Source organism: Symphalangus syndactylus, chromosome 22 (genome assembly GCF_028878055.3).
Source record: "Symphalangus syndactylus isolate Jambi chromosome 22, NHGRI_mSymSyn1-v2.1_pri, whole genome shotgun sequence".
NCBI classification, from domain to species: Eukaryota; Metazoa; Chordata; class Mammalia; order Primates; family Hylobatidae; genus Symphalangus; species Symphalangus syndactylus.
Window position 1 is genome coordinate 79,450,494 of NC_072444.2, and position 1,153,433 is coordinate 80,603,926.

Consider the following 1,153,433-nt stretch of genomic DNA (forward strand, 5'->3'; position numbering starts at 1 on the left):
AAAAAGAATATGTTCAAATATAAACTACACAGAAGCATTGTATGAAACTTCTTTCTGTTCTGTGCATTCAACTAACAGAGTTGAACCTTACTTTTGATTGAGCCGTTCTGAAACACTCTTTCTGTAGAAATTGCAATTGGACATTCTGAGCGCTAAGAGGCCTATATTGGGAAAAAGAATGTCTACAAATAAAAACTACACAGAAGAATTGTGTGAAACTTCTTTCTGTTCTGTTTGTTCAACTAAAAGAGTTGAACCTTAGTTTTGATTGAGCCGTTCTGAAACACTCTTTCTGTAGAAAATGCAAGTGGAGATTCGGAGCGCTAAGAGGGTAATAGTCGATAAAGGAATGTCTCCAAATATAAACTACACAGAATCATTCTGTGAAACTTCTTTCTGATCTGTGCATTCAGCTAACAGAGTTAAACCATACTTTTGATTGAGCAGATCTGAACACTCTTTCTGTAGAAAATGCAACTGGACATTTGGAGCGCTAAGAGAGTAGTAGTGGAAAAAGGAATATATTCAAATATAAACTACACAGAAGCATTCTGTGAAACTTCTTTCTGATCTGAGCATTCAGCTAACAGACTTAAACCATAATTTTGATTGAGCAGTTTTGAAACACTCTGTCTGTAGAAAATGCAACTGGACATTCGTAGCGCTAAGTGGGGAATAGTGGAAAAAAGAATATGTTCAAATATAAATTACACAGAAGCATTGTATGAAACTTCTTTCTGTTCTGTGCATTCAACAAACAGAGTTGAACCTTACTTTTGATTGAGCCTTTCTGAAACACTCTTTCTGTAGAAACTGCAATTGGACATTCTGAGCGCTAAGAGGCCTCTATTGGGAAAAATAATATCTTCAAATAAAAACTACACAGAAGCATTGTGTGAAACTTATTTCTGATATGTTCATTAAGCTAACAGAGTTAAACCATACTTTTGATTGCGCAGTTCTGAACACTCTTTCTGTAGAAAATGCAAGTGGACATTCGGAGCGCTAAGAGGGTAATAGTGGAAAAAGGAATATATTCAAATATAAACTACACAGTAGCATTCTGTGAAAATTCTTTCTGTTCTGTGCATTCAACTAACAGAGTTGAACCTTACTTTTGATTGAGCCGTTCTGAAACACTCTCTCTGTAGAAACTGCAATTGGACATGCTAAGCGCTAAGAGGCCTACATTGGGAAAAAGAATATCTTCAAATAAAAACTACACAGATGCATTCTGTGAAACTTATTTCTGATCTGTAAATTCAGTTAACAGAGATAAAACATATTTTTGATTGAGCAGTTATGAAACACTCTTTTTGTAGAAAATGCAAGTGGAGATTCGGAGCGCTAAGAGGGTTATAGTGGAAAAAGGAATGTCTTCAAATATAAACTACACAGAATCATTCGGTGAAACTTCTTTCTGATCTGTGCATTCAGCTAACAGAGTTAAACCATACTTTTGATTGAGCAGATCTGAACACTCTTTCTGTTGAAAATGCAACTGGACATTTGGAGCGCTAAGAGCGTAGTAGTGGAAAAAGGAATATATTCAAATATAAACTACACAGAAGCATTCTGTGAAACTTCTTTCTGATCTGAGCATACAGCTAACAGAGTTAAAAAATACTTTTGATTGAGCAGTTTTGAAACACTCTGTCTGTAGAAAATGCAACTGGACATTCGTAGCGCTAAGTGGGTAATAGTGGAAAAAAGAATATGTTCAAATATAAACTACACAGAAGCATTGTATGAAACTTCTTTCTGTTCTGTGCATTCAACTAACAGAGTTGAACCTTACTTTTGATTGAGCCGTTCTGAAACACTCTTTCTGTAGAAACTGCAATTGGACATTCTGAGCGCTAAGAGGCCTATATTGTGAAAAAGAATGTCTACAAATAAAAACTACACAGAAGAATTGTGTGAAACTTCTTTCTGTTCTGTTTGTTCAACTAAAAGAGTTGAACCTTAGTTTTGATTGAGCCGTTCTGAAACACTCTTTCTGTAGAAAATGCAAGTGGAGATTCGGAGCGCTAAGAGGGTAATAGTGGAAAAAGGAATGTCTCCAAATATAAACTACACAGAATCATTCTGTGAAACTTCTTTCTGATCTGTGCATTCAGTTAACAGAGTTAAACCATACTTTTGATTGAGCAGATCTGAACACTCTTTCTGTAGAAAATGCAACTGGACATTTGGAGCGCTAAGAGAGTAGTAGTGGAAAAAGGAATATATTCAAATATAAACTACACAGAAGCATTCTGTGAAACTTCTTTCTGATCTGAGCATTCAGCTAACAGAGTTAAACCATACTTTTGATTGAGCAGTTTTGAAACACTCTGTCTGTAGAAAATGCAACTGGACATTCGTAGCGCTAAGTTGGTAATAGTGGAAAAAAGAATATGTTCAAATATAAACTACACAGAAGCATTGTATGAAACTTCTTTCTGTTCTGTGCATTCAACTAACAGAGTTGAACCTTACTTTGGATTGAGCTGTTCTGAAACACTCTTTCTGTAGAAACTGCAATTGGACATTCTGAGCGCTAAGAGGCCTATATTGGGAAAAAGAATGTCTACAAATAAAAACTACACAGAAGAATTGTGTGAAACTTCTTTCTGTTCTGTTTGTTCCACTAAAAGAGTTGAACCTTAGTTTTGATTGAGCCGTTCTGAAACACTCTTTATGTAGGAAATGCAAGTGGAGATTCGGAGCGCTAAGAGGGTAATAGTGGAAAAAGGAATGTCTCCAAATATAAACTACACAGAATCATTCTGTGAAACTTCTTTCTGATCTGTGCATTCAGCTAACAGAGTTAAACCATACTTTTGATTGAGCAGATCTGAACACTCTTTCTGTAGAAAATGCAACTGGACATTTGGAGCGCTAAGAGGGTAGTAGTGGAAAAAGGAATATATTCAAATATAAACTACACAGAAGCATTCTGTGAAATTTCTTTCTGATCTGAGCCTTCAGCTAACAGAGTTAAACCATACTTTTCATTGAGCAGTTTTGAAACACTCTGTCTGTAGAAAATGCAACTGGACATTCGTAGCGCTAAGTGGGTAATAGTGGAAAAAAGAATATGTTCAAATATAAACTACACAGAAGCATTGTATGAAACTTCTTTCTGTTCTGTGCATTCAACTAACAGAGTTGAACCTTACTTTTGATTGAGCCTTTCTGAAACACTCTTTCTGTAGAAACTGCAATTGGACATTCTGAGCGCTAAGAGGCCTCTATTGGGAAAAATAATATCTTCAAATAAAAACTACACAGAAGCATTGTGTGAAACTTATTTCTGATATGTTCATTAAGCTAACAGAGTTAAACCATACTTTTGATTGCGCAGTTCTGAACACTCTTTCTGTAGAAAATGCAAGTGGACATTCGGAGCGCTAAGACGGTAATAGTGGAAAAAGGAATATATTCAAATATAAACTACACAGTAGCATTCTGTGAAAATTCTTTCTGTTCTGTGCATTCAACTAACAGAGTTGAACCTTAGTTTTGATTGAGCCGTTCTGAAACACTCTTTCTGTAGAAACTGCAATTGGACATGCTAAGCGCTAAGAGGCCTACATTGGGAAAAAGAATATCTTCAAATAAAAACTACACAGATGCATTCTGTGAAACTTATTTCTGATCTGTAAATTCAGTTAACAGAGATAAAACATATTTTTGATTGAGCAGTTATGAAACACTCTTTTCGTAGAAAATGCAAGTGGAGATTCGGAGCGCTAAGAGGTTAATAGTGGAAAAAGGAATGTCTTCAAATAGAAACTACACAGAATCATTCGGTGAAACTTCTTTCTGATCTGTGCATTCAGCTAACAGAGTTAAACCATACTTTTGATTGAGCAGATCTGAACACTCTTTCTGTTGAAAATGCAACTGGACATTTGGAGCGCTAAGAGCGTAGTAGTGGAAAAAGGAATATATTCAAATATAAACTACACAGAAGCATTCTGTGAAACTTCTTTCTGATCTGAGCATACAGCTAACAGAGTTAAACCATACTTTTGATTGAGCAGTTTTGAAACACTCTGTCTGTAGGAAATGCAACTGGACATTCGTAGCGCTAAGTGGGTAATAGTGGAAAAAGAATATGTTCAAATATAAACTACACAGAAGCATTGTATGAAACTTCTTTCTGTTCTGTGCATTCAACTAACAGAGTTGAACCTTACTTTTGATTGAGCCGTTCTGAAACACTCTTTCTGTAGAAACTGCAATTGGACATTCTGAGCGATAAGAGGCCTATATTGTGAAAAATAATGTCTACAAATAAAAACTACACAGAAGAATTTTGTGAAACTTCTTTCTGTTCTGTTTGTTCAACTAAAAGAGTTGAACCTTAGTTTTGATTGAGCCGTTCTGAAACACTCTTTCTGTAGAAAATGCAAGTGGAGATTCGGAGCGCTAAGAGGGTAATAGTGGAAAAAGTAATGTCTCCAAATATAAACTACACAGAATCATTCTGTGAAACTTCTTTCTGATCTGTGCATTCAGCTAACAGAGTTAAACCATACTTTTGATTGAGCAGATCTGAACACTCTTTCTGTAGAAAATGCAACTGGACATTTGGAGCGCTAAGAGAGTAGTAGTGGAAAAAGGAATATATTCAAATATAAACTACACAGAAGCATTCTGTGAAACTTCTTTCTGATCTGAGCATTCAGCTAACAGAGTTAAACCATACTTTTGATTGAGCAGTTTTGAAACACTCTGTCTGTAGAAAATGCAACTGGACATTCGTAGCGCTAAGTGGGTAATAGTGGAAAAAAGAATACGTTCAAATATAAACTACACAGAAGCATTGTATGAAACTTCTTTCTGTTCTGTGCATTCAACTAACAGAGTTGAACCTTACTTTTGATTGAGCCGTTCTGAAACTTTCTTTCTGTAGAGACTGCAATTGGACATTCTGAGCGCTAAGAGGCCTATATTGGGAAAAAGAATGTCTACAAATAAAAACTACACAGAAGAATTGTGTGAAACTACTTTCTGTTCTGTTTGTTCAACTAAAAGAGTTGAACCTTAGTTTTGATTGAGCCGTTCTGAAACACTCTTTATGTAGAAAATGTAAGTGGAGATTCGGAGCGCTAAGAGGGTAATAGTGGAAAAAGGAATGTCTCCAAATATAAACTACACAGAATCATTCTGTGAAACTTCTTTCTGATCTGTGCATTCAGCTAACAGTGTTAAACCATACATTTGATTGAGCAGATCTGAACACTCTTTCTGTAGAAAATGCAACTGGACATTTGGAGCGCTAAGAGAGTAGTAGTGGAAAAAGGAATATATTCAAATATAAACTACACAGAAGCATTCTGTGAAATTTCTTTCTGATCTGAGCATTCAGCTAACAGAGTTAAACCATACTTTTGATTGAGCAGTTTTGAAACACTCTGTCTGTAGAAAATGCAACTGGACATTCGTAGCGCTAAGTGGGTAATAGTGGAAAAAATAATATGTTCAAATATAAACTACACAGAAGCATTGTATGAAACTTCTTTCTGTTCTGTGCATTCAACTAACAGAGTTGAACCTTACTTTTGATTGAGCCTTTCTGAAACACTCTTTCTGAAGAAAATGCAATTGGACATTCTGAGCGCTAAGACGCCTCTATTGGGAAAGATAATATCTTCATATAAAAACTACACAGAAGCATTGTGTGAAACTTATTTCTGATATGTTCATTAAGCTAACAGAGTTAAACCATACTTTTGATTGCGCAGTTCTGAACACTCTTTCTGTAGAAAATGCAAGTGGACATTCGGAGCGCTAAGAGGGTAATAGTGGAAAAAGGAATGTCTTCAAATATACACTCCACAGAATCATTCGGTGAAACTTCTTTCTGATCTGTGCATTCAGCTAACAGAGTTAAACCATACTTTTGATTGAGCAGATCTGAACACTCTTTCTGTTGAAAATGCAACTGGACATTTGGAGCGCTAAGAGCGTAGTAGTGGAAAAAGGAATATATTCAAATATAAACTACACAGAAGCATTCTGTGAAACTACTTTCTGATCTGAGCATACAGCTAACAGAGTTAAACCATACTTTTGATTGAGCAGTTCTGAAACACTCTGTCTGTAGAAAATGCAACTGGACATTCGTAGCGCTAAGTGGGTAATAGTGGAAAAAAGAATATGTTCAAATATAAACTACACAGAAGCATTGTATGAAACTTCTTTCTGTTCTGTGCATTCAACTAACAGAGTTGAACCTTACTTTTGATTGAGCCTTTCTGAAACACTCTTTCTGTGGAAACTGCAATTGGACATTCTGAGCGCTAAGAGGCCTATATTGGGAAAAAGAATGTCTACAAATAAAAACTACACAGAAGAATTGTGTGAAACTTCTTTCTGTTCTGTTTGTTCAACTAAAAGAGTTGAACCTTAGTTTTGATTGAGCCGTTCTGAAACACTCTTTATGTAGAAAATGCAAGTGGAGATTCGGAGCGCTAAGAGGGTAATAGTGGAAAAAGGAATGTCTCCAAATATAAAATACACAGAATCATTCTGTGAAACTTCTTTCTGATCTGTGCATTCAGCTAACAGAGTTAAACCATACTTTTGATTGAGCAGATCTGAACACTCTTTCTGTAGAAAATGCAACTGGACATTTGGAGCGCTAAGAGGGTAGTAGTGGAAAAAGGAATATATTCAAATATAAACTACACAGAAGCATTCTGTGAAATTTCTTTCTGATCTGAGCATTCAGCTAACAGAGTTAATCCATACTTTTGATTGAGCAGTTTTGAAACACTCTGTCTGTAGAAAATGCAACTGGACATTCGTAGCGCTAAGTGGGTAATAGTGGAAAAAAGAATATGTTCAAATATAAACTACACAGAAGCATTGTATGAAACTTCTTTCTGTTCTGTGCATTCAACTAACAGAGTTGAACCTTACTTTTGATTGAGCCTTTCTGAAACACTCTTTCTGTAGAAACTGCAATTGGACATTCTGAGCAGTAAGAGGCCTCTATTGGGAAAAATAATATCTTCAAATAAAAACTACACAGAAGCATTGTGTGAAACTTATTTCTGATATGTTCATTAAGCTAACAGAGTTAAACCATACTTTTGATTGCGCAGTTCTGAACACTCTTTCTGTAGAAAATGAAAGGGGACATTCGGAGCGCTAAGACGGTAATAGTGGAAAAAGGAATATATTCAAACATAAACTACACAGTAGCATTCTGTGAAAATTCTTTCTGTTCTGTGCATTCAACTAACAGAGTTGAACCTTACTTTTGATTGAGCCGTTCTGAAACACTCTTTCTGTAGAAACTGCAATTGGACATGCTAAGCGCTAAGAGGCCTACATTGGGAAAAAGAATATCTTCAAATAAAAACTACACAGATGCATTCTGTGAAACTTATTTCTGATCTGTAAATTCAGTTAACAGAGATAAAACATATTTTTGATTGAGCAGTTATGAAACACTCTTTTCGTAGAAAATGCAAGTGGAGATTCGGAGCGCTAAGAGGGTAATAGTGGAAAAAGGAATGTCTTCAAATATACACTCCACAGAATCATTCGGTGAAACTTCTTTCTGATCTGTGCATTCAGCTAACAGAGTTAAACCATACTTTTGATTGAGCAGATCTGAACACTCTTTCTGTTGAAAATGCAACTGGACATTTGGAGCGCTAAGAGCGTAGTAGTGGAAAAAGGAATATATTCAAATATAAACTACACAGAAGCATTCTGTGAAACTTCTTTCTGATCTGAGCATACAGCTAACAGAGTTAAACCATACTTTTGATTGAGCAGTTCTGAAACACTCTGTCTGTAGAAAATGCAACTGGACATTCGTAGCGCTAAGTGGGTAATAGTGGAAAAAAGAATATGTTCAAATATAAACTACACAGAAGCATTGTATGAAACTTCTTTCTGTTCTGTGCATTCAACTAACAGAGTTGAACCTTACTTTTGATTGAGCCTTTCTGAAACACTCTTTCTGTGGAAACTGCAATTGGACATTCTGAGCGCTAAGAGGCCTATATTGGGAAAAAGAATGTCTACAAATAAAAACTACACATAAGAATTGTGTGAAACTTCTTTCTCTTCCGTTTGTTCAACTAAAAGAGTTGAACCTTAGTTTTGATTGAGCCGTTCTGAAACACTCTTTCTGTAGAAAATGCAAGTGGAGATTCGGAGCGCTAAGAGGGTAATAGTGGAAAAAGGAATGTCTCCAAATATAAACTACACAGAATAATTCTGTGAAACTTCTTTCTGATCTGTGCATTCAGCTAACAGTGTTAAACCATACTTTTGATTGAGCAGATCTGAACACTCTTTCTGTAGAAAATGCAACTGGACATTTGGAGCGCTAAGAGAGTAGTAGTGGAAAAAGGAATATATTCAAATATAAACTACACAGAAGCATTCTGTGAAATTTCTTTCTGATCTGAGCATTCAGCTAACAGAGTTAAACCATACTTTAGATTGAGCAGTTTTGAAACACTCTGTCTGTAGAAAATGCAACTGGACATTCGTAGCGCTAAGTGGGTAATAGTGGAAAAAAGAATATGTTCAAATATAAACTACACAGAAGCATTGTATGAAACTTCTTTCTGTTCTGTGCATTCAACTAACAGAGTTGAACCTTACTTTTGATTGAGCCGTTCTGAAACACTCTTTCTGTAGAAATTGCAATTGGACATTCTGAGCGCTAAGAGGCCTATATTGGGAAAAAGAATGTCTACAAATAAAAACTACACAGAAGAATTGTGTGAAACTTCTTTCTGTTCTGTTTGTTCAACTAAAAGAGTTGAACCTTAGTTTTGATTGAGCCGTTCTGAAACACTCTTTCTGTAGAAAATGCAAGTGGAGATTCGGAGCGCTAAGAGGGTAATAGTCGAAAAAGGAATGTCTCCAAATATAAACTACACAGAATAATTCTGTGAAACTTCTTTCTGATCTGTGCATTCAGCTAACAGAGTTAAACCATACTTTTGATTGAGCAGATCTGAACACTCTTTCTGTAGAAAATGCAACTGGACATTTGGAGCGCTAAGAGAGTAGTAGTGGAAAAAGGAATATATTCAAATATAAACTACACAGAAGCATTCTGTGAAACTTCTTTCTGATCTGAGCATTCAGCTAACAGACTTAAACCATAATTTTGATTGAGCAGTTTTGAAACAGTCTGTCTGTAGAAAATGCAACTGGACATTCGTTGCGCTAAGTGGGGAATAGTGGAAAAAAGAATATGTTCAAATATAAATTACACAGAAGCATTGTATGAAACTACTTTCTGTTCTGTGCATTCAACAAACAGAGTTGAACCTTACTTTTGATTGAGCCTTTCTGAAACACTCTTTCTGTAGAAACTGCAATTGGACATTCTGAGCGCTAAGAGGCCTCTATTGGGAAAAATAATATCTTCAAATAAAAACTACACAGAAGCATTGTGTGAAACTTATTTCTGATATGTTCATTAAGCTAACAGAGTTAAACCATACTTTTGATTGCGCAGTTCTGAACACTCTTTCTGTAGAAAATGCAAGTGGACATTCGGAGCGCTAAGACGGTAATAGTGGAAAAAGGAATATATTCAAATATAAACTACACAGTAGCATTCTGTGAAAATTCTTTCTGTTCTGTGCATTCAACTAACAGAGTTGAACCTTAGTTTTGATTGAGCCGTTCTGAAACACTCTTTCTGTAGAAACTGCAATTGGACATGCTAAGCGCTAAGAGGCCTACATTGGGAAAAAGAATATCTTCAAATAAAAACTACACAGATGCATTCTGTGAAACTTATTTCTGATCTGTAAATTCAGTTAACAGAGATAAAACATATTTTTGATTGAGCAGTTATGAAACACTCTTTTCGTAGAAAATGCAAGTGGAGATTCGGAGCGCTAAGAGGTTAATAGTGGAAAAAGGAATGTCTTCAAATAGAAACTACACAGAATCATTCGGTGAAACTTCTTTCTGATCTGTGCATTCAGCTAACAGAGTTAAACCATACTTTTGATTGAGCAGATCTGAACACTCTTTCTGTTGAAAATGCAACTGGACATTTGGAGCGCTAAGAGCGTAGTAGTGGAAAAAGGAATATATTCAAATATAAACTACACAGAAGCATTCTGTGAAACTTCTTTCTGATCTGAGCATACAGCTAACAGAGTTAAACCATACTTTTGATTGAGCAGTTTTGAAACACTCTGTCTGTAGAAAATGCAACTGGACATTCGTAGCGCTAAGTGGGTAATAGTGGAAAAAAGAATATGTTCAAATATAAACTACACAGAAGCATTGTATGAAACTTCTTTCTGTTCTGTGCATTCAACTAACAGAGTTGAACCTTACTTTTGATTGAGCCGTTCTGAAACACTCTTTCTGTAGAAACTGCAATTGGACATTCTGAGCGATAAGAGGCCTATATTGTGAAAAATAATGTCTACAAATAAAAACTACACAGAAGAATTTTGTGAAACTTCTTTCTGTTCTGTTTGTTCAACTAAAAGAGTTGAACCTTAGTTTTGATTGAGCCGTTCTGAAACACTCTTTCTGTAGAAAATGCAAGTGGAGATTCGGAGCGCTAAGAGGGTAATAGTGGAAAAAGTAATGTCTCCAAATATAAACTACACAGAATCATTCTGTGAAACTTCTTTCTGATCTGTGCATTCAGCTAACAGAGTTAAACCATACTTTTGATTGAGCAGATCTGAACACTCTTTCTGTAGAAAATGCAACTGGACATTTGGAGCGCTAAGAGAGTAGTAGTGGAAAAAGGAATATATTCAAATATAAACTACACAGAAGCATTCTGTGAAACTTCTTTCTGATCTGAGCATTCAGCTAACAGAGTTAAACCATACTTTTGATTGAGCAGTTTTGAAACACTCTGTCTGTAGAAAATGCAACTGGACATTCGTAGCGCTAAGTGGGTAATAGTGGAAAAAAGAATACGTTCAAATATAAACTACACAGAAGCATTGTATGAAACTTCTTTCTGTTCTGTGCATTCAACTAACAGAGTTGAACCTTACTTTTGATTGAGCCGTTCTGAAACTTTCTTTCTGTAGAGACTGCAATTGGACATTCTGAGCGCTAAGAGGCGTATATTGGGAAAAAGAATGTCTACAAATAAAAACTACACAGAAGAATTGTGTGAAACTACTTTCTGTTCTGTTTGTTCAACTAAAAGAGTTGAACCTTAGTTTTGATTGAGCCGTTCTGAAACACTCTTTATGTAGAAAATGTAAGTGGAGATTCGGAGCGCTAAGAGGGTAATAGTGGAAAAAGGAATGTCTCCAAATATAAACTACACAGAATCATTCTGTGAAACTTCTTTCTGATCTGTGCATTCAGCTAACAGTGTTAAACCATACTTTTGATTGAGCAGATCTGAACACTCTTTCTGTAGAAAATGCAACTGGACATTTGGAGCGCTAAGAGAGTAGTAGTGGAAAAAGGAATATATTCAAATATAAACTACACAGAAGCATTCTGTGAAATTTCTTTCTGATCTGAGCATTCAGCTAACAGAGTTAAACCATAATTTTGATTGAGCAGTTTTGAAACACTCTGTCTGTAGAAAATGCAACTGGACATTCGTAGCGCTAAGTGGGTAATAGTGGAAAAAATAATATGTTCAAATATAAACTACACAGAAGCATTGTATGAAACTTCTTTCTGTTCTGTGCATTCAACTAACAGAGTTGAACCTTACTTTTGATTGAGCCTTTCTGAAACACTCTTTCTGAAGAAAATGCAATTGGACATTCTGAGCGCTAAGACGCCTCTATTGGGAAAGATAATATCTTCATATAAAAACTACACAGAAGCATTGTGTGAAACTTATTTCTGATATGTTCATTAAGCTAACAGAGTTAAACCATACTTTTGATTGCGCAGTTCTGAACACTCTTTCTGTAGAAAATGCAAGTGGACATTCGGAGCGCTAAGAGGGTAATAGTGGAAAAAGGAATATATTCAAATATAAACTACACAGAAGCATTCTGTGAAACTTCTTTCTGATCTGAGCATTCAGCTAACAGAGTTAAACCATACTTTTGATTGAGCAGTTTTGAAACACTCTGTCTGTAGAAAATGCAACTGGACATTCGTAGCGCTAAGTGGGTAATAGTGGAAAAAAGAATATGTTCAAATATAAACTACACAGAAGCATTGTATGAAACCTCTTTCTGTTCTGTGCATTCAACTAACAGAGTTGAACCTTACTTTTGATTGAGCCGTTCTGAAACACTCTTTCTGTAGAAACTGCAATTGGACATTCTGAGCGCTAAGAGGCCTATATTGGGAAAAAGAATGTCTACAAATAAAAACTACACAGAAGAATTGTGTGAAACTTCTTTCTGTTCTGTTTGTTCAACTAAAAGAGTTGAACCTTAGTTTTGATTGAGCCGTTCTGAAACACTCTTTCTGTAGAAAATGCAAGTGGAGATTCGGAGCGCTAAGAGGGTAATAGTGGAAAAAGGAATGTCTCCAAATATAAACTACACAGAATCATTCTGTGAAACATCTTTCTGATCTGTGCATTCAGCTAACAGAGTTAAACCATACTTTTGATTGAGCAGATCTGAACACTCTTTCTGTAGAAAATGCAACTGGACATTTGGAGCGCTAAGAGAGTAGTAGTGGAATAAGGAATATATTCAAATATAAACTACACAGAATCATTCTGTGAAACTTCTTTCTGATCTGAGCATTCAGCTAACAGAGTTAAACCATACTTTTGATTGAGCAGTTTTGAAACACTCTGTCTGTAGAAAATGAAACTGGACATTCGTAGCGCTAAGTGGGTAATAGTGGAAAAAAGAATATGTTCAAATATAAACTACACAGAAGCATTGTATGAAACTTCTTTCTGTTCTGTGCATTCAACTAACAGAGTTGAACCTTACTTTTGATTGAGCCTTTCTGAAACACTCTTTCTGTAGAATCTGCAATTGGACATTCTGAGCGCTAAGAGGCCTATATTGGGAAAAATAATATCTTCAAATACAAACTACAGAGAAGCATTGTGTGAAACTTATTTCTGATATGTTCATTAAGCTAACAGAGTTAAACCATACTTTTGATTGCGCAGTTCTGAACACTCTTTCTGTAGAAAATGCAAGTGGACATTCGGAGCGCTAAGAGGGTAATAGTGGAAAAAGGGATATATTCAAATATAAACTACACAGTAGCATTCTGTGAAAATTCTTTCTGTTCTGTGCATTCAACTAACAGAGTTGAACCTTACTTTTTATTGAGCCGTTCTGAAACACTCTTTCTGTAGAAACTGCAATTGGACATGCTAAGCGCTAAGAGGCCTACATTGGGAAAAATAATATCTTCAAATAAAAACTACACAGATGCATTCTGTGCAACTTATTTCTGATCTGTAAATTCAGTTAACAGAGATAAAACATATTTTTCATTGAGCAGTTATGAAACACTCTTTTTGTAGAAAATGCAAGTGGAGATTCGGAGCGCTAAGAGGGTAATAGTGGAAAAAGGAATGTCTTCAAACACAAACTACACAGAATCATTCGTTGAAACTTCTTTCTGATCTGTGCTTTCAGCTAACAGAGTTAAACCATACTTTTGATTGAGCAGATCTGAACACTCTTTCTGTTGAAAATGCAACTGGACATTTGGAGCGCTAAGAGCGTATTAGTGGAAAAAGGAATATATTCAAATATAAACTACACAGAAGCATTCTGTGAAACTTCTTTCTGATCTGAGCATTCAGCTAACAGAGTTAAACCATACTTTTGATTGAGCAGTTTTGAAACACTCTGTCTGTAGAAAATGCAACTGGACATTCGTAGCGCTAAGTGGGTAATAGTGGAAAAAAGAATATGTTCAAATATAAACTACACAGAAGCATTGTATGAAACTTCTTTCTGTTCTGTACATTCAACTAACAGAGTTGAACCTTACTTTTGATTGAGCCTTTCTGAAACACTCTTTCTGTAGAAACTGCAATTGGACATTCTGAGAGCTAAGAGGCCTATATTGGGAAAAAGAATGTCTACAAATAAAAACTACACAGAAGAATTGTGTGAAACTTCTTTCTGTTCTGTTTGTTCAACTAAAAGAGTTGAACCTTAGTTTTGATTTAGCCGTTCTGAAACACTCTTTATGTAGAAAATGCAAGTGGAGATTCGGAGCGCTAAGAGGGTAATAGTGGAAAAAGGAATGTCTCCAAATATAAACTACACAGAATCATTCTGTGAAACTTCTTTCTGATCTGTGCATTCAGCTAACAGAGTTAAACCATACTTTTGATTGAGCAGATCTGAACACTCTTTCTGTAGAAAATGCAACTGGACATTTTGAGCGCTAAGAGAGTAGTAGTGGAAAAAGGAATATATTAAAATATAAACTACACAGAAGCATTCTGTGAAACTTCTTTCTGATCTGAGCATTCAGCTAACAGAGTTAAACCATACTTTTGATTGAGCAGTTTTGAAACACTCTGTCTGTAGAAAATGCAACTGGACATTCGTAGCGCTAAGGGGGTAATAGTGGAAAAAAGAATATGTTCAAATATAAACTACACAGAAGCATTGTATGAAACTTCTTTCTGTTCTGTGCATTCAACTAACAGAATTGAAACTTACTTTTGATTGAGCCTTTCTGAAACCCTCTTTCTGTACAAACTGCAATTGGACATTCTGAGCGCTAAGAGGCCTATATTGGGAAAAATAATATCTTCAAATAAAAACTACACAGAAGCATTGTTTGAAACTTATTTCTGATATGTTCATTAAGCTAACAGAGTTAAACCATACTTTTGATTGCGCAGTTCTGAACACTCTTTCTGTAGAAAATGCAAGTGGTCATTCGGAGCGCTAAGAGGGTAATAGTGGAAAAAGGAATATATTCAAATATAAACTACACAGAAGCATTCTGTGAAACTTCTTTCTGATCTGAGCATTCAGCTAACAGAGTTAATCCATACTTTTGATTGAGCAGTTTTGAAACACTCTGTCTGTAGAAAATGCAACTGGACATTCGTAGCGCTAAGTGGGTAATAGTGGAAAAAAGAATATGTTCAAATATAAACTACACAGAAGCATTGTATGAAACTTCTTTCTGTTCTGTGCATTCAACTAACAGAGTTGAACCTTACTTTTGATTGAGCCTTTCTGAAACACTCTTTCTGTAGAAACTGCAATTGGACATTCTGAGCAGTAAGAGGCCTCTATTGGGAAAAATAATATCTTCAAATAAAAACTACACAGAAGCATTGTGTGAAACTTATTTCTGATATGTTCATTAAGCTAACAGAGTTAAACCATACTTTTGATTGCGCAGTTCTGAACACTCTTTCTGTAGAAAATGAAAGGGGACATTCGGAGCGCTAAGACGGTAATAGTGGAAAAAGGAATATATTCAAACATAAACTACACAGTAGCATTCTGTGAAAATTCTTTCTGTTCTGTGCATTCAACTAACAGAGTTGAACCTTACTTTTGATTGAGCCGTTCTGAAACACTCTTTCTGTAGAAACTGCAATTGGACATGCTAAGCGCTAAGAGGCCTACATTGGGAAAAAGAATATCTTCAAATAAAAACTACACAGATGCATTCTGTGAAACTTATTTCTGATCTGTAAATTCAGTTAACAGAGATAAAACATATTTTTGATTGAGCAGTTATGAAACACTCTTTTCGTAGAAAATGCAAGTGGAGATTCGGAGCGCTAAGAGGGTAATAGTGGAAAAAGGAATGTCTTCAAATATACACTCCACAGAATCATTCGGTGAAACTTCTTTCTGATCTGTGCATTCAGCTAACAGAGTTAAACCATACTTTTGATTGAGCAGATCTGAACACTCTTTCTGTTGAAAATGCAACTGGACATTTGGAGCGCTAAGAGCGTAGTAGTGGAAAAAGGAATATATTCAAATATAAACTACACAGAAGCATTCTGTGAAACTTCTTTCTGATCTGAGCATACAGCTAACAGAGTTAAACCATACTTTTGATTGAGCAGTTCTGAAACACTCTGTCTGTAGAAAATGCAACTGGACATTCGTAGCGCTAAGTGGGTAATAGTGGAAAAAAGAATATGTTCAAATATAAACTACACAGAAGCATTGTATGAAACTTCTTTCTGTTCTGTGCATTCAACTAACAGAGTTGAACCTTACTTTTGATTGAGCCTTTCTGAAACACTCTTTCTGTGGAAACTGCAATTGGACATTCTGAGCGCTAAGAGGCCTATATTGGGAAAAAGAATGTCTACAAATAAAAACTACACATAAGAATTGTGTGAAACTTCTTTCTCTTCCGTTTGTTCAACTAAAAGAGTTGAACCTTAGTTTTGATTGAGCCGTTCTGAAACACTCTTTCTGTAGAAAATGCAAGTGGAGATTCGGAGCGCTAAGAGGGTAATAGTGGAAAAAGGAATGTCTCCAAATATAAACTACACAGAATAATTCTGTGAAACTTCTTTCTGATCTGTGCATTCAGCTAACAGTGTTAAACCATACTTTTGATTGAGCAGATCTGAACACTCTTTCTGTAGAAAATGCAACTGGACATTTGGAGCGCTAAGAGAGTAGTAGTGGAAAAAGGAATATATTCAAATATAAACTACACAGAAGCATTCTGTGAAATTTCTTTCTGATCTGAGCATTCAGCTAACAGAGTTAAACCATACTTTAGATTGAGCAGTTTTGAAACACTCTGTCTGTAGAAAATGCAACTGGACATTCGTAGCGCTAAGTGGGTAATAGTGGAAAAAAGAATATGTTCAAATATAAACTACACAGAAGCATTGTATGAAACTTCTTTCTGTTCTGTGCATTCAACTAACAGAGTTGAACCTTACTTTTGATTGAGCCGTTCTGAAACACTCTTTCTGTAGAAATTGCAATTGGACATTCTGAGCGCTAAGAGGCCTATATTGGGAAAAAGAATGTCTACAAATAAAAACTACACAGAAGAATTGTGTGAAACTTCTTTCTGTTCTGTTTGTTCAACTAAAAGAGTTGAACCTTAGTTTTGATTGAGCCGTTCTGAAACACTCTTTCTGTAGAAAATGCAAGTGGAGATTCGGAGCGCTAAGAGGGTAATAGTCGAAAAAGGAATGTCTCCAAATATAAACTACACAGAATAATTCTGTGAAACTTCTTTCTGATCTGTGCATTCAGCTAACAGAGTTAAACCATACTTTTGATTGAGCAGATCTGAACACTCTTTCTGTAGAAAATGCAACTGGACATTTGGAGCGCTAAGAGAGTAGTAGTGGAAAAAGGAATATATTCAAATATAAACTACACAGAAGCATTCTGTGAAACTTCTTTCTGATCTGAGCATTCAGCTAACAGACTTAAACCATAATTTTGATTGAGCAGTTTTGAAACAGTCTGTCTGTAGAAAATGCAACTGGACATTCGTTGCGCTAAGTGGGGAATAGTGGAAAAAAGAATATGTTCAAATATAAATTACACAGAAGCATTGTATGAAACTACTTTCTGTTCTGTGCATTCAACAAACAGAGTTGAACCTTACTTTTGATTGAGCCTTTCTGAAACACTCTTTCTGTAGAAACTGCAATTGGACATTCTGAGCGCTAAGAGGCCTCTATTGGGAAAAATAATATCTTCAAATAAAAACTACACAGAAGCATTGTGTGAAACTTATTTCTGATATGTTCATTAAGCTAACAGAGTTAAACCATACTTTTGATTGCGCAGTTCTGAACACTCTTTCTGTAGAAAATGCAAGTGGACATTCGGAGCGCTAAGACGGTAATAGTGGAAAAAGGAATATATTCAAATATAAACTACACAGTAGCATTCTGTGAAAATTCTTTCTGTTCTGTGCATTCAACTAACAGAGTTGAACCTTAGTTTTGATTGAGCCGTTCTGAAACACTCTTTCTGTAGAAACTGCAATTGGACATGCTAAGCGCTAAGAGGCCTACATTGGGAAAAAGAATATCTTCAAATAAAAACTACACAGATGCATTCTGTGAAACTTATTTCTGATCTGTAAATTCAGTTAACAGAGATAAAACATATTTTTGATTGAGCAGTTATGAAACACTCTTTTCGTAGAAAATGCAAGTGGAGATTCGGAGCGCTAAGAGGTTAATAGTGGAAAAAGGAATGTCTTCAAATAGAAACTACACAGAATCATTCGGTGAAACTTCTTTCTGATCTGTGCATTCAGCTAACAGAGTTAAACCATACTTTTGATTGAGCAGATCTGAACACTCTTTCTGTTGAAAATGCAACTGGACATTTGGAGCGCTAAGAGCGTAGTAGTGGAAAAAGGAATATATTCAAATATAAACTACACAGAAGCATTCTGTGAAACTTCTTTCTGATCTGAGCATACAGCTAACAGAGTTAAACCATACTTTTGATTGAGCAGTTTTGAAACACTCTGTCTGTAGAAAATGCAACTGGACATTCGTAGCGCTAAGTGGGTAATAGTGGAAAAAAGAATATGTTCAAATATAAACTACACAGAAGCATTGTATGAAACTTCTTTCTGTTCTGTGCATTCAACTAACAGAGTTGAACCTTACTTTTGATTGAGCCGTTCTGAAACACTCTTTCTGTAGAAACTGCAATTGGACATTCTGAGCGATAAGAGGCCTATATTGTGAAAAATAATGTCTACAAATAAAAACTACACAGAAGAATTTTGTGAAACTTCTTTCTGTTCTGTTTGTTCAACTAAAAGAGTTGAACCTTAGTTTTGATTGAGCCGTTCTGAAACACTCTTTCTGTAGAAAATGCAAGTGGAGATTCGGAGCGCTAAGAGGGTAATAGTGGAAAAAGTAATGTCTCCAAATATAAACTACACAGAATCATTCTGTGAAACTTCTTTCTGATCTGTGCATTCAGCTAACAGAGTTAAACCATACTTTTGATTGAGCAGATCTGAACACTCTTTCTGTAGAAAATGCAACTGGACATTTGGAGCGCTAAGAGAGTAGTAGTGGAAAAAGGAATATATTCAAATATAAACTACACAGAAGCATTCTGTGAAACTTCTTTCTGATCTGAGCATTCAGCTAACAGAGTTAAACCATACTTTTGATTGAGCAGTTTTGAAACACTCTGTCTGTAGAAAATGCAACTGGACATTCGTAGCGCTAAGTGGGTAATAGTGGAAAAAAGAATACGTTCAAATATAAACTACACAGAAGCATTGTATGAAACTTCTTTCTGTTCTGTGCATTCAACTAACAGAGTTGAACCTTACTTTTGATTGAGCCGTTCTGAAACTTTCTTTCTGTAGAGACTGCAATTGGACATTCTGAGCGCTAAGAGGCGTATATTGGGAAAAAGAATGTCTACAAATAAAAACTACACAGAAGAATTGTGTGAAACTACTTTCTGTTCTGTTTGTTCAACTAAAAGAGTTGAACCTTAGTTTTGATTGAGCCGTTCTGAAACACTCTTTATGTAGAAAATGTAAGTGGAGATTCGGAGCGCTAAGAGGGTAATAGTGGAAAAAGGAATGTCTCCAAATATAAACTACACAGAATCATTCTGTGAAACTTCTTTCTGATCTGTGCATTCAGCTAACAGTGTTAAACCATACTTTTGATTGAGCAGATCTGAACACTCTTTCTGTAGAAAATGCAACTGGACATTTGGAGCGCTAAGAGAGTAGTAGTGGAAAAAGGAATATATTCAAATATAAACTACACAGAAGCATTCTGTGAAATTTCTTTCTGATCTGAGCATTCAGCTAACAGAGTTAAACCATACTTTTGATTGAGCAGTTTTGAAACACTCTGTCTGTAGAAAATGCAACTGGACATTCGTAGCGCTAAGTGGGTAATAGTGGAAAAAATAATATGTTCAAATATAAACTACACAGAAGCATTGTATGAAACTTCTTTCTGTTCTGTGCATTCAACTAACAGAGTTGAACCTTACTTTTGATTGAGCCTTTCTGAAACACTCTTTCTGAAGAAAATGCAATTGGACATTCTGAGCGCTAAGACGCCTCTATTGGGAAAGATAATATCTTCATATAAAAACTACACAGAAGCATTGTGTGAAACTTATTTCTGATATGTTCATTAAGCTAACAGAGTTAAACCATACTTTTGATTGCGCAGTTCTGAACACTCTTTCTGTAGAAAATGCAAGTGGACATTCGGAGCGCTAAGAGGGTAATAGTGGAAAAAGGAATATATTCAAATATAAACTACACAGAAGCATTCTGTGAAACTTCTTTCTGATCTGAGCATTCAGCTAACAGAGTTAAACCATACTTTTGATTGAGCAGTTTTGAAACACTCTGTCTGTAGAAAATGCAACTGGACATTCGTAGCGCTAAGTGGGTAATAGTGGAAAAAAGAATATGTTCAAATATAAACTACACAGAAGCATTGTATGAAACCTCTTTCTGTTCTGTGCATTCAACTAACAGAGTTGAACCTTACTTTTGATTGAGCCGTTCTGAAACACTCTTTCTGTAGAAACTGCAATTGGACATTCTGAGCGCTAAGAGGCCTATATTGGGAAAAAGAATGTCTACAAATAAAAACTACACAGAAGAATTGTGTGAAACTTCTTTCTGTTCTGTTTGTTCAACTAAAAGAGTTGAACCTTAGTTTTGATTGAGCCGTTCTGAAACACTCTTTCTGTAGAAAATGCAAGTGGAGATTCGGAGCGCTAAGAGGGTAATAGTGGAAAAAGGAATGTCTCCAAATATAAACTACACAGAATCATTCTGTGAAACATCTTTCTGATCTGTGCATTCAGCTAACAGAGTTAAACCATACTTTTGATTGAGCAGATCTGAACACTCTTTCTGTAGAAAATGCAACTGGACATTTGGAGCGCTAAGAGAGTAGTAGTGGAATAAGGAATATATTCAAATATAAACTACACAGAATCATTCTGTGAAACTTCTTTCTGATCTGAGCATTCAGCTAACAGAGTTAAACCATACTTTTGATTGAGCAGTTTTGAAACACTCTGTCTGTAGAAAATGAAACTGGACATTCGTAGCGCTAAGTGGGTAATAGTGGAAAAAAGAATATGTTCAAATATAAACTACACAGAAGCATTGTATGAAACTTCTTTCTGTTCTGTGCATTCAACTAACAGAGTTGAACCTTACTTTTGATTGAGCCTTTCTGAAACACTCTTTCTGTAGAATCTGCAATTGGACATTCTGAGCGCTAAGAGGCCTATATTGGGAAAAATAATATCTTCAAATACAAACTACAGAGAAGCATTGTGTGAAACTTATTTCTGATATGTTCATTAAGCTAACAGAGTTAAACCATACTTTTGATTGCGCAGTTCTGAACACTCTTTCTGTAGAAAATGCAAGTGGACATTCGGAGCGCTAAGAGGGTAATAGTGGAAAAAGGGATATATTCAAATATAAACTACACAGTAGCATTCTGTGAAAATTCTTTCTGTTCTGTGCATTCAACTAACAGAGTTGAACCTTACTTTTTATTGAGCCGTTCTGAAACACTCTTTCTGTAGAAACTGCAATTGGACATGCTAAGCGCTAAGAGGCCTACATTGGGAAAAATAATATCTTCAAATAAAAACTACACAGATGCATTCTGTGCAACTTATTTCTGATCTGTAAATTCAGTTAACAGAGATAAAACATATTTTTCATTGAGCAGTTATGAAACACTCTTTTTGTAGAAAATGCAAGTGGAGATTCGGAGCGCTAAGAGGGTAATAGTGGAAAAAGGAATGTCTTCAAACACAAACTACACAGAATCATTCGTTGAAACTTCTTTCTGATCTGTGCTTTCAGCTAACAGAGTTAAACCATACTTTTGATTGAGCAGATCTGAACACTCTTTCTGTTGAAAATGCAACTGGACATTTGGAGCGCTAAGAGCGTATTAGTGGAAAAAGGAATATATTCAAATATAAACTACACAGAAGCATTCTGTGAAACTTCTTTCTGATCTGAGCATTCAGCTAACAGAGTTAAACCATACTTTTGATTGAGCAGTTTTGAAACACTCTGTCTGTAGAAAATGCAACTGGACATTCGTAGCGCTAAGTGGGTAATAGTGGAAAAAAGAATATGTTCAAATATAAACTACACAGAAGCATTGTATGAAACTTCTTTCTGTTCTGTACATTCAACTAACAGAGTTGAACCTTACTTTTGATTGAGCCTTTCTGAAACACTCTTTCTGTAGAAACTGCAATTGGACATTCTGAGAGCTAAGAGGCCTATATTGGGAAAAAGAATGTCTACAAATAAAAACTACACAGAAGAATTGTGTGAAACTTCTTTCTGTTCTGTTTGTTCAACTAAAAGAGTTGAACCTTAGTTTTGATTTAGCCGTTCTGAAACACTCTTTATGTAGAAAATGCAAGTGGAGATTCGGAGCGCTAAGAGGGTAATAGTGGAAAAAGGAATGTCTCCAAATATAAACTACACAGAATCATTCTGTGAAACTTCTTTCTGATCTGTGCATTCAGCTAACAGAGTTAAACCATACTTTTGATTGAGCAGATCTGAACACTCTTTCTGTAGAAAATGCAACTGGACATTTTGAGCGCTAAGAGAGTAGTAGTGGAAAAAGGAATATATTAAAATATAAACTACACAGAAGCATTCTGTGAAACTTCTTTCTGATCTGAGCATTCAGCTAACAGAGTTAAACCATACTTTTGATTGAGCAGTTTTGAAACACTCTGTCTGTAGAAAATGCAACTGGACATTCGTAGCGCTAAGGGGGTAATAGTGGAAAAAAGAATATGTTCAAATATAAACTACACAGAAGCATTGTATGAAACTTCTTTCTGTTCTGTGCATTCAACTAACAGAATTGAAACTTACTTTTGATTGAGCCTTTCTGAAACCCTCTTTCTGTACAAACTGCAATTGGACATTCTGAGCGCTAAGAGGCCTATATTGGGAAAAATAATATCTTCAAATAAAAACTACACAGAAGCATTGTTTGAAACTTATTTCTGATATGTTCATTAAGCTAACAGAGTTAAACCATACTTTTGATTGCGCAGTTCTGAACACTCTTTCTGTAGAAAATGCAAGTGGTCATTCGGAGCGCTAAGAGGGTAATAGTGGAAAAAGGAATATATTCAAATATAAACTACACAGTAGCATTCTGTGAAAATTCTTTCTGTTCTGTGCATTCAACTAACAGAGTTGAACCTTACTTTTGATTGAGCCGTTCTGAAACACTCTTTCTGTAGAAAGTGCAATTGGACATGCTAAGCGCTAAGAGGCCTACATTGGGAAAAAGAATATCTTCAAATAAAAACTACACAGATGCATTCTGTGAAACTTATTTCTGATCTGTAAATTCAGTTAACAGAGATAAAACATATTTTTGATTGAGCAGTTATGAAACACTCTTTTTGTAGAAAGTGCAAGTGGAGATTCGGAGCGCTAAGAGGGTAATAGTGGAAAAAGGAATGTCTTCAAATATAAACTACACAGAATCATTCGGTGAAACTTCTTTCTGATCTGTGCATTCAGCTAACAGAGTTAAACCATACTTTTGATTGAGCAGATCTGAACACTCTTTCTGTAGAAAATGCAACTGGACATTTGGAGCGCTAAGAGCGTAGTTGTGGAAAAAGGAACATATTCAAATATAAACTACACAGAATCATTCTGTGAAACTTCTTTCTGATCTGAGCATTCAGCTAACAGAGTTAAACCATAATTTTGATTGAGCAGTTTTGAAACACTCTGTCTGTAGAAAATGCAACTGGACATTCGTAGCGCTAAGTTGGTAATAGTGGAAAAAGGAATATGTTCAAATATAAACTAAACAGAAGCATTGTATGAAACCTCTTTCTGTTCTGTGCATTCAACTAACAGAGTTGAACCTTACTTTTGATTGAGCCGTTCTGAAACACTCTTTCTGTAGAAACTGCAATTGGACATTCTGAGCGCTAAGAGGCTTATATTGGGAAAAAGAATGTCTACAAATAAAAACTACACAGAAGAATTGTGTGAAACTTCTTTCTGTTCTGTTTGTTCAACTAAAAGCGTTGAACCTTAGTTTTGATTGAGCCGTTCTGAAACACTCTTTCTGTAGAAAATGCAAGTGGAGATTCGTAGCGCTAAGAGGGTAATAGTGGAAAAAGGAATGTCTCCAAATATGAACTACACAGAATCATTCTGTGAAACTTCTTTCTGATCTGTGCATTCAGGTAACAGAGTTAAACCATACTTTTGATTGAGCAGATCTGAACACTCTTTCTGTAGAAAATGCAACTGGACATTTGGAGCGCTAAGAGAGTAGTAGTGGAAAAAGGAATATATTCAAAAATAAACTACACAGAAGCATTCTGTGAAATTTCTTTCTGATCTGAGCATTCAGCTAACAGAGTTAAACCATACTTTTGATTGAGCAGTTTTGAAACACTCTGTCTGTAGAAAATGCAACTGGACATTCGTAGCGCTAAGTGGGTAATAGTGGAAAAAATAATATGTTCAAATATAAACTACACAGAAGCATTGTATGAAACTTCTTTCTGTTCTGTGCATTCAACTAACAGAGTTGAACCTTACTTTTGATTGAGCCTTTCTGAAACACTCTTTCTGAAGAAACTGCAATTTGTCATTCTGAGCGCTAAGAGACCTCTATTGGGAAAGATAATATCTTCATATAAAAACTACACAGAAGCATTGTGTGAAACTTATTTCTGATATGTTCATTAAGCTAACAGAGTTAAACCATACTTTTGATTGCGCAGTTCTGAACACTCTTTCTGTAGAAAATGCAAGTGGACATTCGGAGCGCTAAGAGGGTAATAGTGGAAAAAGGAATATATTCAAATATAAACTACACAGAAGCATTCTGTGAAACTTCTTTCTGATCTGAGCATTCAGCTAACAGAGTTAAACCATACTTTTGATTGAGCAGTTTTGAAACACTCTGTCTGTAGAAAATGCAACTGGACATTCGTAGCGCCAAGTGGGTAATAGTGGAAAAAAGAATATGTTCAAATATAAACTACACAGAAGCATTGTATGAAACCTCTTTCTGTTCTGTGCATTCAACTAACAGAGTTGAACCTTACTTTTGATTGAGCCGTTCTGAAACACTCTTTCTGTAGAAACTGCAATTGGACATTCTGAGCGCTAAGAGGCCTATATTGGGAAAAAGAATGTCTACAAATAAAAACTACACAGAAGAATTGTGTGAAACTTCTTTCTGTTCTGTTTGTTCAACTAAAAGAGTTGAACCTTAGTTTTGATTGAGCCGTTCTGAAACACTCTTTCTGTAGAAAATGCAAGTGGAGATTCGGAGCGCTAAGAGGGTAATAGTGGAAAAAGGAATGTCTCCAAATATAAACTACACAGAATCATTCTGTGAAACTTCTTTCTGATCTGTGCATTCAGCTAACAGAGTTAAACCATACTTTTGATTCAGCAGATCTGAACACTCTTTCTGTAGAAAATGCAACTGGACATTTGGAGCGCTAAGAGAGTAGTAGTGGAATAAGGAATATATTCAAATATAAACTACACAGAATCATTCTGTGAAACTTCTTTCTGATCTGAGCATTCAGCTAACAGAGTTAAACCATACTTTTGATTGAGCAGTTTTGAAACACTCTGTCTGTAGAAAATGAAACTGGACATTCGTAGCGCTAAGTGGGTAATAGTGGAAAAAAGAATATGTTCAAATATAAACTACACAGAAGCATTGTATGAAACTTCTTTCTGTTCTGTGCATTCAACTAACAGAGTTGAACCTTACTTTTGATTGAGCCTTTCTGAAACACTCTTTCTGTAGAATCTGCAATTGGACATTCTGAGCGCTAAGAGGCCTATATTGGGAAAAATAATATCTTCAAATACAAACTACAGAGAAGCATTGTGTGAAACTTATTTCTGATATGTTCATTAAGCTAACAGAGTTAAACCATACTTTTGATTGCGCAGTTCTGAACACTCTTTCTGTAGAAAATGCAAGTGGACATTCGGAGCGCTAAGAGGGTAATAGTGGAAAAAGGGATATATTCAAATATAAACTACACAGTAGCATTCTGTGAAAATTCTTTCTGTTCTGTGCATTCAACTAACAGAGTTGAACCTTACTTTTTATTGAGCCGTTCTGAAACACTCTTTCTGTAGAAACTGCAATTGGACATGCTAAGCGCTAAGAGGCCTACATTGGGAAAAAGAATATCTTCAAATAAAAACTACACAGATGCATTCTGTGCAACTTATTTCTGATCTGTAAATTCAGTTAACAGAGATAAAACATATTTTTCATTGAGCAGTTATGAAACACTCTTTTTGTAGAAAATGCAAGTGGAGATTCGGAGCGCTAAGAGGGTAATAGTGGAAAAAGGAATGTCTCCAAATATAAACTACACAGAATCATTCGGTGAAACTTCTTTCTGATCTGTGCATTCAGCTAACAGAGTTAAACCATACTTTTGATTGAGCAGATCTGAACACTCTTTCTGTAGAAAATGCAACTGGACATTTGGAGCGCTAAGAGAGTAGTAGTGGAAAAAGGAATATATTCAAATATAAACTACACAGAAGCATTCTGTGAAACTTCTTTCTGATCTGAGCATTCAGCTAACAGAGTTAAACCATACTTTTGATTGAGCAGTTTTGAAACACTCTGTCTGTAGAAAATGCAACTGGACATTCGTAGCGCTAAGTGGGTAATAGTGGAAAAGAGAATATGTTCAAATATAAACTACACAGAAGCATTGTATGAAACATCTTTCTGTTCTGTGCATTCAACAAACAGAGTTGAACCTTACTTTTGATTGAGCCGTTCTGAAACACTCTTTCTGTAGAAACTGCAATTGGACATTCTGAGCGCTAAGAGGCCTATATTGGGAAAAAGAATGTCTACAAATAAAAACTACACAGAAGAATTGTGTGAAACTTCTTTCTGTTCTGTTTGTTCAACTAAAAGAGTTGAACCTTAGTTTTGATTGAGCCGTTCTGAAACACTCTTTCTGTAGAAAATGCAAGTGGAGATTCGGAGCGCTAAGAGGGTAATAGTGGAAAAAGGAATGTCTCCAAATATAAACTACACAGAATCATTCTGTGAAACTTCTTTCTGATCTGTGCATTCAGCTAACAGAGTTAAACCATACTTTTGATTCAGCAGATCTGAACACTCTTTCTGTAGAAAATGCAACTGGACATTTGGAGCGCTAAGAGAGTAGTAGTGGAATAAGGAATATATTCAAATATAAACTACACAGAATCATTCTGTGAAACTTCTTTCTGATCTGAGCATTCAGCTAACAGAGTTAAACCATACTTTTGATTGAGCAGTTTTGAAACACTCTGTCTGTAGAAAATGAAACTGGACATTCGTAGCGCTAAGTGGGTAATAGTGGAAAAAAGAATATGTTCAAATATAAACTACACAGAAGCATTGTATGAAACTTCTTTCTGTTCTGTGCATTCAACTAACAGAGTTGAACCTTACTTTTGATTGAGCCTTTCTGAAACACTCTTTCTGTAGAATCTGCAATTGGACATTCTGAGCGCTAAGAGGCCTATATTGGGAAAAATAATATCTTCAAATACAAACTACAGAGAAGCATTTTGTGAAACTTATTTCTGATATGTTCATTAAGCTAACAGAGTTAAACCATACTTTTGATTGCGCAGTTCTGAACACTCTTTCTGTAGAAAATGCAAGTGGACATTCGGAGCGCTAAGAGGGTAATAGTGGAAAAAGGAATATATTCAAATATAAACTACACAGTAGCATTCTGTGAAAATTCTTTCTGTTCTGTGCATTCAACTAACAGAGTTGAACCTTACTTTTTATTGAGCCGTTCTGAAACACTCTTTCTGTAGAAACTGCAATTGGACATGCTAAGCGCTAAGAGGCCTACATTGGGAAAAAGAATATCTTCAAATAAAAACTACACAGATGCATTCTGTGCAACTTATTTCTGATCTGTAAATTCAGTTAACAGAGATAAAACATATTTTTCATTGAGCAGTTATGAAACACTCTTTTTGTAGAAAATGCAAGTGGAGATTCGGAGCGCTAAGAGGGTAATAGTGGAAAAAGGAATGTCTCCAAATATAAACTACACAGAATCATTCGGTGAAACTTCTTTCTGATCTGTGCATTCAGCTAACAGAGTTAAACCATACTTTTGATTGAGCAGATCTGAACACTCTTTCTGTAGAAAATGCAACTGGACATTTGGAGCGCTAAGAGAGTAGTAGTGGAAAAAGGAATATATTCAAATATAAACTACACAGAAGCATTCTGTGAAACTTCTTTCTGATCTGAGCATTCAGCTAACAGAGTTAAACCATACTTTTGATTGAGCAGTTTTGAAACACTCTGTCTGTAGAAAATGCAACTGGACATTCGTAGCGCTAAGTGGGTAATAGTGGAAAAGAGAATATGTTCAAATATAAACTACACAGAAGCATTGTATGAAACATCTTTCTGTTCTGTGCATTCAACAAACAGAGTTGAACCTTACTTTTGATTGAGCCGTTCTGAAACACTCTTTCTGTAGAAACTGCAATTGGACATTCTGAGCGCTAAGAGGCCTATATTGGGAAAAAGAATGTCTACAAATAAAAACTACACAGAAGAATTGTGTGAAACTTCTTTCTGTTCTGTTTGTTCAACTAAAAGAGTTGAACCTTAGTTTTGATTGAGCCGTTCTGAAACACTCTTTCTGTAGAAAATGCAAGTGGAGATTCGGAGCGCTAAGAGGGTAAGAGTGGAAAAAGGAATGTCTCCAAATATAAACTACACAGAATCATTCGGTGAAACTTCTTTCTGATCTGTGCATTCAGCAAACAGAGTTAAACCATACTTTTGATTGAGCAGATCTGAACACTCTTTCTGTAGAAAATGCAACTGGACATTTGGAGCGCTAAGAGTGTAGTAGTGGAAAAAGGAATATATTCAAATATAAACTACACAGAAGCATTCTGTGAAACTTCTTTCTGATCTGAGCATTCAGCTAACAGAGTTAAACCATACTTTTGATTGAGCAGTTTTGAAACACTCTGTCTGTAGAAAATGCAACTGGACATTCGTAGCGCTAAGTGGGTAATAGTGGAAAAAAGAATATGTTCAAATATAAACTACACAGAAGCATTGTATGAAACTACTTTCTGTTCTGTGCATTCAACTAACAGAGTTGAACCTTAATTTTGATTGAGCCTTTCTGAAACACTCTTTCTGTAGAAACTGCAATTGGACATTCTGAGCGCTAAGAGGCCTATATTGGGAAAAATAATATCTTCAAATAAAAACTACACAGAAGCATTGTGTGAAACTTATTTCTGATATGTTCATTAAGCTAACAGAGTTAAACCATACTTTTGATTGCGCAGTTCTGAACACTCTTTCTGTAGAAAATGCAAGTGGACATTCGGAGCGCTAAGAGGGTAATAGTGGAAAAAGGAATATATTCAAATATAAACTACACAGTAGCATTCTGTGAAAATTCTTTCTGTTCTGTGCATTCAACTAACAGAGTTGAACCTTACTTTTGATTGAGCCGTTCTGAAACACTCTTTCTGTAGAAACTGCAATTGGACATGCTAAGCGCTAAGAGGCCTACATTGGGAAAAAGAATATCTTCAAATAAAAACTACACAGATGCATTCTGTGCAACTTATTTCTGATCTGTAAATTCAGTTAACAGAGATAAAACATATTTTTCATTGAGCAGTTATGAAACACTCTTTTTGTAGAAAATGCAAGTGGAGATTCGGAGCGCTAAGAGGGTAATAGTGGAAAAAGGAATGTCTTCAAACATAAACTACACAGAATCATTCGGTGAGACTTCTTTCTGATCTGTGCATTCAGCTAACAGAGTTAAACCATACTTTTGATTGAGCACATCTGAACACTCTTTCTGTTGAAAATGCAACTGGACATTTGGAGCGCTAAGAGCGTATTAGTGGAAAAAGGAATATATTCAAATATAAACTACACAGAAGCATTCTGTGAAACTACTTTCTGATCTGAGCATTCACCTAACAGAGTTAAACCATACTTTTGATTGAGCAGTTTTGAAACACTCTGTCTGTAGAAAATGCAACTGGACATTCGTAGCGCTAAGTGGGTAATAGTGGAAAAAAGAATATGTTCAAATATAAACTACACAGAAGCATTGTATGAAACTTCTTTCTGTTCTGTGCATTCAACAAACAGAGTTGAACCTTACTTTTGATTGAGCCGTTCTGAAACACTCTTTCTGTAGAAACTGCAATTGGACATTCTGAGAGCTAAGAGGCCTATATTGGGAAAAAGAATGTCTACAAATAAAAACTACACAGAAGAATTGTGTGAAACTTCTTTCTGTTCTGTTTGTTCAACTAAAAGAGTTGAACCGTAGTTTTGATTGAGCCGTTCTGAAACACTCTTTCTGTAGAAAATGCAAGTGGAGATTCGGAGCGCTAAGAGGGTAATAGTGGAAAAAGGAATGTCTCCAAATATAAACTACACAGAATCATTCTGTGAAACTTCTTTCTGATCTGTGCATTCAGCTAACAGAGTTAAACCATACTTTTGATTGAGCAGATCTGAACACTCTTTCTGTAGAAAATGCAACTGGACATTTGGAGCGCTAAGAGAGTAGTAGTGGAAAAAGGAATATATTCAAATATAAACTACACAGAAGCATTCTGTGAAACTTCTTTCTGATCTGAGCATTCAGCTAACAGAGTTAAACCATACTTTTGATTGAGCAGTTTTGAAACACTCTCTTTGTAGAAAATGCAACTGGACATTCGTAGCCCTAAGTGGGTAATAGTGGAAAAAAGAATATCTTCAAATATAAACTACACAGAAGCATTGTATGAAACTTCTTTCTGTTCTGTGCATTCAACTAACAGAGTTGAACCTTACTTTTGATTGAGCCTTTCTGAAACACTCTTTCTGTAGAATCTGCAATTGGACATTCTGAGCGCTAAGAGGCCTATATTGGGAAAAATAATATCTTCAAATAAAAACTACACAGAAGCATTGTGTGAAACTTATTTCTGATATGTTCATTAAGCTAACAGAGTTAAACCATACTTTTGATTGCGCAGTTCTCAACACTCTTTCTGTAGAAAATGCAACTGGACATTTGGAGCGCTAAGAGAGTAGTAGTGGAAAAAGGAATATATTCAAATATAAACTACACAGAAGCATTCTGTGAAACTTCTTTCTGATCTGAGCATTCAGCTAACAGAGTAAAACCATACTTATGATTGAGCAGTTTTGAAACACTCTGTCTGTAGAAAATGCAACTGGACATTCGTAGCGCTAAGTGGGTAATAGTGGAAAAAAGAATATTTTCAAATATAAACTACACAGAAGCATTGTATGAAACTTCTTTCTGTTCTGTGCATTCAACTAACAGAGTTGAACCTTACTTTTGATTGAGCCTTTCTGAAACACACTTTCTGTAGAAACTGCAATTGGACATTCTGAGGGCTAAGAGGCCTATATTGGGAAAAATAATATCTTCAAATAAAAACTACACAGAAGCATTTTGTGAAACTTCTTTCTGTTCTGTTTGCTCAACTAAAAGAGTTGAACCTTAGTTTTGATTGAGCCGTTCTGAAACACTCTTTCTGTAGAAACTGCAATTGGACATTCTGAGCGCTAAGAGGCCTATATTGGGAAAAAGGATGTCTACAAATAAAAACTACACAGAAGAATTGTGTGAAACTTCTTTCTGTTCTGTTTATTCAACAAAAAGAGTTGCACCTTAGTTTTGATTGAGCCGTTCTGAAACACTCTTTCTGTAGAAAATGCAAGTGGAGATTCGGAGCGCTAAGAGGGTAATAGTGGAAAAAGGAATGTCTCCAAATATAAATTACACAGAATCATTCTGTGAAACTTCTTTCTGATCTGTGCATTCAGCTAACAGAGTTAAACCATACTTTTGATTGAGCAGATCTGAACACTCTTTCTGTAGAAAATGCAACTGGACATTTGGACCGCTAAGAGAGTAGTAGTGGAAAAAGGAATATATTCAAATATAAACTACACAGAAGCATTCTGTGAAACTTCTTTCTGATCTGAGCATTCAGCTAACAGTGTTAAACTATACTTTTGATTGAGCAGTTTTGAAACACTCTGTCTGTAGAAAATGCAACTGGACATTCGTAGCGCTAAGTGGGTAATAGTGGAAAAAAGAATATGTTCAAATATAAACTACACAGAAGCATTGTATGAAACTTCTTTCTGTTCTGTGCATTCAACTAACAGAGTTGAACCTTACTTTTGATTGAGCCTTTCTGAAACACTCTTTCTGTAGAAACTGCAATTGGACATTCTGAGCGCTAAGAGGCCTATATTGGGAAAAATAATATCTTCAAATAAAAACTACACAGAAGCATTGTGTGAAACTTATTACTGATATGTTCATTAAGCTAACAGAGTTAAACCATACTTTTGATTGCGCAGTTCTGAACACTCTTTCTGTAGAAAATGCAAGTGGACATTCGGAGCGCTAAGAGGGTAATAGTGGAAAAAGGAATATATTCAAATATAAACTACACAGTAGCATTCTGTGAAAATTCTTTCTGTTCTGTGCATTCAACTAACAGAGTTGAACCTTACTTTTGATTGAGCCGTTCTGAAACACTCTTTCTGTAGAAACTGCAATTGGACATGCTAAGCGATAAGAGGCCTACATTGGGAAAAAGAATATCTTCAAATAAAAACTACACAGATGCATTCTGTGAAACTTATTTCTGATCTGTAAATTCAGTTAACAGAGATAAAACATATTTTTGATTGAGCAGTTATGAAACACTCTTTTTGTAGAAAATGCAAGTGGAGATTCGGATCGCTAAGAGTGTAATAGTGGAAAAAGGAATGTCTTCAAATATAAACTACACAGAATCATTCGGTGAAACTTCTTTCTGATCTGTGCATTCAGCTAACAGAGTTAAACCATACTTTTGATTGAGCAGATCTGAACACTCTTTCTGTAGAAAATGCAACTGGACATTTTGAGCGCTAAGAGCGTAGTAGTGGAAAAAGGAATATATTCAAATATAAACTACACAGTAGCATTCTGTGAAAATTCTTTCTGTTCTGTGCATTCAACTAACAGAGTTGAACCTTACTTTTGATTGAGCCGTTCTGAAACACTCTTTCTGTAGAAACTGCAATTGGACATGCTAAGCGCTAAGAGGCCTACATTGGGAAAAAGAATATCTTCAAATAAAAACTACACAGATTCATTCTGTGAAACTTATTTCTGATCTGTAAATTCAGTTAACAGAGATAAAACATATTTTTGATTGAGCAGTTATGAAACACTCTTTTTGTAGAAAATGCAAGTGGAGATTCGGAGCGCTAAGAGGGTAATAGTGGAAAAAGGAATGTCTTCAAACATAAACTACACAGAATCATTCGGTGAGACTTCTTTCTGATCTGTGCATTCAGCTAACAGAGTTAAACCATACTTTTGATTGAGCACATCTGAACACTCTTTCTGTTGAAAATGCAACTGGACATTTGGAGCGCTAAGAGCGTATTAGTGGAAAAAGGAATATATTCAAATATAAACTACACAGAAGCATTCTGTGAAACTACTTTCTGATCTGAGCATTCACCTAACAGAGTTAAACCATACTTTTGATTGAGCAGTTTTGAAACACTCTGTCTGTAGAAAATGCAACTGGACATTCGTAGCGCTAAGTGGGTAATAGTGGAAAAAAGAATATGTTCAAATATAAACTACACAGAAGCATTGTATGAAACTTCTTTCTGTTCTGTGCATTCAACTAACAGAGTTGAACCTTACTTTTGATTGAGCCGTTCTGAAACACTCTTTCTGTAGAAACTGCAATTGGACATTCTGAGAGCTAAGAGGCCTATATTGGGAAAAAGAATGTCTACAAATAAAAACTACACAGAAGAATTGTGTGAAACTTCTTTCTGTTCTGTTTGTTCAACTAAAAGAGTTGAACCGTAGTTTTGATTGAGCCGTTCTGAAACACTCTTTCTGTAGAAAATGCAAGTGGAGATTCGGAGCGCTAAGAGGGTAATAGTGGAAAAAGGAATGTCTCCAAATATAAACTACACAGAATCATTCTGTGAAACTTCTTTCTGATCTGTGCATTCAGCTAACAGAGTTAAACCATACTTTTGATTGAGCAGATCTGAACACTCTTTCTGTAGAAAATGCAACTGGACATTTGGAGCGCTAAGAGAGTAGTAGTGGAAAAAGGAATATATTCAAATATAAACTACCCAGAAGCATTCTGTGAAACTTCTTTCTGATCTGAGCATTCAGCTAACAGAGTTAAACCATACTTTTGATTGAGCAGTTTTGAAACACTCTCTCTGTAGAAAATGCAACTGGACATTCGTAGCCCTAAGTGGGTAATAGTGGAAAAAAGAATATCTTCAAATATAAACTACACAGAAGCATTGTATGAAACTTCTTTCTGTTCTGTGCATTCAACTAACAGAGTTGAACCTTACTTTTGATTGAGCCTTTCTGAAACACTCTTTCTGTAGAATCTGCAATTGGACATTCTGAGCGCTAAGAGGCCTATATTGGGAAAAATAATATCTTCAAATAAAAACTACACAGAAGCATTGTGTGAAACTTATTTCTGATATGTTCATTAAGCTAACAGAGTTAAACCATACTTTTGATTGCGCAGTTCTCAACACTCTTTCTGTAGAAAATGCAACTGGACATTTGGAGCGCTAAGAGAGTAGTAGTGGAAAAAGGAATATATTCAAATATAAACTACACAGAAGCATTCTGTGAAACTTCTTTCTGATCTGAGCATTCAGCTAACAGAGTAAAACCATACTTATGATTGAGCAGTTTTGAAACACTCTGTCTGTAGAAAATGCAACTGGACATTCGTAGCGCTAAGTGGGTAATAGTGGAAAAAAGAATATTTTCAAATATAAACTACACAGAAGCATTGTATGAAACTTCTTTCTGTTCTGTGCATTCAACTAACAGAGTTGAACCTTACTTTTGATTGAGCCTTTCTGAAACACACTTTCTGTAGAAACTGCAATTGGACATTCTGAGGGCTAAGAGGCCTATATTGGGAAAAATAATATCTTCAAATAAAAACTACACAGAAGCATTTTGTGAAACTTCTTTCTGTTCTGTTTGCTCAACTAAAAGAGTTGAACCTTAGTTTTGATTGAGCCGTTCTGAAACACTCTTTCTGTAGAAACTGCAATTGGACATTCTGAGCGCTAAGAGGCCTATATTGGGAAAAAGAATGTCTACAAATAAAAACTACACAGAAGAATTGTGTGAAACTTCTTTCTGTTCTGTTTATTCAACAAAAAGAGTTGCACCTTAGTTTTGATTGAGCCGTTCTGAAACACTCTTTCTGTAGAAAATGCAAGTGGAGATTCGGAGCGCTAAGAGGGTAATAGTGGAAAAAGGAATGTCTCCAAATATAAATTACACAGAATCATTCTGTGAAACTTCTTTCTGATCTGTGCATTCAGCTAACAGAGTTAAACCATACTTTTGATTGAGCAGATCTGAACACTCTTTCTGTAGAAAATGCAACTGGACATTTGGACCGCTAAGAGAGTAGTAGTGGAAAAAGGAATATATTCAAATATAAACTACACAGAAGCATTCTGTGAAACTTCTTTCTGATCTGAGCATTCAGCTAACAGTGTTAAACTATACTTTTGATTGAGCAGTTTTGAAACACTCTGTCTGTAGAAAATGCAACTGGACATTCGTAGCGCTAAGTGGGTAATAGTGGAAAAAAGAATATGTTCAAATATAAACTACACAGAAGCATTGTATGAAACTTCTTTCTGTTCTGTGCATTCAACTAACAGAGTTGAACCTTACTTTTGATTGAGCCTTTCTGAAACACTCTTTCTGTAGAAACTGCAATTGGACATTCTGAGCGCTAAGAGGCCTATATTGGGAAAAATAATATCTTCAAATAAAAACTACACAGAAGCATTGTGTGAAACTTATTACTGATATGTTCATTAAGCTAACAGAGTTAAACCATACTTTTGATTGCGCAGTTCTGAACACTCTTTCTGTAGAAAATGCAAGTGGACATTCGGAGCGCTAAGAGGGTAATAGTGGAAAAAGGAATATATTCAAATATAAACTACACAGTAGCATTCTGTGAAAATTCTTTCTGTTCTGTGCATTCAACTAACAGAGTTGAACCTTACTTTTGATTGAGCCGTTCTGAAACACTCTTTCTGTAGAAACTGCAATTGGACATGCTAAGCGATAAGAGGCCTACATTGGGAAAAAGAATATCTTCAAATAAAAACTACACAGATGCATTCTGTGAAACTTATTTCTGATCTGTAAATTCAGTTAACAGAGATAAAACATATTTTTGATTGAGCAGTTATGAAACACTCTTTTTGTAGAAAATGCAAGTGGAGATTCGGAGCGCTAAGTGGGAAATAGTGGAAAAAGGAATGTCTTCAAATATAAACTACACAGAATCATTCGGTGAAACTTCTTTCTGATCTGTGCATTCAGCTAACAGAGTTAAACCATACTTTTGATTGAGCAGATCTGAACACTCTTTCTGTAGGAAATGCAACTGGACATTTGGAGCGCTAAGAGCGTAGTAGTGGAAAAAGGAATATATTCAAATATAAACTACACAGAAGCATTCTGTGAAACTTCTTTCTGATCTGAGCATTCAGCTAACAGAGTTAAACCATACTTTTGATTGAGCAGTTTTGAAACACTCTGTCTGTAGAAAATGCAACTGGACATTCGTAGCGCTCAGTGGGTAATAGTGGAAAAAAGAATATGTTCAAATATAAACTACACAGAAGCATTGTATGAAACTTCTTTCTGTTCTGTGCATTCAACTAACAGAGTTGAACCTTACTTTTGATTGAGCCGTTCTGAAACACTCTTTCTGTAGAAACTGCAATTGGACATTCTGAGCGCTAAGAGGCCTATATTGGGAAAAAGAATGTCTACAAATAAAAACTACACAGAAGAATTGTGTGAAACTTCTTTCTGTTCTGTTTGTTCAACTAAAAGAGTTGAACCTTAGTTTTGATTGAGCCGTTCTGAAACACTCTTTCTGTAGAAAATGCAAGTGGAGATTCGGAGCGCTAAGAGGGTAATAGTGGAAAAAGGAATGTCTCCAAATATAAACTACACAGAATCATTCGGTGAAACTTCTTTCTGATCTGTGCATTCAGCTAACAGAGTTAAACCATACTTTTGATTGAGCAGATCTGAACACTCTTTCTGTAGAAAATGCAACTGGACATTTGGAGCGCTAAGAGAGTAGTAGTGGAAAAAGGAATATATTCAAATATAAACTACACAGAAGTATTCTGTGAAACTTCTTTCTGATCTGAGCATTCAGCTAACAGAGTTAAACCATACTTTTGATTGAGCAGTTTTGAAACACTCTGTCTGTAGAAAATGCAACTGGACATTCGTAGCGCTAAGTGGGTAATAGTGGAAAAAAGAATATGTTCAAATATAAACTACACAGAAGCATTGTATGAAACTTCTTTCTGTTCTGTGCATTCAACTAACACAGTTGAACCTTACTTTTGATTGAGCCTTTCTGAAACACTCTTTCTGTAGAAACTGCAATTGGACATTCTGAGCGCTAAGAGGCCTCTATTGGGAAAAATAATATCTTCAAATAAAAACTACACAGAAGCATTGTGTGAAACTTATTTCTGATATGTTCATTAAGCTAACAGAGTTAAACCATACTTTTGATTGCGCAGTTCTGAACACTCTTTCTGTAGAAAATGCAAGTGGACATTCGGAGCGCTAAGATGGTAATAGTGGAAAAAGGAATATATTGAAATATAAACTACACAGTAGCATTCTGTGAAAATTCTTTCTGTTCTGTGCATTCAACTAACAGAGTTGAACCTTACTTTTTATTGAGCCGTTCTGAAACACTCTTTCTGTAGAAACTGCAATTGGACATGCTAAGCGCTAAGAGGCCTACATAGGGAAAAAGAATATCTTCAAATAAGAACTACACAGATGCATTCTGTGAAACGTATTTCTGATCTGTAAATTCAGTTAACAGAGATAAAACATATTTTTGATTGAGCAGTTATGAAACACACTTTTTGTAGAAAATGCAAGTGGAGATTCGGAGCGCTAAGTGGGTAATTGTGGAAAAAGGAATGTCTTCAAATATAAACTACACACAATCATTTGGTGAAACTTCTTTCTGATCTGTGCATTCAGCTAACAGAGTTAAACCATACTTTTGATTGAGCAGATCTGAACACTCTTTCTGTAGGAAATGCAACTGGACATTTGGAGCGCTAAGAGCGTAGTAGTGGAAAAAGGAATATATTCAAATATAAACTACACAGAAGCATTCTGTGAAACTTCTTTCTGATCTGAGCATTCAGCTAACAGAGTTAAACCATACTTTTGATTGAGCAGTTTTGAAACACTCTGTCTGTAGAAAATGCAACTGGACATTCGTAGCGCTAAGTGGTTAATAGTGGAAAAAAAATATGTTCAAATATAAACTACACAGAAGCATTGTATGAAACTTCTTTCTGTTCTGTGCATTCAACTAACAGAGTTGAACGTTACTTTTGATTGAGCCGTTCTGAAACACTCTTTCTGTAGAAACTGCAATTGGACATTCTGAGCGCTAAGAGGCCTATATTGGGAAAAAGAATGTCTACAAATAAAAACTACACAGAAGTATTTTGTGAAACTTCTTTCTGTTCTGTTTGCTCAACTAAAAGAGTTGAACCTTAGTTTTGATTGAGCCGTTCTGAAACACTCTTTCTGTAGAAACTGCAAGTGGAGATTCGGAGCGCTAAGAGGGTAATAGTGGAAAAAGGAATGTCTCCAAATATAAACTACACAGAATCATTCTGTGAAACTTCTTTCTGATCTGTGCATTCAGCTAACAGAGTTAAACCATACTTTTGATTGAGCAGATCTCAACACTCTTTCTGTAGAAAATGCAACTGGACATTTGGAGCGCTAAGAGAGTAGTAGTGGAAAAAGGAATATATTCAAATATAAACTACACAGAAGCATTCTGTGAAACTTCTTTCTGATCTGAGCATTCAGCTAACAGAGTTAAACCATACTTTTGATTGAGCAGTTTTGAAACACTCTGTCTGTAGAAAATGCAACTGGACATTCGTAGCGCTAAGTGGGTAATAGTGGAAATAAGAATATGTTCAAATATAAACTACACAGAAGCATTGTATGAAACTTCTTTCTGTTCTGTGCATTCAACTAACAGAGTTGAACCTGAGTTTTGATTGAGCCTTTCTGAAACACTCTTTCTGTAGAAACTGCAATTGGACATTCTGAGCGCTAAGAGGCCTATATTGGGAAAAATAATATCTTCAAATAAAAACTACACAGAAGCATTGTGTGAAACTTATTTCTGATATGTTCATTAAGCTAACAGAGTTAAACCATACTTTTGATTGCGCAGTTCTGAACACTCTTTCTGTAGAAAATGCAAGTGGACATTCGGAGCGCTAAGAGGGTAATAGTGGAAAAAGGAATATATTCAAATATAAACTACACAGTAGCATTCTGTGAAAATTCTTTCTGTTCTGTGCATTCAACTAACAGAGTTGAACCTTACTTTTGATTGAGCCATTCGGAAACACTCTTTCTGTAGAAACTGCAATTGGACATGCTAAGCGCTAAGAGGCCTACATTGGGAAAAAGAATATCTTCAAATAAAAACTACACAGATTCATTCTGTGAAACTTATTTCTGATCTGTAAATTCAGTTAACAGAGATAAAACATATTTTTGATTGAGCAGTTATGAAACACTCTTTTTGTAGAAAATGCAAGTGGAGATTCGGAGCGCTAAGTGGGAAATAGTGGAAAAAGGAATGTCTTCAAATATAAACTACACAGAATCATTCGGTGAAACTTCTTTCTGATCTGTGCATTCAGCTAACAGAGTTAAACCATACTTTTGATTGAGCAGATCTGAACACTCTTTCTGTAGGAAATGCAACTGGACATTTGGAGCGCTAAGAGCGTAGTAGTGGAAAAAGGAATATATTCAAATATAAACTACACAGAAGCATTCTGTGAAACTTCTTTCTGATCTGAGCATTCAGCTAACAGAGTTAAACCATACTTTTGATTGAGCAGTTTTGAAACACTCTGTCTGTAGAAAATGCAACTGGACATTCGTAGCGCTAAGTGGGTAATAGTGGAAAAAAGAATATGTTCAAATATAAACTACACAGAAGCATTGTATGAAACTTCTTTCTGTTCTGTGCATTCAACTAACAGAGTTGAACCTTACTTTTGATTGAGCCGTTCTGAAACACTCTTTCTGTAGAAACTGCAATTGGACATTCTGAGCGCTAAGAGGCCTATATTGGGAAAAAGAATGTCTACAAATAAAAACTACACAGAAATATTTTGTGAAACTTCTTTCTGTTCTGTTTGCTCAACTAAAAGAGTTGAACCTTAGTTTTGATTGAGCCGTTCTGAAACACTCTTTCTGTAGAAACTGCAATTGGACATTCTGAGCGCTAAGAGGCCTATATTGGGAAAAAGAATGTCTACAAATAAAAACTACACAGAAGAATTGTGTGAAACTTCTTTCTGTTCTGTTTATTCAACAAAAAGAGTTGCACCTTAGTTTTGATTGAGCCGTTCTGAAACACTCTTTCTGTAGAAAATGCAAGTGGAGATTCGGAGCGCTAAGAGGGTAATAGTGGAAAAAGGAATGTCTCCAAATATAAATTACACAGAATCATTCTGTGAAACTTCTTCTGATCTGTGCATTCAGCTAACAGAGTTAAACCATACTTTTGATTGAGCAGATCTGAACACTCTTTCTGTAGAAAATGCAACTGGACATTTGGAGCGCTAAGAGAGTAGTAGTGGAAAAAGGAATATATTCAAATATAAACTACACAGAAGCATTCTGTGAAACTTCTTTCTGATCTGAGCATTCAGCTAACAGAGTTAAACCATACTTTTGATTGAGCAGTTTTGAAACACTCTGTCTGTAGAAAATGCAACTGGACATTCGTAGCGCTAAGTGGGTAATAGTGGAAAAAAGAATATGTTCAAATATAAACTACACAGAAGCATTGTATGAAACTTCTTTCTGTTCTGTGCATTCAACTAACAGAGTTGAACCTTACTTTTGATTGAGCCTTTCTGAAACACTCTTTCTGTAGAAACTGCAATTGGACATTCTGAGCGCTAAGAGGCATATATTGGGAAAAATAATATCTTCAAATAAAAACTACACAGAAGCATTGTGTGAAACTTATTACTGATATGTTCATTAAGCTAACAGAGTTAAACCATACTTTTGATTGCGCAGTTCTGAACACTCTTTCTGTAGAAAATGCAAGTGGACATTCGGAGCGCTAAGAGGGTAATAGTGGAAAAAGGAATATATTCAAATATAAACTACACAGTAGCATTCTGTGAAAATTCTTTCTGTTCTGTGCATTCAACTAACAGAGTTGAACCTTACTTTTGATTGAGCCGTTCTGAAACACTCTTTCTGTAGAAACTGCAATTGGACATGCTAAGCGATAAGAGGCCTACATTGGGAAAAAGAATATCTTCAAATAAAAACTACACAGATGCATTCTGTGAAACTTATTTCTGATCTGTAAATTCAGTTAACAGAGATAAAACATATTTTTGATTGAGCAGTTATGAAACACTCTTTTTGTAGAAAATGCAAGTGGAGATTCGGATCGCTAAGAGGGTAATAGTGGAAAAAGGAAAGTCTTCAAATATAAACTACACAGAATCATTCGGTGAAACTTCTTTCTGATCTGTGCATTCAGCTAACAGAGTTAAACCATACTTTTGATTGAGCAGATCTGAACACTCTTTCTGTAGAAAATGCAACTGGACATTTGGAGCGCTAAGAGCGTAGTAGTGGAAAAAGGAATATATTCAAATATAAACTACACAGTAGCATTCTGTGAAAATACTTTCTGTTCTGTGCATTCAACTAACAGAGTTGAACCTTACTTTTGATTGAGCCGTTCTGAAACACTCTTTCTGTAGAAACTGCAATTGGACATGCTAAGCGCTAAGAGGCCTACATTGGGAAAAAGAATATCTTCAAATAAAAACTACACAGATTCATTCTGTGAAACTTATTTCTGATCTGTAAATTCAGTTAACAGAGATAAAACATATTTTTGATTGAGCAGTTATGAAACACTCTTTTTGTAGAAAATGCAAGTGGAGATTCGGAGCGCTAAGTGGGAAATAGTGGAAAAAGGAATGTCTTCAAATATAAACTACACAGAATCATTCGGTGAAACTTCTTTCTGATCTGTGCATTCAGCTAACAGAGTTAAACCATACTTTTGATTGAGCAGATCTGAACACTCTTTCTGTAGGAAATGCAACTGGACATTTGGAGCGCTAAGAGTGTAGTAGTGGAAAAAGGAATATATTCAAATATAAACTACACAGAAGCATTCTGTGAAACTTCTTTCTGATCTGAGCATTCAGCTAACAGAGTTAAACCATACTTTTGATTGAGCAGTTTTGAAACACTCTGTCTGTAGAAAATGCAACTGGACATTCGTAGCGCTCAGTGGGTAATAGTGGAAAAAAGAATATGTTCAAATATAAACTACACAGAAGCATTGTATGAAACTTCTTTCTGTTCTGTGCATTCAACTAACAGAGTTGAACCTTACTTTTGATTGAGCCGTTCTGAAACACTCTTTCTGTAGAAACTGCAATTGGACATTCTGAGCGCTAAGAGGCCTATATTGGGAAAAAGAATGTCTACAAATATAAACTACACAGAAGAATTGTGTGAAACTTCTTTCTGTTCTGTTTGTTCAACTAAAAGAGTTGAACCTTAGTTTTGATTGAGCCGTTCTGAAACACTCTTTCTGTAGAAAATGCAAGTGGAGATTCGGAGCGCTAAGAGGGTAATAGTGGAAAAAGGAATGTCTCCAAATATAAACTACACAGAATCATTCGGTGAAACTTCTTTCTGATCTGTGCATTCAGCTAACAGAGTTAAACCATACTTTTGATTGAGCAGATCTGAACACTCTTTCTGTAGAAAATGCAACTGGACATTTGGAGCGCTAAGAGAGTAGTAGTGGAAAAAGGAATATATTCAAATATAAACTACACAGAAGTATTCTGTGAAACTTCTTTCTGATCTGAGCATTCAGCTAACAGAGTTAAACCATACTTTTGATTGAGCAGTTTTGAAACACTCTGTCTGTAGAAAATGCAACTGGACATTCGTAGCGCTAAGTGGGTAATAGTGGAAAAAAGAATATGTTCAAATATAAACTACACAGAAGCATTGTATGAAACTTCTTTCTGTTCTGTGCATTCAACTAACACAGTTGAACCTTACTTTTGATTGAGCCTTTCTGAAACACTCTTTCTGTAGAAACTGCAATTGGACATTCTGAGCGCTAAGAGGCCTCTATTGGGAAAAATAATATCTTCAAATAAAAACTACACAGAAGCATTGTGTGAAACTTATTTCTGATATGTTCATTAAGCTAACAGAGTTAAACCATACTTTTGATTGCGCAGTTCTGAACACTCTTTCTGTAGAAAATGCAAGTGGACATTCGGAGCGCTAAGATGGTAATAGTGGAAAAAGGAATATATTGAAATATAAACTACACAGTAGCATTCTGTGAAAATTCTTTATGTTCTGTGCATTCAACTAACAGAGTTGAACCTTACTTTTGATTGAGCCGTTCTGAAACACTCTTTCTGTAGAAACTGCAATTGGACATGCTAAGCGCTAAGAGGCCTACATAGGGAAAAAGAATATCTTCAAATAAGAACTACACAGATGCATTCTGTGAAACGTATTTCTGATCTGTAAATTCAGTTAACAGAGATAAAACATATTTTTGATTGAGCAGTTATGAAACACTCTTTTTGTAGAAAATGCAAGTGGAGATTCGGAGCGCTAAGTGGGTAATTGTGGAAAAAGGAATGTCTTCAAATATAAACTACACAGAATCATTTGGTGAAACTTCTTTCTGATCTGTGCATTCAGCTAACAGAGTTAAACCATACTTTTGATTGAGCAGATCTGAACACTCTTTCTGTAGGAAATGCAACTGGACATTTGGAGCGCTAAGAGCGTAGTAGTGGAAAAAGGAATATATTCAAATATAAACTACACAGAAGCATTCTGTGAAACTTCTTTCTGATCTGAGCATTCAGCTAACAGAGTTAAACCATACTTTTGATTGAGCAGTTTTGAAACACTCTGTCTGTAGAAAATGCAACTGGACATTCGTAGCGCTAAGTGGTTAATAGTGGAAAAAAGAATATGTTCAAATATAAACTACACAGAAGCATTGTATGAAACTTCTTTCTGTTCTGTGCATTCAACTAACAGAGTTGAACCTTACTTTTGATTGAGCCGTTCTGAAACACTCTTTCTGTAGAAACTGCAATTGGACATTCTGAGCGCTAAGAGGCCTATATTGGGAAAAAGAATGTCTACAAATAAAAACTACACAGAAGTATTTTGTGAAACTTCTTTCTGTTCTGTTTGCTCAACTAAAAGAGTTGAACCTTAGTTTTGATTGAGCCGTTCTGAAACACTCTTTCTGTAGAAACTGCAAGTGGAGATTCGGAGCGCTAAGAGGGTAATAGTGGAAAAAGGAATGTCTCCAAATATAAACTACACAGAATCATTCTGTGAAACTTCTTTCTGATCTGTGCATTCAGCTAACAGAGTTAAACCATACTTTTGATTGAGCAGATCTCAACACTCTTTCTGTAGAAAATGCAACTGGACATTTGGAGCGCTAAGAGAGTAGTAGTGGAAAAAGGAATATATTCAAATATAAACTACACAGAAGCATTCTGTGAAACTTCTTTCTGATCTGAGCATTCAGCTAACAGAGTTAAACCATAATTTTGATTGAGCAGTTTTGAAACACTCTGTCTGTAGAAAATGCAACTGGACATTCGTAGCGCTAAGTGGGTAATAGTGGAAATAAGAATATGTTCAAATATAAACTACACAGAAGCATTGTATGAAACTTCTTTCTGTTCTGTGCATTCAACTAACAGAGTTGAACCTGAGTTTTGATTGAGCCTTTCTGAAACACTCTTTCTGTAGAAACTGCAATTGGACATTCTGAGCGCTAAGAGGCCTATATTGGGAAAAATAATATCTTCAAATAAAAACTACACAGAAGCATTGTGTGAAACTTATTTCTGATATGTTCATTAAGCTAACAGAGTTAAACCATACTTTGGATTGCGCAGTTCTGAACACTCTTTCTGTAGAAAATGCAAGTGGACATTCGGAGCGCTAAGAGGGTAATAGTGGAAAAAGGAATATATTCAAATATAAACTACACAGTAGCATTCTGTGAAAATTCTTTCTGTTCTGTGCATTCAACTAACAGAGTTGAACCTTACTTTTGATTGAGCCATTCTGAAACACTCTTTCTGTAGAAACTGCAATTGGACATGCTAAGCGCTAAGAGGCCTACATTGGGAAAAAGAATATCTTCAAATAAAAACTACACAGATTCATTCTGTGAAACTTATTTCTGATCTGTAAATTCAGTTAACAGAGATAAAACATATTTTTGATTGAGCAGTTATGAAACACTCTTTTTGTAGAAAATGCAAGTGGAGATTCGGAGCGCTAAGTGGGAAATAGTGGAAAAAGGAATGTCTTCAAATATAAACTACACAGAATCATTCGGTGAAACTTCTTTCTGATCTGTGCATTCAGCTAACAGAGTTAAACCATACTTTTGATTGAGCAGATCTGAACACTCTTTCTGTAGGAAATGCAACTGGACATTTGGAGCGCTAAGAGCGTAGTAGTGGAAAAAGGAATATATTCAAATATAAACTACACAGAAGCATTCTGTGAAACTTCTTTCTGATCTGAGCATTCAGCTAACAGAGTTAAACCATACTTTTGATTGAGCAGTTTTGAAACACTCTGTCTGTAGAAAATGCAACTGGACATTCGTAGCGCTCAGTGGGTAATAGTGGAAAAAAGAATATGTTCAAATATAAACTACACAGAAGCATTGTATGAAACTTCTTTCTGTTCTGTGCATTCAACTAACAGAGTTGAACCTTACTTTTGATTGAGCCGTTCTGAAACACTCTTTCTGTAGAAACTGCAATTGGACATTCTGAGCGCTAAGAGGCCTATATTGGGAAAAAGAATGTCTACAAATAAAAACTACACAGAAGAATTGTGTGAAACTTCTTTCTGTTCTGTTTGTTCAACTAAAAGAGTTGAACCTTAGTTTTGATTGAGCCGTTCTGAAACACTCTTTCTGTAGAAAATGCAAGTGGAGATTCGGAGCGCTAAGAGGGTAATAGTGGAAAAAGTAATGTCTCCAAGTATAAACTACACAGAATCATTCTGTGAAACTTCTTTCTGATCTGTGCATTCAGCTAACAGAGTTAAACCACACTTTTGATTGAGCAGATCTGAACACTCTTTCTTTAGAAAATGCAACTGGACATTTTGAGCGCTAAGAGAGTAGTAGTGGAAAAAGGAATATATTCAAATATAAACTACACAGAAGCATTCTGTGAAACTTCTTTCTGATCTGAGCATTCAGCTAACAGAGTTAAACCATACTTTTGATTGAGCAGTTTTGAAACACTCTGTCTGTAGAAAATGCAACTGGACATTCGTAGCGCTAAGTGGGTAATAGTGGAAAAAAGAATATGTTCAAATATAAACTACACAGAAGCATTGTATGAAACTTCTTTCTGTTCTGTGCATTCAACTAACACAGTTGAACCTTACTTTTGATTGAGCCTTTCTGAAACACTCTTTCTGTAGAAACTGCAATTGGACATTCTGAGCGCTAAGAGGCCTCTTTTGGGAAAAATAATATCTTCAAATAAAAACTACACAGAAGCATTGTGTGAAACTTATTTCTGATATGTTCATTAAGCAAACAGAGTTAAACCATACTTTTGATTGCGCAGTTCTGAACACTCTTTCTGTAGAAAATGCAAGTGGACATTCGGAGCGCTAAGATGGTAATAGTGGAAAAAGGAATATATTCAAATATAAACTACACAGTAGCATTCTGTGAAAATTCTTTCTGTTCTGTGCATTCAACTAACAGAGTTGAACCTTACTTTTGATTGAGCCGTTCTGAAACACTCTTTCTGTAGAAACTGCAATTGGACATGCTAAGCGCTAAGAGGCCTACATAGGGAAAAAGAATATCTTCAAATAAAAACTACACAGATGCATTCTGTGAAACGTATTTCTGATCTGTAAATTCAGTTAACAGAGATAAAACATATTTTTGATTGAGCAGTTATGAAACACTCTTTTTGTAGAAAATGCAAGTGGAGATTCGGAGCGCTAAGTGGGTAATTGTGGAAAAAGGAATGTCTTCAAATATAAACTACACAGAATCATTTGTTGAAACTTCTTTCTGATCTGTGCATTCAGCTAACAGAGTTAAAACATACTTTTGATTGAGCAGATCTGAGCACTCTTTCTGTAGGAAATGCAACTGGACATTTGGAGCGCTAAGAGCGTAGTAGTGGAAAAAGGAATATATTCAAATATAAACTACACAGAAGCATTCTGTGAAACTTCTTTCTGATCTGAGCATTCAGCTAACAGAGTTAAACCATACTTTTGATTGAGCAGTTTTGAAACACTCTGTCTGTAGAAAATGCAACTGGACATTCGTAGCGCTAAGTGGGTAATAGTGGAAAAAAGAATATGTTCAAATATAAACTACACAGAAGCATTGTATGAAACTTCTTTCTGTTCTGTGCATTCAACTAACAGAGTTGAACCTTACTTTTGATTGAGCCGTTCTGAAACACTCTTTCTGTAGAAACTGCAATTGGACATTCTGAGCGCTAAGAGGCCTATATTGGGAAAAAGAATGTCTACAAAAAAAACTACACAGAAGTATTTTGTGAAACTTCTTTCTGTTCTGTTTGCTCAACTAAAAGAGTTGAACCTTAGTTTTGATTGAGCCGTTCTGAAACACTCTTTCTGTAGAAACTGCAATTGGACATTCTGAGCGCTAAGAGGCCTATATTGGGAAAAAGAATGTCTACAAATAAAAACTACACAGAAGAATTGTGTGAAACTTCTTTCTGTTCTGTTTATTCAACAAAAAGAGTTGCACCTTAGTTTTGATTGAGCCGTTCTGAAACACTCTTTCTGTAGAAAATGCAAGTGGAGATTCGGAGCGCTAAGAGGGTAATAGTGGAAAAAGGAATGTCTCCAAATATAAATTACACAGAATCATTCTGTGAAACTTCTTTCTGATCTGTGCATTCAGCTAACAGAATTAAACCATACTTTTGATTGAGCAGATCTGAACACTCTTTCTGTAGAAAATGCAACTGGACATTTGGACCGCTAAGAGAGTAGTAGTGGAAAAAGGAATATATTCAAATATAAACTACACAGAAGCATTCTGTGAAACTTCTTTCTGATCTGAGCATTCAGCTAACAGAGTTAAACCATACTTTTGATTGAGCAGTTTTGAAACACTCTGTCTGTAGAAAACGCAACTGGACATTCGTAGCGCTAAGTGGGTAATAGTGGAAAAAAGAATATGTTCAAATATAAACTACACAGAATCATTGTATGAAACTTCTTTCTGTTCTGTGCATTCAACTAACAGAGTTGAACCTTACTTTTGATTGAGCCTTTCTGAAACACTCTTTCTGTAGAAACTGCAATTGGACATTCTGAGCGCTAAGAGGCCTATATTGGGAAAAATAATATCTTCAAATAAAAACTACACAGAAGCATTGTGTGAAACTTATTACTGATATGTTCATTAAGCTAACAGAGTTAAACCATACTTTTGATTGCGCAGTTCTGAACACTCTTTCTGTAGAAAATGCAAGTGGACATTCGGAGCGCTAAGAGGGTAATAGTGGAAAAAGGAATATATTCAAATATAAACTACACAGTAGCATTCTGTGAAAATTCTTTCTGTTCTGTGCATTCAACTAACAGAGTTGAACCTTACTTTTGATTGAGCCGTTCTGAAACACTCTTTCTGTAGAAACTGCAATTGGACATGCTAAGCGATAAGAGGCCTACATTGGGAAAAAGAATATCTTCAAATAAAAACTACACAGATGCATTCTGTGAAACTTATTTCTGATCTGTAAATTCAGTTAACAGAGATAAAACATATTTTTGATTGAGCAGTTATGAAACACTCTTTTTGTAGAAAATGCAAGTGGAGATTCGGATCGCTAAGAGGGTAATAGTGGAAAAAGGAATGTCTTCAAATATAAACTACACAGAATCATTCGGTGAAACTTCTTTCTGATCTGTGCATTCAGCTAACAGAGTTAAACCATACTTTTGATTGAGCAGATCTGAACACTCTTTCTGTAGAAAATGCAACTGGACATTTGGAGCGCTAAGAGCGTAGTAGTGGAAAAAGGAATATATTCAAATATAAACTACACAGTAGCATTCTGTGAAAATTCTTTCTGTTCTGTGCATTCAACTAACAGAGTTGAACCTTACTTTTGATTGAGCCGTTCTGAAACACTCTTTCTGTAGAAACTGCAATTGGACATGCTAAGCGCTAAGAGGCCTACATTGGGAAAAAGAATATCTTCAAATAAAAACTACACAGATTCATTCTGTGAAACTTATTTCTGATCTGTAAATTCAGTTAACAGAGATAAAACATATTTTTGATTGAGCAGTTATGAAACACTCTTTTTGTAGAAAATGCAAGTGGAGATTCGGAGCGCTAAGTGGGAAATAGTGGAAAAAGGAATGTCTTCAAATATAAACTACACAGAATCATTCGGTGAAACTTCTTTCTGATCTGTGCATTCAGCTAACAGAGTTAAACCATACTTTTGATTGAGCAGATCTGAACACTCTTTCTGTAGGAAATGCAACTGGACATTTGGAGCGCTAAGAGCGTAGTAGTGGAAAAAGGAATATATTCAAATATAAACTACACAGAAGCATTCTGTGAAACTTCTTTCTGATCTGAGCATTCAGCTAACAGAGTTAAACCATACTTTTGATTGAGCAGTTTTGAAACACTCTGTCTGTAGAAAATGCAACTGGACATTCGTAGCGCTCAGTGGGTAATAGTGGAAAAAAGAATATGTTCAAATATAAACTACACAGAAGCATTGTATGAAACTTCTTTCTGTTCTGTGCATTCAACTAACAGAGTTGAACCTTACTTTTGATTGAGCCGTTCTGAAACACTCTTTCTGTAGAAACTGCAATTGGACATTCTGAGCGCTAAGAGGCCTATATTGGGAAAAAGAATGTCTACAAATAAAAACTACACAGAAGAATTGTGTGAAACTTCTTTCTGTTCTGTTTGTTCAACTAAAAGAGTTGAACCTTAGTTTTGATTGAGCCGTTCTGAAACACTCTTTCTGTAGAAAATGCAAGTGGAGATTCGGAGCGCTAAGAGGGTAATAGTGGAAAAAGGAATGTCTCCAAATATAAACTACACAGAATCATTCGGTGAAACTTCTTTCTGATCTGTGCATTCAGCTAACAGAGTTAAACCATACTTTTGATTGAGCAGATCTGAACACTCTTTCTGTAGAAAATGCAACTGGACATTTGGAGCGCTAAGAGAGTAGTAGTGGAAAAAGGAATATATTCAAATATAAACTACACAGAAGTATTCTGTGAAACTTCTTTCTGATCTGAGCATTCAGCTAACAGAGTTAAACCATACTTTTGATTGAGCAGTTTTGAAACACTCTGTCTGTAGAAAATGCAACTGGACATTCGTAGCGCTAAGTGGGTAATAGTGGAAAAAAGAATATGTTCAAATATAAACTACACAGAAGCATTGTATGAAACTTCTTTCTGTTCTGTGCATTCAACTAACACAGTTGAACCTTACTTTTGATTGAGCCTTTCTGAAACACTCTTTCTGTAGAAACTGCAATTGGACATTCTGAGCGCTAAGAGGCCTCTATTGGGAAAAATAATATCTTCAAATAAAAACTACACAGAAGCATTGTGTGAAACTTATTTCTGATATGTTCATTAAGCTAACAGAGTTAAACCATACTTTTGATTGCGCAGTTCTGAACACTCTTTCTGTAGAAAATGCAAGTGGACATTCGGAGCGCTAAGATGGTAATAGTGGAAAAAGGAATATATTGAAATATAAACTACACAGTAGCATTCTGTGAAAATTCTTTCTGTTCTGTGCATTCAACTAACAGAGTTGAACCTTACTTTTGATTGAGCCGTTCTGAAACACTCTTTCTGTAGAAACTGCAATTGGACATGCTAAGCGCTAAGAGGCCTACATAGGGAAAAAGAATATCTTCAAATAAGAACTACACAGATGCATTCTGTGAAACGTATTTCTGATCTGTAAATTCAGTTAACAGAGATAAAACATATTTTTGATTGAGCAGTTATGAAACACTCTTTTTGTAGAAAATGCAAGTGGAGATTCGGAGCGCTAAGTGGGTAATTGTGGAAAAAGGAATGTCTTCAAATATAAACTACACAGAATCATTTGGTGAAACTTCTTTCTGATCTGTGCATTCAGCTAACAGAGTTAAACCATACTTTTGATTGAGCAGATCTGAACACTCTTTCTGTAGGAAATGCAACTGGACATTTGGAGCGCTAAGAGCGTAGTAGTGGAAAAAGGAATATATTCAAATATAAACTACACAGAAGCATTCTGTGAAACTTCTTTCTGATCTGAGCATTCAGCTAACAGAGGTAAACCATACTTTTGATTGAGCAGTTTTGAAACACTCTGTCTGTAGAAAATGCAACTGGACATTCGTAGCGCTAAGTGGTTAATAGTGGAAAAAAGAATATGTTCAAATATAAACTACACAGAAGCATTGTATGAAACTTCTTTCTGTTCTGTGCATTCAACTAACAGAGTTGAACCTTACTTTTGATTGAGCCGTTCTGAAACACTCTTTCTGTAGAAACTGCAATTGGACATTCTGAGCGCTAAGAGGCCTATATTGGGAAAAAGAATGTCTACAAATAAAAACTACACAGAAGTATTTTGTGAAACTTCTTTCTGTTCTGTTTGCTCAACTAAAAGAGTTGAACCTTAGTTTTGATTGAGCCGTTCTGAAACACTCTTTCTGTAGAAACTGCAATTGGACATTCTGAGCGCTAAGAGGCCTATATTGGGAAAAAGAATGTCTACAAATAAAAACTACACAGAAGAATTGTGTGAAACTTCTTTCTGTTCTGTTTGTTCAACTAAAAGAGTTGCACCTTAGTTTTGATTGAGCCGTTCTGAAACACTCTTTCTGTAGAAAACGCAAGTGGAGATTCGGAGCGCTAAGAGGGTAATAGTGGAAAAAGGAATGTCTCCAAATATAAACTACACAGAATCATTCTGTGAAACTTCTTTCTGATGTGTGCATTCAGCTAACAGAGTTAAACCATACTTTTGATTGAGCAGATCTGAACACTCTTTCTGTAGAAAATGCAACTGGACATTTGGAGCGCTAAGAGAGTAGTAGTGGAAAAAGGAATATATTCAAATATAAACTACACAGAAGCATTCTGTGAAACTTCTTTCTGATCTGAGCATTCAGCTAACAGAGTTAAACCATACCTTTGATTGAGCAGTTTTGAAACACTCTGTCTGTAGAAAATGCAACTGGACATTCGTAGCGCTAAGTGGGTAATAGTGGAAAAAAGAATATGTTCAAATATAAACTACACAGAAGCATTGTATGAAACTTCTTTCTGTTCTGTGCATTCAACTAACAGAGTTGAACCTTACTTTTGATTGAACCTTTCTGAAACACTCTTTCTGTAGAAACTGCAATTGGACATTCTGAGCGCTAAGAGGCCTATATTGGGAAAAATAATATCTTCAAATAAAAACTACACAGAAGCATTGTGTGAAACTTATTACTGATATGTTCATTAAGCTAACAGAGTTAAACCATACTTTTGATTGCGCAGTCCTGAACACTCTTTCTGTAGAAAATTCAAGTGGACATTCGGAGCGCTAAGAGGGTAATAGTGGAAAAAGGAATATATTCAAATATAAACTACACAGTAGCATTCTGTGAAAATTCTTTCTGTTCTGTGCATTCAACTAACAGAGTTGAACCTTACTTTTGATTGAGCCGTTCTGAAACACTCTTTCTGTAGAAACTGCAATTGGACATGCTAAGCGCTAAGAGGCCTACATTGGGAAAAAGAATATCTTCAAATAAAAACTACACAGATGCATTCTGTGAAACTTATTTCTGATCTGTAAATTCAGTTAACAGAGATAAAACATATTTTTGATTGAGCAGTTATGAAACTCTCTTTTTGTAGAAAATGTAAGTGGAGATTCGGATCGCTAAGAGGTTAATAGTGGAAAAAGGAATGTCTTCAAATATAAACTACACAGAATCATTCGGTGAAACTTCTTTCTGATCTGTGCATTCAGCTAACAGAGTTAAACCATACTTTTGATTGAGCAGATCTGAACACTCTTTCTTTAGAAAATGCAACTGGACATTTGGAGCGCTAAGAGCGTAGTAGTGGAAAAAGGAATATATTCAAATATAAACTACACAGAAGCATTCTGTGAAACTTCTTTCTGATCTGAGCATTCAGCTAACAGAGTTAAACCATGCTTTTGATTGAGCAGTTTTGAAACACTCTGTCTGTAGAAAATGCAACTGGACATTCGTAGCGCTAAGTGGGTAATAGTGGAAAAAAGAATATGTTCAAATACAAACTACACAGAAGCATTGTATGAAACTTCTTTCTGTTCTGTGCATTCAACTAACAGAGTTGAACCTTACTTTTGATTGAGCCGTTCTGAAACACTCTTTCTGTAGAAACTGCAATTGGACATTCTGAGCGCTAAGAGGCCTATATTGGGAAAAAGAATGTCTACAAATAAAAACTACACAGAAGAATTGTGTGAAACTTCTTTCTGTTCTGTTTGTTCAACTAAAAGAGTTGAACCTTAGTTTTGATTGAGCCGTTCTGAAACACTCTTTCTGTAGAAAATGCAAGTGGAGATTCGGAGCGCTAAGAGGGTAATAGTGGAAAAAGGAATGTCTCCAAATATAAACTACACAGAATCATTCTGTGAAACTTCTTTCTGATCTGTGCATTCAGCTAACAGAGTTAAACCATACTTTTGATTCAGCAGATCTGAACACTCTTTCTGTAGAAAATGCAAATGGACATTTGGAGCGCTAAGAGAGTAGTAGTGGAAAAAGGAATATATTCAAATATAAACTACACAGAAGCATTCCGTGAAACTTCTTTCTGATCTGAGCATTCAGCTAACAGAGTTAAACCATACTTTTGATTGAGCAGTTTTGAAACACTCTGTCTGTAGAAAATGCAACTGGACATTCGTAGCGCTAAGTGGGTAATAGTGGAAAAAAGAATATGTTCAAATATAAACTACACAGAAGCATTGTATGAAACTTCTTTCTGTTCTGTGCATTCAACTAACAGAGTTGAACCTTACTTTTGATTGAGCCTTTCTGAAACACTCTTTCTGTAGAAACTGCAATTGGACATTCTGAGCGCTAAGAGGCCTATATTGGGAAAAATAATATCTTCAAATAAAAAATACACAGAAGCATTGTTTGAAACTTATTACTGATATGTTCATTAAGCTAACAGAGTTAAACCATACTTTTGATTGCGCAGTTCTGAACACTCTTTCTGTAGAAAATGCAAGTGGACATTCGGAGCGCTAAGATGGTAATAGTGGAAAAAGGAATATATTCAAATATAAACTACACAGTAGCATTCTGTGAAAATTCTTTCTGTTCTGTGCATTCAACTAACAGAGTTGAACCTTACTTTTGATTGAGCCGTTCTGAAACACTCTTTCTGTAGAAACTGCAATTGGACATGCTAAGCGCTAAGAGGCCTACATTGGGAAAAAGAATATCTTCAAATAAAAACTACACAGATGCATTCTGTGAAACTTATTTCTGATCTGTAAATTCAGTTAACAGATATAAAACATATTTTTGATTGAGCAGTTATGAAACACTCTTTTTGTAGAAAATGCAAGTGGAGATTCGGATCGCTAAGAAGGTAATAGTGGAAAAAGGAATGTCTCCAAATATAAACTACACAGAATCATTCTGTGAAACTTCTTTCTGATCTGAGCATTCAGCTAACAGAGTTAAACCACACATTTGATTGAGCAGTTTTGAAACACTCTGTCTGTAGAAAATGCAACTGGACATTCGTAGCGCTAAGTGGGTAATAGTGGAAAAAAGAATATGTTCAAATACAAACTACACAGAAGCATTGTATGAAACATCTTTCTGTTCTGTGCATTCAACTAACAGAGTTGAACCTTACATTTGATTGAGCCGTTCTGAAACACTCTTTCTGTAGAAACTGCAATTGGACATTCTGAGCGCTAAGAGGCCTATATTGGGAAAAAGAATGTCTACAAATAAAAACTACACAGAAGAATTGTGTGAAACTCCTTTCTGTTCTGTTTGTTCAACTAAAAGAGTTGAACCTTAGTTTTGATTGAGCCGTTCTGAAACACTCTTTCTGTAGAAAATGCAATCGGAGATTCGAAGCGCTAAGAGGGTAATAGTGGAAAAAGGAATGTCTCCAAATATAAACTACACAGAATCATTCTGTGAAACTTCTTTCTGATCTGTGCATTCAGCTAACAGAGTTAAACCATACTTTTGATTGAGCAGATCTGAACACTCTTTCTGTAGAAAATGCAACTGGACATTCGGAGCGCTAAGAGAGTAGTAGTGGAAAAAGGAATATATTCAAATATAAACTACACAGAAGCATTCGGTGAAACTTCTTTCTGATCTGAGCATTCAGCTAACAGAGTTAAACCATACTTTTGATTGAGCAGTTTTGAAACACTCTGTCTGTTGAAAATGCAACTGGACATTCGTAGCGCTAAGTGGGTAATAGTGGAAAAAAGAATATGTTCAAATATAAACTACACAGAAGCATTGTATGAAACTTCTTTCTGTTCCGTGCATTCAACTAACAGAGTTGAACCTTACTTTTGATTGAGCGTTTCTGAAACACTCTTTCTGTAGAAACTGCAATTGGACATTCTGAGCGCTAAGAGGCCTATATTGGGAAAAATAATATCTTCAAATAAAAACTACACAGAAGCATTGTGTGAAACTTATTTCTGATATGTTCATTAAGCTAACAGAGTTAAACCATACTTTTGATTGCGCAGTTCTGAACACTCTTTCTGTAGAAAATGCAAGTGGACATTCGGAGCGCTAAGAGGGTAATAGTGGAAAAAGGAATATATTCAAATATAAACTACACAGTAGCATTTTGTGAAAATTCTTTCTGTTCTGTGCATTCAACTAACAGAGTTGAACCTTACTTTTGATTCAGCCGTTCTGAAACACTCTTTCTGTAGAAACTGCAAATGGACATGCTAAGCGCTAAGAGGCCTACATTGGGAAAAAGAATATCTTCAAATAAAAACTACACAGATGCATTCTGTGAAACTTATTTCTGATCTGTAAATTCAGTTAACAGAGATAAAACATATTTTTGATTGAGCAGTTATGAAACACTCTTTTTGTAGAAAATGCAAGTGGAGATTTGGAGCGCTAAGTGGGTAATAGTGGAAAAAGGAATGTCTTCAAATATAAACTACACAGAATCATTCGGTGAAACTTCTTTCTGATCTGTGCATTCAGCTAACAGAGTTAAACCATACTTTTGATTGAGCAGATCTGAACACTCTTTCTGTTGGAAATGCAACTGGACATTTGGAGCGCTAAGAGCGTAGTAGTGGAAAAAGGAATATATTCAAATATAAACTACACAGAAGCATTCTGTGAAACTTCTTTCTGATCTGAGCATTCAGCTAACAGAGTTAAACCATACTTTTGATTGAGCAGTTTTGAAACCCTCTGTCTGTAGAAAATGCAACTGGACATTCGTAGCGCTAAGTGGGTAATAGTGGAAAACAGAATATGTTCAAATATAAACTACACAGAAGCATTGTATGAAACTACTTTCTGTTCTGTGCATTCAACTAACAGAGTTGAACCTTACTTTTGATTGAGCCTTTCTGAAACACTCTTTCTGTAGAATCTGCAATTGGACATTCTGAGCGCTAAGAGGCCTATATTGTTAAAAATAATATCTTCAAATAAAAACTACACAGAAGCATTTTGTGAAACTTATTTCTGATATGTTCATTAAGCTAACAGAGTTAAACCATACTTTTGATTGCGCAGTTCTGAACACTCTTTCTGTAGAAAATGCAAGTGGACATTCGGAGCGCTAAGAGGGTAATAGTGGAAAAAGGAATATATTCAAATATAAACTACACAGTAGCATTCTGTGAAAATTCTTTCTGTTCTGTGCATTCAACTAACAGAGTTGAACCTTACTTTTGATTGAGCCGTTCTGAAACACTCTTTCTGTAGCAACTGCAATTGGACATGCTAAGCGCTAAGAGGCCTACATTGGGAAAAAGAATATCTTCAAATAAAAACTACACAGATGCATTCTGTGAAACTTATTTCTGATCTGTAAATTCAGTTAACAGAGATAAAACATATTTTTGATTGAGCAGTTATGAAACACTCTTTTTGTAGAAAATGCAAGTGGAGATTCGGATCGCTAAGAGGGTAATAGTGGAAAAAGGAATGCCTTCAAATATAAACTACTCAGAATCATTCGGTGAAACTTCTTTCTGATCTGTGCATTCAGCTAACAGAGTTAAACCATACTTTGATTGAGCAGATCTGAACACTCTTTCTGTAGAAAATGCAACTGGACATTTGGAGCACTAAGAGCGTAGTAGTGGAAAAAGGAATATATTCAAATATAAACTACACAGAAGCATTCTGTGAAACTTCTTTCTGATCTGAGCATTCAGCTAACAGAGTTAAACCATACTTTTCATTGAGCAGTTTTGAAACATTCTGTCTGTAGAAAATGCAACTGGACATTCGTAGCGCTAAGTGGGTAATAGTGGAAAAAAGAATATGTTCAAATACAAACTACACAGAAGCATTGTATGAAACTTCTTTCTGTTCTGTGCATTCAACTAACAGAGTTGAACCTTACTTTTGATTGAGCCGTTCTGAAACACTCTTTCTGTAGAAACTGCAATTGGACATTCTGAGCGCTAAGAGGCCTATATTGGGAAAAAGAATGTCTACAAATAAAAACTACACAGAAGAATTGTGTGAAACTACTTTCTGTTCTGTTTGTTCGACTAAAAGAGTTGAACCTTAGTTTTGATTGAGCCGTTCTGAAACACTCTTTCTGTAGAAAATGCAAGTGGAGATTCGGAGCGCTAAGAGGGTAATAGTGGAAAAAGGAATGTCTCCAAATATAAACTACACAGAATCATTCTGTGAAACTTCTTTCTGATCTGTGCATTCAGCTAACAGAGTTAAACCATACTTTTGATTGAGCAGATCTGAACACTCTTTCTGTAGAAAATGCAACTGGACATTTGGAGCGCTAAGAGAGTAGTAGTGGAAAAAGGAATATATTCAAATATAAACTACACAGAAGCATTCTGTGAAACTTCTTTCTGATCTGAGCATTCAGCTAACAGAGTTAAACCATACTTTTGATTGAGCAGTTTTGAAACACTCTGTCTGTAGAAAATGCAACTGGACATTCGTAGCGCTAAGTGGGTAATAGTGGAAAAAAGAATATGTTCAAATATAAACTACACAGAAACATTGTATGAAACTTCTTTCTGTTCTGTGCATTCAACTAACAGAGTTGAACCTTACTTTTGATTGAGCCTTTCTGAAACACTCTTTCTGTAGAAACTGCAATTGGACATTCTGAGCGCTAAGAGGCCTATATTGGGAAAAATAATATCTTCAAATAAAAACTACACAGAAGCATTGTGTGAAACTTATTTCTGATATGTTCATTAAGCTAACAGAGTTAAAACATACTTTTGATTGCGCAGTTCTGAACACTCTTTCTGTAGAAAATGCAAGTGGACATTCGGAGCGCTAAGATGGTAATAGTGGAAAAAGGAATATATTCAAATATAAACTACACAGTAGCATTCTGTGAAAATTCTTTCTGTTCTGTGCATTCAACTAACAGAGTTGAACCTTACCTTTGATTGAGCCGTTCTGAAACACTCTTTCTGTAGAAACTGCAATTGGACATGCTAAGCGCTAAGAGGCCTTTATTGGGAAAAAGAATATCTTCAAATAAAAACTACACAGATGCATTCTGTGAAACTTATTTCTGATCTGTAAATTCAGTTAACAGAGATAAAACATATTTTTGATTGAGCAGTTATGAAACACCCTTTTTGTAGAAAATGCAAGTGGAGATTCGGAGCGCTAAGAGGGTAATAGTGGAAAAAGGAATGTCTTCAAATATAAACTACACAGAAACATTCGGTGAAACTTCTTTCTGATCTGTGCATGCAGCTAACAGAGTTAAAAAATACTTTTGATTGAGCAGATCTGAACGCTCTTTCTGTAGAAAATGCAACTGGACATTTGGAGCGCTAAGAGCGTAGTAGTGGAAAAAGGAATATATTCAAATATAAACTACACAGAAGCATTCTGTGAAACTTCTTTCTGATCTGAGCATTCAGCTAACAGAGTTAAACCATACTTTTGATTGAGCAGTTTTGAAACACTCTGTGTGTAGAAAATGCAACTGGACATTCGTAGCGCTAAGTGGGTAATAGTGGAAAAAAGAATATGTTCAAATACAAACTACACAGAAGCATTGTATGAAACTTCTTTCTGTTCTGTGCATTCAACTAACAGAGTTGAACCTTACTTTTGATTGAGCCGTTCTGAAACACTCTTTCTGTAGAAACTGCAATTGGACATTCTGAGCGCTAAGAGGCCTATATTGGGAAAAAGAATGTCTACAAATAAAAACTACACAGAAGAATTGTGTGAAACTTCTTTCTGTTCTGTTTGTTCAACTAAAAGAGCTGAACCTTAGTTTGATTGAGCCGTTCTGAAACACTCTTTCTGTAGAAAATGCAAGTGGAGAGTCGGAGCGCTAAGAGGGTAATAGTGGAAAAAGGAATGTCTCCAAATATAAACTACACAGAATCATTCTGTGAAACTTCTTTCTGATCTGTGCATTCAGCTAACAGAGTTAAACCATACTTTTGATTGAGCAGATCTGAACACTCTTTCTGTAGAAAATGCAACTGGACATTCGGAGCGCTAAGAGAGTAGTAGTGGAAAAAGGAATATATTCAAATATAAACTACACAGAAGCATTCTGTGAAACTTCTTTCTGATCTGAGCATTCAGCTAACAGAGTTAAACCATACTTTTCATTGAGCAGTTTTGAAACATTCTGTCTGTAGAAAATGCAACTGGACATTCGTAGCGCTAAGTGGGTAATAGTGGAAAAAAGAATATGTTCAAATACAAACTACACAGAAGCATTGTATGAAACTTCTTTCTGTTCTGTGCATTCAACTAACAGAGTTGAACCTTACTTTTGATTGAGCCGTTCTGAAACACTCTTTCTGTAGAAACTGCAATTGGACATTCTGAGCGCTAAGAGGCCTATATTGGGAAAAAGAATGTCTACAAATAAAAACTACACAGAAGAATTGTGTGAAACTACTTTCTGTTCTGTTTGTTCGACTAAAAGAGTTGAACCTTAGTTTTGATTGAGCCGTTCTGAAACACTCTTTCTGTAGAAAATGCAAGTGGAGATTCGGAGCGCTAAGAGGGTAATAGTGGAAAAAGGAATGTCTCCAAATATAAACTACACAGAATCATTCTGTGAAACTTCTTTCTGATCTGTGCATTCAGCTAACAGAGTTAAACCATACTTTTGATTGAGCAGATCTGAACACTCTTTCTGTAGAAAATGCAACTGGACATTTGGAGCGCTAAGAGAGTAGTAGTGGAAAAAGGAATATATTCAAATATAAACTACACAGAAGCATTCTGTGAAACTTCTTTCTGATCTGAGCATTCAGCTAACAGAGTTAAACCATACTTTTGATTGAGCAGTTTTGAAACACTCTGTCTGTAGAAAATGCAACTGGACATTCGTAGCGCTAAGTGGGTAATAGTGGAAAAAAGAATATGTTCAAATATAAACTACACAGAAACATTGTATGAAACTTCTTTCTGTTCTGTGCATTCAACTAACAGAGTTGAACCTTACTTTTGATTGAGCCTTTCTGAAACACTCTTTCTGTAGAAACTGCAATTGGACATTCTGAGCGCTAAGAGGCCTATATTGGGAAAAATAATATCTTCAAATAAAAACTACACAGAAGCATTGTGTGAAACTTATTTCTGATATGTTCATTAAGCTAACAGAGTTAAAACATACTTTTGATTGCGCAGTTCTGAACACTCTTTCTGTAGAAAATGCAAGTGGACATTCGGAGCGCTAAGATGGTAATAGTGGAAAAAGGAATATATTCAAATATAAACTACACAGTAGCATTCTGTGAAAATTCTTTCTGTTCTGTGCATTCAACTAACAGAGTTGAACCTTACCTTTGATTGAGCCGTTCTGAAACACTCTTTCTGTAGAAACTGCAATTGGACATGCTAAGCGCTAAGAGGCCTTTATTGGGAAAAAGAATATCTTCAAATAAAAACTACACAGATGCATTCTGTGAAACTTATTTCTGATCTGTAAATTCAGTTAACAGAGATAAAACATATTTTTGATTGAGCAGTTATGAAACACCCTTTTTGTAGAAAATGCAAGTGGAGATTCGGAGCGCTAAGAGGGTAATAGTGGAAAAAGGAATGTCTTCAAATATAAACTACACAGAAACATTCGGTGAAACTTCTTTCTGATCTGTGCATGCAGCTAACAGAGTTAAAAAATACTTTTGATTGAGCAGATCTGAACGCTCTTTCTGTAGAAAATGCAACTGGACATTTGGAGCGCTAAGAGCGTAGTAGTGGAAAAAGGAATATATTCAAATATAAACTACACAGAAGCATTCTGTGAAACTTCTTTCTGATCTGAGCATTCAGCTAACAGAGTTAAACCATACTTTTGATTGAGCAGTTTTGAAACACTCTGTGTGTAGAAAATGCAACTGGACATTCGTAGCGCTAAGTGGGTAATAGTGGAAAAAAGAATATGTTCAAATACAAACTACACAGAAGCATTGTATGAAACTTCTTTCTGTTCTGTGCATTCAACTAACAGAGTTGAACCTTACTTTTGATTGAGCCGTTCTGAAACACTCTTTCTGTAGAAACTGCAATTGGACATTCTGAGCGCTAAGAGGCCTATATTGGGAAAAAGAATGTCTACAAATAAAAACTACACAGAAGAATTGTGTGAAACTTCTTTCTGTTCTGTTTGTTCAACTAAAAGAGCTGAACCTTAGTTTGATTGAGCCGTTCTGAAACACTCTTTCTGTAGAAAATGCAAGTGGAGAGTCGGAGCGCTAAGAGGGTAATAGTGGAAAAAGGAATGTCTCCAAATATAAACTACACAGAATCATTCTGTGAAACTTCTTTCTGATCTGTGCATTCAGCTAACAGAGTTAAACCATACTTTTGATTGAGCAGATCTGAACACTCTTTCTGTAGAAAATGCAACTGGACATTCGGAGCGCTAAGAGAGTAGTAGTGGAAAAAGGAATATATTCAAATATAAACTACACAGAAGCATTCGGTGAAACTTCTTTCTGATCTGAGCATTCAGCTAACAGAGTTAAACCATACTTTTGATTGAGCAGTTTTGAAACACTCTGTCTGTTGAAAATGCAACTGGACATTCGTAGCGCTAAGTGGGTAATAGTGGAAAAAAGAATATGTTCAAATATAAACTACACAGAAGCATTGTATGAAACTTCTTTCTGTTCCGTGCATTCAACTAACAGAGTTGAACCTTACTTTTGATTGAGCGTTTCTGAAACACTCTTTCTGTAGAAACTGCAATTGGACATTCTGAGCGCTAAGAGGCCTATATTGGGAAAAATAATATCTTCAAATAAAAACTACACAGAAGCATTGTGTGAAACTTATTTCTGATATGTTCATTAAGCTAACAGAGTTAAACCATACTTTTGATTGCGCAGTTCTGAACACTCTTTCTGTAGAAAATGCAAGTGGACATTCGGAGCGCTAAGAGGGTAATAGTGGAAAAAGGAATATATTCAAATATAAACTACACAGTAGCATTTTGTGAAAATTCTTTCTGTTCTGTGCATTCAACTAACAGAGTTGAACCTTACTTTTGATTCAGCCGTTCTGAAACACTCTTTCTGTAGAAACTGCAAATGGACATGCTAAGCGCTAAGAGGCCTACATTGGGAAAAGGAATATCTTCAAATAAAAACTACACAGATGCATTCTGTGAAACTTATTTCTGATCTGTAAATTCAGTTAACAGAGATAAAACATATTTTTGATTGAGCAGTTATGAAACACTCTTTTTGTAGAAAATGCAAGTGGAGATTCGGAGCGCTAAGTGGGTAATAGTGGAAAAAGGAATGTCTTCAAATATAAACTACACAGAATCATTCGGTGAAACTTCTTTCTGATCTGTGCATTCAGCTAACAGAGTTAAACCATACTTTTGATTGAGCAGATCTGAACACTCTTTCTGTAGGAAATGCAACTGGACATTTGGAGCGCTAAGAGCGTAGTAGTGGAAAAAGGAATATATTCAAATATAAACTACACAGAAGCATTCTGTGAAACTTCTTTCTGATCTGAGCATTCAGCTAACAGAGTTAAACCATACTTTTGATTGAGCAGTTTTGAAACCCTCTGTCTGTAGAAAATGCAACTGGACATTCGTAGCGCTAAGTGGGTAATAGTGGAAAACAGAATATGTTCAAATATAAACTACACAGAAGCATTGTATGAAACTACTTTCTGTTCTGTGCATTCAACTAACAGAGTTGAACCTTACTTTTGATTGAGCCTTTCTGAAACACTCTTTCTGTAGAAACTGCAATTGGACATTCTGAGCGCTAAGAGGCCTATATTGGGAAAAATAATATCTTCAAATAAAAACTACACAGAAGCATTTTGTGAAACTTATTTCTGATATGTTCATTAAGCTAACAGAGTTAAACCATACTTTTGATTGCGCAGTTCTGAACACTCTTTCCGTAGAAAATGCAAGTGGACATTCGGAGCGCTAAGAGGGTAATAGTGGAAAAAGGAATATATTCAAATATAAACTACACAGTAGCATTCTGTGAAAATTCTTTCTGTTCTGTGCATTCAACTAACAGAATTGAACCTTACTTTTGATTGAGCCGTTCTGAAACACTCTTTCTGTAGAAACTGCAATTGGACATGCTAAGCGCTAAGAGGCCTACATTGGGAAAAAGAATATCTTCAAATAAAAACTACACAGATGCATTCTGTGAAACTTATTTCTGATCTGTAAATTCAGTTAACAGAGATAAAACATATTTTTGATTGAGCAGTTATGAAACACTCGTTTTGTAGAAAATGCAAGTGGAGATTCGGATCGCTAAGAGGGTAATAGTGGAAAAAGGAATGCCTTCAAATATAAACTACACAGAATCATTCGGTGAAACTTCTTTCTGATCTGTGCATTCAGCTAACAGAGTTAAACCATACTTTGATTGAGCAGATCTGAACACTCTTTCTGTAGAAAATGCAACTGGACATTTGGAGCGCTAAGAGCGTAGTAGTGGAAAAAGGAATATATTCAAATATAAACTACACAGAAGCATTCTGTGAAACTTCTTTCTGATCTGAGCATTCAGCTAACAGAGTTAAACCATACTTTTCATTGAGCAGTTTTGAAACATTCTGTCTGTAGAAAATGCAACTGGACATTCGTAGCGCTAAGTGGGTAATAGTGGAAAAAAGAATATGTTCAAATACAAACTACACAGAAGCATTGTATGAAACTTCTTTCTGTTCTGTGCATTCAACTAACAGAGTTGAACGTTACTTTTGATTGAGCCGTTCTGAAACACTCTTTCTGTAGAAACTGCAATTGGACATTCTGAGCGCTAAGAGGCCTATATTGGGAAAAAGAATGTCTACAAATAAAAACTACACAGAAGAATTGTGTGAAACTTCTTTCTGTTCTGTTTGTTCAACTAAAAGAGTTGAACCTTAGTTTTGATTGAGCCGTTCTGAAACACTCTTTCTGTAGAAAATGCAAGTGGAGATTCGGAGCGCTAAGAGGGTAATAGTGGAAAAAGGAATGTCTCCAAATATAAACTACACAGAATCATTCTGTGAAACTTCTTTCTGATCTGTGCATTCAGCTAACAGAGTTAAACCATACTTTTGATTGAGCAGATCTGAACACTCTTTCTGTAGAAAATGCAACTGGACATTTGGAGCGCTAAGAGAGTAGTAGTGGAAAAAGGAATATATTCAAATATAAACTACACAGAAGCATTCTGTGAAACTTCTTTCTGATCTGAGCATTCAGCTAACAGAGTTAAACCATACTTTTGATGGAGCAGTTTTGAAACACTCTGTCTGTTGAAAATGCAACTGGACATTCGTAGCGCTAAGTGGGTAATAGTGGAAAAAAGAATATGTTCAAATATAAACTACACAGAAGCATTGTATGAAACTTCTTTCTGTTCTGTGCATTCAACTAACAGAGTTGAACCTTACTTTTGATTGAGCCTTTCTGAAACACTCTTTCTGTAGAAACTGCAATTGGACATTCTGAGCGCTAAGAGTCCTCTATTGGGAAAAATAATATCTTCAAATAAAAACTACACAGAAGCATTGTGTGAAACTTATTTCTGATATGTTCATTAAGCTAACAGAGTTAAACCATACTTTTGATTGCGCAGTTCTGAACACTCTTTCTGTAGAAAATGCAAGTGGACATTCGGAGCGCTAAGAGGGTAATAGTGGAAAAAGGAATATATTCCAATATAAACTACACAGTAGCATTCTGTGAAAATTCTTTCTGTTCTGTGCATTCAACTAACAGAGTTGAACCTTACTTTTGATTGAGCCGTTCTGAAACACTCTTTCTGTAGAAACTGCAATTGGACATGCTAAGCGCTAAGAGGCCTACATTGGGAAAAAGAATATCTTCAAATAAAAACTACACAGATGCATTCTGTGAAACTTATTTCTGATCTGTAAATTCAGTTAACAGAGATAAAACATATTTTTGATTGAGCAGTTATGAAACACTCTTTTTGTAGAAAATGCAAGTGGAGATTCGGATCGCTAAGAGGGTAATAGTGGAAAAAGGAATGCCTTCAAATATAAACTACACAGAATCATTCGGTGAAACTTCTTTCTGATCTGTGCATTCAGCTAACAGAGTTAAACCATACTTTGATTGAGCAGATCTGAACACTCTTTCTGTAGAAAATGCAACTGGACATTTGGAGCACTAAGAGCGTAGTAGTGGAAAAAGGAATATATTCAAATATAAACTACACAGAAGCATTCTGTGAAACTTCTTTCTGATCTGAGCATTCAGCTAACAGAGTTAAACCATACTTTTCATTGAGCAGTTTTGAAACACTCTGTCTGTAGAAAATGCAACTGGACATTCGTAGCGCTAAGTGGGTAATAGTGGAAAAAAGAATATGTTCAAATACAAACTACACAGAAGCATTGTATGAAACTTCTTTCTGTTCTGTGCATTCAACTAACAGAGTTGAACCTTACTTTTGATTGAGCCGTTCTGAAACACTCTTTCTGTAGAAACTGCAATTGGACATTCTGAGCGCTAAGAGGCCTATATTGGGAAAAAGAATGTCTACAAATAAAAACTACACAGAAGAATTGTTTGAAACTTCTTTCTGTTCTGTTTGTTCAACTAAAAGAGTTGAACCTTAGTTTTGATTGAGCCGTTCTGAAACACTCTTTCTGTAGAAAATGCAAGTGGAGATTCGGAGCGCTAAGAGGGTAATAGTGGAAAAAGGAATGTCTCCAAATATAAACTACACAGAATCATTCTGTGAAACTTCTTTCTGATCTGTGCATTCAGCTAACAGAGTTAAACCATACTTTTGATTGAGCAGATCTGAACACTCTTTCTGTAGAAAATGCAACTGGACATTCGGAGCGCTAAGAGAATAGTAGTGGAAAAAGGAATATATTCAAATATAAACTACACAGAAGCATTCTGTGAAACTTCTTTCTGATCTGAGCATTCAGCTAACAGAATTAAACCATACTTTTGATGGAGCAGTTTTGAAACACTCTGTCTGTTGAAAATGCAACTGGACATTCGTAGCGCTAAGTGGGTAATAGTGGAAAAAAGAATATGTTCAAATATAAACTACACAGAAGCATTGTATGAAACTACTTTCTGTTCTGTGCATTCAACTAACAGAGTTGAACCTTACTTTTGATTGAGCCTTTCTGAAACACTCTTTCTGTAGAAACTGCAATTGGACATTCTGAGCGCTAAGAGGCCTATATTGGGAAAAATAATATCTTAAAATAAAAACTACACAGAAGCATTGTGTGAAACTGATTTCTGATATGTTCATTAAGCTAACAGAGTTAAACCATACTTTTGATTGCGCAGTTCTGAACACTCTTTCTGTAGAAAATGCAAGTGGACATTCGGAGCGCTAAGAGGGTAATAGTGGAAAAAGGAATATATTCAAATATAAACTACACAGTAGCATTCTGTGAAAATTCTTTCTGTTCTGTGCATTCAACTAACAGAGTTGAACCTTACTTTTGATTGAGCCGTTCTGAAACACTCTTTCTGTAGAAACTGCAATTGGACATGCTAAGCGCTAAGAGGCCTACATTGGGAAAAAGAATATCTTCAAATAAAAACTACACAGATGCATTCTGTGAAACTTATTTCTGATCTGTAAATTCAGTTAACAGAGATAAAACATATTTTTGATTGAGCAGTTATGAAACACTCTTTTTGTAGAAAATGCAAGTGGAGATTCGGAGCGCTAAGTGGGTAATAGTGGAAAAAGGAATGTCTTCAAATATAAACTACACAGTATCATTCGGTGAAACTTCTTTCTGATCTGTGCATTCAGCTAACAGAGTTAAACCATACTTTTGATTGAGCAGATCTGAACACTCTTTCTGTAGAAAATGCAACTGGACATTTGGAGCGCTAAGAGCGTAGTAGTGGAAAAAGAAATATATTCAAATATAAACTACACAGAAGCATTCTGTGAAACTTCTTTCTGATCTGAGCATTCAGCTAACAGAGTTAAACCATACTTTTGATTGAGCAGTTTTGAAACACTCTGTCTGTAGAAAATGCAACTGGACATTCGTAGCGCTAAGTGGGTAATAGTGGAAAAAAGAATATGTTCAAATACAAACTACACAGAAGCATTGTATGAAACTTCTTTCTGTTCTGTGCATTCAACTAACAGAGTTGAACCTTACTTTTGATTGAGCCGTTCTGAAACACTCTTTCTGTAGAAACTGCAATTGGACATTCTGAGCGCTAAGAGGCCTATATTGGGAAAAAGAAAGTCTACAAATAAAAACTACACAGAAGAATTGTGAGAAACTTCTTTCTGTTCTGTTTTTTCAACTAAAAGAGTTGAACGTTAGTTTTCATTGAGCCGTTCTGAAACACTCTTTCTGTAGAAAATGCAAGTGGAGATTCGGAGCGCTAAGAGGGTAATAGTGGAAAAAGGAATGTCTCCAAATATAAACTACACAGAATCATTCTGTGAAACTTCTTTCTGATCTGTGCATTCAGCTAACAGAGTTAAAACATACTTTTGATTGAGCAGATCTGAACACTCTTTCTGTAGAAAATGCAACTGGACATTTGGAGCGCTAAGAGGGTAGTAGTGGAAAAAGGAATATATTCAAATATAAACTACACAGAAGCATTCTGTGAAACTTCTTTCTGATCTGAGAATTCAGCTAACAGAGTTAAACCATACTTTTGATTGAGCAGTTTTGAAACACTCTGTCTGTAGAAAATGCAACTGGACATTCGTAGCGCTAAGTGGGTAATAGTGGAAAAAAGAATATGTTCAAATATAAACTACACAGAAGCATTGTATGAAACTTCTTTCTGTTCTGTGCATTAAACTAACAGAGTTGAACCTTACTTTTGATTGAGCCTTTCTGAAACACTCTTTCTGTAGAAACTGCAATTGGACATTAAGAGCGCTAAGAGGCCTATATTGGGAAAAATAATACCTTCAAATAAAAACTACACAGAAGCATTGTGTGAAAATTATTTCTGTTATGTTCATTAAGCTAACAGTGTTAAACCATACTTTTGATTGCGCAGTTCTGAACACTCTTTCTGTAGAAAATGCAAGTGGACATTCGGAGCGCTAAGAGGGTAATAGTGGAAAAAGGAATATATTCAAATATAAACTACACAGTAGCATTCTGTGAAAATTCTTTCTGTTCTGTGCATTCAACTAACAGAGTTGAACCTTACTTTTGATTGAGCCGTTCTGAAACACTCTTTCTGTAGAAACTGCAATTGGACATGCTAAGCGCTAAGAGGCCTACATTGGGAAAAAGAATATCTTCAAATAAAAACTACTCAGATGCATTCTGTGAAACTTATTTCTGATCTGTAAATTCAGTTAACAGAGATAAAACATATTTTTGATTGAGCAGTTATGAAACACTCTTTTTGTAGAAAATGCAAGTGGAGATTCGGAGCGCTAAGAGGGTAATAGTGGAAAAAGGAATGTCTTCAAATATAAACTACACAGAATCATTCTGTGAAACTTCTTTCTGATCTGTGCATTCAGCTAACAGAGTTAAACCATACTTTTGATTGAGCAGAACTGAACACTCTTTCTGTAGAAAATGCAACTGGACATTCGGAGCGCTAAGAGAGTAGTAGTGGAAAAAGGAATATATTCAAATATAAACTACACAGAAGCATTCGGTGAAACTTCTCTCTAATCTGAGCATTCAGCTAACAGAGTTAAACCATACTTTTGATTGAGCAGATCTGAACGCTCTTTCTGTAGAAAATGCAACTGGACATTTGGAGCGCTAAGAGCGTAGTAGTGGAAAAAGGAATATATTCAAATATAAACTACACAGAAGCATTCTGTGAAACTACTTTCTGATCTGAGCATTCAGCTAACAGAGTTAAACCATACTTTTGATTGAGCAGTTTTGAAACACTCTGTCTGTAGAAAATGCAACTGGACATTCGTAGCGCTAAGTGGGTAATAGTGGAAAAAAGAATATGTTCAAATACAAACTACACAGAAGCATTGTATGAAACTACTTTCTGTTCTGTGCATTCAACTAACAGAGTTGAACCTTTCTTTTGATTGAGCCATTCTGAAACACTCTTTCTGTAGAAACTGCAATTGGACATTCTGAGCGCTAAGAGGCCTATATTGGGAAAAAGAATGTCTACAAATAAAAACTACACAGAAGAATTGTGTGAAACTTCTTTCTGTTCTGTTTGTTCAACTAAAAGAGTTGAACCTTAGTTTTGATTGAGCCGTTCTGAAACAATCTTTCTGTAGAAAATGCAAGTGGAGAGTCGGAGCGCTAAGAGGGTAATAGTGGAAAAAGGAATGTCTCCAAATATAAACTACACAGAATCATTCTGTGAAACTTCTTTCTGATCTGTGCATTCAGCTAACAGAGTTAAACCATACTTTTGATTGAGCAGAACTGAACACTCTTTCTGTAGAAAATGCAACTGGACATTCGGAGCGCTAAGAGAGTAGTAGTGGAAAAAGGAATATATTCAAATATAAACTACACAGAAGCATTCGGTGAAACTTCTCTCTGATCTGAGCATTCAGCTAACAGAGTTAAACCATACTTTTGATTGAGCAGTTTTGAAACACTCTGTCTGTTGAAAATGCAACTGGACATTCGTAGCGCTAAGTGGGTAATAGTGGAAAAAAGAATATGTTCAAATATAAACTACACAGAAGCATTTTATGAAACTTCTTTCTGTTCTGTGCATTCAACTAACAGAGTTGAACCTTACTTTTGATTGAGCGTTTCTGAAACACTCTTTCTGTAGAAACTGCAATTGGACATTCTGAGCGCTAAGAGGCCTATATTGGGAAAAATAATATCTTCAAATAAAAACTACACAGAAGCATTGTGTGAAACTTATTTCTGATATGTTCATTAAGCTAACAGAGTTAAACCATACTTTTGATTGCGCAGTTCTGAACACTCTTTCTGTAGAAAATGCAAGTGGACATTCGGAGCGCTAAGAGGGTAATAGTGGAAAAAGGAATATATTCAAATATAAACTACACAGTAGCATTCTGTGAAAATTCTTTCTGTTCTGTGCATTCAACTAACAGAGTTGAACCTTACTTTTGATTCAGCCGTTCTGAAACACTCTTTCTGTAGAAACTGCAAATGGACATGCTAAGCGCTAAGAGGCCTACATTGGGAAAAAGAATATCTTCAAATAAAAACTACACAGATGCATTCTGTGAAACTTATTTCTGATCTGTAAATTCAGTTAACAGAGATAAAACATATTTTTGATTGAGCAGTTATGAAACACTCTTTTTGTAGAAAATGCAAGTGGAGATTCGGAGCGCTAAGTGGGTAATAGTGGAAAAAGGAATGTCTTCAAATATAAACTACACAGAATCATTCGGTGAAACTTCTTTCTGATCTGTGCATTCAGCTAACAGAGTTAAACCATACTTTTGATTGAGCAGATCTGAACACTCTTTCTGTAGGAAATGCAACTGGACATTTGGAGCGCTAAGAGCGTAGTAGTGGAAAAAGGAATATATTCAAATATAAACTACACAGAAGCATTCTGTGAAACTTCTTTCTGATCTGAGCATTCAGCTAACAGAGTTAAACCATACTTTTGATTGAGCAGTTTTGAAACCCTCTGTCTGTAGAAAATGCAACTGGACATTCGTAGCGCTAAGTGGGTAATAGTGGAAAACAGATTATGTTCAAATATAAACTACACAGAAGCATTGTATGAAACTACTTTCTGTTCTGTGCATTCAACTAACAGAGTTGAACCTTACTTTTGATTGAGCCTTTCTGAAACACTCTTTCTGTAGAAACTGCAATTGGACATTCTGAGCGCTAAGAGGCCTATATTGGGAAAAATAATATCTTCAAATAAAAACTACACAGAAGCATTTTGTGAAACTTATTTCTGATATGTTCATTAAGCTAACAGAGTTAAACCATACTTTTGATTGCGCAGTTCTGAACACTCTTTCCGTAGAAAATGCAAGTGGACATTCGGAGCGCTAAGAGGGTAATAGTGGAAAAAGGAATATATTCAAATATAAACTACACAGTAGCATTCTGTGAAAATTCTTTCTGTTCTGTGCATTCAACTAACAGAATTGAACCTTACTTTTGATTGAGCCGTTCTGAAACACTCTTTCTGTAGAAACTGCAATTGGACATGCTAAGCGCTAAGAGGCCTACATTGGGAAAAAGAATATCTTCAAATAAAAACTACACAGATGCATTCTGTGAAACTTATTTCTGATCTGTAAATTCAGTTAACAGAGATAAAACATATTTTTGATTGAGCAGTTATGAAACACTCTTTTTGTAGAAAATGCAAGTGGAGATTCGGAGCGCTAATTGGGTAATAGTGGAAAAAGGAATGTCTTCAAATATAAACTACACAGTATCATTCGGTGAAACTTCTTTCTGATCTGTGCATTCAGCTAACAGAGTTAAAACATACTTTTGATTGAGCAGATCTGAACACTCTTTCTGTAGAAAATGCAACTGGACATTTGGAGCGCTAAGAGCGTACTAGTGGAAAAAGGAATATATTCAAATATAAACTACACAGAAGCATTCTGTGAAACTTCTTTCTGATCTGAGCATTCAGCTAACAGAGTTAAACCATACTTTTGATTGAGCAGTTTTGAAACACTCTGTCTGTAGAAAATGCAACTGGACATTCGTAGCGCTAAGTGGGTAATAGTGGAAAAAAGAATATGTTCAAATACAAACTACACAGAAGCATTGTATGAAACTTCTTTCTGTTCTGTGCATTCAACTAACAGAGTTGAACCTTACTTTTGATTGAGCCGTTCTGAAACACTCTTTCTGTAGAAACTGCAATTGGACATTCTGAGCGCTAAGAGGCCTATATTGGGAAAAAGAAAGTCTACAAATAAAAACTACACAGAAGAATTGTGTGAAACTTCTTTCTGTTCTGTTTTTTCAACTAAAAGAGTTGAACCTTAGTTTTGATTGAGCCGTTCTGAAACACTCTTTCTGTAGAAACTGCAATTGGACATTCTGAGCGCTAAGAGGCCTATATTGGGAAAAAGAATGTCTACAAATAAAAACTACACAGAAGAATTCTGTGAAACTTCTTTCTTTCTGTTTGTTCAACTAAAAGAGTTGAACCTCAGTTTTGATTGAGCCGTTCTGAAACACTCTTTCTGTAGAAAATGCAAGTGGAGATTCGGAGCGCTAAAGGGGTAATAGTGGAAAAAGGAATGTCTCCAAATATAAACTACACAGAATCATTCTGTGAAACTTCTTTCTGATCTGTGCATTCAGCTAACAGGGTTAAACCATACTTTTGATTGAGCAGATCTGAACACTCTTTCTGTAGAAAATGCAACTGGACATTTGGAGCGCTAAGAGAGTAGTAGTGGAAAAAGGAATATATTCAAATATAAACTACACAGAAGCATTCTGTGAAACTTTTTTCTGATCTGAGCATTCAGCTAACAGAGTTAAACCATACTTTTGATTGAGCAGTTTTGAAACACTCTGTCTGTAGAAAATGCAACTGGACATTCGTAGCGCTAAGTGGGTAATAGTGGAAAAAAGAATATGTTCAAATATAAACTACACAGAAGCATTGTATGAAACTTCTTTCTGTTCTGTGCATTCATCTAACAGAGTTGAACCTTACTTTTGATTGAGCCTTTCTGAAACACTCTTTCTGTAGAAACTGCAATTGGACATTCTGAGCGCTATAGGCCTATATTGGGAAAAATAATATCTTCAAATAAAAACTACACAGAAGCATTGTGTGAAACTTATTTCTGATATGTTCATTAAGCTAACAGAGTTAAACCATACTTTTGATTGCGCAGTTCTGAACACTCTTTCTGTAGAAAATGCAAGTGGACATTCGGAGCGCTAAGAGGGTAATAGTGGAAAAAGGAATATATTCAAATATAAACTACACAGTAGCATTCTGTGAAACCTCTTTCTGTTCTGTGCATTCAACTAACAGAGTTGAACCTTACTTTTGATTGAGCCGTTCTGAAACACTCTTTCTGTAGAAACTGCAATTGGACATGCTAAGCGCTAAGAGGCCTACATTGGGAAAAAGAATATCTTCAAATAAAAACTACACAGATGCATTCTGTGAAACTTATTTCTGATCTGTAAATTCAGTTAACAGAGATAAAACATATTTTTGATTGAGCAGTTATGAAACACTCTTTTTGTAGAAAATGCAAGTGGAGATTCGGAGCGCTAAGAGGGTAATAGTGGAAAAAGGAATGTCTTCAAATATAAACTACACAGAATCATTCGGTGAAACTTCTTTCTGATCTGTGCATTCAGCTAACAGAGTTAAACCATATTTTTGATTGAGCAGATCTGAACACTCTTTCTGTAGAAAATGCAACTGGACATTTGGAGCGCTAAGAGCGTAGTAGTGGAAAAAGGAATATATTCAAATATAAACTACACAGAAGCATTCTGTGAAACTTCTTTCTTATCTGAGCATTCAGCTAACAGAGTTAAACCATACTATTGATTGAGCAGTTTTGAAACATTCTGTCTGTAGAAAATGCAACTGGACATTCGTAGCGCTAAGTGGGTAATAGTGGAAAAAAGAATATGTTCAAATACAAACTACACAGAAGCATTGTATGAAACTTCTTTCTGTTCTGTGCATTCAACTAACAGAGTTGAACCTTACTTTTGATTGAGCCGTTCTGAAACACTCTTTCTGTAGAAACTGCAATTGGACATTCTGAGCGATAAGAGGCCTATATTGGAAAAAAGAATGTCTACAAATAAAAACTACACAGAAGAATTGTGTGAAACTTCTTTCTGTTCTGTTTGTTCAACTAAAAGAGTTGAACCTTAGTTTTGATTGAGCCGTTCTGAAACACTCTTTCTGTAGAAAATGCAAGTGGAGATTCGGAGCACTAAGAGGGTAATAGTGGAAAAAGGAATGTCTCCAAATATAAACTACACAGAATCATTCTGTGAAACTTCTTTCTGATCTGTGCATTCAGCTAACAGAGTTAAACCATACTTTTGATTGCGCAGATCTGAACACTCTTTCTGTAGAAAATGCAACTGGACATTTGGAGCGCTAAGAGAGAAGTAGTGGAAAAAGGAATATATTCAAATATAAACTACACAGAAGCATTCTGTGAAACTTCTTTCTGATCTGAGCATTCAGCTAACAGAGTTAATCCATACTTTTGATTGAGCAGTTTTGAAACACTCTGTCTGTAGAAAATGCAACTGGACATTCGTAGCGCTAAGTGGGTAATAGTGGAAAAAAGCATATGTTCAAATATAAACTACACAGAATCATTGTGTGAAACTTCTTTCTGTTCTGTGCATTCAACTAACAGAGTTGAACCTTACTTTTGATTGAGCCTTTCTGAAACACTCTTTCTGTAGAAACAGCAATTGGACATTCTGAGCGCTAAGAGGCCTATATTGGGAAAAATAATATCTTCAAATAAAAACTACACAGAAGCATTGTGTGAAACTTATTTCTGATATGTTCATTAAGCTAACAGAGTTAAACCATACTTTTGATTGCGCAGTTCTGAACACTCTTTCTGTAGAAAATGCAAGTGGACATTCGGAGCGCTAAGAGGGTAATAGTGGAAAAAGGAATATATTCAAATATAAACTACACAGTAGCATTCTGTGAAAATTCTTTCTGTTCTGTGCATTCAACTAACAGAGTTGAACCTTACTTTTGATTGAGCCGTTCTGAAACACTCTTTCTGTAGAAACTGCAATTGGACATGCTAAGCGCTAAGAGGCCTACATTGGGAAAAAGAATATCTTCAAATAAAAACTACACAGATGCATTCTGTGAAACTTATTTCTGATCTGTAAATTCAGTTAACAGAGATAAAACATATTTTTGATTGAGCAGTTTTGAAACACTCTTTTTGTAGAAAATGCAAGTGGAGATTCGGAGCGCTAAGAGGGTAATAGAGGAAAACGGAATGTCTTCAAATATAAACTACACAGAATCATTCTGTGAAACTTCTTTCTGATCTGTGCATTCAGCTAACAGAGTTAAACCATACTTTTGATTGAGCAGATCTGAACACTCTTTCTGTAGAAAATGCAACTGGACATTTGGAGCGCTAAGAGCGTAGTAGTGGAAAAAGGAATATATTCAAATATAAACTACACAGAAGCATTCTGTGAAACTTCTTTCTGATCTGAGCATTCAGCTAACAGAGTTAAACCATAGTTTTGATTGAGCAGTTTTGAAACATTCTGTCTGTAGAAAATGCAACTGGACATTCGTAGCGCTAAGTGGGTAATAGCGGAAAAAAGAATATGTTCAAATACAAACTACACAGAAGCATTGTATGAAACTTCTTTCTGTTCTGTGCATTCAACTAACAGAGATGAACCTTACTTTTGATTGAGCCGTTCTGAAACACTCTTTCTGTAGAAACTGCAATTGGACATTCTGAGCGATAAGAGGCCTATATTGGAAAAAAGAATGTCTACAAATAAAAACTACACAGAAGAATTGTGTGAAACTTCTTTCTGTTCTGTTTGTTCAACTAAAAGAGTTGAACCTTAGTTTTGATTGAGCCGTTCTGAAACACTCTTTCTGAAGAAAATGCAAGTGGAGATTCGGAGCACTAAGAGGCTAATAGTGGAAAAAGGAATGTCTCCAAATATAAACTACACAGAATCATTCTGTGAAACTTCTTTCTGATCTGTGCATTCAGCTAACAGAGTTAAACCATACTTTTGATTGAGCAGATCTGAACACTCTTTCTGTAGAAAATGCAACTGGACATTTGGAGTGCTAAGAGAGTAGTAGTGGAAAAAGGAATATATTCAAATATAAACTACACAGAAGCATTCTGTGAAACTTCTTTCTGATCTGAGCATTCAGCTAACAGAGTTAAACCATACTTTTGATTGAGCAGTTTTGAAACACTCTGTCTGTAGGAAATGCAACTGGACATTCGTAGCGCTAAGTGGGTAATAGTGGAAAAAAGAATATGTTCAAATATAAACTACACAGAAGCATTGTGTGAAACTTCTTTCTGTTCTGTGCATTCAACTAACAGAGTTGAACCTTACTTTTGATTGAGCCTTTCTGAAACACTCTTTCTGTAGAAACAGCAATTGGACATTCTGAGCGCTAAGAGGCCTATATTGGGAAAAATAATATCTTCAAATAAAAACTACACAGAAGCATTGTGTGAAACTTATTTCTGATATGTTCATTAAGCTAACAGAGTTAAACCATACTTTTGATTGCGCAGTTCTGAACACTCTTTCTGTAGAAAATGCAAGTGGACATTCGGAGCGCTAAGAGGGTAATAGTGGAAAAAGGAATATATTCAAATATAAACTACACAGTAGCATTCTGTGAAAATTCTTTCTGTTCTGTGCATTCAACTAACAGAGTTGAACCTTACTTTTGATTGAGCCGTTCTGAAACACTCTTTCTGTAGAAACTGCAATTGGACATGCTAAGCGCTAAGAGGCCTACATTGGGAAAAAGAATATCTTCAAATAAAAACTACACAGATGCATTCTGTGAAACTTATTTCTGATCTGTAAATTCAGTTAACAGAGATAAAACATATTTTTGATTGAGCAGTTATGAAACACTCTTTTTGTAGAAAATGCAAGTGGGGATTCGGAGCGCTAAGAGGGTAATAGTGGAAAAAGGAATGTCTTCAAATATAAACTACACAGAATCATTCGGTGAAACTTCTTTCTGATCTGTGCATTCAGCTAACAGAGTTAAAACATACTTTTGATTGAGCAGATCTGAACACTCTTTCTGTAGAAAATGCAACTGGACATTTGGAGCGCTAAGAGCGTAGTAGTGGAAAAAGGAATATATTCAAATATAAACTACACAGAAGCATTCTGTGAAACTTCTTTCTGATCTGAGCATTCAGCTAACAGAGTTAAACCATACTTTTCATTGAGCAGTTTTGAAACACTCTGTCTGTAGAAAATGCAACTGGACATTCGTAGCACTAAGTGGGTAATAGTGGAAAAAAGAATATGTTCAAATATAAACTACACAGAACCATTGTATGAAACTTCTTTCTGTTCTGTGCATTCAACTAACAGAGTTGAACCTTACTTTTGATTGAGCCGTTCTGAAACACTCTTTCTGTAGAAACTGCAATTGGACATTCTGAACGCTAGGAGGCCTATATTGGGAAAAAGAATGTCTACAAATAAAAACTACACAGAAGAATTGTGTGAAACTTCTTTCGGTTCTGTTTGTTCAACTAAACTAGTTGAACCTTAGTTTTGATTGAGCCGTTCTGAAACACTCTTTCTGTAGAAAATGCAAGTGGAGATTCGGAGCGCTAAGAGGGTAATAGTGGAAAAAGGAATGTCTCCAAATATAAACTACACAGAATCATTCTGTGAAACTTCTTTCTGATCTGTGCATTCAGCTAACAGAGTTAAACCATACTTTTGATTGAGCAGATCTGAACACTCTTTCTGTAGAAAATGCAACTGGACATTTGGAGCGCTAAGAGAGTAGTAGTGGAAAAAGGAATATATTCAAATATAAACTACACAGAAGCATTCTGTGAAACTTCTTTCTGATCTGAGCATTCAGCTAACAGAGTTAAACCATACTTTTGATTGAGCAGTTTTGAAACACTCTGTCTGTAGAAAATGCAACTGGACATTCGTAGCGCTAAGTGGGTTATAGTGGAAAAAAGGATATGTTCAAATATAAACTACACAGAAGCATTGTGTGAAACTTCTTTCTGTTCTGTGCATTCAACTAACAGAGTTGAACCTTACTTTTGATTGAGCCTTTCTGAAACACTCTTTCTGTAGAAACAGCAATTGGACATTCTGAGCGCTAAGAGGCCTATATTGGGAAAAATAATATCTTCAAATAAAAACTACACAGAAGCATTGTGTGAAACTTATTTCTGATATGTTCATTAAGCTAACAGAGTTAAACCATACTTTTGATTGCGCAGTTCTGAACACTCTTTCTGTAGAAAATGCAAGTGGACATTCGGAGCGCTAAGAGGGTAATAGTGGAAAAAGGAATATATTCAAATATAAACTACACAGTAGCATTCTGTGAAAATTCTTTCTGTTCTGTGCATTCAACTAACAGAGTTGAACCTTACTTTTGATTGAGCCGTTCTGAAACACTCTTTCTGTAGAAACTGCAATTGGACATGCTAAGCGCTAAGAGGCCTACATTGGGAAAAAGAATATCTTCAAATAAAAACTACACAGATGCATTCTGTGAAACTTATTTCTGATCTGTAAATTCAGTTAACAGAGATAAAACATATTTTTGATTGAGCAGTTATGAAACACTCTTTTTGTAGAAAATGCAAGTGGAGATTCGGAGCGCTAAGAGGGTAATAGTGGAAAAAGGAATGTCTTCAAATATAAACTACACAGAATCATTCGGTGAAACTTCTTTCTGATCTGTGCATTCAGCTAACAGAGTTAAACCATACTTTTGATTGAGCAGATCTGAACACTCTTTCTGTAGAAAATGCAACTGGACATTTGGAGCGCTAAGAGCGTAGTAGTGGAAAAAGGAATATATTCAAATATAAACTACACAGAAGCATTCTGTGAAACTTCTTTCTGATCTGAGCATTCAGCTAACAGAGTTAAACCACACTTTTCATTGAGCAGTTTTGAAACACTCTGTCTGTAGAAAATGCAACTGGACATTCGTAGCACTAAGTGGGTAATAGTGGAAAAAAGAATATGTACAAATATAAACTACACAGAACCATTGTATGAAACTTCTTTCTGTTCTGTGCATTCAACTAACAGAGTTGAACCTTACTTTTGATTGAGCCTTTCTGAAACACTCTTTCTGTAGAAACAGCAATTGGACATTCTGAGCGCTAAGAGGCCTATATTGGGAAAATAATATCTTCAAATAAAAACTACACAAAAGCATTGTTTGAAACTTATTTCTGATATGTTCATTAAGCTAACAGAGTTAAACCATACTTTTGATTGCGCAGTTCTGAACACTCTTTCTGTAGAAAATGCAAGTGGACATTCGGAGCGCTAAGAGGGTAATAGTGGAAAAAGGAATATATTCAAATATAAACTACACAGTAGCATTCTGTGAAAATTCTTTCTGTTCTGTGCATTCAACTAACAGAGTTGAACCTTACTTTTGATTGAGCCGTTCTGAAACACTCTTTCTGTAGAAACTGCAATTGGACATGCTAAGCGCTAAGAGGCCTACATTGGGAAAAAGAATATCTTCAAATAAAAACTACACAGATGCATTCTGTGAAACTTATTTCTGATCTGTAAATTCAGTTAACAGAGATAAAACATATTTTTGATTGAGCAGTTATGAAACACTCTTTTTGTAGAAAATGCAAGTGGAGATTCGGAGCGCTAAGAGGGTAATAGTGGAAAAAGGAATGTCTTCAAATATAAACTACACAGAATCATTCGGTGAAACTTCTTTCTGATCTGTGCATTCAGCTAACAGAGTTAAACCATACTTTTGATTGAGCAGATCTGAACACTCTTTCTGTAGAAAATGCAACTGGACATTTGGAGCGCTAAGAGCGTAGTAGTGGAAAAAGGAATATATTCAAATATAAACTACACAGAAGCATTCTGTGAAACTTCTTTCTGATCTGAGCATTCAGCTAACAGAGTTAAACCACACTTTTCATTGAGCAGTTTTGAAACACTCTGTCTGTAGAAAATGCAACTGGACATTCGTAGCACTAAGTGGGTAATAGTGGAAAAAAGAATATGTTCAAATATAAACTACACAGAACCATTGTATGAAACTTCTTTCTGTTCTGTGCATTCAACTAACAGAGTTGAACCTTACTTTTGATTGAGCCGTTCTGAAACACTCTTTCTGTAGAAACTGCAATTGGACATTCTGAGCGCTAGGAGGCCTATATTGGGAAAAAGAATGTCTACAAATAAAAACTACACAGAAGAATTGTGTGAAACTTCTTTCTGTTCTGTTTGTTCAACTAAACTAGTTGAACCTTAGTTTTGATTGAGCCGTTCTGAAACACTCTTTCTGTAGAAAATGCAAGTGGAGATTCGGAGCGCTAAGAGGGTAATAGTGGAAAAAGGAATGTCTCCAAATATAAACTACACAGAATCATTCTGTGAAACTTCTTTCTGATCTGTGCATTCAGCTAACAGAGTTAAACCATACTTTTGATTGAGCAGATCTGAACACTCTTTCTGTAGAAAATGCAACTGGACATTTGGAGCGCTAAGAGAGTAGTAGTGGAAAAAGGAATATATTCAAATATAAACTACACAGAAGCATTCTGTGAAACTTCTTTCTGATCTGAGCATTCAGCTAACAGAGTTAAACCATACTTTTGATTGAGCAGTTTTGAAACACTCTGTCTGTAGAAAATGCAACTGGACATTCGTAGCGCTAAGTGGGTTATAGTGGAAAAAAGGATATGTTCAAATATAAACTACACAGAAGCATTGTGTGAAACTTCTTTCTGTTCTGTGCATTCAACTAACAGAGTTGAACCTTACTTTTGATTGAGCCTTTCTGAAACACTCTTTCTGTAGAAACAGCAATTGGACATTCTGAGCGCTAAGAGGCCTATATTGGGAAAAATAATATCTTCAAATAAAAACTACACAGAAGCATTGTGTGAAACTTATTTCTGATATGTTCATTAAGCTAACAGAGTTAAACCATACTTTTGATTGCGCAGTTCTGAACACTCTTTCTGTAGAAAATGCAAGTGGACATTCGGAGCGCTAAGAGGGTAATAGTGGAAAAAGGAATATATTCAAATATAAACTACACAGTAGCATTCTGTGAAAATTCTTTCTGTTCTGTGCATTCAACTAACAGAGTTGAACCTTACTTTTGATTGAGCCGTTCTGAAACACTCTTTCTGTAGAAACTGCAATTGGACATGCTAAGCGCTAAGAGGCCTACATTGGGAAAAAGAATATCTTCAAATAAAAACTACACAGATGCATTCTGTGAAACTTATTTCTGATCTGTAAATTCAGTTAACAGAGATAAAACATATTTTTGATTGAGCAGTTATGAAACACTCTTTTTGTAGAAAATGCAAGTGGAGATTCGGAGCGCTAAGAGGGTAATAGTGGAAAAAGGAATGTCTTCAAATATAAACAACACAGAATCATTCGGTGAAACTTCTTTCTGATCTGTGCATTCAGCTAACAGAGTTAAACCATACTTTTGATTGAGCAGATCTGAACACTCTTTCTGTAGAAAATGCAACTGGACATTTGGAGCGCTAAGAGCGTAGTAGTGGAAAAAGGAATATATTCAAATATAAACTACACAGAAGCATTCTGTGAAACTTCTTTCTGATCTGAGCATTCAGCTAACAGAGTTAAACCCTAATTTTCATTGAGCAGTTTTGAAACACTCTGTCTGTAGAAAATGCAACTGGACATTCGTAGCACTAAGTGGGTAATAGTGGAAAAAAGAATATGTTCAAATATAAACTACACAGAACCATTGTATGAAACTTCTTTCTGTTCTGTGCATTCAACTAACAGAGTTGAACCTTACTTTTGATTGAGCCGTTCTGAAACACTCTTTCTGTAGAAACTGCAATTGGACATTCTGAGCGCTAGGAGGCCTATATTGGGAAAAAGAATGTCTACAAATAAAAACTACACAGAAGAATTGTGTGAAACTTCTTTCTGTTCTGTTTGTTCAACTAAACTAGTTGAACCTTAGTTTTGATTGAGCCGTTCTGAAACACTCTTTCTGTAGAAAATGCAAGTGGAGATTCGGAGCGCTAAGAGGGTAGTAGTGGAAAAAGGAATGTCTCAAAATATAAACTACACAGAATCATTCTGTGAAACTTCTTTCTGATCTGTGCATTCAGCTAACAGAGTTAAACCATACTTTTTATTGAGCAGATCTGAACACTCTTTCTGTAGAAAATGCAACTGGACATTTGGAGCGCTAAGAGAGTAGTAGTGGAAAAAGGAATATATTCAAATATAAACTACACAGAAGCATTCTGTGAAACTTCTTTCTGATCTGAGCATTCAGCTAACAGAGTTAAACCATACTTTTGATTGAGCAGTTTTGAAACACTCTGTCTGTAGAAAATGCAACTGGACATTCGTAGCGCTAAGTGGGTTATAGTGGAAAAAAGGATATGTTCAAATATAAACTACACAGAAGCATTGTGTGAAACTTCTTTCTGTTCTGTGCATTCAACTAACAGAGTTGAACCTTACTTTTGATTGAGCCTTTCTGAAACACTCTTTCTGTAGAAACAGCAATTGGACATTCTGAGCGCTAAGAGGCCTATATTGGGAAAATAATATCTTCAAATAAAAACTACACAAAAGCATTGTTTGAAACTTATTTCTGATATGTTCATTAAGCTAACAGAGTTAAACCATACTTTTGATTGCGCAGTTCTGAACACTCTTTCTGTAGAAAATGCAAGTGGACATTCGGAGCGCTAAGAGGGTAATAGTGGAAAAAGGAATATATTCAAATATAAACTACACAGTAGCATTCTGTGAAAATTCTTACTGTTCTGTGCAATCAACTAACAGAGTTGAACCTTACTTTTGATTGAGCCGTTCTGAAACACTCTTTCTGTAGAAACTGCAATTGGACATGCTAAGCGCTAAGAGGCCTACATTGGGAAAAAGAATATCTTCAAATAAAAACTACACAGATGCATTCTGTGAAACTTATTTCTGATATGTTCATTAAGCTAACAGATTTAAACCATACTTTTGATTGCGCAGTTCTGAACACTCTTTCTGTAGAAAATGCAAGTGGACATTCGGTGCGCTAAGAGGGTAATAGTGGAAAAAGGAATATATTCAAATATAAACTACACAGTAGCATTCTGTGAAAATTCTTTCTGTTCTGTGCATTCAACTAACAGAGTTGAACCTTACTTTTGATTGAGCCGTTCTGAAACACTCTTTCTGTAGAAACTGCAATTGGACATGCTAAGCGCTAAGAGGCCTACATTGGGAAAAAGAATATCTTCAAATAAAAACTACACAGATGCATTCTGTGAAACTTATTTCTGATCTGTAAATTCAGTTAACAGAGATAAAACATATTTTTGATTGAGCAGTTATGAAACACTCTTTTTGTAGAAAATGCAAGTGGAGATTCGGAGCGCTAAGAGGGTAATAGTGGAAAAAGGAATGTCTTCAAATATAAACTACACAGAATCATTCGGTGAAACTTCTTTCTGATCTGTGCATTCAGCTAACAGAGTTAAAACATACTTTTGATTGAGCAGATCTGAACACTCTTTCTGTAGAAAATGCAACTGGACATTTGGAGCGCTAAGAGCGTAGTAGTGGAAAAAGGAATATATTCAAATATAAACTACACAGAAGCATTCTGTGAAACTTCTTTCTGATCTGAGCATTCAGCTAACAGAGTTAAACCATACTTTTCATTGAGCAGTTTTGAAACACTCTGTCTGTAGAAAATGCAACTGGACATTCGTAGCACTAAGTGGGTAATTGTGGAAAAAAGAATATGTTCAAATATAAACTACACAGAACCATTGTATGAAACTTCTTTCTGTTCTGTGCATTCAACTAACAGAGTTGAACCTTACTTTTGATTGAGCCGTTCTGAAACACTCTTTCTGTAGAAACTGCAATTGGACATTCTGAGCGCTAGGAGGCCTATATTGGGAAAAAGAATGTCTACAAATAAAAACTACACAGAAGAATTGTGTGAAACTTCTTTCTGTTCTGTTTGTTCAACTAAACTAGTTGAACCTTAGTTTTGATTGAGCCGTTCTGAAACACTCTTTCTGTAGAAAATGCAAGTGGAGATTCGGAGCGCTAAGAGGGTAATAGTGGAAAAAGGAATGTCTCCAAATATAAACTACACAGAATCATTCTGTGAAACTTCTTTCTGATCTGTGCATTCAGCTAACAGAGTTAAACCATACTTTTGATTGAGCAGATCTGAACACTCTTTCTGTAGAAAATGCAACTGGACATTTGGAGCGCTAAGAGAGTAGTAGTGGAAAAAGGAATATATTCAAATATAAACTACACAGAAGCATTCTGTGAAACTTCTTTCTGATCTGAGCATTCAGCTAACAGAGTTAAACCATACTTTTGATTGAGCAGTTTTGAAACACTCTGTCTGTAGAAAATGCAACTGGATATTCGTAGCGCTAAGTGGGTTATAGTGGAAAAAAAATATGTTCAAATATAAACTACACAGAAGCATTGTGTGAAACTTCTTTCTGTTCTGTGCATTCAACTAACAGAGTTGAACCTTATTTTTGATTGAGCCTTTCTGAAACACTCTTTCTGTAGAAACAGCAATTGGACATTCTGAGCGCTAAGAGGCCTATATTGGGAAAAATAATATCTTCAAATAAAAACTACACAGAAGCATTGTGTGAAACTTATTTCTGATATGTTCATTAAGCTAACAGAGTTAATCCATACTTTTGATTGCGCAGTTCTGAACACTCTTTCTGTAGAAAATGCAAGTGGACATTCGGAGCGCTAAGAGGGTAATAGTGGAAAAAGGATTATATTCAAATATAAACTACACAGTAGCATTCTGTGAAAATTCTTTCTGTTCTGTGCATTCAACTAACAGAGTTGAACCTTACTTTTGATTGAGCCGTTCTGAAACACTCTTTCTGTAGAAACTGCAATTGGACATGCTAAGCGCTAAGAGGCCTACATTGGGAAAAAGAATATCTTCAAATAAAAACTACACAGATGCATTCTGTGAAACTTATTTCTGATCTGTAAATTCAGTTAACAGAGATAAAACATATTTTTGATTGAGCAGTTATGAAACACTCTTTTTGTAGAAAATGCAAGTGGAGATTCGGAGCGCTAAGAGGGTAATAGTGGAAAAAGGAATGTCTTCAAATATAAACTACACAGAATCATTCGGTGAAACTTCTTTCTGATCTGTGCATTCAGCTAACAGAGTTAAAACATACTTTTGATTGAGCAGATCTGAACACTCTTTCTGTAGAAAATGCAACTGGACATTTGGAGCGCTAAGAGCGTAGTAGTGGAAAAAGGAATATATTCAAATATAAACTACACAGAAGCATTCTGTGAAACTTCTTTCTGATCTGAGCATTCAGCTAACAGAGTTAAACCATACTTTTCATTGAGCAGTTTTGAAACACTCTGTCTGTAGAAAATGCAACTGGACATTCGTAGCACTAAGTGGGTAATAGTGGAAAAAAGAATATGTTCAAATATAAACTACACAGAACCATTGTATGAAACTTCTTTCTGTTCTGTGCATTCAACTAACAGAGTTGAACCTTACTTTTGATTGAGCCGTTCTGAAACACTCTTTCTGTAGAAACTGCAATTGGACATTCTGAGCGCTAGGAGGCCTATATTGGGAAAAAGAATGTCTACAAATAAAAACTACACAGAAGAATTGTGTGAAACTTCTTTCTGTTCTGTTTGTTCAACTAAACTAGTTGAACCTTAGTTTTGATTGAGCCGTTCTGAAACACTCTTTCTGTAGAAAATGCAAGTGGAGATTCGGAGCGCTAAGAGGGTAATAGTGGAAAAAGGAATGTCTCCAAATATAAACTACACAGAATCATTCTGTGAAACTTCTTTCTGATCTGTGCATTCAGCTAACAGAGTTAAACCATACTTTTGATTGAGCAGATCTGAACACTCTTTCTGTAGAAAATGCAACTGGACATTTGGAGCGCTAAGAGAGTAGTAGTGGAAAAAGGAATATATTCAAATATAAACTACACAGAAGCATTCTGTGAAACTTCTTTCTGATCTGAGCATTCAGCTAACAGAGTTAAACCATACTTTTGATTGAGCAGTTTTGAAACACTCTGTCTGTAGAAAATGCAACTGGATATTCGTAGCGCTAAGTGGGTTATAGTGGAAAAAAAATATGTTCAAATATAAACTACACAGAAGCATTGTGTGAAACTTCTTTCTGTTCTGTGCATTCAACTAACAGAGTTGAACCTTACTTTTGATTGAGCCTTTCTGAAACACTCTTTCTGTAGAAACAGCAATTGGACATTCTGAGCGCTAAGAGGCCTATATTGGGAAAAATAATATCTTCAAATAAAAACTACACAGAAGCATTGTGTGAAACTTATTTCTGATATGTTCATTAAGCTAACAGAGTTAATCCATACTTTTGATTGCGCAGTTCTGAACACTCTTTCTGTAGAAAATGCAAGTGGACATTCGGAGCGCTAAGAGGGTAATAGTGGAAAAAGGAATATATTCAAATATAAACTACACAGTAGCATTCTGTGAAAATTCTTTCTGTTCTGTGCATTCAACTAACAGAGTTGAACCTTACTTTTGATTGAGCCGTTCTGAAACACTCTTTCTGTAGAAACTGCAATTGGACATGCTAAGCGCTAAGAGGCCTACATTGGGAAAAAGAATATCTTCAAATAAAAACTACACAGATGCATTCTGTGAAACTTATTTCTGATCTGTAAATTCAGTTAACAGAGATAAAACATATTTTTGATTGAGCAGTTATGAAACACTCTTTTTGTAGAAAATGCAAGTGGAGATTCGGAGCGCTAAGAGGGTAATAGTGGAAAAAGGAATGTCTTCAAATATAAACTACACAGAATCATTCGGTGAAACTTCTTTCTGATCTGTGCATTCAGCTAACAGAGTTAAACCATACTTTTGATTGAGCAGATCTGAACACTCTTTCTGTAGAAAATGCAACTGGACATTTGGAGCGCTAAGAGCGTAGTAGTGGAAAAAGGAATATATTCAAATATAAACTACACAGAAGCATTCTGTGAAACTTCTTTCTGATCTGAGCATTCAGCTAACAGAGTTAAACCACACTTTTCATTGAGCAGTTTTGAAACACTCTGTCTGTAGAAAATGCAACTGGACATTCGTAGCACTAAGTGGGTAATAGTGGAAAAAAGAATATGTTCAAATATAAACTACACAGAACCATTGTATGAAACTTCTTTCTGTTCTGTGCATTCAACTAACAGAGTTGAACCTTACTTTTGATTGAGCCGTTCTGAAACACTCTTTCTGTAGAAACTGCAATTGGACATTCTGAGCGCTAGGAGGCCTATATTGGGAAAAAGAATGTCTACAAATAAAAACTACACAGAAGAATTGTGTGAAACTTCTTTCTGTTCTGTTTGTTCAACTAAACTAGTTGAACCTTAGTTTTGATTGAGCCGTTCTGAAACACTCTTTCTGTAGAAAATGCAAGTGGAGATTCGGAGCGCTAAGAGGGTAATAGTGGAAAAAGGAATGTCTCCAAATATAAACTACACAGAATCATTCTGTGAAACTTCTTTCTGATCTGTGCATTCAGCTAACAGAGTTAAACCATACTTTTGATTGAGCAGATCTGAACACTCTTTCTGTAGAAAATGCAACTGGACATTTGGAGCGCTAAGAGAGTAGTAGTGGAAAAAGGAATATATTCAAATATAAACTACACAGAAGCATTCTGTGAAACTTCTTTCTGATCTGAGCATTCAGCTAACAGAGTTAAACCATACTTTTGATTGAGCAGTTTTGAAACACTCTGTCTGTAGAAAATGCAACTGGACATTCGTAGCGCTAAGTGGGTTATAGTGGAAAAAAGGATATGTTCAAATATAAACTACACAGAAGCATTGTGTGAAACTTCTTTCTGTTCTGTGCATTCAACTAACAGAGTTGAACCTTACTTTTGATTGAGCCTTTCTGAAACACTCTTTCTGTAGAAACAGCAATTGGACATTCTGAGCGCTAAGAGGCCTATATTGGGAAAAATAATATCTTCAAATAAAAACTACACAGAAGCATTGTGTGAAACTTATTTCTGATATGTTCATTAAGCTAACAGAGTTAAACCATACTTTTGATTGCGCAGTTCTGAACACTCTTTCTGTAGAAAATGCAAGTGGACATTCGGAGCGCTAAGAGGGTAATAGTGGAAAAAGGAATATATTCAAATATAAACTACACAGTAGCATTCTGTGAAAATTCTTTCTGTTCTGTGCATTCAACTAACAGAGTTGAACCTTACTTTTGATTGAGCCGTTCTGAAACACTCTTTCTGTAGAAACTGCAATTGGACATGCTAAGCGCTAAGAGGCCTACATTGGGAAAAAGAATATCTTCAAATAAAAACTACACAGATGCATTCTGTGAAACTTATTTCTGATCTGTAAATTCAGTTAACAGAGATAAAACATATTTTTGATTGAGCAGTTATGAAACACTCTTTTTGTAGAAAATGCAAGTGGAGATTCGGAGCGCTAAGAGGGTAATAGTGGAAAAAGGAATGTCTTCAAATATAAACAACACAGAATCATTCGGTGAAACTTCTTTCTGATCTGTGCATTCAGCTAACAGAGTTAAACCATACTTTTGATTGAGCAGATCTGAACACTCTTTCTGTAGAAAATGCAACTGGACATTTGGAGCGCTAAGAGCGTAGTAGTGGAAAAAGGAATATATTCAAATATAAACTACACAGAAGCATTCTGTGAAACTTCTTTCTGATCTGAGCATTCAGCTAACAGAGTTAAACCCTAATTTTCATTGAGCAGTTTTGAAACACTCTGTCTGTAGAAAATGCAACTGGACATTCGTAGCACTAAGTGGGTAATAGTGGAAAAAAGAATATGTTCAAATATAAACTACACAGAACCATTGTATGAAACTTCTTTCTGTTCTGTGCATTCACCTAACAGAGTTGAACCTTACTTTTGATTGAGCCGTTCTGAAACACTCTTTCTGTAGAAACTGCAATTGGACATTCTGAGCGCTAGGAGGCCTATATTGGGAAAAAGAATGTCTACAAATAAAAACTACACAGAAGAATTGTGTGAAACTTCTTTCTGTTCTGTTTGTTCAACTAAACTAGTTGAACCTTAGTTTTGATTGAGCCGTTCTGAAACACTCTTTCTGTAGAAAATGCAAGTGGAGATTCGGAGCGCTAAGAGGGTAGTAGTGGAAAAAGGAATGTCTCAAAATATAAACTACACAGAATCATTCTGTGAAACTTCTTTCTGATCTGTGCATTCAGCTAACAGAGTTAAACCATACTTTTGATTGAGCAGATCTGAACACTCTTTCTGTAGAAAATGCAACTGGACATTTGGAGCGCTAAGAGAGTAGTAGTGGAAAAAGGAATATATTCAAATATAAACTACACAGAAGCATTCTGTGAAACTTCTTTCTGATCTGAGCATTCAGCTAACAGAGTTAAACCATACTTTTGATTGAGCAGTTTTGAAACACTCTGTCTGTAGAAAATGCAACTGGACATTCGTAGCGCTAAGTGGGTTATAGTGGAAAAAAGGATATGTTCAAATATAAACTACACAGAAGCATTGTGTGAAACTTCTTTCTGTTCTGTGCATTCAACTAACAGAGTTGAACCTTACTTTTGATTGAGCCTTTCTGAAACACTCTTTCTGTAGAAACAGCAATTGGACATTCTGAGCGCTAAGAGGCCTATATTGGGAAAATAATATCTTCAAATAAAAACTACACAAAAGCATTGTTTGAAACTTATTTCTGATATGTTCATTAAGCTAACAGAGTTAAACCATACTTTTGATTGCGCAGTTCTGAACACTCTTTCTGTAGAAAATGCAAGTGGACATTCGGAGCGCTAAGAGGGTAATAGTGGAAAAAGGAATATATTCAAATATAAACTACACAGTAGCATTCTGTGAAAATTCTTTCTGTTCTGTGCAATCAACTAACAGAGTTGAACCTTACTTTTGATTGAGCCGTTCTGAAACACTCTTTCTGTAGAAACTGCAATTGGACATGCTAAGCGCTAAGAGGCCTACATTGGGAAAAAGAATATCTTCAAATAAAAACTACACAGATGCATTCTGTGAAACTTATTTCTGATATGTTCATTAAGCTAACAGATTTAAACCATACTTTTGATTGCGCAGTTCTGAACACTCTTTCTGTAGAAAATGCAAGTGGACATTCGGAGCGCTAAGAGGGTAATAGTGGAAAAAGGAATATATTCAAATATAAACTACACAGTAGCATTCTGTGAAAATTCTTTCTGTTCTGTGCATTCAACTAACAGAGTTGAACCTTACTTTTGATTGAGCCGTTCTGAAACACTCTTTCTGTAGAAACTGCAATTGGACATGCTAAGCGCTAAGAGGCCTACATTGGGAAAAAGAATATCTTCAAATAAAAACTACACAGATGCATTCTGTGAAACTTATTTCTGATCTGTAAATTCAGTTAACAGAGATAAAACATATTTTTGATTGAGCAGTTATGAAACACTCTTTTTGTAGAAAATGCAAGTGGAAATTCGGAGCGCTAAGAGGGTAATAGTGGAAAAAGGAATGTCTTCAAATATAAACTACACAGAATCATTCGGTGAAACTTCTTTCTGATCTGTGCACTCAGCTAACAGAGTTAAACCATACTTTTGATTGAGCAGATCTGAACACTCTTTCTGTAGAAAATGCAAATGGACATTTGGAGCGCTAAGAGCGTAGTAGTGGAAAAAGGAATATATTCAAATATAAACTACACAGAAGCATTCTGTGAAACTTCTTTCTGATCTGAGCATTCAGCTAACAGAGTTAAACCATACTTTTCATTGAGCAGTTTTGAAACATTCTGTCTGTAGAAAATGCAACTGGACATTCGTAGCGCTAAGTGGGTAATAGTGGAAAAAAGAATATGTTCAAATACAAACTACACAGAAGCATTGTATGAAACTTCTTTCTGTTCTGTGCATTCAACTAACAGAGTTGAACCTTACTTTTGATTGAGCCGTTCTGAAACACTCTTTCTGTAGAAACTGCAATTGGACATTCTGAGCGATAAGAGGCCTATATTGGAAAAAAATAATGTCTACAAATAAAAACTACACAGAAGAATTGTGTGAAACTTCTTTCTGTTCTGTTTGTTCAACTAAAAGAGTTGAACCTTAGTTTTGATTGAGCCGTTCTGAAACACTCTTTCTGTAGAAAATGCAAGTGGAGATTCGGAGCACTAAGAGGGTAATAGTGGAAAAAGGAATGTCTCCAAATATAAACTACACAGAATCATTCTGTGAAACTTCTTTCTGATCTGTGCATTCAGCTAACAGAGTTAAACCATACTTTTGATTGAGCAGATCTGAACACTATTTCTGTAGAAAATGCAACTGGACATTTGGAGCGCTAAGAGAGAAGTAGTGGAAAAAGGAATATATTCAAATATAAACTACACAGAAGCATTCTGTGAAACTTCTTTCTGATCTGAGCATTCAGCTAACAGAGTTAAACGATACTTTTGATTGAGCAGTTTTGAAACACTCTGTCTGTAGAAAATGCAACTGGACATTCGTAGCGCTAAGTGGGTAATAGTGGAAAAAAGCATATGTTCAAATATAAACTACACAGAAGCATTGTGTGAAACTTCTTTCTGTTCTGTGCATTCAACTAACAGAGTTGAACCTTACTTTTGATTGAGCCTTTCTGAAACACTCTTTCTGTAGAAACAGCAATTGGACATTCTGAGCACTAAGAGGCCTATATTGGGAAAAATAATATCTTCAAATAAAAACTACACAGAAGCATTGTGTGAAACTTATTTCTGATATGTTCATTAAGCAAACAGAGTTAAACCATACTTTTGATTGCGCAGTTCTGAACACTCTTTCTGTAGAAAATGCAAGTGGACATTCGGAGCGCTAAGAGGGTAATAGTGGAAAAAGGAATATATTCAAATATAAACTACACAGTAGCATTCTGTGAAAATTCTTTCTGTTCTGTGCATTCAACTAACAGAGTTGAACCTTACTTTTGATTGAGCCGTTCTGAAACACTCTTTCTGTAGAAACTGCAATTGGACAGGCTAAGCGCTAAGAGGCCTACATTGGGAAAAAGAATATCTTCAAATAAAAACTACACAGATGCATTCTGTGAAACTTATTTCTGATCTGTAAATTCAGTTAACAGAGATAAAACATATTTTTGATTGAGCAGTTATGAAACACTCTTTTTGTAGAAAATGCAAGTGGAGATTCGGAGCGCTAAGAGGGTAATAGTGGAAAAAGGAATGTCTTCAAATATAAACTACACAGAATCATTCTGTGAAACTTCTTTCTGATCCGTGCATTCAGCTAACAGAGTTAAACCATACTTTTGATTGAGCAGATCTGAACACTCTTTCTGTTGAAAATGCAACTGGACATTTGGAGCGCTAAGAGCGTAGTAGTGGAAAAAGGAATATATTCAAATATAAACTACACAGAAGCATTCTGTGAAACTTCTTTCTTATCTGAGCATTCAGCTAACAGAGTTAAACCATACTTTTGATTGAGCAGTTTTGAAACATTCTGTCTGTAGAAAATGCAACTGGACATTCGTAGCGCTAAGTTTGTAATAGCGGAAAAAACAATATGTTCAAATACAAACTACACAGAAGCATTGTATGAAACTTCTTTCTGTTCTGTGCATTCAACTAACAGAGTTGAACGTTACTTTTGATTGAGCCGTTCTGAAACACTCTTTCTGTAGAAACTGCAAATGGACATTCTGAGCGATAAGAGGCCTATATTGGGAAAAAGAATGTCTACAAATAAAAACTACACAGAAGAATTGTGTGAAACTTCTTTCTGTTCTGTTTGTTCAACTAAAAGAGTTGAACCTTAGTTTTGATTGAGCCGTTCTGAAACACTCTTTCTGAAGAAAATGCAAGTGGAGATTCGGAGCACTAAGAGGGTAATAGTGGAAAAAGGAATGTCTCCAAATATAAACTACACAGAATCATTCTGTGAAACTTCTTTCTGATCTGTGCATTCAGCTAACAGAGTTAAACCATACTTTTGATTGAGCAGATCTGAACACTCTTTCTGTAGAAAATGCAACTGGACATTTGGAGTGCTAAGAGAGTAGTAGTGGAAAAAGGAATATATTCAAATATAAACTACACAGAAGCATTCTGTGAAACTTCTTTCTGATCTGAGCATTCAGCTAACAGAGTTAAACCATACTTTTGATTGAGCAGTTTTGAAACACTCTGTCTGTAGAAAATGAAACTGGACATTCGTAGCGCTAAGTGGGTAATAGTGGAAAAAAGAATATGTTCAGATATAAACTACACAGAAGCATTGTGTGAAACTTCTTTCTGTTCTGTGCATTCAACTAACAGAGTTGAACCTTACTTTTGATTGAGCCTTTCTGAAACACTCTTTCTGTAGAAACAGCAATTGGACATTCTGAGCGCTAAGAGGCCTATATTGGGAAAAATAATATCTTCAAATAAAAACTACACAGAAGCATTGTGTGAAACTTATTTCTGATATGTTCATTAAGCTAACAGAGTTAAACCATACTTTTGATTGCGCAGTTCTGAACACTCTTTCTGTAGAAAATGCAAGTGGACATTCGGAGCGCTAAGAGGGTAATAGTGGAAAAAGGAATATATTCAAATATAAACTACACAGTAGCATTCTGTGAAAATTCTTTCTGTTCTGTGCATTCAACTAACAGAGTTGAACCTTACTTTTGATTGAGCCGTTCTGAAACACTCTTTCTGTAGAAACTGCAATTGGACATGCTAAGCGCTAAGAGGCCTACATTGGGAAAAAGAATATCTTCAAATAAAAACTACACAGATGCATTCTGTGAAACTTATTTCTGATCTGTAAATTCAGTTAACAGAGATAAAACATATTTTTGATTGAGCAGTTATGAAACACTCTTTTTGTAGAAAATGCAAGTGGAGATTCGGAGCGCTAAGAGGGTAATAGTGGAAAAAGGAATGTCTTCAAATATAAACTACACAGAATCATTCGGTGAAACTTCTTTCTGATCTGTGCATTCAGCTAACAGAGTTAAAACATACTTTTGATTGAGCAGATCTGAACACTCTTTCTGTAGAAAATGCAACTGGACATTTGGAGCGCTAAGAGCGTAGTAGTGGAAAAAGGAATATATTCAAATATAAACTACACAGAAGCATTCTGTGAAACTTCTTTCTGATCTGAGCATTCAGCTAACAGAGTTAAACCATACTTTTCATTGAGCAGTTTTGAAACACTCTGTCTGTAGAAAATGCAACTGGACATTCGTAGCACTAAGTGGGTAATAGTGGAAAAAAGAATATGTTCAAATATAAACTACACAGAACCATTGTATGAAACTTCTTTCTGTTCTGTGCATTCAACTAACAGAGTTGAACCTTACTTTTGATTGAGCCGTTCTGAAACACTCTTTCTGTAGAAACTGCAATTGGACATTCTGAGCGCTAGGAGGCCTATATTGGGAAAAAGAATGTCTACAAATAAAAACTACACAGAAGAATTGTGTGAAACTTCTTTCTGTTCTGTTTGTTCAACTAAACTAGTTGAACCTTAGTTTTGATTGAGCCGTTCTGAAACACTCTTTCTGTAGAAAATGCAAGTGGAGATTCGGAGCGCTAAGAGGGTAATAGTGGAAAAAGGAATGTCTCCAAATATAAACTACACAGAATCATTCTGTGAAACTTCTTTCTGATCTGTGCATTCAGCTAACAGAGTTAAACCATACTTTTGATTGAGCAGATCTGAACACTCTTTCTGTAGAAAATGCAACTGGACATTTGGAGCGCTAAGAGAGTAGTAGTGGAAAAAGGAATATATTCAAATATAAACTACACAGAAGCATTCTGTGAAACTTCTTTCTGATCTGAGCATTCAGCTAACAGAGTTAAACCATACTTTTGATTGAGCAGTTTTGAAACACTCTGTCTGTAGAAAATGCAACTGGATATTCGTAGCGCTAAGTGGGTTATAGTGGAAAAAAAATATGTTCAAATATAAACTACACAGAAGCATTGTGTGAAACTTCTTTCTGTTCTGTGCATTCAACTAACAGAGTTGAACCTTACTTTTGATTGAGCCTTTCTGAAACACTCTTTCTGTAGAAACAGCAATTGGACATTCTGAGCGCTAAGAGGCCTATATTGGGAAAAATAATATCTTCAAATAAAAACTACACAGAAGCATTGTGTGAAACTTATTTCTGATATGTTCATTAAGCTAACAGAGTTAATCCATACTTTTGATTGCGCAGTTCTGAACACTCTTTCTGTAGAAAATGCAAGTGGACATTCGGAGCGCTAAGAGGGTAATAGTGGAAAAAGGATTATATTCAAATATAAACTACACAGTAGCATTCTGTGAAAATTCTTTCTGTTCTGTGCATTCAACTAACAGAGTTGAACCTTACTTTTGATTGAGCCGTTCTGAAACACTCTTTCTGTAGAAACTGCAATTGGACATGCTAAGCGCTAAGAGGCCTACATTGGGAAAAAGAATATCTTCAAATAAAAACTACACAGATGCATTCTGTGAAACTTATTTCTGATCTGTAAATTCAGTTAACAGAGATAAAACATATTTTTGATTGAGCAGTTATGAAACACTCTTTTTGTAGAAAATGCAAGTGGAGATTCGGAGCGCTAAGAGGGTAATAGTGGAAAAAGGAATGTCTTCAAATATAAACTACACAGAATCATTCGGTGAAACTTCTTTCTGATCTGTGCATTCAGCTAACAGAGTTAAAACATACTTTTGATTGAGCAGATCTGAACACTCTTTCTGTAGAAAATGCAACTGGACATTTGGAGCGCTAAGAGCGTAGTAGTGGAAAAAGGAATATATTCAAATATAAACTACACAGAAGCATTCTGTGAAACTTCTTTCTGATCTGAGCATTCAGCTAACAGAGTTAAACCATACTTTCATTGAGCAGTTTTGAAACACTCTGTCTGTAGAAAATGCAACTGGACATTCGTAGCACTAAGTGGGTAATAGTGGAAAAAAGAATATGTTCAAATATAAACTACACAGAACCATTGTATGAAACTTCTTTCTGTTCTGTGCATTCAACTAACAGAGTTGAACCTTAATTTTGATTGAGCCGTTCTGAAACACTCTTTCTGTAGAAACTGCAATTGGACATTCTGAGCGCTAGGAGGCCTATATTGGGAAAAAGAATGTCTACAAATAAAAACTACACAGAAGAATTGTGTGAAACTTCTTTCTGTTCTGTTTGTTCAACTAAACTAGTTGAACCTTAGTTTTGATTGAGCCGTTCTGAAACACTCTTTCTGTAGAAAATGCAAGTGGAGATTCGGAGCGCTAAGAGGGTAATAGTGGAAAAAGGAATGTCTCCAAATATAAACTACACAGAATCATTCTGTGAAACTTCTTTCTGATCTGTGCATTCAGCTAACAGAGTTAAACCATACTTTTGATTGAGCAGATCTGAACACTCTTTCTGTAGAAAATGCAACTGGACATTTGGAGCGCTAAGAGAGTAGTAGTGGAAAAAGGAATATATTCAAATATAAACTACACAGAAGCATTCTGTGAAACTTCTTTCTGATCTGAGCATTCAGCTAACAGAGTTAAACCATACTTTTGATTGAGCAGTTTTGAAACACTCTGTCTGTAGAAAATGCAACTGGATATTCGTAGCGCTAAGTGGGTTATAGTGGAAAAAAAATATGTTCAAATATAAACTACACAGAAGCATTGTGTGAAACTTCTTTCTGTTCTGTGCATTCAACTAACAGAGTTGAACCTTACTTTTGATTGAGCCTTTCTGAAACACTCTTTCTGTAGAAACAGCAATTGGACATTCTGAGCGCTAAGAGGCCTATATTGGGAAAAATAATATCTTCAAATAAAAACTACACAGAAGCATTGTGTGAAACTTATTTCTGATATGTTCATTAAGCTAACAGAGTTAATCCATACTTTTGATTGCGCAGTTCTGAACACTCTTTCTGTAGAAAATGCAAGTGGACATTCGGAGCGCTAAGAGGGTAATAGTGGAAAAAGGATTATATTCAAATATAAACTACACAGTAGCATTCTGTGAAAATTCTTTCTGTTCTGTGCATTCAACTAACAGAGTTGAACCTTACTTTTGATTGAGCCGTTCTGAAACACTCTTTCTGTAGAAACTGCAATTGGACATGCTAAGCGCTAAGAGGCCTACATTGGGAAAAAGAATATCTTCAAATAAAAACTACACAGATGCATTCTGTGAAACTTATTTCTGATCTGTAAATTCAGTTAACAGAGATAAAACATATTTTTGATTGAGCAGTTATGAAACACTCTTTTTGTAGAAAATGCAAGTGGAGATTCGGAGCGCTAAGAGGGTAATAGTGGAAAAAGGAATGTCTTCAAATATAAACTACACAGAATCATTCGGTGAAACTTCTTTCTGATCTGTGCATTCAGCTAACAGAGTTAAAACATACTTTTGATTGAGCAGATCTGAACACTCTTTCTGTAGAAAATGCAACTGGACATTTGGAGCGCTAAGAGCGTAGTAGTGGAAAAAGGAATATATTCAAATATAAACTACACAGAAGCATTCTGTGAAACTTCTTTCTGATCTGAGCATTCAGCTAACAGAGTTAAACCATACTTTTCATTGAGCAGTTTTGAAACACTCTGTCTGTAGAAAATGCAACTGGACATTCGTAGCACTAAGTGGGTAATAGTGGAAAAAAGAATATGTTCAAATATAAACTACACAGAACCATTGTATGAAACTTCTTTCTGTTCTGTGCATTCAACTAACAGAGTTGAACCTTAATTTTGATTGAGCCGTTCTGAAACACTCTTTCTGTAGAAACTGCAATTGGACATTCTGAGCGCTAGGAGGCCTATATTGGGAAAAAGAATGTCTACAAATAAAAACTACACAGAAGAATTGTGTGAAACTTCTTTCTGTTCTGTTTGTTCAACTAAACTAGTTGAACCTTAGTTTTGATTGAGCCGTTCTGAAACACTCTTTCTGTAGAAAATGCAAGTGGAGATTCGGAGCGCTAAGAGGGTAATAGTGGAAAAAGGAATGTCTCCAAATATAAACTACACAGAATCATTCTGTGAAACTTCTTTCTGATCTGTGCATTCAGCTAACAGAGTTAAACCATACTTTTGATTGAGCAGATCTGAACACTCTTTCTGTAGAAAATGCAACTGGACATTTGGAGCGCTAAGAGAGTAGTAGTGGAAAAAGGAATATATTCAAATATAAACTACACAGAAGCATTCTGTGAAACTTCTTTCTGATCTGAGCATTCAGCTAACAGAGTTAAACCATACTTTTGATTGAGCAGTTTTGAAACACTCTGTCTGTAGAAAATGCAACTGGATATTCGTAGCGCTAAGTGGGTTATAGTGGAAAAAACATATGTTCAAATATAAACTACACAGAAGCATTGTGTGAAACTTCTTTCTGTTCTGTGCATTCAACTAACAGAGTTGAACCTTACTTTTGATTGAGCCTTTCTGAAACACTCTTTCTGTAGAAACAGCAATTGGACATTCTGAGCGCTAAGAGGCCTATATTGGGAAAAATAATATCTTCAAATAAAAACTACACAGAAGCATTGTGTGAAACTTATTTCTGATATGTTCATTAAGCTAACAGAGTTAATCCATACTTTTGATTGCGCAGTTCTGAACACTCTTTCTGTAGAAAATGCAAGTGGACATTCGGAGCGCTAAGAGGGTAATAGTGGAAAAAGGATTATATTCAAATATAAACTACACAGTAGCATTCTGTGAAAATTCTTTCTGTTCTGTGCATTCAACTAACAGAGTTGAACCTTACTTTTGATTGAGCCTTTCTGAAACACTCTTTCTGTAGAAACTGCAATTGGACATGCTAAGCGCTAAGAGGCCTACATTGGGAAAAAGAATATCTTCAAATAAAAACTACACAGATGCATTCTGTGAAACTTATTTCTGATCTGTAAATTCAGTTAACAGAGATAAAACATATTTTTGATTGAGCAGTTATGAAACACTCTTTTTGTAGAAAATGCAAGTGGAGATTCGGAGCGCTAAGAGGGTAATAGTGGAAAAAGTAATGTCTTCAAATATAAACTACACAGAATCATTCGGTGAAACTTCTTTCTGATCTGTCCATTCAGCTAACAGAGTTAAACCATACTTTTGATTGAGCAGATCTGAACACTCTTTCTGTAGAAAATGCAACTGGACATTTGGAGCGCAAGAGCGTAGTAGTGGAAAAAGGAATATATTCAAATATAAACTACACAGAAGCATTCTGTGAAACTTCTTTCTGATCTGAGCATTCAACTAACAAAGTTAAACCATACTTTTCATTGAGCAGTTTTGAAACACTCTGTCTGTAGAAAATGCAACTGGACATTCGTAGCACTAAGTGGGTATTAGTGGAAAAAAGAATATGTTCAAATATAAACTACACAGAAGCATTGTATGAAACTTCTTTCTGTTCTGTGCATTCAACTAACAGAGTTGAACCTTACTTTTGATTGAGCCGTTCTGAAACACTCTTTCTGTAGAAACTGCAATTGGACATTCTGAGCGCTAGGAGGCCTATATTGGGAAAAAGAATGTCTACAAATAAAAACTACACAGAAGAATTGTGTGAAACTTCTTTCTGTTCTGTTTGTTCAACTAAACTAGTTGAACCTTAGTTTTGATTGAGCCGTTCTGAAACACTCTTTCTGTAGAAAATGCAAGTGGAGATTCGGAGCGCTAAGAGGGTAATAGTGGAAAAAGGAATGTCTCCAAATATAAACTACACAGAATCATTCTGTGAAACTTCTTTCTGATCTGTGCATTCAGCTAACAGAGTTAAACCATACTTTTGATTGAGCAGATCTGAACACTCTTTCTGTAGAAAATGCAACTGGACATTTGGAGCGCTAAGAGAGTAGTAGTGGAAAATGGAATATATTCAAATATAAACTACACAGAAGCATTCTGTGAAACTTCTTTCTGATCTGAGCATTCAGCTAACAGAGTTAAACCATACTTTTGATTGAGCAGTTTTGAAACACTCTGTCTGTAGAAAATGCAACTGGACATTCGTAGCGCTAAGTGGGTAATAGTGGAAAAAAGAATATGTTCAAATATAAACTACACAGAAGCATTGTGTGAAACTTCTTTCTGTTCTGTGCATTCAACTAACAGAGTTGAACCTTACTTTTGATTGAGCCTTTCTGAAACACTCTTTCTGTAGAAACAGCAATTGGACATTCTGAGCGCTAAGAGGCCTATATTGGGAAAAATAATATCTTCAAATAAAAACTACACAGAAGCATTGTGTGAAACTTATTTCTGATATGTTCATTAAGCTAACAGAGTTAAACCATACTTTTGATTGCGCAGTTCTGAACACTCTTTCTGTAGAAAATGCAAGTGGACATTCGGAGCGCTAAGAGGGTAATAGTGGAAAAAGGAATATATTCAAATATAAACTACACAGTAGCATTCTGTGAAAATTCTTTCTGTTCTGTGCATTCAACTAACAGAGTTGAACCTTACTTTTGATTGAGCCATTCTGAAACACTCTTTCTGTAGAAACTGCAATTGGACATGCTAAGCGCTAAGAGGCCTACATTGGGAAAAAGAATATCTTCAAATAAAAACTACACAGATGCATTCTGTGAAACTTATTTCTGATCTGTAAATTCAGTTAACAGAGATAAAATATATTTTTGATTGAGCAGTTATGAAACACTCTTTTTGTAGAAAATGCAAGTGGAGATTCGGAGCGCTAAGAGGGTAATAGTGGAAAAAGGAATGTCTTCAAATATAAACTACACAGAATCATTCGGTGAAACTTCTTTCTGATCTGTGCATTCAGCTAACAGAGTTAAACCATACTTTTGATTGAGCAGATCTGAACACTCTTTCTGTAGAAAATGCAACTGGACATTTGGAGCGCTAAGAGCGTAGTAGTGGAAAAAGGAATATATTCAAATATAAACTACACAGAAGCATTCTGTGAAACTTCTTTCTGATCTGAGCATTCAGCTAACAGAGTTAAACCATACTTTTCATTGAGCAGTTTTGAAACACTCTGTCTGTAGAAAATGCAACTGGACATTCGTAGCACTAAGTGGGTAATAGTGGAAAAAAGAATATGTTCAAATATAAACTACACAGAAGCATTGTATGAAACTTCTTTCTGTTCTGTGCATTCAACTAACAGAGTTGAACCTTACTTTTGATTGAGCCGTTCTGAAACACTCTTTCTGTAGAAACTGCAATTGGACATTCTGAGCGCTAGGAGGCCTATATTGGGAAAAAGAATGTCTACAAATAAAAACTACACAGAAGAATTGTGTGAAACTTCTTTCTGTTCTGTTTGTTCAACTAAACTTGTTCAACCTCAGTTTTGATTGAGCCGTTCTGAAACACTTTTTCTGTAGAAAATGCAAGTGGAGATTCGGAGCGCTAAGAGGGTAATAGTGGAAAAAGGAATGTCTCCAAATATAAACTACACAGAATCATTCTGTGAAACTTCTTTCTGATCTGTGCATTCAGCTAACAGAGTTAAACCATACTTTTGATTGAGCAGATCTGAACACTCTTTCTGTAGAAAATGCAACTGGACATTTGGAGCGCTAAGAGAGTAGTAGTGGAAAAAGGAATATATTCAAATATAAACTACACAGAAGCATTCTGTGAAACTTCTTTCTGATCTGAGCATTCAGCTAACAGAGTTAAACCATACTTTTGATTGAGCAGTTTTGAAACACTCTGTCTGTAGAAAATGCAACTGGATATTCGTAGCGCTAAGTGGGTTATAGTGGAAAAAAAATATGTTCAAATATAAACTACACAGAAGCATTGTGTGAAACTTCTTTCTGTTCTGTGCATTCAACTAACAGAGTTGAACCTTACTTTTGATTGAGCCTTTCTGAAACACTCTTTCTGTAGAAACAGCAATTGGACATTCTGAGCGCTAAGAGGCCTATATTGGGAAAAATAATATCTTCAAATAAAAACTACACAGAAGCATTGTGTGAAACTTATTTCTGATATGTTCATTAAGCTAACAGAGTTAATCCATACTTTTGATTGCGCAGTTCTGAACACTCTTTCTGTAGAAAATGCAAGTGGACATTCGGAGCGCTAAGAGGGTAATAGTGGAAAAAGGATTATATTCAAATATAAACTACACAGTAGCATTCTGTGAAAATTCTTTCTGTTCTGTGCATTCAACTAACAGAGTTGAACCTTACTTTTGATTGAGCCGTTCTGAAACACTCTTTCTGTAGAAACTGCAATTGGACATGCTAAGCGCTAAGAGGCCTACATTGGGAAAAAGAATATCTTCAAATAAAAACTACACAGATGCATTCTGTGAAACTTATTTCTGATCTGTAAATTCAGTTAACAGAGATAAAACATATTTTTGATTGAGCAGTTATGAAACACTCTTTTTGTAGAAAATGCAAGTGGAGATTCGGAGCGCTAAGAGGGTAATAGTGGAAAAAGGAATGTCTTCAAATATAAACTACACAGAATCATTCGGTGAAACTTCTTTCTGATCTGTGCATTCAGCTAACAGAGTTAAAACATACTTTTGATTGAGCAGATCTGAACACTCTTTCTGTAGAAAATGCAACTGGACATTTGGAGCGCTAAGAGCGTAGTAGTGGAAAAAGGAATATATTCAAATATAAACTACACAGAAGCATTCTGTGAAACTTCTTTCTGATCTGAGCATTCAGCTAACAGAGTTAAACCATACTTTTCATTGAGCAGTTTTGAAACACTCTGTCTGTAGAAAATGCAACTGGACATTCGTAGCACTAAGTGGGTAATAGTGGAAAAAAGAATATGTTCAAATATAAACTACACAGAACCATTGTATGAAACTTCTTTCTGTTCTGTGCATTCAACTAACAGAGTTGAACCTTACTTTTGATTGAGCCGTTCTGAAACACTCTTTCTGTAGAAACTGCAATTGGACATTCTGAGCGCTAGGAGGCCTATATTGGGAAAAAGAATGTCTACAAATAAAAACTACACAGAAGAATTGTGTGAAACTTCTTTCTGTTCTGTTTGTTCAACTAAACTAGTTGAACCTCAGTTTTGATTGAGCCGTTCTGAAACACTCTTTCTGTAGAAAATGCAAGTGGAGATTCGGAGCGCTAAGAGGGTAATAGTGGAAAAAGGAATGTCTCCAAATATAAACTACACAGAATCATTCTGTGAAACTTCTTTCTGATCTGTGCATTCAGCTAACAGAGTTAAACCATACTTTTGATTGAGCAGATCTGAACACTCTTTCTGTAGAAAATGCAACTGGACATTTGGAGCGCTAAGAGAGTAGTAGTGGAAAAAGGAATATATTCAAATATAAACTACACAGAAGCATTCTGTGAAACTTCTTTCTGATCTGAGCATTCAGCTAACAGAGTTAAACCATACTTTTGATTGAGCAGTTTTGAAACACTCTGTCTGTAGAAAATGCAACTGGATATTCGTAGCGCTAAGTGGGTTATAGTGGAAAAAAAATATGTTCAAATATAAACTACACAGAAGCATTGTGTGAAACTTCTTTCTGTTCTGTGCATTCAACTAACAGAGTTGAACCTTACTTTTGATTGAGCCTTTCTGAAACACTCTTTCTGTAGAAACAGCAATTGGACATTCTGAGCGCTAAGAGGCCTATATTGGGAAAAATAATATCTTCAAATAAAAACTACACAGAAGCATTGTGTGAAACTTATTTCTGATATGTTCATTAAGCTAACAGAGTTAATCCATACTTTTGATTGCGCAGTTCTGAACACTCTTTCTGTAGAAAATGCAAGTGGACATTCGGAGCGCTAAGAGGGTAATAGTGGAAAAAGGATTATATTCAAATATAAACTACACAGTAGCATTCTGTGAAAATTCTTTCTGTTCTGTGCATTCAACTAACAGAGTTGAACCTTACTTTTGATTGAGCCTTTCTGAAACACTCTTTCTGTAGAAACTGCAATTGGACATGCTAAGCGCTAAGAGGCCTACATTGGGAAAAAGAATATCTTCAAATAAAAACTACACAGATGCATTCTGTGAAACTTATTTCTGATCTGTAAATTCAGTTAACAGAGATAAAACATATTTTTGATTGAGCAGTTATGAAACACTCTTTTTGTAGAAAATGCAAGTGGAGATTCGGAGCGCTAAGAGGGTAATAGTGGAAAAAGTAATGTCTTCAAATATAAACTACACAGAATCATTCGGTGAAACTTCTTTCTGATCTGTGCATTCAGCTAACAGAGTTAAACCATACTTTTGATTGAGCAGATCTGAACACTCTTTCTGTAGAAAATGCAACTGGGCATTTGGAGCGTAAGAGCGTAGTAGTGGAAAAAGGAATATATTCAAATATAAACTACACAGAAGCATTCTGTGAAACTTCTTTCTGATCTGAGCATTCAACTAACAAAGTTAAACCATACTTTTCATTGAGCAGTTTTGAAACACTCTGTCTGTAGAAAATGCAACTGGACATTCGTAGCACTAAGTGGGTATTAGTGGAAAAAAGAATATGTTCAAATATAAACTACACAGAAGCATTGTATGAAACTTCTTTCTGTTCTGTGCATTCAACTAACAGAGTTGAACCTTACTTTTGATTGAGCCGTTCTGAAACACTCTTTCTGTAGAAACTGCAATTGGACATTCTGAGCGCTAGGAGGCCTATATTGGGAAAAAGAATGTCTACAAATAAAAACTACACAGAAGAATTGTGTGAAACTTCTTTCTGTTCTGTTTGTTCAACTAAACTAGTTGAACCTTAGTTTTGATTGAGCCGTTCTGAAACACTCTTTCTGTAGAAAATGCAAGTGGAGATTCGGAGCGCTAAGAGGGTAATAGTGGAAAAAGGAATGTCTCCAAATATAAACTACACAGAATCATTCTGTGAAACTTCTTTCTGATCTGTGCATTCAGCTAACAGAGTTAAACCATACTTTTGATTGAGCAGATCTGAACACTCTTTCTGTAGAAAATGCAACTGGACATTTGGAGCGCTAAGAGGGTAGTAGTGGAAAATGGAATATATTCAAATATAAACTACACAGAAGCATTCTGTGAAACTTCTTTCTGATCTGAGCATTCAGCTAACAGAGTTAAACCATACTTTTGATTGAGCAGTTTTGAAACACTCTGTCTGTAGAAAATGCAACTGGACATTCGTAGCGCTAAGTGGGTAATAGTGGAAAAAAGAATATGTTCAAATATAAACTACACAGAAGCATTGTGTGAAACTTCTTTCTGTTCTGTGCATTCAACTAACAGAGTTGAACCTTACTTTTGATTGAGCCTTTCTGAAACACTCTTTCTGTAGAAACAGCAATTGGACATTCTGAGCGCTAAGAGGCCTATATTGGGAAAAATAATATCTTCAAATAAAAACTACACAGAAGCATTGTGTGAAACTTATTTCTGATATGTTCATTAAGCTAACAGAGTTAAACCATACTTTTGATTGCGCAGTTCTGAACACTCTTTCTGTAGAAAATGCAAGTGGACATTCGGAGCGCTAAGAGGGTAATAGTGGAAAAAGGAATATATTCAAATATAAACTACACAGTAGCATTCTGTGAAAATTCTTTCTGTTCTGTGCATTCAACTAACAGAGTTGAACCTTACTTTTGATTGAGCCATTCTGAAACACTCTTTCTGTAGAAACTGCAATTGGACATGCTAAGCGCTAAGAGGCCTACATTGGGAAAAAGAATATCTTCAAATAAAAACTACACAGATGCATTCTGTGAAACTTATTTCTGATCTGTAAATTCAGTTAACAGAGATAAAATATATTTTTGATTGAGCAGTTATGAAACACTCTTTTTGTAGAAAATGCAAGTGGAGATTCGGAGCGCTAAGAGGGTAATAGTGGAAAAAGGAATGTCTTCAAATATAAACTACACAGAATCATTCGGTGAAACTTCTTTCTGATCTGTGCATTCAGCTAACAGAGTTAAACCATACTTTTGATTGAGCAGATCTGAACACTCTTTCTGTAGAAAATGCAACTGGACATTTGGAGCGCTAAGAGCGTAGTAGTGGAAAAAGGAATATATTCAAATATAAACTACACAGAAGCATTCTGTGAAACTTCTTTCTGATCTGAGCATTCAGCTAACAGAGTTAAACCATACTTTTCATTGAGCAGTTTTGAAACACTCTGTCTGTAGAAAATGCAACTGGACATTCGTAGCACTAAGTGGGTAATAGTGGAAAAAAGAATATGTTCAAATATAAACTACACAGAAGCATTGTATGAAACTTCTTTCTGTTCTGTGCATTCAACTAACAGAGTTGAACGTTACTTTTGATTGAGCCGTTCTGAAACACTCTTTCTGTAGAAACTGCAATTGGACATTCTGAGCGCTAGGAGGCCTATATTGGGAAAAAGAATGTCTACAAATAAAAACTACACAGAAGAATTGTGTGAAACTTCTTTCTGTTCTGTTTGTTCAACTAAACTTGTTCAACCTCAGTTTTGATTGAGCCGTTCTGAAACACTTTTTCTGTAGAAAATGCAAGTGGAGATTCGGAGCGCTAAGAGGGTAATAGTGGAAAAAGGAATGTCTCCAAATATAAACTACACAGAATCATTCTGTGAAACTTCTTTCTGATCTGTGCATTCAGCTAACAGAGTTAAACCATACTTTTGATTGAGCAGATCTGAACACTCTTTCTGTAGAAAATGCAACTGGACATTTGGAGCGCTAAGAGAGTAGTAGTGGAAAAAGGAATATATTCAAATATAAACTACACAGAAGCATTCTGTGAAACTTCTTTCTGATCTGAGCATTCAGCTAACAGAGTTAAACCATACTTTTGATTGAGCAGTTTTGAAACACTCTGTCTGTAGAAAATGCAACTGGACATTCGTAGCGCTAAGTGGGTAATAGTGGAAAAAAGAATATGTTCAAATATAAACTACACAGAAGCATTGTGTGAAACTTCTTTCTGTTCTGTGCATTCAACTAACAGAGTTGAACCTTACTTTTGATTGAGCCTTTCTGAAACACTCTTTCTGTAGAAACAGCAATTGGACATTCTGAGCGCTAAGAGGCCTATATTGGGAAAAATAATATCTTCAAATAAAAACTACACAGAAGCATTGTGTGAAACTTATTTCTGATATGTTCATTAAGCTAACAGAGTTAAACCATACTTTTGATTGCGCAGTTCTGAACACTCTTTCTGTAGAAAATGCAAGTGGACATTCGGAGCGCTAAGAGGGTAATAGTGGAAAAAGGAATATATTCAAATATAAACTACACAGTAGCATTCTGTGAAAATTCTTTCTGTTCTGTGCATTCAACTAACAGAGTTGAACCTTACTTTTGATTGAGCCGTTCTGAAACACTCTTTCTGTAGAAACTGCAATTGGACATGCTAAGCGCTAAGAGGCCTACATTGGGAAAAAGAATATCTTCAAATAAAAACTACACAGATGCATTCTGTGAAACTTATTTCTGATCTGTAAATTCAGTTAACAGAGATAAAACATATTTTTGATTGAGCAGTTATGAAACACACTTTATGTAGAAAATGCAAGTGGAGATTCGGAGCGCTAAGAGGGTAATAGTGGAAAAAGGAATGTCTTCAAATATAAACTACACAGAATCATTCGGTGAAACTTCTTTCTGATCTGTGCATTCAGCTAACAGAGTTAAACCATACTTTTGATTGAGCAGATCTGAACACTCTTTCTGTAGAAAATGCAACTGGACATTTGGAGCGCTAAGAGCGTAGTAGTGGAAAAAGGAATATATTCAAATATAAACTACACAGAAGCATTCTGTGAAACTTCTTTCTGATCTGAGCATTCAGCTAACAGAGTTAAACCATACTTTTCATTGAGCAGTTTTGAAACACTCTGTCTGTAGAAAATGCAACTGGACATTCGTAGCACTAAGTGGGTAATAGTGGAAAAAAGAATATGTTCAAATATAAACTACACAGAAGCATTGTATGAAACTTCTTTCTGTTCTGTGCATTCAACTAACAGAGTTGAACCTTACTTTTGATTGAGCCGTTCTGAAACACTCTTTCTGTAGAAACTGCAATTGGACATTCTGAGCGCTAGGAGGCCTATATTGGGAAAAAGAATGTCTACAAATAAAAACTACACAGAAGAATTGTGTGAAACTTCTTTCTGTTCTGTTTGTTCAACTAAACTAGTTGAACCTTAGTTTTGATTGAGCCGTTCTGAAACACTCTTTCTGTAGAAAATGCAAGTGGAGATTCGGAGCGCTAAGAGGGTAATAGTGGAAAAAGGAATGTCTCCAAATATAAACTACACAGAATCATTCTGTGAAACTTCTTTCTGATCTGTGCATTCAGCTAACAGAGTTAAACCATACTTTTGATTGAGCAGATCTGAACACTCTTTCTGTAGAAAATGCAACTGGACATTTGGAGCGCTAAGAGAGTAGTAGTGGAAAAAGGAATATATTCAAATATAAACTACACAGAAGCATTCTGTGAAACTTCTTTCTGATCTGAGCATTCAGCTAACAGAGTTAAACCATACTTTTGATTGAGCAGTTTTGAAACACTCTGTCTGTAGAAAATGCAACTGGACATTCGTAGCGCTAAGTGGGTAATAGTGGAAAAAAGAATATGTTCAAATATAAACTACACAGAAGCATTGTGTGAAACTTCTTTCTGTTCTGTGCATTCAACTAACAGAGTTGAACCTTACTTTTGATTGAGCCTTTCTGAAACACTCTTTCTGTAGAAACAGCAATTGGACATTCTGAGCGCTAAGAGGCCTATATTGGGAAAAATAATATCTTCAAATAAAAACTACACAGAAGCATTGTGTGAAACTTATTTCTGATATGTTCATTAAGCTAACAGAGTTAAACCATACTTTTGATTGCGCAGTTCTGAACACTCTTTCTGTAGAAAATGCAAGTGGACATTCGGAGCGCTAAGAGGGTAATAGTGGAAAAAGGAATATATTCAAATATAAACTACACAGTAGCATTCTGTGAAAATTCTTTCTGTTCTGTGCATTCAACTAACAGAGTTGAACCTTACTTTTGATTGAGCCGTTCTGAAACACTCTTTCTGTAGAAACTGCAATTGGACATGCTAAGCGCTAAGAGGCCTACATTGGGAAAAAGAATATCTTCAAATAAAAACTACACAGATGCATTCTGTGAAACTTATTTCTGATCTGTAAATTCAGTTAACAGAGATAAAACATATTTTTGATTGAGCAGTTATGAAACACTCTTTTTGTAGAAAATGCAAGTGGAGATTCGGAGCGCTAAGAGGGTAATAGTGGAAAAAGGAATGTCTTCAAATATAAACTACACAGAATCATTCGGTGAAACTTCTTTCTGATCTGTGCATTCAGCTAACAGAGTTAAACCATACTTTTGATTGAGCAGATCTGAACACTCTTTCTGTAGAAAATGCAACTGGACATTTGGAGCGCTAAGAGCGTAGTAGTGGAAAAAGGAATATATTCAAATATAAACTACACAGAAGCATTCTGTGAAACTTCTTTCTGATCTGAGCATTCAGCTAACAGAGTTAAACCATACTTTTCATTGAGCAGTTTTGAAACACTCTTTCTGTAGAAACTGCAATTGGACATTCTGAGCGCTAGGAGGCCTATATTGGGAAAAAGAAAGTCTACAAATAAAAACTCCACAGAAGAATTGTGTGAAACTTCTTTCTGTTCTGTTTGTTCAACTAAACTAGTTGAACCTTAGTTTTGATTGAGCCGTTCTGAAACACTCTTTCTGTAGAAAATGCAAGTGGAGATTCGGAGCGCTAAGAGGGTAATAGTGGAAAAAGGAATGTCTCCAAATATAAACTACACAGAATCATTCTGTGAAACTTCTTTCTGATCTGTGCATTCAGCTAACAGAGTTAAACCATACTTTTGATTGAGCAGATCTGAACACTCTTTCTGTAGAAAATGCAACTGGACATTTTGAGCGCTAAGAGAGTAGTAGTGGAAAAAGGAATATATTCAAATATAAACTACACAGAAGCATTCTGTGAAACTTCTTTCTGATCTGAGCATTCAGCTAACAGAGTTAAACCATACTTTTGATGGAGCAGTTTTGAAACACTCTGTCTGTTGAAAATGCAACTGGACATTCGTAGCGCTAAGTGGGTAATAGTGGAAAAAAGAATATGTTCAAATATAAACTACACAGAAGCATTGTATGAAACTTCTTTCTGTTCTGTGCATTCAACTAACAGAGTTGAACCTTACTTTTGATTGAGCCTTTCTGAAACACTCTTTCTGTAGAAACAGCAATTGGACATTCTGAGCGCTAAGAGGCCTATATTGGGAAAAATAATATCTTCAAATAAAAACTACACAGAAGCATTGTGTGAAACTTATTTCTGATATGTTCATTAAGCTAACAGAGTTAAACCATACTTTTGATTGCGCAGTTCTGAACACTCTTTCTGTAGAAAATGCAAGTGGACATTCGGAGCGCTAAGAGGGTAATAGTGGAAAAAGGAATATATTCAAATATAAACTACACAGTAGCATTCTGTGAAAATTCTTTCTGTTCTGTGCATTCAACTAACAGAGTTGAACCTTACTTTTGATTGAGCCGTTCTGAAACACTCTTTCTGTAGAAACTGCAATTGGACATGCTAAGCGCTAAGAGGCCTACATTGGGAAAAAGAATATCTTCAAATAAAAACTACACAGATGCATTCTGTGAAACTTATTTCTGATCTGTAAATTCAGTTAACAGAGATAAAACATATTTTTGATTGAGCAGTTATGAAACACTCTTTTTGTAGAAAATGCAAGTGGAGATTCGGAGCGCTAAGTGGGTAATATTGGAAAAAGGAATGTCTTCAAATATAAACTACACAGTATCATTCGGTGAAACTTCTTTCTGATCTGTGCATTCAGCTAACAGAGTTAAACCATACTTTTGATTGAGCAGTTTTGAAACACTCTGTCTGTAGAAAATGCAACTGGACATTCGTAGCGCTAAGTGGGTAATAGTGGAAAAAAGAATATGTTCAAATACAAACTACACAGAAGCATTGTATGAAACTTCTTTCTGTTCTGTGCATTCAACTAACAGAGTTGAACCTTACTTTTGATTGAGCCGTTCTGAAACACTCTTTCTGTAGAAACTGCAATTGGACATTCTGAGCGCTAAGAGGCCTATATTGGGAAAAAGAAAGTCTACAAATAAAAACTACACAGAAGAATTGTGTGAAACTTCTTTCTGTTCTGTTTTTTCAACTTAAAGAGTTGAACCTTAGTTTTGATTGAGCCGTTCTGAAACACTCTTTCTGTAGAAAATGCAAGTGGAGATTCGGAGCGCTAAGAGGGTAATAGTGGAAAAAGGAATGTCTCCAAATATAAACTACACAGAATCATTCTGTGAAACTTCTTTCTGATCTGTGCATTCAGCTAACAGAGTTAAAACATACTTTTGATTGAGCAGATCTGAACACTCTTTCTGTAGAAAATGCAACTGGACATTTTGAGCGCTAAGAGAGTAGTAGTGGAAAAAGGAATATATTCAAATATAAACTACACAGAAGCATTCTGTGAAACTTCTTTCTGATCTGAGCATTCAGCTAACAGAGTTAAACCATACTTTTGATTGAGCAGTTTTGAAACACTCTGTCTGTAGAAAATGCAACTGGACATTCGTAGCGCTAAGTGGGTAATAGTGGAAAAAAGAATATGTTCAAATATAAACTACACAGAAGCATTGTGTGAAACTTCTTTCTGTTCTGTGCATTCAACTAACAGAGTTGAACCTTACTTTTGATTGAGCCTTTCTGAAACACTCTTTCTGTAGAAACAGCAATTGGACATTCTGAGCGCTAAGAGGCCTATATTGGGAAAAATAATATCTTCAAATAAAAACTACACAGAAGCATTGTGTGAAACTTATTTCTGATATGTTCATTAAGCTAACAGAGTTAAACCATACTTTTGATTGCGCAGTTCTGAACACTCTTTCTGTAGAAAATGCAAGTGGACATTCGGAGCGCTAAGAGGGTAATAGTGGAAAAAGGAATATATTCAAATATAAACTACACAGTAGCATTCTGTGAAAATTCTTTCTGTTCTGTGCATTCAACTAACAGAGTTGAACCTTACTTTTGATTGAGCCATTCTGAAACACTCTTTCTGTAGAAACTGCAATTGGACATGCTAAGCGCTAAGAGGCCTACATTGGGAAAAAGAATATCTTCAAATAAAAACTACACAGATGCATTCTGTGAAACTTATTTCTGATCTGTAAATTCAGTTAACAGAGATAAAATATATTTTTGATTGAGCAGTTATGAAACACTCTTTTTGTAGAAAATGCAAGTGGAGATTCGGAGCGCTAAGAGGGTAATAGTGGAAAAAGGAATGTCTTCAAATATAAACTACACAGAATCATTCGGTGAAACTTCTTTCTGATCTGTGCATTCAGCTAACAGAGTTAAACCATACTTTTGATTGAGCAGATCTGAACACTCTTTCTGTAGAAAATGCAACTGGACATTTGGAGCGCTAAGAGCGTAGTAGTGGAAAAAGGAATATATTCAAATATAAACTACACAGAAGCATTCTGTGAAACTTCTTTCTGATCTGAGCATTCAGCTAACAGAGTTAAACCATACTTTTCATTGAGCAGTTTTGAAACACTCTTTCTGTAGAAACTGCAATTGGACATTCTGAGCGCTAGGAGGCCTATATTGGGAAAAAGAAAGTCTACAAATAAAAACTCCACAGAAGAATTGTGTGAAACTTCTTTCTGTTCTGTTTGTTCAACTAAACTAGTTGAACCTTAGTTTTGATTGAGCCGTTCTGAAACACTCTTTCTGTAGAAAATGCAAGTGGAGATTCGGAGCGCTAAGAGGGTAATAGTGGAAAAAGGAATGTCTCCAAATATAAACTACACAGAATCATTCTGTGAAACTTCTTTCTGATCTGTGCATTCAGCTAACAGAGTTAAACCATACTTTTGATTGAGCAGATCTGAACACTCTTTCTGTAGAAAATGCAACTGGACATTTTGAGCGCTAAGAGAGTAGTAGTGGAAAAAGGAATATATTCAAATATAAACTACACAGAAGCATTCTGTGAAACTTCTTTCTGATCTGAGCATTCAGCTAACAGAGTTAAACCATACTTTTGATGGAGCAGTTTTGAAACACTCTGTCTGTTGAAAATGCAACTGGACATTCGTAGCGCTAAGTGGGTAATAGTGGAAAAAAGAATATGTTCAAATATAAACTACACAGAAGCATTGTATGAAACTTCTTTCTGTTCTGTGCATTCAACTAACAGAGTTGAACCTTACTTTTGATTGAGCCTTTCTGAAACACTCTTTCTGTAGAAACAGCAATTGGACATTCTGAGCGCTAAGAGGCCTATATTGGGAAAAATAATATCTTCAAATAAAAACTACACAGAAGCATTGTGTGAAACTTATTTCTGATATGTTCATTAAGCTAACAGAGTTAAACCATACTTTTGATTGCGCAGTTCTGAACACTCTTTCTGTAGAAAATGCAAGTGGACATTCGGAGCGCTAAGAGGGTAATAGTGGAAAAAGGAATATATTCAAATATAAACTACACAGTAGCATTCTGTGAAAATTCTTTCTGTTCTGTGCATTCAACTAACAGAGTTGAACCTTACTTTTGATTGAGCCGTTCTGAAACACTCTTTCTGTAGAAACTGCAATTGGACATGCTAAGCGCTAAGAGGCCTACATTGGGAAAAAGAATATCTTCAAATAAAAACTACACAGATGCATTCTGTGAAACTTATTTCTGATCTGTAAATTCAGTTAACAGAGATAAAACATATTTTTGATTGAGCAGTTATGAAACACTCTTTTTGTAGAAAATGCAAGTGGAGATTCGGAGCGCTAAGTGGGTAATATTGGAAAAAGGAATGTCTTCAAATATAAACTACACAGTATCATTCGGTGAAACTTCTTTCTGATCTGTGCATTCAGCTAACAGAGTTAAACCATACTTTTGATTGAGCAGTTTTGAAACACTCTGTCTGTAGAAAATGCAACTGGACATTCGTAGCGCTAAGTGGGTAATAGTGGAAAAAAGAATATGTTCAAATACAAACTACACAGAAGCATTGTATGAAACTTCTTTCTGTTCTGTGCATTCAACTAACAGAGTTGAACCTTACTTTTGATTGAGCCGTTCTGAAACACTCTTTCTGTAGAAACTGCAATTGGACATTCTGAGCGCTAAGAGGCCTATATTGGGAAAAAGAAAGTCTACAAATAAAAACTACACAGAAGAATTGTGTGAAACTTCTTTCTGTTCTGTTTTTTCAACTTAAAGAGTTGAACCTTAGTTTTGATTGAGCCGTTCTGAAACACTCTTTCTGTAGAAAATGCAAGTGGAGATTCGGAGCGCTAAGAGGGTAATAGTGGAAAAAGGAATGTCTCCAAATATAAACTACACAGAATCATTCTGTGAAACTTCTTTCTGATCTGTGCATTCAGCTAACAGAGTTAAAACATACTTTTGATTGAGCAGATCTGAACACTCTTTCTGTAGAAAATGCAACTGGACATTTGGAGCGCTAAGAGAGTAGTAGTGGAAAAAGGAATATATTCAAATATAAACTACACAGAAGCATTCTGTGAAACTTCTTTCTGATCTGAGCATTCAGCTAACAGAGTTAAACCATACTTTTGATTGAGCAGTTTTGAAACACTCTGTCTGTAGAAAATGCAACTGGACATTCGTAGCGCTAAGTGGGTAATAGTGGAAAAAAGAATATGTTCAAATATAAACTACACAGAAGCATTGTGTGAAACTTCTTTCTGTTCTGTGCATTCAACTAACAGAGTTGAACCTTACTTTTGATTGAGCCTTTCTGAAACACTCTTTCTGTAGAAACAGCAATTGGACATTCTGAGCGCTAAGAGGCCTATATTGGGAAAAATAATATCTTCAAATAAAAACTACACAGAAGCATTGTGTGAAACTTATTTCTGATATGTTCATTAAGCTAACAGAGTTAAACCATACTTTTGATTGCGCAGTTCTGAACACTCTTTCTGTAGAAAATGCAAGTGGACATTCGGAGCGCTAAGAGGGTAATAGTGGAAAAAGGAATATATTCAAATATAAACTACACAGTAGCATTCTGTGAAAATTCTTTCTGTTCTGTGCATTCAACTAACAGAGTTGAACCTTACTTTTGATTGAGCCATTCTGAAACACTCTTTCTGTAGAAACTGCAATTGGACATGCTAAGCGCTAAGAGGCCTACATTGGGAAAAAGAATATCTTCAAATAAAAACTACACAGATGCATTCTGTGAAACTTATTTCTGATCTGTAAATTCAGTTAACAGAGATAAAATATATTTTTGATTGAGCAGTTATGAAACACTCTTTTTGTAGAAAATGCAAGTGGAGATTCGGAGCGCTAAGAGGGTAATAGTGGAAAAAGGAATGTCTTCAAATATAAACTACACAGAATCATTCGGTGAAACTTCTTTCTGATCTGTGCATTCAGCTAACAGAGTTAAACCATACTTTTGATTGAGCAGATCTGAACACTCTTTCTGTAGAAAATGCAACTGGACATTTGGAGCGCTAAGAGCGTAGTAGTGGAAAAAGGAATATATTCAAATATAAACTACACAGAAGCATTCTGTGAAACTTCTTTCTGATCTGAGCATTCAGCTAACAGAGTTAAACCATACTTTTCATTGAGCAGTTTTGAAACACTCTGTCTGTAGAAAATGCAACTGGACATTCGTAGCACTAAGTGGGTAATAGTGGAAAAAAGAATATGTTCAAATATAAACTACACAGAAGCATTGTATGAAACTTCTTTCTGTTCTGTGCATTCAACTAACAGAGTTGAACCTTACTTTTGATTGAGCCGTTCTGAAACACTCTTTCTGTAGAAACTGCAATTGGACATTCTGAGCGCTAGGAGGCCTATATTGGGAAAAAGAATGTCTACAAATAAAAACTACACAGAAGAATTGTGTGAAACTTCTTTCTGTTCTGTTTGTTCAACTAAACTTGTTCAACCTCAGTTTTGATTGAGCCGTTCTGAAACACTTTTTCTGTAGAAAATGCAAGTGGAGATTCGGAGCGCTAAGAGGGTAATAGTGGAAAAAGGAATGTCTCCAAATATAAACTACACAGAATCATTCTGTGAAACTTCTTTCTGATCTGTGCATTCAGCTAACAGAGTTAAACCATACTTTTGATTGAGCAGATCTGAACACTCTTTCTGTAGAAAATGCAACTGGACATTTGGAGCGCTAAGAGAGTAGTAGTGGAAAAAGGAATATATTCAAATATAAACTACACAGAAGCATTCTGTGAAACTTCTTTCTGATCTGAGCATTCAGCTAACAGAGTTAAACCATACTTTTGATTGAGCAGTTTTGAAACACTCTGTCTGTAGAAAATGCAACTGGACATTCGTAGCGCTAAGTGGGTAATAGTGGAAAAAAGAATATGTTCAAATATAAACTACACAGAAGCATTGTGTGAAACTTCTTTCTGTTCTGTGCATTCAACTAACAGAGTTGAACCTTACTTTTGATTGAGCCTTTCTGAAACACTCTTTCTGTAGAAACAGCAATTGGACATTCTGAGCGCTAAGAGGCCTATATTGGGAAAAATAATATCTTCAAATAAAAACTACACAGAAGCATTGTGTGAAACTTATTTCTGATATGTTCATTAAGCTAACAGAGTTAAACCATACTTTTGATTGCGCAGTTCTGAACACTCTTTCTGTAGAAAATGCAAGTGGACATTCGGAGCGCTAAGAGGGTAATAGTGGAAAAAGGAATATATTCAAATATAAACTACACAGTAGCATTCTGTGAAAATTCTTTCTGTTCTGTGCATTCAACTAACAGAGTTGAACCTTACTTTTGATTGAGCCGTTCTGAAACACTCTTTCTGTAGAAACTGCAATTGGACATGCTAAGCGCTAAGAGGCCTACATTGGGAAAAAGAATATCTTCAAATAAAAACTACACAGATGCATTCTGTGAAACTTATTTCTGATCTGTAAATTCAGTTAACAGAGATAAAACATATTTTTGATTGAGCAGTTATGAAACACACTTTATGTAGAAAATGCAAGTGGAGATTCGGAGCGCTAAGAGGGTAATAGTGGAAAAAGGAATGTCTTCAAATATAAACTACACAGAATCATTCGGTGAAACTTCTTTCTGATCTGTGCATTCAGCTAACAGAGTTAAACCATACTTTTGATTGAGCAGATCTGAACACTCTTTCTGTAGAAAATGCAACTGGACATTTGGAGCGCTAAGAGCGTAGTAGTGGAAAAAGGAATATATTCAAATATAAACTACACAGAAGCATTCTGTGAAACTTCTTTCTGATCTGAGCATTCAGCTAACAGAGTTAAACCATACTTTTCATTGAGCAGTTTTGAAACACTCTGTCTGTAGAAAATGCAACTGGACATTCGTAGCACTAAGTGGGTAATAGTGGAAAAAAGAATATGTTCAAATATAAACTACACAGAAGCATTGTATGAAACTTCTTTCTGTTCTGTGCATTCAACTAACAGAGTTGAACCTTACTTTTGATTGAGCCGTTCTGAAACACTCTTTCTGTAGAAACTGCAATTGGACATTCTGAGCGCTAGGAGGCCTATATTGGGAAAAAGAATGTCTACAAATAAAAACTACACAGAAGAATTGTGTGAAACTTCTTTCTGTTCTGTTTGTTCAACTAAACTAGTTGAACCTTAGTTTTGATTGAGCCGTTCTGAAACACTCTTTCTGTAGAAAATGCAAGTGGAGATTCGGAGCGCTAAGAGGGTAATAGTGGAAAAAGGAATGTCTCCAAATATAAACTACACAGAATCATTCTGTGAAACTTCTTTCTGATCTGTGCATTCAGCTAACAGAGTTAAACCATACTTTTGATTGAGCAGATCTGAACACTCTTTCTGTAGAAAATGCAACTGGACATTTGGAGCGCTAAGAGAGTAGTAGTGGAAAAAGGAATATATTCAAATATAAACTACACAGAAGCATTCTGTGAAACTTCTTTCTGATCTGAGCATTCAGCTAACAGAGTTAAACCATACTTTTGATTGAGCAGTTTTGAAACACTCTGTCTGTAGAAAATGCAACTGGACATTCGTAGCGCTAAGTGGGTAATAGTGGAAAAAAGAATATGTTCAAATATAAACTACACAGAAGCATTGTGTGAAACTTCTTTCTGTTCTGTGCATTCAACTAACAGAGTTGAACCTTACTTTTGATTGAGCCTTTCTGAAACACTCTTTCTGTAGAAACAGCAATTGGACATTCTGAGCGCTAAGAGGCCTATATTGGGAAAAATAATATCTTCAAATAAAAACTACACAGAAGCATTGTGTGAAACTTATTTCTGATATGTTCATTAAGCTAACAGAGTTAAACCATACTTTTGATTGCGCAGTTCTGAACACTCTTTCTGTAGAAAATGCAAGTGGACATTCGGAGCGCTAAGAGGGTAATAGTGGAAAAAGGAATATATTCAAATATAAACTACACAGTAGCATTCTGTGAAAATTCTTTCTGTTCTGTGCATTCAACTAACAGAGTTGAACCTTACTTTTGATTGAGCCGTTCTGAAACACTCTTTCTGTAGAAACTGCAATTGGACATGCTAAGCGCTAAGAGGCCTACATTGGGAAAAAGAATATCTTCAAATAAAAACTACACAGATGCATTCTGTGAAACTTATTTCTGATCTGTAAATTCAGTTAACAGAGATAAAACATATTTTTGATTGAGCAGTTATGAAACACTCTTTTTGTAGAAAATGCAAGTGGAGATTCGGAGCGCTAAGAGGGTAATAGTGGAAAAAGGAATGTCTTCAAATATAAACTACACAGAATCATTCGGTGAAACTTCTTTCTGATCTGTGCATTCAGCTAACAGAGTTAAACCATACTTTTGATTGAGCAGATCTGAACACTCTTTCTGTAGAAAATGCAACTGGACATTTGGAGCGCTAAGAGCGTAGTAGTGGAAAAAGGAATATATTCAAATATAAACTACACAGAAGCATTCTGTGAAACTTCTTTCTGATCTGAGCATTCAGCTAACAGAGTTAAACCATACTTTTCATTGAGCAGTTTTGAAACACTCTTTCTGTAGAAACTGCAATTGGACATTCTGAGCGCTAGGAGGCCTATATTGGGAAAAAGAAAGTCTACAAATAAAAACTCCACAGAAGAATTGTGTGAAACTTCTTTCTGTTCTGTTTGTTCAACTAAACTAGTTGAACCTTAGTTTTGATTGAGCCGTTCTGAAACACTCTTTCTGTAGAAAATGCAAGTGGAGATTCGGAGCGCTAAGAGGGTAATAGTGGAAAAAGGAATGTCTCCAAATATAAACTACACAGAATCATTCTGTGAAACTTCTTTCTGATCTGTGCATTCAGCTAACAGAGTTAAACCATACTTTTGATTGAGCAGATCTGAACACTCTTTCTGTAGAAAATGCAACTGGACATTTTGAGCGCTAAGAGAGTAGTAGTGGAAAAAGGAATATATTCAAATATAAACTACACAGAAGCATTCTGTGAAACTTCTTTCTGATCTGAGCATTCAGCTAACAGAGTTAAACCATACTTTTGATGGAGCAGTTTTGAAACACTCTGTCTGTTGAAAATGCAACTGGACATTCGTAGCGCTAAGTGGGTAATAGTGGAAAAAAGAATATGTTCAAATATAAACTACACAGAAGCATTGTATGAAACTCCTTTCTGTTCTGTGCATTCAACTAACAGAGTTGAACCTTACTTTTGATTGAGCCTTTCTGAAACACTCTTTCTGTAGAAACAGCAATTGGACATTCTGAGCGCTAAGAGGCCTATATTGGGAAAAATAATATCTTCAAATAAAAACTACACAGAAGCATTGTGTGAAACTTATTTCTGATATGTTCATTAAGCTAACAGAGTTAAACCATACTTTTGATTGCGCAGTTCTGAACACTCTTTCTGTAGAAAATGCAAGTGGACATTCGGAGCGCTAAGAGGGTAATAGTGGAAAAAGGAATATATTCAAATATAAACTACACAGTAGCATTCTGTGAAAATTCTTTCTGTTCTGTGCATTCAACTAACAGAGTTGAACCTTACTTTTGATTGAGCCGTTCTGAAACACTCTTTCTGTAGAAACTGCAATTGGACATGCTAAGCGCTAAGAGGCCTACATTGGGAAAAAGAATATCTTCAAATAAAAACTACACAGATGCATTCTGTGAAACTTATTTCTGATCTGTAAATTCAGTTAACAGAGATAAAACATATTTTTGATTGAGCAGTTATGAAACACTCTTTTTGTAGAAAATGCAAGTGGAGATTCGGAGCGCTAAGTGGGTAATATTGGAAAAAGGAATGTCTTCAAATATAAACTACACAGTATCATTCGGTGAAACTTCTTTCTGATCTGTGCATTCAGCTAACAGAGTTAAACCATACTTTTGATTGAGCAGTTTTGAAACACTCTGTCTGTAGAAAATGCAACTGGACATTCGTAGCGCTAAGTGGGTAATAGTGGAAAAAAGAATATGTTCAAATACAAACTACACAGAAGCATTGTATGAAACTTCTTTCTGTTCTGTGCATTCAACTAACAGAGTTGAACCTTACTTTTGATTGAGCCGTTCTGAAACACTCTTTCTGTAGAAACTGCAATTGGACATTCTGAGCGCTAAGAGGCCTATATTGGGAAAAAGAAAGTCTACAAATAAAAACTACACAGAAGAATTGTGTGAAACTTCTTTCTGTTCTGTTTTTTCAACTTAAAGAGTTGAACCTTTGTTTTGATTGAGCCGTTCTGAAACACTCTTTCTGTAGAAAATGCAAGTGGAGATTCGGAGCGCTAAGAGGGTAATAGTGGAAAAAGGAATGTCTCCAAATATAAACTACACAGAATCATTCTGTGAAACTTCTTTCTGATCTGTGCATTCAGCTAACAGAGTTAAAACATACTTTTGATTGAGCAGATCTGAACACTCTTTCTGTAGAAAATGCAACTGGACATTTGGAGCGCTAAGAGAGTAGTAGTGGAAAAAGGAATATATTCAAATATAAACTACACAGAAGCATTCTGTGAAACTTCTTTCTGATCTGAGCATTCAGCTAACAGAGTTAAACCATACTTTTGATTGAGCAGTTTTGAAACACTCTGTCTGTAGAAAATGCAACTGGACATTCGTAGTGCTAAGTGGGTAATAGTGGAAAAAAGAATATGTTCAAATATAAACTACACAGAAGCATTGTATGAAACTTCTTTCTGTTCTGTGCATTCAACTAACAGAGTTGAACCTTACTTTTGATTGAGCCTTTCTGAAACACTCTTTCTGTAGAAACTGCAATTGGACATTAAGAGCGCTAAGAGGCCTATATTGGGAAAAATAATACCTTCAAATAAAAACTACACAGAAGCATTGTGTGAAACTTATTTCTGATATGTTCATTAAGCTAACAGAGTTAAACCATACTTTTGATTGCGCAGTTCTGAACACTCTTTCTGTAGAAAATGCAAGTGGACATTCGGAGCGCTAAGAGGGTAATAGTGGAAAAAGGAATATATTCAAATATAAACTACACAGTAGCATTCTGTGAAAATTCTTTCTGTTCTGTGCATTCAACTAACAGAGTTGAACCTTACTTTTGATTGAGCCGTTCTGAAACACTCTTTCTGTAGAAACTGGAATTGGACATGCTAAGCGCTAAGAGGCCTACATTGGGAAAAAGAATATCTTCAAATAAAAACTACACAGATGCATTCTGTGAAACTTATTTCTGATCTGTAAATTCAGTTAACAGAGATAAAACATATTTTTGATTGAGCAGTTATGAAACACTCTTTTTGTAGAAAATGCAAGTGGACATTCGGAGCGCTAAGTGGGTAATAGTGGAAAAAGGAATGTCTTCAAATATAAACTACACAGAATCATTCGGTGAAACTTCTTTCTGATCTGTGCATTCAGCTAACAGAGTTAAACCATACTTTTGATTGAGCAGATCTGAACACTCTTTCTGTAGAAAATGCAACTGGACATTTGGAGCGCTAAGAGCGTAGTAGTGGAAAAAGGAATATATTCAAATATAAACTACACAGAAGCATTCTGTGAAACTTCTTTCTGATCTGAGGATTCAGCTAACAGAGTTAAAACATACTTTTGATTGAGCAGTTTGAAACATTCTGTCTGTAGAAAATGCAACTGGACATTCGTAGCGCTAAGTGGGTAATAGTGGAAAAAAGAATATGTTCAAGTACAAACTACACAGAAGCATTGTATGAAACTTCTTTCTGTTCTGTGCATTCAACTAACTGAGTTGAACCTTACTTTTGATTGAGCCGTTCTGAAACACTCTTTCTGTAGAAACTGCAATTGGACATTCTGAGCGCTAAGAGGCCTATATTGGGAAAAAGAATGTCTACAATTAAAAACTACACAGAAGAATTCTGTGAAACTTCTTTCTGTTCTGTTTGTTCAACTAAAAGAGTTGAACCTCAGTTTTGATTGAGCCGTTCTGAAACACTCTTTCTGTAGAAAATGCAAGTGGAGATTCGGAGCGCTAAGAGGGTAATAGTGGAAAAAGGAATGTCTCCAAATATAAACTACACAGAATCATTCTGTGAAACTTCTTTCTGATCTGTGCATTCAGCTAACAGGGTTAAACCATACTTTTGATTGAGCAGATCTGAACACTCTTTCTGTAGAAAATGCAACTGGACATTTGGAGCGCTAAGAGAGTAGTAGTGGAAAAAGGAATATATTCAAATATAAACTACACAGAAGCATTCTGTGAAACTTTTTTCTGATCTGAGCATTCAGCTAACAGAGTTAAACCATACTTTTGATTGAGCAGTTTTGAAACACTCTGTCTGTAGAAAATGCAACTGGACATTCGTAGCGCTAAGTGGGTAATAGTGGAAAAAAGAATATGTTCAAATATAAACTACACAGAAGCATTGTATGAAACTTCTTTCTGTTCTGTGCATTCAACTAACAGAGTTGAACCTTACTTTTGATTGAGCCTTTCTGAAACACTCTTTCTGTAGAAACTGCAATTGGACATTCTGAGCGCTATAGGCCTATATTGGGAAAAATAATATCTTCAAATAAAAACTACACAGAAGCATTGTGTGAAACTTATTTCTGATATGTTCATTAAGCTAACAGAGTTAAACCATACTTTTGATTGCGCAGTTCTGAACACTCTTTCTGTAGAAAATGCAAGTGGATATTCGGAGCGCTAAGAGGGTAATAGTGGAAAAAGGAATATATTCAAATATAAACTACACAGTAGCATTCTGTGAAACCTCTTTCTGTTCTGTGCATTCAACTAACAGAGTTGAACCTTACTTTTCATTGAGCCGTTCTGAAACACTCTTTCTGTAGAAACTGCAATTGGACATGCTAAGCGCTAAGAGGCCTACATTGGGAAAAAGAATATCTTCAAATAAAAACTACACAGATGCATTCTGTGAAACTTATTTCTGATCTGTAAATTCAGTTAACAGAGATAAAACATATTTTTGATTGAGCAGTTATGAAACACTCTTTTTGTAGAAAATGCAAGTGGAGATTCGGAGCGCTAAGAGGGTAATAGTGGAAAAAGGAATGTCTCCAAATATAAACTACACAGAATCATTCTGTGAAACTTCTTTCTGATCTGTGCATTCAGCTAACAGAGTTAAACCATACTTTTGATTGAGCAGAGCTGAACACTCTTTCTGTAGAAAATGCAACTGGACATTTGGAGCGCTAAGAGAGTAGTAGTGGAAAAAGGAATATATTCAAATATAAACTACACAGAAGCATTCTGTGAAACTTCTTTCTGATCTGAGCATTCAGCTAACAGAGTTAAACCATACTTTTGATTGAGCAGTTTTGAAACACTCTGTCTGTAGAAAATGCAACTGGACATTCGTAGCGCTAAGTGGGTAATAGTGGAAAAAAGAATGTGTTCAAATATAAACTACACAGAAGCATTGTGTGAAACTTCTTTCTGTTCTGTGCATTCAACTAACAGAGTTGAACCTTACTTTTGATTGAGCCTTTCTGAAACACTCTTTCTGTAGAAACAGCAATTGGACATTCTGAGCGCTAAGAGGCCTATATTGGGAAAAATAGTATCTTCAAATAAAAACTACACAGAAGCATTGTGTGAAACTTATTTCTGATATGTTCATTAAGCTAACAGAGTTAAACCATACTTTTGATTGCGCAGTTCTGAACACTCTTTCTGTAGAAAATGCAAGTGGACATTCGGAGCGCTAAGAGGGTAATAGTGGAAAAAGGAATATATTCAAATATAAAATACACAGTAGCATTCTGTGAAAATTCTTTCTGTTCTGTGCATTCAACTAACAGAGTTGAACCTTACTTTTGATTGAGCCGTTCTGAAACACTCTTTCTGTAGAAACTGCAATTGGACATGCTAAGCGCTAAGAGGCCTACATTGGGAAAAAGAATATCTTCAAATAAAAACTACACAGATGCATTCTGTGAAACTTATTTCTGATCTGTAAATTCAGTTAACAGAGATAAAACATATTTTTGATTGAGCAGTTATGAAACACTCTTTTTGTAGAAAATGCAAGTGGAGATTCGGAGCGCTAAGAGGGTAAAAGTGGAGAAAGGAATGTCTTCAAATATAAACTACACAGAATCATTCGGTGAAACTTCTTTCTGATCTGTGCATTCAGCTAACAGAGTTAAACCATACTTTTGATTGAGCAGATCTGAACACTCTTTCTGTAGAAAATGCAACTGGACATTTGGAGCGCTAAGAGCGTAGTAGTGGAAAAAGGAATATATTCAAATATAAACTACACAGAAGCATTCTGTGAAACTTCCTTCTTATCTGAGCATTCAGCTAACAGAGTTAAACCATACTTTTGATTGAGCAGTTTTGAAACATTCTGTCTGTAGAAAATGCAACTGGACATTCGTAGCGCTAAGTGGGTAATAGTGGAAAAAAGAATATGTTCAAATACAAACTACACAGAAGCATTGTATGAAACTTCTTTCTGTTCTGTGCATTCAACTAACAGAGTTGAACCTTACTTTTGATTGAGCCGTTCTGAAACACTCTTTCTATAGATACTGCAATTGGACATTCTGAGCGATAAGAGGCCTATATTGGAAAAAAAAATGTCTACAAATAAAAACTACACAGAAGAATTGTGTGAAACTTCTTTCTGTTCGGTTTGTTCAACTAAAAGAGTTGAACCTTAGTTTTGATTGAGCCGTTGTGAAACACTCTTTCTGTAGAAAATGCAAGTGGAGATTCGGAGCACTAAGAGTGTAATAGTGGAAAAAGGAATGTCTCCAACTATAAACTACACAGAATCATTCTGTGAAACTTCTTTCTGATCTGTGCATTCAGCTAACAGAGTTAAACCATACTTTTGATTGAGCAGATCTGAACACTCTTTCTGTAGAAAATGCAACTGGACATTTGGAGTGCTAAGAGAGTAGTAGTGGAAAAAGGAATATATTCAAATATAAACTACACAGAAGCATTCTGTGAAACTTCTTTCTGATCTGAGCATTCAGCTAACAGAGTTAAACCATACTTTTGATTGAGCAGTTTTGAAACACTCTGTCTGTAGAAAATGCAACTGGACATTCGTAGCGCTAAGTGGGTAATAGTGGAAAAAAGAATATGTTCAAATATAAACTACACAGAAGCATTGTGTGAAACTTCTTTCTGTTCTGTGCATTCAACTAACAGAGTTGAACCTTACTTTTGATTGAGCCTTTCTGAAACACTCTTTCTGTAGAAACAGCAATTGGACATTCTGAGCGCTAAGAGGCCTCAATTGGGAAAAATAATATCTTCAAATAAAAACTACACAGAAGCATTGTGTGAAACTTATTTCTGATATGTTCATTAAGCTAACAGAGTTAAACCATACTTTTGATTGCGCAGTTCTGAACACTCTTTCTGTAGAAAATGCAAGTGGACATTCGGAGCGCTAAGAGGGTAATAGTGGAAAAAGGAATATATTCAAATATAAACTACACAGTAGCATTCTGTGAAAATTCTTTCTGTTCTGTGCATTCAACTAAAAGAGTTGAACCTTACTTTTGATTGAGCCGTTCTGAAACACTCTTTCTGTAGAAACTGCAATTGGACATGCTAAGCGCTAAGAGGCCTACATTGGGAAAAAGAATATCTTCAAATAAAAACTACACAGATGCATTCTGTGAAACTTATTTCTGATCTGTAAATTCAGTTAACAGAGATAAAACATATTTTTGATTGAGCAGTTATGAAACACTCTTTCTGTAGAAAATGCAAGTGGAGATTCGGAGCGCTAAGAGGGTAATAGTGGAAAAAGGAATGTCTCCAAATATAAACTACACAGAATCATTCGGTGAAACTTCTTTCTGATCTGTGCATTCAGCTAACAGAGTTAAACCATACTTTTGATTGAGCAGATCTGAACACTCTTTCTGTAGAAAATGCAACTGGACATTTGGAGCGCTAAGAGCGTAGTAGTGGAAAAAGGAATATATTCAAATATAAACTACACAGAAGCATTCTGTGAAACTTCTTTCTGATCTGAGCATTCAGCTAACAGAGTTAAACCATACTTTTCATTGAGCAGTTTTCAAACACTCTGTCTGTACAAAATGCAACGGGACATTCGTAGCACTAAGTGGGTAATAGTGGAAAAAAGAATATGTTCAAATATAAACTACACAGAAGCATTGTATGAAACTTCTTTCTGTTCTGTGCATTCAACTAACAGAGTTGAACCTTACTTTTGATTGAGCCGTTCTGAAACACTCTTTCTGTAGAAACTGCAATTGGACATTCTGAGCGCTAGGAGGCCTATATTGGGAAAAAGAATGTCTACAAATAAAAACTACACAGAAGAATTGTGTGAAACTTCTTTCTGTTCTGTTTGTTCAACTAAACTAGTTGAACCTTAGTTTTGATTGAGCCGTTCTGAAACACTCTTTCTGTAGAAAATGCAAGTGGAGATTCGGAGCGCTAAGAGGGTAATAGTGGAAAAAGGAATGTCTCCAAATATAAACTACACAGAATCATTCTGTGAAACTTCTTTCTGATCTGTGCATTCAGCTAACAGAGTTAAACCATACTTTTGATTGAGCAGATCTGAACACTCTTTCTGTAGAAAATGCAACTGGACATTTGGAGCGCTAAGAGAGTAGTAGTGGAAAAAGGAATATATTCAAATATAAACTACACAGAAACATTCTGTGAAACTTCTTTCTGATCTGAGCATTCAGCTAACAGAGTTAAACCATACTTTTGATTGAGCAGTTTTGAAACACTCTGTCTGTAGAAAATGCAACTGGACATTCGTAGCGCTAAGTGGGTAATAGTGGAAAAAAGAATATGTTCAAATATAAACTACACAGAAGCATTGTGTGAAACTTCTTTCTGTTCTGTGCATTCAACTAACAGAGTTGAACCTTACTATTGATTGAGCCTTTCTGAAACACTCTTTCTGTAAAAACAGCAATTGGACATTCTGAGCGCTAAGAGGCCTATATTGGGAAAAATAATATCTTCAAATAAAAACTACACAGAAGCATTGTGTGAAACTTATTTCTGATATGTTCATTAAGCTAACAGAGTTAAACCATACTTTTGATTGCGCAGTTCTGAACACTCTTTCTGTAGAAAATGCAAGTGGACATTCGGAGCGCTAAGAGGGTAATAGTGGAAAAAGGAATATATTCAAATATAAACTACACAGTAGCATTCTGTGAAAATTCTTTCTGTTCTGTGCATTCAACTAACAGAGTTGAACCTTACTTTTGATTGAGCCGTTCTGAAACACTCTTTCTGTAGAAACTGCAATTGGACATGCTAAGCGCTAAGAGGCCTACATTGGGAAAAAGAATATCTTCAAATAAAAACTACACAGATGCATTCTGTGAAACTTATTTCTGATCTGTAAATTCAGTTAACAGAGATAAAACATATTTTTGATTGAGCAGTTATGAAACACTCTTTTTGTAGAAAATGCAAGTGGAGATTCGGAGCGCTAAGAGGGTAATAGTGGAAAAAGGAATGTCTTCAAATATAAACTACACAGAATCATTCGGTGAAACTTCTTTCTGATCTGTGCATTCAGCTAACAGAGTTAAACCATACTTTTGATTGAGCAGATCTGAACACTCTTTCTGTAGAAAATGCAACTGGACATTTGGAGCGCTAAGAGCGTAGTAGTGGAAAAAGGAATATATTCAAATATAAACTACACAGAAGCATTCTGTGAAACTTCTTTCTGATCTGAGCATTCAGCTAACAGAGTTAAACCATACTTTTCATTGAGCAGTTTTGAAACACTCTGTCTGTAGAAAATGCAACTGGACATTCGTAGCGCTAAGTGGGTAATAGTGGAAAAAAGAATATGTTCAAATATAAACTACACAGAAGCATTGTATGAAACTTCTTTCTGTTCTGTGCATTCAACTAACAGAGTTGAACCTTACTTTTCATTGAGCCTTTCTGAAACACTCTTTCTGTAGAAACTGCAATTGGACATTCTGAGCGCTAAGAGGCCTATATTGGGAAAAATAATATCTTCAAATAAAAAATACACAGAAGCATTGTGTGAAACTTATTTCTGATATGTTCATTAAGCTAACAGAGTTAAACCATACTTTTGATTGCGCAGTTCTGAACACTCTTTCTGTAGAAAATGCAAGTGGACATTCGGAGCGCTAAGAGGGTAATAGTGGAAAAAGGAATATATTCAAATATAAACTACACAGTAGCATTCTGTGAAACCTCTTTCTGTTCTGTGCATTCAACTAACAGAGTTGAACCTTACTTTTCATTGAGCCGTTCTGAAACACTCTTTCTGTAGAAACTGCAATTGGACATGCTAAGCGCTAAGAGTCCTACATTGGGAAAAAGAATATCTTCAAATAAAAACTACACAGATGCATTCTGTGAAACTTATTTCTGATCTGTAAATTCAGTTAACAGAGATAAAACATATTTTTGATTGAGCAGTTATGAAACACTCTTTTTGTAGAAAATGCAAGTGGAGATTCGGAGCGCTAAGAGGGTAATAGTGGAAAAAGGAATGTCTTCAAATATAAACTACACAGAATCATTCGGTGAAACTTCTTTCTGATCTGTGCATTCAGCTAACAGAGTTAAACCATACTTTTGATTGAGCAGATCTGAACACTCTTTCTGTAGAAAATGCAACTGGACATTTGGAGCGCTAAGAGCGTAGTAGTGGAAAAAGGAATATATTCAAATATAAACTACACAGAAGCATTCTGTGAAACTTCTTTCTGATCTGAGCATTCAGCTAACAGAGTTAAACCATACTTTTGATTGAGCAGTTTTGAAACACTCTGTCTGTAGAAAATGCAACTGGACATTCGTATCGCTAAGTGGGTAATAGTGGAAAAAAAATATGTTCAAATATAAACTACACAGAAGCATTGTATGAAACTTCTTTCTGTTCTGTGCATTCAACTAACAGAGATGAACCTTACTTTTGATTGAGCCGTTCTGAAACACTCTTTCTGTAGAAACTGCAATTGGACATTCTGAGAGCTAGGAGGCCTATATTGGGAAAAAGAATGTCTACAAATAAAAACTACACAGAAGAATTGTGTGAAGCTTCTTTCTGTTCTGTTTGTTCAACTAAAAGAGTTGAACCTTAGTTTTGATTGAGCCGTTCGGAAACACACTTTCTGTAGAAAATGCAAGTGGAGATTCGGAGCACTAAGAGGGTAATAGTGGAAAAAGGAATGTCTCCAAATATAAACTACACAGAATCATTCTGTGAAACTTCTTTCTGATCTGTGCATTCAGCTAACAGAGTTAAACCATACTTTTGATTGAGCAGATCTGAACACTCTTTCTGTAGAAAATGCAACTGGACATTTGGAGCGCTAAGAGAGTAGTAGTGGAAAAAGGAATATATTCAAATATAAACTACACAGAAGCATTCTGTGAAACTTCTTTCTGATCTGAGCATTCAGCTAACAGAGTTAAACCATACTTTTGATTGAGCAGTTTTGAAACACTCTGTCTGTAGAAAATGCAACTGGACATTCGTAGCGCTAAGTGGGTAATAGTGGAAAAAATAATATGTTCAAATATCAACTACACAGAAGCATTGTGTGAAACTTCTTTCTGTTCTGTGCATTCAACTAACAGAGTTGAACCTTACTTTTGATTGAGCCTTTCTGAAACACTCTTTCTGTAGAAACAGCAATTGGACATTCTGAGCGCTAAGAGGCCTATATTGGGAAAAATAGTATCTTCAAATAAAAACTACACAGAAGCATTGTGTGAAACTTATTTCTGATATGTTCATTAAGCTAACAGAGTTAAACCATACTTTTGATTGCGCAGTTCTGAACACTCTTTCTGTAGAAAATGCAAGTGGACATTCGGAGCGCTAAGAGGGTAATAGTGGAAAAAGGAATATATTCAAATATAAACTACACAGTAGCATTCTGTGAAAATTCTTTCTGTTCTGTGCATTCAACTAACAGAGTTGAACCTTACTTTTGATTGAGCCGTTCTGAAACACTCTTTCTGTAGAAACTGCAATTGGGCATGCTAAGCGCTAAGAGGCCTACATTGGGAAAAAGAATATCTTCAAATAAAAACTACACAGATGCATTCTGTGAAACTTATTTCTGATCTGTAAATTCAGTTAACAGAGATAAAACATATTTTTGATTGAGCAGTTATGAAACACTCTTTTTGTAGAAAATGCAAGTGGAGATTCGGAGCGCTAAGAGGGTAATAGTGGAAAAAGGAATGTCTTCAAATATAAACTACACAGAATCATTCGGTGAAACTTCTTTCTGATCTGTGCATTCAGCTAACAGAGTTAAACCATACTTTTGATTGAGCAGATCTGAACACTCTTTCTGTAGAAAATGCAACTGGACATTTGGAGCGCTAAGAGCGTAGTAGTGGAAAAAGGAATATATTCAAATATAAACTACACAGAAGCATTCTGTGAAACTTCCTTCTTATCTGAGCATTCAGCTAACAGAGTTAAACCATACTTTTGATTGAGCAGTTTTGAAACATTCTGTCTGTAGAAAATGCAACTGGACATTCGTAGCGCTAAGTGGGTAATAGTGGAAAAAAGAATATGTTCAAATACAAACTACACAGAAGCATTGTATGAAACTTCTTTCTGTTCTGTGCATTCAACTAACAGAGTTGAACCTTACTTTTGATTGAGCCGTTCTGAAACACTCTTTCTATAGAAACTGCAATTGGACATTCTGAGCGATAAGAGGCCTATATTGGAAAAAAAAATGTCTACAAATAAAAACTACACAGAAGAATTGTGTGAAACTTCTTTCTGTTCGGTTTGTTCAACTAAAAGAGTTGAACCTTAGTTTTGATTGAGCCGTTGTGAAACACTCTTTCTGTAGAAAATGCAAGTGGAGATTCGGAGCACTAAGAGAGTAATAGTGGAAAAAGGAATGTCTCCAACTATAAACTACACAGAATCATTCTGTGAAACTTCTTTCTGATCTGTGCATTCAGCTAACAGAGTTAAACCATACTTTTGATTGAGCAGATCTGAACACTCTTTCTGTAGAAAATGCAACTGGACATTTGGAGTGCTAAGAGAGTAGTAGTGGAAAAAGGAATATATTCAAATATAAACTACACAGAAGCATTCTGTGAAACTTCTTACTGATCTGAGCATTCAGCTAACAGAGTTAAACCATACTTTTGATTGAGCAGTTTTGAAACACTCTGTCTGTAGAAAATGCAACTGGACATTCGTAGCGCTAAGTGGGTAATAGTGGAAAAAAGAATATGTTCAAATATAAACTACACAGAAGCATTGTGTGAAACTTCTTTCTGTTCTGTGCATTCAACTAACAGAGTTGAACCTTACTTTTGATTGAGCCTTTCTGAAACACTCTTTCTGTAGAAACAGCAATTGGACATTCTGAGCGCTAAGAGGCCTCAATTGGGAAAAATAATATCTTCAAATAAAAACTACACAGAAGCATTGTGTGAAACTTATTTCTGATATGTTCATTAAGCTAACAGAGTTAAACCATACTTTTGATTGCGCAGTTCTGAACACTCTTTCTGTAGAAAATGCAAGTGGACATTCGGAGCGCTAAGAGGGTAATAGTGGAAAAAGGAATATATTCAAATATAAACTACACAGTAGCATTCTGTGAAAATTCTTTCTGTTCTGTGCATTCAACTAAAAGAGTTGAACCTTACTTTTGATTGAGCCGTTCTGAAACACTCTTTCTGTAGAAACTGCAATTGGACATGCTAAGCGCTAAGAGGCCTACATTGGGAAAAAGAATATCTTCAAATAAAAACTACACAGATGCATTCTGTGAAACTTATTTCTGATCTGTAAATTCAGTTAACAGAGATAAAACATATTTTTGATTGAGCAGTTATGAAACACTCTTTCTGTAGAAAATGCAAGTGGAGATTCGGAGCGCTAAGAGGGTAATAGTGGAAAAAGGAATGTCTCCAAATATAAACTACACAGAATCATTCGGTGAAACTTCTTTCTGATCTGTGCATTCAGCTAACAGAGTTAAACCATACTTTTGATTGAGCAGATCTGAACACTCTTTCTGTAGAAAATGCAACTGGACATTTGGAGCGCTAAGAGCGTAGTAGTGGAAAAAGAATATATTCAAATATAAACTACACAGAAGCATTCTGTGAAACTTCTTTCTGATCTGAGCATTCAGCTAACAGAGTTAAACCATACTTTTCATTGAGCAGTTTTGAAACACTCTGTCTGTAGAAAATGCAACTGGACATTCGTAGCACTAAGTGGGTAATAGTGGAAAAAAGAATATGTTCAAATATAAACTACACAGAAGCATTGTATGAAACTTCTTTCTGTTCTGTGCATTCAACTAACAGAGTTGAACCTTACTTTTGATTGAGCCGTTCTGAAACACTCTTTCTGTAGAAACTGCAATTGGACATTCTGAGCGCTAGGAGGCCTATATTGGGAAAAAGAATGTCTACAAATAAAAACTACACAGAAGAATTGTGTGAAACTTCTTTCTGTTCTGTTTGTTCAACTAAACTAGTTGAACCTTAGTTTTGATTGAGCCGTTCTGAAACACTCTTTCTGTAGAAAATGCAAGTGGAGATTCGGAGCGCTAAGAGGGTAATAGTGGAAAAAGGAATGTCTCCAAATATAAACTACACAGAATCATTCTGTGAAACTTCATTCTGATCTGTGCATTCAGCTAACAGAGTTAAACCATACTTTTGATTGAGCAGATCTGAACACTCTTTCTGTAGAAAATGCAACTGGACATTTGGAGCGCTAAGAGAGTAGTAGTGGAAAAAGGAATATATTCAAATATAAACTACACAGAAGCATTCTGTGAAACTTCTTTCTGATCTGAGCATTCAGCTAACAGAGTTAAACCATACTTTTGATTGAGCAGTTTTGAAACACTCTGTCTGTAGAAAATGCAACTGGACATTCGTAGCGCTAAGTGGGTAATAGTGGAAAAAAGAATATGTTCAAATATAAACTACACAGAAGCATTGTGTGAAACTTCTTTCTGTTCTGTGCATTCAACTAACAGAGTTGAACCTTACTTTTGATTGAGCCTTTCTGAAACACTCTTTCTGTAGAAACAGCAATTGGACATTCTGAGCGCTAAGAGGCCTATATTGGGAAAAATAATATCTTCAAATAAAAACTACACAGAAGCATTGTGTGAAACTTATTTCTGATATGTTCATTAAGCTAACAGAGTTAAACCATACTTTTGATTGCGCAGTTCTGAACACTCTTTCTGTAGAAAATTCAAGTGGACATTCGGAGCGCTAAGAGGGTAATAGTGGAAAAAGGAATATATTCAAATATAAACTACACAGTAGCATTCTGTGAAAATTCTTTCTGTTCTGTGCATTCAACTAACAGAGTTGAACCTTACTTTTGATTGAGCCGTTCTGAAACACTCTTTCTGTAGAAACTGCAATTGGGCATGCTAAGCGCTAAGAGGCCTACATTGGGAAAAAGAATATCTTCAAATAAAAACTACACAGATGCATTCTGTGAAACTTATTTCTGATCTGTAAATTCAGTTAACAGAGATAAAACATATTTTTGATTGAGCAGTTATGAAACACTCTTTTTGTAGAAAATGCAAGTGGAGATTTGGAGCGCTAAGAGGGTAATAGTGGAAAAAGGAATGTCTTCAAATATAAACTACACAGAATCATTCGGTGAAACTTCTTTCTGATCTGTGCATTCAGCTAACAGAGTTAAACCATACTTTTGATTGAGCAGATCTGAACACTCTTTCTGTAGAAAATGCAACTGGACATTTGGAGCGCTAAGAGCGTAGTAGTGGAAAAAGGAATATATTCAAATATAAACTACACAGAAGCATTCTGTGAAACTTCTTTCTGATCTGAGCATTCAGCTAACAGAGTTAAACCATACTTTTCATTGAGCAGTTTTCAAACACTCTGTCTGTAGAAAATGCAACTGGACATTCGTAGCACTAAGTGGGTAATAGTGGAAAAAAGAATATGTTCAAATATAAACTACACAGAAGCATTGTATGAAACTTCTTTCTGTTCTGTGCATTCAACTAACAGAGTTGAACCTTACTTTTGATTGAGCCGTTCTGAAACACTCTTTCTGTAGAAACTGCAATTGGACATTCTGAGCGCTAGGAGGCCTATATTGGGAAAAAGAATGTCTACAAATAAAAACTACACAGAAGAATTGTGTGAAACTTCTTTCTGTTCTGTTTGTTCAACTAAACTAGTTGAACCTTAGTTTTGATTGAGCCGTTCTGAAACACTCTTTCTGTAGAAAATGCAAGTGGAGATTCGGAGCGCTAAGAGGGTAATAGTGGAAAAAGGAATGTCTCCAAATAAAAACTACACAGAATCATTCTGTGAAACTTCTTTCTGATCTGTGCATTCAGCTAACAGAGTTAAACCATACTTTTGATTGAGCAGATCTGAACACTCTTTCTGTAGAAAATGCAACTGGACATTTGGAGCGCTAAGAGAGTAGTAGTGGAAAAAGGAATATATTCAAATATAAACTACACAGAAGCATTCTGTGAAACTTCTTTCTGATCTGAGCATTCAGCTAACAGAGTTAAACCATACTTTTGATTGAGCAGTTTTGAAACACTCTGTCTGTAGAAAATGCAACTGGACATTCGTAGCGCTAAGTGGGTAATAGTGGAAAAAAGAATATGTTCAAATATAAACTACACAGAAGCATTGTGTGAAACTTCTTTCTGTTCTGTGCATTCAACTAACAGAGTTGAACCTTACTATTGATTGAGCCTTTCTGAAACACTCTTTCTGTAAAAACAGCAATTGGACATTCTGAGCGCTAAGAGGCCTATATTGGGAAAAATAATATCTTCAAATAAAAACTACACAGAAGCATTGTGTGAAACTTATTTCTGATATGTTCATTAAGCTAACAGAGTTAAACCATACTTTTGATTGCGCAGTTCTGAACACTCTTTCTGTAGAAAATGCAAGTGGACATTCGGAGCGCTAAGAGGGTAATAGTGGAAAAAGGAATATATTCAAATATAAACTACACAGTAGCATTCTGTGAAAATTCTTTCTGTTCTGTGCATTCAACTAACAGAGTTGAACCTTACTTTTGATTGAGCCGTTCTGAAACACTCTTTCTGTAGAAACTGCAATTGGACATGCTAAGCGCTAAGAGGCCTACATTGGGAAAAAGAATATCTTCAAATAAAAACTACACAGATGCATTCTGTGAAACTTATTTCTGATCTGTAAATTCAGTTAACAGAGATAAAACATATTTTTGATTGAGCAGTTATGAAACACTCTTTTTGTAGAAAATGCAAGTGGAGATTCGGAGCGCTAAGAGGGTAATAGTGGAAAAAGGAATGTCTTCAAATATAAACTACACAGAATCATTCGGTGAAACTTCTTTCTGATCTGTGCATTCAGCTAACAGAGTTAAACCATACTTTTGATTGAGCAGATCTGAACACTCTTTCTGTAGAAAATGCAACTGGACATTTGGAGCGCTAAGAGCGTAGTAGTGGAAAAAGGAATATATTCAAATATAAACTACACAGAAGCATTCTGTGAAACTTCTTTCTGATCTGAGCATTCAGCTAACAGAGTTAAACCATACTTTTGATTGAGCAGTTTTGAAACACTCTGTCTGTAGAAAATGCAACTGGACATTCGTAGCGCTAAGTGGGTAATAGTGGAAAAAAGAATATGTTCAAATATAAACTACACAGAAGCATTGTATGAAACTTCTTTCTGTTCTGTGCATTCAACTAACAGAGTTGAACCTTACTTTTCATTGAGCCTTTCTGAAACACTCTTTCTGTAGAAACTGCAATTGGACATTCTGAGCGCTAAGAGGCCTATATTGGGAAAAATAATATCTTCAAATAAAAAATACACAGAAGCATTGTGTGAAACTTATTTCTGATATGTTCATTAAGCTAACAGAGTTAAACCATACTTTTGATTGCGCAGTTCTGAACACTCTTTCTGTAGAAAATGCAAGTGGACATTCGGAGCGCTAAGAGGGTAATAGTGGAAAAAGGAATATATTCAAATATAAACTACACAGTAGCATTCTGTGAAACCTCTTTCTGTTCTGTGCATTCAACTAACAGAGTTGAACCTTACTTTTCATTGAGCCGTTCTGAAACACTCTTTCTGTAGAAACTGCAATTGGACATGCTAAGCGCTAAGAGGCCTACATTGGGAAAAAGAATATCTTCAAATAAAAACTACACAGATGCATTCTGTGAAACTTATTTCTGATCTGTAAATTCAGTTAACAGAGATAAAACATATTTTTGATTGAGCAGTTATGAAACACTCTTTTTGTAGAAAATGCAAGTGGAGATTCGGAGCGCTAAGAGGGTAATAGTGGAAAAAGGAATGTCTTCAAATATAAACTACACAGAATCATTCGGTGAAACTTCTTTCTGATCTGTGCATTCAGCTAACAGAGTTAAACCATACTTTTGATTGAGCAGATCTGAACACTCTTTCTGTAGAAAATGCAACTGGACATTTGGAGCGCTAAGAGCGTAGTAGTGGAAAAAGGAATATATTCAAATATAAACTACACAGAAGCATTCTGTGAAACTTCTTTCTGATCTGAGCATTCAGCTAACAGAGTTAAACCATACTTTTGATTGAGCAGTTTTGAAACACTCTGTCTGTAGAAAATGCAACTGGACATTCGTATCGCTAAGTGGGTAATAGTGGAAAAAAAATATGTTCAAATATAAACTACACAGAAGCATTGTATGAAACTTCTTTCTGTTCTGTGCATTCAACTAACAGAGATGAACCTTACTTTTGATTGAGCCGTTCTGAAACACTCTTTCTGTAGAAACTGCAATTGGACATTCTGAGAGCTAGGAGGCCTATATTGGGAAAAAGAATGTCTACAAATAAAAACTACACAGAAGAATTGTGTGAAGCTTCTTTCTGTTCTGTTTGTTCAACTAAAAGAGTTGAACCTTAGTTTTGATTGAGCCGTTCGGAAACACACTTTCTGTAGAAAATGCAAGTGGAGATTCGGAGCACTAAGAGGGTAATAGTGGAAAAAGGAATGTCTCCAAATATAAACTACACAGAATCATTCTGTGAAACTTCTTTCTGATCTGTGCATTCAGCTAACAGAGTTAAACCATACTTTTGATTGAGCAGATCTGAACACTCTTTCTGTAGAAAATGCAACTGGACATTTGGAGCGCTAAGAGAGTAGTAGTGGAAAAAGGAATATATTCAAATATAAACTACACAGAAGCATTCTGTGAAACTTCTTTCTGATCTGAGCATTCAGCTAACAGAGTTAAACCATACTTTTGATTGAGCAGTTTTGAAACACTCTGTCTGTAGAAAATGCAACTGGACATTCGTAGCGCTAAGTGGGTAATAGTGGAAAAAAGAATATGTTCAAATATCAACTACACAGAAGCATTGTGTGAAACTTCTTTCTGTTCTGTGCATTCAACTAACAGAGTTGAACCTTACTTTTGATTGAGCCTTTCTGAAACACTCTTTCTGTAGAAACAGCAATTGGACATTCTGAGCGCTAAGAGGCCTATATTGGGAAAAATAGTATCTTCAAATAAAAACTACACAGAAGCATTGTGTGAAACTTATTTCTGATATGTTCATTAAGCTAACAGAGTTAAACCATACTTTTGATTGCGCAGTTCTGAACACTCTTTCTGTAGAAAATGCAAGTGGACATTCGGAGCGCTAAGAGGGTAATAGTGGAAAAAGGAATATATTCAAATATAAACTACACAGTAGCATTCTGTGAAAATTCTTTCTGTTCTGTGCATTCAACTAACAGAGTTGAACCTTACTTTTGATTGAGCCGTTCTGAAACACTCTTTCTGTAGAAACTGCAATTGGGCATGCTAAGCGCTAAGAGGCCTACATTGGGAAAAAGAATATCTTCAAATAAAAACTACACAGATGCATTCTGTGAAACTTATTTCTGATCTGTAAATTCAGTTAACAGAGATAAAACATATTTTTGATTGAGCAGTTATGAAACACTCTTTTTGTAGAAAATGCAAGTGGAGATTCGGAGCGCTAAGAGGGTAATAGTGGAAAAAGGAATGTCTTCAAATATAAACTACACAGAATCATTCGGTGAAACTTCTTTCTGGTCTGTGCATTCAGCTAACAGAGTTAAACCATACTTTTGATTGAGCAGATCTGAACACTCTTTCTGTAGATAATGCAACTGGACATTTGGAGCGCTAAGAGCGTAGTAGTGGAAAAAGGAATATATTCAAATATAAACTACACAGAAGCATTCTGTGAAACTTCTTTCTGATCTGAGCATTCAGCTAACAGAGTTAAACCATACTTTTCATTGAGCAGTTTTCAAACACTCTGTCTGTAGAAAATGCAACTGGACATTCGTAGCACTAAGTGGGTAATAGTGGAAAAAAGAATATGTTCAAATATAAACTACACAGAAGCATTGTATGAAACTTCTTTCTGTTCTGTGCATTCAACTAACAGAGTTGAACCTTACTTTTGATTGAGCCGTTCTGAAACACTCTTTCTGTAGAAACTGCAATTGGACATTCTGAGCGCTAGGAGGCCTATATTGGGAAAAAGAATGTCTACAAATAAAAACTACACAGAAGAATTGTGTGAAACTTCTTTCTGTTCTGTTTGTTCAACTAAACTAGTTGAACCTTAGTTTTGATTGAGCCGTTCTGAAACACTCTTTCTGTAGAAAATGCAAGTGGAGATTCGGAGCGCTAAGAGGGTAATAGTGGAAAAAGGAATGTCTCCAAATATAAACTACACAGAATCATTCTGTGAAACTTCTTTCTGATCTGTGCATTCAGCTAACAGAGTTAAACCATACTTTTGATTGAGCAGATCTGAACACTCTTTCTGTAGAAAATGCAACTGGACATTTGGAGCGCTAAGAGAGTAGTAGTGGAAAAAGGAATATATTCAAATATAAACTACACAGAAGCATTCTGTGAAACTTCTTTCTGATCTGAGCATTCAGCTAACAGAGTTAAACCATACTTTTGATTGAGCAGTTTTGAAACACTCTGTCTGTAGAAAATGCAACTGGACATTCGTAGCGCTAAGTGGGTAATAGTGGAAAAAAGAATATGTTCAAATATAAACTACACAGAAGCATTGTGTGAAACTTCTTTCTGTTCTGTGCATTCAACTAACAGAGTTGAACCTTACTATTGATTGAGCCTTTCTGAAACACTCTTTCTGTAAAAACAGCAATTGGACATTCTGAGCGCTAAGAGGCCTATATTGGGAAAAATAATATCTTCAAATAAAAACTACACAGAAGCATTGTGTGAAACTTATTTCTGATATGTTCATTAAGCTAACAGAGTTAAACCATACTTTTGATTGCGCAGTTCTGAACACTCTTTCTGTAGAAAATGCAAGTGGACATTCGGAGCGCTAAGAGGGTAATAGTGGAAAAAGGAATATATTCAAATATAAACTACACAGTAGCATTCTGTGAAAATTCTTTCTGTTCTGTGCATTCAACTAACAGAGTTGAACCTTACTTTTGATTGAGCCGTTCTGAAACACTCTTTCTGTAGAAACTGCAATTGGACATGCTAAGCGCTAAGAGGCCTACATTGGGAAAAAGAATATCTTCAAATAAAAACTACACAGATGCATTCTGTGAAACTTATTTCTGATCTGTAAATTCAGTTAACAGAGATAAAACATATTTTTGATTGAGCAGTTATGAAACACTCTTTTTGTAGAAAATGCAAGTGGAGATTCGGAGCGCTAAGAGGGTAATAGTGGAAAAAGGAATGTCTTCAAATATAAACTACACAGAATCATTCGGTGAAACTTATTTCTGATATGTTCATTAAGCTAACAGAGTTAAACCATACTTTTGATTGCGCAGTTCTGAACACTCTTTCTGTAGAAAATGCAAGTGGACATTCGGAGCGCTAAGAGGGTAATAGTGGAAAAAGGAATATATTCAAATATAAACTACACAGTAGCATTCTGTGAAAATTCTTTCTGTTCTGTGCATTCAACTAACAGAGTTGAACCTTACTTTTGATTGAGCCGTTCTGAAACACTCTTTCTGTAGAAACTGCAATTGGACATGCTAAGCGCTAAGAGGCCTACATTGGGAAAAAGAATATCTTCAAATAAAAACTACACAGATGCATTCTGTGAAACTTATTTCTGATCTGTAAATTCAGTTAACAGAGATAAAACATATTTTTGATTGAGCAGTTATGAAACACTCTTTTTGTAGAAAATGCAAGTGGAGATTCGGAGCGCTAAGAGGGTAATAGTGGAAAAAGGAATGTCTTCAAATATAAACTACACAGAATCATTCGGTGAAACTTCTTTCTGATCTGTGCATTCAGCTAACAGAGTTAAACCATACTTTTGATTGAGCAGATCTGAACACTCTTTCTGTAGAAAATGCAACTGGACATTTGGAGCGCTAAGAGCGTAGTAGTGGAAAAAGGAATATATTCAAATATAAACTACACAGAAGCATTCTGTGAAACTTCTTTCTGATCTGAGCATTCAGCTAACAGAGTTAAACCATACTTTTGATTGAGCAGTTTTGAAACACTCTGTCTGTAGAAAATGCAACTGGACATTCGTAGCGCTAAGTGGGTAATAGTGGAAAAAAGAATATGTTCAAATATAAACTACACAGAAGCATTGTATGAAACTTCTTTCTGTTCTGTGCATTCAACTAACAGAGTTGAACCTTACTTTTCATTGAGCCTTTCTGAAACACTCTTTCTGTAGAAACTGCAATTGGACATTCTGAGCGCTAAGAGGCCTATATTGGGAAAAATAATATCTTCAAATAAAAAATACACAGAAGCATTGTGTGAAACTTATTTCTGATATGTTCATTAAGCTAACAGAGTTAAACCATACTTTTGATTGCGCAGTTCTGAACACTCTTTCTGTAGAAAATGCAAGTGGACATTCGGAGCGCTAAGAGGGTAATAGTGGAAAAAGGAATATATTCAAATATAAACTACACAGTAGCATTCTGTGAAACCTCTTTCTGTTCTGTGCATTCAACTAACAGAGTTGAACCTTACTTTTCATTGAGCCGTTCTGAAACACTCTTTCTGTAGAAACTGCAATTGGACATGCTAAGCGCTAAGAGGCCTACATTGGGAAAAAGAATATCTTCAAATAAAAACTACACAGATGCATTCTGTGAAACTTATTTCTGATCTGTAAATTCAGTTAACAGAGATAAAACATATTTTTGATTGAGCAGTTATGAAACACTCTTTTTGTAGAAAATGCAAGTGGAGATTCGGAGCGCTAAGAGGGTAATAGTGGAAAAAGGAATGTCTTAAAATATAAACTACACGGAATCATTCGGTGAAACTTCTTTCTGATCTGTGCATTCAGCTAACAGAGTTAAACCATACTTTTGATTGAGCAGATCTGAACACTCTTTCTGTAGAAAATGCAACTGGACATTTGGAGCGCTAAGAGCGTAGTAGTGGAAAAAGGAATATATTCAAATATAAACTACACAGAAGCATTCTGTGAAACTTCTTTCTGATCTGAGCATTCAGCTAACAGAGTTAAACCATACTTTTGATTGAGCAGTTTTGAAACACTCTGTCTGTAGAAAATGCAACTGGACATTCGTAGCGCTAAGTGGGTAATAGTGGAAAAAAGAATATGTTCAAATATAAACTACACAGAAGCATTGTATGAAACTTATTTCTGTTCTGTGCATTCAACTAACAGAGTTGAACCTTACTTTTGATTGAGCCGTTCTGAAACACTCTTTCTGTAGAAACTGCAATTGGACGTTCTGAGCGGTAGGAGGCCTATATTGGGAAAAAGAATGTCTACAAATAAAAACTACACAGAAGAATTGTGTGAAACTTCTTTCTGTTCTGTTTGTTCAACTAAAAGATTTGAACCTTAGTTTTGATTGAGCCGTTCTGAAACACTCTTTCTGTAGAAAATGCAAGTGGAGATTCGGAGCGCTAAGAGGGTAATAGTGGAAAAAGGAATGTCTCCAAATATAAACTACACAGAATCATTCTGTGAAACTTCTTTCTGATCTGTGCATTCAGCTAACAGAGTTAAACCATACTTTTGATTGAGCAGAGCTGAACACTCTTTCTGTAGAAAATGCAACTGGACATTTGGAGCGCTAAGAGAGTAGTAGTGGAAAAAGGAATATATTCAAATATAAACTACACAGAAGCATTCTGTGAAACTTCTTTCTGATCTGAGCATTCAGCTAACAGAGTTAAACCATACTTTTGATTGAGCAGTTTTGAAACACTCTGTCTGTAGAAAATGCAACTGGACATTCGTAGCGCTAAGTGGGTAATAGTGGAAAAAAGAATATGTTCAAATATAAACTACACAGAAGCATTGTGTGAAACTTCTTTCTGTTCTGTGCATTCAACTAACAGAGTTGAACCTTACTTTTGATTGAGCCTTTCTGAAACACTCTTTCTGTAGAAACAGCAATTGGACATTCTGAGCGCTAAGAGGCCTATATTGGGAAAAATAATATCTTCAAATAAAAACTACACAGAAGCATTGTGTGAAACTTATTTCTGATATGTTCATTAAGCTAACAGAGTTAAACCATACTTTTGATTGCGCAGTTCTGAACACTCTTTCTGTAGAAAATGCAAGTGGACATTCGGAGCTCTAAGAGGGTAATAGTAGAAAAAGGAATATATTCAAATATAAACTACACAGTAGCATTCTGTGAAAATTCTTTCTGTTCTGTGCATTCAACTAACAGAGTTGAACCTTACTTTTGATTGAGCCGTTCTGAAACACTCTTTCTGTAGAAACTGCAATTGGACATGCTAAGCGCTAAGAGGCCTACATTGGGAAAAAGAATATCTTCAAATAAAAACTACACAGATGCATTCTGTGAAACTTATTTCTGATCTGTAAATTCAGTTAACAGAGATAAAACATATTTTTGATTGAGCAGTTATGAAACACTCTTTTTGTAGAAAATGCAAGTGGAGATTCGGAGCGCTAAGAGGGTAAAAGTGGAAAAAGGAATGTCTTCAAATATAAACTACACAGAATCATTCGGTGAAACTTCTTTCTGATCTGTGCATTCAGCTAACAGAGTTAAACCATACTTTTGATTGAGCAGATCTGAACACTCTTTCTGTAGAAAATGCAACTGGACATTTGGAGCGCTAAGAGCGTAGTAGTGGAAAAAGGAATATATTCAAATATAAACTACACAGAAGCATTCTGTGAAACTTCCTTCTTATCTGAGCATTCAGCTAACAGAGTTAAACCATACTTTTGATTGAGCAGTTTTGAAACATTCTGTCTGTAGAAAATGCAACTGGACATTCGTAGCGCTAAGTGGGTAATAGTGGAAAAAAGAATATGTTCAAATACAAACTACACAGAAGCTTTGTATGAAACTTCTTTCTGTTCTGTGCATTCAACTAACAGAGTTGAACCTTACTTTTGATTGAGCCGTTCTGAAACACTCTTTCTATAGAAACTGCAATTGGACATTCTGAGCGATAAGAGGCCTATATTGGAAAAAAGAATGTCTACAAATAAAAACTACACAGAAGAATTGTGTGAAACTTCTTTCTGTTCGGTTTGTTCAACTAAAAGAGTTGAACCTTAGTTTTGATTGAGCCGTTCTGAAACACTCTTTCTGTAGAAAATGCAAGTGGAGATTCGGAGCGCTAAGAGGGTAATAGTGGAAAAAGGAATGTCTTCAAATATAAACTACACAGAATCATTCGGTGAAACTTCTTTCTGATCTGTGCATTCAGCTAACAGAGTTAAACCATACTTTTGATTGAGCAGATCTGAACACTCTTTCTGTAGATAATGCAACTGGACATTTGGAGCGCTAAGAGCGTAGTAGTGGAAAAAGGAATATATTCAAATATAAACTACACAGAAGCATTCTGTGAAACTTCTTTCTGATCTGAGCATTCAGCTAACAGAGTTAAACCATACTTTTCATTGAGCAGTTTTCAAACACTCTGTCTGTAGAAAATGCAACTGGACATTCGTAGCACTAAGTGGGTAATAGTGGAAAAAAGTATATGTTCAAATATAAACTACACAGAAGCATTGTATGAAACTTCTTTCTGTTCTGTGCATTCAACTAACAGAGTTGAACCTTACTTTTGATTGAGCCGTTCTGAAACACTCTTTCTGTAGAAACTGCAATTGGACATTCTGAGCGCTAGGAGGCCTATATTGGGAAAAAGAATGTCTACAAATAAAAACTACACAGAAGAATTGTGTGAAACTTCTTTCTGTTCTGTTTGTTCAACTAAACTAGTTGAACCTTAGTTTTGATTGAGCCGTTCTGAAACACTCTTTCTGTAGAAAATGCAAGTGGAGATTCGGAGCGCTAAGAGGGTAATAGTGGAAAAAGGAATGTCTCCAAATATAAACTACACAGAATCATTCTGTGAAACTTCTTTCTGATCTGTGCATTCAGCTAACAGAGTTAAACCATACTTTTGATTGAGCAGATCTGAACACTCTTTCTGTAGAAAATGCAACTGGACATTTGGAGCGCTAAGAGAGTAGTAGTGGAAAAAGGAATATATTCAAATATAAACTACACAGAAGCATTCTGTGAAACTTCTTTCTGATCTGAGCATTCAGCTAACAGAGTTAAACCATACTTTTGATTGAGCAGTTTTGAAACACTCTGTCTGTAGAAAATGCAACTGGACATTCGTAGCGCTAAGTGGGTAATAGTGGAAAAAAGAATATGTTCAAATATAAACTACACAGAAGCATTGTGTGAAACTTCTTTCTGTTCTGTGCATTCAACTAACAGAGTTGAACCTTACTATTGATTGAGCCTTTCTGAAACACTCTTTCTGTAAAAACAGCAATTGGACATTCTGAGCGCTAAGAGGCCTATATTGGGAAAAATAATATCTTCAAATAAAAACTACACAGAAGCATTGTGTGAAACTTATTTCTGATATGTTCATTAAGCTAACAGAGTTAAACCATACTTTTGATTGCGCAGTTCTGAACACTCTTTCTGTAGAAAATGCAAGTGGACATTCGGAGCGCTAAGAGGGTAATAGTGGAAAAAGGAATATATTCAAATATAAACTACACAGTAGCATTCTGTGAAAATTCTTTCTGTTCTGTGCATTCAACTAACAGAGTTGAACCTTACTTTTGATTGAGCCGTTCTGAAACACTCTTTCTGTAGAAACTGCAATTGGACATGCTAAGCGCTAAGAGGCCTACATTGGGAAAAAGAATATCTTCAAATAAAAACTACACAGATGCATTCTGTGAAACTTATTTCTGATCTGTAAATTCAGTTAACAGAGATAAAACATATTTTTGATTGAGCAGTTATGAAACACTCTTTTTGTAGAAAATGCAAGTGGAGATTCGGAGCGCTAAGAGGGTAATAGTGGAAAAAGGAATGTCTTCAAATATAAACTACACAGAATCATTCGGTGAAACTTCTTTCTGATCTGTGCATTCAGCTAACAGAGTTAAACCATACTTTTGATTGAGCAGATCTGAACACTCTTTCTGTAGAAAATGCAACTGGACATTTGGAGCGCTAAGAGCGTAGTAGTGGAAAAAGGAATATATTCAAATATAAACTACACAGAAGCATTCTGTGAAACTTCTTTCTGATCTGAGCATTCAGCTAACAGAGTTAAACCATACTTTTGATTGAGCAGTTTTGAAACACTCTGTCTGTAGAAAATGCAACTGGACATTCGTAGCGCTAAGTGGGTAATAGTGGAAAAAAGAATATGTTCAAATATAAACTACACAGAAGCATTGTATGAAACTTCTTTCTGTTCTGTGCATTCAACTAACAGAGTTGAACCTTACTTTTCATTGAGCCTTTCTGAAACACTCTTTCTGTAGAAACTGCAATTGGACATTCTGAGCGCTAAGAGGCCTATATTGGGAAAAATAATATCTTCAAATAAAAAATACACAGAAGCATTGTGTGAAACTTATTTCTGATATGTTCATTAAGCTAACAGAGTTAAACCATACTTTTGATTGCGCAGTTCTGAACACTCTTTCTGTAGAAAATGCAAGTGGACATTCGGAGCGCTAAGAGGGTAATAGTGGAAAAAGGAATATATTCAAATATAAACTACACAGTAGCATTCTGTGAAACCTCTTTCTGTTCTGTGCATTCAACTAACAGAGTTGAACCTTACTTTTCATTGAGCCGTTCTGAAACACTCTTTCTGTAGAAACTGCAATTGGACATGCTAAGCGCTAAGAGGCCTACATTGGGAAAAAGAATATCTTCAAATAAAAACTACACAGATGCATTCTGTGAAACTTATTTCTGATCTGTAAATTCAGTTAACAGAGATAAAACATATTTTTGATTGAGCAGTTATGAAACACTCTTTTTGTAGAAAATGCAAGTGGAGATTCGGAGCGCTAAGAGGGTAATAGTGGAAAAAGGAATGTCTTAAAATATAAATTACACGGAATCATTCGGTGAAACTTCTTTCTGATCTGTGCATTCAGCTAACAGAGTTAAACCATACTTTTGATTGAGCAGATCTGAACACTCTTTCTGTAGAAAATGCAACTGGACATTTGGAGCGCTAAGAGCGTAGTAGTGGAAAAAGGAATATATTCAAATATAAACTACACAGAAGCATTCTGTGAAACTTCTTTCTGATCTGAGCATTCAGCTAACAGAGTTAAACCATACTTTTGATTGAGCAGTTTTGAAACACTCTGTCTGTAGAAAATGCAACTGGACATTCGTAGCACTAAGTGGGTAATAGTGGAAAAAAGAATATGTTCAAATATAAACTACACAGAAGCATTGTATGAAACTTATTTCTGTTCTGTGCATTCAACTAACAGAGTTGAACCTTACTTTTGATTGAGCCGTTCTGAAACACTCTTTCTGTAGAAACTGCAATTGGACGTTCTGAGCGGTAGGAGGCCTATATTGGGAAAAAGAATGTCTACAAATAAAAACTACACAGAAGAATTGTGTGAAACTTCTTTCTGTTCTGTTTGTTCAACTAAAAGATTTGAACCTTAGTTTTGATTGAGCCGTTCTGAAACACTCTTTCTGTAGAAAATGCAAGTGGAGATTCGGAGCGCTAAGAGGGTAATAGTGGAAAAAGGAATGTCTCCAAATATAAACTACACAGAATCATTCTGTGAAACTTCTTTCTGATCTGTGCATTCAGCTAACAGAGTTAAACCATACTTTTGATTGAGCAGAGCTGAACACTCTTTCTGTAGAAAATGCAACTGGACATTTGGAGCGCTAAGAGAGTAGTAGTGGAAAAAGGAATATATTCAAATATAAACTACACAGAAGCATTCTGTGAAACTTCTTTCTGATCTGAGCATTCAGCTAACAGAGTTAAACCATACTTTTGATTGAGCAGTTTTGAAACACTCTGTCTGTAGAAAATGCAACTGGACATTCGTAGCGCTAAGTGGGTAATAGTGGAAAAAAGAATATGTTCAAATATAAACTACACAGAAGCATTGTGTGAAACTTCTTTCTGTTCTGTGCATTCAACTAACAGAGTTGAACCTTACTTTTGATTGAGCCTTTCTGAAACACTCTTTCTGTAGAAACAGCAATTGGACATTCTGAGCGCTAAGAGGCCTATATTGGGAAAAATAATATCTTCAAATAAAAACTACACAGAAGCATTGTGTGAAACTTATTTCTGATATGTTCATTAAGCTAACAGAGTTAAACCATACTTTTGATTGCGCAGTTCTGAACACTCTTTCTGTAGAAAATGCAAGTGGACATTCGGAGCTCTAAGAGGGTAATAGTAGAAAAAGGAATATATTCAAATATAAACTACACAGTAGCATTCTGTGAAAATTCTTTCTGTTCTGTGCATTCAACTAACAGAGTTGAACCTTACTTTTGATTGAGCCGTTCTGAAACACTCTTTCTGTAGAAACTGCAATTGGACATGCTAAGCGCTAAGAGGCCTACATTGGGAAAAAGAATATCTTCAAATAAAAACTACACAGATGCATTCTGTGAAACTTATTTCTGATCTGTAAATTCAGTTAACAGAGATAAAACATATTTTTGATTGAGCAGTTATGAAACACTCTTTTTGTAGAAAATGCAAGTGGAGATTCGGAGCGCTAAGAGGGTAAAAGTGGAAAAAGGAATGTCTTCAAATATAAACTACACAGAATCATTCGGTGAAACTTCTTTCTGATCTGTGCATTCAGCTAACAGAGTTAAACCATACTTTTGATTGAGCAGATCTGAACACTCTTTCTGTAGAAAATGCAACTGGACATTTGGAGCGCTAAGAGCGTAGTAGTGGAAAAAGGAATATATTCAAATATAAACTACACAGAAGCATTCTGTGAAACTTCCTTCTTATCTGAGCATTCAGCTAACAGAGTTAAACCATACTTTTGATTGAGCAGTTTTGAAACATTCTGTCTGTAGAAAATGCAACTGGACATTCCTAGCGCTAAGTGGGTAATAGTGGAAAAAAGAATATGTTCAAATACAAACTACACAGAAGCATTGTATGAAACTTCTTTCTGTTCTGTGCATTCAACTAACAGAGTTGAACCTTACTTTTGATTGAGCCGTTCTGAAACACTCTTTCTATAGAAACTGCAATTGGACATTCTGAGCGATAAGAGGCCTATATTGGAAAAAAGAATGTCTACAAATAAAAACTACACAGAAGAATTGTGTGAAACTTCTTTCTGTTCGGTTTGTTCAACTAAAAGAGTTGAACCTTAGTTTTGATTGAGCCGTTCTGAAACACTCTTTCTGTAGAAAATGCAAGTGGAGATTCGGAGCACTAAGAGTGTAATAGTGGAAAAACGAATGTCTCCAAATATAAAATACACAGAATCATTCTGTGAAACTTCTTTCTGATCTGTGCATTCAGCTAACAGAGTTAAACCATACTTTTGATTGAGCAGATCTGAACACTCTTTCTGTAGAAAATGCAACTGGACATTTGGAGTGCTAAGAGAGTAGTAGTGGAAAAAGGAATATATTCAAATATAAACTACACAGAAGCATTCTGTGAAACTTCTTTCTGATCTGAGCATTCAGCTAACAGAGTTAAACCATACTTTTGATTGAGCAGTTTTGAAACACTCTGTCTGTAGAAAATGCAACTGGACATTCGTAGCGCTAAGTGGGTAATAGTGGAAAAAAGAATATGTTCAAATATAAACTACACAGAAGCATTGTGTGAAACTTCTTTCTGTTCTGTGCATTCAACTAACAGGGTTGAACCTTACTTTTGATTGAGCCTTTCTGAAACACTCTTTCTGTAGAAACAGCAATTGGACATTCTGAGCGCTAAGAGGCCTCAATTGGGAAAAATAATATCTTCAAATAAAAACTACACAGAAGCATTGTGTGAAACTTATTTCTGATATGTTCATTAAGCTAACAGAGTTAAACCATACTTTTGATTGCGCAGTTCTGAACACTCTTTCTGTAGAAAATGCAAGTGGACATTCGGAGCGCTAAGAGGGTAATAGTGGAAAAAGGAATATATTCAAATATAAACTACACAGTAGCATTCTGTGAAAATTCTTTCTGTTCTGTGCATTCAACTAACAGAGTTGAACCTTACTTTTGATTGAGCCGTTCTGAAACACTCCTTCTGTAGAAACTGCAATTGGACATGCTAAGCGCTAAGAGGCCTACATTGGGAAAAAGAATATCTTCAAATAAAAACTACACAGATGCATTCTGTGAAACTTATTTCTGATCTGTAAATTCAGTTAACAGAGATAAAACATATTTTTGATTGAGCAGTTATGAAACACTCTTTTTGTAGAAAATGCAAGTGGAGATTCGGAGCGCTAAGAGGGTAATAGTGGAAAAAGGAATGTCTTCAAATATAAACTACACAGAATCATTCGGTGAAACTTCTTTCTGATCTGTGCATTCAGCTAACAGAGTTAAACCATACTTTTGATTGAGCAGATCTGAACACTCTTTCTGTAGAAAATGCAACTGGACATTTGGAGCGCTAAGAGCGTAGTAGTGGAAAAAGGAATATATTCAAATATAAACTACACAGAAGCATTCTGTGAAACTTCTTTCTGATCTGAGCATTCAGCTAACAGAGTTAAACCATACTTTTCATTGAGCAGTTTTGAAACACTCTGTCTGTAGAAAATGCAACTGGACATTCGTAGCACTAAGTGGGTAATAGTGGAAAAAAGAATATGTTCAAATATAAACTACACAGAAGCATTGTATGAAACTTCTTTCTGTTCTGTGCATTCAACTAACAGAGTTGAACCTTACTTTTGATTGAGCCGTTCTGAAACACTCTTTCTGTAGAAACTGCAATTGGACATTCTGAGCGCTAGGAGGCCTATATTGGGAAAAAGAATGTCTACAAATAAAAACTACACAGAAGAATTGTGTGAAACTTCTTTCTGTTCTGTTTGTTCAACTAAACTAGTTGAACCTTAGTTTTGATTGAGCCGTTCTGAAACACTCTTTCTGTAGAAAATGCAAGTGGAGTTTCGGAGCGCTAAGAGGGTAATAGTGGAAAAAGGAATGTCTCCAAATATAAACTACACAGAATCATTCTGTGAAACTTCTTTCTGATCTGTGCATTCAGCTAACAGAGTTAAACCATACTTTTGATTGAGCAGATCTGAACACTCTTTCTGTAGAAAATGCAACTGGACATTTGGAGCGCTAAGAGAGTAGTAGTGGAAAAAGGAATATATTCAAATATAAACTACACAGAAGCATTCTGTGAAACTTCTTTCTGATCTGAGCATTCAGCTAACAGAGTTAAACCATACTTTTGATTGAGCAGTTTTGAAACACTCTGTCTGTAGAAAATGCAACTGGACATTCGTAGCGCTAAGTGGGTAATAGTGGAAAAAAGAATATGTTCAAATATAAACTACACAGAAGCATTGTGTGAAACTTCTTTCTGTTCTGTGCATTCAACTAACAGAGTTGAACCTTACTTTTGATTGAGCCTTTCTGAAACACTCTTTCTGTAGAAACAGCAATTGGACATTCTGAGCGCTAAGAGGCCTATATTGGGAAAAATAATATCTTCAAATAAAAACTACACAGAAGCATTGTGTGAAACTTATTTCTGATATGTTCATTAAGCTAACAGAGTTAAACCATACTTTTGATTGCCCAGTTCTGAACACTCTTTCTGTAGAAAATGCAAGTGGACATTCGGAGCGCTAAGAGGGTAATAGTGGAAAAAGGAATATATTCAAATATAAACTACACAGTAGCATTCTGTGAAAATTCTTTCTGTTCTGTGCATTCAACTAACAGGGTTGAACCTTACTTTTGATTGAGCCGTTCTGAAACACTCTTTCTGTAGAAAATGCAATTGGACATGCTAAGCGCTAAGAGGCCTACATTGGGAAAAAGAATATCTTCAAATAAAAACTACACAGATGCATTCTGTGAAACTTATTTCTGATCTGTAAATTCAGTTAACAGAGATAAAACATATTTTTGATTGAGCAGTTATGAAACACTCTTTTTGTAGAAAATGCAAGTGGAGATTCGGAGCGCTAAGAGGGTAATAGTGGAAAAAGGAATGTCTTCAAATATAAACTACACAGAATCATTCGGTGAAACTTCTTTCTGATCTGTGCATTCAGCTAACAGAGTTAAACCATACTTTTGATTGAGCAGATCTGAACACTCTTTCTGTAGAAAATGCAACTGGACATTTGGAGCGCTAAGAGCGTAGTGGTGGAAAAAGGAATATATTCAAATATAAACTACACAGAAGCATTCTGTGAAACTTCTTTCTGATCTGAGCATTCAGCTAACAGAGTTAAACCATACTTTTCATTGAGCAGTTTTGAAACACTCTGTCTGTAGAAAATGCAACTGGACATTCGTAGCACTAAGTGGGTAATAGTGGAAAAAAGAATATGTTCAAATATAAACTACACAGAAGCATTGTATGAAACTTCTTTCTGTTCTGTGCATTCAACTAACAGAGTTGAACCTTACTTTTGATTGAGCCGTTCTGAAACACTCTTTCTGTAGAAACTGCAATTGGACATTCTGAGCGCTAGGAGGCCTATATTGGGAAAAAGAATGTCTACAAATAAAAACTACACAGAAGAATTGTGTGAAACTTCTTTCTGTTCTGTTTGTTCAACTAAAAGATTTGAACCTTAGTTTTGATTGAGCCGTTCTGAAACACTCTTTCTGTAGAAAATGCAAGTGGAGATTCGGAGCGCTAAGAGGGTAATAGTGGAAAAAGGAATGTCTCCAAATATAAACTACACAGAATCATTCTGTGAAACTTCTTTCTGATCTGTGCATTCAGCTAACAGAGTTAAACCATACTTTTGATTGAGCAGAGCTGAACACTCTTTCTGTAGAAAATGCAACTGGACATTTGGAGCGCTAAGAGAGTAGTAGTGGAAAAAGGAATATATTCAAATATAAACTACACAGAAGCATTCTGTGAAACTTCTTTCTGATCTGAGCATTCAGCTAACAGAGTTAAACCATACTTTTGATTGAGCAGTTTTGAAACACTCTGTCTGTAGAAAATGCAACTGGACATTCGTAGCGCTAAGTGGGTAATAGTGGAAAAAAGAATATGTTCAAATATAAACTACACAGAAGCATTGTGTGAAACTTCTTTCTGTTCTGTGCATTCAACTAACAGAGTTGAACCTTACTTTTGATTGAGCCTTTCTGAAACACTCTTTCTGTAGAAACAGCAATTGGACATTCTGAGCGCTAAGAGGCCTATATTGGGAAAAATAATATCTTCAAATAAAAACTACACAGAAGCATTGTGTGAAACTTATTTCTGATATGTTCATTAAGCTAACAGAGTTAAACCATACTTTTGATTGCGCAGTTCTGAACACTCTTTCTGTAGAAAATGCAAGTGGACATTCGGAGCTCTAAGAGGGTAATAGTAGAAAAAGGAATATATTCAAATATAAACTACACAGTAGCATTCTGTGAAAATTCTTTCTGTTCTGTGCATTCAACTAACAGAGTTGAACCTTACTTTTGATTGAGCCGTTCTGAAACACTCTTTCTGTAGAAACTGCAATTGGACATGCTAAGCGCTAAGAGGCCTACATTGGGAAAAAGAATATCTTCAAATAAAAACTACACAGATGCATTCTGTGAAACTTATTTCTGATCTGTAAATTCAGTTAACAGAGATAAAACATATTTTTGATTGAGCAGTTATGAAACACTCTTTTTGTAGAAAATGCAAGTGGAGATTCGGAGCGCTAAGAGGGTAAAAGTGGAAAAAGGAATGTCTTCAAATATAAACTACACAGAATCATTCGGTGAAACTTCTTTCTGATCTGTGCATTCAGCTAACAGAGTTAAACCATACTTTTGATTGAGCAGATCTGAACACTCTTTCTGTAGAAAATGCAACTGGACATTTGGAGCGCTAAGAGCGTAGTAGTGGAAAAAGGAATATATTCAAATATAAACTACACAGAAGCATTCTGTGAAACTTCCTTCTTATCTGAGCATTCAGCTAACAGAGTTAAACCATACTTTTGATTGAGCAGTTTTGAAACATTCTGTCTGTAGAAAATGCAACTGGACATTCGTAGCGCTAAGTGGGTAATAGTGGAAAAAAGAATATGTTCAAATACAAACTACACAGAAGCATTGTATGAAACTTCTTTCTGTTCTGTGCATTCAACTAACAGAGTTGAACCTTACTTTTGATTGAGCCGTTCTGAAACACTCTTTCTATAGAAACTGCAATTGGACATTCTGAGCGATAAGAGGCCTATATTGGAAAAAAGAATGTCTACAAATAAAAACTACACAGAAGAATTGTGTGAAACTTCTTTCTGTTCGGTTTGTTCAACTAAAAGAGTTGAACCTTAGTTTTGATTGAGCCGTTCTGAAACACTCTTTCTGTAGAAAATGCAAGTGGAGATTCGGAGCACTAAGAGTGTAATAGTGGAAAAACGAATGTCTCCAAATATAAAATACACAGAATCATTCTGTGAAACTTCTTTCTGATCTGTGCATTCAGCTAACAGAGTTAAACCATACTTTTGATTGAGCAGATCTGAACACTCTTTCTGTAGAAAATGCAACTGGACATTTGGAGTGCTAAGAGAGTAGTAGTGGAAAAAGGAATATATTCAAATATAAACTACACAGAAGCATTCTGTGAAACTTCTTTCTGATCTGAGCATTCAGCTAACAGAGTTAAACCATACTTTTGATTGAGCAGTTTTGAAACACTCTGTCTGTAGAAAATGCAACTGGACATTCGTAGCGCTAAGTGGGTAATAGTGGAAAAAAGAATATGTTCAAATATAAACTACACAGAAGCATTGTGTGAAACTTCTTTCTGTTCTGTGCATTCAACTAACAGGGTTGAACCTTACTTTTGATTGAGCCTTTCTGAAACACTCTTTCTGTAGAAACAGCAATTGGACATTCTGAGCGCTAAGAGGCCTCAATTGGGAAAAATAATATCTTCAAATAAAAACTACACAGAAGCATTGTGTGAAACTTATTTCTGATATGTTCATTAAGCTAACAGAGTTAAACCATACTTTTGATTGCGCAGTTCTGAACACTCTTTCTGTAGAAAATGCAAGTGGACATTCGGAGCGCTAAGAGGGTAATAGTGGAAAAAGGAATATATTCAAATATAAACTACACAGTAGCATTCTGTGAAAATTCTTTCTGTTCTGTGCATTCAACTAACAGAGTTGAACCTTACTTTTGATTGAGCCGTTCTGAAACACTCCTTCTGTAGAAACTGCAATTGGACATGCTAAGCGCTAAGAGGCCTACATTGGGAAAAAGAATATCTTCAAATAAAAACTACACAGATGCATTCTGTGAAACTTATTTCTGATCTGTAAATTCAGTTAACAGAGATAAAACATATTTTTGATTGAGCAGTTATGAAACACTCTTTTTGTAGAAAATGCAAGTGGAGATTCGGAGCGCTAAGAGGGTAATAGTGGAAAAAGGAATGTCTTCAAATATAAACTACACAGAATCATTCGGTGAAACTTCTTTCTGATCTGTGCATTCAGCTAACAGAGTTAAACCATACTTTTGATTGAGCAGATCTGAACACTCTTTCTGTAGAAAATGCAACTGGACATTTGGAGCGCTAAGAGCGTAGTAGTGGAAAAAGGAATATATTCAAATATAAACTACACAGAAGCATTCTGTGAAACTTCTTTCTGATCTGAGCATTCAGCTAACAGAGTTAAACCATACTTTTCATTGAGCAGTTTTGAAACACTCTGTCTGTAGAAAATGCAACTGGACATTCGTAGCACTAAGTGGGTAATAGTGGAAAAAAGAATATGTTCAAATATAAACTACACAGAAGCATTGTATGAAACTTCTTTCTGTTCTGTGCATTCAACTAACAGAGTTGAACCTTACTTTTGATTGAGCCGTTCTGAAACACTCTTTCTGTAGAAACTGCAATTGGACATTCTGAGCGCTAGGAGGCCTATATTGGGAAAAAGAATGTCTACAAATAAAAACTACACAGAAGAATTGTGTGAAACTTCTTTCTGTTCTGTTTGTTCAACTAAACTAGTTGAACCTTAGTTTTGATTGAGCCGTTCTGAAACACTCTTTCTGTAGAAAATGCAAGTGGAGTTTCGGAGCGCTAAGAGGGTAATAGTGGAAAAAGGAATGTCTCCAAATATAAACTACACAGAATCATTCTGTGAAACTTCTTTCTGATCTGTGCATTCAGCTAACAGAGTTAAACCATACTTTTGATTGAGCAGATCTGAACACTCTTTCTGTAGAAAATGCAACTGGACATTTGGAGCGCTAAGAGAGTAGTAGTGGAAAAAGGAATATATTCAAATATAAACTACACAGAAGCATTCTGTGAAACTTCTTTCTGATCTGAGCATTCAGCTAACAGAGTTAAACCATACTTTTGATTGAGCAGTTTTGAAACACTCTGTCTGTAGAAAATGCAACTGGACATTCGTAGCGCTAAGTGGGTAATAGTGGAAAAAAGAATATGTTCAAATATAAACTACACAGAAGCATTGTGTGAAACTTCTTTCTGTTCTGTGCATTCAACTAACAGAGTTGAACCTTACTTTTGATTGAGCCTTTCTGAAACACTCTTTCTGTAGAAACAGCAATTGGACATTCTGAGCGCTAAGAGGCCTATATTGGGAAAAATAATATCTTCAAATAAAAACTACACAGAAGCATTGTGTGAAACTTATTTCTGATATGTTCATTAAGCTAACAGAGTTAAACCATACTTTTGATTGCGCAGTTCTGAATACTCTTTCTGTAGAAAATGCAAGTGGACATTCGGAGCGCTAAGAGGGTAATAGTGGAAAAAGGAATATATTCAAATATAAACTACACAGTAGCATTCTGTGAAAATTCTTTCTGTTCTGTGCATTCAACTAACAGGGTTGAACCTTACTTTTGATTGAGCCGTTCTGAAACACTCTTTCTGTAGAAAATGCAATTGGACATGCTAAGCGCTAAGAGGCCTACATTGGGAAAAAGAATATCTTCAAATAAAAACTACACAGATGCATTCTGTGAAACTTATTTCTGATCTGTAAATTCAGTTAACAGAGATAAAACATATTTTTGATTGAGCAGTTATGAAACACTCTTTTTGTAGAAAATGCAAGTGGAGATTCGGAGCGCTAAGAGGGTAATAGTGGAAAAAGGAATGTCTTCAAATATAAACTACACAGAATCATTCGGTGAAACTTCTTTCTGATCTGTGCATTCAGCTAACAGAGTTAAACCATACTTTTGATTGAGCAGATCTGAACACTCTTTCTGTAGAAAATGCAACTGGACATTTGGAGCGCTAAGAGCGTAGTGGTGGAAAAAGGAATATATTCAAATATAAACTACACAGAAGCATTCTGTGAAACTTCTTTCTGATCTGAGCATTCAGCTAACAGAGTTAAACCATACTTTTCATTGAGCAGTTTTGAAACACTCTGTCTGTAGAAAATGCAACTGGACATTCGTAGCACTAAGTGGGTAATAGTGGAAAAAAGAATATGTTCAAATATAAACTACACAGAAGCATTGTATGAAACTTCTTTCTGTTCTGTGCATTCAACTAACAGAGTTGAACCTTACTTTTGATTGAGCCGTTCTGAAACACTCTTTCTGTAGAAACTGCAATTGGACATTCTGAGCGCTAGGAGGCCTATATTGGGAAAAAGAATGTCTACAAATAAAAACTACACAGAAGAATTGTGTGAAACTTCTTTCTGTTCTGTTTGTTCAACTAAACTAGTTGAACCTTAGTTTTGATTGAGCCGTTCTGAAACACTCTTTCTGTAGAAAATGCAAGTGGAGATTCGGAGCGCTAAGAGGGTAATAGTGGAAAAAGGAATGTCTCCAAATATAAACTACACAGAATCATACTGTGAAACTTCTTTCTGATCTGTGCATTCAGCTAACAGAGTTAAACCATACTTTTGATTGAGCAGATCTGAACACTCTTTCTGTAGAAAATGCAACTGGACATTTGGAGCGCTAAGAGAGTAGTAGTGGAAAAAGGAATATATTCAAATATAAACTACACAGAAGCATTCTGTGAAACTTCTTTCTGATCTGAGCATTCAGCTAACAGAGTTAAACCATACTTTTGATTGAGCAGTTTTGAAACACTCTGTCTGTAGAAAATGCAACTGGACATTCGTAGCGCTAAGTGGGTAATAGTGGAAAAAAGAATATGTTCAAATATAAACTACACAGAAGCATTGTGTGAAACTTCTTTCTGTTCTGTGCATTCAACTAACAGAGTTGAACCTTACTTTTGATTGAGCCTTTCTGAAACACTCTTTCTGTAGAAACAGCAATTGGACATTCTGAGCGCTAAGAGGCCTATATTGGGAAAAATAATATCTTCAAATAAAAACTACACAGAAGCATTGTGTGAAACTTATTTCTGATATGTTCATTAAGCTAACAGAGTTAAACCATACTTTTGATTGCGCAGTTCTGAACACTCTTTCTGTAGAAAATGCAAGTGGACATTCGGAGCGCTAAGAGGGTAATAGTGGAAAAAGGAATATATTCAAATATAAACTACACAGTAGCATACTGTGAAAATTCTTTCGGTTCTGTGCATTCAACTAACAGAGTTGAACCTTACTTTTGATTGAGCCGTTCTGAAACACTCTTTCTGTAGAAACTGCAATTGGATATGCTAAGCGCTAAGAGGCCTACATTGGGAAAAAGAATATCTTCAAATAAAAACTACACAGATGCATTCTGTGAAACTTATTTCTGATCTGTAAATTCAGTTAACAGAGATAAAACATATTTTTGATTGAGCAGTTATGAAACACTCTTTTTGTAGAAAATGCAAGTGGAGATTCGGAGCGCTAAGAGGTTAATAGTGGAAAAAGGAATGTCTTCAAATATAAACTACACAGAATCATTCGGTGAAACTTCTTTCTGATCTGTGCATTCAGCTAACAGAGTTAAACCATACTTTTGATTGAGCAGATCTGAACACTCTTTCGGTAGAAAATGCAACTGGACATTTGGAGCGCTAAGAGAGTAGTAGTGGAAAAAGGAATATATTCAAATATAAACTACACAGAAGCATTCTGTGAAACTTCTTTCTGATCTGAGCATTCAGCTAACAGAGTTAAACCATACTTTTGATTGAGCAGTTTTGAAACACTCTGTCTGTAGAAAATGCAACTGGACATTCGTAGCGCTAAGTGGGTAATAGTGGATAAAAGAATATGTTCAAATATAAACTACACAGAAGCATTGTGTGAAACTACTTTCTGTTCTGTGCATTCAACTAACAGAGTTGAACCTTACTTTTGATTGAGCCTTTCTGAAACACTCTTTCTGTAGAAACAGCAATTGGACATTCTGAGCGCTAAGAGGCCTATATTGGGAAAAATAATATCTTCAAATAAAAACTACACAGAAGCATTGTGTGAAACTTATTTCTGATATGTTCATTAAGCTAACAGAGTTAAACCATACTTTTGATTGCGCAGTTTTGAACACTCTTTCTGTAGAAAATGCAAGTGGACATTCGGAGCGCTAAGAGGGTAATAGTGGAAAAAGGAATATATTCAAATATAAACTACACAGTAGCATTCTGTGAAAATTCTTTCTGTTCTGTGCATTCAACTAACAGAGTTGAACCTTACTTTTGATTGAGCCGTTCTGAAACACTCTTTCTGTAGAAACTGCAATTGGACATGCTAAGCGCTAAGAGGCCTACATTGGGAAAAACAATATCTTCAAATAAAAACTACACAGATGCATTCTGTGAAACTTATTTCTGATCTGTAAATTCAGTTAACAGAGATAAAACATATTTTTGATTGAGCAGTTATGAAACACTCTTTTTGTAGAAAATGCAAGTGGAGATTCGGAGCGCTAAGGGGGTAATAGTGGAAAAAGGAATGTCTTCAAATATAAACTACACAGAATCATTCGGTGAAACTTCTTTCTGATCTGTGCATTCAGCTAACAGAGTTAAACCATACTTTTGATTGAGCAGATCTGAACACTCTTTCTGTAGAAAATGCAACTGGACATTTGGAGCGCTAAGAGCGTAGTAGTGTAAAAAGGAATATATTCAAATATAAACTACACAGAAGCATTCTGTGAAACTTCTTTCTGATCTGAGCATTCAGCTAACAGAGTTAAACCATACTTTTCATTGAGCAGTTTTGAAACACTCTGTCTGTAGAAAATGCAACTGGACATTCGTAGCACTAAGTGGGTAATAGTGGAAAAAAGAATATGTTCAAATATAAACTACACAGAAGCATTGTATGAAACTTCTTTCTGTTCTGTGCATTCAACTAACAGAGTTGAACCTTACTTTTGATTGAGCCGTTCTGAAACACTCTTTCTGTAGAAACTGCAATTGGACATTCTGAGCGCTAGGAGGCCTATATTGGGAAAAAGAATGTCTACAAATAAAAACTACACAGAAGAATTGTGTGAAACTTCTTTCTGTTCTGTTTGTTCAACTAAACTAGTTGAACCTTAGTTTTGATTGAGCCGTTCTGAAACACTCTTTCTGTAGAAACTGCAATTGGACATTCTGAGCGCTAGGACGCCTATATTGGGAAAAAGAATGTCTACAAATAAAAACTACACAGAAGAATTGTGTGAAACTTCTTTCTGTTCTGTTTGTTCAACTAAACTTGTTGAACCTTAGTTTTGATTGAGCCGTTCTGAAACACTCTTTCTGTAGAAAATGCAAGTGGAGATTCGGAGCGCTAAGAGGGTAATAGTGGAAAAAGGAATGTCTCCAAATATAAACTACACAGAATCATTCTGTGAAACTTCTTTCTGATCTGTGCATTCAGCTAAGAGAGTTAAACCATACTTTTGATTGAGCAGATCTGAACACTCTTTCTGTAGAAAATGCAACGGGACATTTGGAGCGCTAAGAGAGTAGTAGTGGAAAAAGGAATATATTCAAATATAAACTACACAGAAGCATTCTGTGAAACTTCTTTCTGATCTGAGCATTCAGCTAACAGAGTTAAACCATACTTTTGATTGAGCAGTTTTGAAACACTCTGTCTGTAGAAAATGCAACTGGACATTCGTAGCGCTAAGTGGGTAATAGTGGAAAAAAGAATATGTTCAAATATAAACTACACAGAAGCATTGTGTGAAACTTCTTTCTGTTCTGTGCATTCAACTAACAGAGTTGAACCTTACTTTTGATTGAGCCTTTCTGAAACAATTTCTGTAGAAACAGCAATTGGACATTCTGAGCGCTAAGAGGCCTATATTGGGAAAAATAATATCTTCAAATAAAAACTACACAGAAGCATTGTGTGAAACTTATTTCTGATATGTTCATTAAGCTAACAGAGTTAAACCATACTTTTGATTGCGCAGTTCTGAACACTCTTTCTGTAGAAAATGCAAGTGGACATTCGGAGCGCTAAGAGGGTAATAGTGGAAAAAGGAATATATTCAAATATAAACTACACAGTAGCATTCTGTGAAAATTCTTTCTGTTCTGTGCATTCAACTAACAGAGTTGAACCTTACTTTTGATTGAGCCGTTCTGAAACACTCTTTCTGTAGAAACTGCAATTGGACATGCTAAGCGCTAAGAGGCCTACATTGGGAAAAAGAATATCTTCAAATAAAAACTACACTGATGCATTCTGTGAAACTTATTTCTGATCTGTAAATTCAGTTAACAGAGATAAAACATATTTTTGATTGAGCAGTTATGAAACACTCTTTTTGTAGAAAATGCAAGTGGAGATTCGGAGCGCTAAAGGGGGTAATAGTGGAAAAAGGAATGTCTTCAAATATAAACTACACAGAATCATTCGGTGAAACTTCTTTCTGATCTGTGCATTCAGCTAACAGAGTTAAACCATACTTTTGATTGAGCAGATCTGAACACTCTTTCTGTAGAAAATGCAACTGGACATTTGGAGCGCTAAGAGCGTAGTAGTGGAAAAAGGAATATATTCAAATATAAACTACACAGAAGCATTCTGTGAAACTTCTTTCTGATCTGAGCATTCAGCTAACAGAGTTAAACCATACTTTTCATTGAGCAGTTTTGAAACACTCTGTCTGTAGAAAATGCAACTGGACATTCGTAGCACTAAGTGGGTAATAGTGGAAAAAAGAATATGTTCAAATATAAACTACACAGAAGCATTGTATGAAACTTCTTTCTGTTCTGTGCATTCAACTAACAGAGTTGAACCTTACTTTTGATTGAGCCGTTCTGAAACACTCTTTCTGTAGAAACTGCAATTGGACATTCTGAGCGCTAGGAGGCCTATATTGGGAAAAAGAATGTCTACAAATAAAAACTACACAGAAGAATTGTGTGAAACTTCTTTCTGTTCTGTTTGTTCAACTAAACTAGTTGAACCTTAGTTTTGATTGAGCCGTTCTGAAACACTCTTTCTGTAGAAACTGCAATTGGACATTCTGAGCGCTAGGACGCCTATATTGGGAAAAAGAATGTCTACAAATAAAAACTACACAGAAGAATTGTGTGAAACTTCTTTCTGTTCTGTTTGTTCAACTAAACTTGTTGAACCTTAGTTTTGATTGAGCCGTTCTGAAACACTCTTTCTGTAGAAAATGCAAGTGGAGATTCGGAGCGCTAAGAGGGTAATAGTGGAAAAAGGAATGTCTCCAAATATAAACTACACAGAATCATTCTGTGAAACTTCTTTCTGATCTGTGCATTCAGCTAAGAGAGTTAAACCATACTTTTGATTGAGCAGATCTGAACACTCTTTCTGTAGAAAATGCAACTGGACATTTGGAGCGCTAAGAGAGTAGTAGTGGAAAAAGGAATATATTCAAATATAAACTACACAGAAGCATTCTGTGAAACTTCTTTCTGATCTGAGCATTCAGCTAACAGAGTTAAACCATACTTTTGATTGAGCAGTTTTGAAACACTCTGTCTGTAGAAAATGCAACTGGACATTCGTAGCGCTAAGTGGGTAATAGTGGAAAAAAGAATATGTTCAAATATAAACTACACAGAAGCATTGTGTGAAACTTCTTTCTGTTCTGTGCATTCAACTAACAGAGTTGAACCTTACTTTTGATTGAGCCTTTCTGAAACACTCTTTCTGTAGAAACAGCAATTGGACATTCTGAGCGCTAAGAGGCCTATATTGGGAAAAATAATATCTTCAAATAAAAACTACACAGAAGCATTGTGTGAAACTTATTTCTGATATGTTCATTAAGCTAACAGAGTTAAACCATACTTTTGATTGCGCAGTTCTGAACACTCTTTCTGTAGAAAATGCAAGTGGACATTCGGAGCGCTAAGAGGGTAATAGTGGAAAAAGGAATATATTCAAATATAAACTACACAGTAGCATTCTGTGAAAATTCTTTCTGTTCTGTGCATTCAACTAACAGAGTTGAACCTTACTTTTGATTGAGCCGTTCTGAAACACTCTTTCTGTAGAAACTGCAATTGGACATGCTAAGCGCTAAGAGGCCTACATTGGGAAAAAGAATATCTTCAAATAAAAACTACACAGATGCATTCTGTGAAACTTATTTCTGATCTGTAAATTCAGTTAACAGAGATAAAACATATTTTTGATTGAGCAGTTATGAAACACTCTTTTTATAGAAAATGCAAGAGGAGATTCGGAGCGCTAAGAGGGTAATAGTGGAAAAAGGAATGTCTTCAAATATAAACTACACAGAATCATTCGGTGAAACTTCTTTCTGTTCTGTGCATTCAGCTAACAGAGTTAAACCATACTTTTGATTGAGCAGATCTGAACACTCTTTCTGTAGAAAATGCAACTGGACATTTGGAGCGCTAAGAGCGTAGTAGTGGAAAAAGGAATATATTCAAATATAAACTACACAGAAGCATTCTGTGAAACTTCTTTCTGATCTGAGCATTCAGCTAACAGAGTTAAACCATACTTTTCATTGAGCAGTTTTGAAACACTCTGTCTGTAGAAAATGCAACTGGACATTCGTAGCACTAAGTGGGTAATAGTGGAAAAAAGAATATGTTCAAATATAAACTACACAGAAGCATTGTATGAAACTTCTTTCTGTTCTGTGCATTCAACTAACAGAGTTGAACCTTACTTTTGATTGAGCCGTTCTGAAACACTCTTTCTGTAGAAACTGCAATTGGACATTCTGAGCGCTAGGAGGCCTATATTGGGAAAAAGAATGTCTACAAATAAAAACTACACAGAAGAATTGTGTGAAACTTCTTTCTGTTCTGTTTGTTCAACTAAAAGAGTTGAACCTTAGTTTTGATTGAGCCGTTCTGAAACACTCTTTCTGTAGAAAATGCAAGTGGAGATTCGGAGCGCTAAGAGGGTAATAGTGGAAAAAGGAATGTCTCCAAATATAAACTACACAGAATCATTCTGTGAAACTTCTTTCTGATCTGTGCATTCAGCTAACAGAGTTAAACCATACGTTTGATTGAGCAGATCTGAACACTCTTTCTGTAGAAAATGCAACTGGACATTTGGAGCGCTAAGAGAGTAGTAGTGGAAAAAGGAATATATTCAAATATAAACTACACAGAAGCATTCTGTGAAACTTCTTTCTGATCTGAGCATTCAGCTAACAGAGTTAAACGATACTTTTGATTGAGCAGTTTTGAAACACTCTGTCTGTAGAAAATGCAACTGGACATTCGTAGCGCTAAGTGGGTAATAGTGGAAAAAAGAATATGTTCAAATATAAACTACACAGAAGCATTGTGTGAAACTTCTTTCTGTTCTGTGCATTCAACTAACAGAGTTGAACCTTACTTTTGATTGAGCCTTTCTGAAACACTCTTTCTGTAGAAACAGCAATTGGACATTCTGAGCGCTAAGAGGCCTATATTGGGAAAATAATATCTTCAAATAAAAACTACACAGAAGCATTGTGTGAAACTTATTTCTGATATGTTCATTAAGCTAACAGAGTTAAACCATACTTTTGATTGCGCAGTTCTGAACACTCTTTCTGTAGAAAATGCAAGTGGACATTCGGAGCGCTAAGAGGGTAATAGTGGAAAAAGGAATATATTCAAATATAAACTACACAGTAGCATTCTGTGAAAATTCTTTCTGTTCTGTGCATTCAACTAACAGAGTTGAACCTTACTTTTTATTGAGCCGTTCTGAAACACTCTTTCTGTAGAAACTGCAATTGGACATGCTAAGCGCTAAGAGGAATACATTGGGAAAAAGAATATCTTCAAATAAAAACTACACAGATGCATTCTGTGAAACTTATTTCTGATCTGTAAATTCAGTTAACAGAGATAAAACATATTTTTGATTGAGCAGTTATGAAACACTCTTTTTGTAGAAAATGCAAGTGGAGATTCGGAGCGCTAAGAGGGTAATAGTGGAAAAAGGAATGTCTTCAAATATAAACTACACAGAATCATTCGGTGAAACTTCTTTCTGATCTGTGCATTCAGCTAACAGAGTTAAACCATACTTTTGATTGAGCAGATCTGAACACTCTTTCTGTAGAAAATGCAACTGGACATTTGGAGCGCTAAGAGAGTAGTAGTGGAAAAAGGAATATATTCAAATATAAACTACACAGAAGCATTCTGTGAAACTTCTTTCTGATCTGAGCATTCAGCTAACAGAGTTAAACCATACTTTTCATTGAGCAGTTTTGAAACACTCTGTCTGTAGAAAATGCAACTGGACATTCGTAGCGCTAAGTGGGTAATAGTGGATAAAAGAATATGTTCAAATATAAACTACACAGAAGCATTGTATGAAACTTCTTTCTGTTCTGTGCATTCAACTAACAGAGTTGAACCTTACTTTTGATTGAGCCTTTCTGAAACACTCTTTCTGTAGAAACAGCAATTGGACATTCTGAGCGCTAAGAGGCCTATATTGGGAAAAATAATATCTTCAAATAAAAACTACACAGAAGCATTGTGTGAAACTTATTTCTGATATGTTCATTAAGCTAACAGAGTTAAACCATACTTTTGATTGCGCAGTTCTGAACACTCTTTCTGTAGAAAATGCAAGTCGACATTCGGAGCGCTAAGAGGGTAATAGTGGAGAAAGGAATATATTCAAATATAAACTACACAGTAGCATTCTGTGAAAATTCTTTCTGTTCTGTGCATTCAACTAACAGAGTTGAACCTTACTTTTGATTGAGCCGTTCTGAAACACTCTTTCTGTAGAAAATGCAATTGGACATGCTAAGCGCTAAGAGGCCTACATTGGGAAAAAGAATATCTTCAAATAAAAACTACACAGATGCATTCTGTGAAACTTATTTCTGATCTGTAAATTCAGTTAACAGAGATAAAACATATTTTTGATTGAGCAGTTATGAAACACTCTTTTTGTAGAAAATGCAAGTGGAGATTCGGAGCGCTAATAGGGTAATAGTGGAAAAAGGAATGTCTTCAAATATAAACTACACAGAATCATTCGGTGAAACTTCTTTCTGATCTGTGCATTCAGCTAACAGAGTTAAACCATACTTTTGATTGAGCAGATCTGAACACTCTTTCTGTAGAAAATGCAACTGGACATTTGGAGCGCTAAGAGCGTAGTAGTGGAAAAAGGAATATATTCAAATATAAACTACACAGAAGCATTCTGTGAAACTTCTTTCTGATCTGAGCATTCAGCTAACAGAGTTAAACCATACTTTTCATTGAGCAGTTTTGAAACACTCTGTCTGTAGAAAATGCAACTGGACATTCGTAGCACTAAGTGGGTAATAGTGGAAAAAAGAATATGTTCAAATATAAACTACACAGAAGCATTGTATGAAACTTCTTTCTGTTCTGTGCATTCAACTAACAGAGTTGAACCTTACTTTTGATTGAGCCGTTCTGAAACACTCTTTCTGTAGAAACTGCAATTGGACATTCTGAGCGCTAGGAGGCCTATATTGGGAAAAAGAATGTCTACAAATAAAAACTACACAGAAGAATTGTGTGAAACTTCTTTCTGTTCTGTTTGTTCAACTAAAAGAGTTGAACCTTAGTTTTGATTGAGCCGTTCTGAAACACTCTTTCTGTAGAAAATGCAAGTGGAGATTCGGAGAAATAAGAGGGTAAGAGTGGAAAAAGGAATGTCTCCAAATATAAACTACACAGAATCATTCTGTGAAACTTCTTTCTGATCTGTGCATTCAGCTAACAGAGTTAAACCATACTATTGATTGAGCAGATCTGAACACCCTTCTGTAGAAAATGCAACTGGACATTTGGAGCGCTAAGAGAGTAGTAGTGGAAAAAGGAATATATTCAATTATAAACTACACAGAAGCATTCTGTGAAACTTCTTTCTGATCTGAGCATTCAGCTAACAGAGTTAAACCATACTTTTCATTGAGCAGTTTTGAAACACTCTGTCTGTAGAAAATGCAACTGGACATTCGTAGCGCTAAGTGGGTAATAGTGGAAAAAAGAATATGTTCAAATATAAACTACACAGAAGCATTGTATGAAACTTCTTTCTGTTCTGTGCATTCAACTAACAGAGTTGAACCTTACATTTGATTGAGCCTTTCTGAAACACTCTTTCTGTAGAAACTGCAATTGGACATTCTGAGCGCTAAGAGGCCTCAATTGGGAAAAATAATATCTTCAAATAAAAGCTACACAGAAGCATTGTGTGAAACTTATTTCTGATATGTTCATTAAGCTAACAGAGTTAAACCATACTTTTGATTGCGCAGTTCTGAACACTCTTTCTGTAGAAAATGCAAGTGGACATTCGGAGCGCTAAGAGGGTAATTGTGGAAAAAGGAATATATTCAAATATAAACTACACAGTAGCATTCTGTGAAAATTCTTTCTGTTCTGTGCATTCAACTAACAGAGTTGAACCTTACTTTTGATTGAGCCTTTCTGAAACACTCTTTCTGTAGAAACTGCAATTGGACATGCTAAGCGCTAAGAGGCCTACATTGGGAAAAAGAATATCTTCAAATAAAAACTACACAGATGCATTCTGTGAAACTTATTTCTGATCTGTAAATTCAGTTAACAGAGATAAAACATATTTTTGATTGAGCAGTTATGAAACACTCTTTTTGTAGAAAATGCAAGTGGAGATTCGGAGCGCTAAGGGGGTAATACTGGAAAAAGGAATGTCTTCAAATATAAACTACACAGAATCATTCGGTGAAACTTCTTTCTGATCTGTGCATTCAGCTAACAGAATTAACCCATACTTTTGATTGAGCAGATCTGAACACTCTTTCTGTAGAAAATGCAACTGGACATTTGGAGCGCTAAGAGCGTAGTAGTGGAAAAAGGAATATATTCAAATATAAACTACACAGAAGCGTTCTGTGAAACTTCTTTCTGATCTGAGCATTCAGCTAACAGAGTTAAACCATACATTTGATTGAGCAGTTTTGAAACACTCTGTCTGTAGAAAATGCAACTGGACATTCGTAGCGCTAAGTGGGTAATAGTGGAAAAAAGAATATGTTCAAATATCAACTACACAGAAGCATTGTATGAAACTTCTTTCTGTTCTGTGCATTCAACTAACAGAGTTGAACCTTACTTTTGATTGAGCCTTTCTGAAACACTCTTTCTGTAGAAACAGCAATTGGACATTCTGAGCGCTAAGAGGCCTATATTGGGAAAAATAATATCTTCAAATAGAAACTACACAGAAGCATTGTGTGAAACTTATTTCTGATATGTTCATTAAGCTAACAGAGTTAAACCATACTTTTGATTGCGCAGTTCTGAACACTCTTTCTGTAGAAACTGCAATTGGACATTCTGAGCGATAAGAGGCCTATATTGGAAAAAAGAATGTCTACAAATAAAAACTACACAGAAGAATTGTGTGAAACTTCTTTCTGTTCTGTTTGTTCAACTAAAAGAGTTGAACCTTAGTTTTGATTGAGCCGTTCTGAAACACTCTTTCTGTAGAAAATGCAAGTGGAGATTCGGAGAAATAAGAGGGTAAGAGTGGAAAAAGGAATGTCTCCAAATATAAACTACACAGAATCATTCTGTGAAACTTCTTTCTGATCTGTGCATTCAGCTAACAGAGTTAAACCATACTTTTGATTGAGCAGATCTGAACACCCTTCTGTAGAAAATGCAACTGGACATTTGGAGCGCTAAGAGAGTAGTAGTGGAAAAAGGAATATATTCAATTATAAACTACACAGAAGCATTCTGTGAAACTTCTTTCTGATCTGAGCATTCAGCTAACAGAGTTAAACCATACTTTTGATTGAGCAGTTTTGAAACACTCTGTCTGTAGAAAATGCAACTGGACATTCGTAGCGCTAAGTGGGTAATAGTGGAAAAAAGAATATGTTCAAATATAAACTACACAGAAGCATTGTATGAAACTTCTTTCTGTTCTGTGCATTCAACTAACAGAGTTGAACCTTACTTTTGATTGAGCCTTTCTGAAACACTCTTTCTGTAGAAACTGCAATTGGACATTCTGAGCGCTAAGAGGCCTCAATTGGGAAAAATAATATCTTCAAATAAAAGCTACACAGAAGCATTGTGTGAAACTTATTTCTGATATGTTCATTAAGCTAACAGAGTTAAACCATACTTTTGATTGCGCAGTTCTGAACACTCTTTCTGTAGAAAATGCAAGTGGACATTCGGAGCGCTAAGAGGGTAATAGTGGAAAAAGGAATATATTCAAATATAAACTACACAGTAGCATTCTGTGAAAATTCTTTCTGTTCTGTGCATTCAACTAACAGAGTTGAACCTTACTTTTGATTGAGCCGTTCTGAAACACTCTTTCTGTAGAAACTGCAATTGGACATGCTAAGCGCTAAGAGGCCTACATTGGGAAAAAGAATATCTTCAAATAAAAACTACACAGATGCATTCTGTGAAACTTATTTCTGATCTGTAAATTCAGTTAACAGAGATAAAACATATTTTTGATTGAGCAGTTATGAAACACTCTTTTTGTAGAAAATGCAAGTGGAGATTCGGAGCGCTAAGGGGGTAATACTGGAAAAAGGAATGTCTTCAAATATAAACTACACAGAATCATTCGGTGAAACTTCTTTCTGATCTGTGCATTCAGCTAACAGAGTTAAACCATACTTTTGATTGAGCAGATCTGAACACTCTTTCTGTAGAAAATGCAACTGGACATTTGGAGCGCTAAGAGCGTAGTAGTGGAAAAAGGAATATATTCAAATATAAACTACACAGAAGCGTTCTGTGAAACTTCTTTCTGATCTGAGCATTCAGCTAACAGAGTTAAACCATACATTTGATTGAGCAGTTTTGAAACACTCTGTCTGTAGAAAATGCAACTGGACATTCGTAGCGCTAAGTGGGTAATAGTGGAAAAAAGAATATGTTCAAATATCAACTACACAGAAGCATTGTATGAAACTTCTTTCTGTTCTGTGCATTCAACTAACAGAGTTGAACCTTACTTTTGATTGAGCCTTTCTGAAACACTCTTTCTGTAGAAACTGCAATTGGACATTCTGAGCGCTAAGAGGCCTCTATTGGGAAAAATAATATCTTCAAATAAAAACTACACAGAAGCATTGTGTGAAACTTATTTCTGATATGTTCATTAAGCTAACAGAGTTAAAACATACTTTTGATTGCGCAGTTCTGAACACTCTTTCTGTAGAAAATGCAAGTGGACATTCGGAGCGCTAAGAGGGTAATAGTGGAAAAAGGAATATATTCAAATATAAACTACACAGTAGCATTCTGTGAAAATTCTTTCTGTTCTGTGCATTCAACTAACAGAGTTGAACCTTACTTTTGATTGAGCCGTTCTGAAACACTCTTTCTGTAGAAACTGCAATTGGACATGCTAAGCGCTAAGAGGCCTACATTGGGAAAAAGAATATCTTCAAATAAAAACTACACAGATGCATTCTGTGAAACTTATTTCTGATCTGTAAATTCAGTTAACAGAGATAAAACATATTTTTGATTGAGCAGTTATGAAACACTCTTTTTGTAGAAAATGCAAGTGGAGATTCGGAGCAATAAGGGGGTAAGAGTGGAAAAAAGAATGTCTACAAATATAAACTACACAGAAACATTCGGTGAAACTTCTTTCTGATCTGTGCATTCAGCTAACAGAGTTAAACCATACTTTTGATTGAGCAGATCTGAACACTCTTTCTGTAGAAAATGCAACTGGACATTTGGAGCGCTAAGAGAGTAGTAGTGGAAAAAGGAATATATTCAGATATAAACTACACAGAAGCATTCTGTGAAACTTCTTTCTGATCTGAGCATTCAGCTAACAGAGTTAAACCATACTTTTGATTGAGCAGTTTTGAAACACTCTGTCTGTAGAAAATGCAACTGGACATTCGTAGCGCTAAGTGGGTAATAGTGGAAAAAAGAATATGTTCAAATATAAACTACACAGAAGCATTGTATGAAACTTCTTTCTGTTCTGTGCATTCAACTAACAGAGTTGAACCTTACTTTTGATTGAGCCTTTCTGAAACACTCTTTCTGTAGAAACTGCAATTGGACATTCTGAGCGCTAAGAGGCCTCAATTGGGAAAAATAATATCTTCAAATAAAAGCTACACAGAAGCATTGTGTGAAACTTATTTCTGATATGTTCATTAAGCTAACAGAGTTAAACCATACTTTTGATTGCGCAGTTCTGAACACTCTTTCTGTAGAAAATGCAAGTGGACATTCGGAGCGCTAAGAGGGTAATAGTGGAAAAAGGAATGTCTTCAAATATAAACTACACAGAATCATTCGGTGAAACTTCTTTCTGATCTGTGCATTCAGCTAACAGAGTTAAACCATACTTTTGATTGAGCAGATCTGAACACTCTTTCTGTAGAAAATGCAACTGGACATTTGGAGCGCTAAGAGCGTAGTAGTGGAAAAAGGAATATATTCAAATATAAACTACACAGAAGCATTCTCTGAAACTTCTTTCGGCTCTGAGCATTCAGCTAACAGAGTTAAACCATACATTTGATTGAGCAGTTTTGAAACACTCTGTCTGTAGAAAATGCAACTGGACATTCGTAGCGCTAAGTGGGTAATAGTGGAAAAAAGAATATGTTCAAATATCAACTACACAGAAGCATTGTATGAAACTTCTTTCTGTTCTGTGCATTCAACTAACAGAGTTGAACCTTACTTTTGATTGAGCCTTTCTGAAACACTCTTTCTGTAGAAACTGCAATTGGACATTCTGAGCGCTAAGAGGCCTCTATTGGGAAAAATAATATCTTCAAATAAAAACTACACAGAAGCATTGTGTGAAACTTATTTCTGATATGTTCATTAAGCTAACAGAGTTAAAACATACTTTTGATTGCGCAGTTCTGAACACTCTTTCTGTAGAAAATGCAAGTGGACATTCAGAGCGCTAAGAGGGTAATAGTGGAAAAAGGAATATATTCAAATATAAACTACACAGTAGCATTCTGTGAAAATTCTTTCTGTTCTGTGCATTCAACTAACAGAGTTGAACCTTACTTTTGATTGAGCCGTTCTGAAACACTCTTTCTGTAGAAACTGCAATTGGACATGCTAAGCGCTAAGAGGCCTACATTGGGAAAAAGAATATCTTCAAATAAAAACTACACAGATGCATTCTGTGAAACTTATTTCTGATCTGTAAATTCAGTTAACAGAGATAAAACATATTTTTGATTGAGCAGTTATGAAACACTCTTTTTGTAGAAAATGCAAGTGGAGATTCGGAGCAATAAGGGGGTAAGAGTGGAAAAAAGAATGTCTACAAATATAAACTACACAGAATCATTCGGTGAAACTTCTTTCTTATCTGTGCATTCAGCTAACAGAGTTAAACCATACTTTTGATTGAGCAGATCTGAACACTCTTTCTGTAGAAAATGCAACTGGACATTTGGAGCGCTAAGAGCGTAGTAGTGGAAAAAGGAATATATTCAAATATAAACTACACAGAAGCATTCTGTGAAACTTCTATCTGATCTGAACATTCAGCTAACAGAGTTAAACCATACTTTTGATTGAGCAGTTTTGAAACACTCTGTCTGTAGAAAATGCAACTGGACATTCGTAGCGCTAAGTGGGTAATAGTGGAAAAAAGAATATGTTCAAATATAAACTACACAGAAGCATTGTATGAAACTTCTTTCTGTTCTGTGCATTCAACTAACAGAGTTGAACCTTAATTTTGATTGAGCCGTTCTGAAACACTCTTTCTGTAGAAACTGCAATTGGACATTCTGAGCGCTAAGAGGCCTCAATTGGGAAAAATAATATCTTTGAATAAAAGCTACACAGAAGCATTGTGTGAAACTTATTTCTGATATGTTCATTAAGCTAACAGAGTTAAACCATACTTTTGATTGCGCAGTTCTGAACACTCTTTCTGTAGAAAATGCAAGTGGACATTCGGAGCGCTAAGAGGGTAATAGTGGAAAAAGGAATATATTCCAATATAAACTACACAGTAGCATTCTGTGAAAATTCTTTCTGTTCTGTGCATTCAACTAACAGAGTTGAACCTTACTTTTGATTGAGCCGTTCTGAAACACTCTTTCTGTAGAAACTGCAATTGGACATGCTAAGCGCTAAGAGGCCTACACTGGGAAAAAGAATATCTTCAAATAAAAACTACACAGATGCATTCTGTGAAACTTATTTCTGATCTGTAAATTCAGTTAACAGAGATAAAACATATTTTTGATTGAGCAGTTATGAAACACTCTTTTTGTAGAAAATGCAAGTGGAGATTCGGAGCGCTAAGAGGGTAATAGTGGAAAAAGGAATGTCTTCAAATATAAACTACACAGAATCATTCGGTGAAACTTCTTTCTGATCTGTGCATTCAGCTAACAGAGTTAAACCATACTTTTGATTGAGCAGAACTGAACACTCTTTCTGTAGAAAATGCAACTCTACATTTGGAGCGCTAAGAGCGTAGTAGTGGAAAAAGGAATATATTCAGATATAAACTACACAGAAGCATTCTGTGAAACTTCTTTCTGATCTGAGCATTCAGCTAACTGAGTTAAACCATACATTTGATTGAGCAGTTTTGAAACACTCTGTCTGTAGAAAATGCAACTGGACATTCGTAGCGCTAAGTGGGTAATAGTGGAAAAAAGAATATGTTCAAATATAAACTACACAGAAGCATTGTATGAAACTTCTTTCTGTTCTGTGCATTCAACTAACAGAGTTGAACCTTACTTTTGATTGAGCCTTTCTGAAACACTCTTTCTGTAGAAACTGCAATTGGTCATTCTGAGCGCTAAGAGGCCTCTATTGGGAAAAATAATATCTTCAAATAAAAACTACACAGAAGCATTGTGTGAAACTTATTTCTGATATGTTCATTAAGCTAACAGAGTTAAACCATACTTTTGATTGCGCAGTTCTGAACACTCTTTCTGTAGAAAATGCAAGTGGACATTCGGAGCGCTAAGAGGGTAATAGTGGAAAAAGGAATATATTCAAATATAAACTACACAGTAGCATTCTGTGAAAATTCTTTCTGTTCTGTGCATTCAACTAACAGAGTTGAACCTTACTTTTGATTGAGCCGTTCTGAAACACTCTTTCTGTAGAAACTGCAATTGGACATGCTAAGCGCTAAGAGGCCTACATTGGGAAAAAGAATATCTTCAAATAAAAACTACACAGATGCATTCTGTGAAACATATTTCTGATCTGTAAATTCAGTTAACAGAGATAAAACATATTTTTGATTGAGCAGTTATGAAACACTCTTTTTGTAGAAAATGCAAGTGGAGATTCGGAGCGCTAAGAGGGTAATAGTGGAAAAAGGAATGTCTTCAAATATAAACTACACAGAATCATTCGGTGAAACTTCTTTCTGATCTGTGCATTCAGCTAACAGAGTTAAACCATACTTTTGATTGAGCAGATCTGAACACTCTTTCTGTAGAAAATGCAACTGGACATTTGGAGCGCTAAGAGCGTAGTAGTGGAAAAAGGAATATATTCAAATATAAACTACACAGAAGCATTCTCTGAAACTTCTTTCCGCTCTGAGCATTCAGCTAACAGAGTTAAACCATACATTTGATTGAGCAGTTTTGAAACACTCTGTCTGTAGAAAATGCAACTGGACATTCGTAGCGCTAAGTGGGTAATAGTGGAAAAAAGAATATGTTCAAATATCAACTACACAGAAGCATTGTATGAAACTTCTTTCTGTTCTGTGCATTCAACTAACAGAGTAGAACCTTACTTTTGATTGAGCCTTTCTGAAACACTCTTTCTGTAGAAACTGCAATTGGACATTCTGAGCGCTAAGAGGCCTCTATTGGGAAAAATAATATCTTCAAATAAAAACTACACAGAAGCATTGTGTGAAACTTATTTCTGATATGTTCATTAAGCTAACAGAGTTAAAACATACTATTGATTGCGCAGTTCTGAACACTCTTTCTGTAGAAAATGCAAGTGGACATTCAGAGCGCTAAGAGGGTAATAGTGGAAAAAGGAATATATTCAAATATAAACTACACAGTAGCATTCTGTGAAAATTCTTTCTGTTCTGTGCATTCAACTAACAGAGTTGAACCTTACTTTTGATTGAGCCGTTCTGAAACACTCTTTCTGTAGAAACTGCAATTGGACATGCTAAGCGCTAAGAGGCCTACATTGGGAAAAAGAATATCTTCAAATAAAAACTACACAGATGCATTCTGTGAAACATATTTCTGATCTGTAAATTCAGTTAACAGAGATAAAACATATTTTTGATTGAGCAGTTATGAAACACTCTTTTTGTAGAAAATGCAAGCGGAGATTCGGAGCGCTAAGAGGGTAATAGTGGAAAAAGGAATGTCTTCAAATATAAACTACACAGAATCATTCGGTGAAACTTCTTTCTGATCTGTGCATTCAGCTAACAGAGTTAAACCATACTTTTGATTGAGCAGATCTGAACACTCTTTCTGTAGAAAATGCAACTGGACATTTGGAGCGCTAAGAGCGTAGTAGTGGAAAAAGGAATATATTCAAATATAAACTACACAGAAGCATTCTCTGAAACTTCTTTCCGCTCTGAGCATTCAGCTAACAGAGTTAAACCATACATTTGATTGAGCAGTTTTGAAACACTCTGTCTGTAGAAAATGCAACTGGACATTCGTAGCGCTAAGTGGGTAATAGTGGAAAAAAGAATATGTTCAAATATAAACTACACAGAAGCATTGTATGAAACTTCTTTCTGTTCTGTGCATTCAACTAACAGAGTTGAACCTTACTTTTGATTGAGCCTTTCTGAAACACTCTTTCTGTAGAAACTGCAATTGGACATTCTGAGCGCTAAGAGGCCTCTATTGGGAAAAATAATATCTTCAAATAAAAACTACACAGAAGCATTGTGTGAAACTTATTTCTGATATGTTCATTAAGCTAACAGAGTTAAACCATACTTTTGATTGCGCAGTTCTGAACACTCTTTCTGTAGAAAATGCAAGTGGACATTCGGAGCGCTAAGAGGGTAATAGTGGAAAAAGGAATATATTCAAATATAAACTACACAGTAGCATTCTGTGAAAATTCTTTCTGTTCTGTGCATTCAACTAACAGAGTTGAACCTTACTTTTGATTGAGCCGTTCTGAAACACTCTTTCTGTAGAAACTGCAATTGGACATGCTAAGCGCTAAGAGGCCTACATTGGGAAAAAGAATATCTTCAAATAAAAACTACACAGATGCATTCTGTGAAACATATTTCTGATCTGTAAATTCAGTTAACAGAGATAAAACATATTTTTGATTGAGCAGTTATGAAAAACTCTTTTTGTAGAAAATGCAAGTGGAGATTCGGAGCGCTAAGAGGGTAATAGTGGAAAAAGGAATGTCTTCAAATATAAACTACACAGAATCATTCGGTGAAACTTCTTTCTGATCTGTGCATTCAGCTAACAGAGTTAAACCATACTTTTGATTGAGCAGATCTGAACACTCTTTCTGTAGAAAATCCAACTGGACATTTGGAGCGCTAAGGGCGTAGTAGTGGAAAAAGGAATATATTCAAATATAAACTACACAGAAGTATTCTCTGAAACTTCTTTCCGCTCTGAGCATTCAGCTAACAGAGTTAAACCATACATTTGATTGAGCAGTTTTGAAACACTCTGTCTGTAGAAAATGCAACTGGACATTCGTAGCGCTAAGTGGGTAATAGTGGAAAAAAGAATATGTTCAAATATCAACTACACAGAAGCATTGTATGAAACTTCTTTCTGTTCTGTGCATTCAACTAACAGAGTTGAACCTTACTTTTGATTGAGCCTTTCTGAAACACTCTTTCTGTAGAAACTGCAATTGGACATTCTGAGCGCTAAGAGGCCTCTATTGGGAAAAATAATATCTTCAAATAAAAACTACACAGAAGCATTGTGTGAAACTTATTTCTGATATGTTCATTAAGCTAACAGAGTTAAACCATACTTTTGATTGCGCAGTTCTGAACACTCTTTCTGTAGAAAATGCAAGTGGACATTCGGAGCGCTAAGAGGGTAATAGTGGAAAAAGGAATATATTCAAATATAAACTACACAGTAGCATTCTGTGAAAATTCTTTCTGTTCTGTGCATTCAACTAACAGAGTTGAACCTTACTTTTGATTGAGCCGTTCTGAAACACTCTTTCTGTAAAAACTGCAATTGGACATTCTGAGCGCTAAGAGGCCTCAATTGGGAAAAATAATATCTTCAAATAAAAGCTACACAGAAGCATTGTGTGAAACTTATTTCTGATATGTTCATTAAGCTAACAGAGTTAAACCATACTTTTGATTGCGCAGTTCTGAACACTCTTTCTGTAGAAAATGCAAGTGGACATTCGGAGCGCTAAGAGGGTAATAGTGGAAAAAGGAATGTCTTCAAATATAAACTACACAGAATCATTCGGTGAAACTTCTTTCTGATCTGTGCATTCAGCTAACAGAGTTAAACCATACTTTTGATTGAGCAGATCTGAACACTCTTTCTGTAGAAAATGCAACTGGACATTTGGAGCGCTAAGAGCGTAGTAGTGGAAAAAGAAATATATTCAAATATAAACTACACAGAAGCATTCTCTGAAACTTCTTTCCGCTCTGAGCATTCAGCTAACAGAGTTAAACCATACATTTGATTGAGCAGTTTTGAAACACTCTGTCTGTAGAAAATGCAACTGGACATTCGTAGCGCTAAGTGGGTAATAGTGGAAAAAAGAATATGTTCAAATATCAACTACACAGAAGCATTGTATGAAACTTCTTTCTGTTCTGTGCATTCAACTAACAGAGTTGAACCTTACTTTTGATTGAGCCTTTCTGATACACTCTTTCTGTAGAAACTGCAATTGGACATTCTGAGCGCTAAGAGGCCTCTATTGGGAAAAATAATATCTTCAAATAAAAACTACACAGAAGCATTGTGTGAAACTTATTTCTGATATGTTCATTAAGCTAACAGAGTTAAAACATACTTTTGATTGCGCAGTTCTGAACACTCTTTCTGTAGAAAATGCAAGTGGACATTCAGAGCGCTAAGAGGGTAATAGTGGAAAAAGGAATATATTCAAATATAAACTACACAGTAGCATTCTGTGAAAATTCTTTCTGTTCTGTGCATTCAACTAACAGAGTTGAACCTTACTTTTGATTGAGCCGTTCTGAAACACTCTTTCTGTAGAAACTGCAATTGGACATGCTAAGCGCTAAGAGGCCTACATTGGGAAAAAGAATATCTTCAAATAAAAACTACACAGATGCATTCTGTGAAACTTATTTCTGATCTGTAAATTCAGTTAACAGAGATAAAACATATTTTTGATTGAGCAGTTATGAAACACTCTTTTTGTAGAAAATGCAAGTGGAGATTCGGAGCAATAAGGGGGTAAGAGTGGAAAAAAGAATGTCTACAAATATAAACTACACAGAATCATTCGGTGAAACTTCTTTCTGATCTGTGCATTCAGCTAACAGAGTTAAACCATACTTTTGATTGAGCAGAACTGAACACTCTTTCTGTGGAAAATGCAACTGGACATTTGGAGCGCTAAGAGCGTAGTAGTGGAAAAAGGAATATATTCAAATATAAACTACACAGAAGCATTCTGTGAAACTTCTATCTGATCTGAACATTCAGCTAACAGAGTTAAACCATACTTTTGATTGAGCAGTTTTGAAACACTCTGTCTGTAGAAAATGCAACTGGACATTCGTAGCGCTAAGTGGGTAATAGTGGAAAAAAGAATATGTTCAAATATAAACTACACAGAAGCATTGTATGAAACTTCTTTCTGTTCTGTGCATTCAACTAACAGAGTTGAACCTTACTTTTGATTGAGCCGTTCTGAAACACTCTTTCTGTAGAAACTGCAATTGGACATTCTGAGCGCTAAGAGGCCTCAATTGGGAAAAGTAATATCTTCAAATAAAAGCTACACAGAAGCATTGTGTGAAACTTATTTCTGATATGTTCATTAAGCTAACAGAGTTAAACCATACTTTTGATTGCGCAGTTCTGAACACTCTTTCTGTAGAAAATGCAAGTGGACATTCGGAGCGCTAAGAGGGTAATAGTGGAAAAAGGAATATATTCCAATATAAACTACACAGTAGCATTCTGTGAAAATTCTTTCTGTTCTGTGCATTCAACTAACAGAGTTGAACCTTACTTTTGATTGAGCCGTTCTGAAACACTCTTTCTGTAGAAACTGCAATTGGACATGCTAAGCGCTAAGAGGCCTACATTGGGAAAAAGAATATCTTCAAATAAAAACTACACAGATGCATTCTGTGAAACTTATTTCTGATCTGTAAATTCAGTTAACAGAGATAAAACATATTTTTGATTGAGCAGTTATGAAACACTCTTTTTGTAGAAAATGCAAGTGGAGATTCGGAGCGCTAAGAGGGTAATAGTGGAAAAAGGAATGTCTTCAAATATAAACTACACAGAATCATTCGGTGAAACTTCTTTCTGATCTGTGCATTCAGCTAACAGAGTTAAACCATACTTTTGATTGAGCAGATCTGAACACTCTTTCTGTAGAAAATGCAACTGGACATTTGGAGCGCTAAGAGCGTAGTAGTGGAAAAAGGAATATATTCAGATATAAACTACACAGAAGCATTCTGTGAAACTTCTTTCTGATCTGAGCATTCAGCTAACTGAGTTAAACCATACATTTGATTGAGCAGTTTTGAAACACTCTGTCTGTAGAAAATGCAACTGGACATTCGTAGCGCTAAGTGGGAAATAGTGGAAAAAAGAATATGTTCAAATATAAACTACACAGAAGCATTGTATGAAACTTCTTTCTGTTCTGTGCATTCAACTAACAGAGTTGAACCTTACTTTTGATTGAGCCTTTCTGAAACACTCTTTCAGTAGAAACTGCAATTGGTCATTCTGAGCGCTAAGAGGCCTCTATTGGGAAAAATAATATCTTCAAATAAAAACTACACAGAAGCATTGTGTGAAACTTATTTCTGATATGTTCATTAAGCTAACAGAGTTAAACCATACTTTTGATTGCGCAGTTCTGAACACTCTTTCTGTAGAAAATGCAAGTGGACATTCGGAGCGCTAAGAGGGTAATAGTGGAAAAAGGAATATATTCAAATATAAACTACACAGTAGCATTCTGTGAAAATTCTTTCTGTTCTGTGCATTCAACTAACAGAGTTGAACCTTACTTTTGATTGAGCCGTTCTGAAACACTCTTTCTGTAGAAACTGCAATTGGACATGCTAAGCGCTAAGAGGCCTACATTGGGAAAAAGAATATCTTCAAATAAAAACTACACAGATGCATTCTGTGAAACATATTTCTGATCTGTAAATTCAGTTAACAGAGATAAAACATATTTTTGATTGAGCAGTTATGAAACACTCTTTTTGTAGAAAATGCAAGTGGAGATTCGGAGCGCTAAGAGGGTAATAGTGGAAAAAGGAATGTCTTCAAATATAAACTACACAGAATCATTCGGTGAAACTTCTTTCTGATCTGTGCATTCAGCTAACAGAGTTAAACCATACTTTTGATTGAGCAGATCTGAACACTCTTTCTGTAGAAAATGCAACTGGACATTTGGAGCGCTAAGAGCGTAGTAGTGGAAAAAGGAATATATTCAAATATAAACTACACAGAAGCATTCTCTGAAACTTCTTTCCGCTCTGAGCATTCAGCTAACAGAGTTAAACCATACATTTGATTGAGCAGTTTTGAAACACTCTGTCTGTAGAAAATGCAACTGGACATTCGTAGCGCTAAGTGGGTAATAGTGGAAAAAAGAATATGTTCAAATATCAACTACACAGAAGCATTGCATGAAACTTCTTTCTGTTCTGTGCATTCAACTAACAGAGTTGAACCTTACTTTTGATTTAGCCTTTCTGAAACACTCTTTCTGTAGAAACTGCAATTGGACATTCTGAGCGCTAAGAGGCCTCTATTGGGAAAAATAATATCTTCAAATAAAAACTACACAGAAGCATTGTGTGAAACTTATTTCTGATATGTTCATTAAGCTAAAAGAGTTAAAACATACTTTTGATTGCGCAGTTCTGAACACTCTTTCTGTAGAAAATGCAAGTGGACATTCGGAGCGCTAAGAGGGTAATAGTGGAAAAAGGAATACATTCAAATATAAACTACACAGTAGCATTCTGTGAAAATTCTTTCTGTTCTGTGCATTCAACTAACAGAGTTGAACCTTACTTTTGATTGAGCCGTTCTGAAACACTCTTTCTGTAGAAACTGCAATTGGACATGCTAAGCGCTAAGAGGCCTACATTGGGAAAAAGAATATCTTCAAATAAAAACTACACAGATGCATTCTGTGAAACTTATTTCTGATCTGTAAATTCAGTTAACAGAGATAAAACATATTTTTGATTGAGCAGTTATGAAACACTCTTTTTGTAGAAAATGCAAGTGGAGATTCGGAGCAATAAGGGGGTAAGAGTGGAAAAAAGAATGTCTACAAATATAAACTACACAGAATCATTCGGTGAAACTTCTTTCTGATCTGTGCATTCAGCTAACAGAGTTAAACCATACTTTTGATTGAGCAGATCTGAACACTCTTTCTGTAGAAAATGCAACTGGACATTTGGAGCGCTAAGAGCGTAGTAGTGGAAAAAGGAATATATTCAAATATAAACTACACAGAAGCATTCTGTGAAACTTCTATCTGATCTGAACATTCAGCTAACAGAGTTAAACCATACTTTTGATTGAGCAGTTTTGAAACACTCTGTCTGTAGAAAATGCAACTGGACATTCGTAGCGCTAAGTGGGTAATAGTGGAAAAAAGAATATGTTCAAATATAAACTACACAGAAGCATTGTATGAAACTTCTTTCTGTTCTGTGCATTCAACTAACAGAGTTGAACCGTAATTTTGATTGAGCCGTTCTGAAACACTCTTTCTGTAGAAACTGCAATTGGACATTCTGAGCGCTAAGAGGCCTCAATTGGGAAAAATAATATCTTCGAATAAAAGCTACACAGAAGCATTGTGTGAAACTTATTTCTGATATGTTCATTAAGCTAACAGAGTTAAACCATACTTTTGATTGCGCAGTTCTGAACACTCTTTCTGTAGAAAATGCAAGTGGACATTCGGAGCGCTAAGAGGGTAATAGTGGAAAAAGGAATATATTCCAATATAAACTACACAGTAGCATTCTGTGAAAATTCTTTCTGTTCTGTGCATTCAACTAACAGAGTTGAACCTTACTTTTGATTGAGCCGTTCTGAAACACTCTTTCTGTAGAAACTGCAATTGGACATGTTAAGCGCTAAGAGGCCTACATTGGGAAAAAGAATATCTTCAAATAAAAACTACACAGATGCATTCTGTGAAACTTATTTCTGATCTGTAAATTCAGTTAACAGAGATAAAACATATTTTTGATTGAGCAGTTATGAAACACTCTTTTTGTAGAAAATGCAAGTGGAGATTCGGAGCGCTAAGAGGGTAATAGTGGAAAAAGGAATGTCTTCAAATATAAACTACACAGAATCATTCGGTGAAACTTCTTTCTGATCTGTGCATTCAGCTAACAGAGTTAAACCATACTTTTGATTGAGCAGAACTGAACACTCTTTCTGTAGAAAATGCAACTCTACATTTGGAGCGCTAAGAGCGTAGTAGTGGAAAAAGGAATATATTCAGATATAAACTACACAGAAGCATTCTGTGAAACTTCTTTCTGATCTGAGCATTCAGCTAACTGAGTTAAACCATACATTTGATTGAGCAGTTTTGAAACACTCTGTCTGTAGAAAATGCAACTGGACATTCGTAGCGCTAAGTGGGTAATAGTGGAAAAAAGAATATGTTCAAATATAAACTACACAGAAGCATTGTATGAAACTTCTTTCTGTTCTGTGCATTCAACTAACAGAGTTGAACCTTACTTTTGATTGAGCCTTTCTGAAACACTCTTTCTGTAGAAACTGCAATTGGACATTCTGAGCGCTAAGAGGCCTCTATTGGGAAAAATAATATCTTCAAATAAAAACTACACAGAAGCATTGTGTGAAACTTATTTCTGATATGTTCATTAAGCTAACAGAGTTAAACCATACTTTTGATTGCGCAGTTCTGAACACTCTTTCTGTAGAAAATGCAAGTGGACATTCGGAGCGCTAAGAGGGTAATAGTGGAAAAAGGAATATATTCAAATATAAACTACACAGTAGCATTCTGTGAAAATTCTTTCTGTTCTGTGCATTCAACTAACAGAGTTGAACCTTACTTTTGATTGAGCCGTTCTGAAACACTCTTTCTGTAGAAACTGCAATTGGACATGCTAAGCGCTAAGAGGCCTACATTGGGAAAAAGAATATCTTCAAATAAAAACTACACAGATGCATTCTGTGAAACATATTTCTGATCTGTAAATTCAGTTAACAGAGATAAAACATATTTTTGATTGAGCAGTTATGAAACACTCTTTTTGTAGAAAATGCAAGTGGAGATTCGGAGCGCTAAGAGGGTAATAGTGGAAAAAGGAATGTCTTCAAATATAAACTACACAGAATCATTCGGTGAAACTTCTTTCTGATCTGTGCATTCAGCTAACAGAGTTAAACCATACTTTTGATTGAGCAGATCTGAACACTCTTTCTGTAGAAAATGCAACTGGACATTTGGAGCGCTAAGAGCGTAGTAGTGGAAAAAGGAATATATTCAAATATAAACTACACAGAAGCATTCTCTGAAACTTCTTTCCGCTCTGAGCATTCAGCTAACAGAGTTAAACCATACATTTGATTGAGCAGTTTTGAAACACTCTGTCTGTAGAAAATGCAACTGGACATTCGTAGCGCTAAGTGGGTAATAGTGGAAAAAAGAATATGTTCAAATATCAACTACACAGAAGCATTGTATGAAACTCCTTTCTGTTCTGTGCATTCAACTAACAGAGTAGAACCTTACTTTTGATTGAGCCTTTCTGAAACACTCTTTCTGTAGAAACTGCAATTGGACATTCTGAGCGCTAAGAGGCCTCTATTGGGAAAAATAATATCTTCAAATAAAAACTACACAGAAGCATTGTGTGAAACTTATTTCTGATATGTTCATTAAGCTAACAGAGTTAAAACATACTTTTGATTGCGCAGTTCTGAACACTCTTTCTGTAGAAAATGCAAGTGGACATTCAGAGCGCTAAGAGGGTAATAGTGGAAAAAGGAATATATTCAAATATAAACTACACAGTAGCATTCTGTGAAAATTCTTTCTGTTCTGTGCATTCAACTAACAGAGTTGAACCTTACTTTTGATTGAGCCGTTCTGAAACACTCTTTCTGTAGAAACTGCAATTGGACATGCTAAGCGCTAAGAGGCCTACATTGGGAAAAAGAATATCTTCAAATAAAAACTACACAGATGCATTCTGTGAAACATATTTCTGATCTGTAAATTCAGTTAACAGAGATAAAACATATTTTTGATTGAGCAGTTATGAAACACTCTTTTTGTAGAAAATGCAAGCGGAGATTCGGAGCGCTAAGAGGGTAATAGTGGAAAAAGGAATGTCTTCAAATATAAACTACACAGAATCATTCGGTGAAACTTCTTTCTGATCTGTGCATTCAGCTAACAGAGTTAAACCATACTTTTGATTGAGCAGATCTGAACACTCTTTCTGTAGAAAATGCAACTGGACATTTGGAGCGCTAAGAGCGTAGTAGTGGAAAAAGGAATATATTCAAATATAAACTACACAGAAGCATTCTCTGAAACTTCTTTCCGCTCTGAGCATTCAGCTAACAGAGTTAAACCATACATTTGATTGAGCAGTTTTGAAACACTCTGTCTGTAGAAAATGCAACTGGACATTCGTAGCGCTAAGTGGGTAATAGTGGAAAAAAGAATATGTTCAAATATAAACTACACAGAAGCATTGTATGAAACTTCTTTCTGTTCTGTGCATTCAACTAACAGAGTTGAACCTTACTTTTGATTGAGCCTTTCTGAAACACTCTTTCTGTAGAAACTGCAATTGGACATTCTGAGCGCTAAGAGGCCTCTATTGGGAAAAATAATATCTTCAAATAAAAACTACACAGAAGCATTGTGTGAAACTTATTTCTGATATGTTCATTAAGCTAACAGAGTTAAACCATACTTTTGATTGCGCAGTTCTGAACACTCTTTCTGTAGAAAATGCAAGTGGACATTCGGAGCGCTAAGAGGGTAATAGTGGAAAAAGGAATATATTCAAATATAAACTACACAGTAGCATTCTGTGAAAATTCTTTCTGTTCTGTGCATTCAACTAACAGAGTTGAACCTTACTTTTGATTGAGCCGTTCTGAAACACTCTTTCTGTAGAAACTGCAATTGGACATGCTAAGCGCTAAGAGGCCTACATTGGGAAAAAGAATATCTTCAAATAAAAACTACACAGATGCATTCTGTGAAACATATTTCTGATCTGTAAATTCAGTTAACAGAGATAAAACATATTTTTGATTGAGCAGTTATGAAAAACTCTTTTTGTAGAAAATGCAAGTGGAGATTCGGAGCGCTAAGAGGGTAATAGTGGAAAAAGGAATGTCTTCAAATATAAACTACACAGAATCATTCGGTGAAACTTCTTTCTGATCTGTGCATTCAGCTAACAGAGTTAAACCATACTTTTGATTGAGCAGATCTGAACACTCTTTCTGTAGAAAATCCAACTGGACATTTGGAGCGCTAAGGGCGTAGTAGTGGAAAAAGGAATATATTCAAATATAAACTACACAGAAGTATTCTCTGAAACTTCTTTCCGCTCTGAGCATTCAGCTAACAGAGTTAAACCATACATTTGATTGAGCAGTTTTGAAACACTCTGTCTGTAGAAAATGCAACTGGACATTCGTAGCGCTAAGTGGGTAATAGTGGAAAAAAGAATATGTTCAAATATCAACTACACAGAAGCATTGTATGAAACTTCTTTCTGTTCTGTGCATTCAACTAACAGAGTTGAACCTTACTTTTGATTGAGCCTTTCTGAAACACTCTTTCTGTAGAAACTGCAATTGGACATTCTGAGCGCTAAGAGGCCTCTATTGGGAAAAATAATATCTTCAAATAAAAACTACACAGAAGCATTGTGTGAAACTTATTTCTGATATGTTCATTAAGCTAACAGAGTTAAACCATACTTTTGATTGCGCAGTTCTGAACACTCTTTCTGTAGAAAATGCAAGTGGACATTCGGAGCGCTAAGAGGGTAATAGTGGAAAAAGGAATATATTCAAATATAAACTACACAGTAGCATTCTGTGAAAATTCTTTCTGTTCTGTGCATTCAACTAACAGAGTTGAACCTTACTTTTGATTGAGCCGTTCTGAAACACTCTTTCTGTAGAAACTGCAATTGGACATTCTGAGCGCTAAGAGGCCTCAATTGGGAAAAATAATATCTTCAAATAAAAGCTACACAGAAGCATTGTGTGAAACTTATTTCTGATATGTTCATTAAGCTAACAGAGTTAAACCATACTTTTGATTGCGCAGTTCTGAACACTCTTTCTGTAGAAAATGCAAGTGGACATTCGGAGCGCTAAGAGGGTAATAGTGGAAAAAGGAATGTCTTCAAATATAAACTACACAGAATCATTCGGTGAAACTTCTTTCTGATCTGTGCATTCAGCTAACAGAGTTAAACCATACTTTTGATTGAGCAGATCTGAACACTCTTTCTGTAGAAAATGCAACTGGACATTTGGAGCGCTAAGAGCGTAGTAGTGGAAAAAGGAATATATTCAAATATAAACTACACAGAAGCATTCTCTGAAACTTCTTTCCGCTCTGAGCATTCAGCTAACAGAGTTAAACCATACATTTGATTGAGCAGTTTTGAAACACTCTGTCTGTAGAAAATGCAACTGGACATTCGTAGCGCTAAGTGGGTAATAGTGGAAAAAAGAATATGTTCAAATATCAACTACACAGAAGCATTGTATGAAACTTCTTTCTGTTCTGTGCATTCAACTAACAGAGTTGAACCTTACTTTTGATTGAGCCTTTCTGAAACACTCTTTCTGTAGAAACTGCAATTGGACATTCTGAGCGCTAAGAGGCCTCTATTGGGAAAAATAATATCTTCAAATAAAAACTACACAGAAGCATTGTGTGAAACTTATTTCTGATATGTTCATTAAGCTAACAGAGTTAAAACATACTTTTGATTGCGCAGTTCTGAACACTCTTTCTGTAGAAAATGCAAGTGGACATTCAGAGCGCTAAGAGGGTAATAGTGGAAAAAGGAATATATTCAAATATAAACTACACAGTAGCATTCTGTGAAAATTCTTTCTGTTCTGTGCATTCAACTAACAGAGTTGAACCTTACTTTTGATTGAGCCGTTCTGAAACACTCTTTCTGTAGAAACTGCAATTGGACATGCTAAGCGCTAAGAGGCCTACATTGGGAAAAAGAATATCTTCAAATAAAAACTACACAGATGCATTCTGTGAAACTTATTTCTGATCTGTAAATTCAGTTAACAGAGATAAAACATATTTCTGATTGAGCAGTTATGAAACACTCTTTTTGTAGAAAATGCAAGTGGAGATTCGGAGCAATAAGGGGGTAAGAGTGGAAAAAAGAATGTCTACAAATATAAACTACACAGAATCATTCGGTGAAACTTCTTTCTGATCTGTGCATTCAGCTAACAGAGTTAAACCATACTTTTGATTGAGCAGATCTGAACACTCTTTCTGTAGAAAATGCAACTGGACATTTGGAGCGCTAAGAGCGTAGTAGTGGAAAAAGGAATATATTCAAATATAAACTACACAGAAGCATTCTGTGAAACTTCTATCTGATCTGAACATTCAGCTAACAGAGTTAAACCATACTTTTGATTGAGCAGTTTTGAAACACTCTGTCTGTAGAAAATGCAACTGGACATTCGTAGCGCTAAGTGGGTAATAGTGGAAAAAAGAATATGTTCAAATATAAACTACACAGAAGCATTGTATGAAACTTCTTTCTGTTCTGTGCATTCAACTAACAGAGTTGAACCTTACTTTTGATTGAGCCGTTCTGAAACTCTCTTTCTGTAGAAACTGCAATTGGACATTCTGAGCGCTAAGAGGCCTCAATTGGGAAAAGTAATATCTTCAAATAAAAGCTACACAGAAGCATTGTGTGAAACTTATTTCTGATATGTTCATTAAGCTAACAGAGTTAAACCATACTTTTGATTGCGCAGTTCTGAAGACTCTTTCTGTAGAAAATGCAAGTGGACATTCGGAGCGCTAAGAGGGTAATAGTGGAAAAAGGAATATATTCCAATATAAACTACACAGTAGCATTCTGTGAAAATTCTTTCTGTTCTGTGCATTCAACTAACAGAGTTGAACCTTACTTTTGATTGAGCCGTTCTGAAACACTCTTTCTGTAGAAACTGCAATTGGACATGCTAAGCGCTAAGAGGCCTACATTGGGAAAAAGAATATCTTCAAATAAAAACTACACAGATGCATTCTGTGAAACTTATTTCTGATCTGTAAATTCAGTTAACAGAGATAAAACATATTTTTGATTGAGCAGTTATGAAACACTCTTTTTGTAGAAAATGCAAGTGGAGATTCGGAGCGCTAAGAGGGTAATAGTGGAAAAAGGAATGTCTTCAAATATAAACTACACAGAATCATTCGGTGAAACTTCTTTCTGATCTGTGCATTCAGCTAACAGAGTTAAACCATACTTTTGATTGAGCAGATCTGAACACTCTTTCTGTAGAAAATGCAACTGGACATTTGGAGCGCTAAGAGCGTAGTAGTGGAAAAAGGAATATATTCAGATATAAACTACACAGAAGCATTCTGTGAAACTTCTTTCTGATCTGAGCATTCAGCTAACTGAGTTAAACCATACATTTGATTGAGCAGTTTTGAAACACTCTGTCTGTAGAAAATGCAACTGGACATTCGTAGCGCTAAGTGGGAAATAGTGGAAAAAAGAATATGTTCAAATATAAACTACACAGAAGCATTGTATGAAACTTCTTTCTGTTCTGTGCATTCAACTAACAGAGTTGAACCTTACTTTTGATTGAGCCTTTCTGAAACACTCTTTCTGTAGAAACTGCAATTGGTCATTCTGAGCGCTAAGAGGCCTCTATTGGGAAAAATAATATCTTCAAATAAAAACTACACAGAAGCATTGTGTGAAACTTATTTCTGATATGTTCATTAAGCTAACAGAGTTAAACCATACTTTTGATTGCGCAGTTCTGAACACTCTTTCTGTAGAAAATGCAAGTGGACATTCGGAGCGCTAAGAGGGTAATAGTGGAAAAAGGAATATATTCAAATATAAACTACACAGTAGCATTCTGTGAAAATTCTTTCTGTTCTGTGCATTCAACTAACAGAGTTGAACCTTACTTTTGATTGAGCCGTTCTGAAACACTCTTTCTGTAGAAACTGCAATTGGACATGCTAAGCGCTAAGAGGCCTACATTGGGAAAAAGAATATCTTCAAATAAAAACTACACAGATGCATTCTGTGAAACTTATTTCTGATCTGTAAATTCAGTTAACAGAGATAAAACATATTTTTGATTGAGCAGTTATGAAACACTCTTTCTGTAGAAAATGCAAGTGGAGATTCGGAGCAATAAGAGGGTAATAGTGGAAAAAGGAATGTCTTCAAATATAAACTACACAGAATCATTCGGTGAAACTTCTTTCTGATCTGTGCATTCAGCTAACAGAGTTAAACCATACTTTTGATTGAGCAGATCTGAACACTCTTTCTGTAGAAAATGCAACTGGACATTTGGAGCGCTAAGAGCGTAGTAGTGGAAAAAGGAATATATTCAAATATAAACTACACAGAAGCATTCTCTGAAACTTCTTTCCGCTCTGAGCATTCAGCTAACAGAGTTAAACCATACATTTGATTGAGCAGTTTTGAAACACTCTGTCTGTAGAAAATGCAACTGGACATTCGTAGCGCTAAGTGGGTAATAGTGGAAAAAAGAATATGTTCAAATATCAACTACACAGAAGCATTGTATGAAACTTCTTTCTGTTCTGTGCATTCAACTAACAGAGTTGAACCTTACTTTTGATTGAGCCTTTCTGAAACACTCTTTCTGTAGAAACTGCAATTGGACATTCTGAGCGCTAAGAGGCCTCTATTGGGAAAAATAATATCTTCAAATAAAAACTACACAGAAGCATTGTGTGAAACTTATTTCTGATATGTTCATTAAGCTAACAGAGTTAAAACATACTTTTGATTGCGCAGTTCTGAACACTCTTTCTGTAGAAAATGCAAGTGGACATTCGGAGCGCTAAGAGGGTAATAGTGGAAAAAGGAATATATTCAAATATAAACTACACAGTAACATTCTGTGAAAATTCTTTCTGTTCTGTGCAATCAACTAACAGAGTTGAACCTTACTTTTGATTGAGCCGTTCTGAAACACTCTTTCTGTAGAAACTGCAATTGGACATGCTAAGCGCTAAGAGGCCTACATTGGGAAAAAGAATATCTTCAAATAAAAACTACACAGATGCATTCTGTGAAACTTATTTCTGATCTGTAAATTCAGTTAACAGAGATAAAACATATTTTTGATTGAGCAGTTATGAAACACTCTTTCTGTAGAAAATGCAAGTGGAGATTCGGAGCAATAAGAGGGTAAGAGTGGAAAAAGGAATGTCTCCAAATATAAACTACACAGAATCATTCGGTGAAACTTCTTTCTGATCTGTGCATTCAGCTAACAGAGTTAAACCATACTTTTGATTGAGCAGATCTGAACACTCTTTCTGTAGAAAATGCAACTGGACATTTGGAGCGCTAAGAGCGTAGTAGTGGAAAAAGGAATATATTCAAATATAAACTACACAGAAGCATTCTGTGAAACTTCTTTCTGATCTGAACATTCAGCTAACAGAGTTAAACCATACTTTTGATTGAGCAGAACTGAACACTCTTTCTGTAGAAAATGCAACTGGACATTTGGAGCGCTAAGAGCGTAGTAGTGGAAAAAGGAATATTTTCAGATATAAACAACACAGAAGCATTCTGTGAAACTTCTTTCTGATCTGAGCATTCAGCTAACTGAGTTAAACCATACATTTGATTGAGCAGTTTTGAAACACTCTGTCTGTAGAAAATGCAACTGGACATTCGTAGCGCTAAGTGGGTAATAGTGGAAAAAAGAATATGTTCAAATATAAACTACACAGAAGCATTGTATGAAACTTCTTTCTGTTCTGTGCATTCAACTAACAGAGTTGAACCTTACTTTTGATTGAGCCTTTCTGAAACACTCTTTCTGTAGTAACTGCAATTGGACATTCTGAGCGCTAAGAGGCCTCTATTGGGAAAAATAATATCTTCAAATAAAAACTACACAGAAGCATTGTGTGAAACTTATTTCTGATATGTTCATTAAGCTAACAGAGTTAAACCATACTTTTGATTGCGCAGTTCTGAACACTCTTTCTGTAGAAAATGCAAGTGGACATTCGGAGCGCTAAGAGGGTAATAGTGGAAAAAGGAATATATTCAAATATAAACTACACAGTAGCATTCTGTGAAAATTCTTTCTGTTCTGTGCATTCAACTAACAGAGTTGAACCTTACTTTTGATTGAGCCGTTCTGAAACACTCTTTCTGTAGAAACTGCAATTGGACATGCTAAGCGCTAAGAGGCCTACATTGGGAAAAAGAATATCTTCAAATAAAAACTACACAGATGCATTCTGTGAAACATATTTCTGATCTGTAAATTCAGTTAACAGAGATAAAACATATTTTTGATTGAGCAGTTATGAAACACTCTTTTTGTAGAAAATGCAAGTGGAGATTCGGAGCGCTAAGAGGGTAATAGTGGAAAAAGGAATGTCTTCAAATATAAACTACACAGAATCATTCGGTGAAACTTCTTTCTGATCTGTGCATTCAGCTAACAGAGTTAAACCATACTTTTGATTGAGCAGATCTGAACACTCTTTCTGTAGAAAATCCAACTGGACATTTGGAGCGCTAAGGGCGTAGTAGTGGAAAAAGGAATATATTCAAATATAAACTACACAGAAGCATTCTCTGAAACTTCTTTCCGCTCTGAGCATTCAGCTAACAGAGTTAAACCATACATTTGATTGAGCAGTTTTGAAACACTCTGTCTGTAGAAAATGCAACTGGACATTCGTAGCGCTAAGTGGGTAATAGTGGAAAAAAGAATATGTTCAAATATCAACTACAGAGAAGCATTGTATGAAACTTCTTTCTGTTCTGTGCATTCAACTAACAGAGTTGAACCTTACTTTTGATTGAGCCTTTCTGAAACACTCTTTCTGTAGAAACTGCAATTGGACATTCTGAGCGCTAAGAGGCCTCTATTGGGAAAAATAATATCTTCAAATAAAAACTACACAGAAGCATTGTGTGAAACTTATTTCTGATATGTTCATTAAGCTAACAGAGTTAAAACATACTTTTGATTGCGCAGTTCTGAACACTCTTTCTGTAGAAAATGCAAGTGGACATTCGGAGCGCTAAGAGGGTAATAGTGGAAAAAGGAATATATTCAAATATAAACTACACAGTAGCATTCTGTGAAAATTCTTTCTGTTCTGTGCATTCAACTAACAGAGTTGAACCTTACTTTTGATTGAGCCGTTCTGAAACACTCTTTCTGTAGAAACTGCAATTGGACATGCTAAGCGCTAAGAGGCCTACATTGGGAAAAAGAATATCTTCAAATAAAAACTACACAGATGCATTCTGTGAAACATATTTCTGATCTGTAAATTCAGTTAACAGAGATAAAACATATTTTTGATTGAGCAGTTATGAAACACTCTTTTTGTAGAAAATGCAAGTGGAGATTCGGAGCGCTAAGAGGGTAATAGTGGAAAAAGGAATGTCTTCAAATATAAACTACACAGAATCATTCGGTGAAACTTCTTTCTGATCTGTGCATTCAGCTAACAGAGTTAAACCATACTTTTGATTGAGCAGATCTGAACACTCTTTCTGTAGAAAATGCAACTGGACATTTGGAGCGCTAAGAGCGTAGTAGTGGAAAAAGGAATATATTCAAATATAAACTACACAGAAGCATTCTCTGAAACTTCTTTCCGCTCTGAGCATTCAGCTAACAGAGTTAAACCATACATTTGATTGAGCAGTTTTGAAACACTCTGTCTGTAGAAAATGCAACTGGACATTCGTAGCGCTAAGTGGGTAATAGTGGAAAAAAGGATATGTTCAAATATCAACTACACAGAAGCATTGTATGAAACTTCTTTCTGTTCTGTGCATTCAACTAACAGAGTTGAACCTTACTTTTGATTGAGCCTTTCTGAAACACTCTTTCTGTAGAAACTGCAATTGGACATTCTGAGCGCTAAGAGGCCTCTATTGGGAAAAATAATATCTTCAAATAAAAACTACACAGAAGCATTGTGTGAAACTTATTTCTGATATGTTCATTAAGCTAACAGAGTTAAAACATACTTTTGATTGCGCAGTTCTGAACACTATTTCTGTAGAAAATGCAAGTGGACATTCGGAGCGCTAAGAGGGTAATAGTGGAAAAAGGAATATATTCAAATATAAACTACACAGTAGCATTCTGTGAAAATTCTTTCTGTTCTGTGCAATCAACTAACAGAGTTGAACCTTACTTTTGATTGAGCCGTTCTGAAACACTCTTTCTGTAGAAACTGCAATTGGACATGCTAAGCGCTAAGAGGCCTACATTGGGAAAAAGAATATCTTCAAATAAAAACTACACAGATGCATTCTGTGAAACTTATTTCTGATCTGTAAATTCAGTTAACAGAGATAAAACATATTTTTGATTGAGCAGTTATGAAACACTCTTTCTGTAGAAAATGCAAGTGGAGATTCGGAGCAATAAGAGGGTAAGAGTGGAAAAAGGAATGTCTCCAAATATAAACTACACAGAATCATTCGGTGAAACTTCTTTCTGATCTGTGCATTCAGCTAACAGAGTTAAACCATACTTTTGATTGAGCAGATCTGAACACTCTTTCTGTAGAAAATGCAACTGGACATTTGGAGCGCTAAGAGCGTAGTAGTGGAAAAAGGAATATATTCAAATATAAACTACACAGAAGCATTCTGTGAAACTTCTTTCTGATCTGAACATTAAGCTAACAGAGTTAAACCATACTTTTGATTGAGCAGTTTTGAAACACTCTGTCTGTAGAAAATGCAACTGGACATTCGTAGCGCTAAGTGGGTAATAGTGGAAAAAAGAATATGTTCAAATATAAACTACACAGAAGCATTGTATGAAACTTCTTTCTGTTCTGTGCATTCAACTAACAGAGTTGAACCTTACTTTTGATTGAGCCGTTCTGAAACACTCTTTCTGTAGAAACTGCAATTGGACATTCTGAGCGCTAAGAGGCCTCAATTGGGAAAAATAATATCTTCAAATAAAAGCTACACAGAAGCATTGTGTGAAACTTATTTCTGATATGTTCATTAAGCTAACAGAGTTAAACCATACTTTTGATTGCGCAGTTCTGAACACTCTTTCTGTAGAAAATGCAAGTGGACATTCGGAGCGCTAAGAGGGTAATAGTGGAAAAAGGAATATATTCAAATATAAACTACACAGTAGCATTCTGTGAAAATTCTTTCTGTTCTGTGCATTCAACTAACAGAGTTGAACCTTACTTTTGATTGAGCCGTTCTGAAACACTCTTTCTGTAGAAACTGCAATTGGACATGCTAAGCGCTAAGAGGCCTACATTGGGAAAAAGAATATCTTCAAATAAAAACTACACAGATGCATTCTGTGAAACTTATTTCTGATCTGTAAATTCAGTTAACAGAGATAAAACATATTTTTGATTGAGCAGTTATGAAACACTCTTTTTGTAGAAAATGCAAGTGGAGATTCGGAGCGCTAAGAGGGTAATAGTGGAAAAAGGAATGTCTTCAAATATAAACTACACAGAATCATTCGGTGAAACTTCTTTCTGATCTGTGCATTCAGCTAACAGAGTTAAACCATACTTTTGATTGAGCAGAACTGAACACTCTTTCTGTAGAAAATGCAACTGGACATTTGGAGCGCTAAGAGCGTAGTAGTGGAAAAAGGAATATTTTCAGATATAAACTACACAGAAGCATTCTGTGAAACTTCTTTCTGATCTGAGCATTCAGCTAACTGAGTTAAACCATACATTTGATTGAGCAGTTTTGAAACACTCTGTCTGTAGAAAATGCAACTGGACATTCGTAGCGCTAAGTGGGTAATAGTGGAAAAAAGAATATGTTCAAATATAAACTACACAGAAGCATTGTATGAAACTTCTTTCTGTTCTGTGCATTCAACTAACAGAGTTGAACCTTACTTTTGATTGAGCCTTTCTGAAACACTCTTTCTGTAGTAACTGCAATTGGACATTCTGAGCGCTAAGAGGCCTCTATTGGGAAAAATAATATTTTCAAATAAAAACTACACAGAAGCATTGTGTGAAACTTATTTCTGATATGTTCATTAAGCTAACAGAGTTAAACCATACTTTTGATTGCGCAGTTCTGAACACTCTTTCTGTAGAAAATGCAAGTGGACATTCGGAGCGCTAAGAGGGTAATAGTGGAAAAAGGAATATATTCAAATATAAACTACACAGTAGCATTCTGTGAAAATTCTTTCTGTTCTGTGCATTCAACTAACAGAGTTGAACCTTACTTTTGATTGAGCCGTTCTGAAACACTCTTTCTGTAGAAACTGCAATTGGACATGCTAAGCGCTAAGAGGCCTACATTGGGAAAAAGAATATCTTCAAATAAAAACTACACAGATGCATTCTGTGAAACATATTTCTGATCTGTAAATTCAGTTAACAGAGATAAAACATATTTTTGATTGAGCAGTTATGAAACACTCTTTTTGTAGAAAATGCAAGTGGAGATTCGGAGCGCTAAGAGGGTAATAGTGGAAAAAGGAATGTCTTCAAATATAAACTACACAGAATCATTCGGTGAAACTTCTTTCTGATCTGTGCATTCAGCTAACAGAGTTAAACCATACTTTTGATTGAGCAGATCTGAACACTCTTTCTGTAGAAAATCCAACTGGACATTTGGAGCGCTAAGGGCGTAGTAGTGGAAAAAGGAATATATTCAAATATAAACTACACAGAAGCATTCTCTGAAGCTTCTTTCCGCTCTGAGCATTCAGCTAACAGAGTTAAACCATACATTTGATTGAGCAGTTTTGAAACACTCTGTCTGTAGAAAATGCAACTGGACATTCGTAGCGCTAAGTGGGTAATATTGGAAAAAAGAATATGTTCAAATATCAACTACACAGAAGCATTGTATGTAACTTCTTTCTGTTCTGTGCATTCAACTAACAGAGTTGAACCTTACTTTTGATTGAGCCTTTCTGAAACACTCTTTCTGTAGAAACTGCAATTGGACATTCTGAGCGCTAAGAGGCCTCTATTGGGAAAAATAATATCTTCAAATAAAAACTACACAGAATCATTGTGTGAAACTTATTTCTGATATGTTCATTAAGCTAACAGAGTTAAACCATACTTTTGATTGCGCAGTTCTGAACACTCTTTCTGTAGAAAATGCAAGTGGACATTCGGAGCGCTAAGAGGGTAAAAGTGGAAAAAGGAATATATTCAAATATAAACTACACAGTAGCATTCTGTGAAAATTCTTTCTGTTCTGTGCATTCAACTAACAGAGTTGAACCTTACTTTTGATTGAGCCGTTCTGAAACACTCTTTCTGTAGAAACTGCAATTGGACATGCTAAGCGCTAAGAGGCCTACATTGGGAAAAAGAATATCTTCAAATAAAAACTACACAGATGCATTCTGTGAAACATATTTCTGATCTGTAAATTCAGTTAACAGAGATAAAACATATTTTTGATTGAGCAGTTATGAAACACTCTTTTTGTAGAAAATGCAAGTGGAGATTCGGAGCGCTAAGAGGGTAATAGTGGAAAAAGGAATGTCTTCAAATATAAACTACACAGAATCATTCGGTGAAACTTCTTTCTGATCTGTGCATTCAGCTAACAGAGTTAAACCATACTTTTGATTGAGCAGATCTGAACACTCTTTCTGTAGAAAATGCAACTGGACATTTGGAGCGCTAAGGGCGTAGTAGTGGAAAAAGGAATATATTCAAATATAAACTACACAGAAGCATTCTCTGAAACTTCTTTCCGCTCTGAGCATTCAGCTAACAGAGTTAAACCATACATTTGATTGAGCAGTTTTGAAACACTCTGTCTGTAGAAAATGCAACTGGACATTCGTAGCGCTAAGTGGGTAATAGTGGAAAAAAGAATATGTTCAAATATCAACTACACAGAAGCATTGTATGAAACTTCTTTCTGTTCTGTGCATTCAACTAACAGAGTTGAACCTTACTTTTGATTGAGCCTTTCTGAAACACTCTTTCTGTAGAAACTGCAATTGGACATTCTGAGCGCTAAGAGGCCTCTATTGGGAAAAATAATATCTTCAAATAAAAACTACACAGAAGCATTGTGTGAAACTTATTTCTTATATGTTCATTAAGCTAACAGAGTTAAAACATACTTTTGATTGCGCAGTTCTGAACACTCTTTCTGTAGAAAATGCAAGTGGACATTCAGAGCGCTAAGAGGGTAATAGTGGAAAAAGGAATATATTCAAATATAAACTACACAGTAGCATTCTGTGAAAATTCTTTCTGTTCTGTGCATTCAACTAACAGAGTTGAACCTTACTTTTGATTGAGCCGTTCTGAAACACTCTTTCTGTAGAAACTGCAATTGGACATGCTAACCGCTAAGAGGCCTACATTGGGAAAAAGAATATCTTCAAATAAAAACTACACAGATGCATTCTGTGAAACTTATTTCTGATCTGTAAATTCAGTTAACAGAGATAAAACATATTTTTGATTGAGCAGTTATGAAACACTCTTTCTGTAGAAAATGCAAGTGGAGATTCGGAGCAATAAGAGGGTAAGAGTGGAAAAAGGAATGTCTCCAAATATAAACTACACAGAATCATTCGGTGAAACTTCTTTCTGATCTGTGCATTCAGCTAACAGAGTTAAACCATACTTTTGATTGAGCAGATCTGAACACTCTTTCTGTAGAAAATGCAACTGGACATTTTGAGCGCTAAGAGCGTAGTAGTGGAAAAAGGAATATATTCAAATATAAACTACACAGAAGCATTCTGTGAAACTTCTTTCTGATCTGAGCATTCAGCTAACAGAGTTAAACCATACTTTTGATTGAGCAGTTTTGAAACACTCTGTCTGTAGAAAATGCAACTGGACATTCGTAGCGCTAAGTGGGTAATAGTGGAAAAAAGAATATGTTCAAATATAAACTACACAGAAGCATTGTATGAAACTTCTTTCTGTTCTGTGCATTCAACTAACAGAGTTGAACCTTACTTTTGATTGAGCCGTTCTGAAACACTCTTTCTGTAGAAACTGCAATTGGACATTCTGAGCGCTAAGAGGCCTCTATTGGGAAAAATAATATCTTCAAATAAAAGCTACACAGAAGAATTGTGTGAAACTTATTTCTGATATGTTCATTAAGCTAACAGATTTAAACCATACTTTTGATTGCGCAGTTCTGAACACTCTTTCTGTAGAAAATGCAAGTGGACATTCGGAGCGCTAAGAGGGTAATAGTGGAAAAAGGAATATATTCAAATATAAACTACACAGTAGCATTCTGTGAAAATTCTTTCTGTTCTGTGCATTCAACTAACAGAGTTGAACCTTACTTTTGATTGAGCCGTTCTGAAACACTCTTTCTGTAGAAACTGCAATTGGACATGCTAAGCTCTAAGAGGCCTACATTGGGAAAAAGAATATCTTCAAATAAAAACTACACAGATGCATTCTGTGAAACTTATTTCTGATCTGTAAATTCAGTTAACAGAGATAAAACATATTTTTGATTGAGCAGTTATGAAACACACTTTTTGTAGAAAATGCAAGTGGAGATTCGGAGCGCTAAGAGGGTAATAGTGGAAAAAAGAATGTCTTCAAATATAAACTACACAGAATCATTCGGTGAAACTTCTTTCTGATCTGTGCATTCAGCTAACAGAGTTAAACCATACTTTTGATTGAGCAGATCTGAACACTCTTTCTGTAGAAAATGCAACTGGACATTTGGAGCGCTAAGAGCGTAGTAGTGGAAAAAGGAATATATTCAAATATAAACTACACAGAAGCATTCTGTGAAACTTCTTTCTGATCTGAGCATTCAGCTAACTGAGTTAAACCATACATTTGATTGAGCAGTTTTGAAACACTCTGTCTGTAGAAAATGCAACTGGACATTCGTAGCGCTAAGTGGGTAATAGTGGAAAAAAGAATATGTTCAAATATAAACTACACAGAAGCATTGTATGAAACTTCTTTCTGTTCTGTGCATTCAACTAACAGAGTTGAACCTTACTTTTGATTGAGCCTTTCTGAAACACTCTTTCTGTAGAAACTGCAATTGGACATTCTGAGCGCTAAGAGGCCTCTATTGGGAAAAATAATATCTTCAAATAAAAACTACACAGAAGCATTGTGTGAAACTTATTTCTGATATGTTCATTAAGCTAACAGAGTTAAACCATACTTTTGATTGCGCAGTTCTGAACACTCTTTCTGTAGAAAATGCAAGTGGACATTCGGAGCGCTAAGAGGGTAATATTAGAAAAAGGAATATATTCAAATATAAACTACACAGTAGCATTCTGTGAAAATTCTTTCTGTTCTGTGCATTCAACTAACAGAGTTGAACCTTACTTTTGATTGAGCCGTTCTGAAACACTCTTTCTGTAGAAACTGCAATTGGACATGCTAAGCGCTAAGAGGCCTACATTGGGAAAAAGAATATCTTCAAATAAAAACTACACAGATGCATTCTGTGAAACATATTTCTGATCTGTAAATTCAGTTAACAGAGATAAAACATATTTTTGATTGAGCAGTTATGAAACACTCTTTTTGTAGAAAATGCAAGTGGAGATTCGGAGCGCTAAGAGGGTAATAGTGGAAAAAGAAATGTCTTCAAATATAAACTACACAGAATCATTCGGTGAAACTTCTTTCTGATCTGTGCATTCAGCTAACAGAGTTAAACCATACTTTTGATTGAGCAGATCTGAACACTCTTTCTGTAGAAAATGCAACTGGACATTTGGAGCGCTAAGAGCGTAGTAGTGGAAAAAGGAATATATTCAAATATAAACTACACAGAAGCATTCTCTGAAACTTCTTTCCGCTCTGAGCATTCAGCTAACAGAGTTAAACCATACATTTGATTGAGCAGTTTTGAAACACTCTGTCTGTAGATAATGCAACTGGACATTCGTAGCGCTTAGTGGGTAATAGTGGAAAAAAGAATATGTTCAAATATCAACTACACAGAAGCATTGTATGAAACTTCTTTCTGTTCTGTGCATTCAACTAACAGAGTTGAACCTTACTTTTGATTGAGCCTTTCTGAAACACTCTTTCTGTAGAAACTGCAATTGGACATTCTGAGCGCTAAGAGGCCTATATTGGGAAAAATAATATCTTCAAATAAAAACTACACAGAAGCATTGTGTGAAACTTATTTCTGATATGTTCATTAAGCTAACAGAGTTAAAACATACTTTTGATTGCGCAGTTCTGAACACTCTTTCTGTAGAAAATGCAAGTGGACATTCAGAGCGTTAAGAGGGTAATAGTGGAAAAAGGAATATATTCAAATATAAACTACACAGTAGCATTCTGTGAAAATTCTTTCTGTTCTGTGCATTCAACTAACAGAGTTGAACCTTACTTTTGATTGAGCCGTTCTGAAACACTCTTTCTGTAGAAACTGCAATTGGACATGCTAAGCGCAAAGAGGCCTACATTGGGAAAAAGAATATCTTCAAATAAAAACTACACAGATGCATTCTGTGAAACTTATTTCTGATCTGTAAATTCAGTTAACAGAGATAAAACATATTTTTGATTGAGCAGTTATGAAACACTCTTTCTGTAGAAAATGCAAGTGGAGATTCGGAGCAATAAGAGGGTAAGAGTGGAAAAAGGAATGTCTCCAAATATAAACTACACAGAATCATTCGGTGAAACTTCTTTCTGATCTGTGCATTCAGCTAACAGAGTTAAACCATACTTTTGATTGAGCAGATCTGAACACTCTTTCTGTATAAAATGCAACTGGACATTTGGAGCGCTAAGAGCGTAGTAGTGGAAAAAGGAATATATTCAAATATAAACTACACAGAAGCATTCTGTGAAACTTCTTTCTGATCTGAGCATTCAGCTAACAGAGTTAAACCATACTTTTGATTGAGCAGTTTTGAAACACTCTGTCTGTAGAAAATGCAACTGGACATTCGTAGCGCTAAGTGGGTAATAGTGGAAAAAAGAATATGTTCAAATATAAACTACACAGAAGCATTGTATGAAACTGCTTTCTGTTCTGTGCATTCAACTAACAGAGTTGAAACTTACTTTTGATTGAGCCGTTCTGAAACACTCTTTCTGTAGAAACTGCAATTGGACATTCTGAGCGCTAAGAGGCCTCCATTGGGAAAAATAATATCTTCAAATAAAAGCTACACAGAAGCATTGTGTGAAACTTATTTCTGATATGTTCATTAAGCTAACAGAGTTAAACCATACTTTTGATTGCGCAGTTCTGAACACTCTTTCTGTAGAAAATGCAAGTGGACATTCGGAGCGCTAAGAGGGTAATAGTGGAAAAAGGAATATATTCAAATATAAACTACACAGTAGCATTCTGTGAAAATTCTTTCTGTTCTGTGCATTCAACTAACAGAGTTGAACCTTACTTTTGATTGAGCCGTTCTGAAACACTCTTTCTGTAGAAACTGCAATTGGACATGCTAAGCGCTAAGAGGCCTACATTGGGAAAAAGAATATCTTCAAATAAAAACTACACAGATGCATTCTGTGAAACTAATTTCTGATCTGTAAATTCAGTTAACAGAGATAAAACATATTTTTGATTGAGCAGTTATGAAACACTCTTTTTGTAGAAAATGCAAGTGGAGATTCGGAGCGCTAAGAGGGTAATAGTGGAAAAAGGAATGTCTTCAAATATAAACTACACAGAATCATTCGGTGAAACTTCTTTCTGATCTGCGCATTCAGCTAACAGAGTTAAACCATACTTTTGATTGAGCAGATCTGAACACTCTTTCTGTAGAAAATGCAACTGGACATTTGGAGCGCTAAGAGCGTTGTAGTGGAAAAAGGAATATATTCAAATATAAACTACACAGAAGCATTCTGTGAAACTGCTTTCTGATCTGAGCATTCAGCTAACAGAGTTAAACCATACTTTTGATTGAGCAGTTTTGAAACACTCTGTCTGTAGAAAATGCAACTGGACATTCGTAGCGCTATGTGGGTAATAGTGGAAAAAAGAATATGTTCAAATATAAACTACACAGAAGCATTGTATGAAACTTCTTTCTGTTCTGTGCATTCAACTAACAGAGTTGAACCTTACTTTTGATTGAGCCGTTCTGAAACACTCTTTCTGTAGAAACTGCAATTGGACATTCTGAGCGCTAGGAGGCCTATATTGGGAAAAAGAATGTCTACAAATAAAAACTACACAGAAGAATTGTGTGAAACTTCTTTCTGTTCTGTTTGTTCAACTAAACTAGTTGAACCTTAGTTTTGATTGAGCCGTTCTGAAACACTCTTTCTGTAGAAAATGCAAGTGGAGATTCGGAGCGCTAAGACGGTAATAGTGGAAAAAGGAATGTCTCCAAATATAAACTACACAGAATCATTCTGTGAAACTTCTTTCTGATCTGTGCATTCAGCTAACAGAGTTAAACCATACTTTTGATTGAGCAGATCTGAACACTCTTTCTGTAGAAAATGCAACTGGACATTTGGAGCGCTAAGAGAGTAGTAGTGGAAAAAGGAATATATTCAAATATAAACTACACAGAAGCATTCTGTGAAACTTCTTTCTGATCTGAGCATTCAGCTAACAGAGTTAAACCATACTTTTGATTGAGCAGTTTTGAAACACTCTGTCTGTAGAAAATGCAACTGGACATTCGTAGCGCTAAGTGGGTAATAGTGGAAAAAAGAATATGTTCAAATATAAACTACACAGAAGCATTGTATGAAACTTCTTTCTGTTCTGTGCATTCAACTAACAGAGTTGAACCTTACTTTTGATTGAGCCTTTCTGAAACACTCTTTCTGTAGAAACGGCAATTGGACATACTGAGCGCTAAGAGGCCTATATTGGGAAAAATAATATCTTCAAATAAAAACTACACAGAAGCATTGTGTGAAACTTATTTCTGATATGTTCATTAAGCTAACAGAGATAAACCATACTTTTGATTGCGCAGTTCTGAACACTCTTTCTGTAGAAAATGCAAGTGGACATTCGGAGCGCTAAGAGGGTAATAGTGGAAAAAGGAATATATTCAAATATAAACTACACAGTAGCATTCTGTGAAAATTCTTTCTGTTCTGTGCATTCAACTAACAGAGTTGAACCTTACTTTTGATTGAGCCGTTCTGAAACACTCTTTCTGTAGAAACTGCAATTGGACATGCTAAGCGCTAAGAGGCCTACATTGGGAAAAAGAATATCTTCAAATAAAAACTACACAGATGCATTCTGTGAAACTTATTTCTGATCTGTAAATTCAGTTAACAGAGATAAAATATATTTTTGATTGAGCAGTTATGAAACACTCTTTTTGTAGAAAATGCAAGTGGAAATTCGGAGCGCTAAGTGGGTAATAGTGGAAAAAAGAATATGTTCAAATATAAACTACACAGAAGCATTGTATGAAACTACTTTCTGTTCTGTGCATTCAACTAACAGAGTTGAACCTTACTTTTGATTGAGCCGTTCTGAAACACTCTTTCTGTAGAAACTGCAATTGGACATTCGGAGCGCTAGGAGGCCTATATTGGGAAAAAGAATGTCTACAAATAAAAACTACACAGAAGAATTGTGTGAAACTTCTTTCTGTTCTGTTTGTTCAACTAAACTAGTTGAACCTTAGTTTTGATTGAGCTGTTCTGAAACACTCTTTCTGTAGAAAATGCAAGTGGAGATTCGGAGCAATAAGAGGGTAATAGTGGAAAAAGGAATGTCTCCAAATATAAACTACACACAATCATTCTGTGAAACTTCTTTCTGATCTGTGCATTCAGCTAACAGAGTTAAACCATACTTTTGATTGAGCAGATCTGAACACTCTTTCTGTAGAAAATGCAACTGGACATTTGGAGCGCTAAGAGAGTAGTAGTGGAAAAAGGAATATATTCAAATATAAACTACACAGAAGCATTCTGTGAAACTTCTTTCTGAGCTGAGCATTCAGCTAACAGAGTTAAACCATACTTTTGATTGAGCAGTTTTGAAAAACTCTGTCTGTAGAAAATGCAACTGGACATTCGTAGCGCTAAGAGGCCTCTATTGGGAAAAATAATATCTTCAAATAAAAACTACACAGAAGCACTGTGTGAAACTTATTTCTGATATGTTCATTAAGCTAACAGAGTTAAAACATACTTTTGATTGCGCAGTTCTGAACACTCTTTCTGTAGAAAATGCAAGTGGACATTCGGAGCGCTAAGAGGGTAATCGTGGAAAAAGGAATATATTCAAATATAAACTACACAGTAGCATTCTGTGAAAATTCTTTCTGTTCTGTGCATTCAACTAACAGAGTTGAACCTTACTTTTGATTGAGCCGTTCTGAAACACTCTTTCTGTAGAAACTGCAATTGGACATGCTAAGCGCTAAGAGGCCTACATTGGGAAAAAGAATATCTTCAAATAAAAACTACACAGATGCATTCTGTGAAACTTATTTCTGATCTGTAAATTCAGTTAACAGAGATAAAACATATTTTTGATTGAGCAGTTATGAAACACTCTTTTTGTAGAAAATGCAAGTGGAGATTCGGAGCGCTAAGTGGGTAATAGTGGAAAAAGGAATGTCTTCAAATATAAACTACACAGAAACATTCGGTGAAACTTCTTTCTGATCTGTGCATTCAGCTAAAAGAGTTAAACCATACTTTTGATTGAGCAGATCTGAACACTCTTTCTGTAGAAAATGCAACTGGACATTTGGAGCGCTAAGAGCGTAGTAGTGGAAAAAGGAATATATTCAAATATAAACTACACAGAGGAATTCTGTGAAACTTCTTTCTGATCTGAGCATTCAGCTAACAGAGTTAAACCATACTTTTGATTGAGCAGTTTTGAAACACTCTCTCTGTAGAAAATGCAACTGGACATTCGTAGCGCTAAGTGGGTAATAGTGGAAAAAAGAATATGTTCAAATATAAACTACACAGAAGCATTGTATGAAACTTCTTTCTGTTCTGTGCATTCAACTAACGGAGTTGAACCTTACTTTTGATTGAGCCGTTCTGAAACACTCTTTCTGTAGAAACTCCAATTGGACATTCTGAGCGCTAGGAGGCCTATATTTGGAAAAAGAATGTCTACAAATAAAAACTACACAGAAGAATTGTGTGAAACTTCTTTCTGTTCTGTTTGTTCAACTAAAAGAGTTGAACCTTAGTTTTGATTGAGCCGTTCTGAAACACTCTTTCTGTAGAAAATGCAAGTGGAGATTCGGAGCAATAAGAGGGTAAGAGTGGAAAAAGGAATGTCTCCAAATATAAACTACACAGAATCATTCTGTGAAACTTCTTTCTGATCTGTGCATTCAGCTAACAGTGTTAAACCATACTTTTGATTGAGCAGATCTGAACACTCTTTCTTTAGAAAATGCAACTGGACATTCGTAGCGCTAAGTGGGTAATAGTGGAAAAAAGAATATGTTCAAATATAAACTACACAGAAGCATTGTATGAAACTTCTTTCTGTTCTGTGCATTCAACTAACAGAGTTGAACCTTACTTTTGATTGAGCCTTTCTGAAACACTCTTTCTGTAGAAACGGCAATTGGACATACTGAGCGCTAAGAGGCCTCTATTGGGAAAAATAATATCTTCAAATAAAAACTACACAGAAGCATTGTGTGAAACTTATTTCTGATATGTTCATTAAGCTAACAGAGTTAAACCATACTTTTGATTGCGCAGTTCTGAACACTCTTTCTGTAGAAAATGCAAGTGGACATTCGGAGCGCTAAGAGGGTAATAGTGGAAAAAGGAATATATTCAAATACAAACTACACAGTAGCATTCTGTGAAAATTCTTTCTGTTCTGTGCATTCAACTAACAGAGTTGAACCTTACTTTTGATTGAGCCGTTCTGAAACACTCTTTCTGTAGAAACTGCAATTGGACATTCTGAGCGCTAGGAGGCCTATATTGGGAAAAAGAATGTCTACAAATAAAAACTACACAGAAGAATTGTGTGAAACTTCTTTCTGTTCTGTTTGTTCAACTAAACTAGTTGAACCTTAGTTTTGATTGAGCTGTTCTGAAACACTCTTTCTGTAGAAAATGCAAGTGGAGATTCGGAGCGCTAAGAGGGTAATAGTGGAAAAAGGAATGTCTCCAAATATAAACTACACAGAATCATTCTGTGAAACTTCTTTCTGATCTGTGCATTCAGCTAACAGAGTTAAACCATACTTTTGATTGAGCAGATCTGAACACTCTTTCTGTAGAAAATGCAACTGGACATTTGGAGCGCTAAGAGAGTAGTAGTGGAAAAAGGAATATATTCAAATATAAACTACACAGAAGCATTCTGTGAAACTTCTTTCTGATCTGAGCATTCAGCTAACAGAGTTAAACCATAGTTTTGATTGAGCAGTTTTGAAAAACTCTGTCTGTAGAAAATGCAACTGGACATTCGTAGCGCTAAGAGGCCTCTATTGGGAAAAATAATATCTTCAAATAAAAACTACACAGAAGCACTGTGTGAAACTTATTTCTGATATGTTCATTAAGCTAACAGAGTTAAAACATACTTTTGATTGCGCAGTTCTGAACACTCTTTCTGTAGAAAATGCAAGTGGACATTCGGAGCGCTAGGAGGCCTATATTGGGAAAAAGAATGTCTACAAATAAAAACTACACAGAAGAATTGTGTGAAACTTCTTTCTGTTCTGTTTGTTCAACTAAACTAGTTGAACCTTAGTTTTGATTGAGCTGTTCTGAAACACTCTTTCTGTAGAAAATGCAAGTGGAGATTCGGAGCAATAAGAGGGTAATAGTGGAAAAAGGAATGTCTCCAAATATAAACTACACACAATCATTCTGTGAAACTTCTTTCTGATCTGTGCATTCAGCTAACAGAGTTAAACCATACTTTTGATTGAGCAGATCTGAACACTCTTTCTGTAGAAAATGCAACTGGACATTTGGAGCGCTAAGAGAGTAGTAGTGGAAAAAGGAATATATTCAAATATAAACTACACAGAAGCATTCTGTGAAACTTCTTTCTGAGCTGAGCATTCAGCTAACAGAGTTAAACCATACTTTTGATTGAGCAGTTTTGAAAAACTCTGTCTGTAGAAAATGCAACTGGACATTCGTAGCGCTAAGAGGCCTCTATTGGGAAAAATAATATCTTCAAATAAAAACTACACAGAAGCACTGTGTGAAACTTATTTCTGATATGTTCATTAAGCTAACAGAGTTAAAACATACTTTTGATTGCGCAGTTCTGAACACTCTTTCTGTAGAAAATGCAAGTGGACATTCGGAGCGCTAAGAGGGTAATCGTGGAAAAAGGAATATATTCAAATATAAACTACACAGTAGCATTCTGTGAAAATTCTTTCTGTTCTGTGCATTCAACTAACAGAGTTGAACCTTACTTTTGATTGAGCCGTTCTGAAACACTCTTTCTGTAGAAACTGCAATTGGACATGCTAAGCGCTAAGAGGCCTACATTGGGAAAAAGAATATCTTCAAATAAAAACTACACAGATGCATTCTGTGAAACTTATTTCTGATCTGTAAATTCAGTTAACAGAGATAAAACATATTTTTGATTGAGCAGTTATGAAACACTCTTTTTGTAGAAAATGCAAGTGGAGATTCGGAGCGCTAAGTGGGTAATAGTGGAAAAAGGAATGTCTTCAAATATAAACTACACAGAAACATTCGGTGAAACTTCTTTCTGATCTGTGCATTCAGCTAAAAGAGTTAAACCATACTTTTGATTGAGCAGATCTGAACACTCTTTCTGTAGAAAATGCAACTGGACATTTGGAGCGCTAAGAGCGTAGTAGTGGAAAAAGGAATATATTCAAATATAAACTACACAGAGGAATTCTGTGAAACTTCTTTCTGATCTGAGCATTCAGCTAACAGAGTTAAACCATACTTTTGATTGAGCAGTTTTGAAACACTCTCTCTGTAGAAAATGCAACTGGACATTCGTAGCGCTAAGTGGGTAATAGTGGAAAAAAGAATATGTTCAAATATAAACTACACAGAAGCATTGTATGAAACTTCTTTCTGTTCTGTGCATTCAACTAACGGAGTTGAACCTTACTTTTGATTGAGCCGTTCTGAAACACTCTTTCTGTAGAAACTCCAATTGGACATTCTGAGCGCTAGGAGGCCTATATTTGGAAAAAGAATGTCTACAAATAAAAACTACACAGAAGAATTGTGTGAAACTTCTTTCTGTTCTGTTTGTTCAACTAAAAGAGTTGAACCTTAGTTTTGATTGAGCCGTTCTGAAACACTCTTTCTGTAGAAAATGCAAGTGGAGATTCGGAGCAATAAGAGGGTAAGAGTGGAAAAAGGAATGTCTCCAAATATAAACTACACAGAATCATTCTGTGAAACTTCTTTCTGATCTGTGCATTCAGCTAACAGTGTTAAACCATACTTTTGATTGAGCAGATCTGAACACTCTTTCTTTAGAAAATGCAACTGGACATTCGTAGCGCTAAGTGGGTAATAGTGGAAAAAAGAATATGTTCAAATATAAACTACACAGAAGCATTGTATGAAACTTCTTTCTGTTCTGTGCATTCAACTAACAGAGTTGAACCTTACTTTTGATTGAGCCTTTCTGAAACACTCTTTCTGTAGAAACGGCAATTGGACATACTGAGCGCTAAGAGGCCTCTATTGGGAAAAATAATATCTTCAAATAAAAACTACACAGAAGCATTGTGTGAAACTTATTTCTGATATGTTCATTAAGCTAACAGAGTTAAACCATACTTTTGATTGCGCAGTTCTGAACACTCTTTCTGTAGAAAATGCAAGTGGACATTCGGAGCGCTAAGAGGGTAATAGTGGAAAAAGGAATATATTCAAATACAAACTACACAGTAGCATTCTGTGAAAATTCTTTCTGTTCTGTGCATTCAACTAACAGAGTTGAACCTTACTTTTGATTGAGCCGTTCTGAAACACTCTTTCTGTAGAAACTGCAATTGGACATTCTGAGCGCTAGGAGGCCTATATTGGGAAAAAGAATGTCTACAAATAAAAACTACACAGAAGAATTGTGTGAAACTTCTTTCTGTTCTGTTTGTTCAACTAAACTAGTTGAACCTTAGTTTTGATTGAGCTGTTCTGAAACACTCTTTCTGTAGAAAATGCAAGTGGAGATTCGGAGCGCTAAGAGGGTAATAGTGGAAAAAGGAATGTCTCCAAATATAAACTACACAGAATCATTCTGTGAAACTTCTTTCTGATCTGTGCATTCAGCTAACAGAGTTAAACCATACTTTTGATTGAGCAGATCTGAACACTCTTTCTGTAGAAAATGCAACTGGACATTTGGAGCGCTAAGAGAGTAGTAGTGGAAAAAGGAATATATTCAAATATAAACTACACAGAAGCATTCTGTGAAACTTCTTTCTGATCTGAGCATTCAGCTAACAGAGTTAAACCATACTTTTGATTGAGCAGTTTTGAAACTCTGTCTGTAGAAAATGCAACTGGACATTCGTAGCGCTAAGAGGCCTCTATTGGGAAAAATAATATCTTCAAATAAAAACTACACAGAAGCACTGTGTGAAACTTATTTCTGATATGTTCATTAAGCTAACAGAGTTAAAACATACTTTTGATTGCGCAGTTCTGAACACTCTTTCTGTAGAAAATGCAAGTGGACATTCGGAGCGCTAATAGGGAAATCGTGGAAAAAGGAATATATTCAAATATAAACTACACAGTAGCATTCTGTGAAAATTCTTTCTGTTCTGTGCATTCAACTAACAGAGTTGAACCTTACTTTTGATTGAGCCGTTCTGAAACACTCTTTCTGTAGAAACTGCAATTGGACATGCTAAGCGCTAAGAGGCCTACATTGGGAAAAAGAATATCTTCAAATAAAAACTACACAGATGCATTCTGTGAAACTTATTTCTGATCTGTAAATTCAGTTAACAGAGATAAAACATATTTTTGATTGAGCAGTTATGAAACACTCTTTTTGTAGAAAATGCAAGTGGAGATTCGGAGCGCTAAGTGGGTAATAGTGGAAAAAGGAATGTCTTCAAATATAAACTACACAGAAACATTCGGTGAAACTTCTTTCTGATCTGTGCATTCAGCTAAAAGAGTTAAACCATACTTTTGATTGAGCAGATCTGAACACTCTTTCTGTAGAAAATGCAACTGGACATTTTGAGCGCTAAGAGCGTAGCAGTGGAAAAAGGACTATATTCAAATATAAACTACACAGAGGAATTCTGTGAAACTTCTTTCTGATCTGAGCATTCAGCTAACAGAGTTAAACCATACTTTTGATTGAGCAGTTTTGAAACACTCTCTCTGTAGAAAATGCAACTGGACATTCGTAGCGCTAAGTGGGTAATAGTGGAAAAAAGAATATGTTCAAATATAAACTACACAGAAGCATTGTATGAAACTTCTTTCTGTTCTGTGCATTCAACTAACAGAGTTGAACCTTACTTTTGATTGAGCCTTTCTGAAACACTCTTTCTGTAGAAACTGCAATTGGACATTCTGAGCGCTAAGAGGCCTCAATTGGGAAAAATAATATCTTCAAATAAAAACTACACAGAAGCATTGTGTGAAACTTATTTCTGATATGTTCATTAAGCTAACAGAGTTAAACCATACTTTTGATTGCGCAGTTCTGAACACTCTTTCTGTAGAAATTGCAAGTGGACATTCGGAGCGCTAAGAGGGTAATAGTGGAAAAAGGAATATATTCAAATACAAACTACACAGTAGCATTCTGTGAAAATTCTTTCTGTTCTGTGCATTCAACTAACAGAGTTGAACATTACTTTTGATTGAGCCGTTCTGAAACACTCTTTCTGTAGAAACTGCAATTGGACATTCTGAGCGCTAGGAGGCCTATATTGGGAAAAAGAATGTCTACAAATAAAAACTACACAGAAGAATTGTGTGAAACTTCTTTCTGTTCTGTTTGTTCAACTAAACTAGTTGAACCTTAGTTTTGATTGAGCTGTTCTGAAGCACACTTTCTGTAGAAAATGCAAGTGGAGATTCGGAGCGCTAAGAGGGTAATAGTGGAAAAAGGAATGTCTCCAAATATAAACTACACAGAATCATTCTGTGAAACTTCTTTCTGATCTGTGCATTCAGCTAACAGAGTTAAACCATACTTTTGATTGAGCAGATCTGAACACTCTTTCTGTAGAAAATGCAACTGGACATTTGGAGCGCTAAGAGAGTAGTAGTGGAAAAAGGAATATATTCAAATATAAATTACACAGAAGCATTCTGTGAAACTTCTTTCTGATCTGAGCATTCAGCTAACAGAGTTAAACCATACTTTTGATTGAGCAGTTTTGAAAAACTCTGTCTGTAGAAAATGCAACTGGACATTCGTAGCGCTAAGTGGGTAATAGTGGAAAAAAGAATATGTTCAAATATAAACTACACAGAAGCATTGTATGAAACTTCTTTCTGTTCTGTGCATTCAACTAACAGAGTTGAACCTTACTTTTGATTGAGCCTTTCTGAAACACTCTTTCTGTAGAAACTGCAATTGGACATTCTGAGCGCTAAGAGGCCTCAATTGGGAAAAATAATATCTTCAAATAAAAGCTACACAGAAGCATTGTTTGAAACTTATTTCTGATATGTTCATTAAGCTAACAGAGTTAAACCATACTTTTGATTGCACAGTTCTGAACACTCTTTCTGTAGAAAATGCAAGTGGACATTCGGAGCGCTAAGAGGGTAATAGTGGAAAAAGGAATATATTCAAATATAAACTACACAGTAGCATTCTGTGAAAATTCTTTCTGTTCTGTGCATTCAACTAACAGAGTTGAACCTTACTTTTGATTGAGCCGTTCTGAAACACTCTTTCTGTAGAAACTGCAATTGGACATGCTAAGCGCTAAGAGGCCTACATTGGGAAAAAGAATATCTTCAAATAAAAACTACACAGATGCATTCTGTGAAACTTATTTCTGATCTGTAAATTCAGTTAACAGAGATAAAACATATTTTTGATTGAGCAGTTATGAAACACTCTTTTTGTAGAAAATGCAAGTGGAGATTCGGAGCGCTAAGAGGGTAATAGTGGAAAAAGGAATGTCTTCAAATATAAACTACACAGAACCATTTGGTGAAACTTCTTTCTGATCTGTGCATTCAGCTAACAGAGTTAAACCATACTTTTGATTGAGCAGATCTGAACACTCTTTCTGTTGAAAATGCAACTGGACATTTGGAGCGCTAAGAACGTAGTAGTGGAAAAAGGAATATATTCAAATATAAACTACACAGAAGCATTCTGTGAAACTTCTTTCTGATCTGAGCATTCAGCTAACAGAGTTAAACCATACTTTTGATTGAGCAGTTTTGAAACACTCTGTCTGTAGAAAATGCAACTGGACATTCGTAGCGCTAAGTGGGTAATAGTGGAAAAAAGAATATGTTCAAATATAAACTACACAGAAGCATTGTATGAAACTTCTTTCTGTTCTGTGCATTCAACTAACAGAGTTGAACCTTACTTTGATTGAGCCGTTCTGAAACACTCTTTCTGTAGAAACTGAAATTGGACATTCTGAGCGCTAAGAGGACTCTATTGGGAAAAATAATATCTTCAAATAAAAACTACACAGAAGCATTGTGTGAAACTTATTTCTGATATGTTCATTAAGCTAACAGAGTTAAACCATACTTTTGATTGCGCAGTTCTGAACACTCTTTCTGTAGAAAATGCAAGTGGACATTCGGAGCGCTAAGTGGGTAATAGTGGAAAAAGGAATATATTCAAATATAAACTACACAGTAGAATTCTGTGAAAATACTTTCTGTTCTGTGCATTCAACTAACAGAGTTGAACCTTACTTTTGATTGAGCCGTTCTGAAACACTCTTTCTGTAGAAACTGCAATTGGACATGCTAAGCGCTAAGAGGCCTACATTGGGAAAAAGAATATCTTCAAATAAAAACTACACAGATGCATTCTGTGAAACTTATTTCTGATCTGTAAATTCAGTTAACAGAGATAAAACATATTTTTGATTGAGCAGTTATGAAACACTCTTTTTGTAGAAAATGCAAGTGGAGATTCGGAGCGCTAAGAGGGTAATAGTGGAAAAAGGAATGTCTTCAAATATAAACTACACAGAATCATTCGGTGAAACTTCTTTCTGATCTGCGCATTCAGCTAACAGAGTTAAACCATACTTTTGATTGAGCAGATCTGAACACTCTTTCTGTAGAAAATGCAACTGGACATTTGGAGCGCTAAGAGCGTTGTAGTGGAAAAAGGAATATATTCAAATATAAACTACACAGAAGCATTCTGTGAAACTGCTTTCTGATCTGAGCATTCAGCTAACAGAGTTAAACCATACTTTTGATTGAGCAGTTTTGAAACACTCTGTCTGTAGAAAATGCAACTGGACATTCGTAGCGCTAAGTGGGTAATAGTGGAAAAAAGAATATGTTCAAATATAAACTACACAGAAGCATTGTATGAAACTACTTTCTGTTCTGTGCATTCAACTAACAGAGTTGAACCTTACTTTTGATTGAGCCGTTCTGAAACACTCTTTCTGTAGAAACTGCAATTGGACATTCTGAGCGCTAGGAGGCCTATATTGGGAAAAAGAATGTCTACAAATAAAAACTACACAGAAGAATTGTGTGAAACTTCTTTCTGTTCTGTTTGTTCAACTAAACTAGTTGAACCTTAGTTTTGATTGAGCCGTTCTGAAACACTCTTTCTGTAGAAAATGCAAGTGGAGATTCGGAGCGCTAAGACGGTAATAGTGGAAAAAGGAATGTCTCCAAATATAAACTACACAGAATCATTCTGTGAAACTTCTTTCTGATCTGTGCATTCAGCTAACAGAGTTAAACCATACTTTTGATTGAGCAGAACTGAACACTCTTTCTGTAGAAAATGCAACTGGACATTTGGAGCGCTAAGAGAGTAGTAGTGGAAAAAGGAATATATTCAAATATAAATTACAGAGAAGCATTCTGTGAAACTTCTTTCTGATCTGAGCATTCAGCTAACAGATTTAAACCATACTTTTGATTGAGCAGTTTTGAAACACTCTGTCTGTAGAAAATGCAACTGGACATTTGTAGCGCTAAGTGTGTAATAGTGGAAAAAAGAATATGTTCAAATATAAACTACACAGAAGCATTGTATGAAACTTCTTTCTGTTCTGTGCATTCAACTAACAGAGTTGAACCTTACTTTTGATTGAGGCTTTCTGAAACACTCTTTCTGTAGAAACTGCAATTGGACATTCTGAGCGCTAAGAGGCCTATATTGGGAAAAATAATATCTTCAAATAAAAACTACACAGAAGCATTGTGTGAAACTTATTTCTGATACGTTCATTAAGCTAACGGAGTTAAACCATACTTTTGATTGCGTAGTTCTGAACACTCTTTCTGTAGAAAATGCAAGTGGACATTCGGAGCGCTAAGAGGGTAATAGTGGAAAAAGGAATATATTCAAATATAAACTACACAGTAGCATTCTGTGAAAATTCTTTCTGTTCTGTGCATTCAACTAACAGAGTTGAACCTTACTTTTGATTGAGCCGTTCTGAAACACTCTTTCTGTAGAAACTGCAATTGGACATGCTAAGCGCTAAGAGGCCTACATTGGGAAAAATAATATCTTCAAATAAAAACTACACAGAAGCATTGTGTGAAACTTATTTCTGATATGTTCATTAAGCTAACAGAGTTAAACCATACTTTTGATTGCGCAGTTCTGAACACTCTTTCTGTAGAAAATGCAAGTGGACATTCGGAGCGCTAAGAGGGTAATAGTGGAAAAAGGAATATATTCAAATATAAACTACACAGTAGCATTCTGTGAAAATTCTTTCTGTTCTGTGCATTCAACTAACAGAGTTGAACCTTACTTTTGATTGAGCCGTTCTGAAACACTCTTTCTGTAGAAACTGCAATTGGACATTCTGAGCGCTAGGAGGCCTATATTGGGAAAAAGAATGTCTACAAATAAAAACTACACAGAAGAATTGTGTGAAACTTCTTTCTGTTCTGTTTGTTCAACTAAACTAGCTGAACCTTAGTTTTGATTGAGCTGTTCTGAAACACTCTTTCTGTAGAAAATGCAAGTGGTGATTCGGAGCAATAAGAGGGTAATAGTGGAAAAAGGAATGTCTCCAAATATAAACTACACAGAATCATTCTGTGAAACTTCTTTCTGATCTGTGCATTCAGCTAACAGAGTTAAACCATACTTTTGATTGAGCAGATCTGAACACTCTTTCTGTAGAAAATGCAACTGGACATTTGGAGCGCTAAGAGAGTACTAGTGGAAAAAGGAATATATTCAAATATAAACTACACAGAAGCATTCTGTGAAATTTCTTTCTGATCTGAGCATTCAGCTAACAGAGTTAAACCATACTTTTGATTGAGCAGTTTTGAAAAACTCTGTCTGTAGAAAATGCAACTGGACATTCGTAGCGCTAAGAGGCCTCTATTGGGAAAAATAATATCTTCAAATAAAAACTACACAGAAGCACTGTGTGAAACTTATTTCTGATATGTTCATTAAGCTAACAGAGTTAAAACATACTTTTGATTGCGCAGTTCTGAACACTCTTTCTGTAGAAAATGCAAGTGGACATTCGGAGCGCTGAGAGGGTAATAGTGGAAAAAGGAATATATTCAAATATAAACTACACAGTAGCATTCTGTGAAAATTCTTTCTGTTCTGTGCATTCAACTAACAGAGTTGAACCTTACTTTTGATTGAGCCGTTCTGAAACACTCTTTCTGTAGAAACTGCAATTGGACATGCTAAGCGCTAAGAGGCCTACATTGGGAAAAAGAATATCTTCAAATAAAAACTACACAGATGCATTCTGTGAAACTTATTTCTGATCTGTAAATTCAGTTAACCGAGATAAAACATATTTTTGATTGAGCAGTTATGAAACACTCTTTTTGTAGAAAATGCAAGTGGAGATTCGGAGCGCTAAGAGGGTAATAGTGGAAAAAGGAATGTCTTCAAATATAAACTACACAGAAACATTCGGTGAAACTTCTTTCTGATCTGTGCATTCAGCTAACAGAGTTAAACCATACTTTTGATTGAGCAGATCTGAACACTCTTTCTGTAGAAAATGCAACTGGACATTTGGAGCGCTAAGAGCGTAGCAGTGGAAAAAGGAATATATTCAAATATAAACTACACAGAGGCATTCTGTGAAACTTCTTTCTAATCTGAGCATTCAGCTAACAGAGTTAAACCATACTTTTGATTGAGCAGTTTTGAAACACTCTGTCTGTAGAAAATGCAACTGGACATTCGTAGCGCTAAGTGGGTAATAGTGGAAAAAAAATATGTTCAAATATAAACTACACAGAAGCATTGTATGAAACTTCTTTCTGTTCTGTGCATTCAACTAACAGAGTTGAACCTTACTTTTGATTGAGCCGTTCTGAAACACTCTTTCTGTAGAAACTGCAATTGGACATTCTGAGCGCTAGGAGGCCTATATTGGGAAAAAGAATGTCTACAAATAAAAACTACACAGAAGTATTGTGTGAAACTTCTTTCTGTTCTGTTTGTTCAACTAAAAGAGTTGAACCTTAGTTTTGATTGAGCCGTTCTGAAACACTCTTTCTGTAGAAAATGCAAGTGGAGATTCGGAGCGCTAAGAGGGTAATAGTGGAAAAAGGAATGTCTCCAAATATAAACTACACAGAATCATTCTGTGAAACTTCTTTCTGATCTGTGCATTCAGCTAACAGAGTTAAACCATACTTTTGATTGAGCAGAGCTGAACACTCTTTCTGTAGAAAATGCAACTGGACATTTGGAGCGCTAAGAGAGTAGTAGTGGAAAAAGGAATATATTCAAATATAAACTACACAGAAGCATTCTGTGAAACTTCTTTCTGATCTGAGCATTCAGCTAACAGAGTTAAACCATACTTTTGATTGAGCAGTTTTGAAAAACTCTGTCTGTAGAAAATGCAACTGGACATTCGTAGCGCTAAGAGGCCTCTATTGGGAAAAATAATATCTTCAAATAAAAACTACACAGAAGCACTGTGTGAAACTTATTTCTGATATGTTCATTAAGCTAACAGAGTTAAAACATACTTTTGATTGCGCAGTTCTGAACACTCTTTCTGTAGAAAATGCAAGTGGACATTCGGAGCGCTGAGAGGGTAATAGTGGAAAAAGGAATATATTCAAATATAAACTACACAGTAGCATTCTGTGAAAATTCTTTCTGTTCTGTGCATTCAACTAACAGAGTTGAACCTTACTTTTGATTGAGCCGTTCTGAAACACTCTTTCTGTAGAAACTGCAATTGGACATGCTAAGCGCTAAGAGGCCTACATTGGGAAAAAGAATATCTTCAAATAAAAACTACACAGATGCATTCTGTGAAACTTATTTGTGATCTGTAAATTCAGTTAACCGAGATAAAACATATTTTTGATTGAGCAGTTATGAAACACTCTTTTTGTAGAAAATGCAAGTGGAGATTCGGAGCGCTAAGAGGGTAATAGTGGAAAAAGGAATGTCTTCAAATATAAACTACACAGAAACATTCGGTGAAACTTCTTTCTGATCTGTGCATTCAGCTAACAGAGTTAAACCATACTTTTGATTGAGCAGATCTGAACACTCTTTCTGTAGAAAATGCAACTGGACATTTGGAGCGCTAAGAGCGTAGCAGTGGAAAAAGGAATATATTCAAATATAAACTACACAGAGGCATTCTGTGAAACTTCTTTCTAATCTGAGCATTCAGCTAACAGAGTTAAACCATACTTTTGATTGAGCAGTTTTGAAACACTCTGTCTGTAGAAAATGCAACTGGACATTCGTAGCGCTAAGTGGGTAATAGTGGAAAAAAAATATGTTCAAATATAAACTACACAGAAGCATTGTATGAAACTTCTTTCTGTTCTGTGCATTCAACTAACAGAGTTGAACCTTACTTTTGATTGAGCCGTTCTGAAACACTCTTTCTGTAGAAACTGCAATTGGACATTCTGAGCGCTAGGAGGCCTATATTGGGAAAAAGAATGTCTACAAATAAAAACTACACAGAAGTATTGTGTGAAACTTCTTTCTGTTCTGTTTGTTCAACTAAAAGAGTTGAACCTTAGTTTTGATTGAGCCGTTCTGAAACACTCTTTCTGTAGAAAATGCAAGTGGAGATTCGGAGCAATAAGAGGGTAAGAGTGGAAAAAGGAATGTCTCCAAATATAAACTACACAGAATCATTCTGTGAAACTTCTTTCTGATCTGTGCATTTACCTAACAGAGTTAAGCCATACATTTGATTGAGCAGATCTGAACACTCTTTCTTTAGAAAATGCAACTGGACATTTGGAGCGCTAAGAGAGTAGTAGTGGAAAAAGGAATATATTCAAATATAAACTACACAGAAGCATTCTGTGAAACTTCTTTCTGATCTGAGCATTCAGCTAACAGAGTTAAACCATACTTTTGATTGAGCAGTTTTGAAACACTCTGTCTGTAGAAAATGCAACTGGACATTTGTAGCGCTAAGTGTGTAATAGTGGAAAAAAGAATATGTTCAAATATAAACTACACAGAAGCATTGTATGAAACTTCTTTCTGTTCTGTGCATTCAGCTAACTGAGTTGAACCTTACTTTTGATTGAGGCTTTCTGAAACACTCTTTCTGTAGAAACTGCAATTGGACATTCTGAGCGCTAAGAGGCCTATATTGGGAAAAATAATATCTTCAAATAAAAACTACACAGAAGCATTGTGTGAAACTTATTTCTGATATGTTCATTAAGCTAACAGAGTTAAACCATACTTTTGATTGCGTAGTTCTGAACACTCTTTCTGTAGAAAATGCAAGTGGACATTCGGAGCGCTAAGAGGGTAATAGTGGAAAAATTAATATATTCAAATATAAACTACACAGTAGCATTCTGTGAAAATTCTTTCTGTTCTGTGCATTCAACTAACAGAGTTGAACCTTACTTTTGATTGAGCCGTTCTGAAACACTCTTTCTGTAGAAACTGCAATTGGACATGCTAAGCGCTAAGAGGCCTACATTGGGAAAAATAATATCTTCAAATAAAAACTACACAGAAGCATTGTGTGAAACTTATTTCTGATATGTTCATTAAGCTAACAGAGTTAAACCATACTTTTGATTGCGCAGTTCTGAACACTCTTTCTGTAGAAAATGCAAGTGGACATTCGGAGCGCTAAGAGGGTAATAGTGGAAAAAGGAATATATTCAAATATAAACTACACAGTAGCATTCTGTGAAAATTCTTTCTGTTCTGTGCATTCAACTAACAGAGTTGAACCTTACTTTTGATTGAGCCGTTCTGAAACACTCTTTCTGTAGAAACTGCAATTGGACATTCTGAGCGCTAGGAGGCCTATATTGGGAAAAAGAATGTCTACAAATAAAAACTACACAGAAGAATTGTGTGAAACTTCTTTCTGTTCTGTTTGTTCAACTAAACTAGCTGAACCTTAGTTTTGATTGAGCTGTTCTGAAACACTCTTTCTGTAGAAAATGCAAGTGGAGATTCGGAGCAATAAGAGGGTAATAGTGGAAAAAGGAATGTCTCCAAATATAAACTACACAGAATCATTCTGTGAAACTTCTTTCTGATCTGTGCATTCAGCTAACAGAGTTAAACCATACTTTTGATTGAGCAGATCTGAACACTCTTTCTGTAGAAAATGCAACTGGACATTTGGAGCGCTAAGAGAGTACTAGTGGAACAAGGAATATATTCAAATATAAACTACACAGAAGCATTCTGTGAAACTTCTTTCTGATCTGAGCATTCAGCTAACAGAGTTAAACCATACTTTTGATTGAGCAGTTTTGAAAAACTCTGTCTGTAGAAAATGCAACTGGACATTCGTAGCGCTAAGAGGCCTCTATTGGGAAAAATAATATCTTCAAATAAAAACTACACAGAAGCACTGTGTGAAACTTATTTCTGATATGTTCATTAAGCTAACAGAGTTAAAACATACTTTTGATTGCGCAGTTCTGAACACTCTTTCTGTAGAAAATGCAAGTGGACATTCGGAGCGCTGAGAGGGTAATAGTGGAAAAAGGAATATATTCAAATATAAACTACACAGTAGCATTCTGTGAAAATTCTTTCTGTTCTGTGCATTCAACTAACAGAGTTGAACCTTACTTTTGATTGAGCCGTTCTGAAACACTCTTTCTGTAGAAACTGCAATTGGACATGCTAAGCGCTAAGAGGCCTACATTGGGAAAAAGAATATCTTCAAATAAAAACTACACAGATGCATTCTGTGAAACTTATTTCTGATCTGTAAATTCAGTTAACAGAGATAAAACATATTTTTGATTGAGCAGTTATGAAACACTCTTTTTGTAGAAAATGCAAGTGGAGATTCGGAGCGCTAAGAGGGTAATAGTGGAAAAAGGAATGTCTTCAAATATAAACTACACAGAAACATTCGGTGAAACTTCTTTCTGATCTGTGCATTCAGCTAACAGAGTTAAACCATACTTTTGATTGAGCAGATCTGAACACTCTTTCTGTAGAAAATGCAACTGGACATTTGGAGCGCTAAGAGCGTAGCAGTGGAAAAAGGAATATATTCAAATATAAACTACACAGAGGCATTCTGTGAAACTTCTTTCTAATCTGAGCATTCAGCTAACAGAGTTAAACCATACTTTTGATTGAGCAGTTTTGAAACACTCTGTCTGTAGAAAATGCAACTGGACATTCGTAGCGCTAAGTGGGTAATAGTGGAAAAAAAATATGTTCAAATATAAACTACACAGAAGCATTGTATGAAACTTCTTTCTGTTCTGTGCATTCAACTAACAGAGTTGAACCTTACTTTTGATTGAGCCGTTCTGAAACACTCTTTCTGTAGAAACTGCAATTGGACATTCTGAGCGCTAGGAGGCCTATATTGGGAAAAAGAATGTCTACAAATAAAAACTACACAGAAGTATTGTGTGAAACTTCTTTCTGTTCTGTTTGTTCAACTAAAAGAGTTGAACCTTAGTTTTGATTGAGCCGTTCTGAAACACTCTTTCTGTAGAAAATGCAAGTGGAGATTCGGAGCAATAAGAGGGTAAGAGTGGAAAAAGGAATGTCTCCAAATATAAACTACACAGAATCATTCTGTGAAACTTCTTTCTGATCTGTGCATTCACCTAACAGAGTTAAACCATACATTTGATTGAGCAGATCTGAACACTCTTTCTTTAGAAAATGCAACTGGACATTTGGAGCGCTAAGAGAGTAGTAGTGGAAAAAGGAATATATTCAAATATAAACTACACAGAAGCATTCTGTGAAACTTCTTTCTGATCTGAGCATTCAGCTAACAGAGTTAAACCATACTTTTGATTGAGCAGTTTTGAAACACTCTGTCTGTAGAAAATGCAACTGGACATTCGTAGCGCTAAGTGGGTAATAGTGGAAAAAAGAATATGTTCAAATATAAACTACACAGAAGCATTGTATGAAACTTCTTTCTGTTCTGTGCATTCAACTAACAGAGTTGAACCTTACTTTTGATTGAGCCTTTCTGAAACACTCTTTCTGTAGAAACTGCAATTGGACATTCTGAGCGCTAAGAGGCCTCAATTGGGAAAAATAATATCTTCAAATAAAAGCTACACAGAAGCATTGTTTGAAACTTATTTCTGATATGTTCATTAAGCTAACAGAGTTAAACCATACTTTTGATTGCGCAGTTCTGAACACTCTTTCTGTAGAAAATGCAAGTGGACATTCGGAGCGCTAAGAGGGTAATAGTGGAAAAAGGAATATATTCAAATATAAACTACACAGTAGCATTCTGTGAAAATTCTTTCTGTTCTGTGCATTCAACTAACAGAGTTGAACCTTACTTTTGATTGAGCCGTTCTGAAACACTCTTTCTGTAGAAACTGCAATTGGACATGCTAAGCGCTAAGAGGCCTACATTGGGAAAAAGAATATCTTCAAATAAAAACTACACAGATGCATTCTGTGAAACTTATTTCTGATCTGTAAATTCAGTTAACAGAGATAAAACATATTTTTGATTGAGCAGTTATGAAACACTCTTTTTGTAGAAAATGCAAGTGGAGATTCGGAGCGCTAAGAGGGTAATAGTGGAAAAAGGAATGTCTTCAAATATAAACTACACAGAAACATTCGGTGAAACTTCTTTCTGATCTGTGCATTCAGCTAACAGAGTTAAACCATACTTTTGATTGAGCAGATCTGAACACTCTTTCTGTAGAAAATGCAACTGGACATTTGGAGCGCTAAGAGCGTAGTAGTGGAAAAAGGAATATATTCAAATATAAACTACACAGAGGCATTCTGTGAAACTTCTTTCTGATCTGAGCATTCAGCTAACAGAGTTAAACCATACTTTTGATTGAGCAGTTTTGAAACACTCTGTCTGTAGAAAATGCAACTGGACATTCGTAGCGCTAAGTGGGTAATAGTGGAAAAAAAATATGTTCAAATATAAACTACACAGAAGCATTGTATGAAACTTCTTTCTGTTCTGTGCATTCAACTAACAGAGTTGAACCTTACTTTTGATTGAGCCGTTCTGAAACACTCTTTCTGTAGAAACTGCAATTGGACATTCTGAGCGCTAGGAGGCCTATATTGGGAAAAAGAATGTCTACAAATAAAAACTACACAGAAGTATTGTGTGAAACTTCTTTCTGTTCTGTTTGTTCAACTAAAAGAGTTGAACCTTAGTTTTGATTGAGCCGTTCTGAAACACTCTTTCTGTAGAAAATGCAAGTGGAGATTCGGAGCAATAAGAGGGTAAGAGTGGAAAAAGGAATGTCTCCAAATATAAACTACACAGAATCATTCTGTGAAACTTCTTTCTGATCTGTGCATTTACCTAACAGAGTTAAGCCATACATTTGATTGAGCAGATCTGAACACTCTTTCTTTAGAAAATGCAACTGGACATTTGGAGCGCTAAGAGAGTAGTAGTGGAAAAAGGAATATATTCAAATATAAACTACACAGAAGCATTCTGTGAAACTTCTTTCTGATCTGAGCATTCAGCTAACAGAGTTAAACCATACTTTTGATTGAGCAGTTTTGAAACACTCTGTCTGTAGAAAATGCAACTGGACATTTGTAGCGCTAAGTGTGTAATAGTGGAAAAAATAATATGTTCAAATATAAACTACACAGAAGCATTGTATGAAACTTCTTTCTGTTCTGTGCATTCAGCTAACTGAGTTGAACCTTACTTTTGATTGAGGCTTTCTGAAACACTCTTTCTGTAGAAACTGCAATTGGACATTCTGAGCGCTAAGAGGCCTATATTGGGAAAAATAATATCTTCAAATAAAAACTACACAGAAGCATTGTGTGAAACTTATTTCTGATATGTTCATTAAGCTAACAGAGTTAAACCATACTTTTGATTGCGTAGTTCTGAACACTCTTTCTGTAGAAAATGCAAGTGGACATTCGGAGCGCTAAGAGGGTAATAGTGGAAAAATTAATATATTCAAATATAAACTACACAGTAGCATTCTGTGAAAATTCTTTCTGTTCTGTGCATTCAACTAACAGAGTTGAACCTTACTTTTGATTGAGCCGTTCTGAAACACTCTTTCTGTAGAAACTGCAATTGGACATGCTAAGCGCTAAGAGGCCTACATTGGGAAAAATAATATCTTCAAATAAAAACTACACAGAAGCATTGTGTGAAACTTATTTCTGATATGTTCATTAAGCTAACAGAGTTAAACCATACTTTTGATTGCGCAGTTCTGAACACTCTTTCTGTAGAAAATGCAAGTGGACATTCGGAGCGCTAAGAGGGTAATAGTGGAAAAAGGAATATATTCAAATATAAACTACACAGTAGCATTCTGTGAAAATTCTTTCTGTTCTGTGCATTCAACTAACAGAGTTGAACCTTACTTTTGATTGAGCCGTTCTGAAACACTCTTTCTGTAGAAACTGCAATTGGACATTCTGAGCGCTAGGAGGCCTATATTGGGAAAAAGAATGTCTACAAATAAAAACTACACAGAAGAATTGTGTGAAACTTCTTTCTGTTCTGTTTGTTCAACTAAACTAGCTGAACCTTAGTTTTGATTGAGCTGTTCTGAAACACTCTTTCTGTAGAAAATGCAAGTGGAGATTCGGAGCAATAAGAGGGTAATAGTGGAAAAAGGAATGTCTCCAAATATAAACTACACAGAATCATTCTGTGAAACTTCTTTCTGATCTGTGCATTCAGCTAACAGAGTTAAACCATACTTTTGATTGAGCAGATCTGAACACTCTTTCTGTAGAAAATGCAACTGGACATTTGGAGCGCTAAGAGAGTACTAGTGGAACAAGGAATATATTCAAATATAAACTACACAGAAGCATTCTGTGAAACTTCTTTCTGATCTGAGCATTCAGCTAACAGAGTTAAACCATACTTTTGATTGAGCAGTTTTGAAAAACTCTGTCTGTAGAAAATGCAACTGGACATTCGTAGCGCTAAGAGGCCTCTATTGGGAAAAATAATATCTTCAAATAAAAACTACACAGAAGCACTGTGTGAAACTTATTTCTGATATGTTCATTAAGCTAACAGAGTTAAAACATACTTTTGATTGCGCAGTTCTGAACACTCTTTCTGTAGAAAATGCAAGTGGACATTCGGAGCGCTGAGAGGGTAATAGTGGAAAAAGGAATATATTCAAATATAAACTACACAGTAGCATTCTGTGAAAATTCTTTCTGTTCTGTGCATTCAACTAACAGAGTTGAACCTTACTTTTGATTGAGCCGTTCTGAAACACTCTTTCTGTAGAAACTGCAATTGGACATGCTAAGCGCTAAGAGGCCTACATTGGGAAAAAGAATATCTTCAAATAAAAACTACACAGATGCATTCTGTGAAACTTATTTCTGATCTGTAAATTCAGTTAACAGAGATAAAACATATTTTTGATTGAGCAGTTATGAAACACTCTTTTTGTAGAAAATGCAAGTGGAGATTCGGAGCGCTAAGAGGGTAATAGTGGAAAAAGGAATGTCTTCAAATATAAACTACACAGAAACATTCGGTGAAACTTCTTTCTGATCTGTGCATTCAGCTAACAGAGTTAAACCATACTTTTGATTGAGCAGATCTGAACACTCTTTCTGTAGAAAATGCAACTGGACATTTGGAGCGCTAAGAGCGTAGCAGTGGAAAAAGGAATATATTCAAATATAAACTACACAGAGGCATTCTGTGAAACTTCTTTCTAATCTGAGCATTCAGCTAACAGAGTTAAACCATACTTTTGATTGAGCAGTTTTGAAACACTCTGTCTGTAGAAAATGCAACTGGACATTCGTAGCGCTAAGTGGGTAATAGTGGAAAAAAAATATGTTCAAATATAAACTACACAGAAGCATTGTATGAAACTTCTTTCTGTTCTGTGCATTCAACTAACAGAGTTGAACCTTACTTTTGATTGAGCCGTTCTGAAACACTCTTTCTGTAGAAACTGCAATTGGACATTCTGAGCGCTAGGAGGCCTATATTGGGAAAAAGAATGTCTACAAATAAAAACTACACAGAAGTATTGTGTGAAACTTCTTTCTGTTCTGTTTGTTCAACTAAAAGAGTTGAACCTTAGTTTTGATTGAGCCGTTCTGAAACACTCTTTCTGTAGAAAATGCAAGTGGAGATTCGGAGCAATAAGAGGGTAAGAGTGGAAAAAGGAATGTCTCCAAATATAAACTACACAGAATCATTCTGTGAAACTTCTTTCTGATCTGTGCATTCACCTAACAGAGTTAAACCATACATTTGATTGAGCAGATCTGAACACTCTTTCTTTAGAAAATGCAACTGGACATTTGGAGCGCTAAGAGAGTAGTAGTGGAAAAAGGAATATATTCAAATATAAACTACACAGAAGCATTCTGTGAAACTTCTTTCTGATCTGAGCATTCAGCTAACAGAGTTAAACCATACTTTTGATTGAGCAGTTTTGAAACACTCTGTCTGTAGAAAATGCAACTGGACATTCGTAGCGCTAAGTGGGTAATAGTGGAAAAAAGAATATGTTCAAATATAAACTACACAGAAGCATTGTATGAAACTTCTTTCTGTTCTGTGCATTCAACTAACAGAGTTGAACCTTACTTTTGATTGAGCCTTTCTGAAACACTCTTTCTGTAGAAACTGCAATTGGACATTCTGAGCGCTAAGAGGCCTCAATTGGGAAAAATAATATCTTCAAATAAAAGCTACACAGAAGCATTGTTTGAAACTTATTTCTGATATGTTCATTAAGCTAACAGAGTTAAACCATACTTTTGATTGCGCAGTTCTGAACACTCTTTCTGTAGAAAATGCAAGTGGACATTCGGAGCGCTAAGAGGGTAATAGTGGAAAAAGGAATATATTCAAATATAAACTACACAGTAGCATTCTGTGAAAATTCTTTCTGTTCTGTGCATTCAACTAACAGAGTTGAACCTTACTTTTGATTGAGCCGTTCTGAAACACTCTTTCTGTAGAAACTGCAATTGGACATGCTAAGCGCTAAGAGGCCTACATTGGGAAAAAGAATATCTTCAAATAAAAACTACACAGATGCATTCTGTGAAACTTATTTCTGATCTGTAAATTCAGTTAACAGAGATAAAACATATTTTTGATTGAGCAGTTATGAAACACTCTTTTTGTAGAAAATGCAAGTGGAGATTCGGAGCGCTAAGAGGGTAATAGTGGAAAAAGGAATGTCTTCAAATATAAACTACACAGAAACATTCGGTGAAACTTCTTTCTGATCTGTGCATTCAGCTAACAGAGTTAAACCATACTTTTGATTGAGCAGATCTGAACACTCTTTCTGTAGAAAATGCAACTGGACATTTGGAGCGCTAAGAGCGTAGTAGTGGAAAAAGGAATATATTCAAATATAAACTACACAGAGGCATTCTGTGAAACTTCTTTCTGATCTGAGCATTCAGCTAACAGAGTTAAACCATACTTTTGATTGAGCAGTTTTGAAACACTCTGTCTGTAGAAAATGCAACTGGACATTCGTAGCGCTAAGTGGGTAATAGTGGAAAAAAAATATGTTCAAATATAAACTACACAGAAGCATTGTATGAAACTTCTTTCTGTTCTGTGCATTCAACTAACAGAGTTGAACCTTACTTTTGATTGAGCCGTTCTGAAACACTCTTTCTGTAGAAACTGCAATTGGACATTCTGAGCGCTAGGAGGCCTATATTGGGAAAAAGAATGTCTACAAATAAAAACTACACAGAAGTATTGTGTGAAACTTCTTTCTGTTCTGTTTGTTCAACTAAAAGAGTTGAACCTTAGTTTTGATTGAGCCGTTCTGAAACACTCTTTCTGTAGAAAATGCAAGTGGAGATTCGGAGCAATAAGAGGGTAAGAGTGGAAAAAGGAATGTCTCCAAATATAAACTACACAGAATCATTCTGTGAAACTTCTTTCTGATCTGTGCATTTACCTAACAGAGTTAAGCCATACATTTGATTGAGCAGATCTGAACACTCTTTCTTTAGAAAATGCAACTGGACATTTGGAGCGCTAAGAGAGTAGTAGTGGAAAAAGGAATATATTCAAATATAAACTACACAGAAGCATTCTGTGAAACTTCTTTCTGATCTGAGCATTCAGCTAACAGAGTTAAACCATACTTTTGATTGAGCAGTTTTGAAACACTCTGTCTGTAGAAAATGCAACTGGACATTTGTAGCGCTAAGTGTGTAATAGTGGAAAAAAGAATATGTTCAAATATAAACTACACAGAAGCATTGTATGAAACTTCTTTCTGTTCTGTGCATTCAGCTAACTGAGTTGAACCTTACTTTTGATTGAGGCTTTCTGAAACACTCTTTCTGTAGAAACTGCAATTGGACATTCTGAGCGCTAAGAGGCCTATATTGGGAAAAATAATATCTTCAAATAAAAACTACACAGAAGCATTGTGTGAAACTTATTTCTGATATGTTCATTAAGCTAACAGAGTTAAACCATACTTTTGATTGCGTAGTTCTGAACACTCTTTCTGTAGAAAATGCAAGTGGACATTCGGAGCGCTAAGAGGGTAATAGTGGAAAAATTAATATATTCAAATATAAACTACACAGTAGCATTCTGTGAAAATTCTTTCTGTTCTGTGCATTCAACTAACAGAGTTGAACCTTACTTTTGATTGAGCCGTTCTGAAACACTCTTTCTGTAGAAACTGCAATTGGACATGCTAAGCGCTAAGAGGCCTACATTGGGAAAAATAATATCTTCAAATAAAAACTACACAGAAGCATTGTGTGAAACTTATTTCTGATATGTTCATTAAGCTAACAGAGTTAAACCATACTTTTGATTGCGCAGTTCTGAACACTCTTTCTGTAGAAAATGCAAGTGGACATTCGGAGCGCTAAGAGGGTAATAGTGGAAAAAGGAATATATTCAAATATAAACTACACAGTAGCATTCTGTGAAAATTCTTTCTGTTCTGTGCATTCAACTAACAGAGTTGAACCTTACTTTTGATTGAGCCGTTCTGAAACACTCTTTCTGTAGAAACTGCAATTGGACATTCTGAGCGCTAGGAGGCCTATATTGGGAAAAAGAATGTCTACAAATAAAAACTACACAGAAGAATTGTGTGAAACTTCTTTCTGTTCTGTTTGTTCAACTAAACTAGCTGAACCTTAGTTTTGATTGAGCTGTTCTGAAACACTCTTTCTGTAGAAAATGCAAGTGGAGATTCGGAGCAATAAGAGGGTAATAGTGGAAAAAGGAATGTCTCCAAATATAAACTACACAGAATCATTCTGTGAAACTTCTTTCTGATCTGTGCATTCAGCTAACAGAGTTAAACCATACTTTTGATTGAGCAGATCTGAACACTCTTTCTGTAGAAAATGCAACTGGACATTTGGAGCGCTAAGAGAGTACTAGTGGAACAAGGAATATATTCAAATATAAACTACACAGAAGCATTCTGTGAAACTTCTTTCTGATCTGAGCATTCAGCTAACAGAGTTAAACCATACTTTTGATTGAGCAGTTTTGAAAAACTCTGTCTGTAGAAAATGCAACTGGACATTCGTAGCGCTAAGAGGCCTCTATTGGGAAAAATAATATCTTCAAATAAAAACTACACAGAAGCACTGTGTGAAACTTATTTCTGATATGTTCATTAAGCTAACAGAGTTAAAACATACTTTTGATTGCGCAGTTCTGAACACTCTTTCTGTAGAAAATGCAAGTGGACATTCGGAGCGCTGAGAGGGTAATAGTGGAAAAAGGAATATATTCAAATATAAACTACACAGTAGCATTCTGTGAAAATTCTTTCTGTTCTGTGCATTCAACTAACAGAGTTGAACCTTACTTTTGATTGAGCCGTTCTGAAACACTCTTTCTGTAGAAACTGCAATTGGACATGCTAAGCGCTAAGAGGCCTACATTGGGAAAAAGAATATCTTCAAATAAAAACTACACAGATGCATTCTGTGAAACTTATTTCTGATCTGTAAATTCAGTTAACAGAGATAAAACATATTTTTGATTGAGCAGTTATGAAACACTCTTTTTGTAGAAAATGCAAGTGGAGATTCGGAGCGCTAAGAGGGTAATAGTGGAAAAAGGAATGTCTTCAAATATAAACTACACAGAAACATTCGGTGAAACTTCTTTCTGATCTGTGCATTCAGCTAACAGAGTTAAACCATACTTTTGATTGAGCAGATCTGAACACTCTTTCTGTAGAAAATGCAACTGGACATTTGGAGCGCTAAGAGCGTAGCAGTGGAAAAAGGAATATATTCAAATATAAACTACACAGAGGCATTCTGTGAAACTTCTTTCTAATCTGAGCATTCAGCTAACAGAGTTAAACCATACTTTTGATTGAGCAGTTTTGAAACACTCTGTCTGTAGAAAATGCAACTGGACATTCGTAGCGCTAAGTGGGTAATAGTGGAAAAAAAATATGTTCAAATATAAACTACACAGAAGCATTGTATGAAACTTCTTTCTGTTCTGTGCATTCAACTAACAGAGTTGAACCTTACTTTTGATTGAGCCGTTCTGAAACACTCTTTCTGTAGAAACTGCAATTGGACATTCTGAGCGCTAGGAGGCCTATATTGGGAAAAAGAATGTCTACAAATAAAAACTACACAGAAGTATTGTGTGAAACTTCTTTCTGTTCTGTTTGTTCAACTAAAAGAGTTGAACCTTAGTTTTGATTGAGCCGTTCTGAAACACTCTTTCTGTAGAAAATGCAAGTGGAGATTCGGAGCAATAAGAGGGTAAGAGTGGAAAAAGGAATGTCTCCAAATATAAACTACACAGAATCATTCTGTGAAACTTCTTTCTGATCTGTGCATTCACCTAACAGAGTTAAACCATACATTTGATTGAGCAGATCTGAACACTCTTTCTTTAGAAAATGCAACTGGACATTTGGAGCGCTAAGAGAGTAGTAGTGGAAAAAGGAATATATTCAAATATAAACTACACAGAAGCATTCTGTGAAACTTCTTTCTGATCTGAGCATTCAGCTAACAGAGTTAAACCATACTTTTGATTGAGCAGTTTTGAAACACTCTGTCTGTAGAAAATGCAACTGGACATTCGTAGCGCTAAGTGGGTAATAGTGGAAAAAAGAATATGTTCAAATATAAACTACACAGAAGCATTGTATGAAACTTCTTTCTGTTCTGTGCATTCAACTAACAGAGTTGAACCTTACTTTTGATTGAGCCTTTCTGAAACACTCTTTCTGTAGAAACTGCAATTGGACATTCTGAGCGCTAAGAGGCCTCAATTGGGAAAAATAATATCTTCAAATAAAAGCTACACAGAAGCATTGTTTGAAACTTATTTCTGATATGTTCATTAAGCTAACAGAGTTAAACCATACTTTTGATTGCGCAGTTCTGAACACTCTTTCTGTAGAAAATGCAAGTGGACATTCGGAGCGCTAAGAGGGTAATAGTGGAAAAAGGAATATATTCAAATATAAACTACACAGTAGCATTCTGTGAAAATTCTTTCTGTTCTGTGCATTCAACTAACAGAGTTGAACCTTACTTTTGATTGAGCCGTTCTGAAACACTCTTTCTGTAGAAACTGCAATTGGACATGCTAAGCGCTAAGAGGCCTACATTGGGAAAAAGAATATCTTCAAATAAAAACTACACAGATGCATTCTGTGAAACTTATTTCTGATCTGTAAATTCAGTTAACAGAGATAAAACATATTTTTGATTGAGCAGTTATGAAACACTCTTTTTGTAGAAAATGCAAGTGGAGATTCGGAGCGCTAAGAGGGTAATAGTGGAAAAAGGAATGTCTTCAAATATAAACTACACAGAATCATTCGGTGAAACTTCTTTCTGATCTGTGCATTCAGCTAACAGAGTTAAACCATACTTTTGATTGAGCAGATCTGAACACTCTTTCTGTAGAAAATGCAACTGGACATTTGGAGCGCTAAGAGCGTAGTAGTGGAAAAAGGAATATATTCAAATATAAACTACACAGAAGCATTCTGTGAAACTTCTTTCTGATCTGAGCATTCAGCTAACAGAGTTAAACCATACTTTTGATTGAGCAGGTTTGAAACACTCTGTAGAAAATGCAACTGGACATTCGTAGCGCTAAGTGGGTAATAGTGGAAAAAAGCATATGTTCAAATATAAACTACACAGAAGCATTGTATGAAACTTCTTTCTGTTCTGTGCATTCAACTAACAGAGTTGAACCTTACTTTTGATTGAGCCGTTCTGAAACACTCTTTCTGTAGACACTGAAATTGGACATTCTGAGCGCTAAGAGGCCTCAATTGGGAAAAATAATATCTTCAAATAAAAACTTCACAGAACCATTGTGTGAAACTTATTTCTGATATGTTCATTAAGCTAACAGAGTTAAACCATACTTTTGATTGCGCAGTTCTGAACACTCTTTCTCTAGAAAATGCAAGTGGACATTCGGAGCGCTAAGTGGGTAATAGTGGAAAAAGGAATATATTCAAATATAAACTACACAGTAGAATTCTGTGAAAATACTTTCTGTTCTGTGCATTCAACTAACAGAGTTGATCCTTACTTTTGATTGAGCCGTTCTGAAACACTCTTTCTGTAGAAACTGCAATTGGACATGCTAAGCGCTAAGAGGCCTACATTGGGAAAAAGAATATCTTCAAATAAAAACTACACAGATGCATTCTGTGAAACTTATTTCTGATCTGTAAATTCAGTTAACAGAGATAAAACATATTTTTGATTGAGCAGTTATGAAACACTCTTTTTGTAGAAAATGCAAGTGGAGATTCGGAGCGCTAAGAGGGTAATAGTGGAAAAAGGAATGTCTTCAAATATAAACTACACAGAATCATTCGGTGAAACTTCTTTCTGATCTGTGCATTCAGCTAACAGAGTTAAACCATACTTTTGATTGAGCAGATCTGAACACTCTTTCTGTAGAAAATGCAACTGGACATTTGGAGCGCTAAGAGCGTAGTAGTGGAAAAAGGAATATATTCAAATATAAACTACACAGAAGCATTCTGTGAAACTTCTTTCTGATCTGAGCATTCAGCTAACAGAGTTAAACCATACTTTTGATTGAGCAGGTTTGAAACACTCTGTAGAAAATGCAACTGGACATTCGTAGCGCTAAGTGGGTAATAGTGGAAAAAAGCATATGTTCAAATATAAACTACACAGAAGCATTGTATGAAACTTCTTTCTGTTCTGTGCATTCAACTAACAGAGTTGAACCTTACTTTTGATTGAGCCGTTCTGAAACACTCTTTCTGTAGACACTGAAATTGGACATTCTGAGCGCTAAGAGGCCTCTATTGGGAAAAATAATATCTTCAAATAAAAACTTCACAGAACCATTGTGTGAAACTTATTTCTGATATGTTCATTAAGCTAACAGAGTTAAACCATACTTTTGATTGCGCAGTTCTGAACACTCTTTCTCTAGAAAATGCAAGTGGACATTCGGAGCGCTAAGTGGGTAATAGTGGAAAAAGGAATATATTCAAATATAAACTACACAGTAGAATTCTGTGAAAATACTTTCTGTTCTGTGCATTCAACTAACAGAGTTGATCCTTACTTTTGATTGAGCCGTTCTGAAACACTCTTTCTGTAGAAACTGCAATTGGACATGCTAAGCGCTAAGAGGCCTACATTGGGAAAAAGAATATCTTCAAATAAAAACTACACAGATGCATTCTGTGAAACTTATTTCTGATCTGTAAATTCAGTTAACAGAGATAAAACATATTTTTGATTGAGCAGTTATGAAACACTCTTTTTGTAGAAAATGCAAGTGGAGATTCGGAGCGCTAAGAGGGTAATAGTGGAAAAAGGAATGTCTTCAAATATAAACTACACAGAATCATTCGGTGAAACTTCTTTCTGATCTGTGCATTCAGCTAACAGAGTTAAACCATACTTTTGATTGAGCAGATCTGAACACTCTTTCTGTAGAAAATGCAACTGGACATTTGGAGCGCTAAGAGCGTTGTAGTGGAAAAAGGAATATATTCAAATATAAACTACACAGAAGCATTCTGTGAAACTGCTTTCTGATCTGAGCATTCAGCTAACAGAGTTAAACCATACTTTTGATTGAGCAGTTTTGAAACACTCTGTCTGTAGAAAATGCAACTGGACATTCGTAGCGCTAAGTGGGTAATAGTGGAAAAAAGAATATGTTCAAATATAAACTACACAGAAGCATTGTATGAAACTTCTTTCTGTTCTGTGCATTCAACTAACAGAGTTGAACCTTACTTTTGATTGAGCCTTTCTGAAACACTCTTTCTGTAGAAACTGCAATTGGACATTCTGAGCGCTAAGAGGCCTATATTGGGAAAAATAATATCTTCAAATAAAAACTACACAGAAGCATTGTGTGAAACTTATTTCTGATATGTTCATTAAGCTAACAGAGTTAAACCATACTTTTGATTGCGCAGTTCTGAACACTCTTTCTGTAGAAAATGCAAGTGGACATTCGGAGCGCTAAGAGGGTAATAGTGGAAAAAGGAATATATTCAAATATAAACTACACAGTAGCATTCTGTGAAAATTCTTTCTTTTCTGTGCATTCAACTAACAGAGTTGAACCTTACTTTTGATTGAGCCGTTCTGAAACACTCTTTCTGTAGAAACTGCAATTGGACATGCTAAGCGCTAAGAGGCCTACATTGGGAAAAAGAATATCTTCAAATAAAAACTACACAGATGCATTCTGTGAAACTTATTTCTGATCTGTAAATTCAGTTAACAGAGATAAAACATATTTTTGATTGAGCAGTTATGAAACACTCTTTTTGTAGAAAATGCAAGTGGAGATTCGGAGCGCTAAGTGGGTAATAGTGGAAAAAAGAATATGTTCAAATATAAACTACACCGAAGCATTGTATGAAACTTCTTTCTGTTCTGTGCATTCAACTAACAGAGTTGAAAATTACTTTTGATTGAGCCGTTCTGAAACACTCTTTCTGTAGAAACTGCAATTGGACATTCTGAGCGCTAGGAGGCCTATATTGGGAAAAAGAATGTCTACAATTAAAAACTACACAGAAGAATTGTGTGAAACTTCTTTCTGTTCTGTTTGTTCAACTAAAAGTGTTGAACCTTAGTTTTGATTGAGCCGTTCTGAAACACTCTTTCTGTAGAAAATGCAAGTGGAGTTTCGGAGCAATAAGAGGGTAATAGTGGAAAAAGGAATGTCTCCAAATATAAACTACACAGAATCATTCTGTGAAACTTCTTTCTGATCTGTGCAATCAGCTAACAGAGTTAAACCATACTTTTGATTGAGCAGATCTGAACACTCTTTCTGTAGAAAATGCAACTGGACATTTGGAGCGCTAAGAGAGTAGTAGTGGAAAAAGGAATATATTCAAATATAAACTACACAGAAGCATTCTGTGAAACTTCTTTCTGATCTGAGCATTCAGCTAACAGAGTTAAACCATACTTTTGATTGAGCAGTTTTGAAACACTCTGTCTGTAGAAAATGCAACTGGACATTCGTAGCGCTAAGTGGGTAATAGTGGAAAAAAGAATATGTTCAAATATAAACTACACAGAAGCACTGTATGAAACTTCCTTCTGTTCTGTGCATTCAACTAACAGAGTTGAACCTTACTTTTGATTGAGCCCTTCTGAAACACTCTTTCTGTAGAAACTGCAATTGGACATTCTGAGCGCTAAGAGGCCTCAATTGGGAAAAATAATATCTTCAAATAAAAACTACACAGAAGCATTGTGTGAAACTTATTTCTGATATGTTCATTAAGCTAACAGAGTTAAACCATACTTTTGATTGCGCAGTTCTGAACACTCTTTCTGTAGAAAATGCAACTGGACATTCGTAGCACTAAGTGGGTAATAGTGGAAAAAAGAATATGTTCAAATATAAACTACACAGAAGCATTGTATGAAACTTCTTTCTGTTCTGTGCATTCAACTAACAGAGTTGAACCTTACTTTTGATTGAGCCGTTCTGAAACACTCTTTCTGTAGAAACTGCAATTGGACATTCTGAGCGCTAGGAGGCCTATATTGGGAAAAAGAATGTCTACAAATAAAAACTACACAGAAGAATTGTGTGAAACTTCTTTCTGTTCTGTTTGTTCAACTAAACTAGTTGAACCTTAGTTTTGATTGAGCCGTTCTGAAACACTCTTTCTGTAGAAAATGCAAGTGGAGATTCGGAGCAATAAGAGGGTAATAGTGGAAAAAGGAATGTCTCCAAATATAAACTACACAGAATCATTCTGTGAAACTTCTTTCTGATCTGTGCATTTAGCTAACAGAGTTAAACCATACTTTTGATTGAGCAGATCTGAACACTCTTTCTGTAGAAAATGCAACTGGACATTTGGAGCGCTAAGAGAGTCGTAGTGGAAAAAGGAATATATTCAAATATAAACTACACAGAAGCATTCTGTGAAACTTCTTTCTGATCTGAGCATTCAGCTAACAGAGTTAAACCATACTTTTGATTGAGCAGTTTTGAAACACTCTGTCTGTAGAAAATGCAACTGGACATTCGTAGCGCTAAGTGGGTAATAGTGGAAAAAAGAATATGTTCAAATATAAACTACACAGAAGCATTGTATGAAACTTCTTTCTGTTCTGTGCATTCAACTAACAGATTTGAACCTTACTTTTGATTGAGCCTTTCTGAAACACTCTTTCTGTAGAAACTGCAATTGGACATTCTGAGCGCTAAGAGGCCTCTATTGGGAAAAATAATATCTTCAAATAAAAACTACACGGAAGCATTGTGTGAAACTTATTTCTGATATGTTCATTAAGCTAACAGAGTTAAACCATACTTTTGATTGCGCAGTTCTGAACACTCTTTCTGTAGAAAATGCAAGTGGACATTCGGAGCGCTAAGAGGGTAATAGTGGAAAAAGGAATATATTCAAATATAAACTACACAGTAGCATTCTGTGAAAATTCTTTCTGTTCTGTGCATTCAACTAACAGAGTTGAACCTTACTTTTGATTGAGCCGTTCTGAAACACTCTTTCTGTAGAAAGTGCAATTGGACATGCTAAGCGCTAAGAGGCCTACATTGGGAAAAAGAATATCTTCAAATAAAAACTACACAGATGCATTCTGTGAAACTTATTTCTGATCTGTAAATTCAGTTAACAGAGATAAAACATATTTTTGATTGAGCAGTTATGAAACACTCTTTTTGTAGAAAATGCAAGTGGAGATTCGGAGCGCTAAGAGGGTAATAGTGGAAAAAGGAATGTCTTCAAATATAAACTACACAGAATCATTCTGTGAAACTTCTTTCTGATCTGAGCATTCAGCTAACAGAGTTAAACCATACTTTTGATTGAGCAGTTTTGAAACACTCTGTCTGTAGAAAATGCAACTGGACATTCGTAGCGCTAACTGGGTAATAGTGGAAAAAAGAATATGTTCAAATATAAACTACACAGAAGCATTGTATGAAACTTCTTTCTGTTCTGTGCATTCAACTAACAGAGTTGAACCTTACTTTTGATTGAGCCGTTCTGAAACACTCTTTCTGTAGAAACTGCAATTGGACATTCTGAGCGCTAGGAGGCCTATATTGGGAAAAAGAATGTCTACAAATAAAAACTACACAGAAGAATTGTGTGAAACTTCTTTCTGTTATGTTTGTTCAACTAAACTAGTTGAACCTTAGTTTTGATTGAGCCGTTCTGAAACACTCTTTCTGTAGAAAATGCAAGTGGAGATTCGGAGCAATAAGAGGGTAATAGTGGAAAAAGGAATGTCTCCAAATATAAACTACACAGAATCATTCTGTGAAACTTCTTTCTGATCTGTGCATTCAGCTAACAGAGTTAAAACATACTTTTGATTGAGCAGATCTGAACACTCTTTCTGTAGAAAATGCAACTGGACATTTGGAGCGCTAAGAGATTAGTAGTGGAAAAAGGAATATATTCAAATATAAACTACACAGAAACATTCTGTGAAACTTCTTTCTGATCTGAGCATTCAGCTAACAGAGTTAAACCATACTTTTTATTGAGCAGTTTTGAAACACTCTGTCTGTAGAAAATGCAACTGGACATTCGTAGCGCTAAGTGGGTAATAGTGGAAAAAACAATATGTTCAAATATAAACTACACAGAAGCATTGTATGAAACTTCTTTCTGTTCTGTGCATTCAACTAACAGAGTTGAACCTTACATTTGATTGAGCCTTTCTGAAACACTCTTTCTGTAGAAACTGCAATTGGACATTCTGAGCGCTAAGAGGCCTCTATTGGGAAAAATAATATCTTCAAATAAAAACTACACAGAAGCATTGTGTGAAACTTATTTCTGATATGTTCATTAAGCTAACAGAGTTAAACCATACTTTTGATTGCGCAGTTCTGAACACTCTTTCTGTAGAAAATGCAAGTGGACATTCGGAGCGCTAAGAGGGTAATAGTGGAAAAAGGAATATATTCAAATATAAACTACACAGTAGCATTCTGTGAAAATTCTTTCTGTTCTGTGCATTCAACTAACAGAGTTGAACCTTACTTTTGATTGAGCCGTTCTGAAACACTCTTTCTGTAGAAACTGCAATTGGACATGCTAAGCGCTAAGAGGCCTACATTGGGAAAAAGAATATCTTCAAATAAAAACTACACAGATGCATTCTGTGAAACTTATTTCTGATCTGTAAATTCAGTTAACAGAGATAAAACATATTTTTGATTGAGCAGTTATGAAACACTCTTTTTGTAGAAAATGCAAGTGGAGATTCGGAGCGCTAAGAGGGTAATAGTGGAAAAAGGAATGTCTTCAAATATAAACTACACAGAATAATTCGGTGAAACTTCTTTCTGATCTGTGCATTCAGCTAACAGAGTTAAACCATACTTTTGATTGAGCAGATCTGAACACTCTTTCTGCAGAAAATGCAACTGGACATTTGGAGCGCTAAGAGAGTAGTAGTGGAAAAAGGAATATATTCAAATATAAACTACACAGAAGCATTCTGTGAAACTTCTTTCTGATCTGAGCATTCTGCTAACAGAGTTAAACCATACTTTTGATTGAGCAGTTTTGAAACACTCTGTCTGTAGAAAATGCAACTGGACATTCGTAGCGCTAAGTGGGTAATAGTAAAAAAAAGAATATGTTCAAATATAAACTACACAGAAGCATTGTTTGAAACTTCCTTCTGTTCTGTGCATTCAACTAACAGAGTTGAACCTTACTTTTGATTGAGCCTTTCTGAAACACTCTTTCTGTAGAAACTGCAATTGGACATTCTGAGCGCTAAGAGGCCTATATTGGGAAAAATAATATCTTCAAATAAAAACTACACAGAAGCATTGTGTGAAACTTATTTCTGATATGTTCATTAAGCTAACAGAGTTAAACCATACTTTTGATTGCGCAGTTCTGAACACTCTTTCTGTAGAAAATGCAAGTGGACATTCGGAGCGCTAAGAGGGTAATAGTGGAAAAAGGAATATATTCAAATATAAACTACACAGTAGCATTCTGTGAAAATTCTTTCTGTTCTGTGCATTCAACTAACAGAGTTGAACCTTACTTTTGATTGAGCCGTTCTGAAACACTCTTTCTGTAGAAACTGCAATTGGACATGCTAAGCGCTAAGAGGCCTACATTGGGAAAAAGAATATCTTCAAATAAAAACTACACAGATGCATTCTGTGAAACGTATTTCTGATCTGAAAATTCAGTTAACAGAGATAAAACATATTTTTGATTGAGCAGTTATGAAACACTCTTTTTGTAGAAAATGCAAGTGGAGATTCGGAGCGCTAAGAGGGTAATAGTGGAAAAAGGAATGTCTCCAAATATAAACTACACAGAATCATTCTGTGAAACTTCTTTCTGATCTGAGCATTCAGCTAACAGAGTTAAACCATACTTTTGATTGAGCAGTTTTGAAACACTCTGTCTGTAGAAAATGCAACTGGACATTCGTAGCGCTAAGTGGGTAATAGTGGAAAAAAGAATATGTTCAAATATAAACTACACAGAAGCATTGTATGAAACTTCTTTCTGTTCTGTGCATTCAACTAACAGAGTTGAACCTTACTTTTGATTGAGCCGTTCTGAAACACTCTCTCTGTAGAAACTGCAATTGGACATTCTGAGCGCTAGGAGGCCTATATTGGGAAAAAGAATGTCTACAAATAAAAACTACACAGAAGAATTGTGTGAAACTTCTTTCTGTTCTGTTTGTTCAACTAAACTAGTTGAACCTTAGTTTTGATTGAGCCGTTCTGAAACACTCTTTCTGTAGAAAATGCAAGTGGAGATTCGGAGCAATAAGAGGGTAATAGTGGAAAAAGGAATGTCTCCAAATATAAACTACACAGAATCATTCTGTGAAACTTCTTTCTGATCTGTGCATTTAGCTAACAGAGTTAAACCATACTTTTGATTGAGCAGATCTGAACACTCTTTCTGTAGAAAATGCAACTGGACATTTGGAGCGCTAAGAGAGTCGTAGTGGAAAAAGGAATATATTCAAATATAAACTACACAGAAGCATTCTGTGAAACTTCTTTCTGATCTGAGCATTCAGCTAACAGAGTTAAACCATACTTTTGATTGAGCAGTTTTGAAACACTCTGTCTGTAGAAAATGCAACTGGACATTCGTAGCGCTAAGTGGGTAATAGTGGAAAAAAGAATATGTTCAAATATAAACTACACAGAAGCATTGTATGAAACTTCTTTCTGTTCTGTGCATTCAACTAACAGAGTTGAACCTTACTTTTGATTGAGCCTTTCTGAAACACTCTTTCTGTAGAAACTGCAATTGGACATTCTGAGCGCTAAGAGGCCTCTATTGGGAAAAATAATATCTTCAAATAAAAACTACACGGAAGCATTGTGTGAAACTTATTTCTGATATGTTCATTAAGCTAACAGAGTTAAACCATACTTTTGATTGCGCAGTTCTGAACACTCTTTCTGTAGAAAATGCAAGTGGACATTCGGAGCGCTAAGAGGGTAATAGTGGAAAAAGGAATATATTCAAATATAAACTACACAGTAGCATTCTGTGAAAATTCTTTCTGTTCTGTGCATTCAACTAACAGAGTTGAACCTTACTTTTGATTGAGCCGTTCTGAAACACTCTTTCTGTAGAAAGTGCAATTGGACATGCTAAGCGCTAAGAGGCCTACATTGGGAAAAAGAATATCTTCAAATAAAAACTACACAGATGCATTCTGTGAAACTTATTTCTGATCTGTAAATTCAGTTAACAGAGATAAAACATATTTTTGATTGAGCAGTTATGAAACACTCTTTTTGTAGAAAATGCAAGTGGAGATTCGGAGCGCTAAGAGGGTAATAGTGGAAAAAGGAATGTCTTCAAATATAAACTACACAGAATCATTCTGTGAAACTTCTTTCTGATCTGAGCATTCAGCTAACAGAGTTAAACCATACTTTTGATTGAGCAGTTTTGAAACACTCTGTCTGTAGAAAATGCAACTGGACATTCGTAGCGCTAAGTGGGTAATAGTGGAAAAAAGAATATGTTCAAATATAAACTACACAGAAGCATTGTATGAAACTTCTTTCTGTTCTGTGCATTCAACTAACAGAGTTGAACCTTACTTTTGATTGAGCCGTTCTGAAACACTCTTTCTGTAGAAACTGCAATTGGACATTCTGAGCGCTAGGAGGCCTATATTGGGAAAAAGAATGTCTACAAATAAAAACTACACAGAAGAATTGTGTGAAACTTCTTTCTGTTATGTTTGTTCAACTAAACTAGTTGAACCTTAGTTTTGATTGAGCCGTTCTGAAACACTCTTTCTGTAGAAAATGCAAGTGGAGATTCGGAGCAATAAGAGGGTAATAGTGGAAAAAGGAATGTCTCCAAATATAAACTACACAGAATCATTCTGTGAAACTTCTTTCTGATCTGTGCATTCAGCTAACAGAGTTAAAACATACTTTTGATTGAGCAGATCTGAACACGCTTTCTGTAGAAAATGCAACTGGACATTTGGAGCGCTAAGAGATTAGTAGTGGAAAAAGGAATATATTCAAATATAAACTACACAGAAACATTCTGTGAAACTTCTTTCTGATCTGAGCATTCAGCTAACAGAGTTAAACCATACTTTTGATTGAGCAGTTTTGAAACACTCTGTCTGTAGAAAATGCAACTGGACATTCGTAGCGCTAAGTGGGTAATAGTGGAAAAAACAATATGTTCAAATATAAACTACACAGAAGCATTGTATGAAACTTCTTTCTGTTCTGTGCATTCAACTAACAGAGTTGAACCTTACATTTGATTGAGCCTTTCTGAAACACTCTTTCTGTAGAAACTGCAATTGGACATTCTGAGCGCTAAGAGGCCTCTATTGGGAAAAATAATATCTTCAAATAAAAACTACACAGAAGCATTGTGTGAAACTTATTTCTGATATGTTCATTAAGCTAACAGAGTTAAACCATACTTTTGATTGCGCAGTTCTGAACACTCTTTCTGTAGAAAATGCAAGTGGACATTCGGAGCGCTAAGAGGGTAATAGTGGAAAAAGGAATATATTCAAATATAAACTACACAGTAGCATTCTGTGAAAATTCTTTCTGTTCTGTGCATTCAACTAACAGAGTTGAACCTTACTTTTTATTGAGCCGTTCTGAAACACTCTTTCTGTAGAAACTGCAATTGGACATGCTAAGCGCTAAGAGGCCTACATTGGGAAAAAGAATATCTTCAAATAAAAACTACACAGATGCATTCTGTGAAACTTATTTCTGATCTGTAAATTCAGTTAACAGAGATAAAACATATTTTTGATTGAGCAGTTATGAAACACTCTTTTTGTAGAAAATGCAAGTGGAGATTCGGAGCGCTAAGAGGGTAATAGTGGAAAAAGGAATGTCTTCAAATATAAACTACACAGAATAATTCGGTGAAACTTCTTTCTGATCTGTGCATTCAGCTAACAGAGTTAAACCATACTTTTGATTGAGCAGATCTGAACACTCTTTCTGCAGAAAATGCAACTGGACATTTGGAGCGCTAAGAGAGTAGTAGTGGAAAAAGGAATATATTCAAATATAAACTACACAGAAGCATTCTGTGAAACTTCTTTCTGATCTGAGCATTCTGCTAACAGAGTTAAACCATACTTTTGATTGAGCAGTTTTGAAACACTCTGTCTGTAGAAAATGCAACTGGACATTCGTAGCGCTAAGTGGGTAATAGTAAAAAAAAGAATATGTTCAAATATAAACTACACAGAAGCATTGTTTGAAACTTCCTTCTGTTCTGTGCATTCAACTAACAGAGTTGAACCTTACTTTTGATTGAGCCTTTCTGAAACTCTCTTTCTGTAGAAACTGCAATTGGACATTCTGAGCGCTAAGAGGCCTATATTGGGAAAAATAATATCTTCAAATAAAAACTACACAGAAGCATTGTGTGAAACTTATTTCTGATATGTTCATTAAGCTAACAGAGTTAAACCATACTTTTGATTGCGCAGTTCTGAACACTCTTTCTGTAGAAAATGCAAGTGGACATTCGGAGCGCTAAGAGGGTAATAGTGGAAAAAGGAATATATTCAAATATAAACTACACAGTAGCATTCTGTGAAAATTCTTTCTGTTCTGTGCATTCAACTAACAGAGTTGAACCTTACTTTTGATTGAGCCGTTCTGAAACACTCTTTCTGTAGAAACTGCAATTGGACATGCTAAGCGCTAAGAGGCCTACATTGGGAAAAAGAATATCTTCAAATAAAAACTACACAGATGCATTCTGTGAAACGTATTTCTGATCTGAAAATTCAGTTAACAGAGATAAAACATATTTTTGATTGAGCAGTTATGAAACACTCTTTTTGTAGAAAATGCAAGTGGAGATTCGGAGCGCTAAGAGGGTAATAGTGGAAAAAGGAATGTCTCCAAATATAAACTACACAGAATCATTCTGTGAAACTTCTTTCTGATCTGAGCATTCAGCTAACAGAGTTAAACCATACTTTTGATTGAGCAGTTTTGAAACACTCTGTCTGTAGAAAATGCAACTGGACATTCGTAGCGCTAAGTGGGTAATAGTGGAAAAAAGAATATGTTCAAATATAAACTACACAGAAGCATTGTATGAAACTTCTTTCTGTTCTGTGCATTCAACTAACAGAGTTGAACCTTACTTTTGATTGAGCCGTTCTGAAACACTCTCTCTGTAGAAACTGCAATTGGACATTCTGAGCGCTAGGAGGCCTATATTGGGAAAAAGAATGTCTACAAATAAAAACTACACAGAAGAATTGTGTGAAACTTCTTTCTGTTCTGTTTGTTCAACTAAACTAGTTGAACCTTAGTTTTGATTGAGCCGTTCTGAAACACTCTTTCTGTAGAAAATGCAAGTGGAGATTCGGAGCAATAAGAGGGTAATAGTGGAAAAAGGAATGTCTCCAAATATAAACTACACAGAATCATTCTGTGAAACTTCTTTCTGATCTGTGCATTCAGCTAACAGAGTTAAAACATACTTTTGATTGAGCAGATCTGAACACTCTTTCTGTAGAAAATGCAACTGGACATTTGGAGCGCTAAGAGATTAGTAGTGGAAAAAGGAATATATTCAAATATAAACTACACAGAAGCATTCTGTGAAACTTCTTTCTGATCTGAGCATTCAGCTAACAGAGTTAAACCATACTTTTGATTGAGCAGTTTTGAAACACTCTGTCTGTAGAAAATGCAACTGGACATTCGTAGCGCTAAGTGGGTAATAGTGGAAAAAACAATATGTTCAAATATAAACTACACAGAAGCATTGCATGAAACTTCTTTCTGTTCTGTGCATTCAACTAACAGAGTTGAACCTTACTTTTGATTGAGCCTTTCTGAAACACTCTTTCTGTAGAAACTGCAATTGGACATTCTGAGCGCTAAGAGGCCTCTATTGGGAAAAATAATATCTTCAAATAAAAACTACACAGAAGCATTGTGTGAAACTTATTTCTGATATGTTCATTAAGCTAACAGAGTTAAACCATACTTTTGATTGCGCAGTTCTGAACACTCTTTCTGTAGAAAATGCAAGTGGACATTCGGAGCGCTAAGAGGGTAATAGTGGAAAAAGGAATATATTCAAATATAAACTACAGAGTAGCATTCTGTGAAAATTCTTTCTGTTCTGTGCATTCAACTAACAGAGTTGAACCTTACTTTTGATTGAGCCGTTCTGAAACACTCTTTCTGTAGAAACTGCAATTGGACATGCTAAGCGCTAAGAGGCCTACATTGGGAAAAAGAATATCTTCAAATAAAAACTACACAGATGCATTCTGTGAAACTTATTTCTGATCTGAAAATTCAGTTAACAGAGATAAAACATATTTTTGATTGAGCAGTTATGAAACACTCTTTTTGTAGAAAATGCAAGTGGAGATTCGGAGCGCTAAGAGGGTAATAGTGGAAAAAGGAATGTCTTCAAATATAAACTACACAGAATCATTCTGTGAAACTTCTTTCTGATCTGAGCATTCAGCTAACAGAGTTAAACCATACTTTTGATTGAGCAGTTTTGAAACACTCTGTCTGTAGAAAATGCAACTGGACATTCGTAGCGCTAATTGGGTAATAGTGGAAAAAAGAATATGTTCAAATATAAACTACACAGAAGCATTGTATGAAACTTCTTTCTGTTCTGTGCATTCAACTAACAGAGTTGAACCTTACTTTTGATTGAGCCGTTCTGAAACACTCTTTCTGTAGAAACTGCAATTGGACATTCTGAGCGCTAGGAGGCCTATATTGGGAAAATGAATGTCTACAAATAAAAACTACACAGAAGAATTGTGTGAAACTTCTTTCTGTTCTGTTTGTTCAACTAAACTAGTTGAACCTTAGTTTTGATTGAGCCGTTCTGAAACACTCTTTCTGTAGAAAATGCAAGTGGAGATTCGGAGCAATAAGAGGGTAATAGTGGAAAAAGGAATGTCTCCAAATATAAACTACACAGAATCATTCTGTGAAACTTCTTTCTGATCTGTGCATTCAGCTAACAGATTTAAAACATACTTTTGATTGAGCAGATCTGAACACTCTTTCTGTAGAAAATGCAACTGGACATTTGGAGCGCTAAGAGATTAGTAGTGGAAAAAGGAATATATTCAAATATAAACTACACAGAAGCATTCTGTGAAACTTCTTTCTGATCTGAGCATTCAGCTAACAGAGTTAAACCATACTTTTGATTGAGCAGTTTTGAAACACTCTGTCTGTAGAAAATGCAACTGGACATTCGTAGCGCTAAGTGGGTAATAGTGGAAAAAACAATATGTTCAAATATAAACTACACAGAAGCATTGTATGAAACTTCTTTCTGTTCTGTGCATTCAACTAACAGAGTTGAACCTTACTTTTGGTTGAGCCTTTCTGAAACACTCTTTCTGTAGAAACTGCAATTGGACATTCTGAGCGCTAAGAGGCCTCTATTGGGAAAAATAATATCTTCAAATAAAAACTACACAGAAGCATTGTGTGAAACTTATTTCTGATATGTTCATTAAGCTAACAGAGTTAAACCATACTTTTGATTGCGCAGTTCTGAACACTCTTTCTGTAGAAAATGCAAGTGGACATTCGGAGCGCTAAGAGGGTAATAGTGGAAAAAGGAATATATTCAAATATAAACTACACAGTAGCATTCTGTGAAAATTCTTTCTGTTCTGTGCATTCAACTAACAGAGTTGAACCTTACTTTTTATTGAGCCGTTCTGAAACACTCTTTCTGTAGAAACTGCAATTGGACATGCTAAGCGCTAAGAGGCCTACATTGGGAAAAAGAATATCTTCAAATAAAAACTACACAGATGCATTCTGTGAAACTTATTTCTGATCTGTAAATTCAGTTAACAGAGATAAAACATATTTTTGATTGAGCAGTTATGAAACACTCTTTTTGTAGAAAATGCAAGTGGACATTCGGAGCGCTAAAATTGTAATGGAGGAAAAAGGAATATCTCCAAATAAAAACTACACAGAAGCATTCTCAGAAACTCCTTTCTGTTCTCTGAATTCAACTAACAGAGTTTAGCCTTACTTTTGAAGGAACAGTTCTGAAACACTCTTTGTGTATAAACTGCAAGTGGATATTCAGAGAGCTAAGTGGGTAATAGTCAAAAAAGGAATATCTTCAACTAAATTCGACACAGAATCATTCTGTGAAACCACTTTCTGTTCTGTGCATTCAACTAAAAGAGGTGAATCTTACTTTTCATTGAGCCGTTCTGAAACACTCTTTCTATAGAAACTGCAATTGGACATTCTGAGCGCTAAGAGGCCTATATTGGTAAAAAGAATATCTTCATATAAACACTACACAGAAGCATTTTGTGAAACTTCTTTCTGATCTGTGCATTCAGCTAACGGAGTTAAACCATACTTCTGATTGAGCAGTTGTGAACACTCATTCTGTAGAAAATGCAACTGGATATTTGGAGCGCTAAGAGGGTAGTAGTGGAAAAAGGAATATATTCAAATATAAACTACACAGAAGCATTGTATGAAACTTCTTTCTCTTCTGTGCATTCAACTAACAGAGTTGAACCTTATTTTTGATTGAGCCGTTCTGAAACACTCTTTCTGTAGAAAATGCAAGTGGATATTAGGAGCGCTAAGACGGTAATACTGGAAAAGGAATATATTCATATATAAACTACACAGAATCATTCTGTGAAACTACTTTCTGATCTGTGCATTCAGCTAACAGAGTTAAAACATACTTTTGATTGAGCAGTTCTGAACACTCTTTCTGTAGAAAATGCAATTGGACATTTGGAGCGCTAAGAGGGTAGTAGTAGAAAAAGGTATATATTCAATATAAACTACACAGAAGCATTCTGTGAAACTTCTTTCTGATCTGAGCATTCAGCTAACAGAGTTAAACCATACTTTTGATTGAGCAGTTTTGAAACACTCTGTCTATAGAAAATGCAATTGGACATTCGGAGCGCTAAGTGGGTAATAATGGAAAAAGGAATATGTTCAAATATAAACTACACAGAAGCATTGTATGAAACTACTTTCTGTTCTGTGCATTCAACTAACAGAGTTGAAACTTACTTTTAATTGAGCCGTTCTGAAACACTCTTTCTGTAGAAACTGCAATTGGACATTCTGAGAGCTAAGAGGCCTACTTTGGGAAAAAGAATATCTTCAAATAAAAACTACACAGAAGCATTCTGTGAAACTTATTTCTGATCTCTGCATTCAGTTAACAGATCTAAACCATACTTTTGATTGAGCAGTTATGAAAGACTCTTTGTGTAGAAAATGCAAGTGGACCTTCGGAGCGCTAAGATTGTAATAGAGGAAAAAGGAATATCTCCAAATAAAAACTACACAGAAGCATTCTCTGAAACCCCTTTCTGTTCTCTGCATTCAACTAACAAAGTTTAGCCTTAATTTTGAAGGAGCAGTTCTGAAACACTCTTTGTATAGATACTGGAAGTGGATATTCGGAGTGCTAAGTGGGTAATAGTCAAAAAAGTAATATCTTCAACTAAATTCTACAGAGAAGCATTCTGTGAAACTTCTTTCTGTACTGTGCATTCAACTAAAAGAGGTGAACCTTACTTTTCATTGAGCCGTTCTGAAACACTCTTTCTATAGAAACTGCAGTTGGACATTCTGAGCGTTAAGAGGCCTATATTGGTAAAAAGAATATCTTCATATAAACACTACACAGAAGCATTCTGTGAAACTTCTTTCTGATCTGTGCATTCAGCTAACAGAGATAAACCATACTTTTGATTCAGCAGTTCTGAAACACTCTTTCTGTAGAAAATGCAACTGGACATTTGGAGCGCTAAGTGGGTAATAGTGGAAAAAGGAATATCGTCAAATATAAACTACACAGAATAATTCTGTGAAACTTGTTTCTGATCTGTGCATTCAGCTTACAGAATTAAACCATACTTTTGATTGAGCAGTTCTGAACACTCTTTCTGTAGAAAATGCAACTGGATATTAGGATCGCTAAGTGGGTAGTAGTGGAAAAAGTAATATATTCTAATATAAACTACACAGAAGCATTGTATGAAACTTCTTTCTGTTCTGTGAATTCAACTAACAGAGTTGAACCTTATTTTTGATTGAGCCGTTCTGAAACACGCTTTCTGTAGAAAATGCAAGTGGATATTCGGAGCGCTAAGACGGTAATACTGGAAAAAGAATATATTCAACTATAAACTACACAGAAGCATTCTGTGAAACTTCTTTCTGTTCTGTGCATTCAACTAACTGAGTTGAACCTTACTTTTGATGGAGCCGTTTTGAAACACTGTTTCTGTAGAAACTGCAATTGGACATTCTGAGAGCTAAGAGGCCTATATTGGGAAAAAGAATATCTTCAAATAAAAACTACACGGAAGAATTCTGTGAAACTTATTTCTGATATGGGCATTCAAATAATACAGTAAAACCATACTTTTGATTGAGCCGTTCTGAACACTCTTTCTGTAGAAAATGCAAGTGGACATTCGGAGCGCTAAGAGGGTAATACTGGAAAAAGTAATACCTTCAAATATGAACTACACTGAATCATTATGTGAAATATCTTTCTGATCTGCGCATTCAGCTAACAGATTTAAACCATACTTTTGATTGAGCAGTTCTGAACACTCTTTCTGTAGAAAATGCAACTGGACATTTGGAGCGCTAAGAGGGTAGTAGTGGAAAAAGAATATATTCAAATATAAACTACACAGAAGCATTCTGTTAAACTTCTTTCTGATCTGAGCATTCAGCTAACAGAGTGAAACCATACTTTTGATTGAGCAGTTTTGAAACACTCTGTCTGTAGAAAATGCAACTGGACATTCGGAGCGCTAAGTGGGTAATAGTGGACAAAGGAATATGTTCAAATATAAACTACACAGAAGCATTGTATGAAACATATTTCTGTTCTGTACATTCAACTAACAGCGTTGAACCTTACTTTTGATTGAGCCGTTCTTAAACAATCTTTCCGTAGAAACTGTAATTGGACATTGTGAGCGCTAGGAGGCCTATATTGCGAAAAATATTATATTCAAATAAAAACTACACAGAAGCATTGTGTGAAACTTATTTGTGATATGTGCATTCAGCTAAAAGAGTTAAACCATACATTTGATTGCGCAGTTCTGAACACTCCTTCTGTAGAAAATGCAAGTGGACATTCGGAGCGCTAAGAGGGTAACAGTGGAAAAAGCAATATATTCAAATATAAACTACACAGAAGCATTCTGTGAAACTTCTTTCTGATCTCTGCATTCAACTAACTGAGATAAACCTTGCTTTTGATTGAGCCGTTCTGAAACACTCTTTCTGTAGAAAATGCAATTGGAGATTCTGAGCGCTAAGAGGCCTATATTGGGAAAAAGAATATCTACACATAAAAACTACACAGAAGCATTCTGTGGAACTTGTTTCTGTTCTGTGCATTCAACTAAAAGTGTTGAACCTTAGTTTTGATTGAGCCGTTCTGAAACACTCTTTCTGTAGAAAATGCAAGTGGACATTCGGAGCGCTAAGATTGTAATAGTGGAAAAAGGAATATCTCCAAATAAAAACTACACAGAAGCATTCTCTGAAACTCCTTTCTGTTCTCTGCATTCAACTAACAGAGCTGAACCTTACTTTTGAAGGAGCAGTTCTGAAACACTCTTTGTGTAGGAACTGCCAGTGGACATTCGGAGCGCTAAGACGGTAATAGTAGAAAAAGGAATATCTTCAACTAAATACTACACAGAAGCATTCTGTGAAACTTCTTTCTGTTCTGTGCATTCAACTAAAAGAGTTGAACCTTAGTTTTGATTGAGCCGTTCTGAAACACTCTTTCTGTAGAAAATGAAAGTGGAGATTCGGAGCGCTAAGAGGGTAATAGTGGAAAAAGCAATATATTCAAACATAAACTACACAGAAGCATTCTGTGAAACTTCTTTCTGATCTCTGCATTCAACTAACTGAGATAAACCTTGCTTTTGATTGAGCCGTTTTGAAACACTCTTTCTGTAGAAAATGCAATTGGATATTCTGAGCGCTAAGAGGCCTATATTGGGAAAAAGAATATCTACACATTAAAACTACACAGAAGCATTCTGTGAAACTACTTTCTGTTCTGTGCATTCAACTAAAAGAGTCGAACCTTAGTTTTGATTGAGCCGTTCTGAAACACTCTTTCTGTAGAAAATGAAAGTGGAGATTCGGAGCGCTAAGTAGGTAATAGTGGAAAAAGGAATATCTTCAAATATAAACTACACAGAATCATTCTGTGAAACTACTTTCTGATCTGTGCATTCAGCTAACAGAGTTAAAACATACTTTTGATTGAGCAGTTCTGAACACTCTTTCTGTAGAAAATGCAATTGGACATTTGGAGCGCTAAGAGGGTAGTAGTAGAAAAAGGTATATATTCAATATAAACTACACAGAAGCATTCTGTTAAACTTCTTTCTGATCTGAGCATTCAGCTAACAGAGTGAAACCATACTTTTGATTGAGCAGTTTTGAAACACTCTGTCTGTAGAAAATGCAACTGGACATTCGGAGCGCTAAGTGGGTAATAGTGGAAAAAGGAATATGTTCAAATATAAACTACACAGAAGCATTGTATGAAACATATTTCTGTTCTGTACATTCAACTAACAGCGTTGAACCTTACTTTTGATTGAGCCGTTCTTAAACACTCTTTCTGTAGAAACTGTAATTGGACATTGTGAGCGATAGGAGGCCTATATTGCGAAAAATAATATATTCAAATAAAAACTACACAGAAGCATTGAGTGAAACTTATTTGTGATATGTGCATTCAGCTAACAGAGTTAAACCATACATTTGATTGCGCAGTTCTGAACACTCCTTCTGTAGAAAATGCAAGTGGACATTCCGAGCGCTAAGAGGGTAATAGTGGAAAAAGCAATATATTCAAATATAAACTACACAGAAGCACTCTGTGAAACTTCTTTCTGATCTCTGCATTCAACTAACTGAGATAAACCTTGCTTTTGATTGAGCCGTTCTGAAACACTCTTTCTGTAGAAACTGCAATTGGACATTCTGAGAGCTAAGAGGCCTACTTTGGGAAAAAGAATATCTTCAAATAAAAACTACACAGAAGCATTCTGTGAAACTTATTTCTGATCTTTGCATTCAGTTAACAGAGCTAAACCATACTTTTGATTGAGCAGTTATGAAAGACTCTTTGTGTAGAAAATGCAAGTGGACCTTCGGAGCGCTAAGCTTGTAATAGAGGAAAAAGGAATATCTCCAAATAAAAACTACACAGAAGCATTCTCTGAAACCCCTTTCTGTTCTCTGCATTCAACTAACAGAGTTTAGCCTTATTTTTGAAGGAGCAGTTCTGAAACACTCTTTGTGTAGAAACTGGAAGTGGATATTCGGAGTGCTAAGTGGGTAATAGTCAAAAAAGTAATATCTTCAACTAAATTCTACACAGAAGCATTCTGTGAAACTTCTTTCTGTACTGTGCATTCAACTAAAAGAGGTGAACCTTACTTTTCATTGAGCCGTTCTGAAACACTCTTTCTATAGAAACTGCAGTTGGACATTCTGAGCGCTAAGAGGCCTATATTGGTAAAAAGAATATCTTCATATAAACACTACACAGAAGCATTCTGTGAAACTTCTTTCTGATCTGTGCATTCAGCTAACAGAGTTAAACCATACTTTTGATTGAGCAGTTCTGAAACACTCTTTCTGTAGAAAATGCAACTGGACATTTGGAGCGCTAAGTGGGTAATAGTGGAAAAAGGAATATCTTAAAATATAAACTACACAGAATAATTCTGTGAAACTTTTTTCTGATCTGTGCATTCAGCATACAGAATTAAACCATACTTTTGATTGAGCAGTTCTGAACACTCTTTCTGTAGAAAATGCAACTGGATATTAGGATCGCTAAGTGGGTAGTAGTGGAAAAAGTAATATATTCAAATATAAACTACACAGAAGCATTGTATGAAACTTCTTTCTGTTCTGTGCATTCAACTAACAGAGTTGAACATTATTTTTGATTGAGCCGTTCTGAAACACACTTTCTGTAGAAAATGCAAGTGGATATTCGGAGCGCTAAGACGGTAATACTGGAAAAAGAATATATTCAACTACAAACTACACAGAAGCATTCTGTGAAACTTCTTTCTGTTCTGTGCATTCAACTAACTGAGTTGAACCTTACTTTTGATGGAGCCGTTTTGAAACACTCTTTCTGTAGAAACTGCAATTGGACATTCTGAGTGCTAAGAGGCCTATATTGGGAAATAGAATATCTTCAAAAAAAAACTACACAGAAGAATTCTGTGAAACTTATTTCTGATATGGGCATTCAAATAATAGAGTAAAACCATACTTTTGATTGAGCCGTTCTGAACACTCTTTCTGTAGAAAATGCAAGTGGACATTCTGAGCGCTAAGAGGGTAATATTGGAAAAAGTAAAACCTTCAAATATGAACTACACAGAATCATTCTGTGAAATTTCTTTCTGATGTGTGCATTCAGCTAACAGAGTTAAACCATACTTTTGATTGAGCAGTTCGGAACACTCTTTCTGTAGAAAATGCAACTGGACATTTGGAGCGCTAAGAGGGTAGTAGTGGAAAAAGAATATATTCAAATATAAACTACACAGAAGCATTCTGTTAAACTTGTTTCTGTTCTGAGCATTCAGCTAACAGAGTGAAACCATACTTTTGATTGAGCAGTTTTGAAACACTCTGTCTGTAGAAAATGCAACTGGACATTCGGAGCGCTAAGTTGGTAATAGTGGAAAAAGGAATATGTTCAAATATAAACTACACAGAAGCATTGTATGAAACATATTTCTGTTCTGCACATTCAAATAACAGAGTTGAACCTTACTTTTGATTGAGCCGTTCTTAAACACTCTTTCTGTAGAAACTGTAATTGGACATTGTGAGCACTAGGAGGCCTATATTGGGAAAAATAATAACTTCAAATAAAAACTACACAGAAGCATTGTGTGAAACTTATTTGTGATATGTGCATTCAGCTAACAGGGTTCAACCATACATTTGATTGCGCAGTTCTGAACACTCTTTCTGTAGAAAATGCAAGTGGACATTCGGAGCGCTAAGAGGGTAATAGTGGAAAAAGCAATATATTCAAATATAAACTACACAGAAGCATTCTGTGAAACTTCTTTCTGATCTCTGCATTCAACTAACTGAGTTAAACCTTGCTTGTTATTGAGCCGTTCTGAAACACTCTTTCTGTAGAAAATGCAATTGGACATTCTTAGCGCTAAGAGGCCTATATTGGGAAAAAGAATATCTACACATAAAAACTACACAGAAGCATTCTGTGAAACTTCTTTCTGTTCTGTGCATTCAACTAAAAGAGTTGAACATTAGTTTTGATTGAGCCGTTCTGAAACACTCTTTCTGTAGAAAATGAAAGTGGAGATTCGGAGCGCTAAGAGGGTAATAGTGGAAAAAAGGAATATATTCAAATATAAATTACACAGAAGCATTCTGTGAAACTTCTTTCTGATCTCTGCATTCAACTAACTGAGTTAAAACTTGCTTTTGATTGAGCCGTTCTGAAACACTATTTCTGTAGAAAATGCAATTGGACATTCTGAGCGCTAAGAGGCCTATATTGGGAAAAATAATATCTACACATGAAAACTACACAGAAGCATTCTGTGAAACTTCTTTCTGTTCTGTGAATTCAACTAAAAGTGTTGAACCTTAGTTTTGATTGAGCCGTTCTGAAACACTCTTTCTGTAGAAAATGCAAGTGGACATTCGGAGCGCTACGATTGTAATAGTGAAAAAAGGAATATCTCCAAATGAAAACTACACAGAAGCATTCTCTGAAACTTCTTTCTGTTCTGTGCATTCAACTAACTGAGTTGAACCTTACTTTTGATGGAGTCGTTTTGAAACACTCTTTCTGTAGAAACTGCAATTGGACATTCTGAGAGCTAAGAGGCCTATATTGGGAAAAAGAATATCTACAAATAAAAACTACACAGAAGAATTGTGTGAAACTTATTTCTGATATGGGCATTCAAATAATACAGTAAAACCATACTTTTGATTGAGCCGTTCTGAACACTCTTTCTGTAGAAAATGCAAGTGGACATTCGGAGCGCTAAGAGGGTAATACTGGAAAAAGTAATACCTTCAAATATGAACTACACTGAATCATTCTGTGAAATTTCTTTCTGATCTGTGCATTCAGCTAACAGAGTTAAACCATACTTTTGATTGAGCACTTCTGAACACTCTTTCTGTAGAAAATGCAACTGGACATTTGGAGCGCTAAGAGGGTAGTAGTGGAAAAAGAATATATTCAAATATAAACTACACAGAAGCATTCTGTTAAACTTCTTTATGATCTGAGCATTCAGCTAACAGAGTGAAACCATACTTTTGATTGAGCAGTTTTGAAACACTCTGTCTGTAGAAAATGCAACTGGACATTCGGAGCGCTAAGTGGGTAATAGTGGAAAAAGGAATATGTTCAAATATAAACTACACAGAAGCATTGTATGAAACATATTTCTGTTCTGTACATTCAACTAACAGCGTTGAACCTTACTTTTGATTGAGCCGTTCTTAAACACTCTTTCTGTAGAAACTGTAATTGGACATTGTGAGCGCTAGGAGGCCTATATTGCGAAAAATAATATATTCAAATAAAAACTACACAGAAGAATTGAGTGAAACTTATTTGTGATATGTGCATTCAGCTAACAGAGTTAAACCATACATTTGATTGCGCAGTCTGAACACTCCTTCTGTAGAAAATGCAAGTGGACATTCCGAGCGCTAAGAGGGTAATAGTGGAAAAAGCAATATATTCAAATATAAACTACACAGAAGCACTCTGTGAAACTTCTTTCTGATCTCTGCATTCAACTAACTGAGATAAACCTTGCTTTTGATTGAGCCGTTCTGAAACACTCTTTCTGTAGAAACTGCAATTGGACATTCTGAGAGCTAAGAGGCCTACTTTGGGAAAAAGAATATCTTCAAATAAAAACTACACAGAAGCATTCTGTGAAACTTATTTCTGATCTTTGCATTCAGTTAACAGAGCTAAACCATACTTTTGATTGAGCAGTTATGAAAGACTCTTTGTGTAGAAAATGCAAGTGGACCTTCGGAGCGCTAAGCTTGTAATAGAGGAAAAAGGAATATCTCCAAATAAAAACTACACAGAAGCATTCTCTGAAACCCCTTTCTGTTCTCTGCATTCAACTAACAGAGTTTAGCCTTATTTTTGAAGGAGCAGTTCTGAAACACTCTTTGTGTAGAAACTGGAAGTGGATATTCGGAGTGCTAAGTGGGTAATAGTCAAAAAAGTAATATCTTCAACTAAATTCTACAGAGAAGCATTCTGTGAAACTTCTTTCTGTACTGTGCATTCAACTAAAAGAGGTGAACCTTACTTTTCATTGAGCCGTTCTGAAACACTCTTTCTATAGAAACTGCAGTTGGACATTCTGAGCGCTAAGAGGCCTATATTGGTAAAAAGAATATCTTCATATAAACACTACACAGAAGCATTCTGTGAAACTTCTTTCTGATCTGTGCATTCAGCTAACAGAGTTAAACCATACTTTTGATTGAGCAGTTCTGAAACACTCTTTCTGTAGAAAATGCAACTGGACATTTGGAGCGCTAAGTGGGTAATAGTGGAAAAAGGAATATCTTCAAATATAAACTACACAGAATAATTCTGTGAAACTTGTTTCTGATCTGTGCATTCAGATTACAGAATTAAACCATACTTTTGATTGAGCAGTTCTGAACACTCTTTCTGTAGAAAATGCAACTGGATATTAGGATCGCTAAGTGGGTAGTAGTGGAAAAAGTAATATATTCAAATATAAACTACACAGAAGCATTGTATGAAACTTCTTTCTGTTCTGTGCATTCAACTAACAGAGTTGAACATTATTTTTGATTGAGCCGTTCTGAAACACACTTTCTGTAGAAAATGCAAGTGGATATTCGGAGCGCTAAGACGGTAATACTGGAAAAAGAATATATTCAACTACAAACTACACAGAAGCATTCTGTGAAACTTCTTTCTGTTCTGTGCATTCAACTAACTGAGTTGAACCTTACTTTTGATGGAGCCGTTTTGAAACACTCTTTCTGTAGAAACTGCAATTGGACATTCTGAGTGCTAAGAGGCCTATATTGGGAAATAGAATATCTTCAAAAAAAAACTACACAGAAGAATTCTGTGAAACTTATTTCTGATATGGGCATTCAAATAATAGAGTAAAACCATACTTTTGATTGAGCCGTTCTGAACACTCTTTCTGTAGAAAATGCAAGTGGACATTCGGAGCGCTAAGAGGGTAATACTGGAAAAAGTAATACCTTCAAATATGAACTACACAGAATCATTCTGTGAAATTTCTTTCTGATCTGTGCATTCAGCTAACAGAGTTAAACCATACTTTTGATTGAGCAGTTCGGAACACTCTTTCTGTAGAAAATGCAACTGGACATTTGGAGCGCTAAGAGGGTAGTAGTGGAAAAAGAATATATTCAAATATAAACTACACAGAAGCATTCTGTTAAACTTGTTTCTGTTCTGAGCATTCAGCTAACAGAGTGAAACCATACTTTTGATTGAGCAGTTTTGAAACACTCTGTCTGTAGAAAATGCAACTGGACATTCGGAGCGCTAAGTTGGTAATAGTGGAAAAAGGAATATGTTCAAATATAAACTACACAGAAGCATTGTATGAAACATATTTCTGTTCTGCACATTCAAATAACAGAGTTGAACCTTACTTTTGATTGAGCCGTTCTTAAACACTCTTTCTGTAGAAACTGTAATTGGACACTGTGAGCACTAGGAGGCCTATATTGGGAAAAATAATATCTTCAAATAAAAACTACACAGAAGCATTGTGTGAAACTTATTTGTGATATGTGCATTCAGCTAACAGGGTTCAACCATACATTTGATTGCGCAGTTCTGAACACTCTTTCTGTAGAAAATGCAAGTGGACATTCGGAGCGCTAAGAGGGTAATAGTGGAAAAAGCAATATATTTAAATATAAACTACACAGAAGCATTCTGTGAAACTTCTTTCTGATCTCTGCATTCAACTAACTGAGTTAAACCTTGCTTGTGATTGAGCCGTTCTGAAACACTCTTTCTGTAGAAAATGCAATTGGACATTCTTAGCGCTAAGAGGCCTATATTGGGAAAAAGAATATCTACACATAAAAACTACACAGAAGCATTCTGTGAAACTTCTTTCTGTTCTGTGCATTCAACTAAAAGAGTTGAACATTAGTTTTGATTGAGCCGTTCTGAAACACTCTTTCTGTAGAAAATGAAAGTGGAGATTCGGAGCGCTAAGAGGGTAATAGTGGAAAAAAGGAATATATTCAAATATAAATTACACAGAAGCATTCTGTGAAACTTCTTTCTGATCTCTGCATTCAACTAACTGAGTTAAAACTTGCTTTTGATTGAGCCGTTCTGAAACACTATTTCTGTAGAAAATGCAATTGGACATTCTGAGCGCTAAGAGGCCTATATTGGGAAAAATAATATCTACACATGAAAACTACACAGAAGCATTCTGTGAAACTTCTTTCTGTTCTGTGAATTCAACTAAAAGTGTTGAACCTTAGTTTTGATTGAGCCGTTCTGAAACACTCTTTCTGTAGAAAATGCAAGTGGACATTCGGAGCGCTACGATTGTAATAGTGAAAAAAGGAATATCTCCAAATGAAAACTACACAGAAGCATTCTCTGAAACTTCTTTCTGTTCTGTGCATTCAACTAACTGAGTTGAACCTTACTTTTGATGGAGTCGTTTTGAAACACTCTTTCTGTAGAAACTGCAATTGGACATTCTGAGAGCTAAGAGGCCTATATTGGGAAAAAGAATATCTACAAATAAAAACTACACAGAAGAATTGTGTGAAACTTATTTCTGATATGGGCATTCAAATAATACAGTAAAACCATACTTTTGATTGAGCCGTTCTGAACACTCTTTCTGTAGAAAATGCAAGTGGACATTCGGAGCGCTAAGAGGGTAATACTGGAAAAAGTAATACCTTCAAATATGAACTACACTGAATCATTCTGTGAAATTTCTTTCTGATCTGTGCATTCAGCTAACAGAGTTAAACCATACTTTTGATTGAGCACTTCTGAACACTCTTTCTGTAGAAAATGCAACTGGACATTTGGAGCGCTAAGAGGGTAGTAGTGGAAAAAGAATATATTCAAATATAAACTACACAGAAGCATTCTGTTAAACTTCTTTATGATCTGAGCATTCAGCTAACAGAGTGAAACCATACTTTTGATTGAGCAGTTTTGAAACACTCTGTCTGTAGAAAATGCAACTGGACATTCGGAGCGCTAAGTGGGTAATAGTGGAAAAAGGAATATGTTCAAATATAAACTACACAGAAGCATTGTATGAAACATATTTCTGTTCTGTACATTCAACTAACAGCGTTGAACCTTACTTTTGATTGAGCCGTTCTTAAACACTCTTTCTGTAGAAACTGTAATTGGACATTGTGAGCGCTAGGAGGCCTATATTGCGAAAAATAATATATTCAAATAAAAACTACACAGAAGAATTGAGTGAAACTTATTTGTGATATGTGCATTCAGCTAACAGAGTTAAACCATACATTTGATTGCGCAGTCTGAACACTCCTTCTGTAGAAAATGCAAGTGGACATTCCGAGCGCTAAGAGGGTAATAGTGGAAAAAGCAATATATTCAAATATAAACTACACAGAAGCACTCTGTGAAACTTCTTTCTGATCTCTGCATTCAACTAACTGAGATAAACCTTGCTTTTGATTGAGCCGTTCTGAAACACTCTTTCTGTAGAAACTGCAATTGGACATTCTGAGAGCTAAGAGGCCTACTTTGGGAAAAAGAATATCTTCAAATAAAAACTACACAGAAGCATTCTGTGAAACTTATTTCTGATCTTTGCATTCAGTTAACAGAGCTAAACCATACTTTTGATTGAGCAGTTATGAAAGACTCTTTGTGTAGAAAATGCAAGTGGACCTTCGGAGCGCTAAGCTTGTAATAGAGGAAAAAGGAATATCTCCAAATAAAAACTACACAGAAGCATTCTCTGAAACCCCTTTCTGTTCTCTGCATTCAACTAACAGAGTTTAGCCTTATTTTTGAAGGAGCAGTTCTGAAACACTCTTTGTGTAGAAACTGGAAGTGGATATTCGGAGTGCTAAGTGGGTAATAGTCAAAAAAGTAATATCTTCAACTAAATTCTACAGAGAAGCATTCTGTGAAACTTCTTTCTGTACTGTGCATTCAACTAAAAGAGGTGAACCTTACTTTTCATTGAGCCGTTCTGAAACACTCTTTCTATAGAAACTGCAGTTGGACATTCTGAGCGCTAAGAGGCCTATATTGGTAAAAAGAATATCTTCATATAAACACTACACAGAAGCATTCTGTGAAACTTCTTTCTGATCTGTGCATTCAGCTAACAGAGTTAAACCATACTTTTGATTGAGCAGTTCTGAAACACTCTTTCTGTAGAAAATGCAACTGGACATTTGGAGCGCTAAGTGGGTAATAGTGGAAAAAGGAATATCTTCAAATATAAACTACACAGAATAATTCTGTGAAACTTGTTTCTGATCTGTGCATTCAGATTACAGAATTAAACCATACTTTTGATTGAGCAGTTCTGAACACTCTTTCTGTAGAAAATGCAACTGGATATTAGGATCGCTAAGTGGGTAGTAGTGGAAAAAGTAATATATTCAAATATAAACTACACAGAAGCATTGTATGAAACTTCTTTCTGTTCTGTGCATTCAACTAACAGAGTTGAACATTATTTTTGATTGAGCCGTTCTGAAACACACTTTCTGTAGAAAATGCAAGTGGATATTCGGAGCGCTAAGACGGTAATACTGGAAAAAGAATATATTCAACTACAAACTACACAGAAGCATTCTGTGAAACTTCTTTCTGTTCTGTGCATTCAACTAACTGAGTTGAACCTTACTTTTGATGGAGCCGTTTTGAAACACTCTTTCTGTAGAAACTGCAATTGGACATTCTGAGTGCTAAGAGGCCTATATTGGGAAATAGAATATCTTCAAAAAAAAACTACACAGAAGAATTCTGTGAAACTTATTTCTGATATGGGCATTCAAATAATAGAGTAAAACCATACTTTTGATTGAGCCGTTCTGAACACTCTTTCTGTAGAAAATGCAAGTGGACATTCGGAGCGCTAAGAGGGTAATACTGGAAAAAGTAATACCTTCAAATATGAACTACACAGAATCATTCTGTGAAATTTCTTTCTGATCTGTGCATTCAGCTAACAGAGTTAAACCATACTTTTGATTGAGCAGTTCGGAACACTCTTTCTGTAGAAAATGCAACTGGACATTTGGAGCGCTAAGAGGGTAGTAGTGGAAAAAGAATATATTCAAATATAAACTACACAGAAGCATTCTGTTAAACTTGTTTCTGTTCTGAGCATTCAGCTAACAGAGTGAAACCATACTTTTGATTGAGCAGTTTTGAAACACTCTGTCTGTAGAAAATGCAACTGGACATTCGGAGCGCTAAGTTGGTAATAGTGGAAAAAGGAATATGTTCAAATATAAACTACACAGAAGCATTGTATGAAACATATTTCTGTTCTGCACATTCAAATAACAGAGTTGAACCTTACTTTTGATTGAGCCGTTCTTAAACACTCTTTCTGTAGAAACTGTAATTGGACACTGTGAGCACTAGGAGGCCTATATTGGGAAAAATAATATCTTCAAATAAAAACTACACAGAAGCATTGTGTGAAACTTATTTGTGATATGTGCATTCAGCTAACAGGGTTCAACCATACATTTGATTGCGCAGTTCTGAACACTCTTTCTGTAGAAAATGCAAGTGGACATTCGGAGCGCTAAGAGGGTAATAGTGGAAAAAGCAATATATTTAAATATAAACTACACAGAAGCATTCTGTGAAACTTCTTTCTGATCTCTGCATTCAACTAACTGAGTTAAACCTTGCTTGTGATTGAGCCGTTCTGAAACACTCTTTCTGTAGAAAATGCAATTGGACATTCTTAGCGCTAAGAGGCCTATATTGGGAAAAATAATATCTACACATGAAAACTACACAGAAGCATTCTGTGAAACTTCTTTCTGTTCTGTGAATTCAACTAAAAGTTTTGAACCTTAGTTTTGATTGAGCCGTTCTGAAACACTCTTTCTGTAGAAAATGCAAGTGGACATTCGGAGCGCTGCGATTGTAATAGTGAAAAAAGGAATATCTCCACATAAAAACTACACAGAAGCATTCTCTGAAACTCCTTTCTGTTCTCTGCATTCAACTAACAGAGCTGAGCCTTACTTTTGAAGGAGCAGTTCTGAAACACTCTTTGTGTAGGAACTGCCAGTGGACATTCGGAGCGCTAAGACGGTAATAGTCGAAAAAGGAATATCTTCAACTAAATACTACACAGAAGCATTCTGTGAAACTTCTTTCTGTTCTGTGCATTCAACTAAAAGAGTTGAACATTAGTTTTGATTGAGCCGTTCTGAAACACTCTTTCTGTAGAAAATGAAAGTGGAGATTTGGAGCGCTAACAGTGTAATAGTGGAAAAAGGAATATCTTCAAATATAAACTACACAGAATCATTCTGTGAAACTTGTTTCTGATCTGTGAATTCAGCTTACAGAATTAAACCATACTTTTGATTGAGCAGTTCTGAACACTCTTTCTGTAGAAAATGCAACTGGATATTAGGATCGCTAAGTGGGTAGTAGTGGAAAAAGTAATATATTCAAATATAAACTACACAGAAGCATTGTATGAAACTTCTTTCTGTTCTGTGAATTCAACTAACAGAGTTGAACCTTATTTTTGATTGAGCCGTTCTGAAACACGCTTTCTGTAGAAAATGCAAGTGGATATTCGCAGCGCTAAGACGGTAATACTGGAAAAAGAATATATTCAACTATAAACTACAAAGAAGCATTCTGTGAAACTACTTTCTGTTCTGTGCATTCAACTAACTGAGTTGAACATTACTTTTGATGGAGCCGTTTTGAAACACTCTTTCTGTAGAAACTGCAATTGGACATTCTGAGAGCTGACAGGCCTATATTGGGAAAAAGAATATCTTCAAATAAAAACTACACGGAAGAATTCTGTGAAACTTATTTCTGATATGGGCATTCAAATAATACAGTAAAACCATACTTTTGATTGAGCCGTTCTGAACACTCTTTCTGTAGAAAATGCAAGTGGACATTCGGAGCGCTAAGAGGGTAATACTGGAAAAAGTAATACCTTCAAATATGAACTACACAGAATCATTCTGTGAAATTTCTTTCTGATCTGTGCATTCAGCTAACAGAGTTAAACCATACTTTTGATTGAGCAGTTCTGAACACTCTTTCTGTAGAAAATGCAACTGGACATTTGGAGCGCTAAGAGGGTAGTAGTAGAAAAAGAATATATTCAAATATAAACTACACAGAAGCATTCTGTTAAACTTCTTTCTGATGTGAGCATTCAGCTAACAGTGTGAAACCATACTTTTGATTGAGCAGTTTTGAAACACTCTGTCTGTAGAAAATGCAACTGGACATTCGGAGCGCTAAGTGGGTAATAGTGGAAAAAGTAATATGTTCAAATATAAACTACACAGAAGCATTGTATGAAACATATTTCTGTTCTGTACATTCAACTAACAGCGTTGAACCTTACTTTTGATTGAGCCGTTCTTAAACACTCTTTCTGTAGAAACTGTAATTGGACATTGTGAGCGCTAGGAGGCCTATATTGCGAAAAATAATATATTCAAATAAAAACTACACAGAAGCATTTTGTGAAACTTATTTGTGATATGTGCATTCAGCTAACAGAGTTAAACCATACATTTGATTGCGCAGTTCTGAACACTCCTTCTGCAGAAAATGCAAGTGGACATTCGGAGCGCTAAGAGGGTAATAGTGGAAAAAGAAATATATTCAAATATAAACTACACAGAAGCATTCTGTGAAACTTCTTTCTGATCTCTGCATTCAACTAACTGAGATAAACCTTGCTTTTGATTGAGCCGTTCTGAAACACTCTTTCTGTAGAAAATGCAATTGGACATTCTGAGCGCTAAGAGGCCTATATTGGGAAAAAGAATATCTGCACATAAAAACTACACAGAAGCATTCTGTGAAACTTCTTTCTGTTCTGTGCATTCAACTAAAAGTCTTGAACCTTAGTTTTGATTGAGCCGTTCTGAAACACTCTTTCTGTAGAAAATGCAAGTGGACATTCGGAGCGCTAAGATTTTAATAGTGGAAAAAGGAATATCTCCAAATAAAAACTACACAGAAGCATTCTCTGAAACTCCTTTCTGTTCTCTGCATTCAACTAACAGAGCTGAACCTTACTTTTGAAGGAGCAGTTCTGAAACACTCTTTGTGTAGGAACTGCCAGTGGACATTCGGAGCGCTAAGATGGTAATAGTCGAAAAAGGAATATCTTCAACTAAATACTACACAGAAGCATTCTGTGAAACTTCTTTCTGTTCTGTGCATTCAACTAAAAGAGTTGAACCTTAGTTTTGATTGAGCCGTTCTGAAACACTCTTTCTGTAGAAAATGAAAGTGGAGATTCGGAGCGCTAAGAGGGTAATAGTGGAAAAAGCAATATATTCAAACATAAACTACACAGAAGCATTCTGTGAAACTTCTTTCTGATCTCTGCATTCAACTAACTGAGATAAACCTTGCTTTTGATTGAGCCTTTCTGAAACACTCTTTCTGTAGAAAATGCAATTGGATATTCTGAGCGCTAAGAGGCCTATATTGGGAAAAAGAATATCTACACATTAAAACTACACAGAAGCATTCTGTGAAACTACTTTCTGTTCTGTGCATTCAACTAAAAGAGTTGAACCTTAGTTTTGATTGAGCCGTTCTGAAACACTCTTTCTGTAGAAAATGAAAGTGGAGATTCGGAGCGATAAGTAGGTAATAGTGGAAAAAGGAATATCTTCAAATATAAACTACACAGAATCATTCTGTGAAACTACTTTCTGATCTGTGCATTCAGCTAACAGAGTTAAAACATACTTTTGATTGAGCAGTTCTGAACACTCTTTCTGTAGAAAATGCAATTGGACATTTGGAGCGCTAAGAGGGTAGTAGTAGAAAAAGGTATATATTCAATATAAACTACACAGAAGCATTCTGTGAAACTTCTTTCTGATCTGAGCATTCAGCTAACAGAGTTAAACCATACTTTTGATTGAGCAGTTTTGAAACACTCTGTCTATAGGAAATGCAATTGGACATTCGGAGCGCTAAGTGGGTAAAAATGGAAAAAAGAATATGTTCAAATATAAACTACACAGAAGCATTGTATGAAACTTCTTTCTGTTCTGTGCATTCAACTAACAGAGTTGAAACTTACTTTTGATTGAGCCGTTCTGAAACACTCTTTCTGTAGAAAATGAAAGTGGAGATTCGGAGCGCTAAGAGGGTAATAGTGGAAAAAAGGAATATATTCAAATATAAATTACACAGAAGCATTCTGTGAAACTTCTTTCTGATCTCTGCATTCAACTAACTGAGTTAAAACTTGCTTTTGATTGAGCCGTTCTGAAACACTATTTCTGTAGAAAATGCAATTGGACATTCTGAGCGCTAAGAGGCCTATATTGGGAAAAATAATATCTACACATGAAAACTACACAGAAGCATTCTGTGAAACTTCTTTCTGTTCTGTGAATTCAACTAAAAGTGTTGAACCTTAGTTTTGATTGAGCCGTTCTGAAACACTCTTTCTGTAGAAAATGCAAGTGGACATTCGGAGCGCTGCGATTGTAATAGTGAAAAAAGGAATATCTCCAAATGAAAACTACACAGAAGCATTCTCTGAAACTTCTTTCTGTTCTCTGCATTCAACTAACAGAGCTGAGCCTTACTTTTGAAGGAGCAGTTCTGAAACACTCTTTGTGTAGGAACTGCCAGTGGACATTCGGAGCGCTAAGACGGTAATGGTCGAAAAAGGAATATCTTCAACTAAATACTACACAGAAGCATTCTGTGAAACTTCTTTCTGTTCTGTGCATTCAACTAAAAGAGTTGAACATTAGTTTTGATTGAGCCGTTCTGAAACACTCTTTCTGTAGAAAATGAAAGTGGAGATTTGGAGCACTAACAGTGTAATAGTGGAAAAAGGAATATCTTCAAATATAAACTACACAGAATCATTCTGTGAAACTTGTTTCTTATCTGAGCATTCAGGTAACAGAGTTAAAACATACTTTTGATTGAGCAGTTCTGAACACTCTTTCTGTAGACAATGCAACTGGACATTTGGAGCGCTAAGAGGGTAGTAGTGGAAAAAGGTATATATTCAAATATAAACTACACTGAAGCATTCTGTGAAACTTCTTTCTGATCTGAGCATTCAGCTAACAGAGTTAAACCATACTTTTGATTGAGCAGTTTTGAAAAACTCTGTCTGTAGAAAATGCAATTGGACATTCGGAGCGCTAAGTGGGTAATAATGGAAAAAGGAATATGTTCAAATATAAACTACACAGAAGCATTGTATGAAACTTCTTTCTGTTCTGTGCATTCAACTAACAGAGTTGAACCTTACTTTTGATTGAGCCGTTCTGAAACACTCTTTCTGTATTAACTGCAATTGGACATTTTGAGAGCTAAGAGGCCTACACTGGGAAAAAGAATATCTTCAAATAAAAACTACAAAGAAGCATTCTGTGAAACTTATTTCTGAACTGTGCATTCAGTTAACAGAGCTAAACCATACTTTTGATTGAGCAGTTATGAGACTCTTTGTGTAGAAAATGCAAGTGGACCTTCGGAGCGCTAAGATTGTAATAGAGGAAAAAGGAATATCTCCAAATAAAAACTACACAGAAGCATTCTCTGAATCTCCTTTCTGTTCTCTGCATTCAACTAACAGAGTTGAGCCTTACTTTTGAAGGATCAGTTCTGAAACAATCTTTGTGTAGGAACTGCAAGTGGATATTCGGAGCGCTAAGTGGGTAATAGTGGAAAAAAGGAATATATTCAAATATAAACTACACAGTAGCATTCTGTGAAACTTCTTTCTGTTCTGTGCATTAAACTAACAGAGTTGAACCTTACTTTTGATTGAGCCGTTTTGAAACACTCTTTCTATAGGAACTGCAATTGGACATTCTGAGCGCTAAGAGGCCTATATTGGTAAAAAGAATATCTTCATATAAACACTACACAGAAGCATTCTGTGAAACTTCTTTCTGATCTGTGCATTCAGCTAACAGAGTTAAACCATACTTTTGATTGAGCAGTTCTGAAACACTCTTTCTGTAGAAAATGCAACTGGACATTTGGAGCGCTAAGTGGGTAATAGTGGAAAAAGTAATATCTTCAAATATAAACTACACAGAATCATTCTGTGAAACTTATTTCTGATCTGTGCATTCAGCTAACAGAATTAAACCATATTTTTGATTGAGCAGTTCTGAACACTCTTTCTGTAGAAAATGCAAATGTATATTAGGAGCGCTAAGTGGGTAGTAGTGGAAAAAGGAATATATTCAAAAATAAACTACACAGAAGCATTGTATGAAACTTCTTTCTGTTCTGTGCATTCAACTAACAGAGTTGAACCTTATTTTTGATTGAGCCGTTCTGAAACACTCTTTCTGCAGAAAATGCAAGTGGATATTCGGGGCGCTAAGACGGTAATACTGGAAAAAGAATATATGCAACTATAAACTACACAGAAGCATTCTGTGAAACTTCTTTCTATTCTGTGCATTCAACTAACTGAGTTGAACCTTAATTTTGATGGAGCCGTTCTGAAACACTCTTTCTGTAGAAACTGCAATTGGACATTCTGAGCGCTAAGAGGCCTATATTGGGAAAAAGAATATCTTCAAATAAAAATTACACAGAAGCATTCTGTGAAACTAATTTCTGATATGGGCATTCAACTAATAGAGTAAAACCATACTTTTGATTGAGCCGTTCTCAACACTCTTTCTGTAGAAAATGCAAGTGGACATTCGGAGCGCTAAGAGGGTAATACTGGAAAAAGCAATATCTTCAAATATGAACTACACAGAATCATTCTGTGAAATTTCTTTCTGATCTGTGCATTCAGCTAACAGAGTTAAACCGTACTTTGTATTGAGCAGTTCTGAACACTCTTTCTGTAGAAAATGCAACTGGACATTTGGAGCGCTAGGAGGGTAATAGTGGAAAAAGAATATATTCAAATATAAACTACACAGAAACATTCTGTGAAACTTCTTTCTGATATGAGCATTCAGCTAACAGAGTTAAACCATACTTTTGATTGAGCAGTTTTGAAACACTCTGTCTGTAGAAAATGCAACTGGACATTCGGAGCGCTAATTGGGTAATAGTGGAAAAAGGAATATGTTCAAATATAAACTACACAGAAGCATTGTATGAAACAACTTTGTGTTCTGTACATTCAACTAACAGAGTTGAACCTTACTTTTGATTGAGCCGTTCTTAAACACTGTTTCTGTAGAAACTGTAATTGGACATTCTGAGCGCTTGGAGGCCTATATTGCGAAAAATAATATATTCAAATAAAAACTACACAGAAGCATTGTGTGAAACATATTTCTGATATGTGCATTCCGCTAACAGATTTAAACCATACATTTGATTGCACAGTTCTGAACACTCTTTCTGTAGAAAACGCAAGTGGACTTTCGGAGCGCAAAGAGGGTAATAGTGGAAAAAGGAATATATTCAAATATAAATTACACAGAAGCATTCTGTGAAACTTCTTTCTGATCTCTGCATTCAACTAACTGAGTTAAAACTTGCTTTTGATTGAGCCGTTCTGAAACACTATTTCTGTAGAAAATGCAATTGGACATTCTGAGCGCTAAGAGGCCTATATTGGGGAAAAGAATATCTACGCATGAAAACTACACAGAAGCATTCTGTGAAACTTGTTTCTGTTCTGTGAATTCAACTAAAAGTGTTGAACCTTAGTTTTGATTGAGCCGTTCTGAAACACTCTTTCTGTAGAAAATGCAAGTGGACATTCGGAGCGCTAAGATTGTAATAGTGAAAAAAGGAATATCTCCAAATAAAAACTACACAGAAGCATTCTCTGAAACTCCTTTCTGTTCTCTGCATTCAACTAACAGAGCTGAGCCTTACTTTTGAAGGAGCAGTTCTGAAACACTCTTTGTGTAGGAACTGCCAGTGGACATTCGGAGCGCTAAGACGGTAATAGTCGAAAAAGGAATATCTTCAACTAAATACTACACAGAAGCATTCTGTGAAACTTCTTTCTGTTCTGTGCATTCAACTAAAAGAGTTGAACATTAGTTTTGATTGAGCCGTTCTGAAACACTCTTTCTGTAGAAAATGAAAGTGGAGATTTGGAGCGCTAACAGTGTAATAGTGGAAAAAGGAATATCTTCAAATATAAACTACACAGAATCATTCTGTGAAACTTGTTTCTGATCTGTGAATTCAGCTTACAGAATTAAAACATACTTTTGATTGAGCAGTTCTGAACACTCTTTCTGTAGAAAATGCAACTGGATATTAGGATCGCTAAGTGGGTAGTAGTGGAAAAAGTAATATATTCAAATATAAACTACACAGAAGCATTGTATGAAACTTCTTTCTGTTCTGTGAATTCAACTAACAGAGTTGAACCTTATTTTTGATTGAGCCGTTCTGAAACACGCTTTCTGTAGAAAATGCAAGTGGATATTCGGAGCGCTAAGACGGTAATACTGGAAAAAGAATATATTCAACTATAAACTACAAAGAAGCATTCTGTGAAACTACTTTCTGTTCTGTGCATTCAACTAACTGAGTTGAACCTTACTTTTGATGGAGCCGTTTTGAAACACTATTTCTGTAGAAACTGCAATTGGACATTCTGAGAGCTGACAGGCCTATATTGGGAAAAAGAATATCTTCAAATAAAAACTACACGGAAGAATTCTGTGAAACTTATTTCTGATATGGGCATTCAAATAATACAGTAAAACCATACTTTTGATTGAGCCGTTCTGAACACTCTTTCTGTAGAAAATGCAAGTGGACATTCGGAGCGCTAAGAGGGTAATACTGGAAAAAGTAATACCTTCAAATATGAACTACACAGAATCATTCTGTGAAATTTCTTTCTGATCTGTGCATTCAGCTAACAGAGTTAAACCATACTTTTGATTGAGCAGTTCGGAACACTCTTTCTGTAGAAAATGCAATTGGACATTTGGAGCGCTAAGAGGGTAGTAGTGGAAAAAGAATATATTCAAATATAAACTACACAGAAGCATTCTGTTAAACTTCTTTCTGATGTGAGCATTCAGCTAACAGTGTGAAACCATACTTTTGATTGAGCAGTTTTGAAACACTCTGTCTGTAGAAAATGCAACTGGACATTCGGAGCGCTAAGTGGGTAATAGTGGAAAAAGTAATATGTTCAAATATAAACTACACAGAAGCATTGTATGAAACATATTTCTGTTCTGTACATTCAACTAACAGCGTTGAACCTTACTTTTGATTGAGCCGTTCTTAAACACTCTTTCTGTAGAAACTGTAATTGGACATTGTGAGCGCTAGGAGGCCTATATTGCGAAAAATAATATATTCAAATAAAAACTACACAGAAGCATTTTGTGAAACTTATTTGTGATATGTGCATTCAGCTAACAGAGTTAAACCATACATTTGATTGCGCAGTTCTGAACACTCCTTCTGTAGAAAATGCAAGTGGACATTCGGAGCGCTAAGAGGGTAATAGTGGAAAAAGAAATATATTCAAATATAAACTACACAGAAGCATTCTGTGAAACTTCTTTCTGATCTCTGCATTCAACTAACTGAGATAAACCTTGCTTTTGATTGAGCCGTTCTGAAACACTCTTTCTGTAGAAAATGCAATTGGACCTTCTGAGCGCTAAGAGGCCTATATTGGGAAAAAGAATATCTGCACATAAAAACTACACAGAAGCATTCTGTGAAACTTCTTTCTGTTCTGTGCATTCAACTAAAAGTCTTGAACCTTAGTTTTGATTGAGCCGTTCTGAAACACTCTTTCTGTAGAAAATGCAAGTGGACATTCGGAGCGCTAAGATTTTAATAGTGGAAAAAGGAATATCTCCAAATAAAAACTACACAGAAGCATTCTCTGAAACTCCTTTCTGTTCTCTGCATTCAACTAACAGAGCTGAACCTTACTTTTGAAGGAGCAGTTCTGAAACACTCTTTGTGTAGGAACTGCCAGTGGACATTCGGAGCGCTAAGATGGTAATAGTCGAAAAAGGAATATCTTCAACTAAATACTACACAGAAGCATTCTGTGAAACTTCTTTCTGTTCTGTGCATTCAACTAAAAGAGTTGAACCTTAGTTTTGATTGAGCCGTTCTGAAACACTCTTTCTGTAGAAAATGAAAGTGGAGATTCGGAGCGCTAAGAGGGTAATAGTGGAAAAAGCAATATATTCAAACATAAACTACACAGAAGCATTCTGTGAAACATCTTTCTGATCTCTGCATTCAACTAACTGAGATAAACCTTGCTTTTGATTGAGCCTTTCTGAAACACTCTTTCTGTAGAAAATGCAATTGGATATTCTGAGCGCTAAGAGGCCTATATTGGGAAAAAGAATATCTACACATTAAAACTACACAGAAGCATTCTGTGAAACTACTTTCTGTTCTGTGCATTCAACTAAAAGAGTTGAACCTTAGTTTTGATTGAGCCGTTCTGAAACACTCTTTCTGTAGAAAATGAAAGTGGAGATTCGGAGCGCTAAGTAGGTAATAGTGGAAAAAGGAATATCTTCAAATATAAACTACACAGAATCATTCTGTGAAACTACTTTCTGATCTGTGCATTCAGCTAACAGAGTTAAAACATACTTTTGATTGAGCAGTTCTGAACACTCTTTCTGTAGAAAATGCAATTGGACATTTTGAGCGCTAAGAGGGTAGTAGTAGAAAAAGGTATATATTCAATATAAACTACACAGAAGCATTCTGTGAAACTTCTTTCTGATCTGAGCATTCAGCTAACATAGTTAAACCATACTTTTGATTGAGCAGTTTTGAAACACTCTGTCTATAGAAAATGCAATTGGACATTCGGAGCGCTAAGTGGGTAAAAATGGAAAAAAGAATATGTTCAAATATAAACTACACAGAAGCATTGTATGAAACTTCTTTCTGTTCTGTGCATTCAACTAACAGAGTTGAAACTTACTTTTGATTGAGCCGTTCTGAAACACTCTTTCTGTAGAAACTGCAATTGGACATTCTGAGAGCTAAGAGGCCTACATTGGGAAAAAGAATATCTTCAAATAAAAACTACACAGAAGCATTCTGTGAAACTTATTTCTGATCTGTGCATTCAGTTAACAGAGCTAAACCATACTTTTGATTGAGCAGTTATGAAAGACTCTTTGTGTAGAAAATGCAAGTGGACTTTCGGTGCGCTAAGATTGTAATAGAGGAAAAAGGAATATCTCCAAATAAAAACTACACAGAAGAATTCTCTGAAACCCCTTTCTGTTCTCTGCATTCAACTAACAGAGTTTAGCCTTACTTTTGAAGGAGCAGTTCTGAAACACTCTTTGTGTAGAAACTGGAAGTGGATATTCGGAGTGCTAAGTGGGTAATAGTCAAAAAAGTAATATCTTCAACTAAATTCTACAGAGAAGCATTCTGTGAAACTTCTTTCTGTACTGTGCATTCAACTAAAAGAGGTGAACCTTACTTTTCATTGAGCCGTTCTGAAACACTCTTTCTATAGAAACTGCAGTTGGACATTCTGAGCGCTAAGAGGCCTATATTGGTAAAAAGAATATCTTCATATAAACACTACACAGAAGCATTCTGTGAAACTTCTTTCTGATCTGTGCATTCAGCTAACAGAGTTAAACCATACTTTTGATTGAGCAGTTCTGAAACACTCTTTCTGTAGAAAATGCAACTGGACATTTGGAGCGCTAAGTGGGTAATAGTGGAAAAAGGAATATCTTCAAATATAAACTACACAGAATAATTCTGTGAAACTTGTTTCTGATCTGTGCATTCAGCTTACAGAATTAAACCATACTTTTGATTGAGCAGTTCTGAACACTCTTTCTGTAGAAAATGCAACTGGATATTAGGATCGCTAAGTGGGTAGTAGTGGAAAAAGTAATATATTCAAATATAAACTACACAGAATCATTGTATGAAACGTCTTTCTGTTCTGTGCACTCAACTAACAGAGTTGAACCTTATTTTTGATTGAGCCGTTCTGAAACACTCTTTCTGTAGAAAATGCAAGTGGATATTCGGAGCGCTAAGACGGTAATACTGGAAAAAGAATATATTCAACTATAAACTACACAGAAGCATTCTGTGAAACTTCTTTCTGTTCTGTGCATTCAACTAACTGAGTTGAACCTTACTTTTGATGGAGCCGTTTTGAAACACTCTTTCTGTAGAAACTGCAATTGGACATTCTGAGAGCTAAGAGGCCTATATTGGGAAAAAGAATATCTTCAAATAAAAACTACACGGAAGAATTCTGTGAAACTTATTTCTGATATGGGCATTCAAATAATACAGTAAAACCATACTTTTGATTGAGCCGTTCTGAACACTCTTTCTGTAGAAAATGCAAGTGGACATTCGGAGCGCTAAGAGGGTAATACTGGAAAAAGTAATACCTTCAAATATGAACTACACTGAATCATTCTGTGAAATTTCTTTCTGATCTGTGCATTCAGCTAACAGAGTTAAACCATACTTTTGATTGAGCAGTTCTGAACACTCTTTCTGTAGAAAATGCAACTGGACATTTGGAGCGCTAAGAGGGTAGTAGTGGAAAAAGAATATATTCAAATATAAACTACACAGAAGCATTCTGTTAAACTTCTTTCTGATCTGAGCATTCAGCTAACAGAGTGAAACCATACTTTTGATTGAGCAGTTTTGAAACACTCTGTCTGTAGAAAATGCAACTGGACATTCGGAGCGCTAAGTAGGTAATAGTGGAAAAAGGAATATGTTCAAATATAAACTACACAGAAGCATTGTATGAAACATATTTCTGTTCTGTACATTCAACTAACAGCGTTGAACCTTACTTTTGATTGAGCCGTTCTTAAACACTCTTTCTGTAGAAACTGTAATTGGACATGGTGAGCGCTAGGAGGCCTATATTGTGAAAAATAATATATTCAAATAAAAACTACACAGAAGCATTGTGTGAAACTTATTTGTGATATGTGCATTCAGCTAACAGAGTTAAACCATACATTTGATTGCGCAGTTCTGAACACTCCTTCTGTAGAAAATGCAAGTGGACATTCGGAGCGCTAAGAGGGTAATAGTGGAAAAAGCAATATATTCAAATATAAACTACACAGAAGCATTCTGTGAAACTTCTTTCTGATCTCTGCATTCAACTAACTGAGATAAACCTTTCTTTTGATTGAGCCGTTCTGAAACACTCTTTCTGTAGAAACTGCAATTGGACATTCTGAGAGCTAAGAGGCCTACTTTGGGAAAAAGAATATCTTCAAATAAATACTACAGAGAAGCATTCTGTGAAACTTATTTCTGATCTTTGCATTCAGTTAACAGAGCTAAACCATACTTTTGATTGAGCAGTTATGAAAGACTCTTTGTGTAGAAAATGCAAGTGGACCTTCGGAGCGCTAAGATTGTAATAGAGGAAAAAGGAATATCTCCAAATAAAAACTACACAGAAGCATTCTCTGAAACCCCTTTCTGTTCTCTGCATTCAACTAACAGAGTTTAGCCTTACTTTTGAAGGAGCAGTTCTGAAACACTCTTTGTGTAGAAACTGGAAGTGGATATTCGGAGTGCTAAGTGGGTAATAGTCAAAAAAGTAATATCTTCAACTAAATTCTACAGAGAAGCATTCTGTGAAACTTCTTTCTGTACTGTGCATTCAACTAAAAGAGGTGAACCTTACTTTTCATTGAGCCGTTCTGAAACACTCTTTCTATAGAAACTGCAGTTGGACATTCTGAGCGCTAAGAGGCCTATATTGGTAAAAAGAATATCTTCATATAAACACTACACAGAAGCATTCTGTGAAACTTCTTTCTGATCTGTGCATTCAGCTAACAGAGTTAAACCATACTTTTGATTGAGCAGTTCTGAAACACTCTTTCTGTAGAAAATGCAACTGGACATTTGGAGCGCTAAGTGGGTAATAGTGGAAAAAGGAATATCTTCAAATATAAACTACACAGAATAATTCTGTGAAACTTGTTTCTGATCTGTGCATTCAGCTTACAGAATTAAACCATACTTTTGATTGAGCAGTTCTGAACACTCTTTCTGTAGAAAATGCAACTGGATATTAGGATCGCTAAGTGGGTAGTAGTGGAAAAAGAAATATATTCAAATATAAACTACACAGAAGCATTGTATGAAACTTCTTTCTGTTCTGTGCATTCAACTAACAGAGTTGAACCTTATTTTTGATTGAGCCGTTCTGAAACACTCTTTCTGTAGAAAATGCAATTGGACATTCTTAGCGCTAAGAGGCCTATATTGGGAAAAAGAATATCTACACATAAAAACTACACAGAAGCATTCTGTGAAACTTCTTTCTGTTCTGTGCATTCAACTAAAAGAGTTGAACATTAGTTTTGATTGAGCCGTTCTGAAACACTCTTTCTGTAGAAAATGAAAGTGGAGATTCGGAGCGCTAAGAGGGTAATAGTGGAAAAAGGAATACATTCAAATATAAATTACACAGAAGCATTCTGTGAAACTTCTTTCTGATCTCTGCATTCAACTAACTGAGTTAAAACTTGCTTTTGATTGAGCCGTTCTGAAACACTCTTTCTGTAGAAAATGCAATTGGACATTCTGAGCGCTAAGAGGCCTATATTGGGAAAAATAATATCTACACATGAAAACTACACAGAAGCATTCTGTGAAACTTCTTTCTGTTCTGTGAATTCAACTAAAAGTGTTGAACCTTACTTTTGATTGAGCCGTTCTGAAACACTCTTTCTGTAGAAAATGCAAGTGGACATTCGGAGCGCTACGATTGTAATAGTGAAAAAAGGAATATCTCCAAATGAAAACTACACAGAAGCATTCTCTGAAACTTCTTTCTGTTCTCTGCATTCAACTAACAGAGCTGAGCCTTACTTTTGAAGGAGCAGTTCTGAAACACTCTTTGTGTAGGAACTGCCAGTGGACATTCGGAGCGCTAAGACGGTAATGGTCGAAAAAGGAATATCTTCAACTAAATACTACACAGAAGCATTCTGTGAAACTTCTTTCTGTTCTGTGCATTCAACTAAAAGAGTTGAACATTAGTTTTGATTGAGCCGTTCTGAAACACTCTTTCTGTAGAAAATGAAATTGGAGATTTGGAGCGCTAACAGTGTAATAGTGGAAAAAGGAATATCTTCAAATATAAACTACACAGAATCATTCTGTGAAACTTCTTTCTTATCTGAGCATTCAGGTAACAGAGTTAAAACATACTTTTGATTGAGCAGTTCTGAACACTCTTTCTGTAGAAAATGCAACTGGACATTTGGAGCGCTAAGAGGGTAGTAGTGGAAAAAGGTATATATTCAAATATAAACTACACAGAAGCATTCTGTGAAACTTCTTTCTGATCTGAGCATTCAGCTAACAGAGTTAAACCATACTTTTGATTGAGCAGTTTTGAAAAACTCTGTCTGTAGAAAATGCAATTGGACATTCGGAGCGCTAAGTGGGTAATAATGGAAAAAGGAATATGTTCAAATATAAACTACACAGAAGCATTGCATGAAACTTCTTTCTGTTCTGTGCATTCAACTAACAGAGTTGAACCTTACTTTTGATTGAGCCGTTCTGAAACACTCTTTCTGTATTAACTGCAATTGGACATTTTGAGAGCTAAGAGGCCTACACTGGGAAAAAGAATATCTTCAAATAAAAACTACACAGAAGCATTCTGTGAAACTTATTTCTGAACTGTGCATTCAGTTAACAGAGCTAAACCATACTTTTGACTGAGCAGTTATGAGACTCTTTGTGTAGAAAATGCAAGTGGACCTTCGGAGCGCTAAGATTGTAATAGAGGAAAAAGGAATATCTCCAAATAAAAACTACACAGAAGCATTCTCTGAATCTCCTTTCTGTTCTCTGGATTCAACGAACAGAGTTGAGCCTTACTTTTGAAGGATCAGTTCTGAAACAATCTTTGTGTAGAAACTGCAAGTGGATATTCGGAGCGCTAAGTGGGTAATAGTGGAAAAAAGGAATATATTCAAATATAAACTACACAGTAGCATTCTGTGAAACTTCTTTCTGTTCTGTGCATTAAACTAACAGAGTTGAACCTTACTTTTGATTGAGCCGTTCTGAAACACTCTTTCTATAGGAACTGCAATTGGACATTCTGAGCACTAAGAGGCCTATATTGGTAAAAAGAATATCTCATATAAACACTACACAGAAGCATTCTGTGAAACTTCTTTCTGATCTGTGCATTCAGCTAACAGAGTTAAACCATACTTTTGATTGAGCAGTTCTGAAACACTCTTTCTGTAGAAAATGCAACTGGACATTTGGAGCGCTAAGTGGGTAATAGTGGAAAAAGGAATATCTTCAAATATAAACTACACAGAATCATTCTGTGAAACTTATTTCTGATCTGTGCATTCAGCTAACAGAATTAAACCATACTTTTGATTGAGCAGTTCTGAACACTCTTTCTGTAGAAAATGCAAATGTATATTAGGAGCGCTAAGTGGGTAGTAGTGGAAAAAGGAATATATTCAAATATAAACTACACAGAAGCATTGTATGAAACTTCTTTCTGTTCTGTGCATTCAACTATCAGAGTTGAACCTTATTTTTGATTGAGCCGTTCTGAAACACTCTTTCTGCAGAAAATGCAAGTGGATATTCGGGGCGCTAAGACGGTAATACTGGAAAAATAATATATGCAACTATAAACTACACAGAAGCATTCTGTGAAACTTCTTTCTATTCTGTGCATTCAACTAACTGAGTTGAACCTTACTTTTGATGGAGCCGTTCTGAAACACTCTTTCTGTAGAAACTGCAATTGGACATTCTGAGCGCTAAGAGGCCTATATTGGGAAAAAGAATATCTTCAAATAAAAATTACACAGAAGCATTCTGTGAAACTAATTTCTGATATGGGCATTCAACTAATAGAGTAAAACCATACTTTTGATTGAGCCGTTCTAAACACTCTTTCTGTAGAAAATGCAAGTGGACATTCGGAGCGCTAAGAGGGTAATACTGGAAAAAGTAATATCTTCAAATATGAACTACACAGAATCATTCTGTGAAATTTCTTTCTGATCTGTGCATTCAGCTAACAGAGTTAAACCGTACTTTGGATTGAGCAGTTCTGAACACTCTTTCTGTAGAAAATGCAACTGGACATTTGGAGCGCTAGGAGGGTAGTAGTGGAAAAAGAATATATTCAAATATAAACTACACAGAAACATTCTGTGAAACTTCTTTCTGATATGAGCATTCAGCTAACAGAGTTAAACCTTACTTTTGATTGAGCAGTTTTGAAACACTCTGTCTGTAGAAAATGCAACTGGACATTCGGAGCGCTAATTGGGTAATAGTGGAAAAAGGAATATGTTCAAATATAAACTACACAGAAGCATTGTATGAAACTTCTTTCTGTTCTGTGCATTCAACAAACAGATTTGAAACTTACTTTTGATTGAGCCGTTCTGAAACACTTTCTGTAGAAACTGCAATTGGACATTCTGAGCGCTAAGAGGCCTATATTGGGAAAAATAATATCTTCAAATAAAAATTACACAGCAGCATTGTGTGAAACTTATTTCTGATATGTGCATTCAGCTAACAGAGTTAAACCATACTTGTGATTGAGCAGTTCTGAACACTCTTTCTGTAGAAAATGCAACTGGACATTTGGAGCGCTAAGAGGGTAGTAGTTGATAAAGAATATATTCAAATATAAACTACAGAGAAACATTCTGTGAAACTTTTTCTGATCTGAGCATTCAGCTAACAGAGTTAAAACATACTTTTGATTGAGCAGTTTTGAAACACTCTGTCTGTAGAAAATGCAACTGGACATTCGGAGCGTTAAGTGACTAATAGTGGAAAAAGGAATATGTTCAAATATAAACTACACAGAAGCATTGTATGAAACAACTTTGTGTTCTGTACATTCAACTAACAGAGTTGAACCTTACTTTTGATTGAGCCGTTCTTAAACACTGTTTCTGTAGAAACTGTAATTGGACATTCTGAGCGCTAGGAGGCCTATATTGCGAAAAATAATATATTCAAATAAAAACTACACAGAAGCATTGTGTGAAACTTATTTCTGATATGTGCATTCCGCTAACAGATTTAAACCATACATTTGATTGCACAGTTCTGAACACTCTTTCTGTAGAAAATGCAAGTGGACTTTCGGAGCGCAAAGAGGGTAATAGTGGAAAAAGGAATATATTCAAATATAAATTACACAGAAGCATTCTGTGAAACTTCTTTCTGATCTCTGCATTCAACTAACTGAGTTAAAACTTGCTTTTGATTGAGCCGTTCTGAAACACTATTTCTGTAGAAAATGCAATTGGACATTCTGAGCGCTAAGAGGCCTATATTGGGGAAAAGAATATCTACGCATGAAAACTACACAGAAGCATTCTGTGAAACTTGTTTCTGTTCTGTGAATTCAACTAAAAGTGTTGAACCTTAGTTTTGATTGAGCCGTTCTGAAACACTCTTTCTGTAGAAAATGCAAGAGGACATTCGGAGCGCTAAGATTGTAATAGTGAAAAAAGGAATATCTCCAAATAAAAACTACACAGAAGCATTCTCTGAAACTCCTTTCTGTTCTCTGCATTCAACTAACAGAGCTGAGCCTTACTTTTGAAGGAGCAGTTCTGAAACACTCTTTGTGTAGGAACTGCCAGTGGACATTCGGAGCGCTAAGACGGTAATAGTCGAAAAAGGAATATCTTCAACTAAATACTACACAGAAGCATTCTGTGAAACTTCTTTCTGTTCTGTGCATTCAACTAAAAGAGTTGAACATTAGTTTTGATTGAGCCGTTCTGAAACACTCTTTCTGTAGAAAATGAAAGTGGAGATTTGGAGCGCTAACAGTGTAATAGTGGAAAAAGGAATATCTTCAAATATAAACTACACAGAATCATTCTGTGAAATTTCTTTCTGATCTGAGCATTCAGGTAACAGAGTTAAAACATACTTTTGATTGAGCAGTTCTGAACACTCTTTCTGTAGAAAATGCAACTGGACATTTGGAGCGCTAAGAGGGTAGTAGTGGAAAAAGGTGTATATTCAAATGTAAACTACACGGAAGCATTCTGTGAAACATCTTTCTGATCTGAGCATTCAGCTAACAGAGTTAAACCATACATTTGATTGAGCAGTTTTGAAAAACTCTGTCTGTAGAAAATGCAATTGGACATTCGGAGCGCTAAGTGGGTAATAATGGAAAAAGGAATATGTTCAAATATAAACTACACAGAAGCATTGTATGAAACTTCTTTCTGTTCTGTGCATTCAACTAACAGATTTGAAACTTACTTTTGATTGAGCCGTTCTGAAACACTTTTTGTAGAAACTGCAATTGGACATTCTGAGCGCTAAGAGGCCTATATTGTGAAAAATAATATCTTCAAATAAAAATTACACGGCAGCATTGTGTGAAACTTATTTCTGATATGTGCATTCAGCTAACAGAGTTAAACCATACTTTTGATTGAGCAGTTCTGAACACTCTTTCTGTAGAAAATGCAACTGGACATTTGGAGCGCTAAGAGGGTAGTAGTTGAAAAAGAATATATTCAAATATAAACTACAGAGAAACATTCTGTGAAACTTTTTCTGATCTGAGCATTCAGCTAACAGAGTTAAACCATACTTTTGATTGAGCAGTTTTGAAACACTCTGTCTGTAGAAAATGCAACTGGACATTCGGAGCGCTAAGTGGGTAATAGTGGAAAAATGAATATGTTCAAATATAAACTACACAGAAGCATTGTATGAAACAACTTTGTGTTCTGTACATTCAACAAACAGAGTTGAACCTTACTTTTGATTGAGCCGTTCTTAAACACTGTTTCTGTAGAAACTGTAATTGGACATTCTGAGCGCTAGGAGGCCTATATTGCGAAAAATAATATATTCAAATAAAAACTACACAGAAGCATTGTGTGAAACTTATTTGTGATATGTGCATTCAGCTAACAGAGTTAAACCATACATTTGATTGCACAGTTCTGAACACTCTTTCTGTAGAAAATGCAAGTGGACATTCGGAGCGCTAAGAGGGTAATAGTGGAAAAAGCAATATATTCATATATAAACTACATAGAAGCATTCTGTGAAACTTCTTTCTGATCTCTGCATTCAACTAACTGAGTTAAACCTTGCTTTTGATTGAGCCGTTCTGAAACTCTCTTTCTGTAGAAAATGCAATTGGACATTCTGAGCGCTAAGAGGCCTATATTGGGAAAAAGAATATCTACACATAAAAACTACACAGAAGCCTTCTGTGAAACTTTTTCTGTTCTGTGCTTTCAACTAAAAGTGTTGAACTTTGTTTTGATTGAGCCGTTCTGAAACACTCTTTCTGTAGAAAATGAAAGTGGACATTCGGAGCGCTAAGATTGTATTAGTGGAAAAAGGAATATCTCCAAATAAAAACTACACAGAAGCATTCTCTGAAACTTATTCCTGATCTGTGCATTCAGTTAACAGATCTAAATCATACTTTTGATTGAGCAGTTATGAAACACTCTTTGTGTAGAAAATGCAAGGGGACCTTCGGAGCGCTAAGATTGTAATAGAGGAGAAAGGAATATCTCCAAATAAAAACTACACAGAAGCATTCTCAGAAACTCCTTTCTGTTCTCTGAATTCAACTAACAGAATTTAGCCTTACTTTTGAAGGAATAGTTCTGAAACACTCTTTGTGTAGAAACTGCCAGTGGACATTCGGAGCGCTAAGTGGGTAATAGTCAATAAAGGAATATCTTCAACTAAATACTACACAGAAGCATTCTGTGAAACTTCTTTCTGTTCTGTGCATTCAACTAAAAGAAGTGAACCTTACTTTTCATTGAGCCGTTCTGAAACACTCTTTCTATAGAAACTGCAATTGGACATTCTGAGCGCTAAGAGGCATATATTGGTAAAAAGAATATTTTCATATAAACACTACACAGAAGCATTCTGTTAAACTTCTTTCTGATCTGTGCATTCAGCTAACAGAGTTAAACCATACTTTTGATTGAGCAGTTCTGAAACACTCTTTCTGTAGAAAATGCTACTGGACATTGGAGCGCTAAGTGGGTAATAGTGGAAAAAGGAATATGTTCAAATATAAACTACACAGAAGCATTCTGTGAAACTTCATTCTGTTCTGTGCATTCAAATAACTGAGTTGAACCTTACTTTTGATGGAGCCGTTCTCAAACACTCTTTCTGTAGAAACTGCAATTGGACATTCTGAGCGCTAAGAGGCCTATATTGGGAAAAGGAATATCTTCAAATAAAAACTACACAGAAGCATTCTGTGAAACTTATTTCTGATATGGGCATTCAACTAATAGAGTAAAACCATACTTTTGATTGAGCCGTTGTGAACACTCCTTCTGTAGATAATGGAAGTGGACCTTCGGAGCGCTAAGAGGGTAATACTGGAAAAAGTAATATCTTCAAATATAAACTACACAGAATCATTCTGTTAAACTTCTTTCTGATCTGTGCATTCAACTAACAGAATTAAACCATACTTTTGATAGAGCAGTTCTGAACACTCTTTCTGTAGAAAATGCAACTGGACATTTGGAGCGCTAAGAGGGTAGTAGTGGAAAAAGGAATATATTCAAATATAAGCTACACAGAAGCATTCTGTGAAACTTCTTTCTGATGTGAGCATTCAGCTAACAGAGTTAAACCATACTTTTGATTGAGGAGATTTGAAACACTCTGTCTGTAGAAAATGCAACTTTACATACGGAGCGCTAAGTGGGTAATAATGGAAAAAGGTATATGTTCAAATATAAACTACACAGAAGCATTGTATGAAACTCCTTTATGTTCTGTGCATTCAACTAACAGAGTTGAACCTTACTTTGATTGAGCCGTTCTGAAACACTCTTTGTGTAGAAACTGCAATTGGATATTCTGAGCGCTAAGAGACATATATTGGGAAAAATAATATCTTCAAATAAAAACTACACAGCAGCATTGTGTGAAACTTATTTCTGATATGTCCATTCAGCTAACAGAGTTAAACCATACTTTTGATTGCGCAGTTCTGAACACTCTTTCTGTAGAAAATGCAAGTGGACATTCGGAGCGCTAATACGGTAATAGTGGAAAAAGGAATATATTCAATTATAAACTACACAGAAGCATTGTATGAAACAACTTTGTGTTCTGTACATTCAACTAACAGAGTTGAACCTTACTTTTGATTGAGCCGTTCTTAAACTCTGTTTCTGTAGAAACTGTAATTGGACATTCTGCGCGCTAGGAGGCCTATATTGCGAAAAATAATATATTCAAATAAAAACTACACAGAAGCATTGTGTTAAACTTATTTCTGATCTGTGCATTCAGCTAACAGAGTTAAACCATACTTTTGATTGCGCAGTTCTGAACACTCTTTCTGTAGAAAATGCAAGTGGACATTCGCAGCGCTAATACGGTAATAGTGGAAAAAGGAATATATTCAATTATAAACTACACAGAAGCATTCTGTGAAACTTCTTTCTGTTCTGTGCATTCAACTAACTGAGTTGAACCTTTCTTTTGATGGAGCCGTTGTGAAACACTCTTTCTGTAGAAATTGCAATTGGACATTCTGACCGATAAAGGCCTATATTGGGAAAAAGAATATCTACAAATAAAAACTACACAGAAGCATTCTGTGAAACTTCTTTCGGATCTGTGCATTCAACTAACAGAGTAAAACCATACTTTTGATTGAGCCGTTCTGAACACTCTTTCTGTAGAAAATGCAAGTGGACATTCGGAGCGCTAAGTGGGTAATAGTTGAAAAAGGAATATATTCAAATATAAACTACACAGAAGCATTCTGTGAAACTTCTTTCTGTTCTGTGCATTCAACTAACAGAGTTGAATCTTACATTTGATTGAGCCGTTCTGAAACACTCTTTCTGTAGAAACTGCAATTGGACTTTCTAAGCGCTAAGAGGCCTACATTGTTAAAAAGAATATCTTCAAATAAAAACTACACAGAAGCATTCTGTGAAACTTATTTCTGATATGTGCATTCAGTTAACAGAGCTAAACCATACTTTTGATTGAGCAGTTATGAAACATTCTTTGTGTAGAAAATGCAAGTGGACCTTCGGAGCGCTAAGATTTTTATAGAGGAAAAACGATTATCTCCAAATAAAAACCACACAGAAGCATTCTCTGAAACACTTTCTGTTCTCTGAATTCAACTAACACAGTTTAGCCTTACTTTTGAAGGAACAGTTCTGAAACACTCTTTGTGTAGAAACTGCCAGTGGACATTCGGAGCGCTAAGTGTGTAATAGTCAATAAAGGGATATCTTCAACTGAATACTACACAGAAGCATTCTGTGAAACTTCTTCCTGTTTTGTGCATTCAACTAAAAGAGGTGAGCCTTACTTTTCATTGAGCCGTTCTGAAACACTCTTTCTATAGAAACTGCAATTGGACATTCTGAGCGCTAAGAGGCCTATATTGGTAAAAAGAATATTTTCATATAAACACTACACAGAAGCATTCTGTGAAACTTCTTTCTGATCTGGGCATTCAGCTAACAGAGTTAAACCATACTTTTGATTGAGCAGTTCTGAAACACTCTTTCTGTAGAAAATGCTACAGGACATTTGGAGCGCTAAGTGGGTAATAGTGGAAAAAGGAATATCTTCAAATATAAACTACACAGAATCATTCTGTGAAACTTATTTCTGATCTGTGCATTCAGCTAACAGAGTTAAACCATACTTTTGATTGAGCAGTTCTGAACACTCTTTCTGTGGAAAATGCAACTGGACATTTGGAGCGCTAAAAGGGTAGTAGTGGAAAAAGGAATGTCTTCAAATATAAACTACACAGAAGCATTGTATGAAACTTCTTTCTGTTCTGTGCATTCAACTAACAGATTTGAACCTTATTTTTGATTGAGCCGTTCTGAAACACTCTTTCTGTAGAAAATGCAAGTGGATATTCGGAGCGCTAAGACGGTAATACTGGAAAAGGAATATATTCAAATATAAACTACACAGAAGCATTCTGTGAAACGTCTTTCTGTTCTGTGCATTCAAATAACTGAGTTGAACCTTACTTTTGATGGAGGGGTTCTGAAACACTCTTTCTGTAGAAACTGCAATTGGACATTCTGAGAGCTAAGAGGCCTATATTGGGAAAAAGAATATCTTCAAATAAAAATTACACAGAAGCATTCTGTGAAACTTATTTCTGATATGGGCATTCAACTAACAGAGTAAAACCATACTTTTGATTGAGCAGTTCTGAACACTCTTTCTGTAGAAAATGCAAGTGTACATTCGGAGCTCTAAGAGGGTAATACTGGAAATAGTAATATCTTCAAATATAAACAACACAGAATCATTCTGTGAAACTTCTTTCTGATCTGTGCATTCAGCTAACAGAATTAAACCATAATTTTGATTTAGCAGTTCTGAACACTCTTTCTGCAGAAAATGCAACTGGACATTTGGAGCGCTAAGAGGGTAGTAGTGGAAAAAGAAATATATTCAAATATAAACTACACAGAAGCATTCTGTGAAAGTTCTTTCTGATCTGAGCATTCAGCTAACAGAGTTAAACCATACTTTTGACTGAGCAGTTTTGAAACACTCTGTCTGTAGAAAATGCAACTGGACATTCGGAGCGCTAAGTTGGTAATAGTGGAAAAAGGAATATGTTCAAATATAAACTACACAGAAGCATTGTATGAAATATCTTTCTGTTCTGTACATTCAACTAACTGAGTTGAACCTTGCTTTTGATTGAGCCGTTCTGACACTCTTTCTGTAGAAACTGCATTTGGACAATATGAGCCCAAAGAGGCTTATATTGGGAAAAATAATATATTCAAATAAAAACTACACAGAAGCATTGTGTGAAACTTACTTCTGATATGTGCATTCAGCTAACAGAGTTAAACCATACTTTTGATTGCGCAGTTCTGAACACTCTTTCTGTAGAAAATGCAAGTGGACATTCGGAGCGCTAAGAGGGTAATAGTGGAAAAAGCAATATACCCAATTATAAACTACACAGAAGCATTCTATGAAACTTCCATCTGTTCTCTGCATTCAACTAACTGAGTTGAACCTTGCTTTTGATTGAGCCGTTCTGGAACACTCTTTCTGTAGCAAATGCAATTGGACATTCTGAGCGCTAAGAGGCCTATATTGGGTAAAAGAATATCTACAAATAAAAACTACACAGAATCATTCCGTGAAACTTCTTTCTGTTCTGTACATTCAACTAAAAGTGTTCAACCTTAGTTTTGATTGAGCCGTTCTGAAACACTCTTTCTGTAGAAAATGCAAGAGGACATTCGGAGCGCTAAGATAGTAATAGTGGAAAAAGGAATATATCCAAATAAAAACTACACAGAAGCATTCTCTGAAACTCCTTTCTGTTCTCTGCATTCAACTAACAGAGCTGAGCCTTACTTTTGAAGGAGCAGTTCTGAAACACTCTTTGTGTAGAAACTGCCAGTGGAAATTCAGAGCGCTAAGAGGGTAATAGTCGAAAAAGAATATCTTCAACTAAATACTACACAGAAGCATTCTGTGAAACTTCTTTCTGTTCTGTGCATTCAACTAAAAGAGCTGAACCTTAGTTTTGATTGAGCCGTTCTGAAACACTCTTTCTGTAGAAAATGAAAGTGGAGATTCGGAGCGCTAAGAGGGTAATAGTGGAAAAAAGATTATCTTCAAATATAAACTACACAGAATCATTCTGTGAAACTTCTTTCTGATATGTGCATTCAGCTAACAGAGTTAAACCATACTTTTGATAGTGCAGTTCTGAACACTCTTTCTGTAGAAAATGCAACTGGACATTTGGAGCGCTATGAGGGTAGTAGTGGAAAAAGGAATATATTCAAATATAAGCTACACAGAAGCATTCTGTGAAACTTCTTTCTGATCTGAGCATTCAGCTAACAGAGTGAAACCATACTTTTGATTGCGCAGTTCTGAACACTATTTCTGTAGAAAATGCAAGTGGACATTCGGAGCGCTAATACGGTAATAGTCGAAAAATTAATATATTCAATTATAAACTACACAGAAGCATTGTATGAAACTTCATTCTCTTCTGTGCATTCAACTAACAGAGTTGAACCTTATTTTTGATTCAGCCGTTCTGAAACACTCTTTCTGTAGAAAATGCAAGTGGATATTCTGAGCGCTAAGACGGTAATACTGGAAAAGGAATACATTCAAATATAAACTACACAGAAGCATTCCGTGAAACTTCTTTCTGTTCTGTGCATTCAACTAACTGAGTTGAACCTTACTTTTGATGGAGCCGTTCTGAAACACTCTTTCTTTAGAAACTGCAATTGGACATTCTGAGCGCTAAGAGGCCTATATTGGGAAAAAGAATATCTTCAAATAAAAACTACACAGAAGCATTCTGTGAAACTTATTTCTGATATGTGCATTCAACTAATAGAGCAAAACCACACTTTTGATTGAGCAGTTCTGAACACTCTTTCTGTAGAAAATGCAAGTGGACATTGGGAGCTCTAAGAGGGTAATACTGGAAATAGTAATATCTTCAAATATAAACCACACAGAATCATTCTGTGAAACTTCTTTCTGTTCTGTGCATTCAGCTAACAGAATTAAACCATACTTTTCATTGAGCAGTTCTGAACACTCTTTCTGTAGAAAATGCAACTGGACATTTGGAGCGCTAAGAGGGTAGTAGTGGAAAAAGGAATATATTCAAATATAAACTACACAGAAGCATTCTGTGAAACTTCTTTCTGATCTGAGCATTCCGCTAACAGAGTTAAACCATACTTTTGATTGGGGAGATTTGAAACACTCTGACTGTAGAAAATGCAACTGGACATTCGGAGCACTAAGTGGGTAATAATGGAAAAAGAATATGTTCAAATATAAATAACACAGAAGCATTGTATGAAACTTCTTTCTGTTCTGTGCATTCAACTAACAGAGTTGAACCTTACTTTTGATTGAGCCGTTCTGAAACACTCTTTCTGTAGAAACTGCAATTGGACATTCTCAGCTCTAAGAGGCCTATATTGGGAATAATAATATCTTCAAATAAAAACCACACAGCAGAATTGTGTGAAACTTATTTCTGATATGTGCATTCAGCTAACAGAGTTAAACCATACTTTTGATTGCGCAGTTCTGAGCACTCTTTCTGTAGAAAATGCAAGTGGACATTCGGAGCGCTAATACGGTAATAGTGGAAAAAGGAATATATTCAATTATAAACTACACAGAATCATTCTGTGAAACTTCTTTCTGTTCTGTGCATTCAACTAACTGAGTTGAACCTTACTTTTGATGGAGCCGTTGTGAAACACTCTTTCTGTAGAAACTGCAATTGGACATTCTGACCGCTAAAAGGCCTATATTGGGAAAAAGAATATCTACAAATAAAAACTACACAGAAGCATTCTGTGAAACTTCTTTCGGATCTGTGCATTCAACTAACAGAGTAAAACCATACTTTTGATTGAGCCGTTCTGAACACTCTTTCTGTAGAAAATGCAAGTGGACTTTCGGAGCGCTAAGAGCGTAATAGTTGAAAAAGGAATATATTCAAATATAAACTACACAGAAGCATTCTGTGAAACTTCTTTCTGTTCTGTGCATTCAACTAACAGAGTTGAACCTTACTTTTGATTGAGCCGTTCTGAAACACTCTTTCTGTAGAAACTGCAATTGGACTTTCTAAGCGCTAAGAGGCCTACATTGTTAAAAAGAATATCTTCAAATAAAAACTACACAGAAGCATTCTGTGAAACATATTTCTGATATGTGCATTCAGTTAACAGAGCTAAACCATACTTTTGATTGAGCAGTTATGAAACACTCTTTGTGTAGAAAATATAAGTGGACCTTCGGAGCGCTAAGATTGTAATAGGGGAAAAAGGATTATCTCCAAATAAAAACCACACAGAAGCATTCTCTGAAACTCCTTTCTGTTCTCTGAATTCAACTAATAGAATTGAGCCTTACTTTTGAAGGAACAGTTCTGAAACACTCTTTGTGTAGAAACTGTCAGTGGACATTCAGAGCGCTAAGTGGGTAATAGTCAATAATGTAATATCTTCAACTAAATACTACACAGAAGCATTCTGTGAAACTACTTTCTGTTCTGTGCATTCAACAAAAAGAGGTGAACCTTACTTTTCATTGAGCCGTTCTGAAACACTCTTTCTATAGAAACTGCAATTGGACATTCTGAGCGCTAAGAAGCCTATATTGGTAAAAAGAATATTTTCATATAAACACTACACAGAAGCATTCTGTGAAACTTCTTTCTGATCTGTGCATTCAGCTAACAGAGTTAAACCATACTTTTGATTGAGCAGTTCTGAAACACTCTTTCTGTAGAAAATGCTACTGGACATTTGGAGCGCTAAGTGGGTAATAGTGGAAAAAGGAATATCTTCAAATATAAACTACACAGAATCATTCTGTGAAACTTCTCTCTGATCTGTGCATTCAGCTAACAGAGTTAAAGCATACTTCTGATTGAGCAGTTATGAACACTCTTTCTGTAGAAAATGCAACTGGACATTTGGAGCGCTAAGAGGGTAGTAGTGGAAAAAGTAATATATTCAAATATAAACTACACAGAAGCATTGTATGAAACTCCTTTCTCTTCTGTGCATTTAACTAACAGAGTTGAACCTTATTTTTGATTGAGCCGTTCTGAAACACTCTTTCTTTAGAAAATGCAAGTGGATATTCGCAGCGCTAAGACGGTAATACTGGAAAAGGAATATATTCAAATATAAACTACACAGAAGCATTCTGTGAAACTTATTTCTGTTCTGTGCATTCAACTAACTGAGTTGAACCTTACTTTTGATGGAGCCGTTCTGAAAATCTCTTTCTGTAGAAACTGCAATTGGACATTCTGAGCGCTAAGAGGCCTATATTTTGAAAAAGAATATCTTCAAATAACAACTACACAGAAGCATTCTGTGAAACTTATTTCGGATATGGGCATTCAACTAATAGAGTAAAACCATACTTTTGATTGAGCCGTTCTGAACACTCTTTCTGTAGAAAATGCAAGTGGACATTCTGAGCGCTAAGAGGGTAATACTAGAAAAAGTAATATCTTCAAATATAAACTACACAGAATCATTCTGTGAAACTTCTTTCTGATCTGTGCATTCAGCTAACAGAATTAAACCATACTTTTCATTGAGCATTTCTGAACACTCTTTCTGTAGAAAATGCAACTAGACATTTGGAGCGATAAGAGGGTAGTAGTGGAAAAAGGAATATATTCAAATATAAACTACACGGAAGCATTCTGTGAAACTACTTTCTGATCTGAGCATTCAGCTAACAGAGTTAAACCATACTTTTGACTGAGCAGTTTTGAAACACTCTGTCTGTAGAAAATGCAACTGGACATTCGGAGCGCTAAGTGGGTAATAGTGGAAAAAGGAATATGTTCAAATATAAACTACACAGAAGCATTGTATGAAACATCTTTCTGTTCTGTACATTCAACTAACAGAGTTGAAACATACTTTTGATTGAGCCGTTCTGAAACACTCTTTCTGTAGAAACTGCAATTGGACATTCTGAGCCCTAAGAGGCCTATATTGGGAAAAATAATATATTCAAATAAAAACTACACAGAGGCATTGTGTGAAACTTATTTCTGATATGTGCATTCAGCTAACAGAGTTAAACCATACTTTTGATTGCGCAGTTCTGAACACTCTTTCTGTAGAAAATGCAAGTGGACATTCGGAGCGCTAAGAGGGTAATAGTGGAAAAAGCAATATACTCAAATATAAACTACAAAGAAGCATTCTGTGAAACTTCTTTCTGTTCTCTGCATTCAACTAACTGAGTTGAACCTTGCTTTTGATTGAGCCGTTCTGGAACACTCTTTCTGTAGAAAATGCAATTGGACATTCTGAGCGCTAAGAGGCCTATATTGGGAAAAATAATATCTACAAATAAAAACTACACAGAAGCATTCTGTGAAACTTCTTTCTGTTCTGTGCATTCAACTAAAAGTGTTGAACCTTAGTTTTGATTGAGCCGTTCTGAAACACTCTTTCTGTAGAAAATGCAACTGGACATTTGGAGCGCTATGAGGGTAGTAGTGGAAAAAGGAATATATTCAAATATAAGCTACACAGAAGCATTCTGTGAAACTTCTTTCTGATCTGAGCATTCCGCTAACAGAGTTAAACCATACTTTTGATTGAGGAGATTTGAAACACTCTGACTGTTGAAAATGCAACTGGACATTCGGAGCGCTAAGTGGGTAATAATGGAAAAAGGAATATGTTCAAATATAAACAACACAGAAGCATTGTATGAAACTTCTTTCTGTTCTGTGCATTCAACTAACAGAGTTGAACCTTACTTTTGATTGAGCCGTTCTGAAACACTCTTTCTGTAGAAACTGCAATTGGACATTCTCAGCTCTAAGAGGCCTATATTGGGAATAATAATATCTTCAAATAAAAACTACACAGCAGCATTGTGTGAAACTTATTTCTGATATGTGCATTCAGCTAACAGAGTTAAACCATACTTTTGATTGCACAGTTCTGAACACTCTTTCTGTAGAAAATGCAAGTGGACATTCGGAGCGCTAATACGGTAATAGTGGAAAAAGGAATATATTCAATTATAAACTACACAGAAGCATTCTGTGAAACTTCTTTCTGTTCTGTGCATTCAACTAACTGAGTTGAACCTTACTTTTGATGGATCCGTTGTGAAACACTCTTTCTGTATAAACTGCAATTGGACATTCTGACCGCTAAAAGGCCTATATTGGGAAAAAGAATATCTACAAATAAAAACTACACAGAAGCATTCTGTGAAACTTCTTTCTGATCTGTGCATTCAACTAACAGAGTAAAACCATACTTTTGATTGAGCCGTTCTGAACACTCTTTCTGTAGAAAATGCAAGTGGACATTCGGAGCGCTAAGAGGGTAATAGTTGAAAAAGGAATATATTCAAATATAAACTACACAGAAGCATTCTGTGAAACTTCTTTCCGTTCTGTGCATTCAACTAACAGAGTTGAACCTTACTTTTGATTGAGCCGTTCTGAAACACTCTTTCTGTAGAAACTGCAATTGGACTTTCTAAGCGCTAAGAGGCCTACATTGTTAAAAAGAATATCTTCAAATAAAAACTACACAGAAGCATTCTGTGAAACATATTTCTGATACGTGCATTCAGTTAACAGAGCTAAACCATACTTTTGATTGAGCAGTTATGAAACACTCTTTGTGTAGAAAATATAAGTGGACCTTCGGAGCGCTAAGATTGTAATAGGGGAAAAAGGATTATCTCCAAATAAAAACCACACAGAAGCATTCTCTGAAACTCCTTTCTGTTTTCTGAATTCAACTAACAGAGTTGAGCCTTACTTTTGATGGAACAGTTCTGAAACACTCTTTGTGTAGAAACTGCCAGTGGACATTCGGAGGGCTAAGTGGGTAATAGTCAATAAAGGAATATCTTCAACTAAATACTACACAGAAGCATTCTGTGAAACTACTTTCTGTTCTGTGCATTCAACTAAAAGAGGTGAACCTTACTTTTCATTGAGCCGTTCTGAAACACTCTTTCTATACAAACTGCAATTGGACATTCTGAGCGCTAAGAGGCCTATATTGGTAAAAAGAATATTTTCATATAAACACTACACAGAAGCATTCTGTGAAACTTCTTTCTGATCTGTGCATTCAGCTAACAGAGTTAAACCACACTTTGGATTGAGCAGTTCTGAAACACTCTTTCTGTAGAAAATGCTACTGGACATTTGGAGCGCTATGTGGGTAATAGTGGAAAAAGGAATATCTTCAAATTTAAACTACACAGAATCATTCTGTGAAACTTCTTTCTGATCTGTGCATTCAGCTAACAGAGTTAAAGCATACTTTTGATTGAGCAGTTCTGAACACTCTTTGTGTAGAAAATGCAACTGGACATTTGGAGCGCTAAGAGGGTAGTAGTGGAAAAAGTAATATATTCAAATATAAACTACACAGAAGAATTGTATGAAACTCCTTTCTCTTCTGTGCATTTAACTAACAGAGTTGAACCTTATTTTTGATTGAGCCGTTCTGAAACACTCTTTCTTTAGAAAATGCAAGTGGATATTCGCAGCGCTAAGACGGTAATACTGGAAAAGGAATATATTCAAATATAAACTACACAGAGGCATTCTGTGAAACTTATTTCTGTTCTGTGCATTCAACTAACTGAGTTGAACCTTACTTTTGATGGAGCCGTTCTGAAAAGCTCTTTCTGTAGAAACTGCAATTGGACATTCTGAGCGCTAAGAGGCCTATATTTTGAAAAAGAATATCTTCAAATAAAAACTACACAGAAGCATTCTGTGAAACTTATTTCGGATATGGGCATTCAACTAATAGAGTAAAACCATACTTTTGATTGAGCCGTTCTGAACACTCTTTCTGTAGAAAATGCAAGTGGACATTCTGAGCGCTAAGAGGGTAATAATAGAAAAAGTAATATCTTCAAATATAAACTACACAGAATCATTCTGTGAAACTTCTTTCTGATCTGTGCATTCAGCTAACAGAATTAAACCATACTTTTCATTGAGCAGTTCTGAACACTCTTTCTGTAGAAAATGCAACTAGACATTTGGAGCGATAAGAGGGTAGTAGTGGAAAAAGGAATATATTCAAATATAAACTACACGGAAGCATTCTGTGAAACTTCTTTCTGATCTGAGAATTCAGCTAACAGAGTTAAACCATACTTTTGACTGAGCAGTTTTGAAACACTCTGTCTGTAGAAAATGCAACTGGACATTCGGAGCGCTAAGTGGGTAATAGTGGAAAAAGGAATATGTTCAAATATAAACTACACAGAAGCATTGTATGAAACACCTTTCTGTTCTGTACATTCAACTAACAGAGTTGAACCTTAGTTTTGATTGAGCCGTTCTGAAACACTCTTTCTGTAGAAAATGCAAGTGGACATTCGGAGCGCTAAGTTAGTAATAGTGGAAAAAGGAATATCTCCAAATAAAAACTACACAGAAGCATTCTCTGAAACTCCTTTCTGTTCTCTGCATTCAACTAACAGAGCTGAGCCTTACTTTTGGAGGAGCAGTTCTGAAACACTCTTTGTGTAGAAACTGCCAGTGGAAATTCAGAGCGCTAAGAGGGTAATAGTCGAAAAAGGAATATCTTCAACTAAATACTACACAGAAGCATTCTGTGAAACTTCTTTCTGTTCTGTGCATTCAACTAAAAGAGTTGAACCTTAGTTTTGATTGAGCCGTTCTGAAACACTCTTTCTGTAGAAAATGAAAGTGGAGATTCGGAGCGCTAAGAGGGTAATAGTGGAAAAAGGATTATCTTCAAATATAAACTACACAGAATCATTCTGTGAAACTTCTTTCTGATATGTGCATTCAGCTAACAGAGTTAAACCATACTTTTGATAGTGCAGTTCTGAACACTCTTTCTGTAGAAAATGCAACTGGACATTTGGAGCGCTAAGAGGGTAGTATTGGAAAAAGGAATATATTCAAATATAAGCTACACAGAAGCATTCTGTGAAACTTCTTTCTGATCTGAGCATTCCGCTAACAGAGTTAAACCATACTTTTGATTGAGGAGATTTGAAACACTCTGACTGTAGAAAATGCAACTGGACATTCGGAGCGCTAAGTGGGTAATAATGGAAAAAGGAATATGTTCAAATATAAACAACACAGAAGCATTGTATGAAACTTCTTTCTGTTCTGTGCATTCAACTAACAGAGTTGAACCTTACTTTTGATTGAGCCGTTCTGAAACACTCTTTCTGTAGAAACTGCAATTGGACATTCTCAGCTCTAAGAGGCCTATATTGGGAATAATAATATCTTCAAATAAAAACTACACAGCAGAATTGTGTGAAACTTATTTCTGATATGTGCATTCAGCTAACAGGGTTAAACCATACTTTTGATTGCACAGTTCTGAACACTCTTTCTGTAGAAAATGCAAGTGGACATTCGGAGCGCTAAGTTGGCAGCAATATGCAGGGAAACCATACCTCCAACTGAGTGGATAAGCCTCCAACTGAGTGGATAAGCCTCCTTCATAAGTGGACCGAGGATTGTTCTTGTTGGGCCTGTGCTCTGATTTGGAGACAAAGAACCATGTATAACCACTATTGCTGCATATACACAGCAGGCAGTAACGTATATTCTGATCCTGCCATTGTCTTTCTTAAACTGACCAGGAGTCCTTATCATAAAGTTCAAATCCCCTTCCATTATCTTCCTGTTTCAGCTGATACCACTGTCCTCTGGACTAAGCCCCAGGCACATTAAATTTCTAAGTTGACATTTTTAATTAAGTTTTAAAGACATATTTGGAGAATTTTTTAATGCACAAGTATATGTCCAGCTCAAATAATTCCACTTTCAATGTGCTTTCCTGGGTTTCTTGAATGCCATTGAGAAATTACAGTACATATAAAGAAAATAGAAAAGAAATAGTAATCACTGAATCAATGATTAGCGAAAAAAAAACAGCAAAAGCTAAAGCTTTTCAGCAATTAAGTTCACCAATTTCAGTAAATAACTCAAGTGAAAAAAATTAATTTATCTACTTGAAAATGGCTAATGCAGAGTCAAAGATTAAAATGTTGGAAATAAATTTTCTTCTTCCACGCCAACCTTTAAGGAAAATATTATTGAACTCTTCTGGAACACAAAATCTTTGCAACCAGCATTATTATGTATATTATCCACTTACATTAAATTAAAACTCTATATGCATGAGGGAATGTTTCTTCAAATATTAACCATAAATAGAAATTAGAAAAATGTATAAAATTAGGTTGTATATTTCATTCCTAAGATTTTCTAGACTGGGTTTTCTGAAAGATGCAACACCATTCTCTTGATATTCTACAAATAGAAACACGCTACCCCAGAGCATTGGGTTCAGAACGTGCTACCCCAGAAGATGGCACCTTCACATTTGAGAAAATCACAAAGGAGAAAGGTCTCTGACCTTCTCCAATCCTTCTTCTCTGAAGCAAGCTGTAAAAGAATCTGATCTTCAGCTGGGTGCGGTGGCTCACTCCTGTAATCTCAGCACTTTGGGACGCCGAGGTGGGTGGATCACGAGGTCAGGAGATTGAGACCATCCTGGCTAACACGGTGAAACCTCGTCTCTACTAAAAATACAAAAAATTATCCGGGTGTGGTGGTGGCACCTGTAGTCCCAGCTACTCGGGAGGCTGAGGTAGGAAAACGGTGTGAACCCGGGAGGTGGAGCTTGCAGTGAGCGGAGATCACGCCACTGCCCTCCAGCCTGGGCGACAGAGCGAGACTCTGTCTCAAAAAAAAAATAAAAAAAGAATCTGATCTTCCTCTGAAGTATGTGATAAGAGCCTCATGTGCCTCATATCTGGAGACAAGGAATGTCACACTGGGACACAGAAAATAATATGAACAAACAGGCCTTGCTAAGTTCCCCCAGCTTATTACCATTAGATCATACTCCTTCTGTTCAATCATGCTTCCTCATGACTGTCTACTCCCCATCCAACCTAAGCATAAATATACATAGATTTCGCCATTTCTTTGGGTCTTCATTTCTGAAGGTCCACATGTCACATAAAATTTACATTAAATAAATATGTATGCTTTTCTGTTGTTAAACTGCCTTTTGTTATAGGTGCTTCAGCCATGAACCTAGTGATGGATGAGAAAAAAAAATCCCTTCTACCCTACACTAACAAGGAAGGACGAGAGAGAGAATTCTAATTTCTTACCATAGGTATTCAATGTGATGAGAGGGTGGTCATTTGATGTATAAAATTAGGAATTCATTCTAAAACATGTTTGAAACTTTTGTTTACTTTATTGCAGAGGAAGGGGCAAGTTTGGTGCTCCAAATTCCTGTTTTATTTGCCATCATAGAAAGGATTTGAATTTGCAAGACACTTCAGAAAAGTCTGATTTTTTTTTTCACTTTAAATGTGGTATTGTGGTTACCGTAATGAGGTGGCATCGACACTGCTAATACTTACCCTTTGGAGTTTACCCCAAGGCTTTACCATAAGACATCATCCAGATCACTGTGCTTTCTTTTAAAAAACAAGTCTTTATTAAAAAGAAAAGCACAAACTAGACCATCACAAATAGAAATTAGTAATAGCCAGAAACGTATTTAGCAGCGATATTTTTTCTTTTTCTTTTTTAACAGTCTTGCTCTGTCTCTCAGGCTGGAGTGCAGTGGCGTGATCTCGGCTCACTGTAACCTCCACCTCCCAGGTTCAAGCAATTCTCCTGCCTCAGCCTCCCAGAGTAGTTGTAACTAGAGGTATCCACCACCACACCCAGGTAATTTGCATATTTTTAGTAGAGTTGGGGTATCACCATGTTGGCCAAGCTGGTCTTGAACTCCTGACCTCAGGTGACCCGCCTACGAAAGTGCTGGGATTACAGGAGTGAGGCACTGCACCCAGACTTATTTAACATCAGTTCTAAACATTGTTGACACATTGCAGTATCTAATTTTCTCTAGTATCCTTAATTAATTATATAATGTGACTTTTGAAGAATTCTTATATACATTAAGATAAAGTTCAAGAAGGCCATTAGCAAAGGATTTTAAAAAGAGTAGTTTTTTTACAAAGATTTTCCATTTTAAACAGATTTTTCTTATAAAATAAATTTCTCCATGTCTTTTAAAAATACGAAACTTGGCTCCCATTAAATATGCTCATTTTTAGTTACCCATGGGATACCCTTACTTATCTATGATAACAGATACTTGTCATAATTTCCTGTATACTCCTAATGTCAGAGGTATGTTTACAAGTGGTATCATTTACTTCTGGATTTCATTTCCAGCTATTTAACCTCCAGATTCATGATAAAGCATTTTTAAGATTATCTCTGAAAACAATACCTGCTTTTTATTTACTCAAAATATATCTACACTTAACATAAGTACACTTTGGATAAGCAGTTATTTTTAGGCAAACTTTTACTAAGATAAGTATATGACAACATAAATAATGGAGGATATCCATGTGTAGCTAAAAGTGAAAATATTTACTTTACCTGGAAGATGGGTTTTTTTTAAAAAAAAAACCCTGAAACAATTGATTTCATGCAAAAAAAGTGCTAAAAGAAAAATGCGTAATCTCTGTATGATAAAAACATTTTCTCGAGCTGTGCAAATGACCTTGTTGATTTTTATTTTATCTAAGAATGATTTTAATATGCAATAATACAACTTACAGCAACATATAACAATGCATTTAATAGTAATGCACAAAAGTAACAAAGCAATGCAGATAAAAATGTTATACTGAACTCATCATTTGACATACTTCCTGTATTAGAATAATTTGCTGAATAATGTCAATTATCAAAACATGTAGCTGCTATGTAGTCCCTTAAAAACTGATATTTCCAGCATGTATATAATACACATATAAGTATATTCGTGTTGAACATAGCTTTAGTACTTTTTATATTTTTTTAAAAAGAAATTGTATGCCTTTTGTTCAAAACCACTATAACTTACTTGACCTGTGTGTGATTTTTATTTTCCGTTAAAATATTTAATTTCCAATATAGTTTGGATGTAGGACAGTCTGCATTTTAGGAAGCAAAAAAATAAATTTTAGAAAGGTAAAATATCAAAGCCAGTTTTGTAGTAATAGTGATGTCTAAAAGTTGAAATAGTAGCTGTCATTAAATGAGCACCTACTATATTTCAGGCACTAAACTGGATTCTTATAGACTCTTTAATAATAATATCATACATTATAAATGTGAAATTTTAGACTGCAAAGTACATAATTTGCTAAAAGTCACAGATGTAATAAACTGTCAATCCAGAATTTGAACTTAAATCTTTTGGCTGCAGAGAGGAAAACAAAAGAACGGTAGGTAAATAGCTAGATGAATCCGTTGACTGACAGTCGTATCAGCTTCCCTTTACTGAATGCTGATCTCATCACACCAGTATAACTTTGTAAAATGTGTTTATTATTTCCATGTTCAAAGTGAGTGACTTAAGGCTAAAAATGATAAGAAATGTGTCCTTGATGGCAGCTATCACTGGAAGATCCAGAATTTTAACCAATATTTCACTATCCAGTATTACTCATTTCAAAGCACTCAGCCTTTCTGCTATCACATACAATTTCCACTTCAAGTAACAAATTCAAATATAATCGGTACAAAGTTTATCCTACCCTGAAAATGAAATGTATAATATTCAAGAACAACTTGATGATTCACATCTGAGAAAACATAGTACTCTCAAAGTGACAAATACTGAATAAATAAATATTACCTCTGTATTGGATGTCTAAAAATGAGTAAGGACAAGATACTTCAAGCTGGAAAAATTAGAATGCAAACAAAAGACAACGGAGAAACCAAACATAGCTGGTCACATATGTATTTTTGTAACGATTTTTAAGTCTGGGAGTCTTGTTTCCTAAGCAAACATTTATTTTTTTGTTAGCCAGAAGTTTATATCTCCCTAGATTATGTAAAATGCTGAAAAAAGAAATATGAAAACTTTATTTTTAGTTGTGTCATCAAACAGTGCCTTACATATTTGAATGACTACACTTTCAAAAGCTGCCAAACTTTAATTTCTTCTGTTAGTATCTATATCTACACATATTCAACATTCAAAGTAAGGAATCTTGTAGTGTGTGTTATATTGTTCAAGTATTGATGATTTTGTTGCAACTCTGGGAACACTTTTTAGCCCCTGAAGCCTGAATTAGGGGTATCTATATAGAGAGGAAATTATTGGCTTATCAAAAGTGTGCATAGATTCTGTAGGTCAAGTCTATCCATCATAGACTTCCTAAAAGGTGGATTAGATTTGAAGCTCTCCCAATTTATTTTGTTATGGTTTATTGGCACATTCATTTTGCACAACTGTTTATACAAAATAAATGGCTGCTGATATCTTAAGCCCCTCCATTAGTGGAGTCCAATTCACCATCTAAGATAACAAAAACATAGGAATCTTCAGTTCCTACTGCTACCATTACAGAAGGCTCAAGCTGTAGAATATTTGATGCTTTCTGCTCTCAAAGTTCTGATCCAGTCCTTTCTCTTACATAACATCTGTCCATGGCCTTGCTCAGAGGGACCCAGTGCTCATTCAAAGATCCCTTTATTGTGGTGAATGTTTAATTTCTTACTAATATTCATTCAAATGCAATACATGTATAGTTACATTCAGTCTGTGCTGCTATAATGGAATATAAGAGACTGGGCAATTTGTAGAGATTCTTCATGGTTCTGGAAACTGGAAAATCCAAGATGCAAAGGCAAGTGTCTGGTGAGGACCTTCTTTCTGTGTCATCTCATGGTGGAAGGTGAGACAGCAAGAGATTGAACTCCCAGCTTTAAGTTATTTTAAATCAGCATGAATCTGTTCACAAGGCTTCAGCCTTCATGACCTAAACACCTCCCATTGGGCCCCACCTCCCAACAGTGGTTCATTGGATTATGTTCCAACACATGCCTTTTGGAGGGACACAGCCAAACGATAATGATATATAACAGCATTTTCTAAGTGTTCATTTTGATGAATTTTGACAAATGTTTACAGTAGTGTAACAACCACTTCAATGGAGACGTTTCATCCTAAAAATTCCCTTGTTCTATAGATTCAATTTTTATATTCTTCTGAAATTTTATGCTGAAATCTAATACCCAATATAATGGTATTGCGAGTTGGAGGCTTTGGAAGGTGATTAGATCATAAGAACAGAGACTTAATCAAAGGAGTTAGTGCTTTTTATAAGAGACCCTGGAGATATCCCGTCCTTCTACAATGTGAGGAGACAAAAGAATGACAGCCACCTCTGAATCAGGAAGTGAGTCATTACCAGGCACTGAATCTGTCAGTAACGTGAATTTGAACTTCTGGTCACCAAAACTGTGAAAAATAAATTTTGGTTGTTTATAAACTACCCAGTCTATGATATTCTGTTACAGCAACCTAAAGTACTATGTTACCTGGTGCCCCTTTGTAATCAGTCCTCGCCCCCAACCTGACACCTAGCCCCTGTCTACCCCACTCAGATTTGGGTGGCTACAGTTTTGGCTATTAAATAATGTCACAAAAATTGAATCATATACTATGTAGCTTTGATTGTTTTTTATTGAGTTTACTTAACGCATTGGAGATTTATTCATGCTGTTACATATGTCTATATTGTATTTTTTTATCGCAAACTAGTGTTCCATTTGATTATACCTTTACTAATACATGGGCCTCTGGATTATTTCTAGTTTAAGGCCATGCAAATAAAGTTGCTATAAACATTAGCAAATGGGTCTCTGTATGAACATGCTTTTATTTCTCTTGGGTAAACATCCAGGAATTGACAGTTGAGTCATATGATAAATGTATATTTAAATTTAAAAGAAACTTCCCTATTGTTATCCAAAGCAACTATACCACTGATGTTTCTACATATCCTCATCAGTACTCCGTCTTCTGTGATTTGATTATAGCCGTCCTAGTAGCTGTATAGAGCATCTCATTGCAGTTTTAATTGCATTTTCCTAATGACTAGTGGCGTTAAGCAAATTTTCACTGCTTATTTGCCATTGGTATATACAGTGGTTCCACGTTCTCCGTGAGAGATTAGTTCTAGAACCCTGATGGATGCCAAAATCCAGAAATGCTAAAATTCCAACATTGGTCCTGTATAACCTGGGAAAATTAAAACTGAGCCCTCTGCATCCTTGGGCTGCCCAATCTGGGAATACTATATTTTCTATCCATAGTTGGTTGAATCTGTGAATGCGGAGCTCGTACACAGGAAAGGCCAACTATATTTTTTGAAAGTCCAGTTTTTAGCCTGTTTCTACCAGTTATAAAAATTTCCAGTTCGCATATATGGAAACTGTTTTTATGTGGATGGCTGAGGATTCTTTTGGAAAAACATACTGTCAAGAAAAGAACATAGGGATTATAAGCCTGACTCTATAGCAAAATCTGATTTTTTAAAAAGAAATTTTTATTAAAATGTCTAAAAAACACTGGGGCCCTGTTGACATCACTTGGATACCCGGCTGGTATAATCTATGACAGTATAAAGAACCCATCTATGTACTCTTCCATGGAATATGAGATGTTGAGGACTTTGGCATGTCGGTAGTTATGTCCACTGGTATTTATTTAGGCAGAGTATGGGGGGTTGCCAGGATTAAGAGAGGGCATAGGGTCAAGTGTGCATCCTGAGAAGCCATAAACAGAAAAGAAAGTGTAACCTAGTAAACCGTGCAGTTCCCGCAGGAATCTGGCAGGAATGGGACACAGTGGGCCCAGCATGGTCTACCAACCCCCTGCCGAATCCTTGAAATTCCTTCTGAAAACCTCCAGAAAGAAAGGACAGAGTACTGCATAGAGGGTTGAAGGTTCTGGTTTCTCCTGGCTCTTGTTTCTGTTTACGATTTGTATCTGTAGTAGTTTCCTGGGACTGCCCTAACAAAACAGCGCACAGTGGGTGGCTTAACCATAAGTGTACTGTCTCAGAGTTCTGGAAGGCAGAAGTCTAAAATCATGGTGTTGAAAAGGTGGCTCCTTCTGAGAGCCACAAGGAAAAAGCTATTCCAGAGAAGTCTCTCTCCTTATGTCATGCAGCTTTGGGTGTTTCTTGGTGTTTTAGTCTGTTCTCCTGCTGCTCATGAAGACATACCAGAGACTGGATAATTTATACAGAAAAAGAGGTTTAATGAACTCACAGTTCCATGTGCTGGGAAGGCCTCATAGTCATGGCAGAAGACGAAAGGCTCATTTCACATGGCGGCAGGCAAGAGAGAATGAGAACCAAGCAAAGAGGAGACCCCTTATCAAACCAACAGATCTTGTGAGACTCATTCACCACCACAAGAACAGTATGGGGAAAACCACCCCGTGATTCAATGATCTCTCACCAGATCCCTCCCACAACACATGGGAGTTACGGAAACTACAACCATGATTCAATTACCTCCCCCAAATCCCTCCCACAACACATGGGAGTTACAGGAGCTAAGACAGACCATATCGCTTGGCTTATCAATGGCATTCTTCCTGTGTCTTCACATCGCCTTCTCTGTATACCTATCTTTCCCTGTGTCCACATTTCTCCTTTTTGTAACTACAGAGTCATATTGGATTGGGCCCATCCTAATGACTTCATCCTGACTTGGTCATCTGCAAAGGCTGTATTTCCATACAAGGTCACATTCACAGCTACTGGAATTACCGCCTCATTATTTGCTGAAGGTACACAATTCAACCCATAACACTGTCAGTCTAGTAATTGTGCCCTTTTAGGTAATTTCTGTTTTCTACTCATAATTTAAAATGAAAGCATCTTGAAATTATAAAAGACAATAGTGCTAAGAGAAAATTTCCATCAACCTATGATTTTAAACTCTTCAAAGTGCTAAGAGAAAATATCCATCAATCTATTATTTTAAACCTTTCTAAATTATTAAGAGTAAGATATATAAAATAAGATAATTTTCAGGACAGCCATGGTTGTTCATGCGTGTAATCTCAGCACTTTGGGAGGCTCGGGAGAGCAGACTGCTTGAGCTCAAGAGTTCAAGACCAGCCTGGACAAGATAGTGAAACTTCATTTCTACTAAAAATACAAACAATTAGCCTGGTGTGGGCATGGTGGCAAATGCCTGTAGTCCCAGTTACCCAAGAGGCTGAGGTGGGAGACCTGCTTGAGCCCAGAAAGTCAAGGCTGCAGTGAACCATGATTGCACCACAGCACTGCAGCCTGGGTGACAGCCTGAGACCCTGCCACATACACACACACACACATTCAAATAAATGATTGAGTTTACATACCAAAGAGCACCAAAATATATGCTTCAATGAGAAGAAAAGAGTGAGATCTAAGTGGCACTGAGTTATACAGAAACTTGAAAACACGTTGGTGTATCTAAATAATCAATAACCAAAGTAACAGCAATAATAACATTAAGGATAATGACTATTTAGCTTGGAATTTAAAAAACAATACATAATTATATTTACAAATTGCAATAATATAAAAACTGGAAGAGATGATCATATCTAAAATTTTCTACAGCCTTTAAATTGTTCAGGTAGAAGGAGATGATTGTTTCAAGTTGTACTTTGCTAATGCAACCTTGTGCTTCATTAGTGCTAATGCACTTTGTTCAACATTTAATAACTAAAGAGCAATGAAAAGCGACACAGATTAAATGGAAAAGGAAATATACAAACAACACACCCCCCAAAAATATGCAATCAAGTCAATGAAAAGCAGAAAACAAACGAAAAAAGTAAAGAAGTAAAAATACAGTGAAATTTTATTAAAGATGCAGAAATATATCCATATGTGTCAAAATCATATTTAGTATAAATACATTAAGTTCACTATTAAAAGACAGAGAGTACAAGCTATAATGACAAAGGATTTTTACACGCTGAGGGACATAAAATGATATGCCAAAATTTAGATTGTATAGTGACATTAATATCTCATTAAATATGCTAGAGCAAAATCTGAAATATATTCAAAAATTAACTTTGGGAGCCCGAGGTGGGTGGATCAAGAGGTCAGCAGATCGAGACCATCCTGGCTAACATGGTGAAATACCATCTCTACTAAAAATACAAAAAAATTAGCCAGGCATGGTGGCAGGCGCCTGTAGTCCCAGCTACTAGGGAGGCTGAGGCAGGAGAACAGGGTGAACCCGGGAGGTGGAGCTTGCAGTGAGCCGAGATCGTGCCCCTGCACTCCAGCCTGGGCGACAGAGCCAGATTCCATCTCAAAAAAAAAAAAAAAAAAAAAAAAAAAAAAAAAAAAAAAGCTTTCCAGTTGAAATATCTTTATAACGTAATATTGAATTCTCATGGCTAAGGAAAAATAATTTTATAATTAATCAGGTCTAAATAAAATAAATTAAATACTGAAAGGGCAAAAAATTATCTTAAAGCTTTTACACTTCAATGCTCAGTTTTGCTGTGAACCTAAAACTGTTTTAAAATTAAATTATGTTAAATAGAAATAATTATTTGTGGGACATTTAATGTTTCTTGATTAACCCTTGGACTTGTAGAGATTTTAACTTAGAACAGGCATAAAAATTGTAACAATTGTTATTGTGAATAGAATAGAATATTGTTCTGAGAACAGTAAATATTTCTTGAGAATTTCGATGTGTCAGAGGCTGGAATATTTTCACATATTGTTTAACTCTTTTGTCTTATATACTATTTTGTCTTTAAAACAATCAGATGAGGAAAATGAGGCTCAGATAGCAACTAGCCTGACCCAAATCACACAGCTAGAAAGCAGAGGATGCAGGATTTAAACCCAGAACCTGTTTGACTATTCACTACACTCTACCACCTCCAAGGAACGTGGTGCGTATATGATACTTGAGGACATATCAACAGTCACGACTAAGATTTAGTAAAACGGTGGAGAAATGAAGACAATGTTGAAAGAGAAAGAGTTCTAAGCCAACCACAATTAAAGTCTGAGTATGAAGAAGTCATGCAAAATATTTAACAATTTTACAAATGAAGAAGATGAGGCTAAGAGAGAATTCATTGCTTGCCTTATCGGACATCACAGTCCTCACTAATTATTTTAGTTTGTGTTTTCTTTCACATGTCTTGAAACTTGCACCATCCTATAATAGTCACTAGAATTTAGTACTTAATTTTTCTCTCGTTTCTGTGCATCTGTGCATGGAGAGGGATACCCCTGCTGCATGCTGATAGAAACTGACATTGTTTGAAAACACCTACTTTCATTTCCTAAATATGTGACTTCAAATATAACATAATTAAATATATAAATACTTAGGATATTTTTCTCTCTCTTAAAATTTATCTTAGCTTTGCAGGCCATAAGCTCAGAAATATGTGTTCCTTGTAAAAGCCACCATCTTGACCTCTTATTCTCCAGCCATTAGCACAGTAAGTGTGCATTTAAACAGTTAACTAGCTATGAAATTGTTGGTAGAGGAGTTCTACAAAAACTGCAATGTATTAAAATCCTGTTTGGTCACAACTTTCTGAGGGAGGGAAGAAAACTTCATATGAGTTATGGCGATGTAATTTATGTTGATTATAAGAAAAAATTTGTTTAGGCCAATAAAATTCAAATTAACAAAGCACATTCAGAAACGAGGTTTAAAACATAAATAGCATGAAATAGGGGAGATTAGAGCTAATATTTTCCAGGAGCTAAATAAACACACAAGCTCATATAGCATTTATTGTAAAGGTTAGAAGAGAAATCTAATTCAATATATTTAATGTACATGTAGAATGATTAGAATCTGTCTGGTTCTTGATAAATATAATCTAAAGAATTAGTTTAGACATCTTTCTCCCATCTTCAGTCAGAGTTTTATAAATTAATGAAATTATCTATTATCATTTCATCTTAGATGTCATAAGACTTTGGAAACAGGGGGTATTAGGGACTAATTTACAACACATAAATAGCTTGAACAGGTGGTACTTAATACCATCACAGATACTGGTCACTGGGTAGAGTTCACAGTTATGGAAGTGAATGCCAATTAGAAAAATGTTCATATCCTCATCACTGAGTAAACTTAAACTAAGTGAAAAGACACCACTTGCCAGGTGCAGTGGCTCAGGCCTGTAATCCCAGCACTTTGGGAGGCCGAGGCAGGCAGATCACGAGGTCAGGAGATCGAGACCATCCTGGCTAACAGGGTGAAACCCCGTCTCTACTAAAAATGCAAAAAAAAATTAGCCAGGCGTGGTTGCGGACAACTGTAGTCCCAGCTACTCGGGAGGCTGAGGCAGGAGAATGGTGTGAACCCGGGAGGCGGAGCTTGCAGTGAGCCGAGATCGCACCACTGCACTCCAGCCTGGGCGACAGAGCGAGACTCCGTCTCAGGAAAAAAAAAAAAAGAATGGATGAATACAAATGCCTTTAATTCCGTTCAGACTTAAGACTTCACAGTTCTCAGAGACACCAAAGAAATTCTTTCCAAAAGTTTTTTTTGCAGAGATATATTTAAAGGCATAATTATATTTTTAAGAGCTTCCCAGATTGTAACAAATATAAGTAACTTCAACTAGCAAATAAGAAATTCATAAATGTAGCTAGCTGCTCAGTATTGCTGATTTGATATCATTTGATATCTTCGAAGTGTACCAACATTTAATGAGGATATAACTGAGTGAATCCTGCAACAGAAATATTAACATATGTGCTAAAATGAGCTATAATGGATATATATATTTCCAATGTCATTTAGAGCAAATACTTATATTAATCAGGCTGAATTATATGACTCCTACATTGAATCTTTGAACAATTGAGTTACAGTGGCAAATAATAGACAAATAAAGAAATGACATAATTAGATCATAAACTGATTTAGTAGTCTTATATAATTTTTATGTAGAGCCTGAAGGAAGAGTGCTGATCATGAAATAGTATCCTAAAAGAATGCAGCTATTACTTAATAATACAAGGAAATCAGAAAATTTGTCAAGGATCATGCAGCATAGTGAGTAGTGATGATTTACATATATCTGAATAGATGATTTACATATATCAGAATAGATGATTTACATATATCAGAACTGATGATTTACATATATCAGAACTGATGATTTACATATATCAGAATAGATGATTTACATATATCAGAATTGATGACTTACATATATCAGAATATTCATCCCTTAACTTAACTACTCATAGATAACAACTTGAGCATTGTGAAATGTTGTTTTCTCTCTGAGGTATTCTTTCAGATCCTACATACCAGTGAAACTACTGACATCAGCTCCTCCGAAGGGCTCCAGGAGAAGCTGACTCACTAAAGGGTGAAGTTTCTATATCCTGGTGATTTAAGATTTAATCCCCCTAACCCAAACCAGTCAGTGACCCCATTTATCCAGCCCCTGGTCCTCTACAATCCCTTCACCCCAACCAAGTACTCTCTGGAAAGACAGATTTGAGGGTGCTCGCATCTCCTCACTCAGCTGTCCTGCAATCATTAAACTCCTTCTTTACTGCAAACTCTGTTTATCAATTTATCAGACTGTGACTGCACAGCAGTCAGAGAATACAAACACGTGAGTCCTGTATCATTTATAAATATTTAACTTTTATATATATTTAACTTCTATACACATAATTGACTATTTTGTATATTACTATTAGTAGGTAATAATAATATTTATATTTCCTCCATAGGTAGCTTCTGGGGCATTTCTGCCTGGTAAATTTTATTCTTTAATGACAAAGACTAAAGTAAGTAACTTTAAAATATTATTGAGAATTTTTTTTCTATTGATGGGACACTGAATTTGTAGGTAGAAATAAAAACCTAGCTTTTTACTAAACTTAATTTTAAACACAATTCAAAATATAAATATAAAATTAAGAATTTCCAAAATTAAACTTAGTTTTAGAAACTCACATAAGCAAGTGTAATACTGAAGAGCAAAGAAACTGTGGTCTACAAAAAAAATTATAAGTAATTCATGAAATCTAAGGGCTAATTTGTGAAGTAAATTAGGAGGATATTTTATGCTGTAGCACCATCCTAGAGACCAAGAGAATCGCTCTAGGAAAACCTGCTCAACTCTTTTTAACCAGAAATTCTTTCTTTCTCCAGAAATCCCTTTCAGGTAATGCCTAATAATATCTCACTGAACATGTATTAGAAATCGTAGTTTAATTTTTAATTAAATAATTCAGTGAAAATATATTAATTGTAAAGATAAATTTTAACACATATGGGAATACTAGACTTACGGTGGTCATCAACCCAAAATGCTACAAAATTACATGGAATGGTTAGTTTGGCAAAAATAAATATCAACACTACCACCAAAAACCTAGGTTTCAAAAAGAAATACAAGAAGCATTCCAAAATGTTAAAAATTTTTCATTTGTCTACTTTCTAAATGCTCTTTAAAATACTTATGTCATCATAATTTTGAAGTTTAAAACTAAAGAAATAGTTCTCCTAGTTAATATACTGCCTTAAAGTTACTCTGGCTCACAAACAGAACAAATCAAAGCATGACTTGACAGCCGTCAAATTACAGGAAATTGAAGCTAAATGAAATTGGACACCTCACCTCATCTAAACTCCTTACTTTATAAGAAGGAAAAGCCTCACAAAATGTTGAGGTCATTTAGCTTAAAGTCATCAGGTGAGTTAGAGATAATCTGAGAACACCACTTTTTTTCTCTTTGTTACTATTCTCTCATGAAATTTTGCCTGAAAACAGGTCTACTAAAGATATAAGAATTTGTAATGAAGATGAATATATATCATTGTCTTTCTGCTTAGGGTTGTTCAATATTTTCCCATTGATAATATATAAAATCCTACCTACTTTGACCTCCTATCATTGCCTTTCTGCTTAGGGTTGTTCAATATTTTCCCATTGATAATATATAAAATCCTACCTACTTTGACCCCCTATCATTGCCTTTCTGCTTAGGGTTGTTCAATATTTTCCCATTGATAATATATAAAATCCTACCTACTTTGACCTCCTCTCCCACCATTTCCTTGCTATCTCCTAGAACTTCATTCTTGACTCCAAAGCTGCACCCTCCTGCATCAGTTTCTTTTGTTTGAAATCTTCAGCCCTTCATAAATTTCATCCACCAAACTCCTATTTATCCTTTAACTCCCTATTATTTTTTCTTACACTGCCACATTTTCCTTCATTAGCACATATCCAATTTAAAGTTATATAGTTTGAGTTTTTGCTTGACTTTCTGTTTCTCCATTAAAGCATAAGCTCCACAAAAGCAAGTATCATGTCTGATTTAACAGGGTATATTCTATTCTTATAAGAGTGCTGCCACGTAAGTGTCAATGAATGTTTGTGAAATAAATGAAGGACTAAAGGAGTGACTGAACAAATAAAAATAAGTTCTCTGTGTGTATTGTATGTGTGAATAAGATTTTGAGTTTGGCCAAGGCAGTTAATCACATATTAACAACTCATTAAAGTTTATTGCTATGAGGTACACAATTGGTTCAACACCAAATTCTAAGATGAAACAAGGTTTGTGTTCAGAAATATAGTGTCACTTTTTCTAATATCAGTTGCCCTCCAACTATCAGCATGACACATGCAAACCATTGATACGTGTTTTTCTGTTTTTTTTTTTTGTATTGAAGATACAACATGAAGGAAAATTATTATATTTCTAATAGGAAGTCCTGTTCTAAATGACAACAAATCTGAGCGTGAACACATTTGTTTAAAAGAGAGAGATTAAAAAGATGAGATTCTGTTTGTACAGTATATAACTGAAGAGAGTTGTATCTAGCAATTTGACAAGAAAGGTGAAACAGAACATTAACCTGAGCACACAAGTTCAGCTAATGATCTGGGATGGGGAGTTGTGGGTAGAGAGGAGGACAAAGACGAAAGACAACCGTTTACCCCAAGTTACTCTCCAAAGATGAGAAAAAGCCCTCTTAGTAATGTCTTTCAAAATCTAACTACTTTCAAGAACACATCGACAAGATACAGAGAGATAACAATCAAGTTGGACAGTAACTTAAAAGTCAGATGTCTTTTTAAGCATAAGTAACTTAGAACTGTAAAGTAAAAAACACTAAATGTCATTGACTTTAAAGTGGATACTGAAGAAAAAGAAAACCCTTCTATTAAAAACTAGACTACATGCAGTAACTTATGTAGAAAACTTAGCATAAATATTTATACAAAATTGCCCTACCCTATTTTATTAAAGTATGACATTATAAATTAAGAGAAAATCATTTTAAAAATGAGTTATATTTTAGGCCTTTTTTCTCAAAATGAGTTTCATAAATTGATATGGTTATTAGCATAGGAATTTCAATAATAGGAACAAAGAAACCAAAAGAAAATGTGTGTGTGTGTATGTATACAATTACCTGGCATTCCAACTTCAACATGTTTAAAAATATTTCAGTAAAAAATGTTAGATTTATTTTAAGGTAGTTTGTAAGATATTTATTAGGTTTATTTGTAGGCCTTGCACACTAAGTTAAGCAACACTATCATAAAATAAATTATTTAATAATGAAACAGAAACTCAAAGCTTCATATTATAATTAAATAAACTCTAAAGTATCTAGTAACTTCAACTGTATCCCTAAAATAACATCAGGTCTACAGTGTGTATCAACTTGCCCAGAGAAAACGCAACAATGAAAGAAAGAAAGAGATATCTATTTTTTCATAAAAGATCAACACACTTTGTCCAATTTTTTTGTCCAACTGCTATCAAGTGGGCCAACGCTAATGGCAAATAAAAGAGCTGCCATTCAACATGCATTCTAGTAGTGAATATTAACTGACTACTCTGTGAAAGCAGTGTTCTTTGAACAAATAAAAGAATCTTTGCCTGCGTGACGCTTATATTTTGGTCACTTTACATTTTACTGGAGGAAACGTGAAGAATAGAATACCAGCAATATTAACAACATTATCCCACTAGAAGGTCTCCAGTGACTGATACTTTCAGACTCATGTCAATGACCCTATATGATCTTTATATTCCAAGGAGCATGGCAATGGATTTTAACATTTCCAAATTAAAAGGTAATGGTAAAGTAATGATAACCAACACAAAAATGACTCCCTGGAAACGACAGCAACTCATTTCAAATGGCTTTGGAATGCCACTAGGACAGTACCTTTTTCTTTGTAATGCAAAAGTCTCACAATCCAGAGAGCAGGTCTTGTGAATTTTGTGAATTTTGATGAGAGGTAAGGCATTACAGAAAGACCCAAAAGTCATGCTCCAGATTCCGGCAATATAGCTAGTAGGACAGACACAGAGTACATAGTTTTACTACTGATCACAGTGATTTAGAGATTGGAACCCATAGTTCTGTGAGATCAGGCATCACTTCAAGATAAATTTACATTTTTAATAAATGCAAACTTTGGCTCAGCTAAACAAGGTACCTTGGGCTATATTAACTGTAGATAGATAAATTTGGCGTAATTAACCCTTGCACAGTCTAAACATACCATGTGCCAAAAATGATGTAAAGCACTGAATATGTGAGATAAAGTATGATGAATTCCATTGACAAATACAGGCAATAGCTTCCATTTAATTGAGAAGAAACCGTATACCTAGCACAAGTCTTTTTCTGTGCATTAACTTTTCATAATACAACTATATGAAGTATATAGTATAAAATAGTATATGAAACTATTTTATATATAAATAAAGGTGTTTCCAAAGGTTAAGAAAGGGCACGGTGAGAGTGAGAAGCACAGTCTGGGTGGGCAGGACAATCTAGTTGTCTATCTGTGCTTTAAACTCCAATAAACATCATCTCCCACACCACGGCATCTAACTCAGAGTCACATTTCAATTGCCAGCAAATGGAAGCCTCATAAACCCAAAATGTGAACGGCAATGAAGTTCATAGAGCACGCTTTGAGTGCACAGAGTATCTTTGCAAACATTATCTTTTTTTATTACACTTTATGTTTTAGGGTACATGTGCACAACGTGGAGGTTTGTTACAGATGTATACATGTGCCATGTAGGTGTGCTGCACCCATTAACTCATCATTTAACATTAGGTATATCTCCTATTGCTATCCCTTCCCCTCCCCCCAAACATTATCTTTTAAGACTTTCACAATCACGCCATGAGATTATTCCCATATCAAAAAGTAGGAAATGAAAGCCTGGAAAGAAGTTATATTGACATTAAACTGCTCTCAAACCCAAGTGTACAAATGATTCTTCTTGCAAAGAAATTCATATTCTACACAAAGTTCTATTTCAAAATGAATTCTGGAATTCAATTAAACACTCATCTGGAAAACGAGAGCTTAAGTGGAAATTCCTCACTGGTATTCAAGCAAATAAATTAAATAATGATATTAAACCTACATCTAATCTCTTATTATTACATATTCAAAGTTTGCTATACAGCTACCACTAAGTTATACATTTCCAGTGACACAAACCATAAAATGAATTTGTTTCTATTGGTACTAGCAAAAAAAAAAAAAACCTGCGTAGACAGCAAAAGGGTCAATCTACTAATTTATCTTCTAATAACTTTCCACCCAGGAGCATTCGTCCCTCTCATTAGACAGTTGTTCTATGCTTCTTTTTTTCACATTCTAATTGCCTCACCTGAACCAAAAAAAGAATGTGGATCTAGGATCAATACCTTTTGAAAAGTCATTTATTTCATTATATTATTTTTTCATATATCTGCATTATTGCATAGAATACCTGATTGGTCTTATGCTAAGTTTTTCATGTAACATTACCTCTGCAAGATGTTAATAAGTATCCTTCCAAAAATGTTTGAAAAATCTTGGGTAAAACATATTACGTAAGTTCCTGTTTTATAGTTTTCCAAGAGTTTTACTATCCTTGGCCAATGACAAAATTCAAAGCAGAGATACAGTACACAACTTTTGTAAAACTTACCTATTTTTCTTATAAGACTGTGGCTTTGTTTTGTTTTGTTTTGAACTTCTTTTCTGTGATGTGACATGAGACTGTGTGTTGAGTTAGGGGTGGGGACATACATTAACAGAGGTTTAGGAACTGCTTTGCTAAAGCAAGTTTGAGGAGAAAATGGGGAGACTAATACAAGATTTTCCTTTAAGCAGTGGGAGTTGAAGGGGTAGGTGGTTTTTGGAGAAAGAAGAGACCCATTCATGGCACAGGCTTCTTTATGTTTCTGCTCTGTGTGATACTTAATGAGGATACAGACATTCACTTCCTCTATTTCCCACCCCTGGCCGGGGGTAACCCAAAGGTACCTGATAAAGACACAGCCTTATAGCTGTATCAAGTATCCCTGAGTGTGTTAGGACTGGAGAGGCCTAAGGAATAAAAAACATACATGCATTAAATGGAACAAATACAGAGAAGAAGAAAACTCAGACATGGTACATTAATTGTGTACCTTTCCTTACAACCCAGCACATCACAGGGTACATGACCTGCTTCCTTTTGACCTGCTTCCTTTATGTTCACTGCATGAACAGGGAAGGGGGTTGGGGTACACGTGGGAGATAATTGTGTTTACTATGTACCTGGTATTAATACATCTATAGAGACAATTGGAATGACTATACTGGAGAAACAGCAAGAGAAGAACTGAAAAGGCTAAAACAAATACTTGGTTCTCTAAAAAATACTCCAAAGGATTTCTCATGTCTGACAAATTACATTTTAGTCTAATAGTAATAAGTGACCAAAACTAAGGTGATTTGATAAATATCATAAGGTATTTTACTGTGAAATTGATATCTATACGTATTGCTTATAAAGCTCAGTAATCTGTTCTTGAATTGAGAAATTACTGAGACAACATCAAAAGCTGTCATTTTTGTTTCTATGTTGTCGTTGTTATTGTTTGTGAGGTCAGAGCTTCTAAACTTTATGACTGTTTGAAAGGGGCCTATATAGACCTTGCCTGAATATTAAGTCATGTGAAATGATAAAAAGCTTTCTGATTTATTGGGTTAGACAAAGAAAAAATTGAGAAATTGAGCATCATTAAAATTAAAGACTTTTGTTATTAAAACTGTGCTTAGAATGAAAACAAAAGCCACAGGTTGGGAGAAAATTTTTTCAAAACACATTCAAAACATTTTCAAAACATATCAGATAAATTACTGGTATTTAAAGTATACAGAGAACTCGAAAATAAGAAAGAAAACAACTCATTTAAAAAATAGTCCAAAGGTCTAAATACAGCTGTCAAATGGGGATTTTGAAGTTACTAGTCATGTATCATTAGGGAACTGCAAGTCACAGCAACCGTGAGATATTATTACATGACTATTAAAATGACCAATATCCAAAAGTCTGATGATACCAAAAGCTGGCAAATGTGAGGAGAAACAGGAACTTTTATTCATTGCTTGTGAGAATGCAGAATAGTACAGCTACTTTGGCAGTCAGTTTGGCAGTTTCTTATAAAACTAAACATACTCCTACCACACAACCCAGCAATTACATTCCCGGTATTTACTTAAAGGATTTGAAAACTTACATGCACACAAAAGCCTTCTTCCCATGAATGTTACAGGAGCCTTATTCATGATCACTAAAATCGAAATGTCCTTCAGGAAGTGAATGGAAAAATAAACTGTGGTATATCCAGGCAATGGAATAGTATTCTGTCAAGCTACAGAAGACACACAGGAACCTTTAAATGCATATTGCCAAGTGAAAGAAGCCAGTCTGAAAAGTCTACATACCGTATGATTCAACTACATGACCTTCTGGAGAAAGCAAAACTATGGAGACAGTAAAGAGATCAGTGACTATTAGGGATTTGGAGGAGATTTGTGCAGTCTAAACATGTCATGTGCCAACAATGACGTAAAGATATGTGAGATAAAGTATGACGAATTCTATTGACAAACACACGCAATGGCTTCCATTTAACTGAGAAGAAACCATATACCTAGCACAAGTCTTTTTCTGTGCATTAACTTTTTGTAATACAACTATATGAAGTTATAGCCTATTTTATATATGAATAAAAGCATTTCCAAAGGTTAAGAAAGGGCACAGTGAGAGTGAGAAGCACAGTCTGGGTAGGCAGGTCAATCTAGTTTTCTATCTGTGCTTTAAACTGCTATAACCATCAACTCAATCTACTAATTTATCTTCTACATAAATTAGTAGAGGAAACGATGAACGGATGGAGCAAGGAAGAATTTTAGGAGAGTGAATCCATTATTCTGTATGACACTGTAATGAGGATTATTTGTCATTACACATTTGACAAAACCTACAGAATTCATAAGACAAGGAGTAAACTCTAATACAAACTACATACTTTAGTCAATAGTAATGTACCAATATTGACTCATCAACTATAACAAATGTACCACACTATTGCAAGATGTTAAAAATCGGGGAAATTGGGGTAGAGGCTGAGGATGACGTGTGAATGCTTATTCACTTCTTTCTACAAACCTAAAATTGCTTTTAAAGAGTCAATAAAAATTAAAACAAGGCAGGGTTTTCATGCAATGGAAAAAAACACACAACTTTAGTAAGTGACTCATAATTATGCTTATGCCACTTTGCTAGATTACACTTCATTAATAAATATAGTTTCATTCTTTATGTTATAAAGCAGAATAAAGTCAGATATCTAGAGAAATTGATTTTAATGATTAGAGTAAAAGCATTTTCACCTCCAACGTCAGAATGAGTTCTTCAGAATCAGTCCATTTTATAGTTAAATCAATCATTGATTTTAAAAAAATATTGAGAAAAACTTTAACTTCACTTTTTCCATCAAACTCAATGTCATGACAGCATTGTCATTTCAATCTAGGATTAAAACCTATTTCTGGACCCAGTGGACTTACTGTGATAGATTCTGAAAATGTCAGACGTTAAAGTCCAGTCTTTGATCTGCTGTCCTCTGCAGTTATCAAAAGGTCAGTTTATCCTGCTTCTTTTCTCTCTTTTTCATATATCTTGCACTTCAGCTTAATATTAGTATTAAGCTAAATTTCTTATTTTATTTTGATTGATAAAGGAAAACAGATTGTTTCAATACAGTTACTGAGAATAAGCAGCAAAACGTACTTATAAAGTACACAAGAGAGCTATAAGATAAAAAATTTGTTCAAAAAAAGATTTGGAAATTTTTATTGCATGAATGTTCAAATGGAAAGGAAAACTTTCTGGATTCTTTTTCCACCACACAGGAGTAGCAGCACTAAAGTAGTGAATAATGTCCGTTCAATTGGTAGTTTTCATGTATTTCTGATATCAGAAATGGACTGTTAGTAACTAGTTTTAAAAGCAGAGCATTTTTGTGCATGGCATTCCCCTGAATTCCAAAGCCCAAACTTAACTTAGGCTAATTTCTCTCTGCTGGGAGCCCCATTAATTTCTCATAGATAACATTTCATATATATGCGGCATTCTGATGATGTAAAGGAATTCACACCTTATGGGCCTACAAGCCAAATTTAATCAATGGCTTGCTTCATATGGCTGAGAGCTAAAAATTGTTTTGGCATTTTGGAAGTGTTTAAAGAAGGAGAAGGAAGGGGAGAAGAAGAATGAGTAGATGAAGGAGAGACAGAGACTACATATGGCCAGCAAAGCCTATAATATTTACTGTCTAGTTCTTTACACAAAGAACTTTTCCAATCTTGAACAAAACACACACATTTTCGTTATGCCAAAAAAGGACTACAATAAGTCTTCACTTAACATCATTGACAGGTGCTTGAAAACTGGTCATAGGTATATATATTTATGGTCACGTGATGTTTTGATACACGCATACGGAGGGATAAATTGGGGATGGTTAATTGGTACAAAAATACAGTCAGCGAAACCCATTTTACCATAGGTTGACATCAAAAGAGTTCAGCTTCTATGGCTTTTGGTAACTAAAACGTCAACAAACTTGTAAATAAAGATCAAAACACTTCTAATATTAAATGCTGAAATAAATTTCAGCTATTCATACGTTTAAGATTAATAAAAGCTAGTAAAATCATTATTTACCTACTTATTTCAGTTTAGGGTTGCAGTTGACCGCAGCCTATCCTGTCAGCTCAGGACGCAATGTGGGAACCAGCCCTGGACAGGGTGCCGTCGCATTGCAGGTGCACTCACACATACCCACAGTTACTCAGACTGGGACCACATAGACACGTCAATCAACCTCACATGCACAGCCTTGGGAAGTGAGAGGAAACTGGAGCATCCAGAGAATATCAATGCAGACATGGGGAGAATACATAAGCTCTACACAGACAGTGAACCCCAATTGGAATCAATTTGTTTTTTCTCATCAACATCATAATGAAATGACATTGAATGAAACGTCGTTATTCAAAGACCTGTTGTACTCAGTTCTAAACATTTCAGAATTAAGAGATCTACACACATCCTCTTCTATATAATGGAGTGGGTCTCTTAAAATTTCCTGGCAACATACTCTTAGCCTGCCTAGGAAACACTTTAGAATACAACTGCATTATAATAAATTTTCATATTCTATTCATATCTTCATATTTCTCCCTCTACTTATTAAGGTATAGTCTTGTATATGTAATCCTTCAGTTCCTGAACAAGGTGAACATATGATCTCATGCTGTGTGTTTTAATTTCTTAACTTTGTTGAGATTTGGGAATGTGAGGATGATGGAAAGGAAAGAAAGGAATTCAGCAGCTATAAAAGAAATCTGACCTTTAATTTTTTTATTGAATTTGTTTCTTGTTTTATTTTTCCTTCCTTTGCACAAATGAGAACTTCTAGTTTTACAAAGGGTACCATCAACTTTAGGACAAAAATTTGTATTTGTGGCATAACACAAGTTGGAGACACAATGATTTAGAGATTGCATATCAATTTTATCAAATAAATGTGATAAAGTAGGTGATATGCACACACACACACATTTGTAGTGACAAAACCATTGACACAGATACCCAGATGGCACTTAATGTACTTTCAGCCTTAAATTCTTTCTCAAGGACAAGCCATTTGTTTGCAAATGATTTAGCATTCAAAAATGATTAAACACGGGAAAAAATGCATTGCACATAAAGTTCAGATTACAAGTGAATTAAAGTCACACTAATATAACTATAATTTATAATGAATTCAAATGGCTTTCAGAAGGGTCATCTGTGGAAGGTGAAGAGCAATCTGAATTTATTTTTCTGGTAACTGGTCACAGCAATGTTTTCTAGACTAGTGAGTGAGTGCTCATACAGCACCATGTGTGTTCAACAACACATAAAGTTGGATGACAAAATCTACTTTAGTGAGAAGGTAGCTATTTCCAGGGGCACCAATAGTAATGTCAGTTTTGAGTCTTGGGTTTGCTTTTGTTTGTTTACAAGGCGATGAAATGTTTAAGGAAAAAATAAATTCTACCAATCCATGTTGAGTGAACATTTCAATCCTTGTAAAGACCAAAGTCAGCTGCCACCATGCCATGCAAACCTTATAGTACATGACATGTTAAATCGGTAACCTCGAAAGGGACTTCTGAGAAGCTATGAGTAAAAGGCACATACAAAATGCCTCTGAGATGAATTCACAAATGAAATGGAAAAGGATAACTGTGTACATCCAAGAAGAATAGTAATTAACAGAAAACAAGAACACTTCTAAATTGAAAGAATCCCTAAAGTAAAAGAAGACCAAAGAAAAAGAAATAAAGATGAGAAGTGAAATGAGGCAGAAATGGTGAGCGACAAGGAGATACACTGAGAAAAAAAGTAGCTAAAGTTAGTGTGTTATTATTTCAGCAAAATTAAGTATATCAATACTGAGAAATATGACTTGAAATAGATTCAGTACCTCAAGCAGAAACATAAACAAATAACATCTGGGTTTTTCTTTTGATAACCAGTATTTTAAATACAAAAATCTAAAAATTTTGTCTTTGTGTAAGAGTTACACATTTATCATACCAATCAATAACAAAAAGGCGCTATAAATACTGTATGGAAATAAATGTCCTAACAGATGTTAACCAGACATCAGTCTTCACCGGTAAGGATTAGATTTGAAGGTGTTTGCAGATAATTAAAACTTGTTTTTATAACATAACTTAGCAGCTAAGTAGTATAATGAAAATGGGATATTCAAATTATAAGATATAAAATATTAAAGATAGAAGAACATGTTTATTTTTTCAATATAAATATTGTTACAGCTCAGAGAAACAGTATGAAATCTCAGGGCTCATGAAAGGCCACATTCTAGAGATAGTGATGGACAGGTATGGTAATTCCCCTACAGCGTGGTGCCTGTTGTCATGGAGTAGCATGTCTCCTACAGGGTACTACCAGCAGGTTCATGTAGGAAGAGCCAATAGTCCATGTGAGAAACCCCGGAAGGCTAAAGATAGAAGGAAATATTTGTGCCACGTTGAAGAGCAAGTTCACCAGGTGAATTGGCATGTGGCTAGGGTACAACTTCCCATACATATATAAATAATGAAACACACAAAAAATTATCAGAAAAGTATTTTATTATTATTAGAGTCACGATTAGCACTCTCCTCATCAGGAGAGTTTTAGGTTTTTTTCTTGCCCTACTCTATACTTTTTAAACACAGTCTCCAAGTTTCAAAATAAAAGTTTCTTATTTTTAATTCAAATCTCAATTAAAATAAAACAAAAACCGAAAATGTAGAAGTTCCTTATTTTGACCATCTATATATCATACACAACAAAAAGACTGATAAAATTCCACTAAACACAACAGCTAGATCCGTATTCCCGTTACTGCTTAAGCCCATTCCAATAAGGATTTTATACCAAATCTGCCCTTGCCAAGGCTACCTGGGGCCTTCATTTTATTATTTGCAATGGACAATTTTAACTTCACATCCATGTTGGCTTCCTTACATCCTAGATGCACATACAGCCAGATTTTTTCCATCAGATGTGATTTGATCCTCCAAATTCGGAATGCCTTGATGACCTCCTCTTTATCTAAAGATCACTTTAAAAAGCCTGAAGTATTTGGCTCTTCCCTAAATCTTTGGCCAGATGTAATGTCATCCTCCCATTGGCTTTCTTTGTCCAAACTACATTAGCCTTATCTCAGATCTTCAAACAAGTTATATTTCCTGCCTAAGATCTTTCTATGAGTGAGTGAAAGGTGTGACGAAGATAGTTCCTCTTTGCCCCCAAAGGTTTCATTGATCACGCTGATAATGAATTTACTGTTATTTTAATCTCTTACTGTTATACTCAGGCTTAAATTCTCTACCCTACACACTTCAGTTGACATAATTTTAATTTCCACTGTGATGCTTCTCTCTCTTCTGTCAACACTCTCTCCTCACAGGGTTTCATCCAGATCAGGAGTCAGTAACATTTTTGACAAAGAGCCAGATAGTAAATATTGCAGGCTTTGTGTTGCCAAGAGGCAAATTTATGGAACTTTCCCTGCTGAAAAATTTCCCTGTATTTTACATTTTAGACTTATAAATGCCACACGTACTTATAACTCATGAGCCATACAAAAATAGGTGGCAGACCAGATCTGGCTCATGGGCTATAATAGTTTTCCAACCCCTCACCTAGATTCATGACTTTAGGCATGCTCTATAGGCTACGATGATCTAACTCACATCTCTAGCCAAGTCAACTTGTCAGTGCCTACTTGATGTCTCCACTTGGATTCTAACTAGCGTCTTAATTTAAGATTAAAAAATGTAAAATCAATCACACATACGCACCTACCCACACCTCTGTCACTTGCAAACTGCCTCATGTCATCAAGACTTTGCCATATCACTAAAAGTGACCATAATCCCCCATGTCCCTACATCCAAATACCTTGATATAATTCTTGCTCAGTAAATTCAATCATCTTCAAATCAACTTCCAATCTCAACTGATTTTCTCCAACTTTATTGCTACACTCATAATCCCAACTACCATCATCCTTCAACTGGACAGGTGCAATAGTCAGCTAAATGAACCCCCTTCCTTCACTAGTGTACCCTTCCACAATAGTACACCCTCCTAAGAGCTAACCTCATCGTATCACACATCCATCATACACTTTTCAATGTAGTTAATTTATATTCACATTTTGATATAAGATCTAGATTTGGTCCCTGAGAACACTCATGTAATCTCTCTCCATGCTCTTCCTTCATGGACATTCCAGCCAAACCGGCCTTCTTTTCTTTGTAAGAAACTATCAAGCTCTCTTTTTAAATTACAGAATCTTTATATCTGCCCTTCTTTCTGCTCAGAGCACCCCAGATCTTCAAAGTACCTTCCTCTTTGTCTTCACTCAACTCTCAAATGAAATATTACCTCCTCAGAGAGAAAAATGCTCTGAAATACCTACAGCCAGATCAGTGCCTTCCTCCTTGACAGTTTTACTCAGCCATGTTATCACATGTAATCTTCTTCATAGTAGTGTACTTTACAGCCCTTCACACCATTGCTTTTTTTAGGTATTTGTATGTCTTCCTCCTCTTTCCCTCCTCACTACAGTATAGCCAATTGTGTCTTTGCCTTCTTCACTGCTATATCCCCTAGTGCCTGGTAGGCTTTCTATAAACAGCCATTTATTGACTTATTGACTACATGTATATGCTAATCCTTTTTACTAATTGTTGTTACACTATAAATTTCTCTTCTCCCTCTCTTCGCTTCCCTCTTCTCATGTCCCTTGATGCTTCCTACTCAATATTAACATGGACATCATTTTGTGTCTTCAGCATTTCTCTTTTCATTATATTATGATAGGTTAATTTTCCTAAGAAAACACTATTTTGACAAAAGCAAAGCATTAAAGTAAAGCAGCATAGGATCAATTTTTTCCTATTGAAAAGGAAACACCATCTTTCCGAGAAGACAATTCCACCAGGAAACAAAAAAAACACACACATTTCCGGTAAGTCCTAGTTCCCAAGACTTGAAGCCAGTATGTTTTTCCACTTTCAAGTATCCTTGACTGTAGAGATAAAAGGTATCCACTTAGAGATATTAACTCATTACCACTGCCTAAATTTGGTTTCCAGAAACACAACTTAATATGACATCAATGGATGTGATAATCATTTGAAAGTAGCTTTATCAAAATCATCCAACAGAACAAGTTACTTTCCTAATTAGCATCCTCGGTTAAATACCTAAATCTGATGAATAATAAGTTATGCATTATGCTAAATTGCATTGGCTCACTATCTTAGAATGCTTTCAAACTAATTAAAAATGAGATATTCAGTGATGAGAAACATAAAAAGATAAAAACCTATTTCAATCAGTTTAAATTAGAATTTAACATTTCTTCAATACGCTCTTTTGTAGTCAATTGCAAGAGTAATAAAGCAAAATTATTGAGTCTATAATAGTGACCGTTCAAAATTCATAGTGAATTATTAAAAAGAAAACTAAGGTCCCTGCCAACTTTCCACCTCACTTCAAAGCATAGCCAAGGTCATTACAACAGCAAGTAAAAGACTCCACACAATTCCCACTTCTTCGCCTCTATACTGTTACTTCTGGAATCTTCTACTGCTCCAAATTGTGTGTTTGCTCCAGACTCAGCAGTTCTCACCACCTTGTTCTTCCAATTGCCATCTTCTCTGTGCGGCCTTTCTTGACTACCCAGTTGAAAATTATCCTATCAAAATTATCTGATCCCCATCCAGGATTACTTTTCACCATCTAACTTACGATACTTTGCATATTTATGTGGCTCATTGTCTGTTATCTGTCTCCCTAAGTTAGAATGCGAGCTTCATGATGGCAGAGTTTTGGTCAATTTCCTTCACTCAATAATTCCTGACCCAAAGTAAACACTTCATAAGTATTTTTTGAATATACTAATATATAGTCCGAATTATCAAGGAACTTATAAATAAATAAAGACACAACCCAGCATATAGTGCAGCTTGAGAAATGTTGATAGTGTGGTACAGGAGGAGGTATGTAAACTATGAGAAGCAACAGTTAAATAAGAAGCAATCCAGAAAGACACACAGTGTGGGTGACATCTGAGTTAAAGGACAGAAGGTAAGAAGATAACCAGATGGAGAAAAGAGAGGAAGATCTTACAAACAAGCATCAGAAGTTACCATAAGAAAAGCAAGTACAAAATCATCAGAAGAAAAACAATTGCATCCCAGTTATTACCACAAACATAATTAACTATGAAAACCCAGAACAGTTCATGCTTTGATAATGCTAAAGTTGATACGTAGATTAAGATGTGATATAACAATCTGCAAATCTTAGTTTTCAGAAAACCTTTTTAGGCAAGATATGATGATTTAAGGAAGAAAAGTTGCTGATGGATGAGGCATGTTGTCCCTTAAAGACAAACACTATGAAGACTGCGTACAGCCTTTATAATGGAAAGGTGCCACGTTTTTTCTTTTTTAAGTCCTTGGAATCTCAGTTGGCAACTTTGAAATTCATGTGTAATTCATGAGTTTTTTAAAAGAAATGTAATAAGTAACACAAGTGATTCTAGAGCTTGTCTTTAGGCTGAGGTAGATATTGGCATTATAAATTGAAGTGCTAGAAAGGAACAATAAGAATTAAGAATAAGCAGTAATTTCTGCCAAGATCTGTGGCACCCAGTCTCACACATAAGGCTTTTTGGAATCTCTTGGTTTCCAAGGTTCAGGCTCTCATACTTTAGTTTGTACATAAAGGACTTAAGTTATTCTTAAAGCACAGTTTTAGCACTTCACACCAGGAGATGGTTATGAGACTGATCACAGGATAAAGTGAAATAGGATGTGTGCCTACTTGTAGAAGGAACCTCGTTCCTTTTGCCATTCTATTCCTACTTTTCTGGCAGGAAAGTCCTAGAAAAAATTTCATATACAGATTAATTTTAAACAATTTACATTATATTTTACTATTAATAGCTTCTAGAATATCTTAGCTTAGGCTGGCCCTGGTGGCTCACACTTGAAATCCCAGAATTTTGGGAGGCTGAAGTGGGCGGATCAACTGAAGTCAGGAGTTTGAGACTAGCCTAGCCAACATGGTCAAACCTAGTCTCTACTAAAAATCCAAAAATTAGCCGGGTGTGGTGATGCGTACCTGTAATCCCAGCTACACAGGAGGCTGAGGCAGGAGAACCATTGAGCCTGGGAGGTGGAGGCCGCAGTGAGCCAAGATTGTGTCACTGCACTCCAGCCTGGGCAACAGAGCAAGACTCTGTCTCACAAAAACAAAAAACAAACAAACAAAAAAAGAGTATCTTAGCTTATATATTTCTCACATCTGATCCTACCACTTTACTTCTTTTTTCCTGTTTATACCAATTATTTCTATTCCTCTTTACATATAGGCAGAAAGATAAGACTAAAATGTGTCATAGACAATGACATCTAGTAAATTGACGTATTCTTCATGTTTAATTCCACAACAGATTTCAAATACAACCAAAATCTCCAAATAAAATCTTAATTCTAAATTGAGTGCTTGTACAGTCTTCAAATATGTTCAAATAGAACATCAAAGCTCAATAAAAATAGTTATATCACTTGGGATGGTGTTTAAAATATTTTTTCCTAAATAAATTCAGCTTCAGAGGATGAGAAAACCTTCGTTAGGAGATGTTTTAAAGAACAAATTAAGTTAAATGTGAAGGAAATCATACTTTATTTTGTTGAATAGTAAGATTTTTTTGTTGCTATTGTGAATTAATGCCATCCAAATATTGAGTGATGTAATTCAATTTAGTAAAAGAAAAAAGTCTAAATTATCAACTTCTTTCCTTATAAAAATGAAATATGCTATAACTTGCATTTTTTCCATGGCAATGACCCTGATGATCAGAGAGGTTAAAACCTAAAAACATTTAAAATCATCTAATCTAAATTATAAAAAAGAAATCCCTTTCTTCAGAAAAAATAATTTTTTAAGGAAGCACTCATAAACAAATCTCTACTAGTAGATATACAGCATACACATCTCTTACTATCTCCCATGCAGACTGCATAAAAAGGCGTGCTGGCTACTTTTAAGAAAACAACATTCAGATGTCTGGAAAGTATCTGAAATGCATGATTAATCTACACAGATAATTTTCTCAAGAAACCAAATTTTGAAGACAAGTAATTCAAAAGTCTATTGTCTATAAAGTAAATCCGCTGGTATACTTAAACTGCTGTAATCCTTTCTCTGTTTACCTTATAGTGTGCACCTCTCAAGCTATGAGAATGCATGTCTTCTCTAAGAAGAGCTGACTTCTTTTGTAGGAAAAAGCTGTTGGAAATGACTGTTAGGATTTCAAATGTTTGGGAGTGTGTATTCATGTGGGTTTTACGTGTTGAATATTTGCATTTGTAATTTTAAGATGCTTAAATCAAAAACTAAAATGACCTATGCAACATAATTCTGCCATAGGATAAATTAAATTCAATTAAATGTTCCCATACAAATTATTATCTACCACAATGTAAAAATATTTATATATCACAAAGATGTAAGAAACACTGACTTCTATTATACAGCAGAGTTCAATTTCACTACTACTTAGCTTGATGATATTTTAAGGTCATGTCTCTTGGAATACACATTCAATATTCATTGCCAAACGTCTGAGCTCACCTCTCTTGAAGCAATATTCAATTATCAAAGGAAAATAATTTACCAAGCAACCTCACAAAACACAAACTCTAGGTAGCATCAAGGTTTTTCAAAGTGATTATTCCTTACTGGTCGAGATCCTAAGATATTAAAACTCATAGATCATATGATCTGAGATTTTCTAATTGAAAAGCTGTAGCTGTAAACCTTTCATTCAAAGTCGGATACTACTTTCAGCTGTCAAAAGAATTATGCAATCACTTAAACTTCTGGAATGAAAGAGAAAATGAAGGGAACAATAAAAGTAACTGAAATGCACTGAGAAATGAACATAAGGAACCAAATGGAGGCAAAGACAGAGAGAGAGAGAGAGAGGGCTGTTTATCTAACCTTCCCTTCTTGAGTGGGTTTTCTCTGATATCTCTAGAGAACAATTGGATGTGTAACAATGAAATACAAAACACAAGATACTGTCTTCGTATAATTACTTGTAATGATTCCAAGATGGCATAATTTGAGAACTTGCTAAATAGGACAACAAAGTGATCTGCTTTTCCAAAATTTTGCCCCTTAGCTTATATATTATTTCATGGTGAAGATCAATAAAACTGAAAATTGGAATTGCCAGATATTATCAGATTTTATTTTTTGAATGCTTAACAGCTGACCCAAAATCTGGTCATAAAAATGGAAGTTAAATTAAATTGTCCTCAAAATTTAAGTTTGCTACATTTGTAAGAACCACTTGCTTCTTCAAAATCTCAAACTTTCTCATATCTAGCAGCAAATTGAAATTAGGAATTTAAGCATATAAATTCATCATGGAAACCAAATTGATTAAAATTTTCTGTGTATTCATGATAATGTTTAAAATTTTTGCTACATTTAAACCCTAAGTTAGTTACAAAAACCCTAAAATTATGCTTGTTTAAAAACTTGGGCTAACTTGCTTTTGAAAACATACTGACATATTCGTTCCATTCTTCTTATAATTATTTTTTTGTCACTCCCAAGCAGCACACCATTGTATATATCCCCAAAACGGCACTTCTTTGTTAAAGCCATTAGGACAGAAATATTTTTGAGCCAGATGCAATGGCTCATGCCTGTAATGTCAGTACTTTGGGAGGCCTAGGTTAGAGGACTGCTTGAGGATAGGAGTTTGTGACCTGCCTGGGCAACATAGCAAGACCCAGTCTTTACAAATGAAATGAAAATAAAATATAAAATAAACTGGCTGGACAAAGTAGTGCACACCTGTGGTCATAGCTACCAGGAGGCTGAGATGAGAGGACCATATGAACCCAGGAGTTTGGGGCTGAGAATGAGCTATGACTGCACCACTGCACTTCAGCCAGAACTATGGGTTGGTGAGTTAGAAATAAGTTCTCAGTTCTGAATATAATAACTGCTCCTGGCACTCCCCAGAATGAGCTGGGTTTTCTTTTGCCTCTCTATAGTCCCTCTTCCTCAGGAAATACCCCCATGGTTCTGCCCGCTGTGCTATTAATTACACCAATGCTTATTATATGTCAGTTCAGTTTTATCTAGATTCTCCCAAAGTCAGTGCTGAACTTAGTTGTTTGAAAATGTATATATTGTAATAGTTACCAAAAAGACCAAATACAGCTAGATATTTATGCTATTTGTTTTATTTCCATCGTAGGTATATTTCCTTTTAAAATTCATATATATCTTTCTCTAAGGATTGTCTCCGTTTTCAGATGTTAAGCACTTTCTCATGCACACACCACCTAAGCAGCAAAGACAGAGTCCACGTCAGGGAATGTCACATTCAGGATAAGTACCTATTATTCTGTAACTCAGAAGTAGGAAAATGGATGTCCTCAAGCAGATGCTTTTCTTGACAGATACAAAAATTTGACAAGGATCACTGACTGACTTCCAACCCACCATTCATCACTTTTATCTTATTTTGACCCTAAGGGTCCCAGAGGGATAATGGCACTACATTCCTATTTAGAATTCAGATTTCAGATTGCATTTCTTATATCATTGTTTATAAGTAGTGGTTGCACACAGTCGCGATAATACTATGACATTAATCTACATTCCTCGTTAAATCGATTTTTGTCTTCCGTTTTTGAGCTTAGCTACAATTTCTCACACGGTTTCTCTAGGAAGATTCCTCAATGACTGAAACATTTAGAACATGGTCGATTCATAAATACGACACTGGGATTCCCCAATGACTGAAACATTTTGAACATGGTCCATTCATAAATACGACACTGGGATTCCCCAATGACTGAAACATTTAGAACATGGTCCACTCATAAATACGACACTGGGATTCCCCAATGACTGAAACATTTAGAACATGGTCCATTCATAAATACGACACTGGGATTCCCCAATGACTGAAACTTTTAGAACATGGTCCATTCATAAATATGACATTGGGATTCCCCAATGACTGAAACATTTAGAACATGGTCCATTCATAAATATGACATTGGGATTCCCCAATGATTGAAAAATTTAGAACATGGTCTATTCATAAATATGAAGAGCTTGTGTAGAAAGTATAATTTACTTATCCTATTATGCTTAAGAAATTATGTGAAATAATGTGAAAATAATCTTAAAACATTTGCATGCATATTTGCTGCAAAAGTCATCTTTCATTGATACTTAATCATAATCATGGACATGGTGGGTCCCAATAACCAATATTTAATGCAAGACTGTAAATTTAATAGAGAGAAAACCTTATTTATAAATTTTCATGTGTTCTTTTCTTGACAATAAGGAGCTGTGAGATTTGTATTTTAAAAGATACTTAGTAATAAAAACTTTAATTTTTAAAACTTTTATTTTTAAATTCTGCTTAATTGCATAAAAGTTAAAAGGTAATATTTAATATTTAATGAGGCTTATTGAGCTAAATGATGATATGCAGCTTGGGTTATACTTGCAATTATAAGATTTGCTCATTATACCTAAGCAATCTCCTTCACTCAATCTAGCTACCACTAAGGAAGCAAAATTCCCTGAATCATAGTATCAAAGCATTCCATTATGTTTTCTATTAAGTTGTTTTGTTCTTTGAATCATTGTCTATTTTAATTTATCCTTTTAGAAAGAAAACAAATTACTTAACTTGCATTTCCCACTAGAAGCTTCACTACAGCTAGACTTGGAATTGATTTCAGGCCATTTTTTAATAAATGATGGTCCCTAGTGAAAGATAGAATACTTGAGCCATCAATATTGAGTAAATAAAAGGGTTTGGGTAAATAAGAGAGAAGATACCTATTTTTCTCAAATATTTTAAATATCTAATAACCTATTCCTCATCTAAAACAAGCCACAATTACTGGAAATGATGGTCAGAGGAAGGTATTAGCAACCCTGTGTAATACTACATGTCATGTTGGATCACTATTACAGAGAAACAGATGTCATGCTGCATTTTAGTAATTCTACACATCACCAGAGAAATAGACAACTCTTATAGCCAAAGAAATCCAACGTAGCTACTGTCTACATATTCTTGTTTTAGACCTTTGGTGAAAAAAACTACTATGTGTATTGAATATATTTTACATTAGTTTTATCACAAAAGAAAAATGAGAATTCTATTAGATGCAAATACAAATTCTGAATGACAGGAAAGAAAAATTAAAATCAAAGCTGATCTTAATTAACAAAATGTATTATCTGCTTACATGTATATACAACTGTTCATATACAAAGGCACAGATGCATTTGTGGTTTTGAAAAAATATCTATTTCATTTCAAATCTTCATTGAACAATATTACATATGGCAAGAAAACTGATCTTTTTGAAGGATCTTTTAAAAAGTGTTAAACTTTATTAGATACTCCAAACTAGCAAAGCTCAACTTCATCACAATTATATAATAACACTGCACACTTTCAATTTTATCTGGAGAAATATATCTATCCCTTGAAATAACTCTGTAAACTTCCTGCTCACAGATTTCATTTCAAGCCTTGAAAATGCAGAAAATCAATGCTGAATATACTTGCCCCGAAAGGAAAAGAAAATTTCAGGGGTGTCAGGATGTTTTATCACATAAAGTACAGAATTGCAATTTGTAAATGAGCAGGCAACACATCTCCAAAAATAATACAATACTTATCACAAAATACATTCACAGATACTAGATTTGGCACAAACCACTCCATACAGCTATTGATGAAATCAGTATTGAAAGCCTTATTCCAAAATCTATGGCCCTTTTCTACTCTCCAACTGACATTTCAGGATGCCACAACCTTGCAGCTCCACTCTCTCATTAATTTCCCCTAAATACCCTTGGCAGAAGAACGAGAAACGTCACATTTTTCATTTAATTTCTAAAGAACATCACATCCTTTAAGAATAGGTTCTTGAAATTTTAAAATGTTAAACATAAAAACCCTAAAGAGACAAACATCCAAAAACATAAAAACCCTAAACAGACAAACGTCCAAAAACTTTTCTTCAAAATCACAACAACTTTATATGCTACGTGTTCCTGTAAAATACCACATACACAAACTCACAGGCACACCCACCCACCCAAAACCCACACACTCGAATTTATATGGCCTCGTAATACCTCACATATATATACATGTCACCAAATGCAACAGAGACACACGCATATATATGGCCTCATAATACCTCACATATATATACATATCATCAATTACAACAGAGAAAAGCCAATTTCAGAAACATGGCTTCAATTTTGATGCATTTACTCACACTTAATTCTATTTCAATTTAACTGCAGAGATATTACAATACCCTGTAACAAAAACCTGACGGAAGATTGTAACAAATTGCTTAAACATCAAACCAAACACTAAACATAATTTCATCACAAAGTGAAATTCGCATCCAACTCGCAAAGAATTAGAAAATCCTTGCACTTACCTTGGCCTTGTCCATTCCCCAGATGACCCCAAAACACCACCGTCATCATCAACAGCCCCGGAGCCCACGTCCACATCCTTCTAGTGACACGCTCGTGTCTTCTGGCCATTGCATCTTAAACTCTGCATATTCAGTGGGGTGGATGTGAAAGTACAATAAATTACATTCTTAGAGAAATACACTACGACTCAAATCCCATATCTAATATGCACTGTGCATTTCTGAATTATCCTGCCTACAAGGAGGTACATTTGAAAATCATGCTTCCCTTTAGGGTTGTCATATTGATGATTAATACGAAAGCTCATTCATTTTTAATCTTTAAGCATTCATCTGAATTCCATTTTTAATATCATTTTCCAAAACAGGCCACTTAACCTATGAATGTTAAAAAGTACTCCCGATATACATATTGGAGTTCAGTCAAGCAAAAGCATGGTGTATGGACACTACTTAAGTATAACTTGATATTTAGGCAAATTGATGAATTTAACATACCATGTAATCTCTACATATATACAAAAGGACTTTTCAACACATTTATGTAAGTTTTGCATAAATACCCTTGAAAATATTCTCAAGTTTTAAGTGGTATTCTAATTATGTCAGTAATTTTAACTGAATAAAGAGATGCATCATGTGCAAAAACTAATCTTGTTTACTTAAAATTGAGAGTAAAATTAATTATAGAAGGTACAAAACACTTGTAATTTTGATTTCAGATATATGACCCACAGGAACCTTCATATATACAAATATTATACACATATATGACAATGTATATTTGAATGTTCATTTTGAAACTGCTTTTCATACTGATACATGAAAATACTTAAATGTCCACCAAAGCAAGGTTATTTATTCATACATTTGAATGATATACAGTAGCTCAAAAGAATAAACTTGAGTTGCATGTACTAATATGGATAAGTGTCCAAAATGAATAGTGAAGCAAAACTAGCAAATTTAATAATGATAAGTTCAAAATTACACCTTTCATATGTAAACATGTGCAATAGTTAAAACTATAAATTTTATGTTGCATAAATATATAATACAGTATAATAACGCATAAGAATGAGAAACACCTTCAAGACTAAAGTTAGGAAATTACAAGACTACAATTTAAATGGTTAGTAGGTGGAATTTTAAATCAGAGGTTACTCCTAAATCCCAATTTTTCCACAGTTGACAAAATAACGGAGTTAAGAAAAATAAACTTAATGATTTCCAGAATGAATGCTTTATTCAAAATGCTACGTAATTACAATTCTAATAAACTTGCAAGGGAATCCAGTCACCCAGAAATTTTGTATGCCTTTCTCCTACATCACGAAAGGGGAAGATTTAATTACCAACTTTGCATTACTTAACGTCAGACTCATAGTATCAGAGCTAAAGAGAAATTTAAGAAACACCTAACTCAACCTCTCCATTTTAAATGACCAAATGAGTTGAGAAGGTTACAATGACATTTCTAAGTTCATATGTAAAAACAGAATTTTGATGACAATGACAGTTTAAGTACTAATAAACACTCCTGGAAAAGTTACTGTAATCCAGGTTATTTTACTGTGATAAATGCCTTACATTCTTTACCCAATTCAGTTTTCACAGAAATCCTATGAACAAAGCACTTCCAAAATTTACCACTTCACAGCTAAGAAAACAAGGCTTAGAGAAATGCTACACGATCCCCTAGTCATGAGGTTAGTAGGTACCACTGTGGAGACTGAGGCAAAACAGGACGATTTCAAAGCCTATGCTCTGAACAAGTAAACACTAAGCAGGAATTTAGTTCTAGATCTCCCAGTTGTAGTCCAATAATCAGCCAAAAAATGGTGCTGAGAAGAGGGGAAAGAAAGATGTCTTGTATGTGGAGCCTCATGTATTTGATCCCAAATACATCTTCATATTGAAAATCATTAGAGCACAAGGCAATAGAATTATTAGTTTGTTTCTAAAATCATCAACCTTTCCCAAGTTGAACATACAAATATATTATATCATATATATACTATATGTGTGTATAGCGTGTGTTTATCTAAGTATTCCTGTGGTTTATATATCTGGATTTGGAATTACAAGTGTTTTGTGGTTTATTATTTATTTATTATTATACTTTGAGTTTTGGGGTACATGTGCACAATGTGCAGGTTTGTTACATATGTATCCATGTGCCATGTTGATGTGCTGCACCCATTAACTCGTCATTTAGCATTAGGTGTATCTCCTAATGCTGTCCCTGCCCCCTCCCCCCACCCCACAACTGTCCCCAGAGTGTGATGTTCCCCTTCCTGTGTCCACGTGTTCTCATTGTCTCCCTCTGTTGCTCTGGCTGGAGTCAGTGGTGTGATCATAGCTCACTGCAGACTCCAAGTCCTAGGCTCAAGCGATACTTTTGCCTCGGCCTCTCAAGTAGCTCGGACTACAGGCACGCACCACCATCCCCAGCTAATTTTTTTACAGAGATGGGTCCCACCGTGTTGCTTGACTGGTCTCAGCCTCCTTAAGTCAAGGGATCCTCCCACCTGGACTTCCGAAAGCACTGAGATTACAGGTGTCAGCCACCGTGCGTTTTTTGATTTCTTCAATTAATTTTACTTATACACTTGATTACACAAGATTAATTTTGTGTACATAATGAATCTCTTTTGAGGTTTAAGTTACTGATTAATTAGAGTACCACTTAACAAGCGTGTCATCCCAGCACTTTGGGAGGCTGAAGTGGGCGGCTCACCTGAGGTCAGGCATGAGCCACCGTGCCCGGCTTACACACATTCTTTTCACTCCTGCTTGCAGATCTCTGTTCCCTTCTAATTCCAGTGGAACCACTTTCACTTAGTATCAAAGTATCCAGATCCACTCATCAAAGTGTAAATAATCCTCCAGCAAATTACCTTTGCAAATCTATTTTTATGTAATATTTCCTTAACTTCTTCTTACCTACATCCAGTAGTCATTTTACAAGGCAGAATTTTTTCTATTTTATATAGAACTGAGGCAGTATTTGAAAAAAATCTCAAAACACTCTTCAGGAAGGACTGGCATCTAAAACACCAGTTCCAATATATATTTTAGTAACATTTTAAAGGACAGATGCTTTTCAAAATGTTATTATAATTTAAAAAAATGTAACCTTCCTCTCTGAGTTCATGTTTATGGAAAACTAATATTTCATAAATGCCAAGTTACTATGATGTATTATCTAAATGCTGCCCCTGCCATTCTATAAATACAAAAATCGTAACCTTCTAACTAACTTTGGTATTAGTCAACAACTGTGCTGATGAAAAGTAAAATCAATTCATTTAAAATAATTTTCCATGAACAAAATCAAGTAACTTGTAAGTAGTATGGTAGATGAACCAAAAAATAAAGTAACATTAACCAGAAAGACATGCCATGGACTTCTCTAATCTTTTTTTGGAACACCCTTTTCATGCATATGAAAATAAAAATTAAATATAAAATACCTACTTTATGTATGTACTTTTACTTGTGTCTATTGTTCTTTAAAGATTAAAATAACTCCTAAAGCCTGGATAGCTGAGCCCATTGTGCTCTTCTGCCCATAAAATAGATCGGATGTGCAGTGAAAGAGGTAAAACTTAGGCTTTCAGGTTAGTTATGACGATGGAAACACAATTCTATTCAATAGTGTTCATCTTGGTCTTTCAAATGTTTAAGGTCACAAGGCAAAAGAGAACAGACTTTAAGAATGTTCGTGTATTACTTCTCGTCTTACCCAATAGCTACATTAGTTCAATTAGGCCAGTGTTTTGGAGTAAACAGCACTGTGAAATGTGTCGTGGAGTCCGGAGGCTCCACCACCTACCTCCATGTAGTTGTTCTGTCCGATGGAGCCTAGAGTAATACCTTAGGAGATGCATTACATCTACAGGTACCAACCAGGAAGGGTAGTCTTGAATTAAATGGCTTTAGAACACGTTATAAGAGCAAATCGAAGCTTCTAGGTATTAGAACCACTTCAATCACAGAGCGTCTCTGGGTTCTATCTGTGGCCAGCATCAAGTATCTGTCTGCCCTCCCCGAATGCTTTCTCTCATCATGTGGATCTTCTAGATGGTCTTATTCTTCCCCAGCCAGCCAACTTGATCAACAAGCCTAGGTATATTAGATATGTATAAAGTTGGTTCTTAAATAAAGTCCATTTCTGTATCTAGGTAAGTAACGTCTTCAGACTTACAATTTCATTGATATCTAGAAAGAGTGACTCTAGTTAGCTTCTAGTGTCAGTTTTTCTAGCAGCTTCTTTAAAAACAAAAATCCTCTCTGGAACAAAGCTTCCTTGCAAGTATTGCTGTTGGCAATAGTCCTCTTTACTGAAATGCTTATCCGGTGAAACTTGCGCTGTGCCAGTGAGCCTGCAGGTTGATGGTCCTTTTGTTCAACTTCTCCATTATAAAGCAACCTCTCTGATCACCCTTTTAAAACTAAAGACCAAAGAATCAAATGAGATCAGGAAGTGACCAGAGCTCACAGGTCATCAACTCCTCTTCTTAGCATATTATAGCACACAGTCTAAGCCCGAAAAACACAGCAGAACCCATTACAGCTCTCGAGTTCCAGTTATTAACATTGATTTTTTTCAATGGGAAATTTTCACTAGAAGCTATCACAGGACTCACATTCGGTAATAACTTAGATTAGGATACATACTGGAGCCTTTGTCCTTAGAGTAGGTGCCACTGAGTCACTATTAAAAGGAGTCTTTTTGATCTTAGTAAATTCTCACAGGGCTTATCTCAGTCTAAACTGTAACTGGCCTTTACTAGTGATGTCATGTGTAGTTCAAATTAATATTGTAATGTATATAAATTGTATATATAGGTATAATACATGCATGTATTTACAATTATTTATTTTATTTTATTTTTTAATAAGATAAAAGTTAGAGGTTAAAATATGACTCTAGGCCATTGTGCTTTAGAATGAAGAGCACAGACATGGGTTGAAAATGTAAATTTTGGCCCAATTTAATTTCTGTGACAAATTCATTAATGTCTTCAAGGTTCAGGCTCTATGTATGAGACAAATGAAAACAGCTCTAAGATTCCTGAAAACCCTAAAATATTAAAATTCCACTCTGCCATTAGTTAAGATAAATCATTTGCCAATTTGCCCCACAAGAACCAGGCATCTTTAAATGGTAACATAACATGCACTTCTCTCTCCCAAAGTGTGGTGGCTAAACGTTCTGCTTCTCAATAACACAGGATGCCTGCTAAAATGTGCTGTCAGGGGGATTAGTAAGGAAATGTTGTATCAAAACTTCTGCAGATGTGGCCCTGAAATACACATTGTAATAAATCCTCCAGGCCTCTCAAGTTAGGAATAACTGGTTTATAAAATTGTACTTACTTAAAAATTATAGATAAACAGATTTCACCGTAACCCATTCTTTCCGTTCTGAATGAAATAAGGCTCTATATTCAGACTGAATTTTCAGTGAAAAACAACTTAAAATAGTGACAAATCATCTATAAGTTTAAATGAATATAACTAGGAGACCTGAAAACTCAGGTTTAGCAGTCATCTTCCAACAGTTTGAGAGCCCACAGGAGCCACAGAGCCCTCATGTCTCTCCAGAGAAGCAGGGTGATTCTTCCCCCTAAACACCATGCAATTCTTGAAGTGAGTGAAAGCATCCCTGCTCACACTGATACCCTCTCAAGTGAACTCAAAGTTAAGCCATCTCCAGCCAGACCAGATATCCTGGCCCATATCTCATTCATTAATATATGTTGAGAAGCCTTTGTTTCTTGGAAACTACATGAAGTGAATAGGCTGTGGACTCCACTGGACCTAGTGGTCTATATTTAACCAATTCCCTTCACACATATGTATCAGATGCTCTCTTAGTTACGGAGCTGCAGTGGTGAATAAGAAAGCCACAGTCCTGTACTCCCAGGGTTTCAATTCTGAAGACGAAGACAGGCACAGAAACCCAACTGAGCAAAGAGAAGAGATTATTACAAAATGTGTTCACATGCAAAGTGAAGCAAGGGACTGAATATACAACAAGGGTTTTGGGGCGAACATTAGATACAATCTTAATTCAGATTATATAAGATTCATACATATAATTTTTATATATAGATATATTAATTTGGGCCGGGCGTGGTGGCTTATGCCTGTAATCCCAGCATTTTGGGAGGCCAAGGCGGATGGATCACTTCAGTCCAGGAGTTTCAGACCAGTCTGATCAACATGGCAAAACCCCATCTCTACTAAAAATAAAAAAGTTAGCCGGGTGTAGTGGTGTGCGCTTGTAGTCCCAGCTACTCAGGAGGCTGAGAAAGGAAAACTGCTTGAACCCAGGAGGCAGAGGTTTCAGTGAGCCAAGATTGTGCCACTGCACTCCAGCCTGGGTGACACAGCAAGACCCTGTCTCAAAAGAAAAAGAAAAAAAGAAATATTAATTTGGATTATACAGATTCTAACCACTTCTTTCAAGTGAGAATATTTAAGGTAAGACCTGAGAATAAAAAGAGTTAGCTTTTCATACACTACAGAAAGATTCGTCTTTTAGGAAAAACCCCCAGTGTTCATGGACCCTAATATATGAGCAAGATCTTGGCATGTAGAAGAAACCTGTGAATTGGATGAAATGAAAAACTGAAAAGTAGGAATCTGGATGAAGTACAGAAGGGAGAAAGACTAATGTGAGACGTGGCTGAAAGAGAAGGATATGTGAAACAGTACAGGTCTTCATTAGTAATGATGAGGAACATAAATCTTAGTCCAAGTACGCCAGAAAAGTGGGAGAGTTGGAAACTGAAAGACATGTTAAGAGATCACTTTGGTTTCTCTGTAGCTAACAGGGTGTAGGAGATTAAGAATTAAAGTAGGTTGACTAAGGATGACCTAAGAAAATAAGCGTAGGTAAGAAAATATGTGGCTCTGGCTAGGCTGGGGACATTGGAAATCAAAAGAGGTGGAGGAAATTACAGATGTATTTGGAACCAAAATATTTTTTAAATGAATGTTGAATTGGATATTGTCAGAATATTGAGGAAGGGCCAAAAATGACTTATAAGCGTCTAGCATGGCTGGCAGTGCCACTTACTGACATGTGGGAAACCAGGACATGTTACCTCTGAATTATTCGAGTGCTATTGTCATGTAAATCATCAACTCCCAGAATAAAGGTCTGGGCCAAACTCTAAGACTGGAAATTATGAGCTGTTTAGTAGTGTTTAGAGCTTAGAGAGAGTATGTGTGTGGAGAGAAAAGAAGAGCAATTAGGACAGAACCCTTAGAAACATCAATATTTAAAATTTGGGAAGAGAAACAGAAACAAATAAATTGTGGGAAAATGAAGCTCAGGGTAGTTGCAAGGGAATGCTAAAAATGAACTATGGCATTTGAGGAGGAAAACGTGGAAACTGAAAGCAAGAGAGTACGGATGGATCGTGAGGGAGCAGCAGCAGCTGTGTCCTAAGAAGAGTCTCAGTGAAAATGAAGGGTTGTAGGAATGAGGACATCTGGGCCAACGAGCTGGCAAGGAGTGATGTCCAGGAGGCAGAATATTTGCATCTAGATCCTGGTGGTATATACCCTTATAGAAAATGTTTCAGATTTGATGACAATAAAGTGGAGGAAAGAAAAAAAGTAATGGAAATAAAGATGTCAAAAAACGGGGAACCGAGGTTTGTACTGGTCCTTTCACGTGAAAGCTGAGCCACTAAAATGATGGCTGAACTTGCCTGAAGATGATATTGAGCAAAAGATCTACAGCCTTAAATAAATGGCAAGAGGCCAGGTGCAGTGGATCATGCCTGTAATCCCAGAACTTTGGGGGGCTGAGGCAGGCATATCACCTGAGGTCAGGAGTTCGAGACCAGCCTGGCCAACATGGCGAAACCCCGTCTCTACCAAAAATACAAAAATTAGCTGGGTGTGGTGGTATGCACCTGTAATCCCAGTTACTCAGGAACCTGAGGCAGGAGAATCACTTGAAACCGGGAGGAGGAGGTTGCAGTGAGCCGAGATCACACCATTACACTCCAGCATGGGTGACAGAGCAAGACTCCATCTCAAAAAAAAAAAAAAATAAGACCAGAGTGCCCAGGAGGGAGGTCTGTTGATGATGGTAATACCAAAGGGGCATGGCCGATATTTCCAAGGGGTTTGAGTTTCAAAGGAACAGTCTAATTTGCAAGGAGCGGAGAAATTAACAGTCTAGAAGTTGTAACGGGAACCAAGAACAACCACCTCGGCTTCCAGCCATAGGTATGTGGAGGGTGAGAAAAAGACCTGTCTCAATTTATGAAAGCTAGAGGAAAAACTGCACTTTAGTATCAACCAACTTTTGTTTTAAGATAATTACAAACCAATATGGAACTTAGCAAGAGTCAATTTTGACAGTTTCCTGCAGCTTAGTAAATTCTGCACAAAATTAAGATTTAACACAAAAGTAGAGAAAAATTTTAATGGCATAGCACATTTCTTCACAATTCCTTAAACCAAATAATTCCCTGTTCTTCTAACTCTCACCTTGCACTATCAACTAGGCTTCTTATTCAATGAACGGTTTAAGTCTACTAAGACACACACACACACACACACACACGTCTTATCCAGCTGCAGATCTCATTTTTGAAGGTACATTGAAAGTACATAGATCATTCTATAATCATCAACTATGAAGATTGTGAGCAACTGGAACAAGTATTCTTGGAAAAGAAGTTTCCTGTGTATAAGAAAAAAAAGAGTCCAACTCTGGGAACTGACTTGGCTGAGTCATCATTATATGCCACTGGCAAGAAATCAAGAAGTAACTCAGGACTGATAAACTTTGTTAAAGGAAATGGAAACAGCCTATCTGTGAGGCTTAATTCTTGATAATCTGGCCAAGATATAGCATCTGGATAAGAGTTCACTGACTCAACTAAATTTTGTGAAGGTGAAGTACTTGTTAAAATGAAAGATCTATTTAGAGAGAAATAAGTAGACATAATGTCTGCACTATGGATAGGTGTATACCTGTTTTTTGCAAAAACAGTTTGTATCTTTGAAATGCTGGTTTGCCCTGGACAGAGCTAACTTAAATAGAGACCTGGCGCGGTGGTTCATGCCTGTAATCCCAGCACTTTGGGAGGCCGAGGAGGGTGGATCATGAGGTCAGGAGATCGAGACCATCCTGGCTAACACGGTGAAACCCCGTCTGTACTAAAAATGCAAAAAATTAGCCGGGCATGGTGGCGGGCACCTGTAGTCCCAGCTACTCTGGAGGCTGAGGCAGGAGAATGGTGTGAACCCGGGAGGCGGAGCTTGCAGTGAGCCGAGATCGCGCCACTGCACTCCAGCTGGGTGACAGAGAGAAACTCCGTCCCCAAAATATATATATATAGTTTTTTTATATATATATGTATATATACCCAAAGGATTATAAGTCATGCTGCTATAAAGACACATGCACACGTATGTTTATTGTGGCACTATTCACAATAGCAAAGACTTGGAACCAACCCAAACGTCCAACGATGATAGACTGGATTAAGAAAATGTGGCTGGATACATATGTAACAAACCTGCACATTGTGCATATGTACCCTAAAACCTAAAGTATAATAAAAAAAAAAGAAAATGTGGCACATATACACCATGGAATACTATGCAGCCATAAAAAAGGATGAGTTCATGTCCTTTGTAGACACATGGATGAAGCTGGAAACCATAATTCTCAGCAAACTATCACAAGGACAAAAAAAACCAAACGCTGCATGTTCTCACTCATAGGTGTGAATTGAACAATGAGAACACATGGACCCAGGAAGGGGAACATCACACTCCGGGGCCTGTCATGGGGTGGGGTGAGGGGGAGGGACAGCATTTGGAGATATACCTAATGTAAATGATGAGTTACTGGGTGCAGCACACCAACATGGCACATGTATACATATGTAACAAACCTGCACGTTGTGCACATGTGTCCTAGAACTTAAAGTATATATATATATATATATATATATAAATATAAAGAGAAAACCATTAAAGAAAGGCTATAATACACAGGAACACACAGACATACATACACCTGTGTGTCTATATCTTCAGTTATCACACTTTTTCTATACAGACTCCACACGAGACAAACATGTTACATTTTATGAGAAACTATAAGTGGAAAGAGGAGAATTTGTGAAATCAATATAGAATGTTCCTTGTTTAGCATAATTCTAACTGTTTCTCATTAGAGGTCTGAGTATCAATCTGTATTATATGTGGCCATGCTGGCATTTGGGAAATTCCACAAGAAACTTTTTAAATATGAATTTGGAAAAGGGAAAAGGATTTTTAAAGTGTCTTTTTTTGTTCTGCATTCTATGTGGAACATCTATTTTGTGCTAACTGCTCGTGTTAGCTTGTGATTGCCTGTGACTATGTGGAAGATATACTTTACGTGACTATGTGAGCAATAGTCTTAAAGTTAAGAAATCTAAAATTTGGTTGGTTTAGTTGCTAATTAGGTAAATTACCTTGTAATGGTTACTTAACCTCTCAAAGATTAATTATCTTCAGTGGTACATTGAAGGTTCCATTCATATTGATTTTAGTAGACTTATCCTACTAAAAAGTAAATTTAACAGAAATTATTCTAGACCTCATTATTTCAGGAGACCCCACCCCAGCTTTTATTCCTAACTTCAAGAAATGCAGAGAAATTTAAAAATTCGATGTTCTCCCAATTCAACAGAATATAACTGAACTAAATCGATTTATGTATAATTCATTATTTCAACCTTTAACGCTATATCCGAGCGGTTTGTTTTCACCATAAAGTTATAGCTGTTTAGGCCAATAATTAAAGAGGACCTTGATAGAGAATGACAAGAGAGGATGATCACCCTATTGTCTATCTTCCAGCTGTTTTCAATGCCCTGAAGTTTTATTCACACCCAAATATTAGAATCTTATCTGAGAGAGCGTACTCAAATGATGAATCATGCTAATTTCTCAAGAAAAGTGTTACAGAATAATAAATGCCTTTCTGGTCAAAGCACTGATGCTCTGGAAATAATCTTTATCCAAATGAGGTACAGGAATTGTTAGGACTATTAAAAGTTTGTATATGATATCTGCCAGGTTCGACTGAGCTTCACTTAAAATCTACCATATTAGGGCCAAGTGTAATGACTCAAATTAGTGAACTTAAAAATTGTTTTAAAATGTTTCCTGGAGACATTTCAAATATTGCTCTCTGATTTATCACTGTTACTTTTGCTGAATTCAATTTGATGCCAAGATTTATTCAGATTAATCAAATGCCATAAACTCTGATACCTAATGTTCCTTAACACCTTAAGAACTTTTAAACAGATCAAATGTTGAAGATACGCTTTTAGTGAAACTGTACCTAAGCACATGAATTCTATTGAATATAGCTTTTTAGAAGACTAACAAAGAAAGAAGACTTAGGAAATTCGGAAATATTTTTTAAACCTTCTAGAGGGAATTAAACTACTGAAAAATAATTTCAATTGGTGAATCTAATGGCATTAATCAGAAGATAAGAAAAAAGTAACCATAAAACTTTATGGGGGTAATATTTGCTATGAGGATCAGGAAAAACAACTAATGGATATTAGGCTTAATATCTGGGTGATGAAATAAACTGTACAACCAATCCCATGGCATAAGCTTACCTCTGTAACAAACCTACACTTGTACCCCTGAACTTAAAAGTTAAAATTTAAATAAATAACGTTGTGCTATTAATTTCAACCAGAGCCTTTCCAAGGTGCAGGGAACTTTTGAGAATTTTATTTCTTGCAAAAGGAAACTTGATTCCTTGCTTAGGGCCTTCCTAGGAAAACCTCTATTCTTTGGAGAAGCATCATACTCCTACAATATTTAAGGACCATCATATTTGTCAGACTTTTTTTCTGTTTTACTGTGAGCAGTTTACAGAACATAAAGAAAAATCAAATCCGAATGTGCACTACACGTGTTTTATCAAAAGGAACATTTTTGTGTACTTTTAAGAAAATACGACAAATTGAGTTTTCTGACCTATTACCAAGTTAGACATCTTGAGTGAATTGAATCTGTTGTAATCCTGTTTGGTTTTCATCCCATGGCTCTGGAAAACTGACATTTATCTCCAATTTTTCAACTCTGCTTCTTTCCAGTACCTCATCTATACGACTATTATAGTACTTTTCATCTGCTTCTACCACTACACTATGGCTGCATTACTTTTAACACAGTGTCCCACATGTTACCCATTTCTACCTTATATAAAGAGTAGAAATTGAATTGTAATTGAGTATCCAGTTGCCTCATATTCAGGTCTTCAACTGAAATAACTCCAGCTATCTCAAAACTTCAACCCTCTCTGGAAGTATTGGACCAAATTATCCCAGATTATAGCACTCTCAGGCTAAAATTACTAATGCTTCTATAGTTTCAGAGACTGTATCAGGTTATTCAACACAACATTCCATGCACCATTCCAGCCTCATATAATCAGAGGACACTTAGACGACTTTAATAGCCTTCAAAAGACACCCTCCTCTTTTACTTATATATATATTTATTTATCTATTTATTTAATGGAGACAAGGTCTCACTCTGTCACCCAGACTGGAGCGCAGTGGCATAATCACGGTCCACCGCAGCCTGCACCTGCCGGGCTCCGATCATTCCACCGCAGCCTCCTGAGTGGCTGGGACCACAGGCGCCGCCACCACGTCTGCCTGGTTTTTGTATTTTTGTGGAGATGGGGTTTCACATGTTGCCCAGGCTGATCTGAGACTCCTGGGCTCAAGAGATCCACCTGCCCCGGCCTCCCAAAGTGCTGGGATTACATGAACCGGCCATTGTGCCCAGCCGGTCCTGCCCGGTTTTTAACCTTCGTACTGTTTATATAATCATCCTTCACAAAATAGAACACTTCATTACTCGATGGTTCTCATTATTCTAATATGAAGAACTATATTAAGAAAATAAATTCCTGGCCGGGCGCGGTGGCTCACACTTGTAATCCCAGCACTTTGGGAGGCCGAGGCGGGCGGATCACGAGGTCAGGAGATCGAGACCACGGTGAAACCCCGTCTCTACTAAAAATACAGAAAATTAGCCGGCGTGGTGGCGGCGCCTGTAGTCCCAGCTACTCGGGAGGCTGAGGCAGGAGAATGGCGGGAACCCGGGAGGCAGAGCATGCAGTGAGCCGAGATCGCGCCACTGCACTCCAGCCTGGGCGACAGAGCCAGACTCCAGCTCAGACAAAAAAATAAATCAATAAATTTCCAATATTTCCTAGCATATCCAATTTAATTCTATACATCACATAAAAATAAAAGCCGTCTTACTGTGTTAGTTTCTTACTGCTGTTACAGTAAATTAACATAAACTCAGAGGCTTAAAACAACACTTTTTTTTCTTTATACTTCTGGGGGTCAGAAGTCCAAAATGGGTCTTAGTGTGCTAAAATCAAGGTATCATCAAGTGTATATTTTGTCTAGAGATTCCAGGAGAGAATTCACCAGGTTTGAGGGGTCACATGTATCCCTGAGCTCTTGGCCTCTGCACATCTTGGACACAGCACATCACTTCAGCCTCGGCTCCAGTTTACCCAAGCTCTTCTGCTCACTCTGGTCTCTCCGCCTTCCTGTCTGAAGGTTCTTTGTGACTACAGTGGGCCCACCTAGATAATTCAGGATAATCGCTCCAGTTTAAGGTGAGGTGATTAGCAATCTTAATTCCACCTCTAACCATAATGCTTCCATGCTGCCTAACAACACATTCAAAAGGTCATCCTGCTAAGGGTCATTATTCTACCTACACACAAAGTGACTGAGAAAAAGTAAAGTTATCTATCATGCCTTACCTATGGCGAGGAAATAATAACTTATAATGATTTATCTACGAAAACCTGTTTTTAAAAGCTTTGGTCCTAGTCTATTGATTAAAGTTTTGGTATATTCCAGATAAATTTCATGTCCTTGATGCTAACACATTGTGCACAGTAGATGGCCTTTTTAAAATAGTACTGCATAAAGGAATATTTAAGGTTGTCTGGACAATAGAAAAGGAACTTTAGTTGCTATGCCACAAAAGGCCGGATTTCTGCACATTACACCTCCTACCAGTGCACACATGTGCCAAACTCCTTCCTGAAAGCCTGGTTTATGTTTCCTATGTGCTTAGCAATAGTTTTACTCTCACGACTGTTTATATTAAGTCCTATTTTTTAAAGCATATCCTCATTTGTTTGTTTTCCTGAGCCTCTGAACTGGATTTCATCTGGTATGTATTGCACAGGTTTGCACACTTGATTGTACGCTACCTAAAAGCATCCTCTTGTGTTCTGGACACGGTTATTTTTCTCCATGGTAAGGTGATAAGTGACTTCTCTGAGGACTTGCCACCTTAGAATGCAGTGGTGACATCACCTGCTCAGGCTCTGTCTGCAATGTGGAATTTAGTATTTTCCAACTTCTGGTCTAACTTGAACTTCATAATTAAGCAGAGCCGCCTTTTGAGGGAACAGTAGGGTGTCTGCCCCTAAACGTCTGTGTAAATGCAGAGACACATTTGGGAACATAACTGACTTTTACGTACAGAAGCCAGATGCATTTCATGACCATGCATGCTTAGGGAAGCAAGTTCATCTCATCTATCACAATAAGCATCTGTGCCACTAAATTCCACTGCAGGATACTTTTCACACTTAGACAACAAAACATTTAAGGAAATAAAAGCTCTTTCCAATAAAAATGTGCATCAAATACTGTGTGTATGTTTAAAAAAAAACCTTCCTCTATAAGATAAGGCCACAGGAACTACTAAAAAAGCATTCTTGAAATACATTTTCTGATAGGAATCTAGGCCCTTGCCTTATATAAGATTTAAGGAAAGTGATGTGTGTGTCTTTATACTTGAAAGGCTGTTTTCAACAGCAAAGGGTATGCTTTGAGGTATCAATATAGTTTTGAGAATGCAAAAGTTTAAAAGAAATGGAATGCATATTCTCCAGGTATGAATATGCAATTGTCATTATTTTCCTACCATCTACTAGATTAGAAACAGAAGAAAAATTATGGAAATGTCTGTTTTCCCTCAATAGGAGTACCTATTTATTAAAGTTAATTAATTACTATTCTTTAAACATTTTCAAAATAGACTCATAAGTGACAACTTTCAGAGAAAACAAGGGTTTTTGGATGTAAATATTTACTTATAACATGGATAAAATAATTTTGTTAAATATTAACTCCATATTCATAATGTTCTCTATTGTTTTTGCATTTTGTTTAACAATAGAGAATCTAAGACATTTAGTGTTCATGAGTTTCATACAGTTTCCTGTCAATGTACTTTGTCTTTTTTTTATTGGACTACTAATCATTTATTTATGATTTGTTGGAACTACTCATATTTTAAATATGTCAAGTGAACTGCAAGCACTTGTTGCTGATTTGATATTTGCTTTTTACACATATTCATTGTATCCTCTGAAAAAGAAAAGTTTTATATTTTAACAAATTCCAATCCATAAATTTTTTTTTTAATTTTCTGTTATTGGTTAGGGCTATGTTTGGATATTTAATTTTAACCGTAATGTTGCAAGTGATATTTGTCTATGGTATTTTTTCTTTATATTTTGGAAAAGTGTATTTGACATCCACTATGGAATTAATATTTATTAATGACATATTATACCTTTGTGCAACTATAAAATACATATAGCCAATTATCTGAACACCATTTTATGAACTGTTTATCACTTATCCACTGATTTGAAACACTATCTTTATCATATATTGGATTTTAGGTTTATCGAGATTATGTAACATGAAATTATTTAATTATGAAATTATGTGAATTCAAGCATGACAGTCAGCTCTTCTTCCCCACCACTACCCTGTAAAAGGATGGATGGAATAATTGCTTCCCTATGGCTTAAGTGTATGAGAGGTATACAACATGGTCTTGATGAAGTGGGAACTACACAGAAACTGTTTTTGGTCCTGAAATGTACTCCAGCTTTACCAATTTGTTCTACACATATACCATTGAGGGTAGAAGCTGAATTTTGCTAATGATTATATTTACACTACTTAACATTGTGCCAGATACTGAGTAGATGCTTAGAAACATGTTTAATGACTTGTTTTATTGATAGAGACCTAATTATCTGCTGTAGTGGTGCTATCCATTCAGAATCATTTTGACCAGCCTTTCTCCATCATGAATAAAACACTTATTTACACACTTGTGTACATGCACATGTGCATAGAAACACACACACCCTTTGCAGAGACAAACTGCATCGAAAGCATGTACAAACATTATAGTATTTTTGTTGATTCTGACCTGATTCTGATTCTATTGTATACATTTTCATTCTGATCACAATAACAATAAAAATAGAAAACTATAAGTTGTGAAGCTGGAAGATGCAGAACATGAAAGATCGAATTACCATTTTTTTTTCTATTTTCTTTAGTTGGCTGCTGATAAAATCAGAAAAGAAATGGACACAAAAATGAAAGTATGCAATGTGTGTGCGTGTGTGTGTGTGTGTATCACATGCACTCGTTTCCATGATGTACATATGGAATTTCATAACCAGCCAAACTAAGCTTCATAAGTGAATGAGAAATAAAATCCTTTACAGACAAGCAGATGCTGACAGATTTAGTCACCATCAGACCTGCCTTCCAAGAGCTCCTAAAGGAAGCACTAAACATGGAAAGGAAAAACCAGTACCAGCCTCTGCAAAAACACACCAAAATATATAAACCAATGAAACTAGGAAGAAACTGCTTCAACTAATGTGCAGAATAACCAGCTAACATCATGATGACAGGACCAAATTCACACATAACAATATTAACGGTAAATATAAATGAGCTAAATGCCCCAATTAAAAGACATACACTGGCAAATTGGATAAAGAGTCAATACCCACAGGTGTGCTGTATTCAGGAGACACATCTCACTTGCAAGGTCACACATAGGCTCAAAATAAAGGGATGGAGGAATATTTACCAAGCAAATGGAAAGAAAGAAAAAAAAAGCAGGAGTTGCAATCCTAGTCTCTAATAAAACAGACTTTAAACCAACAAGGATAAAAAAGGACAAAGAAGGGCATTACATAGTAGTAAAGGGATCAATGCAACAAGAAGAGCTAAGTATCCTAAATATATATATATGCCAAATACAGGAGCACCAGGATTCATAAAACGAGTTCCTAGAGACCTACAAGGAGACTTAGACTCCCACACAATAATAGTGGGAAACTTTAACAACCCACTATCAATATTAGACAGATCAACAAGAAAGGAAATTAACAAGGATATTCAGACTTGAACTCAGCTCTGGTCCAAGTGGACCTAATAGATACCTACAGAACTCTCCACCCCAAATCAACAGAATATACATTCTTCTCAGCACCACATAGCACTTATTCTAAAATCAACCACATAATTGGAAGTAAAACACTCCTCAGCAAATGCAAAAGAATGAAAATCATAACAAACAATCTCTCACACCACAGTGTAATCAAATTAGAACTCAGAATTAAGAAGCTCACTCAAAACTGCACAACTACATGGAAACTGAACAACCTGCTTATGAATGACTACTGGGTAAATAGCAAAATTAAGGCAGAAATAAATAAGTTCTTTGAAACCAATGAGAACAAAGACACAACATATCAGAATTTCTGGGATACAGTTAAAACAGTGTTTAGAGGGAAATTTACAGCATTAAATGTCCACATTAGAAAGTGGGAAAGATCTAAAATAGACACCCTAACATCACAATCAAAAGAAGCAATGGAAAACACATTAAAAACCTAGTATAAAACAAGAAATAACTAAGATCACAGCAGAACCGAATGGGAGAGAAACACAAAAAAACCTTCAAAAAAAAAAATCAATGAATCTAGGAGTGGGTTTTTTGAAAAGATTAACAAAATAGATAGACCGGTAGCCAGACTAACAAGGAAGAAAAGAGAGAAAGATCAAATAGACACATTAAAAAACGATAAAGGGGATATCACCACTGATCCCACAGAAATACAAACTATTATTAGAGAATACTGTAAACACCTCTACACAAATAAACTAGAAAATCTAGAAGAAATGGATAAAGTCCTGGACACATACACCCTCCCAAGACTAAAGCAGGAAGAAGTCAAATCCCTGAATAGACCAATAACAAGTTCTGAAATTGACTCAGTAATTACTAGCCTACCAACCAAAAAAAGCCCAGGACCAGATGTCTTCACAGCCGAGTTCTACCAGAGGTACAAAGAGGAGCTGGTACCATTCCTTCTGAAACTATTCTGAACAATAGAAAAAGAAAGACTCCTCCCTAAATCATTTTATGAGGCCAGCATCACTCTGATTCCAAAACCTGGCGGAGACCCAATAGAAAAAGAAAATTTCAGGCCAATATCACTGATGAACATCGATGCGAAAATCCTGAATAAAATACTGGCAAGAGAATCCAGCAGCACATCAAAAACTTATCCACCACGATCAAGTTGGCTTCATGCCTGGCATGAAAGGCTGGTTCAACATATGCAAATCAATAAACATAATCCATCACATAAACAGAACCAATGACAAAAACCACATGATTATCTCAATAGATGCAGAAAAGGCCTTCAATAAAATTCAACACCCCTCATACTAAAAACTCTCAATAAACTAGGTATTGATGGAACATATCTCACAAAAATAAGAGCTATTTATGACAAATGCATAGCTAATATCATGCTAAATGGCCGAAAGCTGGAAGCATTACCTTTGAAAACTGGCCCAAGAGTAGGATGCCCTCTCTCCCCACTCTTATCAACATAGTATTGGAAGTTCTGGCCAGGGCAATCGAGTAAGAGAAAGAAATAAAAGCATGCAAATAGGAAGAGAGGAAATCAAATTGTCTCTGTCTGCAGATGACATGATTGTATATTTACAAAACGCCACCACCTCAGCCCAAAAATTCCTTAACCTGATAAGCAACTTTGGCAAAGTCTCAGGATATAAAATTAATGTGCAAAAATCACAATCATTCTTATATACCAATAACAGACAAGCAGAGAGCCAAATCATTAGTAAACTCCCATTCACAATTGCTATAAAGAAAACAAAATACCTAGGAATACAACCTACAAGGGATGTGAAGGACCTCTTCAAAGAAAACTACAAACCAGAGCTCAAGGAAATGACAGGACACAAACATATAGAGAAACACTCCATTCTCATGGATAGGAAGACTCAATATCATGAAAATGGCCATATTGCCCAAAGTAATTTATAGATTCAATGCTATTCCCATCAAGCTACCATTGACTTTCTTCACAGAACTAGAAAAAAACTATGTTAAATTTCATATGGAAGCAAAAAAGAGCCTGTGGAGCCAAGGCTAACCTAAGCAAAAAGAACAAAGCTGGAGGCATGACGCTGCCTGACTTCAAACTATATTACAAAGCTAAAGTAACCAAAACAGCATGGTGCTAATACCAAAACAGATATATAGACCAATGAAACAGAATAGAGGCCTCAGAAATAACACCACACATCTACAACAATCTGATCTTCAACAAACCTGACAAAAGCAAGCAATGGGGAAAGGATTCCCTATGTAATAAATGGCGCTGGGAAAACTGGGTAGCCATATGCAGAAAAGAGAAACTAGACCCCTTCATTATACCTTATAAAAGAATTAACTCAAGGTGGATTAAAAACATAAATGTAAAACCTAATACTATAAAAACCCTAGAAGAAAACCTAGGCAATATGATTCAGGACATAGGTGTGGGCAAAGACTTCATGACTAAATCACCAACAGCACTTGAAACAACAGCCAAAATTGACAGATGGAATCTAATCAAACTAAAGAGCTTCTGCTCAGTAAAATAAACTATCACAAGAGTGAACAGGCAACCTACAAAATATGAGAAAATTTTTGCAATCTATCCATCTGACAAAGGTCTAATATCCAGAATCTAGAAGGAACTTAAACAAATTTACAAGAAAAAAAAAACAAACAACCCCATCAAAAAGTGGGCAAAGGATATGAACAGACACTCCTCAAAAGAAGATATGTATATGGCCAATAAACATATGAAAAAAGCTCATTATCACTGTTCATTAGAGAAATGCAAATCAAAACCACAATGACATACCATCTCACACCAGTTAGAATGGTGATCATTAAAAATTCTGGAAACAGCAGATGCTGGAGAAGATGCAGAGAAATAGGAACACTTTTACACTGTTGGTGGGCTTGTAAAATAGTTCAACCATTTTGGAATACAATGTGGTGATTCCTCAAGGATATAAAACCAGAAATACCATTTGACCCAGCAATCCCATTACTGGGTATATACCAAAGGATTATACATCATTCTACTCTAAAGACACATGTACATATATGTTTATCATGGGACTATTTACAATAGCAAAGACTTGGAACCAACATAATGCCCATCAATGATAGACTGGATGAAGAAAATGTGGCACATATTCACCATGGAATACTACACAGCCATAAAAAAGGATGAGTTCACGTCCTTTGCGGGGATATGGATGAAGCTGGAAACCATCATCCTCAGCAAACTAACACAGGAACAGAAAACCAAACACTGCATGTTCTCACTCATAAGTGGGTGCTGAACAATGAGAACATGTTGACACAGGGAGAGGAACATCACACACTGGGGTCTGTAGGTGGGTGTGGGGAAAGGGGAGGGAGAGCATTAGGACAAATAGCTAATGCATGTGGAGCTTAAAACCTAGATGACGGGTTGATGGGTGCAGCAAATTACCATGGCACAAGTATACCTATGTAACAAACCTGCATGTTCAGCACATGTATCCCAGAACTTAAAGTAAAATTTTAAAAAATGAAAGTATGCAATATGTGTATGTGTGTGTATACATACATATAAAACAAGCACTCATTTTCATTTTGTACATATATGCACATTATGAGTGTGAATATATGTTAAATAATATCCTATCAGTTTTGTATTTGTAACACATATATGTACATGCATATACAACAAATAGAGGTGTTTTGCATAATAATTTCATTTATATTCATTTCATCAGCTAAGAACTAAAAAGAATTTAAATCAAAATCAATTATTCATTTACAGGTGTTTTTAACCATCATCTCCCCCTTTATCTTCAGTTTTATGCCTCCTTGTATTGCCATTTTGTGACTTTTTTGCCATAAATTATACATATTTGGAACAGTCACTTTAAGAAATTCAATCTTTGGATAAGATCTCTAAGATTGATTTAGTATGAATACGTGTGTGGGCACACACTTGACAAAGAAAGGTCAGTTATAAATATATGTGTACACTTATCAAAATAATTCACATAAAATCTCTGAATAAAATTATCTGTATGCTTTTTCTGTCAATAAAAGCAATATAGTATAATTCTTGGTAGTAAACCTGTTTGTTTTCATTCTGTTGCCTACCATGTGAGCTGCCATGTTGGTATAAAACGTCGATCATTTGATATTTTACTACAGCAAATAATAGTGATCCCCACGAAATAATAAATAAATCAGTGAGTTTCACGGAAATAAGTTTTTGGATGGATCAGATAATTTGAAGTTGTTAGTTTATTCTCCAGCAAGGTGGAAGAAAAAAGCTGTTAGTTTGTTCTCTATCAGGTGATCGAAGATGAAAACTAAAGTTCTCAAGGCCAGTGCATAATAATGGTGCCGTATTCTGTGCATCAATCACCATTACCAAATACCTATATTGCCAAATATTTCATGTACCGCTTTAGTGGTGATTAATCAATGTGCCATGGCACTGAAACTGAAACGAGACTTTGTAGTACAAGTGATATTCAAAGGGTTTTGAAAATTTATCAGCTCTATAGATATAGATGAAAATTTATCATCATCTATCTAGAAATCCTGTTTTTATAAATGTTACCTAGCCAAATATTGGTTTTATTTACTTAATATTTAGAAAACATGAGTTTAGTAAAAATTGTTCAGATTTTCTTAATGTAGTGTGTGAAATTACTATGTAATTATACAAGAAATATGCTACACAGCTGAATACACAAAGAGGTCAGCAGAGGGAGCAAAAGGTGCCTTTCCCCTATAATCCACAGCAACATCACCCGCTCTTCTCTCTACATCATCGATGTATGTTATCTAAAGTCCTGTGCAAATGCCACCTCAACACAAGTCCTCTAGCCTTGCCTTCTTATCAGAAGCAGCTCGAAAGCCCCGATAATTCTAGAACCACTGAAAAATACACACTTGTTGCAAGGATTGAAAAGCCTCATATTGCAAATTCAGAATTCACAGTACTGAAAAAATTCATAATTTTTTAAAGTTACAATACTGTGAACTATACAAAATGAATTATGCTGGGATCCGATGACTCTCTTCATTCCAGCCTATCTTATATTTTCTCATTCATTTCTCCACATAGTCACAACAACAGACTCACTATTACATTTCATTAATGGCTATTTTATAATAAATGATCTCAATAGCATTTCTGAAACCTCTGCTGTTCTGGTTTTACAGAACTCTTGAATTTTTGAATGAGTTAGTTTTTGATTGAAAAAGACCTGACTCTTATGCTTAGAAAAGCCATCATTTCTTTCTGTAAGCTTTCCGTCTTCTATAAGCTTTACATGTTCCATAAGCAAACATTCGCTGGTTTTGTGATCAAACTAGAGAGGCAAATTCAGTTAATAATAACAACGTCATTTATCATCCTCAAATCTAGTGTTATGGATAATACGATCTCCACAAGGAGACGGTTGCACGAGCGACAAGAGAAAGACAATCAACAGTCTTTTACTCATACCAAGATATGTCCACACACACTTGTTTCAACAGTCAAAGTAACGCCATATGTCCCCAGTGATGTGGGTGGGCAAAAGGAACAGTTGGCCTGCTAATGAGGGCCATATGTACACGCAGCCTATCGTACCATCCTTCTTACTTATGGTTGCTGAAAACTCAGTGGAAGAGCTTGCTCTGAGGAATGGCATGGCTGGAGGAGGAGAGGCTTCCTTAAGAGCAGGAAAGGACCATTTGTTGTACAACTACTGTATCTCTGAAACTGGGAGCTAAAGATATGCATGTACGTTACTCATTCTTATTAAGAGTTACTTACGCATCCGTAGAGTTCTTTACTCCAGTTTCACCTTCTTTCACTAAATTCTTTTGCATTTATGTGCAAAGGGATTTTGGGCCCTTTTCAAAAATTACTTTTCCTAATCAATCTTGTTAATTTGATGTTCATTTACATCGGCTTCTCTTTATTTTTAGCTTGATTTCCAGAAAAATTATACTTTCTTTGACATTGTTAAATGTTACAATATTAAAAGAAATGAAAAAGACTTAAAAACTTAGAATATTTGAATGAGGGTTTCTGGAAGGCAGAGAGAACAATAAGGCAAAAGTACTTACTGCACTACTGTTCCAAAGTAAAAGAAAAACAAAGATTTTAAAAATGATTATAGCAGCTTTGTATCTCAACCAGGGTTTCCTTTGAAATTTCTACAACTGCAAACACTATTCAGCAATTTGCACTGATTATAAAATTTATTGTTTTAAGGTCAATTGTGATACTATGATCAGATAATATAATTTACTTTACTCTTAATGGCTTCATTTTGACAACTGAGGGAGCTTTCAGGAAGGACAACGCTTCCTGCACAACAACCAGTAAAGCAGGTCACATCCATTTTCAATCTAATTTTAAGAAAAATGAAGGACAAACTACTTGTGAGGCAGCAAGAATTCATTTGCATTAAATTAATTTGAACAGGGCATTTCAAGTTCTCTCTGGCAACAATGGAATAAAGGGGAAAATGAATCTATCTTATGCAATGATCCTCTTCTAGGTTACAGAAAGATTTGAAAGGCTGACATGACCATTGCTAAATTTCTTCTAGAAGTCTATGATTAGTGTCATAGATATAACTCATGAGATAAAATATTCACAAAGAATGTCTGTGAACTGCATCAATTGTGATGGAACTACTGTCTAACATCCCTTTGAAAAGTTATATTCTGCAAAGGTTAAAAAACACCAACCTTTCGATGCTTTCTTATATGGATGAGCTTTTGTCAACAAGAACTAAGCTTCACAATTAAGCACTATGGAAGATAATGTTCTAGGTTAATTTAAACCTAACTAATCCAGGACTTGGCCTTGATAAATAATGGGTTTAATTAATATTTTTGACCCTAGCAGTGCAAATACTTTTACTTATATTTTACTAAAGCTAGTTTTGACAAATCTAAGGGTATTTAATTTATCAGTATCTGTTGTCAGATGAAAACTTCCCCATCAATACCTTCTAATGGTTCAAAAATAAACTGTTACCCCCACAGATACATTGTTTTTCCATGCGTAAGCAAGTACATTAATTTCAGGGTCTCAAGGCATAAAAGTGATATTACCACTTGTGATAGGCTGCATAATAGTCCCAAAAGATGTTCTTCACCTAATCTCCCGGCCCTGGGAATGTGCTGCCTTACACAGCCAAAGGACTTGTAGATACGATTCATTTAAGGATCTGGAGACAAGGTGATTATCCCAGATCATCCACGTGAGTCCAAAGTAATCACAGGAGTCCTTAGATGAAGTGGAGAGAAGGACTCAAAGTTAAAGGAGGAGACAGCGCGGAGACAGAAACAGAAATAAAAGCAACGCACCTTGAAAATGGAGGAATGGGGAAAAGACAATGAAGACAGGTGCCACCAGAAGCAGAAAATGCAAGAGAATGGATTCTCCCCTCAGCACCTCCAGAAGGAACCCACACTGCAGACACATTGACTTAGCCATATTAAAGTGATTTTGGACTTCTGACCTTTGAAACTGCAAGACAATAAATATGTGTTAAGTTATGTAAATGTGTCGTAATTTGTTATAGCAGCAGTAATACAACTAATACACCACTACAATAAGCAAAGGAAATAAAGTGCAATAGTGACAAACTTAAGGGTTTCCAGGAAAGAGAAACGAAGTGGTAAACTCAATCACAGGATTATATTAGTAACTGTAGTATATGTTACTTGCTTACCCTTTCAATCACATTATTGCTGTAATTATCATTATCATCCAATCAATATGATTACACCAGTATGTATAACTTAGACATGAAAATTTTTTTCTATTTCACTCTTCCCATAATTCCATGCAGCTACCCCTAAGCAACTATGTATCTGATGAAGCTAATATTTTCAGGGAAAATCTTCCATGTTAAGCAGAAAATTTACATCTAAAATTAAATTCTTTTAAGCCAGTCTGGGGACAATACCTAGAAAATTCAAACATTACTTCTCAAGAATACCACTAGCAGTGAATTTGTGACACTATCTTCCACCAACTGAATCAAAATTAATTTTAAATATTTTCAAAGCAATATTTTAAAAAATCGTGTACACATTTTTTCCTCTTGGTAAAAATAAACCACTTCTCAACCATCCATTATATTTATGTTAGTTACATGAAGTCCATACATGAATTATCATACCACAAATAGAAAACTATTTAAATAGAAAAATCTCACTTGGTGCTGACAGAATGACAGCATAAAACTGTTAAGCATGAGGAGAAAGTTGTTTGCAGTGTAAATATTTCCCTTTTCCTATCAAAGTGTGTCCTGTGATCTAGCGCTCTTCTCTCCACATGCTTAAGTACAGCAAAAGTTATAAAAACACTCATTCTAGTTTTCTATACTTTAATGGTTGTAGAACATCAGAAGAGAATTGGGAGATGGGAATGTTTTGTGCTTGACATTGCATTTGAGGGGAAAATAAAAACTTGGACATAATATGTGGGATGTCTCCACAGTAATACATGGGAGGGCAAGAAAAAAATGCTATCAAATTTCTACCATGCGCTGAGCCCCTTATATCAACAAATATCCAGCCTTTCTAATATACTAACAACCACTCTTCATAGCAAGCATTCTATTCCCAGCTTGTAGGTAAGAAACAAAGCTTCAGAAAGGGATCTTCACCAATTTCACACAGTCAATAAAAGGCAGAACTAGGGCAAATATCAATAATAAAAATAGCAATCTAATCCTAATTGGACCTGGCACTGTTCTAAGAAGAAAATCATTAACAAAGGATTTTGAGTTACCACACTCTTAGTCTCCCCGTTTTACAAAAGAAGCAACTGGGGTAAAGTGAAGCTATGCCGTTTCTTTTCAAGCTCATATACCTAACAAGATACCACTTTAATCATGGGTCTCTGATAGATCGTGTACCTCATTTCTAGCGTTTGCTGAGATTTTTCTTATTAACCCTAAGCAAGTATTTGATCCCTGGTAAGTATGCTGTAATTTTTTCACCGCTCATTCTTATCACGGTTCTTCAAGAAAAGTACAGTTCAACACATTTGTCCTATTTGGTTACAAATTTTGAAATTCAAAATATGTATCACACTAAGCTGTTAGCTCCATTTGGAATTTTAAAAAACTAAATTTTTCACTCAGTTAAAAAAAATTGCATTGTTTACTCCCATATCTACAATATAGCTTATAAGTGTATATTTGTATTGAAAACATAATTTTCTACAACTTTTATAATATTTAAATATTATTTAAGGTTTTAATAATATTTAAATATTTAAATAATACATTTAAAAACATAGTTCAACAAGTCCGAATAATCCATCACTTACTTATGACAGAATATTTGTTCAGTATCTTCTGTTTGTTCACTCTTGTGTAATATATCCTATTTTAAGAATCAAAAACTTCTCTTAATGTCAACACTACAGCCTCTTCACAATTCCTACTTATTCCTAATTACCCTTCAGGAGCAAATAAAATGAATTTATCCCAAATTTCTTTGCTTTGAAACAACTTCAGTGAAAATGGTGGTTGTCAACCATATCTACCATTCATATATCCCATTGTTTTCTGCATTAAATTTCATCTAATACTCCTTATGCCATCAGTGTCACTACAAAGGGGGACAGGGGATGAATCTCATCATGAACAAAGGTATATACACTAGATCTTAGGATGTTCAATCATTTCCTTACTCTATTATGTCCCATCTGAACTACTCATATTAAAATGAGCAACTATATGAACATGGTACTTTTAAGAAAGGATGTTCAAAAATTAATTCATATCTTGTACAAATTGGTATCCAAGAAATCATGACCTAATAGGCATCACATATGTGAATGAAAAAATTCACTTTCAGCAATGAATGTTGATGACACTCCTTTAGCAAGAGTTGTACCGAGCTACCCACAACTCCTCAGCACTCACTATTCTCATACATGCGGTCGGACAATGTCCAAGGGTGCAGTGATTCTGTCCAGAGGCTTTTCTGGGCCGTTAGAGCTGTCTCAGCCTGTGTACAGGGTTATACAGACACTCTAGGGCATTCATGACTCTGATCACTGGAGCAGCCCTGTACTAACTGCAAATTTATGGAGGAAACTTTCAAGTCCTCTTGCCCCCCAGTTGGGGTAACTCTGTTACCTATTTCATGTGGTCTCAGTTCTCCAACAAAAATGATCTCGGCCTGCTCATCTTACTTCCATTTCACTACATGGCATAACTAGAAGTTGACTAGGTATTCTGCTTTAATGTATATGCAAAGCCCTCTTGTTCAGGAATGTTTGTAGAATAATATTTCTAAATTAGGAATACAATTGGTCTTGTTCTTTCCTGAGGGATAAAATGTCATCTCTCTTCTTCTCTCCCTCTCTCCTTTCTTCCTAACTCAGCTAACCCTCTATCTGAAAGAATTACAAAGGAAGAAATCTAGGGCATTGTTTAGCATTCTCAGGAGGATTGGAAATGTTGGAATGACAGCGAGTATCACACATACACTGCTTGAAGTATTTTGTAGGATCCAAGGGAAGAGAAAATTTTGACATTCCAGAAAATTTAAGTCATCCTTTTAATATCAGGACCAGAAAGAAACAGGTCACACGGGCAAGAGCCATAAAACTAATTATCTTGACTCTTTCCAGAATACCTGAGCTATAAATGTACAGGGAATCCTGTAATCAGATGCAAAGTTGTGTATAATATACTTAGTTCCCAAATGTAACTAGGAATTTTATGTATATAATGTGAAAAATCGTTCCAAAGTATTTGAGACTCCAAAAACTTTCCTAGCTAGCATTCAATATTCTTGCTTAACTTCTCCTTATATCCCTAACTGTATTGAGCATGCATAGACACACAAAAGCTAGGATCAACTATTACCGCTTAAGAAAGAAAAGGAGGAAAAAGGCTGTATTATAGGGATTTAGTTTTCTTCCTCAACTCTTGAAGAAGCCTATTTGTATCAGCCCGTGTCAGACAACAAAGTACTTATCAATAAAGTTTTATGAATGTGGTCACATATGAAATATAAGAGCATTCAGTTTCTACCTCTCCTTTTCTCATAAATCCTACATCAGATAGACATTAGCTATATCTGCCAATGTTTCCACGGAATCTTAAAGACTATTCACTGCAAAGCTGGCAGTGTAGCCTGAAAGCAAGTTATGTCTGCGTTGCAACTTCACACTAAGTGGTTTAAAAATACAACTAAATGTGGCCTGTCTTTATCTTGATTATAAGACATAAATTATCCCAAGAATATTCTTAGTAAAAATTGGGTCTCCCGGTCAAGCCACTTCTATTAAGAAGGACACAGGTCAGTTTTTAGGAGTTTAGGTGTTATTTGGAAGTTAGGAGCATCTAAATATGGAATATAACTCCATTAAATTATAGTATATTTTATATCAAAGAGAAACGACAAAAATAAGAAATGTTTTAAGTATTTTTTCGTACAGCGTGTTCATATATAATTACTTCAGTAGTCTCAATGTAGTCATGCAATTGTTTGGGTAAAGAACTAAACTTGAAGTTAAATAGCATAGGTCTGAATTCTTATGGTTTATAACATTCATATATTTTATATGTTCCAGAATAATATGTAATTTCTAAGTTTATAACATAATAATTACAGAAATCTAGGTAAAGTAATACTTCTGTGACACAGTCTCTTCATCTACAAAATGGAATATTGCTTTTCTCCTTAAATTTATATTAAAAATTGGAGAAGTAATATATGTGAAAGAACCTTACATTAAATATGCAAGTTTTATTTGTTGAATTCAAACAGTCATTAAAGAACAAAATAAAACATTACATTTGGATTAACAAAGTAGATACATATATCTCAATCTGAGAAACCTTTAAGCTCTCTTGACCATAAAATGACATTGGATCCTATAAGAGAGTTTGGTAAATATTTGAAAGATATTTCAATTTCACACCTAAATGTTGATTCTGACATTTATTTCCTAAACTTATCATTTGTATACTTACCTGCTATTAAATCCACAGGGGTCATGTCACTAACTGTATGCCCACCGATTTTATTGAGAGGTATTCAGCAAGGCCCACAAAGTAAGTATTGAATTTTTTTAAAAAACAGACCCAAAACACCTAAAAGCAAAACACTTAGTAAATTCTTATAATCATGAAGATCACAAATTAGTGCTATTAGTAAGAAAGAAACTTCTAAACCAAATAAAGTCCTAATACCTCCAACGAATTTTGTCTCTCTGATACACACACACACGATTAAAAAAAAAATGAAGGAAATGTAAAAAAATAAATAAATGAAGGAAGTTCTGTGGGAAATGTCCATAATTTCATGCCCAGAATTTCCCTATCAATCTCTTTCCCCAAAGTTCTTCCGAGAAAATAAAGTTGCCTTTCTCTCAACGTTAACTCATCACTTTTCTCATAGCATTTTCAAAAGAAATATTTCCTGTCAGCCGGCCACTTAAACTTTGTGCTGTTAAAGAAATCCAAAAAGGTATCAATTTTGCAACAAAGGATAAAGAGGAGACGAAGTGAACCAACATGGCTTTTAAGCTAAATTGCCGTCACCTGTCACAGGTTGTCTAGCGAGCCTCAAGTTCCCTCTAATAAGCTTATGGAGGGTGCGGAGCAAAGGCACCTCAAGGTGCTCTGCGGGTTTTCCCCTGGTAAATTAGGCTGAAAGGAAAAGAGTCCCACCCCCCACCCCCAAACTTGGAGACCAGGGCTGCCCTGCCGAATGCTGTGCCCAGACCTCCTACTTCCACGCCCTTCCAGTCCTTTCCTCGGCTTGGAAAATTGGGCATGAGGCAAGCAAAAGGAAGGACAGAAGGCCAAAACGGGCATCCGGGAAGCCAAATTTCTGTCTCAAAAGCTCGTCTAGAAACGCGTACATAGCGCGTGCCTTGCGGACATCTCCTAAAACCCCGTTCACTGAAGCGAATTCCTCCCGAACGCCCCCACGCCGGCTGAGGATCGCAACCGCCCATCCGCCCCTCCAGCCTGTGCAGCCGCCCCCAAAACCTCCCGTGAATCGGGAAATGTCAAGGCAGCAGCGCTTGGGGAGCCGAGCAGCCTCGCCAGTTCCAAGTCTCTGGTTCGAGACCCCTCGCTTCGCCTCTTTGGGGAACTCACCTGGAGTCAGGTTTAGATGGCAGCCTCCACCCAGGGGACCGGGAAGCGGCCCCGGGAAGCGCCGCCGCGTCCTGTGAATAACGAGCGCAGCGCAGCGGAGCAGCTCCCCCTGGACTGGCCGCTCCCCGATTCCTCCCGCTCTGTCCGGGAACCGTCCCTCCGTTCTTTCCTCTCCCTCCCCTGCCTGCAGCCGCCGCGCTCCCTCCTCCTGCTGGCGGCTCAGGGCTGTGCTTCCGCCTCCCTCCTGCGGGCGCACGAGCTGCCCGCGCTGCTAATGAGCAGGCTCCAGGCTCCGCCCGGCCAGGGGTGCGCACACACCCCACGCCGGAGAGGAGCTCCCGGGAGCGGAGCTATGGATACGCCTGGTGCGGCCGCTGGAGAAATGAACTGGAGGAGGCATCCAGCATCTCACACTTTCTGGCCACTCAGCTTAACTAAGCCATAACCCCAGACTTCTTCCTAAATCTCCAGTAATTTACAGGTGCTGAAAAGTCAATGAGGGGTTTGAGCACAATCTGTGTTAACAGTATTGCCAGTATAGAGATGCTAATCTGGCTAGATTCTAGGGATGAAATGTTCAAGGGACGGTATATGATTCTTTCTGGTGGTTATTTTGACATATTTTGGCTATACTTACAGATCTGTAAAATAAACCAGCAATCTTCTAATCATGACAACACAGATTCCTAATTGAAGGCAGCTGATACTTATTAAATACCAGGCTCTGTTTAATAGGCTCTTCTTTCCCAGCTGATCTTTACTACAATTCTGTGAGCACTACTAGCACCCCTATTCTATATTTTAAGAATTTGGGTTTAACTTTTAAAACAAGACGGTCTTAAAACAAGACTAAGGATCATGTCCAACCTTGCAGAGATTCTAAGTTTCTGAGCCTAAATAATAACTGAAATCTGTAGCTCCCACAACCCATAGCCTGTGTATAATGTGTTGCAGCATCTTGGATGGTACTGTGTAACTGAACCAACAAAGATAATAGGACCATCAGCAAATACACACCACGAGACTAATGAATACCTAGAATCCTAGTGAGACTTGTAAATAGTCAAGCACCCTAAGTAACAATAGTTCAAGTGCATGCTAAACATGGTGATTACTTATAAAAGAACAGCAACCAGTATGAGTGAAGACAGGCAAATAATGTTCAAAATGTTCAGAATCAATGTCCAGCCACTTATGAGTTGAATTCCCCACTCTAAAAAGGAGGCCAGATGTGATGTATTCTAAGAAGTCTACAATGGGCGTGGTCTTTTCGCAACCAAAAAGGGCTTTTTAAACACTTATTTCCCATTAAGAATATGCAATAGCTAATTAATATTAAATCTGAAAATCAGTGATAATTTATTTCAACTAACCTTACATGAAAAAATCATTACTCATTCAAGCTTTTAGAATTAGATTAAATAGCATTGAGTATCAAATTTACTTCAACCCATAGAAATAATAGACAGTTAATTAATAAAGTAAGTAATTTAATTAACTTTACTTTTGTGTCATGATGTATTTTTCCTTAGGAAAAGGATAAGACATTTTTTCCATGGTATAAAATACTAGAATATGACTTTTATATTTTTCTTCATGAAGATTAAAGAATTAATAAAATAAGTACAGACATATTGTCAACAAATCTATCCAGATCATTCATTCTCCACTCAAGAAATTATGCTAGGCAAGCTTTATTTCTCCATATGTACAAGGCAATTCAGAGGTCAAAAATTTGAAAACACTTCAATGAACATCAACCATTAATTAACTAAGAGTAGATTTTATTTATAAACAACTTTAAAAGACCATAAAAAAGGTATAACAAACTTCTACTTTATCAGTACTGCTACTCCTGTTGAACACAAAGATATATAATTATAGTTTTCTCCCTATTTAAAATATTTATTGATTCTGGCATAATAATGTCATACTCATCCCTCAATAATCAGTGTACATGGAACCAGAAATCTTTTCTTTCACCTAGTCAATTTAAGTATTTCTGTGTTTTGCATGTTAACACTCTATTTATTCTGTGTTTCTAGTGCTTATCCTCAAAATTTTTATAGTTCCATTCACATATGAATTCTACCAATCAGCACTATATATAAATAATGCAACGTATAAAATGTGTTAAATAAATGGATGTAAGATTTATGCTAAATTTTTCACATAGTAAGTACTTCAAAACCCTTATTATTTTTCCTTAAGCTTTTATGTGCATATATTTTATCTCTCCAACTAAAGAATAAACTTCTAAATAAGAAGAGTTTTGTCTATAAATTTTACGCATTTTAATACATTATTAATCTAAAACCTTGGACTAGAGTTTGGAATTCTTTTATGTATTCATTTATTGATTCAAAAAATAGGTGTCCATGCCATTTTTTCTAAACCTTGTGCAAGATGTAGGGTATACAATGATGTCCAGACTTTAGAGTCCTTGACCTCATGGCGTTTAAAGTGCAGTAATGTACAGTAATTTTAAAATCTATTTATTATTATTTAAAACAATCAATGAATACATTCTTGTCGAAAATAACTGAAAAGTCTGTCTGAATTCCCTGGCCAAGGCCAAAACATGAAAGCAAAAGAGCTGCCTGAAAACAGTGCAAGCCACTCTCCAGAGGGTTTCTCTGTTGAAACAGCACATCGCATTATGGAAATAATGAGAAAAATTAGTAACTGTGCAAACGACAACACATATGCATCTTTGTGGTTTCTGACCTTTTAGCATCGTCGAAGCAAGACCACAAACCTTTCAACACCAGGCGTGGTATTAATCTTGCACAGAATATAATGTTTTCACATATTTTATTCTGATTTCCTACAAAGTAATTTCAATTTCTAGCTAAAGCTAATGGATTTTTCTAGTGAAAACATTGTGTACCGAATGACTTTCCAGTGAGATCCGCGTACCATGCGCCATTTTCATGTTCGTGCTCATTTCTCTGAAGTCTGTTTGCCTTTAATTCACCATAATGAAATTCCTTGTGTACTTTTATTGGCAACCATTGCATAGTGACACTTGCATCCAAATGTAATTCCATTTGAGCTTGGCAGTGTTTGCTTTTTTATCAGAAGAGGAAAGTTAGAGGGAACAAGGGGCAAAGATGTGTGTAAGAATATCTGAGGGACCATCACAGCATCATCACAAATTCAAGATTTTTTTGAAACATTAGACAAGGGACTCACAGCCATGCCCTGGGATGGCTGAAACACTTCACAACCTGCTCATGTTTATGACCAAAATCATCACCTAAAATGAATTCAATGTGTCAATATCATAATATTGTTTGTGTATAAGTAATCATGAAGCAGTTAGGGAAGGGAGTATAATCTAGTAAGAAATTGGAACAAAAAGTGTTAGACAAAATTCAAGAAGATTTAAAAGAAGAAAATTAACCTGTCTGATCTGAACAGAATTGGAAAAGCACATCAATCATAGCTCTATACATTGACCATAGACTTAAAGCATAACATAAAAATAAAGAAGGCAGATAACTCAGGAAAACATTTCTATTAAATCTACTCCGTAAAGTTTTCCCATACTTTTATTTTACTAACAGGAGCATACATTTAAATCTGACAAAATCATATATATTTTGTTGATTCAATTTGTAGCAGATAGAGGAGCATGTCCCAGTGCTATGACAGTGAGTTGTCACTATAACATACCACTGCTTTACATCTTACCCACAGGCTAAAATGCTTACCCCTAGAGTCGTGACTTTGTATATGACAGGAGATTGCTACTAAAAGTAAATATATTTGGCTGAAGGGTAGATACAACTTTAGGCCATTATATCATTCACTAAAATTTAGCTGGCATTTACATATTTACCTGCTTAGTTCATATGACAAATATGTTTGAGAGACTGCCATATACAAAAAAAAAAGATGGAACCATCTTACAAATTTAGAGATTACTTAAAGAAATGGAACTGAAGGGTTAACTGTGATGGCAAGAATGAAGAGAGCAAAACCAGAGGGTACTTCAAGGAGAACAGGCATGAGAGAGGCATTATAATTTGGAGGGTGCTATGATTTGAACCTATGTGCCCATCCAAAGTTTGTATGTTGAAACTAAAATCCCAGGACAATGACATCAAGAGATGGGGCTTTTGGTTAAGTGATTAAATGAAGAAGGATCCACCCTCATGAATGAGATAAACGTCCTCGTAAAAGATGCTTTAGAGGAATGCCGGGCTCCTCAGTCTCTTCTGCCATGTCGTTACATTGTCCGTTTTTGCCCACTTTTGTCACGTGAAGACGAAGCAAGAAGGTGCCACCTCGGGACCAACTGCCAAATCTCCACTGCCTTGATTTCGGACTTCTCAGCCCCAGAACTGTGAGAAATACATTTCTGTTTTTTATGAATTACTCAATCTGTGGCATTTTGTTATAGCAGCATACAGACAAAAACAGGGTAAACAGCCTGGTGAGAGTGGATATTTTAGAAACTTGAGATGATTCAATGTCGCTGATTCTCCATTTTCTCATATGTAAAATGAAGGAAATAATGCTGATTACTTCATAGTTCATTGTACAAATTAAATTAACTATGTAAATAAAGCAATATAGTTCCTTTTATCTAGTATACATTGTTTAAGTGTTGTTGTCATTACATGAGGAAAACAAGAACTTCCCCAAACAGAAGGATGTGGGAACCAAAACTAAGATATAAGAAAGGACCAAAGTTCACTGTGACAATCTGGTCAAGCGCTGGTTAGGGAAGATAGCATAATGTTACGCATAGATATTATTATAGGATAATTTTCCTCCACCCCGAACTCCTCTAGCACTTTCCCTACGTCTTTCATTGCACTTCTTCATTTGTCTCTTTAATTACGGTTATTTATATAAATCTTTTAGCTTCCTACAAAAATAAGCTTGTAGTGGGACAGATTCTTGAGGATCTATGTCAAAGCAATTTTTCTATTTCCTACAGCAAGTAACCCAGTAGTAATCACACAGAATTTGTTAAAAGAATAAACATAGGAAGATTAATTTCCATTTTTTCTTTGCTAATTTTTAATCAGAATTATACCATTGTTAGGGAGGGAGAAATTATAAATTGAGGACATGAGTATTAACATTTAAATCTGTTATTCTGCTTTATTTTAGAGCTTGCCATGTTTTGTGATTAAAAAAAGAAACAGGACATTCTATATAGCTGTTGCAAAACGTGTGGTCTGTTGGTGAACTAGCAGCACCAGCATTATCAAGATTTCCTTAGTTTGCAGGGCTACTGAGTCAGAATTCGCATTTTGACAAAACTCCAGGTGATTCATGCTCTGCATTTAAGTTGGAGAAGCACTGTTCTATAGTTCTCCTTATGTCCTAAATGCATTGTCAGTGAAAGAAAATACTATACGTATGATAATAATAACGGTAATATTAACAAAAATGTAACTATTAGTAATTTTCTATGCTCTCCCAGATACTAAGTCCTTTATTTAATACTTGTGATATTTCTGCGAAGTTGCAATTGATATCACCTACTAAACTGATACTCAGAAATCTGAAGTAATTCTCCAAGGTCACAAAGCTAGTGAATCACAAACCAGATTTTTAAACTCTTGCTGCTTCATTCCAAAGACTAAACCGTTTCTAACTCACGGTTAATACATTTGCTTCTGCCTTCCATTTCCTAAATATGGTTTCCTTTCTATTTCATTAGCTTTACTTATACATGACTGATTTTTAACCCTCTCTAACATTTGCAGAATATGGTGTACTATGGTTAATAAGGACAATACCAAGTAATATCATGTTGAGAAAGCGTGCAGAAGTAGCATCAAAAAACAGACTTTTTCCAAAATGTTTACTAAAAACTTTCAATAAAAACAAGATTTTCTACTTAGAATTTCTACCTTACATAACTCAAATGGAGCATGATTATTAAAATGACAAAAAGATTCCGTAATTGCCTAAGAGCTAAGAATAAGAATTGCTATATAAAAAAGCATAAATATGCCATATGAATGACATGTATAAGAATCATGGGAGTGCTATTTGGTATTTAGTATTTAGTTCCATTCTGCAGCATGATCAAAAAGAAGCATCTGTATAGTTCACTGTGCATTATAGCACAATAAATCACCTCATTAGGCTCAGATATATGTAAAGATTTACAGTCTGGGAAAGTCCACTAGATATTCTTAATCACTTCTTAGACTGTACTGTCCCCCATATTTCTCTTTTTCTATAGAAAGGTTGCACATGGAAAGGCTTTATTTGAAATCCAGCAATGAATGGAATGTCTGTGAAGCAAGAAATAGATGGAAATTGACATTTTAAAAGAAAGTTTGGCTTCTGAAGAGATACAGCTGTGACCTTGGTCTTTTTGTTGGAGAGAAGTATTCCCTAGCCTTACTGTACTATTTTTCCCAAAGCACCCTCTCTATTGTTCTCCCTTCATCTCTGGCTCGTATCATATGGCCCCTCCCTCATTCTATCTGGTGAGTTCTGAGAAAAATGCTTAAATTCTGCAGAGAAGATTGAGAACAATGCTAAATATTCCTCAGAGAAGCAAAATATTATGTTAACAGTTTATATTTTCACATGAAATTGTCTATCTCTTCTCTCTGTCTCATGTGTGTATGTGTGTATGTGTGTATGTGTATATATATATATACATATAATATACAGTAGATATGTATATATAGAGTATAATATTCAGTATATATGTATATATAGTATAATATACCGTATATATGTATATATATACAGTGTGTGTGTGTATATATATATACATATATATATATATATGTATATATATACTACCATTTACCTCCCAGGCTATACGTCCTGACATCTTAAAAGTAGAAAGCCCTCACAGGCCGCGGTTGCTCATGCCTGTAATCCCAGCACTTTGAGAGGCCGAGGCGTGCAGATCACCTGAGGTCGGGAGTTCAAGACCAGCCTGACCAACATGGTGAAACCCCATCTCTACTAAAAATACAAAAAATTAGCTGGGCGTTGTGTTGCGCACCTGTAATCCCAGCTACTCAAGAGGTGGAGGCAGGAGAATCACATGAACCCGGGAGTCGGAGGTTGTGTGAGCCGAGACCATGACATTGCACTGCAGCCTGGGCAATGAGAGCAAAATTCCATCTGAAAAATAAAGGTGGATAGGCCTTAAAAGACTTTTGAAAATGAGATTTGTCAAATATTTATTAGAGATGAAGAAAATAAGTGCGGACCCACACGTAACTTGTCTGAGGTCACAGAAGTAGGGACCCACACGTAACTTGTATGAGGTCACAGAGGTAGTCATGCTGCAGCAGCCTTATTGGTTTTCCTCTATGACATGCATTATTATTGTTTTTGATCATTTCAAGAGGTTTCTAGTCGATAGTGGGACAAAATTTCTAATTTGGGAACCTAATTTTCTCTGCAAATCTTCTTTACATCTCTAGCTTATTAATACACCTCAGAAGTGTTACAGGAATTAATTCGCAGGATTTTGAAGAATATTTTGAGGTATGCTGGGAAAAATCATGTCAAGTATCAATGATTAGAAACTAAACAATCAATATTAGATATTGTAAAATTATATTTAATCTTCCATATGGCATAAATAAGTTATTTTAATGTACAGTCGTTGTACTTTGTAAATTTGCATATAAAATATTTGAAAAAATAACTTTCAATATGTAAAATGTAAATATACAAAGGAAAGGATCGGAAAAAATAGATAAAAATAATCAGGCTAAGAAAACACTACAGTGTCACCCTCAGAAGACTATAGAAGGATTCTCACCCTCGAGAAACAGAGGAACTTGAACATGGAAATGACCCTCTGCTGGCCATACTGATTATGGTACACAATTTTAAAAGGCTTTTAGAGAGAAGGGAAATGTTTTATTATGCATTCAGCACAGTGTTATGGTGATGTTTCTTAACTATCAGCTATTTTTAAAATTCTTATAATCTTTCTATAGATGACAAAGTTACATAAATATGAAGGATAAGAAGGGCCCCTGCAAACCTGATAATACAATTCTCTTTTCAATGATAACGTATTTCTAAGCGCGCATGTCCTAATCATATTGATGTGCATTAAGTGTTCTTTTACCTACACCAGTCAAAGTGGCTAAAGTAATATTTCATGAGGAGATAATTTTTTCCTTTAGGTGATTTTTTCCGCATAATACTCTAACATTTCCAATTCCATCTTTCTCGAAAAAGTTTACATGATATACATATACAATTACTAAAATTTTGGCGGCATAAATAATTTAAATGGACTTTACTTCAAAGATAATATTTACATTTAAAGTTGTAAACCTTTGAATCATCAATTAATTAGAATTATCTTTTTCTTTATAAATAAAGTTTTTTGTCCCTACATATTTATGATTTGGAAATTTTCACCTGGAAAATTTCATTTTCAGTTGTATGCCTTGTCTTTAGTATAAAATTCAGTATTTCAATTTCAATATAATTTTTTGATTGATTTTAATGCAGAGAACAGAAAGGAATATCTTCAAATATAAACTACACAGAATCATTCTGTGAAACATATTTCTGATCTGTGCATTCAGCTAACAGAGTTAAACTGTACTTTTGATTGAGCAGTTCTGAACACTCTTTCTGTAGAAAATGCAACTGGACATTTGCAGCGCTAAGAGGGTAGTAGTGGAAAAAGGAATATATTCAAATATAAAGTAAACAGAAGCATTCTGTGAAATTTCTTTCTGTTCTCTGCAACTTCTTTCTGTTCTCTGCATTCAACTAACAGAGTTGAGCCTTACTTTTGAAGGAGCAGTTCCGAAACACTCTTTGTGTAGAAACTGAAATTGGACATTCGGAGAGCTAAGAGGATAAAAGTCGAAAAAGGAATATCTTCAGCTAAATACTACACAGAAGCATTCTGTGAAACTTATTTCTGATATGTGCATTCAACTAACAGAGTAAAACCATATGTTTGATTGAGCCATTATGAACACTCTTTCTGAAGAAAATGCAAGTGGACATTCGGAGCACTAAGAAGGTAATACAGGAAAAAGGAATATATTCAAATATAAACTACACAGATGCATTCTGTGAAACTTCTTTCTGTTCTGTGCATTCAACTAACAGAGTTGAACCTTACTTTTGATTGAGCCGTCCTGAAACACTCATTCTGTAGAAATTGCAATTGGACATTCTGAGCGCTAAGTGGCCTATATTGGGAAAAAGAATATCTCCAAATAAAAACTACTCAGAAGAATTCTGTGAAACTTATTTCTGATCTGTGCATTCAGCTAACAGAGTTAAACCATACTTTGATTGAGCAGTTATTAAACACTGTTTCTGTAGGAAATGCAAGTGGACATTAGGAGCGCTAAGATTGTAATAGTGGAAAAAGGAATATCCCCAAATAAAAACTACACAGAAGCATTCTCTGAAACTCCTTTCTGTTCTCTGCATTAAACTAACAGAGTTGAGCCTTACTTTTGAAGGAGCTGTTCTGAAACACTCTTTGTGTAGAAACTGCCAGTGGACATTCGGAACGCTAAGAGGGTAATAGTCGAAAAAGGAATATCTTCAACTAAATACTAAACAGAAGCATTCTGTGAAACTTCTTTCTTTTGTGTGCATTCAACTAAAAGAGTTGAACCTTACTTTTGATTGAGCCGTTCTGAAACACTCTTTCTGTAGAAAATGCAAGTGGTGATTCGGAGCGCTAAGAGGGTAATAGAGGAAAAAGGAATATCTTCAAATATAAACTACACAGAAGCATTCTGTAGAACTTCTTTCTGTTCCTTGCATTCAACTAACAATATTGAACCTTACTTTTGATTGACCAGTTCTGAAACTCTCTTTCTGTAGATACTGCAATTGGAAATTCTGAACGCTAAGAGTCCTATATTGGAAAAAGGAATATCTTCAAATAAAAACTACACAGAAGAATTCTGTGAAACTTCTTTCTGATCTGTGCATTCAACTAACAGAGTTAAACCATACTTTTGATTGAGCAGTTCTGAACACTCTTTCTGTAGAAAATGCAAGTGGACATTCGGAGCTCTAAGAGGGTAATAGTGGAAAAAGTAATATCGTCAAATAAGAACTACAGACAAGCATTCTGTGAAACTACTTTCTGTTCTGTGCATTCAAATAACAGAGTTGAACCTTACTTTTGATAGAGCCATTCTGAAACACTCTTTCTGTAGAAAATTCAATTGGACAATCTGAGCGATAAGAGGCCTATATTGGGAAAAAGAATATCTTCAAATAAAAACTACACAGAAGCATTCTGTGACACTTTTTCTGATCTGTGCATTCAGCTAACAGAGTTAAATCATACATTTGATTGATCAGTTCTGAACACTCTTTCTGTAGAAAATACAACTGGACATTTGGAGCGCTAAGAGGGTAGTAGTGCAAAAAGGAATATATTCAAATATAAACTACACAGAAGCATTCTGTGAAACTTGTTTCTGTTCTGTGCATTCAACTAACATAGTTGAACCTTACTATTGATTGAGCCTTTCTGAAACACTGTTTCTGTAGAAAATGCAATTGGACATTCTGAGCGCTAAGAGGCCTATATTGGTAAAAAGAATATCTTCATATAAACACTACACAGCAGCATTCTGTGAAACTTCTTTCTGATCTGTGCATTCAGCTAACAGAGTTAAACCATACTTTTGATTGAGCAGTTCTGAAACACTCTTTCTGTAGAAAATGCAACTGGACATTCAGAGCGCTAAGTGGGTAATAGTGGAAAATGGAATATCTTCAAATATAAACTACACAGAAGAATTCTGTGAAACTTATTTCTGATCTGTGCATTCACCTAACACAGTTAAACCATACTTTTGATAGAGCAGTTCTGAACACACTTTCTGTAGAAAATGCAAGTGAACATTCGGAGATCTAAGAGGCCTATATTGGTAAAAAGAATATCTTCATATAAACACTACACAGCAGCATTCTGTGAAGCTTCTTTCTGATCTGTGCATTCAGCTAACAGAGTTAAACCATACTTTTGATTGAGCAGTTCTGAAACACTCTTTCTGTAGAAAATGCAACTGGACATTCAGAGCGCTAAGTGGGTAATAGTGGAAAATGGAATATATTCAAATATAAACTACACAGAAGCATTCTGTGAAACTACATTCTGTTCTGTGCATTCAACTAACAGAGTTGAAACTTAATTTTGATTGAGCAGTTCTGAAACACTCTTTCTGTAGAAAGTGTAATTGGATTTCTGAACGCTAAGAGTCCTATATTGAGAAAAATAATATCTTCAAATAAAAACTACAGAGATGCATTCTCTGAAACTACTTTCTGATCTGTGCATTCAACTAACAGAATTAAATGATACATTTGATTTAGCAGTTCTGAAACACTCTTTCTGTAGAAAATGCAAGTGGACATTCGGTGCGCTAAGTTGGTAATTGTGGAAAAAGTAATATCTTCAAATAAAAACTACACAGAGGCATTCTCTGAAACTTCTTTCTGTTCTCTGCATTCAACTAACAGAGTTGAGCCTTATTTTTGAAGGAGCAGCCCTGAAACACACTTTCTGTAGAAACTGCAAGTGGACATTCCGAGCGCTACTAGGGTAATAGTGGAAAAAGGAATACCTTCAAATAAATACTACACAGAAGCAATCTGTGAAACTACTTTCTGTTCTGTGAATTCAACTAAAAGTGTTGAACCCTACTTTTCATTTTGCCGTTCTGAAACACTCTTTCTGTAGAAACTGCAATTGGATATTCGGAGCGCTAAGAGGCCTATATTTGAAAAAGGACTATCTTCAAATAAAAACTACACAGAAGCATTCTGTGAAACTTCGTACTGATATGTGCATTCAGCTAACAGAGATAAACCATACTTTTGATTGAGCAGTTCTGAACACTCTTTTTGTAGAAAATGCAGGTGGACATTCGGAGCGCTAAGAGGGTAATACTGAAAAAAGGAATATATTCAAATATAAACTACACAGAAGCATTCTGTGAAACTTCTTTCTGTTCTCTGCATTCAACTTACAGTGTTGAGCATTACTTTTGAAGGAGCAGTTCTGAAAAACTCTTTGTGTAGAAACTGCCAGTGGACATTCGGAGCGCTGAGAGGTTAATATTCAAAAAAGGAATATCTTCAACTAAATACTACACAGAAGCCTTCTCTGAAACTTATTTCTGATATGTGCATTTAACTAACAGAGTAAAACCATATTTTTGATTGAGCCGTTCTGAACACTCTTTATGTAGAAAATGCAAGTGGACATTCGGAGCGCTAAGAGGGTAATAGTGGAAAAAGGAATATATTCAAATATAAACTACTGAGAAGCATTCTGTGAAACTTCTTTTTGTTCTGTGCATTCAACTAACAGAGTTGAACCTTACTTTTGATTGAGCCGTTCTGAAACACTCTTTCTGTAGAAACTGCAATTTAACATACTGAGCGCTATGATGCCTATATTGGGATAAAGAATATCTTAAAATAAAAACTAAACAGATGCATTCTGTGAAACTTCTTTCTTATCTGTGCATTCAGCTAACAGAGTTAAACGATACTTTTGATTTAGCAGTTCTGAAACACTCTTTCTGTAGAAAATGCAAGTGGTCATTCGGTGCGCTAAGATGGTAATTGTGGAAAAAGGAATATCTTCAAATAAAAACTACACAGAGGCATTCTCTGAAACTTGCTTCTGTTCTCTGCTTTCAACTAACAGGGTTGAGCCTTATTTTTGAAGGAGCAGTCCTGAAACACTCTTTCTGTAGAAACTGCAAGTGGACATTCGGAGCGCTAAGAGGGTAATAGTGGAAAAAGGAATATATTCAAATAAATACTACACAGAAGCATTCTGTGAAACTACTTTCTGTTCTGTGCATTCAACTAAAAGAGTTGAACCCTACTTTTGATTGAGCCATTCTGAAACACTCTTTCTGTAGAAACTGCAATTGGATATTCGGAGCGCTAAGAGGCCTATATTGGAAAAAGGACTATCTTCAAATAAAAACTACACAGAAGCATTCCGTGAAACTTCGTACTGATCTGTGCATTCAGCTAACAGAATTAAACCATACTTTTGATTGAGCAGTTCGGAAACACTCTTTCTGTAGAAAATGCAAGTGGACATTCAGAGCGCTTAGAAGGTAATAGTGGAAAAAGGAACATCTTCAAATATAAACTACACAGAAGCATTCTATGAAACTTCTTTTTGTTCCGTTCATTCAACTAACAGAGTTGAACCTTACATTTGATTGAGCAGTTCAGAAACACTCTTTCTGTAGATACTGCAATTGGACATACTGAGCGCTAAGACTCCTATATTGGAGAAAGGAATATCTTCAAATAAAAAGTACACAGAAGCATTCTGTGAAAATTCTTTCCGATCTGTGCATACAGCTAACAGAGTTAAACCATACTTTTGATTGAGCAGTTCTGAACACTCTTTCTGTAGAAAATGCAAGTGGACATTCGGAGCGCTAAGAGGGTAATACTGAAAAAGGGAATATATTCAAATATAGACTACACAGAGGCATTCTGTGTAACTCCTTTCTGTTCTCTGCATTCAACTAACAGAGTTGAGCCCTACTTTTGAAGGAGCAGTTCTGAAACACTCTTTGTGTAGAAACTGAAATTGGACATTCGGAGAGCTAAGAGGATAATAGACGAAAAAGGAATATCTTCAACAAAATACTACACGGAAGGATTCTGTGAAACTTATTTCTGATATGTGCATTCAAATAACAGAGTAAAACCATACTTTTGATTGAGCCGTTCTGAACACTCTTTCTGTAGAAAATGCATGTGGACATTCGGAGCACTAAGAGGGTAATACTGGAAAAAGGAATATATTCAAATATAAACTACACAGAAACATTCTGTGAAACTTCTTGCTGTTCTGTGCATTCAAGTAACAGAGTTGAACCTTACTTTTGATGGAACCGTTCTGAAACCCTCTTTCTGTAGAAAATGCAAGTGGACATTCGGAGCGCTAAGATGGTAATAGTGGAAAAAGGAATACATTCAAATATAAACTACACAGAAGCATTCTGTGAAACTTCTTTCTGTTCTGTGCATTCAACTAACAGAGTTGAACCTTACTTTTGATTGAGCCTTCTGAAACACTCATTCTGTAGAAACTGCAATTGGACATTCTGAGCGCTAAGTGGCCTATATTGGGAAAAAGAATATCTCCAAATAAAAACTACTCAGAAGCATTCTGTGAAACTTATTTCTGATCTGTGCATTCAGCTAACAGAGGTAAACGATACTTTTGATTGAGAATTTATGAGACACTCTTTCTGTAGAAAATGCAAGTGGACATTCGGAGCGCTAAGATTGTATTAGTGGAAAAAGGAATATCTCCAAATTAAAACTACACAGAAGCATTCTCTGAAACTCTTTTCTGTTCTCTGCATTCAACTAACAGATTTGAGCCTTACTTTGAAGGAGCTGTTCTGAAACACTCATTGTGTAGAAACTGCCAGTGGACATTCGGAACGCTAAGAGGGTAATAGTTGAAAAAGGAATATCTATAACTAAATACTACACAGAAGCATTCTGTGAAACTTCTTTCTGTTCTGTACATTCAACTAAAAGAGTTGAACCTTACTTTTGATTGAGCCGTTCTGAAACACTCTTTCTGTAGAAAATGCAAGTGATGATTCGGAGCGCTAAGAGGGTAATAGTGAAAAAAGGAATATCTTCAAATATAAACTACACAGAAGCATTCTCTGAAACTTCTTTCTGTTCCGTGCATTCAACTAACAGTATTGAACCTTACTTTTGATTGAGCAGTTCTGAAACTCTCTTTCTGCAGATACTGCAATTGGACATTCTGAGCGCTAAGAGACCTATATTGGAAAAAGGAATATCTTCAAATAAAAACTACACAGAAGAATTCTGTGAAACTTCTTTCTGATCTGTGCATTCAACTAACAGAGTTAAACCACACTTTTGATTGAGCAGTTCTGAACACTCTTTCTGTACAAAATGCAAGTGGACATTCGGAGCTCTAAGTGGGTAATAGTGGAAAAAGTAATATCGTCAAATATGAATTACAGAGAAGCATTCTGTGAAACTACTTTCTGTTCTGTGCATTCAAATAACAGAGTTGAGCCCTACTTTTGAAGGAGCAGTTCTGAAACACTCTTTGTGTAGAAACTGCAATTGGACAATCTGAGCGCTAGAGGCCTATATTGGGAAAAAGAATATCTTCAAATAAAAACTACACAGAAGCATTCTGTGCAACTTCTTTCTAATCTGTGCATTCAGCTAAGAGAGTTAAATCATACATTTGATTGAGCAGTTCTGAACACTCTTTCTGTAGAAAATGCAACTGGACATTTGGAGCGCTAAGAGGGTAGTATTGGAAAAAGCAATATATTCAAATATAAACTACACAGAAGCATTCTGTGAAACTTCTTTTTGTTCTGTGCATTCAACTAACATAGTTGAACCTTACTTTTGATTGAGCTTTTCTGAAACACCCTTTCTGTAGAAACTGCAATTGGACATTCTGAGCGCTAAGAGGCCTATATTGGTAAAAAGAATATCTTCATATAAACATTACACCGCAGCATTCTGTGAAACTTCTTTCTGTTCTGTGCATTCAGCTAACAGAGTTAAACCATTCTTTTGATTGAGCAGTTCTGAAACAATCTTTCTGTAGATAATGCAACTGGAGATTCAGAGCGCTAAGTGGGTAATAGTGAAAAATGGAATATCTTCAAATATAAACTACACAGAAGAATTCTGTGAAACTTCTTTCTGATCTGTGCATTCACCTAACAGGGTTAAACCACACTTATGTTTGAGCAGTTCTGAACACTCCTTCTGTAGAAAATGCAACTGGACATTTGGAGCGCTAAGAGGTTAATAGTGGAAAAAGGAATACCTTCAAATAAATACTACACAGAAGCATTCTGTGAAACTTCTTTCTGTTCTGTGAATTCAACTAAAGGAGTTGAACCCTACTTTTCATTGAGCCGTTCTGAAAAACTCTTTCTGTAGAAACTGCAATTGGATATTCGGAGCGCTAAGAGGCCTATATATGAGAAAGGACTATCTTCAAATGAAAACTACACAGAAACATTCTGTGAAACTTCGTACTGATCTGTGCATTCAGCTAACAGAGATAAACCATACTTTTGATTGAGCAGTTCGGAAAAACTCTTTCTGTAGAAAATGCAAGTGGACATTCGGAGCGCTTAGAAGGTAATAGTGGAAAAAGGAATAACTTCAAATATAAACTACACAGAATCATTCTCTGAAACTTCTTTCTGTTCTGTTCATTCAACTAACAGAGTTGAACCTTACTTTTGATTGAGCCTTTCTGAAACACTCTTTCTGTAGAAAGTGCAATTGGACATTCTGTGCGCTAAGAGGCCTATATTGGTAAAAAGAATATCTCCATATAAACACTACACAGCAGCATTCTGTGAAACATATTTCTGATCTGGGCATTCAGCTAACAGAGCTAAACCATACTTTTGATTGAGCAGTTCTGAAACACTCTTTCTGTAGAAAATGCAACTGGACATTCAGAGAGCTAAGTGGGTAATAGTGGAAAATGGAATATCTTCATATATAAACTACACAGAAGAATTCTGTGAAACTTATTTCGGATCTGTGCATTCACCTAACAGAGTTAAATCATACTTTTGATAGAGCAGTTCTGAACACACTTTCTGTAGAAAATGCAAGTGGACATTTTGAGCTCTAAGAGGGTAACAGTGGAAAAAGGAATATCTTCAAATACAAACTACACAGAAGAAATCTGTGAAACTACATTCTGTTCTGTGCATTCAACTAACAGATTTGAACCTTAGATTTGATTGAGCCGTTCTGAAACACTCTTTCTGTAGAAAATGCAAGTGGAGATTCGGAGCGCTAAGAGGGTAATAGTGGAAAATGGAATGTCTTCAAATATAAACTGCACAGAATGATTCTGTGAAACTTCTTTCTGATCTGTGCATTAAGCTAACAGAGTTAAACCATACTTTTGATTCAGCAGATCTGAACACTCTTTCTGTAGAAAATGCAACTGGACATTTGGAGCGCTAAGAGAGTAGTAGTGGAAAAAGGAATATATTCAAATATAAACTACACAGAAGCATTCTGTGAAACTTCTTTCTGATCTGAGCATTCAGCTAACAGAGTTAAACCATACTTTTGATTGAGCAGTTTTGAAACACTCTGTCTGTAGAAAATGCAACTGGTCATTCGTAGCGCTAAGTGGGTAATATTGGAAAAAAGAATATGTTCAAATATAAACTACACAGAAGCATTGTATGAAACTACTTTCTGTTCTGTGCATTCAACTAAAAGAGTTGAACCTTACTTTTGATTGAGCCGTTCTGAAACACTCTTTCTGTAGAAACTGCAATTGGACATTCTAAGCGCTAAGAGGCCTACATTGGGAAAAAAAATATCTTCAAATAAAAACTTCACAGATGCATTCTGTGAAACTTATTTCTGATCTGTAAATTCAGATAACAGAGCTAAACCATATTTTTGATTGAGCAGTTATGAAACACTCTTTTTGTAGAAAATGCAAGTGGACATTCGGAGCGCTAAGATTGTAATAGAGGAAAAAGGACTATCTCTAATTAAAAACTACACAGAAGCATTCTCGGAAACCACTTTCTGTTCTCCGCATTCAACTAAGAGAGTTGAGCCTTACTTTCGAAGGAGCAGTTCTGAAACACTCTTTGTGTAGAAACTGCCAGTGGATATTCGGAGCGCTAAGTGTGTAATAGTCCAAAAAGGAGTATCTTCAACTAAATACTACACAGAAGCATTCTGTGAAACTTCTTTCTGTTCTGTGCATTCAACTAAGAGAGTTGAACCTTACATTTGATTGAGCCGTTCTGAAACACTCTTTCTGTAGAAACTGGAATTGGACATTCTGAGTGCTAAGAGGCCTATATTGGGAAAAATAATATCTTCAAATAAAAACTACACAGAAGCATTGTTTGAAACTTATTTCTGATATGTGCATTCAGCTAACAGAGTGAAACCATACTTTTGATTGCGCAGTTCAGAACACTCTTTCTGTGGAAAATGCAAGTGGACATTCGGAGCGCTATGAGGGTAAGAGTGGAAAAAGGAATATATTCAAATATAAACTACACAGTATCATTCTTTGAAACTTCTTTCTGTTCTGTTCATTCAACTAAAAGAGTTCAACCTTAGTTTTGATTGAGCCGTTCTGAAACACTCTTTCTGTAGAAACTGCAATTGGACATTCTGAGCGCTAAGAGGCCTATATTGGGAAAGAGAATATCTACAAATAAAAACTACACAGAAGCATTCTGTGAAACTTCTTTCTGTTCTGTTCATTCAACTAAAAGAGTTGAACCTTAGTTTTGATTGAGCCGTTCTGAAACACTCTTTCTGTAGAAAATGCAAGTGGAGATTCGGAGCGCTAAGAGGGTAATAGTGGAAAAAGGAATGTCTTCAAATATAAACTACACAGAATCATTCTGTGAAACTTCTTTCTGATCTGTGCATTCAGCTAACAGAGTTAAACCATACTTTTGATTGAGCAGATCTGAACACTCTTTCTGTAGAAAATGCAACTGGATATTTGGAGCGCTAAGAGGGTAGTAGTGGAAAAGGAATATATTCAAATATAAACTACACAGAAGCATTCTGTGAAACTTCTTTCTGATCTGAGCATTCAGATATCAGAGTTAAACCATATATTTGATTGAGCAGTTTTGAAACACTCTGTCTGTAGAAAATGCAACTGGACATTCGTAGCGCTAAGTGGGTAATAGTGGAAAAAAAATATGTTCAAATATGAACTACACAGAAGCATTGTATGAAACTTCTTTCTGTTCTGTGCATTCAACTAACAGAGTTGAACCTTACTTTTGATTGAGCCGATCTGAAACACTCTTTCTGTAGAAACTGCAATTGGACATTCTGAGCGCTAAGAGGCCTATATTGGGAAAAATAATATCTTCAAAGAAAAACTACACAGAAGCATTGTGTGAGACTTATTTCTGATATGTGCATTCAGCTAACAGAGTTAAACCATACTTTTGATTGCGCAGTTCCGAACACTCTTTCTGTAGAAAATGCAAGTGGACCTTCGGAGCGCTAAGAGGGTAATAGTGGAAAAAGGAATATATTCAAATATAAACTACACAGTTGCATTCAGTGAAACTTCTTTCTGTTCTTTGCATTCAACTAACAGAGTTGAACCTTACTTTTGATTGAGCCGTTCTGAAAAACTCTTTCTGTAGAAACTGCAATTTTACATTCTAAGGGCTTAGAGGCCTACATTGGGAAAAAGAATATCTTCAAATAAAAACTACACAGATGCATTCTGTGAAACTTATTTCTGATCTGTAAATTCAGTTAAAAGATCTAAACCATATTTTTGATTGAGCAGTTATGAAGCACTCTTTTTGTAGAAAATGCAAGTGGACATTCGGAGCGCTAAGATTGTAATAGAGGAAAAAGTAATATCTCCAATTAAAAACTACACAGAAGCATTCTCTGAAACCCCTTTCTGTTCTCCGCATTCAACTAACAGAGTTGAGCCTTACTTTTGAAGGAGCAGTTCTGAAACACTCTTTGTGTAGAAACTGCCAGTGGATATTCGGAGCGCTAAGTGGGTAATAGTCCAAAAAGTAGTATCTTCAACTAAATACTACACAGAAGCATTCTGTGAAACTTCTTTCTGTTCTGTGAATTCAGCTAAGAAAGTTGAACCTTACATTTGATTGAGCCGTTCTGAAACACTCTTTCTGTAGAAACTGCAATTGGACATTCTGAGCGCTGAGAGGCCTATATTGGGAATAATAATATCTTCAAATAAAAACTACACAGAAGCATTGTTTGAAACTTATTTCTGATATGTGCATTCAGCTAACAGAGTTAAACCATACTTTTGATTGCTCAGTTCAGAACACTCTTTCTGTAGAAAATGTAAGTGGACATTCGGAGCGCTAAGAGGGTAATAGTGGAAAAAGGAATGTATTCAAATATAAACTACACAGAAGCATTCTGTGAAACTTCTTTCTGTTCTGTGCATTCAACTACCAGGGTTGAACCATACTTTTGATTGAGCCGTTCTGAAACACTCTTTCTGTAGAAACAGCAATTTGACATTCTGAGCCCTAAGAGGCCTATATTGGGAAAAAGAATATTTACAAATAAAAACTACACAGAAGCATTCTGTGATATTTCTTTCTGTTCTGTTCATTCAACTAAAAGAGTTGAACCTTAGTTTTGATTGATGCGTTCTGAAACACTCTCTCTGTAGAAAATGCAAGTGGAGATTCGGAGCGCTAAGAGGATAATAGTGGAAAAAGGAATATCTCCAAATATAAACTACACAGAATCATTCTGTGAAACTTCTTTCTGTTCTGTGCATTCAACTGCCAGGGTTGAACCTTAATTTTGATTGAGCCGTTCTGAAACACTCTTTCTTTAGAAACTGCAACTGGACATTCTGAGCGCTAAGAGGCCTATATTGGGAAAAATAATATCTTCAAATAAAAACTACACAGAAGCATTGTGTGAAACTTATTTCTGATATGTGCATTCAGCTAACAGAGTTAAACCATACTTTTGATTGCGCAGTTCCGAACACTCTTTCTGTAGAAAATGCAAGTGGACATTCGGAGCGCTAAGAGGGTAATAGTGGAAAAAAGAATATATTCAAATATAAACTACACAGAAGCATTCTGTGAAACTTCTTTCTGTTCTGTGCATTCAACTACCAGGGTTGAACCTTACTTTTGATTGAGCCGTTCTGAAACACTCTTTCTGTAGAAACTGCAATTGGACATTCTGAGCGCTAAGAGGCCTATATTGGGAAAAAGAATATCTACAAATAAAAACTACACAGAAGCATTCTGTGAAACTTCTTTCTGTTCTGTTCATTCAACTAAAAGAGTTGAACCTTAGTTTTGATTGAGCCGTTCTGAAACACTCTTTCTGTAGAAAATGCAAGTGGAGATTCGGAGCGCTAAGAGGGTAATAGTGGAAAAAGGAATGTCTTCAAATATAAACTACACAGAATCATTCTGTGAAACTTCTTTCTGATCTGTGCATTCAGCTAACAGAGTTAAACTATACTTTTGATTGAGCAGATCTGAACACTCTTTCTGTAGAAAATGCAACTGGACATTTGGAGCGCTTAGAGGGTAGTAGTGGAAAAAGGAATATATTCCAATATAAACTACACAGAAGCATTCTGTGAAACTTCTTTCTGATCTGAGCATCAGCTAACAGACTTAAACCATACTTTTGATTGAGCAGTTTTGAAACACTCTGTCTGTAGAAAATGCAACTGGACATTCGTAGCGCTAAGTGGGTAATAGTGGAAAAAAGAATATGTTCAAATATAAACTACACAGAAGCATTGTATGAAACTTCTTTCTGTTCTGTGCATTCAACTAACAGAGTTGAACCTTACTTTTGATTGAGCCGTTCTGAAACACTCTTTCTGTAGAAACTGCAATTGGACATTCTGAGCGCTAAGAGACCTATATTGGGAAAAATAATATCTTCAAATATAAACTACACAGAAGCATTGTGTGAAACTTATTTCTGATATGTGCATTCAGCTAACACAGTTAAACCATACTTTTGATTGCGCAGTTCCGAACACTCTTTCTGTAGAAAATGCAAGTGGACATTCGGAGCGCTAAGAGGGTAATAGTGGAAAAAGGAATATATTCAAATATAAACTACACAGAAGCATTCTGTGAAACTTCTTTCTGTTCTGTGCATTCAACTACCAGGGTTGAACCTTACTTTTGATTGAGCCGTTCTGAAACACTCTTTCTGTAGAAACTGCAATTGGACATTCTGAGCGCTAAGAGGCCTATATTGTAAAAAAGAATATCTACAAATAAAAACTACACAGAAGCATTCTGTGAAACTTCTTTCTGTTCTGTTAATTCAACTAAAAGAGTTGAACCTTAGTTTTGATTGATCAGTTCTGAAACACTCTTTCTGTAGAAAATGCAAGTGGAGATACGGAGCGCTAAGAGGGTAATAGTGGAAAAAGGAATGTCTTCAAATATAAACTACACAGAATCATTCTGTGAAACTTCTTTCTGATCTGTGCATTCAGCTAACAGAGTTAAACTATACTTTTGATTGAGCAGATCTGAACACACTTTCTGTAGAAAATGCAACTGGACATTTGGAGCGCTAAGAGGGTAGTAGTGGAAAAAGGAATATATTCAAATATAAACTACACAGAAGCATTCTGTGAAACTTCTTTCTGATCTGAGCATTCAGCTAACAGAGTTAAACCATACTTTTGATTGAGCAGTTTTGAAACACTCTGTCTGTAGAAAATGCAACTGGACATTCGTAGCGCTAAGTGGGTAATAGTGGAAAAAAGAATATGTTCAAATATAAACTACACAGAAGTATTGTATGAAACTTCTTTCTGTTCTGTGCATTCAACTAACAGAGTTGAACCTTACTTTTGATTGAGCCGTTCGGAAACACTCTTTCCGTAGAAACTGCAATTGGACATTCTGAGCGCTAAGAGGCCTATATTGGGAAAAATAATATCTTCAAATAAAAACTACACAGAAGCATTGTGTGAAACTTATTTCTGATATGTGCATTCAGCTAACAGAGTTAAACCATACTTTTGATTGCGCAGTTCAGAACACTCTTTCTGTAGAAAATGCAAGTGGACATTCGGAGCGCTAAGAGGGTAATAGTGGACAAAGGAATATATTCAAATATAAACTACACAGTAGCATTCTGTGAAACTTCTTTCTCTTCTGTGCATTCAACTAACAGTGTTGAACCTTACTTTTGATTGAGCCATTCTGAAACACTCTTTCTGTAGAAACTGCAATTGGACATTCTGAGCGCTATGAGTCTTACATTGGGAAAAAGAATATCTTCAAATAAAAACTACACAGATGCATTCTGTGAAACTTATTTCTGATCTGTAAATTCAGTTAACACAGCTAAACCATATTTTTGATTGAGCAGTTGTGAAACACTCTTTTTGTAGAAAATGCAAGTGGACGTTCGGAGCGCTAAGATTGTAATAGAGGAAAAAGGAATATCTCCAATTATAAACTACACAGAAGCATTCTCTGAAACCCGTTTCTGTTCTCCGCATTCAACTAACAGAGTTGATCCTTACTTTTGAAGGAGCAGTTCTGAAACACTCTTTGTGTAGAAACTGCCAGTGGCTATTCGGAGCGCTAAATGGGTAATAGTCCAAAAAGGACTATCTTCAACTAAATACTACACAGAAGCATTCTGTGAAACTTCTTTCTGTTCTGTGCATTCAACTAAGAGAGTTGATCCTCACATTTGATTGAGCCGTTCTGAAACACTCTTTCTGTAGGAACTGCAATTGGACATTCTGAGCGCTAAGAGGCCTATTTTGGAAAAAATAATATCTTCAAATGAAAACTACACAGAAGCATTGTTTGAAACTTATTTCTGATATGTGCATTCAGCTAACAGAGTTAAACCATACTTTTGATTGCGCAGTTCAGAACACTCTTTCTGTAGAAAATGCAAGTGGACATTCGGAGCGCTAAGTGGGTAATAGTGGAGAAAGGAATATATTCAAATATAAACTACACGGAAGCATTCTGTGAAACTTCTTTCTGTTCTGTGCATTCAACTAACAGAGTTCAACCTTACGTTTGATTGAGCCGTTCTGAAACACTGTTTCTATAGAAACTGCAATTGAACATTCTAAGCGCTAAGAGGCCTACATTGGGAAAAAGAATATCTTCAAATAAAAACGACACAGATGCATTCTGTGAAACTTCTTTCTGTTCGGTTCATTCAAGTAAAAGACTTGAACTTTAGTTTTGATAGAGCCGTTCTGAAACACTCTTTCTGTAGAAAATGCAAGTGGAGATTCGGAGCGCTAAGAGGGTAATAGTGGAAAAAGGAATGTCTTCAAACATAAACTACACAGAATCATTCTCTGAAACATCTTTCTGATCTGTGCATTCAGCTAACAGAGTTAAACCATACTTTTGATTGAGCAGATCTGAACACTCTTTCTGTAGAAAATGCAACTGGACATTTGGAGCGCTAAGAGGGTAGTAGTGGAAAAGGAATATATTCAAATATAAACTACACAGAAGCATTCTTTGAAACTTCTTTCTGATCTGAGCATTCAGCAAACAGAGTTAAACCATACTTTTGATTGAGCAGTTTTGAAACACTCTGTCTGTAGAAAATGCAACTGGACATTCGTAGCGCTAAGTGGGTAATAGTGGAAAAAAGAATATGTTCAAATATAAACTACACAGAAGCATTGTATGAAACTTCTTTCTGTTCTGTGCATTCAACTAACAGAGTTGAACCTTACTTTTGATTGAGCCGTTATGAAACACTCTTTCTGTAGAAACTGCAATTGGACATTCTAAGCGCTAAGAGGCCTACATTGGGAAAAAGAATATCTTCAAATAAAAACTACACAGATGCATTCTGTGAAACTTATTTCTGATCTGTAAATTCAGTTAACAGAGCTAAACCATATTTTTGATTGAGCAGTTATGAAACACACTTTTTGTAGAAAATGCAAGTGGACTTTCGGAGCGCTAAGATTGTAAGATTGGAAAAATGAATATCTCCAATTAAAAACTACACAGAAGCATTCTCTGAAACCCCTTTCTGTTCTCCGCATTCAACTAACAGAGTTGAGCCTTACTTTTGAAGGAGCAGTTCTGAAAAACCATTTGTGTAGAAACTGCCAGTGGATATTCGGAGCGCTAAGTGGGTAATAGTCCAAAAAGGAGTATCTTCAACTAAATACTACACAGAAGCATTCAGTGAAAGTTCTTTCTGTTCTGTGCATTCAACTAAGAGAGTTTAACCTGACATTTGATTGAGCCGTTCTGAAACACTCTTTCTGTAGAAACTGCAATTGGACATTCTGAGCGCCAAGAGGCCTATATAGGGAAAAAGAATATCTACAAATAAAAACTACACAGAAGCATTCTGTGAAACTTATTTCTTTTCTGTTCATTCAACTAAAAGAGTTGAACCTTAGTTTTGATTGATCCGTTCTGAAACACTCCTTCCGTAGAAAATGCAAGTGGAGATTCGGAGCGCTAAGAGGGTAATAGTGGAAAAAGGAATGTCTTCAAATATAAACTACACAGAATCATTCTGTGAAACTTCTTTCTGATCTGTGCATTCAGCTAACAGATTTAAACCATACTTTTGATTGAGCAGATCTGAACACACTTTCTGTAGAAAATGCAACTGGACATTTGGAGCGCTTAGAGGGTAGTAGTGGAAAAAGGAATATATTCAAATATAAACTACACAGAAGCATTCTGTGAAACTTCTTTCTGATCTGAGCATCAGCTAACAGACTTAAACCATACTTTTGATTGAGCAGTTTTGAAACACTCTGTCTGTAGAAAATGCAACTGGACATTCATAGCGCTAAGTGTGTAATAGTGGAAAAAGGAATATGTTCAAATATAAACTACACAGAAACATTGTATGAAACTTCTTTCTGTTCTGTGCATTCAACTAACAGAGTTGAACCTTACTTTTGATTGAGCCGTTCTGAAACACTCTTTCCGTAGAAACTGCAATTGGACATTCTGAGCGCTAAGAGGCCTATATTGGGAAAAATAATATCTTCAAACATAAACTACACAGAAGCATTGTGTGAAACTTATTTCTGATATGTGCATTCAGCTAACAGAGTTAAACCATACTTTTGATTGCGCAGTTCCGAACACTCTTTCTGTAGAAAATGCAAGTGGACATTCGGAGCGCTAAGAGGGTAATAGTGGAAAAAGGAATATATTCAAATATAAACTACACAGAAGCATTCTGTGAAACTTCTTTCTGTTCTGTGCATTCAACTACCAGGGTTGAACCTTACTTTTGATGGAGCCGTTCTGAAACACTCTTTCTGTAGAAACCGCAATTGGACATTCTGAGCGCTAAGAGGCCTATATTGGGAAAAAGAATATCTACAAATAAAAACTACACAGAAGCATTCTGTGAAACTTCTTTCTGTTCTGTTCATTCAACTAAAAGATTTGAACCTTAGTTTTGATTGATCCGTTCTGAAACACTCTTTCTGTAGAAAATGCAAGTGGAGATTCGGAGCGCTAAGAGGGTAATAGTGGAAAATGGAATGTCTTCAAATATAAACTACACAGAATCATTCTGTGAAACTTCTTTCTGATCTGTGCATTGAGCTAACAGAGTTAAACTATACTTTTGATTGAGCAGATCTGAACACTCTTTCTGTAGAAAATGCAACTGGACATTTGTAGCGCTAAGAGGGTAGTAGTGGAAAAAGGAATATATTCAAATATAAACTACACAGAAGCATTCTGTGAAACTTCTTTCTGATCTGAGCATTCAGCTAACAGAGTTAAACCATACTTTTGAATGAGCAGTTTTGAAACACTCTGTCTGTAGAAAATGCAACTGGACATTCGTAGCGCTAAGTGGGTAATAGTGGAAAAAAGAATATGTTCAAATATAAACCACACAGAAGTATTGTATGAAACTTCTTTCTGTTCTGTGCATTCAACTAACAGAGTTGAACCTTACTTTTGATTGAGCCGTTCTGAAACACTCTTTCCGTTGAAACTGCAATTGGACATTCTGAGCGCTAAGAGGCCTATATAGGGAAAAATAATATCTTCAAATAAAAACTACACAGAAGCATTGTGTGAAACTTATTTCTGATATGTGCATTCAGCTAACGGAGTTAAACCATACTTTTGATTGCGCAGTTCCGAACACTCTTTCTGTAGAAAATGCAAGTGGACATTCGGAGCGCTAAGAGGGTAATAGTGGAAAAAGGAATATATTCAAATATAAACTACACAGTAGCATTCTGTGAAACTTCTTTCTGTTCTGTGCATTCAACCAACAGAGTTGAACCTTAATTTTGATTGAGCCGTTCTGAAACACTCTTTCTGTAGAAACTGCAACTGGACATTCTGAGCGCTAAGAGGCCTATATTGGGAAAAAGAATATCTACAAATAAAAACTACACAGAAGCATTCCGTGAAACTTCTTTCTGTTCTGTTCCTTCAACTAAAAGAGTTGAAACTTAGTTTTGATTGAGCCGTTCTGAAACACTATTTCTGTAGAAAATGCAAGTGGAGATTCGGAGCGCTAAGTGGGTAATAGAGGAAAAAAGAATATGTTCAAATATAAACTACACAGAAGCATTGTATGAAACTTCTATCTGTTCCTTGCATTCAACTAACAGAGTTGAACCTTACTTTTGATTGAGCCGTTCTGAAACACTCTTTCTGTAGAAACTGCAATTGGACATTCTAAGCGCTAAGAGGCCTACATTGGGAAAAAGAATATCTTCAAATAAAAACTACACAGATGCATTCTGTGAAACTTATTTCTGATCTGTAAATTCAGTTAACAGAGCTAAACTATATTTTTGATTGAGCAGTTATGAAACAACTTTTTGTAGAAAATGCAAGTGGACATTCGGAGCGCTAAGATTGTAAGAGAGGAAAAAGGAATATCTCCAATTAAAAACTACACAGAAGCATTCTCTGAAACCCCTTTCTGTTCTCCGCATTCAACTAACAGAGTTGAGCCTTACTTTTGAAGGAGCAGTTCTGAAAAACCATTTGTGTAGAAACTGCCAGTGGATATTCGGAGCGCTAAGTGGGTAATAGTCCAAAAAGTTGTATCTTCAACTAAATACTACACAGAAGCATTCTGTGAAACTTCTTTCTGTTCTGTGCATTCAACTAAGAGAGTTGTACCTTATATTTGATTGAGCCGTTCTGAAACACTCTATCTCTAGAAACTGCAATTGGACATTCTGAGCGCTAAGAGGCCTATATTGGGAAAAATAATATCTTCAAATAAATACTACACAGAAGCATTGTGTGAAACGTATTTCTGATATGTGCATTCAGCTAACAGAGTTAAACAATACTTTTGATTGCGCAGTTCTGAACACTCTTTCTGTAGAAAATGCAAGTGGACATTCGGAGCGCTAAGAGGGTAATAGTGGAAAAAGGAATATATTCAAATATAAAATACACAGAAGCATTCTGTGAAACTTCTTTCTGTTCTGTGCATTCAACTTCCAGGTTTGAACCTTACATTTGATTGAGCCGTTCTGAAAGAATCTTTCTGTAGAAACTGCAATTGGAAATTCTGAGCACTAAGAGGCCTATATTGGGAAAAAGAATATCTACAAATAAAAACTACACAGAAGCATTCTGTGAAACTTCTATCTGTTCTGTGCATTCAACTAAGAGAGTTGAACCTTACATTTGATTGTGCCGTTCTGAAACACTCTATCTGTAGAAACTGCAATTGGACATTCTGAGTGCTAAGAGGCCTATATTGGGAAAAATAATACCATCAAATAAAAACTACACAGAACCATTGTGTGAAACTTATTTCTGATATGTGTATTCAGCTAACAGAATTATACGATACTTTTGATTGCGCAGTTCCGAACACTCTTTCTGTAGAAAATGCAAGTGGACATTCGGAGCGCTAAGATGGTAATAGTGGAAAAAGGAATATATTCAAATATAAACTACACTGTAGCATTCTGTGAAACTTCTTTCTGTTCTGTGCATTCAACTAACAGAGTTGAACCTTACTTTTGATTGAGCCGTTCTGAAACACTCTTTCTGTAGAAACTGCAATTGGACATTCTAAGCGCTAAGAGGCCTACATTGGGAAAAAGAATATCTTCAAATAAAAGCTACACAGATGCATTCTGTGAAAATTATTTCTGATCTGTAAATTCAGTTAACAGAGCTAAACCATATTTTTGATTGAGCAGTTATGAAACACTCTTTTTGTAGAAAATGCAAGTGGACATTCGGAGCGCTAAGATTGTAATAGAGGAAAAAGGAATATCTCCAGTTAAAAACTACACAGAAGCATTCTCTGAAACCCCTTTCTGTTCTCCGCATTCAACTTACAGAGTTGAGCCTTACTTTTGAAGGAGCAGTTCTGAAACACTCTTTGTGTAGAAACTGCCAGTGGATATTCGGAGCGCTAAGAGGGTAATAGTTGAAAAAGGAATATCTTCAACTAAATACTACACAGAAGCATTCCGTGAAACTTCTTTCTGTTCTGTGCATTCAACTAGAAGAGTTGAACCTTAGTTTTCATTGAGGAGTTATGAACACTCCTTCTGTAGAAAATGCAACTGGACATTTCGAGCGCTAAGAGGGTAGTAGTGGAAAAAGTAATATATTCAAATATAAACTACACAGAAGCATTCTGTGAAACTTCTTTCTGATCTGAGCATTCAGCTAACAGAGTTAAACCATACTTTTGATGAACAGTTTTGAAACACTTTGTCTGTAGAAAATGCAACTGGACATTCGGAGCGCTAAGTGGGTAATAGTGGAAAAAGGAATATGTTCAAATATAAACTACACAGAAGCATTGTATGAAACTTCTTTCTGTTCTGTGCATTCAACTAAAAGATTTGAACTTTATATTTGATTGAGCCGTTCTGAAACACTCTTTGTGTAGAAACTGCAATTGGACATTCTTCGCGCTAAGAGGCCTATATTCGGAAAAAGAATATCTACAAATAAAAACTACACAGAAGCATTCTGTGAAACTTCTTTCTGAACTGTGAATTCAACTAACAGAGTAAAACCATACTTTTGATTGAGCCGTTCTGAACACTCTTTCTGTAGAAAATGCAAGTGGACATTCGGAGCGCTAAGAGGGTCATAGTGGAAAAAGGAATACATTCAAATATAAACTACACAGAAGCATTCTGTGAAACTACTTTCTGTTCTGTGCATTCAACTAACAGGGTTGAACCTTACTTTGGATTGAGCCGTTCTGAAACACTCTTTCTGTAGAAACTGCAATTGGACATTCTGAGCACTAAGAGACCTATATTGGGAAAAAGGATATCTACAAATAAAAACTACACAGAAGCATTCTGTGAAACTTCTATCTGTTCTGTGCATTCAACTAAAAGAGTTGAACCTTAGTTTTGATTGAGCCGTTCTGAAACCCTCTTTCTGTTTAAAATGCAAGTGGAGATTCCGAGCGCTAAGAGGTTAATAGTGGAAAAAGGAATATCTTCAAATATAAAATACACAGAATAATTCTGTGAAACTTTTTTCTGATCTGTGCATTCAGCTAACAGAGTTAAACCATACTTTTGATTGCGCAGTTCAGAACACTCTTTCGGTAGAAAATGCAAGTGGACATTCGGAGCGCTAAGAGGGTAATAGTATAAAAAGGAATATATTCAAATATAAACTACACAGAAGCATTCTGTGAAACTTCTTTCTGTTCTGTGCATTCAACTACCAGGGTCGAACCTTACTTTTGATTGAGCCGTTCTGAAACACTCTTTCTGTAGAAACTGCAATTGGAAATTCTAAGCGCTAAGAGGCCTACATTGGGAAAAAGCATATCTTCAAATAAAAACTACACAGATGCATTCTGTGAAACTTATTTCTGATCTGTAAATTCAGTTAACAGAGCTAAACCATATTTTTGATTGAGCAGTTATGAAACACTCTTTTGGTAGAAAATGCAAGTGTACATTCGGAGCGCTAAGCTTGTAATAGAGGAAAAAGGAATATCTCCAATTAAAAACTACACAGAAGCATTCTCTGAAACACCTTTCTGTTCTCCGCATTCAACTAACAGATTTGAGCCTTACTTTTGAAGGAGCAGTTCTGAAACACACTTTGTGTAGAAACTGCCAGTGGATATTCGGAGCGCTAAGTGGGTAATGGTCCAAAAAGGAGTATCTTCAACTAAATACTACACAGAAGCATTCTGTGAAACTCCTTTCTGTTCTGTGCATTCAACTAAGAGAGTTGAACCTTACATTTGATTGAGCCGTTCTGAAACACTCTTTCTGTAGAAACTGCAATTGGACATTCTGAGCGCTAAGAGTCCTATATTGGGAAAAATAATATCTTCAAATAAAAACTACACAGAAGCATTGTGTGAAACTTATTTCTGATATGTTCATTAAGCTAACAGAGTTAAACCATACTTTTGATTGCGCAGTTCTGAACACTCTTTCTGTAGAAAATGCAAGTGGACATTCGGAGCGCTACGAGGGTAATAGTGGAAAAAGGAATATATTCAAATATAAACTACACAGAAGCATTCTGTGAAACTTCTTTCTGTTCTGTGCATTCAACTACCAGGGTTGAACCTTACTTTTGTTTGAGCCATTCTGAAACACTCTCTCTGTAGAAACTGCAATTGGACATTCTGAGCGCTAAGAGGCCCATATTGGGAAACAGAATATCTACAAATAAAAACTACACAGAAGCATTCTGTGGAACTTCTTTCTGTTCAGTTCATTCAACTAAAAGAGTTGAACTTTGGTTTTGATTGAGCCGTTCTGAAACACTCTTTCTGTAGAAAATGCAAGTGGAGATTCGGAGCACTAAGAGGGTAATAGTGGAAAAAGGAATGTCTTCAAATATAAACTACACAGAATCATTCTATGAAACTTCTTTCTGATCTGTGCATTCAGGTAACAGAGTTAAACCATACTTTTGATTGAGCAGATCTGAACACTCTTTCTGTAGAAAATGCAACTGGACATTTGGAGCGCTAAGAGGGTAGTAGTGGAAAAAGGAATATATTCAAATATAAACTACACAGAAGCATTCTGTGAAACTTCTTTCTGATCTGAGCATTCAGCTAACAGAGTTAAACCATACTTTTGATTGAGCAGTTTTGAAACACTCTGTCTGTAGAAAATGCAACTGGACATTCGTAGCGCTAAGTGGGTAATAGTGGAAAAAAGAATATGTTCAAATATAAACTACACAGAAGCATTGTATGAAACTTCTTTCTGTTCTGTGCATTCAACTAACAGAGTTGAACCTTACTTTTGATTGAGCCTTTCTGAAACACTCTTTCTGTAGAAACTGCAATTGGACATTCTGAGCGCTAAGAGGCATCTGTTGGGAAAAATAATATCTTCAAATTAAAACTACACAGAAACATTGTCTGAAACTTATTTCTGATATGTTCATTAAGCTAACAGAGTTAAACCATACTTTTGATTGCGCTGTTCTGAACACTCCTTCTGTAGAAAATGCAAGTGGACATTCGGAGCGCTAAGAGGTTAATAGTGGAAAAAGGAATATATTCAAATATAAACTACACAGTAGCATTCTGTGAAAATACTTTCTGTTCTCTGCATTCAACTAACAGAGTTGAACCTTACTTTTGATTGAGCCGTTCTGAAACACTCTTTCTGTAGAAACTGCAATTGGACATGCTAAGCGCTAAGAGGCCTACATTGGGAAAAAGAATATCTTCAAATAAAAACTACACAGATGCATTCTGTGAAACTTATTTCTGATCTGTAAATTCAGTTAACAGAGATAAAACATATTTTTGATTGAGCAGTTATGAAACACTCTTTTTGTAGAAAATGCAAGTGGAGATTCGGAGCGCTAAGAGGGTAATAGTGGAAAAAGGAATGTCTTCAAATATAAACTGCACAGAATCATTCGGTGAAAATTCTTTCTGATCTGTGCATTCAGCTAACAGAGTTAAACCATACTTTTGATTGAGCAGATCTGAACACTCTTTCTGTAGAAAATGCAACTGGACATTTGGAGCGCTAAGAGCGTAGTAGTGGAAAAAGGAATATATTCAAATATAAACTACACAGAAGCATTCTGTGAAACTTCTTTCTGATCTGAGCATTCAGCTAACAGAGTTACACCATACTTTGGATTGAGCAGTTTTGGAACACTCTGTCTGTAGAAAATGCAACTGGACATTCGTAGCGCTAAGTGGGTAATAGTGGAAAAAAGAATATTTTCAAATATAAACTACACAGAAGCATTGTATGAAACTTCTTTCTGTTCTGTGCATTCAACTAACAGAGTTGAACCTTACTTTTGATTGAGACGTTCTGAAACACTCTTTCTGTAGAAACTGCAATTGGACATTCTGAGCGCTAAGAGGCCTATATTGGGAAAAAGAATGTCTACAAATAAAAACTACACAGAAGAATTTTGTGAAACTTCTTTCTGTTCTGTTTGTTCAACTAAAAGAGTTGAACCTTAGTTTTGATTGAGCCGTTCTGAAACACTCTTTCTGTAGAAAATGCAAGTGGAGATTCGGAGCGCTAAGAGGGTAATAGTGGAAAAAGGAATGTCTCCAAATATAAACTACACAGAATCATTCTGTGAAACTTCTTTCTGATCTGTGCATTCAGCTAACAGAGTTAAACCATACTTTTGATTGAGCAGATCTCAACACTCTTTCTGTAGAAAATGCAACTGGACATTTGGAGCGCTAAGAGAGTAGTAGTGGAAAAAGGAATATATTCAAATATAAACTACACAGAAGCATTCTGTGAAACTTCTTTCTGATCTGAGCATTCAGCTAACAGAGTTACACCATACTTTGGATTGAGCAGTTTTGAAACACTCTGTCTGTAGAAAATGCAACTGGACATTCGTAGCGCTAAGTGGGTAATAGTGGAAAAAAGAATATGTTCAAATATAAACTACACAGAAGCATTGTATGAAACTTCTTTCTGTTCTGTGCATTCAACTAACAGAGTTGAACCTTACTTTTGATTGAGCCGTTCTGAAACACTCTTTCTGTACAAACTGCAATTGGACATTCTGAGCGCTAAGAGGCCTATATTGGGAAAAAGAATGTCTACAAATAAAAACTACACAGAAGAATTGTGTGAAACTTCTTTCTGTTCTGTTTGTTCAACTAAAAGAGTTGAACCTTAGTTTTGATTGAGCCGTTCTGAAACACTCTTTCTGTAGAAAATGCAAGTGGAGATTCGGAGCGCTAAGAGGGTAATAGTGGAAAAAGGAATGTCTCCAAATATAAACTACACAGAATCATTCTGTGAAATTTCTTTCTGATCTGTGCATTCAGCTAACAGAGTTAAACCATACTTTTGATTGAGCAGATCTGAACACTCTTTCTGTAGAAAATGCAACTGGACATTTGGAGCGCTAAGAGAGTAGTAGTGGAAAAAGGAATATATTCAAATATAAACTACACAGAAGCATTCTGTGAAACTTCTTTCTGATCTGAGCATTCAGCTAACAGAGTTAAACCATACTTTTGATTGAGCAGTTTTGAAACACTCTGTCTGTAGAAAATGCAACTGGACATTCGTAGCGCTAAGTGGGTAATAGTGGAAAAAAGAATATGTTCAAATATAAACTACACAGAAGCATTGTATGAAACTTCTTTCTGTTCTGTGCATTCAACTAACAGAGTTGAACCTTACATTTGATTGAGCCTTTCTGAAACACTCTTTCTGTAGAAACTGCAATTGGACATTCGGAGCGCTAAGAGGCCTCTATTGGGAAAAATAATGTCTTCAAATAAAAACTACACAGAAGCATTGTGTGAAACTTATTTCTGATCTGTAAATTCAGTTAACAGAGATAAAACATATTTTTGATTGAGCAGTTATGAAACACTCTTTCTGTAGAAAATGCAAGTGGAGATTCGGAGCGCTAAGAAGGTAATAGTGGAAAAAGGAAAGTCTCCAAATATAAACTACACAGAATCATTCGGTGAAACTTCTTTCTGATCTGTGCATTCAGCTAACAGAGTTAAACCATACTTTTGATTGAGCAGATCTGAACACTCTTTCTGTAGAAAATGCAACTGGACATTTGGAGCGCTAAGAGAGTAGTAGTGGAAAAAGGAATATATTCAAATATAAACTACACAGAAGCATTCTGTGAAACTTCTTTCTGATCTGAGCTTTCAGCTAACAGAGTTAAACCATACTTTTGATTGAGCAGTTTTGAAACACTCTGTCTGTAGAAAATGCAACTGGACATTCGTAGCGCTAAGTGGGTAATAGTGGAAAAAAGAATAAGTTCAAATATAAACTACACAGAAGCATTGTATGAAACTTCTTTCTGTTCTGTGCATTCAACTAACAGAGTTGAACCTTACTTTTGATTGAGCCGTTCTGAAACACTCTTTCTGTAGAAACTGCAATTGGACATTCTGAGCGCTAAGAGGCCTATATTGGGAAAAAGAATGTCTACAAACCAAAACTACACAGATGAATTCTGTGAAAATTAATTCTGATCTGTAAATTCAGTTAACAGAGATAAAACATATTTTTGATTGAGCGGTTATGAAACACTCTTTCTGTAGAAAATGCAAGTGGAGATTCGGAGCGCTAAGAGGGTAATAGTGGAAAAAGGAATGTCTTCAAATATAAACTACACAGAATCATTCGGTGAAACTTCTTTCTGATCTGTGCATTCAGCTAACAGAGTTAAACCATACTTTTGATTGAGCAGATCTGAACACTCTTTCTGTAGAAAATGCAACTGGACATTTGGAGCGCTAAGAGAGTAGTATTGGAAAAAGGAATATATTCAAATATAAACTACACAGAAGCATTCTGTGAAACTTCTTTCTGATCTGAGCTTTCAGCTAACAGAGTTAAACCATACTTTTGATTGAGCAGTTTTGAAACACTCTGTCTGTAGAAAATGCAACTGGACATTCGTAGCGCTAAGTGGGTAATAGTGGAAAAAAGAATATGTTCAAATATAAACTACACAGAAGCATTGTATGAAACTTCTTTCTGTTCTGTGCATTCAACTAACAGAGTTGAACCTTACTTTTGATTGAGCCTTTCTGAAACACTCTTTCTGTAGAAACTGCAATTGGACATTCTGAGCGCTAAGAGGCATCTGTTGGGAAAAATAATATCTTCAAATAAAAACTACACAGAAGCATTGTGTGAAACTTATTTCTGATATGTTCATTAAGCTAACAGAGTTAAACCATACTTTTGATTGCGCTGTTCTGAACACTCTTTCTGTAGAAAATGGAAGTGGACATTCGGAGCGCTAAGAGGTTAATAGTGGAAAAAGGAATATATTCAAATATAAACTACACAGTAGCATTCTGTGAAAATACTTTCTGTTCTCTGCATTCAACTAACAGAGTTGAACCTTACTTTTGATTGAGCCGTTCTGAAACACTCTTTCTGTAGAAACTGCAATTGGACATGCTAAGCGCTAAGAGGCCTACATTGGGAAAAAGAATATCTTCAAATAAAAACTACACAGATGCATTCTGTGAAACTTATTTCTGATCTGTAAATTCAGTTAACAGAGATAAAACATATTTTTGATTGAGCAGTTATGAAACACTCTTTTTGTAGAAAATGCAAGTGGAGATTCGGAGCGCTAAGAGGGTAATAGTGGAAAAAGGAATGTCTTCAAATATAAACTGCACAGAATCATTCGGTGAAAATTCTTTCTGATCTGTGCATTCAGCTAACAGAGTTAAACCATACTTTTGATTGAGCAGATCTGAACACTCTTTCTGTAGAAAATGCAACTGGACATTTGGAGCGCTAAGAGCGTAGTAGTGGAAAAAGGAATATATTCAAATATAAACTACACAGAAGCATTCTGTGAAACTTCTTTCTGATCTGAGCATTCAGCTAACAGAGTTACACCATACTTTGGATTGAGCAGTTTTGGAACACTCTGTCTGTAGAAAATGCAACAGGACATTCGTAGCGCTAAGTGGGTAATAGTGGAAAAAAGAATATTTTCAAATATAAACTACACAGAAGCATTGTATGAAACTTCTTTCTGTTCTGTGCATTCAACTAACAGAGTTGAACCTTACTTTTGATTGAGACGTTCTGAAACACTCTTTCTGTAGAAACTGCAATTGGACATTCTGAGCGCTAAGAGGCCTATATTGGGAAAAAGAATGTCTACAAATAAAAACTACACAGAAGAATTTTGTGAAACTTCTTTCTGTTCTGTTTGTTCAACTAAAAGAGTTGAACCTTAGTTTTGATTGAGCCGTTCTGAAACACTCTTTCTGTAGAAAATGCAAGTGGAGATTCGGAGCGCTAAGAGGGTAATAGTGGAAAAAGGAATGTCTCCAAATATAAACTACACAGAATCATTCTGTGAAACTTCTTTCTGATCTGTGCATTCAGCTAACAGAGTTAAACCATACTTTTGATTGAGCAGATCTCAACACTCTTTCTGTAGAAAATGCAACTGGACATTTGGAGCGCTAAGAGAGTAGTAGTGGAAAAAGGAATATATTCAAATATAAACTACACAGAAGCATTCTGTGAAACTTCTTTCTGATCTGAGCATTCAGCTAACAGAGTTAAACCATACTTTTGATTGAGCAGTTTTGAAACACTCTGTCTGTAGAAAATGCAACTGGACATTCGTAGCGCTAAGTGGGTAATAGTGGAAAAAAGAATATGTTCGAATATAAACTACACAGAAGCATTGTATGAAAGTTCTTTCTGTTCTGTGCATTCAACTAACAGAGTTGAACCTTACTTTTGATTGAACCGTTCTGAAACACTCTTTCGGTAGAAACTGCAATTGGACATTCTGAGCGCTAAGAGGCCTCTATTGGGAAAAATAATATCTTCAAATAAAAACTACACAGAAGCATTGTGTGAAACTTATTTCTGATCTGTAAATTCAGTTAACAGAGATAAAACATATTTTTGATTGAGCAGTTATGAAACAATCTTTCTGTAGAAAATGCAAGTGGAGATTCGGAGCGCTAAGAGGGTAATAGTGGAAAAAGGAAAGTCTCCAAATATAAACTACACAGAATCATTCGGTGAAACTTCTTTCTGATCTGTGCATTCAGCTAACAGAGTTAAACCATACTTTTGATTGAGCAGATCTGAACACTCTTTCTGTAGAAAATGCAACTGGACATTTGGAGCGCTAAGAGAGTAGTAGTGGAAAAAGGAATATATTCAAATATAAACTACACAGAAGCATTCTGTGAAACTTCTTTCTGATCTGAGCTTTCAGCTAACAGAGTTAAACCATACTTTTGATTGAGCAGTTTTGAAACACTCTGTCTGTAGAAAATGCAACTGGACATTCGTAGCGCTAAGTGGGTAATAGTGGAAAAAAGAATATGTTCAAATATAAACTACACAGAAGCATTGTATGAAACTTCTTTCTGTTCTGTGCATTCAACTAACAGAGTTGAACCTTACTTTTGATTGAGCCGTTCTGAAACACTCTTTCTGTAGAAACTGCAATTGGACATTCTGAGCGCTAAGAGGCCTATATTGGGAAAAAGAATGTCTACAAACCAAAACTACACAGAAGAATTTTGTGAAACTTCTTTCTGTTCTGTTTGTTCAACTAAAAGAGTTGAACCTTAGTTTTGATTGAGCCGTTCTGAAACACTCTTTCTGTAGAAAATGCAAGTGGAGATTCGGAGCGCTAAGAGGGTAATAGTGGAAAAAGGAATGTCTCCAAATATAAACTACACAGAATCATTCTGTGAAACTTCTTTCTGATCTGTGCATTCAGCTAACAGAGTTAAACCATACTTTTGATTGAGCAGATCTCAACACTCTTTCTGTAGAAAATGCAGCTGGACATTTGGAGCGCTAAGAGAGTAGTAGTGGAAAAAGGAATATATTCAAATATAAACTACACAGAAGCATTCTGTGAAACTTCTTTCTGATCTGAGCATTCAGCTAACAGAGTTAAACCATACTTTTGATTGAGCAGTTTTGAAACACTCTGTCTGTAGAAAATGCAACTGGACATTCGTAGTGCTAAGTGGGTAATAGTTTTAAAAAAGAATATGTTCGAATATAAACTACACAGAAGCATTGTATGAAAGTTCTTTCTGTTCTGTGCATTCAACTAACAGAGTTGAACCTTACTTTTGATTGAGCCGTTCTGAAACACTCTTTCTGTAGAAACTGCAATTGGACATTCTGAGCGCTAAGAGGCCTCTATTGGGAAAAATAATATCTTCAAATAAAAACTACACAGAAGCATTGTGTGAAACTTATTTCTGATCTGTAAATTCAGTTAACAGAGATAAAACATATTTTTGATTGAGCAGTTATGAAACAATCTTTCTGTAGAAAATGCAAGTGGAGATTCGGAGCGCTAAGAGGGTAATAGTGGAAAAAGGAAAGTCTCCAAATATAAACTACACAGAATCATTCGGTGAAACTTCTTTCTGATCTGTGCATTCAGCTAACAGAGTTAAACCATACTTTTGATTGAGCAGATCTGAACACTCTTTCTGTAGAAAATGCAACTGGACATTTGGAGCGCTAAGAGCGTAGTAGTGGAAAAAGGAATATATTCAAATATAAACTACACAGAAGCATTCTGTGAAACCTCTTTCTGATCTGAGCATTCAGCTAACAGAGTTAAACCATACTTTTGATTGAGCAGTTTTGAAACACTCTGTCTGTAGAAAATGCAACCGGACATTCGTAGCGCTAAGTGGGTAATAGTGGAAAAAAGAATATGTTCAAATATAAACTACACAGAAGCATTGTATGAATCTTCTTTCTGTTCTGTGCATTCAACTAACAGAGTTGAACCTTACTTTTGATTGAGCCGTTCTGAAACACTCTTTCTGTAGAAACTGCAATTGGACATTCTGAGCGCTAGGAGGCCTATATTGGGAAAAAGAATGTCTACAAATAAAAACTACACAGAAGAATTGTGTGAAACTTCTTTCTGTTCTGTTTGTTCAACTAAAAGATTTGAACCTTAGTTTTGATTGAGCCGTTCTGAAACACTCTTTCTGTAGAAAATGCAAGTGGAGATTCGGAGCGCTAAGAGGGTAATAGTGGAAAAAGGAATGTCTCCAAATATAAACTACACAGAATCATTCGGTGAAACTTCTTTCTGATCTGTGCATTCAGCTAACAGAGTTAAACCATACTTTTGATTGAGCAGATCTGAACACTCTTTCTGTAGAAAATGCAACTGGACATTTGGAGCGCTAAGAGAGTAGTAGTGGAAAAAGGAATATATTCAAATATAAACTACACAGAAGCATTCTGTGAAACTTCTTTCTGATCTGAGCATTCAGCTAACAGAGTTAAACCATACTTTTGATTGAGCAGTTTTGAAACACTCTGTCTGTAGAAAATGCAACTGGACATTCGTAGCGCTAAGTGGGTAATAGTGGAAAAAAGAATATGTTCAAATATAAACTACACAGAAGCATTGTATGAAACTTCTTTCTGTTCTGTGCATTCAACTAACAGAGTTGAACCTTACTTTTGATTGAGCCGTTCTGAAACACTCTTTCTGTAGAAACTGCAATTGGACATTCTGAGCGCTAAGAGGCCTATATTGGGAAAAATATTATCTTCAAATAAAAACTACACAGAAGCATTGTGTGAAACTTATTTCTGCTATGTTCATTAAGCTAACAGAGTTAAACCATACTTTTGATTGCGCAGTTCTGAACACTCTTTCTGTAGAAAATGCAAGTGGACATTCGGAGCGCTAAGAGGGTAATTGTGGAAAAAGGAATATATTCAAATATAAACTACACAGTAGCATTCTGTGAAAATTCTTTCTGTTCTGTGCATTCAACTAACAGAGTTGAACCTTACTTTTGATTGAGCCGTTCTGAAACACTCTTTCTGTAGAAACTGCAATTGGACATGCTAAGCGCTAAGAGGCCTACATTGGGAAAAAGAATATCTTCAAATAAAAACTACACAGATGAATTCTGTGAAACTTAATTCTGATCTGTAAATTCAGTTAACAGAGTTAAAACATATTTTTGATTGAGCAGTTATGAAACACTCTTTCTGTAGAAAATGCAAGTGTAGATTCGGAGCGCTAAGAGGTTAATAGTGGAAAAAGGAATGTCTTCAAATATAAACTACACAGAATCATTCGGTGAAATTTCTTTCTGATCTGTGCATTCAGCTAACAGAGTTAAACCATACTTTTGATTGAGCAGATCTGAACACTCTTTCTGTAGAAAATGCAACTGGACATTTGGAGCGCTAAGAGCGTAGTAGTGGAAAAAGGAATATATTCAAATATAAACTACACAGAAGCATTCTGTGAAACCTCTTTCTGATCTGAGCATTCAGCTAACAGAGTTAAACCATACTTTTGATTGAGCAGTTTTGAAACACTCTTTCTGTAGAAAATGCAACCCGACATTCGTAGCGCTAAGTGGGTAATAGTGGAAAAAAGAATATCTTCAAATATAAACTACACAGAAGCATTGTATGAAACTTCTTTCTGTTCTGTGCATTCAACTAACAGAGTTGAACCTTACTTTTGATTGAGCCGTTCTGTAACACTCTTTCTGTAGAAACTGCAATTGGACATTCTGAGCGCTAGGAGGCCTATATTGGGAAAAAGAATGTCTACAAATAAAAACTACACAGAAGAATTGTGTGAAACTTCTTTCTGTTCTGTTTGTTCAACTAAAAGAGTTGAACCTTAGTTTTGATTGAGCCGTTCTGAAACACTCTTTCTGTAGAAAATGCAAGTGGAGATTCGGAGCGCTAAGAGGGTAATAGTGGAAAAAGGAATGTCTCCAAATATAAACTACACAGAATCATTCTGTGAAACTGCTTTCTGATCTGTGCATTCAGCTAACAGAGTTAAACCATACTTTTGATTGAGCAGATCTGAACACTCTTTCTGTAGAAAATGCAACTGGACATTTGGAGCGCTAAGAGAGTAGTAGTGGAAAAAGGAATATATTCAAATATAAACTACACAGAAGCATTCTGTGAAACTTCTTTCTGATCTGAGCATTCAGCTAACAGAGTTAAACCATACTTTTGATTGAGCAGTTTTGAAACACTCTGTAGAAAATGCAACTGGACATTCGTAGCGCTAAGTGGGTAATAGTGGAAAAAAGAATATGTTCAAATATAAACTACACAGAAGCATTGTATGAAACTTCTTTCTGTTCTGTGCATTCAAATAACAGAGTTGAACCTTACTTTTGATTGAGCCTTTCCGAAACACTCTTTCTGTAGAAACTGCAATTGGACATTCTGAGCGCTAAGAGGCCTCTATTGGGAAAAATAATATCTTTAAATAAAAACTACACAGAAGCATTGTGTGAAACTTATTTCTGATATGTTCATTAAGCAAACAGAGTTAAACCATACTTTTGATTGCGCAGGTCTGAACACTCTTTCTGTAGAAAATGCAAGTGGACATTCGGAGCGCTAAGAGGGTAATAGTGGAAAAAGGAATATATTCAAATATAAACTACACAGTAGCATTCTGTGAAAATTCTTTCTGTTCTGTGCATTCAACTAAGAGAGTTGAACCTTACTTTTGATTGAGCCGTTCTGAAACACTCTTTCTGTACAAACTGCAATTGGACATGCAAAGCGCAAAGAGGCCTACATTGGGAAAAAGAATATCTTCAAATAAAAACTACACAGATGCATTATGTGAAACTTATTTCTGATCTGTAAATTCAGTTAACAGAGATAAAACATATTTTTGATTGAGCAGTTATGAAACACTCTTTTTGTAGAAAATGCAAGTGGAGATTCGGAGCGCTAAGAAGGTAATAGTGGAAAAAGGAATGTCTTCAAATATAAACTACACAGAATCATTCGGTGAAACTTCCTTCTGATCTGTGCATTCAGCTAACAGAGTTAAACCATACTTTTGATGGAGCAGATCTGAACACTCTTTCTGTAGAAAATGCAACTGGACATTTGGAGCACTAAGAGAGTTGTAGTGGAAAAAGGAATATATTCAAATATAAACTACACAGAAGCATTCTGTGAAACTTCTTTCTAATCTGAGCATTCAGCTAACAGAGTTAAACCATACTTTTGATTGAGCAGTTTTGAAACACTCTGTCTGTAGAAAATGCAACTGGACATTCGTAGCGCTAAGTGGGTAATAGTGGAAAAAAGAATATGTTCAAATAGAAACTACACAGAAGCATTGTATGAAACTTCTTTCTGTTCTGTGCATTCAACTAACAGAGTTGAACCTTACTTTTGATTGAGACGTTCTGAAACACTCTTTCTGTACAAACTGCAATTGGACATTCTGAGCGCTAGAAGGCCTATGTTGGGAAAAAGAATGTCTAAAAATAAAAACTACACAGAAGACTTGTGTGAAACTTCTTTCTGTTCTGTTTGTTCAACTAAAAGAGTTGAACCTTAGTTTTGATTGAGCCGTTCTGAAACACTCTTTCTGTAGAAAATGCAAGTGGAGATTCGGAGCGCTAAGAGGGTAATAGTGGAAAAAGGAATGTCTCCAAATATAAACTACACAGAATCATTCTGTGAAACTTCTATCTGATCTGTGCATTCAGCTAACAGAGTTAAACCATACTTTTGATTGAGCAGATCGGAACACTCTTTCTGTAGAAAATGCAACTGGACATTTGGAGCGCTAAGAGAGTAGTAGTGGAAAAAGGAATATATTCAAACATAAACTACACAGAAGCATTAAGTGAAACTTCTTTCTGATCTGAGCATTCAGCTAACAGAGTTAAACCATACTTTTGATTGAGCAGTTTTGAAACACTCTGTCTGTAGAAAATGCAACTGGACATTCGTAGCGCTAAGTGGGTAATAGTGGAAAAAAGAATATGTTCAAATATAAACTACACAGAAGCATTGTATGAAACTTCTTTCTGTTCTGTGCATTCAACTAACAAAGTTGAACCTTACTTTTGATTGAGCCTTTCTGAAACACTCTTTCTGTAGAAACTGCAATTGGACATTCTGAGCGCTAAGAGGCCTCTATTGGGAAAAATAACATCTTCAAATAAAAACTACACAGAAGCATTGTGTGAAACTTATTTCTGATATGTTCATTAAGCTAACAGAGTTAAACCATACTTTTGATTGCGCAGTTCTGAACACTCTTTCTGTAGAAAATGCAAGTGGACATTCGGAGCGCTAAGAGGGTAATAGTGGAAATAAGAGTATATTCAAATATAAACTACAAAGTAGCATTCTGTGAAAATTCTTTCTGTTCTGTGCATTCAACTAACAGAGTTGAACCTTACTTTTGATTGAGCCGTTCTGAAACACTCTTTCTGTAGAAACTGCAATTGGACATGCTAAGCGCTAAGAGGCCTACATTGGGGAAAAGAATATCTTCAAATAAAAACTACACAGATGCATTCTGTGAAACTTATTTCTGATCTGCAAATTCAGTTAACAGAGATAAAACATATTTTTGATTTAGCAGTTATGAAACACTCTTTTTGTAGTAAATGCAAGTGGAGATTCGGAGCGCTAAGTGGGTAATAGTGGAAAAAAAAATGTCTTCAAATATAAACTACAAAGAATCATTCGGTGAAACTTCCTTCTGATCTGTGCATTCAGCTAACAGAGTTAAACCATACTTTTGATTGCGCAGATCTGAACACTCTTTCTGTAGATAATGCAACTGGACATTTGGATCGCTAAGAGAGTAGTAGTGGAAAAGGGAATATATTCAAATATAAACTACACAGAAGCATTCTGTGAAACTTCTTTCTGATCTGAGCATTCAGCTAACAGAGTTAAACCATACTTTTGATTGAGCAGTTTTGAAACACTCTGTCTGTAGAAAATGCAACTGGACATTCGTAGCGCTAAGTGGGTAATAGTGGAAAAAAGAATATGTTCAAATATAAACTACACAGAAGCATTGTATGAAACTTCTTTCTGTTCTGTGCATTCAACTAACAGAGTTGAACCTTACTTTTGGTTGAGCCGTTCTGAAACACTCTTTTTGTAGAAACTGCAATTGGACATTCTGAGCGCTAGGAGGCCTATATTGAGAAAAAGAATGTCTACAAATAAAATCTACACAGAAGAACTGTGTGAAACTTCTTTCAGTTCTGTTTGTTCAACTAAAAGAGTTGAACCTTAGTTTTGATTGAGCCGTTCTGAAACACTCTTTCTGTAGAAAATGCAAGTGGAGATTCGGAGCGCTAAGAGGGTAATAGTGGAAAAAGGAATGTCTCCAAATATAAACTACACAGAATCATTCTGTGAAACTTCTTTCTGATCTGTGCATTCAGCTAACAGAGTTAAACCATACTTTTGATTGAGCAGATCTGAACACTCTTTCTGTAGAAAATGCAACTGGACATTTGGATCGCTAAGAGAGTATAAGTGGAAAAAGGAATATATTCAAATATAAACTACACAGAAGCATTCTGTGAAACTACTTTCTGATCTGAGCATTCAGCTAACAGAGTTAAACCATACTTTTGATTGAGCAGTTTTGAAACACTCTGTCTGTAGAAAATGCAACTGGACATTCGTAGCGCTAAGTGGGTAATAGTGGAAAAAAGAATATGTTCAAATATAAACTACACAGAAGCATTGTATGAAACTTCTTTCTGTTCTGTGCATTCAACTAACAGAGTTGAACCTTACTTTTGATTGAGCCGTTCTGAAACACTCTTTCTGTAGAAACTGCAATTGGACATTCTGAGCCCTAAGAGGCCTATATTGGGAAAAAGAATGTCTACAAACAAAAACTACACAGATGAATTCTGTGAAACATAATTCTGATCTGTAAATTCAGTTAACAGAGATAAAACATATTTTGGATTGAGCGGTTATGAAACACTCTTTCTGTAGAAAATGCAAGTGGAGATTCGGAGCGCTAAGAGGGTAATAGTGGAAAAAGGAATGTCTTCAAATATAAACTACACAGAATCATTCGGTGAAACTTCTTTCTGATCTGTGCATTCAGCTAACAGAGTTAAACCATACTTTTGATTGAGCAGATCTGAACACTCTTTCTGTAGAAAATGCAACTGGACATTTGGAGCGCTAAGAGCGTAGTAGTGGAAAAAGGAATATATTCAAATATAAACTACACAGAAGCATTCTGTGAAACATCTTTCTGATCTGAGCATTCAGCTAACAGAGTTAAACCATACTTTTGATTGAGCAGTTTTGAAACACTCTGTCTGTAGAAAATGCAACTGGACATTCGTAGCGCTAAGTGGGTAATAGTGGAAAAAAGAATATGTTCAAATATAAACTACACAGAAGCATTGTATGAAACTGCTTTCTGTTCTGTGCATTCAACTAACAGAGTTGAACCTTACTTTTGATTGAGCCTTTCTGAAACACTCTTTCTGTAGAAACTGCAATTGGACATTCTGAGCGCTAAGAGGCCTCTATTGGGAAAAATAATATCTTCAAATAAAAACTACACAGAAGCATTGTGTGAAACTTATTTCTGATATGTTCATTAAGCTAACAGAGTTAAACCATACTTTTGATTGCGCAGTTCTGAACACTCTTTCTGTAGAAAATGCAAGTGGACATTCGGAGCGCTAAGAGGGTAATAGTGGAAAAAGGAATATATTCAAATATAAACTACACAGTAGCATTCTGTGAAAATTCTTTCTGTTCTGTGCATTCAACTAACAGAGTTGAACCTTACTTTTGATGGAGCCTTTCTGAAACACTCCTTCTGTAGAAACTGCAATTGGACATTCTGAGCGCTAAGAGGCCTATATTGGGAAAAAGAATGTCTACAAATAAAAACTACACAGAAGAATTGTGTGAAACTTCTTTCTGTTCTGTTTGTTCAACTAAAAGAGTTGAACCTTAGTTTTGATTGAGCCGTTCTGAAACATTCTTTCTGTAGAAAATGCAAGTGGAGATTCGGAGCGCTAAGAGGGTAATAGTGGAAAAAGGAATGTCTCCAAATATAAACTACACAGAATCATTCTGTGAAACTTCTTTCTGATCTGTGCATTCAGCTAACAGAGTTAAACCATACTTTTGATTGAGCAGATCTGAACACTCTTTCTGTAGAAAATGCAACTGGACATTTGGAGCGCTAAGAGAGTAGTAGTGGAAAAAGGAATATATTCAAATATAAACTACACAGAAGCATTCTGTGAAACTTCTTTCTGATCTGAGCATTCAGCTAACAGAGTTAAACCATACTTTTGATTGAGCAGTTTTGAAACACTCTGTCTGTAGAAAATGCAACTGGACATTCGTAGCGCTAAGTGGGTAATAGTGGAAAAAAGAATATGTTCAAATATAAACTACACAGAAGCATTTTATGAAACTTCTTTCTGTTCTGTGCATTCAACTAACAGAGTTGAACCTTACTTTTGATTGAGCCGTTCTGAAACACTCTTTCTGTACAAACTGCAATTGGACATGCTAAGCGCTAAGAAGCCTACATTGGGAAAAAGAATATCTTCAAATAAAAACTACACAGATGCATTCTGTGAAACTTATTTCTGACCTGTAAATTCAGTTAACAGAGATAAAACATATTTTTGATTGAGCAGTTATGAAACACTCTTTTTGTAGAAAATGCAAGTGGAGATTCGGAGCGCTAAGAGGGTAATAGTGGAAAAAGGAATGTCTTCAAATATAAACTACACAGAACCTTTCGGTGAAACTTCTTTCTGATCTGTGCATTCAGCTAACAGGGTTAAACCATACTTTTGATTGAGCAGATCTGAACAATCTTTCTGTAGAAAATGCAACTGGACATTTGGAGCGCTAAGAGCGTAGTAGTGGAAAAAGGAATATATTCAAATAAAAACTACACAGAAGCATTCTGTGAAACTTCTTTCTGATCTGAGCATTCAGCTAACAGAGTTAAACTATACTTTTGATTGAGCAGTTTTGAAACACTCTGTCTGTAGAAAATGCAACTGGACATTCGTAGCGCTAAGTGGGTAATAGTGGAAAAAAGAATATGTTCAAATATAAACTACACAGAAGCATTGAATGAAACTTCTTTCTGTTCTGTGCATTCAACTAACAGAGTTGAACCTTACTTTTGTTGGAGCCTTTCTGAAACACTCCTGTAGAAACTGCAATTGTACATTCTGAGCGCTAAGAGGCCTATATTGGGAAAAAGAATGTCTACAAATAAAAACTACACAGAAGAATTGTGTGAAACTTCTTTCTGTTCTGTTTGTTCAACTAAAAGAGTTGAACCTTAGTTTTGATTGAGCCGTTCTGAAACACTCTTTCTGTAGAAAATGCAAGTGGAGATTCTGAGCGCTAAGAGGGTAATAGTGGAAAAAGGAATGTCTCCAAATATAAACTACACAGAATCTTTCTGTGAAACTTATTTCTGATCTGTGCATTCAGCTAACAGAGTTAAAACATACTTTTGATTGAGCAGATCTGAACACTCTTTCTGTAGAAAATGCAACTGGACATTTGGAGCGCTAAGAGAGTAGTAGTGGAAAAAGGAATATATTCAAATATAAACTACACAGAAGCATTCTGTGAAACTTCTTTCTGATCTGAGCATTCAGCTAACAGAGTTAAACCATACTTTTGATTGAGCAGTTTTGAAACACTCTGTCTGTAGAAAATGCAACTGGACATTTGTAGCGCTAAGTGGGTAATAGTGGAAAAAAGAATATTTTCAAATATAAACTACACAGAAGCATTGTATGAAACTTCTTTCTGTTCTGTGCATTCAACTAACAAAGTTGAACCTTACTTTTGATTGAGCCTTTCTGAAACACTCTTTCTGTAGAAACTGCAATTGGACATTCTGAGCGCTAAGAGGCCTCTATTGGGAAAAATAACATCTTCAAATAAAAACTACACAGAAGCATTGTGTGAAACTTATTTCTGATATGTTCATTAAGCTAACAGAGTTAAACCATACTTTTGATTGCGCAGTTCTGAACACTCTTTCTGTAGAAAATGCAAGTGGACATTCGGAGCGCTAAGAGGGTAATAGTGGAAATAAGAGTATATTCAAATATAAACTACAAAGTAGCATTCTGTGAAAATTCTTTCTGTTCTGTGCATTCAACTAACAGAGTTGAACCTTACTTTTGATTGAGCCGTTCTGAAACACTCTTTCTGTAGAAACTGCAATTGGACATGCTAAGCGCTAAGAGGCCTACATTGGGGAAAAGAATATCTTCAAATAAAAACTACACAGATGCATTCTGTGAAACTTATTTCTGATCTGCAAATTCAGTTAACAGAGATAAAACATATTTTTGATTTAGCAGTTATGAAACACTCTTTTTGTAGTAAATGCAAGTGGAGATTCGGAGCGCTAAGTGGGTAATAGTGGAAAAAAAAATGTCTTCAAATATAAACTACAAAGAATCATTCGGTGAAACTTCCTTCTGATCTGTGCATTCAGCTAACAGAGTTAAACCATACTTTTGATTGCGCAGATCTGAACACTCTTTCTGTAGATAATGCAACTGGACATTTGGATCGCTAAGAGAGTAGTAGTGGAAAAGGGAATATATTCAAATATAAACTACACAGAAGCATTCTGTGAAACTTCTTTCTGATCTGAGCATTCAGCTAACAGAGTTAAACCATACTTTTGATTGAGCAGTTTTGAAACACTCTGTCTGTAGAAAATGCAACTGGACATTCGTAGCGCTAAGTGGGTAATAGTGGAAAAAAGAATATGTTCAAATATAAACTACACAGAAGCATTGTATGAAACTTCTTTCTGTTCTGTGCATTCAACTAACAGAGTTGAACCTTACTTTTGGTTGAGCCGTTCTGAAACACTCTTTTTGTAGAAACTGCAATTGGACATTCTGAGCGCTAGGAGGCCTATATTGAGAAAAAGAATGTCTACAAATAAAATCTACACAGAAGAACTGTGTGAAACTTCTTTCAGTTCTGTTTGTTCAACTAAAAGAGTTGAACCTTAGTTTTGATTGAGCCGTTCTGAAACACTCTTTCTGTAGAAAATGCAAGTGGAGATTCGGAGCGCTAAGAGGGTAATAGTGGAAAAAGGAATGTCTCCAAATATAAACTACACAGAATCATTCTGTGAAACTTCTTTCTGATCTGTGCATTCAGCTAACAGAGTTAAACCATACTTTTGATTGAGCAGATCTGAACACTCTTTCTGTAGAAAATGCAACTGGACATTTGGATCGCTAAGAGAGTATAAGTGGAAAAAGGAATATATTCAAATATAAACTACACAGAAGCATTCTGTGAAACTACTTTCTGATCTGAGCATTCAGCTAACAGAGTTAAACCATACTTTTGATTGAGCAGTTTTGAAACACTCTGTCTGTAGAAAATGCAACTGGACATTCGTAGCGCTAAGTGGGTAATAGTGGAAAAAAGAATATGTTCAAATATAAACTACACAGAAGCATTGTATGAAACTTCTTTCTGTTCTGTGCATTCAACTAACAGAGTTGAACCTTACTTTTGATTGAGCCGTTCTGAAACACTCTTTCTGTAGAAACTGCAATTGGACATTCTGAGCCCTAAGAGGCCTATATTGGGAAAAAGAATGTCTACAAACAAAAACTACACAGATGAATTCTGTGAAACATAATTCTGATCTGTAAATTCAGTTAACAGAGATAAAACATATTTTGGATTGAGCGGTTATGAAACACTCTTTCTGTAGAAAATGCAAGTGGAGATTCGGAGCGCTAAGAGGGTAATAGTGGAAAAAGGAATGTCTTCAAATATAAACTACACAGAATCATTCGGTGAAACTTCTTTCTGATCTGTGCATTCAGCTAACAGAGTTAAACCATACTTTTGATTGAGCAGATCTGAACACTCTTTCTGTAGAAAATGCAACTGGACATTTGGAGCGCTAAGAGCGTAGTAGTGGAAAAAGGAATATATTCAAATATAAACTACACAGAAGCATTCTGTGAAACATCTTTCTGATCTGAGCATTCAGCTAACAGAGTTAAACCATACTTTTGATTGAGCAGTTTTGAAACACTCTGTCTGTAGAAAATGCAACTGGACATTCGTAGCGCTAAGTGGGTAATAGTGGAAAAAAGAATATGTTCAAATATAAACTACACAGAAGCATTGTATGAAACTGCTTTCTGTTCTGTGCATTCAACTAACAGAGTTGAACCTTACTTTTGATTGAGCCTTTCTGAAACACTCTTTCTGTAGAAACTGCAATTGGACATTCTGAGCGCTAAGAGGCCTCTATTGGGAAAAATAATATCTTCAAATAAAAACTACACAGAAGCATTGTGTGAAACTTATTTCTGATATGTTCATTAAGCTAACAGAGTTAAACCATACTTTTGATTGCGCAGTTCTGAACACTCTTTCTGTAGAAAATGCAAGTGGACATTCGGAGCGCTAAGAGGGTAATAGTGGAAAAAGGAATATATTCAAATATAAACTACACAGTAGCATTCTGTGAAAATTCTTTCTGTTCTGTGCATTCAACTAACAGAGTTGAACCTTACTTTTGATGGAGCCTTTCTGAAACACTCCTTCTGTAGAAACTGCAATTGGACATTCTGAGCGCTAAGAGGCCTATATTGGGAAAAAGAATGTCTACAAATAAAAACTACACAGAAGAATTGTGTGAAACTTCTTTCTGTTCTGTTTGTTCAACTAAAAGAGTTGAACCTTAGTTTTGATTGAGCCGTTCTGAAACATTCTTTCTGTAGAAAATGCAAGTGGAGATTCGGAGCGCTAAGAGGGTAATAGTGGAAAAAGGAATGTCTCCAAATATAAACTACACAGAATCATTCTGTGAAACTTCTTTCTGATCTGTGCATTCAGCTAACAGAGTTAAACCATACTTTTGATTGAGCAGATCTGAACACTCTTTCTGTAGAAAATGCAACTGGACATTTGGAGCGCTAAGAGAGTAGTAGTGGAAAAAGGAATATATTCAAATATAAACTACACAGAAGCATTCTGTGAAACTTCTTTCTGATCTGAGCATTCAGCTAACAGAGTTAAACCATACTTTTGATTGAGCAGTTTTGAAACACTCTGTCTGTAGAAAATGCAACTGGACATTCGTAGCGCTAAGTGGGTAATAGTGGAAAAAAGAATATGTTCAAATATAAACTACACAGAAGCATTTTATGAAACTTCTTTCTGTTCTGTGCATTCAACTAACAGAGTTGAACCTTACTTTTGATTGAGCCGTTCTGAAACACTCTTTCTGTACAAACTGCAATTGGACATGCTAAGCGCTAAGAAGCCTACATTGGGAAAAAGAATATCTTCAAATAAAAACTACACAGATGCATTCTGTGAAACTTATTTCTGACCTGTAAATTCAGTTAACAGAGATAAAACATATTTTTGATTGAGCAGTTATGAAACACTCTTTTTGTAGAAAATGCAAGTGGAGATTCGGAGCGCTAAGAGGGTAATAGTGGAAAAAGGAATGTCTTCAAATATAAACTACACAGAACCTTTCGGTGAAACTTCTTTCTGATCTGTGCATTCAGCTAACAGGGTTAAACCATACTTTTGATTGAGCAGATCTGAACAATCTTTCTGTAGAAAATGCAACTGGACATTTGGAGCGCTAAGAGCGTAGTAGTGGAAAAAGGAATATATTCAAATAAAAACTACACAGAAGCATTCTGTGAAACTTCTTTCTGATCTGAGCATTCAGCTAACAGAGTTAAACTATACTTTTGATTGAGCAGTTTTGAAACACTCTGTCTGTAGAAAATGCAACTGGACATTCGTAGCGCTAAGTGGGTAATAGTGGAAAAAAGAATATGTTCAAATATAAACTACACAGAAGCATTGAATGAAACTTCTTTCTGTTCTGTGCATTCAACTAACAGAGTTGAACCTTACTTTTGTTGGAGCCTTTCTGAAACACTCCTGTAGAAACTGCAATTGTACATTCTGAGCGCTAAGAGGCCTATATTGGGAAAAAGAATGTCTACAAATAAAAACTACACAGAAGAATTGTGTGAAACTTCTTTCTGTTCTGTTTGTTCAACTAAAAGAGTTGAACCTTAGTTTTGATTGAGCCGTTCTGAAACACTCTTTCTGTAGAAAATGCAAGTGGAGATTCTGAGCGCTAAGAGGGTAATAGTGGAAAAAGGAATGTCTCCAAATATAAACTACACAGAATCTTTCTGTGAAACTTATTTCTGATCTGTGCATTCAGCTAACAGAGTTAAAACATACTTTTGATTGAGCAGATCTGAACACTCTTTCTGTAGAAAATGCAACTGGACATTTGGAGCGCTAAGAGAGTAGTAGTGGAAAAAGGAATATATTCAAATATAAACTACACAGAAGCATTCTGTGAAACTTCTTTCTGATCTGAGCATTCAGCTAACAGAGTTAAACCATACTTTTGATTGAGCAGTTTTGAAACACTCTGTCTGTAGAAAATGCAACTGGACATTTGTAGCGCTAAGTGGGTAATAGTGGAAAAAAGAATATTTTCAAATATAAACTACACAGAAGCATTGTATGAAACTTCTTTCTGTTCTGTGCATTCAACTAACAGAGTTGAACCTTACTTTTGATTGAGCCGTTCTGAAACACTCTTTCTGTAGAAACTGCAATTGGACATTCTGAGCGCTAAGAGGCCTATATTGGGAAAAATAATATCTTCAAATAAAAACTACACAGAAGCATTGTGTGAAACTTATTTCTGCTATGTTCATTAAGCTAACAGAGTTAAACCATACTTTTGATTGCGCAGTTCTGAACACTCTTTCTGTAGAAAATGCAAGTGGACATTCGGAGCGCTAAGAGGGTAATAGTGGAAAAAGGAATATATTCAAATATAAACTACACAGTAGCATTCTGTGAAAATTCTTTCTGTTCTGTGCATTCAACTAACAGAGTTGAACCTTACTTTTGATTGAGCCGTTCTGAAACACTCTTTCTGTAGAAACTGCAATTGGACATGCTAAGCGCTAAGAGGCCTACATTGGGAAAAAGAATATCTTCAAATAAAAACTACACAGATGAATTCTGTGAAACTTAATTCTGATCTGTAAATTCAGTTAACAGAGTTAAAACATATTTTTGATTGAGCAGTTATGAAACACTCTTTCTGTAGAAAATGCAAGTGTAGATTCGGAGCGCTAAGAGCTTAATAGTGGAAAAAGGAATGTCTTCAAATATAAACTACACAGAATCATTCGGTGAAATTTCTTTCTGATCTGTGCATTCAGCTAACAGAGTTAAACCATACTTTTGATTGAGCAGATCTGAACACTCTTTCTGTAGAAAATGCAACTGGACATTTGGAGCGCTAAGAGCGTAGTAGTGGAAAAAGGAATATATTCAAATATAAACTACACAGAAGCATTCTGTGAAACCTCTTTCTGATCTGAGCATTCAGCTAACAGAGTTAAACCATACTTTTGATTGAGCAGTTTTGAAACACTCTGTCTGTAGAAAATGCAACCGGACATTCGTAGCGCTAAGTGGGTAATAGTGGAAAAAAGAATATGTTCAAATATAAACTACACAGAAGCATTGTATGAAACTTCTTTCTGTTCTGTGCATTCAACTAACAGAGTTGAACCTTACTTTTGATTGAGCCGTTCTGAAACACTCTTTCTGTAGAAACTGCAATTGGACATTCTGAGCGCTAAGAGGCCTCTATTGGGAAAAATAATATCTTTAAATAAAAACTACACAGAAGCATTGTGTGAAACTTATTTCTGATATGTTCATTAAGCAAACAGAGTTAAACCATACTTTTGATTGCGCAGTTCTGAACACTCTTTCTGTAGAAAATGCAAGTGGACATTCGGAGCGCTAAGAGGGTAATAGTGGAAAAAGGAATATATTCAAATATAAACTACACAGTAGCATTCTGTGAAAATTCTTTCTGTTCTGTGCATTCAACTAAGAGAGTTGAACCTTACTTTTGATTGAGCCGTTCTGAAACACTCTTTCTGTACAAACTGCAATTGGACATGCAAAGCGCAAAGAGGCCTACATTGGGAAAAAGAATATCTTCAAATAAAAACTACACAGATGCATTATGTGAAACTTATTTCTGATCTGTAAATTCAGTTAACAGAGATAAAACATATTTTTGATTGAGCAGTTATGAAACACTCTTTTTGTAGAAAATGCAAGTGGAGATTCGGAGCGCTAAGAAGGTAATAGTGGAAAAAGGAATGTCTTCAAATATAAACTACACAGAATCATTCGGTGAAACTTCCTTCTGATCTGTGCATTCAGCTAACAGAGTTAAACCATACTTTTGATGGAGCAGATCTGAACACTCTTTCTGTAGAAAATGCAACTGGACATTTGGAGCACTAAGAGAGTTGTAGTGGAAAAAGGAATATATTCAAATATAAACTACACAGAAGCATTCTGTGAAACTTCTTTCTAATCTGAGCATTCAGCTAACAGAGTTAAACCATACATTTGATTGAGCAGTTTTGAAACACTCTGTCTGTAGAAAATGCAACTGGACATTCGTAGCGCTAAGTGGGTAATAGTGGAAAAAAGAATATGTTCAAATAGAAACTACACAGAAGCATTGTATGAAACTTCTTTCTGTTCTGTGCATTCAACTAACAGAGTTGAACCTTACTTTTGATTGAGAAGTTCTGAAACACTCTTTCTGTACAAACTGCAATTGGACATTCTGAGCGCTAGAAGGCCTATGTTGGGAAAAAGAATGTCTAAAAATAAAAACTACACAGAAGAATTGTGTGAAACTTCTTTCTGTTCTGTTTGTTCAACTAAAAGAGTTGAACCTTAGTTTTGATTGAGCCGTTCTGAAACACTCTTTCTGTAGAAAATGCAAGTGGAGATTCGGAGCGCTAAGAGGGTAATAGTGGAAAAAGGAATGTCTCCAAATATAAACTACACAGAATCATTCTGTGAAACTTCTATCTGATCTGTGCATTCAGCTAACAGAGTTAAACCATACTTTTGATTGAGCAGATCGGAACACTCTTTCTGTAGAAAATGCAACTGGACATTTGGAGCGCTAAGAGAGTAGTAGTGGAAAAAGGAATATATTCAAACATAAACTACACAGAAGCATTAAGTGAAACTTCTTTCTGATCTGAGCATTCAGCTAACAGAGTTAAACCATACTTTTGATTGAGCAGTTTTGAAACATTCTGTCTGTAGAAAATGCAACTGGACATTCGTAGCGCTAAGTGGGTAATAGTGGAAAAAAGAATATGTTCAAATATAAACTACACAGAAGCATTGTATGAAACTTCTTACTGTTCTATGCATTCAACTAACAAAGTTGAACCTTACTTTTGATTGAGCCTTTCTGAAACACTCTTTCTGTAGAAACTGCAATTGGACATTCTGAGCGCTAAGAGGCCTCTATTGGGAAAAATAACATCTTCAAATAAAAACTACACAGAAGCATTGTGTGAAACTTATTTCTGATATGTTCATTAAGCTAACAGAGTTAAACCATACTTTTGATTGCGCAGTTCTGAACACTCTTTCTGTAGAAAATGCAAGTGGACATTCGGAGCGCTAAGAGGGTAATAGTGGAAATAAGAGTATATTCAAATATAAACTACACAGTAGCATTCTGTGAAAATTCTTTCTGTTCTGTGCATTCAACTAACAGAGTTGAACCTTACTTTTGATTGAGCCGTTCTGAAACACTCTTTCTGTAGAAACTGCAATTGGACATGCTAAGCGCTAAGAGGCCTACATTGGGGAAAATAATATCTTCAAATAAAAACTACACAGATGCATTCTGTGAAACTTATTTCTGATCTGCAAATTCAGTTAACAGAGATAAAACATATTTTTGATTTAGCAGTTATGAAACACTCTTTTTGTAGTAAATGCAAGTGGAGATTCGGAGCGCTAAGTGGGTAATAGTGGAAAAAAGAATGTCTTCAAATATAAACTACAAAGAATCATTCGGTGAAACTTCCTTCTGATCTGTGCATTCAGCTAACAGAGTTAAACCATACTTTTGATTGCGCAGATGTGAACACTCTTTCTGTAGAAAATGCAACTGGACATTTGGATCGCTAAGAGAGTAGTAGTGGAAAAAGGAATATATTCAAATATAAACTACACAGAAGCATTCTGTGAAACTTCTTTCTGATCTGAGCATTCAGCTAACAGAGTTAAACCATACTTTTGATTGAGCAGTTTTGAAACACTCTGTCTGTAGAAAATGCAACTGGACATTCGTAGCGCTAAGTGGGTAATAGTGGAAAAAAGAATATGTTCAAATATAAACTACACAGAAGCATTGTATGAAACTTCTTTCTGTTCTGTGCATTCAACTAACAGAGTTGAACCTTACTTTTGGTTGAGCCGTTCTGAAACACTCTTTTTGTAGAAACTGCAATTGGACATTCTGAGCGCTAGGAGGCCTATATTGAGAAAAAGAATGTCTACAAATAAAATCTACACAGAAGAATTGTGTGAAACTTCTTTCAGTTCTGTTTGTTCAACTAAAAGAGTTGAACCTTAGTTTTGATTGAGCCGTTCTGAAACACTCTTTCTGTAGAAAATGCAAGTGGAGATTCGGAGCGCTAAGAGGGTAATAGTGGAAAAAGGAATGTCTCCAAATATAAACTACACAGAATCATTCTGTGAAACTTCTTTCTGATCTGTGCATTCAGCTAACAGAGTTAAACCATACTTTTGATTGAGCAGATCTGAACACTCTTTCTGTAGAAAATGCAACTGGACATTTGGATCGCTAAGAGAGTATAAGTGGAAAAAGGAATATATTCAAATATAAACTACACAGAAGCATTATGTGAAACTACTTTCTGATCTGAGCATTCAGCTAACAGAGTTAAACCATACTTTTGATTGAGCAGTTTTGAAACACTCTGTCTGTAGAAAATGCAACTGGACATTCGTAGCGCTAAGTGGGTAATAGTGGAAAAAAGAATATGTTCAAATATAAACTACACAGAAGCATTGTATGAAACTTCTTTCTGTTCTGTGCATTCAACTAACAGAGTTGAACATTACTTTTGATTGAGCCGTTCTGAAACACTCTTTCTGTAGAAACTGCAATTGGACATTCTGAGCGCTAAGAGGCCTATATTGGGAAAAAGAATGTCTACAAACAAAAACTACACAGATGAATTCTGTGAAACTTAATTCTGATCTGTAAATTCAGTTAACAGAGATAAAACATATTTTTGATTGAGCGGTTATGAAACACTCTTTCTGTAGAAAATGCAAGTGGAGATTCGGAGCGCTAAGAGGGTAATAGTGGAAAAAGGAATGTCTTCAAATATAAACTACACAGAATCATTCGGTGAAACTTCTTTCTGATCTGTGCATTCAGCTAACAGAGTTAAACCATACTTTTGATTGAGCAGATCTGAACACTCTTTCTGTAGAAAATGCAACTGGACATTTGGAGCGCTAAGAGCGTAGTAGTGGAAAAAGGAATATATTCAAATATAAACTACACAGAAGCATTCTGTGAAACATCTTTCTGATCTGAGCATTCAGCTAACAGAGTTAAACCATACTTTTGATTGAGTAGTTTTGAAACACTCTGTCTGTAGAAAATGCAACTGGACATTCGTAGCGCTAAGTGGGTAATAGTGGAAAAAAGAATATGTTCAAATATAAACTACACAGAAGCATTGAATGAAACTTCTTTCTGTTCTGTGCATTCAACTAACAGAGTTGAACCTTACTTTTGATTGAGCCGTTCTGAAACACTCTTTCTGTAGAAACTGCAATTGGACATTCTGAGCGCTAGGAGGCCTATATTGGGAAAAAGAATGTCTACAAATAAAAACTACACAGAAGGATTGTGTGAAACTTCTTTCTGTTCTGTTTGTTCAACTAAAAGAGTTGAACCTTAGTTTTGATTGAGCCGTTCTGAAACACTCTTTCTGTAGAAAATGCAAGTGGAGATTCGGAGCGCTAAGAGGGTAATAGTGGAAAAAGGAATGTCTCCAAATATAAACTACACAGAATCATTCTGTGAAACTTCTATCTGATCTGTGCATTCAGCTAACAGAGTTAAACCATACTTTTGATTGAGCAGATCGGAACACTCTTTCTGTAGAAAATGCAACTGGACATTTGGAGCGCTAAGAGAGTAGTAGTGGAAAAAGGAATATATTCAAACATAAACTACACAGAAGCATTAAGTGAAACTTCTTTCTGATCTGAGCATTCAGCTAACAGAGTTAAACCATACTTTTGATTGAGCAGTTTTGAAACACTCTGTCTGTAGAAAATGCAACTGGACATTCGTAGCGCTAAGTGGGTAATAGTGGAAAAAAGAATATGTTCAAATATAAACTACACAGAAGCATTGTGTGAAACTTCTTTCTGTTCTGTGCATTCAACTAACAGAGTTGAACCTTACTTTTGATTGAGCCTTTCTGAAACACTCTTTCTGTAGAAACTGCAATTGGACATTCTGAGCGCTAGGAGGCCTATATTGAGAAAAAGAATGTCTACAAATAAAAACTACACAGAAGAATTGTGTGAAACTTCTTTCAGTTCTGTTTGTTCAACTATAAGTGTTGAACCTTAGTTTTGATTGAGCCGTTCTGAAACACTCTTTCTGTAGAAAATGCAAGTGGAGATTCGGAGCGCTAAGAGGGTAATAGTGGAAAAAGGAATGTCTCCAAATATAAACTACACAGAATCATTCTGTGAAACTTCTTTCTGATCTGTGCATTCAGCTAACAGAGTTAAACCATACTTTTGATTGAGCAGATCTGAACACTCTTTCTGTAGAAAATGCAACTGGACATTTGGAACGCTAAGAGAGTAGTAGTGGAAAAAGGAATATATTCAAATATAAACTACACAGAAGCATTCTGTGAAACTACTTTCTGATCTGAGCATTCAGCTAACAGAGTTAAACCATACTTTTGATTGAGCAGTTTTGAAACACTCTGTCTGTAGAAAATGCAACTGGACATTCGTAGCGCTAAGTGGGTAATAGTGGAAAAAAGAATATGTTCAAATATAAACTACACAGAAGCATTGTATGAAACTTCTTTCTGTTCTGTGCATTCAACTAACAGAGTTGAACCTTACTTTTGATTGAGCCTTTCTGAAACACTCTTTCTGTAGAAACTGCAATTGGACATTCTGAGCGCTAAGAGGCCTATATTGGGAAAAATAATATCTTCAAATAAAAACTACACAGAAGCATTGTGTGAAACTTATTTCTGATATATTCATTAAGCTAACAGAGTTAAACCATACTTTTGATTGCGCAGTTCTGAACACTCCTTCTGTAGAAAATGCAAGTGGACATTCGGAGCGCTAAGAGGGTAATAGTGGAAAAAGGAATATATTCAAATATAAACTACACAGTAGCATTCTGTGAAAATTCTTTCTGTTCTGTGCATTCAACTAACAGAGTTGAACCTTACTTTTGATTGAGCCGTTCTGAAACACTCTTTCTGTAGAAACTGCAATTGGACATGCTAAGCGCTAAGAGGCCTATATTGGGAAAAAGAATATCTTCAAATAAAAACTACACAGATGCATTCTGTGAAACTTATTTCTGATCTGTAAATTGAGTTAACAGAGATAAAACATATTTTTGATTGAGCAGTTATGAAACACTCTTTCTGTAGAAAATGCAAGTGGAGATTCGGAGCGCTAAGAGGGTAATAGTGGAAAAAGGAAGGTCTCCAAATATAAACTACACAGAATCATTCGGTGAAATTTCTTTCTGATCTGTGCATTCAGCTAACAGAGTTAAACCATACTTTTGATTGAGCAGATCTGAACACTCTTTCTGTAGGAAATGCAACTGGACATTTGGAGCGCTAAGAGCGTAGTAGTGGAAAAAGGAATATATTCAAATATAAACTACACAGAAGCATTCTGTGAAACATCTTTCTGATCTGAGCATTCAGCTAACAGAGTTAAACCATACTTTTGATTGAGCAGTTTTGAAACACTCTGTCTGTAGAAAATGCAACCGGACATTCGTAGCGCTAAGTGGGTAATAGTGGAAAAAAAATATGTTCAAATAGAAACTACACAGAAGCATTGTATGAAACTTCTTTCTGTTCTGTGCATTCAACCAACAGAGTTGAACCTTACTTTTGATTGAGCCGTTCTGAAACACTCTTTCTGTAGAAACTGCAATTGTACATTCTGAGCGCTAGGAGGCCTATATTGGGAAAAAGAATGTCTACAAATAAAAACTACACAGAAGAATTGTGTGAAACTTCTTTCTGTTCTGTTTGTTCAACTAAAAGAGTTGAACCTTAGTTTTGATTGAGCCGTTCTGAAACACTCTTTCTGCAGGAAATGCAAGTGGAGATTCGGAGCGCTAAGAGGGTAATAGTGGAAAATGGAATGTCTCCAAATATAAACTACACAGAATCATTCTGTGAAACTTCTTTCTGATCTGTGCATTCAGCTAACAGAGTTAAACCATACTTTTGATTGAGCAGATCTGAACACTCTTTCTGTAGAAAATGCAACTGGACATTTGGAGCACTAAGAGAGTAGTAGTGGAAAAAGCAATATATTCAAATATAAACTACACAGAAACATTCTGTGAAACTTCTTTCTGATCTGAGCATTCAGCTAACAGAGTTAAACCATACTTTTGATTGAGCAGTTTTGAAACACTCTGTCTGTAGAAAATGCAACTGGACATTCATAGCGCTAACTGGGTAATAGTGGAAAAAAGAATATGTTCAAATATAAACTACACAGAAGCATTGTATGAAACTTCTTTCTGTTCTGTGCATTCAACTAACAGAGTTGAACCTTACTTTTGATTGAGCCTTTCTGAAACACTCTTTCTGTAGAAACTGCAATTGGACATTCTGAGCGCTAAGAGGCCTATATTGGGAAAAATAATATCTTCAAATAAAAACTACACAGAAGCATTGTGTGAAACTTATTTCTGATATGTTCATTAAGCTAACAGAGTTAAACCATACTTTTGATTGCGCAGTTCTGAACACTCTTTCTGTAGAAAATGCAAGTGGACATTCGGAGCGCTAAGAGGGTAATAGTGGAAAAAGTAATATATTCAAATATAAACTACACAGTAGCATTCTGTGAAAATTCTTTCTGTTCTGTGCATTCAACTAACAGAGTTGAACCTTACTTTTGATTGAGCCTTTCTGAAACACTCTTTCTGTAGAAACTGCAATTGGACATTCTGAGCGCTAGGAGGCCTATATTGAGAAAAAGAATGTCTACAAATAAAAACTACACAGAAGAATTGTGTGAAACTTCTTTCAGTTCTGTTTGTTCAACTATAAGTGTTGAACCTTAGTTTTGATTGAGCCGTTCTGAAACACTCTTTCTGTAGAAAATGCAAGTGGAGATTCGGAGCGCTAAGAGGGTAATAGTGGAAAAAGGAATGTCTCCAAATATAAACTACACAGAATCATTCTGTGAAACTTTTTTCTGATCTGTGCATTCAGCTAACAGAGTTAAACCATACTTTTGATTGAGCAGATCTGAACACTCTTTCTGTAGAAAATGCAACTGGACATTTGGATCGCTAAGAGAGTAGTAGTGGAAAAAGGAATATATTCAAATATAAACTACACAGAAGCATTCTGTGAAACTACTTTCTGATCTGAGCATTCAGCTAACAGAGTTAAACCATACTTTTGATTGAGCAGTTTTGAAACACTCTGTCTGTAGAAAATGCAACTGGACATTCGTAGCGCTAAGTGGGTAATAGTGGAAAAAAGAATATGTTCAAATATAAACTACACAGAAGCATTGTATGAAACTTCTTTCTGTTCTGGGCATTCAACTAACAGAGTTGAACCTTACTTTTGATTGAGCCTTTCTGAAACACTCTTTCTGTAGAAACTGCAATTGGACATTCTGAGCGCTAAGAGGCCTCTATTGGGAAAAATAATATCTTCAAATAAAAACTACACAGAAGCATTGTGTGAAACTTATTTCTGATATATTCATTAAGCTAACAGAGTTAAACCATACTTTTGATTGCGCAGTTCTGAACACTCCTTCTGTAGAAAATGCAAGTGGACATTCGGAGCGCTAACAGGGTAATAGAGGAAAAAGGAATATATTCAAATATAAACTACACAGTAGCATTCTGTGAAAATTCTTTCTGTTCTGTGCATTCAACTAACAGAGTTGAACCTTACTTTTGATTGAGCCGTTCTGAAACACTCTTTCTGTAGAAACTGCAATTGGACATGCTAAGCGCTAAGAGGCCTATATTGGGAAAAAGAATATCTTCAAATAAAAACTACACAGATGCATTCTGTGAAACTTATTTCTGATCTGTAAATTGAGTTAACAGAGATAAAACATATTTTTGATTGAGCAGTTATGAAACACTCTTTCTGTAGAAAATGCAAGTGGAGATTCGGAGCGCTAAGAGGGTAATAGTGGAAAAAGGAAGGTCTCCAAATATAAACTACACAGAATCATTCGGTGAAATTTCTTTCTGATCTGTGCATTCAGCTAACAGAGTTAAACCATACTTTTGATTGAGCAGATCTGAACACTCTTTCTGTAGAAAATGCAACTGGACATTTGGAGCGCTAAGAGCGTAGTAGTGGAAAAAGGAATATATTCAAATATAAACTACACAGAAGCATTCTGTGAAACATCTTTCTGATCTGAGCATTCAGCTAACAGAGTTAAACCATACTTTTGATTGAGCAGTTTTGAAACACTCTGTCTGTAGAAAATGCAACCGGACATTCGTAGCGCTAAGTGGGTAATAGTGGAAAAAAAATATGTTCAAATAGAAACTACACAGAAGCATTGTATGAAACTTCTTTCTGTTCTGTGCATTCAACCAACAGAGTTGAACCTTACTTTTGATTGAGCCGTTCTGAAACACTCTTTCTGTAGAAACTGCAATTGTACATTCTGAGCGCTAGGAGGCCTATATTGGGAAAAAGAATGTCTACAAATAAAAACTACACAGAAGAATTGTGTGAAACTTCTTTCTGTTCTCTTTGTTCAACTAAAAGAGTTGAACCTTAGTTTTGATTGAGCCGTTCTGAAACACTCTTTCTGCAGGAATTGCAAGTGGAGATTCGGAGCGCTAAGAGGGTAATAGTGGAAAATGGAATGGCTCCAAATATAAACTACACAGAATCATTCTGTGAAACTTCTTTCTGATCTGTGCATTCAGCTAACAGAGTTAAACCATACTTTTGATTGAGCAGATCTGAACACTCTTTCTGTAGAAAATGCAACTGGACATTTGGAGCACTAAGAGAGTAGTAGTGGAAAAAGGAATATATTCAAATATAAACTACACAGAAAGATTCTGTGAAACTTCTTTCTGATCTGAGCATTCAGCTAACAGAGTTAAACCATACTTTTGATTGAGCAGTTTTGAAACACTCTGTCTGTAGAAAATGCAACTGGACATTCATAGCGCTAACTGGGTAATAGTGGAAAAAAGAATATGTTCAAATATAAACTACACAGAAGCATTGTATGAAACTTCTTTCTGTTCTGTGCATTCAACTAACAGAGTTGAACCTTACTTTTGATTGAGCCTTTCTGAAACACTCTTTCTGTAGAAACTGCAATTGAACATTCTGAGCGCTAAGAGGCCTATATTGGGAAAAATAATATCTTCAAATAAAAACTATACAGAAGCATTGTGTGAAACTTATTTCTGATATGTTCATTAAGCTAACAGAGTTAAACCATACTTTTGATTGCGCAGCTCTGAACACTCTTTCTGTAGAAAATGCAAGTGGACATTCGGAGCGCTAAGAGGGTAATAGTGGAAAAAGTAATATATTCAAATATAAACTACACAGTAGCATTCTGTGAAAATTCTTTCTGTTCTGTGCATTCAACTAACAGAGTTGAACCTTACTTTTGATTGAGCCGTTCTGAAACACTCTTTCTGTAGAAACTGCAATTGGACATGCTAAGCGCTAAGAGGCCTACATTGGGAAAAAGAATATCTTCAAATAAAAACTACACAGATGAATTCTGTGAAACTTAATTCTGATCTGTAAATTCAGTTAACAGAGATAAAACATATTTTTGATTGAGCAGTTATGAAACACTCTTTCTGTAGAAAATGCAAGTGGAGATTCGGAGCGCTAAGAGGGTAATAGTGGAAAAAGGAATGTCTTCAAATATAAACTACACAGAATCATTCGGTGAAATTTCTTTCTGATCTGTGCATTCAGCTAACAGAGTTAAACCATACTTTTGATTGAGCAGATCTGAACACTCTTTCTGTAGAAAATGCAACTGGACATTTGGAGCGCTAAGAGAGTAGTAGTGGAAAAAGGAATATATTCAAATATAAACTACACAGAAGCATTCTGTGAAACATCTTTCTGATCTGAGCATTCAGCTAACAGAGTTAAACCATACTTTTGATTGAGCAGTTTTGAAACACTCTTTCTGTAGAAAATGCAACCGGACATTCGTAGCGCTAAGTGGGTAATAGTGGAAAAAAGAATATGTTCAAATATAAACTACACAGAAGCATTGTATGAAACTTCTTTCTGTTCTGTGCATTCAACTAACAGAGTTGAACCTTACTTTTGATTGAGCCGTTCTGAAACACTCTTTCTGTAGAAACTGCAATTGGACATTCTGAGCGCTAGGAGGCCTATATTGGGAAAAAGAATGTCTACAAATAAAAACTACACAGAAGAATTGTGTGAAACTCCTTTCTGTTCTGTTTGTTCAACTAAAAGAGTTGAACCTTAGTTTTGATTGAGCCGTTCTGAAACACTCTTTCTGTAGAAAATGCAAGTGGAGATTCGGAGCGCTAAGAGGGTAATAGTGGAAAAAGGAATGTCTCCAAATATAAACTACACAGAATCATTCTGTGAAACTTCTTTCTGATCTGTGCATTCAGCTAACAGAATTAAACCATACTTTTGATTGAGCAGATCTGAACACTCTTTCTGTAGAAAATGCAACTGGACATTTGGAGCGCTAAGAGAGTAGTAGTGGAAAAAGGAATATATTCAAATATAAACTACACAGAAACATTCTGTGAAACTTCTTTCTGATCTGAGCATTCAGCTAACAGAGTTAAACCATACTTTTGATTGAGCAGTTTTGAAACACTCTGTCTGTAGAAAATGCAACTGGACATTCGTAGCGCTAAGTGGGTAATAGTGGAAAAAAGAATATGTTCAAATATAAACTACACAGAAGCATTTTATGAAACTTCTTTCTGTTCTGTGCATTCAACTAACAGAGTTGAACCTTACTTTTGATTGAGCCGTTCTGAAACACTCTTTCTGTAGAAAATGCAAGTGGAGATTCGGAGCGCTAAGAGGGTAATAGTGGAAAAAGGAATATATTCAAATATAAACTACACAGTAGCATTCTGTGAAAATTCTTTCTGTTCTGTGCATTCAACTAACAGAGTTGAACCTTACTTTTGATTGAGCCGTTCTGAAACACTCTTTCTGTACAAACTGCAATTGGACATGCTAAGCGCAAAGAGGCCTACATTGGGAAAAAGAATATCTTCAAATAAAAACTACACAGATGCATTATGTGAAACTTATTTCTGACCTGTAAATTCAGTTAACAGAGATAAAACATATTTTTGATTGAGCAGTTATGAAACACTCTTTTTGTAGAAAATGCAAGTGGAGATTCGGAGCGCTAAGAGGGTAATAGTGGAAAAAGGAATGTCTTCAAATATAAACTACACAGAATCATTCGGTGAAACTTCCTTCTGATCTGTGCATTCAGCTAACAGAGTTAAACCATACCTTTGATTGAGCAGATCTGAACACTCTTTCTGTGGAAAATGCAACTGGACATTTGGAGCGCTAAGAGAGTAGTAGTGGAAAAAGGAATATATTCAAATATAAACTACACAGAAGCATTCTGTGAAACTTCTTTCTGATCTGAGCATTCAGCTAACAGAGTTAAACCATACTTTTGATTGAGCAGTTTTGAAACACTCTGTCTGTAGAAAATGCAACTGGACATTCGTAGCGCTAAGTGGGTAATAGTGGAAAAAGAATATGTTCAAATAGAAACTACACAGAAGCATTGTATGAAACTTCTTTCTGTTCTGTGCATTCAACTAACAGAGTTGAACCTTACTTTTGATTGAGCCGTTCTGAAACACTCTTTCTGTAGAAACTGCAATTGTACATTCTGAGCGCTAAGAGGCCTCTATTGGGAAAAATAATATCTTTAAATAAAAACTACACAGAAGCATTGTGTGAAACTTATTTCTGATATGTTCATTAAGCTAACAGAGTTAAACCATACTTTTGATTGCGCAGTTCGGAACACTCTTTCTGTAGAAAATGCAAGTGGACATTCGGAGCGCTAAGAGGGTAATAGTGGAAAAAGGAATATATTCAAATATAAACTACACAGTAGCATTCTGTGAAAATTCTTTCTGTTCTGTGCATTCAACTAACAGAGTTGAACCTTACTTTTGATTGAGCCGTTCTGAAACACTCTTTCTGTACAAACTGCAATTGGACATGCTAAGCGCTAAGAGGCCTACATTGGGAAAAAGAATATCTTCAAATAAAAACTACACAGATGCATTAGGTGAAACTTATTTCTGACCTGTAATTTCAGTTAACAGAGATAAAACATATTTTTGATTGAGCAGTTATGAAACACTCTTTTTGTAGAAAATGCAAGTGGAGATTCGCAGCGCTAAGAGGGTAATAGTGGAAAAAGGAATGTCTTCAAATATAAACTACACAGAATCATTCGGTGAAACTTCCTTCTGATCTGTGCATTCAGCTAACAGAGTTAAACCATACTTTTGATTGAGCAGATCTGAACACTCTTTCTGTAGAAAATGCAACTGGACATTTGGAGCGCTAAGAGCGTAGTAGTGGAAAAAGGAATATATTCAAATATAAACTACACAGAAGCATTCTGTGAAACATCTTTCTGATCTGAGCATTCAGCTAACAGAGTTAAACCATACTTTTGATTGAGCAGTTTTGAAACACTCTTTCTGTAGAAAATGCAACCGGACATTCGTAGCGCTAAGTGGGTAATAGTGGAAAAAAGAATATGTTCAAATATAAACTACACAGAAGCATTGTATGAAACTTCTTTCTGTTCTGTGCATTCAACTAACAGAGTTGAACCTTACTTTCGATTGAGCCGTTCTGAAACACTCTTTCTGTAGAAACTGCAATTGGACATTCTGAGCGCTAGGAGGCCTATATTGGGAAAAAGAATGTCTACAAATAAAAACTACACAGAAGAATTGTGTGAAACTCCTTTCTGTTCCGTTTGTTCAACTAAAAGAGTTGAACCTTAGTTTTGATTGAGCCGTTCTGAAACACTCTTTCTGTAGAAAATGCAAGTGGAGATTCGGAGCGCTAAGAGGGTAATAGTGGAAAAAGGAATGTCTCCAAATATAAACTACACAGAATCATTCTGTGAAACTTCTTTCTGATCTGTGCATTCAGCTAACAGAATTAAACCATACTTTTGATTGAGCAGATCTGAACACTCTTTCTGTAGAAAATGCAACTGGACATTTGGAGCGCTAAGAGAGTAGTAGTGGAAAAAGGAATATATTCAAATATAAACTACACAGAAACATTCTGTGAAACTTCTTTCTGATCTGAGCATTCAGCTAACAGAGTTAAACCATACTTTTGATTGAGCAGTTTTGAAACACTCTGTCTGTAGAAAATGCAACTGGACATTCGTAGCGCTAAGTGGGTAATAGTGGAAAAAAGAATACGTTCAAATATAAACTACACAGAAGCATTTTATGAAACTTCTTTCTGTTCTGTGCATTCAACTAACAGAGTTGAACCTTACTTTTGATTGAGCCGTTCTGAAACACTCTTTCTGTAGAAAATGCAAGTGGAGATTCGGAGCGCTAAGAGGGTAATAGTGGAAAAAGTAATATATTCAAATATAAACTACACAGTAGCATTCTGTGAAAATTCTTTCTGTTCTGTGCATTCAACTAAAAGAGTTGAACCTTACTTTTGATTGAGCCGTTCTGAAACACTCTTTCTGTACAAACTGCAATTGGACATGCTAAGCGCAAAGAGGACTACATTGGGAAAAAGAATATCTTCAAATAAAAACTACACAGATGCATTATGTGAAACTTATTTCTGACCTGTAAATTCAGTTAACAGAGATAAAACATATTTTTGATTGAGCAGTTATGAAACACTCTTTTTGTAGAAAATGCAAGTGGAGAGTCGGAGCGCTAAGAGGGTAATAGTGGAAAAAGGAATGTCTTCAAATATAAACTACACAGAATCATTCGGTGAAACTTCCTTCTGATCTGTGCATTCAGCTAACAGAGTTAAACCATACTTTTGATTGAGCAGATCTGAACACTCTTTCTGTGGAAAATGCCACTGGACATTTGGAGCGCTAAGAGAGTAGTAGTGGAAAAAGGAATATATTCAAATATAAACTACACAGAAGCATTCTGTGAAACTTCTTTCTGATCTGAGCATTCAGCTAACAGAGTTAAACCATACTTTTGATTGAGCAGTTTTGAAACACTCTGTCTGTAGAAAATGCAACTGGACATTCGTAGCGCTAAGTGGGTAATAGTGGAAAAAAGAATATGTTCAAATAGAAACTACACAGAAGCATTGTATGAAACATCTTTCTGTTCTGTGCATTCAACTAACAGAGTTGAACCTTACATTTGATTGAGCCGTTCTGAAACACTCTTTCTGTAGAAACTGCAATTGTACATTCTGAGCGCTAAGAGGCCTCTATTGGGAAAAATAATATCTTTAAATAAAAACTACACAGAAGCATTGTGTGAAACTTATTTCTGATATGTTCATTAAGCTAACAGAGTTAAACCATACTTTTGATTGCGCAGTTCGGAACACTCTTTCTGTAGAAAATGCAAGTGGACATTCGGAGCGCTAAGAGGGTAATAGTGGAAAAAGGAATATATTCAAATATAAACTACACAGTAGCATTCTGTGAAAATTCTTTCTGTTCTGTGCATTCAACTAACAGAGTTGAACCTTACTTTTGATTGAGCCGTTCTGAAACACTCTTTCTGTACAAACTGCAATTGGACATGCTAAGCGCTAAGAGGCCTACATTGGGAAAAAGAATATCTTCAAATAAAAACTACACAGATGCATTAGGTGAAACTTATTTCTGACCTGTAAATTCAGTTAACAGAGATAAAACATATTTTTGATTGAGCAGTTATGAAACACTCTTTTTGTAGAAAATGCAAGTGGAGATTCGGAGCGCTAAGAGGGTAATAGTGGAAAAAGGAATGTCTTCAAATATAAACTACACAGAATCATTCGGTGAAACTTCCTTCTGATCTGTGCATTCAGCTAACAGAGTTAAACCATACTTTTGATTGAGCAGATCTGAACGCTCTTTCTGTAGAAAATGCAACTGGACATTTGGAGCGCTAAGAGCGTAGTAGTGGAAAAAGGAATATATTCAAATATAAACTACACAGAAGCATTCTGTGAAACATCTTTCTGATCTGAGCATTCAGCTAACAGAGTTAAACCATACTTTTGATTGAGCAGTTTTGAAACACTCTTTCTGTAGAAAATGCAACCGGACATTCGTAGCGCTAAGTGGGTAATAGTGGAAAAAAGAATATGTTCAAATATAAACTACACAGAAGCATTGTATGAAACTTCTTTCTGTTCTGTGCATTCAACTAACAGAGTTGAACCTTACTTTTGATTGAGCCGTTCTGAAACACTCTTTCTGTAGAAACTGCAATTGGACATTCTGAGCGCTAGGAGGCCTATATTGGGAAAAAGAATGTCTACAAATAAAAACTACACAGAAGAATTGTGTGAAACTCCTTTCTGTTCTGTTTGTTCAACTAAAAGAGTTGAACCTTAGTTTTGATTGAGCCGTTCTGAAACACTCTTTCTGTAGAAAATGCAAGTGGAGATTCGGAGCGCTAAGAGGGTAATAGTGGAAAAAGGAATGTCTCCAAATATAAACTACACAGAATCATTCTGTGAAACTTCTTTCTGATCTGTTCATTCAGCTAACAGAATTAAACCATACTTTTGATTGAGCAGATCTGAACACTCTTTCTGTAGAAAATGCAACTGGACATTTGGAGCGCTAAGAGAGTAGTAGTGGAAAAAGGAATATATTCAAATATAAACTACACAGAAACATTCTGTGAAACTTCTTTCTGATCTGAGCATTCAGCTAACAGAGTTAAACCATACTTTTGATTGAGCAGTTTTGAAACACTCTGTCTGTAGAAAATGCAACTGGACATTCGTAGCGCTAAATGGGTAATAGTGGAAAAAATAATATGTTCAAATATAAACTACACAGAAGCATTTTATGAAACTTCTTTCTGTTCTGTGCATTCAACTAACAGAGTTGAACCTTACTTTTGATTGAGCCGTTCTGAAACACTCTTTCTGTAGAAAATGCAAGTGGAGATTCGGAGCGCTAAGAGGGTAATAGTGGAAAAAGGAATATATTCAAATATAAACTACACAGTAGCATTCTGTGAAAATTCTTTCTGTTCTGTGCATTCAAATAACAGAGTTGAACCTTACTTTTGATTGAGCCGTTCTGAAACACTCTTTCTGTACAAACTGCAATTGGACATGCTAAGCGCAAAGAGGCGTACATTGGGAAAAAGAATATCTTCAAATAAAAACTACACAGATGCATTATGTGAAACTTATTTCTGACCTGTAAATTCAGTTAACAGAGATAAAACATATTTTTGATTGAGCAGTTATGAAACACTCTTTTTGTAGAAAATGCAAGTGGAGATTCGGAGCGCTAAGAGGGTAATAGTGGAAAAAGGAATGTCTTCAAATATAAACTACACAGAATCATTCGGTGAAACTTCCTTCTGATCTGTGCATTCAGCTAACAGAGTTAAACCATACTTTTGATTGAGCAGATCTGAACACTCTTTCTGTGGAAAATGCAACTGGACATTTGGAGCGCTAAGAGAGTAGTAGTGGAAAAAGGAATATATTCAAATATAAACTACACAGAAGCATTCTGTGAAACTTCTTTCTGATCTGAGCATTCAGCTAACAGAGTTAAACCATACTTTTGATTGAGCAGTTTTGAAACACTCTGTCTGTAGAAAATGCAACTGGACATTCGTAGCGCTAAGTGGGTAATAGTGGAAAAATGAATATGTTCAAATAGAAACTACACAGAAGCATTGTATGAAACTTCTTTCTGTTCTGTGCATTCAACAAACAGAGTTGAACCTTACTTTTGATTGAGCCGTTCTGAAACACTCTTTCTGTAGAAACTGCAATTGTACATTCTGAGCGCTAAGAGGCCTCTATTGGGAAAAATAATATCTGTAAATAAAAACTACACAGAAGCATTGTGTGAAACTTATTTCTGATATGTTCATTAAGCTAACAGAGTTAAACCATACTTTTGATTGCGCAGTTCGGAACACTCTTTCTGTAGAAAATGCAAGTGGACATTCGGAGCGCTAAGAGGGTAATAGTGGAAAAAGGAATATATTCAAATATAAACTACACAGTAGCATTCTGTGAAAATTCTTTCTGTTCTGTGCATTCAACTAACAGAGTTGAACCTTACTTTTGATTGAGCCGTTCTGAAACACTCTTTCTGTACAAACTGCAATTGGACATGCTAAGCGCTAAGAGGCCTACATTGGGAAAAAGAATATCTTCAAATAAAAACTACACAGATGCATTAGGTGAAACTTATTTCTGACCTGTAAATTCAGTTAACAGAGATAAAACATATTTTTGATTGAGCAGTTATGAAACACTCTTTTTGTAGAAAATGCAAGTGGAGATTCGGAGCGCTAAGAGGGTAATAGTGGAAAAAGGAATGTCTTCAAATATAAACTACACAGAATCATTCGGTGAAACTTCCTTCTGATCTGTGCATTCAGCTAACAGAGTTAAACCATACTTTTGATTGAGCAGATCTGAACACTGTTTCTGTAGATAATGCAACTGGACATTTGGAGCGCTAAGAGAGTAGTAGTGGAAAAAGGAATATATTCAAATATAAACTACACAGAAGCATTCTGTGAAACTTCTTTCTGATCTGAGCATTCAGCTAACAGAGTTAAACCATACTTTTGATTGAGCAGTTTTGAAAGACTCTGTCTGTAGAAAATGCAACTGGACATTCGTAGCGCTAAGTGGGTAATAGTGGAAAAAAGAATATGTTCAAATAGAAACTACACAGAAGCATTGTATGAAACTTCTTTCTGTTCTGTGCATTCAACTAACAAAGTTGAACCTTACCTTTGATTGAGCCTTTCTGAAACACTCTTTCTGTAGAAACTGCAATTGGACATTCTGAGCGCTAAGAGGCCTCTATTGGGAAAAATAACATCTTCAAATAAAAACTACACAGAAGCATTGTGTGAAACTTATTTCTGATATGTTCATTAAGCTAACAGAGTTACACCATACTTTTGATTGCGCAGTTCTGAACACTCTTTCTGTAGAAAATGCAAGTGGACATTCGGAGCGCTAAGAGGGTAATAGTGGAAAAAATAGTATATTCAAATATAAACTACACAGTAGCATTCTGTGAAAATTCTTTCTGTTCTGTGCATTCAACTAACAGAGTTGAACCTTACTTTTGATTGAGCCGTTCTGAAACACTCTTTCTGTAGAAACTGCAATTGGACATGCTAAGCGCTAAGAGGCCTACATTGGGGAAAACAATATCTTCAACTAAAAACTACACAGATGCATTCTGTGAAACTTATTTCTGATCTGCAAATTCAGTTAACAGAGATAAAACATATTTTTGATTTAGCAGTTATGAAACACTCTTTTTGTAGTAAATGCAAGTGGAGATTCGGACCGCTAAGTGGGTAATAGTGGAAAAAGTAATGTCTTCAAATACAAACTACAAAGAATCATTCGGTGAAACTTCCTTCTGATCTGTGCATTCAGCTAACAGAGTTAAACCATACTTTTGATTGCGCAGATCTGAACACTCTTTCTGTAGAAAATGCAACTGGACATTTGGAGCGCTAAGCGCGTAGTAGTGGAAAAAGGAATATATTCAAATATAAACTACACAGAAGCTTTCTGTGAAACTTCTTTCTGGTCTGAGCATTCAGCTAACAGAGTTAAACCATACTTTTGATTGCGCAGTTCGGAACACTCTTTCTGTAGAAAATGCAAGTGGACATTCGGAGCGCTAAGAGGGTAATAGTGGAAAAAGGAATATATTCAAATATAAACTACACAGTAGCATTCTGTGAAAATTCTTTCTGTTCTGTGCATTCAACTAACAGAGTTGAACCTTACTTTTGATTGAGCCGTTCTGAAACACTCTTTCTGTAGAAACTGCAATTGGACATGCTAAGCGCTAAGAGGCCTACATTGGGAAAAAGAATATCTTCAAATAAAATCTACACAGATGCATTCTGTGAAACTTATTTCTGATCTGTAAATTCAGTTAACAGAGATAAAACATATTTTTGATTGAGCAGTTATGAAACACTCTTTTTGTAGAAAATGCAAGTGGAGATTCGGAGCGCTAAGAGGGTAATAGTGGTAAAAGGAATGTCTTCAAATATAAACTACACAGAATCATTCGGTGAAACTTCCTTCTGATCTGTGCATTCAGCTAAGAGAGTTAAACCATACTTTTGATTGAGCAGATCTGAACACTCTTTCTGTAGAAAATGCAACTGGACATTTGGAGCGCTAAGAGCGTAGTAGTGGAAAAAGGAATATATTCAAATATAAACTACACAGAAGCATTCTGTGAAACTTCTTTCTGATCTGAGCATTCAGCTAACAGAGTTAAACCATACTTTGCATTGAGCAGTTTTGAAACACTCTGTCTGTAGAAAATGCAACTGGGCATTCGTAGCGCTAAGTGGGTAATAGTGGAAAAAAGAATATGTTCAAATATAAACTACACAGAAGCATTGTATGAAACTTCTTTCTGTTCTGTGCATTCAACTAACAGAGTTGAACCTTACTTTTGATTGAGCCGTTCTGAAACACTCTTTCTGTAGAAACTGCAATTGGACATTCTGAGAGCTAGGAGGCCTATATTGAGAAAAAGAATGTCTACAAATAAAAACTACACAGAAGAATTGTGTGAAACTTCTTTCAGTTCTGTTTGTTCAACTAAAAGATTTGAACCTTAGTTTTGATTGAGCCGTTCTGAAACACTCTTTCTGTAGAAAATGCAAGTGGAGATTCGGAGCGCTAAGAGGGTAATAGTGGAAAAAGGAATGTCTCCAAATATAAACTACACAGAATCATTCTGTGAAACTTCTTTCTGATCTGTGCATTCAGCTAACAGAGTTAAAAAATACTTTTGATTGAGCAGATCTGAACACTCTTTCTGTAGAAAATGCAACTGGACATTTGGAGCGCTAAGAGAGTAGTAGTGGAAAAAGGAATATATTCAAATATAAACAACACAGAAGCATTCTGTGAAACTTCTTTCTGATCTTAGCATTCAGCTAACAGATTTAAACCATACTTTTGATTGAGCAGTTTTGAAACACTCTGTCTGTAGAAAATGCAACTGGACATTCGTAGCTCTAAGTGGGTAATAGTGGAAAAAAAATATGTTCAAATATAAACTACACAGAAGCATTGTATGAAACTTCTTTCTGTTCTGTGCATTCAACTAACAGAGTTGAACCTTACTTTTGATTGAGCCTTTCTGAAACACTCTTTCTGTAGAAACTGCAATTGGACATTCTGAGCGCTAAGAGGGCTCCATAGGGAAAAATAATATCTTCAAATAAAAACTACACAGAAGCATTGTGTGAAACTTATTTCTGATATGTTCATTAAGCTATCAGAGTTAAACCATACTTTTGATTGCGCAGTTCTGAACACTCTTTCTGTAGAAAATGCAAGTGGACATTCGGAGCGCTAAGAGGGTAATAGTGGAAAAAGGAATATATTCAAATATAAACTACACAGTAGCATTCTGTGAAAATTCTTTCTGTTCTGTGCATTCAACTAACAGAGTTGAACCTTACTTTTGATTGAGCCGTTCTGAAACACTCTTTCTGTAGAAACTGCAATTGGACATGCTAAGCGCTAAGAGGCCTACATTGGGAAAAACAATATCTTCAAATAAAAACTACACAGATGCATTCTGTGAAACTTATTTCTGATCTGTAAATTCAGTTAACAGAGATAAAACATATTTTTGATTGAGCAGTTATGAAACACTCTTTTTGTAGAAAATGCAAGTGGAGATTCGGAGCGCTAAGAGGGTAATAGTGGAAAAAGGAATGATTTCAAATATAAACTACACAGAATCATTCGGTGAAACTTCCTTCTGATCTGTGCATTCAGCTAACAGAGTTAAACCATACTTTTGATTGAGCAGATCTGAACACTCTTTCTGTAGAAAATGCAACTGGACATTTGGAGCGCTAAGAGCGTAGTAGTGGAAAAAGGAATATATTCAAATATAAACTACACAGAAGCATTCTGTGAAACTTCTTTCTGATCTGAGCATTCAGCTAACAGAGTTAAACCATACTTTTGATTGAGCAGTTTTGAAACACTCTGTCTGTAGTAAATGCAACTGGACATTCGTAGCGCTAAGTGGGTAATAGTGGAAAAAAGAATATGTTCAAATATAAACTACACAGAAGCATTGTATGAAACTTCTTTCTGTTCTGTGCATTCAACTAACAGAGTTGAACCTTACTTTTGATTGAGCCGTTCTGAAACACTCTTTCTGTAGAAACTGCAATTGGACATTCTGAGCGCTAGGAGGCCTATATTGGGAAAAAGAATGTCTACAAATAAAAACTACACAGAAGAATTGTGTGAAACTTCTTTCTGTTCTGTTTGTTCAACTAAAAGGGTTGAACCTTAGTTTTGATTGAGCCGTTCTGAAACACTCTTTCTGTAGAAAATGCAAGTGGAGATTCGGAGCGCTAAGAGGGTAATAGTGGAAAAAGGAATGTCTCCAAATATAAACTACACAGAATCATTCTGTGAAACTTCTTTCTGATCTGTGCATTCAGCTAACAGAGTTAAACCATACTTTTGATTGAGCAGATCTGAACACTCTTTCTGTAGAAAATGCAACTGGACATTTTGAGCGCTAAGAGAGTAGTAGTGGAAAAAGGAATATATTCAAATATAAACTACACAGAAGCATTCTGTGAAACTTCTTTCTGATCTGAGCATTCAGCTAACAGAGTTAAACCATACTCTTGATTGAGCAGTTTTGAAACACTCTGTCTGTAGAAAATGCAACTGGACATTCGTAGCGCTAAGTGGGTAATAGTGGAAAAAAGAATATGTTCAAATATAAACTACACAGAAGCATTGTATGAAACTTCTTTCTGTTCTGTGCATTCAACTTTCAGAGTTGAACCTTACTTTTGATTGAGCCTTTCTGAAACACTCTTTCTGTAGAAACTGCAATTGGACATTCTGAGCGCTAAGAGGGCTCTATTGGGAAAAATAATATCTTCAAATAAAAACTACACAGAAGCATTGTGTGAAACTTATTTCTGATATGTTCATTAAGCTAACAGAGTTAAACCATACTTTTGATTGCGCAGTTCTGAACACTCTTTCTGTAGAAAATGCAACTGAACATTTTGAGCGCCAAGAGCGTAGTAGTGGAAAAAGGAATATATTCAAATATAAACTACACAGAAGCATTCTGTGAAACTTCTTTCTGATCTGAGCATTCAGCTAACAGAGTTAAACCATACTTTTGATTGAGCAGTTTTGAAACACTCTGTCTGTAGAAAATGCAACTGGACATTCGTAGCGCTAAGTGGGTAATAGTGGAAAAAAGAATATGTTCAAATATAAACTACACAGAAGCATTGTATGAAACTTCTTTCTGTTCTGTGCATTCAACTAACAGAGTTGAACCTTACTTTTGATTGAGCCGTTCTGAAACACTCTTTCTGTAGAAACTGCAATTGGACATTCTGAGCGCTAGGAGGCCTATATTGGGAAAAAGAATGTCTACAAATAAAAACTACACAGAAGAATTGTGTGAAACTTCTTTCTGTTCTGATTGTTCAACTAAATGAGTTGAACCTTAGTTTTGATTGAGCCGTTCTGAAACACTCTTTCTGTAGAAAATGCAAGTGGAGATTCGGAGCGCTAAGAGGGTAGTAGTGGAAAAAGGAATGTCTACATATATAAACTACACAGAATCATTCTGTGAAACTTCTTTCTGATCTGTGCATTCAGCTAACAGAGTTAAACCATACTTTTGATTGAGCAGATCTGAACACTCTTTCTGTAGAAAATGCAACTGGACATTTGGAGCGCTAAGAGAGTAGTAGTGGAAAAAGGAATATATTCAAATATAAACTACACAGAAGCATTCTGTGAAACTTCTTTCTGATCTGAGCATTCAGCTAACAGAGTTAAACCATACTTTTGATTGAGCAGTTTTGAAACACTCTGTCTGTAGAAAATGCAACTGGACATTCGTAGCACTAAGTGGGTAATAGTGGAAAAAAGAATATGTTCAAATATAATCTACACAGAAGCATTGTATGAAACTTCTTTCTATTCTGTGCATTCAACTAACAAAGTTTAACCTTACTTTTGATTGAGCCTTTCTGAAACACTCTTTCTGTACAAACTGCAATTGGACATTCTGAGCGCTAAGAGGGCTCTATTGGGAAAAATAATATCTTCAAATAAAAACTACACAGAAGCATTGTGTGAAACTTATTTCTGATATGTTCATTAAGCTAACAGAGTTAAACCATACTTTTGATTGCGCAGTTCTGAAAACTCTTTCTGTAGAAAATGCAAGTGGACATTCGGAGCGCTAAGAGGGTAATAGTGGAAAAAGGAATATATTCAAATATAAACTACACAGTAGCATTCTGTGAAAATTCTTTCTGTTCTGTGCATTCAACTAACAGAGTTGAACCTTACTTTTGATTGAGCCGTTCTGAAACACTCTTTCTGTAGAAACTGCAATTGGACATGCTAAGCGCTAAGAGGCCTACATTGGGAAAAAGAATATCTTCAAATAAAAACTACACAGATGCATTCTGTGAAACTTATTTCTGATCTGTAAATTCAGTTAACAGAGATAAAACATATTTTTGATTGAGCAGTTATGAAACACTCTTTTTGTAGAAAATGCAAGTGGAGATTCGGAGCGCTAAGAGGGTAATAGTGGAAAAAGGAATGTCTTCAAATATAAACTACACAGAATCATTCGGTGAAACTTCTTTCTGATCTGTGCATTCAGCTAACAGAGTTAAACCATACTTTTGATTGAGCAGATCTTAACACTCTTTCTGTAGAAAATGCAACTGGACATTTGGAGCGCTAAGAGCGTAGTAGTGGAAAAAGGAATATATTCAAATATAAACTACACAGAAGCATTCTGTGAAACTTCTTTCTGATCTGAGCATTCAGCTAACAGAGTTAAACCATACTTTTGATTGAGCAGTTTTGAAACACTCTGTCTGTAGAAAATGCAACTGGACACTCGTAGAGCTAAGTGGGTAATAGTGGAAAAAAGAATATGTTCAAATATAAACTACACAGAAGCATTGTATGAAACTTCTTTCTGTTCTGTGCATTCAACTAACAGAGTTGAACCTTACTTTTGATTGAGCCGTTCTGAAACACTCTTTCTGTAGAAACTGCAATTGGACATTCTGAGCGCTAGGAGGCCTATATTGGGAAAAAGAATGTCTACAAATAAAAACTACACAGAAGAATTGTGTGAAACTTCTTTCTGTTCTGATTGTTCAACTAAAAGAGTTGAACCTTAGTTTTGATTGAGCCGTTCTGAAACACTCTTTCTGTAGAAAATGCAAGTGGAGATTCGGAGCGCTAAGAGGGTAATAGTGGAAAAAGGAATGTCTCCAAATATAAACTACACAGAATCATTCTGTGAAACTTCTTTCTGATCTGTGCATTCAGCTAACAGAGTTAAACCATACTTTTGATTGAGCAGATCTGAACACTCTTTCTGTAGAAAATGCAACTGGACATTTGGAGCGCTAAGAGAGTAGTAGTGGAAAAAGGAATATATGCAAATATAAACTACACAGAAGCATTCTGTGAAACTTCTTTCTGATATGAGCATTCAGCTAACAGAGTTAAACCATACTTTTGATTGAGCAGTTTTGAAACACTCTGTCTGTAGAAAATGCAACTGGACATTCGTAGCGCTAAGTGGGTTATAGTGGAAAAAAGAATATGTTCAAATATAAACTACACAGAAGCATTGTATGAAACTTCTTTCTGTTCTGTGCATTCAACTAACAAAGTTGAACCTTACTTTTGATTGAGCCTTTCTGAAACACTCTTTCTGTACAAACTGCAATTGGACATTCTGAGCGCTAAGAGGCCTCAATTGGGAAAAATAACATCTTCAAATAAAAACTACACAGAAGCATTGTGTGAAACTTATTTCTGATATGTTCATTAAGCTAACAGAGTTAAACCATACTTTTGATTGCGCAGTTCTGAACACTCTTTCTGTAGAAAATGCAAGTGGACATTCGGAGCGCTAAGAGGGTAATAGTGGAAAAAGGAATATATTCAAATATAAACTACACAGTAGCATTCTGTGAAAATTCTTTCTGTTCTGTGCATTCAACTAACAGAGTTGAACCTTACTTTTGATTGAGCCGTTCTGAAACACTCTTTCTGTAGAAACTGCAATTGGACATGCTAAGCGCTAAGAGGCCTACATTGGGAAAAAGAATATCTTCAAATAAAAACTACACAGATGCATTCTGTGAAACTTATTTCTGATCTGTAAATTCAGTTAACAGAGATAAAACATATTTTTGATTGAGCAGTTATGAAACACTCTTTTTGTAGAAAATGCAAGTGGAGATTCGGAGCGCTAAGAGGGTAATAGTGGAAAAAGGAATGTCTTCAAATATAAACTACACAGAATCATTCGGTGAAACTTCTTTCTGATCTGTGCATTCAGCTAACAGAGTTAAACCATACTTTTGATTGAGCAGATCTTAACACTCTTTCTGTAGAAAATGCAACTGGACATTTGGAGCGCTAAGAGCGTAGTAGTGGAAAAAGGAATATATTCAAATATAAACTACACAGAAGCATTCTGTGAAACTTCTTTCTGATCTGAGCATTCAGCTAACAGAGTTAAACCATACTTTTGATTGAGCAGTTTTGAAACACTCTGTCTGTAGAAAATGCAACTGGACACTCGTAGAGCTAAGTGGGTAATAGTGGAAAAAAGAATATGTTCAAATATAAACTACACAGAAGCATTGTATGAAACTTCTTTCTGTTCTGTGCATTCAACTAACAGAGTTGAACCTTACTTTTGATTGAGCCGTTCTGAAACACTCTTTCTGTAGAAACTGCAATTGGACATTCTGAGCGCTAGGAGGCCTATATTGGGAAAAAGAATGTCTACAAATAAAAACTACACAGAAGAATTGTGTGAAACTTCTTTCTGTTCTGATTGTTCAACTAAAAGAGTTGAACCTTAGTTTTGATTGAGCCGTTCTGAAACACTCTTTCTGTAGAAAATGCAAGTGGAGATTCGGAGCGCTAAGAGGGTAATAGTGGAAAAAGGAATGTCTCCAAATATAAACTACACAGAATCATTCTGTGAAACTTTTTTCTGATCTGTGCATTCAGCTAACAGAGTTAAACCATACTTTTGATTGAGCAGATCTGAACACTCTTTCTGTAGAAAATGCAACTGGACATTTGGAGCGCTAAGAGAGTAGTAGTGGAAAAAGGAATATATGCAAATATAAACTACACAGAAGCATTCTGTGAAACTTCTTTCTGATATGAGCATTCAGCTAACAGAGTTAAACCATACTTTTGATTGAGCAGTTTTGAAACACTCTGTCTGTAGAAAATGCAACTGGACATTCGTAGCGCTAAGTGGGTTATAGTGGAAAAAAGAATATGTTCAAATATAAACTACACAGAAGCATTGTATGAAACTTCTTTCTGTTCTGTGCATTCAACTAACAAAGTTGAACCTTACTTTTGGTTGTGCCTTTCTGAAACACTCTTTCTGTACAAACTGCAATTGGACATTCTGAGCGCTAAGAGGCCTCAATTGGGAAAAATAACATCTTCAAATAAAAACTACACAGAAGCATTGTGTGAAACTTATTTCTGATATGTTCATTAAGCTAACAGAGTTAAACCATACTTTTGATTGCGCAGTTCTGAACACTCTTTCTGTAGAAAATGCAAGTGGACATTCGGAGCGCTAAGAGGGTAATAGTGGAAAAAAGAGTATATTCAAATATAAACTACACAGTAGCATTCTGTGAAAATTCTTTCTGTTCTGTGCATTCAACTAACAGAGTTGAACCTTACTTTTGATTGAGCCGTTCTGAAACACTCTTTCTGTAGAAAATGCAACTGGACATTCGTAGCTATAAGTGGGTAATAGTGGAAAAAAGAATATGTTCAAATATAAACTACACAGAAGCATTGTATGAAACTTCTTTCTGTTCTGTGCATTCAACTAACAGAGTTGAACCTTACTTTTGATTGAGCCTTTCTGAAACACTCTTTCTGTAGAAACTGCAATTGGACATTCTGAGCGCTAAGAGGGCTCCATAGGGAAAAATAATATCTTCAAATAAAAACTACACAGAAGCATTGTGTGAAACTTATTTCTGATATGTTCATTAAGCTATCAGAGTTAAACCATACTTTTGATTGCGCAGTTCTGAACACTCTTTCTGTAGAAAATGCAAGTGGACATTCGGAGCGCTAAGAGGGTAATAGTGGAAAAAGGATTATATTCAAATATAAACTACACAGTAGCATTCTGTGAAAATTCTTTCTGTTCTGTGCATTCAACAAACAGAGTTGAACCTTACTTTTGATTGAGCCGTTCTGAAACACTCTTTCTGTAGAAACTGCAATTGGACATGCTAAGCGCTAAGAGGCCTATATTGGGAAAAAGAATATCTTCAAATAAAAACTACACAGATGCATTCTGTGAAACTTATTTCTGATCTGTAAATTCAGTTAACAGAGATAAAACATATTTTTGATTGAGCAGTTATGAAACACTCTTTTTGTAGAAAATGCAAGTGGAGATTCGGAGCGCTAAGAGGGTAATAGTGGAAAAAGGAATGATTTCAAATATAAACTACACAGAATCATTCGGTGAAACTTCCTTCTGATCTGTGCATTCAGCTAACAGAGTTAAACCATACTTTTGATTGAGCAGATCTGAACACTCTTTCTGTAGAAAATGCAACTGGACATTTGGAGCGCTAAGAGCGTAGTAGTGGAAAAAGTAATATATTCAAATATAAACTACACAGAAGCATTCTGTGAAACTCCTTTCTGATCTGAGCATTCAGCTAACAGAGTTAAACCATACTTTTGATTGAGCAGTTTTGAAACACTCTGTCTGTAGAAAATGCAACTGGACATTCGTAGTGCTAAGTGGGTAATAGTGGAAAAGAGAATATGTTCAAATATAAACTACACAGAAGCATTGTATGAAACTTCTTTCTGTTCTGTGCATTCAACTAACAGAGTTGAACCTTACTTTTGATTGAGCCGTTCTGAAACACTCTTTCTGTAGAAACTGCAATTGGACATTCTGAGCGCTAGGAGGCCTATATTGGGAAAAAGAATGTCTACAAATAAAAACTACACAGAAGAATTGTGTGAAACTTCTTTCTGTTCTGATTGTTCAACTAAATGAGTTGAACCTTAGTTTTGATTGAGCCGTTCTGAAACACTCTTTCTGTAGAAAATGCAAGTGGAGATTCGGAGCGCTAAGAGGGTAATAGTGGAAAAAGGAATGTCTACATATATAAACTACACAGAATCATTCTGTGAAACTTCTTTCTGATCTGTGCATTCAGCTAACAGAGTTAAACCATACTTTTGATTGAGCAGATCTGAACACTCTTTCTGTAGAAAATGCAACTGGACATTTGGAGCGCTAAGAGAGTAGTAGTGGAAAAAGGAATATATTCAAATATAAACTACACAGAAGCATTCTGTGAAACTTCTTTCTGATCTGAGCATTCAGCTAACAGAGTTAAACCATACTTTTGATTGAGCAGTTTTGAAACACTCTGTCTGTAGAAAATGCAACTGAACATTCGTAGCACTAAGTGGGTAATAGTGGAAAAAAGAATATGTTCAAATATAAACTACACAGAAGCATTGTATGAAACTTCTTTCTATTCTGTGCATTCAACTAACAAAGTTTAACCTTACTTTTGATTGAGCCTTTCTGAAACACTCTTTCTGTACAAACTGCAATTGGACATTCTGAGCGCTAAGAGGGCTCTATTGGGAAAAATAATATCTTCAAATAAAAACTACACAGAAGCATTGTGTGAAACTTATTTCTGATATGTTCATTAAGCTAACAGAGTTAAACCATACTTTTGATTGCGCAGTTCTGAACACTCTTTCTGTAGAAAATGCAAGTGGACATTCGGAGCGCTAAGAGGGTAATAGTGGAAAAAGGAATATATTCAAATATAAACTACACAGTAGCATTCTGTGAAAATTCTTTCTGTTCTGTGCATTCAACTAACAGAGTTGAACCTTACTTTTGATTGAGCCGTTCTGAAACACTCTTTCTGTAGAAACTGCAATTGGACATGCTAAGCGCTAAGAGGCCTACATTGGGAAAAAGAATATCTTCAAATAAAAACTACACAGATGCATTCTGTGAAACTTATTTCTGATCTGTAAATTCAGTTAACAGAGATAAAACATATTTTTGATTGAGCAGTTATGAAACACTCTTTTTGTAGAAAATGCAAGTGGAGATTCGGAGCGCTAAGAGGGTAATAGTGGAAAAAGGAATGTCTTCAAATATAAACTACACAGAATCATTCGGTGAAACTTCTTTCTGATCTGTGCATTCAGCTAACAGAGTTAAACCATACTTTTGATTGAGCAGATCTTAACACTCTTTCTGTAGAAAATGCAACTGGACATTTGGAGCGCTAAGAGCGTAGTAGTGGAAAAAGGAATATATTCAAATATAAACTACACAGAAGCATTCTGTGAAACTTCTTTCTGATCTGAGCATTCAGCTAACAGAGTTAAACCATACTTTTGATTGAGCAGTTTTGAAACACTCTGTCTGTAGAAAATGCAACTGGACACTCGTAGAGCTAAGTGGGTAATAGTGGAAAAAAGAATATGTTCAAATATAAACTACACAGAAGCATTGTATGAAACTTCTTTCTGTTCTGTGCATTCAACTAACAGAGTTGAACCTTACTTTTGATTGAGCCGTTCTGAAACACTCTTTCTGTAGAAACTGCAATTGGACATTCTGAGCGCTAGGAGGCCTATATTGGGAAAAAGAATGTCTACAAATAAAAACTACACAGAAGAATTGTGTGAAACTTCTTTCTGTTCTGATTGTTCAACTAAAAGAGTTGAACCTTAGTTTTGATTGAGCCGTTCTGAAACACTCTTTCTGTAGAAAATGCAAGTGGAGATTCGGAGCGCTAAGAGGGTAATAGTGGAAAAAGGAATGTCTCCAAATATAAACTACACAGAATCATTCTGTGAAACTTCTTTCTGATCTGTGCATTCAGCTAACAGAGTTAAACCATACTTTTGATTGAGCAGATCTGAACACTCTTTCTGTAGAAAATGCAACTGGACATTTGGAGCGCTAAGAGAGTAGTAGTGGAAAAAGGAATATATGCAAATATAAACTACACAGAAGCATTCTGTGAAACTTCTTTCTGATATGAGCATTCAGCTAACAGAGTTAAACCATACTTTTGATTGAGCAGTTTTGAAACACTCTGTCTGTAGAAAATGCAACTGGACATTCGTAGCGCTAAGTGGGTTATAGTGGAAAAAAGAATATGTTCAAATATAAACTACACAGAAGCATTGTATGAAACTTCTTTCTGTTCTGTGCATTCAACTAACAAAGTTGAACCTTACTTTTGATTGAGCCTTTCTGAAACACTCTTTCTGTACAAACTGCAATTGGACATTCTGAGCGCTAAGAGGCCTCAATTGGGAAAAATAACATCTTCAAATAAAAACTACACAGAAGCATTGTGTGAAACTTATTTCTGATATGTTCATTAAGCTAACAGAGTTAAACCATACTTTTGATTGCGCAGTTCTGAACACTCTTTCTGTAGAAAATGCAAGTGGACATTCGGAGCGCTAAGAGGGTAATAGTGGAAAAAGGAATATATTCAAATATAAACTACACAGTAGCATTCTGTGAAAATTCTTTCTGTTCTGTGCATTCAACTAACAGAGTTGAACCTTACTTTTGATTGAGCCGTTCTGAAACACTCTTTCTGTAGAAACTGCAATTGGACATGCTAAGCGCTAAGAGGCCTACATTGGGAAAAAGAATATCTTCAAATAAAAACTACACAGATGCATTCTGTGAAACTTATTTCTGATCTGTAAATTCAGTTAACAGAGATAAAACATATTTTTGATTGAGCAGTTATGAAACACTCTTTTTGTAGAAAATGCAAGTGGAGATTCGGAGCGCTAAGAGGGTAATAGTGGAAAAAGGAATGTCTTCAAATATAAACTACACAGAATCATTCGGTGAAACTTCTTTCTGATCTGTGCATTCAGCTAACAGAGTTAAACCATACTTTTGATTGAGCAGATCTTAACACTCTTTCTGTAGAAAATGCAACTGGACATTTGGAGCGCTAAGAGCGTAGTAGTGGAAAAAGGAATATATTCAAATATAAACTACACAGAAGCATTCTGTGAAACTTCTTTCTGATCTGAGCATTCAGCTAACAGAGTTAAACCATACTTTTGATTGAGCAGTTTTGAAACACTCTGTCTGTAGAAAATGCAACTGGACACTCGTAGAGCTAAGTGGGTAATAGTGGAAAAAAGAATATGTTCAAATATAAACTACACAGAAGCATTGTATGAAACTTCTTTCTGTTCTGTGCATTCAACTAACAGAGTTGAACCTTACTTTTGATTGAGCCGTTCTGAAACACTCTTTCTGTAGAAACTGCAATTGGACATTCTGAGCGCTAGGAGGCCTATATTGGGAAAAAGAATGTCTACAAATAAAAACTACACAGAAGAATTGTGTGAAACTTCTTTCTGTTCTGATTGTTCAACTAAAAGAGTTGAACCTTAGTTTTGATTGAGCCGTTCTGAAACACTCTTTCTGTAGAAAATGCAAGTGGAGATTCGGAGCGCTAAGAGGGTAATAGTGGAAAAAGGAATGTCTCCAAATATAAACTACACAGAATCATTCTGTGAAACTTCTTTCTGATCTGTGCATTCAGCTAACAGAGTTAAACCATACTTTTGATTGAGCAGATCTGAACACTCTTTCTGTAGAAAATGCAACTGGACATTTGGAGCGCTAAGAGAGTAGTAGTGGAAAAAGGAATATATGCAAATATAAACTACACAGAAGCATTCTGTGAAACTTCTTTCTGATATGAGCATTCAGCTAACAGAGTTAAACCATACTTTTGATTGAGCAGTTTTGAAACACTCTGTCTGTAGAAAATGCAACTGGACATTCGTAGCGCTAAGTGGGTTATAGTGGAAAAAAGAATATGTTCAAATATAAACTACACAGAAGCATTGTATGAAACTTCTTTCTGTTCTGTGCATTCAACTAACAAAGTTGAACCTTACTTTTGGTTGTGCCTTTCTGAAACACTCTTTCTGTACAAACTGCAATTTGACATTCTGAGCGCTAAGAGGCCTCAATAGGGAAAAATAACATCTTCAAATAAAAACTACACAGAAGCATTGTGTGAAACTTATTTCTGATATGTTCATTAAGCTAACAGAGTTAAACCATACTTTTGATTGCGCAGTTCTGAACACTCTTTCTGTAGAAAATGCAAGTGGACATTCGGAGCGCTAAGAGGGTAATAGTGGAAAAAAGAGTATATTCAAATATAAACTACACAGTAGCATTCTGTGAAAATTCTTTCTGTTCTGTGCATTCAACTAACAGAGTTGAACCTTACTTTTGATTGAGCCGTTCTGAAACACTCTTTCTGTAGAAAATGCAACTGGACATTCGTAGCTATAAGTGGGTAATAGTGGAAAAAAGAATATGTTCAAATATAAACTACACAGAAGCATTGTATGAAACTTCTTTCTGTTCTGTGCATTCAACTAACAGAGTTGAACCTTACTTTTGATTGAGCCTTTCTGAAACACTCTTTCTGTAGAAACTGCAATTGGACATTCTGAGCGCTAAGAGGGCTCCATAGGGAAAAATAATATCTTCAAATAAAAACTACACAGAAGCATTGTGTGAAACTTATTTCTGATATGTTCATTAAGCTATCAGAGTTAAACCATACTTTTGATTGCGCAGTTCTGAACCCTCTTTCTGTAGAAAATGCAAGTGGACATTCGGAGCGCTAAGAGGGTAATAGTGGAAAAAGGATTATATTCAAATATAAACTACACAGTAGCATTCTGTGAAAATTCTTTCTGTTCTGTGCATTCAACAAACAGAGTTGAACCTTACTTTTGATTGAGCCGTTCTGAAACACTCTTTCTGTAGAAACTGCAATTGGACATGCTAAGCGCTAAGAGGCCTATATTGGGAAAAAGAATATCTTCAAATAAAAACTACACAGATGCATTCTGTGAAACTTATTTCTGATCTGTAAATTCAGTTAACAGAGATAAAACATATTTTTGATTGAGCAGTTATGAAACACTCTTTTTGTAGAAAATGCAAGTGGAGATTCGGAGCGCTAAGAGGGTAATAGTGGAAAAAGGAATGATTTCAAATATAAACTACACAGAATCATTCGGTGAAACTTCCTTCTGATCTGTGCATTCAGCTAACAGAGTTAAACCATACTTTTGATTGAGCAGATCTGAACACTCTTTCTGTAGAAAATGCAACTGGACATTTGGAGCGCTAAGAGCGTAGTAGTGGAAAAAGTAATATATTCAAATATAAACTACACAGAAGCATTCTGTGAAACTCCTTTCTTATCTGAGCATTCAGCTAACCGTGTTAAACCATACTTTTGATTGAGCAGTTTTGAAACACTCTGTCTGTAGAAAATGCAACTGGACATTCGTAGCGCTAAGTGGGTAATAGTGGAAAAAAGAATATGTTCAAATATAAACTACACAGAAACATTGTATGAAACTTCTTTCTGTTCTGTGCATTCAACTAACAGAGTTGAACCTTACTTTTGATTGAGCCGTTCTGAAACACTCTTTCTGTAGAAACTGCAATTGGACATTCTGAGCGCTAAGAGGCCTATATTGGGAAAAAGAATGTCTACAAATAAAAACTACACAGAAGAATTGTGTGAAAATTCTTTCTGTTCTGTTTGTTCAACTAAAAGAGTTGAACCTTAGTTTTGATTGAGCCGTTCTGAAACACTCTTTCTGTAGAAAATGCAAGTGGAGATTCGGAGCGCTAAGAGAGTAATAGTGGAAAAAGGAATGTCTCCAAATATAAACTACACAGAATCATTCTGTGAAACTGCTTTCTGATCTGTGCATTCAGCTAACAGAGTTAAACTATACTTTTGATTGAGCAGATCTGAACACTCTTTCTGTAGAAAATGCAACTGGACATTTGGAGCGCTAAGAGAGTAGTAGTGGAAAAAGGAATATATTCAAATATAAACTACACAGAAGCATTCTGTGAAACTCCTTTCTGATCTGAGCATTCAGCTAACAGAGTTAAACCATACTTTTGATTGAGCAGTTTTGAAACACTCTGTCTGTAGGAAATGCAACTGGACATTCGTAGCGCTAAGTGGGTAATAGTGGAAAAAAGAATATGTTCAAATATAAACTACACAGAAGCATTGTATGAAACTTCTTTCTGTTCTGTGCATTCAACTAACAGAGTTGAACCTTACTTTTGATTGAGCCGTTCTGAAACACTCTTTCTGTAGAAACTGCAATTGGACATTCTGAGCGCTAGGAGGCCTATATTGGGAAAAAGAATGTCTACAAATAAAAACTACACAGAAGAATTGTGTGAAACTTCTTTCTGTTCTGTTTGTTCAACTAAAAGAGTTGAACCTTAGTTTTGATTGAGCCGTTCTGAAACACTCTTTCTGTAGAAAATGCAAGTGGAGATTCGGAGCGCTAAGAGGGTAATAGTGGAAAAAGGAATGTCTCCAAATATAAACTACACAGAATCATTCTGTGAAACTTCTTTCTGATCTGTGCATTCAGCTAACAGAGTTAAACCATACTTTTGATTGAGCAGATCTGAACACTCTTTCTGTAGAAAATGCAACTGGACATTTGGAGCGCTAAGAGAGTAGTAGTGGAAAAAGGAATATATTCAAATATAAACTACACAGAAGCATTCTGTGAAACTTCTTTCTGATCTGAGCATTCAGCTAACAGAGTTAAACCATACTTTTGATTGAGCAGTTTTGAAACACTCTGTCTGTAGAAAATGCAACTGGACATTCGTAGCGCTAAGTGGGTAATAGTGGAAAAAAGAATATGTTCAAATATAAACTACACAGAAGCATTGTATGAAACTTCTTTCTGTTCTGTGCATTCAACTTTCAGAGTTGAACCTTACTTTTGATTGAGCCTTTCTGAAACACTCTTTCTGTAGAAACTGCAATTGGACATTCTGAGCGCTAAGAGGGCTCTATTGGGAAAAATAATATCTTCAAATAAAAACTACACAGAAGCATTGTGTGAAACTTATTTCTGATATGTTCATTAAGCTAACAGAGTTAAACCATACTATTGATTGCGCAGTTCTGAACACTCTTTCTGTAGAAAATGCAACTGAACATTTGGAGCGCCAAGAGCGTAGTAGTGGAAAAAGGAATATATTCAAATATAAACTACACAGAAGCATTCTGTGAAACTTCTTTCTGATCTGAGCATTCAACTAACAGAGTTAAACCATACTTTTGATTGAGCAGTTTTGAAACACTCTGTCTGTAGAAAATGCAACTGGACATTCGTAGCGCTAAGTGGGTAATAGTGGAAAAAAGAATATGTTCAAATATAAACTACACAGAAGCATTGTATGAAACTTCTTTCTGTTCTGTGCATTCAACTAACAGAGTTGAACCTTACTTTTGATTGAGCCGTTCTGAAACACTCTTTCTGTAGAAACTGCAATTGGACATTCTGAGCGCTAGGAGGCTTATATTGGGAAAAAGAATGTCTACAAATAAAAACTACACAGAAGAATTGTGTGAAACTTCTTTCTGTTCTGATTGTTCAACTAAATGAGTTGAACCTTAGTTTTGATTGAGCCGTTCTGAAACACTCTTTCTGTAGAAAATGCAAGTGGAGATTCGGAGCGCTAAGAGGGTAATAGTGGAAAAAGGAATGTCAACATATATAAACTACACAGAATCATTCTGTGAAACTTCTTTCTGATCTGTGCATTCAGCTAACAGAGTTAAACCATACTTTTGATTGAGCAGATCTGAACACTCTTTCTGTAGATAATGCAACTGGACATTTGGAGCGCTAAGAGATTAGTAGTGGAAAAAGGAATATATTCAAATATAAACTACACAGAAGCATTCTGTGAAACTTCTTTCTGATCTGAGCATTCAGCTAACAGAGTTAAACCATACTTTTGATTGAGCAGTTTTGAAACACTCTGTCTGTAGAAAATGCAACTGGACATTCGTAGCACTAAGTGGGTAATAGTGGAAAAAAGAATATGTTCAAATATAAACTACACAGAAGCATTGTATGAAACTTCTTTCTGTTCTGTGCCTTCAACTAACAAAGTTGAACCTTACTTTTGATTGAGCCTTTCTGAAACACTCTTTCTGTACAAACTGCAATTGGACATTCTGAGCGCTAAGAGGGCTCTATTGGGAAAAATAATATCTTCAAATAAAAACTACACAGAAGAATTGTGTGAAACTTATTTCTGATATGTTCATTAAGCTAACAGAGTTAAACCATACTTTTGATTGCGCAGTTCTGAACACTCTTTCTGTAGAAAATGCAAGTGGACATTCGGAGCGCTAAGAGGGTAATAGTGGAAAAAAGAGTATATTCAAATATAAACTACACAGTAGCATTCTGTGAAAATTCTTTCTGTTCTGTGCATTCAACTAACAGAGTTGAACCTTACTTTTGATTGAGCCGTTCTGAAACACTCTTTCTGTAGAAAATGCAACTGGACATTCGTAGCTATAAGTGGGTAATAGTGGAAAAAAGAATATGTTCAAATATAAACTACACAGAAGCATTGTATGAAACTTCTTTCTGTTCTGTGCATTCAACTAACAGAGTTGAACCTTACTTTTGATTGAGCCTTTCTGAAACACTCTTTCTGTAGAAACTGCAATTGGACATTCTGAGCGCTAAGAGGGCTCCATAGGGAAAAATAATATCTTCAAATAAAAACTACACAGAAGCATTGTGTGAAACTTATTTCTGATATGTTCATTAAGCTATCAGAGTTAAACCATACTTTTGATTGTGCAGTTCTGAACACTCTTTCTGTAGAAAATGCAAGTGGACATTCGGAGCGCTAAGAGGGTAATAGTGGAAAAAGGATTATATTCAAATATAAACTACACAGTAGCATTCTGTGAAAATTCTTTCTGTTCTGTGCATTCAACATACAGAGTTGAACCTTACTTTTGATTGAGCCGTTCTGAAACACTCTTTCTGTAGAAACTGCATTTGGACATGCTAAGCGCTAAGAGGCCTATATTGGGAAAAAGAATATCTTCAAATAAAAACTACACAGATTCATTCTGTGAAACTTATTTCTGATCTGTAAATTCAGTTAACAGAGATAAAACATATTTTTGATTGAGCAGTTATGAAACACTCTTTTTGTAGAAAATGCAAGTGGAGATTCGGAGCGCTAAGAGGGTAATAGTGGAAAAAGGAATGATTTCAAATATAAACTACACAGAATCATTCGGTGAAACTTCCTTCTGATCTGTGCATTCAGCTAACAGAGTTAAACCATACTTTTGATTGAGCAGATCTGAACACTCTTTCTGTAGAAAATGCAACTGGACATTTGGAGCGCTAAGAGCGTAGTAGTGGAAAAAGTAATATATTCAAATATAAACTACACAGAAGCATTCTGTGAAACATCTTTCTGATCTGAGCATTCAGCTAACCGTGTTAAACCATACTTTTGATTGAGCAGTTTTGAAACACTCTGTCTGTAGAAAATGCAACTGGACATTCGTAGCGCTAAGTGGGTAATAGTGGAAAAAATAATATGTTCAAATATAAACTACACAGAAGCATTGTATGAAACTTCTTTCTGTTCTGTGCATTCAACTAACAGAGTTGAACCTTACTTTTGATTGAGCCGTTCTGAAACACTCTTTCTGTAGAAACTGCAATTGGACATTCTGAGCGCTAGGAGGCCTATATTGGGAAAAAGAATGTCTACAAATAAAAACTACACAGAAGAATTGTGTGAAACTTCTTTCTGTTCTGTTTGTTCAACTAAAAGAGTTGAACCTTAGTTTTGATTGAGCCGTTCTGAAACACTCTTTCTGTAGAAAATGCAAGTGGAGATTCGGAGCGCTAAGAGGGTAATAGTGGAAAAAGGAATGTCTCCAAATATAAACTACACAGAATCATTCTGTGAAACTTCTTTCTGATCTGTGCATTCAGCTAACAGAGTTAAACTATACTTTTGATTGAGCAGATCTGAACACTCTTTCTGTAGAAAATGCAACTGGACATTTGGAGCGCTAAGAGAGTAGTAGTGGAAAAAGGAATATATTCAAATATAAACTACACAGAAGCATTCTGTGAAACTCCTTTCTGATCTGAGCATTCAGCTAACAGAGTTAAACCATACTTTTGATTGAGCAGTTTTGAAACACTCTGTCTGTAGAAAATGCAACTGGACATTCGTAGCGCTAAGTGGGTAATAGTGGAAAAAAGAATATGTTCAAATATAAACTACACAGAAGCATTGTATGAAACTTCTTTCTGTTCTGTGCATTCAACTAACAGAGTTGAACCTTACTTTTGATTGAGCCGTTCTGAAACACTCTTTCTGTAGAAACTGCAATTGGACATTCTGAGCGCTAAGAGGCCTATATTGGGAAAAAGAATGTCTACAAATAAAAACTACACAGAAGAATTGTGTGAAAATTCTTTCTGTTCTGTTTGTTCAACTAAAAGAGTTGAACCTTAGTTTTGATTGAGCCGTTCTGAAACACTCTTTCTGTAGAAAATGCAAGTGGAGATTCGGAGCGCTAAGAGAGTAATAGTGGAAAAAGGAATGTCTCCAAATATAAACTACACAGAATCATTCTGTGAAACTGCTTTCTGATCTGTGCATTCAGCTAACAGAGTTAAACTATACTTTTGATTGAGCAGATCTGAACACTCTTTCTGTAGAAAATGCAACTGGACATTTGGAGCGCTAAGAGAGTAGTAGTGGAAAAAGGAATATATTCAAATATAAACTACACAGAAGCATTCTGTGAAACTCCTTTCTGATCTGAGCATTCAGCTAACAGAGTTAAACCATACTTTTGATTGAGCAGTTTTGAAACACTCTGTCTGTAGGAAATGCAACTGGACATTCGTAGCGCTAAGTGGGTAATAGTGGAAAAAAGAATATGTTCAAATATAAACTACACAGAAGCATTGTATGAAACTTCTTTCTGTTCTGTGCATTCAACTAACAGAGTTGAACCTTACTTTTGATTGAGCCGTTCTGAAACACTCTTTCTGTAGAAACTGCAATTGGACATTCTGAGCGCTAGGAGGCCTATATTGGGAAAAAGAATGTCTACAAATAAAAACTACACAGAAGAATTGTGTGAAACTTCTTTCTGTTCTGTTTGTTCAAATAAAAGAGTTGAACCTTAGTTTTGATTGAGCCGTTCTGAAACACTCTTTCTGTAGAAAATGCAAGTGGAGATTCGGAGCGCTAAGAGGGTAATAGTGGAAAAAGGAATGTCTCCAAATATAAACTACACAGAATCATTCTGTGAAACTTCTTTCTGATCTGTGCATTCAGCTAACAGAGTTAAACCATACTTTTGATTGAGCAGATCTGAACACTCTTTCTGTAGAAAATGCAACTGGACATTTGGAGCGCTAAGAGAGTAGTAGTGGAAAAAGGAATATATTCAAATATAAACTACACAGAAGCATTCTGTGAAACTTCTTTCTGATCTGAGCATTCAGCTAACAGAGTTAAACCATACTTTTGATTGAGCAGTTTTGAAACACTCTGTCTGTAGAAAATGCAACTGGACATTCGTAGCGCTAAGTGGGTAATAGTGGAAAAAAGAATATGTTCAAATATAAACTACACAGAAGCATTGTATGAAACTTCTTTCTGTTCTGTGCATTCAACTTTCAGAGTTGAACCTTACTTTTGATTGAGCCTTTCTGAAACACTCTTTCTGTAGAAACTGCAATTGGACATTCTGAGCGCTAAGAGGGCTCTATTGGGAAAAATAATATCTTCAAATAAAAACTACACAGAAGCATTGTGTGAAACTTATTTCTGATATGTTCATTAAGCTAACAGAGTTAAACCATACTATTGATTGCGCAGTTCTGAACACTCTTTCTGTAGAAAATGCAACTGAACATTTGGAGCGCCAAGAGCGTAGTAGTGGAAAAAGGAATATATTCAAATATAAACTACACAGAAGCATTCTGTGAAACTTCTTTCTGATCTGAGCATTCAACTAACAGAGTTAAACCATACTTTTGATTGAGCAGTTTTGAAACACTCTGTCTGTAGAAAATGCAACTGGACATTCGTAGCGCTAAGTGGGTAATAGTGGAAAAAAGAATATGTTCAAATATAAACTACACAGAAGCATTGTATGAAACTTCTTTCTGTTCTGTGCATTCAACTAACAGAGTTGAACCTTACTTTTGATTGAGCCGTTCTGAAACACTCTTTCTGTAGAAACTGCAATTGGACATTCTGAGCGCTAGGAGGCTTATATTGGGAAAAAGAATGTCTACAAATAAAAACTACACAGAAGAATTGTGTGAAACTTCTTTCTGTTCTGATTGTTCAACTAAATGAGTTGAACCTTAGTTTTGATTGAGCCGTTCTGAAACACTCTTTCTGTAGAAAATGCAAGTGGAGATTCGGAGCGCTAAGAGGGTAATAGTGGAAAAAGGAATGTCAACATATATAAACTACACAGAATCATTCTGTGAAACTTCTTTCTGATCTGTGCATTCAGCTAACAGAGTTAAACCATACTTTTGATTGAGCAGATCTGAACACTCTTTCTGTAGATAATGCAACTGGACATTTGGAGCGCTAAGAGAGTAGTAGTGGAAAAAGGAATATATTCAAATATAAACTACACAGAAGCATTCTGTGAAACTTCTTTCTGATCTGAGCATTCAGCTAACAGAGTTAAACCATACTTTTGATTGAGCAGTTTTGAAACACTCTGTCTGTAGAAAATGCAACTGGACATTCGTAGCACTAAGTGGGTAATAGTGGAAAAAAGAATATGTTCAAATATAAACTACACAGAAGCATTGTATGAAACTTCTTTCTGTTCTGTGCCTTCAACTAACAAAGTTGAACCTTACTTTTGATTGAGCCTTTCTGAAACACTCTTTCTGTACAAACTGCAATTGGACATTCTGAGCGCTAAGAGGGCTCTATTGGGAAAAATAATATCTTCAAATAAAAACTACACAGAAGAATTGTGTGAAACTTATTTCTGATATGTTCATTAAGCTAACAGAGTTAAACCATACTTTTGATTGCGCAGTTCTGAACACTCTTTCTGTAGAAAATGCAAGTGGACATTCGGAGCGCTAAGAGGGTAATAGTGGAAAAAAGAGTATATTCAAATATAAACTACACAGTAGCATTCTGTGAAAATTCTTTCTGTTCTGTGCATTCAACTAACAGAGTTGAACCTTACTTTTGATTGAGCCGTTCTGAAACACTCTTTCTGTAGAAAATGCAACTGGACATTCGTAGCTATAAGTGGGTAATAGTGGAAAAAAGAATATGTTCAAATATAAACTACACAGAAGCATTGTATGAAACTTCTTTCTGTTCTGTGCATTCAACTAACAGAGTTGAACCTTACTTTTGATTGAGCCTTTCTGAAACACTCTTTCTGTAGAAACTGCAATTGGACATTCTGAGCGCTAAGAGGGCTCCATAGGGAAAAATAATATCTTCAAATAAAAACTACACAGAAGCATTGTGTGAAACTTATTTCTGATATGTTCATTAAGCTATCAGAGTTAAACCATACTTTTGATTGCGCAGTTCTGAACACTCTTTCTGTAGAAAATGCAAGTGGACATTCGGAGCGCTAAGAGGGTAATAGTGGAAAAAGGATTATATTCAAATATAAACTACACAGTAGCATTCTGTGAAAATTCTTTCTGTTCTGTGCATTCAACATACAGAGTTGAACCTTACTTTTGATTGAGCCGTTCTGAAACACTCTTTCTGTAGAAACTGCATTTGGACATGCTAAGCGCTAAGAGGCCTATATTGGGAAAAAGAATATCTTCAAATAAAAACTACACAGATTCATTCTGTGAAACTTATTTCTGATCTGTAAATTCAGTTAACAGAGATAAAACATATTTTTGATTGAGCAGTTATGAAACACTCTTTTTGTAGAAAATGCAAGTGGAGATTCGGAGCGCTAAGAGGGTAATAGTGGAAAAAGGAATGATTTCAAATATAAACTACACAGAATCATTCGGTGAAACTTCCTTCTGATCTGTGCATTCAGCTAACAGAGTTAAACCATACTTTTGATTGAGCAGATCTGAACACTCTTTCTGTAGAAAATGCAACTGGACATTTGGAGCGCTAAGAGCGTAGTAGTGGAAAAAGTAATATATTCAAATATAAACTACACAGAAGCATTCTGTGAAACATCTTTCTGATCTGAGCATTCAGCTAACCGTGTTAAACCATACTTTTGATTGAGCAGTTTTGAAACACTCTGTCTGTAGAAAATGCAACTGGACATTCGTAGCGCTAAGTGGGTAATAGTGGAAAAAATAATATGTTCAAATATAAACTACACAGAAGCATTGTATGAAACTTCTTTCTGTTCTGTGCATTCAACTAACAGAGTTGAACCTTACTTTTGATTGAGCCGTTCTGAAACACTCTTTCTGTAGAAACTGCAATTGGACATTCTGAGCGCTAGGAGGCCTATATTGGGAAAAAGAATGTCTACAAATAAAAACTACACAGAAGAATTGTGTGAAACTTCTTTCTGTTCTGTTTGTTCAACTAAAAGAGTTGAACCTTAGTTTTGATTGAGCCGTTCTGAAACACTCTTTCTGTAGAAAATGCAAGTGGAGATTCGGAGCGCTAAGAGGGTAATAGTGGAAAAAGGAATGTCTCCAAATATAAACTACACAGAATCATTCTGTGAAACTTCTTTCTGATCTGTGCATTCAGCTAACAGAGTTAAACCATACTTTTGATTGAGCAGATCTGAACACTCTTTCTGTAGAAAATGCAACTGGACATTTGGAGCGCTAAGAGAGTAGTAGTGGAAAAAGGAATATATTCAAATATAAACTACACAGAAGCATTCTGTGAAACTCCTTTCTGATCTGAGCATTCAGCTAACAGAGTTAAACCATACTTTTGATTGAGCAGTTTTGAAACACTCTGTCTGTAGAAAATGCAACTGGACATTCGTAGCGCTAAGTGGGTAATAGTGGAAAAAAGAATATGTTCAAATATAAACTACACAGAAGCATTGTATGAAACTTCTTTCTGTTCTGTGCATTCAACTAACAGAGTTGAACCTTACTTTTGATTGAGCCGTTCTGAAACACTCTTTCTGTAGAAACTGCAATTGGACATTCTGAGCGCTAAGAGGCCTATATTGGGAAAAAGAATGTCTACAAATAAAAACTACACAGAAGAATTGTGTGAAAATTCTTTCTGTTCTGTTTGTTCAACTAAAAGAGTTGAACCTTAGTTTTGATTGAGCCGTTCTGAAACACTCTTTCTGTAGAAAATGCAAGTGGAGATTCGGAGCGCTAAGAGAGTAATAGTGGAAAAAGGAATGTCTCCAAATATAAACTACACAGAATCATTCTGTGAAACTTCTTTCTGATCTGTGCATTCAGCTAACAGAGTTAAACTATACTTTTGATTGAGCAGATCTGAACACTCTTTCTGTAGAAAATGCAACTGGACATTTGGAGCGCTAAGAGAGTAGTAGTGGAAAAAGGAATATATTCAAATATAAACTACACAGAAGCATTCTGTGAAACTCCTTTCTGATCTGAGCATTCAGCTAACAGAGTTAAACCATACTTTTGATTGAGCAGTTTTGAAACACTCTGTCTGTAGGAAATGCAACTGGACATTCGTAGCGCTAAGTGGGTAATAGTGGAAAAAAGAATATGTTCAAATATAAACTACACAGAAGCATTGTATGAAACTTCTTTCTGTTCTGTGCATTCAACTAACAGAGTTGAACCTTACTTTTGATTGAGCCGTTCTGAAACACTCTTTCTGTAGAAACTGCAATTGGACATTCTGAGCGCTAGGAGGCCTATATTGGGAAAAAGAATGTCTACAAATAAAAACTACACAGAAGAATTGTGTGAAACTTCTTTCTGTTCTGTTTGTTCAACTAAAAGAGTTGAACCTTAGTTTTGATTGAGCCGTTCTGAAACACTCTTTCTGTAGAAAATGCAAGTGGAGATTCGGAGCGCTAAGAGGGTAATAGTGGAAAAAGGAATGTCTCCAAATATAAACTACACAGAATCATTCTGTGAAACTTCTTTCTGATCTGTGCATTCAGCTAACAGAGTTAAACCATACTTTTGATTGAGCAGATCTGAACACTCTTTCTGTAGAAAATGCAACTGGACATTTGGAGCGCTAAGAGAGTAGTAGTGGAAAAAGGAATATATTCAAATATAAACTACACAGAAGCATTCTGTGAAACTTCTTTCTGATCTGAGCATTCAGCTAACAGAGTTAAACCATACTTTTGATTGAGCAGTTTTGAAACACTCTGTCTGTAGAAAATGCAACTGGACATTCGTAGCGCTAAGTGGGTAATAGTGGAAAAAAGAATATGTTCAAATATAAACTACACAGAAGCATTGTATGAAACTTCTTTCTGTTCTGTGCATTCAACTTTCAGAGTTGAACCTTACTTTTGATTGAGCCTTTCTGAAACACTCTTTCTGTAGAAACTGCAATTGGACATTCTGAGCGCTAAGAGGGCTCTATTGGGAAAAATAATATCTTCAAATAAAAACTACACAGAAGCATTGTGTGAAACTTATTTCTGATATGTTCATTAAGCTAACAGAGTTAAACCATACTTTTGATTGCGCAGTTCTGAACACTCTTTCTGTAGAAAATGCAACTGAACATTTGGAGCGCCAAGAGCGTAGTAGTGGAAAAAGGAATATATTCAAATATAAACTACACAGAAGCATTCTGTGAAACTTCTTTCTGATCTGAGCATTCAACTAACAGAGTTAAACCATACTTTTGATTGAGCAGTTTTGAAACACTCTGTCTGTAGAAAATGCAACTGGACATTCGTAGCGCTAAGTGGGTAATAGTGGAAAAAAGAATATGTTCAAATATAAACTACACAGAAGCATTGTATGAAACTTCTTTCTGTTCTGTGCATTCAACTAACAGAGTTGAACCTTACTTTTGATTGAGCCGTTCTGAAACACTCTTTCTGTAGAAACTGCAATTGGACATTCTGAGCGCTAGGAGGCTTATATTGGGAAAAAGAATGTCTACAAATAAAAACTACACAGAAGAATTGTGTGAAACTTCTTTCTGTTCTGATTGTTCAACTAAATGAGTTGAACCTTAGTTTTGATTGAGCCGTTCTGAAACACTCTTTCTGTAGAAAATGCAAGTGGAGATTCGGAGCGCTAAGAGGGTAATAGTGGAAAAAGGAATGTCAACATATATAAACTACACAGAATCATTCTGTGAAACTTCTTTCTGATCTGTGCATTCAGCTAACAGAGTTAAACCATACTTTTGATTGAGCAGATCTGAACACTCTTTCTGTAGATAATGCAACTGGACATTTGGAGCGCTAAGAGAGTAGTAGTGGAAAAAGGAATATATTCAAATATAAACTACACAGAAGCATTCTGTGAAACTTCTTTCTGATCTGAGCATTCAGCTAACAGAGTTAAACCATACTTTTGATTGAGCAGTTTTGAAACACTCTGTCTGTAGAAAATGCAACTGGACATTCGTAGCACTAAGTGGGTAATAGAGGAAAAAAGAATATGTTCAAATATAAACTACACAGAAGCATTGTATGAAACTTCTTTCTGTTCTGTGCATTCAACTAACAAAGTTTAACCTTACTTTTGATTGAGCCTTTCTGAAACACTCTTTCTGTACAAACTGCAATTGGACATTCTGAGCGCTAAGAGGGCTCTATTGGGAAAAATAATATCTTCAAATAAAAACTACACAGAAGCATTGTGTGAAACTTATTTCTGATATGTTCATTAAGCTAACAGAGTTAAACCATACTTTTGATTGCGCAGTTCTGAACACACTTTCTGTAGAAAATGCAAGTGGACATTCGGAGCGCTAAGAGGGTAATAGTGGAAAAAGGAATATATTCAAATATAAACTACACAGTAGCATTCTGTGAAAATTCTTTCTGTTCTGTGCATTCAACTAACAGAGTTGAACCTTACTTTTGATTGAGCCGTTCTGAAACACTCTTTCTGTAGAAACTGCAATTGGACATGCTAAGCGCTAAGAGGCCTACATTGGGAAAAATAATATCTTCAAATAAAAACTACACAGATGCATTCTGTGAAACTTATTTCTGATCTGTAAATTCAGTTAACAGAGATAAAACATATTTTTGATTGAGCAGTTATGAAACACTCTTTTTGTAGAAAATGCAAGTGGAGATTCTTAGCGCTAAGAGGGTAATAGTGGAAAAAGGAATGTCTTCAAATATAAACTACACAGAATCATTCGGTGAAACTTCTTTCTGATCTGTGCATTCAGCTAACAGAGTTAAACCATACTTTTGATTGAGCAGATCTTAACACTCTTTCTGTAGAAAATGCAACTGGACATTTGGAGCGCTAAGAGCGTAGTAGTGGAAAAAGGAATATATTCAAATATAATCCACAGAAGCATTCTGTGAAACTTCTTTCTGATCTGAGCATTCAGCTAACAGAGTTAAACCATACTTTTGATTGAGCAGTTTTGAAACACTCTGTCTGTAGAAAATGCAACTGGACACTCGTAGCGCTAAGTGGGTAATAGTGGAAAAAAGAATATGTTCAAATATAAACTACACAGAAGCATTGTATGAAACTTCTTTCTGTTCTGTGCATTCAACTAACAGAGTTGAACCTTACTTTTGATTGAGCCGTTCTGAAACACTCTTTCTGTAGAAACTGCAATTGGACATTCTGAGCGCTAGGAGGCCTATATTGGGAAAAAGAATGTCTACAAATAAAAACTACACAGAAGAATTGTGTGAAACTTCTTTCTGTTCTGTTTGTTCAACTAAAAGAGTTGAACCTTAGTTTTGATTGAGCCGTTCTGAAACACTCTTTCTGTAGAAAATGCAAGTGGAGATTCGGAGCGCTAAGAGGGTAATAGTGGAAAAAGGAATGTCTCCAAATATAAACTACACAGAATCATTCTGTGAAACTTCTTTCTGATCTGTGCATTCAGCTAACAGAGTTAAACCATACTTTTGATTGAGCAGATCTGAACACTCTTTCTGTAGATAATGCAACTGGACATTTGGAGCGCTAAGAGAGTAGTAGTGGAAAAAGGAATATATTCAAATATAAACTACACAGAAGCATTCTGTGAAACTTCTTTCTGATCTGAGCATTCAGCTAACAGAGTTAAACCATACTTTTGATTGAGCAGTTTTGAAACACTCTGTCTGTAGAAAATGCAACTGGACATTCGTAGCACTAAGTGGGTAATAGAGGAAAAAAGAATATGTTCAAATATAAACTACACAGAAGCATTGTATGAAACTTCTTTCTGTTCTGTGCATTCAACTAACAAAGTTTAACCTTACTTTTGATTGAGCCTTTCTGAAACACTCTTTCTGTACAAACTGCAATTGGACATTCTGAGCGCTAAGAGGGCTCTATTGGGAAAAATAATATCTTCAAATAAAAACTACACAGAAGCATTGTGTGAAACTTATTTCTGATATGTTCATTAAGCTAACAGAGTTAAACCATACTTTTGATTGCGCAGTTCTGAACACACTTTCTGTAGAAAATGCAAGTGGACATTCGGAGCGCTAAGAGGGTAATAGTGGAAAAAGGAATATATTCAAATATAAACTACACAGTAGCATTCTGTGAAAATTCTTTCTGTTCTGTGCATTCAACTAACAGAGTTGAACCTTACTTTTGATTGAGCCGTTCTGAAACACTCTTTCTGTAGAAACTGCAATTGGACATGCTAAGCGCTAAGAGGCCTACATTGGGAAAAATAATATCTTCAAATAAAAACTACACAGATGCATTCTGTGAAACTTATTTCTGATCTGTAAATTCAGTTAACAGAGATAAAACATATTTTTGATTGAGCAGTTATGAAACACTCTTTTTGTAGAAAATGCAAGTGGAGATTCGGAGCGCTAAGAGGGTAATAGTGGAAAAAGGAATGTCTTCAAATATAAACTACACAGAATCATTCGGTGAAACTTCTTTCTGATCTGTGCATTCAGCTAACAGAGTTAAACCATACTTTTGATTGAGCAGATCTTAACACTCTTTCTGTAGAAAATGCAACTGGACATTTGGAGCGCTAAGAGCGTAGTAGTGGAAAAAGGAATATATTCAAATATAATCCACAGAAGCATTCTGTGAAACTTCTTTCTGATCTGAGCATTCAGCTAACAGAGTTAAACCATACTTTTGATTGAGCAGTTTTGAAACACTCTGTCTGTAGAAAATGCAACTGGACACTCGTAGCGCTAAGTGGGTAATAGTGGAAAAAAGAATATGTTCAAATATAAACTACACAGAAGCATTGTATGAAACTTCTTTCTGTTCTGTGCATTCAACTAACAGAGTTGAACCTTACTTTTGATTGAGCCGTTCTGAAACACTCTTTCTGTAGAAACTGCAATTGGACATTCTGAGCGCTAGGAGGCCTATATTGGGAAAAAGAATGTCTACAAATAAAAACTACACAGAAGAATTGTGTGAAACTTCTTTCTGTTCTGTTTGTTCAACTAAAAGAGTTGAACCTTAGTTTTGATTGAGCCGTTCTGAAACACTCTTTCTGTAGAAAATGCAAGTGGAGATTCGGAGCGCTAAGAGGGTAATAGTGGAAAAAGGAATGTCTCCAAATATAAACTACACAGAATCATTCTGTGAAACTTCTTTCTGATCTGTGCATTCAGCTAACAGAGTTAAACCATACTTTTGATTGAGCAGATCTGAACACTCTTTCTGTAGAAAATGCAACTGGACATTTGGAGCGCTAAGAGAGTAGTAGTGGAAAAAGGAATATATGCAAATATAAACTACACAGAAGCATTCTGTGAAACTTCTTTCTGATATGAGCATTCAGCTAACAGAGTTAAACCATACTTTTGATTGAGCAGTTTTGAAACACTCTGTCTGTAGAAAATGCAACTGGACATTCGTAGCGCTAAGTGGGTTATAGTGGAAAAAAGAATATGTTCAAATATAAACTACACAGAAGCATTGTATGAAACTTCTTTCTGTTCTGTGCATTCAACTAACAAAGTTGAACCTTACTTTTGATTGAGCCTTTCTGAAACACTCTTTCTGTACAAACTGCAATTGGACATTCTGAGCGCTAAGAGGCCTCTATTGGGAAATAAACATCTTCAAATAAAAACTACACAGAAGCATTGTGTGAAACTTATTTCTGATATGTTCATTAAGCTAACAGAGTTAAACCATACTTTTGATTGTGCAGTTCTGAACACTCTTTCTGTAGAAAATGCAAGTGGACATTCGGAGCGCTAAGAGGGTAATAGTGGAAAAAAGAGTATATTCAAATATAAACTACACAGTAGCATTCTGTGAAAATTCTTTCTGTTCTGTGCATTCAACTAACAGAGTTGAACCTTACTTTTGATTGAGCCGTTCTGAAACACTCTTTCTGTAGAAAATGCAACTGGACATTCGTAGCTATAAGTGGGTAATAGTGGAAAAAAGAATATGTTCAAATATAAACTACACAGAAGCATTGTATGAAACTTCTTTCTGTTCTGTGCATTCAACTAACAGAGTTGAACCTTACTTTTGATTGAGCCTTTCTGAAACACTCTTTCTGTAGAAACTGCAATTGGACATTCTGAGCGCTAAGAGGGCTCCATAGGGAAAAATAATATCTTCAAATAAAAACTACACAGAAGCATTGTGTGAAACTTATTTCTGATATGTTCATTAAGCTAACAGAGTTAAACCATACTTTTGATTGCGCAGTTCTGAACACTCTTTCTGTAGAAAATGCAAGTGGACATTCGGAGCGCTAAGAGGGTAATAGTGGAAAAAGGATTATATTCAAATATAAACTACACAGTAGCATTCTGTGAAAATTCTTTCTGTTCTGTGCATTCAACAAACAGAGTTGAACCTTACTTTTGATTGAGCCGTTCTGAAACACTCTTTCTGTAGAAACTGCAATTGGACATGCTAAGCGCTAAGAGGCCTATATTGGGAAAAAGAATATCTTCAAATAAAAACTACACAGATGCATTCTGTGAAACTTATTTCTGATCTGTAAATTCAGTTAACAGAGATAAAACATATTTTTGATTGAGCAGTTATGAAACACTCTTTTTGTAGAAAATGCAATTGGAGATTCGGAGCGCTAAGAGGGTAATAGTGGAAAAAGGAATGATTTCAAATATAAACTACACAGAATCATTCGGTGAAACTTCCTTCTGATCTGTGCATTCAGCTAACAGAGTTAAACCATACTTTTGATTGAGCAGATCTGAACACTCTTTCTGTAGAAAATGCAACTGGACATTTGGAGCGCTAAGAGCGTAGTAGTGGAAAAAGTAATATATTCAAATATAAACTACACAGAAGCATTCTGTGATACTCCTTTCTGATCTGAGCATTCAGCTAACCGTGTTAAACCATACTTTTGATTGAGCAGTTTTGAAACACTCTGTCTGTAGAAAATGCAACTGGACATTCGTAGCGCTAAGTGGGTAATAGTGGAAAAAAGAATATGTTCAAATATAAACTACACAGAAGCATTGTATGAAACTTCTTTCTGTTCTGTGCATTCAACTAACAGAGTTGAACCTTACTTTTGATTGAGCCGTTCTGAAACACTCTTTCTGTATAAACTGCAATTGGACATTCTGAGCGCTAGGAGGCCTATATTGGGAAAAAGAATGTCTACAAATAAAAACTACACAGAAGAATTGTGTGAAACTTCTTTCTGTTCTGTTTGTTCAACTAAAAGAGTTGAACCTTAGTTTTGATTGAGCCGTTCTGAAACACTCTTTCTGTAGAAAATGCAAGTGGAGATTCGGAGCGCTAAGAGGGTAATAGTGGAAAAAGGAATGTCTCCAAATATAAACTACACAGAATCATTCTGTGAAACTTCTTTCTGATCTGTGCATTCAGCTAACAGAGTTAAACCATACTTTTGATTGAGCAGATCTGAACACTCTTTCTGTAGAAAATGCAACTGGACATTTGGAGCGCTAAGAGAGTAGTAGTGGAAAAAGGAATATATTCAAATATAAACTACACAGAAGCATTCTGTGAAACTTCTTTCTGATCTGAGCATTCAGCTAACAGAGTTAAACCATACTTTTGATTGAGCAGTTTTGAAACACTCTGTCTGTAGAAAATGCAACTGGACATTCGTAGCGCTAAGTGGGTAATAGTGGAAAAAAGAATATGTTCAAATATAAACTACACAGAAGCATTGTATGAAACTTCTTTCTGTTCTGTGCATTCAACTTTCAGAGTTGAACCTTACTTTTGATTGAGCCTTTCTGAAACACTCTTTCTGTAGAAACTGCAATTGGACATTCTGAGCGCTAAGAGGGCTCTATTGGGAAAAATAATATCTTCAAATAAAAACTACACAGAAGCATTTTGTGAAACTTATTTCTGATATGTTCATTAAGCTAACAGAGTTAAACCATACTTTTGATTGCGCAGTTCTGAACACTCTTTCTGTAGAAAATCCAACTGGACATTTGGAGCGCCAAGAGCGTAGTAGTGGAAAAAGGAATATATTCAAATATAAACTACACAGAAGCATTCTGTGAAACTTCTTTCTGATCTGAGCATTCAGCTAACAGAGTTAAACCATACTTTTGATTGAGCAGTTTTGATACACTCTGTCTGTAGAAAATGCAACTGGACATTCGTAGCGCTAAGTGGGTAATAGTGGAAAAAAGAATATGTTCAAATATAAACTACACAGAAGCATTGTATGAAACTTCTTTCTGTTCTGTGCATTCAACTAACAGAGTTGAACCTTACTTTTGATTGAGCCGTTCTGAAACACTCTTTCTGTAGAAACTGCAATTGGACATTCTGAGCGCTAGGAGGCCTATATTGGGAAAAAGAATGTCTACAAATAAAAACTACACAGAAGAATTGTGTGAAACTTCTTTCTGTTCTGATTGTTCAACTAAAAGAGTTGAACCTTAGTTTTGATTGAGCCGTTCTGAAACACTCTTTCTGTAGAAAATGCAAGTGGAGATTCGGAGCGCTAAGAGGGTAATAGTGGAAAAAGAAATGTCTACATATATAAACTACACAGAATCATTCTGTGAAACTTCTTTCTGATCTGTGCATTCAGCAAACAGAGTTAAACCATACTTTTGATTGAGCAGATCTGAACACTCTTTCTGTAGAAAATGCAACTGGACATTTGGAGCGCTAAGAGAGTAGTAGTGGAAAAAGGAATATATTCAAATATAAACTACACAGAAGCATTCTGTGAAACTTCTTTCTGATCTGAGCTTTCAGCTAACAGAGTTAAACCATACTTTTGATTGAGCAGTTTTGAAACACTCTGTCTGTAGAAAATGCAACTGGACATTCGTAGCACTAAGTGGGTAATAGTGGAAAAAAGAATATGTTCAAATATAAACTACACAGAAGCATTGTATGAAACTGCTTTCTGTTCTGTGCATTCAACTAACAGAGTTGAACCTTACTTTTGATTGAGCCTTTCTGAAACACTCTTTCTGTAGAAACTGCAATTGGTCATTCTGAGCGCTAAGAGGCCTCTATTGGGAAAAATAATATCTTCAAATAAAAACTACACAGAAGCATTGTGTGAAACTTATTTCTGATATGTTCATTAAGCTAACAGAGTTAAACCATGCTTTTGATTGCGCAGTTCTGAACACTCTTTCTGTAGAAAATGCAAGTGGACATTCGGAGCGCTAAGAGGGTAACAGTGGAAAAAGGAATATATTCAAATATAAACTACACAGTAGCATTCTGTGAAAATTCTTTCTGTTCTGTGCATTCAACTAACAGAGTTGAACCTTACTTTTGATTGAGCCGTTCTGAAACACTCTTTCTGTAGAAACTGCAATTGGACATGCTACGCGCGAAGAGGCCTACATTGGGAAAAAGAATATCTTCAAATAAAAACTACACAGATGCATTCTGTGAAACTTATTTCTGATCTGTAAATTCAGTTAACAGAGATAAAACATATTTTTGATTGAGCAGTTATGAAACACTCTTTTTGTAGAAAATCTAAGTGGAGATTCGGAGCGCTAAGAGGGTAATAGTGGAAAAAGGAATGTCTTCAAATATAAACTACACAGAATCATTCGGTGAAACTTCCTTCTGATCTGTGCATTCAGCTATCAGAGTTAAACCATACTTTTGATTGAGCATATCTGAACACTCTTTCTGTTGAAAATGCAACTGGACATTTGGAGCGCTAAGAGCGTAGTAGTGGAAAAAGGAATATATTCAAAGATAAACTACACAGAAGCATTCTGTGAAACTTCTTTCTGATCTGAGCATTCAGCTAACAGAGTTAAACCATACTTTTGATTGAGCAGTTTTGAAACACTCTGTCTGTAGAAAATGCAACTGGACATTCGTAGCGCTAAGTGGGTAATAGTGGAAAAAAGAATATGTTCAAATATAAACGACACAGAAGCATTGTATGAAACTTCTTTCTGTTCTGTGCATTCAACTAACAGAGTTGAACCTTACTTTTGATTGAGCCTTTCTGAAACACTCTTTCTGTAGAAACTGCAATTGGACATTCTGAGCGCTAAGAGGCCTCTATTGGGAAAAATAATATCTTCAAATAAAAACTACACAGAAGCATTGTGTGAAACTTATTTCTGATATGTTCATTAAGCTAACAGAGTTAAACCATACTTTTGATTGCGCAGTTCTGAACACTCTTTCTGTAGAAAATGCAAGTGGACATTCGGAGCGCTAAGAGGGTAATAGTGGAAAAAGGAATATATTCAAATATAAACTACACAGTAGCATTCTGTGAAAATTCTTTCTGTTCTGTGCATTCAACTAACAGAGTTGAACCTTACTTTTGATTGAGCCGTTCTGAAACACTCTTTCTGTAGAAACTGCAATTGGACATGCTAAGCGCTAAGAGGCCTACATTGGGAAAAAGAATATCTTCAAATAAAAACTACACAGATGCATTCTGTGAAACTTATTTCTGATCTGTAAATTGAGTTAACAGGGATAAAACATATTTTTGATTGAGCAGTTATGAAACACTCTTTTTGTAGAAAATGCAAGTGGAGATTCGGAGCGCTAAGAGGGTAATAGTGGAAAAAGGAATGTCTTCAAATATAAACTACACAGAATCATTCGGTGAAACTTCTTTCTGATCTGTGCATTCAGCTAACAGAGTTAAACCATACTTTTGATTGAGCAGATCTTAACACTCTTTCTGTAGAAAATGCAACTGGACATTTGGAGCGCTAAGAGCGTAGTAGTGGAAAAAGGAATATATTCAAATATAAACTACACAGAAGCATTCTGTGAAACTTCTTTCTGATCTGAGCATTCAGCTAACAGAGTTAAACCATACTTTTGATTGAGCAGTTTTGAAACACTCTGTCTGTAGAAAATGCAACTGGACATTCGTAGCTCTAAGTGGGTAATAGTGGAAAAAAGAATATGTTCAAATATAAACTACACAGAAGCATTGTATGAAACTTCTTTCTGTTCTGTGCATTCAACTAACAGAGTTGAACCTTACTTTTGATTCAGCCTTTCTGAAACACTCTTTCTGTAGAAACTGCAATTGGACATTCTGAGCGCTAAGAGGGCTCCCTTGGGAAAAATAATATCTTCAAATAAAAACTACACAGAAGCATTGTGTGAAACTTATTTCTGATATGTTCATTAAGCTAACAGAGTTAAACCATACTTTTGATTGCGCAGTTCTGAACACTCTTTCTGTAGAAAATGCAAGTGGACATTCGGAGCGCTAAGAGGGTAATAGTGGAAAAAGGAATATATTCAAATATAAACTACACAGTAGCATTCTGTGAAAATTCTTTCTGTTCTGTGCATTCAACTAACAGAGTTGAACCTTACTTTTGATTGAGCCGTTCTGAAACACTCTTTCTGTAGAAACTGCAATTGGACATGCTAAGCGCTAAGAGGCCTACATTGGGAAAAAGAATATCTTCAAATAAAAACTACACAGACGCATTCTGTGAAACTTATTTCTGATCTGTAAATTCAGTTAACAGAGATAAAACATATTTTTGATTGAGCAGTTATGAAACACTCTTTTTGTAGAAAATGCAAGTGGAGATTCGGAGCACTAAGAGGGTAATAGTGGAAAAAGGAATGTCTTCAAATATAAACTACACAGAATCATTCGGTGAAACTTCCTTCTGATCTGTGCATTCAGCTAACAGAGTTAAACCATACTTTTGATTGAGCAGATCTGAACACTCTTTCTGTAGAAAATGCAACTGGACATTTGGAGCGCTAAGAGCGTAGTAGTGGAAAAAGGAATATATTCAAACATAAACTACACAGAAGCATTCTGTGAAACTTCTTTCTGATCTGAGCATTCAGCTAACAGAGTTAAACCATACTTTTGATTGAGCAGTTTTGAAACACTCTGTCTGTAGAAAATGTAACTGGACATTCGTAGAGCTAAGTGGGTAATAGTGGAAAAAAGAATATGTTCAAATATAAACTACACAGAAGCATTGTATGAAACTTCTTTCTGTTCTGTGCATTCAACTAACAGAGTTGAACCTTACTTTTGATTGAGCCGTTCTGAAACACTCTTTCTGTAGAAACTGCAATTGGACATTCTGAGCGCTAAGAGGCCTATATTGGGAAAAAGAATGTCTAAAATAAAAACTACACAGAAGAATTGTGTGAAACTTCTTTCTGTTCTGTTTGTTCAACTAAAAGAGTTGAACCTTAGTTTTGATTGAGCTGTTCTGAAACACTCTTTCTGTAGAAAATGCAAGTGGAGATTCGGAGCACTAAGAGGGTAATAGTGGAAAAAGGAATGTCTACAAATATAAACTACACAGAATCATTCTGTGAAACTTCTTTCTGATCTGTGCATTCAGCTAACAGAGTTAAACCATACTTTTGATTGAGCAGATCAGAACACTCTTTCTGTAGAAAATGCAACTGGACATTTGGAGCGCTAAGAGAGTAGTAGTGGAAAAAGGAATATATTCAAATATAAACTACACAGAAGCATTCTGTGCAACTTCTTTCTGATCTGAGCATTCAGCTAACAGAGTTAAACCATACTTTTGATTGAGCAGGTTTGAAACACTCTGTCTGTAGAAAATGCAACTGGACATTCGTAGCGCTAAGTGGGTAATAGTGGAAAAAAGAATATGTTCAAATATAAACTACACAGAAGCATTGTATGAAACTACTTTCTGTTCTGCGCATTCAACTAACAGAGTTGAACCTTACTTTTGATTGAGCCTTTCTGAAACACTCTTTCTGTAGAAACTGCAATTGGACATTCTGAGCGCTAAGAGGCCTATATTGGGAAAAATAATATCTTCAAATAAAAACTACACAGAAGCATTGTGTGAAACTTATTTCTGATATGTTCATTAAGCTAACAGTGTTAAACCATACTTTTGATTGCGCAGTTCTGAACACTCTTTCTGTAGAAAATGCAAGTGGACATTCGGAGCGCTAAGAGGGTAATAGTGGAAAAAGGAATATATTCAAATATAAACTACACAGTAGCATTCTGTGAAAATTCTTTCTGTTCTGTGCATTCAACTAACAGAGTTGAACCTTACTTTTGATTGAGCCGTTCTGAAACACTCATTCTGTAGAAACTGCAATTGGACATGCTAAGCGCTAAGAGGCCTACATTGAGAAAAAGAATATCTTCAAATAAAAACTACACAGATGCATTCTGTGAAACATATTTCTGATCTGTAAATTCAGTTAACAGAGATAAAACATATTTTTGATTGAGCAGTTATGAAACACTCTTTTTGTAGAAAATGCAAGTGGAGATTCGGAGCGCTAAGAGGGTAATAGTGGAAAAAGGAATGTCTTCAAATATAAACTACACAGAATCATTCGGTGAAACTTCTTTCCGATCTGTGCATTCAGCTAACAGAGTTAAACCATACTTTTGATTGAGCAGATCTGAACACTCTTTCTGTAGAAAATGCAACTGGACATTTGGAGCGCTAAGAGCGTAGTAGTGGAAAAAGGAATATATTCAAATATAAACTACACAGAAGCATTCTGTGAAACTTCTTTCTGATCTGAGCATTCAGCTAACAGAGTTAAACCATACTTTTGATTGAGCAGTTTTGAAACACTCTGTCTGTAGAAAATGCAACTGGACATTCGTAGCGCTAAGTGGGTAATAGTGGAAAAAAGAATATGTTCAAATATAAACTACACAGAAGCATTGTATGAAACTTCTTTCTGTTCTGTGCATTCAACTAACAGAGTTGAACCTTACTTTTGATTGAGCCTTTCTGAAACACTCTTTCTGTAGAAACTGCAATTGGACATTCTGAGCGCTAAGAGGCCTATATTGGGAAAAATAATATCTTCAAATAAAAACTACACAGAAGCATTGTGTGAAACTTATTTCTGATATGTTCATTAAGCTAACAGAGTTAAACCATACTTTTGATTGCGCAGTTCTGAACACTCCTTCTGTAGAAAATGCAAGTGGAGATTCGGAGCGCTAAGAGGGTAATAGTGGAAAAAGGAATATATTCAAATATAAACTACACAGTAGCATTCTGTGAAAATTCTTTCTGTTCTGTGCATTCAACTAACAGAGTTGAACCTTACTTTTGATTGAGCCGTTCTGAAACACTCTTTCTGTAGAAACTGCAATTGGACCTGCTAAGCGCTAAGAGGCCTATATTGGGAAAAAAATATCTTCAAATAAAAACTACACAGATGCATTGTGTGAAACTTATTTCTGATCTGTAAATTGAGTTAACAGAGATAAAACATATTTTTGATTGAGCAGTTATGAAACACTCTTTCTGTAGGAAATGCAAGTGGACATTCGGAGCGCTAAGGGGGTACTAGTGGAAAAAGGAAGGTCTCCAAATATAAACTACACAGAATCATTCTGTGAAACTTCTTTCTGATCTGTGCATTCAGCTAACAGAGTTAAACCATACTTTTGATTGAGCAGATCTGAACACTCTTTCTGTAGAAAATGCAACTGGACATTTGGAGCGCTAAGAGCGTAGTAGTGGAAAAAGGAATATATTCAAAGATAAACTACACAGAAGCATTCTGTGAAACTTCTTTCTGATCTGAGCATTCAGCTAACAGAGTTAAACCATACTTTTGATTGAGCAGTTTTGAAACACTCTGTCTGTAGAAAATGCAACTGGACATTCGTAGCGCTAAGTGGGTAATAGTGGAAAAAAGAATATGTTCAAATATAAACGACACAGAAGCATTGTATGAAACTTCTTTCTGTTCTGTGCATTCATCTAACAGAGTTGAACCTTACTTTTGATTGAGCCTTTCTGAAACACTCTTTCTGTAGAAACTGCAATTGGACATTCTGAGCGCTAAGAGGCCTCTATTGGGAAAAATAATATCTTCAAATAAAAACTACACAGAAGCATTGTGTGAAACTTATTTCTGATATGTTCATTAAGCTAACAGAGTTAAACCATACTTTTGATTGCGCAGTTCTGAACACTCTTTCTGTAGAAAATGCAAGTGGACATTCGGAGCGCTAAGAGGGTAATAGTGGAAAAAGGAATATATTCAAATATAAACTACACAGTAGCATTCTGTGAAAATTCTTTCTGTTCTGTGCATTCAAGTAACAGAGTTGAACCTTACTTTTGATTGAGCCGTTCTGAAACACTCTTTCTGTAGAAACTGCAATTGGACATGCTAAGCGCTAAGAGGCCTACATTGGGAAAAAGAATATCTTCAAATAAAAACTACACAGATGCATTCTGTGAAACTTATTTCTGATCTGTAAATTGAGTTAACAGAGATAAAACATATTTTTGATTGAGCAGTTATGAAACACTCTTTTTGTAGAAAATGCAAGTGGAGATTCGGAGCGCTAAGAGGGTAATAGTGGAAAAAGGAATGTCTTCAAATATAAACTACACAGAATCATTCGGTGAAACTTCTTTCTGATCTGTGCATTCAGCTAACAGAATTAAACCATAGTTTTGATTGAGCAGATCTTAACACTCTTTCTGTAGAAAATGCAACTGGACATTTGGAGCGCTAAGAGCGTAGTAGTGGAAAAAGGAATATATTCAAATATAAACTACACAGAAGCATTCTGTGAAACTTCTTTCTGATCTGAGCATTCAGCTAACAGAGTTAAACCATACTTTTGATTGAGCAGTTTTGAAACACTCTGTCTGTAGAAAATGCAACTGGACATTCGTAGCTCTAAGTGGGTAATAGTGGAAAAAAGAATATGTTCAAATATAAACTACACAGAAGCATTGTATGAAACTTCTTTCTGTTCTGTGCATTCAACTAACAGAGTTGAACCTTACTTTTGATTGAGCCTTTCTGAAACACTCTTTCTGTAGAAACTGCAATTGGACATTCTGAGCGCTAAGAGGGCTCCCTTGGGAAAAATAATATCTTCAAATAAAAACTACACAGAAGCATTGTGTGAAACTTATTTCTGATATGTTCATTAAGCTAACAGAGTTAAACCATACTTTTGATTGCGCAGTTCTGAACACTCTTTCTGTAGAAAATGCAAGTGGACATTCGGAGCGCTAAGAGGGTAATAGTGGAAAAAGGAATATATTCAAATATAAACTACACAGTAGCATTCTGTGAAAATTCTTTCTGTTCTGTGCATTCAACTAACAGAGTTGAACCTTACTTTTGATTGAGCCGTTCTGAAACACTCTTTCTGTAGAAACTGCAATTGGACATGCTAAGCGCTAAGAGGCCTACATTGGGAAAAAGAATATCTTCAAATAAAAACTACACAGATGCATTGTGTGAAAGTTATTTCTGATATGTTCATTAAGCTAACAGAGTTAAACCATACTTTTGATTGCGCAGTTCTGAACACTCTTTCTGTAGAAAATGCAAGTGGACATTCGGAGCGCTAAGAGGGTAATAGTGGAAAAAGGAATATATTCAAATATAAAAGACACAGTAGCATTCTGTTAAAATTCTTTCTGTTCTGTGCATTCAACTAACAGAGTTGAACCTTACTTTTGATTGAGCCGTTCTGAAACACTCTTTCTGTAGAAACTGCAATTGGACATTCTGAGCGATAGGAGGGCTATATTGGGAAAAAGAATGTCTACAAATAAAAACTACACAGAAGAATTGTGTGAAACTTCTTTCTGTTCTGTTTGTTCAACTAAAAGAGTTGAACCTTAGTTTTGATTGAGCCATTCTGAAACACTCTTTCTGTAGAAAATGCAAGTGGAGATTCGGAGCGCTAAGAGGGTAATAGTGGAAAAAGGAATATATTCAAATATAAACTACACAGTAGCATTCTGTGAAAATACTTTCTGTTCTGTGCATTCAACTAACAGAGTTGAACCTTACTTTTGATTGAGCCGTTCTGAAACACTCATTCTGTAGAAACTGCAATTGGACATGCTAAGCGCTAAGAGGCCTACATTGAGAAAAAGAATATCTTCAAATAAAAACTACACAGATGCATTCTGTGAAACATATTTCTGATCTGTAAATTCAGTTAACAGAGATAAAACATATTTTTGATTGAGCAGTTATGAAACATTCTTTTTGTAGAAAATGCAAGTGGAGATTCGGAGCGCTAAGAGGGTAATAGTGGAAAAAGGAATGTCTTCAAATATAAACTACACAGAATCATTCGGTGAAACTTCTTTCTGATCTGTGCATTCAGCTAACAGAGTTAAACCATACTTTTGATTGAGCAGATCTGAACACTCTTTCTGTAGAAAATGCAACTGGACATTTGGAGCGCTAAGAGCGTAGTAGTGGAAAAAGGAATATATTCAAATATAAACTACACAGAAGCATTCTGTGAAACTTCTTTCTGATCTGAGCATTCAGCTAACAGAGTTAAACCATACTTTTGATTGAGCAGTTTTGAAACACTCTGTCTGCAGAAAATGCAACTGGACATTCGTAGCGCTAAGTGGGTAATAGTGGAAAAAAGAATATGTTCAAATATAAACTACACAGAAGCATTGTATGAAACTTCTTTCTGTTCTGTGCATTCAACTAACAGAGTTGAACCTTACTTTTGATTGAGCCTTTCTGAAACACTCTTTCTGTAGAAACTGCAATTGGACATTCTGAGCGCTAAGAGGCCTATATTGGGAAAAATAATATCTTCAAATAAAAACTACACAGAAGCATTGTGTGAAACTTATTTCTGATATGTTCATTAAGCTAACAGAGTTAAACCATACTTTTGATTGCGCAGTTCTGAAGACTCCTTCTGTAGAAAATGCAAGTGGACATTCGGAGCGCTAAGAGGGTAATAGTGGAAAAAGGAATATATTCAAATATAAACTACACAGTAGCATTCTGTGAAAATTCTTTCTGTTCTGTGCATTCAACTAACAGAGTTGAACCTTACTTTTGATTGAGCCGTTCTGAAACACTCATTCTGTAGAAACTGCAATTGGACATGCTAAGCGCTAAGAGGCCTACATTGGGAAAAAGAATATCTTCAAATAAAAACTACACAGATATATTCTGTGAAACTTATTTCTGATCTGTAAATTCAGTTAACAGAGTTAAAACATATTTTTGATTGAGCAGTTATGAAACACTCTTTTTGTAGAAAATGCAAGTGGAGATTCGGAGCGCTAAGTGGGTAATAGTGGAAAAAGGAATGTCTTCAAATATAAACTACACAGAATCATTCTGTGAAAATTCTTTCTGATCTGTGCATTCAGCTAACAGAGTTAAACCATACTTTTGATTGAGCAGATCTGAACACTCTTTCTGTAGAAAATGCAACTGGACATTTGGAGCGCTAAGAGAGTAGTAGTGGAAAAAGGAATATATTCAAATATAAACTACACAGAAGCATTCTGTGAAACTTCTTTCTGATCTGAGCATTCAGCTAACAGAGTTAACCCATACTTTTGATTGAGCAGTTTTGAAACACTCTGTCTGTAGAAAATGCAACTGGACATTCGTAGAGCTAAGTGGGTAATAGTGGAAAAAAGAATATGTTCAAATATAAACTACACAGAAGTATTGTATGAAACTTCTTTCTGTTCTGTGCATTCAACTAACAGAGTTGAACCTTACTTTTGATTGAGCCGTTCTGAAACACTCTTTCTGTAGAAACTGCAATTGGACATTCTGAGCACTAAGAGGCCTATATTGGGTAAGAGAATGTCTACAAATAAAAACTACACAGAAGAATTGTGTGAAACTTCTTTCTGTTCTGTTTGTTCAACTAAAAGAGTTGAACCTTAGTTTTGATTGAGCCGTTCTGAAACACTCTTTCTGTAGAAAATGCAAGTGGAGATTCGGAGCGCTAAGAGGGTAATAGTGGAAAAAGGAATGTCTCCAAATATAAACTACACAGAATCATTCTGTGAAACTTCTTTCTGATCTGTGCATTCAGCTAACAGAGTTAAACCATACTTTTGATTGAGCAGATCTGAACACTCTTTCTGTAGAAAATGCAACTGGACATTTGGAGCGCTAAGAGAGTAGTAGTGGAAAAAGGAATATATTCAAATATAAACTACACAGAAGCATTCTGTGAAACTTCTTTCTGATCTGAGCATTCAGCTAACAGAGTTAAACCATACTTTTGATTGAGCAGTTTTGAAACACTCTGTCTGTAGAAAATGCAACTGGACATTCGTAGCGCTAAGTGGGTAATAGTGGAAAAAAGAATATGTTCAAATATAAACTACACAGAAGCATTGTATGAAACTTCTTTCTGTTCTGTGCATTCAACTAACAGAGTTGAACCTTACTTTTGATTGAGCCGTTCTGAAACACTCTTTCTGTAGAAACTGCAATTGGACATTCTGAGCGCTAAGAGGCCTATATTGGGAAAAATAATATCTTCAAATAAAAACTACACAGAAGCATTGTGTGAAACTTATTTCTGATATATTCATTAAGTTAACAGAGTTAAACCATACTTTTGATTGCGCAGTTCTGAACACTCTTTCTGTAGAAAATGCAAGTGGACATTCAGAGCGCTAAGAGGGTAATAGTGGAAAAAGGAATATATTCAAATATAAACTACACAGTAGCATTCTGTGAAAATTCTTTCTGTTCTGTGCATTCAACTAACAGAGTTGAACCTTACTTTTGATTGAGCCGTTCTGAAACACTCATTCTGTAGAAACTGCAATTGGACATGCTAAGCGCTAAGAGGCCTACATTGGGAAAAAGAATATCTTCAAATAAAAACTACACAGATGCATTCTGTGAAACTTATTTCTGATCTGTAAATTCAGTTAACAGAGATAAAACATATTTTTGATTGAGCAGTTATGAAACACTCTTTTTGTAGAAAATGCAAGTGGAGATTCGGAGCGCTAAGAGGGTAATAGTGGAAAAAGGAATGTCTTCAAATATAAACTACACAGAATCATTCTGTGAAACTTCTTTCTGATCTGTGCATTCAGCTAACAGAGTTAAACCATACTTTTGATTGAGCAGATCTGAACACTCTTTCTGTAGAAAATGCAACTGGACATTTGGAGCGCTAAGAGAGTAGTAGTGGAAAAAGAAATATATTCAAATATAAACGACACAGAAGCATTCTGTGAAACTTCATTCTGATCTGAGCATTCAGCTAACAGAGTTAAACCATACTTTTGATTGAGCAGTTTTGAAACACTCTGTCTGTAGAAAATGCAACTGGACATTCGTAGCGCTAAGTGGGTAATAGTGGAAAAAAGAATATGTTCAAATATAAACTACACAGAAGCATTGTATGAAACTTCTTTCTGTTCTGTGCATTCAACTAACAGAGTTGAACCTTACTTTTGATTGAGCCTTTCTGAAACACTCTTTCTGTAGAAACTGCAATTGGACATTCTGAGCGCTAAGAGGCCTAAATTGGGAAAAATAATATCTTCAAATAAAAACTACACAGAAGCGTTGTGTGAAACTTATTTCTGATATGTTCATTAAGTTAACAGAGTTAAACCATACTTTTGATTGCGCAGTTCTGAACACTCTTTCTGTAGAAAATGCAAGTGGACATTCGGAGCGCTAAGAGGGTAATAGTGGAAAAAGGAATATATTCAAATATAAACTACACAGTAGCATTCTGTGAAAATTCTTTCTGTTCTGTGCATTCAACTAACAGAGTTGAACCTTACTTTTGATTGAGCCTTTCTGAAACACTCTTTCTGTAGAATCTGCAATTGGACATTCTGAGCGCTAAGAGGCCTATATTGGGAAAAATAATATCTTCAAATTAAAACTACACAGAAGCATTGTGTGAAACTTATTTCTGATATGTTCATTAAGCTAACAGAGTTAAACCATACTTTTGATTGCGCAGTTCTGAACACTCCTTCTGTAGAAAATGCAAGTGGACATTCGGAGCGCTAAGAGTGTAATAGTGGAAAAAGGAATATATTCAAATATAAACTACACAGTATCATTCTGTGAAAATTCTTTCTGTTCTGTGCATTCAACTAACAGAGTTGAACCTTACTTTTGATTGAGCCGTTCTGAAACACTCTTTCTGTAGAAACTGCAATTGGACATGCTAAGCGCTAAGAGGTCTATATTGGGAAAAAGAATATCTTCAAATAAAAACTACACAGATGCATTCTGTGAAATTTATTTCTGATCTGTAAATTCAGTTAACAGAGATAAAACATATTTTTGATTGAGCAGTTATGGAACACTCTTTCTGTAGAAAATGCAAGTGGAGATTCGGAGAGCTAAGAGGGTAATAGTGGAAAAAGGAAGGTCTCCAAATATAAACTACACAGAATCATTCTGTGAAACTTCTTTCTGATCTGTGCATTCAGCTAACAGAGTTAAAACATACTTTGGATTGAGCAGATCTGAACACTCTTTCTGTAGAAAATGCAACTGCACATTTGGAGCGCTAAGAGCGTAGTAGTGGAAAAAGGAATATATTCAAATATAAACTACACAGAAGCATTGTATGAAACTACTTCCTGTTCTGTGCATTCAACTAACAGAGTTGAACCTTACTTTTGATTGAGCCGTTCTGAAACACTCTTTCTGTAGAAACTGCAATTGGACAATCTGAGCGCTAAGAGGCCTATATTGAGAAAAAGAATGTCTACAAATAAAAAGTACACAGAAGAATTGTGTGAAACTTCTTTCTGTTCTGTTTGTTCAACTAAAAGAGTTGAACCTTAGTTTTGATTGAGCCGTTCTGAAACACTCTTTGTGTAGAAAATGCAAGTGGAGATTCGGAGCGCTAAGAGGGTAATAGTGGAAAAAGGAATGTCTCCAAATATAAACTACACAGAATCATTCTGTGAAACTTCTTTCTGATCTGTGCATTCAGCTAACAGTGTTAAACCATACTTTTGATTGAGCAGTTCTGAACACACTTTCTGTAGAAAATGCAACTGGACATTTGGAGCGCTAATAGAGTAGTAGTGGAAAAAGGAATATATTCAAATATAAACTACACTGAAGCATTCTGTGAAACTTCTTTCTGATCTGAGCATTCAGCTAACAGAGTTAAACCATACTTTTGATTGAGCCGTTTTGAAACACTCTGTCTGTAGAAAATGCAACTGGACATTCGTAGCGCTAAGTGGGTAATAGTGGAAAAAATATGTTCAAATATAAACTACACAGAAGCATTGTATGAAACTTCTTTCTGTTCTGTGCATTCAACTAACAGAGTTGAACCTTACTTTTGATTGAGCCTTTCTGAAACACTCTTTCTGTAGAAACTGCAATTGGACATTCTGAGCGCTAAGAGGCCTATATTGGGAAAAATAATATCTTCAAATAAAAATTACACAGAAGCATTGTGTGAAACTTATTTCTGATATGTTCATTAAGCTAACAGAGTTAAACCATACTTTTGATTGCGCAGTTCTGAACACTCTTTCTGTAGAAAATGCAAGTGGACATTCGGAGCGCTAAGAGGGTAATAGTGGAAAAAGGAATATATTCAAATATAAACTACACAGTAGCATTCTGTGAAAATTCTTTCTGTTCTGTGCATTGAACTAACAGAGTTGAACCTTACTTTTGATTGAGCCGTTCTGAAACACTCATTCTGTAGAAACTGCAATTGGACATGCTAAGCGCTAAGAGGCCTACATTGGGAAAAAGAATATCTTCAAATAAAAACTACACAGATGCATTCTGTGAAACTTATTTCTGATCTGTAAATTCAGTTAACAGAGATAAAACATATTTTTGATTGAGCAGTTATGAAACACTCTTTTTGTAGAAAATGCAAGTGCAGATTCGGAGCGCTAAGGGGGTAATAGTGGAAAAAGGAATGTCTTCAAATATAAACTACACAGAATCATTCTGTGAAACTTCTTTCTGATCTGTGCATTCAGCTAACAGAGTTAAACCATACTTTTGATTGAGCAGATCTGAACACTCTTTCTGTAGAAAATGCAACGGGACATTTGGAGCGCTATGACTGTAGTAGTGGAAAAAGCAATATATTCAAATATAAACTACACAGAAGCATTCTGTGAAACTTCTTTCTGATCTGAGCATTCAGCTAACAGAGTTAAACCATACTTTTGATTGAGCAGTTTTGAAACACTCTGTCTGTAGAAAATGCAACTGGACATTCGTAGCGCTAAGTGGGTAATAGTGGAAAAAAGAATATGTTCAAATATAAACTACACAGAAGCATTGTATGAAATTTCTTTCTGTTCTGTGCATTCAACTAACAGGGTTGAACCTTACTTTTGATTGAGCCTTTCTGAAACACTCTTTCTGTAGAAACTGCAATTGGACATTCTGAGCGCTAAGAGGCCTATATTGGGAAAAATAATATCTTCAAATAAAAACTACACAGAAGCATTGTGTGAAACTTATTTCTGACATGTTCATTAAGCTAACAGAGTTAAACCATACTTTTGATTGCGCAGTTCTGAACACTCTTTATGTAGAAAATGCAAGTGGACATTCGGAGCGCTAAGAGGGTAATAGTGGAAAAAGGAATATATTCAAATATAAACTACACAGTAGCATTCTGTGAAAATACTTTCTGTTCTGTGCATTCAACTAACAGAGTTGAACCTTACTTTTGATTGAGCCGTTCTGAAACACTCATTCTGTAGAAACTGCAATTGGACATGCTAAGCCCTAAGAGGCCTACATTGGGAAAAAGAATATCTTCAAATAAAAACTACACAGATACATTCTGTGAAACTTATTTCTGATCTGTAAATTCAGTTAACAGAGATAAAACATATTTTTGATTGAGCAGTTATGAAACACTCTTTTTGTAGAAAATGCAAGTGGAGATTCGGAGCGCTAAGAGGGTAATAGTGGAAAAAGGAATGTCTTCAAATATAAACTACACAGAATCATTCTGTGAAACTTCTTTCTGATCTGTGCATTCAGCTAACAGAGTTAAACCATACTTTTGATTGAGCAGATCTGAACACTCTTTCTGTAGAAAATGCAACTGGACATTTGGAGCGCTAAGAGAGTAGTAGTGGAAAAAGGAATATATTCAAATATAAACTACACAGAAGCATTCTGTGAAACTTCTTTCTGATCTGAGCATTCAGCTAACAGAGTTAAACCATACTTTTGATTGAGCAGTTTTGAAACACTCTGTCTGTAGAAAATGCAACTGGACATTCGTAGAGCTAAGTGGGTAATAGTGGAAAAAAGAATATGTTCAAATATAAACTACACAGAAGCATTGTATGAAACTTCTTTCTGTTCTGTGCATTCAACTAACAGAGTTGAACCTTACTTTTGATTGAGCCGTTCTGAAACACTCTTTCTGTAGAAACTGCAATTGGACATTCTGAGCACTAAGAGGCCTATATTGGGTAAAAGAATGTCTACAAATAGAAACTACACAGAAGAATTGTGTGAAACTTCTTTCTGTTCTGTTTGTTCAACTAAAAGAGTTGAACCTTAGTTTTGATTGAGCCGTTCTGAAACACTCTTTCTGTAGAAAATGCAAGTGGAGATTCGGAGCGCTAAGAGGGTAATAGTGGAAAAAGGAATGTCTCCAAATATAAACTACACAGAATCATTCTGTGAAACTTCTTTCTGATCTGTGCATTCAGCTAACAGAGTTAAACCATACTTTTGATTGAGCAGATCTGAACACTCTTTCTGTAGAAAATGCAACTGGACATTTGGAGCGCTAAGAGAGTAGTAGTGGAAAAAGGAATATATTCAAATATAAACTACACAGAAGCATTCTGTGAAACTTCTTTCTGATCTGAGCATTCAGCTAACAGAGTTAAACCATACTTTTGATTGAGCAGTTTTGAAACACTCTGTCTGTAGAAATTGCAACTGGACATTCGTAGCGCTAAGTGGGTAATAGTGGAAAAAAGAATATGTTCAAATATAAACTACACAGAAGGATTGTATGAAACTTCTTTCTGTTCTGTGCATTCAACTAACAGAGTTGAACCTTACTTTTGATTGAGCCGTTCTGAAACACTCTTTCTGTAGAAACTGCAATTGGACATTCTGAGCGCTAAGAGGCCTATATTGGGAAAAATAATATCTTCAAATAAAAACTACACAGAAGCATTGTGTGAAACTTATTTCTGATATATTCATTAAGTTAACAGAGTTAAACCATACTTTTGATTGCGCAGTTCTGAACACTCTTTCTGTAGAAAATGCAAGTGGACATTCGGAGCGCTAAGAGGGTAATAGTGGAAAAAGGAATATATTCAAATATAAACTACACAGTAGCATTCTGTGAAAATTCTTTCTGTTCTGTGCATTCAACTAACAGAGTTGAACCTTAATTTTGATTGAGCCGTTCTGAAACACTCATTCTGTAGAAACTGCAATTGGACATGCTAAGCGCTAAGAGGCCTACATTGGGAAAAAGAATATCTTCAAATAAAAACTACACAGATGCATTCTGTGAAACTTATTTCTGATCTGTAAATTCAGTTAACAGAGATAAAACATATTTTTGATTGAGCAGTTATGAAACACTCTTTTTGTAGAAAATGCAAGTGGAGATTCGGAGCGCTAAGAGGGTAATAGTGGAAAAAGGAATGTCTTCAAATATAAACTACACAGAATCATTCTGTGAAACTTCTTTCTGATCTGTGCATTCAGCTAACAGAGTTAAACCATACTTTTGATTGAGCAGATCTGAACACTCTTTCTGTAGAAAATGCAACTGGACATTTGGAGCGCTAAGAGAGTAGTAGTGGAAAAAGGAATATATTCAAATATAAACGACACAGAAGCATTCTGTGAAACTTCATTCTGATCTGAGCATTCAGCTAACAGAGTTAAACCATACTTTTGATTGAGCAGTTTTGAAACACTCTGTCTGTAGAAAATGCAACTGGACATTCGTAGCGCTAAGTGGGTAATAGTGGAAAAAAGAATATGTTCAAATATAAACTACACAGAAGCATTGTATGAAACTTCTTTCTGTTCTGTGCATTCAACTAACAGAGTTGTACCTTACTTTTGATTGAGCCTTTCTGAAACACTCTTTCTGTAGAAACCGCAATTGGACATTCTGAGCGCTAAGAGGCCTATATTGGGAAAAATAATATCTTCAAATAAAAACTACACAGAAGCATTGTGTGAAACTTATTTCTGATATGTTCATTAAGTTAACAGAGTTAAACCATACTTTTGATTGCGCAGTTCTGAACACTCTTTCTGTAGAAAATGCAAGTGGACATTCGGAGCGCTAAGAGGGTAATAGTGGAAAAAGGAATATATTCAAATATAAACTACACAGTAGCATTCTGTGAAAATTCTTTCTGTTCTGTGCATTCAACTAACAGAGTTGAACCTTACTTTTGATTGAGCCTTTCTGAAACACTCTTTCTGTAGAATCTGCAATTGGACATTCTGAGCGCTAAGAGGCCTATATTGGGAAAAATAATATCTTCAAATAAAAACTACACAGAAGCATTGTGTGAAACTTATTTCTGATATGTACATTAAGCTAACAGAGTTAAACCATACTTTTGATTGCGCAGTTCTGAACACTCCTTCTGTAGAAAATGCAAGTGGACATTCGGAGCGCTAAGAGTGTAATAGTGGAAAAAGGAATATATTCAAATATAAACTACACAGTATCATTCTGTGAAAATTCTTTCTGTTCTGTGCATTCAACTAACAGATTTGAACCTTACTTTTGATTGAGCCTTTCTGAAACACTCTTTCTGTAGAAACTGCAATTGGACATGCAAAGCGCTAAGAGGTCTATATTGGGAAAAAGAATATCTTCAAATAAAAACTACACAGATGCATTCTGTGAAATTTATTTCTGATCTGTAAATTCAGTTAACAGAGATAAAACATATTTTTGATTGAGCAGTTATGAAACACACTTTTTGTAGAAAATGCAAGTGCAGATTCGGAGCGCTAAGGGGGTAATAGTGGAAAAAGGAATGTCTTCAAATATAAACTACACAGAATCATTCTGTGAAACTTCTTTCTGATCTGTGCATTCAGCTAACAGAGTTAAACCATACTTTTGATTGAGCAGATCTGAACACTCTTTCTGTAGAAAATGCAACGGGACATTTGGAGCGCTAAGACAGTAGTAGTGGAAAAAGCAATATATTCAAATATAAACTACACAGAAGCATTCTGTGAAACTTCTTTCTGATCTGAGCATTCAGCTAACAGAGTTAAACCATACTTTTGATTGAGCAGTTTTGAAACACTCTGTCTGTAGAAAATGCAACTGGACATTCGTAGCGCTAAGTGGGTAATAGTGGAAAAAAGAATATGTTCAAATATAAACTACACAGAAGCATTGTATGAAACTTCTTTCTGTTCTGTGCATTCAACTAACAGGGTTGAACCTTACTTTTGATTGAGCCTTTCTGAAACACTCTTTCTGTAGAAACTGCAATTGGACATTCTGAGCGCTAAGAGGCCTATATTGGGAAAAATAATATCTTCAAATAAAAACTACACAGAAGCATTGTGTGAAACTTATTTCTGACATGTTCATTAAGCTAACAGAGTTAAACCATACTTTTGATTGCGCAGTTCTGAACACTCTTTATGTAGAAAATGCAAGTGGACATTCGGAGCGCTAAGAGGGTAATAGTGGAAAAAGGAATATATTCAAATATAAACTACACAGTAGCATTCTGTGAAAATTCTTTCTGTTCTGTGCATTCAACTAATAGATTTGAACCTTACTTTTGATTGAGCCGTTCTGAAACACTCATTCTGTAGAAACTGCAATTGGACATGCTAAGCGCTAAGAGGCCTACATTGGGAAAAAGAATATCTTCAAATAAAAACTACACAGATGCATTCTGTGAAACTTATTTCTGATCTGTAAATTCAGTTACCAGAGATAAAACATATTTTTGATTGAGCAGTTATGAAACACTCTTTTTGTAGAAAATGCAAGTGGAGATTCGGAGCGCTAAGAGGGTAATAGTGGAAAAAGGAATGTCTTCAAATATAAACTACACAGAATCATTCTGTGAAACTTCTTTCTGATCTGTGCATTCAGCTAACAGAGTTAAACCATACTTTTGATTGAGCAGATCTGAACACTCTTTCTGTAGAAAATGCAACTGGACATTTGGAGCGCTAAGAGAGTAGTATTGGAAAAAGGAATATATTCAAATATAAACGACACAGAAGCATACTGTGAAACTTCATTCTGATCTGAGCATTCAGCTAACAGAGTTAAACCATACTTTTGATTGAGCAGTTTTGAAACACTCTGTCTGTAGAAAATGCAACTGGACATTCGTAGCGCTAAGTGGGTAATAGTGGAAAAAAGAATATGTTCAAATATAAACTACACAGAAGCATTGTATGAAACTTCTTTCTGTTCTGTGCATTCAACTAACAGAGTTGAACCATACTTTTGATTGAGCCTTTCTGAAACACTCTTTCTGTAGGAACCGCAATTGGACATTCTGAGCGCTAAGAGGCCTATATTGGGAAAAATAATATCTTCAAATAAAAACTACACAGAAGCATTGTGTGAAACTTATTTCTGATATGTTCATTAAGTTAACAGAGTTAAACCATACTTTTGATTGCGCAGTTCTGAACACTCTTTCTGTAGAAAATGCAAGTGGACATTCGGAGCGCTAAGAGGGTAATAGTGGAAAAAGGAATATATTCAAATATAAACTACACAGTAGCATTCTGTGAAAATTCTTTCTGTTCTGTGCATTCAACTAACAGAGTTGAACCTTACTTTTGATTGAGCCTTTCTGAAACACTCTTTCTGTAGAATCTGCAATTGGACATTCTGAGCGCTAAGAGGCCTATATTGGGAAAAATAATATCTTCAAATAAAAACTACACAGAAGCATTGTGTGAAACTTATTTCTGATATGTTCATTAAGCTAACAGAGTTAAACCATACTTTTGATTCGCAGTTCTGAACACTCCTTCTGTAGAAAATGCAAGTGGACATTCGGAGCGCTAAGAGTGTAATAGTGGAAAAAGGAATATATTCAAATATAAACTACACAGTATCATTCTGTGAAAATTCTTTCTGTTCTGTGCATTCAACTAACAGATTTGAACCTTACTTTTGATTGAGCCGTTCTGAAACACTCTTTCTGTAGAAACTGCAGTTGGACATGCAAAGCGCTAAGAGGTCTATATTGGGAAAAAGAATATCTTCAAATAAAAACTACACAGATGCATTCTGTGAAATTTATTTCTGATCTGTAAATTCAGTTAACAGAGATAAAACATATTTTTGATTGAGCAGTTATGAAACACTCTTTTTGTAGAAAATGCAAGTGCAGATTCGGAGCGCTAAGGGGGTAATAGTGGAAAAAGGAATGTCTTCAAATATAAACTACACAGAATCATTCTGTGAAACTTCTTTCTGATCTGTGCATTCAGCTAACAGAGTTAAACCATACTTTTGATTGAGCAGATCTGAACACTCTTTCTGTAGAAAATGCAACGGGACATTTGGAGCGCTAAGACAGTAGTAGTGGAAAAAGCAATATATTCAAATATAAACTACACAGAAGCATTCTGTGAAACTTCTTTCTGATCTGAGCATTCAGCTAACAGAGTTAAACCATACTTTTGATTGAGCAGTTTTGAAACACTCTGTCTGTAGAAAATGCAACTGGACATTCGTAGCGCTAAGTGGGTAATAGTGGAAAAAAGAATATGTTCAAATATAAACTACACAGAAGCATTGTATGATACTTCTTTCTGTTCTGTGCATTCAACTAACAGGGTTGAACCTTACTTTTGATTGAGCCTTTCTGAAACACTCTTTCTGTAGAAACTGCAATTGGACATTCTGAGCGCTAAGAGGCATATATTGGGAAAAATAATATCTTCAAATAAAAACTACACAGAAGCATTGTGTGAAACTTATTTCTGACATGTTCATTAAGCTAACAGAGTTAAACCATACTTTTGATTGCGCAGTTCTGAACACTCTTTATGTAGAAAATGCAAGTGGACATTCGGAGCGCTAAGAGGGTAATAGTGGAAAAAGGAATATATTCAAATATAAACTACACAGTAGCATTCTGTGAAAATACTTTCTGTTCTGTGCATTCAACTAACAGAGTTGAACCTTACTTTTGATTGAGCCGTTCTGAAACACTCATTCTGTAGAAACTGCAATTGGACATGCTAAGCGCTAAGAGGCCTACATTGGGAAAAGAATATCTTCAAATAAAAACTACACAGATACATTCTGTGAAACTTATTTCTGATCTGTAAATTCAGTTAACAGAGATAAAACATATTTTTGATTGAGCAGTTATGAAACACTCTTTTTGTAGAAAATGCAAGTGGAGATTCGGAGCGCTAAGAGGGTAATAGTGTAAAAAGGAATGTCTTCAAATATAAACTACACAGAATCATTCTGTGAAACTTCTTTCTGATCTGTGCATTCAGCTAACAGAGTTAAACCATACTTTTGATTGAGCAGATCTGAACACTCTTTGTGTAGAAAATGCAACTGGACATTTGGAGCGCTAAGAGAGTAGTAGTGGAAAAAGGAATATATTCAAATATAAACTACACAGAAGCATTCTGTGAAACTTCTTTCTGATCTGAGCATTCAGCTAACAGAGTTAAACCATACTTTTGATTGAGCAGTTTTGAAACACTCTGTCTGTAGAAAATGCAACTGGACATTCGTAGAGCTAAGTGGGTAATAGTGGAAAAAAGAATATGTTCAAATATAAACTACACAGAAGCATTGTATGAAACTTCTTTCTGTTCTGTGCATTCAACTAACAGAGTTGAACCTTACTTTTGATTGAGCCGTTCTGAAACACTCTTTCTGTAGAAACTGCAATTGGACATTCTGAGCACTAAGAGGCCTATATTGGGTAAAAGAATGTCTACAAATAAAAACTACACAGAAGAATTGTGTGAAACTTCTTTCTGTTCTGTTTGTTCAACTAAAAGAGTTGAACCTTAGTTTTGATTGAGCCGTTCTGAAACACTCTTTCTGTAGAAAATGCAAGTGGAGATTCGGAGCGCTAAGAGGGTAATAGTGGAAAAAGGAATGTCTCCAAATATAAACTACACAGAATCATTCTGTGAAACTTCTTTCTGATCTGTGCATTCAGCTAACAGACTTAAACCATACTTTTGATTGAGCAGATCTGAACACTCTTTCTGTAGAAAATGCAACTGGACATTTGGAGCGCTAAGAGAGTAGTAGTGGAAAAAGGAATATATTCAAATATAAACTACACAGAAGCATTCTGTGAAACTTCTTTCTGATCTGAGCATTCATCTAACAGAGTTAAACCATACTTTTGATTGAGCAGTTTTGAAACACTCTGTCTGTAGAAAATGCAACTGGACATTCTTAGCGCTAAGTGGGTAATAGTGGAAAAAAGAATATGTTCAAATATAAACTACACAGAAGCATTGTATGAAACTTCTTTCTGTTCTGTGCATTCAACTAACAGAGTTGAACCTTACTTTTGATTGAGCCGTTCTGAAACACTCTTTCTGTAGAAACTGCAATTGGACATTCTGAGCGCTAAGAGGCCTATATTGGGAAAAATAATATCTTCAAATAAAAACTACACAGAAGCATTGTGTGAAACTTATTTCTGATATATTCATTAAGTTAACAGAGTTAAACCATACTTTTGATTGCGCAGTTCTGAACACTCTTTCTGTAGAAAATGCAAGTGGACATTCGGAGCGCTAAGAGGGTAATAGTGGAAAAAGGAATATATTCAAATATAAACTACACAGTAGCATTCTGTGAAAATTCTTTCTGTTCTGTGCATTCAACTAACAGAGTTGAACCTTACTTTTGATTGAGCCGTTCTGAAACACTCATTCTGTAGAAACTGCAATTGGACATGCTAAGCGCTAAGAGGCCTACATTGGGAAAAAGAATATCTTCAAATAAAAACTACACAGATGCATTCTGTGAAACTTATTTCTGATCTGTAAATTCAGTTAACAGAGATAAAACATATTTTTGATTGAGCAGTTATGAAACACTCTTTTTGTAGAAAATGCAAGTGGAGATTCGGAGCCCTAAGAGGGTAATAGTGGAAAAAGGAATGTCTTCAAATATAAACTACACAGAATCATTCTGTGAAACTTCTTTCTGATCTGTGCATTCAGCTAACAGAGTTAAACCATACTTTTGATTGAGCAGATCTGAACACTCTTTCTGTAGAAAATGCAACTGGACATTTGGAGCGCTAAGAGTGTAGTAGTGGAAAAAGGAATATATTCAAATATAAACGACACAGAAGCATTCTGTGAAACTTCTTTCTGATCTGAGCATTCAGCTAACAGAGTTAAACCATACTTTTGATTGAGCAGTTTTGAAACACTCTGTCTGTAGAAAATGCAACTGGACATTCGTAGCGCTAAGTGGGTAATAGTGGAAAAAAGAATATGTTCAAATATAAACTACACAGAAGCATTGTATGAAACTTCTTTCTGTTCTGTGCATTCAACTAACAGAGTTGAACCTTACTTTTGATTGAGCCTTTCTGAAACACTCTTTCTGTAGAAACTGCAATTGGACATTCTGAGCGCTAAGAGGCCTATATTGGGAAAAATAATATCTTCAAATAAAAACTACACAGAAGCATTGTGTGAAACTTATTTCTGATATGTTCATTAAGTTAACAGAGTTAAACCATACTTTTGATTGCGCAGTTCTGAACACTCTTTCTGTAGAAAATGCAAGTGGACATTCGGAGCGCTAAGAGGGTAATAGTGGAAAAAGGAATATATTCAAATATAAACTACACAGTAGCATTCTGTGAAAATTCTTTCTGTTCTGTGCATTCAACTAACAGAGTTGAACCTTACTTTTGATTGAGCCTTTCTGAAACACTCTTTCTGTGGAATCTGCAATTGGACATTCTGAGCGCTAAGAGGCCTATATTGGGAAAAATAATATCTTCAAATAAAAACTACACAGAAGCATTGTGTGAAACTTATTTCTGATATGTTCATTAAGCTAACAGAGTTAAACCATACTTTTGATTGCGCAGTTCTGAACACTCCTTCTGTAGAAAATGCAAGTGGACATTCGGAGCGCTAAGAGTGTAATAGTGGAAAAAGGAATATATTCAAATATAAACTACACAGTATCATTCTGTGAAAATTCTTTCTGTTCTGTGCATTCAACTAACAGAGTTGAACCTTACTTTTGATTGAGCCGTTCTGAAACACTCTTTCTGTAGAAACTGCAATTGGACATGCTAAGCGCTAAGAGGTCTATATTGGGAAAAAGAATATCTTCAAATAAAAACTACACAGATGCATTCTGTGAAATTTATTTCTGATCTGTAAATTCAGTTAACAGAGATAAAACATATTTTTGATTGAGCAGTTATGGAACACTCTTTCTGTAGAAAATGCAAGTGGAGATTCGGAGAGCTAAGAGGGTAATAGTGGAAAAAGGAAGGTCTCCAAATATAAACTACACAGAATCATTCTGTGAAACTTCTTTCTGATCTGTGCATTCAGCTAACAGAGTTAAAACATACTTTGGATTGAGCAGATCTGAACACTCTTTCTGTAGAAAATGCAACTGCACATTTGGAGCGCTAAGAGCGTAGTAGTGGAAAAAGGAATATATTCAAATATAAACTACACGGAAGCATTGTATGAAACTACTTTCTGTACTGTGCATTCAACTAACAGAGTTGAACCTTACTTTTGATTGAGCCGTTCTGAAACACTCTTTCTGTAGAAACTGCAATTGGACAATCTGAGCGCTAAGAGGCCTATATTGAGAAAAAGAATGTCTACAAATAAAAAGTACACAGAAGAATTGTGTGAAACTTCTTTCTGTTCTGTTTGTTCAACTAAAAGAGTTGAACCTTAGTTTTGATTGAGCCGTTCTGAAACACTCTTTGTGTAGAAAATGCAAGTGGAGATTCGGAGCGCTAAGAGGGTAATAGTGGAAAAAGGAATGTCTCCAAATATAAACTACACAGAATCATTCTGTGAAACTTCTTTCTGATCTGTGCATTCAGCTAACAGTGTTAAACCATACTTTTGATTGAGCAGTTCTGAACACACTTTCTGTAGAAAATGCAACTGGACATTTGGAGCGCTAATAGAGTAGTAGTGGAAAAAGGAATATATTCAAATATAAACTACACAGAAGCATTCTGTGAAACTTCTTTCTGATCTGAGCATTCAGCTAACAGAGTTAAACCATACTTTTGATTGAGCCGTTTTGAAACACTCTGTCTGTAGAAAATGCAACTGGACATTCGTAGCGCTAAGTGGGTAATAGTGGAAAAAATATGTTCAAATATAAACTACACAGAAGCATTGTATGAAACTTCTTTCTGTTCTGTGCATTCAACTAACAGAGTTGAACCTTACTTTTGATTGAGCCTTTCTGAAACACTCTTTCTGTAGAAACTTCAATTGGACATTCTGAGCGCTAAGAGGCCTATATTGGGAAAAATAATATCTTCAAATAAAAATTACACAGAAGCATTGTGTGAAACTTATTTCTGATATGTTCATTAAGCTAACAGAGTTAAACCATACTTTTGATTGCGCAGTTCTGAACACTCTTTCTGTAGAAAATGCAAGTGGACATTCGGAGCGCTAAGAGGGTAATAGTGGAAAAAGGAATATATTCAAATATAAACTACACAGTAGCATTCTGTGAAAATTCTTTCTGTTCTGTGCATTGAACTAACAGAGTTGAACCTTACTTTTGATTGAGCCGTTCTGAAACACTCATTCTGTAGAAACTGCAATTGGACATGCTAAGCGCTAAGAGGCCTACATTGGGAAAAAGAATATCTTCAAATAAAAACTACACAGATGCATTCTGTGAAACTTATTTCTGATCTGTAAATTCAGTTAACAGAGATAAAACATATTTTTGATTGAGCAGTTATGAAACACTCTTTTTGTAGAAAATGCAAGTGCAGATTCGGAGCGCTAAGGGGGTAATAGTGGAAAAAGGAATGTCTTCAAATATAAACTACACAGAATCATTCTGTGAAACTTCTTTCTGATCTGTGCATTCAGCTAACAGAGTTAAACCATACTTTTGATTGAGCAGATCTGAACACTCTTTCTGTAGAAAATGCAACGGGACATTTGGAGCGCTAAGACAGTAGTAGTGGAAAAAGCAATATATTCAAATATAAACTACACAGAAGCATTCTGTGAAACTTCTTTCTGATCTGAGCATTCAGCTAACAGAGTTAAACCATACTTTTGATTGAGCAGTTTTGAAACACTCTGTCTGTAGAAAATGCAACTGGACATTCGTAGCGCTAAGTGGGTAATAGTGGAAAAAAGAATATGTTCAAATATAAACTACACAGAAGCATTGTATGAAACTTCTTTCTGTTCTGTGCATTCAACTAACAGAGTTGAACCTTACTTTTGATTGAGCCGTTCTGAAACACTCTTTCTGTAGAAACTGCAATTGGACATTCTGAGCGCTAAGAGGCCTATATTGGGAAAAATAATATCTTCAAATAAAAACTACACAGAAGCATTGTGTGAAACTTATTTCTGACATGTTCATTAAGCTAACAGAGTTAAACCATACTTTTGATTGCGCAGTTCTGAACACTCTTTCTGTAGAAAATGCAAGTGGACATTCGGAGCGCTAAGAGGGTAATAGTGGAAAAAGGAATATATTCAAATATAAACTACACAGTAGCATTCTGTGAAAATTCTTTCTGTTCTGTGCATTCAACTAACAGAGTTGAACCTTACTTTTGATTGAGCCGTTCTGAAACACTCATTCTGTAGAAACTGCAATTGGACATGCTAAGCGCTAAGAGGCCTACATTGGGAAAAAGAATATCTTCAAATAAAAACTACACAGATATATTCTGTGAAACTTATTTCTGATGTGTAAATTCAGTTAACAGAGATAAAACATATTTTTGATTGAGCAGTTATGAAACACTCTTTTTGTAGAAAATGCAAGTGGAGATTCGGAGCGCTAAGAGGGTAATAGTGGAAAAAGGAATGTCTACAAATATAAACTACACAGAATCATTCTGTGAAACTTCTTTCTGATCTGTGCATTCAGCTAACAGAGTTAAACCACACTTTTGATTGAGCAGATCTGAACACTCTTTCTGTAGAAAATGCAACTGGACATTTGGAGCGCTAAGAGAGTAGTAGTGGAAAAAGGAATATATTCAAATATAAACTACACAGAAGCATTCTGTGAAACTTCTTTCTGATCTGAGCATTCAGCTAACAGAGTTAAACCATACTTTTGATTGAGCAGTTTTGAAACACTCTGTCTGTAGAAAATGCAAGTGGACATTCGTAGAGCTAAGTGGGTAATAGTGGAAAAAAGAATATGTTCAAATATAAACTACACAGAAGTATTGTATGAAACTTCTTTCTGTTCTGTGCATTCAACTAACAGAGTTGAACCTTACTTTTGATTGAGCCGTTCTGAAACACTCTTTCTGTAGAAACTGCAATTGGACATTCTGAGCACTAAGAGGCCTATATTGGGTAAAAGAATGTCTACAAATAAAAACTACACAGAAGAATTGTGTGAAACTTCTTTCTCTTCTGTTTCTTCAACTAAAAGAGTTGAACCTTAGTTTTGATTGAGCCGTTCTGAAACACTCTTTCTGTAGAAAATGCAAGTGGAGATTCGGAGCGCTAAGAGGGTAATAGTGGAAAAAGGAATGTCTCCAAATATAAACTACACAGAATCATTCTGTGAAACTTCTTTCTGATCTGTGCATTCAGCTAACAGAATTAAACCATACTTTTGATTGAGCAGATCTGAACACTCTTTCTGTAGAAAATGCAACTGGACATTTGGAGCGCTAAGAGAGTAGTAGTGGAAAAAGGAATATATTCAAATATAAACTACACAGAAGCATTCTGTGAAACTTCTTTCTGATCTGAGCATTCAGCTAACAGAGTTAAACCATACTTTTGATTGAGCAGTTTTGAAACACTCTGTCTGTAGAAAATGCAACTGGACATTCGTAGCGCTAAGTGGGTAATAGTGGAAAAAAGAATATGTTCAAATATAAACTACACAGAAGCATTGTATGAAACTTCTTTCTGTTCTGTGCATTCAACTAACAGAGTTGAACCTTACTTTTGATTGAGCCGTTCTGAAACACTCTTTCTGTAGAAACTGCAATTGGACATTCTGAGCGCTAAGAGGCCTATATTGGGAAAAATAATATCTTCAAATAAAAACTACACAGAAGCATTGTGTGAAACGTATTTCTGATATATTCATTAAGCTAACAGAGTTAAACCATACTTTTGATTGCGCAGTTCTGAACACTCTTTCTGTAGAAAATGCAAGTGGACATTCGGAGCGCTAAGAGGGTAATATTGGAAAAAGGAATATATTCAAATATAAACTACACAGTAGCATTCTGTGAAAATTCTTTCTGTTCTGTGCATTGAACTAACAGAGTTGAACCTTACTTTTGATTGAGCCGTTCTGAAACACTCATTCTGTAGAAACTGCAATTGGACATGCTAAGCGCTAAGAGGCCTACATTGGGAAAAAGAATATCTTCAAATAAAAACTACACAGATGCATTCTGTGAAACTTATTTCTGATCTGTAAATTCAGTTAACAGAGATAAAACATATTTTTGATTGAGCAGTTATGAAACACTCTTTTTGTAGAAAATGCAAGTGGAGATTCGGAGCGCTAAGAGGGTAATAGTGGAAAAAGGAATGTCTTCAAATATAAACTACACAGAATCATTCTGTGAAACTTCTTTCTGATCTGTGCATTCAGCTAACAGAGTTAAACCATACTTTTGATTGAGCAGATCTGAACACTCTTTCTGTAGAAAATGCAACTGGACATTTGGAGCGCTAAGAGAGTAGTAGTGGAAAAAGGAATATATTCAAATATAAACGACACAGAAGCATTCTGTGAAACTTCATTCTGATCTGAGCATTCAGCTAACAGAGTTAAACCATACTTTTGATTGAGCAGTTTTGAAACACTCTGTCTGTAGAAAATGCAACTGGACATTCGTAGCGCTAAGTGGGTAATAGTGGAAAAAAGAATATGTTCAAATATAAACTACACAGAAGCATTGTATGAAACTTCTTTCTGTTCTGTGCATTCAACTAACAGAGTTGAACCTTACTTTTGATTGAGCCTTTCTGAAACACTCTTTCTGTAGAAACTGCAATTGGACATTCTGAGCGCTAAGAGGCCTATATTGGGAAAAATAATATCTTCAAATAAAAACTACACAGAAGCATTGTGTGAAACTTATTTCTGATATGTTCATTAAGTTAACAGAGTTAAACCATACTTTTGATTGCGCAGTTCTGAACACTCTTTCTGTAGAAAATGCAAGTGGACATTCGGAGCGCTAAGAGGGTAATAGTGGAAAAAGGAATATATTCAAATATAAACTACACAGTAGCATTCTGTGAAAATTCTTTCTGTTCTGTGCATTCAACTAACAGAGTTGAACCTTACTTTTGATTGAGCCTTTCTGAAACACTCTTTCTGTAGAATCTGCAATTGGACTTTCTGAGCGCTAAGAGGCCTATATTGGGAAAAATAATATCTTCAAATAAAAACTACACAGAAGCATTGTGTGAAACTTATTTCTGATATGTTCATTAAGCTAACAGATTTAAACCATACTTTTGATTGTGCAGTTCTGAACACTCCTTCTGTAGAAAATGCAAGTGGACTTTCGGAGCGCTAAGAGTGTAATAGTGGAAAAAGGAATATATTCAAATATAAACTACACAGTATCATTCTGTGAAAATTCTTTCTGTTCTGTGCATTCAACTAACAGAGTTGAACCTTACTTTTGATTGAGCCGTTCTGAAACACTCTTTCTGTAGAAACTGCAATTGGACATGCTAAGCGCTAAGAGGTCTATATTGGGAAAAAGAATATCTTCAAATAAAAACTACACAGATGCATTCTGTGAAATTTATTTCTGATCTGTAAATTCAGTTAACAGAGATAAAACATATTTTTGATTGAGCAGTTATGGAACACTCTTTCTGTAGAAAATGCAAGTGGAGATTCGGAGAGCTGAGAGGGTAATAGTGGAAAAAGGAAGGTCTCCAAATATAAACTACACAGAATCATTCTGTGAAACTTCTTTCTGATCTGTGCATTCAGCTAACAGAGTTAAAACATACTTTGGATTGAGCAGATCTGAACACTCTTTCTGTAGAAAATGCAACTGCACATTTGGAGCGCTAATAGCGTAGTAGTGGAAAAAGGAATATATTCAAATATAAACTACACAGAAGCATTGTATGAAACTACTTTCTGTTCTGTGCATTCAACTAACAGAGTTGAACCTTACTTTTGATTGAGCCGTTCTGAAACACTCTTTCTGTAGAAACTGCAATTGGACAATCTGAGCGCTAAGAGGCCTATATTGAGAAAAAGAATGTCTACAAATAAAAAGTACACAGAAGAATTGTGTGAAACTTCTTTCTGTTCTGTTTGTTCAACTAAAAGAGTTGAACCTTAGTTTTGATTGAGCCGTTCTGAAACACACTTTGTGTAGAAAATGCAAGTGGAGATTCGGAGCGCTAAGAGGGTAATAGTGGAAAAAGGAATGTCTCCAAATATAAACTACACAGAATCATTCTGTGAAACTTCTTTCTGATCTGTGCATTCAGCTAACAGTGTTAAACCATACTTTTGATTGAGCAGTTCTGAACACACTTTCTGTAGAAAATGCAACTGGACATTTGGAGCGCTAATAGAGTAGTAGTGGAAAAAGGAATATATTCAAATATAAACTACACAGAAGCATTCTGTGAAACTTCTTTCTGATCTGAGCATTCAGCTAACAGAGTTAAACCATACTTTTGATTGAGCCGTTTTGAAACACTCTGTCTGTAGAAAATGCAACTGGACATTCGTAGCGCTAAGTGGGTAATAGTGGAAAAAAGAATATGTTCAAATATAAACTACACAGAAGCATTGTATGAAACTTCTTTCTGTTCTGTGCATTCAACTAACAGGGTTGAACCTTACTTTTGATTGAGCCTTTCTGAAACACTCTTTCTGTAGAAACTGCAATTGGACATTCTGAGCGCTAAGTGGCCTATATTGGGAAAAATAATATCTTCAAATAAAAACTACACAGAAGCATTGTGTGAAACTTATTTCTGACATGTTCATTAAGCTAACAGAGTTAAACCATACTTTTGATTGCGCAGTTCTGAACACTCTTTATGTAGAAAATGCAAGTGGACATTCGGAGCGCTAAGAGGGTAATAGTGGAAAAAGGAATATATTCAAATATAAACTACACAGTAGCATTCTGTGAAAATTCTTTCTGTTCTGTGCATTCAACTAACAGAGTTGAACCTTACTTTTGATTGAGCCGTTCTGAAACACTCATTCTGTAGAAACTGCAATTGGACATGCTAAGCGCTAAGAGGCCTACATTGGGAAAAAGAATATCTTCAAATAAAAACTACACAGATGCATTCTGTGAAACTTATTTCTGATCTGTAAATTCAGTTAACAGAGATAAAACATATTTTTGATTGAGCAGTTATGAAACACTCTTTTTGTAGAAAATGCAAGTGGAGATTCGGAGCGCTAAGAGGGTAATAGTGGAAAAAGGAATGTCTTCAAATATAAACTACACAGAATCATTCTGTGAAACTTCTTTCTGATCTGTGCATTCAGCTAACAGAGTTAAACCATACTTTTGATTGAGCAGATCTGAACACTCTTTCTGTAGAAAATGCAACTGGACATTTGGAGCGCTAAGAGAGTAGTAGTGGAAAAAGGAATATATTCAAATATAAACTACACAGAAGCATTCTGTGAAACTTCATTCTGATCTGAGCATTCAGCTAACAGAGTTAAACCATACTTTTGATTGAGCAGTTTTGAAACACTCTGTCTGTAGAAAATGCAACTGGACATTCGTAGCGCTAAGTGGGTAATAGCGGAAAAAAGAATATGTTCAAATATAAACTACACAGAAGCATTGTATGAAACTTCTTTCTGTTCTGTGCATTCAACTAACAGAGTTGAACCTTACTTTTGATTGAGCCTTTCTGAAACACTCTTTCTGTAGAAACTGCAATTGGACATTCTGAGCGCTAAGAGGCCTATATTGGGAAAAATAATATCTTCAAATAAAAACTACACAGAAGCATTGTGTGAAACTTATTTCTGATATGTTCATTAAGCTAACAGAGTTAAACCATACTTTTGATTGCGCAGTTCTGAACACTCCTTCTGTAGAAAATGCAAGTGGACATTCGGAGCGCTAAGAGGGTAATAGTGGAAAAAGGAATATATTCAAATATAAACTACACAGTATCATTCTGTGAAAATTCTTTCTGTTCTGTGCATTCAACTAACAGAGTTGAACCTTACTTTTGATTGAGCCGTTCTGAAACACTCCTTCTGTAGAAACTGCAATTGGACATGCTAAGCGCTAAGAGGTCTATATTGGGAAAAAGAATATCTTCAAATAAAAACTACACAGATTCATTCTGTGAAATTTATTTCTGATCTGTAAATTCAGTTAACAGAGATAAAACATATTTTTGATTGAGCAGTTATGGAACACTCTTTCTGTAGAAAATGCAAGTGGAGATTCGGAGAGCTAAGAGGGTAATAGTGGAAAAAGGAAGGTCTCCAAATATAAACTACACAGAATCATTCTGTGAAACTTCTTTCTGATCTGTGCATTCAGCTAACAGAGTTAAAACATACTTTGGATTGAGCAGATCTGAACACTCTTTCTGTAGAAAATGCAACTGCACACTTGGAGCGCTAAGAGCGTAGTAGTGGAAAAAGGAATATATTCAAATATAAACTACACAGAAGCATTCTGTGAAACTTCTTTCTGATCTGAGCATTCAGCTAACAGAGTTAAACCATACTTTTGATTGAGCAGTTTTGAAACACTCTGTCTGTAGAAAATGCAACTGGACATTCGTAGCGCTAAGTGGGTAATAGTGGAAAAAAGAATATGTTCAAATATAAACTACACAGAAGCATTGCATGAAACTTCTTTCTGTTCTGTGCATTCAACTAACAGAGTTGAACCTTACTTTTGATTGAGCCGTTCTGAAACACTCTTTCTGTAGAAACTGCAATTGGACATTCTGAGCACTAAGAGGCCTATATTGGGTAAAAGAATGTCTACAAATAAAAACTACAGAGAAGAATTGTGTGAAACTTCTTTCTGTTCTGTTTGTTCAACTAAAAGAGTTGAACCTTAGTTTTGATTGAGCCGTTCTGAAACACTCTTTCTGTAGAAAATGCAAGTGGAGATTCGGAGCGCTAAGAGGGTAATAGTGGAAAAAGGAATGTCTCCAAATATAAACTACACAGAATCATTCTGTGAAACTTCTTTCTGATCTGTGCATTCAGCTAACAGAGTTAAACCATACTTTTGATTGAGCAGATCTGAACACTCTTTCTGTAGAAAATGCAACGGGACATTTGGAGCGCTAAGACAGTAGTAGTGGAAAAAGGAATATATTCAAATATAAACTACACAGAAGCATTCTGTGAAACTTCTTTCTGATCTGAGCATTCAGCTAACAGAGTTAAACCATACTTTTGATTGAGCAGTTTTGAAACACTCTGTCTGTAGAAAATGCAACTGGACATTCGTAGCGCTAAGTGGGTAATAGTGGAAAAAAGAATATGTTCAAATATAAACTACACAGAAGCATTGTATGAAACTTCTTTCTGTTCTGTGCATTCAACTAACAGGGTTGAACCTTACTTTTGATTGAGCCTTTCTGAAACACTCTTTCTGTAGAAACTGCAATTGGACATTCTGAGCGCTAAGAGGCCTATATTGGGAAAAATAATATCTTCAAATAAAAACTACACAGAAGCATTGTGTGAAACTTATTTCTGACATGTTCATTAAGCTAACAGAGTTAAACCATACTTTTGATTGCGCAGTTCTGAACACTCTTTATGTAGAAAATGCAAGTGGACATTCGGAGCGCTAAGAGGGTAATAGTGGAAAAAGGAATATATTCAAATATAAACTACACAGTAGCATTCTGTGAAAATTCTTTCTGTTCTGTGCATTCAACTAACAGAGTTGAACCTTACTTTTGATTGAGCCGTTCTGAAACACTCATTCTGTAGAAACTGCAATTGGACATGCTAAGCGCTAAGAGGCCTACATTGGGAAAAAGAATATCTTCAAATAAAAACTACACAGATACATTCTGTGAAACTTATTTCTGATCTGTAAATTCAGTTAACAGAGATAAAACATATTTTTGATTGAGCAGTTATGAAACACTCTTTTTGTAGAAAATGCAAGTGGAGATTCGGAGCGCTAAGAGGGTAATAGTGGAAAAAGGAATGTCTTCAAATATAAACTACACAGAATCATTCTGTGAAACTTCTTTCTGATCTGTGCATTCAGCTAACAGAGTTAAACCATACTTTTGATTGAGCAGATCTGAACACTCTTTCTGTAGAAAATGCAACTGGACATTTGGAGCGCTAAGAGAGTAGTAGTGGAAAAAGGAATATATTCAAATATAAACTACACAGAAGCATTCTGTGAAACTTCTTTCTGATCTGAGCATTCAGCTAACAGAGTTAAACCATACTTTTGATTGAGCAGTTTTGAAACACTCTGTCTGTAGAAAATGCAACTGGACATTCGTAGCGCTAAGTGGGTAATAGTGGAAAAAAGAATATGTTCAAATATAAACTACACAGAAGCATTGTATGAAACTTCTTTCTGTTCTGTGCATTCAACTAACAGAGTTGAACCTTACTTTTGATTGAGCCGTTCTGAAACACTCTTTCTGTAGAAACTGCAATTGGACATTCTGAGCGCTAAGAGGCCTATATTGGGAAAAATAATATCTTCAAATAAAAACTACACAGAAGCATTGTGTGAAACGTATTTCTGATATATTCATTAAGCTAACAGAGTTAAACCATACTTTTGATTGCGCAGTTCTGAACACTCTTTCTGTAGAAAATGCAAGTGGACATTCGGAGCGCTAAGAGGGTAATATTGGAAAAAAGAATATATTCAAATATAAACTACACAGTAGCATTCTGTGAAAATTCTTTCTGTTCTGTGCATTGAACTAACAGAGTTGAACCTTACTTTTGATTGAGCCGTTCTGAAACACTCATTCTGTAGAAACTGCAATTGGACATGCTAAGCGCTAAGAGGCCTACATTGGGAAAAAGAATATCTTCAAATAAAAACTACACAGATGCATTCTGTGAAACTTATTTCTGATCTGTAAATTCAGTTAACAGAGATAAAACATATTTTTGATTGAGCAGTTATGAAACACTCTTTTTGTAGAAAATGCAAGTGGAGATTCGGAGCGCTAAGAGGGTAATAGTGGAAAAAGGAATGTCTTCAAATATAAACTACACAGAATCATTCTGTGAAACTTCTTTCTGATCTGTGCATTCAGCTAACAGAGTTAAACCATACTTTTGATTGAGCAGATCTGAACACTCTTTCTGTAGAAAATGCAACTGGACATTTGGAGCGCTAAGAGAGTAGTAGTGGAAAAAGGAATATATTCAAATATAAACGACACAGAAGCATTCTGTGAAACTTCATTCTGATCTGAGCATTCAGCTAACAGAGTTAAACCATACTTTTGATTGAGCAGTTTTGAAACACTCTGTCTGTAGAAAATGCAACTGGACATTCGTAGCGCTAAGTGGGTAATAGTGGAAAAAAGAATATGTTCAAATATAAACTACACAGAAGCATTGTATGAAACTTCTTTCTGTTCTGTGCATTCAACTAACAGAGTTGAACCTTACTTTTGATTGAGCCTTTCTGAAACACTCTTTCTGTAGAAACTGCAATTGGACATTCTGAGCGCTAAGAGGCCTATATTGGGAAAAATAATATCTTCAAATAAAAACTACACAGAAGCATTGTGTGAAACTTATTTCTGATATGTTCATTAAGTTAACAGAGTTAAACCATACTTTTGATTGCGCAGTTCTGAACACTCTTTCTGTAGAAAATGCAAGTGGACATTCGGAGCGCTAAGAGGGTAATAGTGGAAAAAGGAATATATTCAAATATAAACTACACAGTAGCATTCTGTGAAAATTCTTTCTGTTCTGTGCATTCAACTAACAGAGTTGAACCTTACTTTTGATTGAGCCTTTCTGAAACACTCTTTCTGTAGAATCTGCAATTGGACTTTCTGAGCGCTAAGAGGCCTACATTGGGAAAAATAATATCTTTAAATAAAAACTACACAGAAGCATTGTGTGAAACTTATTTCTGATATGTTCATTAAGCTAACAGATTTAAACCATACTTTTGATTGCGCAGTTCTGAACACTCCTTCTGTAGAAAATGCAAGTGGACTTTCGGAGCGCTAAGAGTGTAATAGTGGAAAAAGGAATATATTCAAATATAAACTACACAGTATCATTCTGTGAAAATTCTTTCTGTTCTGTGCATTCAACTAACAGAGTTGAACCTTACTTTTGATTGAGCCGTTCTGAAACACTCTTTCTGTAGAAACTGCAATTGGACATGCTAAGCGCTAAGAGGTCTATATTGGGAAAAAGAATATCTTCAAATAAAAACTACACAGATGCATTCTGTGAAATTTATTTCTGATCTGTAAATTCAGTTAACAGAGATAAAACATATTTTTGATTGAGCAGTTATGGAACACTCTTTCTGTAGAAAATGCAAGTGGAGATTCGGAGAGCTAAGAGGGTAATAGTGGAAAAAGGAAGGTCTCCAAATATAAACTACACAGAATCATTCTGTGAAACTTCTTTCTGATCTGTGCATTCAGCTAACAGAGTTAAAACATACTTTGGATTGAGCAGATCTGAACACTCTTTCTGTAGAAAATGCAACTGCACATTTGGAGCGCTAATAGCGTAGTAGTGGAAAAAGGAATATATTCAAATATAAACTACACAGAAGCATTGTATGAAACTACTTTCTGTTCTGTGCATTCAACTAACAGAGTTGAACCTTACTTTTGATTGAGCCGTTCTGAAACACTCTTTCTGTAGAAACTGCAATTGGACAATCTGAGCGCTAAGAGGCCTATATTGAGAAAAAGAATGTCTACAAATAAAAAGTACACAGAAGAATTGTGTGAAACTTCTTTCTGTTCTGTTTGTTCAACTAAAAGAGTTGAACCTTAGTTTTGATTGAGCCGTTCTGAAACACACTTTGTGTAGAAAATGCAAGTGGAGATTCGGAGCGCTAAGAGGGTAATAGTGGAAAAAGGAATGTCTCCAAATATAAACTACACAGAATCATTCTGTGAAACTTCTTTCTGATCTGTGCATTCAGCTAACAGTGTTAAACCATACTTTTGATTGAGCAGTTCTGAACACACTTTCTGTAGAAAATGCAACTGGACATTTGGAGCGCTAATAGAGTAGTAGTGGAAAAAGGAATATATTCAAATATAAACTACACAGAAGCATTCTGTGAAACTTCTTTCTGATCTGAGCATTCAGCTAACAGAGTTAAACCATACTTTTGATTGAGCCGTTTTGAAACACTCTGTCTGTAGAAAATGCAACTGGACATTCGTAGCGCTAAGTGGGTAATAGTGGAAAAAAGAATATGTTCAAATATAAACTACACAGAAGCATAGTATGAAACTTCTTTCTGTTCTGTGCATTCAACTAACAGGGTTGAACCTTACTTTTGATTGAGCCTTTCTGAAACACTCTTTCTGTAGAAACTGCAATTGGACATTCTGAGCGCTAAGTGGCCTATATTGGGAAAAATAATATCTTCAAATAAAAACTACACAGAAGCATTGTGTGAAACTTATTTCTGACATGTTCATTAAGCTAACAGAGTTAAACCATACTTTTGATTGCGCAGTTCTGAACACTCTTTATGTAGAAAATGCAAGTGGACATTCGGAGCGCTAAGAGGGTAATAGTGGAAAAAGGAATATATTCAAATATAAACTACACAGTAGCATTCTGTGAAAATTCTTTCTGTTCTGTGCATTCAACTAACAGAGTTGAACCTTACTTTTGATTGAGCCGTTCTGAAACACTCATTCTGTAGAAACTGCAATTGGACATGCTAAGCGCTAAGAGGCCTACATTGGGAAAAAGAATATCTTCAAATAAAAACTACACAGATACATTCTGTGAAACTTATTTCTGATCTGTAAATTCAGTTAACAGAGATAAAACATATTTTTGATTGAGCAGTTATGAAACACTCTTTTTGTAGAAAATGCAAGTGGAGATTCGGAGCGCTAAGAGGGTAATAGTGGAAAAAGGAATGTCTTCAAATATAAACTACACAGAATCATTCTGTGAAACTTCTTTCTGATCTGTGCATTCAGCTAACAGAGTTAAACCATACTTTTGATTGAGCAGATCTGAACACTCTTTCTGTAGAAAATGCAACTGGACATTTGGAGCGCTAAGAGAGTAGTAGTGGAAAAAGGAATATATTCAAATATAAACTACACAGAAGCATTCTGTGAAACTTCTTTCTGATCTGAGCATTCAGCTAACAGAGTTAAACCATACTTTTGATTGAGCAGTTTTGAAACACTCTGTCTGTAGAAAATGCAACTGGACATTCGTAGAGCTAAGTGGGTAATAGTGGAAAAAAGAATATGTTCAAATATAAACTACACAGAAGCATTGTATGAAACTTCTTTCTGTTCTGTGCATTCAACTAACAGAGTTGAACCTTACTTTTGATTGAGCCGTTCTGAAACACTCTTTCTGTAGAAACTGCAATTGGACATTCTGAGCACTAAGAGGCCTATATTGGGTAAAAGAATGTCTACAAATAAAAACTACACAGAAGAATTGTGTGAAACTTCTTTCTGTTCTGTTTGTTCAACTAAAAGAGTTGAACCTTAGTTTTGATTGAGCCGTTCTGAAACACTCTTTCTGTAGAAAATGCAAGTGGAGATTCGGAGCGCTAAGAGGGTAATAGTGGAAAAAGGAATGTCTCCAAATATAAACTACACAGAATCATTCTGTGAAACTTCTTTCTGATCTGTGCATTCAGCTAACAGAGTTAAACCATACTTTTGATTGAGCAGATCTGAACACTCTTTCTGTAGAAAATGCAACTGGACATTTGGAGCGCTAAGAGAGTAGTAGTGGAAAAAGGAATATATTCAAATATAAACTACACAGAAGCATTCTGTGAAACTTCTTTCTGATCTGAGCATTCAGCTAACAGAGTTAAACCATACATTTGATTGAGCAGTTTTGAAACACTCTGTCTGTAGAAAATGCAACTGGACATTCGTAGCGCTAAGTGGGTAATAGTGGAAAAAAGAATATGTTCAAATATAAACTACACAGAAGCATTGTATGAAACTTCTTTCTGTTCTGTGCATTCAACTAACAGAGTTGAACCTTACTTTTGATTGAGCCGTTCTGAAACACTCTTTCTGTAGAAACTGCAATTGGACATTCTGAGCGCTAAGAGGCCTATATTGGGAAAAATATTATCTTCAAATAAAAACTACACAGAAGCATTGTGTGAAACTTATTTCTGATATGTTCATTAAGCTAACAGAGTTAAACCATACTTTTGATTGCGCAGTTCTGAACACTCTTTCTGTAGAAAATGCAAGTGGACATTCGGAGCGCTAAGAGGGTAATAGTGGAAAAAGGAATATATTCAAATATAAACTACACAGTAGCATTCTGAGAAAATTCTTTCTGTTCTGTGCATTCAACTAACAGAGTTGAACCTTACTTTTGATTGAGCCGTTCTGAAACACTCATTCTGTAGAAACTGCAATTGGACATGCTAAGCGCTAAGAGGCCTACATTGGGAAAAAGAATATCTTCAAATAAAAACTACACAGATGCATTCTGTGAAACTTATTTCTGATCTGTAAATTCAGTTAACAGAGATAAAACATATTTTTGATTGAGCAGTTATGAAACACTCTTTTTGTAGAAAATGCAAGTGGAGATTCGGAGCGCTAAGAGGGTAATAGTGGAAAAAGGAATGTCTTCAAATATAAACTACACAGAATCATTCTGTGAAACTTCTTTCTGATCTGTGCATTCAGCTAACAGAGTTAAACCATACTTTTGATTGAGCAGATCTGAACACTCTTTCTGTAGAAAATGCAACTGGACATTTGGAGCGCTAAGAGAGTAGTAGTGGAAAAAGGAATATATTCAAATATAAACTACACAGAAGCATTCTGTGAAACTTCATTCTGATCTGAGCATTCAGCTAACAGAGTTAAACCATACTTTTGATTGAGCAGTTTTGAAACACTCTGTCTGTAGAAAATGCAACTGGACATTCGTAGCGCTAAGTGGGTAATAGCGGAAAAAAGAATATGTTCAAATATAAACTACACAGAAGCATTGTATGAAACTTCTTTCTGTTCTGTGCATTCAACTAACAGAGTTGAACCTTACTTTTGATTGAGCCTTTCTGAAACACTCTTTCTGTAGAAACTGCAATTGGACATTCTGAGCGCTAAGAGGCCTATATTGGGAAAAATAATATCTTCAAATAAAAACTACACAGAAGCATTGTGTGAAACTTATTTCTGATATGTTCATTAAGCTAACAGAGTTAAACCATACTTTTGATTGCGCAGTTCTGAACACTCCTTCTGTAGAAAATGCAAGTGGACATTCGGAGCGCTAAGAGGGTAATAGTGGAAAAAGGAATATATTCAAATATAAACTACACAGTATCATTCTGTGAAAATTCTTTCTGTTCTGTGCATTCAACTAACAGAGTTGAACCTTACTTTTGATTGAGCCGTTCTGAAACACTCTTTCTGTAGAAACTGCAATTGGACATGCTAAGCGCTAAGAGGTCTATATTGGGAAAAAGAATATCTTCAAATAAAAACTACACAGATTCATTCTGTGAAATTTATTTCTGATCTGTAAATTCAGTTAACAGAGATAAAACATATTTTTGATTGAGCAGTTATGGAACACTCTTTCTGTAGAAAATGCAAGTGGAGATTCGGAGAGCTAAGAGGGTAATAGTGGAAAAAGGAAGGTCTCCAAATATAAACTACACAGAATCATTCTGTGAAACTTCTTTCTGATCTGTGCATTCAGCTAACAGAGTTAAAACATACTTTGGATTGAGCAGATCTGAACACTCTTTCTGTAGAAAATGCAACTGCACACTTGGAGCGCTAAGAGCGTAGTAGTGGAAAAAGGAATATATTCAAATATAAACTACACAGAAGCATTCTGTGAAACTTCTTTCTGATCTGAGCATTCAGCTAACAGAGTTAAACCATACTTTTGATTGAGCAGTTTTGAAACACTCTGTCTGTAGAAAATGCAACTGGACATTCGTAGCGCTAAGTGGGTAATAGTGGAAAAAAGAATATGTTCAAATATAAACTACACAGAAGCATTGCATGAAACTTCTTTCTGTTCTGTGCATTCAACTAACAGAGTTGAACCTTACTTTTGATTGAGCCGTTCTGAAACACTCTTTCTGTAGAAACTGCAATTGGACATTCTGAGCACTAAGAGGCCTATATTGGGTAAAAGAATGTCTACAAATAAAAACTACAGAGAAGAATTGTGTGAAACTTCTTTCTGTTCTGTTTGTTCAACTAAAAGAGTTGAACCTTAGTTTTGATTGAGCCGTTCTGAAACACTCTTTCTGTAGAAAATGCAAGTGGAGATTCGGAGCGCTAAGAGGGTAATAGTGGAAAAAGGAATGTCTCCAAATATAAACTACACAGAATCATTCTGTGAAACTTCTTTCTGATCTGTGCATTCAGCTAACAGAGTTAAACCATACTTTTGATTGAGCAGATCTGAACACTCTTTCTGTAGAAAATGCAACGGGACATTTGGAGCGCTAAGACAGTAGTAGTGGAAAAAGGAATATATTCAAATATAAACTACACAGAAGCATTCTGTGAAACTTCTTTCTGATCTGAGCATTCAGCTAACAGAGTTAAACCATACTTTTGATTGAGCAGTTTTGAAACACTCTGTCTGTAGAAAATGCAACTGGACATTCGTAGCGCTAAGTGGGTAATAGTGGAAAAAAGAATATGTTCAAATATAAACTACACAGAAGCATTGTATGAAACTTCTTTCTGTTCTGTGCATTCAACTAACAGGGTTGAACCTTACTTTTGATTGAGCCTTTCTGAAACACTCTTTCTGTAGAAACTGCAATTGGACATTCTGAGCGCTAAGAGGCCTATATTGGGAAAAATAATATCTTCAAATAAAAACTACACAGAAGCATTGTGTGAAACTTATTTCTGACATGTTCATTAAGCTAACAGAGTTAAACCATACTTTTGATTGCGCAGTTCTGAACACTCTTTATGTAGAAAATGCAAGTGGACATTCGGAGCGCTAAGAGGATAATAGTGGAAAAAGGAATATATTCAAATATAAACTACACAGTAGCATTCTGTGAAAATTCTTTCTGTTCTGTGCATTCAACTAACAGAGTTGAACCTTACTTTTGATTGAGCCCTTCTGAAACACTCATTCTGTAGAAACTGCAATTGGACATGCTAAGCGCTAAGAGGCCTACATTGGGAAAAAGAATATCTTCAAATAAAAACTACACAGATACATTCTGTGAAACTTATTTCTGATCTGTAAATTCAGTTAACAGAGATAAAACATATTTTTGATTGAGCAGTTATGAAACACTCTTTTTGTAGAAAATGCAAGTGGAGATTCGGAGCGCTAAGAGGGTAATAGTGGAAAAAGGAATGTCTTCAAATATAAACTACACAGAATCATTCTGTGAAACTTCTTTCTGATCTGTGCATTCAGCTAACAGAGTTAAACCATACTTTTGATTGAGCAGATCTGAACACTCTTTCTGTAGAAAATGCAACTGGACATTTGGAGCGCTAAGAGAGTAGTAGTGGAAAAAGGAATATATTCAAATATAAACTACACAGAAGCATTCTGTGAAACTTCTTTCTGATCTGAGCATTCAGCTAACAGAGTTAAACCATACTTTTGATTGAGCAGTTTTGAAACACTCTGTCTGTAGAAAATGCAACTGGACATTCGTAGCGCTAAGTGGGTAATAGTGGAAAAAAGAATATGTTCAAATATAAACTACACAGAAGCATTGTATGAAACTTGTTTCTGTTCTGTGCATTCAACTAACAGAGTTGAACCTTACTTTTGATTGAGCCGTTCTGAAACACTCTTTCTGTAGAAACTGCAATTGGACATTCTGAGCACTAAGAGGCCTATATTGGGAAAAAGAATGTCTACAAATAAAAACTACACAGAAGAATTGTGTGAAACTTCTTTCTGTTCTGTTTGTTCAACTAAAAGAGTTGAACCTTAGTTTTGATTGAGCCGTTCTGAAACACTCTTTCTGTAGAAAATGCAAGTGGAGATTCGGAGCGCTAAGGGGGTAATAGTGGAAAAAGGAATGTCTTCAAATATAAACTACACAGAATCATTCTGTGAAACTTCTTTCTGATCTGTGCATTCAGCTAACAGAGTTAAACCATACTTTTGATTGAGCAGATCTGAACACTCTTTCTGTAGAAAATGCAACTGGACATTTGGAGCGCTAAGAGAGTAGTAGTGGAAAAAGGAATATATTCAAATATAAACTACACAGAACCATTCTGTGAAACTTCTTTCTGTTCTGTGCATTCAACTAACAGAGTTGAACCTTACTTTGATTGAGCCTTTCTGAAACACTCTTTCTGTAGAAACTGCAATTGGACATTCTGAGCGCTAAGAGGCCTCTATTGGGAAAAATAATATCTTCAAATAAAAACTACACAGAAGCATTATGTGAAACTTATTTCTGATATGTTCATTAAGCTAACAGAGTTAAACCATACTTTTGATTGCGCAGTTCTGAACACTCTTTCTCTAGAAAATGCAAGTGGACATTCGGAGCGCTAAGAGGGTAATAGTGGAAAAAGGAATATATTCAAATATAAACTACACAGTAGCATTCTGTGAAAATTCTTTCTGTTCTGTGCATTCAACTAACAGAGTTGAACCTTACTTTTGATTGAGCCGTTCTGAAACACTCATTCTGTAGAAACTGCAATTGGACATGTTAAGCGCTAAGAGGCCTACATTGGGAAAAAGAATATCTTCAAACAAAAACTACACAGATACATTCTGTGAAACTTATTTCTGATCTGTAAATTCAGTTAACAGAGATAAAACATATTTTTGATTGAGCAGTTATGAAACACTCTTTTTGTAGAAAATGCAAGTGGAGATTCGGAGCGCTAAGGGGGTAATAGTGGAAAAAGGAATGTCTTCAAATATAAACTACACAGAATCATTCTGTGAAACTTCTTTCTGATCTGTGCTTTCAGCTAACAGGGTTAAACCATACTTTTGATTGAGCAGATCTGAACACTCTTTCTGTAGAAAATGCAACTGGACATTTGGAGCGCTAAGAGAGTAGTAGTGGAAAAAGGAATATATTCAACTATAAACTACACAGAAGCATTCTGTGAAACTTCTTTCTGATCTGAGCATTCAGCTAACAGAGTTAAACCATAATTTTGATTGAGCAGTTTTGAAACACTCTGTCTGTAGAAAATGCAACTGGACATTCGTAGCGCTAAGTGGGTAATAGTGGAAAAAAGAATATGTTCAAATATAAACTACAGAGAAGCATTGTATGAAACTTCTTTCTGTTCTGTGCATTCAACTAACAGAGTTGAACCTTACTTTTGATTGAGCCTTTCTGAAACACTCTTTCTGTAGAAACTGCAATTGGACATTCTGAGCGCTAAGAGGCCTATATTGGGAAAAATAATATCTTCAAATAAAAACTACACAGAAGCATTGTGTGAAACTTATTTCTGATATGTTCATTAAGCTAACAGAGTTAAACCATACTTTTGATTGCGCAGTTCTGAACACTCTTTCTGTAGAAAATGCAAGTGGACATTCGGAGCGCTAAGAGGGTAATAGTGGAAAAAGGAATATATTCAAATATAAACTACACAGTAGCATTCTGTGAAAATACTTTCTGTTCTGTGCATTCAACTAACAGAGTTGAACCTTACATTTGATTGAGCCTTTCTCAAACACTCTTTCTGTAGAAACTGCAATTGGACATTCTGAGCGCTAAGAGGCCTATATTGGGAAAAATAATATCTTCAAATAAAAACTACACAGAAGCATTGTGTGAAACTTATTTCTGATATGTTCATTAAGCTAACAGAGTTAAACCATACTTTTGATTGCGCAGTTCTGAACACTCCTTCTGTAGAAAATGCAAGTGGACATTCGGAGCGCTAAGAGGGTAATAGTGGAAAAAGGAATATATTCAAATATAAACTACACAGTAGCATTCTGTGAAAATTCTTTCTGTTCTGTGCATTCAACTAACAGAGTTGAACCTTACTTTTGATTGAGCCTTTCTGAAACACTCTTTCTGTAGAAACTGCAATTGGACATTCTGAGCGCTAAGAGGCCTATATTGGGAAAAAGAATGTCTACAAATAAAAACTACACAGAAGAATTGTGTGAAACTTCTTTCTGTTCTGTTTGTTCAACTAAAAGAGTTGAACCTTAGTTTTGATTGAGCCGTTCTGAAACACTTTTTCTGTAGAAAATGCAAGTGGAGATTCGGAGCGCTAAAAGGGTAATAGTGGAAAAAGGAATGTCTCCAAATATAAACTACACAGAATCATTCTGTGAAACTTCTTTCTGATCTGTGCATTCAGCTAACAGAGTTAAACCATACTTTTGATTGAGCAGATCTGAACACTCTTTCTGTAGAAAATGCAACTGGACATTTGGAGCGCTAAGAGAGTAGTAGAGGAAAAAGGAATATATTCAAATATAAACTACACAGAAGCATTCTGTGAAACTTCTTTCTGATCTGAGCATTCAGCTAACAGAGTTAAACCATACTTTTGATTGAGCAGTTTTGAAACACTCTGTCTGTAGAAAATGCAACTGGACATTCGTAGCGCTAAGTGGGTAATAGTGGAAAAAAGAATATGTTCAAATATAAACTACACAGAAGCATTCTATGAAACTTCTTTCTGTTCTGTGCATTCAACTAACAGAGTTGAACCTTACTTTTGATTGAGCCTTTCTGAAACACTCTTTCTGTAGAAACTGCAATTGGACATTCTGAGCGCTAAGAGGCCTATATTGGGAAAAATAATATCTTCAAATAAAAACTACACAGAAGCATTGTGTGAAACTTATTTCTGATATGTACATTAAGCTAACAGAGTTAAACCATACTTTTGATTGCGCAGTTCTGAACACTCTTTCTGTAGAAAATGCAAGTGGACATTTGGAGCGCTAAGAGGGTAATAGTGGAAAAAGGAATATATTCAAATATAAACTACACAGTAGCATTCTGTGAAAATTCTTTCTGTTCTGTGCATTCAACTAACAGAGTTGAACCTTACTTTTGATTGAGCCTTTCTGAAACACTCTTTCTGTAGAAACTGCAATTGGACATGCTAAGCGCTAAGAGGCCTACATTGGGAAAAAGAATATCTTCAAATAAAAAATACACAGATGCATTCTGTGAAACTTATTTCTGATCTGTAAATTCAGTTAACAGAGATAAAACATATTTTTGATTGAGCAGTTATGAGACACTCTTTCTGTAGAAAATGCAAGTGGAGATTCGGAGCGCTAAGAGGGTAATAGTGGAAAAAGGAAGGTCTCCAAATATAAACTACACAGAATCATTCTGTGAACCTTCTTTCTGATCTGTGCATTCAGCTAACAGAGTTAAACCATACTTTTGATTGAGCAGATCTGAACACTCTTTCTGTAGAAAATGCAAGTGGACATTTGGAGCGCTAAGAGAGTAGTAGTGGAAAAAGGAATATATTCAAATATAAACTACACAGAAGCATTCTGTGAAACTTCCTTCTGATCTGAGCATTCAGCTAACAGAGTTAAACCATACTTTTGATTGAGCAGTTTTGAAACACTCTGTCTGTAGAAAATGCAACTGGACATTCGTAGCGCTAAGTGGGTAATAGTGGAAAAAAGAATATGTTCAAATATAAACTACACAGAAGCATTGTATGAAACTTCTTTCTGTTCTGTGCATTCAACTAACAGAGTTGAAAATTACTTTTGATTGAGCCGTTCTGAAACACTCTTTCTGTAGAAACTGCAATTGGACATTCTGAGCGCTAAGAGGCCTATATTGGGAAAAAGAATTTCTACAAATAAAAACTACACAGAAGAATTGTGTGAAACTTATTTCTGATCTGTAAATTCAGTTAACAGAGATAAAACATATTTTTGATTGAGCAGTTATGAAACACTCTTTCTGTAGAAAATGCAAGTGGAGATTCGGAGCGCTAAGAGGGTAATAGTGGAAAAAGGAATGTCTCCAAATATAAACTACACAGAATCATTCTGTGAAACTTCTTTCTGATCTGTGCATTCAGCTAACAGAGTTAAAGCATACTTTTGATTGAGCAGATCTGAACACTCTTTCTGTAGAAAATGCAACTGGACATTTGGAGCGCTAAGAGAGTAGTAGTGGAAAAAGGAATATATTCAAATATAAACTACACAGAAGCATTCTGTGAAACTTCTTTCTGATCTGAGCATTCAGCTAACCGAGTTAAACCATACTTTTGATTGAGCAGTTTTGAAACACTCTGTCTGTAGAAAATGCAACTGGACATTCGTAGCGCTAAGTGGGTAATAGTGGAAAAAAGAATATGTTCAAATATAAACTACACAGAAGCATTTTATGAAACTTCTTTCTGTTCTGTGCATTCAACTAACAGAGTTGAACCTTACTTTTGATTGGGCCGTTCTGAAACACTCTTTCTGTAGAAACTGCAATTGGACATTCTGAGCGCTAAGAGGCCTATATTGGGAAAAATAATATCTTCAAATAAAAACTACACAGAAGAATTGTGTGAAACTTATTTCTGATATGTTCATTAAGCTAACAGAGTTAAACCATACTTTTGATTGCGCAGTTCTGAACACTCTTTCTGTAGAAAATGCAAGTGGACATTCGGAGCGCTAAGAGGGTAATAGTGGAAAAAGTTATATATTCAAATATAAACTACACAGTAGCATTCTGTGAAAATTCTTTCTGTTCTGTGCATTCAACTAACAGAGTTGAACCTTACTTTTGATTGAGCCGTTCTGAAACACTCTTTCTGTAGAAACTGCAATTGGACACGCTAAGCGCTAAGAGGCCTACATTGGGAAAAAGAATATCTTCAAATAAAAACTACACAGAAGCATTGTGTGAAACTTATTTCTGATCTGTAAATTCAGTTAACAGAGATAAAACATATTTTTGATTGAGCAGTTATGAAACACTCTTTCTGTAGAAAATGCAAGTGGAGATTCGGAGCGCTAAGAGGGTAATAGTGGAAAAAGGAATGTCTCCAAATATAAACTACACAGAATCATTCTGTGAAACTTCTTTCTGATCTGTGCATTCAGCTAACAGAGTTAAACCATACTTTTGATTGAGCAGATCTGAACACTCTTTCTGTAGAAAATGCAACTGGACATTTGGAGCGCTAAGAGAGTAGTAGTGGAAAAAGGAATATATTCAAATATAAACTACACAGAAGCATTCTGTGAAACTTCTTTCTGATCTGAGCATTCAGCTAACAGAGTTAAACCACACTTTTGATTGAGCAGTTTTGAAACACTCTGTCTGTAGAAAATGCAACTGGACATTCGTAGCGCTAAGTGGGTAACAGTGGAAAAAAGAATATGTTCAAATATAAACTACACAGAAGCATTGTATGAAACTTCTTTCTATTCTGTGCATTCAACTAACAGAGTTGAACCTTACTTTTGATTGAGCCGTTCTGAAACACTCTTTCTGTAGAAACTGCAATTGGACATTCTAAGCGCTAAGAGGCCTACATTGGGAAAAAGAATATCTTCAAATAAAAACTACACAGATGCATTCTGTGAAACTTATTTCTGATCTGTAAATTCAGTTAACAGAGATAAAACATATTTTTGATTGAGCAGTTATGAAACACTCTTTTTGTAGAAAATGCAAGTGGAGATTCGGAGCGCTAAGAGGGTAATAGTGGAAAAAGGAATGTCTTCAAATATAAACTACACAGAATCATTCGGTGAAACTTCTTTCTGATCTGTGCATTCAGCTAACAGAGTTAAACCATACTTTTGATTGAGCAGATCTGAACACTCTTTCTGTAGAAAATGCAACTGGACATTTGGAGCGCTAAGAGAGTAGTAGTGGAAAAAGGAATATATTCAAATATAAACTACACAGAAGCATTCTGTGAAACTTCTTTCTGATCTGAGCATTCAGCTAACAGAGTTAAACCATACTTTTGATTGAGCAGTTTTGAAACACTCTGTCTGTAGGAAATGCAACTGGACATTCGTAGCGCTAAGTGGGTAACAGTGGAAAAAAGAATATGTTCAAATATAAACTACACAGAAGCATTGTATGAAACTTCTTTCTGTTCTGTGCATTCAACTAACAGAGTTGAACCTTACTTTTGATTGAGCCGTTCTGAAACACTCTTTCTGTAGAAACTGCAATTGGACATGCTAAGCGCTAAGAGGCCTACATTGGGAAAAAGAATATCTTCAAATAAAAACTACACAGATGCATTCTGTGAAACTTATTTCTGATCTGTAAATTCAGTTAACAGAGATAAAACATATTTTTGATTGAGCAGTTATGAAACACTCTTTTTGTAGAAAATGCAAGTGGAGATTCGGAGCGCTAAGAGGGTAATAGTGGAAAAAGGAATGTCTTCAAATATAAACTACACAGAATCATTCGGTGATACTTCTTTCTGATCTGTGCATTCAGCTAACAGAGTTAAACCATACTTTTGATTGAGCAGATCTGAACACTCTTTCTGTAGAAAATGCAACTGGACATTTGGAGCGCTAAGAGCGTAGTAGTGGAAAAAGGAATATATTCAAATATAAACTACACAGAAGCATTCTGTGAAACTTCTTTCTGATCTGAGCATTCAGCTAACAGAGTTAAACCATACTTTTGATTGAGCAGTTTTGAAACACTCTGTCTGTAGAAAATGCAACTGGACATTCGTAGCGCTAAGTGGGTAATAGTGGAAAAAAGAATATATTCATATATAAACTACACAGAAGCATTGTATGAAACTTCTTTCTGTTCTGTGCATTCAACTAACAGAGTTGAACCTTACTTTTGATTGAGCCGTTCTGAAACACTCTTTCTGTAGAAACTGCAATTGGACATTCTGAGCGCTAAGAGGCCTACATTGGGAAAAAGAATGTCTACAAATAAAAACTACACAGAAGAATTGTGTGAAACTTCTTTCTGTTCTGTTTGTTCAACTAAAAGAGTTGAACCTTAGTTTTGATTGAGCCGTTCTGAAACACTCTTTCTGTAGAAAATGCAAGAGGAGATTCGGAGCGCTAAGAGGGTAATAGTGGAAAAAGGAATGTCTCCAAATATAAACTACACAGAATCATTCTGTGAAACTTCTTTCTGATCTGTGCATTCAGCTAACAGAATTAAACCATAGTTTTGATTGAGCAGATCTGAACACTATTTCTGTAGAAAATGAAACTGGACATTTGGAGCGCTAAGAGAGTAGTAGTGGAAAAAGGAATATATTCAAATATAAACTACACAGAAGCATTCTGTGAAACTTCTTTCTGATCTGAGCATTCAGCTAAAAGAGTTAAACCATACTTTTGATTGAGCTGTTTTGAAACAATCTGTCTGTAGAAAATGCAACTGGACATTCGTAGCGCTAAGTGGGTAATAGTGGAAAAAAGAATATGTTCAAATATAAACTACACAGAAGCATTGTATGAAACTTCTTTCTGTTCTGTGCATTCAACTAACAGAGTTGAACCTTACTTTTGATTGAGCCTTTCTGAAACACTCTTTCTGTAGAAACTGCAATTGGACATTCTGAGCGCTAAGAGGCCTATATTGGGAAAAATAATATCTTCAAATAAAAACTACACAGAAGCATTGTGTGAAACTTATTTCTGATCTGTAAATTCAGTTAACAGAGATAAAACATATTTTTGATTGAGCAGTTATGAAACACTCTTTCTGTAGAAAATGCAAGTGGAGATTCGGAGCGCTAAGAGGGTAATAGTGGAAAAAGGAATGTCTCCAAATATAAACTACACAGAATCATTCTGTGAAACTTCTTTCTGATCTGTGCATTCAGCTAACAGAGTTAAACCATATTTTTGATTGAGCAGATCTGAACACTCTTTCTGTAGAAAATGCAACTGGACATTTGGAGCGCTAAGAGAGTAGTAGTGGAAAAAGGAATATATTCAAATATAAACTACACAGAAGCATTCTGTGAAACTTCTTTCTGATCTGAGCATTCAGCTAACAGAGTTAAACCATACTTTTGATTGAGCAGTTTTGAAACACTCTGTCTGTAGAAAATGCAACTGGACATTCGTAGCGCTAAGTGGGTAATAGTGGAAAAAAGAATATGTTCAAATATAAACTACACAGAAGCATTGTATGAAACTTCTTTCTGTTCTGTGCATTCAACTAACAGAGTTGAACCTTACTTTTGATTGAGCCTTTCTGAAACACTCTTTCTGTAGAAACTGCAATTGGACATTCTGAGCGCTAAGAGGCCTATATTGGGAAAAATAATATCTTCAAATAAAAACTACACAGAAGCATTGTGTGAAACTTATTTCTGATATGTTCATTAAGCTAACAGAGTTAAACCATACTTTTGATTGCGCAGTTTTGAACACTCTTTCTGTAGAAAATGCAAGTGGACATTCGGAGCTCTAAGAGGGTAATAGTGGAAAAAGGAATATATTCAAATATAAACTACACAGTAGCATTCTGTGAAAATTCTTTCTGTTCTGTGCATTCAACTAACAGAGTTGAACCTTACTTTTGATTGAGCCGTTCTGAAACACTCTTTCTGTAGAAACTGCAATTGGACATGCTAAGCGCTAAGGGGCCTACATTGGGAAAAAGAATATCTTCAAATAAAAACTACACAGATGCATTGTGTGAAACATATTTCTGATCTGTAAATTCAGTTAACAGAGATAAAACATATTTTTGATTGAGCAGTTATGAAACACTCTTTTTGTAGAAAATGCAAGTTTAGATTCGGAGCGCTAAGAGGGTAATAGTGGAAAAAGGAATGTCTTCAAATATAAACTACACCGAATCATTCGGTGAAACTTCTTTCTGATCTGTGCATTCAGCTAACAGAGTTAAACCATACTTTTGATTGAGCAGATCTGAACACTCTTTCTGTAGAAAATGCAACTGGACATTTGGAGCGCTAAGAGCGTAGTAGTGGAAAAAGGAATATATTCAAATATAAACTACACAGAAGCATTCTGTGAAACTTCTTTCTGATCTGAGCATTCAGCTAACAGAGTTAAACCATACTTTTGATTGAGCAGTTTTGAAACACTCTGTCTGTAGAAAATGCAACTGGACATTCGTAGCGCTAAGTGGGTAATAGTGGAAAAAAAGAATATATTCATATATAAACTACACAGAAGCATTGTATGAAACTTCTTTCTGTTCTGTGCATTCAACTAACAGAGTTGAACCTTACTTTTGATTCAGCCGTTCTGAAACACTCTTTCTGTAGAAACTGCAATTGGACATTCTGAGCGCTAAGAGGCCTATATTGGGAAAAAGAATGTCTACAAATAAAAACTACACAGAAGAATTGTGTGAAATTTTTCTGTTCTGTTTGTTCAACTAAAAGAGTTGAACCTTAGTTTTGATTGAGCCGTTCTGAAACACTCTTTCTGTAGAAAATGCAAGTGGAGATTCGGAGCGCTAAGAGGGTAATAGTGGAAAAAGGAATGTCTCCAAATATAAACTACACATAATCATTCTGTGAAACTTCTTTCTGATCTGTGCATTCAGCTAACAGTGTTAAACCATAGTTTTGATTGAGCAGATCTGAACACTCTTTCTGTAGAAAATGCAACTGGACGTTTGGAGCGCTAAGAGAGTAGTAGTGGAAAAAGGAATATATTCAAATACAAACTACACAGAAGCATTCTGTGAAACTTCTTTCTGATCTGAGCATTCAGCTAACAGAGTTAAACCATACTTTTGATTGAGCAGTTTTGAAACAATCTATCTGTAGAAAATGCAACTGGACATTCGTAGCGCTAAGTGGGTAATAGTGGAAAAAAGAATATGTTCAAATATAAACTACACAGAAGCATTGTATGAAACTTCTTTCTGTTCTGTGCATTCAACAAACAGAGTTGAACCTTACTTTTGATTGAGCCTTTCTGAAACACTCTTTCTGTAGAAACTGCAATTGGACATTCTGAGCGCTAAGAGGCCTATATTGGGAAAAATAATATCTTCAAATAAAAACTACACAGAAGCATTGTGTGAAACTTATTTCTGATCTGTAAATTCAGTTAACAGAGATAAAACATATTTTTGATTGAGCAGTTATGAAACACTCTTTCTGTAGAAAATGCAAGTGGAGATTCGGAGCGCTAAGAGGGTAATAGTGGAAAAAGGAATGTCTCCAAATATAAACTACACAGAATCATTCTGTGAAACTTCTTTCTGATCTGTGCATTCAGCTAACAGAGTTAAAGCATACTTTTGATTGAGCAGATCTGAACACTCTTTCTGTAGAAAATGCAACTGGACATTTGGAGCGCTAAGAGAGTAGTAGTGGAAAAAGGAATATATTCAAATATAAACTACACAGAAGCATTCTGTGAAACTTCTTTCTGATCTGAGCATTCAGCTAACAGAGTTAAACCATACTTTTGATTGAGCAGTTTTGAAACACTCTGTCTGTAGAAAATGCAACTGGACATTCGTAGCGCTATGTGGGTAATAGTGGAAAAAAGAATATGTTCAAATATAAACTACACAGAAGCATTGTATGAAACTTCTTTCTGTTCTGTGCATTCAACTAACAGAGTTGAAAATTACTTTTGATTGAGCCGTTCTGAAACACTCTTTCTGTAGAAACTGCAATTGGACATTCTGAGCGCTAAGAGGCCTATATTGGGAAAAAGAATTTCTACAAATAAAAACTACACAGAAGAATTGTGTGAAACTTATTTCTGATCTGTAAATTCAGTTAACAGAGATAAAACATATTTTTGATTGAGCAGTTATGAAACACTCTTTCTGTAGAAAATGCAAGTGGAGATTCGGAGCGCTAACAGGGTAATAGTGGAAAAAGGAATGTCTCCAAATATAAACTACACAGAATCATTCTGTGAAACTTCTTTCTGATCTGTGCATTCAGCTAACAGAGTTAAAGCATACTTTTGATTGAGCAGATCTGAACACTCTTTGTGTAGAAAATGCAACTGGACATTTGGAGCGCTAAGAGAGTAGTAGTTAAAAAAGGAATATATTCAAATATAAACTACACAGAAGCATTCTGTGAAACTTCTTTCTGATCTGAGCATTCAGCTAACCGAGTTAAACCATACTTTTGATTGAGCAGTTTTGAAACACTCTGTCTGTAGAAAATGCAACTGGACATTCGTAGCGCTAAGTGGGTAATAGTGGAAAAAAGAATATGTTCAAATATAAACTACACAGAAGCATTTTATGAAACTTCTTTCTGTTCTGTGCATTCAACTAACAGAGTTGAACCTTACTTTTGATTGGGCCGTTCTGAAACACTCTTTCTGTAGAAACTGCAATTGGACATTCTGAGCGCTAAGAGGCCTATATTGGGAAAAATAATATCTTCAAATAAAAACTACACAGAAGAATTGTGTGAAACTTATTTCTGATATGTTCATTAAGCTAACAGAGTTAAACCATACTTTTGATTGCGCAGTTCTGAACACTCTTTCTGTAGAAAATGCAAGTGGACATTCGGAGCGCTAAGAGGGTAATAGTGGAAAAAGTTATATATTCAAATATAAACTACACAGTAGCATTCTGTGAAAATTCTTTCTGTTCTGTGCATTCAACTAACAGAGTTGAACCTTACTTTTGATTGAGCCGTTCTGAAACACTCTTTCTGTAGAAACTGCAATTGGACACGCTAAGCGCTAAGAGGCCTACATTGGGAAAAAGAATATCTTCAAATAAAAACTACACAGAAGCATTGTGTGAAACTTATTTCTGATCTGTAAATTCAGTTAACAGAGATAAAACATATTTTTGATTGAGCAGTTATGAAACACTCTTTCTGTAGAAAATGCAAGTGGAGATTCGGAGCGCTAAGAGGGTAATAGTGGAAAAAGGAATGTCTCCAAATATAAACTACACAGAATCATTCTGTGAAACTTCTTTCTGATCTGTGCATTCAGCTAACAGAGTTAAACCATACTTTTGATTGAGCAGATCTGAACACTCTTTCTGTAGAAAATGCAACTGGACATTTGGAGCGCTAAGAGAGTAGTAGTGGAAAAAGGAATATATTCAAATATAAACTACACAGAAGCATTCTGTGAAACTTCTTTCTGATCTGAGCATTCAGCTAACAGAGTTAAACCATACTTTTGATTGAGCAGTTTTGAAACACTCTGTCTGCAGAAAATGCAACTGGACATTCGTAGCGCTAAGTGGGTAACAGTGGAAAAAAGAATATGTTCAAATATAAACTACACAGAAGCATTGTATGAAACTTCTTTCTATTCTGTGCATTCAACTAACAGAGTTGAACCTTACTTTTGATTGAGCCGTTCTGAAACACTCTTTCTGTAGAAACTGCAATTGGACATTCTAAGCGCTAAGAGGCCTACATTGGGAAAAAGAATATCTTCAAATAAAAACTACACAGATGCATTCTGTGAAACTTATTTCTGATCTGTAAATTCAGTTAACAGAGATAAAACATATTTTTGATTGAGCAGTTATGAAACACTCTTTTTGTAGAAAATGCAAGTGGAGATTCGGAGCGCTAAGAGGGTAATAGTGGAAAAAGGAATGTCTTCAAATATAAACTACACAGAATCATTCGGTGAAACTTCTTTCTGATCTGTGCATTCAGCTAACAGAGTTAAACCATACTTTTGATTGAGCAGATCTGAACACTCTTTCTGTAGAAAATGCAACTGGACATTTGGAGCGCTAAGAGAGTAGTAGTGGAAAAAGGAATATATTCAAATATAAACTACACAGAAGCATTCTGTGAAACTTCTTTCTGATCTGAGCATTCAGCTAACAGAGTTAAACCATACTTTTGATTGAGCAGTTTTGAAACACTCTGTCTGTAGGAAATGCAACTGGACATTCGTAGCGCTAAGTGGGTAACAGTGGAAAAAAGAATATGTTCAAATATAAACTACACAGAAGCATTGTATGAAACTTCTTTCTGTTCTGTGCATTCAACTAACAGAGTTGAACCTTACTTTTGATTGAGCCTTTCTGAAACACTCTTTCTGTAGAAACTGCAATTGGACATTCTGAGCGCTAAGAGGCCTATATTGGGAAAAATAATATCTTCAAATAAAAACTACACAGAAGCATTGTGTGAAACTTATTTCTGATCTGTAAATTCAGTTAACAGAGATAAAACATATTTTTGATTGAGCAGTTATGAAACACTCTTTCTGTAGAAAATGCAAGTGGAGATTCGGAGCGCTAAGAGGGTAATAGTGGAAAAAGGAATGTCTCCAAATATAAACTACACAGAATCATTCTGTGAAACTTCTTTCTGATCTGTGCATTCAGCTAACAGAGTTAAACCATATTTTTGATTGAGCAGATCTGAACACTCTTTCTGTAGAAAATGCAACTGGACATTTGGAGCGCTAAGAGAGTAGTAGTGGAAAAAGGAATATATTCAAATATAAACTACACAGAAGCATTCTGTGAAACTTCTTTCTGATCTGAGCATTCAGCTAACAGAGTTAAACCATACTTTTGATTGAGCAGTTTTGAAACACTCTGTCTGTAGAAAATGCAACTGGACATTCGTAGCGCTAAGTGGGTAATAGTGGAAAAAAGAATATGTTCAAATATAAACTACACAGAAGCATTGTATGAAACTTCTTTCTGTTCTGTGCATTCAACTAACAGAGTTGAACCTTACTTTTGATTGAGCCTTTCTGAAACACTCTTTCTGTAGAAACTGCAATTGGACATTCTGAGCGCTAAGAGGCCTATATTGGGAAAAATAATATCTTCAAATAAAAACTACACAGAAGCATTGTGTGAAACTTATTTCTGATATGTTCATTAAGCTAACAGAGTTAAACCATACTTTTGATTGCGCAGTTTTGAACACTCTTTCTGTAGAAAATGCAAGTGGACATTCGGAGCTCTAAGAGGGTAATAGTGGAAAAAGGAATATATTCAAATATAAACTACACAGTAGCATTCTGTGAAAATTCTTTCTGTTCTGTGCATTCAACTAACAGAGTTGAACCTTACTTTTGATTGAGCCGTTCTGAAACACTCTTTCTGTAGAAACTGCAATTGGACATGCTAAGCGCTAAGGGGCCTACATTGGGAAAAAGAATATCTTCAAATAAAAACTACACAGATGCATTGTGTGAAACATATTTCTGATCTGTAAATTCAGTTAACAGAGATAAAACATATTTTTGATTGAGCAGTTATGAAACACTCTTTTTGTAGAAAATGCAAGTTTAGATTCGGAGCGCTAAGAGGGTAATAGTGGAAAAAGGAATGTCTTCAAATATAAACTACACCGAATCATTCGGTGAAACTTCTTTCTGATCTGTGCATTCAGCTAACAGAGTTAAACCATACTTTTGATTGAGCAGATCTGAACACTCTTTCTGTAGAAAATGCAACTGGACATTTGGAGCGCTAAGAGCGTAGTAGTGGAAAAAGGAATATATTCAAATATAAACTACACAGAAGCATTCTGTGAAACTTCTTTCTGATCTGAGCATTCAGCTAACAGAGTTAAACCATACTTTTGATTGAGCAGTTTTGAAACACTCTGTCTGTAGAAAATGCAACTGGACATTCGTAGCGCTAAGTGGGTAATAGTGGAAAAAAAGAATATATTCATATATAAACTACACAGAAGCATTGTATGAAACTTCTTTCTGTTCTGTGCATTCAACTAACAGAGTTGAACCTTACTTTTGATTCAGCCGTTCTGAAACACTCTTTCTGTAGAAACTGCAATTGGACATTCTGAGCGCTAAGAGGCCTATATTGGGAAAAAGAATGTCTACAAATAAAAACTACACAGAAGAATTGTGTGAAATTTTTCTGTTCTGTTTGTTCAACTAAAAGAGTTGAACCTTAGTTTTGATTGAGCCGTTCTGAAACACTCTTTCTGTAGAAAATGCAAGTGGAGATTCGGAGCGCTAAGAGGGTAATAGTGGAAAAAGGAATGTCTCCAAATATAAACTACACATAATCATTCTGTGAAACTTCTTTCTGATCTGTGCATTCAGCTAACAGTGTTAAACCATAGTTTTGATTGAGCAGATCTGAACACTCTTTCTGTAGAAAATGCAACTGGACGTTTGGAGCGCTAAGAGAGTAGTAGTGGAAAAAGGAATATATTCAAATACAAACTACACAGAAGCATTCTGTGAAACTTCTTTCTGATCTGAGCATTCAGCTAACAGAGTTAAACCATACTTTTGATTGAGCAGTTTTGAAACAATCTATCTGTAGAAAATGCAACTGGACATTCGTAGCGCTAAGTGGGTAATAGTGGAAAAAGAATATGTTCAAATATAAACTACACAGAAGCATTGTATGAAACTTCTTTCTGTTCTGTGCATTCAACAAACAGAGTTGAACCTTACTTTTGATTGAGCCTTTCTGAAACACTCTTTCTGTAGAAACTGCAATTGGACATTCTGAGCGCTAAGAGGCCTATATTGGGAAAAATAATATCTTCAAATAAAAACTACACAGAAGCATTGTGTGAAACTTATTTCTGATCTGTAAATTCAGTTAACAGAGATAAAACATATTTTTGATTGAGCAGTTATGAAACACTCTTTCTGTAGAAAATGCAAGTGGAGATTCGGAGCGCTAAGAGGGTAATAGTGGAAAAAGGAATGTCTCCAAATATAAACTACACAGAATCATTCTGTGAAACTTCTTTCTGATCTGTGCATTCAGCTAACAGAGTTAAAGCATACTTTTGATTGAGCAGATCTGAACACTCTTTCTGTAGAAAATGCAACTGGACATTTGGAGCGCTAAGAGAGTAGTAGTGGAAAAAGGAATATATTCAAATATAAACTACACAGAAGCATTCTGTGAAACTTCTTTCTGATCTGAGCATTCAGCTAACAGAGTTAAACCATACTTTTGATTGAGCAGTTTTGAAACACTCTGTCTGTAGAAAATGCAACTGGACATTCGTAGCGCTAAGTGGGTAATAGTGGAAAAAAGAATATGTTCAAATATAAACTACACAGAAGCATTGTATGAAACTTCTTTCTGTTCTGTGCATTCAACTAACAGAGTTGAAAATTACTTTTGATTGAGCCGTTCTGAAACACTCTTTCTGTAGAAACTGCAATTGGACATTCTGAGCGCTAAGAGGCCTATATTGGGAAAAAGAATTTCTACAAATAAAAACTACACAGAAGAATTGTGTGAAACTTATTTCTGATCTGTAAATTCAGTTAACAGAGATAAAACATATTTTTGATTGAGCAGTTATGAAACACTCTTTCTGTAGAAAATGCAAGTGGAGATTCGGAGCGCTAACAGGGTAATAGTGGAAAAAGGAATGTCTCCAAATATAAACTACACAGAATCATTCTGTGAAACTTCTTTCTGATCTGTGCATTCAGCTAACAGAGTTAAAGCATACTTTTGATTGAGCAGATCTGAACACTCTTTGTGTAGAAAATGCAACTGGACATTTGGAGCGCTAAGAGAGTAGTAGTTAAAAAAGGAATATATTCAAATATAAACTACACAGAAGCATTCTGTGAAACTTCTTTCTGATCTGAGCATTCAGCTAACCGAGTTAAACCATACTTTTGATTGAGCAGTTTTGAAACACTCTGTCTGTAGAAAATGCAACTGGACATTCGTAGCGCTAAGTGGGTAATAGTGGAAAAAAGAATATGTTCAAATATAAACTACACAGAAGCATTTTATGAAACTTCTTTCTGTTCTGTGCATTCAACTAACAGAGTTGAACCTTACTTTTGATTGGGCCGTTCTGAAACACTCTTTCTGTAGAAACTGCAATTGGACATTCTGAGCGCTAAGAGGCCTATATTGGGAAAAATAATATCTTCAAATAAAAACTACACAGAAGAATTGTGTGAAACTTATTTCTGATATGTTCATTAAGCTAACAGAGTTAAACCATACTTTTGATTGCGCAGTTCTGAACACTCTTTCTGTAGAAAATGCAAGTGGACATTCGGAGCGCTAAGAGGGTAATAGTGGAAAAAGTTATATATTCAAATATAAACTACACAGTAGCATTCTGTGAAAATTCTTTCTGTTCTGTGCATTCAACTAACAGAGTTGAACCTTACTTTTGATTGAGCCGTTCTGAAACACTCTTTCTGTAGAAACTGCAATTGGACACGCTAAGCGCTAAGAGGCCTACATTGGGAAAAAGAATATCTTCAAATAAAAACTACACAGAAGCATTGTGTGAAACTTATTTCTGATCTGTAAATTCAGTTAACAGAGATAAAACATATTTTTGATTGAGCAGTTATGAAACACTCTTTCTGTAGAAAATGCAAGTGGAGATTCGGAGCGCTAAGAGGGTAATAGTGGAAAAAGGAATGTCTCCAAATATAAACTACACAGAATCATTCTGTGAAACTTCTTTCTGATCTGTGCATTCAGCTAACAGAGTTAAACCATACTTTTGATTGAGCAGATCTGAACACTCTTTCTGTAGAAAATGCAACTGGACATTTGGAGCGCTAAGAGAGTAGTAGTGGAAAAAGGAATATATTCAAATATAAACTACACAGAAGCATTCTGTGAAACTTCTTTCTGATCTGAGCATTCAGCTAACAGAGTTAAACCATACTTTTGATTGAGCAGTTTTGAAACACTCTGTCTGCAGAAAATGCAACTGGACATTCGTAGCGCTAAGTGGGTAACAGTGGAAAAAAGAATATGTTCAAATATAAACTACACAGAAGCATTGTATGAAACTTCTTTCTATTCTGTGCATTCAACTAACAGAGTTGAACCTTACTTTTGATTGAGCCGTTCTGAAACACTCTTTCTGTAGAAACTGCAATTGGACATTCTAAGCGCTAAGAGGCCTACATTGGGAAAAAGAATATCTTCAAATAAAAACTACACAGATGCATTCTGTGAAACTTATTTCTGATCTGTAAATTCAGTTAACAGAGATAAAACATATTTTTGATTGAGCAGTTATGAAACACTCTTTTTGTAGAAAATGCAAGTGGAGATTCGGAGCGCTAAGAGGGTAATAGTGGAAAAAGGAATGTCTTCAAATATAAACTACACAGAATCATTCGGTGAAACTTCTTTCTGATCTGTGCATTCAGCTAACAGAGTTAAACCATACTTTTGATTGAGCAGATCTGAACACTCTTTCTGTAGAAAATGCAACTGGACATTTGGAGCGCTAAGAGAGTAGTAGTGGAAAAAGGAATATATTCAAATATAAACTACACAGAAGCATTCTGTGAAACTTCTTTCTGATCTGAGCATTCAGCTAACAGAGTTAAACCATACTTTTGATTGAGCAGTTTTGAAACACTCTGTCTGTAGGAAATGCAACTGGACATTCGTAGCGCTAAGTGGGTAACAGTGGAAAAAAGAATATGTTCAAATATAAACTACACAGAAGCATTGTATGAAACTTCTTTCTGTTCTGTGCATTCAACTAACAGAGTTGAACCTTACTTTTGATTGAGCCGTTCTGAAACACTCTTTCTGTAGAAACTGCAATTGGACATGCTAAGCGCTAAGAGGCCTACATTGGGAAAAAGAATATCTTCAAATAAAAACTACACAGATGCATTCTGTGAAACTTATTTCTGATCTGTAAATTCAGTTAACAGAGATAAAACATATTTTTGATTGAGCAGTTATGAAACACTCTTTTTGTAGAAAATGCAAGTGGAGATTCGGAGCGCTAAGAGGGTAATAGTGGAAAAAGGAATGTCTTCAAATATAAACTACACAGAAACATTCGGTGATACTTCTTTCTGATCTGTGCATTCAGCTAACAGAGTTAAACCATACTTTTGATTGAGCAGATCTGAACACTCTTTCTGTAGAAAATGCAACTGGACATTTGGAGCGCTAAGAGCGTAGTAGTGGAAAAAGGAATATATTCAAATATAAACTACACAGAAGCATTCTGTGAAACTTCTTTCTGATCTGAGCATTCAGCTAACAGAGTTAAACCATACTTTTGATTGAGCAGTTTTGAAACACTCTGTCTGTAGAAAATGCAACTGGACATTCGTAGCGCTAAGTGGGTAATAGTGGAAAAAAGAATATATTCATATATAAACTACACAGAAGCATTGTATGAAACTTCTTTCTGTTCTGTGCATTCAACTAACAGAGTTGAACCTTACTTTTGATTGAGCCGTTCTGAAACACTCTTTCTGTAGAAACTGCAATTGGACATTCTGAGCGCTAAGAGGCCTACATTGGGAAAAAGAATGTCTACAAATAAAAACTACACAGAAGAATTGTGTGAAACTTCTTTCTGTTCTGTTTGTTCAACTAAAAGAGTTGAACCTTAGTTTTGATTGAGCCGTTCTGAAACACTCTTTCTGTAGAAAATGCAAGTGGAGATTCGGAGCGCTAAGAGGGTAATAGTGGAAAAAGGAATGTCTCCAAATATAAACTACACAGAATCATTCTGTGAAACTTCTTTCTGATCTGTGCATTCAGCTAACAGAGTTAAACCATAGTTTTGATTGAGCAGATCTGAACACTATTTCTGTAGAAAATGCAACTGGACATTTGGAGCGCTAAGAGAGTAGTAGTGGAAAAAGGAATATATTCAAATATAAACTACACAGAAGCATTCTGTGAAACTTCTTTCTGATCTGAGCATTCAGCTAAAAGAGTTAAACCATACTTTTGATTGAGCTGTTTTGAAACAATCTGTCTGTAGAAAATGCAACTGGACATTCGTAGCGCTAAGTGGGTAATAGTGGAAAAAAGAATATGTTCAAATATAAACTACACAGAAGCATTGTATGAAACTTCTTTCTGTTCTGTGCATTCAACTAACAGAGTTGAACCTTACTTTTGATTGAGCCTTTCTGAAACACTCTTTCTGTAGAAACTGCAATTGGACATTCTGAGCGCTAAGAGGCCTATATTGGGAAAAATAATATCTTCAAATAAAAACTACACAGAAGCATTGTGTGAAACTTATTTCTGATCTGTAAATTCAGTTAACAGAGATAAAACATATTTTTGATTGAGCAGTTATGAAACACTCTTTCTGTAGAAAATGCAAGTGGAGATTCGGAGCGCTAAGAGGGTAATAGTGGAAAAAGGAATGTCTCCAAATATAAACTACACAGAATCATTCTGTGAAACTTCTTTCTGATCTGTGCATTCAGCTAACAGAGTTAAACCATATTTTTGATTGAGCAGATCTGAACACTCTTTCTGTAGAAAATGCAACTGGACATTTGGAGCGCTAAGAGAGTAGTAGTGGAAAAAGGAATATATTCAAATATAAACTACACAGAAGCATTCTGTGAAACTTCTTTCTGATCTGAGCATTCAGCTAACAGAGTTAAACCATACTTTTGATTGAGCAGTTTTGAAACACTCTGTCTGTAGAAAATGCAACTGGACATTCGTAGCGCTAAGTGGGTAATAGTGGAAAAAAGAATATGTTCAAATATAAACTACACAGAAGCATTGTATGAAACTTCTTTCTGTTCTGTGCATTCAACTAACAGAGTTGAACCTTACTTTTGATTGAGACTTTCTGAAACACTCTTTCTGTAGAAACTGCAATTGGACATTCTGAGCGCTAAGAGGCCTATATTGGGAAAAATAATATCTTCAAATAAAAACTACACAGAAGCATTGTGTGAAACTTATTTCTGATATGTTCATTAAGCTAACAGAGTTAAACCATACTTTTGATTGCGCAGTTTTGAACACTCTTTCTGTAGAAAATGCAAGTGGACATTCGGAGCTCTAAGAGGGTAATAGTGGAAAAAGGAATATATTCAAATATAAACTACACAGTAGCATTCTGTGAAAATTCTTTCTGTTCTGTGCATTCAACTAACAGAGTTGAACCTTACTTTTGATTGAGCCGTTCTGAAACACTCTTTCTGAAGAAACTGCAATTGGACATGCTAAGCGCTAAGGGGCCTACATTGGGAAAAAGAATATCTTCAAATAAAAACTACACAGATGCATTGTGTGAAACTTATTTCTGATCTGTAAATTCAGTTAACAGAGATAAAACATATTTTTGATTGAGCAGTTATGAAACACTCTTTTTGTAGAAAATGCAAGTTTAGATTCGGAGCGCTAAGTGGGTAATAGTGGAAAAAGGAATGTCTTCAAATATAAACTACACCGAATCTTTCGGTGAAACTTCTTTCTGATCTGTGCATTCAGCTAACAGAGTTAAACCATACTTTTGATTGAGCAGATCTGAACACTCTTTCTGTAGAAAATGCAACTGGACATTTGGAGCGCTAAGAGCGTAGTAGTGGAAAAAGGAATATATTCAAATATAAACTACACAGAAGCATTCTGTGAAACTTCTTTCTGATCTGAGCATTCAGCTAACAGAGTTAAACCATACTTTTGATTGAGCAGTTTTGAAACACTCTGTCTGTAGAAAATGCAACTGGACATTCGTAGCGCTAAGTGGGTAATAGTGGAAAAAAAGAATATATTCATATATAAACTACACAGAAGCATTGTATGAAACTTCTTTCTGTTCTGTGCATTCAACTAACAGAGTTGAACCTTACTTTTGATTGAGCCGTTCTGAAACACTCTTTCTGTAGAAACTGCAATTGGACATTCTGAGCGCTAAGAGGCCTATATTGGGAAAAAGAATGTCTACAAATAAAAACTACACAGAAGAATTGTGTGAAATTTTTCTGTTCTGTTTGTTCAACTAAAAGAGTTGAACCTTAGTTTTGATTGAGCCGTTCTGAAACACTCTTTCTGTAGAAAATGCAAGTGGAGATTCGGAGCGCTAAGAGGGTAATAGTGGAAAAAGGAATGTCTCCAAATATAAACTACACATAATCATTCTGTGAAACTTCTTTCTGATCTGTGCATTCAGCTAACAGAGTTAAACCATAGTTTTGATTGAGCAGATCTGAACACTCTTTCTGTAGAAAATGCAACTGGACGTTTGGAGCGCTAAGAGAGTAGCAGTGGAAAAAGGAATATATTCAAATACAAACTACACAGAAGCATTCTGTGAAACTTCTTTCTGATCTGAGCATTCAGCTAACAGAGTTAAACCATACTTTTGATTGAGCAGTTTTGAAACAATCTGTCTGTAGAAAATGCAACTGGACATTCGTAGCGCTAAGTGGGTAATAGTGGAAAAAAGAATATGTTCAAATATAAACTACACAGAAGCATTGTATGAAACTTCTTTCTGTTCTGTGCATTCAACAAACAGAGTTGAACCTTACTTTTGATTGAGCCTTTCTGAAACACTCTTTCTGTAGAAACTGCAATTGGACATTCTGAGCGCTAAGAGGCCTATATTGGGAAAAATAATATCTTCAAATAAAAACTACACAGAAGCATTGTGTGAAACTTATTTCTGATCTGTAAATTCAGTTAACAGAGATAAAACATATTTTTGATTGAGCAGTTATGAAACACTCTTTCTGTAGAAAATGCAAGTGGAGATTCGGAGCGCTAAGAGGGTAATAGTGGAAAAAGGAATGTCTCCAAATATAAACTACACAGAATCATTCTGTGAAACTTCTTTCTGATCTGTGCATTCAGCTAACAGAGTTAAAGCATACTTTTGATTGAGCAGATCTGAACACTCTTTCTGTAGAAAATGCAACTGGACATTTGGAGCGCTAAGAGAGTAGTAGTGGAAAAAGGAATATATTCAAATATAAACTACACAGAAGCATTCTGTGAAACTTCTTTCTGATCTGAGCATTCAGCTAACCGAGTTAAACCATACTTTTGATTGAGCAGTTTTGAAACACTCTGTCTGTAGAAAATGCAACTGGACATTCGTAGCGCTAAGTGGGTAATAGTGGAAAAAAGAATATGTTCAAATATAAACTACACAGAAGCATTTTATGAAACTTCTTTCTGTTCTGTGCATTCAACTAACAGAGTTGAACCTTACTTTTGATTGGGCCGTTCTGAAACACTCTTTCTGTAGAAACTGCAATTGGACATTCTGAGCGCTAAGAGGCCTATATTGGGAAAAATAATATCTTCAAATAAAAACTACACAGAAGAATTGTGTGAAACTTATTTCTGATATGTTCATTAAGCTAACAGAGTTAAACCATACTTTTGATTGTGCAGTTCTGAACACTCTTTCTGTAGAAAATGCAAGTGGACATTCGGAGCGCTAAGAGGGTAATAGTGGAAAAAGTTATATATTCAAATATAAACTACACAGTAGCATTCTGTGAAAATTCTTTCTGTTCTGTGCATTCAACTAACAGAGTTGAACCTTACTTTTGATTGAGCCGTTCTGAAACACTCTTTCTGTAGAAACTGCAATTGGACACGCTAAGCGCTAAGAGGCCTACCTTGGGAAAAAGAATATCTTCAAATAAAAACTACACAGAAGCATTGTGTGAAACTTATTTCTGATCTGTAAATTCAGTTAACAGAGATAAAACATATTTTTGATTGAGCAGTTATGAAACACTCTTTCTGTAGAAAATGCAAGTGGAGATTCGGAGCGCTAAGAGGGTAATAGTGGAAAAAGGAATGTCTCCAAATATAAACTACACAGAATCATTCTGTGAAACTTCTTTCTGATCTGTGCATTCAGCTAACAGAGTTAAACCATACTTTTGATTGAGCAGATCTGAACACTCTTTCTGTAGAAAATGCAACTGGACATTTGGAGCGCTAAGAGAGTAGTAGTGGAAAAAGGAATATATTCAAATATAAACTACACAGAAGCATTCTGTGAAACTTCTTTCTGATCTGAGCATTCAGCTAACAGAGTTAAACCATACTTTTGATTGAGCAGTTTTGAAACACTCTGTCTGTAGAAAATGCAACTGGACATTCGTAGCGCTAAGTGGGTAATAGTGGAAAAAAGAATATGTTCAAATATAAACTACACAGAAGCATTGTATGAAACTTCTTTCTCTTCTGTGCATTCAACTAACAGAGTTGAACCTTACTTTTGATTGAGCCGTTCTGAAACACTCTTTCTGTAGAAACTGCAATTGGACATGCTAAGCGCTAAGAGGCCTACATTGGGAAAAAGAATATCTTCAAATAAAAACTACACAGATGCATTCTGTGAAACTTATTTCTGATCTGTAAATTCAGTTAACAGAGATAAAACATATTTTTGATTGAGCAGTTATGAAACACTGTTTTTCTAGAAAATGCAAGTGGAGATTCGGAGCGCTAAGAGGGTAATTGCGGAAAAAGGAATGTCTTCAAATATAAACTACACAGAATCATTCTGTGAAACTTCTTTCTGATCTGTGCATTCAGCTAACAGAGTTAAACCATACTTTTGATTGAGCAGATCTGAACACTCTTTCTGTAGAAAATGCAACTGAACATTTGGAGCGCTAAGAGAGTAGTAGTGGAAAAAGTAATATATTCAAATATAAACTACACAGAAGCATTCTGTGAAACTTCTTTCTGATCTGAGCATTCAGCTAACAGAGTTAAACCATACTTTTGATTGAGCAGTTTTGAAACACTCTGTCTGTAGAAAATGCAACTGGACATTCGTAGCGCTAAGTGGGTAATAGTGGAAAAAATAATATGTTCAAATATAAACTACACAGAAGCATTGTATGAAACTTCTTTCTGTTCTGTGCATTCAACTAACAGAGTTGAACCTTACTTTTGATTGAGCCTTTCTGAAACACTCTTTCTGTAGAAACTGCAATTGGACATTCTGAGCGCTAAGAGGCCTATATTGGGAAAAAGAATGTCTACAAATAAAAACTACACAGAAGAATTGTGTGAAACTTCTTTCTGTTCTGTTTGTTCAACTAAAAGAGTTGAACCTTAGTTTTGATTAAGCCGTTCTGAAACACTTTTTCTGTAGAAAATGCAAGTGGAGATTCGGAGCGCTAAAAGGGTAATAGTGGAAAAAGGAATGTCTCCAAATATAAACTACACAGAATCATTCTGTGAAACTTCTTTCTGATCTGTGCATTCAGCTAACAGAGTTAAACCATACTTTTGATTGAGCAGATCTGAACACTCTTTCTGTAGAAAATGCAACTGGACATTTGGAGCGCTAAGAGAGTAGTAGTGGAAAAAGGAATATATTCAAATATAAACTACACAGAAGCATTCTGTGAAACTACTTTCTGATCTGAGCATTCAGCTAACAGAGTTAAACCATACTTTTGATTGAGCAGTTTTGAAACACTCTGTCTGTAGAAAATGCAACTGGACATTCGTAGCGCTAAGTGGGTAATAGTGGAAAAAAGAATATGTTCAAATATAAACTACACAGAAGCATTGTATGAAACTTCTTTCTGTTCTGTGCATTCAACTAACAGAGTTGAACCTTACTTTTGATTGAGCCGTTCTGAAACACTCTTTCTGTAGAAACTGCAATTGGACATTCTGAGCGCTAAGAGGCCTATATTGGGAAAAATAATATCTTCAAATAAAAACTACACAGAAGCATTGTGTGAAACTTATTTCTGATATGTTCATTAAGCTAACAGAGTTAAACCATACTTTTGATTGCGCAGTTCTGAACACTCTTTCTGTAGAAAATGCAAGTGGACATTCGGAGCGCTAAGAGGGTAATAGTGGAAAAAGGAATATATTCAAGTATAAACTACACAGTAGCATTCTGTGAAAATTCTTTCTGTTCTGTGCATTCAACTAACAGAGTTGAACCTTACTTTTGATTGAGCCGTTCTGAAACACTCTTTCTGTAGAAACTGCAATTGGACATGCTAAGCGCTAAGAGGCCTACATTGGGAAAAAGAATATCTTCAAATAAAAACTACACAGATGCATTCTGTGAAACTTATTTCTGATCTGTAAATTCAGTTAACAGAGATAAAACATATTTTTGATTGAGCAGTTATGAAACACTCTTTTTGTAGAAAATGCAAGTGGAGATTCGGAGCGCTAAGAGGGTAATAGTGGAAAAAGGAATGTCTTCAAATATAAACTACACGGAATCATTCGGTGAAACTTCTTTCTGATCTGTGCATTCAGCTAACAGAGTTAAACCATACTTTTATTGAGCAGATCTGAACACTCTTTCTGTAGAAAATGCCACTGGACATTTGGAGTGCTAAGAGCGTAGTAGTGGAAAAAGGAATATATTCAAATATAAACTACACAGAAGCATTCTGTGAAACTTCTTTCTGATCTGAGCATTCAGCTAACAGAGTTAAACCATACTTTTGATTGAGCAGTTTTGAAACACTCTGTCTGTAGAAAATGCAACTGGACATTCGTAGTGCTAAGTGGGTAGTAGTGGAAAAAAGAATATGTTCAAATATAAACTACACAGAAGCATTGTATGAAACTTCTTTCTGTTCTGTGCATTCAACTAACAGAGTTGAACCTTACTTTTGATTGAGCCGTTCTGAAACACTCTTTCTGTAGAAACTGCAATTGGACATGCTAAGCGCTAAGGGGCCTACATTGGGAAAAAGAATATCTTCAAATAAAAACTACACAGATGCATTGTGTGAAACTTATTTCTGATCTGTAAATTCAGTTAACAGAGATAAAACATATTTTTGATTGAGCAGTTATGAAACACTCTTTTTGTAGAAAATGCAAGTGGAGATTCGGAGCGCTAAGAGGGTAATAGTGGAAAAAGGAATGTCTTCAAATATAAACTACACCGAATCATTCGGTGAAACTTCTTTCTGATCTGTGCATTCAGCTAACAGAGTTAAACCATACTTTTGATTGAGCAGATCTGAACACTCTTTCTGTAGAAAATGCAACTGGACATTTGGAGCGCTAAGAGCGTAGTAGTGGAAAAAGGAATATATTCAAATATAAACTACACAGAAGCATTCTGTGAAACTTCTTTCTGATCTGAGCATTCAGCTAACAGAGTTAAACCATACTTTTGATTGAGCAGTTTTGAAACACTCTGTCTGTAGAAAATGCAACTGGACATTTGGAGCGCTAAGAGCGTAGTAGTGGAAAAAGGAATATATTCAAATATAAACTACACAGAAGCATTCTGTGAAACTTCTTTCTGATCTGAGCATTCAGCTAACAGAGTTAAACCATACTTTTGATTGAGCAGTTTTGAAACACTCTGTCTGTAGAAAATGCAACTGGACATTCGTAGCGCTAAGTGGGTAATAGTGGAAAAAAAGAATATATTCATATATAAACTACACAGAAGCATTGTATGAAACTTCTTTCTGTTCTGTGCATTCAACTAACAGAGTTGAACCTTACTTTTGATTGAGCCGTTCTGAAACACTCTTTCTGCAGAAACTGCAATTGGACATTCTGAGCGCTAAGAGGCCTATATTGGGAAAAAGAATGTCTACAAATAAAAACTACACAGAAGAATTGTGTGAAACTTTTCTGTTCTGTTTGTTCAACTAAAAGAGTTGAACCTTAGTTTTGATTGAGCCGTTCTGAAACACTCTTTCTGTAGAAAATGCAAGTGGAGATTCGGAGCGCTAAGAGGGTAATAGTGGAAAAAGGAATGTCTCCAAATGTAAACTACACAGAATCATTCTGTGAAACTTCTTTCTGATCTGTGCATTCAGCTAACAGAGTTAAACCATAGTTTTGATTGAGCAGATCTGAACACTCTTTCTGTAGAAAATGCAACTGGACATTTGGAGCGCTAAGAGAGTAGTAGTGGAAAAAGGAATATATTCAAATATAAACTACACAGAAGCATTCTGTGAAACTTCTTTCTGATCTGAGCATTCAGCTAACAGAGTTAAACCATACTTTTGATTGAGCAGTTTTGAAACAATCTGTCTGTAGAAAATGCAACTGGACATTCGTAGCGCTAAGTGGGTAATAGTGGAAAAAAGAATATGTTCAAATATAAACTACACAGAAGCATTGTATGAAACTTCTTTCTGTTCTGTGCATTCAACTAACAGAGTTGAACCTTACTTTTGATTGAGCCTTTCTGAAACACTCTTTCTGTAGAAACTGCAATTGGACATTCTGAGCGCTAAGAGGCCTATATTGGGAAAAATAATATCTTCAAATAAAAACTACACAGAAGCATTTTGTGAAACTTATTTCTGATCTGTAAATTCAGTTAACAGAGATAAAACATATTTTTGATTGAGCAGTTATGAAACACTCTTTCTGTAGAAAATGCAAGTGGAGATTCGGAGCGCTAAGGGGGTAATAGTGGAAAAAGGAATGTCTCCAAATATAAACTACACAGAATCATTCTGTGAAACTTCTTTCTGATCTGTGCATTCAGCTAACAGAGTTAAACCATACTTTTGATTGAGCAGATCTGAACACTCTTTCTGTAGAAAATGCAACTGGACATTTGGAGCGCTAAGAGAGTAGTAGTGGAAAAAGGAATATATTCAAATATAAACTACACAGAAGCATTCTGTGAAACTTCTTTCTGATCTGAGCATTCAGCTAACAGAGTTAAACCATACTTTTGATTGAGCAGCTTTGAAACACTCTGTCTGTAGAAAATGCAACTGGACATTCGTAGCGCTAAGTGGGTAACAGTGGAAAAAAGAATATGTTCAAATATAAACTACACAGAAGCATTGTATGAAACTTCTTTCTATTCTGTGCATTCAACTAACAGAGTTGAACCTTACTTTTGATTGAGCCGTTCTGAAACACTCTTTCTGTAGAAACTGCAATTGGACATTCTAAGCGCTAAGAGGCCTACATTGGGAAAAAGAATATCTTCAAATAAAAACTACACAGATGCATTCTGTGAAACTTATTTCTGATCTGTAAATTCAGTTAACAGAGATGAAACATATTTTTGATTGAGCAGTTATGAAACACTCTTTTTGTAGAAAATGCAAGTGGAGATTCGGAGCGCTAAGAGGGTAATAGTGGAAAAAGGAATGTCTTCAAATATAAACTACACAGAATCATTCGGTGAAACTTCTTTCTGATCTGTGCATTCAGCTAACAGAGTTAAACCATACTTTTGATTGAGCAGATCTGAACACTCTTTCTGTAGAAAATGCAACTGGACATTTGGAGCGCTAAGAGCGTAGTAGTGGAAAAAGGAATATATTCAAATATAAACTACACAGAAGCATTCTGTGAAACTTCTTTCTGATCTGAGCATTCAGCTAACAGAGTTAAACCATACTTTTGATTGAGCAGTTTTGAAACACTCTGTCTGTAGAAAATGCAACTGGACATTCGTAGCGCTAAGTGGGTAATAGTGGAAAAAAGAATATATTCATATATAAACTACACAGAAGCATTGTATGAAACTTCTTTCTGTTCTGTGCATTCAACTAACAGAGTTGAACCTTACTTTTGATTGAGCCGTTCTGAAAAACTCTTTCTGTAGAAACTGCAATTGGACATTCTGAGCGCTAAGAGGCCTATATTGGGAAAAAGAATGTCTACAAATAAAAACTACACAGAAGAATTGTGTGAAACTTTTCTGTTCTGTTTGTTCAACTAAAAGAGTTGAACTTTAGTTTTGATTGAGCCGTTCTGAAACACTCTTTCTGTAGAAACTGCAATTGGACATGCTAAGCGCTAAGAGGCCTACATTGGGAAAAAGAATATCTTCAAATAAAAACTACACAGATGCATTCTGTGAAACTTATTTCTGATCTGTAAATTCAGTTAACAGAGATAAAACATATTTTTGATTGAGCAGTTATGAAACACTCTTTTTGTAGAAAATGCAAGTGGAGATTCGGAGCTCTAAGAGGGTAGTAGTGGAAAAAGGAATGTCTTCAAATATAAACTACACAGAATCATTCGGTGAAACTTCTTTCTGATCTGTGCATTCAGCTAACAGAGTTAAACCATACTTTTGATTGAGCAGATCTGAACACTCTTTCTGTAGAAAATGCCACTGGACATTTGGAGTGCTAAGAGCGTAGTAGTGGAAAAAGGAATATATTCAAATATAAACTACACAGAAGCATTCTGTGAAACTTCTTTCTGATCTGAGCATTCAGCTAACAGAGTTAAACCATACTTTTGATTGAGCAGTTTTGAAACACTCTGTCTGTAGAAAATGCAACTGGACATTCGTAGTGCTAAGTGGGTAGTAGTGGAAAAAAGAATATGTTCAAATATAAACTACACAGAAGCATTGTATGAAACTTCTTTCTGTTCTGTGCATTCAACTAACAGAGTTGAACCTTACTTTTGATTGAGCGGTTCTGAAACACTCATTCTGTAGAAACTGCAATTGGACATTCTGAGCGCTAAGAGGCCTATATTGGGAAAAAAATGTCTACAAATAAAAACTACACAGAAGAATTGTGTGAAACTTCTTTCTGTTCTGTTTGTTCAACTAAAAGAGTTGAATCTTAGTTTTGATTGAGCCGTTCTGAAACACTCTTTCTGTAGAAAATGCAAGTGGAGATTCGGAGCGCTAAGAGGGTAATAGTGGAAAAAGGAATGTCTCCAAATATAAACTACACATAATCATTCTGTGAAACTTCTTTCTGATCTGTGCATTCAGCTAACAGAGTTAAACCATAGTTTTGATTGAGCAGATCTGAACACTCTTTCTGTAGAAAATGCAACTGGACGTTTGGAGCGCTAAGAGAGTAGTAGTGGAAAAAGGAATATATTCAAATATAAACTACACAGAAGCATTCTGTGAAACTTCTTTCTGATCTGAGCATTCAGCTAACAGAGTTAAACCATACTTTTGATTGAGCAGTTTTGAAACAATCTGTCTGTATAAAATGCAACTGGACATTCGTAGCGCTAAGTGGGTAATAGTGGAAAAAAGAATATGTTCAAATATAAACTACACAGAAGCATTGTATGAAACTTCTTTCTGTTCTGTGCATTCAACTAACAGAGTTGAACCTTACTTTTGATTGAGCCTTTCTGAAACACTCTTTCTGTAGAAACTGCAATTGGACATTCTGAGCGCTAAGAGGCCTATATTGGGAAAAATAATATCTTCAAATAAAAACTACACAGAAGCAGTGTGTGAAACTTATTTCTGATCTGTAAATTCAGTTAACAGAGTTAAAACATATTTTTGATTGAGCAGTTATGAAACACTCTTTCTGTAGAAAATGCAAGTGGAGATTCGGAGCGCTAAGAGGGTAATAGTGGAAAAAGGAATGTCTCCAAATATAAACTACACAGAATCATTCTGTGAAACTTCTTTCTGATCTGTGCATTCAGCTAACAGAGTTAAAGCATACTTTTGATTGAGCAGATCTGAACACTCTTTCTGTAGAAAATGCAACTGGACATTTGGAGCGCTAAGAGAGTAGTAGTGGAAAAAGGAATATATTCAAATATAAACTACACAGAAGCATTCTGTGAAACTTCTTTCTGATCTGAGCATTCAGCTAACCGAGTTAAACCATACTTTTGATTGAGCAGTTTTGAAACACTCTGTCTGTAGAAAATGCAACTGGACATTCGTAGCGCTAAGTGGGTAATAGTGGAAAAAAGAATATGTTCAAATATAAACTACACAGAAGCATTTTATGAAACTTCTTTCTGTTCTGTGCATTCAACTAACAGAGTTGAACCTTACTTTTGATTGGGCCGTTCTGAAACACTCTTTCTGTAGAAACTGCAATTGGACATTCTGAGCGCTAAGAGGCCTATATTGGGAAAAATAATATCTTCAAATAAAAACTACACAGAAGAATTGTGTGAAACTTATTTCTGATATGTTCATTAAGCTAACAGAGTTAAACCATACTTTTGATTGCGCAGTTCTGAACACTCTTTCTGTAGAAAATGCAAGTGGACATTCGGAGCGCTAAGAGGGTAATAGTGGAAAAAGTTATATATTCAAATATAAACTACACAGTAGCATTCTGTGAAAATTCTTTCTGTTCTGTGCATTCAACTAACAGAGTTGAACCTTACTTTTGATTGAGCCGTTCTGAAACACTCTTTCTGTAGAAACTGCAATTGGACACGCTAAGCGCTAAGAGGCCTACATTGGGTAAAAGAATATCTTCAAATAAAAACTACACAGAAGCATTGTGTGAAACTTATTTCTGATCTGTAAATTCAGTTAACAGAGATAAAACATATTTTTGATTGAGCAGTTATGAAACACTCTTTCTGTAGAAAATGCAAGTGGAGATTCGGAGCGCTAAGAGGGTAATAGTGGAAAAAGGAATGTCTCCAAATATAAACTACACAGAATCATTCTGTGAAACTTCTTTCTGATCTGTGCATTCAGCTAACAGAGTTAAACCATACTTTTGATTGAGCAGATCTGAACACTCTTTCTGTAGAAAATGCAACTGGACATTTGGAGCGCTAAGAGAGTAGTAGTGGAAAAAGGAATATATTCAAATATAAACTACACAGAAGCATTCTGTGAAACTTCTTTCTGATCTGAGCATTCAGCTAACAGAGTTAAACCATACTTTTGATTGAGCAGTTTTGAAACACTCTGTCTGTAGAAAATGCAACTGGACATTCGTAGCGCTAAGTGGGTAACAGTGGAAAAAAGAATATGTTCAAATATAAACTACACAGAAGCATTGTATGAAACTTCTTTCTATTCTGTGCATTCAACTAACAGAGTTGAACCTTACTTTTGATTGAGCCGTTCTGAAACACTCTTTCTGTAGAAACTGCAATTGGACATTCTAAGCGCTAAGAGGCCTACATTGGGAAAAAGAATATCTTCAAATAAAAACTACACAGATGCATTCTGTGAAACTTATTTCTGATCTGTAAATTCAGTTAACAGAGATAAAACATATTTTTGATTGAGCAGTTATGAAACACTCTTTTTGTAGAAAATGCAAGTGGAGATTCGGAGCGCTAAGAGGGTAATAGTGGAAAAAGGAATGTCTTCAAATATAAACTACACAGAATCATTCGGTGATACTTCTTTCTGATCTGTGCATTCAGCTAACAGAGTTAAACCATACTTTTGATTGAGCAGATCTGAACACTCTTTCTGTAGAAAATGCAACTGGACATTTGGAGCGCTAAGAGCGTAGTAGTGGAAAAAGGAATATATTCAAATATAAACTACACAGAAGCATTCTGTGAAACTTCTTTCTGATCTGAGCATTCAGCTAACAGAGTTAAACCATACTTTTGATTGAGCAGTTTTGAAACACTCTGTCTGTAGAAAATGCAACTGGACATTCGTAGCGCTAAGTGGGTAATAGTGGAAAAAAGAATATATTCATATATAAACTACACAGAAGCATTGTATGAAACTTCTTTCTGTTCTGTGCATTCAACTTACAGAGTTGAACCTTACTTTTGATTGAGCCGTTCTGAAACACTCTTTCTGTAGAAACTGCAATTGGACATTCTGAGCGCTAAGAGGCCTACATTGGGAAAAAGAATGTCTACAAATAAAAACTACACAGAAGAATTGTGTGAAACTTCTTTCTGTTCTGTTTGTTCAACTAAAAGAGTTGAACCTTAGTTTTGATTGAGCCGTTCTGAAACACTCTTTCTGTAGAAAATGCAAGTGGAGATTCGGAGCGCTAAGAGGGTAATAGTGGAAAAAGGAATGTCTCCAAATATAAACTACACAGAATCATTCTGTGAAACTTCTTTCTGATCTGTGCATTCAGCTAACAGAGTTAAACCATAGTTTTGATTGAGCAGATCTGAACACTCTTTCTGTAGAAAATGCAACTGGACATTTGGAGCGCTAAGAGAGTAGTAGTGGAAAAAGGAATATATTCAAATATAAACTACACAGAAGCATTCTGTGAAACTTCTTTCTGATCTGAGCATTCAGCTAAAAGAGTTAAACCATACTTTTGATTGAGCTGTTTTGAAACAATCTGTCTGTAGAAAATGCAACTGGACATTCGTAGGGCTAAGTGGGTAATAGTGGAAAAAAGAATATGTTCAAATATAAACTACACAGAAGCATTGTATGAAACTTCTTTCTGTTCTGTGCATTCAACTAACAGAGTTGAACCTTACTTTTGATTGAGCCTTTCTGAAACACTCTTTCTGTAGAAACTGCAATTGGACATTCTGAGCGCTAAGAGGCCTATATTGGGAAAAATAATATCTTCAAATAAAAACTACACAGAAGCATTGTGTGAAACTTATTTCTGATCTGTAAATTCAGTTAACAGAGATAAAACATATTTTTGATTGAGCAGTTATGAAACACTCTTTCTGTAGAAAATGCAAGTGGAGATTCGGAGCGCTAAGAGGGTAATAGTGGAAAAAGGAATGTCTCCAAATATAAACTACACAGAATCATTCTGTGAAACTTCTTTCTGATCTGTGCATTCAGCTAACAGAGTTAAACCATATTTTTGATTGAGCAGATCTGAACACTCTTTCTGTAGAAAATGCAACTGGACATTTGGAGCGCTAAGAGAGTAGTAGTGGAAAAAGGAATATATTCAAATATAAACTACACAGAAGCATTCTGTGAAACTTCTTTCTGATCTGAGCATTCAGCTAACAGAGTTAAACCATACTTTTGATTGAGCAGTTCTGAAACACTCTGTCTGTAGAAAATGCAACTGGACATTCGTAGCGCTAAGTGGGTAATAGTGGAAAAAAGAATATGTTCAAATATAAACTACACAGAAGCATTGTATGAAACTTCTTTCTGTTCTGTGCATTCAACTAACAGAGTTGAACCTTACTTTTGATTGAGCCTTTCTGAAACACTCTTTCTGTAGAAACTGCAATTGGACATTCTGAGCGCTAAGAGGCCTATATTGGGAAAAATAATAACTTCAAATAAAAACTACACAGAAGCATTGTGTGAAACTTATTTCTGATATGTTCATTAAGCTAACAGAGTTAAACCATACTTTTGATTGCGCAGTTTTGAACACTCTTTCTGTAGAAAATGCAAGTGGACATTCGGAGCTCTAAGAGGGTAATAGTGGAAAAAGGAATATATTCAAATATAAACTACACAGTAGCATTCTGTGAAAATTCTTTCTGTTCTGTGCATTCAACTAACAGAGTTGAACCTTACTTTTGATTGAGCCGTTCTGAAACACTCTTTCTGTAGAAACTGCAATTGGACATGCAAAGCGCTAAGGGGCCTACATTGGGAAAAAGAATATCTTCAAATAAAAACTACACAGATGCATTGTGTGAAACTTATTTCTGATCTGTAAATTCAGTTAACAGAGATAAAACATATTTTTGATTGAGCAGTTATGAAACACTCTTTTTGTAGAAAATGCAAGTTTAGATTCGGAGCGCTAAGAGGGTAATAGTGGAAAAAGGAATGTCTTCAAATATAAACTACACCGAATCATTCGGTGAAACTTCTTTCTGATCTGTGCATTCAGCTAACAGAGTTAAACCATACTTTTGATTGAGCAGATCTGAACACTCTTTCTGTAGAAAATGCAACTGGACATTTGGAGCGCTAACAGCGTAGTAGTGGAAAAAGGAATATATTCAAATATAAACTACACAGAAGCATTCTGTGAAACTTCTTTCTGATCTGAGCATTCAGCTAACAGAGTTAAACCATACTTTTGATTGAGCAGTTTTGAAACACTCTGTCTGTAGAAAATGCAACTGGACATTCGTAGCGCTAAGTGGGTAATAGTGGAAAAAAAGAATATATTCATATATAAACTACACAGAAGCATTGTATGAAACTTCTTTCTGTTCTGTGCATTCAACTAACAGAGTTGAACCTTACTTTTGATTCAGCCGTTCTGAAACACTCTTTCTGTAGAAACTGCAATTGGACATTCTGAGCGCTAAGAGGCCTATATTGGGAAAAAGAATGTCTACAAATAAAAACTACACAGAAGAATTGTGTGAAACTTTTCTGTTCTGTTTGTTCAACTAAAAGAGTTGAACCTTAGTTTTGATTGAGCCGTTCTGAAACACTCTTTCTGTAGAAAATGCAAGTGGAGATTCGGAGCGCTAAGAGGGTAATAGTGGAAAAAGGAATGTCTCCAAATATAAACTACACAGAATCATTCTATGAAACTTCTTTCTGATCTGTGCATTCAGCTAACAGAGTTAAACCATACTTTTGATTGAGCAGATCTGAACACTCTTTCTGTAGAAAATGCAACTGGACATTTGGAGCGCTAAGAGAGTAGTAGTGGAAAAAGGAATATATTCAAATATAAACTACACAGAAGCATTCTGTGAAACTTCTTTCTGATCTGAGCATTCAGCTAACAGAGTTAAACCATACTTTTGATTGAGCAGTTTTGAAACACTCTGTCTGTAGAAAATGCAACTGGACATTCGTAGCGCTAAGTGGGTAACAGTGGAAAAAAGAATATGTTCAAATATAAACTACACAGAAGCATTGTATGAAACTTCTTTCTATTCTGTGCATTCAACTAACAGAGTTGAACCTTACTTTTGATTGAGCCGTTCTGAAACACTCTTTCTGTAGAAACTGCAATTGGACATTCTAAGCGCTAAGAGGCCTACATTGGGAAAAAGAATATCTTCAAATAAAAACTACACAGATGCATTCTGTGAAACTTATTTCTGATCTGTAAATTCAGTTAACAGAGATAAAACATATTTTTGATTGAGCAGTTATGAAACACTCTTTTTGTAGAAAATGCAAGTGGAGATTCGGAGCGCTAAGAGGGTAATAGTGGAAAAAGGAATGTCTTCAAATATAAACTACACAGAATCATTCGGTGAAACTTCTTTCTGATTTGTGCATTCAGCTAACAGAGTTAAACCATACTTTTGATTGAGCAGATCTGAACACTCTTTCTGTAGAAAATGCAACTGGACATTTGGAGCGCTAAGAGCGTAGTAGTGGAAAAAGGAATATATTCAAATATAAACTACACAGAAGCATTCTGTGAAACTTCTTTCTGATCTGAGCATTCAGCTAACAGAGTTAAACCATACTTTTGATTGAGCAGTTTTGAAACACTCTGTCTGTAGAAAATGCAACTGGACATTCGTAGCGCTAAGTGGGTAATAGTGGAAAAAAGAATATATTCATATATAAACTACACAGAAGCATTGTATGAAACTTCTTTCTGTTCTGTGCATTCAACTAACAGAGTTGAACCTTACTTTTGATTGAGCCGTTCTGAAAAACTCTTTCTGTAGAAACTGCAATTGGACATTCTGAGCGCTAAGAGGCCTATATTGGGAAAAAGAATGTCTACAAATAAAAACTACACAGAAGAATTGTGTGAAACTTTTCTGTTCTGTTTGTTCAACTAAAAGAGTTGAACTTTAGTTTTGATTGAGCCGTTCTGAAACACTCTTTCTGTAGAAACTGCAATTGGACATGCTAAGCGCTAAGAGGCCTACATTGGGAAAAAGAATATCTTCAAATAAAAACTACACAGATGCATTCTGTGAAACTTATTTCTGATCTGTAAATTCAGTTAACAGAGATAAAACATATTTTTGATTGAGCAGTTATGAAACACTCTTTTTGTAGAAAATGCAAGTGGAGATTCGGAGCTCTAAGAGGGTAGTAGTGGAAAAAGGAATGTCTTCAAATATAAACTACACAGAATCATTCGGTGAAACTTCTTTCTGATCTGTGCATTCAGCTAACAGAGTTAAACCATACTTTTGATTGAGCAGATCTGAACACTCTTTCTGTAGAAAATGCCACTGGACATTTGGAGTGCTAAGAGCGTAGTAGTGGAAAAAGGAATATATTCAAATATAAACTACACAGAAGCATTCTGTGAAACTTCTTTCTGATCTGAGCATTCAGCTAACAGAGTTAAACCATACTTTTGATTGAGCAGTTTTGAAACACTCTGTCTGTAGAAAATGCAACTGGACATTCGTAGTGCTAAGTGGGTAGTAGTGGAAAAAAGAATATGTTCAAATATAAACTACACAGAAGCATTGTATGAAACTTCTTTCTGTTCTGTGCATTCAACTAACAGAGTTGAACCTTACTTTTGATTGAGCGGTTCTGAAACACTCATTCTGTAGAAACTGCAATTGGACATTCTGAGCGCTAAGAGGCCTATATTGGGAAAAAAATGTCTACAAATAAAAACTACACAGAAGAATTGTGTGAAACTTCTTTCTGTTCTGTTTGTTCAACTAAAAGAGTTGAACCTTAGTTTTGATTGAGCCGTTCTGAAACACTCTTTCTGTAGAAAATGCAAGTGGAGATTCGGAGCGCTAAGAGGGTAATAGTGGAAAAAGGAATGTCTCCAAATATAAACTACACATAATCATTCTGTGAAACTTCTTTCTGATCTGTGCATTCAGCTAACAGAGTTAAACCATAGTTTTGATTGAGCAGATCTGAACACTCTTTCTGTAGAAAATGCAACTGGACGTTTGGAGCGCTAAGAGAGTAGTAGTGGAAAAAGGAATATATTCAAATATAAACTACACAGAAGCATTCTGTGAAACTTCTTTCTGATCTGAGCATTCAGCTAACAGAGTTAAACCATACTTTTGATTGAGCAGTTTTGAAACAATCTGTCTGTATAAAATGCAACTGGACATTCGTAGCGCTAAGTGGGTAATAGTGGAAAAAAGAATATGTTCAAATATAAACTACACAGAAGCATTGTATGAAACTTCTTTCTGTTCTGTGCATTCAACTAACAGAGTTGAACCTTACTTTTGATTGAGCCTTTCTGAAACACTCTTTCTGTAGAAACTGCAATTGGACATTCTGAGCGCTAAGAGGCCTATATTGGGAAAAATAATATCTTCAAATAAAAACTACACAGAAGCAGTGTGTGAAACTTATTTCTGATCTGTAAATTCAATTAACAGAGTTAAAACATATTTTTGATTGAGCAGTTATGAAACACTCTTTCTGTAGAAAATGCAAGTGGAGATTCGGAGCGCTAAGAGGGTAATAGTGGAAAAAGGAATGTCTCCAAATATAAACTACACAGAATCATTCTGTGAAACTTCTTTCTGATCTGTGCATTCAGCTAACAGAGTTAAAGCATACTTTTGATTGAGCAGATCTGAACACTCTTTCTGTAGAAAATGCAACTGGACATTTGGAGCGCTAAGAGAGTAGTAGTGGAAAAAGGAATATATTCAAATATAAACTACACAGAAGCATTCTGTGAAACTTCTTTCTGATCTGAGCATTCAGCTAACCGAGTTAAACCATACTTTTGATTGAGCAGTTTTGAAACACTCTGTCTGTAGAAAATGCAACTGGACATTCGTAGCGCTAAGTGGGTAATAGTGGAAAAAAGAATATGTTCAAATATAAACTACACAGAAGCATTTTATGAAACTTCTTTCTGTTCTGTGCATTCAACTAACAGAGTTGAACCTTACTTTTGATTGGGCCGTTCTGAAACACTCTTTCTGTAGAAACTGCAATTGGACATTCTGAGCGCTAAGAGGCCTATATTGGGAAAAATAATATCTTCAAATAAAAACTACACAGAAGAATTGTGTGAAACTTATTTCTGATATGTTCATTAAGCTAACAGAGTTAAACCATACTTTTGATTGCGCAGTTCTGAACACTCTTTCTGTAGAAAATGCAAGTGGACATTCGGAGCGCTAAGAGGGTAATAGTGGAAAAAGTTATATATTCAAATATAAACTACACAGTAGCATTCTGTGAAAATTCTTTCTGTTCTGTGCATTCAACTAACAGAGTTGAACCTTACTTTTGATTGAGCCGTTCTGAAACACTCTTTCTGTAGAAACTGCAATTGGACACGCTAAGCGCTAAGAGGCCTACATTGGGTAAAAGAATATCTTCAAATAAAAACTACACAGAAGCATTGTGTGAAACTTATTTCTGATCTGTAAATTCAGTTAACAGAGATAAAACATATTTTTGATTGAGCAGTTATGAAACACTCTTTCTGTAGAAAATGCAAGTGGAGATTCGGAGCGCTAAGAGGGTAATAGTGGAAAAAGGAATGTCTCCAAATATAAACTACACAGAATCATTCTGTGAAACTTCTTTCTGATCTGTGCATTCAGCTAACAGAGTTAAACCATACTTTTGATTGAGCAGATCTGAACACTCTTTCTGTAGAAAATGCAACTGGACATTTGGAGCGCTAAGAGAGTAGTAGTGGAAAAAGGAATATATTCAAATATAAACTACACAGAAGCATTCTGTGAAACTTCTTTCTGATCTGAGCATTCAGCTAACAGAGTTAAACCATACTTTTGATTGAGCAGTTTTGAAACACTCTGTCTGTAGAAAATGCAACTGGACATTCGTAGCGCTAAGTGGGTAACAGTGGAAAAAAGAATATGTTCAAATATAAAATACACAGAAGCATTGTATGAAACTTCTTTCTATTCTGTGCATTCAACTAACAGAGTTGAACCTTACTTTTGATTGAGCCGTTCTGAAACACTCTTTCTGTAGAAACTGCAATTGGACATTCTAAGCGCTAAGAGGCCTACATTGGGAAAAAGAATATCTTCAAATAAAAACTACACAGAAGCATTGTGTGACACTTATTTCTGATCTGTAAATTCAGTTAACAGAGATAAAACATATTTTTGATTGAGCAGTTATGAAACACTCTTTTTGTAGAAAATGCAAGTGGAGATTCGGAGCGCTAAGAGGGTAATAGTGGAAAAAGGAATGTCTTCAAATATAAACTACACCGAATCATTCGGTGAAACTTCTTTCTGATCTGTGCATTCAGCTAACAGAGTTAAACCATACTTTTGATTGAGCAGATCTGAACACTCTTTCTGTAGAAAATGCAACTGGACATTTGGAGCGCTAAGAGCGTAGTAGTGGAAAAAGGAATATATTCAAATATAAACTACACAGAAGCATTCTGTGAAACTTCTTTCTGATCTGAGCATTCAGCTAACACAGTTAAACCATACTTTTGATTGAGCAGTTTTGAAACACTCTGTCTGTAGAAAATGCAACTGGACATTCGTAGCGCTAAGTGGGTAATAGTGGAAAAAAAGAATATATTCATATATAAACTACACAGAAGCATTGTATGAAACTTCTTTCTGTTCTGTGCATTCAACTAACAGAGTTGAACCTTACTTTTGATTCAGCCGTTCTGAAACACTCTTTCTGTAGAAACTGCAATTGGACATTCTGAGCGCTAAGAGGCCTATATTGGGAAAAAGAATGTCTACAAATAAAATCTACACAGAAGAATTGTGTGAAAATTTCTGTTCTGTTTGTTCAACTAAAAGAGTTGAACCTTAGTTTTGATTGAGCCGTTCTGAAACACTCTTTCTGTAGAAAATGCAAGTGGAGATTCGGAGCGCTAAGAGGGTAATAGTGGAAAAAGGAATGTCTCCAAATGTAAACTACACAGAATCATTCTGTGAAACTTCTTTCTGATCTGTGCATTCAGCTAACAGAGTTAAACCATAGTTTTGATTGAGCAGATCTGAACACTCTTTCTGTAGAAAATGCAACTGGACATTTGGAGCGCTAAGAGAGTAGTAGTGGAAAAAGGAATATATTCAAATATAAACTACACAGAAGCATTCTGTGAAACTTCTTTCTGATCTGAGCATTCAGCTAACAGAGTTAAACCATACTTTTGATTGAGCAGTTTTGAAACAATCTGTCTGTAGAAAATGCAACTGGACATTCGTAGCGCTAAGTGGGTAATAGTGGAAAAAAGAATATGTTCAAATATAAACTACACAGAAGCATTGTATGAAACTTCTTTCTGTTCTGTGCATTCAACTAACAGAGTTGAACCTTACTTTTGATTGAGCCTTTCTGAAACACTCTTTCTGTAGAAACTGCAATTGGACATTCTGAGCGCTAAGAGGCCTATATTGGGAAAAATAATATCTTCAAATAAAAACTACACAGAAGCATTTTGTGAAACTTATTTCTGATCTGTAAATTCAGTTAACAGAGATAAAACATATTTTTGATTGAGCAGTTATGAAACACTCTTTCTGTAGAAAATGCAAGTGGAGATTCGGAGCGCTAAGGGGGTAATAGTGGAAAAAGGAATGTCTCCAAATATAAACTACACAGAATCATTCTGTGAAACTTCTTTCTGATCTGTGCATTCAGCTAACAGAGTTAAACCATACTTTTGATTGAGCAGATCTGAACACTCTTTCTGTAGAAAATGCAACTGGACATTTGGAGCGCTAAGAGAGTAGTAGTGGAAAAAGGAATATATTCAAATATAAACTACACAGAAGCATTATGTGAAACTTCTTTCTGATCTGAGCATTCAGCTAACAGAGTTAAACCATACTTTTGATTGAGCAGTTTTGAAACACTCTGTCTGTAGAAAATGCAACTGGACATTCGTAGCGCTAAGTGGGTAACAGTGGAAAAAAGAATATGTTCAAATATAAACTACACAGAAGCATTGTATGAAACTTCTTTCTATTCTGTGCATTCAACTAACAGAGTTGAACCTTACTTTTGATTGAGCCGTTCTGAAACACTCTTTCTGTAGAAACTGCAATTGGACATTCTAAGCGCTAAGAGGCCTACATTGGGAAAAAGAATATCTTCAAATAAAAACTACACAGATGCATTCTGTGAAACTTATTTCTGATCTGTAAATTCAGTTAACAGAGATAAAACATATGTTTGATTGAGCAGTTATGAAACACTCTTTTTGTAGAAAATGCAAGTGGAGATTCGGAGCGCTAAGAGGGTAATAGTGGAAAAAGGAATGTCTTCAAATATAAACTACACAGAATCATTCGGTGAAACTTCTTTCTGATCTGTGCATTCAGCTAACAGAGTTAAACCATACTTTTGATTGAGCAGATCTGAACACTCTTTCTGTAGAAAATGCAACTGGACATTTGGAGCGCTAAGAGCGTAGTAGTGGAAAAAGGAATATATTCAAATATAAACTACACAGAAGCATTCTGTGAAACTTCTTTCTGATCTGAGCATTCAGCTAACAGAGTTAAACCATACATTTGATTGAGCAGTTTTGAAACACTCTGTCTGTAGAAAATGCAACTGGACATTCGTAGCGCTAAGTGGGTAATAGTGGAAAAAAGAATATATTCATATATAAACTACACAGAAGCATTGTATGAAACTTCTTTCTGTTCTGTGCATTCAACTAACAGAGTTGAACCTTACTTTTGATTGAGCCGTTCTGAAAAACTCTTTCTGTAGAAACTGCAATTGGACATTCTGAGCGCTAAGAGGCCTATATTGGGAAAAAGAATGTCTACAAATAAAAACTACACAGAAGAATTGTGTGAAACTTTTCTGTTCTGTTTGTTGAACTAAAAGAGTTGAACTTTAGTTTTGATTGAGCCGTTCTGAAACACTCTTTCTGTAGAAAATGCAAGTGGAGATTCGGAGCGCTAAGAGGGTAATAGTGGAAAAAGGAATGTCTCCAAATGTAAACTACACAGAATCATTCTGTGAAACTTCTTTCTGATCTGTGCATTCAGCTAACAGAGTTAAACCATAGTTTTGATTGAGCAGATCTGAACACTCTTTCTGTAGAAAATGCAACTGGACATTTGGAGCGCTAAGAGAGTAGTAGTGGAAAAAGGAATATATTCAAATATAAACTACACAGAAGCATTCTGTGAAACTTCTTTCTGATCTGAGCATTCAGCTAACAGAGTTAAACCATACTTTTGATTGAGCAGTTTTGAAACAATCTGTCTGTAGAAAATGCAACTGGACATTCGTAGCGCTAAGTGGGTAATAGTGGAAAAAAGAATATGTTCAAATATAAACTACACAGAAGCATTGTATGAAACTTCTTTCTGTTCTGTGCATTCAACTAACAGAGTTGAACCTTACTTTTGATTGAGCCTTTCTGAAACACTCTTTCTGTAGAAACTGCAATTGGACATTCTGAGCGCTAAGAGGCCTATATTGGGAAAAATAATATCTTCAAATAAAAACTACACAGAAGCATTGTGTGAAACTTATTTCTGATCTGTAAATTCAGTTAACAGAGATAAAACATATTTTTGATTGAGCAGTTATGAAACACTCTTTCTGTAGAAAATGCAAGTGGAGATTCGGAGCGCTAAGAGGGTAATAGTGGAAAAAGGAATGTCTCCAAATATAAACTACACAGAATCATTCTGTGAAACTTCTTTCTGATCTGTGCATTCAGCTAACAGAGTTAAACCATACTTTTGATTGAGCAGATCTGAACACTCTTTCTGTAGAAAATGCAACTGGACATTTGGAGCGCTAAGAGAGTAGTAGTGGAAAAAGGAATATATTCAAATATAAACTACACAGAAGCATTCTGTGAAACTTCTTTCTGATCTGAGCATTCAGCTAACAGAGTTAAACCATACTTTTGATTGAGCAGTTTTGAAACACTCTGTCTGTAGAAAATGCAACTGGACATTCGTAGCGCTAAGTGGGTAACAGTGGAAAAAAGAATATGTTCAAATATAAACTACACAGAAGCATTGTATGAAACTTCTTTCTATTCTGTGCATTCAACTAACAGAGTTGAACCTTACTTTTGATTGAGCCGTTCTGAAACACTCTTTCTGTAGAAACTGCAATTGGACATTCTAAGCGCTAAGAGGCCTACATTGGGAAAAAGAATATCTTCAAATAAAAACTACACAGATGCATTCTGTGAAACTTATTTCTGATCTGTAAATTCAGTTAACAGAGATAAAACATATTTTTGATTGAGCAGTTATGAAACACTCTTTTTGTAGAAAATGCAAGTGGAGATTCGGAGCGCTAAGAGGGTAATAGTGGAAAAAGGAATGTCTTCAAATATAAACTACACAGAATCATTCGGTGAAACTTCTTTCTGATCTGTGCATTCAGCTAACAGAGTTAAACCATACTTTTGATTGAGCAGATCTGAACACTCTTTCTGTAGAAAATGCAACTGGACATTTGGAGCGCTAAGAGCGTAGTAGTGGAAAAAGGAATATATTCAAATATAAACTACACAGAAGCATTCTGTGAAACTTCTTTCTGATCTGAGCATTCAGCTAACAGAGTTAAACCATACTTTTGATTGAGCAGTTTTGAAACACTCTGTCTGTAGAAAATGCAACTGGACATTCGTAGCGCTAAGTGGGTAATAGTGGAAAAAAGAATATATTCATACATAAACTACACAGAAGCATTGTATGAAACTTCTTTCTGTTCTGTGCATTCAACTAACAGAGTTGAACCTTACTTTTGATTGAGCCTTTCTGAAACACTCTTTCTGTAGAAACTGCAATTGGACATTCTGAGCGCTAAGAGGCCTATATTGGGAAAAATAATATCTTCAAATAAAAACTACACAGAAGCATTGTGTGAAACTTATTTCAAATCTGTAAATTCAGTTAACAGAGATAAAACATATTTTTGATTGAGCAGTTATGAAACACTCTTTCTGTAGAAAATGCAAGTGGAGATTCGGAGCGCTAAGAGGGTAATAGTGGAAAAAGGAATGTCTCCAAATATAAACTACACAGAATCATTCTGTGAAACTTCTTTCTGATCTGTGCATTCAGCTAACAGAGTTAAACCATACTTTTGATTGAGCAGATCTGAACACTCTTTCTGTAGAAAATGCAACTGGACATTTGGAGCGCTAAGAGAGTAGTAGTGGAAAAAGGAATATATTCAAATATAAACTACACAGAAGCATTCTGTGAAACTTCTTTCTGATCTGAGCATTCAGCTAACAGAGTTAAACCATACTTTTGATTGAGCAGTTTTGAAACACTCTGTCTGTAGAAAATGCAACTGGACATTCGTAGCGCTAAGTGGGTAACAGTGGAAAAAAGAGTATGTTCAAATATAAACTACACAGAACCATTGTATGAAACTTCTTTCTATTCTGTGCATTCAACTAACAGAGTTGAACCTTACTTTTGATTGAGCCGTTCTGAAACACTCTTTCTGTAGAAACTGCAATTGGACATTCTAAGCGCTAAGAGGCCTACATTGGGAAAAAGAATATCTTCAAATAAAAACTACACAGATGCATTCTGTGAAACTTATTTCTGATCTGTAAATTCAGTTAACAGAGATAAAACATATTTTTGATTGAGCAGTTATGAAACACTCTTTTTGTAGAAAATGCAAGTGGAGATTCGGAGCGCTAAGAGGGTAATAGTGGAAAAAGGAATGTCTTCAAATATAAACTACACAGAATCATTCGGTGAAACTTCTTTCTGATCTGTGCATTCAGCTAACAGAGTTAAACCATACTTTTGATTGAGCAGATCTGAACACTCTTTCTGTAGAAAATGCAACTGGACATTTGGAGCGCTAAGAGAGTAGTAATGGAAAAAGGAATATATTCAAATATAAACTACACAGAAGCATTCTGTGAAACTTCTTTCTGATCTGAGCATTCAGCTAACAGAGTTAAACCATACTTTTGATTGAGCAGTTTTGAAACACTCTGTCTGTAGAAAATGCAACTGGACATTCGTAGCGCTAAGTGGGTAACAGTGGAAAAAAGAATATGTTCAAATATAAACTACACAGAAGCATTGTATGAAACTTCTTTCTGTTCTGTGCATTCAACTAACAGAGTTGAACCTTACTTTTGATTGAGCCGTTCTGAAACACTCTTTCTGTAGAAACTGCAATTGGACATGCTAAGCGCTAAGAGGCCTACATTGGGAAAAAGAATATCTTCAAATAAAAACTACACAGATGCATTCTGTGAAACTTATTTCTGATCTGTAAATTCAGTTAACAGAGATAAAACATATTTTTGATTGAGCAGTTATGCAACACTCTTTTTGTAGAAAATGCAAGTGGAGATTCGGAGCGCTAAGAGGGTAATAGTGGAAAAAGGAATGTCTTCAAATATAAACTACACAGAATCATTCGGTGATACTTCTTTCTGATCTGTGCATTCAGCTAACAGAGTTAAACCATACTTTTGATTGAGCAGATCTGAACACTCTTTCTGTAGAAAATGCAACTGGACATTTGGAGCGCTAAGAGCGTAGTAGTGGAAAAAGGAATATATTCAAATATAAACTACACAGAAGCATTCTGTGAAACTTCTTTCTGATCTGAGCATTCAGCTAACAGAGTTAAACCATACTTTTGATTGAGCAGTTTTGAAACACTCTGTCTGTAGAAAATGCAACTGGACATTCGTAGTGCTAAGTGGGTAGTAGTGGAAAAAAGAATATGTTCAAATATAAACTACACAGAAGCATTGTATGAAACTTCTTTCTGTTCTGTGCATTCAACTAACAGAGTTGAACCTTACTTTTGATTGAGCGGTTCTGAAACACTCATTCTGTAGAAACTGCAATTGGACATTCTGAGCGCTAAGAGGCCTATATTGGGAAAAAAATGTCTACAAATAAAAACTACACAGAAGAATTGTGTGAAACTTCTTTCTGTTCTGTTTGTTCAACTAAAAGAGTTGAACCTTAGTTTTGATTGAGCCGTTCTGAAACACTCTTTCTGTAGAAAATGCAAGTGGAGATTCGGAGCGCTAAGAGGGTAATAGTGGAAAAAGGAATGTCTCCAAATATAAACTACACATAATCATTCTGTGAAACTTCTTTCTGATCTGTGCATTCAGCTAACAGATTTAAACCATAGTTTTGATTGAGCAGATCTGAACACTCTTTCTGTAGAAAATGCAACTGGACGTTTGGAGCGCTAAGAGAGTAGTAGTGGAAAAAGGAATATATTCAAATATAAACTACACAGAAGCATTCTGTGAAACTTCTTTCTGATCTGAGCATTCAGCTAACAGAGTTAAACCATACTTTTGATTGAGCAGTTTTGAAACAATCTGTCTGTATAAAATGCAACTGGACATTCGTAGCGCTAAGTGGGTAATAGTGGAAAAAAGAATATGTTCAAATATAAACTACACAGAAGCATTGTATGAAACTTCTTTCTGTTCTGTGCATTCAACTAACAGAGTTGAACCTTACTTTTGATTGAGCCTTTCTGAAACACTCTTTCTGTAGAAACTGCAATTGGACATTCTGAGCGCTAAGAGGCCTATATTGGGAAAAATAATATCTTCAAATAAAAACTACACAGAAGCAGTGTGTGAAACTTATTTCTGATCTGTAAATTCAATTAACAGAGTTAAAACATATTTTTGATTGAGCAGTTATGAAACACTCTTTCTGTAGAAAATGCAAGTGGAGATTCGGAGCGCTAAGAGGGTAATAGTGGAAAAAGGAATGTCTCCAAATATAAACTACACAGAATCATTCTGTGAAACTTCTTTCTGATCTGTGCATTCAGCTAACAGAGTTAAAGCATACTTTTGATTGAGCAGATCTGAACACTCTTTCTGTAGAAAATGCAACTGGACATTTGGAGCGCTAAGAGAGTAGTAGTGGAAAAAGGAATATATTCAAATATAAACTACACAGAAGCATTCTGTGAAACTTCTTTCTGATCTGAGCATTCAGCTAACCGAGTTAAACCATACTTTTGATTGAGCAGTTTTGAAACACTCTGTCTGTAGAAAATGCAACTGGACATTCGTAGCGCTAAGTGGGTAATAGTGGAAAAAAGAATATGTTCAAATATAAACTACACAGAAGCATTTTATGAAACTTCTTTCTGTTCTGTGCATTCAACTAACAGAGTTGAACCTTACTTTTGATTGGGCCGTTCTGAAACACTCTTTCTGTAGAAACTGCAATTGGACATTCTGAGCGCTAAGAGGCCTATATTGGGAAAAATAATATCTTCAAATAAAAACTACACAGAAGAATTGTGTGAAACTTATTTCTGATATGTTCATTAAGCTAACAGAGTTAAACCATACTTTTGATTGCGCAGTTCTGAACACTCTTTCTGTAGAAAATGCAAGTGGACATTCGGAGCGCTAAGAGGGTAATAGTGGAAAAAGTTATATATTCAAATATAAACTACACAGTAGCATTCTGTGAAACTTCTTTCTGTTCTGTGCATTCAACTAACAGAGTTGAACCTTACTTTTGATTGAGCCTTTCTGAAACACTCTTTCTGTAGAAACTGCAATTGGACATTCTGAGCGCTAAGAGGCCTATATTGGGAAAAATAATATCTTCAAATAAAAACTACACAGAAGCATTGTGTGAAACTTATTTCTGATCTGTAAATTCAGTTAACAGAGATAAAACATATTTTTGATTGAGCAGTTATGAAACACTCTTTCTGTAGAAAATGCAAGTGGAGATTCGGAGCGCTAAGGGGGTAATAGTGGAAAAAGGAATGTCTCCAAATATAAACTACACAGAATCATTCTGTGAAACTTCTTTCTGATCTGTGCATTCAGCTAACAGAGTTAAACCATACTTTTGATTGAGCAGATCTGAACACTCTTTCTGTAGAAAATGCAACTGGACATTTGGAGCGCTAAGAGAGTAGTAGTGGAAAAAGGAATATATTCAAATATAAACTACACAGAAGCATTATGTGAAACTTCTTTCTGATCTGAGCATTCAGCTAACAGAGTTAAACCATACTTTTGATTGAGCAGTTTTGAAACACTCTGTCTGTAGAAAATGCAACTGGACATTCGTAGCGCTAAGTGGGTAACAGTGGAAAAAAGAATATGTTCAAATATAAACTACACAGAAGCATTGTATGAAACTTCTTTCTATTCTGTGCATTCAACTAACAGAGTTGAACCTTACTTTTGATTGAGCCGTTCTGAAACACTCTTTCTGTAGAAACTGCAATTGGACATTCTAAGCGCTAAGAGGCCTACATTGGGAAAAAGAATATCTTCAAATAAAAACTACACAGATGCATTCTGTGAAACTTATTTCTGATCTGTAAATTCAGTTAACAGAGATAAAACATATGTTTGATTGAGCAGTTATGAAACACTCTTTTTGTAGAAAATGCAAGTGGAGATTCGGAGCGCTAAGAGGGTAATAGTGGAAAAAGGAATGTCTTCAAATATAAACTACACAGAATCATTCGGTGAAACTTCTTTCTGATCTGTGCATTCAGCTAACAGAGTTAAACCATACTTTTGATTGAGCAGATCTGAACACTCTTTCTGTAGAAAATGCAACTGGACATTTGGAGCGCTAAGAGCGTAGTAGTGGAAAAAGGAATATATTCAAATATAAACTACACAGAAGCATTCTGTGAAACTTCTTTCTGATCTGAGCATTCAGCTAACAGAGTTAAACCATACATTTGATTGAGCAGTTTTGAAACACTCTGTCTGTAGAAAATGCAACTGGACATTCGTAGCGCTAAGTGGGTAATAGTGGAAAAAAGAATATATTCATATATAAACTACACAGAAGCATTGTATGAAACTTCTTTCTGTTCTGTGCATTCAACTAACAGAGTTGAATCTTACTTTTGATTGAGCCGTTCTGAAAAACTCTTTCTGTAGAAACTGCAATTGGACATTCTGAGCGCTAAGAGGCCTATATTGGGAAAAAGAATGTCTACAAATAAAAACTACACAGAAGAATTGTGTGAAACTTTTCTGTTCTGTTTGTTGAACTAAAAGAGTTGAACTTTAGTTTTGATTGAGCCGTTCTGAAACACTCTTTCTGTAGAAAATGCAAGTGGAGATTCGGAGCGCTAAGAGGGTAATAGTGGAAAAAGGAATGTCTCCAAATGTAAACTACACAGAATCATTCTGTGAAACTTCTTTCTGATCTGTGCATTCAGCTAACAGAGTTAAACCATAGTTTTGATTGAGCAGATCTGAACACTCTTTCTGTAGAAAATGCAACTGGACATTTGGAGCGCTAAGAGAGTAGTAGTGGAAAAAGGAATATATTCAAATATAAACTACACAGAAGCATTCTGTGAAACTTCTTTCTGATCTGAGCATTCAGCTAACAGAGTTAAACCATACTTTTGATTGAGCAGTTTTGAAACAATCTGTCTGTAGAAAATGCAACTGGACATTCGTAGCGCTAAGTGGGTAATAGTGGAAAAAAGAATATGTTCAAATATAAACTACACAGAAGCATTGTATGAAACTTCTTTCTGTTCTGTGCATTCAACTAACAGAGTTGAACCTTACTTTTGATTGAGCCGTTCTGAAACACTCTTTCTGTAGAAACTGCAATTGGACATTCTGAGCGCTAAGAGGCCTATATTGGGAAAAATAATATCTTCAAATAAAAACTACACAGAAGCATTGTGTGAAACTTATTTCTGATCTGTAAATTCAGTTAACAGAGATAAAACATATTTTTGATTGAGCAGTTATGAAACACTCTTTCTGTAGAAAATGCAAGTGGAGATTCGGAGCGCTAAGAGGGTAATAGTGGAAAAAGGAATGTCTCCAAATATAAACTACACAGAATCATTCTGTGAAACTTCTTTCTGATCTGTGCATTCAGCTAACAGAGTTAAACCATACTTTTGATTGAGCAGATCTGAACACTCTTTCTGTAGAAAATGCAACTGGACATTTGGAGCGCTAAGAGAGTAGTAGTGGAAAAAGGAATATATTCAAATATAAACTACACAGAAGCATTCTGTGAAACTTCTTTCTGATCTGAGCATTCAGCTAACAGAGTTAAACCATACTTTTGATTGAGCAGTTTTGAAACACTCTGTCTGTAGAAAATGCAACTGGACATTCGTAGCGCTAAGTGGGTAACAGTGGAAAAAAGAATATGTTCAAATATAAACTACACAGAAGCATTGTATGAAACTTCTTTCTATTCTGTGCATTCAACTAACAGAGTTGAACCTTACTTTTGATTGAGCCGTTCTGAAACACTCTTTCTGTAGAAACTGCAATTGGACATTCTAAGCGCTAAGAGGCCTACATTGGGAAAAAGAATATCTTCAAATAAAAACTACACAGATGCATTCTGTGAAACTTATTTCTGATCTGTAAATTCAGTTAACAGAGATAAAACATATTTTTGATTGAGCAGTTATGAAACACTCTTTTTGTAGAAAATGCAAGTGGAGATTCGGAGCGCTAAGAGGGTAATAGTGGAAAAAGGAATGTCTTCAAATATAAACTACACAGAATCATTCGGTGAAACTTCTTTCTGATCTGTGCATTCAGCTAACAGAGTTAAACCATACTTTTGATTGAGCAGATCTGAACACTCTTTCTGTAGAAAATGCAACTGGACATTTGGAGCGCTAAGAGCGTAGTAGTGGAAAAAGGAATATATTCAAATATAAACTACACAGAAGCATTCTGTGAAACTTCTTTCTGATCTGAGCATTCAGCTAACAGAGTTAAACCATACTTTTGATTGAGCAGTTTTGAAACACTCTGTCTGTAGAAAATGCAACTGGACATTCGTAGCGCTAAGTGGGTAATAGTGGAAAAAAGAATATATTCATACATAAACTACACAGAAGCATTGTATGAAACTTCTTTCTGTTCTGTGCATTCAACTAACAGAGTTGAACCTTACTTTTGATTGAGCCTTTCTGAAACACTCTTTCTGTAGAAACTGCAATTGGACATTCTGAGCGCTAAGAGGCCTATATTGGGAAAAATAATATCTTCAAATAAAAACTACACAGAAGCATTGTGTGAAACTTATTTCAAATCTGTAAATTCAGTTAACAGAGATAAAACATATTTTTGATTGAGCAGTTATGAAACACTCTTTCTGTAGAAAATGCAAGTGGAGATTCGGAGCGCTAAGAGGGTAATAGTGGAAAAAGGAATGTCTCCAAATATAAACTACACAGAATCATTCTGTGAAACTTCTTTCTGATCTGTGCATTCAGCTAACAGAGTTAAACCATACTTTTGATTGAGCAGATCTGAACACTCTTTCTGTAGAAAATGCAACTGGACATTTGGAGCGCTAAGAGAGTAGTAGTGGAAAAAGGAATATATTCAAATATAAACTACACAGAAGCATTCTGTGAAACTTCTTTCTGATCTGAGCATTCAGCTAACAGAGTTAAACCATACTTTTGATTGAGCAGTTTTGAAACACTCTGTCTGTAGAAAATGCAACTGGACATTCGTAGCGCTAAGTGGGTAACAGTGGAAAAAAGAGTATGTTCAAATATAAACTACACAGAACCATTGTATGAAACTTCTTTCTATTCTGTGCATTCAACTAACAGAGTTGAACCTTACTTTTGATTGAGCCGTTCTGAAACACTCTTTCTGTAGAAACTGCAATTGGACATTCTAAGCGCTAAGAGGCCTACATTGGGAAAAAGAATATCTTCAAATAAAAACTACACAGATGCATTCTGTGAAACTTATTTCTGATCTGTAAATTCAGTTAACAGAGATAAAACATATTTTTGATTGAGCAGTTATGAAACACTCTTTTTGTAGAAAATGCAAGTGGAGATTCGGAGCGCTAAGAGGGTAATAGTGGAAAAAGGAATGTCTTCAAATATAAACTACACAGAATCATTCGGTGAAACTTCTTTCTGATCTGTGCATTCAGCTAACAGAGTTAAACCATACTTTTGATTGAGCAGATCTGAACACTCTTTCTGTAGAAAATGCAACTGGACATTTGGAGCGCTAAGAGAGTAGTAATGGAAAAAGGAATATATTCAAATATAAACTACACAGAAGCATTCTGTGAAACTTCTTTCTGATCTGAGCATTCAGCTAACAGAGTTAAACCATACTTTTGATTGAGCAGTTTTGAAACACTCTGTCTGTAGAAAATGCAACTGGACATTCGTAGCGCTAAGTGGGTAACAGTGGAAAAAAGAATATGTTCAAATATAAACTACACAGAAGCATTGTATGAAACTTCTTTCTGTTCTGTGCATTCAACTAACAGAGTTGAACCTTACTTTTGATTGAGCCGTTCTGAAACACTCTTTCTGTAGAAACTGCAATTGGACATGCTAAGCGCTAAGAGGCCTACATTGGGAAAAAGAATATCTTCAAATAAAAACTACACAGATGCATTCTGTGAAACTTATTTCTGATCTGTAAATTCAGTTAACAGAGATAAAACATATTTTTGATTGAGCAGTTATGAAACACTCTTTTTGTAGAAAATGCAAGTGGAGATTCGGAGCGCTAAGAGGGTAATAGTGGAAAAAGGAATGTCTTCAAATATAAACTACACAGAATCATTCGGTGATACTTCTTTCTGATCTGTGCATTCAGCTAACAGAGTTAAACCATACTTTTGATTGAGCAGATCTGAACACTCTTTCTGTAGAAAATGCAACTGGACATTTGGAGCGCTAAGAGCGTAGTAGTGGAAAAAGGAATATATTCAAATATAAACTACACAGAAGCATTCTGTGAAACTTCTTTCTGATCTGAGCATTCAGCTAACAGAGTTAAACCATACTTTTGATTGAGCAGTTTTGAAACACTCTGTCTGTAGAAAATGCAACTGGACATTCGTAGCGATAAGTGGGTAATAGTGGAAAAAAGAATATATTCATATATAAACTACACAGAAGCATTGTATGAAACTTCTTTCTGTTCTGTGCATTCAACTAACAGAGTTGAACCTTACTTTTGATTGAGCCGTTCTGAAACACTCTTTCTGTAGAAACTGCAATTGGACATTCTGAGCGCTAAGAGGCCTACATTGGGAAAAAGAATGTCTACAAATAAAAACTACACAGAAGAATTGTGTGAAACTTCTTTCTGTTCTGTTTGTTCAACTAAAAGAGTTGAACCTTAGTTTTGATTGAGCCGTTCTGAAACACTCTTTCTGTAGAAAATGCAAGTGGAGATTCGGAGCGCTAAGAGGGTAATAGTGGAAAAAGGAATGTCTCCAAATATAAACTACACAGAATCATTCTGTGAAACTTCTTTCTGATCTGTGCATTCAGCTAACAGAGTTAAACCATAGTTTTGATTGAGCAGATCTGAACACTCTTTCTGTAGAAAATGCAACTGGACATTTGGAGCGCTAAGAGAGTAGTAGTGCAAAAAGGAATATATTCAAATATAAACTACACAGAAGCATTCTGTGAAACTTCTTTTTGATCTGAGCATTCAGCTAACAGAGTTAAACCATACTTTTGATTGAGCTGTTTTGAAACAATATGTCTGTAGAAAATGCAACTGGACATTCGTAGCGCTAAGTGGGTAATAGTGGAAAAAAGAATATGTTCAAATATAAACTACACAGAAGCATTGTATGAAACTTCTTTCTGTTCTGTGCATTCAACTAACAGAGTTGAACCTTACTTTTGATTGAGCCTTTCTGAAACACTCTTTCTGTAGAAACTGCAATTGGACATTCTGAGCGCTAAGAGGCCTATATTGGGAAAAATAATATCTTCAAATAAAAACTACACAGAAGCATTGTGTGAAACTTATTTCTGATCTGTAAATTCAGTTAACAGAGATAAAACATATTTTTGATTGAGCAGTTATGAAACACCCTTTCTGTAGAAAATGCAAGTGGAGATTCGGAGCGCTAAGAGGGTAATAGTGGAAAAAGGAATGTCTTCAAATATAAACTACACAGAATCATTCTGTGAAACTTCTTTCTGATCTGTGCATTCAGCTAACAGAGTTAAACCATACTTTTGATTGAGCAGATCTGAACACTCTTTCTGTAGAAAATGCAACTGGACATTTGGAGCGCTAAGAGAGTAGTAGTGGAAAAAGAAATATATTCAAATATAAACTACACAGAAGCATTCTGTGAAACTTCTTTCTGATCTGAGCATTCAGCTAACAGAGTTAAACCATACTTTGATTGAGCAGTTTTGAAACACTCTGTCTGTAGAAAATGCAACTGGACATTCGTAGCGCTAAGTGGGTAATAGTGGAAAAAAGAATATGTTCAAATATAAACTACACAGAAGCATTGTATGAAACTTCTTTCTGTTCTGTGCATTCAACTAACAGAGTTGAACCTTACTTTTGATTGAGCCGTTCTGAAACACTCTTTCTGTAGAAACTGCAATTGGACATTCTGAGCGCTAAGAGGCCTATATTGGGAAAAATAATATCTTCAAATAAAAACTACACAGAAGCATTGTGTGAAACTTATTTCTGATATGTTCATTAAGCTAACAGAGTTAAACCATACTTTTGATTGCGCAGTTCTGAACACACTTTCTGTAGAAAATGCAAGTGGACATTCGGAGCGCTAAGAGGGTAATAGTGGAAAAAGGTATATATTCAAATATAAACTACACAGTAGCATTCTGTGAAAATTCTTTCTGTTCTGTGCATTCAACTAACAGTGTTGAACCTTACTTTTGATTGAGCCGTTCTGAAACACTCTTTCTGTAGAAACTACAATTGGACATGCTAAGCGCTAAGAGGCCTACATTGGGAAAAAGAATATCTTCAAATAAAAACTACACAGATGCATTCTGTGAAACTTATTTCTGATCTGTAAATTCAGTTAACAGAGATAAAACATATTTTTGATTGAGCAGTTATGAAACACTCTTTTTGTAGAAAATGCAAGTGGAGATTCGGAGCGCTAAGAGGGTAATAGTGGAAAAAGGAATGTCTTCAAATATAAACTACACAGAATCATTCGGTGAAACTTCTTTCTGATCTGTGCATTCAGCTAACAGAGTTAAACCATACTTTTGATTGAGCAGATCTGAACACTCTTTCTGTAGAAAATGCAACTGGACATTTGGAGCGCTAAGAGCGTAGTAGTGGAAAAAGGAATATATTCAAATATAAACTACACAGAAGCATTCTGTGAAACTTCTTTATGATCTGAGCATTCAGCTAACAGAGTTAAACCATACATTTGATTGAGCAGTTTTGAAACACTCTGTCTGTAGAAAATGCAACTGGACATTCGTAGTGCTAAGTGGGTAATAGTGGAAAAAAGAATATGTTCAAATATAAACTACACAGAAGCATTGTATGAAACTTCTTTCTGTTCTGTGCATTCAACTAACAGAGTTGAACCTTACTTTTGATTGAGCGGTTCTGAAACACTCATTCTGTAGAAACTGCAATTGGACATTCTGAGCGCTAAGAGGCCTATATTGGGAAAAAGAATGTCTACAAATAAAAACTACACAGAAGAATTGTGTGAAACTTCTTTCTGTTCTGTTTGTTCAATTAAAAGAGTTGAACCTTAGTTTTGATTGAGCCGTTCTGAAACACTCTTTCTGTAGAAAATGCAAGTGGAGATTCGGAGGGCTAAGAGGGTAATAGTGGAAAAAGGAATGTCTCCAAATATAAACTACACAGAATCATTCTGTGAAACTTCTTTCTGATCTGTGCATTCAGCTAACAGAGTTAAACCATAGTTTTGATTGAGCAGATCTGAACACTCTTTCTGTAGAAAATGCAATTGGACATTCTGAGCGCTAAGAGGCCTATATTGGGAAAAATAATATCTTCAAATAAAAACTACACAGAAGCATTGTGTGAAACTTATTTCTGATCTGTAAATTCAGTTAACAGAGATAAAACATATTTTTGATTGAGCAGTTATGAAACACTCTTTCTGTAGAAAATGCAAGTGGAGATTCGGAGCGCTAAGAGGGTAATAGTGGAAAAAGGAATGTCTCCAAATATAAACTACACAGAATCATTCTGTGAAACTTCTTTCTGATCTGTGCATTCAGCTAACAGAGTTAAACCATACTTTTGATTGAGCAGATCTGAACACTCTTTCTGTAGAAAATGCAACTGGACATTTGGAGCGCTAAGAGAGTAGTAGTGGAAAAAGGAATATATTCAAATATAAACTACACAGAAGCATTCTGTGAAACTTCTTTCTGATCTGAGCATTCAGCTAACAGAGTTAAACCATACTTTTGATTGAGCAGTTTTGAAACACTCTGTCTGTAGAAAATGCAACTGGACATTCGTAGCGCTAAGTTGGTAACAGTGGAAAAAAAATATATTCAAATATAAACTACACAGAAGCATTGTATGAAACTTCTTTCTGTTCTGTGCATTCAACTAACAGAGTTGAACCTTACTTTTGATTGAGCCGTTCTGAAACACTCTTTCTGTAGAAACTGAAATTGGACATGCTAAGCGCTAAGAGGCCTACATTGGGAAAAAGAATATCTTCAAATAAAAACTACACAGATGCATTCTGTGAAACTTATTTCTGATCTGTAAATTCAGTTAACAGAGATAAAACATATTTTTGATTGAGCAGTTATGAAACACTCTTTTTGTAGAAAATGCAAGTGGAGATTCGGAGCGCTAAGAGGGTAATAGTGGAAAAAGGAATGTCTTCAAATATAAACTACACAGAATAATTCGGTGAAACTTCCTTCTGATCTGTGCATTCAGCTAACAGAGTTAAACCATACTTTTGATTGAGCAGATCTGAACACTCTTTCTGTAGAAAATGCAACTGGACATTTGGAGCGCTAAGAGCGTAGTAGTGGAAAAAGGAATATATTCAAATATAAACTACACAGAAGCATTCTGTGAAACTTCTTTCTGATCTGAGCATTCAGCTAACAGAGTTAAACCATACTTTTGATTGAGCAGTTTTGAAACACTCTGTCTGTAGAAAATGCAACTGGACATTCGTAGTGCTAAGTGGGTAATAGTGGAAAAAAGAATATGTTCAAATATAAACTACACAGAAGCATTGTATGAAACTTCTTTCTGTTCTGTGCATTCAACTAACAGAGTTGAACCTTACTTTTGATTGAGCGGTTCTGAAACACTCATTCTGTAGAAACTGCAATTGGACATTCTGAGCGCTAAGAGGCCTATATTGGGAAAAAGAATGTCTACAAATAAAAACTACACAGAAGAATTGTGTGAAACTTCTTTCTGTTCTGTTTGTTCAATTAAAAGAGTTGAACCTTAGTTTTGATTGAGCCGTTCTGAAACACTCTTTCTGTAGAAAATGCAAGTGGAGATTCGGAGCGCTAAGAGGGTAATAGTGGAAAAAGGAATGTCTCCAAATATAAACTACACAGAATCATTCTGTGAAACTTCTTTCTGATCTGTGCATTCAGCTAACAGAGTTAAACCATAGTTTTGATTGAGCAGATCTGAACACTCTTTCTGTAGAAAATGCAACTGGACATTTGGAGCGCTAAGAGAGTAGTAGTGGAAAAAGGAATATATTCAAATATAAACTACACAGAAACATTCTGTGAAACTTCTTTCTGATCTGAGCATTCAGCTAACAGAGTTAAACCATACTTTTGATTCAGCAGTTTTGAAACAATCTGTCTGTAGAAAATGCAACTGGACATTCGTAGCGCTAAGTGGGTAATAGTGGAAAAAAGAATATGTTCAAATATAAACTACACAGAAGCATTGTATGAAACTTCTTTCTGTTCTGTGCATTCAACTAACAGAGTTGAACCTTACTTTTGATTGAGCCTTTATGAAACAATCTTTCTGTAAAAACTGCAATTGGACATTCTGAGCGCTAAGAGGCCTATATTGGGAAAAATAATATCTTCAAATAAAAACTACACAGAAGAATTGTGTGAAACTTATTTCTGATATGTTCATTAAGCTAACAGAGTTAAACCATACTTTTGATTGCGCAGTTCTGAACACTCTTTCTGTAGAAAATGCAAGTGGACATTCGGAGCGCTAAGAGGGTAATAGTGGAAAAAGGAATATATTCAAATATAAACTACACAGTAGAATTCTGTGAAAATCCTTTTGTTCTGTGCATTCAACTAACAGAGTTGAATCTTACTTTTGATTGAGCCGTTCTGAAACACTCTTTCTGTAGAAACTGCAATTGGACATGCTAAGCGCTCAGAGGCCTACATTGGGAAAAAGAATATCTTCAAATAAAAACTACACAGATGCATTCTGTGAAACTTATTTCTGATCTGTAAATTCAGTTAACAGAGATAAAACATATTTTTGATTGAGCAGTTATGAAACACTCTTTCTGTAGAAAATGCAAGTGGAGATTCGGAGCGCTAAGAGGGTAATAGTGGAAAAAGGAATGTCTTCAAATATAAACTACACAGAATCATTCGGTGAAACTTCTTTCTGATCTGTGCATTCAGCTAACAGAGTTAAACCATACTTTTGATTGACCAGATCTGAACACTCTTTCTGTAGAAAATGCAACTGGACATTTGGAGCGCTAAGAGCGTAGTAGTGGGAAAAGGAATATATTCAAATATAAACTACACAGAAGCATTCTGTGAAACTTCTTTCTGATCTGAGCATTCAGCTAACAGAGTTAAACCATACTTTTGATTGAGCAGTTTTGAAACACTCTGTCTGTAGAAAATGCAACTGGACATTCGTAGCGCTAAGTGGGTAATAGTGGAAAAAAGAATATATTCATATATAAACTACACAGAAGCATTGTATGAATCTTCTTTCTGTTCTGTGCATTCAACTAACAGAGTTGAACCTTACTTTTGATTGAGCCGTTCTGAAACACTCTTTCTGTAGAAACTGCAATTGGACATGCTAAGCGCTAAGAGGCCTACATTGGGAAAAAGAATATCTTCAAATAAAAACTACACAGATGCATTCTGTGAAACTTATTTCTGATCTGTAAATTCAGTTAACAGAGATAAAACATATTTTTGATTGAGCAGTTATGAAACACTCTTTTTGTAGAAAATGCAAGTGGAGATTCGGAGCGCTAAGAGGGTAATAGTGGAAAAAGGAATGTCTTCAAATATAAACTACACAGAATCATTCGGTGAAACTTCTTTCTGATCTGTGCATTCAGCTAACAGAGTTAAACCATACTTTTGATTGAGCAGATCTGAACACTCTTTCTGTAGAAAATGCAACTGGACATTCGGAGCGCTAAGAGCGTAGTAGTGGAAAAAGGAATATATTCAAATATAAACTACACAGAAGCATTCTGCGAAACTTCTTTCTGATCTGAGCATTCAGCTAACAGAGTTAAACCATACTTTTGATTGAACAGTTTTGAAACACTCTGTCTGTAGAAAATGCCACTGGACATTCGTAGCGCTAAGTGGGTAATAGTGGAAAAAAGAATATATTCATATATAAACTACACAGAAGCATTGTATGAAACTTCTTTCTGTTCTGTGCATTCAACTAACAGAGTTGAACCTTACTTTTGATTGAGCCGTTCTGAAACACTCTTTCTGTAGAAACTGCAATTGGACATTCTGAGCGCTAAGAGGCCTATATTGGGAAAAAGAATGTCTACAAATAAAAACTACACAGAAGAATTGTGTGAAACTTCTTTCTGTTCTGTTTGTTCAACTAAAAGAGTTGAACCTTAGTTTTGATTGAGCCGTTCTGAAACACTCTTTCTGTAGAAAATGCAAGTGGAGATTCGGAGCGCTAAGAGGGTGATAGTGGAAAAAGGAATGTCTCCAAATATAAACTACACAGAATCATTCTGTGAAACTTCATTCTGATCTGTGCATTCAACTAACAGAGTTGAACCTTACTTTTGATTGAGCCTTTCTGAAACACTCTTTCTGTAGAAAATGCAATTGGACATTCTGAGCGCTAAGAGGCCTATATTGGGAAAAATAATATCTTCAAATAAAAACTACACAGAAGCATTGTGTGAAACTTATTTCTGATCTGTAAATTCAGTTAACAGAGATAAAACATATTTTTGATTGAGCAGTTATGAAACACTCTTTCTGTAGAAAATGCAAGTGGAGATTCGGAGCGCTAAGAGGGTAATAGTGGAAAAAGGAATGTCTCCAAATATAAACTACACAGAATCATTCTGTGAAACTTCTTTCTGATCTGTGCATTCAGCTAACAGAGTTAAACCATACTTTTGATTGAGCAGATCTGAACACTCTTTCTGTAGAAAATGCAACTGGACATTTGGAGCGCTAAGAGAGTAGTAGTGGAAAAAGGAATATATTCAAATATAAACTACACAGAAGCATTCTGTGAAACTTCTTTCTGATCTGAGCATTCAGCTAACAGAGTTAAACCATACTTTTGATTGAGCAGTTTTGAAACACTCTGTCTGTAGAAAATGCAACTGGACATTCGTAGCGCTAAGTGGGTAACAGTGGAAAAAAGAATATATTCAAATATAAACTACACAGAAGCATTGTATGAAACTTCTTTCTGTTCTGTGCATTCAACTAACAGAGTTGAACCTTACTTTTGATTGAGCCGTTCTGAAACACTCTTTCTGTAGAAACTGCAATTGGACATTCTGAGCGCTAAGAGGCCTATATTGGGAAAAATAATATCTTCAAATAAAAACTACACAGAAGCATTGTGTGAAACTTATTTCTGATCTGTAAATTCAGTTAATAGAGATAAAACATATTTTTGATTGAGCAGTTATGAAACACTCTTTCTATAGAAAATGCAAGTGGAGATTCGGAGCGCTAAGAGGGTAATAGTGGAAAAAGGAATTTCTCCAAATATAAACTACACAGAATCATTCTGTGAAACTTCTTTCTGATCTGTGCCTTCAGCTAACAGAGTTAAACCATACTTTTGATTGAGCAGATCTGAACACTCTTTCTGTAGAAAATGCAACTGGACATTTGGAGCGCTAAGAGAGTAGTAGTGGAAAAAGGAATATATTCAAATATAAACTACACAGAAGCATTCTGTGAAACTTCTTTCTGATCTGAGCATTCAGCTAACAGAGTTAAACCATACTTTTGATTGAGCAGTTTTGAAACACTCTGTCTGTAGAAAATGCAACTTGACATTCGTAGCGCTAAGTGGGTAAGAGTGGAAAAAAGAATATGTTCAAATATAAACTACACAGAAGCATTGTATGAAACTTCTTTCTGTTCTGTGCATTCAACTAACAGAGTTGAACCTTACTTTTGATTGAGCCGTTCTGAAACACTCTTTCTGTAGAAACTGCAATTGGACATGCTAAGCGCTAAGAGGCCTACATTGGGAAAAAGAATATCTTCAAATAAAAACTACACAGATGCATTCTGTGAAACTTATTTCTGATCTGTAAATTCAGTTAACAGAGATAAAACATATTTTTGATTGAGCAGTTATGAAACACTCTTTTTGTAGAAAATGCAAGTGGAGATTCGGAGCGCTAAGAGGGTAATAGTGGAAAAAGGAATGTCTTCAAATATAAACTACACAGAATCATTCGGTGAAACTTCCTTCTGATCTGTGCATTCAGCTAACAGAGTTAAACCATACTTTCGATTGAGCAGATCTGAACACTCTTTCTGTAGAAAATGCAACTGGACATTTGGAGCGCTAAGAGCGTAGTAATGGAAAAAGGAATATATTCAAATATAAACTACACAGAAGCATTCTGTGAAACTTCTTTCTGATCTGAGCATTCAGCTAACAGAGTTAAACCATACTTTTGATTGAGCAGTTTTGAAACACTCTGTCTGTAGAAAATGCAACTGGACATTCGTAGCGCTAAGTGGGTAAGAGTGGAAAAAAGAATATATTCATATATAAACTACACAGAAGCATTGTATGAAACTTCTTTCTGTTCTGTGCATTCAACTAACAGAGTTGAACCTTACTTTTGATTGAGCCGTTCTGAAACACTCTTTCTGTAGAAACTGCAATTGGACATGCTAAGCGCTAAGAGGCCTACATTGGGAAAAAGAATATCTTCAAATAAAAACTACACAGATGCATTCTGTGAAACTTATTTCTGATCTGTAAATTCAGTTAACAGAGATAAAACATATTTTTGATTGAGCAGTTATGAAACACTCTTTTTGTAGAAAATGCAAGTGGAGATTCGGAGCGCTAAGAGGGTAATAGTGGAAAAAGGAATGTCTTCAAATATAAACTACACAGAATCATTCGGTGAAACTTCTTTCTGATCTGTGCATTCAGCTAACAGAGTTAAACCATACTTTTGATTGAGCAGATCTGAACACTCTTTCTGTAGAAAATGCAACTGGACATTCGGAGCGCTAAGAGCGTAGTAGTGGAAAAAGGAATATATTCAAATATAAACTACACAGAAGCATTCTGCGAAACTTCTTTCTGATCTGAGCATTCAGCTAACAGAGTTAAACCATACTTTTGATTGAACAGTTTTGAAACACTCTGTCTGTAGAAAATGCCACTGGACATTCGTAGCGCTAAGTGGGTAATAGTGGAAAAAAGAATATATTCATATATAAACTACACAGAAGCATTGTATGAAACTTCTTTCTGTTCTGTGCATTCAACTAACAGAGTTGAACCTTACTTTTGATTGAGCCGTTCTGAAACACTCTTTCTGTAGAAACTGCAATTGGACATTCTGAGCGCTAAGAGGCCTATATTGGGAAAAAGAATGTCTACAAATAAAAACTACACAGAAGAATTGTGTGAAACTTCTTTCTGTTCTGTTTGTTCAACTAAAAGAGTTGAACCTTAGTTTTGATTGAGCCGTTCTGAAACACTCTTTCTGTAGAAAATGCAAGTGGAGATTCGGAGCGCTAAGAGGGTAATAGTGGAAAAAGGAATGTCTCCAAATATAAACTACACAGAATCATTCTGTGAAACTTCTTTCTGATCTGTGCATTCAGCTAACAGAGTTAAACCATACTTTTGATTGAGCAGATCTGAACACTCTTTATGTAGAAAATGCAACTGGACATTTGGAGCGCTTAGAGAGTAGTAGTGGAAAAAGGAATATATTCAAATATAAACTACACAGAAGCATTCTGTGAAACTTCTTTCTGGTCTGAACATTCAGCTAACAGAGTTAAACCATACTTTTGATTGAGCAGTTTTGAAACAATCTGTCTGTAGAAAATGCAACTGGACATTCGTAGCGCTAAGTGGGTAATAGCGGAAAAAAGAATATGTTCAAATATAAACTACACAGAAGCATTGTATGAAACTTCTTTCTGTTCTGTGCATTCAACTAACAGAGTTGAACCTTACTTTTGATTGAGCCTTTCTGAAACACTCTTTCTGTAGAAACTGCAATTGGACATTCTGAGTGCTAAGAGGCCTATATTGGGAAAAATAATATCTTCAAATAAAAACTACACAGAAGCATTCTGTGAAACTTATTTCTGATCTGTAAATTCAGTTAACAGAGATAAAACATATTTTTGATTGAGCAGTTATGAAACACTCTTTTTGTAGAAAATGCAAGTGGAGATTCGGAGCGCTAAGAGGGTAATAGTGGAAAAAGGAATGTCTTCAAATATAAACTACACAGAATCATTCGGTGAAACTTCCTTCTGATCTGTGCATTCAGCTAACAGAGTTAAACCATACTTTTGATTGAGCAGATCTGAACACTCTTTCTGTAGAAAATGCAACTGGACATTTGGAGCGCTAAGAGCGTAGTAGTGGAAAAAGGAATATATTCAAATATAAACTACACAGAAGCATTCTGTGAAACTTCTTTCTGATCTGAGCATTCAGCTAACAGAGTTAAACCATACTTTTGATTGAGCAGTTTTCAAACACTCTGTCTGTAGAAAATGCAACTGGACATTCGTAGCGCTAAGTGGGTAATAGTGGAAAAAAGAATATATTCATATATAAACTACACAGAAGCATTGTATGAAACTTCTTTCTGTTCTGTGCATTCAACTAACAGAGTTGAACCTTACTTTTGATTGAGCCGTTCTGAAACACTCTTTCTGTAGAAACTGCAATTGGACATTCTGAGCGCTAAGAGGCCTATATTGGGAAAAATAATATCTTCAAATAAAAACTACACAGAAGCATTGTGTGAAACTTATTTCTGATCTGTAAATTCAGTTAATAGAGATAAAACATATTTTTGATTGAGCAGTTATGAAACACTCTTTCTATAGAAAATGCAAGTGGAGATTCGGAGCGCTAAGAGGGTAATAGTGGAAAAAGGAATTTCTCCAAATATAAACTACACAGAATCATTCTGTGAAACTTCTTTCTGATCTGTGCCTTCAGCTAACAGAGTTAAACCATACTTTTGATTGAGCAGATCTGAACACTCTTTCTGTAGAAAATGCAACTGGACATTTGGAGCGCTAAGAGAGTAGTAGTGGAAAAAGGAATATATTCAAATATAAACTACACAGAAGCATTCTGTGAAACTTCTTTCTGATCTGAGCATTCAGCTAACAGAGTTAAACCATACTTTTGATTGAGCAGTTTTGAAACACTCTGTCTGTAGAAAATGCAACTTGACATTCGTAGCGCTAAGTGGGTAAGAGTGGAAAAAAGAATATGTTCAAATATAAACTACACAGAAGCATTGTATGAAACTTCTTTCTGTTCTGTGCATTCAACTAACAGAGTTGAACCTTACTTTTGATTGAGCCGTTCTGAAACACTCTTTCTGTAGAAACTGCAATTGGACATGCTAAGCGCTAAGAGGCCTACATTGGGAAAAAGAATATCTTCAAATAAAAACTACACAGATGCATTCTGTGAAACTTATTTCTGATCTGTAAATTCAGTTAACAGAGATAAAACATATTTTTGATTGAGCAGTTATGAAACACTCTTTTTGTAGAAAATGCAAGTGGAGATTCGGAGCGCTAAGAGGGTAATAGTGGAAAAAGGAATGTCTTCAAATATAAACTACACAGAATCATTCGGTGAAAATTCTTTCTGATCTGTGCATTCAGCTAACAGTGTTAAACCATACTTTCGATTGAGCAGATCTGAACACTCTTTCTGTAGAAAATGCAACTGGACATTTGGAGCGCTAAGAGCGTAGTAATGGAAAAAGGAATATATTCAAATATAAACTACACAGAAGCATTCTGTGAAACTTCTTTCTGATCTGAGCATTCAGCTAACAGAGTTAAACCATACTTTTGATTGAGCAGTTTTGAAACACTCTGTCTGTAGAAAATGCAACTGGACATTCGTAGCGCTAAGTGGGTAAGAGTGGAAAAAAGAATATATTCATATATAAACTACACAGAAGCATTGTATGAAACTTCTTTCTGTTCTGTGCATTCAACTAACAGAGTTGAACCTTACTTTTGATTGAGCCGTTCTGAAACACTCTTTCTGTAGAAACTGCAATTGGACATGCTAAGCGCTAAGAGGCCTACATTGGGAAAAAGAATATCTTCAAATAAAAACTACACAGATGCATTCTGTGAAACTTATTTCTGATCTGTAAATTCAGTTAACAGAGATAAAACATATTTTTGATTGAGCAGTTATGAAACACTCTTTTTGTAGAAAATGCAAGTGGAGATTCGGAGCGCTAAGAGGGTAATAGTGGAAAAAGGAATGTCTCCAAATATAAACTACACAGAATCATTCTGTGAAACTTCTTTCTGATCTGTGCATTCAGCTAACAGAGTTAAACCATACTTTTGATTGAGCATATCTGAACACTCTTTCTGTAGAAAATGCAACTGGACATTTGGAGCGCTAAGAGAGTAGTAGTGGAAAAAGGAATAGATTCAAATATAAACTACACAGAAGCATTCTGTGAAACTTCTTTCTGATCTGAGCATTCAGCTAACAGAGTTAAACCATACTTTTGATTGAGCAGTTTTGAAACAATCTGTCTGTAGAAAATGCAACTGGACATTCGTAGCGCTAAGTGGGTAATAGTGGAAAAAAGAATATGTTCAAATATAAACTACACAGAAGCATTGTATGAAACTTCTTTCTGTTCTGTGCATTCAACTAACAGAGTTGAACCTTACTTTTGATTGAGCCTTTCTGAAACACTCTTTCTGTAGAAACTGCAATTGGACATTCTGAGCGCTAAGAGGCCTATATTGGGAAAAATAATATCTTCAAATAAAAACTACACAGAAGCATTGTGTGAAACTTATTTCTGATCTGTAAATTCAGTTAATAGAGATAAAACATATTTTTGATTGAGCAGTTATGAAACACTCTTTCTATAGAAAATGCAAGTGGAGATTCGGAGCGCTAAGAGGGTAATAGTGGAAAAAGGAATGTCTCCAAATATAAACTACACAGAATCATTCTGTGAAACTTCTTTCTGATCTGTGCCTTCAGCTAACAGAGTTAAACCATACTTTTGATTGAGCAGATCTGAACACTCTTTCTGTAGAAAATGCAACTGGACATTTGGAGCGCTAAGAGAGTAGTAGTGGAAAAAGGAATATATTCAAATATAAACTACACAGAAGCATTCTGTGAAACTTCTTTCTGATCTGAGCATTCAGCTAACAGAGTTAAACCATACTTTTGATTGAGCAGTTTTGAAACACTCTGTCTGTAGAAAATGCAACTTGACATTCGTAGCGCTAAGTGGGTAAGAGTGGAAAAAAGAATATGTTCAAATATAAACTACACAGAAGCATTGTATGAAACTTCTTTCTGTTCTGTGCATTCAACTAACAGAGTTGAACCTTACTTTTGATTGAGCCGTTCTGAAACACTCTTTCTGTAGAAACTGCAATTGGACATGCTAAGCGCTAAGAGGCCTACATTGGGAAAAAGAATATCTTCAAATAAAAACTACACAGATGCATTCTGTGAAACTTATTTCTGATCTGTAAATTCAGTTAACAGAGATAAAACATATTTTTGATTGAGCAGTTATGAAACACTCTTTTTGTAGAAAATGCAAGTGGAGATTCGGAGCGCTAAGAGGGTAATAGTGGAAAAAGGAATGTCTTCAAATATAAACTACACAGAATCATTCGGTGAAACTTCTTTCTGATCTGTGCATTCAGCTAACAGAGTTAAACCATACTTTTGATTGAGCAGATCTGAACACACTTTCTGTAGAAAATGCAACTGGACATTTGGAGCGCTAAGAGCGTAGTAGTGGAAAAAGGAATATATTCAAATATAAACTACACAGAAGCATTCTGTGAAACTTCTTTCTGATCTGAGAATTCAGCTAACAGAGTTATACCATACTTTTGATTGAGCAGTTTTGAAACACTCTGTCTGTAGAAAATGCAACTGGACATTCGTAGCGCTAAGTGGGTAATAGTGGAAAAAAGAATATGTTCAAATATAAACTACACAGAAGCATTGTATGAAACATCTTTCTGTTCTGTGGATTCAACTAACAGGGTTGAACCTTACTTTTGATTGAGCCGTTCTGAAACACTCTTTCTGTAGAAACTGCAATTGGACATTCTGAGCGCTAAGAGGCCTATATTGGGAAAAAGAATGTCTACAAATAAAAACTACACAGAAGAATTGTGTGAAACTTCTTTCTGTGCTGTTTGTTCAACTAAAAGAGTTGAACCTTAGTTTTGATTGAGCCGTTCTGAAACACTCTTTCTGTAGAAAATGCAAGTGGAGATTCGGAGCGCTAAGAGGGTTATAGTGGAAAAAGGAATGTCTCCAAATATAAACTACACAGAATCATTCTGTGAAACTTCTTTCTGATCTGTGCATTCAGCTAACAGAGTTAAACCATACTTTTGATTGAGCAGATCTGAACACTCTTTCTGTAGAAAATGCAACTGGACATTTGGAGCGCTAAGAGAGTAGTAGTGGAAAAAGGAATAGATTCAAATATAAACTACACAGAAGCATTCTGTGAAACTTCTTTCTGATCTGAGCATTCAGCTAACAGAGTTAAACCATACTTTTGATTGAGCAGTTTTGAAACAATCTGTCTGTAGAAAATGCAACTGGACATTCGTAGCGCTAAGTGGGTAATAGTGGAAAAAAGAATATGTTCAAATATAAACTACACAGAAGCATTGTATGAAACTTCTTTCTGTTCTGTGCATTCAACTAACAGAGTTGAACCTTACTTTTGATTGAGCCGTTCTGAAACACTCTTTCTGTAGAAACTGCAATTGGACATTCTGAGCGCTAAGAGGCCTATATTGGGAAAAAGAATGTCTACAAATAAAAACTACACAGAAGCATTGTGTGAAACTTATTTCTGATATGTTCATTAAGCTAACAGAGTTAAACCATACTTTTGATTGCGCAGTTCTGAACACTCTTTCTGTAGAAAATGCAAGTGGACATTCGGAGCGCTAAGAGGGTAATAGTGGAAAAAGGAATATATTCAAATATAAACTACACAGTAGCATTCTGTGAAAATTCTTTCTGTTCTGTGCATTCAACTAACAGAGTTGAACCTTACTTTTGATTGAGCCGTTCTGAAACACTCTTTCTGTAGAAACTGCAATTGGACATGCTAAGCGCTAAGAGGCCTACATTGGGAAAAATAATATCTTCAAATAAAAACTACACAGAAGCATTGTGTGAAACTTATTTCTGATCTGTAATTTCAGTTAACAGAGATAAAAGATATTTTTGATTGAGCAGTTATGAAACACTCTTTCTGTAGAAAATGCAAGTGGAGATTCGGAGCGCTAAGGGGGTAATAGTGGAAAAAGGAATGTCTCCAAATATAAACTACACAGAATCATTCTGTGAAACTTCTTTCTGATCTGTGCATTCAGCTAACAGAGTTAAACCATACTTTTGATTGAGCAGATCTGAACACTCTTTCTGTAGAAAATGCAACTGGACATTTGGAGCGCTAAGAGAGTAGTAGTGGAAAAAGGAATATATTCAAATATAAACTACACAGAAGCATTGTATGAAACTTCTTTCTGTTCTGTGCATTCAACTAACAGAGTTGAACCTTACTTTTGATTGAGTCTTTCTGAAACACTCTTTGTGTAGAAACTGCAATTGGACATTCTGAGCGCTAAGAGGCCTATATTGGGAAAAAGAATGTCTACAAATAAAAACTACACAGAAGAATTGTGTGAAACTTCTTTCTGTTCTGTTTGTTCAACTAAAAGAGTTGAACCTTAGTTTTGATTGAGCCGTTCTGAAACACTCTTTCTGTAGAAAATGCAAGTGGAGATTCGGAGCGCTAAGAGGGTAATAGTGGAAAAAGGAATGTCTCCAAATATAAACTACACAGAATCATTCTGTGAAACTTCTTTCTGATCTGTGCTTTCAGCTAACAGAGTTAAACCATACTTTTGATTGAGCAGATCTGAACACTCTTTCTGTAGAAAATGCAACTGGACATTTGGAGCGCTAAGAGAGTAGTAGTGGAAAAAGGAATATATTCAAATATAAACTACACAGAAGCATTCTGTGAAACTTCTTTCTGATCTGAGCATTCAGCTAACAGAGTTAAACCATACTTTTGATTGAGCAGTTTTGAAACAATCTGTCTGTAGAAAATGCAACTGGACATTCGTAGCGCTAAGTGGGTAATAGTGGAAAAAAGAATATGTTCAAATATAAACTACACAGAAGCATTGTATGAAACTTCTTTCTGTTCTGTGCATTCAACTAACAGAGTTGAACCTTACTTTTGATTGAGCCTTTCTGAAACACTCTTTCTGTAGAAACTGCAATTGGACATTCTGAGCGCTAAGAGGCCTCTATTGGGAAAAATAATATCTTCAAATAAAAACTACACAGAAGCATTGTGTGAAACTTATTTCTGATATGTTCATTAAGCTAACAGAGTTAAACCATACTTTTGATTGTGCATTTCTGAACACTCTTTCTGTAGAAAATGCAAGTGGACATTCGGAGCGCTAAGAGGGTAATAGTGGAAAAAGGAATATATTCAAATATAAACTACACAGTAGCATTCTGTGAAAATTCTTTCTGTTCTGTGCATTCAATTAACAGAGTTGAACCTTACTTTTGATTGAGCCGTTCTGAAACACTCTTTCTGTAGAAACTGCAATTGGACATGCTAAGCGCTAAGAGGCCTACATTGGGAAAAAGAATATCTTCAAATAAAAACTACACAGATGCATTCTGTGAAACTTATTTCTGATCTGTAAATTCAGTTAACAGAGATAAAACATATTTTTGATTGAGCAGTTATGAAACACTCTTTTTGTAGAAAATGCAAGTGGAGATTCGGAGCGCTAAGAGGGTAATAGTGGAAAAAAGAATGTCTTCAAATATAAACTACACAGAATCATTCGGTGAAAATTCTTTCTGATCTGTGCATTCAGCTAACAGAGTTAAACCATACTTTTGATTGAGCAGATCTGAACAATCTTTCTGTAGAAAATGCAACTGGACATTTGGAGCGCTAAGAGCGTAGTAGTGGAAAAAGGAATATATTCAAATATAAACTACACAGAAGCATTCTGTGAAACTTCTTTCTGATCTGAGCATTCAGCTAACAGAGTTAAACCATACTTTTGATTGAGCAGTTTTGAAACACTCTGTCTGTAGAAAATGCAACTGGACATTCGTAGTGCTAAGTGGGTAATAGTGGAAAAAAGAATATGTTGAAATATAAACTACACAGAAGCATTGTATGAAACTTCTTTCTGTTCTGTGCATTCAACTAACAGAGTTGAACCTTACTTTTGATTGAGCGGTTCTGAAACACTCATTCTGTAGAAACGGCAATTGGACATTCTGAGCGCTAAGAGGCCTATATTGGGAAAAATAATATCTTCAAATAAAAACTACACAGAAGCATTGTGTGAAACTTATTTCTGATCTGTAAATTCAGTTAACAGAGATAAAACATATTTTTGATTGAGCAGTTATGAAACACTCTTTTTGTAGAAAATGCAAGTGGAGATTCGGAGCGCTAAGAAGGTAATAGTGGAAAAAGGAATGTCTCCAAATATAAACTACACAGAATCATTCTGTGAAACTTCTTTCTGATCTGTGCATTCAGCTAACAGAGTTAAACCATACTTTTGATTGAGCAGATCTGAACACTCTTTCTGTAGAAAATGCAACTGGACATTTGGAGCGCTAAGAGAGTAGTAGTGGAAAAAGGAATATATTCAAATATAAACTACACAGAAGCATTGTATGAAACTTCTTTCTGTTCTGTGCATTCAACTAACAGAGTTGAACCTTACTTTTGATTGAGTCTTTCTGAAACACTCTTTGTGTAGAAACTGCAATTGGACATTCTGAGCGCTAAGAGGCCTATATTGGGAAAAAGAATGTCTACAAATAAAAACTACACAGAAGAATTGTGTGAAACTTCTTTCTGTTCTGTTTGTTCAACTAAAAGAGTTGAACCTTAGTTTTGATTGAGCCGTTCTGAAACACTCTTTCTGTAGAAAATGCAAGTGGAGATTCGGAGCGCTAAGAGGGTAATAGTGGAAAAAGGAATGTCTCCAAATATAAACTACACAGAATCATTCTGTGAAACTTCTTTCTGATCTGTGCTTTCAGCTAACAGAGTTAAACCATACTTTTGATTGAGCAGATCTGAACACTCTTTCTGTAGAAAATGCAACTGGACATTTGGAGCGCTAAGAGAGTAGTAGTGGAAAAAGGAATATATTCAAATATAAACTACACAGAAGCATTCTGTGAAACTTCTTTCTGATCTGAGCATTCAGCTAACAGAGTTAAACCATACTTTTGATTGAGCAGTTTTGAAACAATCTGTCTGTAGAAAATGCAACTGGACATTCGTAGCGCTAAGTGGGTAATAGTGGAAAAAAGAATATGTTCAAATATAAACTACACAGAAGCATTGTATGAAACTTCTTTCTGTTCTGTGCATTCAACTAACAGAGTTGAACCTTACTTTTGATTGAGCCTTTCTGAAACACTCTTTCTGTAGAAACTGCAATTGGACATTCTGAGCGCTAAGAGGCCTCTATTGGGAAAAATAATATCTTCAAATAAAAACTACACAGAAGCATTGTGTGAAACTTATTTCTGATATGTTCATTAAGCTAACAGAGTTAAACCATACTTTTGATTGTGCATTTCTGAACACTCTTTCTGTAGAAAATGCAAGTGGACATTCGGAGCGCTAAGAGGGTAATAGTGGAAAAAGGAATATATTCAAATATAAACTACACAGTAGCATTCTGTGAAAATTCTTTCTGTTCTGTGCATTCAATTAACAGAGTTGAACCTTACTTTTGATTGAGCCGTTCTGAAACACTCTTTCTGTAGAAACTGCAATTGGACATGCTAAGCGCTAAGAGGCCTACATTGGGAAAAAGAATATCTTCAAATAAAAACTACACAGATGCATTCTGTGAAACTTATTTCTGATCTGTAAATTCAGTTAACAGAGATAAAACATATTTTTGATTGAGCAGTTATGAAACACTCTTTTTGTAGAAAATGCAAGTGGAGATTCGGAGCGCTAAGAGGGTAATAGTGGAAAAAAGAATGTCTTCAAATATAAACTACACAGAATCATTCGGTGAAAATTCTTTCTGATCTGTGCATTCAGCTAACAGAGTTAAACCATACTTTTGATTGAGCAGATCTGAACAATCTTTCTGTAGAAAATGCAACTGGACATTTGGAGCGCTAAGAGCGTAGTAGTGGAAAAAGGAATATATTCAAATATAAACTACACAGAAGCATTCTGTGAAACTTCTTTCTGATCTGAGCATTCAGCTAACAGAGTTAAACCATACTTTTGATTGAGCAGTTTTGAAACACTCTGTCTGTAGAAAATGCAACTGGACATTCGTAGTGCTAAGTGGGTAATAGTGGAAAAAAGAATATGTTGAAATATAAACTACACAGAAGCATTGTATGAAACTTCTTTCTGTTCTGTGCATTCAACTAACAGAGTTGAACCTTACTTTTGATTGAGCGGTTCTGAAACACTCATTCTGTAGAAACGGCAATTGGACATTCTGAGCGCTAAGAGGCCTATATTGGGAAAAATAATATCTTCAAATAAAAACTACACAGAAGCATTGTGTGAAACTTATTTCTGATCTGTAAATTCAGTTAACAGAGATAAAACATATTTTTGATTGAGCAGTTATGAAACACTCTTTCTGTAGAAAATGCAAGTGGAGATTCGGAGCGCTAAGAGGGTAATAGTGGAAAAAGGAATGTCTCCAAATATAAACTACACAGAATCATTCTGTGAAACTTCTTTCTGATCTGTGCATTCAGCTAACAGAGTTAAACCATACTTTTGATTGAGCAGATCTGAACACTCTATCTGTAGAAAATGCAACTGGACATTTGGAGCGCTAGGAGAGTAGTAGTGGAAAAAGGAATATATTCAAATATAAACTACACAGAAGCATTCTGTGAAACTTCTTTCTGATCTGAGCATTCAGCTAACAGAGTTAAACCATACTTTTGATTGAGCAGTTTTGAAACACTCTGTCTGTAGAAAATGCAACTGGACATTCGTAGCGCTAGGTGGGTAATAGTGGAAAAATGAATATGTTCAAATATAAACTACACAGAAGCATTGTATGAAACTTCTTTCTGTTCTGTGCATTCAACTAACAGAGTTGAACCTTACTTTTGATTGAGCCTTTCTGAAACACTCTTTCTGTAGAAACTGCAATTGGACATTCTGAGCGCTAAGAGGCCTATATTGGGAAAAATAATATCTTCAAATAAAAACTACACAGAAGCATTGTGTGAAACTTATTTTTGATATGTTCATTAAGCGAACAGAGTTAAACCATACTTTTGATTGCGCAGTTCTGAACACTCTTTCTGTAGAAAACGCAAGTGGACATTCGGAGCGCTAAGAGGGTAATAGTGGAAAAAGGAATATATTCAAATATAAACTACACAGTAGCATTCTGTGAAAATTCTTTCTGTTCTGTGCATTCAACTAACAGAGTTGAACCTTACTTTTGATTGAGCCGTTCTGAAACACTCTTTCTGTAGAAACTGCAATTGGACATGCTAAGCGCTAAGAGGCCTACATTGGGAAAAATAATATCTTCAAATAAAAACTACACAGATGCATTCTGTGAAACTTATTTCTGATCTGTAAATTCAGTTAACAGAGATAAAACATATTTTTGATTGAGCAGTTATGAAACACTCTTTTTGTAGAAAATGCAAGTGGAGATTCGGAGCGCTAAGAGGGTAATAGTGGAAAAAGGAATGTCCTCAAATATAAACTACACAGAATCATTCGGTGAAACTTCTTTCTGATCTGTGCATTCAGCTAACAGAGTTAAACCATACTTTTGATTGAGCAGATCTGAACACTCTTTCTGTAGAAAATGCAACTGGACATTTGGAGCGCTAAGAGAGTAGTAGTGGAAAAAGTAATATATTCAAATATAAACTACACAGAAGCATTCTGTGAAACTTCTTTCTGATCTGAGCATTCAGCTAACAGAGTTAAACCATACTTTTGATTGAGCAGTTTTGAAACAATCTGTCTGTAGAAAATGCAACTGGACATTCGTAGCGCTAAGTGGGTAATAGTGGAAAAAAGAATATGTTCAAATATAAACTACACAGAAGCATTGTATGAAACTTCTTTCTGTTCTGTGCATTCAACTAACAGAGTTGAACCTTACTTTTGATTGAGCCTTTCTGAAACACTCTTTCTGTAGAAACTGCAATTGGACATTCTGAGCGCTAAGAGGCCTATATTGGGAAAAATAATATCTTCAAATAAAAACTACACAGAAGCATTGTGTGAAACTTATTTCTGATCTGTAAATTCAGTTAACAGAGATAAAACATATTTTTGATTGAGCAGTTATGAAACACTCTTTCTGTAGAAAATGCAAGTGGAGATTCGGAGCGCTAAGAGGGTAATAGTGGAAAAAGGAATGTCTCCAAATATAAACTACACAGAATCATTCTGTGAAACTTCTTTCTGATCTGTGCATTCAGCTAACAGAGTTAAACCATACTTTTGATTGAGCAGATCTGAACACTCTATCTGTAGAAAATGCAACTGGACATTTGGAGCGCTAAGAGAGTAGTAGTGGAAAAAGGAATATATTCAAATATAAACTACACAGAAGCATTCTGTGAAACTTCTTTCTGATCTGAGCATTCAGCTAACAGAGTTAAACCATACTTTTGATTGAGCAGTTTTGAAACACTCTGTCTGTAGAAAATGCAACTGGACATTCGTAGCGCTAAGTGGGTAATAGTGGAAAAATGAATATGTTCAAATATAAACTACACAGAAGCATTGTATGAAACTTCTTTCTGTTCTGTGCATTCAACTAACAGAGTTGAACCTTACTTTTGATTGAGCCTTTCTGAAACACTCTTTCTGTAGAAACTGCAATTGGACATTCTGAGCGCTAAGAGGACTATATTGGGAAAAATAATATCTTCAAATAAAAACTACACAGAAGCATTGTGTGAAACTTATTTTTGATATGTTCATTAAGCGAACAGAGTTAAACCATACTTTTGATTGCGCAGTTCTGAACACTCTTTCTGTAGAAAACGCAAGTGGACATTCGGAGCGCTAAGAGGGTAATAGTGGAAAAAGGAATATATTCAAATATAAACTACACAGTAGCATTCTGTGAAAATTCTTTCTGTTCTGTGCATTCAACTAACAGAGTTGAACCTTACTTTTGATTGAGCCGTTCTGAAACACTCTTTCTGTAGAAACTGCAATTGGACATGCTAAGCGCTAAGAGGCCTACATTGGGAAAAATAATATCTTCAAATAAAAACTACACAGATGCATTCTGTGAAACTTATTTCTGATCTGTAAATTCAGTTAACAGAGATAAAACATATTTTTGATTGAGCAGTTATGAAACACTCTTTTTGTAGAAAATGCAAGTGGAGATTCGGAGCGCTAAGAGGGTAATAGTGGAAAAAGGAATGTCCTCAAATATAAACTACACAGAATCATTCGGTGAAACTTCTTTCTGATCTGTGCATTCAGCTAACAGAGTTAAACCATACTTTTGATTGAGCAGATCTGAACACTCTTTCTGTAGAAAATGCAACTGGACATTTGGAGCGCTAAGAGAGTAGTAGTGGAAAAAGTAATATATTCAAATATAAACTACACAGAAGCATTCTGTGAAACTTCTTTCTGATCTGAGCATTCAGCTAACAGAGTTAAACCATACTTTTGATTGAGCTGTTTTGAAACAATCTGTCTGTAGAAAATGCAACTGGACATTCGTAGCGCTAAGTGGGTAATAGTGGAAAAAAGAATATGTTCAAATATAAACTACACAGAAGCATTGTATGAAACTTCTTTCTGTTCTGTGCATTCAACTACCAGAGTTGAACCTTACTTTTGATTGAGCCTTTCTGAAACACTCTTTCTGTAGAAACTGCAATTGGACATTCTGAGCGCTAAGAGGCCTATATTGGGAAAAATAATATCTTCAAATAAAAACTACACAGAAGCATTGTGTGAAACTTATTTCTGATCTGTAAATTCAGTTAACAGAGATAAAACATATTTTTGATTGAGCAGTTATGAAACACTCTTTCTGTAGAAAATGCAAGTGGAGATTCGGAGCGCTAAGAGGGTAATAGTGGAAAAAGGAATGTCTCCAAATATAAACTACACAGAATCATTCTGTGAAACTTCTTTCTGATCTGTGCATTCAGCTAACAGAGTTAAACCATACTTTTGATTGAGCAGATCTGAACACTCTATCTGTAGAAAATGCAACTGGACATTTGGAGCGCTAAGAGAGTAGTAGTGGAAAAAGGAATATATTCAAATATAAACTACACAGAAGCATTCTGTGAAACTTCTTTCTGATCTGAGCATTCAGCTAACAGAGTTAAACCATACTTTTGATTGAGCAGTTTTGAAACACTCTGTCTGTAGAAAATGCAACTGGACATTCGTAGCGCTAAGTGGGTAATAGTGGAAAAATGAATATGTTCAAATATAAACTACACAGAAGCATTGTATGAAACTTCTTTCTGTTCTGTGCATTCAACTAACAGAGTTGAACCTTACTTTTGATTGAGCCTTTCTGAAACACTCTTTCTGTAGAAACTGCAATTGGACATTCTGAGCGCTAAGAGGCCTATATTGGGAAAAATAATATCTTCAAATAAAAACTACACAGAAGCATTGTGTGAAACTTATTTTTGATATGTTCATTAAGCGAACAGAGTTAAAAAATACTTTTGATTGCGCAGTTCTGAACACTCTTTCTGTAGAAAACGCAAGTGGACATTCGGAGCGCTAAGAGGGTAATAGTGGAAAAAGGAATATATTCAAATATAAACTACACAGTAGCATTCTGTGAAAATTCTTTCTGTTCTGTGCATTCAACTAACAGAGTTGAACCTTACTTTTGTTTGAGCCGTTCTGAAACACTCTTTCTGTAGAAACTGCAATTGGACATGCTAAGCGCTAAGAGGCCTACATTGGGAAAAATAATATCTTCAAATAAAAACTACACAGATGCATTCTGTGAAACTTATTTCTGATCTGTAAATTCAGTTAACAGAGATAAAACATATTTTTGATTGAGCAGTTATGAAACACTCTTTTTGTAGAAAATGCAAGTGGAGATTCGGAGCGCTAAGAGGGTAATAGTGGAAAAAGGAATGTCCTCAAATATAAACTACACAGAATCATTCGGTGAAACTTCTTTCTGATCTGTGCATTCAGCTAACAGAGTTAAACCATACTTTTGATTGAGCAGATCTGAACACTCTTTCTGTAGAAAATGCAACTGGACATTTGGAGCGCTAAGAGAGTAGTAGTGGAAAAAGTAATATATTCAAATATAAACTACACAGAAGCATTCTGTGAAACTTCTTTCTGATCTGAGCATTCAGCTAACAGAGTTAAACCATACTTTTGATTGAGCAGTTTTGAAACACTTTGTCTGTAGAAAATGCAACTGGACATTCGTAGCGCTAAGTGGGTAATAGTGGAAAAAAGAATATGTTCAAATATAAACTACACAGAAGCATTGTATGAAACTGCTTTCTGTTCTGTGCATTCAACTAACAGAGTTGAACCTTACTTTTGATTGAGCCTTTCTGAAACACTCGTTCTGTAGAAACTGCAATTGGACATTCTGAGCGCTAAGAGGCCTATATTGGGAAAAATAATATCTTCAAATAAAAACTACACAGAAGCATTGTGTGAAACTTATTTCTGATCTGTAAATTCAGTTAACAGAGATAAAACATATTTTTGATTGAGCAGTTATGAAACACTCTTTCTGTAGAAAATGCAAGTGGAGATTCGGAGCGCTAAGAGGGTAATAGTGGAAAAAGGAATGTCTCCAAATATAAACTACACAGAATCATTCTGTGAAACTTCTTTCTGATCTGTGCTTTCAGCTAACAGAGTTAAACCATACTTTTGATTGAGCAGATCTGAACACTCTTTCTGTAGAAAATGCAACTGGACATTTGGAGCGCTAAGAGAGTAGTAGTGGAAAAAGGAATATATTCAAATATAAACTACACAGAAGCATTCTGTGAAACTTCTTTCTGATCTGAGCATTCAGCTAACAGAGTTAAACCATACTTTTGATTGAGCAGTTTTGAAACACTCTGTCTGTAGAAAATGCAACTGGACATTCGTAGCGCTAAGTGGGTAATAGTGGAAAAAAGAATATGTTCAAATATAAACTACACAGAAGCATTGTATGAAACTTCTTTCTGTTCTGTGCATTCAACTAACAGAGTTGAACCTTACTTTTGATTGAGCCTTTCTGAAACACTCTTTCTGTAGAAACTGCAATTGGACATTCTGAGCGCTAAGAGGCCTATATTGGGAAAAATAATATCTTCAAATAAAAACTACACAGAAGCATTGTGTGAAACTTATTTCTGATATGTTCATTAAGCTAACAGAGTTAAACCATACTTTTGATTGCGCAGTTCTGAACACTCTTGCTGTAGAAAATGCAAGTGGACATTCGGAGCGCTAAGAGGGTAATAGTGGAAAAAGGAATATATTCAAATATAAACTACACAGTAGCATTGTATGAAACTTCTTTCTGTTCTGTGCATTCAACTAACAGAGTTGAACCTTACTTTTGATTGAGCCGTTCTGAAACACTCTTTCTGTAGAAACTGCAATTGGACATGCTAAGCGCTAAGAGGCATACATTGGGAAAAAGAATATCTTCAAATAAAAACTACACAGATGCATTCTGTGAAACTTATTTCTGATCTGCAAATTCAGTTAACAGAGATAAAACATATTTTTGATTGAGCAGTTATGAAACACTCTTTTTGTAGAAAATGCAAGTGGAGATTCGGAGCGCTAAGAGGGTAATAGTGGAAAAAGGAATGTCTTCAAATATAAACTACACAGAATCATTCGGTGAAACTTCTTTCTGATCTGTGCATTCAGCTAACAGAGTTAAACCATACTTTTGATTGAGCAGATCTGAACACTCTTTCTGTAGAAAATGCAACTGGACATTTGGAGCGCTAAGAGCGTAGTAGTGGAAAAAGGAATATATTCAAATATAAACTACACAGAAGCATTCTGTGAAACTTCTTTCTGATCTGAGCATTCAGCTAACAGAGTTAAACCATACTTTGGATTGAGCAGTTTTGAAACACTCTGTCTGTAGAAAATGCAACTGGACATTCGTAGCGCTAAGGGGGTAATAGTGGAAAAAAGAATATGTTCAAATATAAACTACACAGAAACATTGTATGAAACTTCTTTCTGTTCTGTGCATTCAACTAACAGAGTTGAACCTTACTTTTGATTGAGCCGTTCTGAAACACTCTTTCTGTAGAAACTGCAATTGGACATTCTGAGCGCTAAGAGGCCTATATTGGGAAAAAGAATGTCTACAAACAAAAACTACACAGATGAATTCTGTGAAACTTAATTCTGATCTGTAAATTCAGTTAACAGAGATAAAACATATTTTTGATTGAGCGGTTATGAAACACTCTTTCTGTAGAAAATGCAAGTGGAGATTCGGAGCGCTAAGAGGGTAATAGTGGAAAAAGGAATGTCTTCAAATATAAACTACACAGAATCATTCGGTGAAACTTCTTTCTGATCTGTGCATTCAGCTAACAGAGTTAAACCATACTTTTGATTGAGCAGATCTGAACACTCTGTAGAAAATGCAACTGGACATTTGGAGCGCTAAGAGCGTAGTAGTGGAAAAAGGAATATATTCAAATATAAACTACACAGAAGCATTCTGTGAAACATCTTTCTGATCTGAGCATTCAGCTAACAGAGTTAAACCATACTTTTGATTGAGCAGTTTTGAAACACTCTGTCTGTAGAAAATGCAACTGGACATTCGTAGCGCTAAGTGGGTAATAGTGGAAAAAAGAATATGTTCAAATATAAACTACACAGAAGCATTGTATGAAACTTCTTTCTGTTCTGTGCATTCAACTAACAGAGTTGAACCTTACTTTTGATTGAGCCTTTCTGAAACACTCTTTCTGAAGAAACTGCAATTGGACATTCTGAGCGCTAAGAGGCCTATATTGGGAAAAATAATATCTTCAAATAAAAACTACACAGAAGCATTGTGTGAAACTTATTTCTGATATGTTCATTAAGCTAACAGAGTTAAACCATACTTTTGATTGCGCAGTTCTGAACACTCTTTCTGTAGAAAATGCAAGTGGACATTCGGAGCGCTAAGAGGGTAATAGTGGAAAAAGGAATATATTCAAATATAAACTACACAGTAGCATTGTATGAAACTTCTTTCTGTTCTGTGCATTCAACTAACAGAGTTGAACCTTACTTTTGATTGAGCCGTTCTGAAACACTCTTTCTGTAGAAACTGCAATTGGACATGCTAAGCGCTAAGAGGCATACATTGGGAAAAAGAATATCTTCAAATAAAAACTACACAGATGCATTCTGTGAAACTTATTTCTGATCTGCAAATTCAGTTAACAGAGATAAAACATATTTTTGATTGAGCAGTTATGAAACACTCTTTTTGTAGAAAATGCAAGTGGAGATTCGGAGCGCTAAGAGGGTAATAGTGGAAAAAGGAATGTCTTCAAATATAAACTACACAGAATCATTCGGTGAAACTACTTTCTGATCTGTGCATTCAGCTAACAGAGTTAAACCATACTTTTGATTGAGCAGATCTGAACACTCTTTCTGTAGAAAATGCAACTGGACATTTGGAGCGCTAAGAGCCTAGTAGTGGAAAAAGGAATATATTCAAATATAAACTACACAGAAGCATTCTGTGAAACTTCTTTCTGATCTGAGCATTCAGCTAACAGAGTTAAACCATACTTTGGATTGAGCAGTTTTGAAACACTCTGTCTGTAGAAAATGCAACTGGACATTCGTAGCGCTAAGTGGGTAATAGTGGAAAAAAGAATATGTTCAAATATAAACTACACAGAAGCATTGTATGAAACTTCTTTCTGTTCTGTGCATTCAACTAACAGAGTTGAACCTTACTTTTGATTGAGCCGTTCTGAAACACTCTTTCTGTAGAAACTGCAATTGGACATTCTGAGCGCTAAGAGGCCTATATTGGGAAAAAGAATGTCTACAAACAAAAACTACACAGATGAATTCTGTGAAACTTAATTCTGATCTGTAAATTCAGTTAACAGAGATAAAACATATTTTTGATTGAGCGGTTATGAAACACTCTTTCTGTAGCAAATGCAAGTGGAGATTCGGAGCGCTAAGAGGGTAATAGTGGAAAAAGGAATGTCTTCAAATATAAACTACACAGAATCATTCGGTGAAACTTCTTTCTGATCTGTGCATTCAGCTAACAGAGTTAAACCATACTTTTGATTGAGCAGATCTGAACACTCTTTCTGTAGAAAATGCAACTGGACATTTGGAGCGCTAAGAGCGTAGTAGTGGAAAAAGGAATATATTCAAATATAAACTACACAGAAGCATTCTGTGAAACATCTTTCTGATCTGAGCATTCAGCTAACAGAGTTAAACCATACTTTTGATTGAGCAGTTTTGAAACACTCTGTCTGTAGAAAATGCAACTGGACATTCGTAGCGCTAAGTGGGTAATAGTGGAAAAAAGAATATGTTCAAATATAAACTACACAGAAGCATTGAATGAAACGTCTTTCTGTTCTGTGCATTCAACTAACAGAGTTGAACCTTACTTTTGATTGAGCCGTTCTGAAACACACTTTCTGTAGAAACTGCAATTGGACATTCTGAGCGCTAGGAGGCCTATATTGGGAAAAAGAATGTCTACAAATAAAAACTACACAGAAGGATTGTGTGAAACTTCTTTCTGTTCTGTTTGTTCAACTAAAAGAGTTGAACCTTAGTTTTGATTGAGCCGTTCTGAAACACTCTTTCTGTAGAAAATGCAAGTGGAGATTCGGAACGCTAAGAGGGTAATAGTGGAAAAAGGAATGTCTCCAAATATAAACTAAACAGAATCATTCTGTGAAACTTCTATCTGATCTGTGCATTCAGCTAACAGAGTTAAACCATACTTTTGATTGAGCAGATCGGAACACTCTTTCTGTAGAAAATGCAACTGGACATTTGGAGCGCTAAGAGAGTAGTAGTGGAAAAAGGAATATATTCAAACATAAACTACACAGAAGCATTAAGTGAAACTTCTTTCTGATCTGAGCATTCAGCTAACAGAGTTAAACCATACTTTTGATTGAGCAGTTTTGAAACACTCTGTCTGTAGAAAATGCAACTGGACATTCGTAGCGCTAAGTGGGTAATAGTGGAAAAAAGAATATGTTCAAATATAAACTACACAGAAGCATTGTATGAAACTTCTTTCTGTTCTGTGCATTCAACTAACAGAGTTGAACCTTACTTTTGATTGAGCCTTTCTGAAACACTCTTTCTGTAGAAACTGCAATTGGACATTCTGAGCGCTAAGAGGCCTATATTGGGAAAAATAATATCTTCAAATAAAAACTACACAGAAGCATTGTGTGAAACTTACTTTGATATGTTCATTAAGCGAACAGAGTTAAACCATACTTTTGATTGCGCAGTTCTGAACACTCTTTCTGTAGAAAACGCAAGTGGACATTCGGAGCGCTAAGAGGGTAATAGTGGAAAAAGGAATATATTCAAATATAAACTACACAGTAGCATTCTGTGAAAATTCTTTCTGTTCTGTGCATTCAACTAACAGAGTTGAACCTTACTTTTGATTGAGCCGTTCTGAAACACTCTTTCTGTAGAAACTGCAATTGGACATGCTAAGCGCTAAGAGGCCTACATTGGGAAAAATAATATCTTCAAATAAAAACTACACAGATGCATTCTGTGAAACTTATTTCTGATCTGTAAATTCAGTTAACAGAGATAAAACATATTTTTGATTGAGCAGTTATGAAACACTCTTTCTGTAGAAAATGCAAGTGGAGATTCGGAGCGCTAAGAGGGTAATAGTGGAAAAAGGAATGTCTCCAAATATAAACTACACAGAATCATTCTGTGAAACTTCTTTCTGATCTGTGCTTTCAGCTAACAGAGTTAAACCATACTTTTGATTGAGCAGATCTGAACACTCTTTCTGTAGAAAATGCAACTGGACATTTGGAGCGCTAAGAGAGTAGTAGTGGAAAAAGGAATATATTCAAATATAAACTACACAGAAGCATTCTGTGAAACTTCTTTCTGATCTGAGCATTCAGCTAACAGAGTTAAACCATACTTTTGATTGAGCAGTTTTGAAACACTCTGTCTGTAGAAAATGCAACTGGACATTCGTAGCGCTAAGTGGGTAATAGTGGAAAAAAGAATATGTTCAAATATAAACTACACAGAAGCATTGTATGAAACTTCTTTCTGTTCTGTGCATTCAACTAACAGAGTTGAACCTTACTTTTGATTGAGCCGTTCTGAAACACTCTTTCTGTAGAAACTGCAATTGGACATTCTGAGCGCTAAGAGGCCTATATTGGGAAAAAGAATGTCTACAAACAAAAACTACACAGATGAATTCTGTGAAACTTAATTCTGATCTGTAAATTCAGTTAACAGAGATAAAACATATTTTTGATTGAGCGGTTATGAAACACTCTTTCTGTAGAAAATGCAAGTGGAGATTCGGAGCGCTAAGAGGGTAATAGTGGAAAAAGGAATGTCTTCAAATATAAACTACACAGAATCATTCGGTGAAACTTCTTTCTGATCTGTGCATTCAGCTAACAGAGTTAAACCATACTTTTGATTGAGCAGATCTGAACACTCTTTCTGTAGAAAATGCAACTGGACATTTGGAGCGCTAAGAGCGTAGTAGTGGAAAAAGGAATATATTCAAATATAAACTACACAGAAGCATTCTGTGAAACATCTTTCTGATCTGAGCATTCAGCTAACAGAGTTAAACCATACTTTTGATTGAGCAGTTTTGAAACACTCTGTCTGTAGAAAATGCAACTGGACATTCGTAGCGCTAAGTGGGTAATAGTGGAAAAAAGAATATGTTCAAATATAAACTACACAGAAGCATTGTATGAAACTGCTTTCTGTTCTGTGCATTCAACTAACAGAGTTGAACCTTACTTTTGATTGAGCCTTTCTGAAACACTCTTTCTGTAGAAACTGCAATTGGACATTCTGAGCGCTAAGATTCCTCTATTGGGAAAAATAATATCTTCAAATAAAAACTACACAGAAGCATTTTGTGAAACTTATTTCTGATATGTTCATTAAGCTAACAGAGTTAAACCATACTTTTGATTGCGCAGTTCTGAACACTCTTTCTGTAGAAAATGCAAGTGGACATTCGGAGCGCTAAGAGGGTAATAGTGGAAAAAGGAATATATTCAAATATAAACTACACAGTAGCATTCTGTGAAAATTCTTTCTGTTCTGTGCATTCAACTAACAGAGTTGAACCTTACTTTTGATTGAGCCGTTCTGAAACACTCTTTCTGTACAAACTGCAATTGGACATGCTAAGCGCTAAGAGGCCTACATTGGGAAAAAGAATATCTTCAAATAAAAACTACACAGATGCATTCTGTGAAACTTATTTCTGACCTATAAATTCAGTTAACAGAGATAAAACATATTTTTGATTGAGCAGTTATGAAACACTCTTTTTGTAGAAAATGCAAGTGGAGATTCGGAGCGCTAAGAGGGTAATAGTGGAAAAAGGAATGTCTTCAAATATAAACTACACAGAATCATTCGGTGAAACTTCTTTCTGATCTGTGCATTCAGCTAACAGGGTTAAACCATACTTTTGATTGAGCAGATCTGAACAATCTTTCTGTAGAAAATGCAACTGGACATTTGGAGCGCTAAGAGCGTAGTAGTGGAAAAAGGAATATATTCAAATATAAACTACACAGAATCATTCTGTGAAACTTCTTTCTGATCTGAGCATTCAGCTAACAGAGTTAAACCATACTTTTGATTGAGCAGTTTTGAAACACTCTGTCTGTAGAAAATGCAACTGGACATTCGTAGCGCTAAGTGGGTAATAGTGGAAAAAAGAATATGTTCAAATATAAACTACACAGAAGCATTGAATGAAACTTCTTTCTGTTCTGTGCATTCAACTAACAGAGTTGAACCTTACTTTTGATTGAGCCGTTCTGAAACACTCTTTCTGTAGAAACTGCAATTGGACATTCTGAGCGCTAGGAGGCCTATATTGGGAAAAAGAATGTCTACAAATAAAAACTACACAGAAGGATTGTGTGAAACTTCTTTCTGTTCTGTTTGTTCAACTAAAAGAGTTGAACCTTAGTTTTGATTGAGCCGTTCTGAAACACTCTTTCTGTAGAAAATGCAAGTGGAGATTCGGAGCGCTAAGAGGGTAATAGTGGAAAAAGGAATGTCTCCAAATATAAACTACACAGAATCATTCTGTGAAACTTCTATCTGATCTGTGCATTCAGCTAACAGAGTTAAACCATACTTTTGATTGAGCAGATTGGAACACTCTTTCTGTAGAAAATGCAACTGGACATTTGGAGCGCTAAGAGAGTAGTAGTGGAAAAAGGAATATATTCAAACATAAACTACACAGAAGCATTAAGTGAAACTTCTTTCTGATCTGAGCATTCAGCTAACAGAGTTAAACCATACTTTTGATTGAGCAGTTTTGAAACACTCTGTCTGTAGAAAATGCAACTGGACATTCGTAGCGCTAAGTGGGTAATAGTGGAAAAAAGAATATGTTCAAATATAAACTACACAGAAGCATTGTGTGAAACTTCTTTCTGTTCTGTGCATTCAACTAACAGAGTTGAACCTTATTTTGATTGAGCCTTTCTGAAACACTCTTTCTGTAGAAACTGCAATTGGACATTCTGAGCGCTAGGAGGCCTATATTGAGAAAAAGAATGTCTACAAATAAAAACTACACAGAAGAATTGTGTGAAACTTCTTTCAGTTCTGTTTGTTCAACTAAAAGTGTTGAACCTTAGTTTTGATTGAGCCGTTCTGAAACACTCTTTCTGTAGAAAATGCAAGTGGAGATTCGGAGCGCTAAGAGGGTAATAGTGGAAAAAGGAATGTCTCCAAATATAAACTACACAGAATCATTCTGTGAAACTTCTTTCTGATCTGTGCATTCAGCTAACAGAGTTAAACCATACTTTTGATTGAGCAGATCTGAACACTCTTTCTGTAGAAAATGCAACTGGACATTTGGATCGCTAAGAGAGTAGTAGTGGAAAAAGGAATATATTCAAATATAAACTACACAGAAGCATTCTGTGAAACTACTTTCTGATCTGAGCATTCAGCTAACAGAGTTAAACCATACTTTTGATTGAGCAGTTTTGAAACACTCTGTCTGTAGAAAATGCAACTGGACATTCGTAGCGCTAAGTGGGTAATAGTGGAAAAAAGAATATGTTCAAATATAAACTACACAGAAGCATTGTATGAAACTTCTTTCTGTTCTGTGCATTCAACTAACAGAGTTGAACCTTACTTTTGATTGAGCCTTTCTGAAACACTCTTTCTGTAGAAACTGCAATTGGACATTCTGAGCGCTAAGAGGCCTATATTGGGAAAAATAATATCTTCAAATAAAAACTACACAGAAGCATTGTGTGAAACTTATTTCTGATATATTCATTAAGCTAACAGAGTTAAACCATACTTTTGATTGCGCAGTTCTGAACACTCCTTCTGTAGAAAATGCAAGTGGACATTCGGAGCGCTAAGAGGGTAATAGTGGAAAAAGGAATATATTCAAATATAAACTACACAGTAGCATTCTGTGAAAATTCTTTCTGTTCTGTGCATTCAACTAACAGAGTTGAACCTTACTTTTGATTGAGCCGTTCTGAAACACTCTTTCTGTAGAAACTGCAATTGGACATGCTAAGCGCTAAGAGGCCTATATTGGGAAAAAGAATATCTTCAAATAAAAACTACACAGATGCATTCTGTGAAACTTATTTCTGATCTGTAAATTGAGTTAACAGAGATAAAACATATTTTTGATTGAGCAGTTATGAAACACTCTTTCTGTAGAAAATGCAAGTGGAGATTCGGAGCGCTAAGGGGGTAATAGTGGAAAAAGGAAGGTCTCCAAATATAAACTACACAGAATCATTCGGTGAAATTTCTTTCTGATCTGTGCATTCAGCTAACAGAGTTAAACCATACTTTTGATTGAGCAGATCTGAACACTCTTTCTGTAGAAAATGCAACTGGACATTTGGAGCGCTAAGAGCGTAGTAGTGGAAAAAGGAATATATTCAAATATAAACTACACAGAAGCATTCTGTGAAACATCTTTCTGATCTGAGCATTCAGCTAACAGAGTTAAACCATACTTTTGATTGAGCAGTTTTGAAACACTCTGTCTGTAGAAAATGCAACCGGACATTCGTAGCGCTAAGTGGGTAATAGTGGAAAAAAAATATGTTCAAATATAAACTACACAGAAGCATTGTATGAAACTTCTTTCTGTTCTGTGCATTCAAACAACAGAGTTGAACCTTACTTTTGATTGAGCCGTTCTGAAACACTCTTTCTGTAGAAACTGCAATTGGACATTCTGAGCGCTAGGAGGCCTATATTGGGAAAAAGAATGTCTACAAATAAAAACTACACAGAAGAATTGTGTGAAACTTCTTTCTGTTCTGTTTGTTCAACTAAAAGAGTTGAACCTTAGTTTTGATTGAGCCGTTCTGAAACACTCTTTCTGCAGAAAATGCAAGTGGAGATTCGGAGCGCTAAGAGGGTAATAGTGGAAAATGGAATGTCTCCAAATATAAACTACACAGAATCATTCTGTGAAACTTCTTTCTGATCTGTGCATTCAGCTAACAGAGTTAAACCATACTTTTGATTGAGCAGATCTGAAGACTCTTTCTGTAGAAAATGCAACTGGACATTTGGAGCACTAAGAGAGTAGTAGTGGAAAAAGGAATATATTCAAATATAAACTACACAGAAACATTCTGTGAAACTTCTTTCTGATCTGAGCATTCAGCTAACAGAGTTAAACCATACTTTTGATTGAGCAGTTTTGAAACACTCTGTCTGTAGAAAATGCAACTGGACATTCATAGCGCTAACTGGGTAATAGTGGAAAAAAGAATATGTTCAAATATAAACTACACAGAAGCATTGTATGAAACTTCTTTCTGTTCTGTGCATTCAACTAACAGAGTTGAACCTTACTTTTGATTGAGCCTTTCTGAAACACTCTTTCTGTAGAAACTGCAATTGGACATTCTGAGCGCTAAGAGGCCTATATTGGGAAAAATAATATCTTCAAATAAAAACTACACAGAAGCATTGTGTGAAACTTATTTCTGTTATGTTCATTAAGCTAACAGAGTTAAACCATACTTTTGATTGCGCAGTTCTGAACACTATTTCTGTAGAAAATGCAAGTGGACATTCGGAGCGCTAAGAGGGTAATAGTGGAAAAAGTAATATATTCAAATATAAACTACACAGTAGCATTCTGTGAAAATTCTTTCTGTTCTGTGCATTCAACTAACAGAGTTGAACCTTACTTTTGATTGAGCCGTTCTGAAACACTCTTTCTGTAGAAACTGCAATTGGACATGCTAAGCGCTAAGAGGCCTACATTGGGAAAAAGAATATCTTCAAATAAAAACTACACAGATGAATTCTGTGAAACTTAATTCTGATCTGTAAATTCAGTTAACAGAGATAAAACATATTTTTGATTGAGCAGTTATGAAACACTCTTTCTGTAGAAAATGCAAGTGGAGATTCGGAGCGCTAAGAGGGTAATAGTGGAAAAAGGAATGTCTTCAAATATAAACTACACAGAATCATTCGGTGAAATTTCTTTCTGATCTGTGCATTCAGCTAACAGAGTTAAACCATACTTTTGATTGAGCAGATCTGAACACTCTTTCTGTAGAAAATGCAACTGGACATTTGGAGCGCTAAGAGCGTAGTAGTGGAAAAAGGAATATATTCAAATATAAACTACACAGAAGCATTCTGTGAAACATCTTTCTGATCTGAGCATTCAGCTAACAGAGTTAAACCATACTTTTGATTGAGCAGTTTTGAAACACTCTTTCTGTAGAAAATGCAACCGGACATTCGTAGCGCTAAGTGGGTAATAGTGGAAAAAAGAATATGTTCAAATATAAACTACACAGAAGCATTGTATGAAACTTCTTTCTGTTCTGTGCATTCAACTAACAGAGTTGAACCTTACTTTTGATTGAGCCGTTCTGAAACACTCTTTCTGTAGAAACTGCAATTGGACATTCTGAGCGCTAGGAGGCCTATATTGGGAAAAAGAATGTCTACAAATAAAAACTACACAGAAGAATTGTGTGAAACTCCTTTCTGTTCTGTTTGTTCAACTAAAAGAGTTGAACCTTAGTTTTGATTGAGCCGTTCTGAAACACTCTTTCTGTAGAAAATGCAAGTGGAGATTCGGAGCGCTAAGAGGGTAATAGTGGAAAAAGGAATGTCTCCAAATATAAACTACACAGAATCATTCTGTGAAACTTCTTTCTGATCTGTGCATTCAGCTAACAGAATTAAACCATACTTTTGATTGAGCAGATCTGAACACTCTTTCTGTAGAAAATGCAACTGGACATTTGGAGCGCTAAGAGAGTAGTAGTGGAAAAAGGAATATATTCAAATATAAACTACACAGAAACATTCTGTGAAACTTCTTTCTGATCTGAGCATTCAGCTAACAGAGTTAAACCATACTTTTGATTGAGCAGTTTTGAAACACTCTGTCTGTAGAAAATGCAACTGGACATTCGTAGCGCTAAGTGGGTAATAGTGGAAAAAAGAATATGTTCAAATATAAACTACACAGAAGCATTTTATGAAACTTTTTCTGTTCTGTGCATTCAACTAACAGAGTTGAACCTTACTTTTGATTGAGCCGTTCTGAAACACTCTTTCTGTAGAAAATGCAAGTGGAGATTCGGAGCGCTAAGAGGGTAATAGTGGAAAAAGGAATATATTCAAATATAAACTACACAGTAGCATTCTGTGAAAATTCTTTCTGTTCTGTGCATTCAACTAACAGAGTTGAACCTTACTTTTGATTGAGCCGTTCTGAAACACTCTTTCTGTACAAACTGCAATTGGACATGCTAAGCGCAAAGAGGCCTACATTGGGAAAAAGAATATCTTCAAATAAAAACTACACAGATGCATTATGTGAAACTTATTTCTGACCTGTAAATTCAGTTAACAGAGATAAAACATATTTTTGATTGAGCAGTTATGAAACACTCTTTTTGTAGAAAATGCAAGTGGAGATTCGGAGCGCTAAGAGGGTAATAGTGGAAAAAGGAATGTCTTCAAATATAAACTACACAGAATCATTCGGTGAAACTTCCTTCTGATCTTTGCATTCAGCTAACAGAGTTAAACCATACTTTTGATTGAGCAGATCTGAACACTCTTTCTGTGGAAAATGCAACTGGACATTTGGAGCGCTAAGAGAGTAGTAGTGGAAAAAGGAATATATTCAAATATAAACTACACAGAAGCATTCTGTGAAACTTCTTTCTGATCTGAGCATTCAGCTAACAGAGTTAAACCACACTTTTGATTGAGCAGTTTTGAAACACTCTGTCTGTAGAAAATGCAACTGGACATTCGTAGCGCTAAGTGGGTAATAGTGGAAAAAAGAATATGTTCAAATAGAAACTACACAGAAGCATTGTATGAAACTTCTTTCTGTTCTGTGCATTCAACCAACAGAGTTGAACCTTACTTTTGATTGAGCCGTTCTGAAACACTCTTTCTGTAGAAACTGCAATTGTACATTCTGAGCGCTAGGAGGCCTATATTGGGAAAAAGAATGTCTACAAATAAAAACTACACAGAAGAATTGTGTGAAACTTCTTTCTGTTCTGTTTGTTCAACTAAAAGAGTTGAACCTTAGTTTTGATTGAGCCGTTCTGAAACACTCTTTCTGCAGGAAATGCAAGTGGAGATTCGGAGCGCTAAGAGGGTAATAGTGGAAAATGGAATGTCTCCAAATATAAACTACACAGAATCATTCTGTGAAACTTCTTTCTGATCTGTGCATTCAGCTAACAGAGTTAAACCATACTTTTGATTGAGCAGATCTGAACACTCTTTCTGTAGAAAATGCAACTGGACATTTGGAGCACTAAGACAGTAGTAGTGGAAAAAGGAATATATTCAAATATAAACTACACTGAAACATTCTGTGAAACTTCTTTCTGATCTGAGCATTCAGCTAACAGAGTTAAACCATACTTTTGATTGAGCAGTTTTGAAACACTCTGTCTGTAGAAAATGCAACTGGTCATTCATAGCGCTAACTGGGTAATAGTGGAAAAAAGAATATGTTCAAATATAAACTACACAGAAGCATTGTATGAAACTTCTTTCTGTTCTGTGCATTCAACTAACAGAGTTGAACCTTACTTTTGATTGAGCCTTTCTGAAACACTCTTTCTGTAGAAACTGCAATTGGACATTCTGAGCGCTAAGAGGCCTATATTGGGAAAAATAATATCTTCAAATAAAAACTACACAGAAGCATTGTGTGAAACTTATTTCTGATATGTTCATTAAGCTAACAGAGTTAAACCATACTTTTGATTGCGCAGTTCTGAACACTCTTTCTGTAGAAAATGCAAGTGGACATTCGGAGCGCTAAGAGGGTAATAGTGGAAAAAGAAATATATTCAAATATAAACTACACAGTAGCATTCTGTGAAAATTCTTTCTGTTCTGTGCATTCAACTAACAGAGTTGAACCTTACTTTTGATTGAGCCGTTCTGAAACACTCTTTCTGTAGAAACTGCAATTGGACATGCTAAGCGCTAAGAGGCCTACATTGGGAAAAAGAATATCTTCAAATAAAAACTACACAGATGAATTCTGTGAAACTTAATTCTGATCTGTAAATTCAGTTAACAGAGATAAAACATATTTTTGATTGAGCAGTTATGAAACACTCTTTCTGTAGAAAATGCAAGTGGAGATTCGGAGCGCTAAGAGGGTAATAGTGGAAAAAGGAATGTCTTCAAATATAAACTACACAGAATCATTCGGTGAAATTTCTTTCTGATCTGTGCATTCAGCTAACAGAGTTAAACCATACTTTTGATTGAGCAGATCTGAACACTCTTTCTGTAGAAAATGCAACTGGACATTTGGAGCGCTAAGAGCGTAGTAGTGGAAAAAGGAATATATTCAAATATAAACTACACAGAATCATTCTGTGAAACTTCTTTCTGATCTGAGCATTCAGCTAACAGAGTTAAACCATACTTTTGATTGAGCAGTTTTGAAACACTCTGTCTGTAGAAAATGCAACTGGACATTCGTAGCGCTAAGTGGGTAATAGTGGAAAAAAGAATATCTTCAAATATAAACTACACAGAAGCATTGAATGAAACTTCTTTCTGTTCTGTGCATTCAACTAACAGAGTTGAACCTTACTTTTGATTGAGCCGTTCTGAAACACTCTTTCTGTAGAAACTGCAATTGGACATTCTGAGCGCTAGGAGGCCTATATTGGGAAAAAGAATGTCTACAAATAAAAACTACACAGAAGGATTGTGTGAAACTTCTTTCTGTTCTGTTTGTTCAACTAAAAGAGTTGAACCTTAGTTTTGATTGAGCCGTTCTGAAACACTCTTTCTGTAGAAAATGCAAGTGGAGATTCGGAGCGCTAAGAGGGTAATAGTGGAAAAAGGAATGTCTCCAAATATAAACTACACAGAATCATTCTGTGAAACTTCTTTCTGATCTGTGCATTCAGCTAACAGAGTTAAACCATACTTTTGATTGAGCAGATCTGAACACTCTTTCTGTAGAAAATGCAACTGGACATTTGGAGCGCTAAGAGAGTAGTAGTGGAAAAAGGAATATATGCAAATATAAACTACACAGAAGCATTCTGTGAAACTTCTTTCTGATATGAGCATTCAGCTAACAGAGTTAAACCATACTTTTGATTGAGCAGTTTTGAAACACTCTGTCTGTAGAAAATGCAACTGGACAATCGTAGCGCTATGTGGGTTATAGTGGAAAAAAGAATATGTTCAAATATAAACTACACAGAAGCATTGTATGAAACTTCTTTCTGTTCTGTGCATTCAACTAACAAAGTTGAACCTTACTTTTGATTGAGCCTTTCTGAAACACTCTTTCTGTACAAACTGCAATTGGACATTCTGAGCGCTAAGAGGCCTCTATTGGGAAAAATAACATCTTCAAATAAAAACTACACAGAAGCATTGTGTGAAACTTATTTCTGATATGTTCATTAAGCTAACAGAGTTAAACCATACTTTTGATTGTGCAGTTCTGAACACTCTTTCTGTAGAAAATGCAAGTGGACATTCGGAGCGCTAAGAGGGTAATAGTGGAAAAAAGAGTATATTCAAATATAAACTACACAGTAGCATTCTGTGAAAATTGTTTCTGTTCTGTGCATTCAACTAACAGAGTTGAACCTTACTTTTGATTGAGCCGTTCTGAAACACTCTTTCTGTAGAAAATGCAACTGGACATTCGTAGCTATAAGTGGGTAATAGTGGAAAAAAGAATATGTTCAAATATAAACTACACAGAAGCATTGTATGAAACTTCTTTCTGTTCTGTGCATTCAACTAACAGAGTTGAACCTTACTTTTGATTGAGCCTTTCTGAAACACTCTTTCTGTAGAAACTGCAATTGGACATTCTGAGCGCTAAGAGGGCTCCATAGGGAAAAATAATATCTTCAAATAAAAACTACACAGAAGCATTGTGTGAAACTTATTTCTGATATGTTCATTAAGCTATCAGAGTTAAACCATACTTTTGATTGCGCAGTTCTGAACACTCTTTCTGTAGAAAATGCAAGTGGACATTCGGAGCGCTAAGAAGGTAATAGTGGAAAAAGGATTATATTCAAATATAAACTACACAGTAGCATTCTGTGAAAATTCTTTCTGTTCTGTGCATTCAACAAACAGAGTTGAACCTTACTTTTGATTGAGCCGTTCTGAAACACTCTTTCTGTAGAAACTGCAATTGGACATGCTAAGCGCTAAGAGGCCTATATTGGGAAAAAGAATATCTTCAAATAAAAACTACACAGATGCATTCTGTGAAACTTATTTCTGATCTGTAAATTCAGTTAACAGAGATAAAACATATTTTTGATTGAGCAGTTATGAAACACTCTTTTTGTAGAAAATGCAAGTGGAGATTCGGAGCGCTAAGAGGGTAATAGTGGAAAAAGGAATGATTTCAAATATAAACTACACAGAATCATTCGGTGAAACTTCCTTCTGATCTGTGCATTCAGCTAACAGAGTTAAACCATACTTTTGATTGAGCAGATCTGAACACTCTTTCTGTAGAAAATGCAACTGGACATTTGGAGCGCTAAGAGCGTAGTAGTGGAAAAAGTAATATATTCAAATATAAACTACACAGAAGCATTCTGTGAAACTCCTTTCTGATCTGAGCATTCAGCTAACCGTGTTAAACCATACTTTTGATTGAGCAGTTTTGAAACACTCTGTCTGTAGAAAATGCAACTGGACATTCGTAGCGCTAAGTGGGTAATAGTGGAAAAAAGAATATGTTCAAATATAAACTACACAGAAGCATTGTATGAAACTTCTTTCTGTTCTGTGCATTCAACTAACAGAGTTGAACCTTACTTTTGATTGAGCCGTTCTGAAACACTCTTTCTGTAGAAACTGCAATTGGACATTCTGAGCGCTAGGAGGCCTATATTGGGAAAAAGAATGTCTACAAATAAAAACTACACAGAAGAATTGTGTGAAACAACTTTCTGTTCTGTTTGTTCAACTAAAAGAGTTGAACCTTAGTTTTGATTGAGCCGTTCTGAAACACTCTTTCTGTAGAAAATGCAAGTGGAGATTCGGAGCGCTAAGAGGGTAATAGTGGAAAAAGGAATGTCTCCAAATATAAACTACACAGAATCATTCTGTGAAACTTCTTTCTGATCTGTGCATTCAGCTAACAGAGTTAAACCATACTTTTGATTGAGCAGATCTGAACACTCTTTCTGTAGAAAATGCAACTGGACATTTGGAGCGCTAAGAGAGTAGTAGTGGAAAAAGGAATATATTCAAATATAAACTACACAGAAGCATTCTGTGAAACTTCTTTCTGATCTGAGCATTCAGCTAACAGAGTTAAACCATACTTTTGATTGAGCAGTTTTGAAACACTCTGTCTGTAGAAACTGCAACTGGACATTCGTAGCGCTAAGTGGGTAATAGTGGAAAAAAGAATATGTTCAAATATAAACTACACAGAAGCATTGTATGAAACTTCTTTCTGTTCTGTGCATTCAACTTTCAGAGTTGAACCTTACTTTTGATTGAGCCTTTCTGAAACACTCTTTCTGTAGAAACTGCAATTGGACATTCTGAGCGCTAAGAGGGCTCTATTGGGAAAAATAATATCTTCAAATAAAAACTACACAGAAGCATTGTGTGAAACTTATTTCTGATATGTTCATTAAGCTAACAGAGTTAAACCATACTTTTGATTGCGCAGTTCTGAACACTCTTTCTGTAGAAAATCCAACTGGACATTTGGAGCGCCAAGAGCGTAGTAGTGGAAAAAGGAATATATTCAAATATAAACTACACAGAAGCATTCTGTGAAACTTCTTTCTGATCTGAGCATTCAGCTAACAGAGTTAAACCATACTTTTGATTGAGCAGTTTTGAAACACTCTGTCTGTAGAAAATGCAACTGGACATTCGTAGCGCTAAGTGGGTAATAGTGGAAAAAAGAATATGTTCAAATATAAACTACACAGAAGCATTGTATGAAACTTCTTTCTGTTCTGTGCATTCAACTAACAGAGTTGAACCTTACTTTTGATTGAGCCGTTCTGAAACACTCTTTCTGTAGAAACTGCAATTGGACATTCTGAGCGCTAGGAGGCCTATATTGGGAAAAAGAATGTCTACAAATAAAAACTACACAGAAGAATTGTGTGAAACTTCTTTCTGTTCTGATTGTTCAACTAAAAGAGTTGAACCTTAGTTTTGATTGAGCCGTTCTGAAACACTCTTTCTGTAGAAAATGCAAGTGGAGATTCGGAGCGCTAAGAGGGTAATAGTGGAAAAAGGAATGTCTACATATATAAACTACACAGAATCATTCTGTGAAACTTCTTTCTGATCTGTGCATTCAGCTAACAGAGTTAAACCATACTTTTGATTGAGCAGATCTGAACACTCTTTCTGTAGAAAATGCAACTGGACATTTGGAGCGCTAAGAGAGTAGTAGTGGAAAAAGGAATATATTCAAATATAAACTACACAGAAGCATTCTGTGAAACTTCTTTCTGATCTGAGCATTCAGCTAACAGAGTTAAACCATACTTTTGATTGAGCAGTTTTGAAACACTCTGTCTGTAGAAAATGCAACTGGACATTCGTAGCACTAAGTGGGTAATAGTGGAAAAAAGAATATGTTCAAATATAAACTACACAGAAGCATTGTATGAAACTGCTTTCTGTTCTGTGCATTCAACTAACAGAGTTGAACCTTACTTTTGATTGAGCCTTTCTGAAACACTCTTTCTGTAGAAACTGCAATTGGTCATTCTGAGCGCTAAGAGGCCTATATTGGGAAAAATAATATCTTCAAATAAAAACTACACAGAAGCATTGTGTGAAACTTATTTCTGATATGTTCATTAAGCTAACAGAGTTAAACCATGCTTTTGATTGCGCAGTTCTGAACACTCTTTCTGTAGAAAATGCAAGTGGACATTCGGAGCGCTAAGAGGGTAACAGTGGAAAAAGGAATATATTCAAATATAAACTACACAGTAGCATTCTGTGAAAATTCTTTCTGTTCTGTGCATTCTACTAACAGAGTTGAACCTTACTTTTGATTGAGCCGTTCTGAAACACTCTTTCTGTAGAAACTGCAATTGGACATGCTACGCGCGAAGAGGCCTACATTGGGAAAAAGAATATCTTCAAATAAAAACTACACAGATGCATTCTGTGAAACTTATTTCTGATCTGTAAATTCAGTTAACAGAGATAAAACATATTTTTGATTGAGCAGTTATGAAACACTCTTTTTGTAGAAAATGCAAGTGGAGATTCGGAGCGCTAAGAGGGTAATAGTGGAAAAAGGAATGTCTTCAAATATAAACTACACAGAATCATTCGGTGAAACTTCCTTCTGATCTGTGCATTCAGCTATCAGAGTTAAACCATACTTTTGATTGAGCAGATCTGAACACTCTTTCTGTAGAAAATGCAACTGGACATTTGGAGCGCTAAGAGCGTAGTAGTGGAAAAAGGAATATATTCAAAGATAAACTACACAGAAGCATTCTGTGAAACTTCTTTCTGATCTGAGCATTCAGCTAACAGAGTTAAACCATACTTTTGATTGAGCAGTTTTGAAACAATCTGTCTGTAGAAAATGCAACTGGACATTCGTAGCGCTAAGTGGGTAATAGTGGAAAAAAGAATATGTTCAAATATAAACGACACAGAAGCATTGTATGAAACTTCTTTCTGTTCTGTGCATTCAACTAACAGAGTTGAACCTTACTTTTGATTGAGCCTTTCTGAAACACTCTTTCTGTAGAAACTGCAATTGGACATTCTGAGCGCTAAGAGGCCTCTATTGGGAAAAATAATATCTTCAAATAAAAACTACACAGAAGCATTGTGTGAAACTTATTTCTGATATGTTCATTAAGCTAACAGAGTTAAACCATACTTTTGATTGCGCAGTTCTGAACACTCTTTCTGTAGAAAATGCAAGTGGACATTCGGAGCGCTAAGAGGGTAATAGTGGAAAAAGGAATATATTCAAATATAAACTACACAGTAGCATTCTGTGAAAATTCTTTCTGTTCTGTGCATTCAACTAACAGAGTTGAACCTTACTTTTGATTGAGCCGTTCTGAAACACTCTTTCTGTAGAAACTGCAATTGGACATGCTAAGCGCTAAGAGGCCTACATTGGGAAAAAGAATATCTTCAAATAAAAACTACACAGATGCATTCTGTGAAACTTATTTCTGATCTGTAAATTGAGTTAACAGAGATAAAACATATTTTTGATTGAGCAGTTATGAAACACTCTTTTTGTAGAAAATGCAAGTGGAGATTCGGAGCGCTAAGAGGGTAATAGTGGAAAAAGGAATGTCTTCAAATATAAACTACACAGAATCATTCGGTGAAACTTCTTTCTGATCTGTGCATTCAGCTAACAGAGTTAAACCATACTTTTGATTGAGCAGATCTTAACACTCTTTCTGTAGAAAATGCAACTGGACATTTGGAGCGCTAAGAGCGTAGTAGTGGAAAAAGGAATATATTCAAATATAAACTACACAGAAGCATTCTGTGAAACATCTTTCTGATCTGAGCATTCAGCTAACAGAGTTAAACCATACTTTTGATTGAGCAGTTTTGAAACACTCTGTCTGTAGAAAATGCAACTGGACATTCGTAGCTCTAAGTGGGTAATAGTGGAAAAAAGAATATGTTCAAATATAAACTACACAGAAGCATTGTATGAAACTTCTTTCTGTTCTGTGCATTCAACTAACAGAGTTGAACCTTACTTTTGATTGAGCCTTTCTGAAACACTCTTTCTGTAGAAACTGCAATTGGACATTCTGAGCGCTAAGAGGGCTCCCTTGGGAAAAATAATATCTTCAAATAAAAACTACACAGAAGCATTGTGTGAAACTTATTTCTGATATGTTCATTAAGCTAACAGAGTTAAACCATACTTTTGATTGCGCAGTTCTGAACACTCTTTCTGTAGAAAATGCAAGTGGACATTCGGAGCGCTAAGAGGGTAATAGTGGAAAAAGGAATATATTCAAATATAAACTACACAGTAGCATTCTGTGAAAATTCTTTCTGTTCTGTGCATTCAACTAACAGAGTTGAACCTTACTTTTGATTGAGCCGTTCTGAAACACTCTTTCTGTAGAAACTGCAATTTGACATGCTAAGCGCTAAGAGGCCTACATTGGGAAAAAGAATATCTTCAAATAAAAACTACACAGACGCATTCTGTGAAACTTATTTCTGATCTGTAAATTCAGTTAACAGAGATAAAACATATTTTTGATTGAGCAGTTATGAAACACTCTTTTTGTAGAAAATGCAAGTGGAGATTCGGAGCACTAAGAGGGTAATAGTGGAAAAAGGAATGTTTCAAATATAAACTACACAGAATCATTCGGTGAAACTTCCTTCTGATCTGTGCATTCAGCTAACAGAGTTAAACCATACTTTTGATTGAGCAGATCTGAACACTCTTTCTGTAGAAAATGCAACTGGACATTTGGAGCGCTAAGAGCGTAGTAGTGGAAAAAGTAATATATTCAAATATAAACTACACAGAAGCATTCTGTGAAACTCCTTTCTGATCTGAGCATTCAGCTAACCGTGTTAAACCATACTTTTGATTGAGCAGTTTTGAAACACTCTGTCTGTAGAAAATGCAACTGGACATTCGTAGCGCTAAGTGGGTAATAGTGGAAAAAAGAATATGTTCAAATATAAACTACACAGAAGCATTGTATGAAACTTCTTTCTGTTCTGTGCATTCAACTAACAGAGTTGAACCTTACTTTTGATTGAGCCGTTCTGAAACACTCTTTCTGTAGAAACTGCAATTGGACATTCTGAGCGCTAGGAGGCCTATATTGGGAAAAAGAATGTCTACAAATAAAAACTACACAGAAGAATTGTGTGAAACTACTTTCTGTTCTGTTTGTTCAACTAAAAGAGTTGAACCTTAGTTTTGATTGAGCCGTTCTGAAACACTCTTTCTGTAGAAAATGCAAGTGGAGATTCGGAGCGCTAAGAGGGTAATAGTGGAAAAAGGAATGTCTCCAAATATAAACTACACAGAATCATTCTGTGAAACTTCTTTCTGATCTGTGCATTCAGCTAACAGAGTTAAACCATACTTTTGATTGAGCAGATCTGAACACTCTTTCTGTAGAAAATGCAACTGGACATTTGGAGCGCTAAGAGAGTAGTAGTGGAAAAAGGAATATATTCAAATATAAACTACACAGAAGCATTCTGTGAAACTTCTTTCAGATCTGAGCATTCAGCTAACAGAGTTAAACCATACTTTTGATTGAGCAGTTTTGAAACACTCTGTCTGTAGAAACTGCAACTGGACATTCGTAGCGCTAAGTGGGTAATAGTGGAAAAAAAATATGTTCAAATATAAACTACACAGAAGCATTGTATGAAACTTCTTTCTGTTCTGTGCATTCAACTTTCAGAGTTGAACCTTACTTTTGATTGAGCCTTTCTGAAACACTCTTTCTGTAGAAACTGCAATTGGACATTCTGAGCGCTAAGAGGGCTCTATTGGGAAAAATAATATCTTCAAATAAAAACTACACAGAAGCATTGTGTGAAACTTATTTCTGATATGTTCATTAAGCTAACAGAGTTAAACCATACTTTTGATTGCGCAGTTCTGAACACTCTTTCTGTAGAAAATCCAACTGGACATTTGGAGCGCCAAGAGCGTAGTAGTGGAAAAAGGAATATATTCAAATATAAACTACACAGAAGCATTCTGTGAAACTTCTTTCTGATCTGAGCATTCAGCTAACAGAGTTAAACCATACTTTTGATTGAGCAGTTTTGAAACACTCTGTCTGTAGAAAATGCAACTGGACATTCGTAGCGCTAAGTGGGTAATAGTGGAAAAAAGAATATGTTCAAATATAAACTACACAGAAGCATTGTATGAAACTTCTTTCTGTTCTGTGCATTCAACTAACAGAGTTGAACCTTACTTTTGATTGAGCCGTTCTGAAACACTCTTTCTGTAGAAACTGCAATTGGACATTCTGAGCGCTAGGAGGCCTATATTGGGAAAAAGAATGTCTACAAATAAAAACTACACAGAAGAATTGTGTGAAACTTCTTTCTGTTCTGATTGTTCAACTAAAAGAGTTGAACCTTAGTTTTGATTGAGCCGTTCTGAAACACTCTTTCTGTAGAAAATGCAAGTGGAGATTCGGAGCGCTAAGAGGGTAATAGTGGAAAAAGGAATGTCTACATATATAAACTACACAGAATCATTCTGTGAAACTTCTTTCTGATCTGTGCATTCAGCTAACAGAGTTAAACCATACTTTTGATTGAGCAGATCTGAACACTCTTTCTGTAGAAAATGCAACTGGACATTTGGAGCGCTAAGAGAGTAGTAGTGGAAAAAGGAATATATTCAAATATAAACTACACAGAAGCATTCCGTGAAACTTCTTTCTGATCTGAGCATTCAGCTAACAGAGTTAAACCATACTTTTGATTGAGCAGTTTTGAAACACTCTGTCTGTAGAAAATGCAACTGGACATTCGTAGCACTAAGTGGGTAATAGTGGAAAAAAGAATATGTTCAAATATAAACTACACAGAAGCATTGTATGAAACTGCTTTCTGTTCTGTGCATTCAACTAACAGAGTTGAACCTTACTTTTGATTGAGCCTTTCTGAAACACTCTTTCTGTAGAAACTGCAATTGGTCATTCTGAGCGCTAAGAGGCCTCTATTGGGAAAAATAATATCTTCAAATAAAAACTACACAGAAGCATTGTGTGAAACTTATTTCTGATATGTTCATTAAGCTAACAGAGTTAAACCATGCTTTTGATTGCGCAGTTCTGAACACTCTTTCTGTAGAAAATGCAAGTGGACATTCGGAGCGCTAAGAAGGTAATAGTGGAAAAAGGATTATATTCAAATATAAACTACACAGTAGCATTCTGTGAAAATTCTTTCTGTTCTGTGCATTCAACAAACAGAGTTGAACCTTACTTTTGATTGAGCCGTTCTGAAACACTCTTTCTGTAGAAACTGCAATTGGACATGCTAAGCGCTAAGAGGCCTATATTGGGAAAAAGAATATCTTCAAATAAAAACTACACAGATGCATTCTGTGAAACTTATTTCTGATCTGTAAATTCAGTTAACAGAGATAAAACATATTTTTGATTGAGCAGTTATGAAACACTCTTTTTGTAGAAAATGCAAGTGGAGATTCGGAGCGCTAAGAGGGTAATAGTGGAAAAAGGAATGATTTCAAATATAAACTACACAGAATCATTCGGTGAAACTTCCTTCTGATCTGTGCATTCAGCTAACAGAGTTAAACCATACTTTTGATTGAGCAGATCTGAACACTCTTTCTGTAGAAAATGCAACTGGACATTTGGAGCGCTAAGAGCGTAGTAGTGGAAAAAGTAATATATTCAAATATAAACTACACAGAAGCATTCTGTGAAACTCCTTTCTGATCTGAGCATTCAGCTAACCGTGTTAAACCATACTTTTGATTGAGCAGTTTTGAAACACTCTGTCTGTAGAAAATGCAACTGGACATTCGTAGCGCTAAGTGGGTAATAGTGGAAAAAAGAATATGTTCAAATATAAACTACACAGAAGCATTGTATGAAACTTCTTTCTGTTCTGTGCATTCAACTAACAGAGTTGAACCTTACTTTTGATTGAGCCGTTCTGAAACACTCTTTCTGTAGAAACTGCAACTGGACATTCTGAGCGCTAGGAGGCCTATATTGGGAAAAAGAATGTCTACAAATAAAAACTACACAGAAGAATTGTGTGAAACAACTTTCTGTTCTGTTTGTTCAACTAAAAGAGTTGAACCTTAGTTTTGATTGAGCCGTTCTGAAACACTCTTTCTGTAGAAAATGCAAGTGGAGATTCGGAGCGCTAAGAGGGTAATAGTGGAAAAAGGAATGTCTCCAAATATAAACTACACAGAATCATTCTGTGAAACTTCTTTCTGATCTGTGCATTCAGCTAACAGAGTTAAACCATACTTTTGATTGAGCAGATCTGAACACTCTTTCTGTAGAAAATGCAACTGGACATTTGGAGCGCTAAGAGAGTAGTAGTGGAAAAAGGAATATATTCAAATATAAACTACACAGAAGCATTCTGTGAAACTTCTTTCTGATCTGAGCATTCAGCTAACAGAGTTAAACCATACTTTTGATTGAGCAGTTTTGAAACACTCTGTCTGTAGAAACTGCAACTGGACATTCGTAGCGCTAAGTGGGTAATAGTGGAAAAAAGAATATGTTCAAATATAAACTACACAGAAGCATTGTATGAAACTTCTTTCTGTTCTGTGCATTCAACTTTCAGAGTTGAACCTTACTTTTGATTGAGCCTTTCTGAAACACTCTTTCTGTAGAAACTGCAATTGGACATTCTGAGCGCTAAGAGGGCTCTATTGGGAAAAATAATATCTTCAAATAAAAACTACACAGAAGCATTGTGTGAAACTTATTTCTGATATGTTCATTAAGCTAACAGAGTTAAACCATACTTTTGATTGCGCAGTTCTGAACACTCTTTCTGTAGAAAATCCAACTGGACATTTGGAGCGCCAAGAGCGTAGTAGTGGAAAAAGGAATATATTCAAATATAAACTACACAGAAGCATTCTGTGAAACTTCTTTCTGATCTGAGCATTCAGCTAACAGAGTTAAACCATACTTTTGATTGAGCAGTTTTGAAACACTCTGTCTGTAGAAAATGCAACTGGACATTCGTAGCGCTAAGTGGGTAATAGTGGAAAAAAGAATATGTTCAAATATAAACTACACAGAAGCATTGTATGAAACTTCTTTCTGTTCTGTGCATTCAACTAACAGAGTTGAACCTTACTTTTGATTGAGCCGTTCTGAAACACTCTTTCTGTAGAAACTGCAATTGGACATTCTGAGCGCTAGGAGGCCTATATTGGGAAAAAGAATGTCTACAAATAAAAACTACACAGAAGAATTGTGTGAAACTTCTTTCTGTTCTGATTGTTCAACTAAAAGAGTTGAACCTTAGTTTTGATTGAGCCGTTCTGAAACACTCTTTCTGTAGAAAATGCAAGTGGAGATTCGGAGCGCTAAGAGGGTAATAGTGGAAAAAGGAATGTCTACATATATAAACTACACAGAATCATTCTGTGAAACTTCTTTCTGATCTGTGCATTCAGCTAACAGAGTTAAACCATACTTTTGATTGAGCAGATCTGAACACTCTTTCTGTAGAAAATGCAACTGGACATTTGGAGCGCTAAGAGAGTAGTAGTGGAAAAAGGAATATATTCAAATATAAACTACACAGAAGCATTCTGTGAAACTTCTTTCTGATCTGAGCATTCAGCTAACAGAGTTAAACCATACTTTTGATTGAGCAGTTTTGAAACACTCTGTCTGTAGAAAATGCAACTGGACATTCGTAGCACTAAGTGGGTAATAGTGGAAAAAAGAATATGTTCAAATATAAACTACACAGAAGCATTGTATGAAACTGCTTTCTGTTCTGTGCATTCAACTAACAGAGTTGAACCTTACTTTTGATTGAGCCTTTCTGAAACACTCTTTCTGTAGAAACTGCAATTGGACATTCTGAGCGCTAAGAGGCCTATATTGGGAAAAATAATATCTTCAAATAAAAACTACACAGAAGCATTGTGTGAAACTTATTTCTGATATGTTCATTAAGCTAACAGAGTTAAACCATGCTTTTGATTGCGCAGTTCTGAACACTCTTTCTGTAGAAAATGCAAGTGGACATTCGGAGCGCTAAGAGGGTAACAGTGGAAAAAGGAATATATTCAAATATAAACTACACAGTAGCATTCTGTGAAAATTCTTTCTGTTCTGTGCATTCAACTAACAGAGTTGAACCTTACTTTTGATTGAGCCGTTCTGAAACACTCTTTCTGTAGAAACTGCAATTGGACATGCTACGCGCGAAGAGGCCTACATTGGGAAAAAGAATATCTTCAAATAAAAACTACACAGATGCATTCTGTGAAACTTATTTCTGATCTGTAAATTCAGTTAACAGAGATAAAACATATTTTTGATTGAGCAGTTATGAAACACTCTTTTTGTAGAAAATGCAAGTGGAGATTCGGAGCGCTAAGAGGGTAATAGTGGAAAAAGGAATATCTTCAAATATAAACTACACAGAATCATTCGGTGAAACTTCCTTCTGATCTGTGCATTCAGCTATCAGAGTTAAACCATACTTTTGATTGAGCAGATCTGAACACTCTTTCTGTAGAAAATGCAACTGGACATTTGGAGCGCTAAGAGCGTAGTAGTGGAAAAAGGAATATATTCAAAGATAAACTACACAGAAGCATTCTGTGAAACTTCTTTCTGATCTGAGCATTCAGCTAACAGAGTTAAACCATACTTTTGATTGAGCAGTTTTGAAACAATCTGTCTGTAGAAAATGCAACTGGACATTCGTAGCGCTAAGTGGGTAATAGTGGAAAAAAGAATATGTTCAAATATAAACGACACAGAAGCATTGTATGAAACTTCTTTCTGTTCTGTGCATTCAACTAACAGAGTTGAACCTTACTTTTGATTGAGCCTTTCTGAAACACTCTTTCTGTAGAAACTGCAATTGGACATTCTGAGCGCTAAGAGGCCTCTATTGGGAAAAATAATATCTTCAAATAAAAACTACACAGAAGCATTGTGTGAAACTTATTTCTGATATGTTCATTAAGCTAACAGAGTTAAACCATACTTTTGATTGCGCAGTTCTGAACACTCTTTCTGTAGAAAATGCAAGTGGACATTCGGAGCGCTAAGAGGGTAATAGTGGAAAAAGGAATATATTCAAATATAAACTACACAGTAGCATTCTGTGAAAATTCTTTCTGTTCTGTGCATTCAACTAACAGAGTTGAACCTTACTTTTGATTGAGCCGTTCTGAAACACTCTTTCTGTAGAAACTGCAATTGGACATGCTAAGCGCTAAGAGGCCTACATTGGGAAAAAGAATATCTTCAAATAAAAACTACACAGATGCATTCTGTGAAACTTATTTCTGATCTGTAAATTGAGTTAACAGAGATAAAACATATTTTTGATTGAGCAGTTATGAAACACTCTTTTTGTAGAAAATGCAAGTGGAGATTCGGAGCGCTAAGAGGGTAATAGTGGAAAAAGGAATGTCTTCAAATATAAACTACACAGAATCATTCGGTGAAACTTCTTTCTGATCTGTGCATTCAGCTAACAGAGTTAAACCATACTTTTGATTGAGCAGATCTTAACACTCTTTCTGTAGAAAATGCAACTGGACATTTGGAGCGCTAAGAGCGTAGTAGTGGAAAAAGGAATATATTCAAATATAAACTACACAGAAGCATTCTGTGAAACATCTTTCTGATCTGAGCATTCAGCTAACAGAGTTAAACCATACTTTTGATTGAGCAGTTTTGAAACACTCTGTCTGTAGAAAATGCAACTGGACATTCGTAGCTCTAAGTGGGTAATAGTGGAAAAAAGAATATGTTCAAATATAAACTACACAGAAGCATTGTATGAAACTTCTTTCTGTTCTGTGCATTCAACTAACAGAGTTGAACCTTACTTTTGATTGAGCCTTTCTGAAACACTCTTTCTGTAGAAACTGCAATTGGACATTCTGAGCGCTAAGAGGGCTCCCTTGGGAAAAATAATATCTTCAAATAAAAACTACACAGAAGCATTGTGTGAAACTTATTTCTGATATGTTCATTAAGCTAACAGAGTTAAACCATACTTTTGATTGCGCAGTTCTGAACACTCTTTCTGTAGAAAATGCAAGTGGACATTCGGAGCGCTAAGAGGGTAATAGTGGAAAAAGGAATATATTCAAATATAAACTACACAGTAGCATTCTGTGAAAATTCTTTCTGTTCTGTGCATTCAACTAACAGAGTTGAACCTTACTTTTGATTGAGCCGTTCTGAAACACTCTTTCTGTAGAAACTGCAATTTGACATGCTAAGCGCTAAGAGGCCTACATTGGGAAAAAGAATATCTTCAAATAAAAACTACACAGACGCATTCTGTGAAACTTATTTCTGATCTGTAAATTCAGTTAACAGAGATAAAACATATTTTTGATTGAGCAGTTATGAAACACTCTTTTTGTAGAAAATGCAAGTGGAGATTCGGAGCACTAAGAGGGTAATAGTGGAAAAAGGAATGTCTTCAAATATAAACTACACAGAATCATTCGGTGAAACTTCCTTCTGATCTGTGCATTCAGCTAACAGAGTTAAACCATACTTTTGATTGAGCAGATCTGAACACTCTTTCTGTAGAAAATGCAACTGGACATTTGGAGCGCTAAGAGCGTAGTAGTGGAAAAAGTAATATATTCAAATATAAACTACACAGAAGCATTCTGTGAAACTCCTTTCTGATCTGAGCATTCAGCTAACCGTGTTAAACCATACTTTTGATTGAGCAGTTTTGAAACACTCTGTCTGTAGAAAATGCAACTGGACATTCGTAGCGCTAAGTGGGTAATAGTGGAAAAAAGAATATGTTCAAATATAAACTACACAGAAGCATTGTATGAAACTTCTTTCTGTTCTGTGCATTCAACTAACAGAGTTGAACCTTACTTTTGATTGAGCCGTTCTGAAACACTCTTTCTGTAGAAACTGCAATTGGACATTCTGAGCGCTAGGAGGCCTATATTGGGAAAAAGAATGTCTACAAATAAAAACTACACAGAAGAATTGTGTGAAACTACTTTCTGTTCTGTTTGTTCAACTAAAAGAGTTGAACCTTAGTTTTGATTGAGCCGTTCTGAAACACTCTTTCTGTAGAAAATGCAAGTGGAGATTCGGAGCGCTAAGAGGGTAATAGTGGAAAAAGGAATGTCTCCAAATATAAACTACACAGAATCATTCTGTGAAACTTCTTTCTGATCTGTGCATTCAGCTAACAGAGTTAAACCATACTTTTGATTGAGCAGATCTGAACACTCTTTCTGTAGAAAATGCAACTGGACATTTGGAGCGCTAAGAGAGTAGTAGTGGAAAAAGGAATATATTCAAATATAAACTACACAGAAGCATTCTGTGAAACTTCTTTCAGATCTGAGCATTCAGCTAACAGAGTTAAACCATACTTTTGATTGAGCAGTTTTGAAACACTCTGTCTGTAGAAACTGCAACTGGACATTCGTAGCGCTAAGTGGGTAATAGTGGAAAAAAAATATGTTCAAATATAAACTACACAGAAGCATTGTATGAAACTTCTTTCTGTTCTGTGCATTCAACTTTCAGAGTTGAACCTTACTTTTGATTGAGCCTTTCTGAAACACTCTTTCTGTAGAAACTGCAATTGGACATTCTGAGCGCTAAGAGGGCTCTATTGGGAAAAATAATATCTTCAAATAAAAACTACACAGAAGCATTGTGTGAAACTTATTTCTGATATGTTCATTAAGCTAACAGAGTTAAACCATACTTTTGATTGCGCAGTTCTGAACACTCTTTCTGTAGAAAATCCAACTGGACATTTGGAGCGCCAAGAGCGTAGTAGTGGAAAAAGGAATATATTCAAATATAAACTACACAGAAGCATTCTGTGAAACTTCTTTCTGATCTGAGCATTCAGCTAACAGAGTTAAACCATACTTTTGATTGAGCAGTTTTGAAACACTCTGTCTGTAGAAAATGCAACTGGACATTCGTAGCGCTAAGTGGGTAATAGTGGAAAAAAGAATATGTTCAAATATAAACTACACAGAAGCATTGTATGAAACTTCTTTCTGTTCTGTGCATTCAACTAACAGAGTTGAACCTTACTTTTGATTGAGCCGTTCTGAAACACTCTTTCTGTAGAAACTGCAATTGGACATTCTGAGCGCTAGGAGGCCTATATTGGGAAAAAGAATGTCTACAAATAAAAACTACACAGAAGAATTGTGTGAAACTTCTTTCTGTTCTGATTGTTCAACTAAAAGAGTTGAACCTTAGTTTTGATTGAGCCGTTCTGAAACACTCTTTCTGTAGAAAATGCAAGTGGAGATTCGGAGCGCTAAGAGGGTAATAGTGGAAAAAGGAATGTCTACATATATAAACTACACAGAATCATTCTGTGAAACTTCTTTCTGATCTGTGCATTCAGCTAACAGAGTTAAACCATACTTTTGATTGAGCAGATCTGAACACTCTTTCTGTAGAAAATGCAACTGGACATTTGGAGCGCTAAGAGAGTAGTAGTGGAAAAAGGAATATATTCAAATATAAACTACACAGAAGCATTCTGTGAAACTTCTTTCTGATCTGAGCATTCAGCTAACAGAGTTAAACCATACTTTTGATTGAGCAGTTTTGAAACACTCTGTCTGTAGAAAATGCAACTGGACATTCGTAGCACTAAGTGGGTAATAGTGGAAAAAAGAATATGTTCAAATATAAACTACACAGAAGCATTGTATGAAACTGCTTTCTGTTCTGTGCATTCAACTAACAGAGTTGAACCTTACTTTTGATTGAGCCTTTCTGAAACACTCTTTCTGTAGAAACTGCAATTGGTCATTCTGAGCGCTAAGAGGCCTCTATTGGGAAAAATAATATCTTCAAATAAAAACTACACAGAAGCATTGTGTGAAACTTATTTCTGATATGTTCATTAAGCTAACAGAGTTAAACCATGCTTTTGATTGCGCAGTTCTGAACACTCTTTCTGTAGAAAATGCAAGTGGACATTCGGAGCGCTAAGAGGGTAACAGTGGAAAAAGGAATATATTCAAATATAAACTACACAGTAGCATTCTGTGAAAATTCTTTCTGTTCTGTGCATTCAACTAACAGAGTTGAACCTTACTTTTGATTGAGCCGTTCTGAAACACTCTTTCTGTAGAAACTGCAATTGGACATGCTACGCGCTAAGAGGCCTACATTGGGAAAAAGAATATCTTCAAATAAAAACTACACAGATGCATTCTGTGAAACTTATTTCTGATCTGTAAATTCAGTTAACAGAGATAAAACATATTTTTGATTGAGCAGTTATGAAACACTCTTTTTGTAGAAAATGCAAGTGGAGATTCGGAGCGCTAAGAGGGTAATAGTGGAAAAAGGAATGTCTTCAAATATAAACTACACAGAATCATTCGGTGAAACTTCCTTCTGATCTGTGCATTCAGCTATCAGAGTTAAACCATACTTTTGATTGAGCAGATCTGAACACTCTTTCTGTAGAAAATGCAACTGGACATTTGGAGCGCTAAGAGCGTAGTAGTGGAAAAAGGAATATATTCAAAGATAAACTACACAGAAGCATTCTGTGAAACTTCTTTCTGATCTGAGCATTCAGCTAACAGAGTTAAACCATACTTTTGATTGAGCAGTTTTGAAACAATCTGTCTGTAGAAAATGCAACTGGACATTCGTAGCGCTAAGTGGGTAATAGTGGAAAAAAGAATATGTTCAAATATAAACGACACAGAAGCATTGTATGAAACTTCTTTCTGTTCTGTGCATTCAACTAACAGAGTTGAACCTTACTTTTGATTGAGCCTTTCTGAAACACTCTTTCTGTAGAAACTGCAATTGGACATTCTGAGCGCTAAGAGGCCTCTATTGGGAAAAATAATATCTTCAAATAAAAACTACACAGAAGCATTGTGTGAAACTTATTTCTGATATGTTCATTAAGCTAACAGAGTTAAACCATACTTTTGATTGCGCAGTTCTGAACACTCTTTCTGTAGAAAATGCAAGTGGACATTCGGAGCGCTAAGAGGGTAATAGTGGAAAAAGGAATATATTCAAATATAAACTACACAGTAGCATTCTGTGAAAATTCTTTCTGTTCTGTGCATTCAACTAACAGAGTTGAACCTTACTTTTGATTGAGCCGTTCTGAAACACTCTTTCTGTAGAAACTGCAATTGGACATGCTAAGCGCTAAGAGGCCTACATTGGGAAAAAGAATATCTTCAAATAAAAACTACACAGATGCATTCTGTGAAACTTATTTCTGATCTGTAAATTGAGTTAACAGAGATAAAACATATTTTTGATTGAGCAGTTATGAAACACTCTTTTTGTAGAAAATGCAAGTGGAGATTCGGAGCGCTAAGAGGGTAATAGTGGAAAAAGGAATGTCTTCAAATATAAACTACACAGAATCATTCGGTGAAACTTCTTTCTGATCTGTGCATTCAGCTAACAGAGTTAAACCATACTTTTGATTGAGCAGATCTTAACACTCTTTCTGTAGAAAATGCAACTGGACATTTGGAGCGCTAAGAGCGTAGTAGTGGAAAAAGGAATATATTCAAATATAAACTACACAGAAGCATTCTGTGAAACATCTTTCTGATCTGAGCATTCAGCTAACAGAGTTAAACCATACTTTTGATTGAGCAGTTTTGAAACACTCTGTCTGTAGAAAATGCAACTGGACATTCGTAGCTCTAAGTGGGTAATAGTGGAAAAAAGAATATGTTCAAATATAAACTACACAGAAGCATTGTATGAAACTTCTTTCTGTTCTGTGCATTCAACTAACAGAGTTGAACCTTACTTTTGATTGAGCCTTTCTGAAACACTCTTTCTGTAGAAACTGCAATTGGACATTCTGAGCGCTAAGAGGGCTCCCTTGGGAAAAATAATATCTTCAAATAAAAACTACACAGAAGCATTGTGTGAAACTTATTTCTGATATGTTCATTAAGCTAACAGAGTTAAACCATACTTTTGATTGCGCAGTTCTGAACACTCTTTCTGTAGAAAATGCAAGTGGACATTCGGAGCGCTAAGAGGGTAATAGTGGAAAAAGGAATATATTCAAATATAAACTACACAGTAGCATTCTGTGAAAATTCTTTCTGTTCTGTGCATTCAACTAACAGAGTTGAACCTTACTTTTGATTGAGCCGTTCTGAAACACTCTTTCTGTAGAAACTGCAATTTGACATGCTAAGCGCTAAGAGGCCTACATTGGGAAAAAGAATATCTTCAAATAAAAACTACACAGACGCATTCTGTGAAACTTATTTCTGATCTGTAAATTCAGTTAACAGAGATAAAACATATTTTTGATTGAGCAGTTATGAAACACTCTTTTTGTAGAAAATGCAAGTGGAGATTCGGAGCACTAAGAGGGTAATAGTGGAAAAAGGAATGTCTTCAAATATAAACTACACAGAATCATTCGGTGAAACTTCCTTCTGATCTGTGCATTCAGCTAACAGAGTTAAACCATACTTTTGATTGAGCAGATCTGAACACTCTTTCTGTAGAAAATGCAACTGGACATTTGGAGCGCTAAGAGCGTAGTAGTGGAAAAAGTAATATATTCAAATATAAACTACACAGAAGCATTCTGTGAAACTCCTTTCTGATCTGAGCATTCAGCTAACCGTGTTAAACCATACTTTTGATTGAGCAGTTTTGAAACACTCTGTCTGTAGAAAATGCAACTGGACATTCGTAGCGCTAAGTGGGTAATAGTGGAAAAAAGAATATGTTCAAATATAAACTACACAGAAGCATTGTATGAAACTTCTTTCTGTTCTGTGCATTCAACTAACAGAGTTGAACCTTACTTTTGATTGAGCCGTTCTGAAACACTCTTTCTGTAGAAACTGCAATTGGACATTCTGAGCGCTAGGAGGCCTATATTGGGAAAAAGAATGTCTACAAATAAAAACTACACAGAAGAATTGTGTGAAACTACTTTCTGTTCTGTTTGTTCAACTAAAAGAGTTGAACCTTAGTTTTGATTGAGCCGTTCTGAAACACTCTTTCTGTAGAAAATGCAAGTGGAGATTCGGAGCGCTAAGAGGGTAATAGTGGAAAAAGGAATGTCTCCAAATATAAACTACACAGAATCATTCTGTGAAACTTCTTTCTGATCTGTGCATTCAGCTAACAGAGTTAAACCATACTTTTGATTGAGCAGATCTGAACACTCTTTCTGTAGAAAATGCAACTGGACATTTGGAGCGCTAAGAGAGTAGTAGTGGAAAAAGGAATATATTCAAATATAAACTACACAGAAGCATTCTGTGAAACTTCTTTCTGATCTGAGCATTCAGCTAACAGAGTTAAACCATACTTTTGATTGAGCAGTTTTGAAACATTCTGTCTGTAGAAACTGCAACTGGACATTCGTAGCGCTAAGTGGGTAATAGTGGAAAAAAGAATATGTTCAAATATAAACTACACAGAAGCATTGTATGAAACTTCTTTCTGTTCTGTGCATTCAACTTTCAGAGTTGAACCTTACTTTTGATTGAGCCTTTCTGAAACACTCTTTCTGTAGAAACTGCAATTGGACATTCTGAGCGCTAAGAGGGCTCTATTGGGAAAAATAATATCTTCAAATAAAAACTACACAGAAGCATTGTGTGAAACTTATTTCTGATATGTTCATTAAGCTAACAGAGTTAAACCATACTTTTGATTGCGCAGTTCTGAACACTCTTTCTGTAGAAAATCCAACTGGACATTTGGAGCGCCAAGAGCGTAGTAGTGGAAAAAGGAATATATTCAAATATAAACTACACAGAAGCATTCTGTGAAACTTCTTTCTGATCTGAGCATTCAGCTAACAGAGTTAAACCATACTTTTGATTGAGCAGTTTTGAAACACTCTGTCTGTAGAAAATGCAACTGGACATTCGTAGCGCTAAGTGGGTAATAGTGGAAAAAAGAATATGTTCAAATATAAACTACACAGAAGCATTGTATGAAACTTCTTTCTGTTCTGTGCATTCAACTAACAGAGTTGAACCTTACTTTTGATTGAGCCGTTCTGAAACACTCTTTCTGTAGAAACTGCAATTGGACATTCTGAGCGCTAGGAGGCCTATATTGGGAAAAAGAATGTCTACAAATAAAAACTACACAGAAGAATTGTGTGAAACTTCTTTCTGTTCTGATTGTTCAACTAAAAGAGTTGAACCTTAGTTTTGATTGAGCCGTTCTGAAACACTCTTTCTGTAGAAAATGCAAGTGGAGATTCGGAGCGCTAAGAGGGTAATAGTGGAAAAAGGAATGTCTACATATATAAACTACACAGAATCATTCTGTGAAACTTCTTTCTGATCTGTGCATTCAGCTAACAGAGTTAAACCATACTTTTGATTGAGCAGATCTGAACACTCTTTCTGTAGAAAATGCAACTGGACATTTGGAGCGCTAAGAGAGTAGTAGTGGAAAAAGGAATATATTCAAATATAAACTACACAGAAGCATTCTGTGAAACTTCTTTCTGATCTGAGCATTCAGCTAACAGAGTTAAACCATACTTTTGATTGAGCAGTTTTGAAACACTCTGTCTGTAGAAAATGCAACTGGACATTCGTAGCACTAAGTGGGTAATAGTGGAAAAAAGAATATGTTCAAATATAAACTACACAGAAGCATTGTATGAAACTGCTTTCTGTTCTGTGCATTCAACTAACAGAGTTGAACCTTACTTTTGATTGAGCCTTTCTGAAACACTCTTTCTGTAGAAACTGCAATTGGTCATTCTGAGCGCTAAGAGGCCTCTATTGGGAAAAATAATATCTTCAAATAAAAACTACACAGAAGCATTGTGTGAAACTTATTTCTGATATGTTCATTAACCTAACAGAGTTAAACCATGCTTTTGATTGCGCAGTTCTGAACACTCTTTCTGTAGAAAATGCAAGTGGACATTCGGAGCGCTAAGAGGGTAACAGTGGAAAAAGGAATATATTCAAATATAAACTACACAGTAGCATTCTGTGAAAATTCTTTCTGTTCTGTGCATTCAACTAACAGAGTTGAACCTTACTTTTGATTGAGCCGTTCTGAAACACTCTTTCTGTAGAAACTGCAATTGGACATGCTACGCGCGAAGAGGCCTACATTGGGAAAAAGAATATCTTCAAATAAAAACTACACAGATGCATTCTGTGAAACTTATTTCTGATCTGTAAATTCAGTTAACAGAGATAAAACATATTTTTGATTGAGCAGTTATGAAACACTCTTTTTGTAGAAAATGCAAGTGGAGATTCGGAGCGCTAAGAGGGTAATAGTGGAAAAAGGAATGTCTTCAAATATAAACTACACAGAATCATTCGGTGAAACTTCCTTCTGATCTGTGCATTCAGCTATCAGAGTTAAACCATACTTTTGATTGAGCAGATCTGAACACTCTTTCTGTAGAAAATGCAACTGGACATTTGGAGCGCTAAGAGCGTAGTAGTGGAAAAAGTAATATATTCAAAGATAAACTACACAGAAGCATTCTGTGAAACTTCTTTCTGATCTGAGCATTCAGCTAACAGAGTTAAACCATACTTTTGATTGAGCAGTTTTGAAACAATCTGTCTGTAGAAAATGCAACTGGACATTCGTAGCGCTAAGTGGGTAATAGTGGAAAAAAGAATATGTTCAAATATAAACGACACAGAAGCATTGTATGAAACTTCTTTCTGTTCTGTGCATTCAACTAACAGAGTTGAACCTTACTTTTGATTGAGCCTTTCTGAAACACTCTTTCTGTAGAAACTGCAATTGGACATTCTGAGCGCTAAGAGGCCTCTATTGGGAAAAATAATATCTTCAAATAAAAACTACACAGAAGCATTGTGTGAAACTTATTTCTGATATGTTCATTAAGCTAACAGAGTTAAACCATACTTTTGATTGCGCAGTTCTGAACACTCTTTCTGTAGAAAATGCAAGTGGACATTCGGAGCGCTAAGAGGGTAATAGTGGAAAAAGGAATATATTCAAATATAAACTACACAGTAGCATTCTGTGAAAATTCTTTCTGTTCTGTGCATTCAACTAACAGAGTTGAACCTTACTTTTGATTGAGCCGTTCTGAAACACTCTTTCTGTAGAAACTGCAATTGGACATGCTAAGCGCTAAGAGGCCTACATTGGGAAAAAGAATATCTTCAAATAAAAACTACACAGATGCATTCTGTGAAACTTATTTCTGATCTGTAAATTGAGTTAACAGAGATAAAACATATTTTTGATTGAGCAGTTATGAAACACTCTTTTTGTAGAAAATGCAAGTGGAGATTCGGAGCGCTAAGAGGGTAATAGTGGAAAAAGGAATGTCTTCAAATATAAACTACACAGAATCATTCGGTGAAACTTCTTTCTGATCTGTGCATTCAGCTAACAGAGTTAAACCATACTTTTGATTGAGCAGATCTTAACACTCTTTCTGTAGAAAATGCAACTGGACATTTGGAGCGCTAAGAGCGTAGTAGTGGAAAAAGGAATATATTCAAATATAAACTACACAGAAGCATTCTGTGAAACATCTTTCTGATCTGAGCATTCAGCTAACAGAGTTAAACCATACTTTTGATTGAGCAGTTTTGAAACACTCTGTCTGTAGAAAATGCAACTGGACATTCGTAGCTCTAAGTGGGTAATAGTGGAAAAAAGAATATGTTCAAATATAAACTACACAGAAGCATTGTATGAAACTTCTTTCTGTTCTGTGCATTCAACTAACAGAGTTGAACCTTACTTTTGATTGAGCCTTTCTGAAACACTCTTTCTGTAGAAACTGCAATTGGACATTCTGAGCGCTAAGAGGGCTCCCTTGGGAAAAATAATATCTTCAAATAAAAACTACACAGAAGCATTGTGTGAAACTTATTTCTGATATGTTCATTAAGCTAACAGAGTTAAACCATACTTTTGATTGCGCAGTTCTGAACACTCTTTCTGTAGAAAATGCAAGTGGACATTCGGAGCGCTAAGAGGGTAATAGTGGAAAAAGGAATATATTCAAATATAAACTACACAGTAGCATTCTGTGAAAATTCTTTCTGTTCTGTGCATTCAACTAACAGAGTTGAACCTTACTTGTGATTGAGCCGTTCTGAAACACTCTTTCTGTAGAAACTGCAATTGGACATGCTAAGCGCTAAGAGGCCTACATTGGGAAAAAGAATATCTTCAAATAAAAACTACACAGACGCATTCTGTGAAACTTATTTCTGATCTGTAAATTCAGTTAACAGAGATAAAACATATTTTTGATTGAGCAGTTATGAAACACTCTTTTTGTAGAAAATGCAAGTGGAGATTCGGAGCACTAAGAGGGTAATAGTGGAAAAAGGAATGTCTTCAAATATAAACTACACAGAATCATTCGGTGAAACTTCCTTCTGATCTGTGCATTCAGCTAACAGAGTTAAACCATACTTTTGATTGAGCAGATCTGAACACTCTTTCTGTAGAAAATGCAACTGGACATTTGGAGCGCTAAGAGCGTAGTAGTGGAAAAAGGAATATATTCAAATATAAACTACACAGAAGCATTCTGTGAAACTTCTTTCTGATCTGAGCATTCAGCTAACAGAGTTAAACCATACTTTTGATTGAGCAGTTTTGAAACACTCTGTCTGTAGAAAATGCAACTGGACATTCGTAGAGCTAAGTGGGTAATAGTGGAAAAAAGAATATGTTCAAATATAAACTACACAGAAGCATTGTATGAAACTTCTTTCTGTTCTGTGCATTCAACTAACAGAGTTGAACCTTACTTTTGATTGAGCCGTTCTGAAACACTCTTTCTGTAGAAACTGCAATTGGACATTCTGAGCGCTAAGAGGCCTATATTGGGAAAAAGAATGTCTAAAATAAAAACTACACAGAAGAATTGTGTGAAACTTCTTTCTGTTCTGTTTGTTCAACTAAAAGAGTTGAACCTTAGTTTTGATTGAGCTGTTCTGAAACACTCTTTCTGTAGAAAATGCAAGTGGAGATTCGGAGCACTAAGAGGGTAATAGTGGAAAAAGGAATGTCTACAAATATAAACTACACAGAATCATTCTGTGAAACATCTTTCTGATCTGTGCATTCAGCTAACAGAGTTAAACCATACTTTTGATTGAGCAGATCAGAACACTCTTTCTGTAGAAAATGCAACTGGACATTTGGAGCGCTAAGAGAGTAGTAGTGGAAAAAGGAATATATTCAAATATAAACTACACAGAAGCATTCTGTGAAACTTCTTTCTGATCTGAGCATTCAGCTAACAGAGTTAAACCATACTTTTGATTGAGCAGGTTTGAAACACTCTGTCTGTAGAAAATGCAACTGGACATTCGTAGCGCTAAGTGGGTAATAGTGGAAAAAAGAATATGTTCAAATATAAACTACACAGAAGCATTGTATGAAACTTCTTTCTGTTCTGTGCATTCAACTAACAGAGTTGAACCTTACTTTTGATTGAGCCGTTCTGAAACACTCTTTCTGTAGAAACTGCAATTGGACATTCTGAGCGCTAGGAGGCCTATATTGGGAAAAAGAATGTCTACAAATAAAAACTACACAGAAGAATTGTGTGAAACTACTTTCTGTTCTGTTTGTTCAACTAAAAGAGTTGAACCTTAGTTTTGATTGAGCCGTTCTGAAACACTCTTTCTGTAGAAAATGCAAGTGGAGATTCGGAGCGCTAAGAGGGTAATAGTGGAAAAAGGAATGTCTCCAAATATAAACTACACAGAATCATTCTGTGAAACTTCTTTCTGATCTGTGCATTCAGCTAACAGAGTTAAACCATACTTTTGATTGAGCAGATCTGAACACTCTTTCTGTAGAAAATGCAACTGGACATTTGGAGCGCTAAGAGAGTAGTAGTGGAAAAAGGAATATATTCAAATATAAACTACACAGAAGCATTCTGTGAAACTTCTTTCTGATCTGAGCATTCAGCTAACAGAGTTAAACCATACTTTTGATTGAGCAGTTTTGAAACATTCTGTCTGTAGAAACTGCAACTGGACATTCGTAGCGCTAAGTGGGTAATAGTGGAAAAAAGAATATGTTCAAATATAAACTACACAGAAGCATTGTATGAAACTTCTTTCTGTTCTGTGCATTCAACTTTCAGAGTTGAACCTTACTTTTGATTGAGCCTTTCTGAAACACTCTTTCTGTAGAAACTGCAATTGGACATTCTGAGCGCTAAGAGGGCTCTATTGGGAAAAATAATATCTTCAAATAAAAACTACACAGAAGCATTGTGTGAAACTTATTTCTGATATGTTCATTAAGCTAACAGAGTTAAACCATACTTTTGATTGCGCAGTTCTGAACACTCTTTCTGTAGAAAATCCAACTGGACATTTGGAGCGCCAAGAGCGTAGTAGTGGAAAAAGGAATATATTCAAATATAAACTACACAGAAGCATTCTGTGAAACTTCTTTCTGATCTGAGCATTCAGCTAACAGAGTTAAACCATACTTTTGATTGAGCAGTTTTGAAACACTCTGTCTGTAGAAAATGCAACTGGACATTCGTAGCGCTAAGTGGGTAATAGTGGAAAAAAGAATATGTTCAAATATAAACTACACAGAAGCATTGTATGAAACTTCTTTCTGTTCTGTGCATTCAACTAACAGAGTTGAACCTTACTTTTGATTGAGCCGTTCTGAAACACTCTTTCTGTAGAAACTGCAATTGGACATTCTGAGCGCTAGGAGGCCTATATTGGGAAAAAGAATGTCTACAAATAAAAACTACACAGAAGAATTGTGTGAAACTTCTTTCTGTTCTGATTGTTCAACTAAAAGAGTTGAACCTTAGTTTTGATTGAGCCGTTCTGAAACACTCTTTCTGTAGAAAATGCAAGTGGAGATTCGGAGCGCTAAGAGGGTAATAGTGGAAAAAGGAATGTCTACATATATAAACTACACAGAATCATTCTGTGAAACTTCTTTCTGATCTGTGCATTCAGCTAACAGAGTTAAACCATACTTTTGATTGAGCAGATCTGAACACTCTTTCTGTAGAAAATGCAACTGGACATTTGGAGCGCTAAGAGAGTAGTAGTGGAAAAAGGAATATATTCAAATATAAACTACACAGAAGCATTCTGTGAAACTTCTTTCTGATCTGAGCATTCAGCTAACAGAGTTAAACCATACTTTTGATTGAGCAGTTTTGAAACACTCTGTCTGTAGAAAATGCAACTGGACATTCGTAGCACTAAGTGGGTAATAGTGGAAAAAAGAATATGTTCAAATATAAACTACACAGAAGCATTGTATGAAACTGCTTTCTGTTCTGTGCATTCAACTAACAGAGTTGAACCTTACTTTTGATTGAGCCTTTCTGAAACACTCTTTCTGTAGAAACTGCAATTGGTCATTCTGAGCGCTAAGAGGCCTCTATTGGGAAAAATAATATCTTCAAATAAAAACTACACAGAAGCATTGTGTGAAACTTATTTCTGATATGTTCATTAACCTAACAGAGTTAAACCATGCTTTTGATTGCGCAGTTCTGAACACTCTTTCTGTAGAAAATGCAAGTGGACATTCGGAGCGCTAAGAGGGTAACAGTGGAAAAAGGAATATATTCAAATATAAACTACACAGTAGCATTCTGTGAAAATTCTTTCTGTTCTGTGCATTCAACTAACAGAGTTGAACCTTACTTTTGATTGAGCCGTTCTGAAACACTCTTTCTGTAGAAACTGCAATTGGACATGCTACGCGCGAAGAGGCCTACATTGGGAAAAAGAATATCTTCAAATAAAAACTACACAGATGCATTCTGTGAAACTTATTTCTGATCTGTAAATTCAGTTAACAGAGATAAAACATATTTTTGATTGAGCAGTTATGAAACACTCTTTTTGTAGAAAATGCAAGTGGAGATTCGGAGCGCTAAGAGGGTAATAGTGGAAAAAGGAATGTCTTCAAATATAAACTACACAGAATCATTCGGTGAAACTTCCTTCTGATCTGTGCATTCAGCTATCAGAGTTAAACCATACTTTTGATTGAGCAGATCTGAACACTCTTTCTGTAGAAAATGCAACTGGACATTTGGAGCGCTAAGAGCGTAGTAGTGGAAAAAGTAATATATTCAAAGATAAACTACACAGAAGCATTCTGTGAAACTTCTTTCTGATCTGAGCATTCAGCTAACAGAGTTAAACCATACTTTTGATTGAGCAGTTTTGAAACAATCTGTCTGTAGAAAATGCAACTGGACATTCGTAGCGCTAAGTGGGTAATAGTGGAAAAAAGAATATGTTCAAATATAAACGACACAGAAGCATTGTATGAAACTTCTTTCTGTTCTGTGCATTCAACTAACAGAGTTGAACCTTACTTTTGATTGAGCCTTTCTGAAACACTCTTTCTGTAGAAACTGCAATTGGACATTCTGAGCGCTAAGAGGCCTCTATTGGGAAAAATAATATCTTCAAATAAAAACTACACAGAAGCATTGTGTGAAACTTATTTCTGATATGTTCATTAAGCTAACAGAGTTAAACCATACTTTTGATTGCGCAGTTCTGAACACTCTTTCTGTAGAAAATGCAAGTGGACATTCGGAGCGCTAAGAGGGTAATAGTGGAAAAAGGAATATATTCAAATATAAACTACACAGTAGCATTCTGTGAAAATTCTTTCTGTTCTGTGCATTCAACTAACAGAGTTGAACCTTACTTTTGATTGAGCCGTTCTGAAACACTCTTTCTGTAGAAACTGCAATTGGACATGCTAAGCGCTAAGAGGCCTACATTGGGAAAAAGAATATCTTCAAATAAAAACTACACAGATGCATTCTGTGAAACTTATTTCTGATCTGTAAATTGAGTTAACAGAGATAAAACATATTTTTGATTGAGCAGTTATGAAACACTCTTTTTGTAGAAAATGCAAGTGGAGATTCGGAGCGCTAAGAGGGTAATAGTGGAAAAAGGAATGTCTTCAAATATAAACTACACAGAATCATTCGGTGAAACTTCTTTCTGATCTGTGCATTCAGCTAACAGAGTTAAACCATACTTTTGATTGAGCAGATCTTAACACTCTTTCTGTAGAAAATGCAACTGGACATTTGGAGCGCTAAGAGCGTAGTAGTGGAAAAAGGAATATATTCAAATATAAACTACACAGAAGCATTCTGTGAAACATCTTTCTGATCTGAGCATTCAGCTAACAGAGTTAAACCATACTTTTGATTGAGCAGTTTTGAAACACTCTGTCTGTAGAAAATGCAACTGGACATTCGTAGCTCTAAGTGGGTAATAGTGGAAAAAAGAATATGTTCAAATATAAACTACACAGAAGCATTGTATGAAACTTCTTTCTGTTCTGTGCATTCAACTAACAGAGTTGAACCTTACTTTTGATTGAGCCTTTCTGAAACACTCTTTCTGTAGAAACTGCAATTGGACATTCTGAGCGCTAAGAGGGCTCCCTTGGGAAAAATAATATCTTCAAATAAAAACTACACAGAAGCATTGTGTGAAACTTATTTCTGATATGTTCATTAAGCTAACAGAGTTAAACCATACTTTTGATTGCGCAGTTCTGAACACTCTTTCTGTAGAAAATGCAAGTGGACATTCGGAGCGCTAAGAGGGTAATAGTGGAAAAAGGAATGTCTCCAAATATAAACTACACAGAATCATTCTGTGAAACTTCTTTCTGATCTGTGCATTCAGCTAACAGAGTTAAACCATACTTTTGATTGAGCAGATCTGAACACTCTTTCTGTAGAAAATGCAACTGGACATTTGGAGCGCTAAGAGAGTAGTAGTGGAAAAAGGAATATATTCAAATATAAACTACACAGAAGCATTCTGTGAAACTTCTTTCTGATCTGAGCATTCAGCTAACAGAGTTAAACCATACTTTTGATTGAGCAGTTTTGAAACATTCTGTCTGTAGAAACTGCAACTGGACATTCGTAGCGCTAAGTGGGTAATAGTGGAAAAAAGAATATGTTCAAATATAAACTACACAGAAGCATTGTATGAAACTTCTTTCTGTTCTGTGCATTCAACTTTCAGAGTTGAACCTTACTTTTGATTGAGCCTTTCTGAAACACTCTTTCTGTAGAAACTGCAATTGGACATTCTGAGCGCTAAGAGGGCTCTATTGGGAAAAATAATATCTTCAAATAAAAACTACACAGAAGCATTGTGTGAAACTTATTTCTGATATGTTCATTAAGCTAACAGAGTTAAACCATACTTTTGATTGCGCAGTTCTGAACACTCTTTCTGTAGAAAATCCAACTGGACATTTGGAGCGCCAAGAGCGTAGTAGTGGAAAAAGGAATATATTCAAATATAAACTACACAGAAGCATTCTGTGAAACTTCTTTCTGATCTGAGCATTCAGCTAACAGAGTTAAACCATACTTTTGATTGAGCAGTTTTGAAACACTCTGTCTGTAGAAAATGCAACTGGACATTCGTAGCGCTAAGTGGGTAATAGTGGAAAAAAGAATATGTTCAAATATAAACTACACAGAAGCATTGTATGAAACTTCTTTCTGTTCTGTGCATTCAACTAACAGAGTTGAACCTTACTTTTGATTGAGCCGTTCTGAAACACTCTTTCTGTAGAAACTGCAATTGGACATTCTGAGCGCTAGGAGGCCTATATTGGGAAAAAGAATGTCTACAAATAAAAACTACACAGAAGAATTGTGTGAAACTTCTTTCTGTTCTGATTGTTCAACTAAAAGAGTTGAACCTTAGTTTTGATTGAGCCGTTCTGAAACACTCTTTCTGTAGAAAATGCAAGTGGAGATTCGGAGCGCTAAGAGGGTAATAGTGGAAAAAGGAATGTCTACATATATAAACTACACAGAATCATTCTGTGAAACTTCTTTCTGATCTGTGCATTCAGCTAACAGAGTTAAACCATACTTTTGATTGAGCAGATCTGAACACTCTTTCTGTAGAAAATGCAACTGGACATTTGGAGCGCTAAGAGAGTAGTAGTGGAAAAAGGAATATATTCAAATATAAACTACACAGAAGCATTCTGTGAAACTTCTTTCTGATCTGAGCATTCAGCTAACAGAGTTAAACCATACTTTTGATTGAGCAGTTTTGAAACACTCTGTCTGTAGAAAATGCAACTGGACATTCGTAGCACTAAGTGGGTAATAGTGGAAAAAAGAATATGTTCAAATATAAACTACACAGAAGCATTGTATGAAACTGCTTTCTGTTCTGTGCATTCAACTAACAGAGTTGAACCTTACTTTTGATTGAGCCTTTCTGAAACACTCTTTCTGTAGAAACTGCAATTGGTCATTCTGAGCGCTAAGAGGCCTCTATTGGGAAAAATAATATCTTCAAATAAAAACTACACAGAAGCATTGTGTGAAACTTATTTCTGATATGTTCATTAACCTAACAGAGTTAAACCATGCTTTTGATTGCGCAGTTCTGAACACTCTTTCTGTAGAAAATGCAAGTGGACATTCGGAGCGCTAAGAGGGTAACAGTGGAAAAAGGAATATATTCAAATATAAACTACACAGTAGCATTCTGTGAAAATTCTTTCTGTTCTGTGCATTCAACTAACAGAGTTGAACCTTACTTTTGATTGAGCCGTTCTGAAACACTCTTTCTGTAGAAACTGCAATTGGACATGCTACGCGCGAAGAGGCCTACATTGGGAAAAAGAATATCTTCAAATAAAAACTACACAGATGCATTCTGTGAAACTTATTTCTGATCTGTAAATTCAGTTAACAGAGATAAAACATATTTTTGATTGAGCAGTTATGAAACACTCTTTTTGTAGAAAATGCAAGTGGAGATTCGGAGCGCTAAGAGGGTAATAGTGGAAAAAGGAATGTCTTCAAATATAAACTACACAGAATCATTCGGTGAAACTTCCTTCTGATCTGTGCATTCAGCTATCAGAGTTAAACCATACTTTTGATTGAGCAGATCTGAACACTCTTTCTGTAGAAAATGCAACTGGACATTTGGAGCGCTAAGAGCGTAGTAGTGGAAAAAGTAATATATTCAAAGATAAACTACACAGAAGCATTCTGTGAAACTTCTTTCTGATCTGAGCATTCAGCTAACAGAGTTAAACCATACTTTTGATTGAGCAGTTTTGAAACAATCTGTCTGTAGAAAATGCAACTGGACATTCGTAGCGCTAAGTGGGTAATAGTGGAAAAAAGAATATGTTCAAATATAAACGACACAGAAGCATTGTATGAAACTTCTTTCTGTTCTGTGCATTCAACTAACAGAGTTGAACCTTACTTTTGATTGAGCCTTTCTGAAACACTCTTTCTGTAGAAACTGCAATTGGACATTCTGAGCGCTAAGAGGCCTCTATTGGGAAAAATAATATCTTCAAATAAAAACTACACAGAAGCATTGTGTGAAACTTATTTCTGATATGTTCATTAAGCTAACAGAGTTAAACCATACTTTTGATTGCGCAGTTCTGAACACTCTTTCTGTAGAAAATGCAAGTGGACATTCGGAGCGCTAAGAGGGTAATAGTGGAAAAAGGAATATATTCAAATATAAACTACACAGTAGCATTCTGTGAAAATTCTTTCTGTTCTGTGCATTCAACTAACAGAGTTGAACCTTACTTTTGATTGAGCCGTTCTGAAACACTCTTTCTGTAGAAACTGCAATTGGACATGCTAAGCGCTAAGAGGCCTACATTGGGAAAAAGAATATCTACAAATAAAAACTACACAGATGCATTCTGTGAAACTTATTTCTGATCTGTAAATTGAGTTAACAGAGATAAAACATATTTTTGATTGAGCAGTTATGAAACACTCTTTTTGTAGAAAATGCAAGTGGAGATTCGGAGCGCTAAGAGGGTAATAGTGGAAAAAGGAATGTCTTCAAATATAAACTACACAGAATCATTCGGTGAAACTTCTTTCTGATCTGTGCATTCAGCTAACAGAGTTAAACCATACTTTTGATTGAGCAGATCTTAACACTCTTTCTGTAGAAAATGCAACTGGACATTTGGAGCGCTAAGAGCGTAGTAGTGGAAAAAGGAATATATTCAAATATAAACTACACAGAAGCATTCTGTGAAACATCTTTCTGATCTGAGCATTCAGCTAACAGAGTTAAACCATACTTTTGATTGAGCAGTTTTGAAACACTCTGTCTGTAGAAAATGCAACTGGACATTCGTAGCTCTAAGTGGGTAATAGTGGAAAAAAGAATATGTTCAAATATAAACTACACAGAAGCATTGTATGAAACTTCTTTCTGTTCTGTGCATTCAACTAACAGAGTTGAACCTTACTTTTGATTGAGCCTTTCTGAAACACTCTTTCTGTAGAAACTGCAATTGGACATTCTGAGCGCTAAGAGGGCTCCCTTGGGAAAAATAATATCTTCAAATAAAAACTACACAGAAGCATTGTGTGAAACTTATTTCTGATATGTTCATTAAGCTAACAGAGTTAAACCATACTTTTGATTGCGCAGTTCTGAACACTCTTTCTGTAGAAAATGCAAGTGGACATTCGGAGCGCTAAGAGGGTAATAGTGGAAAAAGGAATATATTCAAATATAAACTACACAGTAGCATTCTGTGAAAATTCTTTCTGTTCTGTGCATTCAACTAACAGAGTTGAACCTTACTTGTGATTGAGCCGTTCTGAAACACTCTTTCTGTAGAAACTGCAATTGGACATGCTAAGCGCTAAGAGGCCTACATTGGGAAAAAGAATATCTTCAAATAAAAACTACACAGACGCATTCTGTGAAACTTATTTCTGATCTGTAAATTCAGTTAACAGAGATAAAACATATTTTTGATTGAGCAGTTATGAAACACTCTTTTTGTAGAAAATGCAAGTGGAGATTCGGAGCACTAAGAGGGTAATAGTGGAAAAAGGAATGTCTTCAAATATAAACTACACAGAATCATTCGGTGAAACTTCCTTCTGATCTGTGCATTCAGCTAACAGAGTTAAACCATACTTTTGATTGAGCAGATCTGAACACTCTTTCTGTAGAAAATGCAACTGGACATTTGGAGCGCTAAGAGCGTAGTAGTGGAAAAAGGAATATATTCAAATATAAACTACACAGAAGCATTCTGTGAAACTTCTTTCTGATCTGAGCATTCAGCTAACAGAGTTAAACCATACTTTTGATTGAGCAGTTTTGAAACACTCTGTCTGTAGAAAATGCAACTGGACATTCGTAGAGCTAAGTGGGTAATAGTGGAAAAAAGAATATGTTCAAATATAAACTACACAGAAGCATTGTATGAAACTTCTTTCTGTTCTGTGCATTCAACTAACAGAGTTGAACCTTACTTTTGATTGAGCCGTTCTGAAACACTCTTTCTGTAGAAACTGCAATTGGACATTCTGAGCGCTAAGAGGCCTATATTGGGAAAAAGAATGTCTAAAATAAAAACTACACAGAAGAATTGTGTGAAACTTCTTTCTGTTCTGTTTGTTCAACTAAAAGAGTTGAACCTTAGTTTTGATTGAGCTGTTCTGAAACACTCTTTCTGTAGAAAATGCAAGTGGAGATTCGGAGCACTAAGAGGGTAATAGTGGAAAAAGGAATGTCTACAAATATAAACTACACAGAATCATTCTGTGAAACTTCTTTCTGATCTGTGCATTCAGCTAACAGAGTTAAACCATACTTTTGATTGAGCAGATCAGAACACTCTTTCTGTAGAAAATGCAACTGGACATTTGGAGCGCTAAGAGAGTAGTAGTGGAAAAAGGAATATATTCAAATATAAACTACACAGAAGCATTCTGTGAAACTTCTTTCTGATCTGAGCATTCAGCTAACAGAGTTAAACCATACTTTTGATTGAGCAGGTTTGAAACACTCTGTCTGTAGAAAATGCAACTGGACATTCGTAGCGCTAAGTGGGTAATAGTGGAAAAAAGAATATGTTCAAATATAAACTACACAGAAGCATTGTATGAAACTTCTTTCTGTTCTGTGCATTCAACTAACAGAGTTGAACCTTACTTTTGATTGAGCCGTTCTGAAACACTCTTTCTGTAGAAACTGCAATTGGACATTCTGAGCGCTAGGAGGCCTATATTGGGAAAAAGAATGTCTACAAATAAAAACTACACAGAAGAATTGTGTGAAACTACTTTCTGTTCTGTTTGTTCAACTAAAAGAGTTGAACCTTAGTTTTGATTGAGCCGTTCTGAAACACTCTTTCTGTAGAAAATGCAAGTGGAGATTCGGAGCGCTAAGAGGGTAATAGTGGAAAAAGGAATGTCTCCAAATATAAACTACACAGAATCATTCTGTGAAACTTCTTTCTGATCTGTGCATTCAGCTAACAGAGTTAAAAAATACTTTTGATTGAGCAGATCTGAACACTCTTTCTGTAGAAAATGCAACTGGACATTTGGAGCGCTAAGAGAGTAGTAGTGGAAAAAGGAATATATTCAAATATAAACTACACAGAAGCATTCTGTGAAACTTCTTTCTGATCTGAGCATTCAGCTAACAGAGTTAAACCATACTTTTGATTGAGCAGTTTTGAAACATTCTGTCTGTAGAAACTGCAACTGGACATTCGTAGCGCTAAGTGGGTAATAGTGGAAAAAAGAATATGTTCAAATATAAACTACACAGAAGCATTGTATGAAACTTCTTTCTGTTCTGTGCATTCAACTTTCAGAGTTGAACCTTACTTTTGATTGAGCCTTTCTGAAACACTCTTTCTGTAGAAACTGCAATTGGACATTCTGAGCGCTAAGAGGGCTCTATTGGGAAAAATAATATCTTCAAATAAAAACTACACAGAAGCATTGTGTGAAACTTATTTCTGATATGTTCATTAAGCTAACAGAGTTAAACCATACTTTTGATTGCGCAGTTCTGAACACTCTTTCTGTAGAAAATCCAACTGGACATTTGGAGCGCCAAGAGCGTAGTAGTGGAAAAAGGAATATATTCAAATATAAACTACACAGAAGCATTCTGTGAAACTTCTTTCTGATCTGAGCATTCAGCTAACAGAGTTAAACCATACTTTTGATTGAGCAGTTTTGAAACACTCTGTCTGTAGAAAATGCAACTGGACATTCGTAGCGCTAAGTGGGTAATAGTGGAAAAAAGAATATGTTCAAATATAAACTACACAGAAGCATTGTATGAAACTTCTTTCTGTTCTGTGCATTCAACTAACAGAGTTGAACCTTACTTTTGATTGAGCCGTTCTGAAACACTCTTTCTGTAGAAACTGCAATTGGACATTCTGAGCGCTAGGAGGCCTATATTGGGAAAAAGAATGTCTACAAATAAAAACTACACAGAAGAATTGTGTGAAACTTCTTTCTGTTCTGATTGTTCAACTAAAAGAGTTGAACCTTAGTTTTGATTGAGCCGTTCTGAAACACTCTTTCTGTAGAAAATGCAAGTGGAGATTCGGAGCGCTAAGAGGGTAATAGTGGAAAAAGGAATGTCTACATATATAAACTACACAGAATCATTCTGTGAAACTTCTTTCTGATCTGTGCATTCAGCTAACAGAGTTAAACCATACTTTTGATTGAGCAGATCTGAACACTCTTTCTGTAGAAAATGCAACTGGACATTTGGAGCGCTAAGAGAGTAGTAGTGGAAAAAGGAATATATTCAAATATAAACTACACAGAAGCATTCTGTGAAACTTCTTTCTGATCTGAGCATTCAGCTAACAGAGTTAAACCATACTTTTGATTGAGCAGTTTTGAAACACTCTGTCTGTAGAAAATGCAACTGGACATTCGTAGCACTAAGTGGGTAATAGTGGAAAAAAGAATATGTTCAAATATAAACTACACAGAAGCATTGTATGAAACTGCTTTCTGTTCTGTGCATTCAACTAACAGAGTTGAACCTTACTTTTGATTGAGCCTTTCTGAAACACTCTTTCTGTAGAAACTGCAATTGGTCATTCTGAGCGCTAAGAGGCCTCTATTGGGAAAAATAATATCTTCAAATAAAAACTACACAGAAGCATTGTGTGAAACTTATTTCTGATATGTTCATTAACCTAACAGAGTTAAACCATGCTTTTGATTGCGCAGTTCTGAACACTCTTTCTGTAGAAAATGCAAGTGGACATTCGGAGCGCTAAGAGGGTAACAGTGGAAAAAGGAATATATTCAAATATAAACTACACAGTAGCATTCTGTGAAAATTCTTTCTGTTCTGTGCATTCAACTAACAGAGTTGAACCTTACTTTTGATTGAGCCGTTCTGAAACACTCTTTCTGTAGAAACTGCAATTGGACATGCTACGCGCGAAGAGGCCTACATTGGGAAAAAGAATATCTTCAAATAAAAACTACACAGATGCATTCTGTGAAACTTATTTCTGATCTGTAAATTCAGTTAACAGAGATAAAACATATTTTTGATTGAGCAGTTATGAAACACTCTTTTTGTAGAAAATGCAAGTGGAGATTCGGAGCGCTAAGAGGGTAATAGTGGAAAAAGGAATGTCTTCAAATATAAACTACACAGAATCATTCGGTGAAACTTCCTTCTGATCTGTGCATTCAGCTATCAGAGTTAAACCATACTTTTGATTGAGCAGATCTGAACACTCTTTCTGTAGAAAATGCAACTGGACATTTGGAGCGCTAAGAGCGTAGTAGTGGAAAAAGTAATATATTCAAAGATAAACTACACAGAAGCATTCTGTGAAACTTCTTTCTGATCTGAGCATTCAGCTAACAGAGTTAAACCATACTTTTGATTGAGCAGTTTTGAAACAATCTGTCTGTAGAAAATGCAACTGGACATTCGTAGTGCTAAGTGGGTAATAGTGGAAAAAAGAATATGTTCAAATATAAACGACACAGAAGCATTGTATGAAACTTCTTTCTGTTCTGTGCATTCAACTAACAGAGTTGAACCTTACTTTTGATTGAGCCTTTCTGAAACACTCTTTCTGTAGAAACTGCAATTGGACATTCTGAGCGCTAAGAGGCCTCTATTGGGAAAAATAATATCTTCAAATAAAAACTACACAGAAGCATTGTGTGAAACTTATTTCTGATATGTTCATTAAGCTAACAGAGTTAAACCATACTTTTGATTGCGCAGTTCTGAACACTCTTTCTGTAGAAAATGCAAGTGGACATTCGGAGCGCTAAGAGGGTAATAGTGGAAAAAGGAATATATTCAAATATAAACTACACAGTAGCATTCTGTGAAAATTCTTTCTGTTCTGTGCATTCAACTAACAGAGTTGAACCTTACTTTTGATTGAGCCGTTCTGAAACACTCTTTCTGTAGAAACTGCAATTGGACATGCTAAGCGCTAAGAGGCCTACATTGGGAAAAAGAATATCTTCAAATAAAAACTACACAGATGCATTCTGTGAAACTTATTTCTGATCTGTAAATTGAGTTAACAGAGATAAAACATATTTTTGATTGAGCAGTTATGAAACACTCTTTTTGTAGAAAATGCAAGTGGAGATTCGGAGCGCTAAGAGGGTAATAGTGGAAAAAGGAATGTCTTCAAATATAAACTACACAGAATCATTCGGTGAAACTTCTTTCTGATCTGTGCATTCAGCTAACAGAGTTAAACCATACTTTTGATTGAGCAGATCTTAACACTCTTTCTGTAGAAAATGCAACTGGACATTTGGAGCGCTAAGAGCGTAGTAGTGGAAAAAGGAATATATTCAAATATAAACTACACAGAAGCATTCTGTGAAACATCTTTCTGATCTGAGCATTCAGCTAACAGAGTTAAACCATACTTTTGATTGAGCAGTTTTGAAACACTCTGTCTGTAGAAAATGCAACTGGACATTCGTAGCTCTAAGTGGGTAATAGTGGAAAAAAGAATATGTTCAAATATAAACTACACAGAAGCATTGTATGAAACTTCTTTCTGTTCTGTGCATTCAACTAACAGAGTTGAACCTTACTTTTGATTGAGCCTTTCTGAAACACTCTTTCTGTAGAAACTGCAATTGGACATTCTGAGCGCTAAGAGGGCTCCCTTGGGAAAAATAATATCTTCAAATAAAAACTACACAGAAGCATTGTGTGAAACTTATTTCTGATATGTTCATTAAGCTAACAGAGTTAAACCATACTTTTGATTGCGCAGTTCTGAACACTCTTTCTGTAGAAAATGCAAGTGGACATTCGGAGCGCTAAGAGGGTAATAGTGGAAAAAGGAATATATTCAAATATAAACTACACAGTAGCATTCTGTGAAAATTCTTTCTGTTCTGTGCATTCAACTAACAGAGTTGAACCTTACTTGTGATTGAGCCGTTCTGAAACACTCTTTCTGTAGAAACTGCAATTGGACATGCTAAGCGCTAAGAGGCCTACATTGGGAAAAAGAATATCTTCAAATAAAAACTACACAGACGCATTCTGTGAAACTTATTTCTGATCTGTAAATTCAGTTAACAGAGATAAAACATATTTTTGATTGAGCAGTTATGAAACACTCTTTTTGTAGAAAATGCAAGTGGAGATTCGGAGCACTAAGAGGGTAATAGTGGAAAAAGGAATGTCTTCAAATATAAACTACACAGAATCATTCGGTGAAACTTCCTTCTGATCTGTGCATTCAGCTAACAGAGTTAAACCATACTTTTGATTGAGCAGATCTGAACACTCTTTCTGTAGAAAATGCAACTGGACATTTGGAGCGCTAAGAGCGTAGTAGTGGAAAAAGGAATATATTCAAATATAAACTACACAGAAGCATTCTGTGAAACTTCTTTCTGATCTGAGCATTCAGCTAACAGAGTTAAACCATACTTTTGATTGAGCAGTTTTGAAACACTCTGTCTGTAGAAAATGCAACTGGACATTCGTAGAGCTAAGTGGGTAATAGTGGAAAAAAGAATATGTTCAAATATAAACTACACAGAAGCATTGTATGAAACTTCTTTCTGTTCTGTGCATTCAACTAACAGAGTTGAACCTTACTTTTGATTGAGCCGTTCTGAAACACTCTTTCTGTAGAAACTGCAATTGGACATTCTGAGCGCTAAGAGGCCTATATTGGGAAAAAGAATGTCTAAAATAAAAACTACACAGAAGAATTGTGTGAAACTTCTTTCTGTTCTGTTTGTTCAACTAAAAGAGTTGAACCTTAGTTTTGATTGAGCTGTTCTGAAACACTCTTTCTGTAGAAAATGCAAGTGGAGATTCGGAGCACTAAGAGGGTAATAGTGGAAAAAGGAATGTCTACAAATATAAACTACACAGAATCATTCTGTGAAACTTCTTTCTGATCTGTGCATTCAGCTAACAGAGTTAAACCATACTTTTGATTGAGCAGATCAGAACACTCTTTCTGTAGAAAATGCAACTGGACATTTGGAGCGCTAAGAGAGTAGTAGTGGAAAAAGGAATATATTCAAATATAAACTACACAGAAGCATTCTGTGAAACTTCTTTCTGATCTGAGCATTCAGCTAACAGAGTTAAACCATACTTTTGATTGAGCAGGTTTGAAACACTCTGTCTGTAGAAAATGCAACTGGACATTCGTAGCGCTAAGTGGGTAATAGTGGAAAAAAGAATATGTTCAAATATAAACTACACAGAAGCATTGTATGAAACTACTTTCTGTTCTGCGCATTCAACTAACAGAGTTGAACCTTACTTTTGATTGAGCCTTTCTGAAACACTCTTTCTGTAGAAACTGCAATTGGACATTCTGAGCGCTAAGAGGCCTATATTGGGAAAATTAATATCTTCAAATAAAAACTACACAGAAGCATTGTGTGAAACTTATTTCTGATATGTTCATTAAGCTAACAGTGTTAAACCATACTTTTGATTGCGCAGTTCTGAACACTCTTTCTGTAGAAAATGCAAGTGGACATTCGGAGCGCTAAGAGGGTAATAGTGGAAAAAGGAATATATTCAAATATAAACTACACAGTAGCATTCTGTGAAAATTCTTTCTGTTCTGTGCATTCAACTAACAGAGTTGAACCTTACTTTTGATTGAGCTGTTCTGAAACACTCATTCTGTAGAAACTGCAATTGGACATGCTAAGCGCTAAGAGGCCTACATTGAGAAAAAGAATATCTTCAAATAAAAACTACACAGATGCATTCTGTGAAACTTATTTCTGATCTGTAAATTCAGTTAACAGAGATAAAACATATTTTTGATTGAGCAGTTATGAAACACTCTTTTTGTAGAAAATGCAAGTGGAGATTCGGAGCGCTAAGAGGGTAATAGTGGAAAAAGGAATGTCTTCAAATATAAACTACACAGAATCATTCGGTGAAACTTCCTTCTGATCTGTGCATTCAGCTATCAGAGTTAAACCATACTTTTGATTGAGCAGATCTGAACACTCTTTCTGTAGAAAATGCAACTGGACATTTGGAGCGCTAAGAGCGTAGTAGTGGAAAAAGTAATATATTCAAAGATAAACTACACAGAAGCATTCTGTGAAACTTCTTTCTGATCTGAGCATTCAGCTAACAGAGTTAAACCATACTTTTGATTGAGCAGTTTTGAAACAATCTGTCTGTAGAAAATGCAACTGGACATTCGTAGCGCTAAGTGGGTAATAGTGGAAAAAAGAATATGTTCAAATATAAACGACACAGAAGCATTGTATGAAACTTCTTTCTGTTCTGTGCATTCAACTAACAGAGTTGAACCTTACTTTTGATTGAGCCTTTCTGAAACACTCTTTCTGTAGAAACTGCAATTGGACATTCTGAGCGCTAAGAGGCCTCTATTGGGAAAAATAATATCTTCAAATAAAAACTACACAGAAGCATTGTGTGAAACTTATTTCTGATATGTTCATTAAGCTAACAGAGTTAAACCATACTTTTGATTGCGCAGTTCTGAACACTCTTTCTGTAGAAAATGCAAGTGGACATTCGGAGCGCTAAGAGGGTAATAGTGGAAAAAGGAATATATTCAAATATAAACTACACAGTAGCATTCTGTGAAAATTCTTTCTGTTCTGTGCATTCAACTAACAGAGTTGAACCTTACTTTTGATTGAGCCGTTCTGAAACACTCTTTCTGTAGAAACTGCAATTGGACATGCTAAGCGCTAAGAGGCCTACATTGGGAAAAAGAATATCTTCAAATAAAAACTACACAGATGCATTCTGTGAAACTTATTTCTGATCTGTAAATTGAGTTAACAGAGATAAAACATATTTTTGATTGAGCAGTTATGAAACACTCTTTTTGTAGAAAATGCAAGTGGAGATTCGGAGCGCTAAGAGGGTAATAGTGGAAAAAGGAATGTCTTCAAATATAAACTACACAGAATCATTCGGTGAAACTTCCTTCTGATCTGTGCATTCAGCTAACAGAGTTAAACCATACTTTTGATTGAGCAGATCTTAACACTCTTTCTGTAGAAAATGCAACTGGACATTTGGAGCGCTAAGAGCGTAGTAGTGGAAAAAGGAATATATTCAAATATAAACTACACAGAAGCATTCTGTGAAACATCTTTCTGATCTGAGCATTCAGCTAACAGAGTTAAACCATACTTTTGATTGAGCAGTTTTGAAACACTCTGTCTGTAGAAAATGCAACTGGACATTCGTAGCTCTAAGTGGGTAATAGTGGAAAAAAGAATATGTTCAAATATAAACTACACAGAAGCATTGTATGAAACTTCTTTCTGTTCTGTGCATTCAACTAACAGAGTTGAACCTTACTTTTGATTGAGCCTTTCTGAAACACTCTTTCTGTAGAAACTGCAATTGGACATTCTGAGCGCTAAGAGGGCTCCCTTGGGAAAAATAATATCTTCAAATAAAAACTACACAGAAGCATTGTGTGAAACTTATTTCTGATATGTTCATTAAGCTAACAGAGTTAAACCATACTTTTGATTGCGCAGTTCTGAACACTCTTTCTGTAGAAAATGCAAGTGGACATTCGGAGCGCTAAGAGGGTAATAGTGGAAAAAGGAATATATTCAAATATAAACTACACAGTAGAATTCTGTGAAAATTCTTTCTGTTCTGTGCATTCAACTAACAGAGTTGAACCTTACTTGTGATTGAGCCGTTCTGAAACACTCTTTCTGTAGAAACTGCAATTGGACATGCTAAGCGCTAAGAGGCCTACATTGGGAAAAAGAATATCTTCAAATAAAAACTACACAGACGCATTCTGTGAAACTTATTTCTGATCTGTAAATTCAGTTAACAGAGATAAAACATATTTTTGATTGAGCAGTTATGAAACACTCTTTTTGTAGAAAATGCAAGTGGAGATTCGGAGCACTAAGAGGGTAATAGTGGAAAAAGGAATGTCTTCAAATATAAACTACACAGAATCATTCGGTGAAACTTCCTTCTGATCTGTGCATTCAGCTAACAGAGTTAAACCATACTTTTGATTGAGCAGATCTGAACACTCTTTCTGTAGAAAATGCAACTGGACATTTGGAGCGCTAAGAGCGTAGTAGTGGAAAAAGGAATATATTCAAATATAAACTACACAGAAGCATTCTGTGAAACTTCTTTCTGATCTGAGCATTCAGCTAACAGAGTTAAACCATACTTTTGATTGAGCAGTTTTGAAACACTCTGTCTGTAGAAAATGCAACTGGACATTCGTAGAGCTAAGTGGGTAATAGTGGAAAAAAGAATATGTTCAAATATAAACTACACAGAAGCATTGTATGAAACTTCTTTCTGTTCTGTGCAATCAACTAACAGAGTTGAACCTTACTTTTGATTGAGCCGTTCTGAAACACTCTTTCTGTAGAAACTGCAATTGGACATTCTGAGCGCTAAGAGGCCTATATTGGGAAAAAGAATGTCTAAAATAAAAACTACACAGAAGAATTGTGTGAAACTTCTTTCTGTTCTGTTTGTTCAACTAAAAGAGTTGAACCTTAGTTTTGATTGAGCTGTTCTGAAACACTCTTTCTGTAGAAAATGCAAGTGGAGATTCGGAGCACTAAGAGGGTAATAGTGGAAAAAGGAATGTCTACAAATATAAACTACACAGAATCATTCTGTGAAACTTCTTTCTGATCTGTGCATTCAGCTAACAGAGTTAAACCATACTTTTGATTGAGCAGATCAGAACACTCTTTCTGTAGAAAATGCAACTGGACATTTGGAGCGCTAAGAGAGTAGTAGTGGAAAAAGGAATATATTCAAATATAAACTACACAGAAGCATTCTGTGAAACTTCTTTCTGATCTGAGCATTCAGCTAACAGAGTTAAACCATACTTTTGATTGAGCAGGTTTGAAACACTCTGTCTGTAGAAAATGCAACTGGACATTCGTAGCGCTAAGTGGGTAATAGTGGAAAAAAGAATATGTTCAAATATAAACTACACAGAAGCATTGTATGAAACTACTTTCTGTTCTGCGCATTCAACTAACAGAGTTGAACCTTACTTTTGATTGAGCCTTTCTGAAACACTCTTTCTGTAGAAACTGCAATTGGACATTCTGAGCGCTAAGAGGCCTATATTGGGAAAAATAATATCTTCAAATAAAAACTACACAGAAGCATTGTGTGAAACTTATTTCTGATATGTTCATTAAGTTAACAGAGTTAAACCATACTTTTGATTGCGCAGTTCTGAACACTCTTTCTGTAGAAAATGCAAGTGGACATTCGGAGCGCTAAGAGGGTAATAGTGGAAAAAGGAATATATTCAAATATAAACTACACAGTAGCATTCTGTGAAAATTCTTTCTGTTCTGTGCATTCAACTAACAGAGTTGAACCTTACTTTTGATTGAGCCTTTCTGAAACACTCTTTCTGTAGAATCTGCAATTGGACATTCTGAGCGCTAAGAGGCCTATATTGGGAAAAATAATATCTTCAAATAAAAACTACACAGAAGCATTGTGTGAAACTTATTTCTGATATGTTCATTAAGCTAACAGAGTTAAACCATACTTTTGATTGCGCAGTTCTGAACACTCCTTCTGTAGAAAATGCAAGTGGACATTCGGAGCGCTAAGAGTTTAATAGTGGAAAAAGGAATATATTCAAATATAAACTACACAGTATCATTCTGTGAAAATTCTTTCTGTTCTGTGCATTCAACTAACAGAGTTGAACCTTACTTTTGATTGAGCCGTTCTGAAACACTCTTTCTGTAGAAACTGCAATTGGACATGCTAAGCGCTAAGAGGTCTATATTGGGAAAAAGAATATCTTCAAATAAAAACTACACAGATGCATTCTGTGAAATTTATTTCTGATCTGTAAATTCAGTTAACAGAGATAAAACATATTTTTGATTGAGCAGTTATGGAACACTCTTTCTGTAGAAAATGCAAGTGGAGATTCGGAGAGCTAAGAGGGTAATAGTGGAAAAAGGAAGGTCTCCAAATTTAAACTACACAGAATCATTCTGTGAAACTTCTTTCTGATCTGTGCATTCAGCTAACAGAGTTAAAACATACTTTGGATTGAGCAGATCTGAACACTCTTTCTGTAGAAAATGCAACTGCACATTTGGAGCGCTAAGAGCGTAGTAGTGGAAAAAGGTATATATTCAAATATAAACTACACAGAAGCATTGTATGAAACTACTTTCTGTTCTGTGCATTCAACTAACAGAGTTGAACCTTACTTTTGATTGAGCCGTTCTGAAACACTCTTTCTGTAGAAACTGCAATTGGACAATCTGAGCGCTAAGAGGCCTATATTGAGAAAAAGAATGTCTACAAATAAAAAGTACACAGAAGAATTGTGTGAAACTTCTTTCTGTTCTGTTTGTTCAACTAAAAGAGTTGAACCTTAGTTTTGATTGAGCCGTTCTGAAACACTCTTTGTGTAGAAAATGCAAGTGGAGATTCGGAGCGCTAAGAGGGTAATAGTGGAAAAAGGAATGTCTCCAAATATAAACTACACAGAATCATTCTGTGAAACTTCTTTCTGATCTGTGCATTCAGCTAACAGTGTTAAACCATACTTTTGATTGAGCAGTTCTGAACACACTTTCTGTAGAAAATGCAACTGGACATTTGGAGCGCTAATAGAGTAGTAGTGGAAAAAGGAATATATTCAAATATAAACTACACAGAAGCATTCTGTGAAACTTCTTTCTGATCTGAGCATTCAGCTAACAGAGTTAAACCATACTTTTGATTGAGCCGTTTTGAAACACTCTGTCTGTAGAAAATGCAACTGGACATTCGTAGCGCTAAGTGGGTAATAGTGGAAAAAATATGTTCAAATATAAACTACACAGAAGCATTGTATGAAACTTCTTTCTGTTCTGTGCATTCAACTAACAGAGTTGAACCTTACTTTTGATTGAGCCTTTCTGAAACACTCTTTCTGTAGAAACTGCAATTGGACATTCTGAGCGCTAAGAGGCCTATATTGGGAAAAATAATATCTTCAAATAAAAATTACACAGAAGCATTGTGTGAAACTTATTTCTGATATGTTCATTAAGCTAACAGAGTTAAACCATACTTTTGATTGCGCAGTTCTGAACACTCTTTCTGTAGAAAATGCAAGTGGACATTCGGAGCGCTAAGAGGGTAATAGTGGAAAAAGGAATATATTCAAATATAAACTACACAGTAGCATTCTGTGAAAATTCTTTCTGTTCTGTGCATTGAACTAACAGAGTTGAACCTTACTTTTGATTGAGCCGTTCTGAAACACTCATTCTGTAGAAACTGCAATTGGACATGCTAAGCGCTAAGAGGCCTACATTGGGAAAAAGAATATCTTCAAATAAAAACTACACAGATGCATTCTGTGAAACTTATTTCTGATCTGTAAATTCAGTTAACAGAGATAAAACATATTTTTGATTGAGCAGTTATGAAACACTCTTTTTGTAGAAAATGCAAGTGCAGATTCGGAGCGCTAAGGGGGTAATAGTGGAAAAAGGAATGTCTTCAAATATAAACTACACAGAATCATTCTGTGAAACTTCTTTCTGATCTGTGCATTCAGCTAACAGAGTTAAACCATACTTTTGATTGAGCAGATCTGAACACTCTTTCTGTAGAAAATGCAACGGGACATTTGGAGCGCTAAGACAGTAGTAGTGGAAAAAGCAATATATTCAAATATAAACTACACAGAAGCATTCTGTGAAACTTCTTTCTGATCTGAGCATTCAGCTAACAGAGTTAAACCATACTTTTGATTGAGCAGTTTTGAAACACTCTGTCTGTAGAAAATGCAACTGGACATTCGTAGCGCTAAGTGGGTAATAGTGGAAAAAAGAATATGTTCAAATATAAACTACACAGAAGCATTGTATGAAACATCTTTCTGTTCTGTGCATTCAACTAACAGGGTTGAACCTTACTTTTGATTGAGCCTTTCTGAAACACTCTTTCTGTAGAAACTGCAATTGGACATTCTGAGCGCTAAGAGGCCTATATTGGGAAAAATAATATCTTCAAATAAAAACTACACAGAAGCATTGTGTGAAACTTATTTCTGACATGTTCATTAAGCTAACAGAGTTAAACCATACTTTTGATTGCGCAGTTCTGAACACTCTTTATGTAGAAAATGCAAGTGGACATTCGGAGCGCTAAGAGGGTAATAGTGGAAAAAGGAATATATTCAAATATAAACTACACAGTAGCATTCTGTGAAAATACTTTCTGTTCTGTGCATTCAACTAACAGAGTTGAACCTTACTTTTGATTGAGCCGTTCTGAAACACTCATTCTGTAGAAACTGCAATTGGACATGCTAAGCGCTAAGAGGCCTACATTGGGAAAAAGAATATCTTCAAATAAAAACTACACAGATACATTCTGTGAAACTTATTTCTGATCTGTAAATTCAGTTAACAGAGATAAAACATATTTTTGATTGAGCAGTTATGAAACACTCTTTTTGTAGAAATTGCAAGTGGAGATTCGGAGCGCTAAGAGGGTAATAGTGGAAAAAGGAATGTCTCCAAATATAAACTACACAGAATCATTCTGTGAAACTTCTTTCTGATCTGTGCATTCAGCTAACAGAGTTAAACCATACTTTTGATTGAGCAGATCTGAACACTCTTTCTGTAGAAAATGCAACTGGACATTTGGAGCGCTAAGAGAGTAGTAGTGGAAAAAGGAATATATGCAAATATAAACTACACAGAAGCATTCTGTGAAACTTCTTTCTGATATGAGCATTCAGCTAACAGAGTTAAACCATACTTTTGATTGAGCAGTTTTGAAACACTCTGTCTGTAGAAAATGCAACTGGACATTCGTAGCGCTAAGTGGGTTATAGTGGAAAAAAGAATATGTTCAAATATAAACTACACAGAAGCATTGTATGAAACTTCTTTCTGTTCTGTGCATTCAACTAACAAAGTTGAACCTTACTTTTGATTGAGCCTTTCTGAAACACTCTTTCTGTACAAACTGCAATTGGACATTCTGAGCGCTAAGAGGCCTCTATTGGGAAAAATAACATCTTCAAATAAAAACTACACAGAAGCATTGTGTGAAACTTATTTCTGATATGTTCATTAAGCTAACAGAGTTAAACCATACTTTTGATTGTGCAGTTCTGAACACTCTTTCTGTAGAAAATGCAAGTGGACATTCGGAGCGCTAAGAGGGTAATAGTGGAAAAAAGAGTATATTCAAATATAAAATACACAGTAGCATTCTGTGAAAATTCTTTCTGTTCTGTGCATTCAACTAACAGAGTTGAACCTTACTTTTGATTGAGCCGTTCTGAAACACTCTTTCTGTAGAAAATGCAACTGGACATTCGTAGCTATAAGTGGGTAATAGTGGAAAAAAGAATATGTTCAAATATAAACTACACAGAAGCATTGTATGAAACTTCTTTCTGTTCTGTGCATTCAACTAACAGAGTTGAACCTTACTTTTGATTGAGCCTTTCTGAAACACTCTTTCTGTAGAAACTGCAATTGGACATTCTGAGCGCTAAGAGGGCTCCATAGGGAAAAATAATATCTTCAAATAAAAACTACACAGAAGCATTGTGTGAAACTTATTTCTGATATGTTCATTAAGCTATCAGAGTTAAACCATACTTTTGATTGCGCAGTTCTGAACACTCTTTCTGTAGAAAATGCAAGTGGACATTCGGAGCGCTAAGAAGGTAATAGTGGAAAAAGGATTATATTCAAATATAAACTACACAGTAGCATTCTGTGAAAATTCTTTCTGTTCTGTGCATTCAACAAACAGAGTTGAACCTTACTTTTGATTGAGCCGTTCTGAAACACTCTTTCTGTAGAAACTGCAATTGGACATGCTAAGCGCTAAGAGGCCTATATTGGGAAAAAGAATATCTTCAAATAAAAACTACACAGATGCATTCTGTGAAACTTATTTCTGATCTGTAAATTCAGTTAACAGAGATAAAACATATTTTTGATTGAGCAGTTATGAAACACTCTTTTTGTAGAAAATGCAAGTGGAGATTCGGAGCGCTAAGAGGGTAATAGTGGAAAAAGGAATGATTTCAAATATAAACTACACAGAATCATTCGGTGAAACTTCCTTCTGATCTGTGCATTCAGCTAACAGAGTTAAACCATACTTTTGATTGAGCAGATCTGAACACTCTTTCTGTAGAAAATGCAACTGGACATTTGGAGCGCTAAGAGCGTAGTAGTGGAAAAAGTAATATATTCAAATATAAACTACACAGAAGCATTCTGTGAAACTCCTTTCTGATCTGAGCATTCAGCTAACCGTGTTAAACCATACTTTTGATTGAGCAGTTTTGAAACTCTCTGTCTGTAGAAAATGCAACTGGACATTCGTAGCGCTAAGTGGGTAATAGTGGAAAAAAGAATATGTTCAAATATAAACTACACAGAAGCATTGTATGAAACTTCTTTCTGTTCTGTGCATTCAACTAACAGAGTTGAACCTTACTTTTGATTGAGCCGTTCTGAAACACTCTTTCTGTAGAAACTGCAATTGGACATTCTGAGCGCTAGGAGGCCTATATTGGGAAAAAGAATGTCTACAAATAAAAACTACACAGAAGAATTGTGTGAAACTACTTTCTGTTCTGTTTGTTCAACTAAAAGAGTTGAACCTTAGTTTTGATTGAGCCGTTCTGAAACACTCTTTCTGTAGAAAATGCAAGTGGAGATTCGGAGCGCTAAGAGGGTAATAGTGGAAAAAGGAATGTCTCCAAATATAAACTACACAGAATCATTCTGTGAAACTTCTTTCTGATCTGTGCATTCAGCTAACAGAGTTAAACCATACTTTTGATTGAGCAGATCTGAACACTCTTTCTGTAGAAAATGCAACTGGACATTTGGAGCGCTAAGAGAGTAGTAGTGGAAAAAGGAATATATTCAAATATAAACTACACAGAAGCATTCTGTGAAACTTCTTTCTGATCTGAGCATTCAGCTAACAGAGTTAAACCATACTTTTGATTGAGCAGTTTTGAAACACTCTGTCTGTAGAAACTGCAACTGGACATTCGTAGCGCTAAGTGGGTAATAGTGGAAAAAAGAATATGTTCAAATATAAACTACACAGAAGCATTGTATGAAACTTCTTTCTGTTCTGTGCATTCAACTTTCAGAGTTGAACCTTACTTTTGATTGAGCCTTTCTGAAACACTCTTTCTGTAGAAACTGCAATTGGACATTCTGAGCGCTAAGAGGGCTCTATTGGGAAAAATAATATCTTCAAAAAAAAACTACACAGAAGCATTGTGTGAAACTTATTTCTGATATGTTCATTAAGCTAACAGAGTTAAACCATACTTTTGATTGCGCAGTTCTGAACACTCTTTCTGTAGAAAATCCAACTGGACATTTGGAGCGCCAAGAGCGTAGTAGTGGAAAAGGGAATATATTCAAATATAAACTACACAGAAGCATTCTGTGAAACTTCTTTCTGATCTGAGCATTCAGCTAACAGAGTTAAACCATACTTTTGATTGAGCAGTTTTGAAACACTCTGTCTGTAGAAAATGCAACTGGACATTCGTAGCGCTAAGTGGGTAATAGTGGAAAAAAGAATATGTTCAAATATAAACTACACAGAAGCATTGTATGAAACTTCTTTCTGTTCTGTGCATTCAACTAACAGAGTTGAACCTTACTTTTGATTGAGCCTTTCTGAAACACTCTTTCTGTAGAAACTGCAATTGGACATTCTGAGCGCTAAGAGGCCTATATTGGGAAAAATAATATCTTCAAATAAAAACTACACAGAAGCATTGTGTGAAACTTATTTCTGATATGTTCATTAAGCTAACAGAGTTAAACCATACTTTTGATTGCGCAGTTCTGAACACTCTTTCTGTAGAAAATGCAAGTGGACATTCGGAGCGCTAAGAGGGTAATAGTGGAAAAAGAAATATATTCAAATATAAACTACACAGTAGCATTCTGTGAAAATTCTTTCTGTTCTGTGCATTCAACTAACAGAGTTGAACCTTACTTTTGATTGAGCCGTTCTGAAACACTCTTTCTGTAGAAACTGCAATTGGACATGCTAAGCGCTAAGAGGCCTACATTGGGAAAAAGAATATCTTCAAATAAAAACTACACAGATGAATTCTGTGAAACTTAATTCTGATCTGTAAATTCAGTTAACAGAGATAAAACATATTTTTGATTGAGCAGTTATGAAACACTCTTTCTGTAGAAAATGCAAGTGGAGATTCGGAGCGCTAAGAGGGTAATAGTGGAAAAAGGAATGTTTTCAAATATAAACTACACAGAATCATTCGGTGAAATTTCTTTCTGATCTGTGCATTCAGCTAACAGAGTTAAACCATACTTTTGATTGAGCAGATCTGAACACTCTTTCTGTAGAAAATGCAACTGGACATTTGGAGCGCTAAGAGCGTAGTAGTGGAAAAAGGAATATATTCAAATATAAACTACACAGAATCATTCTGTGAAACTTCTTTCTGATCTGAGCATTCAGCTAACAGAGTTAAACCATACTTTTGATTGAGCAGTTTTGAAACACTCTGTCTGTAGAAAATGCAACTGGACATTCGTAGCGCTAAGTGGGTAATAGTGGAAAAAAGAATATCTTCAAATATAAACTACACAGAAGCATTGAATGAAACTTCTTTCTGTTCTGTGCATTCAACTAACAGAGTTGAACCTTACTTTTGATTGAGCCGTTCTGAAACACTCTTTCTGTAGAAACTGCAATTGGACATTCTGAGCGCTAGGAGGCCTATATTGGGAAAAAGAATGTCTACAAATAAAAACTACACAGAAGGATTGTGTGAAACTTCTTTCTGTTCTGTTTGTTCAACTAAAAGAGTTGAACCTTAGTTTTGATTGAGCCGTTCTGAAACACTCTTTCTGTAGAAAATGCAAGTGGAGATTCGGAGCGCTAAGAGGGTAATAGTGGAAAAAGGAATGTCTCCAAATATAAACTACACAGAATCATTCTGTGAAACTTCTTTCTGATCTGTGCATTCAGCTAACAGAGTTAAACCATACTTTTGATTGAGCAGATCTGAACACTCTTTCTGTAGAAAATGCAACTGGACATTTGGAGCGCTAAGAGAGTAGTAGTGGAAAAAGGAATATATGCAAATATAAACTACACAGAAGCATTCTGTGAAACTTCTTTCTGATATGAGCATTCAGCTAACAGAGTTAAACCATACTTTTGATTGAGCAGGTTTGAAACACTCTGTCTGTAGAAAATGCAACTGGACAATCGTAGCGCTATGTGGGTTATAGTGGAAAAAAGAATATGTTCAAATATAAACTACACAGAAGCATTGTATGAAACTTCTTTCTGTTCTGTGCATTCAACTAACAAAGTTGAACCTTACTTTTGATTGAGCCTTTCTGAAACACTCTTTCTGTACAAACTGCAATTGGACATTCTGAGCGCTAAGAGGCCTCTATTGGGAAAAATAACATCTTCAAATAAAAACTACACAGAAGCATTGTGTGAAACTTATTTCTGATATGTTCATTAAGCTAACAGAGTTAAACCATACTTTTGATTGTGCAGTTCTGAACACTCTTTCTGTAGAAAATGCAAGTGGACATTCGGAGCGCTAAGAGGGTAATAGTGGAAAAAAGAGTATATTCAAATATAAACTACACAGTAGCATTCTGTGAAAATTGTTTCTGTTCTGTGCATTCAACTAACAGAGTTGAACCTTACTTTTGATTGAGCCGTTCTGAAACACTCTTTCTGTAGAAAATGCAACTGGACATTCGTAGCTATAAGTGGGTAATAGTGGAAAAAAGAATATGTTCAAATATAAACTACACAGAAGCATTGTATGAAACTTCTTTCTGTTCTGTGCATTCAACTAACAGAGTTGAACCTTACTTTTGATTGAGCCTTTCTGAAACACTCTTTCTGTAGAAACTGCAATTGGACATTCTGAGCGCTAAGAGGGCTCCATAGGGAAAAATAATATCTTCAAATAAAAACTACACAGAAGCATTGTGTGAAACTTATTTCTGATATGTTCATTAAGCTATCAGAGTTAAACCATACTTTTGATTGCGCAGTTCTGAACACTCTTTCTGTAGAAAATGCAAGTGGACATTCGGAGCGCTAAGAAGGTAATAGTGGAAAAAGGATTATATTCAAATATAAACTACACAGTAGCATTCTGTGAAAATTCTTTCTGTTCTGTGCATTCAACAAACAGAGTTGAACCTTACTTTTGATTGAGCCGTTCTGAAACACTCTTTCTGTAGAAACTGCAATTGGACATGCTAAGCGCTAAGAGGCCTATATTGGGAAAAAGAATATCTTCAAATAAAAACTACACAGATGCATTCTGTGAAACTTATTTCTGATCTGTAAATTCAGTTAACAGAGATAAAACATATTTTTGATTGAGCAGTTATGAAACACTCTTTTTGTAGAAAATGCAAGTGGAGATTCGGAGCGCTAAGAGGGTAATAGTGGAAAAAGGAATGATTTCAAATATAAACTACACAGAATCATTCGGTGAAACTTCCTTCTGATCTGTGCATTCAGCTAACAGAGTTAAACCATACTTTTGATTGAGCAGATCTGAACACTCTTTCTGTAGAAAATGCAACTGGACATTTGGAGCGCTAAGAGCGTAGTAGTGGAAAAAGTAATATATTCAAATATAAACTACACAGAAGCATTCTGTGAAACTCCTTTCTGATCTGAGCATTCAGCTAACCGTGTTAAACCATACTTTTGATTGAGCAGTTTTGAAACACTCTGTCTGTAGAAAATGCAACTGGACATTCGTAGCGCTAAGTGGGTAATAGTGGAAAAAAGAATATGTTCAAATATAAACTACACAGAAGCATTGTATGAAACTTCTTTCTGTTCTGTGCATTCAACTAACAGAGTTGAACCTTACTTTTGATTGAGCCGTTCTGAAACACTCTTTCTGTAGAAACTGCAATTGGACATTCTGAGCGCTAGGAGGCCTATATTGGGAAAAAGAATGTCTACAAATAAAAACTACACAGAAGAATTGTGTGAAACAACTTTCTGTTCTGTTTGTTCAACTAAAAGAGTTGAACCTTAGTTTTGATTGAGCCGTTCTGAAACACTCTTTCTGTAGAAAATGCAAGTGGAGATTCGGAGCGCTAAGAGGGTAATAGTGGAAAAAGGAATGTCTCCAAATATAAACTACACAGAATCATTCTGTGAAACTTCTTTCTGATCTGTGCATTCAGCTAACAGAGTTAAACCATACTTTTGATTGAGCAGATCTGAACACTCTTTCTGTAGAAAATGCAACTGGACATTTGGAGCGCTAAGAGAGTAGTAGTGGAAAAAGGAATATATTCAAATATAAACTACACAGAAGCATTCTGTGAAACTTCTTTCTGATCTGAGCATTCAGCTAACAGAGTTAAACCATACTTTTGATTGAGCAGTTTTGAAACACTCTGTCTGTAGAAACTGCAACTGGACATTCGTAGCGCTAAGTGGGTAATAGTGGAAAAAAGAATATGTTCAAATATAAACTACACAGAAGCATTGTATGAAACTTCTTTCTGTTCTGTGCATTCAACTTTCAGAGTTGAACCTTACTTTTGATTGAGCCTTTCTGAAACACTCTTTCTGTAGAAACTGCAATTGGACATTCTGAGCGCTAAGAGGCCTCTATTGGGAAAAATAATATCTTCAAATAAAAACTACACAGAAGCATTGTGTGAAACTTATTTCTGATATGTTCATTAAGCTAACAGAGTTAAACCATACTTTTGATTGCGCAGTTCTGAACACTCTTTCTGTAGAAAATCCAACTGGACATTTGGAGCGCCAAGAGCGTAGTAGTGGAAAAAGGAATATATTCAAATATAAACTACACAGAAGCATTCTGTGAAACTTCTTTCTGATCTGAGCATTCAGCTAACAGAGTTAAACCATACTTTTGATTGAGCAGTTTTGAAACACTCTGTCTGTAGAAAATGCAACTGGACATTCGTAGCGCTAAGTGGGTAATAGTGGAAAAAAGAATATGTTCAAATATAAACTACACAGAAGCATTGTATGAAACTTCTTTCTGTTCTGTGCATTCAACTAACAGAGTTGAACCTTACTTTTGATTGAGCCGTTCTGAAACACTCTTTCTGTAGAAACTGCAATTGGACATTCTGAGCGCTAGGAGGCCTATATTGGGAAAAAGAATGTCTACAAATAAAAACTACACAGAAGAATTGTGTGAAACTTCTTTCTGTTCTGATTGTTCAACTAAAAGAGTTGAACCTTAGTTTTGATTGAGCCGTTCTGAAACACTCTTTCTGTAGAAAATGCAAGTGGAGATTCGGAGCGCTAAGAGGGTAATAGTGGAAAAAGGAATGTCTACATATATAAACTACACAGAATCATTCTGTGAAACTTCTTTCTGATCTGTGCATTCAGCTAACAGAGTTAAACCATACTTTTGATTGAGCAGATCTGAACACTCTTTCTGTAGAAAATGCAACTGGACATTTGGAGCGCTAAGAGAGTAGTAGTGGAAAAAGGAATATATTCAAATATAAACTACACAGAAGCATTCTGTGAAACTTCTTTCTGATCTGAGCATTCAGCTAACAGAGTTAAACCATACTTTTGATTGAGCAGTTTTGAAACACTCTGTCTGTAGAAAATGCAACTGGACATTCGTAGCACTAAGTGGGTAATAGTGGAAAAAAGAATATGTTCAAATATAAACTACACAGAAGCATTGTATGAAACTGCTTTCTGTTCTGTGCATTCAACTAACAGAGTTGAACCTTACTTTTGATTGAGCCTTTCTGAAACACTCTTTCTGTAGAAACTGCAATTGGTCATTCTGAGCGCTAAGAGGCCTATATTGGGAAAAATAATATCTTCAAATAAAAACTACACAGAAGCATTGTGTGAAACTTATTTCTGATATGTTCATTAAGCTAACAGAGTTAAACCATGCTTTTGATTGCGCAGTTCTGAACACTCTTTCTGTAGAAAATGCAAGTGGACATTCGGAGCGCTAAGAGGGTGACAGTGGAAAAAGGAATATATTCAAATATAAACTACACAGTAGCATTCTGTGAAAATTCTTTCTGTTCTGTGCATTCAACTAACAGAGTTGAACCTTACTTTTGATTGAGCCGTTCTGAAACACTCTTTCTGTAGAAACTGCAATTGGACATGCTACGCGCGAAGAGGCCTACATTGGGAAAAAGAATATCTTCAAATAAAAACTACACAGATGCATTCTGTGAAACTTATTTCTGATCTGTAAATTCAGTTAACAGAGATAAAACATATTTTTGATTGAGCAGTTATGAAACACTCTTTTTGTAGAAAATGCAAGTGGAGATTCGGAGCGCTAAGAGGGTAATAGTGGAAAAAGGAATGTCTTCAAATATAAACTACACAGAATCATTCGGTGAAACTTCCTTCTGATCTGTGCATTCAGCTATCAGAGTTAAACCATACTTTTGATTGAGCAGATCTGAACACTCTTTCTGTAGAAAATGCAACTGGACATTTGGAGCGCTAAGAGCGTAGTAGTGGAAAAAGGAATATATTCAAAGATAAACTACACAGAAGCATTCTGTGAAACTTCTTTCTGATCTGAGCATTCAGCTAACAGAGTTAAACCATACTTTTGATTGAGCAGTTTTGAAACAATCTGTCTGTAGAAAATGCAACTGGACATTCGTAGCGCTAAGTGGGTAATAGTGGAAAAAAGAATATTTTCAAATATAAACGACACAGAAGCATTGTATGAAACTTCTTTCTGTTCTGTGCATTCAACTAACAGAGTTGAACCTTACTTTTGATTGAGCCTTTCTGAAACACTCTTTCTGTAGAAACTGCAATTGGACATTCTGAGCGCTAAGAGGCCTCTATTGGGAAAAATAATATCTTCAAATAAAAACTACACAGAAGCATTGTGTGAAACTTATTTCTGATATGTTCATTAAGCTAACAGAGTTAAACCATACTTTTGATTGCGCAGTTCTGAACACTCTTTCTGTAGAAAATGCAAGTGGACATTCGGAGCGCTAAGAGGGTAATAGTGGAAAAAGGAATATATTCAAATATAAACTCCACAGTAGCATTCTGTGAAAATTCTTTCTGTTCTGTGCATTCAACTAACAGAGTTGAACCTTACTTTTGATTGAGCCGTTCTGAAACACTCTTTCTGTAGAAACTGCAATTGGACATGCTAAGCGCTAAGAGGCCTACATTGGGAAAAAGAATATCTTCAAATAAAAACTACACAGATGCATTCTGTGAAACTTATTTCTGATCTGTAAATTGAGTTAACAGAGATAAAACATATTTTTGATTGAGCAGTTATGAAACACTCTTTTTGTAGAAAATGCAAGTGGAGATTCGGAGCGCTAAGAGGGTAATAGTGGAAAAAGGAATGTCTTCAAATATAAACTACACAGAATCATTCGGTGAAACTTCTTTCTGATCTGTGCATTCAGCTAACAGAGTTAAACCATACTTTTGATTGAGCAGATCTTAACACTCTTTCTGTAGAAAATGCAACTGGACATTTGGAGCGCTAAGAGCGTAGTAGTGGAAAAAGGAATATATTCAAATATAAACTACACAGAAGCATTCTGTGAAACATCTTTCTGATCTGAGCATTCAGCTAACAGAGTTAAACCATACTTTTGATTGAGCAGTTTTGAAACACTCTGTCTGTAGAAAATGCAACTGGACATTCGTAGCTCTAAGTGGGTAATAGTGGAAAAAAGAATATGTTCAAATATAAACTACACAGAAGCATTGTATGAAACTTCTTTCTGTTCTGTGCATTCAACTAACAGAGTTGAACCTTACTTTTGATTGAGCCTTTCTGAAACACTCTTTCTGTAGAAACTGCAATTGGACATTCTGAGCGCTAAGAGGGCTCCCTTGGGAAAAATAATATCTTCAAATAAAAACTACACAGAAGCATTGTGTGAAACTTATTTCTGATATGTTCATTAAGCTAACAGAGTTAAACCATACTTTTGATTGCGCAGTTCTGAACACTCTTTCTGTAGAAAATGCAAGTGGACATTCGGAGCGCTAAGAGGGTAATAGTGGAAAAAGGAATATATTCAAATATAAACTACACAGTAGCATTCTGTGAAAATTCTTTCTGTTCTGTGCATTCAACTAACAGAGTTGAACCTTACTTTTGATTGAGCCGTTCTGAAACACTCTTTCTGTAGAAACTGCAATTGGACATGCTAAGCGCTAAGAGGCCTACATTGGGAAAAAGAATATCTTCAAATAAAAACTACACAGACGCATTCTGTGAAACTTATTTCTGATCTGTAAATTCAGTTAACAGAGATAAAACATATTTTTGATTGAGCAGTTATGAAACACTCTTTTTGTAGAAAATGCAAGTGGAGATTCGGAGCACTAAGAGGGTAATAGTGGAAAAAGGAATGTCTTCAAATATAAACTACACAGAATCATTCGGTGAAACTTCCTTCTGATCTGTGCATTCAGCTAACAGAGTTAAACCATACTTTTGATTGAGCAGATCTGAACACTCTTTCTGTAGAAAATGCAACTGGACATTTGGAGCGCTAAGAGCGTAGTAGTGGAAAAAGTAATATATTCAAATATAAACTACACAGAAGCATTCTGTGAAACTCCTTTCTGATCTGAGCATTCAGCTAACCGTGTTAAACCATACTTTTGATTGAGCAGTTTTGAAACACTCTGTCTGTAGAAAATGCAACTGGACATTCGTAGCGCTAAGTGGGTAATAGTGGAAAAAAGAATATGTTCAAATATAAACTACACAGAAGCATTGTATGAAACTTCTTTCTGTTCTGTGCATTCAACTAACAGAGTTGAACCTTACTTTTGATTGAGCCGTTCTGAAACACTCTTTCTGTAGAAACTGCAATTGGACATTCTGAGCGCTAGGAGGCCTATATTGGGAAAAAGAATGTCTACAAATAAAAACTACACAGAAGAATTGTGTGAAACTACTTTCTGTTCTGTTTGTTCAACTAAAAGAGTTGAACCTTAGTTTTGATTGAGCCGTTCTGAAACACTCTTTCTGTAGAAAATGCAAGTGGAGATTCGGAGCGCTAAGAGGGTAATAGTGGAAAAAGGAATGTCTCCAAATATAAACTACACAGAATCATTCTGTGAAACTTCTTTCTGATCTGTGCATTCAGCTAACAGAGTTAAACCATACTTTTGATTGAGCAGATCTGAACACTCTTTCTGTAGAAAATGCAACTGGACATTTGGAGCGCTAAGAGAGTAGTAGTGGAAAAAGGAATATATTCAAATATAAACTACACAGAAGCATTCTGTGAAACTTCTTTCTGATCTGAGCATTCAGCTAACAGAGTTAAACCTTACTTTTGATTGAGCAGTTTTGAAACATTCTGTCTGTAGAAACTGCAACTGGACATTCGTAGCGCTAAGTGGGTAATAGTGGAAAAAAGAATATGTTCAAATATAAACTACACAGAAGCATTGTATGAAACTTCTTTCTGTTCTGTGCATTCAACTTTCAGAGTTGAACCTTACTTTTGATTGAGCCTTTCTGAAACACTCTTTCTGTAGAAACTGCAATTGGACATTCTGAGCGCTAAGAGGGCTCTATTGGGAAAAATAATATCTTCAAATAAAAACTACACAGAAGCATTGTGTGAAACTTATTTCTGATATGTTCATTAAGCTAACAGAGTTAAACCATACTTTTGATTGCGCAGTTCTGAACACTCTTTCTGTAGAAAATCCAACTGGACATTTGGAGCGCCAAGAGCGTAGTAGTGGAAAAAGGAATATATTCAAATATAAACTACACAGAAGCATTCTGTGAAACTTCTTTCTGATCTGAGCATTCAGCTAACAGAGTTAAACCATACTTTTGATTGAGCAGTTTTGAAACACTCTGTCTGTAGAAAATGCAACTGGACATTCGTAGCGCTAAGTGGGTAATAGTGGAAAAAAGAATATGTTCAAATATAAACTACACAGAAGCATTGTATGAAACTTCTTTCTGTTCTGTGCATTCAACTAACAGAGTTGAACCTTACTTTTGATTGAGCCGTTCTGAAACACTCTTTCTGTAGAAACTGCAATTGGACATTCTGAGCGCTAAGAGGCCTCTATTGGGAAAAATAATATCTTCAAATAAAAACTACACAGAAGCATTGTGTGAAACTTATTTCTGATATGTTCATTAACCTAACAGAGTTAAACCATGCTTTTGATTGCGCAGTTCTGAACACTCTTTCTGTAGAAAATGCAAGTGGACATTCGGAGCGCTAAGAGGGTAACAGTGGAAAAAGGAATATATTCAAATATAAACTACACAGTAGCATTCTGTGAAAATTCTTTCTGTTCTGTGCATTCAACTAACAGAGTTGAACCTTACTTTTGATTGAGCCGTTCTGAAACACTCTTTCTGTAGAAACTGCAATTGGACATGCTACGCGCGAAGAGGCCTACATTGGGAAAAAGAATATCTTCAAATAAAAACTACACAGATGCATTCTGTGAAACTTATTTCTGATCTGTAAATTCAGTTAACAGAGATAAAACATATTTTTGATTGAGCAGTTATGAAACACTCTTTTTGTAGAAAATGCAAGTGGAGATTCGGAGCGCTAAGAGGGTAATAGTGGAAAAAGGAATGTCTTCAAATATAAACTACACAGAATCATTCGGTGAAACTTCCTTCTGATCTGTGCATTCAGCTATCAGAGTTAAACCATACTTTTGATTGAGCAGATCTGAACACTCTTTCTGTAGAAAATGCAACTGGACATTTGGAGCGCTAAGAGCGTAGTAGTGGAAAAAGTAATATATTCAAAGATAAACTACACAGAAGCATTCTGTGAAACTTCTTTCTGATCTGAGCATTCAGCTAACAGAGTTAAACCATACTTTTGATTGAGCAGTTTTGAAACAATCTGTCTGTAGAAAATGCAACTGGACATTCGTAGCGCTAAGTGGGTAATAGTGGAAAAAAGAATATGTTCAAATATAAACGACACAGAAGCATTGTATGAAACTTCTTTCTGTTCTGTGCATTCAACTAACAGAGTTGAACCTTACTTTTGATTGAGCCTTTCTGAAACACTCTTTCTGTAGAAACTGCAATTGGACATTCTGAGCGCTAAGAGGCCTCTATTGGGAAAAATAATATCTTCAAATAAAAACTACACAGAAGCATTGTGTGAAACTTATTTCTGATATGTTCATTAAGCTAACAGAGTTAAACCATACTTTTGATTGCGCAGTTCTGAACACTCTTTCTGTAGAAAATGCAAGTGGACATTCGGAGCGCTAAGAGGGTAATAGTGGAAAAAGGAATATATTCAAATATAAACTCCACAGTAGCATTCTGTGAAAATTCTTTCTGTTCTGTGCATTCAACTAACAGAGTTGAACCTTACTTTTGATTGAGCCGTTCTGAAACACTCTTTCTGTAGAAACTGCAATTGGACATGCTAAGCGCTAAGAGGCCTACATTGGGAAAAAGAATATCTTCAAATAAAAACTACACAGATGCATTCTGTGAAACTTATTTCTGATCTGTAAATTGAGTTAACAGAGATAAAACATATTTTTGATTGAGCAGTTATGAAACACTCTTTTTGTAGAAAATGCAAGTGGAGATTCGGAGCGCTAAGAGGGTAATAGTGGAAAAAGGAATGTCTTCAAATATAAACTACACAGAATCATTCGGTGAAACTTCTTTCTGATCTGTGCATTCAGCTAACAGAGTTAAACCATACTTTTGATTGAGCAGATCTTAACACTCTTTCTGTAGAAAATGCAACTGGACATTTGGAGCGCTAAGAGCGTAGTAGTGGAAAAAGGAATATATTCAAATATAAACTACACAGAAGCATTCTGTGAAACATCTTTCTGATCTGAGCATTCAGCTAACAGAGTTAAACCATACTTTTGATTGAGCAGTTTTGAAACACTCTGTCTGTAGAAAATGCAACTGGACATTCGTAGCTCTAAGTGGGTAATAGTGGAAAAAAGAATATGTTCAAATATAAACTACACAGAAGCATTGTATGAAACTTCTTTCTGTTCTGTGCATTCAACTAACAGAGTTGAACCTTACTTTTGATTGAGCCTTTCTGAAACACTCTTTCTGTAGAAACTGCAATTGGACATTCTGAGCGCTAAGAGGGCTCCCTTGGGAAAAATAATATCTTCAAATAAAAACTACACAGAAGCATTGTGTGAAACTTATTTCTGATATGTTCATTAAGCTAACAGAGTTAAACCATACTTTTGATTGCGCAGTTCTGAACACTCTTTCTGTAGAAAATGCAAGTGGACATTCGGAGCGCTAAGAGGGTAATAGTGGAAAAAGGAATATATTCAAATATAAACTACACAGTAGCATTCTGTGAAAATTCTTTCTGTTCTGTGCATTCAACTAACAGAGTTGAACCTTACTTTTGATTGAGCCGTTCTGAAACACTCTTTCTGTAGAAACTGCAATTGGACATGCTAAGCGCTAAGAGGCCTACATTGGGAAAAAGAATATCTTCAAATAAAAACTACACAGACGCATTCTGTGAAACTTATTTCTGATCTGTAAATTCAGTTAACAGAGATAAAACATATTTTTGATTGAGCAGTTATGAAACACTCTTTTTGTAGAAAATGCAAGTGGAGATTCGGAGCACTAAGAGGGTAATAGTGGAAAAAGGAATGTCTTCAAATATAAACTACACAGAATCATTCGGTGAAACTTCCTTCTGATCTGTGCATTCAGCTAACAGAGTTAAACCATACTTTTGATTGAGCAGATCTGAACACTCTTTCTGTAGAAAATGCAACTGGACATTTGGAGCGCTAAGAGCGTAGTAGTGGAAAAAGTAATATATTCAAATATAAACTACACAGAAGCATTCTGTGAAACTCCTTTCTGATCTGAGCATTCAGCTAACCGTGTTAAACCATACTTTTGATTGAGCAGTTTTGAAACACTCTGTCTGTAGAAAATGCAACTGGACATTCGTAGCGCTAAGTGGGTAATAGTGGAAAAAAGAATATGTTCAAATATAAACTACACAGAAGCATTGTATGAAACTTCTTTCTGTTCTGTGCATTCAACTAACAGAGTTGAACCTTACTTTTGATTGAGCCGTTCTGAAACACTCTTTCTGTAGAAACTGCAATTGGACATTCTGAGCGCTAGGAGGCCTATATTGGGAAAAAGAATGTCTACAAATAAAAACTACACAGAAGAATTGTGTGAAACTACTTTCTGTTCTGTTTGTTCAACTAAAAGAGTTGAACCTTAGTTTTGATTGAGCCGTTCTGAAACACTCTTTCTGTAGAAAATGCAAGTGGAGATTCGGAGCGCTAAGAGGGTAATAGTGGAAAAAGGAATGTCTCCAAATATAAACTACACAGAATCATTCTGTGAAACTTCTTTCTGATCTGTGCATTCAGCTAACAGAGTTAAACCATACTTTTGATTGAGCAGATCTGAACACTCTTTCTGTAGAAAATGCAACTGGACATTTGGAGCGCTAAGAGAGTAGTAGTGGAAAAAGGAATATATTCAAATATAAACTACACAGAAGCATTCTGTGAAACTTCTTTCTGATCTGAGCATTCAGCTAACAGAGTTAAACCATACTTTTGATTGAGCAGTTTTGAAACATTCTGTCTGTAGAAACTGCAACTGGACATTCGTAGCGCTAAGTGGGTAATAGTGGAAAAAAGAATATGTTCAAATATAAACTACACAGAAGCATTGTATGAAACTTCTTTCTGTTCTGTGCATTCAACTTTCAGAGTTGAACCTTACTTTTGATTGAGCCTTTCTGAAACACTCTTTCTGTAGAAACTGCAATTGGACATTCTGAGCGCTAAGAGGGCTCTATTGGGAAAAATAATATCTTCAAATAAAAACTACACAGAAGCATTGTGTGAAACTTATTTCTGATATGTTCATTAAGCTAACAGAGTTAAACCATACTTTTGATTGCGCAGTTCTGAACACTCTTTCTGTAGAAAATCCAACTGGACATTTGGAGCGCCAAGAGCGTAGTAGTGGAAAAAGGAATATATTCAAATATAAACTACACAGAAGCATTCTGTGAAACTTCTTTCTGATCTGAGCATTCAGCTAACAGAGTTAAACCATACTTTTGATTGAGCAGTTTTGAAACACTCTGTCTGTAGAAAATGCAACTGGACATTCGTAGCGCTAAGTGGGTAATAGTGGAAAAAAGAATATGTTCAAATATAAACTACACAGAAGCATTGTATGAAACTTCTTTCTGTTCTGTGCATTCAACTAACAGAGTTGAACCTTACTTTTGATTGAGCCGTTCTGAAACACTCTTTCTGTAGAAACTGCAATTGGACATTCTGAGCGCTAAGAGGCCTCTATTGGGAAAAATAATATCTTCAAATAAAAACTACACAGAAGCATTGTGTGAAACTTATTTCTGATATGTTCATTAACCTAACAGAGTTAAACCATGCTTTTGATTGCGCAGTTCTGAACACTCTTTCTGTAGAAAATGCAAGTGGACATTCGGAGCGCTAAGAGGGTAACAGTGGAAAAAGGAATATATTCAAATATAAACTACACAGTAGCATTCTGTGAAAATTCTTTCTGTTCTGTGCATTCAACTAACAGAGTTGAACCTTACTTTTGATTGAGCCGTTCTGAAACACTCTTTCTGTAGAAACTGCAATTGGACATGCTACGCGCGAAGAGGCCTACATTGGGAAAAAGAATATCTTCAAATAAAAACTACACAGATGCATTCTGTGAAACTTATTTCTGATCTGTAAATTCAGTTAACAGAGATAAAACATATTTTTGATTGAGCAGTTATGAAACACTCTTTTTGTAGAAAATGCAAGTGGAGATTCGGAGCGCTAAGAGGGTAATAGTGGAAAAAGGAATGTCTTCAAATATAAACTACACAGAATCATTCGGTGAAACTTCCTTCTGATCTGTGCATTCAGCTATCAGAGTTAAACCATACTTTTGATTGAGCAGATCTGAACACTCTTTCTGTAGAAAATGCAACTGGACATTTGGAGCGCTAAGAGCGTAGTAGTGGAAAAAGTAATATATTCAAAGATAAACTACACAGAAGCATTCTGTGAAACTTCTTTCTGATCTGAGCATTCAGCTAACAGAGTTAAACCATACTTTTGATTGAGCAGTTTTGAAACAATCTGTCTGTAGAAAATGCAACTGGACATTCGTAGCGCTAAGTGGGTAATAGTGGAAAAAAGAATATGTTCAAATATAAACGACACAGAAGCATTGTATGAAACTTCTTTCTGTTCTGTGCATTCAACTAACAGAGTTGAACCTTACTTTTGATTGAGCCTTTCTGAAACACTCTTTCTGTAGAAACTGCAATTGGACATTCTGAGCGCTAAGAGGCCTCTATTGGGAAAAATAATATCTTCAAATAAAAACTACACAGAAGCATTGTGTGAAACTTATTTCTGATATGTTCATTAAGCTAACAGAGTTAAACCATACTTTTGATTGCGCAGTTCTGAACACTCTTTCTGTAGAAAATGCAAGTGGACATTCGGAGCGCTAAGAGGGTAATAGTGGAAAAAGGAATATATTCAAATATAAACTCCACAGTAGCATTCTGTGAAAATTCTTTCTGTTCTGTGCATTCAACTAACAGAGTTGAACCTTACTTTTGATTGAGCCGTTCTGAAACACTCTTTCTGTAGAAACTGCAATTGGACATGCTAAGCGCTAAGAGGCCTACATTGGGAAAAAGAATATCTTCAAATAAAAACTACACAGATGCATTCTGTGAAACTTATTTCTGATCTGTAAATTGAGTTAACAGAGATAAAACATATTTTTGATTGAGCAGTTATGAAACACTCTTTTTGTAGAAAATGCAAGTGGAGATTCGGAGCGCTAAGAGGGTAATAGTGGAAAAAGGAATGTCTTCAAATATAAACTACACAGAATCATTCGGTGAAACTTCTTTCTGATCTGTGCATTCAGCTAACAGAGTTAAACCATACTTTTGATTGAGCAGATCTTAACACTCTTTCTGTAGAAAATGCAACTGGACATTTGGAGCGCTAAGAGCGTAGTAGTGGAAAAAGGAATATATTCAAATATAAACTACACAGAAGCATTCTGTGAAACATCTTTCTGATCTGAGCATTCAGCTAACAGAGTTAAACCATACTTTTGATTGAGCAGTTTTGAAACACTCTGTCTGTAGAAAATGCAACTGGACATTCGTAGCTCTAAGTGGGTAATAGTGGAAAAAAGAATATGTTCAAATATAAACTACACAGAAGCATTGTATGAAACTTCTTTCTGTTCTGTGCATTCAACTAACAGAGTTGAACCTTACTTTTGATTGAGCCTTTCTGAAACACTCTTTCTGTAGAAACTGCAATTGGACATTCTGAGCGCTAAGAGGGCTCCCTTGGGAAAAATAATATCTTCAAATAAAAACTACACAGAAGCATTGTGTGAAACTTATTTCTGATATGTTCATTAAGCTAACAGAGTTAAACCATACTTTTGATTGCGCAGTTCTGAACACTCTTTCTGTAGAAAATGCAAGTGGACATTCGGAGCGCTAAGAGGGTAATAGTGGAAAAAGGAATATATTCAAATATAAACTACACAGTAGCATTCTGTGAAAATTCTTTCTGTTCTGTGCATTCAACTAACAGAGTTGAACCTTACTTGTGATTGAGCCGTTCTGAAACACTCTTTCTGTAGAAACTGCAATTGGACATGCTAAGCGCTAAGAGGCCTACATTGGGAAAAAGAATATCTTCAAATAAAAACTACACAGACGCATTCTGTGAAACTTATTTCTGATCTGTAAATTCAGTTAACAGAGATAAAACATATTTTTGATTGAGCAGTTATGAAACACTCTTTTTGTAGAAAATGCAAGTGGAGATTCGGAGCACTAAGAGGGTAATAGTGGAAAAAGGAATGTCTTCAAATATAAACTACACAGAATCATTCGGTGAAACTTCCTTCTGATCTGTGCATTCAGCTAACAGAGTTAAACCATACTTTTGATTGAGCAGATCTGAACACTCTTTCTGTAGAAAATGCAACTGGACATTTGGAGCGCTAAGAGCGTAGTAGTGGAAAAAGGAATATATTCAAATATAAACTACACAGAAGCATTCTGTGAAACTTCTTTCTGATCTGAGCATTCAGCTAACAGAGTTAAACCATACTTTTGATTGAGCAGTTTTGAAACACTCTGTCTGTAGAAAATGCAACTGGACATTCGTAGAGCTAAGTGGGTAATATTGGAAAAAAGAATATGTTCAAATATAAACTACACAGAAGCATTGTATGAAACTTCTTTCTGTTCTGTGCATTCAACTAACAGAGTTGAACCTTACTTTTGATTGAGCCGTTCTGAAACACTCTTTCTGTAGAAACTGCAATTGGACATTCTGAGCGCTAAGAGGCCTATATTGGGAAAAAGAATGTCTAAAATAAAAACTACACAGAAGAATTGTGTGAAACTTCTTTCTGTTCTGTTTGTTCAACTAAAAGAGTTGAACCTTAGTTTTGATTGAGCTGTTCTGAAACACTCTTTCTGTAGAAAATGCAAGTGGAGATTCGGAGCACTAAGAGGGTAATAGTGGAAAAAGGAATGTCTACAAATATAAACTACACAGAATCATTCTGTGAAACTTCTTTCTGATCTGTGCATTCAGCTAACAGAGTTAAACCATACTTTTGATTGAGCAGATCAGAACACTCTTTCTGTAGAAAATGCAACTGGACATTTGGAGCGCTAAGAGAGTAGTAGTGGAAAAAGGAATATATTCAAATATAAACTACACAGAAGCATTCTGTGAAACTTCTTTCTGATCTGAGCATTCAGCTAACAGAGTTAAACCATACTTTTGATTGAGCAGGTTTGAAACACTCTGTCTGTAGAAAATGCAACTGGACATTCGTAGCGCTAAGTGGGTAATAGTGGAAAAAAGAATATGTTCAAATATAAACTACACAGAAGCATTGTATGAAACTTCTTTCTGTTCTGTGCATTCAACTAACAGAGTTGAACCTTACTTTTGATTGAGCCGTTCTGAAACACTCTTTCTGTAGAAACTGCAATTGGACATTCTGAGCGCTAGGAGGCCTATATTGGGAAAAAGAATGTCTACAAATAAAAACTACACAGAAGAATTGTGTGAAACTACTTTCTGTTCTGTTTGTTCAACTAAAAGAGTTGAACCTTAGTTTTGATTGAGCCGTTCTGAAACACTCTTTCTGTAGAAAATGCAAGTGGAGATTCGGAGCGCTAAGAGGGTAATAGTGGAAAAAGGAATGTCTCCAAATATAAACTACACAGAATCATTCTGTGAAACTTCTTTCTGATCTGTGCATTCAGCTAACAGAGTTAAACCATACTTTTGATTGAGCAGATCTGAACACTCTTTCTGTAGAAAATGCAACTGGACATTTGGAGCGCTAAGAGAGTAGTAGTGGAAAAAGGAATATATTCAAATATAAACTACACAGAAGCATTCTGTGAAACTTCTTTCTGATCTGAGCATTCAGCTAACAGAGTTAAACCATACTTTTGATTGAGCAGTTTTGAAACATTCTGTCTGTAGAAACTGCAACTGGACATTCGTAGCGCTAAGTGGGTAATAGTGGAAAAAAGAATATGTTCAAATATAAACTACACAGAAGCATTGTATGAAACTTCTTTCTGTTCTGTGCATTCAACTTTCAGAGTTGAACCTTACTTTTGATTGAGCCTTTCTGAAACACTCTTTCTGTAGAAACTGCAATTGGACATTCTGAGCGCTAAGAGGGCTCTATTGGGAAAAATAATATCTTCAAATAAAAACTACACAGAAGCATTGTGTGAAACTTATTTCTGATATGTTCATTAAGCTAACAGAGTTAAACCATACTTTTGATTGCGCAGTTCTGAACACTCTTTCTGTAGAAAATCCAACTGGACATTTGGAGCGCCAAGAGCGTAGTAGTGGAAAAAGGAATATATTCAAATATAAACTACACAGAAGCATTCTGTGAAACTTCTTTCTGATCTGAGCATTCAGCTAACAGAGTTAAACCATACTTTTGATTGAGCAGTTTTGAAACACTCTGTCTGTAGAAAATGCAACTGGACATTCGTAGCGCTAAGTGGGTAATAGTGGAAAAAAGAATATGTTCAAATATAAACTACACAGAAGCATTGTATGAAACTTCTTTCTGTTCTGTGCATTCAACTAACAGAGTTGAACCTTACTTTTGATTGAGCCGTTCTGAAACACTCTTTCTGTAGAAACTGCAATTGGACATTCTGAGCGCTAGGAGGCCTATATTGGGAAAAAGAATGTCTACAAATAAAAACTACACAGAAGAATTGTGTGAAACTTCTTTCTGTTCTGATTGTTCAACTAAAAGAGTTGAACCTTAGTTTTGATTGAGCCGTTCTGAAACACTCTTTCTGTAGAAAATGCAAGTGGAGATTCGGAGCGCTAAGAGGGTAATAGTGGAAAAAGGAATGTCTACATATATAAACTACACAGAATCATTCTGTGAAACTTCTTTCTGATCTGTGCATTCAGCTAACAGAGTTAAACCATACTTTTGATTGAGCAGATCTGAACACTCTTTCTGTAGAAAATGCAACTGGACATTTGGAGCGCTAAGAGAGTAGTAGTGGAAAAAGGAATATATTCAAATATAAACTACACAGAAGCATTCTGTGAAACTTCTTTCTGATCTGAGCATTCAGCTAACAGAGTTAAACCATACTTTTGATTGAGCAGTTTTGAAACACTCTGTCTGTAGAAAATGCAACTGGACATTCGTAGCACTAAGTGGGTAATAGTGGAAAAAAGAATATGTTCAAATATAAACTACACAGAAGCATTGTATGAAACTGCTTTCTGTTCTGTGCATTCAACTAACAGAGTTGAACCTTACTTTTGATTGAGCCTTTCTGAAACACTCTTTCTGTAGAAACTGCAATTGGTCATTCTGAGCGCTAAGAGGCCTCTATTGGGAAAAATAATATCTTCAAATAAAAACTACACAGAAGCATTGTGTGAAACTTATTTCTGATATGTTCATTAACCTAACAGAGTTAAACCATGCTTTTGATTGCGCAGTTCTGAACACTCTTTCTGTAGAAAATGCAAGTGGACATTCGGAGCGCTAAGAGGGTAACAGTGGAAAAAGGAATATATTCAAATATAAACTACACAGTAGCATTCTGTGAAAATTCTTTCTGTTCTGTGCATTCAACTAACAGAGTTGAACCTTACTTTTGATTGAGCCGTTCTGAAACACTCTTTCTGTAGAAACTGCAATTGGACATGCTACGCGCGAAGAGGCCTACATTGGGAAAAAGAATATCTTCAAATAAAAACTACACAGATGCATTCTGTGAAACTTATTTCTGATCTGTAAATTCAGTTAACAGAGATAAAACATATTTTTGATTGAGCAGTTATGAAACACTCTTTTTGTAGAAAATGCAAGTGGAGATTCGGAGCGCTAAGAGGGTAATAGTGGAAAAAGGAATGTCTTCAAATATAAACTACACAGAATCATTCGGTGAAACTTCCTTCTGATCTGTGCATTCAGCTATCAGAGTTAAACCATACTTTTGATTGAGCAGATCTGAACACTCTTTCTGTAGAAAATGCAACTGGACATTTGGAGCGCTAAGAGCGTAGTAGTGGAAAAAGTAATATATTCAAAGATAAACTACACAGAAGCATTCTGTGAAACTTCTTTCTGATCTGAGCATTCAGCTAACAGAGTTAAACCATACTTTTGATTGAGCAGTTTTGAAACAATCTGTCTGTAGAAAATGCAACTGGACATTCGTAGCGCTAAGTGGGTAATAGTGGAAAAAAGAATATGTTCAAATATAAACGACACAGAAGCATTGTATGAAACTTCTTTCTGTTCTGTGCATTCAACTAACAGAGTTGAACCTTACTTTTGATTGAGCCTTTCTGAAACACTCTTTCTGTAGAAACTGCAATTGGACATTCTGAGCGCTAAGAGGCCTCTATTGGGAAAAATAATATCTTCAAATAAAAACTACACAGAAGCATTGTGTGAAACTTATTTCTGATATGTTCATTAAGCTAACAGAGTTAAACCATACTTTTGATTGCGCAGTTCTGAACACTCTTTCTGTAGAAAATGCAAGTGGACATTCGGAGCGCTAAGAGGGTAATAGTGGAAAAAGGAATATATTCAAATATAAACTACACAGTAGCATTCTGTGAAAATTCTTTCTGTTCTGTGCATTCAACTAACAGAGTTGAACCTTACTTTTGATTGAGCCGTTCTGAAACACTCTTTCTGTAGAAACTGCAATTGGACATGCTAAGCGCTAAGAGGCCTACATTGGGAAAAAGAATATCTTCAAATAAAAACTACACAGATGCATTCTGTGAAACTTATTTCTGATCTGTAAATTGAGTTAACAGAGATAAAACATATTTTTGATTGAGCAGTTATGAAACACTCTTTTTGTAGAAAATGCAAGTGGAGATTCGGAGCGCTAAGAGGGTAATAGTGGAAAAAGGAATGTCTTCAAATATAAACTACACAGAATCATTCGGTGAAACTTCTTTCTGATCTGTGCATTCAGCTAACAGAGTTAAACCATACTTTTGATTGAGCAGATCTTAACACTCTTTCTGTAGAAAATGCAACTGGACATTTGGAGCGCTAAGAGCGTAGTAGTGGAAAAAGGAATATATTCAAATATAAACTACACAGAAGCATTCTGTGAAACATCTTTCTGATCTGAGCATTCAGCTAACAGAGTTAAACCATACTTTTGATTGAGCAGTTTTGAAACACTCTGTCTGTAGAAAATGCAACTGGACATTCGTAGCTCTAAGTGGGTAATAGTGGAAAAAAGAATATGTTCAAATATAAACTACACAGAAGCATTGTATGAAACTTCTTTCTGTTCTGTGCATTCAACTAACAGAGTTGAACCTTACTTTTGATTGAGCCTTTCTGAAACACTCTTTCTGTAGAAACTGCAATTGGACATTCTGAGCGCTAAGAGGGCTCCCTTGGGAAAAATAATATCTTCAAATAAAAACTACACAGAAGCATTGTGTGAAACTTATTTCTGATATGTTCATTAAGCTAACAGAGTTAAACCATACTTTTGATTGCGCAGTTCTGAACACTCTTTCTGTAGAAAATGCAAGTGGACATTCGGAGCGCTAAGAGGGTAATAGTGGAAAAAGGAATATATTCAAATATAAACTACACAGTAGCATTCTGTGAAAATTCTTTCTGTTCTGTGCATTCAACTAACAGAGTTGAAACTTACTTGTGATTGAGCCGTTCTGAAACACTCTTTCTGTAGAAACTGCAATTGGACATGCTAAGCGCTAAGAGGCCTACATTGGGAAAAAGAATATCTTCAAATAAAAACTACACAGACGCATTCTGTGAAACTTATTTCTGATCTGTAAATTCAGTTAACAGAGATAAAACATATTTTTGATTGAGCAGTTATGAAACACTCTTTTTGTAGAAAATGCAAGTGGAGATTCGGAGCACTAAGAGGGTAATAGTGGAAAAAGGAATGTCTTCAAATATAAACTACACAGAATCATTCGGTGAAACTTCCTTCTGATCTGTGCATTCAGCTAACAGAGTTAAACCATACTTTTGATTGAGCAGATCTGAACACTCTTTCTGTAGAAAATGCAACTGGACATTTGGAGCGCTAAGAGCGTAGTAGTGGAAAAAGGAATATATTCAAATATAAACTACACAGAAGCATTCTGTGAAACTTCTTTCTGATCTGAGCATTCAGCTAACAGAGTTAAACCATACTTTTGATTGAGCAGTTTTGAAACACTCTGTCTGTAGAAAATGCAACTGGACATTCGTAGAGCTAAGTGGGTAATAGTGGAAAAAAGAATATGTTCAAATATAAACTACACAGAAGCATTGTATGAAACTTCTTTCTGTTCTGTGCATTCAACTAACAGAGTTGAACCTTACTTTTGATTGAGCCGTTCTGAAACACTCTTTCTGTAGAAACTGCAATTGGACATTCTGAGCGCTAAGAGGCCTATATTGGGAAAAAGAATGTCTAAAATAAAAACTACACAGAAGAATTGTGTGAAACTTCTTTCTGTTCTGTTTGTTCAACTAAAAGAGTTGAACCTTAGTTTTGATTGAGCTGTTCTGAAACACTCTTTCTGTAGAAAATGCAAGTGGAGATTCGGAGCACTAAGAGGGTAATAGTGGAAAAAGGAATGTCTACAAATATAAACTACACAGAATCATTCTGTGAAACTTCTTTCTGATCTGTGCATTCAGCTAACAGAGTTAAACCATACTTTTGATTGAGCAGATCAGAACACTCTTTCTGTAGAAAATGCAACTGGACATTTGGAGCGCTAAGAGAGTAGTAGTGGAAAAAGGAATATATTCAAATATAAACTACACAGAAGCATTCTGTGAAACTTCTTTCTGATCTGAGCATTCAGCTAACAGAGTTAAACCATACTTTTGATTGAGCAGGTTTGAAACACTCTGTCTGTAGAAAATGCAACTGGACATTCGTAGCGCTAAGTGGGTAATAGTGGAAAAAAGAATATGTTCAAATATAAACTACACAGAAGCATTGTATGAAACTTCTTTCTGTTCTGTGCATTCAACTAACAGAGTTGAACCTTACTTTTGATTGAGCCGTTCTGAAACACTCTTTCTGTAGAAACTGCAATTGGACATTCTGAGCGCTAGGAGGCCTATATTGGGAAAAAGAATGTCTACAAATAAAAACTACACAGAAGAATTGTGTGAAACTACTTTCTGTTCTGTTTGTTCAACTAAAAGAGTTGAACCTTAGTTTTGATTGAGCCGTTCTGAAACACTCTTTCTGTAGAAAATGCAAGTGGAGATTCGGAGCGCTAAGAGGGTAATAGTGGAAAAAGGAATGTCTCCAAATATAAACTACACAGAATCATTCTGTGAAACTTCTTTCTGATCTGTGCATTCAGCTAACAGAGTTAAACCATACTTTTGATTGAGCAGATCTGAACACTCTTTCTGTAGAAAATGCAACTGGACATTTGGAGCGCTAAGAGAGTAGTAGTGGAAAAAGGAATATATTCAAATATAAACTACACAGAAGCATTCTGTGAAACTTCTTTCTGATCTGAGCATTCAGCTAACAGAGTTAAACCATACTTTTGATTGAGCAGTTTTGAAACATTCTGTCTGTAGAAACTGCAACTGGACATTCGTAGCGCTAAGTGGGTAATAGTGGAAAAAAGAATATGTTCAAATATAAACTACACAGAAGCATTGTATGAAACTTCTTTCTGTTCTGTGCATTCAACTTTCAGAGTTGAACCTTACTTTTGATTGAGCCTTTCTGAAACACTCTTTCTGTAGAAACTGCAATTGGACATTCTGAGCGCTAAGAGGGCTCTATTGGGAAAAATAATATCTTCAAATAAAAACTACACAGAAGCATTGTGTGAAACTTATTTCTGATATGTTCATTAAGCTAACAGAGTTAAACCATACTTTTGATTGCGCAGTTCTGAACACTCTTTCTGTAGAAAATCCAACTGGACATTTGGAGCGCCAAGAGCGTAGTAGTGGAAAAAGGAATATATTCAAATATAAACTACACAGAAGCATTCTGTGAAACTTCTTTCTGATCTGAGCATTCAGCTAACAGAGTTAAACCATACTTTTGATTGAGCAGTTTTGAAACACTCTGTCTGTAGAAAATGCAACTGGACATTCGTAGCGCTAAGTGGGTAATAGTGGAAAAAAGAATATGTTCAAATATAAACTACACAGAAGCATTGTATGAAACTTCTTTCTGTTCTGTGCATTCAACTAACAGAGTTGAACCTTACTTTTGATTGAGCCGTTCTGAAACACTCTTTCTGTAGAAACTGCAATTGGACATTCTGAGCGCTAGGAGGCCTATATTGGGAAAAAGAATGTCTACAAATAAAAACTACACAGAAGAATTGTGTGAAACTTCTTTCTGTTCTGATTGTTCAACTAAAAGAGTTGAACCTTAGTTTTGATTGAGCCGTTCTGAAACACTCTTTCTGTAGAAAATGCAAGTGGAGATTCGGAGCGCTAAGAGGGTAATAGTGGAAAAAGGAATGTCTACATATATAAACTACACAGAATCATTCTGTGAAACTTCTTTCTGATCTGTGCATTCAGCTAACAGAGTTAAACCATACTTTTGATTGAGCAGATCTGAACACTCTTTCTGTAGAAAATGCAACTGGACATTTGGAGCGCTAAGAGAGTAGTAGTGGAAAAAGGAATATATTCAAATATAAACTACACAGAAGCATTCTGTGAAACTTCTTTCTGATCTGAGCATTCAGCTAACAGAGTTAAACCATACTTTTGATTGAGCAGTTTTGAAACACTCTGTCTGTAGAAAATGCAACTGGACATTCGTAGCACTAAGTGGGTAATAGTGGAAAAAAGAATATGTTCAAATATAAACTACACAGAAGCATTGTATGAAACTGCTTTCTGTTCTGTGCATTCAACTAACAGAGTTGAACCTTACTTTTGATTGAGCCTTTCTGAAACACTCTTTCTGTAGAAACTGCAATTGGTCATTCTGAGCGCTAAGAGGCCTCTATTGGGAAAAATAATATCTTCAAATAAAAACTACACAGAAGCATTGTGTGAAACTTATTTCTGATATGTTCATTAACCTAACAGAGTTAAACCATGCTTTTGATTGCGCAGTTCTGAACACTCTTTCTGTAGAAAATGCAAGTGGACATTCGGAGCGCTAAGAGGGTAACAGTGGAAAAAGGAATATATTCAAATATAAACTACACAGTAGCATTCTGTGAAAATTCTTTCTGTTCTGTGCATTCAACTAACAGAGTTGAACCTTACTTTTGATTGAGCCGTTCTGAAACACTCTTTCTGTAGAAACTGCAATTGGACATGCTACGCGCGAAGAGGCCTACATTGGGAAAAAGAATATCTTCAAATAAAAACTACACAGATGCATTCTGTGAAACTTATTTCTGATCTGTAAATTCAGTTAACAGAGATAAAACATATTTTTGATTGAGCAGTTATGAAACACTCTTTTTGTAGAAAATGCAAGTGGAGATTCGGAGCGCTAAGAGGGTAATAGTGGAAAAAGGAATGTCTTCAAATATAAACTACACAGAATCATTCGGTGAAACTTCCTTCTGATCTGTGCATTCAGCTATCAGAGTTAAACCATACTTTTGATTGAGCAGATCTGAACACTCTTTCTGTAGAAAATGCAACTGGACATTTGGAGCGCTAAGAGCGTAGTAGTGGAAAAAGTAATATATTCAAAGATAAACTACACAGAAGCATTCTGTGAAACTTCTTTCTGATCTGAGCATTCAGCTAACAGAGTTAAACCATACTTTTGATTGAGCAGTTTTGAAACAATCTGTCTGTAGAAAATGCAACTGGACATTCGTAGCGCTAAGTGGGTAATAGTGGAAAAAAGAATATGTTCAAATATAAACGACACAGAAGCATTGTATGAAACTTCTTTCTGTTCTGTGCATTCAACTAACAGAGTTGAACCTTACTTTTGATTGAGCCTTTCTGAAACACTCTTTCTGTAGAAACTGCAATTGGACATTCTGAGCGCTAAGAGGCCTCTATTGGGAAAAATAATATCTTCAAATAAAAACTACACAGAAGCATTGTGTGAAACTTATTTCTGATATGTTCATTAAGCTAACAGAGTTAAACCATACTTTTGATTGCGCAGTTCTGAACACTCTTTCTGTAGAAAATGCAAGTGGACATTCGGAGCGCTAAGAGGGTAATAGTGGAAAAAGGAATATATTCAAATATAAACTACACAGTAGCATTCTGTGAAAATTCTTTCTGTTCTGTGCATTCAACTAACAGAGTTGAACCTTACTTTTGATTGAGCCGTTCTGAAACACTCTTTCTGTAGAAACTGCAATTGGACATGCTAAGCGCTAAGAGGCCTACATTGGGAAAAAGAATATCTTCAAATAAAAACTACACAGATGCATTCTGTGAAACTTATTTCTGATCTGTAAATTGAGTTAACAGAGATAAAACATATTTTTGATTGAGCAGTTATGAAACACTCTTTTTGTAGAAAATGCAAGTGGAGATTCGGAGCGCTAAGAGGGTAATAGTGGAAAAAGGAATGTCTTCAAATATAAACTACACAGAATCATTCGGTGAAACTTCTTTCTGATCTGTGCATTCAGCTAACAGAGTTAAACCATACTTTTGATTGAGCAGATCTTAACACTCTTTCTGTAGAAAATGCAACTGGACATTTGGAGCGCTAAGAGCGTAGTAGTGGAAAAAGGAATATATTCAAATATAAACTACACAGAAGCATTCTGTGAAACATCTTTCTGATCTGAGCATTCAGCTAACAGAGTTAAACCATACTTTTGATTGAGCAGTTTTGAAACACTCTGTCTGTAGAAAATGCAACTGGACATTCGTAGCTCTAAGTGGGTAATAGTGGAAAAAAGAATATGTTCAAATATAAACTACACAGAAGCATTGTATGAAACTTCTTTCTGTTCTGTGCATTCAACTAACAGAGTTGAACCTTACTTTTGATTGAGCCTTTCTGAAACACTCTTTCTGTAGAAACTGCAATTGGACATTCTGAGCGCTAAGAGGGCTCCCTTGGGAAAAATAATATCTTCAAATAAAAACTACACAGAAGCATTGTGTGAAACTTATTTCTGATATGTTCATTAAGCTAACAGAGTTAAACCATACTTTTGATTGCGCAGTTCTGAACACTCTTTCTGTAGAAAATGCAAGTGGACATTCGGAGCGCTAAGAGGGTAATAGTGGAAAAAGGAATATATTCAAATATAAACTACACAGTAGCATTCTGTGAAAATTCTTTCTGTTCTGTGCATTCAACTAACAGAGTTGAACCTTACTTGTGATTGAGCCGTTCTGAAACACTCTTTCTGTAGAAACTGCAATTGGACATGCTAAGCGCTAAGAGGCCTACATTGGGAAAAAGAATATCTTCAAATAAAAACTACACAGACGCATTCTGTGAAACTTATTTCTGATCTGTAAATTCAGTTAACAGAGATAAAACATATTTTTGATTGAGCAGTTATGAAACACTCTTTTTGTAGAAAATGCAAGTGGAGATTCGGAGCACTAAGAGGGTAATAGTGGAAAAAGGAATGTCTTCAAATATAAACTACACAGAATCATTCGGTGAAACTTCCTTCTGATCTGTGCATTCAGCTAACAGAGTTAAACCATACTTTTGATTGAGCAGATCTGAACACTCTTTCTGTAGAAAATGCAACTGGACATTTGGAGCGCTAAGAGCGTAGTAGTGGAAAAAGGAATATATTCAAATATAAACTACACAGAAGCATTCTGTGAAACTTCTTTCTGATCTGAGCATTCAGCTAACAGAGTTAAACCATACTTTTGATTGAGCAGTTTTGAAACACTCTGTCTGTAGAAAATGCAACTGGACATTCGTAGAGCTAAGTGGGTAATAGTGGAAAAAAGAATATGTTCAAATATAAACTACACAGAAGCATTGTATGAAACTTCTTTCTGTTCTGTGCATTCAACTAACAGAGTTGAACCTTACTTTTGATTGAGCCGTTCTGAAACACTCTTTCTGTAGAAACTGCAATTGGACATTCTGAGCGCTAAGAGGCCTATATTGGGAAAAAGAATGTCTAAAATAAAAACTACACAGAAGAATTGTGTGAAACTTCTTTCTGTTCTGTTTGTTCAACTAAAAGAGTTGAACCTTAGTTTTGATTGAGCTGTTCTGAAACACTCTTTCTGTAGAAAATGCAAGTGGAGATTCGGAGCACTAAGAGGGTAATAGTGGAAAAAGGAATGTCTACAAATATAAACTACACAGAATCATTCTGTGAAACTTCTTTCTGATCTGTGCATTCAGCTAACAGAGTTAAACCATACTTTTGATTGAGCAGATCAGAACACTCTTTCTGTAGAAAATGCAACTGGACATTTGGAGCGCTAAGAGAGTAGTAGTGGAAAAAGGAATATATTCAAATATAAACTACACAGAAGCATTCTGTGAAACTTCTTTCTGATCTGAGCATTCAGCTAACAGAGTTAAACCATACTTTTGATTGAGCAGGTTTGAAACACTCTGTCTGTAGAAAATGCAACTGGACATTCGTAGCGCTAAGTGGGTAATAGTGGAAAAAAGAATATGTTCAAATATAAACTACACAGAAGCATTGTATGAAACTACTTTCTGTTCTGCGCATTCAACTAACAGAGTTGAACCTTACTTTTGATTGAGCCTTTCTGAAACACTCTTTCTGTAGAAACTGCAATTGGACATTCTGAGCGCTAAGAGGCCTATATTGGGAAAAATAATATCTTCAAATAAAAACTACACAGAAGCATTGTGTGAAACTTATTTCTGATATGTTCATTAAGCTAACAGTGTTAAACCATACTTTTGATTGCGCAGTTCTGAACACTCTTTCTGTAGAAAATGCAAGTGGACATTCGGAGCGCTAAGAGGGTAATAGTGGAAAAAGGAATATATTCAAATATAAACTACACAGTAGCATTCTGTGAAAATTCTTTCTGTTCTGTGCATTCAACTAACAGAGTTGAACCTTACTTTTGATTGAGCTGTTCTGAAACACTCATTCTGTAGAAACTGCAATTGGACATGCTAAGCGCTAAGAGGCCTACATTGAGAAAAAGAATATCTTCAAATAAAAACTACACAGATGCATTCTGTGAAACATATTTCTGATCTGTAAATTCAGTTAACAGAGATAAAACATATTTTTGATTGAGCAGTTATGAAACACTCTTTTTGTAGAAAATGCAAGTGGAGATTCGGAGCGCTAAGAGGGTAATAGTGGAAAAAGGAATGTCTTCAAATATAAACTACACAGAATCATTCGGTGAAACTTCTTTCTGATCTGTGCATTCAGCTAACAGAGTTAAACCATACTTTTGATTGAGCAGATCTGAACACTCTTTCTGTAGAAAATGCAACTGGACATTTGGAGCGCTAAGAGCGTAGTAGTGGAAAAAGGAATATATTCAAATATAAACTACACAGAAGCATTCTGTGAAACTTCTTTCTGATCTGAGCATTCAGCTAACAGAGTTAAACCATACTTTTGATTGAGCAGTTTTGAAACACTCTGTCTGTAGAAAATGCAACTGGACATTCGTAGCGCTAAGTGGGTAATAGTGGAAAAAAGAATATGTTCAAATATAAACGACACAGAAGCATTGTATGAAACTTCTTTCTGTTCTGTGCATTCAACTAACAGAGTTGAACCTTACTTTTGATTGAGCCTTTCTGAAACACTCTTTCTGTAGAAACTGCAATTGGACATTCTGAGCGCTAAGAGGCCTCTATTGGGAAAAATAATATCTTCAAATAAAAACTACACAGAAGCATTGTGTGAAACTTATTTCTGATATGTTCATTAAGCTAACAGAGTTAAACCATACTTTTGATTGCGCAGTTCTGAACTCTCTTTCTGTAGAAAATGCAAGTGGACATTCGGAGCGCTAAGAGGGTAATAGTGGAAAAAGGAATATATTCAAATATAAACTACACAGTAGCATTCTGTGAAAATTCTTTCTGTTCTGTGCATTCAACTAACAGAGTTGAACCTTACTTTTGATTGAGCCGTTCTGAAACACTCTTTCTGTAGAAACTGCAATTGGACATGCTAAGCGCTAAGAGGCCTACATTGGGAAAAAGAATATCTTCAAATAAAAACTACACAGATGCATTCTGTGAAACTTATTTCTGATCTGTAAATTGAGTTAACAGAGATAAAACATATTTTTGATTGAGCAGTTATGAAACACTCTTTTTGTAGAAAATGCAAGTGGAGATTCGGAGCGCTAAGAGGGTAATAGTGGAAAAAGGAATGTCTTCAAATATAAACTACACAGAATCATTCGGTGAAACTTCTTTCTGATCTGTGCATTCAGCTAACAGAGTTAAACCATACTTTTGATTGAGCAGATCTTAACACTCTTTCTGTAGAAAATGCAACTGGACATTTGGAGCGCTAAGAGCGTAGTAGTGGAAAAAGGAATATATTCAAATATAAACTACACAGAAGCATTCTGTGAAACATCTTTCTGATCTGAGCATTCAGCTAACAGAGTTAAACCATACTTTTGATTGAGCAGTTTTGAAACACTCTGTCTGTAGAAAATGCAACTGGACATTCGTAGCTCTAAGTGGGTAATAGTGGAAAAAAGAATATGTTCAAATATAAACTACACAGAAGCATTGTATGAAACTTCTTTCTGTTCTGTGCATTCAACTAACAGAGTTGAACCTTACTTTTGATTGAGCCTTTCTGAAACACTCTTTCTGTAGAAACTGCAATTGGACATTCTGAGCGCTAAGAGGGCTCCCTTGGGAAAAATAATATCTTCAAATAAAAACTACACAGAAGCATTGTGTGAAACTTATTTCTGATATGTTCATTAAGCTAACAGAGTTAAACCATACTTTTGATTGCGCAGTTCTGAACACTCTTTCTGTAGAAAATGCAAGTGGACATTCGGAGCGCTAAGAGGGTAATAGTGGAAAAAGGAATATATTCAAATATAAACTACACAGTAGCATTCTGTGAAAATTCTTTCTGTTCTGTGCATTCAACTAACAGAGTTGAACCTTACTTTTGATTGAGCCGTTCTGAAACACTCTTTCTGTAGAAACTGCAATTGGACATGCTAAGCGCTAAGAGGCCTACATTGGGAAAAAGAATATCTTCAAATAAAAACTACACAGACGCATTCTGTGAAACTTATTTCTGATCTGTAAATTCAGTTAACAGAGATAAAACATATTTTTGATTGAGCAGTTATGAAACACTCTTTTTGTAGAAAATGCAAGTGGAGATTCGGAGCACTAAGAGGGTAATAGTGGAAAAAGGAATGTCTTCAAATATAAACTACACAGAATCATTCGGTGAAACTTCCTTCTGATCTGTGCATTCAGCTAACAGAGTTAAACCATACTTTTGATTGAGCAGATCTGAACACTCTTTCTGTAGAAAATGCAACTGGACATTTGGAGCGCTAAGAGCGTAGTAGTGGAAAAAGTAATATATTCAAATATAAACTACACAGAAGCATTCTGTGAAACTCCTTTCTGATCTGAGCATTCAGCTAACCGTGTTAAACCATACTTTTGATTGAGCAGTTTTGAAACACTCTGTCTGTAGAAAATGCAACTGGACATTCGTAGCGCTAAGTGGGTAATAGTGGAAAAAAGAATATGTTCAAATATAAACTACACAGAAGCATTGTATGAAACTTCTTTCTGTTCTGTGCATTCAACTAACAGAGTTGAACCTTACTTTTGATTGAGCCGTTCTGAAACACTCTTTCTGTAGAAACTGCAATTGGACATTCTGAGCGCTAGGAGGCCTATATTGGGAAAAAGAATGTCTACAAATAAAAACTACACAGAAGAATTGTGTGAAACTACTTTCTGTTCTGTTTGTTCAACTAAAAGAGTTGAACCTTAGTTTTGATTGAGCCGTTCTGAAACACTCTTTCTGTAGAAAATGCAAGTGGAGATTCGGAGCGCTAAGAGGGTAATAGTGGAAAAAGGAATGTCTCCAAATATAAACTACACAGAATCATTCTGTGAAACTTCTTTCTGATCTGTGCATTCAGCTAACAGAGTTAAACCATACTTTTGATTGAGCAGATCTGAACACTCTTTCTGTAGAAAATGCAACTGGACATTTGGAGCGCTAAGAGAGTAGTAGTGGAAAAAGGAATATATTCAAATATAAACTACACAGAAGCATTCTGTGAAACTTCTTTCTGATCTGAGCATTCAGCTAACAGAGTTAAACCATACTTTTGATTGAGCAGTTTTGAAACATTCTGTCTGTAGAAACTGCAACTGGACATTCGTAGCGCTAAGTGGGTAATAGTGGAAAAAAGAATATGTTCAAATATAAACTACACAGAAGCATTGTATGAAACTTCTTTCTGTTCTGTGCATTCAACTTTCAGAGTTGAACCTTACTTTTGATTGAGCCTTTCTGAAACACTCTTTCTGTAGAAACTGCAATTGGACATTCTGAGCGCTAAGAGGGCTCTATTGGGAAAAATAATATCTTCAAATAAAAACTACACAGAAGCATTGTGTGAAACTTATTTCTGATATGTTCATTAAGCTAACAGAGTTAAACCATACTTTTGATTGCGCAGTTCTGAACACTCTTTCTGTAGAAAATCCAACTGGACATTTGGAGCGCCAAGAGCGTAGTAGTGGAAAAAGGAATATATTCAAATATAAACTACACAGAAGCATTCTGTGAAACTTCTTTCTGATCTGAGCATTCAGCTAACAGAGTTAAACCATACTTTTGATTGAGCAGTTTTGAAACACTCTGTCTGTAGAAAATGCAACTGGACATTCGTAGCGCTAAGTGGGTAATAGTGGAAAAAAGAATATGTTCAAATATAAACTACACAGAAGCATTGTATGAAACTTCTTTCTGTTCTGTGCATTCAACTAACAGAGTTGAACCTTACTTTTGATTGAGCCGTTCTGAAACACTCTTTCTGTAGAAACTGCAATTGGACATTCTGAGCGCTAGGAGGCCTATATTGGGAAAAAGAATGTCTACAAATAAAAACTACACAGAAGAATTGTGTGAAACTTCTTTCTGTTCTGATTGTTCAACTAAAAGAGTTGAACCTTAGTTTTGATTGAGCCGTTCTGAAACACTCTTTCTGTAGAAAATGCAAGTGGAGATTCGGAGCGCTAAGAGGGTAATAGTGGAAAAAGGAATGTCTACATATATAAACTACACAGAATCATTCTGTGAAACTTCTTTCTGATCTGTGCATTCAGCTAACAGAGTTAAACCATACTTTTGATTGAGCAGATCTGAACACTCTTTCTGTAGAAAATGCAACTGGACATTTGGAGCGCTAAGAGAGTAGTAGTGGAAAAAGGAATATATTCAAATATAAACTACACAGAAGCATTCTGTGAAACTTCTTTCTGATCTGAGCATTCAGCTAACAGAGTTAAACCATACTTTTGATTGAGCAGTTTTGAAACACTCTGTCTGTAGAAAATGCAACTGGACATTCGTAGCACTAAGTGGGTAATAGTGGAAAAAAGAATATGTTCAAATATAAACTACACAGAAGCATTGTATGAAACTGCTTTCTGTTCTGTGCATTCAACTAACAGAGTTGAACCTTACTTTTGATTGAGCCTTTCTGAAACACTCTTTCTGTAGAAACTGCAATTGGTCATTCTGAGCGCTAAGAGGCCTCTATTGGGAAAAATAATATCTTCAAATAAAAACTACACAGAAGCATTGTGTGAAACTTATTTCTGATATGTTCATTAACCTAACAGAGTTAAACCATGCTTTTGATTGCGCAGTTCTGAACACTCTTTCTGTAGAAAATGCAAGTGGACATTAGGAGCGCTAAGAGGGTAACAGTGGAAAAAGGAATATATTCAAATATAAACTACACAGTAGCATTCTGTGAAAATTCTTTCTGTTCTGTGCATTCAACTAACAGAGTTGAACCTTACTTTTGATTGAGCCGTTCTGAAACACTCTTTCTGTAGAAACTGCAATTGGACATGCTACGCGCGAAGAGGCCTACATTGGGAAAAAGAATATCTTCAAATAAAAACTACACAGATGCATTCTGTGAAACTTATTTCTGATCTGTAAATTCAGTTAACAGAGATAAAACATATTTTTGATTGAGCAGTTATGAAACACTCTTTTTGTAGAAAATGCAAGTGGAGATTCGGAGCGCTAAGAGGGTAATAGTGGAAAAAGGAATGTCTTCAAATATAAACTACACAGAATCATTCGGTGAAACTTCCTTCTGATCTGTGCATTCAGCTATCAGAGTTAAACCATACTTTTGATTGAGCAGATCTGAACACTCTTTCTGTAGAAAATGCAACTGGACATTTGGAGCGCTAAGAGCGTAGTAGTGGAAAAAGTAATATATTCAAAGATAAACTACACAGAAGCATTCTGTGAAACTTCTTTCTGATCTGAGCATTCAGCTAACAGAGTTAAACCATACTTTTGATTGAGCAGTTTTGAAACAATCTGTCTGTAGAAAATGCAACTGGACATTCGTAGCGCTAAGTGGGTAATAGTGGAAAAAAGAATATGTTCAAATATAAACGACACAGAAGCATTGTATGAAACTTCTTTCTGTTCTGTGCATTCAACTAACAGAGTTGAACCTTACTTTTGATTGAGCCTTTCTGAAACACTCTTTCTGTAGAAACTGCAATTGGACATTCTGAGCGCTAAGAGGCCTCTATTGGGAAAAATAATATCTTCAAATAAAAACTACACAGAAGCATTGTGTGAAACTTATTTCTGATATGTTCATTAAGCTAACAGAGTTAAACCATACTTTTGATTGCGCAGTTCTGAACACTCTTTCTGTAGAAAATGCAAGTGGACATTCGGAGCGCTAAGAGGGTAATAGTGGAAAAAGGAATATATTCAAATATAAACTACACAGTAGCATTCTGTGAAAATTCTTTCTGTTCTGTGCATTCAACTAACAGAGTTGAACCTTACTTTTGATTGAGCCGTTCTGAAACACTCTTTCTGTAGAAACTGCAATTGGACATGCTAAGCGCTAAGAGGCCTACATTGGGAAAAAGAATATCTTCAAATAAAAACTACACAGATGCATTCTGTGAAACTTATTTCTGATCTGTAAATTGAGTTAACAGAGATAAAACATATTTTTGATTGAGCAGTTATGAAACACTCTTTTTGTAGAAAATGCAAGTGGAGATTCGGAGCGCTAAGAGGGTAATAGTGGAAAAAGGAATGTCTTCAAATATAAACTACACAGAATCATTCGGTGAAACTTCTTTCTGATCTGTGCATTCAGCTAACAGAGTTAAACCATACTTTTGATTGAGCAGATCTTAACACTCTTTCTGTAGAAAATGCAACTGGACATTTGGAGCGCTAAGAGCGTAGTAGTGGAAAAAGGAATATATTCAAATATAAACTACACAGAAGCATTCTGTGAAACATCTTTCTGATCTGAGCATTCAGCTAACAGAGTTAAACCATACTTTTGATTGAGCAGTTTTGAAACACTCTGTCTGTAGAAAATGCAACTGGACATTCGTAGCTCTAAGTGGGTAATAGTGGAAAAAAGAATATGTTCAAATATAAACTACACAGAAGCATTGTATGAAACTTCTTTCTGTTCTGTGCATTCAACTAACAGAGTTGAACCTTACTTTTGATTGAGCCTTTCTGAAACACTCTTTCTGTAGAAACTGCAATTGGACATTCTGAGCGCTAAGAGGGCTCCCTTGGGAAAAATAATATCTTCAAATAAAAACTACACAGAAGCATTGTGTGAAACTTATTTCTGATATGTTCATTAAGCTAACAGAGTTAAACCATACTTTTGATTGCGCAGTTCTGAACACTCTTTCTGTAGAAAATGCAAGTGGACATTCGGAGCGCTAAGAGGGTAATAGTGGAAAAAGGAATATATTCAAATATAAACTACACAGTAGAATTCTGTGAAAATTCTTTCTGTTCTGTGCATTCAACTAACAGAGTTGAACCTTACTTGTGATTGAGCCGTTCTGAAACACTCTTTCTGTAGAAACTGCAATTGGACATGCTAAGCGCTAAGAGGCCTACATTGGGAAAAAGAATATCTTCAAATAAAAACTACACAGACGCATTCTGTGAAACTTATTTCTGATCTGTAAATTCAGTTAACAGAGATAAAACATATTTTTGATTGAGCAGTTATGAAACACTCTTTTTGTAGAAAATGCAAGTGGAGATTCGGAGCACTAAGAGGGTAATAGTGGAAAAAGGAATGTCTTCAAATATAAACTACACAGAATCATTCGGTGAAACTTCCTTCTGATCTGTGCATTCAGCTAACAGAGTTAAACCATACTTTTGATTGAGCAGATCTGAACACTCTTTCTGTAGAAAATGCAACTGGACATTTGGAGCGCTAAGAGCGTAGTAGTGGAAAAAGGAATATATTCAAATATAAACTACACAGAAGCATTCTGTGAAACTTCTTTCTGATCTTAGCATTCAGCTAACAGAGTTAAACCATACTTTTGATTGAGCAGTTTTGAAACACTCTGTCTGTAGAAAATGCAACTGGACATTCGTAGAGCTAAGTGGGTAATAGTGGAAAAAAGAATATGTTCAAATATAAACTACACAGAAGCATTGTATGAAACTTCTTTCTGTTCTGTGCATTCAACTAACAGAGTTGAACCTTACTTTTGATTGAGCCGTTCTGAAACACTCTTTCTGTAGAAACTGCAATTGGACATTCTGAGCGCTAAGAGGCCTATATTGGGAAAAAGAATGTCTAAAATAAAAACTACACAGAAGAATTGTGTGAAACTTCTTTCTGTTCTGTTTGTTCAACTAAAAGAGTTGAACCTTAGTTTTGATTGAGCTGTTCTGAAACACTCTTTCTGTAGAAAATGCAAGTGGAGATTCGGAGCACTAAGAGGGTAATAGTGGAAAAAGGAATGTCTACAAATATAAACTACACAGAATCATTCTGTGAAACTTCTTTCTGATCTGTGCATTCAGCTAACAGAGTTAAACCATACTTTTGATTGAGCAGATCAGAACACTCTTTCTGTAGAAAATGCAACTGGACATTTGGAGCGCTAAGAGAGTAGTAGTGGAAAAAGGAATATATTCAAATATAAACTACACAGAAGCATTCTGTGAAACTTCTTTCTGATCTGAGCATTCAGCTAACAGAGTTAAACCATACTTTTGATTGAGCAGGTTTGAAACACTCTGTCTGTAGAAAATGCAACTGGACATTCGTAGCGCTAAGTGGGTAATAGTGGAAAAAAGAATATGTTCAAATATAAACTACACAGAAGCATTGTATGAAACTACTTTCTGTTCTGCGCATTCAACTAACAGAGTTGAACCTTACTTTTGATTGAGCCTTTCTGAAACACTCTTTCTGTAGAAACTGCAATTGGACATTCTGAGCGCTAAGAGGCCTATATTGGGAAAAATAATATCTTCAAATAAAAACTACACAGAAGCATTGTGTGAAACTTATTTCTGATATGTTCATTAAGTTAACAGAGTTAAACCATACTTTTGATTGCGCAGTTCTGAACACTCTTTCTGTAGAAAATGCAAGTGGACATTCGGAGCGCTAAGAGGGTAATAGTGGAAAAAGGAATATATTCAAATATAAACTACACAGTAGCATTCTGTGAAAATTCTTTCTGTTCTGTGCATTCAACTAACAGAGTTGAACCTTACTTTTGATTGAGCCTTTCTGAAACACTCTTTCTGTAGAATCTGCAATTGGACATTCTGAGCGCTAAGAGGCCTATATTGGGAAAAATAATATCTTCAAATAAAAACTACACAGAAGCATTGTGTGAAACTTATTTCTGATATGTTCATTAAGCTAACAGAGTTAAACCATACTTTTGATTGCGCAGTTCTGAACACTCCTTCTGTAGAAAATGCAAGTGGACATTCGGAGCGCTAAGAGTTTAATAGTGGAAAAAGGAATATATTCAAATATAAACTACACAGTATCATTCTGTGAAAATTCTTTCTGTTCTGTGCATTCAACTAACAGAGTTGAACCTTACTTTTGATTGAGCCGTTCTGAAACACTCTTTCTGTAGAAACTGCAATTGGACATGCTAAGCGCTAAGAGGTCTATATTGGGAAAAAGAATATCTTCAAATAAAAACTACACAGATGCATTCTGTGAAATTTATTTCTGATCTGTAAATTCAGTTAACAGAGATAAAACATATTTTTGATTGAGCAGTTATGGAACACTCTTTCTGTAGAAAATGCAAGTGGAGATTCGGAGAGCTAAGAGGGTAATAGTGGAAAAAGGAAGGTCTCCAAATTTAAACTACACAGAATCATTCTGTGAAACTTCTTTCTGATCTGTGCATTCAGCTAACAGAGTTAAAACATACTTTGGATTGAGCAGATCTGAACACTCTTTCTGTAGAAAATGCAACTGCACATTTGGAGCGCTAAGAGCGTAGTAGTGGAAAAAGGTATATATTCAAATATAAACTACACAGAAGCATTGTATGAAACTACTTTCTGTTCTGTGCATTCAACTAACAGAGTTGAACCTTACTTTTGATTGAGCCGTTCTGAAACACTCTTTCTGTAGAAACTGCAATTGGACAATCTGAGCGCTAAGAGGCCTATATTGAGAAAAAGAATGTCTACAAATAAAAAGTACACAGAAGAATTGTGTGAAACTTCTTTCTGTTCTGTTTGTTCAACTAAAAGAGTTGAACCTTAGTTTTGATTGAGCCGTTCTGAAACACTCTTTGTGTAGAAAATGCAAGTGGAGATTCGGAGCGCTAAGAGGGTAATAGTGGAAAAAGGAATGTCTCCAAATATAAACTACACAGAATCATTCTGTGAAACTTCTTTCTGATCTGTGCATTCAGCTAACAGTTTTAAACCATACTTTTGATTGAGCAGTTCTGAACACACTTTCTGTAGAAAATGCAACTGGACATTTGGAGCGCTAATAGAGTAGTAGTGGAAAAAGGAATATATTCAAATATAAACTACACAGAAGCATTCTGTGAAACTTCTTTCTGATCTGAGCATTCAGCTAACAGAGTTAAACCATACTTTTGATTGAGCCGTTTTGAAACACTCTGTCTGTAGAAAATGCAACTGGACATTCGTAGCGCTAAGTGGGTAATAGTGGAAAAAATATGTTCAAATATAAACTACACAGAAGCATTGTATGAAACTTCTTTCTGTTCTGTGCATTCAACTAACAGAGTTGAACCTTACTTTTGATTGAGCCTTTCTGAAACACTCTTTCTGTAGAAACTGCAATTGGACATTCTGAGCGCTAAGAGGCCTATATTGGGAAAAATAATATCTTCAAATAAAAATTACACAGAAGCATTGTGTGAAACTTATTTCTGATATGTTCATTAAGCTAACAGAGTTAAACCATACTTTTGATTGCGCAGTTCTGAACACTCTTTCTGTAGAAAATGCAAGTGGACATTCGGAGCGCTAAGAGGGTAATAGTGGAAAAAGGAATATATTCAAATATAAACTACACAGTAGCATTCTGTGAAAATTCTTTCTGTTCTGTGCATTGAACTAACAGAGTTGAACCTTACTTTTGATTGAGCCGTTCTGAAACACTCATTCTGTAGAAACTGCAATTGGACATGCTAAGCGCTAAGAGGCCTACATTGGGAAAAAGAATATCTTCAAATAAAAACTACACAGATGCATTCTGTGAAACTTATTTCTGATCTGTAAATTCAGTTAACAGAGATAAAACATATTTTTGATTGAGCAGTTTTGAAACATTCTGTCTGTAGAAACTGCAACTGGACATTCGTAGCGCTAAGTGGGTAATAGTGGAAAAAAGAATATGTTCAAATATAAACTACACAGAAGCATTGTATGAAACTTCTTTCTGTTCTGTGCATTCAACTTTCAGAGTTGAACCTTACTTTTGATTGAGCCTTTCTGAAACACTCTTTCTGTAGAAACTGCAATTGGACATTCTGAGCGCTAAGAGGGCTCTATTGGGAAAAATAATATCTTCAAATAAAAACTACACAGAAGCATTGTGTGAAACTTATTTCTGATATGTTCATTAAGCTAACAGAGTTAAACCATACTTTTGATTGCGCAGTTCTGAACACTCTTTCTGTAGAAAATCCAACTGGACATTTGGAGCGCCAAGAGCGTAGTAGTGGAAAAAGGAATATATTCAAATATAAACTACACAGAAGCATTCTGTGAAACTTCTTTCTGATCTGAGCATTCAGCTAACAGAGTTAAACCATACTTTTGATTGAGCAGTTTTGAAACACTCTGTCTGTAGAAAATGCAACTGGACATTCGTAGCGCTAAGTGGGTAATAGTGGAAAAAAGAATATGTTCAAATATAAACTACACAGAAGCATTGTATGAAACTTCTTTCTGTTCTGTGCATTCAACTAACAGAGTTGAACCTTACTTTTGATTGAGCCGTTCTGAAACACTCTTTCTGTAGAAACTGCAATTGGACATTCTGAGCGCTAAGAGGGCTCCCTTGGGAAAAATAATATCTTCAAATAAAAACTACACAGAAGCATTGTGTGAAACTTATTTCTGATATGTTCATTAAGCTAACAGAGTTAAACCATACTTTTGATTGCGCAGTTCTGAACACTCTTTCTGTAGAAAATGCAAGTGGACATTCGGAGCGCTAAGAGGGTAATAGTGGAAAAAGGAATATATTCAAATATAAACTACACAGTAGAATTCTGTGAAAATTCTTTCTGTTCTGTGCATTCAACTAACAGAGTTGAACCTTACTTGTGATTGAGCCGTTCTGAAACACTCTTTCTGTAGAAACTGCAATTGGACATGCTAAGCGCTAAGAGGCCTACATTGGGAAAAAGAATATCTTCAAATAAAAACTACACAGACGCATTCTGTGAAACTTATTTCTGATCTGTAAATTCAGTTAACAGAGATAAAACATATTTTTGATTGAGCAGTTATGAAACACTCTTTTTGTAGAAAATGCAAGTGGAGATTCGGAGCACTAAGAGGGTAATAGTGGAAAAAGGAATGTCTTCAAATATAAACTACACAGAATCATTCGGTGAAACTTCCTTCTGATCTGTGCATTCAGCTAACAGAGTTAAACCATACTTTTGATTGAGCAGATCTGAACACTCTTTCTGTAGAAAATGCAACTGGACATTTGGAGCGCTAAGAGCGTAGTAGTGGAAAAAGGAATATATTCAAATATAAACTACACAGAAGCATTCTGTGAAACTTCTTTCTGATCTTAGCATTCAGCTAACAGAGTTAAACCATACTTTTGATTGAGCAGTTTTGAAACACTCTGTCTGTAGAAAATGCAACTGGACATTCGTAGAGCTAAGTGGGTAATAGTGGAAAAAAGAATATGTTCAAATATAAACTACACAGAAGCATTGTATGAAACTTCTTTCTGTTCTGTGCATTCAACTAACAGAGTTGAACCTTACTTTTGATTGAGCCGTTCTGAAACACTCTTTCTGTAGAAACTGCAATTGGACATTCTGAGCGCTAAGAGGCCTATATTGGGAAAAAGAATGTCTAAAATAAAAACTACACAGAAGAATTGTGTGAAACTTCTTTCTGTTCTGTTTGTTCAACTAAAAGAGTTGAACCTTAGTTTTGATTGAGCTGTTCTGAAACACTCTTTCTGTAGAAAATGCAAGTGGAGATTCGGAGCACTAAGAGGGTAATAGTGGAAAAAGGAATGTCTACAAATATAAACTACACAGAATCATTCTGTGAAACTTCTTTCTGATCTGTGCATTCAGCTAACAGAGTTAAACCATACTTTTGATTGAGCAGATCAGAACACTCTTTCTGTAGAAAATGCAACTGGACATTTGGAGCGCTAAGAGAGTAGTAGTGGAAAAAGGAATATATTCAAATATAAACTACACAGAAGCATTCTGTGAAACTTCTTTCTGATCTGAGCATTCAGCTAACAGAGTTAAACCATACTTTTGATTGAGCAGGTTTGAAACACTCTGTCTGTAGAAAATGCAACTGGACATTCGTAGCGCTAAGTGGGTAATAGTGGAAAAAAGAATATGTTCAAATATAAACTACACAGAAGCATTGTATGAAACTACTTTCTGTTCTGCGCATTCAACTAACAGAGTTGAACCTTACTTTTGATTGAGCCTTTCTGAAACACTCTTTCTGTAGAAACTGCAATTGGACATTCTGAGCGCTAAGAGGCCTATATTGGGAAAAATAATATCTTCAAATAAAAACTACACAGAAGCATTGTGTGAAACTTATTTCTGATATGTTCATTAAGTTAACAGAGTTAAACCATACTTTTGATTGCGCAGTTCTGAACACTCTTTCTGTAGAAAATGCAAGTGGACATTCGGAGCGCTAAGAGGGTAATAGTGGAAAAAGGAATATATTCAAATATAAACTACACAGTAGCATTCTGTGAAAATTCTTTCTGTTCTGTGCATTCAACTAACAGAGTTGAACCTTACTTTTGATTGAGCCTTTCTGAAACACTCTTTCTGTAGAATCTGCAATTGGACATTCTGAGCGCTAAGAGGCCTATATTGGGAAAAATAATATCTTCAAATAAAAACTACACAGAAGCATTGTGTGAAACTTATTTCTGATATGTTCATTAAGCTAACAGAGTTAAACCATACTTTTGATTGCGCAGTTCTGAACACTCCTTCTGTAGAAAATGCAAGTGGACATTCGGAGCGCTAAGAGTTTAATAGTGGAAAAAGGAATATATTCAAATATAAACTACACAGTATCATTCTGTGAAAATTCTTTCTGTTCTGTGCATTCAACTAACAGAGTTGAACCTTACTTTTGATTGAGCCGTTCTGAAACACTCTTTCTGTAGAAACTGCAATTGGACATGCTAAGCGCTAAGAGGTCTATATTGGGAAAAAGAATATCTTCAAATAAAAACTACACAGATGCATTCTGTGAAATTTATTTCTGATCTGTAAATTCAGTTAACAGAGATAAAACATATTTTTGATTGAGCAGTTATGGAACACTCTTTCTGTAGAAAATGCAAGTGGAGATTCGGAGAGCTAAGAGGGTAATAGTGGAAAAAGGAAGGTCTCCAAATTTAAACTACACAGAATCATTCTGTGAAACTTCTTTCTGATCTGTGCATTCAGCTAACAGAGTTAAAACATACTTTGGATTGAGCAGATCTGAACACTCTTTCTGTAGAAAATGCAACTGCACATTTGGAGCGCTAAGAGCGTAGTAGTGGAAAAAGGTATATATTCAAATATAAACTACACAGAAGCATTGTATGAAACTACTTTCTGTTCTGTGCATTCAACTAACAGAGTTGAACCTTACTTTTGATTGAGCCGTTCTGAAACACTCTTTCTGTAGAAACTGCAATTGGACAATCTGAGCGCTAAGAGGCCTATATTGAGAAAAAGAATGTCTACAAATAAAAAGTACACAGAAGAATTGTGTGAAACTTCTTTCTGTTCTGTTTGTTCAACTAAAAGAGTTGAACCTTAGTTTTGATTGAGCCGTTCTGAAACACTCTTTGTGTAGAAAATGCAAGTGGAGATTCGGAGCGCTAAGAGGGTAATAGTGGAAAAAGGAATGTCTCCAAATATAAACTACACAGAATCATTCTGTGAAACTTCTTTCTGATCTGTGCATTCAGCTAACAGTTTTAAACCATACTTTTGATTGAGCAGTTCTGAACACACTTTCTGTAGAAAATGCAACTGGACATTTGGAGCGCTAATAGAGTAGTAGTGGAAAAAGGAATATATTCAAATATAAACTACACAGAAGCATTCTGTGAAACTTCTTTCTGATCTGAGCATTCAGCTAACAGAGTTAAACCATACTTTTGATTGAGCCGTTTTGAAACACTCTGTCTGTAGAAAATGCAACTGGACATTCGTAGCGCTAAGTGGGTAATAGTGGAAAAAATATGTTCAAATATAAACTACACAGAAGCATTGTATGAAACTTCTTTCTGTTCTGTGCATTCAACTAACAGAGTTGAACCTTACTTTTGATTGAGCCTTTCTGAAACACTCTTTCTGTAGAAACTGCAATTGGACATTCTGAGCGCTAAGAGGCCTATATTGGGAAAAATAATATCTTCAAATAAAAATTACACAGAAGCATTGTGTGAAACTTATTTCTGATATGTTCATTAAGCTAACAGAGTTAAACCATACTTTTGATTGCGCAGTTCTGAACACTCTTTCTGTAGAAAATGCAAGTGGACATTCGGAGCGCTAAGAGGGTAATAGTGGAAAAAGGAATATATTCAAATATAAACTACACAGTAGCATTCTGTGAAAATTCTTTCTGTTCTGTGCATTGAACTAACAGAGTTGAACCTTACTTTTGATTGAGCCGTTCTGAAACACTCATTCTGTAGAAACTGCAATTGGACATGCTAAGCGCTAAGAGGCCTACATTGGGAAAAAGAATATCTTCAAATAAAAACTACACAGATGCATTCTGTGAAACTTATTTCTGATCTGTAAATTCAGTTAACAGAGATAAAACATATTTTTGATTGAGCAGTTTTGAAACATTCTGTCTGTAGAAACTGCAACTGGACATTCGTAGCGCTAAGTGGGTAATAGTGGAAAAAAGAATATGTTCAAATATAAACTACACAGAAGCATTGTATGAAACTTCTTTCTGTTCTGTGCATTCAACTTTCAGAGTTGAACCTTACTTTTGATTGAGCCTTTCTGAAACACTCTTTCTGTAGAAACTGCAATTGGACATTCTGAGCGCTAAGAGGGCTCTATTGGGAAAAATAATATCTTCAAATAAAAACTACACAGAAGCATTGTGTGAAACTTATTTCTGATATGTTCATTAAGCTAACAGAGTTAAACCATACTTTTGATTGCGCAGTTCTGAACACTCTTTCTGTAGAAAATCCAACTGGACATTTGGAGCGCCAAGAGCGTAGTAGTGGAAAAAGGAATATATTCAAATATAAACTACACAGAAGCATTCTGTGAAACTTCTTTCTGATCTGAGCATTCAGCTAACAGAGTTAAACCATACTTTTGATTGAGCAGTTTTGAAACACTCTGTCTGTAGAAAATGCAACTGGACATTCGTAGCGCTAAGTGGGTAATAGTGGAAAAAAGAATATGTTCAAATATAAACTACACAGAAGCATTGTATGAAACTTCTTTCTGTTCTGTGCATTCAACTAACAGAGTTGAACCTTACTTTTGATTGAGCCGTTCTGAAACACTCTTTCTGTAGAAACTGCAATTGGACATTCTGAGCGCTAGGAGGCCTATATTGGGAAAAAGAATGTCTACAAATAAAAACTACACAGAAGAATTGTGTGAAACTTCTTTCTGTTCTGATTGTTCAACTAAAAGAGTTGAACCTTAGTTTTGATTGAGCCGTTCTGAAACACTCTTTCTGTAGAAAATGCAAGTGGAGATTCGGAGCGCTAAGAGGGTAATAGTGGAAAAAGGAATGTCTACATATATAAACTACACAGAATCATTCTGTGAAACTTCTTTCTGATCTGTGCATTCAGCTAACAGAGTTAAACCATACTTTTGATTGAGCAGATCTGAACACTCTTTCTGTAGAAAATGCAACTGGACATTTGGAGCGCTAAGAGAGTAGTAGTGGAAAAAGGAATATATTCAAATATAAACTACACAGAAGCATTCTGTGAAACTTCTTTCTGATCTGAGCATTCAGCTAACAGAGTTAAACCATACTTTTGATTGAGCAGTTTTGAAACACTCTGTCTGTAGAAAATGCAACTGGACATTCGTAGCACTAAGTGGGTAATAGTGGAAAAAAGAATATGTTCAAATATAAACTACACAGAAGCATTGTATGAAACTGCTTTCTGTTCTGTGCATTCAACTAACAGAGTTGAACCTTACTTTTGATTGAGCCTTTCTGAAACACTCTTTCTGTAGAAACTGCAATTGGTCATTCTGAGCGCTAAGAGGCCTCTATTGGGAAAAATAATATCTTCAAATAAAAACTACACAGAAGCATTGTGTGAAACTTATTTCTGATATGTTCATTAACCTAACAGAGTTAAACCATGCTTTTGATTGCGCAGTTCTGAACACTCTTTCTGTAGAAAATGCAAGTGGACATTCGGAGCGCTAAGAGGGTAACAGTGGAAAAAGGAATATATTCAAATATAAACTACACAGTAGCATTCTGTGAAAATTCTTTCTGTTCTGTGCATTCAACTAACAGAGTTGAACCTTACTTTTGATTGAGCCGTTCTGAAACACTCTTTCTGTAGAAACTGCAATTGGACATGCTACGCGCGAAGAGGCCTACATTGGGAAAAAGAATATCTTCAAATAAAAACTACACAGATGCATTCTGTGAAACTTATTTCTGATCTGTAAATTCAGTTAACAGAGATAAAACATATTTTTGATTGAGCAGTTATGAAACACTCTTTTTGTAGAAAATGCAAGTGGAGATTCGGAGCGCTAAGAGGGTAATAGTGGAAAAAGGAATGTCTTCAAATATAAACTACACAGAATCATTCGGTGAAACTTCCTTCTGATCTGTGCATTCAGCTATCAGAGTTAAACCATACTTTTGATTGAGCAGATCTGAACACTCTTTCTGTAGAAAATGCAACTGGACATTTGGAGCGCTAAGAGCGTAGTAGTGGAAAAAGTAATATATTCAAAGATAAACTACACAGAAGCATTCTGTGAAACTTCTTTCTGATCTGAGCATTCAGCTAACAGAGTTAAACCATACTTTTGATTGAGCAGTTTTGAAACAATCTGTCTGTAGAAAATGCAACTGGACATTCGTAGCGCTAAGTGGGTAATAGTGGAAAAAAGAATATGTTCAAATATAAACGACACAGAAGCATTGTATGAAACTTCTTTCTGTTCTGTGCATTCAACTAACAGAGTTGAACCTTACTTTTGATTGAGCCTTTCTGAAACACTCTTTCTGTAGAAACTGCAATTGGACATTCTGAGCGCTAAGAGGCCTCTATTGGGAAAAATAATATCTTCAAATAAAAACTACACAGAAGCATTGTGTGAAACTTATTTCTGATATGTTCATTAAGCTAACAGAGTTAAACCATACTTTTGATTGCGCAGTTCTGAACACTCTTTCTGTAGAAAATGCAAGTGGACATTCGGAGCGCTAAGAGGGTAATAGTGGAAAAAGGAATATATTCAAATATAAACTACACAGTAGCATTCTGTGAAAATTCTTTCTGTTCTGTGCATTCAACTAACAGAGTTGAACCTTACTTTTGATTGAGCCGTTCTGAAACACTCTTTCTGTAGAAACTGCAATTGGACATGCTAAGCGCTAAGAGGCCTACATTGGGAAAAAGAATATCTTCAAATAAAAACTACACAGATGCATTCTGTGAAACTTATTTCTGATCTGTAAATTGAGTTAACAGAGATAAAACATATTTTTGATTGAGCAGTTATGAAACACTCTTTTTGTAGAAAATGCAAGTGGAGATTCGGAGCGCTAAGAGGGTAATAGTGGAAAAAGGAATGTCTTCAAATATAAACTACACAGAATCATTCGGTGAAACTTCTTTCTGATCTGTGCATTCAGCTAACAGAGTTAAACCATACTTTTGATTGAGCAGATCTTAACACTCTTTCTGTAGAAAATGCAACTGGACATTTGGAGCGCTAAGAGCGTAGTAGTGGAAAAAGGAATATATTCAAATATAAACTACACAGAAGCATTCTGTGAAACATCTTTCTGATCTGAGCATTCAGCTAACAGAGTTAAACCATACTTTTGATTGAGCAGTTTTGAAACACTCTGTCTGTAGAAAATGCAACTGGACATTCGTAGCTCTAAGTGGGTAATAGTGGAAAAAAGAATATGTTCAAATATAAACTACACAGAAGCATTGTATGAAACTTCTTTCTGTTCTGTGCATTCAACTAACAGAGTTGAACCTTACTTTTGATTGAGCCTTTCTGAAACACTCTTTCTGTAGAAACTGCAATTGGACATTCTGAGCGCTAAGAGGGCTCCCTTGGGAAAAATAATATCTTCAAATAAAAACTACACAGAAGCATTGTGTGAAACTTATTTCTGATATGTTCATTAAGCTAACAGAGTTAAACCATACTTTTGATTGCGCAGTTCTGAACACTCTTTCTGTAGAAAATGCAAGTGGACATTCGGAGCGCTAAGAGGGTAATAGTGGAAAAAGGAATATATTCAAATATAAACTACACAGTAGAATTCTGTGAAAATTCTTTCTGTTCTGTGCATTCAACTAACAGAGTTGAACCTTACTTGTGATTGAGCCGTTCTGAAACACTCTTTCTGTAGAAACTGCAATTGGACATGCTAAGCGCTAAGAGGCCTACATTGGGAAAAAGAATATCTTCAAATAAAAACTACACAGACGCATTCTGTGAAACTTATTTCTGATCTGTAAATTCAGTTAACAGAGATAAAACATATTTTTGATTGAGCAGTTATGAAACACTCTTTTTGTAGAAAATGCAAGTGGAGATTCGGAGCACTAAGAGGGTAATAGTGGAAAAAGGAATGTCTTCAAATATAAACTACACAGAATCATTCGGTGAAACTTCCTTCTGATCTGTGCATTCAGCTAACAGAGTTAAACCATACTTTTGATTGAGCAGATCTGAACACTCTTTCTGTAGAAAATGCAACTGGACATTTGGAGCGCTAAGAGCGTAGTAGTGGAAAAAGGAATATATTCAAATATAAACTACACAGAAGCATTCTGTGAAACTTCTTTCTGATCTGAGCATTCAGCTAACAGAGTTAAACCATACTTTTGATTGAGCAGTTTTGAAACACTCTGTCTGTAGAAAATGCAACTGGACATTCGTAGAGCTAAGTGGGTAATAGTGGAAAAAAGAATATGTTCAAATATAAACTACACAGAAGCATTGTATGAAACTTCTTTCTGTTCTGTGCATTCAACTAACAGAGTTGAACCTTACTTTTGATTGAGCCGTTCTGAAACACTCTTTCTGTAGAAACTGCAATTGGACATTCTGAGCGCTAAGAGGCCTATATTGGGAAAAAGAATGTCTAAAATAAAAACTACACAGAAGAATTGTGTGAAACTTCTTTCTGTTCTGTTTGTTCAACTAAAAGAGTTGAACCTTAGTTTTGATTGAGCTGTTCTGAAACACTCTTTCTGTAGAAAATGCAAGTGGAGATTCGGAGCACTAAGAGGGTAATAGTGGAAAAAGGAATGTCTACAAATATAAACTACACAGAATCATTCTGTGAAACTTCTTTCTGATCTGTGCATTCAGCTAACAGAGTTAAACCATACTTTTGATTGAGCAGATCAGAACACTCTTTCTGTAGAAAATGCAACTGGACATTTGGAGCGCTAAGAGAGTAGTAGTGGAAAAAGGAATATATTCAAATATAAACTACACAGAAGCATTCTGTGAAACTTCTTTCTGATCTGAGCATTCAGCTAACAGAGTTAAACCATACTTTTGATTGAGCAGGTTTGAAACACTCTGTCTGTAGAAAATGCAACTGGACATTCGTAGCGCTAAGTGGGTAATAGTGGAAAAAAGAATATGTTCAAATATAAACTACACAGAAGCATTGTATGAAACTACTTTCTGTTCTGCGCATTCAACTAACAGAGTTGAACCTTACTTTTGATTGAGCCTTTCTGAAACACTCTTTCTGTAGAAACTGCAATTGGACATTCTGAGCGCTAAGAGGCCTATATTGGGAAAAATAATATCTTCAAATAAAAACTACACAGAAGCATTGTGTGAAACTTATTTCTGATATGTTCATTAAGTTAACAGAGTTAAACCATACTTTTGATTGCGCAGTTCTGAACACTCTTTCTGTAGAAAATGCAAGTGGACATTCGGAGCGCTAAGAGGGTAATAGTGGAAAAAGGAATATATTCAAATATAAACTACACAGTAGCATTCTGTGAAAATTCTTTCTGTTCTGTGCATTCAACTAACAGAGTTGAACCTTACTTTTGATTGAGCCTTTCTGAAACACTCTTTCTGTAGAATCTGCAATTGGACATTCTGAGCGCTAAGAGGCCTATATTGGGAAAAATAATATCTTCAAATAAAAACTACACAGAAGCATTGTGTGAAACTTATTTCTGATATGTTCATTAAGCTAACAGAGTTAAACCATACTTTTGATTGCGCAGTTCTGAACACTCCTTCTGTAGAAAATGCAAGTGGACATTCGGAGCGCTAAGAGTTTAATAGTGGAAAAAGGAATATATTCAAATATAAACTACACAGTATCATTCTGTGAAAATTCTTTCTGTTCTGTGCATTCAACTAACAGAGTTGAACCTTACTTTTGATTGAGCCGTTCTGAAACACTCTTTCTGTAGAAACTGCAATTGGACATGCTAAGCGCTAAGAGGTCTATATTGGGAAAAAGAATATCTTCAAATAAAAACTACACAGATGCATTCTGTGAAATTTATTTCTGATCTGTAAATTCAGTTAACAGAGATAAAACATATTTTTGATTGAGCAGTTATGGAACACTCTTTCTGTAGAAAATGCAAGTGGAGATTCGGAGAGCTAAGAGGGTAATAGTGGAAAAAGGAAGGTCTCCAAATTTAAACTACACAGAATCATTCTGTGAAACTTCTTTCTGATCTGTGCATTCAGCTAACAGAGTTAAAACATACTTTGGATTGAGCAGATCTGAACACTCTTTCTGTAGAAAATGCAACTGCACATTTGGAGCGCTAAGAGCGTAGTAGTGGAAAAAGGTATATATTCAAATATAAACTACACAGAAGCATTGTATGAAACTACTTTCTGTTCTGTGCATTCAACTAACAGAGTTGAACCTTACTTTTGATTGAGCCGTTCTGAAACACTCTTTCTGTAGAAACTGCAATTGGACAATCTGAGCGCTAAGAGGCCTATATTGAGAAAAAGAATGTCTACAAATAAAAAGTACACAGAAGAATTGTGTGAAACTTCTTTCTGTTCTGTTTGTTCAACTAAAAGAGTTGAACCTTAGTTTTGATTGAGCCGTTCTGAAACACTCTTTGTGTAGAAAATGCAAGTGGAGATTCGGAGCGCTAAGAGGGTAATAGTGGAAAAAGGAATGTCTCCAAATATAAACTACACAGAATCATTCTGTGAAACTTCTTTCTGATCTGTGCATTCAGCTAACAGTGTTAAACCATACTTTTGATTGAGCAGTTCTGAACACACTTTCTGTAGAAAATGCAACTGGACATTTGGAGCGCTAATAGAGTAGTAGTGGAAAAAGGAATATATTCAAATATAAACTACACAGAAGCATTCTGTGAAACTTCTTTCTGATCTGAGCATTCAGCTAACAGAGTTAAACCATACTTTTGATTGAGCCGTTTTGAAACACTCTGTCTGTAGAAAATGCAACTGGACATTCGTAGCGCTAAGTGGGTAATAGTGGAAAAAATATGTTCAAATATAAACTACACAGAAGCATTGTATGAAACTTCTTTCTGTTCTGTGCATTCAACTAACAGAGTTGAACCTTACTTTTGATTGAGCCTTTCTGAAACACTCTTTCTGTAGAAACTGCAATTGGACATTCTGAGCGCTAAGAGGCCTATATTGGGAAAAATAATATCTTCAAATAAAAATTACACAGAAGCATTGTGTGAAACTTATTTCTGATATGTTCATTAAGCTAACAGAGTTAAACCATACTTTTGATTGCGCAGTTCTGAACACTCTTTCTGTAGAAAATGCAAGTGGACATTCGGAGCGCTAAGAGGGTAATAGTGGAAAAAGGAATATATTCAAATATAAACTACACAGTAGCATTCTGTGAAAATTCTTTCTGTTCTGTGCATTGAACTAACAGAGTTGAACCTTACTTTTGATTGAGCCGTTCTGAAACACTCATTCTGTAGAAACTGCAATTGGACATGCTAAGCGCTAAGAGGCCTACATTGGGAAAAAGAATATCTTCAAATAAAAACTACACAGATGCATTCTGTGAAACTTATTTCTGATCTGTAAATTCAGTTAACAGAGATAAAACATATTTTTGATTGAGCAGTTATGAAACACTCTTTTTGTAGAAAATGCAAGTGCAGATTCGGAGCGCTAAGGGGGTAATAGTGGAAAAAGGAATGTCTTCAAATATAAACTACACAGAATCATTCTGTGAAACTTCTTTCTGATCTGTGCATTCAGCTAACAGAGTTAAACCATACTTTTGATTGAGCAGATCTGAACACTCTTTCTGTAGAAAATGCAACGGGACATTTGGAGCGCTAAGACAGTAGTAGTGGAAAAAGCAATATATTCAAATATAAACTACACAGAAGCATTCTGTGAAACTTCTTTCTGATCTGAGCATTCAGCTAACAGAGTTAAACCATACTTTTGATTGAGCAGTTTTGAAACACTCTGTCTGTAGAAAATGCAACTGGACATTCGTAGCGCTAAGTGGGTAATAGTGGAAAAAAGAATATGTTCAAATATAAACTACACAGAAGCATTGTATGAAACATCTTTCTGTTCTGTGCATTCAACTAACAGGGTTGAACCTTACTTTTGATTGAGCCTTTCTGAAACACTCTTTCTGTAGAAACTGCAATTGGACATTCTGAGCGCTAAGAGGCCTATATTGGGAAAAATAATATCTTCAAATAAAAACTACACAGAAGCATTGTGTGAAACTTATTTCTGACATGTTCATTAAGCTAACAGAGTTAAACCATACTTTTGATTGCGCAGTTCTGAACACTCTTTATGTAGAAAATGCAAGTGGACATTCGGAGCGCTAAGAGGGTAATAGTGGAAAAAGGAATATATTCAAATATAAACTACACAGTAGCATTCTGTGAAAATACTTTCTGTTCTGTGCATTCAACTAACAGAGTTGAACCTTACTTTTGATTGAGCCGTTCTGAAACACTCATTCTGTAGAAACTGCAATTGGACATGCTAAGCGCTAAGAGGCCTACATTGGGAAAAAGAATATCTTCAAATAAAAACTACACAGATACATTCTGTGAAACTTATTTCTGATCTGTAAATTCAGTTAACAGAGATAAAACATATTTTTGATTGAGCAGTTATGAAACACTCTTTTTGTAGAAATTGCAAGTGGAGATTCGGAGCGCTAAGAGGGTAATAGTGGAAAAAGGAATGTCTCCAAATATAAACTACACAGAATCATTCTGTGAAACTTCTTTCTGATCTGTGCATTCAGCTAACAGAGTTAAACCATACTTTTGATTGAGCAGATCTGAACACTCTTTCTGTAGAAAATGCAACTGGACATTTGGAGCGCTAAGAGAGTAGTAGTGGAAAAAGGAATATATGCAAATATAAACTACACAGAAGCATTCTGTGAAACTTCTTTCTGATATGAGCATTCAGCTAACAGAGTTAAACCATACTTTTGATTGAGCAGTTTTGAAACACTCTGTCTGTAGAAAATGCAACTGGACATTCGTAGCGCTAAGTGGGTTATAGTGGAAAAAAGAATATGTTCAAATATAAACTACACAGAAGCATTGTATGAAACTTCTTTCTGTTCTGTGCATTCAACTAACAAAGTTGAACCTTACTTTTGATTGAGCCTTTCTGAAACACTCTTTCTGTACAAACTGCAATTGGACATTCTGAGCGCTAAGAGGCCTCTATTGGGAAAAATAACATCTTCAAATAAAAACTACACAGAAGCATTGTGTGAAACTTATTTCTGATATGTTCATTAAGCTAACAGAGTTAAACCATACTTTTGATTGTGCAGTTCTGAACACTCTTTCTGTAGAAAATGCAAGTGGACATTCGGAGCGCTAAGAGGGTAATAGTGGAAAAAAGAGTATATTCAAATATAAAATACACAGTAGCATTCTGTGAAAATTCTTTCTGTTCTGTGCATTCAACTAACAGAGTTGAACCTTACTTTTGATTGAGCCGTTCTGAAACACTCTTTCTGTAGAAAATGCAACTGGACATTCGTAGCTATAAGTGGGTAATAGTGGAAAAAAGAATATGTTCAAATATAAACTACACAGAAGCATTGTATGAAACTTCTTTCTGTTCTGTGCATTCAACTAACAGAGTTGAACCTTACTTTTGATTGAGCCTTTCTGAAACACTCTTTCTGTAGAAACTGCAATTGGACATTCTGAGCGCTAAGAGGGCTCCATAGGGAAAAATAATATCTTCAAATAAAAACTACACAGAAGCATTGTGTGAAACTTATTTCTGATATGTTCATTAAGCTATCAGAGTTAAACCATACTTTTGATTGCGCAGTTCTGAACACTCTTTCTGTAGAAAATGCAAGTGGACATTCGGAGCGCTAAGAAGGTAATAGTGGAAAAAGGATTATATTCAAATATAAACTACACAGTAGCATTCTGTGAAAATTCTTTCTGTTCTGTGCATTCAACAAACAGAGTTGAACCTTACTTTTGATTGAGCCGTTCTGAAACACTCTTTCTGTAGAAACTGCAATTGGACATGCTAAGCGCTAAGAGGCCTATATTGGGAAAAAGAATATCTTCAAATAAAAACTACACAGATGCATTCTGTGAAACTTATTTCTGATCTGTAAATTCAGTTAACAGAGATAAAACATATTTTTGATTGAGCAGTTATGAAACACTCTTTTTGTAGAAAATGCAAGTGGAGATTCGGAGCGCTAAGAGGGTAATAGTGGAAAAAGGAATGATTTCAAATATAAACTACACAGAATCATTCGGTGAAACTTCCTTCTGATCTGTGCATTCAGCTAACAGAGTTAAACCATACTTTTGATTGAGCAGATCTGAACACTCTTTCTGTAGAAAATGCAACTGGACATTTGGAGCGCTAAGAGCGTAGTAGTGGAAAAAGTAATATATTCAAATATAAACTACACAGAAGCATTCTGTGAAACTCCTTTCTGATCTGAGCATTCAGCTAACCGTGTTAAACCATACTTTTGATTGAGCAGTTTTGAAACACTCTGTCTGTAGAAAATGCAACTGGACATTCGTAGCGCTAAGTGGGTAATAGTGGAAAAAAGAATATGTTCAAATATAAACTACACAGAAGCATTGTATGAAACTTCTTTCTGTTCTGTGCATTCAACTAACAGAGTTGAACCTTACTTTTGATTGAGCCGTTCTGAAACACTCTTTCTGTAGAAACTGCAATTGGACATTCTGAGCGCTAGGAGGCCTATATTGGGAAAAAGAATGTCTACAAATAAAAACTACACAGAAGAATTGTGTGAAACTACTTTCTGTTCTGTTTGTTCAACTAAAAGAGTTGAACCTTAGTTTTGATTGAGCCGTTCTGAAACACTCTTTCTGTAGAAAATGCAAGTGGAGATTCGGAGCGCTAAGAGGGTAATAGTGGAAAAAGGAATGTCTCCAAATATAAACTACACAGAATCATTCTGTGAAACTTCTTTCTGATCTGTGCATTCAGCTAACAGAGTTAAACCATACTTTTGATTGAGCAGATCTGAACACTCTTTCTGTAGAAAATGCAACTGGACATTTGGAGCGCTAAGAGAGTAGTAGTGGAAAAAGGAATATATTCAAATATAAACTACACAGAAGCATTCTGTGAAACTTCTTTCTGATCTGAGCATTCAGCTAACAGAGTTAAACCATACTTTTGATTGAGCAGTTTTGAAACACTCTGTCTGTAGAAACTGCAACTGGACATTCGTAGCGCTAAGTGGGTAATAGTGGAAAAAAGAATATGTTCAAATATAAACTACACAGAAGCATTGTATGAAACTTCTTTCTGTTCTGTGCATTCAACTTTCAGAGTTGAACCTTACTTTTGATTGAGCCTTTCTGAAACACTCTTTCTGTAGAAACTGCAATTGGACATTCTGAGCGCTAAGAGGGCTCTATTGGGAAAAATAATATCTTCAAAAAAAAACTACACAGAAGCATTGTGTGAAACTTATTTCTGATATGTTCATTAAGCTAACAGAGTTAAACCATACTTTTGATTGCGCAGTTCTGAACACTCTTTCTGTAGAAAATCCAACTGGACATTTGGAGCGCCAAGAGCGTAGTAGTGGAAAAAGGAATATATTCAAATATAAACTACACAGAAGCATTCTGTGAAACTTCTTTCTGATCTGAGCATTCAGCTAACAGAGTTAAACCATACTTTTGATTGAGCAGTTTTGAAACACTCTGTCTGTAGAAAATGCAACTGGACATTCGTAGCGCTAAGTGGGTAATAGTGGAAAAAAGAATATGTTCAAATATAAACTACACAGAAGCATTGTATGAAACTTCTTTCTGTTCTGTGCATTCAACTAACAGAGTTGAACCTTACTTTTGATTGAGCCGTTCTGAAACACTCTTTCTGTAGAAACTGCAATTGGACATTCTGAGCGCTAGGAGGCCTATATTGGGAAAAAGAATGTCTACAAATAAAAACTACACAGAAGAATTGTGTGAAACTTCTTTCTGTTCTGATTGTTCAACTAAAAGAGTTGAACCTTAGTTTTGATTGAGCCGTTCTGAAACACTCTTTCTGTAGAAAATGCAAGTGGAGATTCGGAGCGCTAAGAGGGTAATAGTGGAAAAAGGAATGTCTACATATATAAACTACACAGAATCATTCTGTGAAACTTCTTTCTGATCTGTGCATTCAGCTAACAGAGTTAAACCATACTTTTGATTGAGCAGATCTGAACACTCTTTCTGTAGAAAATGCAACTGGACATTTGGAGCGCTAAGAGAGTAGTAGTGGAAAAAGGAATATATTCAAATATAAACTACACAGAAGCATTCTGTGAAACTTCTTTCTGATCTGAGCATTCAGCTAACAGAGTTAAACCATACTTTTGATTGAGCCGTTTTGAAACACTCTGTCTGTAGAAAATGCAACTGGACATTCGTAGCGCTAAGTGGGTAATAGTGGAAAAAATATGTTCAAATATAAACTACACAGAAGCATTGTATGAAACTTCTTTCTGTTCTGTGCATTCAACTAACAGAGTTGAACCTTACTTTTGATTGAGCCTTTCTGAAACACTCTTTCTGTAGAAACTGCAATTGGACATTCTGAGCGCTAAGAGGCCTCTATTGGGAAAAATAATATCTTCAAATAAAAACTACACAGAAGCATTGTGTGAAACTTATTTCTGATATATTCATTAAGTTAACAGAGTTAAACCATACTTTTGATTGCGCAGTTCTGAACACTCTTTCTGTAGAAAATGCAAGTGGACATTCGGAGCGCTAAGAGGGTAATAGTGGAAAAAGGAATATATTCAAATATAAACTACACAGTAGCATTCTGTGAAAATTCTTTCTGTTCTGTGCATTCAACTAACAGAGTTGAACCTTACTTTTGATTGAGCCGTTCTGAAACACTCATTCTGTAGAAACTGCAATTGGACATGCTAAGCGCTAAGAGGCCTACATTGGGAAAAAGAATATCTTCAAATAAAAACTACACAGATGCATTCTGTGAAACTTATTTCTGATCTGTAAATTCAGTTAACAGAGATAAAACATATTTTTGATTGAGCAGTTATGAAACACTCTTTTTGTAGAAAATGCAAGTGGAGATTCGGAGCGCTAAGAGGGTAATAGTGGAAAAAGGAATGTCTTCAAATATAAACTACACAGAATCATTCTGTGAAACTTCTTTCTGATCTGTGCATTCAGCTAACAGAGTTAAACCATACTTTTGATTGAGCAGATCTGAACACTCTTTCTGTAGAAAATGCAACTGGACATTTGGAGCGCTAAGAGAGTAGTAGTGGAAAAAGGAATATATTCAAATATAAACGACACAGAAGCATTCTGTGAAACTTCATTCTGATCTGAGCATTCAGCTAACAGAGTTAAACCATACTTTTGATTGAGCAGTTTTGAAACACTCTGTCTGTAGAAAATGCAACTGGACATTCGTAGCGCTAAGTGGGTAATAGTGGAAAAAAGAATATGTTCAAATATAAACTACACAGAAGCATTGTATGAAACTTCTTTCTGTTCTGTGCATTCAACTAACAGAGTTGAACCTTACTTTTGATTGAGCCTTTCTGAAACACTCTTTCTGTAGAAACTGCAATTGGACATTCTGAGCGCTAAGAGGCCTATATTGGGAAAAATAATATCTTCAAATAAAAACTACACAGAAGCATTGTGTGAAACTTATTTCTGATATGTTCATTAAGTTAACAGAGTTAAACCATACTTTTGATTGCGCAGTTCTGAACACTCTTTCTGTAGAAAATGCAAGTGGACATTCGGAGCGCTAAGAGGGTAATAGTGGAAAAAGGAATATATTCAAATATAAACTACACAGTAGCATTCTGTGAAAATTCTTTCTGTTCTGTGCATTCAACTAACAGAGTTGAACCTTACTTTTGATTGAGCCTTTCTGAAACACTCTTTCTGTAGAATCTGCAATTGGACATTCTGAGCGCTAAGAGGCCTATATTGGGAAAAATAATGTCTTCAAATAAAAACTACACAGAAGCATTGTGTGAAACTTATTTCTGATATGTTCATTAAGCTAACAGAGTTAAACCATACTTTTGATTGCGCAGTTCTGAACACTCCTTCTGTAGAAAATGCAAGTGGACATTCGGAGCGCTAAGAGTGTAATAGTGGAAAAAGGAATATATTCAAATATAAACTACACAGTATCATTCTGTGAAAATTCTTTCTGTTCTGTGCATTCAACTAACAGAGTTGAACCTTACTTTTGATTGAGCCGTTCTGAAACACTCTTTCTGTAGAAACTGCAATTGGACATGCTAAGCGCTAAGAGGTCTATATTGGGAAAAAGAATATCTTCAAATAAAAACTACACAGATGCATTCTGTGAAATTTATTTCTGATCTGTAAATTCAGTTAACAGAGATAAAACATATTTTTGATTGAGCAGTTATGGAACACTCTTTCTGTAGAAAATGCAAGTGGAGATTCGGAGAGCTAAGAGGGTAATAGTGGAAAAAGGAAGGTCTCCAAATATAAACTACACAGAATCATTCTGTGAAACTTCTTTCTGATCTGTGCATTCAGCTAACAGAGTTAAAACATACTTTGGATTGAGCAGATCTGAACACTCTTTCTGTAGAAAATGCAACTGCACATTTGGAGCGCTAAGAGCGTAGTAGTGGAAAAAGGAATATATTCAAATATAAACTACACAGAAGCATTGTATGAAACTACTTTCTGTTCTGTGCATTCAACTAACAGAGTTGAACCTTACTTTTGATTGAGCCGTTCTGAAACACTCTTTCTGTAGAAACTGCAATTGGACAATCTGAGCGCTAAGAGGCCTATATTGAGAAAAAGAATGTCTACAAATAAAAAGTACACAGAAGAATTGTGTGAAACTTCTTTCTGTTCTGTTTGTTCAACTAAAAGAGTTGAACCTTAGTTTTGATTGAGCCGTTCTGAAACACACTTTGTGTAGAAAATGCAAGTGGAGATTCGGAGCGCTAAGAGGGTAATAGTGGAAAAAGGAATGTCTCCAAATATAAACTACACAGAATCATTCTGTGAAACTTCTTTCTGATCTGTGCATTCAGCTAACAGTGTTAAACCATACTTTTGATTGAGCAGTTCTGAACACACTTTCTGTAGAAAATGCAACTGGACATTTGGAGCGCTAATAGAGTAGTAGTGGAAAAAGGAATATATTCAAATATAAACTACACAGAAGCATTCTGTGAAACTTCTTTCTGATCTGAGCATTCAGCTAACAGAGTTAAACCATACTTTTGATTGAGCCGTTTTGAAACACTCTGTCTGTAGAAAATGCAACTGGACATTCGTAGCGCTAAGTGGGTAATAGTGGAAAAAATATGTTCAAATATAAACTACACAGAAGCATTGTATGAAACTTCTTTCTGTTCTGTGCATTCAACTAACAGAGTTGAACCTTACTTTTGATTGAGCCTTTCTGAAACACTCTTTCTGTAGAAACTGCAATTGGACATTCTGAGCGCTAAGAGGCCTCTATTGGGAAAAAGAATATCTTCAAATAAAAACTACACAGAAGCATTGTGTGAAACTTATTTCTGATATATTCATTAAGTTAACAGAGTTAAACCATACTTTTGATTGCGCAGTTCTGAACACTCTTTCTGTAGAAAATGCAAGTGGACATTCGGAGCGCTAAGAGGGTAATAGTGGAAAAAGGAATATATTCAAATATAAACTACACAGTAGCATTCTGTGAAACTTCTTTCTGTTCTGTGCATTCAACTAACAGAGTTGAACCTTACTTTTGATTGAGCCGTTCTGAAACACTCTTTCTGTAGAAACTGCAATTGGACATTCTGAGCGCTAGGAGGCCTATATTGGGAAAAAGAATGTCTACAAATAAAAACTACACAGAAGAATTGTGTGAAACTACTTTCTGTTCTGTTTGTTCAACTAAAAGAGTTGAACCTTAGTTTTGATTGAGCCGTTCTGAAACACTCTTTCTGTAGAAAATGCAAGTGGAGATTCGGAGCGCTAAGAGGGTAATAGTGGAAAAAGGAATGTCTCCAAATATAAACTACACAGAATCATTCTGTGAAACTTCTTTCTGATCTGTGCATTCAGCTAACAGAGTTAAACCATACTTTTGATTGAGCAGATCTGAACACTCTTTCTGTAGAAAATGCAACTGGACATTTGGAGCGCTAAGAGAGTAGTAGTGGAAAAAGGAATATATTCAAATATAAACTACACAGAAGCATTCTGTGAAACTTCTTTCTGATCTGAGCATTCAGCTAACAGAGTTAAACCATACTTTTGATTGAGCAGTTTTGAAACACTCTGTCTGTAGAAACTGCAACTGGACATTCGTAGCGCTAAGTGGGTAATAGTGGAAAAAAGAATATGTTCAAATATAAACTACACAGAAGCATTGTATGAAACTTCTTTCTGTTCTGTGCATTCAACTTTCAGAGTTGAACCTTACTTTTGATTGAGCCTTTCTGAAACACTCTTTCTGTAGAAACTGCAATTGGACATTCTGAGCGCTAAGAGGGCTCTATTGGGAAAAATAATATCTTCAAAAAAAAACTACACAGAAGCATTGTGTGAAACTTATTTCTGATATGTTCATTAAGCTAACAGAGTTAAACCATACTTTTGATTGCGCAGTTCTGAACACTCTTTCTGTAGAAAATCCAACTGGACATTTGGAGCGCCAAGAGCGTAGTAGTGGAAAAAGGAATATATTCAAATATAAACTACACAGAAGCATTCTGTGAAACTTCTTTCTGATCTGAGCATTCAGCTAACAGAGTTAAACCATACTTTTGATTGAGCAGTTTTGAAACACTCTGTCTGTAGAAAATGCAACTGGACATTCGTAGCGCTAAGTGGGTAATAGTGGAAAAAAGAATATGTTCAAATATAAACTACACAGAAGCATTGTATGAAACTTCTTTCTGTTCTGTGCATTCAACTAACAGAGTTGAACCTTACTTTTGATTGAGCCGTTCTGAAACACTCTTTCTGTAGAAACTGCAATTGGACATTCTGAGCGCTAGGAGGCCTATATTGGGAAAAAGAATGTCTACAAATAAAAACTACACAGAAGAATTGTGTGAAACTTCTTTCTGTTCTGATTGTTCAACTAAAAGAGTTGAACCTTAGTTTTGATTGAGCCGTTCTGAAACACTCTTTCTGTAGAAAATGCAAGTGGAGATTCGGAGCGCTAAGAGGGTAATAGTGGAAAAAGGAATGTCTACATATATAAACTACACAGAATCATTCTGTGAAACTTCTTTCTGATCTGTGCATTCAGCTAACAGAGTTAAACCATACTTTTGATTGAGCAGATCTGAACACTCTTTCTGTAGAAAATGCAACTGGACATTTGGAGCGCTAAGAGAGTAGTAGTGGAAAAAGGAATATATTCAAATATAAACTACACAGAAGCATTCTGTGAAACTTCTTTCTGATCTGAGCATTCAGCTAACAGAGTTAAACCATACTTTTGATTGAGCCGTTTTGAAACACTCTGTCTGTAGAAAATGCAACTGGACATTCGTAGCGCTAAGTGGGTAATAGTGGAAAAAATATGTTCAAATATAAACTACACAGAAGCATTGTATGAAACTTCTTTCTGTTCTGTGCATTCAACTAACAGAGTTGAACCTTACTTTTGATTGAGCCTTTCTGAAACACTCTTTCTGTAGAAACTGCAATTGGACATTCTGAGCGCTAAGAGGCCTCTATTGGGAAAAATAATATCTTCAAATAAAAACTACACAGAAGCATTGTGTGAAACTTATTTCTGATATATTCATTAAGTTAACAGAGTTAAACCATACTTTTGATTGCGCAGTTCTGAACACTCTTTCTGTAGAAAATGCAAGTGGACATTCGGAGCGCTAAGAGGGTAATAGTGGAAAAAGGAATATATTCAAATATAAACTACACAGTAGCATTCTGTGAAAATTCTTTCTGTTCTGTGCATTCAACTAACAGAGTTGAACCTTACTTTTGATTGAGCCGTTCTGAAACACTCATTCTGTAGAAACTGCAATTGGACATGCTAAGCGCTAAGAGGCCTACATTGGGAAAAAGAATATCTTCAAATAAAAACTACACAGATGCATTCTGTGAAACTTATTTCTGATCTGTAAATTCAGTTAACAGAGATAAAACATATTTTTGATTGAGCAGTTATGAAACACTCTTTTTGTAGAAAATGCAAGTGGAGATTCGGAGCGCTAAGAGGGTAATAGTGGAAAAAGGAATGTCTTCAAATATAAACTACACAGAATCATTCTGTGAAACTTCTTTCTGATCTGTGCATTCAGCTAACAGAGTTAAACCATACTTTTGATTGAGCAGATCTGAACACTCTTTCTGTAGAAAATGCAACTGGACATTTGGAGCGCTAAGAGAGTAGTAGTGGAAAAAGGAATATATTCAAATATAAACGACACAGAAGCATTCTGTGAAACTTCATTCTGATCTGAGCATTCAGCTAACAGAGTTAAACCATACTTTTGATTGAGCAGTTTTGAAACACTCTGTCTGTAGAAAATGCAACTGGACATTCGTAGCGCTAAGTGGGTAATAGTGGAAAAAAGAATATGTTCAAATATAAACTACACAGAAGCATTGTATGAAACTTCTTTCTGTTCTGTGCATTCAACTAACAGAGTTGAACCTTACTTTTGATTGAGCCTTTCTGAAACACTCTTTCTGTAGAAACTGCAATTGGACATTCTGAGCGCTAAGAGGCCTATATTGGGAAAAATAATATCTTCAAATAAAAACTACACAGAAGCATTGTGTGAAACTTATTTCTGATATGTTCATTAAGTTAACAGAGTTAAACCATACTTTTGATTGCGCAGTTCTGAACACTCTTTCTGTAGAAAATGCAAGTGGACATTCGGAGCGCTAAGAGGGTAATAGTGGAAAAAGGAATATATTCAAATATAAACTACACAGTAGCATTCTGTGAAAATTCTTTCTGTTCTGTGCATTCAACTAACAGAGTTGAACCTTACTTTTGATTGAGCCTTTCTGAAACACTCTTTCTGTAGAATCTGCAATTGGACATTCTGAGCGCTAAGAGGCCTATATTGGGAAAAATAATGTCTTCAAATAAAAACTACACAGAAGCATTGTGTGAAACTTATTTCTGATATGTTCATTAAGCTAACAGAGTTAAACCATACTTTTGATTGCGCAGTTCTGAACACTCCTTCTGTAGAAAATGCAAGTGGACATTCGGAGCGCTAAGAGTGTAATAGTGGAAAAAGGAATATATTCAAATATAAACTACACAGTATCATTCTGTGAAAATTCTTTCTGTTCTGTGCATTCAACTAACAGAGTTGAACCTTACTTTTGATTGAGCCGTTCTGAAACACTCTTTCTGTAGAAACTGCAATTGGACATGCTAAGCGCTAAGAGGTCTATATTGGGAAAAAGAATATCTTCAAATAAAAACTACACAGATGCATTCTGTGAAATTTATTTCTGATCTGTAAATTCAGTTAACAGAGGTAAAACATATTTTTGATTGAGCAGTTATGGAACACTCTTTCTGTAGAAAATGCAAGTGGAGATTCGGAGAGCTAAGAGGGTAATAGTGGAAAAAGGAAGGTCTCCAAATATAAACTACACAGAATCATTCTGTGAAACTTCTTTCTGATCTGTGCATTCAGCTAACAGAGTTAAAACATACTTTGGATTGAGCAGATCTGAACACTCTTTCTGTAGAAAATGCAACTGCACATTTGGAGCGCTAAGAGCGTAGTAGTGGAAAAAGGAATATATTCAAATATAAACTACACAGAAGCATTGTATGAAACTACTTTCTGTTCTGTGCATTCAACTAACAGAGTTGAACCTTACTTTTGATTGAGCCGTTCTGAAACACTCTTTCTGTAGAAACTGCAATTGGACAATCTGAGCGCTAAGAGGCCTATATTGAGAAAAAGAATGTCTACAAATAAAAAGTACACAGAAGAATTGTGTGAAACTTCTTTCTGTTCTGTTTGTTCAACTAAAAGAGTTGAACCTTAGTTTTGATTGAGCCGTTCTGAAACACACTTTGTGTAGAAAATGCAAGTGGAGATTCGGAGCGCTAAGAGGGTAATAGTGGAAAAAGGAATGTCTCCAAATATAAACTACACAGAATCATTCTGTGAAACTTCTTTCTGATCTGTGCATTCAGCTAACAGTGTTAAACCATACTTTTGATTGAGCAGTTCTGAACACACTTTCTGTAGAAAATGCAACTGGACATTTGGAGCGCTAATAGAGTAGTAGTGGAAAAAGGAATATATTCAAATATAAACTACACAGAAGCATTCTGTGAAACTTCTTTCTGATCTGAGCATTCAGCTAACAGAGTTAAACCATACTTTTGATTGAGCCGTTTTGAAACACTCTGTCTGTAGAAAATGCAACTGGACATTCGTAGCGCTAAGTGGGTAATAGTGGAAAAAATATGTTCAAATATAAACTACACAGAAGCATTGTATGAAACTTCTTTCTGTTCTGTGCATTCAACTAACAGAGTTGAACCTTACTTTTGATTGAGCCTTTCTGAAACACTCTTTCTGTAGAAACTGCAATTGGACATTCTGAGCGCTAAGAGGCCTCTATTGGGAAAAATAATATCTTCAAATAAAAACTACACAGAAGCATTGTGTGAAACTTATTTCTGATATATTCATTAAGTTAACAGAGTTAAACCATACTTTTGATTGCGCAGTTCTGAACACTCTTTCTGTAGAAAATGCAAGTGGACATTCGGAGCGCTAAGAGGGTAATAGTGGAAAAAGGAATATATTCAAATATAAACTACACAGTAGCATTCTGTGAAAATTCTTTCTGTTCTGTGCATTCAACTAACAGAGTTGAACCTTACTTTTGATTGAGCCGTTCTGAAACACTCATTCTGTAGAAACTGCAATTGGACATGCTAAGCGCTAAGAGGCCTACATTGGGAAAAAGAATATCTTCAAATAAAAACTACACAGATGCATTCTGTGAAACTTATTTCTGATCTGTAAATTCAGTTAACAGAGATAAAACATATTTTTGATTGAGCAGTTATGAAACACTCTTTTTGTAGAAAATGCAAGTGGAGATTCGGAGCGCTAAGAGGGTAATAGTGGAAAAAGGAATGTCTTCAAATATAAACTACACAGAATCATTCTGTGAAACTTCTTTCTGATCTGTGCATTCAGCTAACAGAGTTAAACCATACTTTTGATTGAGCAGATCTGAACACTCTTTCTGTAGAAAATGCAACTGGACATTTGGAGCGCTAAGAGAGTAGTAGTGGAAAAAGGAATATATTCAAATATAAACGACACAGAAGCATTCTGTGAAACTTCATTCTGATCTGAGCATTCAGCTAACAGAGTTAAACCATACTTTTGATTGAGCAGTTTTGAAACACTCTGTCTGTAGAAAATGCAACTGGACATTCGTAGCGCTAAGTGGGTAATAGTGGAAAAAAGAATATGTTCAAATATAAACTACACAGAAGCATTGTATGAAACTTCTTTCTGTTCTGTGCATTCAACTAACAGAGTTGAACCTTACTTTTGATTGAGCCTTTCTGAAACACTCTTTCTGTAGAAACTGCAATTGGACATTCTGAGCGCTAAGAGGCCTATATTGGGAAAAATAATATCTTCAAATAAAAACTACACAGAAGAATTGTGTGAAACTTATTTCTGATATGTTCATTAAGTTAACAGAGTTAAACCATACTTTTGATTGCGCAGTTCTGAACACTCTTTCTGTAGAAAATGCAAGTGGACATTCGGAGCGCTAAGAGGGTAATAGTGGAAAAAGGAATATATTCAAATATAAACTACACAGTAGCATTCTGTGAAAATTCTTTCTGTTCTGTGCATTCAACTAACAGAGTTGAACCTTACTTTTGATTGAGCCTTTCTGAAACACTCTTTCTGTAGAATCTGCAATTGGACATTCTGAGCGCTAAGAGGCCTATATTGGGAAAAATAATGTCTTCAAATAAAAACTACACAGAAGCATTGTGTGAAACTTATTTCTGATATGTTCATTAAGCTAACAGAGTTAAACCATACTTTTGATTGCGCAGTTCTGAACACTCCTTCTGTAGAAAATGCAAGTGGACATTCGGAGCGCTAAGAGTGTAATAGTGGAAAAAGGAATATATTCAAATATAAACTACACAGTATCATTCTGTGAAAATTCTTTCTGTTCTGTGCATTCAACTAACAGAGTTGAACCTTACTTTTGATTGAGCCGTTCTGAAACACTCTTTCTGTAGAAACTGCAATTGGACATGCTAAGCGCTAAGAGGTCTATATTGGGAAAAAGAATATCTTCAAATAAAAACTACACAGATGCATTCTGTGAAATTTATTTCTGATCTGTAAATTCAGTTAACAGAGATAAAACATATTTTTGATTGAGCAGTTATGGAACACTCTTTCTGTAGAAAATGCAAGTGGAGATTCGGAGAGCTAAGAGGGTAATAGTGGAAAAAGGAAGGTCTCCAAATATAAACTACACAGAATCATTCTGTGAAACTTCTTTCTGATCTGTGCATTCAGCTAACAGAGTTAAAACATACTTTGGATTGAGCAGATCTGAACACTCTTTCTGTAGAAAATGCAACTGCACATTTGGAGCGCTAAGAGCGTAGTAGTGGAAAAAGGAATATATTCAAATATAAACTACACAGAAGCATTGTATGAAACTACTTTCTGTTCTGTGCATTCAACTAACAGAGTTGAACCTTACTTTTGATTGAGCCGTTCTGAAACACTCTTTCTGTAGAAACTGCAATTGGACAATCTGAGCGCTAAGAGGCCTATATTGAGAAAAAGAATGTCTACAAATAAAAAGTACACAGAAGAATTGTGTGAAACTTCTTTCTGTTCTGTTTGTTCAACTAAAAGAGTTGAACCTTAGTTTTGATTGAGCCGTTCTGAAACACACTTTGTGTAGAAAATGCAAGTGGAGATTCGGAGCGCTAAGAGGGTAATAGTGGAAAAAGGAATGTCTCCAAATATAAACTACACAGAATCATTCTGTGAAACTTCTTTCTGATCTGTGCATTCAGCTAACAGTGTTAAACCATACTTTTGATTGAGCAGTTCTGAACACACTTTCTGTAGAAAATGCAACTGGACATTTGGAGCGCTAATAGAGTAGTAGTGGAAAAAGGAATATATTCAAATATAAACTACACAGAAGCATTCTGTGAAACTTCTTTCTGATCTGAGCATTCAGCTAACAGAGTTAAACCATACTTTTGATTGAGCCGTTTTGAAACACTCTGTCTGTAGAAAATGCAACTGGACATTCGTAGCGCTAAGTGGGTAATAGTGGAAAAAATATGTTCAAATATAAACTACACAGAAGCATTGTATGAAACTTCTTTCTGTTCTGTGCATTCAACTAACAGAGTTGAACCTTACTTTTGATTGAGCCTTTCTGAAACACTCTTTCTGTAGAAACTGCAATTGGACATTCTGAGCGCTAAGAGGCCTATATTGGGAAAAATAATATCTTCAAATAAAAATTACACAGAAGCATTGTGTGAAACTTATTTCTGATATGTTCATTAAGCTAACAGAGTTAAACCATACTTTTGATTGCGCAGTTCTGAACACTCTTTCTGTAGAAAATGCAAGTGGACATTCGGAGCGCTAAGAGGGTAATAGTGGAAAAAGGAATATATTCAAATATAAACTACACAGTAGCATTCTGTGAAAATTCTTTCTGTTCTGTGCATTGAACTAACAGAGTTGAACCTTACTTTTGATTGAGCCGTTCTGAAACACTCATTCTGTAGAAACTGCAATTGGACATGCTAAGCGCTAAGAGGCCTACATTGGGAAAAATAATATCTTCAAATAAAAACTACACAGATGCATTCTGTGAAACTTATTTCTGATCTGTAAATTCAGTTAACAGAGATAAAACATATTTTTGATTGAGCAGTTATGAAACACTCTTTTTGTAGAAAATGCAAGTGCAGATTCGGAGCGCTAAGGGGGTAATAGTGGAAAAAGGAATGTCTTCAAATATAAACTACACAGAATCATTCTGTGAAACTTCTTTCTGATCTGTGCATTCAGCTAACAGAGTTAAACCATACTTTTGATTGAGCAGATCTGAACACTCTTTCTGTAGAAAATGCAACGGGACATTTGGAGCGCTAAGACAGTAGTAGTGGAAAAAGCAATATATTCAAATATAAACTACACAGAAGCATACTGTGAAACTTCTTTCTGATCTGAGCATTCAGCTAACAGAGTTAAACCATACTTTTGATTGAGCAGTTTTGAAACACTCTGTCTGTAGAAAATGCAACTGGACATTCGTAGCGCTAAGTGGGTAATAGTGGAAAAAAGAATATGTTCAAATATAAACTACACAGAAGCATTGTATGAAACATCTTTCTGTTCTGTGCATTCAACTAACAGGGTTGAACCTTACTTTTGATTGAGCCTTTCTGAAACACTCTTTCTGTAGAAACTGCAATTGGAAATTCTGAGCGCTAAGAGGCCTATATTGGGAAAAATAATATCTTCAAATAAAAACTACACAGAAGCATTGTGTGAAACTTATTTCTGACATGTTCATTAAGCTAACAGAGTTAAACCATACTTTTGATTGCGCAGTTCTGAACACTCTTTATGTAGAAAATGCAAGTGGACATTCGGAGCGCTAAGAGGGTAATAGTGGAAAAAGGAATATATTCAAATATAAACTACACAGTAGCATTCTGTGAAAATACTTTCTGTTCTGTGCATTCAACTAACAGAGTTGAACCTTACTTTTGATTGAGCCGTTCTGAAACACTCTTTCTGTAGAAACTGCAATTGGACATTCTGAGCACTAAGAGGCCTATATTGGGTAAAAGAATGTCTACAAATAAAAACTACACAGAAGAATTGTGTGAAACTTCTTTCTGTTCTGTTTGTTCAACTAAAAGAGTTGAACCTTAGTTTTGATTGAGCCGTTCTGAAACACTCTTTCTGTAGAAAATGCAAGTGGAGATTCGGAGCGCTAAGAGGGTAATAGTGGAAAAAGGAATGTCTCCAAATATAAACTACACAGAATCATTCTGTGAAACATCTTTCTGATCTGTGCATTCAGCTAACAGAGTTAAACCATACTTTTGATTGAGCAGATCTGAACACTCTTTCTGTAGAAAATGCAACTGGACATTTGGAGCGCTAAGAGAGTAGTAGTGGAAAAAGGAATATATTCAAATATAAACTACACAGAAGCATTCTGTGAAACTTCTTTCTGATCTGAGCATTCAGCTAACAGAGTTAAACCATACATTTGATTGAGCAGTTTTGAAACACTCTGTCTGTAGAAAATGCAACTGGACATTCGTAGCGCTAAGTGGGTAATAGTGGAAAAAAGAATATGTTCAAATATAAACTACACAGAAGCATTGTATGAAACTTCTTTCTGTTCTGTGCATTCAACTAACAGAGTTGAACCTTACTTTTGATTGAGCCGTTCTGAAACACTCTTTCTGTAGAAACTGCAATTGGACATTCTGAGCGCTAAGAGGCTTCTATTGGGTAAAATAATATCTTCAAATAAAAACTCCACAGAAGCATTGTGTGAAACTTATTTCTGATATATTCATTAAGTTAACAGAGTTAAACCATACTTTTGATTGCGCAGTTCTGAACACTCTTTCTTTAGAAAATGCAAGTGGACATTCGGAGCGCTAAGAGGGTAATAGTGGAAAAAGGAATATATTCAAATATAAACTACACAGTAGCATTCTGTGAAAATTCTTTCTGTTCTGTGCATTCAACTAACAGAGTTGAACCTTACTTTTGATTGAGCCGTTCTGAAACACTCATTCTGTAGAAACTGCAATTGGACATGCTAAGCGCTAAGAGGCCTACATTGGGAAAAAGAATATCTTCAAATAAAAACTACACAGATACATTCTGTGAAACTTATTTCTGATCTGTAAATTCAGTTAACAGAGATAAAACATATTTTTGATTGAGCAGTTATGAAACACTCTTTTTGTAGAAAATGCAAGTGGAGATTCGGAGCGCTAAGAGGGTAATAGTGGAAAAAGGAATGTCTTCAAATATAAACTACACAGAATAATTCTGTGAAACTTCTTTCTGATCTGTGCATTCAGCTAACAGAGTTAAACCATACTTTTGATTGAGCAGATCTGAACACTCTTTCTGTAGAAAATGCAACTGGACATTTGGAGCGCTAAGAGAGTAGTAGTGGAAAAAGGAATATATTCAAATATAAACTACACAGAAGCATTCTGTGAAACTTCTTTCTGATCTGAGCATTCAGCTAACAGAGTTAAACCATACTTTTGATTGAGCAGTTTTGAAACACTCTGTCTGTAGAAAATGCAACTGGACATTCGTAGAGCTAAGTGGGTAATAGTGGAAAAAAGAATATGTTCAAATATAAACTACACAGAAGCATTGTATGAAACTTCTTTCTGTTCTGTGCATTCAACTAACAGAGTTGAACCTTACTTTTGATTGAGCCGTTCTGAAACACTCTTTCTGTAGAAACTGCAATTGGACATTCTGAGCACTAAGAGGCCTATATTGGGTAAAAGAATGTCTACAAATAAAAACTACACAGAAGAATTGTGTGAAACTTCTTTCTGTTCTGTTTGTTCAACTAAAAGAGTTGAACCTTAGTTTTGATTGAGCCGTTCTGAAACACTCTTTCTGTAGAAAATGCAAGTGGAGATTCGGAGCGCTAAGAGGGTAATAGTGGAAAAAGGAATGTCTCCAAATATAAACTACACAGAATCATTCTGTGAAACATCTTTCTGATCTGTGCATTCAGCTAACAGAGTTAAACCATACTTTTGATTGAGCAGATCTGAACACTCTTTCTGTAGAAAATGCAACTGGACATTTGGAGCGCTAAGAGAGCAGTAGTGGAAAAAGGAATATATTCAAATATAAACTACACAGAAGCATTCTGTGAAACTTCTTTCTGATCTGAGCATTCAGCTAACAGAGTTAAACCATACTTTTGATTGAGCCGTTTTGAAACACTCTGTCTGTAGAAAATGCAACTGGACATTCGTAGCGCTAAGTGGGTAATAGTGGAAAAAATATGTTCAAATATAAACTACACAGAAGCATTGTATGAAACTTCTTTCTGTTCTGTGCATTCAACTAACAGAGTTGAACCTTACTTTTGATTGAGCCTTTCTGAAACACTCTTTCTGTAGAAACTGCAATTGGACATTCTGAGCGCTAAGAGGCCTATATTGGGAAAAATAATATCTTCAAATAAAAATTACACAGAAGCATTGTGTGAAACTTATTTCTGATATGTTCATTAAGCTAACAGAGTTAAACCATACTTTTGATTGCGCAGTTCTGAACACTCTTTCTGTAGAAAATGCAAGTGGACATTCGGAGCGCTAAGAGGGTAATAGTGGAAAAAGGAATATATTCAAATATAAACTACACAGTAGCATTCTGTGAAAATTCTTTCTGTTCTGTGCATTGAACTAACAGAGTTGAACCTTACTTTTGATTGAGCCGTTCTGAAACACTCATTCTGTAGAAACTGCAATTGGACATGCTAAGCGCTAAGAGGCCTACATTGGGAAAAATAATATCTTCAAATAAAAACTTCACAGATGCATTCTGTGAAACTTATTTCTGATCTGTAAATTCAGTTAACAGAGATAAAACATATTTTTGATTGAGCAGTTATGAAACACTCTTTTTGTAGAAAATGCAAGTGCAGATTCGGAGCGCTAAGTTGGTAATAGTGGAAAAAGGAATGTCTTCAAATATAAACTACACAGAATCATTCTGTGAAACTTCTTTCTGATCTGTGCATTCAGCTAACAGAGTTAAACCATACTTTTGATTGAGCAGATCTGAACACTCTTTCTGTAGAAAATGCAACGGGACATTTGGAGCGCTAAGACAGTAGTAGTGGAAAAAGCAATATATTCAAATATAAACTACACAGAAGCATACTGTGAAACTTCTTTCTGATCTGAGCATTCAGCTAACAGAGTTAAACCATACTTTTGATTGAGCAGTTTTGAAACACTCTGTCTGTAGAAAATGCAACTGGACATTCGTAGCGCTAAGTGGGTAATAGTGGAAAAAAGAATATGTTCAAATATAAACTACACAGAAGCATTGTATGAAACATCTTTCTGTTCTGTGCATTCAACTAACAGGGTTGAACCTTACTTTTGATTGAGCCTTTCTGAAACACTCTTTCTGTAGAAACTGCAATTGGAAATTCTGAGCGCTAAGAGGCCTATATTGGGAAAAATAATATCTTCAAATAAAAACTACACAGAAGCATTGTGTGAAACTTATTTCTGACATGTTCATTAAGCTAACAGAGTTAAACCATACTTTTGATTGCGCAGTTCTGAACACTCTTTATGTAGAAAATGCAAGTGGACATTCGGAGCGCTAAGAGGGTAATAGTGGAAAAAGGAATATATTCAAATATAAACTACACAGTAGCATTCTGTGAAAATACTTTCTGTTCTGTGCATTCAACTAACAGAGTTGAACCTTACTTTTGATTGAGCCGTTCTGAAACACTCTTTCTGTAGAAACTGCAATTGGACATTCTGAGCACTAAGAGGCCTATATTGGGTAAAAGAATGTCTAGAAATAAAAACTACACAGAAGAATTGTGTGAAACTTCTTTCTGTTCTGTTTGTTCAACTAAAAGAGTTGAACCTTAGTTTTGATTGAGCCGTTCTGAAACACTCTTTCTGTAGAAAATGCAAGTGGAGATTCGGAGCGCTAAGAGGGTAATAGTGGAAAAAGGAATGTCTCCAAATATAAACTACACAGAATCATTCTGTGAAACATCTTTCTGATCTGTGCATTCAGCTAACAGAGTTAAACCATACTTTTGATTGAGCAGATCTGAACACTCTTTCTGTAGAAAATGCAACTGGACATTTGGAGCGCTAAGAGAGTAGTAGTGGAAAAAGTAATATATTCAAATATAAACTACACAGAAGCATTCTGTGAAACTTCTTTCTGATCTGAGCATTCAGCTAACAGAGTTAAACCATACATTTGATTGAGCAGTTTTGAAACACTCTGTCTGTAGAAAATGCAACTGGACATTCGTAGCGCTAAGTGGGTAATAGTGGAAAAAAGAATATGTTCAAATATAAACTACACAGAAGCATTGTATGAAACTTCTTTCTGTTCTGTGCATTCAACTAACAGAGTTGAACCTTACTTTTGATTGAGCCGTTCTGAAACACTCTTTCTGTAGAAACTGCAATTGGACATTCTGAGCGCTAAGAGGCTTCTATTGGGTAAAATAATATCTTCAAATAAAAACTACACAGAAGCATTGTGTGAAACTTATTTCTGATATATTCATTAAGTTAACAGAGTTAAACCATACTTTTGATTGCGCAGTTCTGAACACTCTTTCTTTAGAAAATGCAAGTGGACATTCGGAGCGCTAAGAGGGTAATAGTGGAAAAAGGAATATATTCAAATATAAACTACACAGTAGCATTCTGTGAAAATTCTTTCTGTTCTGTGCATTCAACTAACAGAGTTGAACCTTACTTTTGATTGAGCCGTTCTGAAACACTCATTCTGTAGAAACTGCAATTGGACATGCTAAGCGCTAAGAGGCCTACATTGGGAAAAAGAATATCTTCAAATAAAAACTACACAGATACATTCTGTGAAACTTATTTCTGATCTGTAAATTCAGTTAACAGAGATAAAACATATTTTTGATTGAGCAGTTATGAAACACTCTTTTTGTAGAAAATGCAAGTGGAGATTCGGAGCGCTAAGAGGGTAATAGTGGAAAAAGGAATGTCTTCAAATATAAACTACACAGAATAATTCTGTGAAACTTCTTTCTGATCTGTGCATTCAGCTAACAGAGTTAAACCATACTTTTGATTGAGCAGATCTGAACACTCTTTCTGTAGAAAATGCAACTGGACATTTGGAGCGCTAAGAGAGTAGTAGTGGAAAAAGGAATATATTCAAATATAAACTACACAGAAGCATTCTGTGAAACTTCTTTCTGATCTGAGCATTCAGCTAACAGAGTTAAACCATACTTTTGATTGAGCAGTTTTGAAACACTCTGTCTGTAGAAAATGCAACTGGACATTCGTAGAGCTAAGTGGGTAATAGTGGAAAAAAGAATATGTTCAAATATAAACTACACAGAAGCATTGTATGAAACTTCTTTCTGTTCTGTGCATTCAACTAACAGAGTTGAACCTTACTTTTGATTGAGCCGTTCTGAAACACTCTTTCTGTAGAAACTGCAATTGGACATTCTGAGCACTAAGAGGCCTATATTGGGTAAAAGAATGTCTACAAATAAAAACTACACAGAAGAATTGTGTGAAACTTCTTTCTGTTCTGTTTGTTCAACTAAAAGAGTTGAACCTTAGTTTTGATTGAGCCGTTCTGAAACACTCTTTCTGTAGAAAATGCAAGTGGAGATTCGGAGCGCTAAGAGGGTAATAGTGGAAAAAGGAATGTCTCCAAATATAAACTACACAGAATCATTCTGTGAAACATCTTTCTGATCTGTGCATTCAGCTAACAGAGTTAAACCATACTTTTGATTGAGCAGATCTGAACACTCTTTCTGTAGAAAATGCAACTGGACATTTGGAGCGCTAAGAGAGTAGTAGTGGAAAAAGGAATATATTCAAATATAAACTACACAGAAGCATTCTGTGAAACTTCTTTCTGATCTGAGCATTCAGCTAACAGAGTTAAACCATACATTTGATTGAGCAGTTTTGAAACACTCTGTCTGTAGAAAATGCAACTGGACATTCGTAGCGCTAAGTGGGTAATAGTGGAAAAAAGAATATGTTCAAATATAAACTACACAGAAGCATTGTATGAAACTCCTTTCTGTTCTGTGCATTCAACTAACAGAGTTGAACCTTACTTTTGATTGAGCCGTTCTGAAACACTCTTTCTGTAGAAACTGCAATTGGACATTCTGAGCGCTAAGAGGCTTCTATTGGGAAAAATAATATCTTCAAATAAAAACTACACAGAAGCATTGTGTGAAACTTATTTCTGATATATTCATTAAGTTAACAGAGTTAAACCATACTTTTGATTGCGCAGTTCTGAACACTCTTTCTTTAGAAAATGCAAGTGGACATTCGGAGCGCTAAGAGGGTAATAGTGGAAAAAGGAATATATTCAAATATAAACTACACAGTAGCATTCTGTGAAAATTCTTTCTGTTCTGTGCATTCAACTAACAGAGTTGAACCTTACTTTTGATTGAGCCGTTCTGAAACACTCATTCTGTAGAAACTGCAATTGGACATGCTAAGCGCTAAGAGGCCTACATTGGGAAAAAGAATATCTTCAAATAAAAACTACACAGATGCATTCTGTGAAACTTATTTCTGATCTGTAAATTCAGTTAACAGAGATAAAACATATTTTTGATTGAGCAGTTATGAAACACTCTTTTTGTAGAAAATGCAAGTGGAGATTCGGAGCGCTAAGAGGGTAATAGTGGAAAAAGGAATGTCTTCAAATATAAACTACACAGAATCATTCTGTGAAACTTCTTTCTGATCTGTGCATTCAGCTAACAGAGTTAAACCATACTTTTGATTGAGCAGTTATGGAACACTCTTTCTGTAGAAAATGCAAGTGGAGATTCGGAGAGCTAAGAGGGTAATAGTGGAAAAAGGAAGGTCTCCAAATTTAAACTACACAGAATCATTCTGTGAAACTTCTTTCTGATCTGTTCATTCAGCTAACAGAGTTAAAACATACTTTGGATTGAGCAGATCTGAACACTCTTTCTGTAGAAAATGCAACTGCACATTTGGAGCGCTAAGAGCGTAGTAGTGGAAAAAGGAATATATTCAAATATAAACTACACAGAAGCATTGTATGAAACTACTTTCTGTTCTGTGCATTCAACTAACAGAGTTGAACCTTACTTTTGATTGAGCCGTTCTGAAACACTCTTTCTGTAGAAACTGCAATTGGACAATCTGAGCGCTAAGAGGCCTATATTGAGAAAAAGAATGTCTACAAATAAAAAGTACACAGAAGAATTGTGTGAAACTTCTTTCTGTTCTGTTTGTTCAACTAAAAGAGTTGAACCTTAGTTTTGATTGAGCCGTTCTGAAACACTCTTTGTGTAGAAAATGCAAGTGGAGATTCGGAGCGCTAAGAGGGTAATAGTGGAAAAAGGAATGTCTCCAAATATAAACTACACAGAATCATTCTGTGAAACTTCTTTCTGATCTGTGCATTCAGCTAACAGTGTTAAACCATACTTTTGATTGAGCAGTTCTGAACACACTTTCTGTAGAAAATGCAACTGGACATTTGGAGCGCTAATAGAGTAGTAGTGGAAAAAGGAATATATTCAAATATAAACTACACAGAAGCATTCTGTGAAACTTCTTTCTGATCTGAGCATTCAGCTAACAGAGTTAAACCATACTTTTGATTGAGCCGTTTTGAAACACTCTGTCTGTAGAAAATGCAACTGGACATTCGTAGCGCTAAGTGGGTAATAGTGGAAAAAATATGTTCAAATATAAACTACACAGAAGCATTGTATGAAACTTCTTTCTGTTCTGTGCATTCAACTAACAGAGTTGAACCTTACTTTTGATTGAGCCTTTCTGAAACACTCTTTCTGTAGAAACTGCAATTGGACATTCTGAGCGCTAAGAGGCCTATATTGGGAAAAATAATATCTTCAAATAAAAATTACACAGAAGCATTGTGTGAAACTTATTTCTGATATGTTCATTAAGCTAACAGAGTTAAACCATACTTTTGATTGCGCAGTTCTGAACACTCTTTCTGTAGAAAATGCAAGTGGACATTCGGAGCGCTAAGAGGGTAATAGTGGAAAAAGGAATATATTCAAATATAAACTACACAGTAGCATTCTGTGAAAATTCTTTCTGTTCTGTGCATTGAACTAACAGAGTTGAACCTTACTTTTGATTGAGCCGTTCTGAAACACTCATTCTGTAGAAACTGCAATTGGACATGCTAAGCGCTAAGAGGCCTACATTGGGAAAAATAATATCTTCAAATAAAAACTTCACAGATGCATTCTGTGAAACTTATTTCTGATCTGTAAATTCAGTTAACAGAGATAAAACATATTTTTGATTGAGCAGTTATGAAACACTCTTTTTGTAGAAAATGCAAATGCAGATTCGGAGCGCTAAGTTGGTAATAGTGGAAAAAGGAATGTCTTCAAATATAAACTACACAGAATCATTCTGTGAAACTTCTTTCTGATCTGTGCATTCAGCTAACAGAGTTAAACCATACTTTTGATTGAGCAGATCTGAACACTCTTTCTGTAGAAAATGCAACGGGACATTTGGAGCGCTAAGACAGTAGTAGTGGAAAAAGCAATATATTCAAATATAAACTACACAGAAGCATACTGTGAAACTTCTTTCTGATCTGAGCATTCAGCTAACAGAGTTAAACCATACTTTTGATTGAGCAGTTTTGAAACACTCTGTCTGTAGAAAATGCAACTGGACATTCGTAGCGCTAAGTGGGTAATAGTGGAAAAAAGAATATGTTCAAATATAAACTACACAGAAGCATTGTATGAAACATCTTTCTGTTCTGTGCATTCAACTAACAGGGTTGAACCTTACTTTTGATTGAGCCTTTCTGAAACACTCTTTCTGTAGAAACTGCAATTGGAAATTCTGAGCGCTAAGAGGCCTATATTGGGAAAAATAATATCTTCAAATAAAAACTACACAGAAGCATTGTGTGAAACTTATTTCTGACATGTTCATTAAGCTAACAGAGTTAAACCATACTTTTGATTGCGCAGTTCTGAACACTCTTTATGTAGAAAATGCAAGTGGACATTCGGAGCGCTAAGAGGGTAATAGTGGAAAAAGGAATATATTCAAATATAAACTACACAGTAGCATTCTGTGAAAATACTTTCTGTTCTGTGCATTCAACTAACAGAGTTGAACCTTACTTTTGATTGAGCCGTTCTGAAACACTCTTTCTGTAGAAACTGCAATTGGACATTCTGAGCACTAAGAGGCCTATATTGGGTAAAAGAATGTCTACAAATAAAAACTACACAGAAGAATTGTGTGAAACTTCTTTCTGTTCTGTTTGTTCAACTAAAAGAGTTGAACCTTAGTTTTGATTGAGCCGTTCTGAAACACTCTTTCTGTAGAAAATGCAAGTGGAGATTCGGAGCGCTAAGAGGGTAATAGTGGAAAAAGGAATGTCTCCAAATATAAACTACACAGAATCATTCTGTGAAACATCTTTCTGATCTGTGCATTCAGCTAACAGAGTTAAACCATACTTTTGATTGAGCAGATCTGAACACTCTTTCTGTAGAAAATGCAACTGGACATTTGGAGCGCTAAGAGAGTAGTAGTGGAAAAAGTAATATATTCAAATATAAACTACACAGAAGCATTCTGTGAAACTTCTTTCTGATCTGAGCATTCAGCTAACAGAGTTAAACCATACATTTGATTGAGCAGTTTTGAAACACTCTGTCTGTAGAAAATGCAACTGGACATTCGTAGCGCTAAGTGGGTAATAGTGGAAAAAAGAATATGTTCAAATATAAACTACACAGAAGCATTGTATGAAACTTCTTTCTGTTCTGTGCATTCAACTAACAGAGTTGAACCTTACTTTTGATTGAGCCGTTCTGAAACACTCTTTCTGTAGAAACTGCAATTGGACATTCTGAGCGCTAAGAGGCTTCTATTGGGTAAAATAATATCTTCAAATAAAAACTACACAGAAGCATTGTGTGAAACTTATTTCTGATATATTCATTAAGTTAACAGAGTTAAACCATACTTTTGATTGCGCAGTTCTGAACACTCTTTCTTTAGAAAATGCAAGTGGACATTCGGAGCGCTAAGAGGGTAATAGTGGAAAAAGGAATATATTCAAATATAAACTACACAGTAGCATTCTGTGAAAATTCTTTCTGTTCTGTGCATTCAACTAACAGAGTTGAACCTTACTTTTGATAGAGCCGTTCTGAAACACTCATTCTGTAGAAACTGCAATTGGACATGCTAAGCGCTAAGAGGCCTACATTGGGAAAAAGAATATCTTCAAATAAAAACTACACAGATACATTCTGTGAAACTTATTTCTGATCTGTAAATTCAGTTAACAGAGATAAAACATATTTTTGATTGAGCAGTTATGAAACACTCTTTTTGTAGAAAATGCAAGTGGAGATTCGGAGCGCTAAGAGGGTAATAGTGGAAAAAGGAATGTCTTCAAATATAAACTACACAGAATAATTCTGTGAAACTTCTTTCTGATCTGTGCATTCAGCTAACAGAGTTAAACCATACTTTTGATTGAGCAGATCTGAACACTCTTTCTGTAGAAAATGCAACTGGACATTTGGAGCGCTAAGAGAGTAGTAGTGGAAAAAGGAATATATTCAAATATAAACTACACAGAAGCATTCTGTGAAACTTCTTTCTGATCTGAGCATTCAGCTAACAGAGTTAAACCATACTTTTGATTGAGCAGTTTTGAAACACTCTGTCTGTAGAAAATGCAACTGGACATTCGTAGAGCTAAGTGGGTAATAGTGGAAAAAAGAATATGTTCAAATATAAACTACACAGAAGCATTGTATGAAACTTCTTTCTGTTCTGTGCATTCAACTAACAGAGTTGAACCTTACTTTTGATTGAGCCGTTCTGAAACACTCTTTCTGTAGAAACTGCAATTGGACATTCTGAGCACTAAGAGGCCTATATTGGGTAAAAGAATGTCTACAAATAAAAACTACACAGAAGAATTGTGTGAAACTTCTTTCTGTTCTGTTTGTTCAACTAAAAGAGTTGAACCTTAGTTTTGATTGAGCCGTTCTGAAACACTCTTTCTGTAGAAAATGCAAGTGGAGATTCGGAGCGCTAAGAGGGTAATAGTGGAAAAAGGAATGTCTCCAAATATAAACTACACAGAATCATTCTGTGAAACATCTTTCTGATCTGTGCATTCAGCTAACAGAGTTAAACCATACTTTTGATTGAGCAGATCTGAACACTCTTTCTGTAGAAAATGCAACTGGACATTTGGAGCGCTAAGAGAGTAGTAGTGGAAAAAGGAATATATTCAAATATAAACTACACAGAAGCATTCTGTGAAACTTCTTTCTGATCTGAGCATTCAGCTAACAGAGTTAAACCATACATTTGATTGAGCAGTTTTGAAACACTCTGTCTGTAGAAAATGCAACTGGACATTCGTAGCGCTAAGTGGGTAATAGTGGAAAAAAGAATATGTTCAAATATAAACTACACAGAAGCATTGTATGAAACTCCTTTCTGTTCTGTGCATTCAACTAACAGAGTTGAACCTTACTTTTGATTGAGCCGTTCTGAAACACTCTTTCTGTAGAAACTGCAATTGGACATTCTGAGCGCTAAGAGGATTCTATTGGGAAAAATAATATCTTCAAATAAAAACTACACAGAAGCATTGTGTGAAACTTATTTCTGATATATTCATTAAGTTAACAGAGTTAAACCATACTTTTGATTGCGCAGTTCTGAACACTCTTTCTTTAGAAAATGCAAGTGGACATTCGGAGCGCTAAGAGGGTAATAGTGGAAAAAGGAATATATTCAAATATAAACTACACAGTAGCATTCTGTGAAAATTCTTTCTGTTCTGTGCATTCAACTAACAGAGTTGAACCTTACTTTTGATTGAGCCGTTCTGAAACACTCATTCTGTAGAAACTGCAATTGGACATGCTAAGCGCTAAGAGGCCTACATTGGGAAAAAGAATATCTTCAAATAAAAACTACACAGATGCATTCTGTGAAACTTATTTCTGATCTGTAAATTCAGTTAACAGAGATAAAACATATTTTTGATTGAGCAGTTATGAAACACTCTTTTTGTAGAAAATGCAAGTGGAGATTCGGAGCGCTAAGAGGGTAATAGTGGAAAAAGGAATGTCTTCAAATATAAACTACACAGAATCATTCTGTGAAACTTCTTTCTGATCTGTGCATTCAGCTAACAGAGTTAAACCATACTTTTGATTGAGCAGTTATGGAACACTCTTTCTGTAGAAAATGCAAGTGGAGATTCGGAGAGCTAAGAGGGTAATAGTGGAAAAAGGAAGGTCTCCAAATTTAAACTACACAGAATCATTCTGTGAAACTTCTTTCTGATCTGTGCATTCAGCTAACAGAGTTAAAACATACTTTGGATTGAGCAGATCTGAACACTCTTTCTGTAGAAAATGCAACTGCACATTTGGAGCGCTAAGAGCGTAGTAGTGGAAAAAGGAATATATTCAAATATAAACTACACAGAAGCATTGTATGAAACTACTTTCTGTTCTGTGCATTCAACTAACAGAGTTGAACCTTACTTTTGATTGAGCCGTTCTGAAACACTCTTTCTGTAGAAACTGCAATTGGACAATCTGAGCGCTAAGAGGCCTATATTGAGAAAAAGAATGTCTACAAATAAAAAGTACACAGAAGAATTGTGTGAAACTTCTTTCTGTTCTGTTTGTTCAACTAAAAGAGTTGAACCTTAGTTTTGATTGAGCCGTTCTGAAACACTCTTTGTGTAGAAAATGCAAGTGGAGATTCGGAGCGCTAAGAGGGTAATAGTGGAAAAAGGAATGTCTCCAAATATAAACTACACAGAATCATTCTGTGAAACTTCTTTCTGATCTGTGCATTCAGCTAACAGTGTTAAACCATACTTTTGATTGAGCAGTTCTGAACACACTTTCTGTAGAAAATGCAACTGGACATTTGGAGCGCTAATAGAGTAGTAGTGGAAAAAGGAATATATTCAAATATAAACTACACAGAAGCATTCTGTGAAACTTCTTTCTGATCTGAGCATTCAGCTAACAGAGTTAAACCATACTTTTGATTGAGCCGTTTTGAAACACTCTGTCTGTAGAAAATGCAACTGGACATTCGTAGCGCTAAGTGGGTAATAGTGGAAAAAATATGTTCAAATATAAACTACACAGAAGCATTGTATGAAACTTCTTTCTGTTCTGTGCATTCAACTAACAGAGTTGAACCTTACTTTTGATTGAGCCTTTCTGAAACACTCTTTCTGTAGAAACTGCAATTGGACATTCTGACCGCTAAGAGGCCTATATTGGGAAAAATAATATCTTCAAATAAAAATTACACAGAAGCATTGTGTGAAACTTATTTCTGATATGTTCATTAAGCTAACAGAGTTAAACCATACTTTTGATTGCGCAGTTCTGAACACTCTTTCTGTAGAAAATGCAAGTGGACATTCGGAGCGCTAAGAGGGTAATAGTGGAAAAAGGAATATATTCAAATATAAACTACACAGTAGCATTCTGTGAAAATTCTTTCTGTTCTGTGCATTGAACTAACAGAGTTGAACCTTACTTTTGATTGAGCCGTTCTGAAACACTCATTCTGTAGAAACTGCAATTGGACATGCTAAGCGCTAAGAGGCCTACATTGGGAAAAATAATATCTTCAAATAAAAACTACACAGATGCATTCTGTGAAACTTATTTCTGATCTGTAAATTCAGTTAACAGAGATAAAACATATTTTTGATTGAGCAGTTATGAAACACTCTTTTTGTAGAAAATGCAAGTGCAGATTCGGAGCGCTAAGGGGGTAATAGTGGAAAAAGGAATGTCTTCAAATATAAACTACACAGAATCATTCTGTGAAACTTCTTTCTGATCTGTGCATTCAGCTAACAGAGTTAAACCATACTTTTGATTGAGCAGATCTGAACACTCTTTCTGTAGAAAATGCAACGGGACATTTGGAGCGCTAAGACAGTAGTAGTGGAAAAAGCAATATATTCAAATATAAACTACACAGAAGCATTCTGTGAAACTTCTTTCTGATCTGAGCATTCAGCTAACAGAGTTAAACCATACTTTTGATTGAGCAGTTTTGAAACACTCTGTCTGTAGAAAATGCAACTGGACATTCGTAGCGCTAAGTGGGTAATAGTGGAAAAAAGAATATGTTCAAATATAAACTACACAGAAGCATTGTATGAAACATCTTTCTGTTCTGTGCATTCAACTAACAGGGTTGAACCTTACTTTTGATTGAGCCTTTCTGAAACACTCTTTCTGTAGAAACTGCAATTGGACATTCTGAGCGCTAAGAGGCCTATATTGGGAAAAATAATATCTTCAAATAAAAACTACACAGAAGCATTGTGTGAAACTTATTTCTGACATGTTCATTAAGCTAACAGAGTTAAACCATACTTTTGATTGCGCAGTTCTGAACACTCTTTATGTAGAAAATGCAAGTGGACATTCGGAGCGCTAAGAGGGTAATAGTGGAAAAAGGAATATATTCAAATATAAACTACACAGTAGCATTCTGTGAAAATACTTTCTGTTCTGTGCATTCAACTAACAGAGTTGAACCTTACTTTTGATTGAGCCGTTCTGAAACACTCATTCTGTAGAAACTGCAATTGGACATGCTAAGCGCTAAGAGGCCTACATTGGGAAAAAGAATATCTTCAAATAAAAATTACACAGATACATTCTGTGAAACTTATTTCTGATCTGTAAATTCAGTTAACAGAGATAAAACATATTTTTGATTGAGCAGTTATGAAACACCCTTTTTGTAGAAAATGCAAGTGGAGATTCGGAGCGCTAAGAGGGTAATAGTGGAAAAAGGAATGTCTTCAAATATAAACTACACAGAATAATTCTGTGAAACTTCTTTCTGATCTGTGCATTCAGCTAACAGAGTTAAACCATACTTTTGATTGAGCAGATCTGAACACTCTTTCTGTAGAAAATGCAACTGGACATTTGGAGCGCTAAGAGAGTAGTAGTGGAAAAAGGAATATATTCAAATATAAACTACACAGAAGCATTCTGTGAAACTTCTTTCTGATCTGAGCATTCAGCTAACAGAGTTAAACCATACTTTTGATTGAGCAGTTTTGAAACACTCTGTCTGTAGAAAATGCAACTGGACATTCGTAGAGCTAAGTGGGTAATAGTGGAAAAAAGAATATGTTCAAATATAAACTACACAGAAGCATTGTATGAAACTTCTTTCTGTTCTGTGCATTCAACTAACAGAGTTGAACCTTACTTTTGATTGAGCCGTTCTGAAACACTCTTTCTGTAGAAACTGCAATTGGACATTCTGAGCACTAAGAGGCCTATATTGGGTAAAAGAATGTCTACAAATAAAAACTACACAGAAGAATTGTGTGAAACTTCTTTCTGTTCTGTTTGTTCAACTAAAAGAGTTGAACCTTAGTTTTGATTGAGCCGTTCTGAAACACTCTTTCTGTAGAAAATGCAAGTGGAGATTCGGAGCGCTAAGAGGGTAATAGTGGAAAAAGGAATGTCTCCAAATATAAACTACACAGAATCATTCTGTGAAACATCTTTCTGATCTGTGCATTCAGCTAACAGAGTTAAACCATACTTTTGATTGAGCAGATCTGAACACTCTTTCTGTAGAAAATGCAACTGGACATTTGGAGCGCTAAGAGAGTAGTAGTGGAAAAAGGAATATATTCAAATATAAACTACACAGAAGAATTCTGTGAAACTTCTTTCTGATCTGAGCATTCAGCTAACAGAGTTAAACCATACATTTGATTGAGCAGTTTTGAAACACTCTGTCTGTAGAAAATGCAACTGGACATTCGTAGCGCTAAGTGGGTAATAGTGGAAAAAAGAATATGTTCAAATATAAACTACACAGAAGCATTGTATGAAACTTCTTTCTGTTCTGTGCATTCAACTAACAGGGTTGAACCTTACTTTTGATTGAGCCTTTCTGAAACACTCTTTCTGTAGAAACTGCAATTGGACATTCTGAGCGCTAAGAGGCCTATATTGGGAAAAATAATATCTTCAAATAAAAACTACACAGAAGCATTGTGTGAAACTTATTTCTGACATGTTCATTAAGCTAACAGAGTTAAACCATACTTTTGATTGCGCAGTTCTGAACACTCTTTATGTAGAAAATGCAAGTGGACATTCGGAGCGCTAAGAGGGTAATAGTGGAAAAAGGAATATATTCAAATATAAACTACACAGTAGCATTCTGTGAAAATACTTTCTGTTCTGTGCATTCAACTAACAGAGTTGAACCTTACTTTTGATTGAGCCGTTCTGAAACACTCATTCTGTAGAAACTGCAATTGGACATGCTAAGCGCTAAGAGGCCTACATTGGGAAAAAGAATATCTTCAAATAAAAACTACACAGATACATTCTGTGAAACTTATTTCTGATCTGTAAATTCAGTTAACAGAGATAAAACATATTTTTGATTGAGCAGTTATGAAACACTCTTTTTGTAGAAAATGCAAGTGGAGATTCGGAGCGCTAAGAGGGTAATAGTGGAAAAAGGAATGCCTTCAAATATAAACTACACAGAATCATTCTGTGAAACTTCTTTCTGATCTGTGCATTCAGCTAACAGAGTTAAACCATACTTTTGATTGAGCAGATCTGAACACTCTTTCTGTAGAAAATGCAACTGGACATTTGGAGCGCTAAGAGAGTAGTAGTGGAAAAAGGAATATATTCAAATATAAACTACACAGAAGCATTCTGTGAAACTTCTTTCTGATCTGAGCATTCAGCTAACAGAGTTAAACCATACTTTTGATTGAGCAGTTTTGAAACACTCTGTCTGTAGAAAATGCAACTGGACATTTGTAGAGCTAAGTGGGTAATAGTGGAAAAAAGAATATGTTCAAATATAAACTACACAGAAGCATTGTATGAAACTTCTTTCTGTTCTGTGCATTCAACTAACAGAGTTGAACCTTACTTTTGATTGAGCCGTTCTGAAACACTCTTTCTGTAGAAACTGCAAATGGACATTCTGAGCACTAAGAGGCCTATATTGGGTAAAAGAATGTCTACAAATAAAAACTACACAGAAGAATTGTGTGAAACTTCTTTCTGTTCTGTTTGTTCAACTAAAAGAGTTGAACCTTAGTTTTGATTGAGCCGTTCTGAAACACTCTTTCTGTAGAAAATGCAAGTGGAGATTCGGAGCGCTAAGAGGGTAATAGTGGAAAAAGGAATGTCTCCAAATATAAACTACACAGAATCATTCTGTGAAACATCTTTCTGATCTGTGCATTCAGCTAACAGAGTTAAACCATACTTTTGATTGAGCAGATCTGAACACTCTTTCTGTAGAAAATGCAACTGGACATTTGGAGCGCTAAGAGAGTAGTAGTGGAAAAAGGAATATATTCAAATATAAACTACACAGAAGCATTCTGTGAAACTTCTTTCTGATCTGAGCATTCAGCTAACAGAGTTAAACCATACATTTGATTGAGCAGTTTTGAAACACTCTGTCTGTAGAAAATGCAACTGGACATTCGTAGCGCTAAGTGGGTAATAGTGGAAAAAAGAATATGTTCAAATATAAACTACACAGAAGCACTGTATGAAACTTCTTTCTGTTCTGTGCATTCAACTAACAGAGTTGAACCTTACTTTTGATTGAGCCGTTCTGAAACACTCTTTCTGTAGAAACTGCAATTGGACATTCTGAGCGCTAAGAGGCCTATATTGGGAAAAATAATATCTTCAAATAAAAACTACACAGAAGCATTGTGTGAAACTTATTTCTGATATGTTCATTAAGCTAACAGAGTTAAACCATACTTTTGATTGCGCAGTTCTGAACACTCTTTCTGTAGAAAATGCAAGTGGACATTCGGAGCGCTAAGAGGGTAATAGTGGAAAAAGGAATATATTCAAATATAAACTACACAGTAGCATTCTGTGAAAATTCTTTCTGTTCTGTGCATTCAACTAACAGAGTTGAACCTTACTTTTGATTGAGCCGTTCTGAAACACTCATTCTGTAGAAACTGCAATTGGACATGCTAAGCGCTAAGAGGCCTACATTGGGAAAAAGAATATCTTCAAATAAAAACTACACAGATGCATTCTGTGAAACTTATTTCTGATCTGTAAATTCAGTTAACAGAGATAAAACATATTTTTGATTGAGCAGTTATGAAACACTCTTTTTGAAGAAAATGCAAGTGGAGATTCGGAGCGCTAAGAGGGTAATAGTGGAAAAAGGAATGTCTTCAAATATAAACTACACAGAATCATTCTGTGAAACTTCTTTCTGATCTGTGCATTCAGCTAACAGAGTTAAACCATACTTTTGATTGAGCAGATCTGAACACTCTTTCTGTAGAAAATGCAACTGGACATTTGGAGCGCTAAGAGAGTAGTAGTGGAAAAAGGAATATATTCAAATATAAACTACACAGAAGCATTCTGTGAAACTTCATTCTGATCTGAGCATTCAGCTAACAGAGTTAAACCATACTTTTGATTGAGCAGTTTTGAAACACTCTGTCTGTAGAAAATGCAACTGGACATTCGTAGCGCTAAGTGGGTAATAGCGGAAAAAAGAATATGTTCAAATATAAACTACACAGAAGCATTGTATGAAACTTCTTTCTGTTCTGTGCATTCAACTAACAGAGTTGAACCTTACTTTTGATTGAGCCTTTCTGAAACACTCTTTCTGTAGAAACTGCAATTGGACATTCTGAGCGCTAAGAGGCCTATATTGGGAAAAATAATATCTTCAAATAAAAACTACACAGAAGCATTGTGTGAAACTTATTTCTGATATGTTCATTAAGCTAACAGAGTTAAACCATACTTTTGATTGCGCAGTTCTGAACACTCCTTCTGTAGAAAATGCAAGTGGACATTCGGAGCGCTAAGAGGGTAATAGTGGAAAAAGGAATATATTCAAATATAAACTACACAGTATCATTCTGTGAAAATTCTTTCTGCTCTGTGCATTCAACTAACAGAGTTGAACCTTAGTTTTGATTGAGCCGTTCTGAAACACTCTTTCTGTAGAAACTGCAATTGGACATTCTGAGCGCTAAGAGGCCTATATTGGGAAAAATAATATCTTCAAATAAAAACTACACAGAAGCATTGTGTGAAACTTATTTCTGACATGTTCATTAAGCTAACAGAGTTAAACCATACTTTTGATTGCGCAGTTCTGAACACTCTTTCTGTAGAAAATGCAAGTGGACATTCGGAGCACTAAGAGGGTAATAGTGGAAAAAGGAATATATTCAAATATAAACTACACAGTAGCATTCTGTGAAAATTCTTTCTGTTCTGTGCATTCAACTAACAGAGTTGAACCTTACTTTTGATTGAGCCATTCTGAAACACTCATTCTGTAGAAACTGCAATTGGACATGCTAAGCGCTAAGAGGCCTACATTGGGAAAAAGAATATCTTCAAATAAAAACTACACAGATATATTCTGTGAAACTTATTTCTCATCTGTAAATTCAGTTAACAGAGATAAAACATATTTTTGATTGAGCAGTTATGAAACACTCTTTTTGTAGAAAATGCAAGTGGAGATTCGGAGCGCTAAGAGGGTAATAGTGGAAAAAGGAATGTCTACAAATATAAACTACACAGAATCATTCTGTGAAACTTCTTTCTGATCTGTGCATTCAGCTAACAGAGTTAAACCATACTTTTGATTGAGCAGATCTGAACACTGTTTCTGTAGAAAATGCAACTGGACATTTGGAGCGCTAAGAGAGTAGTAGTGGAAAAAGGAATATATTCAAATATAAACTACACAGAAGCATTCTGTGAAACTTCTTTCTGATCTGAGCATTCAGCTAACAGAGTTAAACCATACTTTTGATTGAGCAGTTTTGAAACACTCTGTCTGTAGAAAATGCAACTGGACATTCGTAGAGCTAAGTGGGTAATAGTGGAAAAAAGAATATGTTCAAATATAAACTACACAGAAGTATTGTATGAAACTTCTTTCTGTTCTGTGCATTCAACTAACAGAGTTGAACCTTACTTTTGATTGAGCCGTTCTGAAACACTCTTTCTGTAGAAACTGCAATTGGACATTCTGAGCACTAAGAGGCCTATATTGGGTAAAAGAATGTCTACAAATAAAAACTACACAGAAGAATTGTGTGAAGCTTCTTTCTGTTCTGTTTGTTCAACTAAAAGAGTTGAACCTTAGTTTTGATTGAGCCGTTCTGAAACACTCTTTCTGTAGAAAATGCAAGTGGAGATTCGGAGCGCTAAGAGGGTAATAGTGGAAAAAGGAATGTCTCCAAATATAAACTACACAGAATCATTCTGTGAAACTTCTTTCTGATCTGTGCATTCAGCTAACAGAGTTAAACCATACTTTTGATTGAGCAGATCTGAACACTCTTTCTGTAGAAAATGCAACTGGACATTTGGAGCGCTAAGAGAGTAGTAGTGGAAAAAGGAATATATTCAAATATAAACTACACAGAAGCATTCTGTGAAACTTCTTTCTGATCTGAGCATTCAGCTAACAGAGTTAAACCATACATTTGATTGAGCAGTTTTGAAACACTCTGTCTGTAGAAAATGCAACTGGACATTCGTAGCGCTAAGTGGGTAATAGTGGAAAAAAGAATATGTTCAAATATAAACTACACAGAAGCACTGTATGAAACTTCTTTCTGTTCTGTGCATTCAACTAACAGAGTTGAACCTTACTTTTGATTGAGCCGTTCTGAAACACTCTTTCTGTAGAAACTGCAATTGGACATTCTGAGCGCTAAGAGGCCTATATTGGGAAAAATAATATCTTCAAATAAAAACTACACAGAAGCATTGTGTGAAACTTATTTCTGATATGTTCATTAAGCTAACAGAGTTAAACCATACTTTTGATTGCGCAGTTCTGAACACTCTTTCTGTAGAAAATGCAAGTGGACATTCGGAGCGCTAAGAGGGTAATAGTGGAAAAAGGAATATATTCAAATATAAACTACACAGTAGCATTCTGTGAAAATTCTTTCTGTTCTGTGCATTCAACTAACAGAGTTGAACCTTACTTTTGATTGAGCCGTTCTGAAACACTCATTCTGTAGAAACTGCAATTGGACATGCTAAGCGCTAAGAGGCCTACATTGGGAAAAAGAATATCTTCAAATAAAAACTACACAGATGCATTCTGTGAAACTTATTTCTGATCTGTAAATTCAGTTAACAGAGATAAAACATATTTTTGATTGAGCAGTTATGAAACACTCTTTTTGAAGAAAATGCAAGTGGAGATTCGGAGCGCTAAGAGGGTAATAGTGGAAAAAGGAATGTCTTCAAATATAAACTACACAGAATCATTCTGTGAAACTTCTTTCTGATCTGTGCATTCAGCTAACAGAGTTAAACCATACTTTTGATTGAGCAGATCTGAACACTCTTTCTGTAGAAAATGCAACTGGACATTTGGAGCGCTAAGAGAGTAGTAGTGGAAAAAGGAATATATTCAAATATAAACTACACAGAAGCATTCTGTGAAACTTCATTCTGATCTGAGCATTCAGCTAACAGAGTTAAACCATACTTTTGATTGAGCAGTTTTGAAACACTCTGTCTGTAGAAAATGCAACTGGACATTCGTAGCGCTAAGTGGGTAATAGCGGAAAAAAGAATATGTTCAAATATAAACTACACAGAAGCATTGTATGAAACTTCTTTCTGTTCTGTGCATTCAACTAACAGAGTTGAACCTTACTTTTGATTGAGCCTTTCTGAAACACTCTTTCTGTAGAAACTGCAATTGGACATTCTGAGCGCTAAGAGGCCTATATTGGGAAAAATAATATCTTCAAATAAAAACTACACAGAAGCATTGTGTGAAACTTATTTCTGATATGTTCATTAAGCTAACAGAGTTAAACCATACTTTTGATTGCGCAGTTCTGAACACTCCTTCTGTAGAAAATGCAAGTGGACATTCGGAGCGCTAAGAGGGTAATAGTGGAAAAAGGAATATATTCAAATATAAACTACACAGTATCATTCTGTGAAAATTCTTTCTGCTCTGTGCATTCAACTAACAGAGTTGAACCTTAGTTTTGATTGAGCCGTTCTGAAACACTCTTTCTGTAGAAACTGCAATTGGACATTCTGAGCGCTAAGAGGCCTATATTGGGAAAAATAATATCTTCAAATAAAAACTACACAGAAGCATTGTGTGAAACTTATTTCTGACATGTTCATTAAGCTAACAGAGTTAAACCATACTTTTGATTGCGCAGTTCTGAACACTCTTTCTGTAGAAAATGCAAGTGGACATTCGGAGCGCTAAGAGGGTAATAGTGGAAAAAGGAATATATTCAAATATAAACTACACAGTAGCATTCTGTGAAAATTCTTTCTGTTCTGTGCATTCAACTAACAGAGTTGAACCTTACTTTTGATTGAGCCGTTCTGAAACACTCATTCTGTAGAAACTGCAATTGGACATGCTAAGCGCTAAGAGGCCTACATTGGGAAAAAGAATATCTTCAAATAAAAACTACACAGATATATTCTGTGAAACTTATTTCTCATCTGTAAATTCAGTTAACAGAGATAAAACATATTTTTGATTGAGCAGTTATGAAACACTCTTTTTGTAGAAAATGCAAGTGGAGATTCGGAGCGCTAAGAGGGTAATAGTGGAAAAAGGAATGTCTACAAATATAAACTACACAGAATCATTCTGTGAAACTTCTTTCTGATCTGTGCATTCAGCTAACAGAGTTAAACCATACTTTTGATTGAGCAGATCTGAACACTGTTTCTGTAGAAAATGCAACTGGACATTTGGAGCGCTAAGAGAGTAGTAGTGGAAAAAGGAATATATTCAAATATAAACTACACAGAAGCATTCTGTGAAACTTCTTTCTGATCTGAGCATTCAGCTAACAGAGTTAAACCATACTTTTGATTGAGCAGTTTTGAAACACTCTGTCTGTAGAAAATGCAACTGGACATTCGTAGAGCTAAGTGGGTAATAGTGGAAAAAAGAATATGTTCAAATATAAACTACACAGAAGTATTGTATGAAACTTCTTTCTGTTCTGTGCATTCAACTAACAGAGTTGAACCTTACTTTTGATTGAGCCGTTCTGAAACACTCTTTCTGTAGAAACTGCAATTGGACATTCTGAGCACTAAGAGGCCTATATTGGGTAAAAGAATGTCTACAAATAAAAACTACACAGAAGAATTGTGTGAAGCTTCTTTCTGTTCTGTTTGTTCAACTAAAAGAGTTGAACCTTAGTTTTGATTGAGCCGTTCTGAAACACTCTTTCTGTAGAAAATGCAAGTGGAGATTCGGAGCGCTAAGAGGGTAATAGTGGAAAAAGGAATGTCTCCAAATATAAACTACACAGAATCATTCTGTGAAACTTCTTTCTGATCTGTGCATTCAGCTAACAGAGTTAAACCATACTTTTGATTGAGCAGATCTGAACACTCTTTCTGTAGAAAATGCAACTGGACATTTGTAGCGCTAAGAGAGTAGTAGTGGAAAAAGGAATATATTCAAATATAAACTACACAGAAGCATTCTGTGAAACTTCTTTCTGATCTGAGCATTCAGCTAACAGAGTTAAACCATACTTTTGATTGAGCAGTTTTGAAACACTCTGTCTGTAGAAAATGCAACTGGACATTCGTAGCGCTAAGTGGGTAATAGTGGAAAAAAGAATATGTTCAAATATAAACTACACAGAAGCATTGTATGAAACTTCTTTCTGTTCTGTGCATTCAACTAACAGAGTTGAACCTTACTTTTGATTGAGCCGTTCTGAAACACTCTTTCTGTAGAAACTGCAATTGGACATTCTGAGCGCTAAGAGGCCTATATTGGGAAAAATAATATCTTCAAATAAAAACTACACAGAAGCATTGTGTGAAACTTATTTCTGATATGTTCATTAAGTTAACAGAGTTAAACCATACTTTTGATTGCGCAGTTCTGAACACTCTTTCTGTAGAAAATGCAAGTGGACTTTCGGAGCGCTAAGAGGGTAATAGTGGAAAAAGGAATATATTCAAATATAAACTACACAGTAGCATTCTGTGAAAATTCTTTCTGTTCTGTGCATTCAACTAACAGGGTTGAACCTTACTTTTGATTGAGCCTTTCTGAAACACTCTTTCTGTAGAATCTGCAATTGGACTTTCTGAGCGCTAAGAGGCCTATATTGGGAAAAATAATATCTTCAAATAAAAACTACACAGAAGCATTGTGTGAAACTTATTTCTGATATGTTCATTAAGCTAACAGAGTTAAACCATACTTTTGATTGCGCAGTTCTGAACACTCCTTCTGTAGAAAATGAAAGTGGACATTCGGAGCGCTAAGAGTGTAATAGTGGAAAAAGGAATATAATCAAATATAAAGTACACAGTATCATTCTGTGAAAATTCTTTCTGTTCTGTGCATTCAACTAACAGAGTTGAACCTTACTTTTGATTGAGCCGTTCTGAAACACTCTTTCTGTAGAAACTGCAATTGGACATGCTAAGCGCTAAGAGGTCTATATTGGGAAAAAGAATATCTTCAAATAAAAACTACACAGATGCATTCTGTGAAATTTATTTCTGATCTGTAAATTCAGTTAACAGAGATAAAACATATTTTTGATTGAGCAGTTATGGAACACTCTTTCTGTAGAAAATGCAAGTGGAGATTCGGAGAGCTAAGAGGGTAATAGTGGAAAAAGGAATGTCTCCAAATATAAACTACACAGAATCATTCTGTGAAACTTCTTTCTGATCTGTGCATTCAGCTAACAGAGTTAAAACATACTTTGGATTGAGCAGATCTGAACACTCTTTCTGTAGAAAATGCAACTGCACATTTGGAGCGCTAATAGCGTAGTAGTGGAAAAAGGAATATATTCAAATATAAACTACACAGAAGCATTGTATGAAACTACTTTCTGTTCTGTGCATTCAACTAACAGAGTTGAACCTTACTTTTGATTGAGCCGTTCTGAAACACTCTTTCTGTAGAAACTGCAATTGGACAATCTGAGCGCTAAGAGGCCTATATTGAGAAAAAGAATGTCTACAAATAAAAAGTACACAGAAGAATTGTGTGAAACTTCTTTCTGTTCTGTTTGTTCAACTAAAAGAGTTGAACCTTAGTTTTGATTGAGCCGTTCTGAAACACTCTTTGTGTAGAAAATGCAAGTGGAGATTCGGAGCGCTAAGAGGGTAATAGTGGAAAAAGGAATGTCTCCAAATATAAACTACACAGAATCATTCTGTGAAACTTCTTTCTGATCTGTGCATTCAGCTAACAGTGTTAAACCATACTTTTGATTGAGCAGTTCTGAACACACTTTCTGTAGAAAATGCAACTGGACATTTGGAGCGCTAATAGAGTAGTAGTGGAAAAAGGAATATATTCAAATATGAACTACACAGAAGCATTCTGTGAAACTTCTTTCTGATCTGAGCATTCAGCTAACAGAGTTAAACCATACTTTTGATTGAGCCGTTTTGAAACACTCTGTCTGTAGAAAATGCAACTGGACATTCGTAGCGCTAAGTGGGTAATAGTGGAAAAAATATGTTCAAATATAAACTACACAGAAGTATTGTATGAAACTACTTTCTGTTCTGTGCATTCAACTAACAGAGTTGAACCTTACTTTTGATTGAGCCTTTCTGAAACACTCTTTCTGTAGAAACTGCAATTGGACATTCTGAGCGCTAAGAGGCCTATATTGGGAAAAATAATATCTTCAAATAAAAACTACACAGAAGCATTGTGTGAAACTTATTTCTGATATGTTCATTAAGCTAACAGAGTTAAACCATACTTTTGATTGCGCAGTTCTGAACACTCTTTCTGTAGAAAATGCAAGTGGACATTCGGAGCGCTAAGAGGGTAATAGTGGAAAAAGGAATATATTCAAATATAAACTACACAGTAGCATTCTGTGAAAATTCTTTCTGTTCTGTGCATTGAACTAACAGAGTTGAACCTTACTTTTGATTGAGCCGTTCTGAAACACCCATTCTGTAGAAACTGCAATTGGACATGCTAAGCGCTAAGAGGCCTACATTGGGAAAAAGAATATCTTCAAATAAAAACTACACAGATGCATTCTGTGAAACTTATTTCTGATCTGTAAATTCAGTTAACAGAGATAAAACATATTTTTGATTGAGCAGTTATGAAACACTCTTTTTGTAGAAAATGCAAGTGCAGATTCGGAGCGCTAAGGGGGTAATAGTGGAAAAAGGAATGTCTTCAAATATAAACTACACAGAATCATTCTGTGAAACTTCTTTCTGATCTGTGCATTCAGCTAACAGAGTTAAACCATACTTTTGATTGAGCAGATCTGAACACTCTTTCTGTAGAAAATGCAACGGGACATTTGGAGCGCTAAGACAGTAGTAGTGGAAAAAGGAATATATTCAAATATAAACTACACAGAAGCATTCTGTGAAACTTCTTTCTGATCTGAGCATTCAGCTAACAGAGTTAAACCATACTTTTGATTGAGCAGTTTTGAAACACTCTGTCTGTAGAAAATGCAACTGGACATTCGTAGGGCTAAGTGGGTAATAGTGGAAAAAAGAATATGTTCAAATATAAACTACACAGAAGCATTGTATGAAACTTCTTTCTGTTCTGTGCATTCAACTAACAGGGTTGAACCTTACTTTTGATTGAGAATTTCTGAAACACTCTTTCTGTAGAAACTGCAATTGGACATTCTGAGCGCTAAGAGGCCTATATTGGGAAAAATAATATCTTCAAATAAAAACTACACAGAAGCATTGTGTGAAACTTATTTCTGACATGTTCATTAAGCTAACAGAGTTAAACCATACTTTTGATTGCGCAGTTCTGAACACTCTTTATGTAGAAAATGCAAGTGGACATTCGGAGCGCTAAGAGGGTAATAGTGGAAAAAGGAATATATTCAAATATAAACTACACAGTAGCATTCTGTGAAAATTCTTTCTGTTCTGTGCATTCAACTAACAGAGTTGAACCTTACTTTTGATTGAGCCGTTCTAAAACACTCATTCTGTAGAAACTGCAATTGGACATGCTAAGCGCTAAGAGGCCTACATTGGGAAAAAGAATATCTTCAAATAAAAACTACACAGATACATTCTGTGAAACATATTTCTGATCTGTAAATTCAGTTAACAGAGATAAAACATATTTTTGATTGAGCAGTTATGAAACACTCTTTTTGTAGAAAATGCAAGTGGAGATTCGGAGCGCTAAGAGGGTAATAGTGGAAAAAGGAATGTCTTCAAATATAAACTACACAGAATCATTCTGTGAAACTTCTTTCTGATCTGTGCATTCAGCTAACAGAGTTAAACCATACTTTTGATTGAGCAGATCTGAACACTCTTTCTGTAGAAAATGCAACTGGACATTTGGAGCGCTAAGAGAGTAGTAGTGGAAAAAGGAATATATTCAAATATAAACTACACAGCAGCATTCTGTGAAACTTCTTTCTGATCTGAGCATTCAGCTAACAGAGTTAAACCATACTTTTGATTGAGCAGTTTTGAAACACTCTGTCTGTAGAAAATGCAACTGGACATTCGTAGAGCTAAGTGGGTAATAGTGGAAAAAAGAATATGTTCAAATATAAACTACACAGAAGCATTGTATGAAACTACTTTCTGTTCTGTGCATTCAACTAACAGAGTTGAACCTTACTTTTGATTGAGCCGTTCTGAAACACTCTTTCTGTAGAAACTGCAATTGGACATTCTGAGCACTAAGAGGCCTATATTGGGTAAAAGAATGTCTACAAATAAAAACTACACAGAAGAATTGTGTGAAACTTCTTTCTGTTCTGTTTGTTCAACTAAAAGAGTTGAACCTTAGTTTTGATTGAGCCGTTCTGAAACACTCTTTCTGTAGAAAATGCAAGTGGAGATTCGGAGCGCTAAGAGGGTAATAGTGGAAAAAGGAATGTCTCCAAATATAAACTACACAGAATCATTCTGTGAAACTTCTTTCTGATCTGTGCATTCAGCTAACAGAGTTAAACCATACTTTTGATTGAGCAGATCTGAACACTCTTTCTGTAGAAAATGCAACTGGACATTTGGAGCGCTAAGAGAGTAGTAGTGGAAAAAGGAATATATTCAAATATAAACTACACAGAAGCATTCTGTGAAACTTCTTTCTGATCTGAGCATTCAGCTAACAGAGTTAAACCATACATTTGATTGAGCAGTTTTGAAACACTCTGTCTGTAGAAAATGCAACTGGACATTCGTAGCGCTAAGTGGGTAATAGTGGAAAAAAGAATATGTTCAAATATAAACTACACAGAAGCATTGTATGAAACTTCTTTCTGTTCTGTGCATTCAACTAACAGAGTTGAACCTTACTTTTGATTGAGCCGTTCTGAAACACTCTTTCTGTAGAAACTGCAATTGGACATTCTGAGCGCTAAGAGGACTATATTGGGAAAAATAATATCTTCAAATAAAAACTACACAGAAGCATTGTGTGAAACTTATTTCTGATATGTTCATTAAGCTAACAGAGTTAAACCATACTTTTGATTGCGCAGTTCTGAACACTCTTTCTGTAGAAAATGCAAGTGGACATTCGGAGCGCTAAGAGGGTAATAGTGGAAAAAGGAATATATTCAAATATAAACTACACAGTAGCATTCTGTGAAAATTCTTTCTGTTCTGTGCATTCAACTAACAGAGTTGAACCTTACTTTTGATTGAGCCGTTCTGAAACACTCATTCTGTAGAAACTGCAATTGGACATGCTAAGCGCTAAGAGGCCTACATTGGGAAAAAGAATATCTTCAAATAAAAACTACACAGATGCATTCTGTGAAACTTATTTCTGATCTGTAAATTCAGTTAACAGAGATAAAACATATTTTTGATTGAGCAGTTATGAAACACTCTTTTTGTAGAAAATGCAAGTGGAGATTCGGAGCGCTAAGAGGGTAATAGTGGAAAAAGGAATGCCTTCAAATATAAACTACACAGAATCATTCGGTGAAACTTCTTTCTGATCTGTGCATTCAGCTAACAGAGTTAAACCATACTTTTGATTGAGCAGATCTGAACACTCTTTCTGTAGAAAATGCAACTGGACATTTGGAGCGCTAAGAGAGTACTAGTGGAAAAAGGAATATATTCAAATATAAACTACACAGAAGCATTCTGTGAAACTACTTTCTGATCTGAGCATTCAGCTAACAGAGTTAAACCATACTTTTGATTGAGCAGTTTTGAAACACTCTGTCTGTAGAAAATGCAACTGGACATTCGTAGCGCTAAGTGGGTAATAGTGGAAAAAAGAATATGTTCAAATATAAACTACACAGTAGCATTCTGTGAAAATTCTTTCTGTTCTGTGCATTCAACTAACAGAGTTGAACCTTACTTTTGATTGAGCCGTTCTGAAACACTCTTTCTGTAGAAACTGCAATTGGACATGCTAAGCGCTAAGAGGTCTATATTGGGAAAAAGAATATCTTCAAATAAAAACTACACAGATGCATTCTGTGAAATTTATTTCTGATCTGTAAATTCAGTTAACAGAGATAAAACATATTTTTGATTGAGCAGTTATGGAACACTCTTTCTTTAGAAAATGCAAGTGGAGATTCGGAGATCTACGAGGGTAATAGTGGAAAAAGGAAGGTCTCCAAATATAAACTACACAGAATCATTCTGTGAAACTTCTTTCTGAACTGTGCATTCAGCTAACAGAGTTAAAACATACTTTGGATTGAGCAGATCTGAACACTCTTTCTGTAGAAAATGCAACTGCACACTTGGAGCGCTAAGAGCGTAGTAGTGGAAAAAGGAATATATTCAAATATAAACTACACAGAAGCATTCTGTGAAACTTCTTTCTGATCTGAGCATTCAGCTAACAGAGTTAAACCATACTTTTGATTGAGCAGTTTTGAAACACTCTGTCTGTAGAAAATGCAACTGGACATTCGTAGCGCTAAGTGGGTAATAGTGGAAAAAAGAATATGTTCAAATATAAACTACACAGAAGCATTGTATGAAACTTCTTTCTGTTCTGTGCATTCAACTAACAGAGTTGAACCTTAATTTTGATTGAGCCGTTCTGAAACACTCTTTCTGTAGAAACTGCAATTGGACATTCTGAGCACTAAGAGGCCTATATTGGGTAAAAGAATGTCTACAAATAAAAACTACAGAGAAGAATTGTGTGAAACTTCTTTCTGTTCTGTTTGTTCAACTAAAAGAGTTGAACCTTAGTTTTGATTGAGCCTTTCTGAAACACTCTTTCTGTAGAAAATGCAAGTGGAGATTCGGAGCGTTAAGAGGGTAATAGTGGAAAAAGGAATGTCTCCAAATATAAACTACACAGAATCATTCTGTGAAACTTCTTTCTGATCTGTGCATTCAGTTAACAGAGTTAAACCATACTTTTGATTGAGCAGATCTGAACACTCTTTCTGTAGAAAATGCAAGTGGAGATTCGGAGCGCTAAGAGGGTAATAGTGGAAAAAGGAATGTCTCCAAATATAAACTACACAGAATCATTCTGTGAAACTTCTTTCTGATCTGTGCATTCAGCTAACAGAGTTAAACCATACTTTTGATTGAGCAGATCTGAACACTCTTTCTGTAGAAAATGCAACTGGACATTTGGAGCGCTAAGAGAGTAGTAGTGGAAAAAGGAATATATTCAAATATAAACTACACAGAAGCATTCTGTGAAACTTCTTTCTGATCTGAGCATTCAGCTAACAGAGTTAAACCATACTTTTGATTGAGCAGTTTTGAAACACTCTGTCTGTAGAAAATGCAACTGGACATTCGTAGCGCTAAGTGGGTAATAGTGGAAAAAAGAATATTTTCAAATATAAACTACACAGAAGCATTGTATGAAACTTCTTTCTGTTCTGTGCATTCAACTAACAGAGTTGAACCTTACTTTTGATTGAGCCTTTCTGAAACACTCTTTCTGTAGAAACTGCAATTGGACATTCTGAGCGCTAAGAGGCCTATATTGGGAAAAATAATATCTTCAAATAAAAACTACACAGAAGCATTGTGTGAAACTTATTTCTGATATGTTCATTAAGCTAACAGAGTTAAACCATACTTTTGATTGCGCAGTTTTGAACACTCTTTCTGTAGAAAATGCAAGTGGACATTCGGAGCTCTAAGAGGGTAATAGTGGAAAAAGGAATATATTCAAATATAAACTACACAGTAGCATTCTGTGAAAATTCTTTCTGTTCTGTGCATTCAACTAACAGAGTTGAACCTTACTTTTGATTGAGCCGTTCTGAAACACTCTTTCTGTAGAAACTGCAATTGGACATGCTAAGCGCTAAGGGGCCTACATTGGGAAAAAGAATATCTTCAAATAAAAACTACACAGATGCATTGTGTGAAACTTATTTCTGATCTGTAAATTCAGTTAACAGAGATAAAACATATTTTTGATTGAGCAGTTATGAAACACTCTTTTTGTAGAAAATGCAAGTTTAGATTCGGAGCGCTAAGAGGGTAATAGTGGAAAAATGAATGTCTTCAAATATAAACTACACCGAATCATTCGGTGAAACTTCTTTCTGATCTGTGCATTCAGCTAACAGAGTTAAACCATACTTTTGATTGAGCAGATCTGAACACTCTTTCTGTAGAAAATGCAACTGGACATTTGGAGCGCTAAGAGCGTAGTAGTGGAAAAAGGAATATATTCAAATATAAACTACACAGAAGCATTCTGTGAAACTTCTTTCTGATCTGAGCATTCAGCTAACAGAGTTAAACCATACTTTTGATTGAGCAGTTTTGGAACACTCTGTCTGTAGAAAATGCAACTGGACATTCGTAGCGCTAAGTGGGTAATAGTGGAAAAAAAGAATATATTCATATATAAACTACACAGAAGCATTGTATGAAACTTCTTTCTGTTCTGTGCATTCAACTAACAGAGTTGAACCTTACTTTTGATTGAGCCGTTCTGAAACACTCTTTCTGTAGAAACTGCAATTGGACATTCTGAGCGCTAAGAGGCCTATATTGGGAAAAAGAATGTCTACAAATAAAAACTACACAGAAGAATTGTGTGAAACTTTTCTGTTCTGTTTGTTCAACTAAAAGAGTTGAACCTTAGTTTTGATTGAGCCGTTCTGAAACACTCTTTCTGTAGAAAATGCAAGTGGAGATTCGGAGCGCTAAGAGGGTAATAGTGGAAAAAGGAATGTCTCCAAATGTCAACTACACAGAATCATTCTGTGAAACTTCTTTCTGATCTGTGCATTCAGCTAACAGAGTTAAACCATAGTTTTGATTGAGCAGATCTGAACACTCTTTCTGTAGAAAATGCAACTGGACATTTGGAGCGCTAAGAGAGTAGTAGTGGAAAAAGGAATATATTCAAATATAAACTACACAGAAGCATTCTGTGAAACTTCTTTCTGATCTGAGCATTCAGCTAACAGAGTTAAACCATACTTTTGATTGAGCAGTTTTGAAACAATCTGTCTGTAGAAAATGCAACTGGACATTCGTAGCGCTAAGTGGGTAATAGTGGAAAAAAGAATATGTTCAAATATAAACTACACAGAAGCATTGTATGAAACTACTTTCTGTTCTGTGCATTCAACTAACAGAGTTGAACCTGACTTTTGATTGAGCCTTTCTGAAACACTCTTCCTGTAGAAACTGCAATTGGACATTCTGAGCGCTAAGAGGCCTATATTGGGAAAAATAATATCTTCAAATAAAAACTACACAGAAGCATTTTGTGAAACTTATTTCTGATCTGTAAATTCATTTAACAGAGATAAAACATATTTTTGATTGAGCAGTTATGAAACACTCTTTCTGTAGAAAATGCAAGTGGAGATTCGGAGCGCTAAGGGGGTAATAGTGGAAAAAGGAATGTCTCCAAATATAAACTACACAGAATCATTCTGTGAAACTTCTTTCTGATCTGTGCATTCAGCTAACAGAGTTAAACCATACTTTTGATTCAGCAGATCTGAACACTCTTTCTGTAGAAAATGCAACTGGACATTTGGAGCGCTAAGAGAATAGTAGTGGAAAAAGGAATATATTCAAATATAAACTACACAGAAGCATTCTGTGAAACTTCTTTCTGATCTGAGCATTCAGCTAACAGAGTTAAACCATACTTTTGATTGAGCAGTTTTGAAACACTCTGTCTGTAGAAAATGCAACTGGACATTCGTAGCGCTAAGTGGGTAACAGTGGAAAAAAGAATATGTTCAAATATAAACTACACAGAAGCATTGTATGAAACTTCTTTCTATTCTGTGCATTCAACTAACAGAGTTGAACCTTACTTTTGATTGAGCCGTTCTGAAACACTCTTTCTGTAGAAACTGCAATTGGACATTCTAAGCGCTAAGAGGCCTACATTGGGAAAAAGAATATCTTCAAATAAAAACTACACAGATGCATTCTGTGAAACTTATTTCTGATCTGTAAATTCAGTTAACAGAGATAAAACATATTTTTGATTGAGCAGTTATGAAACACTCTTTTTGTAGAAAATGCAAGTGGAGATTCGGAGCGCTAAGAGGGTAATAGTGGAAAAAGGAATGTCTTCAAATATAAACTACACAGAATCATTCGGTGAAACTTCTTTCTGATCTGTGCATTCAGCTAACAGAGTTAAACCATACTTTTGATTGAGCAGATCTGAACACTCTTTCTGTAGAAAATGCAACTGGACATTTGGAGCGCTAAGAGCGTAGTAGTGGAAAAAGGAATATATTCAAATATAAACTACACAGAAGCATTCTGTGAAACTTCTTTCTGATCTGAGCATTCAGCTAACAGAGTTAAACCATACTTTTGATTGAGCAGTTTTGAAACACTCTGTCTGTAGAAAATGCAACTGGACATTCGTAGCGCTAAGTGGGTAATAGTGGAAAAAAGAATATATTCATATATAAACTACACAGAAGCATTGTATGAAACTTCTTTCTGTTCTGTGCATTCAACTAACAGAGTTGAACCTTACTTTTGATTGAGCCGTTCTGAAAAACTCTTTCTGTAGAAACTGCAATTGGACATTCTGAGCGCGAAGAGGCCTATATTGGGAAAAAGAATGTCTACAAATAAAAACTACACAGAAGAATTGTGTGAAACTTTTCTGTTCTGTTTGTTCAACTAAAAGAGTTGAACTTTAGTTTTGATTGAGCCGTTCTGAAACACTCTTTCTGTAGAAACTGCAATTGGACATGCTAAGCGCTAAGAGGCCTACATTGGGAAAAAGAATATCTTCAAATAAAAACTACACAGATGCATTCTGTGAAACTTATTTCTGATCTGTAAATTCAGTTAACAGAGATAAAACATATTTTTGATTGAGCAGTTATGAAACACTCTTTTTGTAGAAAATGCAAGTGGAGATTCGGAGCGCTAAGAGGGTAATAGTGGAAAAAGGAATGTCTTCAAATATAAACTACACAGAATCATTCGGTGAAACTTCTTTCTGATCTGTGCATTCAGCTAACAGAGTTAAACCATACTTTTGATTGAGCAGATCTGAACACTCTTTCTGTAGAAAATGCCACTGGACATTTGGAGTGCTAAGAGCGTAGTAGTGGAAAAAGGAATATATTCAAATATAAACTACACAGAAGCATTCTGTGAAACTTCTTTCTGATCTGAGCATTCAGCTAACAGAGTTAAACCATACTTTTGATTGAGCAGTTTTGAAACACTCTGTCTGTAGAAAATGCAACTGGACATTCGTAGTGCTAAGTGGGTAGTAGTGGAAAAAAGAATATGTTCAAATATAAACTACACAGAAGCATTGTATGAAACTTCTTTCTGTTCTGTGCATTCAACTAACAGAGTTGAACCTTACTTTTGATTGAGCGGTTCTGAAACACTCATTCTGTAGAAACTGCAATTGGACATTCTGAGCGCTAAGAGGCCTATATTGGGAAAAAGAATGTCTACAAATAAAAACTACACAGAAGAATTGTGTGAAACTTCTTTCTGTTCTGTTTGTTCAACTAAAAGAGTTGAACCTTAGTTTTGATTGAGCCGTTCTGAAACACTCTTTCTGTAGAAAATGCAGGTGGAGATTCGGAGCGCTAAGAGGGTAATAGTGGAAAAAGTAATGTCTCCAAATATAAACTACACATAATCATTCTGTGAAACTTCTTTCTGATCTGTGCATTCAGCTAACAGAGTTAAACCATAGTTTTGATTGAGCAGATCTGAACACTTTTTCTGTAGAAAATGCAACTGGACGTTTGGAGCGCTAAGAGAGTAGTAGTGGAAAAAGGAATATATTCAAATATAAACTACACAGAAGCATTCTGTGAAACTTCTTTCTGATCTGAGCATTCAGCTAACAGAGTTAAACCATACTTTTCATTGAGCAGTTTTGAAACAATCTGTCTGTAGAAAATGCAACTGGACATTCGTAGCGCTAAGTGGGTAATAGTGGAAAAAAGAATATGTTCAAATATAAACTACACAGAAGCATTGTATGAAACTTCTTTCTGTTCTGTGCATTCAAATAACAGAGTTGAACCTTACTTTTGATTGAGCCTTTCTGAAACACTCTTTCTGTAGAAACTGCAATTGGACATTCTGAGCGCTAAGAGGCCTATATTGGGAAAAATAATATCTTCAAATAAAAACTACACAGAAGCATTGTGTGAAACTTATTTCTGATCTTTAAATTCAGTTAACAGAGATAAAACATATTTTTGATTGAGCAGTTATGAAACACTCTTTCTGTAGAAAATGCAAGTGGAGATTCGGAGCGCTAAGAGGGTAATAGTGGAAAAAGGAATGTCTCCAAATATAAACTACACAGAATCATTCTGTGAAACTTCTTTCTGATCTGTGCATTCAGCTAACAGAGTTAAAGCATACTTTTGATTGAGCAGATCTGAACACTCTTTCTGTAGAAAATGCAACTGGACATTTGGAGCGCTAAGAGTGTAGTAGTGGAAAAAGGAATATATTGAAATATAAACTACACAGAAGCATTCTGTGAAACTTCTTTCTGATCTGAGCATTCAGCTAACCGAGTTAAACCATACTTTTGATTGAGCAGTTTTGAAAAACTCTGTCTGTAGAAAATGCAACTGGACATTCGTAGCGCTAAGTGGGTAATAGTGGAAAAAAGAATATGTTCAAATATAAACTACACAGAAGCATTGTATGAAACTTCTTTCTGTTCTGTGCATTCAACTAACAGAGTTGAACCTTACTTTTGATTGGGCCGTTCTGAAACACTCTTTCTGTAGAAACTGCAATTGGACATTCTGAGCGCTAAGAGGCCTATATTGGGAAAAATAATATCTTCAAATAAAAACTACACAGAAGAATTGTGTGAAACTTATTTCTGATATGTTCATTAAGCTAACAGAGTTAAACCATACTTTTGATTGCGCAGTTCTGAACACTCTTTCTGTAGAAAATGCAAGTGGACATTCGGAGCGCTAAGAGGGTAATAGTGGAAAAAGTTATATATTCAAATATAAACTACACAGTAGCATTCTGTGAAAATTCTTTCTGTTCTGTGCATTCAACTAACAGAGTTGAACCTTACTTTTGATTGAGCCGTTCTGAAACACTCTTTCTGTAGAAACTGCAATTGGACACGCTAAGCGCTAAGAGGCCTACATTGGGAAAAAGAATATCTTCAAATAAAAACTACACAGAAGCATTGTGTGAAACTTATTTCTGATCTGAAAATTCAGTTAACAGAGATAAAACATATTTTTGATTGAGCAGTTATGAAACACTCTTTCTGTAGAAAATGCAAGTGGAGATTCGGAGCGCTAAGAGGGTAATAGTGGAAAAAGGAATGTCTCCAAATATAAACTACAGAGAATCATTCTGTGAAACTTCTTTCTGATCTGTGCATTCAGCTAACAGAGTTAAACCATACTTTTGATTGAGCAGATCTGAACACTCTTTCTGTAGAAAATGCAACTGGACATTTGGAGCGCTAAGAGAGTAGTAGTGGAAAAAGGAATATATTCAAATATAAACTACACAGAAGCATTCTGTGAAACTTCTTTCTGATCTGAGCATTCAGCTAACAGAGTTAAACCATACTTTTGATTGAGCAGTTTTGAAACACTCTGTCTGTAGAAAATGCAACTGGACATTCGTAGCGCTAAGTGGGTAACAGTGGAAAAAAGAATATGTTCAAATATAAACTACACAGAAGCATTGTATGAAACTTCTTTCTATTCTGTGCATTCAACTAACAGAGTTGAACCTTACTTTTGATTGAGCCGTTCTGAAACACTCTTTCTGTAGAAACTGCAATTGGACATTCTAAGCGCTAAGAGGCCTACATTGGGAAAAAGAATATCTTCAAATAAAAACTAAACAGATGCATTCTGTGAAACTTATTTCTGATCTGTAAATTCAGTTAACAGAGATAAAACATATTTTTGATTGAGCAGTTATGAAACACTCTTTTTGTAGAAAATGCAAGTGGAGATTCGGAGCGCTAAGAGGGTAATAGTGGAAAAAGGAATGTCTTCAAATATAAACTACACAGAATCATTCGGTGAAACTTCTTTCTGATCTGTGCATTCAGCTAACAGAGTTAAACCATACTTTTGATTGAGCAGATCTGAACACTCTTTCTGTAGAAAATGCAACTGGACATTTGGAGCGCTAAGAGAGTAGTAGTGGAAAAAGGAATATATTCAAATATAAACTACACAGAAGCATTCTGTGAAACTTCTTTCTGATCTGAGCATTCAGCTAACAGAGTTAAACCATACTTTTGATTGAGCAGTTTTGAAACACTCTGTCTGTAGGAAATGCAACTGGACATTCGTAGCGCTAAGTGGGTAACAGTGGAAAAAAGAATATGTTCAAATATAAACTACACAGAAGCATTGTATGAAACTTCTTTCTGTTCTGTGCATTCAACTAACAGAGTTGAACCTTACTTTTGATTGAGCCGTTCTGAAACACTCTTTCTGTAGAAAATGCAATTGGACATGCTAAGCGCTAAGAGGCCTACATTGGGAAAAAGAATATCTTCAAATAAAAACTACACAGATGCATTCTGTGAAACTTATTTCTGATCTGTAAATTCAGTTAACAGAGATAAAACATATTTTTGATTGAGCAGTTATGAAACACTCTTTTTGTAGAAAATGCAAGTGGAGATTCGGAGCCCTAAGAGGGTAATAGTGGAAAAAGGAATGTCTTCAAATATAAACTACACAGAATCATTCGGTGATACTTCTTTCTGATCTGTGCATTCAGCTAACAGAGTTAAACCATACTTTTGATTGAGCAGATCTGAACACTCTTTCTGTAGAAAATGCAACTGGACATTTGGAGCGCTAAGAGAGTAGTAGTGGAAAAAGGAATATATTCAAATATAAACTACACAGAAGCATTCTGTGAAACTTCTTTCTGATCTGAGCATTCAGCTAACAGAGTTAAACCATACTTTTGATTGAGCAGTTTTGAAACACTCTGTCTGTAGAAAATGCAACTGGACATTCGTAGCGCTAAGTGGGTAATAGTGGAAAAAAGAATATATTCATATATAAACTACACAGAAGCATTGTATGAAACTTCTTTCTGTTCTGTGCATTCAACTAACAGAGTTGAACCTTACTTTTGATTGAGCCGTTCTGAAACATTCTTTCTGTAGAAACTGCAATTGGACATTCTGAGCGCTAAGAGGCCTACATTGGGAAAAAGAATGTCTACAAATAAAAACTACACAGAAGAATTGTGTGAAACTTCTTTCTGTTCTGTTTGTTCAACTAAAAGAGTTGAACCTTAGTTTTGATTGAGCCGTTCTGAAACACTCTTTCTGTAGAAAATGCAAGTGGAGATTCGGAGCGCTAAGAGGGTAATAGTGGAAAAAGGAATGTCTCCAAATATAAACTACACAGAATCATTCTGTGAAACTTCTTTCTGATCTGTGCATTCAGCTAACAGAGTTAAACCATAGTTTTGATTGAGCAGATCTGAACACTCTTTCTGTAGAAAATGCAACTGGACATTTGGAGCGCTAAGAGAGTAGTAGTGGAAAAAGGAATATATTCAAATATAAACTACACAGAAGCATTCTGTGAAACTTCTTTCTGATCTGAGCATTCACCTAAAAGAGTTAAACCATACTTTTGATTGAGCTGATTTGAAACAATCTGTCTGTAGAAAATGCAACTGGACATTCGTAGCGCTAAGTGGGTAATAGTGGAAAAAAGAATATGTTCAAATATAAACTAAACAGAAGCATTGTATGAAACTTCTTTCTGTTCTGTGCATTCAACTAACAGAGTTGAACCTTACTTTTGATTGAGCCTTTCTGAAACACTCTTTCTGTAGAAACTGCAATTGGACATTCTGAGCGCTAAGAGGCCTATATTGGGAAAAATAATATCTTCAAATAAAAACTACACAGAAGCATTGTGTGAAACTTATTTCTGATATGTTCATTAAGCTAACAGAGTTAAACCATACTTTTGATTGCGCAGTTTTGAACACTCTTTCTGTAGAAAATGCAAGTGGACATTCGGAGCTCTAAGAGGGAAATAGTGGAAAAAGGAATATATTCAAATATAAACTACACAGTAGCATTCTGTGAAAATTCTTTCTGTTCTGTGCATTCAACTAACAGAGTTGAACCTTACTTTTGATTGAGCCGTTCTGAAACACTCTTTCTGTAGAAACTGCAATTGGACATGCTAAGCGCTAAGGGGCCTACATTGGGAAAAAGAATATCTTCAAATAAAAACTACACAGATGCATTGTGTGAAACTTATTTCTGATCTGTAAATTCAGTTAACAGAGATAAAACATATTTTTGATTGAGCAGTTATGATACACTCTTTTTGTAGAAAATGCAAGTTTAGATTCGGAGCGCTAAGAGGGTAATAGTGGAAAAAGGAATGTCTTCAAATATAAACTACACCGAATCATTCGGTGAAACTTCTTTCTGATCTGTGCATTCAGCTAACAGAGTTAAACCATACTTTTGATTGAGCAGATCTGAACACTCTTTCTGTAGAAAATGCAACTGGACATTTGGAGCGCTAAGAGCGTAGTAGTGGAAAAAGGAATATATTCAAATATAAACTACACAGAAGCATTCTGTGAAACTTCTTTCTGATCTGAGCATTCAGCTAACAGAGTTAAACCATACTTTTGATTGAGCAGTTTTGAAACACTCTGTCTGTAGAAAATGCAACTGGACATTCGTAGCGCTAAGTGGGTAATAGTGGAAAAAAAGAATATATTCATATATACACTACACAGAAGCATTGTATGAAACTTCTTTCTGTTCTGTGCATTCAACTAACAGAGTTGAACCTTACTTTTGATTGAGCCGTTCTGAAACACTCTTTCTGTAGAAACTGCAATTGGACATTCTGAGCGCTAAGAGGCCTATATTGGGAAAAAGAATGTCTACAAATAAAAACTACACAGAAGAATTGTGTGAAAATTTTCTGTTCTGTTTGTTCAACTAAAAGAGTTGAACCTTAGTTTTGATTGAGCCGTTCTGAAACACTCTTTCTGTAGAAAATGCAAGTGGAGATTCGGAGCGCTAAGAGGGTAATAGTGGAAAAAGGAATGTCTCCAAATGTAAACTACACAGAATCATTCTGTGAAACTTCTTTCTGATCTGTGCATTCAGCTAACAGAGTTAAACCATAGTTTTGATTGAGCAGATCTGAACACTCTTTCTGTAGAAAATGCAACTGGACATTTGGAGCGCTAAGAGCCTAGTAGTGGAAAAAGGAATATATTCAAATATAAACTACACAGAAGCATTCTGTGAAACTTCTTTCTGATCTGAGCATTCAGCTAACAGAGTTAAACCATACTTTTGATTGAGCAGTTTTGAAACACTCTGTCTGTAGGAAATGCAACTGGACATTCGTAGCGCTAAGTGGGTAACAGTGGAAAAAAGAATATGTTCAAATATAAACTACACAGAAGCATTGTATGAAACTTCTTTCTGTTCTGTGCATTCAACTAACAGAGTTGAACCTTACTTTTGATTGAGCCGTTCTGAAACACTCTTTATGTAGAAAATGCAATTGGACATGCTAAGCGCTAAGAGGCCTATATTGGGAAAAAGAATATCTTCAAATAAAAACTACACAGATGCATTCTGTGAAACTTATTTCTGATCTGTAAATTCAGTTAACAGAGATAAAACATATTTTTGATTGAGCAGTTATGAAACACTCTTTTTGTAGAAAATGCAAGTGGAGATTCGGAGCGCTAAGAGGGTAATAGTGGAAAAAGGAATGTCTTCAAATATAAACTACACAGAATCATTCGGTGATACTTCTTTCTGATCTGTGCATTCAGCTAACAGAGTTAAACCATACTTTTGATTGAGCAGATCTGAACACTCTTTCTGTAGAAAATGCAACTGGACATTTGGAGCGCTAAGAGCGTAGTAGTGGAAAAAGGAATATATTCAAATATAAACTACACAGAAGCATTCTGTGAAACTTCTTTCTGATCTGAGCATTCAGCTAACAGAGTTAAACCATACTTTTGATTGAGCAGTTTTGAAACACTCTGTCTGTAGAAAATGCAACTGGACATTCGTAGCGCTAAGTGGGTAATAGTGGAAAAAAGAATATATTCATATATAAACTACACAGAAGCATTGTATGAAACTTCTTTCTGTTCTGTGCATTCAACTAACAGAGTTGAACCTTACTTTTGATTGAGCCGTTCTGAAACACTCTTTCTGTAGAAACTGCAATTGGACATTCTGAGCGCTAAGAGGCCTACATTGGGAAAAAGAATGTCTACAAATAAAAACTACACAGAAGAATTGTGTGAAACTTCTTTCTGTTCTGTTTGTTCAACTAAAAGAGTTGAACCTTAGTTTTGATTGAGCCGTTCTGAAACACTCTTTCTGTAGAAAATGCAAGTGGAGATTCGGAGCGCTAAGAGGGTAATAGTGGAAAAAGGAATGTCTCCAAATATAAACTACACAGAATCATTCTGTGAAACTTCTTTCTGATCTGTGCATTCAGCTAACAGAGTTAAACCATAGTTTTGATTGAGCAGATCTGAACACTCTTTCTGTAGAAAATGCAACTGGACATTTGGAGCGCTAAGAGAGTAGTAGTGGAAAAAGGAATATATTCAAATATAAACTACACAGAAGCATTCTGTGAAACTTCTTTCTGATCTGAGCATTCAGCTAAAAGAGTTAAACCATACTTTTGATTGAGCTGTTTTGAAACAATCTGTCTGTAGAAAATGCAACTGGACATTCGTAGCGCTAAGTGGGTAATAGTGGAAAAAAGAATATGTTCAAATATAAACTACACAGAAGCATTGTATGAAACTTCTTTCTGTTCTGTGCATTCAACTAACAGAGTTGAACCTTACTTTTGATTGAGCCTTTCTGAAACACTCTTTCTGTAGAAACTGCAATTGGACATTCTGAGCGCTAAGAGGCCTATATTGGGAAAAATAATATCTTCAAATAAAAACTACACAGAAGCATTGTGTGAAACTTATTTCTGATCTGTAAATTCAGTTAACAGAGATAAAACATATTTTTGATTGAGCAGTTATGAAACCCTCTTTCTGTAGAAAATGCAAGTGGAGATTCGGAGCGCTAAGAGGGTAATAGTGGAAAAAGGAATGTCTCCAAATATAAACTACAAAGAATCATTCTGTGAAACTTCTTTCTGATCTGTGCATTCAGCTAACAGAGTTAAACCATATTTTTGATTGAGCAGATCTGAACACTCTTTCTGTAGAAAATGCAACTGGACATTTGGAGCGCTAAGAGAGTAGTAGTGGAAAAAGGAATATATTCAAATATAAACTACACAGAAGCATTCTGTGAAACTTCTTTCTGATCTGAGCATTCAGCTAACAGAGTTAAACCATACTTTTGATTGAGCAGTTTTGAAACACTCTGTCTGTAGAAAATGCAACTGGACATTCGTAGCGCTAAGTGGGTAATAGTGGAAAAAAGAATATGTTCAAATATAAACTACACAGAAGCATTGTATGAAACTTCTTTCTGTTCTGTGCATTCAACTAACAGAGTTGAACCTTACTTTTGATTGAGCCTTTCTGAAACACTCTTTCTGTAGAAACTGCAATTGGACATTCTGAGCGCTAAGAGGCCTATATTGGGAAAAATAATATCTTCAAATAAAAACTACACAGAAGCATTGTGTGAAACTTATTTCTGATATGTTCATTAAGCTAACAGAGTTAAACCATACTTTTGATTGCGCAGTTTTGAACACTCTTTCTGTAGAAAATGCAAGTGGACATTCGGAGCTCTAAGAGGGTAATAGTGGAAAAAGGAATATATTCAAATATAAACTACACAGTAGCATTCTGTGAAAATTCTTTCTGTTCTGTGCATTCAACTAACAGAGTTGAACCTTACTTTTGATTGAGCCGTTCTGAAACACTCTTTCTGTAGAAACTGCAATTGGACATGCTAAGCGCTAAGGGGCCTACATTGGGAAAAAGAATATCTTCAAATAAAAACTACACAGATGCATTGTGTGAAACTTATTTCTGATCTGTAAATTCAGTTAACAGAGATAAAACATATTTTTGATTGAGCAGTTATGAAACACTCTTTTTGTAGAAAATGCAAGTTTAGATTCGGAGCGCTAAGAGGGTAATAGTGGAAAAAGGAATGTCTTCAAATATAAACTACACCGAATCATTCGGTGAAATTTCTTTCTGATCTGTGCATTCAGCTAACAGAGTTAAACCATACTTTTGATTGAGCAGATCTGAACACTCTTTCTGTAGAAAATGCAACTGGACATTTGGAGCGCTAAGAGCGTAGTAGTGGAAAAAGGAATATATTCAAATATAAACTACACAGAAGCATTCTGTGAAACTTCTTTCTGATCTGAGCATTCAGCTAACAGAGTTAAACCATACTTTTGATTGAGCAGTTTTGAAACACTCTGTCTGTAGAAAATGCAACTGGACATTCGTAGCGCTAAGTGGGTAATAGTGGAAAAAAAGAATATATTCATATATAAACTACACAGAAGCATTGTATGAAACTTCTTTCTGTTCTGTGCATTCAACTAACAGAGTTGAACCTTACTTTTGATTGAGCCGTTCTGAAACACTCTTTCTGTAGAAACTGCAATTGGACATTCTGAGCGCTAAGAGGCCTATATTGGGAAAAAGAATGTCTACAAATAAAAACTACACAGAAGAATTGTGTGAAACTTTTCTGTTCTGTTTGTTCAACTAAAAGAGTTGAACCTTAGTTTTGATTGAGCCGTTCTGAAACACTCTTTCTGTAGAAAATGCAAGTGGAGATTCGGAGCGCTAAGAGGGTAATAGTGGAAAAAGGAATGTCTCCAAATGTAAACTACACAGAATCATTCTGTGAAACTTCTTTCTGATCTGTGCATTCAGCTAACAGAGTTAAACCATAGTTTTGATTGAGCAGATCTGAACACTCTTTCTGTAGAAAATGCAACTGGACATTTGGATCGCTAAGAGAGTAGTAGTGGAAAAAGGAATATATTCAAATATAAACTACACAGAAGCATTCTGTGAAACTTCTTTCTGATCTGAGCATTCAGCTAACAGAGTTAAACCATACTTTTGATTGAGCAGTTTTGAAACAATCTGTCTGTAGAAAATGCAACTGGACATTCGTAGCGCTAAGTGGGTAATAGTGGAAAAAAGAATATGTTCAAATATAAACTACACAGAAGCATTGTATGAAACTTCTTTCTGTTCTGTGCATTCAACTAACAGAGTTGAACCTTACTTTTGATTGAGCCTTTCTGAAACACTCTTTCTGTAGAAACTGCAATTGGACATTCTGAGCGCTAAGAGGCCTATATTGGGAAAAATAATATCTTCAAATAAAAACTACACAGAAGCATTGTGTGAAACTTATTTCTGATCTGTAAATTCAGTTAACAGAGATAAAACATATTTTTGATTGAGCAGTTATGAAACACTCTTTCTGTAGAAAATGCAAGTGGAGATTCGGAGCGCTAAGAGGGTAATAGTGGAAAAAGGAATGTCTCCAAATATAAACTACACAGAATCATTCTGTGAAACTTCTTTCTGATCTGTGCATTCAGCTAACAGAGTTAAACCATACTTTTGATTGAGCAGATCTGAACACTCTTTCTGTAGAAAATGCAACTGGACATTTGGAGCGCTAAGAGAGTAGTAGTGGAAAAAGGAATATATTCAAATATAAACTACACAGAAGCATTCTGTGAAACTTCTTTCTGATCTGAGCATTCAGCTAACAGAGTTAAACCATACTTTTGATTGAGCAGTTTTGAAACACTCTGTCTGTAGAAAATGCAACTGGACATTCGTAGCGCTAAGTGGGTAACAGTGGAAAAAAGAATATGTTCAAATATAAACTACACAGAAGCATTGTATGAAACTTCTTTCTATTCTGTGCATTCAACTAACAGAGTTGAACCTTACTTTTGATTGAGCCGTGCTGAAACACTCTTTCTGTAGAAACTGCAATTGGACATTCTAAGCGCTAAGAGGCCTACATTGGGAAAAAGAATATCTTCAAATAAAAACTACACAGATGCATTCTGTGAAACTTATTTCTGATCTGTAAATTCAGTTAACAGAGGTAAAACATATTTTTGATTGAGCAGTTATGAAACACTCTTTTTGTAGAAAATGCAAGTGGAGATTCGGAGCGCTAAGAGGGTAATAGTGGAAAAAGGAATGTCTTCAAATATAAACTACACAGAATCATTCGGTGAAACTTCTTTCTGATCTGTGCATTCAGCTAACAGAGTTAAACCATACTTTTGATTGAGCAGATCTGAACACTCTTTCTGTAGAAAATGCAACTGGACATTTGGAGCGCTAAGAGCGTAGTAGTGGAAAAAGGAATATATTCAAATATAAACTACACAGAAGCATTCTGTGAAACTTCTTTCTGATCTGAGCATTCAGCTAACAGAGTTAAACCATACTTTTGATTGAGCAGTTTTGAAACACTCTGTCTGTAGAAAATGCAACTGGACATTCGTAGCGCTAAGTGTGTAATAGTGGAAAAAAGAATATATTCATATATAAACTACACAGAAGCATTGTATGAAACTTCTTTCTGTTCTGTGCATTCAACTAACAGAGTTGAACCTTACTTTTGATTGAGCCGTTCTGAAAAACTCTTTCTGTAGAAACTGCAATTGGACATTCTGAGCGCTAAGAGGCCTATATTGGGAAAAAGAATGTCTACAAATAAAAACTACACAGAAGAATTGTGTGAAACTTTTCTGTTCTGTTTGTTCAACTAAAAGAGTTGAACTTTAGTTTTGATTGAGCCGTTCTGAAACACTCTTTCTGTAGAAATTGCAAGTGGAGATTCGGAGCGCTAAGAGGGTAATAGTGGAAAAAGGAATGTCTCCAAATGTAAACTACACAGAATCATTCTGTGAAACTTCTTTCTGATCTGTGCATTCAGCTAACAGAGTTAAACCATAGTTTTGATTGAGCAGATCTGAACACTCTTTCTGTAGAAAATGCAACTGGACATTTGGAGCACTAAGAGAGTAGTAGTGGAAAAAGGAATATATTCAAATATAAACTACACAGAAGCATTCTGTGAAACTTCTTTCTGATCTGAGCATTCAGCTAACAGAGTTAAACCATACTTTTGATTGAGCAGTTTTGAAACAATCTGTCTGTAGAAAATGCAACTGGACATTCGTAGCGCTAAGTGGGTAATAGTGGAAAAAAGAATATGTTCAAATATAAACTACACAGAAGCATTGTATGAAACTTCTTTCTGTTCTGTGCATTCAACTAACAGAGTTGAACCTTACTTTTGATTGAGCCTTTCTGAAACACTCTTTCTGTAGAAACTGCAATTGGACATTCTGAGCGCTAAGAGGCCTATATTGGGAAAAATAATATCTTCAAATAAAAACTACACAGAAGCATTGTGTGAAACTTATTTCTGATCTGTAAATTCAGTTAACAGAGATAAAACATATTTTTGATTGAGCAGTTATGAAACACTCTTTCTGTAGAAAATGCAAGTGGAGATTCGGAGCGCTAAGAGGGTAATAGTGGAAAAAGGAATGTCTCCAAATATAAACTACACAGAATCATTCTGTGAAACTTCTTTCTGATCTGTGCATTCAGCTAACAGAGTTAAACCATACTTTTGATTGAGCAGATCTGAACACTCTTTCTGTAGAAAATGCAACTGGACATTTGGAGCGCTAAGAGAGTAGTAGTGGAAAAAGGAATATATTCAAATATAAACTACACAGAAGCATTCTGTGAAACTTCTTTCTGATCTGAGCATTCAGCTAACAGAGTTAAACCATACTTTTGATTGAGCAGTTTTGAAACACTCTGTCTGTAGAAAATGCAACTGGACATTCGTAGCGCTAAGTGGGTAACAGTGGAAAAAAGAGTATGTTCAAATATAAACTACACAGAAGCATTGTATGAAACTTCTTTCTATTCTGTGCATTCAACTAACAGAGTTGAACCTTACTTTTGATTGAGCCGTTCTGAAACACTCTTTCTGTAGAAACTGCAATTGGACATTCTAAGCGCTAAGAGGCCTACATTGGGAAAAAGAATATCTTCAAATAAAAACTACACAGATGCATTCTGTGAAACTTATTTCTGATCTGTAAATTCAGTTAACAGAGATAAAACATATTTTTGATTGAGCAGTTATGAAACACTCTTTTTGTAGAAAATGCAAGTGGAGATTCGGAGCGCTAAGAGGGTAATAGTGGAAAAAGGAATGTCTTCAAATATAAACTACACAGAATCATTCGGTGAAACTTCTTTCTGATCTGTGCATTCAGCTAACAGAGTTAAACCATACTTTTGATTGAGCAGATCTGAACACTCTTTCTGTAGAAAATGCAACTGGACATTTGGAGCGCTAAGAGCGTAGTAGTGGAAAAAGGAATATATTCAAATATAAACTACACAGAAGCATTCTGTGAAACTTCTTTCTGATCTGAGCATTCAGCTAACAGAGTTAAACCATACTTTTGATTGAGCAGTTTTGAAACACTCTGTCTGTAGAAAATGCAACTGGACATTCGTAGCGCTAAGTGGGTAATAGTGGAAAAAAGAATATATTCATATATAAACTACACAGAAGCATTGTATGAAACTTCTTTCTGTTCTGTGCATTCAACTAACAGAGTTGAACCTTACTTTTGATTGAGCCGTTCTGAAAAACTCTTTCTGTAGAAACTGCAATTGGACATTCTGAGCGCTAAGAGGCCTATATTGGGAAAAAGAATGTCTACAAATAAAAACTACACAGAAGAATTGTGTGAAACTTTTCTGTTGTGTTTGTTCAACTAAAAGAGTTGAACTTTAGTTTTGATTGAGCCGTTCTGAAACACTCTTTCTGTAGAAAATGCAAGTGGAGATTCGGAGCGCTAAGAGGGTAATAGTGGAAAAAGGAATGTCTCCAAATGTAAACTACACAGAATCATTCTGTGAAACTTCTTTCTGATCTGTGCATTCAGCTAACAGAGTTAAACCATAGTTTTGATTGAGCAGATCTGAACACTCTTTCTGTAGAAAATGCAACTGGACATTTGGAGCGCTAAGAGAGTAGTAGTGGAAAAAGGAATATATTCAAATATAAACTACACAGAAGCATTCTGTGAAACTTCTTTCTGATCTGAGCATTCAGCTAACAGAGATAAACCATACTTTTGATTGAGCAGTTTTGAAACAATCTGTCTGTAGAAAATGCAACTGGACATTCGTAGCGCTAAGTGGGTAATAGTGGAAAAAAGAATATGTTCAAATATAAACTACACAGAAGCATTGTATGAAACTTCTTTCTGTTCTGTGCATTCAACTAACAGAGTGGAACCTTACTTTTGATTGAGCCTTTCTGAAACACTCTTTCTGTAGAAACTGCAATTGGACATTCTGAGCGCTAAGAGGCCTATATTGGGATAAAGAATGTCTACAAATAAAAACTACACAGAAGAATTGTGAGAAACTTTTCTGTTGTGTTTGTTCAACTAAAAGAGTTGAACTTTAGTTTTGATTGAGCCGTTCTGAAACACTCTTTCTGTAGAAAATGCAAGTGGAGATTCGGAGCGCTAAGAGGGTAATAGTGGAAAAAGGAATGTCTCCAAATGTAAACTACACAGAATCATTCTGTGAAACTTCTTTCTGATCTGTGCATTCAGCTAACAGAGTTAAACCATAGTTTTGATTGAGCAGATCTGAACACTCTTTCTGTAGAAAATGCAACTGGACATTTGGAGCGCTAAGAGAGTAGTAGTGGAAAAAGGAATATATTCAAATATAAACTACACAGAAGCATTCTGTGAAACTTCTTTCTGATCTGAGCATTCAGCTAACAGAGTTAAACCATACTTTTGATTGAGCAGTTTTGAAACAATCTGTCTGTAGAAAATGCAACTGGACATTCGTAGCGCTAAGTGGGTAATAGTGGAAAAAAGAATATGTTCAAATATAAACTACACAGAAGCATTGTATGAAACTTCTTTCTGTTCTGTGCATTCAACTAACAGAGTGGAACCTTAATTTGATTGAGCCTTTCTGAAACACTCTTTCTGTAGAAACTGCAATTGGACATTCTGAGCGCTAAGAGGCCTATATTGGGAAAAATAATATCTTCAAATAAAAACTACACAGAAGCATTGTGTGAAACTTATTTCTGATCTGTAAATTCAGTTAACAGAGATAAAACATATTTTTGATTGAGCAGTTATGAAACACTCTTTCTGTAGAAAATGCAAGTGGAGATTCGGAGCGCTAAGAGGGTAATAGTGGAAAAAGGAATGTCTACAAATATAAACTACACAGAATCATTCTGTGAAACTTCTTTCTGATCTGTGCATTCAGCTAACAGAGTTAAACCATACTTTTGATTGAGCAGATCTGAACACTCTTTCTGTAGAAAATGCAACTGGACATTTGGAGCGCTAAGAGAGTAGTAGTGGAAAAAGGAATATATTCAAATATAAACTACACAGAAGTATTCTGTGAAACTTCTTTCTGATCTGAGCATTCAGCTAACAGAGTTAAACCATACTTTTGATTGAGCAGTTTTGAAACACTCTGTCTGTAGAAAATGCAACTGGACATTCGTAGCGCTAAGTGGGTAACAGTGGAAAAAAGAGTATGTTCAAATATAAACTACACAGAAGCATTGTATGAAACTTCTTTCTATTCTGTGCATTCAACTAACAGAGTTGAACCTTACTTTTGATTGAGCCGTTCTGAAACACTCTTTCTGTAGAAACTGCAATTGGACATTCTAAGCGCTAAGAGGCCGACATTGGGAAAAAGAATATCTTCAAATAAAAACTACACAGATGCATTCTGTGAAACTTATTTCTGATCTGTAAATTCAGTTAACAGAGATAAAACATATTTTTGATTGAGCAGTTATGAAACACTCTTTTTGTAGAAAATGCAAGTGGAGATTCGGAGCGCTAAGAGGGTAATAGTGGAAAAAGGAATGTCTTCAAATATAAACTACACAGAATCATTCGGTGAAACTTCTTTCTGATCTGTGCATTCAGCTAACAGAGTTAAACCATACTTTTGATTGAGCAGATCTGAACACTCTTTCTGTAGAAAATGCAACTGGACATTTGGAGCGCTAAGAGAGTAGTAGTGGAAAAAGGAATATATTCAAATATAAACTACACAGAAGCATTCTGTGAAATTTCTTTCTGATCTGAGCATTCAGCTAACAGAGTTAAACCATACTTTTGATTGAGCAGTTTTGAAACACTCTGTCTGTAGAAAATGCAACTGGACATTCGTAGCGCTAAGTGGGTAACAGTGGAAAAAAGAATATGTTCAAATATAATCTACACAGAAGCATTGTATGAAACTTCTTTCTGTTCTGTGCATTCAACTAACAGAGTTGAACCTTACTTTTGATTGAGCCGTTCTGAAACACTCTTTCTGTAGAAACTGCAATTGGACATGCTAAGCGCTAAGAGGCCTACATTGGGAAAAAGAATATCTTCAAATAAAAACTACACAGATGCATTCTGTGAAACTTATTTCTGATCTGTAAATTCAGTTAACAGAGATAAAACATATTTTTGATTGAGCAGTTATGAAACACTCTTTTTGTAGAAAATGCAAGTGGAGATTCGGAGCGCTAAGAGGGTAATAGTGGAAAAAGGAATGTCTTCAACTATAAACTACACAGAATCATTCGGTGATACTTCTTTCTGATCTGTGCATTCAGCTAACAGAGTTAAACCATACTTTTGATTGAGCAGATCTGAACACTCTTTCTGTAGAAAATGCAACTGGACATTTGGAGCGCTAAGAGCGTAGTAGTGGAAAAAGGAATATATTCAAATATAAACTACACAGAAGCATTCTGTGAAACTTCTTTCTGATCTGAGCATTCAGCTAACAGAGTTAAACCATACTTTTGATTGAGCAGTTTTGAAACACTCTGTCTGTAGAAAATGCAACTGGACATTCGTAGCGCTAAGTGGGTAATAGTGGAAAAAAGAATATATTCATATATAAACTACACAGAAGCATTGTATGAAACTTCTTTCTGTTCTGTGCATTCAACTAACAGAGTTGAACCTTACTTTTGATTGAGCCGTTCTGAAACACTCTTTCTGTAGAAACTGCAATTGGACATTCTGAGCGCTAAGAGGCCTACATTGGGAAAAAGAATGTCTACAAATAAAAACTACACAGAAGAATTGTGTGAAACTTCTTTCTGTTCTGTTTGTTCAACTAAAAGAGTTGAACCTTAGTTTTGATTGAGCCGTTCTGAAACACTCTTTCTGTAGAAAATGCAAGTGGAGATTCGGAGCGCTAAGAGGGTAATAGTGGAAAATGGAATGTCTCCAAATATAAACTACACAGAATCATTCTGTGAAACTTCTTTCTGATCTGTGCATTCAGCTAACAGAGTTAAACCATAGTTTTGATTGAGCAGATCTGAACACTCTTTCTGTAGAAAATGCAACTGGACATTTGGAGCGCTAAGAGAGTAGTAGTGGAAAAAGGAATATATTCAAATATAAACTACACAGAAGCATTCTGTGAAACTTCTTTTTGATCTGAGCATTCAGCTAACAGAGTTAAACCATACTTTTGAATGAGCTGTTTTGAAACAATCTGTCTGTAGAAAATGCAACTGGACATTCGTAGCGCTAAGTGGGTAATAGTGGAAAAAAGAATATGTTCAAATATAAACTACACAGAAGCATTGTATGAAACTTCTTTCTGTTCTGTGCATTCAACTAACAGAGTTGAACCTCACTTTTGATTGAGCCTTTCTGAAACACTCTTTCTGTAGAAACTGCAATTGGACATTCTGAGCGCTAAGAGGCCTATATTGGGAAAAATAATATCTTCAAATAAAAACTACACAGAAGCATTGTGTGAAACTTATTTCTGATCTGTAAATTCAGTTAACAGAGATAAAACATATTTTTGATTGAGCAGTTATGAAACACTCTTTCTGTAGAAAATGCAAGTGGAGATTCGGAGCGCTAAGAGGGTAATAGTGGAAAAAGGAATGTCTCCAAATATAAACTACACAGAATCATTCTGTGAAACTTCTTTCTGATCTGTGCATTCAGCTAACAGAGTTAAACCATATTTTTGATTGAGCAGATCTGAACACTCTTTCTGTAGAAAATGCAACTGGACATTTGGAGCGCTAAGAGAGTAGTAGTGGAAAAAGGAATATATTCAAATATAAACTACACAGAAGCATTCTGTGAAACTTCTTTCTGATCTGAGCATTCAGCTAACAGAGTTAAACCATACTTTTGATTGAGCAGTTTTGAAACACTCTGTCTGTAGAAAATGCAACTGGACATTCGTAGCGCTAAGTGGGTAATAGTGGAAAAAAGAATATGTTCAAATATAAACTACACAGAAGCATTGTATGAAACTTCTTTCTGTTCTGTGCATTCAACTAACAGAGTTGAACCTTACTTTTGATTGAGCCTTTCTGAAACACTCTTTCTGTAGAAACTGCAATTGGACATTCTGAGCGCTAAGAGGCCTATATTGGGAAAAATAATATCTTCAAATAAAAACTACACAGAAGCATTGTGTGAAACATATTCCTGATATGTTCATTAAGCTAACAGAGTTAAACCATACTTTTGATTGCGCAGTTTTGAACACTCTTTCTGTAGAAAATGCAAGTGGACATTCGGAGCTCTAAGAGGGTAATAGTGGAAAAAGGAATATATTCAAATATAAACTACACAGTAGCATTCTGTGAAAATTCTTTCTGTTCTGTGCATTCAACTAACAGAGTTGAACCTTACTTTTGATTGAGCCGTTCTGAAACTCTCTTTCTGTAGAAACTGCAATTGGACATGCTAAGCGCTAAGGGGCCTACATTGGGAAAAAGAATATCTTCAAATAAAAACTACACAGATGCATTCTGTGAAACTTATTTCTGATCTGTAAATTCAGTTAACAGAGATAAAACATATTTTTGATTGAGCAGTTATGAAACACTCTTTTTGTAGAAAATGCAAGTGGAAATTCGGAGCGCTAAGAGGGTAATAGTGGAAAAAGGAATGTCTTCAAATATAAACTACACAGAATCATTCTGTGAAACTTCTTTCTGATCTGTGCATTCAGCTAACAGAGTTAAACCATATTTTTGATTGAGCAGATCTGAACACTCTTTCTGTAGAAAATGCAACTGGACATTTGGAGCGCTAAGAGAGTAGTAGTGGAAAAAGGAATATATTCAAATATAAACTACACAGAAGCATTCTGTGAAACTTCTTTCTGATCTGAGCATTCAGCTAACAGAGTTAAACCATACTTTTGATTGAGCAGTTTTGAAACACTCTGTCTGTAGAAAATGCAACTGGACATTCGTAGCGCTAAGTGGGTAATAGTGGAAAAAAGAATATGTTCAAATATAAACTACACAGAAGCATTGTATGAAACATCTTTCTGTTCTGTGCATTCAACTAACAGAGTTGAACCTTACTTTTGATTGAGCCTTTCTGAAACACTCTTTCTGTAGAAACTGCAATTGGACATTCTGAGCGCTAAGAGGCCTATATTGGGAAAAATAATATCTTCAAATAAAAACTACACAGAAGCATTGTGTGAAAGTTATTTCTGATATGTTCATTAAGCTAACAGAGTTAAACCATACTTTTGATTGCGCAGTTTTGAACACTCTTTCTGTAGAAAATGCAAGTGGACATTCGGAGCTCTAAGAGGGTAATAGTGGAAAAAGGAATATATTCAAATATAAACTACACAGTAGCATTCTGTGAAAATTCTTTCTGTTCTGTGCATTCAACTAACAGAGTTGAACCTTACTTTTGATTGAGCCGTTCTGAAACACTCTTTCTGTAGAAACTGCAATTGGACATGCTAAGCGCTAAGGGGCCTACATTGGGAAAAAGAATATCTTCAAATAAAAACTACACAGATGCATTGTGTGAAACTTATTTCTGATCTGTAAATTCAGTTAACAGAGATAAAACATATTTTTGATTGAGCAGTTATGAAACACTCTTTTTGTAGAAAATGCAAGTTTAGATTCGGAGCGCTAAGAGGGTAATAGTGGAAAAAGGAATGTCTTCAAATATAAACTACACCGAATCATTCGGTGAAATTTCTTTCTGATCTGTGCATTCAGCTAACAGAGTTAAACCATACTTTTGATTGAGCAGATCTGAACACTCTTTCTGTAGAAAATGCAACTGGACATTTGGAGCGCTAAGAGCGTAGTAGTGGAAAAAGGAATATATTCAAATATAAACTACACAGAAGCATTCTGTGAAACTTCTTTCTGATCTGAGCATTCAGCTAACAGAGTTAAACCATACTTTTGATTGAGCAGTTTTGAAACACTCTGTCTGTAGAAAATGCAACTGGACATTCGTAGCGCTAAGTGGGTAATAGTGGAAAAAAAGAATATATTCATATATAAACTACACAGAAGCATTGTATGAAACTTCTTTCTGTTCTGTGCATTCAACTAACAGAGTTGAACCTTACTTTTGATTGAGCCGTTCTGAAACACTCTTTCTGTAGAAACTGCAATTGGACATTCTGAGCGCTAAGAGGCCTATATTGGGAAAAAGAATGTCTACAAATAAAAACTACACAGAAGAATTGTGTGAAACTTTTCTGTTCTGTTTGTTCAACTAAAAGAGTTGAACCTTAGTTTTGATTGAGCCGTTCTGAAACACTCTTTCTGTAGAAAATGCAAGTGGAGATTCGGAGCGCTAAGAGGGTAATAGTGGAAAAAGGAATGTCTCCAAATGTAAACTACACAGAATCATTCTGTGAAACTTCTTTCTGATCTGTGCATTCAGCTAACAGAGTTAAACCATAGTTTTGATTGAGCAGATCTGAACACTCTTTCTGTAGAAAATGCAACTGGACATTTGGAGCGCTAAGAGAGTAGTAGTGGAAAAAGGAATATATTCAAATATAAACTACACAGAAGCATTCTGTGAAACTTCTTTCTGATCTGAGCATTCAGCTAACAGAGTTAAACCATACTTTTGATTGAGCAGTTTTGAAACAATCTGTCTGTAGAAAATGCAACTGGACATTCGTAGCGCTAAGTGGGTAATAGTGGAAAAAAGAATATGTTCAAATATAAACTACACAGAAGCATTGTATGAAACTTCTTTCTGTTGTGTGCATTCAACTAACAGAGTTGAACCTTACTTTTGATTGAGCCTTTCTGAAACACTCTTTCTGTAGAAACTGCAATTGGACATTCTGAGCGCTAAGAGGCCTATATTGGGAAAAATAATATCTTCAAATAAAAACTACACAGAAGCATTGTGTGAAACTTATTTCTGATCTGTAAATTCAGTTAACAGAGATAAAACATATTTTTGATTGAGCAGTTATGAAACACTCTTTCTGTAGAAAATGCAAGTGGAGATTCGGAGCGCTAAGGGGGTAATAGTGGAAAAAGGAATGTCTCCAAATATAAACTACACAGAATCATTCTGTGAAACTTCTTTCTGATCTGTGCATTCAGCTAACAGAGTTAAACCATACTTTTGATTGAGCAGATCTGAACACTCTTTCTGTAGAAAATGCAACTGGACATTTGGAGCGCTAAGAGAGTAGTAGTGGAAAAAGGAATATATTCAAATATAAACTACACAGAAGCATTCTGTGAAACTTCTTTCTGATCTGAGCATTCAGCTAACAGAGTTAAACCATACTTTTGATTGAGCAGTTTTGAAACACTCTGTCTGTAGAAAATGCAACTGGACATTCGTAGCGCTAAGTGGGTAACAGTGGAAAAAAGAATATGTTCAAATATAAACTACACAGAAGCATTGTATGAAACTTCTTTCTATTCTGTGCATTCAACTAACAGAGTTGAACCTTACTTTTGATTGAGCCGTGCTGAAACACTCTTTCTGTAGAAACTGCAATTGGACATTCTAAGCGCTAAGAGGCCTACATTGGGAAAAAGAATATCTTCAAATAAAAACTACACAGATGCATTCTGTGAAACTTATTTCTGATCTGTAAATTCAGTTAACAGAGGTAAAACATATTTTTGATTGAGCAGTTATGAAACACTCTTTTTGTAGAAAATGCAAGTGGAGATTCGGAGCGCTAAGAGGGTAATAGTGGAAAAAGGAATGTCTTCAAATATAAACTACACAGAATCATTCGGTGAAACTTCTTTCTGATCTGTGCATTCAGCTAACAGAGTTAAACCATACTTTTGATTGAGCAGATCTGAACACTCTTTCTGTAGAAAATGCAACTGGACATTTGGAGCGCTAAGAGCGTAGTAGTGGAAAAAGGAATATATTCAAATATAAACTACACAGAAGCATTCTGTGAAACTTCTTTCTGATCTGAGCATTCAGCTAACAGAGTTAAACCATACTTTTGATTGAGCAGTTTTGAAACACTCTGTCTGTAGAAAATGCAACTGGACATTCGTAGCGCTAAGTGTGTAATAGTGGAAAAAAGAATATATTCATATATAAACTACACAGAAGCATTGTATGAAACTTCTTTCTGTTCTGTGCATTCAACTAACAGAGTTGAACCTTACTTTTGATTGAGCCGTTCTGAAAAACTCTTTCTGTAGAAACTGCAATTGGACATTCTGAGCGCTAAGAGGCCTATATTGGGAAAAAGAATGTCTACAAATAAAAACTACACAGAAGAATTGTGTGAAACTTTTCTGTTCTGTTTGTTCAACTAAAAGAGTTGAACTTTAGTTTTGATTGAGCCGTTCTGAAACACTCTTTCTGTAGAAATTGCAAGTGGAGATTCGGAGCGCTAAGAGGGTAATAGTGGAAAAAGGAATGTCTCCAAATGTAAACTACACAGAATCATTCTGTGAAACTTTTTCTGATCTGTGCATTCAGCTAACAGAGTTAAACCATAGTTTTGATTGAGCAGATCTGAACACTCTTTCTGTAGATAATGCAACTGGACATTTGGAGCACTAAGAGAGTAGTAGTGGAAAAAGGAATATATTCAAATATAAACTACACAGAAGCATTCTGTGAAACTTCTTTCTGATCTGAGCATTCAGCTAACAGAGTTAAACCATACTTTTGATTGAGCAGTTTTGAAACAATCTGTCTGTAGAAAATGCAACTGGACATTCGTAGCGCTAAGTGGGTAATAGTGGAAAAAAGAATATGTTCAAATATAAACTACACAGAAGCATTGTATGAAACTTCTTTCTGTTCTGTGCATTCAACTAACAGAGTTGAACCTTACTTTTGATTGAGCCTTTCTGAAACACTCTTTCTGTAGAAACTGCAATTGGACATTCTGAGCGCTAAGAGGCCTATATTGGGAAAAATAATATCTTCAAATAAAAACTACACAGAAGCATTGTGTGAAACTTATTTCTGATCTGTAAATTCAGTTAACAGAGATAAAACATATTTTTGATTGAGCAGTTATGAAACACTCTTTCTGTAGAAAATGCAAGTGGAGATTCGGAGCGCTAAGAGGGTAATAGTGGAAAAAGGAATGTCTCCAAATATAAACTACACAGAATCATTCTGTGAAACTTCTTTCTGATCTGTGCATTCAGCTAACAGAGTTAAACCATACTTTTGATTGAGCAGATCTGAACACTCTTTCTGTAGAAAATGCAACTGGACATTTGGAGCGCTAAGAGAGTAGTAGTGGAAAAAGGAATATATTCAAATATAAACTACACAGAAGCATTCTGTGAAACTTCTTTCTGATCTGAGCATTCAGCTAACAGAGTTAAACCATACTTTTGATTGAGCAGTTTTGAAACACTCTGTCTGTAGAAAATGCAACTGGACATTCGTAGCGCTAAGTGGGTAACAGTGGAAAAAAGAGTATGTTCAAATATAAACTACACAGAAGCATTGTATGAAACTTCTTTCTATTCTGTGCATTCAACTAACAGAGTTGAACCTTACTTTTGATTGAGCCGTTCTGAAACACTCTTTCTGTAGAAACTGCAATTGGACATTCTAAGCGCTAAGAGGCCTACATTGGGAAAAAGAATATCTTCAAATAAAAACTACACAGATGCATTCTGTGAAACTTATTTCTGATCTGTAAATTCAGTTAACAGAGATAAAACATATTTTTGATTGAGCAGTTATGAAACACTCTTTTTGTAGAAAATGCAAGTGGAGATTCGGAGCGCTAAGAGGGTAATAGTGGAAAAAGGAATGTCTTCAAATATAAACTACACAGAATCATTCGGTGAAACTTCTTTCTGATCTGTGCATTCAGCTAACAGAGTTAAACCATACTTTTGATTGAGCAGATCTGAACACTCTTTCTGTAGAAAATGCAACTGGACATTTGGAGCGCTAAGAGCGTAGTAGTGGAAAAAGGAATATATTCAAATATAAACTACACAGAAGCATTCTGTGAAACTTCTTTCTGATCTGAGCATTCAGCTAACAGAGTTAAACCATACTTTTGATTGAGCAGTTTTGAAACACTCTGTCTGTAGAAAATGCAACTGGACATTCGTAGCGCTAAGTGGGTAATAGTGGAAAAAAGAATATATTCATATATAAACTACACAGAAGCATTGTATGAAACTTCTTTCTGTTCTGTGCATTCAACTAACAGAGTTGAACCTTACTTTTGATTGAGCCGTTCTGAAAAACTCTTTCTGTAGAAACTGCAATTGGACATTCTGAGCGCTAAGAGGCCTATATTGGGAAAAAGAATGTCTACAAATAAAAACTACACAGAAGAATTGTGTGAAAATTTTCTGTTGTGTTTGTTCAACTAAAAGAGTTGAACTTTAGTTTTGATTGAGCCGTTCTGAAACACTCTTTCTGTAGAAAATGCAAGTGGAGATTCGGAGCGCTAAGAGGGTAATAGTGGAAAAAGGAATGTCTCCAAATGTAAACTACACAGAATCATTCTGTGAAACTTCTTTCTGATCTGTGCATTCAGCTAACAGAGTTAAACCATAGTTTTGATTGAGCAGATCTGAACACTCTTTCTGTAGAAAATGCAACTGGACATTTGGAGCGCTAAGAGAGTAGTAGTGGAAAAAGGAATATATTCAAATATAAACTACACAGAAGCATTCTGTGAAACTTCTTTCTGATCTGAGCATTCAGCTAACAGAGTTAAACCATACTTTTGATTGAGCAGTTTTGAAACAATCTGTCTGTAGAAAATGCAACTGGACATTCGTAGCGCTAAGTGGGTAATAGTGGAAAAAAGAATATGTTCAAATATAAACTACACAGAAGCATTGTATGAAACTTCTTTCTGTTCTGTGCATTCAACTAACAGAGTGGAACCTTACTTTTGATTGAGCCTTTCTGAAACACTCTTTCTGTAGAAACTGCAATTGGACATTCTGAGCGCTAAGAGGCCTATATTGGGAAAAAGAATGTCTACAAATAAAAACTACACAGAAGAATTGTGAGAAACTTTTCTGTTGTGTTTGTTCAACTAAAAGAGTTGAACTTTAGTTTTGATTGAGCCGTTCTGAAACACTCTTTCTGTAGAAAATGCAAGTGGAGATTCGGAGCGCTAAGAGGGTAATAGTGGAAAAAGGAATGTCTCCAAATGTAAACTACACAGAATCATTCTGTGAAACTTCTTTCTGATCTGTGCATTCAGCTAACAGAGTTAAACCATAGTTTTGATTGAGCAGATCTGAACACTCTTTCTGTAGAAAATGCAACTGGACATTTGGAGCGCTAAGAGAGTAGTAGTGGAAAAAGGAATATATTCAAATATAAACTACACAGAAGCATTCTGTGAAACTTCTTTCTGATCTGAGCATTCAGCTAACAGAGTTAAACCATACTTTTGATTGAGCAGTTTTGAAACAATCTGTCTGTAGAAAATGCAACTGGACATTCGTAGCGCTAAGTGGGTAATAGTGGAAAAAAGAATATGTTCAAATATAAACTACACAGAAGCATTGTATGAAACTTCTTTCTGTTCTGTGCATTCAACTAACAGAGTGGAACCTTAATTTGATTGAGCCTTTCTGAAACACTCTTTCTGTAGAAACTGCAATTGGACATTCTGAGCGCTAAGAGGCCTATATTGGGAAAAATAATATCTTCAAATAAAAACTACACAGAAGCATTGTGTGAAACTTATTTCTGATCTGTAAATTCAGTTAACAGAGATAAAACATATTTTTGATTGAGCAGTTATGAAACACTCTTTCTGTAGAAAATGCAAGTGGAGATTCGGAGCGCTAAGAGGGTAATAGTGGAAAAAGGAATGTCTACAAATATAAACTACACAGAATCATTCTGTGAAACTTCTTTCTGATCTGTGCATTCAGCTAACAGAGTTAAACCATACTTTTGATTGAGCAGATCTGAACACTCTTTCTGTAGAAAATGCAACTGGACATTTGGAGCGCTAAGAGAGTAGTAGTGGAAAAAGGAATATATTCAAATATAAACTACACAGAAGTATTCTGTGAAACTTCTTTCTGATCTGAGCATTCAGCTAACAGAGTTAAACCATACTTTTGATTGAGCAGTTTTGAAACACTCTGTCTGTAGAAAATGCAACTGGACATTCGTAGCGCTAAGTGGGTAACAGTGGAAAAAAGAGTATGTTCAAATATAAACTACACAGAAGCATTGTATGAAACTTCTTTCTATTCTGTGCATTCAACTAACAGAGTTGAACCTTACTTTTGATTGAGCCGTTCTGAAACACTCTTTCTGTAGAAACTGCAATTGGACATTCTAAGCGCTAAGAGGCCGACATTGGGAAAAAGAATATCTTCAAATAAAAACTACACAGATGCATTCTGTGAAACTTATTTCTGATCTGTAAATTCAGTTAACAGAGATAAAACATATTTTTGATTGAGCAGTTATGAAACACTCTTTTTGTAGAAAATGCAAGTGGAGATTCGGAGCGCTAAGAGGGTAATAGTGGAAAAAGGAACGTCTTCAAATATAAACTACACAGAATCATTCGGTGAAACTTCTTTCTGATCTGTGCATTCAGCTAACAGAGTTAAACCATACTTTTGATTGAGCAGATCTGAACACTCTTTCTGTAGAAAATGCAACTGGACATTTGGAGCGCTAAGAGAGTAGTAGTGGAAAAAGGAATATATTCAAATATAAACTACACAGAAGCATTCTGTGAAATTTCTTTCTGATCTGAGCATTCAGCTAACAGAGTTAAACCATACTTTTGATTGAGCAGTTTTGAAACACTCTGTCTGTAGAAAATGCAACTGGACATTCGTAGCGCTAAGTGGGTAACAGTGGAAAAAAGAATATGTTCAAATATAAACTACACAGAAGCATTGTATGAAACTTCTTTCTGTTCTGTGCATTCAACTAACAGAGTTGAACCTTACTTTTGATTGAGCCGTTCTGAAACACTCTTTCTGTAGAAACTGCAATTGGACATGCTAAGCGCTAAGAGGCCTACATTGGGAAAAAGAATATCTTCAAATAAAAACTACACAGATGCATTCTGTGAAACTTATTTCTGATCTGTAAATTCAGTTAACAGAGATAAAACATATTTTTGATTGAGCAGTTATGAAACACTCTTTTTGTAGAAAATGCAAGTGGAGATTCGGAGCGCTAAGAGGGTAATAGTGGAAAAAGGAATGTCTTCAACTATAAACTACACAGAATCATTCGGTGATACTTCTTTCTGATCTGTGCATTCAGCTAACAGAGTTAAACCATACTTTTGATTGAGCAGATCTGAACACTCTTTCTGTAGAAAATGCAACTGGACATTTGGAGCGCTAAGAGCGTAGTAGTGGAAAAAGGAATATATTCAAATATAAACTACACAGAAGCATTCTGTGAAACTTCTTTCTGATCTGAGCATTCAGCTAACAGAGTTAAACCATACTTTTGATTGAGCAGTTTTGAAACACTCTGTCTGTAGAAAATGCAACTGGACATTCGTAGCGCTAAGTGGGTAATAGTGGAAAAAAGAATATATTCATATATAAACTACACAGAAGCATTGTATGAAACTTCTTTCTGTTCTGTGCATTCAACTAACAGAGTTGAACCTTACTTTTGATTGAGCCGTTCTGAAACACTCTTTCTGTAGAAACTGCAATTGGACATTCTGAGCGCTAAGAGGCCTACATTGGGAAAAAGAATGTCTACAAATAAAAACTACACAGAAGAATTGTGTGAAACTTCTTTCTGTTCTGTTTGTTCAACTAAAAGAGTTGAACCTTAGTTTTGATTGAGCCGTTCTGAAACACTCTTTCTGTAGAAAATGCAAGTGGAGATTCGGAGCGCTAAGAGGGTAATAGTGGAAAATGGAATGTCTCCAAATATAAACTACACAGAATCATTCTGTGAAACTTCTTTCTGATCTGTGCATTCAGCTAACAGAGTTAAACCATAGTTTTGATTGAGCAGATCTGAACACTCTTTCTGTAGAAAATGCAACTGGACATTTGGAGCGCTAAGAGAGTAGTAGTGGAAAAAGGAATATATTCAAATATAAACTACACCGAAGCATTCTGTGAAACTTCTTTTTGATCTGAGCATTCAGCTAACAGAGTTAAACCATACTTTTGAATGAGCTGTTTTGAAACAATCTGTCTGTAGAAAATGCAACTGGACATTCGTAGCGCTAAGTGGGTAATAGTGGAAAAAAGAATATGTTCAAATATAAACTACACAGAAGCATTGTATGAAACTTCTTTCTGTTCTGTGCATTCAACTAACAGAGTTGAACCTCACTTTTGATTGAGCCTTTCTGAAACACTCTTTCTGTAGAAACTGCAATTGGACATTCTGAGCGCTAAGAGGCCTATATTGGGAAAAATAATATCTTCAAATAAAAACTACACAGAAGCATTGTGTGAAACTTATTTCTGATCTGTAAATTCAGTTAACAGAGATAAAACATATTTTTGATTGAGCAGTTATGAAACACTCTTTCTGTAGAAAATGCAAGTGGAGATTCGGAGCGCTAAGAGGGTAATAGTGGAAAAAGGAATGTCTCCAAATATAAACTACACAGAATCATTCTGTGAAACTTCTTTCTGATCTGTGCATTCAGCTAACAGAGTTAAACCATATTTTTGATTGAGCAGATCTGAACACTCTTTCTGTAGAAAATGCAACTGGACATTTGGAGCGCTAAGAGAGTAGTAGTGGAAAAAGGAATATATTCAAATATAAACTACACAGAAGCATTCTGTGAAACTTCTTTCTGATCTGAGCATTCAGCTAACAGAGTTAAACCATACTTTTGATTGAGCAGTTTTGAAACACTCTGTCTGTAGAAAATGCAACTGGACATTCGTAGCGCTAAGTGGGTAATAGTGGAAAAAAGAATATGTTCAAATATAAACTACACAGAAGCATTGTATGAAACTTCTTTCTGTTCTGTGCATTCAACTAACAGAGTTGAACCTTACTTTTGATTGAGCCTTTCTGAAACACTCTTTCTGTAGAAACTGCAATTGGACATTCTGAGCGCTAAGAGGCCTATATTGGGAAAAATAATATCTTCAAATAAAAACTACACAGAAGCATTGTGTGAAACATATTCCTGATATGTTCATTAAGCTAACAGAGTTAAACCATACTTTTGATTGCGCAGTTTTGAACACTCTTTCTGTAGAAAATGCAAGTGGACATTCGGAGCTCTAAGAGGGTAATAGTGGAAAAAGGAATATATTCAAATATAAACTACACAGTAGCATTCTGTGAAAATTCTTTCTGTTCTGTGCATTCAACTAACAGAGTTGAACCTTACTTTTGATTGAGCCGTTCTGAAACTCTCTTTCTGTAGAAACTGCAATTGGACATGCTAAGCGCTAAGGGGCCTACATTGGGAAAAAGAATATCTTCAAATAAAAACTACACAGATGCATTCTGTGAAACTTATTTCTGATCTGTAAATTCAGTTAACAGAGATAAAACATATTTTTGATTGAGCAGTTATGAAACACTCTTTTTGTAGAAAATGCAAGTGGAAATTCGGAGCGCTAAGTGGGTAATAGTGGAAAAAGGAATGTCTTCAAATATAAACTACACATAATCATTCTGTGAAACTTCTTTCTGATCTGTGCATTCAGCTAACAGAGTTAAACCATACTTTTGATTGAGCAGATCTGAACACTCTTTCTGTAGAAAATGCAACTGGACATTTGGAGCGCTAAGAGAGTAGTAGTGGAAAAAGGAATATATTCAAATATAAACTACACAGAAGCATTCTGTGAAACTTCTTTCTGATCTGAGCATTCAGCTAACAGAGTTAAACCATACTTTTGATTGAGCAGTTTTGAAACACTCTGTCTGTAGAAAATGCAACTGGACATTCGTAGCGCTAAGTGGGTAATAGTGGAAAAAAGAATATGTTCAAATATAAACTACACAGAAGCATTGTATGAAACTTCTTTCTGTTCTGTGCATTCAACTAACAGAGTTGAACCTTACTTTTGATTGAACCGTTCTGAAACACTCTTTCTGTAGAAACTGCAATTGGACATTCTGAGCGCTAAGAGGCCTATATTGGGAAAAATAATATCTTCAAATAAAAACTACACAGAAGCATTGTGTGAAACTTATTTCTGATATGTTCATTAAGCTAACAGAGTTAAACCATACTTTTGATTGCGCAGTTCTGAACACTCTTTCTGTAGAAAATGCAAGTGGACATTCGGAGCGCTAAGAGGGTAATAGTGGAAAAAGGAATGTCTCCAAATATAAACTACACAGAATCATTCTGTGAAACTTCTTTCTGATCTGTGCATTCAACTAACAGAGTTGAACCTTACTTTTGATTGAGCCTTTCTGAAACACTCTTTCTGTAGAAAATGCAATTGGACATTCTGAGCGCTAAGAGGCCTATATTGGGAAAAATAATATCTTCAAATAAAAACTACACAGAAGCATTGTGTGAAACTTATTTCTGATCTGTAAATTCAGTTAACAGAGATAAAACATATTTTTGATTGAGCAGTTATGAAACACTCTTTCTGTAGAAAATGCAAGTGGAGATTCGGAGCGCTAAGAGGGTAATAGTGGAAAAAGGAATGTCTCCAAATATAAACTACACAGAATCATTCTGTGAAACTTCTTTCTGATCTGTGCATTCAGCTAACAGAGTTAAACCATACTTTTGATTGAGCAGATCTGAACACTCTTTCTGTAGAAAATGCAACTGGACATTTGGAGCGCTAAGAGAGTAGTAGTGGAAAAAGGAATATATTCAAATATAAACTACACAGAAGCATTCTGTGAAACTTCTTTCTGATCTGAGCATTCAGCTAACAGAGTTAAACCATACTTTTCATTGAGCAGTTTTGAAACACTCTGTCTGTAGAAAATGCAACTGGACATTCGTAGCGCTAAGTGGGTAACAGTGGAAAAAAGAATATATTCAAATATAAACTACACAGAAGCATTGTATGAAACTTCTTTCTGTTCTGTGCATTCAACTAACAGAGTTGAACCTTACTTTTGATTGAGCCTTTCTGAAACACTCTTTCTGTAGAAACTGCAATTGGATATTCTGAGCGCTAAGAGGCCTATATTGGGAAAAATAATATCTTCAAATAAAAACTACACAGAAGCATTGTGTGAAACTTATTTCTGATATGTTCATTAAGCTAACAGAGTTAAACCATACTTTTGATTGCGCAGTTCTGAACACTCTTTCTGTAGAAAATGCAAGTGGACATTCGGAGCGCTAAGAGGGTAATAGTGGAAAAAGGAATATATTCAAATATAAACTACACAGTAGCATTCTGTGAAAATCCTTTTGTTCTGTGCATTCAACTAACAGAGTTGAATCTTACTTTTGATTGAGCCGTTCTGAAACACTCTTTCTGTAGAAACTGCAATTGGACATGCTAAGCGCTCAGAGGCCTACATTGGGAAAAAGAATATCTTCAAATAAAAACTACACAGATGCATTCTGTGAAACTTATTTCTGATCTGTAAATTCAGTTAACAGAGATAAAACATATTTTTGATTGAGCAGTTATGAAACACTCTTTCTGTAGAAAATGCAAGTGGAGATTCGGAGCGCTAAGAGGGTAATAGTGGAAAAAGGAATGTCTTCAAATATAAACTACACAGAATCATTCGGTGAAACTTCTTTCTGATCTGTGCATTCAGCTAACAGAGTTAAACCATACTTTTGATTGAGCAGATCTGAACACTCTTTCTGTAGAAAATGCAACTGGACATTTGGAGCGCTAAGAGCGTAGTAGTGGAAAAAGGAATATATTCAAATATAAACTACAAAGAAGCATTCTGTGAAACTTCTTTCTGATCTGAGCATTCAGCTAGCAGAGTTAAACCATACTTTTGATTGAGCAGTTTTGAAACACTCTGTCTGTAGAAAATGCAACTGGACATTCGTAGCGCTAAGTGGGTAATAGTGGAAAAAAGAATATATTCATATATAAACTACACAGAAGCATTGTATGAATCTTCTTTCTGTTCTGTGCATTCAACTAACAGAGTTGAACCTTACTTTTGATTGAGCCGTTCTGAAACACTCTTTCTGTAGAAACTGCAATTGGACATTCTGAGCGCTAAGAGGCCTATATTGGGAAAACGAATGTCTACAAATAAAAACTACACAGAAGAATTGTGTGAAACTTCTTTCTGTTCTGTTTGTTCAACTGAAAGAGTTGAACCTTAGTTTTGATTGAGCCGTTCTGAAACACACTTTCTGTAGAAAATGCAAGTGGAGATTCGGAGCGCTAAGAGGGTAATAGTGGAAAAAGGAATGTCTCCAAATATAAACTACACAGAATCATTCTGTGAAACTTCTTTCTGATCTGTGCATTCAACTAACAGAGTTGAACCTTACTTTTGATTGAGCCTTTCTGAAACACTCTTTCTGTAGAAAATGCAATTGGACATTCTGAGCGCTAAGAGGCCTATATTGGGAAAAATAATATCTTCAAATAAAAACTACACAGAAGCATTGTGTGAAACTTATTTCTGATCTGTAAATTCAGTTAACAGAGATAAAACATATTTTTGATTGAGCAGTTATGAAACACTCTTTCTGTAGAAAATGCAAGTGGAGATTCGGAGCGCTAAGAGGGTAATAGTGGAAAAAGGAATGTCTCCAAATATAAACTACACAGAATCATTCTGTGAAACTTCTTTCTGATCTGTGCATTCAGCTAACAGAGTTAAACCATACTTTTGATTGAGCAGATCTGAACACTCTTTCTGTAGAAAATGCAACTGGACATTTGGAGCGCTAAGAGAGTAGTAGTGGAAAAAGGAATATATTCAAATATAAACTACACAGAAGCATTCTGTGAAACTTCTTTCTGATCTGAGCATTCAGCTAACAGAGTTAAACCATACTTTTGATTGAGCAGTTTTGAAACACTCTGTCTGTAGAAAATGCAACTGGACATTCGTAGCGCTAAGTGGGTAACAGTGGAAAAAAGAATATATTCAAATATAAACTACACAGAAGCATTGTATGAAACTTCTTTCTGTTCTGTGCATTCAACTAACAGAGTTGAACCTTACTTTTGATTGAGCCGTTCTGAAACACTCTTTCTGTAGAAACTGCAATTGGACATGCTAAGCGCTAAGAGGCCTACATTGGGAAAAAGAATATCTTCAAATAAAAACTACACAGATGCATTCTGTGAAACTTATTTCTGATCTGTAAATTCAGTTAACAGAGATAAAACATATTTTTGATTGAGCAGTTATGAAACACTCTTTTTGTAGAAAATGCAAGTGGAGATTCGGAGCGCTAAGAGGGTAATAGTGGAAAAAGGAATGTCTTCAAATATAAACTACACAGAATCATTCGGTGAAACTTCTTTCTGATCTGTGCATTCAGCTAACAGAGTTAAACCATACTTTTGATTGAGCAGATCTGAACACTCTTTCTGTAGAATATGCAACTGGACATTCGTAGCGCTAAGTGGGTAATAGTGGAAAAAAGAATATATTCATATATAAACTACACAGAAGCATTGTATGAAACTTCTTTCTGTTCTGTGCATTCAACTAACAGAGTTGAACCTTACTTTTGATTGAGCCGTTCTGAAACACTCTTTCTGTAGAAACTGCAATTGGACATTCTGAGCGCTAAGAGGCCTATATTGGGAAAAAGAATGTCTACAAATAAAAACTACACAGAAGAATTGTGTGAAACTTCTTTCTGTTCTGTTTGTTCAACTAAAAGAGTTGAACCTTAGTTTTGATTGAGCCGTTCTGAAACACTCTTTCTGTAGAAAATGCAAGTGGAGATTCGGAGCGCTAAGAGGGTAATAGTGGAAAAAGTAATGTCTCCAAATATAAACTACACAGAATCATTCTGTGAAACTTCTTTCTGATCTGTGCATTCAGCTAACAGAGTTAAAACATACTTTTGATTGAGCAGATCTGAACACTCTTTATGTAGAAAATGCAACTGGACATTTGGAGCGCTTAGAGAGTAGTAGTGGAAAAAGGAATATATTCAAATATAAACTACACAGAAGCATTCTGTGAAACTTCTTTCTGATCTGAGCATTCAGCTAACAGAGTTAAACCATACTTTTGATTGAGCAGTTTTGAAACAATCTGTCTGTAGAAAATGCAACTGGACATTCGTATCGCTAAGTGGGTAATAGTGGAAAAAAGAATATGTTCAAATATAAACTACACAGAAGCATTGTATGAAACTTCTTTCTGTTCTGTGCATTCAACTAACAGAGTTGAACCTTACTTTTGATTGAGCCTTTCTGAAACACTCTTTCTGTAGAAACTGCAATTGGACATTCTGAGCGCTAAGAGGCCTATATTGGGAAAAATAATATCTTCAAATAAAAACTACACAGAAGCATTGTGTGAAACTTATTTCTGATCTGTAAATTCAGTTAATAGAGATAAAACATATTTTTGATTGAACAGTTATGAAACACTCTTTCTATAGAAAATGCAAGTGGAGATTCGGAGCGCTAAGAGGGTAATAGTGGAAAAAGGAATGTCTCCAAATATAAACTACACAGAATCATTCTGTGAAACTTCTTTCTGATCTGTGCCTTCAGCTAACAGAGTTAAACCATACTTTTGATTGAGCAGATCTGAACACTCTTTCTGTAGAAAATGCAACTGGACATTTGGAGCGCTAAGAGAGTAGTAGTGGAAAAAGGAATATATTCAAATATAAACTACACAGAAGCATTCTGTGAAACTTCTTTCTGATCTGAGCATTCAGCTAACAGAGTTAAACCATACTTTTGATTGAGCAGTTTTGAAACACTCTGTCTGTAGAAAATGCAACTGGACATTCGTAGCGCTAAGTGGGTAACAGTGGAAAAAAGAATATGTTCAAATATAAACTACACAGAAGCATTGTATGAAACTACTTTCTGTTCTGTGCATTCAACTAAGAGAGTTGAACCTTACTTTTGATTGAGCCGTTCTGAAACACTCTTTCTGTAGAAACTGCAATTGGACATGCTAAGCGCTAAGAGGCCTACATTGGGAAAAAGAATATCTTCAAATAAAAACTACACAGATGCATTCTGTGAAACTTATTTCTGATCTGTAAATTCAGTTAACAGAGATAAAACATATTTTTGATTGAGCAGTTATGAAACACTCTTTTTGTAGAAAATGCAAGTGGAGATTCGGAGCGCTAAGAGGGTAATAGTGGAAAAAGGAATGTCTTCAAATATAAACTACACAGAATCATTCGGTGAAACTTCTTTCTGATCTGTGCATTCAGCTAACAGAGTTAAACCATACTTTTGATTGAGCAGATCTGAACACACTTTCTGTTTAAAATGCAACTGGACATTTGGAGCGCTAAGAGCGTAGTAGTGGAAAAAGGAATATATTCAAATATAAACTACACAGAAGCATTCTGTGAAACTTCTTTCTGATCTGAGAATTCAGCTAACAGAGTTAAACCATACTTTTGATTGAGCAGTTTTGAAACACTCTGTCTGTAGAAAATGCAACTGGACATTCGTAGCGCTAAGTGGGTAATAGTGGAAAAAAGAATATGTTCAAATATAAACTACACAGAAGCATTGTATGAAACTTCTTTCTGTTCTGTGCATTCAACTAACAGGGTTGAACCTTACTTTTGATTGAGCCGTTCTGAAACACTCTTTCTGTAGAAACTGCAATTGGACATTCTGAGCGCTAAGAGGCCTATATTGGGAAAAAGAATGTCTACAAATAAAAACTACACAGAAGAATTGTGTGAAACTTCTTTCTGTTCTGTTTGTTCAACTAAAAGAGTTGAACCTTAGTTTTGATTGAGCCGTTCTGAAACACTCTTTCTGTAGAAAATGCAAGTGGAGATTCGGAGCGCTAAGAGGGTAATAGTGGAAAAAGGAATGTCTCCAAATATAAACTACACAGAATCATTCTGTGAAACTTCTTTCTGATCTGTGCATTCAGCTAACAGAGTTAAACCATACTTTTGATTGAGCAGATCTGAACACTCTTTCTGTAGAAAATGCAACTGGACATTTGGAGCGCTAAGAGAGTAGTAGTGGAAAAAGGAATAGATTCAAATATAAACTACACAGAAGCATTCTGTGAAACTTCTTTCTGATCTGAGCATTCAGCTAACAGAGTTAAACCATACTTTTGATTGAGCAGTTTTGAAACAATCTGTCTGTAGAAAATGCAACTGGACATTCGTAGCGCTAAGTGGGTAATAGTGGGAAAAAAAATATGTTCAAATATAAACTACACAGAAGCATTGTATGAAACTTCTTTCTGTTCTGTGCATTCAACTAACAGAGTTGAACCTTACTTTTGATTGAGCCTTTCTGAAACACTCTTTCTGTAGAAACTGCAATTGGACATTCTGAGCGCTAAGAGGCCTATATTGGGAAAAATAATATCTTCAAATAAAAACTACACAGAAGCATTCTGTGAAACTTATTTCTGATCTGTAAATTCAGTTAACAGAGATAAAACATATTTTTGATTGAGCAGTTATGAAACACTCTTTTTGTAGAAAATGCAAGTGGAGATTCGGAGCGCTAAGAGGGTAATAGTGGAAAAAGGAATGTCTTCAAATATAAACTACACAGAATCATTCGGTGAAACTTCCTTCTGATCTGTGCATTCAGCTAACAGAGTTAAACCATACTTTTGATTGAGCAGATCTGAACACTCTTTCTGTAGAAAATGCAACTGGACATTTGGAGCGCTAAGAGCGTAGTAGTGGAAAAAGGAATATATTCAAATATAAACTACACAGAAGCATTCTGTGAAACTTCTTTCTGATCTGAGCATTCAACTAACAGAGTTAAACCATACTTTTGATTGAGCAGTTTTCAAACACTCTGTCTGTAGAAAATGCAACTGGACATTCGTAGCGCTAAGTGGGTAATAGTGGAAAAAAGAATATATTCATATATAAACTACACAGAAGCATTGTATGAAACTTCTTTCTGTTCTGTGCATTCAACTAACAGAGTTGAACCTTACTTTTGATTGAGCCGTTCTGAAACACTCTTTCTGTAGAAACTGCAATTGGACATGCTAAGCGCTAAGAGGCCTACATTGGGAAAAAGAATATCTTCAAATAAAAACTACACAGATGCATTCTGTGAAACTTATTTCTGATCTGTAAATTCAGTTAACAGAGATAAAACATATTTTTGATTGAGCAGTTATGAAACACTCTTTTTGTAGAAAATGCAAGTGGAGATTCGGAGCGCTAAGAGGGTAATAGTGGAAAAAGGAATGTCTTCAAATATAAACTACACAGAATCATTCGGTGAAACTTCTTTCTGATCTGTGCATTCAGCTAACAGAGTTAAACCATACTTTTGATTGAGCAGATCTGAACACTCTTTCTGTAGAAAATGCAACTGGACATTTGGAGCGCTAAGAGCGTAGTAGTGGAAAAAGGAATATATTCAAATATAAACTACACAGAAGCATTCTGCGAAACTTCTTTCTGATCTGAGCATTCAGCTAACAGAATTAAACCATACTTTTGATTGAACAGTTTTGAAACACTCTGTCTGTAGAAAATGCCACTGGACATTCGTAGCGCTAAGTGGGTAATAGTGGAAAAAAGAATATATTCATATATAAACTACACAGAAGCATTGTATGAAACTTCTTTCTGTTCTGTGCATTCAACTAACAGAGTTGAACCTTACTTTTGATTGAGCCGTTCTGAAACACTCTTTCTGTAGAAACTGCAATTGGACATTCTGAGCGCTAAGAGGCCTATATTGGGAAAAAGAATGTCTACAAATAAAAACTACACAGAAGAATTGTGTGAAACTTCTTTCTGTTCTGTTTGTTTAACTAAAAGAGTTGAACCTTAGTTTTGATTGAGCCGTTCTGAAACACTCTTTCTGTAGAAAATGCAAGTGGAGATTCGGAGCGCTAAGAGGGTAATAGTGGAAAAAGGAATGTCTCCAAATATAAACTACACAGAATCATTCTGTGAAACTTCTTTCTGATCTGTGCATTCAGCTAACAGAGTTAAACCATACTTTTGATTGAGCAGATCTGAACACTCTTTATGTAGAAAATGCAACTGGACATTTGGAGCGCTTAGAGAGTAGTAGTGGAAAAAGGAATATATTCAAATATAAACTACACAGAAGCATTCTGTGAAACTTCTTTCTGATCTGAGCATTCAGCTAACAGAGTTAAACCATACTTTTGATTGAGCAGTTTTGAAACAATCTGTCTGTAGAAAATGCAACTGGACATTCGTAGCGCTAAGTGGGTAATAGTGGAAAAAAGAATATGTTCAAATATAAACTACACAGAAGCATTGTATGAAACTTCTTTCTGTTCTGTGCATTCAACTAACAGAGTTGAACCTTACTTTTGATTGAGCCGTTCTGAAACACTCTTTCTGTAGAAACTGCAATTGGACATGCTAAGCGCTAAGAGGCCTACATTGGGAAAAAGAATATCTTCAAATAAAAACTACACAGATGCATTCTGTGAAACTTATTTCTGATCTGTAAATTCAGTTAACAGAGATAAAACATATTTTTGATTGAGCAGTTATGAAACACTCTTTTTGTAGAAAATGCAAGTGGAGATTCGGAGCGCTAAGAGGGTAATAGTGGAAAAAGGAATGTCTTCAAATATAAACTACACAGAATCATTCGGTGAAACTTCTTTCTGATCTGTGCATTCAGCTAACAGAGTTAAACCATACTTTTGATTGAGCAGATCTGAACACACTTTCTGTAGAAAATGCAACTGGACATTTGGAGCGCTAAGAGCGTAGTAGTGGAAAAAGGAATATATTCAAATATAAACTACACAGAAGCATTCTGTGAAACTTCTTTCTGATCTGAGAATTCAGCTAACAGAGTTAAACCATACTTTTGATTGAGCAGTTTTGAAACACTCTGTCTGTAGAAAATGCAACTGGACATTCGTAGCGCTAAGTGGGTAATAGTGGAAAAAAGAATATGTTCAAATATAAACTACACAGAAGCATTGTATGAAACTTCTTTCTGTTCTGTGCATTCAACTAACAGGGTTGAACCTTACTTTTGATTGAGCCGTTCTGAAACACTCTTTCTGTAGAAACTGCAATTGGACATTCTGAGCGCTAAGAGGCCTATATTGGGAAAAAGAATGTCTACAAATAAAAACTACACAGAAGAATTGTGTGAAACTTCTTTCTGTTCTGTTTGTTCAACTAAAAGAGTTGAACCTTAGTTTTGATTGAGCCGTTCTGAAACACTCTTTCTGTAGAAAATGCAAGTGGAGATTCGGAGCGCTAAGAGGGTAATAGTGGAAAAAGGAATGTCTCCAAATATAAACTACACAGAATCATTCTGTGAAACTTCTTTCTGATCTGTGCATTCAGCTAACAGAGTTAAACCATACTTTTGATTGAGCAGATCTGAACACTCTTTATGTAGAAAATGCAACTGGACATTTGGAGCGCTAAGAGAGTAGTAGTGGAAAAAGGAATAGATTCAAATATAAACTACACAGAAGCATTCTGTGAAACTTCTTTCTGATCTGAGCATTCAGCTAACAGAGTTAAACCATACTTTTGATTGAGCAGTTTTGAAACAATCTGTCTGTAGAAAATGCAACTGGACATTCGTAGCGCTAAGTGGGTAATAGTGGAAAAAAGAATATGTTCAAATATAAACTACACAGAAGCATTGTATGAAACTTCTTTCTGTTCTGTGCATTCAACTAACAGAGTTGAACCTTACATTTGATTGAGCCTTTCTGAAACACTCTTTCTGTAGAAACTGCAATTGGACATTCTGAGCGCTAAGAGGCCTATATTGGGAAAAATAATATCTTCAAATAAAAACTACACAGAAGCATTGTGTGAAACTTATTTCTGATCTGTAAATTCAGTTAACAGAGATAAAACATATTTTTGATTGAGCAGTTATGAAAGACTCTTTCTGTAGAAAATGCAAGTGGAGATTCGGAGCGCTAAGAGGGTAATAGTGGAAAAAGGAATGTCTCCAAATATAAACTACACAGAATCATTCTGTGAAACTTCTTTCTGATCTGTGCATTCAGCTAACAGATTTAAACCATACTTTTGATTGAGCAGATCTGAACACTCTTTCTGTAGAAAATGCAACTGGACATTTGGAGCGCTAAGAGAGTAGTAGTGGAAAAAGGAATAGATTCAAATATAAACTACACAGAAGCATTCTGTGAAACTTCTTTCTGATCTGAGCATTCAGCAAACAGAGTAAAACCATACTTTTGATTGAGCAGTTTTGAAACAATCTGTCTGTAGAAAATGCAACTGGACATTCGTAGCGCTAAGTGGGTAATAGTGGAAAAAAGAATATGTTCAAATATAAACTACACAGAAGCATTGTATGAAACTTCTTTCTGTTCTGTGCATTCAACTAACAGAGTTGAACCTTACTTTTGATTGAGCCTTTCTGAAACACTCTTTCTGTAGAAACTGCAATTGGACATTCTGAGCGCTAAGAGGCCTATATTGGGAAAAATAATATCTTCAAATAAAAACTACACAGAAGCATTGTGTGAAACTTATTTCTGATCTGTAAATTCAGTTAACAGAGATAAAACATATTTTTGATTCAGCAGTTATGAAACACTCTTTCTGTAGAAAATGCAAGTGGAGATTCGGAGCGCTAAGAGGGTAATAGTGGAAAAAGGAATGTCTCCAAATATAAACTACACAGAATCATTCTGTGAAACTTCTTTCTGATCTGTGCATTCAGCTAACAGAGTTAAACCATACTTTTGATTGAGCAGATCTGAACACTCTTTCTGTAGAAAATGCAACTGGACATTTGGAGCGCTAAGAGAGTAGTAGTGGAAAAAGGAATATATTCAAATATAAACTACACAGAAGCATTCTGTGAAACTTCTTTCTGATCTGAGCATTCAGCTAACAGAGTTAAACCATACTTTTGATTGAGCAGTTTTGAAACACTCTGTCTGTAGAAAATGCAACTGGACATTCGTAGCGCTAAGTGGGTAACAGTGGAAAAAAGAATATGTTCAAATATAAACTACACAGAAGCATTGTATGAAACATTTTTCTGTTCTGTGCATTCAACTAACAGAGTTGAACCTTACTTTTGATTGAGCCTTTCTGAAACACTCTTTCTGTAGAAACTGCAATTGGACATTCTGAGCGCTAAGAGGCCTATATTGGGAAAAATAATATCTTCAAATAAAAACTACACAGAAGCATTGTGTGAAACTTATTTCTGATATGTTCATTAAGCTAACAGAGTTAAACCATACTTTTGATTGCGCAGTTTTGAACACTCTTTCTGTAGAAAATACAAGTGGACATTCGGAGCTCTAAGAGGGTAATAGTGGAAAAAGGAATATATTCAAATATAAACTACACAGTAGCATTCTGTGAAAATTCTTTCTGTTCTGTGCATTCAACTAACAGACTTGAACCTTACTTTTGATTGAGCCGTTCTGAAACACTCTTTCTGTAGAAACTGCAATTGGACATGCTAAGCGCTAAGAGGCCTACATTGGGAAAAAGAATATCTTCAAATAAAAACTACACAGATGCATTCTGTGAAACTTATTTCTGATCTGTAAATTCAGTTAACAGAGATAAAACATATTTTTGATTGAGCAGTTATGAAACACTCTTTTTGTAGAAAATGCAAGTGGAGATTCGGAGCGCTAAGAGGGTAATAGTGGAAAAAGGAATGTCTTCAAATATAAACTACACAGAATCATTCTGTGAAACTTCTTTCTGATCTGTGCATTCAGCTAACAGAGTTAAACCATACTTTTGATTGAGCAGATCTGAACACTCTTTCTGTAGAAAATGCAACTGGACATTTGGAGCGCTAAGAGAGTAGTAGTGGAAAAAGGAATATATTCAAATATAAACTACACAGAAGCATTCTGTGAAACTTCTTTCTGATCTGAGCATTCAGCTAACAGAGTTAAACCATACTTTTGATTGAGCAGTTTTGAAACACTCTGTCTGAAGAAAATGCAACTGGACATTCGTAGCGCTAAGTGGGTAATAGTGGAAAAAAGAATATGTTCAAATATAAACTACACAGAAGCATTGTATGAAACTTCTTTCTGTTCTGTGCATTCAACTAACAGAGTTGAACCTTACTTTTGATTGAGCCTTTCTTAAACACTCTTTCTGTAGAAACTGCAATTGGACATTCTGAGCGCTAAGAGGCCTATATTGGGAAAAATAATATCTTCAAATAAAAACTACACAGAAGCATTGTGTGAAACTTATTTCTGATATGTTCATTAAGCTAACAGAGTTAAACCATACTTTTGATTGTGCATTTCTGAACACTCTTTCTGTAGAAAATGCAAGTGGACATTCGCAGCGCTAAGAGGGTAATAGTGGAAAAAGGAATATATTCAAATATAAACTACACAGTAGCATTCTGTGAAAATTCTTTCTGTTCTGTGCATTCAATTAACAGAGTTGAACCTTACTTTTGATTGAGCCGTTCTGAAACACTCTTTCTGTAGAAACTGCAATTGGACATGCTAAGCGCTAAGAGGCCTACATTGGGAAAAAGAATATCTTCAAATAAAAACTACACAGATGCATTCTGTGAAACTTATTTCTGATCTGTAAATTCAGTTAACAGAGATAAAACATATTTTTGATTGAGCAGTTATGAAACACTCTTTTTGTAGAAAATGCAAGTGGAGATTCGGAGCGCTAAGAGGGTAATAGTGGAAAAAGGAATGTCTTCAAATATAAACTACACAGAATCATTCGGTGAAACTTCTTTCTGATCTGTGCATTCAGCTAACAGAGTTAAACCATACTTTTGATTGAGCAGATCTGAACACTCTTTCTGTAGAAAATGCAACTGGACATTCGTAGTGCTAAGTGGGTAATAGTGGAAAAAAGAATATGTTCAAATATAAACTACACAGAAGCATTGTATGAAACTTCTTTCTGTTCTGTGCATTCAACTAACAGAGTTGAACCTTACTTTTGATTGAGCGGTTCTGAAACACTCATTCTGTAGAAACTGCAATTGGTCATTCTGAGCGCTAAGAGGCCTATAATGGGAAAAAGAATGTCTACAAATAAAAACTACACAGAAGAATTGTGTGAAACTTCTTTCTGTTCTGTTTGTTCAACTAAACGAGTTGAACCTTAGTTTTGATTGAGCCGTTCTGAAACACTCTTTCTGTAGAAAATGCAAGTGGAGATTCGGAGCGCTAAGAGGGTAATAGTGGAAAAAGGAATGTCTCCAAATATAAACTACACAGAATCATTCTGTGAAACTTCTTTCTGATCTGTGCATTCAGCTAACAGAGTTAAACCATAGTTTTGATTGAGCAGATCAGAACACTCTTTCTGTAGAAAATGCAACTGGACATTTGGAGCGCTAAGAGAGTAGTAGTGGAAAAAGGAATATATTCAAATATAAACTACACAGAAGCATTCTGTGAAACTTCTTTCTGATCTGAGCATTCAGCTAACAGAGTTAAACCATACTTTTGATTGAGCAGTTTTGAAACAATCTGTCTGTAGAAAATGCAACTGGACATTCGTAGCGCTAAGTGGGTAATAGTGGAAAAAAGAATATGTTCAAATATAAACTACACAGAAGCATTGTATGAAACTTCTTTCTGTTCTGTGCATTCAACTACCAGAGTTGAACCTTACTTTTGATTGAGCCTTTCTGAAACACTCTTTCTGTAGAAACTGCAATTGGACATTCTGAGCGCTAAGAGGCCTATATTGGGAAAAATAATATCTTCAAATAAAAACTACACAGAAGCATTGTGTGAAACTTATTTCTGATCTGTAAATTCAGTTAACAGAGATAAAACATATTTTTGATTGAGCAGTTATGAAACACTCTTTCTGTAGAAAATGCAAGTGGAGATTCGGAGCGCTAAGAGGGTAATAGTGGAAAAAGGAATGTCTCCAAATATAAACTACACAGAATCATTCGGTGAAACTTCTTTCTGATCTGTGCATTCAGCTAACAGAGTTAAACCATACTTTTGATTGAGCAGATCTGAACACTCTATCTGTAGAAAATGCAACTGGACATTTGGAGCGCTAAGAGAGTAGTAGTGGAAAAAGGAATATATTCAAATATAAACTACACAGAAGCATTCTGTGAAACTTCTTTCTGATCTGAGCATTCAGCTAACAGAGTTAAACCATACTTTTGATTGAGCAGTTTTGAAACAATCTGTCTGTAGAAAATGCAACTGGACATTCGTAGCGCTAAGTGGGTAATAGTGGAAAAAAGAATATGTTCAAATATAAACTACACAGAAGCATTGTATGAAACTTCTTTCTGTTCTGTGCATTCAACTAACAGAGTTGAACCTTACTTTTCATTGAGCCTTTCTGAAACACTCTTTCTGTAGAAACTGCAATTGGACATTCTGAGCGCTAAGAGGCCTATATTGGGAAAAATAATATCTTCAAATAAAAACTACACAGAAGCATTGTGTGAAACTTATTTCTGATATGTTCATTAAGCTAACAGAGTTAAACCATACTTTTGATTGCGCAGTTTTGAACACTCTTTCTGTGGAAAATACAAGTGGACATTCGGAGCTCTAAGAGGGTAATAGTGGAAAAAGGAATATATTCAAATATAAACTACACAGTAGCATTCTGTGAAAATTCTTTCTGTTCTGTGCATTCAACTAACAGACTTGAACCTTACTTTTGATTGAGCCGTTCTGAAACACTCTTTCTGTAGAAACTGCAATTGGACATGCTAAGCGCTAAGAGGCCTACATTGGGAAAAAGAATATCTTCAAATAAAAACTACACAGATGCATTCTGTGAAACTTATTTCTGATCTGTAAATTCAGTTAACAGAGATAAAACATATTTTTGATTGAGCAGTTATGAAACACTCTTTTTGTAGAAAATGCAAGTGGAGATTCGGAGCGCTAAGAGGGTAATAGTGGAAAAAGGAATGTCTTCAAATATAAACTACACAGAATCATTCTGTGAAACTTCTTTCTGATCTGTGCATTCAGCTAACAGAGTTAAACCATACTTTTGATTGAGCAGATCTGAACACTCTTTCTGTAGAAAATGCAACTGGACATTTGGAGCGCTAAGAGAGTAGTAGTGGAAAAAGGAATATATACAAATATAAACTACACAGAAGCATTCTGTGAAACTTCTTTCTGATCTGAGCATTCAGCTAACAGAGTTAAACCATACTTTTGATTGAGCAGTTTTGAAACACTCTGTCTGTAGAAAATGCAACTGGACATTCGTAGCGCTAAGTGGGTAATAGTGGAAAAAAGAATATGTTCAAATATAAACTACACAGAAGCATTGTATGAAACTTCTTTCTGTTCGGTGCATTCAACTAACAGAGTTGAACCTTACATTTGATTGAGCCTTTCTTAAACACTCTTTCTGTAGAAACTGCAATTGGACATTCTGAGCGCTAAGAGGCCTATATTGGGAAAAATAATATCTTCAAATAAAAACTACACAGAAGCATTGTGTGAAACTTATTTCTGATATGTTCATTAAGCTAACAGAGTTAAACCATACTTTTGATTGTGCATTTCTGAACACTCTTTCTGTAGAAAATGCAAGTGGACATTCGCAGCGCTAAGAGGGTAATAGTGGAAAAAGGAATATATTCAAATATAAACTACACAGTAGCATTCTGTGAAAATTCTTTCTGTTCTGTGCATTCAATTAACAGAGTTGAACCTTACTTTTGATTGAGCCGTTCTGAAACACTCTTTCTGTAGAAACTGCAATTGGACATGCTAAGCGCTAAGAGGCCTACATTGGGAAAAAGAATATCTTCAAATAAAAACTACACAGATGCATTCTGTGAAACTTATTTCTGATCTGTAAATTCAGTTAACAGAGATAAAACATATTTTTGATTGAGCAGTTATGAAACACTCTTTTTGTAGAAAATGCAAGTGGAGATTCGGAGCGCTAAGAGGGTAATAGTGGAAAAAGGAATGTCTTCAAATATAAACTACACAGAATCATTCGGTGAAACTTCTTTCTGATCTGTGCATTCAGCTAACAGAGTTAAACCATACTTTTGATTGAGCAGATCTGAACACTCTTTCTGTAGAAAATGCAACTGGACATTTGGAGCGCTAAGAGCGTAGTAGTGGAAAAAGGAATATATTCAAATATAAACTACACAGAAGCATTCTGTGAAACTTCTTTCTGATCTGAGCATTCAGCTAACAGAGTTAAACCATACTTTTGATTGAGCAGTTTTGAAACACTCTGTCTGTAGAAAATGCAACTGGACATTCGTAGTGCTAAGTGGGTAATAGTGGAAAAAAGAATATGTTCAAATATAAACTACACAGAAGCATTGTATGAAACTTCTTTCTGTTCTGTGCATTCAACTAACAGAGTTGAACCTTACTTTTGATTGAGCGGTTCTGAAACACTCATTCTGTAGAAACTGCAATTGGTCATTCTGAGCGCTAAGAGGCCTATATTGGGAAAAAGAATGTCTACAAATAAAAACTACACAGAAGAATTGTGTGAAACTTCTTTCTGTTCTGTTTGTTCAACTAAAAGAGTTGAACCTTAGTTTTGATTGAGCCGTTCTGAAACACTCTTTCTGTAGAAAATGCAAGTGGAGATTCGGAGCGCTAAGAGGGTAATAGTGGAAAAAGGAATGTCTCCAAATATAAACTACACAGAATCATTCTGTGAAACTTCTTTCTGATCTGTGCATTCAGCTAACAGAGTTAAACCATAGTTTTGATTGAGCAGATCAGAACACTCTTTCTGTAGAAAATGCAACTGGACATTTGGAGCGCTAAGAGAGTAGTAGTGGAAAAAGGAATATATTCAAATATAAACTACACAGAAGCATTCTGTGAAACTTCTTTCTGATCTGAGCATTCAGCTAACAGAGTTAAACCATACTTTTGATTGAGCAGTTTTGAAACAATCTGTCTGTAGAAAATGCAACTGGACATTCGTAGCGCTAAGTGGGTAATAGTGGAAAAAAGAATATGTTCAAATATAAACTACACAGAAGCATTGTATGAAACTTCTTTCTGTTCTGTGCATTCAACTACCAGAGTTGAACCTTACTTTTGATTGAGCCTTTCTGAAACACTCTTTCTGTAGAAACTGCAATTGGACATTCTGAGCGCTAAGAGGCCTATATTGGGAAAAATAATATCTTCAAATAAAAACTACACAGAAGCATTGTGTGAAACTTATTTCTGATCTGTAAATTCAGTTAACAGAGATAAAACATATTTTTGATTGAGCAGTTATGAAACACTCTTTCTGTAGAAAATGCAAGTGGAGATTCGGAGCGCTAAGAGGGTAATAGTGGAAAAAGGAATGTCTCCAAATATAAACTACACAGAATCATTCGGTGAAACTTCTTTCTGATCTGTGCATTCAGCTAACAGAGTTAAACCATACTTTTGATTGAGCAGATCTGAACACTCTATCTGTAGAAAATGCAACTGGACATTTGGAGCGCTAAGAGAGTAGTAGTGGAAAAAGGAATATATTCAAATATAAACTACACAGAAGCATTCTGTGAAACTTCTTTCTGATCTGAGCATTCAGCTAACAGAGTTAAACCATACTTTTGATTGAGCAGTTTTGAAACACTCTGTCTGTAGAAAATGCAACTGGACATTCGTAGCGCTAAGTGGGTAATAGTGGAAAAAAGAATATGTTCAAATATAAACTACACAGAAGCATTGTATGAAACTTCTTTCTGTTCTGTGCATTCAACTAACAGAGTTGAACCTTACTTTTGATTGAGCCTTTCTGAAACACTCTTTCTGTAGAAACTGCAATTGGACATTCTGAGCGCTAAGAGGCCTATATTGGGAAAAATAATATCTTCAAATAAAAACTACACAGAAGCATTGTGTGAAACTTATTTTTGATATGTTCATTAAGCGAACAGAGTTAAACCATACTTTTGATTTCGCAGTTCTGAACACTCTTTCTGTAGAAAACGCAAGTGGACATTCGGAGCGCTAAGAGGGTAATAGTGGAAAAAGGAATATATTCAAATATAAACTACACAGTAGCATTCTGTGAAAATTCTTTCTGTTCTGTGCATTCAACTAACAGAGTTGAACCTTACTTTTGATTGAGCCGTTCTGAAACACTCTTTCTGTAGAAACTGCAATTGGACATGCTAAGCGCTAAGAGGCCTACATTGGGAAAAAGAATATCTTCAAATAAAAACTACACAGATGCATTCTGTGAAACTTATTTCTGATCTGTAAATTCAATTAACAGAGATAAAACATATTTTTGATTGAGCAGTTATGAAACACTCTTTTTGTAGAAAATGCAAGTGGAGATTCGGAGCGCTAAGAGGGTAATAGTGGAAAAAGGAATGTCTTCAAATATAAACTACACAGAATCATTCGGTGAAACTTCTTTCTGATCTGTGCATTCAGCTAACAGAGTTAAACCATACTTTTGATTGAGCAGATCTGAACACACTTTCTGTTTAAAATGCAACTGGACATTTGGAGCGCTAAGAGCGTAGTAGTGGAAAAAGGAATATATTCAAATATAAACTACACAGAAGCATTCTGTGAAACTTCTTTCTGATCTGAGAATTCAGCTAACAGAGTTAAACCATACTTTTGATTGAGCAGTTTTGAAACACTCTGTCTGTAGAAAATGCAACTGGACATTCGTAGCGCTAAGTGGGTAATAGTGGAAAAAAGAATATGTTCAAATATAAACTACACAGAAGCATTGTATGAAACTTCTTTCTGTTCTGTGCATTCAACTAACAGGGTTGAACCTTACTTTTGATTGAGCCGTTCTGAAACACTCTTTCTGTAGAAACTGCAGTTGGACATTCTGAGCGCTAAGAGGCCTATATTGGGAAAAAGAATGTCTACAAATAAAAACTACACAGAAGAATTGTGTGAAACTTCTTTCTGTTCTGTTTGTTCAACTAAAAGAGTTGAACCTTAGTTTTGATTGAGCCGTTCTGAAACACTCTTTCTGTAGAAAATGCAAGTGGAGATTCGGAGCGCTAAGAGGGTAATAGTGGAAAAAGGAATGTCTCCAAATATAAACTACACAGAATCATTCTGTGAAACTTCTTTCTGATCTGTGCATTCAGCTAACAGAGTTAAAACATACTTTTGATTGAGCAGATCTGAACACTCTTTCTGTAGAAAATGCAACTGGACATTTGGAGCGCTAAGAGATTAGTAGTGGAAAAAGGAATAGATTCAAATATAAACTACACAGAAGCATTCTGTGAAACTTCTTTCTGATCTGAGCATTCAGCTAACAGAGTTAAACCATACTTTTGATTGAGCAGTTTTGAAACAATCTGTCTGTAGAAAATGCAACTGGACATTCGTAGCGCTAAGTGGGTAATAGTGGAAAAAAGAATATGTTCAAATATAAACTACACAGAAGCATTGTATGAAACTTCTTTCTGTTCTGTGCATTCAACTAACAGAGTTGAACCTTACTTTTGATTGAGCCTTTCTGAAACACTCTTTCTGTAGAAACTGCAATTGGACATTCTGAGCGCTAAGAGGCCTATATTGGGAAAAATAATATCTTAAAATAAAAACTACACAGAAGCATTCTGTGAAACTTATTTCTGATCTGTAAATTCAGTTAACAGAGATAAAACATATTTTTGATTGAGCAGTTATGAAACACTCTTTTTGTAGAAAATGCAAGTGGAGATTCGGAGCACTAAGAGGGTAATAGTGGAAAAAGTAATGTCTTCAAATATAAACTACACAGAATCATTCGGTGAAACTTCTTTCTGATCTGTGCATTCAGCTAACAGAGTTAAACCATACTTTTGATTGAGCAGATCTGAACACTCTTTCTGTAGAAAATGCAACTGGACATTTGGAGCGCTAAGAGCGTAGTAGTGGAAAAAGGAATATATTCAAATATAAACTACACAGAAGCATTCTGCGAAACTTCTTTCTGATCTGAGCATTCAGCTAACAGAGTTAAACCATACTTTTGATTGAACAGTTTTGAAACACTCTGTCTGTAGAAAATGCCACTGGACATTCGTAGCGCTAAGTGGGTAATAGTGGAAAAAAGAATATATTCATATATAAACTACACAGAAGCATTGTATGAAACTTCTTTCTGTTCTGTGCATTCAACTAACAGAGTTGAACCTTACTTTTGATTGAGCCGTTCTGAAACACTCTTTCTGTAGAAACTGCAATTGGACATTCTGAGCGCTAAGAGGCCTATATTGGGAAAAAGAATGTCTACAAATAAAAACTACACAGAAGAATTGTGTGAAACTTCTTTCTGTTCTGTTTGTTCAACTAAAAGAGTTGAACCTTAGTTTTGATTGAGCCGTTCTGAAACACTCTTTCTGTAGAAAATGCAAGTGGAGATTCGGAGCGCTAAGAGGGTAATAGTGGAAAAAGGAATGTCTCCAAATATAAACTACACAGAATCATTCTGTGAAACTTCTTTCTGATCTGTGCATTCAGCTAACAGAGTTAAACCATACTTTTGATTGAGCAGATCTGAACACTCTTTATGTAGAAAATGCAACTGGACATTTGGAGCGCTTAGAGAGTAGTAGTGGAAAAAGGAATATATTCAAATATAAACTACACAGAAGCATTCTGTGAAACTTCTTTCTGATCTGAGCATTCAGCTAACAGAGTTAAACCATACTATTGATTGAGCAGTTTTGAAACAATCTGTCTGTAGAAAATGCAACTGGACATTCGTAGCGCTAAGTGGGTAATAGTGGAAAAAAGAATATGTTCAAATATAAACTACACAGAAGCATTGTATGAAACTTCTTTCTGTTCTGTGCATTCAACTAACAGAGTTGAACCTTACTTTTGATTGAGCCTTTCTGAAACACTCTTTCTGTAGAAACTGCAATTGGACATTCTGAGCGCTAAGAGGCCTATATTGGGAAAAATAATATCTTCAAATAAAAACTACACAGAAGCATTGTGTGAAACTTATTTCTGATCTGTAAATTCAGTTAATAGAGATAAAACATATTTTTGATTGAGCAGTTATGAAACACTCTTTCTATAGAAAATGCAAGTGGAGATTCGGAGCGCTAAGAGGGTAATAGTGGAAAAAGGAATGTCTCCAAATATAAACTACACAGAATCATTCTGTGAAACTTCTTTCTGATCTGTGCCTTCAGCTAACAGAGTTAAACCATACTTTTGATTGAGCAGATCTGAACACTCTTTCTGTAGAAAATGCAACTGGACATTTGGAGCGCTAAGAGAGTAGTAGTGGAAAAAGGAATATATTCAAATATAAACTACACAGAAGCATTCTGTGAAACTTCTTTCTGATCTGAGCATTCAGCTAACAGATTTAAACCATACTTTTGATTGAGCAGTTTTGAAACACTCTGTCTGTAGAAAATGCAACTGGACATTCGTAGCGCTAAGTGGGTAACAGTGGAAAAAAGAATATGTTCAAATATAAACTACACAGAAGCATTGTATGAAACTTCTTTCTGTTCTGTGCATTCAACTAACAGAGTTGAACCTTACTTTTGATTGAGCCGTTCTGAAACACTCTTTATGTAGAAACTGCAATTGGACATGCTAAGCGCTAAGAGGCCTACATTGGGAAAAAGAATATCTTCAAATAAAAACTACACAGATGCATTCTGTGAAACTTATTTCTGATCTGTAAATTCAGTTAACAGAGATAAAACATATTTTTGATTGAGCAGTTATGAAACACTCTTTTTGTAGAAAATGCAAGTGGAGATTCGGAGCGCTAAGAGGGTAATAGTGGAAAAAGGAATGTCTTCAAATATAAACTACACAGAATCATTCTGTGAAACTTCTTTCTGATCTGTGCATTCAGCTAACAGAGTTAAACCATAGTTTTGATTGAGCAGATCAGAACACTCTTTCTGTAGAAAATGCAACTTGACATTTGGAGCGCTAAGAGAGTAGTAGTGGAAAAAGGAATATATTCAAATATAAACTACACAGAAGCATTCTGTGAAACTTCTTTCTGATCTGAGCATTCAGCTAACAGAGTTAAACCATACTTTTGATTGAGCAGTTTTGAAACACTCTGTCTGTAGAAAATGCAACTGGACATTCGTAGCGCTAAGTGGGTAACAGTGGAAAAAAGAATATGTTCAAATATAAACTACACAGAAGCATTGTATGAAACATTTTTCTGTTCTGTGCATTCAACTACCAGAGTTGAACCTTACTTTTGATTGAGCCTTTCTGAAACACTCTTTCTGTAGAAACTGCAATTGGACATTCTGAGCGCTAAGAGGCCTATATTGGGAAAAATAATATCTTCAAATAAAAACTACACAGAAGCATTGTGTGAAACTTATTTCTGATATGTTCATTAAGCTAACAGAGTTAAACCATACTTTTGATTGCGCAGTTTTGAACACTCTTTCTGTAGAAAATACAAGTGGACATTCGGAGCTCTAAGAGGGTAATAGTGGAAAAAGGAATATATTCAAATATAAACTACACAGTAGCATTCTGTGAAAATTCTTTCTGTTCTGTGCATTCAACTAACAGACTTGAACCTTACTTTTGATTGAGCCGTTCTGAAACACTCTTTCTGTAGAAACTGCAATTGGACATGCTAAGCGCTAAGAGGCCTACATTGGGAAAAAGAATATCTTCAAATAAAAACTACACAGATGCATTCTGTGAAACTTATTTCTGATCTGTAAATTCAGTTAACAGAGATAAAACATATTTTTGATTGAGCAGTTATGAAACACTCTTTTTGTAGAAAATGCAAGTGGAGATTCGGAGCGCTAAGAGGGTAATAGTGGAAAAAGGAATGTCTTCAAATATAAACTACACAGAATCATTCTGTGAAACTTCTTTCTGATCTGTGCATTCAGCTAACAGAGTTAAACCATACTTTTGATTGAGCAGATCTGAACACTCTTTCTGTAGAAAATGCAACTGGACATTTGGAGCGCTAAGAGAGTAGTAGTGGAAAAAGGAATATATTCAAATATAAACTACACAGAAGCATTCTGTGAAACTTCTTTCTGATCTGAGCATTCAGCTAACAGAGTTAAACCATACTTTTGATTGAGCAGTTTTGAAACACTCTGTCTGTAGAAAATGCAACTGGACATTCGTAGCGCTAAGTGGGTAATAGTGGAAAAAAGAATATGTTCAAATATAAACTACACAGAAGCATTGTATGAAAATTCTTTCTGTTCTGTGCATTCAACTAACAGAGTTGAACCTTACTTTTGATTGAGCCTTTCTTAAACACTCTTTCTGTAGAAACTGCAATTGGACATTCTGAGCGCTAAGAGGCCTATATTGGGAAAAATAATATCTTCAAATAAAAACTACACAGAAGCATTGTGTGAAACTTATTTCTGATATGTTCATTAAGCTAACAGAGTTAAACCATACTTTTGATTGTGCATTTCTGAACACTCTTTCTGTAGAAAATGCAAGTGGACATTCGCAGCGCTAAGAGGGTAATAGTGGAAAAAGGAATATATTCAAATATAAACTACACAGTAGCATTCTGTGAAAATTCTTTCTGTTCTGTGCATTCAATTAACAGAGTTGAACCTTACTTTTGATTGAGCCGTTCTGAAACACTCTTTCTGTAGAAACTGCAATTGGACATGCTAAGCGCTAAGAGGCCTACATTGGGAAAAAGAATATCTTCAAATAAAAACTACACAGATGCATTCTGTGAAACTTATTTCTGATCTGTAAATTCAGTTAACAGAGATAAAACATATTTTTGATTGAGCAGTTATGAAACACTCTTTTTGTAGAAAATGCAAGTGGAGATTCGGAGCGCTAAGAGGGTAATAGTGGAAAAAGGAATGTCTTCAAATATAAACTACACAGAATCATTCGGTGAAACTTCTTTCTGATCTGTGCATTCAGCTAACAGAGTTAAACCATACTTTTGATTGAGCAGATCTGAACACTCTTTCTGTAGTAAATGCAACTGGACATTTGGAGCGCTAAGAGCGTAGTAGTGGAAAAAGGAATATATTCAAATATAAACTACACAGAAGCATTCTGTGAAACTTCTTTCTGATCTGAGCATTCAGCTAACAGAGTTAAACCATACTTTTGATTGAGCAGTTTTGAAACACTCTGTCTGTAGAAAATGCAACTGGACATTCGTAGTGCTAAGTGGGTAATAGTGGAAAAAAGAATATGTTCAAATATAAACTACACAGAAGCATTGTATGAAACTTCTTTCTGTTCTGTGCATTCAACTAACAGAGTTGAACCTTACTTTTGATTGAGCGGTTCTGAAACACTCATTCTGTAGAAACTGCAATTGGTCATTCTGAGCGCTAAGAGGCCTATATTGGGAAAAAGAATGTCTACAAATAAAAACTACACAGAAGAATTGTGTGAAACTTCTTTCTGTTCTGTTTGTTCAACTAAAAGAGTTGAACCTTAGTTTTGATTGAGCCGTTCTGAAACACTCTTTCTGTAGAAACTGCAATTGGACATTCTGAGCGCTAAGAGGCCTATATTGGGAAAAATAATATCTTCAAATAAAAACTACACAGAAGCATTGTGTGAAACTTATTTCTGATCTGTAAATTCAGTTAACAGAGATAAAACATATTTTTGATTGAGCAGTTATGAAACACTCTTTCTGTAGAAAATGCAAGTGGAGATTCGGAGCGCTAAGAGGGTAATAGTGGAAAAAGAAATGTCTCCAAATATAAACTACACAGAATCATTCTGTGAAACTTCTTTCTGATCTGTGCATTCAGCTAACAGAGTTAAACCATACTTTTGATTGAGCAGATCTGAACACTCTTTCTGTAGAAAATGCAACTGGACATTTGGAGCGCTAAGTGGGTAATAGTGGAAAAAAGAATATGTTCAAATATAAACTACACAGAAGCATTGTATGAAAATCCTTTCTGTTCTGTGCATTCAACTAACAGAGTTGAACCTTACTTTTGATTGAGCCTTTCTTAAACACTCTTTCTGTAGAAACTGCAATTGGACATTCTGAGCGCTAAGAGGCCTATATTGGGAAAAATAATATCTTCAAATAAAAACTACACAGAAGCATTGTGTGAAACTTATTTCTGATATGTTCATTAAGCTAACAGAGTTAAACCATACTTTTGATTGTGCATTTCTGAACACTCTTTCTGTAGAAAATGCAAGTGGACATTCGCAGCGCTAAGAGGGTAATAGTGGAAAAAGGAATATATTCAAATATAAACTACACAGTAGCATTCTGTGAAAATTCTTTCTGTTCTGTGCATTCAATTAACAGAGTTGAACCTTACTTTTGATTGAGCCGTTCTGAAACACTCTTTCTGTAGAAACTGCAATTGGACATGCTAAGCGCTAAGAGGCCTACATTGGGAAAAAGAATATCTTCAAATAAAAACTACACAGATGCATTCTGTGAAACTTATTTCTGATCTGTAAATTCAGTTAACAGAGATAAAACATATTTTTGATTGAGCAGTTATGAAACACTCTTTTTGTAGAAAATGCAAGTGGAGATTCGGAGCGCTAAGAGGGTAATAGTGGAAAAAGGAATGTCTTCAAATATAAACTACACAGAATCATTCGGTGAAACTTCTTTCTGATCTGTGCATTCAGCTAACAGAGTTAAACCATACTTTTGATTGAGCAGATCTGAACACTCTTTCTGTAGAAAATGCAACTGGACATTTGGAGCGCTAAGAGCGTAGTAGTGGAAAAAGGAATATATTCAAATATAAACTACACAGAAGCATTCTGTGAAACTTCTTTCTGATCTGAGCATTCAGCTAACAGAGTTAAACCATACTTTTGATTGAGCAGTTTTGAAACACTCTGTCTGTAGAAAATGCAACTGGACATTCGTAGCGCTAAGTGGGTAATAGTGGAAAAAAGAATATGTTCAAATATAAACTACACAGAAGCATTGTATGAAACTTCTTTCTGTTCTGTGCATTCAACTAACAGAGTTGAACCTTACTTTTCATTGAGCCTTTCTGAAACACTCTTTCTGTAGAAACTGCAATTGGACATTCTGAGCGCTAAGAGGCCTATATTGGGAAAAATAATATCTTCAAATAAAAACTACACAGAAGCATTGTGTGAAACTTATTTCTGATCTGTAAATTCAGTTAACAGAGATAAAACATATTTTTGATTGAGGAGTTATGAAACACTCTTTCTGTAGAAAATGCAAGTGGAGATTCGGAGCGCTAAGAGGGTAATAGTGGAAAAAGGAATGTCTCCAAATATAAACTATACAGTAGCATTGTATGAAACTTCTTTCTGTTCTGTGCATTCAACTAACAGAGTTGAACCTTACTTTTGATTGAGCCTTTCTGAAACACTCTTTCTGTAGAAACTGCAATTGGACATTCTGAGCGCTAAGAGGCCTATATTGGGAAAAAGAATGTCTACAAATAAAAACTACACAGAAGAATTGTGTGAAACTTCTTTCTGTTCTGTTTGTTCAACTAAAAGAGTTGAACCTTAGTTTTGATTGAGCCGTTCTGAAACACTCTTTCTGTAGAAAATGCAAGTGGAGATTCGGAGCGCTAAGAGGGTAATAGTGGAAAAAGGAATGTCTCCAAATATAAACTACACAGAATCATTCTGTGAAACTTCTTTCTGATCTGTGCATTCAGGTAACAGAGTTAAACCATACTTTTGATTGAGCAGATCTGAACAATCTTTCTGTAGAAAATGCAACTGGACATTTAGAGCGCTAAGAGAGTAGTAGTGGAAAAAGGAATATATTCAAATATAAACTACACAGAAGCATTCTGTGAAACTTCTTTCTGATCTGAGCATTCAGCTAACAGAGTTAAACCATACTTTTGATTGAGCAGTTTTGAAACACTCTGTCTGTAGAAAATGCAACTGGACATTCGTAGCGCTAAGTGGATAATAGTGGAAAAATGAATATGTTCAAATATAAACTACACAGAAGCATTGTATGAAACTTCTTTCTGTTCTGTGCATTCAACTAACAGAGTTGAACCTTACTTTTGATTGAGCCGTTCTGAAACACTCTTTCTGTAGAAACTGCAATTGGACATTCTGAGCGCTAAGAGGCCTATATTGGGAAAAAGAATGTCTACAAATAAAAACTACACAGAAGCATTGTGTGAAACTTTTTTCTGATATGTTCATTAAGCTAACAGAGTTAAACCATACTTTTGATTGCGCAGTTCTGAACACTCTTTCTGTAGAAAATGCAAGTGGACATTCGGAGCGCTAAGAGGGTAATAGTGGAAAAAGGAATATATTCAAATATAAACTACACAGTAGCATTCTGTGAAAATTCTTTCTGTTCTGTGCATTCAACTAACAGAGTTGAACCTTACTTTTGATTGAGCCGTTCTGAAACACTCTTTCTGTAGAAACTGCAATTGGACATGCTAAGCGCTAAGAGGCCTACATTGGGAAAAATAATATCTTCAAATAAAAACTACACAGAAGCATTGTGTGAAACTTATTTCTGATCTGTAAATTCAGTTAACAGAGATAAAAGATATTTTTGATTGAGCAGTTATGAAACACTCTTTCTGTAGAAAATGCAAGTGGAGATTCGGAGCGCTAAGAGGGTAATAGTGGAAAAAGGAATGTCTCCAAATATAAACTACACAGAATCATTCTGTGAAACTTCTTTCTGATCTGTGCATTCAGCTAACAGAGTTAAACCATACTTTTGATTGAGCAGATCTGAACACTCTTTCTGTAGAAAATGCAACTGGACATTTGGAGCGCTAAGAGAGTAGTAGTGGAAAAAGGAATATATTCAAATATAAACTACACAGAAGCATTCTGTGAAACTTCTTTCTGATCTGAGCATTCAGCTAACAGAGTTAAACCATACTTTTGATTGAGCAGTTTTGAAACACTCTGTCTGTAGAAAATGCAACTGGACATTCGTAGTGCTAAGTGGGTAATAGTGGAAAAAAGAATATGTTCAAATATAAACTACACAGAAGCATTGTATGAAACTTCTTTCTGTTCTGTGCATTCAACTAACAGAGTTGAACCTTACTTTTGATTGAGCGGTTCTGAAACACTCATTCTGTAGAAACTGCAATTGGTCATTCTGAGCGCTAAGAGGCCTATATTGGGAAAAAGAATGTCTACAAATAAAAACTACACAGAAGAATTGTGTGAAACTTCTTTCTGTTCTGTTTGTTCAACTAAAAGAGTTGAACCTTAGTTTTGATTGAGCCGTTCTGAAACACTCTTTCTGTAGAAACTGCAATTGGACATTCTGAGCGCTAAGAGGCCTATATTGGGAAAAATAATATCTTCAAATAAAAACTACACAGAAGCATTGTGTGAAACTTATTTCTGATCTGTAAATTCAGTTAACAGAGATAAAACATATTTTTGATTGAGCAGTTATGAAACACTCTTTCTGTAGAAAATGCAAGTGGAGATTCGGAACGCTAAGAGGGTAATAGTGGAAAAAGAAATGTCTCCAAATATAAACTACACAGAATCATTCTGTGAAACTTCTTTCTGATCTGTGCATTCAGCTAACAGAGTTAAACCATACTTTTGATTGAGCAGTTTTGAAACACTCTGTCTGTAGAAAATGCAACTGGACATTCGTAGCGCTAAGTGGGTAATAGTGGAAAAAAGAATATGTTCAAATATAAACTACACAGAAGCATTGTATGAAACTTCTTTCTGTTCTGTGCATTCAACTAACAGAGTTGAACCTTACTTTTGATTGAGCCTTTCTGAAACACTCTTTCTGTAGAAACTGCAATTGGACATTCTGAGCGCTAAGAGGCCTATATTGGGAAAAATAATATCTTCAAATAAAAACTACACAGAAACATTGTGTGAAAATTATTTCTGATATGTTCATTAAGCTAACAGAGTTAAACCATACTTTTGATTGCGCAGTTCTGAACACTCTTTCTGTAGAAAATGCAAGTGGACATTCGGAGCGCTAAGAGGGTAATAGTGGAAAAAGGAATATATTCAAATATAAACTACACAGTAGCATTGTATGAAACTTCTTTCTGTTCTGTGCATTCAACTAACAGAGTTGAACCTTACTTTTGATTGAGCCTTTCTGAAACACTCTTTCTGTAGAAACTGCAATTGGACATTCTGAGCGCTAAGAGGCCTATATTGGGAAAAATAATATCTTCAAATAAAAACTACACAGAAGCATTGTGTGAAACTTATTTCTGATCTGTAAATTCAGTTAACAGAGATAAAACATATTTTTGATTGAGGAGTTATGAAACACTCTTTCTGTAGAAAATGCAAGTGGAGATTCGGAGCGCTAAGAGGGTAATAGTGGAAAAAGGAATGTCTCCAAATATAAACTATACAGTAGCATTGTATGAAACTTCTTTCTGTTCTGTGCATTCAACTAACAGAGTTGAACCTTACTTTTGATTGAACCTTTCTGAAACACTCTTTCTGTAGAAACTGCAATTGGACATTCTGAGCGCTAAGAGGCCTATATTGGGAAAAAGAATGTCTACAAATAAAAACTACACAGAAGAATTGTGTGAAACTTCTTTCTGTTCTGTTTGTTCAACTAAAGGAGTTGAACCTTAGTTTTGATTGAGCCGTTCTGAAACACTCTTTCTGTAGAAAATGCAAGTGGAGATTCGGAGCGCTAAGAGGGTAATAGTGGAAAAAGGAATGTCTCCAAATATAAACTACACAGAATCATTCTGTGAAACTTCTTTCTGATCTGTGCATTCAGGTAACAGAGTTAAACCATACTTTTGATTGAGCAGATCTGAACAATCTTTCTGTAGAAAATGCAACTGGACATTTAGAGCGCTAAGAGAGTAGTAGTGGAAAAAGGAATATATTCAAATATAAACTACACAGAAGCATTCTGTGAAACTTCTTTCTGATCTGAGCATTCAGCTAACAGAGTTAAACCATACTTTTGATTGAGCAGTTTTGAAACACTCTGTCTGTAGAAAATGCAACTGGACATTCGTAGCGCTAAGTGGATAATAGTGGAAAAATGAATATGTTCAAATATAAACTACACAGAAGCATTGTATGAAACTTCTTTCTGTTCTGTGCATTCAACTAACAGAGTTGAACCTTACTTTTGATTGAGCCGTTCTGAAACACTCTTTCTGTAGAAACTGCAATTGGACATTCTGAGCGCTAAGAGGCCTATATTGGGAAAAAGAATGTCTACAAATAAAAACTACACAGAAGCATTGTGTGAAACTTTTTTCTGATATGTTCATTAAGCTAACAGAGTTAAACCATACTTTTGATTGCGCAGTTCTGAACACTCTTTCTGTAGAAAATGCAAGTGGACATTCGGAGCGCTAAGAGGGTAATAGTGGAAAAAGGAATATATTCAAATATAAACTACACAGTAGCATTCTGTGAAAATTCTTTCTGTTCTGTGCATTCAACTAACAGAGTTGAACCTTACTTTTGATTGAGCCGTTCTGAAACACTCTTTCTGTAGAAACTGCAATTGGACATGCTAAGCGCTAAGAGGCCTACATTGGGAAAAATAATATCTTCAAATAAAAACTACACAGAAGCATTGTGTGAAACTTATTTCTGATCTGTAAATTCAGTTAACAGAGATAAAAGATATTTTTGATTGAGCAGTTATGAAACACTCTTTCTGTAGAAAATGCAAGTGGAGATTCGGAGCGCTAAGAGGGTAATAGTGGAAAAAGGAATGTCTCCAAATATAAACTACACAGAATCATTCTGTGAAACTTCTTTCTGATCTGTGCATTCAGCTAACAGAGTTAAACCATACTTTTGATTGAGCAGATCTGAACACACTTTCTGTAGAAAATGCAACTGGACATTTGGAGCGCTAAGAGAGTAGTAGTGGAAAAAGGAATATATTCAAATATAAACTACACAGAAGCATTCTGTGAAACTTCTTTCTGATCTGAGCATTCAGCTAACAGAGTTAAACCATACATTTGTTTGAGCAGTTTTGAAACACTCTGTCTGTAGAAAATGCAACTGGACATTCGTAGCGCTAAGTGGGTAACAGTGGAAAAAAGAATATGTTCAAATATAAACTACACAGAAGCATTGTATGAAACTTCTTTCTGTTCTGTGCATTCAACTAACAGAGTTGAACCTTACTTTTGATTGAGTCTTTCTGAAACACTCTTTGTGTAGAAACTGCAATTGGACATTCTGAGCGCTAAGAGGCCTATATTGGGAAAAAGAATGTCTACAAATAAAAACTACACAGAAGAATTGTGTGAAACTTCTTTCTGTTCTGTTTGTTCAACTAAAAGAGTTGAACCTTAGTTTTGATTGAGCCGTTCTGAAACACTCTTTCTGTAGAAAATGCAAGTGGAGATTCGGAGCGCTAAGAGGGTAATAGTGGAAAAAGGAATGTCTTCAAATATAAACTACACAGAATCATTCTGTGAAACTTCTTTCTGATCTGTGCATTCAGCTAACAGAGTTAAACCATACTTTTGATTGAGCAGATCTGAACACTCTTTCTGTAGAAAATGCAACTGGACATTTGGAGCGCTAAGAGAGTAGTAGTGGAAAAAGGAATATATTCAAATATAAACTACACAGAAGCATTCTGTGAAACTTCTTTCTGATCTGAGCATTCAGCTAACAGAGTTAAACCATACTTTTGATTGAGCAGTTTTGAAACAATCTGTCTGTAGAAAATGCAACTGGACATTCGTAGCGCTAAGTGGGTAATAGTGGAAAAAAGAATATGTTCAAATATAAACTACACAGAAGCATTGTATGAAACTTCTTTCTGTTCTGTGCATTCAACTAACAGAGTTGAACCTTACTTTTGATTGAGCCTTTCTGAAACACTCTTTCTGTAGAAACTGCAATTGGACATTCTGAGCGCTAAGAGGCCTATATTGGGAAAAAAAATATCTTCAAATAAAAACTACACAGAAACATTGTGTGAAACTTATTTCTGATATGTTCATTAAGCTAACAGAGTTAAACCATACTTTTGATTGCGCAGTTCTGAACACTCTTTCTGTAGAAAATGCAAGTGGACATTCGGAGCGCTAAGAGGGTAATAGTGGAAAAAGGAATATATTCAAATATAAACTACACAGTAGCATTGTATGAAACTTCTTTCTGTTCTGTGCATTCAACTAACAGAGTTGAACCTTACTTTTGATTGAGCCTTTCTGAAACACTCTTTCTGTAGAAACTGCAATTGGACATTCTGAGCGCTAAGAGGCCTATATTGGGAAAAATAATATCTTCAAATAAAAACTACACAGAAGCATTGTGTGAAACTTATTTCTGATCTGTAAATTCAGTTAACAGAGATAAAACATATTTTTGATTGAGGAGTTATGAAACACTCTTTCTGTAGAAAATGCAAGTGGAGATTCGGAGCGCTAAGAGGGTAATAGTGGAAAAAGGAATGTCTCCAAATATAAACTACACAGAATCATTCTGTGAAACTTCTTTCTGATCTGTGCATTCAGCTAACAGAGTTAAACCATACTTTTGATTGAGCAGATCTGAACACTCTTTCTGTAGAAAATGCAACTGGACATTTGGAGCGCTAAGAGTGTAGTAGTGGAAAAAGGAATATATTCAAATATAAACTACACAGAAGCATTCTGGGAAACTTCTTTCTGATCTGAGCATTCAGCTAACAGAGTTAAACCATACTTTTGATTGAGCAGTTTTGAAACACTCTGTCTGTGGAAAATGCAACTGGACATTCGTAGCGCTAAGTGGGTAACAGTGGAAAAAAAAATGTTCAAATATAAACTACACAGAAGCATTGTATGAAACTTCTTTCTGTTCTGTGCATTCAACTAACAGAGTTGAACCTTACTTTTGATTGAGCCTTTCTGAAACACTCTTTCTGTAGAAACAGCAATTGGACATTCTGAGCGCTAAGAGGCCTATATTGGGAAAAATAATATCTTCAAATAAAAACTACACAGAAGCATTGTGTGAAACTTATTTCTGATATGTTCATTAAGCTAACAGAGTTAAACCATACTTTTGATTGCGCAGTTCTGAACACTCTTTCTGTAGAAAATGCAAGTGGACATTCGGAGAGCTAAGAGGGTAATAGTGGAAATAGGAATATATTCAAATATAAACTACACAGTAGCATTCTGTGAAAATTCTTTCTGTTCTGTGCATTCAACTAACAGAGTTGAACCTTACTTTTGATTGAGCCGTTCTGAAACACTCTTTCTGTAGAAACTGCAATTGGACATTCTGAGCGCTAAGAGGCCTATATTGGGAAAAAGAATGTCTACAAATAAAAACTACACAGAAGAATTGTGTGAAACTTCTTTCTCTTCTGTTTGTTCAACTAAAAGAGTTGAACCTTAGTTTTGATTGAGCCGTTCTGAAACACTCTTTCTGTAGAAAATGCAAGTGGAGATTCGGAGCCCTAAGAGGGTAATAGTGGAAAAAGGAATGTCTCCAAATATAAACTACACAGAATCATTCTGTGAAACTTCTTTCTGATCTGTGCATTCAGGTAACAGAGTTAAACCATACTTTTGATTGAGCAGATCTGAACAATCTTTCTGTAGAAAATGCAACTGGACATTTAGAGCGCTAAGAGAGTAGTAGTGGAAAAAGGAATATATTCAAATATAAACTACACAGAAGCATTCTGTGAAACTTCTTTCTGATCTGAGCATTCAGCTAACAGAGTTAAACCATACTTTTGATTGAGCAGTTTTGAAACACTCTGTCTGTAGAAAATGCAACTGGACATTCGTAGCGCTAAGTGGATAATAGTGGAAAAATGAATATGTTCAAATATAAACTACACAGAAGCATTGTATGAAACTTCTTTCTGTTCTGTGCATTCAACTAACAGAGTTGAACCTTACTTTTGATTGAGCCGTTCTGAAACACTCTTTCTGTAGAAACTGCAATTGGACATTCTGAGCGCTAAGAGGCCTATATTGGGAAAAAGAATGTCTACAAATAAAAACTACACAGAAGCATTGTGTGAAACTTATTTCTGATATGTTCATTAAGCTAACAGAGTTAAACCATACTTTTGATTGCGCAGTTCTGAACACTCTTTCTGTAGAAAATGCAAGTGGACATTCGGAGCGCTAAGAGGGTAATAGTGGAAAAAGGAATATATTCAAATATAAACTACACAGTAGCATTCTGTGAAAATTCTTTCTGTTCTGTGCATTCAGCTAACAGAGTTGAACCTTACTTTTGATTGAGCCGTTCTGAAACACTCTTTCTGTAGAAACTGCAATTGGACATGCTAAGCGCTAAGAGGCCTACAATGGGAAAAATAATATCTTCAAATAAAAACTACACAGAAGCATTGTGTGAAACTTATTTCTGATCTGTAAATTCAGTTAACAGAGATAAAAGATATTTTTGATTGAGCAGTTATGAAACACTCTTTCTGTAGAAAATGCAAGTGGAGATTCGGAGCGCTAAGAGGGTAATAGTGGAAAAAGGAATGTCTCCAAATATAAACTACACAGAATCATTCTGTGAAACTTCTTTCTGATCTGTGCATTCAGCTAACAGAGTTAAACCATACTTTTGATTGAGCAGATCTGAACACTCTTTCTGTAGAAAATGCAACTGGACATTTGGAGCGCTAAGAGAGTAGTAGTGGAAAAAGGAATATATTCAAATATAAACTACACAGAAGCATTCTGTGAAACTTCTTTCTGATCTGAGCATTCAGCTAACATAGTTAAACCATACATTTGATTGAGCAGTTTTGAAACACTCTGTCTGTAGAAAATGCAACTGGACATTCGTAGCGCTAAGTGGGTAACATTGGAAAAAAGAATATGTTCAAATATAAACTACACAGAAGCATTGTATGAAACTTCTTTCTGTTCTGTGCATTCAACTAACAGAGTTGAACCTTACTTTTGATTGAGTCTTTCTGAAACACTCTTTGTGTAGAAACTGCAATTGGACATTCTGAGCGCTAAGAGGCCTATATTGGGAAAAAGAATGTCTACAAATAAAAACTACACAGAAGAATTGTGTGAAACTTCTTTCTGTTCTGTTTGTTCAACTAAAAGAGTTGAACCTTAGTTTTGATTGAGCCGTTCTGAAACACTCTTTCTGTAGAAAATGCAAGTGGAGATTCGGAGCGCTAAGTGGGTAATAGTGGAAAAAGGAATGTCTCCAAATATAAACTACACAGAATCATTCTGTGAAACTTCTTTCTGATCTGTGCATTCAGCTAACAGAGTTAAACCATACTTTTGATTGAGCAGATCTGAACACTCTTTCTGTAGAAAATGCAACTGGACATTTGGAGCGCTAAGAGAGTAGTAGTGGAAAAAGGAATATATTCAAATATAAACTACACAGAAGCATTCTGTGAAACTTCTTTCTGATCTGAGCATTCAGCTAACAGAGTTAAACCATACTTTTGATAGAGCAGTTTTCAAACAATCTGTCTGTAGAAAATGCAACTGGATATTCGTAGCGCTAAGTGGGTAATAGTGGAAAAAAGAATATGTTCAAATATAAACTACACAGAAGCATTGTATGAAACTTCTTTCTGTTCTGTGCATTCAACTAACAGAGTTGAACCTTACTTTTGATTGAGCCTTTCTGAAACACTCTTTCTGTAGAAACTGCAATTGGACATTCTGAGCGCTAAGAGGCCTATATTGGGAAAAAAAATATCTTCAAATAAAAACTACACAGAAGCATTGTGTGAAACTTATTTCTGATATGTTCATTAAGCTAACAGAGTTAAACCATACTTTTGATTGTGCATTTCTGAACACTCTTTCTGTAGAAAATGCAAGTGGACATTCGGAGCGCTAAGAGGGTAATAGTGGAAAAAGGAATATATTCAAATATAAACTACACAGTAGCATTCTGTGAAAATTCTTTCTGTTCTGTGCATTCAATTAACAGAGTTGAACCTTACTTTTGATTGAGCCGTTCTGAAACACTCTTTCTGTAGAAACTGCAATTGGACATGCTAAGCGCTAAGAGGCCTACATTGGGAAAAAGAATATCTTCAAATAAAAACTACACAGATGCATTCTGTGAAACTTATTTCTGATCTGTAAATTCAGTTAACAGAGATAAAACATATTTTTGATTGAGCAGTTATGAAACACTCTTTTTGTAGAAAATGCAAGTGGAGATTCGGAGCGCTAAGAGGGTAATAGTGGAAAAAAGAATGTCTTCAAATATAAACTACACAGAATCATTCTGTGAAACTTCTTTCTGATCTGTGCATTCAGCTAACAGAGTTAAACCATACTTTTGATTGAGCAGATCTGAACACTCTTTCTGTAGAAAATGCTACTGGACATTTGGAGCGCTAAGAGAGTATTAGTGGAAAAAGGAATATATTCAAATATAAACTACACAGAAGCATTCTGTGAAACTTCTTTCTGATCTGAGCATTCTGCTAACAGAGTTAAACCATACTTTTGATTGAGCAGTTTTGAAACACTCTGTCTGTAGAAAATGCAACTGGACATTCGTAGCGCTAAGTGGGTAATAGTGGAAAAAAGAATATGTTCAAATATAAACTACACAGAAGCATTGTATGAAACTTCTTTCTGTTCTGTGCATTCAACTAACAGAGTTGAACCTTACTTTTGATTGAGCCTTTCTGAAACACTCTTTCTGTAGAAACTGCAATTGGACATTCTGAGCGCTAAGAGGCCTATATTGGGAAAAATAATATCTTCAAATAAAAACTACACAGAAACATTGTGTGAAACTTATTTCTGATATGTTCATTAAGCTAACAGAGTTAAACCATACTTTTGATTGCGCAGTTCTGAACACTCTTTCTGTAGAAAATGCAAGTGGACATTCGGAGCGCTAAGAGGGTAATAGTGGAAAAAGGAATATATTCAAATATAAACTACACAGTAGCATTTTATGAAACTTCTTTCTGTTCTGTGCATTCAACTAACAGAGTTGAACCTTACTTTTGATTGAGCCTTTCTGAAACACTCTTTCTGTAGAAACTGCAATTGGACATTCTGAGCGCTAAGAGGCCTATATTGGGAAAAATAATATCTTCAAATAAAAACTACACAGAAGCATTGTGTGAAACTTATTTCTGATCTGTAAATTCAGTTAACAGAGATAAAACATATTTTTGATTGAGGAGTTATGAAACACTCTTTCTGTAGAAAATGCAAGTGGAGATTCGGAGCGCTAAGAGGGTAATAGTGGAAAAAGGAATGTCTCCAAATATAAACTACACAGAATCATTCTGTGAAACTTCTTTCTGATCTGTGCATTCAGCTAACAGAGTTAAACCATAGTTTTGATTGAGCAGATCAGAACACTCTTTCTGTAGAAAATGCAACTGGACATTTGGAGCGCTAAGAGAGTAGTAGTGGAAAAAGGAATATATTCAAATATAAACTACACAGAAGCATTCTGTGAAACTTCTTTCTGATCTGAGCATTCAGCTAACAGAGTTAAACCATACTTTTGATTGAGCAGTTTTGAAACAATCTGTCTGTAGAAAATGCAACTGGACATTCGTAGCGCTAAGTGGGTAATAGTGGAAAAAAGAATATGTTCAAATATAAACTACACAGAAGCATTGTATGAAACTTCTTTCTGTTCTGTGCATTCAACTACCAGAGTTGAACCTTACTTTTGATTGAGCCTTTCTGAAACACTCTTTCTGTAGAAACTGCAATTGGACATTCTGAGCGCTAAGAGGCCTATATTGGGAAAAATAATATCTTCAAATAAAAACTACACAGAAGCATTGTGTGAAACTTATTTCTGATATGTTCATTAAGCTAACAGAGTTAAACCATACTTTTGATTGCGCAGTTTTGAACACTCTTTCTGTAGAAAATACAAGTGGACATTCGGAGCTCTAAGAGGGTAATAGTGGAAAAAGGAATATATTCAAATATAAACTACACAGTAGCATTCTGTGAAAATTCTTTCTGTTCTGTGCATTCAACTAACAGACTTGAACCTTACTTTTGATTGAGCCGTTCTGAAACACTCTTTCTGTAGAAACTGCAATTGGACATGCTAAGCGCTAAGAGGCCTACATTGGGAAAAAGAATATCTTCAAATAAAAACTACACAGATGCATTCTGTGAAACTTATTTCTGATCTGTAAATTCAGTTAACAGAGATAAAACATATTTTTGATTGAGCAGTTATGAAACACTCTTTTTGTAGAAAATGCAAGTGGAGATTCGGAGCGCTAAGAGGGTAATAGTGGAAAAAGGAATGTCTTCAAATATAAACTACACAGAATCATTCTGTGAAACTTCTTTCTGATCTGTGCATTCAGCTAACAGAGTTAAACCATACTTTTGATTGAGCAGATCTGAACACTCTTTCTGTAGAAAATGCAACTGGACATTTGGAGCGCTAAGAGAGTAGTAGTGGAAAAAGGAATATATTCAAATATAAACTACACAGAAGCATTCTGTGAAACTTCTTTCTGATCTGAGCATTCAGCTAACAGAGTTAAACCATACTTTTGATTGAGCAGTTTTGAAACACTCTGTCTGTAGAAAATGCAACTGGACATTCGTAGCGCTAAGTGGGTAATAGTGGAAAAAAGAATATGTTCAAATATAAACTACACAGAAGCATTGTATGAAACTTCTTTCTGTTCTGTGCATTCAACTAACAGAGTTGAACCTTACTTTTGATTGAGCCTTTCTGAAACACTCTTTCTGTAGAAACTGCAATTGGACATTCTGAGCGCTAAGAGGCCTATATTGGGAAAAATAATATCTTCAAATAAAAACTACACAGAAGCATTGTGTGAAACTTATTTCTGATATGTTCATTAAGCTAACAGTGTTAAACCATACTTTTGATTGTGCATTTCTGAACACTCTTTCTGTAGAAAATGCAAGTGGACATTCGCAGCGCTAAGAGGGTAATAGTGGAAAAAGGAATATATTCAAATATAAACTACACAGTAGCATTCTGTGAAAATTCTTTCTGTTCTGTGCATTCAATTAACAGAGTTGAACCTTACTTTTGATTGAGCCGTTCTGAAACACTCTTTCTGTAGAAACTGCAATTGGACATGCTAAGCGCTAAGAGGCCTACATTGGGAAAAAGAATATCTTCAAATAAAAACTACACAGATGCATTCTGTGAAACTTATTTCTGATCTGTAAATTCAGTTAACAGAGATAAAACATATTTTTGATTGAGCAGTTATGAAACACTCTTTTTGTAGAAAATGCAAGTGGAGATTCGGAGCGCTAAGAGGGTAATAGTGGAAAAAGGAATGTCTTCAAATATAAACTACACAGAATCATTCGGTGAAACTTCTTTCTGATCTGTGCATTCAGCTAACAGAGTTAAACCATACTTTTGATTGAGCAGATCTGAACACTCTTTCTGTAGAAAATGCAACTGGACACTTGGAGCGCTAAGAGCGTAGTAGTGGAAAAAGGAATATATTCAAATATAAACTACACAGAAGCATTCTGTGAAACTTCTTTCTGATCTGAGCATTCAGCTAACAGAGTTAAACCATACTTTTGATTGAGCAGTTTTGAAACACTCTGTCTGTAGAAAATGCAACTGGACATTCGTAGTGCTAAGTGGGTAATAGTGGAAAAAAGAATATGTTCAAATATAAACTACACAGAAGCATTGTATGAAACTTCTTTCTGTTCTGTGCATTCAACTAACAGAGTTGAACCTTACTTTTGATTGAGCGGTTCTGAAACACTCATTCTGTAGAAACTGCAATTGGTCATTCTGAGCGCTAAGAGGCCTATATTGGGAAAAAGAATGTCTACAAATAAAAACTACACAGAAGAATTGTGTGAAACTTCTTTCTGTTCTGTTTGTTCAACTAAAAGAGTTGAACCTTAGTTTTGATTGAGCCGTTCTGAAACACTCTTTCTGTAGAAACTGCAATTGGACATTCTGAGCGCTAAGAGGCCTATATTGGGAAAAATAATATCTTCAAATAAAAACTACACAGATGCATTCTGTGAAACTTATTTCTGATCTGTAAATTCAGTTAACAGAGATAAAAGATATTTTTGATTGAGCAGTTATGAAACACTCTTTCTGTAGAAAATGCAAGTGGAGATTCGGAGCGCTAAGAGGGTAATAGTGGAAAAAGGAATGTCTCCAAATATAAACTACACAGAATCATTCTGTGAAACTTCTTTCTGATCTGTGCATTCAGCTAACAGAGTTAAACCATACTTTTGATTGAGCAGATCTGAACACTCTTTCTGTAGAAAATGCAACTGGACATTTGGAGCGCTAAGAGAGTAGTAGTGGAAAAAGGAATATATTCAAATATAAACTACACAGAAGCATTCTGTGAAACTTCTTTCTGATCTGAGCATTCAGCTAACAGAGTTAAACCATACTTTTGATTGAGCAGTTTTGAAACACTCTGTCTGTAGAAAATGCAACTGGACATTCGTAGCGCTAAGTGGGTAATAGTGGAAAAAAGAATATGTTCAAATATAAACTACACAGAAGCATTGTATGAAACTTCTTTCTGTTCTGTGCATTCAACTAACAGAGTTGAACCTTACTTTTGATTGAGCCTTTCTGAAACACTCTTTCTGTAGAAACTGCAATTGGACATTCTGAGCGCTAAGAGGCCTATATTGGGAAAAATAATATCTTCAAATAAAAACTACACAGAAACATTGTGTGAAACTTATTTCTGATATGTTCATTAAGCTAACAGAGTTAAACCATACTTTTGATTGCGCAGTTCTGAACACTCTTTCTGTAGAAAATGCAAGTGGACATTCGGAGCGCTAAGAGGGTAATAGTGGAAAAAGGAATATATTCAAATATAAACTACACAGTAGCATTGTATGAAACTTCTTTCTGTTCTGTGCATTCAACTAACAGAGTTGAACCTTACTTTTGATTGAGCCTTTCTGAAACACTCTTTCTGTAGAAACTGCAATTGGACATTCTGAGCGCTAAGAGGCCTATATTGGGAAAAATAATATCTTCAAATAAAAACTACACAGAAGCATTGTGTGAAACTTATTTCTGATCTGTAAATTCAGTTAACAGAGATAAAACATATTTTTGATTGAGGAGTTATGAAACACTCTTTCTGTAGAAAATGCAAGTGGAGATTCGGAGCGCTAAGAGGGTAATAGTGGAAAAAGGAATGTCTCCAAATATAAACTACACAGAATCATTCTGTGAAACTTCTTTCTGATCTGTGCATTCAGCTAACAGAGTTAAACCATACTTTTGATTGAGCAGATCTGAACACTCTTTCTGTAGAAAATGCAACTGGACATTTGGAGCGCTAAGAGAGTAGTAGTGGAAAAAGGAATATATTCAAATATAAACTACACAGAAGCATTCTGGGAAACTTCTTTCTGATCTGAGCATTCAGCTAACAGAGTTAAACCATACTTTTGATTGAGCAGTTTTGAAACACTCTGTCTGTGGAAAATGCAACTGGACATTCGTAGCGCTAAGTGGGTAACAGTGGAAAAAAAATATGTTCAAATATAAACTACACAGAAGCATTGAATGAAACTTCTTTCTGTTCTGTGCATTCAACTAACAGAGTTGAACCTTACTTTTGATTGAGCCTTTCTGAAACACTCTTTCTGTAGAAACTGCAATTGCACATTCTGAGCGCTAAGAGGCCTATATTGGGAAAAATAATATCTTCAAATAAAAACTACACAGAAGCATTGTGTGAAACTTATTTCTGATATGTTCATTAAGCTAACAGAGTTAAACCATACTTTTGATTGCGCAGTTCTGAACACTCTTTCTGTAGAAAATGCCAGTGGACATTCGGAGCGCTAAGAGGGTAATAGTGGAAAAAGGAATATATTCAAATATAAACTACACAGTAGCATTGTATGAAACTACTTTCTGTTCTGTGCATTCAACTAACAGAGTTGAACCTTACTTTTGATTGAGCCTTTCTGAAACACTCTTTCTGTAGAAACTGCAATTGGACATTCTGAGCGCTAAGAGGCCTATATTGGGAAAAATAATATCTTCAAATAAAAACTTCACAGAAGCATTGTGTGAAACTTCTTTCTGTTCTGTTTGTTCAACTAAAAGAGTTGAACCTTAGTTTTGATTGAGCCGTTCTGAAACACTCTTTCTGTAGAAAATGCAAGTGGAGATTCGGAGCGCTAAGAGGGTAATAGTGGAAAAAGGAATGTCTCCAAATATAAACTACACAGAATCATTCTGTGAAACTTCTTTCTGATCTGTGCATTCAGGTAACAGAGTTAAACCATACTTTTGATTGAGCAGATCTGAACAATCTTTCTGTAGAAAATGCAACTGGACATTTGGAGCGCTAAGAGAGTAGTAGTGGAAAAAGGAATATATTCAAATATAAACTACACAGAAGAATTCTGTGAAACTTCTTTCTTATCTGAGCATTCAGCTAACAGAGTTAAACCATACTTTTGATTGAGCAGTTTTGAAACACTCTGTCTGTAGAAAATGCAACTGGACATTCGTAGCGCTAAGTGGATAATAGTGGAAAAATGAATATGTTCAAATATAAACTACACAGAAGCATTGTATGAAACTTCTTTCTGTTCTGTGCATTCAACTAACAGAGTTGAACCTTACTTTTGATTGAGCCGTTCTGAAACACTCTTTCTGTAGAAACTGCAATTGGACATTCTGAGCGCTAAGAGGCCTATATTGGGAAAAAGAATGTCTACAATTAAAAACTACACAGAAGCATTGTGTGAAACTTATTTCTGATATGTTCATTAAGCTAACAGAGTTAAACCATACTTTTGATTGCGCAGTTTTGAACACTCTTTCTGTAGAAAATGCAAGTGGACATTCGGAGCTCTAAGAGGGTAATAGTGGAAAAAGGAATATATTCAAATATAAACTACACAGTAGCATTCTGTGAAAATTCTTTCTGTTCTGTGCATTCAACTAACAGACTTGAACCTTACTTTTGATTGAGCCGTTCTGAAACACTCTTTCTGTAGAAACTGCAATTGGACATGCTAAGCGCTAAGAGGCCTACATTGGGAAAAAGAATATCTTCAAATAAAAACTACACAGATGCATTCTGTGAAACTTATTTCTGATCTGTAAATTCAGTTTACAGAGATAAAACATATTTTTGATTGAGCAGTTATGAAACACTCTTTTTGTAGAAAATGCAAGTGGAGATTCGGAGCGCTAAGAGGGTAATAGTGGAAAAAGGAATGTCTTCAAATATAAACTACACAGAATCATTCGGTGAAACTTCTTTCTGATCTGTGCATTCAGCTAACAGAGTTAAACCATACTTTTGATTGAGCAGATCTGAACACTCTTTCTGTAGAAAATGCAACTGGACATTTGGAGCGCTAAGAGAGTAGTAGTGGAAAAAGGAATATATTCAAATATAAACTACACAGAAGCATTCTGTGAAACTTCTTTCTGATCTGAGCATTCAGCTAACAGAGTTAAACCATACTTTTGATTGAGCAGTTTTGAAACACTCTGTCTGTAGAAAATGCAACTGGACATTCGTAGCGCTAAGTGGGTAATAGTGGAAAAAAGAATATGTTCAAATATAAACTACACAGAAGCATTGTATGAAACTTCTTTCTGTTCTGTGCATTCAACTAACAGAGTTGAACCTTACTTTTGATTGAGCCTTTCTGAAACACTCTTTCTGTAGAAACTGCAATTGGACATTCTGAGCGCTAAGAGGCCTATATTGGGAAAAATAATATCTTCAAATAAAAACTACACAGAAGCATTGTGTGAAACTTATTTCTGATATGTTCATTAAGCTAACAGAGTTAAACCATACTTTTGATTGTGCATTTCTGAACACTCTTTCTGTAGAAAATGCAAGTGGACATTCGGAGCGCTAAGAGGGTAATAGTGGAAAAAGGAATATATTCAAATATAAACTACACAGTAGCATTCTGTGAAAATTCCTTCTGTTCTGTGCATTCAATTAACAGAGTTGAACCTTACTTTTGATTGAGCCGTTCTGAAACACTCTTTCTGTAGAAACTGCAATTGGACATGCTAAGCGCTAAGAGGCCTACATTGGGAAAAAGAATATCTTCAAATAAAAACTACACAGATGCATTCTGTGAAACTTATTTCTGATCTGTAAATTCAGTTAACAGAGATAAAACATATTTTTGATTGAGCAGTTATGAAACACTCTTTTTGTAGAAAATGCAAGTGGAGATTCGGAGCGCTAAGAGGGTAATAGTGGAAAAAGGAATGTCTTCAAATATAAACTACACAGAATCATTCGGTGAAACTTCTTTCTGATCTGTGCATTCAGCTAACAGAGTTAAACCATACTTTTGATTGAGCAGATCTGAACACTCTTTCTGTAGAAAATGCAACTGGACATTTGGAGCGCTAAGAGCGTAGTAGTGGAAAAAGGAATATATTCAAATATAAACTACACAGAAGCATTCTGTGAAACTTCTTTCTGATCTGAGCATTCAGCTAACAGAGTTAAACCATACTTTTGATTGAGCAGTTTTGAAACACTCTGTCTGTAGAAAATGCAACTGGACATTCGTAGCGCTAAGTGGGTAATAGTGGAAAAAAGAATATGTTCAAATATAAACTACACAGAAGCATTGTATGAAACTTCTTTCTGTTCTGTGCATTCAACTAACAGAGTTGAACCTTACTTTTGATTGAGCGGTTCTGAAACACTCATTCTGTAGAAACTGCAATTGGACATTCTGAGCGCTAAGAGGCCTATATTGGGAAAAAGAATGTCTACAAATAAAAACTACACAGAAGAATTGTGTGAAACTTCTTTCTGTTCTGTTTGTTCAACTAAAAGAGTTGAACCTTAGTTTTGATTGAGCCGTTCTGAAACACTCTTTCTGTAGAAAATGCAAGTGGAGATTCGGAGCGCTAAGAGGGTAATAGTGGAAAAAGGAATGTCTCCAAATATAAACTACACAGAATCATTCTGTGAAACTTCTTTCTGATCTGTGCATTCAGCTAACAGAGTTAAACCATAGTTTTGATTGAGCAGATCAGAACACTCTTTCTGTAGAAAATGCAACTGGACATTTGGAGCGCTAAGAGAGTAGTAGTGGAAAAAGGAATATATTCAAATATAAACTACACAGAAGCATTCTGTGAAACTTCTTTCTGATCTGAGCATTCAGCTAACAGAGTTAAACCATACTTTTGATTGAGCAGTTTTGAAACAATCTGTCTGTAGAAAATGCAACTGGACATTCGTAGCGCTAAGTGGGTAATAGTGGAAAAAAGAATATGTTCAAATATAAACTACACAGAAGCATTGTATGAAACTACTTTCTGTTCTGTGCATTCAACTACCAGAGTTGAACCTTACTTTTGATTGAGCCTTTCTGAAACACTCTTTCTGTAGAAACTGCAATTGGACATTCTGAGCGCTAAGAGGCCTATATTGGGAAAAATAATATCTTCAAATAAAAACTACACAGAAGCATTGTGTGAAACTTATTTCTGATCTGTAAATTCAGTTAACAGAGATAAAACATATTTTTGATTGAGCAGTTATGAAACACTCTTTCTGTAGAAAATGCAAGTGGAGATTCGGAGCGCTAAGAGGGTAATAGTGGAAAAATGAATGTCTCCAAATATAAACTACACAGAATCATTCGGTGAAACTTCTTTCTGATCTGTGCATTCAGCTAACAGAGTTAAACCATACTTTTGATTGAGCAGATCTGAACACTCTATCTGTAGAAAATGCAACTGGACATTTGGAGCGCTAAGAGAGTAGTAGTGGAAAAAGGAATATATTCAAATATAAACTACACAGAAGCATTCTGTGAAACTTCTTTCTGATCTGAGCATTCAGCTAACAGAGTTAAACCATACTTTTGATTGAGCAGTTTTGAAACACTCTGTCTGTAGAAAATGCAACTGGACATTCGTAGCGCTAAGTGGGTAATAGTGGAAAAAAGAATATGTTCAAATATAAACTACACAGAAGCATTGTATGAAACTTCTTTCTGTTCTGTGCATTCAACTAACAGAGTTGAACCTTTCTTTTGATTGAGCCTTTCTGAAACACTCTTTCTGTAGAAACTGCAATTGGACATTCTGAGCGCTAAGAGGCCTATATTGGGAAAAATAATATCTTGAAATAAAAACTACACAGAAGCATTGTGTGAAACTTATTTTTGATATGTTCATTAAGCGAACAGAGTTAAACCATACTTTTGATTGCGCATTTCTGAACACTCTTTCTGTAGAAAACGCAAGTGGACATTCGGAGCGCTAAGAGGGTAATAGTGGAAAAAGGAATATATTCAAATATAAACTACACAGTAGCATTCTGTGAAAATTCTTTCTGTTCTGTGCATTCAACTAACAGAGTTGAACCTTACTTTTGATTGAGCCGTTCTGAAACACTCTTTCTGTAGAAACTGCAATTGGACATGCTAAGCGCTAAGAGGCCTACATTGGGAAAAATAATATCTTCAAATAAAAACTACACAGATGCATTCTGTGAAACTTATTTCTGATCTGTAAATTCAGTTAACAGAGATAAAACATATTTTTGATTGAGCAGTTATGAAACACTCTTTTTGTAGAAAATGCAAGTGGAGATTCGGAGCGCTAAGAGGGTAATAGTGGAAAAAGGAATGTCCTCAAATATAAACTACACAGAATAATTCGGTGAAACTTCTTTCTGATCTGTGCATTCAGCTAACAGAGTTAAACCATACTTTTGATTGAGCAGATCTGAACACTCTTTCTGTAGAAAATGCAACTGGACATTTGGAGCGCTAAGAGAGTAGTAGTGGAAAAAGGAATATATTCAAATATAAACTACACGGAAGCATTCTGTGAAACTTCTTTCTGATCTGAGCATTCAGCTAACAGAGTTAAACCATACTTTTGATTGAGCAGATTTGAAACAGTTTGTCTGTAGAAAATGCAACTGGACATTCGTAGCGCTAAGTGGGTAATAGTGGAAAAAGGAATATGTTCAAATATAAACTACACAGAAGCATTGTGAAACTGCTTTCTGTTCTGTGCATTCAACTAACAGAGTTGAACCTTACTTTTGATTGAGCCTTTCTGAAACACTCTTTCTGTAGAAACTGCAATTGGACATTCTGAGCGCTAAGAGGCCTATATTGGGAAAAATAATATCTTCAAATAAAAACTACACAGAAGCATTGTGTGAAACTTATTTCTGATCTGTAAATTCAGTTAACAGAGATAAAACATATTTTTGATTGAGCAGTTATGAAACACTCTTTCTGTAGAAAATGCAAGTGGAGATTCGGAGCGCTAAGAGGGTAATAGTGGAAAAAGTAATGTCTCCAAATATAAACTACACAGAATCATTCTGTGAAACTTCTTTCTGTTCTGTGAATTCAGCTAACAGAGTTAAACCATACTTTTGATTGAGCAGATCTGAACACTCTTTCTGTAGAAAATGCAACTGGACATTTGGAGCGCTAAGAGAGTAGTAGTGGAAAAAGGAATATATTCAAATATAAACTACACAGAAGCATTCTGTGAAACTTCTTTCTGATCTGAGCATTCAGCTAACAGAGTTAAACCATACTTTTGATTGAGCAGTTTTGAAACACTCTGTCTGTAGAAAATGCAACTGGACATTCGTAGCGCTAAGTGGGTAACAGTGGAAAAAAGAATATGTTCAAATATAAACTACACAGAAGCATTGTATGAAACTTTTTTCTGTTCTGTGCATTCAACTAACAGAGTTGAACCTTACTTTTGATTGAGCCTTTCTGAAACACTCTTTCTGTAGAAACTGCAATTGGACATTCTGAGCGCTAAGAGGCCTATATTGGGAAAAATAATATCTTCAAATAAAAACTACACAGAAGCATTGTGTGAAACTTATTTCTGATATGTTCATTAAGCTAACAGAGTTAAACCATACTTTTGATTGCGCAGTTTTGAACACTCTTTCTGTAGAAAATGCAAGTGGACATTCGGAGCTCTAAGAGGGTAATAGTGGAAAAAGGAATATATTCAAATATAAACTACACAGTAGCATTCTGTGAAAATTCTTTCTGTTCTGTGCATTCAACTAACAGACTTGAACCTTACTTTTGATTGAGCCGTTCTGAAACACTCTTTCTGTAGAAACTGCAATTGGACATGCTAAGCGCTAAGAGGCCTACATTGGGAAAAAGAATATCTTCAAATAAAAACTACACAGATGCATTCTGTGAAACTTATTTCTGATCTGTAAATTCAGTTAACAGAGATAAAACATATTTTTGATTGAGCAGTTATGAAACACTCTTTTTGTAGAAAATGCAAGTGGAGATTCGGAGCGCTAAGAGGGTAATAGTGGAAAAAGGAATGTCTTCAAATATAAACTACACAGAATCATTCGGTGAAACTTCTTTCTGATCTGTGCATTCAGCTAACAGAGTTAAACCATACTTTTGATTGAGCAGATCTGAACACTCTTTCTGTAGAAAATGCAACTGGACATTTGGAGCGCTAAGAGAGTAGTAGTGGAAAAAGGAATATATTCAAATATAAACTACACAGAAGCATTCTGTGAAACTTCTTTCTGATCTGAGCATTCAGCTAACAGAGTTAAACCATACTTTTGATTGAGCAGTTTTGAAACACTCTGTCTGTAGAAAATGCAACTGGACATTCGTAGCGCTAAGTGGGTAATAGTGGAAAAAAGAATATGTTCAAATATAAACTACACAGAAGCATTGTATGAAACTTCTTTCTGTTTTGTGCATTCAACTAACAGAGTTGAACCTTACTTTTGATTGAGCCTTTCTGAAACACTCTTTCTGTAGAAACTGCAATTGGACATTCTGAGCGCTAAGAGGCCTATATTGGGAAAAATAATATCTTCAAATAAAAACTACACAGAAGCATTGTGTGAAACTTATTTCTGATATGTTCATTAAGCTAACAGAGTTAAACCATACTTTTGATTGTGCATTTCTGAACACTCTTTCTGTAGAAAATGCAAGTGGACATTCGGAGCGCTAAGAGGGTAATAGTGGAAAAAGGAATATATTCAAATATAAACTACACAGTAGCATTCTGTGAAAATTCCTTCTGTTCTGTGCATTCAATTAACAGAGTTGAACCTTACTTTTGATTGAGCGGTTCTGAAACACTCATTCTGTAGAAACTGCAATTGGACATTCTGAGCGCTAAGAGGCCTATATTGGGAAAAAGAATGTCTACAAATAAAAACTACACAGAAGAATTGTGTGAAACTTCTTTCTGTTCTGTTTGTTCAACTAAAAGAGTTGAACCTTAGTTTTGATTGAGCCGTTCTGAAACACTCTTTCTGTAGAAAATGCAAGTGGAGATTCGGAGCGCTAAGAGGGTAATAGTGGAAAAAGGAATGTCTCCAAATATAAACTACACAGAATCATTCTGTGAAACTTCTTTCTGATCTGTGCATTCAGCTAACAGAGTTAAACCATAGTTTTGATTGAGCAGATCAGAACACTCTTTCTGTAGAAAATGCAACTGGACATTTGGAGCGGTAAGAGAGTAGTAGTGGAAAAAGGAATATATTCAAATATAAACTACACAGAAGCATTCTGTGAAACTTCTTTCTGATCTGAGCATTCAGCTAACAGAGTTAAACCATACTTTTGATTGAGCAGTTTTGAAACAATCTGTCTGTAGAAAATGCAACTGGACATTCGTAGCGCTAAGTGGGTAATAGTGGAAAAAAGAATATGTTCAAATATAAACTACACAGAAGCATTGTATGAAACTTCTTTCTGTTCTGTGCATTCAACTACCAGAGTTGAACCTTACTTTTGATTGAGCCTTTCTGAAACACTCTTTCTGTAGAAACTGCAATTGGACATTCTGAGCGCTAAGAGGCCTATATTGGGAAAAATAATATCTTCAAATAAAAACTACACAGAAGCATTGTGTGAAACTTATTTCTGATCTGTAAATTCAGTTAACAGAGATAAAACATATTTTTGATTGAGCAGTTATGAAACACTCTTTCTGTAGAAAATGCAAGTGGAGGTTCGGAGCGCTAAGACGGTAATAGTGGAAAAATGAATGTCTCCAAATATAAACTACACAGAATCATTCGGTGAAACTTCTTTCTGATCTGTGCATTCAGCTAACAGAGTTAAACCATACTTTTGATTGAGCAGATCTGAACACTCTATCTGTAGAAAATGCAACTGGACATTTGGAGCGCTAAGAGAGTAGTAGTGGAAAAAGGAATATATTCAAATATAAACTACACAGAAGCATTCTGTGAAACTTCTTTCTGATCTGAGCATTCAGCTAATAGAGTTAAACCATACTTTTGATTGAGCAGTTTTGAAACACTCTGTCTGTAGAAAATGCAACTGGACATTCGTAGCGCTAAGTGGGTAATAGTGGAAAAAAGAATATGTTCAAATATAAACTACACAGAAGCATTGTATGAAACTTCTTTCTGTTCTGTGCATTCAACTAACAGAGTTGAACCTTACTTTTGATTGAGCCTTTCTGAAACACTCTTTCTGTAGAAACTGCAATTGGACATTCTGAGCGCTAAGAGGCCTATATTGGGAAAAATAATATCTTGAAATAAAAACTACACAGAAGCATTGTGTGAAACTTATTTTTGATATGTTCATTAAGCGAACAGAGTTAAACCATACTTTTGATTGCGCATTTCTGAACACTCTTTCTGTAGAAAACGCAAGTGGACATTCGGAGCGCTAAGAGGGTAATAGTGGAAAAAGGAATATATTCAAATATAAACTACACAGTAGCATTCTGTGAAAATTCTTTCTGTTCTGTGCATTCAACTAACAGAGTTGAACCTTACTTTTGATTGAGCCGTTCTGAAACACTCTTTCTGTAGAAACTGCAATTGGACATGCTAAGCGCTAAGAGGCCTACATTGGGAAAAATAATATCTTCAAATAAAAACTACACAGATGCATTCTGTGAAACTTATTTCTGATCTGTAAATTCAGTTAACAGAGATAAAACATATTTTTGATTGAGCAGTTATGAAACACTCTTTTTGTAGAAAATGCAAGTGGAGATTCGGAGCGCTAAGAGGGTAATAGTGGAAAAAGGAATGTCCTCAAATATAAACTACACAGAATAATTCGGTGAAACTTCTTTCTGATCTGTGCATTCAGCTAACAGAGTTAAACCATACTTTTGATTGAGCAGATCTGAACACTCTTTCTGTAGAAAATGCAACTGGACATTTGGAGCGCTAAGAGAGTAGTAGTGGAAAAAGGAATATATTCAAATATAAACTACACAGAAGCATTCTGTGAAACTTCTTTCTGATCTGAGCATTCAGCTAACAGAGTTAAACCATACTTTTGATTGAGCAGTTTTGAAACACTTTGTCTGTAGAAAATGCAACTGGACATTCGTAGCGCTAAGTGGGTAATAGTGGAAAAAGGAATATGTTCAAATATAAACTACACAGAAGCATTGTATGAAACTGCTTTCTGTTCTGTGCATTCAACTAACAGAGTTGAACCTTACTTTTGATTGAGCCTTTCTGAAACACTCTTTCTGTAGAAACTGCAATTGGACATTCTGAGCGCTAAGAGGCCTATATTGGGAAAAATAATATCTTCAAATAAAAACTACACAGAAGCATTGTGTGAAACTTATTTCTGATCTGTAAATTCAGTTAACAGAGATAAAACATATTTTTGATTGAGCAGTTATGAAACACTCTTTCTGTAGAAAATGCAAGTGGAGATTCGGAGCGCTAAGAGGGTAATAGTGGAAAAAGGAATGTCTCCAAATATAAACTACACAGAATCATTCTGTGAAACTTCTTTCTGATCTGTGCATTCAGCTAACAGAGTTAAACCATACTTTTGATTGAGCAGATCTGCACACTCTTTCTGTAGAAAATGCAACTGGACATTTGGAGCGCTAAGAGAGTAGTAGTGGAAAAAGGAATATATTCAAATATAAACTACACAGAAGCATTCTGTGAAACTTCTTTCTGATCTGAGCATTCAGCTAACAGAGTTAAACCATACTATTGATTGAGCAGTTTTGAAACACTCTGTCTGTAGAAAATGCAACTGGACATTCGTAGCGCTAAGTGGGTAATAGTGGAAAAAAGAATATGTTCAAATATAAACTACACAGAAGCATTGTATGAAACTTCTTTCTGTTCTGAGCATTCAACAAACAGAGTTGAACCTTACTTTTGATTGAGCCTTTCTGAAACACTCTTTCTGTAGAAACTGCAATTGGACATTCTGAGCGCTAAGAGGCCTATATTGGGAAAAATAATATCTTCAAATAAAAACTACACAGAAGCATTGTGTGAAACTTATTTCTGATATGTTCATTAAGCTAACAGAGTTAAACCATACTTTTGATTGCGCAGTTCTGAACACTCTTTCTGTACAAAATGCAAGTGGACATTCGGAGCGCTAAGAGGGTAATAGTGGAAAAAGGAATATATTCAAATATAAACTACACAGTAGCATTGTATGAAACTGCTTTCTGTTCTGTGCATTCAACTAACAGAGTTGAACCTTACTTTTGATTGAGCCTTTCTGAAACACTCTTTCTGTAGAAACTGCAATTGGACATTCTGAGCGCTAAGAGGCCTATATTGGGAAAAATAATATCTTCAAATAAAAACTACACAGAAGCATTGTGTGAAACTTATTTCTGATCTGTAAATTCAGTTAACAGAGATAAAACATATTTTTGATTGAGCAGTTATGAAACACACTTTCTGTAGAAAATGCAAGTGGAGATTCGGAGCGCTAAGAGGGTAATAGTGGAAAAAGGAATGTCTCCAAATATAAACTACACAGAATCATTCTGTGAAACTTCTTTCTGATCTGTGCATTCAGCTAACAGAGTTAAACCATACTTTTGATTGAGCAGATCTGAACACTCTTTCTGTAGAAAATGCAACTGGACATTTGGAGCGCTAAGAGAGTAGTAGTGGAAAAAGGAATATATTCAAATATAAACTACACAGAAGCATTCTGGGAAACTTCTTTCTGATCTGAGCATTCAGCTAACAGAGTTAAACCATACTTTTGATTGAGCAGTTTTGAAACACTCTGTCTGTGGAAAATGCAACTGGACATTCGTAGCGCTAAGTGGGTAACAGTGGAAAAAAGAATATGTTCAAATATAAACTACACAGAAGCATTGTATGAAACTTCTTTCTGTTCTGTGCATTCAACTAACAGAGTTGAACCTTACTTTTGATTGAGCCTTTCTGAAACACTCTTTCTGTAGAAACTGCAATTGGACATTCTGAGCGCTAAGAGGCCTATATTGGGAAAAATAATATCTTCAAATAAAAACTACACAGAAGCATTGTGTGAAACTTATTTCTGATATGTTCATTAAGCTAACAGAGTTAAACCATACTTTTGATTGCGCAGTTCTGAACACTCTTTCTGTAGAAAATGCAAGTGGACATTCGGAGCGCTAAGAGGGTAATAGTGGAAATAGGAATATATTCAAATATAAACTACACAGTAGCATTCTGTGAAAATTCTTTCTGTTCTGTGCATTCAACTAACAGAGTTGAACCTTACTTTTGATTGAGCCGTTCTGAAACACTCTTTCTGTAGAAACTGCAATTGGACATGCTAAGCGCTAAGAGGCATACATTGGGAAAAAGAATATCTTCAAATAAAAACTACACAGATGCATTCTGTGAAACTTATTTCTGATCTGTAAAATCAGTTAACAGAGATAAAACATATCTTTGATTGAGCAGTTATGAAACACTCTTTTTGTAGAAAATGCAAGTGGAGATTCGGAGCGCTAAGAGGGTAATAGTGGAAAAAGGAATGTCTTCAAATATAAACTACACAGAATCATTCTGTGAAACTTCTTTCTGATCTGTGCATTCAGCTAACAGAGTTAAACCATACTTTTGATTGAGCAGATCTGAACACTCTTTCTGTATAAAATGCAACTGGACATTTGGAGCGCTAAGAGCGTAGTAGTGGAAAAAGGAATATATTCAAATATAAACTACACAGAAGCATTCTGTGAAACTTCTTCTGATCTGAGCATTCAGCTAACAGAGTTAAACCATACTTTGGATTGAGCAGTTTTGAAACACTCTGTCTGTAGAAAATGCAACTGGACATTCGTAGCGCTAAGTGGGTAATAGTGGAAAAAAGAATATGTTCAAATATAAACTACACAGAAGCATTGTATGAAACTTCTTTCTGTTCTGTGCATTCAACTAACAGAGTTGAACCTTACTTTTGATTGAGCCGTTCTGAAACACTCTTTCTGTAGAAACTGCAATTGGACATTCTGAGCGCTAAGAGGCCTATATTGGGAAAAAGAATGTCTACAAATAAAAACTACACAGAAGAATTGTGTGAAACTTCTTTCTGTTCTGTTTGTTCAACTAAAAGAGTTGAACCTTAGTTTTGATTGAGCCGTTCTGAAACACTCTTTCTGTAGAAAATGCAAGTGGAGATTCGGAGCGCTAAGAGGGTAATAGTGGAAAAAGGAATGTCTCCAAATATAAACTACACAGAATCATTCTGTGAAACTTCTTTCTGATCTGTGCATTCAGCTAACAGTGTTAAACCATACTTTTGATTGAGCAGATCTGAACACTCTTTCTGTAGAAAATGCAACTGGACATTTGGAGCGCTAAGAGAGTAGTAGTGGAAAAAGGAATATATTCAAATATAAACTACACAGATGCATTCTGTGAAACTTCTTTCTGATCTGAGCATTCAGCTAACAGAGTTAAACCATACTTTTGATTGAGCAGTTTTGAAACACTCTGTCTGTAGAAAGTGCAAGTGGACATTCGTAGCGCTAAGTGGGTAATAGTGGAAAAAAGAATATGTTCAAATATAAACTACACAGAAGCATTGTATGAAACTTCTTTCTGTTCTGTGCATTCAACTAACAGAGTTGAACCTTACATTTGATTGAGCCTTTCTGAAACACTCTTTCTGTAGAAACTGCAATTGGACATTCTGAGCGCTAAGAGGCCTATATTGGGAAAAATAATATCTTCAAATAAAAACTACACAGAAGCATTGTGTGAAACTTATTTTTGATATGTTCATTAAGCGAACAGAGTTAAACCATACTTTTGATTGCGCAGTTCTGAACACTCTTTCTGTACAAAATGCAAGTGGACATTCGGAGCGCTAAGAGGGTAATAGTGGAAAAAGGAATATATTCAAATATAAACTACACAGTAGCATTCTGTGAAAATTCTTTCTGTTCTGTGCATTCAACTAACAGAGTTGAACCTTACTTTTGATTGAGCCGTTCTGAAACACTCTTTCTGTAGAAACTGCAATTGGACATGCTAAGCGCTAAGAAGTCTACATTGGGAAAAATAATATCTTCAAATAAAAACTACACAGATGCATTCTGTGAAACTTATTTCTGATCTGTAAATTCAGTTAACAGAGATAAAACATATTTTTGATTGAGCAGTTATGAGACACTCTTTCTGTAGAAAATGCAAGTGGAGATTCGGAGCGCTAAGAGGGTAATAGTGGAAAAAGGAATGTCTCAAAATATAAACTACACAGAATCATTCTGTGAAACTTCTTTCTGATCTGTGCATTCAGCTAACAGAGTTAAACCATACTTTTGATTGAGCAGATCTGAACACTCTTTCTGTAGAAAATGCAACTGGACATTTGGAGCGCTAAGAGAGTAGTAGTGGAAAAAGGAATATATTCAAATATAAACTACACAGAAGCATTCTGTGAAACTTCTTTCTGATCTGAGCATTCAGCTAACAGAGTTAAACCATACTTTTGATTGAGCAGTTTTGAAACACTCTGTCTGTAGAAAATGCAACTGGACATTCGTAGCGCTAAGTGGGTAATAGCGGAAAAAAGAATGTGTTCAAATATAAACTACACAGAAGCATTGTATGAAACTTCTTTCTGTTCTGTGCATTCAACTAACAGAGTTGAACCTTACTTTTGATTGAGCCTTTCTGAAACACTCTTTCTGTAGAAACTGCAATTGGACATTCTGAGCGCTAAGAGGCCTATATTGGGAAAAATAATATCTTCAAATAAAAACTACACAGAAGCATTGTGTGAAACTTATTTCTGATATGTTTATTAAGCTAACAGAGTTAAACCATACTTTTGATTGCGCAGTTTTGAAACACTCTGTCTGTAGAAAATGCAACTGGACATTCGTAGCGCTAAGTGGGTAATAGTGGAAAAAAGAATATGTTCAAATATAAACTACACAGAAACATTGTATGAAACTTCTTTCTGTTCTGTGCATTCAACTAACAGAGTTGAACCTTACTTTTGATTGAGCCTTTCTGAAACACTCTTTGTGTAGAAACTGCAATTGGACATTCTGAGCGCTAAGAGGCCTATATTGGGAAAAAGAATGTCTACAAATAAAAACTACACAGAAGAATTGTGTGAAACTTCTTTCTGTTCTGTTTGTTCAACTAAAAGAGTTGAACCTTAGTTTTGATTGAGCCGTTCTGAAACACTCTTTCTGTAGAAAATGCAAGTGGAGATTCGGAGCGCTAAGAGGGTAATAGTGGAAAAAGGAATGTCTCCAAATATAAACTACACAGAATCATTCTGTGAAACTTCTTTCTGATCTGTGCATTCAGCTAACAGTGTTAAACCATACTTTTGATTGAGCAGATCTGAACACTCTTTCTGTAGAAAATGCAACTGGACATTTGGAGCACTAAGAGAGTAGTAGTGGAAAAAGGAATATATTCAAATATAAACTACACAGATGCATTCTGTGAAACTTCTTTCTGATCTGAGCATTCAGCTAACAGAGTTAAACCATACTTTTGATTGAGCAGTTTTGAAACACTCTGTCTGTAGAAAGTGCAACTGGACATTCGTAGCACTAAGTGGGTAATAGTGGAAAAAAGAATATGTTCAAATATAAACTACACAGAAGCATTGTATGAAACTTCTTTCTGTTCTGTGCATTCAACTAACAGAGTTGAACCTTACTTTTGATTGAGCCTTTCTGAAACACTCTTTCTGTAGAAAGTGCAATTGGACATTCTGAGCGCTAAGAGGCCTATATTGGGAAAAATAATATCTTCAAATAAAAACTACACAGAAGCATTGTGTGAAACTTATTTCTCATCTGTAAATTCAGTTAACAGAGATAAAACATATTTTTGATTGAGCAGTTATGAAACACTCTTTCTGTAGAAAATGCAAGTGGAGATTCGGAGCGCTAAGTGGGTAATAGTGGAAAAAGGAATGTCTCCAAATATAAATTACACAGAATCATTCTGTGAAACTTCTTTCTGATCTGTGCATTCAGCTAACAGAGTTAAACCATACTTTTGATTGAGCAGATCTGAACACTCTTTCTGTAGAAAATGCAACTGGACATTTGGAGCGCTAAGAGCGTAGTAGTGGAAAAAGGAATATATTCAAATATAAACTACACAGAAGCATTCTGTGAAACTTCTTCTGATCTGAGCATTCAGCTAACAAAGTTAAACCATACTTTGGATTGAGCAGTTTTGAAACACTCTGTCTGTAGAAAATGCAACTGGACATTCGTAGCGCTAAGTGGGTAATAGTGGAAAAAAGAATATGTTCAAATATAAACTACACAGAAGCATTGTATGAAACTTCTTTCTGTTCTGTGCATTCAACTAACAGAGTTGAACCTTACTTTTGATTGAGCCGTTCTGAAACACTCTTTCTGTAGAAACTGCAATTGGACATTCTGAGCGCTAAGAGGCCTATATTGGGAAAAAGAATGTCTACAAATAAAAACTACACAGAAGAATTGTGTGAAACTTCTTTCTGTTCTGTTTGTTCAACTAAAAGAGTTGAACCTTAGTTTTGATTGAGCCGTTCTGAAACACTCTTTCTGTAGAAAATGCAAGTGGAGATTCGGAGCGCTAAGAGGGTAATAGTGGAAAAAGGAATGTCTCCAAATATAAACTACACAGAATCATTCTGTGAAACTTCTTTCTGATCTGTGCATTCAGCTAACAGTGTTAAACCATACTTTTGATTGAGCAGATCTGAACACTCTTTCTGTAGAAAATGCAACTGGACATTTGGAGCGCTAAGAGAGTAGTAGTGGAAAAAGGAATATATTCAAATATAAACTACACAGATGCATTCTGTGAAACTTCTTTCTGATCTGAGCATTCAGCTAACGGAGTTAAACCATACTTTTGATTGAGCAGTTTTGAAACACTCTGTCTGTAGAAAGTGCAACTGGACATTCGTAGCGCTAAGTGGGTAATAGTGGAAAAAAGAATATGTTCAAATATAAACTACACAGAAGCATTGTATGAAACTTCTTTCTGTTCTGTGCATTCAACTAACAGAGTTGAAACTTACTTTTGATTGAGCCTTTCTGAAACACTCTTTCTGTAGAAACTGCAATTGGACATTCTGAGCGCTAAGAGGCCTATATTGGGAAAAATAATATCTTCAAATAAAAACTACACAGAAACATTGTGTGAAACTTATTTTTGATATGTTCATTAAGCGAACAGAGTTAAACCATACTTTTGATTGCGCAGTTCTGAACACTCTTTCTGTACAAAATGCAAGTGGACATTCGGAGCGCTAAGAGGGTAATAGTGGAAAAAGGAATATATTCAAATATAAAATACACAGTAGCATTCTGTGAAAATTCTTTCTGTTCTGTGCATTCAACTAACAGAGTTGAACCTTACTTTTGATTGAGCCGTTCTAAAACACTCTTTCTGTAGAAACTGCAATTGGACATGCTAAGCGCTAAGAAGCCTACATTGGGAAAAATAATATCTTCAAATAAAAACTACACAGATGCATTCTGTGAAACTTATTTCTGATCTGTAAATTCAGTTAACAGAGATAAAACCTATTTTTGATTGAGCAGTTATGAGACACTCTTTCTGTAGAAAATGCAAGTGGAGATTCGGAGCGCTAAGAGGGTAATAGTGGAAAAAGGAATGTCTCCAAATATAAACTACACAGAATCATTCTGTGAAACTTCTTTCTGATCTGTGCATTCAGCTAACAGAGTTAAACCATACTTTTGATTGAGCAGATCTGAACACTCTTTCTGTAGAAAATGCAACTGGACATTTGGAGCGCTAAGAGAGTAGTAGTGGAAAAAGGAATATATTCAAATATAAACTACACAGATGCATTCTGTGAAACTTCTTTCTGATCTGAGCATTCAGCTAACAGAGTTAAACCATACTTTTGATTGAGCAGTTTTGAAACACTCTGTCTGTAGAAAGTGCAAGTGGACATTCGTAGCGCTAAGTGGGTAATAGTGGAAAAAAGAATATGTTCAAATATAAACTACACAGAAGCATTGTATGAAACTTCTTTCTGTTCTGTGCATTCAACTAACAGAGTTGAACCTTACTTTTGATTGAGCCTTTCTGAAACACTCTTTCTGTAGAAACTGCAATTGGACATTCTGAGCGCTAAGAGGCCTATATTGGGAAAAATAATATCTTCAAATAAAAACTACACAGAAACATTGTGTGAAACTTATTTTTGATATGTTCATTAAGCGAACAGAGTTAAACCATACTTTTGATTGCGCAGTTCTGAACACTCTTTCTGTACAAAATGCAAGTGGACATTCGGAGCGCTAAGAGGGTAATAGTGGAAAAAGGAATATATTCAAATATAAACTACACAGTAGCATTCTGTGAAAATTCTTTCTGTTCTGTGCATTCAACTAACAGAGTTGAACCTTACTTTTGATTGAGCCGTTCTGAAACACTCTTTCTGTAGAAACTGCAATTGGACATGCTAAGCGCTAAGAAGCCTACATTGGGAAAAATAATATCTTCAAATAAAAACTACACAGATGCATTCTGTGAAACTTATTTCTGATCTGTAAATTCAGTTAACAGAGATAAAACATATTTTTGATTGAGCAGTTATGAGACACTCTTTCTGTAGAAAATGCAAGTGGAGATTCGGAGCGCTAAGAGGGTAATAGTGGAAAAAGGAATGTCTCAAAATATAAACTACACAGAATCATTCTGTGAAACTTCTTTCTGATCTGTGCATTCAGCTAACAGAGTTAAACCATACTTTTGATTGAGCAGATCTGAACACTCTTTCTGTAGAAAATGCAACTGGACATTTGGAGCGCTAAGAGAGTAGTAGTGGAAAAAGGAATATATTCAAATATAAACTACACAGAAGCATTCTGTGAAACTTCTTTCTGATCTGAGCATTCAGCTAACAGAGTTAAACCATACTTTTGATTGAGCAGTTTTGAAACACTCTGTCTGTAGAAAATGCAACTGGACATTCGTAGCGCTAAGTGGGTAATAGCGGAAAAAAGAATGTGTTCAAATATAAACTACACAGAAGCATTGTATGAAACTTCTTTCTGTTCTGTGCATTCAACTAACAGAGTTGAACCTTACTTTTGATTGAGCCTTTCTGAAACACTCTTTCTGTAGAAACTGCAATTGGACATTCTGAGCGCTAAGAGGCCTATATTGGGAAAAATAATATCTTCAAATAAAAACTACACAGAAGCATTGTGTGAAACTTATTTCTGATATGTTTATTAAGCTAACAGAGTTAAACCATACTTTTGATTGCGCAGTTTTGAAACACTCTGTCTGTAGAAAATGCAACTGGACATTCGTAGCGCTAAGTGGGTAATAGTGGAAAAAAGAATATGTTCAAATATAAACTACACAGAAACATTGTATGAAACTTCTTTCTGTTCTGTGCATTCAACTAACAGAGTTGAACCTTACTTTTGATTGAGCCTTTCTGAAACACTCTTTGTGTAGAAACTGCAATTGGACATTCTGAGCGCTAAGAGGCCTATATTGGGAAAAAGAATGTCTACAAATAAAAACTACACAGAAGAATTGTGTGAAACTTCTTTCTGTTCTGTTTGTTCAACTAAAAGAGTTGAACCTTAGTTTTGATTGAGCCGTTCTGAAACACTCTTTCTGTAGAAAATGCAAGTGGAGATTCGGAGCGCTAAGAGGGTAATAGTGGAAAAAGGAATGTCTCCAAATATAAACTACACAGAATCATTCTGTGAAACTTCTTTCTGATCTGTGCATTCAGCTAACAGTGTTAAACCATACTTTTGATTGAGCAGATCTGAACACTCTTTCTGTAGAAAATGCAACTGGACATTTGGAGCACTAAGAGAGTAGTAGTGGAAAAAGGAATATATTCAAATATAAACTACACAGATGCATTCTGTGAAACTTCTTTCTGATCTGAGCATTCAGCTAACAGAGTTAAACCATACTTTTGATTGAGCAGTTTTGAAACACTCTGTCTGTAGAAAGTGCAACTGGACATTCGTAGCGCTAAGTGGGTAATAGTGGAAAAAAGAATATGTTCAAATATAAACTACACAGAAGCATTGTATGAAACTTCTTTCTGTTCTGTGCATTCAACTAACAGAGTTGAACCTTACTTTTGATTGAGCCTTTCTGAAACACTCTTTCTGTAGAAAGTGCAATTGGACATTCTGAGCGCTAAGAGGCCTATATTGGGAAAAATAATATCTTCAAATAAAAACTACACAGAAGCATTGTGTGAAACTTATTTCTCATCTGTAAATTCAGTTAACAGAGATAAAACATATTTTTGATTGAGCAGTTATGAAACACTCTTTCTGTAGAAAATGCAAGTGGAGATTCGGAGCGCTAAGTGGGTAATAGTGGAAAAAGGAATGTCTCCAAATATAAATTACACAGAATCATTCTGTGAAACTTCTTTCTGATCTGTGCATTCAGCTAACAGAGTTAAACCATACTTTTGATTGAGCAGATCTGAACACTCTTTCTGTAGAAAATGCAACTGGACATTTGGAGCGCTAAGAGCGTAGTAGTGGAAAAAGGAATATATTCAAATATAAACTACACAGAAGCATTCTGTGAAACTTCTTCTGATCTGAGCATTCAGCTAACAAAGTTAAACCATACTTTGGATTGAGCAGTTTTGAAACACTCTGTCTGTAGAAAATGCAACTGGACATTCGTAGCGCTAAGTGGGTAATAGTGGAAAAAAGAATATGTTCAAATATAAACTACACAGAAGCATTGTATGAAACTTCTTTCTGTTCTGTGCATTCAACTAACAGAGTTGAACCTTACTTTTGATTGAGCCGTTCTGAAACACTCTTTCTGTAGAAACTGCAATTGGACATTCTGAGCGCTAAGAGGCCTATATTGGGAAAAAGAATGTCTACAAATAAAAACTACACAGAAGAATTGTGTGAAACTTCTTTCTGTTCTGTTTGTTCAACTAAAAGAGTTGAACCTTAGTTTTGATTGAGCCGTTCTGAAACACTCTTTCTGTAGAAAATGCAAGTGGAGATTCGGAGCGCTAAGAGGGTAATAGTGGAAAAAGGAATGTCTCCAAATATAAACTACACAGAATCATTCTGTGAAACTTCTTTCTGATCTGTGCATTCAGCTAACAGTGTTAAACCATACTTTTGATTGAGCAGATCTGAACACTCTTTCTGTAGAAAATGCAACTGGACATTTGGAGCGCTAAGAGAGTAGTAGTGGAAAAAGGAATATATTCAAATATAAACTACACAGATGCATTCTGTGAAACTTCTTTCTGATCTGAGCATTCAGCTAACAGAGTTAAACCATACTTTTGATTGAGCAGTTTTGAAACACTCTGTCTGTAGAAAGTGCAACTGGACATTCGTAGCGCTAAGTGGGTAATAGTGGAAAAAAGAATATGTTCAAATATAAACTACACAGAAGCATTGTATGAAACTTCTTTCTGTTCTGTGCATTCAACTAACAGAGTTGAAACTTACTTTTGATTGAGCCTTTCTGAAACACTCTTTCTGTAGAAACTGCAATTGGACATTCTGAGCGCTAAGAGGCCTATATTGGGAAAAATAATATCTTCAAATAAAAACTACACAGAAACATTGTGTGAAACTTATTTTTGATATGTTCATTAAGCGAACAGAGTTAAACCATACTTTTGATTGCGCAGTTCTGAACACTCTTTCTGTACAAAATGCAAGTGGACATTCGGAGCGCTAAGAGGGTAATAGTGGAAAAAGGAATATATTCAAATATAAAATACACAGTAGCATTCTGTGAAAATTCTTTCTGTTCTGTGCATTCAACTAACAGAGTTGAACCTTACTTTTGATTGAGCCGTTCTGAAACACTCTTTCTGTAGAAACTGCAATTGGACATGCTAAGCGCTAAGAAGCCTACATTGGGAAAAATAATATCTTCAAATAAAAACTACACAGATGCATTCTGTGAAACTTATTTCTGATCTGTAAATTCAGTTAACAGAGATAAAACATATTTTTGATTGAGCAGTTATGAGACACTCTTTCTGTAGAAAATGCAAGTGGAGATTCGGAGCGCTAAGAGGGTAATAGTGGAAAAAGGAATGTCTCCAAATATAAACTACACAGAATCATTCTGTGAAACTTCTTTCTGATCTGTGCATTCAGCTAACAGAGTTAAACCATACTTTTGATTGAGCAGATCTGAACACTCTTTCTGTAGAAAATGCAACTGGACATTTGGAGCGCTAAGAGAGTAGTAGTGGAAAAAGGAATATATTCAAATATAAACTACACAGAAGCATTCTGTGAAACTTCTTTCTGATCTGAGCATTCAGCTAACAGAGTTAAACCATACTTTTGATTGAGCAGTTTTGAAACACTCTGTCTGTAGAAAATGCAACTGGACATTCGTAGCGCTAAGTGGGTAATAGCGGAAAAAAGAATGTGTTCAAATATAAACTACACAGAAGCATTGTATGAAACTTCTTTCTGTTCTGTGCATTCAACTAACAGAGTTGAACCTTACTTTTGATTGAGCCTTTCTGAAACACTCTTTCTGTAGAAACTGCAATTGGACATTCTGAGCGCTAAGAGGCCTATATTGGGAAAAATAATATCTTCAAATAAAAACTACACAGAAGCATTGTGTGAAACTTATTTCTGATATGTTCATTAAGCTAACAGAGTTAAACCATACTTTTGATTGCGCAGTTTTGAAACACTCTGTCTGTAGAAAATGCAACTGGACATTCGTAGCGCTAAGTGGGTAATAGTGGAAAAAAAAATATGTTCAAATATAAACTACACAGAAACATTGTATGAAACTTCTTTCTGTTCTGTGCATTCAACTAACAGAGTTGAACCTTACTTTTGATTGAGCCTTTCTGAAACACTCTTTGTGTAGAAACTGCAATTGGACATTCTGTGCGCTAAGAGGCCTATATTGGGAAAAAGAATGTCTACAAATAAAAACTACACAGAAGAATTGTGTGAAACTTCTTTCTGTTCTGTTTGTTCAACTAAAAGAGTTGAACCTTAGTTTTGATTGAGCCGTTCTGAAACACTCTTTCTGTAGAAAATGCAAGTGGAGATTCGGAGCGCTAAGAGGGTAATAGTGGAAAAAGGAATGTCTCCAAATATAAACTACACAGAATCATTCTGTGAAACCTCTTTCTGATCTGTGCATTCAGCTAACAGTGTTAAACCATACTTTTGATTGAGCAGATCTGAACACTCTTTCTGTAGAAAATGCAACTGGACATTTGGAGCACTAAGAGAGTAGTAGTGGAAAAAGGAATATATTCAAATATAAACTACACAGATGCATTCTGTGAAACTTCTTTCTGATCTGAGCATTCAGCTAACAGAGTTAAACCATACTTTTGATTGAGCAGTTTTGAAACACTCTGTCTGTAGAAAGTGCAACTGGACATTCGTAGCGCTAAGTGGGTAATAGTGGAAAAAAGAATATGTTCAAATATAAACTACACAGAAGCATTGTATGAAACTTCTTTCTGTTCTGTGCATTCAACTAACAGAGTTGAACCTTACTTTTGATTGAGCCTTTCTGAAACACTCTTTCTGTAGAAAGTGCAATTGGACATTCTGAGCGCTAAGAGGCCTATATTGGGAAAAATAATATCTTCAAATAAAAACTACACAGAAGCATTGTGTGAAACTTATTTCTCATCTGTAAATTCAGTTAACAGAGATAAAACATATTTTTGATTGAGCAGTTATGAAACACTCTTTCTGTAGAAAATGCAAGTGGAGATTCGGAGCGCTAAGTGGGTAATAGTGGAAAAAGGAATGTCTCCAAATATAAATTACACAGAATCATTCTGTGAAACTTCTTTCTGTTCTGTGCATTCAACTAACAGAGTTCAAACTTACTTTTGATTGAGCCTTTCTGAAACACTCTTTCTGTAGAAACTGCAATTGGACATTCTGAGCGCTAAGAGGCCTATATTGGGAAAAATAATATCTTCAAATAAAAACTACACAGAAGCATTGTGTGAAACTTATTTCTGATATGTTCATTAAGCTAACAGAGTTAAACCATACTTTTGATTGCGCAGTTCTGAACACTCTTTCTGTAGAAAATTCAAGTTTACATTCGGAGCGCTAAGAGGGTAATAGTGGAAAAAGGAATATATTCAAATATAAACTACACAGTAGCATTGTATGAAACTTCTTTCTGTTCTGTGCATTCAACTAACAGAGTTGAACCTTACTTTTGATTGAGCCTTTCTGAAACACTCTTTCTGTAGAAACTGCAATTGGACATTCTGAGCGCTAAGAGGCCTATATTGGGAAAAATAATATCTTCAAATAAAAACTACACAGAAGCATTGTGTGAAACTTATTTCTGATCTGTAAATTCAGTTAAGAGAGATAAAACATATTTTTGATTGAGCAGTTATGAAACACTCTTTCTGTAGAAAATGCAAGTGGAGATTCGGAGCGCTAAGAGGGTAATAGTGGAAAAAGGAATGTCTCCAAATATAAACTACACAGAATCATTCTGTGAAACTTCTTTCTGATCTGTGCATTCAGCTAACAGAGTTAAACCATACTTTTGATTGAGCAGATCTGAACACTCTTTCTGTAGAAAATGCAACTGGACATTTGGAGCGCTAAGAGAGTAGTAGTGGAAAAAGGAATATATTCAAATATAAACTACACAGAAGCATTCTGTGAAACTTCTTTCTGATCTGAGCATTCAGCTAACTGAGTTAAACCATACTTTTGATTGAGCAGTTTTGAAACACTCTGTCTGTAGAAAATGCAACTGGACATTCGTAGCGCTAAGTGGGTAATAGCAGAAAAAAGAATATGTTCAAATATAAACTACACAGAAGCATTGTATGAAACTTCTTTCTGTTCTGTGCATTCAACTAACAGAGTTGAACCTTACTTTTGATTGAGCCTTTGTGAAACACTCTTTCTGTAGAAACTGCAATTGGACATTCTGAGCGCTAAGACGCCTACATTGGGAAAAAGAATGTCTACAAATAAAAACTACACAGAAGAATTGTGTGAAACTTCTTTCTGTTCTGTTTGTTCAACTAAAAGAGTTGAATCTTAGTTTTGATTGAGCCGTTCTGAAACACTCTTTCTGTAGGAAATGCAAGTGGAGATTCGGAGCGCTAAGAGGGTAATAGTGGAAAAAGGAATGTCTCCAAATATAAACTACACAGAATCATTCTGTGAAACTTCTTTCTGATCTGTGCATTCAGCTAACAGAGTTAAACCATACTTTTGATTGAGCAGATCTGAACACTCTTTCTGTAGAAAATGCAACTGGACATTTGGAGCGCTAAGAGAGTAGTAGTGGAAAAAGGAATATATTCAAATATAAACTACACAGAAGCATTCTGTGAAACTTCTTTCTGATCTGAGCATTCAGCTAACAGAGTTAAACCATACTTTTGATTGAGCAGTTTTGAAAAACTCTGTCTGTAGAAAATGCAACTGGACATTCGTAGCGCTAAGTGGGTAATAGTGGAAAAAAGAATATGTTCAAATATAAACTACACAGAAGCATTGTATGAAACTTCTTTCTGTTCTGTGCATTCAACTAACAGAGTTGAACCTTACTTTTGATTGAGCCGTTCTGAAACACTCTTTCTGTAGAAACTGCAATTGGACATTCTGAGCGCTAAGAGGCCTATATTGGGAAAAAGAATGTCTACAAATAAATCTACACAGAAGCATTGTGTGAAACTTATTTCTGATATGTTCATTAAGCTAACAGAGTTAAACCATACTTTTGATTGCGCAGTTCTGAACACTCTTTCTGTAGAAAATGCAAGTGGACATTCGGAGCGCTAAGAGGGTAATAGTGGAAAAAGTAATATATTCAAATATAAACTACACAGTAGCATTCTGTGAAAATTCTTTCTGTTCTGTGCATTCAACTAACAGAGTTGAACCTTACTTTTGATTGAGCCTTTCTGAAACACTCTTTCTGTAGAATCTGCAATTGGACATGCTAAGCGCTAGGAGGCCTACATTGGGAAAAAGAATATCTTCAAATTAAAACTACACAGATGCATTCTGTGAAACTTATTTCTGATCTGTAAATTCAGTTAACAGAGATAAAACATATTTTTGATTGAGCAGTTATGAAACACGCTTTTTGTAGAAAATGCAACTGGAGATTCGGAGCGCTAAGAGGGTAATAGTGGAAAAAGGAATGTCTTCAAATATAAACTACACAGAATCATTCGGTGAAACTTCTTTCTGATCTGAGCATTCAGCTAACAGAGTTAAACCATACTTTTGATTGAGCAGTTTTGAAACACTCTGTCTGTAGAAAATGCAACTGGACATTCGTAGCGCTAAGTGGGTAATAGTGGAAAAAAGAATATGTTCAAATATAAACTACCCAGAAGCATTGTATGAAACTTCTTTCTGTTCTGTGCATTCAACTAACAGAGTTGAACCTTACTTTTGATTGAGCCGTTCTGAAACACTCTTTCTGTAGAAACTGCAATTGGACAATCTGAGCGCTAAGAGGCCTATATTGGGAAAAAGAATGTCTACAAATAAAAACTACACATAAGAATTGTGTGAAACTTCTTTCTGTTCTGTTTGTTCAACTAAAAGAGTTGAACCTTAGTTTTGATTGAGCCGTTCTGAAACACTCTTTCTGTAGAAAATGCAAGTGGAGATTCGGAGCGCTAAGAGGGTAATAGAGGAAAAAGGATTGTCTCCAAATATAAACTACACAGAATCATTCTGTGAAACTTCTTATGTTCTGTGCATTCAACTAACAGAGTTGAACCTTACCTTTGATTGAGCCGTTCTGAAACACTCTTTCTGTAGAAACTGGAATTGGACATTCTGAGCGCTAAGAGGCCTATATTGGGAAAAAGAATGTCTACAAATAAAAACTACACAGAAGAATTGTGTGAAACTTCTTTCTGTTCTGTTTGTTCAACTAAAAGAGTTGAACCTTAGTTTTGATTGAGCCGTTCTGAAACACTCTTTCTGTAGAAAATGCAAGTGGAGATTCGGAGCGCTAAGAGGGTAATAGTGGAAAAAGGAATGTCTCCAAATATAAACTACACAGAATCATTCTGTGAAACTTCTTTCTGATCTGTGCATTCAGCTAACAGAGTTAAACCATACTTTTGATTGAGCAGATCTGAACACTCTTTCTGTAGAAAATGCAACTGGACATTTGGAGCGCTAAGAGAGTAGTAGTGGAAAAAGGAATATATTCAAATATAAACTACACAGAAGCATTCTGTGAAACTTCTTTCTGATCTGAGCATTCAGCTAAGAGAGTTAAACCATACTTTTGATTGAGCAGTTTTGAAACACTCTGTCTGTAGAAAATGCAACTGGACATTCGTAGCGCTAAGTGGGTAATAGTGGAAAAAAGAATATGTTCAAATATAAACTACACAGAAGCATTGTATGAAACTTCATTCTGTTCTGTGCATTCAACTAACAGAGTTGAACCTTACTTTTGATTGAGCCTTTCTGAAACACTCTTTCTGTAGAAACTGCAATTGGACATTCTGAGCGCTAAGAGGCCTATATTGGGAAAAATAATATCTTCAAATAAAAACTACACAGAAGCATTGTGTGAAACTTATTTCTGATATGTTCATTAAGCTAACAGAGTTAAACCATACTTTTGATTGCGCAGTTCTGAACACTCTTTCTGTAGAAAATGCAAGTGGACATTCGGAGCGCTAAGAGGGTAATAGTGGAAAAAGGAATATATTCAAATATAAACTACACAGTAGCATTCTGTGAAAATTCTTTCTGTTCTGTGCATTCAACTAACAGAGTTGAACCTTACTTTTGATTGAGCCGTTCTGAAACACTCTTTCTGTAGAAACTGCAATTGGACATGCTAAGCGCTAAGAGGCCTATATTGGGAAAAAGAATATCTTCAAATAAAAACTACACAGATGCATTCTGTGAAACTTATTTCTGATCTGTAAATTCAGTTAACAGAGATAAAACATATTTTTGATTGAGCAGTTATGAAACACTCTTTTTGTAGAAAATGCAAGTGGAGATTCGGAGCGCTAAGAGGGTAATAGTGGAAAAAGGAATGTCTTCAAATATAAACTACACAGAATCATTCGGTGAAACTTCTTTCTGATCTGTGCATTCAGCTAACAGAGTTAAACCATACTTTTGATTGAGCAGTTTTGAAACACTCTGTCTGTAGAAAATGCAATTGGACATTCGTAGCGCTAAGTGGGTAATAGTGGAAAAAAGAATATGTTCAAATATAAACTACACAGAAGCATTGTATGAAACTTCTTTCTGTTCTGTGCATTCAACTAACAGAGTTGAACCTTACTTTTGATTGAGCCTTTCTGAAACACTCTTTCTGTAGAAACTGCAATTGGACATTCTGAGCGCTAAGAGGCCTATATTGGGAAATATAATATCTTCAAATAAAAAATACACAGAAGCATTGTGTGAAACTTATTTCTGATATGTTCATTAAGCTAACAGAGTTAAACCATACTTTTGATTGCGCAGTTCTGAACACTCTTTCTGTAGAAAATGCAAGTGGACATTCGGAGCGCTAAGAGGGTAATAGTGGAAAAAGGAATATATTCAAATATAAACTACACAGTAGCATTCTGTGAAAATTCTTTCTGTTCTGTGCATTCAACTAACAGAGTTGAACCTTACTTTTGATTGAGCCCTTCTGAAACACTCTTTCTGTAGAAACTGCAATTGGACATGCTAAGCGCTAAGAGGCCTACATTGGGAAAAAGAATATCTTCAAATAAAAACTACACAGATGCATTCTGTGAAACTTATTTCTGATCTGTAAATTCAGTTAACAGAGATAAAATATATTTTTGATTGAGCAGTTATGAAACACTCTTTTTGTAGAAAATGCAAGTGGAGATTCGGAGCGCTAAGAGGGTAATAGTGGAAAAAGGAATGTCTTCAAATATAAACTACACAGAATCATTCGGTGAAACTTCTTTCTGATCTGTGCATTCAGCTAACAGAGTTAAACCATACTTTTGATTGAGCAGATCTGAACACTCTTTCTGTAGAAAATGCAACTGGACATTTGGAGCGCTAAGAGCGTAGTAGTGGAAAAAGGAATATATTCAGATATAAACTACACAGAAGCATTCTGTGAAACTTCTTTCTGATCTGAGCATTCAGCTAACAGAGTTAAACCATACTTTTGATTGAGCAGTTTTGAAACACTCTGTCTGTAGAAAATGCAACTGGACATTCGTAGCGCTAAGTGGGTAATAGTGGAAAAAAGAATATATTCATATATAAAGTACACAGAAGCATTGTATGAAACTTCTTTCTGTTCTGTGCATTCAACTAACAGAGTTGAATCTTACTTTTGATTGAGCCGTTCTGAAACACTCTTTCTGTAGAAACTGCAATTGGACATTCTGAGCGCTAAGAGGCCTATATTGGGAAAAAGAATGTCTACAAATAAAAACTACACAGAAGAATTGTGTGAAACTTCTTTCTGTTCTGTTTGTTCAACTAAAAGAGTTGAACCTTAGTTTTGATTGAGCTGTTCTGAAACACTCTTTCTGTAGAAAATGCAAGTGGAGATTCGGAGCGCTAAGAGGGTAATAGTGGAAAAAGGAATGTCTCCAAATATAAACTACACAGAATCATTCTGTGAAACTTCTTTCTGATCTGTGCATTCAGCTAACAGAGTTAAACCATACTTTTGATTGAGCAGATCTGAACACTCTTTCTGTAGAAAATGCAACTGGACATTTGGAGCGCTGAGAGAGTAGTAGTGGAAAAAGGAATATATTCAAATATAAACTACACAGAAGCATTCTGTGAAACTTCTTTCGGATCTGAGCATTCAGCTAACAGAGTTAAACCATACTTTTGATTGAGCAGTTTTGAAACACTCTGTCTGTAGAAAATGCAACTGGACATTCGTAGCGCTAAGTGGGTAATAGCAGAAAAAAGAATATGTTCAAATATAAACTACACAGAATCATTGTATGAAACTTCTTTCTGTTCTGTGCATTCAACTAACAGAGTTGAACCTTACTTTTGATTGAGCCTTTGTGAAACACTCTTTCTGTAGAAACTGCAATTGGACATTCTGAGCGCTAAGAGGCCTATATTGGGAAAATAATATCTTCAAATAAAAACTACACAGAAGCATTGTGTGAAACTTATTTCTGATATGTTCATTAAGCTAACAGAGTTAAACCATACTTTTGATTGCGCAGTTCTGAACACTCTTTCTGTAGAAAATGCAAGTGGACATTCGGAGCGCTAAGAGGGTAATAGTGGAAAAAGGAATATATTCAAATATAAACTACACAGTAGCATTCTGTGAAAATTCTTTCTGTTCTGTGCATTCAACTAACAGAGTTGAACCTTACTTTTGATTGAGCCGTTCTGAAACACTCTTTCTGTAGAAACTGCAATTGGACATGCTAAGCGCTAAGAGACATACATTGGGAAAAAGAATATCTTCAAATAAAAACTACACAGATGCATTCTGTGAAACTTATTTCTGATCTGTAAATTCAGTTAACAGAGATAAAACATATTTTTGATTGAGCAGTTATGAAACACTCTTTTTGTAGAAAATGCAAGTGGAGATTCGGAGCGCTAAGAGGGTAATAGTGGAAAAAGGAATGTCTTCCAATATAAACTACACAGAATCATTTGGTGAAACATCTTTCTGATCTGTGCATTCAGCTAACAGAGTTAAACCATACTTTTGATTGAGCAGATCTGAACACTCTTTCTGTAGAAAATGCAACTGGACATTTGGAGCGCTAAGAGCGTAGTAGTGGAAAAAGGAATATATTCAAATATAAACTACACAGAAGCATTCTGTGAAACTTCTTTCTGATCTGAGCATTCAGCTAACAGAGTTAAACCATACTTTGGATTGAGCAGTTTTGAAACACTCTGTCTGTAGAAAATGCAACTGGACATTCGTAGCGCTAAGTGGGTAATAGTGGAAAAAAGAATATGTTCAAATATAAACTACACAGAAGCATTGTATGAAACTTCTTTCTGTTCTGTGCATTCAAATAACAGAGTTGAACCTTACTTTTGATTGAGCCTTTCTGAAACACTCTTTCTGTAGAAACTGCAATTGGACATTCTGAGCGCTAAGAGGCCTATATTGGGAGAAAGAATGTCTACAAATAAAAACTACACAGAAGAATTGTGTGAAACTTCTTTCTGTTCTGTTTGTTCAACTAAAAGAGTTGAACCTTAGTTTTGATTGAGCCGTTCTGAAACACTCTTTCTGTAGGAAATGCAAGTGGAGATTCGGAGCGCTAAGAGGGTAATAGAGGAAAAAGGAATGTCTCCAAATATAAACTACACAGAATCATTCTGTGAAACTTCTTTCTGATCTGTGCATTCAGCTAACAGAGTTAAACCATACTTTTGATTGAGCAGATCTGAACACTCTTTCTGTAGAAAATGCAACTGGACATTTGGAGCGCTAAGAGAGTAGTAGTGGAAAAAGGAATATATTCAAATATAAACTACACAGAAGCATTCTGTGAAACTTCTTTCTGATCTGAGCATTCAGCTAACAGAGTTAAACCATACTTTTGATTGAGCAGTTTTGAAAAACTCTGTCTGTAGAAAATGCAACTGGACATTCGTAGCGCTAAGTGGGTAATAGTGGAAAAAAGAATATGTTCAAATATAAACTACACAGAAGCATTGTATGAAACTTCTTTCTGTTCTGTGCATTCAACTAACAGATTTGAACCTTACTTTTGATTGAGCCGTTCTGAAACACTCTTTCTGTAGAAACTGCAATTGGACATTCTGAGCGCTAAGAGGCCTATATTGGGAAAAAGAATGTCTACAAATAAATCTACACAGAAGCATTGTGTGAAACTTATTTCTGATATGTTCATTAAGCTAACAGAGTTAAACCATACTTTTGATTGCGCAGTTCTGAACACTCTTTCTGTAGAAAATGCAAGTGGACATTCGGAGCGCTAAGAGGGTAATAGTGGAAAAAGTAATATATTCAAATATAAACTACACAGTAGCATTCTGTGAAAATTCTTTCTGTTCTGTGCATTCAACTAACAGAGTTGAACCTTACTTTTGATTGAGCCTTTCTGAAACACTCTTTCTGTAGAAACTGCAATTGGACATGCTAAGCGCTAAGAGGCCTACATTGGGAAAAAGAATATCTTCAAATTAAAACTACACAGATGCATTCTGTGAAACTTATTTCTGATCTGTAAATTCAGTTAACAGAGATAAAACATATTTTTGATTGAGCAGTTATGAAACACGCTTTTTGTAGAAAATGCAACTGGAGATTCGGAGCGCTAAGAGGGTAATAGTGGAAAAAGGAATGTCTTCAAATATAAACTACACAGAATCATTCGGTGAAACTTCTTTCTGATCTGAGCATTCAGCTAACAGAGTTAAACCATACTTTTGATTGAGCAGTTTTGAAACACTCTGTCTGTAGAAAATGCAACTGGACATTCGTAGCGCTAAGTGGGTAATAGTGGAAAAAAGAATATGTTCAAATATAAACTACACAGAAGCATTGTATGAAACTTCTTTCTGTTCTGTGCATTCAACTAACAGAGTTGAACCTTACTTTTGATTGAGCCGTTCTGAAACACTCTTTCTGTAGAAACTGCAATTGGACAATCTGAGCGCTAAGAGGCCTATATTGGGAAAAAGAATGTCTACAAATAAAAACTACACATAAGAATTGTGTGAAACTTCTTTCTGTTCTGTTTGTTCAACTAAAAGAGTTGAACCTTAGTTTTGATTGAGCCGTTCTGAAACACTCTTTCTGTAGAAAATGCAAGTGGAGATTCGGAGCGCTAAGAGGGTAATAGAGGAAAAAGGATTGTCTCCAAATATAAACTACACAGAATCATTCTGTGAAACTTCTTTCTGTTCTGTGCATTCAACTAACAGAGTTGAACCTTACTTTTGATTGAGCCGTTCTGAAACACTCTTTCTGTAGAAACTGCAATTGGACATTCTGAGCGCTAAGAGGCCTATATTGGGAAAAAGAATGTCTACAAATAAAAACTACACAGAAGAATTGTGTGAAACTTCTTTCTGTTCTGTTTGTTCAACTAAAAGAGTTGAACCTTAGTTTTGATTGAGCCGTTCTGAAACACTCTTTCTGTAGAAAATGCAAGTGGAGATTCGGAGCGCTAAGAGGGTAATAGTGGAAAAAGGAATGTCTCCAAATATAAACTACACAGAATCATTCTGTGAAACTTCTTTCTAATCTGTGCATTCAGCTAACAGAGTTAAACCATACTTTTGATTGAGCAGATCTGAATACTCTTTCTGTAGAAAATGCAACTGGACATTTGGAGCGCTAAGAGAGTAGTAGTGGAAAAAGGAATATATTCAAATATAAACTACACGGAAGCATTCTGTGAAACTTCTTTCGGATCTGAGCATTCAGCTAACAGAGTTAAACCATACTTTTGATTGAGCAGGTTTGAAACACTCTGTCTGTAGAAAATGCAACTGGACATTCGTAGCGCTAAGTGGGTAATAGTGGAAAAAAGAATATGTTCAAATATAAACTACACAGAAGCATTGTATGAAACTTCTTTCTGTTCTGTGCATTCAACTAACAGAGTTGAACCTTACTTTGATTGAGCCTTTCTGAAACACTCTTTCTGTAGAGACTGCAATTGGACATTCTGAGCGCTAGGAGGCCTATATTGGGAAAAATAATATCTTCAAATAAAAACTACACAGAAGCATTGTGTGAAACTTATTTCTGATAAGTTCATTAAGCTAACAGTGTTAAACCATACTTTTGATTGCGCAGTTCTGAGCACTCTTTCTGTAGAAAATGCAAGTGGTCATTCGGAGCGCTAAGAGGGTAATAGTGGAAAAAGGAATATATTCAAATATAAACTACACAGTAGCATTCTGTGAAAATTCTTTCTGTTCTGTGCATTCAACTAACAGAGTTGAACCTTACTTTTGATTGAGCCGTTCTGAAACACTCTTTCTGTAGAAACTGCAATTGGACATGCTAAGCGCTAATAGGCCTACATTGGGAAAAAGAATATCTTCAAATAAAAACTATACAGATGCATTCTGTGAAACTAATTTCTGATCTGTAAATTCAGTTAACAGAGATAAAACATATTTTTGATTGAGCAGTTATGAAACACTCTTTTTGTAGAAAATGCAATTGGAGATTCGGAGCGCTAAGAGGGTAATAGTGGAAAAAGGAATGTCTTCAAATATAAACTACACAGAATCATTCGGTGAAACTTCTTTCTGATCTGTGCATTCAGCTAACAGAGTTAAACCATACTTTTGATTGAGCAGATCTGAACACTCTTTCTGTAGAAAATGCAACTGGACATTTGGAGCGCTAAGAGCGTAGTAGTGGAAAAAGGAATATATTCATATATAAACTACACAGAAGCATTCTGTGAAACTTCTTTCTGATCTGAGAATTCAGCTAACAGAGTTAAACCATACTTTTGATTGAGCAGTTTTGAAACACTCTGTCTGTAGAAAATGCAACTGGACATTCGTAGCGCTAAGTGGGTAATAGTGGAAAAAAGAATATATTCATATATAAACTACACAGAAGCATTGTATGAAACTTCTTTCTGTTCTGTGCATTCAACTAACAGAGTTGAACCTTACTTTTGATTGAGCCGTTCTCAAACACTCTTTCTGTAGAAACTGCAATTGGACATTCTGAGCGCTAAGAGGCCTATATTGGGAAAAAGAATGTCTACAAATAAAAACTACACAGAAGAATTGTGTGAAACTTCTTTCTGTTCTGTTTGTTCAACTAAAAGAGTTGAACCTTAGTTTTGATTGAGCCGTTCTGAAACACTCTTTCTGTAGAAAATGCAAGTGGAGATTCGGAGCGCTAAGAGGGTAATAGTGGAAAAAGGAATGTCTCCAAATATAAACTACACAGAATCATTCTGTGAAACTTCTTTCTGATCTGTGCATTCAGCTAACAGAGTTAAACCATACTTTTGATTGAGCAGATCTGAACACTCTTTCTGTAGAAAATGCAACTGGACATTTGGAGCGCTGAGAGAGTAGTAGTGGAAAAAGGAATATATTCAAATATAAACTACACAGAAGCATTCTGTGAAACTTCTTTCGGATCTGAGCATTCAGCTAACAGAGTTAAACCATACTTTTGATTGAGCAGTTTTGAAACACTCTGTCTGTAGAAAATGCAACTGGACATTCGTAGCGCTAAGTGGGTAATAGTGGAAAAGAGAATATGTTCAAATATAAACTACACAGAATCATTGTATGAAACTTCTTTCTGTTCTGTGCATTCAACTAACAGAGTTGAACCTTACTTTGATTGGGCCTTTCTGAAACACTCTTTCTGTAGAAACTGCAATTGGACATTCTGAGCGCTAGGAGGACTATATTGGGAAAAATAATATCTTCAAATAAAAACTACACAGAAGCATTGTGTGAAACATATTTCTGATATGTTCATTAAGCTAACAGTGTTAAACCATACTTTTGATTGCGCAGTTCTGAGCACTCTTTCTGTAGAAAATTCAAGTGGACATTCGGAGCGCTAAGAGGGTAATAGTGGAAAAAGGAATATATTCAAATATAAACTACACAGTAGCATTCTGTGAAAATTCTTTCTGTTCTGTGCATTCAACTAACAGAGTTGAACCTTACTTTTGATTGAGCCGTTCTGAAACACTCTTTCTGTAGAAACTGCAATTGGACATGCTAAGCGCTAAGAGGCCTACATTGGGAAAAAGAATATCTTCAAATAAAAACTATACAGATGCATTCTGTGAAACTTATTTCTGATCTGTAAATTCAGTTAACAGAGATAAAACATATTTTTGATTGAGCAGTTATGAAACACTCTTTTTGTAGAAAATGCAAGTGGAGATTCGGAGCGCTAAGAGGGTAATAGTGGAAAAAGGAATGTCTTCAAATATAAACTACACAGAATCATTCGGTGAAACTTCTTTCTGATCTGTGCATTCAGCTAACAGAGTTAAACCATACTTTTGATTGAGCAGATCTGAACACTCTTTCTGTAGAAAATGCAACTGGACATTTGGAGCGCTAAGAGCGTAGTAGTGGAAAAAGGAATATATTCATATATAAACTACACAGAAGCATTCTGTGAAACTTCTTTCTGATCTGAGCATTCAGCTAACAGAGTTAAACCATACTTTTGATTGAGCAGTTTTGAAACACTCTGTCTGTAGAAAATGCAACTGGACATTCGTAGCGCTAAGTGGGTAATAGTGGAAAAAAGAATATATTCATATATAAACTACACAGAAGCATTGTATGAAACTTCTTTCTGTTCTGTGCATTCAACTAACAGAGTTGAATCTTACTTTTGATTGAGCCGTTCTGAAACACTCTTTCTGTAGAAACTGCAATTGGACATTCTGAGCGCTAAGAGGCCTATATTGGGAAAAAATGTCTACAAATAAAAACTACACAGAAGAATTGTGTGAAACTTCTTTCTGTTCTGTTTGTTCAACTAAAAGAGTTGAACCTTAGTTTTGATTGAGCCGTTCTGAAACACTCTTTCTGTAGAAAATGCAAGTGGAGATTCGGAGCGCTAAGAGGGTTATAGTGGAAAAAGGAATGTCTCCAAATATAAACTACACAGAATCATTCTGTGAAACTTCTTTCTGATCTGTGCATTCAGCTAACAGAGTTAAACCATACTTTTGATTGAGCAGATCTGAACACTCTTTCTGTAGATAATGCAACTGGACATTTGGAGCGCTGAGAGAGTAGTAGTGGAAAAAGGAATATATTCAAATATAAACTACACAGAAGCATTCTGTGAAACTTCTTTCGGATCTGAGCATTCAGCTAACAGAGTTAAACCATACTTTTGATTGAGCAGTTTTGAAACACTCTGTCTGTAGAAAATGCAACTGGACATTCGTAGCGTAAAGTGGGTAATAGTGGAAAAAAGAATATGTTCAAATATAAACTACACAGAAGCATTGTATGAAACTTCTTTCTGTTCTGTGCATTCAACTAACAGAGTTGAACCTTACTTTTGATTGAGCCTTTCTGAAACACTCTTTCTGTAGAAACTGCAATTTTACATTCTGAGCGCTAAGAGGCCTATATTGGGAAAAATAATATCTTCTAATAAAAACTACACAGAAGCATTGTGTGAAACTTATTTCTGATATGTTCATTAAGCTAACAGAGTTAAACCATACTTTTGATTGCGCAGTTCTGAACACTCTTTCTGTAGAAAATGCAAGTGGACATTCGGAGCGCTAAGAGGGTAATAGTGGAAAAAGGAATATATTCAAATATAAACTACACAGTAGCATTGTATGAAACTTCTTTCTGTTCTGTGCATTCAACTAACAGAGTTGAACCTTACTTTTGATTGAGCCTTTCTGAAACGCTCTTTCTGTAGAAACTGCAATTGGACATTCTGAGCGCTAAGAGGCCTATATTGGGAAAAATAATATCTTCAAATAAAAACTACACAGAAGCATTGTGTGAAACTTATTTCTGATATGTTCATTAAGCTAACAGAGTTAAACCATACTTTTGATTGCGCAGTTCTGAACACTCTTTCTGTAGAAAATGCAAGTGGACCTTCGGAGCGCTAAGAGGGTAATAGTGGAAAAAGGAATATATTCAAATATAAACTACACAGTAGCATTCTGTGAAAATTCTTTCTGTTCTGTGCATTCAACTAACAGAGTTGAACCTTACTTTTGATTGAGCCGTTCTGAAACACTCTTTCTTTAGAAACTGCAATTGGACATGCTAAGCGCTAAGAGGCATACATTGGGAAAAAGAATATCTTCAAATAAAAACTACACAGATGCATTCTGTGAAACTTATTTCTGATCTGTAAATTCAGTTAACAGAGATAAAACATATTTTTGATTGAGCAGTTATGAAACACTCTTTTTGTAGAAAATGCAAGTGGAGATTCGGAGAGCTAAGAGGGTAATAGTGGAAAAAGGAATGTCTTCAAATATAAACTACACAGAATCATTCGGTGAAACTTCTTTCTGATCTGTGCATTCAGCTAACAGTGTTAAACCATACTTTTGATTGAGCAGATCTGAACACTCTTTCTGTAGAAAATGCAACTGGACATTTGGAGCGCTAAGAGCGTAGTAGTGGAAAAAGGAATATATTCATATATAAACTACACAGAAGCATTCTGTGAAACTTCTTTCTGATCTGAGAATTCAGCTAACAGAGTTAAACCATACTTTTGATTGAGCAGTTTTGAAACACTCTGTCTGTAGAAAATGCAACTGGACATTCGTAGCGCTAAGTGGGTAATAGTGGAAAAAAGAATATATTCATATATAAACTACACAGAAGCATTGTATGAAACTTCTTTCTGTTCTGTGCATTCAACTAACAGAGTTGAACCTTACTTTTGATTGAGCCGTTCTCAAACACTCTTTCTGTAGAAACTGCAATTGGACATTCTGAGCGCTAAGAGGCCTATATTGGGAAAAAGAATGTCTACAAATAAAAACTACACAGAAGAATTGTGTGAAACTTCTTTCTGTTCTGTTTGTTCAACTAAAAGAGTTGAACCTTAGTTTTGATTGAGCCGTTCTGAAACACTCTTTCTGTAGAAAATGCAAGTGGAGATTCGGAGCGCTAAGAGGGTAATAGTGGAAAAAGGAATGTCTCCAAATATAAACTACACAGAATCATTCTGTGAAACTTCTTTCTGATCTGTGCATTCAGCTAACAGAGTTAAACCATACTTTTGATTGAGCAGATCTGAACACTCTTTCTGTAGAAAATGCAACTGGACATTTGGAGCGCTGAGAGAGTAGTAGTGGAAAAAGGAATATATTCAAATATAAACTACACAGAAGCATTCTGTGAAACTTCTTTCGGATCTGAGCATTCAGCTAACAGAGTTAAACCATACTTTTGATTGAGCAGTTTTGAAACACTCTGTCTGTAGAAAATGCAACTGGACATTCGTAGCGCTAAGTGGGTAATAGTGGAAAAGAGAATATGTTCAAATATAAACTACACAGAATCATTGTATGAAACTTCTTTCTGTTCTGTGCATTCAACTAACAGAGTTGAACCTTACTTTGATTGGGCCTTTCTGAAACACTCTTTCTGTAGAAACTGCAATTGGACATTCTGAGCGCTAGGAGGACTATATTGGGAAAAATAATATCTTCAAATAAAAACTACACAGAAGCATTGTGTGAAACATATTTCTGATATGTTCATTAAGCTAACAGTGTTAAACCATACTTTTGATTGCGCAGTTCTGAGCACTCTTTCTGTAGAAAATTCAAGTGGACATTCGGAGCGCTAAGAGGGTAATAGTGGAAAAAGGAATATATTCAAATATAAACTACACAGTAGCATTCTGTGAAAATTCTTTCTGTTCTGTGCATTCAACTAACAGAGTTGAACCTTACTTTTGATTGAGCCGTTCTGAAACACTCTTTCTGTAGAAACTGCAATTGGACATGCTAAGCGCTAAGAGGCCTACATTGGGAAAAAGAATATCTTCAAATAAAAACTATACAGATGCATTCTGTGAAACTTATTTCTGATCTGTAAATTCAGTTAACAGAGATAAAACATATTTTTGATTGAGCAGTTATGAAACACTCTTTTTGTAGAAAATGCAAGTGGAGATTCGGAGCGCTAAGAGGGTAATAGTGGAAAAAGGAATGTCTTCAAATATAAACTACACAGAATCATTCGGTGAAACTTCTTTCTGATCTGTGCATTCAGCTAACAGAGTTAAACCATACTTTTGATTGAGCAGATCTGAACACTCTTTCTGTAGAAAATGCAACTGGACATTTGGAGCGCTAAGAGCGTAGTAGTGGAAAAAGGAATATATTCATATATAAACTACACAGAAGCATTCTGTGAAACTTCTTTCTGATCTGAGCATTCAGCTAACAGAGTTAAACCATACTTTTGATTGAGCAGTTTTGAAACACTCTGTCTGTAGAAAATGCAACTGGACATTCGTAGCGCTAAGTGGGTAATAGTGGAAAAAAGAATATATTCATATATAAACTACACAGAAGCATTGTATGAAACTTCTTTCTGTTCTGTGCATTCAACTAACAGAGTTGAATCTTACTTTTGATTGAGCCGTTCTGAAACACTCTTTCTGTAGAAACTGCAATTGGACATTCTGAGCGCTAAGAGGCCTATATTGGGAAAAAATGTCTACAAATAAAAACTACACAGAAGAATTGTGTGAAACTTCTTTCTGTTCTGTTTGTTCAACTAAAAGAGTTGAACCTTAGTTTTGATTGAGCCGTTCTGAAACACTCTTTCTGTAGAAAATGCAAGTGGAGATTCGGAGCGCTAAGAGGGTTATAGTGGAAAAAGGAATGTCTCCAAATATAAACTACACAGAATCATTCTGTGAAACTTCTTTCTGATCTGTGCATTCAGCTAACAGAGTTAAACCATACTTTTGATTGAGCAGATCTGAACACTCTTTCTGTAGATAATGCAACTGGACATTTGGAGCGCTGAGAGAGTAGTAGTGGAAAAAGGAATATATTCAAATATAAACTACACAGAAGCATTCTGTGAAACTTCTTTCGGATCTGAGCATTCAGCTAACAGAGTTAAACCATACTTTTGATTGAGCAGTTTTGAAACACTCTGTCTGTAGAAAATGCAACTGGACATTCGTAGCGTAAAGTGGGTAATAGTGGAAAAAAGAATATGTTCAAATATAAACTACACAGAAGCATTGTATGAAACTTCTTTCTGTTCTGTGCATTCAACTAACAGAGTTGAACCTTACTTTTGATTGAGCCTTTCTGAAACACTCTTTCTGTAGAAACTGCAATTTTACATTCTGAGCGCTAAGAGGCCTATATTGGGAAAAAAAATATCTTCTAATAAAAACTACACAGAAGCATTGTGTGAAACTTATTTCTGATATGTTCATTAAGCTAACAGAGTTAAACCATACTTTTGATTGCGCAGTTCTGAACACTCTTTCTGTAGAAAATGCAAGTGGACATTCGGAGCGCTAAGAGGGTAATAGTGGAAAAAGGAATATATTCAAATATAAACTACACAGTAGCATTGTATGAAACTTCTTTCTGTTCTGTGCATTCAACTAACAGAGTTGAACCTTACTTTTGATTGAGCCTTTCTGAAACGCTCTTTCTGTAGAAACTGCAATTGGACATTCTGAGCGCTAAGAGGCCTATATTGGGAAAAATAATATCTTCAAATAAAAACTACACAGAAGCATTGTGTGAAACTTATTTCTGATATGTTCATTAAGCTAACAGAGTTAAACCATACTTTTGATTGCGCAGTCCTGAACACTCTTTCTGTAGAAAATGCAAGTGGACCTTCGGAGCGCTAAGAGGGTAATAGTGGAAAAAGGAATATATTCAAATATAAACTACACAGTAGCATTCTGTGAAAATTCTTTCTGTTCTGTGCATTCAACTAACAGAGTTGAACCTTACTTTTGATTGAGCCGTTCTGAAACACTCTTTCTTTAGAAACTGCAATTGGACATGCTAAGCGCTAAGAGGCATACATTGGGAAAAAGAATATCTTCAAATAAAAACTACACAGATGCATTCTGTGAAACTTATTTCTGATCTGTAAATTCAGTTAACAGAGATAAAACATATTTTTGATTGAGCAGTTATGAAACACTCTTTTTGTAGAAAATGCAAGTGGAGATTCGGAGAGCTAAGAGGGTAATAGTGGAAAAAGGAATGTCTTCAAATATAAACTACACAGAATCATTCGGTGAAACTTCTTTCTGATCTGTGCATTCAGCTAACAGAGTTAAACCATACTTCTGATTGAGCAGATCTGAACACTCTTTCTGTAGAAAATGCAACTGGACATTTGGAGCGCTAAGAGCGTAGTAGTGGAAAAAGGAATATATTCAAATATAAACTACACAGAAGCATTCTGTGAAACTTCTTTCTGATCTGAGCATTCAGCTAACAGAGTTAAACCATACTTTTGATTGAGCAGTTTTGAAACACTCTGTCTGTAGAAAATGCAACTGGACATTCGTAGCGCTAAGTGGGTAATAGTGGAAAAAAGAATATGTTCAAATATAAACTACACAGAAGCATTGTATGAAACTTCTTTCTGTTCTGTGCATTCAACTAACAGAGTTGAACCTTACTTTTGATTGAGCCGTTCTGAAACACTCTTTCTGTAGAAACTGCAATTGGACAATCTGAGCGCTAAGAGGCTTATATTGGGAAAAAGAATGTCTACAAATAAAAACTACACATAAGAATTGTGTGAAACTTCTTTCTGTTCTGTTTGTTCAACTAAAAGAGTTGAACCTTAGTTTTGATTGAGCCGTTCTGAAACACTCTTTCTGTAGAAAATGCAAGTGGAGATTCGGAGCGCTAAGAGGGTAATAGTGGAAAAAGGAATGTCGCCAAATATAAACTACACAGAATCATTCTGTGAAACTTTTTCTGATCTGTGCATTCAGCTAACAGAGTTAAACCATACTTTTGATTGAGCAGATCTGAACACTCTTTCTGTAGAAAATGCAACTGGACATTTGGAGCGCTAAGAGAGTAGTAGTGGAAAAAGGAATATATTCAAATATAAACTACACAGAAGCATTCTGTGAAACTTCTTTCTGATCTGAGCATTCAGCTAACAGAGTTAAACCATACTTTTGATTGAGCAGTTTTGAAACACTCTGTCTGTAGAAAATGCAACTGGACATTCGTAGCGCTAAGTGGGTAATAGTGGAAAAAAGAATATGTTCAAATATAAACTACACAGAAGCATTGTATGAAACTTCTTTCTGTTCTGTGCATTCAACTAACAGAGTTGAACCTTACTTTTGATTGAGCCGTTCTGAAACACTCTTTCTGTAGAAACTGCAATTGGACATTCTGAGGGCTAAGAGGCCTATATTGGGAAAAAGAATGTCTACAAATAAAAACTACACAGAAGCATTGTGTGAAACTTATTTCTGATATGTTCATTAAGCTAACAGAGTTAAACCATACTTTTGATTGCGCAGATCTGAACACTCTTTCTGTAGAAAATGCAACTGGACATTTGGAGCGCTAAGAGAGTAGTAGTGGAAAAAGGAATATATTCAAATATAAACTACACAGAAGCATTCTGTGAAACTTCTTTCTGATCTGAGCATTCAGCTAACAGAGTTAAACCATACTTTTGATTGAGCAGTTTTGAAGCACTCTTTCTGTAGAAACTGCAATTGGACATTCTGAGCGCTAAGAGGCCTATATTGGGAAAAAGAATGTCTACAAATAAAAACTACACAGAAGAATTGTGTGAAACTTCTTTCTGTTCTGTTTGTTCAACTAAAAGAGTTGAACCTTATTTTTGATTGAGCCGTTCTGAAACACTCTTTCTGTAGAAAATGCAAGTGGAGTTTCGGAGCGCTAAGAGGGTAATAGTGGAAAAAGGAATGTCTCCAAATATAAACTACACAGAATCATTCTGTGAAACTTATTTCTGATCTGTAAATTCAGTTAACAGAGATAAAACATATTTTTGATTGAGCAGTTATGAAACACTCTTTTTGTAGAAAATGCAAGTGGAGATTCGGAGCGCTAAGTGGGTAATAGTGGAAAAAGGAATGTCTTCAAATATAAACTACACAGAATCATTCGGTGAAACTTCTTTCTGATCTGTGCATTCAGCTAACAGAGTTAAACCATACTTTTGATTGAGCAGATCTGAACACTCTTTCTGTAGAAAATGCAACTGGACATTTGGAGCGCTAAGAGCGTAGTAGTGGAAAAAGGAATATATTCAAATATAAACTACACAGAAGGATTCTGTGAAACTTCTTTCTGATCTGAGCATTCAGCTAACAGAGTTAAACCATACTTTTGATTGAGCAGTTTTGAAACACTCTGTCTGTAGAAAATGCAACTGGACATTCGTAGCGCTAAGTGGGTAATAGTGGAAAAAAGATTATGTTCAAATATAAACTACACAGAAGCATTGTATGAAACTTCTTTCTGTTCTGTGCATTCAACAAACAGAGTTGAACCTTACTTTTGATTGAGCCGTTCTGAAACACTCTTTGTGTAGAAACTGCAATTGGACATTCTGAGCGCTAAGAGGCCTATATTGGGAAAAAGAATGTCTACAAATAAAAACTACACAGAAGAATTGTGTGAAACTTCTTTCTGTTCTGTTTGTTCAACTAAAAGAGTTGAACCTTAGTTTTGATTGAGCCGTTCTGAAACACTCTTTCTGTAGAAAATGCAAGTGGAGATTCGGAGCGCTAAGAGGGTAATAGTGGAAAAAGGAATGTCTCCAAATATAAACTACACAGAATCATTCTGTGAAACTTCTTTCTGATCTGTGCATTCAGCTAACAGACTTAAACCATACTTTTGATTGAGCAGATCTGAACACTCTTTCTGTAGAAAATGCAACTGGACATTTGGAGCGCTAAGAGAGTAGTAGTGGAAAAAGGAATATATTCAAATATAAACTACACAGAAGCATTCTGTGAAACTTCTTTCTGATCTGAGCATTCAGCTAACAGAGTTAAACCATACTTTTGATTGAGCAGTTTTGAAACACTCTGTCTGTAGAAAATGCAACTGGACATTCGTAGCGCTAAGTGGGTAATACTGGAAAAAAGAATATGTTCAAATATAAACTACACAGAAGCATTGTATGAAACTTCTTTCTGTTCTGTGCATTCAACTAACAGAGTTGAACCTTACTTTTGATTGAGCCTTTCTGAAACACTCTTTCTGTAGAAACTGCAATTGGACATTCTGAGCGCTAAGAGGCCTCTATTGGGAAAAATAATATCTTCAAATAAAAACTACACAGAAGCATTGTGTGAAACTTAGTTCTGATATGTTCATTAAGCTAACAGAGTTAAACCATACTTTTGATTGCGCAGTTCTGAACACTCTTTCTGTAGAAAATGCAAGTGGACATTCGGAGCGCTAAGAGGGTAAGAGTGGAAAAAGGAATATATTCAAATATAAACTACACAGTAGCATTCTGTGAAAATTCTTTCTGTTCTGTGCATTCAACTAACAGAGTTGAACCTTACTTTTGATTGAGCCGTTCTGAAACACTCTTTCTGTAGAAACTGCAATTGGACATGCTAAGCGCTAAGAGGCCTACATTGGGAAAAAGAATATCTTCAAATAAAAACTACACAGATGCATTCTGTGAAACTTATTTCTGATCTGTAAATTCAGTTAACAGAGATAAAACATATTTTTGATTGAACAGTTATGAAACACTCTTTTTGTAGAAAATGCAAGTGGAGATTCGGAGCGCTAAGAGGGTACTAGTGGAAAAAGGAATGTCTTCAAATATAAACTACACAGAATCATTCGGTGAAACTTCTTTCTGATCTGTGCATTCAGCTAACAGAGTTAAACCATACTTTTGATTGAGCAGATCTGAACACTCTTTCTGTAGAAAATGCAACTGGACATTTGGAGCGCTAAGAGCGTAGTAGAGGAAAAACGAATATATTCAAATATAAACTACACAGAATCATTCTGTGAAACTTCTTTCTGATCTGAGCATTCAGCTAACAGAGTTAAACCATACTTTTGATTGAGCAGTTTTGAAACACTCTGTCTGTAGAAAATGCAACTGGACATTCGTAGCGCTAAGTGGGTAATAGTGGAACAAAGAATATGTTCAAATATAAACTACACAGAAGCATTGTATGAAACTTCTTTCTGTTCTGTGCATTCAACTAACAGAGTTGAACCTTACTTTTGATTGAGCCGTTCTGAAACACTCTTTCTGTAGAAACTGCAATTGGACATTCTGAGCGCTAAGAGGCCTATATTGGGAAAAAGAATGTCTACAAATAAAAACTACACAGAAGAATTGTGTGAAACTTCTTTCTGTTCTGTTTGTTCAACTAAAAGAGTTGAACCTTAGTTTTGATTGATCCGTTCTGAAACACTCTTTCTGTAGAAAATGCAAGTGGAGATTCGGAGCGCTAAGAGGGTAATAGTGGAAAAAGGAATGTCTCCAAATATAAACTACACAGAATCATTCTGTGAAACTTCTTTCTGATCTGTGCATTCAGCTAACAGAGTTAAACCATACTTTTGATTGAGCAGATCTGAACACTCTTTCTGTAGAAAATGCAACTGGACATTTGGAGCGCTAAGAGAGTAGTAGTGGAAAAAGGAATATATTCAAATATAAACTACACAGAAGCATTCTGTGAAACTTCTTTCTGATCTGAGCATTCAGCTAAGAGAGTTAAACCATACTTTTGATTGAGCAGTTTTGAAACACTCTGTCTGTAGAAAATGCAACTGGACATTCGTAGCGCTTAGTGGGTAATAGTGGAAAAAGGAATATATTCAAATATAAACTACACAGTAGCATTCTGTGAAAATTCTTTCTGTTGTGTGCATTCAACTAACAGATTTGAACCTTACTTTTGATTGAGCCGTTCTGAAACACTCTTTCTGTAGAAACTGCAATTGGACATGCTAAGCGCTAAGAGGCCTATATTGGGAAAAAGAATATCTTCAAATAAAAACTACACAGATGCATTCTGTGAAACTTATTTCTGATCTGTAAATTCAGTTAACAGAGATAAAACATATTTTTGATTGAGCAGTTATGAAACACTCTTTTTGTAGAAAATTCAAGTGGAGATTCGGAGCGCTAAGTGGGTAATAGTGGAAAAAGGAATGTCTTCAAATATAAACTACACAGAATCATTCGGTGAAACTTCTTTCTGATCTGTGCATTCAGCTAACAGTGTTAAACCATACTTTTGATTGAGCAGATCTGAACACTCTTTCTGTAGAAAATGCAACTGGACATTTGGAGCGCTAAGAGCCTAGTAGTGGAAAAAGGAATATATTCAAATATAAACTACACAGAAGCATTCTGTGAAACTTCTTTCTGATCTGAGCATTCAGCTAACAGAGTTAAACCATACTTTTGATTGAGCAGTTTTGAAACACTCTGTCTGTAGAAAATGCAACTGGACAGTCGTAGCGCTAAGTGGGTAATAGTGGAAAAAAGATTATGTTCAAATATAAACTACACAGAAGCATTGTATGAAACTACTTTCTGTTCTGTGCATTCAACAAACAGAGTTGAACCTTACTTTTGATTGAGCCGTTCTGAAACACTCTTTGTGTAGAAACTGCAATTGGACATTCTGAGCGCTAAGAGGCCTATATTGGGAAAAATAATGTCTACAAATAAAAACTACACAGAAGAATTGTGTGAAACTTCTTTCTGTTCTGTTTGTTCAACTAAAAGAGTTGAACCTTAGTTTTGATTGAACCGTTCTGAAACACTCTTTCTGTAGAAAATGCAAGTGGAGATTCAGAGCGCTAAGAGGGTAATAGTGGAAAAAGGAATGTCTCCAAATATAAACTACACAGAATCATTCTGTGAAACTTCTTTCTGATCTGTGCATTCAGCTAACAGATTTAAACCATACTTTTGATTGAGCAGATCTGAACACTCTTTCTGTAGAAAATGCAACTGGACATTTGGAGCGCTAAGAGAGTAGTAGTGGAAAAAGGAATATATTCAAATATAAACTACACAGAAGCATTCTGTGAAACTTCTTTCTGATCTGAGCATTCAGCTAACAGAGTTAAACCATACTTTTGATTGAGCAGTTTTGAAACACTCTGTCTGTAGAAAATGCAACTGGACATTCGTAGCGCTAAGTGGGTAATACTGGAAAAAAGAATATGTTCAAATATAAACTACACAGAAGCATTGTATGAAACTTGTTTCTGTTCTGTGCATTCAACTAACAGAGTTGAACCTTACTTTTGATTGAGCCTTTCTGAAACACTCTTTCTGTAGAAACTGCAATTGGACATTCTGAGCGCTAAGAGGCCTCTATTGGGAAAAATAATATCTTCAAATAAAAACTACACAGAAGCATTGTGTGAAACTTATTTCTGATATGTTCATTAAGCTAACAGAGTTAAACCATACTTTTGATTGCGCAGTTCTGAACACTCTTTCTGTAGAAAATGCAAGTGGACATTCGGAGCGCTAAGAGGGTAATAGTGGAAAAAGGAATATATTCAAATATAAACTACACAGTAGCATTCTGTGAAAATTCTTTCTGTTCTGTGCATTCAACTAACAGAGTTGAACCTTACTTTTGATTGAGCCGTTCTGAAACACTCTTTCTGTAGAAACTGCAATTGGACATGCTAAGCGCTAAGAGGCCTACATTGGGAAAAAGAATATCTTCAAATAAAAACTACACAGATGCATTCTGTGAAACTTATTTCTGATCTGTAAATTCAGTTAACAGAGATAAAACATATTTTTGATTGAACAGTTATGAAACACTCTTATTGTAGAAAATGCAAGTGGAGATTCGGAGCGCTAAGAGGGTACTAGTGGAAAAAGGAATGTCTTCAAATATAAACTACACAGAATCATTCGGTGAAACTTCTTTCTGATCTGTGCATTCAGCTAACAGAGTTAAACCATACTTTTGATTGAGCAGATCTGAACACTCTTTCTGTAGAAAATGCAACTGGACATTTGGAGCGCTAAGAGCGTAGTAGAGGAAAAACGAATATATTCAAATATAAACTACACAGAATCATTCTGTGAAACTTCTTTCTGATCTGAGCATTCAGCTAACAGAGTTAAACCATACTTTTGATTGAGCAGTTTTGAAACACTCTGTCTGTAGAAAATGCAACTGGACATTCGTAGCGCTAAGTGGGTAATAGTGGAACAAAGAAAATGTTCAAATATAAACTACACAGAAGCATTGTATGAAACTTCTTTCTGTTCTGTGCATTCAACTAACAGAGTTGAACCTTACTTTTGATTGAGCCGTTCTGAAACACTCTTTCTGTAGAAACTGCAATTGGACATTCTGAGCGCTAAGAGGACTATATTGGGAAAAAGAATATCTTCAAATAAAAACTACACAGATGCATTCTGTGAAACTTATTTCTGATATGTAAATTCAGTTAACAGTGATAAAACATATTTTTGATTGAGCAGTTATGAAACACACTTTTTGTAGAAAATGCAAGTGGAGATTCGGAGCGCTAAGAGGGTAATAGTGGAAAAAGGAATGTCTTCAAATATAAACTACACAGAATCATTCGGTGAAACTTCTTTCTGATCTGTGCATTCAGCTAACAGAGTTAAACCATACTTTTGATTGAGCAGATCTGAACACTCTTTCTGTAGAAAATGCAACTGGACATTGGGAGCGCTAAGAGCCTAGTAGTGGAAAAAGGAATATATTCAAATATAAACTACACAGAAGCATTCTGTGAAACTTCTTTCTGATCTGAGCATTCAGCTAACAGAGTTAAACCATACTTTTGATTGAGCAGTTTTGAAACACTCTGTCTGTAGAAAATGCAACTGGACATTCGTAGCGCTAAGTGGGTAATAGTGGAAAAAAGAATATGTTCAAATATAAACTACACAGAAGCATTGTATGAAACTTCTTTCTGTTCTGTGCATTCAACTATCAGAGTTGAACCTTAGTTTTGATTGAGCCGTTCTGAAACACTCTTTCTGTAGAAAATGCAAGTGGAGATTCGGAGCGCTAAGAGGGTAATAGTGGAAAAAGGAATGTCTTCAAATATAAACTACACAGAATCATTCGGTGAAACTTCTTTCTGATCTGTGCATTCAGCTAACAGAGTTAAACCATACTTTTGATTGAGCAGATCTGAATACTCTTTCTGTAGAAAATGCAACTGGACATTTGGAGCGCTAAGAGCGTAGTAGTGGAAAAAGGAATATATTCAAATATAAACTACACAGAAGCATTCTGTGAAACTTCTTTCTGATCTGAGCATTCAGCTAACAGAGTTAAACCATACTTTTGATTTAGCAGTTTTGAAACACTCTCTCTGTAGAAAATGCAACTGGACATTCGTAGCGCTAAGTGGGTAATAGTGGAAAAAGAATATGTTCAAATATAAACTACCCAGAAGCATTGTATGAAACTTCTTTCTGTTCTGTGCATTCAACTAACAGAGTTGAACCTTACATTTGATTGAGCCGTTCTGAAACACTCTTTCTGTAGAAACTGCAATTGGACATTCTGAGTGCTAAGAGGCCTATATTGGGAAAAGGAATGTCTACAAATAAAAACTACACAGAAGAATTGTGTGAAACTTCTTTCTGTTCTGTTTGTTCAACTAAAAGAGTTGAACCTTAGTTTTGATTGAGCCGTTCTGAAACACTCTTTCTGTAGAAAATGCAAGTGGAGATTCGGAGCGCTAAGAGGGTAATAGTGGAAAAAGGAATGTCTCCAAATATAAACTAAACAGAATCATTCTGTGAAACTTCTTTCTGATCTGTGCATTCAGCTAACAGAGTTAAAAGAATACTTTTGATTGAGCAGATCTGAAAACTCTTTCTGTAGAAAATGCAACTGGACATTTGGAGCGCTAAGAGAGTAGTAGTGGAAAAAGGAATATATTCAAATATAATCTACACAGAAGCATTCTGTGAAACTTCTTTCTGATATGAGCATTCAGCTAACAGAGTTAAACCATACTTTTGATTGAGCAGTTTTGAAACACTCTGTCTGTAGAAAATGCAACTGGACATTCGTAGCGCTAAGTGGGTAATAGCAGAAAAAAGAATATGTGCAAATATAAACTACACAGAAGCATTGTATGAAACTCCTTTCTGTTCTGTGCATTCAACTAACAGAGTTGAACCTTACTTTTGATTGAGCCTTTCTGAAACACTCATTCTGTAGAAACTGCAATTGGACATTCTGAGCGCTAAGAGGCCTATATTGGGAAAAATAATATCTTCAAATAAAAACTACACAGAAGCATTGTGTGAAACTTATTTCTGATATGTTCATTAAGCTAACAGAGTTAAACCATACTTTTGATTGCGCAGTTCTGAACACTCTTTCTGTAGAAAATGCAAGTGGACATTCGGAGCGCTAAGAGGGTAATAGTGGAAAAAGGAATATATTCAAATATAAACTACACAGTAGCATTCTGTTAAAATTCTTTCTGTTCTGTGCATTCAACTAACAGAGTTGAACCTTACTTTTGATTGAGCCGTTCTGAAACACTCTTTCTGTAGAAACTGCAATTGGACATGCTAAGCGCTAAGAGGCCTACATTGGGAAAAAGAATATCTTCAAATAAAAACTACACAGATGCATTCTGTGAAACTTATTTCTGATCTGTAAATTCAGTTAACAGAGATAAAACATATTTTTGATTGAGCAGTTATGAAACACTCTTTTTGTAGAAAATGCAAGTGGAGATTCGGAGCGCTAAGAGGGTAACAGTGGAAAAAGGAATGTCTTCAAATATAAACTACACAGAATCATTCGGTGAAACTTCTCTCTGATCTGTGCATTCAGCTAACAGAGTTAAACCATACTTTAGATTGAGCAGATCTGAACACTCTTTCTGTAGAAAATGCAACTGGACATTTGGAGCGCTAAGAGCGTCGTAGTGGAATAAGGAATATATTCAAATATAAACTACACAGAAGCATTCTGTGAAACTTCTTTCTGATCTGAGCATTCAGCTAACAGAGTTAAACCATACTTTTGATTGAGCAGTTTTGAAACACTCTGTCTGTAGAAAATGCAACTGGACATTCGTAGCGCTAAGTGGGTAATAGTGGAAAAAAGAATATGCTCAAATATAAACTACACAGAAGCATTGTATGAAACTTCTTTCTGTTCTGTGCATTCAACTAACAGAGTTGAACCTTTCTTTTGATTGAGCCGTTCTGAAACACTCTTTGTGTAGAAACTGCAATTGGACATTCTGAGCGCTAAGAGGCCTATATTGGGAAAAAGAATGTCTACAAATAAAAACTACAGAGAAGAATTGTGTGAAACTTCTTTCTGTTCTGTTTGTTCAACTAAAAGAGTTGAACCTTAGTTTTGATTGAGCCGTTCTGAAACACTCTTTCTGTAGAAAATGCAAGTGGAGATTCGGAGCGCTAAGAGGGTAATAGTGGAAAAAGGAATGTCTCCAAATATAAACTACACAGAATCATTCTGTGAAACTTCTTTCTGATCTGTGCATTCAGCTAACAGAGTTAAACCATACTTTTGATTGAGCAGATCTGAACACTCTTTCTGTAGAAAATGCAACTGGACATTTGGAGCGCTAAGAGAGTAGTAGTGGAAAAAGGAATATATTCAAATATAAACTACACAGAAGCATTCTGTGAAACTTCTTTCTGATCTGAGCATTCAGCTAACAGAGTTAAACCATACTTTTGATTGAGCAGTTTTGAAACACTCTTTCTGTAGAAACTGCAATTGGACATTCTGAGCGCTAAGAGGCCTATATTGGGAAAAAGAATGTCTACAAATAAAAACTACACAGAAGAATTGTGTGAAACTTCTTTCTGTTCTGTTTGTTCAACTAAAAGAGTTGAACCTTATTTTTGATTGAGCCGTTCTGAAACACTCTTTCTGTAGAAAATGCAAGTGGAGATTCGGAGCGCTAAGAGGGTAATAGTGGAAAAAGGAATGTCTCCAAATATAAACTACACAGAATCATTCTGTGAAACTTCTTTCTGATCTGTGCATTCAGCTAACAGAGTTAAACCATACTTTTGATTGAGCAGATCTGAACACTCTTTCTGTAGAAAATGCAACTGGACATTTGGAGCGCTAAGAGCCTAGTAGTGGAAAAAGGAATATATTCAAATATAAACTACACAGAAGCATTCTGTGAAACTTCTTTCTGATCTGAGCATTCAGCTAACAGAGTTAAACCATACTTTTGATTGAGCAGTTTTGAAACACTCTGTCTGTAGAAAATGCAACTGGACATTCGTAGCGCTAAGTGGGTATTAGTGGAAAAAACAATATGTTCAAATATAAACTACACAGAAGCATTGTATGAAACTTCTTTCTGTTCTGTGCATTCAACTAACAGAGTTGAACCTTACTTTTGATTGAGCCGTTCTGAAACACTCTTTCTGTAGAAACTGCAATTGGACATTCTGAGCGCTAAGAGGCCTATATTGGGAAAAAGAATGTCTACAAATAAAAACTACACAGAAGAATTGTGTGAAACTTCTTACTGTTCTGTTTGTTCAACTAAAAGAGTTGAACCTTAGTTTTGATTGAGCCGTTCTGAAACACTCTTTCTGTAGAAAATGCAAGTGTAGATTCGGAGCGCTAAGAGGGTAATAGTGGAAAAAGGAATGTCTCCAAATATAAACTACACAGAATCATTCTGTGAAACTTCTTTCTGATCTGTGCATTCAGTTAACAGAGTTAAACCATACTTTTGATTGAGCAGATCTGAACACTCTTTCTGTAGAAAATGCAACTGGACATTTGGAGCGCTAAGAGAGTAGTAGTGGAAAAAGGAATATATTCAAATATAAACTACACAGAAGCATTCTGTGAAACTTCTTTCTGATCTGAGCATTCAGCTTACAGAGTTAAACCATACTTTTGATTGTGCAGTTTTGAAACACTCTGTCTGTAGAAAATGCAACTGGACATTCGTAGCGCTAATTGGGTAATAGTGGAAAAAAGAATATGTTCAAATATAAACTACACAGAAGCATTGTATGAAACTTCTTTCTGTTCTGTGCATTCAACTAACAGAGTTGAACCTTACTTTTGATTGAGCCTTTCTGAAACACTCTTTCTGTAGAAACGGCAATTGGACATTCTGAGCGCTAAGAGGCCTATATTGGGAAAAATAATATCTTCAAATAAAAACTACACAGAAGCATTGTGTGAAACTTATTTCTGATATGTTCATTAAGCTAACAGAGTTAAACCATACTTTTGATTGCGCAGTTCTGAACACTCTTTCTGTAGAAAATGCAAGTTCACATTCGGAGCGCTAAGAGGGTAATAGTGGAAAAAGGAATATATTCAAATATAAACTACACAGTAGCATTCTGTGAAACTTCTTTCTGTTCTGTGCATTCAACTAACAGAGTTGAACCTTACTTTTGATTGAGCCGTTCTGAAACACTCCTTCTGTAGAAACTGCAATTGGACATGGTAAGCGCTAAGAGGCCTACATTGGGAAAAAGAATATCTTGAAATAAAAACTACACAGATGCATTCTGTGAAACTTATTTCTGATCTGTAAATTCAGTTAACAGAGATAAAACATATTTTTGATTGAGCAGTTATGAAACACTCTTTTTGTAGAAAATGCAAGTGGAGATTCGGAGCGCTAAGAGGGTAATAGTGGAAAAAGGAATGTCTTCAAATATAAACTACACAGAATCATTCGGTGAAACTTCTTTCTGATCTGTGCATTCAGCTAACAGAGTTAAACCATACTTTTGATTGAGCAGATCTGAATACTCTTTCTGTAGAAAATGCAACTGGACATTTGGAGCGCTAAGAGCGTAGTAGTGGAAAAAGGAATATATTCAAATATAAACTACACAGAAGCATTCTGTGAAACTTCTTTCTGATCTGAGCATTCAGCTAACAGAGTTAAACCATACTTTTGATTTAGCAGTTTTGAAACACTCTCTCTGTAGAAAATGCAACTGGACATTCGTAGCGCTAAGTGGGTAATAGTGGAAAAAGAATATGTTCAAATATAAACTACACAGAAGCATTGTATGAAACTTCTTTCTGTTCTGTGCATTCAACTAACAGAGTTGAACCTTACATTTGATTGAGCCGTTCTGAAACACTCTTTCTGTAGAAACTGCAATTGGACATTCTGAGTGCTAAGAGGCCTATATTGGGAAAAGGAATGTCTACAAATAAAAACTACACAGAAGAATTGTGTGAAACTTCTTTCTGTTCTGTTTGTTCAACTAAAAGAGTTGAACCTTAGTTTTGATTGAGCCGTTCTGAAACACTCTTTCTGTAGAAAATGCAAGTGGGGATTCGGAGCGCTAAGAGGGTAATAGTGGAAAAAGGAATGTCTCCAAATATAAACTAAACAGAATCATTCTGTGAAACTTCTTTCTGATCTGTGCATTCAGCTAACAGAGTTAAACCATACTTTTGATTGAGCAGATCTGAAAACTCTTTCTGTAGAAAATGCAACTGGACATTTGGAGCGCTAAGAGAGTAGTAGTGGAAAAAGGAATATATTCAAATATAAACTACACAGAAGCATTCTGTGAAACTTCTTTCTGATCTGAGCATTCAGCTAACAGATTTAAACCATACTTTTGATTGAGCAGTTTTGAAACACTCTGTCTGTAGAAAATGCAACTGGACATTCGTAGCGCTAAGTGGGTAATAGCAGAAAGAAGAATATGTGCAAATATAAACTACACAGAAGCATTGTATGAAACTCCTTTCTGTTCTGTGCATTCAACTAACAGAGTTGAACCTTACTTTTGATTGAGCCTTTCTGAAACACTCTTTCTGTAGAAACTGCAATTGGACATTCTGAGCGCTAAGAGGCCTATATTGGGAAAAATAATACCTTCAAATAAAAACTACACAGAAGCATTGTGTGAAACTTATTTCTGATATGTTCATTAAGCTAACAGAGTTAAACCATACTTTTGATTGCGCAGTTCTGAACACTCTTTCTGTAGAAAATGCAAGTGGACATTCGGAGCGCTAAGAGGGTAATAGTGGAAAAAGGAATATATGCAAATATAAACTACACAGTAGCATTCTGTGAAACTTCTTTCTGTTCTGTGCATTCAACTAACAGAGTTGAACCTTACTTTTGATTGAGCCGTTCTGAAACACTCTTTCTGTAGAAACTGCAATTGGACATGCAAAGCGCTAAGAGGTCTACATTGGGAAAAAGAATATCTTCAAATAAAAACTACACAGATGCATTCTGTGAAACTTATTTCTGATCTGTAAATTCAGTTAACAGAGATAAAACATATTTTTGATTGAGCAGTTATGAAACACTCTTTTTGTAGAAAATGCAAGTGGAGATTCGGAGCGCTAAGAGGGTAATAGTGGAAAAAGGAATGTCTTCAAATATAAACTACACAGAATCATTCGGTGAATCTTCCTTCTGATCTGTGCATTCAGCTAACAGAGTTAAACCATACTTTTGATTGAGCAGATCTGAACACTCTTTCTGTAGAAAATGCAACTGGACATTTGGAGCGCTAAGAGCGTAGTAGTGGAAAAAGGAATATATTCAAATATAAACTACACAGAAGCATTCTGTGAAACTTCTTTCTAATCTGAGCATTCAGCTAACAGAGTTAAACCATACTTTTGATTGAGCAGTTTTGAAACACTCTGTCTGTAGAAAATGCAACTGGACATTCGTAGCGCTAAGTGGGTAATAGTGGAAAAAAGAATATGTTCAAATATAAACTACACAGAAGCATTGTATGAAACTTCTTTCTGTTCTGTGCATTCAACTAACAGAGTTGAACCTTACTTTTGATTGAGCCGTTCTGAAACACTCTTTCTGTAGAAACTGCAATTGGACATTCTGAGCGCTAAGAGGCCTATATTGGGAAAAAGAATGTCTACAAATATAAACTACACAGAAGAATTGTGTGAAACTTCTTTCTGTTCTGTTTGTTCAACTAAAAGAGTTGAACCTTAGTTTTGATTGAGCCGTTCTGAAACACTCTTTCTATAGAAAATGCAAGTGGAGATTAGGAGCGCTAAGAGGGTAATAGTGGAAAAAGGAATGTCTCCAAATATAAACTACACAGAATCATTCCCTGAAACTTCTTTCTGATCTGTGCATTCAGCTAACAGATTTAAACCATACTTTTGATTGAGCAGATCTGAACACTCTTTCTGTAGAAAATGCAACTGGACATTTGGAGCGCTAAGAGAGTAGTAGTGGAAAAAGGAATATATTCAAATATAAACTACACAGAAGCATTCTGTGAAACTTCTTTCTGATCTGAGCATTCAGCTAACAGTGTTAAACCATACTTTTGACTGAGCAGTTTTGAAACACTGTCTGTAGAAAATGCAACTGGACATTCGTAGCGCTAAGTGGGTAATAGTGGAAAAAAGAATATGTTCAAATATAAACTACACAGAAGCGTTGTATGAAACTTCTTTCTGTTCTGTGCATTCAACTAACAGAGTTGAACCTTACTTTTGATTGAACCTTTCTGAAACACTCTTTCTGTAGAAACTGCAATTGGACATTCTGAGCGCTAAGAGGCCTATATTGGGAAAAATAATATCTTCAAATAAAAACTACACAGAAGCATTGTGTGAAACTTATTTCTGATATGTTCATTAAGCTAACAGAGTTAAACCATACTTTTGATTGCACAGTTCTGAACACTCTTTCTGTAGAAAATGCAAGTGGACATTCGGAGCGCTAAGAGAGTAATAGTGGAAAAAAGAATATATGCAAATATAAACTACACAGTAGCATTCTGTGAAACTTCTTTCTGTTCTGTGCATTCAACTAACAGAGTTGAACCTTACTTTTGATTGAGCCGTTCTGAAACACTCTTTCTGTAGATACTGCAATTGGACATGCTAAGCGCTAAGAGGCCTACACTGGGAAAAAGAATATCTTCAAATAAAAACTAAACAGATGCATTCTGTGAAACTTATTTCTGATCTGTAAGTTCAGTTAACAGAGATAAAACATATTTTTGATTGAGCAGTTATGAAACACTCTTTTTGTAGAAAATGCAAGTGGAGATTCGGAGCGCTAAGGGGGTAATAGTGGAAAAAGGAATGTCTTCAAATATAAACTACACAGAATCATTCGGTGAAACTTCTTTCTGATCTGTGCATTCAGCTAACAGAGTTAAACCATACTTTTGATTGAGCAGATCTGAACACTCTTTCTGTAGAAAATGCAACTGGACATTTGGAGCGCTAAGAGCGTAGTAGTGGAAAAAGGAATATATTCAAATATAAACTACACAGAAGCATTCTGTGAAACTTCTTTCTGATCTGAGCATTCAGCTAACAGAGTTAAACCATACTTTTGATTGAGCAGTTTTGAAACACTCTGTCTGTAGAAAATGCAACTGGACATTCGTAGCGCTAAGTGGGTAATAGCGGAAAAAAGAATATGTTCAAATATAAACTACACAGAAGCATTGTATGAAACTTCTTTCTGTTCTGTGCATTCAACTAACAGAGTTGAACCTTACTTTTGATTGAGCCTTTCTGAAACACTCTTTCTGTAGAAACTGCTATTGGACATTCTGAGCGCTAAGAGGCCTATATTGGGAAAAATAATATCTTCAAATAAAAACTACACAGAAGCATTGTGTGAAACATATTTCTGATATGTTCATTAAGCTAACAGAGTTAAACCATACTTTTGATTGCGCAGTTCTGAACACTCTTTCTGTAGAAAATGCAAGTGGACATTCGAAGCGCTAAGAGGGTAATAGTGGAAAAAGGAATATATTCAAATATAAACTACACAGTAGCATTCTGTGAAAATTCTTTCTGTTCTGTGCATTCAACTAACAGAGTTGAACCTTACTTTTGATTGAGCCGTTCTGAAACACTCTTTCTGTAGAAACTGCAATTGGACATGCTAAGCGCTAAGAGTCCTACATTGGGAAAAAGAATATCTTCAAATAAAAACTACACAGATGCATTCTGTGAAACTTATTTCTGATCTGTAAATTCAGTTAACAGAGATAAAACATATCTTTGATTGAGCAGTTATGAAACACTCTTTTTGTAGAAAATGCAAGTGGAGATTCGGAGCGCTAAGTGGGTAATAGTGGAAAAAGGAATGTCTTCAAATATAAACTACACAGAATCATTCGGTGAAACTTCTTTCTGATCTGTGCATTCAGCTAACAGAGTTAAACCATACTTTTGATTGAGCAGATCTGAACAATCTTTCTGTAGAAAATGCAACTGGACATTTGGAGCGCTAAGAGCGTATTAGTGGAAAAAGGAATATATTCAAATATAAACTACACAGAAGCATTCTGTGAAACTTCTTTCTGATCTGAGCATTCAGCTAACAGAGTTAAAACATACTTTTGAATGAGCAGTTTTGAAACACTCTGTCTGTAGAAAATGCAACTGGACATTCGTAGCGCTAAGTGGGTAATAGTGGAAAAAAGAATATGTTCAAATATAAACTACACAGAAGCATTGTATGAAACTTCTTTCTGTTCTGTGCATTTAACTGACAGAGTTGAACCTTACTTTTTATTGAGCCGTTCTGAAACACTCTTTCTGTAGAAACTGCAATTGGACATTCTGAGCGCTAGGAGGCCTATATTGGGAAAAAGAATGTCTACAAATAAATAGTACACAGAAGAATTGTGTGAAACTTCTTTCTGTTCTGTTTGTTCAACTAAAAGAGTTGAACCTTAGTTTTGATTGAGCCGTTCTGAAACACTCTTTCTGCAGAAAATGCAAGTGGAGATTCGGAGCGCTAAGAGGGTAATAGTGGAAAAAGGAATGTCTCCAAATATAAACTACACAGAATCATTCTGTGAAACTTCTTTCTGATCTGTGCATTCAGCTAACAGAGTTAAACCATACTTTTGATTGAGCAGATCTGAACACTCTTTCTGTAGAAAATGCAACTGGACATTTGGAGCGCTAAGAGAGTAGTAGTGGAAAAAGGAATATATTCAAATATAAACTACACAGAAGCATTCTGTGAAACTTCTTTCTGATCTGAGCATTCAGCTAACAGATTTAAACCATACTTTTGATTGAGCAGTTTTGAAACACTCTGTCTGTAGAAAATGCAACTGGACATTCGTAGCGCTAAGTGGGTAACAGTGGAAAAAAGAATATGTTCAAATATAAACTACACAGAAGCATTGTATGAAACTTCTTTCTGTTCTGTGCATTCAACTAACAGAGTTGAACCTTACTTTTGATTGAGCCGTTCTGAAACACTCTTTATGTAGAAACTGCAATTGGACATGCTAAGCGCTAAGAGGCCTACATTGGGAAAAAGAATATCTTCAAATAAAAACTACACAGATGCATTCTGTGAAACTTATTTCTGATCTGTAAATTCAGTTAACAGAGATAAAACATATTTTTGATTGAGCAGTTATGAAACACTCTTTTTGTAGAAAATGCAAGTGGAGATTCGGAGCGCTAAGAGGGTAATAGTGGAAAAAGGAATGTCTTCAAATATAAACTACACAGAATCATTCTGTGAAACTTCTTTCTGATCTGTGCATTCAGCTAACAGAGTTAAACCATAGTTTTGATTGAGCAGATCAGAACACTCTTTCTGTAGAAAATGCAACTGGACATTTGGAGCGCTAAGAGAGTAGTAGTGGAAAAAGGAATATATTCAAATATAAACTACACAGAAGCATTCTGTGAAACTTCTTTCTGATCTGAGCATTCAGCTAACAGAGTTAAACCATACCTTTGATTGAGCAGTTTTGAAACACTCTGTCTGTAGAAAATGCAACTGGACATTCGTAGCGCTAAGTGGGTAACAGTGGAAAAAAGAATATGTTCAAATATAAACTACACAGAAGCATTGTATGAAACATTTTTCTGTTCTGTGCATTCAACTACCAGAGTTGAACCTTACTTTTGATTGTGCCTTTCTGAAACACTCTTTCTGTAGAAACTGCAATTGGACATTCTGAGCGCTAAGAGGCCTATATTGGGAAAAATAATATCTTCAAATAAAAACTACACAGAAGCATTGTGTGAAACTTATTTCTGATATGTTCATTAAGCTAACAGAGTTAAACCATACTTTTGATTGCGCAGTTTTGAACACTCTTTCTGTAGAAAATACAAGTGGACATTCGGAGCTCTAAGAGGGTAATAGTGGAAAAAGGAATATATTCAAATATAAACTACACAGTAGCATTCTGTGAAAATTCTTTCTGTTCTGTGCATTCAACTAACAGACTTGAACCTTACTTTTGATTGAGCCGTTCTGAAACACTCTTTCTGTAGAAACTGCAATTGGACATGCTAAGCGCTAAGAGGCCTACATTGGGAAAAAGAATATCTTCAAATAAAAACTACACAGATGCATTCTGTGAAACTTATTTCTGATCTGTAAATTCAGTTAACAGAGATAAAACATATTTTTGATTGAGCAGTTATGAAACACTCTTTTTGTAGAAAATGCAAGTGGAGATTCGGAGCGCTAAGAGGGTAATAGTGGAAAAAGGAATGTCTTCAAATATAAACTACACAGAATCATTCTGTGAAACTTCTTTCTGATCTGTGCATTCAGCTAACAGAGTTAAACCATACTTTTGATTGAGCAGATCTGAACACTCTTTCTGTAGAAAATGCAACTGGACATTTGGAGCGCTAAGAGAGTAGTAGTGGAAAAAGGAATATATTCAAATATAAACTACACAGAAGCATTCTGTGAAACTTCTTTCTGATCTGAGCATTCAGCTAACAGAGTTAAACCATACTTTTGATTGAGCAGTTTTGAAACACTCTGTCTGTAGAAAATGCAACTGGACATTCGTAGCGCTAAGTGGGTAATAGTGGAAAAAAGAATATGTTCAAATATAAACTACACAGAAGCATTGTATGAAAATTCTTTCTGTTCTGTGCATTCAACTAACAGAGTTGAACCTTACTTTTGATTGAGCCTTTCTTAAACACTCTTTCTGTAGAAACTGCAATTGGACATTCTGAGCGCTAAGAGGCCTATATTGGGAAAAATAATATCTTCAAATAAAAACTACACAGAAGCATTGTGTGAAACTTATTTCTGATATGTTCATTAAGCTAACAGAGTTAAACCATACTTTTGATTGTGCATTTCTGAACACTCTTTCTGTAGAAAATGCAAGTGGACATTCGCAGCGCTAAGAGGGTAATAGTGGAAAAAGGAATATATTCAAATATAAACTACACAGTAGCATTCTGTGAAAATTCTTTCTGTTCTGTGCATTCAATTAACAGAGTTGAACCTTACTTTTGATTGAGCCGTTCTGAAACACTCTTTCTGTAGAAACTGCAATTGGACATGCTAAGCGCTAAGAGGCCTACATTGGGAAAAAGAATATCTTCAAATAAAAACTACACAGATGCATTCTGTGAAACTTATTTCTGATCTGTAAATTCAGTTAACAGAGATAAAACATATTTTTGATTGAGCAGTTATGAAACACTCTTTTTGTAGAAAATGCAAGTGGAGATTCGGAGCGCTAAGAGGGTAATAGTGGAAAAAGGAATGTCTTCAAATATAAACTACACAGAATCATTCGGTGAAACTTCTTTCTGATCTGTGCATTCAGCTAACAGAGTTAAACCATACTTTTGATTGAGCAGATCTGAACACTCTTTCTGTAGAAAATGCAACTGGACATTTGGAGCGCTAAGAGCGTACTAGTGGAAAAAGGAATATATTCAAATATAAACTACACAGAAGCATTCTGTGAAACTTCTTTCTGATCTGAGCATTCAGCTAACAGAGTTAAAACATACTTTTGAATGAGCAGTTTTGAAACACTCTGTCTGTAGAAAATGCAACTGGACATTCGTAGCGCTAAGTGGGTAATAGTGGAAAAAAGAATATGTTCAAATATAAACTACACAGAAGCATTGTATGAAACTACTTTCTGTTCTGTGCATTCAACTAACAGAGTTGAACCTTACTTTTGATTGAGCCTTTCTGAAACACTCTTTCTGTAGAAACTGCTATTGGACATTCTGAGCGCTAAGAGGCCTATATTGGGAAAAGGAATGTCTACAAATAAAAACTACACAGAAGAATTGTGTGAAACTTATTTCTGTACTGTTTGTTCAACTAAAAGAGTTGAACCTTAGTTTTGATTGAGCCGTTCTGAAACACTCTTTCTGTAGAAAATGCAAGTGGAGATTCAGAGCGCTAAGAGGGTAATAGTGGAAAAAGGAATGTCTCCAAATATAAACTACACAGAATCATTCTGTGAAACCTCTTTCTGATCTGTGCATTCAGCTAACAGAGTTAAACCATACTTTTGATTGAGCAGATCTGAACACTCTTTCTGTAGAAAATGCAACTGGACATTTGGAGCGCTAAGAGAGTAGTAGTGGAAAAAGGAATATATTCAAATATAAACTACACAGAAGCATTCTGTGAAACTTCTTTCTGATCTGAGCATTCAGCTAACAGAGTTAAACCATACTTTTGATAGAGCAGTTTTGAAACACTCTGTCTGTAGAAAATGCAACTGGACATTCTTAGCGCTAAGTGGGTAATATCGGAAAAAAGAATATGTTCAAATATAAACTACACAGAAGCATTGTATGAAACTTCTTTCTGTTCTGTGCATTCAACTAACAGAGTTGAACCTTACTTTTGATTGAGCCTTTCTGAAACACTCTTTCTGTAGAAACTGCAATTGGACATTCTGAGCGCTAAGAGGCCTATATTGGGAAAAATAATATCTTCAAATAAAAACTACACAGAAGCATTGTGTGAAACTTATTTCTGATATGTTCATTAAGCTAACAGAGTTAAACCATACTTTTGATTGCGCAGTTCTGAACACTCTTTCTGTAGAAAATGCAAGAGGACATTCGGAGCGCTAAGAGGGTAATAGTGGAAAAAGGAATATATGCAAATATAAACTACACAGTAGCATTCTGTGAAAATTCTTTCCGTTCTGTGCATTCAACTAACAGAGTTGAACCTTACTTTTGATTGAGCCGTTCTGAAACACTCTTTCTGTAGAAACTGCAATTGGACATTCTGAGCGCTAAGAGTCCTATATTGGGAAAAATAATATCTTCAAATAAAAACTACACAGAAGCATTGTGTGAAACTTATTTCTGATATGTTCATTAAGCTAACAGAGTTAAAACATACTTTTGATTGCGCAGTTCTGAACACTCTTTCTGTAGAAAATGCAAGTGGACATTCGGAGCGCTAAGAAGGTAATAGTGGAAAAAGGAATATATTCAAATATAAACTACACAGAAGCATTCTGTGAAACTTCTTTCTGATCTGAGCATTCAGCTAACAGAGTTAAACCATACTTTTGATTGAGCAGTTTTGAAACACTCTGTCTGTTGAAAATGCAACTGGACATTCGTAGCGCTAAGTGGATAATAGTGGAAAAAAGAATATGTTCAAATATAAACTACACAGAAGCATTGTATGAAACTTCTTTCTGTTCTGTGCATTCAAGTAACAGAGTTGAACCTTACTTTTGATTGAGCCGTTCTGAAACACTCTTTCTGTAGAAACTGCAATTGGACATTCTGAGCGCTAAGAGGCATATATTGGGAAAAAGAATGTCTACAAATAAAAACTACACAGAAGAATTGTGTGAAACTTCTTTCTGTTCTGTTTGTTCAACTAAAAGAGTTGAACCTTAGTTTTGATTGAGCCGTTCTGAAACACTCTTTCTGCAGAAAATGCAAGTGGAGATTCGGAGCGCTAAGAGGGTAATAGTGGAAAAAGGAATGTCTCCAAATATAAACTACACAGAATCATTCTGTGAAACTTCTTTCTGATCTGTGCATTCAGCTAACAGAGTTAAACCATACTTTTGATTGAGCAGATCTGAACACTCTTTCTGTAGAAAATGCAACTGGACATTTGGAGCGCTAAGAGAGTAGTAGTGGAAAAAGGAATATATTCAAATATAAACTACACAGAAGCATTCTGTGAAACTTCTTTCTGATCTGAGCATTCAGCTAACAGAGTTAAACCATACTTTTGATTGAGCAGTTTTGAAACACTCTGTCTGTAGAAAATGCAACTGGACATTCGTAGCGCTAAGTGGGTAATAGCGGAAAAAAGAATATGTTCAAATATAAACTACACAGAAGCATTGTATGAAACTTCTTTCTGTTCTGTGCATTCAACTAACAGAGTTGAACCTTACTTTTGATTGAGCCTTTCTGAAACACTCTTTCTGTAGAAACTGCAATTGGACATTCTGAGCGCTAAGAGGCCTATATTGGGAAAAATAATATCTTCAAATAAAAACTACACAGAAGCATTGTGTGAAACTTATTTCTGATATGTTCATTAAGCTAACAGAGTTAAACCATACTTTTGATTGCGCAGTTCTGAACACTCTTTCTGTAGAAAATGCAAGTGGACATTCGGAGCGCTAAGAGGGTAATAGTGGAAAAAGGAATATATGCAATTATAAACTACACAGTAGCATTCTGTGAAAATTCTTTCTGTTCTGTGCATTCAACTAACAGAGTTGAACCTTACTTTTGATTGAGCCGTTCTGAAACACTCTTTCTGTAGAAACTGCAATTGGACATGCTAAGCGCTAAGAGGCCTACATTGGGAAAAAGAATATCTTCAAATAAAAACTACACAGATGCATTCTGTGAAACTTATTTCTGATCTGTAAATTCAGTTAACAGAGATAAAACATATTTTTGATTGAGCAGTTATGAAACACTCTTTTTGTAGAAAATGCAAGTGGAGATTCGGAGCGCTAAGAGGGTAATAGTGGAAAAAGGAATGTCTTCAAATATAAACTACACAGAATCATTCGGTGAAACTTCTTTCTGATCTGTGCATTCAGCTAACAGAGTTAAACCATACTTTTGATTGAGCAGATCTGAACACTCTTTCTGTAGAAAATGCAACTGGACATTTGGAGCGCTAAGAGCGTACTAGTGGAAAAAGGAATATATTCAAATATAAACTACACAGAAGCATTCTGTGAAACTTCTTTCTGATCTGAGCATTCAGCTAACAGAGTTAAACCATACTTTTGATTGAGCAGTTTTGAAACACTCTGTCTGTAGAAAATGCAACTGGACATTCGTAGCGCTAAGTGGGTAATAGTGGAAAAAAGAATATGTTCAAATATAAACTACACAGAAGCATTGTATGAAACTTCTTTCTGTTCTGTGCATTCAACTAACAGAGTTGAACCTTACTTTTGATTGAGCCGTTCTGAAACACTCTTTCTGTAGAAACTGCAATTGGACATTCTGAGCGCTAGGAGGCCTATATTGGGAAAAAGAATGTCTACAAATAAAAACTACACAGAAGAATTGTATGAAACTTCTTTCTGTTCTGTTTGTTCAACTAAAAGAGTTGAACCTTAGTTTTGATTCAGCCGTTCTGAAACACACTTTCTGTAGAAAATGCAAGTGGAGATTCGGAGCGCTAAGAGGGTAATAGTGGAAAAAGGAACGTCTCCAAATATAAACTACACAGAATCATTCTGTGAAACTTCTTTCTGATCTGTGCATTCAGCTAACAGAGTTAAACCATACTTTTGATTGAGCAGATCTGAACACTCTTTCTGTAGAAAATGCAACTGGACATTTGGAGCGCTAAGAGAGTAGTAGTGGAAAAAGGAATATATTCAAATATAAACTACACAGAAGCATTCTGTGAAACTTCTTTCTGATCTGAGCATTCAGCTAACAGAGTTAAACCATACTTTTGATTGAGCAGTTTTGAAACACTCTGTCTGTAGAAAATGCAACTGGACATTCGTAGCGCTAAGTGGGTAATAGCGGAAAAAAGAATATGTTCAAATATAAACTACACAGAAGCATTGTATGAAACTTCTTTCTGTTCTGTGCATTCAACTAACAGAGTTGAACCTTACTTTTGATTGAGCCTTTCTGAAACACTCTTTCTGTAGAAACTGCAATTGGACATTCTGAGCGCTAAGAGGCCTATATTGGGAAAAATAATATCTTCAAATAAAAACTACACAGAAGCATTGTCTGAAACTTATTTCTGATATGTTCATTAAGCTAACAGAGTTAAACCATACTTTTGATTGCGCAGTTCTGAACACTCTTTCTGTAGAAAATGCAAGTGGACATTCGGAGCGCTAAGAGGGTAATAGTGGAAAAAGGAATATATGCAATTATAAACTACACAGTAGCATTCTGTGAAAATTCTTTCTGTTCTGTGCATTCAACTAACAGAGTTGAACCTTACTTTTGATTGAGCCGTTCTGAAACACTCTTTCTGTAGAAACTGCAATTGGACATGCTAAGCGCTAAGAGGCCTACATTGGGAAAAAGAATATCTTCAAATAAAAACTACACAGATGCATTCTGTGAAACTTATTTCTGATCTGTAAATTCAGTTAACAGAGATAAAACATATTTTTGATTGAGCAGTTATGAAACACTCTTTTTGTAGAAAATGCAAGTGGAGATTCGGAGCGCTAAGAGGGTAATAGTGGAAAAAGGAATGTCTTCAAATATAAACTACACAGAATCATTCGGTGAAACTTCTTTCTGATCTGTGCATTCAGCTAACAGAGTTAAACCATACTTTTGATTGAGCAGATCTGAACACTCTTTCTGTAGAAAATGCAACTGGACATTTGGAGCGCTAAGAGCGTACTAGTGGAAAAAGGAATATTTTCAAATATAAACTACACAGAAGCATTCTGTGAAACTTCTTTCTGATCTGAGCATTCAGCTAACAGAGTTAAACCATACTTTTGATTGAGCAGTTTTGAAAAACTCTGTCTGTAGAAAATGCAACTGGACATTCGTAGCGCTAAGTGGGTAATAGTGGAAAAAAGAATATGTTCAAATATAAACTACACAGAAGCATTGTATGAAACTTCTTTCTGTTCTGTGCATTCAACTAACAGAGTTGAACCTTACTTTTGATTGAGCCGTTCTGAAACACTCTTTCTGTAGAAACTGCAATTGGACATTCTGAGCGCTAGGAGGCCTATATTGGGAAAAAGAATGTCTACAAATAAAAACTACACAGAAGAATTGTGTGAAACTTCTTTCTGTTCTGTTTGTTCAACTAAAAGAGTTGAACCTTAGTTTTGATTGAGCCGTTCTGAAACACACTTTCTGTAGAAAATGCAAGTGGAGATTCGGAGCGCTAAGAGGTTAATAGTGGAAAAAGGAATGTCTCCAAATATAAACTACACAGAATCATTCTGTGAAACTTCTTTCTGATCTGTGCATTCAGCTAACAGAGTTAAACCATACTTTTGATTGAGCAGATCTGAACACTCTTTCTGTAGAAAATGCAACTGGACATTTGGAGCGCTAAGAGAGTAGTAGTGGAAAAAGGAATATATTCAAATATAAACTACACAGAAGCATTCTGTGAAACTTCTTTCTGATCTGAGCATTCAGCTAACAGAGTTAAACCATACTTTTGATTGAGCAGTTTTGAAACACTCTGTCTGTAGAAGATGCAACTGGACATTCGTAGCGCTAAGTGGGTAATAGTGGAAAAAAGAATATGTTCAAATATAAACTACACAGAAGCATTGTATGAAACTTCTTTCTGTTCTGTGCATTCAACTAACAGAGTTGAACCTTACTTTTGATTGAGCCTTTCTGAAACACTCTTTCTGTAGAAACTGCAATTGGACATTCTGAGCGCTAAGAGGCCTATATTGGGAAAAATAATATCTTCAAATAAAAACTACACAGAAGCGTTGTGTGAAACTTATTTCTGATATGTTCATTAAGCTAACAGAGTTAAAACATACTTTTGAATGCGCAGTTCTGAACACTCTTTCTGTAGAAAATGCAAGTGGACATTCGGAGTGCTAAGAGGGTAATAGTGGAAAAAGGAATATATTCAAATATAAACTACACAGAAGCATTCTGTGAAACTTCTTTCTGATCTGAGCATTCAGCTAACAGAGTTAAAACATACTTTTGATTGAGCAGTTTTGAAACACTCTGTCTGTTGAAAATGCAACTGGACATTCGTAGCGCTAAGTGGGTAATAGTGGAAAAAAGAATATGTTCAAATATAAACTACACAGAAGCATTGTATGAAACTTCTTTCTGTTCTGTGCATTCAACTAACAGAGTTGAACCTTATTTTTGATTGAGCCGTTCTGAAACACTCTTTCTGTAGAAACTGCAATTGGACATTCTGAGCGCTAAGAGGCATATATTGGGAAAAAGAATGTCTACAAATAAAAACTACACAGAAGAATTGTGTGAAACTACTTTCTGTTCTGTTTGTTCAACTAAAAGAGTTGAACCTTAGTTTTGATTGAGCCGTTCTGAAACACTCTTTCTGCAGAAAATGCAAGTGGAGATTCGGAGCGCTAAGAGGGTAATAGTGGAAAAAGGAATGTCTCCAAATATAAACTACACAGAATCATTCTGTGAAACTTCTTTCTGATCTGTGCATTCAGCTAACAGAGTTAAACCATACTTTTGATTGAGCAGATCTGAACACTCTTTCTGTAGAAAATGCAACTGGACATTTGGAGCGCTAAGAGAGTAGTAGTGGAAAAAGGAATATATTCAAATATAAACTACACAGAAGCATTCTGTGAAACTTCTTTCTGATCTGAGCATTCAGCTAACAGAGTTAAACCATACTTTTGATTCAGCATTTTTGAAACACTCTGTCTGTATAAAATGCAACTGGACATTTTCTGTTCTGTGCATTCAACTAACAGAGTTGAACCTTACTTTTGATTGAGCCGTTCTGAAACACTCTTTCTGTAGAAACTGCAATTGGACATGCTAAGCGCTAAGAGGCCTACATTGGGAAAAAAATATCTTCAAATAAAAACTACACAGATGCATTCTGTGAAACTTATTTCTGATGTGTAAATTCAGTTAACACAGATAAAACATATTTTTGATTGAGCAGTTATGAAACACTCTTTCTGTAGAAAATGCAAGTGGAGATTCGGAGCGCTAAGAGGGTAATAGTGGAAAAAGGAATGTCTTCAAATATAAACTACACAGAATCATTCGGTGAAACTTCTTTCTGATCTGTGCATTCAGCTAACAGAGTTAAACCATACTTTTGATTGAGCAGATCTGAACACTCTTTCTGTAGAAAATGCAACTGGACATTTGGAGCGCTAAGAGCGTAGTAGTGGAAAAAGGAATATATTCAAATATAAACTACACAGAAGCATTCTGTGAAACTTCTTTCTGATCTGAGCATTCAGCTAACAGAGTTAAACCATACGTTTGATTGAGCAGTTTTGAAACACTCTGTCTGTAGAAAATGCAACTGGACATTCGTAGCGCTAAGTGGGTAATAGTGGAAAAAAGAATATGTTCAAATATAAAGTACACAGAAGCATTGTATGAAACTTCTTTCTGTTCTGTGCATTCAACTAACAGAGTTGAACCTTACTTTTGATTGAGCCGTTCTGAAACACTCTTTCTGTAGAAACTGCAATTGGACATTCTGAGCACTAGGAGGCCTATATTGGGAAAAAGAATGTCTACAAATAAAAACTACAGAGAAGAATTGTGTGAAACTTCTTTCTGTTCTGTTTGTTCAACTAAAAGAGTTGAACCTTAGTTTTGATTGAGCCGTTCTGAAACACTCTTTCTGTAGAAAATGCAAGTGCAGATTCGGAGCGCTAAGAGGGTAATAGTGGAAAAAGGAATGTCTCCAAATATAAACTACACAGAATCATTCTGTGAAACTTCTTTCTGATCTGTGCATTCAGCTAACAGAATTAAACCATACTTTTGATTGAGCAGATCTGAACACTCTTTCTGTAGAAAATGCAACTGGACATTTGGAGCGCTAAGAGAGTAGTAGTGGAAAAAGGAATATATTCAAATATAAACTACACAGAAGCATTCTGTGAAACTTCTTTCTGATCTGAGCATTCAGCTAACAGAGTTAAACCATACTTTTGATTGAGCAGTTTTGAAACACGCTGTCTGTAGAAAATGCAACTGGACATTCGTAGCACTAAGTGGGTAATAGTGGAAAAAAGAATATGTTCAAATATAAACTACACAGAAACATTGTATGAAACTTCTTTCTGTTCTGTGCATTCAACTAACAGAGTTGAACCTTACTTTTGATTGAACCTTTCTGAAACACTCTTTCTGTAGAAACTGCAATTGGACATTCTGAGCGCTAAGAGGCCTATATTGGGAAAAATAATATCTTCAAATAAAAACTACACAGAAGCATTGTGTGAAACTTATTTCTGATATGTTCATTAAGCTAACAGAGTTAAACCATACTTTTGATTGCGCAGTTCTGAACACTCTTTCTGTAGAAAATGCAAGTGGACATTCTGAGCGCTAAGAGAGTAATAGTGGAAAAAAGAATATATGCAAATACAAACTACACAGTAGCATTCTGTGAAACTTCTTTCTGTTCTGTGCATTCAACTAACAGATTTGAACCTTACTTTTGATTGAGCCGTTCTGAAACACTCTTTCTGTAGAAAATGCAAGTGGAGATTCGGAGCGCTAAGAGGGTAATAGTGGAAAAAGGAATGTCTCCAAATATAAACTACACAGAATCATTCTGTGAAACTTCTTTCTGATCTGTGCATTCAGCTAACAGAGTTAAACCATACTTTTGATTGAGCAGATCTGAACACTCTTTCTGTAGAAAATGCAACTGGACATTTGGAGCGCTAAGAGAGTAGTAGTGGAAAAAGGAATATATTCAAATATAAACTACACAGAAGCATTCTGTGAAACTTCTTTCTGATCTGAGCATTCAGCTAACAGAGTTAAACCATACTTTTGATTGAGCAGTTTTGAAACACTCTGTCTGTAGAAAATGCCACTGGACATTCGTAGCGCTAAGTGGGTAATAGTGGAAAAAAGAATATGTTCAAATATAAACTACACAGAAGCATTGTATGAAACTTCTTTCTGTTCTGTGCATTTAACTGACAGAGTTGAACCTTACTTTTTATTGAGCCGTTCTGAAACACTCTTTCTGTAGAAACTGCAATTGGACATTCTGAGCGCTAGGAGGCCTATATTGGGAAAAAGAATGTCTACAAATAAATACTACACAGAAGAATTGTGTGAAACTTCTTTCTGTTCTGTTTGTTCAACTAAAAGAGTTGAACCTTAGTTTTGATTGAGCCGTTCTGAAACACTCTTTCTGCAGAAAATGCAAGTGGAGATTCGGAGCGCTAAGAGGGTAATAGTGGAAAAAGGAATGTCTCCAAATATAAACTACACAGAATCATTCTGTGAAACTTCTTTCTGATCTGTGCATTCAGCTAACAGAGTTAAACCATACTTTTGATTGAGCAGATCTGAACACTCTTTCTGTAGAAAATGCAACTGGACATTTGGAGCGCTAAGAGAGTAGTAGTGGAAAAAGGAATATATTCAAATATAAACTACACAGAAGCATTCTGTGAAACTACTTTCTGATCTGAGCATTCAGCTAACAGAGTTAAACCACACTTTTGATTGAGCAGTTTTGAAACACTCTGTCTGTAGAAAATGCAACTGGACATTCGTAGCACTAAGTGGGTAATAGTGGAAAAAAGAATATGTTCAAATATAAACTACACAGAAGCATTGTATGAAACTTCTTTCTGTTCTGTGCATTCAACTAACAGAGTTGAACCTTACTTTTGATTGAGCCTTTCTGAAACACTCTTTCTGTAGAAACTGCAATTGGACATTCTGAGCGCTAAGAGGCCTATACTGGGAAAAATAATATCTTCAAATAAAAACTACACAGAAGCATTGTGTGAAACATATTTCTGATATGTTCATTAAGCTAACAGAGTTAAACCATACTTTTGATTGCGCAGTTCTGAACACTCTTTCTGTAGAAAATGCAAGTGGACATTCGGAGCGCTAAGAGGGTAATAGTGGAAAAAGGAATATTTTCAAATATAAACTACACAGTAGCATTCTGTGAAAATTCTTTCTGTTCTGTGCATTCAACTAACAGAGTTGAACCTTACTTTTGATTGAGCCGTTCTGAAACACTCTTTCTGTAGAAACTGCAATTGGACATGCTAAGCGCTAAGAGTCCTACATTGGGAAAAAGAATATCTTCAAATAAAAACTACACAGATGCATTCTGTGAAACTTATTTCTGATCTGTAAATTCAGTTTACAGAGATAAAACATATCTTTGATTGAGCAGTTATGAAACACTCTTTTTGTAGAAAATGCAAGTGGAGATTCGGAGCGCTAAGAGGGTAATAGTGGAAAAAGGAATGTCTTCAAATATAAACTACACAGAATCATTCGGTGAAACTTCTTTCTGATCTGTGCATTCAGCTAACAGAGTTAAACCATACTTTTGATTGAGCAGATCTGAACAATCTTTCTGTAGAAAATGCAACTGGACATTTGGAGCGCTAAGAGCGTAGTAGTGGAAAAAGGAATATATTCAAATATAAACTACACAGAAGCATTCTGTGAAACTTCTTTCTGATCTGAGCATTCAGCTAACAGAGTTAAAACATACTTTTGAATGAGCAGTTTTGAAACACTCTGTCTGTAGAAAATGCAACTGGACATTCGTAGCACTAAGTGGGTAATAGTGGAAAAAAGAATATGTTCAAATATAAACTACACAGAAGCATTGTATGAAACTACTTTCTGTTCTGTGCATTCAACTAACAGAGTTGAACCTTACTTTTGATTGAGCCTTTCTGAAACACTCTTTCTGTAGAAACTGCTATTGGACATTCTGAGCGCTAAGAGGCCTATATTGGGAAAAGGAATGTCTACAAATAAAAACTACACAGAAGAATTGTGTGAAACTTCTTTCTGTTCTGTTTGTTCAACTAAAAGAGTTGAACCTTAGTTTTGATTGAGCCGTTCTGAAACACTCTTTCTGTAGAAAATGCAAGTGGAGATTCGGAGCGCTAAGAGGGTAATAGTGGAAAAAGGAATGTCTCCAAATATAAACTACACAGAATCATTCTGTGAAACCTCTTTCTGATCTGTGCATTCAGCTAACAGAGTTAAACCATACTTTTGATTGAGCAGATCTGAACACTCTTTCTGTAGAAAATGCAACTGGACATTTGGAGCGCTAAGAGAGTAGTAGTGGAAAAAGGAATATATTCAAATATAAACTACACAGAAACATTCTGTGAAACTTCTTTCTGATCTGAGCATTCAGCTAACAGAGTTAAACCATACTTTTGATTGAGCAGTTTTGAAACACTCTGTCTGTAGAAAATGCAACTGGACATTCTTAGCGCTAAGTGGGTAATATCGGAAAAAAGAATATGTTCAAATATAAACTACACAGAAGCATTGTATGAAACTTCTTTCTGTTCTGTGCATTCAACTAACAGAGTTGAACCTTACTTTTGATTGAGCCTTTCTGAAACACTCTTTCTGTAGAAACTGCAATTGGACATTCTGAGCGCTAAGAGGCCTATATTGGGAAAAATAATATCTTCAAATAAAAACTACACAGAAGCATTGTGTGAAACTTATTTCTGATATGTTCATTAAGCTAACAGAGTTAAACCATACTTTTGATTGCGCAGTTCTGAACACTCTTTCTGTAGAAAATGCAAGTGGACATTCGGAGCGCTAAGAGGGTAATAGTGGAAAAAGGAATATATGCAAATATAAACTACACAGTAGCATTCTGTGAAAATTCTTTCCGTTCTGTGCATTCAACTAACAGAGTTGAACCTTACTTTTGATTGAGCCGTTCTGAAACACTCTTTCTGTAGAAACTGCAATTGGACATTCTGAGCGCTAAGAGTCCTATATTGGGAAAAATAATATCTTCAAATAAAAACTACACAGAAGCATTGTGTGAAACTTATTTCTGATATGTTCATTAAGCTAACAGAGTTAAAACATACTTTTGATTGCGCAGTTCTGAACACTCTTTCTGTAGAAAATGCAAGTGGACATTCGGAGCGCTAAGAAGGTAATAGTGGAAAAAGGAATATATTCAAATATAAACTACACAGAAGCATTCTGTGAAACTTCTTTCTGATCTGAGCATTCAGCTAACAGAGTTAAACCATACTTTTGATTGAGCAGTTTTGAAACACTCTGTCTGTTGAAAATGCAACTGGACATTCGTAGCGCTAAGTGGATAATAGTGGAAAAAAGAATATGTTCAAATATAAACTACACAGAAGCATTGTATGAAACTTCTTTCTGTTCTGTGCATTCAAGTAACAGAGTTGAACCTACTTTTGATTGAGCCGTTCTGAAACACTCTTTCTGTAGAAACTGCAATTGGACATTCTGAGCGCTAAGAGGCATATATTGGGAAAAAGAATGTCTACAAATAAAAACTACACAGAAGAATTGTGTGAAACTTCTTTCTGTTCTGTTTGTTCAACTAAAAGAGTTGAACCTTAGTTTTGATTGAGCCGTTCTGAAACACTCTTTCTGCAGAAAATGCAAGTGGAGATTCGGAGCGCTAAGAGGGTAATAGTGGAAAAAGGAATGTCTCCAAATATAAACTACACAGAATCATTCTGTGAAACTTCTTTCTGATCTGTGCATTCAGCTAACAGAGTTAAACCATACTTTTGATTGAGCAGATCTGAACACTCTTTCTGTAGAAAATGCAACTGGACATTTGGAGCGCTAAGAGAGTAGTAGTGGAAAAAGGAATATATTCAAATATAAACTACACAGAAGCATTCTGTGAAACTTCTTTCTGATCTGAGCATTCAGCCAACAGAGTTAAACCATACTTTTGATTGAGCAGTTTTGAAACACTCTGTCTGTAGAAAATGCAACTGGACATTCGTAGCGCTAAGTGGGTAATAGCGGAAAAAAGAATATGTTCAAATATAAACTACACAGAAGCATTGTATGAAACTTCTTTCTGTTCTGTGCATTCAACTAACAGAGTTGAACCTTACTTTTGATTGAGCCTTTCTGAAACACTCTTTCTGTAGAAACTGCAATTGGACATTCTGAGCGCTAAGAGGCCTATATTGGGAAAAATAATATCTTCAAATAAAAACTACACAGAAGCATTGTGTGAAACTTATTTCTGATATGTTCATTAAGCTAACAGAGTTAAACCATACTTTTGATTGCGCAGTTCTGAACACTCTTTCTGTAGAAAATGCAAGTGGACGTTCGGAGCGCTAAGAGGGTAATAGTGGAAAAAAGAATATATGCAATTATAAACTACACAGTAGCATTCTGTGAAAATTCTTTCTGTTCTGTGCATTCAACTAACAGAGTTGAACCTTACTTTTGATTGAGCCGTTCTGAAACACTCTTTCTGTAGAAACTGCAATTGGACATGCTAAGCGCTAAGAGGCCTACATTGGGAAAAAGAATATCTTCAAATAAAAACTACACAGATGCATTCTGTGAAACTTATTTCTGATCTGTAAATTCAGTTAACAGAGATAAAACATATTTTTGATTGAGCAGTTACGAAACACTCTTTTTGTAGAAAATGCAAGTGGAGATTCGGAGCGCTAAGAGGGTAATAGTGGAAAAAGGAATGTCTTCAAATATAAACTACACAGAATCATTCGGTGAAACTTCTTTCTGATCTGTGCATTCAGCTAACAGAGTTAAACCATACTTTTGATTGAGCAGATCTGAACACTCTTTCTGTAGAAAATGCAACTGGACATTTGGAGCGCTAAGAGCGTACTAGTGGAAAAAGGAATATATTCAAATATAAACTACACAGAAGCATTCTGTGAAACTTCTTTCTGATCTGAGCATTCAGCTAACAGAGTTAAACCATACTTTTGATTGAGCAGTTTTGAAACACTCTGTCTGTAGAAAATGCAACTGGACATTCGTAGCGCTAAGTGGGTAATAGTGGAAAAAAGAATATGTTCAAATATAAACTACACAGAAGCATTGTATGAAACTTCTTTCTGTTCTGTGCATTCAACTAACAGAGTTGAACCTTACTTTTGATTGAGCCGTTCTGAAACACTCTTTCTGTAGAAACTGCAATTGGACATTCTGAGCGCTAGGAGGCCTATATTGGGAAAAAGAATGTCTACAAATAAAAACTACACAGAAGAATTGTGTGAAACTTCTTTCTGTTCTGTTTGTTCAACTAAAAGAGTTGAACCTTAGTTTTGATTGAGCCGTTCTGAAACACACTTTCTGTAGAAAATGCAAGTGGAGATTCGGAGCGCTAAGAGGGTAATAGTGGAAAAAGGAATGTCTCCAAATATAAACTACACAGAATCATTCTGTGAAACTTCTTTCTGATCTGTGCATTCAGCTAACAGAGTTAAACCATACTTTTGATTGAGCAGATCTGAACACTCTTTCTGTAGAAAATGCAACTGGACATTTGGAGCGCTAAGAGAGTAGTAGTGGAAAAAGGAATATATTCAAATATAAACTACACAGAAGCATTCTGTGAAACTTCTTTCTGATCTGAGCATTCAGCTAACAGAGTTAAACCATATTTTTGATTGAGCAGTTTTGAAACACTCTGTCTGTAGAAGATGCAACTGGACATTCGTAGCGCTAAGTGGGTAATAGTGGAAAAAAGAATATGTTCAAATATAAACTACACAGAAGCATTGTATGAAACTTCTTTCTGTTCTGTGCATTCAACTAACAGAGTTGAACCTTACTTTTGATTGAGCCTTTCTGAAACACTCTTTCTGTAGAAACTGCAATTGGACATTCTGAGCGCTAAGAGGCCTATATTGGGAAAAATAATATCTTCAAATAAAAACTACACAGAAGCATTGTGTGAAACTTATTTCTGATATGTTCATTAAGCTAACAGAGTTAAAACATACTTTTGAATGCGCAGTTCTGAACACTCTTTCTGTAGAAAATGCAAGTGGACATTCGGAGCGCTAAGAGGGTAATAGTGGAAAAAGGAATATATTCAAATATAAACTACACAGAAGCATTCTGTGAAACTTCTTTCTGATCTGAGCATTCAGCTAACAGAGTTAAAACATACTTTTGATTGAGCAGTTTTGAAACACTCTGTCTGTTGAAAATGCAACTGGACATTCGTAGCGCTAAGTGGGTAATAGTGGAAAAAAGAATATGTTCAAATATAAACTACACAGAAGCATTGTATGAAACTTCTTTCTGTTCTGTGCATTCAACTAACAGAGTTGAACCTTATTTTTGATTGAGCCGTTCTGAAACACTCTTTCTGTAGAAACTGCAATTGGACATTCTGAGCGCTAAGAGGCATATATTGGGAAAAAGAATGTCTACAAATAAAAACTACACAGAAGAATTGTGTGAAACTTCTTTCTGTTCTGTTTGTTCAACTAAAAGAGTTGAACCTTAGTTTTGATTGAGCCGTTGTGAAACACTCTTTCTGCAGAAAATGCAAGTGGAGATTCGGAGCGCTAAGAGGGTAATAGTGGAAAAAGGAATATCTCCAAATATAAACTACACAGAATCATTCTGTGAAACTTCTTTCTGATCTGTGCATTCAGCTAACAGAGTTAAACCATACTTTTGATTGAGCAGATCTGAACACTCTTTCTGTAGAAAATGCAACTGGACATTTGGAGCGCTAAGAGAGTAGTAGTGGAAAAAGGAATATATTCAAATATAAACTACACAGAAGCATTCTGTGAAACTTCTTTCTGATCTGAGCATTCAGCTAACAGAGTTAAACCATACTTTTGATTCAGCATTTTTGAAACACTCTGTCTGTATAAAATGCAACTGGACATTTTCTGTTCTGTGCATTCAACTAACAGAGTTGAACCTTACTTTTGATTGAGCCGTTCTGACACACTCTTTCTGTAGAAACTGCAATTGGACATGCTAAGCGCTAAGAGGCCTACATTGGGAAAAAGAATATCTTCAAATAAAAACTACACAGATGCATTCTGTGAAACTTATTTCTGATGTGTAAATTCAGTTAACAGAGATAAAACATATTTTTGATTGAGCAGTTATGAAACACTCTTTCTGTAGAAAATGCAAGTGGAGATTCGGAGCGCTAAGAGGGTAATAGTGGAAAAAGGAATGTCTTCAAATATAAACTACACAGAATCATTCGGTGAAACTTCTTTCTGATCTGTGCATTCAGCTAACAGAGTTAAACCATACTTTTGATTGAGCAGATCTGAACACTCTTTCTGTAGAAAATGCAACTGGACATTTGGAGCGCTAAGAGCGTAGTAGTGGAAAAAGGAATATATTCAAATATAAACTACACAGAAGCATTCTGTGAAACTTCTTTCTGATCTGAGCATTCAGCTAACAGAGTTAAACCATACGTTTGATTGAGCAGTTTTGAAACACTCTGTCTGTAGAAAATGCAACTGGACATTCGTAGCGCTAAGTGGGTAATAGTGGAAAAAAGAATATGTTCAAATATAAAGTACACAGAAGCATTGTATGAAACTTCTTTCTGTTCTGTGCATTCAACTAACAGAGTTGAACCTTACTTTTGATTGAGCCGTTCTGAAACACTCTTTCTGTAGAAACTGCAATTGGACATTCTGAGCGCTAAGAGGCCTCTATTGGGAAAAAGAATGTCTACAAATAAAAACTACACAGATGCATTCTGTGAAACTTATTTCTGATCTGTAAATTCAGTTAACAGAGATAAAACATATTTTTGATTGAGCAGTTATGAAACACTCTTTTTGTAGAAAATGCAAGTGGAGATTCGGAGCGCTAAGAGGGTAATAGTGGAAAAAGGAATGTCTTCAAATAAACTACACGGAATCATTCGGTGAAACTTCTTTCTGTTCTGTGCATTCAGCTAACAGAGCTAAATCATACTTTTGATTGAGCAGATCTGAACACTCTTTCTGTAGAAAATGCAACTGGACAGTTGGAGCGCTAAGAGCGTAGTAGTGGAAAAAGGAATATATTCAAATATAAACTACACAGAAGCATTCTGTGAAACTTCTTTCTGATCTGAGCATTCAGCTAACAGAGTTAAACCATACTTTTGATTGAGCAGTTTTGAAACACTCTGTCTGTAGAAAATGCAACTGGACATTCGTAGCGCTAAGTGGGTAATAGTGGAAAAAAGAATATGTTCAAATATAAACTACACAGAAGCATTGTATGAAACTTCTCTCTGTTCTGTGCATTCAACTAACAGAGTTGAACCTTACTTTTGATTGAGCCGTTCTGAAACACTCTTTCGGTAGAAACTGCAATTGGACATTCTGAGCGCTAAGAGGCCTCTATTGGGAAAAATAATATCTTCAAATAAAAACTACACAGAAGCATTGTGTGAAACTTATTTCTGATATGTTCATTAAGCTAACAGAGTTAAACCATACTTTTGATTGCGCAGTTCTGAACACTCTTTCTGTAGAAAATGCAAGTGGACATTCGGAGCGCTAAGAGGGTAATAGTGGAAAAAGGAATATATGCAAATATAAACTACACAGTAGCATTCTGTGAAACTTCTTTCTGTTCTGTGCATTCAACTAACAGAGTTGAACCTTACTTTTGATTGAGCCGTTCTGAAACACTCTTTCTGTAGAAACTGCAATTGGACATGCAAAGCGCTAAGAGGTCTACATTGGGAAAAAGAATATCTTCAAATAAAAACTACACAGATGCATTCTGTGAAACTTATTTCTGATCTGTAAATTCAGTTAACAGAGATAAAACATATTTTTGATTGAGCAGTTATGAAACACTCTTTTTGTAGAAAATGCAAGTGGAGATTCGGAGCGCTAAGAGGGTAATAGTGGAAAAAGGAATGTCTTCAAATATAAACTACACAGAATCATTCGGTGAATCTTCCTTCTGATCTGTGCATTCAGCTAACAGAGTTAAACCATACTTTTGATTGAGCAGATCTGAACACTCTTTCTGTAGAAAATGCAACTGGACATTTGGAGCGCTAAGAGCGTAGTAGTGGAAAAAGGAATATATTCAAATATAAACTACACAGAAGCATTCTGTGAAACTTCTTTCTGATCTGAGCATTCAGCTAACAGAGTTAAACCATACTTTTGATTGAGCAGTTTTGAAACACTCTGTCTGTAGAAAATGCAACTGGACATTCGTAGCGCTAAGTGGGTAATAGTGGAAAAAAGAATATGTTCAAATATAAACTACACAGAAGCATTGTATGAAACTTCTTTCTGTCCTGTGCATTCAACTAACAGAGTTGAACCTTACTTTTGATTGAGCCGTTCTGAAACACTCTTTCTGTAGAAACTGCAATTGGACATTCTGAGCGCTAAGAGGCCTATATTGGGAAAAAGAATGTCTACAAATATAAACTACACAGAAGAATTGTGTGAAACTTCTTTCTGTTCTGTTTGTTCAACTAAAAGAGTTGAACCTTAGTTTTGATTGAGCCGTTCTGAAACACTCTTTCTATAGAAAATGCAAGTGGAGATTAGGAGCGCTAAGAGGGTAATAGTGGAAAAAGGAATGTCTCCAAATATAAACTACACAGAATCATTCTCTGAAACTTCTTTCTGATCTGTGCATTCAGCTAACAGATTTAAACCATACTTTTGATTGAGCAGATCTGAACACTCTTTCTGTAGAAAATGCAACTGGACATTTGGAGCGCTAAGAGAGTAGTAGTGGAAAAAGGAATATATTCAAATATAAACTACACAGAAGCATTCTGTGAAACTTCTTTCTGATCTGAGCATTCAGCTAACAGTGTTAAACCATACTTTTGACTGAGCAGTTTTGAAACACTGTCTGTAGAAAATGCAACTGGACATTCGTAGCGCTAAGTGGGTAATAGTGGAAAAAAGAATATGTTCAAATATAAACTACACAGAAGCGTTGTATGAAACTTCTTTCTGTTCTGTGCATTCAACTAACAGAGTTGAACCTTACTTTTGATTGAACCTTTCTGAAACACTCTTTCTGTAGAAACTGCAATTGGACATTCTGAGCGCTAAGAGGCCTATATTGGGAAAAATAATATCTTCAAATAAAAACTACACAGAAGCATTGTGTGAAACTTATTTCTGATATGTTCATTAAGCTAACAGAGTTAAACCATACTTTTGATTGCGCAGTTCTGAACACTCTTTCTGTAGAAAATGCAAGTGGACATTCGGAGCGCTAAGAGAGTAATAGTGGAAAAAAGAATATATGCAAATATAAACTACACAGTAGCATTCTGTGAAACTTCTTTCTGTTCTGTGCATTCAACTAACAGAGTTGAACCTTACTTTTGATTGAGCCGTTCTGAAACACTCTTTCTGTAGATACTGCAATTGGACATGCTAAGCGCTAAGAGGCCTACACTGGGAAAAAGAATATCTTCAAATAAAAACTAAACAGATGCATTCTGTGAAACTTATTTCTGATCTGTAAGTTCAGTTAACAGAGATAAAACATATTTTTGATTGAGCAGTTATGAAACACTCTTTTTGTAGAAAATGCAAGTGGAGATTCGGAGCGCTAATGGGGTAATAGTGGAAAAAGGAATGTCTTCAAATATAAACTACACAGAATCATTCGGTGAAACTTCTTTCTGATCTGTGCATTCAGCTAACAGAGTTAAACCATACTTTTGATTGAGCAGATCTGAACACTCTTTCTGTAGAAAATGCAACTGGACATTTGGAGCGCTAAGAGCGTAGTAGTGGAAAAAGGAATATATTCAAATATAAACTACACAGAAGCATTCTGTGAAACTTCTTTCTGATCTGAGCATTCAGCTAACAGAGTTAAACCATACTTTTGATTGAGCAGTTTTGAAACACTCTGTCTGTAGAAAATGCAACTGGACATTCGTAGCGCTAAGTGGGTAATAGCGGAAAAAAGAATATGTTCAAATATAAACTACACAGAAGCATTGTATGAAACTTCTTTCTGTTCTGTGCATTCAACTAACAGAGTTGAACCTTACTTTTGATTGAGCCTTTCTGAGACCCTCTTTCTGTAGAAACTGCTATTGGACATTCTGAGCGCTAAGAGGCCTATATTGGGAAAAATAATATCTTCAAATAAAAACTACACAGAAGCATTGTGTGAAACATATTTCTGATATGTTCATTAAGCTAACAGAGTTAAACCATACTTTTGATTGCGCAGTTCTGAACACTCTTTCTGTAGAAAATGCAAGTGGACATTCGAAGCGCTAAGAGGGTAATAGTGGAAAAAGGAATATATTCAAATATAAACTACACAGTAGCATTCTGTGAAAATTCTTTCTGTTCTGTGCATTCAACTAACAGAGTTGAACCTTACTTTTGATTGAGCCGTTCTGAAACACTCTTTCTGTAGAAACTGCAATTGGACATGCTAAGCGCTAAGAGTCCTACATTGGGAAAAAGAATATCTTCAAATAAAAACTACACAGATGCATTCTGTGAAACTTATTTCTGATCTGTAAATTCAGTTAACAGAGATAAAACATATCTTTGATTGAGCAGTTATGAAACACTCTTTTTGTAGAAAATGCAAGTGGAGATTCGGAGCGCTAAGAGGGTAATAGTGGAAAAAGGAATGTCTTCAAATATAAACTACACAGAATCATTCGGTGAATCTTCCTTCTGATCTGTGCATTCAGCTAACAGAGTTAAACCATACTTTTGATTGAGCAGATCTGAACACTCTTTCTGTAGAAAATGCAACTGGACATTTGGAGCGCTAAGAGAGTAGTAGTGGAAAAAGGAATATATTCAAATATAAACTACACAGAAGCATTCTGTGAAACTTCTTTCTGATCTGAGCATTCAGCTAACAGAGTTAAACCATACTTTTGATTGAGCAGTTTTGAAACACTCTGTCTGTAGAAGATGCAACTGGACATTCGTAGCGCTAAGTGGGTAATAGTGGAAAAAAGAATATGTTCAAATATAAACTACACAGAAGCATTGTATGAAACTTCTTTCTGTTCTGTGCATTCAACTAACAGAGTTGAACCTTACTTTTGATTGAGCCTTTCTGAAACACTCTTTCTGTAGAAACTGCAATTGGACATTCTGAGCGCTAAGAGGCCTATATTGGGAAAAATAATATCTTCAAATAAAAACTACACAGAAGCATTGTGTGAAACTTATTTCTGATATGTTCATTAAGCTAACAGAGTTAAAACATACTTTTGAATGCGCAGTTCTGAACACTCTTTCTGTAGAAAATGCAAGTGGACATTCGGAGCGCTAAGAGGGTAATAGTGGAAAAAGGAATATATTCAAATATAAACTACACAGAAGCATTCTGTGAAACTTCTTTCTGATCTGAGCATTCAGCTAACAGAGTTAAAACATACTTTTGATTGAGCAGTTTTGAAACACTCTGTCTGTTGAAAATGCAACTGGACATTCGTAGCGCTAAGTGGGTAATAGTGGAAAAAAGAATATGTTCAAATATAAACTACACAGAAGCATTGTATGAAACTTCTTTCTGTTCTGTGCATTCAACTAACAGAGTTGAACCTTATTTTTGATTGAGCCGTTCTGAAACACTCTTTCTGTAGAAACTGCAATTGGACATTCTGAGCGCTAAGAGGCATATATTGGGAAAAAGAATGTCTACAAATAAAAACTACACAGATGCATTCTGTGAAACTTATTTCTGATCTGTAAATTCAGTTAACAGAGATAAAACATATTTTTGATTGAGCAGTTATGAAACACTCTTTTTGTAGAAAATGCAAGTGGAGATTCGGAGCGCTAAGAGGGTAATAGTGGAAAAAGGAATGTCTTCAAATAAACTACACGGAATCATTCGGTGAAACTTCTTTCTGTTCTGTGCATTCAGCTAACAGAGCTAAATCATACTTTTGATTGAGCAGATCTGAACACACTTTCTGTAGAAAATGCAACTGGACAGTTGGAGCGCTAAGAGCGTAGTAGTGGAAAAAGGAATATATTCAAATATAAACTACACAGAAGCATTCTGTGAAACTTCTTTCTGATCTGAGCATTCAGCTAACAGAGTTAAACCATACTTTTGATTGAGCAGTTTTGAAACACTCTGTCTGTAGAAAATGCAACTGGACATTCGTAGCGCTAAGTGGGTAATAGTGGAAAAAAGAATATGTTCAAATATAAACTACACAGAAGCATTGTATGAAACTTCTCTCTGTTCTGTGCATTCAACTAACAGAGTTGAACCTTACTTTTGATTGAGCCATTCTGAAACACTCTTTCTGTAGAAACTGCAATTGGACATTCTGAGCGCTAAGAGGCCTCTATTGGGAAAAATAATATCTTCAAATAAAAACTACACAGAAGCATTGTGTGAAACTTATTTCTGATATGTTCATTAAGCTAACAGAGTTAAACCATACTTTTGATTGCGCAGTTCTGAACACTCTTTCTGTAGAAAATGCAAGTGGACATTCGGAGCGCTAAGAGGGTAATAGTGGAAAAAGGAATATATGCAAATATAAACTACACAGTAGCATTCTGTGAAACTTCTTTCTGTTCTGTGCATTCAACTAACAGAGTTGAACCTTACTTTTGATTGAGCCGTTCTGAAACACTCTTTCTGTAGAAACTGCAATTGGACATGCAAAGCGCTAAGAGGTCTACATTGGGAAAAAGAATATCTTCAAATAAAAACTACACAGATGCATTCTGTGAAACTTATTTCTGATCTGTAAATTCAGTTAACAGAGATAAAACATATTTTTGATTGAGCAGTTATGAAACACTCTTTTTGTAGAAAATGCAAGTGGAGATTCGGAGCGCTAAAAGGGTAATAGTGGAAAAAGGAATGTCTTCAAATATAAACTACACAGAATCATTCGGTGAATCTTCCTTCTGATCTGTGCATTCAGCTAACAGAGTTAAACCATACTTTTGATTGAGCAGATCTGAACACTCTTTCTGTAGAAAATGCAACTGGACATTTGGAGCGCTAAGAGCGTAGTAGTGGAAAAAGGAATATATTCAAATATAAACTACACAGAAGCATTCTGTGAAACTTCTTTCTGATCTGAGCATTCAGCTAACAGAGTTAAACCATACTTTTGATTGAGCAGTTTTGAAACACTCTGTCTGTAGAAAATGCAACTGGACATTCGTAGCGCTAAGTGGGTAATAGTGGAAAAAAGAATATGTTCAAATATAAACTACACAGAAGCATTGTATGAAACTTCTTTCTGTCCTGTGCATTCAACTAACAGAGTTGAACCTTACTTTTGATTGAGCCGTTCTGAAACACTCTTTCTGTAGAAACTGCAATTGGACATTCTGAGCGCTAAGAGGCCTATATTGGGAAAAAGAATGTCTACAAATATAAACTACACAGAAGAATTGTGTGAAACTTCTTTCTGTTCTGTTTGTTCAACTAAAAGAGTTGAACCTTAGTTTTGATTGAGCCGTTCTGAAACACTCTTTCTATAGAAAATGCAAGTGGAGATTAGGAGCGCTAAGAGGGTAATAGTGGAAAAAGGAATGTCTCCAAATATAAACTACACAGAATCATTCTCTGAAACTTCTTTCTGATCTGTGCATTCAGCTAACAGATTTAAACCATACTTTTGATTGAGCAGATCTGAACACTCTTTCTGTAGAAAATGCAACTGGACATTTGGAGCGCTAAGAGAGTAGTAGTGGAAAAAGGAATATATTCAAATATAAACTACACAGAAGCATTCTGTGAAACTTCTTTCTGATCTGAGCATTCAGCTAACAGTGTTAAACCATACTTTTGACTGAGCAGTTTTGAAACACTGTCTGTAGAAAATGCAACTGGACATTCGTAGCGCTAAGTGGGTAATAGTGGAAAAAAGAATATGTTCAAATATAAACTACACAGAAGCGTTGTATGAAACTTCTTTCTGTTCTGTGCATTCAACTAACAGAGTTGAACCTTACTTTTGATTGAACCTTTCTGAAACACTCTTTCTGTAGAAACTGCAATTGGACATTCTGAGCGCTAAGAGGCCTATATTGGGAAAAATAATATCTTCAAATAAAAACTACACAGAAGCATTGTGTGAAACTTATTTCTGATATGTTCATTAAGCTAACAGAGTTAAACCATACTTTTGATTGCGCAGTTCTGAACACTCTTTCTGTAGAAAATGCAAGTGGACATTCGGAGCGCTAAGAGAGTAATAGTGGAAAAAAGAATATATGCAAATATAAACTACACAGTAGCATTCTGTGAAACTTCTTTCTGTTCTGTGCATTCAACTAACAGAGTTGAACCTTACTTTTGATTGAGCCGTTCTGAAACACTCTTTCTGTAGATACTGCAATTGGACATGCTAAGCGCTAAGAGGCCTACACTGGGAAAAAGAATATCTTCAAATAAAAACTAAACAGATGCATTCTGTGAAACTTATTTCTGATCTGTAAGTTCAGTTAACAGAGATAAAACATATTTTTGATTGAGCAGTTATGAAACACTCTTTTTGTAGAAAATGCAAGTGGAGATTCGGAGCGCTAATGGGGTAATAGTGGAAAAAGGAATGTCTTCAAATATAAACTACACAGAATCATTCGGTGAAACTTCTTTCTGATCTGTGCATTCAGCTAACAGAGTTAAACCATACTTTTGATTGAGCAGATCTGAACACTCTTTCTGTAGAAAATGCAACTGGACATTTGGAGCGCTAAGAGCGTAGTAGTGGAAAAAGGAATATATTCAAATATAAACTACACAGAAGCATTCTGTGAAACTTCTTTCTGATCTGAGCATTCAGCTAACAGAGTTAAACCATACTTTTGATTGAGCAGTTTTGAAACACTCTGTCTGTAGAAAATGCAACTGGACATTCGTAGCGCTAAGTGGGTAATAGCGGAAAAAAGAATATGTTCAAATATAAACTACACAGAAGCATTGTATGAAACTTCTTTCTGTTCTGTGCATTCAACTAACAGAGTTGAACCTTACTTTTGATTGAGCCTTTCTGAAACACTCTTTCTGTAGAAACTGCTATTGGACATTCTGAGCGCTAAGAGGCCTATATTGGGAAAAATAATATCTTCAAATAAAAACTACACAGAAGCATTGTGTGAAACATATTTCTGATATGTTCATTAAGCTAACAGAGTTAAACCATACTTTTGATTGCGCAGTTCTGAACACTCTTTCTGTAGAAAATGCAAGTGGACATTCGAAGCGCTAAGAGGGTAATAGTGGAAAAAGGAATATATTCAAATATAAACTACACAGTAGCATTCTGTGAAAATTCTTTCTGTTCTGTGCATTCAACTAACAGAGTTGAACCTTACTTTTGATTGAGCCGTTCTGAAACACTCTTTCTGTAGAAACTGCAATTGGACATGCTAAGCGCTAAGAGTCCTACATTGGGAAAAAGAATATCTTCAAATAAAAACTACACAGATGCATTCTGTGAAACTTATTTCTGATCTGTAAATTCAGTTAACAGAGATAAAACATATCTTTGATTGAGCAGTTATGAAACACTCTTTTTGTAGAAAATGCAAGTGGAGATTCGGAGCGCTAAGAGGGTAATAGTGGAAAAAGGAATGTCTTCAAATATAAACTACACAGAATCATTCGGTGAATCTTCCTTCTGATCTGTGCATTCAGCTAACAGAGTTAAACCATACTTTTGATTGAGCAGATCTGAACACTCTTTCTGTAGAAAATGCAACTGGACATTTGGAGCGCTAAGAGCGTAGTAGTGGAAAAAGGAATATATTCAAATATAAACTACACAGAAGCATTCTGTGAAACTTCTTTCTGATCTGAGCATTCAGCTAACAGAGTTAAACCATACTTTTGATTGAGCAGTTTTGAAACACTCTGTCTGTAGAAAATGCAACTGGACATTCGTAGCGCTAAGTGGGTAATAGTGGAAAAAAGAATATGTTCAAATATAAACTACACAGAAGCATTGTATGAAACTTCTTTCTGTTCTGTGCATTCAACTAACAGAGTTGAACCTTACTTTTGATTGAGCCGTTCTGAAACACTCTTTCTGTAGAAACTGCAATTGGACATTCTGAGCGCTAAGAGGCCTATATTGGGAAAAAGAATGTCTACAAATATAAACTACACAGAAGAATTGTGTGAAACTTCTTTCTGTTCTGTTTGTTCAACTAAAAGAGTTGAACCTTAGTTTTGATTGAGCCGTTCTGAAACACTCTTTCTATAGAAAATGCAAGTGGAGATTAGGAGCGCTAAGAGGGTAATAGTGGAAAAAGGAATGTCTCCAAATATAAACTACACAGAATCATTCTCTGAAACTTCTTTCTGATCTGTGCATTCAGCTAACAGATTTAAACCATACTTTTGATTGAGCAGATCTGAACACTCTTTCTGTAGAAAATGCAACTGGACATTTGGAGCGCTAAGAGAGTAGTAGTGGAAAAAGGAATATATTCAAATATAAACTACACAGAAGCATTCTGTGAAACTTCTTTCTGATCTGAGCATTCAGCTAACAGTGTTAAACCATACTTTTGACTGAGCAGTTTTGAAACACTGTCTGTAGAAAATGCAACTGGACATTCGTAGCGCTAAGTGGGTAATAGTGGAAAAAAGAATATGTTCAAATATAAACTACACAGAAGCGTTGTATGAAACTTCTTTCTGTTCTGTGCATTCAACTAACAGAGTTGAACCTTACTTTTGATTGAACCTTTCTGAAACACTCTTTCTGTAGAAACTGCAATTGGACATTCTGAGCGCTAAGAGGCCTATATTGGGAAAAATAATATCTTCAAATAAAAACTACACAGAAGCATTGTGTGAAACTTATTTCTGATATGTTCATTAAGCTAACAGAGTTAAACCATACTTTTGATTGCGCAGTTCTGAACACTCTTTCTGTAGAAAATGCAAGTGGACATTCGGAGCGCTAAGAGAGTAATAGTGGAAAAAAGAATATATGCAAATATAAACTACACAGTAGCATTCTGTGAAACTTCTTTCTGTTCTGTGCATTCAACTAACAGAGTTGAACCTTACTTTTGATTGAGCCGTTCTGAAACACTCTTTCTGTAGATACTGCAATTGGACATGCTAAGCGCTAAGAGGCCTACACTGGGAAAAAGAATATCTTCAAATAAAAACTAAACAGATGCATTCTGTGAAACTTATTTCTGATCTGTAAGTTCAGTTAACAGAGATAAAACATATTTTTGATTGAGCAGTTATGAAACACTCTTTTTGTAGAAAATGCAAGTGGAGATTCGGAGCGCTAAGGGGGTAATAGTGGAAAAAGGAATGTCTTCAAATATAAACTACACAGAATCATTCGGTGAAACTTCTTTCTGATCTGTGCATTCAGCTAACAGAGTTAAACCATACTTTTGATTGAGCAGATCTGAACACTCTTTCTGTAGAAAATGCAACTGGACATTTGGAGCGCTAAGAGCGTAGTAGTGGAAAAAGGAATATATTCAAATATAAACTACACAGAAGCATTCTGTGAAACTTCTTTCTGATCTGAGCATTCAGCTAACAGAGTTAAACCATACTTTTGATTGAGCAGTTTTGAAACACTCTGTCTGTAGAAAATGCAACTGGACATTCGTAGCGCTAAGTGGGTAATAGCGGAAAAAAGAATATGTTCAAATATAAACTACACAGAAGCATTGTATGAAACTTCTTTCTGTTCTGTGCATTCAACTAACAGAGTTGAACCTTACTTTTGATTGAGCCTTTCTGAAACACTCTTTCTGTAGAAACTGCTATTGGACATTCTGAGCGCTAAGAGGCCTATATTGGGAAAAATAATATCTTCAAATAAAAACTACACAGAAGCATTTTGTGAAACATATTTCTGATGTGTTCATTAAGCTAACAGAGTTAAACCATACTTTTGATTGCGCAGTTCTGAACACTCTTTCTGTAGAAAATGCAAGTGGACATTCGAAGCGCTAAGAGGGTAATAGTGGAAAAAGGAATATATTCAAATATAAACTACACAGTAGCATTCTGTGAAAATTCTTTCTGTTCTGTGCATTCAACTAACAGAGTTGAACCTTACTTTTGATTGAGCCGTTCTGAAACACTCTTTCTGTAGAAACTGCAATTGGACATGCTAAGCGCTAAGAGTCCTACATTGGGAAAAAGAATATCTTCAAATAAAAACTACACAGATGCATTCTGTGAAACTTATTTCTGATCTGTAAATTCAGTTAACAGAGATAAAACATATCTTTGATTGAGCAGTTATGAAACACTCTTTTTGTAGAAAATGCAAGTGGAGATTCGGAGCGCTAAGTGGGTAATAGTGGAAAAAGGAATGTCTTCAAATATAAACTACACAGAATCATTCGGTGAAACTTCTTTCTGATCTGTGCATTCAGCTAACAGAGTTAAACCATACTTTTGATTGAGCAGATCTGAACAATCTTTCTGTAGAAAATGCAACTGGACATTTGGAGCGCTAAGAGCGTATTAGTGGAAAAAGGAATATATTCAAATATAAACTACACAGAAGCATTCTGTGAAACTTCTTTCTGATCTGAGCATTCAGCTAACAGAGTTAAAACATACTTTTGAATGAGCAGTTTTGAAACACTCTGTCTGTAGAAAATGCAACTGGACATTCGTAGCGCTAAGTGGGTAATAGTGGAAAAAAGAATATGTTCAAATATAAACTACACAGAAGCATTGTATGAAACTTCTTTCTGTTCTGTGCATTTAACTGACAGAGTTGAACCTTACTTTTTATTGAGCCGTTCTGAAACACTCTTTCTGTAGAAACTGCAATTGGACATTCTGAGCGCTAGGAGGCCTATATTGGGAAAAAGAATGTCTACAAATAAATACTACACAGAAGAATTGTGTGAAACTTCTTTCTGTTCTGTTTGTTCAACTAAAAGAGTTGAACCTTAGTTTTGATTGAGCCGTTCTGAAACACTCTTTCTGCAGAAAATGCAAGTGGAGATTCGGAGCGCTAAGAGGGTAATAGTGGAAAAAGGAATGTCTCCAAATATAAACTACACAGAATCATTCTGTGAAACTTCTTTCTGATCTGTGCATTCAGCTAACAGAGTTAAACCATACTTTTGATTGAGCAGATCTGAACACTCTTTCTGTAGAAAATGCAACTGGACATTTGGAGCGCTAAGAGAGTAGTAGTGGAAAAAGGAATATATTCAAATATAAACTACACAGAAGCATTCTGTGAAACTACTTTCTGATCTGAGCATTCAGCTAACAGAGTTAAACCACACTTTTGATTGAGCAGTTTTGAAACACTCTGTCTGTAGAAAATGCAACTGGACATTCGTAGCGCTAAGTGGGTAATAGTGGAAAAAAGAATATGTTCAAATATAAACTACACAGAAGCATTGTATGAAACTTCTTTCTGTTCTGTGCATTCAACTAACAGAGTTGAACCTTACTTTTGATTGAGCCTTTCTGAAACACTCTTTCTGTAGAAACTGCAATTGGACATTCTGAGCGCTAAGAGGCCTATACTGGGAAAAATAATATCTTCAAATAAAAACTACACAGAAGCATTGTGTGAAACATATTTCTGATATGTTCATTAAGCTAACAGAGTTAAACCATACTTTTGATTGCGCAGTTCTGAACACTCTTTCTGTAGAAAATGCAAGTGGACATTCGGAGCGCTAAGAGGGTAATAGTGGAAAAAGGAATATTTTCAAATATAAACTACACAGTAGCATTCTGTGAAAATTCTTTCTGTTCTGTGCATTCAACTAACAGAGTTGAACCTTACTTTTGATTGAGCCGTTCTGAAACACTCTTTCTGTAGAAACTGCAATTGGACATGCTAAGCGCTAAGAGTCCTACATTGGGAAAAAGAATATCTTCAAATAAAAACTACACAGATGCATTCTGTGAAACTTATTTCTGATCTGTAAATTCAGTTAACAGAGATAAAACATATCTTTGATTGAGCAGTTATGAAACACTCTTTTTGTAGAAAATGCAAGTGGAGATTCGGAGCGCTAAGAGGGTAATAGTGGAAAAAGGAATGTCTTCAAATATAAACTACACAGAATCATTCGGTGAAACTTCTTTCTGATCTGTGCATTCAGCTAACAGAGTTAAACCATACTTTTGATTGAGCAGATCTGAACAATCTTTCTGTAGAAAATGCAACTGGACATTTGGAGCGCTAAGAGCGTAGTAGTGGAAAAAGGAATATATTCAAATATAAACTACACAGAAGCATTCTGTGAAACTTCTTTCTGATCTGAGCATTCAGCTAACAGAGTTAAAACATACTTTTGAATGAGCAGTTTTGAAACACTCTGTCTGTAGAAAATGCAACTGGACATTCGTAGCGCTAAGTGGGTAATAGTGGAAAAAAGAATATGTTCAAATATAAACTACACAGAAGCATTGTATGAAACTACTTTCTGTTCTGTGCATTCAACTAACAGAGTTGAACCTTACTTTTGATTGAGCCTTTCTGAAACACTCTTTCTGTAGAAACTGCTATTGGACATTCTGAGCGCTAAGAGGCCTATATTGGGAAAAGGAATGTCTACAAATAAAAACTACACAGAAGAATTGTGTGAAACTTATTTCTGTTCTGTTTGTTCAACTAAAAGAGTTGAACCTTAGTTTTGATTGAGCCGTTCTGAAACACTCTTTCTGTAGAAAATGCAAGTGGAGATTCGGAGCGCTAAGAGGGTAATAGTGGAAAAAGGAATGTCTCCAAATATAAACTACACAGAATCATTCTGTGAAACCTCTTTCTGATCTGTGCATTCAGCTAACAGAGTTAAACCATACTTTTGATTGAGCAGATCTGAACACTCTTTCTGTAGAAAATGCAACTGGACATTTGGAGCGCTAAGAGAGTAGTAGTGGAAAAAGGAATATATTCAAATATAAACTACACAGAAGCATTCTGTGAAACTTCTTTCTGATCTGAGCATTCAGCTAACAGAGTTAAACCATACTTTTGATAGAGCAGTTTTGAAACACTCTGTCTGTAGAAAATGCAACTGGACATTCTTAGCGCTAAGTGGGTAATATCGGAAAAAAGAATATGTTCAAATATAAACTACACAGAAGCATTGTATGAAACTTCTTTCTGTTCTGTGCATTCAACTAACAGAGTTGAACCTTACTTTTGATTGAGCCTTTCTGAAACACTCTTTCTGTAGAAACTGCAATTGGACATTCTGAGCGCTAAGAGGCCTATATTGGGAAAAATAATATCTTCAAATAAAAACTACACAGAAGCATTGTGTGAAACTTATTTCTGATATGTTCATTAAGCTAACAGAGTTAAACCATACTTTTGATTGCGCAGTTCTGAACACTCTTTCTGTAGAAAATGCAAGTGGACATTCGGAGCGCTAAGAGGGTAATAGTGGAAAAAGGAATATATGCAATTATAAACTACACAGTAGCATTCTGTGAAAATTCTTTCTGTTCTGTGCATTCAACTAACAGATTTGAACCTTACTTTTGATTGAGCCGTTCTGAAACACTCTTTCTGTAGAAACTGCAATTGGACATGCTAAGCGCTAAGAGGCCTACATTGGGAAAAAGAATATCTTCAAATAAAAACTACACAGATGCATTCTGTGAAACTTATTTCTGATCTGTAAATTCAGTTAACAGAGATAAAACATATTTTTGATTGAGCAGTTATGAAACACTCTTTTTGTAGAAAATGCAAGTGGAGATTCGGAGCGCTAAGAGGGTAATAGTGGAAAAAGGAATGTCTTCAAATATAAACTACACAGAATCATTCGGTGAAACTTCTTTCTGATCTGTGCATTCAGCTAACAGAGTTAAACCATACTTTTGATTGAGCAGATCTGAACACTCTTTCTGTAGAAAATGCAACTGGACATTTGGAGCGCTAAGAGCGTAGTAGTGGAAAAAGGAATATATTCAAATATAAACTACACAGAAGCATTCTGTGAAACTTCTTTCTGATCTGAGCATTCAGCTAACAGAGTTAAACCATACTTTTGATTGAGCAGTTTTGAAACACTCTGTCTGTAGAAAATGCAACTGGACATTCGTAGCGCTAAGTGGGTAATAGTGGAAAAAAGAATATGTTCAAATATAAACTACACAGAAGCATTGTATGAAACTACTTTCTGTTCTGTGCATTCAACTAACAGAGTTGAACCTTACTTTTGATTGAGCCGTTCTGAAACACTCTTTCTGTAGAAACTGCAATTGGACATTCTGAGCGCTAGGAGGCCTATATTGGGAAAAAGAATGTCTACAAATAAAAACTACACAGAAGAATTGTGTGAAACTTCTTTCTGTTCTGTTTGTTCAACTAAAAGAGTTGAACCTTAGTTTTGATTGAGCCGTTCTGAAACACACTTTCTGTAGAAAATGCAAGTGGAGATTCGGAGCGCTAAGAGGGTAATAGTGGAAAAAGGAATGTCTCCAAATATAAACTACACAGAATCATTCTGTGAAACTTCTTTCTGATCTGTGCATTCAGCTAACAGAGTTAAACCATACTTTTGATTGAGCAGATCTGAACACTCTTTCTGTAGAAAATGCAACTGGACATTTGGAGCGCTAAGAGAGTAGTAGTGGAAAAAGGAATATATTCAAATATAAACTACACAGAAGCATTCTGTGAAACTTCTTTCTGATCTGAGCATTCAGCTAACAGAGTTAAACCATACTTTTGATTGAGCAGTTTTGAAACACTCTGTCTGTAGAAGATGCAACTGGACATTCGTAGCGCTAAGTGGGTAATAGTGGAAAAAAGAATATGTTCAAATATAAACTACACAGAAGCATTGTATGAAACTTCTTTCTGTTCTGTGCATTCAACTAACAGAGTTGAACCTTACTTTTGATTGAGCCTTTCTGAAACACTCTTTCTGTAGAAACTGCAATTGGACATTCTGAGCGCTAAGAGGCCTATATTGGGAAAAATAATATCTTCAAATAAAAACTACACAGAAGCATTGTGTGAAACTTATTTCTGATATGTTCATTAAGCTAACAGAGTTAAAACATACTTTTGAATGCGCAGTTCTGAACACTCTTTCTGTAGAAAATGCAAGTGGACATTCGTAGCGCTAAGAGGGTAATAGTGGAAAAAGGAATATATTCAAATATAAACTACACAGAAGCATTCTGTGAAACTTCTTTCTGATCTGAGCATTCAGCTAACAGAGTTAAAACATACTTTTGATTGAGCAGTTTTGAAACACTCTGTCTGTTGAAAATGCAACTGGACATTCGTAGCGCTAAGTGGGTAATAGTGGAAAAAAGAATATGTTCAAATATAAACTACACAGAAGCATTGTATGAAACTTCTTTCTGTTCTGTGCATTCAACTAACAGAGTTGAACCTTATTTTTGATTGAGCCGTTCTGAAACACTCTTTCTGTAGAAACTGCAATTGGACATTCTGAGCGCTAAGAGGCATATATTGGGAAAAAGAATGTCTACAAATAAAAACTACACAGAAGAATTGTGTGAAACTACTTTCTGTTCTGTTTGTTCAACTAAAAGAGTTGAACCTTAGTTTTGATTGAGCCGTTGTGAAACACTCTTTCTGCAGAAAATGCAAGTGGAGATTCGGAGCGCTAAGAGGGTAATAGTGGAAAAAGGAATATCTCCAAATATAAACTACACAGAATCATTCTGTGAAACTTCTTTCTGATCTGTGCATTCAGCTAACAGAGTTAAACCATACTTTTGATTGAGCAGATCTGAACACTCTTTCTGTAGAAAATGCAACTGGACATTTGGAGCGCTAAGAGAGTAGTAGTGGAAAAAGGAATATATTCAAATATAAACTACACAGAAGCATTCTGTGAAACTTCTTTCTGATCTGAGCATTCAGCTAACAGAGTTAAACCATACTTTTGATTCAGCATTTTTGAAACACTCTGTCTGTATAAAATGCAACTGGACATTTTCTGTTCTGTGCATTCAACTAACAGAGTTGAACCTTACTTTTGATTGAGCCGTTCTGACACACTCTTTCTGTAGAAACTGCAATTGGACATGCTAAGCGCTAAGAGGCCTACATTGGGAAAAAGAATATCTTCAAATAAAAACTACACAGATGCATTCTGTGAAACTTATTTCTGATGTGTAAATTCAGTTAACAGAGATAAAACATATTTTTGATTGAGCAGTTATGAAACACTCTTTCTGTAGAAAATGCAAGTGGAGATTCGGAGCGCTAAGAGGGTAATAGTGGAAAAAGGAATGTCTTCAAATATAAACTACACAGAATCATTCGGTGAAACTTCTTTCTGATCTGTGCATTCAGCTAACAGAGTTAAACCATACTTTTGATTGAGCAGATCTGAACACTCTTTCTGTAGAAAATGCAACTGGACATTTGGAGCGCTAAGAGCGTAGTAGTGGAAAAAGGAATATATTCAAATATAAACTACACAGAAGCATTCTGTGAAACTTCTTTCTGATCTGAGCATTCAGCTAACAGAGTTAAACCATACGTTTGATTGAGCAGTTTTGAAACACTCTGTCTGTAGAAAATGCAACTGGACATTCGTAGCGCTAAGTGGGTAATAGTGGAAAAAAGAATATGTTCAAATATAAAGTACACAGAAGCATTGTATGAAACTTCTTTCTGTTCTGTGCATTCAACTAACAGAGTTGAACCTTACTTTTGATTGAGCCGTTCTGAAACACTCTTTCTGTAGAAACTGCAATTGGACATTCTGAGCACTAGGAGGCCTATATTGGGAAAAAGAATGTCTACAAATAAAAACTACAGAGAAGAATTGTGTGAAACTTCTTTCTGTTCTGTTTGTTCAACTAAAAGAGTTGAACCTTAGTTTTGATTGAGCCGTTCTGAAACACTCTTTCTGTAGAAAATGCAAGTGCAGATTCGGAGCGCTAAGAGGGTAATAGTGGAAAAAGGAATGTCTCCAAATATAAACTACACAGAATCATTCTGTGAAACTTCTTTCTGATCTGTGCATTCAGCTAACAGAATTAAACCATACTTTTGATTGAGCAGATCTGAACACTCTTTCTGTAGAAAATGCAACTGGACATTTGGAGCGCTAAGAGAGTAGTAGTGGAAAAAGGAATATATTCAAATATAAACTACACAGAAGCATTCTGTGAAACTTCTTTCTAATCTGAGCATTCAGCTAACAGAGTTAAACCATACTTTTGATTGAGCAGTTTTGAAACACGCTGTCTGTAGAAAATGCAACTGGACATTCGTAGCACTAAGTGGGTAATGGTGGAAAAAAGAATATGTTCAAATATAAACTACACAGAAACATTGTATGAAACTTCTTTCTGTTCTGTGCATTCAACTAACAGAGTTGAACCTTACTTTTGATTGAACCTTTCTGAAACACTCTTTCTGTAGAAACTGCAATTGGACATTCTGAGCGCTAAGAGGCCTATATTGGGAAAAATAATATCTTCAAATAAAAACTACACAGAAGCATTGTGTGAAACTAATTTCTGATATGTTCATTAAGCTAACAGAGTTAAACCATACTTTTGATTGCGCAGTTCTGAACACTCTTTCTGTAGAAAATGCAAGTGGACATTCTGAGCGCTAAGAGAGTAATAGTGGAAAAAAGAATATATGCAAATACAAACTACACAGTAGCATTCTGTGAAACTTCTTTCTGTTCTGTGCATTCAACTAACAGATTTGAACCTTACTTTTGATTGAGCCGTTCTGAAACACTCTTTCTGTAGATACTGCAATTGGACATGCTAAGCGCTAAGAGGCCTACACTGGGAAAAAGAATATCTTCAAATAAAAACTACACAGATGCATTCTGTGAAACTTATTTCTGATCTGTAAGTTCAGTTAACAGAGATAAAACATATTTTTGATTGAGCAGTTATGAAACACTCTTTCTGTAGAAAATGCAAGTGGAGATTCGGAGCGCTAAGAGGGTAATAGTGGAAAAAGGAATGTCTCCAAATATAAACTACACAGAATCATTCTGTGAAACTTCTTTCTGATCTGTGCATTCAGCTAACAGAGTTAAACCATACTTTTGATTGAGCAGATCTGAACACTCTTTCTGTAGAAAATGCAACTGGACATTTGGAGCGCTAAGTGCCTGGTGGTGGAAAAAGGAATATATTCACATATAAACTACACAGAAGCATTCTGTGAAACTTCTTTCTGATCTGAACATTCAGCTAACAGACTTAAACCATACTTTTGATTGAGCAGTTTTGAAACACTCTGTCTGTAGAAAATGCAACTGGACATTCGTAGCGCTAAGTGGGTAATAGTGGAAAAAAGAATATGTTCAAATATAAACTACACAGAAGCATTGTATGAAACTTCTTTCTGTTCTGTGCATTTAACTAACAGAGTTGAACCTTACTTTTGATTGAGCCGTTCTGAAACACTCTTTCTGTAGAAACTGCAATTGGACATTCTGAGCGCTAGGAGGCCTATATTGGGAAAAAGAATGTCTACAAATAAATACTACACAGAAGAATTGTGTGAAACTTCTTTCTGTTCTGTTTGTTCAACTAAAAGAGTTGAACCTTAGTTTTGATTGAGCCGTTCTGAAACACTCTTTCTGCAGAAAATGCAAGTGGAGATTCGGAGCGCTAAGAGGGTAATAGTGGAAAAAGGAATGTCTCCAAATATAAACTACACAGAATCATTCTGTGAAACTTCTTTCTGATCTGTGCATTCAGCTAACAGAGTTAAACCATACTTTTGATTGAGCAGATCTGAACACTCTTTCTGTAGAAAATGCAACTGGACATTTGGAGCGCTAAGAGAGTAGTAGTGGAAAAAAGAATATATTCAAATATAAACTACACAGAAGCATTCTGTGAAACTACTTTCTGATCTGAGCATTCAGCTAACAGAGTTAAACCATACTTTTGATTGAGCAGTTTTGAAACACTCTGTCTGTAGAAAATGCAACTGGACATTCGTAGCGCTAAGTGGGTAATAGTGGAAAAAAGAATATGTTCAAATATAAACTACACAGAAGCATTGTATGAAACTTCTTTCTGTTCTGTGCATTCAACTAACAGAGTTGAACCTTACTTTTGATTGAGCCTTTCTGAAACACTCTTTCTGTAGAAACTGCAATTGGACATTCTGAGCGCTAAGAGGCCTATACTGGGAAAAATAATAACTTCAAATAAAAACTACACAGAAGCATTGTGTGAAACATATTTCTGATATGTTCATTAAGCTAACAGAGTTAAACCATACTTTTGATTGCGCAGTTCTGAACATTCTTTCTGTAGAAAATGCAAGTGGACATTCGGAGCGCTAAGAGGGTAATAGTGGAAAAAGGAATATTTTCAAATATAAACTACACAGTAGAATTCTGTGAAAATTCTTTCTGTTCTGTGCATTCAACTAACAGAGTTGAACCTTACTTTTGATTGAGCCGTTCTGAAACACTCTTTCTGTAGAAACTGCAATTGGACATGCTAAGCGCTAAGAGTCCTACATTGGGAAAAAGAATATCTTCAAATAAAAACTACACAGATGCATTCTGTGAAACTTATTTCTGATCTGTAAATTCAGTTAACAGAGATAAAACATATCTTTGATTGAGCAGTTATGAAACACTCTTTTTGTAGAAAATGCAAGTGGAGATTCGGAGCGCTAAGAGGGTAATAGTGGAAAAAGGAATGTCTTCAAATATAAACTACACAGAATCATTCGGTGAAACTTCTTTCTGATCTGTGCATTCAGCTAACAGAGTTAAACCATACTTTTGATTGAGCAGATCTGAACAATCTTTCTGTAGAAAATGCAACTGGACATTTGGAGCGCTAAGAGCGTAGTAGTGGAAAAAGGAATATATTCAAATATAAACTACACAGAAGCATTCTGTGAAACTTCTTTCTGATCTGAGCATTCAGCTAACAGAGTTAAAACATACTTTTGAATGAGCAGTTTTGAAACACTCTGTCTGTAGAAAATGCAACTGGACATTCGTAGCGCTAAGTGGGTAATAGTGGAAAATAGAATATGTTCAAATCTAAACTACACAGAAGCATTGTATGAAACTATTTTCTGTTCTGTGCATTCAACTAACAGAGTTGAACCTTACTTTTGATTGAGCCTTTCTGAAACACTCTTTCTGTAGAAACTGCAATTGGACATTCTGAGCGCTAAGAGGCCTATATTGGAAAAGGAATGTCTACAAATAAAAACTACACAGAAGAATTGTGTGAAACTTCTTTCTGTTCTGTTTGTTCAACTAAAAGAGTTGAACCTTAGTTTTGATTGAGCCGTTCTGAAACACTCTTTCTGTAGAAAATGCAAGTGGAGATTCGGAGCGCTAAGAGGGTAATAGTGGAAAAAGGAATGTCTCCAAATATAAACTACACAGAATCATTCTGTGAAACTTCTTTCTGATCTGTGCATTCAGCTAACAGAGTTAAACCATACTTTTGATTGAGCAGATCTGAACACTCTTTCTGTAGAAAATGCAACTGGACATTTGGAGCGCTAAGAGAGTAGTAGTGGAAAAAGGAATATATTCAAATATAAACTACACAGAAGCATTCTGTGAAACTTCTTTCTGATCTGAGCATTCAGCTAACAGAGTTAAACCATACTTTTGATTGAGCAGTTTTGAAACACTCTGTCTGTAGAAAATGCAACTGGACATTCTTAGCGCTAAGTGGGTAATAGCGGAAAAAAGAATATGTTCAAATATAAACTACACAGAAGCATTGTATGAAACTTCTTTCTGTTCTGTGCATTCAACTAACAGAGTTGAACCTTACTTTTGATTGATCCTTTCTGAAACACTCTTTCTGTAGAAACTGCAATTGGACATTCTGAGCGCTAAGAGGCCTATATTGGGAAAAATAATATCTTCAAATAAAAACTACACAGAAGCATTGTGTGAAACTTATTTCTGATATGTTCATTAAGCTAACAGAGTTAAACCATACTTTTGATTGCGCAGTTCTGAACACTCTTTCTGTAGAAAATGCAAGTGGACATTCGGAGCGCTAAGAGGGTAATAGTGGAAAAAGGAATATATGCAAATATAAACTACACAGTAGCATTCTGTGAAAATTCTTTCCGTTCTGTGCATTCAACTAACAGAGTTGAACCTTACTTTTGATTGAGCCGTTCTGAAACACTCTTTCTGTAGAAACTGCAATTGGACATTCTGAGCGCTAAGATTCCTATATTGGGAAAAATAATATCTTCAAATAAAAACTACACAGAAGCATTGTGTGAAACTTATTTCTGATATGTTCATTAAGCTAACAGACTTAAAACATACTTTTGATTGCGCAGTTCTGAACACTCTTTCTGTAGAAAATGCAAGTGGACATTCGGAGCGCTAAGAAGGTAATAGTGGAAAAAGGAATATATTCAAATATAAACTACACAGAAGCATTCTGTGAAACTTCTTTCTGATCTGAGCATTCAGCTAACAGCGTTAAACCATACTTTTGATTGAGCAGTTTTGAAACACTCTGTCTGTTGAAAATGCAACTGGACATTCGTAGCGCTAAGTGGATAATAGTGGAAAAAAGAATATGTTCAAATATAAACTACACAGAATCATTGTATGAAACTTCTTTCTGTTCTGTGCATTCAAGTAACAGAGTTGAACCTTACTTTTGATTGAGCCGTTCTGAAACACTCTTTCTGTAGAAACTGCAATTGGACATTCTGAGCGCTAAGAGGCATATATTGGGAAAAAGAATGTCTACAAATAAAAACTACACAGAAGAATTGTGTGAAACTTCTTTCTGTTCTGTTTGTTCAACTAAAAGAGTTGAACCTTAGTTTTGATTGAGCCGTTCTGAAACACTCTTTCTGCAGAAAATGCAAGTGGAGATTCGGAGCGCTAAGAGGGTAATAGTGGAAAAAGGAATGTCTCCAAATATAAACTACACAGAATCATTCTGTGAAACTTCTTTCTGATCTGTGCATTCAGCTAACAGAGTTAAACCATACTTTTGATTGAGCAGATCTGAACACTCTTTCTGTAGAAAATGCAACTGGACATTTGGAGCGCTAAGGGAGTAGTAGTGGAAAAAGGAATATATTCAAATATAAACTACACAGAAGCATTCTGTGAAACTTCTTTCTGATCTGAGCATTCAGCTAACAGAGTTAAACCATACTTTTGATTGAGCAGTTTTGAAACACTCTGTCTGTAGAAAATGCAACTGGACATTCGTAGCGCTAAGTGGGTAATAGCGGAAAAAAGAATATGTTCAAATATGAACTACACAGAAGCATTGTATGAAACCTCTTTCTGTTCTGTGCATTCAACTAACAGAGTTGAACCTTACTTTTGATTGAGCCTTTCTGAAACACTCTTTCTGTAGAAACTGCAATTGGACATTCTGAGCGCTAAGAGGCCTATATTGGGAAAAATAATATCTTCAAATAAAAACTACACAGAAGCATTGTGTGAAACTTATTTCTGATATGTTCATTAAGCTAACAGAGTTAAACCATACTTTTGATTGCGCAGTTCTGAACACTCTTTCTGTAGAAAATGCAAGTGGACATTCGGAGCGCTAAGAGGGTAATAGTGGAAAAAGGAATATATGCAATTATAAACTACACAGTAGCATTCTGTGAAAATTCTTTCTGTTCTGTGCATTCAACTAACAGAGTTGAACCTTACTTTTGATTGAGCCGTTCTGAAACACTCTTTCTGTAGAAACTGCAATTGGACATGCTAAGCGCTAAGAGGCCTACATTGGGAAAAAGAATATCTTCAAATAAAAACTACACAGATGCATTCTGTGAAACTTATTTCTGATCTGTAAATTCAGTTAACAGAGATAAAACATATTTTTGATTGAGCAGTTATGAAACACTCTTTTTGTAGAAAATGCAAGTGGAGATTCGGAGCGCTAAGAGGGTAATAGTGGAAAAAGGAATGTCTTCAAATATAAACTACACAGAATCATTCGGTGAAACTTCTTTCTGATCTGTGCATTCAGCTAACAGAGTTAAACCATACTTTTGATTGAGCAGATCTGAACACTCTTTCTGTAGAAAATGCAACTGGACATTTGGAGCGCTAAGAGCGTAGTAGTGGAAAAAGGAATATATTCAAATATAAACTACACAGAAGCATTCTGTGAAACTTCTTTCTGATCTGAGCATTCAGCTAACAGAGTTAAACCATACTTTTGATTGAGCAGTTTTGAAACACTCTGTCTGTAGAAAATGCAACTGGACATTCGTAGCGCTAAGTGGGTAATAGTGGAAAAAAGAATATGTTCAAATATAAACTACACAGAAGCATTGTATGAAACTTCTTTCTGTTCTGTGCATTCAACTAACAGAGTTGAACCTTACTTTTGATTGAGCCGTTCTGAAACACTCTTTCTGTAGAAACTGCAATTGGACATTCTGAGCGCTAGGAGGCCTATATTGGGAAAAAGAATGTCTACAAATAAAAACTACACAGAAGAATTGTGTGAAACTTCTTTCTGTTCTGTTTGTTCAACTAAAAGAGTTGAACCTTAGTTTTGATTGAGCCGTTCTGAAACACACTTTCTGTAGAAAATGCAAGTGGAGATTCGGAGCGCTAAGAGGGTAACAGTGGAAAAAGGAATGTCTCCAAATATAAACTACACAGAATCATTCTGTGAAACTTCTTTCCGATCTGTGCATTCAGCTAACAGAGTTAAACCATACTTTTGATTGAGCAGATCTGAACACTCTTTCTGTAGAAAATGCAACTGGACATTTGGAGCGCTAAGAGAGTAGTAGTGGAAAAAAGAATATATTCAAATATAAACTACACAGAAGCATTCTGTGAAACTACTTTCTGATCTGAGCATTCAGCTAACAGAGTTAAACCATACTTTTGATTGAGCAGTTTTGAAACACTCTGTCTGTAGAAAATGCAACTGGACATTCGTAGCGCTAAGTGGGTAATAGTGGAAAAAAGAATATGTTCAAATATAAACTACACAGAAGCATTGTATGAAACTTATTTCTGTTCTGTGCATTCAACTAACAGAGTTGAACCTTACTTTTGATTGAGCCTTTCTGAAACACTCTTTCTGTAGAAACTGCAATTGGACATTCTGAGCGCTAAGAGGCCTATACTGGGAAAAATAATATCTTCAAATAAAAACTACACAGAAGCATTGTGTGAAACATATTTCTGATATGTTCATTAAGCTAACAGTGTTAAACCATACTTTTGATTGCGCAGTTCTGAACATTCTTTCTGTAGAAAATGCAAGTGGACATTCGGAGCGCTAAGAGGGTAATAGTGGAAAAAGGAATATTTTCAAATATAAACTACACAGTAGAATTCTGTGAAAATTCTTTCTGTTCTGTGCATTCAACTAACAGAGTTGAACCTTACTTTTGATTGAGCCTTTCTGAAACACTCTTTCTGTAGAAACTGCAATTGGACATTCTGAGCGCTAAGAGGCCTCTATTGGGAAAAATAATATCTTCAAATAAAAACTACACAGAAGCATTGTCTGAAACTTATTTCTGATATGTTCATTAAGCTAACAGAGTTAAACCATACTTTTGATTGCGCAGTTCTGAACACTCTTTCTGTAGAAAATGCAAGTGGACATTCGGAGCGCTAAGAGGGTAATAGTGGAAAAAGGAATATATACAAATATAAACTACACAGTAGCATTCTGTGAAAATTCTTTCTGTTCTGTGCATTCAACTAACAGAGTTGAACCTTACTTTTGATTGAGCCGTTCTGAAACACTCTTTCTGTAGAAACTGCAATTGGACATGCTAAGCGCTAAGAGGCCTACATTGGGAAAAAGAATATCTTCAAATAAAAACTACACAGATGCATTCTGTGAAACTTATTTCTGATCTGTAAATTCAGTTAACAGAGATAAAACATATTTTTGATTGAGCAGTTATGAAACACTCTTTTTGTAGAAAATGCAAGTGGAGATTCGGAGCGCTAAGAGGTTAATAGTGGAAAACGGAATGTCTTCAAATATAAACTACACAGAATCATTCGGTGAAACTTCTTTCTGATCTGTGCATTCAGCTAACAGAGTTAAACCATACTTTTGATTGAGCAGATCTGAACACTCTTTCTGTAGAAAATGCAACTGGACATTTGGAGCGCTAAGAGCGTAGTAGTGGAAAAAGGAATATATTCAAATATAAACTACACAGAAGAATTCTGTGAAACATCTTTCTGATCTGAGCATTCAGCTAACAGAGTTAAACCATACTTTTGATTGAGCAGTTTTGAAACACTCTGTCTGTAGAAAATGCAACTGGACATTCGTAGCGCTAAGTGGGTAATAGTGGAAAAAAGAATATGTTCAAATATAAACTACACAGAAACATTGTATGAAACTTCTTTCTGTTCTGTGCATTCAACTAACAGAGTTGAACCTTACTTTTGATTGAGCCTTTCTGAAACACTCTTTCTGTAGAAACTGCAATTGGACATTCTGAGCGCTAAGAGGCCTATATTGGGAAAAAGAATGTCTACAAATAAAAACTACACAGAAGAATTGTGTGAAACTTCTTTCTGTTCTGTTTGTTCAACTAAAAGAGTTGAACCTTAGTTTTGATTGAGCCGTTCTGAAACACTCTTTCTGTAGAAAGTGCAAGTGGAGATTCGGAGCGCTAAGAGGGTAATAGTGGAAAAAGGAATGTCTCCAAATATAAACTACACAGAATCATTCTGTGAAACTTCTTTCTGATCTGTGCATTCAGCTAACAGAGTTAAACCATACATTTGATTGAGCAGTTCTGAACACTCTTTCTGTAGAAAATGCAACTGGACATTTGGAGCGCTAAGAGAGTAGTAGTGGAAAAAGGAATATATTCAAATATAAACTACACAGAAGCATTCTGTGAAACTTCTTTCTGATCTGAGCATTCAGCTAACAGAGTTAAACCATACTTTTGATTGAGCAGTTTTGAAACACTCTGTCTGTAGAAAATGCAACTGGACATTCGTAGCGCTAAGTGGGTAATAGTGGAAAAAAGAATATGTTCAAATATAAACTACACAGAAGCATTGTATGAAACTTCTTTCTGTTTTGTGCATTCAACTAACAGAGTTGAACCTTACTTTTGATTGAGCCGTTCTGAAACACTCTTTCTGTAGAAACTGCAATTGGACATTCTGAGCGCTAAGAGGCCTATATTGGGAAAAAGAATGTCTACAAATAAAAACTACACAGAAGAATTGTGTGAAACTTCTTTCTGTTCTGTTTGTTCAACTAAAAGAGTTGAACCTTAGTTTTGATTGAGCCGTTCTGAAACAATCTTTCTGTAGAAAATGCAAGTGGAGATTCGGAGCGCTAAGAGGGTAATAGTGGTAAAAGGAATGTCTCCAAATATAAACTACACAGAATCATTCTGTGAAACTTCTTTCTGATCTGTGCATTCAGCTAACAGAGTTAAACCATACTTTTGATTGAGCAGATCTGCACACTCTTTCTGTAGAAAATGCAACTGGACATTTAGAGCGCTAAGAGAGTAGTAGTGGAAAAAGGAATATATTCAAATATAAACTACACAGAAGCATTCTGTGAAACTTCTTTCTGATCTGAGCATTCAGCTAACAGAGTTAAACCATACTTTTGATTGAGCAGTTTTGAAACACTCTGTCTGTAGAAAATGCAACTGGACATTCGTAGCGCTAAGTGGGTAATAGCGAAAAAAGAATATGTTCAAATATAAACTACACAGAAGCATTGTATGAAACTTCTTTCTGTTCTGTGCATTCAACTAACAGAGTTGAACCTTACTTTTGATTGAGCCTTTCTGAAACACTCTTTCTGTAGAAACTGCAATTGGACATTCTGAGCGCTAAGAGGCCTATATTGGGAAAAATAATATCTTCAAATAAAAACTACACAGAAGCATTGTGTGAAACTTATTTCTGATATGTTCATTAAGCTAACAGAGTTAAACCATACTTTTGATTGCGCAGTTCTGAACACTCTTTCTGTAGAAAATGCAAGTGGACATTCGGAGCGCTAAGAGGGTAATAGTGGAAAAAGGAATATATGCAATTATAAACTACACAGTAGCATTCTGTGAAAATTCTTTCTGTTCTGTGCATTCAACTAACAGAGTTGAACCTTACTTTTGATTGAGCCGTTCTGAAACACTCTTTCTGTAGAAACTGCAATTGGACATGCTAAGCGCTAAGAGGCCTACATTGGGAAAAAGAATATCTTCAAATAAAAACTACACAGATGCATTCTGTGAAACTTATTTCTGATCTGTAAATTCAGTTAACAGAGATAAAACATATTTTTGATTGAGCAGTTATGAAACACTCTTTCTGTAGAAAATGCAAGTGGAGATTCGGAGCGCTAAGAGGGTAATAGTGGAAAAAGGAATGTCTTCAAATATAAACTACACAGAATCATTCGGTGAAACTTCTTTCTGATCTGTGCATTCAGCTAACAGAGTTAAACCATACTTTTGATTGAGCAGATCTGAACACGCTTTCTGTAGAAAATGCAACTGGACATTTGGAGCGCTAAGAGCGTAGTAGTGGAAAAAGGAATATATTCAAATATAAACTACACAGAAGCATTCTGTGAAACTTCTTTCTGATCTGAGCATTCAGCTAACAGAGTTAAACCATACGTTTGATTGAGCAGTTTTGAAACACTCTGTCTGTAGAAAATGCAACTGGACATTCGTAGCGCTAAGTGGGTAATAGTGGAAAAAAGAATATGTTCAAATATAAAGTACACAGAAGCATTGTATGAAACTTCTTTCTGTTCTGTGCATTCAACTAACAGAGTTGAACCTTACTTTTGATTGAGCCGTTCTGAAACACTCTTTCTGTAGAAACTGCAATTGGACATTCTGAGCACTAGGAGGCCTATATTGGGAAAAAGAATGTCTACAAATAAAAACTACACAGAAGAATTGTGTGAAACTTCTTTCTGTTCTGTTTGTTCAACTAAAAGAGTTGAACCTTAGTTTTGATTGAGCCGTTCTGAAACACTCTTTCTGTAGAAAATGCAAGTGCAGATTCGGAGCGCTAAGAGGGTAATAGTGGAAAAAGGAATGTCTCCAAATATAAACTACACAGAATCATTCTGTGAAACTTCTTTCTGATCTGTGCATTCAGCTAACAGAATTAAACCATACTTTTGATTGAGCAGATCTGAACACTCTTTCTGTAGAAAATGCAACTGGACATTTGGAGCGCTAAGAGAGTAGTAGTGGAAAAAGGAATATATTCAAATATAAACTACACAGAAGCATTCTGTGAAACTTCTTTCTGATCTGAGCATTCAGCTAACAGAGTTAAACCATGCTTTTGATTGAGCAGTTTTGAAACACGCTGTCTGTAGAAAATGCAACTGGACATTCGTAGCACTAAGTGGGTAATAGTGGAAAAAAAATATGTTCAAATATAAACTACACAGAAGCATTGTATGAAACTTCTTTCTGTTCTGTGCATTCAACTAACAGAGTTGAACCTTACTTTGATTGAGCCTTTCTGAAACACTCTTTCTGTAGAAACTGCAATTGGACATTCTGAGCGCTAAGTGGCCTCTATTGGGAAATATAATATCTTCAAATAAAAACTACACAGAAGCATTGTGTGAAACTTATTTCTGATATGTTCATTAAGCTAACAGAGTTAAACCATACTTTTGATTGCGCAGTTCTGAACACTCTTTCTGTAGAAAATGCAAGAGGACATTCGGAGCGCTAAGAGGGTAATAGTGGAAAAAGGAATATATACAAATATAAACTACACAGTAGCATTCTGTGAAAATTCTTTCTGTTCTGTGCATTCAACTAACAGAGTTGAACCTTACTTTTGATTGAGCCGTTCTGAAACACTCTTTCTGTAGAAACTGCAATTGGACATGCTAAGCGCTAAGAGGCCTACATTGGGAAAAAGAATATCTTCAAATAAAAACTACACAGATGCATTCTGTGAAACTTATTTCTGATCTGTAAATACAGTTAACAGAGATAAAACATATTTTTGATTGAGCAGTTATGAAACACTGTTTTTGTAGAAAATGCAAGTGGAGATTCGGAGCGCTAAGAGGGTAATAGTGGAAAAAGGAATGTCTTCAAATATAAACTACACAGAATCATTCGGTGAAACTTCTTTCTGATCTGTGCATTCAGCTAACAGAGTTAAACCATACTTTTGATTGAGCAGATCTGAACACTCTTTCTGTAGAAAATGCAACTGGACATTTGGAGCGCTAAGAGCGTAGTAGTGGAAAAAGGAATATATTCAAATATAAACTACACAGAAGAATTCTGTGAAACATCTTTCTGATCTGAGCATTCAGCTAACAGAGTTAAACCATACTATTGATTGAGCAGTTTTGAAACACTCTGTCTGTAGAAAATGCAACTGGACATTCGTAGCGCTAAGTGGGTAATAGTGGAAAAAGAATATGTTCAAATATAAACTACACAGAAACATTGTATGAAACTTCTTTCTGTTCTGTGCATTCAACTAACAGAGTTGAACCCTACTTTTGATTGAGCCTTTCTGAAACACTCTTTCTGTAGAAACTGCAATTGGACATTCTGAGCGCTAGGAGGCCTATATTGGGAAAAAGAATGTCTACAAATAAAAACTACACAGAAGAATTGTGTGAAACTTCTTTCTGTTCTGTTTGTTCAAATAAAAGAGTTGAACCTTAGTTTTGATTGAGCCGTTCTGAAACACTCCTTCTGTAGAAAATGCAAGTGGAGATTCGGAGTGCTAAGAGGGTAATAGTGGAAAAAGGAATGTCTCCAAATATAAACTACACAGAATCATTCTGTGAAACATTTTTCTGATCTGTGCATTCAGCTAACAGAATTAAATCATACTTTTGATTGAGCAGATCTGAACACTCTTTCTGTAAAAATTGCAACTGGACATTTGGAGCGCTAAGAGAGTAGTAGTGGAAAAAGGAATATATTCAAATATAAACTACACAGAAGCATTCTGTGAAACTTCTTTCTGATCTGAGCATTCAGCTAACAGAGTTAAACCATACTTTTGATTGAGCAGTTTTGAAACACTCTGTCTGTAGAAAATGCAACTGGACATTCGTAGCGCTAAGTGGGTAATAGTGGAAAAAAGAATATGTTCAAATATAAACTACACAGAAGCATTGTATGAAACTTCTTTCTGTTCTGTGCATTCAACTAACAGAGTTGAACCTTATTTTGATTGAGCCTTTCTGAAACACTCTTTCTGTAGAAACTGCAATTGGACATTCTGAGCGCTAAGAGGCCTCTATTGGGAAAAATAATATCTTCAAATAAAAACTACACAGAAGCATTGTGTGAAACTTATTTCTGATATGTTCATTAACCTAACAGAGTTAAACCATACTTTTGATTGCGCAGTTCTGAACACTCTTTCTGTAGAAAATGCAAGTGGACATTCGGAGCGCTAAGAGGGTAATAGTGGAAAAAGGAATATATTCAAATATAAACTACACAGTAGCACTCTGTGAAAATTCTTTCTGTTCTGTGCATTCAACTAACAGAGTTGAACCTTACTTTTGATTGAGGCGTTCTGAAACACTCTTTCTGTAGAAACTGCAATTGGACATACTAAGCGCTAAGAGGCCTACATTGGGAAAAAGAATATCTTCAAATAAAAACTACACAGATGTATTCTGTGAAACTTATTTCTGATCTGTAAATTCAGTTAACAGAGATAAAACATATTTTAGATTGAGCAGTTATGAAACACTCTTTTTGTAGAAAATGCAAGTGGAGATTCGGAGCGCTAAGAGGGTAATAGTGGAAAAAGGAATATCTTCAAATATAAACTACACAGAATCATTCGGTGAAACTTCTTTCTGATCTGTGCATTCAGCTAACAGAGTTAAACCATACTTTTGATTGAGCAGATCTGAACACTCTTTCTGTAGAAAATGCAACTGGACATTTGGAGCGCTAAGAGCGTAGTAGTGGAAAAAGGAATATATTCAAATATAAACTACACAGAAGCATTGTATGAAACTTCTTTCTGTTCTGTGCATTCAACTAACAGAGTTGAACCTTACTTTTGATTGAGCCGTTCTGAAACACTCTTTCTGTAGAAACTGCAATTGGACATTCTGAGCGCTAGGAGGCCTATATTGGGAAAAAGAATGTCTACAAATAAAAACTACACAGAAGAATTGTGTGAAACTTCTTTCTGTTCTGTTTGTTCAACTAAAAGAGTTGAACCTTAGTTTTGATTGAGCCGTTCTGAAACACTCTTTCTGTAGAAAATGCAAGTGGAGATTCGGAGTGCTAAGAGGGTAATAGTGGAAAAAGGAATGTCTCCAAATATAAACTACACAGAATCATTCTGTGAAACTTCTTTCTCATCTGTGCATTCATCTAACAGAGTTAAATCATACTTTTGATTGAGCAGATCTGAACACTCTTTCTGTAGAAAATGCAACTGGACATTTGGAGCGCTAAGAGAGTAGTAGTGGAAAAAGGAATATATTCAAATATAAACTACACAGAAGCATTCTGTGAAACTTCTTTCTGATCTGAGCATTCAGCTAACAGAGTTAAACCATACTTTTGATTGAGCAGTTTTGAAACACTCTGTCTGTAGAAAATGCAACTGGACATTCGTAGCGCTAAGTGGGTAATAGTGTAAAAAAGAATATGTTGAAATATAAACTACACAGAAGCATTGTATGAAACTTCTTTCTGTTCTGTGCATTCAATTAACAGAGTTGAACCTTATTTTGATTGAGCCTTTCTGAAACACTCTTTCTGTAGAAACTGCAATTGGACATTCTGAGCGCTAAGAGGCCTCTATTGGGAAAAATAATATCTTCAAATAAAAACTACACAGAAGCATTGTGTGAAACTTATTTCTGATATGTTCATTAACCTAACAGAGTTAAACCATACTTTTGATTGCGCAGTTCTGAACACTCTTTCTGTAGAAAATGCAAGTGGACATTCGGAGCGCTAAGAGGGTAATAGTGGAAAAAGGAATATATTCAAATATAAACTACACAGTAGCACTCTGTGAAAATTCTTTCTGTTCTGTGCATTCAACTAACAGAGTTGAACCTTACTTTTGATTGAGGCGTTCTGAAACACTCTTTCTGTAGAAACTGCAATTGGACATACTAAGCGCTAAGAGGCCTACATTGGGAAAAAGAATATCTTCAAATAAAAACTACACAGATGTATTCTGTGAAACTTATTTCTGATCTGTAAATTCAGTTAACAGAGATAAAACATATTTTTGATTGAGCAGTTATGAAACACTCTTTTTGTAGAAAATGCAAGTGGAGATTCGGAGCGCTAAGAGGGTAATAGTGGAAAAAGGAATATCTTCAAATATAAACTACACAGAATCATTCGGTGAAACTTCTTTCTGATCTGTGCATTCAGCTAACAGAGTTAAACCATACTTTTGATTGAGCAGATCTGAACACTCTTTCTGTAGAAAATGCAACTGGACATTTGGAGCGCTAAGAGCGTAGTAGTGGAAAAAGGAATATATTCAAATATAAACTACACAGAAGCATTCTGTGAAACTTCTTTCTGATCTGAGCATTCAGCTAACAGAGTTAAACCATACTTTGGATTGAGCAGTTTTGAAACACTCTGTCTGTAGAAAATGCAACTGGACATTCGTAGCGCTAAGTGGGTAATAGTGGAAAAAAGAATATGTTCAAATATAAACTACACAGAAGCATTGTATGAAACTTCTTTCTGTTCTGTGCATTCAACTAACAGAGTTGAACCTTACTTTTGATTGAGCCGTTCTGAAACACTCTTTCTGTAGAAACTGCAATTGGACATTCTGAGCGCTACGAGGCCTATATTGGGAAAAAGAATGTCTACAAATAAAAACTACACAGAAGAATTGTGTGAAACTTCTTTCTGTTCTGTTTGTTCAACTAAAAGATTTGAACCTTAGTTTTGATTGAGCCGTTCTGAAACACTCTTTCTGTAGAAAATGCAAGTGGAGATTCGGAGCGCTAAGAGGGTAATAGTGGAAAAAGGAATGTCTCCAAATATAAACTACACAGAATCATTCTGTGAAACTTCTTTCTGATCTGTGCATTCAGCTAACAGAGTTAAACCATACATTTGATTGAGCAGTTCTGAAGACTCTTTCTGTAGAAAATGCAACTGGACATTTGGAGCGCTAAGAGAGTAGTAGTGGAAAAAGGAATATATTCAAATATAAACTACACAGAAGCATTCTGTGAAACTTCTTTCTGATCTGAGCATTCAGCTAACAGAGTTAAACAATACTTTTGATTGAGCAGTTTTGAAACACTCTGTCTGTAGAAAATGCAACTGGACATTCGTAGCGCTAAGTGGGTAATAGTGGAAAAAAGAATATGTTCAAATATAAACTACACAGAAGCATTGTATGAAACTTCTTTCTGTTCTGTGCATTCAACTAACAGAGTTGAACCTTACTTTTGATTGAGCCGTTCTGAAACACTCTTTCTGTAGAAACTGCAATTGGACATTCTGAGCGCTAAGAGGCCTATATTGGGAAAAAGAATGTCTACAAATAAAAACTACACAGAAGAATTGTGTGAAACTTCTTTCTGTTCTGTTTGTTCAACTAAAAGAGTTGAACCTTAGTTTTGATTGAGCCGTTCTGAAACAATCTTTCTTTAGAAAATGCAAGTGGAGATTCGGAGCGCTAAGAGGGTAATAGTGGTAAAAGGAATGTCTCCAAATATAAACTACACAGAATCATTCTGTGAAACTTCTTTCTGATCTGTGCATTCAGCTAACAGAGTTAAACCATACTTTTGATTGAGCAGATCTGCACACTCTTTCTGTAGAAAATGCAACTGGACATTTAGAGCGCTAAGAGAGTAGTAGTGGAAAAAGGAATATATTCAAATATAAACTACACAGAAGCATTCTGTGAAACTTCTTTCTGATCTGAGCATTCAGCTAACAGAGTTAAACCATACTTTTGATTGAGCAGTTTTGAAACACTCTGTCTGTATAAAATGCAACTGGACATTCGTAGCGCTAAGTGGGTAATAGTGGAAAAAAGAATATGTTCAAATATAAACTACACAGAAGCATTGTATGAAACTTCTTTCTGTTCTGTGCATTCAACTAACAGAGTTGAACCTTACTTTTGATTGAGCCTTTCTGAAACACTCTTTCTGTAGAAACTGCAATTGGACATTCTGAGCGCTAAGAGGCCTATATTGGGAAAAATAATATCTTCAAATAAAAACTACACAGAAGCATTGTGTGAAACTTATTTCTGATATGTTCATTAACCTAACAGAGTTAAACCATACTTTTGATTGCGCAGTTCTGAACACTCTTTCTGTAGAAAATGCAAGTGGACATTCGGAGCGCTAAGAGGGTAATAGTGGAAAAAGGAATATATTCAAATATAAACTACACAGTAGCACTCTGTGAAAATTCTTTCTGTTCTGTGCATTCAACTAACAGAGTTGAACCTTACTTTTGATTGAGGCGTTCTGAAACACTCTTTCTGTAGAAACTGCAATTGGACATACTAAGCGCTAAGAGGCCTACATTGGGAAAAAGAATATCTTCAAATAAAAACTACACAGATGTATTCTGTGAAACTTATTTCTGATCTGTAAATTCAGTTAACAGAGATAAAACATATTTTTGATTGAGCAGTTATGAAACACTCTTTTTGTAGAAAATGCAAGTGGAGATTCGGAGCGCTAAGAGGGTAATAGTGGAAAAAGGAATATCTTCAAATATAAACTACACAGAATCATTCGGTGAAACTTCTTTCTGATCTGTGCATTCAGCTAACAGAGTTAAACCATACTTTTGATTGAGCAGATCTGAACACTCTTTCTGTAGAAAATGCAACTGGACATTTGGAGTGCTAAGAGCGTAGTAGTGGAAAAAGGAATATATTCAAATATAAACTACACAGAAGCATTGTATGAAACTTCTTTCTGTTCTGTGCATTCAACTAACAGAGTTGAACCTTACTTTTGATTGAGCCGTTCTGAAACACTCTTTCTGTAGAAACTGCAATTGGACATTCTGAGCGCTAGGAGGCCTATATTGGGAAAAAGAATGTCTACAAATAAAAACTACACAGAAGAATTGTGTGAAACTTCTTTCTGTTCTGTTTGTTCAACTAAAAGAGTTGAACCTTAGTTTTGATTGAGCCGTTCTGAAACACTCTTTCTGTAGAAAATGCAAGTGGAGATTCGGAGTGCTAAGAGGGTAATAGTGGAAAAAGGAATGTCTCCAAATATAAACTACACAGAATCATTCTGTGAAACTTCTTTCTCATCTGTGCATTCATCTAACAGAGTTAAATCATACTTTTGATTGAGCAGATCTGAACACTCTTTCTGTAGAAAATGCAACTGGACATTTGGAGCGCTAAGAGAGTAGTAGTGGAAAAAGGAATATATTCAAATATAAACTACACAGAAGCATTCTGTGAAACTTCTTTCTGATCTGAGCATTCAGCTAACAGAGTTAAACCATACTTTTGATTGAGCAGTTTTGAAACACTCTGTCTGTAGAAAATGCAACTGGACATTCGTAGCGCTAAGTGGGTAATAGTGTAAAAAAGAATATGTTGAAATATAAACTACACAGAAGCATTGTATGAAACTTCTTTCTGTTCTGTGCATTCAATTAACAGAGTTGAACCTTATTTTGATTGAGCCTTTCTGAAACACTCTTTCTGTAGAAACTGCAATTGGACATTCTGAGCGCTAAGAGGCCTCTATTGGGAAAAATAATATCTTCAAATAAAAACTACACAGAAGCATTGTGTGAAACTTATTTCTGATATGTTCATTAACCTAACAGAGTTAAACCATACTTTTGATTGCGCAGTTCTGAACACTCTTTCTGTAGAAAATGCAAGTGGACATTCGGAGCGCTAAGAGGGTAATAGTGGAAAAAGGAATATATTCAAATATAAACTACACAGTAGCACTCTGTGAAAATTCTTTCTGTTCTGTGCATTCAACTAACAGAGTTGAACCTTACTTTTGATTGAGGCGTTCTGAAACACTCTTTCTGTAGAAACTGCAATTGGACATACTAAGCGCTAAGAGGCCTACATTGGGAAAAAGAATATCTTCAAATAAAAACTACACAGATGTATTCTGTGAAACTTATTTCTGATCTGTAAATTCAGTTAACAGAGATAAAACATATTTTTGATTGAGCAGTTATGAAACACTCTTTTTGTAGAAAATGCAAGTGGAGATTCGGAGCGCTAAGAGGGTAATAGTGGAAAAAGGAATATCTTCAAATATAAACTACACAGAATCATTCTGTGAAACTTCTTTCTGATCTGTGCATTCAGCTAACAGAGTTAAACCATACTTTTGATTGAGCAGATCTGAACACTCTTTCTGTAGAAAATGCAACTGGACGTTTGGAGCGCTAAGAGCGTAGTAGTGGAAAAAGGAATATATTCAAATATAAACTACACAGAAGCATTCTGTGAAACTTCTTTCTGATCTGAGCATTCAGCTAACAGAGTTAAACCATACTTTGGATTGAGCAGTTTTGAAACACTCTGTCTGTAGAAAATGCAACTGGACATTCGTAGCGCTAAGTGGGTAATAGTGGAAAAAAGAATATGTTCAAATATAAACTACACAGAAGCATTGTATGAAACTTCTTTCTGTTCTGTGCATTCAACTAACAGAGTTGAACCTTACTTTTGATTGAGCCGTTCTGAAACACTCTTTCTGTAGAAACTGCAATTGGACATTCTGAGCGCTACGAGGCCTATATTGGGAAAAAGAATGTCTACAAATAAAAACTACACAGAAGAATTGTGTGAAACTTCTTTCTGTTCTGTTTGTTCAACTAAAAGAGTTGAACCTTAGTTTTGATTGAGCCGTTCTGAAACACTCTTTCTGTAGAAAATGCAAGTGGAGATTCGGAGCGCTAAGAGGGTAATAGTGGAAAAAGGAATGTCTCCAAATATAAACTACACAGAATCATTCTGTGAAACTTCTTTCTGATCTGTGCATTCAGCTAACAGAGTTAAACCATACATTTGATTGAGCAGTTCTGAAGACTCTTTCTGTAGAAAATGCAACTGGACATTTGGAGCGCTAAGAGAGTAGTAGTGGAAAAAGGAATATATTCAAATATAAACTACACAGAAGCATTCTGTGAAACTTCTTTCTGATCTGAGCATTCAGCTAACAGAGTTAAACCATACTTTTGATTGAGCAGTTTTGAAACACTCTGTCTGTAGAAAATGCAACTGGACATTCGTAGCGCTAAGTGGGTAATAGTGGAAAAAAGAATATGTTCAAATATAAACTACACAGAAGCATTGTATGAAACTTCTTTCTGTTCTGTGCATTCAACTAACAGAGTTGAACCTTACTTTTGATTGAACCGTTCTGAAACACTCTTTCTGTAGAAACTGCAATTGGACATTCTGAGCGCTAAGAGGCCTATATTGGGAAAAAGAATGTCTACAAATAAAAACTACACAGAAGAATTGTGTGAAACTTCTTTCTGTTCTGTTTGTTCAACTAAAAGAGTTGAACCTTAGTTTTGATTGAGCCGTTCTGAAACAATCTTTCTGTAGAAAATGCAAGTGGAGATTCGGAGCGCTAAGAGGGTAATAGTGGTAAAAGGAATGTCTCCAAATATAAACTACACAGAATCATTCTGTGAAACTTCTTTCTGATCTGTGCATTCAGCTAACAGAGTTAAACCATACTTTTGATTGAGCAGATCTGCACACTCTTTCTGTAGAAAATGCAACTGGACATTTAGAGCGCTAAGAGAGTAGTAGTGGAAAAAGGAATATATTCAAATATAAACTACACAGAAGCATTCTGTGAAACTTCTTTCTGATCTGAGCATTCAGCTAACAGAGTTAAACCATACTTTTGATTGAGCAGTTTTGAAACACTCTGTCTGTATAAAATGCAACTGGACATTCGTAGCGCTAAGTGGGTAATAGTGGAAAAAAGAATATGTTCAAATATAAACTACACAGAAGCATTGTATGAAACTTCTTTCTGTTCTGTGCATTCAACTAACAGAGTTGAACCTTACTTTTGATTGAGCCTTTCTGAAACACTCTTTCTGTAGAAACTGCAATTGGACATTCTGAGCGCTAAGAGGCCTATATTGGGAAAAATAATATCTTCAAATAAAAACTACACAGAAGCATTGTGTGAAACTTATTTCTGATATGTTCATTAACCTAACAGAGTTAAACCATACTTTTGATTGCGCAGTTCTGAACACTCTTTCTGTAGAAAATGCAAGTGGACATTCGGAGCGCTAAGAGGGTAATAGTGGAAAAAGGAATATATTCAAATATAAACTACACAGTAGCACTCTGTGAAAATTCTTTCTGTTCTGTGCATTCAACTAACAGAGTTGAACCTTACTTTTGATTGAGGCGTTCTGAAACACTCTTTCTGTAGAAACTGCAATTGGACATACTAAGCGCTAAGAGGCCTACATTGGGAAAAAGAATATCTTCAAATAAAAACTACACAGATGTATTCTGTGAAACTTATTTCTGATCTGTAAATTCAGTTAACAGAGATAAAACATATTTTTGATTGAGCAGTTATGAAACACTCTTTTTGTAGAAAATGCAAGTGGAGATTCGGAGCGCTAAGAGGGTAATAGTGGAAAAAGGAATATCTTCAAATATAAACTACACAGAATCATTCGGTGAAACTTCTTTCTGATCTGTGCATTCAGCTAACAGAGTTAAACCATACTTTTGATTGAGCAGATCTGAACACTCTTTCTGTAGAAAATGCAACTGGACATTTGGAGCGCTAAGAGCGTAGTAGTGGAAAAAGGAATATATTCAAATATAAACTACACAGAAGCATTCTGTGAAACTTCTTTCTGATCTGAGCATTCAGCTAACAGAGTTAAACCATACTTTGGATTGAGCAGTTTTGAAACACTCTGTCTGTAGAAAATGCAACTGGACATTCGTAGCGCTAAGTGGGTAATAGTGGAAAAAAGAATATGTTCAAATATAAACTACACAGAAGCATTGTATGAAACTTCTTTCTGTTCTGTGCATTCAACTAACAGAGTTGAACCTTACTTTTGATTGAGCCGTTCTGAAACACTCTTTCTGTAGAAACTGCAATTGGACATTCTGAGCGCTACGAGGCCTATATTGGGAAAAAGAATGTCTACAAATAAAAACTACACAGAAGAATTGTGTGAAACTTCTTTCTGTTCTGTTTGTTCAACTAAAAGAGTTGAACCTTAGTTTTGATTGAGCCGTTCTGAAACAATCTTTCTGTAGAAAATGCAAGTGGAGATTCGGAGCGCTAAGAGGGTAATAGTGGTAAAAGGAATGTCTCCATATATAAACTACACAGAATCATTCTGTGAAACTTCTTTCTGATCTGTGCATTCAGCTAACAGAGTTAAACCATACTTTTGATTGAGCAGATCTGCACACTCTTTCTGTAGAAAATGCAACTGGACATTTAGAGCGCTAAGAGAGTAGTAGTGGAAAAAGGAATATATTCAAATATAAACTACACAGAAGCATTCTGTGAAACTTCTTTCTGATCTGAGCATTCAGCTAACAGAGTTAAACCATACTTTTGATTGAGCAGTTTTGAAACACTCTGTCTGTATAAAATGCAACTGGACATTCGTAGCGCTAAGTGGGTAATAGTGGAAAAAAGAATATGTTCAAATATAAACTACACAGAAGCATTGTATGAAACTTCTTTCTGTTCTGTGCATTCAACTAACAGAGTTGAACCTTACTTTTGATTGAGCCTTTCTGAAACACTCTTTCTGTAGAAACTGCAATTGGACATTCTGAGCGCTAAGAGGCCTATATTGGGAAAAATAATATCTTCAAATAAAAACTACACAGAAGCATTGTGTGAAACTTATTTCTGATAAGTTCATTAAGCTAACAGAGTTAAACCATAATTTTGATTGCGCAGTTCTGAACACTCTTTCTGTAGAAAATGCAAGTGGACATTCGGAGCGCTAAGAGGGTAATAGTGGAAAAAGGAATATATTCAAATATAAACTACACAGTAGTATTCTGTGAAAATTCTTTCTGTTCTGTGCATTCAACTAACAGAGTTGAACCTTACTTTTGATTGAGCCGTTCTGAAACACTCTTTCTGTAGAAACTGCAATTGGACATGCTAAGCGCTAAGAGGCCTACATTGGGAAAAAGAATATCTTCAAATAAAAACTACACAGATGCATTCTGTGAAACTTATTTCTGATCTGTAAATTCAGTTAACAGAGATAAAACATATTTTTGATTGAGCAGTTATGAAACACTCTTTCTGTAGAAAATTCAAGTGGAGATTCGGAGCGCTAAGAGGGTAATAGTGGAAAAAGGAATGTCTTCAAATATAAACTACACAGAATCATTCGGTGAAACTTCTTTCTGATATGTGCATTCAGCTAACAGAGTTAAACCATACTTTTGATTGAGCAGATCTGAACACGCTTTCTGTAGAAAATGCAACTGGACATTTGGAGCGCTAAGAGCGTAGTAGTGGAAAAAGGAATATATTCAAATATAAACTACACAGAAGCATTCTGTGAAACTTCTTTCTGATCTGAGCATTCAGCTAACAGAGTTAAAAAATACGTTTGATTGAGCAGTTTTGAAACACTCTGTCTGTAGAAAATGCAACTGGACATTCGTAGCGCTAAGTGGGTAATAGTGGAAAAAAGAATATGTTCAAATATAAAGTACACAGAAGCATTGTATGAAACTTCTTTCTGTTCTGTGCATTCAACTAACAGAGTTGAACCTTACTTTTGATTGAGCCGTTCTGAAACACTCTTTCTGTAGAAACTGCAATTGGACATTCTGAGCACTAGGAGGCCTATATTGGGAAAAAGAATGTCTACAAATAAAAACTACACAGAAGAATTGTGTGAAACTTCTTTCTGTTCTGTTTGTTCAACTAAAAGAGTTGAACCTTAGTTTTGATTGAGCCGTTCTGAAACACTCTTTCTGTAGAAAATGCAAGTGCAGATTCGGAGCGCTAAGAGGGTAATAGTGGAAAAAGGAATGTCTCCAAATATAAACTACACAGAATCATTCTGTGAAACTTCTTTCTGATCTGTGCATTCAGCTAACAGAATTAAACCATACTTTTGATTGAGCAGATCTGAACACTCTTTCTGTAGAAAATGCAACTGGACATTTGGAGCGCTAAGAGAGTAGTAGTGGAAAAAGGAATATATTCAAATATAAACTACACAGAAGCATTCTGTGAAACTTCTTTCTGATCTGAGCATTCAGCTAACAGAGTTAAACCATGCTTTTGATTGAGCAGTTTTGAAACACGCTGTCTGTAGAAAATGCAACTGGACATTCGTAGCACTAAGTGGGTAATAGTGGAAAAAAAATATGTTCAAATATAAACTACACAGAAGCATTGTATGAAACTTCTTTCTGTTCTGTGCATTCTACTAACAGAGTTGAACCTTACTTTTGATTGAGCCTTTCTGAAACACTCTTTCTGTAGAAACTGCAATTGGACATTCTGAGCGCTAAGTGGCCTCTATTGGGAAATATAATATCTTCAAATAAAAACTACACAGAAGCATTGTGTGAAACTTATTTCTGATATGTTCATTAAGCTAACAGAGTTAAACCATACTTTTGATTGCGCAGTTCTGAACACTCTTTCTGTAGAAAATGCAAGTGGACATTCGGAGCGCTAAGAGGGTAATAGTGGAAAAAGGAATATATACAAATATAAACTACACAGTAGCATTCTGTGAAAATTCTTTCTGTTCTGTGCATTCAACTAACAGAGTTGAACCTTACTTTTGATTGAGCCGTTCTGAAACACTCTTTCTGTAGAAACTGCAATTGGACATGCTAAGCGCTAAGAGGCCTACATTGGGAAAAAGAATATCTTCAAATAAAAACTACACAGATGCATTCTGTGAAACTTATTTCTGATCTGTAAATTCAGTTAACAGAGATAAAACATATTTTTGATTGAGCAGTTATGAAACACTGTTTTTGTAGAAAATGCAAGTGGAGATTCGGAGCGCTAAGAGGGTAATAGTGGAAAAAGGAATGTCTTCAAATATAAACTACACAGAATCATTCGGTGAAACTTCTTTCTGATCTGTGCATTCAGCTAACAGAGTTAAACCATACTTTTGATTGAGCAGATCTGAACACTCTTTCTGTAGAAAATGCAACTGGACATTTGGAGCGCTAAGAGCGTAGTAGTGGAAAAAGGAATATATTCAAATATAAACTACACAGAAGAATTCTGTGAAACATCTTTCTGATCTGAGCATTCAGCTAACAGAGTTAAACCATACTATTGATTGAGCAGTTTTGAAACACTCTGTCTGTAGAAAATGCAACTGGACATTCGTAGCGCTAAGTGGGTAATAGTGGAAAAAGAATATGTTCAAATATAAACTACACAGAAACATTGTATGAAACTACTTTCTGTTCTGTGCATTCAACTAACAGAGTTGAACCTTACTTTTGATTGAGCCTTTCTGAAACACTCTTTCTGTAGAAACTGCAATTGGACATTCTGAGCGCTAGGAGGCCTATATTGGGAAAAAGAATGTCTACAAATAAAAACTACACAGAAGAATTGTGTGAAACTTCTTTCTGTTCTGTTTGTTCAAATAAAAGAGTTGAACCTTAGTTTTGATTGAGCCGTTCTGAAACACTCCTTCTGTAGAAAATGCAAGTGGAGATTCGGAGTGCTAAGAGGGTAATAGTGGAAAAAGGAATGTCTCCAAATATAAACTACACAGAATCATTCTGTGAAACTTTTTTCTGATCTGTGCATTCAGCTAACAGAGTTAAATCATACTTTTGATTGAGCAGATCTGAACACTCTTTCTGTAGAAAATGCAACTGGACATTTGGAGCGCTAAGAGAGTAGTAGTGGAAAAAGGAATATATTCAAATATAAACTACACAGAAGCATTCTGTGAAACTTCTTTCTGATCTGAGCATTCAGCTAACAGAGTTAAACCATACTTTTGATTGAGCAGTTTTGAAACACTCTGTCTGTAGAAAATGCAACTGGACATTCGTAGCGCTAAGTGGGTAATAGTGGAAAAAAGAATATGTTCAAATATAAACTACACAGAAGCATTGTATGAAACTTCTTTCTGTTCTGTGGATTCAACTAACAGAGTTGAACCTTATTTTGATTGAGCCTTTCTGAAACACTCTTTGTGTAGAAACTGCAATTGGACATTCTGAGCGCTAAGAGGCCTCTATTGGGAAAAATAATATCTTCAAATAAAAACTACACAGAAGCATTGTGTGAAACTTATTTCTGATATGTTCATTAACCTAACAGAGTTAAACCATACTTTTGATTGCGCAGTTCTGAACACTCTTTCTGTAGAAAATGCAAGTGGACATTCGGAGCGCTAAGAGGGTAATAGTGGAAAAAGGAATATATTCAAATATAAACTACACAGTAGCACTCTGTGAAAATTCTTTCTGTTCTGTGCATTCAACTAACAGAGTTGAACCTTACTTTTGATTGAGGCGTTCTGAAACACTCTTTCTGTAGAAACTGCAATTGGACATACTAAGCGCTAAGAGGCCTACATTGGGAAAAAGAATATCTTCAAATAAAAACTACACAGATGTATTCTGTGAAACTTATTTCTGATCTGTAAATTCAGTTAACAGAGATAAAACATATTTTTGATTGAGCAGTTATGAAACACTCTTTTTGTAGAAAATGCAAGTGGAGATTCGGAGCGCTAAGAGGGTAATAGTGGAAAAAGGAATATCTTCAAATATAAACTACACAGAATCATTCGGTGAAACTTCTTTCTGATCTGTGCATTCAGCTAACAGAGTTAAACCATACTTTTGATTGAGCAGATCTGAACACTCTTTCTGTAGAAAATGCAACTGGACATTTGGAGCGCTAAGAGCGTAGTAGTGGAAAAAGGAATATATTCAAATATAAACTACACAGAAGCATTCTGTGAAACTTCTTTCTGATCTGAGCATTCAGCTAACAGAGTTAAACCATACTTTGGATTGAGCAGTTTTGAAACACTCTGTCTGTAGAAAATGCAACTGGACATTCGTAGCGCTAAGTGGGTAATAGTGGAAAAAAGAATATGTTCAAATATAAACTACACAGAAGCATTGTATGAAACTTCTTTCTGTTCTGTGCATTCAACTAACAGAGTTGAACCTTACTTTTGATTGAGCCGTTCTGAAACACTCTTTCTGTAGAAACTGCAATTGGACATTCTGAGCGCTACGAGGCCTATATTGGGAAAAAGAATGTCTACAAATAAAAACTACAGAGAAGAATTGTGTGAAACTTCTTTCTGTTCTGTTTGTTCAACTAAAAGAGTTGAACCTTAGTTTTGATTGAGCCGTTCTGAAACACTCTTTCTGTAGAAAATGCAAGTGGAGATTCGGAGCGCTAAGAGGGTAATAGTGGAAAAAGGAATGTCTCCAAATATAAACTACACAGAATCATTCTGTGAAACTTCTTTCTGATCTGTGCATTCAGCTAACAGAGTTAAACCATACATTTGATTGAGCAGTTCTGAACACTCTTTCTGTAGAAAATGCAACTGGACATTTGGAGCGCTAAGAGAGTAGTAGTGGAAAAAGGAATATATTCAAATATAAACTACACAGAAGCATTCTGTGAAACTTCTTTCTGATCTGAGCATTCAGCTAACAGAGTTAAACCATACTTTTGATTGAGCAGTTTTGAAACACTCTGTCTGTAGAAAATGCAACTGGACATTCGTAGCGCTAAGTGGGTAATAGTGGAAAAAAGAATATGTTCAAATATAAACTACACAGAAGCATTGTATGAAACTTCTTTCTGTTTTGTGCATTCAACTAACAGAGTTGAACCTTGCTTTTGATTGAGCCGTTCTGAAACACTCTTTCTGTAGAAACTGCAATTGGACATTCTGAGCGCTAAGAGGCCTATATTGGGAAAAAGAATGTCTACAAATAAAAACTACACAGAAGAATTGTGTGAAACTTCTTTCTGTTCTGTTTGTTCAACTAAAAGAGTTGAACCTTAGTTTTGATTGAGCCGTTCTGAAACAATCGTTCTGTAGAAAATGCAAGTGGAGATTCGGAGCGCTAAGAGGGTAATAGTGGTAAAAGGAATGTCTCCAAATATAAACTACACAGAATCATTCTGTGAAACTTCTTTCTGATCTGTGCATTCAGCTAACAGAGTTAAACCATACTTTTGATTGAGCAGATCTGCACACTCTTTCTGTAGAAAATGCAACTGGACATTTAGAGCGCTAAGAGAGTAGTAGTGGAAAAAGGAATATATTCAAATATAAACTACACAGAAGCATTCTGTGAAACTTCTTTCTGATCTGAGCATTCAGCTAACAGAGTTAAACCATACTTTTGATTGAGCAGTTTTGAAACACTCTGTCTGTATAAAATGCAACTGGACATTCGTAGCGCTAAGTGGGTAATAGTGGAAAAAAGAATATGTTCAAATATAAACTACACAGAAGCATTGTATGAAACTTCTTTCTGTTCTGTGCATTCAACTAACAGAGTTGAACCTTACTTTTGATTGAGCCTTTCTGAAACACTCTTTCTGTAGAAACTGCAATTGGACATTCTGAGCGCTAAGTGGCCTCTATTGGGAAATATAATATCTTCAAATAAAAACTACACAGAAGCATTGTGTGAAACTTATTTCTGATATGTTCATTAAGCTAACAGGGTTAAACCATACTTTTGATTGCGCAGTTCTGAACACTCTTTCTGTAGAAAATGCAAGTGGACATTCGGAGCGCTAAGAGGGTAATAGTGGAAAAAGGAATATATTCAAATATAAACTGCACAGTAGCATTCTGTGAAAATTCTTTCTGTTCTGTGCATTCAACTAACAGAGTTGAACCTTACTTTTGATTGAGCCGTTCTGAAACACTCTTTCTGTAGAAACTGCAATTGGACATGCTAAGCGCTAAGACGCCTACATTGGGAAAAAGAATATCTTCAAATAAAAACTACACAGATGCATTCTGTGAAACTTATTTCTGATCTGTAAATTCAGTTAACAGAGATAAAACATATTTTTGATTGAGCAGTTATGAAACACTCTTTTTGTAGAAAATGCAAGTGGAGATTCGGAGCGCAAAGAGGGTAATAGTGGAAAAAGGAATGTCTTCAAATATAAACTACACAGAATCATTCGGTGAAACTTCTTTCTGATCTGTGCATTCAGCTAACAGAGTTAAACCATACTTTTGATTGAGCAGATCTGAACACTCTTTCTGTAGAAAATGCAACTGGACATTTGTAGCGCTAAGAGCGTAGTAGTGGAAAAAGTAATATATTCAAATATAAACTACACAGAAGCATTCTGTGAAACTTCTTTCTGATCTGAGCACTCAGCTAACAGAGTAAAACCATACTTTTGATTGAGCAGTTTTGAAACACTCTGTCTGTAGAAAATGCAACTGGACATTCGTAGCGCTAAGTGGGTAATAGTGGAAAAAAGTATATGTTCAAATATAAACTACACAGAAGCATTGTGTGAAACTTATTTCTGATATGTTCATTAAGCTAACAGAGTTAAACCATACTTTTGATTGCGCAGTTCTGAACACTCTTTCTGTAGAAAATGCAAGTGGACATTCGGAGCGCTAAGAGGGTAATAGTGGAAAAAGGAATATATTCAAATATAAACTACACAGTAGCATTCTGTGAAAATTCTTTCTGTTCTGTGCATTCAACTAACAGAGTTGAACCTTACTTTTGATTGAGCCGTTCTGAAACACTCTTTCTGTAGAAACTGCAATTGGACATGCTAAGCGCTAAGAGGCCTACATTGGGAAAAAGAATATCTTCAAATAAAAACTACACAGATGCATTCTGTGAAACTTATTTCTGATCTGTAAATTCAGTTAACAGAGATAAAACATATTTTTGATTGAGCAGTTATGAAACCCTCTTTTTGTAGAAAATGCAAGTGGAGATTCGGAGCGCTAAGAGGGTAATAGTGGAAAAAGGAATGTCTTCAAATATAAACTACACAGAATCATTCGGTGAAACTTCTTTCTGATCTGTGCATTCAGCTAACAGAGTTAAACCATACTTTTGATTGAGCAGATCTGAACACCCTTTCTGTAAAAAATGCAACTGGACATTTGGAGCGCTAAGAGCGTAGTAGTGGAAAAAGGATTATATTCAAATATAAACTACACAGAAGCATTCTGTGAAACTTCTTTCTGATCTGAGCATTCAGCTAACACAGTTAAACCATACTTTTGATTGAGCAGTTTTGAAACACTCTCTCTGTAGAAAATGCAACTGGAGATTCGTAGCGCTAAGTGGGTAATAGTGGAAAAAAGAATATATTCAAATATAAACTACACAGAAGCATTGTATGAAACTTCTTTCGGTTCTGTGCAATCAACTAACAGAATTGAACCTTACTTTTGATTGAGCCGTTCTGAAACACTCTTTCTGTAGAAACTGCAATTGGACATTCTGAGCACTAGGAGGCCTATATTGGGAAAAAGAATGTCTACAAATAAAAACTACACAGAAGAATTGTGTGAAACTTCTTTCTGTTCTGTTTGTTCAACTAAAAGAGTTGAACCTTAGTTTTGATTGAGCCGTTCTGAAACACTCTTTCTGTAGAAAATGCAAGTGCAGATTCGGAGCGCTAAGAGGGTAATAGTGGAAAAAGGAATGTCTCCAAATATAAACTACACAGAATCATTCTGTGAAACTTCTTTCTGATCTGTGCATTCAGCTAACAGAATTAAACCATACTTTTGATTGAGCAGATCTGAACACTCTTTCTGTAGAAAATGCAACTGGACATTTGGAGCGCTAAGAGAGTAGTAGTGGAAAAAGGAATATATTCAAATATAAACTACACAGAAGCATTCTGTGAAACTTCTTTCTGATCTGAGCATTCAGCTAACAGAGTTAAACCATGCTTTTGATTGAGCAGTTTTGAAACACGCTGTCTGTAGAAAATGCAACTGGACATTCGTAGCACTAAGTGGGTAATAGTGGAAAAAAAATATGTTCAAATATAAACTACACAGAAGCATTGTATGAAACTTCTTTCTGTTCTGTGCATTCAACTAACAGAGTTGAACCTTACTTTTGATTGAGCCTTTCTGAAACACTCTTTCTGTAGAAACTGCAATTGGACATTCTGAGCGCTAAGTGGCCTCTATTGGGAAATATAATATCTTCAAATAAAAACTACACAGAAGCATTGTGTGAAACTTATTTCTGATATGTTCATTAAGCTAACAGAGTTAAACCATACTTTTGATTGCGCAGTTCTGAACACTCTTTCTGTAGAAAATGCAAGTGGACATTCGGAGCGCTAAGAGGGTAATAGTGGAAAAAGGAATATATACAAATATAAACTACACAGTAGCATTCTGTGAAAATTCTTTCTGTTCTGTGCATTCAACTAACAGAGTTGAACCTTACTTTTGATTGAGCCGTTCTGAAACACTCTTTCTGTAGAAACTGCAATTGGACATGCTAAGCGCTAAGAGGCCTACATTGGGAAAAAGAATATCTTCAAATAAAAACTACACAGATGCATTCTGTGAAACTTATTTCTGATCTGTAAATTCAGTTAACAGAGATAAAACATATTTTTGATTGAGCAGTTATGAAACACTGTTTTTGTAGAAAATGCAAGTGGAGATTCGGAGCGCTAAGAGGGTAATAGTGGAAAAAGGAATGTCTTCAAATATAAACTACACAGAATCATTCGGTGAAACTTCTTTCTGATCTGTGCATTCAGCTAACAGAGTTAAACCATACTTTTGATTGAGCAGATCTGAACACTCTTTCTGTAGAAAATGCAACTGGACATTTGGAGCGCTAAGAGCGTAGTAGTGGAAAAAGGAATATATTCAAATATAAACTACACAGAAGAATTCTGTGAAACATCTTTCTGATCTGAGCATTCAGCTAACAGAGTTAAACCATACTATTGATTGAGCAGTTTTGAAACACTCTGTCTGTAGAAAATGCAACTGGACATTCGTAGCGCTAAGTGGGTAATAGTGGAAAAAGAATATGTTCAAATATAAACTACACAGAAACATTGTATGAAACTACTTTCTGTTCTGTGCATTCAACTAACAGAGTTGAACCTTACTTTTGATTGAGCCTTTCTGAAACACTCTTTCTGTAGAAACTGCAATTGGACATTCTGAGCGCTAGGAGGCCTATATTGGGAAAAAGAATGTCTACAAATAAAAACTACACAGAAGAATTGTGTGAAACTTCTTTCTGTTCTGTTTGTTCAAATAAAAGAGTTGAACCTTAGTTTTGATTGAGCCGTTCTGAAACACTCCTTCTGTAGAAAATGCAAGTGGAGATTCGGAGTGCTAAGAGGGTAATAGTGGAAAAAGGAATGTCTCCAAATATAAACTACACAGAATCATTCTGTGAAACTTTTTTCTGATCTGTGCATTCAGCTAACAGAGTTAAATCATACTTTTGATTGAGCAGATCTGAACACTCTTTCTGTAGAAAATGCAACTGGACATTTGGAGCGCTAAGAGAGTAGTAGTGGAAAAAGGAATATATTCAAATATAAACTACACAGAAGCATTCTGTGAAACTTCTTTCTGATCTGAGCATTCAGCTAACAGAATTAAACCATACTTTTGATTGAGCAGTTTTGAAACACTCTGTCTGTAGAAAATGCAACTGGACATTCGTAGCGCTAAGTGGGTAATAGTGGAAAAAAGAATATGTTCAAATATAAACTACACAGAAGCATTGTATGAAACTTCTTTCTGTTCTGTGCATTCAACTAACAGAGTTGAACCTTATTTTGATTGAGCCTTTCTGAAACACTCTTTGTGTAGAAACTGCAATTGGACATTCTGAGCGCTAAGAGGCCTCTATTGGGAAAAATAATATCTTCAAATAAAAACTACACAGAAGCATTGTGTGAAACTTATTTCTGATATGTTCATTAACCTAACAGAGTTAAACCATACTTTTGATTGCGCAGTTCTGAACACTCTTTCTGTAGAAAATGCAAGTGGACATTCGGAGCGCTAAGAGGGTAATAGTGGAAAAAGGAATATATTCAAATATAAACTACACAGTAGCACTCTGTGAAAATTCTTTCTGTTCTGTGCATTCAACTAACAGAGTTGAACCTTACTTTTGATTGAGGCGTTCTGAAACACTCTTTCTGTAGAAACTGCAATTGGACATACTAAGCGCTAAGAGGCCTACATTGGGAAAAAGAATATCTTCAAATAAAAACTACACAGATGTATTCTGTGAAACTTATTTCTGATCTGTAAATTCAGTTAACAGAGATAAAACATATTTTTGATTGAGCAGTTATGAAACACTCTTTTTGTAGAAAATGCAAGTGGAGATTCGGAGCGCTAAGAGGGTAATAGTGGAAAAAGGAATATCTTCAAATATAAACTACACAGAATCATTCGGTGAAACTTCTTTCTGATCTGTGCATTCAGCTAACAGAGTTAAACCATACTTTTGATTGAGCAGATCTGAACACTCTTTCTGTAGAAAATGCAACTGGACATTTGGAGCGCTAAGAGCGTAGTAGTGGAAAAAGGAATATATTCAAATATAAACTACACAGAAGCATTCTGTGAAACTTCTTTCTGATCTGAGCATTCAGCTAACAGAGTTAAACCATACTTTGGATTGAGCAGTTTTGAAACACTCTGTCTGTAGAAAATGCAACTGGACATTCGTAGCGCTAAGTGGGTAATAGTGGAAAAAAGAATATGTTCAAATATAAACTACACAGAAGCATTGTATGAAACTTCTTTCTGTTCTGTGCATTCAACTAACAGAGTTGAACCTTACTTTTGATTGAGCCGTTCTGAAACACTCTTTCTGTAGAAACTGCAATTGGACATTCTGAGCGCTACGAGGCCTATATTGGGAAAAAGAATGTCTACAAATAAAAACTACAGAGAAGAATTGTGTGAAACTTCTTTCTGTTCTGTTTGTTCAACTAAAAGAGTTGAACCTTAGTTTTGATTGAGCCGTTCTGAAACACTCTTTCTGTAGAAAATGCAAGTGGAGATTCGGAGCGCTAAGAGGGTAATAGTGGAAAAAGGAATGTCTCCAAATATAAACTACACAGAATCATTCTGTGAAACTTCTTTCTGATCTGTGCATTCAGCTAACAGAGTTAAACCATACATTTGATTGAGCAGTTCTGAACACTCTTTCTGTAGAAAATGCAACTGGACATTTGGAGCGCTAAGAGAGTAGTAGTGGAAAAAGGAATATATTCAAATATAAACTACACAGAAGCATTCTGTGAAACTTCTTTCTGATCTGAGCATTCAGCTAACAGAGTTAAACCATACTTTTGATTGAGCAGTTTTGAAACACTCTGTCTGTAGAATATGCAACTGGACATTCGTAGCGCTAAGTGGGTAATAGTGGAAAAAAGAATATGTTCAAATATAAACTACACAGAAGCATTGTATGAAACTTCTTTCTGTTTTGTGCATTCAACTAACAGAGTTGAACCTTGCTTTTGATTGAGCCGTTCTGAAACACTCTTTCTGTAGAAACTGCAATTGGACATTCTGAGCGCTAAGAGGCCTATATTGGGAAAAAGAATGTCTACAAATAAAAACTACACAGAAGAATTGTGTGAAACTTCTTTCTGTTCTGTTTGTTCAACTAAAAGAGTTGAACCTTAGTTTTGATTGAGCCGTTCTGAAACAATCTTTCTGTAGAAAATGCAAGTGGAGATTCGGAGCGCTAAGAGGGTAATAGTGGTAAAAGGAATGTCTCCAAATATAAACTACACAGAATCATTCTGTGAAACTTCTTTCTGATCTGTGCATTCAGCTAACAGAGTTAAACCATACTTTTGATTGAGCAGATCTGCACACTCTTTCTGTAGAAAATGCAACTGGACATTTAGAGCGCTAAGAGAGTAGTAGTGGAAAAAGGAATATATTCAAATATAAACTACACAGAAGCATTCTGTGAAACTTCTTTCTGATCTGAGCATTCAGCTAACAGAGTTAAACCATACTTTTGATTGAGCAGTTTTGAAACACTCTGTCTGTATAAAATGCAACTGGACATTCGTAGCGCTAAGTGGGTAATAGTGGAAAAAAGAATATGTTCAAATATAAACTACACAGAAGCATTGTATGAAACTTCTTTCTGTTCTGTGCATTCAACTACCAGAGTTGAACCTTACTTTTGATTGAGCCTTTCTGAAACACTCTTTCTGTAGAAACTGCAATTGGACATTCTGAGCGCTAAGTGGCCTCTATTGGGAAATATAATATCTTCAAATAAAAACTACACAGAAGCATTGTGTGAAACTTATTTCTGATATGTTCATTAAGCTAACAGGGTTAAACCATACTTTTGATTGCGCAGTTCTGAACACTCTTTCTGTAGAAAATGCAAGTGGACATTCGGAGCGCTAAGAGGGTAATAGTGGAAAAAGGAATATATTCAAATATAAACTGCACAGTAGCATTCTGTGAAAATTCTTTCTGTTCTGTGCATTCAACTAACAGAGTTGAACCTTACTTTTGATTGAGCCGTTCTGAAACACTCTTTCTGTAGAAACTGCAATTGGACATGCTAAGCGCTAAGACGCCTACATTGGGAAAAAGAATATCTTCAAATAAAAACTACACAGATGCATTCTGTGAAACTTATTTCTGATCTGTAAATTCAGTTAACAGAGATAAAACATATTTTTGATTGAGCAGTTATGAAACACTCTTTTTGTAGAAAATGCAAGTGGAGATTCGGAGCGCAAAGAGGGTAATAGTGGAAAAAGGAATGTCTTCAAATATAAACTACACAGAATCATTCGGTGAAACTTCTTTCTGATCTGTGCATTCAGCTAACAGAGTTAAACCATACTTTTGATTGAGCAGATCTGAACACTCTTTCTGTAGAAAATGCAACTGGACATTTGTAGCGCTAAGAGCGTAGTAGTGGAAAAAGGAATATATTCAAATATAAACTACACAGAAGCATTCTGTGAAACTTCTTTCTGATCTGAGCACTCAGCTAACAGAGTAAAACCATACTTTTGATTGAGCAGTTTTGAAACACTCTGTCTGTAGAAAATGCAACTGGACATTCGTAGCGCTAAGTGGGTAATAGTGGAAAAAAGTATATGTTCAAATATAAACTACACAGAAGCATTGTGTGAAACTTATTTCTGATATGTTCATTAAGCTAACAGAGTTAAACCATACTTTTGATTGCGCAGTTCTGAACACTCTTTCTGTAGAAAATGCAAGTGGACATTCGGAGCGCTAAGAGGGTAATAGTGGAAAAAGGAATATATTCAAATATAAACTACACAGTAGCATTCTGTGAAAATTCTTTCTGTTCTGTGCATTCAACTAACAGAGTTGAACCTTACTTTTGATTGAGCCGTTCTGAAACACTCTTTCTGTAGAAACTGCAATTGGACATGCTAAGCGCTAAGAGGCCTACATTGGGAAAAAGAATATCTTCAAATAAAAACTACACAGATGCATTCTGTGAAACTTATTTCTGATCTGTAAATTCAGTTAACAGAGATAAAACATATTTTTGATTGAGCAGTTATGAAACCCTCTTTTTGTAGAAAATGCAAGTGGAGATTCGGAGCGCTAAGAGGGTAATAGTGGAAAAAGGAATGTCTTCAAATATAAACTACACAGAATCATTCGGTGAAACTTCTTTCTGATCTGTGCATTCAGCTAACAGAGTTAAACCATACTTTTGATTGAGCAGATCTGAACACCCTTTCTGTAAAAAATGCAACTGGACATTTGGAGCGCTAAGAGCGTAGTAGTGGAAAAAGGATTATATTCAAATATAAACTACACAGAAGCATTCTGTGAAACTTCTTTCTGATCTGAGCATTCAGCTAACACAGTTAAACCATACTTTTGATTGAGCAGTTTTGAAACACTCTCTCTGTAGAAAATGCAACTGGAGATTCGTAGCGCTAAGTGGGTAATAGTGGAAAAAAGAATATATTCAAATATAAACTACACAGAAGCATTGTATGAAACTTCTTTCTGTTCTGTGCAATCAACTAACAGAATTGAACCTTACTTTTGATTGAGCCGTTCTGAAACACTCTTTCTGTAGAAACTGCAATTGGACATTCTGAGCGCTAAGAGGCCTATATTGGGAAAAAGAATGTCTACAAATAAAAACTACACAGAAGAATTGTGTGAAACTTCTTTCTGTTCTCTTTGTTCAACTAAAAGAGTTGAACCTTAGTTTTGATTGAGCCGTTCTGAAACACTCTTTCTGTAGAAAATGCAAGTGGAGATTCGGAGCGCTAAGAGGGTAATAGTGGAAAAAGGAATGTCTCCAAATATAAACTACACAGAATCATTCTGTGAAACTTCTTTCTGATCTGTGCATTCAGCTAACAGAGTTAAACCATACTTTTGATTGAGCAGATCTGAACACTCTTTCTGTAGAAAATGCAACTGGACATTTGGAGCGCTAAGAGAGTAGTAGTGGAAAAAGGAATATATTCAAATATAAACTACACAGAAGCATTCTGTGAAACTTCTTTCTGATCTGAGCATTCAGCTAACAGAGTTAAACCATACTTTTTATTGAGCAGTTTTGAAACACTCTGTCTGTATAAAATGCAACTGGACATTCGTAGCGCTAAGTGGGTAATAGTGGAAAAAAGAATATGTTCAAATATAAACTACACAGAAGCATTGTATGAAACTTCTTTCTGTTCTGTGCATTCAACTAACAGAGTTGAACCTTACTTTTGATTGAGCCTTTCTGAAACACTCTTTCTGTAAAAACTGCAATTGGACATTCTGACCGCTAAGCGGCCTCTATTGGGAAAAATAATATCTTCAAATAAAAACTACACTGAAGCATTGTGTGAAACTTATTTCTGATATGTTCATTAAGCTAACAGGGTTAAACCATACTTTTGATTGCGCAGTTCTGAACACTCTTTCTGTAGAAAATGCAAGTGGACATTCGGAGCGCTAAGAGGGTAATAGTGGAAAAAGGAATATATTCAAATATAAACTACACAGTAGCATTCTGTGAAAATTCTTTCTGTTCTGTGCATTCAACTAACAGAGTTGAACCTTACTTTTGATTGAGCCGTTCTGAAACACTCTTTCTGTAGAAACTGCAATTGGACATGCTAAGCGCTAAGAGGCCTATATTGGGAAAAAGAATATCTTCAAATAAAAACTACACAGATGCATTCTGTGAAACTTATTTCTGATCTGTAAATTCAGTTAACAGAGATAAAACATATTTTTGATTGAGCAGTTATGAAACCCTCTTTTTGTAGAAAATGCAAGTGGAGATTCGGAGCCCTAAGGGGGTAATAGTGGAAAAAGGAATGTCTTCAAATATAAACTACACAGAATCATTCGGTGAAACTTCTTTCTGATCTGTGCATTCAGCTAACAGAGTTAAACCATACTTTTGATTGAGCAGATCTGAACACTCTTTCTGTAGAAAATGCAACTGGACATTTGAAGGGCTAAGAGCGTAGTAGTGGAAAAAGGAATATATTCAAATATAAACTACACAGAAGCATTCTGTGAAACTTCTTTCTGATCTGAGCATTCAGCTAACAGAGTTAAACCATACTTTTGATTGAGCAGTTTTGAAACACTCTGTCTGTAGAAAATGCAACTGGACATTCGTAGCGCTAAGTGGGTAATAGTGGAAAAAAGAATATGTTCAAATAGAAACTACACAGAAAAATTGTGTGAAACTTCTTTCTGTTCTGTTTGTTCAACTAAAAGTGTTGAACCTTAGTTTTGATTGAGCCGTTCTGAAACACTCTTTCTGTAGAAAATGCAAGTGGAGATTCGGAGCGCTAAGACTGTAATAGTGGAAAAAGGAATGTCTCCAAATATAATCTACACAGAATCATTCTGTGAAACTTCTTTCTGATCTGTGCATTCAGCTAACAGAGTTAAACCATACTTTGGATTGAGCAATTTTGAAACACTCTGTCTGTAGAAAATGCAACTGGACATTCGTAGCGCTAAGTGGGTAATAGTGGAAAAAAGTATATTTTCAAATATAAACTACACAGAAGCATTGTGTGAAACTTATTTCTGATATGTTCATTAAGCTAACAGAGTTAAACCATACTTTTGATTGCGCAGTTCTGAACACTCTTTCTGTAGAAAATGCAAGTGGACATTCGGAGCGCTAAGAGGGTAATAGTGGAAAAAGGAATATATTCAAATATAAACTACACAGTAGCATTCTGTGAAAATTCTTTCTGTTCTGTGCATTCAACTAACAGAGTTGAACCTTACTTTTGATTGAGCCGTTCTGAAACACTCTTTCTGTAGAAACTGCAATTGGACATGCTAAGCGTTAAGAGGACTACATTGGGAAAAAGAATATCTTCAAATAAAAACTACACAGATGCATTCTGTGAAACTTATTTCTGATCTGTAAATTCAGTTAACAGAGATAAAACATATTTTTGATTGAGCAGTTATGAAACCCTCTTTTTGTAGAAAATGCAAGTGGAGATTCGGAGCGCTAAGAGGGTAATAGTGGAAAAAGGAATGTCTTCAAATATAAACTACACAGAATCATTCGGTGAAACTTCTTTCTGATCTGTGCATTCAGCTAACAGAGTTAAACCATACATTTGATTGAGCAGATCTGAACACCCTTTCTGTAGAAAATGCAACTGGACATTTGGAGCGCTAAGAGCGTAGTAGTGGAAAAAGGATTATATTCAAATATAAACTACACAGAAGCATTCTGTGAAACTTCTTTCTGCTCTGAGCATTCAGCTAACAGAGTTAAACCATACTTTTGATTGAGCAGTTTTGAAACACTCTGTCTGTAGAAAATGCAACTGGACATTCGTAGCGCTATGTGGGTAATAGTGGAAAAAAGAATATGTTCAAATATAAACTACACAGAAGCATTGTATGAAACTTCTTTCTGTTCTGTGCATTCAACTAACAGGGTTGAACCTTACTTTTGATTGAGCCTTTCTGAAACTCTCTTTCTGTAGAAACTGCAATTGGACATTCTGAGCGCTAAGAGGCCTATATTGGGAAAAATAATATCTTCAAATAAAAACTACACAGAAGCATTGTGTGAAACATATTTCTGATATGTTCATTAAGCTAACAGAGTTAAACCATACTTTTGATTGCGCAGTTCTGAACACACTTTCTGTAGAAAATGCAAGTGGACATTCGGAGCGCTAAGAGGGTAATAGTGGAAAAAGGAATATATTCAAATATAAACTACACAGTAGCATTCTGTGAAAATTCTTTCTGTTCTGTGCATTCAACTAACAGAGTTGAACCTTACTTTTGATTGAGCCGTTCTGAAACACTCTTTCTGTAGAAACTGCAATTGGACATGCTAAGCGCTAAGACGCCTACATTGGGAAAAAGAATATCTTCAAATAAAAACTACACAGATGCATTCTGTGAAACTTATTTCTGATCTGTAAATTCAGTTAACAGAGATAAAACATATTTTTGATTGAGCAGTTATGAAACACTCTTTTTGTAGAAAATGCAAGTGGAGATTCGGAGCGCAAAGAGGGTAATAGTGGAAAAAGGAATGTCTTCAAATATAAACTACACAGAATCATTCGGTGAAACTTCTTTCTGATCTGTGCATTCAGCTAACAGAGTTAAACCATACTTTTGATTGAGCAGATCTGAACACTCTTTCTGTAGAAAATGCAACTGGACATTTGTAGCGCTAAGAGCCTAGTAGTGGAAAAAGGAATATATTCAAATATAAACTACACAGAAGCATTCTGTGAAACTTCTTTCTGATCTGAGCACTCAGCTAACAGAGTAAAACCATACTTTTGATTGACCAGTTTTGAAACACTCTGTCTGTAGAAAATGCAACTGGACATTCGTAGCGCTAAGTGGGTAATAGTGGAAAAAAGTATATGTTCAAATATAAACTACACAGAAGCATTGTGTGAAACTTATTTCTGATATGTTCATTAAGCTAACAGAGTTAAACCATACTTTTGATTGCGCAGTTCTGAACACTCTTTCTGTAGAAAATGCAAGTGGACATTCGGAGCGCTAAGAGGGTAATAGTGGAAAAAGGAATATATTCAAATATAAACTACACAGTAGCATTCTGTGAAAATTCTTTCTGTTCTGTGCATTCAACTAACAGAGTTGAACCTTACTTTTGATTGAGCCGTTCTGAAACACTCTTTCTGTAGAAACTGCAATTGGACATGCTAAGCGCTAAGAGGCCTACATTGGGAAAAAGAATATCTTCAAATAAAAACTACACAGATGCATTCTGTGAAACTTATTTCTGATCTGTAAATTCAGTTAACAGAGATAAAACATATTTTTGATTGAGCAGTTATGAAACCCTCTTTTTGTAGAAAATGCAAGTGGAGATTCGGAGCGCTAAGAGGGTAATAGTGGAAAAAGGAATGTCTTCAAATATAAACTACACAGAATCATTCGGTGAAACTTCTTTCTGATCTGTGCATTCAGCTAACAGAGTTAAACCATACTTTTGATTGAGCAGATCTGAACACCCTTTCTGTAAAAAATGCAACTGGACATTTGGAGCGCTAAGAGCGTAGTAGTGGAAAAAGGATTATATTCAAATATAAACTACACAGAAGCATTCTGTGAAACTTCTTTCTGATCTGAGCATTCAGCTAACACAGTTAAACCATACTTTTGATTGAGCAGTTTTGAAACACTCTCTCTGTAGAAAATGCAACTGGAGATTCGTAGCGCTAAGTGGGTAATAGTGGAAAAAAGAATATGTTCAAATATAAACTACACAGAAGCATTGTATGAAACTTCTTTCTGTTCTGTGCAATCAACTAACAGAATTGAACCTTACTTTTGATTGAGCCGTTCTGAAACACTCTTTCTGTAGAAACTGCAATTGGACATTCTGAGCGCTAAGAGGCCTATATTGGGAAAAAGAATGTCTACAAATAAAAACTACACAGAAGTATTGTGTGAAACTTCTTTCTGTTCTCTTTGTTCAACTAAAAGAGTTGAACCTTAGTTTTGAATGAGCCGTTCTGAAACACTCTTTCTGTAGAAAATGCAAGTGGAGATTCGGAGCGCTAAGAGGGTAATAGTGGAAAAAGGAATGTCTCCAAATATAAACTACACAGAATCATTCTGTGAAACTTCTTTCTGATCTGTGCATTCAGCTAACAGAGTTAAACCATACTTTTGATTGAGCAGATCTGAACACTCTTTCTGTAGAAAATGCAACTGGACATTTGGAGCGCTAAGAGAGTAGTAGTGGAAAAAGGAATATATTCAAATATAAACTACACAGAAGCATTCTGTGAAACTTCTTTCTGATCTGAGCATTCAGCTAACAGAGTTAAACCATACTTTTTATTGAGCAGTTTTGAAACACTCTGTCTGTAGAAAATGCAACTGGACATTCGTAGCGCTAAGTGGGTAATAGTGGAAAAAAGAATATGTTCAAATATAAACTACACAGAAGCATTGTATGAAACTTCTTTCTGTTCTGTGCATTCAACTAACAGAGTTGAACCTTACTTTTGATTGAGCCTTTCTGAAACACTCTTTCTGTAAAAACTGCAATTGGACATTCTGACCGCTAAGAGGCCTCTATTGGGAAAAATAATATCTTCAAATAAAAACTACACTGAAGCATTGTGTGAAACTTATTTCTGATATGTTCATTAAGCTAACAGGGTTAAACCATACTTTTGATTGCGCAGTTCTGAACACTCTTTCTGTAGAAAATGCAAGTGGACATTCGGAGCGCTAAGAGGGTAATAGTGGAAAAAGGAATATATTCAAATATAAACTACACAGTAGCATTCTGTGAAAATTCTTTCTGTTCTGTGCATTCAACTAACAGAGTTGAACCTTACTTTTGATTGAGCCGTTCTGAAACACTCTTTCTGTAGAAACTGCAATTGGACATGCTAAGCGCTAAGAGGCCTACATTGGGAAAAAGAATATCTTCAAATAAAAACTACACAGATGCATTCTGTGAAACTTATTTCTGATCTGTAAATTCAGTTAACAGAGATAAAACATATTTTTGATTGAGCAGTTATGAAACCCTCTTTTTGTAGAAAATGCAAGTGGAGATTCGGAGCGCTAAGAGGTTAATAGTGGAAAAAGGAATGTCTTCAAATATAAACTACACAGAATCATTCGGTGAAACTTCTTTCTGATCTGTGCATTCAGCTAACAGAGTTAAACCATACTTTTGATTGAGCAGATCTGAACACTCTTTCTGTAGAAAATGCAACTGGACATTTGGAGCGCTAAGAGCGTAGTAGTGGAAACAGGAATATATTCAAATATAAACTACACAGAAGCATTCTGTGAAACTTCTTTCTGATCTGAGCATTCAGCTAACAGAGTTAAACCATACTTTTGATTGAGCAGTTTTGAAACACTCTGTCTGTAGAAAATGCAACTGGACATTCGTAGCGCTAAGTGGGTAATAGTGGAAAAAAGAATATGTTCAAATAGAAACTACACAGAAAAATTGTGTGAAACTTCTTTCTGTTCTGTTTGTTCAACTAAAAGTGTTGAACCTTAGTTTTGATTGAGCCGTTCTGAAACACTCTTTCTGTAGAAAATGCAAGTGGAGATTCGGAACGCTAAGACTGTAATAGTGGAAAAAGGAATGTCTCCAAATATAAACTACACAGAATCATTCTGTGAAACTTCTTTCTGATCTGTGCATTCAGCTAACAGAGTTAAACCATACTTTGGATTGAGCAATTTTGAAACACTCTTTCTGTAGAAAATGCAACTGGACATTCGTAGCGCTAAGTGGGTAATAGTGGAAAAAAGTATATTTTCAAATATAAACTACACAGAAGCATTGTGTGAAACTTATTTCTGATATGTTCATTAAGCTAACAGAGTTAAACCATACTTTTGATTGCGCAGTTCTGAACACTCTTTCTGTAGAAAATGCAAGTGGACATTCGGAGCGCTAAGAGGGTAATATTGGAAAAAGGAATATATTCAAATATAAACTACACAGTAGCATTCTGTGAAAATTCTTTCTGTTCTGTGCATTCAACTAACAGAGTTGAACCTTACTTTTGATTGAGCCGTTCTGAAACACTCTTTCTGTAGAAACTGCAATTGGACATGCTAAGCGCTAAGAGGCCTACATTGGGAAAAAGAATATCTTCAAATAAAAACTACACAGATGCATTCTGTGAAACTTATTTCTGATCTGTAAATTCAGTTAACAGAGATAAAACATATTTTTGATTGAGCAGTTATGAAACCCTCTTTTTGTAGAAAATGCAAGTGGAGATTCGGAGCCCTAAGAGGGTAATAGTGGAAAAAGGAATGTCTTCAAATATAAACTACACAGAATCATTCGGTGAAACTTCTTTCTGATCTGTGCATTCAGCTAACAGAGTTAAAACATACTTTTGATTGAGCAGATCTGAACACTCTTTCTGTAGAAAATGCAACTGGACATTTGGAGCGCTAAGAGCGTAGTAGTGGAAAAAGGAATATATTCAAATATAAACTACACAGAAGCATTCTGTGAAACTTCTTTCTGATCTGAGCATTCAGCTAACAGAGTTAAACCATACTTTTGATTGAGCAGTTTTGAAACACTCTGTCTGTAGAAAATGCAACTGGACATTCGTAGCGCTAAGTGGGTAATAGTGGAAAAAAGAATATGTTCAAATAGAAACTACACAGAAAAATTGTGTGAAACTTCTTTCTGTTCTGTTAGTTCAACTAAAAGTGTTGAACCTTAGTTTTGATTGAGCCGTTCTGAAACACTCTTTCTGTAGAAAATGCAAGTGGAGATTCGGAGGGCTAAGACTGTAATAGTGGAAAAAGGAATGTCTCCAAATATAATCTACACAGAATCATTCTGTGAAACTTCTTTCTGATCTGTGCATTCAGCTAACAGAGTTAAACCATACTTTGGATTGAGCAATTTTGAAACACTCTGTCTGTAGAAAATGCAACTGGACATTCGTAGCGCTAAGTGGGTAATAGTGGAAAAAAGTATATTTTCAAATATAAACTACACAGAAGCATTGTGTGAAACTTATTTCTGATATGTTCATTAAGCTAACAGAGTTAAACCATACTTTTGATTGCGCAGTTCTGAACACTCTTTCTGTAGAAAATGCAAGTGGACATTCGGAGCGCTAAGAGGGTAATAGTGGAAAAAGGAATATATTCAAATATAAACTACACAGTAGCATTCTGTGAAAATTCTTTCTGTTCTGTGCATTCAACTAACAGAGTTGAACCTTACTTTTGATTGAGCCGTTCTGAAACACTCTTTCTGTAGAAACTGCAATTGGACATGCTAAGCGCTAAGAGGACTACATTGGGAAAAAGAATATCTTCAAATAAAAACTACACAGATGCATTCTGTGAAACTTATTTCTGATCTGTAAATTCAGTTAACAGAGATAAAACATATTTTTGATTGAGCAGTTATGAAACCCTCTTTTTGTAGAAAATGCAAGTGGAGATTCGGAGCGCTAAGAGGGTAATAGTGGAAAAAGGAATGTCTTCAAATATAAACTACACAGAATCATTCGGTGAAACTTCTTTCTGATCTGTGCATTCAGCTAACAGAGTTAAACCATACATTTGATTGAGCAGATCTGAACACCCTTTCTGTAGAAAATGCAACTGGACATTTGGAGCGCTAAGAGCGTAGTAGTGGAAAAAGGATTATATTCAAATATAAACTACACAGAAGCATTCTGTGAAACTTCTTTCTGCTCTGAGCATTCAGCTAACAGAGTTAAACCATACTTTTGATTGAGCAGTTTTGAAACACTCTGTCTGTAGAAAATGCAACTGGACATTCGTAGCGCTATGTGGGTAATAGTGGAAAAAAGAATATGTTCAAATATAAACTACACAGAAGCATTGTATGAAACTTCTTTCTGTTCTGTGCATTCAACTAACAGGGTTGAACCTTACTTTTGATTGAGCCTTTCTGAAACTCTCTTTCTGTAGAAACTGCAATTGGACATTCTGAGCGCTAAGAGGCCTATATTGGGAAAAATAATATCTTCAAATAAAAACTACACAGAAGCATTGTGTGAAACATATTTCTGATATGTTCATTAAGCTAACAGAGTTAAACCATACTTTTGATTGCGCAGTTCTGAACACTCTTTCTGTAGAAAATGCAAGTGGACATTCGGAGCGCTAAGAGGGTAATAGTGGAAAAAGGAATATATTCAAATATAAACTACACAGTAGCATTCTGTGAAAATTCTTTCTGTTCTGTGCATTCAACTAACAGAGTTGAACCTTACTTTTGATTGAGCCGTTCTGAAACACTCTTTCTGTAGAAACTGCAATTGGACATGCTAAGCGCTAAGACGCCTACATTGGGAAAAAGAATATCTTCAAATAAAAACTACACAGATGCATTCTGTGAAACTTATTTCTGATCTGTAAATTCAGTTAACAGAGATAAAACATATTTTTGATTGAGCAGTTATGAAACACTCTTTTTGTAGAAAATGCAAGTGGAGATTCGGAGCGCAAAGAGGGTAATAGTGGAAAAAGGAATGTCTTCAAATATAAACTACACAGAATCATTCGGTGAAACTTCTTTCTGATCTGTGCATTCAGCTAACAGAGTTAAACCATACTTTTGATTGAGCAGATCTGAACACTCTTTCTGTAGAAAATGCAACTGGACATTTGTAGCGCTAAGAGCGTAGTAGTGGAAAAAGGAATATATTCAAATATAAACTACACAGAAGCATTCTGTGAAACTTCTTTCTGATCTGAGCACTCAGCTAACAGAGTAAAACCATACTTTTGATTGACCAGTTTTGAAACACTCTGTCTGTAGAAAATGCAACTGGACATTCGTAGCGCTAAGTGGGTAATAGTGGAAAAAAGTATATGTTCAAATATAAACTACACAGAAGCATTGTGTGAAACTTATTTCTGATATGTTCATTAAGCTAACAGAGTTAAACCATACTTTTGATTGCGCAGTTCTGAACACTCTTTCTGTAGAAAATGCAAGTGGACATTCGGAGCGCTAAGAGGGTAATAGTGGAAAAAGGAATATATTCAAATATAAACTACACAGTAGCATTCTGTGAAAATTCTTTCTGTTCTGTGCATTCAACTAACAGAGTTGAACCTTACTTTTGATTGAGCCGTTCTGAAACACTCTTTCTGTAGAAACTGCAATTGGACATGCTAAGCGCTAAGAGGCCTACATTGGGAAAAAGAATATCTTCAAATAAAAACTACACAGATGCATTCTGTGAAACTTATTTCTGATCTGTAAATTCAGTTAACAGAGATAAAACATATTTTTGATTGAGCAGTTATGAAACCCTCTTTTTGTAGAAAATGCAAGTGGAGATTCGGAGCGCTAAGAGGGTAATAGTGGAAAAAGGAATGTCTTCAAATATAAACTACACAGAATCATTCGGTGAAACTTCTTTCTGATCTGTGCATTCAGCTAACAGAGTTAAACCATACTTTTGATTGAGCAGATCTGAACACCCTTTCTGTAAAAAATGCAACTGGACATTTGGAGCGCTAAGAGCGTAGTAGTGGAAAAAGGATTATATTCAAATATAAACTACACAGAAGCATTCTGTGAAACTTCTTTCTGATCTGAGCATTCAGCTAACACAGTTAAACCATACTTTTGATTGAGCAGTTTTGAAACACTCTCTCTGTAGAAAATGCAACTGGAGATTCGTAGCGCTAAGTGGGTAATAGTGGAAAAAAGAATATGTTCAAATATAAACTACACAGAAGCATTGTATGAAACTTCTTTCTGTTCTGTGCAATCAACTAACAGAATTGAACCTTACTTTTGATTGAGCCGTTCTGAAACACTCTTTCTGTAGAAACTGCAATTGGACATTCTGAGCGCTAAGAGGCCTATATTGGGAAAAAGAATGTCTACAAATAAAAACTACACAGAAGTATTGTGTGAAACTTCTTTCTGTTCTCTTTGTTCAACTAAAAGAGTTGAACCTTAGTTTTGATTGAGCCGTTCTGAAACACTCTTTCTGTAGAAAATGCAAGTGGAGATTCGGAGCGCTAAGAGGGTAATAGTGGAAAAAGGAATGTCTCCAAATATAAACTACACAGAATCATTCTGTGAAACTTCTTTCTGATCTGTGCATTCAGCTAACAGAGTTAAACCATACTTTTGATTGAGCAGATCTGAACACTCTTTCTGTAGAAAATGCAACTGGACATTTGGAGCGCTAAGAGAGTAGTAGTGGAAAAAGGAATATATTCAAATATAAACTACACAGAAGCATTCTGTGAAACTTCTTTCTGATCTGAGCATTCAGCTAACAGAGTTAAACCATACTTTTTATTGAGCAGTTTTGAAACACTCTGTCTGTAGAAAATGCAACTGGACATTCGTAGCGCTAAGTGGGTAATAGTGGAAAAAAGAATATGTTCAAATATAAACTACACAGAAGCATTGTATGAAACTTCTTTCTGTTCTGTGCATTCAACTAACAGAGTTGAACCTTACTTTTGATTGAGCCTTTCTGAAACACTCTTTCTGTAAAAACTGCAATTGGACATTCTGACCGCTAAGAGGCCTCTATTGGGAAAAATAATATCTTCAAATAAAAACTACACTGAAGCATTGTGTGAAACTTATTTCTGATATGTTCATTAAGCTAACAGGGTTAAACCATACTTTTGATTGCGCAGTTCTGAACACTCTTTCTGTAGAAAATGCAAGTGGACATTCGGAGCGCTAAGAGGGTAATAGTGGAAAAAGGAATATATTCAAATATAAACTACACAGTAGCATTCTGTGAAAATTCTTTCTGTTCTGTGCATTCAACTAACAGAGTTGAACCTTACTTTTGATTGAGCCGTTCTGAAACACTCTTTCTGTAGAAACTGCAATTGGACATGCTAAGCGCTAAGAGGCCTACATTGGGAAAAAGAATATCTTCAAATAAAAACTACACAGATGCATTCTGTGAAACTTATTTCTGATCTGTAAATTCAGTTAACAGAGATAAAACATATTTTTGATTGAGCAGTTATGAAACCCTCTTTTTGTAGAAAATGCAAGTGGAGATTCGGAGCGCTAAGAGGGTAATAGTGGAAAAAGGAATGTCTTCAAATATAAACTACACAGAATCATTCGGTGAAACTTCTTTCTGATCTGTGCATTCAGCTAACAGAGTTAAACCATACTTTTGATTGAGCAGATCTGAACACTCTTTCTGTAGAAAATGCAACTGGACATTTGGAGCGCTAAGAGCGTAGTAGTGGAAACAGGAATATATTCAAATATAAACTACACAGAAGCATTCTGTGAAACTTCTTTCTGATCTGAGCATTCAGCTAACAGAGTTAAACCATACTTTTGATTGAGCAGTTTTGAAACACTCTGTCTGTAGAAAATGCAACTGGACATTCGTAGCGCTAAGTGGGTAATAGTGGAAAAAAGAATATGTTCAAATAGAAACTACACAGAAAAATTGTGTGAAACTTCTTTCTGTTCTGTTTGTTCAACTAAAAGTGTTGAACCTTAGTTTTGATTGAGCCGTTCTGAAACACTCTTTCTGTAGAAAATGCAAGTGGAGATTCGGAACGCTAAGACTGTAATAGTGGAAAAAGGAATGTCTCCAAATATAAACTACACAGAATCATTCTGTGAAACTTCTTTCTGATCTGTGCATTCAGCTAACAGAGTTAAACCATACTTTGGATTGAGCAATTTTGAAACACTCTTTCTGTAGAAAATGCAACTGGACATTCGTAGCGCTAAGTGGGTAATAGTGGAAAAAAGTATATTTTCAAATATAAACTACACAGAAGCATTGTGTGAAACTTATTTCTGATATGTTCATTAAGCTAACAGAGTTAAACCATACTTTTGATTGCGCAGTTCTGAACACTCTTTCTGTAGAAAATGCAAGTGGACATTCGGAGCGCTAAGAGGGTAATATTGGAAAAAGGAATATATTCAAATATAAACTACACAGTAGCATTCTGTGAAAATTCTTTCTGTTCTGTGCATTCAACTAACAGAGTTGAACCTTACTTTTGATTGAGCCGTTCTGAAACACTCTTTCTGTAGAAACTGCAATTGGACATGCTAAGCGCTAAGAGGCCTACATTGGGAAAAAGAATATCTTCAAATAAAAACTACACAGATGCATTCTGTGAAACTTATTTCTGATCTATAAATTCAGTTAACAGAGATAAAACATATTTTTGATTGAGCAGTTATGAAACCCTCTTTTTGTAGAAAATGCAAGTGGAGATTCGGAGCGCTAAGAGGGTAATAGTGGAAAAAGGAATGTCTTCAAATATAAACTACACAGAATCATTCGGTGAAACATCTTTCTGATCTGTGCATTCAGCTAACAGAGTTAAACCATACATTTGATTGAGCAGATCTGAACACCCTTTCTGTAGAAAATGCAACTGGACATTTGGAGCGCTAAGAGCGTAGTAGTGGAAAAAGGATTATATTCAAATATAAACTACACAGAAGCATTCTGTGAAACTTCTTTCTGATCTGAGCATTCAGCTAACACAGTTAAACGATACTTTTGATTGAGCAGTTTTGAAACACTCTCACTGTAGAAAATGCAACTGGAGATTCGTAGCGCTAAGTGGGTAATAGTGGAAAAAAGAATATGTTCAAATATAAACTACACAGAAGCATTGTATGAAACTTCTTTCTGTTCTGTGCAATCAACTAACAGAGTTGAACCTTACTTTTGATTGAGCCGTTCTGAAACACTCTTTCTGTAGAAACTGCAATTGGACATTCTGAGCGCTAAGAGGCCTATATTGGGAAAAAGAATGTCTACAAATAAAAACTACAAAGAAGAATTGTGTGAAACTTCTTTCTGTTCTCTTTGTTCAACTAAAAGATTTGAACCTTAGTTTTGATTGAGCCGTTCTGAAACACTCTTTCTGTAGAAAATGCAAGTGGAGATTCGGAGCGCTAAGAGGGTAATAGTGGAAAAAGGAATGTCTCCAAATATAAACTACACAGAATCATTCTGTGAAACTTCTTTCTGATCTGTGCATTCAGCTAACAGAGTTAAACCATACTTTTGATTGAGCAGATCTGAACACTCTTTCTGTAGAAAATGCAACTGGACATTTGGAGCGCTAAGAGAGTAGTAGTGGAAAAAGGAATATATTCAAATATAAACTACACAGAAGCATTCTGTGAAACTTCTTTCTGATCTGAGCATTCAGCTAACAGAGTTAAACCATACTTTTGATTGAGCAGTTTTGAAACACTCTGTCTGTAGAAAATGCAACTGGACATTCGTAGCGCTAAGTGGGTAATAGTGGAAAAAAGAATATATTCAAATATAAACTACACAGAAGCATTGTATGAAACTTCTTTCTGTTCTGTGCATTCAACTAACAGAGTTGAACCTTACTTTTGATTGAGCCTTTCTGAAACTCTCTTTCTGTAGAAACTGCAATTGGACATTCTGAGCGCTAAGATGCCTATATTGGGAAAAATAATATCTTCAAATAAAATCTACACAGAAGCATTGTGTGAAACTTATTTCTGATATGTTCATTAAGCTAACAGAGTTAAACCATACTTTTGATTGCGCAGTTCTGAACACTCTTTCTGTAGAAAATGCAAGTGGACATTCGGAGCGCTAAGAGGGTAATAGTGGAAAAAGGAATATATTCAAATATAAACTACACAGTAGCATTCTGTGAAAATTCTTTCTGTTCTGTGCATTCAACTAACAGAGTTGAACGTTACTTTTGATTGAGCCGTTCTGAAACACTCTTTCTGTAGAAACTGCAATTGGACATGCTAAGCGCTAAGAGGCCTACATTGGGAAAAAGAATATCTTCAAATAAAAACTACACAGATGCATTCTGTGAAACTTATTTCTGATCTGTAAATTCAGTTAACAGAGATAAAACATATTTTTGATTGAGCAGTTATGAAACACTCTTTTTGTAGAAAATGCAAGTGGAGATTCGGAGCGCTAAGAGGGTAATAGTGGAAAAAGGAATGTCTTCAAATATAAACTATACAGAATCATTCGGTGAAACTACTTTCTGATCTGTGCATTCAGCTAACAGAGTTAAACCATACTTTTGATTGAGCAGATCTGAACACTCTTTCTGTAGAAAATGCAACTGGACATTTGGAGCGCTAAGAGCGTAGTAGTGGAAAAAGGAATATATTCAAATATAAACTACACAGAAGCATTCTGTGAAACTTGTTTCTGATCTGAGCATTCAGCTAACAGAGTTAAACCATACTTTTGATTGAGCAGTTTTGAAACACTCTGTCTGTAGAAAATGCAACTGGACATTCGTAGCGCTAAGTGGGTAATAGTGGAAAAAAGAATATGTTCAAATATAAACTACACAGAAGCATTGTATGAAACTTCTTTCTGTTCTGTGCATTCAACTAACAGGGTTGAACCTTACTTTTGATTGAGCCTTTCTGAAACTCTCTTTCTGTAGAAACTGCAATTGGACATTCTGAGCGCTAAGAGGCCTATATTGGGAAAAATAATATCTTCAAATAAAAACTACACAGAAGCATTGTGTGAAAAATATTTCTGATATGTTCATTAAGCTAACAGAGTTAAACCATACTTTTGATTGCGCAGTTCTGAACACTCTTTCTGTAGAAAATGCAAGTGGACATTCGGAGCGCTAAGAGGGTAATAGTGGAAAAAGGAATATATTCAAATATAAACTACACAGTAGCATTCTGTGAAAATTCTTTCTGTTCTGTGCATTCAACTAACAGAGTTGAACCTTACTTTTGATTGAGCCGTTCTGAAACACTCTTTCTGTAGAAACTGCAATTGGACATGCTAAGCGCTAAGACGCCTACATTGGGAAAAAGAATATCTTCAAATAAAAACTACACAGATGCATTCTGTGAAACTTATTTCTGATCTGTAAATTCAGTTAACAGAGATAAAACATATTTTTGATTGAGCAGTTATGAAACACTCTTTTTGTAGAAAATGCAAGTGGAGATTCGGAGCGCAAAGAGGGTAATAGTGGAAAAAGGAATGTCTTCAAATATAAACTACACAGAATCATTCGGTGAAACTTCTTTCTGATCTGTGCATTCAGCTAACAGAGTTAAACCATACTTTTGATTGAGCAGATCTGAACACTCTTTCTGTAGAAAATGCAACTGGACATTTGTAGCGCTAAGAGCGTAGTAGTGGAAAAAGGAATATATTCAAATATAAACTACACAGAAGCATTCTGTGAAACTTCTTTCTGATCTGAGCACTCAGCTAACAGAGTAAAACCATACTTTTGATTGAGCAGTTTTGAAACACTCTGTCTGTAGAAAATGCAACTGGACATTCGTAGCGCTAAGTGGGTAATAGTGGAAAAAAGAATATGTTCAAATAGAAACTACACAGAAGCATTCTATGAAACTTCTTTCTGTTCTGTGCATTCAACTAACAGAGTTGAACCTTACTTTTGATAGAGCCCTTCTGAAACACTCTTTCTGTAGAAACTGCAATTGGACATTCTGAGCGCTAAGAGGCCTATATTGGGTAAAAGAATGTCTACAAATAAAAACTACACAGAAGAATTGTGTGAAACTTCTTTCTGTTCTGTTTGTTCAACTAAAAGAGTTGAACCTTAGTTTTGATTGAGCCGTTCTGAAACACTCTTTCTGTAGAAAATGCAAGTGGAGATTCGGAGCGCTAAGAGGGTAATATTGGAAAAAGGAATGTCTCCAAATATAAACTACACAGAATCATTCTGTGAAATTTCTTTCTGATCTGTGCATTCAGCTAACAGAGTTAAACCATACTTTTGATTGAGCAGATCTGAACACTCTTTCTGTAGAAAATGCAACTGGACATTTGGAGCGCTAAGAGAGTAGTAGTGGAAAAAGGAATATATTCAAATATAAACTACACAGAAGCATTCTGTGAAACTTCTTTCTGATGTGAGCATTCAGCTAACAGAGTTAAACCATACTTTTGATTGAGCAGTTTTGAAACACTCTGTCTGTAGAAAATGCAACTGGACATTCATAGCGCTAAGTGGGTAATAGTGGAAAATAGAATATGTTTAAATATAAACTACACAGAAGCATTGTATGAAACTTCTTTCTGTTCTGTGCATTCAACTAACAGAGTTGAACCTTACTTTTGATTGAGCCTTTCTGAAACACTCTTTCTGTAGAAACTGCAATTGGACATTCTGAGCGCTAAGATGCCTATATTGGGAAAAATAATATCTTCAAATAACAACTACACAGAAGCATTGTGTGAAACTTATTTCTGATATGTTCATTAAGCTAACAGGGTTAAACCATACTTTTGATTGCGCAGTTCTGAACACTCTTTCTGTAGAAAATGCAAGTGGACATTCGGAGCGCTAAGAGGGTAATAGTGGAAAAAGGAATATATTCAAATATAAACTACACAGTAGCATTCTGTGAAAATTCTTTCTGTTCTGTGCATTCAACTAACAGAGTTGAACCTTACTTTTGATTGAGCCGTTCTGAAACACTCTTTCTGTAGAAACTGCAATTGGACATGCTAAGCGCTAAGAGGCCTACATTGGGAAAAAGAATATCTTCAAATAAAAACTACACAGATGCATTCTGTGAAACTTATTTCTGATCTGTAAATTCAGTTAACAGAGATAAAAAATATTTTTGATTGAGCAGTTATGAAACCCTCTTTTTGTAGAAAATGCAAGTGGAGATTCGGAGCGCTAAGAGGGTAATAGTGGAAAAAGGAATGTCTTCAAATATAAACTACACAGAATCATTCGGTGAAACTTCTTTCTGATCTGTGCATTCAGCTAACAGAGTTAAACCATACTTTTGATTGAGCAGATCTGAACACCCTTTCTGTAGAAAATGCAACTGGACATTTGGAGCGCTAAGAGCGTAGTAGTGGAAAAAGGATTATATTCAAATATAAACTACACAGAAGCATTCTGTGAAACTTCTTTCTGATCTGAGCATTCAGCTAACACAGTTAAACGATACTTTTGATTGAGCAGTTTTGAAACACTCTCTCTGTAGAAAATGCAACTGGAGATTCGTAGCGCTAAGTGGGTAATAGTGGAAAAAAGAATATGTTCAAATATAAACTACACAGAAGCATTGTATGAAACTTCTTTCTGTTCTGTGCAATCAACTAACAGAGTTGAACCTTACTTTTGATTGAGCCGTTCTGAAACACTCTTTCTGTAGAAACTGCAATTGGACATTCTGAGCGCTAAGAGGCCTATATTGGGAAAAAGAATGTCTACAAATAAAAACTACACAGAAGAATTGTGTGAAACTTCTTTCTGTTCTCTTTGTTCAACTAAAAGATTTGAACCTTAGTTTTGATTGAGCCGTTCTGAAACACTCTTTCTGTAGAAAATGCAAGTGGAGATTCGGAGCGCTAAGAGGGTAATAGTGGAAAAAGGAATGTCTCCAAATATAAACTACACAGAATCATTCTGTGAAACTTCTTTCTGATCTGTGCATTCAGCTAACAGAATTAAACCATACTTTTGATTGAGCAGATCTGAACACTCTTTCTGTAGAAAATGCAACTGGACATTTGGAGCGCTAAGAGAGTAGTAGTGGAAAAAGGAATATATTCAAATATAAACTACACAGAAGCATTCTGTGAAACTTCTTTCTGATCTGAGCATTCAGCTAACAGAGTTAAACCATACTTTTGATTGAGCAGTTTTGAAACACTCTGTCTGTAGAAAATGCAACTGGACATTCGTAGCGCTAAGTGGGTAATAGTGGAAAAAAGAATATGTTCAAATAGAAACTACACAGAAGCATTGTATGAAACTTCTTTCTGTTCTGTGCATTCAACTAACAGAGTTGAACCTTACTTTTGATAGAGCCCTTCTGAAACACTCTTTCTGTAGAAACTGCAATTGGACATTCTGAGCGCTAAGAGGCCTATATTGGGAAAAAGAATGTCTACAAATAAAAACTACACAGAAGAATTGTGTGAAACTTCTTTCTGTTCTGTTTGTTCAACTAAAAGAGTTGAACCTTAGTTTTGATTGAGCCGTTCTGAAACACTCTTTCTGTAGAAAATGCAAGTGGAGATTCGGAGCGCTAAGAGGGTAATAGTGGAAAAAGGAATGTCTCCAAATATAAACTACACAGAATCATTCTGTGAAACTTCTTTCTGATCTGTGCATTCAGCTAACAGAGTTAAATCATACTTTTGATTGAGCAGATCTGAACACTCTTTCTGTAGAAAATGCAACTGGACATTTGGAGCGCTAAGAGAGTAGTAGTGGAAAAAGGAATATATTCAAATATAAACTACACAGAAGCATTCTGTGAAACTTCTTTCTGATGTGAGCATTCAGCTAACAGAGTTAAACCATACTTTTGATTGAGCAGTTTTGAAACACTCTGTCTGTAGAAAATGCAACTGGACATTCATAGCGCTAAGTGGGTAATAGTGGAAAATAGAATATGTTTAAATATAAACTACACAGAAGCATTGTATGAAACTTCTTTCTGTTCTGTGCATTCAACTAACAGAGTTGAACCTTACTTTTGATTGAGCCTTTCTGAAACACTCTTTCTGTAGAAACTGCAATTGGACATTCTGAGCGCTAAGATGCCTATATTGGGAAAAATAATATCTTCAAATAACAACTACACAGAAGCATTGTGTGAAACTTATTTCTGATATGTTCATTAAGCTAACAGGGTTAAACAATACTTTTGATTGCGCAGTTCTGAACACTCTTTCTGTAGAAAATGCAAGTGGACATTCGGAGCGCTAAGAGGGTAATAGTGGAAAAAGGAATATATTCAAATATAAACTACACAGTAGCATTCTGTGAAAATTCTTTCTGTTCTGTGCATTCAACTAACAGAGTTGAACCTTACTTTTGATTGAGCCGTTCTGAAACACTCTTTCTGTAGAAACTGCAATTGGACATGCTAAGCGCTAAGAGGCCTACATTGGGAAAAAGAATATCTTCAAATAAAAACTACACAGATGCATTCTGTGAAACTTATTTCTGATCTGTAAATTCAGTTAACAGAGATAAAAAATATTTTTGATTGAGCAGTTATGAAACCCTCTTTTTGTAGAAAATGCAAGTGGAGATTCGGAGCGCTAAGAGGGTAATAGTGGAAAAAGGAATGTCTTCAAATATAAACTACACAGAATCATTCGGTGAAACTTCTTTCTGATCTGTGCATTCAGCTAACAGAGTTAAACCATACTTTTGATTGAGCAGATCTGAACACCCTTTCTGTAGAAAATGCAACTGGACATTTGGAGCGCTAAGAGCGTAGTAGTGGAAAAAGGATTATATTCAAATATAAACTACACAGAAGCATTCTGTGAAACTTCTTTTTGATCTGAGCATTCAGCTAACACAGTTAAACGATACTTTTGATTGAGCAGTTTTGAAACACTCTCTCTGTAGAAAATGCAACTGGAGATTCGTAGCGCTAAGTGGGTAATAGTGGAAAAAAGAATATGTTCAAATATAAACTACACAGAAGCATTGTATGAAACTTCTTTCTGTTCTGTGCAATCAACTAACAGAGTTGAACCTTACTTTTGATTGAGCCGTTCTGAAACACTCTTTCTGTAGAAACTGCAATTGGACATTCTGAGCGCTAAGAGGCCTATATTGGGAAAAAGAATGTCTACAAATAAAAACTACACAGAAGAATTGTGTGAAACTTCTTTCTGTTCTCTTTGTTCAACTAAAAGATTTGAACCTTAGTTTTGATTGAGCCGTTCTGAAACACTCTTTCTGTAGAAAATGCAAGTGGAGATTCGGAGCGCTAAGAGGGTAATAGTGGAAAAAGGAATGTCTCCAAATATAAACTACACAGAATCATTCTGTGAAACTTCTTTCTGATCTGTGCATTCAGCTAACAGAGTTAAACCATACTTTTGATTGAGCAGATCTGAACACTCTTTCTGTAGAAAATGCAACTGGACATTTGGAGCGCTAAGAGAGTAGTAGTGGAAAAAGGAATATATTCAAATATAAACTACACAGAAGCATTCTGTGAAACTTCTTTCTGATCTGAGCATTCAGCTAACAGAGTTAAACCATACTTTTGATTGAGCAGTTTTGAAACACTCTGTCTGTAGAAAATGCAACTGGACATTCATAGCGCTAAGTGGGTAATAGTGGAAAATAGAATATGTTTAAATATAAACTACACAGAAGCATTGTATGAAACTTCTTTCTGTTCTGTGCATTCAACTAACAGAGTTGAACCTTACTTTTGATTGAGCCTTTCTGAAACACTCTTTCTGTAGAAACTGCAATTGGACATTCTGAGCGCTAAGATGCCTATATTGGGAAAAATAATATCTTCAAATAACAACTACACAGAAGCATTGTGTGAAACTTATTTCTGATATGTTCATTAAGCTAACAGGGTTAAACCATACTTTTGATTGCGCAGTTCTGAACACTCTTTCTGTAGAAAATGCAAGTGGACATTCGGAGCGCTAAGAGGGTAATAGTGGAAAAAGGAATATATTCAAATATAAACTACACAGTAGCATTCTGTGAAAATTCTTTCTGTTCTGTGCATTCAACTAACAGAGTTGAACCTTACTTTTGATTGAGCCGTTCTGAAACACTCTTTCTGTAGAAACTGCAATTGGACATGCTAAGCGCTAAGAGGCCTACATTGGGAAAAAGAATATCTTCAAATAAAAACTACACAGATGCATTCTGTGAAACTTATTTCTGATCTGTAAATTCAGTTAACAGAGATAAAAAATATTTTTGATTGAGCAGTTATGAAACCCTCTTTTTGTAGAAAATGCAAGTGGAGATTCGGAGCGCTAAGAGGGTAATAGTGGAAAAAGGAATGTCTTCAAATATAAACTACACAGAATCATTCGGTGAAACTTCTTTCTGATCTGTGCATTCAGCTAACAGAGTTAAACCATACTTTTGATTGAGCAGATCTGAACACCCTTTCTGTAGAAAATGCAACTGGACATTTGGAGCGCTAAGAGCGTAGTAGTGGAAAAAGGATTATATTCAAATATAAACTACACAGAAGCATTCTGTGAAACTTCTTTCTGATCTGAGCATTCAGCTAACACAGTTAAACGATACTTTTGATTGAGCAGTTTTGAAACACTCTCTCTGTAGAAAATGCAACTGGAGATTCGTAGCGCTAAGTGGGTAATAGTGGAAAAAAGAATATGTTCTAATATAAACTACACAGAAGCATTGTATGAAACTTCTTTCTGTTCTGTGCAATCAACTAACAGAGTTGAACCTTGCTTTTGATTGAGCCGTTCTGAAACACTCTTTCTGTAGAAACTGCAATTGGACATTCTGAGCGCTAAGAGGCCTATATTGGGAAAAAGAATGTCTACAAATAAAAACTACACAGAAGAATTGTGTGAAACTTCTTTCTGTTCTCTTTGTTCAACTAAAAGATTTGAACCTTAGTTTTGATTGAGCCGTTCTGAAACACTCTTTCTGTAGAAAATGCAAGTGGAGATTCGGAGCGCTAAGAGGGTAATAGTGGAAAAAGGAATGTCTCCAAATATAAACTACACAGAATCATTCTGTGAAACTTCTTTCTGATCTGTGCATTCAGCTAACAGAATTAAACCATACTTTTGATTGAGCAGATCTGAACACTCTTTCTGTAGAAAATGCAACTGGACATTTGGAGCGCTAAGAGAGTAGTAGTGGAAAAAGGAATATATTCAAATATAAACTACACAGAAGCATTCTGTGAAACTTCTTTCTGATCTGAGCATTCAGCTAACAGAGTTAAACCATACTTTTGATTGAGCAGTTTTGAAACACTCTGTCTGTAGAAAATGCAACTGGACATTCGTAGCGCTAAGTGGGTAATAGTGGAAAAAAGAATATGTTCAAATATAAACTACACAGAAGCATTGTATGAAACTTCTTTCTGTTCTGTGCAATCAACTAACAGAGTTGAACCTTGCTTTTGATTGAGCCGTTCTGAAACACTCTTTCTGTAGAAACTGCAATTGGACATTCTGAGCGCTAAGAGGCCTATATTGGGAAAAAGAATGTCTACAAATAAAAACTACACAGAAGAATTGTGTGAAACTTCTTTCTGTTCTCTTTGTTCAACTAAAAGATTTGAACCTTAGTTTTGATTGAGCCGTTCTGAAACACTCTTTCTGTAGAAAATGCAAGTGGAGATTCGGAGCGCTAAGAGGGTAATAGTGGAAAAAGGAATGTCTCCAAATATAAACTACACAGAATCATTCTGTGAAACTTCTTTCTGATCTGTGCATTCAGCTAACAGAATTAAACCATACTTTTGATTGAGCAGATCTGAACACTCTTTCTGTAGAAAATGCAACTGGACATTTGGAGCGCTAAGAGAGTAGTAGTGGAAAAAGGAATATATTCAAATATAAACTACACAGAAGCATTCTGTGAAACTTCTTTCTGATCTGAGCATTCAGCTAACAGAGTTAAACCATACTTTTGATTGAGCAGTTTTGAAACACTCTGTCTGTAGAAAATGCAACTGGACATTCGTAGCGCTAAGTGGGTAATAGTGGAAAAAAGAATATGTTCAAATATAAACTACACAGAAGCATTGTATGAAACTTCTTTCTGTTCTGTGCATTCAACTAACAGAGTTGAACCTTACTTTTGATTGAGCCTTTCTGAAACACTCTTTCTGTAGAAACTGCAATTGGACATTCTGAGCGCTAAGATGCCTATATTGGGAAAAATAATATCTTCAAATAAAATCTACACAGAAGCATTGTGTGAAACTTATTTCTGATATGTTCATTAAGCTAACAGAGTTAAACCATACTTTTGATTGCGCAGTTCTGAACACTCTTTCTGTAGAAAATGCAAGTGGACATTCGGAGCGCTAAGAGGGTAATAGTGGAAAAAGGAATATATTCAAATATAAACTACACAGTAGCATTCTGTGAAAACTCTTTCTGTTCTGTGCATTCAACTAACAGACTTGAACCTTACTTTTGATTGAGCCGTTCTGAAACACTCTTTCTGTAGAAACTGCAATTGGACATGCTAAGCGCTAAGAGGCCTACATTGGGAAAAAGAATATCTTCAAATAAAAACTACACAGATGCATTCTGTGAAACTTATTTCTGATCTGTAAATTCAGTTAACAGAGATAAAACATATTTTTGATTGAGCAGTTATGAAACCCTCTTTTTGTAGAAAATGCAAGTGGAGATTCGGAGCGCTAAGAGGGTAATAGTGGAAAAAGGAATGTCTTCAAATATAAACTACACAGAATCATTCGGTGAAACTTCTTTCTGATCTGTGCATTCAGCTAACAGAGTTAAACCATACTTTTGATTGAGCAGATCTGAACACTCTTTCTGTAGAAAATGCAACTGGACATTTGGAGCGCTAAGAGCGTAGTAGTGGAAAAAGGAATATATTCAAATATAAACTACACAGAAGCATTCTGTGAAACTTCTTTCTGATCTGAGCATTCAGCTAACAGAGTTAAACCATACTTTTGATTGAGCAGTTTTGAAACACTCTGTCTGTAGAAAATGCAACTGGACATTCGTAGCGCTAAGTGGGTAATAGTGGAAAAAAGAATATGTTCAAATAGAAACTACACAGAAAAATTGTGTGAAACTTCATTCTGTTCTGTTTGTTCAACTAAAAGTGTTGAACCTTAGTTTTGATTGAGCCGTTCTGAAACACTCTTTCTGTAGAAAATGCAAGTGAAGATTCGGAGCGCTAAGACTGTAATAGTGGAAAAAGGAATGTCTCCAAATATAATCTACACAGAATCATTCTGTGAAACTTCTTTCTGATCTGTGCATTCAGCTAACAGAGTTAAACCATACTTTGGATTGAGCAATTTTGAAACACTCTGTCTGTAGAAAATGCAACTGGACATTCATAGCGCTAAGTGGGTAATAGTGGAAAAAAGTATATTTTCAAATATAAACTACACAGAAGCATTGTGTGAAACTTATTTCTGATATGTTCATTAAGCTAACAGAGTTAAACCATACTTTTGATTGCGCAGTTCTGAACACTCTTTCTGTAGAAAATGCAAGTGGACATTCGGAGCGCTAAGAGGGTAATAGTGGAAAAAGGAATATATTCAAATATAAACTACACAGTAGCATTCTGTGAAAATTCTTTCTGTTCTGTGCATTCAACTAACAGAGTTGAACCTTACTTTTGATTGAGCCGTTCTGAAACACTCTTTCTGTAGAAACTGCAATTGGACATGCTAAGCGCTAAGAGGACTACATTGGGAAAAAGAATATCTTCAAATAAAAACTACACAGATGCATTCTGTGAAACTTATTTCTGATCTGTAAATTCAGTTAACAGAGATAAAACATATTTTTGATTGAGCAGTTATGAAACCCTCTTTTTGTAGAAAATGCAAGTGGTGATTCGGAGCGCTAAGAGGGTAATAGTGGAAAAAGGAATGTCTTCAAATATAAACTACACAGAATCATTCGGTGAAACTTCTTTCTGATCTGTGCATTCAGCTAACAGAGTTAAACCATACATTTGATTGAGCAGATCTGAACACCCTTTCTGTAGAAAATGCAACTGGACATTTGGAGCGCTAAGAGCGTAGTAGAGGAAAAAGGATTATATTCAAATATAAACTACACAGAAGCATTCTGTGAAACTTCTTTCTGCTCTGAGCATTCAGCTAACAGAGTTAAACCATACTTTTGATTGAGCAGTTTTGAAACACTCTGTCTGTAGAAAATGCAACTGGACATTCGTAGCGCTAAGTGGGTAATAGTGGAAAAAAGAATATGTTCAAATATAAACTACACAGAAGCATTGTATGAAACTTCTTTCTGTTCTGTGCATTCAACTAACAGGGTTGAACCTTACTTTTGATTGAGCCTTTCTGAAACTCTCTTTCTGTAGAAACTGCAATTGGACATTCTGAGCGCTAAGAGGCCTATATTGGGAAAAATAATATCTTCAAATAAAAACTACACAGAAGCATTGTGTGAAACATATTTCTGATATGTTCATTAAGCTAACAGAGTTAAACCATACTTTTGATTGCGCAGTTCTGAACACTCTTTCTGTAGAAAATGCAAGTGGACATTCGGAGCGCTAAGAGTGTAATAGTGGAAAAAGGAATATATTCAAATATAAACTACACAGTAGCATTCTATGAAAATTCTTTCTGTTCTGTGCATTCAACTAACAGAGTTGAACCTTACTTTTGATTGAGCCGTTCTGAAACACTCTTTCTGTAGAAACTGCAATTGGACATGCTAAGCGCTAAGACGCCTACATTGGGAAAAAGAATATCTTCAAATAAAAACTACACAGATGCATTCTGTGAAACTTATTTCTGATCTGTAAATTCAGTTAACAGAGGTAAAACATATTTTTGATTGAGCAGTTATGAAACACTCTTTTTGTAGAAAATGCAAGTGGAGATTCGGAGCGCAAAGAGGGTAATAGTGGAAAAAGGAATGTCTTCAAATATAAACTACACAGAATCATTCGGTGAAACTTCTTTCTGATCTGTGCATTCAGCTAACAGAGTTAAACCATACTTTTGATTGAGCAGATCTGAACACTCTTTCTGTAGAAAATGCAACTGGACATTTGTAGCGCTAAGAGCGTAGTAGTGGAAAAAGGAATATATTCAAATATAAACTACACAGAAGCATTCTGTGAAACTTCTTTCTGATCTGAGCACTCAGCTAACAGAGTAAAACCATACTTTTGATTGAGCAGTTTTGAAACACTCTGTCTGTAGAAAATGCAACTGGACATTCGTAGCGCTAAGTGGGTAATAGTGGAAAAAAGTATATGTTCAAATATAAACTACACAGAAGCATTGTGTGAAACTTATTTCTGATATGTTCATTAAGCTAACAGAGTTAAACCATACTTTTGATTGCGCAGTTCTGAACACTCTTTCTGTAGAAAATGCAAGTGGACATTCGGAGCGCTAAGAGGGTAATAGTGGAAAAAGGAATATATTCAAATATAAACTACACAGTAGCATTCTGTGAAAATTCTTTCTGTTCTGTGCATTCAACTAACAGAGTTGAACCTTACTTTTGATTGAGCCGTTCTGAAACACTCTTTCTGTAGAAACTGCAATTGGACATGCTAAGCGCTAAGAGGCCTACATTGGGAAAAAGAATATCTTCAAATAAAAACTACACAGATGCATTCTGTGAAACTTATTTCTGATCTGTAAATTCAGTTAACAGAGATAAAACATATTTTTGATTGAGCAGTTATGAAACCCTCTTTTTGTAGAAAATGCAAGTGGAGATTCAGAGCGCTAAGAGGGTAATAGTGGAAAAAGGAATGTCTTCAAATATAAACTACACAGAATCATTCGGTGAAACTTCTTTCTGATCTGTGCATTCAGCTAACAGAGTTAAACCATACTTTTGATTGAGCAGATCTGAACACCCTTTCTGTAAAAAATGCAACTGGACATTTGGAGCGCTAAGAGCGTAGTAGTGGAAAAAGGATTATATTCAAATATAAACTACACAGAAGCATTCTGTGAAACTTCTTTCTGATCTGAGCATTCAGCTAACACAGTTAAACGATACTTTTGATTGAGCAGTTTTGAAACACTCTCTCTGTAGAAAATGCAACTGGAGATTCGTAGCGCTAAGTGGGTAATAGTGGAAAAAAGAATATGTTCAAATATAAACTACACAGAAGCATTGTATGAAACTTCTTTCTGTTCTGTGCAATCAACTAACAGAGTTGAACCTTACTTTTGATTGAGCCGTTCTGAAACACTCTTTCTGTAGAAACTGCAATTGGACATTCTGAGCGCTAAGAGGCCTATATTGGGAAAAAGAATGTCTACAAATAAAAACTACACAGAAGAATTGTGTGAAACTTCTTTCTGTTCTCTTTGTTCAACTAAAAGAGTTGAACCTTAGTTTTGATTGAGCCGTTCTGAAACACTCTTTCTGTAGAAAATGCAAGTGGAGATTCGGAGCGCTAAGAGGGTAATAGTGGAAAAAGGAATGTCTCCAAATATAAACTACACAGAATCATTCTGTGAAACTTCTTTCTGATCTGTGCATTCAGCTAACAGAGTTAAATCATACTTTTGATTGAGCAGATCTGAACACTCTTTCTGTAGAAAATGCAACTGGACATTTGGAGCGCTAAGAGAGTAGTAGTGGAAAAGGGAATATATTCAAATATAAACTACACAGAAGCATTCTGTGAAACTTCTTTCTGATCTGAGCATTCAGCTAACAGAGTTAAACCATACTTTTGATTGAGCAGTTTTGAAACACTCTGTCTGTAGAAAATGCAACTGGACATTCGTAGCGCTAAGTGGGTAATAGTGGAAAAAAGAATATGTTCAAATATAAACTACACAGAAGCATTGTATGAAACTTCTTTCTGTTCTGTGCATTCAACTAACAGAGTTGAACCTTACTTTTGATTGAGCCTTTCTGAAACACTCTTTCTGTAAAAACTGCAATTGGACATTCTGAGCGCTAAGAGGCCTCTATTGGGAAAAATAATATCTTCAAATAAAAACTACACAGAAGCATTGTGTGAAACTTATTTCTGATATGTTCATTAAGCTAACAGGGTTAAACCATACTTTTGATTGCGCAGTTCTGAACACTCTTTCTGTAGAAAATGCAAGTGGACATTCGGAGCGCTAAGAGGGTAATAGTGGAAAAAGGAATATATTCAAATATAAACTACACAGTAGCATTCTGTGAAAATTCTTTCTGTTCTGTGCATTCAACTAACAGAGTTGAACCTTACTTTTGATTGAGCCGTTCTGAAACACTCTTTCTGTAGAAACTGCAATTGGACATGCTAAGCGCTAAGAGGCCTACATTGGGAAAAAGAATATCTTCAAATAAAAACTACACAGATGCATTCTGTGAAACTTATTTCTGATCTGTAAATTCAGTTAACAGAGATAAAACATATTTTTGATTGAGCAGTTATGAAACCCTCTTTTTGTAGAAAATGCAAGTGGTGATTCGGAGCGCTAAGAGGGTAATAGTGGAAAAAGGAATGTCTTCAAATATAAACTACACAGAATCATTCGGTGAAACTTCTTTCTGATCTGTGCATTCAGCTAACAGAGTTAAACCATACATTTGATTGAGCAGATCTGAACACCCTTTCTGTAGAAAATGCAACTGGACATTTGGAGCGCTAAGAGCGTAGTAGAGGAAAAAGGATTATATTCAAATATAAACTACACAGAAGCATTCTGTGAAACTTCTTTCTGCTCTGAGCATTCAGCTAACAGAGTTAAACCATACTTTTGATTGAGCAGTTTTGAAACACTCTGTCTGTAGAAAATGCAACTGGACATTCGTAGCGCTAAGTGGGTAATAGTGGAAAAAAGAATATGTTCAAATATAAACTACACAGAAGCATTGTATGAAACTTCTTTCTGTTCTGTGCATTCAACTAACAGGGTTGAACCTTACTTTTGATTGAGCCTTTCTGAAACTCTCTTTCTGTAGAAACTGCAATTGGACATTCTGAGCGCTAAGAGGCCTATATTGGGAAAAATAATATCTTCAAATAAAAACTACACAGAAGCATTGTGTGAAACATATTTCTGATATGTTCATTAAGCTAACAGAGTTAAACCATACTTTTGATTGCGCAGTTCTGAACACTCTTTCTGTAGAAAATGCAAGTGGACATTCGGAGCGCTAAGAGTGTAATAGTGGAAAAAGGAATATATTCAAATATAAACTACACAGTAGCATTCTATGAAAATTCTTTCTGTTCTGTGCATTCAACTAACAGAGTTGAACCTTACTTTTGATTGAGCCGTTCTGAAACACTCTTTCTGTAGAAACTGCAATTGGACATGCTAAGCGCTAAGACGCCTACATTGGGAAAAAGAATATCTTCAAATAAAAACTACACAGATGCATTCTGTGAAACTTATTTCTGATCTGTAAATTCAGTTAACAGAGGTAAAACATATTTTTGATTGAGCAGTTATGAAACACTCTTTTTGTAGAAAATGCAAGTGGAGATTCGGAGCGCAAAGAGGGTAATAGTGGAAAAAGGAATGTCTTCAAATATAAACTACACAGAATCATTCGGTGAAACTTCTTTCTGATCTGTGCATTCAGCTAACAGAGTTAAACCATACTTTTGATTGAGCAGATCTGAACACTCTTTCTGTAGAAAATGCAACTGGACATTTGTAGCGCTAAGAGCGTAGTAGTGGAAAAAGGAATATATTCAAATATAAACTACACAGAAGCATTCTGTGAAACTTCTTTCTGATCTGAGCACTCAGCTAACAGAGTAAAACCATACTTTTGATTGAGCAGTTTTGAAACACTCTGTCTGTAGAAAATGCAACTGGACATTCGTAGCGCTAAGTGGGTAATAGTGGAAAAAAGTATATGTTCAAATATAAACTACACAGAAGCATTGTGTGAAACTTATTTCTGATATGTTCATTAAGCTAACAGAGTTAAACCATACTTTTGATTGCGCAGTTCTGAACACTCTTTCTGTAGAAAATGCAAGTGGACATTCGGAGCGCTAAGAGGGTAATAGTGGAAAAAGGAATATATTCAAATATAAACTACACAGTAGCATTCTGTGAAAATTCTTTCTGTTCTGTGCATTCAACTAACAGAGTTGAACCTTACTTTTGATTGAGCCGTTCTGAAACACTCTTTCTGTAGAAACTGCAATTGGACATGCTAAGCGCTAAGAGGCCTACATTGGGAAAAAGAATATCTTCAAATAAAAACTACACAGATGCATTCTGTGAAACTTATTTCTGATCTGTAAATTCAGTTAACAGAGATAAAACATATTTTTGATTGAGCAGTTATGAAACCCTCTTTTTGTAGAAAATGCAAGTGGAGATTCAGAGCGCTAAGAGGGTAATAGTGGAAAAAGGAATGTCTTCAAATATAAACTACACAGAATCATTCGGTGAAACTTCTTTCTGATCTGTGCATTCAGCTAACAGAGTTAAACCATACTTTTGATTGAGCAGATCTGAACACCCTTTCTGTAAAAAATGCAACTGGACATTTGGAGCGCTAAGAGCGTAGTAGTGGAAAAAGGATTATATTCAAATATAAACTACACAGAAGCATTCTGTGAAACTTCTTTCTGATCTGAGCATTCAGCTAACACAGTTAAACGATACTTTTGATTGAGCAGTTTTGAAACACTCTCTCTGTAGAAAATGCAACTGGAGATTCGTAGCGCTAAGTGGGTAATAGTGGAAAAAAGAATATGTTCAAATATAAACTACACAGAAGCATTGTATGAAACTTCTTTCTGTTCTGTGCAATCAACTAACAGAGTTGAACCTTACTTTTGATTGAGCCGTTCTGAAACACTCTTTCTGTAGAAACTGCAATTGGACATTCTGAGCGCTAAGAGGCCTATATTGGGAAAAAGAATGTCTACAAATAAAAACTACACAGAAGAATTGTGTGAAACTTCTTTCTGTTCTCTTTGTTCAACTAAAAGAGTTGAACCTTAGTTTTGATTGAGCCGTTCTGAAACACTCTTTCTGTAGAAAATGCAAGTGGAGATTCGGAGCGCTAAGAGGGTAATAGTGGAAAAAGGAATGTCTCCAAATATAAACTACACAGAATCATTCTGTGAAACTTCTTTCTGATCTGTGCATTCAGCTAACAGAGTTAAATCATACTTTTGATTGAGCAGATCTGAACACTCTTTCTGTAGAAAATGCAACTGGACATTTGGAGCGCTAAGAGAGTAGTAGTGGAAAAGGGAATATATTCAAATATAAACTACACAGAAGCATTCTGTGAAACTTCTTTCTGATCTGAGCATTCAGCTAACAGAGTTAAACCATACTTTTGATTGAGCAGTTTTGAAACACTCTGTCTGTAGAAAATGCAACTGGACATTCGTAGCGCTAAGTGGGTAATAGTGGAAAAAAGAATATGTTCAAATATAAACTACACAGAAGCATTGTATGAAACTTCTTTCTGTTCTGTGCATTCAACTAACAGAGTTGAACCTTACTTTTGATTGAGCCTTTCTGAAACACTCTTTCTGTAAAAACTGCAATTGGACATTCTGAGCGCTAAGAGGCCTCTATTGGGAAAAATAATATCTTCAAATAAAAACTACACAGAAGCATTGTGTGAAACTTATTTCTGATATGTTCATTAAGCTAACAGGGTTAAACCATACTTTTGATTGCGCAGTTCTGAACACTCTTTCTGTAGAAAATGCAAGTGGACATTCGGAGCGCTAAGAGGGTAATAGTGGAAAAAGGAATATATTCAAATATAAACTACACAGTAGCATTCTGTGAAAATTCTTTCTGTTCTGTGCATTCAACTAACAGAGTTGAACCTTACTTTTGATTGAGCCGTTCTGAAACACTCTTTCTGTAGAAACTGCAATTGGACATGCTAAGCGCTAAGAGGCCTACATTGGGAAAAAGAATATCTTCAAATAAAAACTACACAGATGCATTCTGTGAAACTTATTTCTGATCTGTAAATTCAGTTAACAGAGATAAAACATATTTTTGATTGAGCAGTTATGAAACCCTCTTTTTGTAGAAAATGCAAGTGGAGATTCGGAGCGCTAAGAGGGTAATAGTGGAAAAAGGAAGGTCTTCAAATATAAACTACACAGAATCATTCGGTGAAACTTCTTTCTGATCTGTGCATTCAGCTAACAGAGTTAAACCATACTTTTGATTGAGCAGATCTGAACACTCTTTCTGTAGAAAATGCAACTGGACATTTGGAGCGCTAAGAGCGTAGTAGTGGAAACAGGAATATATTCAAATATAAACTACACAGAAGCATTCTGTGAAACTTCTTTCTGATCTGAGCATTCAGCTAACAGAGTTAAACCATACTTTTGATTGAGCAGTTTTGAAACACTCTGTCTGTAGAAAATGCAACTGGACATTCGTAGCGCTAAGTGGGTAATAGTGGAAAAAAGAATATGTTCAAATAGAAACTACACAGAAAAATTGTATGAAACTTCTTTCTGTTCTGTGCATTCAACTAACAGAGTTGAACCTTACTTTTGATTGAGCCTTTCTGAAACACTCTTTCTGTAGAAACTGCAATTGGACATTCTGAGCGCTAAGATGCCTATATTGGGAAAAAAATATCTTCAAATAAAATCTACACAGAAGCATTGTGTGAAACTTATTTCTGATATGTTCATTAAGCTAACAGAGTTAAACCATACTTTTGATTGCGCAGTTCTGAACACTCTTTCTGTAGAAAATGCAAGTGGACATTCGGAGCGCTAAGAGGGTAATAGTGGAAAAAGGAATATATTCAAATATAAACTACACAGTAGCATTCTGTGAAAATTCTTTCTGTTCTGTGCATTCAACTAACAGACTTGAACCTTACTTTTGATTGAGCCGTTCTGAAACACTCTTTCTGTAGAAACTGCAATTGGACATGCTAAGCGCTAAGAGGCCTACATTGGGAAAAAGAATATCTTCAAATAAAAACTACACAGATGCATTCTGTGAAACTTATTTCTGATCTGTAAATTCAGTTAACAGAGATAAAACATATTTTTGATTGAGCAGTTATGAAACACTCTTTTTGTAGAAAATGCAAGTGGAGATTCGGAGCGCTAAGAGGGTAATAGTGGAAAAAGGAATGTCTTCAAATATAAACTACACAGAATCATTCGGTGAAACTTCTTTCTGATCTGTGCATTCAGCTAACAGAGTTAAACCATACTTTTGATTGAGCAGATCTGAACACCCTTTCTGTAGAAAATGCAACTGGACATTTTGAGCGCTAAGAGCGTAGTAGTGGAAAAAGGATTATATTCAAATATAAACTACACAGAAGCATTCTGTGAAACTTCTTTCTGATCTGAGCATTCAGCTAACACAGTTAAACGATACTTTTGATTGAGCAGTTTTGAAACACTCTCTCTGTAGAAAATGCAACTGGAGATTCGTAGCGCTAAGTGGGTAATAGTGGAAAAAAGAATATGTTCAAATATAAACTACACAGAAGCATTGTATGAAACTTCTTTCTGTTCTGTGCAATCAACTAACAGAGTTGAACCTTACTTTTGATTGAGCCGTTCTGAAACACTCTTTCTGTAGAAACTGCAATTGGACATTCTGAGCGCTAAGAGGCCTATATTGGGAAAAAGAATGTCTACAAATAAAAACTACACAGAAGAATTGTGTGAAAATTCTTTCTGTTCTCTTTGTTCAACTAAAAGATTTGAACCTTAGTTTTGATTGAGCCGTTCTGAAACACTCTTTCTGTAGAAAATGCAAGTGGAGATTCGGAGCGCTAAGAGGGTAATAGTGGAAAAAGGAATGTCTCCAAATATAAACTACACAGAATCATTCTGTGAAACTTCTTTCTGATCTGTGCATTCAGCTAACAGAATTAAACCATACTTTTGATTGAGCAGATCTGAACACTCTTTCTGTAGAAAATGCAACTGGACATTTGGAGCGCTAAGAGAGTAGTAGTGGAAAAAGGAATATATTCAAATATAAACTACACAGAAGCATTCTGTGAAACTTCTTTCTGATCTGAGCATTCAGCTAACAGAGTTAAACCATACTTTTGATTGAGCAGTTTTGAAACACTCTGTCTGTAGAAAATGCAACTGGACATTCGTAGCGCTAACTGGGTAATAGTGGAAAAAAGAATATGTTCAAATATAAACTACACAGAAGCATTGTATGAAACTTCTTTCTGTTCTGTGCATTCAACTAACAGAGTTGAACCTTACTTTTGATTGAGCCTTTCTGAAACACTCTTTCTGTAGAAACTGCAATTGGACATTCTGAGCGCTAAGATGCCTATATTATGAAAAATAATATCTTCAAATAAAATCTACACAGAAGCATTGTGTGAAACTTATTTCTGATATGTTCATTAAGCTAACAGAGTTAAACCATACTTTTGATTGCGCAGTTCTGAACACTCTTTCTGTAGAAAATGCAAGTGGACATTCGGAGCGCTAAGAGGGTAATAGTGGAAAAAGGAATATATTCAAATATAAACTACACAGTAGCATTCTGTGAAAATTCTTTCTGTTCTGTGCATTCAACTAACAGACTTGAACCTTACTTTTGATTGAGCCGTTCTGAAACACTCTTTCTGTAGAAACTGCAATTGGACATGCTAAGCGCTAAGAGGCCTACATTGGGAAAAAGAATATCTTCAAATAAAAACTACACAGATGCATTCTGTGAAACTTATTTCTGATCTGTAAATTCAGTTAACAGAGATAAAACATATTTTTGATTGAGCAGTTATGAAACACTCTTTTTGTAGAAAATGCAAGTGGAGATTCGGAGCGCTAAGAGGGTAATAGTGGAAAAAGGAATGTCTTCAAATATAAACTATACAGAAACATTCGGTGAAACTTCTTTCTGATCTGTGCATTCAGCTAACAGAGTTAAACCATACTTTTGATTGAGCAGATCTGAACACTCTTTCTGTAGAAAATGCAACTGGACATTTGGAGCGCTAAGAGCGTAGTAGTGGAAAAAGCAATATATTCAAATATAAACTACACAGAAGCATTCTGTGAAACTTCTTTCTGATCTGAGCATTCAGCTAACAGAGTTAAACCATACTTTTGATTGAGCAGTTTTGAAACACTCTGTCTGTAGAAAATGCAACTGGACATTCGTAGCGCTAAGTGGGTAATAGTGGAAAAAAGAATATGTTCAAATATAAACTACACAGAAGCATTGTATGAAACTTCTTTCTGTTCTGTGCATTCAACTAACAGGGTTGAACCTTACTTTTGATTGAGCCTTTCTGAAACTCTCTTTCTGTAGAAACTGCAATTGGACATTCTGAGCGCTAAGAGGCCTATATTGGGAAAAATAATATCTTCAAATAAAAACTACACAGAAGCATTGTGTGAAACATATTTCTGATATGTTCATTAAGCTAACAGAGTTAAACCATACTTTTGATTGCGCAGTTCTGAACACTCTTTCTGTAGAAAATGCAAGTGGACATTCGGAGCGCTAAGAGGGTAATAGTGGAAAAAGGAATATATTCAAATATAAACTACACAGTAGCATTCTGTGAAAATTCTTTCTGTTCTGTGCATTCAACTAACAGAGTTGAACCTTACTTTTGATTGAGCCGTTCTGAAACACTCTTTCTGTAGAAACTGCAATTGGACATGCTAAGCGCTAAGACGCCTACATTGGGAAAAAGAATATCTTCAAATAAAAACTACACAGATGCATTCTGTGAAACTTATTTCTGATCTGTAAATTCAGTTAACAGAGATAAAACATATTTTTGATTGAGCAGTTATGAAACACTCTTTTTGTAGAAAATGCAAGTGGAGATTCGGAGCGCAAAGAGGGTAATAGTGGAAAAAGGAATGTCTTCAAATATAAACTACACAGAATCATTCGGTGAAACTTCTTTCTGATCTGTGCATTCAGCTAACAGAGTTAAACCATACTTTTGATTGAGCAGATCTGAACACTCTTTCTGTAGAAAATGCAACTGGACATTTGTAGCGCTAAGAGCGTAGTAGTGGAAAAAGGAATATATTCAAATATAAACTACACAGAAGCATTCTGTGAAACTTCTTTCTGATCTGAGCACTCAGCTAACAGAGTAAAACCATACTTTTGATTGAGCAGTTTTGAAACACTCTGTCTGTAGAAAATGCAACTGGACATTCGTAGCGCTAAGTGGGTAATAGTGGAAAAAAGAATATGTTCAAATAGAAACTACACAGAAGCATTGTATGAAACTTCTTTCTGTTCTGTGCATTCAACTAACAGAGTTGAACCTTACTTTTGATTGAGCCGTTCTGAAACACTCTTTCTGTAGAAACTGCAATTGGACATTCTGAGCGCTAAGAGGCCTATATTGGGAAAAAGAATGTCTACAAATAAAAACTACACAGAAGAATTGTGTGAAACTTCTTTCTGTTCTGTTTGTTCAACTAAAAGAGTTGAACCTTAGTTTTGATTGAGCCGTTCTGAAACACTCTTTCTGTAGAAAATGCAAGTGGAGATTCGGAGCGCTAAGAGGGTAATAGTGGAAAAAGGAATGTCTCCAAATATAAACTACACAGAATCATTCTGTGAAACTTCTTTCTGATCTGTGCATTCAGCTAACAGAGTTAAATCATACTTTTGATTGAGCAGATCTGAACACTCTTTCTGTAGAAAATGCAACTGGACATTTGGAGCGCTAAGAGAGTAGTAGTGGAAAAAGGAATATATTCAAATATAAACTACACAGAAGCATTCTGTGAAACTTCTTTCTGATGTGAGCATTCAGCTAACAGAGTTAAACCATACTTTTGATTGAGCAGTTTTGAAACACTCTGTCTGTAGAAAATGCAACTGGACATTCATAGCGCTAAGTGGGTAATAGTGGAAAATAGAATATGTTCAAATATAAACTACACAGAAGCATTGTATGAAACTTCTTTCTGTTCTGTGCATTCAACTAACAGAGTTGAATCTTACTTTTGATTGAGCCTTTCTGAAACACTCTTTCTGTAGAAACTGCAATTGGACATTCTGAGCGCTAAGATGCCTATATTGGGAAAAATAATATCTTCAAATAAAAACTACACAGAAGCATTGTGTGAAACTTATTTCTGATATGTTCATTAAGCTAACAGGGTTAAACCATACTTTTGATTGCGCAGTTCTGAACACTCTTTCTGTAGAAAATGCAAGTGGACATTCCGAGCGCTAGGAGGGTAATAGTGGAAAAAGGAATATATTCAAATATAAACTACACAGTACCATTCTGTGAAAATTCTTTCTGTTCTGTGCATTCAACTAACAGAGTTGAACCTTACTTTTGATTGAGCCGTTCTGAAACACTCTTTCTGTAGAAACTGCAATTGGACATGCTAAGCGCTAAGAGGCCTACATTGGGAAAAAGAATATCTTCAAATAAAAACTACACAGATGCATTCTGTGAAACTTATTTCTGATCTGTAAATTCAGTTAACAGAGATAAAACATATTTTTGATTGAGCAGTTATGAAACACTCTTTTTGTAGAAAATGCAAGTGGAGATTCGGAGCGCTAAGAGGGTAATAGTGGAAAAAGGAATGTCTTCAAATATAAACTACACAGAATCATTCGGTGAAACTTCTTTCTGATCTGTGCATTCAGCTAACAGAGTTAAACCATACTTTTGATTGAGCAGATCTGAACACTCTTTCTGTAGAAAATGCAACTGGACATTTGGAGCGCTAAGAGCGTAGTAGTGGAAAAAGGAATATATTCAAATATAAACTACACAGAAGCATTCTGTGAAACTTTTTTCTGATCTGAGCATTCAGCTAACAGAGTTAAACCATACTTTTGATTGAGCAGTTTTGAAACACTCTGTCTGTAGAAAATGCAACTGGACATTCGTAGCGCTAAGTGGGTAATAGTGGAAAAAAGAATATGTTGAAATAGAAACTACACAGAAGCATTGTATGAAACTTCTTTCTGTTCTGTGCATTCAACTAACAGAGTTGAAACTTACTTTTGATTGAGCCGTTCTGAAACACTCTTTCTGTAGAAAATGCAATTGGACATTCTGAGCGCTAAGAGGCCTATATTGGGAAAAAGAAAGTCTACAAATAAAAACTACACAGAAGAATTGTGTGAAACTTCTTTCTGTTCTGTTTGTTCAACTAAAAGAGTTGAACCTTAGTTTTGATTGAGCCGTTCTGAAACACTCTTTCTGTAGAAAATGCAAGTGGAGATTCGGAGCGCTAAGAGGGTAATAGTGGAAAAAGGAATGTCTCCAAATATAAACTACACAGAATCATTCTGTGAAACTTCTTTCTGATCTGTGCATTCAGCTAACAGAGTTAAACCATACTTTTGATTGAGCAGATCTGAACACTCTTTCTGTAGAAAATGCAACTGGACATTTGGAGCGCTAAGAGAGTAGTAGTGGAAAAAGGAATATATTCAAATATAAACTACACAGAAGCATTCTGTGAAACTTCTTTCTGATCTGAGCATTCAGCTAACAGAGTTAAACCATACTTTTGATTGAGCAGTTTTGAAACACTCTGTCTGTAGAAAATGCAACTGGACATTCGTAGCGCTAAGTGGGTAATAGTGGAAAAAAGAATATGTTCAAATATAAACTACACAGAAGCATTGTATGGAACTTCTTTCTGTTCTGTGCATTCAACTAACAGAGTTGAACCTTACTTTTGATTGAGCCGTTCTGAAACACTCTTTCTGTAGAAACTGCAATTGGACATGCTAAGCGCTAAGAGGCCTACATTGGGAAAAAGAATATCTTCAAATAAAAACTACACAGATGCATTCTGTGAAACTTATTTCTGATCTGTAAATTCAGTTAACAGAGATAAAACATATTTTTGATTGAGCAGTTATGAAACACTCTTTTTGTAGAAAAAGCAAGTGGAGATTCGGTGCGCTAAGTGTGTAATAGTGGAAAAAGGAATGTCTTCAAATATAAACTACACAGAATCATTCGGTGAATCTTCTTTCTGATCTGTGCATTCAGCTAACAGAGTTAAACCATACTTTTGATTGAGCAGATCTGAACACTCTTTCTGTAGAAAATGCAACTGGACATTTGGAACGCTAAGAGCGTAGTAGTGGAAAAAGGAATATATTCAAATATAAACTACACAGAAGCATTCTGTGAAACTTCTTTCTGATCTGAGCATTCAGCTAACAGAGTTAAACCATACTTTTGATTGAGCAGCTTTGAAACACTCTGTCTGTAGAAAATGCAACTGGACATTCGTAGCGCTAAGTGGGTAATAGTGGAAAAAAGAATATGTTCAAATATAAACTACACAGAAGCATTGTATGAAACTTCTTTCTCTTCTGTGCATTCAACTAACAGATTTGAACCTTACTTTTGATTGAGCCTTTCTGAAACACTCTTTCTGTAAAAACTGCAATTGGACATTCTGAGCGCTAAGAGGCCTCTATTGGGAAAAATAATATCTTCAAATAAAAACTACACAGAAGCATTGTGTGAAACTTATTTCTGATATGTTCATTAAGCTAACAGGGTTAAACCATACTTTTGATTGCGCAGTTCTGAACACTCTTTCTGTAGAAAATAAAGTGGACATTCGGAGCGCTAAGAGGGTAATAGTGGAAAAAGGAATATATTCAAATATAAACTACACAGTAGCATTCTGTGAAAATTCTTTCTGTTCTGTGCATTCAACTAACAGACTTGAACCTTACTTTTGATTGAGCCGTTCTGAAACACTCTTTCTGTAGAAACTGCAATTGGACATGCTAAGCGCTAAGAGGCCTACATTGGGAAAAAGAATATCTTCAAATAAAAACTACACAGATGCATTCTGTGAAACTTATTTCTGATCTGTAAATTCAGTTAACAGAGATAAAACATATTTTTGATTGAGCAGTTATGAAACACTCTTTTTGTAGAAAATGCAAGTGGAGATTCGGAGCGCTAAGAGGGTAATAGTGGAAAAAGGAATGTCTTCAAATATAAACTATACAGAATCATTCGGTGAAACTTCTTTCTGATCTGTGCATTCAGCTAACAGAGTTAAACCATACTTTTGATTGAGCAGATCTGAACACTCTTTCTGTAGAAAATGCAACTGGACATTTGGAGCGCTAAGAGCGTAGTAGTGGAAAAAGGAATATATTCAAATATAAACTACACAGAAGCATTCTGTGAAACTTCTTTCTGATCTGAGCATTCAGCTAACAGAGTTAAACCATACTTTTGATTGAGCAGTTTTGAAACACTCTGTCTGTAGAAAATGCAACTGGACATTCGTAGCGCTAAGTGGGTAATAGTGGAAAAAAGAATATGTTCAAATATAAACTACACAGAAGCATTGTATGAAACTTCTTTCTGTTCTGTGCATTCAACTAACAGGGTTGAACCTTACTTTTGATTGAGCCTTTCTGAAACTCTCTTTCTGTAGAAACTGCAATTGGACATTCTGAGCGCTAAGAGGCCTATATTGGGAAAAATAATATCTTCAAATAAAAACTACACAGAAGCATTGTGTGAAACATATTTCTGATATGTTCATTAAGCTAACAGAGTTAAACCATACTTTTGATTGCGCAGTTCTGAACACTCTTTCTGTAGAAAATGCAAGTGGACATTCGGAGCGCTAAGAGGGTAATAGTGGAAAAAGGAATATATTCAAATATAAACTACACAGTAGCATTCTGTGAAAATTCTTTCTGTTCTGTGCATTCAACTAACAGACTTGAACCTTACTTTTGATTGAGCCGTTCTGAAACACTCTTTCTGTAGAAACTGCAATTGGACATGCTAAGCGCTAAGACGCCTACATTGGGAAAAAGAATATCTTCAAATAAAAACTACACAGATGCATTCTGTGAAACTTATTTCTGATCTGTAAATTTAGTTAACAGAGATAAAACATATTTTTGATTGAGCAGTTCTGAAACACTCTTTCTGTAGAAAATGCAAGTGGAGATTCGGAGCACTAAGAGGGTAATAGTGGAAAAAGGAATGTCTCCAAATATAAACTACACAGAATCATTCTGTGAAACTTCTTTCTGATCTGTGCATTCAGCTAACAGAGTTAAACCATACTTTTGATTGAGCAGATCTGAACACTCTTTCTGTAGAAAATGCAACTGGACATTTGGAGCGCTAAGAGAGTAGTAGTGGAAAAAGGAATATATTCAAATATAAACTACACAGAAGCATTCTGTGAAACTTCTTTCTGATCTGAGCATTCAGCTAACAGAGTTAAACCATACTTTTGATTGAGCAGTTTTGAAACACTCTGTCTGTAGAAAATGCAACTGGACATTCCTAGCGCTAAGTGGGTAATAGTGGAAAATAGAATATGTTCAAATATAAACTACACAGAAGCATTGTATGAAACTTCTTTCTGTTCTGTGCATTCAACTAACAGAGTTGAACCTTACTTTTGATTGAGCCTTTCTGAAACACTCTTTCTGTAGAAACTGCAATTGGACATTCTGAGCGCTAAGATGCCTATATTGGGAAAAATAATATCTTCAAATAAAAACTACACAGAAGCATTGTGTGAAACTTATTTCTGATATGTTCATTAAGCTAACAGGGTTAAACCATACTTTTGATTGCGCAGTTCTGAACACTCTTTCTGTAGAAAATGCAAGTGGACATTCGGAGCGCTAAGAGGGTAATAGTGGAAAAAGGAATATATTCAAATATAAACTACACAGTAGCATTCTGTGAAAATTCTTTCTGTTCTGTGCATTCAACTAACAGAGTTGAACCTTACTTTTGATTGAGCCGTTCTGAAACACTCTTTCTGTAGAAACTGCAATTGGACATGCTAAGCGCTAAGAGGCCTACATTGGGAAAAAGAATATCTTCAAATAAAAACTACACAGATGCATTCTGTGAAACTTATTTCTGATCTGTAAATTCAGTTAACAGAGATAAAACATATTTTTGATTGAGCAGTTATGAAACACTCTTTTTGTAGAAAATGCAAGTGGAGATTCGGAGCGCTAAGATGGTAATAGTGGAAAAAGGAATGTCTTCAAATATAAACTACACAGAATCATTCGGTGAAACTTCTTTCTGATCTGTGCATTCAGCTAACAGAGTTAAACCATACTTTTGATTGAGCAGATCTGAACACTCTTTCTGTAGAAAATGCAACTGGACATTTGGAGCGCTAAGAGCGTAGTAGTGGAAAAAGGAATATATTCAAATATAAACTACACAGAAGCATTCTGTGAAACTTCTTTCTGATCTGAGCATTCAGCTAACAGAGTTAAACCATACTTTTGATTGAGCAGTTTTGAAACACTCTGTCTGTAGAAAATGCAACTGGACATTCGTAGCGCTAAGTGGGTAATAGTGGAAAAAAGAATATGTTGAAATAGAAACTACACAGAAGCATTGTATGAAACTTCTTTCTGTTCTGTGCATTCAACTAACAGAGTTGAAACTTACTTTTGATTGAGCCGTTCTGAAACACTCTTTCTGTAGAAACTGCAATTGGACATTCTGAGCGCTAAGAGGCCTATATTGGGAAAAAGAAAGTCTACAAATAAAAACTACACAGAAGAATTGTGTGAAACTTCTTTCTGTTCTGTTTGTTCAACTAAAAGAGTTGAACCTTAGTTTTGATTCAGCCGTTCTGAAACACTCTTTCTGTAGAAAATGCAAGTGGAGATTCGGAGCGCTAAGAGGGTAATAGTGGAAAAAGGAATGTCTCCAAATATAAACTACACAGAATCATTCTGTGAAACTTCTTTCTGATCTGTGCATTCAGCTAACAGAGTTAAACCATACTTTTGATTGAGCAGATCTGAACACTCTTTCTGTAGAAAATGCAACTGGACATTTGGAGCGCTAAGAGAGTAGTAGTGGAAAAAGGAATATATTCAAATATAAACTACACAGAAGCATTCTGTGAAACTTCTTTCTGATCTGAGCATTTAGCTAACAGAGTTAAACCATACTTTTGATTGAGCAGTTTTGAAACACTCTGTCTGTAGAAAATGCAACTGGACATTCGTAGCGCTAAGTGGGTAATAGTGGAAAAAAGAATATGTTCAAATATAAACTACACAGAAGCATTGTATGGAACTTCTTTCTGTTCTGTGCATTCAACTAACAGAGTTGAACCTTACTTTTGATTGAGCCGTTCTGAAACACTCTTTCTGTAGAAACTGCAATTGGACATGCTAAGCGCTAAGAGGCCTACATTGGGAAAAAGAATATCTTCAAATAAAAACTACACAGATGCATTCTGTGAAACTTATTTCTGATCTGTAAATTCAGTTAACAGAGATAAAACATATTTTTGATTGAGCAGTTATGAAACACTCTTTTTGTAGAAAATGCAAGTGGAGATTCGGTGCGCTAAGTGTGTAATAGTGGAAAAAGGAATGTCTTCAAACATAAACTACACAGAATCATTCGGTGAATCTTCTTTCTGATCTGTGCATTCAGCTAACAGAGTTAAACCATACTTTTGATTGAGCAGATCTGAACACTCTTTCTGTAGAAAATGCAACTGGACATTTGGAGCGCTAAGAGCATAGTAGTGGAAAAAGGAATATATTCAAATATAAACTACACAGAAGCATTCTGTGAAACTTCTTTCTGATCTGAGCATTCAGCTAACAGAGTTAAACCATACTTTTGATTGAGCAGCTTTGAAACACTCTGTCTGTAGAAAATGCAACTGGACATTCGTAGCGCTAAGTGGGTAATAGTGGAAAAAAGAATATGTTCAAATATAAACTACACAGAAGCATTGTATGAAACTTCTTTCTCTTCTGTGCATTCAACTAACAGATTTGAACCTTACTTTTGATTGAGCCTTTCTGAAACACTCTTTCTGTAAAAACTGCAATTGGACATTCTGAGCGCTAAGAGGCCTCTATTGGGAAAAATAATATCTTCAAATAAAAACTACACAGAAGCATTGTGTGAAACTTATTTCTGATATGTTCATTAAGCTAACAGGGTTAAACCATACTTTTGATTGCGCAGTTCTGAACACTCTTTCTGTAGAAAATAAAGTGGACATTCGGAGCGCTAAGAGGGTAATAGTGGAAAAAGGAATATATTCAAATATAAACTACACAGTAGCATTCTGTGAAAATTCTTTCTGTTCTGTGCATTCAACTAACAGAGTTGAACCTTACTTTTGATTGAGCCGTTCTGAAACACTCTTTCTGTAGAAACTGCAAATGGACATGCTAAGCGCTAAGAGGCCTACATTGGGAAAAAGAATATCTTCAAATAAAAACTACACAGATGCATTCTGTGAAACTTATTTCTGATCTGTAAATTCAGTTAACAGAGATAAAACATATTTTTGATTGAGCAGTTATGAAACATTCTTTTTGTAGAAAATGCAAGTGGAGATTCGGAGCGCTAAGAGGGTAATAGTGGAAAAAGGAATGTCTTCAAATATAAACTACACAGAATCATTCGGTGAAACTTCTTTCTGATCTGTGCATTCAGCTAACAGAGTTAAACCATACTTTTGATTGAGCAGATCTGAACACTCTTTCTGTAGAAAATGCAACTATATATTTAGAGCGCTAAGAGCGTAGTAGTGGAAAAAGGAATATATTCAAATATAAACTACACAGAAGCATTCTGTGAAACTTCTTTCTGATCTGAGCATTCAGCTAACAGAGTTAAACCATACTTTTGATTGAGCAGTTTTGAAACACTGTGTCTGTAGAAAATGCAACTGGACATACGTAGCGCTAAGTGGGTAATAGTGGAAAAAAGAATATGTTCAAATAGAAACTACACAGAAGAATTGTGTGAAACTTCTTTCTGTTCTGTTTGTTCAACTAAAAGAGTTGAACCTTAGTTTTGATTGAGCCGTTCTGAAACACTCTTTCTGTAGAAAATGCAAGTGGAGATTCGGAGCGCTAAGAGGGTAATAGTGGAAAAAGGAATGTCTCCAAATATAAACTACACAGAATCATTCTGTGAAACTTCTTTCTGATCTGAGCATTCAGATAACACAGTTAAACCATACTTTTGATTGAGCAGTTTTGAAACACTCTCTCTGTAGGAAATGCAACTGGAGATTCGTAGCGCTAAGTGGGTAATAGTGGAAAAAAGAATATGTTCAAATATAAACTACACAGAAGCATTGTATGAAACTTCTTTCTGTTCTGTGCAATCAACTAACAGAGTTGAACCTTACTTTTGATTGAGCCGTTCTGAAACACTCTTTCTGTAGAAACTGCAATTGGACATTCTGAGCGCTAAGAGGCCTATATTGGGAAAAAGAATGTCTACAAATAAAAACTACACAGAAGAATAGTGTGAAACTTCTTTCTGTTCTCTTTGTTCAACTAAAAGAGTTGAACCTTAGTTTTGATTGAGCCGTTCTGAAACACTCTTTCTGTAGAAAATGCAAGTGGAGATTCGGAGCGCTAAGAGGGTAATAGTGGAAAAAGGAATGTCTCCAAATATAAACTACACAGAATCATTCTGTGAAACTTCTTTCTGATCTGTGCATTCAGCTAACAGAGTTAAACCATAGTTTTGATTGAGCAGATCTGAACACTCTTTCTGTAGAAAATGCAACTGGACATTTGGAGCGCTAAGAGAGTAGTAGTGGAAAAAGGAATATATTCAAATATAAACTACACAGAAGCATTCTGTGAAACTTCTTTCTGATCTGAGCATTCACCTAAAAGAGTTAAACCATACTTTTGATTGAGCAGTTTTGAAACTCTCTGTCTGTAGAAAATGCAACTGGACATTCGTAGCGCTAAGTGGGTAATAGTGGAAAAAAGAATATGTTCAAATATAAACTACACAGCAGAATTGTATGAAACTTCTTTCTGTTCTGTGCATTCAACTTACAGAGTTGAACCTTACTTTTGATTGAGCCTTACTGAAACACTCTTTCTGTAGAAACTGCAATTGGACATTCTGAGCGCTAAGAGGCCTATATTGGGAAAAATAATATCTTCAAATAAAAACTACACAGAAGCATTGTGTGAAACTTATTTCTGATATGTTCATTAAGCTAACAGAGTTAAACCATACTTTTGATTGCTCAGTTCTGAACACTCTTTCTGTAGAAAATGCAAGTGAACATTCGGAGCGCAAAGAGGGTAATAGTGGAAAAAGGAATATATTCAAATATAAATTACACAGTAGCATTCTGTGAAAATTCTTTCTGTTCTGTGCATTCAACTAACAGAGTTGAACCTTACTTTTGATTGAGCCGTTCTGAAACACTCTTTCTGTAGAAACTGCAATTGGACATGCTAAGCGCTAAGAGGCCTCCATTGGGAAAAAGAATATCTTCAAATAAAAACTACACAGATGCATTCTGTGAAACTTATTTCTGATCTGTAAATTCAGTTAACAGAGATAAAACATATTTTTGATTGAGCAGTTATGAAACACTCTTTTTGTAGAAAATGCAAGTGGAGATTCGGAGCGCTAAGAGGGTAATAGTGGAAAAAGGAATGTCTTCAAATATAAACTACACAGAATCATTCGGTGAAACTTTTTTCTGATCTGTGCATTCAGCTAACAGAGTTAAACCATACTTTTGATTGAGCAGATCTGAACACTCTTTCTGTAGAAAATGCAACTGGACATATGGAGCGCTAAGAGCGTAGTAGTGGAAAAAGGAATATATTCAGATATAAACTACACAGAAGCATTCTGTGAAACTTCTTTCTGATCTGAGCATTCAGCTAACAGAGTTAAACCATAATTTTGATTGAGCAGTTTTGAAACACTCTGTCTGTAGAAAATGCAACTGGACATTCGTAGCGCTAAGTGGGTAATAGTGGAAAAAAGAATATGTTCAAATATAAACTACACAGAAGCATTGTATGAAACTTCTTGCTGTTCTGTGCATTCAACTAACAGAGTTGAACCTTACTTTTGATTGAGCCGTTCTGAAACACTCTTTCTGTAGAAACTGCAATTGGACATTCTGAGCGCTAAGAGGCCTATATTGGGAAAAAGAATGTCTACAAATAAAAACTACACAGAAGAATTGTGTGAAACTTCTTTCTGTTCTGTTTGTTCAACTAAAAGAGTTGAACCTTAGTTTTGATTGAGCCGTTCTGAAACACTCTTTCTGCAGAAAATGCAAGTGGAGATTCGGAGCGCTAAGAGGGTAATAGTGGAAAAAGGAATGTCTCCAAATATAAACTACACAGAATCATTCGGTGAAACTTCTTTCTGATCTGTGCATTCAGCTAACAGAGTTAAACCATACTTTTGATTCAGCAGATCTGAACACTCTTTCTGTAGAAAATGCAACTGGACATTTGGAGCGCTAAGAGAGTAGTAGTGGAAAAAGGAATATATTCAAATATAAACTACACAGAAGCATTCTGTGAAACTTCTTTCTGATCTGAGCATTCAGCTAACAGAGTTAAACCATACTTTTGATTGAGCTGCTTTGAAACACTCTGTCTGTAGAAAATGCAACTGGACATTCGTAGCCCTAAGTGGGTAATAGTGGAAAAAAGAATATATTCAAATATAAACTACACAGAAGCATTGTATGAAACTTCTTTCTTTTCTGTGCATTCAACTAACAGAGTTGAACCTTACTTTTGATTGAGCCTTTCTGAAACACTCTTTCTGTATAAACTGCAATTGGACATTCTGAGCGCTAAGAGGCCTATATTGGGAAAAATAATATCTTCAAATAAAAACTACACAGAAGCATTGTGTGAAACTTATTTCTGATATGTTCATTAAGCTAACAGAGTTAAACCATACTTTTGATTGCGCAGTTCTGAACACTCTTTCTGTAGAAAATGCAAGTGGACATTCGGAGCGCTAAGAGGGTAATAGTGGTAAAAGCAATATATTCAAATATAAACTACACAGAAGCATTCTGTGAAACTTCTTTCTGATCTCTGCATTCAACTAACTGAGTTAAACCTTGCTTTTGATTGAGCCGTTCTGAAACACTCTTTCTGTAGAAAATGCAATTGGACATTCTTATCGCTAAGAGGCCTATATTGGGAAAAAGAATATCTACACATAAAAACTACACAGAAGCACTCTGTGAAACTTCTTTCTGTTCTGTGCATTCAACTAAAAGAGTTGAACATTAGTTTTGATTGAGCCGTTCTGATACACTCTTTCTGTAGAAAATGAAAGTGGAGATTCGGAGCGCTAAGAGGGTAATAGTGGAAAAAGGAATATCTTCAAATATAAACTACACAGAATCATTCTGTGAAACTTCTTTCTGATCTGAGCATTCAGCTAACAGAGCTAAACCATACTTTTGATTGAGCAGTTTTGAAACACTCTGTCTGTAGAAAATGCAACTGGACATTCGGAGCGCTAAGTGGGTAATAATGGAAAAAGGAATATGTTCAAATATAAACTACACAGAAGCATTGTATGAAACTCCTTTCTGTTCTGTGCATTCAACTAACAGGGTTGAAACTTACTTTTGATTGAGCCGTTCTGAAACACTCTTTCTGTAGTAACTGCAATTGGACATTCTGAGAGCTAAGAGGCCTACATTGGGAAAAAGAATATCTTCAAATAAAAACTACACAGAAGCATTCTGTGAAACATATTTCTGATCTGTGCATTCAGTTAACAGAGCTAAACCATACTTTTGATTGAGCAGTTATGAAAGACTCTTTGTGTAGAAAGTGCAAGTGGACCTTCGGATCGCTAAGACTGTAATAGAGGAAAAAGGAATATCTCCAAATAAAAACTACACAGAAGCATTCTCTGAAACCCCTTTTTGTTCTCTGCATTCAACTAACAGAGTTCAGCCTTACTTTTGAAGGAGCAGTTCTGAAACACTCTTTGTGTAGAAACTGGAAGTGGATATTCGGAGTGCTAAGTGGGTAATAGTCAAAAAAGGAATATCTTCAACTAAATTCTACACAGAAGCATTCTGTGAAACTTCTTTCTGTTCTGTGCATTCAACTAAAAGAGGTGAACCTTACTTTTCATTGAGCCGTTCTGAAACACTCTTTCTATAGAAACTGCAATTGGACATTCTGAGCGCTAAGAGGCCTATATTGGTTAAAAGAATATCTTCATATAAACACTATACAGAAGCATTCTGTGAAACTTCTTTCTGATCTGTGCATTCAGCTAAGAGAGTTAAACCATACTTTTGATTGGGCAGTTCTGAAACACTCTTTCTGTAGAAAATGCAACTGGACATTTGGAGCGCTAAGTGGGTAATAGTGGAAAAAGGAATATCTTCAAATATAAACTACACAGAATCATTCTGTGAAACTTATTTCTGATCTGTGCATTCAGCTAACAGAATTAAACCATACTTTTGATTGAGCAGTTCTGAACACTCTTTCTGTAGAAAATGCAAATGCATATTAGGAGCGCTAAGTGGGTAGTAGTGGAAAAAGTAATATATTCAAATATAAACTACACAGAAGCATTGTATGAAACTTCTTTCTGTTCTGTGCATTCAACTAACAGAGTTGAACCTTATTTTTGATTGAGCCGTTCTGAAACACTCTTTCTGCAGAAAATGCAAGTGGATATTCGGAGTGCTAAGACGGTAATACTGGAAAAAGAATATATGCAACTATAAACTACACAGTAGCATTCTGTGAAACTTCTTTCTATTCTGTGCATTCAACTAACTGAGTTGAACCTTACTTTTGATGGAGCCGTTCTGAAACACTCTTTCTGTAGAAACTGCAATTGGACATTCTGAGCGCTAAGAGGCCTATAATGGGAAAAAGAATATCTTCAAATAAAAATTACACAGAAGCATTCTGTGAAACTAATTTCTGATATGGGCATTCAACTAATAGAGTAAAACCATACTTTTGATTGAGCCGTTCTCAACACCCTTTCTGTAGAAAATGCAAGTGGACTTTCGGAGCGCTAAGAGGGTAATACTGGAAAAAGTAATTTCTTCAAATATAAACTACACAGAATCATTCTGTGAAACTTCTTTCTGATCTGTGCATTCTGCTAACAGAGTTAAACCATACTTTTGATTGAGCAGTTCTGAACACTCTTTCTGTGGAAAATGCAACTGGACATTTGGAGCGCTAAGAGGGTAGTAGTGGTAAAAGAATATATTCAAATATAAACTACACAGAAGCATTCTGTGAAACTTCTTTCTGATATGTGCATTCAGCTAACAGAGTTAAACCATACTTTTGATTGAGCCTTTCTGAGACACTCTTTCTGTAGAAAATGCAACTGGACATTTGGAGTGCTAAGTGGGTAATAGTGGAAAAAGGAATATCTTCAAATATAAACTACACAGAATAATTCTGTGAAACTTATTTCTGATCTGTGCATTCAGCTAACAGAGTTAAACCATACTTTTGATTGAGCAGTTCTGAACACTCTTTCTGTAGAAAATGCAACTGGATATATGGAGCGCTAAGAGGGTAGTAGTGGAAAAAGGAATATATTCAAATATAAACTACACAGAAGCATTGTATGAAACTTCTTTCTGTTCTGTGCATTCAACTAACAGAGTTGAACCTTATTTTTGATTGAGCCATTCTGAAACACTCTTTCTGTAGAAAATGCAAGTGGATATTCGGAGCGCTAAGACGGTAATACTGGAAGAGGAATATATTCAAATATAAACTACACAGAAGCATTCTGTGAAACTACTTTCTGTTCTGTGCATTCAACTAACTGAGTTGAACCTTACTTTTGATGGAGCCGTTCTGAAACACTCTTTCTGTAGAAACTGCAATTGGACATTCTGAGCGCTAAGAGGCCTATATTCGGAAAAAGAATATCTTCAAGTAAAAACTACACAGAAGCATTCTGTGAAACTTATTTCTGATATGGGCATTCAACTAATAGAGTAAAACCATACTTTTGATTGAGACTTTCTGAACACTCTTTCTGTAGAAAATGCAAGTGGACATTCGGAGCGCTAAGAGGGTAATACTGGAAAAAGTAATATCTTCAAATATGAACTACACAGAATCATTCTGTGAAATTTCTTTCTGATCTGTGCATTCAGCTAACAGAGTTAAACCGTACTTTTGATTGAGCAGTTCTGAACACTCTTTCTGTAGAAAATGCAACTGGCCATTTGAAGCGCTAGGAGGGTAGTAGTGGAAAAAGAATATATTCAAATATAAACTACACAGAAACATTCTGTGAAACTTCTTTCTGATCTGAGCATTCAGCTAACAGAGTTAAACCATACTTTTGATTGAGCAGTTTTGAAATACTCTGTCTGTAGAAAATGCAACTGGACATTCGGAGCGCTAATTTGGTAATAGTGGAAAAAAGAATATGTTCAAATATAAACTACACAGAAGCATTGTATGAAACTTCTTTCTGTTCTGTGCATTCAACTAACAGATTTGAAGCTTACTTTTGATTGAGCCGTTCTGAAACACTTTCTGTAGAAACTGCAATTGGACATTCTGAGCGCTAAGAGGCCTATATTGGGAAAAATAATATCTTCAAATAAAAATTACACAGCAGCATTGTGTGAAACTTATTTCTGATATGTGCATTCAGCTAACAGAGTTAAACCATACTTTTGATTGAGCAGTTCTGAACACTCTTTCTGTAGAAAATGCAACTGGACATTTGGAGCGCTAAGAGGGTAGTAGTTGAAAAAGAATATATTCAAATATAAACTACAGAGAAACATTCTGTGAAACTTTTTCTGATCTGAGCATTCAGCTAACAGAGTTAAACCATACTTTTGATTGAGCAGTTTTGAAACACTCTGTCTGCAGAAAATGCAACTGGACATTCGGAGCGCTAAGTGGGTAATAGTGGAAAAAGGAATATGTTCAAATATAAACTACACAGAAGCATTGTATGAAACAACTTTGTGTTCTGTACATTCAACTAACAGAGTTGAACCTTACTTTTGATTGAGCCGTTCTTAAACACTGTTTCTGTAGAAACTGTAATTGGACATTCTGAGCGCTAGGAGGCCTATATTGCGAAAAATAATATATTCAAATAAAAACTACACAGAAGCATTGTGTGAAACTTATTTGTGATATGTGCATTCAGCTAACAGAGTTAAACCATACATTTGATTGCACAGTTCTGAACACTCTTTCTGTAGAAAATGCAAGTGGACATTCGGAGCGCTAAGAGGGTAATTGTGGAAAAAGCAATATATTCATATATAAACTACACAGAAGCATTCTGTGAAAGTTCTTTCTGATCTCTGCATTCAACTAACTGAGTTAAACCTTGCTTTTGATTGAGCCGTTCTGAAACTCTCTTTCTGTAGAAAATGCAATTGGACATTCTGAGCGCTAAGAGGCCTATATTGGGAAAAAGAATATCTACACATAAAAACTACACAGAAGCCTTCTGTGAAACTTTTTCTGTTCTGTGCTTTCAACTAAAAGTGTTGAACCTTTGTTTTGATTGAGCCGTTCTGAAACACTCTTTCTGTAGAAAATGAAAGTGGACATTCGGAGCGCTAAGATTGTATTAGTGGAAAAAGGAATATCTCCAAATAAAAACTACACAGAAGCATTCTCTGAAACATATTTCTGATCTGTGCATTCAGTTAACAGATCTAAACCATACTTTTGATTGAGCAGTTATGAAACACTCTTTGTGTGGAAAATGCAAGGGGACCTTCGGAGCGCTAAGATTGTAATAGAGGAAAAAGGAATATCTCCAAATAAAAACTACACAGAAGCTTTCTCAGAAACTCCTTTCTGTTCTCTGAATTCAACTAACAGAGTTTAGCCTTACTTTTGAAGGAACAGTTCTGAAACACTCTTTGTGTAGAAACTGCCAGTGGACATTCGGAGCGCTAAGTGGGTAATAGTCAATAAAGGAATATCTTCAACTAAATACTACACAGAAGCATTCTGTGAAACTTCTTTCTGTTCTGTGCATTCAACTAAAAGAAGTGAACCTTAATTTTCATTGAGCCGTTCTGAAACACTCTTTCTATAGAAACTGCAATTGGACATTCTGAGCGCTAAGAGGCATATATTGGTAAAAAGAATATTTTCACATAAACACTACACAGAAGCATTCTGTTAAACTTCTTTTTGATCTGTGCATTCAGCTAACAGAGTTAAACCATACTTTTGATTGAGCAGTTCTGAAACACTCTTTCTGTAGAAAATGCTACTGGACATTTGGAGCGCAAAGTGGGTAATAGTGGAAAAAGGAATATGTTCAAATATAAACTACACAGAAGCATTCTGTGAAACTTCTTTCTGTTCTGTGCATTCAAATAACTGAGTTGAACCTTACTTTTGATGGAGCCGTTCTGAAACACTCTTTCTGTAGAAACTGCAATTGGATATTCTGAGCGCTAAGAGGCCTATATTGGGAAAAAGAATATCTTCAAATAAAAACTACACAGAAGCATTCTGTGAAACTTATTTCTGATATGGGCATTCAACTAATAGAGTAAAACCATACTTTTGATTGAGCCGTTCTGAACACTCTTTCTGTAGAAAATGCAAGGGGACATTCGGAGCGCTAAGAGGGTAATACTGGAAAAAGTAATATCTTCAAATATAAACTACACAGAATCATTCTGTGAAACTTCTTTCTGATCTGTGCATTCAGCTAACAGAGTTAAACCATACTTTTGATTGAGAAGTTCTGAACACTCTTTCTGTAGAAAATGCAACTGGACATTTGGAGCGCTAAGAAGGTAGTAGTGGAAAAAGGAATATATTCAAATATAAGCTACACAGAAGCATATCTGTGAAACTTCTTTCTGATCTGAGCATTCAGCTAACAGAGTTAAACCATACTTTTGATTGAGGAGATTTGAAACACTCTGTCTGTAGAAAATGCAACTGGACATTCGGAGCGCTAAGTGGGTAATAATGGAAAAAGGAATATGTTCAATATAAACTACACAGAAGCATTGTATGAAACTCCTTTCTGTTCTGTGCATTCAACTAACAGAGTTGAAGCTTACTTTTGATTGAGCCCTTCTTAAACACTCTTTCTGTAGAAACTGCAATTGGACATTCTGAGATCTAAGAGGACTATATTGGGAAAAATAATATCTTCAAATAAAAACTACACAGCAGCATTGTGTGAAACTCATTTCTGATCTGTGCATTCAGCTAACAGATTTAAACCATACTTTTGATTGCGCAGTTCTGAACACTCTTTCTGTAGAAAATGCAAGTGGACATTCGCAGCGCTAATACGGTAATAGTGGAAAAAGGAATATATTCAATTATAAACTACACAGAAGCATTCTGTGAAACTTCTTTCTGTTCTGTGCATTCAACTAACTGAGTTGAACCTTACTTTTGATGGAGCCGTTGTGAAACACTCTTTCTGTAGAAATTGCAATTGGACATTCTAACCGCTAGAAGGCCTATATTGGGAAAAAGAATATCTACAAATAAAAACTACACAGAAGCATTCTGTGAAACTTCTTTCGGATCTGTGCATTCAACTAACAGAGTAAAACCATACTTTTGATTGAGCCGTTCTGAACACACTTTCTGTAGAAAATGCAAGTGGACATTCGGAGCGCTAAGAGGGTAATAGTTGAAAAAGGAATATATTCAAATATAAACTACACAGAAGCATTCTGTGAAACTTCTTTCTGTTCTGTGCATTCAACTAACAGAGTTGAACCTTACTTTTGATTGAGACGTTCTGAAACACTCTTTCTGTAGAAACTGCAATTGGACTTTCTAAGCGCTAAGAGCCCTACATTGTTAAAAAGAATAACTTCAAATAAAAACTACACAGAAGCATTCTGTGAAACATATTTCTGATATGTGCATTCAGTTAACAGAGCTAAACCATACTTTTGATTGAGCAGTTATGAAACACTCTTTGTGTAGAAAATATAAGTGGACCTGGGGAGCGCTAAGATTGTAATAGAGGAAAAAGGATTATCTCCAAATAAAAACCACACAGAAGCATTCTCTGAAACTCCTTTCTGTTCTCTGAATTCAACTAACAGAGTTGAGCCTTACTTTTGAAGGAACAGTTCTGAAACACTCTTTGTGTAGAAACTGCCAGTGGACATTCGGAGCGCTAAGTGGGTAATAGTCAATAAAGGAATATCTTCAACTAAATACTACACAGAAGCATTCTGTGAAACTCCTTTCTGTTCTGCGCATTCAACTAACTGAGTTGAACCTTACTTTTGATAGAACCATTGTGAAACACTCTTTCTGTAGATACTGCAATTGGACATTCTGAGCGCTAAGAGGCCTATATTGGTAAAAAGAATATTTTCATATAAACACTACACAGAAGCATTCTGTGAAACTTCTTTCTGATCTGTGCATTCAGCTAACAGAGTTAAACCATACTTTGGATTGAGCAGTTCTGAAACACTCTTTCTGTAGAAAATGCTACTGGACATTTGGAGCGCTAAGTGGGTAATAGTGGAAAAAGGAATATCTTCAAATATAAACCACACAGAATCATTCTGTGAAACTTCTTTTTGATCTGTGCATTCAGCTAACAGAGTTAAAGCATACTTTTGATTGAGCAGTTCTGAACACTCTTTCTGTAGAAAATGCAACTGGACATTTGGAGCGCTAAGAGGGTAGTAGTGGAAAAAGTAATATATTCAAATATAAACTACACAAAAGCATTGTATGAAACTCCTTTCTCTTCTGTGCATTTAACTAACAGAGTTGAACCTTATTTTTGATTGAGCCGTTCTGAAACACTCTTTCTTTAGAAAATGCAAGTGGATATTCGCAGCGCTAAGACGGTAATACTGGAAAGGGAATATATTCAAATATAAACTACACAGAAGCATTCTGTGAAACTTCTTTCTGTTCTGTGCATTCAACTAACTGAGTTGAACCTTACTTTTGATGGAGCCGTTCTGAAAACCTCTTTCTGTAGAAACTGCAATTGGACATTCTGAGCGCTAAGAGGCCTATATTTTGAAAAAGAATGTCTTCAAATAAAAACTACACAGAAGCATTCTGTGAAACTTATTTCTGATATAGGCATTCAACTAATAGAGTAAAACCTTACTTTTGATTGAGCCGTTCTGAACACTTTCTGTAGAAAATGCAAGTGGACATTCTGAGCGCTAAGAGGGTAATACTAGAAAAGGTAAAATCTTCAAATATAAACTACACAGAATCATTCTGTGAAACTTCTTTCTGATCTGTGCATTCAGCTAATAGAATTAAGCCATACTTTTCATTGAGCAGTTCTGAACACTCTTTCTGTAGAAAATGCAACTGGACAATTTGAGCGCTAAGAGGGTAGTAGTGGAAAAAGGAATATATTCAAATATAAACTACACAGAAGCATTCTGTGAAACTTCTTTCTGATCTGAGCATTCAGCTAACAGAGTTAAACCATAGTTTTGACTGAGCAGTTTTGAAACACTCTGTCTGTAGAAAATGCAACTGGACATTCGGAGCGCTAAGTGGCTAATAGTGGAAAAAGTAATATGTTCAAATATAAACTACACAGAAGCATTGTATGAAACAGCTTTCTGTTCTGTACATTCAACTCACAGGGTTGAACCTTACTTTTGATTTAGCCGTTCTGAAACACTCTTTCTGTAGAAACTGCAATTGGACATTCTGAGCGCTAAGAGGCCTATATTGGGAAAAATAATATATTCAAATAAAAACTACACAGCAGCATTGTGTGAAACTTATTTCTGATATGTGCGTTCAGCTAACAGAGATAAACCATACTTTTTATTGCGCAGTTCTGAACACTCTTTCTGTAGAAAATGCAAGTGGACATTCGGAGCGCTAAGAGGGTAATATTGGAAAAAGCAATATATTCAAATATAAACTACACAGAAGCATTCTGTGAAACTTCTTTCTGTTCTCTGCATTCAACTAACTGAGTTGAACCTTGCTTTTGATTGAGCCGTTCTGGATCTCTCTTTCTGTAGAAAATGCAATTGGACATTCTGAGCGCTAAGAGGCCTATATTGGGAAAAACAATATCTACAAATAAAAACTACACAGAAGCATTCTGTGAAACTTCTTTCTCTTCTGTGCATTCAACTAAAAGTGTTGAACCTTAGTTTTGATTGAGCCGTTCTGAAACACTCTTTCTGTAGAAAATGAAATTGGACGTTCGGAGCGCTAAGATAGTAATAGTGGAAAAAGGAATATCTCCAAATAAAAACTACACAGAAGCATTCGCTGAAACTCCTTTCTGTTCTCTGCATTCAATTAACGGAGCTGAGCCTTACTTTTGAAGGAGCAGTTCTGAAACACTCTTTGTGTAGAAACTGCCAGTGGAAATTCAGAGCGCTAAGAGGGTAATATTCGAAAAAGGAATATCTTCAACTAAATACTACACAGAAGCATTCTGTGAAACTTCTTTCTGTTCTGTGCATTCAACTAAAAGAGTTGAACCTTAGTTTTGATTGAGCCATTCTTAAACACTCTTTCTGTAGAAAATGAAAGTGGAGATTCGGAGCGCTAAGAGGGTAATAGTGGAAAAAATATTATCTTCAAATATAAACTACACAGAATCATTCTGTGAAAATTCTTTCTGATATATGCATTCAGCTAACAGAGTTAAACCATAGTTTTGATAGAGCAGTTCTGAACACACTTTCTGTAGATAATGCAACTGGACGTTTGGAGCGCTAAGAGGGTAGTAGTGGAAAAATTAATATATTCAAATGTAAGCTACACAGAAGCATTCTGTGAAACTTCTTTCTCATCTGAGCATTCAGCTAACAGAGTTAAACCATACTTTTGATTGAGGAGATTTGAAACACTCTGTCTGTACAAAATGCAACTGGATATTCGGAGCGCTAAGTGGGTAATAATGGAAAAAGTAATATGTTCAAATATAAACTTCACAAAAGCATTGTATGAAACTTCTTTCTGTTCTGTGCATTCAACTAACAGAGTTGAACCTTACTTTTGATTGAGCCGTTCTGAAACACTCTTTCTGTAGAAACTGCAATTGGACATTCTGAGCGATAAGAGGCCTATATTGGGAAAAATAATATCTTCAAATAAAAACTACACAGCAGCATTTTGTGAAAGTTATTTCTGATATGTGCATTCAGCTAACAGAACTAAACCATACTTTTGATTGCGCAGTTCTGAACACTCTTTCTGTAGAAAATGCAAGTGGACATTCGGAGCGCTAATAGGGTAATAGTGGAAAAAGTAATATATTCAATTATAAACTACACAGAAGCATTCTGTGAAACTTCTTTCAGTTCTGTGCATTCAACTAACTGAGTTGAACCTTACTTTTGATGGAGCCGTTGTGAAACACTCTTTCTGTAGAAACTGCAATTGGACATTCTGACCGCTAAAAGGCCTATATTGGGAAAAAGAATATCTACAAATAAAAACTACACAGAAGCATTATGTGAAACTTCTTTCGGATCTGTGCGTTGAACTAACAGAGTAATACCATACTTTTGATTGAGCCGTTCTGAACACTCTTTCTGTAGAAAATGTAAGTGGACATTAAGAGCGCTAAGAGGGTAATAGTTGAAAAAGGAATATATTCAAATATAAACTACACAGAAGCATTGTGTGAAACTTCTTTCTGTTCTGTGCATTCAACTAACAGAGTTGAAACTTACTTTTTATTGAGCCGTTCTGAAACACTCTTTCTGTAGAAACTGCAATTGGACTTTCTAAGCGCTAAGAGGCCTACATTGTTAAAAAGAATATCTTCAAATAAAAACTACACAGAAGCATTCTGTGAAACTTATTTCTGATCAGTGCATTCAGTTAACAGAGCTAAAACATACTTTTGATTGAGCAGTTTTGAAACACTCGTTCTGTAGAAAATGCAAGTGCACATTCTGAGCGCTAAGATTGTAATAGAGGAAAAAGTAATATCTCCAAATAAAAACTACACAGAAGCATTCTCTGAAACTCCTTTCTGTTCTCTGCATTCAACTAACAGAGTTTAGCCTTACTTTTGAAGCAGCAGTTCTGAAACACTCTTTGTGTACAAACTGCCAGTGGACATTCGGAGCGCTAAGGGGGTAATAGTCAAAAAAGGAATATCTTCAACTAAATACTACACAGAAGCATTCTGTGAAACTTCTTTCTGTTGTGTGCATTCAACTAAAAAAGGTGAACCTTATTTTGATTGAGCCGTTCTGAAACACTCTTTCTATAGAAACTGCAATTGGACATTCTGAGCGCTAAGAGGCCTATATTGGTAAAAAGAATATCTTCATATAAACACTACACAGAAGCATTCTGTGAAACTTCTTTCTGATCTGTGCACTCAGCTAACAGAGTTAAACCATACTTTTGATTGAGCAGTTCTGAAACACTCTTTCTGTAGAAAATGCAACTGGACATTTGGAGCGGTAAGTGGGTAATAGTGGAAAAAGTAATATCTTCAAATATCAACTACACAGAATCATTCTGTGAAACTTCTTTCTGATCTGTGAATTCAGCTAACAGAATTAAACCATACTTTTGATTGAGCAGTTCTGAACACTCTTTCTGTAGAAAATGCAACTGGACATTTGGAGCGCTAAGAGTGTAGTAGTGGAAAAAGGGATATATTCAAATATAAACTACACAGAAGCATTCTGTGAAACTTCTTTCTGTTCTTTGCATTCAACTAACTGAGTTGAACCTTACTTTTGATGCAGCCGTTCTGAAACACTCTTTCTGTAGGAACTGCAATTGGACATTCTGAGCGCTAAGAGGCCTATATTGGGAAAAAGAATATCTTCAAATAAAAACTACACAGAAGCATTCTGTGAAACTTATTTCTGATATGGGCATTCAACTAATAGAGTAAAACCATACTTTTGATTGAGCCGTTCTGAACACTCTTTCTGTAGAAAATGCAAGTGGACATTTGGAGCGCTAAGAGGGTAATACTAGAAAAAGTAATATCTTCAAATATAAACTACACAGAATCATTCTGTGAAACTTCTTTCTGATCTGTGCATTCAGCTAACAGAATTAAACCATACTTTTCATTGAGCAGTTCTGAACACTCTTTCTGTAGAAAATGCAACTGGACATTTGGAGCGCTAAGAGGGTAGTAGTGGAAAAATGATTATATTCAAAAATAAACTACACAGAAGCATTCTGTGAAACTTCTTTCTGATCTGAGCATTCAGCTAACAGAGTTAAACCATACTTTTGACTGAGCAGTTTTGAAACACTCTGTCTGTAGAAAATCCAACTGGACATTCGGAGCGCTAAGTGGGTAATAGTGGAAAAAGGAATATGTTCAAATATAAACTACACAGAATCATTGTATGAAACACCTTTCTGTTCTGTACATTCAACTAACAGAGTTGAAACTTACTTTTGATTTAGCCGTTCTGAAACACTCTTTCTGTAGAAACTGCAATTGGACATTCTGAGCCCTAAGAGGCCTATATTGGGAAAAATAATATATTCAAATAAAAACTACACAGAAGCATTGTGTGAAACTTATTTCTCATATGTGCGTTCAGGTAACAGAGTTAAACCATACTTTTGATTGCGCAGTTCTGAACCCTCTTTCTGTAGAAAATGCAATGTACATTCGGAGCGCTAAGAGGGTAATAGTGGAAAAAGCAATATATTCAAATATAAACTACACAGAAGCATTCTGTGAAACTTCTTTCTGTTCTTTGCATTCAACTAACTGATTTGAACCTTGCTTTTGATTGAGCCGTTCTGGAACACTCTTTCTGTAGAAAATGCAATTGGACATTCTGAGCGCTAAGAGGCCTATATTGGGAAAAAGAATATCTACAAATAAAAACTACAGAGAAGCATTCTGTGAAACTTGTTTCTGTTCTGTGCATTCAACTAAAAGTGTTGAACCTTATTTTTGATTGAGCCGTTCTGAAACACTCTTTCTGTAGAAAATGCAAGTGGACATTTGGAGCGCTAAGATAGTAATAGTGGAAAAAAGAATATCTCCAAATAAAAACTACACAGAAGCATTCTCTGAAACTCCTTTCTGTTCTCTGCATTCAACTAACAGAGCTGAGCCTTACTTTTGAAGGAGCAGTTCTGAAACACTCTTTGTGTAGAAACAGCCAGTGGAAATTCAGAGCGCTAAGAGGGTAATAGTCGAAAAAGGAATATCTTCAACTAAATACTACACAGAAGCATTCTGTGAAACTTCTTTCTGTTCTGTGCATTCAACTAAAAGAGTTGAACCTTAGTTTTGATTGAGCCGTTCTGAAACACTCTTTCTGTAGAAAATGAAAGTGGAGGTTCGGAGCGCTAAGAGGGTAATAGTGGAAAAAGGAATATCTTAAAATATAAACTACACAGAATCATTCTGTGAAACTTCTTTCTGATATGTGCATTCAGCTAACATAGTTAAACCATAGTTTTGATAGAGCAGTTCTGAACACTCTTTCTGTAGAAAATTCAACTGGACATTTGGAGCGCTAAGAGTTTGGTAGTGGAAAAAGGAATATATTCAAATATAAGCTACACAGAAGCATTCTGTGAAACTTCATTCTGATCTGAGCATTCAGCTAACAGTGTTAAACCATACTTTTGATTGAGGAGATTTGAAACACTCTGTGTGTAGAAAATGCAACTGGACATTCGGAGCGCTAAGTGGGTAATAATGGAAAAAGGAATATGTTCAAATATAAACTACACAGAAACATTGTATGAAACTTCTTTCTGTTCTGTGCATTCAGGTAACAGAGTTGAGCCTTACTTTTGATTGAGCCGTTCTGAAACACTCTTTCTGTAGAAACTGCAATTGGACATTCAGAGCGCTAAGAGGCCTATATTGGGAAAAATAATATCTTCAAATAAAAACTACACAGCAGCATTGTGTGAAACTTATTTCTGATATGTGCATTCAGCTAACACAGCTAAACCATACTTTTGATTGCGCAGTTCTGAACACTCTTTCTGTAGAAAATGTAAGTGGACATTCGGAGCGCTAATACGGTAATAGTGGGAAAAGGAATATATGAAATTATAAACTACACAGAAGCATTCTGTGAAACTTCTCTCAGTTCTGTGCATTCAACTAACTGATTTGAACCTTGCTTTTGATGGAGCCGTTCTGAAACACTCTTTCTGTAGAAACTGCAATCGGACATTCTGACCGCTAAAAGGCCTATATTGGGAAAAAGAATATCTACAAATAAAAACTACACAGAAGCATTCTGTGAAACTTCTTTCGGATCTGTGCATTGAACTAACAGAATAAAACCATACTTTTGATTGAGCCGTTCTGAACACTCTTTCTGTAGAAAATGTAAGTGGACATTAAGAGCGCTAAGAGGGTAATAGTTGAAAAAGGAATATATTCAAATAAAAAGTACACAGAAGCATTCTTTGAAACTTCTTTCTGTTCTGTGCATTCAACTAACAGAGTTGAACCTTACTTTTGATTGAGCCGTTCTGAAACACTCTTTCTGTAGAAACTGCAATTGAACTTTCTAAGCGCTAAGAGGCCAACATTGTTAAAAAGCATATCTTCAAATAAAAACTACACAGAAGCATTCTGTGAAACTTATTTCTGATCAGTGCATTCAGTTAACAGAGCTAAACCATACTTTTGATTGAGCAGTTATGAAACACTCGTTCTGTAGAAAATGCAAGTGGACATTCGGAGCGCTAAGATTGTAATAGAGGAAAAGGGAATATCTCCAAATAAAAACTACACAGAAGCATTCTCTGAGACTCCTTTCTGTTCTCTGCATTCAACGAACAGAGTTTAGCCTTACTTTTGAAGGAGCAGTTCTGAAACCCTCTTTGTGTAGAAACTGCCAGTGGATATTCGGAGCGCTAAGTGGGTAATAGTAAAAAAGGAATATCTTCAACTAAATACTACAGAGAATCATTCTGTGAAACTTCTTTCTGATATGTGCATTCAGCTAACAGAGTTAAACCATAGTTTTGATAGAGCAGTTCTGAACACTCTTTCTGTAGAAAATGCAACTGGACATTTTGAGCGCTAAGAGTTTAGTAGTGGAAAAAGGAATATATTCAAATATAAGCTACACAGAAGCATTCTGTGAAACTTCATTCTGATCTGAGCATTCAGCTAACAGAGTTAAAGCATACTTTTGATTGTGGAGATTTGATACACTCTGTCTGTAGAAAATGCAACTGGACATTCGGAGCGCTAAGTGGGTAATAATGGAAAAAGGAATATGTTCAAATATAAACTACACAGAAGCATTGTATGAAACTTCCTTCTGTTCTGTGCATTCAAGTAACAGAGTTGAGCCTTACTTTTGATTGAGCCGTTCTGAAACACTCTTTCTGTAGAAACTGCAATTGGACATTCTGAGCGCTAAGAGGCCTATATTGGGAAAAATAATATCTTCAAATAAAAACTACACAGCAGCATTGTGTGAAACTTATTTCTGATATGTGCATTCAGCTAACAGAGCTAAACCATACTTTTGATTGCGCAGTTCTGAACACTCTTTCTGTAGAAAATGCAAGTGGACATTCGGAGCGCTAATACGGTAATAGTGGGAAAAGGAATATATGAAATTATAAACTACACAGAAGCATTCTGTGAAACTTCTTTCAGTTCTGTGCATTCAAATAACTGATTTGAACCTTACTTTTGATGGAGCCGTTGTGAAACACTCTGTCTGTAGAAACTGCAAACGGACATTCTGACCGCTAAAAGTCCTATATTGGGAAAAAGAATATCTACAAATAAAAACTACACTGAAGCATTCTGTGAAACTTCTTTCGGATCTGTGCATTGAACTAACAGAGTAAAACCATACTTTTGATTGAGCCATTCTGAACACTCTTTCTGTAGAAAATGTAAGTGGACATTCAGAGCGCTAAGAGGGTAATAGTTGAAAAAGGAATATATTCAAATAAAAAGTACACAGAAGCATTCTGTGAAACTTCTTTCTGTTCTGTGCATTCAACTAACAGAGTTGAACCTTACATTTGATTGAGCCGTTCTGAAACACTCTTTCTGTAGAAACTGCAGTTGGACTTTCTAAGCGCTAAGAGGCCTACATTGTTAAAAAGAATATCTTCAAATAAAAACTACACAGAAGCATTCTGTGAAACTTATTTCTGATCAGTGCATTCAGTTAACAGAGCTAAACCATACTTTTGATTGAGCAGTTATGAAACACTCGTTCTGTAGAAAATGCAAGTGGACATTCGGAGCGCTAAGATTGTAATAGAGGAAAAGGGAATATCTCCAAATAAAAACTACACAGAAGCATTCTCTGAGACTCCTTTCTGTTCTCTGCATTCAACTAACAGAGTTTAGCCTTACTTTTGAAGGAGCAGTTCTGAAACACTCTTTGTGTAGAAACTACCAGTGGACATTCGGAGCGCTAAGTGGATAATAGTCAAAAAAGGAATATCTTCAACTAAATACTACACAGAAGCATTCTGTGAAACTTCTTTCTGTTCTGTGCATTCAACTAAAAGAGGTGAACCTTATTTTTATTGAGCCGTTCTGAAACACTCTTTCTATAGAAACTGCAATTGGACATTCTGAGCGCTAAGAGGCCTATATTGGTAAAAAGAATATCTTCATATAAACACTACACAGAAGCATTCTGTGAAACTTCTTTCTGATCTCTGCATTCAACTAACAGAGTTAAACCATACTTTTGATTGAGCAGTTCTGAAACACTCTTTCTATAGAAAATGCAACTGGACATTTGGAGCGGTAAGTGGGTAATAGTGGAAAAAGTAATATCTTCAAATATCAACTACACAGAATCATTCTGTGAAACTTCTTTCTGATCTGTGCATTCAGCTAACAGAATTAAACCATACTTTTGATTGAGCAGCTCTGAAAACTCTTTCTGTAGAAAATGCAACTGGACATTTGGAGCGCTAAGAGGGTAGTAGTGGAAAAAGGGATATATTCAAATACAAACTACACAGAAGCATTCTGTGAAACTTCTTTCTGTTCTTTGCATTCAACTAACTGAGTTGAACCTTACTTTTGATGCAGCCGTTCTGAAACACTCTTTCTGTAGAAACTGCAATTGGACATTCTGAGCGCTAAGAGGCCTATATTGGGAAAAAGAATATCTTCAAATAAAAACTACACAGAAGCATTCTGTTAAACTTATTTCTGATATTGGCATTCAGCTAATAGAGTTAAACCACAGTTTGATTGAGCAGTTCTGAACACTCTTTCTGTAGAAAATGCAAGTGGACATTCGGAGCGCTAAGAGGGTAATAGTGGAAAAAGGAATATATTCAAATATAAACTACACAGAAGCGTTCTGTGAAACTTCTTTCTGTTCTGTGCATTCAACTAAAAGAGTTGAACCTTACTTTTGATTGAGCAGTTCTGAAACACTCTTTCGGTAGATACTGCAACTGGACATTTGGAGCGCTAAGTGGGTAATAGTGGAAAAAGGAATATCTTCAAATATAAACTACACAGAAGCATTGTATGAAACTTCTTTCTGTTCTGTGCATTCAACTAACACTATTGAAGCTTATTTTTGATTGAACAGTTCTGTAACACTCTTTCTGTAGATACTGCAATTGGACATTCAGAGCGCTAAGTGGCCTATATTGGGAAAAAGAATTTCTTCAAATAAAAACTACACAGAAGCATTCTGTGAAACTTCTTTCTGATCTGTTCATACAGCTAACAGAGTTAAACCATTCTTTTGATTGAGCAGTTCTGACCACTCTTTCTGTAGAAAATGCAAGTGGACATTCGGAGCGCTAAGATTGTAATAGTGGAAAATGGAATATCTCCAAATAAAAACTACACAGAAGCATTCTCTGAAACTCCTTTCTGTTCTCTGCATTCAACTAACAGAGCTGAGCCTTACTTTTGAAGTAGCAGTTCTGAAACACTCTTTGTGTAGAAACTGCCAGTGGACATTCGGAGCACTAAGACGGTAATAGTCGAAAAAGGAATATCTTCAACTAAATACTACACTGAAGCATTCTGTGAAACTTCTTTCTGTTCTGTGCATTCAACTAAAAGAGTTGAACCTTAGTTTTGATTGAGCCGTTCTGAAACACTCTTTCTGTAGAAAATGCAAGTGGAGATTCGGAGCGCTAAGAGGGTAATAGTGGAAAAAGTAATATCTTCAAATATCAACTACACAGAATCATTCTGTGAAACTTCTTTCTGATCTGTGCATTCAGCTAACAGAGTTAAACCATACTTTTCATTGAGCAGTTCTGAACACTCTTTCTGTAGAAAATGCAACTGGACATTTGGAGCGCTAAGAGGGTAGTAGTGGAAAAAGGAATATATTCAAATATAAACTACACAGAAGCATTCTGTGAAACTTCTTTCTGATCTGAGCATTGAGCTAACAGAGTTAAAGCATACTTTTGATTGAGCAGTTTTGAAACACTCTGTCTGTAGAAAATGCAACTGGACATTCGGAGCGCTAAGTGGGTAACAGTGGAAAAAGGAATATGTTCAAATATAAACTACACAGAAGCATTGTATGAAACTTCTTTCTGTTCTGTGCATTCAACTAACAGTGTTGAACCTTACTTTTGATTGAGCCGTTCTGAAACACTCTTTCTGTAGAAACTGCAATTGGACATTCTGCGCGCTAAGAGGCCTATATTGGGAAAAATAATATCTTCAAATAAAAACTACACAGAAGCATTGTGTGAAACTTATTTCTGATATGTGCATTCAGCTAACAGAATTAAACCATACTTTTGATTGCGCAGTTCTGAACACTCTTTCTGTAGAAAATGCAAGTGGACATTCGGAGCGCTAAGAGGGTAATAGTGAAAAAGGAATATATTCAAATCTAAACTACACAGAAGCATTCTGTGAAACTTCGTTCTGTTCTTTGCATTCAACTAAAAGAGTTGAACTATATTTTTGATTGAGCCTTTCTGAAACACTCTTCCTGTAGAAACATTCAGGCTGTAGATATCACCAGTGTACCTTGCCTTCCTGGTAATAATGACATAATCTTTCTTCCTCCCCTGGCCACTCTCAGCCTTGGAAGTTACTGGCTAGTGGATAGTAGATACTGGATGAGCCATCACACGGTGGCCCTGGCACAGAAAGCCTGGGTGACACGGCTCCACACAGCATAATTCAGACGGGCTGTGGGAAATATCATGTGTGGAAGCAATGTCGTTTCAACAAAGAACTCAGCAGGATAAATACGACCAATCTCATGTCTCACAAATGATCACTTGTGTCTGAATGTCTTCCATTTCTGTTCGTATTCATGCCTTATGGGTTAAGTCTCATCCCCAAGTATGTTTCTAGTGAATATGAAAGACCCTATTGTCACATATTTCTTTCTTTATATGCAACTACCACCATTTCATTAACTTTTGCTTAAAGGAACAATTTTTAAAAGTAATCTGACATGTTACTTTACCATTTTTTGATCAATTTATTTTGTGTCTTCTTTACATATATTTTGAAGGGCCATATCTGAAACAGAACTTTCCTTTTTCATTAAAAAACTAGCATATGTGGGCTATGTGCCTTTATATTCATTTTATTGACTATTTTACAATGAACAGTCTTATATTTTACTTTATACTAATTCCTCCAGATTAATGACAAGTATTTAACCTAACATGTTGATCCATCTCACTTAATATTAGTTTAACTTCAATTAATTCCTTCCTTTTTACTCATAATCAACATTTTTCCTGATGAGAAATTAAGAAAGAAGATATGTTTGGCACCTCTGTCCATATCTTTGCCCATTTCTTACTCCTCTAAGAAGGCAAGAGATTCTAATCTGATTACACATTACCAATTAATTGGGCCACATTTACTTGTGGGCCATCTGGCTGAATATTTTTTAATCATGAGCAAACCATGGTGCTCTTCTTCTCTCTTGCCCCTGCCTTAACGCAGTAAGGCATTTTCCTTGGCTTATTTCCTTCTCATTGCAGCAGAGTTGAAATGTGAGACGGGGTGTAGCTTCTCCTAACCCCTGGCACATCATCTGATGGAACTGAAGAGTGAGAAATGACCTCCACGGACCTGGAGCCTCAGCTTCAGGTCTCCACCGAGATGCCACATTGGAGGCAAGCTCAACGCAATGCCTTTATTAGAAACGTTTTTAAAAGGGAACCCGTATTCACGTTTGTCAGGACACTGCTCATCTCTCTAGTTGAACCCGTATAACTTACTTTATAAGATGGTAAGATACAAAGACTCTTAATCTTCCATCTACCAGGACTCTTGACATAAATTGAAAGCTCACTTATAACAGCTCTAGCATCCCAAGTGCCTTTGACTACACTCCAATTTAACTTATTGTTCAGTTTTTATATAAATGTCTTCCTTATATTGTGCTTAATTTTCTTATTAATTTAACATTTTCAGAAGAATACTCATTCTGAGAAGTTCACAAATCAGTTAGGCTTAAGTTTTTAAATAAATGTTTTAAAAATATTAAAGGCACACGTATGAAACAATGATACTAGACTTAATTATGGAGAGCAGCCTCCCCTACAAATTTCAGCCACAACACAAGAGCAGTAAGCAGATCAGTCCCCTCACCTTCATTCCAACATTTCAAGTGACTGGGGAAAGAATAGGGACAAAATAAAATAAATCAAAATAAAGGTTTCTTGTGGAACACTGAAAAATTATTATGTGCTAAAGTGTAAGAATGCTTTATATCCATCCCATCGTTTGTCCTGGGAGGTACTTTCTATTATTGATTTCATTTGACAAATGAGGAAACAGAGGTCTGAATAGGTAGAGAAACAATTGTCAACTTTCTACTTCTTAGTATAACTTTACTACCTCTGAGGCCTGCCTGCATTCCTGCACTGGGGTTTCATGGACATTGCTCGAGACCACTGGCCCTATGTCTGTCATCTTTTATGTTTCATTTATAAACACCCTCAGCTCTTGATCTGTGAGGGTCTTAATAAATAGAGCTGTATTAAATTTTTGCGCTTTAAAAATAATATATGATATTAAGAAATAGTATTTCTGATAACAGCTTAAGCCATAATATGAAGTGTGCTGATACAAGAGGAGTTTGTAGGTCTTAAAAAAACAAACAAAAAAAAAACTAAGCTTTAATTTAGTACAAGTTTCTGACTTTCCTGCTAAAATTTATCTAGGAGTATATATAAAGAAAAGGCCTTATTGAATAAACTGGTAAATGCATCTCTCAAGTTTTATTTTATATTCAACATAATATGAAGTAAAAATAAAAATAAAATACAACTAAGAAATATAGCATTGGCTACTTTTCGAAACATTTCTCCACAAAATAGGGGGTAAAATATGAAAAAGTTTTGACACAATGTTTTGAGTCTCTATTTATTTATAACCTAAAGGAAATAAGAATTTGATATGCCTCAAGGAAAAAAAATCCAACGAAGAGTTTTTTTGTGGGGGAAAGAAAGCCTACTATCCAGCCTCAGAGATTAGATTTAAAAGCCAAAGAAAACTTTGTTAGATTATAGTGTGACAGAGCAAACCAATCTTTAAATCTACCAAAACACTTCTAGAATGCTAGAACACAGTATGTGTGAGAAAATAACAAGTGTTTTGAGAAACATCATTTTTTAATGTCCTAAACCACTGACTTACAACATATGAAAAGATGTGGCATGACACGAATTTGAGAATATATACTGTAGAACAGCTATTAACAAGCTTTTCTTGGTACTGAAGTGTGTTCCACAAAACAGTTTTTACTCTTACATGAAGAAGACAGTGAACCAAAGTAAATTAAACTACCAGAAACAGGTGTTAGCTTGACATTAAGAACCCACAAATCTACATTTGTTTCCATTCCTAAAAATCAGCTTTCAATTAATAATAATATAATCATTAAAAAATATATATTTTTAAAGCGTCTGTTTACTTTCCTTAACTTGTAAATCACTACTGGTGTTTCCAACTCTCTTAGTGAATTTAAATGACAATATCATTCCTTAATTTTTCTATGACCTGAAAACGTCCGATTAGAAAATGAGCAAATTGCTCACAATGCTGATAAAAATCAAAGTAAAAGCTTGTATTTAAGAACATCAGTCTCTACTAAAACGAGAAATACCTAAAAATACGAATATATCCGAAATGTCGCAAAGCACATAAACCAGGTTGAAATAAAAATTTGAATGGGCAATTATGTAACATAAAGCCAGATAACCCAACCAGTTCATACATTTTATACTCAATATAGGATATTATAAATTAGATAGTTACTGATGAGATAATAGCTTTTATAGTTAACTCTGTAGTAATTAAGCAGGATGGCAAGGCAGCAAAGAGGTCAAATTAATTTCTGAGTTCTTCCATTTATCTTTAGAAATGATAGGGAAAATTCTAACTCCAAAAGTGTTTTGTGGGAATCTAAAGAACAGTTTTGACAAAGAGGGGGTCTCAAGAAAGCATTTATGATTAAGCAACCTGACATAAACAGTAACTGCAAATTATTAGAACCAGTTGATGTTTATCTAAATGGATAAATCATTCATCTGAATAATTATCAACCCAGACAAACTATAGGCCCTGAAATTGCAATTATGAAAGAGAACCAATCAAATGTTAAGACCAAATTTAAAATTTTAGCAATGGTAGAAACTATGAATCATAAAATGCTACCTTTGACTCAAGAAATGCAACCCTTGGTTAGACAGCATATTAAAAACTAGATGGCTAATGAGGTATTTGTATGGTTTCTTTTTATACTTGTTTTTGTGACATTAAGAATCTCAAAGAATCACAAATTCAAATAAAGCAATAGGCCTCTTCTCTCTGAGTTTAGCTTAGACCTTCCCTTACCTAACACGTCTGAACGTGTTCTTTGTTCTTGAACAAGATTTCGCCATTAAAACTCACACAGAAAGAACTTGTCAAGACTTTACTAAACAAAGTTTAGGATGTTTCTAATTTTCATTAAAAAATAGTGTAGGAATTTTAATGAGATTACATAATTTCTAAGTCAGTTATTTAAGACCCACCAAATTACAATAATTTATTTCTTTCAGGAAAAAAAAAAAACTAGCCATCAGCCTGCTGTCCGGCTTCATCAGCTCTAGACGCAAACAGGAAACTATGGCAATATTCCATTGAGAGCTGATGGTGGTTTATACCAAGTAGTGTCAGTGCAAATTACCTCAACAGGCATTCAGTTTAAAAGTAGACTTGCAGGATTTCCTGATGGATTGAATCTGGGAAAACTAGAAATAGCAGGTAAGGATAACTTCATAGAGTTTGGTTTAAATTATCGAAGAATAAAACTGTCATTTATTGAGCTGGCCAAGTTGCGGCAGAACCAGGTTTAGGGAGAAAATCAGAGGGTCAATTTTGCAAATAATAACCTTGAGTTACTTATTAGATTTCAAGAAGTGATATCAACTAGGTGGCTCAATGTACAATTCTAGAGTTCTACAGCACAATGAAGGCTGGGGATTAAACACTTGAAAATCGGCAGTATACGCATAGGAGTTAAAGCATGACACCATCTGAGATAAAAAAGAAAATGCATTTAAATAAAGTAAATAAATGCCAGAATCATCCCTTCTGTGCTGTAACTGAGAAATCAGGAAGATGGTGGTGAACGAAGGAACGCAGGAAGCAGCAGCTGTAACAAGGTGAATGGAACTGACAATACTGTGACCTGGAACCCAGGTGACAAACATGTTTCAAGGAGAAGTCAGTGATTACCTGTGTCAAATTCTGTGAAAAGGACTAAAAGTTGAAGAATATGGAGATCAATGTTGTCCTTGGCAACAACAAATTTTGGACAGTAGAAAAGGAGAAGGCAGATTGGGGTGGAATCTTTAAAAACCAAGATGAAAGGATTTGGGTATAATGGGTGCATGGAGTTTTGCTCTGAGGATCAGAGAACGGAGGCAGTATCTTGAGAGATTTGTAGAATGTGGAAAGGTATTTTAAAATAAGAATAATTGTAGCATGTTTGCATATGAAGAATATTATTAATTAGCAAGAGGAGAATTGATGATGCAGAAGAAAGGGAAAAGTTGGGGGAATGATGTTCCTGCATTAGGTGAGAGGTGACAGTGTCTGGCACACAGGTAGAGGGCTTAGCATTTCCTATGAACACACTGTGGCCTCTTAGGGCACCTTCTCCATGGCACCCACAGTGACAGTTTCTCGTATTAAACCAGACCATAAGGTATGGCTGGTTACAAACTCCTCAGTGGCTTTCCATCTCATTCAAAGTAAAAGCCTGAGGTGTTACGGAGGCCTACAAGGAACTATGTAATTTGGCTCCATTACCCCGCTGTCCCCTTCTGCTCTCACTGTCCTTTTGCTGACTACAGCCCAGTCAGACAGAACTCCTTACCCTCCCTCAAACACACCAGACACCTGCACGCCTCTGTACCTGCAAAGTCTGTGCTCTTAACAACTAGGCTATTCTGCAGGGCTTGCCTTCTCTTTTCATTTGTGCCTTTGCTCACATTTCACCTGCTTAATGAAGTCTTTCCTGACCTTGTAACCCTCCACCCTCCACGTGTACTTCTTCTCCTTAGCACTCACCAATACACGACATATTAAGAGTTTTAAATATTTTCTTTGATAATTGTCTTACCCCTTTAGATTTTAAGAGAACACAAATTTTTACCCGTCGTTCACTGCTATATATCCAGCAGCTAAATTACTATCCATCACATATTACATGTTCAGTAAGTTTGCCAGATAAATGAATAAAATGATATTTTAGGGCTTAACCTCAAATTTTTACTACTTTGCATAAAAATCCTAAAACAACAATGTTTAAACTATATGCAATCATGTACACTAGAGGGTATTGTAGTTTTCAGTGAGATTTCTCGTAAGACTAGAAGGCAAAAATAAATACTGGTAACTAGAGCACTGGTGAAAGTTTACAAAATAAATACATTTCCTACTTTGTAATTGGAAGAAACCAGGCCCTCTCGCAAAGGTTTTTGATATGACACCAAGTACAGATAAATGCTACAGGATAATAATAATATAAAAAAGATTCTTTTTCTACTTAATTGTGCGGAGCCTGATATATTTATGGATCTTTAGGTAAACAATAGTTTTTTTTAAAAAAAACATTTCCAAGGCTCTGGTATCTATTGTAAAGAAAAGCAGTGAATCGCAGGAATTCTGTAAACTATTTGACTAAATTTGGCTGCCAATCTCTACCATGTTTTCCAAACATTTGTTCAGAAAGATTCCTCTTAGTCCCTGTTACTAGTATACACAATAGCTGTTATTTGCTGATTATTATGCAGATATTGTCCTCCTTTGATCTTGATATACAATAATTAATCATACAACAGATGTGAGCTGTGTTGTATTCTTTATTATCCCCATTTTTAACAGAAGGGAACTGGGGCTTAGAAAAATCAGATAACTGGCCTGTGATCACATTTCTGATTTGTGTCTAATCTGGGATTCAAACCAAAAAAGCCAACTCCAGAATTCACAACCTGAACCACTTTGCTCAGCTATTGCCTCGGGCTTCCTGTGTCAGCCACACAACCTCAGGAACCCTACAGTCATCGAGCTGGAGACTCGTATTTGTCCATGGAAAGTGTCTTTGTTTCGAAAGAGCTAATAAAGAATTCACATTAAGGCAAAAGACAATTGAAAAGAAATTGCTGGCTTCAAACACGCAGCCAAGAAGATAACACCCGGATTCCAAAAGATTCTGATGCAATCTAAGCTAACTTGATTGATTATATCTATCAGCTTAATTATCTTTTAATATTTATATATTATTTCTTAAATTCTTAAAACTCAACATGAAATTTTAAAGAGAACAGAAAAGAACTTATTATAAAGTACCACTAAGATAAATGTCTGAAAACCTAATTTCTAATTTCATTTCTTTGTCAGTCTAACTGATTGCATTCCTTAACATAGGTGAGCCTATGTTTTTTCACATATAAAATTGGCAGACTAAATCATATTTCTCTATTCCTTTCTTCTCTGTGGATTCTAATATCCTTAAAATAAAGTTTTCTCTTAAATTTATTCTTGCTAATTTGAAAAATGTTCAACAAACATCTCAATTTTTGCAAAGTCTTATTAGACTTATGTCTATTGTATTATTCTTAAGAAAATGGTTCATTATAAAAAATATTTGGTTCCGTAATTTAGTATTTTGTACAACTAAAGAAGTTAACTTATATAAAATATTAGCAAATAATTAAATAATTTTGAGTATTCATTTGCATTATCCATTCTAAGTTATAAATTGGTGTAAGACTACAGATTTAATGCAGAGACTGGATGCTGACTAATCATTTTGATGTAAGCTTACAAAGAATAATTTCAACACTCTCCAAACTGGAATGATTTATTAGCATGTCATGCTATTTATTGTGTGATATGATAAATATAATATGATTCATCATGACATTCTATAAATATTGCAAAGGATTATTAAAGCGATAAAATCCATTGGCAGAAATATAATGAGACCATGTCACATTTGTACGAAAGCTACATGATAAGAGGCTGTTGTAACCTTAGACGGATTTAAAGTGAGAATTCTTAGAACAACAAAGCAAAAGAAAACAATCCTAAATCGTACCTAGGGTTCAATTAAGAGCAGCTGTTGAGAGCAGGGAATAATACGGAAGTACAGAAAGCTTATCATCTGCACTGCCATGGGATGGACAATTTTTCAATACAGGGACTATTCTTTAAATAGTTAATCTAAAATATTTCAGACAAAATTTGGAATAACCACTGCACTGAATCAACATGTCTAAGTAAAACTACAAATGGCAGCATATATGTGAGTGTATATATATATACACATGCTTATATTTAGTTTAAAAATTGGTATGAATGTGAAAACTCATATCAGGCTGTATTTTTAGGCATTTAAAATTTTACTTTGTCAAATAATTTTTATTTCTTCCATAACATTACAAAAATATAACCCTTTGGAGGAAAGGTTATTATAAGGGAAATTTCATTTTCTAAGTAGAGGCTTTTTAGGTTTCTGATGCTTTTACAGACAGAATTTGCCAAAGATTTTGTTTCTTATAGTTCAAAATATGGTTAACTAGTGGCCAACAATCTTTGGCATCGATTTGGAAGTAAGTATTCAACACAACACGATTGTTATGTCTTTACCAATGATTTTTGAATCATATACACAGTGTTTTAAAAGCCGCTTTGCAGTCATCTTCCTTGAGATTGTAAATTGTTCTCGCACATTATTTAAAATATCCTGAGAATAAGCACTAATTACTACTTTACAATTGAGCAAAGAAAAACATATTCTATAATTCTAGGATAAGCAACCACAATGATTGTTGAAAGCACTTTTTTGTGAGGAAATCAAGTTAACTCTGACAACAGAGAGATACGGAGCCTGTGTCTCTCACCACATTAATGAAATCTTTACGGGCTACAAATCTTTCGGTTTCTAACAATAATTTTTATGCTATTATATTTATTAACCACTTTTGCTTCATTTCTTTCTGAAAGTTGTTTCAACTTATCTATTTCCCTATATATGGACAATCTGGAATGCAAATATATATATAATAACAATCTGGAATGCAAATTGATTAATGACTATACATATAATCTTTGTTATACTCCTGTGATAAAGATATACAAGTCAAACACAAACAAACAAAGAAAAAAAACTTACCTTTATTTTATGGCAGCATGGCACATTTGAAATAAAATTGGAAAAGATAGGTATTATTAGGTACATACACCCTTTAAAATATTTAGATCTTTCTCTTTTTTATTTTTAAAATGTTATTTCCAGGAGCATAGATTCAAGCTGCCCTGAATAGACACTTCCTCAAATATCTTAGCTCTATTGTGCTTTTACATTGTATGTATTCTTTCAGGCCCCCAACTTTTATTTTCATTAAAAGAAAATCAGTTTAAAAGACCTGATTCAGATGTACTTATATTTGCTAAAGGAATAAAAGTAATTATTAGAAAATCTTTCTTTCTTTTTAAGGATTGTTAGAGCTAATCATATATTAGCATTCAGATAAATTTCAAATCACCAATAATTTGTCTTTAAATTTGGTCATCAGAGGACCAAACCGTAATTCTCTAATGAGAGTGGAACTACCTAGGAGCTTGGCCCAGAGGACAAGGGTTGTGCTAGTTCCCTGGACTGGTTCACGGCTGAGTCCTCGAATTTGAAGGCAACCATCTATAATGGGAGAGGCCAGAGGATTTGCAGCTGAGCTTCCTCAGCAAAATACTTAACTCCTCATCAGCTGTGTAACCTTCATAATATGTCAGTTTCCTCTTGCTGCATAACAGATTACAACAAAATTAGAAGTGTAACACAACACAAGTGTATTATTTCACATTTTCCATGGGTCAGGAATCTGAGTGTGTGACTCAACTGCATCCTCTGCTCTGGGTCTCACAAGTCTGAAATCAAGGTGTCAACCGGTCTGCAATTCTCACATGAAACTCGGAGGTCTTTTTCCAGTCTCATTCTGATTGATGGCAGAACTCAGCTTCTTGCAGTTAGAGGACTGACGTCCCTGTTTCTCTGCTGGTTGTCAACGAGAGTTGCTTTCAGCTCTTGGAGGCCACCTTCAGATCCAAGCCATATGGCCCTCTCAACACATAGCAGCTTACTTCTCTAAAGCTAGAGGAAACTCTCCAGCCTGCTATAAGGGAGGCTTATGTAACAAGAAATAATCCCAAGAGGATCACTCTTGTGGTATAATTTGCTTAGTTATATTCACACACACCAATTCCACTTAAAGGTAGGGTATTAAACAAAGCACATGTACACAGGAGACAAAACAGATGTACAGAGATTTTACTCTGCCATAAGTCTGCTGAGTGACCTTTGTCAAGTTACATCTCAGTATATGAATAAGCTTAGCACCTATCTCAAAAGTTTGGTAGAAAGAAAAGTTAACACAGGCTGGGTACAGTGGCTTATGCCTGTATTGCCAGCACTTTGGGAGGTCGAAATGGGAGGATAGCTTGAGGCCAGGAGTTCAAGACAAGCCTGGATCGCAGAGTGAGGTCTCATCTCTACAAAAAAAATAATAAAATTGGTCATGTGTGGTGGCAACACCTGCAGTCTCAGCTACCTGGGGGTCTGAGGTGGGAGGATTGCTTGAGCCCAAAGGGAGTCAAGACTGCAGTCAGCCACCGTTGCACCACTGCACTCCAGCCTGGGCAGCAAAGTGAGACTCTGTCACAAAAAAAAAAAAAAAAAGGCCGGGCGCGGTGGCTCACGCTTGTAATCCCAGCACTTTGGGAGGCTGAGGCGAGCGGATCACGAGGTCAGGAGATCGAGACCACGGTGAAACCCCGTCTCTACTAAAAATACAAAAAAATTAGCCGGGCGTGGTGGTGGCGCCTGTAGTCCCAGCTACTTGGAGGCTGAGGCAGGAGAATGGCGTGAACCCGGGAGGTGGAGTTTGCAGTGAGCCAAGATTGTGCCACTGCACTCCAACCTGGGTGACAGAGTGAGACTCCGCCTCAAAAAAAAAAAAGGGGGGGAGGAGGGCAGCATAAAAAAATTCTCAGAGCAACGTCTATGGTCTGGACTCAGTGAATGGCAGCTATTTTTAGACTTCGCCCAGTAACTCAAAAGGCCCCATGCCCTCTGCCACATTACATTACGCTCATGATTAACAATGCAAAACTTTTGCATAGCTGCCAAGTATGGTGACTCATTCCCTCTTTAAAGACTATAGTTAGTGTTACCTTGCATAAACATAGGTTAAGTATTTGAGTATCAGTTGTTTAAATGAGCTGATATGTGACAAAATGTAACCAGGCTTTTAGAATGAATGAATCTAATAAGCTTAATCAAGAACTTACAGTAATAGATTTCTTACTTATGAATAGAAAATCACTTAAATGAACTCTGATTGTTAAAAATGACATAGACAAATATTAGTATCAGTAGGCATAATTTTCTCCTATATTAACTCCAACATATATGATTTTAACAATTTTGAAATCTCCCCAAATGTTTTCTGTGATTTCTCACCATTATCTGGGGGAAAACAGAACAAAGCTATGATTTGCTAGGGTCAAGCAACGATTCCGTTCTGACAGCCCTATAGCTAACACTGTTCATGCTTTTTGATCTGCATTTCTTTGAATACTGTGCCTGTGTCTGGGAAAATTTCACCTTATAAATTCTTCTCTAAGATGAAAGCAAAAACCCAATTTCCTTTGCATCTAGAACACAGGCCTATAACCCAAGTAAGAAGAAGAATGCCAGGTAAGACTGAGTATTGACTTCACTTTTTATCAATGAAGGAGGGAGAAACTTGGATTTGAAATTTCGCATTTTGTGACTGACAAAACCTGGTACAAAGTTTTGCTAATGTCGTAAAACTACAGTGACTCGTACACCTGTAATTGTTTGGGGATCACATTAGTGAAGTAGTCGGACAGCATATAACTCTGCTAGGATTTCTGATAAAAAAAAATATGTTTCAATTGAAATTTGTAAGTTAACTTTTAAAACAAATTATTTTAGACGTGCTGTTTTGATTATCTTATTAATATTTAAATTTTACTGTTGCACCCAAAAATCAGTTATGCCTTTCAAAGATTGTTTTAAGAGTTGGCTCCATCTTTGTGGTGGGCAGAACTAGGCCATATCCCCCAAGAATGTCCGCATTCTAATCTCTGTACACCTGTGAATATGTTAGGTTACATGGCACAGGGAAAGTTAAGATTGCTAGCCAATTGGCCTCAAAATAGGTAGATTATTTAGAGTCATCCCAGCAAGCCCAGTGACATCAGAATGGTCTTTAAAATGGGAAAGAGAAGCTGAAGAGCGAGAGTCAGAGGGAGATGTGACTATGGAAGAAAGAAACAGAGAGAGCAGTGTTGCTGGCTTTGAGGATGCTGTGGGACCAAAGGAATGCGGGTGGCCCCTGCCGGATAGAAAAAGAAAGGAAATGGACCCTGTAGAACCTCCAGAAAGGAATTCAGTCCTGCTGATACCTCGATTTCAGCCCACTGAGACCCTTGTTGAATTTCTAAGATACATAATTTAAGATAATGGATTTCTGGGGTTTTAGCCACCAAGCCATTAGAGGTAATTTGTTACAGCAGCTGCATAGAACTAACACAATTAAAAAGTGTGACTTTACTTTCTCCAGGAGGGAAATTTCTGGTGCTTCCAGCTGTATATCCAAAAAGTATTTGGTAAACAGGTTCATCTAGATAAAATATGTTTTTTTCACAAATTTCAACAGAACATGTCTCTACTATCAAACAACTCTGTTAATAACTCCTGGTCAAATATAGAAAATACAGGCAAGCAATATTTTATATCTGTGTCCACCTTTAGTTACAGAGTAAACAATGACTACAGGTTCCTTTAAAAGTAAAAAATACATCTTACCAAAAAAAGAAAAAAAACAATCTGAATAATGAGACTATACTTAAACACAGAGAGCTCAAACAACTCAGCTGAAATGCGATGTGTTTCCTAATTATTAACTTGGTTGCTGACCATGAGATGCAGGATGCAGGTGTTCAAAGGAAGCATGCACTTTACCTGAATTTATTCAGTAAAACAATTCCAGCTTCTAAAATTGGTTTTAGGAATGATAACGACATTTTTTTTAAACTTTGACATTAAATTAACTTGTTGCTGAGAATTTGCACATGTGAATTCACCTTGACATTGATTTTTCGCAATCTTTATAAAGAAGAATAACATAAATAAACATGGCATTTTCCAGGTGGCTGCAAATCATACCAGGGAAAATAAAATCCTCAAATCGAGTGGAGTTTTGCAATAATCTTGTCCTTGGGGTGAAACTATAGCAAGAACATGCTTCTAGGATTTCTAATGTTGAAACACTGACCGCTGTCCAAGGTGGAAGAACATTAAATCAAATTCCAAGGTGGGAACAGGGATGATCATGAGATGGCGAAGTTTGAGATTTCTTATTCTCTGTTATTTCTCTGCCCATAACAAATCATTTTTCCAAGTTAAGAGTCACAGACAAGATCTATTAATTATCTTTCACACAGCAGTAAGAAGGAGATGTCTATTCCTGACTTGAAAAAATTCAAAAGAGTTGTAACATTGGTGTGACACCTTAAGCAAAAACCTTGGACTAGTTATTTACAGTTGTAAAGGGACCCAAATTAGCCACAGCAGTCAGATTATATTTACACTTCCCATTGTTAGGGATGAAAATCCTCGGTGACAGTCACCAGCAGAAATCGCTGCCAGCCTTCGAAACGACCACCTTCTGTGGAAGCCAATGTTTTCCCAGAAGACAACAGATCCGGGGCCAAAATGTCCTGTGCTGATTAAAATAACTAACCCTAGCATAATTTTATAAACCTCAGAGAGATGCAACAGCAGATGGGTTTTATTATTTACTAAAAGGTAAGATATTTCTCAAGATTATGGTTACAGATATAGTTAATCGTTCCTTCACCACATGGGATTATTAATACAATACCCATATTAGGTTTTATTCTATTTCTGATGTACACAAAAATCAGGTCTCTGTGTGAAAATGCTTTTTAATTTATGTATGAATGAACATTCAGCATAGATGTGATTGCTAATAATTTTCCCACAGGTAGTTTTTGGATTATAAGAGCATGGAAATGATTTATAGTTATAGTCAGTGATGATAATCAAATACTCAAATCACATTTTCTTTTTTTAAAAAAAAACATTTTCTAGCCGATTCTGCTGGAAATCACACCAAAATACCTTGATGTGATAATGTCTTAAAAATATATAAAAGAATTTCTCTGGTACCAAAACAGAGATATAGACCAATGGAACAGAACAGAGCCCTCAGAAATAACACCACACATCTACAACCATCTGATCTTTGACAAACCTGACAAAAACAAGAAATGGGGAAAGGATTCCCTATTTAATAAATGGTGCTGGGAAAACTGGCTAGCCATATGGAGAAAGCTGAAACTGGATCCCTTCCTTACACCTTATACAAAAACTAATTCAAGATGGATTAAAGACTTACATGTTAGACCTAAAACCATACAAACCCTAGAAGAAAACCTAGGTAATACCATTCAGGACATAGGCATGGGCAAGGATTTCATGTCTAAAACACCAAAAGCAATGGCAACAAAAGCCAAAATTGACAAATGGGATCTAATTAAACTCAAGAGCTTCTGCACAGCAAAAGAAACCACCATCAGAGTGAACAGGCAACCTACAGAAAGGGAGAAAATTTTCACAACCTACTCATCTGACAAAGGGCTAATATCCAGAATCTACAATGAACTCAAACAAATTTACAAGAAAAAAACAAACAACCCCATCAGAAAGTGGGTGAAGGACATGAAAAGACACTTCTCAAAAGAAGACATTTATGCAGCCAAAAAACACATGAAAAAATGCTCATCATCACTGGCCATCAGAGAAATGCAAATCAAAACCACAGTGAGATACCATCTCACACCAGTTAGAATGGCCATCATTAAAAAGTCAGGAAACAACAGGTGCTGGAGAGGATGTGGATAAATGGATAAATAGGAACACTTTTACACTGTTGGTGGGACTGTAAACTAGTTCAACCATTGTGGAAGTCAGTGTGGCGATTTCTCAGGGATCTAGAACTAGAAATACCATTTGACCCAGCCATCCCATTACTGGGCATATACCCAAAGGATTATAAATCGTTGCTACTATAAAGACACATGCACACATATGTTTACTGAGGCACTATTCACAATAGCAAAGACTTGGAACCAACCCAAATGTCCATCAGTGATAGACTGGATTAAGAAAATGTGGCACATATACACCATGGAATACTATGCAGCCATAAAAAAGGATGAGTTCATGTCCTTTGTAGGGACATGGATGAAGCTGGAAACCATCATTCTCAGTAAACTGTCACAAGGACAAAAACCAAACACCACATGTTCTCACTCATAGGTGGGAATTGAACAATGAGAACACATGGACACAGGAAGGGGAACATCACACTCCGGGGACTGTTGTGGGGTGGGGAGAGGGACAGCATTAGGAGATATACCTAATGTTAAATGACGAGTTAATGGGTGCAGCAAACCAACACGGCACATGGATACATATGTAACAAACCTGCACGTTGTGCACATGGACCCTAAAACCTAAAGTATAATAATAATTAAAAGAAAAAGGCAAAGAAACCATCTTGCAACCAAATAGCAAAAAAAAAAAAAAAGAGTTTCTGCTGTTTCGACATGTGATAGTTCATGTGTAACGTTCATCAACAAGTGGAAATTGTCACTCTACCTATTTAATCAATTAGGTCGCAATGAGTTTTATAATTACCCACTAGGTGCTTCAGGCAAAAGGCAGTATTACATTCATAATATGAACTTATTAGAACTTCTAAATACATTCAGTAGTAATAACTATAGTATCTGTTTTCCTTTTAAAAATATTCTCTACAGAAAACCAAACACCGCGTGTTCTCACTCCTAAGTGGGAGTTGAACAATTAGAACACGTGGACACAGGGAGGGGACATCACACACTGGGGCCTGTCAGGGGTGGGAGTTATGGGAGGGAGAGCATTAGGAGAAATGCCTAATGGAGGTGATGGGTTGATGGGTGCAGCTATCCACCATGGCACGTGTAGACCTACGTAACAAACCTTCACATTCTGCACATGTGTCCCAGAAGTGAATGTATAGTTTAAAAAAGGGGAAAAAAAAGCTCTTTATAATGATTACAATTCTGAAAGTTACAACACTATCCTCCTAAAATAACATTATTGGATTTCTTTTATCTACCTCACTCAGGTTCCATTTTTAATCATAACCCTTCACAAACACATGGTAAAAGCAGTGATTTACTGTACTGGATTTTTAACTACCTATCTACATTTATGCTTTGCTGTTAAATCTGTCATTCCTGACAAACACAGCTAAACAAAAACATTTGTTTATGGTATGAGATTAGGAACAAAAATCAAGAAAAATGATTTAGAACAGGGAATGATCTTATTTTTCAGACCAAAAAACTAATTGAATTGTTACTTCAACAAGGAAAGATAAAACAAAGGACATTTGGTGAATATTTGCAAAAAGGGAAAAAAAAGCTGGTCTCATTGGTCAGCAGCAGTGATCTACAGCTCTGTATAATACGGTTCCAGCTCTATAAATCTGTTCTACTCCACAATACTTTCCCGAGAAAGTGATATATCTCTAAAAAAGTTCCATCTACGTGTCACCCTGAAAGCTTACTATGCTGAGGATAATTCCAAATGCAGAAGTGTGCAGCACAACCCCTTTTTGTGACCCAAAACTGACTTATTTATCAACCATGAACATGTTTATAAAGGAAATATGGAAATATTCTAGCTTTTTAAGAGAATGCTTGTCTCCTTTAAAGTATTTCGAACCTTCCAAAGCTTCTAAATATTAACATCTCTAAGCATAAGAGCTTTGTTCCTCCTGAGGTACTGAGGATCATTCATACTGAATTACTGAAGTAACAAATGTGTCGTATAAACCCAAGGATGGAGAGTCTAAATGACTTTAAGAAACTCCTTCAATGTCATAGGCACTGCAGGCTGTGAGTGGCACACATTTGAATAAGCCTGCATACGCCTAGTATCAGATTGAAGCACGTATAAATAAAAGGCCCTAGAAGGTGAGAGATGATGGTAACTTAAAATATTACACACAAAGGAACGGAATCCAGATGCTCATGATAAAATATTTTAAGATCTCATTTTGTTTCTAACTGGTCTTTAGAAAATTTGGGGAACTCCAAAATTAAGTAGACAGAATATTTAGGTAAATAACATATTTTAAATACATACACATGCATACACAACATAATTATTTTTTTTTTAAAAAAGACCATAATTTTTAGCTGTTTTGTTTTGTTTTAATGAAGGATTGAAACTGCATACTATTAACATATGCCCCAAAATTGCAATTTGCTACATCTGACATTACACTTTCCTCTATTATAGGGTAGACTTTAGCAAATCAATTTGCAGATTATAAAGTGCTACCAATCACCACTTCTGAATTCATAATCTACTGATGTATGTTTAAGATGTGTACCTCCTTAAATTGCCATAAACATCTGCAACCCTCCCATCATAAATGTTCCTCAGAATGTTACAAGACTCAAATTTAAGTCTATGCTAAGTATTCTGAAGGCAATTGCTTCAGTGTAGTGATACATGTAAGATCCTTTTTCTTTTCTTTTTTTTTGGTAACCTCCTCTATAAACAGGCAACAAAACCTCAGTATTTTAAAAGTGAATGGGTTATTTTTTTTCGATTTTATTTTGGAGACCCTTTTAGAACATGTAGTTAAAATTAAATACAACCAACATGATCGTGCCTTTTAAAAAGTCACCATTTTTTAAAGAAAATATCATGTAATTTAAAGGTTTTAAAAGCAGGGTTAGTATTAGAACTATATTATATGGGCCAATGGCTTCTGTTTAAGAATATTTTGTTTCAGTCTGAATACAGTCATCCCTTGGTACCTGTGGGGCGCTTGTTCCAGAACGGACCCTCCTCAGAATCTGCAGATACTCAAGTCCTTTACATAAAATGGTGTAATATGTGTATATAATCTATGCACATCCTCCCGTATACTTTAAATTATCTACAGAGTTGTTATAATACTTAATACAATATGAATGCTATGTAGTTGTTATACTGTATTGTTTTTAATTTGTGTTATTTGTATCTTTTTTTGTTTTTCATTTTTTCAAATATTTTCAATTAGCACTTGGTTGAATCCATGGATGCAAAACCAGAGGATGTATTTTTAATCTCCAAAGTGTTGAATGAGTCGTGAGTCACAAAAACTAGTAAAATTAGTCAATCAAGTTTGTTTTTAAAAGCTGGTGGTCCAGCCGGGTGTGGTGGTGGTGCCTGTAGTCCCAGCTACTTGGGAGGCTGAAGCAGGAAAATCGCTTGAACCCAGGAGGTGGAGGTTGCAGCTAGCCAAGATGGCACCACTGCACTCCAGCCTGGCAACAGAGTGAGACTCCATCTCAAAAAATGAAATTAAAAAAATAAATAAATAAAATAAAAGCTGGTAGTCAACAGTTGATTAGATTTAAAAAATGTATATATACACCATGGAATACCATACAGTCATAAAAATAATAAAATCATGCCCTTTGCAGCAATGTGGATGGAGCTAGAGGCTATTATTCTAAGTGAACAAACCCAGAAGCAGGAAATCAAATCATTTCATATTCTCACAAGTAGGAGCTAAATAATGGGGACACATGGACATAAAGATGGAGATAACAGACACTGAAAACTCCAAAAGCGGGGAGGGCGATGGGAATGAGGGTTCATAAACTGCCTATTGTGTATAATGTTCACCATTTGGGTGACAGGTGTACTAGAAGCACATTCCCTACCATCACGCATGGAATAGCCATGTAACAAATAATCTATGTATCTAAAATTAGACATAAGATAAATACAATAAAAAGATGGTGGTGACAATTAGTAACGTCTGCCTGATATGGTTTGGCTTTGTGTCCCCACCCAAATCTCATCTTGAATTGTAGCTCCCAGAATCCCCACAGGTTGTGGGAGGGACCCCGTGCGAGATACTGAATCATGGAGGTGGTTATTTTCCATGCTGTTCTCGTGATGTTGAATAAGTCTCATGAGAGCTGATGGTTTTATAAAGCACATGCCCTCTTCCCTGCTGCCATGTAAGATGTGACTTTGCTCCTCATTCACCTTCAGCCATGATTGTGAGGCCTCTCCAGCAATGTAGAACTGTGAGTCCATTAAACCTCTTTCCTTCATAAATGACCCAGTCTCGGGTGTGTCTTTATTAGCAGCATGAGAACAGACTAGTACACTGCACTTTCAAACTGATAATCAATCAACTCAAGGATATGTCCAGAGATTCCTCACCTCCCCAAACTCCAGCTTAAGGGTTTCAGGGCTGACACGGGATGTGTCAGTTTATGCAAGCTAATGCATAAGCAAGCATACCAAGAGGACAGCTAGAAAATCTCTGCTCTTCTCTCCAACTTTCCCTGATAAACTATGCCAAAAATGCGTTTCAAACTTCCATGTTTAAAATTATTTTTGAAATAATTATTATGCACCTCCACTGATAGGCTCATAGGACTTAATGTGAATAATATAATACATAATCCAAATCCTGTTGGAATTCCCAGTGTCTGTTATCTGTTTATGTCCATGTGTCCTTACTCTTCAGCTCCTACTTATAAGTGACAACATGCAATAGGCATGTAAACAAGAAGGCATTAAACTTGGAGGGAATAAAACTAGAAGTATTTTTGGCCGGATAGAAAAATGAAAGTCATGATAACAGTGAACAACAGGGGTATAGTTAACTTTAGTTGACGTTTCTGAATTTCTGTCTAAACTCACTCTATGACTACTACTTTTAGAAGTTTATTCCTCAAGAGAAGTGACTTGACATGTCAGTAAGTAGATTTTCCAATTATTGGAGGTAGGGCTAGGCAGGAGAGGTTTTTCAATCTGAACTAAAGAACTAAATTCAGATAAAATATTTTATACAAATTACACAATACTGTATACAATTTATACAAACATAAACTAAGACATTTCACCTCACCAAATCAGGATTCATTCATGATAGGGGTTGCCTTATGATTGTAATTACTTATAACATTTAAATATTCGAGTAAAAATATAACTCTCAATTACAAAAAGGCAGGACTTAAAACATATTTCCATAAAGACATAAAACTTAAATTTCCCTATATGTTTGTTAATGTCTTTGGTCAATTTAGTTTCAAATAGATAAATTACATTGTTAGACAATGGTAATAGATATATAAAGTACGGATTATTGACTTAAATTTAGTATGTTTGCACGATATTTTTGGGAAATAGGCAAATGTTTATTAAACTATAAAAAGCTCTGAAAAACTATTTTATGAGTACTACTGTATCTGCTAGCCCACTTAATCTACATCAACAAGAGTTCATACAAGAAGATATATCATCAGGAAGCCAGGATTTCAATTTGCCTCTTATCACAGTAATATGAAGTCAATCTCCAAAATAAAAAAGGTGGGTGGAAGAAGTTAATGAACGCATTTATCTTAATGTATGGAAAATCTAATGCCAAAACAGCACATGATATTGTATTCACTATTTTCCTAGTGCATCCTACATTATGGAAGAGTTATTTTATAGCATCTGATCACATTTCTTTTGACTTCTATTTGTATGAAATAATAGTTTAAATATAAAGAAATGTTTTCATGTAGAATGTATTCAAATGCTAAAATATACATACATGTTATTCTCATCACGGTTGTAACAAATCTTTGCTTATTAATGAACTACCTTTAAATAATAGAACATTGTTTAGGTTTTGAAATGAAAGGAAAAGAACATCTACAATGCAGTTTTAACCTTTTTACAACTAGAAAATAGTCTCAGACTTTAAGTGTTTTATTTAAATTTAACTCTAGAAATAACAGTGCACTTCTCAAAGCTCTGTAAGTCTCAGTAACTTTGTATTAGTTGTAAAATTTAAAGAACTAAGTCAGCAGAATTGGCCCTCAGATATTTTATTTTAAAAACAAAAACTAAATGAATCATGTACTTTAACGTAAAAAGTAAAACTGACCCTGAATAAGTTCAGTGGATTATATCAATGTCAGCATCTTTGTTACGATACTGTCCTATAGTTTGGCCTACATGACCACTGCGGGAAGCTAGGCAAGTGGCAATAAAATATCTCTGTATTATTTCTTATAACTGCCTATGAACATATAATTATCTCAGAATTAAAGCTTAATTCATAAAACTAGCTTCTTTCAAATATAAATAACCAAAGGTTATATTTCCTGAGGAAAAATCCAGACTTGAACACTTTCAATGTTTAGAATTTCCCCAGTCAATTTAACATGTGATATGACCATTAGCTATTTTGAAGGTGACAACTTTGTGTTCCCTTGTCCGAAACACAGAATGAGTTTTACAAAATATCACTTACAAAGAGATTGGTCAGTTTATCACATCAGATCTGAAGATATGAATGTTAGATTATGCAGGGAAAATTTCAATTTGGAACCACAAACAATAATTCCTGAGAAATCTGCTGTAAAAAGACATCAACATAGTGAAGGATTACAAAGATTTCTGGTTCTTATATTTTGCTTTATAAAGCAGAAAGAGTATTTGCCAAAGTCCTTACAGAAACACTGAGAAATTTTACTTTAATCAGAAAATAAGGAGATACCCTAAGTTTTAAAAATACTTCACGCAAAATGTGTATCATGCAGTTTAACAAAAAGAATCTCAAGGACAGCATCTGAAATAATTGGGGTAGGAAATTCCATAAGCAAACATTACTAATTTAGATTAACCAAGCATTTCTTTGCTAGAAATTAAACCCATTATTTTATTTCACCAATTAACTTTATTATGGAACACAAACCATCTATGCGTGCATGTGTCAGTCCCAGCATACACATTTGATGCTAGATGATAAATGTTGCAATTTGCAGGGTAAAGTTAGTATTTGCATTACTCCGTTGTCTCTTAATTTTAAACAGAATTGGCACCTCTTCCTGGAAGACATCCTGTCCTTTCCTGTGCCATTTCAAGGGTTGTTAACTTTTTCTGACTGCTGTAGTTCTTAACACATCCTATGACACTGTTGTTTACATATGGGTTTTTAAAATAGATTGAGAACTTTTTAATTTATGAAGTGTGTGTAAAAGAATGTATGATCATTCATATTCCCATTTCATGAAAAAATAAATCATATTTTGGACGTAAAAATTGTTAAAGGAAAGCTTTTCTATAAATATTTTCTTTTAATAGTACTTTTAATCATTGAAATTTAGATCATTCAATTATGGAGATTTCTTCATTGAAGAGAAAATATCTCTTCAAAACTCTAAATAAGCTGAGCTTTATCAACTAAATTTATAGGAATACAGGCTTCAGAGGCATTAATTTATCTTACAATATTTTCCCTTCTAAAATTTGTCATGTTTTGTCACAGGTTTAAAGTGCAAGGCAACTATTGACATGAAAGATAATGTGGTATATGTAGTATAAGTGAACCTGATCTTTTCTCAAATATTTATTATTTTTATTTTCTTTGCTGTCAAGAAGAGTGGTAACAAATACGTATTATTTGTAAAGCCCCACAAAATTTGCATGAAAATAATTGTTGCATGAACTAGACATGCTTTCTGTGATATTAATCTGCAATATTCTGCAAGCCCCCAAAAAAATTCACATTCATTACAAGAAGCTTATTTCAGCATTTTACCTGTCAGAAACAGTGATTAATGTAGTTCAAATTATTTCATCAGCTAAATTCCCTTGAGATGTGTAAGATAAGGTGGTTCTTCAGAGGAACTTTGGACGGGAACTTATGACTGTAGTGACATGAATACATATGAAAGTACTTCATTTTTAAAATATAGAAAACAGACATGAAGAAAATGTACTTTAGAGTTTCATATCACTGAAATCATTTTTTTCAAATGAGGCACTAAGTAAGTGCATACGTCAATTTTTTTCCCAGCCTAGGCAATATGGCAATATATATAAGAACAAGTAAATATAACAAACAGTACAAGATTCATCTGGAGAAAAATAATTATACACGTGATAAAATACGAAAGAACAGAAGAAAACTCAATTGTTGATGTGGGATAAACTCATCACAGGATATCAATATATCACCAAGGTTTGCACATTTAAAACATGGGCAGGCCACAAGGAGGAGCTCTTGTGCAGGGATAGTGGCCTTTAATCTTCTATCTTCACTGTTTAATGAAAACGATAGGAATGTTAGTAATTTCAAAAAGCATCACAGCAGTATTCATTAGAGAAGAATTGTGTGAACTGCCTTTCACCTGCTGAGCCCTGTTGGAAGGAATCAGCTGTAGGAGGGAAGAAGGCATTTATAAAGGCAAAAGATCTGGAAACAGCTCTGGCCATCAGGTACTGAGAGAGAAGAGGGAGAGCACAGCAAGCACACAGCCGTTGCGAACTCGATGGAGAAATAAACACTGTAAGAGGCAGTGGCCACAAGAACCAGCCTGTGGGTGGTATTTACAACTTAACTGTACCTCCTAGCTGGGTGTATTAGTCAGGGTTCTCTAGGGCGACAGGACTAATAGGATAGATGTATGCATGAAAGGGAGTTTATTAGGAGAATTGACTCACATGATCTTAAGGTGAAGCCCCCAATACGCCATCTGCAAGCTGAGGACCCAGGAAGCCAGTCTGAGTCCCAAACTGCAAAAGCAGGGAAGCCAGCAGTGTCCCCTTCAGTGTGTGGCCGAAGACGCGAGAGCCCCTGGCAAATCACTGGTGTAATCCAAGAGTCTGAAAGCTGAAGAACTCAGAGTCCGATGTTCGAGGGCAGAAAGCACCCAGCACGGGAGAAAGATGGAGACCTGAGGACTTAGCCAGTCTGCTCCTTCTGCGTTCTCCTGCCTGCTTTTATCTTAGCCACAATGGCAGCTGCTTAGACAGCGCCCACTCAGATTGACGGTGGGTCTGTGTCTCTTAGTCCACTGACTCAAATGCTAATGTCCTTTGGCAATACCCTCAAAGACACACCCAGGAACAGTTATTTGCATCTTTCAACCCAATCAAGTTGACACTCGTTATTAACCATCACACTGGGGAATAGCAAGCATCAGCTACCAACTATTCTGTACTCATTTAATCAAAGCTTTGCTATGCTTGGGTTGTATTACAACACGAAGAAGAAGAGGCCTATCTTTTTATCATTTTTAATACACTGGGGCAGGAGGCAGAAATACAGAGGACTCTACCAATTGACCTGATTTCCAGAGAGGGACTATGCACTACCAGGAGTGAAAAATTTGCAACATGCCACCCAGGGTACGAGGACACACACATATCTTCCTCGTTTGATGAAAAAGTGGCACAAATTAGAGGACACTGGACAATAACTTTTATGAATTAAATTCAGAGAAGAATATGTGTAAATAATAAAGTAAGAGGAGGTGCTTCTCTAAAGAGCGTGATATAAATAACTTTACTTAGAAAATATTTAAGGTCTAAATATTTTCTCATTGTTTGTCCTTGTTGGAATATTGAATACATAGACACTAAAGGAACGCTTGTGGCCAGGCTCTGTGGCTCTCGCCTGTAATCCCAGCACTTTGGGAGACTGAGGGAGATGGATCACTTGAGTCCAGGAGTTTGAGATCAGCCTGGGCAATATGGAAAACTCTGTCTCTACACACACAAAATATATATATATACACGTAAATTAGCCAGGGGTGGTGGCATGCGCCTGTGGTCTCAGCTACTCCAGAGGCTGAGGTGACAGGACTGCTTGAGCCCAAGAGGTCGTGGCTGAAGCAGTGAGCTGTGGTCACATCATTGCACTCCAGCCTGGGCAGCACAGCAAAACCCTGTCTCAAAAAAACAAAAGCAAAAACAAAAAATGCTTGTGATAAACGTGAGACACTGAGATTAAATGTAAAAGGGTGTTCCTTACACCCACCGCCTAGCTACCCAGCTCAAAATAAGAAGTTGCTGAGGCTGGGCACGGTGGCTCACGCTTGTAATCCCAGCACTTTGGGAGGCCGAGGCGGGCGGATCACGAGGTCAGGAGATCGAGACCACGGTGAAACCCCGTCTCTACTAAAAATACAAAAAATTAGCCGGGCGTGGTGGCGGCGCCTGTAGTCCCAGCTACTCGGAGAGGCTGAGGCAGGAGAATGGCGGGAACCCGGGAGGCGGAGCTTGAAGTGAGCCGAGATCGCGCCACTACACTCCAGCCTGGGTGACAGAGCGGGACTCCGTCTCAAAAAAAAATAAAAAAAAAAGAAGTTGCCGAAACCCTTAGGGTCCCTGAGGGTCCCTCAACCTGACAACTCTCTCCCCCAAAGAGATTACCATTATCCTGTATCTTGTGTGGTTTTTAATTCCTCTTTATTTTTATTAATAGTTGTACCATCATATGTGCCTCTAATATGTTGTTTAGTGTTGCATGCTTTGAACTTTATTCAGGTATACTCAAGAAGTATGTATCTTTCTGTGGTGTGCTATTTTCATTCAACATTGTGTTCCTGAGATTAATCTTGTTAACATTTACAGTTCCGGTCCCTCATTCACACTGCTGTGTAGTATTCCATTTGTAAACATGCTATGATTTGTTAACTTGCTCTCCTGCTAATCTTCAGTGCCCCGTTACCGTAGACAGAGCTGCCATGGATGCTCTTGTGTGTCCTTATGCACATGTGTCTGAGCTTCCTTGCTAGCTTTTTAGGGGTTGTGAGCATCTTAAAACATATTGTATAATTTCATATTGTTTTTTCAACCAGTGTGACAATCCATAATCTCATCTGCAGTGCATAAGGGCTGCAATATTCCCATGTTCAAATTGTCATTCATATGATCAAAAACATTGACTAATTATTTACTGCTTACTATATTAAGTAAAAATATTTGCAGTTTACGTACAAACTCATTTTTCTGGCTTATCACTGTCTGTTTGCTACTCTAAAACATAAACCTGAGTGCCAATCATGATGTGTGCCTCCCTGTCATTGCAGGAAAAATTCACAATTTTCAAGTTATACAAATACAAGTTTAATTTTTAATTTTATCTAAAATGGTATGATTTCAATCAGAATTGCCCTATCACTAGCAGAAGATAGAGCTTTGCCAAACCCCACCGTGCAAAGGAAGTGTGCATATAGGTTAAGAGATGTGAATGCAACTATTTTCTTTTTTTTTTTAGCATAAAATACCTGCCCACCTAAGGGAATGCAAACAATTTACTCCACTTATCATTCTCAAAATGTTGACAATGCATTCCATAAAATGTTTTACGATGACTAAATGAGATAATATATGAAAAGCCGCTAATACAACGCTCAGTATCAAGCAGACATTCAATAAAGCTATTGTTATTCAGCAACAACGCATTGATAAATCACCAACTTTGAGGGCTACTCTAATAACGAACAGGTATAATATAACCATATTCATTAAAAATATAATTTCTCCAAAGTTGTAACTTCAATAATATTTAATATTCCAGGTAAGATAACCTTACTATATTTTAAAAGCCCAGGTGTTCTTTATCGTAATAAAAATGTAGTAATCTGCAGATGAGATTATTAGATCAGAGACTAACACACTTCTTCGTAGAAATTAACTGGGGTCAAAGAATGTACATGCTTTCCAGACATACACCATGCACACAGGCATATTGTCTCTGGTCTCAAGACTGAATTCAAGGCTAGCCTTTTGAACATCTACATCTTATTAAATTATGTTTACACTAAGTTAAAAGCATTTTAATATAATTATCGCTGAGGCTTGTCGTCACTTACAAATCCCAGAAGGATTGTGTTGCATGACAAAGCAGACCAGAGATCCAGATCCTAAGTGGTAAACAAGACTCCTTCTCACCTCCACACAGTGCTGTCAATCTGCACTGAGGGCAATCTCTGTATCACTAACATCTATTAATGTCACACACATGTTGAGGGCAGGCTAGGTCTTTTCATAGAACCAGACGGACAGAGAGAAATGGAGAATGAATATTAGCTTTAATGAATGGATGCAGAGGATCAAATATTATCCTTAAAAGAGTATTTTTGGTTCTTTTCATCTCTTTCTCCCTATTTAGCTATATTTTTCATGAGGAATATTAATGCATTATTAGTCCACAAGTTCAACCTCTGTGCACTGAGAAATAGGATTAGCATGGCTTATAAAATTTATCTGGGGGGAGGTTTCAGCTATCGAGGAATTATAGGGTGTATTAATTCTTACTTATTTAGGTTACAGACGGTTAAGCCAGGAATTATGTACTTATAATTAGGTACAGAATCGATAGCGATCCCATGGTTGCTACTTATCTATCACTTCTGTTCCCAATGCATTTAAGTTGCTTGCAAATGCATACAATATAGCAATATAAAATACTTAAACTCTTTAGAAAGAACCTTTAGAAAATACAAAAAATAGGGAAGCAAGATGGTGTCAGAAACGTGGTCAGTGAACAAATGGACACTTTGACGAATCATGCACTGAGTCAGGGCAGAGCACAAATTTGACTTTGTGTTTTCTAATTAACATGCAGAAAGGAGAAAATATAACCAGTAACAAGACCGTGCATGATATATTCTAGTTATTTGGGAGAACACCAATATGAAATAAGAGAAAATATTTCCTACGGCCCCTCAAGAAGAGAAGGTTTTATGATGGCTAAAGCAGTTCAGTAAGAAGCGACTGTGTTGGGCCCAGTATGATGTGGTCCAGTTAGGCTTCTTTTTCTTTTTTCTTTTTTTTGAGACAGAGTCTCACTCTGTCGCCCAGGCTGGAGTGCAGTGGTGCAATCTCGGCTCACTGCAAGCTCCGCCTCCCGGGTTCACACCATTCTCCCACCTCAGCCTCCCAAGTAGCTGGGACTACAGGCGCCGCCACCACGCCTGGCTAATTTTTTGTGTTTTTAGTAGAGACGGGGTTTCACCGTGTTAGCCAGGATGGTCTCGATCTCCTCATCTCATGATCCGCCCGCCTCAGCCTCCCAAAGTGCTGGGATTACAGGGGTGAGCCATCGCACCCGGCCAGTTAGGCATTTTTGATGGTCTCACTTCATCTTGAAACAGATTTTAGATAACAATGCAGAATAGATGGCTTCGTTTCCTCCAGGCCATCTTTCATAAATATTATTTATCTTATCTACGTGTCTGAAAAGTATCCAGCTGCAGTGAATTCGTGATTATAGTCCCTGACAGGTACCGGGAAAGCTGTAATTCTATGTTTTCATTTGCAAACAAAGCATTACACTCCAAAAGTCAACAAAATTGCATGTAGCACAAACATCCTCATGTGAAAAGCAGGAGCTGGATAAAGATGGGCCTGAACAGACCGCTCAATTTCTGACTTGAAAGGTACACAAGCAGCGCTGGCAGTCAAAGTGAAGAGTTCCTCAGAAAACAATTTTGGGACTACTTTAATGCAAAGAAAAGCAGGAAATAAAGTTCAACAGCTGCATTCCATAAAGCATACTGGCAGTCATTTGTCAAAAAAAATAAATAAAAATAAAATTAAAAATAAAACTCTTCTAGTGAAAAATGGCTCAAGCCTTAGGAAGGAAGAAGGAAGAGAGAGGAAGGGAGAGGAGGAAAGAAACCAGCTCCAGCTACAGTGCTTGGTTTTGAGCAATAAAGATTCCTGAAATACTTTCCAAAACAAACCTGTGGCAAAATGCTGAACTTGGAAACAGAAATAGACAACTTGATGCACAAAATAATCAGTTCTAAAATAGTCAAAATGTACAAAAGGATACAAAGCATTTGTGGTGTTGACTGAGAAATTAACCATGTACATTTGCTAAACGTAGAAATCTGGGGACAGAGACTGAAAAATACAATGATCCCCAAGGCTATTTATTTTGGCATTACTTATTTATAAAGTAAATACATAAAATTGAAAGTCTTTCCTATAACCTGCTTCTCCAAATCTCTCGGAGTCTTTGTTTCAGGTCTAGTCTGGCCTCCCTCATTTTTGTTCTCAGTCTGCCTGGATCCTGAGGTCACTGGATTCTGTGCTCCCAGCGCGTGTCCATTCCACAGTGGAATGTGAGAAAGTAGTAAAACACAACAATACAAATAAATAAGATTCTATGTTTGAGTCTGAGTGAGAGCAGCTAGAGGTGACTTAGATTAACTGAAAAAGGTGTAAAAGAATTTTGCTAAAATCATGCCTCAAAGAGTCTACAGTATTAATCGTGTAATACAGCACTACGCCACACGAGGGCACTATATGGTCAGCTTACTCAGATGAAAGCAAAATGTAAACGGAGTTTATAAGAACAGGATTTGATGAAAATAAAATTACATTCTCTCCCAGGTAATAAAAAAAATCAAAATTCTGGAACATTTAAAGACCCTATGTGTGGTTTGTAATAAAATGGTAATAGCTTGACTTGCTCTCATCCATTTCACCTGCAACTTGGCCGCTATCAGTTTTTCAAACAGCTTAGGAATTTTTCAACGTAAAGTCATTTACGCATTCTATTTATCTCTGCCTAGGACACTCTCCGACCTCATTGTAATCTTTTAGGTCTCAGCTGAAATGCAATTTCCTCAGAGACAGCTAACCTAGACACCTTACCTAACGCAAGTCTCTCTTACGCAACATGCAACTGTATGTCAGCCCTCGGTGTATTTTAGTCATGGCACTTACCGAAAGTATTTTATTTATGCACATCGCACATTCCTATGTGAGTTTTGTCTGTTCTCTTCAATATGCTTTAAGCTCCATGAGGCTAAATACCTGTCAGTTTTGGTCACTGTCTAATCCCCAGAGCCTAGGACACTGGGGCATAATAGAAACAAAGCTATGTGTTGAATGAATGAATGAATCTCTGTGACTGTGGCTTATTTCTCCCTACAAAGTTTGACTGAGCCCCACACTCTCACAGAAATCTTTAAAATAATAACAAAAAAGTAGTGAATGTCACCATGTGTTTTCTGACCAATAAACCTGAGAGCTTGTCTGGAGGTTATATGAATTATGGAGCGTCATGATATACTCTTTATTCAACATTGCTTCTCTTCTATTTAAAAACCTGCCCTTCTTTGGAAAGGGTGAAGTGGGACAGGCTGAAGAACACAGATGTTTGAGGGAAGAATGCTTACATTCACCTACTTTGTGGTAACTTTACCCTTGTTAAAACGGAAATACAGAAAAGAGGTTACGGAGGAGTTTAATGCTGCCCTTTCTTAGAACGAGAACAACACAATTCTCTTTTCTTTGTCTCCAACTTTACAGGTACTTACTGTGGCGTATAAAATGGTCACTTACAAATTAGACCAACAAAAGGGTATTAAAAGTATTTGTTTATGGGACATCGGGGTGTAAAACACACCACTCAACATCGTGATGTAACTTTACACGACAATAGGGAAGGAGATAGAAAAGACAAAATGCACGGGGTGGGGGGACAACAGCAGGGCAAAGTGATCCGAAGACAATCTCCACAGAGTTCCAAGATCATGTGGATTCCAAAAGGCCAGAGGCCATTTGCTCCTTGATATTAACTCCAGGCTTAGCGTGATACTACAATGTAATTGTGGATGAAGTAGATAAGTGCGTCTTGAAGGCTTAAACCAAAACTATGGTTGGTCATAAAGAGGTGGCCGTGTTTTTTTGTTTTGTTTTGTTTGGTTTTTGGTTGTTTTTTTTTTTTGGCCGAGGAAGAATTGGTTAGGGTATAAGGTCTGCATTTCAGGCTTCCATCATCAAAGACTGACAAATTCAGGCGAGCTGGAGTGAAGGTTAGGTCTTCCCCAGCCGTGGTCTTCACAGAGTGGGGGATCAGACCAGCAGGATTAAGGGGAATTCGGTGACCTTGTTACTCATAGGTCAGTAGCTTGGGGTTGCGCTTTCTCCTTTTTTCAACCTGTAGTCGACACAGCAAAAAGGCCCAGAACTGGCGAAGGAACAAAGCAGCAAAAAGTGAGGCCCAATAAAAGCTTCAGGCTCAAGAAGACCCCTGAGAAACGAAAGGGAGAGACTATTCCAGGGGACAGTAGGTGAAAAGGAGATAACTCAAAGCGCAGTGGCAAAATGTTCTTACACGTAAGGGATGTTCGTTAATGGACAAATATTCATGGCACTATGATCTGTTAGGACAAATGTAGAATCATCTGTATGCTTTAAATACCGTGTGTGTAAGATTTTAACTGTTTATTAGAAGTCCGAGAACCCCGTTTAAGGTATCTGGATATTCCCTCCCCTTCCTTTCCAAGATTCAGACACTACTAAGTGTGTAGCAGGATGAGCCGCAGACAAAACCCCTCAGACGCCGAGTTGTAGAAGGAAGGGCTTTATTCAGTGGGGAGCATCAGCAAGCTACTGCCTCAAAACCCGAGCTCCCCAAGTGCACAATTTCTGTCCCTTTTAAGGGCTCACAACACTAAGGATTTCACAAGAAAGGGTCGTGATTGATTTGAGCAAGCAAGGGGTACGTGGCAGGGGCTGCATGCACCGGTGGTCAGAGTGAAACGGAACAGGGCAGGGAGTTTCACAATGTTCTTCCATACAATGCCTGAAATCTATGGGTAACATCAGGTTCTAAGTCATGAGTTGATTTTTAGCTACTAGGTTTAGGCCAGGCAGGCCCAGGCCTGGTTTTGGGTCTGGCGCTGGGCTGCCTGTCTTTGATTTCACTTCCTTGTTTTTTTCTTAAAACAGGTACTGAGTATAAAACAGTATAAAACAATATGAGAGGGTCTCTCTCTTCCCTCAAGGGTAAAAATAAGATTGCGACAAATCTAAACTTTATGGAAGTCAAATAAAAAACACTTAAACATATGTAAATAATTGCATACATAAAATATTGCATTAAAATGCCTCCTAAGTGTCACGTAGTCTTTAAACAAATACATTTTCAATGATGGCACAGCTTTTTGGTTCCATTTCTATTTTAATCTCTGATATTCGCACATACCTGTGCACACGTGGAAACATCTATTACTGTTTCAAAAAGACAACTATTAGCAAAGTTCTTACATACACCTGCATATCATGCATTAGAATCAAGTACTTTATTCATTTCATGTCTTCAAAATTACGTTAATGTACTAATCAGGTATTCCATCCTTTCTACAGTATGGTCTTCCTAGAATAAGCTACCCAACTTTCTCAAAGGTGCAAAATGACCATATTTAAAGTTTGGATGAAATTTAATTCATCTTTAATTTGTTTCTGTCACTTTACTATGTTCTGGGGTGTTTTTTTAATCTCTCTCTCTCTCGCTCTCTCTCTCCCTCTCTCACTGTCACACACACACAAACACACATGCCTGGTGCTGTCAGCTCTGAGATTTCTGATGATCAAGAGAAACAGGACATCTTTTAAACTTGAAGTACATTCATATGTCAATGAATGACAATGTGTTTGCGCCATTACAGACAAAATCACAGCAGTCTTTATTTCCAAAAGCCAAAAATGTAGGGCTCAATCAACATAAAATGTCATAAGCAATAATTAAATGCCAATAGAATGACCTTATAATTTTCAAACCCATGTCAGATAAAGCTATAAGAGATATCCAAATGCCAATACATATGATATTAATACCTGTGTTTTGTGGTATTAAGAACACGAAAAAATAGAAAATTCTATGAAGTTCAAAGTTCTTTAAAGTTAGATGGAAAAGCCATTCATTGGTATTCCCACGAAGTTTTACGGTTTAGTTGGAAAATACACATATGTTTCTTAAGAGCTAAAATAATGCATTCGACATACAGACAAATGACCAATGTAGGTGGGAGGGCAGAGTTCTGTGATTAGACAGGAGAATTAGAAAATCTGTTCCAAGGAACTCCAGGGAATGGGTGGTATAACTTCCTCCTTGAGGTCCGAGGGTCACCAACATAAAAGCTCTACATAAGTTTTTATTAGTAGCTCAGAAAAAAAAATAGAATCTAAAAAGATCAAAATCCTGGCAAAGATTTCCGGTCATAATAAATCATAGTCGCACAGGATGACATGATCTCCCACAGCATAAGATTTAGAATTAAGCGTTTGGTACTGTGAGTATCTTCAGTTACCAGATAGTCGTTGCTTTCATGATGTGTACACGTCTCCTTAGCCTCGGCAGGGTTTCCAATTAAGCATAGAAATACTTTAAAAATTTGAAATCCTAGTAAAGATAGTTTGGCATTGGAAAGGATCCAATCTGTGTTGGAAATCTACATACGTGTAATGTTTAAGAGAACTTCGCTTATGAGAGAAAGCTTCGTTTTGTTTTTTGAGAGAGAGTCTCACTCTGTCGCCCAGGCTGGAGGGCAGTGGTGGGATCTCAGCTCACTGCAACCTCCCCTCCCAGTTCAAGCAATTCTCCTGCCTCAGCCTCCTGAGTAACTGGCACTACAGATGCACCCCACCACGCCCGGCTAATTTTTGTATTTTTAGTAGAGACAAGGTTTCTCCAGGTTGGCCAGGCTGGTCTTGAACTCCTGACCTCAGGTGATCTGCCCTCCTTTGCCTTCCAAAGTGCTGGGATTACAGGCATGAGCCCCCATGCCCAGCAGAGAGTGAGTTTTAAAGGTACAATATCTAATATGCAGTTGAGTACTTGAAACAGATATTTGATTTTAAATTTCTTACTAATATAAACAATATTGGAACATTTGGCAAAGCGTTTGGATTCACCATATTGATTGTTCTTACAAAAATAAAATTATCGGGGAAATTTTGTTTGTAGATGCAGACACTAAAGAACTTAAGTGAAATAAAATATATTACATTTGGAATTCCTAGTGAATTGGAATGATGGTTTCATAATTTCAAACTTAAAATATGTAATTATTTGCTTGATTTTGACATGATATTTTAAATTGATATTTTAGTATTTATATATTATTTTGGAACAACTAGATGCATTTTAGGGTCACTATTTTTATTAATTAGATTTGTAAAAGTTATTTAGATATGCAGAAAAAATTTACTGTCCTAAATTTGAAGCACTCAAAAAATAAGTTATAAAGTTTTATAAATAAATTTAAAAATATTTGAAAATGTCTTACATTTGTAAACAAGATTAAAAAAATTCATAAGCCCTTAAAATAATTGCTGCAATTTCCCATTTTAAAAATAAAATAATCTCAGTAATGAAAGAGACCTAGAGAAGAACTAGGCTTATAAACCTATAAATTGAATAGCAAATGTTAAAAATGAGCTTTAGAAGTTTTCTCTGCACGAAAAAGAAGACAAAAGAAGTCATTAAACCCTACATTCATTTTTAATTACAAGTCGGATATTATTTAAGAGAGCAATAATATGTCCCCTGTCATGTAATGTCCAGAATTCAAAGGAACCACAGGATGTCATGTCGTTTATTCTCCGAAGTGGAATGCCATCACTTCCGCAGATAATACTGATTAATTTGAGCCAGCCTTCCACCTACATCCCCTATGCAAATAAACTTTACAAAGCCTTTCATTACATTATATACAAATATTTCTTCTCTTCATCAGTCATATTCTAATTATAGAGGCTCAACCAGGTAAGTTTAGCCTGACAAATATCTATGCTTATTATTATAGATTCACAAAGAGCTCCTTCTTCCTTATTAGTCAGATAATGTTCTTTCCTTTTACCCTATAGACAAAGGATGCGATTCATTAGGAAGTATTCCCCAACAGAGAAAATGTTTATATAAGCTTATTGAGGTGTTCTTTTCAAATGCAAGGTAATTTAAATTTTCTTTAAATGGTATTTTTCTTAAGAGAGTAAAAAAAAAAGGGAAACAGATGTTTTCATCAAAAACACCATTTACCAACCAACCCAAAATGCATGGCCATTTATATTAAACAAGAAAACAAGTAGAACATGTGATTGCCTACATTTGTGCCGTATAAATTCATTGTCATTACTCTCAACTGAACTCCTGATGCTGCCTAAAAAAAAAGAGACCACGTTTATTTTCTCAATTCAACCCATCACCCTTCAGAATGACTATTTTAATCTTTCACCACAAACACAACCTGTATTTCCCTCTGCTGTCCTTAATGTTTGTCTCTTTCTTCCCTGAAACAAACAAAAGCCAAGACAGGAAACTGTGCTGCATCCTCCTCTAGTCAACCTAACGCCAGTCTTTCCTATGGCCCCTCCGCCACCTGTGGAGGAACATTCCAAAGTCAATGTCATTTCTTCCACCTGAAACAAATTGTACATGTGTTACCACTGTCCTGATTTTGTGTTTCCTCCTAAGCTCTTCAGGAAGATTGTCAACATTACCCATCCTAAGTCTCCCTCTCTTATTCCTCTACACGATCCAATTCCATTGCTGCTGGCATGACTTGACCAATTTAGCTGCATTCACTACTGAAACAAAAGGGCGAATCACTACTTTGTTCCTATTGCAGACATTATTTATTGACTGTGCAAGATTACTAGACACAATCTAGCACACTCTTTTAACACACACATACACACACACATAAACACACATACACACCCATACACACACATACATACACACACATACACACACATACACACACATACATACACACACATACACACACACATACACACACATACATAAACACACATACACACACATACATACACATACACACACACATACATACACACACATACACACACAGATACACACACACACACATACACACACACACACATGCAGTTTTCCATGTGCTACCAGTTGTGTTCCCAGGGAAGGAGAATGTCAGATGGATACTAACAAGAAGGATGTCTTTTATGGAATTCTCTTGGGATCAATACCTAGGAAAGTAGAGAGAAGCATGGTAGGACAAGGAGAGAAAGTGGGCTGGACGCAGCTTCAGCCTATGGGGACACTGGTAAAATAACACTTCAGAGTTGTATAAAGGCCAAGTTCTAGTTGGAACGGGTAGACTGTGCCTTCATATCCGTCTATTGATCAGTCATTGGTTGCAGGCAGTTGAGACCACCCTTAAAGAGGGCTGTGATCACAGCACCCATCATACAATGTAACCTCATTCTGAGGATGTTCCTCACACCTCTATCATTCTTGCATCTTGATTGTTCCTTACCAGGTCCTACTTTTCTACTTAATTTTAAAGTGTTGAAGTTCCTCATAATTTCTTTTCCCCAGTCTTCATGCAATATACACTCAATGCAATCTCACCTACTCCCATTCTTTCCTTTAATAATGATAGACTGAAGGGACCCAAATTTATATCTGTACCAGATATTTCTTCTAGCTCTACACATATATTTGCAAAACCTACTTGTAGAATTCTACTCACCATCTTCCCCCACTTCCTGTTCTTTCCCAAACAATCTTTCTTTTTTCTTGCTCCACAAACAGAAACTAGAATGATTTCTTTAAAAATACAAATGAGGTCAAGTTACCCTTCTGCTGAAACTTTTCGGTATCTTCCCAGTACCCTTCAGAAAAGGTAAGAACATTCTTAAAATGACTCTTTCAAAGCTCTGCACATTCTGATCTACGTTTCTTCCTTAAGTTCCTCTCTAGGTTAATTTTACTTATTCATACGTCCTCCTTGATCCCTGTCATTCGGTGAATCTTTCTTTATTTTTAAAGTATCTGTTTAAATGGCATTTCTTTAAAAACTCTTACTCATTGTCCAAAAGTAGTTAAGGATTTTGTTCTATAATATCACTCTATCTTTGTGTTTATTCAAATGACAAAATTATTTACTTTATTCTTTTGTTTCATATATTTTTCTTCTGTTTGACCGTGAGTTTCAAGGGGGCAGGGGAACAGATTATCCTATTTTGTTTGTTTTTAGTCTATCCCCAGTGCCTAGAATAAGGCTTGATGCACAGAAAACATTTTATGTATGTATACGCTGAGAAAAGCAGTATGATTGAAGAATGCGTAAATAGTGACTGGAAAATGAACATGTGAATCCCAACACTTTGGGAGTCCGAGGAGGGCAGATCACGAGGTCAGGAGTTTGAGACCAGCCCAGCCCACAGGTGAAACCCCGTCTCTAGTAAAAATACAAAAATTAGCCAGGCATGGTGGTGGACACCTGTAATCCCAGCTACTTGGGAGGCTGAGGCAGCAGAATTGCTTGAAGCCAGGAGGCAGAGGTTGCAGTGAGCCAAGATCGTGCCAGTGCACTCCAGCCTGGGCAACAGAGTGATACTCTGTCTAAAAAAAAAAAGAAAAAAGAAAATGTACATGCATAATTTAGCATGTGTTTCTACCACTGAACACAGTGTGGGAAACATAGGAATATAAATCAGGATGATGCAGATGAGTAAATAATTCTGAATTATTTAATAGTCAGGATTTCTAGCTAGGATTATTTTCAAAGGCCTATTGATATGCAATGGAGATGGATGAGCATGTACTACTTGAGGGCAGAAGAAAATCTCAATGAAAAATAGGGAGTAGAAATCTGAAGACAACAAAGAGGATGGCAAGATAATTGCTTTTCCAAAGTAATACAAATGAACACACTTAAAAACAGGCATGGGTAAGTTCACTATGGCAAAATGTCCAAATATATACTGGGAAGCAAATGGAAAGTTTTATCTTGACTTTCGAGGTGAACAGAGATCTACAGGGATAAATATTTTATAGCTGAGAAAACATGTGAAAAAGGGGAGAAATGGCTGGGCACGGTGGCTCATGCCTGTAATCCAAGCACTTTGGGAGGCCGAGGCTGGCGGATCACCTGAGGGCGGGAGTCTGAGACCAGCCTCACCAACATGGAGAAACCCCGTCTCTACTAAAAACATGAAATTAGCTGGGCATGGTGGCGCATGCCTGTAATCCCAGCTACTAGGGAAGCTGAGGCAGGAGAGTCGCTTGACCCTGGGAGGCAGAGGTTGTGGTGAGCTGAGATTGCGCCATTGAACTCCAGCCTAGGCAACAAGAATGAAACTCTATTTCAAAAAAAAAAAGAAAAACAGGAGAAACTTGCCCCAAATCATTTGGTTAAAAAGTTGCATATTTAAAATGTGAACCAGCCAGGCGCGTTGGCTCACACCTGTAATACCAGCACTTTGGGAGGCCGAGGCAGGCAGATCACCTGAGGTCAGGAGTTTGAGACCAGCCTGGCCAACATGGTGAAACCCCATTTCTACTAAAAATACAAAAATTAACTGGGCGTGGTGGCGGGTGCCTGTAATCCCAGCTACTTGGGAGCCTGAGGCAGGAGAATCACTTGAACCCGGGAGGCGGTGGTTGCAGTGAGCCGGGATCGCACCACTGCACTCCACCCTGGGCAAGAGTGAGATCCTGCCTCAAAAAAAAAAGAAGTGAAACAGTTTCTTTCTAACCTCCAAATGCACAATATTCCACGACACCAACCCTACACCAAAGAAATGTGTAGAAGTTTATAAAAATGGTTATTAACTGATTTTTTTCAGCACCAGAATCAACTATCCTGACTCTAGCTTTAGAAACGTAAGTTAAAAAAAGAGGAAAATAACTTCGAAGGAAGTAATTCTTTGAAAGCCGTTAGGACAACACAATGATTTGAGGGTCTTGTGCTTTTCCATGAAAAGGTGGGGCTAAGTCTGTTGTAGAGGGTGAAGGAGACACGAGTTAAAAATGTGCCAACACCGTGGCCCTTGGAAATAACTTGTAAGATCAAATGAAAATCGCAATCGAGACTGTCACTTTTCGATCAGATTGTTTTCAATCGATAATGAGTGCAGGCCCGCAAATGTGTATGGGTGTTATGTGGCATATCAAGGTACATTTCTGCAGAACATACTCAGTGCAATATGGCTTGTGGGTACAACATTCCTTTATATAATTGCACTCAACTAATGTATGACTTGGAAAGCAAGCACATCAAACATTATGTCTTAACAGACTTCTGAAAGAAAAATTGGAGTTCCTGGTGGCTCTTAAACAGTCTGCTGGTTATTTTATGGCATAGAGGAGAAAATTTACCCTGCAGAAATCTAGCCGAGCACATCCTCAGACTGATCACATTCACCTTCTCATCATGGTTCCAGTCTCAATTAAAAAAAAAAAAAACAACAAAGAATCATATTTGAGTAATCTGTTCTGAATCATACAGGGAAAGTCCATGCTGAGATAATACTTATGCATCTGTCTTAGAACATGTCTAGAATATTTACTAGGAAGACTCACTATCAAAAGGGATTTTGGCATATGTGCATTAATTCAGCAAGCCTCATTTCTTCAATACCAAACATGCGCCAGACATTGTCCTAGGAAGAGAGGATTTAGAAAAAAAAAAAATAAAGATATATTTACCGCAGTCCAGCCATAGAAAAAGATAAGTAAGTAATTAAATGCAGGAGTATACTATAGCTTCAAAGATAAAACTTATGAAGGTCTGGAAATTAGCACACATGGGATAAAACAGTCACTTCTACATAAGAGGAGGCGATTATAAAGAAGATTCACTTAAGATTCAGTATTGAGCTAAGGTTAAAGAGAGAAGCATTGTTCTTGGACCAAGTTTTCTGGGAGGTGGGAGAGTAAAAGAAGTCCGGGACCAAAGGAAGCTACAACAGAGAGCACTGAACGAGCAGCCTTGCAGGTCTGACCCAGACTGCCATCTGAGAAAATTACAGGCAGTTTGATTGGCTGGGGCACAGGCCGTGAGGTGGGGCATGATGAGTGACAGCTGGAACCAGGCAAGGCTCATAAATGTCACACTAAGGAATTTTCACTGTTTTCTACCAGCCACTGGAAGAAACTGAAGAGCTTAAAGCAAGATAATGGCACATCACAAAACACATGGATTCGAGGTGGTAAGACAAAAAGAAGTTACTGTAGCAGAAGCATCAGGAAGTAGACTTGTATTAATTTAATTGCAAAATAATTACTTCTCCTACCCCCACAACAACATTCCAACACACAGAACTAATGTGGGTTATTAATTATTTCCCACTGTTCCCTACTGAAACAACATACTTTCAACTTTATTCTTTCAGTTCTGAGCGTGCTTATCTGCAAAGATATATAACCTAGTCTCCACGTCTTATCATAGAAAATTAGTACAGGTGACTTGTCTATTTTCAAACAGGGAGAAAAATAGAAATAGATGCATTTAGTCCTTCTGAATTAACCAGCTAAGCTACTTGAGGAGGAAGAGATTATATCAAAATTGTAAACTTTTAAAACTAATTTAACATTATAACCACAAATGGATATATAAATTTTTTTCCTTCAGGGAATACTTGGGAGAAAAATTAGAATCCATGCTCCTGCCTTATTCAAAGCAAAATGATATTGGGTGCAGCTGTTCATTTCAAAGGCCACTGCACATCTCCCATAAAAGCAGTGTGCTACAGTGATAAAAACTGCCCACCAATGGTCATGCCTATGCGCGTTTTCTAAGGTGTTTGCCACCCTCCTGTCAAGAGGTGAAGTCTGTTTCTTTAACTCCTGAATCTGGGTTGCCCACGTGGCTTGCTTTGATCAATGAAATGTCACAGAAGTTATGTTCTAGGACTTTTGAGCTCAGGTCTTCAGTTTCTACTTTCTCTTTCGGAACTCAGCTCCGAATAAAGAATTCCGGAATCTCCTATTAAGGAGGGTAACCACACAGAGAGACGGGAGAGTGACAGGCCACAGGCAGAAACACAATCTACATGGAAGAGACCCATGGCATTCCAGCCAACAGCAAGTACCAGGCCCCACGTGCAAATGAGGCCAATGGGTTCCACTATGTCCAGCTGAGCTGTCCCAGCCAAAACCATGTCAATCATGGACGAGTTCTCTCTTCTTCATCCTGCCCATATTGCTGTCTCATGGCATCATACCCAATAAAATGGCTGTGATTTGAAGTCATTAAGCTTTGCGGTGCTTTATTACATAGCAACATATAAATAATAATGAGTAGTAAAATGCTTATTGCTAACTTTTCAGTGTAAAATTCCAGTGGCAGACCATGATGCCATGTAGAAAATATCTGGCTCAATTCGTACAAAAATGGCACAGCGTGTGGGACTCAGAGGAAACACCACGGTAGCAGGCCCTATTTGCACAGCAGGACACACAGGAAGCCAGTGTCCAAGGAGCTGAAGGTGACCCTGTGGCCTTTCAATATTCACACGAAGAAGCAAAAGCAATAGCACAGCATATCCTGGTCGGTGATGTGTGTGTATGTGTATGTGTCACAGCTGCATTAGACCAGACCACGTGGTAACATTGTCTAAAGAAAGAAATAGAAAATACATAGAAAGCTCTAAACTTGTTTTTCTTTAGAAGTTATGTCCCAACCATGATAAAAGTGTTATTTTTCCTCCTTGAGGAAACAAAGAAAAATCAACGATAACATTTCTACCCATTTTTTTTTTTTTTGCTGTTATATCCATTTTATGATGCTTTGCAAGTACTATTTATTCTTACTTTTACAGCCAGTCAGAATGTGTTTGGGTTTCTCTTATTTCTGTCTTTTTAAAGCTTCAACATTAAAGTTCTTTAGTACATCACACATTGCAATATTAAAAGAAAACACTATCTTGCCTAAATAAGCAGTATCCTATAATAGCCAGTCGAAACTAACTTCAATGTACGTGATATGAATATTGCTTTCTGAAAACTTTACGGTCTGTTTGGACCACTCAATATGTAATTTTTAAACTAGGATGCCATAGTGTTTAAACAGTTTTCACATCAGAAATGTAAGAAGTGCTTCTCCTCAGCAAATGTAAAAGAACACACATCACAACAAACTATCTCTCAGACCACAGTGCAATCAAATTAGAACTCAGGATTAAGAAACTCACTCAAAACTGCAAAACTACATGGAAACTGAACAACCTGCTCCTGAATGACTACTGGGTACATAACGAAATGAAGGCAGAAATAAAGATGTTCTTTGAAACCAATGAGAAAAAAGACACAACATACCAGAATCTCTGGGACACATTCAAAGCAGTATGTAGAGGGAAATTTATAGCACTAAATGCCCACAAGAGAAAGCAGGAAAGATCTAAAATCAACACCCTAACATGACTATTAAAAGAACAAGAGAAGCAAGAGCAAACACATCCCAAAGCTAGCAGAAGTCAGGAAATAACTAAGATCAGAGCAGAACTGAAGGAAATAGAGACACAAAACACCCTTCAAAAAAACCAATGAATCCAGGAGCTGGTTTTTTTTAAAAGATCAACAAAATTGATAGACCGCTAGCAAGACAAATAAAGAAGAAAAGAGAGAAGAATCAAATAGACGCAATAAAAAATGATAAAGGGGATATCACCACCGATCCCACAGAAATACAAACTACCATCAGAGAATACTATAAATGCCTCTATGCAAATAAATTAGAAAATCTAGAAGAAATGGATAAATTCCTGGACACATACACCCTCCCAAGACTAAACCAGAAAGATGCTGAATCCCTGAATAGACCAACAACAGACTCTGAAATTGAGGCAATAATTAATAGCCTACCAACCAAAAAAAGTCCAGGATTCACAGCTGAATTCTACTAGAGGTACAAAGAGGAACTGGTACCATTCCTTCTGAAACTATTCCAAACAATAGGAAAAGAGGGAATCCTCCCTAACTCATTTTATGAGGCCAGCTTCATCCTGATACCAAAGCCTGTCAGAGACACAACAAAAAAAGAGAATTTTAGACCAATATCCCTGATGAACATCGCTGCGAAAATCCTCAGTAAAATACTTGCAAACCGAATCCAGCAGCACATCAAAAAGCTTATCCACCAAGATCAATTTGGCTTCATCCCTGGGATGCAATGCTGGTTTAACATACGCAAATCAATAGATATAATCCATCACATAAACAGAACCAAAGACAAAAACCACATGATTATCTCAATAGATTTAGAAAAGGCCCTTGACAAAATTCAACAGCGCTTCGTGCTAAACACTCTCAATAAATTTGGTATTGATGGGACGTATCTCAAAATAATAAGAGCTATTTATGACAAACGCACAGCCAATATCTTACTGAATGTGCAACAACTGGAATCATGCCCTTTGAAAACCGGCACAAGACAGGGATGGCCTCTCTCACCACTCCTATTCAACATAGTGCTGGAAGTTCTGGCCAGGGCAATCAGGCAAGTGAAAGAAATAAAGAAATAAAGAGAAATAAATATTCAATTAGGAGAAGAGAAAGTCAAATTGTCCCTGTTTGCAGACGACATGATTTATATTTAGAAAACCCCATCATCTCAGCCCAAAATCTCCTTAAGCTGATAAGTAACTTCAGCAAAGTCTCAGGATACAAAATCAATGTGCAAAAATCACAAGCATTCCTATACACCAGTAACAGACAGAGAGCTAAATCATGAGTGAACTCCCATTCACAATTGCTACAAAGAGAATAAAATACATAAGAATCCAATTCACAAGGGATGTGAAAGACCTCTTCAAGGAGAACTACAAACCACTGCTCAATGAAATAAAAGAGGATACAAACAAATGGAAGAACATTCCATGCTCATGGATAGGAAGAATCACTATTGTGAAAATGGCCATACTCCCCAAGGTAATTTATAGATTCAATGCCATCCCCATCAAGCTACCAATGACTTTCTTCACAGAATTGGAAAAAAACTACTTTAAAGTTCACATGGAACCAAAAAAGAGCCTGTATTGCCAAGCCAATCCTAAGCAAAAACAACAAAGCTGGAGGCATCATGCTACCTGACTTCCAACTATACTACAAGGCTACAGTAACCAAAACAGCATGGTACTGGTACCAAAACAGATACATAGATGAATGGAACAGAACAGAGGCCTCAGAAATACCACCACACATCTAAAACCACCTTATCTTTCACAAACCTGACTAAAACAAGAAATGGGGAAATGATTTCCTATTTAATAAATGGTGCTGGGAAAACTGGCTAGCCATATGTAGAAAGCTGAAACTGGATCCCTTCCTGACACCTTATACAAAAATTAATTCAAGATGGATTAAAGACTTAAATGTTATATGTAAAACCGTAAAAACCCAGAAGAAAACCTAGGCAATACCATTCAGGACATAGGCATGGGCAAGGACTTCATGACTAAAACACCAAAAGCAGTGGCAACAAAAGCCAAGATAGACAAATGGGATCTAATTAAACTAAAGAGCTTCTGCACAGCAAAAGAAACTACCATCAGAGTGAACAGGCAACCTACAGAATGGGAGGAAGTTTTTGCAATCTACCCATCTGACAAAGGGCTAATATCCAGAATCAACGAAGACTTTAACAAATTTACAAGAAAAAATCGAACAGCCCCATCAAAACGTGGGCAAAGGATATGAACAGACACTTTTCAAAGGAAGACCTTTATTCAGCCAACACACACATGAAAAAAGGCTCATCATCACTGGTCATCAGAGAAATGCAAATCAAAACCACAATGAGAAACCATCTCACACCAGTTAGAATGGCCATCATTTAAAAAGTCAGGAAACAACAGGTGCTGGAGATGATGTGGAGTAATAGGAAGGATTTTACACTGTTGGTGGGACTGTAAAGTAGTTCAACCATTGTGGAAGACAGTGTGGTGATTCCTCAAGGATCTCAAACTAGAAATACCATTTGACCCAGCAATTCTATTACTGGGTATATACCCAAAGGATTATAAATCATGCTACTATAAAGACATGAACACATATGTTTATTGTGGCACTATTCACAATAGCAAAGACTTGCAACCAACCCAAGTGTCCATCAATGATAGATTAGATTAAGAAAATGTGGCACATATACACCATGGAATACTATGCAACTGTAAAAAAGGATGAGTTCATGTCCTTTGTAGGGACATGGATGAAGCTGGAAACCATCATTCTGAGCAAACTACCGCAAGGACAGAAGACCAAACACTGCATGTTCTCACTCACAGGTGGGAATTGAACAATGAGAACATTTGAACACTGGGTTGGGAATATCACACACCAGAGCCTGTCATGGGGTGGGGGGTTGGGGGAGGGATAGCATTAGGAGAAATACCTAACGTAAATGAGGAGTTAATGGGTGCAGCACACCAACATGGCACATGTATACAAACCTGCACATTGTGCACATGTACCCTAGAACTTAAAGTATAATAATAATAATAAAGAAATGTAAGAAGTGCTAAATTACAGATTTTCAAATATTTAGGAGACATTAATATAATGCCATGTTTTTTCTGAACACTTATTAAGCACAGTTAACAAAAACAAATAGAAATGATAAAGTTTTGTTAATATTTCATGTTAACTCCCATTTTTATTTTAATTAATTTCTGGCTTGAAACCATTGGAAATTTGTTTTTAACGAACAGAATTAAATACATTAGGTCCTTGATAGAATTCTTTTCCTCCAAAGAATATCACCATCCCCCACTTTTAGCTAACTGTCATAATATGTTCTTTTTTTTCCAGATGCTTCTTGTTCCAGAACTGTATACACAAGTTGGACGACTAAACTGATATTTGCATAACAAGAAAAGTGGTCTTTAGACAATTTGGCAAATATGCTCATAGCAGCACTGCCAGGAACTAACCCCCAAAATAGGATCACAGCAGAGTTGGAACGCCAGTGATAGGGCTTTATTTCCAAGCACACAACCAGAGTTAGAGAACACATTCAAATAACCCAGGCCTTTTTTTATGTAAAAATTTTTAATAATCATGGCATTTCCAATGCAAATTTAAAATCTAGTCAGTAGCTTATTTTATTAAGAGACTTCATGGTTTTGACAGGTAATGATCTTTGCTAGAAAGGTCCCCCTCCTCCTCCTCCTCCTCTTCTTTCTCAGGTCTATTCTTGATTCTGAAATTCACACCACTGGAATTTTATACCACACCACAGTTAAACATTTTTTTCTGAATTTTACTATATTGCATTTTCCTGAAGATTTCTTTAATGCATGCCCTAGTTCTTTGGAGACTTTCAATGCCTGTTTAACAGCTTTCCTTATTCATTAGCAACTTCCTTTAGAATCTAACAAGTCTCTTATGATCCTGGAGTTCTGTCAATTGTAGTAATTTTTTATTGTTTTTATCACACGGTTGGGAATATTTGTTACCTTTTACCCTCACTTAGAAGCTTAATATAACTACAAAAATGTTATATAACTCTTATTAATGTCTTCATCTTTTGTCATTATGAGTGGCCTAGCCCCTCCATAGACAATTTGAGCCTATGATTTTTCATGGAAGAGGGCATAGTTTAGCTTCATGTATTATTATCCTCTCTCATATTTGCTCTATCAGTATATATTGGAATATGGTTGAATTCTATAGCATGTATTTTATTGCTTTCACACGTTTTATTGCGCTTATGTTTGGATTTCTTCTCATCTGAGAAAGGATTGATTTTCTCATCTCAGTATATTTTTAATAAAATCATAGCTAAGAAAGAACATTTCATCCATCTAAAAGCTAACTTCCTTTCTTTTATTTTGTCCTGAAAAATACTACACCCACACATTTTTGCCAATAGCCTAAGACATCTAGCCATACTAATCTATCCTATTGGCTCCTTGGCTTTGATTGATGGACTAACAAAAATAGCTTGCTTGATGTTTCCAGAGAAAGTATCTTACCCTCATCTGTCTAAAGTATTCCTAACATAGGATTGTCAGATTTAGCAAATAAAAATATAGGATTTCTACTTATATTTCAATTTCATGTAAAAAACAAATAACTTTTTAGTATAAGAACATCTTAAATACTTAGAGGCTTATCTGAAGTTCACATTTAAATAGGTGCCCTGTAAGTTACCAGGCAATCCTGTCCTAAAGGAATAATATTCAAATCTCTCTTTAGCTTTTCCTCCAAATGTTGCTTAAAAATTTTCTGGGAAAATCATTAGTTTTATCTCCAGAAGCAAGACACTGTTGTCAGAAAAGGATGGGTTTCATTTTCTATTATTTTCATGTACTTGATTATTTATGATATTAGAACTGGGATCTCAGGAGTGGCCTTGTGTAGCAATCAATGGTGGCTGACCATTGGTTGCTCTTTAGGAAAAAGGGTCATAAGCCCCCTTTTGCTCACTTCCCTGCCCCTTGAAATTAACTTATTGATTTAAATTAAAAGCATTGCATGCCTACTCTACGATGAATATTGTGATGTCAAGAATCCCAAACAAGCAGCAAGATTCTGTCCACCAGAAATGTTAAGCATATGTAAACCGGAGGCGGGCGACTGGGAGGTACCAGAATATGCTCTTTGTATTGATTTTAGTACCTGAACTTATGTGCTTTAATTGAGTTATACTTACCTATAAATTGATGCTCCCATCATTGAAAACAGCTTATGCTGTTACAGAATACATTGCGTAAGTGTATGGATTCCTTTACAGTCAACCAAAGGGTAAAGGTGACATGAAGAAGAAAAAATACGCTAACTAAATGAAAATTGGGAGTCATAAAAACATTTTTATAGAACTATAGAAATGATCTAAATCTCTTTTGGTGGGCTTTCTTTGCATCAGTACTACAAATGTTGGATTGTCCCAGCTCTGTCCTCAGACATCTCTGTAATCAGTATCTTGTCAGAGATCCCTGAAGAGGGGTTCTGGAGAGCCCTGGAAGGTTCTTGAGACCTCTCGAGGCAATCCAAAATGTCTTCCCGAAATGCCTTGGCCCATCATTTCACTCAGATATCTATATAAAGTCTCCCCTTAGACAGATCTTCTCTGACAACCCATTAGAAAATAGCAGCCTCTGTTACTTCATCACCTTCCCTACTTCACATTTTGTATAGTTCTGTTGCAACCTGAAATAAAATAATTTAAACCGAAATATAAATAGCACATTTGTTTATATTGGGTTTCCCACACAAGCTCAAAGAATGTAAGGACATGTACTTTTGTTTATTACTTTATCCCCAACACATTCAATAGTACATACCATATTGCATGTCTACAGAAATCGTTTGTAATTTTTTTGTACAATGAATGTATTTTATCTGATAGTTTTTCCTGGCAGTGAAAATATGCTTTTCCCTTACAGCTGCTCTTATTGAAAGACATTACTCTTAAGTGAATTTCCTCACTCCAGTAATTCAAGAAGAAAAAGTGTATATAGAGAAAAAGCATTAATAGTGTTTTATAACTTATTCCTAAAAATGGGTTGATTAAATGTTTATCATTAGTGCAGCAATGAAGTTTCTTTTAAACTCTGAAAATGAGGGCACATTCAGTGACTTATATTTTCAATGCCTTGTGTAGACCAAAAATAGATAAAAACAAGAATCACTAGGAAAGTAATATTGTATAAGCCAATCTCTAACAGAGTCACAATAAAACAAATTAATGTTTGAAATTATCACCATTAGGTCAAATCTGTGTCTTGAGCTTCAAAATACTTCATTCATTCAATGGTTAATCGGTCACTGACTACTGTAGGCTGGGTACTGGGGAGCCAAAAGAGAAATTAATCACGGTCATCAATTTAAAAACCAAAAACTCTGTCAGCCAAGTGTATGCAACAGTTTTGCAGAATAAACACAGTGAGTTTGGTTTAAGACAGAGAAATTTAAGTTTCCAGAATATTGGGGAGAAAGTGTCTAATAGGATGGTGGAGTTCATGTAGAGATTCTGGACTGGAAAAATGATTTGGCCACCATTAGCATAGGACTAGATGCCACTGAAGTGGCAGAGATCACTTAGAATAAATGGCAAACAAAAAAGAGGCCTTACTTCCTTGAGATTCTTCTGACTAGGAGCCAGACACTACAGAGCATGGAAAATATTTTGTAAGGTAGAGTTACCGAAGACGGCCTTTTTCTCCGAGATATGCTGACATGCTTAATGTGGGCTTTCTTTACAACAATGTGATCATTCCAACAACTACTAGTTCCACGATGTTTTTAGAGTTTACAAATGTATTACTACAGTGAGTTTTATTGTATCTGAGCCTCGTGAGAGATTTACGATTATCCCTATTTTATGCAAAACTTCAGAAAGTTTAAATGAAAGGTCACAAATAGATGATTGATATCTAATCCACAGCTCTTGGATGACCTATAGCGTCAATGTTTTCAATGAAGAGAAGGTGATTTTCACCCCATCCTTCACTTCTAGTTTTTCCTAATTGTTCTATATGACTTTATTGAAAGCTTCACTTCAAAATCAATCTCTCCCCTTCTCAAACTATCTTTCTTAATAAGGATAATTGTTAGGAAGTTCCCACAGCTACCTAACACCCTCTAATTCCCAAGACCTTGTGAATGCTTCTGACTATGAATTTTGAAGGCATTCCAGAAATACAGTTTCAGTTTGATTATAAAGCAAATAACATCTTGGATATTATTATATTTAAATATTTAGAATTATTTAAAATTAATTTTTTGCAAAAAATTCTTGGAGGGAAATGAGAACAAGAGTTTATTTAAGAAGTAGAATTTTATTTCTTTTTCTACAGGTCGACTTACTAACACTGTGGTTCTCCATAGAAATAAATAAAATTCACATACATAAAAAACGGTAGAGAATACTAAATGTGCCAAATAACGAATTCCTTTAAGCATAGATATATATATACACATATATACACATATATATACATATATACATACGCACACATATATATACATATATATACACACACACACATACATATACATGTATATATACACACATACATACTTATATACACTTTTATACCTGCCAAGAAAGGTAAGTTTGTCACTGCTTAGAGATTGCTGAAAGCAAAATGAAAGAGTTCCATCAAGTGGTCATATCAAGACACAGCAGTTTGTATTTCACCAATAGAAAGAGGAAAACAATTTCTCTGAAATCTAGTTCAGACATAGATTTCTAACCGAGCTATTAAAATTTTATGCCATGCAACATTAAAAAACACAATTAAATGCATTTTAAACATTATTACTAATTCATTTTCCAATTCATTTTTAAACTGCAAAGAAAATAGAAACTATGTGATTTTTATTTTTTATCTTTTTCATAACGAATACTCTCTCCATATAGTTTGCAGTTGAAAATGCGTGGTTATAATCTTAATTTGCATGTTAGTCATTTTTTTAAATTAGCAGGTAAACCACAGGTAATACTAAACTAAGTATTTGGATTGCACCGAAAATTCAGAAACTAACTACTTGCAAATGATCTATACATCTTAAAATAGTACAAAATAAATACAAAGAAAACTCTACTCAAGGTTGTTTTAAAAAATAAGTTATACAACATAAACATGAGTTAACTTGCTTCTTTTAACAATCTATAGTTTTTGCCTTGCCAAATTTCATCTCCTTCATAAAGACAGACAAAACAGGCATCTTTCTTTTTAAAGTATAATTGATTTAAGGGGTCATTTTCTCATTATTTTGGAAAAACCATCATGGCTTATTTTAATGTTATAAATGCTACTTCTAAATATATATTACAGATTAAGATTTGTTTCTTGCTTAATAAAGCAGTAGTTCATTTAAGCAACCATTGTTTAATTAAACTTTCTGAATATTATATATATATTACTAATGAGATGAGGTTAAACAATAGATTTTTATATAAAACCTATGAAATATATATTATCTAGACATAAAATTGGAAGCAATGTATTTAATGATTAAGATCATGGATTTTGGCATCAGAGAGATTTGATTTGAATCTAATCTCTTCCACTTTTTTTCTCTGTAACCTGGAGCAATGACAAGCGTACTTTGTTTCATTGCACTTTTCTTGTAGATGTTGTGTTTTTTACAAATTGAAGGTTTGTGGCCAGCCTGCCTTGAGCAATTCTATCCACACTATTTTTTCCAACAGTATGTGCTCACTTTTGGTTTCTGGGTCACAGTTCAATACTTCTCACAATATTTCAGATTTTATCATTGTCATTATATTACTTATGGTTATCTGTGATCAATGATCTTTTATGTCACTATTGTAATTGTGGGACACCATACACTCTGCACATATAAGATAGCAAACTTAATTAATATCATGTGTGTTCCCACTTCTTCAGCAGCTAGCTGTTCTTCCATCTCTCTTCTTCTCCTCAAGCCTCACTATTCCCTGAGACACAACAATATTAAAATTAGACCAAGTAATAACCCTGCAATGGCCTGTAAGTGTTCAAGTGAGAAGAAAAGCATCATACATCTCCCACTTTAAGTCAAAAGCTGGAAATGATTAAACTTAATGAAGAAGGCATGTTGAAAGCTGAGAGAGGCTAAAAGCTAGGTCTCTTATAACAAACAGCCAACTTATGAACACAAAGGAAAAGTTCTTGAAGGTAATTGACAGTGCTACTACAGTGAACAAATGAACGATGAAGAATGTAAAACAGGCTTGTTGCTGATATGAAGAACGTTTTATCAGTCTGGATAGAAAATCAAACCAACTACAACAAGGCCCAAATTATCTTCAATTCTCTTCAGGCTGAGAGAAATGAAGAAGAAAAGTTGGAAACTAGAAGAAGTTGGTTGATAATTTTTAAGGAAAGAAGCCATCCCAAAATAAAAGAAAAAGTGCAAGGTGAAGTAGTAGCATGTGCTGATGTAGAAGCTTTAGCACATAATCTGGAAAATCTAGCTAAGATAACAGATGAAGTTTGTTACACTAAACAAGAGATTTTCAGTGTAGATGAAACAGACTTATATTGAAAGAAGATGCTGTCTAGGACGTTCATGGCTAGAAAATAAGTCAATGCCTGGCTTTAAAGCTTCAGTGCACAGGGTGACACTGTTGGTAGGGGCTAATGCAGCTGGTAAATTGAAGTTGAAGCCAATACTGATTAACGATTCTGAAAATAGCAAGAATTATGCTAAATCTACTGTGCCTGTACTCTATAAATGGAGCAAAGTCTGAATGACAGCATATCTGTTAACAGTATGGTCTACTGGATATTTTTATCCCGCTCTTGAGACCTACTGCTCAGAAAAAAAAGAGTCCTTTCAAAATATTGCTGTTCATTGACAATGTACCTGACCACCCAAGAGTTCCGATGGAGGTGAACAAGGATATTAGTGTTTCTAAGCTCGTTAACACAACATCCATTCTGTAGCCTCTGAATCAAAGAGTAATTTCAACTTTCAAGTTTTATTACATAAGAACTAAACATGGTAAGGTTATTGCTGCCATAATGACTACTCTGATTAATCTGGGTAAAATAAATTGAAAATCTTCAGGAAAGGATTCACCACTCTAGATGACACTAAGGACATTTGTGATTCCTGGGAGGAGTCCAAAATATCAACAATAACAGGAGTTTAGAAGAAGTTGAGTCCAACTCTCACAGATGACCTTGAGGGGTTTAACTCTTCAGTGGAAGTAAATGCGGATGTGGTGGAATCAGCAAGACAACTAGAATTAGAACTGGAGCCTGAAAATGTGACTGAGTTGCTGCAGTTTCAAGATACAATTTTAATGCATTAGGATTTGTTTCTTAGAGATGAGCAAAAAAAGTCGTTCCTTGAGATAGAATCTACTCCTGGTAATGATGCTGTGAACATTCTTCAAATAACAACAAAGAATTTAGAATATTACAGAAACTTAGTTGATAAAGCAATGGTAGAATTTGGGTTTGAAAGAAGTTCTACTGTGGGGAAAAAGCTATCAAACAGCATCACGTTACAAAAAAAAAAAAAATCTTTCATGAAAGGAAAAGTCAACCAATGTGGCAAACTTCATTGCTGCCTTGTTAGAAGAAATTGCCACAGCCACATTAACTTTAAGAAACCACCACCCTGATTGGTCAGCTGCCACCAACACTTGGACCAAACCCTTTACCTGTGAAAAATCACAACTTGATGAAGGAACAGATAATCATTAGCATTTTAGCAATAAAGTATTTTAAAATTAAAGTATGTGCATTGTTTTTTAGACATACTTCTATTGCACACTCAGCTGCTTATATTGTAATGTAAACATGACTTTTTTATGCATTGGAAAACCAACAAACTTGTATGACTCACTTTATTGCAATGTTTGCTTTACTGCAGTGGTCTGGAACTGAATCTGTAATATCTCCAAGGTATGCCTGTATATCTTCATGTATAATAGGGAAGTAAATCTACTGATACAGGTATGGTAGAGCTTAGATAATGTCTCTTATATCAAGCATCTAGATTAGTAGCTGACTATCATCAAAATGAAAACACATGTTTGTGAATTAATATTTCCACTGTTCTATCTTGTTATTGGTAGGTGAGAGTGGTGGTGAACTTTCACCTCAAATTGTTTGATTTAAATAGTTGAAAAAATATAAACAAGTAAGGAGACAAAAGACAAATGTATTGCTTCTATGATGACAATACGATCATATTTCTTCTGAGTGCTCTATGACCTTCCTCCAATCTAAGCAATATTTCCATTTCTACTAGAAGCCAGAGAGATTCACACTGTTACCCTTCTTTCTGTCTTTTGGAAATTTGCAGTGATAATAAGTTGATTTAAAATCCTTACTTAATATCAAGAACAACTCTTCCTGTCAACATGGTAATAAAATGAACACTGAGGATGAAGAGAGAGAGAATGATAAAGTGCATTCAGTAAAACATAAACAAGTAAAGGATGTGGGCGCAAGGTATATAGGAAGTATTAATAGTTGTACTCCTCTCACATATTTTGTCATGTGTGAAATAATTCAAAAGTAAGATGTAAGTAAACCTAAAAGAAAAACTAAAACTCCCTTTAGGAAACCTAAAAGTGAATAGATTCACACTTCAACGAACTTTTGACGATATGTCAGCAAGATGGAAAATAACTACAAAAGGAAAGCTGCAGATACAAGAAGAAATGTTGAGTGAAGAACATGGAAAGCATGTAGATAAACCACAGGGTCTGTGTGAAATAACAAAAAAATTAAATTTGGGAATACAGAAAGGATATAATTAAAATATGGGACAATAAGTAATACTAGCAGGTGATTTGATTTTTATAATTCTAAGGTCCCTATGTTATATAAAGAAGGAATAGAGAAAATGATTAATGTAGACTTTAAGTAAATAAATCTGTTAAAATTTCATGGTAACTATTAAAAGAATAAAGAGGGAAATAGAATTTAAATAAAAACTTCATGTAAAAGATGCAGAAAAAGTGATAAAAAGTAAAAGCGATGAAGCAAAAGAGGAACATACAAAACAAGAAATAGGATGGTAATGAATCCAAATATATCAGCAATCCTAATAAATGTAAATAAATTAACTTTCTAGTTAAAGGTTAAATTCAATAAAAGATAAGATCCAGGATTATACTATCGAAGAATCACACATGAAAATAAAAACATGGAAAAACTGATACACAAAGGATAAGAAATTAGGCAGCTTAAATATTAGTCAAAGGAAAGCTGGTGTATCTATATTAATATTATAGAGTGAAGTCTTTAAGGCACAAAGCATCATATAGAATGGAAAACATCATAAAACAATGATAATTATACACTCATTTCAACTTTGATGCCTCTAATAACTTGCCTCAAAACATATAAAGAAGTCAACAAACCCATCATACCAAGGAATACACAGTGTTCTCAGGTACGCACGGAACTTCAGAGAAAGCCGAACCACATGGGGAAGACATAATGCACATATCAGCCAATTCCAAGGAATTATCAGACAGATATACTTCTCTTAGCACAACGAAGTTCAAAGTCAGAAAAAAACATTTTTTTTTGAAAAATTTGTAGATTTGGAAATAGGAAAGCATATTTAAAACATACAAGAAAGCAATAAGGTCTGAAAACAGATAAATTCAACAGTTAACTTAAGATATTAGGGAAAATATAAGAAACCCAAGCAGAAGAAATGCAATTATAAAAACCAACAATAATAATGAATGAAATAGTAAATAGAGATACAGCAGATTAAAACAAAAAGATTAACAAATCGAAAGGCTAATTCTTATATATTTAATATATGTGTGCGTCTAATCTACTCTCAATATTAAACTATTAATCCTTTCTTTCCTAAATATATATCAACAATGATTGTTATATTTTTTCTATTTTTATATTTACACAGGGAAATGTGATATTCACCATGTTTCACTTAGTGTTTTTTAACTCAGTATCATTTTTGAGGCCAATTTTGAGACCCATGTGTATAGAGAGATACTTTATTCCTTTTAACTCTTGCCCAGTAATATATAGATTAAATTTTTATCCATCTATCCCCCATTTGCTATCTACTAATAGTATTTCAAAGCACATCCCTGAATTTTCCTATGCATCTCTGTTACACGTTACCCTAAAGAGAAATGACAAGCTTTTTAGAGAAGTGGCATACTCAATTTCCCTAAATGTTGGCAAATTGATTATTTAAATGGCATTTAGCAGAAAATCTAACAAAACATTTTTCTTCACATTAAAAAAGAAATCCTTAAATTGCTTCTTAGTTTCTATAAAAATGGAAGAGTGGAGAAGTATTCAGGGCTTTATGTTTTATTCAATAGGATCAATATCCTCCATAATCCTGTGAATCACCTTTTTAAAAAATTTGTAAAACTTAAGACAATATTTTATAGTTTTGCTCCACATTGTTTGAAATTTAGAAACTTTTATTTCTAATTAGATTGCTATGACATTAAGTGTGTGTGTGTGTGTGTGATTGGTATGTATATAAATTATCTACTACATGCAAGATATAAAAATATGATAAAGTGTTTGGACCTTACCCTTAGAAAACAATATCTCAATAACTGTGGTGTGGCTGAGATGATGTTCAGGTATCATCTCATATTTGCCTACATTTCTAAGTTTATTTCTACATTGCCAAGTTTGTCACTATAACATGGCCATTTCCTGTATAGGAGACAGATGCTCTTTAGGTGTGTCCATCATAAAACTAGTTTAATAAATCAGGACACATTGAAAATAAAATAAGCCTCAAGCATAAAGCAGGACCAATCCTTGAACAAAGTGTATATTCAATATATACTCCATTGGCTTCAATAGTGAAAATATACTGTGAGCTGTCACAAAGTTGGTAGGCTCTGATCCCCAGCGGGTACTGTGCCTGTCCTTTGCATAACTAGAGGGATTGTTAGTCCTCTTTGCATACATCACGATTGTTAATAAAGTGACATTTGTCAAAATGAGTAAGCACCTGTTGCCATGGAAGGTGCCATAACCAAGATTATAAAACAAATTGTTGTAGTTGGCTAGGAACCAGGAGGAAGATGAACACCAGAAGAAAAGGCATTCTTTCCTTAATTCCTCATACCCATTTTACAATGCATTGCATACAGTTGTTTATGCAGAACACAGGCTGTTTTCTTTTTTTCTGAAACCTCATGTAACCGATGGTATTTTAAATGAGCTCTAATACAAAATGCCTCACACACTGCTATCCTATGCCTCATTTAACCCACTATATGGGTTCCCTCTTGAAACATTTAGTCTTCATTTGTCTATTTTTCCTGTAACTTATTTTTAGGAATAGAAAAATCATGTCCTGGGAAGCATGTCTTCTGGCACATATTTAAAATACCTAAGGGGGCTCAGGTAACATCAAGACCCTAGTAGGTGCAGACGGGTCCCCACCAATATCTTGGCATTTTATTTCAATTATTTACTATCTTTCAATATGGCCCACAGCATGAAGATTTTGCATATACCAGTTTATTTTTTAATTGAAAATTGAAATAATACCAATACTCATAAAAAAATCCATTCAATTCTATTCAGTAAACAGTCTTCCTCTTCATGCCAGTAGATATCTGTAACTCTTTCCCCAGGTTCCTTATTTAAAGTATCTTTACCAAAAAAAGCAGACAGGCTTCAAATAACCGTCTGACATTGGAGAATGACAATATTTTTTCTTGTGAATTAGCATCCTAGCTAGGCACTGATATGAGATATAATGACATAGCTTTCCTGCCAAATCTCATTCTTGTATTGTTCATGAATAGATTCATTATTTTGGTACAAAGACTTTAAATATCAAGTTTAATTGATCTTTTATATCACACTTCTCCAGAATTTTTTACTGAAGGATAAATTTGTTCCTCTAAAAAGCACAGCCTGTCCCGAGCAGATGCATGCCATTAAAAAAAAAAATCACATAAATGTCTTCTTTTGGTTCTATCACAGCCTAACATATGAATCCATGTTTATTGTGGTAATGATTCAAACTAGTAAAATGGGGTATAATTTTTGTTTGTATTATAATTGCAGTGCTCCTCATTTCTAGGTACCCCATACTGGCTATTCTCATGTTTTATGTGAATCTCAGGGTGTATTGACTAGCTCTGTGATCTTGGAAAAAATGACTGGCTGCAAAAAGTTCTCTCATTTCTTCTGCCAATCCCATTCTCTGAAGAGGAAAATGTAAGACTATGTGTGCAAAAATTCTAAGACACTGAGAGTCCAAAGAAAATAGAGAATAGATATTTAAGCTTGAGACCAGAAAGCATTTGTGATTATTAAGACTGAATTCTTGTGACTTTGAGTCAGAATGGCTTGTTTTTAGTTGGAAGTTATCTTCTAGATCCTTATTCTCTGATTATATGCAATTTGGAAATGTCCTACATAAAAACTGCTGCCTAACTTGTCACCTGGTTTTCTTCCAATGCACAGAAAGAACTAGAAGCCCTGCAACAAATGGATTATGTGCACCATCTGGCCATTTTGTGTCGCATACTAAATTTTAAACTAAAAATGCCTTTCTTCTTCCCATACTAGAACATAAGAAATTTGCTATCTTTTCTGGCTTGATGTATAACTTAATTTATTTGTTAATATAAGTTGTTGATGGCTAAAATTGTGTAAAATGTAGTTATACATAATTTTTAGCTTCAAAGTCACAAATTTTGTCACTTTATTATGGAGGAATTGCAAATATCTCTAGGGTATAAACTCAGCCTGATTTCTGGATATCTGTTTTTTTCTATTTGCAACTTCAAATATGTGTGTAACGCCATTGCGAACTCTCAATTTTGTTAGGTGTCTTTCAAGTATATATGAGAAGTTAACATATGCATATTTTATATAATTTTTACATGTAAGTGCATATGAGTTCCTCTGAACTTTGAGAAACTAAACTGTCCAGAAAGGTATGTTTTTACATGTAGCCATTTGTAATTTGGTAACCACAGGAAATGTAAATCTGAAAATAACTATAAAACAGTTAAGGATAAGTATATAGTGTGATTCTTTTCCTTATCTAATATAAATTTTTAAAGCCACAGGAAAAGGAGCCGAAGACTGGACTATAACAGGTTTGGAGGCTATGAATACATAGAATGATACCAATTTATGGAAATACAGATTGATATTAGCTCATGTTATTGAGGGCCTACTCTTTGCCTTTTTTGTGTATGTATGTATGTATGTCTTTATTTACTTATTTCTGTATTTATTTATTTTTAGAGACAGGGTCTCACTCTGTGGCTCAGATTGGAGGGCAGTAGCGCGATCACAGCTCACTGCAACCTCAACCTCCCAGGCCTAAGCAATCCTTCTGCTACAGCCCCCCAAGTAGCTGGGACTACAGGCACGTGCCACTGCACCCAGCTAAATTTAAAAATATTTTGTAGAAACTGGGTCTTTCCCTGTTGCCCAGGCTGATCTTGAACTCCCGGGCTAAAGCGATCGTCCCACCTGGGCCTCCCAAATTGCGGGGATTACACGCACAAGCCACCGTGCCCAGCCACCATTGCCTTTATACATATTACCTCATTTAAATATGCATTTTTCCAATGGAAGGAACTGGAGCTTAGATAAATTCTATACCTCTCAAAATAACACCACGTGGATTTTTAAAAAAATCTTTAAGCATTTACCTACTTATTTATTTGGCTAATGGGAAAAAAAAGCTCCCAGTCACAAACATCCCCCGTCACAAACATCACGATCCATGATGATAGAGCAAAATCAGATATGCTAAATTTAGCCAAATGTATTGCATACAGTAGGTCATCAATACATGCTTATTGAATTAATTAAAATCCAACTTGAAAAGGAAATTGACCCTGTCAAATATTTGTATATTTTATCTCATCAAATTTAGTTGTGTGTGAGCCGAAGAAAACATATGAAAAGTGTTTTATTTTGCAGGGACAGATGTATAAAATATTATCTAATTTTAATATACTAAAGGCATAGTTATAGTTTTCCTTTAAACATCATTTTGACCTTAATGATGTGACTTACTATTTTACCCTCCAAAAACAGTACACTTTATAATTATAATTGCTGGAACACGCCACTTTCTAGAATTACGAAAAATAATTCATTACACATAAAGGCTTTATTTTGGAATGAATAAATGAATGTTGGCTGTCATCGTAATTTGTGCCTCCCGAAAGATTGGTTTCCTACCTCTAGATAGAGAGAAAATAAAATTTAATCTTTAAGAATTCACATTTCTTGTTTGGCAAGAGTTTGTATTGCTACTAATTAGCTGAAATAGAAATTAAAGAATCTCGGCTACATTGAACAACTGGGCTTTGAATGTCTAAAACTGTTTCCTCAGAAGAGAACAGATGATGTCATTGCATCAAGTCACTGGGATGAATTGCTGAAAGGGAGATGCATGGAAACAATATCGTACCCTCAAAATTTCCATTGAGGAGCACAATGTCTCCATATACACTATTACCAGTTTCCCTTCAGAATTTTCTCTATGTCTGCTTTTAATTATCCCAAATTCATTTATCCCCCCTATTTAAGTTCCCCCTCCCTCTTCCCCTATATTTCCCCTTGAACCTATCTTTTCTGTATCCATTGCAGAGAGATCACTTCGTTGTAACTGAATACAGATCTGAATGCTTACCACTTGCAGAGTCCAATTCACAAGAGTGAGGTCTGGTGGAAAGAAAGGGATTTTACTAACCAAAACTAGTAAAGGGGATGTGGCCGGATTCCCATCCAAAGCAACCACTTCAATTTTGGGGGTGAGGGTAGGAGTTTAAGTGTGGAAAAATTGATAAGGAATGCGCGCAAAATTGTGCTGAGTACAATGTCTGTGTGTCTTGCTCTGGTGGCTATTTTGTGTCTCAGTCCTCCTGAATCACGAGCTGGCAGCATCTCAACAATGGCGGGGTTGTTGACTAGCCAGCCACCTTGAAATAATCTTGGGAATTTTGCAGCTGAGTCTCCAAGCTTCCTTTGTCAGACTCAAGATTAGCCCCTGCAACTTCTAAGAAGGCATATAGACGACAGCATACAATTAGATAAATGTGAAGGGAGTATACATGGTAGGAAAGGGAGGGATATGGAGTCTATTTTATGGCTAAGAGAAAAGGCTTCTACAGTTTTCTTCAAGGTTTTATCTTGAAACCCAAGACTAAAAAAAATAAAATGCATTTTGAAGTTAAGCTATCTGGTTTTTTAATGATTTATAGCTCTGGGGGTCTTCTCTTTTCTAAATATCCCCAAGCCCTAGGATGTATTTTGGGCAATAATTTGTACTAAATATGTGAGAGTTCAAAATGAGATATTTATTTACCTTGTACTTTATGTTGCAAATTTCCTAAAACTGTAATTTTAACAATCTACACGTTTATATTTATGTGATGGTTTTGTTAATTTCATTTCAACACTTTTCTCCAACAAGTGGATTTATACAAAACTGACAATGTGAATCTTCTTCAGCATCCCCCTTCAACATCTTAATAGGATAAAATGAATCATAATTTTAAACTACATTTCTTAATTTAAAGAAAAAAATTATGTGGACATATTCACATTCAAGGTGAGTATCCAGCAAACAGTAAATCAGGCAGGTGGTTATGTTGGGAAATGGTAGCAAAACATTTACAATTGATGCCATATGGCTTTCAGCCTAGTAGGGCCAACTAGCTGTGTTCAATGACTCTGGGGAAATTAAGCTGTTTGAAGGTCATTAATGCTAATTCTAAACCTCTGGGGCAGTGACAGGAAGTTGGCAGCAATATGCAGGGAAACCATACCTCCAACTGAGTGGATAAGCCTCCTTCATAAGTGGACCTAGGATTGTTCTTGTTGGGCCTGTGCTCTGATTTGGAGACAAAGAACCAGGTATAACCACTATTGCTGCATATACACAGCAGGCAGTAACGTATATTCTGATCCTGCCATTGTCTTTCTTAAACTGACCAGGAGTCCTTATCATAAAGTTCAAATCCCCTTCCATTATCTTCCTGTTTCAGCTGATACCACTGTCCTCTGGACTAAGACCCAGGCACATTAAGTTTCTAAGTTGACATTTTTAATTAAGTTTTAAAGACATATTTGGAGAATTTTTTAATGCACAAGTATATGTCCAGCTCAAATAATTCCACTTTCAATGTGCTTTCCTGGGTTTCTTGAATGCCATTGAGAAATTACAGTACATATAAAGAAAATAGAAAAGAAATAGTAATCACTGAATCAATGATTAGCGAAAAAAAAAACAGCAAAAGCTAAAGCTTTTCAGCAATTAAGTTCACCAATTTTCAGTAAATAACTCAAGTGAAAAAAATTAATTTATCTACTTGAAAATGGCTAATGCAGAGTCAAAGATTAAAATGTTGGAAATAAATTTTCTTCTTCCACGCCAACCTTTAAGGAAAATATTATTGAACTCTTCTGGAACACAAAATCTTTGCAACCAGCATTATTATGTATATTATCCACTTACATTAAATTAAAACTCTATATGCATGAGGGAATGTTTCTTCAAATATTAACCATAAATAGAAATTAGAAAAATGTATAAAATTAGGTTGTATATTTCATTCCTAAGATTTTCTAGACTGGGTTTTCTGAAAGATGCAACACCATTCTCTTGATATTCTACAAATAGAAACACGCTACCCCAGAGCATTGGGTTCAGAACGTGCTACCCCAGAAGATGGCACCTTCACATTTGAGAAAATCACAAAGGAGAAAGGTCTCTGACCTTCTCCAATCCTTCTTCTCTGAAGCAAGCTGTAAAAGAATCTGATCTTCAGCTGGGTGCGGTGGCTCACTCCTGAAATCCCAGCACTTTGGGACGCCGAGGTGGGTGGATCACGAGGTCAGGAGATTGAGACCATCCTGGCTAACACGGTGAAACCTCGTCTCTACTAAAAATACAAAAAATTATCCGGGTGTGGTGGTGGCGCCTGTAGTCCCAGCTACTCGGGGGGCTGAGGTAGGAAAACGGTGTGAACCCGGGAGGTGGAGCTTGCAGTGAGCGGAGATCACGCCACTGCCCTCCAGCCTGGGTGACAGAGCGAGACTCTGTCTCAAAAAAAAAATAAAAAAAGAATCTGATCTTCCTCTGAAGTATGTGATAAGAGCCTCATGTGCCTCATATCTGGAGACAAGGAATGTCACACTGGGACACAGAAAATAATATGAACAAACAGGCCTTGCTAAGTTCCCCCAGCTTATTACCATTAGATCATACTCCTTCTGTTCAATCATGCTTCCTCATGACTGTCTACTCCCCATCCAACCTAAGCATAAATATACATAGATTTCGCCATTTCTTTGGGTCTTCATTTCTGAAGGTCCACATGTCACATAAAATTTACATTAAATAAATATGTATGCTTTTCTGTTGTTAAACTGCCTTTTGTTATAGGTGCTTCAGCCATGAACCTAGTGATGGATGAGAAAAAAAAATCCCTTCTACCCTACACTAACAAGGAAGGACGAGAGAGAGAATTCTAATTTCTTACCATAGGTATTCAATGTGATGAGAGGGTGGTCATTTGATGTATAAAATTAGGAATTCATTCTAAAACATGTTTGAAACTTTTGTTTAGTTTATTGCAGAGGAAGGGGCAAGTTTGGTGCTCCAAATTCCTGTCTTATTTGCCATCATAGAAAGGATTTGAATTTGCAAGACACTTCAGAAAAGTCTGATTTTTTTTTCACTTTAAATGTGGTATTGTGGTTACTGTAATGAGGTGGCATCGACACTGCTAATACTTACCCTTTGGAGTTTACCCCAAGGCTTTACCATAAGACATCATCCAGATCACTGTGCTTTCTTTTAAAAAACAAGTCTTTATTAAAAAGAAAAGCACAAACTAGACCATCACAAATAGAAATTAGTAATAGCCAGAAACGTATTTAGCAGCGATTTTTTTTCTTTTTTTTTTTAACAGTCTTGCTCTGTCTCTCAGGCTGGAGTGCAGTGGCATGATCTCGGCTCACTGTAACCTCCACCTCCCAGGTTCAAGCAATTCTCCTGCCTCAGCCTCCCAGAGTAGTTGTAACTAGAGGTATCCACCACCACACCCAGGTAATTTGCATATTTTTAGTAGAGTTGGGGTATCACCATGTTGGCCAAGCTGGTCTTGAACTCCTGACCTCAGGTGACCCGCCTACGAAAGTGCTGGGATTACAGGAGTGAGGTACTGCACCCAGACTTATTTAACATCAGTTCTAAACATTTTTGACACATTGCAGTATCTAATTTTCTCTAGTATCCTTAATTAATTATATAATGTGACTTTTGAAGAATTCTTATATACATTAAGATAAAGTTCAAGAAGGCCATTAGCAAAGGATTTTAAAAAGAGTAGTTTTTTTACAAAGATTTTCCATTTTAAACAGATTTTTCTTATAAAATAAATTTCTCCATGTCTTTTAAAAATACGAAACTTGGCTCCCATTAAATATGCTCATTTTTAGTTACCCATAGGATACCCTTACTTATCTATGATAACAGATACTTGTCATAATTTCCTGTATACTCCTAATGTCAGAGGTATGTTTACAAGTGGTATCATTTACTTCTGGATTTCATTTCCAGCTATTTAACCTCCAGATTCATGATAAAGCATTTTTAAGATTATCTCTGAAAACAATACCTGCTTTTTATTTACTCAAAATATATCTACACTTAACATAAGTACACTTTGGATAAGCAGTTATTTTTAGGCAAACTTTTACTAAGATAAGTATATGACAACATAAATAATGGAGGATATCCATGTGTAGCTAAAAGTGAAAATATTTACTTTACCTGGAAGATGTGTTTTTTTTTAAAAAAAAAACCCTGAAACAATTGATTTCATGCAAAAAAAGTGCTAAAAGAAAAATGCGTAATCTGTGTATGATAAAAACATTTTATCGAGCTGTGCAAATGACCTTGTTGATTTTTATTTTATCTAAGAATGATTTTAATATGCAATAATACAACTTACAGCAACATATAACAATGCATTTAATAGTAATGCACAAAAGTAACAAAGCAATGCAGATAAAAATGTTATACTGAACTCATCATTTGACATACTTCCTGTATTAGAATAATTTGCTGAATAATGTCAATTATCAAAACATGTAGCTGCTATGTAGTCCCTTAAAAACTGATATTTCCAGCATGTATATAATACACATATAAGTATATTCGTGTTGAACATAGCTTTAGTACTTTTTATATTTTTTTAAAAAGAAATTGTATGCCTTTTGTTCAAAACCACTATAACTTACTTGACCTGTGTGTGATTTTTATTTTCCGTTAAAATATTTAATTTCCAATATAGCTTGGATGTAGGACAGTCTGCATTTTAGGAAGCAAAAAAATAAATTTTAGAAAGGTAAAATATCAAAGCCAGTTTTGTAGTAATAGTGGTGTCTAAAAGTTGAAATAGTAGCTGTCATTAAATGAGCACCTACTATATTTCAGGCACTAAACTGGATTCTTATAGACTCTTTAATAATAATATCATACATTATAAATGTGAAATTTTAGACTGCAAAGTACATAATTTGCTAAAAGTCACAGATGTAATAAACTGTCAATCCAGAATTTGAACTTAAATCTTTTGGCTGCAGAGAGGAAAACAAAAGAACGGTAGGTAAATAGCTAGATGAATCCGTTGACTGACAGTCGTATCAGCTTCCCTTTACTGAATGCTGATCTCATCACACCAGTATAACTTTGTAAAATGTGTTTATTATTTCCATGTTCAAAGTGAGTGACTTAAGGCTAAAAATGATAAGAAATGTGTCCTTGATGGCAGCTATCACTGGAAGATCCAGAATTTTAACCAATATTTCACTATCCAGTATTACTCATTTCAAAGCACTCAGCCTTTCTGCTATCACATACAATTTCCACTTCAAGTAACAAATTCAAATATAATCGGTACAAAGTTTATCCTACCCTGAAAATGAAATGTATAATATTCAAGAACAACTTGATGATTCACATCTGAGAAAACATAGTACTCTCAAAGTGACAAATACTGAATAAATAAATATTACCTCTGTATTGGATGTCTAAAAATGAGAAAGGACAAGATACTTCAAGCTGGAAAAATTAGAATGCAAACAAAAGACAACGGAGAAACCAAACATAGCTGGTCACATATGTATTTTTGTAACGATTTTTAAGTCTGGGAGTCTTGTTTCCTAAGCAAACATTTATTTTTTTGTTAGCCAGAAGTTTATATCTCCCTAGATTATGTAAAATACTGAAAAAAGAAATATGAAAACTTTATTTTTAGTTGTGTCATCAAACAGTGCCTTACATATTTGAATGACTACACTTTCAAAAGCTGCCAAACTTTAATTTCTTCTGTTAGTATCTATATCTACACATATTCAACATTCAAAGTAAGGAATCTTGTAGTGTGTGTTATATTGTTCAAGTATTGATGATTTTGTTGCAACTCTGGGAACACTTTTTAGCCCCTGAAGCCTGAATTAGGGGTATCTATATAGAGAGGAAATTATTGGCTTATCAAAAGTGTGCATAGATTCTGTAGGTCAAGTCTATCCATCATAGACTTCCTAAAAGGTGGATTAGATTTGAAGCTCTCCCAATTTATTTTGTTATGGTTTATTGGCACATTCATTTTGCACAACTGTTTATACAAAATAAATGGCTGCTGATATCTTAAGCCCCTCCATTAGTGGAGTCCAATTCACCATCTAAGATAACAAAAACATAGGAATCTTCAGTTCCTACTGCTACCATTACAGAAGGCTCAAGCTGTAGAATATTTGATGCTTTCTGCTCTCAAAGTTCTGATCCAGTCCTTTCTCTTACATAACATCTGTCCATGGCCTTGCTCAGAGGGACCCAGTGCTCATTCAAAGATCCCTTTATTGTGGTGAATGTTTAATTTCTTACTAATATTCATTCAAATGCAATACATGTATAGTTCCATTCAGTCTGTGCTGCTATAATGGAATATAAGAGACTGGGCAATTTGTAGAGATTCTTCATGGTTCTGGAAACTGGAAAATCCAAGATGCAAAGGCAAGTGTCTGGTGAGGACCTTCTTTCTGTGTCATCTCATGGTGGAAGGTGAGACAGCAAGAGATTGAACTCCCAGCTTTAAGTTATTTTAAATCAGCATGAATCTGTTCACAAGGCTTCAGCCTTCATGAACTATACACCTCCCATTGGGCCCCACCTCCCAACAGTGGTTCATTGGATTATGTTCCAACACATGCCTTTTGGAGGGACACAGCCAAACGACAATGATATATAACAGCATTTTCTAAGTGTTCATTTTGATGAATTTTGACAAATGTTTACAGTAGTGTAACAACCACTTCAATGGAGACGTTTCATCCTAAAAATTCCCTTGTTCTATAGATTCAATTTTTATATTCTTCTGAAATTTTATGCTGAAATCTAATACCCAATATAATGGTATTGCGAGTTGGAGGCTTTGGAAGGTGATTAGATCATAAGAACAGAGACTTAATCAAAGGAGTTAGTGCTTTTTATAAGAGACCCTGGAGATATCCCGTCCTTCTACAATGTGAGGAGACAAAAGAATGACAGCCACCTCTGAATCAGGAAGTGAGTCATTACCAGGCACTGAGTCTGTCAGTAACGTGAATTTGAACTTCTGGTCACGAAAACTGTGAAAAATAAATTTTGGTTGTTTATAAACTACCCAGTCTATGATATTCTGTTACAGCAACCTAAAGTACTATGTTACCTGGTGCCCCTTTGTAATCAGTCCTCGCCCCCAACCTGACACCTAGCCCCTGTCTACCCCACTCAGATTTGGGTGGCTACAGTTTTGGCTATTAAATAATGTCACAAAAATTGAATCATATACTATGTAGCTTTGATTGTTTTTTATTGAGTTTACTTAATGCGTTGGAGATTTATTCATGCTGTTACATATGTCTATATTGTATTTTTTTATCGCAAACTAGTGTTCCATTTGATTATACCTTTACTAATACATGGGCCTCTGGATTATTTCTAGTTTAAGGCCATGCAAATAAAGTTGCTATAAACATTAGCAAATGGGTCTCTGTATGAACATGCTTTTATTTCTCTTGGGTAAACATCCAGGAATTGATAGTTGAGTCATATGATAAATGTATATTTAAATTTAAAAGAAACTTCCCTATTGTTATCCAAAGCAACTATACCACTGATGTTTCTACATATCCTCATCAGTACTCCGTCTTCTGTGATTTGATTATAGCCGTCCTAGTAGCTGTATAGAGCATCTCATTGCAGTTTTAATTGCATTTTCCTAATGACTAGTGGCGTTAAGCAAATTTTCACTGCTTATTTGCCATTGGTATATACAGTGGTTCCACGTTCTCCGTGAGAGATTAGTTCTAGAACCCTGATGGATGCCAAAATCCAGAAATGCTAAAATTCCAACATTGGTCCTGTATAACCTGGGAAAATTAAAACTGAGCCCTCTGCATCCTTGGGCTGCCCAATCTGGGAATACTATATTTTCTATCCATAGTTGGTTGAATCTGTGAATGCGGAGCTCGTACACAGGAAAGGCCAACTATATTTTTTGAAAGTCCAGTTTTTAGTCTGTTTCTACCAGTTATAAAAATTTCCAGTTCGCATATATGGAAACTGTTTTTATGTGGATGGCTGAGGATTCTTTTGGAAAAACATACTGTCAAGAAAAGAACATAGGGATTATAAGCCTGACTCTATAGCAAAATCTGATTTTTTAAAAAGAAATTTTTATTAAAATGTCTAAAAAACACTGGGGCCCTGTTGACATCACTTGGATACCCGGCTGGTATAATCTATGACAGTATAAAGAGCCCGTCTATGTACTCTTCCATGGAATATGAGATGTTGAGGACTTTGGCATGTCGGTAGTTATGTCCACTGGTATTTATTTAGGCAGAGTATGGGGGGTTGCCAGGATTAAGAGAGGGCATAGGGTCAAGTGTGCATCCTGAGAAGCCATAAACAGAAAAGAAAGTGTAACCTAGTAAACCGTGCAGTTCCCGCAGGAATCTGGCAGGAATGGGACACAGTGGGCCCAGCATGGTCTACCAACCCCCTGCCGAATCCTTGAAATTCCTTCTGAAAACCTCCAGAAAGAAAGGACAGAGTACTGCATAGAGGGTTGAAGGTTCTGGTTTCTCCTGGCTCTTGTTTCTGTTTACGATTTGTATCTGTAGTAGTTTCCTGGGACTGCCCTAACAAAACAGCGCACAGTGGGTGGCTTAACCATAAGTGTACTGTCTCAGAGTTCTGGAAAGCAGAAGTCTAAAATCATGGTGTTGAAAAGGTGGCTCCTTCTGAGAGCCACAAGGAAAAAGCTATTCCAGAGAAGTCTCTCTCCTTATGTCATGCAGCTTTGGGTGTTTCTTGGTGTTTTAGTCTGTTCTCCTGCTGCTCATGAAGACATACCAGAGACTGGATAATTTATACAGAAAAAGAGGTTTAATGAACTCACAGTTCCATGTGCTGGGAAGGCCTCATAGTCATGGCAGAAGACGAAAGGCTCATTTCACATGGCGGCAGGCAAGAGAGAATGAGAACCAAGCAAAGAGGAGACCCCTTATCAAACCAACAGATCTTGTGAGACTCATTCACCACCACAAGAACAGTATGGGGAAAACCACCCCGTGATTCAATGATCTCTCACCAGATCCCTCCCACAACACATGGGAGTTACGGAAACTACAACCATGATTCAATTACCTCCCCCAAATCCCTCCCACAACACATGGGAGTTACAGGAGCTAAGACAGACCATATCGCTTGGCTTATCAATGGCATTCTTCCTGTGTCTTCACATCGCCTTCTCTGTATACCTATCTTTCCCTGTGTCCACATTTCTCCTTTTTGTAACTACAGAGTCATATTGGATTGGGCCCATCCTAATGACTTCATCCTGACTTGGTCATCTGCAAAGGCTGTATTTCCATACAAGGTCACATTCACAGCTACTGGAATTACCGCCTCATTATTTGCTGAAGGTACACAATTCAACCCATAACACTGTCAGTCTAGTAATTGTGCCCTTTTAGGTAATTTCTGTTTTCTACTCATAATTTAAAATGAAAGCATCTTGAAATTATAAAAGACAATAGTGCTAAGAGAAAATTTCCATCAACCTATGATTTTAAACTCTTCAAAGTGCTAAGAGAAAATATCCATCAATCTATTATTTTAAACCTTTCTAAATTATTAAGAGTAAGATATATAAAATAAGATAATTTTCAGGACAGCCATGGTTGTTCATGCGTGTAATCTCAGCACTTTGGGAGGCTCGGGAGAGCAGACTGCTTGAGCTCAAGAGTTCAAGACCAGCCTGGACAAGATAGTGAAACTTCATTTCTACTAAAAATACAAACAATTAGCCTGGTGTGGGCATGGTGGCAAATGCCTGTAGTCCCAGTTACCCAAGAGGCTGAGGTGGGAGACCTGCTTGAGCCCAGAAAGTCAAGGCTGCAGTGAACCATGATTGCACCACAGCACTGCAGCCTGGGTGACAGCCTGAGACCCTGCCACATACACACACACACACATTCAAATAAATGATTGAGTTTACATACCAAAGAGCACCAAAATATATGCTTCAATGAGAAGAAAAGAGTGAGATCTAAGTGGCACTGAGTTATACAGAAACTTGAAAACACGTTGGTGTATCTAAATAATCAATAACCAAAGTAACAGCAATAATAACATTAAGGATAATGACTATTTAGCTTGGAATTTAAAAAACAATACATAATTATATTTACAAATTGCAATAATATAAAAACTGGAAGAGATGATCATATCTAAAATTTTCTACAGCCTTTAAATTGTTCAGGTAGAAGGAGATGATTGTTTCAAGTTGTACTTTGCTAATGCAACCTTGTGCTTCATTAGTGCTAATGCACTTTGTTCAACATTTAATAACTAAAGAGCAATGAAAAGCGACACAGATTAAATGGAAAAGGAAATATACAAACAACACACCCCCCAAAAATATGCAATCAAGTCAATGAAAAGCAGAAAACAAACGAAAAAAGTAAAGAAGTAAAAATACAGTGAAATTTTATTAAAGATGCAGAAATATATCCATATGTGTCAAAATCATATTTAGTATAAATACATTAAGTTCACTATTAAAAGACAGAGAGTACAAGCTATAATGACAAAGGATTTTTACACGCTGAGGGACATAAAATGATATGCCAAAATTTAGATTGTATAGTGACATTAATATCTCATTAAATATGCTAGAGCAAAATCTGAAATATATTCAAAAATTAACTTTGGGAGCCCGAGGTGGGTGGATCAAGAGGTCAGCAGATCGAGACCATCCTGGCTAACATGGTGAAATACCGTCTCTACTAAAAATACAAAAAATTAGCCAGGCATGGCGGCAGGCGCCTGTAGTCCCAGCTACTAGGGAGGCTGAGGCAGGAGAACAGGGTGAACCCGGGAGGCGGAGCTTGCAGTGAGCCGAGATCGTGCCCCTGCACTCCAGCCTGGGCGACAGAGCCAGATTCCATCTCAAAAAAAAAAAAAGCTTTCCAGTTGAAATATCTTTATAACGTAATATTGAATTCTCATGGCTAAGGAAAAATAATTTTATAATTAATCAGGTCTAAATAAAATAAATTAAATACTGAAAGGGCAAAAAATTATCTTAAAGCTTTTACACTTCAATGCTCAGTTTTGCTGTGAACCTAAAACTGTTTTAAAATTAAATTATGTTAAATAGAAATAATTATTTGTGGGACATTTAATGTTTCTTGATTAACCCTTGGACTTGTAGAGATTTTAACTTAGAACAGGCATAAAAATTGTAACAATTGTTATTGTGAATAGAATAGAATATTGTTCTGAGAACAGTAAATATTTCTTGAGAATTTCGATGTGTCAGAGGCTGGAATATTTTCACATATTGTTTAACTCTTTTGTCTTATATACTATTTTGTCTTTAAAACAATCAGATGAGGAAAATGAGGCTCAGATAGCAACTAGCCTGACCCAAATCACACAGCTAGAAAGCAGAGGATGCAGGATTTAAACCCAGAACCTGTTTGACTATTCACTACACTCTACCACCTCCAAGGAACGTGGTGCGTATATGATACTTGAGGACATATCAACAGTCACGACTAAGATTTAGTAAAACGGTGGAGAAATGAAGACAATGTTGAAAGAGAAAGAGTTCTAAGCCAACCACAATTAAAGTCTGAGTATGAAGAAGTCATGCAAAATATTTAACAATTTTACAAATGAAGAAGATGAGGCTAAGAGAGAATTCATTGCTTGCCTTATCGGACATCACAGTCCTCACTAATTATTTTAGTTTGTGTTTTCTTTCACATGTCTTGAAACTTGCATCATCCTATAATAGTCACTAGAATTTAGTACTTAATTTTTCTCTCGTTTCTGTGCATCTGTGCATGGAGAGGGATACCCCTGCTGCATGCTGATAGAGACTGACATTGTTTGAAAACACCTACTTTCATTTCCTAAATATGTGACTTCAAATATAACATAATTAAATATATAAATACTTAGGATATTTTTCTCTCTCTTAAAATTTATCTTAGCTTTGCAGGCCATAAGCTCAGAAATATGTGTTCCTTGTAAAAGCCACCATCTTGACCTCTTATTCTCCAACCATTAGCACAGTAAGTGTGCATTTAAACAGTTAACTAGCTATGAAATTGTTGGTAGAGGAGTTCTACAAAAACTGCAATGTATTAAAATCCTGTTTGGTCACAACTTTCTGAGGGAGGGAAGAAAACTTCATATGAGTTATGGCGATGTAATTTATGTTGATTATAAGAAAAAATTTGTTTAGGCCAATAAAATTCAAATTAACAAAGCACATTCAGAAACGAGGTTTAAAACATAAATAGCATGAAATAGGGGAGATTAGAGCTAATATTTTCCAGGAGCTAAATAAACACACAAGCTCATATAGCATTTATTGTAAAGGTTAGAAGAGAAATCTAATTCAATATATTTAATGTACATGTAGAATGATTAGAATCTGTCTGGTTCTTGATAAATATAATCTAAAGAATTAGTTTAGACATCTTTCTCCCATCTTCAGTCAGAGTTTTATAAATTAATGAAATTATCTATTATCATTTCATCTTAGATGTCATAAGACTTTGGAAACAGGGGGTATTAGGGACTAATTTACAACACATAAATAGCTTGAACAGGTGGTACTTAATACCATCACAGATACTGGTCACTGGGTAGAGTTCACAGTTATGGAAGTGAATGCCAATTAGAAAAATGTTCATATCCTCATCACTGAGTAAACTTAAACTAAGTGAAAAGATACCACTTGCCAGGTGCAGTGGCTCAGGCCTGTAATCCCAGCACTTTGGGAGGCCGAGGCAGGCAGATCACGAGGTCAGGAGATCGAGACCATCCTGGCTAACAGGGTGAAACCCCGTCTCTATTAAAAATGCAAAAAAAAATTAGCCAGGCGTGGTTGCGGACAACTGTAGTCCCAGCTACTCGGGAGGCTGAGGCAGGAGAATGGTGTGAACCCGGGAGGCGGAGCTTGCAGTGAGCCGAGATCGCACCACTGCACTCCAGCCTGGGCGACAGAGCGAGACTCCGTCTCAGGAAAAAAAAAAAAAGAATGGACGAATACAAATGCCTTTAATTCCGTTCAGACTTAAGACTTCACAGTTCTCAGAGACACCAAAGAAATTCTTTCCAAAAGTTTTTTTTGCAGAGATATATTTAAAGGCATAATTATATTTTTAAGAGCTTCCCAGATTGTAACAAATATAAGTAACTTCAACTAGCAAATAAGAAATTCATAAATGTAGCTAGCTGCTCAGTATTGCTGATTTGATATCATTTGATATCTTCGAAGTGTACCAACATTTAATGAGGATATAACTGAGTGAATCCTGCAACAGAAATATTAACATATGTGCTAAAATGAGCTATAATGGATATATATATTTCCAATGTCATTTAGAGCAAATACTTATATTAATCAGGCTGAATTATATGACTCCTACATTGAATCTTTGAACAATTGAGTTACAGTGGCAAATAATAGACAAATAAAGAAATGACATAATTAGATCATAAACTGATTTAGTAGTCTTATATAATTTTTATGTAGAGCCTGAAGGAAGAGTGCTGATCATGAAATAGTATCCTAAAAGAATGCAGCTATTACTTAATAATACAAGGAAATCAGAAAATTTGTCAAGGATCATGCAGCATAGTGAGTAGTGATGATTTACATATATCTGAATAGATGATTTACATATATCAGAATAGATGATTTACATATATCAGAACTGATGATTTACATATATCAGAACTGATGATTTACATATATCAGAATAGATGATTTACATATATCAGAATTGATGACTTACATATATCAGAATATTCATCCCTTAACTTAACTACTCATAGATAACAACTTGAGCATTGTGAAATGTTGTTTTCTCTCTGAGGTATTCTTTCAGATCCTACATACCAGTGAAACTACTGACATCAGCTCCTCCGAAGGGCTCCAGGAGAAGCTGACTCACTAAAGGGTGAAGTTTCTATATCCTGGTGATTTAAGATTTAATCCCCCTAACCCAAACCAGTCAGTGACCCCATTTATCCAGCCCCTGGTCCTCTACAATCCCTTCACCCCAACCAAGTACTCTCTGGAAAGACAGATTTGAGGGTGCTCGCATCTCCTCACTCAGCTGTCCTGCAATCATTAAACTCCTTCTTTACTGCAAACTCTGTTTATCAATTTATCAGACTGTGACTGCACAGCAGTCAGAGAATACAAACACGTGAGTCCTGTATCATTTATAAATATTTAACTTTTATATATATTTAACTTCTATACACATAATTGACTATTTTGTATATTACTATTAGTAGGTAATAATAATATTTATATTTCCTCCATAGGTAGCTTCTGGGGCATTTCTGCCTGGTAAATTTTATTCTTTAATGACAAAGACTAAAGTAAGTAACTTTAAAATATTATTGAGAATTTTTTTTCTATTGATGGGACACTGAATTTGTAGGTAGAAATAAAAACCTAGCTTTTTACTAAACTTAATTTTAAACACAATTCAAAATATAAATATAAAATTAAGAATTTCCAAAATTAAACTTAGTTTTAGAAACTCACATAAGCAAGTGTAATACTGAAGAGCAAAGAAACTGTGGTCTACAAAAAAAATTATAAGTAATTCATGAAATCTAAGGGCTAATTTGTGAAGTAAATTAGGAGGATATTTTATGCTGTAGCACCATCCTAGAGACCAAGAGAATCGCTCTAGGAAAACCTGCTCAACTCCTTTTAACCAGAAATTCTTTCTTTCTCCAGAAATCCCTTTCAGGTAATGCCTAATAATATCTCACTGAACATGTATTAGAAATCGTAGTTTAATTTTTAATTAAATAATTCAGTGAAAATATATTAATTGTAAAGATAAATTTTAACACATATGGGAATACTAGACTTACGGTGGTCATCAACCCAAAATGCTACAAAATTACATGGAATGGTTAGTTTGGCAAAAATAAATATCAACACTACCACCAAAAACCTAGGTTTCAAAAAGAAATACAAGAAGCATTCCAAAATGTTAAAAATTTTTCATTTGTCTACTTTCTAAATGCTCTTTAAAATACTTATGTCATCATAATTTTGAAGTTTAAAACTAAAGAAATAGTTCTCCTAGTTAATATACTGCCTTAAAGTTACTCTGGCTCACAAACAGAACAAATCAAAGCATGACTTGACAGCCGTCAAATTACAGGAAATTGAAGCTAAATGAAATTGGACACCTCACCTCATCTAAACTCCTTACTTTATAAGAAGGAAAAGCCTCACAAAATGTTGAGGTCATTTAGCTTAAAGTCATCAGGTGAGTTAGAGATAATCTGAGAACACCACTTTTTTTCTCTTTGTTACTATTCTCTCATGAAGTTTTGCCTGAAAACAGGTCTACTAAAGATATAAGAATTTGTAATGAAGATGAATATATATCATTGTCTTTCTGCTTAGGGTTGTTCAATATTTTCCCATTGATAATATATAAAATCCTACCTACTTTGACCTCCTATCATTGCCTTTCTGCTTAGGGTTGTTCAATATTTTCCCATTGATAATATATAAAATCCTACCTACTTTGACCCCCTATCATTGCCTTTCTGCTTAGGGTTGTTCAATATTTTCCCATTGATAATATATAAAATCCTACCTACTTTGACCTCCTCTCCCACCATTTCCTTGCTATCTCCTAGAACTTCATTCTTGACTCCAAAGCTGCACCCTCCTGCATCAGTTTCTTTTGTTTGAAATCTTCAGCCCTTCATAAATTTCATCCACCAAACTCCTATTTATCCTTTAACTCCCTATTATTTTTTCTTACACTGCCACATTTTCCTTCATTAGCACATATCCAATTTAAAGTTATATAGTTTGAGTTTTTGCTTGACTTTCTGTTTCTCCATTAAAGCATAAGCTCCACAAAAGCAAGTATCATGTCTGATTTAACAGGGTATATTCTATTCTTATAAGAGTGCTGCCACGTAAGTGTCAATGAATGTTTGTGAAATAAATGAAGGACTAAAGGAGTGACTGAACAAATAAAAATAAGTTCTCTGTGTGTATTGTATGTGTGAATAAGATTTTGAGTTTGGCCAAGGCAGTTAATCACATATTAACAACTCATTAAAGTTTATTGCTATGAGGTACACAATTGGTTCAACACCAAATTCTAAGATGAAACAAGGTTTGTGTTCAGAAATATAGTGTCACTTTTTCTAATATCAGTTGCCCTCCAACTATCAGCATGACACATGCAAACCATTGATACGTGTTTTTCTGTTTTTTTTTTTGTATTGAAGATACAACATGAAGGAAAATTATTATATTTCTAATAGGAAGTCCTGTTCTAAATGACAACAAATCTGAGCGTGAACACATTTGTTTAAAAGAGAGAGATTAAAAAGATGAGATTCTGTTTGTACAGTATATAACTGAAGAGAGTTGTATCTAGCAATTTGACAAGAAAGGTGAAACAGAACATTAACCTGAGCACACAAGTTCAGCTAATGATCTGGAATGGGGAGTTGTGGGTAGAGAGGAGGACAAAGACGAAAGACAACCGTTTACCCCAAGTTACTCTCCAAAGATGAGAAAAAGCCCTCTTAGTAATGTCTTTCAAAATCTAACTACTTTCAAGAACACATCGATAAGATACAGAGAGATAACAATCAAGTTGGACAGTAACTTAAAAGTCAGATGTCTTTTTAAGCATAAGTAACTTAGAACTGTAAAGTAAAAAACACTAAATGTCATTGACTTTAAAGTGGATACCGAAGAAAAAGAAAACCCTTCTATTAAAAACTAGACTACATGCAGTAACTTATGTAGAAAACTTAGCATAAATATTTATACAAAATTGCCCTACCCTATTTTATTAAAGTATGACATTATAAATTAAGAGAAAATCATTTTAAAAATGAATTATATTTTAGGCCTTTTTTCTCAAAATGAGTTTCATAAATTGATATGGTTATTAGCATAGGAATTTCAATAATAGGAACAAAGAAACCAAAAGAAAATGTGTGTGTGTGTATGTATACAATTACCTGGCATTCCAACTTCAACATGTTTAAAAATATTTCAGTAAAAAATGTTAGATTTATTTTAAGGTAGTTTGTAAGATATTTATTAGGTTTATTTGTAGGCCTTGCACACTAAGTTAAGCAACACTATCATAAAATAAATTATTTAATAATGAAACAGAAACTCAAAGCTTCATATTATAATTAAATAAACTCTAAAGTATCTAGTAACTTCAACTGTATCCCTAAAATAACATCAGGTCTACAGTGTGTATCAACTTGCCCAGAGAAAACGCAACAATGAAAGAAAGAAAGAGATATCTATTTTTTCATAAAAGATCAACACACTTTGTCCAATTTTTTTGTCCAACTGCTATCAAGTGGGCCAACGCTAATGGCAAATAAAAGAGCTGCCATTCAACATGCATTCTAGTAGTGAATATTAACTGACTACTATGTGAAAGCAGTGTTCGTTGAACAAATAAAAGAATCTTTGCCTGCGTGACGCTTATATTTTGGTCACTTTACATTTTACTGGAGGAAACGTGAAGAATAGAATACCAGCAATATTAACAACATTATCCCACTAGAAGGTCTCCAGTGACTGATACTTTCAGACTCATGTCAATGACCCTATATAATCTTTATATTCCAAGGAGCATGGCAATGGATTTTAACATTTCCAAATTAAAAGGTAATGGTAAAGTAATGATAACCAACACAAAAATGACTCCCTGGAAACGACAGCAACTCATTTCAAATGGCTTTGGAATGCCATTAGGACAGTACCTTTTTCTTTGTAATGCAAAAGTCTCACAATCCAGAGAGCAGGTCTTGTGAATTTTGTGAATTTTGATGAGAGGTAAGGCATTACAGAAAGACCCAAAAGTCATGCTCCAGATTCCGGCAATATAGCTAGTAGGACAGACACAGAGTACATAGTTTTACTACTGATCACAGTGATTTAGAGATTGGAACCCATAGTTCTGTGAGATCAGGCATCACTTCAAGATAAATTTACATTTTTAATAAATGCAAACTTTGGCTCAGCTAAACAAGGTACCTTGGGCTATATTAACTGTAGATAGATAAATTTGGCGTAATTAACCCTTGCACAGTCTAAACATACCATGTGCCAAAAATGATGTAAAGCACTGAATATGTGAGATAAAGTATGATGAATTCCATTGACAAATACAGGCAATAGCTTCCATTTAATTGAGAAGAAACCGTATACCTAGCACAAGTCTTTTTCTGTGCATTAACTTTTCATAATACAACTATATGAAGTATATAGTATAAAATAGTATATGAAACTATTTTATATATAAATAAAGGTGTTTCCAAAGGTTAAGAAAGGGCACGGTGAGAGTGAGAAGCACAGTCTGGGTGGGCAGGACAATCTAGTTGTCTATCTGTGCTTTAAACTCCAATAAACATCATCTCCCACACCACGGCATCTAACTCAGAGTCACATTTCAATTGCCAGCAAATGGAAGCCTCATAAACCCAAAATGTGAACGGCAATGAAGTTCATAGAGCACGCTTTGAGTGCACAGAGTATCTTTGCAAACATTATCTTTTTTTATTACACTTTATGTTTTAGGGTACATGTGCACAACGTGGAGGTTTGTTACATATGTATACATGTGCCATGTAGGTGTGCTGCACCCATTAACTCATCATTTAACATTAGGTATATCTCCTATTGCTATCCCTTCCCCTCCCCCCAAACATTATCTTTTAAGACTTTCACAATCACGCCATGAGATTATTCCCATATCAAAAAGTAGGAAATGAAAGCCTGGAAAGAAGTTATATTGACATTAAACTGCTCTCAAACCCAAGTGTACAAATGATTCTTCTTGCAAAGAAATTCATATTCTACACAAAGTTCTATTTCAAAATGAATTCTGGAATTCAATTAAACACTCATCTGGAAAACGAGAGCTTAAGTGGAAATTCCTCACTGGTATTCAAGCAAATAAATTAAATAATGATATTAAACCTACATCTAATCTCTTATTATTACATATTCAAAGTTTGCTATACAGCTACCACTAAGTTATACATTTCCAGTGACACAAACCATAAAATGAATTTGTTTCTATTGGTACTAGCAAAAAAAAAAAAAAACCTGCGTAGACAGCAAAAGGGTCAATCTACTAATTTATCTTCTAATAACTTTCCACCCAGGAACATTCGTTCCTCTCATTAGACAGTTGTTCTATGCTTCTTTTTTTCACATTCTAATTGCCTCACCTGAACCAAAAAAAGAATGTGGATCTAGGATCAATACCTTTTGAAAAGTCATTTATTTCATTATATTATTTTTTCATATATCTGCATTATTGCATAGAATACCTGATTGGTCTTATGCTAAGTTTTTCATGTAACATTACCTCTGCAAGATGTTAATAAGTATCCTTCCAAAAATGTTTGAAAAATCTTGGGTAAAACATATTACGTAAGTTCCTGTTTTATAGTTTTCCAAGAGTTTTACTATCCTTGGCCAATGACAAAATTCAAAGCAGAGATACAGTACACAACTTTTGTAAAACTTACCTATTTTTCTTATAAGACTGTGGCTTTGTTTTGTTTTGTTTTGAACTTCTTTTCTGTGATGTGACATGAGACTGTGTGTTGAGTTAGGGGTGGGGACATACATTAACAGAGGTTTAGGAACTGCTTTGCTAAAGCAAGTTTGAGGAGAAAATGGGGAGACTAATACAAGATTTTCCTTTAAGCAGTGGGAGTTGAAGGGGTAGGTGGTTTTTGGAGAAAGAAGAGACCCATTCATGGCACAGGCTTCTTTATGTTTCTGCTCTGTGTGATACATAATGAGGATACAGACATTCACTTCCTCTATTTCCCACCCCTGGCCGGGGGTAACCCAAAGGTACCTGATAAAGACACAGCCTTATAGCTGTATCAAGTATCCCTGAGTGTGTTAGGACTGGAGAGGCCTGAGGAATAAAAAACATACATGCATTAAATGGAACAAATACAGAGAAGAAGAAAACTCAGACATGGTACATTAATTGTGTACCTTTCCTTACAACCCAGCACATCACAGGGTACATGACCTGCTTCCTTTTGACCTGCTTCCTTTATGTTGACTGCATGAACAGGGAAGGGGGTTGGGGTACACGTGGGAGATAATTGTGTTTATTATGTACCTGGTATTAATACATCTATAGAGACAATTGGAATGACTATACTGGAGAAACAGCAAGAGAAGAACTGAAAAGGCTAAAACAAATACTTGGTTCTCTAAAAAATACTCCAAAGGATTTCTCATGTCTGACAAATTACATTTTAGTCTAATAGTAATAAGTGACCAAAACTAAGGTGATTTGATAAATATCATAAGGTATTTTATTGTGAAATTGATATCTATACGTATTGCTTATAAAGCTCAGTAATCTGTTCTTGAATTGAGAAATTACTGAGACAACATCAAAAGCTGTCATTTTTGTTTCTATGTTGTCGTTGTTATTGTTTGTGAGGTCAGAGCTTCTAAACTTTATGACTGTTTGAAAGGGGCCTATATAGACCTTGCCTGAATATTAAGTCATGTGAAATGATAAAAAGCTTTCTGATTTATTGGGTTAGACAAAGAAAAAATTGAGAAATTGAGCATCATTAAAATTAAAGACTTTTGTTATTAAAACTGTGCTTAGAATGAAAACAAAAGCCACAGGTTGGGAGAAAATTTTTTCAAAACATATTCAAAACATTTTCAAAACATATCAGATAAATTACTGGTATTTAAAGTATACAGAGAACTCGAAAATAAGAAAGAAAACAACTCATTTAAAAAATAGTCCAAAGGTCTAAATACAGCTGTCAAATGGGGATTTTGAAGTTACTAGTCATGTATCATTAGGGAACTGCAAGTCACAGCAACCGTGAGATATTATTACATGACTATTAAAATGACCAATATCCAAAAGTCTGATGATACCAAAAGCTGGCAAATGTGAGGAGAAACAGGAACTTTTATTCATTGCTTGTGAGAATGCAGAATAGTACAGCTACTTTGGCAGTCAGTTTGGCAGTTTCTTATAAAACTAAACATACTCCTACCACACAACCCAGCAATTACATTCCCGGTATTTACTTAAAGGATTTGAAAACTTACATGCACACAAAAGCCTTCTTCCCATGAATGTTACAGGAGCCTTATTCATGATCACTAAAATCGAAATGTCCTTCAGGAAGTGAATGGAAAAATAAACTGTGGTATATCCAGGCAATGGAATAGTATTCTGTCAAGCTACAGAAGACACACAGGAACCTTTAAATGCATATTGCCAAGTGAAAGAAGCCAGTCTGAAAAGTCTACATACCGTATGATTCAACTACATGACCTTCTGGAGAAAGCAAAACTATGGAGACAGTAAAGAGATCAGTGGCTATTAGGGATTTGGAGGAGATTTGTGCAGTCTAAACATGTCATGTGCCAACAATGACGTAAAGATATGTGAGATAAAGTATGACGAATTCTATTGACAAACACACGCAATGGCTTCCATTTAACTGAGAAGAAACCATATACCTAGCACAAGTCTTTTTCTGTGCATTAACTTTTTGTAATACAACTATATGAAGTTATAGCCTATTTTATATATGAATAAAAGCATTTCCAAAGGTTAAGAAAGGGTACAGTGAGAGTGAGAAGCACAGTCTGGGTAGGCAGGTCAATCTAGTTTTCTATCTGTGCTTTAAACTGCTATAACCATCAACTCAATCTACTAATTTATCTTCTACATAAATTAGTAGAGGAAACGATGAACGGATGGAGCAAGGAAGAATTTTAGGAGAGTGAATCCATTATTCTGTATGACACTGTAATGAGGATTATTTGTCATTACACATTTGACAAAACCTATAGAATTCATAAGACAAGGAGTAAACTCTAATACAAACTACATACTTTAGTCAATAGTAATGTACCAATATTGACTCATCAACTATAACAAATGTACCACACTATTGCAAGATGTTAAAAATCGGGGAAATTGGGGTAGAGGCTGAGGATGACGTGTGAATGCTTATTCACTTCTTTCTACAAACCTAAAATTGCTTTTAAAGAGTCAATAAAAATTAAAACAAGGCAGGGTTTTCATGCAATGGAAAAAAACACACAACTTTAGTAAGTGACTCATAATTATGCTTATGCCACTTTGCTAGATTACACTTCATTAATAAATATAGTTTCATTCTTTATGTTATAAAGCAGAATAAAGTCAGATATCTAGAGAAATTGATTTTAATGATTAGAGTAAAAGCATTTTCACCTCCAACGTCAGAATGAGTTCTTCAGAATCAGTCCATTTTATAGTTAAATCAATCATTGATTTTAAAAAAATATTGAGAAAAACTTTAACTTCACTTTTTCCATCAAACTCAATGTCATGACAGCATTGTCATTTCAATCTAGGATTAAAACCTATTTCTGGACCCAGTGGACTTACTGTGATAGATTCTGAAAATGTCAGACGTTAAAGTCCAGTCTTGATCTGCTGTCCTCTGCAGTTATCAAAAGGTCAGTTTATCCTGCTTCTTTTCTCTCTTTTTCATATATCTTGCACTTCAGCTTAATATTAGTATTAAGCTAAATTTCTTATTTTATTTTGATTGATAAAGGAAAACAGATTGTTTCAATACAGTTACTGAGAATAAGCAGCAAAACGTACTTATAAAGTACGCAAGAGAGCTATCAGATAAAAATGTGTTCAAAAAAAGATTTGGAAATTTTTATTGCATGAATGTTCAAATGGAAAGGAAAATTTTCTGGATTCTTTTTCCACCACACAGGAGTAGCAGCACTAAAGTAGTGAATAATGTCCGTTCAATTGGTAGTTTTCATGTATTTCTGATATCAGAAATGGACTGTTAGTAACTAGTTTTAAAAGCAGAGCATTTTTGTGCATGGCATTCCCCTGAATTCCAAAGCCCAAACTTAACTTAGGCTAATTTCTCTCTGCTGGGAGCACCATTAATTTCTCATAGATAACATTTCATATATATGCGGCATTCTGATGATGTAAAGGAATTCACACCTTATGGGCCTACAAGCCAAATTTAATCAATGGCTTGCTTCATATGGCTGAGAGCTAAAAATTGTTTTGGCATTTTGGAAGGGTTTAAAGAAGGAGAAGGAAGGGGAGAAGAAGAATGAGTAGATGAAGGAGAGACAGAGACTACATATGGCCAGCAAAGCCTATAATATTTACTGTCTAGTTCTTTACACAAAGAAGTTTTCCAATCTTGAACAAAACATACACATTTTCGTTATGCCAAAAAAGGACTACAATAAGTCTTCACTTAACATCATTGACAGGTGCTTGAAAACTGGTCATAGGTATATATATTTATGGTCACGTAATGTTTTGATACACGCATACGGAGGGATAAATTGGGGATGGTTAATTGGTACAAAAATACAGTAAGCGAAACCCATTTTACCATAGGTTGACATCAAAAGAGTTAAGCTTCTGTGGCTTTTGGTAACTAAAACGTCAACAAACTTGTAAATAAAGATCAAAACACTTCTAATATTAAATGCTGAAATAAATTTCAGCTATTCATACGTTTAAGATTAATAAAAGCTAGTAAAATCATTATTTACCTACTTATTTCAGTTTAGGGTTGCAGTTGACCGCAGCCTATCCTGTCAGCTCAGGACGCAATGTGGGAACCAGCCCTGGACAGGGCGCCGTCGCATTGCAGGTGCACTCACACATACCCACAGTTACTCAGACTGGGACCACATAAACACGTCAATCAACCTCACATGCACAGCCTTGGGAAGTGAGAGGAAACTGGAGCATCCAGAGAATATCAATGCAGACATGGGGAGAATACATAAGCTCTACACAGACAGTGAACCCCAATTGGAATCAATTTGTTTTTTCTCATCAACATTATAATGAAATGACATTGAATGAAACGTCGTTATTCAAAGACCTGTTGTACTCAGTTCTAAACATTTCAGAATTAAGAGATCTACACACATCCTCTTCTATATAATGGAGTGGGTCTCTTAAAATTTCCTGGCAACATACTCTTAGCCTGCCTAGGAAACACTTTAGAATACAACTGCATTATAATAAATTTTCATATTCTATTCATATCTTCATATTTCTCCCTCTACTTATTAAGGTATAGTCTTGTATATGTAATCCTTCAGTTCCTGAACAAGGTGAACATATGATCTCATGATGTGTGTTTTAATTTCTTAACTTTGTTGAGATTTGGGAATGTGAGGATGATGGAAAGGAAAGAAAGGAACTCAGCAGCTATAAAAGAAATCTGACCTTTAATTTTTTTATTGAATTTGTTTCTTGTTTTATTTTTCCTTCCTTTGCACAAATGAGAACTTCTAGTTTTACAAAGGGTACCATCAACTTTAGGACAAAAATTTGTATTTGTGGCATAACACAAGTTGGAGACACAATGATTTAGAGATTGCATATCAATTTTATCAAATAAATGTGATAAAGTAGGTGATATGCACACACACACACATTTGTAGTGACAAAACCATTGACACAGATACCCAGATGGCACTTAATGTACTTTCAGCCTTAAATTCTTTCTCAAGGACAAGCCATTTGTTTGCAAATGATTTAGCATTCAAAAATGATTAAACACGGGAAAAAATGCATTGCACATAAAGTTCAGATTACAAGTGAATTAAAGTCACACTAATATAACTATAATTTATAATGAATTCAAATGGCTTTCAGAAGGGTCATCTGTGGAAGGTGAAGAGCAATCTGAATTTATTTTTCTGGTAACTGGTCACAGCAATGTTTTCTAGACTAGTGAGTGAGTGCTCATACAGCACCATGTATGTTCAACAACACATAAAGTTGGATGACAAAATCTACTTTAGTGAGAAGGTAGCTATTTCCAGGGGCACCAATAGTAATGTCAGTTTTGAGTCTTGGGTTTGCTTTTGTTTGTTTACAAGGCGATGAAATGTTTAAGGAAAAAATAAATTCTACCAATCCATGTTGAGTGAACATTTCAATCCTTGTAAAGACCAAAGTCAGCTGCCACCATGCCATGCAAACCTTATAGTACATGACATGTTAAATCGGTAACCTCGAAAGGGACTTCTGAGAAGCTATGAGTAAAAGGCACACACAAAATGCCTCTAAGATGAATTCACAAATGAAATGGAAAAGGATAACTGTGTACATCCAAGAAGAATAGTAATTATCAGAAAACAAGAACACTTCTAAATTGAAAGAATCCCTAAAGTAAAAGAAGACCAAAGAAAAAGAAATAAAGATGAGAAGTGAAATGAGGCGGAAATGGTGAGCGACAAGGAGATACACTGAGAAAAAAAGTAGCTAAAGTTAGTGTGTTATTATTTCAGCAAAATTAAGTATATCAATACTGAGAAATATGACTTGAAATAGATTCAGTACCTCAAGCAGAAACATAAACAAATAACATCTGGGTTTTTCTTTTGATAACCAGTATTTTAAATACAAAAATCTAAAAATTTTATCTTTGTGTAAGAGTTACACATTTATCATACCAATCAATAACAAAAAGGCGCTATAAATACTGTATGGAAATAAATGTCCTAACAGATGTTAACCAGACATCAGTCTTCACCGGTAAGGATTAGATTTGAAGGTGTTTGCAGATAATTAAAACTTGTTTTTATAACATAACTTAGCAGCTAAGTAGTATAATGAAAATGGGATATTCAAATTATAAGATATAAAATATTAAAGATAGAAGAACATGTTTATTTTTTCAATATAAATATTGTTACAGCTCAGAGAAACAGTATGAAATCTCAGGGCTCATGAAAGGCCACATTCTAGAGATAGTGATTGACAGGTATGGTAATTCCCCTACAGCGTGGTGCCTGTTGTCATGGAGTAGCATGTCTCCTACAGGGTACTACCAGCATGTTCATGTAGGAAGAGCCAATAGTCCATGTGAGAAACCCCGGAAGGCTAAAGATAGAAGGAAATATTTGTGCCACGTTGAAGAGCAAGTTCACCAGGTGAATTGGCATGTGGCTAGGGTACAACTTCCCATACATATATAAATAATGAAACACACAAAAAATTATCAGAAAAGTATTTTATTATTATTAGAGTCACGATTAGCACTCTCCTCATCAGGGGAGTTTTAGGTTTTTTTCTAGCCCTACTCTATACTTTTTAAACACAGTCTCCAAGTTTCAAAATAAAAGTTTCTTATTTTTAATTCAAATCTCAATTAAAATAAAACAAAAACCGAAAATGTAGAAGTTCCTTATTTTGACCATCTATATATCATACACAACAAAAAGACTGATAAAATTCCACTAAACACAACAGCTAGATCCGTATTCCCGTTACTGCTTAAGCCCATTCCAATAAGGATTTTATACCAAATCTGCCCTTGCCAAGGCTACCTGGGGCCTTCATTTTATTATTTGCAATGGACAATTTTAACTTCACATCCATGTTGGCTTCCTTACATCCTAGATGCACATACAGCCAGATTTTTTCCCATCAGATGTGATTTGATCCTCCAAATTCGGAATGCCTTGATGACCTCCTCTTTATCTAAAGATCACTTTAAAAAGCCTGAAGTATTTGGCTCTTCCCTAAATCTTTGGCCAGATGTAATGTCATCCTCCCATTGGCTTTCTTTGTCCAAACTACATTAGCCTTATCTCAGATCTTCAAACAAGTTATATTTCCTGCCTAAGATCTTTCTATGAGTGAGTGAAAGGTGTGACGAAGATAGTTCCTCTTTGCCCCCAAAGGTTTCATTGATCACGCTGATAATGAATTTACTGTTATTTTAATCTCTTACTGTTATACTCAGGCTTAAATTCTCTACCCTACACACTTCAGTTGACATAATTTTAATTTCCACTGTGATGCTTATCTCTCTTCAGTCAACACTCTCTCCTCACAGGGTTTCATCCAGATCAGGAGTCAGTAACATTTTTGACAAAGAGCCAGATAGTAAATATTGCAGGCTTTGTGTTGCCAAGAGGCAAATTTATGGAACTTTCCCTGCTGAAAAATTTCCCTGTATTTTACATTTTAGACTTATAAATGCCACACGTACTTATAACTCATGAGCCATACAAAAATAGGTGGCAGACCAGATCTGGCTCATGGGCTATAATAGTTTTCCAACCCCTCACCTAGATTCATGACTTTAGGCATGATCTATAGGCTACGATGATCTAACTCACATCTCTAGCCAAGTCAACTTGTCAGTGCCTACTTGATGTCTCCACTTGGATTCTAACTAGCGTCTTAATTTAAGATTAAAAAATGTAAAATCAATCACACATACGCACCTACCCACACCTCTGTCACTTGCAAACTGCCTCATGTCATCAAGACTTTGCCATATCACTAAAAGTGACCATAATCCCCCATGTCCCTAAATCCAAATACCTTGATATAATTCTTGCTCAGTAAATTCAATCATCTTCAAATCAACTTCCAATCTCAACTGATTTTCTCCAACTTTATTGCTACACTCATAATCCCAACTACCATCATCCTTCAACTGGACAGGTGCAATAGTCAGCTAAATGAACCCCCTTCCTTCACTAGTGTACCCTTCCACAATAGTACACCCTCCTAAGAGCTAACCTCATCGTATCACACATCCATCATACACTTTTCAATGTAGTTAATTTATATTCACATTTTGATATAAGATCTAGATTTGGTCCCTGAGAACACTCATGTAATCTCTCTCCATGCTCTTCCTTCATGGACATTCCAGCCAAACCGGCCTTCTTTTCTTTGTAAGAAACTATCAAGCTCTCTTTTTAAATTACAGAATCTTTATATCTGCCCTTCTTTCTGCTCAGAGCACCCCAGATCTTCAAAGTACCTTCCTCTTTGTCTTCACTCAACTCTCAAATGAAATATTACCTCCTCAGAGAGAAAAATGCTCTGAAATACCTACAGCCAGATCAGTGCCTTCCTCCTTGACAGTTTTACTCAGCCATGTTATCACATGTAATCTTCTTCGTAGTAGTGTACTTTATAGCCCTTCACACCATTGCTTTTTTTAGGTATTTGTATGTCTTCCTCCTCTTTCCCTCCTCACTACAGTATAGCCAATTGTGTCTTTGCCTTCTTCACTGCTATATCCCCTAGTGCCTGGTAGGCTTTCTATAAACAGCCATTTATTGACTTATTGACTACATGTATATGCTAATCCTTTTTACTAATTGTTGTTACACTATAAATTTCTCTTCTCCCTCTCTTCGCTTCCCTCTTCTCATGTCCCTTGATGCTTCCTACTCAATATTAACATGGACATCATTTTGTGTCTTCAGCATTTCTCTTTTCATTATATTATGATAGGTTAATTTTCCTAAGAAAACACTATTTTGACAAAAGCAAAGCATTAAAGTAAAGCAGCATAGGATCAATTTTTTCCTATTGAAAAGGAAACACCATCTTTCCGAGAAGACAATTCCACCAGGAAACAAAAAAAACACACACATTTCCGGTAAGTCCTAGTTCCCAAGACTTGAAGCCAGTATGTTTTTCCACTTTCAAGTATCCTTGACTGTAGAGATAAAAGGTATCCACTTAGAGATATTAACTCATTACCACTGCCTAAATTTGGTTTCCAGAAACACAACTTAATATGACATCAATGGATGTGATAATCATTTGAAAGTAGCTTTATCAAAATCATCCAACAGAACAAGTTACTTTCCTAATTAGCATCCTCGGTTAAATACCTAAATCTGATGAATAATAAGTTATGCATTATGCTAAATTGCATTGGCTCACTATCTTAGAATGCTTTCAAACTAATTAAAAATGAGATATTCAGTGATGAGAAACATAAAAAGATAAAAACCTATTTCAATCAGTTTAAATTAGAATTTAACATTTCTTCAATACGCTCTTTTGTAGTCAATTGCAAGAGTAATAAAGCAAAATTATTGAGTCTATAATAGTGACCGTTCAAAATTCATAGTGAATTATTAAAAAGAAAACTAAGGTCCCTGCCAACTTTCCACCTCACTTCAAAGCATAGCCAAGGTCATTACAACAGCAAGTAAAAGACTCCACACAATTCCCACTTCTTCGCCTCTATTCTGTTACTTCTGGAATCTTCTACTACTCCAAATTGTGTGTTTGCTCCAGACTCAGCAGTTCTCACCACCTTGTTCTTCCAATTGCCATCTTCTCTGTGCGGACTTTCTTGACTACCCAGTTAAAAATTATCCTATCAAAATTATCTGATCCCCATCCAGGATTACTTTTCACCATCTAACTTACGATACTTTGCATATTTATGTGGCTCATTGTCTGTTATCTGTCTCCCTAAGTTAGAATGCGAGCTTCATGATGGCAGAGTTTTGGTCAATTTCCTTCACTCAATAATTCCTGACCCAAAGTAAACACTTCATAAGTATTTTTTGAATATACTAATATATAGTCCGAATTATCAAGGAACTTATAAATAAATAAAGACACAACCCAGCATATAGTGCAGCTTGAGAAATATTGATAGTGTGGTACAGGAGGAGGTATGTAAACTATGAGAAGCAACAGTTAAATAAGAAGCAATCCAGAAAGACACACAGTGTGGGTGACATCTGAGTTAAAGGACAGAAGGTAAGAAGATAACCAGATGGAGAAAAGAGAGGAAGATCTTACAAACAAGCATCAGAAGTTACCATAAGAAAAGCAAGTACAAAATCATCAGAAGAAAAACAATTGCATCCCAGTTATTACCACAAACATAATTAACTATGAAAACCCAGAACAGTTCATGCTTTGATAATGCTAAAGTTGATACGTAGATTAAGATGTGATATAACAATCTGCAAATCTTAGTTTTCAGAAAACCTTTTTAGGCAAGATATGATGATTTAAGGAAGAAAAGTTGCTGATGGATGAGGCATGTTGTCCCTTAAAGACAAACACTATGAAGACTGAGTACAGCCTTTATAATGGAAAGGTGCCACGTTTTTTCTTTTTTAAGTCCTTGGAATCTCAGTTGGCAACTTTGAAATTCATGTGTAATTCATGAGTTTTTTTAAAAGAAATGTAATAAGTAACACAAGTGATTCTAGAGCTTGTCTTTAGGCTGAGGTAGATATTGGCATTATAAATTGAAGTGCTAGAAAGGAACGATAAGAATTAAGAATAAGCAGTAATTTCTGCCAAGATCTGTGGCACCCAGTCTCACACATAAGGCTTTTTGGAATCTCTTGGTTTCCAAGGTTCAGGCTCTCATACTCTAGTTTGTACATAAAGGACTTAAGTTATTCTTAAAGCACAGTTTTAGCACTTCACACCAGGAGATGGTTATGAGACTGATCACAGGATAAAGTGAAATAGGATGTGTGCCTACTTGTAGAAGGAACCTCGTTCCTTTTGCCATTCTATTCCTACTTTTCTGGAAGGAAAGTCCTAGAAAAAATTTCATATACAGATTAATTTTAAACAATTTACATTATATTTTACTATTATTAGCTTCTAGAATATCTTAGCTTAGGCTGGCCCTGGTGGCTCACACTTGAAATCCCAGCATTTTGGGAGGCTGAATTGGGCGGATCAACTGAAGTCAGGAGTTTGAGACTAGCCTAGCCAACATGGTCAAACCTAGTCTCTACTAAAAATCCAAAAATTAGCCGGGTGTGGTGATGCGTACCTGTAATCCCAGCTACGCAGGAGGCTGAGGCAGGAGAACCATTGAGCCTGGGAGGTGGAGGCCGCAGTGAGCCAAGATTGTGTCACTGCACTCCAGCCTGGGCAACAGAGCAAGACTCTGTCTCACAAAAACAAAAAACAAACAAACAAAAAAAGAGTATCTTAGCTTATATATTTCTCCCATCTGATCCTACCACTTTACTTCTTTTTTCCTGTTTATACCAATTATTTCTATTCCTCTTTACATATAGGCAGAAAGATAAGACTAAAATGTGTCATAGACAATGACATCTAGTAAATTGACATATTCTTCATGTTTAATTCCACAACAGATTTCAAATACAACCAAAATCTCCAAATAAAATCTTAATTCTAAATTGAGTGCTTGTACAGTCTTCAAATATGTTCAAATAGAACATCAAAGCTCAATAAAAATAGTTATATCACTTGGGATGGTGTTTAAAATATTTTTTCCTAAATAAATTCAGCTTCAGAGGATGAGAAAACCTTCGTTAGGAGATGTTTTAAAGAACAAATTAAGTTAAATGTGAAGGAAATCATACTTTATTTTGTTGAATAGTAAGATTTTTTTGTTGCTATTGTGAATTAATGCCATCCAAATATTGATTCAATTTAGTAAAAGAAAAAAGTCTAAATTATCAACTTCTTTCCTTATAAAAATGAAATATGCTATAACTTGCATTTTTTCCATGGCAATTACCCTGATGATCAGAGAGGTTAAAACCTAAAAACATTTAAAATCATCTAATCTAAATTATAAAAAATAAATCCCTTTCTTCAGAAAAAATAATTTTTTAAGGAAGCACTCAAAAACCAATCTCTACTAGTAGATATACAGCATACACATCTCTTACTATCTCCCATGCAGACTGCATAAAAAGGCGTGCTGGCTACTTTTAAGAAAACAACATTCAGATGTCTGGAAAGTATCTGAAATGCATGATTAATCTACACAGATAATTTTCTCAAGAAACCAAATTTTGAAGACAAGTAATTCAAAAGTCTATTGTCTATAAAGTAAATCCGCTGGTATTCTTAAACTGCTGTAATCCTTTCTCTGTTTACCTTATAGTGTGCACCTCTCAAGCTATGGGAATGCATGTCATCTCTAAGAAGAGCTGACTGCTTTTGTAGGAAAAAGCTGTTGGAAATGACTGTTAGGATTTCAAATGTTTGGGAGTGTGTATTCATGTGGGTTTTACGTGTTGAATATTTGCATTTATAATTTTAAGATGCTTAAATCAAAAACTAAAATGACCTATGCAACATAATTCTGCCATAGGATAAATTAAATTCAATTAAATGTTCCCATACAAATTATTATCTACCACAATGTAAAAATATTTATATATCACAAAGATGTAAGAAACACTGACTTCTATTATACAGCAGAGTTCAATTTCACTACTACTTAGCTTGATGATATTTTAAGGTCATGTCTCTTGGAATACACATTCAATATTCATTGCCAAGTGTCTGAGCTCACCTCTCTTGAAGCAATATTCAATTATCAAATGAAAATAATTTACCAAGCAACCTCACAAAACACAAACTCTAGGTAGCATCAAGGTTTTTCAAAGTGATTATTCCTTACTGGTCGAGATCCTAAGATATTAAAACTCATAGATCACATGATCTGAGATTTTCTAATTGAAAAGCTGTAGCTGTAAACCTTTCATTCAAAGTCGGATACTACCTTCAGCTGTCAAAAGAATTATGCAATCACTTAAACTTCTGGAATGAAAGAGAAAATGAAGGGAACAATAAAAGTAACTGAAATGCACTGAGAAATGAATATAAGGAACCAAATGGAGGCAAAGACAGAGAGAGAGAGAGAGAGGGCTGTTTATCTAACCTTCCCTTCTTGAGTGGGTTTTCTCTGATATCTCTAGAGAACAACTGGATGGGTAACAATGAAATACAAAACACAAGATATTGTCTTCCTATAATTACTTGTAATGATTCCAGGATGGCATAATTTGAGAACCTGCTAAATAGGACAACAAAGTGATCTGCTTTTCCAAAATTTTGCCCCTTACCTTATATATTATTTCATGGTGAAGATCAATAAAACTGAAAATTGGAATTGCCAGATATTATCAGATTTTATTTTTTGAATGCTTAACAGCTGACCCAAAATCTGGTCATAAAAATGGAAGTTAAATTAAATTGTCCTCAAAATTTAAGTTTGCTACGTTTGTAAGAACCACTTGCTTCTTCAAAATCTCAAACTTTCTCATATCTAACAGCAAATTGAAATTAGGAATTTAAGCATGTAAATTCATCATGGAAACCAAATTGATTAAAATTTTCTGTGTATTCATGATAATGTTTAAAATTTTTGCTACATTTAAACCCTAAGTTAGTTACAAAAACCCTAAAATTATGCTTGTTTAAAAACTTGGGCTAACTTGCTTTTGAAAACATACTGACATATTCGTTCCATTCTTCTTATAATTATTTTTTTGTCACTCCCAAGCAGCACACCATTGTATATATCCCCAAAACGGCACTTCTTTGTTAAAGCCATTAAGACAGAAATATTTTTGAGCCAGATGCAATGGCTCATGCCTGTAATCTCAGTACTTTGGGAGGCCTAGGTTAGAGGACTGCTTGAGGATAGGAGTTTTTGACCTGCCTGGGCAACATAGCAAGACCCAGTCTTTACAAATGAAATGAAAATAAAATATAAAATAAACTGGCTGGACAAAGTAGTGCACACCTGTGGTCATAGCTACCAGGAGGCTGAGATGAGAGGACCATATGAACCCAGGAGTTTGGGGCTGAGAATGAGCTATGACTGCACCACTGCACTTCAGCCAGAACTATGGGTTGGTGAGTTAGAAATAAATTCTCAGTTCTGAATATAATAACTGCTCCTGGCACTCCCCAGAATGAGCTGGGTTTTCTTTTGCCTCTCTATAGTCCCTCTTCCTCAGGAAATAACCCCATGGTTCTGCCCGCTGTGCTATTAATTACACCAATGCTTATTATATGTCAGTTCAGTTTTATCTAGATTCTCCCAAAGTCAGTGCTGAACTTAGTTGTTTGAAAATGTATATATTGTAATAGTTACCAAAAAGACCAAATACAGCTAGATATTTATGCTATTTGTTTTATTTCCATCGTAGGTATATTTCCTTTTAAAATTCATATATATCTTTCTCTAAGGATTGTCTCCGTTTTCAGATGTTAAGCACTTTCTCATGCACACACCACCTAAGCAGCAAAGACAGAGTCCACGTCAGGGAATGTCACATTCAGTATAAGTACCTATCATTCTGTAACTCAGAAGTAGGAAAATGGATGTCCTCAAGCAGATGCTTTTCTTGACAGATACAAAAATTTGACAAGGATCACTGACTTACTTCCAACCCACCATTCATCCCTTTTCTCTTATTTTGACCCTAAGGGTCCCAGAGGGATAATGGCACTACATTCCTATTTAGAATTCAGATTTCAGATTGCATTTCTTATATCATTGTTTATAAGTAGTGGTTGCACACAGTCGGGATAATACTATGACATTAATCTACATTCCTCGTTAAATCGATTTCTGTCTTCCGTTTTTGAGCTTAGCTACAATTTCTCACACGGTTTCTCTAGGAAGATTCCCCAATGACTGAAACATTTAGAACATGGTCCACTCATAAATACGACACTGGGATTCCCCAATGACTGAAACATTTAGAACATGGTCCATTCATAAATACGACACTGGGATTCCCCAATGACTGAAACATTTAGAACATGGTCCACTCATAAATACGACACTGGGATTCCCCAATGACTGAAACATTTAGAACATGGTCCATTCATAAATACGACACTGGGATTCCCCAATGACTGAAACATTTAGAACATGGTCCATTCATAAATACGGCACTGGGATTCCCCAATGACTGAAACATTTAGAACATGGTCCATTCATAAATATGACACTGGGATTCCCCAATGACTGAAACATTTAGAACATGGTCCATTCATAAATATGGCTTTAGGATTCCCCAATGACTGAAACATTTAGAACATGGTCCATTCATAAATATGACATTGGGATTCCCCAATGATTGAAAAATTTAGAACATGGTCTATTCATAAATGTGAAGAGCTTGTGTAGAAAGTATAATTTACTTATCCTATTATGCTTAAGAAATTATGTGAAATAATGTGAAAATAATCTTAAAACATTTGCTTGCATATTTGCTGCAAGAGTCATACTTCATTGATACTTAATCATAATCTTGGACATGGTGGGTCCCAATAACCAATATTTAATGCAAGTCTGTAAACTTAATAGAGAGAAAACCTTATTTATAAATTTTCATGTGTTCTTTTCTTGACAATAAGGAGCTGTGAGATTTGTATTTTAAAAGATACTTAGTAATAAAAACTTTAATTTTTAAAACTTTTATTTTTAAATTCTGCTTAATTGCATAAAAGTTAAAAGGTAATATTTAATATTTAATGAGGCTTATTGAGCTAGATGATGATATGCAGCTTGGGTTATACTTGCAATTATAAGATTTGCTCATTATACCTAAGCAATCTCCTTCACTCAATCTAGCTACCACTAAGGAAGCAAAATTCCCTGAATGATAATATCAAAGCATTCCATTATGTTTTCTATTAAGTTGTTTTGTTCTTTCAATCATTGTCTATTTTAATTTATCCTTTTAGAAAGAAAACAAATTACTTAACTTGCATTTCCCACTAGAAGCTTCACTACAGCTAGACTTGGAATTGATTTCAGGCCATTTTTTAATAAATGATGGTCCCTAGTGAAAGATAGAATACTTGAGCCATCAATATTGAGTAAATAAAAGGGTTTGGGTAAATAAGAGAGAAGATACCTATTTTTCTCAAATATTTTAAATATCTAATAACCTATTCCTCATCTAAAACAAGCCACAATTACTGGAAATGATGGTCAGAGGAAGGTATTAGCAACCCTGTGTAATACTACATGTCATGTTGGATCACTATTACAGAGAAACAGTTGTCATGCTGCATTTTAGTAATTCTACACATCACCAGAGAAATAGACAACTCTTATAGCCACAGAAATCCAACGTAGCTACTGTCTACATATTCTTGTTTTAGACCTTTGGTGAAAAAAACTACTATGTGTATTGAATATATTTTACATTAGTTTTATCACAAAAAAGAAAAATGAGAATTCTATTAGATGCAAATACAAATTCTGAATGACAGGAAAGAAAAATTAAAATCAAAGCTGATCTTAATTAACAAAATGTATTATCTGCTTACATGTATATACAACTGTTCATATACAAAGGCACAGATGCACTTGTGGTTTTGAAAAAATATCTATTTCATTTCAAATCTTCATTGAACAATATTACATATGGCAAGAAAACTGATCTTTTTGAAGGATCTTTTAAAAAGTGTTAAACTTTATTAGATACTCCAAACTAGCAAAGCTCAACTTCATCACAATTATATAATAACACTGCACACTTTCAATTTTATCTGGAGAAATATACCTATCCCTTGAAATAACTCTGTAAACTTCCTGCTCACAGATTTCATTTCAAGCCTTGAAAATGCAGAAAATCAATGCTGAATACACTTGCCCCGAAAGGAAAAGAAAATTTCAGGGGTGTCAGGATGTTTTATCACATAAAATACAGAATTGCAATTTGTATCTGAGCAGGCAACACACCTCCAAAAATAATACAATACTTATCACAAAATACATTCACAGATACTAGATTTGGCACAAACCACTCCATACAGCTATTGATGAAATCAGTATTGAAAGCCTTATTCCAAAATCTATGGCCCTTTTCTACTCTCCAACTGACATTTCAGGATGCCACAACATTGCAGCTCCACTCTCTCATTAATTTCCCCTAAATACACTTGGCAGAAGAACGAGAAACGTCACATTTTTCATTTAATTTCTAAAGAACATCACATCCTTTAAGAATAGGTTCTTGAAATTTTAAAATGTAAAACATAAAAACCCTAAAGAGACAAACATCCAAAAACATAAAAACCCTAAAGAGACAAACGTCCAAAAACTTTTCTTCAAAATCACAACAACTTTATATGCTACATGTTCCTGTAAAACACCACATACACAAACTCACAGGCACACCCACCCACCCAAAACACACACACTCGCATATATATGGCCACGTAATACCTCACATATATATACATATCATCAATTACAACAGAGAAAAGCCAATTTCAGAAAGATGGCTTCAATTTTGATGCATTTACTCACACCTAATTCTATTTCAATTTAACTGCAGAGATATTACAATACCCTGTAACAAAAACCTGACGGAAGATTGTAACAAATTGCTTAAACATCAAACAAAAGACTAAACATAATTTCATCACAAAGTGAAATTCGCATCCAACTCGCAAAGAATTAGAAAATCCTTGCACTTACCTTGGCCTTGTCCATTCCCCAGATGACCCCAAAACACCACCGTCATCATCAACAGCCCCGGAGCCCACGTCCACATCCTTCTAGTGACACGCTCGTGTCTTCTGGCCATTGCATCTTAAACTCTGCATATTCAGTGGGGTGGATGTGAAAGTACAATAAATTACATTCTTAGAGAAATACACTATGACTCAAATCCCATATCTAATATGTACTGTGCATTTCTGAATTATCCTGCCTACAAGGAGGTACATTTGAAAATCATGCTTCCCTTTAGGGTTGTCATATTGATGATTAATACGAAAGCTCATTCATTTTTAATCTTTAAGCATTCATCTGAATTACATTTTTAATATCATTTTCCAAAACAGGCCACTTAACCTATGAATGTTAAAAAGTACTCCCGATATACATATTGGAGTTCAGTCAAGCAAAAGCATGGTGTATGGACACTACTTAAGTATAACTTGATATTTAGGCAAATTGATGAATTTAACATACCATATAATCTCTACATATATACAAAAGGACTTTTCAACACATTTATGTAAGTTTTGCATAAATACCCTTGAAAATATTCTCAAGTTTTAAGTGGTATTCTAATTATGTCAGTAATTTTAACTGAATAAAGAGATGCATCATGTGCAAAAACTAATCTTGTTTACTTAAAATTGAGAGTAAAATTCATTATAGAAGGTACAAAACACTTGTAATTTTGATTTCAGATATATGACCCACAGGAACCTTCATATATACAAATATTATACACATATATGACAATGTATATTTGAATGTTCATTTTGAAACTGCTTTTCATACTGATACATGAAAATACTTAAGTGTCCACCAAAGCAAGGTTATTTATTCATACATTTGAATGATATACAGTAGCTCAAAAGAATAAACTTGAGTTGCATGTACTAATATGGATAAGTGTCCAAAATGAATAGTGAAGAAAAACTAGCAAATTTAATAATGATAAGTTCAAAATTATACCTTTCATATGTAAACATGTGCAATAGTTAAAACTATAAATTTTATGTTGCATAAATATATAATACAGTATAATAACGCATAAGAATGAGAAACACCTTCAAGACCAAAGTTAGGAAATTACAAGACTACAATTTAAATGGTTAGTAGGTGGAATTTTAAATCAGAGGTTACTCCTAAATCCCAATTTTTCCACAGTTGACAAAATAACGGAGTTAAGAAAAATAAACTTAATGATTTCCAGAATGAATGCTTTATTCAAAATGCTACGTAATTACAATTCTAATAAACTTGCAAGGGAATCCAGTCACCCAGAAATTTTTTATGCCTTTCTCCTACATCACGAAAGGGGAAGATTTAATTACCAACTTTGCATTACTTAACGTCAGACTCATAGTATCAGAGCTAAAGAGAAATTGAAGAAACACCTAACTCAACCTCTCCATTTTAAGTGACCAAATGAGTTGAGAAGGTTACAATGACATTTCTAAGTTCATATGTAAAAACAGAATTTTGATGACAATGACAGTTTAAGTACTAATAAACACTCCTGGAAAAGTTACTGTAATCCAGGTTATTTTACTGTGATAAATGCCTTACATTCTTTACCCAATTCAGTTTTCACAGAAATCCTATGAACAAAGCACTTCCAAAATTTACCACTTCACAGCTAAGAAAACAAGGCTTAGAGAAATGCTACACGATCCCCTAGTCATGAGGTTAGTAGGTACCACTGTGGAGACTGAGGCAAAACAGGACGATTTCAAAGCCTATGCTCTGAACAAGTAAACACTAAGCAGGAATTTAGTTCTAGATCTCCCAGTTGTAGTCCAATAATCAGCCAAAACATGATGCTGAGAAGAGGGGAAAGAAAGATGTCTTGTATGTGGAGCCTCATGTATTTGATCCCAAATACATCTTCATATTGAAAATCATTAGAGCACAAGGCAATAGAATTATTAGTTTGTTTCTAAAATCATCAACCTTTCCCAAGTTGAACATACAAATATATTTTATCATATATATACTATATGTGTGTATAGCGTGTGTTTATCTAAGTATTCCTGTGGTTTATATATCTGGATTTGGAATTACAAGTGTTTTGTGGTTTATTATTTATTTATTATTATACTTTGAGTTTTGGGGTACATGTGCACAACGTGCAGGTTTGTTACATATGTATCCATGTGCCATGTTGGTGTGCTGCACCCATTAACTCGTCATTTAGCATTAGGTGTATCTCCTAATGCTGTCCCTGCCCCCTCCCCCCACCCCACAACAGTCCCCAGAGTGTGATGTTCCCCTTCCTGTGTCCACGTGTTCTCATTGTCTCCCTCTGTTGCTCTGGCTGGAGTCAGTGGTGTGATCATAGCTCACTGCAGACTCCAAGTCCTAGGCTCAAGCGATACTTTTGCCTCGGCCTCTCAAGTAGCTCGGACTACAGGCACGCACCACCATCCCTGGCTAATTGTTTTACAGAGATGGGTCCCACCGTGTTGCTTGACTGGTCTCAGCCGCCTTAGGTCAAGGGATCCTCCCACCTAGACTTCCGAAAGCACTGAGATTACAGGTGTCAGCCACCGTGCGTTTTTTGATTTCTTCAATTAATTTTACTTATACACTTGATTACACAAGATTAATTTTGTGTACATAATGAATCTCTTTTGAGGTTTAAGTTACTGATTAATTAGAGTACCACTTAACAAGCGTGTCATCCCAGCACTTTGGGAGGCTGAGGCGGCCACCATGCCCGGCTTACAGACATTCTTTTCACTCCTGCTTGCAGATCTCTGTTCCCTTCTAATTCCAGTGGAACCACTTTCACTTAGTATCAAAATATCCAGATCCACTCATCAAAGTGTAAATAATCCTTCAGTAAATTACATTTGCAAATCTATTTTTATGTAATATTTCCTTAACTTCTTCTTACCTACATCCAGTAGTCATTTTACAAGGCAGAATTTTTTCTATTTTATATAGAACTGAGGCAGTATTTGAAAAAAATCTCAAAACACTCTTCAGAAAGGACTGGCATCTAAAACACCAGTTCCAATATATGTTTTAGTAACATTTTAAAGGACAGATGGTTTTCGAAAAGTTATTATAATTTAAAAAAATGTAACCTTCCTCTCTGAGTTCATGTTTATGGAAAACTAATATTTCATAAATGCCAAGTTACTATGATGTATTATCTAAATGCTGCCCCTGCCATTCTATAAATAGAAAAATCATAACCTTCTAACTAACTTTGGTATTAGACAACAACTGTGCTGATGAAAAGTAAAATCAATTCATTTAAAAAAAATTTTCCATGAAAAAAAACAAGTAACTTGTAACCAGTATCTTAGATGAACCAAAAAATAAAGTAACATTAACCAGAAAGACATGCCATGGACTTCTCTAATCTTTTTTTGGAACACCCTTTTCATGCATATGAAAATAAAAATTAAATATAAAATACCTACTTTATGTATGTACTTTTACTTGTGTCTATTGTTCTTTAAAGATTAAAATAACTCTTTTGAGAAGTGTCTGTTCATGTCCTCTGCCCACTTTTTGATGGGGTTGTTTGTTTTTTTCTTGTAAATTTGTTTGAGTTCATTGTAGATTCTGGATATTAGCCCTTTGTCAGATGAGTAGGTTGCAAAAATTTTCTCCCATTGTGTAGGTTGCCTGTTCACTCTGATGATAGTTTCTTTTGCTGTGCAGAAGCTCTTTAGTTTAATGAGATCCCATTTGTCGATTTTGGCTTTTGTTGCCATTGCTTTTGGTGTTTTAGACATGAAGTCCTTGCCCACGCCTATGTCCTGAATGGTATTGCCTAGGTTTTCTTGTAGGATTTTAATGGTTTTAGGTCTAACATATAAGTCTTTAATCCATCTTGAATTAATTTTTGTATAAGGTGTAAGGAAGGGATCCAGTTGCAGCTTTCTACATATGGCTAGCCAGTTTTCCCAGCACCATTTATTAAATAGGGAAGCCTTTCCCCATTTCTTGTTTTTGTCAGGTTTGTCAAAGATCAGATAGTTGTAGCTATGCGGCAGCATTTCTGAGGGCTCTGTTCTGTTCCATTGATCTATGTCTCTGTTGTGGTACCAGTACCATGCTGTTTTGGTTACTGTAGCCTTGTAGTATAGTTTAAAGTCAGGTAGCGTGATGCCTCCAGCTTTGTTCTTTTGGCTTAGGATTGACTTGGCGATGCAGGCTCTTTTTTGGTTCCATATGAACTTTAAAGTAGTTTTTTCCAATTCTGTGAAGAAAGTCATTGGTAGCTTGATGGGGATGGCATTGAATCTATAAATTACCTTGGGCAGTATGGCCATTTTCACGATATTGATTCTTCCAACCCATGAGCATGGAATGTTCTTCCATTTGTTTGTATCCTCTTTTATTTCATTGAGCAGTGGTTTGTAGTTCTCCTTGAAGAGGTCCTTCACATCCCTTGTAAGTTGGATTCCTAGGTATTTTATTCACTTTGAAGCAATTGTGAATGGGAGTTCACTCATGATTTGGCTCTCTGTTTGTCTGTTATTGGTGTACAAGAAGACATTTATGCAGCCAAAAAACACATGAAGAATCACTGGCCATCAGAGAAATGCAAATCAAAACCACAGTGAGATACCATCTCACACCAGTTAGAATGGCCATCATTAAAAAATCAGGAAACAACAGGTGCTGGAGAGGATGTGGAGAAATAGGAACACTTTTACACTGTTGATGGGACTGTAAACTAGTTCAACCATTGTGGAAGTCAGTGTGGCGATTCCTCAGGGATCTAGAACTAGACATACCATTTGACCCAGCCATCCCATTACTGGGTATATACCCAAAGGGCTATAAATCATGCTGCTATAAAGACACATGCACACGTATGTTTATTGCGGCACTATTCACAATAGCAAAGAGTTGGAACCAACCCAAATGTCCAACAACGATAGACTGGATTAAGAAAATGTGGCACATATACACCATGGAATACTATGCAGCCATAAAAAATGATGAGTTCGTGTCCTTTGTAGGGACATGGATGAAACTGGAAAACATCATTCTCAGTAAACTATCGCAAGGACAAAAAACCAAACATCGCATGTTCTCACTCATAGGTGTGAATTGAACAATGAGAACTCATGGACACAGGAAGGGGAACATCACGCTCCGGGGACTGTTGTGGGGTGGGGGGCGGGGGGAGGGACAGCATTAGGAGATACACCTAATGCTAAATGACGAGTTAATGGGTGCAGGAAATCAACATGGCACATGGATACATATGCAACAAACCTGCACATTGTGCACATGTACCCTAAAACCCTAAAGTATAATAAAAAAAAAAAAAGATTAAAATAACTCCTAAAGCCTGGATAGCTGAGCCCATTGTGCTCTCCTGCCCATAAAATAGATTGGATGTGCAGTGAAAGAGGTAAAACTTAGGCTTTCAGATTAGTTATGACGATGGAAACACAATTCTATTCAATAGTGTTCATCTTGGTCTTTCAAATGTTTAAGGTCACAAGGCAAAAGAGAACAGACTTTAAGAATGTTCTTGTATTACTTCTCGTCTTACCCAATAGCTAGATTAGTTCAATTAGGCCAGTGTTTTGGAGTAAACAGCATTGCGAAATGTGTCGTGAAGTCCGGAGGCTCCACCACCTACCTCCAGGTAGTTGTTCTGTCCGATGGAGCCTAGAGTAATACCTTAGGAGATGCATTACATCTACAGGTACCAACCAGGAAGGGTAGTCTTGAATTAAAGGGCTTTAGAACACGTTATAAGAGCAAATCGAAGCTTCCAGGAATTAGAACCACTTCAATCACAGAGCGTCTCTGGGTTCTATCTATGGCCAGCATCAAGTATCTGTCTGCCCTCCCCGAATGCTTTCTCTCATCATGTGGATCTTCTAGATAGTCTTATTCTTCCCCAGCCAGCCAACTTGATCAACAAGCCTAGGTATATTAGGTATGTATAAAGTTGGTTCTTAAATAAAGTCCGTTTCTGTATCTAGGTAAGTAATGTCTTCAGACTTACAATTTTATTGATATCTAGAAAGCGTGACTCTAGTTAGCTTCTAGTGTCAGTTTTTCTAGCAGCTTCTTTAAAAAAAAAATCCTCTCTGGAACAAAGCTTCCTTGCAAGTATTGCTGTTGGCAATAGTCCTCTTTACTGAAATGCTTATCCGGTGAAACTTGCGCTGTGCCAGGGAGCCTGCAGGTTGATGGTCCTTTTGTTCAACTTCTCCATTATAAAGCAACCTCTCTGATCACCCTTTTAAAACTAAAGACCAAAGAATCAAATGAGATCAGGAAGGGACCAGAGCTCACAGGTCATCAACTCCTCTTCTTAGGATATTATAGCACACAGTCTAAGCCCGAAAAACACGGCAGAACTCATTACAGCTCTCGAGTTCCAGTTATTAACATTGATTTTTTCAATGGAAAATTTTCATTAGAAGCTATCACAGGACTCACATTCAGTAATAACTTAGATTAGGATACATACTGGAGCCTTTGTCCTTAGAGTAGATGCCACTGAGTCACTATTAAAAGGAGTCTTTTTGACCTTAGTAAACTCTCACAGGGCTTATCTCAGTCTAAACTGTAACTGGCCTTTACTAGTGATGTCATGTGTAATTCAAATTAATATTGTAATGTATATAAATTATATATATAGGTATAACACATGCATGTATTTACAATTATTTATTTTATTTTATTTTTTAATAAGATAAAACTTAGAGGTTAAAATATGACTCTAGGCCATTGTGCTTTAGAATGAAGAGCACAGACATGGGTTGGAAATGTAAATTTTGACCCAATTTAATTTCTGTGACAAATTCATTAATGTCTTCAAGGTTCAGGCTCTATGTATGAGACAAATGAAAACAGCTCTAAGATTCCTGAAAACCCTAAAGTATTAAAATTCCACTCTGCCATTAGTTCAGATAAATCATTTGCCAATTTGCCCCACAAGAACCAGGCATCTTTAAATGGTAACATAACATGCACTTCTCTCTCCCAAAGTGTAGTGCATAAACGTTCTGCTTCTGAATAACACAGGATGCCTGCCAAAATGTGCTGTCAGGGGTACTAGTAAGGAAATGTTGTATCAAAACTTCTGCAGATGTGGCCCTGAAATACACATTGTAATAAATCCTCCAGGCCTCTCAAGTTAGGAATAACTGGTTTATAAAATTGTACTTACTTAAAAATTATAGATAAACAAATTTCACGTAACCCAGTTTTTCTGATCTGAATGAAATAAGGCTCTATATTCAGACTGACTTTTCAGTGAAAAACAACTTAAAATAGTGACAAATCATCTATAAGTTTAAATGAATATAACTAGGAGACCTGAAAACTCAGGTTTAGCAGTCATCTTCCAACAGTTTGAGAGCCCACAGGAGCCACAGAGCCCTCATGTCTCTCCAGAGAAGCAGGCTGATTCTTCCCCCTAAACATCATGCAATTCTTGAAGTGAGTGAAAGCATTCCTGCTCACACTAATACCCTCTCAAGTGAACTCAAAGTTAAGCCATCTCCAGCCAGACCAGATACCCTGGCCCATATCTCATTCATTAATATATGTTGAGAAGCCTTTGTTTCTTGGAAACTACATGAAGTGAATAGGCTGTGGACTCCACTGGACCTAGTGGTCTATATTTAACAATTCCCTTCACACATATGTATCAGATGCTCTCTTAGTTACGGAGCTGCAGTGGTCAATAAGAAAGCCACAGTCCTGTACTCCTAGGGTTTCAATTCTGAAGACGAAGACAGGCACAGAAACCCAACTGAGCAAAGAGAAGAGATTATTACAAAATGTGTCCACATGAAAAGTGAAGCAAGGGACTGAATATACAACAAGGGTGTTGGGGCGAACATTAGATATAATCTTAATTCAGATTATATAAGGTTCATACATATAATTTTTATATATAGATGTGTTAATTTGGGCCGGGCGTGGTGGCTTATGCCTGTAATGCCAGCATTTTGGGAAGCCAAGGCGGATGGATCACTTGAGTCCAGGAGTTTGAGACCAGTCTGATCAACATGGCAAAACCCCATCTCTACTAAAAATAAAAAAGTTAGCCGGGTGTAGTGGTGTGCGCTTGTAGTCCCAGCTACTCAGGAGGCTGAGAAAGGAAAACTGCTTGAACCCAGGAGGCAGAGGTTTCAGTGAGCCAAGATTGTGCCACTGCACTCCAGCCTGGGTGACACAGCAAGACCCTGTCTCAAAAGAAAAAGAAAAAAAAGAAATATTAATTTGGATTATACAGATTCTAACCACTTCTTCCAAGTGAGAATATTTAAGCTAAGACCTGAGAATAAAAAGAGTTAGCTCTTCATACAATACAGAAAGATGCGTCTTTTAGGAAAAACCCCCAGTGTTCATGGACCCTAATATATGAACAAGATCTTGGCATGTAGAAGAAACCTGTGAATTGGATGAAATTAAAAACTGAAAAGTAGGAATCTGGATGAAGTACAGAAGGGAGAAAGACTAATGTGAGACGTGGCTGAAAGAGAAGGATATGTGAAACAGTACAGGTCTTCATTAGTAATGATGAGGAACATAAATCTTAGTCCAAGTACACCAGAAAAGTGGGAGAGTTGGAAACCGAAAGACATGTTAAGAGATCACTTTGGTTTCTCTGTAGCTAACAGGGTGTAGGAGACTAAGAATTCAAGTAGGTTGACTAAGGATGACCTAAGAAAATAAGCGTAGGTAAGAAAATATGTGGCTCTGGCTAGGCTGGGGACATTGGAAATCAAAATAGGTGGAGGAAATTACAGATGTATTTGGAACCAAAATATTTTTTAAATGAATGTTGAATTGGATATTGTCAGAATATTGAGGAAGGGCCAAAAATGACTTATAAGCGTCTAGCATGGCTGGCAGTGCCACTTACTGACATGTGGGAAACCAGGACATGTTACCTCTGAATTATTCGAGTGCTATTGTCATGTAAATCATCAACTCCCAGAATAAAGGTCTGGGCCAAACTCTAAGACTGGAACTTATGAGCTGTTTAGTAGTGTTTAGAGCTTAGAGAGAGTATGTGTGTGGAGAGAAAAGAAGAGCAATTAGGACAGAACCCTTAGAAACATCAATATTTAAAATTTGGGAAGAGAAACAGAAACAAATAAATTGTGGGAAAATGAAGCTCAGGGTAGTTGCAAGGGAATGCTAAAAATGAACTATGGCATTTGAGGAGGAAAACGTGGAAACTGAAAGCAAGAGAGTACGGATGGATCGTGAGGGAGCAGCAGCAGCTGTGTCCTAAGGAGAGTCTCAGTGAAAATGAAGGGTTGTAGGAATGAGGACATCTGGGCCAATGAGCTGGCAAGGAGTGATGTCCAGGAGGCAGAATATTTGCATCTAGATCCTGGTGGTACATACCCTTGTAGAAAATGTTTCAGATTTGATGACAATAAAGTGGAGGAAAGAAAAAAAGTAATGGAAATAAAGATGTCAAAAAACGGGGAACCGAGGTTTGTACTGGTCCTTTCACGTGAAAGCTGAGCCACTAAAATGATGGCTGAACTTGCCTGAAGATGATATTGAGCAAAAGATCTAAAGCCTTAAATAAATGACAAGAGGCCAGGTGCAGTGGCTAATGCCTGTAATCCCAGCACTTTGGGGGGCTGAGGCAGGCAGATCACCTGAGGTCAGGAGTTCAAGACCAGCCTGGCCAACATGGCGAAACCCCGTCTCTACCAAAAATACAAAAATTAGCTGGGTGTGGTGGTATGCACCTGTAATCCCAGTTACTCAGGAAGCTGAGGCAGGAGAATCACTTGAAACCGGGAGGAGGAGGTTGCAGTGAGCCGAGATCACACCATTACACTCCAGCATGGGTGACAGAGCAAGACTCCATCTCAAAAAAAATAAATAAATAAAGACAAGAGTGCCCAGGAGGGAGGTCTGTTGATGATGGTAATACCAAAGGGGCATGGCTGATATTTCCAAGGGGTTTGAGTTTCAAAGGAACAGTCTAATTTGAAGGGAGCGGAGAAATTAACAGTCTAGAAGTTTTAATGAGAACCAAGAACAACCACCTCGGCTTCCAGCCATAGGTATGTGGAGGGTGAGAAAAAGACCTGTCTCAATTTATGAAAGCTAGAGGAACAATTGTACTTTGGTATCAACCAACTTTTGTTTTAAGATAATTACGAAGCAATATGGAACTTAGCAACAGTCAATTTTGACAGTTTCCTGCAGCTTAGTAAATTCTGCACAAAATTAAGATTTAACACAAAAGTAAAGAAAAATTTTAATGGCATAGCACCTTTCTTCACAATTCCTTAAACCAAATAATTCCCTGTTCTTCTAACTCTCTCCTTACACTATCAACTAGGCTTCTTATTCAATGAACGGTTTAAGTCTACTAAGACACACACACACACACACACACACATACACACACACACGTCTTATCCAGCTGCAGATCTCATTTTTGAAGGTACATTGAAAGTACATAGATCATTCTATAATCATCAACTATGAAGATTGTGAGCAACTGGAACAAGTATTCTTGGAAAAGAAGTTTCCTATGTATAAGAAAAAAAAGAGTCCAACTCTGGGAACTGACTTGGCTGAGTCATCATTATATGCCACTGGCAAGAAATCAAGAAGTAACCCAGGACTGATAAACTTTGTGAAAGGAAATGGAAACAGCCTATCTGTGAGGCTTAATTCTTGATAATCTGGCCAAGATATAGCATCTGCATATGAGTTCACTGACTCAACTAAATTTTGTGAAGGTGAAGTACTTGTTAAAATGAAAGATCTATTTAGAGAGAAATAAGTAGACATAATGTCTGCACTATGGATAGGTGTATACCTGCTTTTTGCAAAAACAGATTGTATCTTTGAAATGCTGGTTTGCCCTGGACAGAGCTAACTTAAATAGAGACCAGGCGCGGTGGCTCATGCCTGTAATCCCAGCACTTTGGGAGGCCGAGGAGGGTGGATCATGAGGTCAGGAGATCGAGACCATCCTGGCTAACACGGTGAAACCCCGTCTGTACTAAAAATGCAAAAAATTAGCCGGGCATGGTGGCGGGCACCTGTAGTCCCAGCTACTCTGGAGGCTGAGGCAGGAGAATGGTGTGAACCCGGGAGGCGGAGCTTGCAGTGAGCCGAGATCACGCCACCGCACTCCATCTGGGTGACAGAGCGAAACTCCGTCCCAAAAATATATATATATAGTTTTTATATATATATATATATGTATATATACCCAAAGGATTATAAATCATGCTGCTATAAAGACACATGCACACGTATGTTTATTGCGGCATTATTCACAATAGCAAAGAATTGGAACCAGCCCAAACGTCCAACAATGATAGACTGGATTAAGAAAATGTGGCACATGTACACCATGGAATACTATGCAGCCATAAAACAGGATGAGTTCATGTCCTTTGTAGACACATGGATGAAGCTGGAAACCATAATCTTCAGCAAACTATCACAAGGACAAAAAAAACCAAACACTGCATGTTCTCACTCATAGGTGTGAATTGAACAATGAGAACACATGGACCCAGGAAGGGGAACATCGCACTCCTGGGCCTGTCATGGGGTGGGGTGAGGGGGAGGGACAGCATTTGGAGATATACCTAATGTAAATGATGAGTTACTGGGTGCAGCACACCAACATGGCACATGTATACATATGTAACAAACCTGCACGTTGTGCACATGTGTCCTAGAACTTAAAGTATATATATATATATAAACAAAGAGAAAACCATTAAAGAAAGGCTATAATACACAGGAACACACAGACACACATACACCTGTGTATCTATATCTTCAGTTATCACACTTTTTCTATACAGACTCCACACGAGACAAACATGTTACATTTTATGAGAAACTATAAGTGGAAAGAGGAGAATTTGTTAAATCAATATAGAATGTTCCTTGTTTAGCATAATTCTAACTGTTTCTCATTAGAGGTCTCAGTATCAATCTGTATTATATGTGGCCATGCTGGCATTTGGGAAATTCCACAAGAAACTTTTTAAATATGAATTTGGAAAAGGGAAAAGGATTTTTAAAGTGTCTTTTTTTGTTCTGCATTCTATGTGGAACATCTATTTTGTGCTAACTGCTCGTGTTAGCTTGTGATTGCCTGTGACTATGTGGAAGATATACTTTACGTGACTATGTGAGCAATAGTCTTAAAGTTAAGAAATCTAAAAATTGGTTGGTTTAGTTGCTAATTAGGTAAATTACCTTGTAATGGTTACTCAACCTCTCAAAGATTAATTATCTTCAGTGGTACATTGAAGGTTCCATTCATATTGATTTTAGTAGACTTATCCTGCTAAAAAGTAAATTTAACAACAGAAATTATTCTAGACCTCATTATTTCAGGAGACCCCACCCCAGCTTTTATTCCTAACTTCAAGAAATGCAGAGAAATTTAAAAATTAGATGTTCTCCCAATTCAATAGAATATAACTGAACTAAATAGATTTATGTATAATTCATTATTTCAACCTTTAACGCTATATCCAAGCAGTTTGTTTTCACCATAAAGTTATAGCTGTTTAGGCCAATAATTAAAGAGGACCTTGATAGAGAATGACAAGAGAGGATGATCGCCCTATTGTCTATCTTCCAGCTGCTTTCAATGCCCTGAAGTTTTATTCACACCCTAATATTAGAATCTTATCTGAGAGAGCGTACTCAAATGAGGAATCATGCTAATTTCTCAAGAAAAGTGTTACAGAATAATAAATGCCTTTCTGGTCAAAGCACTGATGCTCTGGAAATAATCTTTTTCCAAATGAGGTACAGGAATTGTTATGACTATTAAAAGTTTCTATATGATATCTGCCAGGTTCGACTGAGCTTCACTTAAAATCTACTATATTAGGGTCAAGTGTAATGACTCAAATTAGTGAACTTAAAAATTGTTTTAAAATGTTTCATGGAGACATTTCAAATATTGCTCTCTGATTTATCACTGTTACTTTTGCTGAATTCAATTTGATGCCAAGATTTATTCAGATTAATCAAACGCCATAAACTCTGATACCTAATGTTCCTTAACACCTTAAGAACTTTTAAACAGGTCAAATGTTGAAGATACACTTTTAGTGAAACTGTACCTAAGCACATGAATTCTATTGAATATAGCTTTTCAGAAGACTAACAAAGAAAGAAGACTTAGGAAATTCGGAAGCATTTTTTAAACCTTCTAGACAGAATTAAAGTACTGAAAAATAATTTCAATTTGTGAATCTAATGGCATTAATCAGAACATAAGAAAAAAGTAACCATAAAACTTTATGGGGGTAATATTTGCTATGAGGATCAGGAAAAACAACTAATGGAAATTAGGCTTAATACCTGGGTGATGAAATAAACTGTACAACCAACCCCATGGCACAAGCTTACCTCTGTAACAAACCTACACTTGTACCCCTGAACTTAAAAGTTAAAATTTAAATAAATAACGTTGTGCTATTAATTTCAACCAGAGGCTTTCCAAGGTGCAGGGAACTTTTGAGAATTTTATTTCTTGCAAAAGGAAATTTGATTCCTTGCTTAGGGCCTTCCCAGCAAAACCTCTATTCTTTGGAGAAGCATCATACTCCTACAAGATTTAAGAACCATCATATTTGTCAGACTTTTTTTGTTTTACTGTGCGCAGTTTACAGAACATAAAGAAAAATCAAATCCGAAGGTGCACTACACGTGTTTTATCAAAAGGAACATTTTTGGGTACTTTTAAGAAAATACGGCAAATTTAGTTTTCTGACCTAATACCAAGTTAGACATCTTGAGTGAATTGAATCTGTTGTAATCCTGTTTGGTTTTCATCCCATGGCTCTGGAAAACTGACATTTATCTCCAATTTCTCAACTCTGCTTCTTTCCAGTACCTCATCTATACGACTATTGTAGTACTTTTCATCTGCTTCTACCACTACACTATGGCTGCATTACTTTTAACATAGTGTCCCACATGTTACCCATTTCTACCTAATATAAAGAGTAGAAATTGAATTATAATTGAGTATCCAGTTGCCTCATATTCTGGTCTTCAACTGAAATAACTCCAGCTATCTCAAAACTTCAACCCTCCCTGGAAGTATTGGACCAAATTTTCCCAGATTATAGCACTCTCAGGCTAAAATTACTAATGCTTCTATAGTTTCAGAGACAGTATCAGGTTATTCAACACAACCTTCCATGCACCATCCCAGCCTCATATAATCAGAGGACACTTAGACGACTTTAATAGCCTTCAAAAGACACCCTCCTCTTTTACTTATATATATATTTATTTATCTATTTATTTAATGGAGACAGGGTCTCACTCTGTCACCCAGACTGGAGCTCAGTGGCATAATCACGGTCCACCGCAGCCTGCACCTGCCGGGCTCCGATCCTTCCACCGCAGCCTCCTGAGTGGCTGGGACCACAGGCGCCGCCACCACGTCTGCCTGGTTTTTGTATTTTTGTGGAGATGGGGTTTCACATGTTGCCCAGGCTGATCTGAGACTCCTGGGCTCAAGAGATCCACCTGCCCCGGCCTCCCAAAGTGCTGCGATTACATGAACGAGCCATTGTGCCCAGCCGGCCCCGCCCGGTTTTTAACCTTCGTACTGTTTATATAATCATCCTTCACAAAATACAACACTTCATTGCTCGATGGTTCTCATTATTCTAATATGAAGAACTATATTAAGAAAATAAATTCCTGGCCGGGCGCGGTGGCTCACACTTGTAATCCCAGCACTTTGGGAGGCCGAGGCGGGCGGATCACGAGGTCAGGAGATCGAGACCACAGTGAAACCCCGTCTCTACTAAAAATACAGAAAATTAGCTGGCGTGGTGGCGGCGCCTGTAGTCCCAGCTACTCGGGAGGCTGAGGCAGGAGAATGGCGGGAACCCGGGAGGCGGAGCTTGCAGTGAGCCGAGATCGCGCCCCTGCACTCCAGCCTGGGCGACAGAGCCAGACTCCAGCTCAGACAAAAAAATAAATAAATAAATTTCCAATATTTCCTAGCATATCCAATTTAATTCTATACATCACATAAAAATAAAAGCCGTCTTACTGTGTTAGTTTCTCACTGCTGCTACAGTAAATTAACATAAACTCAGAGGATTAAAACAACACATTTTTTTCTTTATACTTCTGAGGGTCAGAAGTCCAAAATGGGTCTTAGTGTGCTAAAATCAAGTTATCATCAAGTCTATATTTTGTCTGGAGATTCCAGGAGAGAATTCACCAGGTTTGAGGGGTCACATGTATCCCTGAGCTCTTGGCCTCTGCACATCTTGGACACAGCACATCACTTCAGCCTCGGCTCCAGTTTCCCCAAGCTCTTCTGCTCACCCTGGTCTCTCCGCCTTCCTGTCTGAAGGTTCTTTGTGACTACAGTGGGCCCATCTAGATAATTCAATATAATCGCTCCAGTTTAAGGTCAGGTGATTAGCAATCTTAATTCCACCTCTAACCATAATGCTCCCATGCTGCCTAACAACACATTCAAAAGGTCATCCTGCTAAAGGTCATTATTCTACCTACACACTAAGTGACTGAGAAAAAGTAAAGTTATGTATCATGCCTTACCTATGGTGAGGAAATAATAACTTATAATGATTTATCTAAAAAAACCTGTTTTTAAAAGCTTTGGTCCTAGTCTATTGATTAAAGCTTTGGTATATTCCAGATAAATTTCATGTCTTTGATGCTAACACATTGTGCACAGTAGATGGCCTTTTTAAAATAGTACTGCATAAAGGAATATTTAAGGTTGTCTGGACAATAGAAAAGGAACTTTAGTTGCTATGCCTCAAAAGGCCGGATTTCTGCACATTACACCTCCTACCAGTGCACACATGTGCCAAACTCCTTCCTGAAAGCCTGGTTTATGTTTCCTATGTGCTTAGCAATAGTTTTACTCTCACTACTGTTTATATTAAGTCCTATTTTTTAAAGCATATCCTCATTTGTTTGTTTTCCTGAGCCTCTGAACTGGATTTCACCTGGTATGTATTGCACAGGTTTTCACACTTGATTGTACGCTACCTTAAAGCATCCTCTTGTGTTCTGGACACGGTTATTTTTCTCCATGGTAAGGTGATAAGTGACTTCTCTGAGGACTTGCCACCTTAGAATGCAGTGGTGACATCACCTGCTCAGGCTCTGTCTGCAATGTGGAATTTACTATTTTCCAACTTCTGGTCTAACTTGAACTTCATAATTAAGCAGAGCCGCCTTTTGAGGGAACAGTAGGGTGTCTGCCCCTAAACGTCTGTGTAAATGCAGAGACACATTTGGGAACATAACTGACTTTTATGTACAGAAGCCAGATGCATTTCATGCCCATGCATGCTTAGGGAAGCAAGTTCATCTCATCTATCACAATAAGCATCTGTGCCACTAAATTCCACTGCAGGATACTTTTCACACTTAGACAACAAAACATTTAAGGAAATAAAAGCTCTTTCCAATAAAAATGTGCATCAAAAACTGTGTGTATGTTTAAAAAAAAAACCTTCCTCTATAAGATAAGGCCACAGGAACTACTAAAAAAGCATTCTTGAAATACATTTTCTGATAGGCATCTAGGCCCTTGCCCTATATAAGATTTAAGGAAAGTGATGTGTGTGTCTTTATACTTGAAAGGCTGTTTTCAACAGCAAAGGGTATGCTTTGAGGTATCAATATAGCTTTGAGAATGCAAAAGTTTAAAAGAAATGGAATGCATATTCTCCAGGTATGAACATGCAATTGTCATTATTTTCCTACCATCTACTAGATTAGAAACAGAAGAAAAATTATGGAAATGTCTGTTTTCCCTCAATAGGAGTACCTATTTATTAAAGTTAATTAATTACTGTTCTTTAAACATTTTCAAAATAGACTCATAAGTGACAACTTTCAGAGAAAACAAGGGTTTTTGGATGTATATATTTACTTATAACATGGATAAAATAATTTTGTTGAATATTAACTCCATATTAATAATGTTCTCTATTGTTTTTGCATTTTGTTTAACAATAGAGAATCTAATACATTAAGTTTTCATGAGTTTCATACAGTTTCCTGTCAATGTACTTTGTCTTTTTTTTATTGGACTACTAATCATTTATTTATGATTTGTTGGAACTACTCATATTTTAAATATGTCAAGTGAATTGCAAGCACTTGTTGCTGATTTGATATTTGCTTTTTACACATATTCATGGTATCCTCTGAAAAAGAAAAGTTTTATATTTTAACAAATTCCAATCCATAAATTTTTTTTTAAATTTTCTGTTACTGGTTAGGGCTATGTTTGGATATTTAATTTTAACCGTAATGTTGCAAGTGATATTTGTCTATGGTTTTTTTCTTTATATTTTGGAAAAGTGTATTTGACATCCACTATGGAATTAATATTTATTAATGACATATTATACCTTTGTGCAACTATAAAATACATATAGCCAATTATCTCAACACCATTTTATGAACTGTTTATCACTTATCCACTGATTTGAAACACTATCTTTATCATATATTGGATTTTAGGTTTATCGAGATTATGTAACATGAAATTATTTAATTATGAAATTATGTGAATTCAAGCATGACAGTCAGCTCTTCTTCCTCACCACTACCCTGTAAAAGGATGGATGAAATAATTGCTTCCCTATGGCTTAAGTGTATGAGAGGTATACAACATGGTCTTGATGAAGTGGGAACTACACAGAAACTGTTTTAGGTCCTGAAACGTACTCCAGCTTTACCAATTTGTTCTACACATATACCATTGAGGGTAGAAGCTGAATTTTGCTAATGATTATATTTACACTACTTAACATTGTGCCAGATACTGAGTAGATGCTTAGAAACATGTTTAATGACTTGTTTTATTGCTAGAGACCTAATTATCTGCTGCAGTGGTGCTATCTCATTTAGAATCATTTTGACCAGCCTTTCTCCATCATGAATAAAACACTTATTTACACACTTGTGTACACGCACATTTGCATAGAAACACACACACCCTTTGCAGAGACAAACTGCATTGAAAGCATGTACAAACATTATAGTATTTTTGTTGATTCTGACCTGATTCTGATTCTATTGTATACTTTTTGATTCTGATCACAAGAACAATAAAAATAGAAAACTATAAGTTGTGAAGCTGGAAGATGCAGAACATGAAAGATCGAATTACCAATTTTTTTTTCTATTTTCTTTAGTTGGCTGCTGATAAAATCAGAAAAGAAACGGACACAAAAATGAAAGTATGCAATGTGTGTGCGTGTGTGTGTGTGTGTGTATCACATGCACTCGTTTCCATGCTGTACATATGGAATTTCATAAGCAGCCAAACTAAGCTTCATAAGTGAATGAGAAATAAAATCCTTTACAGACAAGCAGATGCTGAAAGATTTAGTCACCATCAGACCTGCCTTCCAAGAGCTCCTAAAGGAAGCACTAAACATGGAAAGGAAAAACCAGTACCAGCCACTGCAAAAACACACCAAAATATAAAAACCAATGAAACTAGGAAGAAACTGCTTCAACTAATGTGCAGAATAACCAGCTAGCATCATGATGACAGGATCAAATTCACACATAACAATATTAACTGTAAATATAAATGAGCTAAATGCCCCAATTAAAAGACATACACTGGCAAATTGCATAAAGAGTCAATACCCACAGGTGTGCTGTATTCAGGAGACACATCTCACTTGCAAGGACACACATAGGCTCAAAATAAAGGGATGGAGGAATATTTACCAAGCAAATGGAAAGAAAGAAAAAAAAAGCAGGAGTTGCAATCCTAGTCTCTAATAAAACAGACTTTAAACCAACAAGGATAAAAAAGGACAAAGAAGGGCATTACATAGTAGTAAAGGGATCAATGCAACAAGAAGAGCTAACTATCCTAAATATATATATATGCCAAATACAGGAGCACCAGGATTCATAAAACGAGTTCCTAGAGACCCACAAGGAGACTTAGACTCCCACACAATAATAGTGGGAAACTTTCACAACCCACTATCAATATTAGACAGATCAACAAGAAAGGAAATTAACAAGGATATTCAGACTTGAACTCAGCTCTGGTCCAAGTGGACCTAATAGATACCTACAGAACTCTCCACCCCAAATCAACAGAATACACATTCTTCTCATTACCACATAGCACTTATTCTAAAATCAACCACATAATTGGAAGTAAAACACTCCTCAGCAAATGCAAAAGAATGAAAATCATAACAAACAATCTCTCAAACCACAGTGTAATAAAATTAGAACTCAGAATTAAGAAACTCACTCAAAACTGCACAACTACATGGAAACTGAACAACCTGCTTCTGAATGACTGCTGGGTAAATAGCAAAATTAAGGCAGAAATAAATAAGTTCTTTGAAACCAATGAGAACAAAGACACAACATACCAGAATCACTGGGATACAGGTTAAACAGTGTTTAGAGGGAAATTTACAGCATTAAATGTCCACATTAGAAAGTGGGAAAGATCTAAAATAGACACCCTAACATCACAATCAAAAGAAGCAATGGAAAACACATTAAAAACCTAGTATAAGACAAGAAATAACTAAGATCACAGCAGAACCGAATGGGAGAGAAACACAAAAAAACCTTCAAAAAAAAATCAATGAATCTAGGAGTGGGTTTTTTGAAAAGGTTAACAAAATAGACCGGTAGCCAGACTAACAAAGAAGAAAAGAGAGAAAGATCAAATAGACACATTAAAAAACGATAAAGGGGATGTCACCACTGATCCCACAGAAATACAAACTATTATTAGAGAATACTGTAAACACCTCTACACAAATAAACTAGAAAATCTAGAAGAAATGGATAAAGTCCTGGACACATACACCCTCCCAAGACTAAACCAGGAAGAAGTCAAATCCCTGAATAGACCAATAACAAGTTCTGAAATTGACTCAGTAATTACTAGCCTACCAACCAAAAAAAGCCCAGGACCAGATGTATTCACAGCCGAGTTCTACCAGAGGTACAAAGAGGAGCTGGTGCCATTCCTTCTGAAACTATTCTGAACAATAGAAAAAGAAGGACTCCTCCCTAACGCATTTTATGAGGCCAGCATCACTCTGATTCCAAAACCTGGCAGAGACCCAATAGAAAAAGAAAATTTCAGGCCACTATCACTGATGAACATTGATGCGAAAATCCTGAATAAAATACTGGCAAGAGAATCCAGCAGCACATCAAAAAGCTTATCCACTACGATCAAGTTGGCTTCATGCCTGGCATGCAAGGCTGGTTCAACATATGCAAATCAATAAACATAATCCATCACATAAACAGAACCAATGACAAAAACCACATGATTATCTCAATAGATGCAGAAAAGGCCTTCAATAAAATTCAACACCCCTCATACTAAAAACTCTCAATAAACTAGGTATTGATGGAACATATCTCACAAAAATAAGAGCTATTTATGACAAATGCATAGCTAATATCATGCTAAATGGCCAAAAGCTGGAAGCATTCCCTTTGAAAACTGGCCCAAGAGTAGGATGCCCTCTCTCCCCACTCTTATCAACATAGTATTGGAAGTTCTGGCCAGGGCAACCGAGTAAGAGAAAGAAATAAAAGCATGCAAATAGGAAGAGAGGAAATCAAATTGTCTCTGTCTGCAGATGACATGATTGTATATTTACAAAATGCCACCACCTCAGCCCAAAAATTCCTTAACCTGATAAGCAACTTTGGCAAAGTCTCAGGATATAAAATTAATGTGCAAAAATCACAATCTTTCTTATATACCAATAACAGACAAGCAGAGAGCCAAATCATTAGTAAACTCCCATTCACAATTGCTATAAAGAAAACAAAATACCTAGGAATACAACCTACAAGGGATGTGAAGGACTTTTCAAGGAGAACTACAAACCAGAGCTCAAGGAAATGACAGGACACAAACACATAGAGAAACATTCCATCCTCATGGATAGGAAGACCCAATATCATGAAAATGGCCATATTGCCCAAAGTAATTTATAGATTCAATGCTATTCCCATCAAGCTACCATTGACTTTCTTCACAGAACTAGAAAAAAACTATGTTAAATTTCATATGGAAGCAAAAAAGAGCCTGTGGAGCCAAGGCTAACCTAAGCAAAAAGAACAAAGCTGGAGGCATGACGCTGCCTGACTTCAAACTATATTACAAAGCTAAAGTAACCAAAACAGCATGGTGCTAATATCAAAACAGATATATAGACAAATGAAACAGAATAGAGGTCTCAGAAATAACACCACACATCTACAACAACCTGATCTTCAACAAACCTGACAAAAGCAAGCAATGGGGAAAGGATTCCCTATGTAATAAATGGCGCTGGGAAAACTGGCTAGCCATATGCAGAAAAGAGAAACTGGACCCCTTCATTATACCTTATAAAAGAATTAACTCAAGGTGGATTAAAAACATAAATGTAAAACCTAAAACTATAAAAACCCTAGAAGAAAACCTAGGCAATATGATTCAGGACATAGGTGTGGGCAAAGACTTCATGACTAAAACACCAACAGCACTTGAAACAACAGCCAAAATTGACAG